This window comes from Ambystoma mexicanum, chromosome 2q, assembly GCF_040938575.1.
Source record: "Ambystoma mexicanum isolate Mex_15411 chromosome 2q, UKY_AmexF1_1, whole genome shotgun sequence".
Classification (NCBI taxonomy): Eukaryota; Metazoa; Chordata; class Amphibia; order Caudata; family Ambystomatidae; genus Ambystoma; species Ambystoma mexicanum.
In genome coordinates, this window is record NC_090924.1 from 1,406,924,966 (window position 1) to 1,408,078,398 (window position 1,153,433).

General features: G+C 48.7%; 1 protein-coding gene across 1 annotated transcript; it reads right to left on the minus strand.

Moving 5' to 3' along the window:
• Positions 1 to 281,533: 281,533 nt before the first annotated feature.
• PLCL2 (phospholipase C like 2) lies at positions 281,534 to 905,359 on the minus strand. The gene is made up of 6 exons (XM_069648899.1): positions 904,689 to 905,359; positions 635,253 to 637,739; positions 554,525 to 554,728; positions 462,761 to 462,836; positions 356,953 to 357,062; positions 281,534 to 283,286 (listed from the first exon to the last, which is right to left on the minus strand). The coding sequence occupies exons 1-6, from the start codon at positions 904,917 to 904,919 to the stop codon at positions 283,107 to 283,109; spliced, it is 3,288 nt and encodes a 1,095-aa protein (XP_069505000.1). The 5' UTR covers positions 904,920 to 905,359; the 3' UTR covers positions 281,534 to 283,106.
• Positions 905,360 to 1,153,433: the final 248,074 nt, after the last annotated feature.

Consider the following 1,153,433-nt stretch of genomic DNA (forward strand, 5'->3'; position numbering starts at 1 on the left):
TATCGCTGTGAAAAGTGGTAACAGATAAAAATGCATTTCTATCCTTGTTTGAAGGGATAGAGAGCCATGGTTAACACCCACTTAAAAGAAAATGCGTGAAAGGTTCAGAAATGAAGCTATCATGTATTGGGTCTTCCCCAACAGCTAGTTCAAACAAGCGCGTTCATTTTTGCCATTGAAAAGCGCATGCCATGTGTGCATTTGGGTTTTAAATTATGGCGTACACAGATGCAACCATCATGGATGAACATGTCCGAGAACACACACACAGCCATCATGCTTTAAATCACTATGGAGGACACAGGTGCAATCTTCGGGGTTGTAAAGCCCAGCAAGTGTGTGACAGCAACCAGCATGGAGGGGCAAAAGCACATCCGCAGATGACGTAATATCATACATGGGCAATTCTAATGAATCTAGCGATGACGCAGCAGTTATTTCTGCTCCCTGAGGAAAGCGCTTCATACAGAAATGACACTAGAAACCCAGGCAATCGAGGATAGAGTTATTGCACCTGTTTCAGGTGGCTGGAGAGGTGAGATGGCCAGCACGCAAGAGTGTAGCGTTAGAACACGCCTCGCAGACGCAAGAGGAGAAGTAAACAGACTGAGCGTGGCAAGGGAGGAGCGGCCAGGGAGTCAGAAGACAATTATACGGAGTGTCCTAGATTCATGCCATGGAGGCCCCTGGGGGGTCGGTGGGAGGGGGGACGCGGCCAAGCTGGACATGTTTTGACTGCCCCTCCCTGTACATGATTGCCACTAAAAAGATTTTTGCGGGATCCATAGAAGGCTCAATAAAAGAACTCAAATCCAGAGGCAAAACCATTTGAAAACAAGGCCTATAATGGGCTATACTTGGTCTATATTTCTGGCAATCTGCATGCATCATTTTTCCCAAGATTTTTTCATCTAGGTGGGGAGCAGATGCGAGTGGATCTTGGTCACCTGGCCTAAACCCCGCCCACCTGCTGCCTTCCTACTTGCCGCTCTTTTTCCCTACTTAAGGAGCCCCCCAGCCTCTTTTCCTTTGGAGATGGGGTGCAGGTGCAAGTGGATCTTCGTCACCTGGCCTAAGCACCACCCACCTTCTTATCCCTGCCTCTTCCTTCCTGCTCTTAACTATTAGATCAAGGGCGTCTCTCACCCGGGCGTCCGAAGCGAAGGGCAGACGAAGAAAAGGGCAATTCCTGTTTGGATCTGTTCAGACCTGGAGGACCCAGACAGCAGGGAAGCATGCACCAACATGTGTTATTCCCTCTGTCCCCACAGGCCATCCCCACCCCCTCTGGTCCCCCCGTGATGTTCCCTTTTGCCCCCACCATATCACACACAGGTGTTGCCTGTTTTGCTTGATTCTTCTACCCTGCTTACCCCCCTCACCCCTTTCAAGCCTCCTTCTGCAGTAGTCTGTCCTGATAAATTCTGGTTTCACCATCACCGTCTTGTAGCCAATGCTGGATTTGACTTTTAAGGGCTTCATTCATTCACGGTACATCACCCTTTCTCAACTCTCATGCTGGGCTTCCTTTGCATCTTGTACTTATGGTGGCCCTGAATCTTGCTGTTCCCATCTTCATCTTGTATCCTGGCTTGCAACATTATGTGTTACTACTGACTTCTGCAATTGTATTCGCTCTCCACTCTTGCTTCTCCACTCTTTTGAGTGCTCTCTGTTCTCTCCTCCTTTCCCTTCTCCCTTTTCCTATCTCCTCCCCTTACTTTCTTCTATGCACTTACTCTATCAGAATTGTCCCTGGATCTAGTATGATGGCAACCACGTCTGTCTCCTCCCACCTGCCCCCTCACCCCTCCCCTCCCCTTACTATTTTTTTCCTCCCCACCCACCTCCAGCACTGAAATGCCGTATGCTAGTCGCTTGTTTTTTTCCTCCCCTACCTTTCTGCACCCCTCTCCCTCACCTTTTGTTTTTCTCCAGCTCTACCAGAAATGTCGTCAGGCCTAGCACGGTAGTCGCCTGCCTGTTTCCATTTCCTTCCCACTCTCCCCCTCCCTTCCTTCCTTATCTATGTCAGGCCGAGTACGATAGTTTCACATCCTTACTGTTCATGGCCTGTAAGAATGTCATTGTATTTTCCCTTGTTCCCTCCCTTGCCGTGAAGCGCTTTGAAACACATTGTTTATAGGCACTATATAAATAAACTATCATATCGATCATATCATATCATCCAGTTCTAACCTCTTTTTGAAGATGGAAATGGATTGCATACAGTACTGGTTAGTGCTGCTACTGCACAGAATATTTTAAATGCACACATCAATTCTATGTTACATTGCAAAGTGGTGAGATGGTGGGGGCCTAAAATGCCCACTTTTTCACCCCTTTCAGGGACTCCATACAAAACATTGTAACTGGTTTGGAATAGAAAGGATCCCCCTTTCTTTTCACAACATCTTTCCTGATATGCACCCAATCACGCACAGAAACTTCCAGACACCACTTCCCAGAATTCTTGTTAGTCTTTCTCACCCATTAACATTTCTTCTCATCTATTTTCTCTCTCAGCTCTTCCATAACATAGTTAGACTCCTGTGCTCTACCCAACCAGGGAGGTGAAACTCTGGTGCTGGGTTTCCTCTCCCACATTAACTGGAATGGACTTACTGCCGTGGAAAGCCACCTTCTTGTCCCTTTCACACGCCCCTACCATTCGCACTGCCTCCTTCACACAGCGATTTACCCTTTCCACATCCCATTGGTTTGTGGTTGATAAGCTGCAGTTTTGTTGTGCTTTACCCCACAGAGTTTAAGATATTCTTGGAAACACCCTCCAATAAACTGCCTACCATTATTGGTCAAAATGGAGGATGGTAAACCTTCTTGGTCGAACACACCTTGTAGGAACTCGACCATCACTTGAGCCGAGATATCTCGCACAACTCAGAACTCTGCCCAACCTGAAAATAAATCCACCAACACAACGATGAATTTCCCACGACCACTCCCCATATCAACCGGACCTAGGATATCCCACGCTAGCTTAGTCCACACCTTCGCTGGTGTGTTCACCTTTATTATGGGTTGCTGATGCACCTCTACATTCTTTCCCGATATGTCGCACTCAACACACCTGCGCACCATTCTCTCCACATCGTGATCAAAACCAGGCCACCAATAATAATTTCTTAAAACTGCCTTGGTTTTCGAAACTCCAATGTGGCCCTCATGGGCTATATCAACCAACCTCCTCCTCATGACCTGGGGCACTATGGCCCTGTCCCACCTGTATAGAATGTCACTCTTCAGACACAACGCCGACCTCATTTCCCATAAACCTCTCTCCTCCCCACTGAGCAACCCTTTCTCTGCCCCCCCAACCTGTAGGAATTGCTTAACCCTCTCAAACCCCTCCTCCTCTCTAAGTTCTCCCCCACTCCTCGCGAGAAATGACCCCATCATGAGTCACAAACACAGTGTCAGTAATCACCTCCTCCGCGTGACACACACCACTTTTACCACCATTCTCACTCCACCTTGAGATGTGGTGCGCCAACACATTTTCCCTACCATGAATCACCCCTATGACAAACCTATGTCCTTACACCCTGGCCACTCAGCAAGACACCCTCCTTAACACTTTCTCTAGACCCTTCTCTTAAAAAATTACCTTCAATAGCCTGTGGTCATTCCTAATGACAAATTCTGCACCCCACACAAAGTTCTGAAATTTCTCTACACACCAGTGACAAGCTAGAGCCTCCTTCTCTAAAACTGAGTAATTCCTTTCCGCCCCTCTCAACATCCTCGAAGCATGAGTTTCAATCACTTCATGCCCGCTTTCCTCAATCGACGTCAGTAAAGCCCTGATCCTTGTCGCTGGCATCTATGGAAATGACACTCCTCCTCCTGGTATCAAACATGGGTAATGGCTTTACCATGTCAATCTCCCCTTTTATCATTTGATAGTCCCTTTCACAATCCACATACCACAAAAACTCCACACCCTTCTTGAGCAAAGCCCACATTTCCATGCTCTTATAAAAAAATTGATGCACACAAACCTTTGATAAAACTTGATCATCCCTAGAAATGATCTCAAATCTCCTTTGCTTCCAGGTGACTATCTCCTTGATCCCATCCACCAACTCTTTCTTGGGCCTCAACCCTTCACTGGATATTTCGTGACCACCTCGCTTCCAAATACACACTTTTCCGCTCTCAGCGTTATCCCCCTTTTTTCCGGGATGCCCACAACTTTCCTCACATTTTCCTCATGTGTTACCCAACTCTCATTACATACTAGAATGTCATCCTGGAAACAATGTACATTGGGAAGATCTTTCAAAAGCTTATCCATAACCTTCTGAAACGCTGATGATCCCGATACAAGCCCGAAAGGCATCCTGCAAAACTGAAATATGCCCTCTTCTTTACCTTGGTAGTCCAGGGTCACCTCCCCCCCTCAATATCCCACTAGCCACATTCCTACTCTGCTTTTTGTTCTGTTTGGCAACACATGCCATGGCATGCTCTACTCGTTTTGCTATTGACACCACCTCGCCAAGACTCAGCTCATCCTTCAGCCATAACTCTTCGCTTATTTTGTCGTTGTAACAATGGATCATAAATTGGTCCTTTATGTGCTCATCCAATTTTTCCCCAAACTTGCAGCTGTGGGATAGGTGGCGTAGTGCTAGGTACTCTTCTACGGATTCTCCTTCTTCTTGATCCTGCATGCCAACGTTATATCTCAAGGATGGTGCTGGTCTTAACGTTAAAGTGGCGGTGAAGTTTGTGCAAGGCGGCCTCAAATTCATTGATGCTGCCTTCTACATCCAATTCTGATAGTTCCGGTAATGTATCATAGATTTGCTGGCCCTCATATCCCAAGAAGTGCATCAAAAGTGATACTTTTCATTCTGCCGATATTGTGTTGCCACATGCAGCCCTTACATAATGCATAAACCCTTTTTTCCCGGGAGCCCATTTAATCTTGACTGGCCCTGGGTTTGCCATGAAAACTGGGGGACCTGGTACGCCTGACATTGCCATTTTGGAGGTGCAGTGCTGTCAAGATCTGCCAAATCTATATCATAGGCGTGTTAAAGTACTTTGTTCAAACCATGCAGGGTCTAAAACTCTCAGGAGCCAGGTGCATGTGCTTCCTCGCTATGCCACACAAGGAAAAGCAGCTTTTTGAAATCGGGATTGTAAAAGGTCACAGATCTGGTTAAAATGAATCTGTTCAAATTTGGAGCTCGCTCTCCGTCTTCCTGACGGAGCGAAACTATGAGCAACGTTGTTCAGGGCCAGAGCTCGTCTCAGCTGTTCGCCGGGCATGCGAAGTGCTCTCCAGGCAGAGCGTGCTACGTCTGATGATGCGGTCTGCTGTTGTAGGCTCCGTAGATTAATGCGCATGCACACTTTCGCTCACCGTTGCCTTGGGTGCGCGCGAGGCTCATGCTGATTTGGAGCCTCCTCTACTTGTCCAGCCCCCCGTCCTCCCCCCAATGTTTGCACTGTTCCACCAGTCAGAGGGCACTTTCTGATGCTTTTGAGAGGGGAGGGGTTGTAAGTGCCCTCACTACACGTTTCACGATGCTCACAGCTGTGCGTCGCTTCCTTGAATCCCTTGAGTTGCTGATCCTTTTGAGCTGGGGATGGCCTACTAGCACAGCAGCAGTCAACGTGTTGGATGGATGGTGGGGGTCTGCTGTGGGCCAATCCTCATCGCCAGTGAAACGATGATGATCCACGCCACACGTAAGTGATCATATGGCTTTATTTGCTAAGTAGTGCAGCCTAAGACCCCCAGTACATCCATCTGCCTCTCGATCTCCAACCGACTCCCTGCCCTGAATAACAACATTCTATCTGTGCTTGTGCATGACACATTCTATTCCCAGTTCCACATTCATCAAGAGAGAGAACATTACAACAGATTTCTTCATATGTCTTTCCAATGTGAATTGCATATGTAAAGATGATGGCCCTCAGAAGTTTGCCGGTATCCGGGCGGCAACATCGCCAGTATACCAACAAACGGTAATACTGTTACCAGCGCCTCATCCGCCGTAATTACCAGCAGATTACAGGTGCAGTCAATGGTATGTTAATCACCATTCCATGGAGTCCATAGACCACCATGGATATAACCGGCCCCGTTGTGGTGCCTGACTTGCCTCCAGCTCTTAGCTGGAGGTAAATCAGGCCATCCCACTGGCAAGCTTGTAGTTTGCCGGTCCAGAAACGTGCTGGTAAACAAAATTAATGGCACGTTTATTCCAGACCGGCAAACCTATATTGATCCTCAATGTTATTATAACAAAGGTTGTATTGCAGTCATTGTGATAATATTTAATGTGTTCCTGTATTCTGCCATGCTAGTAATTCATTCAATCTATATTGTTTGGAATTGAAGAACAAGAATGTAAAAGGTATTGAATTTTGTATTTCTGTTTGATGTTCATTGAAAAGATAGGTCTGTATTTATAAATGAAGAAATGAAACCCAAAACAGCTGGAATGAAAAGAACAGAATCAAATTGCATTTTAAAATGAAATGGGCTTCTTTTCAGAAAGCGGAAGCAGCCTTCCCACCTTTAGGACATGTGGAAAACAAACCACTCCTCTGTGACAAACCAGGGGTGGAGTTAGAGGGAAATATAATGGGATACCCATAATACAGAAGGGTGGATTCTGGCGAATTGGGTGAGGAAGAGACACGATGAAACCAACCGGAGATTGCAAACCAAGAGAAGTGAATCTTTACAGATGGCAGATTAGTCCATGAGACCTGTCTATTGAGAGAAGGAAGCCACACAAGCCCATAGAGGGATTACCAACCGACGCTTGAGGATTGATTCCAAAAAGGAATTGTGGGTTTGTTGACAGGATGATGTCTGACTGGCTGGATTACCATCTGGTTTTCCTAAAACTAGAAGTTGTATCTTAAAAAGTAAACCAAAAGAAACACCCAACAATTCCTTCAAATTGTCCAACTTTGATCAGGGTAAAATCTGGGAAGGGAAAAGGACTGGGACTGCAAAGGAGGTGCACTTTTAAATTAGGGGCCCTGGTGCTAATATCCCAAAGTTGCGTATTCCTTTTATATATCAAATAGAAAGTGAGATGTGGTTTCTTTTAGGTCCAATGCACTTTACAGGGAAAAACAACCCCCCAATCTGAAAGCATTTTGGCCACCACTTTAAAGTGTGATTGATTGCCTTTGTAAAGTTCAATATTATTTTTGAATTTAGGTAGTTGTTTACATTGGTGCAGAATCATGGTGGGTCGTATTGCCATGCAAGTAGTGCTGCCTAGGATGATATCATGCAGTTAATGCTGCTAGCGAAGACCATAGAATAGACTGGATATTTTAGCAACAAAATGTATGCTGAACAAATTAATTCTGTCCATTAAGAATTGTGCAAAGTGCAAATCCTCTGCATTCAAATGCTTACGCAAAATCAGGTGGGGGAGGGAAGAGAATGTTCAACAAAAAATCTGTTAGAATGGTGAATAGTACATCTCCAGCCCCGAAATATATAGAGACCTAAAGCTTTACATGTAGGCCCCTTTTAAAACTGTCCATATTTCTGGATAGAAAGGAACCCCAATCAAATGCTGAATCTCCATGATGCTACTTGGTTCCAGGCAACTCTTTATTGCTCTTGTCTTCCAGCGATCAATTTGAATTCTACCTGGTAATATTACATATCTCAAGAATCTATCTATGCCACACGGAACTGCAATTTAGACAGCGTGATGTTAAGATGGTTGTCACATGGTCTTTGGAGCAGTTTTCTCACATGTTGTATATGCAAGATGTGATTGTGGGAATAGATCAAGATGTCACCAAAATATAGAATCATAAAGACCTCTTGAAAGATATCATTCATGAATTTCTGAAATGTGGAGGGGGCATTACAAAGCCAAAAGGGCATAAAAAATCGTAAATGTCCTAACTTCATTTGAAACACTGTGACACTCATCAGAAATCGGACAGTACGTTTGGCGGTAATTCTGGCATGTGGAATTACCGTCACCGCATGGTGTCTGTTGGAATTACTGCCCTATCACAACTGACGGGTGTGCACACAAACCATCAGCAGTAACTCTGTCTGGCTGAATTACTGCAGAAAAGCAGCGCAAAACGGTAAATCAGCCAATTTCTGGTGGACCAGCAGAAAATTTGGGGAATTACTGAGTGGTAATTCTGCCAGCGGAATAAGCGCCAAGCGGAAAGAGCATCATGCCACAAAGAGGAAGCTCAGTGGTTGCCATCTTTAAAAACACAAAATCGTTGTTTCCCCACACACAAAAAAATGCGCCACACAGATTCAGGGTGTTTCAGGAATTTTATCTTTCGACTTCAAATAGTGAAAAAAACTAAATTTGTAAAAACCACTGATGTGGTGGTGCCTTTTTGGCAAACAAATTAAACTCCGAAACCGTTTTAGTATGGTAGTGTCTGACGCGAGGGGACTGGACACAGACGTTTTAGGAGGGATTCGAACCCATGACTTTTGGATGCGATACCCAGTGTACATGGGAATTAGTGTTATTTGTTTTTGGATCGATATAAATGTGTCTTCTTTTGAGAAAGGCACTTTGTATTGCTGAAACACGTGTTATCCAAAGGGCTCTACCGCACTAAAACGGTTTCTGAGTTTAATTTGTTTGCCAAAAAGGCACCACCACATCAGTGTTTTTTTCCAAATTTTGGTTTTGCACTATTTGAAGTCAAAAGATAAAATCCCTGAAACAACGTGTGGGAAAATACGATTTTGCATTTTTGAAAAAATGAGGGAGGGGTCATTGCCTCTTTTTTTCCCCCACACCTTTGCAACGCCCCAGCATTCAACCTGGAATTTTGGCGCAAGACCCAAAAAAGTTGGCACGACCAAACCCCACCCATCTTTAAAAACACAATCCATTTAAAATCCCATACTTCCTGAAGCCATTCAGACCCCATAGACACAGGAAAGATGCCAGGAGACAAGGGGAAGGGCAAGACACCAGAATTGAGGGCACGCAAGAGAGAGTCGCATGTGTTACCAAAGGAGGTGGTGGCTAATGCTGAGGAGCTGTTTGGAGGTCAGGGATAAGGTGGTGGTGGTGGCCACAGTGCAGCCTGATGTTGAACACTCCAGGAAGCTTGGAATGACTTGAAGGCATGTGCGTGGATTCTGCTGGTCAACTTCCATCGTGAGAGAGCAGCCACAGAAGGAGGAACTATGGAGCCTTTGCACCTCATGCTCAGGGAGGAGAATGTGGCCAGCATCATTGACATAGCTAGCTTCAAGGGAGTTGGCTCAGCAGAGGCTAGACTTGGCATTCAAGATGACACAGGTGAGCATAACCGGGGATGCATAGTGTCATGTTTGCAGCTGCAGGCCATACAGCAGATGAAACCATGTTGTCCCCCAATTTGCTGGGTTGGGAGGAAATGGCAGTGCTGTTGGAACCACCATGGATATGCCCCTAATAAAGAAATGATCAAAGCGCACCACAGACCTCACTGGAATACCCTGTAAGGCTGTGGAAGGAAGAGACTGACACACAGGTGGCATTATTCTTGATAAAGACTTCTATTGGTGAGAAAATAAAGGAAAACCCCTACCTGACCCTATTACTAAGAGATTCCCTGCCTCAACTTAACGCTAAGGATATGTCAGAATGTCTCGACCAAATGTCCACGGTCCTGTATCAAAACCTATTTCCTTCCCTTACACTTCTAACTAAACTAAAAGGTTGCTGAGTGTCCCGCGTCAGAGCCTGCAATGGCATCCAATGCATGAAGTGGGGCCTGGAGATTGTATCCCCGCTGTTGCTGGCACTAACTTGAGGTGCCCAGACTGGGGACCCGCTCTCACCTGTGGGATCGTGGTGATGCACTCTCGTCCAGGACTCTGGCAGGCACCGCCACCCCAGGGATAGGGGCAGCATCTTCTGTGCTTCTTCCTTCAGATGACGTTACGCTGCTACACAACCCCAGACACTCAGACACCGGATTGGTTCTCTGAGACCACGTTGCTTAGCAACGCTTACAATAAAGCCTTGTTTTCATACAGGGAAATAAAACCCCAGTTGAAACAGCACTCTGCGTTTCTCAACACTCTTTTTGCCATACGCTCCCTCTTGCTACTCTTTTCTCTGTTCATCCCTGCTGGATGTTTCTTGCCTAGTTGCTCTAATCCTTGTGCTTGCATTCTTAACTTTTACTTTACCTTTGCTTGCCTGACTCTGCCTTATCATGATTCTTGCTACTTTCTTGGCTACTTAGCTTTGTGCCCCAGTATGGTGTCCTATGCCATCCTAGTACCGCATAAAATCTGTGGTACCTGCTTGTGGTACAGGGAGAACCACCCTATATACTTTCCCTGAAGGATTATGTGTTTGCGGAACAGAGGTAGGGTGGTTTTCTCGTGTCGCAATTACATCACGACCCGTTTTAAAGAAGATCGCTGGACTACCTTCGGCGCTCCCCACCAAAGGACCTTCCACATCAGGTACATGACCATCACGTTCTTGTGCTTTTGACAGTGAGTCTTCTTAATGCAGAAGAATGGCTCCCTTCTTCTGTAGAGTGGACCACCATGCCACTAGTCTGGGGAGGCTATTCCTGTGGGAATGACTACCTTCCCCAAGTTGCAGTCCCCTTCAAAGGCAGCACACAAAGTTTCAGATTGAAAATGTCTCAGTTGACAAATAAAACAAAGTTCCAAACCAAAGGTCTTGGTACCAGGAGAATTATTCTCTTCCCATGCCATGGTGTTTCTCAGGCTTTTCACAATACCAGGGAGAATGACTCCCTTCCCCATGCCTTTCGCAGGCTTCTCACAATGCCAAGAGGATGACTCCCTTCCATTAGCTTTTCTCTCAATGTTCACAAACACTAGGGGGGAATGACTCCCTTCCCTTGGCCTTTCTCAGGCATCTCACAATGCCAAGATAATGACTCCCTTCCCCTGGACTTTTTTTCTTTTTACAATGGTCAGCTACTGGAGGAATGTCTTCCTTCCCCAGGTCTTTCTCGGTTTTTGCTCCACAGCCCACCTGGTTCACTACTCTGCCAGGTACTGTGACTATGAAGTTGACCTAAGTTACTCTTCAAAAAAAGGGTGCGGGTCCCAGACGCGTCAGGTCAAGTGTCTCGACCTCTGCACTCTCATCATCGCATCTCTGTTCCTCCAAACCTTCCTTGTTTTTGACAATCACATAGATAGTCTCTATCCGTCCTCATCCCAAAACACTTTAGTGCAGTCAGATCAGTGCAGAGGTACATGAAAGTGTGTGGGATTATGGGACCCAGTATAGGGTAGTAGGATGAGGGAGGTGGGGATATGTTTTGGGTATATCACAAATTTCCCAGACAGTCATCCATAGTCTAATAAAGGGAAATCACTCCCCATGAAATCCATCCATCTAGTACCACCCACAGGGGGGTTCTCAGGTAGCTGCCTCACCTCCCTGGCCTCATGGGAAGGGGCTCCCCCTAGGGGAAAAGGGATGACATCCAAGGATTCATCACAACCCCCACTGCAATGTAGAAATCCTGCTGAAACACAGGGGCTCGGACCACTCACACGGAAACACTTCCCAAACGCCAATGTAGTGCCATGGGTCCTGAAATGGGGTGAAACAGTGACATTCATATAAGAAACTTTGAAATACCATATTCAGAAGATTGATATAATTGGGTGGTGCCCGCCTTACCCATTTCTTGTAGAAACACTGGCAGGACATCACCCCAATGAGAATATGTGGCCCATTTTGAATGACAGTCATGAAAACAGGGTCCCAAAACCGATATTTGCCAATAAAGAGACAACGCAGTGTGGATTGTGGTATGACAAATGCGAGGTAGTCTAGCTTTATTTGCAATGTAAGGCTGGGGGGAAAACTAAGATCAACAGCCAAGCTCTCACTCAAGATTTTATCCAACATTTTTACAGGAAACAGCAGTTTATATAGTCATTCTGATGTCATAGTTATGAAAACCTATCGCTCTTGGTCATTGGTTCCCTCTACTAAGCTAGAATATATAATTCTATATGTCCAACAATAATGATTGGATACCTCTTTATCTAAGATCCCATCCATAAAACATCCCATAAAATGTGCAACATCATCCTGCTTGAATATTATTGATAGGCTCTAAATTACTCTTGCAGTGAAAAGGACATGTGTTTTTCGGTTACATGCGGTCACACTCTCCGTAAGCTGGTGGTATGACATGTTTTATGTAGATGGGAGGAGAGGGCAATCATATCACTTTTGTTCTTAATTAAATAAAACATGTTATCTACGCATTGATGTCTGTGAGTCTCAAAGACCAATTTCCAGTAATTCCGGCCATCCCTATTTTTGCAACAGTACCCTGCGCCATTCTGTTCTTGACACATTTATGAATACTGTTATTATGAATCACGCTGCTTTCACCATGTGCGTGGTAATTATTTGTCCTTTTAGCCACATCCGCGTTTCTTTGTCACGCCTAGCCAATCGCTGAGATGTTAATCACTCTGCCACTTAGGAAATTGCATGAGATGTTCAGTTTGTCCTATGAACTTCAAATGTTATGTTATGTTGCTTTGCATTTATATAGCGCCTTATGTATCATTGGTATGATCTCAAGGCGCTAGTAGGTTGAACGCCCTCAGGAACCATAGAACCATAGTTTCAAGTCAGTAGAGAGAGAGGGAAGAGTCATAAGGTGCGTGGGTGCACCGGATATGTGTGCAGCAGGTGTGGCACTTGCATGATAGCTGCTTCTTAGCGGTAGGAGTGGTGGTTGGGCGGTCAGGAGTGTGTGTTCATTCTGGTGGGTTGATACCCAGACTGATTTCTGGCTGCATTAGGCCTGAGGAGAGGCAAAGGCTAGCGGGCGTGCTGAGCCAGCTGTGTTTAATTAGGATGATGAGGTGTATGTGGCGGGTGTTAGTATGAGAACAGCTATACCGAATGTGACATAGTACCGCTGTGTTCTAGTTGAGTGGTGGTCTATAGGAGAGAGTAATTGTGATGTGATGTGATATGGTGGTTTTCAGTAAGGTGCTTGGGATCAAGCGCACATCAGAACCATTTATTCTGTCCGTTTCAATCAGCTACATCTGTTCATACATATAGTCTGGTTTATCATTTAGTTTGCTAATCTTTCCATTTGTTCCATCATTCGATCGTTCGTCTGTATAAACTGCTCATCCTTCCATCCCCTCTATCCGTTCCATCCCCTCTAACTGTTCCATCCCCTCTAACCGTATAAATAGTCTGCCGTGTTGTCGTACTTGATTTACCTTAACAGTTGAACGTTCACAATGGTATCTTGTTCCGTTCTGTAACCCTCCCCTACAGAGCGCTGGGTTTTGACATTCCTTTGAGGCAGCTACCATCTAGCCACTACAGCATTTTCCTGAATTACATGTATTTGTTCAAATAGCTTGCTTAGCTGGGGCCTCTCGTAAAGCTGTAAGGCTTAATTCTCTGCTGTGTTGGTGCAGTTTAAAAGGTCAATTGCTTGTCACATTTATCCTCTGCCAGACACAATTTGCTATCTACCGATTTCCTGGTGCATGCCTATCACATGATCTCCCTTCCTATGGGTAGCAGCAACCTTATCTGCCTACAATTGTTCTGCCTTACCTGTGTAGTGAGTCCCTATCTTGTGTACGCGCCTTCCTGTCACCTAATATGTTATATTTTAAAACACACTAATTGTGAAAACTAATGCCTCATCTACTCGTGTGGCAGAAAAATAACTATTCTTTGTGCCAGCTGCATTTCCAGGAGAATTTAAAGTGCAGTTTCAAATGTGTCTTTTCTTATCTTATAATTTTGTTTCTACTGAGTAAGGCAGGGGGGCAGAGCTTGTACATGCTCGCTAGTCAATAATTGTCCCACTACATTCCCCCCTCTGGTCGAGTCATTGACCACTCCTTCATTTTGTCTCATCATATTATAGTCATCCTTGGGCAGCCACACTCTGGCGACCCCCCTCAAGTTACCTCCTTGTGCTACATATTCTGCTGGACTACATGTCATAAGCCAGCACTCGCCATTGTCACATTTCATCCAGTGCTCATTGTAGTTATGGGTACCTTTTGGGCATGTAAACAATGCTCCAGGTTGTCTAGCTGGCTGACCCAATGGGTACATGGGACAGTAATATTCGTCATCAGTTTGAGAGTACTGATATACAGTATCAGCCACATTAACCACCACTGTCATTTGGAGTGACTTCTTGCCAGTCTTTTTACATTGCCTTATTGCTATTTTCAAGATGCAAAAAACCATTAGTACCAGTACCAGAATTACCAACAGAAATTTAAATGCATCTGTCAGCCAGGTAGGCATCCAGGAGAATAGATAACTGAACCAGCTATCATCCTCACTGTCATCCACTTCCTCCTCCACTTTATCGTGCAACTCTTTCAGGGAGTATATGGCCTCTGTCAAGGTCCCATTCTCCTCATTATGTGCGCGTACATATGTACAGCAACTTGGCCCTATCTTTGCGCACCCTCCTCCCTCCATGGCTGTGAGGATGTTCAAAACATACATGTTCTTTGGGATCATTAATCTGACCGCTCTTAACTCCTCCTTGATGGCATTGACACCTTTTATTGTGACATTAATAGTTTGTAACAGTTCCCACCTAGTTATCTGGATCCAATGTGCATTTGCTGCTGATTGCAGGCCACGCATTAGAAAGGATGTGAAGAACGTTGTTGTTTTAACAAGCTTATGACTCTCTGGCGTTTCATCGAATGCAGCATTGGCCTCATTGGAAAAATAGTTAGTTTTGTGTGTTTTAGGCCTAGGGATCTTTTCTTCCTGTTGTGTGCCATTGAAGGAAAAGTCCCAATGTCAACCTCACTTTATGGCTTTACCAATGCTGGTGCATTTAGTAGCACTATTGTACATATGCCACCACAGTTGGGTGGAAGCTGCATGTAAGCTCTTGTACCGCAGGCCCAGTAATGGTCCATTAGTACAGCTGTTCCAACGTTCATACCTGGTAAATCCATAATGCGCTTGCACCCTTCATCTGTACCAAGCTTTACTGTACCATTATTTCTAAAGCAAATATGTCAGTGCTTGTACTTTGGTTATGGGTAGTGGGCCTGCTTTATCTTCCACCCATGTTAAACATTTTTCAGTTTGTTTCCATTCCTCACTGCACACTCTGTGTTTTATATGACTTCTGTAGGTGCAGTACATACTGCCTCTGCTTTGCATCCTATTGTTCCATCAACCCATCCTCCGGAGGAATATACTTTCCCTTTCAATTGTAATTGTGGTCTGTCGGCACAATGAGGTATCAAATTAAACTGGGCATCTGTACACCTTAATATTTGGTGATCCACTACTTCAACATCTCCTCTTTTTGGACCTTGATAGAATGTATATGAGCACCGTACTTTTCATTCTTATACTCTCCATCATGTGTGCCTCTTTTACTTGTCTACGTATGGGAATTCTGATCCTGTGAGATACTTCATCATGGCTGATTGTCCATGAAATTGTCCTCTTGTCTGGCATACTGCTAGATGTACCAAGCAGTCTGCTCTGTACTCAGGTACTTCTTGAGGTATAAATACTTGAGAGGCTGTCATGGCATAGGGCATAAGTGAGCAAACAAAACAGCTTTCCCTTGATCACTCTCTCCCCACCTTCTCCATTGACCTATACCAAGAGTTTCGTTCAATAATTTTGGAATTATCAAAATACCTTTTCATGTAATATTCATCATCTACAATACTTCTCCTTGCCCTTGCTGTCTCCACAACTGGACGAAATGCCATTTCCTGCTTTAACTGGAAATCTACTATTTTTTTTTTTACTTCTTCACTAACATTATGCCATAGGGACAAATGTATCTCATAATCAATCAAATGTAGTGTGAGATAAATAAGAAATAAAAAAAAACAAAAGTGCAAGGAAAACAGAAGGACCGCAATAGCCATGTCAGTCATTTGTAGATGTGTCCAGCGGCTTATGGATCAGGATATTATGAAGATACCAGGAACATAAGGATATGAAAACATTTCTACAGTTTACCAGGCAATATCAGGTTATTATTTTTCAATGGTGAGTGAGGTGAGCTGTATATGCCCTTTCCACAGCACCTATAATGACAATAATTGATTGTTAATTTCTTTTTTTTTCAAACAAGTTCCAATATTATGTGGTTCATTGAAAAATATAAACATTGTACTGATAAAAGACATAAACATATAAAATGTGGAAGATAAAAAATAGTCCCAAAAAAATATAGACAAGTAGAAGAAATAGTCCGTTATAGATGTATGCTCTTGTGAAAAGTAGTCCTTTATACTGTGCTGGTGATAATTCAAAAAGTCCTCAGCATCAACTCCTTTCTTACTGTTCCAGTGATAGTTCAGCATCAGTGTTCCTCAAGTGGTGCAACGTGATTTATATCTCTTTTATTCTCAAGTTCCTTATTCCTTTGATCTTCTTTTTCAGAATGTACTTGGGCTCTTGTCCTGGGTCTGTTTTCATTCTCTTCTCCCTCGGGATCCTGGTAGTTGGGCAGGGAGGTGGCACTCTTGTATTGTCTTATGTTGGCTATGTTGACCCATAGAAAAAAGTTAACTGGAGTGGTATTCAACTCTATTTTGTCTTTTTCTGTGCCTTTAGCAATACCTCCCTGCCTTTCCCTTTACTGTCAAGAAATGAAAGAGGGAGGTATTTAGTCATGGACATCAAATAGTCATGTAACTCATTTCCTAACACATTCACAGTGTTTTTGGCATCTGTCTGCACTTGCGTGTGAAGGGCAATGGGCACATGCATCCCTCCACCTGTCACCAACTCATGAGGAATCAGGTGATGGTCTGAGCCTGGCTGATTGCATAGGGCAAAGTGAGCCAGCGGAAGGCAATTGTCAGGAACCACTCCAACATGCTACCACATCATTCTGCATGGAGTTGGTGGCAGTTGCCCTGACGTCTTTCCGAAAAGCCGATCCAACGACAGAGGATCACAATTTCCAGGAGCCCCTGCGGCCGGCCATCATCTGGCCAATCACGTCATCGCGCTCTCAATGGGACCCGGAAACTCCAGAATAAAGCCTCCCAACGGTTGCCGGGCGAAGCCCCTTAACTGTCGCATTCGCCTGGCAAGCTTCCTGTGTTCTGTATCGTTTCCCGAATCTGCTGTATATCCCAGAATTGCCGGCTATCTGACCCTTAGGCATACGTCCCTGGTTTTTCCTTGCTGCATTCCCCTGTTCTGGTTCCCTGATGCCTGGTTCCCCTTCCCAGAACTGATTCACCCAGTCTATCGATCTTTGGCTAAGCCACATCAGATTTCCATACTGGATTGTGTTTTTTTTACGTTTGGCGCATGCTCCCTTGTTTCCCCGTTACCGCAGTTTGTTTTTTCCCTGCAAGCTGTAATTGGGCTGGCTCACCTCCTTTTTCCTCTGGCACATACACCAACGGATTTTTGAACTCTTTTTCTGCTTATTGTGAACCCATCTTCCTGTACGGATCTTGGGCATTGTGAACTCTCTTTCTGCTATGGATTTTAGAATTTCACCACGATTCTTGGGAATTTCACTGTGGATTGACTTTGACTCTGTTCAAGGTGCTTTAGCTGCGCCCTCGTTTCGCCCGGGTAAGGTTATCCCTGTCATGATGCCTACCTCCAAGGAGCCAGGTCCGACCCAGCAACCCCAGAGGCAGGCATCATTTCCCCCAGGGAAGTGCCAGCGGGCCCAAGCTGGGGCCCTTTGGACGCAGTCCTGGCGTCTTAGGCGCCAGGCTCATGTTGGACCTCTGTCCTGGCGCCTTAGGCGCCAGGCTCATAAAGCTAGACATGTGTTCAAGTGTTTTAATGTGCACTTACCTGATGCAGACCATGCTGCCACATCCAGGCCCTCTTGAGGCCTGAATGGAACTACTTTACCTATGGGACTACTTTCCACCCAGGTGTGGTCGGGGAAGGATACATACCTGATCGGAGGAAGGATACACACTTGGAACTTCTTCCAAAGCTATTTAAACCACACCCGATGAGCAACTCACGCTTCGCGTTGTTCTGCTCCTCGCAGCTGGACGCTCACCGTGTCAGCTCCTGCATCTGGACTTCAGCCACGCCTGTCAGCATCCTGGGTCACCTGCAAAGGGAGACGAGAGACCTACCTGCTAAATCTGCACCACGGAGACATCACCGACGATCCTGAAAGGGAAGACATAATTTTTTAAAAGCATTTCGTTACGATCGCTGCAGCGCTGCATTTCACTCGCCTTTCCTGGGTTCCTCCATCTTCAGCAGCGATCATCCGGATACACAGCCACTTCCCAGAGCCTAGAGAAAAAGACAAGAATAAGAGGTGAGAGAAGGAAGGGAATAAGACTTACCTGTTGGGTCATTCCCATTTCATTTCGGGTCTTGCCGCTTCCAGGCATTTTCCGGACCCCGGCCCCTATGGGGAAAAAAGACAAGGACATTGAATGAGCGTATGCAAAGACAGTTCCCGAGCACTCATCCAGAACTAACCTGCCATTTACTGGAACTGGAACTGCACGTTTCACTTCGGGTCGGCGCCATATCTCCGGCATTCCGAACCCCGGCCCCTAAGGGGAAAAAAGACATAAGCATTAGCGCTTGCTGAAAAAAGACAATGAACATTATTATTAAGCTTGGACTTTTGAACTTGCAACAGAACTTTTACAGAGCCTTACCTGAATAGTCAAGCTTACCTGAACTCCCTACAATCCTCAATCCAGTGAAGTAACTGGGTTTCAACGCGCCCCTGCATCAGAAGCAGGATGGAGAGCTCATCCTTCCTGTCCCTAAGGTGAGACTTCACGGGGAATCATGGAAGGGTATCGTGGAGGTTTGGAAGAGAGTGGGAGGCTTGAGCATAACTCAGTCAGCAGGTAATACTCCCTTTTCACGCACAGGGAAATATTCCTGAGAGCCGGAGAAGCCAGAGTAGAGGGCCCTTCCTGTCCATCTTCAGACTCCTGCGCTTCACCATTGAAGAAGCATCAGCACTCGAAGCCAGACCTGCGCCTCCGTGGGAATCAGGTGAGCGTTACAGAACGCGAAGCCTACCCACAATTTCCCACCCAGGCGCTATGGAGACTTCCGAGACTGATCAGCTGGCCCAGCTTTTGGGGGAATTACGGGCAGAGGTGCACTCAGCCCGCCAGGAGACTAACGCTCTCAAAAGAGAACTGATCTTATCCAAGGAAAGAACAGATGACCTAGCCAAAAGGTTATTACAGGCCCAGGCAGGGCACACTCCTTTTCCTAATTCCGGAGACATTTCCACATCAATGGGTTTGAGTAACCCGGTACAAATTAATCTACCTGGACACATGCCTTTGGCCCCGCCTGAACGTTTTGCGGGGGATCCCAAGAAATATGCCGTCTTTATGAACCAATGTCGTTTACACTTTCTATGCAGACCCAGAGCCTTCCCTAACGACCAGACCAAGGTAGCCTTTATACTATCTTACCTCAGTGGCAGTGCTGCCGATTGGTCTATTCCATTGGTAAATCAGGATGATCCCATTCTCCAGAATTTTCAGGGCTTCCAGGCCAGCATGGAAAGATTGTTCGCTCGACACTCTCAAGGACAGGCCCTTGATAACGAACTGCTATCCTTACGACAAGGTAATCAGGATCTTCTGTCCTACATAGCCACCTTTAACAGATTGGTTGTGGAAACTGGATGGCCAGAATGCAAAAGGATCACATTGTTTAATCGAGGCATGCGCGGAGAGCTTAAGGATGTCCGAGCTCAGATAGTAAACCCACCCCAGGTCTGCGCAGACTACATTGACTTGGTGGTTCAACTTGATCACAGACTTCAAAATAGAAAAGCAGATCGGTTCAAGTATGAAAACCGAGCACCGATCAAAACCCACGCTAACTCCAAGAGTACCGACGTATCTGAACCTATGCAAATCGGTGGTGTTAAAGGACCATTAACGCAGAAAGAACGAGAGAGAAGGGGGCAAATGCAACTTTGTCTGTATTGCGGGACTTCCGGTCACTTTCTTCGAAATTGTCCAGTTAAACCACTTAAGAAGGTGGTTGGAGCTACTGATAACGAATTAGTGACACCTGATTCGGGAAACGACCTAGCCCGGCAAGCGTAGGGGTCCGCTTGCCGAGCTTGAAAACTAACTTTGACCTCGCATTTTGTCATGCCAATGGTGCTCGTGGACCCAAAACAGCCTCAGCAGTTGCATGCTATAAAAGCATACATCGACAGTGGAGCTATTGGAAATTACATAGACCATGAATTGGCTTCCAGGATTAAGCTTCCTCTCCGCCCGAAAGTAACCCAAGATGTCATTACTACAGTAGATGGAACCGAAATAGCCTCAGGGCCTGTAACGCATTCCACTGTTGAAGTGACACTGGTGGGTCAGGATGGACATCGGGAAGCAATCGTGTTTGATGTGATCAAGGCCCCACAATTTCAAGTAATTCTTGGAATTCCTTGGTTAGAAACACATAATCCCAGAATTGACTGGCGAGCAAAGAAGATAAGTTTTCCTGATTGTGAACCAACTTGTTATCCAAGAAATCCAGCTATGGGTCTAGCCTCAGCAACTTCCACCCCTGTACAGCTACCGTCAGAATACCAAGAATTCCAAGACGTTTTTCAGAAAGAACAGGCTAACACGTTACCTCCCCATCGGTCTTATGATTGCCAAATCGATCTGGTACCCAATGCTCAACTACCTTGTAGTAGGATTTATGCTCTTACGGAACCTGAGAACCTGCATTTGCGTCAGTATTTAGATCAGTACCTAGCCAATGGTTTTATTCGCCCATCCAAGTCTCCTGTCTCTTCAGCTCTGTTCTTCGTGCCGAAAAAAGAAGGCGACCTTAGAACGTGTATAGACTATCGCGCCCTAAATCAAATAACGATTAAGAATCGTTATCCTCTGCCCTTGATCCCTGAGCTTATCGACCAGGTGAAAGACGCTTGTGTGTACACCAAGTTAGATCTCCGAAGAGCTTATCATCTGGTGCGCATAAAAGAAGGCTCAAAAGAAAAGGCCAGCCGGCCTACTTCAACCCTTGGATATTCCACCGGCACCATGGCACACCCTGTCAATGGACTTTATAACAGATCTGCCTCCTTGTGCTGGTTACAACACAATCCTTGTAATTGTGGACCTATTCTCCAAAATGGCTCACTTTATCCCTTTAAAGGGTTTGCCTTCAGCTTCCACCTTGGCCAAGGAATTCCTGGAGAATATAGTTCGCATACATGGTTTCCCTTCCATATTAGTCTCGGATCGTGGAAGTCAATTTATCTCACATTTTTGGAAGAAGTGTTGCCAACTAGCACAAATAGATGTGCGGTTATCCACCAGCCACCACCCCCAGACCGACGGACAAACCGAGAGAACCAATCAGACTCTCGAGCAATATCTTCGGTGCATGTTACACCAATCCGAGTTAAATTGGAAAGACATCCTTTGGATCGCAGAATATGCATACAACAATTCAGTGCATTCTGGAACCGGACAAACCCCCTTTTATACTTTGTATGGTCACCATCCTCGGACCTCTGACCTAGATCCACCTCTGACCCTGGAAATGCCCGCAGTAAATCATCTGCATTCCACAATAACCCGAGCCTTCAAAGAAGCTGCAACTCATTTACAGCAAGCCAAGAAAAAGTATAAAGAAAACGCTGATTTGCACCGAAGTAAAACTCCTCCATACCAAGTAGGAGACCAGGTATGCCTAGCAACTAAACATTTACCCCTCAAGGGCCCGCGAACCTTCAATCCCAGATTCATAGGACCTTATCCCATCAAAGCTATAATCAACCCAGTGGCCTTTAAACTGGATCTACCGTCCAACATGCGTATTCATCCAGTTTTTCATGCATCACTTTTGAAGCCAGTACAACCAGGAACCCAATTGTCCAAGCCTCCAGATCCAGTTCAAATTGAAGGGGAATTAGAATTTGAAGTTAGACATTTTAGACTCCAAGGTGGTAAAGTCGAAACTCTTCTATCTTGTTAACTGGAAGGGATATGGACCTCAGGAGAGATCGTGGGAGCCTAGCAACCATGTCCACGCACCTCGATTAGTACAAAGGTTTCACCGGAGATTTCCGAACAAGCCCAAACCCCCGGAGGGAAGTACCTTGGGAGGGGCCTTGAGGGGGGTACTGTCATGATGCCTACCTCCAAGGAGCCAGGTCCGACCCAGCAACCCCAGAGGCAGGCATCATTTCCCCCAGGGAAGTGCCAGCGGGCCCAAGCTGGGGCCCTTTGGACGCAGTCCTGGCGTCTTAGGCGCCAGGCTCATGTTGGACCTCTGTCCTGGCGCCTTAGGTGCCAGGCTCATAAAGCTAGGCATGTGTTCAAGTGTTTTAATGTGCACTTACCTGATGCAGACCATGCTGCCACATCCAGGCCTTCTTGAGGCCTGAATGGAACTACTTTACCTATGGGACTACTTTCCACCCGGGTGTGGTCGGGGAAGGATACATACCTGATCGGAGGAAGGATACACACTTGGAACTTCTTCCAAAGCTATTTAAACCACACCCGATCAGCAACTCGCGCTTCGCGTTGTTCTGCTCCTCGCATCTGGACGCTCACCGTGTCAGCTCCTGCATCTGGACTTCAGCCACGCCTGTCAGCATCCTGGGTCACCTGCAAATGGAGACAAGAGACCTACCAGCTAAATCTGCACCACGGAGACATCACCGACGATCCTGAAAGGGAAGACATAATTTTTAAAAGCATTTCGTTACGATCGCTGCAGCGCTGCATTCCACTCACCTTTCCTGGGTTCCTCCATCTTCAGCAGCGATCATCCGGATACACAGCCACTTCCCAGAGCCTAGAGAAAAAGACAAGAATAAGAGGTGAGAGAAGGAAGCGAATAAGACTTACCTGTTGGGTCATTCCCATTTCATTTCGGGTCTTGGCGCTTCCAAGCATTTTCCGGACCCCGGCCCCTATGGGGAAAAAAGACAAGGACATTGAATGAGCGTATGCAAAGACAGTTCCCGAGCGCTCATCCAGAACTAACCTGCCATTTACTGGAACTGCACGTTTCACTTCGGGTCGGCGCCATATCTCCGGCATTCCGAACCCCGGCCCCTAAGGGGAAAAAAGACATAAGCATTAGCGCTTGCTGCAAAAAGACAATGAACATTATTATTAAGCTTGGACTTTTGAACTTGCAACAGAACTTTTACAGAGCCTTACCTGAATAGTCAAGCTTACCTGAACTCCCAACAATCCTCAATCCAGTGAAGTAACTGGGTGTCAACGCGCCCCTGCATCAGAAGCAGGATGGAGAGCTCATCCTTCCTGACCCTAAGGTGAGACTTCACGGGGAATCGTGGAAGGGTATCGTGGAGGGTTGGAAGAGAGTGGGAGGCTTGAGCATAACTCAGTCAGTAGGTAATACTCCCTTTTCACGCACAGGGGAATATTCCTGCGAGCCGGAGAAGCCAGAGTAGAGGGCCCTTCCTGTCCATCTTCAGAGTCCTGCGCTTCACCATTGAAGAAGCATCAGCACTCGAAGCCAGACCTGCGCCTCAGTGGGAATCGGGTGAGCGTTACAATCCCTTTACCCTCACTCTTCTGCTGCATAAAACATCCACACAATCTGCTCTATGCACGGTGTTCCCACTATGCCATGCCAGGCCGGCGTAGTACAAGTAGGTCCCAGACCTGCACCTTACGGATCACAGGTAAGAGTTGGGGAGTGTGTTGTGGGGGCAGAGCTGGTGTGTACAGTTTAACATATCTTGGCCTGTGTACTTGTATGTTTTTCCCACTTTAGCTCAGTTGCTGCCAGCCTTTTCACCTGAGCCCCTGGCCTGACAGGTATTTTTGGTACCCTGCAGGCCGCGCTCTCTGGAGGAAAGTCTGTCCCTGAAGAAGACCCCTCGCATTTCTGAACACCAGGGATACGACGTTGGATCCGGTTCCTGACAGAATAAGGAGCCCTAACGTTGAAGTACAATGGAGGCAGGGTCCGACCCTGTCACATCTGTCTTGCAGGTTATTTCTGCCCTCCGTAATGACATGGCCGCAGCACATGTTATGTTATGTTAGTTGTATTTATTGAGTGCATGTTCGCCCGAAGGCATCGTGGCGCTAGGGAGATGAGGAGTATTTCTGAGTTATGGTTACTAGAAAAGCAAGGTCTTCAATTTCCCACGGAAGCCAAGATGGTCGATAGTCTCCCGCAGGATAGGGGCAGGTCGTTCCATGCTTTGGCGTATGGATGTAATGCAGAGCTTGGTACACCCGCTCCCCACTAACGAAGAATTTGGGGATGGGGCAGCAGCAGACCCGGCTTCCCGACCACCCGCCCCGAATCCCGGTCTGGCCCCACCATCTTGCCTGGTCCTTTCCTATTGGCTCCGCCGGAACGTTTTATGGGAGATCCCAAAATGTTTCGGATGTTTCTCAATCAGTGCAAGCTACACTTTCTTTGTCGCCCAGCAGCATTCCCGAATGCCACCACTAAGGCCGTCTTCGTGGTGTCTCACTTGGGCAGCACTGCTGCTGCTTGGGCCATCCCGCTCCTGGAGAGAAACGATCCTGCCCTGTATGATTTTGACTCCTTGGTATCTGGAATGAACCTGGTCTTTGATGCCAGGTATAAGGCTCAGGCCTCGGATCTCGAGCTCTTGACCTTCTCACAAGGGAAGCAGTCTCTGCTGACATACCTGGCACGTTTTAATCAGTTGGCAGCTGAGACCTCCTGGCACAAACAGGAAAAAAACCTTGGTGTACTATAGGGGACTTTCAGATGAACTGAAGGACGCTCTAGCCATCGTTCCTTCCATACCCTCTGGTTTTCCGGCTTTCCAGGATTTGGTGTTACAGGTGGATGCATGCCTTACGCAGAGAAAGGGCAAGCGTTGGGTTCCTGATGTACATTCTGGCAAGTCAGATGCTACCCCTGTTTCCTCTTCCGGAGAACCAGAGCCGATGCAGTTCGGGGCTACCTGGGGCCCCGCGTCGAAAGAAGAAACGGAGATGCGTATGCTGAACAACCTATGCCTCAACTGCGGACAGATAGGGCATTTCATACGTGTGTGCCCCAAATGTCCACCAAAGCATCCGGGAAACGCCAAGACCTGTCCATAGACAGGGCCTCTGGGATGGGGCAGTTTTCTAATGGCCCTGGAGACATACCATCTATTTCTCAAATCTACCTGCCCATGTCCTTTGTGATCCCAGGGTCTGGGTCATTCTCTGTCCCTGTAATGATTGCTTCTGGAGCCACGGGGAATTACATTGATGCCACCCTGGCCAAAGAATTGGGACTACCGATACACAAAAAACCACATCCCGATACCTCACTCTTCTGCTGCATGATATGATAGGTTATTTATAATGCGCGTAATACCCAGAGGTTTCTAAGTGCGGTCTGGGGATCAAACCTGTGTTGTTCAGTGTCATTTTGCTTCCAAGGCGAGCATGTGGCCCCTGAGCTATCCTCCCGAGACATGAAACATCAACACAATCCACTCTACGCATGCTGTTCCCACTATGCCATCGAAGGCTGGAGTAGTGCAAATAGGTCTTATGGATTACAGGTCAGAGTAGGGGAGTGTGTTTTGGGTGCAGAGGCGGTGTGTACAGTCTAACATATCTTGACCTGTGTACTTGTATGTTTTTTCCCACTTTAGCTCCATTGCTGCAAGGCCTTTTTACCTGAGCCTCTCCCTGAACGAGACCCCTCACATTTTCGAACGCTAAGGGATACGACGTTGGATCCGGTTCTCGACAGTCATACATCCAGTCCTTATGCAGTGTGTCACGCAATCTTATTATGCAGTCTTTCAGGAGGCCATTGAGGTGTTTCATAACGCCATTCACTTGTGGGTGGTAGGCCGAACAGAGTTTATGCCTAATGCCTGATAGGGATGTTATTTTTGCAAAGAGCTCATATGCGAAATGAAGTCCATTATTGGATCTCGGCACCTCACAGACACTCCATTGGGGGAGCACTTCACTTCACAAGGAATTCTGCTGCCGACATGGCATCTGGGTGGGTGCATGGCCCTACTTCTATCCATCTGGCGAAGGGACACACTACCACAATTATATATTTGTATCCTCTGCACGTTTGGGCCATATCAATGTAATCCACATGCAGGTGTCTGAATGGGCTAGTTGGGTGGGGGATATTGTTCCTCTCCGGGTCCTAAGTGTATGGCCTGCTGTATATTTCTGACAAGTTTCACAATTGATAATGAAGATTGTCATGTGTTTGTGCAGGTTGGGCACGAACCACTCACTGGAAATCTGCACTGCTATGCACTCTTTGGAAATATGTGCTGGGTAGTGTAACTGTTCGAATGCTACTGTGAGTAATTCTAGTGCAATTACGGGCTTTCCTGTTTTTCTCTGTTGCAACAGATCCGTGGGACACAATGAACAGCCTCTTTTTTTCCCACAACTTCTGATCTTCTGGTAATGTCCAACCTTGTATCTCTATTAACTGTGCCATTGGCAGTACATTGTAACTTTCAGTCACTGCCATCATTTTTGCATGTGATTGCATGGGCCTTGGTATCTCCACTATATCTGGCAAATCCGCTGCTTGTTTGGCCTCGGTATCTGCTGCGTTTCTGCACTAAATGAAATCTGCAGAAATCAGTTTTTCTATCAGTGCGACGTGCTGCATGGGTGTCCACCGCGACAGTCCAGAATGCACTCTGGGTGTCACATAGGCGGAATTAGACTACACTGTAACTTCCTCATCTTCATGTCTCTCTAGTGCCATCATCATTGCCACTAATTCTGATGCTTGTGCTGAAACATTTGCAGGTATTCTTATGCTGTCAACAGTCTCAAACTCTCCATTTTCTTTTGCTCTTATTACTGTAGCTCCCACCAGTCTTGTTCCTGAATTTGTGTCTATTGTGTCATCCTCAAGTTTGAGATCAAAACTCACTCCCTCAACAGGCTCCCTTAAATATGTTCCACTCCTTATCTCTGGCAACACATCTCTGCCCCTGGTCTCTGTAGCTTTTTTCCCACTCCCTTCTCCCCACACCTCTGGCATCATATTTCTGCTCATATTTTGGCTCATCTCCTTCCTCATTGTTTCAATGTCTTCCTTTTCTTGCTATTCTCCTGTTCTTCTTTACTTTTACTTTATTATATTTATAATGCGCAACCATAGACCCATAGGTGTGGAGGCGCAGACAGACACAGAAAGAGGATCAAGACAGATAGGTCATAGAAGAGAGATTACAGAAAAAATGACTATTTGAAGAGAAATGTTTTAAGGCCCTTCTTAAAGATGCTCAACACTGCTGAATTTCTCAAATGATCCGGCAGCATGTTCCAAAAAGTCGGCGCCGCAAAGTCACTCTGGGCTGATGGAGCAGTTTCTGATTGCTAGATCGAAGATTTCTGGCCGAGGATTTTATTCCTATATAACTTTGTAGATAGAAGGGCATCTCATTTAGCCTCTTTACATACTCATCTCTTTCTCCTACCTCCCATTTCCTTCTTTGTCTTTCCTGTTCCTCTCTTTGCTGCTTCTCTCTGTTCCCTCTCTTTCTCCCTTTGTGCATTTTGCGCTATCTCTTCCTGTGTCTATCTCCTGACTTCCTCCATGGCTGCTTCCTTCATTTCTTGATACTCCACTACCTTCACATAATTATTTTCTGTGCTTTCCCATCGAGTTTCAAAAATATTTTTCCTCCTACCCATTTCTCTGGTTCCATCATTGTCTCTCCACTATCTCCATTACCTATGGGTACGCTTCTCACCCTGTGACCATCTATCTGCATACCTGTCACTCTCCGGAGCTCTTCCTTAGCTGCTCTGAGCTGCTTTTCTAAGCTATGTAGCCCTTTATACTCTTGCTCATCCCTTAAATATGTCTCTGAGCTGCGCCATGCCTCATTCTCCATTGGCTGAAATACAAAAAATAGGGGTACCCCTAAGGCTAATGTGGATAAGGGGGTATAGAGTATTCAGCCCTACAGATAAGGTGTGTATGAGCCACTTTTATTCCCTAAATATTAGCAAATACTCCCAAAAAATAAAAATAGGGAGTAAAAATACACCCAACATAAAATAGGAAAAGGACAGGTAGAATCTTAAGCCCCTGCTTTCACCCTCACAGCTCCATGGATAGGTTTGAGCCAGTAATGCACGTAGTAACACAAGAAGTAACTACTATGTTAACTGCCTGATTGGAAGAAGTAAACCTGTATCTTTTAATGTACATGAATAGCTAGGAGCAAAGAAATAAATATTACAAAACATTTCTACTTTTCAGTTAAAACGTATATTTACTCGCTCATAAAATACTCTCATAGGGAATTGGACTTACATTTTTACTCCCTAAAAAATAATTTAACTCCCAACTTTAAAAAATAGGGAGTAAAATACTCCCACTTCCAAATTTTATCTTGAGCACTGAGAGTACTAATTAACAAACGAAGAAAACATCCACATGAAGAACAATATTAATTTCATTGTCATTGGTTTACAAAAAGTGATGTACTTGAGGAGAAGGGCTTGGATCAGTGCCCAAAGGTCACTAAGAGAAACAACAAAGTAAAAGTACACTCTGATGGAGTTAAAGATTTAATATACTTGAATTTAAGAAAAGGAAACATCTAAAAACAACCAAAATTATATGACATAGTTCAAAATCATACAACAAATTTTGTTGAAGGTATGTACAGACAAAAGATACATCTATATTTACCAGATTAAATTCTTGGAATTAACAAATCACAGGTGAAAGAAAACATTTGAATTAAAGTAATCATAACAAATGAAACAATTCCTGCTGTGAAAACAAGAGAGTCAGGGTATTGTTATGTATTAATCCTACTGGGCTGTAGTCATTTATTGAAGACTGCAGACCTGCTTAGTATTTGGACAAGTCATTAAGTTTATCAAATGCCAATTGTCCATTGGCACTAATGGCGCCTTTCCTTTTACCAATTTCGCCCTTCTCCTACTATCATCGCTTACCTCATCACGGGATTCATATCTCGGATTGCTATACCCTGCTTGTACTGGGTATACTCCTGGGTTGGTCGTGGCTGGTGTGCTCTCCTCATATGGAGGTGGTACTGTGAATTGCGTGTGGCTGCTTGCCTCAGCTGGTGGTGGCGCTGTGGGCAGCTCGGGCTCCTCCTCACCCATATTAAGCATCCATTCCTTCTTAGGCCACTCTCTATTCCTCAAAAGCCTTCCAGAGCTCTAATATACCTAGTCGGTTCTTAAGTGTCTTGCCCTTGTGTATGACATGTAAGTATGTGCACATATGTTGGAGTACATCTTTACAGTGATTGCCCTCTTGTGGTCACGACATGGGCATCTTTCCATCAGTCCCTTTCTCCTACTCAGCATTCTATTTAGTAATTGTTAGTAACTATATCTACGGAATGCTTTGCATAGGTGAATTATTGGGCTATCTGACATGGTGACAACTTTTAAGCAACGAGCAGCTTGGCACTTACACAGAATAAACAATGCAAATAGTGGTCAGCTTACCAATAATCAGAACAGAGATATTCTTCACAATTCTCTTACACTTTTCCCTTACTCACACCTCCTCCTTCCCACCTCAAGTATACACCACCTATTAAATCAGTTTTCTCTGTCTAGTGCCACGCCCCAATATCCAGCTCCTACCTCTGGGTCACAACAACAAAATCTGCTCACAATCTAAATGTTCATACTTACCCCATCAACCTCTACCAAACAATACTATCTGCCACTCTCAAAACACACAAAGTAAACCACCTGTACAGGACCTGCCTTACGACACAATGCAGGCAATCAACAATAAAATACAGCTGTATTCTGTTTTTTGTTTTTCCCCGGGGTATCCTTATCTCTCTGTCTCTTTAATTCTACACTCAAAAGAAGTTTGGGCCCTCAGGGGTCCTACTGCGCAGCCTTCCAAGACTGTGTCAAGGGCTATCCTTAATCAACTTAACCAGTTCTTAAATATCCTACAAATAATCTCCCACCACCTAAACATTACCCTGCACATAGCATACTCACTTTCCGTGGATCTTTGAGGATTATATGGGTACTGGGGTCCCCTCAATTGGCCAGCTCCTCCTGTTGCCTCGAGTGGGCCGTGTAAAAGACAAGGCAGTATTCCACTCCAAAGCCGGCTCCTGCTGTCTTCCTGTTAAGTTGTGCACAACAAAAAAGTCTGCTCTCCTGACCAATCTGCTGTCCACAAATGAGGGTGGCGGGGGACACTGCAAATACCACAAATCTCCAACAGTACTCTGATATCAGATGAAAACAGAGGTCAAAACCATACAGCCCTCCAACTGGTATTTGCCAATAAAGAGATTATACAGAGTGGATTGTGATATGACAAATGCAAGGTAACCCAGCTTTATTTGCAATGTAAGAAAGGGGGAAAAAAAAGATCAACAGCCAAACACTCACTCAAGATTTTCTCTTAACATTTCAACAGAAAACCACAGTTTATATAGTAATTCTGATGTGATAGTTATGAAAACGTATCGCTCCTGGTCATTGGCTCCCTCTGCTAAGCTACACATATAATTCTATATGTCCAACAATAACGATTGGATAACTCTTTATCTAAGCTCCCACCCATAAAACATCCCATAAAATATGCTACATCATCCTGCTTGAATATTATTGGTTGGCTCTAAATTACTTCTGTGGTGAAAAGGACATGTGTTTATCGGTTAACATGCGGTCACACGTTCTGTGAACTGGCGGCATGATGACATGCTTTATGTAGATGGGAGGAGAGAACACGCGTATCACCTTTCTTCTTAAATAAAACAGAGTTTCGAGGACCTATTTCCTGTAATTCTGGCCCTCCCTATTGTTGCAACAGTACCCTGAGCCCTTCTGTTCTTGACACATTTATGAATCTTGCTGATATCACCACGTGCGCAGTAATCATTTGTCCTTTTGGCCGCATCCGCATTTCTCTCTCACGCCTAGCCGATCGCTGAGACATTAATCTGTCTGCCACTTAGGAAATTTCCTGAGATTTTCAGTTCGTGAACTTCAAATAGTCTGCCGTGTTGTTGTGCTTGATTTACCTTAACAGTTGAATGCACACAATAGTATCTTTTTCTGTTATGTAACCCTCCCCTACGGAGCCCTGGGTTTTGACATTCTTTTGAGGCAACTACCATCTAGCCACTACAGCATTTTCCTGAATTAAATGTATTTGTTCAAATAGCATGCTTAGCTGGGGCCTCTCTAAAGCTGTAAGACTTCATTCTCTGTTTGTTTATGCAGTTTAAAAGGGCAACTGCTTTTCACATTTTTCCTCTGCAGGACACATTTATTTTGCTATCTACCGATTTCCTGGTGCATGCCTGTCACATCATCTCTCCTATGGGTAGCAGCAACCTTATCTGCCTACAATTGTTCTGTACTACTTGTGTAGTGAGTCCCTACCTTGTGTATATGCCTTCCTGTCACCTAATCTATCCTATTTTAAAACACACTAATTGTGCAGAAAGTGCATATTAAAAAGAAGAAAGTACACAGTGTGCCACATCCACACATATAATTGTCCATCGAACCAAAATCTACCGAACATGCAGTGATCTGTAAATTTGGGAAATGGTTAATTACCGTATTCAGATAGGGAAACAAGTTGTCTCAGAGTGCGTAACGTGTCTCCAGTTGGGCAATAAGGTAGAAAGCAATCTATTGAAATGCCCGATCGGTAGTGGTATCCATAACAATTTGGCGCCACATTGACATAGCGTAATCTGGAAGAATGGCAAGCCACACCTGAAGGCACGATAATAAATGCTTAAATTTAAGTATTTATTATCGTGCCTTCATTTTCAGTTATGGCACTTTTATGTATATTCACTTTATCTTACTCACAACCCTTTGAAATACACAGGAGATGTGACCCAGATCTGTTGTGGCTTATTGCCACTTATATGTGTGGATGTGTACTTTCTTCTTTTTAATATGCACTTTCTGTACTTTCATCTGGCCAGTACTATTTTATGACTTTGACACCAGTGATTTATTAAGCACCAACTACGGATCAGCCAATTATGCAATGAAATAGGATTGTATATTATGTGGTATCAGGAAGTTACACTTACCCTTTGCTGTATTTCTTGCTTTTCCCATATGATTGAAACCTGTGGATCACGTACTCATGGACAATGATTACCGAATGACTTGGCACTAACAGTAACATTTTATATACGACAATGTGGCATTGTTTTTTGCATATTTTCTGTTTATTGTGGTCATGCTCGTGTGGTTTTTTCCTTGGCTATGGCCCTTACACACTATGACTTTTGTCTCACAATCAATATCTGTTTTCCCTTTCTGTTTCGGACTTGCATAATATTGCTTCTTTATGTTTATTGCGTTTTGTGATTTTTGTTATGCATACATGAACAGCCTTGCCTTGAAAAGGACCCGATGTGCAGGGTCGAAACACGTGTCGGCAGTTCTGTTCTCTTGTTTATCATAAACCTTTGAACATAGTATTTGGAACCATGACTCTTTTGTTCAGTGCAAAAAAAATGTTGTTCTCATTCATGAATAATTGCATTAAGCCAGTTAATCTGTGTATCCTCCGATTGTATGTCAGAGCCGCGCAACGGGGTTGGGGTGACACTTACCTGTTTTCACCTGAGTTAAAGAGTGAACTGCAATATTAAAATTGGTTTGAATCCGGCAGAGGGACACCTGTGCAAAGCTCAAGTTGAGAAGGCTGGATCCCGGCAGGGGGGAACCTTTTTGTGGAACAATTAAGAAAGTGCAAGACACCGACTTGGGTGGATAGACCCGAGGGGTCATAAAAATAGTGACTCTGAGTGGAAGGCCAAGCCGGCCCTAGTCCACAAAACAGACTGCATTCTTGTGGCCGAAAGCCAGAGTGCGTCGCCAGATCCAAGTGTGCCACCTTACCCCATGCTACAAAACGTGGGGTAGGGAGTTTTGCTCAGCCAAACTGACATTTGTTTTGAACACTGATTTTTCTTTGTACATAATACATTCCAGCTACACATTTATTGTATAAGAATAAGGGCAGGCATTAGGTTTATTAGTATAGGCCATTTTTATTTGACTAAAAGACTGACTAGCACTGTATTATCTTTAGTTTGATGGTCAAGAACTCTCCCATCGCAGTTCTGGGGCAAGAAAGGAGTTTTCCAACCCCCGTTTGAACTATTAATAACGTTTTTAAAACTTGGAGCTCTTGTGTCAGTGTCTACTTGTGATACCATGCCTCCCTTGAATTTAACTGACAACGCACACAAAAACGCAGTCCCCCAAATAAAGGAACGTTGGGCAATATGAAGTATAGCACCAAACATACTGCACTTTCACCCAAAAAAGGCTGTTTTTTGGCTCTAAGGGACTTTGATGATGTCAATCGCACGACGTGCTCATCTCAATCTCAACGAACGCCCTATACCTTATGCTGTGATATTGAGCATGTTACATTGATATCATCAAAGCATCTGAGGCAACCAAACGGCTTTTCCATGGCCTTCTCGAGGGGTTCAGCACACCTGTCCAAAAGAATGAAGTAGGGAACATCCCCTCCCAGTGACAGGGCACCATTGAGTCTTCATGTGTATTCAATTCTCGAGACAAGTCGCGACTAGCCCATACCAGATGCATGTGGAAGAAGCTCTAGATCGAATGGTTGATGAATGTTAATCACTGCCTAGCATATCACCGAGCAATGTTCCTTCTTGCCACAACAGGCTCCCAAAGCCTCCAGGCAGATGATGATGCCGGCAGCAATGCAGCTGGACCTTCACAGGCTGAGGCCACGTGTGATGCTCAGAAAACCACTGCCAGGAAAAGTGTTAGTGTACCAACCCGCTAAAAAACACCAGCCAAGAAACCTGCATCCACCATGATACCTGTTCCCACATCATCAGCCAACTCTCCAACTGGTGCATCCATCATAGACACTGCCATCAGGCCACGGGCGCTCATGAGACTGCTCGCCCAGCAGCGTCCCTGCCAGCACACTGGTGGGTGCATCATCGGAAGACAACTTGCCTGCACCTGAACCCCTTCCCAGACCTAAACCTCCTGCATCTGCTACTCCATGTTCCTCAGCTGTTTAGGGTCCACTATGGCAGACACATATAGCCACAGATATTGTCACAGAAGATGAAGAGTCTGCAGCTGATGGGGATGACTGAGGTTGAATATACTCGCTAGGTGACGCCTCCTCCCCATCCAACCACCACATCCGCTCTCAAAGCTACCCTGACGGCCATATGGGAAAGGCTCACAAGGATGAAGCAGCGGCAGCAAAGAATGGAGAAGCTCACAGACCTTCAACTGCAGCATGCCCACGCAATGCGGGACGCAGTGCAGGGTGCATCTTGCCAGGTAACGTGGGAACTTGCACGCCAGTACAGACACCTCATGGAAGCCACTGCTTCAAATACTGTTGTTGGCCAAAGAGTGCGAGAACTCACTAGGTCCATATCCGCAGGCAATGAATCTATGCAATGTGCTCTGCTGCTGACACTGTTGCATATCCGTGGACTTTATTCTATTAACTGAATCTCTGCCACCCCAACAGAGTGATCCCTTGCAGGGAGTCCAAGATGCAGGCCTCAGTGCATTGCCATGCATGCACCTAAATCTCCATCTGGCGTTTGCATGGAAGCCACCAGGGGGTGCATGGTGAGCAGCAGCTAACTCCCGCGCCGGGACTGCAAAGGGTGACTGAGCGCCCCCTTTTGCCCCCCCAACCTTCGAGTGGCAATGAGAATCCCCCTCTGGTGGTACAATTCTGGGGGCTCCCCACTCCAAATCTGAGGAGGATCTGATGGCGGACGGCAAAGTTAGCTGAGCCGGCAGCCGCAGCTGAGAGAGAGAGGACCCAAGGGAGAGCGGCATACCACGTCTTACAGGCCACGCGAGCCCCGTGCATCTTTACTGATACGGAGGCCCTAAAGGAGGACTGCAGCACCCAGGGAATGCCCCAGTGCTGAGGACAGACCGCAAAGTGGAGACCCCCCCCAAGAACGGAATGAAGAGAGGAGGGAAGAGCGGACCCAGAGACTTACCCGGGTTATAATGGGGGAAGCAGAGGCCCTGCAGAGCCTGCTTTGAGGGAGGAGAGTCCAGTAGGGGAATACAGTGACAGCTGCTCCTCCAGGGACCCAAAGGAGGTCCATCAGCGACCTGCAGGTGGGGATGAGGCGGCTGCAACTCCCCATGAAGTGGCCCACTTGAGCGAAGTGGGGAGGGGCAGAGCTTGAGACACCCCTGTGGATTGGTATCTAGGAGGTTGAGGCGCAGGAGAGATTTCGTGGGGGGGACCTGGGGAGCCCCCTGATACGGCAGACTCAGGATAGAGCTATAGTGTCACCCATGAGTAGGTGGGGCACCGCGGGGGCCAGCGACCTGGCGAGAACGGCCCACTTTGCGGGCCAAGCACAGGCCCACCTGGAGGAGGAGATGACTCCCTGATACAGTGAGGCTGGCTTGGGCACAGGACACGAGAAGGGGAGGTGTGGGCCCCCTGAGACTGAACAGGGGTGTGTGCCCACCTCGTCCAGTGCCCTCCAAGTAGCGCTACAGGCAACGGCTCTGGTGCCCCTGGGGAAATTACCGGGATTTCCCCCCCTGAACAGTCTGGAGGAGGGGCAAAGACCACCTAGGAGCCACCCAGAGGGGAGAAGATTCACACGGACCAGACAGAGGGGCAAAGGCGAAGAGGTGAGGGCCCCCTATGGTGTGAGCCCGCCGTGCTGCATGAGCCTGGGGCCAGCCATGTTCCATTCCCAGCAGAGTCAAGGAGGTGGAGGAGCAGGAGGGGCCTGGGATGAAGTGGACAGGCATTGAGTGGAGAGCTACACGGGCCCAGGCTCGCCCCCCCTTCCCGAGGAAGGCGGCGGCGATCGAGAGGTGGTGAAGGGAAGCAGGCAGGCTGCACAGGGCCTGTAGGGAGGTGTAGGCCCCCTGAGATCATTTGGGGTGTGTGCCCGCCCACCCACGCCATGAGACAACACAACCCTGGAGGGTGCAAGGAGGAAGGTTGATCAACGGACCTGCCTCGGACCTGCCTCGGACCTGCCTCAGAGACCCACAGGGCCGGCGGCGGGGCCGGGCCTGGAGAGAATAAATGTCCTGGAGAAAAGCGCTACAGAAGTTCCACTTCCAAGATCCTGAGGCCGAAGATAGGGAGGTACAAACGGTGACAATGGAGGGCGACCAAGTTTCAACAAAGATATTGCTGCACTCATGGCAGAAATAAAAAACATGAGCTCAGTGCTGGGCCAAAGAATCGACAAAATGGAGCAGAGAATGGGCACCTTCGAAGACAGGGTCCAAGCCCTCAAGGGCAGCCAGGCATCGCTGGACACCCTAGAAACACAGATGGACATGTGATTCTCTGAGCTTGAAAGAAGGGAAATCGAAGCCAAACTGAAGATGGATGATTTTGAAAATAGGGACTGAATTAATAACCTCTGCTTCTTTGGGTTCCCCGAAAGGGAGGCAGAAACCAAAAGTGACATTAAGTTCTCCACCTGGGAAGTCCTGCGGATCCTTTTTGGATCGGATGCGATCAATGAGCCCATGATAGATTGAGCCCATAGAGCTGGTGGGGAAGTCCCAGAGGCCTGCGGTCAGTCCTGGCCGGATTCCACAATTACACGGAAAAAAACAAGACAATAGAAAGGGCAAGAAAGGTGAGCCCCCTCGACTACGGATCATCCAGGATCATAATTTATCAGGACTTGTCAGCTTTTACGCTAGCAAGGAGGTGGCAATGTGGCCCCCTTCTTAGATGGCTTACTGAGGAGGGTTCCGGTACTGCTGGGACTTCCCATTCTTAATCTCCTTTGAGCATGAAGGATACTCCTATAGATAAGCCACGGGCCCCTGTGTGGAACAGGATGAAAGTCCCCAAGTCACTCAAGTATAGGAAACCGAATACTCCCCCAGGGCGAAGGAGTTATCCCGGAAGGTTGTGGATACTGTACTTGAAGGGGAAGCAGGGAGATGAAGGGAGTAGCAATGGGAGTGACCAAGAGACAGCAGGGGCTTCGGTGAGGGGGGTGGGGAAGGAAGGGAAGAGGAATCTGGGTGGCTGCGGGCGGCCGGGGCTCAAGAAGAATAGCGCTTCAGTGTGCGGGTCCTGCGGGAGAGGGGATCACTGGTTATCCGACCCTGTCAAACAGATGTCAACATGGCGGGATCAGATGTCAAGGGGGAGGGGAAAGGGGAGTTCTCAGTTTAACAGGTCTCAACAGTTCGGGGTTACAGTCTTGAAGTGGTTCAAATCGGGGACTCTTGCCACAGTGGGGAACACACCTCAGGAGGGGGTCTGGGTAGCGGGAGGAAGCAGATCGAGAAAGAGAAGAACATGAGATGGGTACTATAGGAGAAATAGTTTTCGACTGCCTCAATGTTGGGGGTCCCAACACACTCGGCAGGAGATCACTAGTTTTTCAAGTATTTAAAAGAGCGACCCTAGACTGGCTGTGTCTCCAGGAGACACACTGGTAGAAGGGTAGGGAACCCCGATTGTATGCAAGAGATGTCGGGGAGGTGTTTACGGCCTCAGACACCAAGAAAAGGAGAGGGGTTGCCCTTCTGATATCAGCCCGGCTGGGTTTCCAGGCGGAAGGGGAGCTAGTAGATCAACATGGGTGCTTTATATTTGTGAGAGGGAAACTTAATGGCTGTCCGATCATGGTTGGAACGGTGTATGCCCTGAACACGGGCCAAGGAGAGTTCTGAGAGAGGGTGAGCAACAGGCTGGTCCAATTTGTGGAGGGTCAACTGGTGGTGGGAGGGGATTTTAATATAGTGCTAGACCCCCTGATGGACCGAGAGTGGTTTGGCAAAGAGATTTAGGATGGTCAATGAAGTGCTAGGCGTGGTCGACTCCCTACCATCGACGACTGAAGGGGAAAGACCATTCACATATTACTCTGCTGTGCATAATTCGTACTCACGGATAGATCTAATCTTGATTGACGGGCACCTGAGTGCGCAGGTAGTGGAGTCTCAGGCCGCCCCAGTCCCGTGGTCAGACCACCACAGGGTAAGTGTAGTGTTGGGGAGGGGGAGGCCATTCTCTCCCCGGGGTAGTTGGAGATGCAACAATTTATGTTAAGGGATAAAGTGGTGACTCAAGAATTACTCACGGCGATCGAGGAATACTTGGAGGGGAATTTGTGGCATACTATAAGGGACTCTACTCTGCAGAGTGGAGTGGAGTGGAGTGGAGTGGAGTGGAGTGGAGTGGAGTGGAGTGGAGAGGTGACGAGGATAGGCTGGAGGCTTTCTTAGAGAACCTCCCCCTACCTGGATAGCGAAAGACGTGACAGAGAACCTAGATAGGCCCATAATGGCAGAGGAAGTGTAACTGGCTGTCAAGGGTATGAAAGGGGGACCGCGCCCGGAGAGGATGGTTTTTCAATGGAATTTTACAAGCAGTTACGGTCAGCCCTGGCACCTTACCTGGTCAGAGTCTTCAATGCCTGTCTGGAGGGAGAGGCGCTTCCACCCACAAAGCTAATGGCTACGATAATAGCTATCTCCAAAGAAGGGAAGGATCCTACTATCTGCTCATCATACAGACCCATTTCCCTCCTGAATAACGATGTTAAGATCCTGGCTAAGATCCTGCAAGCTCGGCTGGAATGGGATGCTGCCCACACTGGTCCATGGGGACCAGGTGGGGTTTGTGAGTGGGAGGCAGGGGGCAAATAACATTAGGAAGACTTTAAATTTGATGCATAGCACCCAGACTGGGGAGCAGAACACCTACCTAATATCGCTGGATTCGGAAAAGGCACTTGATGAGGTGGAGTGGGCCTTCAAGATGAAGGTCCTGGGGAAAATAGAGTTGGGTGCAAACTTCATGGGGTGGGTGACAGCACTTTACAAAGGCCCCAAAGCGAGGGTTCTCATTAACTGTGGGCTATCTGAGGTATTCGCCCTAGACAGGGCTGACCCCTCTCACCATTAATCTATGCCCTGGTCATGGAAACCCTAGCGTTTGCGATCCGGGAGAACACGCGGATAAGGGGCATCAGCAGGGGGAGGTCGAATTTAAACTTTTATTCTTTGCCAACGACATACTGGCCTATATCACGGACATTGAGGAGTCCCTGTCGCCTCTGTTGGAACAGATACCAGAGTATGGTGCCATCTCAAGCCTAAAGATTAACGTGGACAAGTCCTGTATATTGCCTATCCTGGATTGCAGCCCTCCCCTACATTTGAGGACCTAGTTCAGGGCATGAGGGTTGAGCAGGAGGCCATCAAGTATTTGGGGATCCAGGCCACAAGAAATCTGGGAGATTTGGTCAAGGTGAATTATGACCCTCTGCTGGCCAAGATAAAGTCAAATCTTAAGAGATGGGCCTGCTAACTTTAACATGGCATGGGAAAATGAACTCCATAAAAAATGAACGTCCTCCCCTGACTGCTATATGTTTTCGATTGCATCCCAGAAAGTTTCTTTGCTGAGTTGGCGCTAAAGGTCTGTAGATTCATCTGGCAGAATAAAACTCCCAGGGTAAAAATTGAGACGTGACACTCCCAAGGGAGGAGGGAGGGTTTGGATGCCCTCATTTCAGGTTTTAACTCAGGAGGGTCATGTTGGAGCATATGAGAGAGGATGCAAGGACCTCTTGGACGTATCTGGAGGACCTGGTTGCCCACACCCTCAAGGTTGAGACTACCTCTGGGGTCGCCCCAGAACCCTCCCCAGGAGGCTGAAGGCCCACCCAACTCTGAGCGTGCTATGGTCCAGCTGGAAGGACAACGCATTCAGCCGAGACTTATCTTAATGGCCCTCGCCATTGTCTTCGGTGTGAGGACCCCCTTTCAATCTAGCCAGTAGGAATTTGAGATTTGTGCAGGAGTGGTCCGACTTGTGACTAGAAAGGGTGGGACAGTTGTTCAAGGAGGGGGAATTCCTAGGATTGGAGGAGGCCGAGAGGTTCTGAAAATTCACAGGATCTCAGCTTTTGAATACATAAGAATTAAAGGCATCGTAACCAACCCCAAGTGGGATAATAATCTTACAAGGGAACTTACACCTTTTGAGAATGTCCAAGACAAGGCCCCCATGAGGAAAGATATTCTGTCTAGACTGTACAGGGTAATGAACACGACAAAGCTGACAGGGAGACAGATGTTTCAAAGATACTAGGAGGACCTTGTAGCGGGCGACATCACAGCAGAGGAGTGGGCGAGGATTTATAAGGTGTTATTTTCAGGGAGACCTTTTTACTTCAGCGATGGAGCATAACTACAAAATGTTGATGAGTGGCACAGAGACCCATGGAAACTATCCAGGATGTTCCCGGGGACATCTCTGTAGTGCCAGAGGTGATGTGGCCAGGTGGGGACCCTCACTCATATGTGGTGGCGATGCCCAAAGATTCAAGTATACTGGAACACGGTGCTCAGTTGGATGAAGGACATTACGGGGGGTGAAACTGGGGTTGGACCCTCTCCAAATAATGTTGGGACTCTCGGCCAGAGACAGAAATGAGTTTAGGCTCCCCAGAATGTGGGAAGCAATGCTGAGTGTGGGACGCTTAGCTGCGGCCCAGGAATGGAAAAGCGATAAGTTGCCGACAAAGCCAGTGTGGGAACGAAAGGTGCAGGACATGATGGTAATAGACAGGTTGACATCTGTTGTGAATGATGGGATGGGGTCTTTTGGGGGAAGACCGGGGAGTGTTCCTCTGTAGAGGGGAGATGGAGGGGGATTCCCCCCCGAGCCCAGGGAACATACAAATATAACACAGTACCAATTACAAGAAGTGGATCAGGGAGCCGAGCAGAAGCAGATGCGAGTATCGAACATGTTCCACTGACCGCGGCCGAGACTGTTCCCCAGAGGGGTGATGGTTAACCACTGACATGTTGGAGAAATAAATATTGAACAGACGGACCCACTACAGTTATGGGGTGGGTTCAAGTTTCACTTGTTGACTTACTCAACTGAAATACCATCTCCTGGCTAGTCAGCAAGAATGAACTCACTTCTACAGCTGTAAATACCATCCAATGCATACACCTGTAAATGTTGTGCTATGACTCTGCCTCTGTACTATTCAACTGTAAATGTATTACCGACTATGTACCTATGCCTGCAACGTTTCTTACCTGTTCAAATGCGCCCAGATACCTCAGGGTCAGGTGCGCTATAGAAATACATAAAACAAACAAACTCAGTGGTCCCCCTCGGGGGGTGGGGGGAGAGGAGAGGTAAGGGAATACCACTGGTTGGATTATTGATGAAGAATCCCTGCAGTTTCTACACCTATCTGTGTTATCACAATTGCAAATAAAAACAATGGCGTTTGCATTACAAGTAAATATCCGTTAGTCTTTTGGGTCATATCATAGGTTTCACTACAGTGATTTCACTATTTGCATTGTGCACAGGTGTATAGAAAAGAATTGAGAGAAGAGACTGTGTGTGGACTAGAAAGACCTTTATGCCAAGGCAAATTGATATGAAGAAGAGGCGCCCCTACTATCTTTCCCGATGATGAAATGCGTGTAGCATCTCTTTCCCCTCCCCAGACAGGGCATGTATCTTTCCCGATGATGAAATGCTTGTAGCATCTGTTTCTCCTCCCCAGACGGGGCGTGTATCTTTCCCGATGATGATATGCTTGTAGCGTCTCTTTCTCCTCCCCAGACAGGGCATGTATCTTTCCCGATGATGAAATGCTTGTAGCATCTCTTTCTCCTCCCCAGACAGGGCATGTATCTTTCCCGATGATGATATGCTTGTAGCATCTCTTTCTCTTCCCCAGACAGGGCATGTATCTTTCCCGATGATGAAATGCTTGTAGCATCTCTTTCTCCATGCCAGAGAGGGCATGTATCTTTCCCGATGATGAAATGCTTGTAGAATCTCTTTGTCCACCCCAGACAGGGCATGTATCTTTCCCGATGAGAAAATGCTTGTAGCATCTCTTTCTCCTCCCCAGACAGGGCATATATCTTTCCCGATGATGAAATGCTTGTAGCATCTTTCTCCTCACCAGACAAGGCATGTATCTTTCCTGATGATGAGATATATGCTGTTTGCATATGTTTCTCCTCCGCAGACAGGGCATGTATCTTTCCTAATGATGGAATATAGGCTTGTAGTATCACTTTCTCCTCTCCAGACAGGGCATATATATTTCCTGGTCCTGTATCCCTAAATAGGAGAAAAATATTGGAGTTATTTGATGAAATCCCTGAACTACGTTTAATAACATCTGAGGACATACAACTTGTAGATTTCATACATGGGTGGAGGTATGACTATGTCAGGCTTGTGATATACTCTCCTCTGGTTAGAAACATTATAATGAAGGAGGCGAAGAGCCTTCACAAATATGGTTACGATGTAGGCCCATGGGAAATTGAAAAAGAACTGATCGAAGGTAAAAAGGAAACACGGTGGAATGGCGAAAAACCTGAAAGACAGGATGGAAATTATTTAGACAAAAATGAAGATTTGAAATTTAGACGGGTAGCAGAATTCCTAGAAGAATCTATTGCGCAATTGAGAGCTTTAAGCCAACCATTTTAGGACTGAGTCAACATTAAAAATTTTGAGTTGGAATTCTAGGGGAAACAAGCATTTAACAGGTAATGGTGAAATTTGTGATCTCCTCAAATTGTCGGACCTTCTATTTATACAAGAAACATGGCTCACAGAAAAGCTTCTTTGGGATGGGTTTGACACTGTTTCTATCCTGGCCAAAAAAGGTGCCCTGGGTAGACCCAAAGGAGGCATTACTACTCTCGTCAAAAAATAAATTGGATTGTCAAAGTGTGAAGACATGTGTGATATACATGGGGAAATTCTGGGAACAGTTTGGACACGAGTAGTGGGTCATATGAAAGAAACTCTATTTCTGTTGAATGTTTATAGAACTTTGGATTCTAATCTCACTTGCATTTTGGCAAAATTGGACATAAATCTACATGAATGGTTCTCTAAATATGGTGACGCTAGTATCATACTTGCTGGGGATCTAAATGCTAATTGCAATTTGAACGAAGTGGAAATATTGGATTGTTTTTCGACTGACCACTTTAACATCAAAATGTGTAAAAGAAAGAAAGTTGAAGGTGGAATGTGGATGAGTTGGGCTGCAGGGTGGGGATTACAATTCCTGGAAAATGACAAAGCCACCTGGGCTGCTAGAGGTGTAAGCTCTGTAATTGACTTCATCTTTTTATCTGCCAAGCTTCTCCCTAAAGTAAAAAATACACAAGTGCGAGAAACAAGTACGAGTGACCACTCAATGTTATTGTTGGAATTAAAATGGCTCTCGATCTACCCCAATAGGAAGGACACAAATTTATTGGACCTTAGTGTGAATACTAGAGGTAATCGTGTTCGGTGGGCTGAGAAAAAAATCAAGAATTTCAACAAATGTATGTTAACTGAATTCAACACTTGTGAGCTAGAGCGTAAAATTGCAAGATATTCTGTAAAGGGTTTCCTGAAAAATGTTTTAGAAGCAAATCTTACGCCTCAGGCTAACCAAAACATAAGCACGAATACTCTATTGAAATTAGAACTAAAAAAAATGAACTTAGAAGGGAGATAAGGAAAATAGCCAAGAGCTCTGACCTTGACATGAATGGTGTAGAAAAAATTAGGAAGTTAAAACAGAGATATACCAATAGGTTAAAACTGGAACGTATCCGAATACTCCAGGTTGATGGGGAAAAGATGTTAGAAAGCTTGCAGGGGAAAAACACTAGGGCCTTTTGGGATCTCATAAATCAAAAAGATGATAATAATTGGAGAAAAATGACAAATCCCATAACTGAAGATGCGTGGCTAAAATACATCAAGCAAATGTTTACATCTGAAAAGGTAGTAGTGTATACACAAAAAATTGAGAAATGGGACCTAGATATCACTACTGACATAATTGAGGCAAAGATAAAAAAATCTAATACCTCTCGAGCCCCGGGTCCCAACAAATTTACCAATAACATCCTTAAACGCTCCTCTCACCTATTGGCCAAGATTCTATATATCCAATTTCAAGACATAATAGAGTCTCATACTATTCCTGACTCATGGAAGCTCTCTTATATGGTTCCTATTTTCAAAAGGGGTGCAAGGGAAGAACCAGTAAATTATCGAACCCTAAGTATAATGGACGCAGATTCCAAAATATTTGCCTCCATCATACTGGAACGATTAAACAACTGGATAGAAGAAATGAACATCTTAGATTCCAGAATAATAGGATTCTGCAAAAATATGGGGACAGACTGTGGAGGTCTCCTGATAAACTGCCTTCAGTTCTTCGCCTGGAAGTCCATGGATGCCCCAATTTATGTAGCATCCATGGACTTAAGCAAAGCTTTCGATTGTGTGAATCGAAACTTGCTTTGGCAGAAGTTGGATGACTACGGAATATCTAAGGGCTTGCTGAGCATGATTATTTTTTTGCATAATGAATCTAGAATACAGATAAGATTAGATTCAGATGGTCTTTTGTCTAGTGAATGCATCATTGACAATGGAATTAGACAAGGATGCATCCTTGGACCAACGCTGTACAATCTTTACGTTGCAGGAGTTGGTATAGCCCTGGATGCTTCGGCACTGGTCTCCCCTAAATTTGGCAACCTGCAAATTTGTTGGGCAAGCTATGCAGACGACTTTCTCCTCATAGACACTACACCTGTTGGCCTTCAAAGACTCATAACAACCTTTGGTAAATAAATGCTGGGAATAGAACTAAAGATCTACCCAGGCAAATCAGTTGTTATCAAACTCACAAAGGGGGGGAAAAGCAACAAAAGACCAATTTTAGGTGGAACTGGGACAACAATAAACTGTTAGTTAAAGAAAACTTTCAATTCTTGGGTTATCCTGTAGTGGCTAAGTTTAGTAGGACCTTTCTGGTAAATTCCCAATTCAAAAGTTAATTGTGTGTTAAATGAAATGAAGAGAATTGACAATAAATATGGTACATTTTCCCTCAAACCCTGCAGAGAATTCTACAAAAGCAAGGTACTGCCAACAATTATGTACGGAACTGAATTTTGGCCTAAAACAATGGAGATTGAATATAAAGCTGTAGAAAGCAGAATTGGGAAATCAACACTGTTCTTCCTCCAGAAATGCATCCCAATTGAGGTAATACGATATGAACTGGGAATACAATCTCTTGTTAGTCTGATTCAGTGGAAGAAACTTTGCCTCATGAGCAAATGTGAATTATCTAAAAAAATACACTATATTTTCAGCTTAGAGTGAACGATACTGATGGATACATAGCGAGTCTAAGGTTGGAATGTGAAGCTTTACTTGATGAAATAGGTATGACAATGGACATCCTGGGGAAAAATCCCAACCTGGTAAAATAAAGACATAGCTGAATGATTGGGAAAAAACCTGCTTGATGATCTGTGATACAAAACTATACACACAAGTATTAACAGCAGGAAAACGAGTCACTGAAATGGAACACTACCTATTGAAATTTCCTAGTAAGAAAATGAAAATTGGCTATATGAGATTTCGTATGAATGTGCTGTCAACTAATCAAATTAAAACTATAAGGACACGACATGACAGGGTCGTAGGCTCTTGCAGATTTTGTAAAGATGAGGATGAACTGGAAACCCTATGTCATCTTATGTCAGAATGCCCTTGTTTACTAGAAAAAAGAGAAATGTATTTTAAAGAATTTGTAAATAATGTATGGCTTTTGAGAGATCTTCTATGGACAAAAATGCTACATGGAGAATCCATGTCCATGGGAATAAGAGTGTTAGCATTCATAGAGCATGTATGTGAAATAGAGTAAAGTCTGTTTTAATATCACTATGCAAAAAAACGTTTTTCCAATATGTTGTGTAAATTCTATTTATGCTGTCAGATTTAAGAAATTGTATTGTGTAAAATGTAAACTACGCATTTGCAAAAGTTTTCGTTTAACTATGAATCCTTTTTTAATTTTAAAATGTTCTAAAAGTTTGTAAAAACTAAAACAAATAAAGGAAAAAAAAATTCCTGATGATGAAATATATTCTTGTAGCATCACTTTCTCCTCCCCAGACAGGGCATGTATCTTTCCTGATGATGAAATATATGCTTTTTGCATATATTTCTTCTCTGCAGACAGGGCATGTATCTTTCCTGATGCTGCTTGTAGCATCGTTCTCCTCCCCAGACAGGGCATGTATCTATCCCGATGATGAAATATATGCTTGTAGCATCACTTTCTCCTCCCCAGACAGGGCATGTATCTTTCCTGATGATGAAATATATGCTTTTTGCATATATTTCTTCTCTGCAGACAGGGCATGTATCTTTCCTGATGCTGCTTGTAGCACCTCTTTCTCCTCCCCAGACAGGGCATGTATATTCCTTTCTCCCTATATTATTTGCAGCCGTGCATCCACGCTGATGACCATGGTCTATCACAAGGTACCGAGTACCTCGACTGAAGATGGTTCACCCCTAATATCTTCTCCAAGTCCTCTCTGATAGTGGGCCACCAGGGTGGGCTCATTCCATAGCGAGATGGCTGGGACATGTCGGAAAGGGGCAATGTAAGTCCTCCCAAGTCGACCACCCTTATGAAAAGTCTAATATATTAGCGAACAGTGGTGTTTGGCAGCCATTGTCTTACACACCCTTTGGCATTGTGCGGAATTCCTCAGTCGCGGCTGCTTTGAGAGAGGTGAGTGGCAGCCCATGATGCAGTGTGCCCAGTAAGTAGGCTTGGCAGAAGTCCATTTTAGACTGGTCCTTAGCAAAAACTTGAAACCCTATCTGGCACTGATGTATGAATGTCTGGAACTCTTGAGGAGAGCCATTGAATCTTTCCAGCAAAGGTAAGTTGATGGTCACTTCAGTTTCTAGGTTCCCTCAAGGGGCAGCTGTCCACCCTTCTTGAACCAGGGTTCGAATTCCCGATACCTGTTGTTTCATTTGTTCATTTTCCCCACAAGAGTTGTTCCAAAGCAAGAGCCATCCACAACATATCTTTCCTCTACCAGTTAGGCCTCACCCATCCTGACCCGAATAGTGGGCTTCGTTTACTGTCCGACTCACTTGAGATAGCAAACTCTTGAAACCAAACTCCACAAAGGTGTCCACTAAATATGGTCTATTTAGGTCTTGATAGAAGCACACTGAAGCCAAGGTTCAATTCCTCGATGGGCACGATCATGCGGAGGTTATACTGCGGATGCCTCGGTGAAGTAGTTGTTGCTGCAGAATGGTGGCACCATTAAAAGCTGTCCCTCCAGATGGGACACCAATACACCGTTTAGCAAGTAGTATGAGGCTGGGACATCTGTGAGGAAGGGCATTTCTGTAGGCATGGCCCCCAGTGCGGCATCGATGTGACTGGGAGGAAAACTGGTGGCGACCATACCGGATAGACTGAGGTTACGTGTATCGGAGGGAAGGAGATCTTCCTACTGTTTGCTGGGGAATAGTGTTCCGGGCACACGCATTAACCAACAGCATTTTGCTGGAGAATTAAGCAGCAAGCATTTCTGTACATTTTTTATTTGACTATAATGTTTTTAAAAAAATTGAAGTATAACGCGCATGCTATCTGACCACCGAAGGGGCATCGGGTCGCAGAATATTTCAATAGCACTCTGTTGCAAGACTCATTCATGAAGGCAGAATGTCATTAGATAGGAAATTCTCTCAGTTTTCTCCTAAAATCAAGTTGATCTTCAAGCAGGAGGCGTGGAAGAGGCAGGTAGTTTCATAGCTTTGCTTCCTGAACAGAAAAGCAATGCCGTGAAAGCTGCCTTTGGGAACTGTCAACAAACTAGCAGCAGCTGAACTAAGATGACAGATGAGGACCCAGTCTATTAGACGCTTCCACATAAAAGACATTCATTTAAGATGGTGGGTTTTATGCACCAGGCAAAAGGCTTTGGAAGACGGTGAAAATCACGTATAGCGAGGATATGTGGTCAGGACGATTCAGTTGGAGAAGGATCCTGCCCGCCGCTTTCTGAATGTATTGGAGTTTTACTAATGATTTTTTAGGAAGGCCCAGATAAATTGAGATGCAATAGTCCCAAGTGGCTGATCACAAACGCATTCCTCAATTGAACCTTTACAGGAAGGGCAAAGTAGTCCAGAAACATTTTAAGGCTTCTCCGTTGATGAAAGCAGTGGCTGCAAAGCTTGCCGATCTGTGTGGTCATAGAGAAATCTGCATCCAACCGAATGCCTAGGTTTCATACAATCTAGGGTTGTCCAACTCCAGGGCTTGAGGGCCGGGAACGTCGGATTTTCATGAAATAAATACTTGCATACATTTGCAATCATACTAAATGTATGCACATTTATTCTGATGAACATTAATGAGGGATATCCTGAAAACCCGTCGGGATTCTGGCCCCCGAGGCCTGGAGTTGGACAACCTTGGTCTAGGGCATGAGCCAAACGAGCAAGGCCAGTAGTTGCCATGCCATAACTGATCTCCCTTATTGAAGGATGTCGATGGTTCAACAGTTAAGGTTTGAGCAGGCTTATCACAACAAATGAGTATGCCCGTTTTCAATCCAAACAGTTGACTGTAAGCAGTTTAAATCCATCCATTTCTTAACCTGTACCGTACAGCTTTTAAAATGCTCTATTCCGGAATCATCACATTGCTTAGGCGAAGAATCAATTTGGGTATTGTCTGCATACATGAAAAATGCTACCCCTATTCTCTGAATCAAATCATTCAGTGGTTCCATATACAAGTTAAAAAAAGCAGAAGAGGGCTGAGGAAAGAGCCCTGTGGGACTCCATGTGACATAGATCTCTGAGTGGAAAAGACACTAATTGGTCTCAGTTTTTCAGAAAACATTCTAGCCATTTTCAAGCACTGCCAAAATAAGTTTGTGGTCGACAGCTTTAAAAGCTGCAGACAGATCCTTTGTCCTTATCACCCAAGATCTAAAGTTGTCCAATGCGGCTACGAGCACGGACTCCGTATTGTGGCCCTGTCTTAAACCTGATTGTACACACAACAGAGTTTCAAAAGATGTAAAAACTAAATTTAGAAAGTTATAGTTACAATTCACATGGTATCCGATACGGGATATCCTCATTATTCTTACTTAAAGCAGCCCAAGGTAGCCATGAGAAGCATAGAGCAATGTAATGCCACACTGAAAACACCTTTTTTTCTTCAAGAGTTTTACTCATTTATTTCACAAAAGTAAGTATATTTAACAAATGCATAAAATTCATTGCTTTTAACAAGTACATGGAATTAACAAAACACGCAAAAAACAATTTCATTTAATAAATCTGCTGATTGACTGTTTGAATGAAAACCAAGAAGGAAAAAAAGAAAGAACTATTCAGTTCAGTTGATTAAACAAAATGTATATACATTTGTACAGGTCTGCCAACGTAAACTTTTCGTATTATTCAGATTTGAAAAGGAAGGGCCTCAAAGAGCAAAGAAGCAGTATGTAATTGGAAACAAAAATGAATTCCGGCAAAAAAGGGGGAGACCACTTTTACGTTTCGGCGGGCCACCTGTAGGGCCACTGATGTTAAAGAACCGCCTTCCTCGGGGCAGAGTAAGTAATGAAATTCCCTGCGGGGAAGCAGACAAAACAATCCATCACATAATGAAATATGTACAAAAAAACAAACAAACACACTGTGACTTGCTGTATACTTCTCAAATGCAAATCCTGGGTTACCAAGTATTCAAAGCCATAATTATTTAGGCAAAGCATTTAGTTTGGTAAAGACTGCTAATTAAAGCTACCTAGAAGGGGAACCTTACCCAAAATAAATGAGGGGGGATTTCTTCAAGGCAGGGGTCAGGACGTCAATAAGACCTCGGTACAGAGCATGGGCAGTAGTAACTGGAGAAAATCACTGAAGTAAAAAGAAGTATAGTAATGTATACATAAGTAAATCTAAAATATGCAAGATCTACAAGAAATTAATAGTGGCATAATGGAGCGAGGAAAGGAAAAAATACCTGAGTAAAAGGAGTGTGGTCTACTCTTCTCCAAGCACAGCAAAAGTCTTGAATTAATCAAGCCCATTAATCATAAACCGTCTTCAAAGGAAAAAATGGATGCCACAGATTGTTAGTGGAAACAAGGTATCCAGTGGGTAATGCGGTAATAAATACCAGCCAGCAATGACAGAAAAAAGAGAAAGAACGAAAGAAAGGTAGGAAGAATCCTGTTCTAGTCCGTTTCACAATGGAGAGAATGCACTAAAGAATGTGCATCTAGACCACATTTAAAATGCAAAAACCCTTTTCTAAAATGTAGTGCACAGATTCTGACAGTAGGTAAAGCTGCACTACAGAACTATTGGGAATCCTGAGTAAAGTAAGGCAAATGTAAACGCGTGAGCTCATGTACTGAATGCACCGAAGAATGTGCATCTAGACCACATTTAAAATACACAGAACCTTTTCTTAAGAGTTGTGCACAGTTGCTGACAATGGGTAAAACTGCACTGCAGAACTATTGGGAATCCTGAGTAAGGAAAGGCAAATGTAAACGCGTGAGCTCATGTGATGGCTTGTTGGAAATGCGCCAAAAGAAACAACTAATCTGCAAGGGCTAGAGTGCTTACCGGTCTCCTAGGAGTCTATGTAGCGATGCTCAAACTGATTGTGTCAGTGCCGGTGTCAGCGAAGATCTGACAGCGGAAAATGAGTTGCAGGCATAGCCTGATATGTTACGGCCGACGTGGTGACGTACGGTCCGTACGCCACGTTCCGAATGGGAATCCTTACTTGGCTGTTGCGTATAGGTGTGTGGCTGCCACACCTCCCTCTGGATTGGTTTGCGTAGCGTATCCAATCCCAGCGGGGCCATTGGACTCGTACCCTGTGGAAAGGGGAGTGTACGAGAAAAAGGGGTGGGGTCTGACACACCTTCCTATGGAATTGGTTCCCAGAGCGTGTCCAATCCAAGCAGGGCCATCAGGACACACACCCTGTGAAAAAAGGGGGAGTGTCCGAGATATGGTCCTATCAATCACGCGAAACAGAGCCACGCAGGGGGGAGAGAAAGCACCCGGGATCCGAACCTACAAGTTGCGCGAGACAGAGCCGCGCTCACCGCGAAAATCTACACCCAGCTGCAACGCATGAGTGTGTGGCTGACACATCTCCTATATGTCGCGTAAATGAGGTGGCAAATAAACAGAGGTGTGCTAACAGCCAGAACTGGCTGGACCAAGAACCAAAGCCTGCGGTAAAAAAACTGCAGGCAGGAAGGGCATCAATAGATGTGCTAAACCTGGTGTAGGGCCTTTTGGTCTGTGAGACATAAAGAGGAGCACATGAGTCGATGATTGAAGAAAGTGGTCTGTTAGGTGGGAGTGGCTCTGTAAGGTCTAAATATTGGCTTTCATCAACAGAGGAAATAAGATTGAAGAAAGTGACAAAGTTAAAGAGGTGGAATTAATTCCTCATTTAATCCATGGGTATGGGTGCCCAATCGAAAGATCCACCGTGCCTCTCTGTCCAACAAGCTTTTATGTGTATTAGAGGATTTTTTAAATGTTTCCAAGACCCACCATAGTATATTATTAGGTGAGTGTTTCAAAGTCAAATAGTGATTGACTAAAGGTGTCGTCACGATTTTGCATCTTATGCGTGATCGATGTTCCGCAATTCTAACATGTGCTGCTCTGCTGGTTTGTCCGACATATCTTAGTCCACAAGGACATTCAATACAGTAAATCACATTTTTGGTTTTACAATTGGTAAGGTTGGACAAAGTCCATACTTGTTCATTTATTGTGAAATCTTTCATCTTTTTTCAGGCACTGCAGGAATCACACTGGTAGTGGCCCTTGGCTGAGCGCAAATCCCAGAGGCCAGTTTTTAGTGCATTTTTTCGGAAGCTTGAGTGAATCAATTTCTCTCAAATGTTGGGAGCCCTTTTGAAGGCAAAACGAGGTAGCGGCTCCTCAGGTAGGTCCAATCTGATGATGTCCCAATGTTTCAGGATAATCTTCTTAATTTGAAAAGCTTTAATGCCATGTGTGAGAACACACTTCATATTGTCATTCTCTGATTGTTGGGTTTTTGTGTTAAGTAAAAGAGCACGGTCCGTAAAGCGTGCCTGTTTGTGAGACCTTTAAATGAGTGATTTGGGATATCCTCTCTCTCGGAGTTTGGTGTCTAACTCATCCGCTTGTAGATTAAAGTCATGAATATCAGTGCAGTTTCTTCTGATTCGGAAGTACTGCCGGTATGTGAGATTTTCCTTAAGATGCCGAGGGTGGTTACTCGTGTAATGTAAGTGTGTTCCTTGCACTGGATTTTCTGTGAAGGCAACATTTAAGCTCTCCATCTTGATGCTTGATAATAAGATCAAGAAAAATAACTTGATTCTTGGAGTATTCAAGTGTAAATTGAATATTTGTATCAATCTGGTTCAGCCAAGAAAAGAACTCAAGGAGTTCATTTTCTGGTCCTTCCCAGATGAAAATAATGTCATCTATTTAACGCTTCCAATTAGAAACCGATTTCTGGAAGGGGTTGGATTCACAAAGAATGTGTTCATTTTCAAAATTGGACATGAAAAGAATTGCCAAACTCGGTGCAAAGGCGGCACCCATTGCAGTGCCTCTTGTTTGTAAGAAGAAATCTCCATTAAACTCGAAGTAGTTTTTACATAGTGCTAATTCCATCAATTTCATGACGAAGTTGATTGGCACCCTTTGTTGTATATTAGATTCTGACAGAAGTTCCAGCATGCATTCAAGAGCTTGTGGCTGAGGGATGCTGGTGTATAGAGAGGGTTTATCCATTGTAACTAGGAGTTGTTTACTGGGATCAAATGCTAGATGTTTGAAAATTTGAATAGTATTCATAGTGTCTCGCAGGTAGGTCCTTGTCTTCATGCTCAGAGGTTTTAGAAATGTATCAATACATTTGCAAAGTAGTTTGAGTATAGTACCGCAGCCAGAGACTATGGGACGACCAGGTGGGTTTGTTTTGTTTTTGTGCACCTTGGGTAATGCGTATAGGGTCGGAATGCGACCCTGGCTGGTTGTTAAGAAGTCCTGTTCATTCTCCGTGACCCAGTTGCGATCAAATGCATATTTCACTACTTGATCGATCTCTGCTTTAATGTCTTTCGTAGGATCCTTTTTCAGTTTTTTGTAGCTTACTGAATCAGTCAATAAGTTGTTTACCATCTCCAGGTACTGGGTATTAGTCATCATGACTATCCCCCCGCCCTTGTCTGCGGGTTTAATCTCAATGACCTCATTAGATTCCAGTTCTGAAAGCGCTTTGTTCTCTTCTGCAGTCAGATTGTGCTTTATATGTAATCTGGTATTTCTGGTCTTTAGATTATGTAGATCCTTAAGTACGCTCTTCTCAAAGGTTAAAATTTCTTTAGACATTTGATTGTCTTGAGGAGTAAATGTGGATGGACAGCGGGGCCCTAAGTCCTGCTCCTGTGTTCTCTCTTGGACGTCTTGAAAGAAAGATTTAAGCCTTATGGTTCGTAAAAATCTACAAACTTGCATTTCCGTAGAGAACCAATCAATTCCTCTCATGGGGACGAATGATAGGCCTCTAGATAAAACAGAAATTTGGGGTGGAGTGAGGCACAAGTTGGCTAAATTGAAGATGGGTATTTGTACTTCATTAAGCAAAGAAGCAAGAATACGCATAGCAATAGATGTACGAATCCCGGATCTGCGCTTAGAAACCGAACTCGGGTACGGTATTAGGCGCGTTATTAAAAAAAACCAATTAAATAAATAAATCTGCCCCATCAACAAAATGCTTCAGCTGGGACGTTACCTCGGCTTCCTTCAATTTGCTGATAATCGGATCTGTGAAATTGACCGATAATTGGCTTCTGTATCACTTGGATCCAATGTGTTTTTCTTCGGGTGTGGAGCCACTTCTGTCGGTCTCAAGCATTTAGGAACTTTGCCAGAGGATAACAAACTATTGATAATCTGGCATCCATGTGTCAGAAGGTCTTCAGGGGCCATGCAGGGCATGCGTGGGTCATGGGGGGGAACCAGTGGCACGTTTCTTGCACATTATATATGATAGTGGTCATCGATATAGCCTCAGAGATGAGGGACAGCTGAAATTAAAGCTGGTTATGGAGATGTAAACAGGAGCAGTTTCTCTATATGAAAATGAAAGCATTGCTCTGAGTTTTAGCTTTTGCTTTGCTCCGTTAAACTGGATGTTGCCTGGGACGTTGTAGTTGCAGCAAAACAAATCTTGTTGGCAAATTGCACTGCTTTTTTTAATGCAGAAAAATTCATGCTGTTAGTTCCCTGTCTTCTTCTGAAGTCAAAATGTTTGGTATGCAATCAATATCGGTAGTTACTGACTGCATTTTGATTGGCTGAGAGGGGTCATTAATGTCCTCCATTTGCTGGTGGGATTTTCACTGTGGCTGACCACCTCAAACACATGATCTGCTATTAATATTGGGCACTCAATATTTGGAAATGTGTATATGTTTATATAATCTACTCTGGTTCTTACGAGAATGTTCACCAGTTAGGGTTTGAGACTCCTGAACATATCCTACCTTAGATGTGATTAGCACCCGCATTCTAATGTTTAGTGCATCCACCAATCGGCTGCAAAGGGATTCCAGAAAATAAAGTCTGGTTGGTATCTGCACCTCCTTTGAAGCTAGTGGTTCAACGCGCTCTGCATGCTGGTCCCCAGAGCCTTCCCTTTCTCCCCTGCTTTCAGAAACATTCTCTTTAATGTCGCTGCAAAGGGCCCTCTCACTTACTTGCTTCTCTGCCTTCAGGCATCTCTTTGTCCTGCTCAGAGCTGCACACTCTGGCTCCTTTCAGCGCCTTGGCTGCTCGTTTTGACAAGCGTCAACGTGTCCAAGAGACGCACAAATGACCCCTTACAATACAGTATTGTATTGTGCTGTCATACTGTCTGTATCATTTCTCTATCGTTTGTCTGGCGTGATGCACTTAACGTGCAACAAAAAGCCTTTTACATGGAAAACACACTCTCTCTGTGTGTAAAATATACTCATAATGACCCTTGTGGTGGAATGCATTCTGTGAGGGTATAAAAGCCTGGTCTATTTTGACTTGTAAGTAATAAAATGATGCCGACAATTCTGTTTAAAAAAAAAAGAAGTCTACTGATCAGATCCCGCTTTCATAATGCTCTGTACTAAAATTATAATGCATTCATATGCCTTTGCTGAGGCAGTCTCCTGACATTCCCAGCATCAGCCCTGCATTGGCAGCAGTGCAGGTTCAAAGATCACGTGCACATTCCGGACAGCTGCTGAAGCACAACATTCCAGCAGCCAAAGGTGGCTTTTTTAATCATTTACACCTCTGATTCAAAATATAATAATTGTATACCCGAATCAGCCTATTTGCATGTTAAACTGTAAAGATAAGCCATTTCTGGTCATGACATGGTGGCTACTGGGGTCACACAGTTATACAGCCACAGCTAGCTGGTGTCAGCTTGGTGAGAAGTATTTCTGCTGTGACAGGGCTGAAGTGTATTAGTTGTATGGCCTGGATGTCTTCACGAAAGCCATGTCGGGCAATGCAACAAAGCTGCTCCTTTGATTCCCTGCTGATGAAGAAAACACCTTCCTCCCAGGGCACAGGAACCCTGCCAAGTGGTCCCCTAGCAATAGGTGCTTTAAAGGCAGTCCTGACATAACAAAGCCACACTCGCACCATGGTGCTGCTCACTGGAGTCCTTTTGAAGTCAGCAGACATAGGAAGGAGTGGAGATAGACTAGCTCAGATGAGCGGGTAGGCCAGGAGAGGGATTCCACCTGCATGGATTCTACTGGGCCGCTCTACAACATCTTGCAGAACAAAGTACTCTGGGTATGATGTCAAAGGCAAAGGACACTCGCATCGGCCTGGATTGGACCACTCGCAACAGGCTTCCTTTGGACCAGTCCCTTGTAACATGTTGCCTTTATAAAGGGAAGAAACCTTTCTTTTAGAAGACTGATCTTTAGACTCTAGGAAGAAGAATGATTCAATTGAGAATACAGTCTATCCCACAGTCCTCTACCATAGAGATGACAGAGAGCTCGAAGGCTGTGATATTCTCTGTTCATTATCCATCTGAAAGGCACATTTGGGGTGACACTGGTGTGGAACTAGGCATCTCTGTTTCCTGTGTATTGGAACCAGAATCCTGCTCACTGGAGGTTAAGGACCGACCCCCCTAAAGTTGCCAGACAAACCTCTTTGATTGGAAGTGCAGAACGAAGGGCTCCCCTTGTCTTTGGAGACCCTGGATTGGGCCTCCTGGCAACCTAGAATTCCACCCCCCCCCCAAAGCAGCTACAACCCTATTTACCATCTCAGACATCTACGAGCCGGCTCAACCACGGTCAACTCACTTTGAGCTGCTACAGGAAACCTGCTCTCGTCACTCTAAGGATTTCATAACGCTTACCTGCTCTTCAAGCCGTCTCGATGCTGACTCAACCTAGCGCAGACCTTCGCTGCACCGTCACAAAGTTGATTTGACTTCGACTCGCTACTCGATCAAAGTGACTGGACCATCTCGACAATGGGTCAACTGCTGGAGCGCACTAAGAACCCTGGCACGACACTGTTGAGCACCCACAAAAAAAGAAATAAAGGTGTTACAAGGGGACCTGTGTCGCAAATACACCTTAAATGGCTGTAGTTACTTTTAATGCCCTCCTTGCATTTTAAAGACATATACTTCAACTTTGACATTGTTGCTGAAATCATTTCCTGATCACCCCATAGTGCCCTTTATTCTAAGTCTACATTCTTCATTCCTTCTTTCATATTTATCTAGAACCTTTGGCCTGCGCTACCAAATGAGTCTTAGGAAGCATATTTCTGTAGCCGTGAGATAGCACAGTGAGCTAAGCACTCATCCCTGATATCTGCATGCAGCCTGCTGTGGCAGGTTTGACTCCTGGCAGCGTCAACTCAGTCTTTCATCCTTCTGAGGTGTATAAATTGAGTTTCACTCTGTGGGAATACGGACCCGAGGAATCAAATCTGTGTTGCTCCGTGTCATCCTGCTTCCAAAGCGAGCGCAATGCCCCTGAGCTATCCTCACGAGACCAGTGTAGGCAGTATAGCTACTGCACAGCCCTTTACTCCTGCAGAGCAGAAGTAATTTCCTCACAACCGTGTAGCGTTGTTTCCAGGGGCACGGGGTGCATGAAAAAAGCCTTGGGCCACTAGGAAACCCCGGATTTCTGCTACAGACCCAGAAAGCTTGCAAAGAGGCACAACTCCCCCACAGAGCCACCAACACTAGGAAGGAACCCCAAACCGGCCCTGAATAGCTGCCCCGTCATCAATCTAACCTCTTTTTTCCATCCACTTAAGATCGTCACATTACTTTTACATGTACCTGCCCTTATGACTGCTGTGCCTGAAACCCTCACTCCTACGTCGCTTTCACTCCTGTGAGCGCCCCTGACACCCCCATCAGGCCCCTGCTTCCTGGAACTAACGTAGCTTGCCCCAAGTGCCCTCCACTTCCTGTGGCGCTTGCCCCAAGTTCCCTCCTCTTCCTGTGGCAGTGCTCTCCTCTTCCTGTGGCCCTCTCCTTGCCTGACAAGCTCCACGTCACCAGGCAGCCAAAGGGAAACGTAAGAGGAGAGATGCCCACAATTCTCTAACAACAAACTTCCTGGTGGAGAGCGCCGTGAAGGAGGGGATTATGCCAAGACCTTCCTTTGAACGAAACTCTGGCAGGCCATCCTGGCAATGTGAATACCCTGGCAAGAACCCAAGGTGTAATCAGGAAATACTGGAAGGACCGAAGAGGCATCACACGGCGAGCCAGCCACGGCAGGCAGCTCACCATTGGCACCGCTTAAGTTGCAGCCATGGAAGAGCCAGCCATGGTGGTGAATGACTCGAGTAAGAGCAGCCATGGTGGTGAATGACTTGAGTAAGAGCAGCCATGCTGGTGAACGAAGTAAGAGCGAGCCATGGCGGTGAATGACGTAAGAGCAGCCATGGTGGTGAATGATGTCAGTAAGAGCGAGCCATGGTGGCAAATGACGTCAGTAAGAGCCAGCCATGGTGGCAAATGACGTCAGTAAGAGCCAGCCATGGTGGTGAATGACGTAAGAGCCAGCCATGGTGGCAAATGACGTCAGTAAGGGCACGCCATGGTGGTGAATGACGTCAGTAACAGCACGCCATGGTGGTGAATGACGTCAGTAAGAGCGAGCCATGGGGTGAATGACGTAAGAGCAGCCATGGTGGTGAATGACGTCAGTAAGAGAGAGCCATGGTGGCAAATGACGTCAGTAAGAGCCAGCCATGGTGGCAAATGACGTCAGTAAGAGCCAGCCATGGTGGTGAAGGACGTCAGTAAGGGCACGCCATGGTGGTGAATGACGTCAGTAAGAGCACGCCATGGTGGTGAAAGACGTGAGTAAGAGCAAGCCATGGTGGCGAATGACGTCAGTAAGAGCCAGCCATGGTGGCAAATGACGTCAGTAACAGCACGCCATGGTGGTGAATGACGTCAGTAAGAGCGAGCCATGGGGTGAATGACGTAAGAGCAGCCATGGTGGTGAATGACGTCAGTAAGAGAGAGCCATGGTGGCAAATGACGTCAGTAAGAGCCAGCCATGGTGGCAAATGACGTCAGTAAGAGCTAGCCATGGTGGTGAAGGACGTCAGTAAGGGCACGCCATGGTGGTGAATGACGTCAGTAAGAGCACGCCATGGTGGTGAAAGACGTGAGTAAGAGCAAGCCATGGTGGCGAATGACGTCAGTAAGAGCCAGCCATGGTGGTGAATGACGTGAGTAAGAGCGAGCCATGGTGGGGAATGATGTCAGTAAGAGCAGCCATGGTGCTGAATGACCTAAGAGGGAGCCATGGTGGTGAATGACATCAGTAAGAGAACGCTATGGAGGTGAATGACGTCAGTAAGAGCGAGCCATGGTGGTGAATGACGCCAGTAAGAGCGAGCCATGGTGGCAAATGACGTCAGTAAGAGCCAGCCATGGTGGCAAATGACGTCAGTAAGAGCCAGCCATGGTGGCAAATGACGTCGGTAAGAGCCAGCCATGGTGGTGAATGACGTCAGTAAGGGCACGCCATGGTGGTGAATGACGTCAGTAAGAGCCAGCCATGGTGGCAAATGACGTCAGTAAGAGCCAGCCATGGTGGCGAATGACGTCAGTAAGAGCCAGCCATGGTGGTGAATGACGTGAGTAAGAGCGCGAGCCATGGTGGGGAATGACGTCAGTAAGAGCAGCCATGGTGCTGAATGACGTAAGAGGGAGCCATGGTGGTGAATGACATCAGTAAGAGAACGCGATGAAGGTGAATGAAGTCAGTAAGAGCAGCCATGATGGTGAATGACGTAAGTAAGAGCAGCCATGGTGGTGAAAGACGTCAGTAAGAGCCAGCCATGGTGGTGAATGACGTGAGTAAGAGCAGCCATGGTGGTGAATGACGTAAGAGCCAGCCATGGTGGTGAAAGACGTCAGTAAGAGCGAGCCATGGTGGTGAATGATGTAAGAGCCAGCCATGGTGGTGAATGACGTGAGTAAGAGCAGTCATGGTGGTGAATGACGTGAGTAAGAGCGAGCCATGGTGGGGAATGACGTAAGAGGGAGCCATGGTGGTGAATGACGTGAGTAAGAGCGAGCCATGGTGGGGAATGACGTAAGAGGGAGCCATGGTGGTGAATGACTAAGAGCCAGCCATGTTGGTGAATGACGTCAGTAAGAGCAGACATGGTGGTGAATGACGTGAGTAAGAGCGAGCCATGGTGGTGAATGACGTGAGTAAGAGCGAGCCATGGTGGGGAATGATGTAAGTAAGAGCCAGCCATGGTGGTGAATGACTTCAGTAAGAGCAGACATGGTGGTGAATGACGTCAGTAGCATGGAAGCAATTGGGGAGGTGACACTGGAGTGGAAGGTGAGCGCACTAAGCGCAGACATGAAGGTAATCAAATGATGTGGGCTGGCACGTGCACGAGTTCGCAAGACTATTTGTCTGTGAAACAAATGAACCGAAACCATCAAACACACATGTGCCAATAGCAATACAAATGTGAGGTAACCACGACCACATTGTAAGCCATTTCCCTCTTGTAATCCACACGTGCTGTAAGATACTGCAACTTTCACTGTGCATAAAGCTAAATGTATGTAAATATGTGAACACCTGACTCCATTCCTTTACCTGAATGAATTGTCCTGATGCATCGTGGTATTTGTAGTGCTGCCTGGTGGTAGTCTAACAAAGGGATATACACTGAAAGTATCTAGGACCACTGCGCCTGGCCACCATACTGTGTACCCAGTGACATGAAGTCCTCACCTTACATGCATAGGGTGCGTGACACCACCAGTGTGGCCTCATTATGGGTTTTTTTCCACTGAAACGCCTGGATTTATCATAAGAGATCATTACTGTTTCTGCATGCGTTAGCCTGAGGCACACAACATGACTACACCTTTACCCCATGCATGCAGTACAGCTAAAGTTTGCAGGCACTAAATGTGGACCATGCCATGTGGTCGTATCTGAAATACAGCATTTACTAAAGGGACAGTGCGCTCAAAACTATTGTCCCGATTGTTCGGGCATGTGCTTTTCAGCATACAGTGATCGATCGTAAAAAAGCTTGGTTTTCCTCACTTTTACACATGCGAAAACAAGGAGTCGGGCACGGCCATCTTGTGCTAATCGTATCCATTGCTGCATCACACTAAGGTCGAGTGCCCCTGCTTCACTAAATCATATCCCCTGCCCCTGAAGCTGACATCAATATTCCGAACGATAGCCAATCGCGGCCAGTCATCACCCACGTTATAACGTCAGTTGACACAGAATACGGGAGATTAACACACTCTCATAGCGCGTCCCAGATCGAATTTTCTCCCAATAACTTTACACAAAACATCATTAATCTGCAATTTCGCAAGTGCTTTCATTTATCAAAGAACGCTCTAAAAACCAAATTGAGATCCACCGATTACGATGAACCACCAACAGTTGTGACCTTAGACTCGAGTGGCAAAAGTTTAAAATGACGCACATGGTGTATCTTTCAGGAGAAGATGTAGGTTCTACGCATAAGATTCTTGCTACACCGTAAATGATGACAGGTTGCTCCTTGTTGCTAGTACTGCCAAAGGGCATATCGGTCCTGGGCGATCGTCCCACATGATAGCAATGCAGAACGATGCAGTTAGGCGTATCTGCCATTGCTGACTAAATAAAAAACATTCAATGGCAGCTGGAAACTATGGCATTCGCAGAACGGTACAAAATATCTGTGTGCCTTTCTTTATACTAAGTTATGTTGTAATTCTGCAAAAGATGAAACAAAATAACTAAGACAAACCACACACAATGAACACACACAGACAACGTGGGGGACTATTTTAGACTACGATGTGCATGAAAGGTTAGCGCTAAGAAGTCAATATAGCTCTGAAAGGTATGGATAAAGTGACTCAGAAATGGGACAACAGACAGATGGCATTGTAACGGAACTGGGAATGTTATCTATAGAAAAGTGAACCAATTACCCTTGGAATATGTTCTGCCCCGGCCCTTTCAATAATGCAACCTTGATTGCACATCCTGATATTCCATGGAACGTAGTGGTTTAGATATCAATAGCCTGCATACAGGAAGTGCTATTGTCTTGTCTGAGTAATTATCACAATATGCTCCAACGAAGAACCCATCACAATGTCAATAATCAATACAGGCCAAAAATCCCAAACTTTACTCACCACCCGACTTAACCAAAACAGCAATAACAATTATTAGTAGACTTATGAATAAACCATGAGTTATGCATTCAATTTTTTAAATAAGGTGCGGTATACAGCATAACGTAATCTGTCTACTCTTTACATCAAAATGCCATTTTAGCATGTCGCTAAATTCTCCAATATGCAAAAATTACAATTTACCCTTTTTCCAATGCAAAAATCTTATTTATAGTTCAACTTACATTATGTTTGGCTGTTCCATTCTCTTGGGGTAATGTGCAATATCTGCTCTGAACAAAGTTTTGCATAAATTGAAACTAAATGTTCCAATGTCCACTTTCACACTAGTAAATGTTATCATTTTTGAGGTTATACCACAGCTTCTGTCCTTCTAGCCTGGCGTTTGCTCCCTTCGGTCCAATGTCACATAACAATTGAAGCTTGTTTTCAATGCTTTTGTTTGGTAGCTTTCATTTTTGAGAATGAATGCCACAATATTAAAACATACCGGATAAACTGCTGCAGTGTGAACTGATGAATTTCTTCTTTCACCACAAGCATCATCCTACGAACTGCCCTTCACTCCATGGAGCACTGAGCACAGCAGGTGCACATGGCATTCGAAAAACACAAGAAAAATAAACTAATTGATGGCTGGCATCCACCAATGTCACGCAATCTTGAATACTGTCGCAACCATAATTAGTGCAGGTTAGGAACCTATATGTGATGTCATTCACGACGCTGTGGCCTTTCCATGGTCACTAACATTCGATCTGGAGTCTCAACGTTCACAAACAGCATCTACCTTTGTTGATTATTTTTTAGTTTTGGAATAACGTTAACCTTGTTAAACCCTGCAACCTATCTCTTTTCTTCTTTCACGAGAGGTTTGTATTCATTATGTTCTGAGCGTAACATGGGACAGTCGTTCACACCATCTATCCCACCTGAGGCAGCCCTGTCTAGCTTCAAGCGAGACATGTCACATTGCTTACCCATTCCCGGTTAGTTGTATTCATGATCCGACTATGCCTTGTCTCAATCGGCCGTGCGTGTGCATAGGGTAAGCGCGGATGAATGGTAGCCAATTTTTCAGATTCTTTCCCCTGATTTTCAATCGCGGACCTGGGAAGTCTGTAGCCTTGTGCTCAGCATTGATGTAGTGTGCGAAGTCATGCAATCGCGACGGTCAAGTGAAAAGCGTATCTTCTTGGAAAGGTTATGGCAAGTCAGGAAGGGGCCTGAGGCGATGAAGAATTGGTTCCCACTATTGCAGTAGGATGTGCCCTTCACGGCAGATCAGTTTTCGAAAATCTGAAAACCTCTGGTGAGCAGTAAGTAATGATAAGTAAAACCGATAGAACAAAGCACTGAAAGCCTTGTGTAACCTAGAATTCCTTTTGTGTCTGTACAAAACAGACCACAATATCATATGATACGATAAGGCATTTATAACACATATGCATAAGTGTTTCAAGGCGTGACGGGGCAAGGGAGGGGGGGGCAGAAAGATCTTAGTAGTCCAGGTGACATTGACATCACAAAAGCGCAAACGGAAGGGGGACAAGTGTAAAAGTGCCGTGGGAAAGGTGGAGGGGACAGTGGAGTGCATAGGATAAAAAGTCCAAAAAAATAAAGGAATCCAATAAATCAAATCATGGCAGGTGTTTGCGGCCCGCAGGGTGTTTCGCTTGGCCCAGGAGGGTCTCCATACAGAAGCCACGCCCCCTCCACTACTTCTGTTCGCCTCCTGCACCCGCTAGGGTGAAGCCCGCGGGAGAAAGGGCGCGGGTGTTTGCGGCCCGCAGGGTGTTCGCGGATCCGTGGGGGACAAGACTGACCGGCCTATAACGTCCTGGACTGCTCCGTGGGTCTTCAAGGTGAGCAAAAGCCAGCCATCACCATTCCTGCCAACCTTCCTTTAGAGTACTTGAGGCCCTTTGTAACAGCCAAGCCCACAACAAGATTCTCACGCAGGTCAAGGGCGCGGGGTGTTGGTGGCACGCGGAGAACGCTGTCTGTCCCTGGAGGGACTCCTTAAGAGACACTTAAGAGACAGCCATCAAGCAACCCCAAATCCAACTGCTGCCAAGGGGGGACAGAGATCGCCGACCATGACTCTCCTAAAGTCTCTAAGGTCCTTGAAGTCTCATGCTGAGCCAGGGAAAGCTCCCTCTGTTTTGCCCCTCCTCCCCCCCCCCCTTTTGCCTCACGTCTGCTCCCCATGTTAACGGTCCTAAATCGGATCGCAAGATACTGGTTGTCAGGAGACAGCGCCAACAGTGTCATACAGTCAAACCCCCCAACTCGGCCCTCCAGAACTCCGATGAGGTCGAGCTCTCTACACCTCAGTTCCCCACGATACCCAGTGCCTCAATTGGGATTCCTGTATCCGGCCAATCCTGTTTCGAGCAAGAGGGGGAACAAGAGCGGGAAGTGGCCGGGACTGTAACATTGGAAAGCAGCTGTCCTCCACCAAATCCTACCCCCGGAACCCTCAGCATGGTCCTCATCCCAGTCCCTTGCTCTAACCCTGGCTCTTGCACAGAGGTGGGCCCGTCCAGCTCCACCCCTGTCTGCTCACTCAACGAGGGCGGCTTGCATCTTTGCAGTCCGCCTATTGACATACCCCCGCTGAATATATCTTCTGATCATAGCAGTCTCTGGAGCGATTATACGTCATCGTTAAGCCCCTCAGTCAGCTCGCATTCTCATCCATCCTTACTCGGGGCTCCGAAGCAACAACCTGATGACCCCAATTCCGCTGTAAAACAAGCCACTGACCCCCCAATTGGGGGTGATTCTCTAGCCAGGGTGTGCAATTGTGTATGCATCCAAGTGTTGGCTGAGTTGGCAGTTATCAAAAATCTGCTCTCAGTCCTCATAGGAATGCAGGGGGAAAAGCAGTGCGAGGGGGAGCCCTGTAACATTCTAATAGCTCGCAAAGGGCCCATCGTCACACCCCTGGCCCACCCCCTGGCACACCATCAGGAACAGGCCCCTGTGTCACCCACGTTCACTGAACCTTGCTCTAGCTTGGTGCTTGGGAATCTACAAGCAGCCAAGGGTATCAACCCCAGTACTTGTGTCAAGCCTAGAGTGTCCAAGGGGGTGCCCCAACCTAAGGCAAAATCTATATCTCGGGAGGACACTGCACCAAGCAAATCGGGCCCTAAACGCCTCATTCCTGGAGAGGGGAGAGCCTATGGCTCGTGGCGTAGAGAGAGGTTACCTCCACCCTATGGCCTAGGCCGGACCGGACAAGCTACCATGTACCTGCATGGCGTACCCAGGTTGGCAAGGGACAGGAAGGAGTCAAGGGATGCCCTCCTCAACAAAAGTCTACATTGGCTGCGGTCCGTAAGAGGCTGCTCTTTTGTGTCCAGGGAATCCTTGGCAGGGTGTCGCAGAATGCCAAGAGTGGACAATCAGCAGGGTGACATTGTGGAACTTGCATTTTGGGACTTGGGAGTGGCAAGGGCGGTCCTAGGACAACGTGGGGGGTCTAGTTGGTCACCCAGGAGTGGTATTCTAATTAGTAGTCATCCTCTAATAGTCCCTGAGTGCCCCCCGAGGTTAACTATAAGACCCTCCCCCCTGTCTGGTGCTAACCTCACCCCTTTGGGACGTCATGGGTCAGGTTCCTTGGGGGATAGGCCCTTGTAATGGGGGACTTCTTGATGATAATGGGGCTCCTAGTTTTATTTATTTTCCTCCTCAATGATTTTTGATGGGGTGCATTCTGTTATCTCTTGGAATATTGAATGTAATTGTTTTTGTATGATGTTTTTTGTGTTTGATGGATTTCCTTCGGAATCCGAATAAACTTGTTGACTGACTGACAAATCATGGACAGCAGGTGGAAAGTGCAAGGGTAAGTGCAGACAACAGGTGTCAATTGCTGTTAGAGTTCTGTAGGGATACAGAAACAGTCCCAGAGTGCAAGTGTTGTCAGGGGGGCAGTGCAGGTGGTCAACTGTCGGGGAGGGGACCTGGCCCCAAGATGATAGGGTGGCCAGGTCAGACGGTAACCTGGCAACCATCACAGTTTCAGTGAGCAGATTAGCAGGGGATAGGGAGAGAAAAAGCAGATGGAGATAGAGGAAGGGCCCAAGTTGGAAAGGGAGGGTCGATCGGAGAGGAAAGAAGTCAGCCAAGTAAGGGCATGATCGTGATAACCACTGTTATCATGGAGATGGTTGAAAAAGGATGGTAGGGTGCACCATGTCAAAGACAGAGTAGTGATCGAGTAAGATGAGGCACAGGGGGTGAAGTAATCAAGTTTGGAAAGCACGTACTCGGGGATACTCAGTAGAGCAGTTTTCTGTGTGTCCTGGGAAAGTTAACGAAGCATCCAGTTGTATGTTCAATTCTCCAAGAAGGAGGCTTTAACAAGGATACTTGTTAATTAAGAGGCATTGAGTAAACATTAATGATGACCTTGCACAGAGTGGAAGGAGGCCAAGAGGGCCTCCTACCGGGTGCCACCATTAATGTGAGAAGAAGAGAAAGGAGAGATGACAGAGACCATATGTAGAGTCCGTAGGTGTGGCGAGTGAATGACAAAGAGTATGTCGCTGAGGCTTTGCCTGGAGGTAGCAAAGGTATAGGTATCAGCGAAAAGGAGGCCGGGGTTGAAGGCCAAGAAGTCCTTGGTAAACCTCTTCCTACCAGATTTAGTGAGGAGAGCAGGGTAGTCGATAGAGAAACAGTTACAAAAGATAGGAGAGACAGAGAGCACCAGGGAGTTGGTAGGCGGAAGGAAGGAGAGGAATGGTGTTGGAGGGGGCTGTGAAAAACACAAGGGAAGGACACAAGGAGGGGTGCATGCAAAGCAAAACACAGAGTCACAATGTATTGAAACTTAGCAACAGCAGGCACTAATTGCCAAAATGTTAACAAAGATAATACATTGGAAAATGACATATTGGATGCAATGGTGTGCTATGTAGAGCTATGGAGAAACCTAAAAAAAGACAACATCAAAATACTGAAACAGTCTCAGAGAGTAAAAAGGGGCCTACTTGCCGAGGTTTTTAAAAAACTTGAAAACTGCTAAGGCAGCAGGTTCTGGAAGTTAGGGGGTTCACAAAGGTCAGTCGATTGATCATTGCTATGAAAATCTTACCCACCATAGGCTTTCAGTGCCAATGCCAAGCACTGCATATGTACATGTGGTTTGGATCAAGAATGAAGAGTTTGGCAGACATCAAGTCTCAGTGTCCCGCTGACTGATGGCTAATATCCAATTTGCCTATCATTATTTCAGCAACCAAAATGGGCAGTGCAGCACCAATGTGCCAGGGCAATTCCATGTACAAATATATCACGAATAGCAATAGCAGACATGTGTTTTATCGTTTGAGGAACATAAATATCAATGAAGGGAAGGTAAAAGAAATACATTAATGAATCATACACCAAATTTGATATGCATAATTAAATATTTTTTAATACTTTTTGTAGCATTGAAATTGAGTTTAATAGCATTCAATTGTTGATGTACAATGTACAGACATTGTGGAACATATTGCAAATGTTATTCTAAGTAGGTTCTGAAGACAGCTACTAATTATTTATATCGGGAAGTCAATTGTTCTACAAGTACCTCTTTAGGTGGACAGGGCTCATTTGCAATGTTTTGTGGCACTGTATGTGTCATAGGAACAACATTTGGATTGATTCCATGAGTATGCATGGACAGCACATGCATTGTCAAATCTTTCATAAATTAAAATTCCATATCCTGGTATATTGGCTTAACCACCCATTGTTTGCCTCGTTTTGTGAAGGCCTTGAGGTAACGATGCATCCCAAAATGTCCTGCAGTTTTCGCCTGTTCACTCCCAATATTCTCATTGTGCGCAAGTACAGCTAGTCTTGTTCTGGCCTCCATACCATCTATGCCGAAATGCAACCTTTTGGGCCTGTACTTTAGGCACATATTGTGGAACACCTCCAAATTTCCAGAATGACAGAATTCTGTGAGTCCCTTCACGTCTCTGGAAAGTGTTTTATCGTCCACAATCTTCTCAATAGCTTTGTGTGGAGGTGAACATGGCACCAACCACTTCTTTTTTCATTTCTGCTCCTCAGATAAAGGTCCATGTGCACATTCTTGAAAATGTTGTCTTTCTGTCCATGAGTGTACGTTCGAACAATGGTGCATCAATGAATGCCATTTCTCAAGTCAAATTTCTACAGACCCATCACAAGTTTTGGAGCTCCACCAAAGATGGTTGCTGATAGACTGACACCACTTTAAGATTTCTTCAGACCCCTTTTTTCTACCAGCAGATGTAATTTTTTTATTGACTGATTTGGCAACGTGACATACTTCTAATTGATGACGAATGTGTGGAAACTGCTCTCGCATGGCCTTGACAGTCGAAAGATGACAGTCAGTGGCTATCAGCTCTATTTGCATCCCCCTCGATTGAAGAAATTCAATGGATTTCATGAAACCACGTTTCTCCATGGCCACAGAAGGTGTACATTCGGTCACCTGCACTATCCCCAAACTCACCATTTTTTTACTTGCCATGTCTTGAAAGTGGTATGTGCAGTACTTTGCTGAAAATCCTGGGCTGTAACACTGTCCATCGCCAACTAGCCAAAAATGTTTGCCAGAGAATGTGCTTTCGATTGACATCTGTTCAACTTTCCAGGCTTCACTAATGGTGGGAATAAGAATTCCCTTTGATATTTGAAGTACTGGGTTTTAGCAAGGAACTCGACTCCCACAAATTGACAGAAACTGGAAATCTATTACGCACACCTGGTGTCTGCGGAGGTGTTGGGGCATGGTTGCAGCCCTCCCTGAACATGAATCACCCCCTTCAGGCCTCTCCCTCAGTAGAAAAGCTGTGAGCGGTGGTACGTGGTGATACTGCTCCTGTGAATTATGGAAGATAAGCTCTCTGTCCTGCTACTTCTAGCAAGGGCGCGCTGAATGGGATCTACTTCCTTCACTGATCCCTGATAAGGATTAGTCCAGTCCAGCTGCGACTATGCTTCTCCTTATGATTGGTAAGTCTTTCTTGAGCTCTTGTGATGCTGTTCGTTCTGTTTAATGTCTTTATATGTTGCTCCTATTTATGCCTGCAATAATGTCTCTCTTCTGTTTTCTTCCCTTTGATGGAAATGTGGCCTCAATGCAGCTGTGAGACGCGAGACGCAGCCGGTTGGAAGATGGATGGTACCGCAATGTTCGACAGCAGGTAAGTGATGGTTTAAGGAAAAGTGTGAAGTATGGCGAAGCACAACCTTAAACTGACTGTTTTTTCGATGTCTAACCTTGCCTTCTGTTTTTCCTTGCAGGCGCTGCTGTCGACGATGGAGCGTGTCGTGCTACGGTGCCAAGACGAAGATTTCGGCGTTCCGGAAAGTGTAAAGGTGAATACTTGGTTCGCTGAAGAGATACACAGGTAAGAACAGCTTCCCCCAATTGGTAAGTATGCTGGCAGGAAGCAGGATGTCCAGGAAGCAGGATCTTCAAAGGTAAGTCTGACCTCAGGCGACGGTGAGCGTTACGCTGCTTGCAAGTGCAGAATAACGCAAAGCGTCTGTCTTAAGGATCGGGGCAGCTTATATTGCTGAGATCGTGGACATGCCCATTAGGGCCGGCTTACCAGCCACACCCTGCCACTCCTAGAGAGTGAGCATGTGCAAAGGCAATCCATTAGCAGCCACACCCAAGAATACACTTGGGGCTGCTTAATGGACGGAATGTTCAAGGTGAATGCATCCTGCTTAATGGATGGAATGGTCAAGGTTAATGCATCTGAAGTGCTATGTCCATAATAAAAGCTTTTTTGTGTTAAATGCATGCCTGTGCCCCTGACTTCATGACCATGACAAAATCTTACCGAAAGTAGCCCTGCTGAAAAGTAAAGCTGCTGAACATAGTAGATTTCCAGCTGGCACTTTGCCCAGCATCGGTTGAGCAGACCATGAAAATTTACTATGGAGGTGGACACAGCTGGCTTGGATTTTCAGGTTAGTGCCTTGTAATACACAAGATACATTCACCAATGGCTCACTGCATATGTTCCCCCTTAATGTATGGACACATTTCAGCATCTGTACAATTTCTACAGATGCTCTCAAATACAATGTATTTTTGCTCCTTTATCAGCCAATTGTCCGACATGAATGTGGCTTGTGATTTGGCTGTGGTGGACATATTGAAAGAACTCGGCAAACTGAAGTCGAGATCTTTAGCAAGTTCCTAGGTCAGTTCCGTTGAAGCTTTAATCTCTGTTAATTCAGGTTGTGATATTTGCATGCGAATTGGAGAAACCGATATAATCAAATGTTTATTTGGTGGAACGTTTTTGGCGGGTGTAGATTGTGTCAAGGGGTCTGCGAGGAATTGAAATGCATCTTCATTGTATTCAGTCTCATCTTGTAGAGTTGTCACATGGTAGCAGTGGTCCATGGACACTTTGGACGTATCGCCAGTCACATTACTTTCAGTTTCCGGCCATTGGGCATAACAAGTCTGCTGATTGACTGGACCACTCTGCGCCCAAAATAGTAGTTGCTCCGTTGTGAAATCAGTTTGGAAAGCGACATCTTTTGTTTCATTTGTTGTCTGTGTCTTTATACTTTGCTTCCTTCTGGGCCGCTAAAAGATTTGTTGAGAAACATGCTCAATGTATAGCATGCATGCAGCAGATACCACTTTATAATACAAAAGACTATATGAATAAATCAAAGCAGACTTGTTGTTTCTTTATTAGCCTTGTTTTCTTGGAAACCGTGGCCTTCTCTTTTTCCATCACACGAGCAAGCTGAAAGAAATTAGCTTTTTTATATGGTCTACGTCCTGCACATTTCATTTTATCACAAACCAACATCTGTACATATCTACAAATAGAACCCACTTGATTGAATAGGAAAAATGACAACATAAAATGCATTCCAAATGCAATGTGATATCCGATAGTATTCAATATGTTATGTTTACCTCTGGTCCATGTGCCTCCTCTTCTATTTCAACACCTTGTGTACATTCCTTGAAGAGAATAATTTTACTGGAAATTAAAATCTTTCATTGCACTGTGCTCTTACACACAAAGTCGGTTTGTTCTCGCAACACTAAGAGAACATTTGTATGAACATTCCCTTGTAAACAGTCATAATATACCTTTCACATTAGAGAGGAAGTATGCATACTTCATAATCTGGGCAAGTTGCAAAGGATGAAGTGATTGTTGCTGAGGCTCAAGCATCCACCTGTAACACAGTACTTGGTTTAGTACGGGTGAAAACAGCGAAATGGAACTGTGACAATGAGATTCAAACAATTGTACATATAGAGGGACACCCATACATGCCACTTAGTGTTGCTAACCGATAGCACACATAAACTTTTTCATTTCATTTTAAATTGCAAGCATAACACATTTTCGAAGTTTAATAAAATGACTTGATAGGCAAGCAGACTTGATGTTGACTCTGGAAATGAAATTGATGTCAAATCTTGTTCCTTCATTTTCTGAGCATTGTCATAAAGTGGGCCAAGGGAAAAACAATTGTTGTATTAGATGTGTGGGCTCGACAATATCACTTTGTACATGCCAGTAGGACTCACCATTAGGACACTGGACGTGTCGGTGGTTCCTTCACTTGTGAGGGTCTGTCTATCCATCACTGTGCTCTACACCAAAAAAGGAACATGTCAAGCAACCGATTACGAAAACACAATGCGACTTTTAAAGGGCACAATGGCATTGTTTTATAATGGTCATAATTAGATTTGTTAGAGGCTCAGGAAAGAGGGGACCGATGTCGTGTAGTGAAATCTAGTAAAGAAAAAATTCAATACTATCTTGTAGCAATGGAAACCTTAGTAAGACACTTTTAAAGTAAATATACACCCAATGTTCATGAAGTTACCATTTCAGTACCCTACCAAATTTAGATAGAGAGTTCATTGATGGTACTTATTTATGGAGCCCATCGTCCAACATAACAACAAACATGGCTAATTCATCACGCAGGACACTCCGGAGGAAGCATATGCATACATTCCGTTGGAATTACATGTGGAAGCAATTTACGATGAATTTGGAGTTGACGCTTTTTAGTGTACTAGGATCAGTCGTACATCTCGTCGGTAAAGTGCCGGCTGCAGAATCGATTGGCCCTCACGTCCGTCAATGCAGCTTAGGCTCTACTTTCAATCTCGTCCACCCGAAAACCACAGAATTTAACCCATCCTCCTATTAAATCAATATCCTTCGGGAATGTATGCAGGACCATGCACAGACGTTTGGAATAGCTCTTAGAAGGGCAACCCAGTACCACACAGTCCGGCATTCTTCAATTGCCTCTTAGACCTCTATAGAAATATGTAAATAATTCAAAAAAATTACTGTATGCAAGTGATTGATGTGATTGTATTACAGCTTTCTATCCAATATTAGATTTCTTCAAAGAGGGAAAACATGTTTAGCGTTGTTGAATGGACATGGCGGTAACTGTCTTACAGATATGATTTTTATACCACTATTCGTAGCATATTACTCATCCGTTGCATGTACTTTCATGCATCAAAGGGGAACATTCTTACAAACATGCCCCAGGAAATATTCTATTCTATTGCAATCGACAAAGAGGTGTTGTGTTGTATTTTTCAAGATGAAAATACTTGAAACATTATACAAGTGTGAAGTCATTGGGCTAAATGAACATTACAATGTCTGGTACAATTGCTGGAAATAGTGAAACAAATTCAGATCGCAGTAGATGAATATAGAGAAGGAAATTCAGCGACCTAACACCCTTACCCGAACGAACAAACAAGCCAATTCAGCAAGCAGGCGAGCAACTATCCAGGGAACAAGTTACACGACGAACAGACACCTTACTGAGCACAGAGATGTTCTCCTGTTAAATTTCGAGGTGTTTATACAGGATTAGAAAAGAGGGTGTGTATGTGCATGTGTGACCTGTTTGTTGCGGGGTCTTGCAGAGGGGAGTCTGGAGACACTGGGTCTGGGCAGGGCATGAGAACAATGGTCACTATGCAGACGTTCCCTTTTGAAGTGTACATGGTGTCTGGCACCTTGGCCATTCACACCCACCCAGCCCTCTTGCTTGCGCATGGCCACAGGTGCGAAATGCCATTGATACTGGAGGGGGGAAGGAGGGGCATAGGGCGAGCGGAAAAGGCCCAGAACACTGCTGAAGGGAGACATACTTTTGTGGATTGCAAGGGCGGGCTCTTGAAGAGGGGAGCTTGGAGACACTGGGTCTGGGGAGGACATGAGAACAATGGTCACCGTTGTTGGTAAGGAGACGCCACTTGCCCCCCCACCCTTGGGACATACCATATGCAATTACCAGGGGGGGAGACGCAGCCACCCCTCACAGGAATTCTGCTGCACCGGATCACATAGAAAATAACCCATACTTTAAAGCCCCCAGCTCAGCCATAGGAAACCATTTGTGATCTAGTCCCAACGCCAACTTTTCTACCAGCCCCAAAAATCAATCCCTATGTAGAAATCTAGCTCTAATCCATCATCTGCCGTGCCTCACCCAGCCAGCCCACACCATTGCCTCCCCCTTGCCAGCTCTGGGCGAGCCCTGTTCTCACGGAAGCCAGCCATGCCTTGTTACAATCCTGTGGCATGATTTCCAAAAGAATGTGCTCTGCAAAGAGTGTGCGACAGTTAGTAGTCATAAGCCAAGTGCCCATTAATCTCCACCAAACTTCCCGTGCCCTCCCAACCCCCCAGATCCTTTGATGGTGACACACATCCTACCCTGCAGTACCCCGATCACTCACGGACCCCCAACACAGCCCTAATCCTGTGTGGCAATATATTTTCCCAAAGAACAACAAACATCTGTCTATCTTTTGAGGACCTAAGCGGGCCAGATGGCAAATCAAACCTTTGGGGTCAGAACCTGGGTGAAGAGTTTGCGGTATCAAAGAGAATCCAAAAAGGTAAATGTTAGAATGCCAATATATTAGCTCATGCAACCAGAATAGATCTATTCATGCTAGATTTTATGTGTGCCATTACTTCTGCATTATCAGATCCTGTTGTTTGTTTTAGTTAGAAAGATGTATGCTCCCTTGCCCTGACCTCGGTACATTAATACTAGAGGGGGGATGGATGGGCATGAGGTGAGCGCAAAAGGCCCGTAAAACATTTCTGAAGGGAGGCACACTTATGTGGATTGCGAAGGCGGGGTCTTGCAGAGGGGAGCCTGGAGACAATGGGTCTGGGCAGGCCATGAGAACAATGGTCACCGTGCAGAAGATCCCTTTTGAAGTGTACATGGTGTTTGGCACCTTGGCCGTTCCAAACCACCCAGTACTGGAGTGGGGTATAATGGAGGGGGCATGGCTTGTTGTGGGCGATGTTTGTTTGTTTGTTTATTTATTTATATGGCGCACCTTACCCAGGGGCACCAGGGCGCAGGCAGAAGACAATTCGAAGCTTACAATGTTGCGGCAATATACACATTGAGGTAATGATAGAGATAACCAAAATTACAGGATAAGGGATGTAAAAATCTTCAAACATACAAAGTCAATATCTATGCAGGGGTAAATAAACAAATATACAAATATGTACAGGGCTGTAAGAGGCGGGTACTCCTGAGAAAAGTATTCCGGCTTGCAGGATTACAGGAATAGGAGGTATGGAAGTGTATGCCAATCTTCATACAAATAGGTCAATATCTATACAGGAGGAAGGTGTACAGATGTGTGCTGTAAGGGCTGTTAGAGGCGAGGGTGAGGTCACGGGCAGGGTATCACTATCTATACCTAGGTATAGAAAGTGCAGCTACAAACAAGGGTTGTTGGAGTTGAGGTGACTGATAAGGTGTTTTCTAAAGTGTAAGTATGGTTGGTCAGCTCTTAGGTTATGTGGCAACGAATTCCAGAGCATGGCAGCTTTCACCGGGAAGCTGTTCCCACCAATGGTGGATAGTTTGAATCTGGGAATTATCAGGCGGTTGGAATTGATAGTTCTTGTTTGTCTGATGGAGGACTTTCTCTTTACCTTGTCCATCAGGTAGCTGGGGGCGGCATTGTTGAGGGCTTTATGGGTTAGGGAGGCCAACTTTAATTTGATTTTGTTGTCTGTGGAGAGCCATTTCTGTTGGCGTCTAGTGGTAGAGATATGATCTCTCTTATTAATGCCGAGGGCAGCTCTCAAGGCATTATTTTGCAGGATTTGAAGCCTGTGGATAATGGCTTTGTTAGCGCCACTATAGAGGGCATTACAATAATCAAGCCTAGATAGTATGAGTGCTCTTGCCAGGATCAAGCAACTGTCATTGGAAAGGAATGGTCTGCCTGCCCTTATTAATTTGCAGGTGTACGCAGTGGTAGATGCTAGTGAGTTGACCTGTTTATTGAATGACATAGTGGCATCTAGATAAAAGCCGAGGGTTTTTACTTCCCTGGATACTCTAATGAGATTGCCATCTATGTTGAATTCAGCATATTCAAGGCCTAATTTGTTGATATTGGCGGGGGAACCTAGGATGATGAGCTCTGTCTTGTCATCATTCAGGCATAGACCATGCGATGCCATCCATGCCTGAATGATGAGATATACCCTATTCACCAACTCTCTGTCCTTACTGTGATCCCCTGAAAGTGGGAGGAGAATCTGAGTGTCATCAGCATAGTTAGTGTAGGTGACACCCAGATGGTCCAGATCGTCGAACAGGGGTTTGGTGAAGATGTTATATAGTGTGGGGGAGACGCATGAGCCCTGCGGGACTCCACAAGTAGTAGGAGAAGGGTCTGCTGCTGCTGAAGGGGAGAAGACTCTCATGGTTCTCTCGCTCAGAAAGGACTCAATCCATTTGATAGCTTCTGGGGAGAAGTGAGCGGCTGAGTCAAGGTGTTTGCAGAGGACCTTGTGGTCGACGAGGTCGAAGGCCGCGGAGAGGTCGAGTAAGAGGAGGAGTGCTGTCTTACCCTTGTCCCTAAGATCATCAATTTGGGTTTTCAGATCGATAAGGGCTGTTTCCGTGCCGTGAAGTGGGCGGAAACCTGATTGTCTGGAGCCTAGTAGTTTGTGTAGTTCTAAGTATTTTTGAATCTGGACGTAGGCAACTTTGTCCAAGATTTTCAGGAGGAAGGGTACCGTGGTGATGGGTCGGTAGTTAGTGGGGATGAGGGGATCGAGCGTCTGTTTTTTGAGGAGGGGGAGCACCCAGGATTGTTTTAAGTTGGCGGGGATGCTGCCTGAGGAGAAAGAGGCGTTTATGAGTTTGGAGATAAAGGGCGACAGGTCTCTGGCTGCGTCCTTTATTATGTGCGCGGGGCAGATATCGCCTTTACAGTTTGATGGTTTAAGGGAAAGGATGATTTTCTCAACCTCCAGGGTGGTGGTTTTAGAAAAGGTGAATGAGTTGATGTGTGTACTTGGTGTGGCAGTGGGCGGAGTTGTCGGAGGGTTAGTGAGGTTTAGTGAGTCTTTTTTTAGTTGAATTTTGTTTTGTAGGGTGTTTATTTTATTTTCTAGTGCTTGTTGTATGTCTGTGCACCAGGTCTGGTTCTTAGTGCAGGTGTCGGGTGTAGCAATGGGTGACTCAAGTTCCTTCAGTATGGAGAAGAGCTCCTTCATACTTGAATTGGAATTGGCAATGCGGGTGTTATAGGAGTTCCGTTTGGCTAGACAGATTTCAGCTTTGTAATGACGAGAAATCGTGTCAAGGATGGCTTTCCTTTCACTGGAGGGGCATAGTTTCCAATCAGCTTCACATTTTCGCTTTTTTAGGCGGAGGGCTTTGAGTTCGGGTGTATACCATTTGTTTAAATGGGTTTTTGGCTTGCTGGTGCGGAGTTTGAGTGGGGCAATTTTGTCCATGGTAGATAGCATGATTTTATTGTATTCGTGAACTAGTGTAGTGGGATCTAGATTGCCTGGTAACGCATTTAAGGTTGGAAGGATAGCTGGGATGATTTTTTCTATTGAGATATTTTTCTTGTTTCTTGTGAGGCAGGGTGGTGCCAGTGACACGGTTGTGGTAGTTGATCTAGAGGTCAGAAGGTTGAAGGAGACCAACGAGTGGTCGGTCCAGGGTAGTGGTGTGGTGGCGGTGATGACCACTGAGCAATTGGCATCAGCAACCCAGTCTAGGGTTCTACCCTTCAGGTGGGTGGGTAGGTTGACTTTTTGAGAGAGTCCGAGTGAGGATATTGTATTGGCTATGGTAGATGCATGTGAGTCTGCTGGGTCGTTGAACCCTAGGTTGAGGTCCCCTAGTAGCAGTAGTTGTGAGGTGGTTTTCGCATTGTTAGAGATTAGGTTATGTAAATCTTCCTCAAATGTTCCAAGTGGACCTGGTGGTCTGTAAATCAGGTGGATAGTGAGGGATTGGGTGTGATTTATGGGGAGTTTGGCAGTGAGGGATTCACACGACTGCAGAGTTTGAGTCGGGGCTAGTCTGAGAGCTAAACTTGCTTTGGATATGATGGCGATGCCACCGCCCCGGTTACCTACCCGGTCCTGCCTAGATATAGTGTAGCCATCTGGGATGGCCAGCATTAGAGATGGGCCTGCTGCATTGTGGAGCCACGTTTCGGTTAGGGCAATAAAGTCTAATTTCTCTGTGATAATTAGGTCTGCTATATCGAGGGCATGTGCGACCAATGATCTGGTATTTAGGAGAGCTCCTTTGTAGGAGTGTACATTCGTTTTTACCGAGATGTTAGCAAGGGTGATAGGTTTGGACTTGGTTGTGGGTATAGTGGTGCCTTTGGTGGACCTTTTGGCTTCGCATTTGGAGTCAGACAGGGATCTTCGGGGCGGCTCATAAAGTTTAGAGAGTCTGGCGCGAAGTTTGTTGTTTCTTTCAGTGGTAGGACAGGGAAGGGAGGCAAGGGTTTTGGGTCCTGACTTGCAATAATATCTTGGGTAGGAAGGGTCAGGATAGTATCTGGATGTGTGGGAGTTGTAGGAGAGATTGGAGCCTGGCTGGGGAGGGGGGGCTCCTGACTCAGTCTCCTGGATAGGAGTGTCTGGGGATACGGGCGTGGCCATTGCACAGAAGATGAGTAAAATAGTTAGCATTTTCTACAGTACTGCGCTGGCGTTGTGTGGGGGTGGTAGTAGATTCAAATGGCACAATTGGCAATAATGCAGTGGGGTATCACCTAGATTCAAATAACACAATAGGCAATAATGCGGTGGGGTATCACCTAGATTCAAATAACACAATAGGCGATAATGCGTTGGGGTATCACCTAGATTCAAGTGACACAATAGGCAATAATGCAGTGGGGTATCACCTAGATTCAAGTGACACAATAGGCAATAATGCAGTGGGTTATCACCTAGATTCAAGTGACCCAATAGGCAATAATGCAGTGGGGTATCACCTAGATTCAAATAACACAATTGGCTAGATTCAAATGACACAATAGGCAATAATGCAGTGGGGTATCACCTAGATTCAAGTGACACAATAGGCAATAATGCAGTGGGGTGTCACCTAGATTCAAATAACACAATTGGCTAGATTCAAATGACGCAATAGGCAATAATGCAGTGGGGTATCACCTAGATTCAAATGATACAATTGGCGGTGAAGCTGTGGGGTATTACCTAACAGTCCTGCACACGGGTTATGCATTTGGATACTATTTCCAGGGGTTTCCTGGATTTAGTATCCATTTATACATTTATTTCCAGGGGTTTCCTGGGGTGTCTGTTGATGTTGGAGACAATGGTAGCTGGCAGTAATGCAATAGTGAAGGCCAAAAGTGTGAGCACAAAAAGGCACCAACCATTATTTCATGTCCCTAAGAAATGAGTGAGCGTGTTCTTGATTCACTGAAAAATGTAAACAACTATTTGTATATGTGCATTTGTATTTTATTTAATTTGGTGATGTTGATTGCACAAACAAACTACAAATTGTATACTTGAGGTTGCAGCACAGTGTGCGAAAATCCCCTGTACTGTCCGCTGTCAGTGGGGAATTTTGCGCGAATGGCTCCAACGACACAGGCAGGTATTACTCGTCGAACGCGGAATCCAAGTCTCCCATAAAGCCACCATGTAAATGAACGGTAGGCGACTAGCCTGTACCTCCTGTGGAAGAGAAACAAACATACTGTAAGTGTTCCAGCCTTACCTGAAAATGTATCCTGAATTCTATGACATAGATGCCCTTACATACGTCACTTTAATGATAAATGAACTTGGGCTTTGGAGTCTAGACACATTGCAAGAGTGAACACCCATTCAATCCATAACGGTTTGGGCCACAGTGAAATATTGTTTTTTAGTTGAAAGTGAAACACACGTAAACGATGGACACTCTGCTTTGCAATAAGAGAGAGAAATATATCCAATGTGAAGACTAAATTCATTAGTCGGTGATCGATCAAAGTGACGACAATGTAGGGTACAAACATTACATTTTATTCGTCTCAGTGGTCAAAATGACATCACGCCTAGGGTACACTTACTTGTTACTTGGATTGCAAGGGCGAACTGTTGTGTGAAGTTCGTGCATAAGCACTATCAACATCCTCAACACGGACCTTGTGCGGCAGACTGCCCTGAAGTCGTGTCGCTCGGTAACGCATAGCAGTGGTGTGCCTTCTTCTGATATGTAGGCCAAGCATGCAGAGTTTTCTTGGCAGCAGCAGTTCTCCACCTCGGTTGGCATGACCTCGCAGTGATTGCAGGTACACCAGGTGGAAACGTCTTCCATGCGACTAGGCCCAGGCTCTTGCTGCTGTGATTCATCGTCCCAACTATCGTTCGATTCCCCATTGTTTCCACACCTTTCTCTTTCAATTACTTCCTCCTCGGAATACTCGAGCTCATACTGGTAGGGCTGCATTGCTGCCATTATACGACAATTTTTAAAATAAAAAGCGATGATTGAAATCAATAGTAATGCTAGGCCAAGTATCTGTTCGCATGGGCTTTGTGCTAAGAAAGTAGCTAAACAGAGCAGAAACGAGTCACAGGCAATCCAAAAAAAAGACAGTGAAATGATTGAAAAAACAACTCTGGTGTTGTCTGATGAGAAGGGGTCTGTTTATACTTATTAAGGAAAGCGGCGTCCGGCCATTTCCCTGGATACACGTCAATAGCTTGCGCACAGAGAACCTTGACAGAACACGTGCATTGGCTTTGTAAAAAGGGGCGTAAGCGTCGAGTGATGGAAGCTTCAGGGGCGGGGGATATGATTTAGTGCCGCAGAGGCGCTTGAACTTAGGGAAATCGATCCACGGATAAGATTAGCACAAGATGGCCGCACCCAACTCCTTTTTTTTTTGCATGTGTAAAAGTGAAGAAAACCTATAGATAAGATGCATAGGAAAGTTTTTTATGATCGATCACCATATGCCGAAAAACACATGCCCGAACGGTCAGGACAATAATATTTTTGAGCGCACTATCCCTTTAATATATATGGTTGCCGGTTGTGGAATTGCAGCATATGTGCAGACATTGCTGCTTTTCACAATCCATGCAGCACAGCACTGGATTGAAACCAACTGAAAATGAGTGCTGGGCATAATAAGGGTGAAAGATTAAGTGGCCAAGGTGTGGTGATGGCCGCCAGAGAAAAGTCAAGTTGATTGAGCAGAAGTCACTGTGCTAGCTGAGAAGGTCGCAAAAGAGCTGTCCTATCTGGTGGAACACCTGATGGCAAAACCTCCCCCATCAAGTGGTGCCAGCTCTGGGTTAAGATACTTCGCTTCACAGTTACTGATGTCATTTGGCTTTATGCATTTTCTTGGAGGTAGTGTTCTGTGTTCTGGTTTCTGTTTTACAGGGGTAGACTCGCCTCTCTCTGAAGAAATGGTTAATGCTTTCTTTCCCAAACACAAGCCCATCAACATTGACCTGTTGGTTATCTTACTCCTCAATCTCATTTCACCATCAGGCATGTAGAGCACCAGTCCCCGATGCCTACCGTGATGGCTATCGGTGGCGTTATCTTACTCCTCATTCTCATTTCATCATCGGGCATGTAGAGCACCAGGCACCCGATTCCTACCCATGATGGCTACCAGTGCCGGTAGCGTACTCCTCATTCTCATTTCATCATCGGGCATGTTGAGCTCCAGTCCCCAATGCCTACCGTGATGGCTATTGGTGGCGTTATCTTACTCATTCTCATTTCATCATCGGGCATGTTGAGCACCAGGCACCCGATTGCTACCCATGATGGCCATCAGTGGCGTTATCTTACTGCTCATTCTCATTTCATCATCGGGCATGTAGAGCACCAGTCCCCGATGCCTACCGTGATGGCTATCGGTGGCGTTATCTTACTCCTCATTCTCATTTCATCATCGGGCATGTAGAGCACCAGTCCCCAATGCCTACCGTGATGGCTATTGGTGGAGTTATCTTACTCCTCATTCTCATTTCATCATGCGGCATGTTGAGCACCAGTCCCCGATCCATACCCATGATGGCTATCAGTGGCTTTATCTTACTCCTCATTCTCATCTTCAGCATCAGACTTGTTGAACATTTTGGTGATATTATGCAGCATGCAGCACATGGCCATGTGGAGGCATATCTGATTGGTTTGGTAAGTAAAAGGTCCACCTGTTCTCCAAAGGCATCAGAAGTGGTTCTTTAGGATAGCAAATTCCACGTTGATCAATTGTGGGCAGCATTGGAGCAGTGCATGCCTGGTGGGGGGTTGAGCAGGGGACCAGCTATGGGGTTGACTGGGGGCACAGCTATGGGACAAGGCATGGGGCAAGGTAGTTGCAGTGTCCGCCCACCCAAGAGTCCAAGAAGAGATGGGACTGCTTGAAGAGTGGGGTCCACACCATCTTTCCACCACACATGGGAATGCATGGCTACTGAAGGTGGCCCAATTTCCAAGCCCTCCATGCACCCATAGTCAGTCAATGCTCCAGACCTCACAGGTGTGACTGGCTCGGGTGATGCTGGTAAATTAAAAAAGAAACCAGGTTTCCTAATACCTCTGTAATGGGCACATAGTGGAATTATGGCATTGTTTCTGGGTAATCCAAAGTGAGTTGTGATCTGCACACCAAATGTATGGTCCAAAATTTCAAGCAATACAGATCATCAATTTTGAGGTGCGGGGGAGAAGAAATGGCTCTGGCACAGAAAGGCGTTACAATAACATGAACAAATACGGTATCCTAAGGTAATGGACACTCCTGTCCCCTGCACACCTTCTTAACTGAAAATAGTCAAATGTTAAGTAAGATAGTTCTAAGTATGTAATTTATCATATTTCAAGAAATCCTACAAATGGATAATTCTCAAAAACATTCAATTATAAAGAAATCATCATTTTCCATATTTCATTAGTAGATAATTTAACACAAAAGTAATTTCTCGGGAGCGAATATCTCCTGTAAAAAGTATTTCTTGACTCTGTCATATCTGAAGAATAAGTACAAAGAATGTCAGAACTTATATGTTACACCTGTGTAATGCCAGCACAATATCTGTACAGCGCACTCGGTATAGAGGGTTGCCTCTTTTAATCACCTGGTTTGCAGGAATGGCTATTGTAGAAAGAACGTTCTAATCCGTTAAAGTCACGGGATGAGAATGAGTTACAAAGTTCCAAAAATGTATCTACCAGAAATAGTCAAACAGTGAATATAAGTAGCATACTGTGGTTCAACTATCTATGCTTGGAAAACAGCAAGAAAACAACAAATTAAAAAATCACAATAAAAAATCAAGTAGAGCTTCCTTATATGCCAGACGCTGTCTCAATGTCCGTCAAATGGATCTATCGGTGCGACCAATCTTGTAACTGTGAAAGGTAAGAGGGATCTATTAGTTCCTCCAAAGATAATCAATGGGTTAGTGGGTGAAGTCCACTAATATCCGCTCAGTTACCTGTAAGGTCTTTGCATTGTTTCATAGATCAACAGTGTGCGAAAGGTTCAGTGTGTCTGTGCCTTTGTCGCTCCTGGAGGTGTTCATTGGCAATTATAGGCGTAGGGGATGGCAATCCATCTGCCGAATGGAGATATGTAAGTTAGGATACACGGTGGGAGGAGGCAGACTGCCACGTTCAGAGTTTATAGTCTAAAATCTAAAACTCTCCCCCATTAAGAGGGAATTCTTACCAAGTCATACTGCGGTCAAAATTGCATCCTTTAGCAGTAAGCGAGTGATGCAAGATGGCCGCTTCTTATCAAGCATCACGGGCGTCTGATGTGAAAAGATCATGCCGTCACAATGACGCGGGTAAACAAAAGGTCTATCAGCACTCGCGCTTGAAATGTTGGACACCTGTGCCGCTTAAGATTATTAATCAGATGCGTTCTGTATCTACATGTCTAGAGTAAGTTATGTACTATATGATGAAAGCAATATATCAAGTGTAAGGTACAGTGTATTGGGACAAGAACCACTGTGGGAGCAAAGTGGTGCTTGTAGTTTTTGAATGACCATTCACTAAGATGTTTAAACAAGGGTTTCTCCAAAACAATACCACCCACCGGACAAACATAGGCGCTGGGTACACAGCAGAGCCACTCCTTAAATCATAGCGATCTACAGGCTCAGCAGAGCTATGCCACCCCTTACATTATAGAGGCTAGCTGAGCATCCCCTCAAGATTTGAACATCTACATCCTCGGCAGAGCGAGCCCTTATACTATAGAGTTATACAAGCCAACAGAGCTATCCCGCAAGCTTTGAGCATCTACGGTCCGGCAGAGCTAGCCTTTACACTATAGAGATATACAAGCCAACAGAGCTATCCCGCAAGCTTTGAGCATCTACGGTCCGGCAGAGCTAGCCCTTATACTATAGAGTTATACAAGCCAACAGAGCTATCCCGCAAGCTTTGAGCATCTACGGTCCGGCAGAGCTAGCCTTTACACTATAGAGATATACAAGCCAACAGAGCTATCCCGCAAGCTTTGAGCATCTACGGTCCGGCAGAGCTAGCCTTTACACTATAGAGATATACAGGCTGAACCACCACAACGAGTCCCAAAAACGAGATCTGTAAAAGAAATAGTCTCTATAAGTATAGGCTCAAACAACTTTTACATGTAATTGCATTACACTTACTGGTGCAGCTCTCTAATAGCTGTCAGATGTGGCCTGAACAAAAGAACCAAGGCATGTACTACACAAGGTGGACAGGCCGAGCATCATGTACCCAAAAGTTTTTCAGAAATCTGTCACTTTTAGACATCTCAAGTGGTGCTACATAAAAAGGGCACTGCACCCTTTTCTGTAATTCACAATGAGCCCAGCCCAATCAGACACCATTCCAAGATCATTTGCATGGCAGTGTTCTACATTCCACATTTTAAAGTATAGATTTGTGCACGAGGATATCGAACCACAGAGGCAGATGCAGGCTGGTTGCCTTCCAATGTATAGTGTAGTCTTTTCTATTCGATCTAGGAACTTTGGTAGGGGAAACAGAGGGTCCCACAGACAAGGGGCAGAGCAATAGAACACCTGCACATTTTAGAGGATGCTTGGAGTTCCTATGAAGGTTGCAAACATGATTACCCATGTGGGGTCCATCAGGCTAGTGGTTAATGTGTGCTAGTGTGGGCTAGGGACGGGGCCTATTTTGCTGCACTGTACCTGTTAGCTCTGTGCCATATTCATCAACAGAAGTGTGTGTGTGTGTGTCCCGTCTCATTGGCTGAAGGCTGAATTACCCCTAATTCACATAATGCTCTGTGAATTAGGCCCCAAGCCTCTGGTTGATTCTTCTTCATTTTATGAGACTCATGCCCTGGGGTAGCACTAAGGCATGAGTGGTGTTGGCACGAATCATTCATTTTCTATGAATGCATTGATGATGACGGTGTCCATGCTGGCCATGATCGCACGCTGCCACAGCCACACTGCATCATTCATTTTTCTGTTGTAGTGAAGTTGCTATTTTGAAACAACCGGCACCCATGGGTGCGGTGCTGTATCCATGCAACATGGTACATGGAGAATTAGTGCGCCTTTAGTTCAATGTGCAGTGCCTCTGTCAGCCCTTTCTCGTCCCCATTCCCCAGCATGCTGTGGGCTGAATCTTCCCAGAGCGCAGACTCAATGAGTGTTAGGCGTGGCACGGTGTCGTTTCATCGACAGTCGTTTTTTCGGCAGGTTTTTTTACGAAAACACTTTGCCGAAAAAACTCATTGAAATTTTGGGGGGGTGGGAAAGGGCAGATAAGGGGTTGTGGGGGTCCAGAACAGTTAGAAATAGAAGGGGGGGTGGGTTAGTGAGGGGAACAGCCCTTAAAAATGATGAAATGATTTTGATTACTTTTCTCTGCCAAATATTTTCGTTAAAACACCCATCGTAAAAATGACTGTGGATGACATGACCTAGAACCGTTAAACATACCTCAGCATGGGCCTGCAGTCACAAAGTTTACACCATTTGCATCCCCGTGGGGAGAGAGGGAAAGGTCACAGAATCTTTAGTGGATGTCTTTTTCTCCTCTACTTTATATGCACTATGTTTGTTGTAGCTACTTTTCTAAGTTTGGCCCAGGTGTCCATTTGGTAGATTTGTTTGCCTTAGTATTACCTATCCAGAGTGCCTAGCTGTGATTTACATAGACCGGAATGTCACCTCCTGGCGAGGGAGTACACCACCTGGCGATAAGCTAGAGGTACATATGAGGACGGACACACAGCTTTTTTGTTTTTCTTGCCCACCCATGCTAATCCCTATGGCCATTTATTCCGACCCAGTTCCTGCCCCTCCCTGTCCACACCACCTTCTCATAGGAACTCTTTGTGCTCGCTTTATTCAAACCTTACCATCAAACTTTGCAGGGAAGTGCCTGTCAGTATTTGTTCAAAGCAGCTGCACACCCGCTACGGTAGTAATAAAAATGATATAACCTGGTCTGCCTTCAGCCACTTGATTTATAAGCACTATGCGTGTCCTTCACTGAAGTCCTTTTAAAAACAAGCATTGGCAAATCCAACAGTTTAAGCTGGTGTATCAATATATTGGGCATTCACAAGCAGTACTATTATATGCCCAGGTAGTACTCTCACCACTCTGCAGCTGCCAGCTGCTACATTGCATTTAATACCACTACAGCAGATGGCAGTGCCTTTCCCATGCCTACACAAAAGCCAAAAGTTTTGGCATTCCCAATGGCCATTTAAGAATGCCTTTTATCTGTGTTCTCTGCCTTTCCAAGCATGGGAATAGGATGAAATGGGTTAGGGATGCATGTTGCCTGGGCTCCATTCTTTTTTCACACATACCCTTTCTTGTAGAGCTCACACTACTAATTAAATCACTTCTTGACACTTTAGTTATTGTCACATAGCTGTTTCACCAGTGTTCTGCGCATGCTTACTTTAAGTGTCTACATATTTCCAGATTGAGGAATGGCAAATTCAAAATATGTCGTGAAAAACTGTTTAGAGAGGTAAGTAACTTATTTTTCTAGTGATGTAATTCCCCATGATGTCATTCCCTGTGTTGTCACCCTTTAGCCCCAGAAATCCTTGGAATGGCCCTGCGTGCAGAGTGAGACACAGAAACTAAATATTTCTGGCATGCCACTTGCACCCATAACACACACACATATACTATAGGTTTATCACAGTAAAAGAAATGAATGAACGCCTCAGTATTGATTGGAAATTGGATGTTTTTAATGTATTTCAGACATGTCTTAATGTTGTGTCCAAATTTAGGTTCGTTATACATTAAAAATGACGGCAATTACGTACATCATTTGAATCATATCAAGGATGATGATTTCTGGTATATGTGTCTGAATACCCAAAATCCCAGTCTACATTTAGCGCTGTATAGAGTTTGGTGTAATGTAGCCAATCGGTTGAATAAATACTAATCATGAATGGAAGCCCAGTATAAGCTGATAAGGGCAATCTATCATGAAATATCGAACTAGTCCCGAATTAGGAGGTTTAAATAAATTTACCACTAAGTGTGGAAACTGATGATATTAACTGGGAGTAGTGACTGTTAGGTTTCCATCGGAAAGCGTTGTAAGACTTGGGTTAGTGATTGAAGAATATGTGTATATGTGTATATATGTATTACATCTTTAATCTCTGACTTATAGTGTTGATCCATTAACGGATATAGTGAATGTATTGTATTTATTCGTATGAAGTGTATAATGGTAACATGATGTGTTTCTTTATGATATTTTATGATTTTACTCTATGATTTTATTGTTGAAATATATGTGTAAAGTTTTTGTTTATAAAACTATATCACATTAAAATAAAAATAAAAAATGTATTTCTGCTTCTGTTTTGATTTGATTTGATTTTGACATTCATAAAGTGCAACGTTCGCCCAAAAGCATCTTGGTGCTGGAGAGTGAGGGACCATTCATATGAAAACCAGAAAAAAAGCCAACAGTTAAAACAGAAGTGTCATAATCGCCTTCCTGAAGGCTATATGATTCGAAAGTTTCTTTATGGAAGTTGGTAGATCGTTCCATAACCTGGCTGCGGCCACGGAAAAAGCTCTACCGCCAAGTTAAGGGGGTACAATGAGCATGTCGTAGAGACTGAACGAAGTTGGCGACTAGAATGATAGCGCACAAATTTAGCCTGTAAAAAATTCCACGACTAGGTCATGAGTAGCTCTATGCACTATGCATAAGGCCTTAAATCTTATACGCTGGCTAACAGGTAGCCAGTGTAGTGAACGCAAGACTGGAGATATGTGGGCTCCATAGGGAGTGCCAGTAGCCATCCGAACCGCCAGATTTTGTAGGCGTTGTAATCTTTAGATAAGGCCCTTGGGTTGGGATAAGTACAAGGAGTTACAATCAGGCAGCCCACACCACAAGGGACCCCCCATCACCTGTGACCATACCCTGCAGGCAGCCCACCCGTGACCATACCCGCAGGCAGCCCCGGCTCATGTCCCCCCACCCCCCACCATGTGCTGGGCTGATGTGGCCTCCTCATCCACCACCAACCTGGATGTCGCCCCACTGTCTTCCGCATCGGATGGCCCCTGTGCGGTCTCACCTATCCCCCCGCTGCCGAGGAGCCCACGACCGACTTCACGCTCTTGGGCCTCCCCTCAGCAGCTGCGGCCGTTGTTGGGGACGCGGCACCAATCTCTTCGCTCCCGTAAGATGTTGGTACCTGGGAGGATGACTGGGCCCTGCGTCTCCGCCTGGTGGAGGCATCCCTGCTACAGTGCTCCACAGCTCCAACTCCGCCCTCTTCCTCCGTTGTCGCTGTGGATAGGGAGACATTGAACACAAGCATCAGTGTACCGAACAAATGTCTGCTTGATGCAAAGCAAATGCACATGAGTGGCACTGTCGAACGTCACAACCATCACCCTCCCCAACACACAGGTCAGTGCAAGCAACATACATGCACAAACATGCATGCCATGTGAAACAAACATTCACATCCATGTACAATGCACTGCGGGCACATCAGAAGAGGGGCTGAACCTCACATGCATCATGGTACAAGCACATCACATACACGCACATCACCTGACAATCATGCATCAGGCCATGTAGACCTCCCGTCACAGTACACTTGGGGACAACTGGGCTGCATGAGTCAATCACGCATTGAGATGCTCCTGTGTCATGCATCCATGGGGTTGGCCAGTCACACAGTCACTACTCAAACACACACACATGTACACCATGCATGTCCATGATGGTGATATAAGCACCGATGTCTCACAACTCCCGCATGCCCGAGTGCAGACACAGGTATGCAAAAATGTGCACCTCGTTACATGCCGGTGCGCATCACGCATTGTAACACAAACACCATTGATGTGGGTCACGCTTGAATGGACTCACATGCAGCACTGTCAGGGACATGCACACAGACATCTGTACAGGATGCATGGCAGTCATGAGGCCAAGGTGCACACTCCAGCCACACGTCAACATACACATGCACTATGGTGGACAAGAACACATGAACACTTACCAGTCGACTCCAGACGGAGCACCAAATCCAAGACCTTGGCATGCAGCACTGGGTCGATGCTCTCCAGGACCCGCATCTCATTGGTGGTCAATATGCCACAGTGCCTCGCTCCATCATCAGCAGCCTTGAGGCCAAGCCTTGTTGAGGGTCCTGGACCTGAAGTCTTCCCAGCGCTTACAGACATGTCGGTAGTCGCAGGATGCCACCCCCTCCGCGGAGATGGCACCCATAATGTCCGCCCAGATCTTACTCTATCCTTCCTTGTTGATGCGGGATGGTCCAGGGAAGAGGGCATCATAATGCCCCAGGACTTGCTCCAGCAGAATGCCAACTTCTATGGAGGAGAAGCTGACAGCCCTCTGCCTCTCTGCTGGGGGGTTGCCACTTGCCTCAGATGGCGATGGGTCAGACATGGCAACCCCTGAGGCAGATGTGGGTGGGCAGGTGGTCCTGGGGCTGGGCTGTGGAGTGATGGAATGGCAGTTGGGAGTCTTCACGATCAGCAGAGGTGGTCACAGCAACAGGATCACTGGCAATGGCTTGAGAGCAGGCACCAAAATGCAGAGCACATGGGCAGCAGGCACACAGAGTGGGCTGGCAGCAGCAGATGGCCAGCCAGATGCAGAGTGACTCTGCACGTGCGGAAACAGCACGTTAGCGTGTAATCCGAGGAAAGGCCTTAAGCGCGTAAGTTACGTGACATGCGCTGGACGTTGGGCGTTGCTGTCCAGTAAGGGTTAAAGGTCCGCATACGACAACAGTGCATTGTACATGCTTTTCGTGGAGACCATCGCGTGAGATTCATATTTTTGTGGGTTCACACGCAAATTGTTCACTACTGTGGCAGTGCGTACTTCTGGTTTTGGCAGGGGAGTTGCCTACGCACGCACACGCCCAAGTGTTTTTCTTCATTTTTCCAGGCAGACGGTGAGTCATGCACGCATTTGTACCACTGTGGTTGCCCCTGTGTGTCGCGTGCCCCATTTACAAGGTCATAGAAGCCTACGTGTTCCCTGCGTACACATTTTTTGTGTTCCTGGGAGCCACAGCACACTGCGGGATGTTTTTTCATCGCACGTGGGCTACCGAGGGGTTGCGTGCATGTTTGTTTTTGTTTTTGGGGTGCCTGAGCGTTGCTTGACCCATCATTCTTTCCCAGGGGTCACATACAGCCTTGCAGGAGCACAGGGGTACGTTTTCCATCATGTACCCTGCCCCCTTCACCCCAATTGCCCAGGGCAATTGTTGTCTGCACCGGCCATTGCGCTGGTACATCAGTGCCATGACTGGGAGGGCAACAAGGGGTAAGGGAGGCAAAGCTGGCCATGGTGGGGGACGTGGACGAGGTGATCGACATGGCCAGGGTGGCCAAGGTGGGTGACGTGGCCAAGGTGGTCCACGAGGGCAGGGTGTCCAGGCACATGCAGGAACAGCTATGCCCCCCACCTCAAGTGGGTCAGGGAGATGCAGCTGCTGCTGCCTTCCCCAACACCGGTCAGATCCGACAAGCAGTGCCATCTGCTGTCACAAGCAAGCGGGGTGTGGAAGCTGCAGCTACCGCCACCCAAGCTCAGGGTCAGCCAGCCCAGATTGTATTGGTCCTGGAACAGACACAGGCAGACACACAGGCCGATTTCCATATCGGGAAGGCCAAGGCACGTGTGGTAAAATTTGCTGTCACCAGGTCACATGGATCTGGGGCAGCAGTGTCATCTGCTGGCCTGAACAGCCAGGGTGTGGAAGCTGCAGGGGCAGCTGCAGCTGACATCACCCCGTCTCTGAGTCACCCACCCACGACTGTGTTGGTCCCGGCCCTTGGCACAGAGGCAGGGGCGGCGCAGGGTCCTGGCAACAGCACTCAGCTGCCAATACCTGCAGTCCGACATTCGGTCGTCCTATCATCGCCTGCTTCCATTGGCCAGTCCACCTGCGCTACAGCCCCTACTGACCAGGGCAGCACAAGCCACTCAGGGTCCGCACCACCTCCCAAGAGGAAGAAGTGTGCTCCAGCAGAACAGGCTGGGACCCCAGACACGGCTCAGCCCTCAAACATGTCAAGAAAGCAGAGTTTCTGTAATGCACTTGTGGACTACGTGTTTGAACAAGGCAGAGAAATGCTGGTGACGGCAGGGAGCAGACATATACGCCTGCTCAGCGTAGGTCCCACTGGCAGTGCATCGCAGATGATATTAGCAGCTTGGGATATGAGAGGCACACAGCAGATGATGTGATGAAGCATTGGAATGACCTCTGACCCCGAGCAAAAGACAAGCTGGCTGCAAAGTTCGCCTCTACTCTGGTGTCTGTCAGTGGGACACCATCAGAGGACGAAGAACTCACTGCACATGAGGAGATCGCTGGTGATTTCATCGCAGTGGAGCAGGCCCAAGGCGTGGGAGGGCTGCCAAATTATGAGACAATTTCTGGTGAGTGGTGATGCATGTGTGCCCAGGCCATGTGTAAGTTGCTTGGGTGATGTGTTATAATTGTTTGCTAGTTCAGGCTACATTGACATGACTGCCATGTGTGACCCATGTGATGTTGGGCTGATACATGTTTGTAGTCATGCAGACTGCATACGAACCATGTGCTGCAAACGGAGGCAAGCCTCATCACACCTGCTCCCTCCTTCCATGACAATCTCTGTGCAGCCTCTCTTGGCCCTATTCTTACTCCAACCTATGGTTGCGGGTTGCCTGTGATGATCTTCAACTCAACACCCTCCTTCTATTGTCACATGACTGACGTCTCTGTGAGGTCACCCTCCTTGCTGATCCTCCTCTGAAGCCTTCTTCCTTACCTCTCCATCCCCCAGCAGCTCACCGTCTCCATGGGACTGCTGATTCCTATGGCAGACTACTGCAACGGGCTGTTCCCGAGTTTCTGTGAATATACACTCTTCGCTCTGCAACTCTGCCAGACCTGGACTGTGTGGAACGTCCTTTGGCCTTAGTGCAGGGTATCTCACTCGGACTGTGCTGATGGCACAGGCTCACAGTGGCTATGAGTATTCATTTCTGGACCCTGTGCATTTCAAACAAGTCCCTATGGGTCCTGGCCAAGCAATTCATTCACCTCCATCTCCAGTATTTGCTTCCTTCTCCATCTCTTTCCTGCTCTCTTTCCTGCTCACTCAGGGTCAGTTGCTCCTCATGGCCATTAGTTTGGGGTTCTCGTCTGTGTCGAGCGAAAACCTCCCTCTGGTACAGCCTCACTGCCTCACTGCAAGTGCTGCTGCAGCTTCTCTGGGGGCACTTCTGATGCTTCCTCATGTGTGCTGTGCTCTGTCCTCCTCTCCCCTGCTGTAGTCCCAGTTGACTGAGAGAATGCAATTGACACCTGCCCACACTGTCTGCTACAACATGGTACTCGGAGCAACCATTTTGACCCATGCTCTGCCTCCAAGCCATCCCCCGCCCTTGGGGGTGGGGTTTACTGTATCCCTACAACCCACTGCCAAAACTTTCCACAGGATGACTGCACTTGCCATTACACTGCCATCAGTCCACAACGTTCATATTACTGCATATGTGTTCTCAATGATAGTTGACACCAGACACATGTACTGCACTGCACCCACACACTTCTGAACCCTGTTTCACCCTTCAACATGCCTATTCGCTTGTTTGATGTCAAAGAGACCTAGCATTGATGAATCCATGTGCCTTCCTTCACTGTTTCTCAACACACTAGCGTTGTTGCAGCCTGTGACACATATGTGTTTTTGTCAGATCTGTCAGGTGAGTACAAAGGCAGTGAATATGGCAAGGGAAATGTGCACAAGATCACACAGTGAATAGCTTTGATAAAACAACATGCACACAGGAACCAAGACACATGTATACTAAAACCCAGGAGTGCAAATAGAGTGTGATAACAATACAAATATACAAATATATCTAAAGGGATGTGGGGTAAGCACTTAGAAGCTCCTTATGGTGACAAGGAAAGTCGTCAAGCTCCTTACCCACAATTGGTGTTACAGGTACTGACAGCGCTAAACCCACCTACAGGGCAAGCATCGACAGGATCTGTGAGCTAACGCCCTTGATGGTATTGAATAAGGTAACCTAAAAACAGTACTCACAAGGACAAGAAATACCACTTGAATGTCAGCAAGCCCACGAACCCTGTTGATCAAACAGGGACCCAGAAAGGCTATAACAGCAATGGGAGGATAACTAAATACATAAGACTCAAGACAAGGGGCAAGTAGGAATAGTGATTACAGAATAGTGAGGAAAACATAGGCATTCGCACAGGAGCTAGCTACAACAGCACACCACACCTAATAATCAATGGGAAATAAATGCATAGGTGCAAGGTTAAACCTGGTATGGATTCCAAGAGAAAGTAAAAGAACAGGATCAGGGAAAACGTAATTACAAAGGCAAACCTCCCCCACCCATCCAAGGAAAAAGGCAGATAGCTAAATCAATAAAGAGGAAAGACTAAAGCATCAAGGTTTACAGCAGCAAAGAGCAAAGTCAAGAAATATAGAACACAGGCAAACTGGGCTGCACCAAAAAGGAAAGCACTGACAAATGCTGCCTGCAAACAGAGGAAGACAGAAAGGGAATCTAGGAAGCAGAAATCAATTAAGCACATTAAATTCAAAATCCAGGGATAAGGAACAAGAAATGGAAACTAGGAACTGGGCACAAAGCTAATAACCAGGAACAAGGAACAAGGGACCAGTCACAAACAGGAACACTGCATCAATGACCAGCGCTGGACTGTAGCAAACTGAGGCTTTTAAAGTTGCTTAACGAGCACACGCCTCAGGTGTGCTGCTTGCTGCACCTGCAGCCACAGGTGTTGCCTATCCTCCATCCAACCTTGTCCTGCAAGGGTGTAGATGAAGCAGTGGGCAAGGCATTCTGGGAATAAACCCCAAATCATGCCCCCAAGTGGTGGGAATGGGAGCTAAAGGAGCGAATCATGACAGTCTTAGCGTACTGATTTCCATGTACTGTCTAATGACATGCATTTTACATGGATCATGGACAGTAGTATTTAACTTCCATCTGGGGCTGGTTGACAGTTCTGCCATGGCTATGCTACGTGCCATCAGTGTGTTGGCATCTGTCATGTTTGTGTAAGGTCTATGCCAGCCACAAGTTTGTGTGTGATGCAGGTGCTATGAACCATGCAGTACATGTGTTGGTTTGCCATTTGACACGCATCCATGTCTGCTTTCATGGTCCCGTTCCATTACATTGGCACTGTGTGCATGCCTGAGTTTGTGTCATGTGTGACATGGCTGCTTCATGTGTTGGCTGTCAACATTGTAATACCTATGTGTGTGGCCTATGCTGTTAACATGTGTGCTCATGTCTTCTTTTGATTTTGTGCAGGTGATGAGGCACTGGAAGCAGTGGAGGAGGAGTATATGGCGGAGGGGGTGGAGTATTCAGAGCCCCAACCTGGCACCAGTGGAGGCCGTGGTGTGGTAGCCCACGAAAATCCATTGGTGCTTGAGACCATCCTGGCCAGGGGTGTCTCTGAGTACACCTCTGAGGAACCCTATGCCTCTGGTGCGGAATCAGAAATTGAACCCTCATTGCTGTCGCAGGTGAGTGACTCTGCTGTGGATGCTGTTGTGTCCGACACACCTGCTGTGGTGGCAGACCCTCTCAAGGGGCCAGTCAGTGTTGGTACGTCCGTCTATGGTGGTTACAGATGCAGGGTCACGGTCCACACTACTTGCTCCTGTTCCTGGAGCAGCTCAGCAAGGGAGGAATGCAGTCCTGCAGCCACAGGCAGCGCCAGCGCAGCAGGGGCCAGGTATCCTTGGGCCCAACAGGTGTGGTGTCACGCAAAGCGTTGGCCATGTGCCACCCGGGAATACTGTGTGGGAGAATTCCATGTATGCCATTGCGCAGAAACAGGGGGCATCATGTGAGATGATGGCTCAGGGTGTGGAGAGGGTGGCCAATTCCATTCTCCCCTCCGAAAGGCAGATGGAGCTCCAGCAGCAGGCAGTGTGGTCCACATGCCGCTCGCACAGGCTGGACATGTTGGCCGCCAACAGGGACCGATGGGCTGAACTGGGGTTTCTGCACACAGACATGGCTGCAGAGGCAGAGGCCCGCAGGGATGCCTTGAGGGAAGAGAACTCCTCCCTCAGAACTACTCTGGCTGCACTTGAGATTGGCCGCAGTAGAAGGGCGGAACAGCAGATGGAGCAACTGACACACATCTCTGCTGAACTCCATGTAACCCGGGAGGAGATCCATGCATCACATGAGGCCTTGCATGTAGAACTCCATGCAACCCTGGAGGTGATCTGTGCATCACGTGAGGCTTTGCAGACGGAACTCCGTGTAACACATGAGGTGCTGCATGGGGACCTCAATACCATAATTATGCTGAATCAGACCTTTCAGGCCCGCATGCTTGCTGCCATTGAGGAGCATACCAGGGCTATGCATGGTCAGCAGCCCTTGCCACGCACACCTTCTAATGTTCCACCAGAGGGTGCCAACAGCGGCGAGAGCTCTCCCACTATAGGCTAGCTGTGCAGGCCATGAACCCATGGAGGTGTTTTTTTTTAATTATCAACATCCACGCATGTGGGTGTTGAGGTGCACCCTGCACCTCCTCGATCCTGGGTGTTCCCTCCCCCCGCCCCGGTCCACCATGGGCACTTTCTTTTTTTTTTTTTTTTTTTTTTTTGTTTTATTCTTATCTCTCATCTTTACTTCTTGAGCAGCATTATCTAACATTAACATACAAAAAATGTGTAAAACTACAATCTCCATATGATTAGAGTTTTTTGTAGTCCTTACTGTTTTTTTTTTTTTAAACAATTTTTATTTTTTTTTAAATAACAACACACCAAACATTACAACTTTTTAAAACATTCAGTGTCAATTCAATGCAATATATATTTCCAGTTTCCCCCCCCCCTCCCCTCAAACTTGAGCCGTACTATCGGTACCATCCGCATGAGTTATTTCGGGAATCTCAGAGCTTATTGACTCATCTGAGTTCTCCGATTCGCGACTGACCTGATGAGGGGCAGTCAACGTGGTCACCAGTTGCCTCCAGGCCATCAGGGGTCCCACTTCCTCTCCTCCCCCCCTGGTGATAGCTTCAAACCAAACCACAGTTTCCGCTTCTGCCCATCTCATGAGGTCCGCCCACCACATCTCCACTCTAGGCCTATGGGCCGCCTTCCAACACATTGCAATTCTGCGCTTGGCCAGGACATATGCCAGATCCTTCATTTTATTAAGATGCTTAAAGTTACGTGGCCTGGGGAAATTCCCAAGCATGCATGCCCCCGCAGACCCCACATCCAGCTTTACACCTCCGCCATCCATTTTCATTTTTATTTCCTCCCAGAATTTATGCACCTCTGGGCAAGCCCAGAACATGTGTAGCAACCCTGCCTCCTCCTCTCCACACCTAGGGCATTTCTGTATAGTTGAGCCTCCGAACCTGGCAATTCTCCCAGGGGTCAGGTAAGCTCTGTGAGTGACATACAGCTGAATCTGCTGGAGTCTCGCATTCCTGGACACCTTCTTATGATACCTCTGAGCTCTGTCCCATTGCCCATCAGTCATGGGTTCTCCAATTTCTTCCTCCCAATCATGCCTTAACTGGGATAACTCCCTCTCTACCTTTGCCCTTAGGAGCTCATATATCCTGGATATTTCATGTCCACCCTCTGAGACATCGTACATCATTTCCAGGGAAGCATCAGGTTCTTCCGCTAGCACCGTCTCAGGCCACCTCCCCCTAACCCGTTTCAACAGCCTGATGTATGTTATATATTGGCCGCTGTGCACCCCTGTCTCCTCCTGTAGTCTCTGAAATTCCAGCACCTCTCCTTCCCGCAGTAAATCTCCAAGGGTGGCTAGACCCACTGATTCCCAGTATCTGCGAACTGCTTCCAGCAATTGGGGGTCATTCCCGCATAGGGCCACCAGTGGGACCTGCAATGAAAACGGGTCCGGGTCACTTACTGTTTTCCATGTTCTATGCCAAATTTCCCAGCCCAGCTCCAATAGTCTCCCCCTCCGTGCCATCCTAGTTTTATGTATCCACACTGTCTCTCTTAGAAAATATGGGGCTGAGTCACCCTGCAAGAGTCTGGCTTCCGCTGAGTCCTCTGCAGACAGCCACCTGGCCACATATAACAGCTGCCCCGCCAAGTAATACAGTTCAAAGTTTGGCAGGTTTATGCCCCCCTTATCGCAAGAGTTCTGTAACTTCCACAGGGCCACCCTGTTCCTGGAGTTGCCCCATATGAAGCCTCTACATATGCTATGGAGTCTCACAAAAAAACGTCTGGGAATCAGGTATGGGACGTTCAAAAAGAAGTGCAAGAGTCTGGGCAGAACGACCATTTTGAGCAGCGCTGCTCTTCCCATCATAGCTAGGGGCAACCTGGACCAGAACCTCATGCTGTTCCTAATACCCTCAACAGCCTTTTCGGTGTTGTGCTTATGTTCGAGCTCTATCTTATGATAAATGTTCACACCCAGGTACTTGAATGTCTCGGTCTGCCAGGGTATCCGCAGGACGGGCAGCCCCGTTAATGGGGTGCCCCTATACCCTCCCAAGGGGAACAAGCTATATTTCTCTGGATTCACAAATATACCCGAGAGGGTGGCATAACGATCCAACACCTCCAATACATACTGCAGGTTTTCTTCCGGGTAGCGCAGGTAGAGAAGCATATCATCCGCATACAGTGAAATCAGATGTGTGCCCCCCGCTGTGCGGATCCCCACCTCCCCGTATTGTTGCCGCAAGCATATTGCTAGCGGCTCTAATGCCAGGATGTATAACATGGGTGACCAGGGGCACCCCTGTCTGGTCCCCCTGCTGAGTTGCCATTTTTCGGAGATTGTGGGTCCCGTTTTGACTCTTGCCATCGGGGAGCTATATAGCAGCTGGACCCATCTCATATATCCTGGGCCCATTCCGTATCCTTTCAGGGTCGCCTTTAGCCACGGCCACCGCACCGAATCAAAGGCCTTAACTGCGTCCAGCGACACAATGGCCATCTCGCACGGGTCTTTCTCAGTCTGATCAATGATGTGGTGCAGCCTCCTGTGGTTGTCTGTGATATTCCTGCCGGGGACATAACCCGTTTGGTCTGGGTGTATCAGCTTACCAATTACCCTCTTTAGTCTATTGGCTAGCACTGCCGTAAGTATTTTACTATCCTGATTGAGCATGGACAGGGGCCTATAGGATCCACATTCCGTGTCCGGCTTACCTGTTTTCAGGAGCGGGACGATAACCGCCTCGCGGAGGGACGCAGGCAGCTCCCCCCTCTCGTAGGCTTCATTGAACATGGCCAGCAGCGGCTGGAGTATCTCCAGCTTGTATGTTTTATAAAATTCACTGGGTAATCCATCCGAACCGGGCGATTTGCATGTGGGGAGGTGCTGGATCACCACCTCCAGTTCGTCTGCAGTGATGGGGGCGTCTAAGTCTGCTCGTTCTAGATCATCCAAGGTGGGCAGCCCCGCATCCTCTATTGTTTCCTGTATTTCTTGGCTCATATCCTCATCTGTATCCTCGTACAACCTCCTGTAGTACTTAAGGAACTCCCCGTTTACCCCCTCTTGGGTGTTATAAGTTCGCCCATCCGCATCCCTGACCTCTCTGATCGCTGAACGGGGAGTCTCATTTTTGTACAGCCAGGCCAGTAGTCTACCTGGCTTGTCCCCCCCTGCATGTACCCTTTCCGTGTATTTCTTGTAATTCAATTTGCATAATCTATCCCAGAGTTCACTACAGGCCAACTGTAGGTCTTTTATCCTAGCACTATTCTCCCGGGCAGTCCCCACTTCGCGGCTAAGGCCCTCTAACTCTCTTTCTGTTACCAGCAGTTCCCGTTCGATACCCTCTTGGAGCCCTTTAGATTTTGATATAGCTACCCCTCGCACCACCACCTTAAATGCCTCCCATATTGTTCCCACAGAGCGTACACTGCCCGTGTTAATCTCGAAGTATTCCTCGATAGCCACCCTCAGATCCTCGCGAAATTCCGCATCCCGTAGGGCCTCTGTCCTAAGCCTCCATGTCGGGATTCGCGCTCTAGGGGGTCGGTGTTGCCACTCTACCACCAGGGGCGAATGGTCGGATAATACCCTGGCCTTATATTCGGCCCCCACCATTTCCCTAGCTATATCTGCAGCAGCAAACACGTAATCCAACCTTGTGTGTAGATCGTGTGGCGCTGTGTAGTGTGAATACTGCCTGTCCATCGGGTGTAGCCTTCTCCACACGTCCTCTAGACCGAGGTCTGTCAATAGGGTCTTCAATGTTTTGGCCGCTGGCGCTGGCTTCCTTAATTTGTCATCTGATCTGTCGATCCTGGGGTTTAGGGTACAATTAAAGTCCCCTCCCCACAGCATCGCACCGCCCACCAGGGGGCTAATTTTATTGTATAGGGACCTGAAATATGCCGCTGTGTCATGGTTAGGGGCATACAGATTAACTATGTTCACCTCCCTATTTTCCAGGATCCCAGCCACCACCACCATTCTGCCCTCCGGGTCTATAGTCGAGCTGAGCAACTGGAATGGCACATGCGGTGCCACCCAGGTGATCACTCCTCTTGAAAATGCCGAATAAGTGGCACCTATGACACTCCCCTTCCATTTTCTTCTAACCACCTCCAATCTCTCCTTGGTGAGGTGGGTTTCTTGTAGCAAGGCTATATCTATATGCATTCTCTTTAAGTACATCATCACTTTGTTGCGTTTCAGATAACTATTAAGGCCTCGCACATTCCAGGTCACCACTCTGAGATTACCCGACGCCATCTACTCGGAGTACCTCTTCTCCACCTTCCTCTCCACACCAATGTCTCCCCTGATGGCCCATTGTCCGGCTCTTAGCACTCCCACTCTCAACAGCTCTTTCCCTCCCCCTTCCCCAAACTCCACCCCACTGCACACAACCCTTTCCCTCCCACCACCCTACCCTACCCCTACAAAAGCCCAGCTCCATCCCTGGATCTCAGGCCCACCCGCGTCTGGTCCTGTCTCGGAACCGAGGACCAGGACCCCGCGGGGCGTCACCGGTCTAACAGTGACCTACCTAAATATACTACTACGGGGTTTAAGGAATGGTTCCAGGGAGCTCCCCCTTGTCTAAATTTAAAAGTTACTTCCAACGGATTCTACCAGCGCATATTTACTACAGCAAGTTCCCTCAAGCTTTATTTATCTCTATGTTTAAGTACCTTGTCACTATATGTAGCTGCAACATTATTTACGCGAGCTCTGTTTAATACTATATTCTAGTCCCAGTGTCATCTGACGAGTCCCCAGAGATGGCCCCGCCACTTGCTACTTATCTTCTCCTGTTGCCGACTGGACGTCCTGTTCCTGGGGGCGGCCCTGCATGTCCAGCCAGTCCATAGCATTCTCCGCGGTTTCAAAAAAAAGAGTTTTGTTCCTGTGGAACACTTTCAGTTTAGCAGGGTAGAGCAACATATATCGATGACCGGCCTCTCTTAGCCTTCTTTTTACCGCCCCGAAGTTCATTCTGCTACGCTGTACGTGCAAGGTGTAGTCCGGGTACGCCGTTATCTTCGCTGACCCCCTTTCAATCGTTCCCCCCTTTCGGAAGAATTCCAAAATCTTTTCCCGATCCCGATAGTTCAGGATCTTTGCAATCAGCGGTCGCGGGGGGGCACCCGGGGGCGGTCTCCTTGTCAAGGCCCTATGCGCTCTCTCAACTGCAAACCCCTGGGTCAGTGCTCCGCCCGTTATTTCCTGCAGGAGCATGGATTCTACGTACTCCGTTGGGTTAGGCCCTTCCATTCCTTCCGGCAGGCCAACAATACGGATATTATTGCGTCTGGCGCGTCCTTCCGCCTCTTCCGCTCTGTCCTCTAGGTTACCCACACGCTGCACTAGGGCATGCAGTTCCGATCCATGGGCGGCACATGCCGCCGTATTTGGGGCCATCTCTTTTTCCAGGTTCCCAGTTCGTTCCGCAAGCGTTCGCACGTCCTGTCTCAACAGATTGACTTCCTCCTGGACCGCACCAATTTTAAGGTCCAGACCCACTTGCAATTCGTTCATGGCCTGGCCAAGTTTGGTCTCCCAGGCGATTTTCAAGTCTGCAATCGCTGCCAGCACTTCTTGGATCGTGCCCGGTGTTTCTGCCACTGCAGCAGTAATGTCCTCATTCTTGCTACTTTCCGCTCCGGTGGTCGTCTTGGCATACGCCTCCAGGGTTGGTTGTTTGTTTTTGGGACGGACGGGTTTGTTAGACATCTTGAACTGCTATTCGAGCGTGGGCCAACGGCGCCACCTCACTTGCAGGAAAGGGAGAACAAACGAAAAGCAAGCAGAAATTGCGCCAATCCACTCTCGACGTGACCGGGGTCGTTCCAGCTATGTTCAGATGTGTCCCTGTCACTCACCCCACTTCTAGAATGGGCTGTGTCCTCCCACGTAGTCCGTTGCACTATAAGAATGGGCTGTGTACTCTCACGTATTTTGGGTCCGCTTGGATTAGTGACCTTTATGGACCAGCCATCCCTTCTCGGTGATGCGTGCACCCGGCTCACCTTACATCACCCTCGTTTCACAGCTGCAGACCTCCACCTTGTGTTGTGGCCTCTGTCGGCGTCGACCATAATGTTCTCAGAAATTGCATCTTGCAACCCTAGGCATCCATGGTTTGTGTGCTGCTCAATAAATGCCTTTCCCTTGTGTCTCCCCCAGGCTACCGTTTTTGTTGACTGAGCTGCACGGGGGTGAGACCCAGGCAAGCAGCTTGTAGTATCTATACCTTCGACCCCAAGGGCCGGGTCACAGCTTCTGCTGCTGAGTGCACCCCAGCGCGGCTTTCTGCATTTATCAAGTCCTCCAGCTGGAGGGGTCACATCGGTGTATATGTCTCTTGTAGGCTTCCTGGCAGTATACCACTCTGCACTACCGCTGTCTGCAAGCCATATCGCAACCGGGCCCGCACCCCTGCGTGTCCTGCGGGACCCAGAAGTTCAGACTGGTCGTGTTTCCAGCCGTCTGTGGTCCTGGCAACCTCTCATCACCCTTCAGTAAGGTTCAGCGCCCGTCCGGTTTGCGCGGTCCAGTTATATGCAGTTGCCTCAGGTGTGCAGGCTCTGCTTACCATGCACCTCCAGCCCAGCAGGGTGCAGCGTCCTTGTTGTGGCTTATTGTTCTCCCCCCATACTATGTGTATGGGGGGGTCGGGAAGGGGGCTAGTGTGTTGCCCTTGTGTTCGTTAGTATCACGCTCTAGCAGTTAGCTCTGCCGCCTGTACCCGGGCGCTCTGTACACACAACTGCAGCGCCCGAGCGCCGCGGTTCACTCCTGCTCCCTGGATGGGCTCTGGGCGAGTTCTGTACTCTGTCTGTCCTTAGGGCTCCAGCTCTGAGGCGGCAAGTGACTCGCCTTATCACTACAGTTTATCTGAGCCAGCAGGTGCTTTGACCAGCATGCTACATGCAGCGCAGCCGTAGGGGATTACGTTCTGTATGCATTGAGTCACTGCTCCGTCAGTACCGTTCCAGCGCCGGCCGGGAGCCGTTCCTTTGTTCTAACGCTAGCGCCATGTCCTTTTACCGCCGCCTTGGTTCTTGCATTCCCCATTCCACGTCTGTCACTCGCGCTGCGGTGCCGTCGCCTCCAGCCTGCGGGCTCTATGTTCCGTGAACCCCTGGGTCAGCAGGGTGCAGCTTTTATTATGTCGCGTGTTATTGGCCCTTTGTATGATATGTGTGGGGGGGGGTGCGTTTATCCCACTGTCCGTTGGTTCGCGCTTCAGCGATCAGACCTGCAACTGTCTGGGCGCCCGATGCACACGTCTGCAGTGCCCGAGCGCCGCGGCTCACCTTCTGCACTCCATCCGTCCATAGAGCCCCTGCCCTGGGCACAACCACGCTTTAGCTCTCCAACCAGTTTGAGCTCACCGATGCTCCGTCCGTCGCATTTCACACAGCGTTGTTGACCGGCACTGCGGTCCGCATTCGCGAGGGGGCCGCTTTGTCAGTTTCGTTTCGAGTTTAGTCGGAGACAATTCCTTTGTTTCGGTGCCGGCGCCATTTTCTTTTCCGTTTCGCCACAACAGATGCACCCCTCGCAACCGCCGATCACTCCATTTCCCGGGTCCTCACGAAAATCAGGTCTTCATGCGCACGCTACTTTCATGTAGCCATGGTTCCATTGCCAGCGCTCGCGTTACGGTATCAGTCCACGTAACTCGTAGGATTTTGCAGGATCAACGGGAGACTCAGAAAACCATGTCCTCTTACATGGCTGCCTGGCCACGCCCCTCCACCATGGGCACTTTCTTAGTATTTTATTTTTTGTTATTTATTTGTCTATTGTGCTTTCATGTAACAGTGTGTTGCTTTGTGTGGCACCCATAGGCGTCCACTGTGTGTTCCGGCTGGGCCCATACAGTCTTGTCGCGTGTTTGTGTTTGTGGCTTGGGGTCCAGACACATATGCCTCTCCTGCTTCTCCTTTCCATGGGCTTGCAAGGAGTGCTGCTTGTGACAGTAACATACACAGAGGCATTGGGCTTCCATCATTTCTGTGGCCAGTCTGAAGTCCAACCTGTGCATACACCCCTTGTGGGGAATCATGATTGTATGACAAGTGCATGTTTAGCATGCATTTTTCTTTGAATATTGGTAAATGTGTATTTTTTGATGTTACATCTTCATGTATTACCTTGCCTGTCTCCATCATTGATACCCTTCATGCTGTATGCGTTACCTTGCACCCTTTTGCTAGCAGAGACCCACTCAAGATGGAAGGGGTCCATGTGGTGGCTTTGTCACATTGAGGCACTTGTGCTATTGTGATTGGTCTGAAGAGGAAGTGCCAAGTGTCATCCACACTCCAGCCACCCCCTTCGAAGTGCCAGGTACGTTCACGCCAAAATATGTGACGCATGATGAACAAATAAACCAGCAAAGAGCAGCAGCTGGGCTCTGCCCAGTGCCTATAAGAGTAACAGCACCTATTGAAGTACTGACACCCAAGAAAACATGGACAGTAAGGTACCCATTGAGAAAACCATATCTACAGGCAAGACAAAATGACGTTTGTCAAAATGGAATACCCGAAGAAGCCAAGAAGATAATGGATGACGAATAGTGACGTCATAAGAAATCGGACTGACGCACATATAGAAGATATAATGATTTAAGAATACTGACAAAGAGACGAAATACCATGGATAAGTGACATCTTGAGCCTAAAGTGAAGCAGTTGATGTCAAGACGCATAAACTTATGCCATATGCACGATGAAGATATTCAGTTAGTTTAAACATGTACAGATGCAAGAAACCACAAGAAGCAAGGAAATCGTTATGCTTGCTTATGCTTAGTAGCAAATAGATTGCGGCAAGCACCAACTATATATATATATATATTATATATATATATATATATATATATATATATATATATATATATACACACCTCAAAAGCACTTTATAGATGTTAAAATCCACTACGCACATGAGCAGAATTGAACAAAGGTTACTAAAGTTCTCAAGAGGAGAGTGTTGCAGCAAACAAATTGAAAATTAAAATGGAGAGAAACCCAGCTGAAGGTAACCATGCCAAGAAGCCAAGGTTGTATCAGACTGGAAAAGGCCAACAGTGGATACAATTAAAGAGAAAAAGAACAGAGTATCCTGTTTAGAAAGGTAAAGATAAGCCACAGATGGTAGAAGACTGGCAGAATTAAATCAAATAAACGAAAATACATGAAGAAGAGGTCGATTTCACGGTGTCCAAATCACGTATCAAGGCAGGCAGGAAGGGATGAGACTTTCACACCTACGCATGGATCCCTGCCATACCCATACTCCCTAAACTTTCTCAGACCAAGAAGCAGACTCGAGGTCAAACTACAAAGAAGTAATTGACACATGACCACTGAGATGATGATGATTGATTGTAACATAATTGGAGGGAAGCTGGGGTGCAGACAAACTCCTTGCACCTGGCTGGTTGTTCTGCATGCTGCTAGACGTAAGTGGAGAAGTATGAGTAGGGTTGAATCCAATCCAATCATAGTGGACCATGTAATCTAGGGTTTTATAGTGAGTAGAACCAATGGTATGTCGTACTTTTAGTGACGTTCATAGTGGCCATTTTGATGAAGGGCTTAGTTGCCCCACCTGACATTGATTATCCAATCCCCTCTCCCTGTTACCACATACAGTTATAGTACCTTTGTTAAAGTTACCCTCCTATAGCCAATCACGTGGCATGTTAGGTTTTTAAGATTGCACGTCAGTGATGACAAGTTTTTGATATAAATACTGTGTTTTTTCGGAAATTACGTGGAGTTGAAGCGAGAAGGAAGATCGAGCGGTTGCTGATGTTCATTGTACTCCCCGTTTTTTGTACTCATCATTAACCGGACTCCCTTTGCCAAACTATTGCGTTGTCATAGTTATTTGATGCAAAAGTTCAAATCTGCATCTCCATCTATCTTTAGGGTGCTGCTACTCATCTTAAAGGGCTGTTTGGAGAACCCCAGTCAAATGAGCCTGCTGGAGTCCATCCAGTTCACTTGGTAGCAGAGATTAGATGGATCGATTAGATAAGACACCCATTGTCCGTCGACATAAGTAACTTCGGGTCCTCAGCAATATCACGAGTCCTTTGCTATCCAGCTGAAAGAATGAGAAGCTCCCCGTAGATAGTGGTTAGTTTAAGTAAAAACCCTGCAGGTTAGGTGTGAGGGACCTTTGCTTTCCCCCAAGAACCCCTTCCCACTTCTACGAGCAGCTGATTAAACGAGCGGCACGGAAAGGCGGTAACGAAGGCGGTGATCCCGAGCGTCCAGAGAGGAAAAACATGCGAACAGTGAGTGAAAAAAAAGACTGAATGCTTTGGCAAAAGTTGCATGCCTTAAAAACAAGTAAAGGGAAGTTAACGGAGGGAGGTGGGACACAAAATAACATCAGAGTAAGAGTATAATGTGTATATATGAGGGGAAAATATTGACTTGAGGGTTGCCAAGCAATATAGAGAGATACCTGGGAGTGGCCAAGATAAGAGTATACGCCCAAGTTCCTAGGCTTTAAAGAGTGCTAGAAGAAGCCTTCATTTAAGGTGCTGTATTGATAGTATGACATAGAAGACCAGATTGATTAAAGACAAAACTGAAAAAAATGGGCTTAAATTCCATGTCGGAATCCAAATTAGGGGCAGGATGCATCTGAGGAAGCAGATGGCAGGACATTTGTGTGGCCGACCAGAGTCTGTCTGTCTGTTTTATGTGTTTTAGTAGATCTATGACGACATAAGGTAAAAATCTTTTTTAAAATAGCATGAAAATTGCACGATTGTAACAATAAGATGTTGAATGGCATGGATTGATGGTTGTAGTTAACAAAAATAAAAGTGAAATTATTGTTGACAAAACGGGATTGGAGCTTGCAGCGATTGGTGCTCGCTCATATTGTTGATCTTGTTTGTGAAACGTAAAGCATAACAAAGTGTTATATAAGGAGAGGATAAACAGGTTAAGCATGGAAGACATTACCCCATTGATACACTTGTGCAAACAGCTGCCAAAGCATGCACCCAGGCTTAAACAGTACAGTGCAGAATGGGTTAAAGGGACTGCAAACAAAATGTTTATGCTATGGCCACAAGGCGGATCGCAATCACATGATGACATATTTGCACGCCACCTATACTGGCAAAAAATTAGACAAATGCCTAGCTAGTTTAGAACTTTGAAAAATGTACCAAGAGGAAAAGGAGGAGGAGCCACTGTTAGATTGGATACTAAATATATGCCCAGAGGGGGGTGAAGAGCCTTCTGTGCCACCCGCCCCGGCTAAAACCAAAAGCGAAGCTAGTAAAGACGAAGGATTATACCCACTGAGGGAACTTAAAGCAGCTATGGGATATAGCAACCCGTCATATGAGTCGCCTACGCAAAGTAGTGATGGAAGCCCAGAAAAGGAAAAAGAAAGATGTTGCCTCCAAAGTCCCGAAGGACAAGGAGAGATGCGAAAATGAAAAAAGAGACCAAGCACAAGCAAGTATATCTCTAGATACGGGAAGAGAGGAAAAGAGATGGAAAGGAGATGAGGATAGGACTGATGAGATGGCATTCACCCAGAACGAAAGGATGGGAGGTCAGATTTTATTGAAACTCGATGGTAAAGGCATTGAGGATATGAGACAAAGGGGAGAACAAGTTGAATTAGAAAGGAAAGAGAAGGAAAGGAAAAACGATTAAGAGACGTAGAGGCTCAGAAAAAATATAAGCAGAAACGAGAGCAGTTATATCGTAATGAGCAGGTCAGAAAACAGAAAAAGGCAGAGGAACAAAGAAAACGTGATCATAAGCATTGAACAGCTGATGATCAGGATAGAATAGAATAAAGAAGAATAGAAGAAGAACAAAAATTACGGGAGAAGAGAATAAAAAGACGAAGAGATGAGGAAATGCGAAGGGCAAATGAACGAAGAGATGCGAGGAAGCAAGAAGAAGATAGGGTCAGAGAGGTAGCAAGGCAGCGTAGAGAGTTTGATGACGACATAGAACGCAAGCGAATACAGAGGGCACGGGATCTCGAATATCTAGAAAGAGAGGTTAAAAAACCCGATCCAGTAGTAGACTGGGAAGATATCGAAGAATTATTTCCTGAGTTCGATTCAGTACCAGGCACATCTAGGGAAAATATAGAAGATGACTTCGACACCTGAAGCATCGGAGAGACGATCGATAGAATATACGATGAGATGGGGCTAGAAAAGTTACCCCAAGGGAAAGGAGAGGATGAGTGTCTTGAGAGCACTCAGCTGTATGATTCTGAGGACGCCTCCTTAAGTAGCAGAAATAGAGAGCTGTCCTTAGACAGGCTGACTCTAAATAGAAATGAGGAGGATGAGAGAAGTTGCACGAGATGGGCACAAACAATATCGGATGCAGAAAGAGAAGAATATGAAGAAAGAGAAGATGAGAGAAGTCGCGAAAGATGTTTCTCTAAGGGAAAGTAAATAAGATGGTCGAATTCTAGTGGATCTGCACCTAAATTATCAGAGTTAGCCATACAATCAGATCAGCATGAAGGAGTATCATACGGTCAGAGGGGGGTGTCTTCACCACCCTGTGTGTGCAGATTAAGGACATTGCCAGGTAAACGGCGATGCAGGAATATTACCCCTTCGGTAGACAGAAAGATTATGAGAGAGGAAAAGGAGTGTCATGTATCACAGTTCCCTTTATTAGAAAAAGGAGGAAGGAGGCCACAATATATATCTTGGCCACAGATGAATAGACAAATCCTGAAAAATAAGCTCTCAATGTTGACACCTGGAGCCGGAACATGAATACATGAGTTAGAAAAAATGACGGGAGGTAACACGTTAGCTATAGGGGATATTTAGGGTCTTTTAATCGCCATACTTGGTGATAGAGCTGACGATGTTTGGACACATGCAGGTTACCCTGGGGTGACTACAGTTAATACTGCGCATGATAGAGCACCGTTTAACAATTGCAGAACCGCGGTATGGAAAGCGCTTCGAGTGCAATACCCAGGCACTTCTGATATGAGAGCTATAATGACACGCAAGATGGAGTCAGATGATCCATTGCTTTACATTCAGGATTTCCAAGACGCGTGGGTACAAGAAATGTGGGAATCTTGGGGGAAATCTATACCCGTGTTTTACCATATATTATGCCAAGGGCTGCCAGAACAGGTACAGAAGCAGTTCACGAAATTGGTAGGGATTGAGGCTAAGCCATGGTCTGACTATCACGCCCTATTGCAGATTGCTGCAAGAGAAGAATCGCAAAAAGGATGCTGCGCAAAAAGGTGAAGAAGCTCAATTAGTGCAGAAGAAATTATCACAGTATGCCATTGAGGGGGCAATGATAACTAATACAGATGGATCAAACATGCAGCAGGCCAATAGACAAAGACAGTTTGATCAAAGCAATAACGGGTTTTACCCACGAGGAAGAGGATGGCAGAATAATCAGGGAGGTTTTCAGAGTAATCGGGGAAGTTTTCAAAATATGCAAAGCGGAAAACCGGGATATGCAAAATGGGCAAATAATCAGACCACCGCCAACATGTTGGACGTGTGGGATGGCTGGGCATCTAACACGCACATGCAGAAGTCAAGGAATGGTGTAAAACTACAAATTCACAAGAGGAGGGATGCTGAATCCATCTGCATTATTTATTTATTTATTTATTTATTTTACATTTATAAAGCGCTCACACAGCCCGCAGGCATCGAGGCGCTGTCACAGGAATTGTTTGTTTTTCTTAGTTGCGTAATTGTTATTTTTTTTGTCTAAGTTACGTATTTACAACGCGCTTAAACACCCAGAGGTTTCTAAGCGCGGACCCGGGGATCGAACCTGTTGTTGCTTCGTGTCGTCTTGCTTCCAAGACGCACACGCTGCCGCTGAGCTATCCTCCCGGGACATTCTCGCAGCACAGTGGAAATGGAGTTGTACAGAATCACATGGTGCAGTAGCAAGCGCCAAGTGTACAGCATCGCTTGCAACCACAGCAGAACATGATAAATTTTCCACAGGGACAGTCTCAACAGTCACCAATGCAATTGTTAAAAACAACAGGCACAGGACAGGTACTGAATGCTGGAATAGGAGATGCCACAAGTGAAGGGGGAAATAGATTCACTCAGAATGGGACAAGATTATATATGGACTACGACAGCTCACTGAGAGACCTGATGTGTTCTATCCTATCAGTGACACTGAACCCTCACGAGGAACCAAGGGTAGATGTCCTTATAGTGGATAAGGAATATTTTTTCTTACACGGGTGCGACACGCTGGTGTATAAGTGAAGGCAAGTGTTCCTTGTCCGGCAATGCCATTAATACTCAGGGCTTCACAGGAGCAACAAGTCATGTTCCTTTTACAAAAGAACTTTCAGTTTCCATAGGAGAATGTGACATGAAAGTGCCACTGCTCTATTCAAGGCAGACCCCAGTGAATATATTGGGACGAGACCTAATGACAAAGTTAAACATGACAATCTCGCTCACATAAAGGACATAGTATGTTCAATTCCAGGAATGCATTATTTGAACGTGTGTGAAATTATTAGAGCATACGCAGGACAAATGGCTATGAGAGCTATTCCATTAGAAACTGAAATATTCGCTTATGGACTGCGTATATTAATGTCATGGCTACCAGGCCTTGCAGACAAAACAATGAGAACCCCAGATGAGTTTCTGCTCAGACCAAGAATACCTATGCATGAGGAAAAGGGACAAGTGTTTCCCTTAACAATACAAGCAGCCATAGTGCGAGGAAAGATGGCTTTGCTTGATGGCTGTGATGATGAAGGCAGGCAATGGTGCACAGTAATCGCCATTGGGGAAGGTTACAGATTGACTGACGTCGCTAATGACGACCTATTTGAAGAGCAAATAGGTGAAGATGAGATGACTGTTGAGGTTAATCTCATTTATTGGGTGAAAATGATCAAAAGAAAGGTGCCTCAGAAATTGATGCTGGCACAAAAACGTCCTGAATATTTTGATGACGACATGGCAAAGGTGCCTGTCTCAGTATGGACTACAGGCCCTTATGACGTAGGCTTACTGAAAGGAGTCGGAGAAGTGAAGATTAAATTGAAAACAGGAGCAATATTACCAAAAGCACGACAGTATACCATGTCTAGGGAGGCAGATGAAGGGATTTTTAAGACAATTTCTGCTGCGATGGAGCAGGGCATCTTAGTGACGTCAGAGTCATCATGCAATACTTCGGTTTATCCGATTAAAACATCAAAGGGAGGGTCTTGGCAATTAATACAAGAACTTCACCCGATAAACCAGATAGTTGAGGCCGAGTTCCCTCTAGTCCCGAACCTGTCCACGATCCTATGTAATACACCAGTTGAATCCAGATATTTCACGGTGATTGACTTGAAAAATGCATTTTTCTCAATCCCATTGCACAAAGACTCACAAGATTTGACATCATTCCCGTTCAGACAAGTTCGCTTGAAAAGCACAAGGTTACCTCAAGGATATTGTGCGTCTCCTTCAATTTTCAGTAGAGTCCTGCAGATGGACTTAAGCAATATTGCATTAGAGAGTGTTGTCTTGCAATACGTGAATGACATTCTAATTTGCAACACAAACAGGAAAAGTGCAGACACGATTCTCTTCAGCTATTAACTATACTGGCTGAGAAAGGACATAAGGTTGACGAAGAGAAGTATTGTGAACAAGAAGTGCTGTACATAGGCCAGCTGATTTCACATGAAGGGAAAAGGGTTACCCCTGAAAGAGCTGAAGCCATTTCAAAAACAGCCCAGCCTTACACGATAAAACAAATCCAAAGTTTTGTAGAATTATGTAATAATGTCAGGGCATGGGTCTTTGACTACAGCTCTTATACCAGGCCCTTGTTACATGCCTTAAAGAAAGCACAGGCAACGAAAGAAAACATTGTGTGGACCGAGACCATGAAGAAGGGCTTGATGAACTAAAAAAGGCCATTTGCGCGGCACCAGTCTTAGGGATCCCCAATTATGCAGAGGAATTTTACCTGTTTTCACACACAAATGGCAGTGTTATGACAGCAGTACTCGCACAGAAAACCACGCTGGGGTACAAGCCCCTTGCATACTACACTGGGAATTTAGACCCAGTGATTAGGGGACACTTCCCATGCGAACAAAGTTTGGCTGCCGCAGCATTCACCATAAGGAAAGCTACAACCCTTGTGATGGGATGCCCAATGATTTTATTCATCGAGTACGCATTATTTGCCATTTTAGAGAAACCGAAAGGCACATTGATATCTCAGAGAGCTTCTGCAGTGGTCATATCAAATCCAACGATTAAAATAGTTGGATGCAAAATAGTGAACCCAGCTATGCTTACAGCAGAGCCAGTCACTGAAGGAGAGCCAATACATGATTGCGCGAACTATGAAGAATTTTATGAGATTCCCAGAGTAAAAGAAAATGCATTGGCTGAAGGAGAAATCGTCTTCGTTGATGGTTCTTTGAGGATTGATCAAAATAATGGACAGAGATATACACGTGCCGGTGTTGTGAAGCACATGGCAAATGGGGAATTTTGAGTACTCATTATTGCACGATTACCCTCACATTATTGAGCACAAGCTGCAGAATTATTGGCGTTGATACTCACACTCGAGAATCATGCAGACCAGGAAGTGACGGTGTACAGTGACTCTGCCTATGTGACGTCGACAGTGCATGCAGGCCTAGCGCGCTGGAAAAGGAGGGGCTGCCTCAGAGTGGAGGGCACGCCAGTGTAGCACACAGCCTTATTGGACAGGCTCATTAAGGCACTACAACTCCCAGTGGGCATAGTGGTTGTGAAATGCGCTGCCCACACAAAAGGGGCAGATTTTATCTCGCGTGGAAATCAAGCAGCAGACACTGAAGCCAAGCATGTGGCAACCAAAGACGAAATAATAATGAATGTGGAAATAATTGATGTGCATGAGAGAATGATTGTTGTACGAAGTGAGCCGGAAGGCTATAGCAATATGGCAAAAACTCAGTTAATGGAGCTCCAAGGAGAAGCACCAAAGGAAGAGAACCACCTATGGAAGCGACAAGAGTGTTCTTTAAACTCCTCCGAGAGCTTGTGGCGACAAGACAGCACTGGTAAACCGGTGATGCCTGTAGCCTTATTGAAAATAGCACTGGAACAGTTACACTATCCAGCGCACATGACAAAGGAGAATTTAGCAACAACAATTGCCGAAGACTGGTTTATACCGAACTTGGCAGAACACGTTGCATTTTTTATGGTAAACTGTATAATCTGTCAGCGGTTCACGGCTGGGCATACACTACGTGTGATTAGAGGAGTTCTCCCAAGGCCTAATGGGTCTTTTCAGCACTTGCATATCGATAATGTCGATATGATTCAAGTATGTAATGGGTACAAGTATCTAATTGTTGTGGTGTGTCCATTCTCTAGATGGATAGAAGCAGGTCCATGTACACACCCAGACTCTACCTGTGCAGCCAAATTCCTGGTGAGGGAGGTGTTTCCCAGATGGGGAGTGTGTGAAGTGATGAGGTCAGACAATGGTCCTCATTTTGTTAATGCAGTATTTGAACAGATTAGCTTGTTGCTTGGTATAAAGCACAAGTTTTCTTTGACTTGACATATCCTCAATGGAATGGGATATTCGAGAAGCTCAATGGCTTGTTAAAGGAAAGGAAAGCCAAGTTGAAACTTACTCTGAAGAAGGGATGGCTGCATTCTCTTCCACTGGCACTGTATGCACTCAGAAACCAGCCTGGTTCTGACCACCATCTCACGCTGCACGAAATAGTGACGACAGAAGGATACGGACGTCTTTAACATCTCAAAATACAGCTAGATGTGATGCTCAGCCAACAGAAGAAGTGTTAGGATCGGAAATGTAAACTACTTGAATTGCATGACATCTTTTCTTACTGTAATTTCAGGACGGCTGCAGCGATGACAAGAAGGGTGTAGGGCGGTACAGAACACAGAAGGAGATGCTGTAACAGACCAAGTTCCAGAATTATGTGTTCCTCCAATATTCCCTGGGGACACGGTCCTGGTGAGAAATAACACGAGAGAAAAGTGGGACGAGCCAAGAATCAATAGGTCATTTAGAGTGGGGGACATCACAACCTTTGCAGTCAAGTTACAGGGAAGAAGTGCTTGGATCTTCTTGGGCGACATCAAGCCATATATCGGAGAAAACCCTCTGCCTGCACCCCACCATGAAAAGACTACAGACAACGGGGAAGAACCACAGCACGTGCAGACAAGATCCATGATGAGGAAGAAAGACGCATGACCCGCCAAGCAAAGGCAAAATAACTTTTGTACAAAGTTGTAGCTTAGATCTGGACACTTCCTTTGAGCAAAATAAGGGAAGAAGGCCATAAAAACACTGACACTCTGTGCTTCCTAGTTGCAGGGTGAAGGAGAAGAATTGCACGTATAAGCCACAAAATAGCTTGTTGACTTTGAACTTTGGACTGAGGCACACTGAGGCCTTGATAAGAAAAGATATGCCACATTTTGATTGAGGATACATAAATTGGAAGAGAATACAGTATCCTGATTCTTTCAACACAGAATCCCTGTTAAGACTCACTTATGGTGTCACGCAATAGTGACCTCACCAAAGACATTCTGATCTATTTCGAGTTAGTATTGAGGTCATACCCATCGTTGGTGGGAAGGCTTGCGAACATAACGGAGTTTCTTCAAGATCCTGAAAACGAAAAGACAATAAAGAGGCTGCTCACAGTGATTGCAGAACAGTTTCTTTTACTCCCGGAGTACAGCGAGGACAAGAGAAATGTCCCTGTCACCAGAGAATAGCAGACTAGCCAGTAATGTATTTTTTCGCTTAATTGAAGGCTTTCCAGAACTTGTGGGAAGACATGCCAATGTCGACGTCCTCACTTTCATCAGAGACCCAGCGAACACTACACATCTGAGTATGCTCCTGCATGGTATCGTAATGCACGTCAAACTTTCTAACCAGCATCAGAATCACAGGAGAAGAGTGTAAACTTTCCTTCGAGGGACAGATCATGAAGGTGTTGCCAAGGACTTCACTTTTGGTTATGCTGATAAAGAAACAACATGTCGTCTGGAGTGAAACATATTAGAGGCATAGACTGGGAATTGGTTTACATGGAACATGCAAATTAAGACATACTGAACTTATTGCCTCATTTGGAACTTTCGTTAATTGGAAAAATAACTGTTTCCAGAGACAATCTATTATTCGGACATAGAGGATAATCAGTCAAGCACTCGTGACATGCAAGCAGAGGCAGCAGAATCCAGATAAAGTGGATAAAGTGGCAACGTGTGGCATGTATTAAAGAATTAGTTTTGCTTCCTTAGATGATCGAGATGGGAAACCAGGACAGCAACGTTGTCCTCCCTCATGAGGAAAGACATTCATATTGGCCCAGGAGCAAATGCTGCAAATTGACGTATTAGTGCATCATTTACACATGCATTGTGTTCATTATTATATTACTGTCATAGACGATTTGAACTGCGTTTTTCATCGATGCACAAAGCGTTCAGATTCCCATGCACCCACCTAATGATGTACGCATGAAACCTACAAAGGTGCCCAGACCTTACATAGTCATTCCAGTTCCTATAAAGAATGATAGTGACTGAACTTGAGATGGATGTGATAAACAATGACACACACACGAAACTTGAGGTAACAAATGAATTGAAGTGCCGGAGACAGGGTCGGCAAAGTAAACCCAAGAAGGGGTTGATTAAAGATACATGTATACAAATAATGAGTACATACACACCTGGTCTTGTGTCAATAACTGCAGAATAACATTCCAGAAAATGGGGAGAGTTTGGACAGAGCTCAACAAGAAGCTTTTTAACCAAAGGGTGTTATAAGTCACATGGAAAAGGAACTGTTAAGGAAACAAAACACTCTAGAGAATGAACAAACAGACAGCACCGACGAGCACGCGTGATCCAGTGATGAAAGGGTCAAGTTTCAGTCCTGCAATACAATCAGATGCTGAGATAATAGCAGAATCAATATGGACATTCATAAACAGAGCCAAAAAGAGACAGGAAGACAAGGAAAGACTTACCGGACTTCCTCCTACTCAAATGATACAGATGAAAATGCCAGGATCATTGATGGAGATACCTGAGGATCCTCCAGCAAGAAGAAGCTATACGGATGTGTTCAAAGATATGGTTTTAGCAAACTACAGGAAGACCTTAAGAATTAGAAGAAGCACACATGAAGACAATAATGAATTGAACGATTACCTGGACAGCACAGCACACTTAGGAAATAACATATGGTACCAGCATATGAAGGAAGTTGGAAGACGAACTTCAGAGGAAGAATGCTTTGTTTGTGCACTCCTACCGTACAGCACGGGGAAGTCAAACATTTTCGTAGCTGTTGAAATAGATGTCAAGACAGCACACTGCCTATCACATTTAGCAATGTGCACGACCAGAGGCCAGTTCATGGGAACTGATACTTCACTCAAATGGGCAATTGAAGCAAATGACCCAGATGAAGATGATTATGTCCAAGACATAAAGACGAGGAACAATGACAAAACAAATAACATTGTGATCAGATATAAGAAGCCTGGAGTTAAAGGAGCGGAGCTCAGAAGAGAGACGAACAAAAAGCTGAACATCAAAGGTCAAATGCAAATTTGGGGAACAGTGCTTTCTCCAGAAGGATGGGAGAAAGGAGTAGTGATCTGCAGAGCATGGATGATCATTGGATACTATAAAGAAACAATTAAAATTGCACAGATGATATGCAAGCCATTATGGCCGAGACTTGCAAGATTGCTAACATGGGTCGAGGATAGAGGAGGACACCTACAGATAATGCCATTGGAGAATTCCAAACTGTGCTTCAGAAACAATGGTACAAGAAAAATGGGAGAAAATCAGAACTGTGGACGAATCTTTGATGCTACAGGAATAATGCATGGAACAGCAGTGATCATGGATCATTATTGGGCGTGTGGATCCAAAGCATACCAGTTTGCTGAAGAATTGGGGAGGTATATGTACATTGGTGAATGTCCGTTTTCCAGCATTTGTGATTCCAGGAAGTGATCTGAATATTGACAGTTTCCCAAAAGCAGATGCTCACCTGAGGAAGAAGAGGTCTGTGGAACTGACAAACAGGATGAAGAGAGAAAACTACTTCTCTGCCAAATCGATAGAAGCCTTTGATGCAATCCCATATGAACATAGGTTGTTCAGCTTAACCTCATCAGTGTTCACTACAATCCTGATGCCAAGAATTCAGGTTGGAGCAAATACTAAATGGTTACAGATAACCAGATGGGAGTTACTGCAGACCATCAACACAACCATAAAGGGGATTTAATGCAATTAAGGAAGAGTTAAGAGCGATTTGACTAATGACGCTCCAGAACAGATATGTCCTAGACATGATCACAGCTATGGATGGAGGTGTTTGTGCAGAAAGCGGAGATTCATATTGCACATTTATACCATCACACGATGACGAAAATGGAACCTTAACAGAAGCCATAGGTATGCTGACAAAACTACAGAATCTAGTGATAGATGAAGTTGATGATGACAGTTGGTTTGGATAGCTGTTTTCATGGGTTTGACAATGGATCGCAGATGCATTCCAGTTCCTAGGAGCCGTGTTGGTCGTGATATTGCTTGGATTCTGTGTAATCAAGCTAATAATCTCTCAGTGCCAGAAAACTGCAAAAAAGGCCATAGGGATGAAAATCATTATTGATGTCGAGTCAGGATGGAAGCCTAAGGGCCTGACTGATGAAGAAATAAGAGACTTTGTGAAGGCCTGCATTTATGCACCAGAGGGAACAAAGTTCCTGTATCCAAGAAAACATAGAATATATATGGAAAAAGTGATTTATTGCAATCCAAGTGGAGAATTTCAACTAATGCCATGGAACAAAGATGAGCATGTAAGAACAGCAGGATGCTTGAAGGGAGCCATAAAGATATGGACCCAAAGAAACATTTCTTCAGACCTAGATGTCTAGATCCAGAGGAAGAAATAAAAGTGAATGCAAAAAAAGAAGTGAGAGTGGTTGATGAATCGTCCAGAGGGTGGAGTAAAGAGGAAGTGGCAAGTGTCATCCACACTCCAGCCACCCCCTTCGAAATGCCAAGTATGTTCACGCCAAAATATGTGATGTATGATGAACAAATAAACCAGCAAAGAGCAGCAGCTGGGCTCTGCCCAGTGCCTATAAGAGTAACAGCACCTATTGAAGTACCGACATCCAAGAAAACATGGACAGTAAGGTACCCATTGAGAAAACCATATCTACAGGCAAGACAAAATGACGTTTGTCAAAATGGAATACCTGAAGAAGCCAAGAAGATAATGGAAGATGGTGACGTCATAAGAAATCGGACTGACGCACATATAGAAGATATAACGACCTAACAATACTGAAAAAGAGACAAAATACCATGGATAAGTGAAATCTTGAGCCTAAAGTGAAGCAGTTGATGTCAAGATGCAGAAACTTATGCAATATGCACGATGAAGATATTCAGTTAGTTTAAACATGTACAGATGCAAGAAACCACAAGAAGCAAAGAAATCGTTAAGCTTGCTTATGCTTAGTAGCAAATAGATTGCGGCAAGCGCCAACTATACATATATCTACCTCAAAAGCACTTTATAGATGAGTGAAAATCCACTACACACTTGAGCAGAATTGAGCAAAGGTTACTAAAGGTCTCAAGAGGAGAGTGTTGCAGCAAACAAATTGAGAATTTGGACGGAGAGAAACCCAGCTGAAGGTAGCCATGCCAAGAAGCCAAGGTCGTATCAGGCTGGAAAAGGCAAACAGTGGATACAATTAAAGAGAAAAAGAAAAGAGTATCCTGTTCAGAAAAGTCAGGATAAGCCACATATGGTAGAAGACTGGCATAATTAAATCAAATACACGAAAATACATGAAGAAGAGGTTGATTTCATGGTGTCCAAATCACGTAGAAAGGCAGGCAGGAAGGCATGAGACTTTCAAACCTACGCATGGATCCCTGCCATACCCATACTCCCTAAACTTTCTCAGACCAAGAAGCAAACTCAAGGCCAAACTACAAAGAAGTAATTGACACATGACCACTGAGGTGATGATTGATTGTAACATAATTGGAGGGAAGCTGGGGTGCAGACAAACTCCTTGCACCTGGCTGGTTGTTCTGCATGCTACTAGACGTAAGTGGAGAAGTACGAGTGGGGTTGATGCCAACCCAATAATAGTGAACCATGTAATCTTTGGTCCTATAGTGAGTAGAAGCAATGGGACGTCGTACTTTTAGTGACGTTCATAGTGGCCACTTTGAAGGAAGGGCTTAGTTGCCCCACCTGACATTGATTATCCAAGCCCCTCTTCCCGTTACCACATACAGTCATAGTACCTTTGTTAAAGTTACCTTCCTATAACCAATCACGTTGCATGTTAGGTGTTTAAGATTGCGCGTCAGTGATGATGAGATTTTGATATAAATACTGTGTTTTTTCTGAACATAAGTGGAGTTGAAGCGAGAAGGAAGATCGAGTGGTTGCTGATGTTCATTGTACACCCCTGTTTTTTGTACTTGTCATTAAACGGACTCCCTTTGCCAAACTATTGGGTTGTCATAGTTATTTGATGCAAGAGTACAAATCTGCATCCTCATCTATCTCGAGGGTGCTGCTACTCATCTTAAAGGGCTGTTTGGAGACCCCCAGTCAAATGGGGCGGCTGGGGTTCATTGAGTTCAGGTCACTGTCTGACATTTACACTGTTGGGCTCTGTGTTTATGATATGTTATGCTGGTAGATGGATGTTCCTGCGTACGGTTTTATTTTGATGCGTCAGAGGGAATTGTTTCAGACATATTTCCATTTGTCCAAGTGCACTTTGTGACAGTTGTGTCATGAGTTGTGCATTTACTTTGGACTGGCCATGATGTGGTGTGTCGGCCGGATAACATGGGTTTTGGGAGGATTTAGGTGACATACTGTGCTGTTTTGCATGGGGTTAGTGGCCTACTGCATCTTGAATGTGTTCCTTTTGGTCACACGGGATGGAGTTGGTTTAAGTAGCTAAGGATGCACACAATGTAGCACTTCCAAGGACGCATTCTCAGGGTGGTACGGTTGTGACAGTTGATTGTTCCTTTGTCATCATCCATTGTCACCTGGAATGTGCCAGGCCTGTGTGCACTCCGCAGGGGTGGGATTCTAGGTGAACAATGGTGCCACAAGCTTGGTACGGGCAGCCTCGCCACGTGCCCTTTCTCCTCCCTGCGCAACAGTTGTGGTTGGGGACGTGGGGGCACCACCATGTCCACCGGTATGCCCCGCTGTGTTGCAACGTTGTGCAGGATGCATGCTGCCACAAAGATACTGCACACTACTGGTGGTGCATATAGTAGCTGGCCACAGTAGTGTTCAAGGGAGCAGAAGCGTGACTTGAGCACTCCGAATGTGCGCTCCACTATGGCCCTGGTTGCAATATGGGCTGCGTTGTATCTTAGGGGTGGTGTGGTAGGGTTCCGTATTGGCATCATCATGTAGGTGCTCAGAGAGTAGGCACTGTCCCCTGCCTGGGGAGGTGAGAATGGTTGTCATTAGTTGGCTTTGTTTATTTGTCTATGTGTGACATGCATTCAAGTGCACAGGCACTTGTACTCACCAAAGAGCCATGTGTTGCCATTCCTCCCAGGTTCTAGGTCCCAGTTTAGGGGTGACATTCTGAATATGAAACTATCATTGGTATACCCTGGATAGTTTGCATATACAAAGGTGATGATTCGCTTGGCATCGCATACAACCTGCATGTTAATGGAATGCCAGTGCTTGCGATTGCGATAGATGTGCTCAGTGGCCCTAGGTGGACGTAGGGCCACATGGGTGCAATAAATGGCACCAAGCACTCTGGGGAAGTGTGCCACCCCGTAAAAGTCATGGACCACGGCCTGCCTTTCTGCGGGTGTTCTGGGCATGTATATGTGCCTGCGGACTGAGGGGCGTGTAGTCATGATTGCCAACACCCGGTGTATGCAGCGTGGCTGCATGTGCTGTGAGACGCACCCAACTATGGCAGTTGTCCGCTGAAATGACCCAGTGGTAAAAAAAATGCAGTACATTGAGCACCTTTTCCAAGGGCCTCATTGCTTGGGATCACAGAGTGTGTAATGTGAGGTCATCCTCTCATTCAGTGACCAGGTCTGGGATGATATGAGGTGGAAACCTATACCTGCCATAGACATGGTCATCGGGCATCCCAAAAAGGCTGGTCCTGGGTAAAAAAAATGTGGGTCCTGGCTATCCTCCTCCTCCTCCTGCGGTGTTCCACGATCACTGCTGCGAGGAATGGTACATTCATCGTAGCTGTATACGCGTGTTTGTTGTTTGCGTGCAATTTAATGCATTGGCTTTGGTGCGCGGGGGTGCTTACACCTGCTTTCGCGTGGCATATGTGTTTCCGAGTTTGCGTGTCTTTTGCCGCGAGCCAGTGAGCCCTGTTCGATCCCATGAATACATGTTGTTAGGCCGCATGTGGGCGTTGCAAGGATTTTACTGCGGTACTTCCCCCGTAACGCCCACATTTTTGCGTGCTGTTCCCCATTCCATGTGTTCCCCCCGCCTTTTTGGGTGTGTGCGCTGGAAGGTGTGCGCCTTCGCTGGGCGTATCGCGCAAGGCATTTGTGGTGTCGCAGTGACGTGTTGGACCCACGCGGATTCGGCACAGGTCGTGGGTAAAACACACGCAACGTGTTACATGAATACGAAAACATGGTGCTTCCGTGCGAAAACGCGCGCAAGTGCCCTTTTTCGGCACACATTTTTTCCATGAATCACCCCGGAAATTTGCCAGTAGTTCCGTTTACCATCATGTTTCCAGACCAGCATACTACAACTTTGCTGGAGGGATGGCCTAATTTACCTCCAGCCAAGAGCTGGAGGTAAGTCGGGCACCCCACCTGCAAAAAACTGTTGGTATTACTGCCACCGGTATTGCCGGTGCCGGTAATACAGGCAATCACCCCCATGGAGTCCTATGGGACTTATGAATGGGGATTAACATAGACCTTACTGGAACCTGTAATCTGCTGGTAATTCCAGCAGACCAGGGGGCGGTAACAGTATTACCGTTTCATGGTATACCGCCGGATTTAATGGCGGAATAGCACCAAATTTATAATGAGGCCCATTGTCTGTATTACGAATATTTGGTGATGTAGTAACGAGTTCTGAGCCAGAGACTACAAGATAGATGCTAAATATAGAGCGCGCGAGCGCTGCTAGGACATATTGCGTGCCCTACTCGTCCTCGTATCAGAGGGCCTGGATGCGAGACGGCACAGTGGGACGAGGCCGGCTTTTAGAGCTCAGATCTGGATGTCTGCGAGTGAGTTCTCCCCCAACTCGTCCCTTTCCGGGAACACGAGTTATTAACGTCCTTAATCTACTCAAGTCACAACATTTGTAATTGAATCAGGTTTCAACATCCCTTGGCCGACGAACTGCAATGTTCATTATGCTATTGGCTTTCCACAGGGCGCAGACAGTGACTTGGCCGCCTGGCAAGCACCGCTGGCGCCCCGAGGACAGCGCTGCTCCCCCTGTCATCCCACCCGGGTTCTCTGCCGCCTCAAACGGTTTCCACGTGTTCATTTTCCATGTTTCCTTTCAGGAGAGTATTTTTGTGGCTTGTAAATCATAATGTTCGTAGAGCAGGTCCTCGCTGTCAGGGTCTGCAGTGTCTCCTGTTACCCGAACAGATCACTTTCCTAGCTGGTCCTCTGGCAGTTCAGCTGAGGGCACAAACCTATGTGTATTTGTAGAGACTGTCGGATCCATGCTGTCGCTCTACCTTCAGTGCCAGTCCACACATAGCCAACCGTTTTTTTTTCATTTTAATATAGACAGTTTTACAGGGACTCAATTCACCAAAATGGCAGCGGAAGTGACGTCACAGGCCTGATGACATCACAGGAAGTGATGTCACTTGACCGTTAACCCAGGTGGCATCAGTTCCTCTTGAGCCCTGGTGACATAACCGCGTGTGGCTTTCGGGTGTCAAAAAAATACATAAACCTAAACATTGTAAAAAACCAAACGGGTACTAAAGCAGACAAAAATATTTTAGGTACCAACCACATTTTAACAAGGGTGCTGCTTTCATATGCCCTGGATGTGGTCATGATATGATATAATTAGACCCAATAGAACAACATAGGCTGAGGCACTGCCATAGATATGACACTTCAGCATTTTACGACCAGTTACTTCCATTATGCCAATTATAGCTGCATGCTGGGTATTGTGATTATATGAAAAGTAGAGCCCCCTCCATTGCCAGTTTCTGCGATAATACTGTATCCAAAATTCCAATAGATGCAAGTCACTAGAGTGCACGGCAGCCTTCATTGTTTATTTAATGATGATTTGTTATTTATATAGCGCTTTCGCCAAAGCACTGTCCATAGCACATGTGTATACAATCACCATCCACACCCAAGTTGGTACTGATTTATCAACCTCAAAACAATGAAAGGCCGAGTTCCCCTTACCAGGATTCGAACCTGCGGATCACACACAGATCGCAACAGCGCATGCTCAACACGCTGAACTATCTTACCGCTTTGCTATTAAAAATGTTATGCCACCATAAGAAAACATGTCAAAAGTGGCTGACAAATGTAGGCCAGACATGTAATACCACTTACCATGTTTGCTTCACCTTTGATGATGCACAGTAAAAAATGCCACAGTAAGACATGCTTAGACTGGCTGCAGTAAAATTCGAATGGAAACCCGTAATAGCACTTATCGTGCTTATTTTATTCTAGATGCCCAGAAAAATATACAATGCCACAGTAGGCACGGGCTGCACCCAAATTCCACCCTGTCGGGTAATTACACTTAACATGATTGCTTTACCCTAGATTCCCAGCACAGAATGTCAAGCCACAGTAAGAAAAGACTAGACCCAGTGCACCTAGATGCTAGTCTCAACACGTAGCAACGCTTATCATCCTTACTTTATTATAATAATAATAATACTTTTATTTGTTTTCAGTTCAAATAATGAACTTTTACAAAAACTATTATTTGGCAAACAAACCATTCCACATCAAATGTATCAACTTTATAAGTGTTCATTTACAATATTTTTATATTTCCATTCACCGTTAGTGTGTAAATGAAACAAGATTAATTTATAAAAGATTTCATTTTTTTAAATTTCATTTAAGAGGTCATTAAAAGAATTTCATGAAGGGCTTCCTCCAATTTGAAGCATTCAGATGCAGCTACTCCAACTGTAATTTCACCTAGGACCACAATCTATACAGTGCAATGTGTACTCTCTCTGTATCAGTGTTTAAACAGTAGACCCAGAAGGCATCCCATTTAGTAGCATCGTATTGGCTCACAAAGTCACCCAGAACCTTCATGTACCAAGTACACGTCTCGGGACATGTCAGGACATGCCTCTCAGGCTCGTTTCTGTTTTTGCAAATGCAACAAAACTGCTCTTCAACTGGGATTGAGTATAGACTCCCTGCACAGTGAGCAGTGTTAGATGGTTTATGCCAGTGGGCTCGGGCTTTTTGCTAAGTATTGCTCAGGTTTTAGATATTTGTGCGGAACACTTGAGAAATGGCTATAGATTTTAAGCTTCCCCAATGAATCATAGGTACTTACCCAATCCCAGGTTTCAGGCTCAGTTTGGAAGATTACTTTCAGGGCCATACAATCGGTTCCCCTATTAAAGTCGGGTAACCAATCGATCATTTTAAAGCAGTCCTCATTTAAACTATAAAAGCTTCTTCCCTTAGGTTTATTATTAGTACACCTCAGGTGACGTTGGCCTAGGATGCTTAGCAATGCACACTACGGGCAGCTCCTTGATTTCATATACATTGTACCTCTACGGATCAGAACCTGTGCCCGTAATGATTCCAGGCCTAATACAAGCCTGATGGAAGCCACAGGGGTCACTGGTGAAAGACCAAGAATCGTTCTCCAGAAACGACCCTCGAGGACCTTCAACCATGCCAAATCACTCATCTCAAGGACCTCCAGGCCGCAGAGGATTGCTGGTACACTTTTGTTATGCCTCCCAATGTATATCCTGTGGACTGGCTTGCAAACTGTTTTATTGCATATGTTAACTGACGGGCCTTTCTTTTTTCCCCTCGATTATGACATTGTATTTACCATCAGATGAAAACTCAAGTCCCAGATATGGATAGCTGCTTATTTTTTCAAGAGTTCCTACTTCAAATTCAATACGCTGTTTGTAAGCTTTTCCACCCGCTATAACCATCGTTTTGCATATTGATCACCACAACATTTTTGTCAACGTAGTAAATTAGTGCCCTGAATGTGGCTTTTGCACCGTTTATGGTCCGATCCATAATGACCTAGTCATCTGCGTAATCTGCGCACCCCACCAGGTTCGAGCCAAGTTTAACCGAGCAGCCAAGTTCTGCTGTTAATGCCTTGGGTAGATTCGACAAGAACAGGTTAAACAACAGGGGCAAACACATATCCCTGTTTTACCCCCCTGTTCGTCATTGCATCCTCTGTCAGAGTTCTCTATCATCAAGTTACACTTAGACATTAGTGTTAGTGTGAAATCATATGAGAGTGTCCATTAGCCAGTCCCGACAGCCCAGCTTTAACAACTTGGCCCATAGTTTAGTGCAATTGCCACAATCAAATGCTGCAACAAATATTAGATATACTGCCGGGTTGTACTTCCCAGTGGACCCCTTTATCACTGAGTCCGACAATCTAATATTATGCATGGTGCTAAACCCAGGCCTAAACCCTGTTTGTGTAGGATGCAATGCTGTTACATTTTCTATCCATTTCTGCAATTCGACCAAGACCAGAGAGGCCAAGAGCTTTCCAGATACATCGAGTAGGGATAGCAATCAGTAATTTTCCGCTGCTCCCCTATCACCTTTCTTGTACACAGGTTACAGTGTAGCACGCTGCCAATCTTTCAGTAGTACACCATCCTTACAGATTTCATTATACAGTGTCTTAAGCAACTGAGCCTGCACAGGGGGTTAGCCTTAAGTACAGCATTTGGCCCTGCTGCACGTGATCCCTTATGGCGAACAATTGCCGTATATACTTAGTCAGTCGTGAATCGAAGTAGCCAAGAAGCTAGTGGGACATGCTCGTATAGTCCTTGCTTAGAGGTTTTACGTTTGGATGCTATATATTGGACTAGTGTAGCTGCTAGCACTTGGTTTACGAGACCCCGTTGTTCATTACCCTTTCCTTTGGATAAATGCCACCAAATCTCTCTGGTGTTCCTACTGGATCTTATTCTGCCAATGGGTATTTTTAAATTTCCCCCGCCTTTCCATGAGCCATTTGTTATACTCTCTTTTTTGTGTTTTCGAATTCGCATCTCAATGCTTTCAGTACCACCACCCGCACTTTGGGCTACTCTTATTTTACAGCGCATGTTCGTGAACTTCATGAACAAATGGATTTTTGTGCTTGTGTGGATGGACCACAAGCTGACTTTGTGGTAAAGAACCACTCCCTGGGCCAACTGACTCAAACGATCACCCATCTCGGATACATCGAGCATAAGAAAGATAGGTAGCTCAGGTTTATGGAAACACCTGGTGGCCCACGTAGCTTTACTGATGTTTCTTTCTGTCCAGCAGATTCTATTACCAGAGTAGTTTACTTTTATGCCAACCCCTCCCTTATCTTTTAGCCTAGGAGTACCCATTTTGAGTGTCAATACCATTGTTGAATGATCGCTATACTTTGACTCACATACCTGCAGTGACTCCACGATCACAGCGCACTCGTTACTAACAAAGAGATAGTCGAGGGCTGATGTTTTGCCATTCAGGGCCCTGTCAGAATCCATCGTACTGTTGACCCCGTAGTGTAGCTGACAAATTCTTTTTAGCAATAGTACACCCGTCTGAAGAAATTACAAACCCGGAGGATGTATTCCTCAAAAGAATGGAAGCAGCGGACACCGTCAACCTAGGATACAATCAATTACTTTTAAAGAACCATGTACAATGAACTCCCTGATGGTAGTTAACCAACCTTCAGCAAAAAAACTAGAAGAATATTACTCAGTATCCTAGAGAATCAAGTAACCGGAATCAATAGTGTTCCACGGTATCTAAAAATGAAAGAAGACCCCCTAATTAGTACAGTAGTAAAGCTTTCGTGAATGCTGTAATGTCAGTGTGGGATTGTAAATGCACTCGCCATGGGTGAAGTTAGCAGAGAGCAGTAGTCAGCAGCGATCAGTAGGAGGTACTTAGCGGATGGAGCAACCCAAGCAGCTGTTCCGACGGAATGAGGACGCCTAGGACAGGAAGACAGTCTCAACAGCACGCCTAGGATCCCAATCCGTGTGGAGAGGTAAAGTCAATAGGGTAAGCTCCACCAGGCTAAGCACTCAGTCCACAGTAGTGGTTCTGAGAAATGAGGAGTCTTCACTTGAAGGTTGCAAGGGCAGAGTCCGACGGTGAATGAAGACACGCTGGAGCAAGAGGGGTCCAAATAATGCGTGAGGTGAGCTGTTCCAAGGAGAAGGTCCGGTTTGATTTGAAAGTTCCAAAAGCATGGTACAAAGGGCAAGAGACAAGGCAATTCCGTGAGGCAGACCAGAGTTCAGCAGGAAGAAGGCACAAAAGCAATAATCCAAGGCAACACAACCGAAAGGGACAAACCAAGGCAATAGGTAGACAGTTCGAAGATACGGATTCCTTTGACTCCTCCAGAGTCACCATTAATGTCTACCTAAATGGCACTGTCATGGTGCAAGGCCCTCAGGCCAATCTCCATCTCTTTGAGAGGTGATTCCCTCACCTCATCAACTTCCTCTCACCTCCAGTTGTCCCCTACTCCCCTCCCGTGGCTACCTTGCCCTTTTCTCATTCCTCCTCTGCCCAAACTCATACTCCCTCCACACCTCTGCAGGGTGTACCTCTGATTTGCACCCCTCTCCGTAAAGGTCTTTAAGGCTGGCAACATCTTGCCACCCTCAATCCTCGTTCCGCTATCAAACACTCTTCTGCCATCTCCTTGTAGATCTTGACCCCAGTATCCTTGGTCTTACTGAGACTTGGTTCATGGCCAGCTCTGTCACGAGCTTTGACACTCTCCTCCATGCTGACTACAAGATCCTCTCTGCCCCAGACCCACCTGGCCCGGAGGGGGTGTAGCCCTGATCTTCCCTGAGTGGATTCCTGCCTCTATCATGCCCACTCAGACTTACTCTTCTTTCGAATGCCTTGTTTGTAGGTTCTGTCTCTCTCCTAGCCACTCCCTTACTGTTGCTACTCTCTACCGGCCCACTGGTAAAATCACCTCTTTTCTCTCTGAGTGGGCAGACCTCATCTCCGACTTCCTGGCCTCTACCTCTCAACTCCTCCTCCTTGGTGACCTCAATATCCATCTTGATTCTCCCTGTTCCTCATCTGCTCTTTCGTGACCTCTGCGATACACTCTCCCTCTCTATCCTCCCCTCCGGCCCGATTCCCTCTGCTGGCCACACACTTGATGTCTTGATCTCCTCTGCCCTCCCCCTATCCACTCCCCTCTCCTTGAGTGATCACTGCCTCCTCTCCTATCATCTTCCCATCTCCTCCCCTCGAGCCAAGCCTACCCCAAGACTTCCACCCACCTTCTCACATCTGGCCCATGAAGCGTGTGTCAGTCAAAGATTTCGCTGCCACCTTCTCACCCCTCCTTCACTCCAGGCTGACTCACACCCTCACACAGCCGTGTCTCTTCTCTACTCCTCTATCTCTGCTACTCTTGATGCTCTTGCCCCTGTCATGAGGATCCGTTTGAAGCCCAAAGTCAAGTGCAATTCTTGGTATGACTCTGACCTAGCTACACTTAAACATAAGTGAAGGGCGGCCGAGAGGAAATGGTGGGCCTCTTGCACTTCCTCTGACAAACTGGCCTGCCGCCTGCTCCAAAGGCAATACCGACTCTCTGTACGCACCAAGAAGCGAGCCCATATTCAAGCCCGTGTCTCTGCGGCATTAAAACAACTCAGCCAAACTCTTTAAAATCTGCAAGGAGCTGGCCAACCCTGCTGCAGTATCCACCCCTCCTCTCGCCTCTCAGGCTCTTTGCAATGACTGTGCATCTCACTTCATCTCCAATACCAAGGACATCCTGTCCACACTCTCCTCTCCTGCTCCTCTCCCCTCTCTACTTGTCGACCCACCCTCAGCTACCCCCGCTCCCTCTTTCTCTGCCTTTGCCCCTCTTCTCCCCTGCTGATCTGCTTTCTCTCTCGGCACTGTTGCACCTGGCCACCCACTGTCCTTCGGGCCGAGGTACCTGCTCACCCTGCCACCCTACTGCACTGCCACCTGGCCACCTCTTTCACTGGAACCTTTATCTGTACCCATACAGCCCCCCCACATTCTTTTTCTGCACTTATCAGATACACCCTACCTGACCAACCCTTCACTTTGCCACTCACAGGCTGCACTATCACTGTTTCTGATCACCTTATTTATTTACTTATTATTTTTCTTGTTCTCTCCTATGCTCTGCACTTCCCAATTTCTCCCCCCCTCCCATGCACTTTCGCCCTTTTTCCCCTCACCATGCACTTGCGTGTTCTCAATGTCACTGGGCCTAGTAAGATTGTTGTTTTTGTTTTCTCCCCTGTTCCCCTCACTTTGCCTGGTCGCGCTCTGAAACACCTTTGTATGAGCGCAATATAAATAAAATATCATAAAATATATCATATCATATATCAGAGAAACAAAATGAAGCAAGGTAACTTAGTCGCACTTCAGCAATCAGAAGCAACGCTGCAGAGTGAATGGGAAGCTTAAATGAATCATACCACATCACGTGATCGACGCAGATGCTGCAAGGTTCCAGCTTCAGTACGCGGCCTTAGTTTCCATGGCAGTCTCCAATCCACACCATAGCGATTTCGATAGCAGAAGCGCCGGTTCTTATGGGGATTGTAGTACGAGCTGAACATTCTGATGTTACTGTGTACAGAGGGGAATGCAGTGTTCTCAGTGCTAACATGCATGCGCGTTGTGTTGCTCCGAGGGAGGATTTTACCAGATACAACAGTAGGGCGATATTTAACCTTAATGATTTCCGCAGGCATGACAGTACCCCCCTCAAAGCACGCCTCACTCTTTGTGATGCCAAAAAGTCTGATAACAAAGCAGGAGCATGAATGTGTGTCATGGCCATAGCCCCTGGCCCTGGTACTCGGGGCCACTGGGCCACACCACATTGTCCCTGCACGGCCTCGAGGACCCAATCCTGCCCCCCAAGACTCTCCTGAAGTCAGTACTGGCGCCTTTGGGGCCAGGCTCATATGGCAGAAGAAGGAGCTGGAGCTCTCAATGGAAATGGAACAGTATGGCTGCCCCCACATGGTTCAGTTCAGCCAGCACCTAGAATAGAAGAGCACCATTAGCCATCCTCACCTGCTTGTAAATCCAGCTCCTGTCGATCGCTCCAGTGTCACCTCGGAAGCTTGTCCTCGCTTGAAAGCCGCAACCTGGAGGAGGAAAACAGAAAGACAATATTAGTAAGTGTTTGCATTCCTCATTCAAGCATCATTCGGAAGCCCGCTTACCTGACCGGAACTCGCTGTTGGTCTATTCTGTGCTGGCCTCCATCAACCGCAAGAGAAAGGCAAAGTGGTAGCTCTCATACTTACTCAACGGCGGTGCGGACAACATCTGCTCACTGCTCCGCATCCTCCCGGTTTGCTCACCATTCAGAGCATCATGGCGGCCTGCAAGAGAAGAATAACACAGGTTAGCAAACAGCAAAAGCATACATAGCGCTGTTCTCCGCGCATTCACTTACCACCTCGAGCACAGCCCCCTCAACCAGCTCGACATCTTCATCATCCCTTCTGCACCTAAGAGAGAAGGAGGACATTAATAAGGGCAATTACAATTATGGACAAATTATTAAGAACAATAGACTTACCTGAAGAACTGAGTCGCAGCAGGTCTGGACTCTTGGGCCCGCGCCACTGAAGCAACTTGGCAGCAAACCGCCCCATCCACGATGCACTCCTGCACAGAACTGCAGGACGGAAAGCGCATCTTATTGAAATCCAAGGTGAGGAAAACTCTAAGGGGGTCGTTGGGGTTCACAAGGGAGGTGAGCTCAGAGAGGAAGAGACTGTGGGCTAAACCAGAACTCCTGTATTCCAGACTAGATCCTCGGCGGAACGAGAACCCGGGGGAGGCAAATACAGGTCAGGAGCAGTCCAACCAGGTTGGGTGGCGTCCCTGTGGATACCAGGTGTGTGTTACAATGTGACCCACCGGTTCCCATGCGCGATCCTCGGGACCATATCTCTTCCAGTCTACCAAATACATGCGTATACCCCGCCTGACCTTCGTGTCAAGGATCTGCTGGACCTCAAACTCACCCGAACCTTGAAGGGCCGGAGGCCTGGTAGGACCGAGAAGCCTAACCCCTGGTGCAGCTGGTTTTAACAAAGAAACGGAAAACACCGGATGTATGTGCCAATTATCCGGCAAAGACAGTTTCAGGGCCACAGGATAGATGTCTATAACAGGGAAAGGACCAACAAAACGAGACAGTAACAACCTCTTACCTGGTAGTTGCAAGTGTTTAGTAGAGAGCCAGACCTTCATGCCGACTTTATAAACCGGAGTGTCAAAGCAATGGATGTCGGCACAGCGCTTGACGCGAGCCTGTGCTTCCAGTAAGTGCTGCTTGCCGCTGGAATGTAGCGAAGAGAGATCCTTGGCACAGGAAAAAGCAGCAGGTTAGCAAGGAAACGCTTCAGCAGGTAGAGGGAGAGACCGGGGGTAACGACAATACAAAGCGAAAAAAGGTGAAACACCAGTGGCAGGCAGTGTGGAGCGAGTTGTTATACACAACTGCTATACACATACCCAGACACGGCACAGAAACTGCATTAATAGATCTCACTACCCAGATCCAAATCCTAAAAGACAATGGCAAACTTGCACTCCTCTTACTGCTTGACCTGTCAGCAGCTTTTGATTTGGTCAACCACCAAACACTTTATCACCACCTGAAAACTGCAGCACACTTTTCAGATGCAGCCACTGCCTGGATCAGCTCCTTCTTGGAGAACAGAACCATAAGGGTCTTCTCTCCCACTGATTCTGCTGAACCCTCACCAGTACCTTGTGGAGTCCCGCAAAGCTCTTGTGTGTCCCCGACGCTTTATAATGTAGTCACAAAGCCCCTCTTTCATATCCTTGACTATCTGGGTGTCACGTATACCAATTATGCGGACGACACCCAGATACTCATTGCTATCTTGGGTAACTATGAAACAGACAGCAAAACTCTCAATGAAATATACTCAGTAATACAAGCATGGATGGCACATCATGGACTTTGTCTCAACGATGAGAAAACTGAGCTGATTATCCTTGGTACCCACGCCAAACTAAAAAATCTAAACTCTGCTTTCAAATCCTTCTCCATAGATGGTAATCTCATCCCCGTCTCAAACAACACTAAAACACTTGGTATCTACATTGATGCCACCTTATCCTTTTCCAAACAAACTAATGCAGTAGCATCATCAGCCGCCTACACTTGCAAATTGATCACTGCATGCTGGCCGTTCATCTCTTTGCCCAATTGCATTACTCTTGCTAGAGCATTAGTCCTGTCCAAAATAGACTATTGTAATCCCCTTTACTTAGGCACTAGCCACAAAAATATCAACAAACTCTAAGTAATTCTAAATAATACCATTAGGGCTGCCCTCAATATCCCTAAAAAGTCGCATATCTCTGAGACTAGACGCAATCTACACTGGCTCCCAGTAGAGCACACAATATCCCTCAAAACTTTGGCCCTCACACCCCACACATCATCAAGAGCACTTAGAGCAGCTCAAGCAAACACTATGTCCATACCGAGATTCAAACTACATAACTCGGGTGGAGCCAGCTTCCCCGTACAAGCCTCAAAACTATGGAACACACTCCCTGCGCACCTTAGGTCTGAACCCTCATTTAACCTATTCAAACGCAACATGAAGCGTTGGCTTCACAACATGGACACTATGACTCCATGACTGCCTAACCTTCCAGATCCCAGAACGACCGTCTGTCGACGGTACATTTTGTAATTAAGGTATTTATTTTAGACTATGTATGTATGTATCTGTAATGCTAAGTATGTACCTACCTGTACCCGCAACGTTACCTTTTTTTGCACTCAAATGTAACTGTAACCAGATCTATCTTACGCGCCCGTATGCCCCCGGGCCTGGCTGCACTTTATAAATAAAATAAATACAAAAATACAAATACAAACTCTGCCTTGACCAGGGCCGGTAGCCATGTGCCTTGGTATTGTATGATAAGACACCTCAGGTATTGTTCTAGTGTGGCATTGACACACTCCGCCTGCCCATTCGTTTGTGGATGGTAGGAACTAGAAAACCGGTCTTCAATGCCGAAAGAACCCGTAAGGGACCTCCCAAAACGGGACGTAAATTGCATACCCCGATCTGTAATGATCACGCTAGGCAAGCCAAATGGCTGGAATACGTGACGCAAGAATAAGTCTGCGAGGACAGGAGCGGTCGGGAGGCCATGACATGGTATAAACAAGGCCATGTTTGAGAAGTAGTCTACCACCACCCAAATTGTATCGAAACCTTGTACGGCGAGTTCCACGTTAAAGTCCATTGAAATCCTAGACCAGGGATGATCAGGTACTGGGAGAGGTTGTTACAGTCCCATGGGTCTAGACCGGCTTTGTTTTCCTTGAGCACATATAGCAGAGGCTTCGACATAATCGGCTAAATCCCTGACCATACAAGGCCACCAACACCAATGCTGCATGAGCTCAACCATTTTCTTAACGCCGGGATGAGCGGTGTCCCTAGAGTCATGAGACCAAGACATGGCGGTACGTTGCGACACAGTGTCAGGAAGATGGATCTTTCCCTTGAGATATGGCTAGTCTTGTATCGCCTCCAGATCCATATCATGGATAACTTGAGGGTTTTGTTTCACCCAGGACTGTAGACTTGACCTCAAAGGTGTCTGTAATGTGCAAGCGCAAACCACCTCACCGGGAAGCAGTAAAGGTTTGTTGCAGGTTTTCTTGGTAGCGCCCCCCACCAAACGAGACAAAGCATCGACTTTGGAATGTAGGGAACCAGGACGATATGTGATAAAGTGGAATTGTGAAAAGAATTCATGCCACCTAACGTGACGGGCTGTATGGTACTTAACGGACTGCAACGCCAGGAGATTTCGATGATTAGTGTATACCAAGACAGGGATCGTGGTACCTAATAGATGATGTCTCCAAACTTGAAAGGCATCACGAACGGTTAAATGCTCCTTTTCTCCTTTTTAGTGACTGTATAATTCCTCTCATATGAGGTTAGTTTCCTTGAGTGGTAGGCTACAGGGTGAAGAACCTGAGTGTCCCTGCATTTTTGTGATAGAATAGCCCCAAGAGCCAGGTCAAAGGCATCCGCCTCAACAATTAATTGGAGAAGTGGATCAGGGTGCTGTAGTACAGGAGCTGACGTGAAGGTGGATTTTAATGCCTGAAAGGCCTGATTGGCCTCAGGGGTCCAGGTAAATGGATGTTTAGAGCTAGTGAGAGGCACTGCAATCTCAGAGAAGGATCTCACAAAACGCCTATAAAAATTGGCAAAGCCAAGAAAAGACTGTAAGGCTTTTACTGTAATAGGGATTGGCCAGTCTAATACTGCCTTGACCTTGGCTGCGCTCATCTGACTGCCCTTATTGGTGATTTCATAGCCCAAGAATTCTACCTTCTGTATGTGAAAAACGCACTTCTCAAGCTTAGCATACAGGGAGTTTTCACGTAACCGTTGTAGCACCTATTTTACGTGCTGTACATGTTTTTCATATGTCTCAGAATAGATCACAATGTCATCCAAGTACACTACCAAGAATCTGTCCATCATATCACTAAAGAAATCATTGATGGAGTGCTGGAAGATGGCAGGGGCATTACACAGACCAAACGGCATTACACAGTATTCGAATAAGCCATACTTGGTCTTGAAGGCCGTCTTCCACTCATCCCCCTGCCTCATTCTAACCAGATTATAAGCACCCCTCAAATCTAATTTAGTATAAATCACCGAAGAGCCTAACTGATCCAAGAGAACAGATATCATGGGATTGGGTACTGGTTTTTTATAGTGCACTATAAAGTTAAGTGCACAATAATCAATGCATGGCCGAAATTCCCCCTCCTTCTTCAGCACAAAAAATAAAGAAGCCACCATGGGAGAACTTGAGGGGTGTACGAAACCTGTTGCTAGTGATTTGGCTGTATAGTCTTTCAGAATTTGGTCTTCCTTCAGGGTTAAAGAATAAATTCTGCCTGATGGGAGTTTAGAGCCTGGAATGAGGTCTATCGGACAGTCGTATGGTCTGTGAGGCGGGAGTGTGTCTGCTACCTTGACATCGAACACATCCTGAAAAGAAGCATACTCCTTAAGTAAGGCAACGGCCGAAACCGCTCCAACCGCTGAAGAGGTGAGCAGCAATGGGAGGCACAGGTTTTGTACCATGGCAGTTGGACCGAAACACTTCTCTTCACAATGTCCCGAAACAAAGACCAGTTCCCTGGTTTGCCAATCAACTACTGGATTATGTAACATTAACCAGCGAAGTCCCAATATGACACAGTATTGAGGGGCTGCAATCAAGTCAAACAGATGGTTTCAACATGGTCCTGACCAATAGTTAGAACGAGATCAACAGTCCGCTCCATAACCAGCCCAGAACTGAGCATGGTCCCATCAACTGCATTAACGGCCTCAGGATGTTTCTTGAACGTTATGGGTATGCCAATACTCTTAGGATACACTTAATCGATATAATTACCCGTAGCTCCAGAATCGAGTACAACGTGGAGGGAGGCTTGTGTGAAAACCGTTAAAGGGACTGATCTCAGGGGTTCCAAAGGGAAGTTGCTCGGCAGCTGAACCCCTTCTATGGCCGAGCTGTGGCATTTCCCGACTTCTTTGGCTTCTTGGTGCAAGCTTTTAACAAATGATCGGCAGAACCACAATAGAAACAGAGATTATGTTTACACCGTAGTTCTGTTTCTTCGTTGGACAGAGGTCCTCTAACCACACCTATCTGCATAGGTTCGGGACTGGTAGGAGTTGGGCCTGAAGAAACGAGTGAAGGGGGCAGCTGGGGTTGGCGTTCCCCTTTTTGTTCTGCTTTTCTGGCATCTAACTGTAGAACCAGGTCCAGTAGTTCTGGAAAAGTTGTGGGTAGTAGCAGGACTGTGGCTAGGGCTTCCTTTAGGGATTCAGACAAGCCCTTATGAAAAAGAGGCCGTCTTCTCTGGCCAACCCGTCTCGGCGACCATCTGATTAAATTTGGCTAGATATGAGGAGTGAAGAGTCGCCCTGTTTTAGCCCAAGCAACTCCAGATCTGTAGCCTGCATCTAATATCTGGTATCGAATACACTTCCCATTGCTTCAATGAGAGCGTCACAGTCAAATAACAGTGGGCTTCCTGATCCCAGTAACGGATTGGTCCAAGAGGCAGCAGTGCCGCCCATATGTGACAATATGAAAGTGGCTTTGGTAGCGGAATCGGGAAAAGATTGTGGCCTACACAAGAAATGCAGGCGACATTGATTCAAAAATGTCCTGAAAGCCCTGGGTTCACCATTGAACCTCTCCGGGGGTGCCAAAGGAAAGTGGGCCATCATAAACGCAGGATTAACGTCTTGTCAGGAAGCTGCAAACCAGAACTGGATGCCTCAGCCTGGAATCCGCCACAGAGTGAACGGGAAGCTTAAATGCATCATACCACATCACGTGATCGACGCGGATGCCGCAAGGTTCCAGCTTCTGTGCGTGGCCGTAGTTTCCATGGCAGCCTCCAATCCACACCATAGCGATTTCGATAGCAGAAGCACTGATTCTTATGGTTAGTATGAGCTGAACATTTTGATGTTACTGTGTACAGAGGGGAATGTAGTGTTTCGAGTGCCAACATGCATGCATGCATGTCGTGTTGCTCCGAGTGGGGATTTCACCAGATACAACAGTAGGGTGTGATTTAACCTTAATGAGTGCCGCAGACATGACAGGACCATATAGTTTTCCCTGGTTGGTCTGCTTCAGTTCTCCCGTTCAACATAAACAACCCCCATTCTTTCAGGAGAGATAACCAACATGCCCACTTTGAATTCCCCTCCGTTCTAACACACTAACTGGGTGTACAGGCTTATAGGTTCCACATTTTTCTTGGTCCCTACAATGTGCATTCAGGTCACCACCTACTATTGCACACTTATTGCCCTCAATGGCAAACCACTCAGCACACACCTTATCTAAGGATTCCTGCTCAGCATCCTTACTCACAAGTGATGGTGGAATATACAGGTTTACCATTAATATCAGGCAACAGGTGCTTCTATTTCCGACCCTTGCCTCGATGCCTAGCATTTTATCAGTCACACTTAACATTCTGACACTCTTAAGTCCCTAGCTTTGTCTAATTACCACTATCAGTCCCTCAAATGACTGACCACGTGGGCCTTTAGATGCCAGCTGCTGGAATACCACATATCCTTCCAAATGTATCGGCTTGGTCAACCATGTTTCCTGAAGAATTAGAATGTCATGTTCACACAAGAATGGCAGCCACCCAGTCTTGCTCAACAGGTGTCTATGCCCCCTGGTGTTCCAATTTAGTAATTGTACAGTTCATGCATATTCCATTACATTTTTCATCATAAATCTTTTGAACCATTCCCATCTCTGGGCATCGGCTGTGCTAATTTGTGATACATGTTACGTCCCCCAAAGTCTTGTGCGGTAATCCACCTGGTGCTCCTTGTGCTCCCTTTATCACCTGGGAGAATAATTGGGCTGACTCATTCTCCTGTAATCGCACATGTGTTGGGGCATCCACCAAATCCGCCTCCTGTAAGATTGCATCTTGGTGGACTCCTACACTTCAGGTGGAACACAATGAACCCTAACGTAGCTACCACCTGCATGTCAATCTGCATATTTGTATAGTTAGCATGAGCTAATCCATCCATGCATTAATGTAAACTCTTTTTAGCAATATAGTTTGTTCTGGGCTATCATGGATCAACATTTGCTGAGAGCCATGCAGAAAGATAAAATGTAGATATACTTGTTATTTTGTAAAGCGCACATTCTGTTTTTCTAAGCGCTAAAAGTGGTCTGTTTTTGTCCATTATGAACCAAGCTTTGCTGAGTACGAAAGGAAATGTGTTCACGCAGCTCAGCACAGCAAATAGATGTTATTATAAAAACTTGTCTCTTGGTGGACTGTCAGCTATCCTTTAGCACAGAGAAATAGCCTTGCCTGTGGAAGGAAGGGATTGCATGATTGATGTTTGTATTTCTGCAGAGTTAAGGTGACTTGTACGACAGACAAGAATGTTCATGCAATATGCCTCTTTTTCTTAGATTATATGTCCAATACAGTTCATGCTATAACAATGTATGCGCATAGGTAGAAGCATGCTGTTTCCATGGAATGCTTCTATGCATGTAATGTACGTCAATGCCACTGTGTATAAAAGAGAATTTCTGTTCAGTAGAAGAGCGAGTGAGCTCTCAGAGGAGGGAGTTGGGTAGTGTGTGCTGCAGCTCTCATTGCTAGAGGGTGCGGATTTCTCATTCGCTAGAGAGGGCTCTCATTGCTAGTGTGACAGCTGAGTGCGGGGGGCCTTGACTTGTTAGTGAGTAGCTGACTTTCCCTGCTGCCATGCATAATAAACTGTGTTCCATTTAAATATCTATCTCTGTGTCTGTTGCGATCTTATTTTATTTCCATAGTCTACATATTTAAGAATATACATGCATGGGTCACAGGCTCTACAAAACTGAAGTCGGCCGACAACAGATCCTGCAGTGGGAGCACTTTGTTGCAGATTAATAGGAGGTCGGCTCTGTTGGTTCTTTTTCCAGTAAAAGTCAGCACTCCTCTCCCTAATGTAAAGATGTTTTCATCCAGTTGCCTGGATGATGCCCTCAGTCCACCCCCTTTGCCAGAATCCACCCATGGTTTATTGCCACATACACATTTGTTCAGGGCGATGAAAGGATCTGGGGCTGTCTTTACAGGAGCACAACTTGCTGCTTCTAGGGGCAATGATTGGATGATTTCCACGGCTTTGCTTACGCTACCGCCATGCCCAATTTGACACTGTGACCCTCCATCATCCAATAACCAACTAGTCAGTGTTCCGGCCGTTCTCAGTAACCTCCGTTGGTTTCTGTTCACTTTTCTCTTGGCCTTCTTTTTAAAAACCAACTCATGGTATATAGCTGTAGAGTTCAGGGGTTCGAACGCTAGTTTGTTAGGAGTTTCATTACCCACTACAACATGTTGATCAGTGCTAGATCGGCCTTTGTCCTTTTTCCATCCGACATTCTTTTCTAGTTACATGTAATGACATTTTAAGAATTGCTGCATCCATCGGAATTGAGGCGTCAGAGTGGCTGTTCGAATCCAGTATGGCCTTTTTGCAATGTAGGACTACAATTCTCTGGGACATTCAACCCAGCCCTATTCCGGGATCCTTTTACCAATTCTTCTATTCTGTTGTCCAATAGGGCCAGTGTGTTTCCCTGACTCTGTACTCCATTGAGTATTATACCACATAGCTTCAACAGAAGCTTCACCACAAAGTGCACCACCTCAACTGGGATTTTGTTTCCCTTAATTTGGTTACAGCCATCGCACTCATTTGAGATGCTCAAATCCCCTTCAACTGATTCTGATATTTGATACAGATCGGAGGATACAGATAGCTGTTGATTTCCATCGTTGGAAGGCAGCATGTCACTGGATTGTTGTTAGGAGATTCAAGGGTTCTCGGACTGCGAGATCATTACCTCAGCCTCAGGCGCCACCGTTTTGATGCATCTGGGCATTTCCTCCACTCGAATTCCAGTATCTGCCTGCAATGTGTAGCACATGGCCAGCAGTGACCCTCAATCAATTTCCCCAAAGTCCCAGTCAGACGCATTAATGATACCACTAGCAGTTTCTTTCTCCAAGGGCTCGTCAACTGGTTGCTCACTTTTGCCCTGTTTGTAATAGTCGGTTATCTTACTGGTATTGCCTGCTGGTATCAGATGTTCCTTAACCTCTCCCAAACCTCTTTGCAAACGTTTGTCACTCATTATGCTGCCGAGCCGCAGATCGCCTATTAACTTTACCAGCCGGCTTACCCCTCATTGCACATTTCATGGGTGTCCTCCACGGATATTGTGCGGCCAGTTCCTTTCTTTTCTTGTAGGATAAGAAGAGGGGAGGGAGGATAAGGGGAAGAAGAAACAGAAAGAAAGGAAGGAAGGAAGGAAGGAAGGAAGGAAGGAAGGAAGGAAGGAAGGAAGGAAGGAAGGAAGGAAGGAAGGAAGGAAGGAAGGAAGGAAGGAAGGAAGGAAGGAAGGAAGGAAGGAAGGAAGGAAGGAAGGAAGGAAGGAAGGAAGGAAGGAAGGAAGGAAGGAAGGAAGGAAGGAAGGAAGGAAGGAAGGAAGGAAGGAAGGAAGGAAGGAAGGAAGGAAGGAAGGAAGGAAGGGAGGGAGGGAGGGAGGGAGGGAGGGAGGGAGGGAGGAAGGGAGGGAGGAAGGGAGGAAGGGAGGAAGGAAGGGAGGAAGGGCGACCTTCAGCCTTCCACAACACTCAGCTGCCACATCTGCATGGCACGCTTCGCGCTGGCTGCTGGATATAAGGGAAGTCCTCCTCAATTAAAGAAACAGCACACTTTTTACTCTGTGCCCTTTGCAATGTTCCAAAGGTGATCTTCCACCAAAGGTTTTGTGCGTCTGCAAATCTGTCAGCCAAGTGAACAACCACAGTACACCACAACACTCAGCTGCCACACTCCGTGTCACACTCTTACTTTATTATAGATGCCCAATAAAAAAAATGACTAGACTGGCTGTACTAAAATGCCTGTCTAGCCACTAATAACACATATCATGCCTGCTTTATCATGGATGGCCTTAATGTTTTAGTACACCCCCCTCCTGCCCCACCCTCCCTAGATGTCCCCTCCGTCTCCCACTCTGCTCCTCCAAACCCCAATATTAGCTCCTTGGCCATGCATTACCTCTACGTCCCTCTTCCTCGACCCAATACGTATGTTTGAGGCAAAGCGCCTCATAGGCAAGTACTGGGATAAGGAAGAGTTTGAGTAGGAGTAATGAAGATTACCAGTAAGTAATCCAGGCATTTAACACAAGCACACCCATTCACACACCATTTATGTGCTCATGCATACATGCACCCATTCACCATTCAATCACACACATAAACCTACCCACACGTACATCATGCACTCACACACATTACTTCATACAACATATATATGATATGATATGGCATTTATAATGTGCCTATACACAATTGTTTCAAGGTACGTTCAAGTGTTTCATACACACACAACTTGCATGCACACACAATTTCAAAAAAACCTGTTGAACCTTTTCCCGAAACCATTGTTGCTCCGAGGGCTGTTCTCCACGCACGCAAGGAACCAGCTCTAGTTCCTGTCATGCACAGAGCATAATCGCCGGAGCTTTCCTTATCCTGTGTGGGTTGAGGCCTCGGATTTAAGACATCATTTAGAATTAATGTATTTCTGAAGTCAGAGTGACTTCAAAAGAAATTAATGTAAAGAGGGCTCTCGTCTGAGTCTTCTTTTCTTTTTGTTTCTCTCTGTCTCTGAAACCCTTAACTAGGGGTTGTGGAGGCAGTGCCAGCGGTTGCAGGGGGTTCTTTTTAAAACCCAACTCATGGGATATGGCTGTAGAGTTCAGGGGTTCGAACGCTAGTTCGTTAGGAGTATCATTACCCATTACAACATTTTGATTAGTGCTAGATCGGACGAGATTAGTGCAGCTGCGCCCCCTACCAGCCCCCAAATTATATGCCTGCAGTTTTGGCTTTTATGTGAACATAGGCTGGCATTTGCCAGGCACTTCCACGGTATTACATGTACATAAGATGTTAACATCTGATAAATGGTGTGAATACCAAGACATATGAAAGCAGTGACTGGTAAATCGCTATGGGCAAACTCTTGGAGAAGCCAGCCATCTCTCAGCTTATCTACCACACTGAATCTGTTGGTTGTCTCCACAACCATCAGTCTGGCTTCAGAGTTGCCAGAGGCACGGATACTACACTCCTGAACACCTCTGAAGACTTGCTCTCTAATCTCGATTCCAACTCTCCTTCCAGTCTCATCCTTCTTGACCTTTCTTCTACCTTTGATACAGTCAATCATGCCACCCTTATAAATCAGCTCTGTGATACCCTTAGCATCACAGACCTGGCTCGGGACCGACCTCTGACTGACCTTCTCAGGTTCAACTTGGCCCTTTTCGCTCCCCCATCTCACTCTCTACCTGTGGTGTCCCCCAGGGCTGTATCCTCCCGCCTTGGCTTTTCAACATTTACCTTGCTCCTCTAGCCCACTTGATCCCCACCTTCTCTCCAAACGTCCAGTGTTATGCGGATGACACACAGTTCTCCTTGACTCTTCCCTCCTCTGCCTCCTCCTCTTCCTCTCTTATTCCTGACTGTATGTTTGCTATTCAGGCATTGTGCACTGCTAACAAGCTCTGCCTTAATGCCAGCAAGACTGAGATCCTTCTCATTGGGACCCCAGCTCCCTCTTTCCCTCTTATACTGTGGCTGCCCTCCATGGGTTCCCTCGCATCATCCTCCTGTGAGGCAAAAAAACCTTGGGGTCATCTTCAACTCCTCTCTCCTTCTCTCCTCACATCACAGACCTTGCCAAGAAGGCCCACTTCCAGCTACACCTCCTCAGAGGCATTCTCCATTTCCTCATGCTCCCCAAGAAACTCAGAACGGACCTGGAATGGCTGGCTTCTTTCCTAACTGACTGCTGCTCCCATGTCATCCTTGGCACCTTTTCCTCTCCTACGTCTCCACCTGTGGTGTCCCCCAGGGATCTATCCTCTCTCCCTGGCTCTTTAACATCTACCTTGTACAACTGACATGCCTCATCTCCTCCTTTTCCCTCAACTCTTTTTCAGAATTCCTGCTGACTCTCTCGCACCTTCCTTCATCCCTGACTGCCTGTCCGCCATCCAGGCTTGTTGCTCTTCCAATGATCTCTGCCTTAATGCCAGCAAAACTGAGATCCTTCCAATTAGGACCCTTGCTCCCTCCTCCTTCCCTTCTGTCTGGTCACCCTCCCTGAGCTCTTCCCCTCCTCCTTCTTCTGAAGCCAGAACCTTAGAGTCATCTTTGAATCCTCTTTATCCTTCCTCCCTCACATGCAGGACATTGGCGCCTACACCCTGACACCAAAGGGTTTGGGCATGTAATCAAATGCAATAAATAAATAAATAAATTGCCAAGAAGTCCCACTTCCAACTCTTCCTTATCAAAGGAATTCTCCAATTTCTCACTTTCCCCCAGAAGCTCAATGTTTTCTGTCCTGGTTCTCTCTAGGCTTGACTATTGCAACAGCCTCCTCCTCAAGCTACCTTTTTCCACTCTGAGTCCTCTTGAAATGATCTAGATTAGAGCAGCAAGACTTATCCTTGGCCTTAAGCCCAGGGACCGCATCTCTCCTGCCCTAGAAAGCCTCCACTGGCTCCCAGTTGCTGCACGGATCAAATTCAAATCCCTCTGCCAGGGACCACTTGATCTGCAACGGTCTCTTACTAAATATTCTCCTTCTAGACCTCTACGCACTGCTGCACCAACTCCCTATGTGTAAAGCGTTTCACTAAACAGAGTGCAGGAGGCCGCCCCCTATCCTCAGCTGGATCCCTCTTCTGGCACAGATCCCCCCAACCCCTGCTGCGTCTTAAGCAGGACCTTCTGATGTTGTGAAAACCCCTCAAGACTCTCCTCTTTTCCTCCTCCCTCGTCCTCCTTCCTCTGCTAATCACACAGTTGCTGTGATTGGTGTCTTAGACCCTTATGCTTCCTCTGGGGCCCAGACGATTCACACCAAATCTCCCCAGCATGTATTCCTTCTGCACTGGAGATTCGCACTTTACACCCAATGTGCACTTCATCTGTGGCTCACCCTCGAGCACGAACACCTCAGCACCTACCCCACTACACTCTTCCTTCCTGCACTTGTACGTTATGAATACTCACAAGGCATGGTAGGTTCGGACGTCCCTTCCCACTCTGAATTTTTTGTATTTAATTGCACTGCTACCGCATGTCCCCTTCCTGCTCCCCTCTGGGCGTTTTGAAACAAAATCTTGTATAAGCGCCTAACAAGCAAACAATAAATAAATAAATAAATAAATAGTTTCCCGAGCTCTGGTGCACTCCAGTCTGGAATACCGAAACAGTTTTTTCCTCAATCTGCCTAACTCCCCCCTTTTCCCCCTTCAACTAATCCAGAATAGGACTGCAAGACTTATCCTTGGCATTAAGCCTATGGACCACATCTCTCCAGTCCTAGAATCTCTCCACTGGCTCCCAATTGCTGCAAGGATCAAGTTCAAGACCCTCTGCATCATCCACAAGGCCTTCTGGGACATGGGACCTCGCTACACCCCAACTCTCTCGCTCCCTTAATACCTCCCTGCTAGAGCCCTTTGGTCTTCTAGCTCCAACTCTGCAGATCAGATGCTTTTCCAAGCAGAGATTGGGGGGTCGATCACTCTCCTCCGCAGGTGCCTCTCTCTGGAATGGCCTACCTGCCTCTCCGACTTGAGCCGGAGCTCCTTAAATTCTGGAAGCTTCTCAAGACCCTCCTTTTGTCTTCCTCCTTCCCTCTCCCCTTCTCCTGCTAATGTTCATCTCTGCCTCTTGACTGGCTGCCTGGTTCCTTCAGATTCTTACAGGGCACCAGGCCCTCCTCGACCAATCTACCCATACACTTGGTCTCCCCTGAAACCACTCCCCTGCAACCTGCATTTGCCCTTCCAGTCTCCCTCTGCACTAACCTGGCTGGGCCTGCACCCCTGTGCTCTTCCAGCCCAGCTCTGTGCACTTAGCACGTGCAACTTCTTTCCCCATGCACTCGCTGCATCCCCTGGCTCTGTCCACCTCTGCCTCCCGTGGCACTCGCTTAACCCACGGGCTCTTCCGCCCTGACCGACACTTATGCCTCTCTTCCCTACCCTCTCCCCCACACTTTCTCCTACTGCACTTGCACGATCTGAATGTTGCAAGGCGCATTAGGACCATTTTGGTGTTTGTCATCCCTGTCCCCCCCCTCCTCTCTTGCCTTGTTGCGCCTTGAAACACATTTTGTATAGGCGCTTTATAAATATCAAATGAATAGAATAAAATTAATAAATCTAATATCTATACACAAGCCAAATCTGTTAGCATTGCCAATGCTTGCTTAAAACAGGACCTATGTAAAAAGACACCGAGGCTGCTTATAAATCGAGTGGCTGAAGGCAGATTTGGTTAAGAGAGTTTTATTACAAAAGCAGCACGTTTAGTGCTGCAGTTAAGCCACTAAATATCAGAAGACTGCTTTGAAAGAATGCTGGCAGGCAGTTACAGCAAAGAGTTAGATCTTATTGATTGATAAAGCTAGGTAAAAGAGATCCTGGGAGAGAGGATGTGTTTTGGGTGGGTAGGTAGTGGATGAGAATGGCCGTATTAAGTAGCATGGCCATGGGCAAGCAATGGCCAACCAAACAACACCTAAAAACTGTGTCTCTCTCCTCACATCCCATCTTCATCCTAGCTGTACTCCAATGCAATAGGTTTGGCTCATATAACCAAAACTAAAAAGATAGTACAACTTGGCTTAGCTGTAAGATATGCAGTAATTGCCCACTATTACGAGTAGAGGGAGTAACAGTGGGGTGGCAAGCCCTCCTAAGTGAACCACATCTGCTTTTCTCTACGCCCCGATGGTGGTCACCCTAAGGGAGAGCTTGCAACCTCAACCCTGGGCCTCACTTACATTCAGTAGTCATCACTTAATAAACTGGCTCAGGTTCGCTCAATGGGCCAAACCACTGTAGGTGACACTATAATAACATTGTTACTTGACCTCTTGGTTTAGGTAGCTCAACGTACCTTACACTGGTAGGTGACCAAATTGGGATACACACCCACCAACTTGATGGACAACCCTGTCTATGCCACATTTTACCCTAACCGTTCTAAATACAATTACGTATACCAGCTGCACCCAGCGTATCATAGGTTGATGTAGTGCACTCTGTCCCGCTCGTGCTATCTCTTCTGTGCACTCTCAATCTGCCTCGTTTTCGCGTTGCTAGGCGCCTATTAGAGCCACACCAGCCATTGGCTGACAGCAGTGCGACTAGCAAAAAGCAAAGATAGCTTGAAGAGCGCTGCTGTGTCTTTAATGGTTACAATTTTAATGAGAGCAGCAGCAACAGAGACGCCCCTGAGGTGGGGACGGGACAGGTATTTAAACACATACATTGTCATTGCGTGTGCCTTGGAGGAATGTGGCCTTCCCGCTGAGGAAGCATTGCCTAAATAAGGGGAGGCGAGGGGCATGTGGCTACGGTCTGCTGGTGGCAATGGGGTTCTATCAAACCTTGTAAGGGAGTAGAGCATCAGGCTTCAGGGCTTCCAATATTTGCTAAATATTAGTGTTTGTGCATACTGTAATAAATGCATCGATTTAGCAGCACTGCATACACATTTGTGGCTAGTGTGCAAAATTAAACATTGAGGCTCTTTACAAGTTTGAATCTCAGAATGAGGGCCCTTGTCTTGGTGCTTACAGGAAAAGGAGATGATTGGTTTTAACCTGAGTGTGATCATTTCTGAGAACCAAAGTCTTTTTGAGAGGCTAAATGATGTGCGTTTCAATGAAAAGAATCCATTAATAAAGTAAACTGATTGTATTACCTTTGTCAGCAGGATCGCTTCTGGTATATATCCTAGTCATAAGAAGAACATTATTCTCGCCTTACCTAGCGAAGCACCTTATCAAAACCTAACAATTTAAAATATTTTCTGTTGGGATTTATCACTCCAATAGGGACAGTCTGGTTCACACCTATTGCACTTTTACGAAATAACCCCATGGGAAAGGAGAAGGGGACAAATAGCACCCATGTGTGTTCCTGCCTGCTTTGCATAAAGTAAAATAATATTTTGGACACATAAAAACGACCACAAATCTTTATATGTGACAAATATGTCTTCTGATGATGTTCCCTGCCTGATCATGGTTACTTCTAGTGTGGCGAGTAAGGGGGCTGAGTACCTTCTGTCAGGTAGATAAATAGGGTGTGCACAAAGAGACTGTTCACAAGACAACTCAAAGCAGCCTTATTGAAGACTCCAACCCAAGAAAACAATGTCAACTCAAAGGTTTACACAGTCTTAGGCTTTGTGTCCCCACATCTTTCTTTGCCCACCAAGAAGCCGATCCAAGACTTTGTGTAACTGGGCTTTGAGTGCTCTGCCGGTCCCAGCCTATTTGGAATGACTTCTGTTACATCCCTTGCCAGGGTGTTCTCCTGCTGCCTGCTTGTTCCCTGCTGCAACTCTTCCATCTTGGCAAAGCGTGAGAGGTACAGCTGTTCTCAGATTGCACCAGCTGAGTTCACCTCTGTTATTTGTAGAGTAGGCCGGCAGGGTTGGAGCACTCTCTGCCCCTAAGCCTCTTGCAGTTTCTCCACCTCTCTAGCCCTGAGCTGGCCCTGCACTTCCATGCCAAATTCTTGTAGCTCTTCCCACTGTGGGCTTGGTCCCTTAAGGTTCGGCCCTTGGCCCTGCCCTTCTCCATGGGTCACGTGTACCCTCTCATCCTTCACTGGGCTGTATGATTTGGTCCTGTCTCTACTGTCTCTGCTCTAGATGACCTTGGTGCGCAACCTCCTGATCTTCTCCTCACAGCACTTCCTCCTATTGTTCTCAACCAACCTCCTCCTGTTGTCTTTCAACCTCCTCCTCCTGCTCTTCTCCACCAACCACCTGTGTTCTTTACCCTCCTCTTCCTCGTGTTCTTCTCCCGCCACCTTCTTCTGTTGTTCTCAAAAAACCACATGTTGACAATTGCCTTCTTTGACAACCTCCACCATACTGAAACCACCTGCCACCAGCTCTTTCTCCAAACTCCCGCACCTTTCGTTGGAGCCAATGGCCATTTATTCCTTGTTGGCCCCTACCCCGGGGAAAGGTTTCACCTGTGTGGCGAGATTACTCGGGTTTAGAAACTGGTTGTTGTTAATTGTCCCAGGTGAATGTGATGGGCGTGTTGGATGCCAGCCAAGGTTTCGCCAACTTGTTCTACTATCTTGGATTACAAACTTGGGCTGGATTTGCACCTGGACCCCTTTCTGAGTGTTTGCCCAAAATTTCAGGTTTGAGAGTGAGGGAAGGCTCTCTGCAAAGGTAAGAGTGAGAATCCCTGCAGACATGTGGCATGGCTGTTCTGAGGGTTGTTTTTGTCCCCGTAACTCAGAGCTTTGAGGACAGAGTTTCCATTACTCTCAGCAGGCTGCACAAATTCATTGGTATCACCTTCATTCTCCAGCTATTCTTCAGCCTGGCCTGCGTGCCAAGACCAGTGGGAGAATATTTCTAGTTCATCCACTCTACTCTCTGGTACAGTGTGGAGGGTGAGGAACAATGCACTCGGCTGAGGTTCAGTACGAAAATTCCCAGTAATCCCTTAGCGCCTACCGTGTAATGAGGCCCAATATCGTGTCTAATGACTGTGAAATGACCCCCAAATTGATGTGCCCTATACAGGGACTCATGTGTCAGCATTTCCTAAAGGTTTAGGGGGGTTTCTCGATGTGAGAATCACCTGCTAAATTTAAGGGACTTTGTGAGGGTGACTAGGGGATCTTCCCATTAGAACCCCCGGCGCCATCATCCAGTAGCTCGGGGAGGGACCCAGCTACCCACCAGATGTTTCCAAAGTCAGGCAGGGGACTTTTTCTCACTCCCTAAACTGGAGGATGATGGACCTGGGGTGGAATAAGGAAGATCCCCTGTTCACCTACACTTCTCTCCACTCCCTAACGCAGGAGTCTCCAACATGGGAAGAAATAAGAGTGCTGTCTTTTTTAGAGACTTAGATTTTGGATGAGAAGCTCTGGAAGCTATGGAGTGGAGAGTGTACATCTGGAGGTTGTAGAAAATCAGAAGCAGTTGCGTGAGAAGATAAGGAGAAGGGTGAACAGCAGAAGGCGATGTCGGGGGAAGATTAGGAGGAGGTGGTAGAGAACAAAAGCACATGAAGGTAAAAGATGGCCCGTTGGGCGCAAGGCAGGAGAAAGGCCCCGATCTGATGGGGATAGTTTGCACCTGTATAAGTGCCACCAAAACCAATCAAATGAAACAAAGTAACGAAGCGCACCAGGTAAAAGGAAAAACCAGCTTTATTTACTTTATTTTGCAAAAGTAACGGCCGGGAGAAAAACCAAGCAACTCTCTGAACCCACCAACATCGGACGAAGGAATATAAGGCAAAAACCCCCACTGAATTTACATAATTACAAAAAACAAAATTTCATAAAATTCTAACATAGTCATTGGCTACTCTTATCAGACCCTATAGAACCCTTGCCTCCAAATGGTGATACCCCTGGCGATGCCCATGCTCAATGCTATAAGCAAAAACTCAACATTTTCTGATATATACCCTGTTCAGCTCTACATGACACCCTTCATTGTTTTCTATATCGTCTGTGTATTCAGCAACCTATGTCTCCCTGAAGTGCAGCAAAACTAGCTCCCTGAAGTGCAGCAAAACTAGCTCCCTGAAGTGCAGCAAAACTAGCTCCCTAAAGTGCAGCAAAACTAGCTCCCTGAATCGCAGCAAAACTAGCTCCCTGAAGTGCAGCAAAATGAACGGCTATTCAAACAACACAAGACCTAAAAACCTTTAGTAAAAGAGTTTTCCTACTCTCTCCTCCTCCACCTCCCTGCGCTCCCTCCTGCTTCCGCTCTTTCCAACTCCTTGCTTCCTTCCACTGGAACCGCCTCCCCCTTCACATCCGCTCTTCCCCCTCCTACCCTTCCTTTCGCTCTTCTCTAAAATCTGACCTTTTTCATTCACCTCCCTAGCACCCTTCATTTCCTCTCGTTCTTCTCCCCCCCTCATTCCTCACCTCTTACTACTGCTCTTCCTTACCCTCTCCATCCTCTCTACCTCCTTCCTCCCCACCCCCTGCTCTCATCTAGTCTTACTCATTCCTCTCTTCTTCCTCACACATCCTTGCATTCCCTCTTACTCCCGCTCTTACCTCCACTAACACCTACCACTTCCTCACACACCTCTGCCCCTCCCTACTCCCTCATCACCTCTGCAATATTGTAAATTGTTCTTTATACTGTTTTTTGAGTTGTGATTCAATTGCCATCTTGTGCTTGTTGTATTTTGCTAGTTATCATGTAAATCACTTCGGATAAAAGGGATATAAATATTCAATAAAATACAAATACAAACCCACAGTGGGAGGAGACGTAAGAGCATGGCATAGAATTGAGGCGGGCCAGGAATAGAGAGACACCCAGATAGGAAGACTCTAAGAACCTGAAATGTCTGAGAACGTTTCTGGGAGACCTAGAAAACCTGTGGTTAGTCTAGGCTCATCGACTCTGCATAACGCTCACGGAGAAGCTCTTCCCAACTGCACAGAGTTTGAAGGCAATGCCCTTTTAACTACGAGAATACTTGAACCCCTAAAAGCAAACCAGGAATTCAAGCAAAAGATATGGAGCGGGAAGACAGGATACAAGAATCCCATAAGCCTGTAACTGAGAAAGCTAGGGGTTCATAAAATCTTGAACTCTGAGACAGTGAGAAGAAGGGTGTGGTCTACCATAAAACCCACCTAAAGTGGCCAGGAAAGCCTTTTAGTGAAAATAAAGAAAAGGACATCCACCCGCCCCCTCACCTGAACCCAGGGACACTTTGTGCAGTTTTGGAAGACGAAATCTTGAGTTGGCTATGCGTAATCATTTTCTCAGTTTATTTTTCCATCCTGTGCCAAATTCCTCAATACTAGTTTAATTCTTAGAGATTTAGCCTTATTCTGGTTTCTGATCCCAGTTGAATAAAAGTGTTGTATTCTTGAATCACTAAGCACGTAATGCGCACTGGGCTCGGTCTTCACAACACACAGCCCAACATTAAAGTGTTAGTACCATTGAGCCCTGGAGATTCATTTGGACAACCTCAGGGTGTGGATGTGAGGACAAAATGACTGCATATGGTTTTCTCTCCCATATGAGGAGAGCCTTGTTGAGTCTGGAAGCATTGCAACATTTTAGAAGAGGAAGGGCTGGGTGTCAAGGTAGGAATGTCTGTGTGTTGGGGTATGTGCCCATGAACAGTCCCCAATACAAAGACATCCTTATAGAGTGATGGTCACTACCTTTAAAAATGAAGGTTTAACCACTAAACATGAAATAAAACCAAGATTGTTAGTATCTTGACGCGCCCTCATAAATAATCCAAAAAGTAAGATCAGCACATATGTATATCTTTACAACCTATAAGAATAATATACCACGATATGATGAGTTATTTATAACGCGCTTAATATATAGAGGTTTCTAAGTGCGGACCCCGTGTCGTCTTACTTCCAAGGCAAGCACGTTGCCCCTGAGCTGTCCTCCTGAGACGAGAAAACATTCACTGCATTCTAAAACACATTTACAACGTAAACAATAATTCTAATTTGCATTTATTTGTATTAATTTAAAAAAGGATGTTATTTCAAAAAGAAATGGCGGAGAGCAGAGACAGTCCTAGGGTAAGGTGCATTTACACAGGAGCATTGTTGTATTGAATGATGTATACTTGTAATTGGTTATTTATAATGCGCTTAATACCCAGAGGTTTCTAAGCGCGGAGCCGGGGAATCAAACCTGTATTCCTCTGTGTCGTCTTGCTTCCAAGGCGAGCGAGTTGCTCCTGAGCTATCCTCCCGGGAGGATATACAGTGGATTGAAGGGGTAAGAGTAGCAATATAAAACAGGAAAGTGGACGGGAGGAAATTACAAGATTTTTCATATTAGGTGCCTGAGGCCAGTGTTTAAACATACACAAATGACATCAAATAGTCTGAGGGCAGAATACAGGAGAGATATGTTGGACGGTTAGTTTGGCTACGAGGGTAGAGACATTTGGGGACTCATTCCAATGCTAGCAGGTGGTGTTTGAGCCTCATTTTGAAGAGTCCCACTTCTGAGGTGGCTTTGATTCCTGCAAGAAGAGCATTCAAGGGAAGTTCGGCAAGTAGGAAAAAGGTGGAAACGCAGGAGATGACCCCGGGGACTGATAGGTTGTAAAGCAGAGAACTCGAGAGGGAAAGTAGAGTGAGATATATTTGTTGAGGTAGTTGGGCGGACAAGACCATGGATGGATTTATAGACAAGTATCAGGAACTGCAAGAGAGAGCTATCTTTCATGGAGAGACATTGAGCATGGGGCCGGCGGTAGAAGTGGGGGGGAGGCTCTGGGTAGCTTCAAAAGGGTGTGTAGCCAAGTTGAGGACTTTGCTGAGAGAAGCAAAAGAAGGGTAGACCAACATGTAGGCTTGTGTAGTAGTCCAGTTTGCTGAGCACAAGAGTAGAGATAAGGGTTTTGGTTGAGTGTTGCATGAGATCATGAGATGTGCGTGGATTTTTCTAATGTTTAAGAGGTTGAACCTGGATCTTTCAAAGAGAACCCTAAGGTTGCGAGTCATGGGTATGGAGGTGTGGGGAAAGGTATGGGAGAGCGGGTTTGGCATGGAAGGCAGGGAGAAAGAGAACGTCTGTCTTTGTCACGAGCCAGCGTAGAGCCATCCAGTGGCGGATGGCAGTTAGCCAGTCGCATATACATTTGGATATTGCAGGTGTGAGGGAGGGGAATGAGAAGAATGTCTCAGTATTGTCAGTGATGAAATAAATTAAATAGCATAACACCATATACTCACGCTTTCACAAAAAGCTATCTTACAAAATCATACTGTCATCTTTATTCTAAATGTTCACACCAAACAGTAACTAACATTCACATGTTAAATACAAACAAGCAGACATACAACTCCAATGTACAAACATCACCCTGTTAACACTATTAACAATTCATAATCAAAATGGTTAGTTAAGGTTCCAACAATATTTTAGAAGCAATGTCTCAGACACAAAGAGAAGTGTGTTTTTGAGTTAGCATTCGTTCATTCATTAGTGATTGATCATTTAGCATAGCAATGCACTAAGCAGCTTGACCATATTATATCACATGCATGCATGCATGCTTACATATTTAGTTCAGTTGGATTGAGCAGCCCAGTACTTTCATCCCTGTGCAAACCTATATTCATAATTAGTAGGCAGTGGAACCAAATCCACTACATTGTCTATTTAGCAAGATAAACAGCAACTGGCTTGGGAGCTAAGAAGAACGTCCTCGAGATGCTGAAGCCTTGAGCCGGGGTATACAAGATAGAAAAACCCTCTCTGAGCCATTACTGATAACTTGGCTTGAGCTCCATTGCACAGTGATGCTGGTCCACTGACCTCCATTGCACAGTCCGGGGGGGGGGGGATAGCTCAGCCGCAGCAAGACGACACGAAGCAACACAGGTTCGATCCCCGGGTCCACACTTAGAAACCTCTGGGTATTTAAGCACATTATAAATACGCAACTAAGAAAAGAAAAACAATTACGCGACTTGGCTCATCCCTCGCCACAAGCCAGGTAAGGCCCCACTACCCCCAGACCACCCGCCACCCACCCAACAAGGAAAGGAACACCCGCGGCCAGGCCCGCTTCTCTCGCCAGCCCGCCACCTCCATCCCAGCTCCCTTCCGCATCCCAGCCCTCCCGCCTCCCATCCCGCCCCCGAGCCCTGGTTGGAGCTTAGCTCCGTGTGTGCCCAGGCCCTAGACCCACAGAGCCACTCGGCTCATCCCTCGCCAAAAGCCAGGTAACGCCCCACAGCTTCCAGACCTCCCACCACCCACCCTACAAGGAAAGGAACACCTGCGGCCAGGCCTGCTTGCCTCCCCAGCCCGCCACCTCCATCCCAGCTCCCCTTCCGCATCCCAGCCCTCCCGCCTCCCATCCCGCCCCGAGCCCTGATTGGAGCACGAAGGCCAAGGGCGGCTCCAACAGAGGCGGCTCCAAGAAGTGTCAACTGGTGTCTGCAGGGGAAGCAGTGGCCGGCCGTCAACCTGCATCTACAAGGACCAGTAAGGTAGGAGTGGCCTGGGTCAGGAGTAGAGCAACTACTCTGCCCCAGACTCCATCCACTTGCCGAACCAAAAGTAAAGAAGATGATTGCATTGTATGACGTTTAGATTCCATTGATAGGCCTCTCTCCCACTACACAGGTCTCTCAAATTTAGCTGGGGTTCTGTCCCCAAATTGCATTGTATGATGATCTAGACTGCATTGATAGGCCTCTTTCCCACTATACAGGTCTCCCAAATTTAGCTGGGGCTCTGTCCCCAAATTGCATTGCATGATGTCTAGATTGCTTTGATAGGCGCCCCTCCCACTATACAGGTCTGGGGTTCTGTCCCCAAATATGCATTGTATGATATCTAGATTGCCATGATAGGCCTCCCTCCCATTATACACATCTCTCAAATTCAGTTGGGGTTCTGTCCCCAAATTGCATTGTATGATGTTCTAGACTGCATTGATAGGCCTCTCTCCCACTATACAGGTCTCTCAAATTTAGCTGGGGTTCTGCCCCCTAATTGCATTGTATGATGATCTAGACTGCATTGATAGGCCTCTCTCCCACTATACAGGTCTCTCAAATTTAACTGGGGTTCTGTCCCCAGACTGCATTCTATGATGTCTAGATTGCATTGATAGGCCTCTCTCCCCCTATACAGGTCTCTCAAATTTAGCAGTGGCCCTATCTCCAAATTGCTGTGTATGATGTCTAGATTGCACTGATAGGCCTCTCTCCCACTATACAGGTTTCTGAAACCTAGCAGGGGTTCTGCCTCCAAACTGCATTGTGTGATGTTTAAATTACACTAATAGGACTACCTCCAATTATACAAGTCTCTCAAATAATCTAACTGCGCTTAGCTTAGTACTCTATCAATCCCTGAAGCCCACCACAACCTAACTCAGTTAAGTCCCATGCATTTAAACTGGAAAATGGCCCGACCCAGAAAAGGACGCTGAGAAAGAGAACAAGACTGTGTAACAAGAGACGCGAACACACAACGCCGACAGAACCCACAAGAAGCAGCCCCACTGGAAGGAAACACGCCCAACACAGCCATAACCGGAACAAAATCTACAAGAGAAAAATGCTTATACCTCGCACCTTACCTCGCAACAACCACGGTACACCAACACCCCAAAACGCAAACCCCGAAACAAGCAAAGTATTTCCTGAAACACGTGGAAAAACGATGGGAGCACTCAACAAGACAGTGGGAGGGCTCCGACCCCATCACACCTTACATCACAAGAACAGAGGGACAACGTCGTTTTCCACTGCATCCCGCACAATACGGTGAAGCACCGACAACCAGCAATGCTACCTTCCACCCAACTATCGGACTCAATGAAGAAACCACCGCTGATCTTCATCCGAACAGCATTACAGCAGAAACACCAAGAATAATCGGCCCTGTTACCAACCTACTGGACCGCTTCAATGAAAAAGCAGCTGTCGCCGTTCTTCATCCTACCGACATCAACGCAGAAACACCACGAACAGACAACTACAAACTTGAACAACAAATAACCTCAAAACAAAATCTCACCCAGGGAATCCACTGCAACCTAATAAACGCAAGGTCAATGTCCAAACACTCAAATGAAATATACAACCTCCTTTCAGAAGGAGGCATAGACATCCTATTTATAACCGAAACATGGCTAGACAACTACAAGATCACACTCAACAACTGCCTGCCTGAAGACTTCAAATGCATCCAAACAAACAGAAAATCCAAAAAAAGGGGGGGACTAGCGATCATCCACAAGGAACAACTGGCCATGAAAATGGAAGATCCTCTAAACATCGAGAAATGCGAATCCTTAATACTAAGACTTTCAGTAAACCCAAAAACTAACCTGAAATTCATACTATTATACAGACCACCAACCTACGACGCGACTTTCATAGATGCTTTCACGGAAGCCATCACCACCCTAGCCATCTAGTACAATCATCTAGATTTCAACATCTGGTTCGACGAATAAACCACAACCACACAAAAATCCCTAACTGCCCAACTAGCAGCCATGAACCTACAACAACTCAAAGGAGCAAACCACTCAGCAGGGCACACACTTGACGCAATCTTCGCCAACAAGGATCTCATCACCACGGCACCCCCAATTCAAATACTTTGGAGCGACCACCTCATCATTCCATTCATTCATAATCACAACGGCCGCTCCAACAAAAAAACAACAAGAAAAACGACCCATCATGATGAAAAGAAATTGGAGAACCATAAAAAACTCCAACCTAACCGAAGTCCTAGAACTCAGCAAACCACAAACATCAACCATGGAAGATGCAGATCTAGACAAAAAAGTTGCCCTACTTCAGACTTGGATCGCAACAACCCACGACAACATCGCCAAAGAAAAGCCCTTCACCCCATCACGTAAGAAAACCACAGCAAAGTGGTTCACCCCACTACTCAACGCCATGAAAAGAAAAAAATGAAAACTAGAATCTGAATGGAGGACCAACTACACCTCCGCAAACAAATTGAAATTCCTACAACAGATCCTCTCATATAAAAAGGAAATGCAAAAAGCGAAGAGGAAACATTACGACAACCTAATCTTCAGAGCACCAAACGCTCAGAAAGAACTATTCAAAATCATAAACGAAATAAAAATCCCACCAGGCTGCAACAACACGCCAATTCCATCAATGAAACTCTGCGAGGACCTTGGACACCACTTCAGAAACAAAATAACTTCCATCCAACACACCATTCAAAACAGGCCAAGCGATCACAGCGCAAACCCCACCGACGAGGAACGCGCAAACAAGCTACGAAACTTCCCAGAAATATCAGTTGAGGCTTTCATCAAACTGGTAAACCAAAGCAACAAATCGGGCTCTCCTGAAGACCCCTGCCCCCCGGACATATACAAAACAATTCTCAAACAAGGAACCCCCATGGAATACCACAGGAACCTCCTCACCTCTCAATCTCAACAGGTAAAGTACCACAGGCCTTCAAATCAGCCTACATCAAGCCGCTACTCAAAGACACAACAGGAAACGTAGAGGACTTATCCAACTATAGACCCATCTCCAACATACCTTAAATAGCCAAACTGCTAGAAACGTACGTCTACCAAATAACCCAAGAATTCATAGAAGAGCATTGCCTACTAGACCAGGCACAAGTTGGTTTCAGACCCATGAGAGGAACAGAATTAGCTCTCCTCTCAATATGGGACGACCTAAAAACAAACGCAGACTCAGACAACAGTACCGCCCTGATTCTCCTTTATCTGTCTGCAGCTTTCGACACTGTCAACCACACCATCCTCATAAAGAGATTAGAAGGAATAGGGATAACAGACACCGCCCTACTATGGATCAAATCCTTCCTAACAAACAGAGCAGAAACAGTATGGATGAAACCTTTTTAAATCCAAACCCAGAGAATCCACGTGCGGAGTACCACAAGGATCATCCTTTTCGCCGCTGCTATTCAACATCTACATGTACCTACTAATCACACTCATCAAAAAACACGGCCTAACATGCTACAACTACGCCGACAATACTCAAATAATCTTCAACATACATGATATCAGAGAGAAAACACCACACTAGAGAATTGCCTTCGTGACATATTCAACTGGATGAACCTCAACCATCTCAAAATCGACCCAGGCAAAACAGAGATAATGATTGTTTCAAAAAAGGGAGGAGACATAAACTACATCCCCTGCCCAAGAGAGCTCGGCACCACACCGGAACCATCATCAACTGTAAAAAATCTAGGGGTCCTGATGGATAACAATCTCACTCTAGAGCCACAAGTAAACTCGGTAATCAAGAAATGTTTCTTCCTCCTGCAAGCAGCAAAAAGGATCCTACCGTTGCTGTTGTTCGCCAACAAAGCACTTACCATCATCGCTCTGATCATGTCCAGAGTAGACTATGCCAACAGCCTATACCTGGCCATGCCCGAACGACTTCTTAAAAAACTGCAACGCATACAAAATGCAGCAGCCAGACTCCTCCTCAAGCTACCCCGAAGAGAACACATCACACCTGCGCTAAAAATACTACACTGGCTACCACTAAAACAACAAATAAAGTTCAAGTCCATGTGCATCACGCACAGAGCAATACACAAACAAGGCGCATAATTCCTAAGCGACAAACTACGCCTACATCAACCGACAAGAACACTAAGATCAAGCACCGACATACGCCTGGAACCAAAACCCTACAACAGAAAAAAACTCTGAGGATCCTCTTTCTCCCACCAGGCACCCAAAACCTGGAATGACCTACCTAAGAATATACGGAACACAACAAACCACCTAGCATTCAGGAAACTCCACAAATCATGGCTCTTCACAGGGTAACCACAACGGAGACGCACCAGAATGCGCAGACATTAAAACAACGATGAAAATAACTCCAATCCCAGCCACTCCCAATCTGGACAAACACTCAAACCAAAGAACTAACCACCCGACAGAGCATAAAATATCATGGAAAATAGCCACAAAAGGAAGGCTCCAGAGACTGAACACATACTTAGACCCAGACGAAAGCCCTCAAGTGACTCACCCACTCGCAGGTACCGGACGCACCATATCCAGACCGGCAGAAGCATTTAGATAGAATTGAGAATATTATGATGGCCACACTTGGATGGAATTGTGGACATTGGCCTGCGTCACATCTAGAGGGGACTTTGAATGCTAGCATGCCCGCCCTTAGATAGAATTGTGAATATTAGCATGTCTACATTTAGACATAATTGAGAATATCACCCTGCATCGCATCTAGATAGGACCATGAATGTTGGCATGCCCGCACCTGGGTGAAAGCTAAATGCCAACATACCCACACCTAGATAGATTTGTGAAATATTAGCCTGCGTCGCATCTAGATAGGACTTTGAGCGTTAGCATGCCCACACCTATGCGAAACCTGAAGACTAGCACAGGCCACACCTAGAATTGTGGAGATTGGCCTGCGTCGCATCTAGATGGGATTGATTGAAGGATAGCAAGCCTGCGCCTAGATGAAACTTGAATATTGGCGTGTGCCACACTTGGAATTGTGAACACCAGCCTGCGTAGCATCCAGATAGGGTTGTGAATGATAGCATGCCCACACCTCGACAGATTTCTAGACGCTAGCTTGCGCAGCATCTGGACGGGACTGTGAATGTGGCTTGCCCACACCCAGATAGAATTCTAAACATTGGCCCGCGCCGCATCCAGATAGAGTTGTGGGGGTCAACTGGTGCCACACAGGGACAGAACTGCAAATGCCAACATGCCAAAGGTCAGGTAACCCACTAACCAATATAAGCTCAAACTCTGCATACGTATCTCACTCAAACTCACACAACCATCTCTCGCACAACAAGCCGCACGCACTTCACAACACTGCAACAACACATAAGCTGGACCAACAGCACACGCGGCCTATCACCGACCCAATACCTGCACCAAAGCTCAGCATCTGGGGTATACAGAGTTGAAGCTGCTAACAGAACACCACTCCTCTCACTATCCTACTCCCTCTTCACCTTACTAACCCACCCCACCCCACCTTATCATTTACAGATCCGCCAGAGCGCCTGGGGACCAATTCCGTTGGTGACGGTGCGCGATACAAATACCTTTTAACATTTAACTAAAAAACAAACAATTCCAGTAACAGCGCCTCGATGCCTGCAGGCTGTTTGAGTGCTTTCAAATACAATACATAAATAAATAAAAATAGAGTGATTCTTGTTCACTGAGCTCATTTGTACGGTGATACTGGTCCACTTACCTTGAGGATTCTACTGATGGGGAGCAGGTGCAAGTGGATCTAGGTCACCTGGCCTAAACCCTACCCCGCCCACCTGGTACTTTCCTGCCTACCACTCTTTTTCACCACTTAGCAAGCCCCGCCCAGCTGGTGCCTTCCTGCTTGCTGCTCTTTTTCACCACTTAGCAAGCCCCGCCCACCTGGTGCCTTCCTGCTTGCCGCTCTTTTTCCCTACTTAAGAAGCCCACCGGCCTCTTTTCCTTTGCAGATGGGGAGCAGGTGCAAGTGGATCTAGGTCACCTGGCCTAAGCACCACCCACCTTCTTAGCCTGCCCCTTCCTTCCTGCTCTTAACTATTAGACCAAGGGCATCTCTCGCCCAGGCGTCCTAAGCGAAGGGCAGATGACGAAAATGGCAATTCCTCTTTGGACCTGTTTGAACCAGGAGGAACCAGGGCCCGACGCCCTGCTCAGACAGCAGGTAAGCATGCACCAACATGTGTTACTCCCTCTGTCCCCACAGGCCATCCCCACCATTCTTGCACACAGGTGTTGCCTGTTTTGCTTGATTCTTCTGCCCTGCTCCCCCCCTTTCCCCCCTCCAGCCGACTTCTGCAGGAGTCTGTCCTGATAAATTCTGGTTTCACCATCACCATCTTGTGGCCAATGCTGGATTTGACTTTTATGGACTTCATTCATTCACGGTGCGTCACCACCACCACCCTTTCTCAACTCTCATGCTGGACTTCCTTTGCATCTTGTACTCATGGTGGCCCTGAATCATGCTGTTCCCATCTTCATCTTGTATCCTGGCTTGCAACATTATGTGTTACTACTGACTTCTGCAATTGTATTCGCTCTCCCCTCTTGCTTCTCCACTCTTTTGACTGCTCTCTGTTCTCTCCTCCTTTCCCTTCTCCCTTTTCCTATCTCCTCCCCTTACTTTCTGCTATGCACTTACTCTATCAGAATTGTCCCTGGACCTAGTATGATAGCAACCTCGTCTGTCCCCTCGCCCCCCCTTACTGTTTTTTTCCTCCCCAACCCCCCTCAGCACTATCTGAAATGTCATCAGGCCTCGTATAATAGTCACTTGTTTTGTTCCTCCCCTACCTTTCTGCACCCCTCTCCCTCACCTTATATTTTTCTCCGGCTCTACCAGAAATGTCGTCAGGCCTAGTACGGTAGTCGCCTGTCTGTTTCCATTTCCGTCCCACTCCCCCCCCCCTCCCTTCCTTATCTATGTCTTCGCTCTTGCACTATCTGAAATATCATCAGGCCAAGTACGATAGTTAATTTCACTTCCTTACTGTTCATGGCCTGTAAGAATGTCGTTGTATTATCCCTTGTTCCCTCCCTTGCCTTGAAGCGCTTTGAAACACATGGTGTATAGGGGCTATATAAATAAACTATCATATCATATCATAAATAATCCAAAAGCATAGGGGTGGTTCCTCCAAACTTGTTTACCGTTAACCCGAGGAGAATGGGAGGTACTTTCTAGCCAGAAGCTGGGGGATTCATCTGACAGTGGGAGCTTTGGCTAAGAGTGGAACCTTATAATTAGGCGTTCAGACCACAGACCCCTGCTGCTCATGCAATGCCAGGTTGGCGGTTGTGGGACTCTCAGCCTCACCCAAATGTCATGGTTACATTTCTTCTTTGAAATGCATTTTTAATGTTGCTGTCGAGCTTGCTTGACTGAATAGTGTGACATTCTGGCCCTGTGGCATTGTGCATGTTTTGCTTTAAATATTTTAGATGCGCGGGCTGATTCCTTGGATTAGGCATCTTGGTTTGTTTTAGGAGTCATCAAAATGGTTTGAGAACCTTTAGGACTGTTAAAACCTTCCTTACAGAACAGATGGAAAGAGGACTTTAGTATTCAGAAGGTGAACTGATGATACAAGATGGTTTAGTTAAAGGAGACGTGACTTGAGACTCATTTCATGTAGAGATGTCAGCTGAGGTTGTTGCAATGATGAAATTGAAAATGCGTTTTGGAACTTATGTTGATTTCGTGAGAACTGAACCAGGGAGATTGAAAAGAGATTTGCAAATAAAATGCTTGTTTTTCATTCACTGTCTATGGTTGTTCTTGTCTCTGGTACATTAATGGAACATTGAGTGTTAAGGGGATAGCTTATAAGAAGCACTGCAGTATTTGTTCTTTTTGACTCTTTCCATGTCTCTCTCCCTATGTGTGTGCATTAGGATACGTCCAAAGGATTTACGGGGAACAGTTGCTGCAGCCATGAGTAAAATGTCAGGTTCTGAGGTTTGCAGAACTGTAACGCTGTACATGCTGTAAGGAAGGACGGGGACATACCTTGATGCTCACAAATCTAAATTATTGTAGCAAGATCACACATTAGCAAGATCACACATTAGCAAGATCACACATTAGCTTTGGACTGGCCTTGGGGAATACAGCCCTCTTGGAGCTAGTCCAGTGGCTGATTGCTCCTTCCATTTGCAATTGAAAAACTCTAGCCTTCCTACCTGAGCTGAGATAGCAGAGAGCAGAGATTTTAACTAATCGGGGAACGTTAATACCATGCGAGACATTTTCACGTGCGCCATAGCCTCGGTTTGGGATTTTTTGCTTTCCTTGCCTGGACGGGCCAGACGATAGGCACTGTAAAGGGGCACATAACCACTATCTCAGTTTTCAAAAGGCCTTTTTTCCCATAGTTTGCACTGTTATGCAACTTTTGCAGGGATTGTGCCATCAGTTCCGACCACTCCAGTCTGTAGTTCCGGTGTGGGATTTGAATTTAGTGTTGAGCCCTTACATTCATATACTCTTAGGTTGCTCTCCCCTAAGGTGATCTTCCTGGCTGCCAGGACATCCGTGAGATGGGCGAGTGAGCTCCCACATTATGTGTTAAGCATCCCTATTTGGTTTTCTCACAAGAAAAGGTGCTGTTGAGAGTGAGCTACTAAGCCTCATCCTTCTTAGGAAGAGGAGCAATTCGATTGTCCGTATCCAGTACTGGCTCTTAGCTAATACGTTGCTCGGATGAGGGGCGTGGAAAAAATGACCAACTCTTCATGGGTTATGTTGGTGCTCGTGCTGGCAGGGCTGTGACTAAACAGACTTTCTCAAGGTGGACCATTCTCTGCATGCTTCGGAATGCTATGATCTGACAGAGAAGATTTGCCTAAAAGTCTTGCGTCTCATTGTACCAGAGGTATGTCAGGCCCCTCTGCCCATCAGCGAGCGGCCCCTGACATTTCTGATGCTGTTAGTGGGATTCACTGCACCCATTTGCTAAACACTTCTGCTTGGATTCCCATTCGGGTCAGGGCTCTCACTTCTGCAGAGCTGTGTCCTTACTATCCTCCATCCTCCAGGTCTATGCACTGCTTTGGGTTTCTGTCATAGATGAGGAATCCGAAGAAGGAAAGAATCCATCTGAAGAAGAAATTACTAACCTCTTAGTAATGTTCTTTCTGAAGGATTTCTCTCTCACAGATTCCTCATCCCCCTCCCAACCTGTTCCTCTTGGCGGTCAGTTAGCACACCTTAGGTTCTGTTATCCCTCAGCAGCAGGGTTCCAAGGTAAAAGATGGAACTGAGGTCATGGAGCACGACGCCTTGATATATACTGCCCCTGACGTCACGTACGGCATGGGACGCATAGAGCCGTAGAGCACGGCCAATGTGTATATTCACTGTGCCCTCTGGTGGCAGAAAAGATTCCGGCGATAAACTGCCCTAGAGATAGAATATCAAAGATGAGGATTACGTGGGAGGAACATCCATCAGAAAGAACATTACAGAGAAGTCAATAATATTTTCTTCCCAACTTCAAGGTCAGTCCTTTTGCCTTGATGAAACTCAAATACGTACACCGCTTTCATGACCCCTAATAGCTCCTGCAGGTTCTCTGTAAAACAGAAGCTGGAAAAAACAAACCCAAGGGCATGCACCAAAATCGACAGGTACCAAGTGGGTAATGAAGGTGTCAGATGCCTGGAATCTTCACACAACTCTGTCTAGTGATAAGCTGAAGATCCGTCTCGCGTGATAGACGCTGTTGATGGCTCAATGGTGGCTAAGAGCTCATTGATATTGGGTATTGGGTTTGCATATAATCACCACTGGTGAGAGCCATTCGGATGACTGTATGGGCTCAATCTCCTTTTCGCATTGTTACTTGAGTTCTTTTTCTAGCTTGCCATTGACGTCCAAGGACACCGTTCTGACCCTATACATGGTGGGCCATGTTCCTTTCTTGAGAATACCTCTATGGTTGAATACATGCAAATAGCCAATATTGTCATTACATTTTCTGGGTACCTATTTTTGAGCTTCTTGTGGGCACCAGTAGTTGGGAGTGGTGTTCATGCTCTGTAGCTTGTACTTTGACTTGCTGTACATTTTGGGAAGCATCTTGAACTGGACAAAACCACTGTAACCATCTCTTCAGGAATCCTTGCAAGAGCTGGCGGACAGCAGAAAGGTGTTTTTTCACATGGAACAAAGACACATGGAAAAAAAGAAGAACACATATATTAGGGCCGATATACTGGAAGCAGGGATAGCACCTTTGCTTTGATATGATATGATATGATAAGTCATTTATAATGCGCCTGCACACAAGTGTTTCTAGGCGCGGAAACTGTTTCTAGGTGCGACAGTACCACAGTGAGTGTGTTTGTCGTGAGCCAAAGAATCCGAGATGCCACCTTCATGTCTAGCAGAGTACTTGTGCTCCCACCAATGTCACTGCCAACTAAGTAGCCCCTCCTCCCCCCACTAGCATGCTTTCATGTGAAAGCATCTCTCTGAATCACAGCTGAATTCAGTTCATTCTTAAAGGTTGGGCTGTTCTCCTTTGGTCTTTTAGGGGGATTACCTTACTATTCTCCCCTACTTTTCCCCCCTATTTTTCTCCTCCTACCGGCCCCCTTCAAAAATGTCGCAGGCTCAGTCAACTATACAACACGACAAACCTAGGGACATAAAAGTGTAGTCGGGACATGGTTAAGATAAACCCTTATAGGGAATAGGGGCATCTCTACAACTAAAAATTATCAAGCTATGCTAAACGTGTTAGGATGGGATCAACTATAAGGTGTCAGGGTTCTCTATCTGATAGGGTGATTGGTCTCCCTTAGGTTTTCTATCATCAACAGGGCCCTTCTCACTTATTTGCCCAATTCACAGTCCCAGGATATAGCGCCGAACTTGCCATTCGTAATGTAAGCGGATAGTGGCTGGCCCACTGCTTCCAACTTCACCTGTATTGTGCGCAGCTCACATGGAAGGGCTATAGTGTACAGCTAACCTGCAAGGCATATATTCACTTGCTTGTTGGGTATGTAGTGCCCATCCCATTTGTAAAATACATCACTCTGTAAGGGATGCATTGCCCAGATGCCTAATGAGGTATTTAGTGCCCAGCTCTCTTCTGAGGTATAGCGTGACCAGCTTGCTTCTGAGGTATATAGTGCCCAGCTCACTTCTGAGGTATAGCGTGACCAGCTCGCTTCTGAGGTATATAGTGCCCAGCTCACTTCTGAGGTATATAGTGCCCAGCTGACTTCTGAGGTATAGAGTGCCTCAGAGGTATATAGTGACCAGCTCACGTCTGAGGTATAGAGTGCCCAGGTCACCATGTGCAACTTCCTGTAACCTAAGCTTTGCATATCCTTGTAACTTCTGCGCCCTGATACCTTCGGGTCTGGCGCACACTACAAATGAATAAACAAACAAACAAAGGATATAGTACCCACATTATTTGTAAGGCATTTTAGCCCTCATTACGAGTTTGGCGGTGCAGGTAAAACAACGTTAGGGGATGGTAATGCCATTGCTGCCATTTTGCCACCAGTTTACCATACAGCTAAACTGCCAGTTTCTAGCAAAAAGCTGGAGGTAATTTACTATATCTAAAAATCGATTGTCAGATTTAGTGCAGCGGAATCACAGTTTACAGTAAATCTGGCAAAATGTCCATGGAGCCCGAGAGACAAAGAAAATGGAGATTTACACAATCATTACCCCACTCGTAATCCTGTGGCAAACCTATGGGACTGTAACGATAAGCGAATTACCGCCAAACACGCAATGAAGCCCATTTTAGCTCACTTGTGAAGTATATTTTGGCCAGCTTACTAGCCCATATTCCTTGCAAGTGATTCCAGTGTCTTCAGGAGGATCACACCTTCAAGCGCTAGCTCTCCTAGACTGTGAGTGGTTCTCTCCTAGCCTGCCAGGTGTGCCATGTCCTTAGAAATGACACATATTATGAATTCTAGCCTGGTAGGCTATTTGCTTTGTCAGGAGGGTTGATGGTTTCTCTGGGGCTTTTAGTGACCCTGCACTATGAAATAGTCTCTCTATGGTTAGCGCCTCGGTTACTCTTTTGGCTTGCCTTCTCCCTGGGTTTGTGCCCAGGCCACACCATCTGTTTGTAAACAGGTATTCGTGATGGTGAGGTCTCTTTGTTTGCTTGACCAGCGCCACTCTGCCTTCTCCCAAATCTTCAGACTTTTCTCGCTCCACTTTCTTTCAACCAGTGCTTCTGCCTTTTCTCGCTCCACTTTCTTCCGACCAGTGCTTCAGCATTGTCTCCCCTCTCGTTCTCCTTAGCCACAGTGTCTCTTACCTTTTGCTGCCTGTTTCATGGGCCACAGTCTGTCTTTAGTCACTGGGGAAAAGGTGCCCTCCTCACCACCTTCTCCTCCTGGGGTAAGTTGCCCGCTCACCCTTTTCTCTTCCACCTTTACTTCCTCTCTTGTTATGTTAAGTTAATGGGCCTCATTACGACCCAGGCGGTAAGGGGTTTACGGCGGCGTAAAGAGCGCCGACCCTTACCGCCTGATTCCGAGGTCCCTTAGCGCCATGGAGGTTTTAACACCTGCTTTTAGCAGGTGTTAAAATCCATGGCGCTAAGGGACCTTGTTGTTAATTACGCCACCGTAATTTACGGTGGCGTAATTAACGCCTTCCCCACTCCCATTATGCCCTATGGGGCAAAAATGGGAATGGGGAAGGGTAAATGGGTTAATGGGGACTTACCGCCCCACTCACCTCGGAATGGGGCGGTAAGTCCGCCAACCACCATGGCTTAAACGTAGTTTACGCCATGGTGGTAAAGGTACGACCCAGGCGGTAACTTACCGCCTGGGTCGTAATGAGGCCCAATATATTTTGTAAAGCGCAGCCCTTCATCAATTAAGGCATCATGGCGCTGTATAGAACTGAGAAGAGAACAAATGGATAAAAGGAGAAAAAGTTAAAAAAGGAGGGTCTTAAAATGTCGTCGAAAAAAGAGATAATTTTTAGTCGCATGTAAGGAGCGAGGAAGTTTGTTCCAAAGAACTGCAGCTGCCACTGAGAAGGCTCGCCCTCCCACCCGTGAGCGTGTGTACCGAGGCACCTGGATTATAAGTGCGTGCCCAGATCTTAAAACTCGGGAGGGAATGTACAGGCGAAATTGGTCCTGAAGGTTCTCAGCCCCTACCCAATAAGAGGCATGATGAACAATGCAGAGTGACTTGAACTCAAAGCGGCGGGCAATAGGGGACCAGTGCAGGGAGCGAAGGACTGGCGAGATTGAGGAGTGCAAGGGGCTACTGTTAGCGGCTCTAGCTGCAGACTTCTGTAACACCTGCAACGATGTTGAAAAGATGGCGAGGTTGGGCTCGATAAAGAGTTGCAGTAATCGGTCATCCCAAAGATGGAAGAGGCCACCACCGAGCGCATGGGTGAGTCGCTAAGAAAGGAAGAACCTTACTGAGAATGTTAAGTCTGAAGTATCCATTTTTACACCCATGCTGACCTGGGCTTCCACCGATAGTCCACCTTCTTCCATGCTCCAGGTTTTAGCTTTCCCTCAACCTTCCTCTGCTCTCCAGGTTTTCTCTTTCTCTCGTTCTTCCTCTTCCACCTTATTCCACTTCCTGGCTTTCCATCTACTCAACAGCTCTCAAGCTCTTAAACATTACATCCACCAGCTCTCCACTGGCTGCAGAGATCGGGTGCTCTAGGCCTGGGATTTGCGTGGCAGCGGAGCTAAGCTTCAGGTTTTGCTTCCTCGCCTGTTGCAACGATCAATACAATGAGTACATCTGGCCACAAAGTACATGGACAAATAATGATCTCCCTAGCAAACAGAAAGTGGGAATCCACACTTCTACTGTTCTATAGCATGTAATAGGTCATTAATTCGACGGTATGGGTTTCATAGCCCTTTTTCAATTCTTAGGTTTATATGATTGTATATTCAGATCTTTGTAGCACCTGCCCTCTGACACTTTGGTCTTGATTTCAATCACTGTTGTAAATTTGTTTGCAGGAAAAACTTTTTTGTAGACGATCACTCCCATGCTGTGCTCTCCTTTAGCCAAAATGATGTGATCGGAGCAGAACGACATGTACATCACTAGTTTGGTAAACACTTTACACAATGCTCTCTGTCCTGAAGAAGCGCTAAACTGTTGTGACACACGTTTTGATTCCATTATGATCACAAGATTTACTTGACAGAATGGAACACAATCTAATGTCAGAATAAGAAACTAGTAAATGACCTTATTTGTACAAACGGTCATATAATAAAGCCTAATTGTATTCTATTTTATTGAAATTGCATGAATGCTGTGGACCTATTGTAAGCTGCCCTTTCTCCTTTCTTAACTAGTAGTCAAGTAGTGTCTTGGTAGCGAAGTTACAGGGCTCCATCACTGATCAGAGCAGCTCAATGTATTTTCTAAACATCTGAGGTTATGTGAAACCAAAATGGCATAGCGCGGTGGACATCATGCTGGGACCTATTAGGACGGAGAGTACATGTAGCCACAGTTATTGGGTCTGGGACATATGACACAATGCACGCTGTGGTGGTCGGGGGGGCCGCTGGTGTCATGCGGGCCCCTCCGGGCGTATGGGCCTTGCGCGCTGCAACGCCGCGCAGGAAACAGACACGGAGACGTCTGCTTGCTCCGGCGCTCCGGCTCCAACTGCCGGGCGCCGCCTTTATTCTTAACTGCGCATGCGCCGGCTTGTATGCCGCGCATGCGCATTCTGTGTACTACGTACACAACATCCCTCCTTTTCCCCCTCAAACAACAAAACCATTAAACATGGGGCCAACGTGGCTCAAACATTATATACTTAACAGACTTTTGTTGCTCAGGTCGCGGAGTCCATAATAAAGTCTTGGAACCTTTGTGGAGGGCGGCGTCCCTCCCTGCGGGGGTACCTGGGCGGTCCCCTTTCGACATTCTCTGGCTCCGCAGGGTCTCCGGGCGTGTCGACGTTCTCCGGTGGTGCTTCTGCCGCCTGCCTTTGGCTAGGATCCGGTTCTTCTTCAGAGGTTGCTGGTCCTATGCGTTTGAAGAAAGACACATTTCTGGTCACTGTCCCACGCGCGTTCGCCGCCGTGACCATGGATCCCTTGACGTGGGTAACTCCCATCGGGTGTGGTTCATATGTCATTGAGAGTTTCCCCTCTGGTTTCCTGTTCCGTACCAGGACGGTGTCTCCTACCGCTATCTCTTTTCCCGGCAGCCTTCGCCTCATTGTCTCCTTCTCGTTCCTCGCGGCCCTGTCCGCTGCCACTTGTGTGTCATCAATCACCCCCGGGCGTCGCTCTCCCGCTTCCGGTATCAACCCTCTGAGTATGCGCTTAAATAGTGCCTCAGCGGGCGCGATTCCGGTGGACTGATGTGGGGTGGACCGGTACTCACGGAGGAATTCGATCAGATTGTGGCGCAGGTCTTCCCCTCCATTGACGGAGATGCGAAAGATTTTGTTAAGAGTCCGCATGAACCGTTCAACCTCTCCATTGGCTCTCGGCCACAGTGGGGTCACTTTGCGGTGCTTGATGCCTCGTTCTGCGCAGTATCTGGCAAAACGCTGCCCTTGGAATGGAGCGCCGTTGTCCGAACAGATCTCGAGCGGGAAACCGTGGGTGGCGAAAATTTTGTCCATGGCCAGGATGGTGTGATCGCTGGCGGTGGATTCTACGAGTTCCACCTCCGGGTACCTTGACCACTGGTCCGTTACCACTACGAAGTGTAGGCCTCTGCCGGTCGAGCCAAAGTCTGCGTGGACGGTACCCCACGGCACGTCGCTCCGTGGCATGGCTTGGATGGGCGGGCTCTTTTCTGCTGGACTCGCGGCTTGGCAAGGGATGCAGGCCTTTACGAACTCGGTCACTCGGTGTTCCAGGTCGGGGAACCAGACTTTCAGCCTCAGGCGCGCCTTCATCTTAGCCATGCCTTGATGTCCTGTGTGGGCTAGCTGGAGAACTCTTGTGACCAAGGGCCTGGGGATCACGATCTGGTCTCCCCGCAGTAGTAGGCCGTCCGTGGACACCGAGAGCTCGTGTCGAGCCTTCCACAACAGTTGCAGGTCTCTCTGCACCTCCGGGTTTCTTCTGGCGTTGTTCAGGAGGACGTCTCGCCATTCCCCTGTGGCAACCGCTCTTTTCACTCGCAAGAATGCCTCGTCAGAGTTCGAGTCATCTGCAATGTTCTCCCTCGACAGGGCTACTGGCAGGGCTGATTCAACGACGAGATGCACAGCGTCCCCTGCGTCAGATAACTCTACCGGATTCTGGGCGTCCCTCGTGCCGGGGTGGCGGGACAGGTAGTCTGCGGGGTTGTGGGTGCCCGGGCGGTACACTAACTTGACGCTATATTCGATGAGCGATAGCATCCATCTTTCGATCCGGGGAGGCGGCTTGGAGGAAGTGCCGGACAGGATGGGAATCAGGGGTTTGTGGTCAGTGACCACGACGACGGGTTTGCCGAGGATGTATATCCGGAAGTGTTTGCATCCCCACAGGATGGCAAGGGCCTCTCTCTCGATTTGCGAGTAGCGCCTTTCCGTGTCGGTAAGGGCCTTGCTAGCGTAGGCAATGGGTCTCATCGCTCCCAGTTCATCGGCCTGCATGAGGACTGCCCCTAGTCCTACGGGGCTGGCGTCAACTACAATCTCTGATTCTCGGCTGGGGTGGAAGTAGGCCATTGTCTCCTGCTCTGACAGGGCCTCTTTGATGGCATTGAATGATCTTTGTTCCGCCGCTGTCCATTGCCACGGTACGTCATTCCTGGTGAGTGCTCTCAATGGTTCTGATAGGGAGGCTAGGTCTTTGATGAATCTGCTGCAGTAATTGACCATCCCTAAGAAGCTCCGAACCTCTGCAGGAGATGTGGGCGGCGGTGCGTCTCCTATGTCTTTTAACTTTGCGGGGATCAGGTGAGATGCCGTTCGCATGGAAGGTGAACCCGAAGAATTCCAGCCGATCTTTTAGGAATTCACACTTTTCTTGGTGTAGTGTAAGACCTACCGCCTGGAGTCTCTCAAACGTGCGTTCTAGCCTTTTAAGGTGTTCGCTCTCTGACTTGGCGAAGACCAGAATGTCGTCGGACATGTTAATGACGCCCCTCAGGCCGGACAACGCTCCTCTTATGGCGTTCTGGAAGACCTCAGCCGCGGATGAGATCCCGAAGTTGAGTCTCTTGTATTGGTACAAACCTTTGTGCGTCGTGAACGTAGTAATGTACCTCGACTCGGGGTGCAGTTCCAGTTGGTGGTAGCCAGATCTGAGGTCTAGTTTGGAGAAGACCTTGGCGCCTTGGAGTTCGCCGACGATATCGTCCAGGGTGGGTGTGAGGTGGCGCTCTCTTTTGATGGCAGCATTTGGTAGCCTCATGTCCACGCAGATGCGCACAGCCCCTGGTTGCTTCGGCTTCGGGGCCACTACGATGGGTGAAACCCACGGGGTGGGCCCTTCTACCCGTTCGATGATGTCTCTGTCCATTAGCTGTTGCAATTCTGTTGCTACTTGTGCCCTCAGGTGAAATGGAATTCGGCGGTGTTTGAGGGCTGTCGGCCTTACGGATTTGTCGATGTGCAAGCGAATGGGGTCTGCGTTCAGTTTGCCGATACCCTTGAAGAGACTCACGAACTTGTGTAGCATGCTCTTTAGATCCGCCTGGTATACCCCAAATGTGAAATGCACAATGTCAAGCGCTTCTGACGCAGCACAGCTCAGCAGCGAATGGGGGCTGACGTCGGTGACGAAGAATTTTGCCTTGATGGAGTTCTGTCCATGAGATACTGGGGCAACAAATGCACCTTGGATGGGTAAGGGGGTGTCGCCACCAAATGCATATATCCTCGCCGTTGATGTCGACAGTTCTGGTGGGCCTGGCAGGGCTACGTAGTGTTTGGTGGCTAGCACGCAGACCGACGCCCCGGTGTCGATGAGGATGGGGGTGGGAGTGCCCTTGATGTTGACGGTGCACTTGGGTTGGCGTTTCGTGCTGGAACATCTCGCGATGCTGGAGATGAAGAAGACTTCTTCCTCCTCCTCCTCTTCTTCTTCTGCGAGGTCTAGGTCTTGCAGGCCTTGATCAATGGAGGAGATGCCTCTCACTCTGCGAGAACTGCCCCGCCCCACTCTCTCTGGTCCTCTCGCCGTTGTAACAGGGGCAGCCGCACGGCACGTTCTGGCAAAGTGACCCGGTATGCCGCACCGGGCGCATGTTCTTGACTTGGCTGGGCAGTCACCGCTGTGGGGGAGGTCATACCCACAGTTCGAGCACGATGGGGCGTTGCTTGGAGTGGGCGCGGTGTCGGGCTTTCTCGGCGCCCATCTCGACCTATTCGCAGCCGACCGTCCCACTGCAAATGCGTCCTCGTTGTGTCCTGGTAGCGAGGCAGCGTCCATTTTCGCGCCTCTGGCCTCTGCTAGTTCATGTGCTCTGCCCAGGTCTAGAATCTGCTGGAGGGTTAGGCCAGGCTCCCTCAACACTTGCCTCCGAAGTTTACCAGAGCTGCACCCCTGCAGTAGTTGGTTGCGGACCATTTCCTCTTCGTCGGCCCATCTGCAAGAGGTCACCAGGTGTCTCAGGCGGGCGCAGAATTTGTCTAGGGGCTCATCGTCCAATTGTTTCTCGGCGCCCATGACGAACCTGTCAAAGTCCACGTTGGCCATGGGTAGGAAGTGGTCTTTGAGTGCCTGCTTGACTGCGTCGTAAGTGACCACGGGAATGGTCAGGGAGTCGTAGATCTTGTGGACTTCTGCGCCTGCTGAATAGATCATGGTCGCAATCTTTTCATCATCGTCGTTAACCCCTGCAGCCCTAAAGAACATGTCTAGTCTTTTGACCCACAGCAGCCACTTCGGTCCTAGCTTGGAAGGGGGTCGAGTGGCATCAAACTCTGGCATGGGGGCTAGGGAGCTGCGGGCTCTGCGGGGAATCGGGGCTGCCTCACCCTCATCATCTGCGCCGTCACCCATTTTCTGTACTCACAGGTGGTAGATGCGGCCTTGTGGTAGTGGTGGGAGCGAAATCCCCTTCTTTCTTCTTAGGTGCCACAGTCTTGCACCAGCAAGACTGTGGGTGTTCCAAAAATTAAATTGATGTTTTTTTGTTTTCTTTTACTGACGCCGTCGGCGAGTGGCGCACGAGCACCCTGTTGGGCCGCAACCACGGTCGCCACGCGTGACGGGGAGCGGGTCGAAGAAACAAAATGGCCGCCGGTGCGTCGTCAGTCCGTGACGCGGCGGACTTAATCACGGCGTTGTAGCCGGGCACGGGAGTGGGCCGTGGCTCCTCCTCGTCGCCAGTGTGGTGGTCGGGGGGGCCGCTGGTGTCATGCGGGCCCCTCCGGGCGTATGGGCCTTGCGCGCTGCAACGCCGCGCAGGAAACAGACACGGAGACGTCTGCTTGCTCCGGCGCTCCGGCTCCAACTGCCGGGCGCCGCCTTTATTCTTAACTGCGCATGCGCCGGCTTGTATGCCGCGCATGCGCATTCTGTGTACTACGTACACAACACACGCCATGCTTGGCAGGTCCAAGAGTACAATCAAAGCCTAAACCTACAGAACTTGTAACATACACCTGTAACTTTAACTACTTTAACTACTGTCACCTCCCCTACTTCCTTCTTCTTGCAACTAGGGGTGGACTGGCCTTTAGGGAAGGACTGGCCTTTAGGGAACTCTGTAGATTTCCCAGTGGGCCTCTGCACCCTGGGCCTCTTTTCTGTGGTATTTCCAAATTTTCTCATAGGAAAAACATTGGGCTTGCTGAAAATGTGTCATATAGGGCCACTTTGAACTTTATTTCCAGGGTCTCTTTTGGTCCCCAGTAATTATTTCCAGGGCCTCTTTTAGTCCCCAGTCCAGCGCTGCTTGCAACCCTCTACCTTTCACTGCCCAGCTTTGCTTAAAACTCCCTCACCAAACATTACCTCTTCCATGCTCTTTCCCTTCAACTGGGCAGTCTAAGAAATCCCTTCAGGGATCCCCATCCCTACTATTGCAAACACTTCTACAACTTCAACTGTCCCATAGGGAACACTGGAGTTTTCCCTGTAGGCCTCTGCACCCTAACCTATTTTATTTCCAAATCTTCTCATCGGAAAATGGTTGGCCTAGCTGAAAATGTGTAATATGGGTCCACTTTGAACATGATTTCCAGGGCCTCTTTTGGTTCCCAGTCCACCCCTGCTCACAGCACTGGCATGCAGAGCTCCAAGCTCTCAAGTTGGGTGCTCCATGTTTAATAGAACCTCAATGCAAATATAAACACATAGATGTTTATGAAAAGAGAAACGGGGTACTGCCGTTCTGCTGGGGTTTGGTGAAGTTGAGTCAAGTGTGTGGTATAGCAGTGGGTGAAATAGAGGGGTGGGGTTACGGTTGGTGGGTGGTCACAGTTGCTCTGGTTCAGAAGACGCGCTCGTAGATAATAAGAGCAATGGCCATGGGGAGTAACCAATAGGCACGCAGAGATTGCCGGCAAGAGGTGCAGGAAGTTACTGTATGCATTATTTGTATTACATTGCGAGAGCTATGTTCAATGTTTCTAGTTCTGAGTTGCTGGCAGTGCTCTATAGCCTGATTTGTATTGTTCTTGAGGGTGGCGGTTAAGTTGGTTTGTGCTGGCTGGAATATAAATTAGGATTTTTTTTATTTTCAATTATTTAGCTAAATACAGAAAAGAAACCTATCCATAATTGACATAAACAAAGCAAGTATTACTATAATTGGTTATTTATAACGCAGAGGTTTCTAAGCACGGACCCAGAGTTCGAACCTGTTACTGCGCGTTGTAAGGAAGGCATGGTCAAGGCAAGCCAGACACAAGTGATAACAGTTCAAGGGTGTTTATTTAACTTTCACAAGGGGGTGAAAAACGCCTATCTAAACCTAAATCTACAGATGGGAGCAAGCTACGACCATCAAATAATAATAATGCAGTCCTAGTGGAGTAATGTCAAAATAAAAGGACCTATACTAAAAACTGCTACTTTACAAATAGTGTGGGGTAATGTTCATGAAAAAGAAAGAAGTATTCACAAAATGATAAGTCAGGACTTTCGTGCTGTGGGCCTCCCTTCCCCACGTTTTGAGCACTGGGCAAGGCGGTACACCCGTGCTAAGCACACGGTCTGGCTTCCCTGACACGAGGATACAGTTCCAATTCCAGTATCAGGGCCTTCTGTCCTTAAGTCTCTTCTCCATTAAAGCCTCTTGATTCGGAGGACCTGATGCACAAAACAAAAATAGAAAGTTATTTTCTTCTTATCAGTATATGATTTGGGTGTCTCTCTCTGGATCCCTCTCAGCCTGGCACACACACCTTTATTTTACGATTCCAAAAATATTCCTTCTCGAGTGACTCACGGTACATCCAAGATGCCTCTCAGCAGGTTTCGGGTCCCTTTATTCCTTCTTGGGTGACTCGCAGTTCACCCCGGATCCCCCCCCCAGCCGGGCTCAGATCCCTTCATTCCATTCAATCAGTCTCCCTCAGCCAGGCTTGGACCAATTGCAATTCTCTTCATATTTATCGAAGACTTTCGAATGTGCACAGGGTTTAGCTTGACCCGTCGCAGGACCACATTGATACAAAGTTACTTTTTTATGATGCAATTGCATTCAGTTGGATATCTAACCAAGACCTTCGAATGAGCACCCACCTGGTGCCAGACCACTCTACACATGGTATCTGACTGGGCTTTTTCAAAGTACATTCACTCCTTTAGTTTCCACTTGTTTGCGCCTCACATCACGTGCGCTTCAAATACTGTTCTTTGTGGATTTCTTCATACAATGTTGCCTCTCGCAGCCTTGGGTCAAACAAAAAGTGATTTCTTTACGGTTTCTCCAACTCACCCATTGTGCTACTTCTACTAGCGTGGGTTTCTTGCAGGAGCCAAGGACTGTGCCACGGCGGCAGTCGCTCCTCCTGGCCCGGGTTATTGACACGGGAGCGCTCCAGATACTTTTGATGCACAGTGTAGGTTTGATCAGCTTCACTTTCCGGTTTTAGGCTTCTCACTTTCCAAGGCTCGTAAAAGTAGTGGTTTCTAGAGGTGAAGGGTACTTCCCTCCTTGCAACCCTCTCCGGTCTCACCGCCTTTCTCCTCGTGTTAAATCACCACCTTGGAACTGCTGCTTCCTCGTGTGCTTTTCCTCGCTCAGAGTGTGCTTTCGTGCTCCGCCTTTTATCCATGTGGGGAAGTGTGATGTATAATGATTAGTAATTGCCTGACCAGGGTGTTGGGACATGTCAGGTATACAGCTCTGGTGTTAGTCCCTTGTCGCTCATGACGACCTGTCCGTGAGAAAGTGTTTGTGTCGGGAAAGGGGTTGGGGGGTGAGCTTCTAGGTCTCCTACCTGGTAGGATGGGGAAAAGGTGTTACAGGAAAGGAGATACCGCGTCTCACCCTTCGGTGTCCCACTTCCACTCCCAGAAGACCCCTCATCCAGGTGATCCTCCCGCACTGGTCCACCCCCTGGAACTGGATAGTGATGGCCGTGTCCTTCAGGTTTCTCACAGTGTCGTCTTACTTCCAAGGCAAGAATGTTGCTCCTCAGCTATCCTCCCAAGACCATCCTCCCATTAGACACAAGGGTTTGGGGAAAAAGCCAGAGAGAGAAAAAGAAAAAAAGTAAAAAACACAAATACAACCCTACACCCCAGACCTGTGGAATTCTTTCTGATGGTTGGGAGGAAAGTCACTGGATCTGAGAGATGTGTGAGAGCTCGGATGTATTATTCGTGTGATTACTACAAACAATGAATTACCTTTAAAGCTAGTGGGAATGGTACTTCAATGCCTAATATGGCTGTTTGCTGCTCACCATTCTGAAGTTCCATAGGCTTTCATTGGAGAGTGATGCAACGCCAGCACAATTACCACCATTGTGAGTGGAGGTTGTAGCTCCACTCACACGCAGGTGTTTTTTTGCCTATGGATTGCAAAACCCCATGAACAGATGGCATGGTAAAAAAAGGCAATGGCCTCATTATAAGTCGGCCGGTACACAGTAAAAGTGCCAATAATATTATTTACTGGCACTTTTACCAGACCGGGCAACTATAACTTTGCCGATAGGGGTTGAGGATTTACCTCCAGCTAATAGCTGGAGATAAATCTGACAAAGACTGCCTCTATTACCCGCAGAGCCGGTAATGGCCACAAAATCCCCCCATGGTGACCTGTGGGACTCCATGGAATGGGGATTTACTGTGAATACTGGCACTTGTAATCTGCCGGTAACACCTGCAGACAAGTGCTGGTACCAGTAATTATGTTTGCTAATATTCCGGCGGATTTACCGCCGGAATACCGGAAAACTTGCAATGAGGCCCAATGTTTGGAAATAAGGCATGGCTCATTCTGCAAGTGGTGCTAAAATAAAGTGTAAAAGTGTTCACCTGTTTCAGCATGCCTTTTCGTGCTGTGGGGCCTTTTTGTCATTTTTGCAGGTGAGGTGAGGGCCCAGAACAAGAATACCATTGCTGCCTCCCTTCTGCAAAAACAGAATGGTTTTCCACCCGCATGTCATTTTCACACTAGCAGAAAAACACTGGATTCCTATGGAATCTGCCTGCTTTTTGCACCTACTAAAACAGACTAATTCCATTGTATATGCCTCCTACAATAATAAATCACGGGGGTCATTTACACTTCGTTACACTACGAATTCTTTTAAAACCTGCGTTAACACGTTTTTGCCAGGTTTTACACTTTTTTTCGAACTTTGTCGTGCAAATGACGAAAATTGCATAGAATGGACCAACGTGCAGATAAGTGTAGGCAGATGCTGTGTCCTCCTTGCAATTAAACATGTTTGGCCTAATTCCGAGTTTGGCGGATTTACCAGTGATAAATCCACCAAATGAAATGATTGCTACCACCTTGGAACTGGAGGTAAATGCTCCATATTCCGAGGAGGTGTTATACCCCATTTTGGAGTCCAAATAGGACTCCATTGGGGTTTGGCAGAATTACTGCCAGTAGTAATTCCGCCGGCCCTAATTCCACCATTTTCTGGAGGTAAACTTGGAGAAATACCACCAGCCAAGTGTTGGAGTTTTTCCTCCACTTTACCCCCAAACTCAGAGTTTGACAGTGTGGTAAGAGTGGCAGTAATAACTTTACTCTCACCTTTCTATCCCATGTGAGGTAGAAAGACAGCTCCAGAGCGACAGAGAGGGCATGCGAGGCCCCATTTTGAGAGTGAAGCTGGCTAAATGTGGAGTTCCATTGAAATATAAAAGCCAGTGCAAAAGTTATTTTGACATAAGGCCTAGTGAATGAGCGAGAATGGGCCTTCCTCCATTTTGTTAGAATGACCAGGCACTCAGCTGAAGAAAAGTGCGACTCGGAACTGAAATATTACTAACATTGTCCAATTGATTCCAAAAAGACATGTGTGCTGCAAATGCTAACTTCGTGTAAAGGCACATGTGACAGATTAAAAACTGCAACAGTGCACATGGAAATAAAAGATACATTTTAAACACTGGGCATTTGGAGTAATGAAGCTTTACATTTAACTGTCGAAAGACAGACTGTGTTTTCCAGCATACACTTAATTTCAGCACATAAAATGGCAACATTTATGGGGAAATGCCTATTCTGTTTTCTGTAAAAGTGAATATTGGTTTCTTATGTAACTATGGCCTATCTGTGTGACTAATATCCAGAGAGAACTTATTTCTGTTCAAACATGATGTAAAGAAAGAGTTTATTTCTTGCCAGCAGGCCCAGATGCAATACAAAAGGTCATGTATCCCCACATTGTCCATTTAAAATGCTCTTCTTTCAGAATTGTGAACTGCAATTTGTTTTTCTCTCTGAGCTGAAACTTTGAACCCAAGACCTTTGGGGCTGGGCCCACCAAGGAAACAGGACTGGTTTTCAGTCCAAATGTTAAAAATACAGAGAGAGAGAGAGCTTGGAACTACGGTGATACAGATAACATGACCAACAGAAATTACCTTTAAAGTCAGGTCCCCCATAAATTGGGAATTAGCTCAGAGCAAAGCCCTTAGAAGCTCAGGAGAAGAGGGTAGAATAAACATTGGCCAGAGCAAATGGCCTGGTCACATGTTTAAGGAGAAATAGAAATTTAAGAGGGGAAAAGGTGGGGCCAGAAATGAAACTACCTCTCATATAATGCATTGCCATATGTTTAACATTGAACACATTTTCCTAAATAAAAAGAGCATTCATAGCCCAGATTCATGTTAAAGAGTATAAAGAGCCTGTTGGGGCAATGTAAAAGTGAAATTTCTGTGATGTACATAACTTAAGTTATGATCAAAATTGTGATTCTGGCATTTTCATACATCTGAAGAGCTGGAAATATTGATAGTGCTAGACAGTGAAATTAATGTTGGAAGTATGTAATGTCAGAGTTGTAACTATTATGGCGCAGCCACAAAGTGCAAAAAAACAGTGGTTCCGCCCAGGAAGGGCGTGGTGAAAAAAAATTAGTATTTACCGACTCACCATAAAATACATAATTCGAAATATATAGATGTATGTAGTGAGTGGAAGCGCCCCCAAGTCAGCACGATCCTCCCCGCAATGGGAGACAATAATGGACACTCCCGCAATGGGAATAAGGCCAAGACAGAGTGCGGGTGAGCGTAAGTGGGAGTTTATCAAAAGAATATGGCATGCAAAGAACTCTGCAACCTCCGAGAGCGCTCTGCCTGACAATCGCAAAGGCAGGCGTATTTCTAATACAAAAAACGTCATCAGAACCTACACACTATAGGGGGCACAAGTTAATTGGGATTGGGTGGCGTCGACTAACTATAGGTGTTGCTGCAGCGTGGTTGGTCCGGGTGAAAGGACGTCACTGGTCAGCCTCGTGGGTTGGGTTGGGCCTGGCAGGCCGGCTTGAGGTCATCCGGGCGGTGTTGGTACGCTGGGGCAGCCTGTGACCAAGATGAATGCCTTCCCTGACTTAGGTGCCCTAGATCATGCACGTTGCAGTTACTTAAAACCCCATATCTAACTTCTACAGTAAATCTTTCAATCAATACAACACAGGAGGAATGCACCTTGTGAGGGGTCTGGTGGTCGTCTGTGGGATTTACCGGTGTTCTGACGTCTGGTATTCCAGGTCGAGGGGCTGGGCTCTGGGGGCTTGTGGCGGGTGGTACATGTTTTCTACTATAGAGGGGGGTTCTGTGTCTTGTCTCATTGTCGGGGGTAGCCTTTGTGCGGGGTCAGGCTTCTTGGGGTGGTCTGGGGGATTGTGGGATTTACGAGAGGGGGCTGGTAGATCAGTGGATTCAAACGTGAGTTTATTACCGTGCTGTAAATAACGCAGGTGGCGGCCGGTGGCCTTGGATGCTGCGTTGGGGCCTCTGACTCTCAGAAGCGGTTCCAGCTTGGTCGGGGGAGGTGGGGGAGCACGGCACAGGCCTTAGTTTTTTTCTACTTGGCAGGCTTCATAGGGTAGGAGGGAGAGTGGCCTTGCATGTATTCACAAAAGGTATTTTCCTCGTGTGTTGCCTGATTTTGAATACAAAACTTTTATACCATTTGTCTTATTTTGACTACTATACCATACATATATACTTCGAGTACATTAAACAGTTCATTAATATATTCAGCCTGAGTACCTTTTCGTTACCTAACATTATATTCACTACATTGTGCGCGTATTTTATGTACATTAGACGTTACACGAGGTAGTTCTAGGTTATGGCCTACAGAGATTGATGCTCGCCGCTTTGGGTGATTAAGAAGACATATATGAGTTCAGGTTTCTACATAAAATTGAAAGAACACTTATACAGATAAAGGCTATATGTTTGGCCGACATCTTTCTCTGTGGTTATAGTAGCACTAGTCCAGACCTGGGGTGATATCATATAACGTTACATTTTTATGGTCTATTCACAGTTTACAGGATCTGTTTAAACAGAGGTAGTTCGTTAATACCAATACTTGAATTATTTTCTACTTTCTTCAGATAGTGATGCTTCAGCTTTTTCCCCGTCACCCCGGCCTCGCGGACCAGGTCATGCGGGGTGCAATATTACATTGTGAATGATAAAATGTTACAGTGTTGGCATCTCGGGTTTAGCTCATACCCGACTTTCTCATGGGAACGCGCTCGCAGCGGATCTACCAGGGCTGCTGCGGCAGGGATACTTGGAAAGCCCTCCAAAGGTGGGGGCTCGTCCCGCAGCGCGCTGAACTCACGCCATCTTTGCTGGGCCAAAAGGCTTCTAGGCCTGTCTAAACGTTAGTGTGTGTGTATGATGGATACGTGGGGGCAATGTCATCGGCGGGCAAGCCCTCCTCCACCTGGGCCCGGGTGGCATGAGGGATCGCCCGGCGAGCCATGGTCCTCACCGGGGGGAGAATAATGTAAGAGAGGGGGGCCCTAAGGCCTGTCCTCCCCTACATTTCCCCCCTTTCGTTACTAAAGTAACGAATTCTTCAGCTCTTCCAACCTTCTACACTCTTGCTCCTCAGCTATCGCGTCATCCCATGCAGGTGTTCCCTTAATGGGCATCCATGCCCTACACACACCCCTTAAGCTCTCTCCTCTTCTAGCGTATTCGTCTGGTGTGCACGTTAAATATATACAGTCACCACTTTCCTCCAAATCTACCCAGACCTCTGTGTACCATTCTAATTCCACATCTCGGGGCTCCTTGATAGTGGTATGCCATAGCTTGTCTACTATGTACTTGTCACGGTACATAGGCACTAACCGGTACTGGGGGGTGTTGTCTATTCCTGTCTGCACATGTACTTCTTGTGTTGCCCTCATTGTACCACCAGAGTTGCCCATTGTCACCATCATCATTGCGCCGTTAGGGACCGCATTTGCACAACATCGGAGGCCCAACTGGCACAGGCAGAACGCCACGAGGAGGAACACCACAGCTGGTACCAGAAATTTCATCGTCATCCCAAGCCAAGAGGGAACCCAGGAGAAGATATTGTCGAACCACGTGCTGGCTTCTGCTCCACCTTCCATCTTCATCTTCTCTCCCAGATTATGTACTGCTTCGATCACGTGGGATAAGGACCCATTTTCCGCGTCTTCAGAAGGTACGAAAGTGCAGCAGGCACTTCCTATTTTTCGGCAAACACCTCCGTCCATCGCTGTCAGTAGGTCCAGAACATACCTGTTCTGCATGGTCATTAGGCGTAGAGCTCGCAGTTCTACTTTTATTATGTTGAACCCTTCTTCAGTGTCGTTGGCTAACTGAATCAGTTCCCACCGTGTTATCTGGAGCCATTTTGCGTTTGCCCTTGCTTGGACACTTGAAATTAGCGAGGCAAAGAATGTTTCTACAGAGCTGAACAGCCGGTACCTGTCTGGAATCTGTGCCAATAAATCAGATGAAGCTTGAGATATGTAGTTTGATGCCCTTCTGTTCCGTGATAGCTCTTCTCCCTTTTCTCCGGAGGACAGGACATAGAGGGGTGATTTTGCAGTGGGAGGAACCACACCCTGGTTCATGTTCCCTGGCATCCTTTTATTTCCGTCAATGTGGCTTTCTGGGATCACCATCAGCGCTGAGTGCAGAGTGGCCATCGAGCAGCTGCCACTCCATGCCTGGGGAAGGTGTAGGTAGGCCTGGTTCCCACATACCCAGTATGTGTCCATCAATGCAGCTGTTCCTTTTCTCATCTCTGGGATGGTGAGGGTTTTGTTACAGTTTTTATTCGTCCCTATCGCCACTTTTCCTTCTCCCTTAAAACATAGTTCGTTCTTGATCTCGCTTTGTAGCTTGAAGGGTTTTTCCATTGCTGTTACCCATGTCAGTTTGGAAATGTGCTCCTTCCATACTGGTGTGCATGTTTCTTCCATCCATCGCAGTCTGGCTGGTTGGACACCTCTCAGTGCTTCCGCTTTGCACAGTACTTCTTCATCTTTCCATTTGTTTTCAGCAAACAGTGTCCCTTGTATCGCAAAAAATGGTTCTTTGAGACATACCACTCCAGCTGCTTTTGGGTAGCACGTTTTTTCAGTCTGTATCATCTTGAAAGTGACGTCGTGTGCCTGGAAGGTGTTTTTTATTCGGCATAGCGTGAGATGAAGGAGACACTGGGCATCTACAATGGGCAATTCCCTGGGCAACAACACTTTAGGTGTGCCTGATGCATGGGGAATGAGCGAGCAGACATAACAGCTCTCATTTGTCGTTTGTTTGGCTGTGGCACTCATATCAGCATACCATTTATTTGCTTGGTGGGGGTGCCGAGGGTCTTCCATTTTGTCTAGACCTAACCCATAGTACTCATCATACCCCCTCCTGCTTGTCTCTCTTCTCCTACGTCTGTTGTTTTTAATGGCTGAAAAAATGGGCCCCCCTTTCTCCTTCCCACCCCCCTTGTCAAAGTTCTGATATGTTTCCTTATGTTCTTTAATGGTTATAATATTCCCATCTTCTTCAATAAACAACAAGTCACTTCCTTCAGATGGGGTGGGGAGGGTGTTGGGGCTGTTATATAGTTCAAGTATGGACATTGTGGTGTTTTCCATTTCTGTTTGTATACCTCTTGAATCAGACAGGACGACAGTTGGTGGTTCAGTGTAATAACCCCATACAAAATGTGATCCATCCCATATCAGAAAATCACCTTCTTTAGTATTTACACTTGTGGTTGTGTTGCTCCTAGGAGCTCGAGTGATGTTACTCCCCCCTCCCCCCTCGGTCATCTCGATAGAGATGAGCGCTATAACCCAATATGTCACCAGGCAAAACATTGATATGAAAAATGCAATAATACAAATTGACAATCCACATTCGTATGAATATGTAAGCCTATCTATTAGCATTTCTTTAATCCTAACAAATCTATTCGTTGCAGGCTGCCCATTAGATGCCATGGTGATTCCTGTTTGAGATACAAAAGTGCATTAAGTACAGGCATGTCAACATCAACCTTTTTTTTTATTATTATTTTTTTTTTTTCTCTTTCATAAAACATGGACGTGGGTGGGGGAAGGGTTTTGCTTCCACAGACATAGGTATTTACAATGAGTACTTTTAGATCATTGTGCATTATATAGAAAAATCTTCATTAAAAATAAAGAAAAAACGTCAAAAAATGTGAGATCAAAAAACCCCATTCAATTTAAAGAGCAAAAAAAAAATATATTCTTTTTTTTTTTTTTTTTTCTTCGCACAAATGCCATGTCCTCATTTGCATTCATTGTCAATCGCTGCACATACAGAAAATCACCTTCACTCATTCTGCTCAACTGCACTGTCCGCTGTTGCCTGTGCCTCGTCCTGCACCTCACCTTCCACGGCGCTATAGGCTCTGCGTACGTCTGTCAAATGCACCCAGTATCGTAGGCCCTTCACCTTTACTGCCGTGGGCGTGCAAAACACTACCTTATAAGGGCCATGGAAACGTGGCGCATTCCAGCTTCGCACGAAACTTCTGACATATATAAAGTCACCAGGCATTAGTTGTAATGGTTTTTCAGGCAGTGTCTCTGTTTCTGTTGTGTTCCCCTCCTCTCTTGTAGAGGGGGGGGCTAGTTGCTTTGCAATTACGTGCGCTGCCCGTGTCAGTTTTTTCAAGTACTCTGTGAACTCCTCTCCCAATATCGCTGCGCTTCTGTGTGCATCAGAACGTTCACGGAGAGGCGAATGCGCTGTGTGCATTCTCCTTCCCGTGACGATCTCATGCGGGGACAAATGGTGGTCTTTACTTGGCTGATTTCGCAATTCGAACAGGGCCAAAGGCAGGCAGTACATCCAGGTCTTTTTAAGGGAAAAACACAGTTTTGACAATCTGCTTTTTAACAGACCGTTCATCTTTTCCACTACGCCATTACTTTGAGGATGATAAATTGAACATAATTTGTGCTTTATTCCCAATAACGTAGTCACTTTTTTGAATAGTTCATTAACAAAATGCGTGCCGTTGTCTGAGCGAATAACTTCGCAAATTCCCCAGCGCGGGAATACTTCCCGCACTAGGAACTTAGCGGCGCCCTTCGCATCAGGGCGTGCACAGGGGCCTGCCTCCACCCACCTCGAAAATGGACATACAACCACAATCATGTAGCGAGCCCCGTTACATCTTTCTCCCATGTCTACATAATCAATGTGGAGCTCTCTGAATGGGCCATTTGGTTTTGGTATCGTACCTCTTAGTGTGCGCAATGTCATACCTGAGTTGTAAATCTGACATGTCGTGCATTCTAAAGCCAGCCTTGTGATGTGTTCCTGGAGGCAAGGTGCAAACCAATCTTCTTGTATCTCCGCCATTATGTGTTGCTTTGCGTTATGTGCGGGAAAGTGTAGTTGTTGAAATGCTATTTCTAACAATGTAACTGGCATTACCACTTTTCCTGAACTTTCTTGTCGCCACAATAAATCAGTCGGCGATTTGCTGCATCCCCTCTTAGTCCACAGCAATTTTTCTTCTGCACTAGCTCCCTCTTGCAGCTCTATTATTTCCTGTGTGGGCATCATATTGTATCCTGTGGGGACCTCTTGGCTTGCTGTGTGGTGCAGCATGTACTCTCCAACTTCACCTTTCTGTAAATACGAAGCTTCTTTGGCAGCGGCGTCTGCTGCCGCGTTCCCCAAAGATATAAAATCTGTATTTGCGGTGTGGGCTTGGCATTTTACGATGGCCACTGCCGTGGGGTCTTGCAGGGCCTCAATCAGTTCTTTCAATAATTCTGCATGCTGAACCGGTGTTCCATCTGCTCGTCGGAACCCCCTCCGCCCCCACCGTGCCAACCCGCCGTGTACTGTTGTTGTCATGTATGCTGAGTCTGTATATATTGTCACTGCGCACCCCTTGGCGGCATGCAATGCTTCTATTAGCGCTATTAGTTCTGCTGCTTGGGCTGAATAGTGTGATGGGAGGCGGTGTTGGACTAGTGTCTCGTATTCATCTTCCTCTAATCGTACAACTGCCATACCCACATGTTTCTCTCCTGTCTCCATGTCTATTGATGCTGATCCGTCCACGAAATACACCTCTCCCTCGTTCAGGGCATTCTCAAAAATCACTTGGTCCTGACCTTCGTCACCTGTGTACGTAGCGCAGTTGTGATTCTGCATGTCCTCTACGGTGCACGCCTCTGTGATGAATGTGGCCGGGTTCACTGTTTTACATCTTACTATATGGATGTTTGCGCTGGACAATATTATTTCATATGCTGTGGCGCGTTGTGTTGTCAATGTGCTCTTTGATCGCTCTAATATTGCAAATAGTGAGTGTTCCACAAACAGTGTCACAGGACAGCCCATCACTATCGTGGCACTTTTTTCAATAGCGAACGCGGCTGCAGCTAGGGATTGCTCGCACGCGAAATGACCTTGCATTACTGCGTCTAGGGTGCCACTATAGTAAGCCAGTGGTTTGTGCCCTAACGATGTCTTTTGTGTCAGTACTGCTGTCATCAGTGTTCCTTTGCAGTGCGAAAATAAGAAGAATTCGCGCCCATAATCTGGATTTGCCAGTACTGGAGCGCTTGATATCAGCTCTTTTAGTGAGTTAAATGATGTGTTCATCTCTTCCGTCCATTCTATGTGTTTGTTTTCCTGCTGTGCTTCTTTTAGTGCCTGTAACAAGGGCCTTGTGTACGCTGCATAGTCCAATATCCATGCTCGGCAATAGTTGCACATACCCAGAAATTTCTGCATCTCTTTTACTGTTTTGGGCTCCCCAACTATTCTAATTGCCTGTGCCCTGTCTGGTATGATCCGCTTGCCATCCTTTGATATCAGCTGTCCCAAGTATAGGACCTCTGTCAGACAGTATTGTAACTTCCCCTTGTCCACCTTGTACCCTTTGTTGGCCAATAATGTCAAGAGTGTAATTGAGTCCTTTCTACACTCCTCCTCAGTTTGTGCACAAACCAATAAATCATCAACGTACTGAATCACTGTGCTTTCTACAGACAAATTCCCCAGATCTTCATGTAGTACCCTGTTGAATATGCTTGGGCTCTCGCAATATCCTTGTGGTAGTCTGCAGTGTTCGAACCTCCTCCCCCCTAGCGTAAACGCTGTTAAGTACCTGCTCTCTTCTGCTAAGGGAATCGAGAAAAATGCATTTTTCAAGTCAATAACTGTGAAGTGGGATGCCGTTTTCGGAATGTTGCATAGTATTGTCGCCGGGTTCGGCACTAGAGGGAACTCTTTCTGAATCACATCATTTAGTGGGCGTAAATCTTGTATCATCCTCCAGGAACCTCCCTTCGCCTTTTTAATTGGGTAAATGCATGTGTTGCATGGGGAGTTTGAGGGCACTATTATTCCTTGTGCTAGCAGTGCATCTATTGTCTCTCTGATCCCTTCTTCTGCTTCGCGTGACAATGGATATTGTTTTACCCGGGGTAGAATTGCTCCCTGTTTAAGTTTTATTACCACAGGCTGAACCCCATGTAGTAACCCCACATCGTGGGGGCCATTTGTCCATAGGTTAGTGGGTACTAACCTCATGTCATCATCAAAAAATGTATGTGGTGCTCCTACTACTGCCATTAATTCAACTTTAGTTTTTCTGGCTGTAACTACAATGTCGCACGGCATTGCTAGTTCCATCACTATTTCGCCATCTGTCTCAGTGTCAGAAAATAGCTCCTCGTCTGAGAGCTCCCTCAGTGGGATATTTGCATTTGTACACAGTACTGTCCGCCACTCACATCCTTCCATGTCAACGCCAATCACACATATTCTGTTTACTGACACGTGTACTGCGTGCAAATCCAACGATAGCACTGACCCGGGAGCAGTGTCGGGGCTCACTATGGGGCGGAAAAGGAATTCGGCTGGAATCCTCCAATCCATCCTTTTTAGTTCTGGTACTATGAGAGCCAATGTTCTCATGCCCTCAACAAACATCTCCTCGTTTCTTGGTAACCCTCTGATCTCTTGCACTATTGTGTGGCCGTGTATTACTGCTAATATGCGGAGGGGGCATATGCCTGGTGTCGAACATACGATACCGCTCCCTGTGAATGATATTGTCATATTTAGTTTGCTTAAGAGATCCCTCCCCAGCAAATTAATGGGAGAGTGTTCATAGTACAGTAAGGGTGCTTTCACTGTTTTACCCCCCACTGTCACATCCAATGCCTCTGTGTAAGGAACTTCAATTACAGCCCCAGAGAACCCCTGCGTCTCTAACGTTCTATTAGATAACGGGAACCGGCCCTCTCTAATGCATGATTTCTCCGCTCCCGAATCCACCATGAATATGAACTGCTTGTCTCCTATCTGCGCTCCTATCAATGGTTCCTCTGATGCATTGTGGGTCGTAGATAGTACTGGACACGCAAGTGCTCTCTGTGGGCTGTCCTATGCGGGGTGTCTCATTGCCCCCCCTTGATCAAAAATATTCCCCGAAACTACTGACACCCCGCTATAAGGTGCGGGGGCAGGCGCTCCATTAGCTACTGTGGCGAAAGTGTTACCTGGCGTGTATTGCATATTGTCATTATTCTGTGGGTGGTTTTGTGTTCTGTACTGATGTCCGTGTAGTTGTGCGTTACTTCTTTGTCCTACATTTTCTGGTTGCTGGTATTGTCTCATGGGGAGGCCGTAGGGGCTTCCTGGGTGGGGGTGACCGTACTGCTCTGTCTCCTGGAACCCGTTGTTTTGTCTGCTTCTGCACTCTCTTGAGTAATGCCCCCATCTCCCACAATTCCAGCAGCTCCCCTGTGGACCTCTGGGACCCTGCCACCCATTTCCTCCCATTCCTCCATACCCTTGTCCTCCTCTTCGGCCCCTGTACCCACCTCTTCCCCCTCTTGGGGCCCACTCTTGCCACGCGAGACCTCCGTTCTGCTCTTGTTCGTTCCACTGTCGCTGTCCTTGTCCGGCCCAATTAGCTGCTATTCTCCCTTGTATTGCTATCTGCCCCTCCTCTCCTTCGTCTCCCTCCCTCGTGAGTGGGAGTCCTGCTACCGCTGCTGCAACCTTCACTAGCTTTGATTGTACCAACTTCGCTTCGTCTGCCAATCTTTTCTGTGCCACTTCCTTCTCTCTTTCTTTTATTCTTTTGCAATGGTGCACTATTATGCTTTGGATCTCCGGCCACCCCTTCGCCTCGACACCTGCTATTTTGTCGAGTGCCTTCTGCACCTCTTTTGGGAGCCCTCTCTTGATGATAAAGTAAAACAGAGACGTTGACTGATGCCAGGGCGTGCCCGTTTCCGCTCTCCACATCTCCTGCACCCGGAGAATGTAATCCATAGCATCCTCCCCGTCATTCATTGTACATTGCATTACTGACTGTAAATCAGGGGTATCTGGGAATGTCTCCCGCAGTGCGTCCCACACCCTTGCTCGTACTGTTTTAAAGGAAGCCCCATCATGGCGATCACAGTCTAACGTCACGGCCGGGAAACCAGCCTTAGCCCATACTCTGTCCGCTTGATCTCCTACTGCGGATACTAGTAGGCTTTTCACATCGCCTACTGCCAACGGTATGCCGGCGGTATGTTTCTCAAATGCATATATCCACTTGCTCGCCCCTCCCGACAGCTGGGGCAATAATTTCATTAAATTAGCCTTATCCATCTGAGCCCATGGTATATAGTTTGGTCTCCCCCCTCCTCTGTGTATCAATGGAAGTTGTAACTTCCCTTTTGCAGTTGTACCCTCCCCTCCCTTAGTCGCTGCTGACTCCAATGACGCCATCTTCCCCACCCTATTTCTTAGTCGTCCCATCCATTCGTCGTCTATAGTCCCTAGTGAGCATGCACCGTCCACCTCCTCGCTTTCCCCTCCTACTGCCATACTCAACCTATCACTCTCATCCATCCCTCCTCTGACATCACATAACAAGTCCTCTCTGATCCCTCTCTCTCGTGATACATCGCCAATGCTCCCTTCTACTGCTCCTACCTCAATTATTCGTGTCGGCTCTTCCTCAATTCTGAACAGTATTTCCCCCTTTTTCCATCCTTCCTCAATTTGTCTACTTTCGCTTGACGCTCTAGACGTGCGTCCTGATTGTGTAGGGGCGCACGCTGTGCGCTCACATATGTCTTTTATTCTTGAGAGTTCATCCCTTGCCACAGTAAGCCTCGACTCTAAGTCACTCGTCAGCTTCTCTATATCCACCCTCTGTGTGCTTCCCTGGGCGCGCTCTCTGGTGCTTTCGTATGGCGGGGGGGCTGTTGGTCTTTGTGGTGTAACAGTTGTGGGGGGAGGCACATAAGTAGGGTCGCTATATCCTGCTGCGGGGGCTGGTTTGTTCAATAGTGGGTACAAGCTAATCACCTCCGTAGGTTGTTCTGTATTTAACTGGTCCTTTTCCCCTCTTGGAATCATGAGTGGGTTGTCTGTTGTGGACGGCAGATCGACATTTGGTGCCGGATCTTTGGGTGGGGGTACTTCCTCAAACAATCTCCAGAGGTCTAATATCTCCTTCCTATTTTGCCATTGTTTCCCCTTATACTTGAGGCTAATGCATGCTCGTACCATATCAAGAACGCTTTTGTCAAAAGACCCTCCCTCGGGCCAAATCTGGGGCAGACCCTCCCCTTTCAATTCTGTTACCCATTGATCGTGATATTTATTTATTCGTTCAGCGTACCCCGGTAAGCTCTTACAAATATGTGACAAGGGGGTTTCTGCCCCCATGTTCTAAATCACTAGCAACGACCGTGTCCACCTCCTTTACTTTTAGTTAGGTGTAGATATATGTATCTATATCTTTGTGGCACAGACAAGAGCGGACGTCTCAACAATATCACCCAAAGTTATTCACTGCGCAGATCCTTTCTTACTCACCACAACTCATCCCCTTCCCATTCCCATACACTCTCATGTGATTTCTCTTACAATCAATCAATTACTAGTTATAGCCAACACTCTCTAGCACCCCCTCTTGGTCAACCGTTCTTCTCCAATACTCACACGGTGCGCGCACCCTTCACAATACTTTCCCACTCACACCTCGTCTTTTTTCCTCCCTTTCCTCCCTGGCCAGCTGTCCCTGTTTTTCTGCTAAGGTTACTGTGTTCACGTCTGTACGTGCCACTACTTAGTCCCCACTCCTCCTAATGTGCTCCCTATTTTATAGTTCTTCTACAAGTATATTTACCTTATACCCTTTTCGCTTTCACCCCTTGCCCCGTGGAATGGAAAAAAGAAATAGAAAGAGTAGCAATCACTAAAAATATTCCCGGTGTCTCCCTTTGCCAGACACCAATAACTTATTTCTTACTTCTTCATATATTCCCAGTACTAGTTTAGATAGCACTATGCGGCGCCGCCTTCCACCCCCTTTCGGAGCTAGGTTTCCGTCACTTCTACCACTTCACTTATTTCTTACTCCTAATGGCCATATGCAAAGAAAAGATAAAGAAAGTTTTAAGACCTGTCTTTAGTAGACACCCGTTATTCTCTCCTCTACCTGCCCACGTTCTCCTGTTCACAAGTTCCCCTCCCTCTCCCTTTAGGATCGCTCGCACTCGGTACTCACGTGCCCGTCTTGAACCGATAGTCTCCGAAACTGGGTCCGTCCAGGCGGTGTTGCCTTTCTGCTCAACGGTCAGCCCCGGCTCCGGCGAGCGGTACTCAAAGGGGATTTTGCAACCGGGATCCCGTACCCCTTCTAGTTTGAGTGCGCACTTCTAAGCGTACCGGTCGCCGTTGGCGGGTAGCTTCCCGGAGCCGGCCCACCGTGCGTTTCCCTTTCTGACCGGAGATTCTCGTGCCAAAAGGGGGTCGTTAAAAGGAGTTCAGGAAAAATAAATTTGGAAATATCACGCTATCGGGGTCACCACTGAGTGGAAGCGCCCCCAAGTCAGCACGATCCTCCCCGCAATGGGAGACAATAATGGACACTCCCGCAATGGGAATAAGGCCAAGACAGAGTGCGGGTGAGCGTAAGTGGGAGTTTATCAAAAGAATATGGCATGCAAAGAACTCTGCAACCTCCGAGAGCGCTCTGCCTGACAATCGCAAAGGCAGGCGTATTTCTAATACAAAAAACGTCATCAGAACCTACACACTATAGGGGGCACAAGTTAATTGGGATTGGGTGGCGTCGACTAACTATAGGTGTTGCTGCAGCGTGGTTGGTCCGGGTGAAAGGACGTCACTGGTCAGCCTCGTGGGTTGGGTTGGGCCTGGCAGGCCGGCTTGAGGTCATCCGGGCGGTGTTGGTACGCTGGGGCAGCCTGTGACCAAGATGAATGCCTTCCCTGACTTAGGTGCCCTAGATCATGCACGTTGCAGTTACTTAAAACCCCATATCTAACTTCTACAGTAAATCTTTCAATCAATACAACACAGGAGGAATGCACCTTGTGAGGGGTCTGGTGGTCGTCTGTGGGATTTACCGGTGTTCTGACGTCTGGTATTCCAGGTCGAGGGGCTGGGCTCTGGGGGCTTGTGGCGGGTGGTACATGTTTTCTACTATAGAGGGGGGTTCTGTGTCTTGTCTCATTGTCGGGGGTAGCCTTTGTGCGGGGTCAGGCTTCTTGGGGTGGTCTGGGGGATTGTGGGATTTACGAGAGGGGGCTGGTAGATCAGTGGATTCAAACGTGAGTTTATTACCGTGCTGTAAATAACGCAGGTGGCGGCCGGTGGCCTTGGATGCTGCGTTGGGGCCTCTGACTCTCAGAAGCGGTTCCAGCTTGGTCGGGGGAGGTGGGGGAGCACGGCACAGGCCTTAGTTTTTTTCTACTTGGCAGGCTTCATAGGGTAGGAGGGAGAGTGGCCTTGCATGTATTCACAAAAGGTATTTTCCTCGTGTGTTGCCTGATTTTGAATACAAAACTTTTATACCATTTGTCTTATTTTGACTACTATACCATACATATATACTTCGAGTACATTAAACAGTTCATTAATATATTCAGCCTGAGTACCTTTTCGTTACCTAACATTATATTCACTACATTGTGCGCGTATTTTATGTACATTAGACGTTACACGAGGTAGTTCTAGGTTATGGCCTACAGAGATTGATGCTCGCCGCTTTGGGTGATTAAGAAGACATATATGAGTTCAGGTTTCTACATAAAATTGAAAGAACACTTATACAGATAAAGGCTATATGTTTGGCCGACATCTTTCTCTGTGGTTATAGTAGCACTAGTCCAGACCTGGGGTGATATCATATAACGTTACATCTTTATGGTTTATTCACAGTTTACAGGATCTGTTTAAACAGAGGTAGTTCGTTAATACCAATACTTGAATTATTTTCTACTTTCTTCAGATAGTGATGCTTCAGCTTTTTCCCCGTCACCCCGGCCTCGCGGACCAGGTCATGCGGGGTGCAATATTACATTGTGAATGATAAAATGTTACAGTGTTGGCATCTCGGGTTTAGCTCATACCCGACTTTCTCATGGGAACGCGCTCGCAGCGGATCTACCAGGGCTGCTGCGGCAGGGATACTTGGAAAGCCCTCCAAAGGTGGGGGCTCGTCCCGCAGCGCGCTGAACTCACGCCATCTTTGCTGGGCCAAAAGGCTTCTAGGCCTGTCTAAACGTTAGTGTGTGTGTATGATGGATACGTGGGGGCAATGTCATCGGCGGGCAAGCCCTCCTCCACCTGGGCCCGGGTGGCATGAGGGATCGCCCGGCGAGCCATGGTCCTCACCGGGGGGAGAATAATGTAAGAGAGGGGGGCCCTAAGGCCTGTCCTCCCCTACAGTAGTTATCTGAAAAATTAGCATAGCTGCCATGTTGCTAGATTTTCAGAACCCAAAAAGGTAAAACCCACCTGTCATTATGGATGATGTGTTTTTCCTCCTCCTTTATCTTCCATAACCCATACCTCTCAACTTCCAATCCTAACCGTGGGAATTATGATAATGTAGGAGTGTCATCAGCCCTATAAGAGGTCAATTTTGATCAGAACACAGCTTTTTCATTTTATTCCTGGAGGTAGTCTACTGCCAGACTCTTGCGAGGAACAACTATCAGAGAGGCCTCAATCCTTGCATTGGAGACAGTGACAGGGAAATCTAGAAGCTAGCAGGGACCCCATCAGAGGAGTGAGAGGAAGTCTGGGTGCAGGAGAAAATCCTTGACTGAAGCCCATGGCCAGATCTGTGCTGTCCTCAGGGGAGCCCTGCTGTTTCCCTTGATGCCCCATAAAGAATGCCTTCCATGTAAGTAGATTAATCCAAGAGCCATCCATTTTGTGGGGAGCTACCTGACCTTATCCCTTTCCATTAGTGGTAGTGGGCGGGGACAGGGTGAAACTGGGTAGGCCCTGGGCACATTGTATAAAATACAATTCAAATTAATTCCACTAAAGAAAATAACCCGATCCATTTAATTTGAATTGTGTTGGGAACAGCCCGCCTTAATACTTTCCATTAAATTGTGGGCAGGGGGAAGGTTGTGTGGGAATTTAGTGCATTGAACTGAAGTTAAATCAATTAATTCCCATATCAAAAATCACAGGATGAGTAGTGTTAGAGTTTGAAACTAACAAAGTTCATGCCCAGTGTGTTAGAGCCGGCATAAACAATAAAGACTTTGATGACTGTCCTTCTGAAACACCTAACTTCTGTCCAGGGCGGCGGCATGAATCCCAAAAGAAGTAATCCTAAAACACTGCCTTTCAAGTGAATGGGGAGGGGTAAAACGAAATGTCCAATCGATTCCCTTGCATCCCAACACAGAATCTCCAAACCCTGCATTTCTTTGGAGAAAAATTGTGCAAAATGAATTTTGCCATTTATTCCCAGTGATTCCAAAGTCAGAACTACAAAGCCTTAAAAACGATTTTCCCATTCAGTTCCTTTTTCCCAACCTTACCTTTCAAATAAAGGACTAAAAAGCGATTTCCTCATTTGAATTCCTTTTCCAAACCTTACTTTTCAAATAAAAGCCAAAACGATTTTCCCATTGAGTTTCTTTCCCAAACATTGCCTTTCTCCAAATCAAACCAAAATGATTTTTCAATTGTATTGTGAATGTTTTCTACTGGTTAATTTGCAATTAAGTGTGACAACCAAATTCGATGTTTTACCTGTGTCATATCGAAACGGTAAGCCCTTTAAACAGTTAGTCAATTGGTGCTAGAAATTTGAATTTGTGAGTTTGTATAGTGCCACAGCATTGGTGGCTGATGTTTGGTCGTTATTACATTTTGTGAAACCTTAAATAAATATATATATTCTTACTATACACCGGCTTGGTTCCTAGCTTATTAGTGGTATAAGCACTTTGGGTGCACGCCACCTTGCTTGTGGGGGGGGGCGGGTGGGGCGGAACTCCCTAAGTTGAGTGTGACTACCTAATATAACGCGACACCCACTGCAAAACACGTAATTTATATTAGCAGCGGGGCGGGGAGTGGTTTCTGGCTCCCAGCCAAGGAGGAGGCTCACAAAGGGGGTATTACCACACGGCAAAGCCCCCGTGGCAAGCCTCCTTGGAGCTGAAGACTGCCAGCTTCCCCCACCGGATAATCATGTAAGTCCTCCCGTGCACCTCTGCGTCCCCATCCCACCTGACCCCACACCCTTTTTGCACATATTTAGTCCACCCTACCACCACTACTCCACTTACGTTGCACTGCTTTCCCTCATCGGCGCTGTGAACGGTAGTGTTCCTGGCGCGTCCCTGTCGCGTGAATAGCCATCATGGAAAGGGAGAAGGGTATCCATGCTGGCCATCTTTTTGTAGTTTTTGTTTCTCACGTTGAGAAACGGTTAACATCCCGTTTATCATCTCATGAAAAATACACTATTAGCACCTCGGTACAACGTGCCGGGGTACTAAACGCAATATAACCCTTAGCTTGGGCTTCTAACTGCTGCCCCAGGGCATTACCTCACTGGTAATGCACCCCTCCTCCGGTTATTTTGCTTAATTAAATGAGCCTCTGCAAGTTTTATGATCACCGCCATACTCCTAATTCTGGCCAATTTCGTCTCCCTCTTACTGCAATACTCTTCTTCACACTGCAGCACAGAGCTAAGTTCGAAAAGCATAGTGTTGTGCTTTGCTATTAAAATTCAGGTAGCAAACAATCTTTAATCTGGTCACATAGCTCAGTGGGGAAATGCGCCTGCTGCAGGGACAATTCTTACCGTGGAGCTGAGATGAGTACCAGAGAGTTGGGTATATTAAAAGCGATAGATTATCGATAACTGTCTGAAATCTTCATGATATCTATTGAACAATCCCAGCTTCCTTGCACTTCACATTCCGAACTGTTAGTCTAGAACCCCTTGGTTATGAATTCTGGGCACTCTTATTTTTTAACAAATGGGAAGCACTTCTTCACCCTGAAAACGCGGTTCATTTAAATAAATGAAGACCTTGGGGGCAGAGGGGAGTGGACTGGTGAAAAGGGCCATTTGTAAAGGTTACAGACTGTTAAGGCACAATTATGCGAACAAATTGTGAGCTCTTTAGCCTAATGACAAGCACACGGAGCTGCTGCTCTCCGGCGGAGTTGCATCAGCCACTTAATTAGATTAATTGACAAGATAACGCAATGCACTGGGCATGACTTCCAATAAAGCGCTGCAAAGTGGCTGGGCGATGCCTGGCTCTGAGCTAAATTGCCGCTGGAGACTACGCTCTGCCTTTAATAGGCTTTGTCTCTCTCTTATTTTGCTCCTGAATTATTCTTCATCGTGTTTTGTTTTTGTGTGCGGCTGATAAATTATTTTTAATTTAGGAATGAATTATGCAGATCTGGAGATGGCAGGACATAAATGAGCTGCTTGCAGGAAGGAAGAAGGGAGGCAGGGGTGCCTGGAATTAAGACATATGAAGAAGGGAGGCGTGGGGCCTTCTCAGCGGTGGCCATGCCATGGGGGGTCCCAGATGCCCCTTGCTTCAAACATGACCCGCTGCCATGAGTAGGAGCAACACGAGACAGAGACTCAAATGCAAGGATGGTCAACGCATTAGGGTGCTTTACAAAGGTGCATCAAAAGAAGGAAAGAGAAAACAAAACGTTCTAAACAACACAGCGGCTTCCCCACACATTAGGGTGCTTTACAAAGGTGCATCAGAAGAAGGAAAGAGAAAACAAACCGTTCTAAACAACACAGCGGCTTACCCACACGCAGAACAATTCAACTCTGTCAAGTTCCCCTCACTGGACAGATCAACACTCACTCCGGTTCTCCTCACCGGACAGATCAACTCCCATTCCGGTTCTTCTCACCGGACAGGTCAACACCCATTTCAGTTCTCACGGGACAGATCAACTCTCATTCTGATCCTCCTCACTGGACAGATCAACGCTCACTCCGTTCCCCCTCACTGGACAGATCAACTCTCACTCCAGTTCTCACCGAACATATCAACTCTCCCTCTGGTTCTCCTCACCGGACAGATCAACTCTCACTCCGGTTCTCACAGGACAGATCAACTCTCACTCCGGTTCTCCGCACCGGACAGATCAACGCTCAGTCTAGTTCTCCTTACTGGACGGATCAACTCTCACTCCGGTTCTCAAGAGACAGACCAACGCTCACTCCGGTTTTCCTTACCGAACAGATCAACATTCACTCCGGTTCTCACCGGTCATATCAACTCCCACTCGGGTTCTCCTCACCGGACATATCAACTCCCACTCCGGTTCTCCTCACCAGACATATCAACTCCCACTCCGGTTCTCCTCACCGGAAATATCAACTCTCACTCTGGTTCTCCTCACCGGACAGATCAACTCTCACTCCAGTTCTTACCGGGCAGATCAACTCTCATTCTGATACTCCTCACAGGACAGATCAACTCTCACTCCGGTTCTCCTCACCGGACATATCGACTCTTACTCCAGTTTTCCTCACCGGACAGATCAACGCTCACTCTGTTCCTCCTCACTGCATAGATCAACTCTCACTCCAGTTCTCACGGAACATATCAACTCTCACTCTGGTTCTCCTCATCGGACAGATCAACTCTCACTCCGGTTCTCACCGGACAGATCAACTCTCACTCTGGTTCTCCGCACCGGACAGATCAACGATCACTCTAGTTCTCCTTACTGGACGGATCAACTCTCACTCCGGTTCTCAAGAGACAGACCAACGCTCACTCCAGTTTTCCTTACCGAACAGATCAACATTCACTCCGGTTCTCACCGGTCATATCAACTCCCACTCGGGTTCTCCTCACCGGACATATCAACTCCCACTCCGGTTCTCCTCACCAGACATATCAACTCCCACTCCGGTTCTCCTCACCGGAAATATCAACTCTCACTCTGGTTCTCCTCACCGGACAGATCAACTCTCACTCCAGTTCTCACCGGGCAGATCAACTCTCATTCTGATACTCCTCACAGGACAGATCAACTCTCACTCCGGTTCTCCTCACCGGACATATCGACTCTTACTCCAGTTTTCCTCAACGGACAGATCAACGCTCACTCTGTTCCTCCTCACTGCACAGATCAACTCTCACTCCAGTTCTCACCGAACATATCCACTCTCACTCTGGTTCTCCTCATCGGACAGATCAACTCTCACTCCGGTTCTCACCGGACAGATCAACTCTCACTCTGGTTCTTCGCACCGGACAGATCAACGATCAGTCTAGTTCTCCTTACTGGACGGATCAACTCTCATTCCGGTTCTCCTCACTGGACAGATCAAGCTCAGTCTGGTTCACCTCACCGGACAGACCAACTCTCACTGCAGTTCTCACTGGACAGATCAACTCTGAATCCGGTTCCCCTCACTGAACAGATCAACTCTCACTCCGGTTCTCCTCACCGGACACATCAACCCTCAATCCGGTTCTCCTCACTGGACAGATCAACTCTCAGTCCGGTTCTCCTCACTGTACAGATCAACGCTCAATCCGGTTCTCCTCACCAGACAGATCAACTCTCAGTCCGGTTCTCCTCACTGTACAGATCAACGCTCAGTCCGGTTCTCCTCACCAGACATATCAACTCCCACTCCGGTTCTCCTCACCGGAAATATCAACTCTCACTCTGGTTCTCCTCACCGGACAGATCAACTCTCACTCCAGTTGTCACCGGGCAGATCAACTCTCATTCTGATACTCCTCACTGGACAGATCAACTCTCACTCCGGTTCTCCTCACCGGACATATCGACTGTTACTCCAGTTTTCCTCACCGTACAGATCAAGGCTCACTCTGTTCCTCCTCACTAGACAGATCAACTCTTACTCCAGTTCTCACCGAACATATCAACTCTCCCTCTGGTTCCCCTCACCGGACAGATCAACTCTCACTCCGGTTCTCACCGGACAGATCAACTCTCACTCCGGTTCTCCGCACCGGACAGATCAACGATCAGTCTACTTCTCCTTACTGGACGGATCAACTCTCAGTCCGGTTCTCAAGAGACAGATCAACTCTCATTCCGGTTCTCCTCACTGGACAGATCAAGCTCAGTCTGGTTCACCTCACCGGACAGATCAACTCTCACTGCAGTTCTCACTGGACAGATCAACTCTGAATCCGGTTCTCCTCACTGGACAGATCAACTCTCAGTCCGGTTCTCCTCACTGGACAGATCATAAATGTTTAGTCACTTACAGTCCGATAGGTTTCAAATCAACCACCCACCCCACCCCGAGCCCCTTCTTACATGTCTCTCAATCCAAGCAATTATGTTTGTCTGCTTCTTCTTTGCTCCTAGTGTGAAGGGCTTGGTAGGCCGTTTCGTGTCATTGGCTCTGGGAAGAATTACCTGCTCTCGGGTGCCTGGAACCATATGCGACAGCACTCTAGGCCTGCGCAAGTGTGCTGCTGGGACTCTTAATATCTGGAAAAGCTTCCATCACAGACCTGGCAGCCTGAACTGGCCTAGTAGCTTGCCCTCCACTTCCTTGTCACTTTTACATCTTAACCCGCCCCCCCCGCACTGCTCCCCAGGGCGAGCCTGTCCATCCAAACAGAACTAAGCTAGCCCTCCTTATCACCACCACAATAAAAGCTCGCTAGGATCTCTCCCCCTCCCTATGATGCCCTTCTCAAGTTCCTGGCCATAGCCCCCAGGATGCCTATCTTATCTTCCTCCTTGATGGACCACCATGTTCTCATACTTGAGGGTATTGCCGCTGCACCTCCTAAACTCTCACTACCGATGATCTCACCTACTGCTCCTCCTTGGTGCATCACCACAGGCTCCCCCCTGGCCATCGTAGGGTCTACCTCCTCTACAGTCTTATGTCCCCCTTGAGGTTCTTTCTCACTTTGGAGTCGTCTCCAGCTTCTTCCTGAGGTGACTTTTCCTTCTCCTCAAGGGTCTCCCTCTTGCTCTCCTGTGTGTCTCTACTGCAGTCTGCTTTCTATTTCTCACTCCAACCTCTCCAACCTGGATGTTCTTTATCTTTGCCTCTTCATTGTTTCTCCTAATCACTCATTCACACCTCCCCTGCTACCTTCACCTCCTCTCCTTTTGCCACTGCCATTTCCTCATTCCACTTCTTTGCCTCATCTCCTTTCTTCAATTTGTCTCCTCCCTTCAGGTTCTGTCTATTCACCCCTCTCCTCTCTTCATCTCCACCTCCCTTTGCCTCCTCTTCTTTCTTCACCTCCTCTCTTCCACCAGGTCTCTTCTCCGCCTTTCTCTATCTCCAGCAACCTACATTACTCACTAGCCAGTCCCTCACCCCAACTTCCACTTCATTTTATGAAGGCCTAACCCCTCATGCTGGGCCATCCCATTCACAAGTGAGGACTCTTGACGACTCTCATGGGAAGAAAGTCATTATTAGAGTACCTGCTTCGTGTTAGCATCTTCAACATATTCAGACTGGTTCCCTTTGCAGTGTACCATGCTACAGACCAAACTGATTTCAAGCCCATTTTGATTTTACTGCGTACAGGTGGGACGCCGAGGGGCGCGCCCTTAAGCACTGTCTCACAGAATGTCTGCTGTTGCGATGCTTCTGTTCCAGGCGCCTCCAGCACATCACTGCGATAGCCGCCCGTTCTAGTAAGGCTATCAATTAATCTTTCCACATAGCCGCCACTCAGAACTACTTCAACTCCAAAATATACATCATCAGGGCAGCCCTCCCCTCAGCCGTCCCACTCACACGCACTACTCCCAAACAATCAAAGACACAGGACACATCCACCCCATTGAAACTGACATCACCCTCACTGCCAAAGCAAAACATGCGCACTTCATGGATAATGGATGCCCCCCTCAAGCCGTATCCACCATAGATCCGCCAAGCTCAACATAATCAACTCCCATCTCTCACATTGTACTATCTCCTCTGCACTCAAAACTGGACAAATCTCAACCCTCCTCAAAAAACTGTCACTCAACGCCACACTCTATGAAAACTACTGTCCCATTACTATCCTACCATACCTCGCCAGGACCATGGAACGCTTTGTAACTGTTAAACTGCAACAACACATCACCACAAACAACCTACTCAACCCCTTCCAATCTGGCTTTTGGCTTGGACACAGCACTGAGACTGCTACATTTTGCATCCTTGATGACCTCCACAGCATCACAGACAAAGGACTCACAGCATTACTCATACTCCTCGACGTCTCTAAAGCCTTCAACACCATCGGCAACACCAAGCTACTTGAAATCCTAGCCCACAGGATGAATCGCTCCTGCACTGTACTCGATTGGTTCACTGCCTTTCTCACTGATGGGACACAATTTGTCTCCATGCTCCCTAATCGATCAAACCCCACCCCTGTCAAGTATGGGGTCCCGCAATGCTCCTCTCGATCTCCACTCCTCTTCAACCCATATGTTAAATCCCCTGGACAGACCCTTAGCAAACACAACATACATGTCCACCAATAAGCAGACGACACATAAAATAAATTCTACATTTTCACCCTTTCACCACTCCACACCCTCAAAACCTGTCTCTCCACCATCACCAACTGGATAGCCACCCACTTCCTCAAACTCAAACCTTCCAAAACAGAATACCTCCTCATCTGCCTCCCAAGGCACAAACCTGACCTCACCCGCTAGATCCAAAAACACGCCATAGACGACCCTCACATATCCCTCTCCACACCTGTTAAATCCCTTGCCTTCACCATCAACCCTCACATTTCCTTCACACACCACATAGCCGCTGTCACCAATACATACAATCTACAACTACAGCGCCTATGCAAAATGAGACATATCCTTCCTTCTGATGACTTCCGCACCACAGTCCAAGCACTGGTTTTCTCTAAGCTGAACTATGGAAATGCTCTCCTCACTGGACTCCCCAACAACACTCTTGCCCCCGTGCAACCCATACAAAACACAGCAGCCAGACTTATCCTCCACCTACCCATACATGCACACATCACCCGTGCTCTTGCCCAGCTCCACTGGCTCCTCATACCCCAGAGGTACGCCTTCAAAGGACTCTGCATTGTATTCAAAGCCGTCCACCTCAAAGCTCCGTCTTACCTTCATGACAAACTGAAACCCATTAAAATATGGGGGATAGCAGAAGTGGGCACCACAATGTCCTTTTGGTTTGTATTCATTCAATTAGGTCCAATATCCTTCATTTGGTGTACATTCCTAGGAGCTATCAGGCTTCAGACGATCCTTTGACACAAGGATCCGTATAAACCTCAAACAAACAAACAACCTGGTGGAACCCGGTCTCACCAAACGCAAAAACATGAGCTGCAAACTTCTTTCATAAGTATCTCAAATCTCCTTCTTTTTTCTTTTTCCATCAATACTTCACTGTCACGTCCTTGTGTATTGTACACCAGACAAACCAGCCAACACCTACTACACATTCCACTCTGCAAACTTACATGCACAAAAACAAGCATTTACCAACTAGGCACCCAGGACATAGAACACCAACACCACTTTCAGCAAGAGCCTCATCCCAGTTTCACCACACATCACCCTGCCCTCCCCCACTATTACCACCTATCTGTCCTAATCTTCCTATTCTTGCCTGAACATTTTTGTAACTTCTTTTTTTCAACTCCTCTTTTAGTTATTGATTTCCAACAATGCATTAAAAAAGTGGCATTAATGGGATTTTCATATTTGTTGCTCTCAAGTCACCCTCTCGTCCCTACTCCAAACCTCTTCCTCCTCCTCTCTTCTAGTCACATACTCCACTCCTCTAGCCACCTCTAAAGGTCTCCTCCACCCCTCTCCTTCTTGCCTCCACTTACTCCAAACTCCCATTACACAGTTTTTCCAGGCGCTCCTAATACTCTTCTAACCTCATTCCTTGTCTTGGTTCTAGGGCTACAGATTGCAGGTGTGTAGTTTCCAGTTTCCAGGCCCTGGGTTTGTGATTAGGCCGTGTGTCCTCCAGGGCACTGTTTCCTGAGTATTCCTGTTTCTAGCCCTGTCTCCTTTCTATTTCATCTTACTGATGGGGCACCATCTTGCATCTTCAGACCACGCTGGTACGTGAAGGGGAGAGTCTGGAAGTTGGAGGATCTTGAGCACCCTGCCCTTCGATATCCTGAAACCAGTTGGTAATGGACGATCGGTACCTTTGGGTTCTCATGCCTACACAAGTGAATAAGGTGGTTCGGGCACAGTCCTGTGACCTGCTGCTAAGAGAGTGCGTTTTCAAATGTCTTTCTTTTGGGGTATGCATGTCTGCAAATATTACAGGCCTCTCTGCAGGTCCACTGGAGGATTTCATCTTCCTAAAGGGCCTTGTTGACTATGATGCCCTAATGACAAGCTCCAGTGAAGCTCACAGGTGGGGGATTCCCAGGGGGTCCTCCCACTCTGCCCCCTGGCCCTGTGTTGCATAGTCGGTGGCAGCCCGTGCCTCCTTGATCCCACAACCCCTGGAGCAAGGCATAGGATCTCGTCACCAGAGACGTTTTTATGGGAGGGCAAAAGGGGCCCTTGCCCAGGGTCCCCACCTTGGAGGTGTCCCCACAAAGCTGCCTGATCTGAACAAGTAAGATTCCATTGTTCACCAGTTCTAAATAGCACACGTCAGGATATTTTATGGGGTGCTGCTGAGGCTCTAAACCCATTGTCTTTTTGTTTTGGCAAGTGCATTCTTCCTTGATCAATTCATCATGTATTGCTTTCTGTGTTCACTGTGGTTTACATAGTTTGTGTGCTCCTTACGGCACAACTCTCTAGCATTCTTTCTTTCCTGTGGGATTTATGTTGGTCATGTGCAATAGGCAATGCCACAATGGTTCAGAAGTTAGCTCAGTGTGTTAATCACTCATTGCAGACATATGTGTTCATATGAACGCTTAGAAGAGCACATTCCAGAAAGGCTGGCTGAGCCTTTCCTCTGTCCGAAGTTTATAAACCTGCCTGCATATGTACTTGGTCTTGAAGCACAACAGGTGCTATTATCAGCAATGTACCTGTACCAGATAGGGGTTGCTATAAAAACCAACGTATCATCCGTATGGTGGCGGTCTAGAAATTGGTTTGTTCATGTGGGGTCTTGTAAAACCTAGGCAATCGCCTACAATGATGGCATAAACTGTTAGTCCAAGAGGTGAATAAGTATTCAAATTCAAGACTATGGAACGAAAGCGGTCATGCTTGTATCCTGGATTTACCAGCAGTCGATACAGTGATCCTGGCCAAATCTAATATATCTTACATTACTGTGCTGTCTTCTGTGAGTTTTGCCTGATCACATGCTGGTGGCATCGTTTAGCCCATTACTTGATCTTTCTTCGTATGTAGGCTATTTCGGTGGAAGGGGTGGTAGACAGAAGAGAGTGGCCCAGATGTTGCAGGCCTCAGGCAAGCATATTTTAAGGTCTGCTCGTTTGACACAAAAAACTGTTTGCTTTTTCGTAAAAGTCAAAGGTTTTATGTATGTTTATAAATGAAAATGTCACAAGCCATTGTTTAGGAAATATTTGAAGCTTTAAAATACAAAAGACAAACCCAGATTAAATTTGTTAAATCACATCGATTGGTCTGCTGGTACGTATATTCTTCCCTTGATGGACAAAATGAAGCTATAACCATTCCCATTTTGCATAACATCCTTCTATCATATTTTGTTTAAAAATGGCCATGTTTGGTAATGTGATTTGTGTACTTTCCAAGTCCGTTTTTAGAAAATGAGATTGTTTTAGTTCATGGTAAGAACTGGAAAAGAAAGTGTTCAAATACAGAAATTGCAGAGTTGGCACAAATCACAGCTTCACCCCTTAATCAATGTGTGAGCCTGGGCATCTCATTTGTTCTTGTATTGCCTAAACTCCCAATATTGCCACTCCCCAAACCTTTCAAAATTGTCAGCCCTTCAGAATGTTTTCCTTCTCATTGTATGATCTTCATGGTTTCACTGGCTATAGGGTTGCTTCCACTTTAATAGTGAGCATATTTATATCGCACATCACAGGCATTTGTTCCTTCGATATCTAATGGCAACACTATTTGAAAACCATATCACACTCTGATCTCAGTCTTTCTGAATACAGACACCTTCTGGTAGCTTCTAATCTGCATCCACTATCCATGCTATGGTATAAGTAGCTTTCTTTTCCTTCCAATTGGTCTCCTCTGTCCATGCATGAGCACTTTTGCATTCTGTGAGGCAGCTAATGTGAGTTCTCTGTGTATTATGGGTTACATGTACATTTTACTCACGGTCCTGCATTAATACTACAGGCTGCATACCTTCCTGGATGCTATTGATGAAAATGATCCCGTATGTGCTAGAACAGTAACCTCTTCGTAGACTGCTAATGTTGGTCTTCAAATGCTACTTGTTTATCATTCTGATTAGAATGAAGAGGGTAAGGGGATTTAAAGGGAGTAAACTTGCTTATTATGCTGTGAGACAGCATGTCAACCTATAGGTTGTGAGTGCAACGGGTGGGGGTGAGGGGGTGCAACCATTATTCTTGATCCCTTCATTCCTTTGGTTTGGCAGAGGGAGGCCCCAAACATGTCCGTGGCTAGGGCCCCAAAAGTGCTTAAGAGGGCCCTGCTCATCACAGCTTGCAACGCGGACGATTTGCAGGGTGAGTAGAAACACGCTAGGAGGTCAGAGGAATTAGGACGCTACAGATTGTACAATTGTTCGAGCATCAGAATCGTATTAGTAAAAAAGGGCGACACTGGTCTAAGAGAGATGCTTTCTTTTAATGCATCGCTTTCTCATATAAGGTGATGTTTGGGCCATAATATAACTTTCTACCCTCATAAAATAGCCGCAATAAGGCACCAGCTGCAACGTAATCAACATGTCACCAGAACTACCCCATTATTCGCAGCCCTGGAAAAGGACTCCATGTACAGTCTATGGAAAGCTAGACAAAATGAGTTTTATCAGATGGAACGACCTCCACCTGTGTTAATTTGCCACTGAGATCTGACGTCCATTTTGAATTTTGAATGACTCATAACTACATGTACCCATCAGCATTTAGTACTAGACCTAATGCATGCAACTCTCTAGAATGCATTCGAGGGGTAAGGTTAGAGGTCTTTCATACGTCACATACAATTCATAATAAGATATCATGTGGCCATCCTCCCAAATTCATCCCAGAGAGACAATGGATTTACCAACAGCAACTGGAACACCACAACATAATATACGAGAGCGAGAAGTCCCAGGGCTAGAGTCCACACCATTATCTACATGGTGTGCATATCCGGAATGTAAGCATATATGTTGCCGATAGGTAAGGGTTACGTACTCGTTGGGCATTGTACAACTTTGGTCTCCTACTTCCTTCTTATGTCTATGTTACGCTAGATATATACCTAGTCGGGTACAGACATTACCAAAAAGTAAGAGGTAGCACAGTGTTAGCAGCGCAGACTCCCGCCTACATACCTTTGTAAATAAGTTTGGTGTGATGTCTTCTAACCATGAACTAATCATTCTATTCGAGTTGAGATGTTTTTCAAATATTTAAATCATAATACAATTGGATGTACGATATGCAACCCATGCGTGGTGAAACAGTCATAGAAGTATCACATTTATATGAAGTTTTGGATCACACATGATATTGTTCTGTGCTATAATGCATGAAGTAAATGAAATGGTGCATCCTTAGACAATTACAATAGCCTAAGGAATCAATACAACATTCTAGCCATTATTTGAAAATATGGTCTACTTTCATTATATATTGCTTACCCAAAGTTAGTACTATGTAATATTGCCACATGTAGGGTTGTGTAGGTTATATAAAGTCATGGACTGGACATTTTTGCAATGTACGCAACAATTAGGTTTACTGACGTAAACCTATCTGTTGATCAAACTGATTTCTTGCCCTGAAGAAGACTGGCTATTAAAAGAAATGTAACACACTGGCCGAAACAAGTTGAAATAGATGCAGTGGTGTACTGTGCTGTCATATGCCGTTTACAATAATGTGTTCGGAGTCTGTAACTGATCTTTTTATGGGGGTATCATGCATAAATCGTGAAATAGTATGAATGGGAGGATGGTTTGCATGAACGGGTTCTTTTCTGTGGATGGGGGATTATTACACAAAGTACTGCCCAGATAACACACAGGTAGTTTAATGTGCGATGTCTGTGATTGCGGGATGATTCATTGTTTTGGCTGGTGATTTAATTACACTGCAAGCTCTAGTAATTCAGGCTGTTAAGTGATGATCTAGGTTATTCTAATAGCCTTTAGACTTTTTGATAATTGAATTAAAAGTGGTGAAAAATGTCAATTTCAATATCATCCGCATGGGTTTTTAGTTTAGAAGGGGATGAAGAAACAGGATGCGGAAGGTTCCCTGGGGGACACTTTTATGGAGCCAGCCAGAAGCGCCCCCGCTGTGGTTTGCTGTGAGGTGTCTGCTGTAATGGACGAGTGAGAGGATGTCGTTCGCAGTGTCTAGCTTTTCATATTCTGAAAACAGAGGGAGGAGGTGCAGGGGAGGGAAGGATCGCCCACTCTGGGCTGGCGATACTAATGAGACCTGATCGCCTGTGACATCCTGTCTGAACCTACTTCTGCATGCGAGGGGGCGAGGAATGCATTACCCAAGGCATTTGCTTTGCAGCACGTAGTTCAATTAAATGTGAGACTTGAGCTGCTGAAAGAGGTTCAAGCAGCTCGGATTGCTTTCTTTATAGACTGTGATGCTGAGAGGGGTTGGTTTCTCTTGTCTAAGAGCCGTGGAAGTGCCATATAACCTACATAACATTATCACCATCTCCCCGCCCCCACCTTCCCTCTATTCCACCACTCACTTCTGTTCAGTGCTAGAAATAGACATGATTTACTCGGGGTTCCCACCAGCGATGAGGGTGGGAGTGGATTGGGGGTAGGGAGGAGAGCGGGTTTGTTGTATTGTTCTCGCAGTCCGTAAACATTTGCCTCTCAGAAGATTAATCAAAAGCGCCTGTTTCTTAAAATGTTACTAGCAAGTGTAAAAGGTGCACAGCTCATACATCTAAAAAGCTGCACGGAACTATTTCCTGCAGAGAACACTCCCAGCAAGCAATTCCACAGGGATCCTGATCAGATGCTCAAGTGGTTTTAAGGATGAGTATCTTGCCCTGGTTCTGAGGATCCCAGCTTCGCACTGGTTTAAACAGTCTGAACAAGCTAAACCAGTCAGCCAACTGAAGGGTGCAAATGGATCTGTGGAGACATTTGATCCTAGATCCAGGGAGCTCTGGACCAATTCTAGCGCTGCTCCTGCTCCCTTTCTCCTCTTCACCACCGCTCACCCCCCCCCTAAAACTCGGTGCTTCCCAATGGCCTGACCGTAGTGTGGTGAACCTCAGTTTCCCTCCTGCCCTGACCTGCTTGTAACCTTTCCTTTGCATGCCCTTTGTTAGATTCTGCTGCCAGCAGGTCTATGTTGATACCCGCATGGGTGTGGTGCCTGGGCGGGCCCGGATCCGCTGCACTGCATAAATGATACCCATCCACTGGTAATAGTGGGTGTCCATGCAATCCACCCACGCTCGATAGAATCCCTTTTTATTAGCACAGTAAAGTTTCTAGACAACGCACTGTGTGTGTCTATGTGATCGCGTTCCAGACGCACACCACATCGGCTGTGACGTGACAGTACCTTCCAGACACCATGATATAATATATATGATGTGATAGTTTACATAGCGCCTACAATATGTTTCACAGCGCTTCAAGGCAAGGGAAGGAACAAGGGAAAATACAATGACATTCTTACAGGCCATGAACAGTAAGGATGTGAAATTAACTACCGTACTCGGCCTGATGACATTTCAGATGGTGCAAGAGCTAAGACATAGATAAGAAAGGGAGGGGGAAAGTGGGATGGAAATGGAAATAGATAGATGACTTCTGTACTAGGCCCGACAACATTTCTGGTAGAGCCGGAGAAAAATAAAAAGGTGAAGGAGAGGGGTGCAGAAAGGGAGGGGAGGAACAAAACAAGCGACTATCGTACTAGGCCTGAGGACATTTCAGATAGTGCTGGGGGCGGGAACGAACAAGGAGGGGGGGGGGGGGACAGACGAGGTTGCTAACATATTAGATCCAGGGACAATTCTGATAGATTAAGAACATAGTAGAAATTGAGGGGAGGAGATAGGAAAAGGGAGAAAGGGAGAGGAGGAGAGAACAGAGAGTAAGCAGTCAAAAAGAGTGGAGAAGCAAGAGGGGAGAGTGAATACAATTGCAGAAGTCAATAGTGACACATAATGTTGCAAGCCAGGATACAAGATGAAGATGGGAACAGCATGATTCAGGGCCACCATGAGTACAAGATGCAAAGAAAGTCCAGCATGAGAGTTGAAAAGGGTGACGCACCGTGAATCAATGAAGACCATAAAAGTCAAATCCAGCATTGACCACCAGACAGTGATGGTGAAACCAGAATGTATCAGGACAGACTTCGGCTGTAGTAGGCTTGAGGGAGGGGGAGCAGGGTAGAAGAATCGAGCAATACAGGCAACACCTGTGTGCGAGAAGGGTGGAGGGCACAAGGAAACATCACAGGGGGAAAAAAGGGGGTGGGGATGGCCTGTGGGGACAGAGGGAGTAACACATGTTGGTGCATGCTTACCTGCTGTCCGATCAGGGGGTCAGCCCCTGGGTCCTCCTGGTTTAAACAGGTCCAAACAGGAATTGTCCTTTTCTTCGTCTGCCCTTCACTTCGGACGCCCGGACGAGAGATGCCCCTGATCTAAGAGTTAAGAGCAGGAAGGAAGAGGCAGGGCTAAGAAGGTGGGTGGTGCTTAGGCCAGGTGACCTAGATCCACTTGCACCTGCTCCCCGTCTGCAAAGGAAAAGAGGCTGGAGGGCTCCTTAAGTAGGTTAAAAGAGCGGCAGCCAGGAAGGCACCAGGTGGGTGGGGCTTGCTAAGTGGGGAAAAAGAGCGGAAACCTGAAGGCACCAGGAGGGCGGGGCTTAGGCTAGGTGACCTAGATCCACTTGCACCTGCTCCCCATTTTACAAGTCTCCATAAACATCGATAACGGACCCCCTTTTTAAGGAGGGAAACAAGGCTCTCAACATCTACCACCGACGAATCCCCTCTTTATGGCTGCAAGCGAACGGGAACATCGAATGCTTAATGTGCACCCTTCAACATGTCCTAAGGATAGAGATGGAGCGGAACAAGGATATCAAGAAAGCTATTTTTTTATTCCTGAGGGACAATCGAAACACCACTTCACACACAGGAGTATCACCTGTTCACCTTCTCCTGGGGCGAACACCTTGGACCACTTTCCCCAACATATCCAGGAGGGTAATGCGCGAGTCTGAGGCCCGAAGAAGCACATAACACCAAGGAGACCAAAATGGTACTGATAGTCTGCGAAAAAGGACCAAGGAACTGGGCCGGGAAGTGGGAGACGCACAACCCTTAAGGAACTCAAGGCCCTATGGGGAATTTCACCTGCTGTTTGATCCTCCCCAATTCACTGTGACTGCTAAGGAAGGTAGCATGATAACGGTATGCCGAGGATAGGAAAGTTGACTCACTTCAAGGTCCTGATGGGACATCCAGAGGAAGAGTCGAGCTCTGGAACAAATCTGAATAGAAACCGCTGAGGCAGGAGGAGGAAGAGAGAGGAAGCCCCGGTTTACAGCTCTGGTCCACATCTCCTTGCCCAGTAAATAACCAGATCCCACCTGCTAGGGCTTTTGGCCACATCTTTCGGTCGTGTCAACTGTCCATGTTACAAGAGTGAAGCATAAAGGCTGTGGCCTATGGCCATGACCCCTATTCCCTGTCTGTAGCCAATGGTCCATTAGTGCCATATCCCGCTGCCTAGTAACTTTCTAGATACCAAAGGCCATGGCCCAGTGGCTACAGCTTTGTCCCCTGTACACATTGCAAAGACTAGCCAAAAATAGCATGGTCCTCTGGACGTGGCCTTTGCCGTGTCCACTGCCCCCTTTGCACCAAATAGGCTGGCTAGTGGGCCAGTCCTACACCGAGGGCCATAGCCCCCTCACACTTAAATTATTTAATTCCACTGTCCATGGGCACTGTACTAATGGCTGTGGTCCCCCGATTGTTTTAGCAGACATTGTGAAAGTAGTTATTTTGGACCTTCCCTTAGTTCCTCTTTAGGTTTACCACAAGATTTACAGCAAGAACGGCTCTAGTCGATAAAATTAACGTTGACAGGATATCCCAGAAAGGGGAACACGCTCGACAATTTAAAAGTCTTCGCCATCCTCACAGCAACTTCCCCTGTGCCCCACTTCCTCCCTTCTGGGTCCCCCCTTGAGAAAATGCTCCCTGACCCAGGGGAGTTGCTAGGTCTGGAAAAGACCCCGGGCTAAGTTGATGTCGGAACTGTTGGGACTGGGGGCTAGCTAGTCTTTTGGCTGTAGCTCCTGAGATTCTATCCGGGGCTACAACCAAAAGATCAGGGGCTATAGCCCCCTTGGCCATCCCTAGCAACGCCCCTGCCCTGACCCTCTCCTATACCCCTTGCATTCGCTGGTTGGTGACTTTAGTTTTTCTTGAGCACGTTTTGTGGAATTTCTGCGGGATTCCAGAAAAAATCCAGAGTGATTCCCTCGGTGAGGCGATCACAGCCTGGAACAAACCAGTTCCCCAGCTCACCCCCAACTCTCATACTACACATGTGGTCCTCCCTCCCCACCTCTACCCTGATATAAAACCACATAGGTCCTGCTTCTAAATATCGTTTGAGCAATTTCAGCATACTACGGGAATTGGTTGAGGAAAAGAAAATGGCAGCTCCTCATTTCTCAAAAGCCTCAATGATGCAATGTACCATGGGAAATTAATAGACTTTTTATGGGATGGGGGCACCCCCTTCTTCACAGAAATATTTCAAAACTGCACGGTTTTAACACCAACACAAGGCACATCATCAGCGCTTTGTTCCCAAGTTGTTTGTTGTTTCTTATTTCTCTCCCTCTCTCTCTCTCCCTCCCCCTCCTCCTTATCCCTCTCCCCCCCTCGGTCCCCTCAAGATTCCCTCATGTCAGTCCTGGGAATGGCAATGTAGTCCATACACTTTAGAAAGTTGACCTGTAGTGCCTGGATCAGAGAATTCAGGAACACTGGGCTTACGAGTAGCCTTACAGCGTCTTAGATCTGTGTGGGGGAAGACAAACCAGATTAGTGTGTCAATGCCTCATGGCAGACGGCCACCCCCGTCTGCCATGGGGAATTGACACACTAACCAGGACTGACACGAGGGAATCTTGAGCACAGCTACTTCTCTGGACGGTAAGCCACACTCCAAATACACCAATGGCGTGTTTCTCAGGCACCATTCAGCCGTTATTTAGTAACCTCAAATTTAGTCACTAACATGCCGAGATCCTCACAGTTGTCCTCTCATCCACAGATAATATTCACGGACAGACCTACTCCATATGTCTCTCCTGATGAAGGCCACCACAATAACAAGCTCTAATCAAGCCCCTTGTGGCCGAAACACTACAGTGTCAATCCCGTTTTGTATGTTTCTATATAGTGTTGTGTACACCGTTTTTAGATATACCCGAACTGAATAGCAGCCTCGGGCAGCACTCACTTGACTTATTTCTCACCCACTCATTGCACTCACTTGTGCCATTTGCTAGGGAATCTTTTCCTCTACACTCGTGAGGATGGTACACAATTGTACTTCCCTTTGTTTGTAATAAACCTGTCTGTGTCACTTTCGTGCTTATCGAAAGTAATGTAAATATTAAAAACTGTTTTGAGATTGAAATAAATGTGTCCAAAACTGTTTAACTGTATGAGGGTCTCACATCCTGATTCTTTTTGCTAGAAATTGCCACAATTCATGTCCAACAGGCACTGCAGGAAGGGTGCCCATGTGGTTCAATTATATCATTTACAAAATACATACATTAAAAAATGTGCACATTGGTAGAAAATAATTTAAGTGTAAGGGATGTCAGGGTTACAATAACTGAAACAACACCCAAATTGACAATTTACAAGTCAAAATGCAACCATTGGCTCTCTCCATGTTCATTATGCCACTCATGACATTGTACATTGCCGCTCAAAAGCTATTATTGATGAAATTGCATATGATCTACGATATCTACATAAATCAGACTGCCCGGGTACTATGCTATACAGCAGGTCACACACTGCAGATACTACTACCACCAAATGGTTGAATGCTGCATGGTAGGGTGCAATAATGGTGCCTCAGCAGATTGTGAGAAAGTATCAATTTAACAACACGTGGAGAACATAGACCCATGGAATAAAGGGGCAACAGAGCCCAGTGAAATTGACAGCCATGCAGGAGACTGCCTTTCCTCTAAAAGATGACCTGCAACACCTACATGTCTCTTTCAAACCTGACTGGCATGTTTAAATTGCAACCATTCTGCAGATGACTGGCCACAGGGAGTTTGTGATCCCAATGGTATCGCTGGGCCTGCACGCATGGGGTCCTCCAGACAGCTTGCAGGATTACCCTAGCAGCTGGCACGCAGGGGGATGCATGCAGGGCATGGGCACGCGGAGAAGCTGGATGAGCAGAATTTTCCTGCGAAGCCATACCCTCCCCTTCTTGGTTATTAGAATCATGCAGAGATCAAAAAGTGCCAGCTCTCACATCATCCAAAGACTCCAGACTTCAAGAGAACCTGGGGGCTTGGAGGAGAATACATCTGAAAGCTCAGTCGGAATACGTTACACGTCTGGTATAATGGTCTGCACCACCAGACCTGTCCGATAGCCTGCGCATACATGCCAACCTTCCTGATTTAGGCGGGAGACTCCCGTTTTTTTTTTTTCATGAAAAATCGGTTTATTTTTTACTGGCTCCTGCCTAAAATAATTTTTACCCCAATGCAATCCTATGGAAAAAATACAGTCTCCCGATTGCTGTGGTGAAATCTCCCTCTCGGGGCCTGCCAAATGTTACCAAGTCTGCCTGAGTGATGACATTTCTCTTTCTCTTACATGCCCCTTTGTGTGTGTTCAGGATGCCCGCGGATGTCCACAAGCAGGGGATTGGTCAGGTGGGTTCTTGGAGCCAATCTTGAGTGCTGTGGGAGGAGAATGGGGTCATTGAGCTGCTAGGCTGGGAATGCTGGTGGCTTAGTGCAACAGGTTGTGGGAAGGAACTTATGCAAGGCTCGTGTTTACAATCCATGTAGCCTAAATGAGCCTATTGTTTATGTGCAACCTTGGGAAAGTCGTAGACGAGGCTGCCATCTTTGCATCTTTGATAGATTCACATGCTCTTTCAATATTGCCTATCATCAGGCCGGGAATCCTCAGTAATATTAAAGCAGTTTACCATTAAACTTAAAAACTGCTTGTCACTTTAGTGCTTTATTAGAGTAATTTTGGGTCATACTGCCCACAGCCAATTAGATAGGTCCCCTTAACTCCGCCTCTGGTGGCCATCTTCATATTTGGCAGCGCATGTAATGAAGTGTTATGAGCCAAGAAGTTCCAGAGAAGGGAAGGAGGGAAGGTTGCAAGTGAATCCATGAAGGATACCAATGCTGGCGAACAAGAGTTACAGGTAAGTAACTTATCCTCCCCAGCATTGGATCTTTCATTGAGTCACATGCTCTTTGAATAAAATTATACAGCAGTACATATACACAACATAGCTCAACAGAAGCCATCAACTCGCCTCCGGAAACAGGTTTCAAAGCACTGCCTAGCTGACTCGCGACTCCTCCCTGGAATCCATATCAGCGCAGTAGAAACTTGTGAAGGTATGGACAGACCTCGACATGGCTGTCCTGCAGATGTCGAGCAGGGGGACACTGGACAGAAACGCTGTAATAGAAGCCACCAACCTATGTGACCAGAGGGAACGCTGAGTTGAGGTACGCAATGTAGCGTGAAATGGCTGTCAAATGCACCTTGATAGACGAGTGTGCCAAGCCAGCTTTTGCTAAAGACAGGAGGTATGGAAAGACGTGAGCAGCCTGCACCCACAATGAATCTAGATACACACCATAGGGCAAAGCGTTTCCACTTGCTCCTATTGCAGGAGAGCATAGCTGGTGCTTTTTCCCTGGCGAGGATTCATTTGCAGTCTGGAGGCAGCAGAATGCTTCCAAATTCTAGGGCTTCAAGAGCCAAGCCGTCAAGTTGAGGGATGTTGGGTCGTGATGCAGAACTGACCCGGCGTCTCTGGAGAGCAGTTCGGAGAGAGGAGGCAAACTGACATATGAAGCCATTGACTGGTGAAGGTCTGCCTACCAAATCTGCAGTGGCCACCAGGATCATTGTGCAGCAGGTCTGTTTGAGTGTACTGAGAACTCGAGATAGTAAGAGGAGTAACAGCTAAATAACGCATTCCTTCAAGACCTAATCAGGCTTCCTAACTTGGGTGTTCATGACTCCTTCCTTCGGTGTTGGCACTGGACCACCATTTTGCGTGGTTGATATCACCTCCCTTCGTTTTCGTGAGTCATACAAAACAGATGTCAGGTTGGACGGGAACAAGACATGGACGTCTTACCCCAATAAACATCATGGAGACACTATCTTGAGGGCCCATCTTGCTGGCATGGAATGCTCAGACAAACCTAGCACAGCAGAGGTGAATGTCCTATTCCTTGATACATTGCTCAGCAGATTCTCCTTCTGACCCTTCAGCAAGCTTCCTATTCACGCCCCTGTATACGTCTATTTGCATTTTTTTGTTGTTACTTATTGCGTGCACCTTGCTCAAGAGCAGAGGAGTAACTCGGTATACAGTAACGCAGCACTGTAGGTCCAGGGAGAGTATGTTTTTTATTCGTACGGCAGGTATTGTCGCGAGAACTAGGCTTTTGTAGAGTAGGAGGGGGGATTTCGAGCCTCTGTTGAGTTCCAGATTGTTGTGGCATGGTAGGCTAAGGACTGCTTGCGACTCTTCTCTTTGTGGGGTAGCTTAGACACCCACCTTTTGATGGGATTTTGCAGGTAATTATGTTGGTGTTCCATTCGAGACTGCATTGCAGATGATTCATGCAGTTATTAACATGATCCTGGCAGGGAAGAGGAGATAATGAAGCTTGAGCAGTATAGGAGAGATATGGTTGAATCTGCAGACACCTGTAATGAGGCAGACTGTGGCACAGTGGACTGTCTTGAGAGTGTCCAGGTGCACGGCTGGAAGCTCTGTACAGAATAAGTTACTTACTTGTAACCCCTGTTCTCCAGCATGGACTTCTTTCATAGATTCTCCTATTCATTTAATATTTCCAGTCAGGTTGGGGAACCCTCAGAAATATTTAAACAGTTTTATAGAAAACCAAGAAACTGCACTCATTATATGTTCTCTTAGTGTTGTTTTGGTTTCCTTTACCTTCAGCCAATAGGCAGTGACTCCTTTACCACCACTCATTGAGGCCATCCTTCGGAATCATATAGCACACATATAAATACAAAAGATAGCAATGATTGAGAACAGGACTTACAGATAAGTAACTCATTTATGACAAATGAGTGAAGGTGGATTGGAGGAGTGACTAGATCTCACCCACTCTTCTGGCAGAGGTAACGGCAACCAGAAAAGCTGTCCTCCATGAGAGAAACTTGAGACTGGCTTTTTGCATTGGTTCAAATGGGTCGCTCATTAACTAACAAAGCATGCCATTCAATTCCCAAGCAGGAGATGGTTTGTGGGCTGGTGTAAATGAATGAAACAATCCTTGCATAAAGTCGTTGATCAGTCTCTGGGATGCATCCGATGTGCATTTGAAGGGGAATGTTGCAGCCAAATCGCCCTTGATGGAAGCATGAGCTAGGCCACTAGTGACCAAGGAGAGAAAGTATGGCAGAGTTTGTTGCAGCTGAAAGTGAAGGGGATCCATTCCGTGAGTTGACCACCAAACTGTGAACTGCCTCCATGTTTTCTCGTAGCAGGTGATGGTAGAAGGAGTTTGCTCTTTACCCAAGATATCCCTACAGTTTTGTGGCCGAACTCTAGAGACGTAGGAGCCAGGGTGTGAGGTTAAGTTTGTTTGTTTATTAATTTCTAATGCGCTCCAGACCCGTGGGTAGCAGGGCACAGCAGAATGATAATGCAAAGCTTACAATGTTGCAGATTATACAAGTTACAATAATGTACAGGAATCACAGAATAACAGGGTAAATTAAAACAAAAATGGTACAGATAACATGTCATAATTCAACAAGGAGAATAGGAGCAGTATCAGGTGTCAAGGGCCGGGAAATAAGGTGGGCAAGTGCAGCTAGGGAAATAGGGTGACTAGTGGTCATTGGAGATGATGTGTTGGATGGCGTTCCTAGTGAGGCTAGGTCGCTGTGAAGGACTGCTCCCTTATCCATAGACACCAGGTTGCACACTGATAGGAACATGATAGGCGGGGTCGACAAAATAGCCAGAAGCTCTGAGAACCAGAACTGTCTCAGCCCCACCAGTGCCACAAGGATCGGTCTGCATGGCTGTACGACTGTGTGCAGGACCCAGGACATTACTGGAAATGTGGGAAAGGCATATAGGAATCTCTGGTTCCACAGAAACGTGAATGCATTCCCAGACTGGCTAACTGCGGAAAACTGCCAGCACATGTGACATATTTGGAATGGTCTTTCATGGCAGAGCGTTCTATTTATGGCGTTGACCGCATTCGAATAGGAGTGGCGTTTGGCAGTGGCGGAGTTCCCATTCGTGGCAGTGAACACCTGAACCACTTTTCCTTGTAGGTGTGGTTGGAAAGACTTGAGGGTCTCGAACCCTGCCCTGAGCTCCAGAATGTTGATGTGGAGAGACTTCTCCTTTGTTGACAAGAAGCCTCTTGCGTAAAGATTGGCTGTGTGTGCTCCACAGTCCTCTGCGGTCACAGTAACTTGATGGTTGGGGACTGAGAAGGGAGCTCCCTCTGTGAGGTTGGTGACACCTGACCACTGTGAAGGCATCATGAAGTAAGACAGACAACAGATTCACTTTTCTAAAATAGAGCTTCTTATTTCTCAAATGTCAGGATATAGTAAGACCTAACTTGCCCTAAGATAAGGTGGGATTTCCCTACTTAGGGAAACTAAGGATAGTCTGTGTCGTAAAGTTCAACCTAAGAGTCCGTCTGTGTCCAAAACCTATGCTTGCCCTCACAAATAATTCTATACAATGTGTAGGGATGTCAGCAACCAAAGAAACAGTGTTCAGTGTAAAGTTCTGAGTTTCTTCCAGCTCCTGCTATGTTTTCAGCTTTTTCTTCCTTAGACTCAAAACAGTTTCACAAAAAAGGTCTTGGAGCTCCCTTCCCCAAGTTCAACAAAGTTCCAAACAACCTCGGGGTTCCCTTCCCCAAGTTCAAACAGTACACATTTAATTCAACGTTGTTGGCTTTCAGTACGAATGGTATTCTTTTATGCTTCCTCACCATTCGCTTGGTTTTTCTTTCTCGTTTAGTCACTTGCAGACTGATGAAACAAAACAACTTCAATCTCCTTGTTTTCCTTGGCTCACCTCAAGTAGGGGTTACTCGGTCTAAGCGCAGTTGTTGGACCACACGGTCCACCCATCACAGGTCACGCAACCGATAACCCTTGCCACTTTATAATGTTCATTGAATCTCATTGGACTACTTTGCCATCATATGTTTCCTTTGTGCACTTGTGAAATTAGTCCATTTGCACTCTTGTTTCTTCTTGTCAATTTCTTGACTCTGCCAACACCTGCCTTTCACACACTTCACTTTACTATATTTACTCCTTATTATCACCTTGCTTTCACACTAACCAATGGTGTTTATTTGCCTTTCACATGCTTCACCAATTCTCATCACTGGATTTCACTTGGCTTTTCACTTTTATATTGTTCATAAATTATTTTTCCTTAATTTCACTTGTGCAATATTTTCATTTCACTTGTGCATAACTTTTCTTTAGTTCGGTATTCAATATTGGTTAAGTACTTGGTAATTCTCTCGACACATAGGAAATGTCCCTTGGGTATCCAGACCCCTTCATTATATGCATTTCATTATTCAGCCCTTTCATTGGCATAGATTAAGCCCCCGTAGTGCCCCGGTTTGAGTGTTCGCTCCCTGTCACTCACTGGTATGTGGCTGCTTCACCGGGTGCTGGCACGGTCCTCCTCTGCTTTCGCTCGCTCCCCTCTCTCACATCGGGAGCACCGGCGACGCATGCTCGCCCCTTCCTGACATCCGCGCTACCTCCTGCAGCAAAGTGGCAGCTTCTGTGTCCCACTGCTCCAGCTGGCGACACACTGCTCAGAGCTCTGCTGGGCTCTGGGCTCTCTTCTGGCTCTCTCCAACCTCTGCATCCTTCACACTCTCCTGCAGCCGCTAGTGTCCTTTTCACAGGCTTCTCCTCTCCAGCCTGCTGCACGGCGTCCTGGCTTCCCAGGCGGTTCAATCCTCACATGTGGGTCACTCCCTTTTATATGCACATATACCCTCTAATGTGGGTCTGATCTGCCCATAAGAGGAGATGTTCTCCTTGTTCTTTTCCCTATTCCTTTATTGGGATGCTTTACCTGAGGTTGTTTGATAAAGAAAGAAGGGAAGGGGTTTCACAATAACCTATAAATGCTTCATTGTGGAATGGAAATGGGGGATACTGCATCTCACCTAAAGACACCCTCCTTCCATTCTACAAGTCTCCTTAACCCAGGTGATCCTCACTCGCATATCCATCCCCAGGTTTGGGATCCAAAAGCGATGACCTTTCCCTGGCCCCCTGAGAAGACGATCCAAGAGGAGTAGATGGAAGAATGCCCTCAGGTCCCTCACACCACCAACATATGTTGTGAAGGGGTCTGCCAGTGTCCAGAGATCTACTTTCAGCAGACTTCCAGGACCTCCTTGAGGGGGCGCATGTGGAATCTGCAATGCGGGATGCATGAGGACATCATGCCCAGAAGGGACTTTAGGGTCCTGACCAATGGAACCTGTCGCTGCGACAATGCTTAAACATTTGATACCTGACATTCTAATGCACACTGCAGTAGGGTCCGGCCATTTTGTGAACACCTTTGGAGCAGAATTAAGGCCGGAGGGAAGGACTTTGAATTGGTTATGATCCTCTGTCATCGGGCAACACAGGAATTTACGATGACGGTTGTAAATGGTGATGTGGAAGTAAGCGTCCTCCATGTCCAGGGATGACAGGAAGTCCCCTTTGGCCACTTGGCTCAGAATGTTTTGTAATGTCACCATTCAAAATGATTGGGTGTGGAGGAAATTGTTTAAGAATCGTAGATCAAGTATGGGCCTCCATACACCGGATTTATTTTTCACTAGGGAATAGCAAGAGTAGACGCCATGATCCCAGTGAGCAAGTGGGACGTGCTCCACCGCCCTTTTTGGGAAGAGCGTCACTACTTCCCATTGAAGTATGCCGAGAATTTTTTCTGCCATGCTGAAAAGGGGGGAGCGGAGATGGGTGGTTTCCAAACAAACTCTTGTGCTTGGCCTTCGTCTACCAACAAAAACGCCTATCAGTCTTTCGTTACTTGTCTCCATTGATGTTGAAATTAGGAGACAGCCTCCCACTAGGGTGATGAAGCAGAAGGACGGGATGTGCAGTAGTCGAGCCTGCTTGCTGGACCGGACTTTAAACCAAGATATGCAAAGGTCGGTGGGTGCTTCGATGAGACTGATCTAGCCTTGAAGTGCCCACCTGAGGTGTGCGTTGCCCCCTATAAGATTGCGAACTGTATGCCGGGCGGTAAGCCCTTTCCTGATCTGGATAAACGGTTTTGTTTGGAATAAAAGGACTGATACAGCCATCTTTTCTGCAGAGTGCCTCAGGATCTATCTATTTGTTTTAAAGCTAGTAGGTTATCGTCAAACTATTTCCCAAAAAGATCTTCCCCTTCATAGGGCATATAACTCCCTTTTGCTTCTACATCCGGTCAAATATTCATAGACTTCAGCCAACCGTGGCAATGCAGGGCTGCGCTGTGGCCCATTTGGCAGACGCCAGTGTCACCAACACCCACTGCCACTGATTTGGCAGCTTTGGGGTTAGTTGAAATGATCCTCTTGCCGAAGACCTCTATTGGTCTCCCTTTGTTGTCTGGGGGGAGGAGGGGGCAGCACATGGTGACAGCTTTGAGACAACAGAATCGGGTCTGAGAACTCAGGCATTTGGGCACATTGTCTGGTGCCTGATATTTCTTGCCAACACAATCCATTTTAGGAGGAGCAGTAAAAGGGTTGCATATGGCCAGCACCCCAACCTCCATAATGTCACCAAGGACTAGAATGGGCACCACTGTCCATAGCAATTTCTCCCTTTGCTATTAATGGAATCCTTATAGTGTATGAATTGTTTGTTGAATTGGTATTTTGTTTGGATGCTTAATGTTGAATTTATAATAAGTAATTATAATAGTGTAAGGGTTTATTTGTAAATGTAAATGTTTTTTTGTTCAAAATCTTAAATCTCCAAAAGTTCTTCACCGATTGCTTTGAAATTTTGACACAATGTTGCATTCGAATAGGCGCGTGTTATTATATACCAACTATACATAGATGTCACACCTGTGACAGTTAAAAACATGCTTTTTCTAAATATCAGCACCATCTGTTGGATGTAGAAGCTACACACGCTGGCTCAAATACGTGCCGAGGAAGCAGCAGAGCGACGTGCAGCCAGTCTTTAGGATGCACGGTTGCGAGCACGGTGATCGTGTTCTGCAGCTTCAGATCTGCTTTCAACTAAAACGTCAATGAGAAACAGCAGATCAGCGTCAAACACTACTCTGTGCTCAGCAATCACGCGATTACAATCACCTTGCATTCCTGTACAACCCAGCTGATGATTATAGTTTGAGCCGGCATGTTCTCATCGGCACCCTGACTGAAGTCTGTCCTTATTGGAAGTCTCTGAAATTTAATGGAGAAATGAAAGGAATGAGTTGCGCCGCCGGGAAAATTAAACTGCCTCAACTTGGAGAACCACCAGAGCCATTAAAAACTACCCACAAGCATTGTGAAATTAAACATATTAAAAATGTGCACTTTCTCTTTTCTTTCTTCTTTTCCATTTAACCAGACTAAGCCACAGCAACGTGTGACCGAGGACAGCTAGTACTTAATATTATTATTGTAGAGGAAAGTGCCTTTGCCACAACATGAAAAATGACTCCTGAACAAGAGCAAGAGCTGAGGTTAATCCCAATTAATCATGCCCTAAGAATAAAAGATACACTCCCAGAACCCCTCCTTTTTTGTGCATACTAAGGATAAAAGGTGCATACCTTTTATCAACAAATACGCAATAATAGAGGTATAAAGAAATGGTGCAAAAGTGGGATCCAAGAACGCAAGAAAAGTAGTGCGGAAACAGCAGTCTGTCTTTCTTTCCCAGCTCCTCTACCTTTTCACTTTCATCCACTCCCCCTTCCAGTCCCCTATTTACCTTTCATCCACTACCCTTATCACCATTCTGGTTCACTACCACTCCCATACTGTACATGCACCCCCACCGTTTCTTCTTGCCCTGGGTGCCGAGAAACAAGGAGGATGCATACTTTCCTTTCGCAGACTGAATAACAAGGCCCCTAACCCACCCACCCCCCTTCCATCTCCGTTTCAGGTGCGCTCAAGCAATGCCTCCCCAAGAACTATGAGCTCTCCCAGCAGGCCGCAGAGGAAGGCAGTGGGGGCTTGGACTCTAGAACTCTCCCAACAGGCCCCAGAGGAGGCAGGGGGGGGGCTTGGAATCTAGAGCTCTCCCAGCAGGCCCCAGAGGAGGCAGTGGGGGCTTGGAATCTAGAGCTCTCCCAGCAGGCCACAGAGGAAGGCAGTGGGGGCTTGGAATCTAGAGCTCTCCCAGCAGGCCGCAGAGGAAGGAAGTGGGGGCTTGGAATCTAGAGCTCTCCCAGCAGGCCGCAGATGAATGCAGTGGGGGCTTGGAATCTAGAGATCTCCCTGCAGGCCACAGAGGAAGGCAGTGGGGGCTTGGAATCTAGAGCTCTCCCAGCAGGCCCCAGAGGAGGCAGTGGGGGCTTGGAATCTAGAGCTCTCCCAGCAGGCCACAGAGGAAGGCAGTGGGGGCTTGGTATCTTCTAGTGAAAGAGACCCTCTTCAAGAGCATTGCAGCACGAAATAGGAAATCTTACGGCATAAAACATATTTTTCAGTACACAATTATATTTTCAGGGCACATTTTTAATTGAGTGGAGGGTGTTAGGGAGTCTGAAAATCTTGGTATATGAATGGTCACTATTGTTATCAATGTAGCCTTTTTGTGTGGAATAGCTTACACTGCAAACTGACTCCCTTCCAGGGACTCCTAATTTTGGCAGATAAGGTGCAGTGATAATAAACGATTTGCCCAGGATCACAACCGTTGGTTAAGTGCTGAATCCAGGATTTGAGCCTACTCTGAAAATATACCACAAACCTTCCTAGCTCAACTTGGTACAAACTTGTGCTTATATTTGAATTTGAAGATGAAAGTGGATGTTATTGTACAAACATGTTGAGCAAAAGCAGTATGAACATAGCTTAATTTTTCTCATCCTAAATGGGAGCCTACAGTTTCCAGCATACAAAATAAACTCTTGCAGTCACAAAGTGAAGTAAAACACATCTCAAGGTCATTGTTTCACACAGGTTGCAGCTTATTAGGGGCCACCATCATTTCAAGTCTCATCTCGACAAGCTTGTTAAAAGAACACAAGTGCCATGAGAGATGCTGAGGCGGAACACAGGGTGTCGGAGGTGGAGGACACTCTCTGTGAGCGATCTTATGTGGTGGAGGAATGTTCCAATGGCCTGGAATCTCTGGAGGCGCGCTGCACTGCCTCTTGCAGTCACAAAGTGAAATAAAACACATCACACGGTCATTGTTTCACACAGGCTGCAGCTTATTAGGGGCCACCATCATTTCAAGTCACATCTCGACAAGCTCATTAAAAGAGAACATAAGTACCACAGAAAAGTCCCCACAGTTACCTGTACCCACCACTAATCACTTCCTGATGTAAATGGTCTACCGAGACTGGTAGAGATAATGAAGACCATGCTAGAAGGTAGTGTTCAGCACAGACCGTTTGTCTTTCAGGGGATCAACGCGCGACGCCAATGGCATTTGCCCCTTGGCCACCAGCTAAATCCCCTTCTGACTGGTAAATTGGAAAATATATATATATATATATTCTCCAACTTACCAGTCGATGAGAGGTGTATATATTATAGTGTAGGACTACAGCGAAGTTGAGTATCAAGGTGCATAGGAAACCCGAAAATTGAATTACTAATACCTTTTGACTCACATGACGGACTTGGCTGAAATTTTGCAACCCAATAACTTGTGCAGTACAGAATTAACTTCAGAGAGGCCATGAAAAAGTCAACATTTCTGTGCAGCGCACAGCAAAAACAACTGGACAGAATTGGACCAGGTACGAAACAACTTGGGCACGAAGCGTTGACTAGATTTCTGGAATGATCTGAGGTTGAGTACAGTAGTTAAAATATTTGAAGGAGAAGAGGAGGCCCCCTTCCCCCAAAATAATAGATACATCTACCACGGTGCTTTGCAGCAGAGAAGCTTTTCAGAAATGAAAATCATTTTTTTCTTTTTTGTTTGATGCAAGAGACAGGCAAAACAAAAAAGTGATGGCTGAAAGGGCAACCCTTCACATCATGGTTTTTTCAGCCTGCCAAGCAATCACAGAAGGGGAAAGTCCATATGCAAATCAGCCTTGGTCCCACACCAAAAGGGGCAGTCCAGCCCGAACTGCTAGGTCACATCTCTTTTGCACAAGACCACAAGCATCCCTAGACATGTTTCGGCCTTGTTGGGCGTCATCAATGTGGAATAGCTTGGGCCTCGAGGCCCAGCAGGCTCAGGACCCATAGGGAACCAAGCTGCACCTCACTGAGAAGGCCCAACAAGGCCGAAACATGTCTGGGGTTGCTTATGTTTCCATGCAGAGGGGACTTGGCCTAGCAGTTTGGGCTCTGCTGATACCATTCTTGACAGTACCTGACTGATTTGCATATGGCTGGACCCCTTTTGCAATAGCGCAGATGGGCTAAGAAACGGTGGCGTGGAAGGTTGCCCAGAGAAATGTCAGTGGTTCAGATTCATTCAAAACCTTCCACCCATCATTTATGTGGTTATATATTGATGCAAGAAATAACCAGGATTATTACGGGTATAACCGGGGTTAGCCAAAAACGAAAAGTGGGAAAAATGGCATTTGGAGGAGGACACCATGTGAAATTGTGGAGTTGAGGGGCGGCGGGAAACTCTGGACCAAGTTCAGAGCTGGAACCGGGATTGTGTGGTGCATTTAAAGGCCCCAAACAGAAGTCCCTTTCACAGAGCCGCCAGAGCGCCAGGGGACCACTCCGGTGGTGATAGTGCGCAGTACAAAATGTCCTTTAACATTAACATGAATAGCAAGATATTTTTTTTTCTTTTTTCTTTTTTTTGTTCTTCCTTTTTTCTTTCTTGAACGGTTCTGTTCTTGAAACCGTTTGGACTTCATACATGTTTCTCTGTTTAGAATCCAATCCCCTTGATACATCTTTTTTTTTTTTTTTTTTGCAACTTGTATTTATTAGTTTTACATAAATAAAACAGAGAATACAACATTGAAACTTATAACTTTCCCTTCCCCCCTCCCTCCCTTTGGATCGGATGAATCATATTGTCCCGTGTTCTTATTATGCGTTGATATTATGGGGGCACCATTGTTCCATAAAGTCTGACTGGAGATATTGCAAGGTCCCTTCCCACTCTTTTACAAATGTGTCTCCAGTGCCTTGAATTTTGTGGGTGATTTTCTCCATTGTTATATGGGTCCAAACCTTCTGTAACCATGTATAGATCAGTGGGGTATTCTTATTTTTCCAATTTTGTGCAATGGGGGTCCATGCCGCTATGAGTAGTCCCATAAAGCTTCTCCATTGTGATTTGCTGTATAGCCTTGCTGTATCATCTCTTATTCCGCAGAGCCACACCTCCTCCCCCATCAACCCCACATCCGGGAACAATTTGCCCAATTCGCTTTTCACTTCTTCCCAAAAGGGTATTATGCCTTTACAGTCCCACCATGTGTGTCTCTATGTTCCCAGTTCGTCACAACCTCTCCAGCATTGGTTTGGTGTGTTTGGGTACATCGAGTGGAGCCTCTCTGGAGTGTAATGCCACTGATTCATGATTTTGATCCACATCTCCCTGGTCTGTGCCGATCGGGTCATTCTGGGGATCTGTTTCCATAGGTCTTCCCATTGTCCATTCCTTGGTTCCTCCCCTAATGTTTGCCCCATTTAATTCTGTATGACCATTTAATGCTTTCCCCTTGCGAGTTTATGTATTTGATACCCACTTTTTTTCCCCCGTGTTGGAGATGATGTATGTCTCGAATCCTGTAAGGTCCCTGGTTGCTGCCTCAGTGATAATCGGGGAGTTTAGCCAGTGTTTTAGCTGTTCGTATCTATATCTATCACTTTTGGGGATATTCATGCCTACAAAGCAGGATTCGAGGGAAATGACTTCCTTATCTGCGAACATCTCGCCAATTTTAGTAATGCCCACCTTCTCCCAGCTATCATATGCCCCTTGTTCCATCCCCGGTGGAAATTGTGGATTTCTGCAGATGGGTGTAAAGGGTCCTAATGCTGTGGTCATTATGCCTTTTCGTGTTTGGTAGTCCCATGCTTCCAAGGTGGTCTTCATAATTTCACTTCTTCCTAAGTTTTCATGTCTGTGTTGCCTCTGTTTCCAGAGGAGTTCTACCAGTGGGGTCCTCGCTACTGCTCTGTCTTGTTTGGCCCATATCTGCTGCAGCTTCTCCCCCACCCATTCCCTCAGGACTTTAAGCTGTGCTGCCTGGTAGAATTTTTTGAAATGGGGGAGCGCCATCCCTCCTTCTCTGGTTGGGGCTGTGAGGACCATCCTGGCTATTCTAGGCGTTTTCCCCTTCCATACAAAGGACGATACCACTTTTGTTAATGTTTTGAAGAACGTGTCTGGGACACCCACCGGGAGAGCCTGAAAATAATAAAGTACCCTTGGGAGGATGGTCATCTTGACAGATTGAATTCTACCCCACCAGGATATCTGTAGTGGGTTCCATCTGCCTAATTCCTTTCGGATGTTTGTAATTAGTGGCGGATAGTTTTCCCCATAGAATTGCTCTATTTTTTGGGGTACCATTATTCCCAGATACTTTATACCTTTCTGTACGATCTTAAGGTCCAGTAATTTTGCTTCCCTTTCTATATTTGCTCTATCCCCTGCCAGAATCAGGATCTCTGATTTTTTCCTATTAATTTTTAGGCCAGAGATGGCCCTGTAATTTTCCAGTTCTCTCACTGCAGCTGATAGTGTGGATTCTGGGTCCTCTAGGGTTATTAACATATCATCCGCATACACAATCACTTGGTGCTGCTGACCTGCCATTTCTATCCCTTTTAATGTGTATTGAATCCCGTATTTTAATTAGGAGGGGTTCTAAGAACAGGGCGTACAGCAGTGGTGAAAGGGGGCATCCCTGTTTCGTTCCTCTCGATATCTTCACCATGTTCGTAACCTTGCCATTAATGACTATTCTACTGGATGGGGTATTGTAATTGGCTCTGATGTATGAAATATATTGGTCCCCAAACCGCATTCGCTCCAGAATTTTGACCAGAATTGACCACTCCACCCTGTCAAAAGCTTTCTCGGCGTCTACCGACAGTAGTATCGCTGGGGTGTGGGTTATACCTATTTTTTCCACTAAATGGGCTAGCCTCCTTGTGTTGTCGTGGGTCTGCCTGCCGGGGATAAAGCCTGATTGATCTTCACTAATCAGTTTTGGGAGAAGCAGGGATAATCTTGTTGCCAGGATTTTCGTATAAATTTTTGCATCTAGATTAATTAGGGAGATTGGTCTATATGATGCTGGGCTATTTGGATCTTTACCTGGTTTGTGGAACAGCAGTACTTTCGCTTCATCATAGTGGGGGTCACGTTACCGCTATTCTTGAAGGAATTCAGGAGCCTCGTTAGGATCGGGGTCAAAATGTCTGCATATTTTTTATAAAATGGGGCCGTAAACCCATCTGGGCCTGGGGCTTTATTGCTCGGAAGTCCTTTTATAGCTTTACTGACTTCCTCTTCACTGATAGGGGTCTCTAGCGATTGTTTGTCCTCTTCTGAGATTTTTGGGAGCTTTAGGGCTTCTAGGTATGAGACTTGGGCGTTTGCATCGGGGAATTCTGTGGAGTAGAGAGTTTGATAGTATTGCCTCAATGCTTCCCCCATGTCGCGTGTGCGTGTTTGGAGATCCCCCTTCGTATCATATATGGCCTTAATCGTTGTTTCTTTCTGCTTTACCCTTAGTTGCCTCGCCAGGAGTCTGTCTGCTTTGTTCGCTCTCATGTAATATCTCTGTTTCAGATAAAGTAGGTTCTTCTCTGCGCCCTTCGTGCGTAGCATCTCTAGTTGTCCCTGTGTATGTTTCAGTGATTTTTTCAGTGTCTTAGTGGGGTGTGTCAGTAATTTCGCTTGGATATCTTCAATTGTTTTTTCCAGCTCTTTTTCCCACTGAAACCTTTGTTTATCTCTTGTTATTTTCAACGCTATGATTTTCCCCCTCAAAACTGCTTTAAACGCGTCCCAGACTGAGCTCATTGCGACCTCCCCGGTGTCATTTAGTATGAAGTATTCCTCTATCATTTCCCTTATGGACTCCCCTGTAGTTGGGTCCAAGAGCAACTCCTGCAGAAGCTTCCACCTCCAGAGCCCATTCTTCCTCCCTGGGAGAGTCACTTCTAACCATAGCGGGGCATGGTCCGAGAGAGCTATTGTGCCTTTATCAAGCCCGTGTATCTTTCCCAGTAGGCCAACCGAAACCCAGAAGTAGTCAATCCTGGACATAGTGTTGTGGACATGTGAGAAGTATGTGTACCCCCTCTGTTCACCCTTCAGTTCCCTCCAGACATCATTCAGGGCCATCTGGTCCATTTGTTGTCTCAGACGTTTTGATGGCGCCCCCTGGCCATGTGTGTTCCCTGTACTCCTATCTAGATGTGGGTTCCACGCCATATTAAGATCTCCTCCCAAAATCACTTGCCCTTTAGCATAGTCTTGTAATTTCGATAGCACCTCTCTGAGAAAGCCATCCTGTCCCTGATTGGGTGCATACATTGAGGCGAGTGTTATGCGATATCCTTCGATTACTACATTGGCGAAGGCATATCTCCCTTCTTTATCTATGCTTGTATCTAGCAGTTTAGTGTCCTTTCCTACTTTCACCGCTATCAGCACCCCAGCTTTTTTCTCAGTTGCCGTCGCCAGAGCCCAAATATTGTATCCTTTTATCTGTATTTTCTGTTTATCCCTTGTTCTAATATGGGTTTCCTAGAGAAGTAGTATATCCGCTTTCCCCCTATTGAACTGTTTCTCCAGCTTCGCCCTTTTTGTTGGGTGATTCATGCCCCTAATATTGTAGGTCAAAACGCGTATCATCTCCATTGCGTTATGATTAAGTGCCATTGCATCGGGTCCCCTTCTGTTCTTGTTTCATTTCTTTGGTTCCTCCGATCCTTTCCCCTCCCTTGAACTTCCCCAACCCCCCAACTTTGAACATTAAACCAACCAAACTGTCCCCCGAGTAGGGCGAGGGTTCCTATTGATGCTAGGGCGTTGCGCCATTTTCCCCCTGCCCTCCATACCCTCAGGGGGTCTGTTATGGGGAGTCCTAAACCCCATTGCCCCATTGGACTTCGCTGAGTCCCAGACCGTCGGTTCTAAACCCGACCGCCATCTGTGTGTTGTCCGTTCCGCTCTCCTCCCTCACCCCGATCGGGTTTCAACCGCTACCTTTCCGTGTCCGTTCCCCAAAATTGTGTCTTCCTGGGTTTTTCATGGTACTTTTATCCGGGTCTCCCTCCCTGCGTTTGCCTTCTTTTGCGTGTTTGTTTCCCAGCCCATTGGTCTTCTCGTTCGATCTCTCCTGTTTGAGGTCTCCCCCCCGTTCCATCTCTTCATCCTGGAGGCCCATAGTGATAAGGCCTTCTTCCACCGTGGACACCCTTCTCTGTTTTCCTTCCCACGTAAATAGCAGGCCAAATGGGAAGGTCCATTTGTAACGGATTTGTTTTTCTACTAATACTTTCACCAGTGGGGACATTGCTCTTCTTTTTTGCAGGGTTATTAGAGCAAGGTCCTGATACAATTGGATATCTTGCCCATTCATTTTAAAATGCTCCATTTCCCTGGCTCTTCTGAGGATCTGTTCTTTCTGCGGGTAGGAGGAGAGAGCCACCAGGACATCGCGTGGTCTTTCCCCTGGGGCCCCAGATGTTTTCGGTCCTACCCTGTGGATTCTGTCTACTCAGATTTCATCAGTGTCTTGTGTTCCCAGTATGTCTCTGAATACCTCTTTTACCGCTTCTTTCAGATCTTTGTCTAGCACTGATTCTGCCATGTTCTTGATTCGAATGTTGGAGCGTCTAGAGCGGTTCTCCAGATCCTCACATTGTATCTCCAAGTTGTGAGAGTGTCACCAAGTGCTCTTGCGTTTCGCTTGTTTGTCTCGTGTCTTCTTCAAGGCTTCAAGGCTTTGCACAATTTTTTCCACAATGTCAGTTCTTTCTTCTAGGTTGTTAATATCGATTCTCATGTCTTGACCCACTTATTTCATTTCATTCTTCATGGTTGTAAATTGTTCTTGAACTGTAGACATGAATTTTTCTTGCAGGTCCATGAACCAGGTTTGCATGTCCTCCCTAGTCAATGGTTGTTGTTGCTGGGATAATGATTCTGCCTCCCCCATGGCTCTCCCTGGGTTCTCCCTCTCGGTTGCGATGTCCCCTCTGCTGACAACATTTGCAGTATATCCGCGCCTTGTTTTGCAGGATGGGGTTTCCCTTTCCTTTTGCTCTAGACATGATAGAGTGTTCCGTCAGATTGTCTATGGGGCTTCTGCGCCCTCGTGTAGCCCTCAGGTGGGCCCTCTAACCGTTCCTGTCCTCTGAAATGTTCTTGTACGCGTGGGGTTCTTGCTTTAGGAGGTCGTGCTGTCTGTCTTTCTGCTTCTCCCCCCTTCGTCTCTCTGTGCCAAAATGCTGATGGCGTTACGTGTTTCTCCTTAATCGATTTCCCCCACGGTTGCGGGGAGGGAGGCCTCTCCTTGAATCCGACCTGCGTGGGGGGGGGGTGTTGCGTAGTGTACTCTTTAGGGCCGGGGGGAATCCCGATCGAATTGATGCCAGGGTTTTTTTTTTCCCCTTTTATTTTATGTGTCCATACAGCTTGCATGGTTTTTGGGTCCCCCCCCCTGGGGTTACTGAGCGTGGGCGGGTGTTTAATTTTCTCCCCCCAGGTTGGCTCACCTTCTCTTCTTCATGCGCTGTGTTTCAGGGCGGCCCCCGCTTCTCCTCTCCAGCGGTCCGCCCTGATCGCGCTGCCTTCTCCTGACACCGCACCCCTTCCCTGGCCGTAGCAACTGTGCTCTCCCCCGCTCCCGATGCCGGTTGGGGTGGGGGGGGCGGTCCCTCCACTCGGGGTTCCACTGAGCCCCCGATCGAGCCTCCTCGCTGACCACCGCCTCGCGGTCTCCCTGTGCCGCGTCGAGTGGTCCTCAGAGGCGCGGGAGAGTCTCCTTCGGCTCCGGTGGGGGAGGGGCCGGTCTGCTATCTCCTCACTTTCGTCCTGCGTCCGCTCCGGCGCCGGTTCCTCGCAGGGGGGGTGTGGGGGGGAAGCTATTTGCGATCGGGGGAGGTAGAGAGACGGTCCGTCACGGCTTCAGTCGTGCTGATTTTAGCGGCCCGGGCGGAGCGCGGTTTAGCTGTGTCTCCTCACCCCGGCGGCCATCTTGGATCCCCCGAATAGCAAGATTTTAAACACTGAAACAAAAACCGCCTGGCTTGTTGTTTTTGTTTTTCAAGTAAAGTTAAAGAGCCATGTGGAAAGGGCCTGCCTGTCATTACCAATGGCCAAGCAGCATTTTAAGTTAGAAAGGAAGGAGGAATCAAAGATCCATGTCATATGGAAAACAGGATTTTTAAACATTGAAAACAAAAGCGTCATGCGCATGTGTGTGCAAAATAAAACCAAATAAAATATCACTGCTCACAGAAAAATGTCAGGAAAACAAAACATGATGTGTGGGTTAACAAAGAGCAATGTATATTATGTTTTACCCACAAAACTCCAGTGACATTTGAAGAGCACCTTTGTTGTCATGAACAAATGTCAGCCCAAGGCAGACCCTTTTTTTGCTGGCGGAGGGCAAAACTTCATAAAGGAAAACTCCCACTTCCAGTCTGGATGTCACACCTCCCATCTAATGACCACCCACAATAAGAATGTGCTGCTAAAGGCGTCAAGATTCCATGTTCTCCAGACATGCTGGCTATGAAAGGAGGGACTTCAAGGAAATTCACTCTTGGCTGGAGCATGACTAATATGTGTGAAAATGGAGGCTGCAACTTCAAAGAACAATCTACCAACTTCATAAAAAGCCTCTGGTTACAGGCTGGCCCAGGGTGACAGATGGCTATGCGGGATGAAGCATACCTCCTATTTTCTGAACATACAGATGTTCAATTAATTTAAAAGGACTATTATCATTTAAGGTGGATTGATTTAATTTTTTATACCATTTTTAATGTAATTTCTAGGCAATTTTGGGGAAATAACATGCATCTATCTTTGAGTCTGGGAACTATAATGCCCAGTTAGACTATGTTTCTGGCTGATCCGAACATGTTCTAAATGTGAGAGTTGGCGAGTGGGTGGAAAATGAAATTAGGGATATGCTTTATAACTTACATATTCATAACTGTTGTACTTTTTATGGAAATGGCAGAAATGTGCCACATGGCCATGCAACATGGCACAGATTTGGTGATCGGCTTATCTAATTCTCCACGATCAGCTAAAACAGAAAATATGTTTATTATGGCAGTTGCTAGTAAAATTATGAAGTTGTGATACATAACTCATTTTTGCCAAAAAAGTTGAAAGGAGAAAAAAGGGGTGAATACAAATGGGAATTGCCATATGGTGCTTCAGACCCCTAAACTAATCCTGACTTGGAAGCTGGGTTGGGAGGAGAGTGAAGAGTAACTTTCCAATCCTAGTGGCTGGGATTATTGCAGGGTACTTCCCCAAGATTGTAAAATTGGTGATGTCATTGCTGGTATATAATGGGGACTGCTCTAGGACAGGGGACACACAAAAACCAGGAGACTGAAAAAAGGAGAATGACAGGAGGACAGAGAGAAGAGACAGACCATCAGGAAGGCTGCTGAAACTTACCATCTGACACCAGAGAGATTGCTGTGAGTGCATGTGGGTGGAGCTGTCTATTTCTAGGAAGGCCTCAAAGCTGACTGGGTCCTGTGGTGGAGAGCGGGAGGCCATCTTTGAGAGTGGAGTGACCAGACCCCTGCCCTATCTTTCCAGAGTGTCCTGAGATGCAGCGGCTTTCCTGAACCTTAAACAGAGGCTTGCTATGTAAGTAGAACTAAGCCCTAGAAAACCAAAAGGTGGGGGGAGTCTGCTTGCCTTGAATCATTTCCCTTTATAGTGGGTGTGCAAAGCTGATGACAGTGTGCGCTGATAACCATAGCCTGTAATTTAATTGGGTAATCCTTGTTGTTCAACGGACCCTGACTTCTTTAAGGAACACGGGTGTCTTTGTTATTAAATCGGTCCAACCTTTTTATCCGGCTTCGCCAACACAGGCCTTTCAGTAAGGGGGGTCTAAAATCCAAAATTCCCCAAAGCATTCCAAAATTTCTGTCTAACTCCCAACATAGACCAAAGCAAGGGGGGGTCTGAAAAACAAAGAGATACTTCACCCTGTGTTTCTTTTAAGCCAAAAGTGTGGGCAAAATTATAATTGTCATATGTATTTTTACCAATTTTGAAATCCTACTGCTACCTTTTTAAGCATGCAGGAAAATCAAAATCGCACATTACCTAAGTGCCTTCTTTATTGATCAGTGTAATTATTTTGTGAAGTGCAATTTACAGAAAGGGAAGAATTGGGTCTGTGTTCTTTTTGACTCACATTTTGTGATTTATTTATGCAGAGAGAAGTTGATTGTCTTATGCCACTGATAAAGTGTTTTTTTTTAACATTTTCATGCTCATATCTATTACTTTTAATTTAAATAAATACCAATGTATTTCTGGTACACCTGCCTGATGCTTGGCTCATTGTTATCTCAGGGGAGAAGGATCCAAGAGGCATGATATGTGTCTGAGATAGGGATAAAAAAAATAATCTGTTAAACAGTTAGTTGCATAACCACATGAATAGGGAGGGAAGGAACTCCCTGTGTTGAGGGTGGCTTCTCAATAAACCGTTACAGGGTTATAGCAGGAATAACCAGGGTTATAGTAGAAAACAGAATCAAGAATGAAAGTGTGTCACACGAATAACCGGGATTATTTTTAGTACATTACTATTATGAGGGTTATACTAACCGTGGCACCTTTGGGTCCAAAAGAAACATATTGAGGGAACATGTACAGTGGACACGGTCGAATAACATGGTTAGTGGCCCATAACAAAACTACGGAATAACAAAAGCAGTGAAATTCACTGAAAAAACCTTAGTTAGGGAGCAGTAAAGTTGTTCAGATTTAATGCAGCAAAATGCCTGAAATTCAGTAGATGTGGAATGTCATGGCCAGCTTAACTCGGCGCGTTCCTGTTGCAAAGCCAATGAGCACATACATATATTATAAGAGAAGGGATTCTCAACAACATAAAAAATGGCATTATGGGGGTCATCAACGGGAGCCAGTTAAGCTGGTCATGACTTCCCAGCATCCAGAGAATTTAAAGGGCTTTGATGTGTTAAATCTGCACTAATTAACTGCACTGTAACTAACATTTTTCAGTTAATATATATTACATGGACTGCGGTAGCAGCCACGTAGTTATGTTTCCGTGATCGGGACCCGGCGCTGCAGGGTAATTTTCTTTTTTTTTTTTTCTTTTTTACTTTTACTCACTATACTGTATGGCGAGGCCCCCGTAGCTCACCCGAGCAAAAAATTAAAAAGCCGGGTGCTGCAGGGGTTTCCTCCGCAACACCCCGCTCACTATGCTGTATAGTATAGTATGATGTATGATATACTGTACAGATGAAGATTTCGGCGTTCCGGAAAGTGTAAATATGAATACTTGGTTCGCCGAAGAGATGTACAGGTAAGAACAGCTTCCCCCAGTTGGTAAGTATGCTGGTAGGAAGCAGGCTGTCCAGGAAGCAGGATCTTCAAAGGTAAGTCTGACCTCAGGCGATGGTGAGCGTTACGCTGCTTGCAAGTGTAGAATAACGTGAAGCGTCTGTCTTGAGGATCGGGGCAGTTTATATAGCTGAGATCGTGGGCACGCCCATTAGGGCCGGCTTACCAGCCACACCCTGCCACTCCTAGAGAGTGAGCATGTGCAAAGGCAATCCATTAGCAGCCATACCCAAGAATACACTTGGGGCTGCTTAATGGATGGAATGTTCAAGGTTAATGTATCCTGCTTAATGGATGGAATGTTCAAGGTTAATGCATCTGAAGTGCTATGTCCATAATAAAAGCTTTTTGGTGTTAAATGGATGTTCTTGTTTAATTTTGTTCATGAGCCTGGCGTATAAGGCGCCAGGACAATGTCCCCCCAGGTCTCCTGTGCATGCAACCACTGCATGCTGTGCCCCTGACTTCATGACCATGACAGGACTCCCCCCTCAAGGCCCCTCTCAAGGGTGGTTCTCCTCCTTCTCCTGGTTTGATGGGATTATTGCGATGCAACTGTCTGATTAAACTCGAAGCATTGACGTGTTCACTGGGTTCCCAAGTTCGGTCTTGAGGTCCGTAACCTTTCCAGTCAATTAGGTAATACAATTTTGATCAAACCACCTTGGAGCCTAGAATGGATTTGACTTCATATTCTGGTTCTCCATCTATTACTTCGGGCTCTGGCAGAGAACTAAGCCGTGTATTGGATTTCATTGGTTTGAGGAGAGAGACATGAAATACGGGATGAATTTTCATGTGAGATGGTAACTCCAATTTCATGGCAACAGGATTGATTATGGACTTTATAGTATAGGGGCCCAGGTATCTTTGGAGGAAAGCTCTTGACCCCTTCAGGATGCTAACCACACCTTTTCTCCAATCTGGTAGGCGGGAGCTTCCTTCTGATGTCGATCAGCAAACAGTTTTTGTCTTTCCTTAGCCTTGGTCAGATGCTCTGTCGCCTCCTTAAGAGCCTGAGTGATGGTTTTATGAAAGTTTTTTATGGCTGGCATTTCCAGGGTATCGGGTGGATCAAATACTGATGTCTTCCGTGCACAGTGTAGAATGGAGTTTGGCCTGTGCTTGTGTGAACTGAGTTGTTGTATGCATACTCAGCTATCCAGAGTCTATTTTCCCAACAATCCTCGGACTGTTGCAACATAAACCTGAGATATTGCTCTAAAGTTCGGTTGGTTCGTTCGGTTTTCCCATGGCAGAAACAAATTGAGTTCTGTGATCAGATACTAATATTGATGGAAATGCATGCATTCGAACAATTTGCTCTAGGAACACAGAAGCGAGAGTTGACGCAGTTGGGGGTCCCTTCAGAGGGATGAAATGGGCCATTTTGGAGAATAAATCTACAACGATTAATATGGTGTTGTATCCATTGCAGGGTGGAATGTCCGTGATGAAGTTCATCGACCGGGTATGCCAAGGTGCTGGCAGTACTGTTAGGGGATGTAGTAAGCCAGCAGGGTTCTGTTTCTGAGACTTGTATTGTGCACAGACACCACAGGTTTCATTAAATTGGGCAATTTCTTTTCGCCTGGTTGGCCACCAGTAGTTTTGTTTTACCTTAGCCTGAGTGTTGGCTATTCCTGGGTGTACTTCCACTAATGAATCGTGGTAATTTGTGATGATCTGCTTTTGCAGTTCTTGGTCTTGGACATATAATCGTCCTTGGAAATATGGTAGATTGTCTTCAATGGTGTACTGTTCACCTTTTAACAGCCATTCCTGTTGTGTTGATTGATCCATCAGGGATTGCAAACTGGTTCTTTGGTCATCCACACACGTGGTGGCAGCTATTCTGGTTTGAATCCTTTCCTCAGGAATTATGGCCACGGGGTCAGATGCTGTAAAAGCCTCTTTTTCTTCACTCATGCATGATAGAGCGTTTGCTTTCCCATTGCGTACTCCAGGTCTATAAGTGGTAATAAAACCGTATTACATGAAAAAAAGAGAGCCCAACGAAGTTGACGAGAGGATTGTGCTTTGACGGTTTTCAAGTATTGCAAGTTATGGTGGTCTGTGATGACAGTGGCCGTATGTCGTGCCCCAAGAAGGTAATGTCTCCAGGCCTTGAATTCTGCTTTAATCGCCAGTAATTCCTTATCTGTGATTGCGTAGTTCAAGTCGGGGGCTGAAATTTGCGGGACCAGAATGCGACAGGGTGTAGTTGTCCTGTTTCAGGGTCTCGTTGTGACAATACTGCTTCCATGGCTATTTTTGAAGCATCTGTCTCAACTATGTAAGGTAGGTCTGGTCGTGGGTGTCAAAGGACTGGTGCTATAGTGAATGCTAGTTTCAACTTCTGGAAGGCTTCTTCAGCTTCTGTCGACCAATGGAACTTTTGATTTTTCTTTAACAAGGAGGTAATTGGATATACAATTTGTGAAAACCCAGGTATAAACCGACGGTAAAAGTTGGCGAATCCGAGCACGCTTTGCACTCCTTTCATGAATGTTGGTGAGGGTCATTGGAGGATTGCATCCACCTTTCGTGTATTCATATGTACGCCTTGTGGTGTGAGCATGAAACCGAGAAACTTGACCTCGGTTACATGGAAAAAAAAGTTTTCCAACTTGGCATATACTTGGTGTTGTCAAAGCTTCTCTAAGACTGGCCAGACATGGCCTACATGTTCTTCCATGGAATTTGAGTAGATAAGTATGACGTCAATGTGAACAAGAGCGCAAACGTCCAGTAGTTCATGGAGTACATCATTCATAAAGAATTGGAACACCGTGGGGGCATTGCATAGCCCGAAGGGCATAACCTGGCATTCAAAGAGGCCATTTTCCACTCATCTCCCGCTTTTACTTTTACAAGATGGTATGCTCCGCTTAAATCCAGTTTTATGTAGATTTGAACATGTTTCACTTGATCCAGGAGCTCTGGTATAAGTGATAAAGGATATCGATTTTTTACTGTGATCTGATTGATGGCTCTATAGTCGATGCAAGTTCTTAAGTCCTCCTCCTTTTTAGGCACAAAGAATAAGGGCGAGGAGGCAGGTGACTTGGACGGGCGAATGAAATCGTTCGCCAGGTACTGATCCAGGTAAGTTCTAAGATGCAGATTTTACTGTTCTGTCAGAGCGTAAATTCATCTGCAAGGGATCTGGCATCTGGGTACAAGATCTATTTGACAATTGTAGAATCTGTGCGGGGGCAGAATGTTGGCTTGCTCTTTTTTGAAGACATCCTGGTACTCTTGGTGTTCAAGTGGTAAGGAGCTGATGAGGCCCAACACGATTCATTTCTTCGGTTTCAGATTGGTGTCATCTTTTTTGTAACATGTTTCGGCACAATCATGAGGAAATGTCAGAACTTGTTTTCTCCAGTCGATCCTAGTATTGTGGGTCTCCAGCCAGGGCATTCCCAATATCATCTGGAACTGAGGAGCACTGATGAGATCAAAAGTAATGTCCTCTTGATGCCCAGCCTGACACAGAAGCTTGACTTTCTCAGTGTATTGTGTCACCGGGCCTGGATGATAGCTGAGAACCATCCACAGCAGTGACGTTTTCCGATTTCTGCTTCTGTCGGAGAGGAAGGCCTTTTCAGAGAGCCAAATCTTGTTCAATGTAGTTACCCACAGCTCCACAATCAATATATGCCTCCAAGGCATTTATTTTTGATGGTTGCTTGTGATTCACCAAAAGCACTGGAAGGACTAGATGTAAGGTCTGTACAGATTCCTTTTTCATGCTCAACAAGCGGACCCCTACACTTGCCGGGCATTGGCATTTCCCGAGTTCTTCTTCTTCTTCCTCTTCCTCTTCCTCTTCCTCTTCCTCTTCCTCTTCCTCTTCCTCTTCCTCTTCCTCTTCCTCTTCTTCTTCTTCCTCTTCTTCTTCCTCCTCTTCTTCTTCCTCCTCTTCTTCTTCCTCCTCTTCTTCTTCCTCCTCTTCTTCTTCCTCCTCTTCTTCTTCCTCCTCTTCTTCTTCCTCTTCTTCTTCCTCTTCTTCTTCTTCCTCCTCCCCCAACCGTTTTCTTGGGTGGATTTACCAGGAAGTCACGGAGGAAGTGACCTGCTTGTCCACAATATAAGCAAAGCTGTTGTTGTCTTCTTTTTTCCCTTTCTGATTTGGTAAGGGGACTTTGTAATCCACCAATTTGCATTGACTCAGACTGTTCATGTGGTTTAGTCTGATTCTCACAAGGTCGTACGTAAACTGACCATCTCTCTGATCTAGATTGATCCATTTTCCAATTCTGCAACCTATGATCGAGTTGCACCGTCAGGTCTATGTAGTCTGCACACCTCTCAGGGGGATTCACCACTTGTGTCAACACATCCTTAAGTTCTCCACGTAACCCTCGGTGAAAGAGTGTAGTCCTCTTCTCTTCTGGCCAGTTGGTCGGGCTATGAGATTATTGAAGGTTGCAATATAGGTAAATAGATCTTGACTCCCTTGTCTGAGTGACAACTCCTCGTTGTCCAGAGCTTGTCCTTGAGTATGACGGGCAAACCATTTCTCCATCTCATGTTGGAAATTCCCAAAGTTCCGGAGTAAAGGGTCATCTTGATTTACCAAAGGTATAGCCCAGTCTGTCGCACTACCTCCTAAATACGAGAGTACAAACGCCACTTTGGCTTGGTCATTAGGAAAGGCTCCTGGTCTGCACAAGAAATTAAGGCGACATTGGTTCATAAATACAGTGAACTTGTTTGGGTCGCCGATGAAGTGTTCGGGAGGGGCTAGAGGCACTGCTCCTGGAAGAACCACCTGAACCGGTGTTGATTGTTGTGGTGTGGAAGAATGAGAAGAATGGGTCCCTCCAGGCAGTGGAACCTGTCCTGCTTGTGCTTGTAGCATTTGTCTTGCCAATTTGTCAGTTCTTTCTCGAGTTACAATAAAATACCTCCGTAATGCATTGGTTTCCTGTCTTGAAGCATGTACTTCAGCCCGTAATTCCCCTAGTAAGAGGGCTAACTGATCTGTTTCTGAAGTTTCCATAACGCCCAGGCAGTTATGAGTATTAGCGGCTTCGCGTTCTGTTACGCTCACCTGTCTCTGCGGAGGTGTTGGGGAATGGTTGCAGCCCTCCCGGAACTTGTATCACCCCCTTCAGGCCCTCCCTCAGTAGAAAAACTGTGAGTGGTGGTACGTGGTGAAACTGCTCCTGCTTGCAGATAAGAGTGTGTGAGTGCGCCAATCTGTGATTGTTGTACCTCTCGAACCCTTCACCCTAAAGTACGGTTTCTGTGAGCATACGCCGGCCCATAAATTTCACCTGTGAATTATGGAAGATAAGCTCTCCGTCCTGCTACTTCTGGCAGGGGCGTGTCGAATGGGATCTAGTTACTTCACTGATCCCTGACAAGGATTAGTCCAGTCCAGCTTCGACTATGTTTCTCCTTATGATTGGTAAGTATTTCTTGAGCTCTTGTGATGCTGTTCGTACTGTTTAATCTCTTTATATGTTGCTCCTATTTATGCCCGCAATAATGTCTCTCTTCTGTTTTCTTCCCTTAGATGGAAATGCCGCCTCAATGCAGCTGTGAGACGCGAGACGCGGCCGGATGGAAGATGGATGCTACCACAATGTTCAACAGCAGGTAAGTGATGGTTTAAGGAAAGTGCGAAGTATGGCGAAGCGCAACCTTCAACTGACTGTTTTTTCGATGTCTAACCTTTTGTTCTGTTTTTCCTTGCAGGCACTGCTGTCGACGATGGAGCGTGTCGTGCTGCGGTGCCAAGATGAAGATTTTGGCGTTCCGGAAAGTGTAAAGATGCATACTTGGTTCACTGAAGAGATGTACAGGTAAGAACAGCTTCCCCCAGGAAGCAGGATGTCCAGGAAGCAGGATCTTCAAAGGTAAGTCTGACCTCAGGTGATGGTGAGCGTTACGCTGCTTGCAAGTGCAGAATAACGCAAAGCGTCTGTCTTGAGGATCGGGGCAGCTTATATAGCTGAGATCGTGGGAACGCCCATTAGCAGCCACACCCAAGAATACACTTGGGGCTGCTTAATGGATGGAATGTTCAAGGTTAATGCAGCCTGTTTAATGGATGGAATGTTCAAGGTTAATGCATCTGAAGTGCTATGTCCATAATAAAAGCTTTTTGGTGTTAAACGTTCTTGTTTACTTTTTTTCATGAGCCTGGCACCAAAGGCGCCAGGACAGTGTCCACCCAGGTCTCCTGTGCATGCGACCCCTGCATGCCTGTGCCCCTGACTTCATGACCATGACAGCCTCCATCGGCTACAGTTCCTAGGAAAGTGGAAGCGTAACTCCTTAGGGCTGAAGACATTTTGAGAATGGGGAGCAGAAAGGGAATATCTCCCTGATTGCTAGGTTAGCGGAGGGATTAAGGGAGGAATAATAAGAGTAAGGCTGTTAGAAGAGTAGATGAAGGGTTGAGAATGAGGGAGAAAGTGGAGATTATGCCTTTTTTCGATAGGATAGTGGATAGGCTGCGAAGGGTAGTAGCAGGAAAAACTGAAGAAGCGCTGAGTCTAACAGAGGAAGAGGTAATGCAGTTATGATGGCAGAGAAATGAAGAGTGGGAAGAAGTTAGTAGACAGGAAAAGGATGTAGAGGAGAGAAGGCGGAGGCATGGACAAGTTCTTGTTAGGTTGGATAAATCGAATATCAAGGTCATCAATGTGGGGCCATCTGGTCGAACAGGCCACATGGTGGCTCCTTGCCTGTACTCGGGCCACACTACACAATGGCCCTGTATGCGGACCACTCTATCAGCCGAAGGCTCTCGCCACTTCCCGGGCCTTGGCGGCCTACTGCCTTGTCTGCGATCTTCGCCAAAGGAGCGTCCCCAGCCGCAGAGGTTTCACAATCTGCACCAGCAGGTTCCCCAGCACTGGCTTGTCACCAGATACAGCCAGAGGCATGGCAAAGCGCAGGATATTGCCCAGAATTTGGAGGGCTGTACTGGAGCTTACAGGTATGTGGCCATCTTATTTCAAGAAGTAATGGGCTCATTCACTGCTCTAATGGGGGAACGGCCAGACAAACTTTGGAGGAGATTGGGGTGTCCGGGAGTTCAGTTGGATACAAATACCCATGATCGAGCAACTTTTAATTATTGCAGGGCGCAGGTAGTGGGGGCCCTAAGGATTATGTATCCGGATATGCCAGATATAAATTCTATTTCAGCTAAAACGATGAAGTTGGAGGATAATCCTGCCGCACACACCCAGTTCATTCAGGCGATGTGGAGGGCAGAGATGGGCTGAAGCGTGGGACAAGAATGTGGCCATTTTCTTACCACATGCTAAAGAAGGGACTCCCCAAGGTACTTCAGCATGATTTAGAGGCAAGAAACCGAAAGTATAGAGCCGGCCCAAAAGGCAGAGGCCATGCTGGTTCAGAAAAAGCTAGCGAAAATCTGTTTGGAAGGGGCAGCGATAACTAGCTCCATGGAGGGACAGCAGGGACAACAGGGACATAGGTATGATACAAGGGTGGATGTATGGGTATGCTCCCGTCCAAGGCCAATGCAAGGTTTACCGTGGAGTAGGGGAGGATTTCCATGAGGAAGTGGGTCATTTGGCATTTTCGGTAATATGGGTCCCCGGTTTAATGGGCCAATGGGAAATAACTATGGAGGGTTTTGTGGGATTCACTGTTGGTCATGCAGAAGACTGACGAGAAAGGTTACAGTATTATAATGGAGGAGCCAGCAAATGCAATCGACAACCCTGCCATATGCTCCAGGCCCTGTGCAAACCCAGCAGGTTTAGGTTGAACAGAACCCAGTGACTGGGACTGCACAGACCTATGGGATCCCAACCGACCATACCAGCACAAGCATCGGTACAGACATAGGAGAAGAATCCTTTACCCCAAGGTACGGTTACTCATTACACTGGAGCAATGTTTTTGGTGGAAGTCCTTTTTCGCTCCCTGGTGCTTATATGTACCAAGAGCAAGACAGCCTAGAGGGATCTGTGATGTGTCCAGTCCTGTCCGTTACCACCAATCCGGAAGAGGAACCCCAGATAGGTGTGCAGGTAGGTGATCAAACGTTTTCATTCATGGTCGTTACGGCTGCCACAAACTCTTGCATCTAGGAAGGTGAGCCCCCCTTGTCAGGCAAAACAATGGACACAGAGGGTTTCTCTGGGGCTATCCTGTCAGTTCCTTATACTGAAGATCTACATATCAATGCAGGTACACAAATGTATCTGCGCCTTTGTGTTATTGTACCAATACCCCAGCATATCTCCTGGGTAGGGACCTCTAGAGGCAGCTTTGCATGTCGATTGCTTTCACGGAGGCAGGTATAGTATGCTGGACTCCAGGTTTGTATCCAGTAAGAGAAGCGTCGCGTTTGCATGCATACTGTAGCGACAGTGTGATAAGAGGGGTGCCTATATATTCAACTCTTTCTTTATGGGGTAATGGTTTTGTTGAGTTGGGTTCCAGGGATCTGTAATCAGGCTTGGCGGGTACCAATTGAGTTTTTGTTTCGGATTACTGTGCCGCAGGAGGTAACACCAGGCACCATTGTTACAATTCTCTTAGAAGCAGTAGTTATCAAGCAGAATAGGGTGGTTCTCTCAGACACAGATGAGGAAAGCAGAGAGTGGTGCACAGTTCTGTGCATCAATCCAAACTTGTTGTTAAGGGACGTGTCCGATGAGCAATTGTTCGAAGACACCAAAGACACAGGAGAGATGGCTTTTGAAATTGTGGTGCCTTGCCAGATAGCCATAGAGCAAAGGGAAGTAACACAGACCATTCTCATCGATAAAAATACATTCCCATATTGTGAACGGAAGATAGCACAAGGGCAAAGTGCTGGTCTTGGAAGCAGGACCACACAGAGCAACAGAGGTTTGAATCCCAGATCCACGCTTAGAAACTGAAATCCCGTATTACGTGGGTTTAAAAAAAACAATTGAATAAAATAAATAAGGAAGGTTTGGAAAAAGTGCCAGACCATTTATGGACCAACAATCCTCATGATGTGGGACTGCTAAAGAGTGTTGGAGCAGTGTAAATTAAAGTAAAACCTAATGAGATATTACCATGGGTTAAGCAGTACCCCATCTCCAGAGGGGCAGACAGAGATTTGCAAGACCATTATGGCGTTGTTAAAGCAAGGCATGACACAACCTTCTGTGTCCCCATGTAACACATCGGTTTATAGTGACATTTTCGAATGTCACAATTTCGAATGCCTTTTTCTCGAATGAAAAATAAAGAAAAAAAATAATGTTGAATTATTCTTTTTTTTTATAATGGGGGGGTCCCCCCAACCCCCTGTTTTTTTTATTGATCCTTTTTTTTACTAACTAAACCCCCCAAAAAATATAAAATAAAAAAAACCCCCAAAAATATAAAATAAAAATATATATATTCGACATTTTGTTTTCTTACATTTTTTTTTTCTCGGGAAAAATGCATTCGAAATTATTCATTCGAAATTTTAACTGGATACCTAACACATCCATCTACCCTGCGAATGGGTCGAGTTGGAGGATGGTCCAGGATTTGCTCCCACTCAATAATTGTCATGGGGCAAAACCTGGGGCTTCATGAAATGGACCCTGCTGGTGGCCATAGACTAGTGGCAAGAAGAAAACACACAAGATACAAAAAGATTCAGCCTTACAGAAGGCTCTTATGCCCTTTTTGCAGGAAGAAAGCCCTGCAAACTACATCACCAAGGCACCCCTGGGCCAAGGACTACTTGACTGACCTCCCGTTTGGGCGAGGCACACACACGGCATGTACACTAGCACACTATCAGCATGGGGCTTGTGCTTGAATCCTCGACCAGAGAAGACGTGTTCATCAGAGCTCCGGACACGGGGATCAACACGAGGGGCCACGCCCCTGAAAACCCATATCCAGCCCCCGGCCTGCCAGAGATCAGTAGCTCCAGCATTGGGGAATTCAGACAGCACGGGGGAAATGCGCATACTGCGTAGCCACGAATTTGTAGAAGGCAACAAGTGGCACACGCAAGGGGCACCGCCCAGGGTTTACACGTCCCCCTGCTCCAGAGAAACTAAGTCCATACGCCGGTGCACTAGCACCATAGCGCTTCCTCAAGCAGACCACCCGCAGAACCCAGCGTGGCACCAACGCGCAAGCAGCGCATATACTCTGCATATTAAGTAGCCATGTGTTGCGGCTCCCATAGTAGACGCAGCTAGCACCACGCGGCGTATAAGAAAACCGCAACCCGTCATGTTCGACAAACAGCACAAAGTCTTGCCATAAGTAGAGTACTGTGCAAAGGGCTCCAGCTGCAGCCCCAGCAAACAATACATAACAGCGCGGAGCCACGTGCGGCCGTTGATCCTTATGTGCTCAACCCAGTCTCAAGCAGTTGCATGCGCATTTAACATTAAGGCGAACTAAAGCCCATAGAGCACTAAAAATGGTGCAACTAACCATAGCATGAATGAAGCTTTTGCAAGCTTGGTGTGTGTGAGGAAACACGCAGATTTGTAATACCTACTCTCTTTGCAGCGTTTTCACTGCACCAGATTCAGGACCTGAGAGTGCACAGGCAGGAGGCCAGCACTCACCCCAGAGATAAGTCTCTTTCTGGCTATTAAGCCTTGCAGTGTGAATATAGTGCATGTTTACTGGGATTGCAATGTATCCAACTGTGTGGTGTTAACCTATGTCCCCTTGCCTGTCCACCTCCCCTGTCCTAACCCTCTTACCAGTTGCCCTCTGAACCTGTACCTATCCAACCATCGAGTCCCTAACCCTCTTTCCCCACTGGGGTCTCGGAGGCTTGTGTAAGTACTATCTTGCAAGCGCCCAGACCGCGGAGGGGATGTTTGGTTCGTGCCACTCCTGAGCCTGGAAGCCGAAGCTGTGACAATAATACTGTGGAGGCATAATTTCCGATGGTACCGAATCCTGACACCATTCTCTGTAATATCCCTAATGAGTCGACCCACTTCACAGTGATTGATTTAAAAAATGCATTTTATTGGTCCCCATAAACCCATATTGTCATGCATCTCACCGCGTTTACGTATTGTGGTCAGAGATTCAAGCACACAAGCTTGCCCCAGGGGTACTGTGAATCTCGGAGTGTTTTTAACAGGGTGGTTCAGATGGATTTGGGGAATTTACATGTGTCCGGTACAGAAATCCAGTATGTGGATGATTTGCTAGTCGTAGCGCTACAAAAGAGCAGTGTTGAGGAGATTCAATAACACTCCTCACCCTGCTTGCGGAGAAAGGGTACAAAGTGGAAAAAGAAAAACTGCAGTACCTCTAGACAAAGGTAGTATATTTGGGGCAAGTGATATCATCTGCAGAAAAAAAGGTAATGCCAAAGAGCGACACCGCATTTCAGAATACATCTCAGCCCGTCACAGTGAATTAAATGCAGCAGTTTATGGGGCTTTGTAACTATTGCAGATTGTGGATCTTTGACTACTCTAGTTAAGTGAGGACAATACTGCAGGGAATTAAGGAAGCACAGTAGGAGAAAGGTCATATAGTATGGGCTGAAGAAAGGGTGCCTTGCTACTGGGAACTCAAGGCTACGATCAGTAATGCTCCGGTCTTTGTTACCCTGAATTACAAGAAACTATTTTGTTTTCTCACTTGAACATGCAAGTGATGATAGCAGTCCTGACCCAGCAAACATTGCTTGGCCACAAACCTTTAGCATATTATAGCAGACTCCTAGGCCCAGTGATGCAGGGACAGTTCCCTTGTGAGCAAGCCTTAGCCGCAGCGGCTTTTGCAATTCAAAGGTTTTCGACCATTAACATGGATTTCCTGGTGACATTGTACATGGAGCATGCAGTCTTTGCAATCTTGGATAAGTTCAAGTCGACTTTGAGGACCCAAAAAGTTTCAGGGTACAATGTAATTGTATCAAATGCATCAATACATCCTGTATGGTGTCACCTAGTCAATCCTGCTACATTTGTAGTCAAGCCAGTGAACCTGATGACTTTGTTCATGATTGGGCAACCTATGAGGGAGAAGATGAAGAGAGGACAAATGTTAAGGAAGATGCTTTGGAGGGATGTGATGTACTTTTTGTGTTGATGGGTCCGCAATAATTAAACAGGACATTGGTGAGAGGCAAACGGCTGCGGATGTTGTGGGCCTTCTGGATGGGGAATACGAGGTCAGACTGAAGAAACTGTTGCCTTCGCATTACTTTTTGCAAGTTGCAGAACTAGTGGCACTTATAGAGGTGCTAGAAATGAGTGAGGGGAAGGTAGTCAGTATTAATACGGACTCTGCAACTACCACAGTGCATTCATGGTTATCAAGGTGGCAGAAAAGAGGGGTTAGGAGATCTGATGGAACAACTGTTTAGCATGCTGGTCTGCTATAAAGACTAATTGAAGCGTTAAGCCGGTCTACAGAGTCAGGCCTTGTAAATTGCACTGAGCGTACTAATCATACTAACTTCATAGCACTTGGCAATGATGCCGGAGACAGGGCTGCGAAGGAAGCTGTGTATTTACCATTTACAGATTCTCAGAAAATGCTAACTGTGTCCCTGCAGGTACAGTTGCCAGCTCCATACACTGCAGTCCCAATGCTTCAGATCATAGACATGCAATGAAAAGCACCTAAAGAGGAACACAAGCTTTGGGTGAAGAGAGGATGTGCCCTCTCGCCTGCAGATTTGCTTTGGAGATGGGAGCTAATGGGAAAGGTAGAACTGGTAGAACTGCTTCTTGTGGCTTTAGAGCAACTACATTACCTGTTGCGCCCCTCTCGATGACAAATTGCAGCAGAGCACCAGGAGGAATGGTTTATACCAAACTTCAAGGCACAGGTAAGCAGATTCGTGGGAAACTTTATAGTTTGCAAAGAATTCAATACTGCAAACACCATGAGGTCGGTAAGGGGAGTTTTGCTGAGACTCATTTTCCTGCTGGCTTGAGATTGGCCCCTGCGTATACCCTGATGCCAAGTCTGCAGCAACATTTCAAGTGAGAGAGGTATTTCCACAGAACAGCTTTGTGAGGTTTTGATGTCTGACAATGGAACATACTTTTTTAATGCCTTATTCTCAGAAATTCCTTCACTTTTGGGAATCAAGCACAGGTTATGTTCCATGCACCCTGTCAGAGTCGTGATAGGCACTGAACAGATGCCAAGAGCTAAGTCGCAAAATAATAGTCTGCCAAGTCTAGATTGGTGCGCATAAACCAGTATTTATTTTAAATCAGCGATTTCAAATAAACGCTGGTTTATGTGCATCAATCTAGACTCTGCAGACTATTATTTAGAGACTTCACTCTGGACATCTGTTCAGCATCTGGCAAGACTGACAGGTCTCCAAACCGTACCTCTAATCTGATAACAAGGGCCAGCAGGGCACGGTCCTTAGGAGACAGCCACGCGCTGCAGGACACACGACAAACTAATCTGGAAGCGCAACAGTCCTGCAGTTCTAGTGCTCCCATTTACAAGTACAATCTATGTTCCATGTACCACCCACAGGCCAACGGAATTGTGGAGAGGCTAAATGGGGTCCTTCAGGCCCGGCTAGCCAAGGTGTTCAATGGTTTTAAAAAGCCATGGTTGCACTGCCTGCACTTAGCACTGTTTTATTTGAGACTTTTACTATCGGCACAAGCAACCACTACTCCAGGGAGACTGGATTTATGTCCAGACCTTCGTGCGCAGTTGGAATGAGTGGCATTTTCATAGTCTGCATCGGGTGATATATGCAACTAAGACTGCTGTGAAGGTGGTGGGCAACAAGAGCTGGATCCACGTCAGTATTACACGAAGGGATACTGCTACCCCTCCACCGGCGCAAGAGCAGGCTCAAAGTTAAGTATGCCATAAGGATTTGCAGTTCATTCCAATGGAAAAGGGCGGTGTGGACAGAAATCCAGAAAGCGCATTTTTTGGGGTTTTTAAAAACATTTTCCAATTTACAATGTATGTTACGATAAGTGTTTATATGTCTTTTGTGTTTCTTTTGTCCTCATGTTCGAAGATGGCAATGAGTATGGATATAGATGGTTTAAATGAATCTTGTTTCACAGAATCTAAGAATATATTGCTAAGGTCAAGAAGAACTGTTGATTTCTTGAACAATGAGGATTGTGAAGTAGAACCAATAACACATGGTTTTTCGCAACAGTTTGGTACAGCCACATGAGGAAAGTTGGGAGAGGGAGATCTGTTGGATTTTACTACATTTGCTGTCCCCAGGGTGATTATCCCAAATGAAGTAGTGTTAGAAGATGCACTGAGCTTAGTGCATCTAGCCTTGTGCAGGGTGTCATGTCAGTTCAAAGGGTAATCAGTCACGGCATCCATTTTACCTATCAATGAAGAATGTTCAGCTACAGATTGTAAAGAGCAGAAGAATGTTCAGTGCACACAAAGAGTCCAATCAAATCTAAAAGGGGCTATTATCACCAATAATCGATGGGAGCAAGGGTATAGAGTTGCAGAGCTGGAGGGATGAGGGGCTTCTCAGCAGAAGGGGTGGCACATTTTAAATCAAGAATGTGAAAATGTTTGGCAATGTTACCTGCAGCATCTGACATGGCTCAAGGAGCCAGGAAAACCTGTTAAGATAGACACCCATTTTTCCCTGCATTTCAAAGGCAATGGCGCAGTGCCTGTTGGTGCAAATGGGAACTGCAGACACATGCTTTTGTATCACCGATCTGGCTGGAGTCTCAGCTGCCCTTCTAGATGTATTTTGGACTTGCATATCATGCCCTATAGGCAGTTGCCTTCAGCCTGGTGCAGTGTGTGCAGTTTCACCACAATCCATGTGCCTGTTGTCATTCCCGAAGAACATTTGGTCCCCGCCCAATGCCTAAAGTTACACCTGTGCCCCCCTGTACCAGTTGTGTCCCCTTCTTCATCGCATATGGACATATCAATGACTCTATCCAACCACAGAAAAGGACTATTGCGATGGACCAAGCGATCCAATTACATTTCAGCAGCATCATCAAAGCTTTAATGGACATTCCTAAATAATACCAGTTGTTTTGCCGCTCAGAGACTTTCTTCATATCCCACCTGGCTTCCAAGCCGAGGCAAATGCCAAGTGGCTCGAGGTGACCAGGTATGAACTCTTTTTGTTTATCTATTCATCTGAATCAGCGTTCTTTGCCAATAAGGGAGAGGTGCGGGCCCTGAGGCTCATTACCTTACAAAATGGGTATATCCTCAACCTCCTGACAGCTATGGAGGGAGGGGTCTGTCAGAGGATAGGGAGCATGTGGAGTGCATTTGTGCTTCCTAATGATTCTGGTAATGGGTCTATGACTCAGACTGCCACTGCCTTACAGAAGCTCAGAGTGATCATGGAGAATGAGGCAGGAAGTACAAATGATCCGTGGTTAGATTTTCTTTTTTCCTTCATGCCATCAGTGAAGAGTCTACTACCTATTTTGGTATTTCTCCTTATTCTTTCTGCTCTTGTCAAATGCTCTTACAATCTTGTTCTGCCCTGGTACCGAAAGCAACTGCCATGATGACTGAGCCGGTCCCAGGCTAGAATCACAGCCATTTCATTGCACATGGGTTCTCAGACTGAAGCTGCCTTGTGTCCTCCACCAGGTTGGGTGGGAAGATTGTGTAGAGCAGTGGATAGATTGCAGAAATGGTGGGGGAATGAGTAGGGTTTGTTCAGCAGAGGAGTATGCCCATAGTGGAACCGGGATGAGAGATGAATATAGGGTTTGTCCCATAGAAGATGGTTTTGAAGAATTATTAAAGTATTAACTAATTGGGGGAATGTTGGGGTGGTCAGGAAAGATGGGCTCATATTGGTGACTGGGGGTGTGGCAAAGTTAGAGTGAGGTTGCAATTTTGTATATGTATTGTGAGGCAGGCATGGTATCAAGAGAGACACAGACTTGAGACTAACAGTTTGAAAATCTTTATTCAAGGTATTTGGGGTTGGTGTAATACCTAACTTTCCCTATCTCTAACTTGGGATTTCCCTTAACTGATGCTTATAAGGATAGTCAATGTCCGTAAGACCCAAAATAAAAATTGTCTGTGTCTAACCTATGCATGCCTTCACTCTGAAAATAAATGTAGTGCAGGATTGCTATAAAAGAAAAATAGTGTCCCAAAGAAATACTTCCAAAACTGGATTCAGATGGTCTTGTCAGGATTGGCACTGCCAGTATGTAATATACTTCTACTAACACAGGCCCATGGAATCTCCTGGGCAGAGTTCTTGAAATGTAAAAACAACTCAGTTCACAAAACCTTCTTAGGTTTGCTTGGGTTCCCTTCCCCAAGCTTATGCCCCTTTTGTGCAAGACAAACAGGTTCACAGATTCCTCAGCCCTCTGAGGGTTCAAAGTAAACATTCTTAGGCCTCTCAGGGACTCCTTGCCCCAAGCATAGCACTTTCTTGTCACAACAGTTCCACTCAGAGTTTCCTTTGGGACTCTCATGGTTCCCTTCTGCAAGCCTAGTTACCTCTCATCTCAAAATGTTCATATCAAGGTTCTCTAAACACAAAAGTTCGTAAAATGCAAAAGTTCAACTTGTCAGGATGCACCTCTCAAAATACAGTTTCTTCTTTTTGGTGTAGAACAGCCTTTCTTTCACTTTGGGGGTTATGCTCCCACATCACCCTCAGTGTAGCTCCCCCTTTTCTACCTTCTCTCAATTGGCGCTGTTTACCTTCTCCTTTTAACACCAGGGCAATATCAGAGACTTTCGAGAATGCAAGGCTTTACTCCTCCCCATGAGCAGCCCTTTTTCTTGAATTATTAATCTTGCTTTACATGGGACTTAGCTTTTCCCCAGCACCTTCTGCCTTTCCGTTCCACTTGCACTCCTTTCTCATCTCTTGCTTTCTTCCCATGGTGTTTGCACATTGTTACTTTCTTTCTTTACTCGTGCCGCGTGCATGCTTTCACTTTGACTTTCTTTTTGGGTTGCTCACACCCACTTATTTCTTCCTTTTCTTTACAACTTGAAACACTTTCTCTTTCTGTCCTGTCACACTGCTCGTGCACCTCTGTTTCTTTCTCTTGCTTTACTTAAAGCTCCCGCTCCAGCCGCACACACGCGCCCCATGTTTCTCACTGTCACAGAAACCCACTGGTTAGTGCCGCGCTGGCGGGAAAACTCCTTGGCTTCAGTGTCGAGCTCAGGGTGTCACCACCCGCCCCTCAGCCACCCCTGGGTCCTGGAACCCTCCAAGAGGAACTAGCACTTGCTTATGTGGCTCAGAATGCCTCGACCCAGCTCTCTGAAGCCATGGCTCCCTCGCCGCGCTGAAACCATTCTCACACACTGGGTCAGCATCCAGGCATCCCATTCTCCATGGAATACCTCGAGGTCTTCCTCTGCTGCAGCTCCCACAGCTCCTTCAGCATCCAAAGTTTGCTCTAATTTTCTCCCTGCACACTGTTGTTTCTATGGGTAATCCTTAGAACACCCAGTTGTCTCGTCTTCATCTCAGTACATGTTGGTAATGGAGAGGGGGAGATGGGACAAGATTGAAAATATCCCATAAAAGCTGAGGGAGAGTGGGCTTTTGTGGGTGATGTTTTCCATCCGTCTTTATTTAGGTTTATAGTATATTCTCTGGGTTTCGAGGAAGGGGAGACGAGGTTAGTGTCAAGGGTTGTAAAAGGGTTTGGTCTCCCTAGATGTTTTATCTTCCCTTTTCTTCAGGGAAGGTCAAGAATTTAGACGGGACTTGGGTGACACTATCCCCTAGACAGAGAGGGATGGTAGAATGGATTGGGGCACAGAACAGGGGCATACTATTTCTCATATTTGGATGCTCTCCATGTAGTCCCCAAGAACCTCCTGCCCAGGCGATCCTCACGCGCGTGTCCATCACCAGGGTTGGGATCCAAAAGCGATGGTCCTTCTCTGACCACCTGAACAATGGATCCCCGGAGACTACTTGTGATAACGCCCTCAGGTTTCTCACAGTATCCAGTGTAGTTAAATGTGAATAGGACATGTTACTTTAGTGTTACATTTTGTTTAACTTGTTACATATTAGATTTGCACGTGTGTATAAAGACAAATGCCAAAGCCACCAAATGAATTATCAAACACGATCCAGATATAATGTGTGATCAAGTGCCTTGGGACAGAGCAAAGATTAGTTTTATAATGCACATGCGAGGAAGGGGACAGGTCATAGAGAACCGATGGAGAAGAAACATGACAGTTATTAAACATGCATGCACACTAATATACATATACTGGGAATTAAACATCTACATGTAGTGGGGCTTTTTAAAAAAAAATGGTTTAAACTCGGCAGTCAGGGTTTCAAGATATGAATTTTAAGTGACTTGGAGAAACTGGTTTTGCAGACCGCCAGAGGAATGGTAAATGACAAACTACAACCTTTTGCAGATGGTCGTCACAGCCAGTGTCTTTATGGCCTGGTAGTTCCTCAGGAGGCAGATGTAATCTCTTTTGAGCACATGGGAGTTTGCAGAAGGCCATTTTTTTTTTACCAACAAGGAACATGGGTTGAAGTGACGCACAAGGCCAGAATGACAGATACCCAGGGTTTCGATTGTATTCTCAGGATGTGCCGTGCATGCTGAAATAGTAGTCATTTAGATCAGAGTGTTTCAGGACGCCAGTAAAGTTAGGGTGGGTGGGATTGTTATCGTCAGTACAAAGGGAACCTGTTTATTTTGCTTTCCTCGTGTCATTTGAAGTATCCATGTGAACCATCGGCAATTATGTTTAGAGTTAAGCAGTTTCAGGCCAGTTGTGACTTGTAGTTAATTTTTATTTCATTACTTGTTACGCGTCACATGCCCTTCGGCCTCAGGGCAAAAATTTATGTTTGTATATGAATGTGTAAACAAGTGGTGATGTCATGACCTACCATGGATGAATCCAAAAGAAGGGTGTGCTATGAATACAATCTGAAGATGGTAGTCAAGATAACAGCCAACGAGAACCGAAGAAGTGGAGAGAGATGGCATTTCTTTATATACATTTTGTCCAATCACATGTGGCGGGTGGATTGTAATAAAATATATGGGAGATTTTTAACTGTTGGAAGAATGTATATAATGTGTCAAACTTATATGTTTCAATAAGACTCAGGTTAGTTTGACTCTTCGGCATCATCTAGCTGCTCCCCAGACGATTGTACAATACATTTGCTTTAAGTACAAACATGCACTCGCTCCTTACGTGGTGGGCCTGTTTTGAGTTAAGATGATTAAATGCCCATCCGCACAACTTGCACAGTCAGAGGGGGGGGGGGCATAGCACAAGAACCCAACTCAATGATTCAGGTAGGTACCTTCTAGTGACCAAGGGCCAAGAACCATCCATTGAGGTAAACACCCAATGCTTTGTATTAATTCTGTTGGCAAAGAGGTGAATCTCTGGTTGCCCGACCCATGAAAGAGGGAGGCCAGAACCTGGTAGTACAAGAACCAATGATGCGAATTAAAAGACATTGTGCTCAGAGCATCTACTCTTGTGTCGAATACATATGTCGGATGTGTAGCCATGAGGTTGTGTTGAGAGATGGCCCACCTACACAGTTCTGCCATGTAGGTTCCACAGGGGCACATGGAGCCCCAACCAAAACTGGTATCTTTGGTCCACCAGTTAAGATATGCGGGAATCTTCTGAGTGGCGAGTATGCGAACCAAAGGGGAGTCTTTCGTCTGACACCAGATAGATGCCAAATGCAGCTGCAAACAATTAATCTGGAGCTAGGCATTTGGCACCACGTGGATGGAGGAAGCCATGAGTCTCAGAGCCTGGTGGACCAACCACATTGAAGCCACTGGGGCTTTGAAGCAGCCAAAAAATGGGATGCATTCTCAGAACCCTGTCTAACATGGGAAAAGCCCAGGTGAAGATATTAGAGATTGTACCAGTGGTCCATTTAAAACCCTATAGACTCACAGAAGCTCGAAAAACAAATAGTGGTAGAGGAAGTTAAAAAAATGCTGAAGGCAAACATTATCCAGCCTTCTTCCAGCCCATGATCCTCCCCTATTGGTAACAAAACCGGATAATTCTTGGAGGTTTTGCATAGACTTCAGGCAGGTTAACGCCATCTCCGCCTTGAATGCCTAACCCATGCCGTGCATCGATGAGTTAATAGATACACTTGTAAATGCAGTCTTTCTATCGACCCTAGACCTGACCAAGGGATATTGGCAGGTCCCCCTACATAGAAGAAAAGACTGCTTTCACAATGCTCCCGGTACTATTCCAGTTTAAGGTCCTCCCTTTTGGCCTACATGGGGCCCCAGCCACTTTCCAACGGCTTATGGACAGGATATTACAGCCCTATTCCGATTTCTGTGTGGCTTATATATAACTGCTCTCTTGCACTTTTCCAGCTTCTTCCCACTAACCACCCCTCCCGTCCTCTTTCAGAGCTGCCAGAGTACCACTCCGGTGGCGATAGTGTGCGGTACAAATGTCCTTTAACATTAACAACATACATAGAAATTTACAGTAAGACTTGGGAAGACCATCCTTTCCACCTTTATAGCATCATGAGAACCCGGCTTAACTGCCAATCCATCCAAATGGGAGCTTGGCCAGTCAGCCGTGTAATACCTCAGCTTCTTTGTAAGAAATGGCAGTGTCCAGCCCAACAAGAAAACGTGAGAGCTGTCCTAGATACCCCCACGCCTAAGACTAAGAGAGACCTCAGGGGGTTCCTAGGATTGATTGGTTAACACCAAAAAGGCAAAGACCAAGGCAACGTCTATTTACTTTCCTGGTTTCCCTGTGAAACAGATGGCATTGCATAGGGAAAGGGAGTGTGAGAAACCAGAAGGTGTATCGCCCACTAGTTCCCGCAGATTTCTCTCTCAGGTGGCCAGGGCATGGCCATCGGTTTTAGATCTAGACCCTGCGGGGTGGACCAGTGTGAGAGGATCACCTGGGTGAGGGGTCTTCGGGGAATGGGATACCGGATGGCGAGACGTGTAATCCCTCCTGCTGCAACACCTTTACCTCATCCTACAAGGTAGGATACGTGGGAACCAATGTATTCTCTAGCTTCCCCACCTCTTTGTATTTGTCTAAAACTAAAGAAGGACTGGGCTCTGATGACATTCTGCTCTTCTCTCCTCTTTGGACTTCCTACCTTTCATCTGACCCCCCTCAAATTCATCTACCCCGCCTCTATCCATACTCTCTGTCTACTCGGCCCTCGTGACTATTTCCTCCTCGCTCTGTCAATTTAGCTGGCTTCCCTTCCCAACTTAAATTCCAATTCCTCGGTCTGGTCTTCAAATCACTCCATGACCTTGCTCCCCCGTATCTCTTCTCTTCTCTCATTTTACACTCCCTCTCGTCCTCTCCGCTCTGCTGACCTCTTCTTGCTCACTATACCCCCGTCACCATGTGCAGCCTCTCGCTTCTGTTCCTTTCAGCTCTTGGCCCCCCTACACTGGAACTCCTTACCTCTCTCTATCCCCACCTACACCTCCTTCTAAGCCCTTCTTCACTCCCCCTCATGACCTTCCACCATCTCCCCTCTCCATCTCCCTGTCCCTCTTACCTTCCCTTCTCCTCCCTTCTCACATCCACCTGACCATATATCTCACATCTGACTTTACTGCTCCTCTTCCTTCCTTCTTTCTTTCCGTTCCATCATCTCCACTTCCAAGGAAACTGTTCTACATAATAAATCGTTGTTTGTATCACGATTGTTAACTTGCTTCTACCATTATTGTATCTTGTTGTTATATTGTAAAGCGCTATATAAAATAAATAAACATAACATGTAGCTGCTGTCAAATTGAAAGCTGGGACAACAGGGAAACTGAGCTCAAATTCCAGTTTCCCCATTGCACCAAATTATATTGTCCTGGTGAAATCATTTTGCTATGTTCGGTATTTGGGGGAGATTTCCTGGGGCTCTGGTAGCTAAGAAAGCACAAACACATCTGAAAGAAATGTTGTATGAAAAGAAAGTAATGTAAATAATATCTACTATATATACGTGACAATGTGTGGGAGGCGGAGAGTTTGGCATTAAGTTTAAGTTTAGTGTTATTGGAAGTTGGGGCCGCTGAATTGTGGCCATGGGCGAGGAAATTGTATTGGCCCCATCCTACTAAGGCCACAATTAGCTAGTCCGCTCATGTCTGCTACAGTACATTTTTTGCTGCTTCATGTTAATGATTGCTTAAACACTCTGCTCTCAAAGGTGAGGAATTTGATTAGCTCTTACTATAACGCCTCTTTCGCATTTGCGCCCATGGGCGTGCGTCCTTGCAGAGTGCTGCTAATGCTTTCAACTACCTTAATTTGGGAGGGCTTCAGCATATGGCTGGCTCCACCACTTCTGGACCACAACACTAATGGCCTGACTTCACCTCATGTGATTCACTTTCCTCCAGGCCTCTTGAGAGCAAGCTCTAAGTTTACATACATTTCTTTGGGATCTGGGTACTACCTTCTGTGTACACTAGAATTGTATGGTGTATATTAGTTTCTGCAGTTATGTTCAGGCATGCTCTCTGGCAAAGGGAGTTGTTCACCCTGGATACAAATGCCGGGTTCATTCCAATTGGTTCCTGGCCGTCCATGAGATTTAAAGGTGGCCTAACCCCAAAAACACATACCAGGCATCCTCCTGCGAATGTTTCTGTCTCTGAACCGTGGTGTACCTCGAGTCTAACATCAATTGCACGCAGTCTGGTGTGCAGCAAGGCCCAGTGCAGGGAATGCCATCCCTGGTGTTGAGATTACAGCTGTAATTCATACCAGTCACTGTTGTGAGAAACCAGAAGGTGTCTCACCCGCTAGTTCCTGCAGATCTCTCTCTCAGGTGGCCAGGGCACAGCCATCGTGTTTGGATCCAGACCCTGGGGGTGGACCAGTGCGGGAGGATCACCTGGGTGAGCGGTGTGAGTGGGACACCGGATGGCGAGATGTGGTACCCCCCCCCCCCGCAACACCTTTACCCCATCCTACCAGGTAGGATACGTGGGAACCTTATCCCAAACCCCCCCCCCCCCTTGTCAGCACTTTCACACGGACAGCTCACTCTGGGAGAAAACACTCAGACCCGAGCAGTGTACCCGACATGTCTCGCTACAGTGATCAGGTGAGGTCAGGCAATTACTGACAATCACTCACACCTGACTTCCATTAAACTTCCCCACACAGATAAAAGGTGGAGCATGAGAGCACACTCTGAGCGAGGCAAAGCATATGAAGGAACAGCAGTTTTGAGTCTGCATGCGAGAAAGACGGCAAACCCAGAAGGGCTCGTAAGAATGGGAAAACCCTTTACCTTTTTGGCAAGACGCTGTTACTTTCAAGAAACTTTCAAGGCAGAAAGTGTAAGACCAGGAAACTAGGCTAAAGAATCCTACATTGTGTGTCAAAGATACGGAGGGCCCTCCCACGTAACTGACCAAGGCGGGAAGGAGCTGCAGCAACCACTATGTTATTGTGCTTGGCTCCAAGAACAAAGAAATGCAAAAGAGATCAACACAGCCTTGGGGAGACCGATGCAAGACTAGTCTGTGTTGAAGTCAAGGTTGCAAGAGGCAACATTGTATAACGAGTGCTGGAACCAATAGCCCCTTTTATTTTGACAGATTTGACTATGACTGCGTTATTATTATTTGATGGTCGTAGCTTGCTCCAATCCTTAGATTTAGGTTTAGATAGTTGTTAAAACAACCCAGTTAAAGTTCAATAAATTACCTTGAACTGTGATCACTTGCGTCTGTCTTCACTGTTTGATGCCATGCCTTCCTTTCGCTGTACACATACTCTTAACAGTGTTTCTGCTCTTCTCCATGCTAACACTCCGTTCTTTGTTTAGAGGATCCCTAGATGGGTGCGTCTTTCAGTTTCAGGGCCTTCACTCAAGCATATCTTTTTGTCTGTGTTCCGGGACCCACAAGTAACACCATTTCAGGTGGCATGGTCAGAACGTGGAGGAGGTTTGGCAGAGGACCTAATGACTTGGAGGGTGCAAATGCCACTCAACTTCCTCCACTGTCTTCTCTGCTGGTGCACAGTCGGATTCCTCAAAGGTCTGGATTCTCCTACTAGAGCCACTATAGCTAACGAAATGCCTGCTTATTTGAACTAACTATTGGCACAGGTGTTGCCATCTCCAGAGATATGATTGCAGCGTGATATCAAGCAGGACCATCATCCCCAGAAACACAGACTGAGGATTTGGCTGTAGTTGAGTAACTTTTTAGCCCCCCTCTTCACCCAAAAGGGTATGAGCTGTCCCAGATTCAGGATGCTCCCTGGGAGGAGAGTAGTTCTCTACACTAGGCACAGAACTACCTGCCCTCATGTTAGAGACTAGGGCACACGGCAGGAGCCTGGAATGAATGACAGGTCAGCTGTACAGCACCGACTTCCCTTCTATCCCAGGCAGACAAAGCACAACTCTTTTAGCTCCTCTGGAGGTTCACTACCTGGATCATGTCAAGTGTTTAATTGAGGGTATGTTTCAAGATGTGGTCCAGCAGGTTTTCTGCAGGCCACAGCCCAACTTCACACAATGATGCACTGAAATCGGTGGTCCAGTTATCGCTCCCGGATTCAGTTCAGGCCCAAGCACATTAAGCCACATTTCCACTGTTGACCCATTCGTCCCCTTGTTGGGTGGTGAAATTCACTGGCTATCCCGGGATCATCGACCCTGATCCACCTTTGGAGTCTGAATCAGCCCTGGTTGTGGATAAACCCTCCACGACTAAGGTCTTCCATAATCTGGTTGGGCACATAATGGAGTTGATTGGATGTTTGCCGAGGTTGTCTGTGAGAAAGGAGATGCACATCCCTCTCACCTCGATTGTGGTCAGGAGCTCTGGGAAAGGTATCATGGCACACCTGTGGCGTCGGCAAGAAAACCAGAGGTTCGAGACTGATATTGATCCATTGCAGGTTCAACATATGCCTGCCAGATGTCAGCTTCCAGGTGGTGTGAGATCCCCAGATTTTGGTCTACTTTGAAAGAGGCGACTGACTTGACTTCAGGGATGCTTATCATCACATTGCAGTGTGGCCTCCACACAGGATGATCCTGTAGTTCATGAGCAATAACTTTCAGATTCAAGGCAGGGTGGTCCCTTTAGTCTATGGCTGGCCTCCAAGCTCAAAAGTGATGGGGCGTCATCCTGGCGTGCATACGTCAGCAAACCTTCCATATCTACCCATATTACTGGCAAGTGAGAGCTTCTACCCCTCGTGTGGCAGAGGCAGCTATTCTGCAGGTGACATCCCTCCTATTAATCCTGGGACTGTCTCTTAACATTCCCAAGTCTACACTGGCTCCAATGTAGAGGATCGCCATGCCCTGGCCACCTGAGAGAGAGAGAACTGCGGGAACTAGTGGGCGATGCACCTTCTGGTTTCTCACACATCCTTTCCCTATGCGATGCGCATCTGTTTCACAGGGAAACCGGGGCAGGAAATAGACGTTGCCTTGGTCTTTGCCTTTTCGGTGTTAACCAATCAATCCTAGGAACCCCCTGAAGTCTCTCTTAGTCTTAGGCATGGCGGTATCTAGGACAGCTTTCACGTTTTTTTCCATTGGGGCTGGACACTGCCATTTCTTACAAAGAAGCTGAGGTATTTCACGACTGATTGGCCAAGCTCATATTTGGATGGATTGGCAGTTAAGCCGGGTTCTCATGATGGTATAAAGGTGGAAAAGATGGTCTTCCCAAGTCTTACTGTAAATGACTATGTCGTCAATGTAAGCCACACATAAATCAGAATATGGCTGTAATAAGCTGCCCATAAGCCATTGGAAAGTGGCTGGGGCCCCATGTAGGCCAAAAGGGAGGACCTTAAACTAGAATAGTCCCTGGGGCATTGAGAAAGCAGTCTTTTCTTCCACATAGGGGGACCTGCCAATATCCCTTGGTCAGGTCTAGGGTCGATAGAAAGACTGCATTTCCGAGTTTATCTATTAACTCATTGATGCACGGCATTGAAGGCGGAGATGGTGTTAACCTGACTGAGATGGCGTTAACCTGCCTGAAGTCTATGCAAAACCTCCAAGAACTATCTGGTTTTGTTACCAATACAATAGGGGAGGATCATGGGGCTGTAAGAAGGCTCGATAATGTTTGCCTTCAGTGTTTTTTTAACTTCCTCTACCACTATTTGTTTTCGAGCTTTTGGGAGTCTATAGGGTTTTAAATGGACGACTTTTCCCTTTGGAGTTCTGATATAATAAGTACCATGTACTCTCCTTGGTTTTTCGCAGAATGCATTGTGGAATGTCATGACCAGATACAAGATGAGCCCAGTCCTGGCTTGGGGCCTAGAGAATTAAAGATGGTAACCTAATTGTGAGACGCAGCACCTTGGTGCCGCTCCCCCTGCCTACTATTGGTAGTCTTGTGCTGATAACCTTCCAAATTGCCAAGGCTGCCAAGGCTGAGAAAGTCAATTCCAACCAATCCCTATCCCCCAATAACATTGTCCTATAAATGTTGCATCAGCCAATAGAACTGTATAGAGATTCACCTGTATCAATTTAGGAGGCGGCCTCAGGTGGTGCCATCTGATAGAGCACAACCAATAAGAACCCTAACCCATATGGAATACATACTTGGATGATACCCTTAACCAACATCTCCCCCCAATAGATTTTGTGACAATGAGGGTAATGCAACGTCAGTTGTGACGTATTTTATGTTTATAACCCATTGCCAAACCAAAGGCCGATGCTTTCTTGGAGGTTTTCGATGTTCATGACTGCCCGTTGTATATGGATTGTGAACAAAACAGGTATTTGTCCATTTTTTGGGCTTTTCTGTTATTGGGCAAGGGATGTCGCCGGCCGTCCTGTCTGCTTTACCCAGGGGTTTCCGCCCCATCTTTACAGTATATTGGAAAGTTCAGCAGGTAGGCAGTCTAGCCAGCTAAGCATGAGCTGTCACCTCAAACTATTAAGTGGTCGTGTGGTGGGGGTAAGAGTCTGGTGAGTGGTAAGGGAAATTGTGTAAGTAGTAAGGCTGGAAAGGCGAGTCAAGAGGATAACTCAGGAACGAGCATTCAATTTGCTTTTGAATACATCGATCTGGAGAGGGGAGGCAGTTTCGCGTAGGCGCAGCAAGACGTGTGAAAGAGCGAAAGCAAGAGGAAGTACCGGGTGGGTGGGGTGCCACAATGGTGGTTGAGGAGGTAAAGCGAGGGCTGCAAAAGGGTTTGTGGCGGTTGCTAGAAGAGGATATATGCAAGAGTGCCTTACTGTGGATGGATTTGTGCAGTAGTAGGAGAAATGTGAATTTGACCCTGTTTTCCATAGTTAGCCAGCCAGCCTGCTTGCGATAGGAAGGAGGGGTGCAGAGAGGGCATTCAAAGAGTCCTGGTTGCAAAGTTAATAATCGTGTGAAGGGGACAGAAAATCTCTAAGATATGGACCCTTACTTCCTTAGCAAGCCTGTGTCGTGACAAGCTGGAGATGACTGTAACAGACCGAAGCTGTATGGGCCAGTGGTGCTAACATTACCATTCAAGGTCACAATCTGTAGTTTACATGTGTACATTGCCGCTGGGCAGTATGGAAAGTGCCTGCTACCTGGGAGGCAATTGCCCTCTTGGCCCCCTTTCCCAGCTCATCGCCGGTGGCAGAGAACCAACCCCATCCCTGGCCATCTCACTATCTCACCCATGATGAAGCAAAAGGCTGAACTGCTCCGCTTTGTGATGGATCCCACCTCCCAATGATTAGCATCTCTTCGGGAAACTCAACATTCTCAAAATGGGGGTGGACGGTGGATGTAATGAGCCAGATGGAGGGACGGAAGAAATCCATTATTCTGTTCCCAGCACAAGCAACTTATCAACACTGACCCCTCTGCGTAACTTTTCCTCAGATCACTTGTGTACAGAGAGGCAGTGTATGTATGCCAAGGGATACCAGAGCGCACAAAGACACAGCTGATAGTGGGCATGCAGATACGCCTTCTAGCCCCACCCTAGTCTAAGATTGGCTCCGCCCCTGCAGGCTAAAGGAGTGTGGGTCAGCTTCAGAGCTGTGCCAGGCTGCCGTTGCACTTTGGAAAGCCACAAACGTGCAGCATGAGCGGAGGAAAACCAAGACCAGAAGCTGGTTAGACACCAAAATAGTTAGAAAACCTACCTAGCGTGAGGAAGATGCGACGGATGGGGTAAGTGTAGCTGCTGTGCAGTAAGGGAAAGGGCATGGTCTGGGCACTGGTAGAGCTGGTAGAGCCTTGCGCCCACACCAGGGGTCATTTAGCTTTAAGATTTGTTTTTCTGGCTGCTGTAGCGAAATGCACCTGCCTCCACACCGTGGTGTGGACGTCCACGTAGCAGGAAGCACACTGGAGCCAGGTAAATGCAGGGGAGAGCTGCTTGATTAGTTCCAGGGCACAGGTAGAGCGGTTACTTAGGAGAGCAGTAACATCGCTTCCTCTCACTCCTGAATCAAGACCCAAGGTCTCCCCTGTAGTCTTCGGACATCCAGGTTGCACATTCCACCATGCGCCCTTGTAATTCAGGCAATGCACTAAGCTTGCATGCTACATTATCCCTTCTCTCATCCTCTCCCTTTCCCATCTCCTCCCCTTACGTTCTTCTGTGCACTTACTCTGACAGAATTGTGCCTGGACCTAGTATATGATCCGTCCCCTCCCCCTCCCCTTACATGTGTTTTTCGTTGTCCCCCCCCACCCTCCTTCAGCACTATCTCAAATGTCGTCAGGCCTAGTACGATGGTCGCTTGTATTGTGCCTCCCCTCCCTTTCTTCACCCCTCTCTCTCACCTTATGTTTTCTCCGGCTCTACCAGAAATGTCGTCAGGCCTAGTACGGTAGTCGCCCGTCTGTTTCCATTTCCTTCCCAATCTCCCCCTCCCTTCCTTATCTATGTCTTAGCTCTTGCACTATCTGAAATGTTGTCAGGCCGAGTACGATAGTTAATTTCACATCCACACTGTTCATGGCCTTTAAGAAGGTCATTGTATTTTCCCTGGTTCCCTCCCTTGCCTTGAAGCGCTTTGAAACACATTGTGTATAGGAGCTATATAAATAAACTATAATATTGTTAGCAACTGTATTAAGTATGTATATTGCTGTGTCAAACGACATAATAATGGGCTTTGAAAAACATGATTTGGGCCCATCTTTTTTTAATTCCCTTGGGTAGAAACCCCCTACTTTGAGGGGATCGTCTTGCTCACTACATTGGTGCACATATTGTAACGTAAGGCTACTTTGAAAGCCATTTCCTGGGTAACCGATTGTTGGTGTTATTGTCGCTAACCCTTCTTAGCATTCCATTCATTGGATGGTGCTACAATTATCACATTGCGCGTACTACTGAAACAAAAGAGAAACCAGCACAATCAGGGCGCTTAACAAATATTAGTTCCTAGTCCAAGAGTTGCAGGGAAGAGCCGCAGCAGGGAGCTCAAGTAAGAAAACCTGGAAAGTTCTGACCTACGTTTACTGTGCAGCACAATCCTGGCGGTTATTGCCCAGGCTGTGCGCACTCCGAGTTGATGTGGTTGACCTCCTGGGTGCTAACTAAGCTTTATAGACCTAGCCCGAGGACCGTACCGGGAGTTACAGCATCTGAAGACCACGTAACAAGGGCTGAGTGCAGCAAGGTCGTTTAACAAGGTTTTACGGGTCCATAATTTCAGGCAAGGCCAGATGTCATGGTCTATAAAGCTACTATAACCCTTTGGCGTGAAAGCGGGAGGTGAGATAAAAAAAAAAAAAATAGAATTGCCTGGAGTGGTTGCTGGAAACTAGCTAGTTGCATCCAGGTATAGCGTGATAAGGAGGGAGGGACTAAAATTGCAGCCAGGCCTTGTTGCAGCCCGGCAATGTAAATGAGTGGTGGTGGGGCAGGAGAAGCCAAGCGGCTTCTGCCAGGTGTAGCCCAGTGTACATTCAGTAAGGGGGCAGAGCCATCCACCCCCCTACCCACACTTTAGCCAATTTCTGGGCCTTTGTTGTTTTGGCTTGTATGGCCCGGAAATTGGCCAATGAGAGGGGGAGCGGCGAGACTTCCTCTAGTCACAGCCACGGCAGGGCTTTCAGTGCAGTGCTTCCATCAAGTGCAGTGGAGTAACTTTGCTGAAAATGTTGGGGGGGACATCACATCCGAGGGAAAAGGTGCCCCAGCCAAATGAATAGGGACAAAATGGTGTGCCATGAAAGTTGGGGGGGACAAACACCCCCGTCTCCCCCTAAAATTACGCCCATGATCAAGTGGCAAGTCCTATAGCTTCCCTAAGACAGCGCACGGCAACCAGCAATTTTGTAGTCTAGTCTCGCCGCCATCCGCGTGAACAGATTATGAAAGCCATCCAATAACGACTGAATAGTTCATTAGTAATAAAGCCACAGGCAGTTTAATTCAATAGGTCTCCTCCACAGTATCTGGCACTGCTTCTGCTACAGGTGAACTGGATGGCGTCCGGTTAAACTCAAAAGGAGGGAGTCTACTTCCAGGGTAGAAAGGAAGGGTCTGCTCCTCCCTTCCGAAGGCCTTGGAGGCATAATCATTGCATGCTCCTTCTGTGTTGGCCCTGCTTTCCGGTGCGGTCTGCTTCAAAGTTACATCTCTCCTACTAGCTAGGCTGCAGAGAGTGTCCCGAACTACAACCGTTGGGTCTGCCCCAGTCTCTGGCAGTCCCTGGATGAGGACTAAAAGGAACGGTGCCGGAGCGGCCTCATGGCTGCCGTCAGAAACTATGATGCATTTATTTATCTTATTATTCTACTACCCCATGTACTGCACTTCCCCTCTCCCTTGCCCCTCGCACTTTCCCATCCCCTCTTCCCATGCACTTGCGCGATCTGAATGACACCTGGCCTAGTAGGATCGTTGTCTGTCTTCCCCTTGTTCCCCCCTCCCTGCCTCGTCGCCCCTTGAAACACTTGTGTATAGGCGCGTTATAAATGCCATATCATATCTTTCACAGTGAAACTTTGTATCTGCATAAGCTGAAGCTGGCAGGAAGCCCAACCGCATATGACTCCGGGAACAGCGTCCCTGGCGCATCAGAGGTCCTAACCCGACCAATCCCACCACTCAAGCTTGTGACCATGGGAAATATTCAGTGATGCATCCCGGGACTTCAGGTAGGCGGCACACGGAGCAGGAACACCAGGATACACGGCAAGTATAAAAAGGGGCAGGCAGTATGTTACACCCCGACTTTCCACGCTGCGATTTCCGCCGACTCAGTCAGCTCATGCCTCCATCAGCACAGGGACATGGAGGCCCCGGGAAGATGACCACTCTTTTGCCACTGCTCCGGATCCAACCCATGAGCGAGAGGGCCTGCGTACTCACTTGGGGCCCTGCTGAACCAGATACTCCAGCCACACCCTTAGCCTGGCAGGGACCGTGGAAATAGATGAGGAGGTGGAGAGGACAAGGCCAGAAGTTCCCTCCTGTAGAAGTGCTGACCAGAGAGAGGCAAACAAACCAGGAGGTTGGTGGGTAGATTACCCACCTTATAACCTGGATGGCTGGGGATGGGCAGTCAAAAGAATACCTCCAAACGTGAGTACTATTACTTAACGGCACACTATGAACTTTGGACTGGTGTTGAGATAAAAGTATTTTTTCTTTTATAAATCAATGGTGACAGTTGCTTCCCTCAAAACAGTTTCAATTTCAATGATTGGAGGTGTTTATATACCCTGGCCCGGGCTCTTTGGAGAAGATGACCTCACGTGACATGTTGAATTGCTGGGGCGCAATAGGATGTTTACACAGGTCAGAGGGTGATTCGGAAGAGTACATGGGATGTTGAAATTGAGTTTATTGCTAGACCCCCAACTTCTCGAATATTTGTAAATGGAATTTTGCAACCAAAATGTAGATGTGGGTTGGGGTCAGACAATGTTGTAGGTGGGGGTACAGCAAGAGGCGGCAGGGAAGAGAACATAGGTGGGGGGGGTCTACTCCCACATTCTGTGGTGAACAATTAGATATAAAAGATTTAAGCAGGTTTTCTTCGAGCAATAGACATGCACCCCGGATGTTGGCAAACAAGAGACTATATTGGCAGAGGGCGAAGGAGAGTTTATAGTTCTTCCCTGAAGGCTGTCGAGGGGGGTCAGGTCCTGGATGGGTAGAGCTGCAGAGGTTGTGCGAAGTGGATTTCAGATTAATTGCATCGCAAGCAGGCCATATAGAAATGTGAACATACGCAGACTTCATTATGCGAGGATTCAGCCGCTCTTCCATTGGAGAAAGATCCAACATGATGGGCCATTCACCTTCGATGAACCGTTCCTCTCTTCGCAAAATCTAAAACGTGGCCAAGTAGTTTTGACCACCTTGTAATGGGGAAGCAGGGACAACCAACGCCATTTCACTCAACCTGCACTGGACCCCCCTCTGCAGTCCCTGTAAAAAGCATGGGTTTCACCTTCCATTGGCAAACCATCTAGAGGGTATTGTTTAGGTCTCTGAATGAGAGGTTTCCAAGATGGCTGCTTCAAAACAAATTGGCACCGTTTTCTCCATTTCCAACATAGACCATGAACTCTCTGGATATCATCCAACTGATATCTTTGACTTTTGATTGCTTTCTTCAGAACCTGAAATTCCTCAGGGGTATGCAACCTTAGGCGCTCCAGATCTTTTGGACAGCTACTCCCTTCAACCCTTGCCAGTATATTCAATGAAGAGGGATTCCAGGGTCGTAATCTAGAACATCTGGTGATCCGCAGGTTGCATACCTCAAATGTTAGATTAAATAGGCATGGCCTGCTTCCCTACAGGGATTTTAGCCTCGGTGGACTAAATACAAGATTCTTTTACAGCAGGGAAGCAATTTCTTCTAGGCTGAGAAATAATTCTCACTATACGTACCAACTTAGATTGGGATCTCCACAGCTAAGCCAATTAGGCAACATTAACACTTCGAACACGCACACACATCCCGTAATCCTATTACTGCAGGCTCTCCAAGTGCAATTCATTAGCCAAAACTATACATTAGAAATGGAATTTATAAAACTATTTATTGGACTAATCAATGCATGCACGCGAACGTAGTGCAGTGTAGGCATATACATAGATTTAATGTTGTCCAGCAGCCTTCACGGGATGAATACTTCATTCACCAGTAGAATAAGCTACCGCTTAGAGACAAATAAAGTCACAGAGGCAAGAACCTTGTGTTTTGATCAAAACAATGGATGGAAAGGAAGCCAGACACGTGCAGCGGCGCTAGGCATGCTCTGCACTCTGAAGCCCACCTCTCTCTGCCATCACACATCTTGAAGACACCTTGGTTAAGGTCATCAAGATTGGAGGAACAACAACAGTGATTACTGAAGCAACCCTGGAAATAAATGTTATAAGAGGAAAAGTAAAAATACACCTGTGTACATGTGTGTCTACGCATGCCAGACATCGGGGATATGAAGCAGAGAACCCCTCCATGAAATACTGTTCCTTAATCTATCCAAATTGAATGGGGCCAGTGGGCTAAATCAGAGACAGGTGCTACATGAACCCCCCCTATTAATTTCCCTCAAATGACCACATTGACTCCTGGTGCCCACCATAGCACTATCTGGAATAACAGATTAAAGTATCTAATTAGCAGCTGGTGAACCAATAACACTGGTAGATTAATACCGCCTAGTGGTACCTCTTCTAATACTATTGCAGTATTAGAAATATACAATTGATGAAGACTGATTCTCCAGCAGTGACCACCTCCCGTGTGGACAGGGGACGGCAGACACTACCTGATCTTGACCCTGGGGGCATCTTTATGAGGGAGGATTGTATGGGAGGAGACAAATACCGGGGAGATGTCATTACTCCATTCGACGAGATGCAGTATCTCCAACTTTCCCATGAGGAAGACCCTTTAATACCCAAGACCCTTTTTCATGAATAAGACCCTCTAATACCAAAGACCCGCATGGTATACTGCTGATCACTTGTTCCCCCTTGTAGAAGAAGTAAACTCTACATACCTTTCTGGTCAAGTGCCTAACTACAACATAAACAAAGCCAGCACATGTTTTTTCTTCCAAAGTACCTTTTTTGTAAATTCAATAAGAACTGTTCAATAGCTCCTATGGACTTCAACTCCCAGAATTACCCAAGTACTGAGACAAGGAGGGTGTAGGAGTTTGAACAAGATTCCAAGAGCCTGAAACCTAAGGTGCAGTCTAGTTGTTTTTGTGAAGCACCTGTGCACAGGACATATTAACCTGCCGAGCACACTATTCAAGGAGGCAGTGCTGGAGGAGATGTTGGATCCTGTCACTAAGCTCAGAGATGCGAAGATCACGTACCGGTGTGGCAGGGTAGAGGAGGCCGCCACATTAGAGGGCGAAACGCTGTATCAAAGACGAAGTGGGGACACTGGCAGCTGCGAGAAATGCCATGGGCATTCAGAAAGTCAGGGTGGTTGCATTCTCCATTCCGGAAGCTGCAGTTAAGCAGGCATGTGACTGAATCGGGTGAAAGCAGCATGCAGCAGAAGCACGATCCGGACCAGAGATGCTGGAGAAAGCCGGTGAGTCTATACAAAGCCAAAGTTCCGGGAACCACGCCAACAGCAGTTTGAATCTAATACCATTGAAGAAATGTTTGAATGCAGAAAAGACAAAGTACAAACCCTAATGAACTATGAATACCTAAAGTGCAAATGTGGGGAAAAGCTGAAAGGAATCTTAGCACAAACCTATTTTATGAAACCAAGAACAATACATACAGTGTTGCTAATACTGTGTACTGTAAAATGCATGGGAAGTCCTAGCAAGCAAGATATCAATCAACTGATTACATTCATAAAGTAAAGTCCTGGCAGGGGAGTACACCAGGCAGTTGACATTGCAGAATGAGTCCTGGCGGGTGAGTACACCATGGAGTGGGAATTGCATAAGGGAACCTGGCAGGAGATTATACCAGGCGATTTGCAAGCTCCAGAAAAATTAAAAGAAAGTGTTGGCTGAAACAAGGAAAGATTGATGTCGATTTTCAAAATCAAGGAGAAAGTTGTATTAAAGGACAGTCACAGAAGTTACTGTTTAAATGTGACGCAAAGCAGGAAACAAAGTAACTGCTATTAAAATAAATGGTTTTCACTCTACTTAAGAATCCAGGGGAAGGGCTCTGGAACCAAGGGCTTTCACCTTGGAGAACATTTTGTTGGAATTACTTTTACTTCAGTTGTGAGCACTGTTTGCCAGTTTCAAGTTGAAGATATTTTGTGTTTTTAGTGTGAGGGTCCGAATAGGACATTTTAGACACAAGGACGGCTTTTCAGTTATTGACATCCTGACACAGATAGATCCTTAGTTTTGGTTTTTAGGTGAGGACACTCCTCTTTAGCATCGGGTCAGAGAGGCATTTTGCCAACCCTTTCCATTTAATAAATACCCTTGATAAAAACATGACAACCTTGTGTCCGGCTCTCATTTCTGCCCCTCACATACCATGGCTGAAGATCCAGAGATGTTTTTATGGGAGGGCAAAAGGGGCACTTGCCCAGGGCCCCACCTTGGAGGGGGCCCCCACAAGGCTGCCTGATCCAAAGTAAGATTCCATTGTTCACCAGACTTAAATAGCACACACCATGAGATTAATACTACATGCTGCATACCTTCCCGGATGTTATTGATAAAAAGTCTCCTGCTTCTATACTAGAAGAGAAGTAACCTCTTCGTAGATTGCTAATGCTGGCCCTCAGATGCTACTTGTTTATCATTCTGTTTAGACCAAGACTGAAGAGGGTAAGGGGACAAAGGGAGTAAACATGTTTATTTTGAATGCTGCAAGGCAACATATCAACCTATATGTTATGATCACGGTTGGTGGGGTGGGTGCCACCAAATATTTTTGATCACTTAATTCCTTTTGTATGGTGGAGTGGGGCCCAATAGATGTCCATGCCCAAGGCCTCAAAAATGCTTAAGATGGCCCTGTGAAGATCCAACACAGGGTCAATAAACTTGCTTTAGCAGCAGTCTTGTTCTGTTGAAAAAACACACTGCATGACAAGTGCAATGAAGTGGGCACTGGAAGTGTAAAATAAAAAAAGTATAACGTTGTAATACCAAAAGCTGTTCCTTTGGAATCTGTGCCATAGAGTTGGTCACTTTCAATTCCAAGTTGGCAGTAGAAGAATGGATTGGTGCATGTGCCATGCTACTTCATGGGGGAAAGGTTTCCTTTCAGCAGCTATAGCTCTCTTTCAGACGTCCGGCGTGACATCGAAAAAAGGTGTGTTACAGAGCCTGTTGAGGCCCGCCTGATAGGCTGGGCTGTGGACTATTTCCTCCAGCAGAACCCAGAGCCAGCAGGCAATCACCGGACCTCTCAAGGGCTGCCGCTATAAAGGTTTGTGTCCCGTTGGGAGAGGCTTCATTTTTATTGCTTTTGGCTGCACCATCTCCTGCCGGCCGGAACCTTATGCGGTACAACTACACCTTGGATCTGGTGAGTGCCTCTACAACATGACTGCCCAGTGTGGCATCTAAATTAGGTTTTTTACATTGCCTGATGAGGCCTGCCTGATTGGCTAGGCCGTGGTCTACCTCCTCCAGCAGAACCCAGAGCCGTCAGGCAATCACTGGCCCCTCAAGAGCTGCCTAAAAGGGTCTTCCCCACCCCGGTCTGCCCCTGTTCGAGCCTGGGTGGGCTGAGAGGGTGCCTTCTTCACATCCAAGGCTCTTGACAAAACGGACACTGGCAGTTACTTCGCTACACCAGGTAAGCACCCATTTCTCACTGTTTTGATGCTACAGTACTCATTCCGTGCGGTCTCTCCACAGAACCACGGCTTCACCAGCTCTCTCACACGAACCACTGTTTTTTTGGTCTGTTTGCCCACATTACAATCACTTTGCCACTACACGCTTTGCCCAGCTCCACATGTGTGCCTTCCTTCGCGGCCCTACTTCACTTGGCTGTCTCGAGGTCCATTCACCTACCCCACACCCTACGTAAAACTGAGCTCCTGCAACTATCTTCCAATCCTCTGCCACACCTTCTCATGGTTACAACCGGCCCTTCAAGAGGCACAGCACCCAACTCTTCTTCTGCACTAAATTGCTTCTTTCTCTCTATTTAAGTGCCCCTGCAGTTGCTTATCCTATCTACAATCTGTATACTGTAATTTAGACACACCTTTAAACTGGTGCATACATTGTTTCTTGCTGCATTGAGCACCCTACTACAAATTAACAAGTTACTTTCTTACCTGGTAACGTTCTTTCGATGGGATGGTCCGACGACGTATTCCATATCTATAACAGTAATCACCACAGCTGTGCTGCTTCAGAAAATCTTTCGGCGTCCTGCATCGATGTCGATACGCCGTCCTCGAGGACCTCCTCCGATGGCCGACGTCACCAGATGTTATAAGTAGGACGCACGACGCCCGCAGCCTCAGATGTAGTTTTTTCCCAGAACGTGTGGCACCAATCTTCTGCTAGTATGACCACAGAAAGCCTTGCGGAAACGTAAGCTGCAATCGCATAAGAAATTCTGTATCGGGGTAGGCAGGAAGAGAGCGATATGGAATACGTCATCGGACCATCCCATCGAAAGAACATTACCAGGTAAGAAAGTAACTTGTTCTTCGAGGGGATTGGGTCCTCCGACGTATTCCATATCTATGACAGACTCAAAGCAGTACCAACATAAGGAGGTGGGAAAAGAATTTAGAATATACAAATTTAGAATGCCCAATCAAATTACAGAGTAAAGGACTGCCTTGCCAAAGGCCAGATCCTGCCCCTGGATAGAATCGAGGGAGTAGTGACATACAAAAGTATGGACCGAATCCCAGGTGGCTGTGTCACGAATGTTACGAATAGGAACACCCCTCTGCAGGGCAGTAGAGGTAGCCATACCCCTGGTAAAATGGGCCCGTAAGCCTACCGGGGGGTCCTTACCCACCAAGCGGTAACATTCGGAAATTGCCAAGATGATCCATCGAGACAAAGTCTGCTTAGTAACAGCTTGTCCCAAATGCCTTCCAGCGTAACCAATAAAGAGTTGATCGTCCACTCTGACCCAGGACATGCGTGGAATATAATAGCTTAAAGCTCTCGTAGGATCCAGCCTATGGAGCCTCCCCTCGTCCTTACCAGGATGCGGAGGAGGATAAAATGCCAGAAGAATAATCTTCTGGCTTAAATGAAATTCCGACACCACCTTCGGAAGAAAGGAAGGACGAACTCTAAGGACAACCCTGTCCTTGTGAAACACAGTGAAGGGTGGCTTAATTGAAAGTGCCTGTAACTCACTCACTCTGCGAGCGGAAGTGACTGCAACTAAAAATACAGTTTTAAGAGTTCACAGTCTCAAAGGGCAGGAATGCAAATGCTCAAACGGAGCACCCATTAGAAACTTGAGAACAAGGTTCAGATCCCAACCGGGCACCTGGAAAGGTGATGGAGGGAACACTTTAGTGAGCCCTTTCAGAAACTGAGAAATTAAATGGATTTTAAAATAAGAACATTCCTCAGACGAGCGCTTAAATATAGACTGCGCCACCAGGTAACCTTTAATGGTACCCACTTGCAGGCCCTTGCGGGCCAAAGAAAGCAAAGAAGACAGAACTATGTCACATGAAAAAGGATCCACATTCTGAACCCTGCACCAGTCGCAGAACTTTCTCCAACGGCAACGGTACAGGGACTGTGTTGCGGGCCTTCTGGCCGAAAGCAACACCTACATCACGTCTTCAGGGAGGTCCCAATCCTTATACCTCAACCTTTCAGAAAGCAAGCGTGAAGGTTGAGGGATCTGACCTCTGGATGGAGAAACTGACCCTCCTCCCGTGAGAGCAGATCGTCTCGGTAGGGAAGACGACGTGGAGGGCAGATGGACAAGTCGAGAAGGTCCAGGTACCACGTCCTCCGGGCCCATGCCGGAGCAATGAGGATCATCCGGGAACTGAACCTCCGTAACCTCCGCAGCACTTGCAGGATGACGGGGACTGGAGGAAACGCATACAGCAGTGGGAATGACCACTCCACCACAAACGCGTCTCATAAGGCTCCTCTTGGAGGAAATTCCCGCGAGCAGATCCTTTCGCACTTCCGTTTGACACTGGAGGCAAAGAGATCCACTTGAGTGGTCCCGCAAAGGGCGAAGATCTCCAGGAGAATCTCCTGAGCCAACTCCCACTCGTGAGAGATCGCGCTCTGCCTGCTCAGAGCGTCCGCCGTCTCGTTTCCGTCTCCAGCCAGATGAACTGCCGAGATCGAAACCTCCTACTGGATTGGGATCAGGACATTCTTTCCTCGCACAGTCGGCAGAAAAGCCTTCAGGGCAAGCCTGACGGCCCTCAGCTCCAACAGATTGATATGGAGTCAGGACTCCGACGGGGACCAACGACCGCTGACTGTCAACTCGTTGGCATGCGCTCCCCATCCCGTGAGGGATGCATCCGTCACGATCGTCACCTCCGGCCAGGGTAGCTAAAATGGAGCCCCCTCATCAGATTGCCTTCCACGGCCCACCACAGAAGGTCCTGGGCTACCGAGGGCGGCACCTGAACGGGGTCCGACATCCTGCCGGAGGACTGTGACCACTGGAGCTTGAGAGCCCATTGCAGAGATCTCATCCGCAACCTGACCTCTGGCACTAGAAGAATGCAGGATGCTATGAGGCCGAGGAATCTCAAGAACTCCAATGCTGGGAGACTCTGGGCATGTTGAAACTTGTGCACCATCTGCTGAATGTGGTGCGCCCTCACCTGGGGAGGACAACACTGCCCCAAGGACGTGTCGAGCACTGCTCCGATGTACTGGAGCCACTGAGTTGGCGTCAAGTGGGACTTCTTTAAGTTGAGGGAGAAGCCCAGCCTGTGAAGGAAGTGGCATGTGATGGACAAATGATCCAGGACTTGCTCGGGAGAGCGCGCCCTGATCAACCAATCGTCCAGGTAGGGGTAGACGTGAATCCCCCCCTTTCCTGAGATACGCTGCTGCCACCACCACCATGAGCTTGGTGAAAACCGTCAGGGCGGAGGTCAAAACGAACGGCAGGACCCGAAACTGAAAGTGCGAGTAGTCAACCGCGAACCTCTGGTACTTCTTGTGCTTGGGATGGACCAGCACATGAAAATAAGCATCCTTGACGTCGAAAGACACCAACCAGTCCTGAAGTTGAAGGGCCCAGAGGACGAGAGAGAGAATGACCATCTTGAACTTGTCCTTCCTGAGGAGTTTGTTTAAACCGCGCAAGTCCATGATGGGTCTCAATCCCCTGTCTTTCTTCGAAATCAAAAAATATGGGGAATACCATCCCTTGTTCCTCTCCGCTACAGGCACCAGTTCTATGGCGCCTTTCTCCAGCAGGGATTGAATTTCCAGCGCAAGGAGCGGATCCGGACTCTTCAAAGAGAGATTCCCTGGTGGATTGTCGTGAGGCCTCTGTCGGAAAAGAAGACAGTTGCTGTGGGCTATGATCCCCAGAACCCACATATCTGAAGTAATGGCACGCCATTCTACCAGATGCTGCGCCAGCCTTCCCCCAACCGGTGAAGCATGGGCCTCATGACTGAGCAGAAGCGGCTGCGGCGTTGCCTGAGGGCAAAGAGGCAAATGCACGCGCGGTCTTGGCACCTCGAGTACCTTGTTTTCCACCTCTGGCACTCTTACGGTTGCCCCTTTGACTTGCAGCTCCTCTCGCTTTACTAAAGGATGAGTAATAACGAAATTAACCTCCCCTCCATTGCTGTCCCCTAGGACGAAAAGGCGGAGGTTGGTGGACTGCAGCGCTCAACGACTTCGCTGCAGCTTTGGAGGTCTGCAACCTCTCAAGGCTCTCGTCAGCCTTGCTGCCAAAAAGATGTTCACCATCAAAGGGCATGTTGAGGATCCTGGCTTGCACATCAGGAGCAAACCCCGACTTCCTGAACCACGCAAACCTGCATATGACGGAGCTTGCCGCCATGGACCGGCTGACACAGTCTGCCATGTCTAAACCCGACTGAACGGACTTGCACATGGCATCATTGTCATCCTGAATAATAGCAAGAAAGCCATCCTGTTCGTCCACTTCGGGAATATGTTCAGCTGCTAAGGAAATACAGTTCCACAGAGTGTGCGTGAAACGTGACAAAGCCAATACGGAGTTGGCCGCCTGAAGAGCCATACCCCCTGAAGAAAACACTTTCTTCTCCCAGCCATCAAAACGCTTGTCGTCTCTATCAGGAGGGATGGTAGGATACGATGCCTGCTTCGCTGGGGCCGTAGCCGCCTGCACCACCAAACTCTCCGGAGTGGGGTGCGTGGTCAAATAGCAGGGGTCAATACTGGCTGGGCTGTATTTTCGCGGCAAAGACTTGCCTACTGCCGGGAGACTCTGTGGAGCAGTCCAGGCCACTGCCACCCTTCTTTGCAGAGCCATATAGAATGGCAGTACCGGGTCAGTGGGTGGATCTTGAGCGAGGATATCCATAAGGTCATCCTGCACAAAATCAACTGGGGGCGCCGACCACCAAGTAGTCAGTGACCCTCGACATAAGGTGCCGGTACGATGACTTGGCATGGGTGCCAGGCTCAGGCCTACAGAACTCCACCTCCGGAGAGGTGTCCAGACCACTGGCATCATGCAGTGACTGACGCAGGTCCTCAATCTGGCTATGACCAGAAAGAATCTCATCTGGTACCATGTCAGGAACCAACCCAATTTCAGAACCCTCTTCCACCTCGGAAATATAATCCATAGGCTGGAAAGTGGGCATTGAATAGGGGAGAAAGACATGTTTTGCCTTGGCCAGAGCCTTTCTAGGGGGATTCCCCATGCCACGGGGTACCTCCGACACCACAGGCTCGAAAGGCGTCGAGGGCGTCAAATGAAATGACGTCGAGCGCGGCACCGACAGCATCGACGGCTTCGACACCGGCCTTGAGGGCGGAGCCCTGAGCGTGTCCTTCGACCGCCTGGGTGCCGATGGCATCGATGACTTCCTTGGAGGCGGAGTCTCGAGAGAGTCTGTCTTCGAAGACTTCACAGGTGCACACGGGCTCGAGCGTGTCAAGGACCGGGACCTGGAACGGACATGACTGGAACGATTCCCCTTGTCCGAGCGGGACCTTTCCCACAAATCATGCCGACCACCCGAGCCTGAAGGCGTACGAGCGGTGTCTCCAGTACGGTCATGACCAACCCCTCTCGGAGGCGCGGACGGACAAGAGCCCTGCGATTCAAGAATCGCCAACATTTTCTTCCCGAAGGAAGCCCATTCCTCCGGAGAGGAACGCTTGGAGGGATAAGAAACCCGCAGACGGGCAGAGTCCCCGGATGAGGACGGGGAAGGCGACCGATGACAGTGCTTCCGTGAGTGCCTCTAAGAGGCAGAGGAGTGGCAGGACTCACTCCGGGACCGAGACCCCCTAGACTTACGACTACGATGCGGAGAGTCACCCCTCGAATCGAAAGCCCAGTGGACTTCGCCTTCCGGGGCTTGGAAACCTTACCGACCGACAGCTTCTTCTTACGTTCCCGCAGGGCCTTGGACGTAAGCGACTGGCAGTCGACACAATCATCCGTGTCATGGGCCTCCCCGAGGCACCCGAGGCAGGTGTCGTGCGAGTCCGTCACTGACATCTTGGACCCGCAGTCCCCACACTTCTTGAAGCCCGGATGCGGGGCGGAAGAAGAGGAAGACATCCCGATACACTTCACAAACGAACAGGTTCGAAGAAGCGAAAGAACAAACTCCAAAGAGTCGAGGCACGCCGAGATCTCCAAAGCGAACACGTTCGCGGAAAAACGGAACTGAGACTACGGGCGTCGTGCGTCCTACTTATAAAATCTGGTGCCGTCGGAGGAGGTCCTCGAGGACGGCGTATCGACGCAGGACGCCGAAAGATTTTCCGAAGCAGCACTGCTGTGGTGATTACGGTCATAGATATCGAATACGTCGGAGGACCCAATCCCCTCGAAATATTGTTTAAGCACCTCCTCATCTGCGCCTGCTTGGCTGCTGGGCCACCTGGTGAGTTATTTGTGCACTGTGTAGCTCCCCTCTCTATCGCTCTCCCTTCCCCCTGTCATTCACATGGTGCTCTCTATCTCCCCTATCTTTTCTAACTGCTACTCTATCACCTATCCTACCTCTCTAACAAAGTCTGAAAGAAAAAAAGCATTAAAAATATCTTCTAGTCTTTAATCCAGAACTACCTATTGCTACCACCTACGTCAATGCTACTTCCAGCCAAACTATCAACAACACCACCTTTTCTGTCCCCTTCCGAGACCATGGACCCCCACCTGGTGTCTCCTTTCTACCTTTTGTCCTCTTCACCCATCAATGGAAGCACTATATAGCAAGTACTCTTGGCATACTTCTCATCCGCGGTGTGCATCATTAATGTTTATCATAATGGCACTATCATGGCACAAGGTTCTCAACCTACTCTTCTCCTTCTCGATCAGCACTTACCCTCTCTCATTAACATTCCTTTTTTCTCCACCAATCCCTCCTTCCTCCGCTCCTGTAACCTCTCCACCACCACCGACGGGAGTACCACGCACTTGTACCCCTCCCCAGAAAACTTTCAAAGGTGGTGATCAGCTTCACTTAGCTACTCTCAATGGTCGTCGTTCTCTCTCATTAACATTCCTTTTTTCTCCACCAATCCCTCCTTCCTCCGCTCCTGTAACCTCTCCACCACCACCGACGGGAGTACCAGGCACCTGTACCCCTCCCCAGAAAACTTTCAAAGGTGGTGATCAGCTTCACTCGGTGTTCTGTCAAACACTCCCCTCTGACATCTGTCTCCTTCTTGAAGACATTGACCTCAAAATCCTCACCATTACCTAGATGTGGTTCAATGCCAGCTCTGTCACTGCTCTTGACAGACTTCTTCCTAAGGGCTACAAACTCCTCTCCAAACCCAGCCCCAATCGGCCGGTGGTGAAGTGGCCCTGATTTTACCTGAGAGGGTCCTTGCCTCTATCATACCTACTCAATTCTATTCCTTTGAATGCTTCATCTGTAGTCTCGGGGTCTCTACTACTCTCTCTCACCTTCACCATCATCTACAGGCCCCCAGGCTTTATCCCCCCTTCCTCCCTTAATGGGCCGACCTCACCTCCTCCCATTTCACCACCCCTTCCAAACTCCTCCTCCTTGGTGACTTCAATATCCATCTGAACTCTCCTGAATCAACCACCTTACTGTTACAGGACCTCTGTGACTCCCTCTCTCTTACTATTCTTCCTTCCGTCTGACCCACTCAGCGGGACACTCTGGATGCCTTAATCTCTGGCGACATCACTAACCCGGTCGTCACCACCCTTTCCTGATCTGACCACTCTTCACCTCTCCTCCCTCCTGGGGGCCGTCTGTCCGATCCACCGCCCAATTACCAGCCTCCTTTGCCATCATTCGACCAATGAAGTGAGTGTCAGCCGTTGCTTTTGCCTCCACTTTCATCGCCCCTTCCCACTCCTGCTTCCGACTCCTCCTTTAACTCTGTCCTCGCTACACACTCGACATCCGATGTCCCGAGGATCCGCATGAATCCTGTCTCCAAGTGTAACGGATGGTATGACTCTGACCTTATCTCTCAGAAACGCAAGTGCAGAGTTGCTGAATGGAAGTGGCAGACTTCAGGCTCATCCTCTGACAAACTGGCCCGCTGCCTGCTCCAAAAGGCAATATCGTTTCTCTATCCGCTCCAAGAAGAGGGCCCACATCCATGCCTGCATCTCAGGAGCCACTAACAACACGGCTGAACTTTTCAAATCTGCAAGGAACTTGCTGATCCAACTTCAGTCTCCACTTCTCTCCTTCCTTCCCAGGCCCTGTGCACTGCCTTGGCCTCCGATTTTATATACACAAATCCAGGACATCCTGTCCTCACTCTGCATCACCCCCTTCATCACTCCTGGTCCCCTGCCTCCCTTGGCTCCCCTCCCTCCACTCCCCGCATTCTCCTTCCTTCTGCCTATAGCACCTGATGATGTCTCCAAAGTTGTCTGCTCTATAAAGGTCTCACCTGAACAGGTGCTCCCCTGATCTTCTAGAACTACTAAGGACATCTGCTCTCTAGCCCCAGCTCATGCTGACTTCTGTAACCACTCCTTCACCACTGGCTCTTTCCCACTAACCTTCAGGCACTCACTTGTGCACCTTCTCCTAAGAAAGCAGCATCCAGAGGCAAGGAAACTGCTCTCCTGAACACCCATGAAGATATGCTCGCAAACCTTGACTCTAACTCTCCTGCTGTCCTCAGCTGCAACTGGGCCCTTCCCCTCCACCACCTCACTCTCCACCTGCAGCGTCCCACAGGGCTCTATCCTATCGCTGTAGCTCTTCAATCTATCTCACCCCTCCTCATCTCCTTCTCTCCTCATTTCCAGTGTTAAGATGATGACGCACAACTTTCCTCTAGACTTCCCTCTACTACCTCCTCTTCCTCCTCCTCCTCTCGCATTCCGAATTGACAGACAGCCATCCAGGCATGGTGTGCGGCTAACGATCTCTGCCTGAATGCCATTAAGATGGATATTCTTCTCATTGGGACACCTGCACCCTTTTTCCCTCCTACCCTCGGGTCACCCTCCTTGAGGCCCCTTGCCTCACCATCCTGTGAGACCAAACACCTTGGGGTCATCTTCGACTCTGCTCTATCCTTCACCCCTCAAATTTTGGACCTTGCCACGAAGGACCACTTCCAGCTTCACCACCTTAGAAGCATTCTCCCTTTCCTCGCCTTTCCCCAGAAGTTCAACATCTCCAGAGCTCTGGTCCTCTCTATGCTGGACTACTGCAACAGCGTCTTCCTCAATCTCCCCCTTGCCTCCCTAAGCCCCCTTCAGGTAATCCAGAATAGGGCTGCAAGACTTAATCTTGGCCTCAAGCCCAGGGACTGTATCTCTCAAGCCCTAAAATCCCTACACTGGCTCCCAGTGGTCGTGAGGATCAAATTCAAGACACTCTGCATCATCCACAAGGCTTTCTGGGGCCTGGGGCCATGCTATCACCAACTTTCCCTCGCTAAATACTTCCCTGTCAGAGCCCTCCACTCCTCCTCCCTGCTTGTCAAACGCTTCTCCAAGCCGAGCGTGGGGGGCAGGTCCTGCTCTTCGGCTGGTGCCTCCCTTTGGAACAGTCACCCTGCCCCTCTCAGACTTGAGCCTGACTTCCTTAAGTTGCAGAAACGTCTCAAAACATGCTCATGTGGCTCTGAACTGGAAGTGAACTTCCAGTGATGGCTACCGGGTGGCACTGTGGCAAGTGAGACTTAGCTGAAATGGCTAATCCTACTGTCACATTTCAGGACAAAACGTTTTTTCAAGCCTCTTTAAACCCACCATAACTTTGCTGATATATATTTTATGTTGCATTTCCAAAATTAGGTCGACCAAACTTGCCGCTCTCCATTTTATTTTCAACAAAAACACCCCCAAACCCGATTGAGAGCTTGGTGCAGGGATCTTTATCATCCCTCAGTATTGAGGAAAGTACCTTCAAGTTGCACCAAGAGAAGTCAGTACTCATGCTGGAATCCTAACCGTAGGCCACAGTCGCCTTTGTAAGGTGGGGAACGAGTTTACCTCAGGATTGCTTTGGGTGCAAGCGCAGCCTAGTTCTATTGTCATTTATGAAACTAGGAGAACAAAAAGGTATCTTTGAGGCCAAATCCCTCAATCTACAACAGTGGCAGGATAGATATTCCCACAGTCAATCCCACAAAGAGTCATGCCCTCACATGTTATGATAGGTCTTTATTTGGTTTCCTAATACACTTCAGAGAACTCAAAATGCAAGTGATCCAAGATGTTGTGCCATCTAAGCATAGAGAGCCAAGTGCCCACATCTAGATTTACCCTTACTAACCTAGGGTGAAACCCTCACCATTACATTTGCCACCCATGCTGGTAGAGGTACTGCACGTCAGCCGCCCAATCTATAAACAGGTGTCTGGGGTTGCTGTCGGTACTCTTGCGCATGGGAACATTGCCTAGAATTCTGATGCAGAACTGTCCTTTTGGTCAGGACCAGATCCAAAAGGATATGTCTACCCTGCTACGGTAGGGATCTAAAGCAGGATTTTAAACCTGCTTGAGTAGGCACTCTCCTATTAGGAAAGGTTATGTGTTCATGTATGTACTTAGTAGATGGGGTTCTCGCGCAGTAGAGTGAATCTCATTTTTAAATCAAGAACAATACAATTAAGTGATTCAAAACATTGGTTAACACATTTTTGTCCCGATGCTCAAAGACTAATGTTAAACTGCACCCACTCCATATTTTGTTTTCAGTGAACTTTATTGCACTGTGAGATGTTGTACTCCACTTTATTGTCCAAATCATAAAGTGTTCATGAACAGGGCGAGTGCTCCTTTCCCTATGTACAGTTACACTTTGCCATCTTTGCCTCGTGGAGAAAACACCTTAAGTACCAGAAAATCAGAATGGCAATTGATGTCTAACAAATCTAGTACTCAAGTATTTACTATCCCGTCATAAGAAAAAATGCAGTACACTGTTTTTTTTTAAGTTAGAAAATAAAACCTTAAAACTTTGTTAAAAGTTGCATTTGCATGAGTGTATAATCTGTATACCTGTTTTGTATGTGAGCACAGCACTTCACAAAATGAAAATAAAAATACTCTGTACAACACCATATTTGGTCACTTTTACAATCGATATGTACACCTGAACATGTCCACAAGCAAGCGTTTGGCCTCAGTCTTTTTCGACAGATTGCACATTGTTTCTCTTAGTACAAGCACCTCCTATGGCACAATTTTCTTGGCTCCAGAGAATTTTCAATTTTATATACAGTTATGGCTCAAAATTCTCACCACCACAAACAATGGCTTTCCAAATCCTTCATTTGAGCAAGTGCTGCGCGTACGCAGCAAATCGAACGTATGGCTATCGTCAACTGGGACACATTCCACTGCGGTCTTAAGCCTTGTGTGTCAGCATGGGAAAACTTCTTATTACTTTTCAAACGACAGAGAAATTACTCTGAGCACTGGTTCTAAATGATTCTTCAGTGACACAAATTTTGGCAAACAAAATTCCTTTCCGATTTATCCCTCAATCCTCTGCCCGCACAGAGCTGCTGCATGTCAAGCCGTCACAGGTATAGCAGACTGTTAACCTCTCCAGTTGTGCTTTGAAATCTCCATAAATATATATGTATATATTTATATATATATCTAAATATATATACTTTTATAAGTGCAAAGCAATGTTCTGTGCAGCTCCAGTTGGTCCTAGAGTTAGACGCTCCATTGTGACGAGTTCTGAGTAGTTCAGCTTCCCTTTCTTTCAATCTCCAGTTTCATCCGCTCCTTTTTCGGGGATGACTTCAAGGCTTCGTCGTGGCTTGGCCACCTCTATTGCTCCAGTGCCGGGTTTGTTCAGTCCACAAGAAAGAGCAGCGTAGTGAGTTTGTTTGAGGTTGTCCATGGTCTCAGTTTTCGCATACTTAAGGAGATCGGCTTGTCCCTGGAAACAGAAAGAGAAGTTGGATCATAAAAGCAGAGAACTGATACCATAAGAAACTCTTTCAGGTACGATAATGGCATCAACACAGATATAATGGTAGTTATCAAATTAGTATTATCCTTGGTAATAATAGTAATACATTTTATAGTCATAATACCAATAGTAATAATGACATTAAAAGAGTATTAAAAGGTAATAATATAAATGACAAAAGCAAGAATAACAATACAATTAAAAATAATAGGATATTAAGTGTGCATGTGTAGTAGAAGCTTTTAGATCGAACGGTAACAGAAAAGCAATCAATATGTTCTACAAATTACAAATGCATCAATAAAGTGGTTAAAAACCTGAATATTTTGTTAACGCCCATGTTTAGGAGTCATTAGGCCATCTCACATTTCAAGAGGATAAATACACTCTCTTTGATTGCATGTCACACTTTTGCATGCACCAAGACCTTTTCTCCAAGCATGTCAAAGAAAGGCAACCGCACACAATGGTACAAGGTTCAAGTGGAGAAGAACAAGGTGCTTCTGTTAAACAATATATATTGAGCAAGAACCTTTCCGGCTGATTTATCACAATGCGGTAAAGGCCAGTTACCCATTATAGTATTTTTGCAGCCGGTCTCGGTTTCACATGCTGTGCCATAGTCCATCTCTTGGTTGGTCGAAAATATTACAACTCGTTTACAGATTTGTCAAAAAGGGCATTTAGATGTGCATATGAGTAACTAGCTACCTGTAGGAGGTCCAGGCTCCTAATCCCTTGGTTCCATAAGTAGGCTCCCTCTACAGATGGAAAGTATTTATGCTTATCGTACAATATTCTGGCAAAAAACTTGTGAGATACCGGGTGCACCTCCAATGGCTCAGCCATGAAATATTCCTACTAAATTCCTTCTATACATCACTTTGACTTGTTCAATCTGTGCGTCTCATTTACTTAAAGATGAGTTACATTGATTGCGTGCATATCAAAAACATAGGCTTTTTTTATGTTTAGTATATCGATGCATTTCTGACTTGATTCCTTGAGGGACCTGCCTGTGAAATCTCTAATGTGCCCTCAGCGTCTACTTAAATATAACATTCGGGCTGTTTTGTAGTCTGGTCGCAACTTCTCTCCTGCATTAATTAGGAATCATCGAGCTGTCTCGGGGCCGAGGACGCCAAATCTACACACTCCTATTTTTTTTAAACTACACATCTTGTATATGAATATGCTATGAAGTGAAGGCAACGAGCTAGAATATCTAACAAAAGTAACACAAAACGCACCAACTGTACCTCCATATTACCAAGATAATATCCTTCACATTTAATGGAAAATAAATAAACACATATTGTAACTTGTAAATCTATCTCAAAATATTCCAATCTCCCAAGGAGGTGGAATGGAATGCAGGTAAATCTAAAACCATGACAAGCAGCAAAAATACTGTTCCAGGTCTTTCGCAGAGTGAATCGGTTGTAAGTTCCCTTGCCGCTCATGAACTCAAGAGCAGCTTGATCTAGGGGATGCAAAAGCTCATGTCACATTTTGAAATCTGTTTTTCAGTACAGCCTTTCCGACAAAGGAGTCTACTATAGTTTGTGTATCAATGCAATACTACTTTGTGTGTGTGGAGGGCTAAAAGCCTACTTGGAATATGTGTTATAATGGAACATGCGAGAGGTTAACAACTGTAGCAGCTGTTGCACTGGTCCCTTTGGCCAGTGTCTTTTTCAATAGCCTACAGCATTCTTGCATCAGCTGAACTACGCACCTAGATAGGTTACCTTTAGAAATAGGTTTCCAAACAATAGATGGCAGTAGGACAAAACGATTATATCTTACTAAATGTCCTTTGCTTTATCTACAGAATGTATATTGTCCTTCTGACAAAGAATGCATGAAGTCGTTCCACTGCCTCAGATTGTGTTTTTTTTTTGTTTTTAAACTTGAAGGCCAACCGTTTGATTCATAATAAATTGTGGAATGACTTGGAAGAAAACCGTGGCTGAGGTGCAAACACAACCTCATTCTTCTGTACGCTCATGCAAAGTTCATCTACTGACAATGCATGTAAATTCACATACCCCTCGTATAAAAGTGAGTCCTATTAGAGATGCTTCCCGTTTACATAGATGTTATAAATCGCATACACACATTGGTTAAACAGCTGAATACACAAGTGTTTAAACCCACACAGAGGTACACTTTGTTGTCTGTTTCACTGTGGGTCGGTTCAATAATGTAATATCTTGCATAGAAGTCACACAACTGACCTCTTCCATCAGGACATCCTAGGCTAAAATACGGAATATACTGCCAACGCTGCTAGATGCATTTCCAGGGAGTTGTCTGCTAATGCCTAGTCCGATACATGCTCCAAGTAAACCAATGTCTTTTTCATGGCATTGGATTCAGAGGATACATTTGCTTTTCACCAAATACAAAATTAGCACTTACTTGCCAAGCAGAATCACATATTTGACCTATTTCCTTTAGCAAAAATAGTACTTTCTTTGAACCAGCAACTGTAGGTACCCGAAATCTATATCTCCAGGATCCATGATGCCCCATTCAGGGTCTCCTGTTGGGATGAGGGATATTTCCCTCAATGCATGTCATTAGTACTCGATTTATCTATGTGTATGGTGGTACTTCCAAGTGCATCAGTTAAGAGTACCAGATCTGTTTCACTTACTTTGAGGCAATGAGAATCATTGGCACATGTGAGTGTAGGACGTTGGAAATCAGTAGACTTGGAGAGTGATCGTAAACAAAGATTCTATGCCAATTGATCAGTGGTGTATTGCTTAGTGACCCCTGCTGCAGGTCCATAGAGGGAAAGTGCTGGAATTTCGCATTATTCCTTGCTGCAAAGAGATCCAAGTCTGGACCACCACACCTTAGGAATATGGTCTAAGATGTCCTTGTCCAACACCCATTTGTGTGCTTCCAACAGCTGACAATTCAGCTTGTCTACAATCTAATTGTGTAATCCTGGAAGATATTCTGCCACTCGAGAATTGCCTCCTTAAAGACACCATGTCCAAATGTGCTGTGCGCGGTTCTGCGCATTTGTGGGGAATGTGCCCCACCCCCTGCCTGATTATGTAGCACATCTTTGTAGTGTTGTTGGTCTTGATATCTTTATTTGAAAATATTTCACTGCAAATTCCATTGTTGACAATTCCAGTACATTTACGTCTTACTGTGTCTGGGGCACTGAGGACGACTTGAATCCTGCGGTGATGTACCTGTTTGGACAGTCACCTCAGTAGAACAGCATGCTTTTTCTATCTTTAGGTGCTGTGCATCTCACCATTGTAGGGACCTGACCGCCTTCTTATCTGCAACCACTAGATCCTCCTAGTACGCTTTTGCTTGGGACCACTAAAGATAGAGACAGCCTTGCATTGGGTTATGTGTAATCTGACACTGAGGACTAAATGTATACTGAGGAAATCATTTCACATTCTTAACTGTGTGATATTAAGATGTCTGGTAATTACATCCTGAAAGTCTTCCACCGTTACTTTGTATGTAAACACCTTTGCTCCGAATCATATTTGCACCCCTAGAAATAGCTTGATAGGTTCAAACTGGATTTTTTGTTATTGTTTGAAATTTCCAATTTGTGTAAAACTGTTACTATCAATTGTGTATCAGACATAGCTTTGGCCGATAATCGTCATCAGCCAGTCGTCCAATTATAGGCATATAAGTACTGCATTTCAGCATAGATGTGTGTGCATCTGACATATTGCAAATATCCTTAGGGAAGATTTCTATCCCAAATGGGAACATTGATAACTTAGTTTGTTTGCATACTCGTGGGGAGGGACCTTTATTCCTGATAATGCCTTTTCAAAAGAGAGCCCCCCTTTATTAGTGTCTTTTTCTCCCTTCTGATGAAGGCTATATAAAAGTTCCAAACGAGTATCATACATGTTAAATGCGTGCTGTCGCGCCTTGAAACACTTGTGTATAGGCGCGTTATAAATGTCATATCATACTGTGGGTATAAATACACAAATATGGATCTTGAATATTGTTACCAACAATTATGTGCACCAGGTTTACAAAAGGACACTTTGAAGGCTGATTTGATCATCGTTTAATATACACGCCACCATACAGACAGATGCTTGCCCACCTGTCCTAAAGAGCAGCTCTGCACTAAAACATACAAAGGTATCATCACCCAAGGGCCATGAATCCTCAGAGTAAGGGAATTCACATTAATGTGATCTGAAATGCCTATTGGCCATCTTTAGGGATTAGGTGGCAATTATTGGTCAGGTCAGCTACCTTTTACACTGTGTGCCGGCTCTGGCGGTTCCCCGACTCAATAGATCTATATACGGTAACCGGAATTCAGAGTCGAGTATGTCCCACTGTACCTTACAAGGTAACTTAAAAAGGTACAGTAGGGAATACTTTATTCCTTATGCAGGGTCACACCATCACCCCATTTTAACACAATCCATGCAGCATCTGTTCGGTTTGAAAAACACACCATTATACCACTAATATTTTAAGAGGTTTAATGAAAGTGCATTTAATGAACAGCATCGTGGTTTAGCATTGATGCATTCCTGCACGCCTCTGCTAAATCCCTGCATTACACTTAATAAATATCCTACCATAAATTACCCCTTTATAGACTAATAACTGACATGGCAAAGAAAATGAGCTTAAAGTAAAGGAATCGGAAAACCTAGTCATTGCTATAACTAAGAGTTTTAGTGGTAGTCGTAAGTCCGCAGAGGGGGGGGGGCGTGCTTTTCCAAAGTGTGTGGACTGTGGCGGTACGCATTGCAGCATCAATCGACTATAACGGAATAAGGGATGTGATTTTCTTATATCCGCACCTGGAGAAGGGCCATTGGATAATCAGATAGCTGAAATAGTATTCTCCACACGCTGTTCCAGCCACCCGAGTGGCGCCTTTTTTCAATTTTATGTATGTGGGGAGGCAACATGGAGCCGCCTTCTCCCTGTTTCTTCCCCACCTCCCTCTAACCCCCAATACCAACAAACTCTCTTTCAGACCACCTCCAAACTTAGCTTTGAGCTCCAGTCCATGCACTCCGCCGATCCCAGCTGCCACATTGAAATGGAAAAGGGATTCAGTCCCTCTTCCTTATGGTGGTAGCCATCTTTTTTTTTTTTCCTTCCCTCAGGAGATTGGCTGCACAAGCAGAGAATCTCCTGAGGGTGGAAAAAAGGAAAACATTTGCACCTCGGAGTGTGAATGTCTTACGTCCCGGCAGGGTGTGGGGGGGGAGGAGGACCTGGCCTGCAACGACCCACAGCCCGAGCTGATGCTCTCGTGCCTGCAATGGCTCAGGCTGAAGGGCCGTTACCAGCCATGTCCTCTCGCCCGTCGGGGCATGAAAGCCATAATCCAGGTCAACCTGCAATATCTGCATAAAAGCCTGGCAATAATGTTCATATTATAGCCTAGTTGCGACATCGCAACTGACCTGTAATAAGAAAGACATCACACTTGCTCTGTAATCAGTTATTACACTTCATCACAATGTCTGCAGCTTGAGCCAGCAGAGAGAATTCCAGCTGTCACTGCAGCATTTAATTAAAGCAGTGAAAGGTTTTTTCAAAATTCTTTGCTTGCAGAATAGTTGTGTGTCACTTTGAAGCCATTAACTGGCAAAGAGGAGTTGAATGTTATGTTTGTGCACTGCTGGAGATGAACACGTGAGCGAGAATCGGAATGTTATCACTTATTTTAAATGAACACTTTTTACGATACATTTTATTAAACTCCTTGAACTCATTTTCTGCAACCCATTAGGAGCTGCATTCTCGCTCTTGAATCCGAACAGATTCTGTATGTATTAAATGGACCAGCAAATGGAAGATCTCTTGCATTATATTATGCAAGACACAAGGTGTTAAAGGGTATGACAGCATAGGACCATGTGTTCAAGAATAAATACTCCCTACCATACACAAAAACGATATTGCAAGTCGTTCTGGAGTTCCGTGACCTTATAAAGGAACTCTGCCTTCGGCCTCGCTCCTCTATTTGGTCACAAAACTCATCACCGATTTCCAATATCCATATAACGTATAGTCGAGGGTACTTTATCCCATATACTATGTCATGTTACATTATTATGCTACAGTTGTCCTTTAATTACTTTAAAATGGAGCATTAAAATGAGGCTAGAAAATAGGGAAGAGTGAGAGTTAGGATGTCGGCGGATGCAGAGAAAAGTGAATAAGGAGGGAAGTGGCAGGGAGCGGGGAGAAAGAGGAGGGAGAAGACAGGAGCAGCAGGAACCAAGGAGAAGGGGGACAAGTGCAGGGAGAAGCCAGAGTGGTGGAAAGTCCTTTAGGACCTAGGTCAGGGAAGTACACCTACACTGGTGGAGATGGGCGTGAGCAAATGTCAGGCCGGAGAAGCTCTGTGGTCACATTCCAAGTTAAAGGGAGACGAGAGACTGGGGAAGACCCTCTAGGCAAGCCCTAGTGTGAGGGAGGGGACATTGCATAGTCTGATGTCTGACCTCGGTTAGACGATTCAGGGGCTACAGAGTGGTGGCGCCTGGTAGAGTTCAGGAGGACCAGCAAGAGACCCGGATGACCTCTACTGCCTACTAAGAAAGACAAGTGCCAAGAAAGAATTGTTGAGGGAACTACACAATCCTAGAGATTTAGTGACTGTTTCTAAACTCCCCGGGGGGGGGGGGGGGGGTGGGGGGTTCGGGTGCTGCCCTGCGACTAAGTAGCATGGGCCACAGCCCTATGGGAGGGGAGAATCACAGATAACCAGCCTTGGGATATCTAGAGGAGCTGAAATACAGACAGTGGAGGCAGAGGTGCCCTCACAAGGCCTCAGTGAATATATTGGTGTCTGCGGGCCGGATAGTGGAGGGGAAACACATTGGTACATAAGAAAAGGGACGTTAGGGACAGTACTACACAAGAAAATGAGAGAAAGCCCACCCTATGTAACTGAATATTAGTTCTAATCTTAATAAGTTGAGCTCCTCAGGCTCATTGAATCTCAATAAATGTAAAGGGTACGGGGGAGAAAATAAATTACTCTTATCAAATGTCAGCACAACAATGAACACAATTCTTGGCTTGCGATTGCACGGTAGTGTTTCGTTCCGATTCAGACTGATTCTCCGATGCACAATAAGTTGTTTAAAGTCAGATCCTAGTACTACACGAATATATCATTCTGAATCAGAAACACTACCGTGCAATTGCAAGCCAAGGATTAGAAACTACGGTTCCGATAATTCCTGGACGCATCATGTGACTACATTTTAAAACCCTTGCGGAGCAACAGGTTCATACGTAAGTGGATCAAGTGGCACGGCAGGAACCCTCAGTACCTCGCGGATGTACCAACCGAATCGGGATAATTAGGTGAGCATAGTGAGTAATAGCGGATACTTTGGACACTAATGTTAGGCAAATTTTCACAGATTGCATGCTGTGGCTAACACTGGGATCCTGAGTACGGCCAGTCCCTGCATTTCGAGCCCCAAATGGTGAGTATTATCGCCACTGATGGAGTATAAATAATTGAGAGGAAGTACTTTAACATGCAGACCTATGATGCACACGTTTCATTTAAAAAACAGGTGCTGTAAAATAACGGAAGGGAACAAATGATTATTGATATATCTAGCCAGTACTGATCACGAACTGGAATTCGATTCCGACTCAGAAGAGAGATTATACAATTAACAGAGGATTGTTTATTCTGTTTGCAGGTAACCATAGTGTTAATTAATCCTCCAGTAATTTCAATATAAAATACTCGAGATTATTCAGCACCAATACAGATCAAATTTAATTCCCAGGTGATCTACACTGCCTGAATAAATTAACATTGATGCAAATAGATGACGTTTTCATCTCACAACAGAACGGTGCATCACATCAAGTGGTTGAACTAATTTAAGAAATATTTTTGAACTACAAAAAGACTATTTTGCTCCTGAAGAAGAGAGTCATTCTCTCGAAACGTGTAGAGCTCTATACTGATTTCTTTTTAATTTATTGTCAATTTTGTTTGACTCACTCTTGAACTCCATGAGAGTAATTGATTTTGGAATTCTTTGAGATGTAAATGTTTAAAATATATGATTTACGGTAAAATCATACATGCATAATTCTTGTTTTCATGAAATTTTGGACTAGTAAATCACTAAGTTCCTTTTGAGAATTTTGTTACTAAACTTGACTGGAAAAACTTTTTTTCCATTAATTTATAGGTGTGCAGGGGACGGGAGTTCCCATTACCGATGGGAATTCTATTGTGTACATTAGGTGACAGTAACACATACACAAATGTAGTGTACATTTTTGCCACGCGACAGTATTTACATGAGTACAATTTAAATATTTAAAATATCTTCTTTTATTTAGGTTTTAATTTGTAGGCAATTATATTTTATACAATACAGAGAGATAATTACATATTGGACATGACTACAGCAGAACTTTTATTTTCGCAATGTATTGTATTTAGAATTTATATGGACTACTACTTGCTTAATCTCTCACTATGGACTATGCTGGCTAAAGGTAATGGGTGTTGGAGTCCAAAACATCTGGCGAGCCGAAGGTTGCAGACCCATGTCAAAGGTTGCCTGCTTAATTTGTTTCAGTCTTACGCAGCAGGCCAATTCAGTAATCTGCGAAAAGCAAGCAGTTCTGTGGATGAAAGAGTGGAGGACAAAATTCTGATTTTTTAAATCTTTTTAACAGTTCCTATTTTACCACCCGCATGGTATTTTTACCCAGTGGCGCCCTGCTCATCATCCCTGGCACCAGGCACATAGATGGAGCCAAGTAGGTGGTGTGAGAGCTAAGCAGCACAAGTCAAGTCCTGCATTTTGCGTCAGAGGGCGGGAAACGTTGAAGGATATTTTCTGACTCTGAGAATCCGACTTCCATTAAGCAACACAGTGTGGACCTGCGGCGACTAGAAATCCAATCCATTTATCGCTCAACAATGGAGCTATCCAGGCAGAAGAGCAGACTTATTCAGTGCCTTCAACCGGGTAAAGCTGCGTGCGCGAAAAAGAAGCAATGTGGAACGTCAACGGGTAAACCAGACGCTGCCAAGCAGGCAGTGTTTCTACAGCCTCTGCTGCCATTTTGTGGGTATCCTTAAGGAGCTCTGAACATGGTTTCTAATCTATGAGAGGAGGGGGGGTTGGAGGTCAGCAGATTATTGCAGCGCAGAGTAGTTTCGTTTATACTTGGGAGGCTGCTTCATTAGCACTCTGGAGTGTACTAGGGTTTCTCAAAATGCTGCCTGTAACTGCTGCATAGGCCCTCTTTCCAAACAGGGATGTCATTTCACCAAAATGCCAGGGGTAGCGGAAGTGAAATCACATGACCCTTGACCTCTGATGACATCACAGGAGGCGATGTCATCTTACCTCACCCCAAAGTGACATCACGGAAAGCTATGGAACACAACCTTTACCCCTTAACAAAACAGGAAGTGGCATCACATAGCATTGTTCCTAAGTACACTATGAAAAATATGGTTACAATATCACTGTAACTGATAAACATTCCATTCAAGAATAGATCTCCATAAATATCAGCAGAAAAAACATGCTATAACTGCAACTTGGAAAAGCAAAATACATAGTGCGAAATGGATGCTTATTCTACTCTAAATGCTTTTTGGAGTATTTTGTCTTAATAGTGAATTTGAGACGTTTAAGAACAGACTAAATCAGTGACTCACCCCCTGAGTGTGCCTGAAATAAAAACCTTTAATGAGTCTAACAATTATTGTATAGAATTCTAGAAAGCCAAATTATTTGTTATTCCTATTCTTTCTTAGTTAGGGTGACTGCTCAAAGTGTTACACTTGTGGAACCCCCTGTTTTTTTAAGAAGCCTGAACAAAAAAGCCAGCCACTCTAGAAACAAAGAGCCACATGGCATTGGCCACAACCAAGGAGCTTGAATTTTTTTTTGTTTTGTTTAGGGGTAGCAAGGGAGACCACAGGGGTAGCAATGGAGAACTCAGGGGTCGCAAGTGGGACCCCTGGCGACCCCTAAATGACATCCCTGTTTCCAAATAAGCCATCTCCCCTGATATGCCCTGCTTGCCCGCTCACTCTGGCCACCCCTCACTGCCTTACCTCAGATTGCTTTCACTTCATACCACCTCCAGCCCGTCGCATGCCCACACACACCACCTCCCGCCCCGTTGCATGCCCACACACACCACCTCCCGCCCCGTCGCATACGCGCACACACCACCTCCCGCCCCGTCGCATGCCCACACACACCACCTCCCGCCCCGTCGCATGCCCACACACACCACCTCCCGCCCCGTCGCATGCCCACACACACCACCTCCCGCCCCGTCGCATGCCCACACTTACTGGTCTCTTTGCCTTCCTCTGGTTCCCATGCTGAGCTCCTGACAGGCCATGGAAATGGAAAAGGGAGACTGTTCACCATTTCATTGTCAGTCATCATCTTCGTCCTGTTTTTCCTTTTGGACACAAACATCACGCTCCCTCTATGCAAGCACTTTCTTTTGGCCAAAAAAGGAGGTTAGCACTCCAGGCTTTTTGTTGGTATAAAAGCGATAATGGAGGTATGCTTTACTGGTCAGTAAGGCCCCCTAAACTCTGGTTAAAAGGCCTTGCAGGATTTAGACCTGTCGACTCGGGCGAGAAGGCATTACGAGCCCCTGCAGCCACCATGTTCACCTCAATAGGTTATGGTTGGTAATGTGTGGGAAAGCACAGCCCGGGGAACCTGTACGGAGACAGTTGGTTCAGTACTGGAACGAGAACAGTTAGGCTACTCTTCTTATATAGTTGCTGTGCTATTTGAACAGCACTCCTTGGGAGCGGCTTCTGAAATTGTTGGGGCGTACTGGAATTTCACCTTCAGGGAGATCGGACTGGTATAGTTGCCCACATCACTGGGCTTTGAATGGTCGTCTCAGCGAGTCTGTTCTGATGTAGATGGAATGATTGTCTCAGAGCCTATTTTCATACCCTTGAGATAGCACCCTTAGGAGCATGTCTGGATACTGTTGCTTGTTTGAATATGGCAGTAAGGCAGCCCAGGAGCCTATCACAAGGATGTTAACGTTACACATACTAAACTTGACCTCTACTGTTGTGAACACACATCTGACAAGACCCATTCTGTCTTCAAACCTATGCCTGCATGGGTCCCTTGAGCACAGTCCCCTTCTGAGCTAGCAGTGATGCAGTGCTTGATGAAAGGAACAGGATGTTTTTGGATACTCCCTAGTAAACGACCGCTCTCGTCCCCTCACTGGCCAAAATCCCAACAATCACCAAATCTTGCTCGGTGCCCCGGCTGATCTTCTAGGTCTGTTAGGAGAAGCAAACCTCCCCTTTCAACCCGCACTTCAAGTATGCTCTGCACGACTGACCATGATAACACAAGCCCCACACACTGTCCTTATCCTCTCTCTATAAGATCTATTATTATAAACTAAGACAAGCAGAGACACAATTTGCCAACAACTGTTCCAGGGCCCAGCACACTGCTCTCCTGGGGGCAGTTTAGCACACCCAAATATAGCTAATGTCAGTAGCCTCCTGTTAGAACTATTGCACAGCCTTGGGGTGTTTTTAATTATGAATGGGTGCAGCGTGAACACAAATGACTTCACACCTTGAGTTTCCTCTGGAGGAAGCAGTGGTGGAACGCCTACTGGGCCTAAAGGAAGGACAGCTGAACACAAGATGATATGATAGTTTGATATAGCGCCTATACACAATCTGTTTCAAAGCGCTTCAAGGCAAGGGAAGGATCAAGGGAAAATACAATGTCATTGTTACAGGCCATGGACAGTAAGGATGTGAAATTAACTATCGTACTCGGCCTAACGACAGTGCAACGGCTTAGACACAGATAAAGAAGGGAGGGGGAGAGTGGGAAAGAATGGAAACAGACAGGCGACTACCGTACTAGGACTGACAACATTTCTGGTAGAGCCGGAGATTAACAAAAGGTGAGGGAGAAGGGTTCAGAAAGGGAGGGGAGGAACAAAACAAGCGACTATCATACTAGGCCTGACGACATATCAGATAGTGCTGGAGGGGTGGAGGAGACAAAGTTGCTATCATACTAGGTCCAGGGACAATTCTGATAGGGTTAGTGCATAGAAAAAAGTAAGGGGAGGAGGGGAGGAGATAGGAAAAGGAGAGGAGGAGAGAACAGAGTGTAAGCAGTCAAAAAGAGTGGGGAAGCAAGAGGGGAGAGCGAATACAATTGCAGAAGTCAGTAGTAACACAATGTTGCAAGATGACGAATCTATGGCCAGCACCATAGGTAAGTAATACCCAAGACAGGGCGTTCAGACACCACAATTATCACCATTTTAAAAAATGGGGGATCGTAGCAATTCCAGAAATTGTCGAACATCCCTGTTGGATTGAATAGGGAGAATTTGGAGAAAACTAGACTCGACTGGAGGTTGAAATAAAAGAATCTTCTCAATGAGGCCCAAGCAGACATTCGAGAGTGAGACGGCTCTGCACACACCAGGCCTCTGGACTATATCTCATTAAACAAAAGTAGGTTCTCAAAAAAGTGGTCAGTTGGCTTGCATTTTTCGACCTCAGGGATGCCTTCGATATCGTGTGTAGGAGCTGCGCGAAGCACTGAAGGGAGGGGGGGGGGACTTTGACAGAGACCTCAAATATGATCAACCTGTTGCACACTGAGAATTCAGCAAGAGTCGAGCGTGGTAGAATGAGAGAGGAGATCGAACGCTTTGTCACAAATAAAGGCTTCAGTCAAGGCTACATAGTCGCCCCTGTTTTAGAAAGTATATTGACAGCGTTGTTTTGGATCTGATTGCAACTAATGCGGACATACCAATAACCAATAGTTAGCCTGGCCTGTCCTGTTGTACGCGGTATTCGCCTATTTGACCAAAAATAATTGACCTAATGGCCAATTTGGTCGAATTTTGTTTGGGTGATTTGGCCTTCGGGCCAATTTGGTCGTATATATAGCAAAATACCAACCCTGGAGAGCGAGGGTGTCACCCGCTCCCTATGATTTGTGTTTTGCTATTTTGGGGGCGCAGGGGTGTCCCCTGCTTCCTTAAAATTGGAGGCGGTGAAAAAATTGGTGCCCGTCAAATTATTTTCACTCAGTTTGCTGTGGTAAAAAGAAATTCGGGCAAACATACCCAAACCCTTGTACGTAGGCAACGCTAATCATACCCCAGACAGAAAACACACTCGCAATGATATCTACGTTTGAAGCATTCTGCTCTTAAAGAGAGATTTGATTACCAACATGGGAAGATGAAAGTGATGAAGATAGGTAGCAGAAGGCAGCTCAGGAAACCGTATTTGGTCAGGGGCCAAAGTTCAGAAAAGTTTAAAGATTATGACTATCTTTGTATTGGGTTGCAGAAAATGGAGTACTGACCTAGCAATGGAACGACAAACTTCCTTCACACTGGTTTCCTTTGCACACATTTCGTCAGCCACGAGTCGATTTCCTAACATTATGGGCAAGCAGTCAGTGGTGGTCACCTTGATGGTCATTCAAGCTGAGGCTGTAGCAGTGGTCACCTATGGAGTTGAAATTCGAGGCGACGCTAGTACATTGACTCCATTGGTGGTGGCGAAAACTATCCTTAATAACCGTCTCAATCGCCACCCCAAACATCCAATACATGCAGAATACTATATCAGGGCCTTAGGATTGCTTTGAAGTCTGTTGGGTATTGGATGAAAATCCGGGCAAGCGATACTAATGAACCTGTGGACACCTAATTATTGTGGTATACGGGATGGTAGGTGTCTCCAATGTCCCATGGTTAAGGACCGTCAAACTTTGTATGTTACGTTTTGGTCCAAGTATTGTCTTTAACCATCCAATATTATCCCAGGTAAAAGGATGTAGGGAATATAGCTTATTGTAATCTAACATATGGGCCGGCTTTACATAGGTCTTGTTTCCACCAGTTTGTAGATTTGCTCATTAAATCAATTTGCAAGTTCATAACTCTCTTGACAATATGCATCCTAATCCACTCCGATGTGCATATGCATCAGCCTCCAGTCTGACATCCAGACATTCACAGAATGGAACGATCTGCGGGCGTCTGGATGTCTGACTGGAGGCTGCTGAATATGCACTTGGAGGAAAAAGAGGATGTGTCTGTGGACAGCTGTGGACTGACCCACGCTATAGAAGAGGTTGTGCCCAGTACCCACTTCATACTTTGTTGTCCACTCAAAAAGGACCTATTCAATTTGAGTTTTGTCCTAAAGGTTTATGGTGAGAAGTCTAAAGGAAGATCACATAGAGCAATGGGCATTCAGGGCACTGGATATAGAGAGGTGTAGCAGGATTGTCTAACAAGTCGAGCCTGAAGCTAATGTAGCTGGGCCCACCACAAGGACATGAACATCTGTAAATGCCCACAGCACTGTAGAGTGTGCATTTACAGATTTTGGGTGGGCCTTGCACCATCAGGCCCTGCCCTGTCTGTGCCTCTGTGGATATAATCAGAGGTTTATTACAGTCGGCCACAACCAACTAAAACACAGGTTGATGATCCAGGACGAGTGATGCTAATGCTTGTGATGAATGTTCGCATTAATTAAGAACAGAAACATGTTGGGCTAATGTGACTGTGGCAAACAAGTTATCAGTGGCACATCACGGGCAGCCATTCCTGCTAAGCTCTAGTAGAGTGGGCAGTTTTCCACATGTGGTTTTACCTTTTACATGTATATGAGGAGGTGACACTTATGGCACTGGGTGTGGTGATGGATTTGGTAGCTGGAGGAGTTTTATACAGGTTTTGAAGCTCTTTGAAGATATTGTGGCTGTGAATTGGACGATGAATTGTATATTTTTTTTAAGTATTGTTCCATATTGTGAAACGTTTTTTATATTTGTGGCAAGAGAATACACCTATTTTTGGCATACATATGCATTTATTTCTATTTTATTCAATTCTTTTTCTTGTGAACACTTTTTTTTTAGATGTGTGATCATGCGGCATTTTGGAGGTTCAGAATAAGGTAGGTGGAGTGCTCCGTTGCCCCGGTGGTAGGAGGGGAATTTATGTAATGCTGCTTCTTTATTATTACATTCATATTGTCTCCATTGTCTCAAGGTGTGCGATTGGCAATCCCTCTTAGCCCAAATCTCTGGGATGTTTGACTGGTCAATGCTTTGTGGTTGTGGTTCCACATATTTTACATACACTCTCTCTCCTCCTACTTATGCCCATCGCGCGTTTCGAGGTCTCCTGGCTTCACTAGTAGATTTGTTGCGGTGTGAGCCGAGAGCTTTAGATGGCCAACAATCACCTTGGACTCCGGCATACACAATATGGCCGCCGGGCTGCCCCGCTGGATTGTTATCTGCCCTCCAGTTGGATTCTGTCTTTTGCTAGTCGTTCTGGTCTTCTGGGCAGGTGCAGCTGACTTGTTCCTTGCTGCCCAGGAGCCGCCATCTCGTAGCTTCCCTCCTGCTCGCGATAGCTCCCGAATCTGCAGGCCACTGGGTGAGAAATACGCTTGTTCTAGGAGCAGGCTCACAGACTGTGTTCCAAATACTGATCTTCTCCTTACCCGCAATGTCTATTGGGCAATCAGCCTCACGCTGCCCTTCTAAAACTTAGAGACTTGCTTACAAATTGATCTGCACGTCGCTTGAAATATTGGTACATGGATGAATGCATTTTTTGTTTTCTTTTTGTGTAATATGCTTTTACCTTCCCCACATGGTCCAAATATAAACCATGACATACTACTTAACTTACTTAAGAAATAATAACCATGAATATAAAATAAAAAATATGACATTTTTCCTATGTGTACAGAGAGTGTTTTTATGTTCGATGATGGTAAGTGGGACAATTAATGTAAAATTCCCAATCTAAGTTAATCAGAGACAAAACTATGATCAATGTTTTTTTTTTCCATTGTTCCAGTGGTAGGCTGCCTTTGTTTTTCTGCAAGGAGTACTCCTGGCACCAGATACACCTTGCCGCTCTCATGGAGGGGACCATGTTGCGAGGCACACTTCTTAAGAGATGGCTTTCTATGAGGTCGTGCTTTGGGGTTTCCTGAGGTAGGCGTTCGAGAAGGTGGGTGAACCATGGGGCATCCCCATTCTCCATGACCAAGGGTCACATCGACAAGGAAGGTGGCTTCTCCTGGCCTGCAGAGACCACGTAGCCCCTGCCATAGCCTCCCCCCTCGATGCGACCCAGCCACAGAATGCAGGGGATGCCTTGTTTCAGATCAAGGTCTATCGGAAACCCACGCAACTGCAGCACTGCATTGCCACACAAATAAGTGTGCCAGCTCAGCACTTAATAAATACCAAACATAACATAACACAACTGGAATGACAGGTTAGGGAGCCTGTTCTGATATGGCAACCTTTGAGGCCCTTCAGGCTGTAGTTGGAATGTCAGCTCTTGGAGCCAGATCTTCTATATTTGGGGTGGGGGTCTAGGAGTATGTTCTGATTTAGTTGGAATGGCAGCTCAGGAGACAAGTGCAAAAGAGCTGGAAGGACAGCACTGTGAGCCTGGTTTGATATATTTGGAACAGCAGTGTGAGAGCCTGTACTTGAATGGCTGGAAGGATAGCGCTGTGAGCTATGCCTGATTGGAACAGCAGTGTGAGAGCCTGTACTTGAATGGCTGGAAGGATAGCGCTGTGAGCTATGCCCGATTGGAATAGCAGTGTGAGAGCCTGTACTTGAATGGCTCGAATAATAGCGCTGTGAGCTATGCCTGATTGAAATAGCAGAGTGAGAGCCTGTACTTGAATGGCTGGAAGGATAGCGCTGTGAGCTATGCCTGCTTGGAATAGCAGTGTGAGAGCCTGTACTTGAATGGCTGGAAGGATAGCGCTGTGAGCGATGTCTGATTGGAACAGCAGTGTGAGAGCCTGTACTTAGGACTACAAGCGATGTCTGATTGGAACAGCAGTGTGAGAGCCTGCACTTCAATGGCTGGAAGGATAGCGCTGTGAGCTATGTCTGATTGGAACAGCAGTGTGAGAGCCTGTACTTGAATGGCTGGAATGATAGCCCTGTGAGCTATGCCTGATTGGAATAGCAGTGTGAGAGCCTGTACTTGAATGACTGGAATGATATCCCTACGGGCGATGTCTGATTGGAATAGCAGTGTGAGAGGCTGTACTTAGCCCTATGAGCTATGTCTGATTGGAATAGTAGTGTGAGAGCCTGTACATGAATGACTGGAATGATATCCCCTACGGGCGATGTCTGATTGGAACAGCAGTGTGAGAGCCTGTACTTGAATGGCTGGAATGATAGCCCTGTGAGCTATGTCCGATTGGAACAGCAGTGTGAGAGCCTGTACTTAGCCCTGTGAGCTATGTCTGATTGGAATAGCAGTGTGAGAGCCTGCACATGAATGACTGGAATGATATCCCCTACGGGCGATGTCTAATTGTAATAGCAGTGCGAGAGCCTGCACTTGAATGGCTGGAAGGATAGCGCTGTGAGCTATGCCTGATTAGAATAGCAGTGTGAGAGCCTGTACCTGAATGGCTGGAACGATAGCCCTGTGAGCTATGTCCGATTGGAACAGCAGTGTGAGAGCCTGTACTTAGCCCTATGAGGTATGTCTGATTAGAATAGCAGTGCGAGAGCCTGCACTTGAATGGCTGGAAGGATAGCGCTGTGAGCTATGCCTGATTAGAATAGCAGTGTGAGAGCCTGTACCTGAATGGCTGGACAGATAGCGCTGTGAGCTATGCCTGATTGGAATAGCAGTGTGAGAGCCTGTACTTGAATGACTGGAATGATATCCCTACGGGCGATGTCTGATTGGAATAGCAGTGCGAGAGCCTGTACTTGAATGGCTGGAAGGATAGCGCTGTGAGCTATGTCCGATTGGAACAGCAGTGTGAGAGCCTGTACTTAGCCCTGTGAGCTATGTCTGATTGGAATAGCAGTGTGAGAGCCTGCACATGAATGACTGGAATGATATCCCCTACGGGCGATGTCTAATTGTAATAGCAGTGCGAGAGCCTGCACTTGAATGGCTGGAAGGATAGCGCTGTGAGCTATGCCTGATTAGAATAGCAGTGTGAGAGCCTGTACCTGAATGGCTGGAACGATAGCCCTGTGAGCTATGTCCGATTGGAACAGCAGTGTGAGAGCCTGCACTTCAATGGCTGGAAGGATAGCGCTGTGAGCTATGTCTGATTGGAACAGCAGTGTGAGAGCCTGTACTTGAATGGCTGGAATGATAGCCCTGTGAGCTATGCCTGATTGGAATAGCAGTGTGAGAGCCTGTACTTGAATGACTGGAATGATATCCCTACGGGCGATGTCTGATTGGAATAGCAGTGTGAGAGGCTGTACTTAGCCCTATGAGCTATGTCTGATTGGAATAGTAGTGTGAGAGCCTGTACATGAATGACTGGAATGATATCCCCTACGGGCGATGTCTGATTGGAACAGCAGTGTGAGAGCCTGTACTTGAATGGCTGGAATGATAGCCCTGTGAGCTATGTCCGATTGGAACAGCAGTGTGAGAGCCTGTACTTAGCCCTGTGAGCTATGTCTGATTGGAATAGCAGTGTGAGAGCCTGCACATGAATGACTGGAATGATATCCCCTACGGGCGATGTCTAATTGTAATAGCAGTGCGAGAGCCTGCACTTGAATGGCTGGAAGGATAGCGCTGTGAGCTATGCCTGATTAGAATAGCAGTGTGAGAGCCTGTACCTGAATGGCTGGAACGATAGCCCTGTGAGCTATGTCCGATTGGAACAGCAGTGTGAGAGCCTGTACTTAGCCCTATGAGGTATGTCTGATTAGAATAGCAGTGCGAGAGCCTGCACTTGAATGGCTGGAAGGATAGCGCTGTGAGCTATGCCTGATTAAATAGCAGTGTGAGAGCCTGTACCTGAATGGCTGGACAGATAGCGCTGTGAGCTATGCCTGATTGGAATAGCAGTGTGAGAGCCTGTACTTGAATGACTGGAATGATATCCCTACGGGCGATGTCTGATTGGAATAGCAGTGCGAGAGCCTGTACTTGAATGGCTGGAAGGATAGCGCTGTGAGCTATGCCTGATTGGAATAGCAGTGTGAGAGCCTGTACTTGAATGACTGGAATGATATCCCTACGGGCGATGTCTGATTGGAATAGCAGTGCGAGAGTCTGTACTTAGCCCTATGAGCTATGCCTGATTGGAATAGCAGTGTGAGAGCCTGTACTTGAATGGCTGGAATGATAGCGATGTGAGCTATGTCTGATTGGAACAGCATTGCGAGAGCCTGAACTTGAATGGCTGGAAGGATAGCGCTGTGAGCTATGCCTGATTGGAATAGCAGTGTGAGAGCCTGTACTTGAATGGCTGGAAGGATAGCGCTGTGAGCTATGCCTGATTGGAATAGCAGTGTGAGAGCCTGTACTTGAATGACTGGAATGATATCCCTACGGGCGATGTCTGATTGGAATAGCAGTGCGAGAGCCTGAACTTGAATGGCTGGAAGGATAGTGCTGTGAGCTATGCCTGATTGGAATAGCAGTGCGAGAGCCTGTACTTGAATGGCTGGAATGATAGCGCTGTGAGCTATGCCTGATTGGAATAGCAGTGTGAGAGCCTGTACTTGAATGACTGGAATGATAGCGATGTGAGCTATGCCTGATTGGAATAGCAGTGTGAGAGCCTGTACTTGAATGACTGGAATGATAGCGATGTGAGCTATGCCTGATTGGAATAGCAGTGTGAGAGCCTGTACTTGAATGACTGGAATGATAGCGATGTGAGCTACGTCTGATTGGAACAGCAGTGTGAGAGCATGTACTTGAATGGCTGAAATGATAGCCCTGTGAGCTACGTCTGATTGGACCAGCAGCGTGAGAGCTTGTACTTGAATGGCTGGAATGATAGCCCTGTGAGCTACGTCTGATTGGACCAGCAGCGTGAGAGCCTGTACTTGAATGGCTGCAATGATAGCCCTGTGAGCTAGGTCTGATTGGACCAGCAGTGTGAGAGCCTGTACTTGAATGGCTGCAATGATAGCCCTGTGAGCTATGTCTGATTGGACCAGCAGTGTGAGAGCCTGTACTTAAATGGCTGGAAGGATAGCGCTGTGAGCTATGTCTGATTGGAACAGCAGCTTGAGAGCTTGTTCTGCAAAGGTGGGAACGACAACCATAAAAGAGTGCCTGATGTAGTTGGATAGTCAGTGTGTTCTTCTATAGCTAGAATATTAGCCATGCATGCCTTTTCAGAGGCAATTGGAATGGACGTCTTGGGAACTTGTGCTGAAATAGCTGGAGGAAATAGCAGCCTTGGGTGCCCTGCCTTGGAACCTTGTACTGACAGCGTAAATCCTACTTCGCATATTTGCTGCATTAAAACATAACAGTGAAGCCTGAGCTAATGCTGCTGTGGAATAGCCTGATAATAGGGGATCCTATGATTTCAGCTGTATTTACACAAACACACCTGTGAGGCCTATGCTGATGTGGTTGGGACATGTCCAAGACTATGTTGCCCCTTGCTCAGGAGAGCAGCTCCCTGGGTCTCCCCTGGAAGAAAACATCAGGTCTGCATTCACCTGAATGCTCAAGTCGGCATACTTATAGCCAACATGGATTCACTAGCATCATAAAGTGGGCAATCTACCCTGCATCGACACTGGAGCACCATGCCTGCCGATTGGCTGGTGCCAGAATCTATGCAACTGTAGCCCTGGCACCGGAAGGCGCATCCGGCATCCCCCATAGGCAGCACCAAAAGGCCCCTGTCTTGGCCTGTCCTGGCAGCACTGTGATGCTGGAAGTCCACCCTATCCCTCCGTCACTAAATCATCCTACCGAGCATAGCAGATTCTCCGAAATACAGAACCGACTTCCAATCCAAGGTAAAGCACACTCTCCAAGTTCACGCTTTGTCTATGCATGCACAAAGCGTAATTCATGTGGCACGCCTGTGAGATTTCCTTATTTGCAGTCCCAACTGATGCCAGCTCCCTTTGGTCATGTTTCCATTAATGCCCTAGATGACAAACCTGGACGTCCAGGCCTCACGCAGCAGTTTGCAATGCCAGCAGAAGGCCGGAAGGCCGGATGCTGCACGACGCCACTGCAGACCTCCATATCCTCCCCATGCACCAGCGCTCCTAACCCGGAGGCTACTGTCTATACCCACTTCATGCCTATGCTCGCTAACCCCAACGCACCCCTAAGCACCATCACCTTACTATCTTCCAGCCTCACAACCAGCCACCACTAATGATCACACGCCATAAGCACAGCATACAACTATTAGTGCCAAGTACCCCAGCACACTCGGTCATCTGTCTTGTGCCTCCCAAACCGACCAGCTTCTTACCTCCATCTGACGATTTTATCAGCCATCTCTGCCTCGTCGCCAGGGCCACCCCTTGCCCCTCAGTTATGCCCACCACTACCAGCAATCTTAACAGTGCCAGGATACATCCGAGCATCTTGTCCAGCCCTCAGTCACATGCATTACCAGCACCGGCCCTCCCTAGCTGTACTGCCAGTCAGGGATCAACTCGCCTTTGCCTTACTCGCTCCCACAAAACACTGCCACAGGAAACAGCCGGTTAGGGATTTGAATAGCTATCCCCCTGAACCCAGAACCAAGCCAACAGCAGCTCGTAGCTCCCACAAGCGTACAAAGCCCACAGCGCTGCTGAAAGATTCGACTAAAGTTCCATCTGGCCAGCATAAGGGACATGTACCCTCCCTACCACCACAATGTGCTCTAATCAATGCAAGGTCCATCCCTGCACACGCCTTTGATATCCACGATTTCATCACCACCCTAAACCTTGATATCTTAGCAACCACAGAAACCTTGTTACACACTGCATCTGGACCTGTCCCATCTATTGCCCTTCCACCTGGGTACACCATCTTCCGCTCCGATAGATCCAACGGCGGAGTAGCACTCACAGCAAGGGACAACCTGTCATTTAAACTGACTCCCTCAGGGGGGGCGTTGTTGCGCCGAAACATGATGGTCGCTTGAGTGAGGTGCTCCGGACGGGGAGAGCGAAAATCCTTGCTTTCATACCTCTGACACTGCCCAATCCGTGTGACATTGCCGGTGCCTCTCCGGGAGCCTCTCCAGCACATCCCTGCGAAATTCTGGACCTGGACGTGCCCAGGGCGCCGAGCTGTGCCTCCCGGTCAGGCCCGGTCTGCTGCTGCCTGCTCCCCCCCATCCCGCGGATCCAGGGACCACGGCTCTCATAACCACCTGAGAGTGCGGCGCTGCAGCCCTCTGTGGGGGAGGGGCGCCGAGCCCCGTGAGGCGCGCTGTGCTGCTGTGGCCGGCGGAGTTGCCACCCTTGCCCCTCTCTCCACCCGGCTGTGGGCAACCTTGGAACCCTGAACCCCTTCCGCCTGTGGCCACCGCCTACTTCACTGCCATCGATGGGACCCAGGGGCTTCGGAGTTCCTGCGCCGCCTTCCCTGTGCACCACGGCTGATCCCTCGACCCACACATCTGCCTCCCCCCCCGGCTTCCCCATCCTCAGGAACACTGCATCTGGACTGCAACAAGGTAGGGTGCCCGGGGGGACAAGTGAGACCGGCGCCGGTGATCCTTGCGGCCAGGCCCGTTTGCTCCTTGCGTGCCTCGCGGCCCGCCCCCTCGATTCCCGCCGCAATCACGGTGCCTCGGCCTGTCCCGGGTGGCGCGGGCTGGCGCCGTGCCCCTGGGGCTGGGAGCTGCTCTCGGGGGTGCCTGCCTTGATCGCGCCTAGTCCACACTACACCATTGATCTCTCCTGCTGGCGCCCGGTTCCACTGCGCATTCACTTGGGAGCCCCAAATACACTTTCTGCAGTCCTCGTGCCTGCGCTGGGCGGCCCACCGACAGAACACCCTACTGAGCCTCTTCACTTCTGTGCCATGGACATCAGCTCTCCTCGCACTCACAGCTGTGCAGGCATACATCTGGGCTGACTTGCAGGGCTTCATCGGTCTCTGCACTTATCACTATGATCTACTGAATTGGACCCTGTGGGTTCCGGATGCCTCACTGTGCCAAATTAAATCCTTTGATCTAATCACGCAGTCCTCCGGTTGCGCTGCACGGCTTGATCGCTCCACACCCTCCTGACTAGTGGTTGAACCTCCCTTTGGCACCTGTACTGCCCTGCTCACAGACTCCCACAGTGACCGAGTAGACCACACCTTTGTACCTCACTGGGCCGACTCTCGTGGAACCCCGCTGCAGCTGATCCGAGCCATCTCTTCCTGCACTACTTCAGCGAGGCAGCGGGCCAGTAGCACCATCGTACCCAAGCTCCCCTACGGCCGCGTGTGGTGCGCCTCGGTACTCACTGGGCTGTGAGAGTTCACCTTAACGCTGCACCCAACGAACCTCATCAGTATCCTTGTGCTAACCCCTCCCAGGGCATTCAGCAACGTGGAACTAGATAAGCCAGATCCCAATTTTCTCCTAAAGTCCTGGGTATCACACACAACTCGCCACCATGACCAAGGGAGCTGGGGCTGGAAAGAAGCAAAGCTCTCTAAACATGTTCGCCAAAACACCTTCCAGGCAGCCAACTGAGCCCCCAGAGGAATCACCAACTGCCTCGGCATCCCTAACCCTGATGACTCGCAGAAAATGCTGGAATACATACGCAAAGGCTTCACCACACTGCACACTAAATTGGACGATATGAATGGCGCCATTTCATCTATAAAAGCCCATATCGAGAGAACGGACAGCAGGGTGGCCGAGATCGAGACAAGGGTTGGCACCGCGGAGGATGACTTGGGTTCCCTACGCACCGCTGTGACTAACCTACCAGCCGGGTCTCAGCGGTGGAGAAGAAAAATGACGACCTCGAATCCCCCTCTAGGCGGAATAACCTCTGCATTGTTGGCGTGCCAGAGGACAACATTAAGGAGCCCATGGAGGACTACGTGGAACGAATCCTTCTAACTCTCCTCGATAACCCTAAACTCTCGGCACAATTCGCAGTGGAGAGGGCTCACTGCTCCCTGACCGCGAAGCCCAGACCGGGGGCACTGCACCGTCCCATCATAGCCAGAATCCTAAATTTCCGTGACCGGTCGCTCTCCTGCGAGCGGCCAGAGCCAAGGGGGAGTTACTTCTTGGAGCAGCAAGGATACACCTGTACCCGGATTTCTCTGTTGCTGTGCAACAAGAGCGCAAAACCTTTCTGGCGGTAAATAAAAAGACTTCGGGACTTGGGAGTTAAATACTCCATGCTTTTTCCTGCAAAACTAACGATCGAACACTCCAACCAAACATTCTTCTTCACTATTCCGGAGGAGGCCTCAAAGGTTATAGACGAACACATTCCTGGTTAATCTGCTCATCGTCAATATGAATTTCATGTCCACTATGGTTTTTGGTGTGCCTGAGCCGCATATGGGACCGCTGTCTGCTAGTCCCCCCTATGATGGCCACTCACCTAATGAAGTTTATTGCTTGCTGGTTTTGTTAATATTGCTCCATTAATCCTCCACTAAAGTGGCCCTGTTCGCCACACTGGCTCATGGTGTTCAGAGACATATGACTTCCTGCTGGGCTCCCAGTCTGGTAACGATCCTATCGTTACATCTGAAACCCTGGTGTCTATACCCTGAGATCCTTACTCAGCCATTCTGGGTCTACATTATGCTGTTGCAATGGTGTGTCAGGGCCCATGGTTACACCCCTATGGTTCCACTTATCCTCCTCCTCGCTGCCATGGCCTCTCCACACCTCACACTTACACTGAACACCCTGGTTAATCCTACTGTATTGCAGAATCTCCTCGCACTCTTCGCAGTCCGGTGCGCCATCGCCCGGCCGCTAACAGACCCCCAGGCGTTGATGCCTACAAGTTTGTGGTTGTTCTGGTTTTGCTTGGGTTTCACCCCTCTGATTGGGGGAGGGGTGTGGGAAGGGGAGGTGGGTGGTACGTTATGGTTAAAAAAGTCTTGACAGCCACCGGAGGCGCCGCATGCGCCACAGCAGAACATCTTGTACGCTTGGATAGGGGGCCACATACATTCAGATTTTTCAACTTCCCTTTGCTGATAACCCCATCACAGAAATATTATCAACACCCCCAGAGTTATGGCTAATACCGACCTGACCTTTATAAGTTGGAACGCTCGGGTTTTGGGCAATTACAAAAAGATGCGGCAGATACAGCTGCATGCTGAACGACACAGGGTTAAAATCCTCTGTCTGCAGGAAACCCATGCTCACTCGGAGCAATGTGAGCGATTCGCTAAGCGGTGGGGGCCCCAGAGGTTCTATACCAACTATTCCATTCAAAGGCGTGGCACTCTTATCTTGATACACAAGTGTCTGAAGTTTATTTATTTATTTTTATTTTTTACATTTGTAAAGCGCACTACAGCCCCAAGGCATTGAGGCGCTGTTTACATGAAAGTGTACGTAGGCATGAGTACATTAGGACATGCGGTTACTTGGTTACATCATATGTGCTAGGTTACAGAGTACAGATGGGCATACGGCGCCTGACATTTCAGACAAACAGGCTGGTTTTGATGGCCTTGCGGAAGGCTAGGTGAGAGTCGATTACCCTAATGTGTGAAGGTAGTGCGTTCCAGTGGGTGGCAGCGATGGCTGGGAAGCTGGAGCCCCCTGCACGCACTCTGCAGGTTTTGGGCTTGGTGATCAAGTTGGTGTAGGCTAGCCTAGATGGCTTTGTGGAAGTGGGGAAGGCGATGCGCTGGGCGAGGTAGGGGGGTGCCAGATCATGGAGGCATTTGTGAGTGATGGAGAGGATTTTAAAGATGATTCTCTGTTTGACAGGAAGCCAGTGAACCTGTCTCCTTAGGTCCGATATGTGGTCCTTTTTTGGGAATCCAGTGGCAGCCCTAAGGGCATTGTTCTGGACAAGTTGGAGTTTGGCAATGTTTTTGCTGGAGGTGCCTCCGAGGAGAGCATTACAGTAGTCCAGTCTTGAGCCGATAGTGGCTCTAGCGATAGTAAGGCAGTTCTGTGTCGTTAGGAAGGGTCTTACTGCGTTAAGCAGTTTTGAGTAGTATGCTGAAGAGGCAGCAATGGCGTTAACCTGTCTATTCATGGTGAGATTAGAGTCTAGGTAGACACCCAGAGTTTTTACTGTATGGGACACAGCGATGGGTATATTATCGATGGTGAAGGAGCTATATTTCTTGTTGAGGTTGCCCAGGATGGTAGGTGACCCAATGAGCAGAAGCTCGGTTTTGTCACTATTTAGGCATAGCCAATTTTCAGCCATCCAGGCTTGGATGGTACAGTAGATGGAGTTGAGGGTGATCCTATCTGCCTCATAGTCACCTGTGAGGGGGATGAGCACCTGGGTGTCATCAGCGTAGTTGGTATATGAGATACCCAGGGTGTCAAGAAGGTTGAAAAGGGGCCTAGTAAATAGGTTGTAGAGGGTGGGCGCAATGCAGGAGCCCTGAGGCACCCCACATTTGATCTGACTAGGGGAAGAGCATGCTGAGTCTGAGAAGACTTTCATGGCCCTTTCCTGTAGAAAGGAGGTGATCCATGCACATGCTTTAGGGGAGAAGTTTGCTGCGATGGAGAGGTGATGGCAAAGAGTATTGTGGTCCACGAGGTCAAACGCGGCCGATAAATCAAGGAGCAGAAGGAGCGCTGGTTTACCAGCGTCTCTGATGTCGTCCATTTGATTTTTTAAATCGAGGAGGGCAGTTTCGGTGCCATGTCGTGGCCTGAAGCCAGACTGCCGAAGGGCCAGAAGGTGGTGATCCTCGAGGAATTTCTGGACTTGCAGGTAGGCTGCTTTGTCCAGAATTTTAAGCAGGAAGGGGACGGTGGTAATGAGCCTGTAGTTCCCTGGTACCGCGGGGTCAAGGGAGGGCTTCTTGAGGAGCGGTCGTACCCAGGCCTCCTTGAGGTCAGATGGGACATGGCCAGACTGGAAGGAGGCATTGATGAATGCTGTCAGGAAGGGTGCAAGTGTCGCGCCGCAGTCCTTAATGAGCTGAGAGGGGCAGGCGTCGCCCTTACAGTTAGATGGTTTAATGGTTTTTAGGAGGGAAATGACTTCAGATTCCGTCACGTCCTTGAAGTTGAATACAGGGGAGGGTTTGATTTTGGTCTCTTTATTCTGTTTGCTATTCTGAGTGGCAATTAGTAGGGTAAGGGCCTTTTGGTGAGCTTGGATTTTTGTTTGTAGGGTGTTTAGTTTGTTGACCATGTCACCACTCCCACAGATTCCCTTGGTAGATATGTATTGATCATTGGCAAACTGAAACACCAGGCGTTAGCCATCCTGAATATATATGGCCCCAATGTTGATGACCCCGACTTCTACCTACACCTGGCTTCTATACTTGAAGGCTACCCCCTGATTCCCATTTTGTGGGGAGGTGATTTTAAAACAATGCTGGATGTCACCCTTGATAGATCGGGCTCTAGGCCTCGCCAACTATCCAAAGCAGCATATGCGGTCCTTACAACGCTTCCCCGGCTGGCACTAGTGGGCGCCTGGCGTCTAATGGACCACGATTCTCGTACATACTCCTTTTATTCCTCAGTACATGATTCACACTCCAGAATAGACAGATGGCTCATCACGGACATGCTGGTCAGATGCCTATCTCACCTGGCTATCCTCCCCAGAACGCTATCAGACCATTCACCGGTACTCATCTCCTTAAACTGGGGACTGGATGCCAATAAGACTAGGCTGTGGAGGATGAGCCCTCACTCGCTTCTCGATCAGGTCTTCATGACCGAGCTCGAATCCTCAATTGAGGAATTCTTTGAGATCAACACAAACTCAGTATCAACACATGCGGTCCTCTGGGAATCCTTTAAAGTGCACACAAGAGGAATTGCCATTTCCAAAGGCTGTGGCATCCTGAAGGGAATCAGTGCAGATATTGCCGCTAGCGAATCAGCCCTGGCTACCCTCGAGTCCCAATACGCCCAAGATCACTCTCCAACTACTCTAGCGGCACTGGGATCGGAACTGGACAGGTTCCGGGGACTTGCCGAGCGTGAGGTTACATTTCTGGATTGCCCGCAGACGGTGAGGAAATACGGTGATGGAGAGCGACCCGGTCGAATGCTAGCTAGACTGCTGCGTCATGAACTCGGAGCCCCCAATATACCGGCCATAGTGAGGCCTGACGGCTCACTCGCCACCTCCCCTCAAGATATCAATTCTGAGTTCCTCTTTTCTACACCTCCCTTTACGCGGAGGCCGACGACCCCCAGGTCCCAGAAATTGACTCCTATTTAGAGAATCTTCCCCTATCAGTCCTGTCAGCCGACGCCAGCTTCTTCCTTGAGAGGCCCCTCACCTCGGAGGAATTTATCGAGGTAATTGACTCGCTAGCGTCTGGGAAGGCCCCTGGCCCGGATGGGCTCCCCATGGACTTCTACAAACAATACAAGTCCCACCTGGCCCACACCTGCTGGCCCTATGGGAAGAATCATGGGATAGGCGAATACTCCCCCATCTCTTCGTGAGGCACTGATTACAGTGCTCCTCAAACCTGGTAAGCCCCCCCACTCAGTGCGGCTCATACAGACCGCTCTCGCTGATTAACAGCGATGTTAAAATATATGCTAAACTGCTAGCCAACCGCTTAGCCCCATACATGCCCCACATCATCCATCCTGACCAGGCGGGTTTGTCCTGGGAAGATCCACATCCCTGAATTTAAGAAGGCTCTTCAATGTGATCAGTAGGATCAGCCTGGCCACACAGGCGGTTGCAGCCACTCTGGACATGCAAAAGGCATTTGACTCGGTCTGGTGGAAATACCTATAGAGAGTCCTTGAGAAGTGCAAGTTCAGCCCTAACTTCCGAACCTGGATTAAGCTGCTTTACACCGCTCCATCGGCTAGAGTCTGCACGGAGGACAGGTGCTCCACTCCCCTCCAGATATCCAGAGGCACACGTCAAGGATGCCCCTTCTCCCCGCTCATTTTCGCCATAGCCATGGAGCCCTTCGCTGACATGGTTCGGCAATCACATTAGCATAGGGGATTGTGCACAGCCGGCCAATCCGATATAGTCTCCCTCTACGCCGATGATGCCCTTTTGTACATCCGTTCCCCTGAGACCAACCTCGCACCAATACTAGCAGATGTTGCCCGTTTTGGAGACATATCTGGTTTGAAAGTAAACTGTTCCAAGTCTACCCTATTCCCACTCACGGACTCCACGCAACCCCCCTCGGACCTGTGTGGGTTCAACTGGTCTCCATCTAGTATCACTTACATGGGGGTGGTGGTCTCCCGCCACATGGCACAGCTACGCAAGGACAATTACCAGAATTACCTAACTAACCTGGCTGCAAAAACCTCCAGCTGGGCCAGACTTCCCATCTCACTAGCAGGCAGAATTGGAATACTTAAAATGGTTGTATTACCTCAATTACTTTACCGATTCACCAATCTGCCTGTGTGGCCTGGGGATGCGTTTTTTCAAACACTAAGCCGCATTAGCAACTCTTTTCTCTGGCATTCAGGAGCAATCCGCCTTAAACTGTCCACACTGACCGCCCCCAAGGAACTGGGGGGGTTTCAGTGCCCCAGATTTCATCAGATACTGGGTAGTAGCCCAATCCCACTTCGCCGCCCATTGGTTCAACACCACCGAGCCCCCCCCACATGTTCGCTTGGAAAAACTAACAGTCTGTGACCGAGTGATTGGCTCCCTGATCCTCAAGCCTACATCCCCTGACTTAGATTCCGCTGACCCCGTAGCTAGTACATCATGAGCTTTGACCAAACTCTGGACAATGGCCGGCGCACTTCACCCATTCCACGGGGACCTGCCATTATGGAACTTCTTCCCTGATGTCCCACATATTCCACAATCAGTTGTATCTCACTGGGCGGATGCCGGCTTCTTGACACTCCGTGATGCCTACGAACAGGGAAACTTTATCGAGTGGCCTGATCTCCCTGTCTCCCTCAAACGCCGGCCCTCAGTGTGGCTACAATACTCCTCACTCTGGGAGAATCTCAAATCCAGATACCCTGATTTTCCTTCCTTACCGCCTGATGAACCGATAGTTGTGGAGCTCTGTTCCTTTCTCTCGTTCAGGGGTAAGGTGCCGAGACTTTACGCCTTGTTGCAGACTAGGGCAGCCCCCCCTTCACCAAGCTGAGACGCAGGTGGGAGGAGGATCTTGGGGTCGAGCTCACTGACGAGAGATGGTCCCGAATGTGTGGCCGCACTCACGAGGTGCCCTAAAATACTAAATTTAAATTAATCCAATTCAAGGTGCTACACAGGTACCATCATACACCAATGAGACTTCATTGCATGTTTTGTAGCGTCCTCCCAGTTGCCCCAGGTGTGGCACGGATCAAGCCTCTTACATCCATATGTTATGGTACTGTCCCCGCCTGACCCAATTCTGGTTTGACATCTGTTCCACACTCTCAGACATTTTGGAACACACTATTGCCCCCACCCCACTGCATTGCATTGCTTGTTCCATGACCTCCCTCAGTTGCCCCGCGACTCTAAGAAACTAGCAGGACTCTGCATGCTGTTGGCGGTCCGCTGCATATTGTTGTGTTGGCTCCGCCCTAAGGCGCTTACCTACACACAGTGGCTCATGACAATCACTTGGGCTCATGATACCGAGGAGACCTCGAACGCAATGCAACACCCACATTCAAGACCTAGAGACATTTGGCGGAAACTCCAAGATTATATGTCCGCCATGGCCTCACCGTCAAACTCTCCCTCTTCCTCCCCCGATGTTGCCCCCCCTTGAAACAGTTGTTAACACGTTGTCTTCTGCCCTGCCTCCGGTCTGTCTCAATTAACGCAAGATGTACTGCTTAATATATGTATTGCTTTGTGTTTTTATTGCTGGTGCCATGTGGCTCCTGTTGTTCTCTGGTGTGTTGTCAAGTCAAATAAACAAAGTTTAAAATAAAAAAAAAAACGACTCCCTCAGATTCTGACACTATTACTCTTCACACCATTTACCACCCACAGGTCCACCTGTCATGCTGTCCCCTCATTCTGTCCCTATTTCACAAGCAACTAGGTCAGACAATACTCACACTCTATCTAGGACAGGCAACATTCACAATGCACCAGTTACCCCAGCCAGGTTTCCATTCCCTGTCACTCACAGTGGACGAGTGTCACGAGAGCGGGTTTACCCCAAGGGCCACATATGCAGACGCAAGGGTTCCCCGTTCCTTCACTGGCGTCTACCATGGCGTCTGCAGGAGGGAGCTTGCAGGCGCCGGCTACAGGATGCTGCGCGCAGAAAGTCATTTCCGCGATCATGGAGACCATTGAGATCAAAACAACGCTCACGTGTCGTGTCTGCGGGTCACGTGACGCATTCATCCATCTCACTCACGGATCAGGTGATGCGGAAGCTTCCACTACTTAAGCGCTGAACTTCTGCACCTCCGCGCTTCACAGCTGTTCTTTGGAGGACTCATAGGTTGTACGATTGCCCTATTGAATTACTACCAGGTTCTGTAGTCCCGAAGGGTCGTATTTATTCGCTAACTCCCACTGAGGAACAAACCTTGAAAGCTTACATTCAAGAGTCCCTACGTAAGGGTCACATACGTCCATCTTCATCTCCAGCAGCCAGCCCCATCTTCTTTGTCCCAAAGAAGGAGGGAGACCTTCGCCCATGTGTTTACTACCGACGCCTAAATGCCATCACCAAAAAGGATAGGTATCCTATACCTCCCATCACGCCCCTATTAGATCGCCTCACGCATGCTTCAGTATACACTAAGTTGGATCTCAGGGGTGCGTATAATCTAGTACGTGTGAGAAAGGGTGATGAGTGGAAAACAGCCTTTTGCACTCGTTACGGGTTATATGAATATTTGGTCATGCCTTTCGGCCTTTGCAATGCGCCTGCTACATTCTAGCGTTTCATGAATGAAATATTTAGCGATATTCTAGATGTATTCATGGTGGTCTATCTGGATGACATTCTCATTTTTCACGTTCTCAAGAGGAACACATCCGACACGTAAGGGAGGTACTAAAACGTTTACGCATGTTCTCCCTTTTTGCAAAACCCGAAAAATGTCAATTCCATCACTACTGATTGTCTCACTATGAACCATGCCAAAGTCAAGGCAGTATTGGAGTGGCCGGTTCCCACCAACCTTAAAGCACTGCAGTCTTTTTTGGGTTTTGCAAACTATTATAGAAGATTCATTTCTGGATTTTCCTCCATAGCAGCACCTCTTACTCTTTTGACTAGTCCTCTAGTTCCATTCAATTGGTCCAATGATCAACAGCTTGCATTTGATACCCTAAAAGCTGCGTTTACCACTGCTCCTGTCCTCCAACACTCTGACAGTGATCTCCCTTTTATAGTTGAGGCGGACGCGTCCTCGTTCACCTTAGGGGCAATACTATCTCAAGAGTGTGTCTCTACTGGACGCTTGCATCCAGTCGCCTTTCATTCCCGGAAGTTTGCACCCACAGAGTGTCACTATACGGTGACCGAAAAAGAACTTCTGGCTGTTAAAGAAGCTTTCCAAGGCTGGCGTCACCATCTCCTGGGCGCAAAACATCGAGTGACAGTCTTCTCAGACCATCAGAATCTTCGCGATCTAGCATCTCTAAAATGCTCAAATAGCAGACGTGTCAGGTGGCATCTGTTTTTTGCCGCTTACGATTTCCAGATCATGCATCGTCCTGGTACCGTTCATGGAAAGGCTGATGCTTTGTCTCGCTCTCCTGGGGGGGTTTCATTGCCAGTCTATCCCGAGACCCTGCTAGATAAGAAACATGTGATATGTCTTTGTACTCCTTCTCTGACTCTGCTGGATATGGTCCATAAGTGGGTTTCCACTCACCCGTCCTTACTTCCAGATTGCGATATGGTATTACAAGACGGTCTGCCTTTCTTTCAGAACAAGTTGTTTCTACCTTCCACTGATGTTCGAAATCTGGCTCTTGAATGGTCCCATGATCTCCCTGTTCATGCACATCCTGGTCAGCGAAGAACACTTTCGCTTCTACAACGTTGGTGTTGGTGGCCTTCCATGAGAAGGGATGTGGAATGCTATGTTAACACTTGCTCTGTTTGTGCCCAATCCAAACATAGGAAAGGCTGCCCGTTGGGTCTCCTGCAGCCTCTACCCATACTCCCGAGGCCCTGGCATACCGTGACGATGGATTTCGTGACTGACCTTCCCAGGGTTCAGGGTTTTGATTCCATCTGGGTTGTGGTAGACTCATTCACCAAAATGGCACGGTTTATTCCATGCTCGGGCATTCCCTCTGCTCCTGTTCTGGCAGGATTGTTTTTCAAGTCCATTGTATGCCTTTTTGGTTTACCATCAGTGTTGGTGTCCGACAAGGGTCCTCAGTTCACTTCTCGTTTCTGGCGTGCCTTGACTAGATTAGTGGGGATCGATTCACGTTACTCTTCGGCCTACCATCCGGAGATGGATGGACAGACCGAGAGGGTTAATCAAACCATGGAGCAGTACCTGCGTTGTCTGACTCTCCAGCATCAACAGTCCTGGTTTCTCATCTTGCATATGACTGAATTCACCTATAACAACGCGGTGCACTCCTCCACTGGTTTCTCTCCCTTCTATGTCTTGTATGGTCGGCACCCTAAAATCCTGCCCATTCCGGATTTCTCGCTTTCTGGTAATCCGGCTGCCTCTTCTTGCATCAGAGACATCTATGCTGTCCACGCGCAGACCGTGCTGCACCTCAAAGAAGCCCAGGATTCCATGAAGGCTGCCGCGGACCGGAAGTGTTCTGTGGCCCCTTCGTTTGCTGTGATGGATAGAGTTTGGCTTTCTTCTCGCCATCTACATCTACAGGGTTGCCGCAAGTTGTTGCCCCGTTTCGTTGGTCCTTTTGTGGTCTCCCAGGTCATCAACCCCATGGCCTATCGCCTTCGAGTCCCGGTTTCATGGCGGCTTCACCCTGTCTTTCATGTCTCTCTTCCCAAACCTTGCCCTGGTCCTACCCGTCTCCGTTCCCCTGGGGCTCCGATTTCCCCTTCCTCCCCGGATGTCTTTGAAGTGTCTGCTATTCTGGGTTCTCGTTTCTTCAAAGGGAGTTTGCAGTACCTAGTGGATTGGAAGGGTTATGTCCCGGAGGAGCGATCATGGATTCCTGCGGGCGATGTTCATGCCCCTCGTTTGGTTTCCCGTTTCCATAGGGAAAATCCGTTGTGCCCACGGGGTTGTGGGCCTTTGGGGGGGCTCTGTCACGCTGTCCCCTCATTCTGTCCCTAGTTCACAAGCATCTAGGTCAGACAAAAGTCACACTATCTAGGACAGGCAACATTCATAATGCACCAGTTACCCCAGCCAGGTTTCCATTCCCTGTCACTCACAGTGGACGAGTGTCACGTGAGCGGGTTTACCCCAAAGGCCAGATATGCAGACTCAAGGGTTCCCCGTTCCTTCACTGGCATCTACCATGGCGTCTGCAGGAGGGAGCTTGCAGGCGCCGGCTACAGGAAGCTGCGCGCAGAAAGTCATTTCTGCGATCATGGAGACCATTGAGATCAAAACAACGCTCATGTGTCGTGTCTGCGGGTCACGTGACGCGTTCATCCGTCTCACTCGCGGATCAGGTGACGCGGAAGCCTCCACTACTTAAGCGCTGAACTTCCGCACCTCCGCGCTTCACAGCTGTTCTTTGGAGGACTCTGTACGGCGTTTGGATACTTTGTGTTTCACGGCTCTTGATTCTTGGACTGTTTTCGGATTTGCTTTGCTCACGTCTTTTGGCTCCGTTTGCTGGATCATCTTGAACTCGGAACACTTTTTGGACTGTCTTGGATTACCCTGAATTGGACTTGGCATTTTTTCCTCTTCACTGCATTACGTTATCAAGTACTTTGGATTTTGGTCCTTATCGTTTCATCAAGTTACAGGAGGGCAAGTTGGGTTTTAACCCAGCTTACAGTTCTTCTCCCTATTGTCATCGGGGAAACCAACTCACGTGCCTCTCCACGGAATTATCAACCATCATAGGATTCTGGGTTTCCTCACCCATCAGCTTAGGTAAGCCCTGCTCTTTATTCTGCCTGTTTGCTTGAACTGTGCTCATGTGACTGCTAATAAAGGTTTTCCTTTACAGCTGCCTTGGGTTTCAACATTTCCATGGTTCCGGGCTTCAAGAACTACGCACCTGTGGCCTCAATGATCGCAGAGGGAGTAATCTTGTATTCTCTCTCTGTGGTACTTGGGGACGGAGGTTTTAATACTCTTCACGACAATCAAGCAACCTGACATCACCCATGTCCTTTGAAGAGAACCTCCTACACACCTTGGGTGCCCACATCAAGCCCACCTCCAAAAGGATTCTCCTAGGAGACTTCAACCTAGGATATAATGACCCCAATGATCTAGCAGCCCCATTACTCTCCAACTCGCTTAGCGCTCTTGTTTTCCAACAATGTATCAGCACCCCCACACACAACAAAGGTTGCATCCTAGATTGGATTGCTGAGCTCAATTGTCAGGTGTCTATCCACGCCAACAGCCCATGCCCGTGGTCAAACCACAACATTGTGCAGTTTTCCATCTCACCAACTGGACACACTACACATATCACTATCCGCTGCCCCCCTACCATGGCCCACAGCTCCAGAAACCTCACCAAGGAACGCCTAGGCTCCCATGCTCAGCTCACATTTACCCGAGCACCCATCGCCAAATAACCTAACACACTTATGTTCCTGTACGCCAAAATCTTGACTGCAACTATTGACACCATAGCCCCACTCAAGCCACGCACACCTAAACCATCTGCATACAGAAACTCATGGTTCACCCAGAACTCCAAACGCTCCTCACTAACGGCTAGCAGAAGCCAACTGGAAGAAATCCCCATCTGAAGCCAAGAAGCTATTGTTCACTACAGCTGCCAAACACTACAAAAAATCCATCATCTCTGTCAAATCCTCCACCTACAAAGTCTGCATTGCCAATGCCAAATCCATCACCCGTGAGATTTTCACTATTCTCAGGGAACTAGAAACCCTCCATCATCACCCTGATCGCTATAACTAAAGATGTCTCATGGTTCACCAATATTCAAAATGTCATGCTCGGCTAAAAGCAACACCCAGCACACAAACATTTACACCAAACAATCCCTGATCAAACCGCTGCAAGTATCTCCGACACCCCTATTCTCCTCCGCTGTCAGCCTTCAAGACCGTCCTATGTTTCACTTCAACAGTGTCACTGAAGACGAAGTCAATACCATTTTAAAAGGTCTAAACCATCTTGATGTAAAGGAGACACCTGCCCAGTGAGCCTTATCAAAGACTGCTCAGACATCTTAACACCACTCATTCCCTCCTTCATTAACGCCTCCTTCTCCACTGACATAGTCCCCACTAGCCTCAAGGGAGCTTGGGTACTCCCTCTGATGAAAACATCATCGCTAGATCTCACAATCCCTACCAACTATCACCCCCTGTTTTTGCTCAAAATTCTGGACAGAGCAGCCCATCTGCAAATCCAGCGATATCTAGAAGCCAACCACATTTTGGGCATGCACCAGTCAGGGTCCTGCACAGGCCATGGGACAGAGTCGGCTTTACTCGACCTAAAGATCCAGATCAATGAAATCAGGGATGCAGGCAAGCCTGCCCTGTTGCTACTCCTCGATCTTTCAGCAGCGTTCGACCTGGGTCGGCACCTATTCTCGTCAGCTAAGTTCTCCCCTGAGGCCACATCATTGGTTGCATCCTTCCTGGGGGATAGATCCATTAGAGAATGCCAACGCCCCACCAGCACCCATCACCTGCGGTTTACCTCAAAGGTCTGCATATCCCCAACTTTGTAGAACATATTGACGAAACCACCATTTGCCCTCCTGGACTCTATTGGCACATATTATACAAACAATGTGGATAGTACACAAATCCTATTACCCCTCTCTGGAACCAACCACAAGGCCTCCACCATCCTCAATTCTGTCTCCTTGACCATCCGGACATGGATGGCCACTCACCGTTTTATGCCTGAACAATGAGAAGACAGAGCTTCTCATTTTGGGCTCCCCGCCACCATCTGTAATCTGGCAAGATCCCCAATAATCCTCTTAACATTGACGGGTTCCCAATACCAGTCTCGCCCTCTGTGAAAGCACTTGGTGTGTATCTGGATGCAACATTATCGCTCTCACTGCAAGTGAGCGTCATTGCCTCCTCTGCCGCCTCCACAACTAAATTAATCAACGCATCCGGATCTTTCCTCTCCCCTGATAGCTGCCTGACAATCGCCCGCGCCACCATAGGATCAAAGCTTGACTATTGTATTGCCCTTCTTGCAGGTATCACTGATAACAACATTCGGAAAATTCAAAATGCAGGTTATTCAGAACAACACACTTAGAGCTGCAGTGAATATCCCTGAAGCTGAACATATCACTGCGGCAAGAAAAGAAAGGCCCCTGGCTGCCGATTCGTGAGCGGATTCTCTTTCAAACACTTTCTATCATGCATAGATGCTTGTCCAAGGATGCCCCACCTCACTTATCCCAGAAAATTACAAAAGCATCTTCTTCCAGACCGACTAGGGCAGCCTATGCCCAACGCACCACCCACCCCATACTTAAATGGGCTGAAGCGGGAGGCTCCAGCTTGCCGGCCATTGCTGCCAAACATTGGAACCTTCTCCCATCTACCTTGCGGGCCGAACAGTCTTATTGGATTTTCTGGTAAGCGCAAACAACTTTGATGCTTCCCTAATATTGATTACCAAGTGCTTCCTCCATCTGGAGGGTAATGTGAACCTCTCATGCCAGACTAACACTGTATGAAGAATAATGCTAAAGTCATGTGAGTTACTGGTCATGTAACAGCGCCTTGATGCCTCAGGCGCTTGGCGCTCTTTATAAATGTAATAATAAATAAAATAAATAACAGCCAGTTCCCTTTTTCAACACACATGCCACACCTGCAGTGTCCTCCTTCCTCTGGCGTTTTAAGCCCTGCTGCTATTTAGCATTTCCAAGTAGAGCAAGTGCTTCATTTTTGGTTGCTAGGTCTCCCGATACATCAAACTAAAACATATTAAAAGGGTGTGCAAGTGACTTTAATTGCAGTGTAGCATCCTGGTGTGAAACATCAAAGTATGGTATTTAGAGTGCTTTTCAAAAGCTGGTGAAACTGCACAGAAAAGAGTGGGGGACATGGAGAAGGAACTGGGTAAAGACTTACCACCTTGTGGATGGAAAGGAGACGCCTACCTCTCATTTGAGAAGGTGGCAAGAGAGGGAATTGCCAATGCAAACTCTGGCACTCAGCATTAAGGAAGGCAATATTGTATCAACCCACACACACTGATTCAACGCGAGAACACCTGCTGATTCCCAAGCGACCTGTATCCGCTGCTTGTTATCCCCTAGATCTCCCATCTCCATCCTTCCAACGTTCCCCTTAATAGTCTTTCTATTAATGTACCCCATCACTGTACAGTGCTCTGTTGCTCCGCAGGTAGGAGTGCCCATCATAGAACTGAGCCGATGCACACATGCGTGCAGATGATTTGCTATACTGAAGTAGGCCACTAAACTACACAGCGGAGGTAGACTGAACTCAGAAGGAGGTTTAGTGACTGGAGAACATCTGGGCAAGCATTTCAGCCAGCCCGAGAGGTGCCTGCAAAAACGTGGGAGCTATTATGTGCAGTGAGCTTGAGAGGTCAAGCTATTACCCAGACGTTACCAGAAAGGAAGAGCAGTTGTGGCCACGAAAAACCCCACTGACAAAATATTGGGAATATGGCAAATGCTATTTCTCTCCAACAGCATTAATGAAGCTTGACTGTTTTGGATCCACATAGGTTGCCATATAGTGGTTGGACAAAAAGAGTAAACTGTGTTTACCAGTTTAGGATGGCGTCAACAAGGCTTGATCATGTAATTTGAGGCAAATGGACCTTCTTGGGAATGGGTGGAGCTCTAATCCTGGCTTTCGCTGGGAGGAAGTTGATGATCCCTTGCATCCTGCACTCACTTTGGTCCCCGCTTGCCAGAAAAGGTGTGGACTTAGCAGTCCTGATGCAATAAGCTGCTAAAGTGTATGTTACGCTCTACCACGAAAGGCTTCTCGTCATCTCTACCAGGTGGAGAATCTGTGGAAGAGGTTGAGAACAGAAATCTAAGTCTTGCTATTGTGGACATTATGGAATCTGGGATTGGAGGATTGTGCACTATAAGAGGATTCTGGGAGGCAGGCTTGTACGTCTTCTTTATAGGCGCGTTATACATGACATATCTCACATCACAACTCTGGTGTTTACAGGTCTTCCTGTAGCTGCGGTAATGGTCGTTTCTTTCCACTGTTTCTTTATTCGTCCCATGGTGGCAAGGAAGGATGTACCTTTGTGGGGTACTTCCCTTTGCTAACCTAGTAACTGATGTTAAATCTTTCCTCTGCCTTTTTTAAGAACAGCTTAGTATGTTTTATTTACAGTATGACCGACCCAGTGTTTACCACTGGGGCATCAACCATACGATCCTTCAATACACTTAATTCATATAACAAATGTTACATTTCAATGTAATCTCCAAATATTTTAAATGGGTTTCCTTAGGGTCTGCATGTGTGTTTTCCTGTCCCTTTGATAACACTTTTTTTCCCATTCATTTATTGAGTATTTCCATAACCCCTTGGAAGGCCATTGTTTCAGAGTATCTCAGAGACAACAAACCCTTGAGCAATACCTTCCTATTTAGTATCCTATACTACCGGACTGGGGTACACAACTGCACAGTACCAGGCCCCCGTCTCTCTGTGCTGATCTGATCAATGCCAGATCTGCAGTAAAAAAAATGCAGCATGCATCTCTCGCAGATGTTATTGAATCTCGCAAACTAGATCTGATCTTTGTTATGAGAAACCTGGTTTAATATCAGCTCTGCCTGGGTTTCTCACCTCCTTGTTTCTCTCGACTTCCAGATCAAATGGCTGAATCCAGAGTCCCAAAGAGGGGAAGGGGCGTCGCAGGTTGCAATTATTTTTAAATCTTCCTTTCCTTGATTTTAACTAAATTCCAATCCTTTTCTTGAGCACTTCGCTCTTCCGCCTCCAACTCCCTCAGGGTCAGCCGCTTCTCCAAGCAACAAGTTGGGGGGAGAGCTCTCTCCGCAGCAGGGGCCTCCCTCTGGAACAGCCTTCCTGCCTCCCTGAAACTTGAGGAGAACCATCTCCGGTTCCGGAAGCACCTCAAAACCTTCCTCTTTGCTTCTGCTTTCTCTCTCCCTCTCCCCTGCTAAATCACTGAAACTGTACTGAATCAGCAACTGGGCCACTCACCAATCTCGGTCCTTGGCCCAGTCACTCCCCCCTGCACTGCCTTCCTGGCAACCCCTGCACTGCGGGACTGTCTCTGTATCCCTACAGCCCCCCCTTCCCAGCACTTGTCTGCACTTATCCTGCACTTGCCACCAGCTGGCCCTTATTATTTATCTTGTTCATTACTAACCCTGTACTGCACTTTCCCCTCTCCCTTTACCCCTTGCACTTTTCCCGTCCCCCCTACCCATGCACTTGCGCGATCTGAATGACACCTGGCCTAGTAGGATCGTTGTCTGTCTCCCTTTGTTCCCCCCTCCCTGCCTCGTCGCGCCTTGAAACACTTGTGTATAGGCGCATTACAAATGCCATATCATAGCTCAGATCTTTGCCTGCAATTCACATTTATAACCCTCGTGTTCCTTCCGATTGGTTCTTTGCTACCGACCCCTAGAACAGTTCGATTTCTTTCTTGGAAAGAGTGCTAATCAACACGAACATGTAATTATCATTGGAGAGGATACATTTTAATATTTGGTATGATAACCCAGATAATTCAGGCAAAATAAAACTTCATTAAATTCTCATGTCACACGATCTTTCTCTTCTCACCTCTTCTTCCTCTCATAGTCATGGCCATGGTTTAAAAAAAATGTAGAACTGCCAGGGACCGTCCTATTCGGAGACCATAGCTATTGCATGGTATAATCACTACGCTGAGATCTTTCTTCTTCAGAACGATCTGCACGAATCTCAAAAAGCTCGTCCACTGGTTGGCAACTCCTTGTGCAATCTAAAAGATCTTGATAAAATTAGAATTATCCTTAGGACTGCTCACCTACAGTTCAAATTCTAAAGATTTGTTTTCACTCCAATATGTCTAATCTACGGAAAGTCTGATACTATTGCTCCTATTAAACAGAGTAAAAAATAAACAAATGGTATTCAGCCTCTCTCAGAGCCTTAAAGAAGGACTATCGCAAGAAAGAAAAAAATCTGGCGCAAATCTAGAGATTCACTTCACCGGCAGGCGGCAATTACGGCGCTTAGCATCTAAAACGAAGCTATCCATTCTGCTAAATCCAGCATCTTAGATGGCCTTATTGACACAGCAAATAATAAACCCAAAGAGCTTATTGAAGTTATAAAAACCGTTCCCCTGTGCATAACATCGAGTCTGTCTACCTCTCAAATTAAATGATAATACAGAGTTCTTCATGATCAAATATTGAACTTTCTACAATTCCGACCCTCTTTGCGCGATGCCGATCACATAAAACCTCCTCCTCTGAAATATTTAAATTTTACTGCGATCACCCTGGAGTAAATACTTTTCATTTCACATTTAATATCTACGAACCACAATACCACAATTAGGATCCATTCCCAGCATGTGTGGCCAAATGTTACATCATTGAATTAAGTGAATTCATCACCCGTTTTGTAAACTCTTCTTATGCACAAAGCATGGTCCCAAAGGATCTTAAAAAATCCTTTTAAACCCCTCTATTAAAGAAACCTTCATTGGATCATAACCTACTTATGAATTATAGTCCAATTGCAGGTTTGACATGGCCCATGAAAGACTTTGCTACCTCTAAATTTCAAAAGTTACTAGAATTACATCAACTTCTCGACATGTTCCAATCAGGCTTAGGACCCCCGTCACAGTACAGAGATAGCACTTTTTGCTGTCTAGGATGATATCCTGAGATAGGCAGAGGACGGTGACCTTAGTCTGCTGGTCATGCTCGACCTATCGGCGGCATGTGACACAGCATGTGACACAGTCGCTTTCGACATACTCATAACCAGACTGATCAAAGTCACCCAAGTGTTGGATGATTCTTTAAAATGGTTCCCATCCCTTCTACCTGATCGGATCCAACTGGTAAAAATGAGAGCTTATCACTTTCCTACTGTTCCTTGTGGTGATCCACAGGGTTCCTCCGTTTCGCCGTTATTATTTAACATTTACATTCGACCATTATTGAGCATTTTTTCAAAATTCAGCCTGAGCCATCATTCCTATGCCGATTAAACACAGATTTATGTCAGGATCAACAGTTCATTCAAATAATATCAGACTGTGCTGAAGATCGCAACCGTTGGATGCTATTAAATGGGCTGCAACCTAATACCACCAAAACTGAAGTCATCTTTGGCACCAAACATCTTCTGGCAGATTCACAACACATTCCTTCTTGACCGATTTTATTCGATCTGCCTACTGCTTTTTCACTTGAAGTAAAAAAAAACTCTTGACTGCATTTGGCAGCCCACTCTGAACTGCAACCTGCAGGTCAACGAGACATTAAAGTCCATCTACTACGAGCTCAGACTTTTTTTTATATATTCTCCCTCTTATTGCCGGGAAAGATTGATAGTAGTCGTTGGAGCTTTCCAATCTTGACTACTGCAATGCCATTCTCGCCGGGATCCCAGCAAGTCAAATCTATAGCCTGCATGTTGCCCAAAATGCAGCCGTCAGATTACGTTTTAATTTGCCTAATCTGCTCGCGTCCTCTTATCGCAGAGCACTTCTCTGGCTAACAGTACTAGAGAGGATCCTTTTCAAATCCTCTGCCTTGTTTTTAGGTGCCTCCACGGTTTGGCTCCTACTTACCTGGTTTCTAAGGTCCATCCTCATCACTCAGCATGATCCCTTTGATTGCCAGCTACAAAACCTGCAGGTAGTACCTATATCTCGGTTTGTACATAGAGGGGACAGGCGTGTTTCTGTGTTCGGTCCTTGCACTTGGAATTCACTACCGTCCGATCTTCGTAAGCTTAACTCCCTTCCCTTATTCCGGAAGAAGCTAAAAACATACAATTTTCTCTAATTTTCTAATAATGTGGTTATATGCTCCTCGAATTAAACATCTGTGTCTAGATACAGTCTCGATTTTGTTTTCCCACCTGGAGGAATTAAGCACGTTACAAATAAAATGAACCGAAGTCCGCCCTCCTGTGCAGATAATGATTTTAAATCCAAATAAAGAAAATGTCTCTGCTTCAAAATGGCAAACTAATATTTAAATGTCAGTGCCAGATTCTTTCTGTGGCGAAACTTGGGATCGGCTTTCAGACCCACCACAGCTCAGGGCCGTCACGAGGGGGGTGCAGGGGGGGGCAAACTGCCCCGGGTCTCGCACTTGCGGGGGGCCTCGCGGACCCCTCTCCTAAGTGGAAGGCAGCACAGTCTCCCGTGTCCTTTATTCCCACGAGAGACTGTGCTGTCTGCACTCTGCCCTGCAATGATTTTGCTGTTTGTTGCGAAGCCGTTTGGCTCCGCAACAAACAGCAAAATAATGGGAGGCAGCAGGGCTCAGAAGTGAGCTCTGCTGCCTCCCTCATTCAGCTGACAACGTGGACATGCTGAATGACAAGAGAGGACTCCTCTCCTGTCAGTCAGTGTATTCACGTTGCTCAGCGTGACCACGCTGACTGATGGGAGAGGAGTTCTCTCTCGTCAGTCAGTGTGTTCACGTTGCTCAGCATGACCACGCTGACTGACGGGAGAGGAGTTCTCTCTTGGCAGTCAGTGTGTTCACGTTGTCAGCGTGATCACACTGACTGATGGGAGAGGAGTTCTCTCTTGTCAGTCAGTGTGTTCACGTTGCTCAGCGTGACCACGCTGACTGACGGGAGAGGAGTTCTCTCTTGGCAGTCAGTGTGTTCACGTTTCTCAGCATGACCACACTGACTGACAGGAGAGGACTCCTCTCCTGTCAGTCAGTGTGTTCATGTTGTCAGTGTGAGCCCGCTGACTCATGGGAGAGGAGTTCTCTCTTGTCAGTCAGTGTGTTCACATTGCTCAGCATGATAATGCTGACTGACAGGAGAGGAGTTCTCTCTTGTCAGTCAGTGTGGGCATGCTGACTGATGGGAGAGGAGTTCTCTCTTGTCAGTCAGTGTGTTCACGTTGTCAGGCAGCATGTCTACGTGTCGGCTACGTGGATGCTTTTTTAGGGTGCATGGAGGTAAGGTAGGTGTTTTTTATTTTAAATTAAAAGTGTATATGTGTATTTAAGTTAAATTAGTATGTATATGTGTATGTATGAATGCATGCGTGCATGTTGGTGTTTATGTCAATGCTGTGTTTGGTTCTATGTATGCATGAATGTATGGAGTTGTATAACTGGTGCATGGGTGAAAGTGTTTTTTGTGAGTGTGTGTTTAGCACCAACCCTAAATGTAGGCGCCCTGGGGGCCACTTCATTAAGGGGTGGGTTCATTGCATCAGAGGTGCACCTAGGCTAAAAAGTCAGGGGGGAAAGGGGACTAACACTTCAAATGTTGGGAGAGGCGCTAACGTCAGAGGCTGTGAGGAAGGGGTAAACTTCCTTGTGTGGGGGCACCTAACATCTTTCCATATTTCGAATGAGACTATTCTAGAGAAGCTTCAATGTTACAAGCAGCTACCTCTTGCCTTCATTTCTGAAACGTCACACTTAAGGACTGCTGTGAGAATGTGAAGTCTCACGTCACCACATCCCTTCTAATCACTCCCCTAGCATGCAAGGGCTAACCCCACATCACGATTTCAATTACCTAAAAATGTATTGATATGAATGCAGGTGCTAACAGTGAAATGACTTTGCATGGCCATGCTAATCCCTATGGCAATTCTCACCCAGTTCCTGCCCTCCCCACCCAAAACACCTCCTCACTGGTACTCTTTGAGCTAGCTTTAAACATGCCTTGCCATCAAACCTTGCCCTCAATGTGCCTGCAAGTGTTTCCTCAAAGGAGTCTTCTGAGAGTTCATGACTTCATTGGAGTTGTAAACACGTAATTGGTGTACTCACTCAATTTACTCAATTTAAAAACACCCTGCGTGTATTTCGCTGAAGTTCTTTTAAAAATAAGCATTGGCAAAGCCAACAGTTTTGGCTTGTGTATAGGTATTAGGCATTTACCAGGCACTGCTATTAGCTGCTCAGGTACACAAACCATTTTGCACTGGCGCTATCAATGGCCAGCTAATACCAATACAGAAGTGCCTTGCCCATGCCCAAACTGCTAGCATTGCCAGTGCTCTTTTTGCTTTACCCTTGATGCACAGGACTATGCATCAAGGTTAAAGCAAACATACTACTTGGCTAAATTGGCCCACTTTGAATGTAGGCCAATCTAGCCAGTAATAACACTTATGGTACACAGTCAGCCTGGATATACTTTCTGTGGCATGGCATTTTTAGTGGCTGGGAGTCTGTACATGGTAATAATGGCATATATTGATGCAGCCTGCATGGACATAATTAGAACCACCAGCATGAATATATTTTTATACTAGCATATCTCACATGGAAAGGCGGCATGAAATGTATTGGAAAATGTTCCTATGCACAATTTGTGATTTGCAACTATTGGGAATTTCCATGTGCTTCCATACAAAACCAATGGCAAACTGTATGGATCTCTACCCAATTTTCCAAAGAAAGTGCTGTAAAATGCATACTTTTAACCAAATGTTTCAAACATTTTCTTGGGAGTGAGAACCCCCCTCAAGCAACCCTTGTTTGGTTTGAGCTCCCTCACTGTGCTCTGTTCATCCTGCCTAATTGGCACAAACATGTAAGCCTCTTAAGTTCAGAAATTTACCAGCCTCCACTGTACATCATTGGTCACTGTGTATGATGTGTGTTTTAATGCGCACACAGGGGCAGGGTGCTCATTAATGATATGATATGGCATTTATAACGTGCCTGTACAGACGTGTTTCTAGGCGCGACAAGGCAAGGAGGGAGAAACAAAAGAGTAGGACAAAACACAGATCTTACTAGGCCTTGTGTCATTCAGTTCGCGCAAGAGCAGGGAAGGGGGGAGGGGAGAAGTGCCGAGGGTGGGGTAGGATGCGGAAGTGCAGGAACAAAGGAGAAACAAGAGTGCAGCCAACGGGTGTTAAGTGTGGGTACACATAAGTGCAGTCAACGGGTGGAGAATAAGAGCGGGGACTGTAGGGTTACAGATACAGACCACAAGTGCAGGGGAGCCAAGAGGCAGTGCAGTATTGCAAGAGGACAGGCAGGGACCTGGGCCCGAATTCAGAGCTTGACCAGGTGACCAGTGCATGGATCAGGCTGGTGATCAGCAAGGGAGAGGAAGAGAGAAGGCAGAAGCAAAGAGGTCTTGAGGTGCTTCCGGAACCGGAGATGGTTCTCCTCAAGTTTCAGTGAGGCAGGGAGGTTGTTTCCAGAGGGACGCCCCAGCCGAAGAAAGATCTGCCATCAACTCTTTGCTTGGAAAAGTGACTGACCCTCAGAGAATTGGAAGTGGCGCAGTGGAGAGCTCATGCCATCTTATATATATTTATTCATATGATAAAAAAGTTAGTCTGGCATGATTCTTTCTTCAGTAGAGAAATCTAACTTTGCTGTAGTTGGTTTGGAGTTGTAGTAATAAACCATATTTGGGATCCTGCACACAAACTCAAGGGTAGATTTCTCGAGTCTCCTGTTTGCGGATGTGCCGCCGCTGTCCGAGTACAGACAATTGTAAGGGGGCCTCACCAGATGTTTTGCCCCGGGCCTCACCACATCTTCCGACAGCCCTGCCACAGCTACAAAATGTGAATGTTGACACACTGAGGGCCAAATCCCCTTTCAGATGCATACTCTCAGAACCTATTTTCAGCACTAAAGGACCAGGCATCTCTTTTGGAGCATGCTAATTGGTTGTTTATGGTATTATGAGTGGACATGTCATGCTCAACTCACCGTTAGTCGCACACAAACTGATCAATGCACGAACAGAACCTCTCAGCGTTCTAAAGCCTCCTGGAATGTAGCATCCGGACCACCATAAGAAGGCCACAACCATCTGGTTTTAGGATGGGAACTGGTGCCTAACTTTGGTATGGGTCTGGAGTGGCATGGGCAGGGATCGGCATAGTAATCATGGAGCTCAGGCACCTAGTGGAGCTAACAAAAGAAACATCTGGACTATTTAATAACTGCGTTATCTCAGAGCAATTCCCACATCGCTGGGTCTCACACACCTGTAGGTACAAGGCCTGTGAAAGTTACCAGTCTCACCAGTGCCGCCTCAAGGAACTTGGTGCGGTGGAGGCACCATTAAATGGAGTTGGAAAATTACATAGACTTCTTGAAGGCCAGTACATATGAGCAAAGAGGTTCACATGGCCAGTGTTAGGAGATGAGGCTGGAGGAAAGCAGCGAAGACATGAATGGGGTTTCTAGTAGGTTCACAGGAATATAGTCGTACGACGAGATCAAAGACTGGTGACTAACGAGTCGAGTGTCAGGAGAATTAGGATACCAGAAGCATAGCAGGGCAAGGCGCACATGCCGAGATCTACAGCCACTCCATTAGCAGTGCTACTGTTCGGCTCCATGACCTGCTTCGTGCTGCAGATTCAAGTTAAACCTCAACTCTTGCAGAACCTGTGCAGAGCACCGCAACCTTGGCAGCCAAGGAACTGCAGGTTTGTCTGTGAATCCTGGCATGCCATTTGAGGGACCATTCACCTTTTGTGTGGTTGTTTCAAACTACCTGAAGATTATGGTGCACTCATGTAGGCCATCAGGGAGGTAGCAGAATTGGGGCGTCAACACTTCAACTTTCGCACATCAGTTTTTTGGTCTGGTCTGCATTCCCTTTTTAGGAGTTCTTGAACACTCCAGTCCCAGTGCTCCGCACCATACGACATACCAACTTTGGGCTCCATTTCTACAGTAGTGCGAGACACTGACCGAATGAGTCGCTCTTGTTCCCAGCTAAAACAGCATAACCCCAGATTAGGGCTCTTCTTTTGAGATTTTTTCTGGCCCCCTCTTCTTGTAGTTCGGTAGCTGGCCTGAATGGCTATCAGCATCTGAATGGACGCCTGTTGAGACGTAGACCAGAATTCCCATATGAGACAAGGGAGGGCCTGGAGGGATTCAGGCTCACTGGTCAATCAAGGCTCTAGCGTAGACTGGCCTGCATGCAGGCCGACTCATAGCGGAATTAATCCAATTTGTGTTTCGTATTTGAGGATATGGTGTCTTGACCAAAACACATACATAGGCAGATATTGGAGGAGTCCCGCCAATGGGTGTCTTAAAGTCCAGTGCAAACAGTTTGAGAATGTGCTAGCTATAGTTAGGATGGAACAGGAAATGAGGGCGATGCAAACAATGCGGGTCCTCAATCTACATAGAGAGGAGTAAGAACAAGAGTGAAGTCACCCTTCATGGGAGGAGAAGGTGACAGTTCAGGTTGGGAAAACCTTCCGCAAGAGTGCAAGAGCCCCTTCTAGGGAGAGGAGCTGCAGCATCAGGGTGGGTTTGAAAATAAGGATGGTGAATTTGTTTTTATTTTTGGGGTTTGGGTGATGCAGTGGATGGGGGCGGAGATGGAGTAGCGGCAATGTGAGAATGCTCAGGTTGGGCGAGAGACAGAAAGACTAAGAAGGGCACTGGCGCATAGGGCATAAAGCGGAAGAGCTGGAGGTAGAGGTAGCCAGCAAGTCGATTTCAAGCAGATTAAATGTGGACCGCGACTGGTGATGCATGGAGAGCCAGCTGTTGTGGTGGCAGTAGGGAGAGGTAGGAAAGGATTGGGGGAAAGAGTGTATTGAGTGCAAGATACAAAGTTGGGAATGTTGTTGAGGTTGGCACAGGTGAATACAGGAAGGCCCCTAAAGAGACAATAACTTGGTGACTGCATCCTAGGGTAGAGATGATTTTGTGGAAAGGTGGAAGGAAAAAGGAGGAGGATTTTCCAGATGTTAATTAGGTTGGGCCAGGAGGCGGTAGCAGTAGAACGGATAAACTAGCAGGGTTAAAGGCCGCAATCAAGGAGGACACGGTTTGCGTGCTTGGTCGAGGTAGCAAAGGAGGGGCCATCAAGAGGGAAAGAAATGGGCCAGGGTAGGAGTGGTGTTATTTTGGCAGGGAGGTAGACGTCACCAGTCTTGAGTTAGTTACACATGGGACAGCATAATGCCATCCAGTGGGGGATATGCAAAAACAACTGGGGATCCTCTGTGATGATAGAGGGAAAAGATAAAATAACCAGACTATTGTTCGAAAATATGTTTTATGACAATCTGATGGATGGGAGGAGCTTGTCAAGGTAGGAAGCATAAAGCCTAAAAGAAAGGGGCCCAAGATGATATCCTTTGCTACAGAAAGGGTGCAAAGAATAAAGATGGATGAGAGCTTCTAGTGGCGGAGAGTAGTGAGATGAGGCATGTGTCAAAGCCACTTCCATGCCTCGCAAGCCAGACAAACCCAATGGGTGACAGAAAAGAAAATTAACCTCCGAGTATCAAGTTGATGACCATATGCTCCAGGATTTTGGAATAGACCAATGGTTGGAGGGCTGTTCAGGTCTGCCGAGGGCCTCTTAAGTATAGGAGGAGCACTGGCTTTTCAAAATCTGACTGGGGCATCCCAGTTGAGTTGAGAGGGAATGGTTGAAGCAGGAAGGGAGGTGGAAGCAGGTTTGGGGGCAGGTCATTAACAGTTTGTGGAGCATATTCATGGGGGCACAGGATGGGCTGGCTGTTCGCAGAATGGCAGCTAAAGTAGAAGGAAAGGCTAGGAGATCCAGATGAGGCTATCACAAACCTTAGAGGAGAAATACAAGATGAAGGTCTTGACTCAGAGGGAAGAGGGGTAGATTGAAGGCGCACAGCACGGCCTAGTAGTGGAGAGCTAAAGCTACAGCGTCCCATGGGGATACACGGGTTGACTTACAGTGAGCCCACAAATGATACCTTAAGGAGGGAGCCAGGGCACCAACCCCTAGTGCGAACCTAACCTGTTGCTAAATACCGAAGTGCAGCTCCGACAGATCTGCAATAATGTTAAACTGTTGCGAGTAGTTCCAAAGGATTCTTGCAACAAGATTTACTTTATCATTAGAAAATATTCACAGAGAGATCCTTAGGAGATCTGGCTCATGCCCCCAGAGGACTTCCTAATGAGGTCCTAATCTCAGTGGTTTACTCTTCTAAAGGGCTTCTTGAAATGGAGAACCTGACCTGCACTTTAGCGCCTCCAGGTGCAGTGTACTCTATGGTGACTAATCAAGGGCATCTATGAGAATACAACTTAACTCCAACACACTAAATAGGACTTTCATACTGGTTTGTGTCCAGTGTATTAATGTATTCGTATTGTTCCTATGCCTTTCTGGACAGTAGTAAATAATTGGTGAACACACTGCACATACTATGAACTTGAAATTGAAGCATGGTCAGTTACGGTGGCGATGAAGATTAGGGACATGGAAACCAACACCAGGAAGCTGTATGTATGTGTGCAATCATGTCACCAGTGGACATATGAGTGCCAGAATTCAGACCAATAGGGTCCAGCATCCACGGAAGACTGTCCTGGGATAGGTAAAAGGGAAGCATGGTTAGAATTAATTGAAATCAGATCGCAATCCCGTGTAAATGAAATGGGAGCCCTGGTAGTCCGTTCAGATAGAGCAGAAAAGCGAGTCTTGGTACCCGGACACAATAAGAGTTCGAATGGAGCCCCGGAACGATGAGATCCATTTGTTGTGGTGGCCATTTAGGAATTGCATCCCTCACTGAGACTCTGTGATATTGCGTGTACGCCAGCAGTCGGCATAGCGTTTAATGGTAAAACCTACAAGCCTTTCTGCTCGGATCAATATCATTGTGGCTAACACGGGTTAAACAAGGGCCCTCTATTACTCAAAGCTTATGGTTTTCTGTAGACATTTTAGGGTTATATTTCTGAGCAGCAAAAATATCAATTAAGTTCCTGAAGCGTATTGTGTTTTCCATTACACCTCGCTGCCTAACTGGGATGGAAGGAAAATAAAATCAATGGCTAGGACTGGAGGGCAAAATCTGGCATAATTAGATTTGAAAAGACATTAATCGGACAGCTCATGGGGATACAGTCTTTTTTATGTTCTATGAGGCAGTTCGTAGTCAGTTATTTTAGCACAGTCAGGCTTGGCACAGTATCGTGGACTAAGGTGGTGTGACTAGGTCAGTGCCCTGAAGTGACCATGGGCTTGTAGAGAAACTATAGGAAACGAGGCACATACAGTTTCTAATATAGCACACATGGCAAAAATCTAGGCACTATTCAGAAGTTAAGGTATGGACTTCGCTCTCCTCAAATTGGCTGGCTTGTAAGCCCAGGGGAAGGAATTCGATTACAATAGGGATAGATTAAATATTTCACTCAATGCATTTCTATTGAAATCTTAACACATCTCTATTTATTTTATTTATTGAATGCGCCCAGGACCCAGAGGTATCACGGCGCTAGAAGGTGGAGAACCTTCTGAGCATCAGGCAAGAACACGTTATTTCGGTATCAATGTGGTTACAATCGATTACGGAAGACAGCATGACAAATACATGGTTTTAGGTATCGTTATGGTTACAGACAATTCCCTCTGGGGGTCAGAGGCAATTAATTAAACAGAGCGTTTTGACTTTTTGCAGAATTTCAGGTAGGAGGGTTCCTCTTGGATGGAGGGGGGAGGGCATTTCAAAGGGTGGGAGCGATGATCGTGAAGCTCGATCCTCCAGCTCTTTATTTTGATGAATCTGGGCGTGGAAATTGACGTGCTTGTGGAGGAGTGCAGGTTGTGTGAATGGGATTTTTTGGAGATGCAATGGGAGAGTTAGGGATGGGCTGCGTTGTGTAGACAATGATGCGTGATGGATAGTATCGTGAATTCAGTGCGAGCCTTAATAGGAAGCCTGTGAGCTTCGCGTCTAATTTGGGAGATGTGATCTGAACGTTTCAAGATCCACACTGCTCCGAGGGCATTGTTTTGGAGCAATTGTAGTCTGTTCATATTTCTGGCAGATGTGCTTGCGAGGATGGCATTGCTATAATCTAATTTGCTGGCAACGGTGGCTAGAATTAGGCTGTTTTTTGGGGTAAGAAACTTTCTGGATAGGTTAATGAGTTTAGTCGAGAATGCTGCGGATGTGGCTACGGCTTTGACATGTTTGTGAATATTGAGTTCTGGGCAAAGGTAGACCCCTAGTGTTTTGACATGGGGTGAGACGGGAATGGTCTTCATGTCGATGCAGAATTTGGAGAAGGCAAGGTCCAGGTGTTTGACGCGGTGTCGTAAGCTGACAGTGAGTAATTCCATCTTGTCATCATTAAAACAGGGATGGTGATTAGCCATCCAAGCCTGAATGATGCTGTAGACACAATTGATGCTGGCAAATCGAGCTTGTCATCAGCACAGTTAGTGTAGGGGATGTTGAGACTATCAAGGTGATCAAAGAGGGGCTTAGTGTACACGTTGTACAGCGTGTGGGAGAGGCAAGACCCTTGTGGAAGCCCATAGGAGTCAGGGATGGAGTCAGCTGCTTCCGCACCGGTGAAGACTCTAGAGGCTCGCTCGCGAACTTCTCTACCTAGGCAACAGAGATTCCTCCTCAACCAAGCATTGTACTAGCTCATGCTGGCTTCACGCTTGTGTAGAAGCCGATTTAGGACTTTTGCCCTTTTTGCGGCCAATATATTCTCAACAAATCCACTGTGCAAAACTCCCTGTGGTATTTGTGGGATTCTAGTGGATTTTTTCGTAGAATGGATTTTGCTATTATCACACAGCTCAACGCTACAGACGTTCGGACATTGCGGGAAATGAATGACCGATGGCCGGGATAATCTTTCAAGTTGGAAGTTGCTTAGGTTGGACTTAATGGGTTTGCTCAGGAAATTGGAAATGGCCTCACAGCAGGTTATGGTTGGTGCAAACATTTTCGCTCAGTTGGTGCTCAACTACGCAACAGGCATATACAAATATGCAGTCTTCGTCAGTTCGTTCGCAGGTTTTCCGTTTCCTTGCCCAGTCACAGGCTAAGTTTTGTTCCATCTGCTTGGCTTTCTCACCCGCTCTGGTCAGAACAGATCATCTCCAAACATTGGCTCGGGCGGCAGCAGTTCTGGTCTTGTTCCTGCTCCACTCGCACAGGCAAAGCAAAAACAAAGAGGTGATGGCTGGAAGGTTTAGAATGAATCCTAACTACTGGAAATGCTCTGGGCAACCCTCCAGACCACCGTTCTCCGCCTGCCAAACCATTACAGAAGGGGGAAGACCATATGCTAATCAGGCTTGGCCCCACCCCAAAAGGGGCAGTCCAGCCCGAACTGCGAGGCCACATCCCTTCTGCATGAGACCACAAGCATCCCCAAACATGTTTGCCCTTGTTGGGGCTCATCAGTGAGGAGAAGCTTGGGTCTCTAGGCCCAGCAGGCACGGGACCCACGTCTGGCCATACCCGTCGCACTCAGGGTGAGAAAGCAAAGTGTGGTCTATGTTGACAGGCAGACAGTGCTCTTAGCTCAGAAAGGGTACCTTTCCCAAGTTTCCTCTGTCTTCACTCGGTCAGTGGGCCACATTGGATGCTGCTGGAGATCTCCGCCTCCCCTGTCCGGACTGTCCCAGGATTCGAGGCAACGGACAGCTGGCCTCCGGTTTCCTACTCCTTTCACTCAAAACTCATAACAGGTCTCCAGCGCTGCACAGCTTTGTTCTCCTGCAGGGTAGTTATGTCCCACTGATGGTAACCCTGCCTTTTCCTCCAGGAGTCGTTTGTTTTTCAAGCCACCATGGATCCCATGACCACCCCACCAACATAGTAAATCGTCTTCTAGGAGCATCACCTTCACGCCGATGAAATGGGTTGCTCGTCACAGGTGGCAACAAAGCCCTCGGGCAGGTGACAGAGGGAAATTCCAGCTATGTCCCCTTTCAATCCTGACAAAGAGGGATGCCACTTCCGAGCTGTAGAGTTTCACGGAAGAGGAAACCATCTTCAGCATGTGTCACCATAGACGACATGTCTCAAATGCAGCCACTTGGGTCAGTGGCCCCAGTATGTGGAGAGTCTTTGGAGTGTTTTCCTTCCTATCTCTCTGATCAGGACAGAGGGTGAAACTGGACATATTTAGAGCATAGCTGGACTGCTGAGAAATCCACAGCCCAGATACAGGAGGAGGGGCAGACCTGGTGGCAAGCAGGTTCCACTCAGAGCTTGTCAACAACAAAAAACATGGCTGCATAAGAACTTCTCGCCTGAGAGAGGGCAAAACTCATCTTTGATTGGGGGTGATGTCCCCGTCTGATAATTCGTTTTTTGAATGAGTAGGAACCGCGGTTGTCCTAGGGCTCAGCAAAGCCCTCACAGGAGGATAAGGAGGAAGACCAGGAGGGTCCTGTGTAATATCACCAGAATGTGCCCCGTCACCCATCTTGAATGCATACAATTTTGATGTGCATCACATGGGTGGGGAGATCATAGCTGACCCAAGAGAGTTACCCACCATGGGCGTCTGACAGAGCCACTGAGGAGGAAGGTAGACTCGCTCGCGGAAACCACGGTTCCATCTTAACGCTTTGTGAGTTAGCCTTCAGCCACCAAATGCCTGGAGCATTAGTCTGCAAGAGGGGACTGTGGCCTGGTGACAAACTTAGCACTAAAACTGGAATTCTCAGCCATTAACCGGTTAGCAAGCTTAGCCTGGTAGAAACTCTAGGCTCTGTGAGGTAATCCTCGGACTGAGGTCTGGTTTTGTCAGTTCTGTGGACCACCAAAGTCTGTCCCACTTCAGTGACCCACGGAAAATTCACTGGAGTCGGTTGCTGTGGCGTAAGGTGGGCTTGTGCTTTATTGTTTCTTATGATGTACAACATATTTAAAAGTCTTAAGACTTGTTCAGTGGAAGATCTCCCTGCAATCAGTCAACTAAGGCATGAACCAACCAGTGTTGGACAAGGAGAAAGATGGACAAGTGGTCCGTCCAAGCCACACCAGACAGAGTATGTGGGTTAGTTGCCAGTAACTGGTGTTTGCAGGAACAGAATGGGACATCATTTGGTGAAATAAGTCCCAGAGAACCAGCATCAAGATACAATAAGGATTTCAACACACAAGAGAATGATTGTTTATTATGCGCTTATACAGCAAGTGTTTCAAAGCACAACCATGCATGGGAGGGAAAGACGTAACGGAGACAAGACAAACGAGTTTACTAGGCGTGGTACATTCAGGTTGTGTAGTCCATAGACAGGAAGTGCGAGGGCGTGGGAGGTTATGGGAATTAAGTGCACCCTGTCCGGCCAGAACATGGGATAACTGCTAAGAGGTACCACTCTCATGGGTCGTAACCGAATGTGCAGTAGTGCTGTGGCAGCGCAAGGCCCAGACACAAGTGCAGAAGACTGGCGAGGAGCTTGGGACCTGTGAGGCTCTGAAGGTGCACCAGTCGGCAAACTGAGCAGGGAGTAGAGGCGAGAGAGCAAAGAAGCAGAAAAAGGTGGTTAGGTGGGAAAAGGGAGAGAAAAGGAAGAGGTGAAGAGGAAGGCCTTGAGGAGTTCCCAGAACTTTAGGTGATCCGGTTCAAGACAGAGGTGGGCAGGGAGACCGTTCCAGAGGGAGGCACCAGCAAAGGATAAAGTTCTCCCCCCAAATCTCTGCTTGGAAAAGAAGCTCACTCGTAGAGCGTTGGAGGATGACAAGCAGAGGGCTCGGGAAGGAGAGTACTTGGGAAGAGAGTGTTGCAGATAGAGAGGGCCCAGATCCCAGAAAGCCTTGTGAACAATGCAAAGAATCTTAAACTGGATTCTTGCAGCCACTGGGAGCCAGTGGAGGGATTTCACCGCTGGACAGATGCAGTGCCTGGGCTTGAGACAAGGATAAGTCTCGTGGTTCTGTTCTTGATGAGTTGAAGAGGACAGAGAGTAAAAGCAGGGACTTTGAGAAAGAGGCTGTTGCAGTAGTTCAGCCTAGAGAGGGCCAGTGCTCTGGAGATGGTAAGCCTCTGGGTGAAAGTGAGAAAAGGTAGAATACCTCTCAGAAGGTGCAGCTGGTAGTGGGACTTTTTAGAGATGTCCGAGATGTGGGATGAGAAGGAGAAAGTAGAGTTGAAGATGACCCCCATGTTTTTTGCCGATTTGGTAGGTACAGGGCCCAGGGAGGCTGGCCAGAGGGAAAGAGGTAGCCGGGATCCCGATGAGGACAATCTCTGTCTTACTGGCATTGAGGCAAAGGTTGTTCACAGCACACCACGACTGGATTGCGGACAGACAGTCAGGAATGAGCGAGAAGGAGGAAGAGGCTGAGGGTAGCCTGAAAGAGATCTGCGTTTCATCTGCATAACACTGAAAGTTGGAGGTGAAAGCGGCTATCCTACCGGCCAGGGTGGTCATGTAGCAATTGAAGTAACAGGGGGGATAAGTTAGATCCCTGGGGGACACCACAAGTAGAGAAAGTGATAGAGGAGACAAAGGGCTTCAGTTCCACCTGGGATGGGGGGTCACAAACAAAGGAGATTAACCACGCCAGGGCCTGATCAGTGATGCCCAGGGTATCACGGAAAACGGCGATCAGGGTGTTGTGGTTTACTGTGTCGAAAGCAGAGGAGAGGTCAAGTAGAACGAGGACAGAGGGAGAGTTCGAATCAAGGTTTGAGAGCAGGTTTTCACAGGTGTTCAAAAGAGCAGTTTGTGCTTCTGGATGCCCTAAAGCCACACTAGTGGTCATAGAAGCAACCGGCTGATTCAGTGTGGAGGGTGAGCTGAGATATCACCAACTTCTGTAGGAGTTTGCTCAGAAAAGGAGTAATGGAGATGGGGAGATAGTTTGCCGGAATGGATGGATCAACAGAAGGTTTTTGGAGCAGAGGGTGCACAAGGGAGTCCGAGAGCAGTGGGGAAAACTCCACTTGCGAAGGAGAGCTTGCAGATGGCAGCCAAGACTGGAGCGAGAGAGTCTAACTGCTGCTAACTGTGAGACATCTAGTCCAGTTGGGCATACAGAAAAGGATGAACAGGCATTTTGTGGAGGTACTGCTTGCATACTGTTCCCTGTGCATCAAGAAATAGGGTATTGCTGGGCAATTTTAGAGGAGGCCCGTCTCTCTGGATGGGAGTCGCAATGTATGAAGGAAACGGATGTAGGACTATTTATTATACTTTTTTTTATTTTTTTTTTTATAACGTGCTTGATACCCGTGTTTGGTTTCTAAGCGCGGATCCGGGGCTTGGACCTCGGTTGCTCTGCGTGGTCTTGCTTCCAAAACCAGCACGTTGCTCCTGTGCTATCCTCTGTTCACTATCAGTGTGGCAGCTCGTTTTACATTTTCTGACAGTACTTTGTGAGGGACAAAACATCACATGTACTGGGCTAAAAAGGCTTTGATGCCATGCACTACAAAGAGGATCGGTTTATTTGTGCCAAACGCCTGCATGCATCTGGGCGCATATTTACACACAATATGAACAAAAAAGCAGGAGACATACACATACACCACAAAGGCCAATTTAAACTAAAATGATATCAAACAGAAGAATATCGGTTTCCATTACTCAGTACATGGCACACATTATAAAACAATATCTTGGAGTCCAACAAAACCTTCCAGAAGGACTTAAAGTGGCTCAAAAAGACAGGAAGATTGCCAAGTCCACAGCCCACGATAATACGGTCACAGTTGTCTTCAGTGGACCAACCCTTAACTTGAATCCTCGCTAGAAATCTAAGGACGTGCATTCGAACACATCAATGAAGATCAAGGGAAGCGATAGGTTTATAGCAGGGGACCTATCTGGCCACAGAGCAGCCATGTAGTGCACTAGCCGTAATCCTTGCACCAATCCATCCGAAGAATTGGCAAACAAGAGGCTTCTATTAACCACACCTGCGAAAGCAATGGAATGAACCACATCAGATGCCGTGCTGACAAATTGGTGCAATCCCCTTTAAACGGAGAGATGGTAATGAGGCAATATAGCTAGGAGACATTACAAATGAAATCTCGTTTTTCAGCGATGACGCTGGGGCAAAGTGAGAGCGACTCCTCAAGGAGCTCAATGCAACACTTGCCTGAACACTCGGGGTAAGGCCTTCTCCCACGGTGGCAGCTCTATCGAAGGAGTTAGGGAGAGGACCGAGAAAATGTGGCTGTGAATAGCTTCACTGCAAGTCAAGTTTCTATGCAAAAGGCCAGAGCGCGTGAAGCCAGTGAGAACAGCTAGTCTTTGAGGAGGGAAAAGGGGGTTCTGCTCCAACATTTAAAATGCCTGAAAGAATCGGCCCACAGTGGACGGCACTCCAGAAATGGAGGGGACATGTGCAAGTTCTACTGAAAATTCCCTTTAAAGCCATGATGGAAAAACCCCACCTGAAACTGCCAAGCCACTCATACAGGTAATTTAAATGTAGTGTAAATTATATGTCAAGGGTATTTCATACTGCGCACCTTACTGGTGATAACGCGCTGAGCTGTTTCAGTGCAAAGGCGAATCGTGACTCCGCCTAAAGGTACCAATCAGACTGTCGTCTGTGGGGTGAATAGGAAAACAGGGAACAAAGTAAGCAGGAAGGGCAAGAGGGGGAAAGGCCATTGAATAAAACAGACAGACATAAGTCACATAATACAGGGGAAGATAACAGCAGGGGTGGGGGATAGTGGTCACTGGGATACATGAGAACCTAAAGGTGCTAGGAACAGAAGAACATATTAATCAAAAGAAGGAAGGTAAGCAGCCCATACTGGCGGGCATATGTTCATGTACTCTGTTACTAGGACAACATGCTACTGGATCAAGACCAGTTCCTGATGAACGATGGCCTTGAGGTGACCTCAAGAGCACCTGTGTGTTTTTGAGGCCCCCAACTTGATAATCAGAGGGTAATTTACTCCTGATAAAAGCAAAATGGAATGCAAGGTCCGCTGACAGAGGCGTGCGCGCCAAGATCCGGCTGTGTGCAGAGCGTGGGCCGGTGGACACAGTAGAGGCAGTTCACAGGAGAGGCGGAGAGGATTGGCCTCAGGCGGAGCAGAGAGCATAAGGATCATACCTTCATCTAAGGTATAAGAAGCTGGGACTAAGACTTATGTCTCACTAAGAACATGTTCTATGATGTATTACGCAAATGAAAGATATTCTGAATGTGGGGTATTGACGAAAAGCTTGAATTGCAAAATACTGAGGCCCACTCTGCCGCATTTTGCAATTCGAGCTTTTATTTTTTTTTTACCCCCACATTGATTCTTGTTTGGAGGGACACCCCCAGATCCCCAAATCACCAAAGTAGGAGTGCGGGGGAGACCTCTGCAACCCCCGCTCACCTACCTCTGTATTTTTGGTTTCAGTATTTTATACCTATGGCGAATGCGGCAAAACCGTGTCTACGACCCTCTAGATGCAATCTTTTGGGTCGATACCATTGTGCTAGGCCTAGGTCGGTTCTCCACTTGCCTGGATGTGATACAAGTGACCATTGACAGAAGTTAATCCAGTGGAAGAGCCCCACACACCTCTAACTTGAGAAAAAATTGGGGAGTTCCGAATATACACTTTAAAAGAAAATGGCATCACTAAAATGACTATTTATTAATTCAATAATCTGCTCCCAAATTCACCAGTACTGGAGAAAATTTGAAGACCAAAATGTTGAATTCAATTAAATTAAATTATTTAAACTGCCCAATAGAATCGCACTGAAGATTGGTGGTCGGCCTCGGCATGGATCCATTACAGGACTACGGCAACATAATACAGAGGAATGAAGACTTCATCAAACTGATCCTCTGCTGGCATGTGTAGGGCTTTCCAAACGCTTGTGAAGAAGTTGGAGCGCAACAGTCAATGGCAGCGTAAAACAAAGTATATCTGCTATTAAAAGAAATGGAAGATGGTACTCACATCAGTGTCAACATTTATTAACTCAAAGGAGGAAAGGGGCAGTGAGGATACAGGTCAAAAAGAAATTGGTGTAACAAAGCTAAATTACAAACACGATTGCTAGTGTAGAAAAGTAAAAAGTAACCCTGTGGGCGGGACTCGTTGGGAACCCACGGGGTGGTCTATGTAGGAGGCGATCAGCCAGTGGGAGGAGGCAAGCAAGTCAAGGCACAGTAATAACAGTTTGGGGGTGGTGCTAGAGAGTGGGGTAATGGGGTGCGTCTCCTGTCTTGCAGGGACAGACCCTTGCCTCGCTCTCGGCTGAAAAAGAGCCACTCTAACCATTTCTAACCCTAACATTCGCAGAGAACTTGAGGAGTCCTTTCTTATTGCATGTGAAGCCTTTGTATAGACTGATGGCAGGTGCAAGAAGCTACAACCATGCAGCCAGCCTTTCCATTTCCTTCGGAGTGATTCCAAACATCTTTCCTAATATGGGCCTGTAAGGGAAGGCAGTGGGTAAGGTTAGGAATACTTAACTAGCCAGCAACAAATGGCCATCTCGGAGATGGACTCCTGGAACAGTCTTTGTTGAGAAGTAACTTCTCAGTCACTTTGCTGATCGCTGGAGGAGAAGGACACAGGTGGAACAGGAGGCCATGCGAGCAATTAGTACCCAGTGTCCTAGACTTCTAGACTTGACCAATCGTGATGCTCGGATCGGAGGTATTAGCTTCTCGTACATATCTGTGTTTGGAGTATATCCTGACTTGTCACTCCTGCACCCCCCCCTTGCTTCCCAGTCTCAGTGTACCACCAGCCTGAAACCCCCCCCACACCTCCCGCCAGACTACAGCCCTCCCTTTTTGTTGGACTCCTGCACCTACCAGAGCCTCGTACTCCTCTCCTTCCTATTGAAACCTGCAGAAATGGAAGACAGACTCCCCTGCCCATCCACCATTCCCCATGGGGACAGCTTTGATCATTTGTTTCCACAAAATAAGGCTCTTAACAGCCTGCACTTGGGTCTGAGAATATTAACGTTACGGGTGTGTTTGGCAGACCAGGTGCCAACAACGAGGTACACACACAGGCCCAAGCACATGACATTGGGACTCGCCATGTACTGGCTTTAATGAAGCTACATGGGCCAGGGTTGTGCTGTTCACAATATAGTGTTATCAGGCCACAAAATGACTGCAAAGAGCCGCCAAGGTCTATGGCCCATAGACCATCATTGCCGTTCATGATTGGCACAAAAAATGAATTTAAGGTTCCGTGGGTCGGGGTGGGGGGCTTGCAAGATGGGGGTTTATTATCTAAATGCATGTCTTGTCAACATTTTCACAAAACTGTGCATTTCATTTTTCCTCTCCCGCATTCGCTGCCCTTAGCATTATAGTGGTTAACTACAATTACCTTTTGCGCTTAAGAGCAGAAGATTGATGGAGAGTGCGGCACACACTGTGGAGAGCCAAGGAGTGCCGCGCACACAGAGCCAAGGAGTGCCGCGCACACTGTGATAGCAAAGGAGTGTGACGCACACTGTGATAGCAAAGGAGTGCCGCGCACACTGTGATAGCAAAGGAGTGCGGCGCACACTGTGATAGCAAAGGAGTGCGGCGCACACTGAGAGCAAAGGAGTGCCACGCACACTGTGATAGCAAAGGAGTGCCACGCACACTGTGATAGCAAAGGAGTGCCACGCACACTGTGATAGCAAAGGAGTGCGGCGCACACTGTGAGAGCAAAGGAGTGCAGCGCCCACTGTGATAGCAAAGGAGTGCGGCGCACACTGTGAGAGCAAAGGAGTGCGCCGCACACTGTGAGAGCAAAGGAGTGGAAGTAACACAACTCTGCCTTCCCTGCCCAATTTATACCCACTTGTTGACTACATATCAGTGCACCACAAGAGAAGTAATCTTAAGATTGCTTTCATTTAAATCCCACTCAAGCCATGTTAAAAGACTGAGCTTTTTAAGCACCCCTTATTTGTCTTCGTTAATGTTTTGTGCAGATGCATTCGGTACTCTTTTCTTTTAGTCATGCCCTTTATAAGCGGCTGGCAGGGAGGACTGCGGGGTCAGCATGGACTGCGTCACATGGCTAAAATGCACTATATTAATACGGGGAATTCTATCCAGGGCACCTTCTTTCTTCCCTACTCTCCATGTTGGCCCCATGTTGTGGGGCTGTTGTACCGCCTATGAGCTCTTGCATTATTCCTGATGAACCCTTGTTTGGCTTTTGCTGACAGACGTTATATGTAAATGAGTTGGCACAGAACATGTATCTGTTCGATTTTGTTTTTGTATTGCTTTTATGTGTTACTATTTTATTCTGTATTTTTTCAATGTTTGTGTAAAGTCCACATTATTTGACTAAATCACAATAAAATGATGATGATGATTATATGTAGGCACAAGGACTGCAGTGTCCAGTTGCACCCTATGTGTCCTGTCGAAGATGCTGGGAAACTGGAGGACCACAGTATACACAGATTTCAAACCACGTGATCGAGGGGAAGACGGCAATGGCAGATGTGTACAGCCTTCCGTCAGAAAAATCATTACCAGGGGTAAGTAGCAGGTTTCTCTAATTGAAACCTTCCGCCCGCTGAGGCCCGGTCTAGATGGCCCTCCACAGCTATATGGAAAGTAAGGGATGAGGACGGGGATGGAGCGAAGAGGGAGAATAGTACATCATACCAGACAGTTCTGCAAACCAGTCGCTCCTTGCAAGCATTTTCCCCAGAGAAGAATCGAGACAGTAATGCCAAGTCCCAAGTCGCTTGACCGATGACCAACCCTGGTACAACTCCATCTACCAGAAGTTGCTGCCTGACCTCTCACAGAATGGCCATGCAGATCAGCCAGTAGGATCCTCCTAGCTAGGCCATAGCAAGTATTGATGCAAAGCACAGTCCAACTCGATAGGAACTGCTTGCTTTGAAACTGAATGTCCCAACAAAAGACCAGAGGAACTGACAATAGTTGATCATTATTAAGGAATGCATCTGTTATGGCAATGTCTAAATCCCCAGGCCTGCTCGAGGTCCAATCTCTGGAACGACTCTTCAGTTTGAGTGGTGCAAAGGTGGACAGAAAGAACCAAAGAACATTTTGTGTTGCAAATGTGTCAAGGCCTGGCAGCATCCACCTCTAATCTGCAGCAGGAGGACTGCCTGACAGACATGGATGCGGTGTGTGTGGCAACAGTGTGGCAAAAGGCACACAATAGGGGTAGACGTGGGTGTATTTTGTGGCAAGTCAGACATAGGAGACAGACAAGAAGACATGGTACAACCACTTTTATTAAAGAAAAGAAGGCCTTAATGATTATGGGTTTCGCCAATTTCAAAGAAATTGAACATACTGGTGGTTGGGAGGATGTCTCACAAAAATGTCCTCCGTCCAAATCTATTCTTGTTTTGTTTTTAATTTATTGGTTAAAAATCAATTCAACCTTTAACATTACAATCAATGAAATTATATTTAAGTAACATTACAACCAGTTAATATAGGCAAAACCTAAAACAGAAAACGTAAGAATCAAACAGAAAAAAAACATTAAAACATGTATTAAGCTTCAGTTTCTAAAGCTAATAAGCTCATGAAACTTACCACTGCATTAACAATAACAGTCGTGGATCCTGACAAACGGTAGTTCCACAATTAATCCACTGACAATACAGAAGAGTCCTTCATACTTTTATAAAAATCCCTTTCTCTAAAGTGCTTCAGAGATTCACAGTATAGAAGCAAGGGTCTAACCGTCTCTCTCTGGTTCTTACGACAGAATCGACAACATGTAGATTCTTAATTGAGAAGTCCAAACCTTAACAATATCTCTTTGGTGCGACAAGGTTAGACCAAATCTTTAAAAAAAAACGAGGGGCTAAAATGCCTTGCTTTTTATGATCCTTTTTTAAGATGGCTCAGGCAAGAGTAGGAATGAAATTCCACTACAGAGTTTGCGCAATCTGCAGTATATAGAGCTCTCTTTACCTTATCTGGGTTTCCAATGCGGTCCAATGAAGTACAACCTATCTCAGCCAACAGCCGCAAGGAGAGACGCTTGATTTCAGAAAAGGCTCGCAAACCACCCAACTTACAGGCCACCCCATAATCCAGGAAAATTGAGTTCACATCTTGCTATACAGTGATAAGTATCTCCAAAATGTTCTGGCTTTTAGGGAGTTTATACAACATTCATATCGAATCGCTGAATGCGGCAACAAACTAGGGAGGCAAAGTACTCTTCTCCAAATCAAGGCTTCCAGATATGGCAGATAATCAATAACTGACAGATCGTATACCTCAATCCAATACAGTACTTTAGGGCCGATATTGCCTTCAAAGAAACACAACTAAGGCAAGAGGGAAAATGTTGCCATATTTAGAGTCCACCCTCACCAACCGATTTCCTAGATTTCAGGCCTGGATGTGTAGCCGGGATCGAGTTGCTGTGAGGGAACATTTTGAATCAACCATGAAGCCAAGATAAAGGAATCCTCTCCACAGGTTCAGACTGAACATGCCACAGAAAAGATGACCGTGTCCTAGAACGATGCAGTTCCAACACTTTGTCTTTGCTGGATTAACAGAGCGTGAGCCTTCACAAAGGTGAAGAAACCATCAAGCAGAGGTTGCAGGCCTGTGGGTGCATCATCAAAGATAAGATCATTGTCTGCATAGCCAAGCCATAATGGTCTCAGAATAAATATTTTGAGCGTTGCCAAGGCCAAAGGTCGAAGATGCGGATCTAAATCTGCCATGTGCAGATTGTATGGGCAGAGGGCCAATACGCCACCCTGCCTCATGCCTCTAAAGGTTTTTATGGGGCACGGCAGAAGACCTTGCTGATGTAAACTCACTTGTATGGAAGAATGGCTATGCAAAGCAATTCTTAATCTTAACAGGCCCAGTGTAATTTACACCATAGCAGGCTGCATTCTACGGGATCAAAGGTTGCTGCCAGATCACCAGAGCCAAGGTAAACTGGGTTACTACCCTTTGTCCATGCCAGGCCCTGTATACATCTGAGTAAAATACCATTCAGCTGGATACCCATGTTTTTTCTGAATCCGGTTTGCCACTTGGAAAATAAGCCTAGGCTGTCAGCCCAGGATTCTAAGTGTTTAGAGCAATATACAGGAAAGGATTTTAGCATCCAAGTCCAGGATTGCAAAGGGGCGATAATTTCCTTGATGGGGTCCGTCTCCCCCTTATAAATAGGGATGATATGGGCCTTATCCCACGTCAGAGAAAATTCCTCCAACCTGAGAATTTCCGAAAATAGGGAAAAAAGGATTTCCGCCCAAACTGAACGGTCAGATTTAAAAAGACGATTCGATAGACTATTCGGTCCTGGTGCCCTGGAGTTGGTGATTCCCCCAATTATTTCCAGGATTGTAGCTTTTGTTAAATCGCTCTCAACTGGAACTAAATAGGGCATTTTGTTTAATGACTCAATAATAGACAAAGGTGGCGGGCTTCTAAATGATGTACTCAACTCTCTTCTGTGACAGCGTTAAACAACCTATCCGCTTCAGGAGTGTCAGAGGCGTTGATCAGCACCCTGAAGGACTAAGAGTTTTTTTGAAAAAGAACAGATGACATTGTTTCTGCATCCAATTGAGTGCAGTGGGCTTGGGATAAACGCAGTTTTTGTATGGCTGACTTGCTTTATGCATATAGATATTTTTAACAAGGTCATTTGTATGATCATTTTTCAGAAGCCTAATGAATCGCCTCAACTCTCGTCTCCTCTGGCGTGCAGCCATATTATATGTGTGGGTATGTGGCGAAGACCGGGGATTCCTACTGCCCACCTCTGGTAAATTAAATTAATTTGCAGTCACAAAGCCTCAAAGTTACCAACCGAAAAGGCTGTGGGCCTTACTGACTCAGGCCTCGAAGCCATGGTGTTGGCAATCGTTTGATTAACTCTCAGAAGTAAATCGGGAGACTAATTCAGTCGGTTACCTTGGGTGTTCAGTGTCACGGCCAAAGGACCCGAGTTCAGCAGCATAGATTGATAACCGATCAACAGTATCAGCAAAGGAGCACATATCCTGGTGCCAATATATGTTAACGATTATGACATGCAAAACCTCCTTAGTCAAAATCTTGATATGGGTGGCTAAAATCCCAAACTGCACCTGAAAGCTGGCAATGACCTTAATGGTCTGGAAGCGTTTCACCAATGTCAGAAGGCCACCGTAAGGGCAACCAGAGTCAACCGGATGAGCCGCCTGATGTAATACTCCATTATCCATCAAATGCTGGCTGAAGTTTAAGCCAAGCTTCCTGGAGAATAATGATGTTATGCTTCCTAAATTGCTGAGTCAATGTGGTATTTTTAAATAAATGAGAATGGCCCCAGGAATTAAATGAGATGAAAGAAAGGCAGTCCAACCGCCTGTGAATGGGTGCACCACTAGAGACAAACTCACAGACTTGCTGCCTAGTGATTCATTTTGAAGATGGAGTCATAAACCAGGTCCAATCCCGGCTTTCTTCCAAGGCCAAAATCTTCCTCTTTAACAACAGAACCTGGTCCTCCAAAAGGCTGTCTGACCCATACTGCAGCCTGTCTTTGCTGGTAATGCCTCTTGCTGGTTTCGATCACCTTGCTGATTTTGGAAGTAAAAGGAAGCAGATTGTAACCCAAACGCCTTAGATTGTCAAGTTCCTTAAGTAAGGGCCATGATTTTTTTGATTTTATTTTATTTTGATTTTAGGTAAATTACAACTCTGTGTCGTTCGGGAAAACAAATTCTTTCAAGATCTCCAGAGTGGATACCTGCCAGTGTTATAATTTCTTTCAGAAGAGCCAATACGTTTGTCTGATTGAGAACAGAGGATTTGGTGTCCAAGATCATGCTTTCAATCAGCACCCGGAACGGCTCATCCAGATTCTTCTGCCGATTCGTGTAGTTAAAAGTTAGAGGAGTCCATAGAGCCCAGGGGGCGACACTCCTGTGCGTTGGCTCAAATCGTGCTTATTTTCCGAACAGATCCGAGACCTCATGTTAGACACCAAAATGTCCCCTGGCATACGTGCCAAATGCTGCACAAGACAATGTAGAAGGTGCATTCAGGGCCAGATGTGCTGGAGGCAGGGCATAAGCTGCGAGTTCTACTGAAGATGGAACTTTATTCATATCGCGATGAATGCACTGCAAGCCAGAGGCTGGAAGTGCAATAGAGGCCGAATCAAGATGGAAGAGCTGCCTTGACTGCTGGCCGGGAGGACAGAGTTAATAAAGCTCCTAGCACCCCCCTCGCGTTTGGGTGTTTTATAGGCAAGTTTTAGATTTTAGAGTTAATATGTCAGAGAATTTAATTGTAGAGCTCCCCTGAGTTGCCGCAGGTTGAGCGGACCCTGAGGGTAACAGGCGAGGTAAATTGTGTAAGGATCTGATACAGTCGGAAGGGCCGGATCTAAGCACACGTCCAGGTCTTGCCTACCAGACCCACAGGGCAGCCCAGCTGAGGGATAAGGCCTCAGAGTCCTGGATCAGCACAGGAGTATCGGGTTTCCCTTGCAAATCAAACAACGCAGCTGCCTTAGATGCTATTTGTAATGGTTCAATGGGAGTTGCACTTAGTGTCTTGTTAGTGGCACATGCGTTTCGTTAAAAAAACCTCTAGCTGCCACATGAAGATTTGTGTGTTCAAATGTAAACAGAAAGGTTTCCAGAAGGGTTGGATTGGCTTGTATAGAGAGACTAAAATGCTCAGAATCTGATTAATCTCAGTGAATATTGCTTCCCGCTCCTTACCTGTATTTGCAACCATTCTGCGCATGACTGCGGAGCGCCGCGCAGAGGTAGAGGAGCCAGAGAGGAAGCAGGAGATGATGAAAAGTAGTCTGTGCCCAGGAGGCAATGATCGTTTTGTAATTGAGGATCAGAGGGGGCACTTATGTCTGTACGAGTGTCCATTGCCGACAAGTTTATTGATGTGTTGATGACGTCAGGCGGAGAAGCGTCCACATGTTGAACTGAATGGTGGGTCTGAATATTATCCTGTAGTGAGGGGGCCAGCTTCTCATTTCTTGCTTTTGAATAAGAAATAGTGTCCGTAACATTATTTGACAGTGAAGGGGCTGTGTCCATTTCCGGTGTTAGGGGAAAAAAGGACAATATCAAATGAAGGCATTGTTTTTTATTCTTTTGTGTTGATTTGGGCGGTATATGAGTGGGCAGACCGTTTGGCTAGGGGAGGGGGCATTTTCCAGCAGAGACAAAAGAAGAGGGAGGAAGATAGCGACAAGCATCTCCACGTCCTTACTAGGGCATAAATCAGGAGAAGTAATCGGCCTGCCACTCCGAAGGTCATAAATCATTCCCAGCCAAGTGGAGGATCAAGCTGGTAGAAAAATCGCTCACCAACAGTTTCAGTTCCAATGTCAGCTCCTTTTGGAAGTGCGTTACCGTGGTCCACTACCAACCGCTAATCTCCCAAATTCCCAACAACCTGTGTCTCACACCACGCATGCTCCATGCCGGTGTGCAGCTTTTGTAGTACAGCACATCCTTCTTGCAGTAGAGATTAAAGTCAGACTTCCATTCACAGTGAAGCACAATGGGACACAAAGCAACATGCAGGTACTGTCCGCCTCCAAACACTGTCACACACCGCGCGTGCTCTGAGCCAGTGTTTAACCTTTGTAGTATAGCTCCTCCTTCTGTCATTAAAGATGAAAGTCAGACTTCCATTCACAGTAAAGCACAATGGAACTATGAGAAACCTGACGGGGTCTCCCTGACTAGTCCCCAGGGATCTGCCATCCAGGTGGCTAGGACATGGCCATCGCTATCAGGTCCTGTTCCTGGGGGTGGACCAGTGAGGGAGGATCACCTGGTTTGGGGGTCTTCGGGAGTGGTGTTTATTTGTAAGGATTGGATTTATTTTTTACTTTTTTTTTAGTATATAGGCCCTTTTATTTTGACAAGACACCACTAGGACTGCTTTTTTTTCATTTGATGGTCGTAGATTGCTCCCATCATAGCTGTAAATTTAGATTAGGTGTTTTTCCAACCTGCATATCCAGTTTAAGAAAAACCCTTGAACTGTGATTATGTGTGTCTGTCTATTCTTGATACCATGTCTTCCTTATGGAACACAGAGCAACGTGCAGGTACCGTCAGCCTCCAAAACACAGCACCGCACACCACAATCTATTCTATCCAATGCTCTATCCCTACCACTAATAAGGCTCAGGGCTGCTGTTACCGTTCAAATTTCAGCCCTTTAAGTCTTCCTCTCTTCTTAGAGAGAGTTGCTCGGGGTCACCAGGTAAGTGTTCTTATTAGCTCAAAGGGTTCATTTTCACATTGCATTGGCTCATTCTCTAAACCTGCTCATTGTTTGCAACAATATTGATGAGTCCTGATTGTTATGCAGTCAATAAATCTACTACAAAGAAAATATGCAGAGCAAGATGCCATTTTAAATATCAAACCTGTGCACAGCATTCGATAAACACACACACATGCCAGCTAAATGTGTGATGTTTGCACTCTCCTAACATCACACTATAATTGACAAGGCCCAAGATCGATATTTTTAAGTACCAGTAAGTAATAACCACATTTTAAAGTGACATGAGGCAGAATTGCGAAAAGGTGGACATTTGATAGGAGTTGATAAGCCAATACCGTGAACAAACTTCTGTATTTGGTGAAAAGGTCAAATCTAGGGGATCTGGAAAATGCAAATTTAAAAGCTGAAATTGTGAATGAGAACAAATTAAATAAAGCTAGGACTGAACCCCGACATGGTATTCTGTTCAACTCCCCAAATCCCAGCAAATAAGATGAGAAAACAGATAATTTGCCTTTTCAAGGAAATAAACAGTTTGAAGCTCAGCCATAAGGATAATGACTTTCTCTGGAATTAGGTTACAGAAAGGCCGAACTTGCAATAAATTCTAAGTGTTGAATGTATGTCCTGCATCTGTGTGTATGTTTGTTTAATAAAATGAAAAGAAATTCAGATCGACCAGTGATTCTGTCTTGACTAATCTGTTATTACAATCCTTAAAAAATCTTCCCTTGACCCCTCTATCCCGACCAACTATAGACCCATCCTGCTCAAGATACTAGACAAGACAGCATACCAACAAATCCAAAAACACCTGGAAACAAACCACCTCCTAGGTACGCGACAATCAGGCTTCAGACCCCTACACGGGACTGAAACAGCCCTCATTGATCTGAAAGCCCAAATAGACACCATCAGAGACAACGGTAAAACTGCATTACTACTCCTACTAGACCTCTCCGCGGCGTTTGATCTAGTTGACCACAGAATCCTATGCAATCATCTGGACTCAGCTGCGCACTTCTCCCAAGAAGCCATCAGCTGTATCGAGTCATTCTTCAGCAACAGATCCATGCGTGTCTTCTCCACCACTGCCGCTGCCGACCCCATCCCCATCCCCATCACATTCAGAGTCCCTCAGGGCTCCTGCGTCTCCCCCACTCTGTACAACGTGTTCACAAAGCCCCTGTTTGATGATCTAGATGGCCTGGGTATCACCTACACCAACTACGCTGATGATACACAGATCCTCATCCCGCTGACGGGAGACTACAACCAGGATTTGGCCTTGGTGAACAAGGTGTACCTCATCATCCAGGCATGGATGACTTCGCACAGTCTATGCCTGAATGATGACAAAACTGAACTCATCATCCTTGGTTCCACCCCAACCTAACCAAACTCGACCACAACTACGCTAACTTCATCATAGACGGGAACCCGATCAAGGTAGCTAAAGAAGTGAAAACTTTAGGAATATACCTCGACTCCGCCCTAACCTTCCACAAACAGGTTAGTTCTATGGCATCGTCCACGGCGTACACATGTAAGATTATAAGAGCAGCCAAACCCTTCCTATCTCCCCAGAGTTGCATTACACTAGCCAGAGCCTTGGTATTATCCAAATTGGATTACTGTAATGCCCTCTACGTAGGAGCCAGCAAGCAAATCACCAACAAAATTCAGATGCTCCAAAACAACGCTCTCAGAGCAGCGCTTAACATCCCCAGGAGAGCCCACATCTCCAACATCCGGAAATCCCATAACTGGCTCAACACCTCAGACAAAATCTTGCTCAAAGTAGCATCGCTAACCCACAAATGTCTGAACAACGCTGCCCCACGCTACCTGGCAGACAGAATATGCAAATACACCCCCAACAGACCCACCAGGACCTCTAACGCAAACCTACTCATAGTCCCTAGGTTCAAACGCACTAAAATGGGCGGCAACAGCTTCCAGGTGAAGGCACCCCAACACTGGAACGCCCTACCACCATCCCTCAGGACACCACAAACCTTCACACACTTTAGACGCAATTATATCCAATGGATAAAGAACAAAGATCACTAATACCTCTAACCCAACACCACACTGCCACTATCCTAGAATGAATGCTTTTCTGCAAACTCTTTAAAATATCTGTAATGTACTATACTTCTCTTGTAAAACTGCCCTTTGTACCTCACTGTAACACTGTAAGTGATATGTATAAGATATGTATAAGCAACTTGTAACCAAGCTTTGAATAACCTTGCTGCTCATGCGCCCTCATACTCGCGGGTCTGGTGCGCAATACAAATGAATAAACTAAACTAAACTAAACTAAACAATCTCCCAGGCCTCTCCTGAGGAAAGGAATAAGACACCTGGGAAATACCCTGGAACCTACTCCAAGGGGACCAGGACTGAAGTCATAAACCCCCAGGATGTTCTACAAAAGACTTTTCCGCTGCCAGACCTCTGAATTCATGAATACCCTCAGGTCTTAACAGCTAAGACACCAGATGCTCTGTTATTGACAGACCCAACGTAAGATGCCATGTAATATTTTGTATAGTGCGTGTGTCCCTCTTGCTCCTTCTCTCTTTCTCACTCGTGTGCCCCTAAGTGCGCTCTCTCACTGGGTGGCAACGCTCTCACTGGGTTTCACCTTTTCACTGGGCGACCCCCTCTCTCTCGCTTCCCTTCTTTTTGTCCCCGGTCTCTCAGCCCTCTGTCTCTACCGACCCCCCTTCTCCCACTTCCTCTACAACCCTTCCCTTCCCTTCGGGTCCCTGCTCGCCCGTGTATCCAAGGGTACTTCCCAGGCCCTGGGCTCTATGGCAGTGGGTGTGCCTAGCTAGTCCATTGTGTACTTTACTTGCTGGCAATGAGTTTACTCCTCTTTCTGTAATACATCTAATCCTGGTTTCTACAAAGACTTTGGTGCCTTCATTGTGTTCCCACTTTTCTGTGTAACCTGCCTGTTAATACCAGAGGTGGGGGGCAGTCCGTTTGCGTACACAACGCATCCCCACTGGGTCTGTTGACTCCCTGGTACAAAACTGTGTCTCTGATTGGGGTCTCCCATACAGTCTCCCCCCATTTTGGCCTGCCTCCCCTTCGACATCGGGCTCATGAAGTTTGAGAGTTCAGGAGGCAGGATCCCAGTAAGGAAGCCTGTGTCAAGAACAACGGTAAAATCTAGGCCTTGGTCCAGGACAAGGAAGAAAGCACAGGTGAGTGCATTTAGACACGGTTTTGTGGCGCAGCTTGGAGTTTCATGTGGAGTGTGTAATTGCTTAAATGTACTGAGGATTTCACTTTCACCACCAGTGGTAACATATGAAATGACAATTAGTACGGAACGATGCAGCAGCTCCATAAAACATCTGCACAAACCTGTGCCTGGAAGCGATTACGAGTAGCCTGTTGAAGGGAAGCATCCATTAGACTAATAATTGGTGTCAAATTACATTGTATACTCTTCCATTACGATGTATAAAGGCCATTGTGGCTAGGCAGGGAAGTTTGCCTACTAGTCCACATTGAGCTATACAGACCCCAATAGAGGCAATTACTGCTTACATGATTACTATTGACAAAGTGGCTTCATAAATGCTGGCCTGAAATTTCTACCCACACAGGAATACATTGCGGCACTGCCAGGCCTCTCTTAATCAATCTATTATCAATCTATTACCTAAATCTACAAGGGCAGACTGACCTGTAGGCTGCCCTGCAGCTAAGGGGTGTATCAGCCACTTTTACTCGCTAAATGTAGGCAAAAACTCCCCAAAAATCAAAATGGGGAGTAAAAATACTCCCAACAAAAAAGGAAACCGGCACATAGGACCCTTTGCCCCTGCTTTCCCACACCCAGCTCCATGGATATGTTTGGGACCAGTAGTGCACAGGAAGAAAGTACTATTATTACAACCTGATCAGAAGAAGTAAACCTGTATCTTTTAATGTGTATGAACAACTAGGTGCAAAGAAATAATGAATTACTAAAACATTTCCATTTTTAACTCGCTTATAAAATACTTCCATTGGGAATGGGACTTAAACTTTAACTCCCATCAAAATCATTTTACTCCCAACTTAAAAAAATAGGGAGTACAATACTCCCATTTCAAAGTGTTATCTGGAGCACTGCCTATAGGGGAAGCATCACACTTTCAGTCAGTTAAACATCAGGTCGTCTCAGCCCTACGAGGTGTTCAGAGGCATGAGACTAGTAGGACAAACTCCCGCTTTCCACACAGGCCAATCAGCCTGTAGGACACACAGCAGTGGGGATGAAGCTTGACCAGCAAGCTAGATCGTGAGAACGAGTTTCAGGAACCTGAGCGAGCAGCATGGAAATAGGGAGACCCGCCTGCGCCTACCTTTAGTAGAGTAATGTTCCAGGTGAAATTCTCCACAGCTTTGTTTAGCTTCCTCTCCTTTAGTCCTTCTTTGACTCCAATTGTATGGAGCTTCTCGTGGTATTCCATGGCTGAAAGAAGAGAAATAGAACGTCAGTCATTAATGTACATGGCTGTACAGCGCACACGCTTGTCAGCATCTCTTGGCACAAACATTTGCATAGCCCTCATCAGTCAACATGCTCCATGATATGATAGGTTATTTATAATGTGCTTAATACCCAGAGGTTTCTAAGCGCGGACCCAGGGATAGAACCGGTGTTGCTCCTCGTCATCTTGCTTCCTAGGCGAGCACGTTGCCCCTTAGCTATCCTCCCGAGATGAGAATAAATTACATACGTTTAATCCTAAATCCTCATAATGGACACCTATCATGGATTTGCATCCTTGCAAATTCTGGCCCCTTATAAACAGAACATTGAAAAACGATTCCAAAAATATCTATTTGTTTACACCATCAACTTAATTTAAGGTTAGTTTTTTTGTAGGGCACCAAATGTCACCTTAAAGTGCAGAGAAAGAGGGAAACTCGATCCAGATGGCAGTAAAGCAGGAATGTGGACTGGCAAACATGGGGTAGTGGTAAGGCGCCGTCGCGCTCTGAAACACTTGTGTACAAGCGATAGAAATAAAATATCAATTCAATACTACCTAGGGTTACCCTCAGAGTGCGACAGATGAAGGGCTAGGGTGGGAAGAGCGGACAGCTTCGCCATCACTCAGGCTGGACTGCAAGTGAGACGCTAGCCATGGGCTACTGAAGGGGAAGGGCTCACAAAGCAGCAGGGATTTCTGGATAATAGGACAGGAGGGAGGACAGTCTCTGGGGTGAGTGGATGAATCACCAAATCTAGAGTGGAAAGGCAGAGTCTGAAGGTGGAATCCGAGAATCTGGGCCTCAGACCAAAGGTGTGGACTGGGGATGTTCCAAAGAGTCCAATGATGGAAGCAGAGGGTTCAGCCACTGAATCTCTCCTATCAGCTTGTGCAAGAGTGAACTGATTGGATAACCTTCTGCCTCTAGGTGGGAGACAGCATTTTAAGATTGTGGAGCAGCACAGTGGAGTACAGCCAGGGAGTGTCTTATGCACCAAGTACAGGGTATATGCTTTTGGTGGTTCCATTGTTGGCAGCCAATGGAGATCCACAGTACAAGCTTGATATGGTCCTAGTGTTACAGGCTATCAAACGTTCTCTGGCACAGCCTCCTTAAAAACACTACACAAGGAATAGAGATATGCTATAGTGACTGCTAGCAAAGCGTAATTGCAATTATTAGATCATTCTACAAGAACCGTTTGATAGGTTGACTCAACTGGTGCCTGTAGAGTAGCAGGACCAGTGTTCTCCAAGTCATGGTACGACAATTTGCAATAAGGTTACCAAAATCCATAGTCTCTTCCCCACACAGACTACGAAACTGCCAGATCCCACAACCAGGGTGAAACAGGCTTTGGTCAGTAGCCAACCTTGTTCTCGTCCATCGCAGGAGCTTGCTTTCCATTTGGTCTCTACGGATGATACAAGTGCATTATTAAGGACGCGGAAGCCTACCAGTGGCCTAGGCAACCCCCAGTCCATTAAAGAAATTCTTATTGGACACCATCACAAGCGCGAATTACAGACCCATTTCCAAGGTTCATTATCTGCAACAAATCTTTTTCAAGGTAGCGTCTACAACTGCAGGAGCATCCTGAAAAATGCAAACTATTGGGCAAAAAGCAATCTGGGATTTGACCCAATCATTTGGCATGCCGGTTTCGGGGTCTATCGGGTGCCTTCAACATGGTCGAAAATCAGGTTATATTAGAGACCCTTGTCTCAGTGGCCAAAACCTATGCCCTGGCCAAAAACGGGTTCCTCCCTATTGTCTGTGGCACATGTAGCGTGAAACTTGACCATTTTGAAGCACAACACTTTCATCCTGGAATTTGGGGTCCAACAGGGATCCCATTTGTCACCACTGTTGTTTAATGTTACTATTAAATGTTTACATTATATACCCAGTGGAGAAGGAATGAAAATAAATCAGAGGGTAAGTTTTACCGAAACCCAAAATACCGAAAACTTTTATATGATAGTAGGGTAAGGGCTTAAAATTGGTGGGTATGGGGTTGGGGTTAAAAGGATAGAAAAACAGGAGGCTTGAGAGGGGTGGACCCATCCCAAATAAAAAAAATAAATTCAGTATTTTGTCGGTATTTTGACCACTCTGAAATGTACCCCTCCCATTTTACCTTTGGTAAAATCACATATAACCCTGTACTGACATGCAAAGCAAGAGGCTCCAATAAGAGGTTTATTATGGGAATGAAGATCTCTTTCAAAGAAGTATGTCCTTTAAGAAGGGAGGCGCAGGGCCAACCAAGATCTTATGGGCCAGGGTGAGTGCTTTAGAGGTACCCATGCTTCTACAGGTTGCCAGTCCAGTCTCCTTAAAGCTAAAGACCTATGGGCAGGCTTGGGGGTATCGGTTGGACTTCTGGGTGTGGTATTCTGTAGAGCTTGCAGGTAGCAGAATAGGAGGTCCATGTCTCCCAAGAATATTTAACTCCAGTAGTCTAGCTGGTCTCGTATTATGGTATGGGCAATGCAGGCACTTTTGGGCTCAGGTAAGAATGGGCGAATCGGATATAAAACCATTAAATCATTTGACGACCTGGCTAGAGAGATTTAAACTCTGTTTTTGGGTGGTTTTAGATGGTCATATGTCACTAAAAGGATGGTCTTCAAGGTTAAAAACCTAACAGGACAGGTATGGATAGGCTCAAAAGGAGCACACATTAGAAATCTCAATACTAGGGTGAGGTAACAAGTTGTGACTTGAAATGGGACTGGGGGACATGTATTTGTCAGTCCTTTTAAGAATTGTATCACAAGGAGAATCTTTAAAAAAGATACCTCTTCAGGGGAGCGCTTAAAAATAGAGAGCGCTGCAAAATACCCCTTGATTGTACCAACCTGGAGCCCCAAGTTGGCCAGGTGTAATAAGAATGGTAACACCATAGGTGTACTGCATGTAAACTGATCCTCATTCTTAACCCTGCACCAGCTGCAGAATTTGTTCCAACGGCAGCGGTACAGGGACTTTGTTACTGGCCTTCTGGCCTTAAGCAAAATCTTCATTACGTTTTCTGAGAGGTCCCAATCCTTGTATCTCAACCACTCAGAAACCATGCGTGAAGGTTGAGAGTCTTGAACTCTGGATGGAGAATCCAACGAGACCGAGAGAAAGAGAGAGAGATGGAGAGAGAGAGTGAGGGATGGAGATAGAGATGGAGAGAGAGTCCTCCCTTTGTGGGAGACGTATTGGAGGGCAGATGGACATGTCCAGAAGGTCCGGGTACCACGTCCTCCTGGCCCAATCCGGAGCAATTAGGATCATGGATTTCCTGAACCTCCACAACCTCCTTATGACTTGAGGAATGACGAGGATTGGAGGAAATTTGTACAGGGGTGGAAACTCCCATTCCACTACGAACGCGTCCCCTAGTGCTCCTCTTATGGGATATTCCCTTGAGCAGTACTGTTCGCACTTCTGGTTGACACCGGTCGCGAACATATCCACTTGGGTTGTTTCCGAAAGGGTGACGATCTCCTGCAGGACTTTCCGAGCTAGTTCCCACTCATGGCAGACTGTGCTCTGCCTGCTCAGAGCATCCACCCTCGTGTTCTCCTCTCCGGGTAGGTAAATTGCTGATAAGGAGATTCCTTCTTGAATTGCCCAGAACCAGAGCTGCATTGCCACTCTGCACAGTGGTAGTGACTCTACACCTCCTCTCTTTTTGAAGTAGTATATGGCCACTGTGTTGTCTGTCATTATCTGGACGTTCTTTCCCCGTACAGAGGGCAGAAAGTCCTTCAGCGCTTGTCTGATTGCCCTCAGCTCCAACAGGTAGATATGTAGTTTGAACTCCATATTGAAGACCAAAGGGTTGCAAATCATCCGAAGGATGTTCTGCTTCCTCATAAATCAAAGAAAGTGACTCAAAAAAGTCCTTTTTTGTTAAAGGTGTATACACCTTTTCTGTGATCCTCGATGGCACCGCATAATCGACACAGTCGACGTAGAGGGCTACGACAGTCGACGTCAAGGGGTCAGCGTTTTCGGCATCGAGGACTTGTCCAACGCCTTTTGCGTTGAGGACCTGTCATGGTCCGATGAGGAGTCTTTCGGTGCCAATGGCGTTGATGACTTCTTCCTCAAGGAAGATTTGTCCCAACTCGAGGGATCCTTCAACTGCTCTCGATGAGATTTTTCTTTGCCTTCAAGGCCCCAAGGTGCACGGTTTTTGCCCTCATCTTTTTTCATTTTGAGTTTTTCGACCTGGGCATGGCTTTCATGTGTTTGAGGGATCAAGGCCACATTCTCAAAAACTTGCATCATTTTTATTCTGAACGTCTCCCACTCAGATGGAGAGGCCCATTTCGTTGGGCATTTAACCCATTCCGGAAGAACCACTGCGTGATCTCGCTCTCATCTTTTTATGATGAGGAGAAACATTTCTCGACTCTTCTGAATACACTTTTTTTACGGGGTTGACAGGGATTTTGACCTACCTGCCACAAATGTTCCTCTTCGCTCTTTCACAGCTTTTGGCATCATTGATAGGAAGGCCTTACAGTTGAAGGTAGCGTGAGAGGAACCGAGGCACCACAGACCCACCCGATGGGAGTCCGTAAGGGACATCTTTGGGTCAAAGATGTCCCACAATATTGGCACTTCTTAAACCTCGGAGTCGAAGACGCCGATGATGATGCCATTTTTCAATAATATACTCGAAGATTCTCAATAAGGAACCGAAGCGTACCGTATCAGAAGTGATAACTTTCGCAGAAAAACAGAACTGAAGCTAACGGTCGCTGCACGCTCTTTATACCATCGATGACGTTGACATTGAGACGGAGGACTCCGAGGGACATCGAGTCGACCGACATCGATGCGCAGCGCCCTGTGCCTGAACAAAATTTCCAAAGCAGGCAGCTGAAGCTGGATATGGAAATCTCATAAAATGAGGAATACGTGGGAGGACACAATCCATTCGATACACACATGATGATTCTTGACTGTAAACATTTGATAGTGACCTTGTCTATAGCCCAGCACATTGCTGTCCTTCCCGGCACTTCTTACTATGTGAAGTGCCTGAAAAATGTACATATCGCTGTGGACAGAAGTGTACCCATCACCACCACTGGCGCTCCAGAGGGGTTATCTTTTCCTGGCAGTACCTGGGATCACATTTACAACAATGTATCACTGTCTTTATTGTCAAAATTAATAGAAGTACCATTCAAAGGCAGGTGGGCAGCAATGTTTGGCTCACCAGCTTTGACGAACGTGCTTTACAAACTGCCATTGAGGACAAATTTTACTAACACTAGCGCTAATTAGGGCTGCGCAAAACGTTCTTGCGCATGTGTAACCAGCACGTTTGCATGGTTTATTGGAATCTGACAGGTATTGTGTGGTAGGAGCAGGGTTTTCTGCACTGCGCAATTCGAAGAATGAGCCATATTCTGCCCCAAACTATTCTGTGGGTTGTGCTTAGAACATTTTTCAAACTAAATTATTTTTGGCAATTGTAACAAACTAGAGTACGTGTATAACAAACCTAAAAAGAGTTAACAGTTCAAATGCTGCTCAACTTGCAATACCCAGCAAGAATCCGGACTACCCATAATACGAATGGAGCTGGCTGCTCGTCTGTCAAATAAACGGAAGCCATTTTGCCTCGGCGTGTATCCGATGTGCAGACTGTCAGACTTTTGTCCTGTTCAAAGCTCCCTGCCCTAATCATCGGTTGGGGAGGATTTCAAAAGATTTTCACTTAATCTCAGCAAGATTAAAGCAGCTCAGATGAACACACAAGAAAATAAAACCCCAATTATTTAAAGAAAGAGTTCCAGTCGGAAACAGATTAAGAAACACTTGGGATTACGTTCGGTTGATACAAATTGTAAGCAGCACATCTGTCACTTTGCCTCTCAGAGTGTGAGGTTAAATGATCCTTTAAACCTCTGTATTTCTTGTACCAAGTAAAAATGCAGCTGTTTTTACAAATAATATTGACAATTGACAGGAGCAGCCTGTGAATTTTCAAAGCAGGTCAATATTGCCCAATAACGGGATGCTGTTCAAATAGGTACTACGGTTCAAGATGGGAACAGTACACAGTCCAGTCTATATAAACGGCCATTCAATGGAATGTGGGGAGCGGGCCCCAGAATGTAGGATACCTACTGGTGTGATAAGAGCCTGACTGGCCAACCCTGCCTGTAGTTGCCATCTCCCCGTTAGCAGCCCGAGCTAAGCGACGGCACTTAACGTGGGTCCAGCCGTGCCGTTACCAGCAGGGTAGGCCCACAAGCTGGGTATTCACCGTCATTAGGCTTGAGGTTTACCACTAGGTTACCAAGGGTAATCCGGACATGGACCCCTTGCTCACTGTGCTTAGAGAGGCACAGCTTCAAATCACTGATGGTGCCCAACAAGGCCGAAACATGCGTCTGGGGTTGCTATGCCGGTAGCTTCTGTTCAGAGCAGAATTGCCTAGCATTTCGGTGCAGCGAGGTGCAGCCCCTATGAGCGAGACCGGACTGACATGCAAATAGTATGCCTCTTCTGGGTAAAATCCTGGTTGTAGACCCCCCTGAGTTGGAACCTTCCCACAGAAGAGGTGATTTGGCTGTGTTCGCTCCGAGTTGTGGCGCTCCCACATTTTTGCATTTTATCGCTATTAGCCAATGGCAACAGGAGTTTATGGCCCAGGAGAATTCATCCGATCAAAAAAATGTGATTTTGTCTCAAATAGATGTGGGGGAAGTGTTTAGGCGAATAAATAATGTAGAGGGAGTTAAGGAGGGGTGCGGGGGCTGCGTTGGAGCTCCCTCCGCATATAATTGCGGCAAAATCAATCATTAGAAGAAAAAAAAACAACCGATCAATTCTTTGATAACATGAGATCGACTCTTAGCCTAAGAAAACATAAACAGCCTTAGCTGCAAAGGGACAAGGAAATAGGCTTCAGGATTTTTCTTTTTAGAAGCCTTTGGTGCCTGCATTTCACACTTGCGGGGGGATTGGGGGGGGGGGGGGTCCGCGGAAGCGAGGCGTAATGACAGCAGGGAGCAGGGGCGTGCAGACACTACCAGGGGGCTCCAGCCAGAGGGCTCAGTGTATGGAACCTCTACTCTCTTTCACAACTCATTTTATTGTAAGAACTGGCAACGAGGCGAGGAGATTCTACTGGAAGGAGGGGCAGCGGGAGTCTGGGATTGGGGTATGGGGGGCATAATGACGGCAATGGCACATTTATGCCATTATTTACATCCGTTATGGTCAACACCGTAGCCTTCTAGCCCACAGGGGTTGGTTACAATAATAATAATAATAATAATTAGGCATTTATATAGCGCTACGAACCCTCAGGTATCTGAGCGCTTACCCGGTGTGTGGTGCTCATTTACCGGGTGCTCATTTATCGACCTATGTAGGATGAAAGGCTGAGTTCGGCCCTGCCGGGATTCGAACCGGCGTCAGCAGACTCTGCACAGATGTCAAAGCGAGCGCTCTACTCGCTGTGCTATCGGACCGGCATATAGCCACTATGAAAGGGCTGCCAGGTGGAATTAACGAGTCAAGAAATTAAAGGTTGGTTACGGAGGGCAGAGGGAGTTTAGCTATTGGGTATACCCCAGTGCTCCCAGTAAGATTTTGAAGCAAGAGTATTTGTTTTTTTACAACTTTATTTAAGACCGGTTCCAGCAGTTTACATGCATGACTTTGTGCAGAGATGATGGCGTTTATTTTAACTGGATAATTTAATAATTCCCGTCTCCCCCTGCCTTTAAGAATGTACAGCTTCTCGTTCCCACTCTCTGGCGCCCTTTCCTTCTTGCAGGACCGTCTGGGAGTTCCCAGGGCCGCAGAGTAAGTCTTGCTTGCTGTGGCTGGAAGGTCAACGCTGGGAAGCCCTTGTCATATTCTAGGACTGGGTCTCAGCAATCCGTAAAGCTGTGGAGAGTGGAAGTTGGGGGTAAAATGCTTTTTAGGAGGTGTTTCAAGTTAAAATAGATTTGAAAACTTTTTGTAATTAATTCTTCGTTGCACCTAGAAATTCATGCAAAGTAAAATATACATTTTACCTTAAAGTTCCTCTTACTAGAGGTTATTCCTGTGGTATTGCTCCGTAGGTGCCATGGATCTGTACAGGTGGGTACAGTTAACCTGCACTTAGGGTTTACAATTAGGGGGATGCAGGGAGGAGGGCCCGAACTGTCCGTTTATAATTGTTGGAAGTATTTACCCGTTTTTAGAGGGTAAAAGCGGCTAATAAACTGCCCATATGTAGGGTTGGGTATAGCCTTCAGATGCAGGCAGGGTCGCACTGGGGCATAAAATTGTCACGGCACCAATGAAAATGTGGCCCACAGTTGCAAATGCCAATTCTGACTGAGTGGTACCCAAGGGGGAGGTTTTTGATCAAATGTGATATTTATTCAGCATCACTGATCAAAACTACTAGTCGCATGGTGAAGAAACTTCTCAAACTCGCCCACATGTACCAAAAAGGTGGCCCACTTTGACCCCAAAATAACTGGCCCACACTGGCATTTTGTGTTTTTGGTTCGGGCATTGTCCTATAGGCCATTCCAATCCTGGCTGCAGGCAAGTCAGACTATCAGCGACAGGGCAAGCAACCGATAGCACTCAGAGTCTAGGAAACTACCTCACACAAAGAAAAGAGATCGTTGCGCAAAGAGGTTTTCTGGATTCTGGTAAAAAATTATGAAAAGAACAAATGCCAAACAAACAGTCAGCATCAAAAAGGTGACGAAGTGAGGGCTCACCAAGAGCCTGCTTTGCACGTCCAAAGCCAAAGCACCAGCGAGAGGAGGCGGAAAACTGAGAGGGTAGAAAGATGAGAATACATGGGGAAGACCCCTGCACGTAACAGAGTGGAAGGAGGTGCAGCTGTCGCAGAACCTGCTTAAGAGCATCGTCTGCACGGAACGAGAAATGCTGGAAGACTGGCGTGCAAGAACAGAGGAAATCCAAACAACTTGGAACCGAGAGTACGGCCCGCACAACACTGACACCACCAGCAGGAAGAAGCAACTCCCGAAGTTGGTCCTGGCAAGAGTTATATCCACAAGGCAAGAACAGGCTGCATATGAAACAGACGTGGAAAGTGAACCGCAGAGCTACTAAGAAGCAGAGAGCGAGAGATTCCCAAGTCCGACCGGGAACGGCCAGTGTGATGAATCAGCTTCCGGGGCCCCAGTGGTCCAGGGATGAATATCGGTTTCTAAACCATCAATCAGCCCCACACCTCTAGTACACCAGAAGGGATCCGAGCAGATTGGAATACAAGCGAATTATAAGACAGCCTTGTCTAATTTTGGTAACGTGGTCGGAATGGCAGGCTTATCTTTGCAAGGTCGTGCATGGTGGGTAAGTTGCAACACAGAGAAAATACAATTATTACCCAATGATAAAAGGGACTGTCCAGTCAAGGTTGTATACAAATATCTACTTTATTATTCTACAACAGACAGTTCTAGCACACTACAAAATACAACCCATCCTGTAAAGGATCACAGAGGACAGACAGTTTCACAAAGGAAAGGGATGAACTCTCAATACCGACATGAGGGTAGTTGGTAAAGTAATCAGTGTTCCTGTTCAAGGTTATTGGTTCCAGCACCTAGGGGGCAAAGGGTCGTAACTGTCTCTAGGGGCCTTTGGAGAAGGGCCAGGGGGGCTGAACCACAATGTACTTGATGCTGAAGAAGTGCTTGGAGCGCGACAGTGTTGAAGCGTTTCCAAGGCACTTGGCAGCCCTTGAGACAGAGTTGGTGGCGGGAGACAGCTGCGGGTACCAGGCGGAAGCCAGTTTGGCCAGCGAGGCTGGACGGACATCTGCAGGCTTTCCGGCGCAGCGGCTCAGGGCCAAGAATCGTTGTCTCTGTGCTGGATCTGGAATGCTGGTCGAGGCGTCTCTGAGGGCTGTGGTGACTGCAGCGTGACAACAGTCACCGGTACAGCCGGATGCGGTTCAAGGAGTCGACTGTCTCAAAAATGTCCTCAAAAGATGGATGCTCGATGATGCTTGTGTGGCACTCCTCATAGCTTCTTCGCAGGGCTCGTGTCCTTTCAAGGTGGACAGCCAAAAGCTCAGGATAATGATTGCAGGCAACGGCCTTGTCCTTAGTCCAGAGACACTCTGGCACTTCCCACCTGGGAAGTTAGCAGAGCATGCTGTGTGCTGGCTAAGTACCAGTTCTGGAGCTGCTGGACGGGTCCTCTGAGTCTGGTATCCCCCTCTGTTCCCTGGGAGATGTTTAGGGGAGGGATCTTGCTTCCCTCTTGGAACTCCTGGCCTCTCTTCACTGGCAGAAGATGTAAGGTAGACTGTACCTTCAGCTTGGGTCCAAATGAGTCCTCCTTACCCCATTCTTCTTACTCCTTTATAAGTCTTCAGGTGATCTGCTAAGTCAGGGGTTCAGCCCTCTTTTACAGCCAAACGGGCCCCAGTTATCGGTGCAGGCTAAACCCACCTTAATGAACCAATCCTGCGTCCCCAACAACAATGTTCTGTTATGCATTAGGTTAGGACCAGAGTGCTCTGCAACAGGACAAGTGGGTGACAGCATACACCCAAGTCCCACTCATCTCGCTGTCTGTTGTAGATCAAAGTGTCTCTCTGGTTAACTGAGCCCTCTGTGACTCTTGATTAAAGCGCAGGGTTCCCTTGACGTTTGTGCTGGGAGCAGACTTCCTGTCTCCCCCAAACCACATACTTCTCCCCTCTAAAAGGGGTCAGCTCTGCATGGGGCCTTTGATATTTAAAGTAGGTTGCCCATGCTGGAGGAAGGCATGCCTCCCCCCTCCGTCAGATGCGTTGATGTGCCCGGGGCTGTCACATTCCAGCTGAATATGTCTCAGTGGAGTACATGTTGCAATGCTTTTTGTGCGGGAAGTAGTAATTCGCTTTGCCTTAGTGATACTAGTGGTAGGGTCAGATGGGTTAGATTTGGACAGTGAACAGACTTGTTTTCGATATTCACTCTGACTGATGAGCACCTTAGTAAAATAGGTAGGGAACACCCCATGGACAAAGGGAAAGGTAAGCCTTATTTTACTTTAAATAAACTACATGGTAAAAATATCTTAACAGCATCCGCATCTTGATCCTCCACATCCCACAACTCTACACTCTCCTCCATTCACACTCTCCTTTCACCTTTCTATCGCCTTGACTCACTCTCACTTTCTCTCACCAGCCAATACCCTGGCACAGGTTCCTGCGTTGTTCTTCTTCCTTGTCTCTCGGTCCGCCTTCACCACCTTGAGCTCACCCAAACAGCCCACCGACCAGTTGTCTTCCTGTTCCCTTTTATCATCCTCCTCCTCGTCCTCGTCCTCTTCCTACTCCTCCTCCTCCTCCTCCTCCTCCTTCTCCCTGTCCAGGTGCTCTCAGCCTCAGCTTGTTTCCCGTGCCAATCTCAATCTTGTTCTCACCCACGTGCCAGGTTAAAACAGGAAACAAAGCACTACTTAAAAGCCAACCCCCGTTTGAATGTAGTACTGCTGGTGTCCATTAAAGGTGGCCCACTACAGTCAGTCTCTTTCACATTGCATGTTCTGTTTTGGATGAACTTCTCGATAGCCAGGCGTCACGTTCCACAGGCTTTTCGCTGCTGCCCCTCTCGCTAGTGGGCTGTGTGTCTCGTTCTCTACATAGATTTGTTTTCATCTATCATGAAAGGCAAGGGAGAAAACACACATGTTGTACGCCAGGTATGTGATGATCAAATGTGGTTCCCTGCACGTTTAGCCAGGTGCATGCATAGGGGACGAAGGTCATCCCAACTCGCTTACCCCACCTCTGGGGAAGGATTAGCTCTGGCAAACACCCTGATAAGGCCTGCAGCCCCACTTTGAGAGGGGTATACACAGAGAAGGTAAGAAGCCTGGTAGGAACTCCAAACAGCCCAATCTCTGCCAAGAGAAAGCCTACAATAGAGAAACCATGCCGCGCATATTTCAAGCCGGGGACAAAGTCCTGTTGCTACTCCCCACCACACGTAACAAGTTACTAGCCAAATGGCATAGGTCATATGCCATCATGGAAGTCGTTCCACACCTCACATATACAGTGCAACAATCGATGATAGAAGAAAACCATGCCAGCTATATCACGTGAACAAGTTAAAGGCCTGTTCAGAAAACAACAACCCCCAGCTGCTGGTGCTCTACAAGAATAATACCTGAGAGGATCCCCTGCCAACTCAAGTTAATGAGGTCCCTGTCCCTCCAGGTCTTCCTACCTCCAGCCACAAAGAATTGGCAACTACTATCAGAGAGATCCTGACTTATTCTCCCCAAACCCAGTAAGGGTCTATGGGGTGGTACACAAAGTCCAACCACCACCCGAAAGAATCATCAGATTAAAACCGTACCGTTTACCAGAGGCCAGAAAAAAGACTTTCATAGAAGAGTTAAAGGAAATGTAAGTGTTGGGAGTAATCACAAAATCTTACAGTGAAAGTTATTCTCCTAACATTTTGGTACCAAAGCCTGACATAGCTGGCATTTTTTGCATTCATTTTGGAACATTAAATGCAATATGTATGTTTGATGCCTACCCCAAACCCTAACAGAGGAACTTGTGGAGCATGCAAAGTTAATTTCAACATTGGTACTCACAAAGGGGTATTTACAGCTCCCACCTGACCAAGATGCCAAGTGGCACCCTCCAATTCGCTGTCCCACCGTTTTGCACCTGCTACATTACAAAGTCTAATGGTCAACATCATGCCGGACCTCACTGGCGCTTACTTAGGCAACCTCGGCATATATAGCAAGATTTATATATATATATATATGTATGTATCCATACGCCACTCCACAAGAAACTTTCCAATACTGGTTTGCCCCTTCATGCCTACAGCTGTCACTCTCCTTCATGTAAAAAACCGATTCCGTATGGTGAATTTATCCGTTTTCACCGGAATTGCACCAACATTGCTTGGTTTGATCATGACTGTGCTTTGGCAGTGGCTGACGTTGTGAAACAAGGGTATGACCATCAAAATGGCTTATATTAAGGCACGTGGAATGCCCAGAGACAAACTGTTGTATGATATCAACCCTGTTAAATCTATCATCAATGATGAACCTAGACTGATCATTTCGTTTGACACTGCTTCCAATAACATCCGCAAAATTGTCGAGAAACATTGGCGTGTCCTCACTTTAGACAATGATCTCAGGCCTATATTGTCTAAACGTCCTACTATGACGTACAAGCGTGAACCCTCCCTCAGAGACCAACTTGTTCCAGCTTTCTGTCCCCAGCAGAAAAAAATCTTTCTGCAATGACCTGGCTCTCCGCCTCTCCTGTGGGTTTCACTAAATGCATGAAATGCAAAGCTTGCGCACATGCCACTGTGCTGGAATCATTTGTACACCCTGTCACTAAAATCCATCACAAGATAAAATATTCAATCAATTGTGACACTACTTTTGTGGTGTACGTTCTCTCATGCCCTTGTATTAAATGGTACATTGGGAGCACGACATGTAAACTCAAATTGAGAATTCTTCAACATCTCAGAGCCATCAAGAACTCTGATCCTGCGTACCACATGGCCACACATTTTAAACAGGAACATGAGAACAATTTCAATTTGTGAACATTCTTTGCAGTGGCACATGTGCCCCTTCATCCCAGGGGTGGGGATCGTGTCTTGAAATTAAGACAACTTGAAACAAGATTAATTTTGGACTTTGCCACCAAGTATCCAAAGGGTCACACTGTGGATGAGGAACTGTGTACATTTCTGGGCACTTCATTTCCCTTCTCTTGCGTTTCTCCCCTAGTCTGGTTTTGATTCTTCTTTTTCTTGTGTTCCTTTATGATTATGTCTATTTATGGCTTTCATTTTTGTTCTTTAATGGGTTCTTTCAGTCTTGGGGGTGATTGTCTAATTTCTCATTCTTTCTACATTAATTTCTCACTTATGATCTGGCTGCTTATTTTCGCATTCTGTGGGGGAGGGGCATTTATACTTTTCCTCATGTTGGAGTTTATTTTTGGCTTTCTTACCTTTGTGGCCTTGGCCTGCTGTCTTACTCTTTTTGTCTCTTGGTGGTCTGCTCTGCTTGTTTCATTCAATGGATTTTATATGTGTCCAATGGAACTTTACCTTGGTATTTATATTGCTATGTGTTTACATAATTACAGGGTCATGATAATTGCCATTGTGGCATTTTATTCTCAGGACTGTTCCAGTTGCTCTGCACTTGCACTTTATTCTGGCCCTGATAATTTGAGGCCTTAACGACATACTGTTGTTCTGTTGTCTTTCATGCACTTCATTTGTGGAACATTGCCTGTACCTGTATCATGTATCACATACTATTTGCCCTGGCTCCATTTTAAGAGCAGCGGCCACCCCTTATATTAGCTGCCTTGGTTGGCTTTTACAGTGGAATAAATCGTTGCATTATTTTATACTGCCAGGTGTGCAGTAGTTTTACCATTACTATTGTGTTTTTTTTCATTTTCCTTACAACCTTGTTCGCAATTAAGTGTGCAGATTGGAGTATTTGTATATAAAGGACCTTGTCGATTCGGCATATCCTATGGTTGTTTTTTACTGTGAATCCGTATTTGGGTCATTATTGTATTGCCCTCAATGGCAGTGATTTCATCTCCATACCTGCACTAGCACTTTAGTCTTTTGCATATTTTTACAATCTTTGCAATTACTATACCCACTTGTTGCCTCATCTGTATCCGGTTGGCATCGCTTGCCCTTTTCTTCTGTGCACCTCACATGCTTTTCTATTGATGCATATAGCTCTGCTTATTCTATTACCCAATATTTGCTATTCTTCCATACAGCCATTTCCAATATGTAGAATAAAATCTCCTGCCTTACTGTGTGCATGTCTATTTGAAATTCGGGGAATATTCTGCCACATCTTGTTTTATACTTGCTTTTATCAATTACTGTGTATATGTGGTATTTTGATATGTATATTGATTTTAACACCATACAGGTTTTTTATGTTGTGTTTTTATACATATTTAGCAGTATAGGTGCACTATGTGCCTAGTTTGTGGTTTTGCCCCTTGATCCATCTCTGCGTAGGTTTGATTTCAACCTCCCATTCATGCTCCTGACTCCATTCCATCATGGCTGCCAGTGTTCCCACCTATTGCCATTGCACTTTCAGAGTTTGATTGACAGAGTTGTAGGACTGCCTGTATTGTCTACATTTACCAGATAACCCTCTCTCCCCCCAGGTGATCAAGCGCTCAGTGTAGTGCAAAACGTATTGTGTTGCAGGTCGTGCACCACAGCGTCCTGCCTCTGTCTGTATTTGTGTTGCTGCTCGTTGTGCTGTATACTTTTTTTGTGCAACGTTTTAAACATTAAAAAACATCCGTATTCACTACACAGTGTTTTCTTCATTTTGTCCGCAATTTTGGAGTCTGCATCTGGCCCGCGGAAGTGCGGGTCGCCTTTTCCTCCTTTCCTTTTGGAGATATATATATATAATGACATGGTGGTGTATATACCGACTGGCCTGTCAACTGAGAAAAGCCCACCACCTGGCCAGTGCTGCAAAGTCCCACCTGGCCTATTCAAATGCGAAATACCCGTGATTCCAATTTGGGAATTGACTTGCGATGCCCCGCACAGGAAGGTGGAGGCCGTTCACTGTGTCTCATGGACCCAAGCCTAAAAGGACATCCAGCCTCTTCTGGTTCTGGTGGGATACTACATGAAGTTCAGTGCTAACTTCTGAGAAATAGCAGCACAATGAACATCCGAACCTAATATGCTGGGGTAACAAGGCCAAAACAGCTTTAAACAGCTTGAAGACCCGACTTTGAGAAAAGAGATATCCAGTGGTGGACGTACAGTGCCTGGCTGTAAAATTGCCAGGTCTATCGACTCTCGAATCCTTCCGTGGATTGCGACCATGCACCAATTCTAAAGGAGAGAATCCCGTGGTTGATTGGGATATCTTTTGTGAAGCAAAAGGAGCCAAAGGAATGAAATTGTACTAGTTCTTTCCATTCTTGTATACCAATTTTCTGAAGATGCAATTCATGGTTTGGTTAAACCTGCCAAACAACTAACCTGTTGGTTTTAGAATAGTACAGAGATGTCGTAATAATCTTATTCCAGGTGTCCAGCTGTCAAATTGGACGGAGACAACTGCACCAATGTCTTCTGGAATGGCTTAGGAACCAAGAACTGTGGCAATTAGTGTCTTTTCCCGTTGGTTTATGTCCACTATACAGAAGCCCCTTCCTGTTGATGAAATGGGATGTCTTCAAGATCTGGCTATATGCTTTGGATACCAAATTCTTGCCGGCTTGTGCCAGAATGGGATCTGTTCCCTGGGCTTCTGAGAACTCACCTGATGCAGGCTCTGGGACTCGCAAGGGCCGGGAGTCTTCCCTCTGGGCTTCAGTCATTTCCCCAAACCAGGACTCGGCCCTTTCGGTGTCAGAGACCTTCCACTTCTTCATTTCCTGCAACTAATATCTTCAAACAGACCGGTTGAACCATAGGTGGGCAGGTTTTTATGACATAGGCAACATTTCCAAGGATAAAAACCCATCTTCAGCTCCCCTCAGTAGTCTCCGTCAATGACTCCTGCTCCCACATCTAGGGGATGTTTATGCGCCAATCCTGATTTGGGAGTGATCCACCGATATGTCCCTTCTGGTATTTCAACCTGCAGACCGGTCTTGAGTAGGGCCTTGCCCCGTGGTGGAATCACCAGCTCATCTTCATACAGGTCAGTGGGGTTGCTCTAGTAGACAGTCGGCAGTCTTGGTCAGTCGCACTGTCCTTAACATCTCCTTTGGCTTTGGTTGACCTCTACAGAAGATCCAAGAATGACACCAAAGTATGGCATTTGGTAGTAATGGGCAACATCACAGCTTGACTTGACGATTGCTTGCAGTAATTCCACCATGTTTGGTCCCCATTTTCTCTATGTATCACACACGGCGCTCGATAGGCTCCTTCGAGCGTATCATTACTGGCCTATGATGGAAGTGCTGTTTCAACCATGCTGGTTAAGTGGAGGCCACTCCCTCTCATTGTACATATATCGCATCCTGGTTAACACACATTTAAACCTCAACGCATGAATCTCTACACTACCCTATGTTTGCATGTGACATGAAGTTCAATAACATATTTGGAAAAAACTGCATCAAGGAAAAACCACCAAATAATTACAATAAAAGGACACTATTCACCAGTACAAGCCGCATTCCTGGAACATGGTGTAACCAGGGACGTCATTTATCAAAATGTCAGGGGTAGCGGAAGTGACATCACACGACTCTTGATCTCTGATGACATCACAGGAAGTGATGTCATTTGACTCCTCCCCTAAGCGTTATCACGGAAAGCGATTGACCATAACCTTTCACGCCTTGACAAAACAGAAGTGGCATCACAGAGCATTGTTCCTAGCTAGACTACGAAAAAAATGGTTCCGATATCACTATAATGCGATATAAATTTCATACAAAAATGGATCGCCATATGTACGTTAAAATCAGTGTGTATAGACCCATATTACCAAATTACTGTGAATGCAAGCAGACGTCTAAGGCCAAAGGATAATGATGTGTTATTATATAGCACTTGCGCTTTATATAGAACAAATATACATACAGTATCATCCAACCTGTGTTGGTACTCGTATCGACCCCAGAAGGATGAAAGGCTGAGTTGAGGTTTTTAAAAACAGACTAAATCAGTGACTCACCCCCTGAAGTGTATCTGAAATCAACCTTTTATGAGTCTAGCAATTATTGCATAGAATTCCAGAGAGACAAAGGATTTGTAATTCCTATTCTTTCTTATTTAGGGTCACTGCTGAAAGTGCTAGACTTGTGGAACTCCATTATTTTTTTTTAAAGGCCTGAACAAGAAAGTCAGCCACTCCAGAAGCAAAGAGCCATATAACGCTGGCCCCAGGAACTTACAGTACACGTTTTTTTTCCGTTTTTTTTCTCCAGGGGTAGTAAGGAAGATCACAGGGGTAGCGAGGAAGATCACAGGGGTAGCGAGGAAGATCACAGGGGTAGCGAGGAAGACCAATGACGTCCCTGGGTGTAGCTTAAAAGATGGACGCTTATTCGTAGTTCTGGCGCCAGACTATAGAAGATGCTTGCTGACAGGAAATCGGATTCCAGGCAAGCTATGACTTCTAGAAAAAACCAGAAGCGCCTAGATGACCTCCAAGAAGTCCTCTCCCTCAATCAGAACTCACAGCAACAGCGTGCAGTCTCTGGGTGAAGGGGAAACCTTCCAATATGGTTGGGGACAGCTGCAAAGGGATCTCCTCAAACCCTTTAATACATTAACTCCCACCATTTGGAAGGGAATTATTTGAGAATATGCTCAAAGATAGCAGCGTTAAAGGTTACGAGGATTCAAAGACATAGGCATGTCGAGTCATTCTTCCATTTCGTCGGTAATGTGACTTATACTGAAACTAACTGTTTATGAAACGGCGCAAGAATAACCTATACTTAACAGAAACTGGCGCGTAATAGCAGTACCGCGACGCCGTGGGGGCAGTAAAGCGCACACCGTGAGAAGCGGCACGGGGTCTACTGCTCGACCCCTAACGGATCGGAATTCTTTTTGCTTTTTCCCTTTTTTTTTTACCCACCAAAATGTAAATGGAGGATTGGGCAGGCAATATTGTTGGGGAGTATGAGTAGTTGGGTGGGGGTCTAGGGAGGTCTCTCCCGTATTATGTGGTAAAAATCACATTTCAAAAAAGCGGTAACAAAAACTAGAGCATAAAAATAAAAGAAATCTACCAGTATTCCAGGAATAACAGCATGAGAAATGCAAGGTCAAGGAAACGGATTTCTAACATTCTGATAGCAGAACCACTACAGTGTAGTGTGTGTGGGATGTGAAAAGGAATTCATTCCCAATAAAGTCCTGGGCATAGCTCCCAACCTTTTGTGTCACCAAGGCGGATGAAAACACCTGATTCTCTTTTTGGCGGGCGAGATCCCATAGACGTTAATGAGCGGGTGATTCAGCTGCTTGCAAGGCGGGTGGCACCCGCCAAAAGATGGTGAGTTCAGAGCTATGGTCCTGGGTTTGACTAATGTCAAACGTGATTGGCTGGGACGCCAGTACATTTCTTTAAACCTATGAATTCACTAAATAATGGAAAGCACCACTCTCACTTGACCACACTGTTACACAGCTGTGAACAGACACGGGGACTGATGTGCCTTGTCCTTCTTCTTGGTGATAGATTTTGTCCATCATTACTCCATCTTCTCGGGCTGAGTATGTAGTTGTGGGTTAGAACTCTTCTTGGTCTGTGTGGACTTGTCACAGTAGGGCTTGCTTCACAGGGTCTTCGCTGTGATAGACGTGGCATGCCTGCCTATTTGTGGTATCTTCATGGACCACCTGAGGCCTGTCACGCTTATCTTGCTCACACAAAGAGGCAGGAAGTGGGGTACAACACGTCTTTATTCGTATAAACTCGAACCAGAACTGAAGTTTACTTGCCACTGTTCCCCCCTCCTCTTCCCGCTGACCTGTGTCCTTCCTCACGTGACATGAGTCAATGACGACACCACATCCCCCCGATACTAAACATGAAGTCCTGCTTCAGTTAATTTCTTCAATGAGCAGGTGAGGCTTTTTCCGAGTTCTTTGGGGTCGCTCGTCTCTCTGCTCAAACTGCGCTTGCAACAGCCAGGGCGGCATCTCTGCGCTGGAGTCTTCTCTGTCTCCTTCATAGGGCGCGTCCCAATCGTGGAGATAGCCTGGCAAGATGGGGTCGGTGACTGGCACGGTTCCAGGCATGCGCCTGAAATGTGAACAGTTCCTTGTTGTCTTTCTGTCACCCTCAGGTGATGAGGGATCCCTTCACTTGGACCACGGTGAGGGGTTCTTAATTGAAAGCAGACATGTTTTTGCGACCTTGGGGTTGTTTCACGATGACCACATCCCCTGGCTCTAGGTCGTTTTCCTTGGCTCGCATTTTCCCGTCCACTTCCCTCTTCATGTCAGCTTTCCTTCGATCGTCTTGCTCTCGCATTTCTTGATCACCCTATATCTGTCCTCTTCGGTTGGGATGTGGATGTTCTTAGGTTTCTTCCGAACCTCCCAGTGGTGCAGTGTGGGGTGTTTCTGTAATCTCGCATCAATTGTCACAGCAGCTTTTCCAATGGCTCTCCTGTGAGGCAAGCAATTTGGGCCGTGCGCTTGATGTTGCTCATGAAGCGTTCTACGGTGCCATTTGCCTGGGGCCACAGAGAAGTTATTCTTCGATGATGAAAACCCATATATTCCGAGAACGTCTTGAAGTCCTGTCCCGTGAATGGGGGCCCATTGTCTGTTTTGACAACTTTAGGGATGCCATAGGTGGCAAACATTCGGTCCAAAGCGGGAATGGCATGGTACGCTGATGTTGATGGCACGATCTGAGCGTCCGGGAATTGCGAGTATTCGTCGACCACCACTAATATGTGGCCACCTCCCTCAAGTGGCCCAAAGTAGTCCACTGCAATTTCTGCCCCCACTCCTTCTGGTAGCGCGAGCATGCATAGGGGCTCTGGTCTGGTGTGCAGGTTTATGACCGCACAGGTGAGGCAGTTTTTGAGCAGTTCCTCCACGTGGGTGTCAAGGTGAGGGAACCACAGTTTCTATCTCAGCATCCTTTTTGTGGACACTATGCCCATGTCCCTCATGTGCCATTTCCAGGACCTTTTGTCTTAGGCTGCGGGGAATTACAAGTTTTGTGCCGTTCCTCTGACTTGGTGAGTTCTTTCTTGACAGCCAGCAGGCATGTGATGTCTTGTTTTGAGTGTTCCCCCACATTTTCTTTGAGTTGCCTCACTCGTTTCCAGTGGCCGGTCTCCAGGCACCTCAAGATGATCTGTAGCCCTTGATCTGCACCAGACTCCCGAGTTATCTGGTGTATGTCGAGGCCCTGTGGTGTGTTCCCTTGAATCACGTACCGGATGTATTGATCCGCAGTGGATGGGTTCGCCACACACTCCTTGTTTGGGTGCCGCGAGACGAAGTCCGCTGGATTATGCCCTTTCCCTGGCCTATGAATTATGTTGAAATGATAGTCCTGCAGCCTTAATGCCCACCTTGCTTTCCTTGGTGGCATCTTGGCCTGTGGGTTGCCATAGATGAACAATAACGCCTGGTGAACTGTGACGATTGAAAACGGCTTCCCGTATAGGAATAAATGAAAAGGCTTGCAAGCCCAGACCACGGCCAGGCCTTCCTTCTCAGCTTGCGAGTATGCTTGTTCAGTCTTTGATAGGCTCCTGCTTGCGTATGCTACGATGTGTTTAGAGTGTCCGTCTCTCTCAACCAGTTGGGTCAGGATGGCTCTGAGGCTGACTGGGCTTGCATCCACAATCAGTTCAGTGGGCTTCCTGGGGTCGAAGTATGCCATGTTTTTGGCGTGAGCTATGCAATCTTTTATGAGTTGGAACGCTTCTTGGCATTTTTCGGACCATCTGAACTCTGAGTTGAGTTTGATGAGTGCCCTGAGGGGTTCACTTACTGATGTGAAGTCCTTTATGTATCGTGTGCAATAGCTCGCTAGTCCTAAGAAGGATCTGAGGTCGGACATGGAGCTGGGTGGTTTCGCGTCCGTGAGAGCAATGACTTTCTCAGGGTCAGGCGTCATTCCTCTTTTGGAGAAAATGTGACTGAAAAACCGAAGTGTCTTTCCTAAATTTGTCTTTGTTTAGCGTGAGTTGAGCCTCCTCAAGAGCCATGCACACCCTCATGAGTGTATTGTCTTGCTGTTCTTGCGTCTGACCAATTACTAAAATATCGTCCCTATAGTTCAGACAGTTTGGTACATGCTTGATCACATTGTGGATCTCTGATTGAAAAATTTCTGCCGCAGACGAGACTCCAATACTGAGACGTTTGTACCTATATAAGCCCAGATGCGTGGCAAAAGCGGTGATGTATCTTGACTTCTTGCTGATCTCCAGTTGATGGTACCCTTTATTGAGGACCAGCTTTGAGAAGATCGTGGCCCCATTTAGGAGGTGCACCATGTCAGTGATGAATGGGGCTTTTTGGCATTCTCTCATGATGAATTCATTTGGCCGTCACATATCCACGCATATGCGAATGTCGGACAAGTCCTTTTTGGGTACGGGCACTATCGGAGACACCCATTGAGCCTTCTGCTGGCTCAATGATGTCGGCCTCCAATAGTTTGATCAATTCGTTCTCAACCTGCTTCTGTATGTTTATGGGGATCCCCCTGTAGTGTTGCGCCACTGGAGTGATGTTGATGTGTAGTTCGACTTGACGGCCCTTCAGTTTGCCTAGACCCTTGAACAGTGCTGGAAATACCTGTTCAATGTTTGCCGTGGGATCTAGGTATTTGTGTACGATGAGTCTATAGAGGACGTGGATGAGGCCCATTTCAATGGCCGCTTTATAGCTCAGGATGCATCTGTCGACGGTGGTACCCTTCAGGACATGCATGGGCATGTCTTTGGTTTGTCCTTTGTAGCTGCATGATGCTGTGAAGAAGTCCTTGCAGGCTAGGGGTATCTTTGAGCCATAGGGAAATATGAGTGCTTTTGCAGGTTGCAGGCGAAGGGCATGGGATATGTTGTTGTATACCTCTTCACCGATTACATTAACAGTGGCTCCAGTGTCCACAGGAATTTGGACGCCGTCTTGTTGACTTGAATGACTAGAGTCGGGCTGTGCTCTTTTGCCGTCGGGTTGCCTAGCGCGTACAGGTATCCCTTCGTCCGTGGTTCTTCCTTGGGTCTTTCACTTCTTCTGGTGTTGTCCACCGAGGATGCGCCTGAAGCGCTGTCTGACTGTGATTGTTCAACTAGATATCTGACGTATCTTCAGGGTCTGCTCCTGGGTCTGGATGTTGCGGGTTTGCTGTCTCTCCACTCACTCGAGGTTCTCTCCTTTCTTCTGTCTGGCTGGTCACCTCGTTACTTGCGGTGGGAAGTGCCATGCGCGTAGTTTGTCGTGCGGAGTGGACTTTGTTGCCTTTGATCTCGGTCCAGTGTTTGTCGTCCACTTCTCCCAGCGCTACGCATCTTGCTGCGGAATCTGAGGCAGACCACCTTGTAGTAATTGACTCCCCCACACGCGGAGCACTGTTCGCCCATGGCAGGGCACTGTCCTTCATGTGCGTATTCATGACCACACCTGTATCAAAAGGGGTCAGTGTTGCCTCTTTAGGCCCCTTTAAGCTTGTTTAGACTTTCTTGTTTCCCATGAGTGATCTTGAGGTCGTTGAGACCTTCTACTTGCGACGCTAGAGCAGCGACTGAGCGGGCCGGCGTAAGATTTCCTCCAGACTACATGGTTTTTGCAGGAGTCGTTTTGTAAAGTCTGCACTTTCGCATCAGACTATGATTTGCGAGCTTAGTGCTTCCTCATTTGAGTATTTGTTGAAGTCACAGTGCTTCATTTTTAGTCTCAATCTCATTACAAAACACATCCATGGACTGGCCCTTGGTCTGTTTGGTGGTGTGGAAGATGTCTCTCTCATAGTTCACGTTCGTGTGGGGCGTGAAATAGTCTGTGAGCGTAGTCTTCAGGTTGTGTGTCGGCGTCACCTTCAGGGAGCTCGTCCACAATGTCTCTTATGTTTGAGCCTATTGCATGGGTTAGTAGACTGTTTCTTTTCATCATCAATTGAGCCAACTGCTTTTAGGCATACCTCGAAGTCTCTCAGCCACCTTTTCCAATGTGGTCCCAACGTGCTGGTGTCACTGAGGTCAAAATTGGTGGGTAATTGAGGCAACAGACTGTCAGACATTCTTGGCGGAAGCGTGCAAGTAGGTGTTATTTGCTCAGTCAGTGATTCATTATCTGAATTTTTTTTCAGGCTTGTTATGTGTGTGCGCTGACTGTCTGTATCCTTTTTGCTGACTTGCGCGTGGTGATGTGGGGCAGGTTCAACTTCTGGGTGCTTGAGATTTAGTTTTTCACGTGGCGTTCGCGTCGCTTATTTTTGTGGCTCGCTTTCTCCTGCATGTGTTTTTTTGTAGTTCAGGAGGGTGGGGCCAGTCCCTGTACCGTGGTCTGGTGCTAGTAGTGAGGGCTCTTCACTCCCCCCAGGTCTGATCTCAAATGTGTGAGGAATTTCTGTCTCTCCCTGGATGTTCGTTGCAGCAGGGAGCTTTCGCGCTCACACCCGATGATGAGACTAGAAGCCGTTGGCGGGCAGAATGCTTTTCTGCTGCCCGGAAGTGCCGCTGCAGCAGGGAGCCTTCGCCCTCACACCCGCTGGTGCAGTGGGCGTTGCCTTAGGTGGGAGAAAGACTCTCCGACCGCCCGGATGCTGGTGGGGAAAACGGGGGAGAACAGTGCTTCCACCGCCCGTAGAGTTCTTTTATCCTGCTGCAGGACACACAGATCGCACCGCCTCTATGCGTGCGTCCTTGCAGGCACCTGCACTGTGGTTATGAGCGCAACCGCACCAACCTGGAAATTAGCAGAACGTGTCAGTTCATATAACACACCTCATCGCCAGTGTGGTATCTTCATGGACCACCTGAACCCCTTGAGGCCTGCCACGCTTATCTTGCTCACACAAAGAGGCGGAGGCAGGAGGTGGGGTACAACACGTCTTTATTCGTATAAACTCGAATCAGAACTGAACTTTACTTTCCGTTGTTTGCCCCTCTTCCCGCTGCCTCGTGTCCCTCCCCACGTGACATGAGTCATTGACCACACCACACTACTCAAGTTATTTATATAGGCAGAGGCTCAAGCAACATCCTTGTCACGTGCTTGGATACACACGCCACGCTTGGTTATCTGGGAAAGACACACATTCTATATAAACCAACAATTTAAAAAGTGTGAGGGGTACTCTTTCACATACTAAATGGGAAGGGACATCACAGGAACGCAACATACCTTAAGTATGCACATTTAATAAGATTAGTTTTTAAGTCCAAGGCTGCGCTCAGGACAAATAATCCTGAATCACGAACACCAGTAAAATAATGCTGCACAAAAGGTGAGCGCCTTTTCAATCGAAGACTCTATATCGGAATGCATGCAGAATGCCAATGCACATTGTACACGCATCGCACTTGTTCTTTCTGTGAGTAATGGCAGTACGAATGGAACCATGCAGGGACGGTGTCAGACTCTTTCAAATGGGCCTTGCGGCCCTGGGGAGCACCTAGCAATGGCCCCATGTTGGCAGTCTTATGACATCCTAACATGCTCCTTTAATTTTAAAATGAAACATGTGCACGATCCATGCTGCATTTTCTCATTTTCTAGCACCCTCAAGCTGTCGGCTACCTCTTGCCGTATCCAGCAATTAACGTGGCATTTGCACACTGCTGTCAAAGAGCGATTAATAGCGGTTCAGTGGTCATTTAGTGTTTCAGCTCCCTGCTGATTGTCTCGTGATAATCTGCAACTATTAAAGGAATGGTTCGGTCAAAATTATTTATTGCCCCTACGGGTCGACCATGTGTTTTTAAGCCTAAGTCGCTCGATTTTAGAAAAATTTCCTATGGACCTTACCCGAGTTTTCGTCCATTAAACGCACGCGAAAACAGGCATCGGGGAGCTGCCATTTTGTGATTAGCCTATCATTTCCCCCATCGCCCTGGCTGACCTGCTTTTGCGGCACTAAATCATATCCCCCACCCCTGAGCCGGTCATCAGCAGACGTGTACCGCCCATTTCACAACGCCAAAGCATGTCTCGTGTCAACATTCGCTGCGCTTCAGCTAATGACCTGTCGCCATGGAAATGGCAGGACGCCTCTTTCCTCAATAAGTATAAACAGACCGTTTCACAACACACAGCAGCAGATTTTCGATTCCATTCCTCTCTCTGTGTTACTTTGAGTATTCTGTGACTCGTTTCTGGGCTCTGAACACACAATGGCTACAATAATGCCCTACATGTACGAGCCCGAGTATACCGAGGAGGAACTACTGGAAAGGGAAACACGCGAAAACGATGGGTCTTTGGACGGCAGTTGGGAGGACGATTCAACAGCTGAAGAGCCTGGACCTAGTCGCATGGACGGTGTTTCCACCTGGTGCACATGCAATCGGTGCGAGCTAATGCCAACCGAGGACGAGAACTGCTGCTGCTGTGAAAACTCGGGATGCGTGGCCTACATTTCGGAAGGCGAGCCACGACCGCAATGCATCACCGTGCTGCCAGTCTTCAGGGCAGCCTGCCTCACACGGTCTGTTTTGAGGATAATGATGGTGCTTATGCATAAACTTTACGCAACTGTTCGTCCTCGTAATCCGAGTAACGAGTAAGTATACTCTGCTTGTCATGCCACTCCTATTTCATGGTCTTCTACTCTATCCAAAATTACATATACATATCATTGTAACGCACGAAAGTCGTTCAATAGTGTGCAGTGTCTAGATAGCATTTGTCCGCGCAGAATGCCATTAGTTACAAAAATTGTCATTGACAACAAACATTTATTAAACTTATCTTGGTCATTTAAAAACAGTTTGTTTCACTCCTTTTCACAAGTGGTACAGGCTGGTGGCCTATCGTTCCTTTACATGGTGGCTTCACGGGAGGCTTGGACACCGTGTTCGAAGAGTGATACCCGCCTGTGCCGTTCGTGCCATAAGAGAAACGTTCCCGAGTGACAGCGGTCAGTAAAGGGGATTTTCTCTCGCTGTGCTGGAACCTGAACTGTACAATGTTTTAAGTCTTGTATTTTTGTGTCATCAAAATAAGATACAAAATAAAACACCATTTTAACAACGGTTGTTTTCGATTTTTTAAATGAATCGAGTGCGTCTCCATTCAAGGATGGACGTCAGACATCTGTGCTCGGAATGGGTGAAGTTCAGGTTGCTGTGAAGCGGGGTGGTCACTATCTAAGCTAACATAATATATTATCAATAATGCATGCACTAAATAACACTTGTTCAAAGTCTTTCAGTCGGTTATGTCTCTATAAAAGTCACACATATATCTATACTATCAATTAACATTGGATTATACAGGTCTTAGGTCAAGGGTCTTGACCACTATAATACACTGTTTGAAGTGTGGGTCTGTGCTCACAAGAATCTCCGGTATGTGGCATTTGTTATTGATAGGCAACGATATACTGCAGTAGGGGTCTAATGTTAGTTGGGGATCTGCTAGGTGGGCATCATGGCGTGGTCAGTGGTCTGGCACATGAAGAGAATACCTTGCAGAGACACAGGGTCAGAATGGCAGTAAGTTTCCACTGGCGAGGGTGCGTGGGCATGGACACGTTTGTGGAGATGAAAGAGCTATGTGCTTGGTTCAGTCCGGTTCACATGCAGGACCGTGATCTCAGAGGAAGAGTGATGTGTTACATTTATTAGCTGTTGCAAATACCTCTGGAGTTTTCCAGTCAGAGTGTGCTCTGCGCGCTGTACTATCGCAGTGAGGCCTGGTCACCAAGATGGAGTGGAAAGGGGGTACAAAAATGGATGCCCCGTGTCCTGCTCAGTGTTCCCATCTACGCGAATGTCATCCAAAGTTAACATCACATAAGGGCAAGGGGCGAACCCACTACTGGAGGCACTTGGTACGAGTTTCTACTAAGAAGTAAAGGATGAGAGGGGCCTGGTGGCCTCTCGCTCCCACACACTTGCCTGCACGCCCCAGGCCCATCCATCCAACCCCCTCTATCAAAGGCGGTTCGCACCCGGGGATGAGCGCTGGCAAGGGTGGGCTGTCACGGGCGCAAACGGCCAAGGTGCCAAACAGCATGTATACTTCAAAAGGTATCCCACGCCCAGGGGCCATCGCTCACATTGCCTCCTCAGACCCCGTGTCTCCAGGCAGGCCTCCCCCGAGGCAGGCCGCACCCCTGCAATCCACATAAGTGTATCTCCATTCAGCAGTCTTCCTGTGCCTTATCTACACGCCCCAGGCCCATCCATCCCACCCCCTCCCTCAAAGGCGGTTCGCACCCGGGGATGAGCACTGGCATGGGGGGCTGTCACGGGCGCAAACGTCCAAGGTGCCAAACATCATGTACACTTCAAAAGGTATCCCACGCCCAGGGGCCATCGCTCACATGGCCTCCTCAGACCCCGTGTCTCCAGGCAGGCCTCCCCCGAGGCAGGCCGCACCCCTGCAATCTATCAATCTAGCAAGTACATTCAAAGGCAAACGATTCAGGCTACCCGGCGATGGACAGTGCGACAGCCCTGGATTTTCTGCCAAGTACTGCAACTACCACTTTCAGGACATGGATAGTAAGAAAATTGTGAGTTTGGTGGTCGTGCAGGTAACACAATGTACATCCTCAGTGGCCATGGAGAAACTAGGATTTATAAAATCAGTGGAATATCTGCAATCGAGGGGAATGCACATCGACCTCATAGCCACGGACAGACACGTTTCAATTGCCAAGACAATGAGAGAGCAGTTCCCACATATTAAACATCAATTTGACGTATGGCATCTTGCTAAATCAATCAATAAGAAAATCTCGGCTGCAGGGAAAAAAAAAAGGTTTGAAAAGTATTTCAGAGTGGTCCCAGTCTATCAGCAACCATCTTTGGTGGAGCTCCAAAACTTGTGAAGGGTCAGTGGAAATACTACTTGAAAAATGGCGGTCACTGAAGCACCACTGTACCAACGTGCACCGCTGGTCAGAAAACCTACATTTCCACCAATGTGAACATGGCCCTTTGTCCCCAGTGGAGGCACGGAAGAAGAAGTGGTTGAATCCATCTTCACCGACACACAAAGCCATTGAGAAGATTGTTTTCGATAAAACTATCAAGAGATTTGAGGGGACTGACAGAATTCTGTCACACAGGAGGTTTGGAGGTGTTCCACAATATGTGCCTAAAGTACAGGCCAAAGCGCTTGCATTTCAACATACAGGGCATGAGACATAGGACTCTACTAGCGGTCTTGGCCCATAACGAGAATCTCGGCCGTGAACAATCTAGGACTAAGGGTAATGTAAGGATGCCTCGCTACACTAAGGCCTTTTCAAAAAGAAGTAAGCAATGGGTGATCAAACCAGTCTATGAGGAAATGGAGTTCGACTTTGTCAAAAGCCTTATTGTTGCTGTATTAGAGAAGCACAGATATGGAATTTTGAACGTTTCTGTGCAGAGCACTGATCCATTGCCACCCAACATTGCCACTGTGCCATGTCCACCCAAAGGAGAGCTGGTTGTGAAGTACAAATCCCGGTTTAAATAATTGTAATATGATTGTCTTTTTGTAAATAAATGTTATTGTACAGTGTGCATACAAAGTACGCTAACCCTAACCCCTACCTTTACCATCCTGGGTGCCGAACAACCTGGGTGTCATCTTTGAATTCTCTCTCTATTCACCTCATATTGCTGACCTTATCTATATGTGTATGTATATATTTTTTGTTGATTTAACTAATTTTCGCAATCTCTTCTAAATGCTGGCCACTGTTAACCGAGGGGAGGCTTGCGTATTGCAGATAATAAAACAAACAAACAATAAATCTCACTTTCAACTCAACTCTTCGGGTACTTTATACTTTCCCTGACCTTCCCCAAAAAATTAAAACTCTCAATAGTTATGGTTCTTTGGGGCTTCAAAGCTCGCAGACAACGAGGACAAAATTGGGAGACTTAGAATGCGCCAAGCGAGCCGTTGCAGATGGGAGAGAAGCCAGTTCGCATTTGCACATGAGGCGCACTACATAGATGGATTCGAAACTTCAAGTTCTCACAGATGGCTTTACTACGGGATGTTGCAAAGAAAGAATGTATGCTCATTTCTAGTGAAGGTCAGCGGCTTTGATTTTCAGCTCGCGCCCTGAAGAGGCCCACAACTCGCACTGGCAGTATAAGGTTCTATTGTTTTTTGACCTTGAGAGACAGGGACCATGCCGAAAGAACTTCATTTGAAGGGGGGGTGGGGGGTGCAATAACGTAAGAGACGATAAGGCAGAACATTCTGAAACTAGACCGAGTTTCATGTTAGTTCAGTATACGAAAAATCGTTGTCAATAGCACAGTGGGATTTACGGACTGCATTACGCAGACACACAATGGAAATTGCAAATATAATGTAAGTAACTCTTTAGACGCTTTTATACCGGAATGAAGAATTAATGAATGGATGCATGAATGAATGAATGAAGAGCTTTGAAAACGTTTGTGGGATCGTCCTTGTAGCGGGCACATGGGCATGCAGGTCCACATTCCACACACATGTAGACAAAAAGTCGTTTCTCATTGTGTACTGACCTCGATTTATTTTGTTAGTTTTGGCATCGATTTTAGAGCCGAACATACTCCATTGCACTATCCTTGAAAGCAAATAGCTTCAGCTCGGCCGTAATAAATAAAATGAATAATATTAATAAAGATCGGCTGGCGAGACTAATTATAAATGTTATGTTTTCAAAACAGGTATATCCTTCCCTTTTGCCACTGCCACCAGTTTCAGACACCGGCAGATGGTTTTTTTAACCGCCAGCTGCAGCTTAATGTAAACAACTGCACAATCCTGATGATCTTATGGGACGACCGCCAAGGGCCCATATGCCCTTACGCGATACTAGCGGCTAGAAGCAACATATCCACCTTTACGCTGGCCTAGTGCCTATTTGATGGAACAGCCTTGCGGTTCAATGTGCAACAAAAGTGCTTCATTGAACGAAAACCAACACCCTGTGTACCATAAAGGAACAGCGTGTGACTCACGATAAACTTTTACGGATTTGCGGATAGAGCTAAAAGAAAATAAATGACTTTCAGAGTTGATATGGCAATTGCTGAATATTCTATAAACATTTAATGTCAAATAAATGTACTTTACCAAATTTACCGTGTTGCTGTTTGATTTTAAAGTACAGTTTCATATTCCGAATTGTGGCGCGCTGTGTTGTGAGCTGATCTGTGTTGGTTTCCGGGTTCTGTGTGAAGTCGCGTAGAAGACGACTGGGCGCGTTTGCCTACGCAGCACAGAAACGTCACGGAGAGAGGCGGGGAATATGAATGTTTTGATAATGTCAGGGTCAGGGGCGGGGGATATGATTTAGTGCCGTAAAAGCAGGTCAGCCAGGGCCATGAGGGAAATGATAGGATTATCACAAAATGGCAGCTCCCTGATGTCCGTTTTCGCGTGCGTTTAATGGACGAAAACGCGGGTAAGGTCCATAGGAAATTTTTTTTAACATCGAGCGACTTAGGCTTAAAAACACATGGCTGTCCCGTAGGGGCAATAAAACTTTTTGACCGAACCATTCCTTTAACCACTCGCTGCATTCTTCGACTTCATTATAATACAAGCACCCCACATGTGCCTCAGACTGTTTTTTGCAGCTTCTCCAAACATCGTGTTGAAATGGGCCCCCATCAGCCGGCCCCTGCAACCATGTACTTCAATTAAAGGCAACAAACTGAATATTTTTTAATCCCTTAACAAAAAGGGGAGGAGTGCACGGCTACTGCCTCAAAACAAAAAATGGGAGGACACCATCCACCCACTTGTGTACCAACAACCAGGCTCGGACTGGCCTATAGAGCAAAGCCCGAACCAAAAACGCAAAATGCTAGTGTGGGACAGTTTTTTGGGTCAAAGTGGGACAATTTTTTGGCCTGTGTGGGCCAGTTTGATGAGTAGCTTCCCTATGCGGCTAGTACTTTTGAACAGTGTTACTGAATAAAATGCACAATTTGCATCACATTTGATCAAAAATCTCCCCCTGCATACTACTCAGTCTGTCACAAAAGGAATACATTTTCATTTGCAACTGTGGGCCACTTTCTCAATGGTGCCGAGACCATTTTATGCCCCAGTCCGACCCTGCCCATAATCTGTTCCCTACGTTTACGTCGGTCCGAGGACACATTCATGAGGTAAAGCGATTGTGTGTGGCAGGGACCAGGTGGACCCTTTGTCGTCTGCTGGACTTGAGTGAAAACCGCAGGATCGCTTTGGTCCAAGTAAAACCGCAGAGTTCTGCGGACATCCAGATCATGGAGAGAACTTTCCTCATTTTAAGGCCTAGCTCTCAACTCACAAGCTGTTGGCGGCTACCACCTGCCACGTAGGCAGCTCTCTCACCCACCAATCCTCTTGCACGCCCGTATAAATCAATGGGTTTACACCCGCAAATACCTGCGGCCCATCATGGCGAAGACCCTGTGAAACCAGTTTTACTCTGACAAGTCCACAAAGACATCCAACCAATGACTACACACTCAAGCCTCAGTAGCCAGTAATCACTGCTGATGGATACAATCTGTCAGCAAGAAGAAGAAAGAAGCCCGCCAAAAACAAAATGGGGTGTTTTCACACGCCCAGGGGCCATGAAAGGTGGAGAGCTATGGGAAGAGGGTTCGAAAAGGGGGGAGTTAGGCAGATTTCGTGATTGAAGGAAAAAAGTGAAATAGTCTTAGGAAGTAAGAAGGGGCGAGTGTACATGACAAATGTATCTTTTTGTAAAAATAACAGTGTTCTGAGGCGGAAGGATACTGCAGCTCGATGATCTGGCGAACACAAGTAATCTCGGCCAGCCAGAAAAACTTTTATCTGCATAATGTCGTCAGTCCAGAAGTATGGATTATTAGGAACTGAAGCACCAAGGGTAGCGTTAAGATCCCAAGCAAGGTGTGAAGCTCCGGCCAATGAGAACAAGTAGAAAAATCCCATGACAACTCTTCTCAGAATTGGGTTTGGAGATTCTGGTAAGCTTGCCGAGCTGCAGGATGAGAGCTACGAAAATCAAATTGAACCATCGATTTTTCGAGTTGGGAAACCAACGGTAGAACATTGCCCAAAGAACAGGAGAGCAGAGTAATCGTTCTCTCTAAAGTCCAGTGTAAAAGGAAGATTTTAAATTAATCTAAACCACTGGCACGGGCATCCCTCCAAACCCCGCCTGCCGTGCCAGAAGCAGAAAGACATATCCAAATGAGTCTTGGTCTCAGCCTAAAAGTTGCAGTCCAGACCGGATTGCTACGCCACATTCCTTCTACATCACATTCCTTCGACACAAGACCAAAAGCAAGCCCGGACAGTTTTAGGTCTCACTTGACGTCAATGAGGTGCAGCTTGTGTCTCTAGCCATAGGATGCTAGAGACCCCACCTTTGGGCATAAGTGGGCCCCCTTAGGGTGACTATTGAAAAACCAAGTAATGGCTAGCAGGTTTTTAATTAATCTAAACCACTGGTAATGCTCAGGTGTCACGTTCACCTGGTCTCCACGGGGCGTAGCACGTGGCTGCACGAATGTCTGCACTGACGTGGCACTGCGCAGATGATGATGCTTGCTGTGACTTCTCCATTGTTATCACCCCCACAAGGCGTTCGTCTGCAAGATCGGAATAAGATATTAGCTACTGAGTGGGGCTGGATTGGACCCACCTCCTCAACCACCTGATGCCCTACTCCTCTTTGATCTCACCTGAGAGTTTTGTAAGGTAGGCTCTCCGTCCTGCAATCTCTAGCAGGGGCGCAATTAACACAGTCTTTCCCTGGATCTAGTTACTTCACTGATCCGGTGAGCGGTTGCCGAATCTTGGAGAGCTGGGTCAAACAGGTAAGTCTCTATGCCAATGGTTGCTTGGTATAGGTGCTTGAAGTCTTTATTCCCCAAGTCCTTTTTTTGATCTGTGTTTTGTCTTCTTTCAGGCGCGGTCTCGAGCAGATTTTTGAATGGAGGATCAACTCTTCCTAAGATGCTGAGCAGATTTCCTTCAGGTGAGTAGTAGCGCAAGAGTGTGGCGCGGAATGTCTGAATAACTGTTTTCCCTTCCGTGCGCGACTAACCTGCTGTTTCTTTTCCTTCTTTGCAGAAGCGGCACGGCTCCGGAATGAAGAATGGAAGAACCGCTCCGAGGTGTTCCGGAAGAATGCTGACCCTGGGTGAGTATTAGATGCCTGAGCGGATACCTTCCTTTCAGCAGGTGCGGAGGTCCGAGGAACGGCTGAAGGAGCAACCGATGTATGGAATGCTGCAGTTAAGGCCCTTGCTGCTGTACTGACTTCGGTTCTCTTGTCTTTCTTCTTCCAGGTACCGCTGGATGGATTTCTGGACGGGCGTGGCTGTAGCAGTTCGAGGACAGGACAGACACAGTGAGCGTTACGCTGCAGAAGTGCAGAATAACGCGAAGCGTGTTCTGCCTGCAGGGCGTGGCTTAAATGGCCTTGCAAGTAGTTCCAGGTAAAGTAGTCCCTTTACCACACCCTGCCTTTCAGGTAAAGTAGTCCCTCAGCCACACCCTGGGTAAGCAGAAAGGCTCAGCCTCACTAGACTGAGTAAGTAGTTCAATGCAGTTTAACCCATCTTATGAGCCTGGCGCCAACAGAGGTTCTGGGACACTCCTTTGGGGCTTGATAAGCCCTTATGGGAGTAAGTGACTGGGGTGGGCCCATCAGATCCAGGGGGTTTTGAGCACGAACCATGACATCAGGGCAAACTTCAGTGCCGCCATTTTTCTAAACTTCAGCTTGAACCCTCAATCTTGACAGATCGGAAACAAATTCTCTTCAGTGAACAGTAGAGAGGATTAACATGTCTCGAAAGTCCAGGGGAAACATGAATAAATTCCATACAACTATAAACAATACCTACCACTAGATGGCCCTCTTGCACCCCGACTGGAGAGGAATCTTCTGTTTGAATCTCTGTGGCCCAAGGTCAGCTCTTCAGGGACCAGACTGTTAACCTCAGATGAAAGGGTTGTTTCTAGGATTGGGCAAACTGGGCAATGGCCGGGGCAAAGATTGGGGGGAGGGGTACCAGCAGGGCGGTGTATTAAATCTCACATCTTGCAGCAAAGCATGCTTTTCATTAACAGTCAGCAGCACTGGGCAGGCAAGGCACATAGCCTGCCCAAACTCACGGTGCAGCCAATTACTTAATACTCTGCCAAGAGCTTTTTCAAAGAAGACGCCACCTCCCAAATTAGCATCTTTGAGAACCAAAGCATCCTTACACTACCCCACAACCTTGACAGTGTTGAATTGCTCCATAGCGCTGGTATGCTAGAATGGAGTGTCAGGGTATTATGGTGGACTACATTTCTTTGTGGGGTGTTGGGGGAGAACAAAATAAATGGCCAAAGGAAGGCTTACTATGAGAACTGGGGGAATTTGGATTCATTTATGGTCTTGTTTCGGGTGGGGCAATCAAATAAGGACCCCATCTGGGCCCACTAACACAATCTCGCTCCTTAGGTAAGACCACACACATATTCACCAGACACAACCGACTAATTACAAGGTTACATCCGGCTCTGTTCTCCCTCTTCCCCCTCCTTTTTGTCTTCGACCGACATTGTCCTATGTTATTGTAACATCAACCAATGTATATATCATGTAATATATGAAAAATGTACATCTAATACTGAAAATGAAAACAATGCATGCATAATGGATGTACAAATTGCATAACGATTCACGAATTCACGCAATTGCACACATTGTCTTTCACTTCACAAATGTCACCCATCTCAAAACACTGCTGGATGTGTGTGTAATTTTAATATCAGCCTTGATAAAGACCCACGAGGTCGAAACACGTGCCAGCTGACCACCACTAGGACCATGAGTCCACACTGGAAAAAAACCTACACTGTACCAACCACAACTAGCATGGAAATCACTTTTTCCAAATAAACCTTTGCAAGGTAGCCAGGACTTTTTCTCCGACCAATCAAATAGGTGGCTCCATGCCATCTGAAAACCACTGGAATTGTTTTTGAAAATAATTTGTTAATCAATAGAACAAAAAAAAAAGACTAGAACTCCCAGAATACACTGATCTGTTACATGAAAGCTCAGGACTGGAGAACGCATGTAAAGATGACATGGAGTCACCTTGGCAAAATATGCGGTTTATTATAAGTAAAAAAACAAAAAGTTTGAGTAAATAGGGAGACCAAAAGCAATATTATTACACATTATATTTGTTGCTGCCTTTAAGTTTTGGGGAAGGGGAAAACAATTGAAATCAATGGAAGGTTAGAAGGCTGAGGGGATTGTCCTTAAGTGGATTATATCTTTTGTTGTTTGGTGTTCGATGCGTCCAGGAGCAATTTTGCACTTGTGTGTTATTTACTGTGAAAAAATGGTATGTGCAAGGATAGAAAACAAGCATTAACAAAGCCAACCATTTTGGAATGTGACTAGTGAAAAGATTTTCTTTGTTGCTACTGTAGATATTAAAATCATATGCACACGTAACCACACACGTTGCCTGGTGCTACAAATGCTTGTCCAAGTTACCATCATTTGATAGGCTTTGCCAGGATATGTTAACATCCAACCAACACTCAATGTAGAGCAATATTCTTGGAAAAATAGATTACAAAGGAACAGATGCTTTTACGGCAGCAAGATCTAGGAGAGTGCTTTTCATATAGGACAAGGAACATAAACGCAGGATAATGAAAATGAATTCCTGTTTGTAATATTGCTGTACTGTTATCTACTTTAAGAACAAGTCAAGGGGGCATATTCTTGTGGTTCGCCCTGGGGTCAATATTGTCTTAAACCGGACTCAAGAGGGGTTAATAAACCGACTCCTCTGCTGGCTGAGGATATCGGGCACTGTTAGATGGATGTCAAGACAAAAAACCCATTCAAAAATGTCAACTATCGCTCATGGGTAGATGGAGATGCGGTGCAGCCCTGCTTAAGGAGGGTGACCAGATGTCCCAGTTTTCACGAGATATTCTGGGGAAATCACCCTTCGCCCCGGGGTCCCTTTTCATTTTCCGTCCGGGGATTGAAAGGCTGACTCGCTACAAAATCCCAAAATCGTGTCCCGACATGACTCTTCTTTCATGTAAATGGGGGCGTGAATGCTTTTCACATACCCATTTCCTCCTCCATCCCCTTCCCGGCGCTCTCCTCTAATGAGAGGAGTGCGCCTGTGAAAACACGCCCTCCCTGCCCCCGCAACAGGATAGTAACATAGAAGCAGGACTACTGCTTTATCGTAGTCCTACTTCTACTTATCGCGTTTATTTTTAATTTTTTTACCTGGTCACCCTATGCTGAAGGCCATGATTATGTGCCATCACCAATTGTGGGGTTACCACAGGTTGTGGCGAGAGAAGTCTGCTGGCAGAGTGACACCACAGCTGAAAAGGGTAGACTCTGGCAATAACCAGTGGGGGGGGGGCGAATACTTCACCCACACCTCCACATCCTGGGTCAGAGGATGAGTAATGGGAATGAAAATATGCCAATTCAATTTCAGTCGAACTGCCAGATGAAGCATAGACTTGCTCGGGCGTAGGATGGGATCAATCCTAGAAGATGTTGGAACCACCATGCAAATTTGTTGGCGCAGGTCAAGACTTTTATGCTTCATGGAGTTCCTGAATCCTCTTAGCTGCATGACAGATTTCTTCTGATTGGCCGACAGCCGTAGGGCAAAGACGAGTTCCAGTGATGCTTGCAGAACCAAGTGGAGTTCTTCTGAACTTTAGGTTCGATTCAGCCAATTATCTAAATAGGGGTATACCTGTGTTCCTCAAAAGGCACAGGTATAAAGTGACTGCTAACATGAGCTTTGTAACCCGCATGGTTGAGCTGAGGACAAAGGGGAGAATACTGTATTGAAATTGTGCGTTGCCTATTGTGACGATTCACCAGGTATGATCACTTCTACCCAGGGGGAAGCCCTTTCCGATGAGGAGGTGGTGTGGCCGCTGTCCAATAGTCACCGTAGGGGTGATTTAATGCGGGAGGACCTCTGGGGATAAGGACGACCACCTGGGATACAACCTGTTGTATGACATCACACCACCATATGCCTTAGTCCCCCCACTTTATTTCAAACCACTATGTTAAAGGTAAACCTATGTATTTCTGTAGTCCGGGGTACAGCTAAGACAGAAATTACTAGGATGAAGAAGAGCACAGAATAGTTGAAGAATACTGACTGTGCTAGTACTGAGATGAAGTGGTTTACAGGAAGCATGAGGAATACCAAGGAACCATAGACAACAGGTGTTGATGTTACACTGGGGCACAGTAAGCCTCATATATTGGAAAGAGAAGAAAGACTGTGCGTCTTCATCTTCCATCCTCATCGGAGAACTCGAGAGTTTCAAAGTACGCACTTGACACAAAGAGAGGGCTCTACAGAGGACTCCGGTGAGTGGCTGAGGGAGTCTGTGACAGGTCCTGTATTGGCAGGACCGAGTCCAGTGGGAAGTAGACGAGGCAGTGGCACAACCTCCAAGACGAAGTGGACCGCACAGTCTCCGAACGGTGTAGAGACTGCAAGAAGCCAAACAAGCAGAGCCACCACAGAAGCAGTGACGAAGCAAATGGCTGCAGGAAGCGGGAAGGAGACCAATGTGTGGGAGTGAGGGGTCGTTTAGGCCCCCTCACACATTCAGCACAATGTGGACCACTTGCTCGTACAATAGTGGGGGATGCCTTCATTGCCTGAGTGCTAACAGTGGCATAAGGGGGGCTGTTGTGAGAGACACTTGGCTTCCATTTTGTGTGCCCTCAACTCCATCTTTGGACTAGGCCTCACTGCGATAATACGAAAGGGCCTCTCTCCCCTCTGCAGCGCTGTGCACACCGCACTCATGGCCCCCACCTTTTCTCACTCTGTCTGAAAGCTTCACAGCTCCATTCCTCAAGGATGCGCCAGGGACAATTGAAACAAATATACTAATGTAACATTTCACTCTTCCTCTGAGATCACTGTCCTGTGTGTGAACTGGCCCGAACCATGACTTGTAGCTCATCCATCTCCACAAACCTGCCTGTGCCCTCTTACCCCTGCTGTTGGAAAATTACTGCCACTATAACCCTGTGCCCCTTAAGGTATTCCCTTGATGTACCAAAAGTGTGACTCTGCTGTGAGGCCCACCCCAGTGCACCCCCTACTAAAACCAGACCTCTGACACAATATATTGCACCCTAGAACTAACAAATGTCAGAGTGCCCCATAGTTGCTTTGATGCGCACAGGCCCACCCCATGATCAATGTTATCACACTGACCAAGACCCCTAAACCTGGTACTCCATATAAGTCCCAATAAGTGATGTTCTGATTATATGCATGCAATTTATAGGTTCAAAAGGATTTACTTAAGAATATACTAATGATCATTGTTTAGTACGTCTAATGGTAGTTTTTTATGCTAGCTTAGTTAGTGTCTGCCCTACCTCACCGAGACCTGACTCTCAATCCTCTTGGACACTGGCAGCCGGACCACGTGATGCTCACCCTCCTACCAGCCGAGCAACCAATGTGGATGAAGCAGCGCCCATAGCTCCATATGTATCAATGGTATTCATCCATTCCCAAGCAATTGTAGTCCCATATAGAGTGATGTCAGTGATGACGCTTTGTCCCTTAATAAGTTAATGTCTTTGTAATGTTTGCCAGAGCGCTCCCGAGGCAGCAGAGTTCTCTGGTTGCCAACTCTTTATACAGTAAAAATAACTCTTGCATCCTGTTCTCTTAGTGTCATTCCCCATTGGGGCGTTTCATATTTATTTGGATTTGCATGTGTAAGACGGGGAGTGAGCCTTTACATTGACCCTACTCCCTGGAGAGACCAGTGCTTTGTGAGCAAGTCCCAGAAGTTAACAGGAAGCATGGGTGGACCGGTAGGGATGTGGGGGAGGAGTAGAGGTCTGTGCTTTATGCCAATGCAAGAGTAAGGTCTATCAGAGGGCCATCAAGGGTCGGGGGCCCACAGCGGGGTGAAGAATCCATACTAGGAAATGTTCTTCATACCAGTGGCGGAGAGAAGTCCACTGACCACCAGAGAAGGGTCTGGTACACCAAAAACCAAGTTCAAAAGGTACTCTCGAACACTAGGAGAAAGGAGCTATTCTCCTGGTCAGAAAAACAAAATCCTTTCAATACACTGAAAAGACGCCAGGTTAAGGGAGTAATTCCCACTGGCCTGGCTGTGAAGCCTTGTTGTGAACTGTATTGGAAAGTGCAGACCAGTACCAGGAGAGGGGGTAATTCTCCTGGTCCAGAGGGTTGACTGTACAAAGTGCTGGAACTGCCAACCAGCAGAGCAGAGTCATTCCCCCTGGCACTTGTTTCCAAGAGGTCATTTTTGGAACACCACCCATACACCAGGAGAAGGGAGTCATTCTCTTGGGGAAAGAACTTTGTTAGATTGCTACAAGCCTGGGGAAGGGAGTCATTCCCCCATGTACCTCTTTGCAAGAGAACCTTTTCAAATCGCCACACGGTTACCAGGAGAAGGGAGTTATTCTCCTGGAGAAGGGACTTTCTGTTGGATTATATTAGGCTTCAGTTGTAGTGAAAGCGATAGAAGTAGGTTGTGACACAGGATGGTGGACTTTTCATTTGGACGGAAATTCAGACAGATTATTATCATTAGTTTAGGCAATGAAACCCCTCTTTGGGATAGCAAGGCTTCTTTTTACATTCAATAAAGACCTATAACCGCAAACATGCCACCCTTGTGACAGCATCCTTCTTCCACACCTTTACACTATCAAGAAATACATCTAACAACCAATTGGCGGCCATACTGGCACATTAATGTAAGCTTTCTTGAGATACACTGTGGGGATCCAATCGCCCTGCATAAGGGCATAGTCGCTCTGTATTAGCATAATACTCCTGGTGGAGGTGCAAGTTGAACGCGAGAAGGCCCAGAAACGGAGACAGAATGTATGAGTATAACAATATTTTGATGGAGGTCACAAGAAAATGGCCCCTGCCTTGCAGGAAATGGGCTTGCACAGCCCCACCTTTGCGTTCCGCACCGTGAGATATAATTGAGCAGGTGAAAAATGCAGAGAGATTTTCCCAATATCAGCGTTTAATTGGCAACAATTCTTGAGAAAATAGAAGATGATTATCATTATTATGAGGGTAATAATGGAGGCATTAGCTGTGCTTTTGTTTGAGCAAAGGCCTTTGATTTAATCACGCGCACGCCGCAGTGGCATACATTGAATGCACAAAGGAAATGGCTATTTTAAGATAAAGAAATCTTGGCTGATTAACTGCTAATTTCATCACTAAGGGGGTAGTTTCGTACTAAAAGGGCCTTTCGCAGTTCCAGAGAACAGAAGTAATGTTGCTCTCACTGACAGGAAGGTGAGGAGAAAGTGCTAATTTCCATGCGCTCCTTTTGTCTGAGCAGGAGTGACAGTGAAAGCAGCAACTTCTCAAGTGCTTGGTCTCCTTCTTAAAGAGATGAGCCAGCCTCGACCTATCAAGTGCACCTCCCTCCCCCTTCAGTCCTCATTAGGATGCTACGGGAGACATGCAACCCCTTCTTCATTTTCTCAAGGATCCAAGAGTGCTCTTTTTGTTTGCTTCATCCCATTAGCAGAACACAACTATCTCACTTACACCACTCATGCTCTAATGTAACTCTTATTTTCCGTGTGTAGTTCTAGAATGTGTTTGCTGGTTCCCTCCACATTATCTGGAGCCTACTCCTATTCCCCCGCTATTGCCATCAGATGTCCAGGCATTACCATAATTTGTTAGGTTTGTATCGTATGGCAGATAATGTAAGATATACTCAGTATAGTGGCAGTTGTACTCTTAGTCCATAGTTCCCTTTTCTCTGTTATTTTGACTCTCCACCCCATGGGATCAGGGGACCACATTTCTTTTCAAGGCAAAAAACCCTCTATGATTTTGTTGGATGCCGGCACTGTGCTAGGTCAGAAGGAGGACACAGACTGATTAGACATTTCACTGGTAGGTTTATTAAAGAAAAGGAATGCAGCCTGTCTTTCCCTAGTCTACAAGGCGTCCCTACCTAACGAACCTAGCTATGGTGTTCGTCAGTCAGTAAATGTTTATAAATGAAACCGTCCACTGTCTGACTCCAACCTATCTGACCCTGCCACTATTTCCAACAACTCAAAATCACGAGGGTGTCTCCTGGGGTGTGTTTACTTAGCCTTCAGCCACTTTTCGATAGATTATCTTCAGATAGTCTCTAGCGGTTACTCTGATCAGTTCATCTATTGTTTTGGACCGTTGATTCTTCTCTTTTTTCTGTAAGGTTTTATCCTTTTCTCCACCCCTGGTAAACTAAACACAGGACTATCATTTCCTTCTGGGCTATTTCCTATTTTCCTGATTATTTCATAGTCTTTGATTTCCCTTTTGCTCTTTATCTGGCTATGGATTTCCCAATTCCAGCTTGCTCTCAGGTGTCGTAGGTGGGAAGTGCCAGAGAGTCTCTGAACCATACCAAGGACAAGGCAGCTGCCTGCAACACTCTCCTCAGCTTTGGGCCATCTGCTTTAATAAGCAACACGAGCGCAGTGAAGAAGCTATGAGGTGTGCATCAACAAGCATCTAATGACGTCCGACTTAAAAGGACATTTTCGAGCCAATCAAGCCCCTCGAGCTGCAACTGACTGCACCGATGACTGTTGATATATGGCAATCACTAAAGCCATCCGAGACGCCTCGACCAGTGCTTTAGAACCACAAGACCAGCACTAAGACAGATTCCGGACCACGAGCTGCCGTGTAGGCCAGCCTGCAGGCGCCAGCCCAGCCTCTCTCGCAGAACTGCCCGTCGCCGGATACCCGCAGCTGTCTCCCATCTTGAACTCTGTCGCAGAAGCTGCAAAGCGCCCTGAAACTGACTTGATCCGGTCAAGCACCAAAAACTTCTACAGCACTAAGTATATTGTGGTTCTGTCCCCCTGGTCTTTCTCCAAAGGACCATATAGACATTTTACGACCCATTGCTCCCTTTGTGTTGAAACCAAGTATCCTTGAACTACTGCGATTAATTACTGTACTGACTACCCTCCTGTCAGTATCCAGAGTGCATGCCGTTTCCTTCTTTGAAATGGTCTGTCCTGTCCTTATAGGGTGGGTTTTATTTCGTGGTGTGCTAGAACTGTATGTTGTGATTGTAAAGTAGATATTTTTATGCAACCTTGACTGGACAGTCCCTTTTAGCATTGGGTAATAATTGTATTTCACTGTGTTGCAACTACACATCGATCCACGACCTTGCAAAGATAAGCCTGTTGTGCCGACCATGTTACAAAAATGCGTGTTTGCAATCTGTTTGGATCCTTTCTGGTGTACTAGAGGTGTGCGGCTGATTGATGGTTTAGAAACTGATATTCATCCCTGGACCACTGGTGCCCCGGAGGTTTATTCATCACCAGGCGTCTATCCCGGTGAGGTCCCACTTTCCTCTATTCTTAGGGTGGGTATTGTGTAGCGTGCTCACCACCCCAGCCTCACGGTTGGGTGGGGAGCTACCCCTTGTGGAGAAGGTACGAATTCCTGCAATTCGTCACAGCAAGCATGCAGTGCATGGGCTGCTGTGGCATGTCACAGCCTCAGGGCTCTGCCTGCCTGTCCTTTCCATCCACACATGCCAGATTGACAATTAGCTACTTTTCGAGTGAATGGATAGTATGTGCATGCAGTAGGTCTTGTGAACAAAATGAACCCTACAGGTTTCATAAGTCTGCCTGATCAAATTGGGTGCCTGCCCTGGAGCAAACACCAGTTCCTAACGGGAGGTGCACATAGATAAAGCCTCGACTGGTACGTGCCTTTGGAAGGCCTCTGAAGCTGCTACTGCTAGGGTACATGCGCATGAATAACCCTTTGGAGCGGGAACATTTTGCTAATTGTAGGTTTCCAGAATGCAATCAACGATCCACCTGGCAATGGGCATTTTAGAGGTCTGTTTCCTGACTGAACAGCCACTAAAGCCTGTCCAAAGCACACCTGTAGCCCTGCCAAAGCTAGGGATGCAACCAACGAGACAGAGTCTAGACATGAGAGGATCGATGCACTTTCCCAGGGATCAATGGAAAAATAAGACAGCACTTGCTGCAGTCATGTAGAGCGAAGGCTTTCCCGGAAGCCTGACTGATAGCCATGTTGTCTTCAGAAATACAGAGGAAGCCATGATCATCTACTCAGGAACCAGGCAGCCATCTTGATTGATAGTGGAGATGAGTGAAGAAGCTTCCCGCCTGGTTAGCCGAGGGGATGCATCTGACTGTACAGGGTAGTGCGTTGCAACACGTCAAGTATATCAGATCAGAACAGATCCTGGATGGCCACCAAGGCGCTAAAGGTTTAGGGTGCAACCTGGACTCTTCCAACTTCTGAAGCGCCCTGTGAATCATCGGAACAGGAGGAAAGGCATAGGAGCTCAGATTCTTCCAGAGGTTTCATGGAGCATTCTGCAAAAATTGAGAACTTCCCCATTCAATTTTTTGTTCCAATGGTTGGCAAACTGATTGCACTAGAGGCTTGCCCATGTATGAAAGAGAGGGTACTTCCTTGCAGGGAAACGCTCCCTGGGTTTGAGCAAGAGCGGCGACGGAATCAGCTTCCAGGTTTCTTTGCCCCACAGGGTGGGAGGGCACTAGAAAGTGATTCTGTTGAAAGCTGAAGCCACATAGACTGTCTTCCTTCTTGCCTCGTGGGGTTATACATGGCTGCTGAGTTGTCCATAAGAGCCAGCACATTCTTGCCCTGTATGACTGGGAAGAACGCTTTGAAAAAAGGGCCTTCAATTTCAGAAAGTTGATTATAAGCAGCCATCCTCAGTACATGAATTGTGAATAGAGATGCTCCTGAAGGTGGCTCCCGCACCCGAGTCTGGGGGAATCCCTAGTCACCGTCTTTATGTCCCGCAAGGAAGCACCTTGGATGACATTGTCGTCTTGGTGGTCTTCCTCAATAGACCATCTTTTGTAAGAATGTATACTTGGGCTGAGAGGCGTGATCCCAAGCAGACTGCAGGTAGAGCTGGATATGGCCCATTTAAAGTCTCATAAATGTTCCCTTCAACAGGCAGGAAGCCACAAGGCCCAGGAGACAGTGGAACTACCACACGGTAATATAGCACAGGTAGTATAGCTCAGTGGCACTGGCAACGCGCCCGTCTTGGAGGCAAGCAGATGCGGAACACCACAGGTGCGAATCCCGGGTCCGCACTTAGAAACCTCTTGGGTATTGAGTGTGTTTTAAAAAAAACAATTCTAATTACAATCCACCTTCTGAAGGAGAGATTGGGGCTGTAGCTTTGAGATCCTGGTCTCACTCTGGTGTGGGCTATGGGGAAGACTTTCAACCTGGGTGCTCCATACAGGTTGTCTCGGGAGGGTAGCTCAGAGGCAACACGCTCGCCTTGGCAAGACGATACAGAGCAACACGGGTTTAATCCCCAGGTCCGCGCTTAGAAACCTCTGGGTATTAAGCGCGTTATAAGTAACCAATTACAATTACAAAGCCAATGTATGTAAATCTCTGATAAGACATCATGGAAAAAACTTCTTGTTCACAGACAAGGCCAGGGAGAAAAGATGTATAAGGGACTCCATAGAGGAAGGTCTGCTGAAGGGGGGGCCTGCACAAGTCAGTCCTCTACATAAGGGTCGATCTGCTCGGTAAACGCCTATGGTGCTGCATTGAGCCCAAAGGAGAGGAGTTTAGACTGGAAATGGGAGCACTATAGAGGAAATCTCGAATTAACGATTCAGGCCATCAATCGTTAGATGCGGAGAAAGGCCTTCAGATTCACCGTGCAAGTCCAAAGCCCGAGACTTAGGGTGGAGCAGACCTGCGCGCCAGTGAGATCATTTAGAACTTTTCTTGTGGGAGAAAATAATTTAGGGCAGGTTCAGGGTGGCCTGCTGGCTTTTCTGGGGACTGAACAAGCCTGGAATAGACCCCTCTGTATCTTGAAGTGTGTCTGGTTCCATTGCTCTGATGCGCAGCAGATTCCTGAGCCCCTCGAAGGTAATCTGTGAACCTGTCTGAGAAAGAGGGGGTGAACAAGAGACCGAGAAGGAGCCTTGACCACCACTGACCTCCCCCACGGATCGGGTGAGATAGTTATCCAGGCAGTCCGTGACCCTACCTCCCACCAGCGAGAAAGGATCTCCGGTAAAGGCCTTCAGGCGCAGGAGCAGCAGGGAGGAAGCACTTGTGGGGTGTCTTCTGGAGCTTTCTACTATGGATCCATGAAACCCCCTGGAAATCCTGGAACTCTCCTGTCTATGTTGGGGAATTGAAGATAAACGGTGTTGATGTTACCTTGTTAGGGAGACCAGAAACGGGGCCATTTGTAAGCTCTTCATCTGGTGTCCACTGAAAGCAACACGCTTGGACATCGGTGGTCAATTTATACCCAAGCCCATGCATGTGTTAGCATGTCCGCCTCCATACATACACTGCAAGCTGCAGTCCCAATATAATGGACAGTTGACACCACCATAATCAATGCCACCTGACGCGCGTCAAGAGGGGCCTGTCCGGAAGCGTTCTTGCATGTCCTGCTGGAGGACTTTCACACATGAGGCGTGTAAGGAGTCTGAATTTGGCGAACACGTGTGTGGTTTCTCTCAGCTCCCACATTTTACTAGGAAGGCATGTGGAAGTTGCTTTGCCACTCCACTTGTGTGGGCTGGCGTAGGTCTGTGTGCGCAGTTGTAGGTGTTGTTGCTGGGGAATAGGACGAGGGGGGAGTGTTTCTGTGCTGTGTGTTGGGGTAGGTGTGCACGTATGTGTTGGTGTGCAGGCTGGGGAACTTGTGAGTGCATGCGGGGATGTTTGTGTTGGGCGCATGTATGTTGGCTGCATGAGTGTGTTTTGGGTTATGTTGGTGCATGTGACAGTGCTGGGTGCACGTGAAAGTGTACTGGGTGTACGTGTGTGTTGGGTGCCTGTGTGACTATTTGTTTAGGTGTATGTATGTGCCTGGTTGGAGTGGGCCATAAATTGTCTCGGGCACCAAAGAAAAATTGGCCCACAGTTGCAACTGGCTATTCCTCCCTTTGGTGCCGCTGTTTGAGTAGTAACTGCGGTGACGTTTGGTGATGAATGTGATGCAATTTCTTTTTGATTATTTATTTGTACATTTTACAAAACAGCAAAGAACAGTTAACATTAAAATAGTAAAACAATATAGTTACATGCAGATTAGAGAACAAATGCAATTTGTGCATTTTAAAGAATATTGATTTAGCAACACAGGTCAAAACTATTACCCGCAGAGTGAATTAACTCATCAAACTGGCCATAAAAATGGCACAATTTGACCAAAAAAACGGGCCCACGCCAGCATTTTGAATTTTTGTTTTGGCCATGGGCCTATTGCCCTATAGGCCAGTCCGAGCCTGTGTGTGTGTGCTTGATAGGTGCACATTGGGTGCGTGTGTACCTGCGTGCATGTGCGCGCTTGGGTGCATTTGTGTAATGGGGTGTGAGGGTCACGGTGCAAGTGCTTTCTTTTTCATTTGTTTATGCATGGTCCTAATGTCCCCCACATCAGGAGGAAGACTCACATTGATTTGTTCTATGTTGTTGGTTCTTGTGAGTGCCTTGAGGCCTATGGGCGATGGGGCGCTATACAAAAATAGCTATACAAACATTTCTTTTAAGAAGAGTAGGACTGTATTCTTCAAGCTTCGCATGTACGAATTCAACTTTTCTTTCTTAATTAGACTTTTCCCAATTACACTCGTCAAACTCTTCCACGCTAGCCCCCAGCCCCATCACGATCTTCACAAAGTTTGCAACACCTTATTTTCCACAGAGTTTCGTGCGAAGTGAGCCCCAATTCACATCCAATTGCTTCATTTGGGGTGGCTTTAGGTAGTCCCAACACAGATTTCAACAACTTCCCTGCAATTTTCCCTAGTTGCTCCATATACTTTCGCCCCACTGATTCCAATGCATACAACACTCCAGAAATAGTGCAGCTCTTACATATGTCAAGAAAGCCTCCTCTTGAGTGCTCCCCTTTAATGAGCTTACAGATTTGAGCTCATGTAAGCCATTGTGTACTTGTATTAACATGCCCTATACATGCCTTGCATTCTTTGCATTCTTTTCTCGTATGAAAAGCATACATACATACATATAAATACATACATACATAGCCCACAGGTATGCCATCTTGGGGTGCAAAGCGTCAGTGTGCAGAGTTAAGCATGCCTGTCAGCGGTACAGCGGGCCTTCATGTGCAGCTGTTAGACAGTTAAAACCTACATCAAAGTGATCCTGACCAGTGGGAAGAAATGGAATTGCGATGCAGGGGGTAGCGGGGAGGTCTGTGCTGTTATCTCCCGCGAGGAACGCACTTCTCTCATCCCCCACCTTTTCCCACACATCTGCCATGCTACGACTATCCCCTGCCTCTCACTGTTGGGGTCAACGACGAGGAAGATACGTGTGTGTGCATTTTTCCCCAACCCTGTTTTTCTCCAGCATGGCTGAAGTCTTGTTGCAGCGCTGCTGATCACGCTCTTGTGCAAAATGTAACTATTGTGCATGCAGTGAAGGACTGGCCTACAGGGAATTCTAGAAATGTCCAGGTGGGCCTCTGCATCATGGGCCTCTTCTGTGTCGTTACCCAGGGGTGGACTGGCCTACAGGGAACTCTGAAGATTTCCAGGTGGGCCTCCGCTGTGTCGTTATCCAGGGGTGGACTGGCCTGCAGGGAACTCTGGAAATGTCCAGGTGGGCCTCTGCATCGCATCAAGGTCCTCTTGTGTGTGGTTACCCAGGAGTGGACTGACCTGCAGGGAACTCTGGAGATTTCCAGGTGGGCCTCTGAATCATGGGCCTCTTCTGTGTCGTTACCCAGGGGTGGACTGGCCTGCAGGGAACTCTGGAGATTTCCAGGTGGGCCTCTGAATCATGGGCCTCTTCTGTGTCGTTACCCAGGGGTGGACTGGCCTGCAGGGAACTCTGGAGATTTCCAGGTGGGCCTCTGCATCATGGGCCTCTTCTGTGTCGTTACCCAGGGGTGGACTGGCCTGCAGGGAACTCGGGAGATTTCCAGGTGGGCCTCTGCATCATGGGCCTCTTCTGTGTCGTCACCCAGGGGTGCCCTAGCCTACAGGGGCCTCTTTATTGTGGTTACCTATTTTATTTCCAAATGTTCTTATGGATAATGGGTTGGGCGTCATCAAAATCAGTAACATGAGGCCACTTCCAATATTATTTCCAGGGCCTCTTTTGGTTCCCACCAATGTGTGTATGTAACACAAAAGATACAGAAGCATGACACAAACAGTATAAATTATGCAAAAATGCATGTAGACCGTGGTGAAACAAAAACGTGTCTTGGAAGGGTGTGAACAGCGCAGGCCTTTAATGACCGCCACTCGCCTAACGAACAGTTTTAAAATGCATGTTATGCGATTTGCAACGTCATGCAATTGTCATCCATCCAGACCCGTGTCTTCCTTTACATTCTAGAAGCCCTGCATTTATAATTAAGCGTTACTACTCGATCGGGTGGTATTGGCCCAGGGCCAGAGTTAAAGGCCCAAGCGTAGCGAGGGCATTAACTACAGTCCCCAGCCTTTTAACCAGGGACCCCTAGGGTAGTACCGCTATTCGCACCCAAAGTATTTCGTTTGAATGAACTAAACACTCAGTAAGCATCATGGCCGCCATGGATCTGGAAGACCCATTTCCAGGGTGGCCTGAGGACACCAAGATGGAAACAGCAGCAACGGGTGCCGCCGTTCATTCAAACGATTCGCTGTCAGCACCCCGGGTTACCGGACAGGCAACCCTGGGTGCCCCTCGTTAAAAGCAGGGAAGCGGGGGTTGGGGGGGGAGTGAAGGGTGGGGGGGGGAGATGGCGGGTGATGGAAGCAGCCATAAGGTGGCTCGGCACGCGGGCTCGCATTGGTAGATACAGCCCACGTTCCTATAGCAACCTGTTCCCGGGTTCCAATGGAAAAGGCGACATGCAAAGAAAAAACAGGGCCCGTCTAGTTGGAAGCATGGACACTGGTAAATTATGCAAATGCACATTGAAAAGTTGCATCCGATGTATTCATTCCCTTTAAGTGCCACGGGCATCTATGTTCGTCCTGAATTGCCATAAGCACTCCCTGGAGGCTCCGCCCACTCCAGCAGCTACTTGGAGTTTCCAGACGTTGAGCATAATATTGCTCACCATCTGAAAACACCCTTCGATTAACCAAATACACGAGGAAATGCCTTTTAAAAAGATGCGCTTCTCACGCTTACATTAAGGAAGCTTCCATAACAAGCAAATCGTGACTGGGCAAATCTTTCAAGAGCATAATTTGCAAATGAAGTAATCCTCAGGGGATTTGTAAATGCCACGACGGGAACAAAAATCCTGGCTGGGATGAGACATTCCTCCCAGGTTTCACCCTGGCCTCCTCCGCTTTCAAATGTTTGGCTGCCAAAACGCGCAAGAGAATCACACATCTTTAGCAAAGGCCTGTGCCTTACATATAAGATATATGGCATTTGTAACGCGCCTAAACACAAGTGTTTCAAGGCGCAACGAAGCAAGTGAGGGGGAACAGAGGCAAGACGGACAACGATCTTACTAGGCCAGGTGACATTGAGATCGCGCAAGGGGAGGGGGAAAAGTGACAGGGGAAAGGGGAGTGGCCGGTGCTGTACATGGGATCAAAGCAATGAGAAGTGCGGCCAGCAGGTGGCAGGTGCAAGGGTAAGTGCAGACGGCAGGTGTCCAAAAGTGCAGGTAGGGGGACTGCAGGATTACAGATACAGACCCAAGTGCAAAGGTTGCCGGGAGGCAATGCGGGTGTTCAACTGGGCAAGTAGGGACCTGGGCCCGAAATCAGAGGGTAGCCAGGGTACCAGTGCAGCATCAGACAGAAAATCACCATGAGAGGTGAAGAGAGAAGGCAGAAGCAAAGACGAAGGTCTTGAGGTGCTTCCGGAACCAGAGATGGTTCTCCTCGGGTTTCAGAGAGGCAGGGAGGCCCCAGCTGAAGAAAGATCTACCACCAACGTGTTGCTTGAAGAAGGGACTGACCCTAAGGGAGTTGGAGGTGGAGGAGCAAAGAGCTCGAGTAGGAAGGTATTTAAAGAGTTGGAGGTATTGAGGACCCTGGCCCCATAAGACCCTATCTATGTCTGGAGCAAGAGTTTTGCACTACGACTGCCATGATCCCTCACCACTGACTATGCTGGTTTGGGCTGGTGGGATTTGTAGTACTATCCATCAGGAGAGGCAATGAGTGCAGACGCCTCTGGTCTGGCGGCTACTGAACTGCTCAGCCTCGTTCAGTGTGCTTGAACACGGGTTCACAGTGTGGTCATGTTCTATAGTGTCTTGAGAATTTGGACTTTATTCTATGTGGAGGAGGTGACTTTAGGGGCCAGCGGTGGTGTTAGGAATTGAGAGACCGGGGTACCCACTTAATCCGGGTGTGTCCACTGCAGGCATGTCAAGGACGAATGGATGATTGCCCTAAAGGAAAGAAACAGGAATCCAAAGTACCGCACCATTATTCAAATACAGAGGGCAAATTACAGGATTATTTTAGACACTGTGGACAAGGTTTCTGCTGTTTAAGACCACTATGCGCTGTATAAAGGACAGGTGGCTTACCACGGTGAGCCAAAACTAAACAGCACTAATAAAATACCCTTCACAAGACAATGACAGCCTAGTTACACCAAATTCACTTTCTTTTCAGATTGACAGCTGTTTTTCAAGAACGCTAGAAAAAATTGCTTTTAGAACTTTGGGAATCACGGTAACATTGAACGCTAGAAAAAATTGCTTTTAGAACTTTGGGAATCACGGTAACATTGACCTATTTCTAAATTACCTTCCAAAATTCAAATTCCTGTCAAGAAAACGAGCAAATTGTGATCGGTCAATACCAGGCCTAGCGTCGTCGTAGCATAACTAAGACCAGGGGCGGCGTCTGGGTGCTTCAAACCTTTTAATTCAAAAGGGGCCACGAGCAACCGGGTTGGGTGAGGACTCGCAGCAACAGCCCCATGTTGCCAGTCAGCAATCTTATAACATAGCAATATATTCCTTTCTATATTAATTTCATTCTGGGGCTCTTAATGTGCGCTTTGCAGCGCTTAACTTACAAGCTGCATTTGCTGCAGCACTTCTGGCCGTCACTTCCCCCGGGGTATGTTATCACCTTGCTGCCTTTTAATACTGGTTCTGCCACATCAGCCACTTGCTGACAGAGAAGGAGTTATAGCTTTTCAGCAGGCATTTAGTGTTTCATCTTCCTGCTGGCTGGCCATCTCGTGATAATCTCCAGCTATGAACCCACGACTATTTCTTCATCTCCATTATAATGTATGCACCCCATGAGTGTCTCAGACTTTTTTCCTATCTAGGCAAGGAACCCCCACACCCCCAACCATCATGTTGAAATGGGCCTCCACACACCTTCAGCCGGGCCGAAGTATCAATGCAGCGAAGTGCAAAGTGCTGCAGTTAGGGCGGGGGAACCTTGAGAAGCGGGATAATGTGGGAGCGGGTGCCCAAGAGCATTTACACAGCAGAGGTATATGGGGTTTAACCTATCCAATGACTTTGCAGTTTCCCAATAGTGGGGTAATACCTAGAAGATGTATATCCCCCACCACCCCCAGCACACAAACTAGGTCTGTCCAGCGCTCCAACCCCAACTCCAGGCAGGTTTTTAACAGCCCCGCCCTGGCCCGCCTCCCCAGGGATGATGCACCAGGCTCAGCTATGCATTCTCGCAGGTTAACCTGGGGCAGGTACAGAGGCAGATCCAGCCCCAGCATAGCTAGTGTCAGAGACCACGTGTCCACACCGAGGCAGCAGATCCAGGCTGGCATGTTTGCCTTCTACAGGCAAGAGCATGGAGGAAGGAGGAGGCAGAAACCATGCACTCCAGTTAGGAGTACCTACTCCAACGTCAGCTTGTGTCTACTTATACTGATCAAATCACCACTCCTACATTACGCTCAGCGGTAGATGGAAGACAGTGCCCCTACACTAAGAAGGGGCAGACCCCGAAACAAAGTCTAAGTTTAGTGCAAATTAGGGATCCTAGGTGTGTGTAGCCGGCCAGTGAGAAGGGTGCCAGGGTTCGGGGAGGTCAGCATGTGGGGCACAATATACCATTAAGCATGGTTCATAGTCTAAACTGGGGATCCTTTTTAACCTCTGGGGTCACCCAAGTCCACATAGAACTCAAGTTTTGTGTGCGATGCCATTGAAGACAAACAGTGGGAAAAAAAAGTATTTTGCGAATGGTAAGCAACCCTGCATTTTACATAGGCAGCAGTGCGCAGTGCAAGATCACACTGCTTCTCAGAGATGAGACACTGCAGATCTCGACACAGCTGCGGTCCTATATATGCAGCGGCGCGCAGTGCAATACTGCACTGCTTCTCAGAGATGAGAAACTGGAGATCTCGACACAGCTGCGGTCCTATATATGCAGCGGTGCGCAGTGCAATACTGCACTGCTTCTCAGAGATGAGAAACTGGAGATCTCGACACAGCTGCGGTCCTATATATGCAGCGGCGCGCACTGCAATACTGCACTGCTTCTCAGAGATGAGAAACTGGAGATCTCGACACAGCTGCGGTCCTATATATGCAGCGGCGCGCAGTGCAATACTGCACTGCTTCTCAGAGAAGAGAAACTGGAGATCTCGACACAGCTGCGGTCCTATATATGCAGCGGCGCGCAGTGCAATACTGCACTGCTTCTCAGAGATGAGAAACTGGAGATCTCGACACAGCTCCGGTCTTATATATGCAGCAGTGATTCTCTGACATGAGAATAAGGCAAGCATAAATTAGAAGGATTCATTCTCATTTCCAATAGGTTATTAATGTCACGTGGTAGCTCCTTGTGTTTGGTAGTAACGGCCCACGTGCCATGCCACTCAATCAGGGATATCATTCCACACAGCCCAGTGTCATGGTGACTATATTCCATACGTGACATCACATTTTTATACAGAGCTTCATATCGGACTCCCTATGCAACGGGTGCTAATATCCAACGTGCCAGTAAACAGTGTATTTAGCTGGGGAGGAAGAAAAGCAGAATTGGTCGCGGCGACGGGCGGCCTTGCGAGCGCAGTGTGGCACATGAGGCAAGTGCTTAACGTTCTGCTCTATCCTCCTGGAGGGCAGCACCTAAGCCCGGCTCCTGTCGCGTCGCATCGCATCACGCGGTTGCGCGCTCGCCGTGTGTGCAGGGCGTGCTCCAATTCCAAGGAAGCCTCTCCAGCAATCAATCCCCCGTGAGAACGCGGCAACCCTCGGCTCCCATTGGCTGCGCGGCAGCACGTGGCGCTGCCCTCGGGATGGCCGCTGCTCGCTACCAGGAACGTGCATTCCTGACGCATTCGCGACGCATTCGCGACGCCTCTGCGAGCACGAGCTTCGGCTCTCTGTGCTGTCCACAGAGACCAAACGACACGCACAGTACCGGCGCTCGCCCCTAAGCCATAAGTGGGGGTCCAACTTTATTAAGAAGCTCGCTCTCCTACAGTCGGAGATGGCTCAGCGGCCCTGGGAGCGCCAAAAGGCAGAGGGAACAGTCCATGAAAGTGAAAATCAGGTACTATCATTGCTTCCTGACCTCACACCACCCAACCAGTGGCCTAATCTAGAAAACAGAAGCTACCCATCTCCTACGGCTTTGCATCGATTATGGTGCAATAGCACAGCGAATAGAGCGCTCGCTTTGACATCTGTGCAGAGACTGCGGGCGCGTGGTTGAATCCCGGCAGGGCCAAACCATAGCTCTCAACTCTCACGCTTTTGGCGGGTGTCACCCGCCTTGTAAACAGCTGTCTCACCGGCCAAGCCTCCAGCACGCCCATTCATTTCAATGGGCGTCTCACCCGCCAAAACTAAAATCGGGTGTTTTCACCCGCCTTTGCGACCCAAATGGTTGAGAGCTATGGCCAAACCCAGCCTTTCATCCTTCCGAGGTCGATAATCCCGGCAGGGCCAAACGCAGCCTTTCATCCTTCTGAGGTCGATAATCCCGGCAGGGCCAAACCCAGCCTTTCATCCTTCCGAGGTCGATAATCCCGGCAGGGCCAAACCCAGCCTTTCATCCTTCCAAAGTCGATAATCCCGGCAGGGCCAAACCCAGCCTTTCATCCTTCCGAGGTCGATAATCCCGGCAGGGCCAAACCCAGCCTTTCATCCTTCCGAGGTCCATAATCCCGGCAGGGCCAAACCCAGCCTTTCATCCTTCCGAGGTCCATAATCCCGGCAGGGCCAAACCCAGCCTTTCATCCTTCCGAGGTCGATAAATGAGCACCACACACCATGGGTTATAAATAATAAGCAGCGCTCAAATTCCCGAGGTTTCGTAGCGCTATATAAATGCTAAATTAGTATTATTATATTCGTGGTTGATTGCTGTTTAGCACATGCCCCAAAACCTTCACTTTCCAATACCTTTGGAGATTGCATGGCCCACTTGGGTCCATCAGCATGCCTGCCCAAGACAATTCTCTATGGGGCTGCTTCGGATGAAAATCATTGGATTAACAAAGGAAGTACATAAAGTATTGTTCATCAGTTTACATGACTTAAATCCCTTCTTGGGGCAGGGCACACAATAAACCAATCCATCATTTTAATACATTAAAACATACCTTTTTCATTTGGGCCATCAAGAAATAAGCTATATGCAAACACACTACTACACAGTTGGGTGTCCCCGATTTTCCTGGCCCCAGTAAAATAAGACTACTCAAGGATTTCCAAACAAGCACCTGGACTCGTGATGCCACTCAAATGGACAGTACAGGACCGTTAGGTTTGTAGCATTCTTATTAAACATTGGGTTTGGGATTTTCTCATTGGTTTTTAAAAAAAACTATTTGTTATGTTACTCTGTTCATCTGACAAAATGTAGACTTTTGTACAAAGGACATACTTGACCCCCGGATTGTACAGGCAGGGATTGGCTAGTCACCCAACCTTTGGAGGAAACTTGGTCAAAGGGGCACTATGGCACATGTTCTGGAGTTCTCTGCCTACCTTTGGTTTTTAGGTAGAGGTTGCAAGCCATTCTGCATCAGATTCTCCAACTACCGTTTGAGAGGCGCGCCGCCTCCTCACCCCCCCCCATGGGAAAACGCAAGTGAGAATGGTAGACTGGTTAACAGTTCTATTTTCCACCAGGAAAACTCTTGTTGTTTTGGTAAAAAAACAGAGGCCAAGTGACCATGACTGACTGGGAATCTACAAGATCACAATTATGTAGTGCAGAAAGGATAGTCTTTTGCAACAGAGATCTTCCATGAACCGCAAGAAAGCTGCACAATCTTTCCTATGCAGTATGTGCAACTGGAATGGTACAACCGTACCAAGATCTTTACATAAAGGCTACTGACAAAACTAAGGCATTAGTGGCAACAATCCTCTCACATTTTTGTATTTGACATACGTTTATATCCATTATTGTATTTGTATTTATTTGAAGAACAGGGATGTCATTTTCAATCGGAAATGGACTTGCAATAACACATTTGCAGATGGCGGAAACATTCCCACGAAGGGTGCCTGCACAATAGCATAAAGATGAGAACTACTAGAGAGGCATTTTACGAGTGTGTAAAAAGTAGCACGTGCAACAGGGACAAAACAAACAAAATGTTTTTTAGAAAACAGGTGACTTCCAAAGGTAACAACCGAATGGGCCCAGTGCATCCAACCAGAGAGGAGAACTAATTAAATATACAGAATTACGTTATTTTGCATCACTGGAGGCTGTGGAGGGATCAGGTAGGGAGGACGGGGAAGACGGCAAGAGGAGCTGAGCTCCCTCTTTAGCTAGTAAGTGAAGGTTAAGTTGAGCTTGGAGGAGATCCACATTTGGGCCGGCTTTGATTGTTGTGGGCAGCGGGTCCCAGTTGAGCGTGGTAAATAGGAAGAATGAGCGGAAACAAGAGGAGGCACAGCAGGTGTGAGGCGGTGAGGTTGAGTGCAGAGGACATTCGGAGAGAACAAAATGGTGAGTAAACTGAGATACAATCAGACGGGTACTGAGGAGCAAGACCATTGACAGCTTTGTAGACTAGAAAAAAGAACTTGGAAAGAGCGTTGCGGCATGGAGAGCCAACCAGCATGTTAGTAGATAAAAGTGGGGGAGGGTCTAGGTAGTATGGCGGTTCAGAAGACTGAGTCGGACACACTAAGGACATTCTGTCTTGCTTTTAATAAACTTATTAAAAGAAAGCCCATCTTTCCCCTACTGCTAGAGGGATTTCCCTGCCTATCTAGTCTAGTCTGTCATCAGGAAGTCGCAAAGAAACAAAAATCCTCTGTCCAAATCTAATTCTACCCGACTCTACCACTAGTATAACCAACTTAAACCAGGTCAGGGGGATGGCTTAATTCTCCTGGTATTCGGTTATCTTCTGGTAGTCTTTTTAGATCAAAGTCTCATGTCTCTCTTTCTGGTACTTGTTCCCTAACACAGCGTTCTATAATAGTCTCTGAATATCTCCTTGATTAATTCTTGTTGCTCTTCCACAATATTCTTGGGGCTTGTGCTCTCTTTAGTGATGTGGTTGTGACAGCTTTTCTTGTGATACTTCCCCACACTCTTGTTTGCATTTAGCGCTCTCACAGTCTCTCTCAGCTTGGATGTGGTTTGACCCACTTTGGCATCTCTCCCCCCCTGGGTTCTCTCTCTGTAACTATCTTGTTCACTTTGATAGTTTAATCTCTTCTCCCTTATGGTGCACCTCCAATGATCTCTGTCTTAATGCCAGTAAAACAGTGATTCTTCCTATCGGGACATCAATTCCCAGTTTCCCTCCTGCTCTCTGGCCACCCTCTTTGGGCTCTCCTTCTCCTCCTCCTCCTCCTCCTCCTCCTCCTCCTCCTCTTCCTTCCACTACAGCCAAAAACCTTGGTGCCATCTTCGACTCCTCTCTCTCCTTCACTCCTCAAATCTTGGACCTTGCCAAGAAGGCCACCTTTCAACTTCAGCTCCTAAGAGGAACTCTACCTTTCCTCATTTTCTCCAAGAAGGTCAATGTCATTAGAGTTCTGGTCCACTCCAGGCTGGATTGTCCCACCACCCTCTTTCTCAAGCTCTCTCTTTCTTCCCTTCTGCCCTCTTAAACTAATCCAGAATACGACTGCAAGACTTATCCTTGGCCTCAAGCCCAGGGACTATCTCTCAGCCCTAAAATCCCTTCACTGGCTTCCGGTTGCCGCAAGGATCAAATTCAAGAACCTTTACATCATCTATAAGGCTGTCTGAGGCCTGGAGCCATGCTACCTGCAACTCTCTCTCACTAAATACTCTCCTTCTAGATCCCTTTGATCTTCTAGCTCCAACTCTCTGTTGGTCAAACGCTTCTCCAAGCAGAGAGCTGGGGGCAGACCTCTCTTCAGCTGGCTCCCTCCTCTGGAACAGTCTTCCTCTCCGTCTTAAACCGGATCACCTCAAGTTCCACAAACAACTCAAGACCTTTCTCCTCTCCTCCTCCTCTCTCCCTTCCGTGCTATCCATTCCCACTGCCACCGAGTTTGGCGGCCCTGTACCTCAAGAACAAAATAGGGTCCTGGCCATTTGCCCAAACACCACGAGCCTCCACCCCCCCACCATGCCCTCTGGCCACACCTGCTAGTTGGGTTCTCACAGATCTGCACTTGATGGCGTTAGACATCCCTCTTGGCTTGGGGTGCCTCCGCCCTTGCACTTACTTGTTGCCTGCCCAACAAGCACCTCTGACACTCCACCTGCCAGGGAACCGTGCAGCACTTACACCCCACCCTTTAACCCCCTTCATCTTCTCTGCACCTGCACGTTCTGAATGGCACAAGGCCTAGAAGGACCGCTGTTTGTTTCTTATGTATTCATTTTCATTGCATTTGCTCTCTTGTTCACTTCCTTTGTCTTGTGGTGCTTTGAAACACTGTCTTGTTGTATAAGCACCGTATAAAAAACAAATACAAATAATAATTACAGGATTTTATGCCCTACCTTCTCCATTCTTTACTTTTGGCCTCATAGTATATTTTCTTTTCTTTCACTGGTGTTTGTTCATAGTCTTTATCTACTTTCTAAACTGGGTTAGTCGTGATTCTCTTTATATGCTTTGCACAGTTCCAGTTCAACACTTTTATAATTAGTATCTCCTTATCACTGGGATGATATTCCCTCTCCATATAACGTTGACCCGGCGGCCTCCCGCTTCTCCCTTTCTCCCCGTTTCCTCTCTTTAAGCAGGATAACGTTGCGGGGCATAGCATTTGCTCGGGTATTCCTCTTCTGTGTTTGCCTTATCGTTGGTCGGTATTGCCGGTCTCCTGTTCCTGGCTTCTAATCTGGCTGCTGCCGCTTATGGATGCTGGCATTAGGAAGCTGTTCACACTCCCTCCTCCGATGGGCTCACCGTGGTTCATTGGGCGTACTGCCCACTACGATATGGACGTGGTCCTGCCACCACCTGGTACCAGATTCCTCTCTCCTGGTTCACAACCGATTCTCTGTTGTGGGATGCGCTAGGCCTCCGGCCTATCAGACTGGTGTTCATTGCCTCCTCTAAAGTCGTGGGCTCTGCGGCTCATCTCAGGTCCACCTCTCCAAAGCGTGATAATTTCAGGGGGCTTCTCTCCTGCGTACAATACTCTCTGCTACTCCTTGGTACGCCAATCATCTCTTAAAGAGACATCTTCTTATCCTTTTTCAGGCTGGTTCGTTTCATCATTGCCTTCATCCAAATATGCAGAGCTCAAATTCTACGTAGCAGATAGTCCCATATATGCTCCTATAGTATGTGGCTTAGGGAGTTCCTCACAGGAACCGGAGGCCTTGTCCCCTAAAGGGGAGTCTCTCCCAGTGAAGTCCCACATGCCTAAATCCCTATGGGGTGTCTTGCTTAGCCTACTCACTTCCCTAGCCTCAAAGGGGAAGACCCTCCCCACCCCACCCTTCCGGGTGGAAGAGATGAATACTCACGGTTCATCACAGTAGGTTGTAGAGCATGTGGGTAGCAAAGCTGAGGACTTTGCCTAGAGGGAGGAAGGAGTAAAGGGGAAGGCCAAATAGTAAGTAGGCGTTAGCAGTAGTCTAGTCCGCTGAGCACAAGAGTGGAGATTAGAGTGCTTATTAAGAAAAGGACACATTTTCAGAATGTTGTTGATGTTAACACGACCAGAAGAGGCAATGGTAGTGATGAATTGTTGCCGTCTTAGTTGCTATCAAGGACTCCAAAATTGCGAACCTTGGGTGACGGATCAAGAACTTCAGTTGGGAAGGAGATAGGAGAAGCGTGGGTCGAGATGGCATTCGAAACTTGGAATAAGATGAGTTCAATTTTTGGTTCAGTATGAGGCAGCAGAGTGCCATCCAGTGACTAATTGCAATGAGACAGTTTGTAATCTTTCCAGATATGTCTGGGGTCAAAGAGAAAGGAGAAAAATATTTGAGTGTCATCAGCAAAAAGGTGATCTTTAAAGCCAAAGGAGGAGATCAGTCTTCCTAGGACAGAGGTATACAGGGTGAAAAGCAGAGGTCCATGAACTGATTCTTGTGGGCACTGATAGGGCGGGGTCAGGTTTTTGAGATCCAAGAGATTTTAAAGGGTCACCTTTCCAGGTAGGAGGCAATCCAGGCAAGAGCAAACTTGCAAAACTTAAGGTCCTGGAGATTGAGGCAGAGAGGAGTGGTCGACAGTGTCAAAATCAACAGGAAGGTCAATGAGTATAGAAGCGCTTGGAGTGGTGAGCATTAGAGTGAAGGTTGTAGACATGCATGATTAGAGCCTCAGTGGAGTGTTTACTACGGAAGCCACAGTGGATCTCCAAGGCCATTATCCTCAAGGTACTGAGTGATCCGGTCGAAGATCACCCATACACGGACGTTTCAATAATGGGGAAGGAGAGAAACTGGGCAATGGTTTACTTGGACGTTTGGGTCACAGAGGGTTCCTTCAATAGGGCTAAGGCAGTTGCAGATTTAAAGGAGGTGGGGAAGAGAGGGAGAGAGAGGTTAAACAGCTCATAGAGATTGGGGCAAGTGATTGAGATTAAGTCTTTGACCATTTGGGAAGCAAAGGGCTTGATAGGAGCGCATTTTGGGTTGGCGCTGCGAAAGATGGGTGCTAATTTAATAGGAGAGGTATAAGAGAAGTAGTTGAAAGTCGAAGAGGTAGGGGAGAGATGGCCAGACAGGAGTGTAGAGAGAGGAGGGCTGTGAGCGTCACAAATTCTAGTGGACAAGTAGTGGGCAAAGCCATTAGCAGGAAAGGAAGAGGTGGTGGATATTGGTTTGGGAGATATGAGCAAAGACAGGAGGGTAGATTAAAGTTTGCAGGGCAATTGTGAATGAAGGCGATTAGGTCGGTAAAGTAGGAGGATTTGGCAAAGTGCAGTGCAGAGATTAGGGCTGCAAGGACATTTTTGTAGGCTAGGAGTAGGGGAGGTTTCTGTAACGTGCACCACCTTCATAGGTCACGACGCATGTTTGTTTTGAGGGTCTGAATTTCAGAGATGATCCAAGGCTGAAGATAGGGACGGGAAGGTGTGAATGTGCAAGCATGGCAGTGTTGGTCAAATGGAGTCAGAAGTGCATAGAGAAAGTCAGAGAAAGCATTGTCAATAGAAGGGGCACAAATACAATAGAGAGAAAGGAGAGAATTCATCACATCATCAAGGTATGGGGCAAGAGAACCCTGCCTGAATTTCCTCTTAGTCATTGAAGAGGGGAGGTGAGCAGTAGAATGTGTAGGGACTGATACGTTAAAGTGAACAATTAAGTGATCAGAGGCAGAGGGGTCAATGCAGAGGTCAGAGGAGGAGAGTGATTTAGAAAGAAAGGTCAAGAGAGTGGCCAGGTTGGTTGTGGAGGTCATAGAGAGAGTGGTCAGATAGGATGGATTCAAGGTCAAGGAAGGTGGCTGCAGAGGGCTGGGAAGGTTAAAGTCCCCTGGCATGACAATGGGGATGTCAGTAGGAAGTGACTTGAGGAGAAGGGTCAGATCAGGGAAGAAGGAATTGAGGGGACCAACGGGTCGATAGAGAACCAGAACAGTGAGAGGAGCAGGAGGGAGAAGTTGAATAGTGTATGCTGAAAGGAGGGAAGAGTTGATGTCCGAGCAGGGTAGAGAGGCCTTATTGATAAGGATCCCCACACTTGTGTCCTTCCGAAAAGGTGTGGTGAGAATGGGGGAAGGTAGCACTGTCAATATGCAGAGCTGCTATTGTAGTAGAGTCATGAGGAGAGATCCAGGCTTCTGTGATAGCGAGAAGTAAAAGTTGAGGGTGATCAGAATCAAAGTGGCAGTAATGTAAGCAGACTTGTTGCAGAGGAATTGTGCATTCCAAGGGCCAGTGAAAGAATGAGGTTGAGGGGTGAAGAGGGACGGGGCGGAATGCAAAGAAATTAATCGACTATAAAATAACGACTGGGCGAAATGACCTATTTATTTTACCGAAAAACTTCGATTTTTTAGGACATTTTTGTATAATATGAGGTGGGGTGGAGTAAGAGTAATAGTTAAGGTCAGTAATCTGGGCGGAGCAGGTGTTGTGCGGTAGGTGAGGGGGATAGATGGGAGTGTCTTATTTTATTTCCCACTTACACAGCCCAATTGGGGCACATGTCAAATGCAAATTATTCTGGAACACTTCCAAGGGGTCTTTACTCAGGGTTTGGAAATGACCAGAGCCCCCGTAATGGGCTGTAACAAATCCTTCAACAGTTATCAAGGTACTAAGCAGACCCTATCCACCGGAGTGTACCGGGACGTCAGAGCCTATATCTGCCTCTTTCCAAATACAATCACCCCATTTAGGTAACCTATCCTTTTGAGTGGATGTCGACTAAACACAGCGTCTAGTGAACTTTGATACACCTGGTCTCCGTGTTAGTAATGAGCTGTTTGTGATTTAGTTATTAGCAAACCTTTTTGTAATCTTCTCTTTTACTGAAACAGCGTGCGTGCGTATATCCTGTATGATGAAATAGGCTACCATTAAGCTGCTCATATGAAATTGTTAATTGAAGTATGATTTGTAAAATAACCCAACAGCTGCTGTGTTTAAGATGCCTAAGCTCGAGATGGACAAGTCCGCTTCTGGGTTTTGAAGATTACTTCCATTTTAAGATTTTGCTCACAGCAATGTCAATTTAAGAAACGTCTCCCTTTCCTTTAATCTAGGTAAAGTAAATTAATTTCACTAGGCTTTCCCTTTTGCATATGCAATTCTGTTCATGCAGAACATAAAATATTCGGTTTTGTTATTTCTTTTGTTATGTCTGTCCCTGGGACATTGCGTACCTGAGCTTCCTGGAGATGCATGTTGAGGTGATGCCAGTCTGTCGGTCGATTGGTAGTACGAAGAAAGATGACGCAAGAAGTCAGACCCGCTCCCGCCCTAATGGCACAGGGCTGAAGGGGGACCAACTCCTGATGCCGCAATTTGGGCACTTCCCTGGATCTTAATGTGGTGCCAGAACAGTGCAAGCACTGACAGGGAAGGCCGTTCCAGCGTAGTACTGGGCTGGTAGATATCTGGTCCGGATGTCGTGGCAAGGTGTTGAAGAATGCTGGAATCACACTTGAGCAAATGCCCAAACCGGAGGCGATAGGCCGACAGGATCAGGCAGAGGAAGGACAACTGAAAGGGGACCCCCAAGTCAAGTAATAACCAGGACACCTGGGGCAGACACTGAGCAGAACCCAATGCACGGAAGCGGCGACAAGGAAACTGGTCAGGGAGTGGTTAAAGAGGGAAAGGACCTGAGGGAGGCTGAACCCCTAAGGCAAGGAGCAGGACAGGAACAGGGATCCGACCCCGAAGCCAGGCAGGAAAGGGTCAAGGAACAAGAACCCTACCCCAACAGGGTAGGGGAACAAACAGGAGCAAAAACTGAGTGGGTCAGAATTCACAGGAGCGATGCGGAGGGTCAGGAACAAAGCCGCATTGAAACACGACTAGTTCCTGACCCGACCGCATAATAAGGAAGTCCATGTGAAAACGAGGCCAGACAAGCAACGCCTCCTCTTGCGAGCCTCCGGCGCGCCAGCCTCGCACTGCCGCCCAATTGTGCATGCGCGGAGCCCGGGACATGGCGAAATGCACCTGCGCGAGGTAGCGTTCCAGGCACCCGCGGACTGCACCAGCGATAACAGGGGTAGAGCCTCGCCTCCAGGATCGAGCCAGACCAGGGGAACCCCTTGGGAGCTGCCAACAGGTAGGTGGTGTCCTAACACTATGCCCCCTCCCAGAAAGGCCTGGGGCCCCAGGCTTCCAGGGATGACGAAGATAGAATTCACAAACCACACAGTGAGCATGTACATTACTCCGAGGTTCCCAGGTCCGATCACAGGCAGGATAGCCTTTCCAGTCCACCAAAGACTGGAGTACTCCCCGTCGGATACGCGAATCACAAATCTCCTGCACTTCAAACTCAGGTGTGCCTTCTACATCAATTGCAGAGGGACGAGAGCCAGAATGACCATAGGGATCAAGTAGATAAGGCTTCAACAGAGAAACATGGAAAACGGGATGGACCCGCCAGGAGTTCGGTAACTGCAACCGAAATTCTACAGATGATATCCGTTTCATGATCCGAAAAGGCCCAAAGTAGCGTGGAACAAATTTAGTGGGCAAGTTACGGACGGGTAAGTTCTTGGAGGAAAGCCATACCTGATCCCCTACGTGCAAAGCGGGTTTGCGGCTCCGCTGTCTGTCTGCCTGATCCTTCATGCGTTTGCGAGCCCCAGCAAGAACTTTCGTTGCCAAGGTATATAGTTCTTGGATCTTGGTCACAGGCTGATCAGCTGAAGGCACAGTGCTGGGCTGCACTGGACACCATGGCAAAAGCTTGGGATTTAATCCAAAAGTACATTGATACAGACTCATTCCAGTAGCTGAATGTCCCGCGTTGTTATAAGCCACCTCAGCTAGATCCAGATGAGTTGACCAATTGGTTTGGGTGGCGTTGGTGTAACAGCGCAGGTACTGCTCCAAAGTCTGGTTTGTACGCTCAGTCTGGCCATTAGTCTGTGGGTGATATCCGGAACAGAGGGCCCGCGGTACATCAAGGTGGCGGCAGAGTTGACTCCAAAAGGACGAAATGTATTGAGATCCACGATCGGTAAGTATCTTCTCCTGAACTCATGCAAACGGTAGATGTCGTGAAAGAATGGCATTGAGTCCAGCCCAGCATCACGCCTTCAGCTGATCAGCTTGTGACCAAGATTCAAGAACTACATACCTTGGCAACGAATGTTCTTGCTGGATCCATGTTGTGTTGGTATATTTTAAAGTTTGCACAGTTACTACACATTGGTGGTAAGTACCTGGGAGCAGCTAAGTGCCTTGGTAACAGTGCCTCCTGCATGGCTGTGCATACATCTATGCTTCAAAGAGTGAAGGGCCGTGGAGTCGGCTTGAATCACTGTCAATAAGGTTGCATAGCATAGAAGGGGAATAGGCATAGGAAGAATAGAAGTCAAATACTTGCCACATCCCCTGGGACAAATCAACCCTGCAGTCTGTAGAAGATTGGAAAGAACCATGTGATTTAAAAGAGTAAGTTGACCCCCATTTCATTCTCACACGTGTGGCGGAAACACAGAATAAAGCAGGATCATATAAGTATCCCCCAACCCCGTTACCCTCTCATTGTGTGACAGTACATTCTGTTTGTCATTACATCATGTTTAAACCACTGTCTCTGGCCTGCATAAAGGGTAGATGGTGCACTGCACTGAGCATGTCACCCTTAAAACAGCGCTTCGCACACCACTTAAGAATGCTCGCCTTCACTGTGCACGCTTGAGACATATCCATTTTGGCATAGCCAAGCAAGTTTCCTGCGCTCGCCTTTTACTGACCGGCAGCTTTAGCTGGCTGATGTCATATTACTAGACCTCTCACCTGCCTTGAGGCGAGAGTGAAGCATTAGAGAGTATATTCACCTTGAAGAAATGTCTTGCACTGTGCTGCTTTTACTGATCACACAAACAAGCGCTGCTGAGTGCAGCTGGCATCAAAAGACTGTACAGTGAGGGTTTGTCTCAGTCAGCAATTACAATTGCAAGGTGTGACCTTGCCAGGCTAAGACCACCCCCTTCCATTGACACTCATGTATTCCCGTGAGTATAAGAGATCTGGAATCAGGTGGGAAGGGGTCTTGCGCCCAAGTCTCGTGTTGTGGTTGGTCGTTTGCTTGTTTATCGCTTAACTAATAAACTGTTCATCAATCCACCAGAATCGCGAGTAGCCGTTATTTTCCACTCTGGCTGGGATAAATGCCTAGAGGGACCAGGGATTTATCTGCAAAAGAATAACAAAACCCTTCTTGCGTTTGATCTAGATCTGGTGTGTGCAAGCTTTAGCTCTACAGATGTTTTGAACTACAATTCCCACCAGCCTTTGCCAGCATAGTCAATAGTGAGGGATCACAGGAGACCTGGTTAAACATATAAAACATGTGGTGAGCCTCAGGTTGCAGACCCCTGAATTAAATAAACAATTTCTGGAAGAGACAAAGGGTAAGGAGTCTCTAGTAAAGAAGTTGCTCTACTGCTGTGCTTTAGTTTCACAAAAGTCTCAGGGATATAGTGCCCAGTCACTTCTTTGCTCAGTACATACAATCTTAAGGATCCTGCGTCCAGCTATAACCTTGTACAGCTCAAAGTCTTGGGGATACTACACCCAGCTTCTTCTTAGTACAGCTCAGTCTTAGGGATACAGCGTCCGGCTTCATAGTACAGCTCACAGTCTTAGGGCTACTGTACCCAGCTTCTACTTTGCACACATCTCAGTCTTAGGGATACAGCGCCCGACTTCTTTTAGTACAGCTCATTCTTAGGGATACAGCGCCCGGCTTCTTAGTACAGCTCAGTCTTAGGGATACAGCGCCCGGCTTCTTAGTACAGTTTACAGTTTCAGGGCTACTGTACCCAGCTACTACTTTGTACAGCTCAGCCTTATGGATATTGTGCACAGCTTCTACTTTGCACAGCTCAGAGTCTTAGGGATACAGCACCCGGCTTCTCTGTACAGCTCACTGACATAGGGATACTGCATCCAGCTGCTTCCTTGCACAGCTCACAGTTTTAGCGATACGGCGCACAGCTTCTCTGTACAGCTCACAGTCTTAGGGCTACTGCGCCCAGCTGCTTCTGTACCATAGTCCTCTCACAGGGTTATAGCATCTTCCCCGCTATTTGTAATTTACACTCAAAGGCTGTCTGGCACAATGATTCCTGATCATGGACATAAAGCCGTTGGTTACTATGAGGATTAGGATGCCATTGACCCTCTCCTTAAAGGGAACTCTCATGCGTGAGCCCCACCCTCTCCCACCCTCTGTATACATAGATAGAGATAGATAAGAGACAGTGCCCTTACCCCTTTGTCACACTAAGGGTTAGAAGTGCCCTTTTCAATCGGAAACTATATGGGACCTTTGCACAAGGGAGGGTCTCCCTTACTCTCTGGTTCTCTCTCCTAACCGTTATGGTGGGGGGGGGGCATAACAACCAGGAAGGGCATGGTGCCCTTTACACTGACAGCAGTCAGAATGTCTTAAGGGTTCTCCACAAGTGGTCCCTTACGCACCGTAACCCTAATCTCCATCCTACTGCAAGGCTGTTACTCCTGCAGCAGGTTTTCCTCTTCTCCTTTGCCTTGCCAAACTCTCATGTCTGCCTTAGGTTGCCAACTTCCTCCGTCTCCACTATGAATGGCTCGCCTGCTGACAAAACTGCCTCATTGCTCTGTTTTGGCTCCAAGTTCCATAGGTGTTTTCCCTTTCTTTTCCATCTACACCGTAGTGCTAGGTTGATAACAGTACTATTTGTGAGTTTCTTTATTGGTATATTGATTAAGTGGGTGCATACGTCCTCTATATAGCCTGCGATGCTCCAAACTGATCAAATGGAATTTTAGCTATGGGCAGAACTGTAGCCTTTTCCATGGGTCTGCACTGGGCCCCCAGCTGCCTCCTCTCCTGGTACCCTAAGGCAGTATGAATATCTTACATCTAATAGTCGAAAAGACTACAAAATGGCAACCTTTGATGCCAACGCTGGATTCCTGCCCAATAAAATACTCACAGCTGGTAATAATCCAAAGAGCCGTTTAAGTTTATTAAAAACTTGACATCACCTAAATATGTTTTGCCATCTTTGGAAGCATCTTATCAACTGTTAAGTGACAAACTCCTTTAAAAAACTAAAATAATAAAGTAACGACCATTCAGAATAAGTCATAAAATAATCAGCTAAATGAAAGGATTGTATTTAGGTGCCTCACAAAACCACTGACCTCTGTTGGGGGGAGTTTTAGGTTTTCTTTGATTATCTTGGAATCAGTGACGCCTCTGCTAGCTGCACTTAAACCCATCCAACTTTGCATAGACATATGGCTAGCACTTTTGGCATTTTTGGCATCTCCCCATAGAGCGGATCTCTCTAATTTTGTCACTGATTTCGTCAATCTTTCCCTTAGGCAAGGGATTGTTCCACATTCTCTCAAATCAGATCCAAGTTCCCCAATCTCAATCATTTCCTTTTGAACAATGATCTTCCTATTTCCCGTACACCATGGCTTGCTAAGGTTTTGGAAAAGGATTAAACTATACTGTTTCAAGATTTCATTGAACATAATGATATTCGAGGAACTACAATGTGTGTGCTTGAGAATGTAAATAAACAACAATTGCGACAAATCTACGGCATATTTAAATATAATAGATCATACAGGTTAAAAGTGTGCAGTTTATGTGGAATTTAAATCAACAATGTGCTGTGTACCCGCTCCTGGTTCCCCAGCAGTAGTTCCTGGCTAGTGGTTGATGCCCGACACCCAGGAACAGGTTTTCGCTCTTGATCGAATCCTAAATTCGAACCTTGTATTATCACGGTTGCAAACCCTTTTTAGATGCTTGGATCTGCACTGGCATGGTTTAACAACTTCCTGGTAGGGAGGCAGCAAATAGTTAAGTTGCTACCATACACATCAGGTTAGGTGTCCACCAACTGTGGGGTACCCCAGGGCTCCCCCCTGTTGCCCCCTGCTATTTAACGTTTATCTATAGTTTCAGACGGCTATCTTCCGATTTCTGTAGATGACATTTCATTCATATGCAGATGATATGCAAGTGTATATGAAACTAGATAGCCCCTCTGCCACTTTTGAGGCCGTAGACGAATATCTGAGAGTGATACAAAAAAGGATGACGGTGGACGAGTTGCACTTGAATACCTCCAAAACAAAGGTAATGATGTTAGGTCCTCCCTACTTCCTCAAGTATCCATTGAGATGCCCACCTCCCCCTATCCTCCTTGATATACCCATTTCTTATGCCTGTAAAGTCAAGAACCTTGGCTTGGTGTGGGATGGTGACCTGCCTCTTGCTGGTCAAGTTAATGAAATGGTTAGTGTGTCTTTTTATTGGTTGCGGCTACTGAAAAATACTCGTCAATTCATCCCTTCAGATCTTTATGCCCAGGGGAGAGCACCGATAAACTCACATTCCGACTATGCTAATAGTCTTTATTTGGGTATTGCTAATAATTTATTCGATAACTTGCAAAAGTTTCAAAATGCATTTATTTTGCAAGGTTCCCAAATCTACATGGGTTTCTATTTAACGTAAATAACTCAATTTGCTGTCGGTTCAGAGGATCACGTTTACAGTGCTTTGCTTCATATTCAAAAGCCTGCATGGTCTTGGTCCCCTCTATGATATGATATGATAGATTATTTATAACGCGCTTAATACCCAGAGGTTTCTAGGCGCGATCCCCGGGATCAAACCTGTGTTGCTCTGTCGTCTGTGTCACAATACTGCCCTTCGGTCTGAGGATAAGAATGTATTGGTGGTAACTTGCCCCAGATTGTCATTCATGGGGGGACTGACGTTTTGCAGTGGCAGGTCCAAAACTCTGGCATCAGATTCCACAGGTAGAGCTCAACCGCACACACTGTCAATTTGTTGACCATCCATTTTAAACAATTCATTGGAAAAAAATTATTTATTTTAAATTGTCAAATAGAAAAGAATAACTAATATAGGTTCCAAACATGAAGTCAATAAAGTCATAAGTGTTGTTAGTAAAAGCAATTGTGCAAATAAAGTACATTTTCAGATATTAGAAGTAAGCAAACTCCACATTACAGTGTCAACAATATCCTATCGCCTATTGAACACTTTCAAAATATAATTTACCAAAAAAACACGTTTCGGGACATAGTCCCATCTTCAGGGGTTCATCCTCAAAGTTCCTATAACATAACAAGTTACAAAATAGTTACTATCAATATGACTGCAGCCATCATTATCCAAGCATTCCTCTAGCCGTACACAATAAGCAGAAGGATTTCAATTCAAACATAATAAATAACCTCTTCACTCAGCATGTATTGTATTTTCTATTGTTTAAAGCAAAGAATAACAGCAAGCACCATCCTATGGGTATGGTATCCCTGGAGGCTGAAAAAGCAATGAAGCCATTCAGAACACAGATGCACTCCAAACGTTGCACCTAATCATCCATATCCGTTCAATATCACGCACCTCCCTAAACTATGGTCAATAGAGTAAATGCTGTGCCCCACATTGTCAATAATACGCAGATTCAGGAAGAAACCACAATGTCCGACGCGGACCCTCGTTGGGGTTCCCCAAGGAGTAACTAAAAAGAACAGGTCCAGCAGATAACAGAATTTCTTCCCATGGTTACAGAAAACGCACTACAAGTTCCCACGTATATTCTGGCTTCCGGTAACCAAGACCTATAACGGCGGATGTATACACTCACGTGACACCTCACTTGCTTGCTGTAACCTACAATACAATACATGGGAGCGAAGAGTCATTCTTTAAAATTTGAATTATACTGTTAAATGTGTATGGCTAGAGGAGTGCTTGAATAAGGATGGTTGCAGTAACATTATTAGTAATTATTTTGTATCTTGGTTAAGTTATAGGACATTTATGAGGATGAACCCCTGAAGATGAGAATACGTCCCGGAACACGTTTTTTTCAATCCTTTTTTGAAAGTGTTCAATAGGCGAGAGGATATTGTTGACACTGTAATGTGGAGTTTGCTTACCTCTAATATCTATGATAATTTCCCTTATTGGCACAATTGTTTTACTACCAACACTAATGACTGTATAGCCTTAATGTTTGGAACTTATATTAGTTATTTCTTTCTATTTGACAAATGAAGGGAAATCATTTTTTTGAATGAACTGTTGGTGTTCATTTTTGGACCATCCATTTAAACAGTGTGCAGTTAATCTCTGAATGTTGGTACATTTAGACATCGCATGCCATATCAGATTATGTGGTGCTTAGTCAGACTACCTCCTTTCAACTGACTGCACCTATGTGTAATCTTTACGCGTGCATTAATGTATGGCTTTGTGCATTAACTAAGTATGAGCTGTTTGCGTGCCCTTTTCATCCCTCTATCTCAGATTCCACAGGCCCACCGCATCACAGAATCTCTACTGTCGTCTCCTGTGAGGTCCTCATGAGAGGTATGCGCTATATAAATCTCCAATTCAAAACCTGCAGTGCTACCAACACAAACATGCTCCTCTCTGTGGCTGCACTTTCACTCGGGTGCGAGTTCTTCAAACAAGCGTAGGGAAGCCTGTGATGCGGTACTGGAGCTCCCCAGTGTGCCCGCCCAGATCCAACGTAGGTGGAGCAGACGCGGCATTCGTCTGCACTGCGCTCTTTATTCTGTTCTCCTTTGTCCCATGGTCCTGCGACATTGTGTGGGTATATCGGACATGGTTTCCAATTCAATAGGTTCCAATGCAAGCGATACAACCTGCGCAGGGGGTTGGAACCAGGGTCAACGCCAGCAGATCTGGCTTTACTCTTCACTCCATCTCCTAACCGCAGGTAAGCATCAGGACTGTGCATGAATAGCAGAGAGATGAACATGATATCACTGTCGTAAGGGAACACACCAAATGAAGGCAGGGATCTCTGCAGCAACCGCCATTAGGAAGTTGGCGGTTTGGACTTTGACGTTGCACTAGGCTGGCTACCCTGAGCTGCAGAGACGAGGCACTGGTCTGGCGATGAAGATGACTCAACTTGGTCATGGGTCTTGCTCATCACTGCACAGCATTACGAACATTGCATTTACTTCGGCAATGGGTCGCACGATGCAACGCCTTCTTTCAGGCTGCAATATTTAGGATGGACGTTGGACACCATTACCCTTGTGTCACACCGGAGGTTTCTACTGGGGACTTTGCTTCTGATGGACGCACACATTTATTTGAAGCTACAAATGAAAGAAAAAGTTGCTCACCGTAGTGACTACTGTACTCCTAGCCCATAGTCCCCTTTACTTTCATGATGTAAAATATTTTTTTAAAGATTCATTTGTGAGCTCTTATTAAGTGTTTTTAACTTAAGTATCTAAGAAAAAAGCTCCAAGACGCATCGTTGGGAGCATTTGTGGTCTATGTTTATGCAGGGGCTAAAGTCCGGGGCTCACTCGTTCATTCAAACCCACAAAATGGCCGTTCCAGGGCTTTAAAATCTCCGAACTTATGCCAGCACTCTGTTCTAGCGTTGTGTTTGTAACTACAGTCAAGGCGTCTCGGCACACCTCCCCGCAAGGGACATATTATGCGGAACCTGTAGTCAACCTTTAGAATTGCAATTAATTTGACACCGCCGGCCGCACAGTGTTTGAGAGGCAGCACCGTTCTGTGGTTGTACATGCCCACTGGGCTTGTTAAGAACCACTCAGTTCTGCCAAACCAGGAACACTGCCATCGCAAAACTCTGCTCTGCGCACACAAAAAAAAGAATCACTCTTGCATAAAAGGAAACCGCTCTACTGTTTGTATCCCACCTTGGAAATAACAAGGTTTTAAAAAAATGAAATAAAAGGCCTACTATTGTTAGTTGGAAGGGGGTTCTCAGCACTGGTGATTACTTTAAAAATAATCTGCCATTAGTATTAAATTGTAACTTTAAAACAGGTGTGCAAAGGGAGCAGACAGGCTCACCAGTTATTGCCGGGTACATTCGGTTAAAATCTTTTATAAGAAAACTGCTTTTTTAATATTTAAAAAAGGTTTCCCACATTTTAAACAATTGTACCGTTTATACATTTTATGAACAGTTATTAAAACGATATTTTTTTTTTAAAGTGTGTAAAAACAGTACTTTTTTGCCCTCAAAGTGACGTAAATTTTATGTGTGGTGAACCAAACAACTGTTTATAAAGGTCAAAAACATATGAAGAGATGCAAAATTAAAAATGTCGAGTGCTTTTTAGCAGTCCTGCTATTTTGCGGGAGGAGAGAGAGTGGGCGGCACGCTGAGAACGTTTCGCAAGTGAGGGAGGGTGGAAGGTTAGTGGGGCGAAGACTGCATAGACATCTGATTGTAAAAAAAAAAAAAAAACATGGAATAGGAATAAGGAAATTGCGGGAATTTCAAGGCCAACGTCCCCTCTCCCCATCACTGAAAGTTGAGAAAAGTGTGTGGCATGGAGCACGAGGAGAAGCGAAAAGAGTGACCGCTGCTGGACGAGTTCAGGGATATAGAAAGTGGACTTCCGCGGTGGGGTGGGAGAGTAAACAGATCCCAGTGCTGTCTATTGAAATAGGACATTTTCTTTAATATCTCCCAAACTGCCACTCGGCCCACGGTGGCAAATTCTGCTTTTGGCCTCATCTGCCTCTTAGACCAGACGAAATTCAGCCCACTGTGAGAAGACACACATCCCAGGCAATAACGTCCAACAAGGGTGTGCACATAGTTGGAAAATCAGAATGTCAGAAGTTTTTCGGTAAAATGCCCGAAATTACTGCAAATCATGCTTTGGTCACTCCATTACGTGCAAAAGCTGGACTTCCAGCAGTCACTGTTGTGGCAGTCTCACTAAGCAAATGCAATTCACACAAAGGCCAAGGGATGTTGGAAGCAATACTGGACAATTTCACAGTAGAAGAAAGTGAACTGGAAAAGCCAGATGGTGCAGCGGCGGGATATACGCGTGGATGTGGGATGGTAGAACTTGGGGGGTGGGGTTATGGCGGGAGGGCATTACTTGTGGTGTTGCCCCTTTAAGAATATGAGTTGCCCCTTTAAGAATGTGTCATGACGGACTGTCAATAAAAGGAGCCTCACATGGCACGTGCACCGAACGGCGACAGACTCCATGAATGGCACTTTGGCCTCTTGTCTCATTTATTGGGCCTGCAGTCGGATGCCGTGTGATCACAGCCCTGCTACCCTGGCCTACAGGCTGACGCCGTGTGATCACAGCCCTGCTACCTTGGCCTGCAGGCTGACGCTGTGTGATCACAGCCCTTCTACCCTGGCCACGTAAGCCCTGCAACCCTGGCCTGCAGGCTGATTCTGTGTGATCACAACCCTGCTACCCTGGCCTGCAGGCTGATGCCATGTGATCACATCCCTGCTACCCTGGCCTACAGGCTGACGCCGTGTGATCACAGCCCTGCTACCCTGGCCTGCAGGCTGACGCCGTGTGATCACAGCCCTGCTACCCTGGCCTGCAGGCTGACACCGTGTGATCACAGCCCTGCAGGCTGATTCTGTGTGATCACAACCCTGCTACCCTGGCCTGAAGGCTGACACTGTGTGATCAAAGCTCTGTTACCCTGGCCTGCAGGCTGATGCCATGTGATCACAACCCTGCTACCCTGGTCTACAGGCTGATGCGGTGTGATCACAACCCTGCTACCCTGGCCTGCAGGCTGATGCCATGTGATCACATCCCTGCTACCCTGGCCTACAGGCTGACGCCATGTGATCACAGCCCTGCTACCCTGGCCACATAAGCCCTGCAACCCTGGCCTGCAGGCTGATTCTGTGTGATCACAACCCTGCTACCCTGGCCTGAAGGCTGACACTGTGTGATCAAAGCTCTGTTACCCTGGCCTGCAGGCTGATGCCATGTGATCACAACCCTGCTACCCTGGTCTACAGGCTAATGCCGTGTGATCACAACCCTGCTACCCTGGCCTGCAGGCTGATGCCGTGTGATCACAACCCTGCTACCCTGGCCTGCAGGCTGATGCCATGTGATCACATCCCTGCTACCCTGGCCTACAGGCTGACGCCATGTGATCACAGCCCTGCTACCCTGGCATGCAAGCTGACGATGTGTGATCACATCCCTGCTACCCTGGCCTGAAGGCTGACACTGTGTGATCAAAGCCCTGTTACCCTGGCCTGCAGGCTGATGCCATCTGATCACAACCCTGGTCTACAGGCTGATGCCGTGTGATCACAGCCCTGCTACCTTGGCCAGCAGGCTGATGCCGTGTGATCACATCCCTGCTACCCTGGCCTGCAGGCTGACGCTGTTTGACCACAGTATTGCAGCCACCACTGATCTGGGTGCTCCCAGATGGTATCTGTAGAAATTATCGAATTTAAAATAGCGAATGGAGAAATGACCGATTTTTTTCCTATTTAGTTCCACATCTGGGCACATTTTACTTAAATATAGATGTGGGGTTTGGTAAGGGTACTAGTAAAAGGTAGGAGGGGGGAGCAGTGGAGGGGTCTCCCCGCATTATTTAAAAATAAAGAACACACCATTTCGGTAATTTCTCCATTTGATCCTTTCATGGCAATCCGTCCCAGATCAGTATGCGTAACCTGACAGCCCTCAGGCCAATGTCTGGCAGCCCCCAGGGCATTGTCATGCTGTGTGAGCACAGATCAGTTGCGAGCCCGGGAGCCCCCGGCAAGTAATGTCAGTCACATTTCCTTACAGGCTACAGTCATCAGACCGCTGATGGGCACTAAAGCATGCAGCCAGGCATGTGCTAATTGAGTGTCTCACTGCTAACACGCCAATGAAAACCATTGGCAGTGGGCATGTTTTCAAAGTCCTATCCAGTTCTTGCTTCGTGTAGACCATATAAATTGTAAGCAGGTTTCAATAATAATTTGTTTCATTATTTTCTCCTCCATAAACCCCACAGACATTCTGGCTTGGGCTCGGACTACTGCAGAAATATGTGCTTTTGTCATCACTGGTATAGCAGTCCCTCCGCAGTCATTGTTTTTTGTTCCAGCAATGGAAATGCCCAGCCAACATGGCTCCTCATGCTGGGCCCTCCTGCCAAGCTCCCCGCACTTTTAGGACTATGCTAAGGCTGTAGACGATGTGGAACATGGCACCAATCCTGGATCATCCATCCATCCTGGAAACTGTATGATCCTGGGCACATCTTATCTCGCTGTGCCTCTGTGGCAAAATTGTGACCACATACAACATCAACCACTAGAACTAGGTGCTTTTTCAAAGCTAAAAGATGCCGGGCCATTCTGGTCCTCATTTGCCTGTAGACTCTAATACAGAACACGGTTTGTGATCAGAAGTGTGAGTGTTGCGAATATGAAAGGGCATGAGTTCTAAACGCTGGACGGGCTACAAGGCTGGTGACACTCGTATCATTACGCGTAATAAATACTGAACGGCACCTCACTTCTTAAGTTATGGCCCTTTTTTTGACAAATTACTGTCACACCCCCAAACCTTTTTCGTCCCACTGCACCACCCGCCCCCATCTCCCCTCCAAAAACCACAAGCCAGACTAATTCGGTTTGGCATTACTTCAACCTTCCCTAAGGTAGATCACCCTTTTCTTGTAAACCTAATAATACTCCCTGCCCCACCGAAGACCTCCCAAATAACCCCTCCCCAGGTCCCCACCGAAATGTACAGCGTGCTGTTGCTTCCCAGCTAGTATGGCGCTTTATACAGCCCATACGCACAGTGCTAGTCGGGAGGGGCGCAACAGGATTTGGCAGGACTCTGCTGCCCGCAAACCAATGTTCCACCTATGAAAGGCGCAATGATTGGGGCGGATCAATCAAGTACATGGCCCTCCGTGGATTTACAAGCAATGCCACTTGCGTCGAGCGACTTTCAACACAGTCTATTGTAATAATGCGGTATTTTAAGAATAAGCAGCCAGAGGCCATCGCTTACATGGAGTTCAGGCCCTCGCTGGCCAGTCGGCCACCAGACCATCTCGGTATGTTGCTCAGAGTAGAATGGAGAGCACCTCTAGGGTTCACTTATGCAAGCTATATGGTAATCAAGTAATACCAGGAGGATAGCACAAGTGCCAAGCACTTCCCGTGTGAACATGATGATGCTGTGCACCTAGGTACTGTACCGTAAGGGTGCAGAAGGCGGCAAACGACACACAGGTGGCCTCTTGATTGGTATAAACTGTTACTGAAGGTAAAAGTGGTTTGGGGAAACGCATACCTTTCCGTAAAGCTAAGAGGAGTTCCCCTGCCTCAACCAAAATGACTAATGTCTCAGGCAGGAAGTCTGCATCAAAAAGTGTCATCCGTCCCTCCTCCTGACAGTTCTCAAAGTCTCAAACATCCTGTTAAACCAGTTGCGAGGATTCCCTGCCCATGGTTTGTTACCATACTAAAGTTCTGTGCCAGCAGGGTGGTTTTCCGGCCCCCTGGCTTCTTCCTTCCGTTTCACAAGCCCCACAAGGATTTCTTTCCTTCTTTTGTGGATTTATTTTATACATTTATAGCGGTGCACAAAACCCAGAGGCATCTAGGCGCTAGTTACAGTACAAGTGCAGTGGAACAGTTCACAGTATAGGAATGAGCATGGCCGTTTCAAAATGCATTTGCCGCAAAATGCCGCTAAAGTCAAAGTAGGTCGGTTGCAGGTGATACCGTTTGCAGCACACTCCTGATGAAGTCATAGTAGGTAGGTTGCAGGTAACATTCCATTTGCAGCAAAACGCTGCATAAAAATAAGGTAGGCAGATTGCAAGTAGAAAACAGAGCCTTTGTTATCTAGGCGTATACGTGTTAGTTACGGAAAGTGCAGCGTACAGTTCAATAAGTGCAAGATCACACGTGCCGGTTACAGTGTGTGTGCACAGTCCGGGAAAGCCTCACCTATGATGCAATCGGCTACAGCAGGTGTGCAAACAGGCATAAGTAGTTTTAAATAGGAAAAATAGGTGATTGCGCACAGTCTGGGAAAGCCTCACCTCATATAAGTTATCTCTCACAGTCCTCAATATTAGGTGGAAATACTTCCTCCCCCGTAATCTTGGGCATTCTTGCAATTCGTTTCTTCACAGGTTTCCTGTGCAGATCACATCAGATAAAGTGGCTTCCTTTCCCTGGCCTTTCTACTGCTTCCACCACTCTCTAGGGGCCTTGGCGCCTCACCGTCCATCTGTGTACCTTATCTCGTGCTCTGGGATGGTCTTGGGTCTTACTGGATGCCACCCATGGAGTTTCCCCTTTACTCCATGTCCTTCCCTGTACTGCAGCTGCTCTGCACTTTGTCTTCCTCTGGTCGGCGTGGTGTTTTCTCTACACCTGTACCAAGTTTCAGGGAGGCCAGGAGTTTCACCAACTTTGCTCGTTGAGTGGTCCATCTCATCTGTACCGGCTCTGCAGCAGCTTTCTCCCTTCGCGGCTTCCCGGTCTACCTCTATGCAACGGCTCCTGCTGTTCCTCCTCAGAGGACTGCTCTCTCGCTCTCTGGTTCCCCCAGTGAGCGAACCTCCAGCTTCCCTTTGTTTCTTGCACGCAGCAGGTGCCCAAGGTTGCCACGTCTTTCTGGAAGGCAGACTTGTCCTCTTAGTTCCCCCAGTGAAAGACACTCTTCACTGGGGGAACAGTCCTTAACCTACCCTCCAAAGAACACACTTCCAACAAAAGGAGAGAACACAAATGGCTCAAAATCTGACCGCATCTCTCTCAAAACGGCATCACTCACTTTCAAATTCTTAAACAACGCAGCCCCCCCTATCTCACATCCATAATAAAGAAAAAAAGCTCCACCCGCCCCACCAGATCGATTAACTCTTACTGCCTGCAGGTACCCAATTTCAGACAAAAGAAAACTGGCGGCAGTAGCTTCCCTGTCTTGGCAGCCCAACATAGGAACGCCCTCCCATTCAACATTAGGACAGACCAATCCTATTATAGCTTCAGGCGAAACACCTTAACCTGTCTGCGGTCCAATGATCCCCATGACTGAGCCTGCCATCTCACCTGCCCATGCCTGTGCTCAAACCTGACTGCTACACACAGCATTAAATATGTAAATATGCAAGTCAACCAAACTGTCTCTATGCACAGTACTAATTATGTAAATATGCAAGTCAACCAAACTGTCTCTATGCACAGTACTAAATATGTACATATGTAAGCAATCTATTAACTATATGTATATATGCACATGCCACGCAATGTAATGCTATGCTCCTTTTCATGTGTGCCTTATCCTGCAACTAAGTTTTTATGTAATCCTACCTTCCTGCTCTCTGTTGCGCCCTGTTACCTCTGGGTTTTTCGCGCCATACTAAATAAATAAATAAACAAACAAAACAAACTCTTGATCCCCTTTGTTTCTCACAGGCTGTCGGGTACAAGGGATCCCCTCTTTCTGGGTTGTACAATGGCCCACAGTCCTTGCTGTTGCAACACAAGATTCTTGCTCCTCCAGGGAAGGCTTGACAACACCTTGTGGTTTTCAGTTTCTATTCCCCTTGGACCAATGAACAGCCAGCAAAAACTAGACAGCTCAAGATAGTTCCCAGGAGTACTCTTCATGCCTCCACTCATCCACCTCGTCCCAGTACTTGTTCCAAATCTAGACCGCTCATGTTGATTCTGCAGGGCACTCTGCATTGCTTCACGCATCTTCTTTGTCCCAGCATGGATTTGTGTGCTGTGTCTAGGGAAACAGGAAGAGGATGGTGGACATACCACTTTCTTCTTGAAATATCAGTGGAAGAGGCTCTTTCTAGGCGAAAAGGGGCAACATCCGAGAATTTCTCACAGTATGATACCTGTCGGGCCAATCGCTCCCCCAAGTAGATACATTGAGTACCATGAATGGGTACTAATAGCTACAGATTATTACAGCACTTGGAAGCTGGTGGAATCCAGCACAAAGCGCTATATAAATCACCAAATTACTTCAATGGGCCCACACCCGCCAACATGGAAATCGGGTGTTTTCACCCACCTTGAGATACAAAAGGTTGAGTGTTAAAGTTATGCCTGCAATAGGGTAGTACAGTGACGAGTTAGATGGGCAGAGAGAAAACGAGCTGAGTAACACGACTATTTATTCAATAGATAATATCAGCTGGGAGTCAGTTTACACTATCTAACATAAATACAACTCCAAACCAACACGTTCTGGAGTTGGACCTTGAGGGCTCTGTGGGCACACACCCACGTGACCGCGCTAGATTAAAGTAACAAAGAGCCACAGTAGTAAACGCGCACACACACCCCCCCACGCATACAGGGCGTACTAGAGCTCCAAGTGATAAGCCTGAGCCCTCACAACAGACTGCTTCCCAAGGGAACATGCATGAAAGGCAGCGTAAACACGGTCAGGCTTCCCGGTGACGTCTCCTGCACAGAAAGTTCCAGATAAGGCCTTGCGGCGGCAGCGCACGCAGGTTATCGGGCCCACCCTCTGCACGGCCGTGCCGAAATAACGCGAGGGGGCGGAACGAAGGTTCCCATCAAAAGCGGCTTCCCATGAGAAAGAAAAAGCCCGGCACAGTCTCAAAACTGCAAAGTGCTTCACCCAAAAACATTTACCACAGCATTTCGTAGCCGCGCTCCCCCACCCCACACTCCACCCCCACCAAAGGGAGCTCACTGCCAAGGAGGCTTGCCCTGGAAGACGCAGGTATAGCAGGCCACGGACCTGTAAGAGTGCTGCACACGGACCTGTAAGAGTGCTGCACCAGGCGGCGGGGAAACGAGGAGCCCGTCAACGGGCTGCAGGTTGGGGCATGGCTCAGCCACGTGTCAGATTATCCGACTACGCACATATGACATATGAAGCCTGCCAATATAGAACAGCATTGGAGAGACCAAAAATGCATACAAGTTCACTTCACTCCCAAATTAAAGCCATCCTCAGACACCTGCCTAAATCCTGGCAAGACCCCTCCAAGAACACTGCCATATCATTTCCTGTGAGCTGTGGGAGACGGCATCCTACCACGAGAGCTCAGTGTCCACTCGTCCCCTCACGACCTCCATCTTCCTTTGGAGGGTGCACCCTGGCACATGCTATGGATTAACCCTCTTCTTGCTGGCGTTCCTGGAAAGCATCCCCGAAATGCTGCCATCAAAATAAATCACAGGATTCCTCCTGCTTGGAAAGGGGGGGGGGCTCCAAGAAGTCAAAACTCGGTGACTCAGGAAGCCCCCCTCTCTGCAAAGAGCTTCACATTCAACCCCCGGCCCCTCTACCACCACTGGGCTCCGCCTGGCCACCCCTGTCTTACAGGCCTGCCATATAGACAGAGGGGGTGCTGTGAAGTGGGGCACCTCTGCAACCTTCCTGACAATATGCCCACACAGAATCCAGAGTCGCCGACCGCCACAAAGAAGGTCACCCCAGAGCTCCAGAGCAATACCCCCCCCCCCATGGGATGTTCCGGTGAGTGTGAGGTTAACCTTGACAAGAAGACTCTCACACTGGGCACATAGGCCAAGGGGTCCTTCCACAGGGAGGTTCTGGAGCTTCAAGGCCCCCTTAACATATACAGAACATTACAAGAGGTATTTTTTGTGTGGGAGAGGTGAACTGCAACACTCCCCTAAATACCTCAATCAACAGAAACTACATCTCAAGGTCAATCTGGGGGTGCTGTCTGAAGAAGCAAAAACTTAAGGCCCAGAAATGGAAAGCACCTAAAATAGTCATGAAACTAGGGAGTACACTAATATCGTGCACCATCGGTGGTGAGACATATCTAGCTGCTGCATAGATCTCCCGTTTGAAGCATGTGATCAAACAGATCCCTCTGGATCGCTGAATCCTTCTGACTGGGTCCATTAACTCGTGGTTGACTATGAGCACAGTATATGGCCAAAAAATAACTGGACATAGTATGCACACCCGGTCATACTCCTAGTATTCATTATACGGGTCCCCCTCTTCTCTGTAGTGTTCTAATACAATGAACACCGGACCCCTAGTGCATGGTTACGAAACCTGCGACTCTTCAGATGTTTTGGACTGCGAGTCCCATGATCCCTCGCCATTGACTATACTGGCTAGGTGTGATGGGAGTTGTAGTCCAAGGTTGCAGAACCACACCCTTGTAGATACCCTACAAGGGGGGGTCCTGTCTTCATCAGGAAATATCCAGCCAAAGGGCGCAAAACCCTATTGTGCAGATTGGGGAGCAGTCACAATGAATGTGTGCTTGTGAGGCGTTCCGCAACTTATTGGCAAACACTGTCGGGACACATGTCTGTGGATGCATACTGCCTTTCATACAATTAAAAGTATTTGGGAAATCCTTTACTAAAGATTGATGAAACATCATTTTGGAAAATTTATCAACTTAATGTGAATAATCAGAAAACAGCTGCAACTTACTACAAGCGCAGAGCGTGAGCGTACCATGAACTAGAGACTCTTTCCTAGTTCTTTTTTTGTAAATTACGTACATCCTGGTGCCAAGGTTTTATTGGTTCGCTCCGATTTATTTTGAACTGAATAATTTTCTTACTTTAAATTACTATTATTCACACTAGTGGTGCCCACCCTCCTCCTCAATTTAAAAAGTTTTATACTGGCACATATTCTGTGAAAAGGCATCATGAAAATGAGTTGGGAAATGCCCCTGTGCCCTGTTGGTCACTTGGATTTTTTCATGAGTTACCCTACACAACCAAGTGCAAACTGTTTGGGTTTGTACCCAATTTTGTTTTAAAGTGTGCTTTAAAATACACCATTTTAACCCATTATTTAAAAAACATTCTCGGGGGAGAACGCCCCCTATATTGGTGCGGACTCCCTTGCTACGCCCGGTCGCTGTGACATGTCTGGGAAATATATATTACGCCCCTCCAATTGAAGAATTTACCAGTCGCGATCTATTTTCAGGCTTAGTTATGCAATGTTTGACTTAGTATAGACTTATGACTTATTATGCTCTACTATGAAATGTTAGCACCTGTCACGCAGCGCTATGCCACGGCACAAACTCAAAGCCCCACAAGTTGTAGTCAGTTGGCTAAGAACTCCATTCCGGCTTCCCACAGACACCTCATAGATATTCCCACCATGGCACCACTCAGACTTACATGGCTAAATATACAATACAGCGGTAAATGAACTTTGCACAAGTAAACGGCATAGCCAACCACACATCACAACATTACCATGCTGGCAGCTGAAAGTAAGGGAAAGCCTACTGTATCCTGCCAATGTGTTATGCCTGTTGGCATGCCATATTTAGTTAATGCCCATTTGCAAACAATACATATGCCCAAAAGGCCAACCATTCTGCAGTATCTTACTTCATGCCACTTATTCTGCGGTGAATTAATGCCACAGTATACCCGACCGTTCTCTTCCCTGCACTTAACCGGTCAACAACTCACTCCCAATCCACAGACTCTCCAACACACTTACGTTCCAGGGTTCAGGGACCAAACAGTCAAGGTCCAGTTAAATAAAGGTTCCGTCACAAGGTGAGTTACATTGTTTCACTAAAGGGATGTAAATATATGGCAAAGTTCCTTACGCTTGAGTTGCGGGTTTAGGGTGATTTCATCTAATACATTTGGTCGAAGGAGAATTATTTGAGAGTAGTTGATCGCAATAACTTTTCTTGTGTGGCCGATTAGCGCAGTCAGTTTCCACATCTTGTGCATCACCAAGGTGACCTCCGACTATTGCTGCACCCTACATGTATGTATGTATGTATGTATATAGTCTTATATAGCGCCGGAAGCCCGCAGGCATCAGGGCGCTTAACATAAAACAATACAACCTAAAAAACCTAATGGCTATCACTAATCCTATACTGGCTTGAACAAAAACTGATTCCCAATCTACGAGTTCACCTAAAGAGGTGCTTCTTCAAACCTTTCCTAAAGTAAAGAATATTTGCTTCTTGTCTCAGCTTAATTGGGAGACTATTCCATTGCTGAGCCGTCAATATATTATCTTTTTTTTAGACCCCCACGGTGTAGTGCAGTGTAGGAGTGGACAAACGATCTGCCCAGGCCTGCCCTTAACTTCTGTTTTGGCACTATGAGAAGCCATTTTCCTGCTGAGCGTAGAGGTCACTGAGAAGTGTAAGGCACAAATTGGTTCTTAAGGTATTGGGGGAAGTGACCGAACAAGCACCTGTGTACTATGGTCATATCTTTAAAGTTCACCCTCTCCTCCACCTTGAGCCAGTGCAGGGCTCTTCTTGCCATGTTCACTTGGTCTTTACTCTTAAGTCTCTTCACAATCCGCACTGCGTAGTTTTCAATAACTTGGCATCTTGCCATATCTTTCTTGGTGGCTCCCAACAATAAGGCATTATCATAGTCCAGTCTGGATAAAATCTTTGCCCTAGCGACTGTGGCAATAGTAGCCTCTTTCAGGTAAGGACTAATGGCCTTCATCAGGCGTAAATAATATGCTGTGTTTTTTTGTAGGTAGTTAACGTGCGCCTCTGAGCTGACTGAGTCATTGACCATCATTCCTAGGGTCTTAACTTGATTAGATATTTGGATTTTTGCTTCATTTATGGCTTGGCCTTGGTCTGATTAGTTCCAAAAATCAAGAGTTCTGTTTTAGAATCATTGAGACACATCCAATTCCGCTGCATCCATGATTCTATTTTACTATACACACTTGCTATCTTCTCACTGTCCCTGATGTAGTTACCCTCTAGTTCAATGATTAGCTGCGTGTCATCAGCGTAGTTTGTGAAAAACACGCCGATCTCATCTAGCACGTTGCATAAGCTTCTCATATATACATTAAATAACAGTGGCGAGAGGCTAGCTCCCTGGGGAACTCCAAACATTATTGCAATAGCCTCGGAGAACAGGTCCCCCCAATGCACTCTTGCTTGGTGCTCTGTTAGGAACAACACAAGCCAATCCAGTGCTACCGTAGAGCATCCTACTGTGCGGTTTATTGCATTTGCTAGTATATGGTTATCTACCAAGTCAAATTCTGCACTGAGGTCCAACAGCATTAGCATACCTGCTTTGCCCTTATCAATTCATTCCAACATGTGGCTTTGAAGGTCCAACATGGCATTTTCTGTGCTATGAAAAGCCCGAAAGCCAGATTGTTGTTTGTGTAAGGAGTCTAGATTTTCTGTGTGTTTTTGTAATTAGCATGTTGTGATTTTATTCCAAATTTTAAGGATGAAATTTGAGTTAGTGATGGGGCGAAGATTGGCTGGATCCTTAGGGTCAAGGCCTGTCTTTTTAACTAGGGGCGTAATGGTAACATTTTTATTTCATTCGGTACTACAACTTCTCTAAACAAGGCTTTTTCTATTTTCATGAAGATTGGGGCGAACAGTTCTTTATTTTCCAGGATCATTTTGGAAGGTAAGATGTTTTCTGCGCATGTGGCGGGTTTCATGTGTTTTAGTACATCTATCATTTCTGAATCTGAGATCATAGTAAAGTTGAATTAATCTAACCCAGTCTGTTTAGCACTGTCTTTTCCCGATGCTGATATACCTGCATGTACTCTAGCCTTAATTAAGTTTTGCCTAGCCTTTAATATTTTGTCTGCAAAGGTGTTTTGCACTATATCGCAGTCTTCTTTTGTGGGTGTAAAGGGTGGGGTAAGGGATTTCGGATTCTCCACATTCTTTAAGATTTTGAATATCTTACTCATGGCATTAGCTGCTAATTCAATTTCCTTATTATAGAAATTGGCTTTAGCCTCTCTTATACAATCTCAGTATTTTTTATAAGCTAACTTCCAATTGTCCTTGTTTTCCTTAGTATGGTGTTGTTGCCATTTTCTTTCAAGAATTCTTTTCTCTGTTTTAAGTTTATTCAGTTCGTTCTCGAACCATTTCTGGTGTTTACACTCTTTCCTAACGTTCTTAGTTTTCAATGGTGCTACTCGTTCCACCAAAGCTTGGATTTTTGTTGTATATTTATTTAACAGTTTCACAGCTATCAATACCCTGTGAAGACGACAGGATTTCATTTAAACAGGGTTGTAGTTGTTCCACTTTCAGGTTTTTAAAATTCCTGCTCACTACTTTGATATGTGGATTGTGATGTTGTTTATTGGTCTCCAACAATACTTCAAAAGATACCAGAAAATGGTCGCTCCATATGCATGGCTCTGTGGTTACTAACTTGACCCGGAGGTTTTGCGGAAGAACCCAGTCCAATTGGTTTCCTTGAGGTGTAGTTGGCTCCTGGTTGAATATACCGAAATCTAAATTGTTAAATGTTTTTTCCAGTGCAATAGCATCTTTGTCTTTAGAATTCCCTCTCCAATAATTGCAATATCCGATAATTAGAGTAGATGAATTAGGTGATTTCAGTTTTATTAATTGGGAGCAGAGTTCATTACCAAAGTCTGAGACCAAAGATGGCGGTCTATAGATGACTATAATGCTTAGACATTTATGACGGGTGTGTACAAATTTCAGATGTAGTGTTTCACATACTTTACAGCTTATGTTGACTTCAAAAAGTTGTATGGATTCTCTGGCGATAATAGCCACTCCCCCACCCTGGCCGTTTTCCCTATTTGTGTTGTATACAATATAGCCTACTGGTACCGCTAAATCAGATGTCGGCCCGATTGGATCTTTGAGCCAGTTTTCTGTGACACATAGTACATCTATGTGCTCCCTAACCTCTCAATGCATGTTGCAAAGCGACACTTGATTCTTGTATACTACGCCTTGAAGACTGCCTCATAAATAAATATATATTACTGCAGGATTGCTGCCTCGTGTATATTGCTCCTTGATGTATGCCTCAAGGAGACTGTTCCTAGGTGGTTTCACGTATATGGCTACTTCGCTGAAGCGTGTCAGCACACGTCACCTATAAACATAACACAGAGGGCACTCACCATCATTTCAGGTTTAACATTTTGCCTCTCCTTCACCTCCCACTATTCCCGCTACCACTTCCCTTGCAGGGCCTAGCACCATGAGGGCACCAAAATGGCGTAAGTTGCGCTTTGCCACTTTACACTGAATCAGTCAAGCTTCAAGGGAGAGCGTGACATTACGTAGATGTGTCCTAATATGAGAGTCAGACCCTATGAGCATAGTTGACAGGATTGGATACCTTCTCAGAAGTACAGGATAGCCGGGCACCGCTCCTGGGGCACCCAGACAGTTTTGCATCTGGGACAGTTTATTGGAGCTTGTACCATGATGGGATGGGCAGGGGAAGTACCCATTGATCACCACGCTTGTGCAAGCGATAGCCTAGGAAATTGCACTCCCGGACTGTGGAAGCACTTGGACTAGCCATGCTCACAGTTCAGGGAACGCTGCGATTCCCATGACCTACCTAAAGGTCTTACGGACAAGGACAGACGTTTTGAGACCACTATGGCAGTGATTTGGTGCAGTACAAAAGTTCAAAGAAAAGGGACAGCCATTTTTGTCCTTACCTTGCAATGGAGCTTACTGCTTCGTCTGCTTTGCTGTTTTCGCTGCAGTCATAGAACTATTCATGGCCGGGGCATCTCATAAAAGTCTTTCAGAAGGCTCATTAATCATCGGGGTCCTGAGTAAGGACCCCGGGCTGACTCCCAAGATTCCCCCGAGAACACATCTTTCATTTGCCCACAATACCTCACCTAGAGTTATAAGTGCTCTCGCATTCGCTTATTAAGCATCAGAAGTGGTTTGGTGACTTGCACCCAATTTTTCAGAAACTGAAGGGAAGTAGCAAATTGGGTGCAAATGGGGTCCATCTAGTTCCTCTTGTTAGAGGCCTAATGCGTAGTGGGTAAGGAACAAGTTACTTACCTGTAACTGTTGTTCTCCAGCATGGGTCTGGCATGGATTCACATGCTCATGAATATTCCCCGTCGTCAGGCTGGGAATCCTCGGTAAAGAAAAAACCAGTATCAGTTTCGTTTCTGATCTGTCTTTCGTAGTAATAACCAATCACTGGTCTCTGCGTCATACTGACCACAGCCAATGACTGCCCTCTACCTAAGCACCGCCTCTGGCAGCCATCTTCAGATTTGGAAGCACGTGAAGTGGCAGTATGACCAAGTGAAGAGCCGCAGAGGGGTAGGCGGGAGGGTTCGCATGTGAATCCATGCCAGACCCATGCTGGAGAACAACAGTTACAGGTAAGTAACTTGTTCCTTCTCCAGCATGGGGTCTGGCATGGATTCACATGCACATGAATAAAGAATACATAGCAGTACACACATGCACAACCATGGGAGGTGGCAAAGGCTCAACATTAAGCATTACATCAAACTCAACATTAAGCATCTTACCTCCTCACCAGGCTCACCTCAGGCGAACAGGTTGCGCAGCACTGCTTGGCCGACCCTGGACTCCTCCCTGGAGTCCCGGTTGACGCAGTAGAATTTCGTGAAGGTGTGCGTCGACCTCCACGTAGCAGCCCTGCATATGTCCAGCAGGGGCACACCAGAAAGGAACGCCGTGGTAGCTGCGATCGCTCTGGTGGAATGGGCTCTCGGACGGCCAGGCAGCGGTCGGTTTGCCAACCGATGACAGTACATGATACAGCCGGAGAGCCATCTGGAAATGGAAGCCTTCGAGAGAGCCTTCCCCTGATTGACAGGTCCAAAGTTCACAAAGAGTTGTGACGTCTTCCGAAAACACTTCGTGCGGTCCACGTAGAACTTCAGCGCTCTAGCCACATCCAGCGAGTGCAAAGTCCTCTCAGCCGGCGACGAAGGCGACGGGAAGAACACAGGCAACACCAAGGGTTCGTTGAGATGGAAGTCCGACGGTACCTTGGGCATGAAGGAGGGGTGCGTCCTGAGCACTACCCTCGTGTCGTGAAAAGTCAAGTACGGGGCCTTGCAGGAAAGGGCCTGGATCTCTCCCACCCGTCGTGCGGAGGTGATGGCCACAAGAAACGCTGTTTTCCACGACAGAAACTTCAATGGGGCCGAGTGCAGAGGCTCGAACGGAGGTCCCATGAGCTTGGTCAGCACCACGTTGAGCTCCCACGCCGGGGCCGGAGCCTTCACCGGCGGGAACGATCTGAACAGTCCCTTCATGAACTCTTTCACCAGACGATGAGACCACAAGGACGTCCGGCCCGTGGTTCTGGTGTATCGGGAGATCGCAGCAAGATGAATCTTGATGGACGCGTGTGCCAGTCCAGCTTTGGCCAGCGTCAGCAGGTACGGCAGTACCTGGGGAGCCGTAATCCGTAGAGGGTTAATCATCTGTGCGTGGCACCAGACAGAGAACCTCTTCCATTTGTGTCCGTAACATTTAAGAGTCGAGGACGCCCTGGCCTTTGCAAGAACCTCTCTGCAGTCGGCCGGTATGTCGTATCCTCCAAACTCTAGCGCTGCAGGAGCCAGGCCTGCAAGTTCAGCGATTTCGGGTCGTGGTGGAGGATGGCGCCTCCTTCCCTGGAGAGTAGATCCGCGTCCACCGGCAGCTTGATTGGCGGGGACGCTGACAAGTCCAGAAGGTCCGGGAACCATATCTGCCTCGGCCACGCAGGTGCGACGAGGATCATCCTGCACCGTGACCTCTTGAGCTGGTTGACGAGCCGGATTAGCAGTGGCAAAGGAGGGACCGCGTAGAGGAACAGGCCCTCCCAGGGGAACGAGAAAGCATCGCCCATGCTCCTCGCCTGGGGAAACCTGCTGGCGAACCTCCGGCACTTGGAGTTCGTCGCCGTCGCGAACAGGTCGATCTGGGGTGTGCCCCACCGTCGGAAGAGGCGATCCACTAGATCCTGCCATAGTTCCCACTCGTGGCACGAGCGCAGCTCCCTGCTGAGTGAGTCGGCGATGGTGTTTTTTATCCCTGCCAGATGAAACGGCACCAGAAACATCCTTTGGGCGACGGCCCAATGCCACAGGTCCTGCGCCTCCTTGGACAGTGCTGGGGACCTGGTTCCGCCCGGTTTCCTGATGTAAAACATGATGGTGGTGTTGTCGGTGAAGATCCTCACCACCTTGCCCTTGAGGGACGGAAGGAAGGACCTGAGGGCCCAGAACACTGCACGGAGCTCCAGGACATTGATATGGAGGGACTTCTCCGTCGGGAGCCAAAGGCCTCTCGCGTGCAGATTTTCGGTGTGCGCTCCCCACCCTTCCAGGGAGGCATCCGTGGTCACTGTCTCCTGGTGGTCTGGGGTCTGGAAGTCCATGCCCGCCGTCAGATGCACGCGGATGCCCCACCACCGGACCGCTCGGCGGAAACTCTCGTCGAGTGTGATCCTCTCCTCGAAGCCGCCCGTCGTTTGGATCCAGCGCGCGTCCAGGAACTCCTGCAACGGGCGCATCCGGAGCCTGCACATGGGAATGAGGTAGATGCAAGAAGACATCATTCCGAGGAGGGACTTGATGGACCTCACCTTGGCCGCGTCGGAAACCAACATCCGCTGTACCTTGCCCAGGATGGACCTGGTCCTTTCCTCCGACGGGGAGGCCAGAAGGGACACTGTGTCGAGCTTCGCTCCCAGAAACAGTGCGTTTTGCGCGGGTACCAGGTGGGACTTGGCGTAGTTCACGGTCGGTCCTTGCCGTGTGATCCACGGCGAGCTCCCTCGTCTTGGCTCGGATGAGCCAGTCGTCCAGGTAGGGGTAGACGTGGATCCCCTCGCGGCGCAGCTGCGCCGCCACCGGTGCAAGGCACTTGGTGAATACCCTGGGTGCCGACCGTAGTCCGAAGGGGAGGGCTTTGAACTGGTAGTGACGCCCTTGGACCACAAACCTGAGGAATTTTCGGTGCCCCTTTAGGATGGGAATATGGAAGTAGGCATCCTCCAAATCCAACGACGACAGGAAGTCTCCTTCCTCCAGCTGACCCAGGACGTGCTGGAGGGTGACCATCCGGAACTTTTGCGCCTTGATGAACTTGTTCAGACGTCGCAGGTCCAGGATGGGGCGCCATCCCCCCGTCTTCTTCTTCACGAGGAAGTATCTCGAGTAAACTCCGGAGCCCCGAAGCCTCTTTGGGACGAGTTCGATGGCGCCCTTCCTGAGCATCGCCTTTACCTCCAGGAGAAGTTGAGGGACGTGAAGTTCTTTCCTGGCCACGGGGGGGACGCGCGGACACCTTCTTTGAAACTCGAGCGCGTGGCCCCGGGCCAAGGCGTCCAGCACCCAACGGTCGGTGGAGATGGACTCCCACACGCTGACGAAGCTCGCCAGCCGGCCTCCCACCGGGGTGCTTCGGTGGGGGCCCGACCCCACGGCCGGTTCAATCCTGCTTCGACGAGGCTTTGCCGCCTTGACCTCCTTGGCGACGACGGCGGGGTCCGCCAGACTTGCCTCGTCCTCTGTAGGCCTCCTGAGCCGACGAGCGGGCCGCTTGACGGTAGGTGGAGAAACCGCCGCCGGAACTTTTGGAGGCGCCCTTGCCTCCGCTGCTCCGAAAGGACGTCCGTCGTTGTTGCAGAACTCCAAGGGCCCGGGCCGTCTCGGTGTCCGCTTTAATGGCCTGAAGGGAATCGTCCACTGTTTTCCCAAACAGGTTGTTCCCATCGAAAGGCATGTCCAGGACTCTGGTCTGAACGTCTTGACGGAAGTCCGTAGCCTTGAGCCATCCACGCCGCCTAAGGCAAACGCTGTTGCCCAACTGGCGGAACCCAGTGTCGGCGATGTCCGTCGCAACGGTAATGGCGTGGTCCGAAGCCACCTCACCTTCCTACAGGATCTCCAGGGCCTCTGCTCTCTTGTCGTCCGGCAAGAAGTCCAGCAGGGGAGCCAGTTTGTACCAGAGCTCCCTGTCGTAGCGGGCCACGATAGCCAAGGCGTTGGCCGCTTTAATCGTCGTCGCCGCAGACAAGATGACTCTGCGTCCCATAGCGTCCAATTTCTTTCCCTCGCCGTCCGGTGGGGAAGTCGATGTGGAGGCCGCACCCCCCCCCCGCTTTTTTCCGGGGTGGGCTGCGCCCGGAGGCACAGGGGGGCCGTGTCCGGGACCCGGTACTCTTCTTCTCGTACCGGTCTCTTCTAGCTGGCGTCGTGGAAGGGTTCTTGAGGAGGGTGAGGCCCTCATCCCAAATGTCGTCCAATAGAGGCACTGAGAGGACCGTCTTCCTCTTGGCCTCGCGCCGCTGATAAAGGAAGCCTTCCTTCTTCTTCTCCTCAGGGCCGAGTTGGAAAAGCTCGGATGCCCTGGTGATCATGGAGTGGAACGATCCAATCTCATCGGGCGGAGAAGCCCTGGTGGGAGGCGACGACGGTACATCCTCGTCGTATACCTCGTCGTCCGTACCCGTCGCTGCCGTGTCAGTCCCCGTATCATCCCCTCGGGTGGACGGGGAGGAGGGTTGGAAGGGGCGCGACGGCTGAAAAGGAGGCGGAGGGTGGATCCTTCTTTTCTTGGTAGGGGGAACACCAGAAGGTCCCGGTTCTGGGTCCCCCGACGGGAGAGGTTCCGTCGGCAACGGTAGTCTCGTCCTTATCTCTGAGCATAAGGACTGTATAGCCAACAAAATGGCCGCCGAGTTGTCTCGCGGCGCTGGCAGAGGGGAATCCGACGGGCGATCAGGGGCCCCGTCGGTACCCTCGACGATGTCGTCGTCACCTGCGTCGGGATCCATCCCAACGGGTCGGTCTTCTTCCACGCCGAGGGCGTGGCTTAAGACTTCGACCAGCTCCTCCTCCGAGGTTGAGGCCGAATCTACGACGACGCCCTGCCCCCCCTTTTTCTTCCCCACGGGGGTCCTATCGATGGGCACAAAAGAGGACTCCCTCCGAGGTGGCAGGGAGACTCTGAGCCCCGAGGTCGCCACCACTGGTGTAGCCTCCACAGGCTGAGCCAGGGCCGCCGCGACAGTTTCGATAGAGGGCTTGGCCGGATGGATTAAGGCCTTCACCACCTTAGGTGCGCTCACCGCCTTATCCTTGAGGGGGGGACACTGCCTCGCTCCCCCTCCGCCTTCGAGCTCGACCGGGGCCTCTCCAGGAGCTTCGCCGGGTGCTCGGCCTTCCTCTTACCCGACCCAGAGCGTTGGCTCGTGGTTGATGGTGCCGGGGAGGGTGCGCCCTGCCTGCCGCCCGTAGAGCCCGACCGTTCGGCGCTCCCGGTGCCAGCGGACTCGCGGTGCTTGGCCTTATGTTGGACCCCCGTCGCCGGGGCGTCCTCAAAGGTCTTAGAAGACCGCTCGGCTTTCTTCCTCTTCTTCTCGCCGGACGGGCTCTTCCCTTCCAGCCAGTTGGCGAGACGTTGATGGCGGTCCTTCATGGTCCGCTCCGACATGTTGCCGCAAAACGCACAGTCCTTCTCCACGTGCGTCTTGTCCTCATGTAGGCAGTAAAGACAAAAAGAGTGTTCGTCCTCCTTGAAGACGTTCTGCAGCAGGCATCCAGGGCAGACCCTGAACAGCTTTCCGGGCGTCGAGCTTCCCTTCTCCTGGGCCATGACCGGGCCTGAGAAACTTCTGGAGTCCTCCAAAAGCGTAGATCGACGAAATCTTCACCCTTGAGGGGCGCAGACGAATCCGACACGGGTCCCAGTTGATCGGATGGAGAATCGGTGGAGCTTGAGGCTCTTTTTGACCGAAAAAACGAAGTTTTGAGAAAAAACGTGAAAAAAATAGCACTAACGCTCGAGAGCAATAGCACGAGGATCCCAACACATGAACGTGCGGTAAAAATCTGAAGATGGCTGCCAGAGGCGGTGCTTAGGTAGAGGGCAGTCATTGGCTGTGGTCAGTATGACGCAGAGACCAGTGATTGGTTATTACTACGAAAGACAGATCAGAAACGAAACTGATACTGGTTTTTTCTTTACCGAGGATTCCCAGCCTGACGACGGGGAATATTCATGAGCATGTGAATCCATGCCACACCCCATGCTGGAGAAATCATCAGATCAATTCCACCTTCAGCTGTGTATGATTCAGCGTGAATGATCCTGTCCCAATGCCCAAGTTCCCTTCCCGAAAGGAGTGAAAATGGCGGAAACCCACGTAAACAATAAAAATACAACAAAAAATGTCTATTTGCATCTCTCTGCGGAGCAATCTCCTCACGTGCAACAGCTCTGCTGCGGTGAGGAAAAAAGCTGGCTGGGTTCTACAATGGATTTGCCGAATGGAGCTTTTCTTCGGACCTGTACGTGTCACTGGCCGGCCACGAGAGCAGGAACCGGGATAGTATTGTTCTGAGGAAAGAAACGCTGCGTATATACACACATCAGCGGAAAAGTTCATACGGAAAAACCTACATTTAACATCTGTATGCGTCAATTAAGAAGGTGCCAAATGAAGTCAAAATTATTGTCTTGCGCTGGAATGTATCAATCCAAGGTCAGGGTCTGTAACCAACAACCTACCTTTGGAACATTCTGGAAGACGTGCACCATTTTTAACAACAAAATGAGCAGAATCAGGGTAAGTAACACCCATAACTTATCTAGGACAGCAGCTATGGATAGACCACAGAGCCACCTAATATCAGGGAGATCCATAGGGTTTGCTAAAGGGACCCACTGGTCATATTTCCAGACAGGATCAGGCGTACAGAATATACTCAAACGGAAAGAGCTTTGTTTCCGCAACAATCCATATAGATCCAGCAGAGGCCGCGCGCGACGAGCCAGCAGAGGCCCCCGCGCGCGACGAGCCAGCAGAGGGCCCCCGCGCGCGACGAGCCAGCAGAGGGCCCCCGCGCGCGACGAGCCAGCAGAGGGCCCCCGCGCGCGACGAGCCAGCAGAGGGCCCCCGCGCGCGACGAGCCAGCAGAGGGCCCCCGCGCGCGACAGGCCAGCAGAGGTGCCCCCGCGCGCGACAGGCCAGCAGAGGTGCCCCCGCGCGCGACAGGCCAGCAGAGGTGCCCCCGCGCGCGACAGGCCAGCAGAGGTGCCCCCGCGCGCGACAGGCCAGCAGAGGTGCCCCCGCGCGCGACAGGCCAGCAGAGGTGCCCCCGCGCGCGACAGGCCAGCAGAGGTGCCCCCGCGCGCGACAGGCCAGCAGAGGTGCCCCCGCGCGCGACAGGCCAGCCGAGGTGCCCCCGCGCGCGACAGGCCAGCAGAGGTGCCCCCGCGCGCAACAGGCCAGCAGAGGTGCCCCCGCGCGCAACAGGCCAGCAGAGGGCCCCCGCGCAACAGGCCAGCAGAGGGCCCCCGCGCAACAGGCCAGCAGAGGCCCTTAGGGTAGGTCCTCCAATAACGAGCATGGACAAAACTAGTGCTCTGGGGAAATTATCTCGGTCATTTGCATCAGCAGGTTTAAATTGCTTTCTGGGAGAAAGGAAATCGTTTTTGAGAGCATATTACTCACTATTTATCAAAAGTAATTCACATGCTTCTTGTAGTATTGGTCCCAGATAGACCAAGAAAATGCTTCCTACTATGTTAAGGTGTGCATTTGGGGAACAACTCAGGCATTATTCAAGCAGTAATCCACAAAATCTATTGTACCAACAAAAAACTCAGCAGTAAGGAAGCAGTTTTTACTTGCTGCTCGATTATTAGGGTGCTGCCGACAGTGGAAAAAGCCATTATGGTGCAAGTGCTTAAGGGTTAGTGCAAACACACAGTAGAACAAGTGTGATATAATAATATGAAGGTATGCATTATTATAATTATTTTAACTGTTCTTTTACAATGCGCTTAATACCAGAAATTGCTTTCGAAGTGCGGGATCGGGATTCAAACCTGTGTTGCGCTGCGTTGTCTTGCTTCCAAGAAAAACGTGTTGCCCCTGCGCTATCCCCTCTAACCATATGTATTTTCTAGTTTCTCTGCACGTGACATTGAACCTAATACAAGTCTGCGATGCAACAGGCTGGTGGTTGGACACCAAGAGAACAAGGTCATTCCCATTGCACCAGCACTCCGGGACTTTCAACAAGCATGCGCACGCCCTCTGTTCCCGTTTCCTCATCATTCAGTGTTGCCAAATACACCAGTATAGCCAGAACTAACTAGCATTGGCAAAGTCAACAGTTTGGGATTTTGTGTAGGCAAGGGATCGGCAATTGACGGGCACTGCCATAATCGTCCTACCTGACCATAAGAGGGCAACAGATGGAAAATGGCACAGGTACCCATGCACAGGATAGCAGGGACTGGCAAATGCCTAATATCTATACACACGCCAATACGGTTGGCTTTGCCAATGTGTGTGTTGACAGGACGTAAGTGCTTTTAAATAAGGTGTCAGAAGTGTGCCAAAAAAAGTAGAGCAAGTGTAACTCCGGCAGGGGACGGTGTGAACTGGGGGGGAGCAAGGTGCAACATGGGTCAAGGGGTTGTGGATGGGCCAGGTTGACATCCAAGTGGGTGGAGCAAAAAAAATAAGGCAGCCCTCTGTACTGTTTTTCATAAATTGCCCTCAGTTGGTCCATTAGTGAGAACATTTATATATGGCCTTGTTAAATCAATTGGCTCTACTCGCTGATCTGAATTGTGTTGAAGCCCTTACGTAACACCCACATGAACATCGGGTGCCTCAACAGGGGCGCATTACTGGAAAAATGTGTGCCGTCATGAATAGAATCTGGTAATTTATTACAAAGCCTCGATCCCAGGACTGTAAACCTTTGATCACCTCTGGTCTAAAGAATCCCAGTCTGTGGTCCTGAATTATTCCGCAGGATTACTTTACAGTATTATTAGTGACTAGTCACAAAGGCTTTGAGTAGAACTAAGCACTTGCCCAGTAGCATGAAGGGGCAAATCCCATGCATCCGCCTAACGTTAAAATACTATCCTGTGCAAACGGCCTGGACCTTCATCAACTGTAACATCTAAACATTTAACCTTAAATAACAACTTGACAGGGTTTCCAGAAATCGGGGAGAGATGGGGTGCTGTGAGTGATTTCCTAGTGTAGCAGAACATCCTCCAGCCTCCAATGGTTAATATCGAGCCAGAGATTAGAGTTCCTCTAGGGTGAGAAGTCATTCAGTCTTCGTGAATATATGGGGAAACAGATTTCAGTTTAGCTGCAACTGCTGTAGGGTGGTGAGATGAAGAGGTATGTAAAAATAGAATTGCTCTACAATGGTGAAAATGGTTGCAAAAAGTAGTGGAACTGTTAAGAGTAAAAAATGAAAGTAGTGGTACTCCGCTTCCATTAGACCCTGCTCACTCGGAACACTGCTTGCAGGCCTTTACAGCACAAAGTATGATGTTACTGCTTGATAGACGTAGCTCCGAGATGCCTGGACTATGTGTGTTTTGAGCAAGCGGGCAGGTAGAAACTGCAGGATCAGCCTCGGGATGTTTGCGGGTGGGAGACTGTCGGGGAAACAGCAAGCTTAGTGATTGCTGCACATGGATTGTGTTTATACATTTTAAGAGTAAAAAGATTAGTTTTGCATTAGACTGGATTAAGAACAGAGCGTCGGCAATGAATAGAATTTGTTCTACCATCTAAAGTACGAAGTGACAGCTTTTATGAGATGCCTTTTTACCGTAAACATCCTTCAAGGTAACATAGGTATGAAATGTTACGCTTTAAATTGTACCTATTGCCTAGCAGAGATGTTATTGGTGCTAGACCGGAGATTCAACATTCCCTGCATGTTTGTTGGTATTGTCCTCTTCATGCGGAAACAATCCATCACCTTGTAACTCAATGCACTTTTTTGTCTGCGCCTCGCTTTCATTTCTTTAATCATTTTGTGTCAGAGAAATAATAATAATAATAATAATAAGATGAATGTTTGTTTAATACTGATTGGTTTTGGTCAATGATTTTAAATAGCAGTGAGCCTTCTTTGGACCTCTCAGTTTTAACATTTTTAAATTTGTATTGCATTGTATGAAATGTTTTTATATTGTCCTTGATTGGAAGATTGGGGTCTTTCTCTCTAAGAGATTAGTAAATTGACTGCTCTTTCTGTTGAATTGAAGTGTAATGTAATGTATTAAGTATTTATGTCTGTACATTTTTTCTTCTTTTTGCAAAGGTTTTCTTTGTTAAACAAATGCAAATAAATAAATTTTAATTTAATCAGGGCCAACTCGAGAGATCCACTAGTTGACTGGTTAAAACTTGGGTTTACCGCCGGCAGGGACGCAGTGGTTCCAATACGTTCAATCAAAAAGGTTACGATTTAAAAATGTTGGCTATAATAAAAAAATATATAGATTAGCATGATGTCTCCCCCAAACCAAGCGAGGGTGATCCTGCTTGGCTTCAATCGGCAGGGCCAGCAAATGATTAGTAGCGTGCACGGTGCTAGGATGAAGCACTGATTGTAATTTGGCTTTACAGTCTGGATGGGCTCGTCCCACACATCCCGTGAAGCTAAGCACCCTCAGCCTTGGTTGGTTTGTGGATGGGATACATGAGATGTGTACTGGTGTTGTGACAAGGGGCGTAAGCTCCCAACGATGTTAGCTTTAGGGGCGGTCTTATGAATTACTGACGCATGGGCACTTGAACATAGGGAGATGGATCAACGGATAAAATTAGCACAAGATGGTGGCTTCCAGTGCATGAGATTTGCATGCGTCAATGTGAGAAAATCGAAAGTAAGACGCATAGGAAATTGTTTCAGATCGATCGAAATATGCTCCAAAATGCATGCCCTATCCATTGGGCCAGTAACCTTTCGGAGAGAACGTCCCCTTGAAGACCCAAGGCTAGAGGCAGGTTGTGGTGTGCACAATAGAAATGGTCAATATTATTGTTATTAATAGCAGAGGAGCCAGCTGGGACGTGCCGCGGCATGCGCGAGGAGGCGCCAACATTTATCAGTGTTTTGTGTCCTCCCAACAGATGCAACTGTTGTGGAGACCCCTATCTTGTTGGATGCTTTTTTCTGAAGCAAAAAACAGACCAACCCGCAGGAATGTGTTCCAGTGAAGAAGAGATTCCGAGAAGCGAAACCTGGCATGAAAAGTTAATTAGAAAAGAAAATATTGCTGATGGCTAGAAGCAGTTTACAGACAGTAAAGACTAATCTGTTCGAGTGAATTACAGTCGCACCAGAAAATAGAAACCACTTGAAGCGATGAGAATGGGTGCTATCACCAGTGCTTTCAACAAAAGCAAGGGTGCAAGAACAAATACACACACACAGACATTTAGAGGAGAAACTGTGCATGGATTGGATGTTGTGGCTCCCGAGGAGGTTTCATGAAATGCGTATACATTTATACAGAGCTGGAACTGGAAACCCTTTACAGGGCAACCCTCTCCTCCATGGGGGGCGTGGCCATGGACAGGTTAGGTCGCAACAGGCATGTCTTCACAGAACCCAAGCCTGTTATTTGCATAACAGCAGAGAGCATTATGGGAACATAAGAATACCACAGTTTTAAATTTGAAACACATCTGATCGTGATTCAGCAATAAACCCTTTTGAGCGAAAAATGGAAGTTGGAACTCTGCTCTTTCCATTAGTCACAATACTCACCCTACCAATGTGGGCAACTGCAAAACAGTATGTGAGGCTTTGCTTGTTAATGCATTCAGTGTCCCGCGTGGGCTGCGAGAGGCTTATGGACCTATGCAGGAGTTTCCCGAGTTAGCCCTTGGGCTTCAGAGCACAGCAGAGCTTTGGGAGCTCTCTGGCAAGACTAACTTTGCTAGAGCTCCAGGTCTGTTTCCGGCCCATTCCCTTCCCTGAATTTATAGGCATTTCTGGAAACTTACAAACATGACGCAGAGTCCAGACACCAATGAAAGGGAGACATGGAGGTTTCTCCCAGAAGAAATGTTGTGCCAAAAAGGAGCAAAGTTGGGCATTTTTACAGGAACTCTGGCCCAGCCAGTATCTTGCCAAAAAGGGAAATGTATCCACTCAGTGGTGGGGTATTTTCACACTTCTTGTATTTTCAGATTTGCCTACTTTGCCTTTTGTGAGTGTCAGTGTCACCTCAGGGGAAACCATGCGTTGGACCCTTCGGTCCACCGGAATAATGGAGACACCAGCTCAGGAAACGTATAACTTCTTTATTCGACATACATCAGGAATCTGCCTTCACCTCGCTCCTCCCTTCACCCTCCCCCTTTCACCAGCATCAGGTCCACTCAGAACGTGCACTCAGGAGCACTGTCTTAAAGGGGCAGTCACCTGCAACACCACCGACGGACAAATGTCCTTACAAGGGTTTAACTTGAACTTCAGTAATTGTGGCTTAACCTTCTTCCACTAGTCTTTGAGGTTCTTGATAACCCTTTGGGGTCATCCTCGTGGCTCTTGACTTGAGCCACCGTCAGTATTGTCATTCGGATCCGACTGACGTAGAACTTGCTGATTCTGGAACAGGTGCGACCGCTTGGTCCGGCGCCTGGCGCACAGTGGGATCACTGGTGCAAAGGAAGGACCGCGCAGCAGGATTGCTGGTGCGTGGAGTAGGGCGATACTGGTGTGACGTAAAAGTCTTGTCGCCAGCTGTTGGACCCTTCGGTCCACCGGAATAATGAAGACACACCAGCTCAGGAAACGTATAACTTCTTTATTCGACATGCATCAGGAATCTTCCATCCCCTCACTCCTCCCTTCGACCTCCACCTTTCACCAGCGTCACGTCCGTTCATGACGTACACTCAGGAGCACGGTCTTAAAGGGGCAGTCACATGCAACACCATGGAGGGGGGTGACTGGGGTTGTTTCGAGGTGAGGGAAAGCCACCAGCTACGTGATGCAGCCCTTGGAGGCGGTACACGGAGGCTACCCCAGAGTCCCCTCCCCGACACTTGTCAAGTATCCCACATGTTAAAGTGACTTTGCCAATGAATATCATAAAATAGCATAAAAGTCACCAAGTAATGTCCCACTTGGAGGGGAGAAGTATCCGGGGAAAGAAACTCAAGAGAAAATCACCCTCAGTGACAGTTTCCATGGAGTACAGTATAGATGAAGTCGGCCATCTGTCCTGGGCCCGCCCCGGGAGTTGCGCTCGCAGAATGGATTTCTGTGGCGATCATATCTGGGGTGCAAGCATTGAAGTGGATTGGAGACCAAAGCAGAGCGGGCATCCGCAAAGATACAGAAACACTTGCCACATAGGTGCACAGCACGAAGTGCAGTCTAGCGTTAGTGTGAAATCACGGAAAGCATCGACAGCCAGAACGTAAGACAGCCTGACGGCCATATTGCCCAACAATAAGACGCCACACACCCTACTTGATTCCTCGGTACTTGGGTATGGGATTTGATCAGAACTTAATTATTGATACGAGGCACAACATATTACAGGCAGAGACGTCACACATACGCGCGTGCACGCTAAAGTGGAACCATTTAGCAAACGCAAATCACAATAATCTGAGCCAATGGTGAAACAGACCCACCAGATCGCTCTTTGGAACAATTAGTGCTCAAGCCACCATATAAAAAGAGCCAGAAATCGCCAGTCTGTGCGAAAGCTGCAGCACTATTCCAGGGAGCTGCTGTTGTAGCAGGGAAGAGATCAGAAGGATGAGATATGTTCGCCAGGCCACATTGTAGACGAGTTAGAGAACCTGATGTGGCCAAGTCACACAGACCACCCTGTAAGATGTAAGGTTTATAGGAGAGACCGGATCAAGGAGCCTCCTGGAGGCCTTGACCCAGAAGCTAGCAAGAGCCAGAGGATACAGAGAAGTAAGAACTGCTTCCTGGAGTCTCGAGCCTAGATTCTGGCGGCAGCCACCAGAGTACAAAGGAGGTTTTGCAACACAGACAACCTGTGAAGAGGATGTGGCTCAAGTCCAGGAGGGTGTTCCTTGGCTTGCGATGGGAGGTGCAGGGGTAGTTCGAATGAATGCAGCCAGAAAAGGAGACAGATGGAAGGGAAGAAAAACAACCTGTGCAAGCGTGATGCAATGGCAATCCTCCCCCCTAGCCAGTGGTAGACCTGTACCAACAAAGGTTGAACTGTGCCCCGGTGGGAGACAGAGTAGGCATGATGGGAGCAGTGTGCAAAAGACTTCAAGGGTTGTAGCCATGCTGGTTGACAGCCAATTAAGTTGAAACAGATTTCAGTTTAGCTGTAACTGCTATGTGATGGTAAGGTGGAGAAGTGTGCTTTAACGTCACAAAGAACAGTTTTGGAATGTGAAAATGGTTGTAAAACGAAGTGGAACAATCAGTTAAAAATAAAAGTAGTGGAACGCCACTCCCGACCGCTCCCGCTCACTTCGACCACTGCCCAGATCATATACTGTAGGAGAGCCGGTGGATGGTGTGGGTGGCAGAGGCGTTGCTGGGGGTGGGGGGGTTAGGGGCCTATAGCCCTGGGTCTTTTGGTTGTAGCCCCGAATAGAAGCTCAGGGGCTACAACCAAAGGGCTATAACTAGCCCCGAGTCCCACCAGTCTCGACATTAGCTTAGCACCTGATCTTTTCCAGACCTAGCAACACCCCTGGTGGGTGAACATGAGACCAGGAGGTAGCAGTTTGAAGGTGGGAACAAAACACGCTAACCCCAGGGAATGGTGGCAGGATCAGTCAACTGCCAATGAAGGACTGCTTGATCCAAAGATGGTGGGTCAAGCCTTGTTCCACAGAAGAACAACCAATGAAATAAGCACTATTCAATACAGTGGGATCCTGGGCGGGCGCAATGACTATCGTCCAATCACATATGCCCACCACCAACAGAGGCCCACCTGGGTCCAGTACAACTCACATTATCTTAATGCCGTAATGAGCCCAGTTATAAAAGGAGGCAGTTGGAGAGGCATGGTCAGGAAATTTGGGGAAACAAGGATTTGCAAAGAGCAAGAAGCAGCAGAAAGGGGGCGGAGTTGGAGGAGGGTAAAAGCAGCAAGGAGGAAGACGAAGAATGAAACATCCAGGAGAGGAAGGAATTGGAGGGGGGCAAGGACAGATGTGGCTCAAGGTGGAAACATCAGGGAGAGGACAGAGCTAAATAAGGGACAGAGAAGGGGAAGAAGCAGAGGAGGATGGGGAGAGGCAAGGGAAAAAGGCAGAAAAGGTTGGAGACGGAGGTGGGACAGGAAGAATGTGGCAGTTGGCAGATGTCCAGGAGAGAACACCACCATTGGCTAAGTCAAGGGGTCCAACCGCTGAAAGAAATACAGGAATACTGGTAAGCAGAAAGTGAGAGCAGTGGGGCCCAAGCTAGAGCATGGCGAGAGGGGATGGGGCACAGCCGTAGCTCAAGAGCAGCATGTTGTTGGGTAGGGCTTTCGAGGCATCTAGTGCTGCAAGGAGGTTCTTGAAGTGGATTTCCTCCTGTGTTTGGTGGGTCTCCTCTGCTTACAGGTAGTGTGTACCAAGTATGATGGAAGATATGATGAAAGATATACCAAAGTGTTCTCCCCAGGCGACACAAAGAGGAGTGGTAGCTTCTAGTTGCCAACAATTCCATCCATTTCATGTTGTCATTCATTAGTTCTGTAATGTCAGAGGCAAGAGGTGGGAGACATTCCTTGAAGCTGGACCCAATAGAATTAAGAGAGGGAGAGAAACCGGCTAGCTGGGAACCATTCTCCAGAGTCTGGGGGGGGCAGGGAAGGCCTTCAATGGAAAGTCTTGCTCAATGTGAGCGAAGCACCTCACTGGGGGTTCAGCGGTGGGTGAGGGTACCGTTGAATCCAGAACCCTATGCACTACCCTTGGCTGACAGGGCAAGAAATCTTTGCAGCCTGGAATAGACTGGGAAGGAATCAACGTTCATCTCACTGCTCAGGAGGGCCAACGTAAGAGCAGCCTTTACGGAAGGGCCACGGAAGGAACCCAACTGGACTATGATGAATTCATTGTTCAGGATGGCCAACCCAGACCATGAACTGGTATAGCCTAAAGCACTTGGAATGAGGACCACAATCCTTCATATAGACTGAGACCGACACTTCCTACACATCAGACTATATTTTGAAGACTTGGATCTATTTGCGTCGTTTACTCCCACATGGAGGGTGGGTACAATAAACCTGGGCATGCAACTCCATTCTTGTGTAGTTAAAGCATGCTTCTTAATGTTACTCGATATCTTTGAAGCGACTCTCTACATTTGGGCTGCCGCAAAGCAAAAAAAGAATGCAAGAAGGTTTTAACTGCTCCTTTCTAGCTCGTGTGTTGGTAGGAAGGAGGCCATAGGCAAAGCTTGCAGATTCAGGAGGGACACCTCCCTTTTTTGCCAATTCAATCCACCCCCGCTTCCTCCATAACATGCATTGTTTTATTCTCCCGCACTCCCCCTTACCACTCTCATTGCGCTCCCTCCTCTCTTCTGCGGTTACTGCCATTGGAGGTCTTGAAAACAGTAATTTCTGTGTTCTTGCGCCTCAGAGCAAGTAATAAATCCTCCAGCGTAGTGCAGTTTGATATATAGTCCTTTTGGAGACTTTCATGACTCATGGCATCAAAGGACACCTAGGAAGACGAGGATGCTTGTTGCGTCTAGAGGGGCAATGTGTCCTATATGGAGGAGAGAAGACTCAATTCTCCTCACAGGGTCTCGTGTAAGAGGTTATGCATATCCACACGATCCAGTACTTGATCGATTAATGTATGTACAGATTTTGTTGGGGGTGAACGTCACATAGGGTAGCAGCTCACTGGGTCGTCTGCGATCACTGTAGGCGGTTTTAGCAGACTTATCGTATGCAGATTTGAAAGATTATGGGACGGTTCCTTCTTCTCAGGAGCAGTTATTTGTTTTTTTTATAACGCGCCTAATACTGTACCAGCATTTGGTTTCTAAGCGCGGATCCGGGATTCGAGGCTCTGTTGCTCTGCATGGTCTTGCTTCCAAAACCAGCACGTTGTCCCTGTGCAATCTAAGAGGTAGTCGAGACTTTGTTGAGTGGTGGCTTTGTAGATATTTGATTTCCACAGTTCTTCAGGTGATCCTGCTTTGTTGTTGGCGTTCACCGTGGTTCCAAATTCCTGTTTGGATAAGAAGTGAAGGATTCCATGGGTACTGCGGCATGTAGGCGTGAATGGTCCCAGTCGTCGTAGATTGGTGAAGGTTAGCTGGTCAAAAGATTGGTTATTGAGTTGCAGCATGCCTGTGATAGGATTGACATAGTGCGACAGGCAGATGATGCTTGAACTCTACTGTTGTGGTTGTTGCGTGCATTGCAATTGTACTGCAGAGTTCGTGGCTAGAACAGCAAATCCAAATTTGTCCCTGAAAATCCCAAATTGTCAACAGCAAACGCATTCATCGGTCTCGCAATAATTTTCTCTGCAGATTAGTTCCATCCTTCTGTTCTTTTCCTTTAGATCCTTGAAGCACTCAGTATAAGGGGGCGGTGTGCATTTTCTGAGTGTTTGAAAGGTTTCTATGTGTTTCTGGGTCGTAGACACATGCATCGATGTTCAGAGTGGGAAATCAGAGGATGGCAAGCGTGCCCCCCTAAATCCTCCACCAGAATTTTCACAAGTAGTTTTAGAATTTAGACTAAAGCTTTCACAATACAAGTTCAAAGGAAATCTTTCCCAATGCCAGTGTGGCCAAGGTTCTGGGGAGGCTGGTTGCAAACAGCAGATGTATATCAATACTGCAAGAAAAAAAATGTCAGAGCCCAAAATACCGAATTTCTTTTTTTTTTTAACCCCTTTTTGCTAAATATATATGCGGGGCAAGACGCCTCCAACCCCCCCCCCCCCAATACCCCTACACTTTTTGTATTCACTTAACACACTCTCTGGCCCCCCCCTCTCCCCCACCACACACAAATGAGGTAAAATGGTATCTGGAATTTCAGTATTTTGAGGTAAAATGGGGATCAGGAATTTCAGCAATTTGGGCTTCGAAATATTTCATTCGTTATTTGGTATGATCCCGCCAACAGCTGGTCTACTCAATAGATGCTCCACTAACACTCAACGGCTGGCAGTTTGGGATTACGCTCCGCAGCACATAACTGGCCTGCGACAGTATTAAATCTCCCTACTGCTGACCAGCAAACCGCATGAAGCATCCTTAGCATCCTTGTAGGTGCAGCAGGACAGCGGTTTCTTCATTAGTGTGGGATGATAGCGGAGGCCCCAGGAAGAGGTGAAGTGGGTAGCGTGCTTCACTAGGCCTTGCCAGCGACCATCGATTACACTTCATAGTAATTGCCGGCACTCACCTGCTCTCTGGCACTGCGCAATCTTGTCGTAGACGCCGTCGGCGCTCTCAATCAAGGCCTTGCTGCTCTGAATGATCTGTGGATAGAATACAAAAGGTGGCGGTCATCACCGTGTGTCAAGCCTTCCGAGCACTAGCAGAGAAACAAGCAGGCGTATCCAGCCAGAAAATGGCTGTTCCCACACACAATGCATCGCCCAAGGAAAGCAGCCAGGGGGAGGTATCTGAGCACGCCAGGCTTGTGAGATAACTAACGGCTATCTGAGATTCATTACTTATAAAAGATTTCACGTGGACGACTCTTGCCTGCTCGTTCGTTATCTTACCCCTTGGCTGCTCGGCAGGACAGCAATGAATGCAAGGATTTTATATTATAGGTTATTTATAATGCGCTTAATACCCAGAGGTTTCTAATCACGGACCCCGGGACCGAAGCTGTGTTGCTCTGCGTCGTCTTGCTTCCAAGGCGAGCATGTTGCCCCTGAGCAATCCTCCAGAGACTATCCAATGTTTACATAGTTCCTAAGACTTCAGTTGATCAAAGAATTTAGAAGTGCTTCCAATTTCAGCATTCAAGAAAAGGGAAGTATGGGTGAATGAAAAAAAATATGTCCAGGAGACATGAAATGTGGTCACACAAGTAGGTCGTATTCAAAACCCAGATTTCCTTGTTTCATTGTTGGAAACTTGGTAACTGCTGGGAAAAATACCCGGTGCCCGACTGGAAGCTTGAGAGGATACAAACCTGGAGACAGGGAATCGAACCAAGCGCGGCCGTGCTCTGCAGAATGATTCTTAAGCAGTAGATTGATTAGAGTAGATCATACAATCCAACAATATGGTGTCACCATGACATTCTTTGTCACGAAACCCATGTATTATGTTAATCGGCTTTAACTGCACACATCTGCATTAGGACAAGGACTTGTTCTACATGCTGTACTGTACCCCACCAGGGGTAACCAAACCGTGGTTTAAGTGGGGATAGGAAACGGCAAAATGAACAAAGACTGAATAACCAAATCGCTTACACATTAAATGGGACAATGAAAAACAGGCTTTGTTTAAAATCAATAATTATGGCTTTTGTGCAGACATGGGCTAGGAATTAGCCAGGCACTGCCATAATGGTAGTAATGTCATGATTTCCATCATATCTTGCATGCCAGAGCCTAACCACCACCCATAAGCCAGGTTAAATGCCGACCTCGGGCTGTGGCAAGTTTTGCCGCAGGGAATAGAGCTGTACCTAAGCAATAACCTAGAAAAAGTCGGGTCCCTGCACTTAGTGCAAGAGAACCAACTACCCCCTGAACACCTGTCAGGCATACACTTGGACAGCAATATTGTCGAGTGCCTGCCTGACTGTAGAGTATCGCTGTAGCAAGGCTTATATCCCTGGTGCATGTATGATAAACATTAGATGCCTTCAAGATTTCTATTTCACTGTTTAATCACTAAATCAGCTAGTATACACACTTGTAATATAGTGCCTTTTTATACACTTGGATAGAAACACATTAATATTAAGATTAAGAATGATCTCAACCTCTTGTTCAGCATGTATGTACATGTATTTCCTAGTAGAGAGAATATTGGAGCATTTAAAATAGTATAGTCAAACAATAACCAGTTCCCAACATTAGCACAGCAATAGCTCAGCATCCTACTCTTCTATTAAAATGTTAAAACTACTTACAACGTGTCTCTCTGTCTGTGTGTCTCTCTGTCTGTCTGTGTGTGTGTCTGTCGGTCTCTGTCTGTCTGTCTGTCTGTCTGTCTGTCTGTCTGTCTGTCTGTCTGTCTGTCTGTCTGTCTGTCTGTCTGTGTGTCTCTCTGTCTGTCTGTCTGTGTGTCTCTCTGTGTCTGTGTCTGTGTCTGTGTCTGTCTGTCTGTCTGTGTCTGTCTGTGTGTGTCTGTGTCTGTCTGTCTGTGTCTGTCTGTCTGTCTGTCTGTGTCTGTCTGTCTGTGTCTGTCTGTCTGTGTCTGTCTGTCTGTGTCTGTCTGTCTGTGTCTGTCTGTCTGTCTGTGTCTGTCTGTCTGTCTGTCTGTCTGTGTCTGTCTGTGTCTGTCTGTCTGTCTGTCTGTCTGTGTCTGTCTGTGTCTGTCTGTCTGTCTGTGTCTGTCTGTCTGTGTCTGTCTGTGTCTGTCTGTGTCTGTCTGTGTCTGTCTGTGTCTGTCTGTGTCTGTCTGTGTCTGTCTGTGTCTGTCTCTCTGTCTCTCTGTCTGTCTCTCTGTCTCTCTGTCTGTCTGTCTGTCTGTCTCTCTGTCTGTCTCTCTGTCTGTCTCTGTCTCTGTCTCTGTCTCTGTCTCTGTCTCTGTTTCTGTCTCTCTGTCTCTCTGTTTGTGTTTTTCTAAGAAATTCTCCTAATCTTTCTGTGGCCAGGGGACAGGCGAGGTTATACAGACCAGCTCGCAATAACCCATTACGTGGAAATTGTTAAAAAAGAACCCTCAGAGGTCCATGGCTTGCATGAGCAGTTAAATACAAGGAACCGACAGCAACAGATAGAACATGACAGGTAAAGCATTTTAAATCCCCCTGCAAGGAGTTCTCTTGCCCTTCCCCTGTACGTGTATGGATCAGTAGTATGCGGGGCAGCGCAGGCTCTCTTCAGGTGCTTACTCAGCCCACGGATTAAAGCTCTGTGACTTGACTTATTGTGGAGGTCCTGAAAGGGGGGTACAAGAATTTCTAACAACTCTTCAAACATAGCCCCATGAAGCGGGGTGGAGGCTACCATCACCTTGCACAGCGTACACCCACAACAGTGAGCTCGCCAAGAAGGCTACATGCAGGCTAGGGGAGGTCCTATTTCAGTGCTATTCCCCTGTAGAGCCCACACTTGAGTGTCCATGGGGACCACAATATGGGCATACATGTTCACCTCTTTAGGATTACAGGTAAAATCCAAACAGGTCACAGGAAGGTCATTTCTTACCTTGCTTGCAATACCCTACAAATACAATGATAAATATAGACCAACTGGCAGGACTGGATTATCTGTGGGTAACATGAAGCCCAGCCTGGCCGGCTCAGCTTTTCATCCATCCGTGGTCAATACAAATATGACCACTGACTTGAGTAGTGCACTCCTGTGATTTCACTGGCTGTAGAGTACAGAGGAAGGCGTCTGTTGTGCTTTTGAAATGGGATAGGCACTAAAATAGGAACCCGAGCATCAAAGACCTCTTTTCTTTTCAGTTTTCTACCATAAATAGGAGTCACATCCTCAATGAATACTCATTTCAAAAGCGTTGGTCCTCATTTTCCCTCACTAACATTAAGACATTACCAATATTGGCTGAGACATCCAAAACAGTCTGCTCATTCAATGACTAAGAAATGTTCTAGTCAGTACTCTCACACCACAAGCTGAGACTCTTAATGGAGAATTATACAACCTGTAAAGTTTAGATAGTTCAGTGGGTCAAAGTGCCTGTTGGTCATGGGACACTCCGCCTTTCATTCTTCCGGCGATGGCACTGTGATGAAGTCAGATGTCTGACCCTGCAGCAAGGCATGGAGGTGGGGACCTCTGCAGTCCAGGAAAGCCAGCCTACCCTAGCCTTAGGGCCGGAACTCTTTGCTATCTGGAAGCGGGACAGCTAACCTTATCCCGGCATCAAATCCAATACCACCCTTATCCATAACGTGTTCTGTTGGCCCATCACAATCCGCTCAGAATGCATTAGCCACACAAGGTCAAGCAAATTACTTGTAATCCTAATTCTCCATCATGTTTATTTTAAATAAAGTCACACACACATGCCGCCATCGCCATGCACGAGCAGGCTTCGTGTGCGCATGCACCCAAGAAACAAATCAGCCAATAACAAATAAACCAGTAATTTACACACACTAGTTTACAGCTTTAGAATAAACAGAAAAATAGGCATGGTTAAAAGGATGGTCTAGAAAAAATGTTTATTTAAAAAATAGATAGGCAACATAAAAAAAAATACTAGCATTCTCCGTTTTAAAACTTCCTATGTAAAATTTTGAGCTATTCAAGCTCAAAATTCGCAAAAGCAAGCACATGGGCGCATCCATTTTGTGAAATGGAGGCCCTCCTGTGCTGGCTTTTGCAGCACTAATGAAGGAAAAGCCAGCCAGCTGTAGTAAAAAAAGGCTACCGCTGGGTGGCTTTCCCTTCATTAGTGCTGTAGGCGGAGGACGGGGACCGGAGACCAGAGCAGGAAAGCTGCAGCTGAATCTCGGTAAGTGCTATTTATTTTTTTTTTTAAATAAGCACTAGCTGTGGTTTTTTTTCTAAGTTTTCCGGGCTGGAGGAGCCCGGAAAACTTAGAAATAAAACCGCAGCTTTAAAAACGTTGTATTTATGTTTGCGGTCGCTTTTGAAGTGACTGCAAACATAAATACAACGTTATTGTGTTGGAAAACGCTGCGGTTTTTCTTTCCAAGTTTCTCAGGCTCCTCCGGCTCGGAGGAGCCTGAGAAACTTGGAAAGAAAAACTGCAGCGTTTTCCAACACAACCGCGTGTGTTTCTGCCTGCTGTGGCTATCACTTTGGGTCTCCGGTGCTCCGAGCACCGGAGACCCAAAGTGAAAGCCACAGCAGGCAGAAACACACGCGGTTATGTTTACATGCCGCGTAGTGTTTCTACCTGCAACAGATTTCCCATTTGGGGCTCTCGGGCTCCTCGTGGGGAGCCCGAGAGACCCAAATGGGAAATGCTAAATGCTGCGTTGTCTGCCTAAATCTGCTTTCCCATTTGGGGCTCTCGGACTCCCCACGGGGAGCCCCAAATGGGAAAGCAGATTCAGGCAGAAACAATGCGGTTGTTTTCCGCAATGCCGCGTTGTTTCTGCCTGAATCTGCTTTCCCATTTGGGGCTCTCGGGCTGCCCACGGGGAGCCCGAGAGCCCCAAATGGTAAAGCAGATTCATGCAGAAACAACGCGGTTGTTTTGGAAAACGCTGCAGGTTTTCTTTCCGAGTTTCTCAGGCTCCTCCGAGCCGGAGGAGCCTGAGAAACTTGGAAAGAAAAACCGCAGCGTTTTCCAACACAATAACGTTGTATTTATGTTTGTGGTCGCTTCAAAAGCGACCGCAAACATAAATACAACGTTTTTAAAGCTGCAGTTTTATTTCTAAGTTTTCCGGGCTCCTCCAGCCCGGAAAACTTAGAAAAAAAACGCAGCTAGTGCTTATTTAAAAAAAATAAATAAATAGCACTTACCGAGATTCAGCTGCAACTTTCCTGCTCTGGTCTCCGATCCCCGTCCTCCGCCTACAGCACTAATGAAGGGAAAGCCACCCAGCGGTAGCCTTTGTTTACTACAGCTGGCTGGCTTTTCCTTCATTAGTGCTGCAAAAGCCAGCACAGGAGGGCCTCCATTTCACAAAATGGATGCGCCCATGTGCTTGCTTTTGCAAATTTTGAGCTTGAATAGCTCACAATTTTACATAGGAACTTTTAAAATAGAGAATGCTAGTATTTTTTTTATGTTGCCTATCTATTTTTTAAATAAACATTTTTTACTAGACCATCCCTTTAAGCCTTTTATCCTGTTTATGCGTTTTTAAACTGCATTGTAAGCACAGGGCAGCATGCCATGCACTGGGGTGACGCAGCTCTATGAATAGTTGTAGTGGCGGAGAAGGCTGCCATCATGGTTTACTTATGATTGAGGCAGGGGATGGTGGTGTTTGGTTTCAATGAAGAACTCGAGCCAAGAGAAAAAAGCTTACAAGTAAGTTTCATGTCTAATAGATGAGTATTCATTACCAAACATTAGAATAGCACAGATAAGCAGAGTAAATACACACTTTACCAATCCATATCCAACAAGTACGTACATACCGGACGAACACACCCAGACCGGCAGACGCATCTAGATAGACGCTGGCCTGCGTCGCATCTAGATAGGATCGATTGAAGGATAACATGCCCGCACCTAGAAAAACGTGAATGCTAACATGTGCCACACCTAGAGTTGTGAACACCAGCCTGCGTGGCGCTCAGATGGAGTTGTGAATGTTAGCATGCCCACACCTGGACGGGTCTCTAGACAATGGCCTGCGCCGCATCTGAGTGTGAGTGTTGGCGTGGCCACATCTGGATGGAGTCCTGAGCGTTGGCCTGCGCCGCGTCTAGATGGGAATGTGAGGGCCAACAGGTGCCACACTCAGACAGAACTGTGAATGTTAGCATGGTAAAGGTCAGGTAACCCACTAACCAATATAAGCTCAAACTCTGCATACTTATCTCACTCAAAAAACTCACACAACCATCTCTCGCACAACAAGCCGCACGCACTTCACAACACTGCAACAACACATAAGCCGGAACAACAGCACACGCGGACTGACTCCGATCCGATACCCGCACCAAAGCTCAGCACCCGGTGTATACCAAGTTGAAGCTGCCATCAGAACACCACTCCTCTCACTATCCTACTCCCTTCTTCACCTTACTAACCCATCTCACCTTTATCGTTTACAGATCCGTCTGAGCGCCTGGGGACCAATTCCGTTGGTGACGGTGCGCGGTACAAATACCTTTAACATTTAACAAGTCAGAGGCATGAGAATCACTGTTATGAACCAATCCCCTCACGGTTTCTTTTAGGGAAATGAGTGGTGAAGGGATGTTTGAACCACACGGGCATCTGCTCTGAGTCAGAGTCCAGGCTGCAGCACCTTGGGAAGGAATGAAGACACCTCTCAATAGCTGCTTTGCATGTTTCCGCTTTGGGCATTCCCCTTTGAAGAGCGAATGCAAAAATCAACAAAAGGCGTTTTCTGGGGGCGGAAGTCAGCTGATGCCTGACGCAGCACATGAGCCACTTCATACAGCCAATGTAGAGAGGGAGGCGGGGCCTTAATTCATCTGCTGTGAGGAGGCTGGCAAAGGGAGAAGAGCAGGGCCAGCACCAGCCAGAGGAGGAACCTTCTAGAGAGCACGTTTCAGGTCAATCGCAGGCAGAGGTCGAAATGAGTGGCAGCACAGTACCACTACTTTTATTATTTACTGTTAACAGTTCCACTACTTTTTAGAACCACTTTCACCATTCCGGAATGCTTTGTTTTTCAAGTTAAACCATGCCTTTTGATTTGACCACTCTATGGAAGCAACAACCCCCTAGAACATACGTTGAAATTGAAATTGGTTATTTATAACGCGCTTAATACCCCGAGGTTTCTAAGCACGGACCCGGGGATTGAACTCATCTTGCTCCGTGTCGTCTTGCTTCCAAGGTGTGTACGTTGCCCCCGAGCTATCCTCCCGAGACTGTTGCTACTTACTGACCCCTGCATACCCTGTCCCCCAACAGAGACACAGTTCCACTACTTTTTTTGGAACACTTCTACAATTGATCACAGGGGCCTCGAGTTCCACCAAGGAAAATCAATCTGGAGGCGAGAGACCTATCCATGCCTAACAGAGGGCGGGGAGGTTGGGAGCTGGGCCGAGAGGAGATTACCCCCACAATTCCACAAAGCCGGCAAAAGAGGCTCCCACAAACCTGACCACGAAGTTGAAAGAGAAGAGTGCAGCACGGCCCAAAGACTATAGCAAATTGGCAGGTCATTCTTCCATCAATTGGAAGACTGGGAAAGGTTGACTTCACAGACTGCTTTGACCCGTGATGTTTGAACCCGTTGCTTCCTGAGACAGTCACACAACCTGAGCGGCAAGAAACCACGCAGGTGGCCGCACCGCGTGGTAGGAAAACCTTTAACATAACATAGCCAAGAACCGAGAAACGGCTTAAAAACAAAAGATCTCAGCAGACATGAGTCAAAGACAAGAGCCAATCCCGATGCCCAAGGGCGATCTTATGGAAAAAGTGTTGTGTAAACTTTTGAGTAGTCCTCCTTTGGTCTCCAATCTCTCCGTTTATTTATGAAAGGAGCCACAGTATCCATGTGGAATTAGCTGCACCCCACCCGGAAGGGGTCTTCCTTCCTTGAGTGAGCAATGAATATTGCAAGACCCAATCCACCCCACAGTGCACTGTCTGCCCTGGAAAACCAGTACTGATGGGACCACAGTTAATGGACATATGCCTACTTTTTTTATTGGCTTCGGTTCGAACCACATTAAAGTGGAGGGCTATTTCGAATCTCAAGTGTGTAAGACTTATTCAACATTGGATGAAGGATTAGGAAAGAAAAAAGGAAGAAAGAGGTTACGATTTACATAGAAATCAGTGACTACCTTTTGAGAAAGGAGGACTATATCCTAAGGGCACCTTCTCCTCTGAAATGAGACATTTGGCATAAGAGGACGCATGATAATGAGATTTATATAGTGCTTTGATTACATTATATACTAGCACTGTCAGGAGAGAGCTGGGTAAACTGTTTTCATAGCCTTTTAGCATATGTATTTCTTTGTCTATTCATGCAGCTAACCCTTTACATTTTACAGACACCCAATCAGGGCTTGCAGTCTTTTCGCCCACTCGAATAGTTGAGTCAATTTTATGACGGGCGAGTACCATTTGAAGATGTTTGAAGCTTATTTTACATTTACATTGTTTGCAGTCAATGTCAAACAACAGTTTCATTGTGTATGGCTGGCCTCTGGGTGGCAGCAGTGTGCAAACAAAGTGGGTTTGTGGTAACATGCACCATTTTACAGAAAGCGCATTTAAATTTGTCGTCATCTCCATGGGTCGAGTGCATGTCTCTTAAGGTGAGTAGGTAGACTAAGTCAGTCGACCTGCAGGTCTAGTGGAATGTTAACGAATTTGCAAGGCCCGACTCCCCTTACTAATATCTTACTTCAGCGGTACACAAGACTACTGTATTGTTGCTTATTTTATTTCTTGGGTGCAAATAACTTCTGGTGACACTAAAAATATAAGTACAACTTTGCTAATCAAATGAGTTTGTTTGCTAATCAACAACATTTTAATTAGCAAACTCTACTAATCCATTTTTGCCTTGATATATATTTAGTAAGGGTGCAGAAGGAGGAGACTGACACACAGGTGGCATGGTTGTTGACAAACTTATTAATGAAAATAAAGAGAAAACCTAACTTTCCCCAACTAAGTGGGGATTCCCTACCGCAACTAAAATACGGGTTCGGGATCGAATGTCTGTGCAAATTAAAGAGTCCACCGTCCTATGTCAAAAACGTTCTATCCCCCCCACACTCATAACTTAACTAAAGAAGTAGTGGATCTTCTTGGTCCAGAAGAATGGCTTCCTTCTTCTGGACAGCAGATCACAGTTCCAGTTGTTAGGTTGGATCTTTATCTGAGGGAATTCCTCCCTTCCCAAAGTCTCAATCCCTTTTCAAGGTACACAACACAGTTCCAAGCTGCAATGTCAACTAGCAGTGCAGTTCTTAAATCAAACTCAAAAGGTAAAGTTCTAGTTCAAACATCAACATTCCTTATTGCCATTAGTTTTCCACCACCAGGGGGAGTGATTCTCTTCCCCTGGTCTGTGTGTTCCTGGAGAATGTCTCTTCTCGTGGTACTACAGCTGCACAGTGGTGCAACAGCAAGGGGACACGACTCCCTTCCCCTGGATCACTGGTTTGAGCCTCCTTGTAAACTCATTTCCTGGGAGAATGACTACCTTCCCCTGATCTTTCACGGCTTTAGTGTCACTTTTCACAACACCAGGGGGAATGTCTCCTTTCCCCTGGCATCTCTCATATGTAAACTTGTTGGTGCGGGTCACAGAACAGTGTTTCTTTAGGGCTTTGTCTGGGCAAACCTGGCTCACTCGCCTGCCAGGTACTCCCATGAAGAAGATGGCTAGTGAGAATCTTTCATGTTGCAGGTCCCCAACCCTATTTTCTCCTCTGTATTTTGTTTCCGATATACCTGGTTCACTCTCCTGCCAGGTACTATCAAATGGCCATTTGCTCAAGATATTCTCCTTGGGTATATCTGGGTCCCAGACCCTGGGTTTGAGGTTTCTCTTGCCCCTTTTCCTGATCTCGACATTCCATATACCTTCTGGGACACTGACGGTTCTTCGCCATTGGTCAAAGTCTTGTCCGGCTTTGCACATTCTTGTGCTTCTGCAGCGGCTCTGCAGCGCTTCTCTGTGCGGGTTGCATGTCTTGCCACAACCATGCAGTCCGGTTACTGCTTCCACCTGGACCTCCGCTCTTCCAGTTCCTTGGTCTGCCCAGGCACGGTGGACTGCATAGGGACGCCTCTGGCCCTTCATATGCATCCCCGTCAGCAGCAGCCCCGCTCTTCCATGCTGGACGTCCTCCAGACTCGTTGATCCGACAGTCTGCTAGCATCTCGGTGAGTACCTTCTCTTCTCCACGTCGCACGTCTCCCGCGCTCATGGGTAGATCACTGATTTTCTACTGCCATCAATGGAGTACAGGTCATAAGTGCGGGGCTGCTGCAAGGGTCACCAAACGGAGTAGGAGGCATGTTGGGGGGTGATGGCGGGGGCTGATGGGACCACACCAGGGTCCACTGGGGATCAGCCACCCTAGAGTCCAGGGTTCAAAATTAAGATTGGATAAGCAGGAGCTAAACGCATCTCCTGCCTAACGGGCAATAGCCAGTGACCAGGAGCTACCACTGGGGAACAAGGATCTAGTACATTGTGTTATTCAAATCCAACTTCCACGCAAGATGGAAACATCATTGTGTCCATTATTTATGGCACCTTATGCTTTAAATGTCATACAGAGGTGTCCTATTTTTTTTATAGAATGTCCCAAATGCACAGTGTTAAATTCACATAGGTGTGAACGTTTGGCATCAGCTGGCCCCCGGGAGCCAAGAGTAGCTTATGGAACCTGGTGGTTTCAAGCTAAGAAGGCACTTCTAGGATCCAATCAGGAGCGAAATAGATCCCAGCTGCCCTCGCTTTCAAACCCTGGAGCCATGGTTTTATATTAATGACCGGCAGCATGGTTGGAGTCACTCTTTCTTTAGCTAGGAATAGAAGGAAAACCAAAAGGTGCTGAAAAGTATATGTCCTAATTGGTAAATACTGTTGGCAGCAAATACTACAATTGACTGCGTAACTGGAGTTGGATGAGAAGCAAAGATGGAAACACGGGTATAGAAACAAGTACACCTAATCTGCCTGGTGTTGTTCCCTATGAAACCTTTGCAAAAATTGCTGAGCTGAGAAGCATTTGACCAGTACATAAGCAAGCCCATTCCAGGCAACCGGTTTAGAAATCGTGCTGAGCTTTCCAGATTTCGAACCTTTGCTTTGCCAGAAGGGTGCACCTCCCACCACCTAATGTAATGTCCTAAGCCTACCTGCAGCAACTTTAAAATAGTGATAGCTTGTGAAATTCAAACACTCGGGGTATAAATACCAGCCTCACAGTACCCCCAAGACCAGTTTGAAAATAATTGATCCAAACGGTAGATTTTAAAAAAAGTCACAGGATTTACAAGTACTTCCGAAGAGTGAGCGGGAGCAATTCCATGTGTTCATAGACCAGGCCTGCCACGGGGCACATGTGCAGTTCTATACCTGCCACAGGGCACATGGGCATTTCTATACTGCTTATCATTTATTTTTCTATCAGAAAATGGTCTTGCCAATAGAAATATTTGATGCAGAGCAGACAGATTTGCTATATCACTGAAGCAGTGCCTGATGCAGTGTGTTAATGCACTGTCTGAAAAAATACCAATTGTACACCTTAAAAATCACACCCATTTCAACTACTGCACTAGCAGATATAATAGACATCTTTATCACCATTCTAGTCAATATTAGGCAGAAAAGTCATCAAACTAAAGACTCATACTTCCTACCATACGACAAGGTATAGAGCACAAAGCAATAAGGATACTCAATTTACTGATCTACTCAGCATAATTGCATGAAAGAAGAAGAATAGGTGAAGTATAGATATCAGACAATGTGACATACTATACAACTAAAAGGTAGAAATGCTCCTAATAATGTGAGATCAGAAATACCGATTAAAACTTTTTGAATTTGTTGGGAGAAAATTTGTTGAAAGCAGAAGAGTATCTCTTTTGGCTCCTGAAGAAGAGATGGTTTCTCGAAAGGCATCAAGCCTTTTTTAAGAAAATGTTATTTTGTTAACTTTTTTGACACATTTATTATTGAAAAAATTCTATTGAGAACTTTGTGTTGCACTGATTATGTAATGTAATCAAAAACACTAAATGTTTGTATTGAGTAAATTCAATACGAGATTGACAAATTGACAATCAAATTGTATTATTTGAAAAACTATTTTTGGAAAAACTGTTGAAACTATTTTCAAAGCAAATTGTACAGCAAATTAAACTCTTACACCGGCAAGTTACAGTAAACTTTGACTGAAGAATTTCTTCAGTATATATAGGTGTGCAAGGGACGCCAGTGTCCATAGGTTCTGGACTCCCTAACTGTTTCCATGTAGATAGTGACTTCCAATGCCAGAGTCACAGATTTCTCCTGTGCACCCTTTACATTATAAAAATCTTTTTGAGTAATATTAACTCTGAATCATAAAATGTAAGTGTGCTAAGCCTTATGACAATTTTGTATACAGAGTACATGCCAGGTAATGCAAAAGGTATACATGCGTGTTGCTGAAATATTCCGGGGTGTCGGTAGTAGGACGCCCAACGTGCCAAACGACGAAGGGTGCTTTTCAAGGTCAGGGCTGGTGTGCCCAAATATGCTAGCCTGTAGTTTTCCACATTGCCATGACAGTTCTGCAGATCTTGCCGTGCCACTTTCCACACTACCTGCTGAAAAGGAGCATGCCAGTTCTACATTGCCTTGACAGCTTCAGTTGTACCATGGCACCTTTGCCCCAGTCTGGTGTATGGCTATGACACTTTCTACACAGAGTGCCTCCGAAAATGACAAAGCAAATGTCAACACCAATGCCCCTTCCATATCCCCCCATTAAGCAAATTGCCACTTCATTGCCCCAGAAAAGGAGGGTACCCTCTCGGAAGAATGAAAAGATGGCGAAAGAGTGGTTAACGACCATGACATTGAACTGTTTTCGCCGGTTTGCAACTGGGCTTTTAAAAAAAAATTGTAAATTGGTTAAAAAACATATTTCACCCCTAACAATATAAAATAGACTTCCAACTTCTGACATCCAAATAATACCACAAGTACATAAAATCCATATTGTACATCCACAAAGTGACTAGTCTCACACATGTCATATTACACTGTCAAACAATTAAAAATAAGTGCTAAATCTATAACACAATCTTTTTTTACCCAACTGTTCCACTTCCCCCTCCCAAACGACCACTAGACATCAACGTTTAAGGCCCTAAGGAACCAAATGTCAGCAAGGGCAGTTCGGGCCCAAACATCCCTGCCATACCTGTTCACTCTATACACAACATCTTTACGGTACTTGGCTCGTGTTAATAGCAGCTTCAATAATAGATGAGTATATGTTGTAAGGTTTCCAATTCACCCCGATTTTCACAAAATCTCCAGTAATGTATCCCCCTGATCAAGAAGGTTTCATCTTCTCAAAGTCTCTCTCGTGGGGTAGATGTTCCATCAAATTCTTATCAATGCCCACCATGCCTGTGACAAAGAACAATTCTTAAATAAGAACATTCCTCCATACCAGAGACCCCCTCTCAATGTTCTCTCAATTTGACCATATTATGCCCTGTGGCGGGTCAGAAGAAGGACACAGACTCGTACCTTTCCATTTTACTGATATTTTATTAACTGAAAAGAGTGCAAACTCCTAACTTTTCCTAGGCTATAGTCTTCGCTACCTAATGAAACTAACAATGATGCTCATCAGTCAGTGAAAGTCCAAAACAAGTTGAGTCTTCTGTCCAAAACTAACCTTCTCTGATCCTATCATTATTTAGAATAACTAAGCAACAGGAGAATGACTCCCTTCTCCTGCTCCGTGGTTCTTCCACAAGGTTCAGTTCAACTAAATATTTTCCAACAGCTCTTGTTAATGGTTTTCATCAAACTATATTGTTCCGATATCTGGCTTTTCAAAGTCTCAACCTTATTGTTCCTTCGTTCCTTTTTGTTTTCCTCTTGTTTAACTTTAACACTTATTTTTTTTTCTTTCAGAGAACAAGTTTATTTCTTTCTCTTTTCCAAAACATATAAGTCCTCTTTATTAATTGCCCACTCTTTATCTTGACTAGAACACATCAGAGTTCCAGTAATGGTTCTCACTGCCTTTATCTATTCTTAAGACTTTATCTTGACTGGGACGAGTATGAGCGTGTTCTAGTTATGATTCTCAATTTCTTCACGTATTCTCACTCCTTGATCATGACTGGGACAAATATGAGCATTCCAGTTATTATACTTGGTTCTCCTCAGGGGTCTCCCATTTTACCGGTTACCTCTAGTCCCCCGGGATAATGTCACCAGGGCTTGCATGCAACTGGGACCTCTTCCAGTCAGGCTAACCTTTCGTTCCTTCCTCGTTTCTTCGAATGTTCTCGCTGTTCCTTCCTCATTTCCTTGGTTCTGAGCCGCTCCAGAGGAAATGGTATCATCATTGTGACCGGACCATCGCCTTATATTAACGATCATGCCACCACTCCTTTTTTCCTCGGGATACCAAGTGCTCTTCTCAGTCTCTCGCTCCACTTGCCCAAGCATTGGATTCGGCACCCATTCACTGTTCCAGCTTCAGACACTGCGTGCCCTGTAACTCCTCATCAGCTCTGGCACAGCTGATTTGAACTTCCCGGCTTTTCCCCATGAAGTATCTACTACTTGGTTTTATGACGTTGCTGTGGGGATTCCCCGGCAGACTGTCAAAGTCCTTCTTCTCTGTTAGACTGACTCTGTATTGCTCCCCTAGTTTTCTCCATCTCAGTACTATCTCAGTTTTCCTTTACATGTACCATTAATGGACTTGAATGACAATAGCAGACTGAGAGATTATTTGTTCTTTTCTTCAGAAGATGTGAGTAAAGGAGGACTAATGCACGATTTAGGGAGTTTTTCCCAGAATGGGAGTCCTTGTCCTCTGAGGGGGGAGTCTCTCTCGGTGAGGTCCTGCTTGCCTCTAGTCCTATTGAATATTGCGATTGGGCTCACCTCCCTAGCTTCACAGGGAAAGGCTCCCACTGCGGAGAAATGAGCGAACCCCGTGATTCGTCCGAGCCCATACTCCTTGAACTACATGCGTTGCACCCTTAAGGATGCATCGTCTTCAAGACCAGCTGCATCATTTAGAAAGCGGTCACTTTGCATGTTACCTCTTAGTGTCCAAAACCACCATCTCTGGTGGTCAATGCCACACAAGAAGCCACGACATGGCCAGATTGAAGCTGTACAAAAGCAGAAAAAGAAGGAAAAAAAGAAATCAGGAACCTGGCACTCAATCAAAGCCCCATGGAACTTCATACCAGTCAATATTAGACTCGCACCCACCCTCATGCAATTCAGAAAAGAGCCCAGACCCCTCGACTTCAAGAAGCAGCTTCTTCGTGAACCCCTTGCTAACTGCCAACTAAGCCCACCTCAGCCTCTGTGATCCAGACCCCCTTACCTGTACTTCTATTCACCCATGTTTGTACAGCACCCCACTACTTCTCGAAACTGGGGCTGCACTCAAATACAGAAAATAAATGTATAAACTGGTATCTGCTATGGTAGTGACTCCACGATGTTAATCGCCGGGATTTTTCAAACAGGAGGTCTCATTTATAAAGCACTCCAGCTGAGCAGACCTGCCTGCCTAGATACAAAAGAGACTATGCCATGCGAACTATGTGCTGTAAGGGAGGGTTTAGATGAGAGGCTCTGCGAGCCAATGAAGAAAGAAAACGTGGAAATGAGCTTCTCCCATCATGCTCTACTTCTCTATGCTCAGGTCCATCATTACTAATGTTCCATATGCAAGTCAAGGCGCTCTTGTTTGGATACTATTTTGAGATGCAAAAAAGGAGCTGCTATTGCTCTGCTTCTTTCAGAAAAAAATAGTGTTATTTTTCTTTCATGCTTAGGCGGTGTTAAACCTATGTTTTATAAATTAACCTTTGAGTTAATAAATTGTGTATTATATTTCGCACGCTGTACAGCACTCTTGCGCTTCATGCCGTATAAAACAGTAAACTACATACATTTTCATTTCACATTGCCTCTGCGAACAGGCCACGCCAGTTTCCACAGTGCCACAATCTGCACACTGGCAGGCCAGTGGCAACCTCGCTCCCCGGCGTTCCCAATTCATGTTCACATGTTACTATCCACGCTCCTGCGGGGCCATGCCAGCGTCCAATACACAGCATGAGTCAATACAATGTTTGCGCGTCGTATTCATCCATCCAATTCCAGTGGGAAATGCGGCTTCTGCGGATAGTGTGCATGGAGAGCCAGGTGTGCATCCTTCCCTGCTCCTACCTTCTGAGCATGCCATCGGGGCAGTGACCTCCCCAAGCATCACTATCGTAGCATGTAGCATGTACCATGTACAGGTAAGTAGCGCGCAGGAAGTGGCTGTGACTATGGAGTGAAAGCCAAGAACTCCGGCATTCTATCGGGTGCTCCCCTCTTAGCCAGTCCTGTGTGTGGCTAGGGGCAAACTGTTCATGGCCATGCATGGCGGTGCACGATGTGCCCCACACCACACAACACAAGCAGGCGCAGGAGATATCGACATAGACAGCAATAGGAGGCCTGGATGCTGTAGAGTGCAGCGGGCAGGAGTCTGAATTGGTAACTGATGCTTAGCCAAATAAGTACAGAGTTTCAGATTGTTACAGGAGTGTGGAAAGAACCTGCATTCCCATCAAAGTAACAGAACAATGCATGTCTAAGACTTCGAGCATGTTTGGTTCTGTTTATAGCTGGCTCCCATGTGGCAGTACGAGACTTGCCAGCTACTGACAGGCTGTACATGTTTTCCTCCAACCCCCTTACTCCAAAAACGATGAATTGAGGAGGGAGAACAAGTCTGCAGTCACTAGTATGCCTTCTATGGAATCTGATTTGGGGGCTCCCTTGCAGAATGTCTGACGGGGCCATGATCTCAATCGCATTAACGAATGGGACATGGAAACTAACATACCTACTGGTTGATACAGGCGTGACAACTGGCCTAACCGCCTGATCTATGCATTGGATTTGGCAGACCCACTGCCTGATCTATGCATGCAAACTGGCTTAACGTCTGCCTGATCTATGCATGCAAACTGGCTTAACGACTGCCTGATCTATGCATGCAAACGGGCTCAATGACTGCCTAATCTATGCATGTAAATGGGCTTAACGACTGCCTGATCTATGCATGCAAACCGGCTTAACGTCTACATGATCTATGCATGTAAACGGGCTTAACGTCTGCCCGATCTATGCATGTAAACGGGCTTATGGTCTGCCTGATCTATGCATGCAAACGGGCTTAACGACTGCCTGATCTATGCATGCAAACGGGCTCAATGACTGCCTAATCTATGCATGTAAATGGGCTTAACGACTGCCTGATCTATGCATGTAAATTGGCTTAACGACTACCTGATCTATGCATGTAAACGGGCTCAATGACTGCCTAATCTATGCATGTAAATGGGCTTAACGACTGCCTGATCTATGCATGTAAACTGGCTTAACGACTACCTGATCTATGCATGTAAAACGGGCTTAACGACTGCCTGATCTATGCATGTAAAACGGGCTTAACGACTGCCTGATCTATGCATGTAAACAGGCTTAACGACTGCCTGATCTATGCATGTAAATGGGTTTAACGTCTGTCCGATCTATGCATGTAAACGTGCTTAACATCTGCCTGATCTATGCATGCAAACGGGCTTACCGACTGCCTGATCTATGCATGCAAACGGGCTTAATGACTGCCTGATCTATGCATGTAAATGGGCTTAACGACTGCCTGATCTATGCATGCAAACTGGCTTAACGACTACCTGATCTATGCATGTAAAACGGGCTTAACGACTGCCTGATCTATGCATGTAAACAGGCTTAACGACTGCCTGATCTATGCATGTAAACGGGCTTAACGACTGCCTGATCTATGCATGTAAACTGGCTTAACGTCTGCCTGATCTATGCATTAAATAATTACTCAATGAGAGCTGATAACTGTCCTTTTATCTCTGATGTGGCAATAATTACTGGCTCAATACCATCTACAGAGCACGATTACACCACAGTAACTGCCATGGGAGCATGTGACTGCACACTAACTATCCAGCAACGAGCGAGGACTACAAACTAACTCTCCAGTGAAGCACAATAACTATCCAGTGAAATCATTTGACTGGCACAATAACTATCCAGTGAGGCACAATGACTATATAGTGAGACACAATACCTATATAGTGAGGCACAATAACTATCCAGTGAGAGCAATTGACTGGCACAATAACTATCCAGTAAGGCACAATGACTACAATATAACTATCCAGTGAGGCACAATAACTATATAGTGAGACACAATACCTATATAGTGAGGCACAATAACTATCCAGTGAGAGCAATTGACTGGCACAATAACTATCCAGTGAGGCACAATGACTACAATATAACTATCCAGTGAGGCACAATAACTATGCAGTGAGGTACAATAATTACCCAGTGAGAGCATTTGACTGGCACAATAACTATCCAGTGAGGCACAATGACTACAATATAACTATCCAGTGAGGCCCAATAACTATATAGTGAGACACAATACCTATATAGTGAGGCACAATAACTATCCAGTGAGAGCATTTGACTGGCACAATAACTATCCAGTGAGGCACAATGACTACAGAATAACTATCCAGTGAGGCACAATAACTATGCATTGAGGTACAATAATTACCCAGTGAGAGCATTTGACTGGCACAATAACTATCCAGTGAGGCACAATGACTATATAGTGAGACACAATACCTATTAAGTGAGGCACAAACATTATACAGTGAGAGCATTTGATTGGCACAGTAACTATGCAGTGAAGCGCAAGGACTACAAAATAACGCTCCAGCGAGCAACAATAACTCATATATCCAGTGAGTATTTGACTGGCACAATAACTCTCCAGTGAGGTACAATACCTCTCTCCAGTGAGGCACAATACCCCTCTCTAGTGAGGCCCAATACCTCTATCCAGTGAGCATTTGACTAGCACAACAACTCTCCAGTGAGGCACAATATTTCTATCCAGTGAGGCCCAATACCTCTATCCAGTCAGCATTTGACTGGCACAATAACTATCCAGTGAGGTGCAAGCACTATAAAGTGAGGCACAATAATGGCCCAGTGAGAGCATTTGACTGGCACAATAACTCTCCAGTGAGGCACAGTAACTCTCTAGTGAGAACCTTTGACTGGCACAATAACTACCCAGTGAGGCGCAACAACAACAAAATAACTATCCAGTGATGCACAATAATGACCCAGTGAGAGCATTGGACTGGCACAATTTATTTATTTATTTAAATGTGTATAGTGCACAGCAGCCCTTGGGCATTGAGGCACTGTTACATGTAGGGAGCTTAGTTACAGGGAGAGGGCACAAGGGGAGAAAACAGTGATACATTGTGTAAAACAGCGAGAATATACATTAGGACACATGTCATATACATATAAGCATGGTTCATTTAGATGGTAACAGTTTAGATGTAGATAATGGCGAACTTCAGGTGAAGAGCACAGTTTTCAGGGCTTTGCGAAAGGACATGAGGGCGGCCTTGCCTCTTATGGTAGGAGGTAGGGCATTCCAGTGTGAAGGTGCTAGGTGGGGAAAGCAGGAGCCGCCTGCTGTAATTCTCCTTACTATAGGCACACAGAGCCTGTTGGCGTAAGGCGTTCTAATTGTCCTGGAGGAGGAAGAGGGGTGAATCCTTTGTGAGAGGTATTCAGGTGCGGAGCGGTGGATGCACTTGTGGGGGAGTGTCAGGGTTTAGGGAGCCAGTGGGCTGCTTTCCTAGCAGAAGTAATGTGCTCTCTTTTGGAGATGCCTTGAGCTGCGCGGAGTGCATTGTTCTGGATGACTTGCAGTCTGTCCAGGTTTTTAGAGGAGGTTCCGAGGAAGAGGACGTTCCAGTAGTCTAGCCCAGAACCTGTGATGGCTCTGGCTATGTTGGTGCAATTCTCTAAGGAGAGAAATGGCCTAACTGCATTGATTAGTTTAGCATGGTAGGCTGCCGAGGATGCAATAGCACTAACTTGTTTGTTCATGGATAGGTTGTAGTCCAGATAGACTCCAAGGGTTTTGACTGAGTCTGATACTAGCATTTTGATGGAGTCGATAGTAAAGTGGCTGAACAGAGTCGAGGTTTTTTAGTGTGTCGGGGGAACCTACCAAGAGGCGTTCTGTCTTGTCAGAGTTGAGGCACAGTCCGTTTGCTGCCACCCAGGCCTGGATGTGGTGTATGTGTCATTAAGCATAGCAGCGTCAGTGTCATAGTTGCCGGTGAGGGTGAAGAGGATCTGGGTATCGCCAGCGTAGTTTGTGTAGGAGATACCCAAGGCGTCAAGGATGAGAAAGAGTGGGCGGGTAAAGATGTTGTAAAGGGTAGGGGAGAGGTAGGAGCCTTGTGGGACTCCACAGAGCATGATGGTGGGAGAGGCGGAGGCCAGGTCAGAGAGTACTTGCATGGTTTCTGCCTTGTAGGAAGGAGGTGATCCAGGCCGTGGCATGAGGGGGAGAATCTGGCTGTGGAAGAGAGGTGATGACATAGGATATTCTGGACTAAGAGGTCAAATGCTGCAGAAAGGTCGAGGAGTAGGAGGCACAATTACCCAGTGAGAGCATTTGACTGGCACAATAACTCTCCAGTGAGGCACAATAACTCTCCAGTGAGAACGTTTGACTGGCACAATAACTACCCAGTGAGGTGCAACGACAACAAAATATCCAATGAAGCACAATAACTCTCCAATGAGGCACAATAATTACCCAGTGAAAACTGACACAATAACTATGCAATGGGTGTATGTGGATTTCGAGTATCTATTTCAGAAGTCCCTTTTCAGAGTAAAAAGACGCTTTAAAGGTTTTAAATACCAGAATAACCATAATGTATATGCATTTATTCTGCATTTAATTTCAACAAATATATTATGGAAAACATGTGTGGGGTGTAATGTTTAACAATGCAAATTGAAACGTGGAAAATAATGTAAATATGAGAAAATAAATATTTTAAGGAACAGATGAAAGGTTACAAAATAAATTCCATAAAACCTGGATTTGAGTTTGCTGCACATGTTGACATCCTTAAGGGATTCAAATAGAAAAATAAAATAAGTTGAAATTATTAAATCTTCACAGCGCTAAATGCCCACGTCTTAATGCCACGTCTGAGCGGTCAAAATGGAGTTTGCAACATTGCCCTTCTTAATAAAGGCGTGCAACTAAAGAGCCATCCAAGTACCTCTGTGTACCCCCCCGCCCTATCATAATCATGGCGAGGCCTTTCCCTCTTCAGCCTTCCCGCAGACCCTCTACTCCAACTTCCCCCATGCCAGTCTACTTTGAATCTGCTCCATGACCTGCCACTCTCCCTCAGTTTAGCTGGACTAGCATATGAGAAGCTTGGTAAATGTAATATCTATATTGACTCAAACCTGGCCATGCAGATTCCAGTCTGTTCCCACTAATCTACCCCTTCACGTCACCAGACCTGCAGAATCCCACTTTTGCCACTCGCATCCGTGGCAAATAAGACCATGGTAATGACCTCTATGCCAAATAACAGACAAACCGATAAAGCTGTATATGGCACGGGTCTTCTGGCAGCTGGTCTAAAGAAACCAGACACAAACACCATCAGCAACAGTGAAATTAAACTTCGGTGCCTTAAATGCCTCAGCCACTGAAATGTTCCCCTAAGCTTTCAAACACAGCAGTTTCCTCTCACAACCTCACTGTAAAGTTCATGGGTGGAGAGACGAACACTTTACCTTACAAGCCACCCACCTTTGCCTACTCTCCTTAAGGTGTCATATCGGTCTTCCCGAGCGGTCCTGACCATCCCTCCTCTGATCCAGGAAAACCCAACCACACACTTCTTGGCCATCTCTCGCCCCTTACGTACACCCTCTACTGTGGGTCGATTCACCGCATAAAATGGTTCTGTTTGTAAAGGGCACATGCTTCCTTGGATGAATACAAGGAATCAAGACGCCAAGCAGAAGACGAGATGTGAACACCTCCACAGCGGGAAGCAGACTTTCTGATCTCCGCTCCGCTTCCCTGGGATCTGACTGCAGGTATCCAGCGGGTTCATCTTTGCTGCATCTGGACTATAGCGCTCAAGGACCACCGTTAGAGAGCGCTTAGCATAATGCCTCCAAGGGAGCATGGATCACACCACAAACCCCCAGAGTGTAGCGGAGAGCCAGACGCATCTCGACGGCTGAATGTATATTCATCTTATCTCGCTGCCAGGTGTTGAATCTGGTCATTTTCATTCTCTGATCTTAAGGTACCCGCATTAGGGTCGCTCTGGAGAAGATTTGTTTTAAAGCGCTTAGCACTGGCAGGAATCTGGTTTCCAAGTGCTCCCAATTTTGCAGATGGGGGAACTTAGATGCATCCTTTGGCCACCAGCCGTCATGGATGGAGCTTCCCTACCATTTTATGAAGACCCAGACAACACCAACCACAGGAGAGTCTGCGGGTCAATCGCCTTCAGATTCTTTACGATAAAACAATCACCTGATCCAATAATCACTCCAGTGATGCCACTCCTAGCTCAACAACATCCACCTGGTGGACCCGCACTCAAGATGGTGTAAAGGGACATGCAGCCAACCCTCTCGCTGGTCACCGAAACATCGCCGTCCGAGTAAATCTGCACAGATATGTACTGAATCTGGAAATCGTAAGGCATGAATGCCCTGTGGGGTTAAGCTTGGTAGACTTCACGAGTGTTGGTTGGTGTCGGCACGCACTGCGAACGTGGCCCTATAGAGGCTCTCATGAAACGTCTCTGCGCGAGCCCATTTTAGGGTCAAGAACTCGAGTTTTTGCACCGTGTAGATCCTGAGATGAGATCAGTGATCTGCACGTAAACGTGACGAGTCTCAGCTCACTGCCAGTGCAGTGACATGGACGAGGGATAGGCAGTGTGGGTCAGTGTAAGCCAGGAGAGGCGCTTCAGTAAGGGTCTTGATTAACTACTAATCAAGAGCTTGCTGTCATTGTGCGCCCAGGGGATACCCTTCAGCAGAGACAGGCTTGGCACAAGTGTGTGGCGAGTACAGTAGTTGGTCGATGCTGGCAATGATGGGCATGGACCAACAGTAGTAGTAGCAGGACCAGCAAGAACTGCGATTCATGCAGCGCCTGTGGACGTAGTTTCCACCTTTTTAGGGCCTGCTAACATGCCATGTTTGGAGACATTGTGTCCAATATATTGTACAACTGTGTGGCATGGCAAGACTACCATTTCTAAATGGAGACTGAGCCCTTGTGCCCACAAGCGGAAAAGTACACCCTCTCATGATTTTCTCCAAGTGTGCTTATGAAAATGATGACAGTCATGGTAGATTGGGACCTCAAGTAGGTTCTTCCCTTCGGTTCTCCCAATCAGCTGCTGGAAGGCGGTGAGTGCACCAGAGATACCTTGAAGCACACGCATGTGAACTCAGAATCCAAGAGGACAGGTACATGTAGTTTCTACTGATTTATATGGTACATTGGGATCGGATTCTATCCACTTCAGAGGTCGGGGACTGTGAACCATTTGCTCCCAGTGAGACGGCCCAAAGTTTCATCCACTCGGGATACGGAGGTTACATCGTGGAAGAATTTGACGAATACGAATTCGACATTTCTTTTTTTTTTAAGGCGTTTGGCTTAATATTTCTGGTGGGGGTTATTGTGATAATTAAGTTAGCAGGAAGAGAGGGCACATATGCGGGGGGCTACACCCCCCATATATTTGCGGCCTAACTGAATTAAAGAAAAAAATAAATTAGAATCCCATTAGTTGAATTCTTTTTGGTGTAATCACATAGAACCGTCCCCTCCAGGTGGCATTTACTGGTCTGGCACGGTGTGACTTTCCGCTTGCAGTAGTCAGCGCGCATGTTTCCTTTGCATGCAACTACGATGGGTGGACATAGGAACTTCGAGATTCAAGGATTATCCCGCCTCAGAGTAGGTCTGGCAGAACACGTCTTCCAATTCTCCTGGCGGGAGAAGTTAAGACCTCATGGAACGGGTTGCCATCTGTGATATGTATTCAGAGATCTATGCCAAGAGCTTCTCGCAGGCTCCCGCCACCGATGGAAAATTAATCCTGTTCTTGGCAAGCTGCCCCCTCAGCTCGTCCCGTATCCCTCAGGAAGAGGACAGTCTCCTAAATGTAATGTTTGGGGGTCAAATGAGTAGCTGGTTGACTGGCATTGTTTGAAGTTAGATTGATAGTAGTGGTCAGAGGAAATTGTGCTACCCGCTCTACTCCACCAAAGGGAATAGCCTGGATGTTACTTCATCCCTTTGCAGTAACAAAATCTGCTGGATGCGTAGGCCTCAGAGTAGACTCTTTTTGAGGTGCTTCCATCACAAGTGACCATGGGTGTTGGCTATCGATGATTCAGTCTTTTCCATCTACCATCATGGTTGTCGTGGCAGATATGTCAATCTGTCCATGTTGGGTGGTGGGGACATCCCCAAAGAGTCTGTTCAGCTGATCAGAATTCCAGGTCACGTGACACGCGCCTCCTGGTAGAACGTATGCATGGGTGAAGTGGCAGCATAATGAGGTCCAGTCATCTGCGGGCAGAATCAGCCTAAGGTGTTTAACATTGATGAGGTGTTGGGAGCCTGAGAGCACAGATACTTCTGGATCACTGTTCGTGGTGGTGCACATGTGTTGCAGGCTGATGTTGGGGCGAGCATAACCCCACACAAATGCATCTCACACACAGAGTAGTGTGAATCCAGTTAGGTTCCAATGGTAGATTGCATAGAAGGGGTTTGTAGTAGGGCACATAAATTAGTTCTATTGGTGGGTCACTGCCAAGTAGAGCCTTTGAGGGTCCTCCCTCAAAAGACCTGGGCACAGAGGTAGATGGCCCAAGACGTCCCTCAGGAATTCTTCCAGGCTTCCGGTACGTCTATCTATGAGTGTTGGCTTGGCACAGGATAGGGTCGCACTTAGTGCTTGGTGCTGGGGTCCATTTTGCTGTCGGCACAGATGCTGTGGTGGTGCTCAATACATGGGGGGTGTTTGTGTTTTCTGTTTCAGTATTTGGATTCAGGGCAGAAAACCACTTTGCATCCTTAGGGTAGTGTATGTTGTTGCATAAGCATGTGGTGTTTCGCGACTGGACCCCAGGGTAGTAAGATGCCTCATAAGCGGTCAGGCTGCATGTACGTGCAAGGTTCTTGTGCCTTGGGAAACTGTTGGGCTCCTGCAACAGTGTTGGCAGTCCCCTTCCTCAGCCGGGCACTGAAGTAGCAGTCCCTTTGACAGCAAAGTCTAAATGTAAGTTTTTGGAAGGCCTGGTGTAGGTCTCCAACCCAATTCCTTTAGACTTCTTTGCAACCGACAGTGCCCTATTTTATTGCACCGGATGGCAGAGTGCAAGATGGTCCTCCGCCTTATCAATTCTTGGCATGATAGTGGGTTCGAGGAGCCGCATTTTAGCTTGAGTTGGAGCATCACTGAATCAGCTGACTTGCACCCCCTGCATAAGAAAATGTTTAAGAGTTACATGTTGACTCCTGATATGGCAACTGCAGGCGACACAAAGTGCATCTCTCCCTGATCTAGTCGGGTGGCAGAACATTTGAGCAGGAAATCTGATGCAGATTGTATGTTTGGAAACAATCCCTTGTAAGGCGCTTAGGACATCTGCGGATCTTGGTCCAGGTCAACCTTGACAGCTGGACCTCTGAGGCTTGCTACCCAGAGTCTCCCCTTTTGAGGGTCACTAGCATCTGGCTGGCGTGATGGGCTCCAATCCAATACTAGCCTTCCCCTTTCAGCATGGTATTTTCATTGGGACAGGGTTGCAGTCTAGTGCAGTCACCAGCTCTAGGGTACTGGACACGATGTTCCTTCAGGAGCTGGCAATTACGCTAGCATCCCTTTCTCGTGGTCATGTTGCTTCCTACCCTCCTCACCCGTTGACACTGTGGCTGGTGGATACCATGACCGCAGTGTGCAGATGGGAACCATCACTACAGGTTCTCTTATCACACTTTCAGGCAAATCACCAGAATTAAAATCATGTCCCCCTATAGCAAAGGGCTGGGCAAGCGTCACCAGTGTAGAGTGCCCTTCACCTTCCCTGGAACAGTACCTACAGATTGGGTCACTCTGACTCATCTGTGGGCGTGCCTATGGCATCCTCTCGCAGTTCCCCATTAAGAGTGGATCTTGGCAAGCATCCACCTGAGGTGTGCAAGGCGTGGCCTTGAACGCAGAATGGAGCCTGGCAAAAATCTTACGGCAACCAGAGCAAATGCACAAAACAAGTGTCCGCACTCGGTGTGAAGAAATTGACAGCACGACGACAAGCGTACAGACGAGGAGCGCAATCCCTGAATCAGCAGACCGCCATTATACCGGCACCTGATCAAAACATGCCGGACAGGTCTTTTGAGCTCTGACTGCATGGACCAGCCACAGGCCAAATCAATACTTGAAACACATTGAGATAAATTGGAAGTAAAAGGCAGAGACACAGGTTGATCTCTAATGGTTTCACATCATCCATTCCAAACAGCGCACTCATCGAGGCAATAATATTTAGGGCCTATCCAAGAAAAGAGACAAATTCATCTTGCTGGGGGTGTTAGGACGGCATTCCAGAGTGTGGATTGTGTTGCTGAGAGGGAAGGAGGATGAGATGAGCTAATGAAACAAAGCCTCCACTGGCAGGCCAAACAGACCATAGAGGAAGGAAAAAACATAACGGGGTGACTAAGCCAAGCGGGCCACACTGAGGGTGAGATCTGGCAGGCACTAGGCTTTGAGGAAAGAAGCTGTAATAGCCTGCCGGGGACTCTAGCTCATATACTGGTGGTCTGTGCAAAGCCACCAGCCCAACTACATAGGTTTGCATCCTGAAGAGAATCTTGGCTGTGGAGTCAATAACAACAGCCTGATAATTCCCCAAGTAAAGGAAAAGAAAATCCTACCCAGAAGAAAAACGCAGAGGTGTAAAGATTTCCAATGGGGTGACACGCACCGGACCAGGACTCTTGCCCTTCGCCTATGATGTAGCGCACAATTAGAATACTTTTTCTTTATTTTCCACGAATTCGAATTGAGCTGGCACCCAACCCGTCTCACACCCCTTTTACAAATACCCCGGGTCACAATGGACCATGAACCAGGCCGGTTGGTGGGAATACAATATTTATTTATTTTAAAATCAAAGAAAAGCACACAATTTTAATATTAGGCAGCAATCACCAATGGTGTGATAGTAACAATGTAGGCTAAGGAAATACACTTGGTTGACCTTCTACAAGAACATATCCAAAGCACAAATGAATAGGAGCACTTTTTCTATTTGGGTAAATAGCACCCGAGTTAAGGGAGGGAGCAGCATTCCCCCTGAAATGCTCCCTCAAACCCCAATGTTCAGTGGATACGAAGGAGCAGCAAGGAGTCGGGGATATTAGGCAGCAAACAGAATCAAAATCCGACCTTCCCTCACAAAATAAGAGGCAAAAACCCTTTGCAATTGCAGAAAATGAAACTCGGAATTGGTAAATAATGAATTTGCACGCGGTTGGATAAAAGTGGTAAATATGATTTATCACAGTATCAGGGATTTAATATCACTAGCAACTACAAGGCAAGGTATCAACAAAGAGCATACAGTTCAAAAAGCAACTTGAATGTAAAAAAACAGTGCAGCCAAAATCACAAGTTGAAAAGTTGCATTTTTCTCTTTTGCAGTTTTAAATGTCAAAAAGGTTTAAACATTTTTTTTACAAAGGGTGAAAGACAGAATCGGAATGCGGTTTTTAGGCTGGGGGATAGATGCACAACACAGGGTTTATATAGAAGTGAACGAGTGACTAGCTGAATAACTGGATTAGATTTTCAATATGGAAGGAGATTCGGTTTTGGGAAAATAAACAGGACAAGTTTTACTTACAGTAGATTATCAAGACTAGATTGTTAAAGAGAGACATGGTACACTCCAAGGTTAATTTGCAACTTAACCTTTTCACCCCGCATTCAGCTCTATGTGGGAATTACTTAAATTATTCAAAATATGACTAAGGATCTATGCAAGACAAAAATGAATGGAAGAATTGCGCTAACAATAGAAAATCAAGGACAGGATGCACAGAGCATTCAGACTATCTTAACCAAATTATCAGGGTATGGATGGGATTACTTAGTAGGTGGAACCAAGACAAGGTATCAAGACTATGTCTTGTGAGGGAACGGGGAAATACTCACGATCAGCGCTTAAGTTGGGGATTCGGGACAGCCAACCGGGTTCTGGACTCAAAGGCTCTGGACACCGCACGACGGACTCTCCTGGCAAAAGACAGCAGGGCAAAGGTCTGGCCATAGCACAGCGACGCCTCAGCTGGATGGAGCGGGTAATCAGGCTTCACTGGAGAATCCCAAGTGGGCTCAGCCACCATTCCCCTTTCTCCCTGAAGTTAGTGGGATTTTGTTATGGGGTTTGGTGCTGAAGGGTGGTTCTGCCTGGATAGGAAGGTCTGGATCAACTATCCCTTTTCTGGCAGTGGGGTCTGGAATCGTGCAGAGTGAAGGTGGAATATCTGGATACGCAGGTGCTGGATATTCAGTAGAGAGTCCCTGTCTCTGTGAGCTTCCCCTTTTTATAAAGCAGGTGACCTCACAGGATTTATTGTTGGGCAGAACTAAGCTAGACCTACCCCTAAGAACCAGATAGGGCAGCCTAGGTTGGTCGCCTCCTCCAGGAGGGGGCTCAGTTTATGGGGTTGTGTTTTATGAGGTACAAAGCCATCCCACAGTCATTTTTGCCAAAAATCAATTTTGACATAAATCGCTCCTTTTGACAATTGTGGCCCTTTTGAAAATGACATAGGCAGATTACATATTTCACACAGAGCATGGCAGTCCAACTCCCAAGTTTGTAAGACTTTGTTTTGTCAGTCTAATAATTTTTCTGCATTTTCAGTGAGAAATATTTTACCTAAAATTCTATAACTTTTTACTTGGATACATATTATCATAAGGCATGTTAGTATTCAATTTCAAAGTGGCACCATATACACTTTCCTCAGAATATCCAAGTCTCTGCCATTTCCATCCCCAATATGCCAGTGAAGGCTACCACATCTTAATTTGAAGCCACCAAAATTGCATCTAAACTGTGAAACTTTTGCATTACTGTGCTGTCCAATTGCAGAGATAAATGTCTTAAAGTTTTATTAATGAAATAGTCTTTTGAGCCAGATGGCAAGCATTGTCTTCCAAATAAGGGCATAGCTTACAAGGCTGTTTTGGAGCTGGCTTTGAAGCCTCCCAGTTGAAGTTCAGGGGCGGTATTACTTCCAAAAGTAACACGTAGGTGTCCCAGAATCTATTGTGTCAAGCTGGCGCCCAGACATGAGTCTGAAGCGCGTGTTGCATTCTCCCGCTTGAGCCATTCAGGGCTTCCAGGGGCAAAAAGTAACCTATAGGTGTCCCAGAAATCCATGTGGCTCCTTTTTGGGGGAAGGCCACTCGTGTTGCCAGCAAACAATTGTCCTTTGAAGCCATGCAGGAAACTTGTTTGGCTGGTTCCCCAGTACAGCTAATGCCTTTATTTACTTATTTATTTATTTAGTTTTCCTGAGCCCAAAAGGCAAGGCTGATAGAATAAAACATTATATTATATTTTAACCAAACCCCCCTTACATTTCTAGGCAAGGACAGGGCCTTATTCAACATTACACTTTTAAAACAGATATCTTTCTTGTTTGCAAAAGCCCTTTTTGACACATGGTGAGTTCTGCTGGGATGTCCCTTTCAAATTCGGTTTTCCCTTCCCTCTGGATTCCAAACATTGTTTGTAGCCCTAATCAGTTTCTCTCTCACAGCAGTATGTTCAAGGCAAAGGTCCACTGAAATAGACATGTGCACAGAGAGCTAAGGTTTCTTTTGAAGAGTTTATTTTTGACACTTTGTACCAAAAAGTCAAGTGTGTTTCTGTACGGCGGAGAGTAAAGTTTCTGGTGGTTTCCCAGATCATGCCTGACACAGCCTGTCATTCAGTGATAATGCTTTCTTTTACTGTAGCACAATCTGAATGTGGATGGGCACAGCTGGATCTCCCTGGATCAGAACTGTGTAAAGTTTGAATAGATGAAAAAGAGCATCAGGGCACCATCACTTTAAACTCCAAATATTTCCTTTTTCAAAGTGGAAATGTTGTGCTAGTAGCAAAGCAGTGCTGCTTTTTGATTTTCTTCTTGGTGCATGTCAGAACACACACTGGCAGCCTTTCCTAGTGTGCCCCTGGTTCGATCTTGCCCACTAGGAACTTGGCAAGAGTGCAACCATCATTTTGTAGCTGCAAACGCAGTGTTGATGTGAGGCAATGGTGCTCAAAAGGAGCCAATGCAGCCATTCTGCTGTTAACTACTGAAGTGCATGTTGGCGATGGAGGGGAATTCTGCTAAGTGGGTAAATGTATCCCACAGAGGGGAGGAATCAAACCCAGAGGAACCCAAAGGGCAAGCGGCAGTTCCAGCCTCAGTGACGCATCAAGGAACCCCAAGGGGCAAGAGGGTTAATCAAGAAGGGCAATTTAAGTCTACAGCATCCCAGGAGACTACAAAACTACCTAGAGACAGAGTGATCTGAAAGGTACGTTCCTGGGATCAGATGCCTCAGGAACTTGTGAAGTAATGTAGGGACTGGGCATTGCACTCAGGACACTAGGTTCTCTTAGGAGAGGCCTTTCACTGGATTGAAGTTAAACCTCCTGCCATGATACATTCCCTTAGAGACTAGCCTACCTTTGGTTGTTTAGGTTCTCCCCTAGGTCCTATGGGAGTTTGTCACACAATTTCCACCCCCTAGAACATTTACAAGGGAAATGCAGTGTTTTTGGGCAACTCACCAGGAGTAACAGACACTCCCTGAACAGGGGGGAAAAAGGAGACAATGGAGAACTATTCTTAAAACATGGGAGTCTGGCTACCCCAGACATTGGTTTCTCATAGTTTAGCCTTGTGGGGTCAGATAACGTCTACATGGGATGTCAGACATTCAATAGTGCTAACTTGGCCCATTTTGTTCACGTTCTACTCGTCTTTGTCTGTCCCTAATACCTTATTCCCTGATGATCTTAGAATAAACTTGTTTTTTCTTTTTGTTCGTGTTTGGGCTTCCTTCAAGAAGGGAGACCGAAAATGGGGGTGTCCCAACTAAAACGGATCTTACTGTGCTGCCTAGTTTAGCAAAGGGACGAGTAGGTTTTGCCACGTTCATGGAAAAGTGGTCCTCTATATAACGGAGATCAGGAGGTGGGTTGTTTAATAGTTTGGCAGAAAGGATGGTCCGTGCTCTTCCATAAATTCTTGATCTTTAGTAGACTTATATGGTGCTCTCGGTGGGTGATGTGGAAGATACCATTTTAAGTGTTTACGGTACAGTGGAGCGGTGCCATATAAAGCTTTGTGTGCAATGATCAATAATTTAAAAGACATTGTAGACTTAATCGCCAGCCAATGGAGCAATTCAGGAGCTGGGGATATTTGCGGGTGTCTAGGCAGATTCTCAATAATGCAGGCTGCAGTGTTTTGTAGCAAGCGCTAGAATTTATAACTGATTCTATAGCGTCTCCATAAACCAAGTCCCAATATAAATAGGCTCCCACAATTGCTCTGGTGGCACGACGCACGTCAACACAATAAAGGTCTACTGTGCCCAAGTAACATCAATTTCTGGTTATAATGCATCCATTTCAGGGACGTCATTTGGGGGGGTCGGCAGGGATTGCACCTGTGACCCCCAAGGTCTCCCTTGCTACCCCTAAAAAAAACTTTGTAGTAGTAAATGGAAGCTCCTGTGCTGTGGCCAGTGTCATGTAGCTCTTTGTTTCTAGAGGGGCTGGCTTACTTGCTCAGGCCTCTTAAAAAAACAAACGGGGGGGTTCCACAAGTGTAACACTTTGCGCAGTGACCGTAAATAAGAAAGAATTGGAATAATAAATAATTTGTCTTTCTGGAATTATATACAATAATTGCTAGACTCATTAAAGGTTTATTTCAGGCACACTTCAGGGGGTAGGACACTGATTTAGTCTGTTCTTAAACACCTGAAATTCACAATGCAGACAAAAACTTCCAAAAAGCATTTAGAGTGGAATAAGCATGCATTTTGGACTTTGTATTTTGCTTTTTGCAAGCTGCAGTTATAGCATGTTTTTTCTGCGGTCTCTGTTACGATCTTCACAAGACATTCCATCTCTGTGTCCTCGGTCACTTAACAAAATCCTTGCGCCTAAAAACTTGTGTACCTTGTAGAAATGTTTGACTATAGCACATAAAGGGGCCCTTGATTTCATTGTGCCACAATTAATGCTTTGTTATACTATGTATATCTTTCCTATCTGCACGGCATGCTTTTCGGGATGTTTGTATGTATGAGGTAACGAGTGGCCAGAAAACGGGATGCCGTGTGAGTGCGCTGCTTTTCCTGCGCTACTCTAAATTCTTTAATACACAGTATTGAACCCTCCCAATGGTACGTATTTTGGGTTCTATGTGAATAGACCTCATTTTAAAGGTCTCAAGAGAAAGATTGATTTACAATGCCCCGATTTTCTTTTTATTGTAAAAACAACATTGTAAAGGTATTTTTCTCTTGAGACCTTTAAATGTGTTTTTAGAAAAAATAAAATTCTGGCGTTTAACCCCCCCAAACCTCCAATTGTTCCTCCCAGACTCCACCCAAACCCCCACACCCTCCCAAGGGATGTCAGACCCAGCGCCCTGCCCCCACCAAAACAAAAACACATACATACACACTAACACGCACGCACCCACACACTAATCCGTTCTCCTCGTCCTGCGCTTCCGGGTCCCGACGTGCCGGTCAACCCCTGCGCACACTTGTGTGCGTCAGGGGCATGACAATTCCATTTAGGAAGACTGCTCCGTGCGGTCACAGAGCAGTCCTTCTAAATCGATCTTTTAGTGAAAAGATCTTTTCACTTAGAATGGTATTTTGCCAACCTCTGAAGCCTGAAAAGAGGTTGAGACCCACACAGGCTTGACGTGTGGCCTACTTCGCACCAGACCTGCAGATGAACTGGCCTGCTGTTAAATCTCAGTTACCAGTTTAATGGTATCCACTACAGAGTGTAATTTGCTTTCCGACTTTGAGAACATTCAGACATGTAATTGCTCATTTTACCATAGCCAGTAAGATAGCTATAGCCAGTAAGATAGCTCAGTGGGTTGAACGCTCACTGCAGTGATGTGCGTGTGATCTGCAGGTTGCAGGTTCGAATCCCTGCAAGGCCAACTCAGCCTTTCATTCTTCTGATGTTGATAAATGTCTACCAACACAGGTTGGGTGATTTTGTATGTATATTTGTTCTGCATAAAGCACTTAATCCTAAGTGCTATATAATATCATTATTATTATTGGCCTGGTCGTCTGCTTGCATTCACAGTAATTTGGTAATATGGGCCTATACACGCTGATATTAAAGATACATATGGTGATCCATTCTTGTATGAAATATAAATCACATTACAGTGATATCGTAAGCATATTTATCATAGTGTACTTAGGAACAATGCTATGTGATGCCACTTCCTGTTTTGCCATCAGATGAAAGGTTATTCCATCGCTTCCCATGATGTCACTTCGGGGTGGAGTCAAATGAAATCACTTGCTGGGATGTCAAGGGTCGTGTGATGTCACATCGACTACCTCTGCCATTTTGGTGAAATTATGTCCCTGCTCCACTTGGGTACAAGTGCTTTGCCCCTCCATCATGCCAGTCAGGTGGGCTGGGGCAGTTTCCAGAATGTTTACTTGCCACAGGAGTCTGCAAGACAAATGTTCCCCCTTGCAAAGGATTAGACCATTTCAGCTGGAGTTCCTACTGCACATGCTAGCGCATTGCTGACCATGTCCTTCCAGAGGCCTACTACATCCCCTGTCCATGCAGCCCACTGCAGAGACTTCGCCCTAGTCTCTAGGGAGAAAGCTTCCCATCCACGTCCGCGTCCTTCCCTGTGTGGCCGAGTCAGCATCTTGCTGACCCAGTATGTAAGGGGCAGGGGGTGGGGGGTCTGCGTGTACCTCCATGATCAAACTGAATATACGGGGGACATTTGAAAACAATTGTTGTATACAATCAGGCCACAGTGTATGTCGGCTACCACTAGCAAGTGGATGAATGGAAAAGATTGCTCTACCCAATAAAACTGAGAAACGACTGAAGGACCCCTGATGACCAGAGCATATGAACAACCCCCCGCCCTCCCGCGCGCGCGCGTACACACACGCACGCACGCACGCACGCACACACACACGTCATTCTCTTTAGACACATTAGGCAACTTTTCAATTGTGTTGAATAATGAAATTGACCATTGATCCAATTACTGATAAAGAAAATTAGCTACCGTTGCAGGAAGCAATCATGCACATGTCAAACATATTGAGTTCCGGGGTTGGCCTGTGGCAGGCTGGGGGCGGGGGGGGGGGGCTTGTGATGTCACAGCAGTTAGTCAATATAACGATTTGCGGGCTAGGAGGAGGACTTTCCATCCCAGAACATTGATCAAAGTTGGGATGAAGAGGTAGTTACACATCTGAGCGTTGGTCAGGTGAAGAGAAAGTCCTAGGCCAGTCGCAGAGGCACGTGTACAATGTGTCTCCTTTAGCGTGTCAATGCGAATAGCAAATTAAAATCTTCAGGGTGTACCAGTCTCCCCTTGCTCACCCAGTACCATTACCCCCCCCCTTACTTTTAATTTCCTTGCTGTTTTTTCCGCCTAACATCCAGGGAGAGAGTCACTCTCTGCACATCCCCCGTCTTTTCCAGTGTTACTCCAGGCCCTCTCCTCTAAACCCTCAAATGGGGACCTCCAATTCCATAAGACCTTTGCTGCTGAAGGCCCTAATTTGTGAATTGTGCATATTTTCTTTCTTAATTATGCTGATGCGTAATAATGCATTTTTGTATTGTACTCCTCTAGTTTGAAGCACGTACCAAACCTTTAGGTTAATGTTACCTTTTTAAGTCATATATTTTTGTGTGTGTTTTGTCCCTGGTATAGTTCACACTTTTTCACACCCTCATAAACCTGATCACCACTTCTTCTCATCTTTGCGCTATTGTAGCTATTCACACACCAAACTGGTTGCTTCGCTAATGCTCGTTTCCAACAGGACATCAGTGAAGGACACGGTTAATGCTTATAAATCGAGTGGCGGCAGGCAGACCTAGTTTAAGACATTTTTATAATGCCAGTAGCACGTTTAACATCTCCAATTAAGTCAAGAACTCTCAAAAGACTGCTTTGGAAAAACACATTCAAGCACTTTGAGCTTCCCTTATCAAGCCTTACCATCTATATTTGGGCTCGAAGAGATCCCAGGAGGATGTTTTGGGCGGAGGGTTGGGGGGCAGGAAGTGGGCGGGAATGGCGTCACAGTGTGATGCAGGAGATGGCGGAACACAGTGAAGTGTGCCACCAAAAGGCAAGTAAGGAGTTGGGGGGGTGCAGGTTATCAGAAATGTTCAGGAGAGTGAAAACCAAGTCATTTTCGTTCAAATGACTTTTCTTTTCTTCTCCCTCGAACATTTCTAATTCGGTTAATTAATGGTAATTCGTTTACATATATTGAATACCAAACTGAATGAAAACTAGAAACAAAACCAAGTTATGCATATTGCATATGGGCAACACTAATAACGGATGAAAGACAAAATGGTAAATGCCCAATTGAAAGTAACCTACATAAAAGAACGCAAGTGTGAAAGAATGTAACAGAAAAGTGGGGCATGAACCAGTCCACAACAACACAGTGACCGTGAGCTTTATGAATGGGTACAGTGATGCAAGGCCAAAGACCGGCAAAGAGGTGTGTATCACATAATGGCAAAGTCAAGAGGCTGACAAAGAGAAGCCAGGAGAGTGTGAACCTGTATATAAAGCCAAGAGGCCGACAAAGAGAAGCCAGGAGAGTGTGAACCTGTATGTAAAGCCAAGAGGCCGACAAAGAGAAGCCAGGAGAGTGTGAACCTGTATATAAAGCCAAGAGGCCGACAAAGAGAAGACAAGCAAAGGTGAATTGGGACACAGGGGTAAATGCAGAAGAACCTGGGTGGGCTGAAGAGCCATGGGTTCCTGGTTGCACGACCTGTGATGGGTGGACCATGTGGTCTGACAACTGCTACTAGACCACGTAGAACTGAAGTGTGAAAGCCAAAGACACTGAACGATACCAAGAAGGAGCACTACAAGTAAGCTGTTGATGCAAACCAGAAGGAGGGTGAGGTTGGCCTGGACTTGTGTTGAACTTTAAAAGACAAACAAATATCAGTTGTTGCATTGAAGTTTTGGGGAAGGGAACCCCGAGACCTGAGGAACTACAAACGTTGCCTCAAGACCCTTTTCTTTTGAACGGTGTTCCTTGGAACTTGGGGAGTGAACCCCAAGGTTTTGTGCTGAACTGTATTGCATTTAACTTCAGAAAGGTAATCTTGAGACCTTTGTGGCACTTTCGTGAACTTGGGAAAGGGGAGATGAAAAGGAGGCTCAGACTTTGTGCTGAACACCATTTATCTAATTATTGACATCACTGCACGTTCTTTAGTTTTACTTGTGAGTAAACGATAGGTTTTGGACACAGAATGAATTTTAAGTCGGATTCTTTGACTCAGTCTTTCCTTAGTTTCGTTCAGGTAGGAAAATCCCACCTTAACAGAAGGCACGTTAGGTCTAACTCCATCCTGCAGTTTGAGTTAATAAAGGTTTGTGGATCAAACCTGAACCTGTAGTCTGTGCCTGCTTCATGATGCCTTCACAGCACCAAAAAAGATTTTTAGTACAGTTTACACTGATTTTATAACCCTAGGGTTCACAACCCTTCATCGAACATGAGGTTTAGAGACATTAAAATGACAATAAGCCATGACCTCTTTGGGTGCATTGCGAAGAATCTTCCTGTCAGAGGCAAAATACAGTGTCTCATCCCACAGAATCTCCTCACCACCCTGGGCCCCGTCTCCTCCCAGGAGATCCTCCCGCATTACACCACCCACAGGATTGGGATCAGGAAGCCTCTGCCTTTCCCTGGCCACCTGCGAGCATACCTTAGGCAGAGTTTCAGTGAGTGATCCGTTACCTGATCACTATGGGGTGTTCACTGCCTATTTGCTCGTCAGCATTTCCAAAAGAAGCAGTCAACTGTCCAAAGCTAACCTAACTGACACTACTACTATTGTAATCAATTAAAGTCTCCTGGTAGTTGTGCTTTTGCACTTATGTTCTCTTCTTTCCAGAGGTCGGATCAATATGCAATCCTTAAATAGTCTCTTGTTATTCTCTGTATTAGTTCCTTCAACTCCCCTGGGGGATTGATTATCTTTTCCGCCTCTTGTTAGAGTTCTTCCTTGCTCATGTCAGAATCTGTCTCTCTTTATTATTGGATTCTGAATGTACTTGTATCGTGGCCTTTTCTCTTGGGTTTTTGTTGTCCAAATGCTTATGGTTCCTCTTTTCCCAAATTGGTCTTTCTTGTATACAGTTTATCTTCGGGGCCTCTCTGGTCTTTTGTTCCCAAGTGTCCCTCGTTATTGTATTCCATTCTGTCTCTTGGATATTGGGTGATCTTCCCCTTTTCCCCAAGGTATCAAAATCCAATTGTAATCCTTTCACTCTTGGTGCTTTCTGTATTTCTCATTACCACATGAATATAGTTCAACGTTATCAACTTGCTTTCCACCCTTTCGTCATTTGTACTACTGGGACACGTTTCGTTCCTTCTAGAATTAATCCCTTTTGGCTTCCCGGTATTCCCCTTCTCCCTGTTACCTTCAGTATTGTAGACGAACCTTTCCGGTGTCCATAGGGACGTGAGATCTTGTCATTCCTTCGGTTTGTTTCCCAGTTTGCTTTCCGCGATGTCCGCTTTGTGTGCATTTCAGTCTCCAATTCGGTTTCGTGATACCGCTGTGGGTAAATGGTTCATTCGGTGCTTCCTCTCGGAGGTGTTGTCGGTGTCATTGAAAGGGCAGCATGCCTACCACGGTTGATTTGTGATTAAGCCACCACGGAGATGATGGGCCAGCCATCTCGGCTGCCTGTTTCTCCATCACGCTGTGCTGTCAGTGCGTCCTGCTTCAGCTCAAAGCAGTTCTGAAATGCACGGGCTTTGCCGTCTGCATCAGCTCTGCCTCTTTCAGGTGCTCTACAAGCAGGGGGCTTTTCCTGCCGTCTCTGCTTGCTTCTTTTTCTCTGCCTACCCTTGGTGTCTCCTCTCTCTTCAATATACTTGGCACAGTCCATTGGAGATCGTGATTTGAAAAAGGTTCAGCTTCACTTTCTCTTTGATAAGTATACAATCTCTTTATATTCGTCCTAGTCTTGGGACCTGTAATGATTTGGTGTATTAGATGGCTCCATATTAGCTGGCGCATGGAGGGCATCAGTTCCTCACGGGAATGGGAGTCTTTGTCTCCAAAGAGGGAGTCTCTACAGGTGAGGTCCCATTTGCCTCGACCCCTAGGGAGGTTGTTGCGGAGCAGGCTCACGTCCTTCACCTCACAGGGGCTGGGGGAGAGTAACTACCACCTTGGGGAGAAGGGACGAATCCTGTTGATTCGTCGCAGCAACTGCATGTCACACGTTTGATCCCGAAGCACTGAGGGGAGGATGGGGGCATGGAGAGCCAACTCCACACAATGGAGAGGTAACAATGATGCTAGATATTTTAGGCTAGCTTAAAATTGCTAACAAATAGGTTCTGGGCTATTACGCAGGGGCAGAACTCAAGGACCAATTTTCACTAGTGGGTATTCCCACCAGACTTTCAAAAGAAGAGGCTCAGGAAAGAGCAATGGATGTCTTGCACTTGGACTTCATCAAGACCCTCAACACAATTCTCTCAGGCAATCTTAGTAACTTTGGTGTGGGCCTGACGTGTGGAAGGATAGTCCAGCATACCAAGTGCTCGCTGCAGAGATCTGTGTGGAACATGGGGTGCATTTGAATCATAGCAGTGCTGGGCCAGTCCATTACCTACCTGCGTGACCTCGAGTTTGGTTATGATGCCAACCTATTATTGAAACACTAAGGGCCAATTGAGTGTGACAAATACTTAATAGTTTTAGTCCTACTGCTTAGGAAATGAATCAGTCCCACAAAAGGCAGAGTTAATATGGTGCTGTAAAAGTATGAAGCCCCAAGGAACATGTATTCTACCATAGCCCTGCGTTACCAGCTTGGTTGGAGAGCCTCATTTTACTTACACACTTACTTACACACTTACACACACACACACACACACACACACACACACACACACACGCGTGCACACGCACGCACACACGCGCACACGCACACGCTCAACTGTTTTGTCAAGGAGATGTGCTGTACTGCATTCCCATTGGCAGAAAGGTCAGGAGCACTTCATTACAAATTGACTCCGACTGTCTACTGGCTGGGCCAGACCCACAGCTGATCCATAATGGCGTTATTATTGATCGCTCATGCGTTGGAAGCCTTTGTAATCAATGGGCTGCCACAGCGCCCAGAATTAAAAGCTTGTAATTGCTCTTGACTTCTTGGCTGAAGCTACTGGAACAGCACCAAACGGGTGAAGTATGGGACACACAAATAAACACTTCACTGACGCCAACCATACAAGTTATCACCAAGGCTCTCCCACAGCCATGGCCGCTTCAAGAGAAAATTCCAAGTGGATCACCACCAAAGGATACTAAGGGTTCCACAATTGCACTACAAACAACACATCTGGTAACACTGGAAAGGGAGGGTGAGGCAACAATAAAATCCTTACTTTAGCCATGCTCAAAAAGCAGAATCTCAAAACCTATATATGCGTGCGTGTTATGCTACATACCATGCACCGCTGCCATTTGTATCCTCTTCGGGTGCATTGCGAAGGATCTGAAAAGGGAGTTTGGTTAGTGGGGAGTGATGGAAAACACAAGACAGCTATGCTGCTGTTTTGATGCGTGCAGTTTGGAAGTGCTATGCACCAATCCATTTCTAGGTAGTCTATGTTGAGAGCATAAAAGCATGTGTGTCCAAAGGTAAGTCCTGTGTTCGATGCTGGAAAGGCAACGGAGGGACAGGGCCTCCGTATCCTTGTCCATTATTGCTTTTTATCATGTGTTCTGTCTTGTTTTCCGCGCAATAGTTAATGTCGGACTCCTGGCGGTGCAGCTCTTCCTGTATTTGGGGGGACACCCTTATGGCACCCCTGAGTGTGAGTACGACCCTGAACTCCTAGTGTATGTTTTTGGGTACCTGTGTGTGGCCCACAGAGCTGGGTACGGACTGGTGGCAACTCCATGCTGAATTGACAGGTGCCCTGAGCGTCCTCCATTTGGGGATGCCCTTTGCCCTGGCCATGTCATTGGAATCAGCAGATTCCTGGTAGGAAACAAAATGGCCCCTGTGGCCTCTTGCTTTCTATCGCCTGTTACCTTACATTTCCTGAAGTCCCGGGAAGTTCCGACTCTGTCCCTCCCCCCTGACTGGCTGTTGGGTGGAAGTTCCATCTATGGTGTTGTGGGGAAGTCCAGGTCAGACGGGCTGAAGCCTTCCCAATGACTGTATGTTGTGGGTACGCCCATGTGGTGGGACCTGGGTGAATGGAGTGTGTGACGAATACGCATTCTGTGTTATGGGTGTCTAGTATCTGGTGGTTGACACAATGATTGAGACAGCCCTGCTCAAAACTGGTATGAATGCAGTGTGTAGTGCTGAATGGCAGAGTGCTTGTCCGAATCCACATTCTGTGTTGTGAGTGTCTGGATGGAGAAGAATGGCCTGAATGCACTTTATGCCCGATTGGCTGCCTGACTGCCTGAATGCCCTTCTGAGTGATTGGTTGCCTGGGTGTGACCCAGCAGAGTGAATGGGAGATCAACAGTATATCTGGTGGCTTCTCACTACTAGAACTCTTGTAACCTGAGGGATAGCCTGTGGTCAGGCAGGACGTAAAGGCTGGAATGATATTTAGTACAGGGGGAGTAGTCCTGACCTCATACATTTAAACTACAGTAGTTTGCTGTATTGAGAAATTCTATCACATCTCCATATTATGTTTAATCCATCTCCATAAGTATGCATCATAGGAGGAAAGTACACATCCAAATTCTGGAAAAACTGAAAAAACAGTTGTTGAGACCTTTATTTACTTAGGCCGCATATTTCAGCGTGGATAATTCAATATTGATAGCGGAAAGAATTCCACATAGAAAGAATAAACAATCAGCAATAAACCTGATCACCAGCTCGGTGAGTTTTGTAAAAATAGAGACATATATGTTAATATTTAGTGCATCTTTGAATAGCATTACATGACCACTGGTGACAGGAGGTCACTAAATTAAGCCTGTTATAGTCCATACAGTGCAGAATTCTAAAGTGACTTTTTAGCACTGTGCCAACATTTCCAAAAAGGCACGTTTGTAAGATTAGTATAGTGTGTTATCTCCACACTCCTATACTGGTACTGTGTTATAGTGCCTGTGTGCAATGTTGCCAAATATTACTTCATATTTGTCAACCTATTAATGTCTTGTCACAGTTACAACCAATATTTGCACAGTACAATGCTATTTGCTTCAAGAAACCTAAAAATAGGGTCTGCTGAGAGGCGACGTCAACATTAAGGTGGTAATGAAGATTCAGGTCATAGGTCTGTATGATGTAAGGGCCAGACACAATGACGTGGGACGTTTCGGCTGTAAGAGGGTGGCACTTTCTGGAACATCCAACAATATCTTTTATATTGTGTTTTAATCATAGGGAGACCTGCTTGACCTGGCTCCAGAAGAAGGCTGCCACCCTCTTACAGCCGCAACGTCCCACGTCATCGTGTCTGGCCCTTACATCATACAGACCTATGACCTGAATCTTCATTACCACCTTAATGTTGACGTCGCCTCTCAGCAGACCCTATTTTTAGGTTTCTTGAAGCAAATAGCATTGTACTGTGCAAATATTGGTTGAAACTGTGACAAGACATTAATAGGTTGACAAATATGAAGTAATATTTGGTAACATTGCACACAGGCAATGTAACACAGTACCAGTATAGGAGTGTGGAGATAACACACTATACTAATCTTACAAACGTGCCTTTTTGGAAATGTGGGCACAGTGCTAAAAAGTCACTTTAGAATTCTGCACTGTATGGACTATAACAGGCTTAATTTAGTGACCTCCTGTCACCAGTGGTCATGGAATGCTATTCAAAGATGCACTAAATATTGTTAACATATATGTCCTCTATTTTTACAAAACTCACCGAGCTGGTGATAAGGTTTATTGTTGATTGTTTATTCTTTCTATGAGTAATTCTTTCCGCTATCAATATTGAATAATCCACGCTGAAATATGCGGCCTAAGTAAATAAAGGTCTCAACAACATTTTTTTCAGTTTCTCCAGAATTTGGATGTGTACTTTCCTCCTATGATGCATACTTATGGAGATGGATTAAACATAATATGGAGATGTGATAGAATTTCTCAATACAGCAAACTACTGTAGTTTAAATGTATGAGGTCAGGACTACTCCCCCTGTACTAAATTCACACTACTAGAAATCATTCAGAAGCTGAAGTGGAAACTGATGCTTAACCTTGAAGCCCACGGGAAGAAGAAGAACTTCTGCTGCGGTCCTTTGCTCATCTGAAAGCTGCTGTGCCTTCAAGGAACTGATCCCAGAGAGCACCTGGCTAGGAGACCACTCCCCGAGCTACGAGGGACCATTGGCACCAGCTGATCTTTGCCAAAGCTCCCTGGTAGACTAACCTACGAAAGGCTGCCAACTGGGGAAGGGGACCGCCGAGGAGAACGAAGAGAAGCACTGGACAGCCGTCTGCGATCAGAGCCGCCGTGCTCCCTTTGCCTAAGTACATTTGATCAAAGGACTCCCTTGTTCATCATCGTCAACCACTTTTGTCCTGCTTGAGAAAGTCAAGGCCGCTGATGACCGAGGGGAATCCGCCGGTGGGTTTCCCGCCACCCGAAGACCCCAGAGACTCTGACGGAGCTACTGAAGCCAGCCGTGGTCCCGTCCCATTCGCCTTCGCTAGACGCTGACGTCCCAACGCCCTTGCTGGGCCAAAGTTCTTCATTGTCTCTTTGCGGCAACGAACACTTGTCGAGGTGCACCGCACACCTCAGCTTTCAGGACGTTTTCGACCGATCGTCAATGAGCAACTTAAGAACCAACACTGCTGCAGCAATGACAACTTTCACCCTTTTTCCGCAGGGGATCTCAACGATACGTGGCTCCTGCCTTAAAGGGAGCCGCTCAAGAAGGATCCTTCGACGACCCAACGTCGAACTGTGCTATTCCAGGTACGTTGGGGTATTCGAACCTTTCTAGGGGGAAAGAAGACTCATTGAAAAATATATGGACTAGGCTTGTAGTATATCTTTATTTTACAGGTTGCACAGATGGGGAGGGATCTCCACACACAACTGTGTCTGGTCGGTGGGGACCCAGTATTCTGCCTATTGTTCTAACCAACTGCTTTTCCTCCTAGGACTATTGTTGGCTCACTTTATTACTTGATTTGTGTGACAATTAAACTAAGTACAGTTGATGCACTTTAATGAAATCTAATAGTAATTGTGGTACCACGTAGAGCTGTGTCTATATTTGCCATTGTAGATTAACTGAGCACAAAGTAAGTTATTGTGATTGTGTATATAACCTTGACCTTAATTACATAAATACTGTGTTTTCACTAATACAGTGTGTGGACATTCCTTTGTGGTGCTTGGGGGCTACACTGTACTTAAGAACTAGCCTGCATCACCTCCTGAGAGCTAGGCCTTGATTGCTCGCCCACGTTTTACCAAATAGAGAATCTTGGCTGGGGTCCCCTATGTCTCTCCTCTACCATGTAAAGAGCAGGAATACAGACACCCCGTCCAGTCTTTACACTGTGTGCCCATGCTGCTAGAGTGCTTTGGCTAGGGCATTGGTATATAGCTTTATGTAGAGTTCTGTTGTGATATGGTGGAGGGAACTCATCACAGCTGTCTTTACCCATCCCGGCATCATCAACTGTAATCCTGTATGTTGATGTTGCAGGAAGGGTATTCATGTTCTTCACTGGATAGCTCCTTGAAAGGGGCTTGCCAGTGGTCTGTCCTCATAATGGGTCCAAAAACCAATCATCAACAATAAAGATACAATAATGTCCTTTAGTTTGGTGTGGTCTAGTTGTGTTTTTCAACACCCATGACATCTTTTCATTAGATAGTTAGTGAAAACAAACCATCCCTGTTCAATTTGCCTCACAGATTCCTAACAAGCAACTAGGGGGCTGCCATCCTAAACCTAAAGGCCAAGGACACCACACTGGTGGAACAGTGCTGTGGAGCCCCCAGCATTTCATATGGGCCAGGAGGCAGAAGAGGCACAACATCTGCAGTGTAAATGTACAATCCTACAGGTTACAAAATGCAAAACCCATTGTGTCTTCAAATATTTAGCCTTTGAATTGTTAAACATGCTCAGCTTTTTCAGGGTCATTATAAATTGGGAAACCCAGGTAAGTCTAACGCATCCAGTTTTTCGCCATTCAAACACCACGTCAAAGGGAGTTTGTTATCCTCAGTTGTGGCATATTATTACGTTGGTCTTTCTAGTGTTAATAGCTACGTCATTAAGGTCTATAAACGTACTCGGATTTAATGACCACTGAAGACCTATTGGCGTCTGGTCAAATATAACTAGATCGTCGGCTTAAGCAAGGAAGTGGATAGACATGGAGCCCAGGTGCCTTGTAAAGGCCTTTACGGGGACCCAGATCTGCCACCTATAGCCTGAAGAGTGCAGGCGCCAGGTCACACCCCCCCAGCCGTTCTGCCATAGGCAGATAACGTGCCCTTCCCGTCAAGCCTTATACAGACTTTGGTTTCACTGTGCAATACAATCAGGATCTCTAATAGATCAAGGGGAATCCCCCACCCCCATTAGCTTTTCCCACAGTATAGCAAAGGCTGATGTTAAGTCCACAAATATCATAATCAATTGTTGAGGTATCGGAACCTAACCCCCAGGTCTTCTCCAGATCTCCATCTTTTCCCTTCAATGCATTCACACATGAGAAGTTCCAATCATTAATTAGGCTAATCCGATTACTAGAGTTCCTCTTTGCCTTTGGGATACCCTTACTGGCCCCCATAGTCATGTCTCCACAATACCAATTTAAATCACCCACACAAAGAAGTACAACATTCCCGAGCAAACTAATCAGGCACAAGCTCTTCCATTATATCTAATAAACTCGAGTGAGAGGACACTTTGTGGTTCCAGTTCAGATGATTAGCAAATCATTGGCCACAGCGTCAGTGAGATGAAAAATAGCAATCAGAAGAACACCCGGGTGACTACAGCTAAATTGATAAATATTTCATTTGAAACATTTTGAAATGGCAGTAACCAGGCCTCCTGAAGGTCTTCCGCAAGGCTCTTGCTGGTTGTGTGTATATATGTCACCAAGCCATCCAGTAGGCGGGCCTCCTGCAACCCCACATGTTGCAAATGTATAATATGGAATGTTTACAACCGATCTAAGTTTTTCCCTGGCATCAAAGGGTGACTAAAACCCAGGGTGTTCCAGGAGGCCACATCAACACAAAATTCCTATTCCACATAATGTACACCACTCTAAGTGTACTCGGAAGCTAGACAGCCCGGCAACCAATCCCATTCCTTGTCAAATGAGCGAGTTGCAACAAAGGGTTTTTCCTTGAAGACCATTCTAGAGTGGTACCCACACCCAATTTCAGACTGGGACCTTCCCACCTAGCAACGTCATAACCCATAATTTGGAGGGCCTCGGTCTCCTATAACAATAAATCAGTCACACCTTTAAATTCTAAATAGAGAAATACAACATCACCCAGGACGATGCGTGAGGAGTCAGGAATAAAAGCCAGACACACGTTTACCATGATTATTGTTAAAGAGTTTCATTGAGAACAAAGGGTTGGGAAAAGGCATCTCTGAGCCTGCTCTAAGAGGAGTTTCCCTACCTAAAGAATCAATCTGTGTCAGGATGTCCAAATCAAAACTGTCCAAATGTTCTATTCTGAACCTCAGGCTATAAACCAAATTATAAGATGTAAAGGAGAATGTCTTTAACCTTCGGTGATGTCACAAGAGTTCATAAAGGAAAATGAACAACTCCAACACAAAACGTTCTTCAGGATCAAAAGGCTTTGGTTCCAGGGGGTGGTTCTTAGTTTAACAGTTTTGTGTTGTTCGTGGTCCACAACAATATTGTTTATTTACAAGGCTGCTTAGCATTGTGGGTTCCACTTCTTTTAAAATTTCCTTCTTGTTTAACAAACACAGTTCTATATCTATTTCTTGCTACTTCTTGTAGATTTGCAACTGCCTGGTATACTCTCTTGCCAGGACCTCTTATGCACTTGTGATAGCCTGGTTCATTCACCTGCCAGGACTTCTTATATTCACACATGGTTCCTATGTTACTTCCGCAGTTGCACATACCCCTCATCGTATGTCACCTTTTCTTGATTCATCATTCGAGTTGGGCTTTTAATACGTTTCCTTATTGTCTCCGTTTCTCTGGACTTACTGATTAAGGTTTGGACTTGGTGCGGTTGCCGAAACGCCACAGACCGAACCAGGATGGGAGCAGAAGATATCAAGGAGTGCACAAGCTATCTGAGGTAGCAGGATTTACAGAGAAGCCGGCGAACGGCAAAGCACCAGGAAGTGACAGAATAACCAACCTGGCAATCAAGAACCCCCTGCTGGAATCAATGGAAAACCTCACAGAGATCTTCAATGCATGCATGAGACTTCAGCACTTCCCGAGATCCTGGAAGGAAGCAAGGGTCATCATATTCCCAAAGACCGACAAACCACTGAGGGATCCTGCGAACGACCGCCCCATCAGCCTGCTCTCTGGATTATCGAAGCTCCTGGAGAAGGTCCTCCTCGCCCGCCTCACCGACTTTGCCCCTGAAAGAAATCTTCTAGCAAAGGAACAGTTTGGATTATGAAAGGAGCAGGCAATGATGCATCAGCTGTTGAGTGATGGGCACCATCAGCCACAGATTCAACATAAACCAGTCCCCAAGAAATGTCTTCTTAGACGTCGCCAAAACATTCGACCCAGTCTGGCACAAGATGATCAGTCTGAGATTTCAGAACTACCTGCTGAAGACAATTGCAAGCTACCTGGGAGACTGCACCTTCCACGTCTCCATGCGGTCTGAGATATCCTCATCACATCCCACCCGAGAAGGCGTGCAACAGGAAACAAAACTCAGACCCTTCCTGTACAACATCTTCACCAACGACATCCCAACAGAGCTCCACAAGACTGACCTGGCACTGTATGTGGCGATATTGTAGTCATCTCCCAGTCATTCAGCGAAAAAGGAAGTGGCAAAGAACCTACAAGCTTCACTGGATACCATCTGGACGTGGTACAGCCCACGACTACATACTCAACCCGAGAAAATGGAGCGATGAGGCTCAAGCCCCGGTATCCAATAATCACAGCTGATGGATAAAATCTATCAGCAAAAAGAAGAAAGACAGGTGGGTGGGTGCTCTGCAACAAAAGTGAGTGAGTCTGTATCTGTGTATTGCCAGTTTCTGGATTCTGTGTTCCCTCTATGGTCTTCTTCCCCCTGCTCTCTTCTCTCTTGCTCTGTGCCTTCTATTCCCTAGTCCCCTTCCTTCCATGTCTGCCATTTCTTCCTGTCCTCACCGTACATTGACGCTACAGACTTGTTTTGTGCCCAGGATTGTGGTGGATCTCTGGCTCAGTCCGTCGCATTGGATTTGCTTGTTTTTTCTTGCTTCTCCAAATTCTTTGTTTCCTGTTGATCCTGTGCTGCCTGTTCTCTACGGAGTTGTCTTGGATATATTGGACGTCATTGTGCATTTGCCCTGTTGTCCTTTTAGCCATTCGTGTTTCATTGGGGTAGGTCCCTCGATTGGCAATTTTTGGTTATTTTTGTCACGCCTTGTTTCATCATGCGGTTGCGTGATCTTTGGACCAAGTGCTCTGAGGGCATCCCATCATCAAATAGGTTTATTACTTACAAAACCCTAGGTAGGTTTTATTCCTATTATTTTGATTACAGTATACCCATCCCGAATATCTTTTCTAATCCTTTTGTTGTGTGTCCCTCTGAAACCTGGCGGTTTCCAGTGCCGTGATGAGAATTTTCCTCCCGCCTTTTGATTTCTCACTGGGGCGCTCGGTTCATTTGGAGAGCACTTCGGTTTAGTTGGAAGTTAGGGAGGGAGGGCAGTCTCCGTGGATGTCCAGAATACTTACATGTCTGCCAAACCCATCAACCCGACAGTTTTCAGAGCACCAATCCGTGATCTGGCCACGGCTTATATTTCCCGGCAGTTGGGAGTAACGTGTCTTGCTGGATCAGTTGACCGACGCAATGTGTTCTGTCCTGTCCTAGCGGTGTAGCTGCATGGAAGCAGGCAGGAATCAAGAAGGAGACCACTCAGTTATGATGTAGGTTGTGCTATGTATTCCCTTGAAGTACAGGCTAGGACAGAGACACAGGAATGCCAGTAGATGTCACAGGGTAAGGCCAGGAGTACCAGTGCCCACCACCAAGGATGCCCTCTGCTCAGCTCTTCTCTAACTATCGCTGCTGGAACGCTGACTCCAAAGATGCACAGTAACATTGCATGAATGGCACAGGCATTACATCACTGCCATTCAGTACACCACACAATGCATCTTCCTAGGCCAGCTGATTGACACGAAGCAAGGCGTATTGGGAGGTGTAGTCCCTCTATGCCCGTCTTCGCCACGGGAACCTCCAATGACGTGTGCTCTGCTGCAATTAACGGCGTGGGTCGGGGGTTCTGTCAAGGGCCAATCTGTGGCTGTAGCATCCATTTTTCTTCTTTGACTTCCTCGTTCTTTCTTTTTGCCCCTTTACTGCATACAAGTGCATGGACTCCATTCTGTTTTCTGCTACGTACAAAAGAACAGGCAAAGGGACTCCATGACATGTGCTGGTAGGTCTTTAATTTAGGCTATTAGGTGGTGATTGCATTAGAGTACAGATAGTTGGGAAATTGGATCGGAAGGACACACAGCTTGTAGGTGTTGTTTGTTTTATACCCACACATTGACTGCCCATGGCAATGATAATCCCTGAAACTTGAGGATAACCATTTCCAGTTCCGGAAGCACCTCAAGACCTTCCTCTCTGCTTCTGCTTTCTCTCTTCCTCTCCCCTGAAGAAGTCCTTACTGAAACCGCACTGGTCAACTGGCTACCCTCTGATCTCGGGCCTAGGTCCCCTCCCCCGCCAGTTGCACACCTGCACTGCCTCCCGGGCAACACCTGCACTTGGGGGCGGTTTTCTGTATCCTTACAGTCCCTACCAGCTCTTGACACTTGATGTCTGCACTTTTTACCTTTTGTTCTTTATTTTATTTTTATTATTCTACTGTTGATCCTATGCATTGCACTGCCCCCTCCCCTTTCCCCTGGCACTTTTCCCTTTCCCCACCCTCCCCTGCACTTGCGCGATGTCAATGTCACCTGGCCTAGTAAGATCGCTGTCTTTGTCTTCCCTTTGGTCCCCTCCCTCGCCGCGCTTTGAAACACTTGTGTATAGGCGCGTTATAAATGCCATATCATATGCCCAGTCCCAACCACTACTGGCCCTTCGCTGCACGTGCTAGCTTTATCAAGCAGGAACATCAACCTTTGGCCTTCCAATGCTCTAAATAATATTCTGAGAGTTAATGGCTTAATTGCAATTTTAAATGCGTTCGTGGTGCAATAATGTCTTAACCAAGTGTGCCGTCAGTCAGTTGTGTTCTTGCACTGAAGGCCTATTAAAAGCAAACATTGGCAAGACAACTTTGGCCTGTGTGTAGATATGAAAGACATTTGCCAGCTTCTGCTATAAATGCCCAAGTAATCACAGCATTTCCAGCTATTGCCATGTTACGGCCAGGTGGTACCTCATCATCAGGGCCTGGCAACTGCCCATCCCATGTCCTTGCAAAAGCCAAAACGCTCTGAATTGCCAGTGCTCATTTCATTTTCCTGGTGAAAAAGTGTTACTCTAGTTACAAAAGGAAACGGGGATATTAAAAATTAAGCAATGTGACCCACTTACGCAGCAGTATTCAAACTGTGGGGCGCGGCACTGCCAGGGGCCACGGCCGCATCCCAGGGGGGCCTTGAGAGGCTAGCATGAAATCATTTTTTTTTTTATAATGGAAGAAACGCCAGGGGCTGTTCACATGGTTCGGCAGAAGCATGAAGGTCTCAGACACCAATGAAAAAGTGGCCCGCAGTTGTATGTAAATGGATATTCATTCCTTTAGTCACAGACTGTTTGAATAGTACCCAAGGGGGTGTTTTGTGTTAAAATGTAAGTAAATTGTGATATTTAAATAATATTTATTCAGCAACAATGGTCAAAATTACTAACTGCTCAATGGTCAAAATCTAACTGCATAGTGAAGTAACTCATCAAACTGGCCCACATTGGCCAAAAAGGTGGCCCATTTTAAATGGCCCACGCTAGCATTTTGCATTTTTGAAACATGCATGGCCCCATTGCCCTATAGGCCAGTCCTAGCCTGGTGGCTCATCCATAATGGCGAGTGGGCGCCCATCCAGTGGCCCCCTCACCCATTATGGAGGAGCTAAAGAGCCAGCCCAGTTAAACAATGAGCACTCCCTCTGCTGCTTTTTCCAGCTGAGGGAGTGCTCCTGGGCTGGCTGAACTGTCAAAGGGAAACACCATTTCCCTTTGACAGTTCTGTTCAGTGCCCCAGCTGCACATGCTCACTGAGTCATGCACGGGCTGGGGCGTTTTGCTTCGCCAGCATTGCATGGCTCATTGGAAATGCTGGCTGGGGCACTGTATGTGTGAGGGGGAGCTCCTGCGCCTCCTCGCGCATACGGACAGAGTAGCCTGGAGCGGGGCATTTCAGCACCCACGCGCAGGCGCCTGCAGAAGGTACGTTTATGTTCATTTTTTAAAAATGTACACATGTTTATGGATGCCTGTATGCTTGTGTTATGAGTGAGTGCATGGTGATGGATGCTTGTGTGAATGATAGAGTGATCGCTGTATGAATGTGTGTGTGTGTGTGTGTGTTAGTTTGTTTTGGTCCGTTGAGCTGTTTTTGGCAAGTGGTGGATAGAGGAGGAAGGAGGGTTGGACAACAAAGTCATTTTAAAAATGCCTAAATGCGTTTGTTGCACAATCCCCGTACCCACCTGCCAAAATCAGTTCTCCTTCTGAGGTACTGTAGAGTCCATGGGATAGGGATGGTATTTTTTTTTTACTGGATTTCTATCATAGATGTCCAGTTAAAAATACATACCATGCTTTCCCCCTTGGCACCCCAATGCCTTCCATACACACATAATCACGTTGATTGTGTTAGGCCCAGTGGGGCCCAGGGGACAGGGATGGTATTTTTTTTAGTGGACATCTATCAGATGTCCAGTACAAAATAACATGCCTGCCCCCTGGCCCCCCCAGCACCAATTGCAAACTGTTTGGCTATTTACCCATTTCTTTTTTTAAAGTATGCTCTACAATGCATCATTTTAACTCGTTATTCAAAAAAATAATCACGGGGGGGGGGAAACCCCCCGAATCCCCCTTGATTGGTTCAGGCTCCCTCACTGCGCTCGGTCGTTTAGGCATTTTTGGGGGAAATAGTTATGCCCCTCCACTTCAAAAATTCACCAGCTGCCACTGGCTCTTGGACTGTGTTGGGAAGGGGATGGGGGGAGCCCAGGGACTGTGGTGGGAGCAGGATGGGCAGGAACCATGGGATATTGGTGGGGGCAGGGTGGGGAAAGCACATGGTGTGTGTGTGATGGGGTTGGGAGAGCCCAGGGACTGGGTATGAGTGGGATGAGGGAGCCCAGCAACTGCGATGGGAGCAGGTGCGGGAGCCCAGGGACTATACTGGGAGTAGGGTGTGGTGACAGCACGCAATAGTGGTGACAGCCCGGGAGGATAGCTCAGCAGCAACGTGCTTGCCTTGGAAGCAAGACGACACGCAGCAACACAGGTTCGATCACCGGGTCGGCACTTAGAAACCTCTGGGTATTGAGCACGTTATAAATAACCTATCATATCATACATACTGTCCATTTGGCATTTTTGGAGGGTCCCGGCCTGCCCAAATTTTGCTCCGGGGAGGCCCCAGCCAAAAAAAGTTTGAAGACCACTGCAACGGGATGGTAAGCAAGAGATGAATGGAAATGGACTATGGCATGAATTACTTTACAGGACAATAGGACTACAAAAAGGAAAAGCACTGGACCAGGAAACTTGCATCAGCGCGCCACAAAAATATGTTCATGTTTTCTAAGCCCTAAAGAACGGGGCCGTTTTTCCTGTGTATTCACATTTCCTGGCACGCTGTACCTGTTGAGTGGCATTTGAAACTCAATTAATCGTACAGTACCTCATGCTGTCCTGCTGTTTTGTTCATCGCTGTACAATGCTGAATACTGGAGATGTACAGCCCAGAAGTAGGTTATAGTAGGCACAAATAAATCTGTTGCTGCCAACTTCCGCCGTCATAGCTGGCACCCTGCTCAAATGGCGGTTAGAAGCAGCATGCATTGTGTGTATCCTTTGGGTCTGCAGTGTCTGGCAATCGGAGGGTTCATCTCTGCCCGTTGACCAGCACTAACATGGTCTCAGTGGCCATTTCATTGGTCCGCTGTCTCATCTGCCGTGGAGCATGTTGCCCTGTAGGGGGCAGTGCCCGTCACTGTCCAGCACACAGAATGGGAGAGTTTAGGTGTATTGACAGGAGATGGAAAGGATGAGAAGACAGTATTTTTGGCAGTTGGTCGGATGAGATTTTTGGTTCCGAGGGGGTTGCTAGAGTAAAATCTGAATTTGCGGGTGTTCAGGTAAGGGGGTTCTATTTAAAGGTCTCAGCACTAGGACTGGAGGTTTAGATGTGTAAATGCCAAGCGGCCTCTCCTCTTCCACGCTAGGAAGAGCACCGATGAGCGTGGCGGAAATACTACTGCACTTAAGGTAAGTGGTCCCAGGTGAGGCGTGGGGGCGCGGCGGGAGAGCTCAGGGCAAGCACAGGCAGCCCAATTAGGGAGAAGGGCAGCTGGGAGCAGCACACAGCTTGCTCCGAACCCGGGCTTAGATCGCAAGAGTCAGCCCAGGTTTGCAGCGACCGGATGTGGCTGCCGCCTCCGCCCAGGAAGCCAATGTGTATTCTGGCTCTCTGGTATATGTCAGTGGAGCAGTGTGTAATTGACATGCCCATGCAGTATCGAGTGGCTTGTGTGATGACATTTCAAGCACTGGACCATGTACTCAGTTAAGTGGACGGTCCCTCTTAGGGGTCTTTATTGATGTGTCGAACAGTTTGGAGAAAAGGTAATGGCTTAAAATAAAGTGACAGAAAACGTCCGTGCGGAGTGAGAGGCATCGCCTGAAAGAATGTGTTCCGTGATGACGGCGTATTTTGTTCCCAGCAATAAGGGCGCTCTGTACTGTACGGAAGGCATGGAATCAAACAGCAGGACACAAGTGATCACAGTTCAAGGGTGTTTATTGAACTTCAATTGGGTTTGAAAAACGCCTATCTAATCCTAAATCTAAAGATGGGGGTAAGCTACGAACATCAGATGATAATAATGCAGTCCTAGTGGTGTCTTATCAAAATAAAAGGGCCTACACTAATAAACCTATTGTCGATCCTTACTTCTAAATACAAATAGTGGGGGAAACAATGTCCAAAAGAAAACTGTTCAAGAAATGAAATGGGCTCAACAGCAGTTTTCAGAAAGAGGCTTAAAACCCTGTTATTTCTTTGATGACTGCTATGAACTGAAGATCCAGGATCAGTGCATCTAGACTGTGTACCTCTCTCTTCCCAGGAATGATCCACTTTGTCTGTCTTGTGGGCTCTGTCTCTGTTTATGTGCGCAAAAACAAAGAGGTGATGGCTGGAAGGTTTAGAATGAATCTTAACCACTTGCGTTGGTCTGGGCAACCCTCCAGACCACCGTTCTTCGCCTGCCAAGCCATTACAGAAGGGGAAAGACCATGTGCAAATCAGGCTTGACCCCACCCCAAAAGGGGCAGTCCAGCCCAAACTGCTAGGTCACATCCCTTCTGCACGAGACCACAAGCATCCCCAAACATGTTTCGCCCTTGTTGGGGCTCATCAGTGAGGAGTAGCTTGGGTCTCTAGGCCCAGCAGGCACGGGACCCACGTCTGGGCATACCCGTCCCACTCGGGGTGACAAAGCAAAAACAAAGAGGTGATGGCTGGAAGGTTTAATATGAATCTTAATGACTGGCGTTGCTCTGGGCAACCCTCCAGACCACTGTTCTTTGGGGCTTTCATTCATCACAGCCCGTTTCTTATTGGCTCTCCCCTCCACTCACTGTCTGTAATGAACCGCTTGGCTTTCCTTTTCACTGGAGACAAGGCTGATACCACAGGGTGGGTGTGGGTGTGTGTGTGTGTGTTGTGTGGTGTGTGGTGTGGGGGAGGTGGGAAGTGTGTGGGGTGTGTGGTGTGGGGGAGGTGTTGTGTGTGGGGGTGTGGTGTGTGGGTGGGGTGTGTGTGGTGTGGTTGTGTGTGTGGTGTGGGGGGTGGGGGGTGTGGGTGTGTGTGTGTGTGTGTGTGTGGGGTGTGTCATGTGGGGGGGTGTGTTTGTGTATGGTGTGGGGGCGGGTAGGGTGTGTGTGGTGTGTGTGCGTATGCGTCAATTGCCAGTGTTTCCGGACCCTTGTATTGGGACATGTCACATAAACGGCTCTGGTGGTCCTGCAAAATTATTTGTGTCGGAAAGGGGGTGGGAGGGCAGCACTGGTTTTGAATGTCCTCCATGGGGTGAGAAGGTGTTTGGGTCAAGAAGAAAGTATTTGTCGTGGGAAATTATGTTCCGTGTCCTCCTGGTTGTTGGTGAAGAAAACAAGCCTTCTATGCCTACGCCCCAAAACTATGGAACTTCCTCCCAGTCAGGATCAGACTCGCCCCCACACTCCTACAATTCAGTAAAAAACTCAAGACCAACCTCTTCAAAGCGTCTCTCCTCCGCAACACGTGGGCCATGAGATCGCCTCCCCACACCACCTGACTTGCTAGACGCGTTCTGCCGCTCTCCTCCCCGCCGCCCTCTACAGCTCTACCCCTCCTCTGTGCCCCTCCATATCCTACCCCACCTGCATATCTGCTCCGTTGCCTCTGTAAAGCTAGGTCCGTGATGAATAAATACCATAATAATTATAATTGTTCTTTTATAACACGCTTAATACCAACGAGTGGTTTCTAAGCGCGGGATCGGGATTCAAACCTGTGTTGTGCTGCATTGTCTTGCTTCCAAGACAAACGCATTGCCCCTGAGCTATCTTTCCTCTCCAATAATAATAATACTAATAATAATAATAGTGTCCGAGGCAGAATAGATGCGATTCCTGCATGCAGGTTACACACAAATCTATTCCGCAGTTTGTGCTGAACACACTGAGCTGTCTTAACATCTTGGGCTTGTGATGGTCCCAATAATTGAAGGCATCAGATAGAACAACAAAGACGTATTGATACAAAGATGCCCTGCATTTATGCTACCCATGCTCAGACAGTCCCCACCTACCTGAAGACTGCTCTATTTATTACCCTCAGTTGCCATCTGTCCAGTTTTTGACATTTATAAAAAACAAATTGTTCCCAGGTGCCCCAAATAATCCCCTCAATGGTCAGTAAATGAAGGCAATGTGTTAAGTGCCCTCTGCAGGGATCTCACACTATTAAGATCTCCAGGATGAGCACAGGCGCGGGCAAGGTTTGCAAGCTACACACAGATCTCCACAGCGGGCAAGGGACTCTCTGAGCTCTGTGGCCTGGCAGTGCGCCCAGTAATAGAGCTGCCTCCTGGATCTCATGTCGGCCAGGACCGATAATGAGTGCTGGTGTCCTGTGCAGAGACACAAAAACTCTGACCTTCACACAGCAACAGCAGGGGATGAAACCATCTTTTATGCACTTACTGCGGTGCGGATCCGCCCGGAATGTTATGGAACAGTTGCGCGCAAGAGACACAGTACCTTGCAGGTTTGGCATAGGACCACCTGCTGTGCTCTAAGGTCTGATGAGGACATGCAGAGAGTGAAGGATCGAATGAGAAGGCGCCCCACAAGAAATCGGAGGCCCCACAGTGGAAATGCATAAGCCGCATTGGAGACGACTTATGCAGCGTTACATCTCACGAAGACAGAGTGCACTATACCCTACGATATGTAGTGAATTTTGAATGTTCTGTTGTTCCCACTGAAAAGCGCTCCATTATGGATCTGTAATGTTGTACACCTCTGTAAAGTGCTCCGTTATGCATCTGTATTGTTGTATTCCTCTTTAAAGTGCTCCGTTATGCATCCGCATTGTATTCCTCTGTAAAGTGCTGCGTTATGTATCTATATTGTACTCCTCTGTAAAGTGCTCCGTTATGCATCTGCATTGTATTCCTCTGTAAAGTGCTGCGTTATGTATCTATATTGTACTCCTCTGTAAAGTGCTCCGTTATGCATCTGTATTGTTGCAGTCCTCTGTAAAATGCTCCGTTATGCCTCTGTATTGTTGCAGTCCTCTGTAAAGTGCTCCGTTATGCATCTGTATTGTTGCAGTCCTCTGTAAAGTGCTCCGTTATGCATGTGTATTGTTGTATTCCTCTGTAAAGCGTTCTGTTGATTCTCAAAGCTAGGTCCACGCTCAATAACTACAATAATAATAATTTTGAATGTCTGGTAATGAGAAACCAATGTGGACTTACACCGAACTCACCGTCCTAGCTTGTCATGCACCCAACCTCTGGAAGTCAATCCTGGTGTCAGCTCGGAGTGCCCCCCCACAATCATCCAATTTCACAAATCTCTCAAAAACCTGGCTCTTTCAGCAACACCGGACCATGGGACCAATTCCAATGGATGCACAGACCTCACAGTACTGCACTACTGTTAAAAGATGGCAGCCGAAATGCTGGCTACCCACCCTCTGTACAGCGCTCCACTGCTCTCAAGCTCGTTCTGCGCTTTAAACAATAAATACCTTTAATGAAATGGCTCAAACTGATTACAGGAGGCATGTTATTTAAAGCAACTGCTTACACAATGCGAAGTTTCAGCCCATCAACTCATTCTTAACAGTCTCTCTGGATTTTTCAGCCCAAAACATTTTACATTTTTTAACCATCTCCTCACTAAAACAGACTCCAATGAAAGGGTGACGTAGTCAGCATCCTGACCCCGCTCCAGGACATAGACGGAACTCTGTGACCCCAGAAACATGTCTGGGCCAGAGGAACAGGCAGGGCAAGCACAGAAAAACCAGGGCAGTGAGGACCCATCGCAGAGCCCATGTATAGGTTGGGCTGTCACCTGATTCTAGGACGCCTGCCCGCGTATCAAGTATTGGGCCTGTACTTATTATGTGCAGGTGAGAGTACCAAGACTGGAAGGAGGACTAGCCTATTAGAGAGAGTCACATGAACGAGTGATAACCACCAACGATTGGGCAGCAGAAATGGCCAAGCAAGAAAGAGGCCTATGAAAATACACGGGTCGGTCATTGGGGGCATGAGCTACCTGAAGCAGATGGGGAGAGCAAGGCAACAGGCACCAGAACGTGGTGAGCCGGGGATGGGGGGAGCAACCATGGGCCAACACCTGGCCTGCTTGCAAGAGAGTCCAGCACTGGAAGCCACAGCAGGAGCTCTGGGGCCAGACCTACTGAAGAACAGATGGGAGTTGGGAACTAAATCCCTGAGAGAAGTAAGCTGGGCACAATATCCTGAAAAAGTGAGTTGGCCACAATATCCGTAAAGGAGTGAGGTGGGCACAATAACACTAAAGAAGTCAGCTGGGCACAATATCCTGAAAAAAAGAGCTGGGGGAGCTGGGCAAGACAGCCCCAGAGAAGAGAGCTGGGCACGACAGCCCCAGAGAAGAGAGCTGGGCACGACAGCCCCAGAGAAGAGAGCTGGGCACGACAGCCCCAGAGAAGAGAGCTGGGCACGACAGCCCCAGAGAAGAGAGCTGGGCACGACAGCCCCAGAGAAGAGAGCTGGGCACGACAGCCCTAGAGAAGAGAGCTGGGCACAATATCCCTGAAGAAGTGATCTGGGTATAATATCAAGAAAAAGTGATAATGCAACAGATTTTATGACATGGCACACTCCAGCCAGGGACTTCTTCCACTGACAACAAATGTAGGCGCACATTAAAACATTTTTTATTTTTATTTGAACCCTGGGTTCTTGGTTTGAGTAGGTACCCAACCCATCTCACACACACCTTACCACATATCCTGTGTCGCCGTGGACTATGAACCAGGCCGGTGTGTAACAATGAAATATTTATTAATTTTTAGAATTCACAGAAAAATAAAGCAAATCAAAATGAGGGCAGCAGCCAGCACTGTGTGACAGTATACATGCAAAGACCCCAATACAATTACTTCACACTCCTAACACAAGATACATAGCCTTTAATATAAACGGAAACAAATTTACTTTTCCTCAAAATACAGATAGCTCACAGGTTAAGCACTCCCCCTACAATATTTAACTCAACCCAAACACCTGCTGACTAAATTCTTTGCGGGTGGAAAGCAGTGGCAAGGAGTCAGAAAGAAGAGGGAAAAATCAGATTGAAACTCCAGCCTACCACTCCAAGATGGGAGGCCAGAAATGAAAATGAAAACCTTCAAAAAGGAGAAAAATGGCTTACTCGGATTTTACTTGTTTACAATTGTGGTAGGATAGTCATGAAAGAAATGTGTGCGGTTGCACTAAAGAGACAAGGAAGCTTACAGACTACTGAGCAGGGCACCAAAGCAATGTGACACAGGTAAGAAAATCGATTTTGGGAGTTAAATAATACAGAAGACAAAACACACGCAGCAGAATTGCACACCTATTTTACTTGGGCTTTAAAAGGACAAGCAGCTAAGAAAAGGGGCTTAGCTCACAAAATCATTTTTTGGATAAGAAACAAAGGCACATAACAGACAGGATTCTGAGGGAAAGGGAATATTCTTAATGGCATTATGTTTGGGTTTTTATGGGAACAAAGCAAATCGGAATTTAGAGAAAAGCAATGGGCAAATTCGGTTTTGGTTGCACAATGGCAAGTTCTACTGAGGCCATCTTTTAGTGACTATATTATTAAGGAAAGACACTGCGTGCAAGTGGGTTAATTTCAAATTTTAACCAGCTTGCACTACGTCCCTCCTTATAGGGGAGTTAATTTATTTCAAAATGGTACTAAGGACTTACAAAGATAACTGAACTAATTATAAAAGGAATATGCTAACAGATATGGACTAACACAGATTATTTTAAGGAAAGGTAAACAGATGATACTAGGAACTTGAGATTTTGTATGGGATTTGAATTGGATGCAAGGGTAAAAGAGTGGGATATGCAGTTTTTGGGGTACTGAGTGATGCGATACTTACAAGGTAAGCTTGAGTTTGTTAATTTGGACAGCCAGTGAGGTCATTGGACAGCGGGCCAAGAGATCTGGTCACTGGGACAGCGGAATGGGTCCGCTGGGCAAGGTCTGATCACTGGGCTCTCCTAAAGGGGATTAGCTGCCTTTCCGCCTTTCTCCCTTGATGCTTGGGTATGGCTGGATCTGGAGGGGTGGTTCTGCCTGGATATGGATGGTCCTGCCTGGATGGAATTAGCTGCCTCTGGATCTGGTTTTTGAGTTTTTTGAATATCTGAGTCTTTGGATGTATCTCTCTGCTTTCCTAGGTTACTGGTTGCTTGTCCCTAGTGTTTCCCTGTCTCCCCCTTATATAGGCAAAGTGGCCTCATAGAATTTTACAATCTAGGGGGGACAAGGGAGGGGGAGTACTCTGGAGTTACTCTTATCCTAGGACAGGCCAGGCTACAGGGGTTTCCTCCTCCTCCCGAGCTGATTGGTTCAGGGGAAATGACAATTTTAGGTGTGTGCATTTATGACTTCCTTTGTTCCCCCAAGTTACTTTTTACAAAAATAAGTTATGGAGCAAAACTTAAAATCTATACTAGACAACATCATAAGAAACAGATATTCAGATTCCATATTTCACAGGGAATCGGACAATCCGATCGCCCACTGTGTGTGATGTTGCATCGCCCTTGGCACAATTTCTTCATTTTCAAGAAAAGCATACTATTCAAAATTCAACTAGCTACACACATGCCCACTAGTATTTGGCATATTTCCACCATGTTTTATGTCGATCTCATTTATACTTCACCCAGAAATGCATTTTACCTTCCATACCAGTTCCCCAGGTCCTAGCAACATGCACTGCTGCATTTTGCTTGTTTAAAAATCCCATAAAATATTGGCATAATATAGAATTATTGCTTATTTAGGGCGCTGAAACAAATGTCTTATTATACAATAGTTCTTTTAAATTCAATGGGCTGGATTAGCCACGGTGTGTGCGGTCCTGCCACCCCACCACAGCCAAATTGTCTTCCCCTGGGTCAGCCTGAACAAAGGGTTTCTATGACGCCCTTTGAAGCCATGCAGTTGAAGCTGGGGAGGGGTGTCAAAGGAAATCATACCTCTTGGTGAAAATGCTAGCTCCCCTTGGGTTCTTTGTTCCTTTCTGTAGGGATGTCGGGCAGACTGACGAGGCCACAAACTTCCACACTTTCAGCTTTTCATATGCCAATGGGGCTGGTTCACTTGTGGAGGTAATGCTTTTCCCATGGGAGACAGGGCACCTTTGAGGTAAATGCCTGAGCCAAAACCTGTTCTTCTGGTTTCAAAGTTTGGTTTATTTTTTTTTCTTTCAACAGAAACCAAGTCTATTTTGGAAATAAATATTATACACATTTGATAGCAAACTCCCATCCCCACATGTTCAGTCCTGGCATAGGCACAAGGCATAGTAGGCTCGTCCCGTTTTACTTCCTCCTCGCCCCCGCTGCTCTTATGTATTGTGTTTTTGATGTTTTTCCCACTCCTGCTCCCTCCTGCCCAGGCCAGCTGTCATTGGCTGCTCCAATGGCTTGCACAGGCTGCAGTTGCATTTCACTTTCAAACAGCATTCTCCTGATTTACAAAAGCACCATTTTAGGTAATTGACACGAGGCAAGAGAGAGCTGCGCTGTTGCTTTCCTTTGCAGTAAATTAAGTGTGCTGGTCTATTTTCAAAAGGAAATCATAGCCGTATTGACTGAAAACAGAATTCTTGCTCTGCATGTACTTTCTCAGTGAAAACAATGCCGGTGAGGTATTGCCTTACTTCATGGCCACTAGATGAAACACACAGCAGGGCTGTGTTTAATGGAACAAAACTTTGTGGTGTTTAAATGAAAGGAAGAATACATTGCAATGCCATCTTGAGTGCAGGTCATTTTTCTTGCGTTTGATTTGAAGCAAAAGAAATGCAGACATACTCTGGAGTGGCAGCGTTCAAAGCTCGCCACACGTGTGCCCAGGAGAACACAAAACAGCCTTTTTTTAGGTTCAATGTTGAAATGTGGTTTATGGTGAAGGGAATTTCTGTTAGGGCTGGTATATATACCCCACAATAATATCCCTATAAAGAAGTCAGCTGTGCACAATATCCCTAAAAAAATGAGCCGAGCACAAAATCCCCAAAGAGGAGAACTGGGCACAATAGCCCTAAAGAAGTGAGCTGGGCACAATGTCCCTGAAGAAGTGAGCTGGCACAATGTCCCTGAAGAAGTGAGCTGGGCTCAATATCCCCGAAGAGGTTAGCTGGGCACAATGTCCCTGAAGAAGTGAGCTGGGCACAATAGCCTGGAGAATACTAAGGAGAACCAAATAAAGGAGCTGGGAACTAGAGTCGAAAGAATAGGCTTGAGAAACAAAGAAGTGAGCCAGGCATTTTATCCCTGGCTGGATTGAAAATAGTTCACTGGGGGTATATCCCCGAGGATGAGGATTCAAGAAGTGTGCTAGGGAGCTGTGGGATTACTATGAAAAGAAATCCTGGATACAAAAAAGTAGACTCTCTTTTTCCTCGCGCATGTCACAAGTATATTCCAAGGGAGATGCTCGAAGCACCCCATAGTCCACTCATTATCCCATTGTCCCTTTATTATCCCAAACGCACGCCGCCCTTATAATTCCATCGATATGTGCACTTTGAAATTCTACATTTTTGTGTTTTGGATTTTCTTTTTTGGTTTTATGTAGCAATGCCCATGCTAGGCGCTATAACCCCAATATGGTCAGTCAAGAAGGGTGCTGCGACTATATCCCTGAGACTGTTCTTGGATCAGAGACCAGTATCCCCATTTAAACCAGGATATATGAATGAGCTACAGTTTGCGCCTTGCTTTCACACCCTTTGCTTAGATTGTCCCCAGATGGAAATTCCTTTTACTGTACAGATAAACCCCTGGCACTATTGCATATCCCATATAGACGACACAAACTACCCCTTGAAAAGAAGACTACAGGCTCACACACTTCACTTCATCTTCCCCACAAGTCAATGGTAAGAAACTACATCTGCTCTGCTTCTAAAGTGTTCTCAAGGGTTGCTTAGTGTGCGGCGCAATCGGCGTTCAAGGAAGACACTGGACAGTACTAGCTCTTTGTTGTGTCTAGCTATGCCTGCACTTATTGCGCATGAGTGCAATGCTGTGCTTGATTGAGGGAGAATGTAGAGCAGGAAATGTTTTCTTCTGGGAGGGTTCTATGGTGGTCAGTTGGGAGTAAGTGATCACAGAGAGGATGCCGGTGGATGTCAGCTGTCTCAATTACTTACCTGACTTAATGAACTGGACCTGATGTACTTAGAAATTAGTAAAGAAGTGAACAGTTCACCCAGAGATGTCAGAGTCATTATTGGCCAGGGACCCAACTTAACTCTCTTCTAAGGATATAGGCTATGAATATTTGCGGAATATTTTTTGCTGACCGACACTTTTTTCCAATGATTTTTCAACTTTTTTTTTTACCTCATTTGGGGCTTGGGAGTGGGGGGGGGGGCAAAACCATTGCATCCTCCTCTCACTGCCCCCACAAGCACCTTACCATATGTATTTTGAGGCAAGAAAGTGGAGATGGAAAACAAATCTGTAAAAACGCACTCGCCGAAGTGTAGGTCGGGAAAAGTGGGCTTGATTAGTATACATTATGGGTGTCATGAGAGAAAGAATTAAAATATAAAGTGCGGCAAGTAAAAAGAGCAAGCACACGACAAAAGGAGGAAAAACAAATACAAGTTAACCGGGCTTTTTATACAAGAGTGGATTTGGCAGGAATCCAGCTAGTTCATGGTCTCTCTGGCAACAATGGTGCAAAAGACACCCTCACTGGATTTTTTCCTCCTCAAGATGGCTGCGGATAAGGTTGATGATCAGGAACAGCAGTAGTGTTCCAGTCTATTCTCAAGATGGCGCCCGGGATCACTCCGGTGCGGAGGACGGGGCACACCACGAAATGCTGTATATAATGCAGCTACAAGGTGAGCTCTCTGTCGCTTCATTTTCACTAAGCTACGGACACGTGTACCTACTTTTAGTCCTTACCTGGTTCCTCTTCCTGTCTTCCGATCGGCCTCTCTGGTCCCTGCAGCTGACTGTTGATCTACCTGTTGCTGCCTCTCTCGCTCTACTCCTTGTGATTCCTCCTTCTTGTCCTCAATTCCAGATACCTTACCTTCCATCTGGAGTTTTCTTGCTACCGAGGATTCCATCTGATCCTCTTCAATCCCTTCCACCTCGCACCCTTAACTCCGACCTGGCGAAACAAGACTCCCACTTCTCTTGGCTTCGGACTTACGAGGAGTTTTCTTTACCGTACAGGGTTTTTTCCATTGGGCTTGGCCCATAGAGCACCTTCTGAGCCCCGTTTCCTATCAGGGCTCGGAGGAGGCTTTCTGGGCTCCGGCCTGCCACTTCACCATCCGTTGTCTTCCAGACACTTTGCGTCTTGCTCTCAGGTCAGTCTCTTACAAGTTGCTACAGTAGTTGCGTGGGCCGAGACCCAGAGGGTCCAAAATGTGACCTGTAGCAGATTTTCGTCGACCCGGTTTCCCCATGCACAAGGTACCGCCAAAGAATTCCAGAGGCAATGTTACTCTTTCCCAGTAGAGGTCACCAGCGCAGATATTTAGAATGACATCATTGGTTTCAGACTGGTTTTGGCAGTGGTCAAAGTATATGAAAAGAAAAAGTGGAACTAGGATTCTGCTAGCCTTCCCCGGCTCCCCAAAAACACCATTGCCACGCCCTCTCCTACGTGCAACTCAAACCCCCAAACAAACACACCTGCTGTTTAAGGGAATGTTCAGTGCAAGTTTCAACTTCTACCTATATTTTTATTTTAATACTTAACCATTCCGGAACGGTTTCTTTTTAAAATAAAAGTAACTTAAAAAAATAAAAAAAGGGGGAGAGGCGCACTACTCCCAACCGCTCACACCCACTTTGACCTCTGGGATTTGTTTTGCAAAACCCAGAAAGGTAAATGTGATCTAGAAAACATTATTGTTTGCAATAGATTATGTTGTAGTCTTGTTATTAGACTAATGTGATAAAATGAGCGAAAGCTGTTCCAGACACTTCTTAGGCTCTGTGCTCATATAGAGTTTTGGGGACTCATTAGGGCCACCATTGACTTCTGATCGCACTGCAAGAGAATAAGCAGGAAATGCAAGGAAAGAGATCATAAAAGAGAAAGCGTGAAAGGCCACACAGGAAAGAAAAGGAAATTAAAACAAGCGAGACCGCAGGAAAAAGACAAAAAGCAAAGCGAAAAAAGTAGACCAAGAAACGGAAGCAGAGAAAAAAAACATGTGTGCGCTTCCCGCTCCCATGGCAACGTCAACATGACACTCCCACGGACACAATATTTACAGGCATTCCAGAAATGCAGACGATAAGGTGCACCCGCCACCCACCACCGACTGAAGGTTAATTACAGCCACGCTGAGACACAATCTCGCGATGTGTGCATGCAGCCTTCACAACATTCAAATCAATAATTAATTTCCTAGTAGAGGGGATTTGATGTCATCCAGACACCACCTGCTACGTGCAGGGTCGGAATGGCCCCTCAGCCTTTTGGCCCATGGCCGGGCCGAAATGGTCCCTGGTGCGTGTGGGCCGGTTTCTGGCCATGCCTGGGCTGGTTTGGAAGAAAAAAAAAATAGAAAACAAAAAGATTTTTTTTTCCAACTTTTTTTTAAAAAGCCTTCCATCCCTCGATGGTCGATAAATGAGTACCAACATTGGTTGGGTGATATTGTATCAATATGTGTTCAATAAAAAAGAGCTTAAGCGTAAGTGCTATACAATAACATTATCATTTAGCCTTGGACATCTGCTTGGATTCACAGTAATTTAGTGTACTTAGGAACAATGCTATTTGATGCCACTTCCTGTTTTGTCAAGGGGTGAAAGGTCGCGTTTCATCGCTTCACGGGATGTCACTTTGGGGTGGGGTCAAATGACATCACTTCTAGTGATGTCATCAGAGGTCAAGGGTCGTGAGGCGAGGGGCGGGGCGGGCCACTTTTTTGAGGCAAGGGGTGGCCCACTTGTTTTTGGGTGGCCGGGCCGGTTTCTTGTCCCATTCCAACCCTGGCCACCTGCCTCCTACTTCCCCTTGCAGCTCGCCCAACGCCGAGAAATAATCCCTTAGAGTACAAACTCTGAACACTGCCCAAGATGCATTGCGGACATTATCTTTATCCAGTGCTGGGCTTTGGGAAGGATTTTCCAGGATCCGGGAAAACATTTCTCACTGCCGCTCGGATTAGTTATAGCCAGGGTTGAGACAATTACCCACAAGACGACTTGATAGGGTGAGCAGTTTAAAAAAATAAAAACTGGACAGGCAATAGACGTTGGACTACAGTAAACACAAACAGGGCTCCCTAGCACTGTAGTCCTACTTCTATGCCAGTGGTTTGTTACAGCGATGTGTTCACAGGTACACGATTCTTATTGGAGGAGTGTGGCCAGGGAGGTGAAGAGGGAGGAAATGGGGGAGTGAAAAGCATTTGTGAGAGCAGCAAGAGCAGCTTTCAGGATTTCTTAAATCGGTTCCTGGCAAAAAAACGACACAATAGCCACCCATACCTCAAATTCCGGGACAGGGTTTTAAAACTCCGCAAACTCTCGGAACGCCGGAACCAAGGAGTACCTACCGGGACAGTCCCAACAAAACCGGGACATCTGGTCAACCTACCACTTGAACTCTAGTCTGGACGCCTGTGTAATTGCTTGTTAGCATTGTACCCTGCAGAAAATATTTAAGTACAGCCGTGTAGGCTTAAAAGGTGTGAGACTTTTATAGTTTGCTTGAAACACCATATTAATCGCTTCTCTCTTGCATTATTTTCCAGGTGTTCATGATTAAGCTTTTGTAAGGAATGGGGCTGCACACATAGCTGGTGGGATTCCCCAGCAAATGATTTCCATTTCCTGCACTCTACTGTATATATTGCGACTGTTCATCGGGTCTCAAAACGTGAATGACGAGTGGCCTTGGTTTACTGAGTTTACTCTCCATGAGCATAACAAAAGTTGATTTCTTTTCATCTTAAAACCCATTTTGTAGCGGTTGCCATAGAAATGAAGAAATATGGCGGCCTACTCGATAGGTGTCCCTACAGCAGGCAAAGGGGAGCAATTTTAATAAGAAATGTCTAAAGGTCATACAGTCAGTTTAAAAATATATAACATCTTAACAACAGTCACAACCTGCTGCGCTACCCTGGTAACCTTCTGCTGTAGGACAGGTCTATGGATCCCTTAATGTGTTCAAAATCACTGCATTATCAACAGTGCAGTTTGTGTGCATGACTTCAAAGTCACCATTATTTCACCTCCAGCCACACTGACCCTATCTACCAGTGGTGACTCGTCCATAATGGGACATTGGCACCCTCACCCATTATGGAGGCGCCAGCCCAATGTAAACACTGAGCACTCCCTCAACTGCTTTCTGCAGCTGATGAGTGTTACTCGGCTGGCTTAACTGTCAAAGGGAAGCAAAATTTCTTTTTGACAGTTTGGTTCCGCAGCCTCACATATCCAATGAGCCATGCAAAGCTGGGGGCATTTTGCTTCCCCAACATAGCATGGCCCATTGGGGATGCTAGCTGTGGAAATGCATGTTTGTAGTGTGAGAGGCGCTCCTTTCTGAAAGTGGTGATGGAGGATGCAGTTTGTATGTGAAGAGGTAGGGTGTTCTATGGCCTGGGTGCCAAAGGGTAAATGCTTGTTTGTGTGTGCATGTGAGTTTGCAGTGTGGACTGTGTAGTAGGTGTTGGCTGGCTTGTCTGGTGTTTGTGTTGGGGATAGTTTTGAGTTTGTCACGAAGGTATGATGGAGTTTTCAGGTGGATGGCTTTGAATACAATGCAGAGTCTGTTGAAGTCAATTCTATGGGCTACAGGAAGCCAGTGGAGCTGGGCAAGAGCAGGGGTGATGTGTGAATGTTTGGGTAAGTGGAGGATGAGTTTGGATGCTGTGTTTTGTAGGTCTTGCATGGGGGCAAGAGTGTTGGTGGGAAGTCCAGGGAGGAGAGCATTTCCAAAGTCCAACTTGAGAGAAAAAGTGCTTGGATTGCGATGCATTGATCGTCAGGAGGAAGGATACTCCGATTTTGTATAGGTGATGTAGTTGTAGATTGCATGTTTTGGTGACAGCTGCTAGGTGGTGTATGAAGGAAAGGTGAGGGTCAATGGTGCAGCCAAGGGATTTGACAGGTGTGGAGAGCGATATGTGTGGGTTTCTGTGGCGAGTTCTTGGATCCTTGGTGTGAGGTCGGGTTAGGGACTTGGAGGGCAGATGAAAAGGTAGTCTGTTTCGGGAGGGTTGAGTTTGAGGAAGTCGGTGGCCACCCAGTTCATGATGATGGAGAGACAGATTCTGATGGTAAGGAGCTGTGAAGAGGATGACATGTGGAAGTATATTTGTGTCTCATCTGCGTACTGGTGGAAATGTCCATTGTGTTTGCCAAGGGTCTGTCCAAGGGATTCAACATATAGGTTGAAGAGGAGTGGAGACAGCAAAGACCTTGGTGGGACCCCATACTTTAAAGGGATGGGGTCTGATCGCTAAGGGAACATGGAGATACAGTGTGTCTCGTCAGTGAGAAAGGAGATGTAAATAAATGGTTTATTTTGTTTATATTTCAATCTATCAAATAAATAAAAGGTTGGGTCATCCAAGAAAACAGTCACATAAAGTTCTAGATAAATACATCAGAACAGAAAATAAAAATCCATGCTGGGATTCTTCAATTCTAGGCAGAGTGTAAAATACATGCCTGTTTTTTTAAAAAAAAACACTAGTTGCATCTCTTATAGATGAGGAGAAAAGGGCAGGCACCACCAGATTCAATCAATAATTCATGTAAATAAAATCTCTGTAGATCCTTATAGATAGCACAGAAAATCACCATATGAGCCAGGCTCTCAGCAACGCCACAAACACAGGAGCGCATGTGGAAGAATGTCCGGCCCGTCCACTAGTGACACCTCTATAATCTGGATTGCACGGAAACTAGCTCTAGACAGTAGGGATGGATGATGTGGGTTGGTGACCAAGTCAAGGTAGGGGGACACCCCATCTCGGGGAGAAAGTGGTACATCGAATCGGACCGGGGACCCCTGAAGCTGGACCAGTGTCCGTCCCAGAATCGCTGTCTTTAGTGCTCATGTTCAAATATCAAAGTCTCGAGGGATTATCAAAGTAAGAATCCAAATCCACAGATCCAAGGATCATTTTAATGTGTGCCAACCGCTCTATGCTGTGATAATTGCCCAATGAAGACATGGGTTTCAGCCGGAATTTCGTTAAACAGTTAACTTCAGAGCACCACAAGGAATACCAAAACAAATTAAGTCAGAGGATGTCTGAAATAAAGGCCATCCCGGTATTAGGATCGGTAATATAGGCTGCAGTTCATGTGGGCACCTTCAGGAGACGAGAGGAAAAAATGTTTGTCTGATTGAGTACTTGCAAGCTTGCCGGTGCCCCATAGATCACTCCCTTTGGAGTGCACACAGACCCCTTTGTCTTTACAAACTGTTAACATGTGTGGTACAGAAAAACTGGTCAGGTTTTTGGCAAGTCTAAAAAGGCAACCTGAAGCCTACTTCGATCTGGATCTCCTGGTGTCAAGGTCTTCCGTCCAGCTAAGCCGAATATTGATGGGCACCAAATAGTCAAGATGCTGAGAAAAAGACAGCTTGTGGTCCCCTAGGAAGACCCTCTCAGCCTACCTGTAGAAAAACACATGACAAAACATTTTTACTATGTTAACTCTCAGTCCCAGGTTAGTCCTACGTTTCAGAGAGGAGGTGAACCAGTCGATTACGGTGCCAGAGAGATTCATTCTGTGGGCTAGGATGGCTAGTAGAATGGTGTGGCTGATGGTGGCGAAGGCTGTAGAGAGGTTGATGCGTACGAGTAATGCTGCATGTCCTTTGTCTGTGAAGCTGTGGAGTTCCTAGAGGATGTGAAGATTAGCGATCTCAGTGCCGTGTCCAGGTAGGGGTTGAGTAGGTGGTTTGTGGCGATGTGCTGTTGCAGTTAGGGGGTTGAAAAGTGTTCCATGATTCTGGCGAGGTATGGTAGGATGTTACAGGGGCTGTAGTTTCTAGGGAGCGTGGGTCCAGATATGGTTTTGGATTGGTCCAGTTTTTAGTGCAGAGGGTAGGATCATGTGAGAGACAGGAGTTGATGATGGGGAGATAGGGCGTGATGCAAATGGATGCAGCTTGAGGCGGGCATGCATCATCCAGGAAGTGTGCAGGTTGTGTTTGGCAGCAAGGGGATGAGGGTATCTGCTTCGATGAAGTGGAAGCTGTCCCATGTGTTGGAATGTTTGGGAGTAGGGGTGTTGGTGGGAGAGGGGAGTGCTGATGTGTATTTTGGAGTTGAAGTAGTTCACGAGGGAGATGCATACTGCTGTGGAAGGTGGTTTAGAGAGGGACTTGACAATGTTGAACAGATTCTGGGTACAATAGGTGGCGAATTGGAGTTTTGGGAGGTAATGGGTGGCTTTGGCATTGAATATGGCTGTTTTACATTTGTTGCAGCAGTGTCTGAGGGGTGTCCTAGTTGAGGGGCATGGGTTTGCTTGCCGGGCTCTTTCTTGGCATCTGGCTTCCTGCTTGAAAGAGAGGCGGGAACTGTTGGTTGTGGGGTTTTTGTTATTTGAGGGGTGCACTTCTGTCAAGTGCCTGTTTGATGATGGTGTTGTATTGGTGGGGTAGGGTGGAGGGGTGTGCGTGTGGGGAGGAGGGGGAATCCTATGAGTGGTGCTAAGGCTAGGTCTGTAATGTGTGTGGTTTGTCTGGCTTGGGGGAGCGAGGACGACGCGTGGCAGGCGGTGGGGATAGCAAAGTGGTCACAGTCAAAACTTAACATGGCACATAGTCTTTCAGCTTACTGTTAAATTGTGCCCTGCTTGTCCAGGACATACAGTAGGTTTCTGAGCTGGAACTAAGTCCCTGGAGCATGTCTGTGCACGGCATCTGGACCACAAGCTGCACTTCCCACAGCAGGTCTACATCGGGAGGGCTTGCAGATCTTCCCTGCGTTTTTTGGGTTGAGCCGGCCACGTTCAGGGGCACAAATGATCTTGCACCGTCCAGCATCTTCTAAATCCCATTCCAGTAATGCTTCCTCTAAAGAACCGCGCGCGCTCAGCGTGTGAACACATAAGGAGGCTGGCATGGAAGGCTGCTGGGGTTCAAGAAGCACTGTCATGGAGTGGCATTTCCTCTCTCGGTAATGGCTTGGCAGAACGATTGGCGGGAGAGTTGCCAAGAGCTGTGCCATAGGTTAAGATTAATTCTAAACCTTCCAGCCATCACCTCTTGTTTTGCTTCTGTCCTGGAGTGCCTGCAGCACCCTGGAGCGGGAAGCGTGCAAATCTGTGCCAGGATATAACGGGCAATACCCCTTCTCCATTCGGCATCTCGGGCAACAACCAGTGCTACCGAGCCACCTCTAGCTCAGAATCGTGACTGTTCCGAGACTTGAAACCTCCATAAAGACGTAAGAGTATAGGGTGAGCATTGGCAATAAGATCTGGGAGACCCTCTAACGAGAACAAACACGGCCAAATAGCCTGGTCTAAGGGAAGGTGCCCACTCGGGAGGGTCTACAGCCACGTTTATAGCTTACTGTACCTTTCACAGATGAGACATATTAATTTGCATACCGGCATGGTCCCACCCCCAAGGGTAGTCCAGCACCGAAATGCTAGGCAATTCCTCTCTGAACAAGAGCACCAACAGCAATCGTGAGAGTCTGAGGCTTATATGCTCTATTATGACTTAACAGTACGAGATAAAAAAGACTGGGTCCACGGTCACCTAGGAGCAGGCTTCTAATATCCGGGTGTCCTACCCTTTAGAGACACAAGCGTCCATTCTCTTGGTAAGAAACTCCCAGATTCCTTTCCCGGTTTGATTTTTAAAGTGCACAATTGGACTAATCCCGGGACAGTTCTACAAATCCTTCTGGATGGGGATTATTTCCGTGTGGACTGTGATACTGCTCTATTCCAGTCCATCCCATACCACTCGCACATACTGCGGAAGAGGTTGGCCTTGTTCAGTCACCGCTACCAAGCGTGAGCCAAGCTTGCTTCAGAGTCTTGTTTTGCTTGCATGACAAGGGACAGCGTCGCTCAGCAGGCGCTCATGGACTTTGAAAAGCACCACCTTTCGTACTGCCAGGTTGTAGCTATCTGCGACAGATAAAAGTCCTGCTACTCCTACCCAGCCCTACCGGCCTCTCGGAGGCAAAGCCTGTCTGCAAATCTGACTATTTTCCTGCACATCGAGGCCCTCTGGTTTTACTGCACACTAGGGCCCAGATCACAATCTCCGACCTGTTGCAGTGCAAGTGTGTACATTTTCAAGGGATCAATCGCTTATGCACTAGTACAAATACTGTGCAAAATGGCAGTGCTCTGGTGCAAAGTTTCTGTAACATGGGTTCTTATTACAGGATGCACACAGCCCCCCCCCCCCCCCCGCCCCCAAAGAATTGAGCACTTCGGCTTGGCAGCTATATACACACGACTACTACAATGCAATGGTGTCATTTTGCGGTAAAATTCACACTGCGATCACTGCACGCAGCGCATAGATTCAAACACCTTTAGGAGCTTTTCATAACAGGCGTCACATTGTTGCCCAACTCAACAGTACAACCATGTCACTAAAATCGTATGGATGACCTACAGTAGCAGCAGGCGCTGAACCCACCAAGCTTCCTTACAATGTAAACCTCCTTCCACAAAGGCCCTTACATAGCCTGCGCTATTAACGCTGTGTACGAAATTCTACAGAGTCAGGGGCGGGGAGGTGGGATAGCTCAGTGACCAATTGCCGTTTGTGGTCGCGGCTAAAGTGTGAGCACACACCAGATTGTAAAGGATTACATTTCATACAATTTCATAAAACACATTTAGTCAGTGCTTTTGTGTTAAAGAGTTGTGGAACCGTTTGTCTCGTCACCTGTTCTGTGTGAACAGCGCCCTGAAGCCTGTCGGCTAAGGCGCACTAGAAACTAATAAATAAAATGTAACAGCACCGACAGAGTAGCAGTTTCTAAAAGGGTCTGATTTACATTAAACTGTGTTTAGGTCTGGTTATAAGAGCCACCCGCATCCTCTCGTAGTATCAATGCCCTAGAAAGTTGCCAAGTGTGGGAAGTATGCCAGCACTGCCCGTGCCTTTTAAGTGAGGTGTTTCCCAAAGAAAAGTCAAAATCCTATTCAAATGTATGCCAGCATTGCCACTGAAACATTTTCATTCTGCCTGTGCAAATAATAGACTACCCTGCTCCCTGCCTCAATGTATTCCAGCGCTGACCACCTTTTAATGTAGATGTGCCCAAAGAAAAATCCGAGTGCTGTCAAAATAATCTATGCCATCATTGCCACTGTAAAACATGCATTGAGGCTCGTGCCCAGAGACCATCACGAGCCTTGCCTCAAAGATATAGGGCACCGCAAATCTAAAGGATAAACGCACAGAGCGAATGAGCGAGGGGTGGGGAGACGGAAGGTGCATTTGCTGCCTCTGGAGAACTGGCAGTGCCCCAAACATGGAAGGGTCTGTCCGACATTTACAAAAACCAAATCCCTTCAATATGCATTGCCATTGGGACATTTTTTTCATGTTTTTGGAGGTCGCTGAAAGGAGCCTTATGCAATAAAAGCCAGCAGCAGGGGTTGGTGGGGTTCCCACCAAGGCACATTAAAGGGACCTGGGGGGTGGGGGGGGTAACTGCACTTCATCTCCAAAGCCCTGCCACTTTTGCTCCAACAGGCCTTACATATCCCTTTAAGAACAACTAGACCCCCGACCCACAAAGGCTGACAATACCTAACCTGACTGGTGCGCCACGGTTAGCGTGGCTACAAGGTATCAGGGGACCATAAGGTGTGGGCCCCCAGGAAATGTACTACACATTGTGGGCCCTGAATGGGTGCCCTGGCATAGCTTAAATGGACATAGCAGGACTTTGGCATAATGCAACATAGCATAACAGCTTTGGAAGGATTTGCAGGGATATGAACTAGTAAAGGCACCTTTCTTTTATGTTCCCAAAGTTTTGTGCACATGTGTTGGGTGGATTGCGGGCAAAGCCTGGCAACAGTAAGCACTTCTGAACCATTCTTTACCACCTCCACCTCCCCCCTCCCCGCCTAGCCTGACAACACAGCAGTGGCAACAACGAAACAACACGCTAGCACAATGGAACGTGGTCCAGCCCAAAACCCATTTGTGGAGACTAAAGAGCCCTCTACCTTTTCAGATCAGGCCTACTGCAAGAACACACCCTTGCCCTGTTCATTATACATTAGTATCCCACCCGCCTACTGCGGTGCCAAAAGGCCAACACTGGGCTATACAAGACCCAGTAACTCTACAGAATCGCAGGGCATAGGGAAAGAGTTTCACGCTTTCTCCTACAGGGCAGAGTTCTTCCTGCCCAATCTACTCGGGGTAGCGGGAGAAGAGGTGGGTTCAGCTGCATTCAGCCCACTATACTAGAAACTTTAGTGCCCTGGCATACATCGTCCGTTCGGACCAAGTGATATAGGGCTGGGGCAGGCCCAGTGCTACAATAAAAACTGTAGGTTATGGCCCGGCGCTGCCCCTAGTAGAGGAATACTAGAGAGACCATGTTATCCTGAAACATAAAATGTGCCACACCGAATGAAGGGTTTCAGGACTCGATTCTATGGACGCCCAATGTTTGCAGATAAAGTAAAGTTACATTATTAGCCCAGGATCACATTCTGTGGTTAAGAAAGGGAAGTCGAGATTTTAATCTGCTCTGCAATTTCGGCACTGGACCACATACCTTTCAGAGCTGAAGCCGATACACATTTTTTATGTTTTGGTTTTCGAGCACTACAATAATGCTGTTTTACAGAGAAAACGTGCCAATTATAACAACAAACCACAAAGTAAAGCAACCCAAACATGGAAGCACTTCTAGAAATAGGCCAAGCGAAAAGAGACGGCTTGCGGCTTCATTTTCCACACACTGTGTGGAAGACAAAATAAAAAAAATTTTAAAATCGCAAGCACAGAAAATCCCTCATGTGCAGCACACCACTAGTAGTTCAGTACTTAGACACAGAATGGACCTGCATATTGTATTTTTAACTAGCTATGCATAGTGTGAAGAAAATATGACTATGTCAGACAACCTCTTTGTGACAGCAGTCATCGTGAATATACAAGAAGCTTAGTTCTTTTACTTTAGGACTCGGTGTAATGGTCTTCGAAGAGGGAGCAGACTTTCTAGGTAACTCGGGCTCCCCTGCGGCCTTTCTGATGCAAATGGCCCACCACAGTTTCACATGTGAGAAAGGGCTGTGCTGTGAGCAGGAATGTATGAATTAGGCCACGGGTCAGCAGGCTTCGGCTCTGCAGATGTTTGACTCCCGTCGGCCCCACAGCACAGGCAATGGCGTGGGAGCATGGGAGATGTAGTCCCAAACATCTGGAGAGTCGCAGGCTGCAGACCCCTGAACTAGGTTATTGCCAGCTCCTCGTTAAGGTGCGGCTGCCCAGCAGTATCACAGACAATGTATCCGATTGGACTCCAAACCTCAATGGCGTTGATAGCCTGACTTCTGTGAAAGAGAAGTGCATCGCTTCCATGACTGCTCGTGGTGGGTGGGTGCGAGCAGGTTTGTGTCATGCGTCCTCCAATGGGTGCAGAGCAGGCACATATCAGGTAAACTAGCTGGATCTCCTCATGCCGCCAGTCATTGCCGCCCTTCCCCCTTCTCTTGAATGAAACAAAGCGCTTTGAATCCACAAGCTCGTGGCAATAGGCACAGTAGTCTGATAAGTCGGTGGTGGACAATGCCCCCGCCTCCTAGAATCCGCCCCTAGCCAGCCAGTTAGCTGTTCAACCCCCAGCGGACCAGCCCATCCTTTCAGTGTGGATAAAATTAGACCAATTACGCTAAGAAGTAATAACTGCTATCGATACACAGAAAGGATTAGGTTTATAAAGTGCACATGAAGCCGGGGAAGATAGCTCAGCCGGTCGAGTGCTCGCTGCTGCAATCTGTGTGCGATCTGCACGTCACCGGTTCGAATCCTGGCAAGGCCAACTCGGCCTTTCACCCTTCCGAGGTCGATAAAGGAGTACCATGCAAATCGCATTGGCGAAGGCGCTATATGCACAAGGAAGCATCACTACGCAGGTCTATGATTCGCCACGTGATCCTATTATACCAATATACAGGCAAGCCTTGCATAACACACAGGCGGCTGCGTGTTTCGTTCCCACTGTGCAATGCGCGCTCTCGAGCAACGTCCGCAGGTGGTGTTTGCAGAGCAGTTGCGGCCGTGCACTAAATGTTTGGTCTGCGTGCGCGGGAAGCGAGAACACGCCTCTGCTCCCGGGGTTTCGCGCCAACTTCTGCAGGCTGCCCGGGTTCAGCGCCTGCGGCGGAGGAGCTCGGCTCCGGAGGGTCACGGGGTTCTCAGACGGATGAAACGATACCCCAGCCTTCAGTTCTACCTCAGCAGCAAGCCACAGGGCAAACATTGACACTGGCAGCGCGGGCAGCAGCAGAGGCCTGCTGGCAGAGCGAGGGCCTGCGGAGCCCACTCCGTTTGTTTGCCCAAGTCGGAAAAGGCTTGATCCTTGCCAGCGTATTTAAGTGCAGTGAAATGCAGCAACTGTGTGTTTTAATAATGAATACATTGGCCAAACCTCGCATGGCACTCAGAGCTACAATTACTGTCGCAATTCATTCAGAGAAAAGCTTTTCAACTGCTACACATAATTGGAGCTCATGTGCAGCTTGAGAGTCTATTTTAAGAAACAAAAAAAAAAGACGGTTACAGCGTGCTAGTGCCAAGCAACCATTTTAGCAAGTTTCAAATAAAGCCAGGAACACGACTTGCGTCGTTGAGCACAGCACTCCCTCTCAGCGGTGGCGGTCATTTACGATTAAGCAAGCGGGACTGTGAAATCCTATTTAACCTGTCAGTTTGCCAACTAGTCTGGGGATGAATGGACCACCTCACTTAGAGGTGCGGGAAGCCGGGAGCTTTTTAGGGCAGATTGGTGACTCTGAGAGGCAGACCGGCCTGGGGATAGGAGCAGTTAAATGTCAGGTGAGCCTGCCCTGTACTTGCTATACCACCCAGCCCCATCTGCCTTTGTGAGACACCTTTTTTTAGAACCACCAGCCTGGCGACAAACCTAATTTCTCTACGCCAACCCTGCCTGATGGCATATTAAGAGGGGAGCTTTTGCACGATACGCTTAAAAAGAAATTCATAGATAGATAAACCTCTTTGTTGGATACCATGTCTCAGTCAATTGTGGAATCAGTTACCACTGGAAATTCGAGAATGACAGACCATGGAATTGTTCCGAAAGATGTTAAAACCCTTCCTATTTAAATAAGATAGTCAGTAAGCGATCATATGTAGTACTTACACACCTTATTCCTGTTGGGTAGTAATCATCTGCGCCCGAATGCAGTTAAGTCTGTTTGGTGCGCGTAAGAAATTCTCAAAATCAATGGGTAAGCTCTCACTTTCCAAATTGGAATTTCAGCAGTGCTGACCAAAGCAGGCTTTCTTCCAAAGTTCATATCAGACAATCATTTCCACAGAACAGCTTCACAAAATTCTGCATCTCCTAGTGAACTGGTGGTCTAGTAAAGCATTTGAAATTTGTATATTCACGTTGTGGTCCGGTGACGTTACGGGACTCGCCCAGATGAGTAATAGTGCCATCGGTACGGTGTCGAGTGTCACGTGATTGTACGTGCAACTCGACAGAGTATTTAGGCGTTAGACATGGCTCATCATAGCGGCTTGTTTGTTTGTTGCCGTGGACGGGTTACATCGCGTTCGCATTTGGAGGTAAGCACGTATATTGGATTCATGTCCGGGAACTCGTCAGAACCAAGATAAGAGATTAACACTTGAGTTAGATTCTAAGTCATTACGTTTCTTGTAGTTAGACTGTGAAATGCCACTATAGCAGTGCCGTTGTAGAGATCCAGCGACACGCAGTATGTTGGACAGTTGACTATATTTATGTTGGTCTTCTAATATGGCGAGTGATCTTCTTTTTGCTATTTAGATATATTATCTCATATGGATATTACAATCCAGTGCGCGCCGTTGGATTTGAATCATTTTGGCAGCATTGCGGCATGATTGGCAGCTCCATCCGCGTCATGCGTTAAAGTTGGTGTTTTTGGAACATCAGGTTAGTACCACCTGGTTGGATAACCGTTTGTTTCTTCTTTGCTAAAAGTGATAGAATGCACAGTGACGGTTGGCTTTGTTAACGGTTTGGTAATCAACTGATACGCTTGATATGGAGCGGGTTCTATTTGTTCCATTTTTTCTTTTTTTCTTTTCTTTTCTTTTTTCTCCTTTATATGTGCGCGGCAGTGCTGTGCGGCAGTATATCAATTCCAGCCTGACCAAGTGGGCGAAATAATTGTGGCATATATATATATATATATAATAACATCATCATTGTCAGCAGACCCATTGAAGGGGTCACACTGTGAATTCGTACAGCCAGTGGTGTGGCTGTCTTGGAATTATCGGTGCAGCCTGGGATTGTGAGTCTTTCTTCCATACGTGTTTACGCACTCGGTTTTTACTCAGGGTGTTCGCCGGTGGTGGTACGATTCAGTGTCTTCTATTATTAAGTTAATGTCTGACACTTTTTATTTTTTTGTTTTAAATTTTTTTAAATTTTTTTAATTTTGTTTGCATTTTTGTTTAAACCTAGTTGATTGTGATGGATTGAAGGGGGTATAGTGACTGGTGTGGTGATGGTGGTTATTTTGGGGAGAGACACAATTGAGATGGTCCCCCCGTCATAGTCCCCTAGTGGGTACTTGTGATCTCTTCATTGGAAGGACGAAGTGAGGTTTTGAGTAACCCCTTGGTGTGCACCCCGCTTATTAATTCAGTGGGTGTTGCAGTTCTTAATTGGTACAATTACGCATTTGAGCCCGATTATGTGTGTTTCTCTGTGTTTTTATCTTTCAGGTAAGCTCTGTGTCCTGTCCACACGTCTGTATCTCTATTTCAACTCCCCTGAAAATACTGGACCCACTTACCCTTGAGGAATTTCTGAAGAAACTGAATATATATAGAAAGAAACATGTTGGGCCGGGGAATTTGATGTTGTAATAAGACATAAGTCTATATCACATTGTTGTGTATTATTTAGAATATTTTGTTACTTCACTGTGACACGCTCTGATATATTGTTGATATTGGAGTTTGTATTTTAGTATACTGTTTTATACTTGTGTGTGAATTGTTATAATTGAAAGAAACAACAATCACAATTGAAAGAAATAATAGTGAATTGAATTTGAATGGTTGAGTATGAGTGAAGTGTGTTTGCATGAGACTGATTTTGAGTGTCTGAAACTTTTTAGAGGTACTATTATGGTGGCACGATGGATGATTTTTAGATATATGTGATGACTTTGTATTGATATATCTTTCTCTGATTATTTATTATTAAAAAATAAAATCAAAAAATGTTTTTAAAAAATGAGTTTAGTGAAGCAAATTGGATTGAGTCACTTTGTATGTCTTGTTTGTTTATATGATATATTTTCTGTATAAGTGTGTTCACTGGTCTAGAGCTTACCACACAGAGTACACCGCTTTATGGTCTTTTGTTTGCCTTTATAAATTTAACGGTTCTCTCCAGGTTAGACCATAGGGCTTGGATAGACCTGGTATTCTCTGTTACTTTAGTTTTTTGTGGTCTAGTAAACCATGTCTGCGGAAGCGGTCAAGAACTTGCCCTCCCGCTTGTTCCTGCAGAGCCAGTGCTCCTGCTGAAGCAAGGACAGGACCTGCGCTGGCTCCCCCGTCTTCAGAGTTTCTCCCAGCGGTGCTGTAGATACGAGCCAGGTCCCAGGATGGCTCAGAAGCCTATTCCCTCCCTGGACTGTAAAGTTTCTAACCTTCCTCTGCCAGGCTGGGAGGAGGTGGGTCGAGGCAGAGCCCTCACCTTCATGTTCAGGTACAGCAATTTGCATCCCAATTCCTAGAAGACAAAGGAGAAACGTTGGCCAAGAGGAGGAGAGAGGGAGTCGATCATGCAGGAAAGGGAGGAAGTTGGTACCCTTGGAAGCCATCAACGGGGTCCAAGTAATCTCCCACCAGTCGTGGAGATACAGAAGAAATCAGGTGCAGACAGGGTCGGACTCTGGCATACAAATGTCAGACACCAATGAAAAAGTGGCCCACAGGTGAAATGGCAATTCATTCCTTTTGTGACAGACTGTTTTAATAATACCCAAAGGGGGAGTTTGTTGATAAATGTGATGCAAATCGTGCAAATATTGAAAGAATATTTATTCAGCTACAATGCTCAAAACTATCCGCATAGTGAAGTAACTCATCAAACTAGCCCACAAAAACCTGGTAAGGCGGTGTGGCAAGTGGCTGACCGTTGATGGGATAGTAGATCAAAGTTTTAGGGGAGGGATAGTCCCGGCTGAGGAGAGGCAGCTGGAGTGACCGGGTGGAAAGAAACACGATTAGATTGGAAGTCTCATGGAAGTTGGGAACTATGTGTGTAGTCACGCCAGTCACAAACAGGACAACACAGGATGGGTCTAAGCCCTTAGAACGGATCCCTTTGAGAAGAACAAACAGGGCTGTGAATTTCCTAGCAGGACTTCCTTTGATGCAGTCATGTTATCCGTCAGGTGACCTCTGTGGCATACTATGGGGTGGCACAGAACACAGCAGTGAAGTAGCCAGTGTTCGCAACTGAGGGACGGCCTCCTCTCCCTCCCGTCAGCCGAGATGGTAGTGCAGCAGGCCAGTGGCCAATCTGATTTCAGAGGTAGCACGTGCCACCCCAGGCCACGCCACTGTCGCCTAGGACGCTTAGCCCAGATGCATGCCTAATGAAAACCATATAGAAATCTGAATTAGTTAATGGTACTGAAAGCGTGGCCAAGGAGACCAGCACACTACTAGTAGTATGGCCACCCCAAGAGCACCCTTAGCCTGGTACAAACCCCTTTGATGCAGCAGTTCTGCCTCGCCCAGGTCTTTCAGTCACACATACATAAGGCTTTGCAATGCTATTGGTCCTGTGAGCCAAATTATGATGGGGAGGAGTCTAGGCCATCCGAGGCGTCCATTCAAGCAGATAGTTGCTGCAGTACAGTGCTTTTCCTATCTTTAACTGTGCAGGAAGTTTGGAGATGGACCAGTACCTGATGGGTCAGTTTTTATAATATATTTAATACATCTATCTGGGAGACATCTATCGCCATTGAGCTCTCAAGTTGAGCTTTGCGTGATCCACCAGCATTCAGGAACCAACTTCTCTCTCCAAATCTCACAGGTTTGCTTTAAAATTGTTCTCCACGCGATACTGACACAAAGAGTTAGGCCCTGAATCCGAGCATTGCTATGAGGGGTCGGCTGGGGGCTGGTGGAACATAGCCCAGGTCTTTTGGTTATAGCCTCTGATAGAAGCTATGGGGCTACAGCCAAAAGGCTAGCCCCAATTCCCAACATTAGTGTAGCCCCAGATATTTTCCAGACCTAGCAACACCCCTGCAAGTCACCTAGATGCCTCATAACCAGTGAACGTTTAATTATGGACAATCAATAACCTCCAGCACTGGATCTTTCATAGATTCACATGCTGTGAATATTCCCCGTCGTCAGGCTGGGAATCCTCGGCCACCTTTTGATTCCACTTGCTATAGACAAGAACAACCTACATTTTGTAGCCTGACACCCTTGCTATGGATGGTTTTGTTCGCCACCAATGGGTCCTCGAGTAGTCCTAGACTAGACCCTCCTCTTCCCCTCAGATTCTAACCGCATGTTGAGCTGAGAGAGTCCTCTGGTTTCGGACAGGAGTTGCAGGTAAGAAACATTCCCCTTCCATGGGGTAACGTAACCAAACATGGACTTTTCCTATCCCAGACTTTAACCAAACTGCTTGGGTTAATGGGGCAATAAAGCAGTTGCTTGTAATGTTTCGGAGTAATCAGACGGTATAGAATAGTCAATCCAGGGTGGAAAATGTGCCCTGGCTACTGGCTAGCTAGTGAAATTGGACTCTTCCACTATCAGGCCTCCTGAAATCACCATTAGTAATATTTTATAGTAATAAGTAATTTAAGATGCAAAGAATGCCATGTTGCCATCTTCCCGTTCCTAGCAAGCTTTTCAACATCAGTTTAATACAGGGGTGTCCACACAATGAGACCGGGGAGCCAGTTTGAATTTAAAAGCACATCTCACTGTCCACACCATGGGAGCTTGAACTGAAACTGCAACATTCATTGAATTTTGCAATAAAAGTTCAGAATTTGAGTTTTTCATGCTTGGTAACCTTGTTATGTCATTTTTTGGAGGCAAAGATGTGATATGATTTTGCGCCAGCAACAGGGAGCATGAGCGGATATTTGAAGGATCATTAAAGGTCCATGTTTCTTACGGTTATCGAACCGTTTTTAGGTGCGACCTTCTTCTAAGTGGACGTTCCTAACAGCATTGAGGTTTTATATTGCATTTTTGGATCTTGTGGACCTCAAAAACAATTGCCTCCTCGCTTTATAAATGGTGCCCAGTTCTTACAGGCCGGCTTCGGGAACTAACACCATTCAGAAAGGAGCGGCTTAATACTTCGGTGACTCCACTTCTGTGTATTCCTTTGCTTGGTTTATTTTCGCTGGTAACTTTGTATCCCATCCTTTTAGGCTGTTTTGCTTTGAGTCGGCGGTGCTCAGAGACGATCTGTGGCGAATTGGCCACTAGCGTCTGTCTCTTTCCGTCTAGCTGACTTTTGCTGGCCTACACTTCGCCAAAAGCATTTGCACTGATTTTTATTTTCGGTTCCACTTTTTTTGCAGATGGTAAATTGGGGTACGATTTATTCGGGGGTGCAGGTAGTAAGAGTGAGGTGCGTGGGTACTCTCCGTCTCCCCCACATTCTGCGGTTAAAACAAACATTGAAAAATCAGTGAAAAATAAATTGGCAAAAGTGTAGGTCGGCAAAAAATAGTTTATAGACCCCTTCTTTCGCTACCCAAAAACTGTAGCCACCGCAGCAGCGAGGAGCATGTTCTTTCCTCTGCCGTCCCGTGTCAAGGCGCATTACTATGCAATATGCAGGGCCCGTTTCAGGGCCAGAGAAAGCGGCATCAGGAGCCCGGTCCGGCCTACAGGCCTCATGTTGGACACCGCCCGATTAATCCAAACAAGTCCCGAGAAGTGGGGGCGGAGCAGAGGATCACAGGACAAGACTGTACCAACCTAAACACATGACAAGACTGGGACTCTAGCGTCTCATTTCATTTTTTCAAACCCTTTTTTTCCTGCTTTTTGTTCTAAATAAGGGATACATTAAGAAAAAGCAAGTGCTTCTGGAAAATTAAAATAATTTTAAAAAACAGCATGTGCTCCAACATTAGGCGCTGAGCAGTCTACTGCACTTGCTTTTTAATATGTCACGCATTATGATGTAATAATTATAGCTCGCCTGGTGTGTGCGTCTGCTGCGCGTGCGCAGTCCAAGAGCTGCGTTCCCTGGGGGGCTTGCAAGTTGTATTTTGAGAGGTGACTGGCCCATAAGAGGGCAATGTTGGCTCCTGCTCAAATGGGCCTTGAAGTTCGCCGCCATGTTTACCTGAGATTGGCGGCAATGGTCAAAGCTTAGCTGAAGGACCATCATGAGTGGAAAACGACTGCGCCAAAGAGGAGTGTTAAGTGGAGGGTATTTTCCTTAAGCTGTGATGCACTGCTCATTGTCTGACTCTGGATCAGGCCATCACCAGGTCGCTTGGCTACTGGTTGCAGGGCTTTTCCCCAGTCCTACCTACACCAACAATGTCACTGCTGGCCCCCACGAATTAAGCCACTGCCCCTACAGCTGCTGTTCTCCCCCAACCAGCTTCTCAGCCATACCCGGGATCCCCGTACCGTGCTTGAACTGGGGACTCCTGGGAGTCATGGACTTCTGGATCTCCCAATTCATCCCTCCTTACCAAACTCCTCCTACTGGAAACAGATGAGTTGGCAACGCTTAGTGTGGGCAGTGCAATGCTCTCCAAGTCTGGCATTCCAATTTAGGCAGATGTCTTTTGGAGGTCAATAGATAGTGGTAAAAAAAACTCATTGTATTCTTTCTACTGATAAGCAGCTGGAGGTAAACTCAGCCTGTAGCGGTCGCTGAGTCTCTATCCCAGTGTCAATCGCCTCAGCCCGGCCTGGGAAAAGAAATTCTGCGCTAGCCATCATTTGGAAGAAAATGTATGCCAACAGCTTGTATTTGTGCCAGGAAAACAGGGATTCCTATTTCTCGGCAAGTAATTCAAGGCTATGGAATTATATCCAGAGTTTTGAAGAGTCCTTGCCCTGAGACAAGGCGCAAAAGTAACTGTCCGGCATGGCATACCCCAACCAAGTGGCACTGGATCACCTGGAAGCAGTGGCAAATTGCATTGATGCTGCAACTCTCCATATGGCACTTGTCACGGATGTAAGTTGTCAACCATGGTAACACAGCCCCAAGCTGTTCCTCGATGTGCAGGGGAAAGTTCCCAGGACTCCCCTCCGATGGGTTGAAACTGTTAGCTGTAATGCTACCACTGGCTATATATATAGGCCAGACTCGCCTTTTCCCCACCTGCTGCACTGCCGTGCGGTTGAGGGAGAGGAGGATTCCCCAGCATTCTGGTCTCTGGCTGCTTCACCGCCGCAGGCTGTTCATTGGCCCCGCCCCCTCCCTCTGACGTGCTGCAATAGTCACGTGACTGATAACGTGACCACACATAAGGAAGTCCTGCTGCCTCTGCTCCGTCCGGAGCCACCACCGACTACCTGGCTAGACTTACACCACGTAGGCCGAGTACTACGGCGGCAGATCATTTTTTAAATATAAAGCCAATTATGTTTCTCCGAGTCTCGCTGATCAAGTAATTCTGAGCTGTTAGCAGTCATTCCACTCTGACAGATGATGAGCAAACTTGTACATATGCTTGATATTTACAAAAGCTTTATTGTTAGGGTGAGTTTTGTTTAAATATTTTAAAAAAGGAAACACGTAACATGCCCTGTGTTTTAGGTATTTAGTGATTCAGTCGTACAACTCACAGACATATGGCAGGTAAAAAGCTTGTTGGCATTCTTATCTTTCCAAAAGGCTCTTTATTATGCAAAACAGCCCAAACCTCATTGGTTTTATTGGTGCCACTTCACGTTATCTTTGGAGTGCTTTCTCATCAATACACACATACAGAGTATTAAGCAATCACTTTTATATTCAAATACACAACATGCATTTTTTGAACCGTTGCAAAAATGAGGGGTTTCCCTTCAGAAACGTAAAATGATGCCTCATTTTTTACATTTACAACATTAAACACATGCCTATGCTTACGTCAAGCTCAGAGATTCCACAGGTTGCACTACAATGTTGTTCAGAAGCAAGCGCTCATTTCCCTCCCCGGCCCCACTTATCAGAGGTCTGTGGCCGCCCAAAGGGTGCAAGCAGGAAATAGATCCTAGAGAAGTTAAAATGCCGAAGAGTAAATCTGAATGGGCAAGTGCATCAAGAAACATGTGAAAGGATACCCAAAGCCACAGAAGGGTGAGACCAACAAAAACGGGTTGCCAAAGGTACACACCGTTTCACAGCTGTAAAGATAACCATAGAGCCATCTTCACAGAAGCTGCTCAGTGCTAAACTGGCAAATGGCATCCCTACTGGGCTTATCATGTGTATTTGATGGCATTCTGCTGCACGCTCAGTACTACCAGGAGAACCAACTTCAAATTATGTAACAATGCATAACTGTGATGTTTATAAGTCATTTTACATAACTATATTTTAAATACAAGGTAGGACCTTTACTGTGAAACAGTACTTCAAACGACAGGACATTTAGATCTATACCCACAAATCTCAAAATATTCCTATGTATTGTACAGTCCAACCAACTCTACAGAGTTAACAAACATTTTAAATCACATTAAGCGCAAGTGGGCAAGACCCATAGCCTGAACCATACCCACAATGGTAATATTGTGCTGGAACGCCCAATCCATTGCTCAGTTTTACCCTTGTAGATTTGGATATTTTGAACAATGGCACAAACAGCAATGATGTAAACAGTATGTAGCACTTCATGTGTTATAAAAGGTGCCTGCATTGTGCAGTTACCAGGAATGCTGTTGCTTCCCACACATGAATGTTGAAGGTCGCCCGTATCCATTGCTCCACCGTGAGAATGAACAGCCAAAGATTGCAAGGACCTTCTCCAGCTGTCTTTACTATATGGAGGCCTTTATACGCAGGCAGAGTTTACACATTTCACTTGTGATTTTGCCATATTTTAATGGATTTCCAGCCAAAGGGATTGAAGGTACATCAGGTGCAGCAGGTAACTTACCTTATTTTCATGTTACCGTCTGCTAACAACAGAGCTGCAAACATGAGAAGGGGGTCGAGTTCTTTTTATAAGATGTGCCTGTACCACTTGCATGTATTTCATATGTATCATTTGACGAGACCGGATGTAGAAATGAAGTTATGTCGCATTAATATTACAGACCAGTCTACCTGCTTCCCAGAGTAATAACGGGAAATTTGTGAGAGAAACCAGATATTGGCACTGAAACCAAAATTCTTTGTGACAACCTTTTCTCACTTTTTAGCCGTAACAATTACCTGTAGTGCACTCAAGTGTAGAACACACTGCCTTCTCCAAATCTTGGGCATCGGAGATCTGAAAATACTCTTTCAATTAACATACCATAGAAGATAACGGTCTTGAATTAATAGAGAGAACGCAATAACTGCCTAATCCCTGCAACCTTAAAAACATCCTTATAATGTTATGGAGCAAAATGGGGGTGAAGGGGCGTCGTTTGGAAACAACGCAGACAGAGTTTGTTGAATGGGTGGAGTCTGGTGAAGGTGCAGAGTCTGGCAGAGAGGGAGTAAAGTTTGGGGGTGCATGCACTTATGTGGGCAGAAGGAAACCTAAATATGCCACTTCCCCTGGTGCCACCCCATTATCCTAGAGAGAGAGAGTGTGTGTGTGAGAGAGTGAGTGAGAGTGAGAGTGTGTGAGAGAGAGTGTGTGAGAGAGAGTGTGTGAGAGAGAGTGTGTGAGAGAGAGTGAGTGAGAGAGAGTGTGTGAGAGAGAGTGTGTGAGAGAGAGTGTGTGAGAGAGAGTGTGTGAGAGAGAGTGTGTGAGTGAGAGTGTGTGAGTCTGAGTGTGAGTGAGTGTGTGTGTGTGTGTGTACACTTCATGCCACCCCTGCATAAGTTAGTGCCCCACTTGGCCCACCCCAGTCAAAAGAGTCTGGACATGCCATTGCTAAGCGACATCGCAATGCTGTGTGAGCCAAGAATCTCCCTGATCACGAATAATATCCACCATCTTGCTTCTTCTATTCAGGACAATATTGCGCTTTGCAGAATGCCCTTTCAGCAATATACAGGCACTCATCCATACTCCGGTGAGGACAGGTGCTTGATAAAGGAGAAGCCTGGATGGCTCAATGAGTTCACAAATCGAGTACCCGCACAGAAGTGTTCCCAGATTCCACCTTTTCTCTAGGGAGAGCTCTACTCTTTACAAATACTAGTCATTGATCTATGGGGCTTGCCAGGGCTCCTGCAGCTTAGTGCAGGCAGAAACAGCGGAATGCAGCTCAAACATAGCAGGGTACCATCAATACTGCAGGTAAGACCAGACTGCAGCTCAAATACACAACAGTGCCGTCAATACTGCCGGCAACACCAGACTGTCGCTCAAATATACCACAGTGCCATCAAAAGTGCCGGCAACACCAGACTACAGCTCAAATACACCAGGGGCCATCAATTCTGCTCACAACACCAGACTGCAGCTAAACTATACCAGGGTGCCATTAATAGTGCCGGCAACACCAGACACCAGACTGCAGCTCAAATATACCAGAGTGCCATCAATTCTACCTGCAGCACCAAACTGCAGCTCGGATATACAAGGGTGCTTCAATATTGCCGGCACCACCCGACTAATATACCAGGGTGCCATCATTACTGCCAGCAACACCAGAATGCAGCACAAATATACCAGGCTGCCAACAATACTGCTGGCACCCACGGACTGCAGCTGAAATATATGAGGGTGTCATCAACCCTGCCAGTAACACCAGACTGCAGCTCAAATATAACAGGTTGCCATCAATACTGCTCGCACCACCGGACTCCAGCTCAAATATACCAGAGTGCCATATATACTGCCGGAACCACCGGGCTACAGCTCAAATATACCAGAGTGCCATCAATACTGCCGGAACCACCGGGCTACAGCTCAAATATACCAAAGTGGCATCAATACTGCCGGAACCACCGGGCTTTAGCTCAAATATACCAAAGTGGCATCAATACTGCCGGAACCACTGGGCTGCAGCTCAAATATACCAAAGTGGCATCAATACTGCCGGAACCACCGGGCTGCAGCTCAAATATACCAAAGTGGCATCAATCCTGCCAGTAACACCATACTGCTGCTCAACTATAGGTGCCATCAAAACTGCCAGTAACAGCAGAATGCAGCTGAAATTACCAGGGTGACATCAATACTGCCAGCATCACGCACTGTAGCTGAAATATGCAACGGTGCCAACAATGCTGCCGGCACCAACGGACAGCGGCTCAAATACACCAGGGGCCATCAATACTGCTCACAACACCAGACTGCAGCTCAAATATACCAGAGTGCCATCAATTCTACCTACAGCACCAAACTGCAGCTCAGATATACAAGGGTGCTTCAATATTGCCGGCACCACCCGACTAATATACCAGGGTGCCATCATTACTGCCAGCAACACCAGAATGCAGCACAAATATACCAGGCTGCCAACAATACTGCTGGCACCCACGGACTGCAGCTGAAATATATGAGGGTGTCATCAACCCTGCCAGTAACACCAGACTGCAGCTCAAATATAACAGGGTGCCATCAATACTGCTGGCACCACCGGACTCCAGCTCAAATATACCAGAGTGCCATCAATACTGCCGGAACCACCGGGCTACAGCTCAAATATACCAGAGTGCCATCAATACTGCCGGAACCACCGGGCTACAGCTCAAATATACCAAAGTGGCATCAATACTGCCGGAACCACCGGGCTTTAGCTCAAATATACCAAAGTGGCATCAATACTGCCGGAACCACTGGGCTGCAGCTCAAATATACCAAAGTGGCATCAATACTGCCGGAACCACCGGGCTACAGCTCAAATATACCAAAGTGGCATCAATACTGCCGGAACCACCGGGCTGCAGCTCAAATATACCAAAGTGGCATCAATCCTGCCAGTAACACCATACTGCTGCTCAACTATAGGTGCCATCAAAACTGCCAGTAACAGCAGAATGCAGCTGAAATTACCAGGGTGACATCAATACTGCCAGCATCACGCACTGTAGCTGAAATATGCAACGGTGCCAACAATGCTGCCGGCACCAACGGACAGCGGCTCAAATACACCAGGGGCCATCAATACTGCTCACAACACCAGACTGCAGCTCAAATATACCAGAGTGCCATCAATTCTACCTACAGCACCAAACTGCAGCTCAGATATACAAGGGTGCTTCAATATTGCCGGCACCACCCGACTAATATACCAGGGTGCCATCATTACCGCCAGCAACACCAGAAGGCAGCACAAATATACCAGGGTGCCAACAATACTGCCGGCACCCACGGACTGCAGCTGAAATATACCAAAGTGCCATCAATCCTGCCAGTAACACCAGAATGCAGCTGAAATTACCAGTGTGACATCAATACAGCCGGCACCACGTACTGCAGCCCAAATATACCAGGGTGCCATCAGAACAGCCGGCGCCACGTACTGCAGCTCAAATATACCAGGGTGCCATCAATACAGCCGGCACCATCTACTGCAGCTGAAATATACCAGGATGCCATCTATACTTCTGGCAACACCAGACTGCAGCTGAAATATACAACGGTGCCAACAATACTGCTGGCACCACCGGACTGCAGCGCAAATATACCAGGGCGCCATCAATACTGCTGGCACCACCAAACTTCAGCTCAGATATACTAGAGGGCCATCAATACTGCCGGCACCACCGGACTCCAACTCACATATACCAGGGTGCCAACAACACTGCAGGCAACACCAAACTGCCGCTCAAATATACCAGGATGCCATCCAAACTGCCAATAACACCAGACTGCAGCTCAAATTACCAGGGTGCTATCAATACTGCCAGCACCACGTACTGCAGCTAAAATATGCCAGGGTGCCAAGTACACTGCCGGCAACACCAGACTGCAGCTGAAATATGCAACGGTGCCAACAATGCTGCCGGCACCAACGGACTGCAGCTCAAATATACCAGGGTGCCATCAATACTGCTGGCACCACCAAACTGCAGCTCAAATATACAGGGGTCCATCCATACTGCCAACACCACCAGTCTGCAGCTTAAATATAGGGGGTTCCATCAATGCTGCCAGTAACATCAGGGCGCTGCTCAACATTCAGAGGCGATGCAAGTAACAGGGTGCCCAGCCCAGGGATTGCAGTTGCCAGCCCTGGATCGCCTGTCACGATGCCCACTCCATACCCGGCCATCGAATGCCTGCCCACAGGATCTGCTGTGAACACAAGTGCCTAAGCAAGTAACCCGGCAGAAGGTTCCCCCGAAAGGCGCAGTTATCGCACCAGCAATTAGTGGGTTCACTAGAGCGAACAAAGGTCACGCGGCAAAGACCTCAAACTGACACGCCTTTCCTGCATCCGGCGGAAGTCGGGCCCCAGAGAGCTGGACGCAGAGGTCGCGCCTTCTCATAGAAAGGTCACGCATCTGGACCCTTCTCCCCTCGGGGCTCTAGCCACAGTCCCCCTTTGAGAGCACCCCTGGCCCCACCTTCCGACCCAGACATGTGTGGCCTCGGATGGCCAGACCACCCCGCGGCAATCACTGCTCGATACCTCACTGTCCAGATGTGGTATTTGTGCGGTAAGTGAGCGTTGATCCACACTCCTCAATGTCTCGCATACTGACAACAATGCACAGAAAAACAGCAATACGTTTCCAATCGCCCTAAAAAGGAGGCCATATAGCCACCCCCCATTACAAAGCAGCCGCCCTTCAGCAGGAGCCAATGGGAAACGGCCAATATGTTACCTCTATTATTCCTCTATATTTGACATCTTAATATTGTAGGCCTCTGCAATGAACGGTTTCCCTAAAACGCACGGCCAAAGTGTATCGCATAGTATTCCCGCTTCCACCAGTAAAAACCAGTTAACAGTCAGTAAAAAGCATCCGATCAAAACTCGACATTCCCAAATGAAACTCGACTTTCCCAATTGAAAGAGCTCAGGGGCAGTTTCCGACCTGGAACACAATGGAACTGAAGAGCAGGGCGGGGCCAGGGGTGATGGAAAGACTGATGCTTCCAGCCAAGTGTACCTGCGGAAACGAGAGCTGTGTATGTCTCTCTAGCGCAAAGAGGCCAGCACCTCTTGGACTGCAGCCGCCACCACTACTCACGGAACACACGCATTTGCCAGCAGCCCTTACAAATACAGATATAATGTTATGATATAGCGCTGTATGCAGGATTCCTCCCGGTTCAAAATGGAGCATCCAGGATTACATCCTTTCCTCTCAATTGCCCCATCAATGCACCCTGTGCAGTGGTACAATCTAAGCTACCCGATACTGTTTTGCTCGCGCTCCATTGCCTCTCAAATTTAGGTTCACACCTTATCAAGGACCCAAATCAAACTGGAAAAAGATGGAGGGCCCTGTAAAAGCTTTGCTCGGCCAAAGACCCGCACAGTCACATTTCTTCAAGTGTGATTTTCGTACCTTTAATTCGCTCCCCAGACGCACACTAAAGGCTTCCCCAGCGAGCAACCTCCGGAAGCTGTCAGATCCGGTCTGATCACGGAGAGGCCTTTTTGCACCAAAGCTGGAGCGGGAACGAGGGACTGAAGTGACCTCGGTGGATGGTAACAGTGTAACGCAAGCAAGCAGGGGAGTAGTAGTAGTAGTAGTAGTAGTAGTAGAGGGACTTACCATGTCGTAGGCCGTGACGATCTTCCGCAGGACCTCAGGGACGGCCCCTTGGAGCTCCATGGTTGGGTACTGGTCGCTGAGGTTCATGACCACCAATGGCGCGTTGTCCGGCCCAACTAGGCGGGTGGACAACGCCAAGATACACTGCATGAAATTTGCCACCGGAGAGAGGCCGCACAGCTCTTTGAAGGACACCACGGCATTCTGTCAAAGAGAGAGAAGGAAAAGCCACCTGGTGTTAGCTCATTGTGATGCCAACTACATGTCTCATTTTTACTCTTTGTATTTATAGATCGAGGGCTCGGGCCTCCAAAATGTATTTCACCTTCCAAGATTCCCATCTGCACATCACGTACAGTTTTGAGCGACTTTTAAGGAGCACGTCAGTGCATTAGGGTTCTACTGTAAGGCCATTTTAACCACAGTCTTGGAATATCCAACATTTTTATTATCAAAATACTTGAAGGGTTACGAGAATAATATTTAGTATCCAAAGTTCCTCCCTTTTTTGCCCTCATCCAACCCACCTCCTGTACAAACACTGCCTGGTGCACTTCTGGGCAAGAAAGCCCATTTACTCCGTACCCCTATTTCCCACAGCATTGTGACCTGCGGGTCCTTTAGCTAAATCGGGCACCTGCAGACTTCGATTTCACCCGCCTGCTGCAACCATCTTTCAGTAAGGCCACTCCTCTCTGCCAAACAAAGCTTTGAACATCTTCTCAACCAGCCCACCATAGGGGATCCTCGGTTCGACTTCCAGAAATTAAGAGCCGCCATCTTGACTGAAAATAATACAGCATGGATAACCCTTTTCTCAACAGTTTTCATGGCTAAGGGAGGAAGTCCCTAAGAGGGAGTCTCCGCCAACCGGCAGGTGCAGGCACTCCCCAACCTCTTCATAACTGTGATCCAAAGTGTTAGAACCTTCAGAAATTAGCACCTCATGCAACCCATGGTGCCCCCTGTTCCCAGGGGAGATGCAGCCCTGGCAGGAAGGCAAATTGTGCTGTAGGATTTGTGCTGTGAAATTGCAGTGATGCAGAACTTAAAATTGCATTTCTTGGGTTCTTAAACAAAAGGATGAGATGTGTCAAGGGTTTTGACCCATGCTGAATCAATAGACTGGGTAGATGTGGGGATGAGCTATCGCCGCCCACATTCACGCCAGAATCCAGGAGAACTGCGCAGTTGGCACAAGACCACTCCAAAGATACAACCTTCTTGTGGGGGTTCCACATCACCTCTCTACTGTAAGGATGCCATCAAAACAATGTTAAGCAAGAGTCCTATACTATCAAGCAAAAGACCAATCTATTGAAATGCAGTAATTCAAGACAGATCCCCAAAATGGATGCAATACCGGTGCTCACCACTATCAGAAAGCCGGCGTTTTAAAACCACCAGACTTTTGTGTAAAACTGCACAGAGGAATCCAAACCAGGCCAAGGAAAGACTTTCTAAGAGGTGGATACAATGTAAAACTATATTCTGAAATGACTTGAAGGAAGTAATTATTTAATGTATATGTAAAAATTGTAAGTTTGATTTACACTGGGAACTAAAGTGACATTTAGCTGAATTCTGCCTGACAACTACCCCCGACAGGAGAAACCCGCTCAGCCACTCTTCCCAGGCCTAGCTGCATCCTGCTTCCCCACCAAAAGGAGATGACACCTCTCTGATTAGATTAGGGGAGGGGCACCTGCAGGAAGTTGAACAAAGCCCTGTCCTGGGTTAAGGCAAATGTTATATTGGGGGGCTCGTAAAGTGGCTTCCTTTTGGGGGAAACTGGGAGGGGAAGTGCCTCTGCTAGCAAGCTGAGCTTGGGGGAAGTGGATAAACCAGTTATTCCACCATGTGATGTGGGAAGCCACACCCCTTTTTGACCAGGGCATGATTTTAAAAAGATAGATAACTCATAGTGCGGACTGGTCAAAATTATATAAATAATATCATTATTCTTGGGATTTTTCTGTGCACGTTTTAAGAGGCGTTAGCACCCTGTGGTGTATTCTGGGGGGTTGCTAGCGGAAAATAGGGTCTTACTCCAAATGTCTGCATGTTAAAAATCTGACACTTCATCAATTAATGTCCATACTCCTTGCGCACGTTTGTGTAATTTTGGTGAATGTCTGATATTGGTAAACCGGCCAAAAAGCACAAAATGTTGATCAGAGGCGGACAAGCATGGACCATAAGGAATATATAATGTGTACATGTAATGTCAACCACTTGTGTACCTGGGAAATATGTATTCGGATCAGAAATAGATTTGTGTGCACATTGACCAGGGGAGTGTCATTTCTATAGGTCATAAAAATGACATCACTCTGACACACCATCCCTTCCCAAATCAGGAACCAAAGAATCTATTGACCTATCAAATCAAGAGAGGGGCAGGCTTAGTGATGCTACGCGCACACCCACTTTCAAAACACATTAAAGGAACATTGAAGCCCAGGTAGAGACATTCACTTTCCACTTTCTTGCGGGACGCTTTGCCGAGAGACTCCAGACTTCAAATCCATCATCCTCCAGAGACCAGAGATCCAAAGAGATCCAGAGAGACCAGAGATCCAGAGAGACCAGAACCGGTGCTTGCCAGACCCAGAGAGCAGAGCTGACCCAGATAGCCGGGACTTCAGAACCACCCACCGGAAGTCTCGTCCAACCTGACCAGACCTTGACGGCTTATTTCAAAAATATAGTGTGAGTACTCACTGTGCAAAACCAATCTCTTTGTTAAAATAATCTAATCCAAACTATTTTAACCTAAGTAGAACTGCCTCCTAGAAATCCTGTCATCTGTCATTCTAAAGCTGCAAACTGTCACCTGTCATTTTGAGTTTTACTTTAAATCCGAAAATCTACCTTTATTAAATTGTCCGTATCTCTGGAACCGTTTTAACTTTCCTCTGAAAGCTTAGAATCTAAGCTTTCCAACAAGCCTAGAACCGACTTCCTACTCCTTATACTTTTACCGCAATCGCGATTTACGCACTCGCAAAATTTACAGCGATTTGGCCTGATTTCGTCATCTGTAAAAAGATAGCCGCTTTTGCCTGAACTGCTAAAATTCGTTTGCAACCTAATAACCATCCCTGAACCATTGTTAGGGCTGACCTGAACTGATTTAAAGTGTCTCCCACTCACCCTGATCCTCCTATAGGGAATTAAAAGCAATTTTAGCATTTTTCACTTCCTTGCCACCACATTACAAAGCACTCTTGCCCGTGTTTTAAAAAGCATACCTTTTGTCTAAGCTTGCTGGGGGGAACTGAATTCCGTATTGTATTTAATTGTATTCCTGAAGCCTGTGTGTTACTTCCATCTCCTTGCATTGCATATAGGGGGGGGGGGTGAATTGCTACCAGGGGAAAAGTGAACATATTATCTCTTGTGAAACCATATCAGTTTATTTTCTGTACTGCATTTATTCCACCTTGCATTTCCTTGAAACCATAAAGCATTTCAGCTACCTCATCCTCTATACTACTTCTAAGTAACCAAATCAGTTTACCAGTAGAACCTTATCCATTGCTGATCACTGTCATATTTTAAGTGTGATATCCAATATTAATTTATTATAAAAGTGTGATAGATATCTATTGTTATATTTCTCAAATAAACCTTTTAAATTTGCAAAACTGACCTACTTCTTGGCTCAGTGGGGTCAGGGGGATTCTAAGAGAGGGTTGTTATATAAGGGTTGTCATCCAGAGTACATGAACTGGACCTAAAAATATATCAATAAGGGTTTCCCTCAGCATCCCAGACTAGGCATTGACTTAGCTGTAGTGTTGAAGTGAAGCCGCTTAACAGATGTCGGAGACCAGATCCCAAAATGCATAAAATATTTGTGAGAAACCTAGGGGTATTGTCCCATTTAGACACAGAGTCTTCTATTCAGGTGGCCAGGAGAGGGCCATCGCTCTTGGATCCCAACCCTCAGGATGGACGAGCGAGGGGGGATCACCTGGGTAGAGGAATCTTCATGGAAAAACCCCAGGCAAGACGCAGTATTCAGACGGGACATCCGAAGAGGAGGAGGAAGTCCCGGACACTTTCATGGGATACATTGATTCCCGTCACCCAAATCAAGATCTAATTTCCCCCAATTCTGATCCTGTTATCAATGACCCAAGGGGGAGGAGAGTCAATTGCCCAAGGTGGGGAAGCAAGAAAAAACGAAAACAGACAGGAGTCTGATGTTAATATCCATTCATCCTCTACCAATTTAAATCAAAGGGAATACCATCAAAACTCAGGTTTGTATAATCAACCTTCAGGAATAATGAAGGGGGCAACCATCCCCTTGCTGGAAAACCAGGCTAAAAGATTTCACTATGCCCATTGCCGATTCCCTGATAAAGTAGCAGGAAAAAGATCTATCCTCTAAAACCCTTCCATCACCTTCTCCCCATTTCCAAGTAATACTGGGACAAGGAAGCGGCAACTCAGAGCCTAGAAGATTACCCATAGAGACAACATGGGGAAAGTAAGGGAAACCTACCATAGAAAGAACTCAAGTTGTCCCACTAATAGTCAGGCAGGGTCAGGCCTTTAACGATGACCATTCACACCTGACTCCACTTGACTATTTTTTCCACTATAAAAGGTGTGGTTTCACACACGGAAGGGAGCGAGCTGGGGATTCTCTTAAGACCCGAGAAGCCAGGAAGCTGAGAGCAGCAGGAGAAGCAGGTTGGAGGAGAAAGATGTGCCGAGACGCTTGTCCGGTGTTTGAGAAGGGCTGCAGCATGGCTAAGTGGCCATGCCTCCAACGAGCCGGGGAAGGCCGGCAGTATCTTGCTGGTGGAGTTTCTGAAAATGCGTGTTCCCTTGGGAATTGTGCCGGTCCCAAGGGTGTCTAAGGAGCAGGTGGTGAGATCCTGACCTCCAACCCAGTGTATCCAGTGGAACCGCTTGTCAACGTGACGCTGACCAGTGAGTGAGAGAGAAACTCGGGAACGTGCGTTTGACTGAAGAGGAGCGAGAGAAAGAATTTTAAAGCTGCACGGAAAGGTTTGAAAGTGTGCAAAGGACAGAAAGTATAAGAAATAATAATAAGAAAAGAAACAGAAGAAAGGAAGTTGCACTAGTGTCGCAAAGGAAGAGAAAAGCGAAAAGAAAGGCATGTGAAGAGTTTAAAGAGTGGAAAGCGGGTACGATGAAGAGAAATGCAAAACGTACACGGTAAAGAGAGGACAATATATTAGGCATGCAGGAGAAGCACGAGAAAGTAAAGGAAAGTGCAAGTGTGCATGGTGAACCAAGTGTAAGAGTGTACAGTGAAACGAAAGAATCAGAAAAGGGAACGTGCAACTGTGCACGGGCAAGAAGCCAAGGAAAATAAGGGGTGCATGAGGCACCTGAAGGTGAGAAGTTTAAAAGATAAGTAAGAAATAAAGAGAAGGGGTTGCAGATCAGAGTGGTCACGCCTAGGAGCAGCAAAGAACCAGGCAGTTTTGAAAGGCCCCGATTGTACCCCACATGTGAAGTGTGTGTGAAAGAACTGTGTTCAACAGGAAAGGTACATCCTGACAAGTTGAAAGGGTATTTGAAACTGAGACGGGCATGAGCTTGGGGAAGGGCACCCTAAGCGACCTAACAAACAAAACAAAGTGCATTTTGACAAAGCAATTTGTGTTGGCAGCGGAGAGGGGCTTGAGCTGGGGAAGGGAACCGTGAGTGGCCCAGCCAAGTTGGAGACTTATTGTTTTTGTTGTGTTGAAAGGATTGAAGCATGAGAAAGGAAGCCCCGAGAAGCTTCAAAAGGAACTGTTATATTTCCTTTGTGGTGTTTAGTACAAGGTGAAGCTTGGGGAAGGGAACCCAAAGGCACTGAAGGTATTTGAAACCACTGGAAGGTCTCTGTGGAGAAAGGTGGTCTTACAAACAGCCTTTTTTGATTGAACTTTGTGACATTGACCAAACTACACCTGGTGAGAAGACCACCTGAAACCAGTGCTGGATTCCAATTTTCTGTGGAACCTCTATTTTCTTTTTTTTTAAAGACTTCCTATCACCTTTTTCTAAACAGTGAGAGCAAGCATAGGTTTAGACACAGACTTATTTTGGACTATTAGACATTGACGACCTTTAGAAACATCAGTTAAGGAAACCATCCCTGTAGAGTTAGAGCCAGTCAAGCAATACACCAACCTAGGAACCTTAGTAAATAGAGGTTTTACAATGAACAACTTTGAGTCTGTGTCTCTCTTTATTCCATGTCTGTCTCAAATTTACCTAATATATTGCAATCCCCAGCTCCTCTAGCCATGTGTGTCCCAAGGCAGAGGACCGGGACATTATACGGGAGGTAGTATACTTTGGTTGTGATTAACATGATCATCAACCGTTCCCTCCCAAAATGTTGGCTTGCAAATGGGCATGGATGAACACTTTCTGCTTTCGTTCTAATAACCCTCCATGGAGCAGCCAATCATTTGAATGCAAGAAGCCTCTTGTGTTTTCAAACCGAATTGATACGTGTTCCGACAAAAAAAATAATAATGTGTGCCTTGGAATGAATTACAACTAAAACTTGCACTACACGGAGGAATATTGTGTCCTTATGCTCATATAACACTTGACAGTGGATGTGACACAATTTATTCGAACCAAGTAGCTAGCATGTTGTGGAAATATTCAAAGTGCTATATTCTAATGCATCCCGTCATTTGAATATTCAGTAACCAGGACAGAAAATGGGCAGTAAAACAGTACAATACGGCGGCTTGGTTTTGCCGTGATGTCATTGTGCATTGAGTTACAAGCCATACCTCCTCTTTGTACTTCATAGATGGACCCGTGAAGCACAATCAGGTGTCATTCTCTAGAGTGGGGACCCCGTTTTCTACATTTTGCTAGCATATTGTGAACTGGTAAGAACCGATAAAGGGATTTTTTGTACCCATTACTGTAATTTTAAACTCTTGTGATTATTTGAATTTTGTCATTTAAGTTCTGTACTTGGGCCAGACAGAAAATATGTTTATTAGTATATTCTCTTTTATTTGACGACACATCTTGGAATGCCTTATTGTTTGATGTTTGTAGCTTGCCCCATCTTTAGATTTAGATAGGCGTTCAACCAACACATTGAAGTTCAATAAACGCTCTTGAACTGTGATCACTTCCTTACAAATGTATATATGTATATATACACACACACACACACACACACACACACACACACACACCAACTGTAAGGAACTCATGCGGCAACAGTAAAGACAGACAAGTGATCACAGTTCAAGGGTGTTTATTAAACTGTATAGGTAGGTTGGAAAAATGCCTAATCTAAACCTAAATCTAAGATGGGAGCAAGCTTCTACCATCAAACAATAAGCCTGTCCTAGTTGTGTCGTCAAATAAAAGGGCCTATACTAAAACATCTATTGCCAATCCTTAGACTAAATACAAAAGGAAGTGTGGGATAATGTTCTTAAGAAAGAAGGAAGTGTTTAAAAATAATATGTCAGGATGCAGTACTTGGGATCTTGCTTCCCCACGTTTTCAACATGGGACAAGGTAGGACTTTGGAGCAGAGCACAGGCTCAAGCTTTCCCAGCATGAGCCAACAGTTCTGCTTTCAGCAATCAGGGGTCTTTATGACCAAAAAGTCTCTTGCCGCTGTGGGCCTGATGTATTCAAATAATGAACAGTGTTCCTTTTCCCATATGCATTGGGTGATGTCTTTTCCACCGCTGAGTCACCCTCATCCGGGCTCGGACCCTTGTCAATTGTTAGCCTCCCTCCACTGGGTTCGCTATGGCTTTCAACACAATTTCTTTGTGATATTCATGAATCTTCATGTATTTTTGTACAGTTCACTGTGGACATCCCTCGTTCGGGTTCACTCTAGCCAATATTGTCAATCTAGCCTTTTCGATTCAACTCTTACGATGCAGGATTCGTTTCACAATCATCTGTCGGTCAAAGACTTTTGACTGTACAGAGGATTTTACAAGACCCTGAATGACGACTTCGAACCCCTTCTCGCCTTTTCCAAGGCCTTCTGGTTATGCTAGTTTCAACAATCGGGTAATAGACCAGAGTTTGAGTGAGCACCCACGTGGGGCTGAACTCCCCTATTGCTGTCTTTCCCCCTCTTAGCATCAATAGCTCTTTTAACCTTTCACAGTTCAATACGCAATTTGCTACTTTTCGTTCAACACAGTTCGGTTTCTTATTGACTCCCCCTTCGACTCACCAGCTGTGACGAACCACTTGGCTTTCTCTCTCTTTGGAGTCAAGATTGGTACCACGGAGACAGGCGTCTCTCTCCGGCTTGGTTATCAGCGGAGGAGGGTCTCGTGCACAGTCGACATCTGCTGCAACACGCGCTGGCTATTGTTCGCGGTCTTATGGTTCCTTCTGCAGAGGTTTCACAGGCCTTGGACGGAAAGGGCAAGGTCGCTTCTCTCCTTGTCACCCTCTCTGTATGTTCCGTCTTTCTCCTCCTCTTGAACTGACATGCTGTATTAGCTCTCTCGTTGTGTGGTCTGCCTTGCTCGTATTACGCTCCTGTGCTCCACCTTCTATCCCTGTGGGGAAGGGAAAGGGCCGTCAGGTGTGTGCGTGCCTGACCCTGGTGTTTGGACACGTCAGGTAAATGGCTCGAGTGTTAGTCCGTCGTCCTCCGTTATATGCAAAGTGTTCACATCGGTAAGGGGGGGATAAAGTGTTGGTGTATCCTGCGTGGTTGGTTGAGGGAACAGTTGTTGGGAGAAGGGGGATACTGCGTCTCAACTGTTGGTGTCCCACTTCTACTCCCTGAGGATCCCCCATCCAGGTGATGCTCCCTCGCTGGTCCACCCCCAGGACCTGGTATCAATAGCGATGGCCGTGTCCTGGCCACCTGAATGACAGACCCCCGTCAAGGAGACACATTCAGGCTTCTCACAACACACACACAAACACACATATATGAACCGCGAGTACTAGCATTGGTAAAGGTCAGGTAACCCACTAACCAATAAGCTCAAACTCTGCATACTTATCTCACTCAAAAACTCACACAACCATCTCTCGCACAACAAACCGCACGCACTTCACAACACTGCAACAACACATAAACCGGAACAGCACACGTGGACTGACTCCAATCTGATACCTGCACCAAAGCTCAGCACCCGGTGTATACTGAGTTGAAGCTGCCAACAGCACCCCACTTCTCTCACTATCCTACTCCCTTCTTCAACCTACTAACCCATCCCACCTTCATCGTTTGCAGATCCGCCTGAGCGCCTCGGGACCAATTCCGTTGGTGACGGTGCGCGGTACAAATACCATATATATATATATATATATATATATATGGTATTTGTACATATACATATATAAGCAAGTCATCTGCATAGAGCAAGATTTTATGGTCCAGTACCCCAAAGTTATCCCCCTAAGAAGCATAGTTGATCTGATCATTGCCTTAAGAGTTCGTTTCAATAGTCAATGCATATAGGAGGGTGCTGATATGGGTCACCCCTGTCTAGTTCCAGAATAAAGCAGAGTGGGGTTAGTTATGGCCATTTATATGTATCAAGTACAACAGGCCTTGTATAAGTCATTCTCTATTAAATGAAAGGATCATTAGTAAAAATCTCAAGGAGAAAACGCCACTGGATCCCGTCGAAGGCCTTTTCAGCATCCATTGACGGTACCATTTCTTCTACCCCAAAGTTGACGTTCAGTAGACCTTGAACATTAGCCATTGGAGGACACCCTTTAATAAACTCAGTTTGATCCTGGAGGATACGACTTGGGAGAACCCTCTCCAATCTGAATACAAGACATATGTGTTTAAAAGAGATACAGGCCTAATGGTGCTGCACAGGCTAGGGACGTTTGCCTGTTTAATGAAGACTACAGTGGGTGCATAAAGAGAAGGCGGAAGGAAGCTACTTTCTAAGGCCGCTTAAAACACGTCTCCTAGCTTGGTGGAAATGTATTTGTTAATGTACAAGTCAATTTGAAGGTTGTCTGATCCAATTGCGTTCCCCTTAGCTATGCTAAACATCACAGTTCATCATTTGACATTATGGGAGAGTTCAGATTATCTAAGTGATCTTGCACCACTTGGGAGAGTTTGACTCAGTCCAAAAAGGCCCAATGGTTTACACCACCTGTGAGGAGTCTACTCAATACATATGGTTTTGTAAAGTTGTGTACAAACGGAATTCACACCCTTATCCAAAGGTCACAAGAAATCAGTCCTGTCCCTTACCACACTGAACAATATTTTTCTGTTCTGATATACATAGTGCAAGGCGCACATTTTGCATCTGGCACTAACTATTTGCTAGCAAAATTTGACTCTTGGCGAGTAAGAAATGGTGGGCTGTGTGTATGTATAGAAATGAGGAGGCAAGTGAGATTTATGGCTGGCTAGTATCTGGCAAGATGCATATTTGCCCACTGCATAATGAATAGGGCAGCTGGAATGTAGGTCTATCTACCTCTTTAAAAAAGGATTATTTCACTCTTGTAAAATGTTTCACAGCTTTGTTTTACGTCACATCCTTATACTGGGCCCTCAGTTGTTTCTAGACCACACAGGAGACCATGTACTTGTGTATGTTCTACAGATTCAATATCAAGGAGCCTGTGCCCTGAAAGCTTACACTTTGTACCCCCACAAGGCAACATAGTAGCTCTTACACTAAACCTTGAGTGAGTCCCAATAAACATAGTGTCACTTCAAAGGTGTTACTCAATGCCCAATATTCCTCTGTAAGGTTCAGCAGTGCCTACTTTAGATGTACATATTTGAACATGGCTAAGGGCAGCCGCCATCTCGGAGCTCGGAGGTGGTCTTGGTGGAAAGCGTGATAGCAACAGAGGGTAGCATGGTATTGCTTATGACATTTGGGGGCAAGTAAGAATGGAGAAGCCACAGGTTAAGTCTAGAATATGTAGGAAATACAAAATGTAATGTTGCCCTTTAGAGTGCTTAGCTCGCCATACCTTAGTCAGGGCAATTTTATTTTAGACTTCCATAAAACCTGGGGGTGCCGAAGGTTGTTTTGGTTATATTGGAGGTGATCGGTCATTGGTTGATTACATCATCAGATTGAGACCTGTGACAATTCATGGGATTCTGTCACTTCTCACAAGGGGGAAGCCCTTCCCTATGACGCTAGGGAGGTGAGGCTGCTATCCAATATTCCCCCGTAGGGGTGGTAATAAGGGTGAGGACCTCATAGGGAGGGACTCATCCCTTGGGGATAATGACTCCCTTTCTTTACAGTACTACCTCATAACCCCTTAAGGGACATCCCTACACCCTCTCACCCTTCTTCATATTATGTTAATGTAAGGCAGACCCATTAACACCTACATTTTCTAATAGTACTGAGAAGAGGAAGAATGAAAACTATACAAGCAAGCCGCCAACCCGGTCCGAAGGAGAGCCCCAGGCAGTGGCTTGACCCAAAGAGGGTGGACCGGCTGGTCAATAAATGACGCCGATACTGCAAAGGCCTCAAACCAAGAGGCAAAGCACCAGGAAGAAGGTGCGGACCGAGCCACGGAAGTCCCGCGGCAGAGAGAACCTTGTCACAGTGTATCCTTTTACAAATCAAAAGAAACACAGGAGTCTTCAGAAAAAGTTTACAAGAGCTTCTCTTTCCTCCATTAGTCCACGTGCAGACCTACACGTTTGTTTTTACGTCATACAGAGGTTTTAACCTGTTCCTCCTAGAGGAGGAACAGGTTAAGATGTGACCTCAATCTTAATCATTTCACATTTTCCTGTGCCTTCATCTGTGGAAGTTACATGCAAGGATCCATCTTTTCTCATGGTTAGAACTGTTATTATATCATGCTTTCTTTTCCAATTCTCTCAGAATAACTTGTGCAAATTCATATTCTTCAGTTTCAGAGTTTTTCCCACTGGATTCGTACAGCTCCAGACAGATAGAAGAAATACTTCCAGGTGCATGTAACGGGTGTTGTCGTCGTGCTGGCAAGTGAGTATCAGACGGTAATAATACAGTGAATTTGGTGGCTCCTCATGCATCTACTTCCTTAACAAATATATCTCTTGCAGAACACTCAATGGGTAGCACTTCCTCTTCCGGGAGCCATCATTTTAAATTAAATTGAGGCATTAAGATCACCACAAAACATGACATGTTTTCCTACTAAAAGGCTCTTTGGTTCGGTGAAATAAAACCATGGATTTCATGTCTACACTTCAAATCGGTTAATCTTTGTAAAGAAAAAGAAAATCCCTTTCTCCTGTACAATGGTTTCTTTCATGTTATTAAGTATACATAATGGATGGAATTCAATATTTGTTTCATGTGTTCTTTGCCTGATTTTTAAAATGCTCCCAGAATGATGACTGGTAGACTTGTTGATGATCCAATATCCCGATGTCTAGTTGTTCGTATACCTAGGCACTCCCTGTGCTCAGTGGAAAAATCCTTCTTGAGATCCCGCCAACTCATTGAGGCCTTAAGGGAAGAAGACGCTTTGTATTTCAAACACCCCCCACTGTGGAACGATCTCCTTCTGATAGTGTGCAATGAGGCCAAAGTTCTAGTTTTTCCTGATTCATCCATTAAAATCCCTCAAAGCAATCCATATAAGATCTGCGCTATCCAAGTGTACTTATACATTTGGTATTTGTTACTATGATTAACAACAATTTATGTGGTTGTAGTTTGCATTAAAAAAGTTGAAAAAAAAAGAAACAGGTGTGATCTCCCTCGTCACAGTGGTGACCCTTTTGAAACACATGAGAAATATTGGAGTGATCTCCCTCATGACAGTGATAACACTAAGAGAAGCCAAAGGGAGGAAACACTCCGGAGTAATCTCCATGGACACAGTGGCAATACCAAGATAAGCCACCGAGAAGAAGTATTCAGGAGTAGTCCCCCTTACTACAGTAGTAGTTGGCAAGCCAGAGAAAGTCAAGAGTGCACCCACAGTGATCATTCCTTGTCAGAGTGGTGACAGTGAAATGACAATGTAAAGAGTGCATCGGGAGTACTCTCCCTCGTCACAATGATTACATTAGCAGCAATGTAGAGAAGAACAGACAACCAGAGCAGGTTAGAGAAAAGGTCAACAAGGACCGTTGGAATTGTGGAAGTCTGTAAAACTGAGTTGGAAGATCTAAAGAGACTTTCGAGGACGATTGGGTGGGTCAGGAGAAGGGAGTCATTCTCCAACCCCAGAACCCTTTGCTGAATCAGAAACCGAAGGGAAAGATTGAAAAGACTGAACCAGTTTACCAGGAGATGGGAGCCATTCTCCTGGTATTTTGTCTTCTTTAGATGCTGAAATTTTTTGTAACTTAGTGGTAGGGATAGAGTAGGATTTGGAGATAGGACAAATACACTTCGTTTTTACCCTCGACGATGGACATCCCAATATAGTTAGACTAGCTAGGAATAACATAAGAAGTAGGGAGAGTTTGGTCCTTTATTTCTTATTGTTGAATAAATTAAGTGTTGGAGCACCATGTCCTTGTGTCCGATTCCTTACTCCACCTTGCCACTGCACCTCCCACCCAATAAATGGCATATTGGAGGGTAATGAAATGCGACTGGAGAATAATTCTGTGAAAGATGGTCCATCTCCTACCAGTCACTGGAGCATCTAACACATGAAATCACTCAGTTGAGCCAGGACATATGTACCAGCCATGATTTACCATGCAGGTAGATTGCAGTGACCTGCAGAGACACCCCCTCCCCTTCTTTAGCCACTGGAGCATTAAACAAATACATAAATGTACCTCTATCTCATAGCTACATAGACGGTTACATATGAATGAAAATGCAAAATATGTTTTTTTATACCAGAAAAAAACACTAAAGATCTGATAATGTATGTGTTTCCATATAAACAACTGGTTCACACTATGGCTGGGTGCATGCGCATGGACAGGCAACACTACTACCCACCGCATGCGCACCGGAAACCGGAGAGTACAGCTCCTTCGGACCACAGAAACCAACACCCGCAGCGCCTGATGAACACAGCTTCCTTCACTCCACGTAGGACTTCCAGCCTTCGTACAAGGTAACAAGTATACCGTGGTGTTACAGTCCCATTACATGCGGGCCCCCACTTGCCCTCAACTAGCTGCTCCAGACACTGAGCAGAACGAGTACTGCATCCGCAGTAGATCTCATCCCCCCGTGTGCTCTCTTCTTACAGCAACCACACAGAGGTGTTCCCATACACAGAGCCAGACCTGCCCGCACGCCATACTCTCTGGCTAGCTTGAGGAATCTCATCAGATCTTTCAACAGCGAGCAGTTCAGTCACGATACCAAGGTATCAGTTATCAGGTCACGCTGGTTCGTTTGTCCATATGATTTAAAGATTACCCTTAGTTGTAACAGCACTTGAGCCACAACAATATATATAACATATCTAGATATTTTCTTTTCCTAACAGACCGGCGCTAAGCATCTACCCAGTCCATGCGAATTTGACGATTGTCCACCACTAAAGAGCCCACGATTACTTTTAACCAGGGGCAACACCGTCCATATGACGTGCAAGATGCCCCCCCCAGCCTGCTCCACCGGATACCCACCAGGTTAGTACCTGTTCTGTCCCAACGCCGACAAATCTAATTTATTATGGTTTGTTACAACTACATGACTCTTCCATGGCTTGCAGAGTCTCTTTACTCGCAGCATTTTTTATGTCTTCTTTACAACTATCTCAGCATCACAGCAAGAGTCTTAGCTTCCTCTTCTTTTCTTCCCTCTCTTTTCTCTTTCCTTACAGCTAGAGAGACTATCCCAGAAGCCCAGAAGAAGGCTTAACCAGGAACCGAAACGCCAGTGGATACAGCCAACAGCGAGCTTGCAAGTCCACCACTTCTTTAGGGAGTTCTGCCCCCTGGCGTAGACCTACGGTTTTGTCCTCTGATTCAGCATTTAGCTGACCCCAAGTCTGGTCCCCCTAGCTAGAAATCAGACAATTTGTCTGACTGGTTTAGCAAACAGTAATCTACTTTTAGATCACATAGGACTTAAGCAAGAATTTGTTCTCATACACTAAGGAAACATTGGAATTTGAGTTTCTTTTTTCAGAACCAATGCTCTGTTTTAATATATATGTGATTGTCAAATATGATGTAATATTTGTCTGATTTCACAAAAATACATTTGTGACTGGAGCAATGCTTGTCTTGTTCAATACCTCATCTGTGCCAAGACTACGTGGTATACCCGCCTTGTCAAAAAGTAGGAACTGAAAAATACTTAAGATGCTTTTCTACTAAACAGGCAAAATGATCTGCTAAACTAATAAAGCAGACTCATGAGTTAAACCACTGCTCTATGTTCTATGTATGGATTGAGTCAACGCACTTATCACTACGTCAAGGGACATCGAGCTTACTTTTGAAGCAATATGTGCAAATTGGTTGTAAATTACAGTAGGCATACGAATAGCAATCTATTGTCATGAATTTAATATGTGGTAGGAGCAACCCCTTTTGTTTCATAATACCTATTAGCCCAATATCCTTCCACATTAAGGGCCATCCCTCCCGTTATCTGCCATCTCCTACCGGGGCATAGGCGTTAGCCACAGTGATTTTGTGGAGCTGAAGGAATCCATTTGGCAGTAAATATCTACCCTCTGATCTGTTAATATGACATTTTTCACAAACTGCTGGTAGAAAAAAAACTCCATGTTTTTGTGACCGGAATGGTGAATGGCAGAATTGATGCACCCACCCGCTAGAACTTTTCTAGAGTTTATTAATGGAGCGATGGATCTCCTATAACACCTGGACAGCCTACCTTGATGCCTAAGCGCTTTACAAAGCAATCAGCATTACACACAAATAATTAACTAGACAATGAAACCAAAAATCAGTTAGAACGAAGATATGCTTTAAGATGAGATTTGAAAAGGGAAAAAGTAGAGCAGAGGGAAAAGGGGTAATGCATTTCACCACCTAGGTGCAAGGAGTCAAAAAATGGAAACGGGAGGAGTCAGAAGGAGGACGAGGAACGGTTGGAAGAAAAAGGGATTGAGAATGAAGAGAACGTGTAAGGGACTAGAAAGGATAAGAGAAGAAAGGTAAGAAAGAGCAAAGCCATAGAGGCACTTAAAAACAATGCAAAAGAAATTAAAAAACAAACAAGATTCAAAGGATAGCCATTAAAGAGAATGTAGAACAGAAGAAATAGAGTCACAAAGGGGCAGCAAGCAGAGAGTACGAATAGATGAATGATAGATAAAACACAGAGGAGCAAGATGAGCAGAAGGAATTCCAAAGAGAAGAGAGGAGTATTAAAAAAGGCATGAGAAAACAAGAATCTTAGAGGCAGGAAAGGTGAGAAGCGGTGAGCCTTCCGAATGTTACAGAATTGATAGGACATGAGCGTGAGATAGAAATATGAGTCAAAAAATAAAGTGAGGAATCAAGACAACACCTGAATTATGCGCGGTATGGAAAATGGGCAAAGAAGATAGTGGAAACCAAATCGAGAGATGTGAGTGGAGGAGGGATAGTGTTAGCAGGAAAGAAAAGAGCCTCAGTCTTAGAATGGTTGAGGTGAAGATAGCGAGAAGATATTCATGCTTATATTGCAAGAAGACAGGCAGATAAAGATGAGTGAAAGGAATCAGTAAAAGAGGTTAACGACAGAAAAATGTTAAAATCGTCACCGTTTAGTTGATAGTAAAAGCCGAAAGAAGAAATAAGCGACACACAGGAATAAGTGAAGAGGGGGAAAGGAGGGGACCAACGACAGTCTTGAGGGAAACCATGAGATAGAGGGAGAACAGAAGGAGAGTGAACAGACCAAGAAAGAGAGAAAGAGCGACCAGACAGATAAGAATGACCCCAATAGAGGACAAACCTTGGACAACGAGGTCGGTAAGAGATGAACGAAGAATAGAATGGTCCACTGTGTCAAACGCAGTAGCCACGTCTAACAGATCAAGAAGAGAGAAATGCTTAGAATAGCGTGAGGTGAGGAGCGAATTGGTAACCAAACAGATTCAGTTGAGTGACAGGGCCTAAATCCAGATTGGAAAGGTTGTAGAAGTGAATTTAAGTCAACAAAAGGCAGAGACTTGGGAGTACACTATTCGCTCAAGAAGTTGAGAGAAAGGGTACAACAGAAATAGAACGAAAGTTAGAAGGCAAAGAAGGGTCAAGTGAAGCCTTTTTTTAAAAATAGGGTGAACAGGGGGGGTCTCTGTTGCCCACAGGAGAAGATGGCCGCTTCTGTGTGAGCTCCGGAGTGAACCAGGGCGGTATTCCAAATATATCCGCACAACGTATCCGGTTCCACTAAGGCGAAGCACGGATTGTGTGGCAGCGGCTGCGCTACGTGGAGGTGCATTTTGGCAGAGAAAGCTGGCTGGTGTTCCGAGTTACGGCGGTGCACAGGGGCGACCGCGAGCGGGGCCTCTGATCGGGCCGGAGCGGGAGGGGAGGAGCCCGGGGAGAAAACAAGTGCAATCCGCGACCCGGACGCGGAAGAATCTTCATTGCAGGCCCCTACCGCGGCTGCTCCGCTCTGTGCCGGGCCCCTTCGGGGTCCCTCCTTCCATAGCCGCTGGACCTTGCTGCTACCCCCCTACCCCCCTCCGCCCCCCGACGACCGCGGCTGAGCGCGGAATCCTTGGCCTCCATCCAGCGGAGGGGACCGGCCGCTGCACCCCTTTGGTGCCCGCTGATCTGACCACACGATACTGCTGAGAAAAGCCGCGGCGGGGTAATAACAGCGCCCCACTAGACACAGCCCTCAATCCTGAGGCACATGGACATTTTTTTTTTTTTTGGGTGGTGAATCCGGCACTGCGGGTGACGTGGTCCTCGATCTTGTGGCCCCCTGCGACACAACGACGCACAACCCGCGCTCTGAACACTGAGAGCCCATAATCATTGGGCCCTGCTGGGGGTGCTCCACTCCACGTTGAGCACCCCCCCACACCCGCTGGACGCAGCGGCCCCCCCCCCTTCTCCCCCTTCCCGCGACGAGCACTGCAGGGCGAGGGACGCCCAGCCCCCATCCAGCGGAGGGAACCTGGCGAGACACTGCAGGAGCGGTCACCGCTCAGTCGGCACATCACAGATAAGCGGGGTTGCGGGGAGGAGATAGCGGCGTTGCACACGACGCTGCCCCCAACCCTGGGGCCGTGTACAATACAGGGGTACTTCAGGAGGAGATAGCAACGCTGCCTGCGAAGCGGGCTCCAACCCTGAGACAACCTGAACCATGGTGTGACTGCCAGCGTGGGGTAATTTCTGGGATGTAGGCCCTACGCAACCGGGGTGTATTGGACCATCAACCAGGCCCTTCAAGGCAACTACCCGTTGAAACAAGGGGCGCTGGCCCGGTCGGAGGTAACCGCCTAACGGGTATTGAGAAGGCTAAATTGAGCAGTGGCGATCAAACCCAAAAAAGCAATAGATAATGCCCAAGAACCTAGGACCCAAGAAGAACAAGGTGGCTATCGACAGGTACACCACAAATATCCAGAAGGAAACAGTGTCACAGATGGAGGGACCGGCGACCCCGCCTGACCAACGTGTGCCACCACCCACTCAGATGGACCCTCAAGCAGTCTTTCTCGCAATGCAGCAAGGGTTCACAGCCTTGAACGATAAATTGGACTGGATTACTGCAAATGTGGCATCCATCAAGGCTAAATTGGATAAAACAACGACACGTATTACCGAGGCGGAAACCAGAATATCGGGCACGGAAGACGCGCTCGAAGCCCTGAAAAGTACGGTGTCAACAATGGCGATTGAATTAGGAACTGTAAAATCTACGTGTGAGTACTTAGAAGCGAGGTCAAGACGCAACAACATTTGCATTTTAGGTGTGCCTGAGGAGGCGATGAAGGGCTCCATGGAGAAAGGGGTCGAGGCCCTCCTTCGCACATTGCTGGGTGACCCCAGGTGGTCACCCATGTTCCTTATCGAGCGTGCACACAGATCCATCGCTCCAAAGCCGAAACCGGGAGCATACCCAAGACCAAAAATTGCACGTGTGCTTAACTACAGAGACAGGGACATGATACTACGGGCGGCAAGAGAGAAGCAGGAACTGAGGTGGGAGACCAGTGTGATACGGATCTTCCCCGATTTTACACTGGCGGTACAGCAAGAAAGAAAATTTATTGGCGTCAAGAAACTGCTACGAGACCGTCAAGTCCAATACGCAATGCTCTACCCGGCGAGACTGAAGATCCTGTATAAAAACAAAGTCCATTTCTTCACCTTCCCTGAGGAAGCCGCCAATTTTGTGGAGACGCATATTCCCGCGGCGGCAAGGAACACCGAGGACACTAGTCAGGAATGACTTATCTGAGGACAGATCGGCGGAAGGCTCTATCGAGAGGCCGCTTTCCATATATCAACAGCTTCCCCTGGCCGGGTACGCTCACAGAGGTGGGAAATCACTATGGAAATGTTAAGCTATATGGTAATATTCCCCGCTGCCATTCACATATGAGAGAGTAACGCCGGATCCGGATATCCGCACTCAAGGTTTGGAAGAGCATAGGCCCTGGGAATCTCCGCAGGCCCCCCTATTGCAGGTGCATATGCTAAAAGTTAGAGGGAGGGATGGGGATCCAATGAGCACAGTAGAAGTTTGGGGTGCTGTGAGGGTAGGGGGTGGGAGGATGTGGGGGAGTTGGGGACTAGTTATGTTCCTTATGAGGAGAAAGTTAAAAGCACACGGTCAAAATACGCTGGCAAACTTGGAAATAATATGAAACAATTGTTTGTAGATACACATTGCAATCACGTTGAATGGAATGGCTGGAACGAACTCTGAAAACATTAGAATAATGAGCTGGAATGTTCGAGGCCTGGGCTCTAGGGTTAAGAAGAGGAAAATGATGGCATACATTAACAGACACACCCCACAGATTCTATTCCTACAGGAAACACACATTGGTCCACAACACGGGCGGCAACTGGCGCCGAACTGGGGAACCCACCAATATTTCACAACTTACTCGAATAGGGCTAGAGGTACAGCAATATTGGTACACAGAACCCTCCGATTTATGTGCAAGGAGGTGAGGTGTGATCAGGGGGATAGATATGTTCTGGTACATGGCACCTTACGAGATAAAGAGGTAGTTCTCCTAAATGTTTACGGGCCCAACGTGGATGACCCAGAGTTTTACTCCGAACTCTTCAGGATGCTGGCACATTATCCAGCAGCCCACCTGATATGCGGGGGGGACTTCAATACCATTTTAAATGTGGACATTGACCGCACCTCGACACAAGCGAGAACTTTATCTAAAGCCGCCCAGGCAATTATGGCAGACCTGGGACTAAAAGATGCATGGAGGACATTACACCCCTTTGAGAGGGGATACACGTATTATTCCACGGTGCATGACATGCACTCCAGGATAGATATGTGGCTGCTGGATAATGCAGTGTTAGCCTGGGTTTCTGAAGCACAGATGCTGCCCAGGACGTACTCTGACCATTCCCCAATTTTATTAGACCTGCGAATGCCTGGCGAAGCAGTGAGTAGACCTCCATGGAGGTTCAAATCAGCGGCGCTGCGTGATCTGGTCTACAAGAACGCGATTGATCAGCACATACAGGAGTTCTTTGCATTTAATGACAACTCAGTGTCTACTCTTGCGATACTGTGGCAAGCATTCAAGGTGTATATTAGAGGCGCATCCATATCGAAGGAGAGCGGCATCCTCAAAGACATTAGGAATAGGATGCAACGCCTTGAAACGCAAATAGCATCGATACAATCTCAATATGAGCTTAAACCGTCACCTCAACTCACGTTAGAGATAAAAAATAAACTAGACGAATACAAAGAGGCAGCGGACCAAGAGATCCGCTATTTTGATAGACCAGCGGCCGCTCGCCGCTATGGTGAAAGCGAACGTCCGGGGAGGTTGCTAGCCAGAGTAGTGAAGGGGGAGAGGGGATCGACGGACATCTCATGTATACTAACATCGGAGGGCACGGTCACCACTGATCAGGGCAAGATACGTAGCACGTTTCATACATTCTATGAAGAACTGTATTCGCCCCAATCGGATGCCACTGAAGAGGAGATTGAGCAATATCTCTCCCGGATCCCGACAACACTTCTGGCTGAAAGCACGAGAGAGGTGTTGGAGGCCCCTATAACTGAGGTGGAAGTGATTGGAGCAATTGAAGCTCTCCCGAATGGGAAGGCCCCGGGTACAGATGGCCTTAGTGCAGAATTTTACAAAGAGTTTAAGCACTTTCTGGCGCCCAGATTACTAGCTATGTGGTCCGAGGCTCTGGATAAGGGAGAGCTCCCGGCGACTACAAGGGAAGCGGTGATAACGCTATTGCTTAAGACAGGTAAACCCCCAGAGGACTGCGGGTCTTATAGACCTCTTTCACTAATCAATACGGATGCAAAATTATTAGCAAAAATACTTGCTACAAGGTTGACACCTTGGATGCAATTTATGGTCCATGAAGATCAGACGGGATTCATTCCTTGCAGATCCTCGGCAACTAATATTAGGAGATGCCATGAGGTCCTGTCCGCGACACCCCCAGATCAGCAGGCGATAGCAGTGTCGCTGGACATGCGCAAAGCTTTTGATACGGTGTCCTGGCCTTTCCTGTTTGGGGTGCTGCGAAATTATGGATTTGGACCGAACTTCTTGAAATGGGTAAAGTTGCTGTACTCATGCCCACAGGCCAGAATTAGAATTAACGGTACCCTGATGGAGATGCTTGAACTCCGAGGAGGCACGAGACAGGGTTGCCCACTCTCACCATTACTGTTTGCCCTAATAATAGAACCACTGGCGGATGCACTGAGGGCCCACTCCAGCTCATACGGGCTAAAAATAGGGGCTGCATTACACATCATAAACCTATATGCAGATGACATTTTGCTATACCTGAGAGATCCGGACAGAACACTGGGGAGGGTCCTATCCATGGTGGAGCAATTTGGTGGACTCTCAGGACTAAGACTTAACCCTAATAAATCAGAAGTGTTCCCTATTACTGAAGCCACTGATAGACCACGTGACCTGCATGGCCTACAGTGGTGCCCGACGCATATCCTGTATCTGGGAGCACGTATAGCTCGGAACGCACAGCTGTCTCGTGCATTAAATTATAGCCTATTGGCGGATTCATGGTGTTTGAAACTGAAGCGCTGGGGGGTCCTCCCGGTATCCATGATGGGTAGGATCGCACTAGTGAAAATGATAATTCTCCCAAAGCTGTTCTACTTGTTTAGTACGGTGCCGGTTTGGCCAGGGCGGGCTCTATTCACTAAAATGTCGGGCGCGTGCGCCTCATTTGTGTGGGGCGGTCACCCGAGGGTGAGCTGGAGGACACTTACAAATGACTATTTGGCAGGTGGCTTGATGGCACCAGACCTCGAACTTTACTACTTGAGCGCACAGGCACAACATGCGGCCCAGTGGGCGACGGCATTCATTAATCCGGCAGGCCCGGTACCAAACCAACTTGAAAAAGAGGCCATGCTGGCACTTCACCAAAGTACGAGGGCCAATGTTAAGCATTATAACTCCCTGAAACCATCAAAACTGGTGATCACGGCATGGGCCAAGATAGTTGACATGTACGATATTGAAAGGATATATCACCCAAGTATGCCGCTCTGGGGTATACCTCAGGCTCCTTTTAACATAGAGGGAGAAACAGCTCGCCACTGGTCCTCTAGGGACTGTCAAAAATAACACAATGGGGTCAAATATTTGTGGATGGGCAATTCATTCAATGGGATGTTATCAGGGAGGCAGTGGGTAACACTCCTACGATCAGATGACAATACACTTGTCTGCAGGCAGCCATACAGAATATGTGGCCGACCTTCCCCAATGAACCCCCAATTAACATGGGTCTGGGGTACATGTTTACGGGGGGAATCCAAAAGATAACAGCTTCCACATTGTATAAAATCATACTTCAGACACGCCCGTTAGAGCAGCGTACAGCTAAGGCCAAATGAGAACAAGACCTTGGAGAGGAGATAGAAGACGAGGAGTGGTCTCAACATTGTGCACTTGTGAAACAGATATCCTGTAACTCTAAATATAGGTTAATCCATTATAAAATACTACAGAGAACACACTACACCCCTATGAAACTCAAACACATATATCCAGCCATGACGGGGAAATGCCCGAGATGCCACGCTGACAATGCAGACATTTACCATATGTTATGGGCGTGCGGTGAACTGAGGGGATTCTGGGAGGCAATATGTCAGGCAATAGATGAGATGGCAGATCACCCTCTGGAGTGGACCCCACGAATGTGCCTGTTGGGGACAATTGAGAAAATGAACCCGATATGGCGGAAGCTATTAAATGTAAGTCTGCTCCTCGCCAAGAGAGCGATCCTCCTCAAGTGGAAGAGTGCACACCCCCCTACTAAAGCGGTTTGGGACAGGGACATGGCTTGGGCAAACGACATGGAGGAATTGTATATTGACACTGTGCTCCCTGTCTCGCGTCCAAAGAACATTTGGGGCAGATACAAACAATACTTGGCCGAAAAGAGTGAACAAGAACATTCCGATCCCGAATAGTGATTAGAAATGTAAAATGTATTGTGTATGAATATGCTGATTCTGCATCCAAGTGATTGTATTGACCACGTGCAATAAAAATAAAAGTTTAAATTAAAAAAAATTAAATAAATAGGGTGAACAGAAGCATGTTTAAAAGAAGGAACAGGTGCAGAAGAAAGACAAATTAAACAGAGCAGTGAGACCAGCAAAAAGAGCAGAATTATAGAAAGAATTGGATCACCCGTAGAAGAGGTAGGGTGCTCTTTAGCCAGACCAGAAGAAACATCAAGTCAGAAAGTGGAGAGAAAGAAGATATTGCCAGAGGGAGTGCTACAAACTGAGGAGGTGAAGAGAGCGTTGGAGTAGACGAAAGAGAAAAAGATGCACGAAGAAGAGAGATTGTGCAAGAAAAATAAGTAGCCAAATTAGAAGCATATAATGAAGATGAAGAGATGACACGTGAAACAGGAGAAAGAATACGCAGACGGAGGTGAGAAGCCAGGGAGAAAAAGAAATGCTTAAATAGTGTTGCTGTTATTGTAAAAAAAAAAAAAAAGGACCAAAGGGAGCTGGCTGCACAGATAGGCGAGAAACTGCATTAGGCGCGAGTGTTGGGGTTACTACGTAAGAGTAAATGAAGTTTCTTGCAACACAATGGCACTGTTGAAAAAAAATAACCCTGTGTGTCTGAGTTAAGCTTGAATCATGTATTCATTTAAATCTGCCCGTACCACCAGAAAACGCATTGTTGGAAGAGCAAGAATAGACAATGACCAAATACCCATAATGTAGTAAAATCCCAGGACAAGTATTGCAAATTCTTACCCACCAGGGAGATTACTGAATGGTTTAGGTGGGACCAGCAGTAGCCGACAATTCCAGGGTCAGATTTCCCACCTCCTCACCTCATTCCCCCAATACTTCATTTTAATCGTTTAAAGTGTGGACCTCGCTCAAGAGAGGCAGAGTGCTGTACAGGGTTTGGGTGGCCAGCGTTTTGACTAGTTTTTTAACAGTAGCACATTACTGTGAGTTGCAGTCTGTGTCCATCAGAATGATTCCTTGGTCAAGTATTGTTGAAAAAGCCACATTTTGTCAGCTTTGTGGAGCATTGGTGGGGCATTCTGTGCCAATACAGGGATAGCGTTCCAGAGGGTGGATGCGAGACAAGCGAAGGACGTTTTGCAGCTCCTCCATTTGCAGGTGAATTGTGATTGAAGCGACGTGTTTGATTTGCTGCATGAGGAGCGTGTGCCACCAGATATGTGGAGCTTAGCCACCAGGTACGCTGACGTTCTGCTACCCATGACTGTTTTGTAGAGGATAAATGCAGTCTTGCACAGTTTCCTGGCCTCGCAAGGAATCCTGTGTAGGACTGGAGTGATTTGGTGAAATTTCTGCGCACCCGTAACAAGGCGTGCTGGAGAGCAATGGACAGCTTTTAGGGAAGTCATCTGAGCGTCTGGCTTCCCCGTCAATAAAAATATTGAGCTCAATGAAAATAATAATACAAGAAAAAAAAAACAAGATCGAAGTCTAAGCGAAAGTCAAAAGCAAGATCATAAAAACACCCAGAGAATTATTTGTATTAGTTCCAAAATGGGGGGCTTCCTAATAAATTTGACTATCGTCCAACCTCATCATCATGTTGGAGTCTCAGCTTCGCCTTCTTGTGCTGCAGTTTCTGAGAGCAGCTGTGTGGAGAGCATTGGTTGAGCTGCACAAGGAGACAAATAATGACTCTTACTAGTGATGTCCGATATTTGACGGACTTGCCCAGCTCTTCTGTGAACATTTTCCCTTTATCTACTGTGAACGAAATGCGGGAATTTGCACCTTATCCTCAAGAGAGAGCCTGCCCCTGTGGGGCGAGGGAGATGAGCCTGCAACACAATATCCTCCCTATGGGTAGAGGCAAGTGGGACCTCACTGGGAGAGACTTCCCCTATGGGGAAAATTACTCCCGTTCCCAGGAAGAACTCCCTAGAGAACCTTGTAAACCTTTAAACATTTCTGAGGATAGGAACTGTGAAGAAAAGTTCAATATGCGTTATTGACATCACAAAATGGAAAATCTCTTTTTAAACTCCAATACCACTGGGACGAAGAAGACGACGTATAGAGGGGAATCCACCAAATAAAGAGAAAACAGAGAAAAGGTTGCGCAGGGAAAGCCCCATTACTACATCAATACAAAAAAGGGGAGGAGCCTGGGGAAATGACAGAAGAGCCTGCGAGTTTCAAAAGGAGAAAAAAGCTGACTTCAAAGCGAAGCAGAGGGAAGACATACAGCGTCCTGCAGACCCGAGAGACTGAGAAGAGACAGACGTGTTACTGTCGCTAACCAGGAAGCCAGAGAAACCAAAGCTGGACATGTGGCAGCCCGAAGTGAAGGGGCAGGGGGGGGGGGGGGAGCGAGAGAGTGAGAAAGAAGAAAATACCGCTGGCATGACCATGGGAAGACTGGGGTGGACAAAAGTTCTGAATAACGACGAAACCGTGCCCATATGACCAACTCGGGACAAGCCAACACCCGAGATACCAAACCACCATCCAATACAAACAGAGGGCGAGAGGCTAGAGGAAGGACAGGTGACTCCAGATTAGGAGGTGAGGACCATAAAACCTCAATGAATGAAAACCCGGATGACGTTAGCCCTAAGAACAGAAGGTAATAAGGATAACGGGAGACTGTGCGTCCATCAGAATGAGGCGGGTGATGAAAACCAGTGTTATTGGAACACTCATACTCGACACAGTTGCAAGAGAGATAAGGTCATAAGACCAGAAAGACGAGTGAATGAGAATCATTAGTGGAACGCTAATACTCGTCACAGTCAAGAGAGAGAAAATATAACATGAGTGAATGAGAATGATTATTGACTGCTCATATTCGTCTTAGTCCAGAAGGAAGCATTGTACAGGCAGTACAAAGAGAAAAGAAAGAAAAATGATCTTGGAATGACCCAGTGTGGAATAATTCATACTAGGAAGGCCTATGTGAAGTAAAATAATTGGTTATAAGCAGGAAACCTGGGGGCAAGCTGGAATTGGGAAAACCGTATCCAAATAAAGAGCAAAAGGAAATTAAAGACTATGAACTATTCCGGAACATAGGAAAAAGCCCAGAAGGAAATTATAGTTCTGTTATAAGTTTACGAGGGTAAGAGAAAAGGATCAGCCCTTATTGAAGAAAACAAGAGACGACTCAACAGTCCAAAACAATAATAGATGAACTGTGTGAACTGATAAAAGTAACCACTAGAGACTATCTAAATATCATCTATTTAAAGGTGGCTGAAGGATATATCAACACACCTCAGGAGAAACCTTCCTGTTTTTGAGTTGTTTGAATTAGTGATAGGGTCAAAGTTGGATGGTGGACAGTTTAATTCCAAGATATTCACCGAAGGCTGATGAGCACCTTAGCTAGTTTCGTTAGGTAGGGACATCTGGTAGAATATGGAAAGACAGGCTTTATTCCCTTTCTTTAATAAACCTACCAGTGAAATGTCTAATCAGAGTCTGTCTTTCTTCTGACCTACCACACTACCCCGGATAAAGAGAAAGCTTCTTTTTCCTGGGAAGGCAAAGTTTATGCAAGTCCATGATTACCGAGGTGTGAAAGTGCCTCGCTAGGATCCTCAAAGCTATGCATGTCGGTTGATGTTTGAGAGAAAAGCCTACAGGAACCTTCAAATAATAGCCTATGTAAGTGCCCTTCAGACCATTAAACATGTTGCTAAAGTCTCATCTGTGCTTAAGCATTTCCAGTACGTTTCTGGCGAGTCCTATTGGGATTCTTGCTCACCTAAATTCAGTTAAGGTTTTGAAGGATCTCATGACCGTGACCTTCTGCTGATAATTCAAGGTCTTCCTAAAGATTGATTTGGACTTCTCACACTTCTCCGGCACGGAGTCTGGTGGGCTTGCTCTACAACTATTTTAGGATCGTCTGATCTGGAAGACATCTCGAAAAAGGATCTTCATGAAGGTGATGGGACCGAGACAGTCGGATCAGGAAAAGATTGAGCATGATTCTCTTGGTCCTCCAGTTTATTGGAGAGGCACTGGATTTCCCAGATGGCCATGTCCAGTTCTGGGTTTCATATTTGTCCTTGGTTGTACTGATCTGACGTTCATTGTCCTCCATATGGTCCATTTGCTTTATCATTTTGGAATTGATTTTTTTACATTCATGAACCACCTCCAAGACATTTATATTCAATGCCTCAATGTTCTTTCACACTATTTTATAAGATTGCATAGCTCGTGCTGCTGTTTGGGGACCGACATTGGCTTGTTGGGTGTTGTTTTACATTTGCTGTGAGGAGTCTCGTTGGTAGACTATATGTGCCAGGAATCATCAAAACTCGACACCCCTCTTGCCCCCAAAGACACCATCCGGCACTGTATACTGAAGGTGAGTGAAAATGATCCGGGTTATCTCTACAAACAATGTTCTCAGGTTAAATACTTTACCACCCGCGGGGCATTAACTCAACATACAGGAGGATGCCACTGCTCTCAGGGAGGGACCTGTGCACCCCGAAATAGAGGATCTCGTGGAGGGATTTCTAGACCGAAGGACCAATCTCAGAACTTCTACTTCTGAAAGCACACACTAAGTTTGAATTGAGTATTGCACTCGATGGGATCATGAGAAGGGAGACCACAGAGGTCTCGGGCCAGCCGACAAAGTCCCTGGGTATAACAGCTCAAAGATGTTGGGGAAAGCTTGTGTTAGCTACCAGATCTGTTGTGTGGGGGTGAGATAAAAGCAGATAGTGTAGGCAAATGTTGCACACACCAATTGGTCTTTAGGCATCATAAAAGGACCGCTGCAGAAATGTAAAAAACAGTAAACAGGAAACAGAGATTAAATAAATTACATTGTTTAAGATCCTTTTTAAGGAGTTAAGATTAGAATTTATTTGCCAATTTGATCCACAAACAAGGGTCCAACTCAACAAATGTCCACATTTTATCTGCTTCCAAGGTTAAATCCTTGTAATATGTTGTTTTATCATGTTACAATCCAGCACGTACAGGAGTTGAGTAGACCCACCGGTGCCCACCACCCCGGCTACATCTTTCTAACTGACACAGCTGAAACCCAAGAGTAGGCCGTCATGCCACATATCAGAACATTCTACCTTCACACATACATTTCACTAATGGCATCATACACACGGACACCACTCACTGTGCAGGCCACTAAGAACACAGATACAACAGTGAGCAATACATTACTAGCAGCCACAGAGGGCAATGCTAAAGACCCTTTAAGGTGCAGCTTAATGGCCCAAGGCGATATCATGTAGGATGGTGTCCACGGCACCAATTATTCCGTCATTCCGGAAGAGCTTGGAAACTGAACCCTTACTAGAAACCGAGATCGAATTCAGCCCTACCACAATCCCATGGACTTGACTGCAACCAGCTGCCATTGATCTTGGATGCAATGGAATTAAGACAGAGCCGCAGCAGTAAAAGGACTATATCCACGCTTTCACCACCCGGAATCCATGCCAGGCTTTAATACTGGGAAGTCAATCCAATATGCATGCACAGTTGGGCGGTGCTTAAATGGAATAGGCGAGCCTGTCTTGGAACCTTCTTAGAATACTACAAGAAAAGAAGTTAATGTTAGTGGCATGAAACCACATTCGCGCCTTTGAGTTTCCAGCCCATACGCACGCAGTGGGTATTATTAGATCAGCGTACAATCAGGGCAGGAATAAGCCTCCGCCTCCATTTGTTGGGGAACTGCATCTTTCCTTAGGTGGTAGGGACCGTCCGCCTAAATAAAACGGTCCTAAATGACCCCAAACACAAGATTCTGCTAAACCCATTAGGGTTGGGCGACCTCCTAGTTTGAGAACGTTTTATCCAAGTAAATTTCTGGAAGCCATGCAAACCTAATTTGCACAGTCTGACGAGCTGCAGTGGGCAAAGTTTTCATAAATGAAGAAGCTCATCAGAGCACAGTTCAACAATCATCGAGAAACAAGAGAATGCAATTAAGCCCACGAAGCAGAGAGCCGGACATTCTGCTGAGCTTGGCCTGATAGGAGCAGGCATGCGCTAATTGAATGCCCTTGCTCCTGCGGAATTCCTGATGATTGCACTCGCCCCCGGGACAGTCGCTCGATTACTTCGTGAGAGGACTTTGGCCCAGTGCTCCGGCCTTCTTCACCAATAACCACCCAACCACTGCTCATTATTAGTGCAGGCGTGGGCGGGGCTTACAATGATTTCCTATGTGTTTCAGGGCGAGCCTACACACCCTGAGCAGTTAAAGGTTTAGTGATTGGGCAAAGATGTGGGACACAGCTGGTAAAGAAGCATATCCCTGATGAGCCCCTCCACCCCCCACTCCCATTGAGCATGCCCAGTGATTGCTTTTAACACACAGGCCTCTCCCCTGCAAGGTTTCTAGTTTTACTCCCATTGAGCATGCCCAGTATTTTTGCTCCTTCCCCCCACCCCCAATGCTGGAAGCAGCCCTTTCTGAATTAATTTTTCTTTGCCCAATCAGTAACGGACCGAAGAAATCCAACCAGTAGTGATAAAAACTTAGTGTGCCCCAAACAAGACACTTCACACTAAACAGCACAGCAGAGCACACACCAACTGACAAAACACATTTACAGTGTATCACACACACACACACACAACACTGAAAAAATAAGTGACTTAACATAACCCGCAGACGCCACCCAAAACCAAACCATTCCAGTCTCCTCCTAGCATGCAATGTGCAAACAGAAAGCAAGACACCGATACTGTCAGAGGGTAAAGCAGTTATCCCAAAGCAAAATTCGAAAACGGAGTTGGCATAGGCAGCCAATGTGCGGTTTGAGAGCTATACAACGGCTGCGAGTCGATACAGATGCTGACCCGCTTGATCCAATGGCATCAAAAAGACCACCTGCCACCAAATACCACTGAACCTTAAACCAGTGTGATCATTTGCTTTGGTGATGGGACCAGATAACCACTTCACAGCAAAACTTGGCTGTTCACCCCCTAAAAATCGCCCATCAACCGCTTCTTTTCTCACCTCTTCAAACAGAGAATGTCTTTCTTTTAGCACCGCTCGTGTGGGTATCTCATCTATTTTACTATATCCTATCCATCAAGGCTAAAAGGTAGAAACTGGGATGTGTACCTAGATACAAATAAACGTGTCATGGCCATAATCAGACGAGGCATCAAACTATGCACCCTCAAGGCTTCAGTCAAAACCACTCACCAATTTAGACCATTCACCAGTGTAAATTGGGCACAATCATTCTCTGCTATATTCATTCTTTCTACCATGCCACTGATGCTTGGATGGTATACAGCAGTATAATGGTGTTGAATAGCTACAGCTCATAATATGGAGCACCATAATCCAGCGACCCCCTAGCAACGCCTCTGGTGATTAGATTGTACTGCAGTAGTTTATTTAGGTTAGGAAGAGTAGTTATATTGTATAAGTATTATTGAGTTGTCAGAAGTGATGTGCAACTAGTTATATGTGTGTTGTGAGCGGAAACTTGTACCATGTGTGAGATAAGCTAGGAGATATCGGCATTTGTGAGGCAAAGAAAAAGTGTAATTAGGTGATACCAATTGTGTGATCTTAATTCTGAATATGTTCAAAATGGTGAGCCTGTCTAATATAGGACGTGATTATCTGGTCTGGAGTTAGAAGACCTAAAGAGTGGTGCTTGGTTCTATGTAACACATGCTTATATGGCCCGACTCACTCTGCAGGGCACACTCTCGATGTTCTGATCTCTTCAGACCTTCCCCTCTCTATCCCTCTCTCCACTCCTCTCTCCTGGAGTGACCACTTTCTCCTATCCTCCACCTCACCCTCCCTACACCCGCAGGCCAAGCCACCTCCGTCACTGCCACCCACCTTCTCGGTCACCCGACCCATGAAGCGCGTGTCAGTTGATGCTTTCGCTGCCACCTTCTCACCCCCTCTTCCCCCCGGCTGACTCTCACCCTGACACAGCCCTCTCCACTCTGTACTCTGCTATATCCGATACTCTTGATATCCTTGCCACGGTCATGAGAATCCGCCTGAAGCCCAAAGCCAAGTGCAACTCCTGGTATGACTCAGACCTCGTCAGCCTAAAACGCAAGTGTAGGGTTGCCGAGAGGAAATGGCGTGCTTCAAGTTCATCCTCTGACAAACTGGCCTGCCGCCTGCTGCAAAGGCAATACCGGCTCTCCGTCCTCACCAAAAAGAGCTCATATCCAAGCCTGTCTCTCTGCGGCATCTACCAACTCGGCTGATGTCTTTAAAATCTGCAAGGACTGGCCAATCCTGCCGCAGTCTCTACCTCTCCTGTCCCTTCCCAGACCCTCTGCACGGCACTGGCCTCTCACTTCATTTCTAAAACTCAGGACATCCTGTCCTCACTCTCCTCCTCTCATCCCCCTCCCGCTATTTCCTGCTCTTCCTCTGGCCCTTCTGCAGCCACCCCTCCTCCCTCCTTCTCTACCTTTTCCCTTTTCTCTCCAGACGAGGTTTCTAGACAAGTCCGATCTATGAAAGTCTCGTTGAAACAGGTTCACCCCTGTTCCTCCAAAACTATCAAGGATCACATCGACTTCCTGGCTCCTGCCCTGGCGGATTTCTGCAATCACTCCTTCACCACTGGAGTCTTCCCTTCCCCCCTGAAGCACTCCCTTTTGCACCCTCTTCTTAAGAAACCCTCTGCTGACCCCTCCTGCCCGACTATCGCCCAATCTCCATAACTCCCTTCCTGGGCAAGCTCCTGGAGAAACTGGCCATCTCCCAACTCAATCTCCACACTGAATCTGTTGGTTGTCTTCATGACCATCAGTCTGGCTTCAGAGCTGCCAGTAGCACGGATACCGCTCTCCTGAACATCCAACTGCTCACCAACCTTGACTCTAACACCCCTTTCGTTCTTATCCTGCTTGATCTCTCTTCTGCCTTTGACACTGTCAACCATGCCATCCTGCTCAACCGTCTCCGTGATAACCTGGGTATCACTGGTCAGGCTCCGGCGTGGCTGACTTGTTTCCTCTACGACTGACCCTCCCAGGTCCAACTTGGGACCTTCCTCTCCGACATCTTTTTCTCTACCTGTGGTGTCCCCCAGGGATCTAACCTCTCTCCCTGGCTGTTCAACCAATACCTGGCAGTCCTTTGCTCACCGCATCGCCGCTCTCTGTCCCAACTTTCAGTGCTATGCGGATGATACCCAGCTCATCTTCAGGCTACCCTCGGCCGCCTCCTCCTCCTCCTCCTCTCCTTCCCTCATCTCTGACTGTCTGCCATCCAGGATTGGTGTGCCGCCAACGACCTCTGCCTTAATGCCAGTAAGACTGAGATTCTACTCATCAGCACACCCACTCCCTCCTTCCCTGCAGCTCTCTGGCCGGCCTCTCTTGCCCCCCCCTCCCTCTCCCACCTGCAAGGCAAAAAACCTCGGGGTCATCTTCGACTCTGCACTCTCCTTCTCCCCTCACATCTCTGATGTCTGTAAGAGGTCACACTACCAGCTGCACCTCCTTAGAGGTATTCTTCCTTTCCTATCCTTCTCCCAGAAGCTCACTGTCTCCAGAGCTCTGGTCCTCTCCAAGCTGGACTACTGTAACAGCCTCGATCTAAATCTTCCTGCCTCCACTCTCCGCCCTCTGCAACTTATCCAGAACAGGACTGCGACACTTGTCCTTGGTCTCAAGCCCAGGATCGTATCTCTCCAGGACTGAAATCTCTGCACTGGCTCCCAGTGGCTACGAGGATTAAATTCAAAACCCTCTGCATTGTACACAAGGCCTTCTGGGGTCTGGGGATGCAATACCTTCAACTCTCTCTTCCTAAATATCTTCCTTCTCGAGCTCTTCGCTCATCTGCCTCCAACTCCCTCAGGATCAGTCGCTTCTCCAAGCAACTAGTTGGTGCCAGATCACTCTCTTCGGCAGGGGCCTCTCTCTGGAACAGCCTTGCTGCCTCCCTGAAACTCAAGAAAAACCATCACCGGTTCCGGAAACACCTCAAAACCTTCCTCTTTGCTTCTGATTTCTCTCCTCCCCTCCCTTGCTGAATTCCTGACTGAAATTGCACTGGTTACCTGGCCACCCTTTTCTGATCTCTGGCCCAGGCCCCGTCAACTGCCCACCTGCACTGCCTCCCTGGCAACCTCTGCACTTGGGGACCGTTTTCTGTATCCCTTCAGTCCCCTTTCCAGCACTTTGTCTGCACTTCCTTGCACTTGCCACTAGCTGGCTGTTTTATGTGTTTTATTTATCTTATTTATTCCACTTCCCATGTACTGCACTTTCCCCTCTCCCTTCCCCCATCGCACTTTTCCTTCCCCCCCCTTCCCATGCACTTTGCGATCTGAATGACACCTGGCCTAGTAGGATCGTTGTCTGTCCTCCCTTTGATTCCCCTCCCTTGTCGCGTCACACCTTGAAACACTTGTGTATAGGCGCGTTATAAATGCCATATCATATCATTATACCATGTGTTTACCCATAGTGTGGATCTCGTCTCATTTGGAATGCTGGCATAGGATGGAAGTATGCGATCGGTTTCTGTGGGCTTCAGTAGGCTTGCAGATACCCAGGATTATATATTGAGGATTAGGGTGCGAGCGGGGTGACTAATCAGTTCTCCGCTTTGTGCATCATGTTGTCTACGGGGACGTTGCTTAACAGGCATATTTGTTAATGACAGAAGTTGTGCGAGTAGCATAGATTTTAGTATATCCATGGAGCGTTGCCAAAGAAGTATTTTGGTTAATTACAGTATTTATGACTGAGAGACACGGTTTTTAAGTTTAACGACAATTTAACGTGACTTTCATGATCACAAATGGAGTATCGTCTAGGGGTAGTCGACAAAAGGGTCATGGCTGTTTTTGATTGGGGCGTAGTTATTGTATGTGTACGTGTATGTATGGTCCCACATTAGGGCCACTGAGTGTATTTATTTGTATTTGTATTTTATTTATTTTATTTGTATAGCACAAACCAGGCCCGTATGCTACCGGGCGCATATCTTGAGGCAGTGGTTACATAACACAACAGTTTACGTTACATATAACTGTCATGATGCCTACCCCCAGGCATCCGGACCAAGCCCATCAGCCCCGGGAGCAGGCATCTAGACATTTAGTAAAACCTCAGCAGCCCCGGCTAGGGGCTATCTGGGTTCAGTCTTGGCGCCTTAGGCGCCAGGCTCATAGTAGGAATCAGTCCTGGCGCCTTAGGCGCCAGGCTCATAGTCATTACTTACCTCAGGCAGACCATGCTGCAAATGACTCCAATCCAACATGAAGCCTGAAAGGGACTATTTTTCTACAGGGACTATTTTTTACTCGGGTGTGGTTCTAAGGACTTCTTACCTGGGACTACTTTTAAGGCTATTTAAACCACACCCGACCAGCAACACACGCTTTGCGTTATTCTGCATCCAGCTAACACTCACCGTGCCTGCAGCCTGCATCCAGTCTTCTGCCACGCCCGCCTCGAAGCCGGAGCTCCTAAAACAAAGAGGAAAGAAAGGGACAAGGTTAGAAAACAAACTTCTTTCTATTCCACACCTGATTCTGGATCCATCTTGTCTCCGGACCTGTAAAGAACCTCATTTCTGCACGCGCCGCACCTCCAGCTGCAGCACCGCGCCATACTCACCAGTCTTCACAGCATCTTTCGGGTCGGCGCTGCCTCCATCATTTCTTCGCCGAACTTCGGCACCTAGGAGACAAAAGAAAACCACAAGGTGAGCCGAGGGAACCAACAAATATAATTCCTACCACCATAGACTTACCTGATTTACCACCGGAGGCATCCTTTTGTGACTCTCCATATTTTCACGTGCCGCATCTGTAAAGAGAGACAAAACAACACGTTTTCCTCGTGCAACATTTACCGGACAGCGCCGGGTAATACAGACTCTTACCTGAGCGCCACCAGCTGCCACAAGAGCATTTTTTCACAAGCCAGCTGCAAGACAAGAAAGGAAGGGGGGAACAAGGGTGAACATCGGACATATTGAACTCTATGAACTTAATACTTACTGGTCCTCACCAGGAACCTCAGAGTCAATACTCTCCAGAACTCTCCCGAGCCTTCAAACCAGTGAAGTAACTGGAATCAACGTGTCCCTGCAAATCCACGCAGGATGGAGAGCTCATCTTTCAAGAATATAAGGTGAGATTGCTGTGAGGGCATTTCGGAGGTCATTAGTTGGGGAGGACTGTGCGGGTGCCATCACTTGAATCCACAAGTGGCTAAATCCATCTCTCCACTTGCAGAAGAATATTTCTACGGGTTAAGCAGACAAGATTAGGAGGGCAGATCCAGTCAGTCTCCGACCGACGCCCCTGTGGGAGCCAGGTGGGCGTAACAATAACACAACAGTTTACATTACATAGAGACATATAAATAGAACATAAGGCTTGAACAATAGAGTAAGATCACATTGCGGATTCGAGAACAGCTAACTAAGTAGGCATGCTTATCAATTAGTCTTTAGAGGAGACTAGCCAGAGTTTGGCTTTGTGTTTGAATGAGTTCGGGGTGGGCAAGTTTCTGATAGAGACAGGCACAGAGTTCCACAATTTGGGTGCCAGAACTGGGAAGCTGGCCCCACCGGCTGTTTGGTGCATGAATCTAGGGATCAGTAGGCTCTGGCTAGTGGCAGACCTTAGTGAGCGGGGTGGGATATACTGGGTAAACCGGGAGGATAAGTAGCTAGGGACTTGGTTATTCATGCATTTGTAGGTCAAGGCAAGGGAAACTGACAGCCAGTGAAGGTTCTTCCTGGTTTCAGAGATATGGGCTGATCTAGGGATGTTGAGTGCTGCCCTGATGGCGTTATTTTGTGTAATCTGTAGTTTGTCCAGGTTACAATGGTTGGTGCCTTGGTACAGAGCATTACAATAGTCAAGTTTGAACATGACTAAGGTTCTAGCAAGGGTAGTGCAGTTCTGCGAAGAGAGAAAAGGGCGACAAGCTGTGATCAGCTCGCATGTGTAGGCAGAGGCGGCTATTACTGCATTGGTTTGTCTGTGAAGGGATAAAGTGGAGTCAAGGTAAATTCCGAGTGTTTAAGTATCTTTGGAAACCTTTATGGAGTTTCCGTCGATATTGAAGGAACTGAACATGGGGTTCAAATTGTTGAGTCTTTGCTGAGTCCCAAGGATGAGGAGCTCTGTCTTGTCGTCATTAAGACAGAGCTCATGATGTGCCATCCAGGATTGAATGACATGATATATGTCATTCAAAGCTTTCGAGTCTACCGTATAGTCACCTGTGATGGGGATGAGTACCTAGGGGTCATCGTCATAATTGGTGTAGGTGACACCCAGATAATCAAGCACATCGAACAGGGGTTTAGTGAAGACATTGCAATGGGTGGGGGATACCCACGATCCTTGAGGGACCCCGCAGGGGACTGGGGCAGGGTCAGCAGAGGAGGTGGGGGTGAATACCCTCATATGTCTATTGTCCAGGAATGATTTGTCCAGGAATGAGTGTCACGCGGATGGTGCAAGGATTGGAGCACATTTTGTATAAGTGACCCTTAGGTTCTTTCCCTGCATGTGCTAGGGGTGGAAGACATGTGTTACAGTGGGGGTGAAGGCAGTGCACTGCTGAGGGTTGGTGCTGTGTTTATTACCTTAGGGGTATACCCTATGTATGGCATACAGGACATTTTGACAGGCCTGTGTGCTCCGATGTAGCGGCTGCTGAGGGTGCGTTTCCCGGACTCCAGCCGCTTCATCCAGTCACGGGTGTTGGTAACTTTGCTGGTGGTGGAGGCAGGGACTTTGTCTGCAGTGTTTATTGCTGGTTGTCATATAGTGGCATTTTGATTGTGGGTGAGGAGGGTTGTTTTGTAGGGCATACATGTTCAGCTATTTATCTGTTCGCTGTACCTCTTACCGGTCTTTCTATGCGCTCAGGTTTCTCCATGTGTTATGCTAGGTTTCTCATTGCATTTTGTAGGGCCCGACGACTGCGAGTTCTTTACTTCCTCTTGGGTCTATCGTTGTTTTCCCGTGTTGGTAGTTCTCACTGTTGTTCTAATTTGTGCAGGAGAGCAGAGTGTGTTCTGTGTAATTCTTTTTGTTATTTTTCTATTTATGTTAAAAGGAGGTTGTGGATGATTTAGGGTTATTTATGTTCCTTCGGGGAAGAGTGCAGTTAACATTCTGTAATGCCTTCCTTTGTGTATTAAGGGTGCTAGGACTAAATGTATTGTCAAGAATTTGCAAGGGTATTATTTTGTTACTAAATGTATTGTCACGAATATGCAAGGGTATTATTCTGTTACTAAATGTATTGTCACGAATATGCAAGGGTATTCTGTTACGCTAAATGTATTGTCACGAATATGCAAAGGTATTATTCTGTTACACTATTCCAGTGAGAATGTGCATCTTGTATTTGGCATTACTAGGCCTGTCCACCTTGCTTCTGTACTGTAATATCCTTAAGCGAAAATGTGTGCAGTGGGAAGTAGCCAAGTGATGAGATCATTATTGTGTCACTGTTGCAATGTTAGTGGGCTCTCCTGTTGAGAGGTGCACGAGTGGCAGCCGGGGTGGGGGTACTAGTGCGTCAGGAAGGTTCACCTACAGAGCCACGAGGATCAATAAAGGCTATGTCATCTTGCCTCTGATCTTCCAGCTCGAGACATCCTCAAAAGCACAGGGGAGACTACAGCCATGTGCATGGCTGGTGCTTTTTCATACTGAACTCTGATGAGAGTTTGTGCATTTGTATTTTTGTCTGGCCGGGTCACACATGTTCCGCTTCACCTCTCGTGGCCAATTGTGGTTGCATTGCAAAACAAGGGCTCCGAAGATACATTTGTTCTTAATTATTGAGCGTTGCAAAGCCAATAGTTAGTCCCTAGGGAGAAGAAAGGCGGCTTCAGATAAAGGCGCAGCCAGCGGGCAGGCGCCGGACCCTCCAAATGTTCCTTTAGCAGCCAAGCAGTCTCCCTGACACATTGTTCTGCTCCCTGCCTCCATGTCTCGGGAGGATAGCTTAGGGGCAACGTGCTCACCTTGGAAGCAAGACAACATGGAGCAACACAAGTTCGATCCCCGGGTCAGTGCTTAGAAACCTCTGGGTATTAAGCGCGTTATAAATAACCTATCATATCACATCATACACACTGCCACCATTGTGGCCCCTAAATTAGATTTTAAACACTGCCCTTAGAAGTGCTGTTAAGATGTAGGTGCCATCCTAGTGGGGCTTGTTTAATACATTTGTCGATGTGGGGTATAGTGCACACGTTCAAACTTCAAGATCGCATTACTATGAACGAACATTACGTTTCGGAAACCTATGCAAAACCTCCAGGTTCCATCTGGTTTCCTGACCAGGAGAAGTGGCAACGGGCATAGGCTCTGTGAAGTTAGAACCCCTTGTTGATTTCCTCCTGGACTGCCTGGTGCCAGGCTTCTGGTAATTAAGAGGGTTGTAGTCTCACAGCTTTGCGGGAAGATTCTTGAGCTTTTCTAATCAACTCAAGTCCGGGAATTGGCTGGAAAGGGGCGTTTTATAGGCAGATTATATACCCAGAGGATCCCAAAATCTCAGCGTGGACCTGTCACCACAACGTCTCAGGAGTCCTCAAAGGTTTGCTGGCAGGGCCCAATGACTAATGCCTCAGGGCTGTGGCTTCAGCAGGCAGGGGACCCTCATACTAAAAGCCACCTTAACCTAGAAGTGTATTCAATGTCAGCCGCAGAACAGGCTCTTCGGGGCCATAGAGCGCATGGTTGGTCTGCAGCCGGAAAAATTCTCTACCCACTCGTCTGTGCTGGGAGTTTACCTTATAGATGCATAAAGCGTTATACAAATAACACGCGTGTAATATAGTCATGTGGTAACAGTCATGTAACACATGCAACCCCCTTCACAGGAGGTTGCGTGTGGCTATCCTCTCACCGTGGCTCTTGAACATCTACCTTTCCCCTTTAGCCCATTTGATCTCCGTCTTCTCTACTCATGTCCAGTTTTATGCGGGCGACACAAAGCTCTGCTTCAAGCTTAACTCCACTTCCTCCTCTTCTCCACTCTCATATCCAACTGTCTAACTGCTATACAGGCATGGTGTGCTGCTAACGATCTCTATCTTAATGCCAGTAAGACAGAGATCCTGCTTGATGGGGCCTCAGCTCCCTCCTACTGGCCGCCCTCCATGCCCCCCACCCTCCAATGAGGCAAAAAAACTTGATGTCATATTCGACTCCTCTCTCTCCTTCTCTACAGACATCACAGACCTTGCCAAGAAGGCACACTTCCAGCTGCACCTCCTCAGAGGCATTCTCCCATTCCTCACCTTCCCCCAGAAACTCATTGTCTCCAGAGCTCTGGTCCTCTCCAGCCTGAACTACTGCAACAGCCTCTTCCTCAATCTGCCTAAATCCTCCCTCTGCCCCCTTCAACTAATCCAGAATAGGACTGCAAGACTTATCCTTGGCCTCAAACCCAGGGACCGCATCTCTGCAATTATTTGAAAAAGAAAAAGCGTTTGTTGCCTAGCACTCCCACTCAGACACTTCCAAGAGTGGCAAGGATTACTACTGCACGCTTTCTCCATTAGCCCCTTTTAACTTGCAGTAAAGAGAGAAAAGAGGGTGGGTAGATCCCTGAGGGTAAGAGAGGAATGCAGGGTGAGCTGTGCTTGCGTTGAACAGAGTAATTGAAAAAGCTAGCTGTGCTACACAAGTGTCAATTTAATCAGCAAACCTACAGAATTGCATAGCAAATTGCTATGCGACGCTGCTTATTTTATGCCTTGGAGTTACCTTTGCACAGGTTACGTGGCTAGAGTGCTCAATGAAAGGGGTGACAACATTATTACATCACTAAAACAATGGAATGCCTTAAATCGGCACAAAAGGGCTTTCAAATTGTTTTTGAAAATACAAAATAAAAAATAAAAAAGTGGGAAGTAAAAAACTACACATAATTTGTGGAAGGGGTGATTGGGGGTGGGAGGGTGAGGGGAGTTCCCAACATACAGAGAAAAAAAACGCTGCCACTTTAAAACCTGTCTGTAAAGTCTTGCTGGGTTAGAAGGGTCTCGTTCTGGGGCGCCTCAGATGGATGCTGCTAAGGAACAAGTCGAGGGACCACGCGGGTGGACCGTGTCGACCCACTTTTTTTAAGGGTGAAGAAGCCATCCTCCCCTTTGTGTTTAAGGTAGGAGTCTGCAACCATGTGGCTCTCCTAACCCACTTGAATTGGGCAGTCAGAGCCCACCCTGTCTGCTCCACCTGAAATTTAAAGATCCTGAAGACACCTACATTTTGCAGAGTCTAGCTGAAGAATAGTGAGGCCTAGGCTGAAAGATAAAAAGATCAATTTCTTGATATACATAAAACACATTAAGAACTTTCAAGTTAAAGTAAGGAGCAGTTTTAAGGATGTTGTTCCCCTGTTTAAGTGAAATATTGGATTTTTACTGCTTCCGTCAATGAGGGTGATAAACCAATTGTACGGGTAAGCTCAGTTATGCATTTTCTGCAGGGGAAGATGAGCTGCCACTACAGAAGGGGCCTCTGTAAAAGACCAGAGGGTTGAGGTGAGGCGCCCCTCCCAACAAGGGGAGGTGTGTTGGGTCTCCATTGCGAATCTCAGAAATTGGCGCAGGTCTGGTTTTATGGGAAAATAAAAATATGCATCTTTGAGATCTAACCAGTCTCCTATTTCTAGAGTCTATGCAATTTAGTCCAAAGTAGCTATGTAAAAACCCTCCAGGGTTAGATATTGGTTGAGGTCTGAAAGGTCTAGAATTGTCACAACAGTTTTGTTTAGGATGATCGAGTAACTCGAGTAGAAGGCAAGACAACTCTCTTTCTCTGGTACCAATTTCGTAGCAATGAGCAGGAGAAGATTTTGGTTCGCGTGAAGCAATTCTGGAGACAAACTCCGAGCCTTTGATGGCAAGGATGGAGGTGCAGGTGTAATATTTAAGGCAAGACCTTCCCCGACCAGGTTGAATACTAAGGGGTCATTGGGGGGTTGGCTCGGTCTTCCCTTTACAGGGGGCGCATGCTGCCTAGGCTGAACACGACAGCGCTGCATCTCCAGAGTCAAGTATGTTTTTATTGCAGCTTTCTGATTGGAGGAATTAAAGGATATTGCTTTTTTTTAAATGGAAATAATATCAACTTATTTTTCTTCTCTGTAAAATCAACCAAAGAAAATGTAGCTGATTGTTACTTTAAAATCCTTTAGAGGGATGGCCTAGAACTGTCATGAATATTAACATACAAAGTTGCTGTCTGAGGGTAGGCATGCGTGCGCCCAGAACTGTTGCTAGAGCAGGATGTGGTGGCCATTAAGTCTTTGTTGACTTGCAACTCTTGACAGGAAGCCTCCTTTTCTCCTGAAAACCAAAATTAAAAATCCCCCCGGTACTCCCCCCCCCCTCCAGTCTCAGGTGGAAGAAGGTCTGCCAATTTTGCAAATCCACGGTAGAGTTGCATTTCTATACATCCCTTGGCCCTGGTTAAGGCCAGTCAAAAACAGGATTGCTTGCGTGGGCAGGTTACCCATTACCATGCAGGGCTAATCTTTCGAGGCAATATATCTGGAGTCGAAAGATTTGGTAATGGCTCCGAATGAGGTCTGCAACAGTTAAGAATAGCCTGCTTCAAGATGGAGGACTCCATACCTTTAAGAAAACCTTGCAGGATCCGGCAAGAGCTCATTCTGAATGTTGGGCATCAGAGAGGTGGAGGAATCTACTGAAACTGGGGCCTTAAGCCTAGAAGAAATGGTCCTGAAGAAGTGTTAAATGTGTTCTTGTAAATGTTCAAAACATCATGTCGGGTACCTGTACATGATAATACAAAATGAGCACTGGCCGTGCCTCTGAAGTGCAGGAGAATGGTACTTCTGGGGACAGACTCTGCAATCGGAAATTCTTATTACCATATAGGAGTACCACACTATTCATGAGAGAGTACAGTAAAATAATTATCAGGATTTAACCAATCTCCCACGGTATCCGAAATGGGGATCCGCTTGGTGAATGAGCCACTGGCCACCTGAATTCTACGCATAGACGCAGCACAACATTTCTTACTAGCCAAAAGTCAATTGTCACTAGGGAATTGCTAGTGATGAGCGCACATTTGGAGCCTTGCCACAAGGATGCAGCTTCTGTCCTTCCACGAAGTTAAAATTAGCTTGTGGTACTGGACCCTTCTACAGCATGAGACCAACCCACCTTCTACCACCAATGTGGATTCCTACGAAGAACTGACAAGAGCTGTGTAGAGGAGCAGCTGCATGCCTCGGCAGGAAACACCGCCTCCCTACCTCCTATATGTTGGAAGCCTGAGATCATGCCGTGTTTGACACCAGAAGTTGTACCAATATTGCAACGTATATTCGAAAGAAGGTACCCATGAGACGATAATCTGATGGAGGGACTCCCTGAAGGAATATGAAAAAGAGCAAAGAAAGATGTCTGTGATGTCATAAGAGTATGAACGACGTCTCAGGATATTGGCTGAAGAGGATGTATGGATCCTACAGAAACTAATGACGAAGTGAACAGTCAAGTGAACTTTTTAATATGAAAAAGAAGATTACATGTGCACGAAGTACTGAAGAGAATCAACTGCACAATAATTATACAGATACTGAAATACAAGGTAGAATAAGTTATCATAGAAGCTGGCTACATGTAGTGAATAGATGCAGGTGGAGCCACTATTGTACAAGAGCAGGACATCGGCATCATGAATTTTAGTAAGCCAGGACCCATGAAGAAGAAAGGGAGAGTTGTGTTGCAGCAAGCATATGCTGAAATTGTGGAGGTGCATGGCAAGGGTGTCTAGCCTGGAGCCAAGACTGAAGCAGCCAAGGTCGGCCATCTATTCTGGAAAGGAGTGAACGTACAAAGGATGAATCATCCCTTGTTAAGGCGCAGAGAAAGAACATCAAGTGTGCCACGTTTTATTCATTTGGAGCATTTAAGACCTGCAAAATGGACCGAATCGTGGTCTCCTGTCATGTGAGTTAAGGATGAAAATAGAGTCGAACTTGCAAGGCCAAGTTCAAAGAATCTTCATGGGAGAAGGCTTGGGTGATGAGATACTGGGCTAATTGGGTGGGGCTGTTGAATAAGGTCCCTCTCCTTGCACCTGGGTCTGGGCTTAAGTGCTACTAAATTATCCAAATGTTCCAGACATGCACAGGAGTGCCAACCAATTGTAGTGGTCCATATAACGAAGGACCTTATAGTTTAAAGACCAATGAGAAACCACGGATCTAATGGTTTTAAAGATGACATGTTTTAGAGGTAGGCATGCATTGCCCACCTGACAGTGGGCAGCCAATCACAATCTTAGTTCCTATATAATGTGTACTTCGATGTTCCTCTTAAGCCTATCCCGATCCACAGTAGGATTTTTTTTATTATTTGCCACATAGAATGACGTCACCTCTGATGTATTTTTATTGTAAAGTCTATGTTCTGTGAAAAATCGAGCATACGTCCGTAGATGTTTGTTGCAACTCCCTGCTTTAGATAATTGTTAATAAAACAGTACTTTGCCATCTTCCTGAGTTGGTTCAGCTATTTGGACTCAGGGTAATTCTGTAAACCCATCCATTGCATGCACGTTCCTAAAGGGCCATAAGCTCAGCTTACTGGATGAAAGTTCTTGCAACGATTGCTCAGGCTCCTGAAATTGCTTGCTGCATCCAATGCACAGCTTGGACCCTGTCGCCAACCGCATGTATCGTGAAAAGCAAGAGGCCCAATTGAATTAGACAAGGACATCCATCAGGGAGAGGGGATAACAAAACAGGAGAAACTCTGCTAAAAAAGGAAGCACGCAGAGAAGGCTTCTCCCACGTTTAACTGATAGGGTTGAAAATAGGATCTGGGAGGTGACTACTGGTGGCACATGGTGGAGGCCAGAGTCTGGCACATGGAGGGATACATGTGCACATCAGCACTATTTTAATTTTCTTAAAGTGACAGCATTCTTTTGGAGAAGCTTTTCCCGGTACTGGTTTACTCAACCAGTCAGGATCGAGGGAGAGAAGATTGCCAGAGTAACACATTTTATTATGACCCAATTGGATGGTCCCATATCAGAGGCCAGCACTGTCAGGAGATATCCACCTGAACATTAATATAAATAAAAGCCTGTGACAAGCTCACTTCCCCTCTAAGAAAACATCACTCAATACCTAGGGAAGCAGAGGCCTAAGCAAAACCATGCTTGCAGAAGGGCCTCCACACATCCTGCAGCAAAGTCGAGGTCTACTTTGACAAGTCCCTGCATGCATAGACGTTTGGCTTCAAGAATGTTCAACTTGGTACAGAACTGTTGTTGATAATAAGATATCACTTTTACTGGAGAGAGAATATATTCACAATAAGTCATTGGCAATGGCGGCGCTCTGTATCTACCTTCAAACGTGCACATGGTGGTACCACTGGAGGGCGACTAGTGGGTGGGGATAGGTGATCTTATCTTCTGCCACAGTTCTAGAAATGCTTCCAAAAGAAAAGTCTACTTAAGGTGGGAGACAGTCCAGGGCATGGGTCCAGGGAATACATCTGGCATGCAGAGCTGGCATCTTGTTCAACTCAGTCTGCAAACCGACATTCTGTCCTTTGCAGGAACTCAGAGGCCATCATATCATGTGTGTGACAAACCTGCCTTGGGGTATGGTTCTTCCTCCTCATCTGACCCCCATATCAATAAAACGTCCCTCCTGTTTTGTCTCCATATGTGAAACCGATCGCCTACTCAATTAGTGGCCTGGCTTCCGTGTATTTCCTCAACCTCAGCCAAGTCTCCAGAGAGCGGTCAGGTCTCACTCACACCCTTGGTCTCCATGCAGAGTCTAGTGCTCTTACCATACTTGGAGGCAGGAGCCTGTGGATCAGTCACCATCAGACCGCTCAACGGCACCTACTCATTAGGGGCCATGGCTGGGAGATTGCCGGCAGCCAGTGAAGAGGACCTAACCAAAGGCAGCTTAATGATCTGATGCAACAATCACATAACAACCTGCAATACGTATATGGGGGACTGCGGCATCCGCAGCTGCGAGCCAGAGACATTGGTTAACAAAGGACTATGCAAGCACGCCACCATAACATGTAACTGGATTACTTCCGTGCCGCCACCAAGATCTAAATGTATATGTTAGGCAGATGTGGGACCCCCGGAGGTCAGATTCTACCTAGCGCACAGTACCCTGACCCTCAAGAAGGGATGGGTGCCCCTATCAGCCGGGTGTGGGAGCCGCACCACAGTGGAAGCCAGAGCCAGTCACCCCCCCAGAGAGGGAGGGTGGCAGTTGAGAGAGCCTCAGTCCCTGTCCCATCGCCACATGCCAGTATAATTCAATATTATGCCACCCTTAATCTCCCCATGCCTCGGTTTCCAAATACTGGCCAGTGTTTCTCCTTCTCCTGGGGAACTGTCGATGGACTAACAGTGCATAAAAGCAGCAGAGCGACTTCTCAAAATAGACGGTCAGCCGGATCAACCAGAGCAACTGATCATCAGTGACGGAGCCTTTGGAGGGGCTTGTTGAGGTGATATGATCTAGGATAGATTATTTATAATACCCAGAGGTTTCTAAGCGCGGACCAGGGGATCGAACCTGTGGTGCTCTGTGTTGTCTTGCTTCCAAGGCGAGCACGTTGCCCGTGAGACTGCCTTAAAAATGAAGAATTTCCCACGAACTGGAACCTTCAAGGAGTGGGCTTAGACCCCCTTCCATGTGCTTCACTCTTTGTAACACCTCCCTATTGGAGAATATAGGTAAAGATCGTCTCGAGGGACCAGGAAAGGAGAGCTATTGGAGTTAGCAGGTGGAGGATAAAAGGGGCAACAGAAATGAGGGAGGTATGGGGTACGCGGGTGAGGCCAGAGGAGGAAGAGGCAGGCCAGAGGAGGAAGGATGGTGGAAAAGAGCGTGGAGAGCGTTTATGGCAAAGGTGAGGTATTGGCCAGAGTGTTCTTGAGGACATCTGTGACAACCCCAAAACCATTAGCCAATCAATTATCTCTTTTCCAAAAGGACATTAACTATTTTTTCAGATTTTGTAGATCAACAATGCAGAAACGACAGGTAATTTCTTTTCTGTACAAAGGAAAGTGTCTGGTACCATTATTTCACTTCGGTGTAACATGGCACTTAAGTGACCTTTTAAAAAGCTTAAAAAGCTTAAAAAAACACATGTGCCAACAATGATTCTTATTGAGCCTCTGTTTCAAAACAAAAATGATCCTATTCTTTCAAGAATTTCTTTAAAAAAAATGTTTAACTACTGTATTGGGCAAACTCAAAAACACAACACCTGTACGTTTTAACTGCATGAATTGGCCACTTGCGCCGATAAACGATCCAATAGATTTCTTTATTTAGCATGATATACTTGAAAAATGAATAAATTATCCATATATTTTAACAGAACTAAATCAAAACATTTACTTTTGCAATAGACAATGGAAATTCAGTTGCCTTGTACAAAATCAAAGAGCAATCTTTTTTGTGTACAATTTTCACATTTGACATTGGAAATCATAGTCCCACGTCTATTCCATCTTCTCTCACAGTAGCCAACACGCGTTTGCCCATACGCCCGTTCCGTAGAAACAAGGTACGCCCTACAGCATGCTTGGTACCGCCAGTAGGCTGCACCGCACCATCACTGCACTTCTTCAGGGCTGCTGTCGGTGTATGCAGCATCTCTCTCAAGGTGCTGAAAACACCACACAGGCCAAAACACCAATTTATAATATGGCATTAACAGCAAATGACATATGGGGCCTCATTACGAGTCCGGCGGTAACGCTGCCGGCGCTTCCGGCGGGTTGCCGCTGGACTCGTAACATTTTACCGGCACCTAGCTTGCCAGTGCCACCAGGACATTACAAGTCCTGTCAGACCGGCAAGCTATGTGCCGGTAAATGTTGTTCCCACAGGACTTTACAGGAATGGGGTCACAAAAGCACAGCACTGTTGCTAACGGTACCAGAGCTTCCGTGAAGAGTCTGCCTATCGAGGCCGCTACGCCCGTCAGGCCAGACCTGTCGGGGGCAGCTGCCCCGCCAGGCAAGCTTGTAATTTGCCTGTCCAGAAAACAAGGGTGCCGGTGAGCTTACTGGCACCCTTGTAGCCGGACTGGCAGTATCGTAATGAGGCCCATGGTCTGCGATGGGTGAACTGACATATGGTCAGGTCACACATCACAGGTAGGTTTGGATCATTGGGACCAGCTGAGTGGTGACACAGGAAGGAGATCTACCAGATTTGCTGCCTGATCTGAAGAGGGACTGCATGCTTCTTCTTTACACCCATTGGTTCATGCACACTAGAACACTTGATATTAAATATGAAACAGCTATTGGTTTTGCTATCGATATTTATTCACCTGAAAAAATACCGTCATTTGGCAAGTGAACTATGTTTTTACTCCCTGAAAAAAATCATTTTACTCCCACATTAAAAATGTAAGGGATAAAATACTCCCAACTTCAAATCCCGAAGGCACAGTCCGATCACTAACAAGCCAGGAGGACCATTCTCTCAGTCAAGCCTTCAATCCACCGGGCACAAGTTACCACGGTACATGTTACTGTTCAGTCAATGACAATCCTTTCACCGGACTAGGGGGTAACAGGACTATCTGAGGGTCCAGTGTGACTTTGGAGAGGCAATACAGAGATGCACCAGAGAGATTCGCATCCTTCCCGGATGGTGTAGGGCGGACCTTGTGGCGATGCCGAGAGCCACCTACCTCAATCAAACCCACAGAATAGGGCTTCACAGAGTAAGATCATGTCCAAAGCAGTTAAAGGACGGCCAACCTCATACACCCCTTCGGTCTCAAAGAGCCCAGCAAAGCGTCACAGAGTCGGTGGAGGAGCAAAACCACCAACGACTTGCATAAAACCAGAAATTAAATAAGTGAATCTTAAAGAAAGGTTCTCCTATATGTGGAACTTTGCAAACCCCATGAAATCAATGAATAATCCCGGCAGCACCTGGATCCGAAAAAACAAACGCATGAAAGGAGTCTCGGGCGGATCTAGCCCGTACATTCCTGGCCATAATCTACTTTGTCTCCAGCTCGGTTTTCACTCTCACCCTATGCTCAATTGCACCCGCTCCTTGCACATTTCACTCGGTTATTAAATACAAGCTACATTCCACTACATTTCAGAGTAGTATACGTCATTTCATTCTTTAAATCAAATTGCGCCATATGAAGGAAGCTTGTACACGGGCTATGAAATATTGAAAGTACATCGAGCGTAGAAATAAATGGACGGGAAGGAATCAAGCATTTAACATTGAGCCCTACAGTGAGTTTGAGCCAAACGCTTCCGGCTACATCATTTCATTTTATGTGCTAATAAGATAATTTTAATCAATTAAAAAATGCTCCCTCCAACAATCCTCCAAATATACACCAGCAGGAACTACAGGTAGTAAAAGCATAGTTCTCGTTTGGCTCCTGTTCTGTTCTTATGATGTATAAGACTCAGACTCGCCCCCACGCTCCTACAATTCAGAAAAGAACTCCAGAACCACCTTTTCAAGGAGTCTCTGCTCAACACGTAGGCCATCATGTCATCCCTCGCGCCACCTGTCTCGCGAGACGCCGCCCGCCCCTCTCGCCCCGCCACGCAGTCCAGCTGTGTCCCGCCTCTGTGCCTCTCTGTAGCCAACCTCAGCTGTATATCGGTTTTGTTGTTATCTCAGGAGTTTCGGGAGGATAGCTCAGGGGCAAGGTGCTCACCTTGGAAGCAAGACGACACGGAGCAGCACAGGTTCGATCCCCGGGTCCGCGCTTAGAAACCTCTGGGTATTTATCACGCTATAAATAACCCATCATATCATACCTCTGAAAAGTGCTCCTTTATGCATCTGTATTGTTGTTCCTTCTGTCAAGTGCTCGGTTGCTTCTGGAATATGGTGCAGCTGGTAATCACAAACTAAATGTGGGGGCCTATAACACACTAGCCCCCTGTACAGGATGGTACCATGCACTGCTAGGGGAAGCGTGCACGCAAGCGTCTGTGAATGTGTAGACCCCCTGCCCTGCTCATTTTGGAGCGAGCCATAGCCTGTTTTTAAATGCGTCACTGGTGCTTTCCTTTGGCGGCTGTGGGTTGGCAGACCAAGGGATAATTCCCACAACTTCCTGCACCTGGGCTGTGACATCAGTGGGGCTTGATTGGTCAGCCTGCTTGCAGTGGCTAGGCAGAACCACAGAGGGCAGTGTTGTGACAAGGAGACGGTAACGGGGGAGGACGTTGACAGTTGGGCTGAGAATCCATAGGAGTGGCGATTGTTAAATTAAATGAAGGTTTCCTGAGGTCTCTCTCCTAAAATGGATGGAGCCCCTTGCATACAATGCAGGATGTTCTTTTCTCGATTGTATGGCTCATCGTTTTTGCCTGGGCTGCTTTTCAAGAAGGTCAATGCTTGGGGTTAGCCACGTGCAGCCCCTGTAACAGTCTGACTGACTAGAAGCTCAACCGTGCAAGAGAAAAGGGAGGTTTTTTTTAAAAAAGGTGGAATGATTTTGTGTTCATGGAGGGTGTGGGATTCGGAAAACTTCCAAATCATTCCTCTTGTTGGAGGTTTTTTGCCTTTGTACTATGTTGAGTTATAGCAGACACGACCTGCATGCGATCAGTGGCAAGTACTTGATTGATTGATTCGCGGTTCATGTGCCACAATGGTGCAGCGCTCAAAGTGCTACTATAGTGCCGGCTCGTGATTTCTGCAAAGGAAAAGACTGTGCTTATAAGCTCTATCCTAGCGCCTCCTTGCAAGCGCTCCAGATAGGCGTGCAGCATCTCGGGTACAGGTGAAGGCCCCCTCTAGCACGGCCATGCATGGGGAGATGTGTGGCGCTCAATGGGAGCCTGAGGGCACATGGACATTGCGAGGCTCCCCGTCAGCAATCGCCGGCTAGGTGGAAGGCCCGAGCATCAGCTCCAGGACCCCGTGTATATAGCTTGAGATCAAAAGCGCATGCAGCCTTTTCTCAAGGTACAACCAACCAATCATCTCTCTGCTGCACATTATATGTATTTATATACCGTACCTTCATGCCTAGATTATTAAATGCCACTCCTCTTGGGTCCCTACCAGCCCCTCCCCGGCCGGTTGCTAGGTGGAGGCATTATTGTCCATTTGAGAGAAGAACTTGGCTTGACACCAACCAGCATGCGCGCCCACGAACCAACTCTTTTGCGTTAAAATAATAGGTTTCTTCTATTATACCACAAAATGGGTTACATATAGCAAAGCTCAAGTGCTTCTATGGCTTGCACTTTGGGGCAGCACCACCAAATCTGGGCGGTGGTGCCAATGGGAAGGCAGCGAATAGCAGCTCTCCTGGAGTTGCCACATGGAGGCCTAAGGATGCTTAACACTCTTTAGAAAAATACTCTGCACTCTCAGATTTATCCTGCATCGCATCCTTCCTTCCTTCCAAGATTGTCCGCCCCTAAACGTTCGAGGCGATGTAGCAGCCACAGCGAGGGATCCTATTGGCTCGGAAAGGTGCTGGGCAGCCACAGCGAGGTTTCCTATTGGCTTGGAAAGGTGCTGGGCAGCCACAGCAAGGGATCCTATTGGCTCGGAAAGGTGCTGGGCAGCCACAGCGAGGTTTCCTATTGGCTTGGAAAGGTGCTGGGCAGCCACAGCGAGGGATCCTATTGGCTCGGAAAGGTGCTGGGCAGCCACAGCGAGGTTTCCTATTGGCTTGGAAAGGTGCTGGGCAGCCACAGCGAGGGATTCTATTGGCTCGGAAAGGTGCTGGGCAGCCACAGCGAGGGATCCTATTGGCTCGGAAAGGTGCTGGGCAGCCACAGCGAGGGATCCTATTGGCTTGGAAAGGTGCTGGGAAGCCACAGCGAGGGATTCTATTGGCTCGGAAAGGTGCTGGGTAGCCACAGCGAGGGATCCTATTGGCTTGGAAAGGTGCTGGGCAGCCACAGCGAGGGATTCTATTGGCTCGGAAAGGTGCTGGGTAGCCACAGCGAGGGATCCTATTGGCTTGGAAAGGTGCTGGGCAGCCACAGCAAGGGATCCTATTGGCTTGGAAAGGTGCTGGGCAGCGTACAGGGATTTTAGTTTAGAATTATGTGGATTTGCTTTTATAAGTCGCCAATTCACCAAGAGTCTAGGCGTGTCCTTGGAGCGTCATACCATGCCCATGCCAGGTGCCAGAACTTGACCTGCTGGAGGAAAGAGCGAGCAAGAGGGAAGAGAAGATCATCCTTTATCTGGGTGCAAAAGGAGACTTTCAGGGGGGAAAAGCATTCAAGACACTTGAGGGACCAAGTTCCTGCTCAAAAGGACGACCGGAGCATTCGCAAGCCAATTCGCCCTGTCGGGCGAGTAGGTGATCGTCAATTCTTTGAATACAGTGGAGCAATACTTGGCTTGTGGCAAAGGAGGCATATCTAAGCCTTTTTCTAACTACTGAATAAACCATGCCCTGATAAAGTTCCTTTTATAGAGTATTTGATTGATCTTTGGAGGGATATTAGTCACCTCTCGCTGCCCATTTCAGCTGGATTCAGGCTTCCCCCCGCCTGTCTCCACTTGTCTCTGCCGCCTTCTTCTAATCAGAACTAATGTGGACACTAGACCCTAAGCCTTACATTCTGAGACTCTCTGCATCAATTTCCACCCATCCTTTGAAGCCCTATGGGCCACTTGTCTACTATCCCGCCATGGGCGTAATTTTAGGGGGGACGGGGATGTTTGTTCTCCCCCTCCCCCAACTTTCATGGCACACTATTTTGTCCCCATTCATTTGAATGGGGCACTTTTTCTTCAGAGGTCATGTCCCCCCCCCCCCCCCCCCAACACTTTCAGCAAAGTTTCTCCACTGTATCCCGCTTTCTGCAATGCCACGATGTAAAATTGTCTGGGTGTGTCAAATCAATTTATGCTCCAGTTTGTGCATCGCTGGAAGGCAATATTATACGATAGGTTATTTATAACGCGCTTAATACCCAGAGGTTTCTTAGCTCGGACACGGGAATCGAACCTTTGTTGCTCCGTGTCGTCTTGCTTCCAAGGCGAGCACGTTGCCCTTAAACTATCCTCCCGAGACACATTTATGCAAATGTATGCAAATGAACCCCCCACAGCCAGCAAGAAGAACTCGAGAGCTATATCTATGTCAGACACCCCTTCTGCACAGGACCAGAGGGATGTTTCGGCCATATATTCTATCAACCGTTTGCAGGACGCTCATCTCCAGAGTAAACATATGACCTTCAACGCATTAGGAATCCCAACTGTTTAGTATGGTCGTGTGGAGGTGGCATTTGAGAATGTCCTCACCAGAGATTTCATGAACTGAAACGTACAGCCAGACACTCTAATTTGGTGATGTTTTCAAGAGCAACCACAATGTACTCTCGGGCCATTTATGAATAGGAGCACATCGGCAGAATATAGAACGGATTGTGGCGGGTTGCTCCACGAGCGTCTGCCATTAGGATAACTTGGTGCTCAATCACAGGCTGCCAATGGTTTTTATTACTACAAAATACAGAGGGGCTAGAGGGCACCCTGCTTTGTTACTGTCTATGGGGCAAATGTTGGTGAGCTAGAACCATTGACCACAGTGCACACTACACCAAGTCTAAGAGTTTGGTGTCAAGGTCACATTCAAATAGACGTGGGCCTGAGGCTCCACCTAAATACGGAGTACAATTCTAGTCCAGCCTTCAAAATACACGCAACTGTGTCCCTAGCAAACTGTGACAGGTGAACATGCTCTGTTCCCTCTGGATGAGTGGCCTTCCCGAGTAGACCCAGCTTCCTCCGTCCTCCATCTCCTGTTCCCTCTGGAGGAGTGGCATTTCTGAGTATACCCAGCTTCCTCCGTCCTCCATCTCCTGTTCCCTCTGGAGGAGTGGCATTTCTGAGTATACCCAGCTTCCTCCGTCCTCCATCTCCTGTTCCCTCTGGAGGAGTGGCATTTCTGAGTATACCCATCTTCCTCCGTCCTCCATCTCCTGTTCCCTCTGGAGGAGTGGCATTCCTGAGTATACCCAGCTTCCTCCTTCCTCCATCTCCTGTTCCCTCTGGATGAGTGGCACCTTCCCGAGTATACCCAACTTCCTCCATCTCCTGTTCCCTCTGGAGGAGTGGCATTCCTGAGTATACCCAGCTTCCTCCTTCCTCCATCTCCTGTTCCCTCTGGATGAGTGGCATTTCTGAGTATACCCAGCTTCCTCCGTCCTCCATCTCCTGTTCCCTCTGGAGGAGTGGCATTTCTGAGTATACCCAGCTTCCTCCGTCCTCCATCTCCTGTTCCCTCTGGAGGAGTGGCATTTCTGAGTATACCCAGCTTCCTCCTTCCTCCATCTCCTGTTCCCTCTGGATGAGTGGCACCTTCCCGAGTATACCCAACTTCCTCCATCTCCTGTTCCCTCTGGAGGAGTGGCATTCCTGAGTATACCCAGCTTCCTCCTTCCTCCATCTCCTGTTCCCTCTGGATGAGTGGCATTTCTGAGTATACCCAGCTTCCTCCGTCCTCCATCTCCTGTTCCCTCTGGAGGAGTGGCATTTCTGAGTATACCCAGCTTCCTCCGTCCTCCATCTCCTGTTCCCTCTGGAGGAGTGGCATTTCTGAGTATACCCAGCTTCCTCCTTCCTCCATCTCCTGTTCCCTCTGGATGAGTGGCACCTTCCCGAGTATACCCAACTTCCTCCATCTCCTGTTCCCTCTGGAGGAGTGGCATTTCTGAGTATACCCAGCTTCCTCCGTCCTCCATCTCCTGTTCCCTCTGGATGAGTGGCACCTTCCTGAGTATATCCAACTTCCTCCATCTCCTGTTCCCTCTGGAGGAGTGGCATTCCCGAGTATACCTACCTTCCTCCTTCCTCCATATCCTGTTCCCTCTGGATGAGTGGCACCTTCCTGAGTATACCCAGCTTCCTCCATCTCCTGTTCTCTCTGGAGGAGTGGCATTCCCGAGTATACCCACCTTCCTCCTTCCTCCATCTCATGTTCCCTGTGGATGAGTGGCATTCCCGAGTATACCCAGCTTCCTCCTTCCTCCCTCTCCTGTTCCCTCTGGATGAGTGACATTCCTGAGTATACCCAGCTTCCTCCTTCCTCCCTCTCCTGTCCCCTCTGGATGAGTGGCATTTCCTGAGTATACCCAGCTTCCTCCTTCCTCCATCTCCTGTTCCCTCTGGAGGAGTGGCATTCCCGAGTATACCCAGCTTCCTCCTTCCTCCATCTCCTGTTCTCTCTGGGGGAGTGGTATTCCCAGAGTATATCCAAATTCTTCCTTCCTCCATCTCCTGTTCTCTCTGGGGGAGTGGTATTCCCCCGAGTATATCCAAATTCTTCCTTCCTCCATCTCCTGTTCCAACTGGATGAGTGGCATTCCCGAGTATATCCAGCTTCCTCCTTCCTCCCTCTCCTGTTCTCTCTGGAGGAGTGGCATTCCCGAGTATACCCAGTTTCCTCCTTCCTCCCTCTTCTGTTCCCTCTGTATGAGTGGCATTCCCAAGCATACCCAGCTTTCTCCTTCCTCCATCTCCTGTTCCCTCTGGAGAAGTGGCATTCCCGAGTATACCCAGCTTCCTCCTTCCTCCATCTCCTGTTCTCTCTGGGGGAGTGGTATTCCCCCGAGTATATCCAAATTCTTCCTTCCTCCATCTCCTGTTCCAACTGGATGAGTGGCATTCCCGAGTATATCCAGCTTCCTCCTTCCTCCCTCTCCTGTTCTCTCTGGAGGAGTGGCATTTCCTGAGTATACCCAGTTTCCTCCTTCCTCCCTCTTCTGTTCCCTCTGTATGAGTGGCATTCCCAAGCATACCCAGCTTTCTCCTTCCTCCATCTCCTGTTCCCTCTGGAGAAGTGGCATTCCCGAGTATACCCAGCTTCCTCCTTCCTCCATCTCCTGTTCCAACTGGATGAGTGGCATTCCCGCGAGTATATCCAGCTTCCTCCTTCCTCCCTCTCCTGTTCTCTCTGGAGGAGTGTCATTCCAGAGTATACCCAGCTTCCTCCATCTCCTGTTACCTCTGGATGAGGGGCAATCCAGAGTATACCCAGCTTCCTCCTTCCTTCCATCTCCTGTACTTGCGTCTCCAAAGGATTCTGGAATACTACAAGCCAGGCATATTGTATATGTAGGTTTGGGAAAGATACAGGTGAAGGCGCATGCCATTGCCCTATATAGATTTGCCCCAGGAGCAGCAATCTTTGCCCAGGTTCTTCTTGAGATATTTGGGCATGGACTCCCTCTTCGTCTTCATGCGTAACATAAGAGAGGGAGGTTTAGTTCACTAAACCTCTGAACAAGGGGACGTAACATTGTAGATAGCATCCTCTAGAAGTCTAGGGACTTTGTCCAGTCAAGTAGTTTTGTCTCCCACTTCCCCTTTAACTCATAATAATGATGATGATGATGATGTTTTCACATAAAGCCTCATCTCAGATTCCTCCCCCATTTTGATACAATCAAGTGGAATTTTGAATAGCCAACTAAACGGTTTGGTTCTCTCTTTATTGACCTTGAAAGGATGAAGGGGCAAGTCATCCCCCACGAATTAGAACCGGTGTATCGCAGGTTGAACATAGACGTCTGAGGCGAATGCTTAACCAGCCAAACAAATGTGGTTGGGTTGCTATTCAATTTGCTGAAATCATAGCCACAGGTCTGACCACAGATTCGTAAAAAATAATTTGGAGGTCCAAAAGGTCTGTGCTGTTGTCGTCATGAGCTAATCTTGTAGTTCGTTGTGCACTTTTTTTTAATAAGTTCAGTTAGTACTCTGCAAGAGAGGGCTCTTTGTGCGATTTGTCAGAGCAGTACATCTTTCCCTGATATTATGTGATCAGCTTAGTTTGGGATATTAGGTGGAAGTTCAAGCGCTGCCAGTAAGCCAAAACCATTAGTATGGGAAGTCGAGAAATATGGAATGTGGGTGCTTGGCTTTTTACCCACCTACTGACTGCCATTAGCCATGCTAGTCACTATGACCATTCCAACTCCCCACCTGTCTTCTCCACAACCATGGCGCATAAACTGTGAGGGCCTCTTGAAATAAGACACAGACAACAGATTCAAAGTTCAAAGAAAAATACTTTTAACAACTTAAATGTCAGGATGGAGAAACACCCATCTTGCCCTTTACTATGGTGGGATTTCCCAACCCAACTAAAACTAAGGAAAGTCAAAGTGAACAAGTCCAACTCAGGAATCTGTATCCAAAACCTATACTTGTCCTCACAGCTAATATTATACAACGTGTAAGGTTATCAACAACCAACAAAATAGTGTTCAATATAAAGTTTGAAGCTTGGTTCAGCCTGCAGCTTCCTTTCACCTCCCTTCCCAAAGTATAAAGCAGCTCTTATAAAATAGACTTAGGATGCTCTTGAGTTCCAAAGGAATATAGGTCTGTCCAATACTCAGGGTTCACTTCCCCGAGGATTGGACAAAAAACAGTTAAAAAAAACAGTTCAAAACGCAAAATATCCTGAGGTGCCGTCCCCAGGACAAATGAACAGTTCCAATCTCCCTTCACCAAGACACAATATCAAGAATGCTTACGTTCTTAAAGTTCATGCCCCAAAGTTCCATTTACTTTGGGAAATGGTGAACATTGGGTTTGCTGGTCTGGTTAAAGGTGCCCGCACTTTATAGTTCACTATTAATCGCCTCTTTGCAAAAATACTTAATTGTTCGGTAGAAATGACACAATTGAAAGTTGCTTGCTATGTGAGTTTTCCTTCACTTTAGGAATTAGCACACAGTGTATTTGGTCATATGACAACAACTTAATTTCTCTTATTTTCTCCACATGAAAGGATTCACCTTCGCTACAGTATTCATAATGATGCAGATTTATGGTTTCAATATACTTTTCCATTCGGCACTTCAGTAATGTGTAAAGGTTTCCAGGTAAATAGCTTGGTTGTCTTTGTTCAATTTGTTCCGTATTGCAATCTGGCTTTATAAGTAGCCTTTATATGTGCCCAGCGTTCGGAGACCTTCATCAACATGCTTTCATCTGCACACGACCACTCGGTAAGAAAGTATTCACTCGGCTTTACAAGTTCACAAGTCTTAATTTTCTTTGGTCCCTAAGGATTCTAATCAGAGACCTTCGAAAACATTACTTTCATTCACACGACCACTCCAATACAAAATATTTGCACACGTAGCATCAAACACTCACATATCGGGTTTCCGTTTGTCTAGAAACTCACCTGTTGCTTTGATGCAAGTTCCTGCAGTGCAGATCTTCCGGCCTTCAGGTCTTTGCTCCAGGGGTCCACCTCCTGCCCCTCAAGCACTTCTGGGTCGGCTTCTGGTCCCAGTAGAATGAGCACCTTGAGCAATAAGAAAGGGGCCACCTTCCAGCACGGCTCCCCTTTCATGCTTCCGTCGGTTCCACAGAGCCCCAGCTCCTGGGCCTTTCTTCCCTGAGCCATAAGCGTGATGCACATGGACAGTTCCTCGCTGTTCTCATTGGCCTCTCTGCTGCTGAAAATTCACCGCCACTGCTCCAGTCACCAATCCCTCCCTTATTTGGTGGGGCTTTTTATACACCTCCAGCCCTTTAACAGACTGCAGGTGCAAGTTCACAATTAGCCCTGCCTGACCTTCGGTGCTCTCAGCAGGCCTCTTTCTTGTCTCAGTACCAGAGTGGTGAGAACAACTAGTCTTCATTACTCCCGGTTGCCTCTTTCTTGTCTCAGTACTTTTTGTAGTTCTGTATGAGGAAGTTAGGGGAGTTCATTCATAATCCCCATAAAAACGGGAAGAGGGTTGGTCATTAGTAGGATAAGAGGGATACCATGTCTCTACCAATCCATACAGACCCTCCAGCCAGGTGATCCTTGCTCGCTCGTCTACCTTCAGGGTGGGGATCCAAGAGCAATGGCCTTTCCCTGGCCAACTGTGCAGAGGTTCCATGGGGAATAGGCTTGAGAATACCCTCTGGCACACACATACACACTGGCACACACACACACACTGGCACACACACTGGCACACACACACAGGCACACTGGCACACTGGCACACACAGACACACACAGACACACACAGACAGACACACACAGACACACACAGACACTTAAAGGGATGCCAATATTACATCTAAGCAGTCTTCTGAAAGGGAATGGCTTAGTTACTTCTGTAAACCAGCTCATCTTGTAAAAAAAATGCCTTAGCCAAGTGTGCCTTCAGAGACTTGATTTATAAACAGTGTCGGTCCTCCCATCTGTTCCTTGCACTGAAGAACTTTTAAAACTAGCACTGATCAGGCCACAGTTTTGAGTCTTGTATAGGCATTTGCAAGGCCCGGGCATACTAAGCCCAGGTACCTACACCATTTGCACGCTGTTACCATCTTAATGACATGTGCTAGCATTATGGCAGTGCATGGAAAATGCTGATGCCATGCCTACACAAAAGCCAAAACGTGTTGCTTTGTCCATGTTTTTTTTTTTTTTAAGAGGCTTCTTCATTGGTTTAACCTCTTCACTCAATGGCACGTTACCCTCCCCCATTCTCCTGAACCTATCGATCTTAGCAACAGGCTGATAAATCTCCTGTAAAAAATGCTAATCTGGGTTTAAGGTCCAGGGGCACCAAGATTGTTTGCCTCTTCACCGGCCCCGAATGCCTAACAATCACACTAATCAATCCAATGTCGCCATTACAATGCTGTTTTACCAACCCACTTGCCAGTTCGCTTTATGATCTCAAACTATTCTCCATTCCAAAAGTGCTGCCACCTCGAGAGGCCATAGCACCTTCTATTTCACGATAATGCACCCGTCGCCAACTTCTAAGAAGTGGCATGTGTAGGGGCAGCCCTTGCTTCTGCATTCTTCCTACTGTACATCTCCATTTGAACAGTGGACATACAGCAGGGTTCGAAATTGAGGAGAGCTGGGAGCTATTTAGCTCCTGGATGTAGCCTAGAAGAGCCTGGTTAGCTTGAGACCAACATCTACCAGGAGCTACTGTTGGTTCCACAGGTTAACTGATGCCTAACAAAACACACCTATGTCGATTTAACTGTGCATTTGTGACAATCTATAAATAAGTATTAGGACACTTCTATACGACATATATGTGGAAGTTATATTTGCAGCATACTATGTACTAGCTCCTGGTTCCTCAGTGGTAGCACCTGGTCACTGATGAATGCTGGATGCCCAGGAGCTGCTTTTAGCTCCTACTTATCCAATCTTCAGCTCCTGGTCACTAGTTAAGGCTTGACACCCATGAGCTGTTTTTAGCTCCCGGTTATCCAAACTTCAGCTCATGGTCACAGGTCAATGCTGCATACCCAGCAGCTGCTTTTAGCTCCTGCTTATACAATCTTCATTTCGATCCATGCACAAGTGGTTTTCAGGAAACCCAATAAAAAAAACGGTTTGTTCAACAATGTAAAGTTTTCTGGGTCTTCCTCCTAACGCCTTGTTTCTCAGATTACAGTAGGGTAGTTGTCACCTTGCATTCCTTAAAGGAGGCTAGAGGGAGTGTCAGAATGTGTTAATGCAACAGGGTTACTGCCTTTACCGGTGGACCTCAGACTTCTGGGTAGGTGGACGCTATATGCTGGGGGATAAAGGAGAACCGTCCTTTGTTGCCGAGGAAGAAAATGGTGGATGTAAATGTCATGCCAGTCCGCATTTATGTACTAAAGAGTGCATGGCCTACTCTCCAATAATCCGATGGCGGTGTTGAGAGACGGATAAGAATTGATACGAGGCAAAAGGCAAATGAGAGAAGAGTCAGTGGGCTAATCTGGAGAGAACAGAAACAGGCCTGGGATGGAAAGAAGTAGGACTAAGAACAGGGAGACCCAACAAGGCATCATATAGCCAGTGAAAGAAGCACGACAGTGATGTGCAGGGGTAAAACCTCAAGGTAGAACCCCAATGTTCCCTCAGTACCAGGACTCAACACAACTCAACTTTACAATGCGTCAACATCCATCTCAAATTGCTATTTAATTTAGAAATAGAAAATCCTTTGAGAAGAACAAACCTCATGAAAAAACGCCATGAACTGCAGATCATCCTGACCGGATTACATGTCACGCTGCCAGCTTTTCGCACAATACTCCTATTTCCGCTTGCCAAAATACTCACAGATAATCTGCCATTATAAACAAAATGTGTCTATTATTGTTATTATTATAATTAGAATTTTATTGTGTGCAGGCTTAGCTTCTGGAAGCAACTGAGCACTTCGCAAGCCATAGGGGTTGGGTGGGGGTGTACACGGCGGGGGCAGCAGTTTGCAAGGGATCAACACAATGGAATGGGGAGCTAAGAATGGGGGAGGGCGAGCAAGTTGGCAGCAATGGATCTACAATCAACCAGGGGAGGAAAAAGGGCAGAGCAGACCACCCAGTCTTAGGCGAGTGGGGCGTTGGCCTAGATTTTAAGTTGAAGCCATTCCTTGAAGAGGAGTTCTTGAGCTCCAGAATTCAACTGACATCCACAGAGTGTTTTGTTAGCTGCTCGAAGAACAAAATGTCTCATCTAAACTAGAGAGGATCTCAATGAAAATTGGTTAAATCAGGGGGCGCTGTTGAGCGGTCATCAACATGGCCATACTGTGATCGAGCTCCAAGCCCCGAGCAACATCCAGAAAAAGAATCCTATACTGGTGCAGGAAAACAGATAATACTTTCTGCGAAATGAGTTGGTGAAAAACTCCTTTGCAAGTTGCATTCATTTAAAATTGCCACCACAGTCGGCCTGCGAGTTCTGGCCTAGGAACTGGAACACGCTGCACTGCTTGCGCCATTACGGGATTCTTAATCCCAGAAAGCCTGCCTGAGTCTGTTGGGAACGGAAATTGGAAGGAGCTGTAAAACAAAGCTGGATTCCCTCGCCACAGATCCTGAAGCAGCAACCCACTCGTTCTGTCCAAACTGATGAAGGTGATCTCATGCGGCCCTCGATGAAGCCTGGATCAATATCGACCTTGTTGTTGCGTCGAACGTTCCAGGTAGAAACTCAATATGCTTTATTTAAGCAATATTACAACGGCGGGGGCATTACCAGGCCAAGTAATGCCCTGTGACCATAGTTACAGGACCTGAGCGAAGCGATTACAATCAGGTTGACCCTCGCCGGTACCAATTATAACAATTGCTTGCTTACTATTAAATCATACCAGTACTGCATTTGAACACGTAGAGTTACTGATCTGCACTAAGTTGTGGGTGCGGTTTATCGAAGCGAGAAGGAGCCTTTACGGTGGGCTTTCCCGTCGCATAGTTGTCAGGCTGGAACTAGAGACCGCTATTTTTGGTCTGGTGACTTCAGTTATCTTGCCCCAGCGATGCGCAGGAAATACCAATATACAAGCCGTCAATCCTGCACTGATAATCTTGCCACATAGCCGACCACAGAACCCTGCTCTTGGGCATGAAAAGAAATTGTACAAATGGAATTTTTGTTGCTGAACATTTCATTCCCATTTATTACTAAAGCCTTGTTTATAATACACATCCCACAATGCCCCATAAATACCTTGGCTCTTGCAACTGCGATTTACTTAAACGTCTGAGAAAACGGCTTCTGTATAGTGACTCCCAACCTGAACATTTCTTGCTCAACACGAAGCCCAGTGCATGAAAACGGGGCCATATGACAACTGCACTACTTCCCCAACCAATGGAACTGCATCAGTGATCAGGCCCCAGTGCCATGCAAGCAACAGCTCCGAATCTGTGTGGGAGCGGCAACAAGTCTTGAGGGGCATGACAGCGGTTGGATCAAAGCTAGATGACTCACTGCAACAGTACAATCACTAAAGAGAACACTGGAGAATGAAAGTAAGTGCATTACTGAAGCAGATGAGAGAAAGCTCAATTAGTACAATGATGGCTTAGATTTAAGAATTCTACAACTGTTCACTGCATAAAGAAGTTGGACAATAGCGGCAACATGTAAAGATATTGCATCTAGATCAGGCAGAAATAACTTTAGAAGCAGATCCCTGCATGCAATGCCATCTCCTCCCAAATTGAGGATTCAACATAAACTTTGAAGCCTTGAGAAGGGTCTGAGTCCGGCAGAGGGAGATCCTTGTGAACTGGGACGGACACCAGAGATAGAGTGGGCCAGCACCACATGGGTCTGTGGCTGGTGCCTCCTCTCCCAAACCAGGAGAAACTACAAGTACCAATAGGCCATAGAGAAGGCTGGCGTGAGGTGTCAAGGTGGTCATACAAGGGTCAGGCCAAACCCTTTGTACAATCGAAAGTCCTTGACACGTTGTAGACGTTTTTTGCCACATTGTGGAGGCAGACGTGAACCCAATGGAGGGACGCCTGCATATACATTGTGTAAACCAACTGTGCGAACCTGACTGGGGGCTTTAGAGAAAGCCTGACTGGGGCAGAGACCCGGACTTGGAAAAGAGAAGAACCCAAGAGGTCTAGAATGACTTTTGTTGAGATATGAACAGTGGCAAATGTGAACCTGATGGAGGGATGCCAAGAGAAAGCTAGGGCAAGGGAACCCCCGCTTTCGGATGAGATGTTGAAATTGTGAACTGTGGAAAACGTGAACCCGACTTGAGGGAGTGGTGAAGCTGGCATTTGCAGCAGACTGTGGGGAATGTCGTGCAAACTTTGCTTTGAGAGGCTCATGCTGAAAGAAGGATCGGAGATCCTAGGGTGAAGAGTAATCACCCGACATGAAAGTTAGCAGAAGGATCTTTCTTTGGGCATATCAGGCCCCTAAAGCAAGAGACTTTGCATGAAAGACTTGGACACAGAAGGTCCTGATATTGAGGTAAAGGCACTGTAATCTCGTGCTGGAAAAGCCCAGGAGTGTGCTGTGCTCCAGAGTCCCGCCTTGGCCAGTGCTAAAAATGTGGGGCGGACCCCAGCCATAACATCCTGACTTATCATTTTGTGAACACTTCTTTCTTTTCTTATGAACATTATCCCACACTCGTGTAACGTAGCAGTAAGTATTGGCAATATTGATTTTTTTAGTATAGGCCCTTTTATTTAACTAGGCACCATAAGGACTGTATTATTATCAGGTGGTCGTAGCTTGCTCCCATCTTAGAGTTAGGTGTAGCTTAGGCGTTTATCTCACCCATTTTACAGTTTAATCAACACCTTGAACTGTGTTCACTTGTGTCCGTCTTACTTTGATGCCATGCCTTCCTTACAATACCCACATGAAGGGGTTTGGAACTAGTTATGGAAAAGTAAACCGCAAATTACAGAAAATACAAACTGTGTATTTAAGCCCCAATATCCACATACCTTGGTAGGAGTGTACACCAAGGCTGTGGGCCAGAGAAAAAGAGAATTAAAAACCGATAACTGAGTGGGTCGTGGGGGATCTGGGACCCATTATTGGGGATCACAAAAGGGAACAGAGGTTTGGTGGATATGATATGATCGGATAATTTATTTGTATCGCGCACGTACACAAGTGTTTCAGAGCGCGAAAAGGCAGGGGAGGGGAACAAGAGAGAACAAAAATAACGATCTTACTAGGCCCAGTGACATTGAGAACGCGCAAGAGCATGGGAATGGGAAAGGGCAAAGTGCATGGAAGGGGGAGAGTGGAAAGTGCGGAGCAGAGGAGACAAATAATAATAAATAAAAATAAATCATACAATATACAGTGCTAGCGTAGCCAGCAGGTGGCAAGTGCTGTGTTTACGGCAGCAGACTGGGTAGGTCTGAATAAGTGCACAAAAGATGAAAATGGGGGGAGGGGGGACTGTATGGGTACAGATACAGTCCCCAAGGGGTGGCCAGGAGGCAGTGCAGGGTGGCACAGTGAGCAGGTACCTGGGCCCTCGGGGACAGAGGGTGGCCAGGTGCACGGTGCCAAGAGAGGTGGATGCAAGAAAGTATCACAGACCTTGGCAAGAGAGTGAACCAAGGGTGTGGTCGCAAGAAGATGAGAACATGAAACGTGACCAAGTGAAGGGGGTCTGGGACCCACAACGGTGATGAATAGCCCAAAGCATAAATATGACGCTTGCATATTCAAGGGACACCCAATGGCCTTGGCAGGAGAGTAAACCAAGACTGTGTGAAAGAGAAGAGTGAGTACCCTCCTTGGCAGCAGAGTAAACCAAGACACTGTGTGAATGAGAAGAGTGAGTACCCACCTTCGAAGGAGAGTAAACCTAGGAAGGTGTGCTAAGTGAGAGACGGGAGTCCCCTCCACACACAGTTTTATAGAGGCACTTATACAGTGGAAAGACCCTAGAGAAAGGGACCCAAACCCTTTAGGAAAAAGAACAACCCTGGAGTCTTGGGGAATTTTTGCTCGATTTTCTATACCTTTTGAAACTTGTGAATCTGTCGACTCCCGAACTTTGAATAACATGATATTAAGATAGCTAGAGACCAGAAACTACTCTTTACTTTGAAAACCCTTGGGTGTCACTACCACTGGCATTAATTGGCAAAGTTGCATTCTTGAAAATGGTAGTTCTTCTTAAATGATTATATCTTTTCTCTAATACAAAACTCTGGCTTGCCTTGTAGAAACTTCTTTGCGACTTTACGAACTATGAATGTGAGTTTTATCTGGAAAAATGAGCATGTTAATGAAAAGGGAAGATACGACTCATCCATATATTAAGGGTGGGATAAACGCCCCTTATTTTGAATTATACCATTTAGTTTCCCACGCTCAATTTGCGGCACTATGGTAGGATTAACCCATAGGAGCTCCACATCCGAGTATCAAAAAGAAGGGACAAAACCATACGCGATCAAATTGGTTATTTTCTCGCCAAAATAGGAAGATTCATTACTTTTGATGCTGTTCAATCCGTAGTTTTCTGCATGTGCCAGAACACCTCCATGGAGAAGGGCGGGTGTTTGGGTCAATCGCAGAGGCATAAGGTATAGTAATTGAGAAATTGTCAGCTCAAGATGACTATTCCTTATGCCTGCCACAGCCCTCTGGAGATTTTCTTGTTTTACGCCCCCTATGGATACGACCATTAGTTTCAGATGAGATTAAGAAAGTACTATTACACTAGGAGCTTTCTTATCAGATGGACTGTTTGTATCTTTGAACCAATTACAAGATAAAATAGATAATTAACCAATCACCAATCGTCAATATTTTCGTATGAGAGGAATTCGGTCAGTACTGGCTACGTTTCCAGTGGAGCCTGATACACATGCACACAACTAAATGTATTATCCATGCTGGTAATAGTAAAGGTAGAATATCCTCATTGTGTAACTGTGTTCAAACGAAAGCGAAGACTATACCAATGAGAGCCTGTTCACAATTGGATACTTATTTGCAAACAACTATTCCACGTGATAAATGGAACTGTTTTTGTTCCCCGACAAAGAACGTATCACATAACTCCTGCTTTCTTACAACCAGGTTATACTATACAAACATCAGATTTGCTAAATTTGGTCAAGAACACTCTGAGGAATGTCCACAATGTCGATTCTCACCAGACGACTTCTCCCATACGATATGGTCTTGCCAAATTTTAGGACAGTTTGTTGTGTATCTGCCACTGCATTATACACTATCACTGGGGTTCCATACGCACCCCTACCTGCTACATATGTTCTTGGGGACACAGGTAAAGTGTCTAGATAAAGACTTTTCAATATAGATGGCTTGATCCCCAAACAATGCTTATTAAAATACTGGATGTCTACGCAAGTACTGACAGAAGGGCTCAGATCACTAACATGTGTAAAGGATTTGGAAGAAAGGCATGCTGGAGTAATTCCCCTAAAACAGAGACCACTGGATATTTGGACCAGATTTAGGGGAATGGTATGCACTTTACAATTAGAATTACAAATTAAAGTTAGGCACAGGTCACTGCACTTCATTTTGTTTTTACCATCAATTGTAAATAAGTAAGATAACCGCACTGAAGAAAAGAGGAGGGAATTCCGAAAGGACATCACAGGGATAAGAAAGGGAACAAATATGAGTTAACAAATTAAGACAACACTTTAAAAACTGGCTAATGCACCAAAAGGCATGTGTATATACCAGCAAGAGGGAGAGTCAGTGTTACAAATATTGAGAGAAAAGGACGTCAATGTTTTGGACCTTAATGAATGAGGATTCCAGGACCATCTCGGAGGATCAGTGGCTGACGCACATGCGTGCTGCTGATCGGTGGAAGAGACACAATGGACAGGGTTGGTGCTCTTCATTATGCTCAGCAGTGGCTCCTGAGCTTTGATGAGTAACACATTGTACATCTATTGTCCTGGAGGCTCTTAACATTTGGATAAGGGATGCTGGACGCTAATCAATCTGGGCTTAGCAAGGGCCCGGGCACCCATGTAAATAGTTCCATTCAGAAGATGTTAATACGTAAAAGACAGAAAAAACACATATATGGTATTAGTAAACTTAACATGTGCGTTTGATCAGGAGCAAATTGTGGGATAAAATGAGCCAGTGAGCGATTGCATTATTATTATTCGAGATACTAATTCATGAACGTACAAAGGTTCAGGCTGGTCTAAATGCAGAGGGGAGGTTGTTGAACCCAGTGTTCATCTATCGTGGTGTCCGACAGGGGTGTATATTGTCTCAAGCATTATTCATCCTCTACCTCTCAGATTTGGGAAACTGGTTGTTGAATGTTTCTGCATTTGATGTCCTGTAAATTTCATTACCTGCTATATGGAGACTATATGGTAATAGTTGACCAAATGGCAGTAGGGCTTCAGCATTCATCAAATAGATTGGTACAGTTCATGGATGACCATGGTCTTGAAATTAACATCAAGAGAAAAAAGATTCTGATAAGTTACCAAAAAACAAAAATAAAAAGTTTTTTATGGAAATTAAAAGGTGAGACCCTTCAGCCTGTTAGTAATTATCTGTACTTGGGGTACACTATTTACAGCTTCCAGAAGAAGAATGAGCATCTAGAACGTATCAAGAGGACCCAGCTGAAAAGGCTTATAGGTACATTAGGGAAATTCTCAGTAATCCCTGCACTCATCTATTATAAAACCAAAGTTATTCCCGCAATATTGCACGATACTGATTTGGATGGTCAAATGCATGAGGAGAAATGGGACTAGCTGGAAGGGTTGGTATGGCGGAAAGTACTGGGCTTACCCAGTTGCGTTTCGGCCCCAGTGATCCGACATGAATTGGGTCTGGTCTATGAGGGCATTGTTAGATTGGAAATCCATGTCCTTTTATAGAAAGGTCAGTTTCCCTCATACGCACTCTCTCCTTCAAACATTACACATATTAATGAAGAATAACAACTCCTGCTCCTATTTTTCAGGTTGGTTTAGGGAGATTGGGAATATGCTGATAGGTCTGGATCACTCGGTAGAAAGCCTTGAGCAAGAACCATTTCAAATTAAAAGGGCATTGGAGGACAGGCTGTTTAACATACTGGCGAGGTATTCGGGACATTTGCTTTAAGAATGTACCGAGGAGTGGTAAGGTCTTCTCAATGCCAGAATCTTATATAATCAAATTTCCCTGTCCAGCGTGGCAAAATACATTTCTAAGATTCAGGATGAATCGTCTCCCGACTAATAAGGTGAAAGGTGCAAGGTGAGGAATTGAAACAAAGAACAGACTATGTAGATTCGGAAATATAGAGGGCGCAATTGAATTTCTGGATCTTATGTTGATCAGATTAGGGAGTGATCGTCAGCCTATCTGGTGGGATTTCACAGGGGCTGTGCCTCCCAATTGCATCCTTATCCCAGGGAGAGGAGTCACCCCCCAATGAGATCCTCCTCATGTTATCACCCCTGGGGTGGGGGGGCTATTGGTTAGCGGCCTCACCTCCATAGCCTCATGGGAAGGGTGCTTCCCCATGTGCAGGAGTGACGCCATCTGAAGGGTCGTCACATACATAATGTGAAATGTATGTCTGGAACGTGAGTGGTGATCCTATTAAACCGTTCGCTTCAATGGTACACACAAATAGAATAAGAAAGCTGTAATGCACATTCCCGTCCTAAAATGCAGCAATCGTGTGCATTTTTAGATGTAATGTTTGTAAATTTGCTTTCCCTCATTAGTTAGGGTGGGTAATGCTTGGTTGGTGGAAGGTGTGGCGGGTGTGTATTTCACTATAAGAAAAAGCCCTACTGTAATTGACCAAAAAAAAAAAGACAAAAAGAATAGGCTAAGAGCTGACTAGGGTCCAAGTCCTCCAAATGTTTAACACTTCAGCCTTTATCAAGCTCGGTCGGTCCATTCCCTCCCCCTCGGCCCTTTCCATGGCTGCTCCTTTGCCTCAGCACTTTCTGCTTGTACCATCGGACCAATAGAATTCACGCTCATAGCAAGCAGCATTCTGGGCAGACGGATATTCCCGAAAAAGAAAGAAGTGCTGCCTTTGCTTCTTATAGCTTTCATTTTGCAAATATTGCAACTCTTGTTCAGTTGAGACCAGGGTTCCCAGACATGGTCCTTGGTGCTCAGGTGTGGCATACATGGGGCAGTGCACTTTCATGGCAGTCAGCAGGTTGAGGAGCAATGGATTTCAGTGAGCTATAAGGTACACCGCCATCAGTGCAACTATGTGTCCTGTTGAGCAAACAGGAGTGGTGCTGAGAAAAGGAGCGAAAGGGAGAGTGGGCACTCCTAATCGCTCTTCATTGCGAGCAGCCACAGTTAAATACTGTGAACTGAAGGTTTTGGGACCAAGTCTCCTATGTTTTGTCCACTGAGGGAGATTGGAAACTCTGGGGGGCAGAGCGAGTCGTACACTCCATGGTGTGTCCCCTTAAGGGGATTAATGGAGGAACCATGGAGTTCCCCCATCATCCCTCAGCTGATCTTGGAGAGCAGCAGCTGTTTGGGTCAGACAGGAACACATACACTCCCAAAGCAGAACACTTTCATGAGAGCGAAAGAAGGAGGGCCCAGCGTTGGGTCCAGAGAAACCTAGGATCCCAGCGAAGAACCCTCAATAAACACACCCTAGAAGAGATTTCAAATGCATACGCGATCAGCTTTTGAAACCGCAGAGTGGATTTGGCATCAGCACAAATGGGATCCAAACAGAAGTCCTACGACAGCGATAGAGACCACAGGCATCATGCGTCCGTGCACCGTGCTGAAACATGGGCAATATAATGACCCACAAACAAGGAAGCCAGAATGCAGGATCACAGAGCCACCATGAGCTGCCTGCCTCCTCCCAACAAGACAGAGAGGGTGTTTGTTATTTCGGACCATGAGGGCCAGGAAAACAATCAATCCTACTCCTCAAAGCATGCACATCCGACCTCTGAAAGAAATGGGCAGACGCCATCCCCACACGTGTACCGTCGACTTGAGCCCTGTTTCGGGAGGATTTGGAATCACAAGCTCAGACACCAACAAAGAAACGGGCCCACCAAGTAGAGCACTCAAATCATTGCTACAGCACACCGATTACTGACAGGGAGGGTGCGAGGGTGGCGTTCCGGAGTGCGAGTTGTGGTGTAGTGAGAAGAGATGGATGAGGTTAGTCGGAGGGCAAGCACCTGCATTGGCCAAGCTAAATAAGCCAATTCACAGTAAAAGTACAGAACAGGTGGTGGTGAAGCCATGTGGGCAACACTGTAAACCAGTTTGGCTTAAAGGATAATGGTAGACCCAAGAATCTGTTAGACTCCTGGGCTCTATGGTGTCCACTGGTGACAGTACCAACAGGGCAATTGTGTCCGAGCCTCCTCCATAGACTCCTAGGAATTCACCATAGTTTCAACCAAATGTTGCAGCATCCATAGGTTTTGTGACAGCAAATGCTTCACTGGAAATGTCCTTTACAAGGAAGGCTGTGCCTTTGGTTTAACATTTGTCTCGTGTTTGGCACTGCAGAGGATTGGACATTTTCACTGACCAGTCACAATCTGTAACTGGCGGCATTTGGTCTTACGACTAGTATATCAGCATTTTTGCTCTAGCTAGCTAGAAAGCACTGGGATGTTACAGCAAGTAAATGCAACTGCACACGCAGGAAAGTCCCTTAAAGGAGCCTGTGTTCTCCTAAAATCATTTTAGACTACTGGAAGTAACTACTTCAGGCGGCTTAATTTTGCTACATCTTTGTTTGAAAGGCTGGTGCAGAGCCCATGCGAGGAAGTCCAAAAGTAGTAAGGGTGATGTATGAAGAATCCAAGAGCCATATATTGCTTGAAGGAAGGGCTCACAATCTGGTCTTACAAGAAGAAACATAGCAACCTCGAAACCGGGAAACACACTCAGGAACCAAGAGGAAAGGCTGCCCTCCAAAGTTCTTGAGCACGGAACGGAGTGATTTTCCTACCTCGTCTTTTCCCGTCCAATCCACGTGTGTGAGGTGTCAGTCATGGATATCAACATAGACTTGGGCTTACATTGAAAAAACATTCATTGAAGAAAGCTGCTGAGTGACATTCTGATCACGCACTAGCTGGATGGAAATCTGTTCTGCTTTGTGCCTATAGGGCAGCAATAGTCACCTTGCTATTAATCGCCTTGCTACCAGTCCCGTTGGATCAAAGCACACCTTTTGCCATTTCTTCAATTATGGTTATTAAAGTAACCGGAGAGTTTACTAGGCTACATAAGAGCATTATGAAGAGTGAATGGTTCATAGTGTTTTGAAACCAGGCAAAGAGACTAAGTAGTTTATCGCCAACGCAAAAAGTGCCATTTAAAGGGTTTATCGGCATTGCATTTGTGATGCTTATCACCCCTAACACAAAGTGTTGAAGAAATTGAAATCTAAAAGAAAATCCCCTAATGAATGTTCTACCGAAAGTGGTGATAGGAACAGAAACATGTTGGGAGTTTTAGCGTAGAGACACTTTTCATGTTTAGTAGATATCTTTGTCATCTGTGTCTGTTATTTCGTTATATGTTGTAATATTTGATTTTTGTTTTATGTGCTATGTGTATTGAGCCACATTCCCTTTGTGATTCTAAGGTTGATTTTTTAATGTTTTTTAATGTTTGTGAATACATATGAATGAATAAATTAAATCAATTTGTAAATTTGAATTGTGTAGGAGTAGCAAGTCCATTAGTTCAGGACCACTGGTATTGAGAGGAGCAACAATACATCACCTTTTATGAGAGAACATTGTTAATCATTTAGAGGATCAACCTCTTTTCTTACACGAACATAACACTAAACCTGTCCAACGCCCAGAGAGTTCAGGTGGTATTACTGCTGTGCTGCCCTGTTGCACCTTTCGAGAGCACTGTGCAGGTGTTAGAAACTTTAGATCATCTTATTCTTTTTCTTGTACTGACTATTGCGCATTTGGGATTTGGACTGCGTTTCCCGAACTGCGCATAACAGAGAAGAACCCAACGCAAAAGGTGAGCCTGTGGGGCACATCACGCGTGGTGGGCCGAGAAGACGTGGCGGGGAGGCCCAGCAAAGGTGCGTGACATGGGGGTGTCGGGGCTAACTCTCCCCCCCCACTACCCCATGGGTGCACAATTCCACCTGTTGGAGGTTGCGCTGACGCAGTCTTAAATGGGCAATCTTTTGTGGGAGGGGCCTCCAATAGGTGGGATATAGACCTAGAACGGACTATTGAGTATGCTATGATTGCAATGCATCTACCACCATAAAGCAATTGTGATCTACTACTAAACACCTTTTTGACGCTAGATTTGGTCACATGTAAAACCGTAGCCTTGCCCCCCCCTGGGAGATTTGGTTTGTGCAACCTATACGTGATGAGCTAGGAGTTGTACGCCATCTCGTTTCACTGTTCAGGTCGGTGTGTTTTGAATCATACTTTGCATAACTAACATTAGGATACTTATTAACTTCAGAACTATTGGTGCACCTGGAGATGAACATCAGTGCCTGAAACAGGCCGAACATTACGTGGATCAACACAAACTGTTCTTTTATAGATAAAAAATGCTTGGGATGCTACAAGCTAAACTACTGTAATTGGTTATTTATAATGCGCTTAATACCCAAGGTTTCTAAGCATTGACCCGGGGATCGAACCTGTGTTGCTCCGTGTCGTCTTGCTTCCAAAGCGAGCGCTTTGCCCCTGAGCTATTCTCCCGAGTTCAGCTATAGTTAGACTATAGCCTAAAGAAAATTGTGATTCATGAAGTTGAACATATACCACCATCTATGAAAGTTTGAAGAATGTCTTGAACTTCGGAGTAGCCCGTGTGGGTCCCATTATTGTGCGTGGAGTCGTCCTATAGGAATTCTTGCTCGTCGATGGTGGATCCTGCATCGCTATGGGGCGGATTCAGAGCATCACGATTCATATTGAGACAAGTTACTCTTTCTTATAAACTCGGCTGTGCATCAGGAACTGCTGCTGTGTTTCCCCGGGAACGGTCTTCGTCTGGGACATCCTTCTCATTGCATCGCATGGGAGGGTAAAGGCTGAACGCGGGCGCTTAGGAAATGGGTAAGGGCGCTCAACAGCCCTATAGGAGAAAGAGACAAAGCTGCCTTGTCAAACTGCTGTCTTGCAGGGCAACCTGAGCAGTCTGATCTCAATGCCAAGCGCTCTTCTCCTATATGAGGCCAAAGAATGTTGGGCGTCTAGCAATTACTTGACCAATAGAAGACAAGCGATAGGACAGCTGTGGTATTCGACCTGAGGGATTTGGCAATAAAGTATGGGTAGGAATCGGTAATGTGACACAAAGGCACATGCAGTTGCCAACTCGTTGGGGCCGCACTTCTGCAGAGTTAGAAACTAAGGGGTGCTGAGAAGTTGAACTGAGTATTGCCCTGCCAGTGAAGATTTCGGACTATACAAGGACCTACAGAACCAATAGACACAGATTTACAACCCCAGAGTCTATGGGTTTGACAAACAACACTGTGCACACTTTGCATTTTGGTTCGTCCAGAAGCGAGTGGGTTCCTTGGCGAGGCTGGGGAGCCTTTCCGTTCACTGGTGAGGCAACAGGTCCTGAGGCGGTCTAGAATTGAGAGCTTTCCAACAAGCTGCCATTTCCATGTTTGACTGTTCATGACTTATGCATGGCAGGCCGAGGCAAATTGATACAGAAGACTCTCGGGCTCAAGCAATGGGTATGACAATGCAATTAACTTCAATCTGCATAGATCGATTAATTTCAGAAGATTGAACCACAGACTTATTGCAGCACTTTTGACTCGGACGGGACTACATATCCCTACGGGCCTCGCGCGGGTTGCTCATCTTAAAGGCACATTAGAGCCGGCGCCTTTGCGAGACGGTTTGTGCCGGTTCGTGTCCGGGTGATTTTCCGTCGGTGTAAGATACCCCTACCAGTTTTTCCTCATCTTTGTAAGGTACTGTGTTCGCCCGGAAGACCTCCGACACATATAGATAATCCCAGTCAAAGAGCGCATCCAATTCAAGACTCTTACCATCACCCACAGATGCATATCACATTCTGCTCCTAGCTACCTTACTGAACGTATACAACCAGTCCAGACACTTAGACCCAAAAGGGACCTGCACGCAAACCAACTCTCAGTCCCCAAATTCAACAGAGCTAAAGCCGGCAGCTCGAGCTTCGAAGTTCTAGCTCCAAAATGCTGGAACTCTCTACCCCCCCAAACTAAGACCCGAAGCATCCCTCATGGCCTTCAGAAAAGCACTGAAAACTATCTTAAGTGACTGCTACTTAAACACCACTGCAATGAACAATGGCTATAACACACAACTATACATACGCTCACTGTTTCTATGTAACCACTGAACTTTGCCATGCCGGTAACCATGTTCCTATTGTTCTCGGAATATTCACCGATGCTAAGTAAACCTTCTTGTAACAGCGCCACGATGCCCTAAAGCAGTTGTGCGCTTTAAAAATGCAAATAAATAAAAATAAATAAATAAGTCTTTTTGTTAGCGCACCCTCTGTGCGACTTTCGTAGCGGACCGTGGGACTATTTGACGGTGCTGTATTGATTCAGCCTGGGTTGTTTATTTGACCGATTACTTGTTAGGCCCTGCTTGGTTTTCGCAACTGTTAAATCAGAGAAGGGAATTCGCCTATTAACTATTGACAGCATGCGTAATATTCTGAAGGGGCCCACCCGCATTGAGACAGCGTGTTTACTTATGCGATGCAAGAGTTGCACTGCGATTCTGGCTTGCATTCCTTGTTCCCCGTGGAGGGGCCCGCTGAACAGGTTATTCAGCAGGATCACTGCGCTATAGGTGCAGCACAAGCTTCTGTTGCCCGTTGACGATTTTATTGATATCGCCTTTCCTGGCGTTCCTTCGTTATCACTTGATCCTGCGACGCCCCTTTAACTCCTCAGATTGTTGCCCATAGACAATGGTTTCTCTGCAGAGGATGGGTGAAAACAGGCCGATTAGAACGGCAGATTAGCCAACGCCAGATCAAGCGCAAGGAAACTTTTCCTAATTTTGAAAGAACTAGAAGGGAGAAAGGTTCCGAATTTAGAGATGATTAAAAGTGACCTTTGGTGTCAGAACATCTAAAATGTACTCTCGAAGAAAATAGAAAGTCATCAACAGGCCATAAGAAGGCGACAACAATGCCTGCAGAACACTACTCTCTCTCCCTCCTCCCCCACACAGGTCGCAGCAAGTTACACACCTCCTCTAATACTGACCTTCTAAAAGCTCTCGTTTAAACAGGTCTCTGAAAATGAGGTGTTTAAAATTGTGAAGAGTCTGAAACCTACTTCCTGCATATGTCATTAATGACCCTTGAGATCCACTTCTTTCCTGGATCACGATCATGGTGGATTCCTAATTTGCAGCCTCCAGTGTGCCAGTTAGTCTGAAAGAGGCATGGATCGCGCCTTTGTTAATGGCCAGTAACTATTGTGCCATACAATTTTTGCCATTTTTACTAATGCTCCTGGATAGGATTGCTAAGCTCCTGTTCCAGGAGTTCATAGAATCTAATAACTTGCTTGGTTCTCATCAGTCGGGCTTTCAGGCCAAGCATGGCTCTAAGACGGTGCTGCTTGACCTCAAGGCTAACAACTACGGCACCGTTGAAAAGGGCCATACTGCCCTCTTGATGTTACTCGAGCTAGCAGCAGCCTTTGATCTAGTAGATCATACTTTTGCTAGTCAGACTCGTTGCGATTGCGAACTGCTCCAACAGCGCTGCGGCTTGGATAGAGTCTTTGCTTGGCCATCGCTCTGCCAGGGTCTCCATGGGCTATTTTCAAGCTTGCCTGGTTCCGTTGCCTTTCACCCACACTTTACAATATCTATACCCGCCCCTTTTCGATCTCTTGGATAGTAGTCTTGATGTTACATGAATTATGCGGACGACACCCAGATACTCCTTGAGATTTCGGCTAAGTATGTCTTGGATTCAGAGGCCATTAACCAGATATATTCATCAATTCAATCATGGATGGCCTTTAATTCGCTGGCCTTGAACGAGAAGACAGAATTCACAATTGTGGGATTTGGGCCTCAGCTACAAAAAAAACTTGTAGTCTTGCTATAACCAGTTCATGATTCCAGTTTGCACTATCCCAGTGGCTACCTTTGTTAAAACATTAGGAGTGTATTTGGATTCCCAGCTACCTATGAAAAGGCACACTGCTCACTTACGTTCATCTTGTGCCCATGTCATTAAACTACGGAGACAGATCAGACCTTACTTGTCTGAGGAAAGCAGATATCTTCTGGCTTGTTCTCCAACTCCAAAATGGATTATTGTAACAGCCTGCTGGCTGGCACCTCTCTTATGAATTTTCAAAAACTGCAGACCATCCAAAACGATGCAGTAAGGGCCATCTGTGGTCTTGGCAGGTAGGATCGCATTTTATTGTGGCCAGACTAGCACTTCACTGGTTGCCAGTGAAGCAAAGAATTGCTCCCAAAATGCTTACATTGACTCAAATGTACTGCGATTTCTTTCTCATCGACTTAAGCTAGCTCAGAGTCAAAGACTGCTTGGTTCCAATGACGAGAGCACACTTCTGCGTTTTAAACAGCAGACATTTGGGGGCACAAAGTTCGATGTTTGGACTCCATGTCACTGGAACGGTACAGTACTACTACACGCCATTTCCTGTCCGAACCGCTTCAAGAGAGCGGTCAAAACTTCTTTGCTTAATAAGGAGGAGTAAATGGAGCTCCTTGGTTCTGTACACTTTTCTCGGAGTCTGCCTTTTATGCATAGGTTTTATGTGCGCCCTTAGCCATGCAGTTGTGTGGCTTTACATAATAATGAAAAATAACAATGTGACCGGCAACTGAAAGAAGCACCCGTGGAAGAAGCAAAAGATAGTATCCCGATAGAGTGAGGGGCGGCATGAACCAACTTCCCATCAGGAAATGGGGGCGGTCGCAGAGGCGTTGCTGGGGGCGGGGGCTAACCAAAAGCCCTGGACTTTTGGTTGTAGCCTCGGCTAGAATCTCAGGAGCTACAGCCAAAAGGCTAGCTAGCCCCCAGTCCCGACAGTTCCGACATCAGCGTAGCCCCGGGTCTTTTCCAGACCTAGCAACACCCCTGGGCGGTTGTGACATTCAGATTTCCTTTCGCAGAACCAGAGCGAGCAACCACACCTTTGATCGTTACATAATTAAGAGAATAACAGTAAATGTATCCGTGACTACAGCGCTATATACTTACGGTTTAAGGAGCTATAAATTACAGATTTAAAATTATTAACAATAAAGATGACCTTGAAGGTTCCCCTTATTGGGACAATTAACACACAGGAGAACCTAAATGGGATAACCGGACCATGTATGCAATCCTAGATACTGAACACACACAAGATACAGGTCCATCATAACTTGTATCATTCAACGTATGTTTACAAATAACCTAAATGGCACTTTAACCGTTGCTAACTGTCCCCCAGTAGTCGACTCTCCCTAAACGGGGCTGGTGGGCCGCCTATCTAGGCTGAGGGCACAGAGAAGAGGCTGGCCCTCCTTGTACTAAGGCATAATAATCCAATAGCATGAACATTTGCAACAAATTATCAACTAAAGAATCTGAAGAGAACATCCAGACTGTCGGCATCAGGAAGAGAACCAAGACGTTAATGCTACCACTATTATGCTCAGAAACAATGTGAAGAAATAGAAAATTATGTTATTTCAAATATGGGTGTTGCTGGAGAGTATCACTATAGAGTTTCCATTGGGGAACGGTGGAGATGGGGCTGGATTCTGTAGCGGTACCCCGACGAAGTGCGACAAGCAGCTTGATCTTAGATGGCCGTCACCCCTGTATACAACTCGGCTGAGTCAATTGAGTTGGGAGCCAATGGGGAAATTCGCTATCTGAGACACTGCGGCCCCAGCCCTTGAACCCGTGCCCAATTGGGTGGCATCTATTATTATTTCCTATCTATATTTGGTCCTGAAGAAAGTGGGATACAAGTAATATAAGAAAGCGCTGAAACCGGTCGGCCAGTCATACTAGGCTGTTCAGTTAATGACTGGACACCCATATATGAAATAACAATTTATCTTTTTCACATTGTTTCTGAGCAGAATAGCGGGTGCATTAAAGTGTTTTTCTCGTACTTATGCTCGCAGTTTGGATTTTCGCTTTCACTGGATTTTTTATTTGATCACAATTTGCTCCAGATAGTCAAGCTATTATTTTTTGTCTTAGTTCAAGGAGGTCCAGTCTCTTCTCTGACCCCTCTCCTTATTAGGAGCCATGAACCAGACATAACATTAAGGCAAACAATAAATGCAACCCTTTTTTTCTTCAAACAAGGCTTTTCTGTGCACCATACAGCCAGGCCAGGATGAATGGAGACCAATGGGATCCTGGCACACAACAAAGTTTAGAAAGAAAAGGTTCCCAATTTGGAACCTCCCATCCCCTGCACACTATCTGGGGTCTGTATAAATCAGATAAATATATTTAAGGTCGTTTTCCTAATATTTGATGAATAGGACAACAAGTCAATTTACAGTAGGTATTTACAGAAAGGAATTCAAATTAAGAGTTAGCTTGTTATCAAAAGTTTATCTTTTATTCATGTTAGAAAAGCTCAACGCGTTTCGAGATAATACTCTTCATCGGGGCAAAGTAGTAATTCTATAAAAACGATATGCATAAAACAAATGAAATACAGGTTTCATATTGGTCTCAATACATTCTAGACATGATAATTGTATTGACCTCTTTGTATCCAAGTCAAGCAAAATTGAATTTCTCGATGTTGTTAGTATCACCAATATCACAATTTGGACATATACTTGAAAACGAATGTAATCTCTCAACATAAATTCACCAACCATCGACTGTATAGATAGTTATCAATCCAATATTCTCTGGATTTACAAATTGACTTCCAGCAGGAAGGGACAGCAAATTAAATGAGCTCCGTCAGGGGTAGTGTACTCTTGATTTGACAATTCAACATGTGATTACTGTCTAAATAGTAAGGAAACGCTAACCTTGTGATCGGTTCAACACTTAAATTTGCTGTCTCTTCCTGCTGGAAGTCAATTTGTAAATCCAGAGAATATTGGATTGATAACTATCTATACAGTCGATGGTTGGTGAATTTATGTTGAGAGATTACATTCGTTTTCAAGTATATGTCCAAATTGTGATATTGGTGATACTAACAACATCGAGAAATTCTATTTTGCCGGACTTGGATACAAAGAGATAAATACTATTATGATGTCTAGAATGTATTGAGACCAATATGAAACATATATTTAATTTGTTTTATGCATATCTTTTTTTTTATAGAATTACTACTTTGCCCCTGATGAAGAGTATTATCTCGAAACGCATTGGGCTTTTCTAACATGAATAAAAGACGAACATGTGATAACAAGCTAACTCTTATTTTGAATTCCTTTCTGTAAATACCTACTATAAATTGACTTGTTATCCTATTCATCAAATATTAGGAAAACTACCTTAAATATATTTGTCTGATTTATACAGACCCCATATAGTGTGCAGGGGACTGGCATTCCCAAATTAGGAACCTTTTCTTGCTCACTGTGTTCTTCAACCTAGGCCAAGGTTGTGTGTTTCTCCTCTGCACCCAAAATTCATAGTAAAATTGCTACTTACCATTAGAAGTAATCAGACCTACTTTAGAGAATTGTAGAACTAACAAGGTGTGCCTAGTGCCTTCCTCGTTTGCACACAACAAAGTCTAACCATGAACCTGCTTGACACTGGTAAGCACTTGCTTTCAAGACCTTACTATGGAATAACTCCTCCTGAGTGAGACCGCAATGGTAACTAGATATGCCGGGACCAGGGGTCCTTAGTCTTGCAGATGAGGCAGAATTTAATTAGTCAAGTGCACTCAAATGTGCGGACTCAGGATTTGGCTAGATCCGTTTTATTACACATTTTGACGATCTCTTGAATTAAAGTATTTCCAGAAAATGGTTAAATGCTCCTGCAATGCAGAGCCAATCAATTTGCAGCCCTGGTGGCCCTCCTGGATGCCCACTACTCGTACTTCAGTGTCATAGCTGCCAACTGTCACATGTCAGAAGGGGCACCTACATCCAGTCCAGGCTTTGAAGTCAACAGCATTTGCATACTGGAAAATGTATGTCCACCTTTCGGCTTATATTTTCCAGAATTCAGATCATGGTGAGCTAAAAAGCCAGGACTGGAGGAACATTAGCCTCATGGTGGCATTTGGCAACTTCTTCAAATTCACTCATGCTCCCAGGGGCTGGCCCATTTCACAACACATTGACCAAGCAGTGCAAACTAATTACTCACAAGTTCTGAGCCATCAAACGGGAGCAAGCAGGAAGCTGAAGACCTTCCTAAAGCAGGTTGTCTGAAAGCTGTTTCCAAGCTTATATCTTCCTATTTGGGATAGGGAGGTTTAATCGCAGGAGAATTCTTTGAATTTGTCGAATTTATTTGAATTAATTTGGCCACAAATGTATGTGGTGGAGGGTAAAGGTAATAATTAAGGTGGTTGAAAGTGAGAAGGGGGTTGTGGGAGGTCTCCCCTTTATATTTGTGGCCAAATTGAATAAAAGAAAAGTTCACCGAAATTGGATTTGATGATTTCTCCTTGATTAAATCACATTGAACCTTCCTATTCCATTTGTTGCAGAAAATGTTCCCTTATTGGGAACCTTCCATGTTCATCATTTACTCTAGTTATGTTTTGACAATGCACAAACGATACAATATCCATTTAAAGCTACACATTAAATCGCAAACCCCATACCTGCATGTTCTCCCTCAGATCTGTGGCATCCCGTATCGGCTGGATGGCGTTCTTGAACACTTCATCGATTGCTTTAATCCAGAGGGTTCTCATGGAGGCATAGTCCCGGGATTTCTTGGCCTTTCTTACAGAGAGGCCGCGCTTGTGAGGTTTCCCACCACCCCGCCTGTTGGTGATGGCAACATGCACAAACAAGGACGCATGTGCCAACACATCGCCAGTTAGCGACTGTAGTGGGACATGACGGTAGCCCGTCTGAAGACACTCAAAAGGGATTGTATACTGGCCAATAAACTCGTCACCAATGTAATCGTCATCCAACACAACGAATCGGACCATTGCCAGCTCTGGCAGATTAATTTGAAATTCAAAGCTCTCATCAAAAATTGGGTTATCTCCGTTTTGATGGACAGTTTTTGTCCTTTGCTCTGCACAGTCAGCGGGTATTCCATGGATTTCAACATAGACGTAGGGATCTACAACATCTCCTTTGGCACCAGAACCCTTCGGTTTGGGGAAGTGTTGCCCGCTGATGATTTTAATATGCAAGAGCTGAGGTGAGACTCCAGGAACAGAGTCCTTTGTGTTGGCACTGAAGAAGGACACCTCCTCCCGCATTATGGCGGGCCGAAGGACGTAGCCGCAGTTCCCATTCTGTCGGAACCAACCAATGTTCAGATCCATCATCAGCCCCGGAGTCTGGAAATTCATTGCCACTATTTGGCACCCGCATTTCCAAAAGTCCTGGGGATTCATGTTACTGGAGTCGATTCTCATGGGACTGGGAAACACCCGGGCCAGGAAGCGTTTGTTGTAGTTGACGAAGTCGCCAGGGTTCTCATTGGCATACTTGTTGGCCACCACTTCGTTGAACGAACATACTTCCCAGTATTTTTGGGTCAGGAACGAAGCTTGAAATTCTGTGAACTGAACAGATTTACAAATGCTGACCAGCTCTGAAAGCTCCTTGCAAAGCTGCACACGCTTCACTGGCCCCACAGTCTGCTGCTCAGCGCCGTCCTTCCCTACCCTCTGTGACATCTCCAGACCCTCATCTTCATCAGTCACATCCCCTTCCATCCCAGTGCAGTTGGCAGGTAACTTTTTGGCCTTCACCAACAGCTTGCCTTTCAACAGATCAGGCGACGGCAGATAGGTGTCCTCTGCGCTGGGAGAAGCCGTGTAAAGCTTGTCCCCCAAGATCTTCTTCATGTGCTGCACCATTACCTTTTGTTGTTTGACGGAACAGTGGTTTTCCAAACACAAAATGAGTGGGTATTCTGAAGCAACAAACCCATATTTGTTAATGATGTCAATCACACTGCGGAAGACTATCTGTGATGTCATTGTGTGACCTGTGTAAATAACCGGCTCATTGTCCGGCCCATCCCACACGTCTAGCTCAACACTGCGGCAGCCCATTTTAAGAGCCCGTATATACCCTGTGATGTCCGATGGACCGCGGAACTGGTCCTCAATCAGGTAGGTATTGTGTGATGCATTTATGTAGTAATGAGACAGTGGCTGTTTCATATCCTGGCACACGCCCTTATGCTCTGGGTCAAATATGTAACAGTCGGGCGACGTAAGGTAATTGGTAAAGCCGTCGAGCGAAAGCCAGCCCTTCTCCTGCCCTTCAGCCGACGGCTCATATTTGTGGATAACAGCCAGGCTGATGTCCTCGGTGACATGGGCCATACCCTGTTCGGCCTCCAAAAACATCATGAGATCCTTGGTATCCAAAAATTCCTTATTACTAGAAAACTGAACCAACAAAAAGTAAATCTCCGGCCTCGTACAGAGCTCGTGGAAGACTTCAATAAACTCCTCCTTGGTGACGTCCGTGCCAGTTTTGTCCTTGGATTTGTGCAATTCCTTGTATTTCAACTCAATTTTACTAGTTTTCAAACCAGGATTTAAGTTCTTTATAAACTGTACAGCTTTACACAGAGCTATGTGCCCAAAATGATCCTCATCGGCTTCGCTGAACATTTGGGAAACCCATGATGTCCGCATGTTATCCTGACTGCTTACAATCATGTCCAGCGTGTGCTTCCCATAGGAGATGAGGTACCGCAGTCCTGTTACCCAAATGTTGGCTATGTCTGCAGAGTTGGCCACCAGATCGAGCGTCTCGTAATTATCACCATAGATGATAGAAAAAGCAGAGTCTTCCGAGATCTGGTCATATATTCCATTGCTACGGAATATGTCGGTATTTTTTCCGGTTCGTACTTCCTTGACTGATTTAATATCAATCTTTGCCTTCTCCGAGTCCTTCTTGGACGGCTCCCATCGAAGTGACTGCATGTCTGCATCCAGCAGGAAGTACCTGTAATAGACCCGAGAGTTGGAGCGCACCTTTTTCAGTTCGGATCCTTCCACCATGGAGTTGATGCAGTCGCTGGCGCTGCTGATCTTTTTCTCAGCCGGCATGCTGCTGAACGACACAGTCTTCTTGCGCTCCCTTTTTTGCTTTGTGCTGTCCTAAAAATGAAAAGAGAAAAAATATTAAAGGAAAAAAAACTTAGTTTCAGATTTTCAAACCATTTACAAAACCAAGCCAGAACATACTCCAAGATACAGATTACTGGCCTAAACAGAAATTGGGATATGTCTCGACGTGCCGAAACTGCACGCGTGCGACTGAAGCCGACAGTACTTATCATGGAGTGGTTGGGGGGGAGGGGGATGTGCACTACTCTCTCTCAAACACAGGGCCACTGTCTGACCTTCTTCCATACCCTCTCATTTTACGATTCCTTGAAACCACAGTCTTGTTTCTTAAATTTGACGATTGTGATTGTAGTTATGTCATTTCATAGGGGGAGTGGGGGTTCAAGAAACAGCTATTACTATTTTCCAACTTAATGGTACTCATTTTAATCAGGTGGGAGACCATGTCGGCCCCTCAGAAAACCAACATGCATGTGCTGGTTGCACAGGCAGTTGACCCACGTAGGTTCTCAAAATCCCCCTCCAAGACTTCACGTAGCATCACCTGCAGGGTTCCAAAAAACGTTCCCCGAATGTTCTAGTGCTGGAGTTGGAATAGTAAATTATCCCCCCTAGAAGACTTAGGGGAAAGCACGAACATATCTCTAGTACCTTTGTTTTTTCTTCCTACTTCAGGTTAAGAATCATTTTAAAATGTGTATAGGTTATGTTCTTGGGGTGCCAAGTCCCATGGGTCACTAGTGAGAGAACACCTGGGTACTGTGTGTTTGCACACACCTACCCTTTTTCAGGTTTTCAGAGTTGCCACTCTAGTGGGCACTGAGTCCCAGAAGAACGACCTAATGAACAGACAGAAGTAAATGCGGACAGACTTCAGGGGTGCACTGGAAAGCAAAAGAGGCCCTGGAAATCATGTTCAAAGTGGCCCCATGTTACACATTCAGCAAGCCCGGCCCGTTTCCTATGGGAACATTTGAAAATAAAATGGGTGACCACCAGGGGTGTTGCTAGGTCTAGAAAAGATCTGGGGATACAACAATGTCAGGACTCTAGCCTTTTTTGTTGTAGCCCCCGAGCTTCTATCCAGGGCTACAACCAAAAGACTATAGTCCCCTCAATACCCCCCCGAGCAACGCCTCTGGTTACCACACAACAGAGGTCCAGGATGCAGAGGCCTAGCAGCAAATCTCCAGAATTCCCTCTTCCAGACTCTTCTCTTTTGCAGTTGATGAGCTCGTGAAATGGGGTCGAGGTCATATGACCTAAGCCCCACCCACCTTCTTAACCCTACCCCTTCTTTGCATTTTGTAACTGTTAGATCACAGGATGTACCTCGCCCGGGTGTCAGAAGTGAAGGGCAGACATCATGTTTGGACCAGTTCATACTGGGAAGAACCAGAGCTCCTCATCTTCCCATGAGGAAAGCTCCCTCTCTCACCCAATAGCCTATACCCACTATACGACTCATTGCAACTTCTCATCGCACCAGCAACATCATGGATACTGCACATCGTAGCAAACTCACATGCGTCACCATAGACCCCATCAGCATTCCATAATGCACTACCACACAAAAACGGAAGCGCACCAACGTCCGCACAGCAATCAACCATGCAGCAGACATCGCCGACCTTCTCACCACATTGCTTTTTGTTTATTTTATTTATATAGCGCGCCTGACCCAGGGGTATCTGGGCGCTTAAGGTAAAGAAAGTGGTTGCATGATACAGTTATACAGACAGATCACAGATAATGAGTAGTTCAAATAACAAAGGAAAGGCAAAGGTAGGTGGGGAGCATAGAACAGTATGTGATACGAAACAGGGGGAAAATATATGCATTAGGGAATGGGAGTACAGAGTACTGTCAGGTGTAAGGTAAGTGGTGTTCGTTTTTATTCAGTAACCATGTGATAACGTGACTTCTGAATTTTTCAAAGGTTTGAATTGCAAATTGGACACCGTCTTCATTACTAGACCTGGACAATATCCACCTCCACCCACATCCTCGATGTCCTCATTCTCAAGGGCTACAGAATTCTATATAGAAACGGTCCAAACAGCATGAGGAAGAGTTGGTGGACGCCCCGCCATTGTTCACAAGGCATTATGGCCATGCTCCCAAATGGACATCGCCACCATCCGCTCCGTTGAAAACCTCTCCTGCCATTTCCCTCTCTCAGCGGCAGACAACTGCCTTCCACTGCATCTACAGACCACCCAAGCCCAACTCCTCCATCAGTGACTTCAGTGCCTTTGGTCACCAACATCTCACTCGGTGGCTTCGACATCCCCAACAACCCAGCAAGTCTATGAAGAAATAGCTCTTCTGCTTTCTTGATGCACCGAACCTCGGACAACACATGAAAGACCCAATACAAAGGAAAGGTAATAACCTCAACCTCATGATCACCACCCTACCCATCCTCCGGCCCAGCTCTTCAATCCCGCTTGACTTGTCAGACCATCTGGCAATCCCCATTGACATTCACACCGCCCCCAGGCAAGCACACCTATTGGCAAACCCCCAAATAAGCCTTCAGACGATTCATTGTTATCGCACTTGCATGATCCAAATTTCTTAGAATTAGTAGGAACGCTTCTGTTTGTCCTCATCTTACCTCCCCCGTCCTGCACTCCCCTACTCCCCCTTGCATTCATGTCACAGCATTTGCACGATCCGCTGCATTCATGTTACAGCACTTGCACGATCTGAATGCCTCAAGACCTAGTAGGAACGTTTTTGTATTGTTTTCTTCTTCCTTGTTCCCACCCCCCCTTATAAGAAAGAAAGAACTTCACAATGGTTGCTCTCAGGGAAGCACTTGCTGACCTCCGCCTCACATGGGCCGATCTACCTCAGACACCCAGGACTTCAACTCGCTTCTCTAAGAACTCAACACCACTGTCGCAAAACTCATCAATAGCCATGCTGCAGTAAAACAACGCACTCTCTAGCCAAAATCTTCAGCACCCTGGTACACTCATGAACTAACCCCAAAAGAAGAACTACCTGAAAAGGTTTGGCGACAATCTTGCAGCGCAGCAAGCCTCGCCCTGCTCAAAGTACTCTGTGCTACATGTAGATGACTGATCACCACTGCCAAGGCCAACTACTATCTGAACAACATCGCCAAGGCCAGCAATGAAAGCCGAGCCCTCTTCAAAGCCATCAAGAGTTGCATCAACCCAATTCTCAAACCACCTGCAGAACACTATTAAAATATGTATTGCCATGCAATCTTTCTTCATCAACATGATCCACCAGCACAGACACCAATGCCACAACAGACAGCACACCACACATCCCATCTCGCAAAACCACCCTACCTGGACAACTTTCAAGACACTCCATCAAGCCAACATCATACGCATAGGACATCCTCCCAGCCTCCATAATCCAGACCCTTACGCCTGAAGCACTCTGCCCCCACCTGGCAATCAACAGCTCGCTAACTCCAGACACATTCCCTCAACCCTCAAAATTGTCCTCCTGCTACTCGAAAAACCATCACTGGACACTGATGATTTTATTAACTACTGCACCATCCGCCCCATCTTCCCGTCCTAGATAAGAGCCTTGCGAAAATGGTTGCCAAGCAACGCTTCCAACCAATGCCAACAGCCTTCTGCAGTCCCATCAATCTGGCTTCAGACCCAGATGCAGCACAGAAACGGCTACCATGAAAGTGATAGATGATGCCCTTAACAAAGGACAGCCTTGCCTTGGGATTCTCATGGACCTCTCCGCAGCTTCCTTCGATACAATAGAGCACCAGACACGCATACTACATTGCTGAATGGCGATGAGCCAGCCCATCCTCAGCTGGTCCAACCCCTACCTTGCTAACCACAACCAATGTGTCCAAATGAATTCCTCCTGATCACCAATCCCACACCCATCACGGAAACAACCTCTTCCCCCACGATCTTCAACCGCTACACAGCCCGACGCCATGGCCATTATTACCAGGCAATGGCGTTTCCTATTTGGGTAACTGCTGCGCACAGTTAACACCAAACCGTGTATCAAATAAAAAATGGCTGCATGAAAAAACGCTATGGGAGCTCTGGAAAGAGCCCCTTTTCTATGTTTATGGCGCCACAGTGTGTACAAGGGAGTGCCACCAGGAGCAGCAGATGAGGAAATGATCAGAAGACTTGGACATTTTGCGCGCTTTATAAATTAAAACAAAGTTGGGTAACATTAGTGGGTAGGTAGTGCGGGAAGTTGAAGTCCTCAGACTGTTTGGAACGCGGGCTTTCGCCGTCAGACACAGCCTGCATATTCTGCAATACGATTGGCTGTGGCACACCAGGTGGGTGCTTAAGTAGATGTTGTGCGTTATGTTATGTTATGTTATGTTATTAACACTTATAAAGCGCACGGTTGTCCAAAGGCATCATGGCACTAGAAAGGAGAACTGTTCAGTCACTGAGAAACCAGTAGAAGGGCCAGACTTAGAATAGATTAGTTTTCAAAGCTCTTCTAAAACAGAGATGGTCAGCAGTAGCCTTAAGTAGCGGAGGCAGATTGTTCCAAAGTTTGGCCGCGGCAATAGAGAAGGCTCTGCCTCCGAGCCTTTCCCGGTTAAATTTAGGAACAATAAGAAGATTAGAAGTAGCAGAACGGAGGTCCCGATCCGGAACGTATCGGGCGAATTTGGACTGCAAGAATTCGGCTCCCTGACCATGAATTGCCCGATGAACAATGCACAGTGATTTAAAATGAATTCGCTGATTCACCGGGAGCCAATGAAGTTGGCGAAGCGCTGCCGTGATGTGGGCCCCATAGGGAGAGCCAGTGGCTAACCTAGCTGCAAGGTTCTGCATACGCTGAAGACGGTGTATAAGACCGATTGGTTGTGACAGATACAGTGAATTGCAATAGTCCAGTCGTGAGAGGACTAGCACGGCCACCACAGGGGGGCGGAGGGCTTCAGGGATCGTAGGCATGACCCTCTTAAGAACTCGGGTCTGATGGTGGGTGGACTGGCACACAGCCGTGACCTGGTTAGACATAGACAAAGAAGCGGAAAGGATAACTCCTAAGTTCTTTACTTTACTGACTGGACCAGGTAGAGGGCCAAGAGAAGAGTGCCAAAAAGCAAAGGGGGGACATCCTACCAACAGTACCTCCGTCTTATCACCATTTAACTTTCGCCAATTCTGGTCCATCCAGATCCCGACTGCCTTTCGTTAGCCACTCGTCAGAGCAAGCAGATACCCCAGAACATAGCCTGGAAGATTTACTTATTTCTCCACACCCAGGAATGTTCCTTTTTATACACCCATGACAGAAAAGGCCGAATTAGAACTCCTTGCTTGCAAGGCAGCAGCTGAACTCGAAATGTATGGCATTCCGAGAACACACACATTTATTCCCACTAAATATGGTGAGATGCAATTACACTGACAGGCACGTCAACAGAATGTCGAAAAAGAGCAATTCTGTTGCTGTTGCTTCAACATGATTCACAGTGGGTGTGCAAGACATCTGCACCCTTCTGTTTCCAAACAGAAGCATAACTGCGGCGAGTCATCCTGCCTAGGACACACAGACTGCACACAGTCTCTAGCTTTGCCCCGTCTCCCTCTGTAGCCCCGTTCACTGGTCTCAGCAGAGGGCCTTCTGCAGTCAGCCACTGGCATAACGGACACGCCTACAGCCCATGCTGTGCAGGGATAACCCCACATGCATCCTAGGGCTCTGTACTTCTGAGGATAGCCGAGACATCAACGAACTTTGAGGGATGCCCCCCCCCATTCCCTTGAATTGCATGAAGCTACTGAATTTGGTGGCAGGGCAGGTGGCATTCCCTTTCCAAAATATGTTGGGGCAAGAGTTGGAGACCTAACAGGCAATTGAAAGGCTAATGCCACCAGCCTAAAATAACACCCTTGTATAGAGTTGACTTATTAAATGCACAAATCGTAATAAACCAACCTGCCAATATATAAATTAGCATAGACACATGTTGACAGAAAAAACAGGACTGTAGATTTATATACCCCTGCTTGAATGAAAGTCTCCAATTACCAACATGCGAAGAAATATAAGCCTAAAGAAATCTAATCTTGCATTTAAACCGTACTACCAATCTTAAAAGGACCTCACTGTAAGACAATGCATACATGATAATATCACCTGCTTGTAGTCATTATGTCGACCCTGCATAAAGAACTGCATGCGCCCCTCCCTACTCACTATCCTTCACATCTGTTAACGAACAATCTCCCCCTTTCTGCTTTGCTGCAGCCATCTCACATTAAATCACACTAGTGTGCTTTCATACAAGACAAAGAATACATAATAGAGAGATGGGACAAATCCAGCACAGAATACATGCACATTAAGTTTCAGTACAGACAGACAGGCGCAGCGTGTGCACAGAAACTGCAGAAATCGTGCACAGAGCAGAACCTGCGGCTCACCATCCAAGGCGCATGTTAAATTCTAGTGCCAAACAAAGAGCAGTCATCCCAAGTCACTCTGCTACTAGGCGCTGCCAGACATAATCAGCGACCCCCTCCAGACAAGCTGGGAACGTTATATCGCAGAACTGCAGTCTTACTGCAGCAGTACCCCACATCCTTACTGGCAAAGGAAGCCAAAGACAGGAGAAGAAAGTGACAGGTGATCGGAGCTAGGGCCGCACAACAAGCTAGAATGCTAGAGACCACGGAAGCAAACACTTTAAACTTGCAGAGTTCTCTACTTCAGTAATGAAAAAAGGGAGCACACTGAAATACAGGTGGAGGGACCACAAACTGGAAACAGAGAGGGGCTACAATAAGCGCGTGGGTGAACGAATGTGTCTTAGGAGAAGTAGAGAGCGAGCTGCACTTTCGCGTGCACTGTTCTCCATGAAAAGGGACACGAATTTCAACCCACATCCTGCACGAACGAGGAAGTCTTTGCGAGTACCACAGGACACGAGCATCACCCTCGGAGTAGCACCAGAATCGGCAGAGAGAACAGCAACATAGAAAAAGAAGTAGACTGTGCATGTCACCAAAAGTGCATAAAGCAGGGATATTCCAACGGGTTTAAGCTGACGCCTCATCCCCCATCGAGTAAAAATATAGGTGTCGAGTCTCCCCTTGAGTAAAAGTAGTGTTGCTGCCCCCCACCCCCATACCATATCTGCTTTTATTTTCTATTGAAAGCAGTCACCGTACTCCCTGTTTGAAGAGCCTCAGCCCACCTTGCACCTGGCATAAAATAATATCACTTTAAAAAAAGCTGAAAACCAAAATGATCCCCACAGAAGAGAATGCAATTCTATATTTATTTATATTAGCCCTCTTGTACCACATGACCGGCAATTTAAACTTGCTCTATGTACTAGTCCAAGTGGCTTTCCAGGCCACCATCCGCTCTACGGACTGAAGGATTGCTGGAGCCTCCAAGCTTCACCTAATCCTTTTCATTAGGGCTCCTGGCAAGACAGCCATTGGCAGCTTACATCTCCACAGTGATGCGACCTAGCACTGCAGTCTGACAAAGCCAGGACATGGGGCGCTGAACACAATGCATAATTAATAATACATGACCCCAACTCTGTCACGACCGGGGGATCGAGAAGTCCAAGTCAGAATCTGAGGTCACGGCCCCACCCTATCCCCTCTGGCACAGAACTCAGGCCATCTGTATTGTATTAAGGTCATTGTAACCGCACCAGTAACAGTGTGAGGCAAATGCCCTCACCAAAAAGCAAGGGAGCCAAAGATACCGGAATGCCTACAAGTCACCCAACGGCGCTCGGCGCGCGTTCAGAACAGGCGCAGGTGCTACCAAGAGGACTACACTAATGGCGAATCTGAACGGATAAAAATACACCTTTTCCTGTTCAGAAATGAATATCTACAAAAAGCGTGGATGACAATAAAAAATATTCAGATTATTAAAAAAATACTGGTGTAGAAATATACCAGTCGTGAAAGATTATGGTTTACACCAAACATTTGAAACTACCGAGTAAACTACTCCCTCTAGAAAATTCAAACTGGTTCCTAGCACATGCCTGCGAGTTTCATTGGTGTCGCTTTAAGCTCTCCCCTTTAGTATGTCCAAGAAACCCAGACACAGGGATGCCGGTGTCGTTTGAGGGAAGGCGTCTAGCTCTTCTGCACCTGCCAATGAGGTTGGCATATGTGGAGTAACCATGGGTGATGGGGTCATGGTGGAGTAACCTTGCAGTGATGGGGTCATGGTGGAGTAACCTTGCAGTGATGGGGTCATGGTCGAGTAACCTTGCAGTGATGGGGTCATGGTCGAGTAACCTTGCAGTGATGGGGTTCTGGTGGAGTAACCTTGCAGTGATGGGGTCATGGTGGAGTAACCTTGCAGTGATGGGGTCATGGTGGAGTAACCTTGCAGTGATGGGGTCATGGTGGAGTAACCTTGCAGTAATGGGGTTCTGGTGGAGAAACCTTGCAGTGATGGGGTCATGGTGGAGTAACCTTGCAGTAATGGGTTTCTGGTGGAGTAACCTTGCAGTGATGGGGTCATGGTGGAATAACCATGCAGTAATGGGGTTCTGGTGGAGTAACCTTGCAGTGATGGGGTCATGGTGGAGTAACCTTGCAGTAATGGGGTCATCATGAGTTGGCACTGCCCTGGTTACCCGACTACTCTCTTGGAAAAAGGGAATATATTAACTGGTCTATAAGTCAAAGAACAGAAAAAACGCTTGGTTAAAGCAAATGGATATAGGCATTGTGTTTATAGTGCAAAGCTGTTCTTTGTTGGTACAAAGATATATTCTACTGATTTCAGATGAAACTATTTGCAAAACACTGTTGCTGACGGGCCACATTTCTCTTTTCTGTTACTCACTTCTAAAGCCTACAGACCACCAACGCGCATAGACACTTACCATATGGCAGAGTAAAACTGAGAAATGTGTACTCCATGCTGGCTGTGCCAGCACTCCACCCATGGCAAATCTTATAATGAAAAGCTCAAAATCCCCTGGCTACCAAAATGTGATATTCTGAAAGTATTCTAAAGCCACGCAGTAAAATAAATAGATAAAACAGTGGCAATCCACCTACTGATATCCGATATGTACATATGAGGCGATGTATCCGGATGATAACCAGTACAGGGAGAGTACAGGCTTTGTAGTGTGCTATGCCTAAACTGGTACCACGGCTTGACCCAGTGTGTCCCAAAAATCAGTGTACAGTTAAGAAGCTAGCGTGGAAAAAACATGACCCCTCTAACACCTATTGAAGACAATGTACACATGTATGATAAGGTTACTGCAAACCCCAATTCAAACTTCAGAGCTTTAGAAGCAGGGATTAAAATCAAAAGCTGCATCTCCCTGGCTCCTCCGATGCCTGGTTGGGTGCCGGTCCCATTTGTTTCCCGAATCAACTCTGGCGCCAGCCCGCGTGGAACTGCTTCTGTGTTGCTCCACTCATTTTAGACTCCATTGTATACTTTTGAAATAGGCCTAATCTTTATCACATGACTTTCATCAGCCTAAATTCATATATGTCATGTCATGTCATAACAGCGTATCTAACATCCTCCCACTAGGACAGTTGAAGCAAAGTGTTGGTTTGGGTCCAGGTTTATGGGGGCTCCATTACTTCCCAGGGAGGTACTTGAATCAAATGTTCTCGCAATGTCTTATTTGTAAAAAAGAATATTATATATATTTTTTTAAAATTATTATTTATTTTTATTTGTTACATTTTATTACTTGTATTTTTTATGGATCCTACAGGGTCTGGTACACATTGTTGGCCTTCCTTTTCTTTATAATGGTACAATATCAAGTATCCAAGTAATGGCAGCCTTCATTTACATTTAGGCAGGGGGTTATTTTGCAAGTATAAATACTAATAAGCTTCATCTGGACTGACTTCATTTTTTTTATATCACATTGTTAGGGAGAATTCTCTGTTAAGGCTAATTTCCCAAACCTAGCTAGTCCCCCAGCAGCTTTGCTGGATTTTTGGGGTTTCTGTTTTTCTCCTGCTAAGTGTGAGACTCTTTTTATCCCACTTTTAGACATGATTTGAGATATCCTTTGACTTGTAATGTGTTTTATGGGCTATGGGGTCTTTTACTCCATAGGGTTTCCTGTGTTTTTGGTAAGTGTGTTACACAGCACCCTCAGTGCAGTAACACAGGGGCGTCATAGTGACCCCCAAACATAGACTCCATACCCTGGGACTGACTACTGTCTCCCAGGACATGTAACGTCACCATTTACTTTACTAGTCTTAAATTGTGAACAGGACCAGTACAAACCATCATATTGTGGAAGTACTGGTAAGGGTAATTAGATTACCCCTGGGTCTGTTTTTTCGAGGGGACACTGTGCTGTCCCCCCTAGTCGAGTTTCTGGCTGGTGGCAGTTCTTACCACGCGAAATATTCCACCGGAATATTTCCTATGGGATTTTCCCATTCATTTTAAACGCACCACTTTTTTGGTGCAATGTTAAAGATACCGCCGGGTTATTTATTTAATATTTATTCCCCGGTTGGGTCTTTTTGCCAGGACTCAGTTTTAAAATGGTGTTTGTGTTCGCCTCTGTAACTCCAACCCAAGTCAAGCCCTTTGTTCCACTTTTTGGCAGGCTTCTGCACAGAAGCCTCCAAAAGTGGTGCCACTCTGTCTGGGTCTACAGGATGTATGGGAGGGGGGTTTAGGCACTCTGGACTGAGTTGCCTCGGCAACTCAAGTCGCACTCTTGTGTGATTGGCCCATTGGTGAGCCGCCCGGCTCACCACTTAGCATGTTTGAGTGACAGCTAGGACTGGTGAAAGGGGCTTTTCTGCATAAAAGCAGGGCTTTGGGGATGGGGACTGGAACTTCAGAAGTCGCCACAGGACCAAAGAATCCAAAGAGGGAGAAGCGGAGCCGACCTGCAACGACGACACCACCGGTGGAGCCCTGCTGAACCGTTTCACCACTTCCCAACGGCAGAGAAGATCTTCATCCCGGAGAGTCTTCTTCCTCTGAACTGGTGGGGATAACCAGTTCGCCCTCTTTTCGCCTTCCTGGATCGTCTGATGGTCGAATCGCCCGTGCCAAGCACCTCGGCGGCCGGATAGCTACGCTTCACCACTACCGCGAATAAAAGGGTGGTACCTTTTAACCGGTAAACTCCGCAGCTGGTTTCTTCCCTGGCAGTGCAACGACCTCCAGCTTTCCTCCACGTCGAGATCTTCTCTTCCCCTGGACGAAGCACCGACTTGCATCCGCTGCCAGGAACAACTGCCCCCGCTGGAGCTTTCTCACCATTTCAGGTACTGTGTCTCACCTGGTCTCCCTTGCAACAGACTGATCAAGGTGTCCCGTAAATCCTTGACTCTCTATCCTGGGGTGACTTGGGACCTGCTAACTAACTTTTTCTGAACTGATCCAACCCTTTTTGAACTATCTGCAAAAGGCGTTTTAAAGTATCATTCAACAGTGTGATCTTGGACACATTCCGCCTTGCTCTCTTCAAGAGTGGGCCTGGCCAATGAACTTTCTTGCTCTAACAGTAGACTCTGCCTTTCTGACTTGCTGTGGTTCTTTTTAAAGTGTTGGTATTGTGTACTTTCCTAATTCTGCCTTTTTAACTAACTTATTGGAGTGCCATCTTAGGTTATGCACTCACCTCTGTCTGAAAATAAGTGGTGTTTTACCTAAGACTTGTTCAATAAGTAATCACGGATGTATGTATATTGATAGTGACTGTGTTGGAACGTGCTTGCCATATTAGTGTTAGTGTATTTTACAAATGTGTTTTTAAATAAATAATTATATACTTTTATACCCAAGCTCTGGTCAGTGTTTGCTTGTGCTACTGTATTTCTGTACCTATTTTGTATACTCTATACACTGTAACTCTTCTTGAGAGAAGTCTAGCTGCTCAGCCACAGCTACCAGTTAAATCTGGGTGGTACAAACTGCTACCAATTGGGTTTACTGCCAACACCTGTAGTCCTAAGCCTTTTGCAGTGGTCCCTAAGGGAACTGCACAGGTTTCTGCCTAACACATTACGAAAAATTAAACTCCCAAAGCCATGAATCATATTTTCAGATGTCAAATGAGCACTTTGTTAAATGAATATTGCTAGTTATGTTATGTTATGTTACTTTGCATTTATATAGCGCCTTATATACCATTGGTATGGTCTGAAGGCGCTGGTAGGTTGAACGCCCTTGGGAACCGAAGTTCAAGTCAGTAGAGAGAGTAGAGAGAGTCAAAGGTGCGTGTGAGCACCGGATATGTGTGCAGCTGGTGTGGCATTCGTGTCATAGCTGCTTCTTAGCGGTAGGTGTGGTGGTTGGGAGGTCAATAGTATGTGTTAGTTCTGGCAAGAATTATCCAGACCGATCATGGCTGCGTTACGCCTGAGGAGAACGCCTGGCTGGGGGGTGTGTAACCAGCAGTGTTTAGTTAGAGTGATGGGGAGTATGAGGCAGATGTTGGTATGAGAACAGCTATACCGAATGGTGTCATAGTATCGCTGTGTTCTATTTGAGTGGTGGTGTAAAGAAGAGAGTAAGCGTGGAGATGCGAGTATGGTGGTTTATTGTAGGTGCTTGAGATCGCGCCCACTCCAATACTTCCATGAACTTGATCCGTTCCATGTACTCCAACTGTCCCATGCATTACGACTGTTTCAAGCACTCAGACCATTCCTTTCAGTGTTCTTTCAGACATTCCATGCCCTCCAAACCATTTCATGTACGTCCCGCCATTCTGTGCACTCCAACCCGTTCCACGCACTCCCATCCGTTCCATGCACTCCCATCCGTTCCATGCACTTCAACCATTTTATGCCCTCCACCATTTTATGCACTACTCCCGTCATTCGTTCTAGCCACGTTATCCTTTGTCCATGCATCATCCATACACATAAGTCATCTTCGCACTGATCCTTTCATTCGTTCTACCCATGTTATCCTTACTCCATGCAACATCCATCCACATACATCATCTTCACACGTTCCATTCACTTAACTATTTGTACCACTTCCCTCGTTCCACCCACTCCACTAGTTTCCCCCCCACTTCGCTGGTTCCAAGCACATCACCCGTTCATTCACCTACTTCATCCGTTCTACCATTTCACCCGTTCCACCTACTTCACCCATTCTACGTCAGTTCATCGGTTCCATCCACACCCTTCATCCGTTCCATTCACACCCTTCATCCGTTCCATCCCCATGCTTTGCCCGTTCCACCCCCATGCTTTGCCCGTTCCACCCCCATGCTTTGCCCGTTCCACCCCCATGCTTCGCCCTTTCCATCCCCATACTTCACCCGATATAGGGCGTCCACTTCACCCGTTCACCCTATATAGGATAGACTTTCAAGACTTTGGTTCAGTGACGTTATTAGGGGCACTGTCAAATCCTGCTATGCCAGAGTGGTGGTGTTATAGCGCAAGTGTTCTTGAATTAAGCATCCCAAGTGTATTCAAATGAACGGCTATCAAACAATTCATACTTCTCATGAACTGAATATTTCTGCTAACAAACAAGACCTCATCAGGCAACAAGGCCCTGGCATTGAAGTGCTCTCTCTTTAATGAGGAACAATATGAATAATCAATATTGTTGCTCATTTGAAAACAAGACTGTACCAACAACAAACATTACCATATTTTTCAGATTTTGATTCAGTGATGGTTATGTTGTGAAAATGAAGAGAGTGTGAGCGAGTGTGTGTGTGTGAGTGTGTGTGAGTGTGTGTGCGAGTGTATGTGTGTGTGAGCGAGTGTGTGTGTGTGTGTGTGTGTGAGCGAGTGTGTGTGTGAGCGAGTGTGTGTGTGTGTGAGTCTGTGTGAGTGTGTATGTGTGTGTGAACGAGTGTGTGTGAGAGTGTGTGTGTGAGCGAGTGTGTGTGAGCGAGTGTGTGTGAGTGTATGTGTGTGAGCGAGTGTGTGTGAGCGAGTGTGTGTGTGTGAGTGAGTGTGTGTGTGAGCGAGTGTGTGTGTGTGTGTGTGTGTATGTGTGTGTGTGTATGTGTGTGTGTGTGTGAGAGTGTGTGTGAGTGTATGTGTGTCTGTGAGCGAGCGTGTGTGTGTGTGTGTGAGCGAGTGTGTGTGTGTGTGTGAGCGAGTGTGTGTGTGTGTGTGTGTGTGTGTGTGTGTGTGTGTGTGTGTGTGTGCGAGTGTGTGTGTGTGCGCGTGCGGGGGTGTGTGTGTGCGCGCCTGTGTGGGTGGGGTGGGGGTGTTAGTGTGGTAGGCCAAAAGCATTCTTCGGCAAACCATTGTATAGGCAACACGCGCAATCACATAGCATTGAGATAGCTTGCAAGTGCTGTTCATCCGTGTGCCTTACATGATGCTTCTCAAACGCATGCGACTACTGCATGCACGCAGAAAACACCAAGATCCACCTCTAGTTGGACAAATGGTTTGGCAAGCACACCAACAGATGCACCATAAGGCCTTTCATTCGAAAATGAAAAATAAACTAAACACCGCTTAGAAGACTGGTGAACACACCACCACCTCCACCCTGCGGGAACGACTCACTCACAAAACCCACACAACCGTGTGCAAAGTCCCTGCTCATTCTGCAAGTAAAATACATGCCAAAAAAATGCATTCAGTCCCCAAAATGTGCTACAAGGGGCTCTCGACAAAGCCTGGCAGACCACCTTCGAGCTCACAGTGATAGAGAGCGACATCCCCTGGATTATGGCCGTCCCATCCAGTGGGCCCCAATGAGGACACTGTATGCAAATGTGTTCACACTATGCGCCCAACCTCCTCTTCATAAATTAGCAGCTGTGTTCACCAAACATACCTTTAGAAGCTCAGCATTAGTGTAAAGGAAGGAAAACAATGCAAAACAGTCAACAGTTCACGAAATACTGCATTGAAAAGTCCTGCAGCACCTCATTGGGGTTTTCCACATCTATCAGCTGCCGCAGGCCAACCTCTGTGGTCAACTACCTCCGTGGTCAACTAACCCCCAACTAGGACATGCAACTCGGGAGTAGATGGCTTCAAATGCACAGTGTGGCATACATCTAGCAGCTGCCGCGGGCCAACCTCTGTGGTCTACTAATCCCCTAACATGCAACTCAGGAGTAGATGACTTCACATGCACAGTGTGGCATACATCTACCAGCTGCCGCAGGCCAACCTCCGTGGTCTATTAATCCCCTACTAGGCCATGCAACTCGGGAGTAGATGGCTTCACATGCACAGTGTGGCATACATCTACCAGCTGCCGTAAGCCAACCTCCATGGTTTACTAATCCCCTACTAGGACATGCAACTCGGGAGTAGATGGCTTCACGTGCACAGCGTGGCATACATCTACCAGCTGCCGCAGGCCAACCTCCGTGGTCTACTAATCCCCTACTAGGCCATGCAACTCTGGAGTAGATGGCTTCAGATGCACAGTGTGGCACATATCTACCAGCTGCCGCAGGCCAACCTTTGTGGTCTACTAATCCCCTAACATGCAACTCGGGAGTAGATGGCTTCACATGCACAGCATGGCATACATCTACCAGCTGCGGCAGGCCAACCTCTGTGGTCTACTAATCACCTACTAGGACATGCAACTCGGGAGTAGATGGCTTCACATGCACAGCATGGCATACATCTACCAGCTGCGGCAGGCCAACCTCTGTGGTCTACTAATCACCTACTAGGACATGCAACTCGGGAGTAGATGGCTTCACATGCACAGCATGGCATACATCTACCAGTTGCGGCAGGCCAACCTCTGTGGTCTACTAATCACCTACTAGGACATGCAACTCGGGAGTAGATGGCTTCACATGCAGTGTGACATACACCTACCAGCTGCGGCAGGCCAACCTCTGTGTGCATGTGAAGCCATCTACTCCCGAGTTGCATGTCCTAGTAGGTGATTAGTAGACCAGTGTGGCATACATCTACAAGCTGCCGCAGGCCAACCTCCGTGGTCTACTAATCCCCTACTAGGATATGCAACTCAGGAGTAGATGACTTCACATGCACAGTGTGGCATAAATCTACAAGCTGCCGCAGGCCAACCTCCGTGGTCTACTAATCCCCTACTAGGACATGCAACTCAGGAGTAGATGACTTCACATGCACAGTGTGGCATACATCTACCAGCTGCCGCAGGCCAACCTTTGTGGTCTACTAATCCCCTAACATGCAACTCGGGAGTAGATGGCTTCACGTGCACAGCGTGGCATACATCTACCAGCTGCCGCAGGCCAACCTCCGTGGTCTACTAATCCCCTACTAGGCGATGCAACTCTGGAGTAGATGGCTTCACATGCACAGTGTGGCATATATCTACCAGCTGCCGCAGGCCAACCTTTGTGGTCTACTAATCCCCCAACATGCAACTCGGGAGTAGATGGCTTCACATGCACAGCATGGCATACATCTACCAGCTGCCGCAGGCCAACCTCCGTGGTCTATTAATCCCCTACTAGGACATGCAACTCGGGAGTAGATGGCTTCACATGCAGTGTGACATACACCTACCAGCTGCGGCAGGCCAACCTCTGTGTGCATGTGAAGCCATCTACTTCCGAGTTGCATGTCCTAGTAGGTGATTAGTAGACCTAGTAGACCAGTGTGGCATACATCTACAAGCTGCCGCAGGCCAACCTCCGTGGTCTACTAATCCCCTACTAGGACATGCAACTCAGGAGTAGATGACTTCACATGCACAGTGTGGCATAAATCTACAAGCTGCCGCAGGCCAACCTCCGTGGTCTACTAACCATTTAGGTGACTGGACCCACACCAGCTGGCCCAGCGGTAAAGCTGGAGCCTTCACCACAAACTTGATACCCAACCTAATCCAGTCAAGAAACGAATGAGGCACGAGATCCTTCGGCCTCCCTTCTCCCACCTCAATGAAGTCCTCTTGAGGTACTGGAAAGGCCAAAAACACACTCGATCTACACAGCTCCTGGAACCCCATGTACTCAATTATTCCATCCCACAGAAAAGATCTTTGGCGTGGATTAAAAGGAGGTGTACAAAAATTAAATCTAAAATGTGGGCAGTACAGGAGCCAACATGTATAACACACTGTGTAAACAAAAGATTAAGCTTCTGAGAGCTAAATCTGCCCTGGAGGGAACCATTTCTCACACTGCGTGCCACACCCGCTTACCTCTTGCAACAATCAACGCTATTTCAGACATGGGTGCTCACATGACACATACACGCTGGCGGGGAAATGCAGACAACGTGTAGCAAAATATTACCCATCTGGGTGAAGCGGTTTTCCAGGATAATCAGCAAAAAAGTCAAGCTGGCATTCAGGTAGGGTGCCAGCCAGAGGCGTAGCCAGGATTGTCTAACAAGTTGGGCCGGAAGCTAATGTATTTGGGCACACCGCAGTGACATTAACTTCTGTAAATGCCCACACACCGCTGCTGAGTGGGCATTTACAGATTTTTGGGTGGGCCTTGTCCACTTAGGCCCTGCTCGGTCTACGGGTCTGGTGCCAGCCAGCATACACTGTTCTGCTGACACCCAACAGACCTCCTCATGGTTCTGACATGCCCCAGCTTGTCACTGCTTTTAAAAGGCAATGTTCTTATGTGTTAACGAGCAGGCTTGATTGATTGATGCTGCCATGCTCAAGATTGTAGTCACTCCCTACCGCATGGCTCCACTTGCTCACAGCATAAGGGCCATCACAAACCCCTTAATTGCTTGGAATGTATTTTCTCTGGTAGGCCTCCTTAGTCCCATTCATTGTAATTGGTTATTTATAACGCTTAATACCCAGAGGTTTCTAAACTCGGACCCGGGAACCTAACTGTCTTGCTTGGGGACCGAGCGCGTTGACCTTGAGCTATCCTCCCGAGACAAGTTTGAGAGATAATGCAGAAAAGGACGGAAACTACAGTTCCAAATTATGAGAAAATGTCCCTCCCAAAGGTATTGCCAGAGGCTCAATCTAAGGGCAGGTACTGTTACCCCACGAGAATGGCGGCTCCCGCCATCTACAAGGTTTAATCATAGCTCTTTGTTTACATTTTCCTTCAATATATGTATTTAAATAAATCCTTTCAATACATCTCCACAAATAACAATGCTGTAAATGCAGTCAATAACTACAGGTATTGACTGCATGCCGAACATTCTGACTTCAGAAGCTGACAGGGAAACAAAAAAAAGTTTCCCTGCAAAAACAGCACTGCTATGTGCTAGCAGAATATCTTTCAACAAGGCACTGCAACATCATATTTACCAGAATGAAAGTCAACACATGGAAAAATGCTTCTACTTGCAAATAGAGGAACCGTTCCCCTTGACCTCGAGAGGGGTCAGACCCTTCCCCCGACTTATGGGCCAAGGCAATCCTGCAATAAGGACTTCTCTCTCGGCCTAAGGATACGATTGGTTTATTCTCTCAGTACCAACATATCTGGACAAGTGATGCATGCAATGGCAACAGCCATTCACTTTGCAGAATCTCCAGCACGTACCAGACTGGATCATCTGCCACCTCGTGTCCACTGTGGGGTGCATTTAAAGGCCCCAAACAGAATTCCCTTTCACATGAATGGCAGGCATTTAGCCATTTCAACAAAAATGGCCTGGCTTTTTCTTTTGTTTCATGTAAAGTTTGAGAGCCATGTGGAAAGGAGCCTACCTATCATTATCAATGGACAAGCAGCAGTAAATTCACCCAAGAAGGAGGAAAAGAACCCTGTGACATGGAAAACAGGATTTTTAAACATGAAAAGCAAAAACGGCCTGCACATGTGTTTGCAAATAAAAAACTGCTTTAAAAAGCCACAATGGAAAAAGATATCACTGCTCACAGAAAAACGTCAAGAAAGCAAAACATGATGTGTGGGGTGACCCAAAGCAAATATGTATTATGTTTCACCCAAAAAGTCCAGTAAAAGACCTGTTCTGGCTGAGGTCAAAACTTCACAATGAAAAGCCCCACTTCCAGCCCTGGATGTAATATCTCCCATTTAATGACGCCCTGCAATAGAATCTGCTGCTGAAGGTGGTGAAAGCCCAGTGCTGTCCCTGAAAGCAGTTAAAGCAGGGACTTCAAGGAAAAGTCATCCCTGGCTGAGGCATGACAAAAAGGTGCGAGTCCTTGTTGCACCCACTTCAAAAGAGCCCACACCGACTTCAAAGAGACTCATTAAAAACTCTGGTCACAGGCGAGCCCAGGGAGACAGATGGCTGTCGGGGATGAAGCGGCCATCCCATTTGCTAAACAAACTCTCTCAATTTAAAAGACTATTTTTGTTTTAGGCATTTTGCGCAGCAATCAGACTGAGGATTGATTTCATTTTTATGCCATTCTTCATGTAATTTCCAGGCGGTTTTAAGGGTATAAAATGCATCTATCTGTGACTCTGGGAACTGTAATGACCAGTTAGAATAGGTTTCTGGCTGATCCGAATGTGTGACAATTGTGAGAAATGGTGAAAAGATGGAAAATGAAATTAGGAATATGCTTGATAATTTACATATTCATAACTGACAAAATTGTGACACATGGCCAAGCTATATCATACAGATCTGGTGGTCGACTTATCTAATTCCCCATGATCAGCTAAAACAGAATATATGGTTCATATGGCAGTTGCTAGTACAGCTATGAAGTTATGATACATAACTAGATTTTGCCAAAAAGTTGAAAGGAGAACAAAGGATGGTGATAAAATAGGAGAAGACAGGGGTTGCTCCAAAATCCCTAAACCAATCCTGACTTGGGGAGAAGAGAGAGAGAGGGTAACTGCCAAGCCTGGTGGCAGGGATTATTGCAGGGTTCTTCCCCTAGATTGTAAAATTAGTGATGTAATTTCTGCTATATAAAGGGGACTGTACTAAGAAAGAGGCACACAAAAAACGGGGAGACTGAAAAGGAGGACAGAGAAGGCTGCTGAAACTTTGAGAGTGGAGTGACCAGACCCCTACTCTTTCTTTCAAGAGTTTCTTGAGCTACAGCTGGCTTTCCTGAAACTTAAACAAAGGCTTGCTATGTAAGTAGCAATCACCCCAGCCCAGAATTGCATAAGCCCTTCATTTTTTTGTAGCAGTGCTTCCAATATTTCCCAATGTAAACCCCAAATTGGCAGTGTAATTCAGCCATCTCCCCATAGAAGAATCTCTAGTTTGCCTATGTATGTTAGCAGATCCCCATTGCAAAACACCTCATTGGTCTGAGTAAATCAATTAATTCCCCCTTTGAATTTAGCAGGATTGATCAGGATTGTTGGCGTCCAAAACCAACAATCTTTGTTTTCCAGTGTTGTTGTTAATTGTTATAGTCATTAAAGTGTTGCCCAAAAGAATGAATCCCCTTGTGAGCTGAAAACCGAATTTGTCCCGGTGTCTCAATTATGCCGTGCTAAGCGAAATTTAATTTGCCAGTGTCATTCCTATTTACATCTGTCCTTTTAAACCCAAACCGTTGTTCCCATTGGGAATAATCCCTTTGCCCAAAGCCGACCTGTTAGTTGCCCCTGTCATTTTCACTGAAGACCGTGGTTCCCATGTGCCTTTCTCCTTGCCGAAAGCTTGCCTGTCATTTTCAGCCCCAGTAAAATTAGTGCGATTTGCATTTTCGATTTTCTAAAAATGTCACTTAACCTTTTTCCTAGAGTATTCCCCTTCCCCTTATCATATTCTGAGCGCGGATTTTGAATTGCATGTCCTTCATTTTTCATGGCTTAGAGCTTGCCTGTCACTTCCAGCCCCAGCAAAAAGGAAGGCGATTTCCATTTTTGATTCTAAAAATTTCACTTCACCTGTTTAAACCTGTTTTTCGAACTTTATATCTCTTCCCCTACTGTACCCTGATCATGGATTTTGAATTGCATTCCCTTTTATTATTTTCATTTTTCCATGTGTTGCCTGTATTAAAATTGAATTTCCTATGTGTGCTAGCAAGTCTACTTTGAAGCGCTATTTGTCTTCTAGTGTAATAAGCCCGAAGTTCCCTTGTGTGATGTCCCATGGCAGTAGTAATCATTGAAAACCCATTTTTCCATTGTACTCCAAATGAAATTTCCACCACTTTACTGGTTCCCCATATTGTGTCGGTGGTCACCACCCCAAGCCCTCTTTTCCTTGTCCTATGGAAACGTCTTGGCTGGGTTGTCCTTTAGCAAGAAAGCTCCAATTCCCAATTGCAACCACATCAGTCCTGCTTTGGGAACAGCGACCCTTACAAATGGATGCCCAAATGAGCCATCCACCCATCACTACTATCAGAGCTTGGATTCGATCAGATCCAATCTACGCTGGTGACCCACTGCTTTCATTCGGTACTTGTAAATCGCATTCGTAGGTGAGAGCGAACTCGCTCCATCCACTCCAAGGGCATTTTTTGAAACTGAGCTTCAACATAGACAATGACCACTTTTGGATGATCACAAGTGACATGCATGCCCGCAGGTGTTGGGGTTTCTTGTAATGCATGGCCGCAGGTATGGAGGTTTCTTGTAATGCATGCCTGCAGATATGGGGGTTTCTTGTAATGCATGCCTGCATGGAGGTTTCTTGTAATGCATGCCTGCAGGTTTGGGGGTTTCTTGTAATGCATGCCCGCCGGTGTGGGGGGGTTCTTGTAATGCATGCCTGCCAGTGTGGGGCGTTCTTGTAATGCATGCCTGCCAGTGTGGGGGGTTCTTGTAATGCATGCCCGCAGGTGTGGAGGGGTTCTTGTAATGCATGCCCGCAGGTGTGGGGGGTTCTTGTAATGCATGCTCGCAGGTATGGAGGTTTCTTGTAATGCAGGCCTGCAGGTATGGGGGTTTCTTGTAATGCATGCCTGCAGGTATGGGGGTTTCTTGTAATGCATGCCTGCAGGTATGGGGGTTTCTTGTAATGCATACCCACAGGTATGGGGGATTCTTGTAATGCATGCCTGGGGGTATGGGGGTTTCTTGTAATACATACCCGCGGGTATGGGGGTTTCTTGTAATGCATGCCCACTGGTATGGGGGTTTCTTGTAATGCGTACCCACAGGTATGGGGTTTTCTTGTAATGCATGCCCACAGGTATGGGGGTTTATTGTAATGCATTTCCACAGGTATGGGGATTTCTTGTAATGCATACCCACAGGTATGGGGGGGGGTTCTTGTAATGCATGCCCACAGGTATGGGGGTTTCCTGTAATGCATAACCGCCGGTATGGGGGTTTCTTGTAATGCATGACCGCCGGTATGGGGGTTTCTTGTAATGCATGCCCGCAGGTATGGGGGTTTCTTGTAATGCATGCCTGCTGGTATGGGGGTTTCTTGTAATGCATGACTGCCGGTATGGGGGTTTCTTGTAATGCATTCCCACCGGTATGGAGGTTTCTTGTAATGCATGCCTGCTGGTATGGGGGTTTCTTGTAATGCATGACCCCCGGTATGGGGGTTTCTTGTAATGCATTCCCACCGGTATGGAGGTTTCTTGTAATGCATGCCTGTCGGTATGGGGGTTTCTTGTAATTAAAGTCAAAGAGGGATCTCCTCAAGTCCCCATGACAGGGCCAATGAATCGTGAAGACCCCGCAGACACACTTCGGTAAGTGAAAGCAAAAACCAAAACAAAACACATTTTCAAATGAGGTGGCATGTGAAGGGCTGAATGGAAGGGCGAGAGAAAGGTCTTTGGGGTGGGTGGAGCCAGTAATGCGAGACTCACGACTATGTTTAATTTTCTCAAGGTTTGATATTTTATTTTAAACAAAATGTAAAATAACCCCCAACTAAACCTACTGTACCAGGGAATTCCTTACCTAGTCTAGGATCAAAAGGGAAACCTGCTAGCATACACGAAACTAACCCTCACACTAAATGGAAACATTCAAAATAACATAAAAAACAAAATAAAATGGTTATTAAACAACCAGTGTCTTGAATGACTTCTATGTGTCCTGGGTACAACTCGTTTCCCCAGGAATGTCCCAAAGTTAATTTCCTCCAAGGAAAAGAAAGGATTGAACAAAGTCTTGAAAAGTTCCAAAGAAACAAAAGTTCACACAAACAATTATCCAAATGTAAGGAGATCTCCTTCGCTTGATGAGAAAAACCCCCTTTCCAAGTTTCACAAAGAAGACAACAGCACCAATGGTGTTCCTGGATGACCTCCTTCCAAGAAATCACAGGTGAAGTTTAAGACAAAAGTACCACTTCTGTTTAACAACCACTCTTCTTCTTGTAACATCTGCAGCGTCTTTAAAATACAATTTGTCAGGATGCTTCGTCTCAGGATTTGCTCTCTCTTTAGCACTTCCCTTCTGCCACTGATACTGAGAGAGCAGACTCACTTGCCCCACAGTGTGCTACTGCTTCTACTCCAAAATGATGATGACAAAAACACCTGTCTGGTCATGTGCCCTCACCAGCGGCACCATAGGTCCCTTTCAGAAGGACCGTTTTCCCGTTCCCTACACGACCATCAGAAGGGATTCTACCGAACCTCCCAGACAGACACGCTGCCGGAGGTCTCTTCCAACATGGCTGACGAATTTCACATTGGAGCATCGAGACACCCGCATTATAAAAAATAGAGTATAAAAAGTAAAAAGTAGATTTTGTTTTTCGGTGAAATCTCGATTAGGTGAAATATTTTCAGAGAAAACATACATTCCCGCCGCACAGTTGCCGCTTCAATGGCACCTGAAACAGCCTCTTATTGGCTGAATCCCTCTATTATATGCAAAGCCGGCAACCGACAGCAAAGGCAGACTGGGAAGGCAAACACTTGTCTGGCCCTGTCCGGCCAAGCAAGGCCACCATGGAAACACGGTCTGTAAGTTCTTTCACCCATTTGTGCCGTTTCCAATTTGCTCAGAACTTTCTTCGTTCTGTCCGATTAGGATTACCCTACGACATGACCATATTGCATACAACAGCTGATGTACCATAAAAATCCCCTAGCCCCCGGTGTGGCACTTCCATCCGCTCTCCACTACGCTCCCACTACTCCAGCTAGGACATCACCCATGACACTGCCTCTGTTCACCATGTACACCTGCCCTTGTAACTAGATCACCTATTGTCTATCCCTATATGCCCTCGTGATTTCTCAGACTCATTCCTCTCATAGCGCACCGTGTTGCGTTAGCCCCAGCCATTCTGTGGTGGATTTGCCGGCATACGACGTACCCCACCTACTTGTGCCTGTGCACTTTACCATATCTGCTCACAATCTCCCTTTCTAGCCCCTAGCATGCAACAAAAAATGTTATTTCTACATTGCTCTATACCATGCCTTCTCATAACATATAATGCCACCTCTGTTACTTTTCAAGCAATGTAATTGGATGAGTTAAAGCTTTGCCAGAATATACACCCTTACCGATTTTGTTTTATGTTTACCTGTACATCTGAAGTAGCCCCCCGTACCATAAGGTGTGGCTTTGTAAGATGAATGTGCACCCTTACCGATGTTGTCCTTCTGCTTACCTGCACACTCGATGTAACCAAGATCCACTGTATGCTGCAAGTCTTATGCTTGGTCTTGCACTGTGTATACGACCACGTCGCACTTACTGTAACCAGCACCTAGATGCCCGAGGGCATTGCGCGTCTCTATAAATGCAAAAATAAATAAATAATGTTCTGACAAAAGTATCGACAACCACAGTTGTACTTCTGCTACTGTGACTTAGAATTTTTTAGGCAACTTTAAAACGACTTCTTCGACCTCTAAAGGTTGGCAAGTCACTCTTCTCTGTTGTATGGCAAGAAAAGGCGCCTCTTTGCCTTTCCTTTCTGTCTTGCAGCTACTACAAAATCTGTCTTTACTTCAGGAAACTTCAACAAGACCCTTCAACCTCTACAGGTTGGCAAGGCACTGTTCGATCTTGTATGACAAGAAAGGGCAGCTGCTTTGCCTTTCCTTTTGATCTTGCAACTACCAGAAATTCTGTCTTCATCTCCCAGATTGCTTCCTCTTAGCTTGAATAGTCTCAGCTCTACAGATTTAGAATAAGTTTTCCAACAAGTACCCAGCTCCCTTACCCAGCTTCACGTGCACCTTGTTTCCAGTAGTTACCCCAAAGCTGTATCTACCTCTCTTCCAGCCTTGGATAACATTGTCACCCTTGCATCAGAGCACTCTGGGTTTTCATCAACTTTATAATAATGGTGTGCTGTTCTTAATTGCGCTGGTTTCACTTAAATGGGTTTGGTCTACTGGCTTGGGTAATACAGGTTCTTCATTCAACTTCAACAACTTCTACAACTGCTACATAATTGTTAAGAATGTTTTAAGCAATGTTTTCTCAGAAGAAACAAAGTTAGGCACACGCAATTTCATTTAGATGATAAACTGCCACTTTAAAGATGTGTGTTCCTTCTTTTCAGTCAGAGGTATGCTTCAAAAGAACTTAAACACATTTTCATATGCACAAAATCTTCTTGAAGATATTGTAACATTGCAGGCAAGTCAGCTTCTACTTTAGAAAGATTACTGGCAACGTTCTCCTCTTTAATAGGAGACACGTGACTGCTCGGCAAGTTTATTCTTAACAAAGGGGAAAAAAGAGAAGCTTTCTCTACACGTGGTTGCTTTAACAGCGTGTATAAGCGCGTGCTACAAGTCCCTTGTTAAAATGACTTCCCACTTCTATGATCAACGTTTACACGCTTTATTATGCACGCAGGTGTGAATGAAGCTGGTTACAGTTACCAGCAAGGTATTCTTGATTTTCTGGAGTACAGAGCTTCCTTTTACAGACTCCACAATCACAGCGACTGCAGGCTGCTTCCACCTTCTGGCTTCTACTGCTACAAGCACTCTTGGGATCCACATCCCGCTGCAACACGGGTGTCTCCGATCCGGCCTCATCAATGGGGAGTTCCCTTCTCCAGCTTGCTTCTACAAACGGGCCTCCGGTGGATGCACGCCTTCAGCTCTGCATTCACAGCAATTAAGCACACCTGGAAAGACTGCCTCTTTCTCCCAGTCTCTTGCAATGCTACCACAGCCAAACAGGGATTGTGAGCACAGGACCAACTCGTAGCCTGCAGGTGAAATCTGCTCTTCCTCTACTTCGGCGTGCCTTCTGTGGTGACACTTCATAGTGAACTGCCAGACCCGTGCTCTGCTGCTTCGGTTTCTGCTACTGCCGACCTTCCAGCTCCTGCTTCCAGCTGCAGCCTTTTATGCCCCACAGGTGGGTTAATTGGCTTCAGGTACAGGCCCTTAAGTCTAATTGCCCGACCTTGCCAAAAGCTATTAGGCCTGCCTGCCTGGCCTTGGTTCCTACATGCCTCTTCAGCCGTCTTTGTCACAGTGCCTGAGGGATTCTGGGACATGCTGTCCATTGTAGAGGAATTTGTTTTGCTACTTCTTTAAAAGGCTTGAAGATTCTTTTTCCTCTCTTGATGTTATTAAAGAAGGAGTTATAGGGTTTTACCTTTCTGGAGATAAATGGTACAGTAAAAGGCATATGGCCAACGTTCCTGCTGGCAAATCTTTGGCATTGTGGAGGGTTTTGGAATTTAGGGGGATAAAAGATTGGCAGTTTAGGTTCAACACTATTTGGAATCAGTTCTTTGGAGCTTAACTTCCATCCTTCGTAGGAGGCTGAGGTATATCAAAATGGAAATAAGCCAATTCCTCCTCTATGTTGTAGTGAGAGTATTCCTCTTCAAGGAGAAATACTGGTGTCTCACCCTGTGCAAACTATCTCCTTCCCTGGGCCTCGCCTCCACCCAGGTGATGCTCCCGCAGCACACCAATCCCAGGATTGGGATCAGGAAGTGTCTGCCCTCTCCTGGCCACCTGGGAGGAGACTTTAGGCAGGGCTTGAGTGGGGGATCCAGAGGATTCTCCACAGGGGAGGGTAGAGCGGAAAGAAGAGGGGGGATGGAAAAGCATGACTGAAGTATGCAGTGTATAGATCCAAGTTACCTTTTTGCCTATTAAACGGCACCAAATACGTATGGTTTTTAATTTAAGACCTGACCTTGCACTCCCTACTTTTTACATTACCCTATCCCCCACCACATGCATTTGCGATAACATTTGTTAAAAGAAATTATATGATTTCTCCCTCAATAGAAAAACCTGTGATGGAATTTACCTATCCCCTTACCAACCACAACTAATGGACAAAGAGCATGTAATACACAAGCAGCGGGTCAGCAAATGGACAGGATTGTTCTCTAGAGCAGGGAAACGTTCATTGCACATGTGCAGAGCTTATTTAAAAATATATATATATTCTAGCTCAGTGGATGAGTAATCCTCACTAAAGGGAAAACACGCAAATGAACATTTCCAGAACAGAACTTTCTGACTGTGCATCGCCAGCATGCACAATCTACGCAAATGGTGCATACACCTTCTAATAAAATAATTGTATGCAAATTTGTCTCATGAATATTAATGAGAGGTATCCTGCAAATCAGAGATTTTTTTCGGCCTTTGAGGCCTGGAATTGGGCAACTCTGCTCTAGTAGAAAGGAAACGATGTGTTTTATCGCTGATGGGCAATGGCGAGTATTACAAGGAAGTTGTGGGAGGTAAGTCGAGCCCTCGTATTTATTTGCATATATCTTAAGTGCAGTACATGGGTAACCGACCCCCATCCCTTCTCTGCTCACTTCACCAACTGCCCCTCATTCTAGAACCTGCCAAGCATCTAAACCCCCAACAATTCCACCCTGGCACTCTTCTCCCCATGACACAGTGCACAAAACTATACATGGAACCATTTACAAGAAGTAACAGTAATGTACAATATAACAGTGAGGTTAGCTGTGCAGGTCAATGCTCGAGTGCTAGTTAGAGATCTCCTGGTGGCCATGAAGGTGTAGTCCTGGAAACTACTGAGCTCTCCAACTCCAAGGCCAGGGTGGGACGATCACTCCATCCCTCAGTCTTCCACAGTTAAGCTGCAAAAGGAAGAAAGCTAAACAACCTGCTTTCCTAGCGATAGATAGAATTCAACAGGCAATAGGCTACAGATCAGAGTTCCCTCGACGGTATAATTTGATGTCAATAAGCATTACGACCCAACGGGGGCACCAAATTTTGCTTTAAAAAAAGAACATGAAATAAACACTTTTGAACCTCTTATCTACCTGTATGTACTACCCACTCCCAGAATACATTTAGTCCTTGTATTGTTCCTATCTGGGGCGTCCTGCTCAACCCACCCTCCTTAGCGGCGTCACAGGTGTCACAAGGAAGACTCCCTGAGAGCGTCTCCAGAGCAGTTCCCCCTTTTTCCACGCTCTTGTGCTATCCACATACAAGCCAGGCTAGGTGGTAGTCCCTCCACATAAATGGCAGTAAGCAGCCCCCAATACCTGCCGTTCTAAGCACAATCAGATCCATCATATAACCCGGAGTGCAAATTTGAAATTGCAAGCTACTAGCCAGCCATAAAAAGTTACTCGCCACCTCATTTCTCCATATACATGAATCGAAGGCCAAGGCTAGTGTACGCAAAAGAAACCTAGTGGTATGGCCACGGCAGAAGGCCGGGCCAGTAGTGGGGCTGTTCAGGAAACCTATTTCAGCAATATGTAGAGTGGCCCGGGCCAAATGGCGTGGACACTGGGCTTGGCCAAAGGCCATGGCTAGTAGGACCGAAGAAATCTATTGGGGCAAAATGTAAAAGGCCACAGCGGAAGGCCATGGCTATTGGCCCGTAATAAAACTATGGTATAAAACCCTTGAAAGTAACTGAAATAACCTAAGTTAAGGTGCAGTCAATTTGAACAGATTTAATGCAACAGAACCCTTAAAATTCAGTGGATGTCGGAAGAAGTCATGACAGCTCAACTCTTTGCATTCCTGTTCCTACGTCCATGAACACATACATATTATAAGAGAAGGGATTCACAATGACATACAAAATGGCATTATGGGGGGACATAGCATTATGAGGGACATCAACGGGAGCGCGTCAAGTTAAGCTGGTCATGACTTCACATACCCACTGAATTTCAAGGGTTTTGTTGCGTTCATTCTGTGCAACTTAACTGCGCCTTAACCAAGGTCTTTTTCACTGAATATATAGGCTACATATGTATATGTGGCAGGCTGCATGCATAGGCCACTGCTTCTGTCATTTGTGGCCCAGACGGATGGTGCCAGAGTAACTAGAGGGGCTACCTGCATATTGTAAGTTGAGTTTAGAGCTGGGTCTGCCGTGAGCTGGAGTAGATCGTTATCCAGGGGCCTCCGCGTCCCACCTACCTCCCTACCTCTTGAAGTATTAAGACGCAAGTCCCTCACTAGGATAAAACGCCTGAGGAAAAAGCATGTGGGATCAAGGGACTCCGGAGTACTTTATCGAGTTCTGTCCCCTTTGACTCAGTTATTGTGTTTAGCTTGAAACAGAATGACGGCATAATCGGATCGATTTCAAGTTAGTTATCTGGGTTATTAAAGGCAAAATCAATGATAGGATGGACCTCCAGATTTCAAAAAACAGTATCTGAACGCCATTCCTTCGGACCCGGTATAATTAGAATTGTTCATTTAACGCACTTAATACCAGGTGGTTTCTAAGCGTAGGATCAGGATTCGAACCTGTGTTGCTTTCAAGACAAACGCATTGCCCCTAAGCTATCCTTCCTCCCCTCATCCGGTACAAGATATGGGTCAGCAAAGGAGCAGTCAGGGCTGTGCCCCCAATATTAATTGCCTTTTATAATTATTAGTGTCGATTGCAGATATGAATTTTCCCGAATGATTCCCTAGAGAGCAAATGTGTGAATAACCAAGATTATGCACCAACAAAGCTGCAAAACGGCTCAGCCGGCTGCTCTACGACTCGGTACCACTAAAGTGAGCCATGCACAGCCTAAGGAACCAACACAAACAGCACAGACCCCTCAACGCAAGGTCAAGTGCAACATATGGACCAAATCACCTGGTCTACTCATCAACAATTTCAATGTGGGTGGTGCTATGTGGTGAACCTGGATACCCTACAGGGGGAGGGCAGGGGGTGGTAACCTTGGTCTCTAGATTTCTATTTGTATTTTATTTATTTATTGTTTGCTTGTTAGGTGCTTATACAGCAAGTAAAATACAGTTTCAAAGCGCCCACCGGGCGAAGGGAGGGATCAAGGGAGTGAAACACATTACAAAACACAATATTTAAGAGCAGTGGGAGGAAAAAGGAAAAGGGACAAACCAACTACGCTTCGTGAGTATTCAGAACATGCAAGTGCAAGATTGTGGACTAAAATTCACATCGGCCATGGTCAGCATAGTCAATGGCGAGAGATCATGTTAGTCGTAGTCCAAAACATCTGGTGAGCCGCAGGTTGTAGACTCTAGCCTTACAATGCACACTAGTGATGAGGGGCAGTCACATAACACAGACACTGGGAGATGGGAGGAGTCTGAATGAAGGTGCAGTGAAATGCAAGGACATGTGGGCTAGGTTTACGGTAGCCCTCGGTTACTATCACTTTAGAGTCAGATGAGAATAAACCAATTCCAAAGCAGCCATCACGTGTCCAATCCGAGGTAAGTCTTTTCTCTTGTCTGCAAAAGACCAACAATGGGCCCAACAACCAAACATGCTTGGCATATGTGCAACAAACGCCAAGTCCTTGTCCTTTACTTGAAGCATTTAATCAACAACCATAGACATGGCTGGCATGCCATGAGCCAAACCCAGGGGCATTCCGCGTGGAAGAAGGAGCCATCGGCACCTGTGAAGGCCAACAATAGCTACAAGCATCTTCCAGTCTACGAGAGGGTGGAGCAATCGTCCAAATGACTGCTCCTGCCATCCCCGCATCATCGGTCACTCTCAGCCTTCACCTGTGGGAGCACCCAGGAGCCAACAGGATGCACTGTGCCAAGCCAAACACTCAATGGTTACCAGGGGTGTAGAACCCGGTCGTCATTTGGCCCTCATATTTCCGAATGGAGGGATTCCAGGGTCTGCCTGGGGCATAACATTGGGTCGATTCATTCCTTTTGTGACAGACTGAGCAGTACCCAAGTGGGAGATTTTTGATAACATCTGATGCAAATTGTGCATTTTAAATAATATTTATTCAGCAACACTGGTCAAAAGCTATTAGCTGAATGGTGAAGTAACTTATCAAACTGGCACACACGGCCCAAAAAAGTGGCTCACTTTGACCCCAAAAAACTGGCCCACTCTAGCATTTTCTGGAATTGTTTTGGGCATTGTCCTGTTGTCCTATAGGCCAGTCCGAGCCTGGGTGCGTCTCCTGCACATTTCAAATCACAGAGATTACGTTATGAGTGGGCAAAAGGGGCGCCCACGTGGCTGCCAGATGCAAAGATGTCCGTGTGTATTTTTTACAAAACAAAAAACACGTCTTAGTATTGTATTGAGCACTTCGTGACTGCCTGGATGTGGTTGCCAACGAAGTTCACTGTAGTAAATAGTTTGTGCGTTCACTTAAACACAACTCGTGTGGCGTTTTCACCACCTTTATTTGACATATATGGATCACCTGCAATAGCAAGCCTGCTAATAAGTGGGTGCTACAGTAACTGTTAGAAGATCACACAATGGCCAATCCCAGGAAGGCAGACTCAGCGTTTCCCCTGTCCGAGGCCGACAGAGGAGCATAGAAACGTTTGTGACTGGAACTCTAACAACCCTGCAAAATAAAAATAGTAGCAACAAAAAACTATCTGCAATGGTGTCTCGGGAGGATAGATCAGTGGCAATGCGCTCACCTTGGAAGCAAAACCACACGGAGCAAACCAGGTTCGATCCCCGTGTCCGTGCTTAGAAACCTCTGGGTATAAATGCCTTGCTTTTTTTTTGCAGAGTTTTTGACGAAAGTATTCAGCAGGAAAAAACGCTATGAAAAATATGGGTATGGGGATATAAGGGTTAGAGGGTGTGGGGAATAAGGACTAGATAATGGGGACGGGATTTTTGAGGGAACCCCCGTAAAATAAAAATAAATTAAAATGGTGTTACTTTGTGGGCCAAACCCGCCACAAATAAAAAAAAAATGTAAAATGCAATTACTTTTTTTGTCCGAAAGTGAAAAAAAACCTGGCGATCTAGGAGCACAGAAGCAAAAACCTGACCTAGCATCCGCACGATACACAAGTCGAGCACAGTCCCCCCAAGCGAGGGCTGTAAAAGTTGGCCGCAGCCCCCAGTGAAGAGCAGAGTGGGTTAGTTGGGAGAGTGGATCAGGCAGGCCAATTCAGGACAGGCAAACCAACCTGTTGAGTCATATCATGGCTTTGCCACTGGACGCGGCACGCGTGGTATCTCTTCCGGGTGTATGGCGTGCTGACGCATTTGGTCACTTTCTGATGTCATTCTTTAGTCAATTGCGTGCCCTTTCGTTCCCTTTTACACAATTTAAGTGGAAGGGGCCCTGGACAGGCGAGTCTACCAAATGTTACAGACCTCTGGGGAGTCCATTTTCGGCACCCCTTGATCCAAGCACAAATTGCTCCGCTTTCTTCAGGAATTCCCAATGTTCTTCACATCATGACCAAATGGGCAGTCTGTGTGCAGCACCGAAGGCAACCAGTTTGACCTTCCTGCCCGGCTTCTTTGGCTGGGTATCTTTTAGAATAAAAGAGTGAAACCCAGACGGTATGTTAAGATCCCATCCACTAGGACCGTGGAACTTTTATACTTCAAGGTATAATGGTGGAAATAAAAGCTACAGTCCTGCACCTTTTGCAGAACATGTTTTTAAAAACAATCTGTGCTCCTCGTGTACTTTGTGAATTTCCAAAATCCGTTCTAACGGACAGGATATTCGTTTTTGATAGTCCTGCAATAAGTGACCCCTCTGCACGACAAGAACCAGTAAAGAGTGTGGTCGAGTGCAGAGATCCAGCCTGGAAGCAAATGCCAACGTTACCGCCTGATCATAGTGTGCAGTGTGGGGCACCTCTTATTCTCACAGTACCCTAATCTCACAGAACCCTAATCTCACAGTTCCCTAATCTCACAGAACCCTAATCTCACAGAACCCTAATCTCACAGAACCCAACCTGCCAACATTGCCAGTCCCCAAATATTATAATATTGTCGATCAATTGGCATGATTTAGTCCTCAAGAGTATGCTCTTCAAATCCCTTACTCAGTTGAACTGGCTGTTCCTCCTTATATCCTAATATTCACCATCAATATATTACACACAGAGCCAATTGCTTCTGGCCTCACTTGAAGACAATGGACCTCTCGTCCTATAGTATAGGAGTATACTCGTCCTATTTGCATAGACGTGCATAAAAGCCCAGCAGTTAAGGCGTTGATCTCAATCTATGTTGTGGGATGTGCAGGGCTGGCCTTAGGGCAGGTCCCCCCGGGGTGCCATTATCCGCACAGGGCGCCGTTATTTCCCCCGCGCACCCGCCACGCAGGCTCGAGGAAGTCTTAAATTTTCCCCCAGCTCAGGAGGTGGAAGGCGGCGCGGCAGGCGCTCTATTGAAATTCAATGTGCCCCGGAGCCAGGGGTGCAGGGGTGTTGCTAGGTCTGGAAAAGATCCGGGGCTACGCTAATGTCGGGACTGTCGAGACTCGGGGCTAGATAGCCTTTTGTTTGTAGCACCTGAGCTTCTATCCGGGGCGACAACCAAAACACCCAGGGCTATAGTCCCCTTCAGCCCCCACCCAGCAACGCCAGCCGGAGCGCATTTAATATTAATAGGGCCTTGATGCTTTTGCATCAGTGCCTATTGAGAAATGTGGCAGCACCCTGCCCCCATGACCCAGGGCGCGCGGGGGACCTTTGGGGGTGGAAGAGGGCGCCAAATGTTTGTTTCTCGACGTGGGACGGTGCCACAAGAAGGCCGGCCCTGGGTATGTGCGCCTTCCTGGTTACAGCCGATCCATATCTTCTATCAATGCTATGGTATAAATCCCTTCCCTTTTGCTTCCAAACGGTCATGTATCCGCGCTTGAGCACCTGGGCAGCTACGGAGTTATGCATCTGTGTTAGAGTGGCCGTGCCCTTTTCATACAGATATTCATATTTGCCCTGCATCAACACCCACAGCAGATATGCCTTTTCTCATGGCTTCCGTTATTAAAATGTGTTGTGTACCCATGCTGCAGGACAAAGACTTCCATTGTCAACTGCAAATGGTGCCCTTAAAAAGTCACCTATTTTTCATTCTGAATTCAGCGTGGGTGGATGTGGTCACGAGGCTTCAAGGAAGTTGCTCCGTCTGTTTCATTGCTGCCAGAGCAGCCGATCAAGCGATGGATTGGGACTGGGGTAAAGATTTAGCGGGTAAACAGATTCACGGATCCCTTCATTTCTATGGCTCGGGGGTGGGGTGGGGTGGGTGCAGTTTGGCAGTGCCGTTCACATGCCAATTAAAGCTGTGTCACCAGAAATTAGCATATCAAGGTGCCCTCTAGAAAAAGTTGGGGGACTCCGTCCACCCGTGTGTATCCACGACTTGAGCCCTGCCTGGGATCCGAAAACCTCTAAAATGACCATTCATGTGCTACTAGTCTGCGGTCTAGGGAAATGCAGCACTGCAGAGAGGAATCGGGCACCTACCAGCATCAGGACCTTACAGTCCTTTCATTTTAAATGTTCACCAAGTCGTGGCAGGCTGTGGATGTGTGTTTGCTATGCCATAAGCTTGCAGCCTCAGCCTTGAGGGCTTAATATCCAGGAGATCAGACTCACTCCGGCGAAGCCCATAGTTCTGCAACTGAAGAGCACCCAATATCCAGGAGATCAGACTCGCTCAGGCGAAGCCCACAGTTCTGCAACTGAAGAGCGCTTAATATCCAGGAGATCAGACTCACTCCGGCGAAGCCCATAGTTCTGCAACTGAAGAGCACCCAATATCCAGGAGATCAGACTCGCTCAGGCGAAGCCCACAGTTCTGCAACTGAAGAGCGCTTAATATCCAGGAGATCAGACTCACTCGGGCAAAGCCCACAGTTCTGCAACTGAAGAGCGCTTAATATCCAGGAGATCAGACTCACTCAGGCGAACCAGAGTTCTGCAACTGAAGAGCGCTTAATATCCAGGAGATCAGACTCACTCCAGTGAAGCCCACAGTTCTGCAACTGAAGAGCGCTTAATATCCAGGAGATCAGACTCACTCGGGCAAAGCCCACAGTTCTGCAACTGAAGAGCGCTTAATATCCAGGAGATCAGAGTCACCCAGGCAAATCCCACAGTTCTGCAACTGAATAGCGCTCAATATCCAGGAGATCAGACTCACTCAGGCGAACCAGAGTTCTGCAACTGAAGAGCGCTTAATATCCAGGAGATCAGACTCACTCCGGTGAAACCCACAGTTCTGCAACTGAAGAGCGCCCAATATCCAGGAGATCAGACTCACTCGGGTGAAGCCCACAGTTCTGCAACTGAAGAGCGCTTAATATCCAGGAGATCAGACTCACTCGGGTGAAGCCCACAGTTCTGCAACTGAAGAGCGCTTAATATCCAGAAGATCAGACTCACTCAGGCGAAGCCCACAGTTCTGCAACTGAAGAGCGCTTAATATCCAGGAGATCAGACTCACTCCGGTGAAGCCCACAGTTCTGCAACTGAAGATCCTTAATATCCAGAAGATCAGACTCACTCCGGCAAAGCCCACAGTTCTGCAACTGAAGAGCGCTTAATATCCAGGAGATCAGACTCACTCCGGTGAAGCCCACAGTTCTGCAACTGAAGAGCGCTTAATATCCAGGAGATCAGACTCACTCCGGTGAAGCCCACAGTTCTGCAACTGAAGAGCGCCCAATATCCAGGAGATCAGACTCACTCAGGTGAAGCCCACAGTTCTGCAACTGAAGAGCGCTTAATATCCAGGAGATCAGACTCACTCCAGTGAAGCCCACAGTTCTGCAACTGAAGAGCGCTTAATATCCAAGAGATCAGACTCACTCCAGTGAAGCCCACAGTTCTGCAACTGAAGAGCGCTTAATATCCAGGAGATCAGACTCACTCCAGTGAAGCCCACAGTTCTGCAACTGAAGAGCGCTTAATATCCAGAAGATCAGACTCACTCAGGCGAAGCCCACAGTTCTGCAACTGAAGAGCGCTTAATATCCAGGAGATCAGACTCACTCCGGTGAAGCCCACAGTTCTGCAACTGAAGAGCCTTAATATCCAGAAGATCAGACTCACTCCGGCGAAGCCCACAGTTCTGCAACTGAAGAGCGCTTAATATCCAGGAGATCAGACTCACTCCGGTGAAGCCCACAGTTCTGCAACTGAAGAGCGCTTAATATCCAGGAGATCAGACTCACTCCGGTGAAGCCCACAGTTCTGCAACTGGAGAGCGCCCAATATCCAGGAGATCAGACTCACTCCGGCGAAGCCCACAGTTCTGCAACTGAAGAGCGCTTAATATCCAGGAGATCAGACTCACTCAGGCGAAGCCCACAGTTCAGCAACTGAAGAGCGCTTAATATCCAGGAGATCAGACTCACTCCGGCGAAGCCCACAGTTCTGCAACTGAAGAGCGCCCAATAGCCAGGAGATCAGACTCACTCAGGTGAAGCCCACAGTTCTGCAACTGAAGAGCGCTTAATATCCAGGAGATCAGACTCACTCCAGTGAAGCCCACAGTTCTGCAACTGAAGAGCGCTTAATATCCAAGCGATCAGACTCACTCAGGCGAAGCCCATAGTTCTGCAACTGAAGTCAAAGATGCAAAGTAAAAAAACTGCAGACAGATGACTTGTTCAATTGCATGTGTGTGTGGTGATCCTGCGGTGCATGCGAGATGTGTGTGAATGAGGGATGTTTGTGTGGTGATCCTGCAGTGCGTGTGGTATGTGTGAATGGGGTATGCGTGCGTGGTGTGCATCACATTTCAGTATGTAAGCATTATCCATGACCCTTGCAGGGTCCCGCATGAGTTGCTGGCCGCTGCTGCAGAAGCCATAGTCGCTGATTGATCTAGTGAGTGAGGGGTCTCACACGATCACGCACTGCTGGAGAGATGCCTCCCTCCCACCCACTTGGCTTTCAATCAGAGACCAAAGAACAGAGGTACACAGCTGGTTTTGATGGAGGCCCGAATGTAATTTGCAAAATTTCTGTGGTGGGCCGGACTGTTTAAGGGGGTCCTGCAGGCTTTTTGCGCCATTAAAGTGCCAAAATGAAGTGAGAGAAAAGGCACCTACTGAAATATACGTATTCGCTTTATTGCTCCGATTCTTAATGTTCTGACAAAATCCTGTAATATTTCATAGGAACAGGATGACGTGTTTGTTAGAGGAAAGAACTTGAGGTATGTGTTAGCAAAACAAGGATGGTGCCAAAATGACAAACCCACCCCCAACCCGAGGTGCACTGTTGCCCGTTATTGTGTTTTATTTTGGGAGGCTTTTTAAAGAATATTGCAGTTTCTCTCATCATCTAGCATGTGCCGTGCCAGCTGTCATGCTGTTTCATAACTACAGTACCAACAATGAACTACAAGCATATGAAGAAAAAGACCATCTTGAGTTTGAAATGCTGTCGTTTTAAAAAATAAGCATTGTGTGCTTTAGGGGATGTTAATGTTAAAGGATATTTGTACCGCGCACTATCACCACCGGAGTGGTCCCCCGGCGCTCTGGCGGCTCTGAAAAAAGGAAGGGGGTGGGTGAGTTAGTGGGAAAAGGCTGGAAATGTTCAAGGGAGCAGTGATGTGCTGTTGGCAGCCTCAGCCCATGGGTCTGTTGGCTGGTTGGGTGTTTTATGGTCAGTAGTCGCCGTGTGCTGTTGTGCAAGTCTATGTGTGGTTTGTTTTGTTGTTACAGTGTAGTGAAGTTTGTGCGGATTGTTGTGTGGTAGGCTTGTGGTTGGTTAGAGTTTCAGAGGCGTATGCAGAGGGGTGAGATTGTTAGTGGATTGGTTAATTGACATTTGCAATTATGTCTAGGTGTGATGCTTGCTATCGTTTGCTATTCCATCCGAGTGTGATACTTGCTAATCTTCAATATCCTATCCAGATGTGAGGGAGGCTAGCGATCACGATTGCATCTAAGTGTGGCACCTGGCGACATTCCCAGTTTCATCTGTGTTGCTTGGTTTGGTCCAGAAAGGACTAGAACAGGCTGCACCGTGTCCTTACTCCTCTGCCCTGGAGGAGGGCCATACATCCTGACGTGAATGCACCCTCACCCTGGAGCCGGGAGTGTATGCGAACATTCCCAGCATGTGTGCCACCGGAAGAGGAAATCAGACTGTGGCCCTCTGGGATACCTTTTGTGCTGCAGGTCCCCCGAATCTCACCACCTCCTACACACACACCTACACACACACACACCTACACACACCCACACCCACACACACACACACAGATGTGATACTCTACCCTCAGGCTCACCTTTACAACTACTACTGCCCAAAAAACGTGTCCAGAGGCGGCCCGGGGGCATCAGGGAGCAAGTAGCAGGTACAAGACCACTGCACTCCAGCCCGCCACTGCATGGCCCACGCCATCAACGTGTCGTGGGGCAGACACGATCACACAGCGAGAGACGTGGCCCTCCCAGACCTCAGCGCTTCCAGACAGGGAACCCTGGTCCATTCATGTGCATGGTCCAATGCAGTCAAGCAGGAGACAGGGTGGGTGCAGGGATTCAGAACATGTGCAGATTAAGCGGGTCTTGCTGGGGACCAAACATTCTGCCCGTCCGCCATCTTGATCCAATTATCATTCACAGTAGCTGTTCATACTGCGCTATATAAACAAGGCCAATGATATCAGTGAGCTATAGCTCCCTTTATCCAGAAGACAAAACGCTCTTGACCGACGCCGTTCCGTGTAGACCCGAGGCACATTTTAATGTCTAACACAGACATGTTTGATACATTGGTTGTCATTCTTATGATCCCAACATGCACTTTGTTTTTATGCAAACCAGCCAGCATCCTATATTCAGGGCACCAATACTATTTGCCACTTAGCTTGGCACACCACTGCACTGCCAATCCACCCCCACCAAGGTCGGGCAGGGGGAGCAGGGGGCGTTCTCCCAGTAAAATGTGGCGGGTTCCAGCACTGCCGACAACAAGACTATCGTGGCGCTTTGTGCCCCAGTTCCGTGCTGGTTCCAAAACTGTGGCTGGGACATCAGAAACCACATGGGCGACTGCAGTGTTTCTCCGACAGATCACTGGCCCGTCACCCATCCACTTTGCAGTCTCCAAAATAAATGGAGGAAGCCGCGCCAGAAGCCCGGCTTGCTAAAAAGATGGATGGGCTTTGAAGAGCAGCGCCTGGAAGCCCGCCAACTTAACGCTTTGGCACGGCGCACCCGAGAGCCTTCCAGGGCCATTAAAGACGTTAACCTCCCCTTGGCCTCTGCTGGATCGTGCCAAGCAGAAATCGGCCTGGCTCAGGGGACCACCGCTTGCCCCCGAGCAGCTCCGAAACAGCCCGCACCCGGGCCATGTAGGGCATTCCCGAAACCTTGGCGCTCCAAAGTACCCTGCAAACCTTCCTGCGTTCCCGATAAGAGATTCCCCGCGGCGATAAGAAAGCAAAGAACGCGTGTCCGAGGGCCCAGCTGCCGTCAAGGGAAGCCTCTTGTTCCAAGAGGGCCCCGGAGTGATCAGAAGGAGGGCAGGGAGACGGCGCGTGCGTGATCTAGGCCACAGCAGGCGTCCTGCTCTGCGTGCAGTCTTTCTGCAACACTACATTACACACACGTGCCCGTGCAGTTACACTACATTACACACACAGACTTCTGCAGCGACAGAATAAAACCCCTCCTTGCAAAGTTTCCCCGTTCCGTGCATGACACCCCGAGCCAGTCCTGCTTTTTCCTGCCATTTGCATGCTGGGACTTGTAGTTTCGTTTTTTTCTCCATTGCAAGGGTGGACCTACACGCCCCAGCATTAGTGCTCGAAGTGGGCGGGAGCGGTGCCCATCGACTTTTTAAAGTGGGTTTTACTGTTCCTACACTTGTAGACACCGTTCTGGAATTGTTTCGTTTTACAATAAAAGTGTAGGAATAAGTTGAAACGTGCAGCTTTTCTAGTTTCCTTGCAACATTACAGGAAACTCCTCTTTAATAATGTATTAAGGAATCCCCCTGAAATTGTAAACGGTTATTTCTTGGGGCTAGGGGGTGCTAGAGTTCTACTCCCACACATCCTCCCTCCCCGTGCCCCCTATACCACGGCTGCTGGGATCCCACCGTTAGTAACTCGCATTTCCGGCACTGGATAGTGTGTGTTCTGCTATGCAATGTTGCTTTCCGAGTTGCAGCGCTATACGATGCTATGCATTTCTGCTATGCGGGCCCTGCATTGCTCGTTAAGGAATGAGTTGCATGCCAGTCTTCAATGAATGCATGCCCTGCAAGTCTACGGTCTACCTAAAATGCAAAACCCTGCAGCACGACACACTCCAGTAGTTCTTAGCGCTGCCAGGGCGTTTCAATGGCAGAAGAGTGCTTTACAAAATGACAACACTTAAGTAAACTAGCAACGAGTTCTGGCCCAGTGCGGCCCCCATAGAAAGGTCCAACAAGGGTAACAGGCTAACAGCAAGCATCCACACAGGCGTTGCATAGACGTGACATGGGTGCCCGCCCCGCACACACTACGCCAGGTGCTTCAGAACCACATGCTTCAATAAGCAGCAAAGCTATTTTGCACTTTCCCTCTACCCCCAAAAACCTGTCCCCCTCACCCCTCCCTTTCAGGTGCGCCAGAGGGCCCGAGGCAAAGCAAACGGCAGCATTGTGACATATGGATCCCAGCAATATAGCCTAACATCTTAAACACAACGCGCTCGCCTTGGAAGCAAAACGGCGCTGAGCACCACGGGTTCGATCCCCGGGTCCGCGCTCTGGGTATTGAGCGCGTTATAAATAACCTATTACAAAGGCACTCATTATGTGTTGGCTATTTCCATCATATTCCCAGGTACTACCCCTCTGGTACTTGCATCGTATTAAAGATGTGGAGATCATATACCAACAATTACAAGAAGCAGCTCAGGCATCTACAAAAATGTGAGGTTTTGCCATCAAAAATCCAGATCGGAAGGCACGTGCCCGCAACCACCATTTTCCATTTATGGTGAATTTGGGGCTAGAAACGAATCGATACTCTCACAATCACAGCGCACCTATGCTTTTTTTTCTATACTTTTTGGTCACACTCGCAATGCCCCATGCTATGCCCAGCTTCGCAGTCGGACATTTCCCACTGCCCCACAGCAAGCCCTGCCCACCTGGTACCTTCCTGCCTGACGCTCTTTTTCACCACTTAGCAAGCCCCGCCCCCCTGGGGCGTTCCTTCACCATCACTGTCTTGTGGCCAATGCTGGATTTGACTTTTATGGACTTCATTCATTCACGGTACGTCACCCTTTCTCAACTCTCATGCTGGACTTCCTTTGCATCTTGTACTCATGGTGGTCCTGAATCTTGCTGTTCCCATCTTCATCTTGTATCCTGGCTTGCAACATTATGTGTTACTACTGACTTCTGCAATTGTATTCGCTCTCCACTCTTGCTTCTCCACTCTTTGACTGCTTACTCTCTGTTCTCTCCTCCTTTCCATTCTCCCTTTTCCTATCTCCTCCCCTTACTTTCTTCTATGCACTTAATCAGAATTGTCCCTGGACCTAGTATGATAGCAACCTCGTCTGTTTCCTCCACCCTCCCATTACTGTTTTTTTCCTCCCCACCACCCCTCCAGCACTATCTGAAATGTCGTCAGGCCTAGTATTATAGTCGCTCGTTTTGTTCCTCCCCTCCCTTTCTGCACCCCTCTCCCTCACCTCTTGTTTTTCTCCGGCCCTACCAGAAATGTTGTCAGGCCTAGTACGGTAGTCGCCTGTCTGTTTCCATTTCCTTCCCACTCTCCCCCTCCCTTCCTTATCTATGTTTTAGCTCTTGCACTATCTGAAATGTCGTCAGGCCGAGTATGATAGTTAATTTCACATCCTTACTGGTCATGGCCTGTAAGAATGTGGTTGTATTTTCCCTTGTTCCCTCCCTTGCCTTGAAGCGCTTTGAAACATTGTGTATAGGCGCTATATAATTAAACGATCATATCATATCATATCATGACCGCCATTGAGGCCAAAGAGGAATGCTTTATCTTCAGAGAGGGAGATTGGAAACATCAGTGAACCGCAGACTTAGAGGAGCATATGATATGATAGGTTATTTATAACAAGCTTAATACCCAGAGGTTTCTACGCGTGGACCGGGGGTATTGAACCAGTGTTGCTCTGTGTTGTCTTGTTTCCAGGGCAAGCGCTTGCCCCAAGCTATCCTCCCGAAACGCATACGTCACTTAAAAGCCAGAAATTAATCTGACGCCATATTGCGGCTTGCCCAGTGCGCTTTGCGGTCGGCGGCAGCCTGTGGTGAGCAAAAGTAGGGAACAAACATACATTAGGAGTAGTTTAGCCAGAGAAGACCACAACAGGGCCACCTCTGATTGCAAGGTGGCAGTCGGCCATCATATAGTCTTGCCGCACAGAATTACAGGGCTGTCTCCGGCACAGCCCAAAACACAATGGGAAGTTGCAGTCCAGGCCACCTCAGACCAATCACACGACCTGCTCATATTGCACACGCAGCTGCCTTGCATGGCCAATCACCCGCTAACAGGTTAAACAGTCAGAGGGGAGATGTGGGGGTTAGGAGACAGCCTGCGGATATGGAGCGAGACTAGCAAAGCAAGAGGCAAAGGAGAGAGGCAGGGAGACAGAGCAGCAGAAAAGCGAATAGAGATAGCGGAGAGGAGGTGGAGAGGATAGAGGGGAACAGAGTGAGGAGGAGGTGGAAGAAAAGGACCAGAGGATAGAGGAGGGGAAAGATGGGGAGAAAACTGCCAAAGAAGGAAAGACAAGAGGGCCATTGAAAAGTGGGAAAAGGGGAAGACAAAGGAGGCAGCAGACAAGGGTGATGAACCAGAGGAGGCATAACAACTGGAAAAAGAGGAGGTGGAAGATCTTAGGGGTGAGTGAGGTGGGGTGGTGGGAAAGAGCCCCCCAAAGGGGAAGGAAGGAGAAAGGCAAGCCAACCAACAATGACAATGAATAGCAATGAGATGGGAAAAGATGCTAAGATGGAGTGATCCGAGATCAGGAGAATCCTCAGCAGAAGCTGAAGAGGGGAGAACATCAGAAAGATGGGGAGACACATCACAAGAGATACCCCAAGAACTGGGGAGACCCAATGCAGCCTAAAGGAGACAGACAGAAAGGGGAGTAATATTAGGAGGGAAGGTCAAGAAACTGGCACTGATCAAGCCCTGGGCCAGAAGGATGCTCATAAGTTGGTGGAGAGGGCCGGGACTTAAGGCCAAATCCAAAACAAAAAGAAAGCGCCTAAAGAGGGTGACCTCTAGGACAAACCCCGAAGTTGACAAGGTGAACTGGTGAAGACTGGGAACTGAGTGGAAAAGCTTTAGCGCCCTTAGTAATTAGTGATGCCTAGTCTTATGCCTGACCCAAACAGCCCAAGGGCATCCAATGGGGGCATCTTGATAGAGTTCAGGCAGACAAAGACAAGAGCTGGGCAACTCCTGCATCAACCAAGAAAGAAAGAGCCACCAAAAAATATACAAGGCAATAAAAACCCAGTGACGGAGTGACGAACTGAACTGCCCGGAGGCGGCCTGTACCACAGAAGAGCCAAGGACAGAGGACCATGGGCCTAGAAGAAGAGGGGGATCTGCTTGGGAGACTGTTTGTCCTACAGTTTCTACTCCCATCACAGTTGTACCAGTCGACGCAAATCCATTCCTTGACGAGGATAAAACAAGTCACAAAATCGAAGTTGGTCTCAAGCTATTGACGGCCCCTCGGCTGCCACAGAGGAGCAACTCTGTAAAGAAGGTTTCCAACGCATTCTTTTCATCGGCCGACCTGACAACAGGGGTCTTTTGGTGGACACACCACAAATCTAACAAAAAAAATAAGACTAGCACCAGAAGAAGCCGGACGCAGCAAGTGCAGGTCTGGCCAGTGGCGCTAGAGTAGCAGCACAATTCTAGGCACTTGGCATATCTGGTGAGCCAAAGTCAAATTAAAAAGCACAGCTTTAGAGGACATTGTTTTGGGAGAAGCAACAATCAAGCCATTGTGCTTCTTTCAGCAAAGGTCTCTTCCTCTGCTCGGCCATCGCTTACAAGTGAAGTGCTTGCTTCTCACATGGGGCCAGGCTCACTTCCCAAGTTTCAATCCTGTTGCGACTCCGCCTTTCATTCTTCTGAGGTTGATTGAACTGTTCAACACCATTAAATGGTGTCACAATAGCACTGGTTACTAGAGTGCTTAGAAGCAGGAGGAATCCAGCTCAGACTCAAATTATTATTATTCAGACAAAGTGCAACTGCCTGTGGGTCAAGGATCCTAGGTAGAAATATAGCTCTACGTCTACATTACAGTGGATGTAGCTATTTGGACTTCGCATGGACATACTTGGGTCAGCACATTTCCCATATTAAGAATTGGCTATCGGATTAAGCCACACATACTGCCACGCCTTACCGCTTCTCGACTTATTTTCATCAATGTAGCATCGCCCGTGATCACCCGACAAGGGACACAGCGGTGTGCGTGACATGGTCAGATGACCAAGGCTTATGTGATGTGAGCGCGCTGAGCGCACAAATAAAGTTTCTGCTTGGCACTCATGGCGCGTGGTAGGGTCTTTGTGCTGTCCGCGCTGCTAGGTGCACGCGCCCTCGGCCTGAGGCCAATACTGCACACTGGTGACGAGGCGAGCCCACGGCCCCAGCACGTTGAAGCATGCCACTGCTCATAAAAGCAACTCTGCTCCCTGCCGGCTCAGGAGAGCAGCGAAATGTGGGAGGGGCAGAGCATCAGCCGGCCCGGAAGTTTGGCCACAGACCAGACGGGAGACTGCCTGAGAGAGAGAAAAGCCTGCCCCAGGGTCCGCGAGACTTGCTCACTGTTAAAGCTACACAGCGAGTGTGAATTGGAGGGACAAGTCAGCAGCTAGATCACGGGCCTGAAGCACATGGGGCACGTGAGGCCTTCAAGGCCCAGGGATACAGGGAGAGGCTGGGAGGTCACAGGGCATTGCATCAGCACACCCCAGTCCACCACGACACCAGCCATAATATCCCAGAAAGGAACCAGTGTGGGTCCGCATTGTGAATTACTCAACGAGGGACGACCCAACACGGCCTTGCACCATGTCTGACCCAGTGCAAGGCAAGGACCAGGCCGTTCAAGCTCCCAGTCCTGCTCAAAAAGGGAGAAATGTGTTTCCTGTACCATCAATAATGCCTTTTGACACCTAGGTCCGAGGGGGACTAGGTGGATGAAAGAATTCGACACCTACTTAGACGCGGTTGGCCTGCAAGAAGACAAGCGCATCATTGCTTACCCTCACGGCTGGCCCGAGGTACTGGACATTATTTTTAAATTACCAGAGAATGTAGAATACAAATACGAAGACCTCAAGAAAATTTTAAAGGAACATTTCACAAACCACAGAAACGGCGACTATGAGAGACACGTGCCATACTTCACAATTCCTGAGCGAAAAGTTCGTGACACGCCTTAAATCTAAAGTAAAAGAATGAATTCCACCGATACATTAATGAGAAGGCCACCAAGTCCCAAGTAAGCGCAGGGTGCGAGTCCCTAATACTAAAAAAGAAACTGCTACAAGTACCACACTCGTTAACTGAATTCCTAGTCCTGACAGGAACGTCTTCAGTTCTCCTTAGCTGCCACGGCCCTAAAACCTGTGCTAGACCAAATCTTCTCGGCATTCAGATTCCCCAAGATGGTCAAGTCGGACAATGGTCGTCTGTTCACCAGTAGTGACTCCCACGATTTTGCCAAATACATGGGTTTCCAACACCACAAGACCACGCTGCTGTGGCCCCAAGCGAACGGAGCTCTGGAGCGATTCATGGCAAACATCAAGCAAGCCATCCGCATAGCCAACATCACCCACATGCCTGTGGAACAATCGCTGTACCAGCTCCTGCAGGGTTACCGGAACATGCCGCATGAATCCACAGGAATGTGCTCAGCTGAGAGTATGTTTGGTCGCCACGTGCGTTAGAGATTGCCCAAAGAAGGCCAATCCTCAGAAGAGAACACAGAAAAATGCAAAGTAAGGAGAAGGGACGGCCAAGCAAAGGACATAATGAAGGCATATGCAGATCGAATGAAACAGGCACGAGAGGAAGAACCGAGGGTAGGAGACCACGTCCTAGTACTGCGGACACAGTCCCACAAGGACATCCCGCCTTTAGACTGTCTTCCCTTGACCAATACCCATGCGAAAGATTCTATGGTAACGGCGGAAAGGGATGAATGGGTCGTAACAAGGAACACCTCACTTTTCAGGAAGGCAGGCGACAAGAGACCACAAGTCATTCAAATATGGAGTGAGGAGGAGGAGGAGGAACACGCCAGGGAGATGTCGGGATACTCAGGAGATGAGGATAAATCAGAAGATGGGGCGCAAAGCTCACCTGAAGGAGCACCTGAGGGAGAAAGTATGGCATACCAAATCAAAAACAGATCCTGGCACACCATTCGAAATCCGAGACGATGGAGCGAGGAAATGGGGTAGTACAATGTTATTTTGGGGGGGGGTAGCATTGCCAATGATCACCTGACAAGGGACACAGCGGTGCGTGTGACATGGTCAGCTGACCAAGGCTTACGCGAGCGCGCAAATAAAGTAGTTTCCGTTTGACATCATGGAGCGTGGTTGTATCTTTGTGTTGTCTGCGCTGCTAGCTGCGCGCCGCCTCCGCCAGAGGCCAAGACCTCAAAATCATTATTTTTGTACTCTGATCTTGGTATGTTTTATTATTAGTTGTACATTTATTTTATTTATGGAACTTCCAGGCACATTTGGTCACCTGCTTTTCACTCGGTATTATGCAGGTGAACATAGGGACGACCCTTACGCACCCCACACTTTTTGTTTATATGTGACGTTGTTGCGCATTTTGGCACAAAAAAAGTCCCAACCCCCATTTGCTGGCTTGCCAGCTTGGATTCCCCACATTCGGCAGCACTCATGTGGGAGCTTGTGAATAACCAGTTTGTAAGTGTTTTCACACTACAGGCTTCTTTAACCTAACAGCTTGTCCGCGTGTACAATCGCCCGGCGTCTGAAGGATGTGAACATACTAATTTTCACTCCTTTAACTTGCAGCGTATCTACCTCGAGACTAAGACCGTTCTCACATGTGCTTAGCATGCCCTCCATAAATCGGTAAGAACCGACTTCTTCACGTTCTTTACATAATTGTTTTATAGTGAATGCCGACGCGGCGCATTGCCCTTCACGCTTTTTTCTATGTTTCTCAGACTTTGCCTGAGCGAGATACATCTGAACGTCCATTGCTATAAGGGTACAAGGTCTTGTACAGTTGGTAACTGCTTTTCGGTTTTTCCCGCCTATTTAATACAATAGGCACACGATTAGACTTCTTTGGTGTAAATGGCTATATAAACAAAAATAAATATAAATACAAATTAATGGCATGTACACAAACCGGATTGGGTCATTTTCTTTAAAAATATTCTTTCATCGACACACAGATAGAATTGGTAATGAGACACCTTCGAGTACTGCTCACTACAGCGGCACCATGTTATCAATTTTTCATCTAACATTGTACAATCGGTGTAGGCTTAAGAATGCAGAAGATGCGAGTGAGTGGGATAATTGTGTGCGAGTCGAGTTGTGTTGTATTGGCTATACAGGTCTGTGTATGTCCTTGTTTTGTGTTGCTGTTTCTCTTTTTCAGACCTAGTAACGTTGCATAGGGTTAGTTATAGATGGCAGCTCTGTGATGTATGACTCCACAGGGAACAACATTAAAATCCTATTAATGGGTCTATATCGCATTTGTGTCCTAGGGACTTACTTCTTAGAATATTAGTTGAAAATACTTTGTCATGTAGTGTGATACATATTTTGTGATTTGTGCATTAACTTGATCTCTTCATATAGGAGGTGTAAACAAATGCCTTGGTACCATACTTGAGATGCGTCATTACCGCTGCAACATATATATTGAAGTAACATAGTCTGACATGAGTGTTCAATTTGCTTTGTAGATATAATTGAAGACTGAACATTTTGCTCGAACTCTTTTGTTTTGCTCCTGATGAAGGGACAAGTACTCCCGAAACGCGTTGAGCTCCTTTTGTGTATTTCGTGTAATTCTTATGTTTGTGTAAAACACATTGTGTGCAACTAACGTTTCATTAAACTTGACATTGGTGGAATCTATTGTATGAACCTTTTCACTGAACAAACTCCTCTTTTTGATGATTTAACTCACAAATCTTGACAGGGAACTTTACCAGTATAAAGGGTGACCAGGGGACGGGAGTTTCCATCAATTGAGGACACTTTATAGTTTTCTAGTAGTCTGGAGACTTTTGGTGGGAGAGCCGCTTTTTCCTCCCTGCACGTTGGAACACATCAATAATGATATTGCAGTGTTTATTATCTATGTAGAAATAAGGTGTGCGTCACCCAAATCTGTTCATTTACTGGATGAGTGAACGGCATTAGGAAGAGAGGGAGGTAAAGGAAAGAAAGAGGGAAAGAACGAGGGAAAGAAAGAAAGAGTCGCTGTAACAGACAGCTCAGTAGGAAGTAAGGAGAACACTGCATCAAGAGAAGAAGCAGAAACTTGAGAGGGAGGAGTATAATGTTGTGTGAGGTGATCGGATAGCACAGAAGTAATGGAAGGAAGGTGGAAGAAGCATGAGTAATATTGAGATGACGATTAAAGTCACCAAGAAGGAAACCGGATAGTCGAGGCTACCAGAGAATCCAAGTCACCAGAAGTACGAAAGAGGGCCTGTAGAACGATGACTAAGAAAAGCAAGATGAGATTCTACATCTATTTACTAGAGCCATACCTCAGATGCATGGCTCCCCGTGTACAGGCTGTTACACCGCAGTTCAGAGACTAGTTCTGTTCACTATGGCAAGGATTTGGAGTCCTAGTGCAGGCCGAACCATAATTATGGAAGACAGACTCTGGTAGAATCTTGTCACGGAAACTAGTAGGATTCGTCACAGAGTATGCACACTCACTTCCTAGCTAGTACTGGCAGCACCACTTTACACTCTACAAGAACCATACGACAAAACCCCATGAAAAATGCACCAATTCAGGCAAGGACCCTCTTTCTGAAGAAAAAAGGTTTTTGTTCTGGACAGGACCAACCTTCTTTCCCTTCCACTCCAAACTGTCGCGACCATGAAAGCCTCTTCCACACCTTGGAAAAATCTGTGGACCCTGGCCTTCCTGATTCGAAATTCTCTGTTGTCTAAGGGAACACCGCTGTATATCTGCTTTGTAGATTACAGCGGCGCTTTCAATACTGTAAATATGTATATGCTGTGGGCAAAATAACACCACCGTACAGAAAAGGCTAAATCACGAAGTTGTACTAAACCCAGAGATGAAAACTAACCACATCTCAAAACAAGGTTGCACTATGGCACCTGTATTATTTAATCTACATGTTGCCAACCTAGGAGAAAGGTTGACTAAATGTAAAAATGCCCCCCCCCTCACGGAGCCCAAGCATTGGTGTGGTTAATGTATGCCGACGATATTGTTTTATTTGATTGCACCAATGTTGGACTCCAACGCACTCTCGCTGCGCCAAGTCAACACGCGGAGAGGAATGAACTCCTGATAAATCGCAGCAAGACTAAGATTATGGTTGTGAACCCCGGTAAGAAAACATTTCCTGGTTATATATGGAAACTGAATGGGGAACCTATGAGATTGTAAAGAAATATTCCCATTTAGGAGCACCCCTATCGAACAATTTAAATACAGAAATACTGGCTTCTGCAGTTATGGGGAAAAGCAAAAATGCACTGAAAAGATTTGTCTCCAACCGCTGCGGCCATTCTTGCTTGTGGCATACAGGTCTAGGATCACTTCTTGTGCCCTGCATGGCCTTGAAATGTTTTCCAATAAAGACTGTGTATCTGGCTAAATTAGAAGCAACACTTTAACTGGGTCTATCACAATCTACTCCTATCGAGGCAATTTGTTGTAAATTGGGTAGAACATCGATGATAGTACAAAGGAAAACTGCTTCCGGAATTTGTATGTTGAAATTACTCTCTACTCAGGAGGAGGAGTATTCTCTATATTCGAATTTTGGCAAATTATTGAACAATGAAATCCCTCCTAAAACAATCAGAATATGGATACAGGATATCCCAGCATATTTTTAAAGATATTGATGTTGTGCCAAGCTATCCGAGAAATGTACAGATTGACATAAAAGATCTCAAACAGGAGGCTCTGGTTGGGGATAGAGACAATAATATGACAGCACTTGGCCAAAAGACTACCCTGAGAAATGTCAGCGTTTTAAGATTAAAGCACCTTGTACATACCTTACTAATATCAGCAATGTAAAACCCAGAAGATTTGTACTGCAACTTCGCAGAGAACAACTAACTACCATGGCCCGTTTGGGTGCATGGGCACAAATTCCTCGACTTGAAAGAGTGTGCAGGATCTGTACAATGGACACAGGAACCTCAAGGCAGCTACTTACTGGGCGCCAATAATTGATGGAGGTATACAGAAAAAGCTATGTGGACTACTTGGATATAGAGAACGGTATCCAGTGATGTTACTGAAAAAAGAATACTGAATTAACTTTTACTGAAAAAATAACGAAAAATAAATATTTATTGGGTAAGGGTAAGGGTTTCAAGTGGGTGGGGTGGTTCGGGTGGGGTTAGAAATGTAGGGAAATGGGGCGTTTGGGAGGCCCCAATTTGATTTTTTTCCTCGATATTTCTTTTTTTGGGTAAACATTGATTTGGTACAAATAACTTTGGTAACATCACATCGATCCATAGAACACCTGGAGAGAGATCCGACATGGGCTTATTTTTATTCAGGCGTGGATCTGGTTTTGAACATGAGTGCGTTATGTGTAGGGGTGTACCGAACTTCGGCTTTGAGTAAGTATTCGGCCGAATTCCGGCTGAAAAAAAGCTATTCGGCTCCGGCCGAATAGTTTGCTATTCGGCTCTTGCCGAATAATTTGACATTCTCATTTGAATACAATGCAACATGAACTCAGAAAGACAAATATAGACTTCAGTTTGAAAAATTGAATAGAATTAGACCAGGCAAGTTGCTATCACACAGCTGAAAAATTACTTATATTGTAATCTGCTCTTTAGGGCATGTTTTGTTACAGATTCTTAGACAAAACAGGTGCTTATCTTTTATACTTAGCCTGCAACAATACAAGAACATCTTTTCTTTTGGCAAATGTTTATATGCAATGTGCACTTTATTCAGTTGGAAAAAACAAACTGAAAGAAATGTGCAGATACTTTAAATTCCTGTCATGTGACTTCCCATTGCATACGTCATAGTCCACCTTTTCTTTTTTTTAAGGACTGGAGTCCTGAGTTTAACATTATCTGATATTTTATCAGGAAATTATAAGTTGCAAATGTTTGTGTATTGGCGAGAAACAGTGGCTAGGATAAGTGAAAAGTGAGCAGCATTTGTTTGGGTGGGGTGAATAGTTGTGAGATGGAATGGAGTTCACGCATTTCCGATTTCCTCTTGACTTGTGTCCTGCATGAGCTGACATGAACCATATTATACATTTCTATGTGAGCTGCAAAGAATTTTCGAAAACTCGACCACCTCAGCTTTGCAACTGGATAGAGATGCAATGCATCTGATTCACAAAGGCAGTCCTTTTGCATTTGTGAAGCCACCTACTTTAACTGGCACTGAATATGCAACAGTCTTCTGTATATTAGGTACCTTCATTTTGGTTAAATCTGCTTTATTTCTGGCTTTTATACTTTAGATGCTACATTAATTACAATGAAGAGAAATAAAAGTATAGAATGCATTTAAATGGTGATTTATTTGTTTTTTAATAAGTGTGTTTTTTGAAGTTTGGAACATGATTTATTAAATAAAGCAACTATTCGGCTTTGGCCGAATAGTTGACAAACTATTCGGTATTCGGCCGAATACTAAATATGCTATTCGGTACAGCCCTAGTTATGTGTGGCTGCACTGGCTACAGATTATTCACAGCTCATGAATGATGCCTCAGTCGGCGTGAAGGAAAAGACCCGAGCGACTTGATGGGGGCTATATTCCAAGTAGACTAAATGCAGACTTCTCGTGTGGACAGAAATAAATATCATGGATTATATCACTTAAACGTTTACCGATAACTTGATGAATTCCATACAATTGTTTTTTTTTCTTTTTTATATATAACTGATTTTATTGACAATGTATTGTTGTGACATGAAATATACTGGATCACTAACGATTGATTGCCACAAAGAAATATATTTTAATGATCGTTTTGATATGAAGGAATGTTGTAAATGTGTATTTAATTTGTATGTGTTAAAAGGTTTCATTGTAACCAAAATAACTATTTTAAAAAATGAAGCCAAGCCTCTGGGGGACATGATGCAGGTTCTGTGATGTATCCTGATTCACTCCCCCTACACTGAATGGAACCACATTCCCAGAAAACCATGTAGGCATCTAGCCTCTAGCAAAGAAACCCAATTACTGAAGGATGGGAAGGGAGCATGGATATAAAGGACCCTTTCCTTCAACCGAAAATGGCACAGACCAAAGAAACACAATTAAGTGTCACAATGAGAGTTCTGAAAAGTAGCAATCCTCACTGTACCCAGAGAGTGACCCAAAACACTCCTAGCCAGTTAATAAAGGTCACAACACGACTTCTGGAAAGGTGCGCTACCCTCTCACACAACCAGACAATGCCCTAAAACCATAGACCCTAATGGATAAAGCAGGCAGCATGGGTTCTCGGCAGTAAGCAGTGGTCAATAAGCAGGTACCAAATTAGGCATCGATCATAAAGAAGCTCAGGGCTAGCTAAATGGAGTCAGCCAGGGTAGCCATCTAAAGGAATAAAAGAACCTTAGTTTAGACCCCGGGTGCCAAGCCGAAGTTTGTTACGCAACACTGGAAGTGGGAGAGAACAGTGCCACAAGCAATTGTGTCGGGCCTTGCTGGTCAACTAAGCTCAGAATGAATGCCTGGAGTTGACGGTTTGCATGAAGATGACCATCTTGAACTTTTCTAAGATGGGATATTGGTTTTAGGCAGGAAGACCTTCATAATGTGGCGGAAACTCCAAGTTTTCATAAACATGAACTTCGTAACAGGCTCAAAGTCCTCTTGAAGCGTCAACGCCATTTTAGGCGACTCAAATTTAGACTTTTTTGATTTTATTGGGGAAAGTGCAATTCTACCCTTTATCTGTCTACCCAAGTTGACAGAATTAAAAGCCTTTCATTGTATTTTTGCCAAGCGTTTGAATTTTCATTAGTTTATAGTAGACTAGGGATCATAGCATTGAGTGAATGTCATCAGGCAATGAAGGCAGCTTCTACTGGGACACGCATGCACAATCCGGATTAATAGAAGTACTCTAGAAGCGCAGATCACAGACGGAACTGCCTCTTGCCACTGGAGTAATCGACCGCCTCGTCCTCTTGTGCCAGCCCGGGCCTCATGCATTGTTCCAGTGGTCCAACAGGTATGGATACTACGAATATGCACAAAACTAAAACTGGGGAGGGGATACAGTCCAGGCATCGGCTGAGAGTTGACCCCATAACCGAGGGAATCCTAGGGGACATGGGACCGGATACATGTGCGGCCGTGGGCTTAAATACACTGGGAGATAGGTTTGAAGGAGGGACCCAGCTACCCTTCACAAACATTTCACATGCCAGAAGGGTAGTTACTGAACTTCACAGGACTAGGAGCCTGGTTGGCTCTATCCCGGCAGAACCCCCAACCACACTAGTACTTCACACAATTCTCACGCTAGAATCAGAGCGTCATGCAATCACACATTTATACGCAGCGCTACAGGAAAGCAAAATATGGCCCCCCTCAATGGTCCGGGAAAATTGGGAGAGGGATACGGGGGAACCATTAGAAGAGAAAACATGGTCCAGGGTTTGTCCATTCAGAAAAAGTTTCACGTAACACCTGCCTCAAAGTGATTCAATTTGACGTGGTGCATAGAGTTTATATCACGCCACAGACATAGCATAAGATGAATGCAGAGATCCCGCACACATGCCCTAGTCGCAATGGGCAATCTGCTGGCGTTTGGCACATGGTCTGGGGTTGCTCGCAGATCGTTGGGTACTGGCAGCAAGTGATCAGCTGGATCAATCCCCTCTTGGGGAGGGAACTGGAGTGCAAACCCCGGATATGCCTGTTGAGACTGCTCCCAGGGGAGAAGAGAGCGGAGCAGAGACACTCGAACCAAGTAGCAGCCTTCCTATTTATCTTAGCAAAACGCTTCATGGCCATATAGCATGGAAGAACCCTAAAGGACCCCTGGCACAACAATGGCTCTGAAATGTGTTAAAGTGGGCTGCAGCAGAGAGGGATATAGTTAGGGAACAAAACACAGGAGAACTCGGAAGAGGGAGATCTACAATGGAAGGCACTCCACAATGACTTGCAAACGTCAAAGGACGATCTCCACACCCCCCCAGACCCCCCAGATAGCTCACAGAAGATCTCCGATGGTGGGGAGAAGGATCCATCAACAGCACACCCGCTGGCCTGACAGGCTGGAGACACCGACATGACACCCCCGTAACCAAGACGTGTGACTGGACTGGAGATTCTCAGAGTTGGAAGGGAGCGAGAGGGGGGTAGAGAGAACGGGAGAAACGGGGGTGGGGGGAGCGAGAAGGGAAAGGGTTATGTTGCGTTCTATGCTTGTTTACAAACCTTAATAAACATTTATTTTTTATTAAAAAGCCAACGTGGAGAGCTGGTTGACAGGGCAACCCATGTGATTAACTCTTTAGAGTATAATGGTCATTTAAATCAGGATGACAAGCATTCATTCTGGTTCAGAAAGGTAAACATCAGTGAACGCAGCAGAAATCGACAATAACACGATCAATGTACAAACTATTCTTTTCTTTCGATAGAAAGAATATACCCTGTGAGAAACCACAATCGGATGAGAGAACCGTAAAAGCAAAAGTCTCGAGAAAGTCTCCCACTCTCCATTAAATCCAATAAATGATACATGTAGACGTCCGCACGAGAGGGGGCGCCGCTTACCGACTAGGTGTGAATCAGCAGCGAGACTGATTTGCGTGCGGGAGGAGTCGCTGAGCCTGTAGGCTTTCGTGTGCAGTGCTAAGTCCCTTTCCATTCCTCAGCTTCCGGCCATGTACATTGCAATAGTTGGCCATCAGTGGCTGGGCCACCAATCAGCCACAACTAAAGAGGCCCATGAACCAGCCTGAAAACCGTGTTGGCAGGGGTCCAGAACCTATGCTTCCGGCTGCTCCCATCATTTGAAAAACCCCAGGCTTCGCAATTATGCTTACTTTGCATTTTCTTGTTGCATGGCTGCCCCATTGGGACGCCAGTAGAATGGAGTCATTGTCCAGATCGACAACCCTCTTTTCATCCTAAACAAGCAGCATAGCGTGATGCCAGTACGCCTAACAATTTGGGGGGAAAATCATTAAAATATCCGAATTAGTCACATTAAAGAGGTTGGCACCAAGGGATAGTATCACGCTTGGGAGCAAAATGTTACCGGTCTGTCCATCCATCACAGACCAGACTTCCAAGGATGACCTCCACGCATGCTGGAAGACCAACAAAACGAGTGCCACGTTGGATGGCAGGAAGGAAACCTTGCTTCGGCCAAGCCGTTGGCTACTTTGGCTCAAGACTATAGCTCTCCTTGTATTCATGTTATTTCCAGAGTGCTTCGACGTGGACCACGGTGAAGCAGTCATAAAAGTGGGCAGGAGCCGTCCCAGGGATGTGCAGCTCCAGCAATGGGGATTGGAGAACTAGGAGGGGAGAAGGCCCGAAGGCATGAGGCATGCACAGGGGAGCTTGAGCGCAAACAGGCAGTGGTGGAGTCAGTCGAGTGGAGTCCAACCCATGGATAGTCTTGGGGCCAGGGATGAGAAGTTTGGAAAGGGAGCAGTTGTGCATGGAGAGCCACCGAGCATCGCAGTGACGCGCTGAAGTTACAGAGGTGGCGGTACTACAGAGTGGGGGCTGCAAAGGGTAGCAGTTCTCCCGAGAACAGCAATGGAACAGTGGAGGTGCAGTGAGCGTCATGTTGTGATTTACAGTCAAGCCACATCGTTATGTGGAAGTTCGGGTTAGGGAGGGGGCGGGATCCGAGGGAAGGGAACCGACGTGTTGGGGTCCGGGAAGGAAGTTTAGTTTAGAAAATAAAAAAGGTGACAGCGGATGTGTCCTCCGTGTGGGCCTTCATTCATTCGCACATCGGCGACCTGCTAATAAAAGCGGCTCGACCGCCGTGTTGTAGGAGGCACCTACAACACAACACTGGCAACGAGGACGATGGACCCAGCGTGGTCCTTTTCATACAGTCCCTCCCTCGTGGGATATAACAGTGAGACTGCTTAAGCTGGTGGTTCTCACGGCAGACCACCCCCCACCCAAACTCGGGCCGCAGCAGTGACTCCATTAAGGCTGCAAACGGTGCCCACAGCGCCCCCTGGTGGCCACATTAGGCGACAGAGTGTTGTGCAGACCCAGGCCCTACCCGGGTGCACCAGGACACAACACTGAAGGCAGGAGTTACACAATTACTGGCAGCACAGACCAGTTCCCTGCTGCAATAAGAAACAGGACAATGTCAAAAGAAGACGTCCCCAGCACAGTGCCCACAAGGCTCAAAGGCATTTTCTCATAGCCAGGGCGGAACTGCCCCATGGCAACTACCCCAGGCATTCGACCTCAGGCACACCAGCAACCTGGGAACCATGTGGGTCCGATGGATGAAAGACTTTAGAGTATATGATGATGAAAGAAAAAAACATCCTCACGTTGGCAGTGGGAGCAGCGATAAAGGACATCCTCTTCGAGATGGTTGATGGAGAAAAGGCGACGTAGCAGGAAATCCGAGAGGCGCTGGACACTTATTGTGCCCCGCACACCAACGTAGATTACAAGAGGCATCCATTTCTCACAACCATGCAGGAAAAGTGTGAAATCATACGTTATGAGGCTACGCATCCGCAGGGAGCACTGCTCTTTACATCGATACTCAAATGAAGAGGCTCTAGGCTCCCAAGTCATTGTGGGGTGCAAACCTGCTGACTTCAAACAGAAACTACTCCAGAAGCAGAGGACCCTCGATGAAATACTAGCACCGCCAAAAAGTGGCTATACAACAAGAGCGACACAAAGCTCCGAGAATAACAGATATGATCCTCAAATGGCACAACAGTCTTCTCGAAGCTCTACCTCAACAAGGGTTACCATCAGATGGAACTAGCGAGAGAGTCCATTATATCACCACTTTTGTAACCCACATGGGGCTCTTTCGCTACAAATGCCTGAACTTTGACATATCGTCAGCGGCAGTTCTTTGGCCACATATTTTCTGACCAGGGCATGCGGGCGGACCCGGAGAAAGTCAAGGCACTACAAGATACCCTGCGACCAATGGACGTATCCGACCGTCGGTCATTCCTAGGGCTGGCCAGTTACTGCTCACGCTACTTGGAAAACTTGGCGACAATGAGTGCCCCACTGAAAGAGCTGACCAAGAACGGCCAGGAATTCATCTGGACGGCTTAATGTGAGGCTGCCTTCACAGACATTGACGCCCGCATTGCCTCAGTCTCAGACATGGCCTACTTCAGCTCAACCAAGGACACTGAGGTGATGATGGATGCCAGCCCCATGGATCTGGACGCAATCCTGGTACAATACGACCCTGTACCCGCCACATCAAGAAAGTGGTGTCATACGCCAGCCGCAGCCTCTCCATGACCAAACAAAAATACTCCCAAGCAGAGAAGGAAGGTCTGGCAGTCATCTGGGCCTGTGAGCACTTTCACCGATCACCAAGCCCTCCTCGCCATCTTCGCCAACCCCCAGGCCCAGATGCCCCCACTGATAGAAAGGTGGGAACTCAGACTCCAGGACTACAAATCCTCCATCCGCCATAGGCCAGGCAAGGACAAAAACCCAGCCAACTACCTCTCCCGTCACCACACAGGGCCGTCTACCCCAGAACATTCCATCGCTAATGCATATCTACAATACATCATCCACCAGCTCAAACCTTTCCCAATAGCGCGGAAGACGCTACATCAAGAATCGGCAAGTGACCCCGTGCTGGCCATCCTCACCCAGTGCATCAGCCAAGGCAAACTAAAGCATATGACAGAACGGTAAAAACACCTGAAGGGATCTCTGCAAGGGGACATAAAGGCGATGTTACTGGTCCAAGAGGAGCTCACCGCTACAGAGGACCACATCATGAAAGGATGTTGAATCGTCATGCCCAAGTCGTTGCGCCAGCAAGTGGGCGATTTGGGCTACGAGGGACAAAGAGGGTGTTATGACTTGATGGTCGTGAAGATTATGTGGCCTCTGTCCAAAAGTTCCACTCAGAAAGATACAAATAACTTCCTGAGCAATCCTTGAGGCCACAGGTTTTTTGAGTGCCAAAGAACGCCAGGAACCAGGAACACCGGTGACCCCTCGACCGCTGTAAAGCAAGCAATGGGTCAGTACAATGGCAAACAATACACTGAATAGCGAGGTAACAAATATCAAGGGGCTTACCAAGGGTCTGGGGACAGGAAGAACAAAGATGAGAATGGAGGTGTTCCGTGTGGCTGCAGAGTGTAGCAAGTGGCAGCGGGTAGGCGTAGATTGTTGTAGAAGTAGGCACTGCAAGACCTGATTGAAAGGGTACTCCAAAAGGTAACAGAAGAGGAAATCCGAAAACAGTCCGTTCAGAGTTCCAAGTTCAAAAAGCCAGCCAAGTTCTTCGTAACCAGGGGGTAAACCAAAGGAATCCAAAAATACAGTTCAAAGGTCCTGAAACAGCAGAGCAAAACAGTATCCAGGGGCTTGACCGAGGAATCCAAGAAGAACAATCCGTAGTCCAGGTTCAAGATGTGGAGACAGGAAGATGCCGAACAGTGCCCGATTGGGTCAGCTGTGAAGCACTGAATGAGCGTTCCCTCTGCGGTTTTAAAGGGGCCTAGGAGTGTCACATGACCCATCACGTGACTGATGATGTAGCACGTTTCCTTGTCACATGACCCAAGTTTTCAAAATGCTGCCGGGTCTTCCTGAGGGCGTGACGAAGCAAAGGAAAAAGCCGGCATCTCTGTCAACTGTCTCCAAAACGCCAGGGCAGCTGCCAACGTTGCAATGGGTGAATATGACCATAGCGCGTTAGATGCCCTCGTGTGCGCCGCTGCCGTGCTGCTTGAGGGAGTGAGGACATGAGATCAGAAGGGGAAGGCAGATCAGGACCGGAGATGGAGGGCTTAGTGACTGCACGGGTATTCGTGTGCATAAGGTGACCAGTGGATGGTGTAACAGAGGGGTAGTCTCAACAAAAAAACTTCTGTGACAGAAGATATGGTTTCCAGGGCTCGACAAGCTGGTAGAAGACACCCTAAAGAACTGCACGATCTGCAGCGTCATAGCGCCAGCACTGCACCCAAATCCCCTGCAGATGTCACCACTCCCTGGGGGCGTATGCGAGGAACTGGCTGTCTAATTATTTGGACCACTACATGCCTTAGTGGTAGTTGATGAATATTCCAGGTACCCAGAGGTACAGAGAGTAACATTCACGGCAGCAAACGCCGTCATCCCTGCCCAGAACTGGCAAGGGCAAGCCGCCCTGTCCCGACAAAGACTAAGCCCATAAGACTCATTGAAGTGATGGGTTAGCACCCTACTCTATTTAAAAAGGGGAAAGGATGTCATGTTGTGATTTACAGTCAAGCCACATCGTTATGTGGAAGTTCGGGTTGGGAGGGGGTGGGATCCGAGGGAAGGGAACTGACGTGTTGGGGAAGGAAGTTTAGTTAATGAGACGGGATGGGTCCTCCGTGTGAGCCTTCATTAATTCGTGCAGCATCGATCCGCTAATAAAAGCCACTCGATGGCCGTGTTGTAGGAGACACCTACACACAACAGTGAGTGGGGTGGAGCAGTACATGAGTTGATAAGCACGGGAGAGTTTAGGTGGAGGTGAGACGGTCCCAGATTTCCCCATTTTTTGGGAGGTCAAGTCTGGCCACCATAGCAGTGGATTTGATCAATTGGTTTAAGTGTCCTGTTAAACGGATCCCCTGCGTTGTGGGCCAGCTGCATGCAAGTCCCAGTACAACGTGCGAACATGTATTCACAGTTGTTGCAGAGTAAGGGGACACTGCCCCTTTAAGGAGCAGGGTTCGACATGCGGAGAGACCACGTGGGAGGAAGATGAGGCGAAAAGGGAAAGGGCGCCAGTACCATATGGAAGAGGAAGACATAGGTGAATAGAGTGCAGGTTAAAGTCCCGGCTCGCTGTGTGTGGTCGTACACGTGTTCCGTGTTCTCACGGGGAGGCAAACACTGACTCTCAGTGTCAGTCAGAGTGTCTATTACAGGGTCTGAAAATGGGGCCACCCCCGCGTTCTTCACCACACGCGCACTTCCCTTTTACATATGAGCTAAGGCAACCACGTTTCCTGTGTTCACACAGCACATGCGTGCGCTTCGCACGCACACGTCGTCCTTCACACGCACACGTCGTCATATTGCTGTCGCCAGAGGTCGGTCTCGGATGTACAGTAGCAAGAGACCCAAGAGCAGCTACAATTACGAGGCAGTCCAGCGGTAGATGAAACCTGAAGGTTTCGTTTTTGATCGCCACACTGTACTTTTTGTCCGGCTAACAGGGTTTCAATCAACCGAAGCAAAGCGCCTTCTGCGGACTCAAAATGACCCAAAAAGGCCCCCGTTTTACTCGGGTTCCTTGTCTAAAACGTAAAGCAATCAAATACAGCGTTCGATAGTTTAAGAAATAAAGTCCTGGGCTTCCGATGTGTTTTTGCCGGCCCTGTATGGAAGGTCAATCTGATAAACCATGGACAACCCCAGGCTAGTTCGTTTTCTTTTTTTTTTTACACTATAGTGCTACAAGCCGCAGACCTCTGAGCGCTTCAGAGGCCTGAGATAACAGTTCAAATTATTATCCCACATGCCTGGTAATCGACGTATGCACCTGGAAGGATGAAAGGTTGAGTCGGCCCTGGCCGGGATTCGAACCTGCATCTGCAGGCACAGCTGTCAGAAACAGGCGCTGAGCTCGTTGTGCTATCTGACCGTACAGGTGTAGTCGCTCAGATTACTGGAACATCAAAAAGCATGATGCATTCTATTTTAAGTGTTTTAACTTTACGATGCAGGTATATTTAAAACATGGAATAGATCCTTTTTAATGCAGGTCAAAGTTTTTATAATTTTAATGTGCAAGTATTCAAAACACGCAATCACACCACAATTAAAAAATGGGATCAACTCATTGGGGGAGGGGGGCATCTTTGGGGGCTTTGAAAGCTAATCCATTGCTCCACCGCAGCGTAACATTTCCACAATTTGGGATTGAGACGCTGAACACCGTTGCAAACAGTGTCCATGTTCCCAATTGGGTTTGAAGATCGGCTCCTCGTCCCAGTCAGTGATGGAAGGCGCCACCGTCACACTAGGCCCTGGAATCATTTGAATTTCGGTTGTGAGGCTATCACTGCGCAGGGCATTGAAGGATGAAGCAAGAGCACTGTACAAACGGCACGTTAGGATTTCAAAACCAGGTCTTGTGAAAGTGTGTGTGCAAATTAAAGGAAAGGTTGCAGTCTCCGGCTGACTCCATCCCCCATGAGAGGAGGGGACGCAGAGGTAGGGGCTTAGAGTTACATTGAAGGGCAGCGCGAGATTGGCCGACTCAGTGGAGCGCAGGTTGGTCGTACATGTGGAAACTGGGCTTCAGTATCTGTCCTGAAGCAGAGTTATCACGTGTACGAGCACCCACTTTTCAACAGACACTTTCAAGAGACTCTGCATGAACAACTGAATGCAGAAACAGCCAAAGCCTCATGTATTTGCTGCAGCTGTCTTCTTCTTCGTCTTCTTAATTACTGAATGGGTGGGCGGACTGGTAAGTATGTCCTGCAATGTAGAGACATTGTTTTCTTAGGGTGAGTAGTGTGACCAATTAAAACTGCTAAACCTAACTTCCATTATTGTCTCAAAAGGGGCTCTTACTGATTTACAATAAGACACGTTTCAAATTAAAAATTTCGGACATACTTATGTTCCCATAATGTTATTTGCTTTTATGCAAATGGCCAGGATTGGGTTCTATGAAGAGATACTATATTGTGACCTGTTTGTGGGGTTTGACAAACTGTGGACCTGTAAGGTAATGGTAGGATTGGTTAGTCCGGTGATAACTGTTAGGCAGCTTGCTCAGGTAATGGATGAGTCAGATTTTTTGTCAAACAAGAGGTTTGTTCTATTACTTAGTTACTCAGCACCAATACAAAAACACCATTGGGCATAGAGGTGACAGTTTTAACATGTTGATACGTTACACAGCCGACGCGCATTTCGACCCGAGTCTTTTTCAAGGCCAATTGAGTTATTTGGTGAGCTTCAAGGTGCAATGTGCTGGTCCTACCCATGTAAGGGTGCCAGGGGGCTGGATAGCCGTTCTGTGGCCGGGTCGGCAGTTACGGTGCTTGGGGTCGTTGAGTCAATTCTGGTCCACAGTTTGTCAAACCCCACAAATCGTCTTAACAATCAGGAACCTCAGAGTTGGTCCCTAGACAAACCAGGACTCAGGCTGCAGGTCTGATACATCAAACAAACAAATAAAAAGTGCGCAGGAGTTAGGGAGTCCCGCCTTTCAAAAACTCCACCTATGCTAAAACTATATTGTGAACGGCCTGCGGCGGGTACCCCGCCCAAACCCAGCTACTCCAAGGATGAGAGGGATCCCCCAGCACATTTTTCTCATTTCCAGCACTGATTATGATAGGGCTTAATACACAGAGGTTTCAAAGTCGGACCCAAGGATCGAACCTGTGGTACTCCAGGTGGTCTTGCTTCCAAGGTGAGCATGTTACCCCCTGAGCTATCCTCCCGAGACAAATCCTGGACATACAACTGATTCTATCCAAACACTACCACCCCTTTAGAAGCTCTGGCCTATGGAAATCCACATTTCAGGAGACGCCTCCAAACCGCCTTTATACCCAGTTTGAAAATTCCCTGCGGCCCGCACTGAAGCGCAGCCATTCCTCTGGATGTCCAGTGCCTTGCATGGGATGGGAAGCCCACAGGACACTCAAAGATGGCCGCTCCAACAAGTGCTTGTGGGGATGCTCTATGCATGACAACTGTAAGCGCCTAGAGTAAAACAGGAATTGCAGATCACACCAATGCAGAACCGCAGCACGCGGGTGTGTGATAGCACCATTCATTCCCACCTTTAAAAAATGTCCCCCCATGGTTCAAGAGGTTGGCTCTAGGAGCTGTGAACTGAGACTGCACTAGGGGGCCTCGGCCCCAGCATCCAACACACTGCAGGAAATAGCCAACACCCCGCAACTCCCACATCCCCACAGACACTGCAATCTTGCGGCAAGTGGCTGCATGAAGAGCCCACACGTAAGAGCAAAGATTACAGATCAGTGGCTGGTGCACCCACCTCAGATGAAGACTAGGGTGCTCGGGTCACCATAGGGGGAGTGTCGGCAGGTTGGGTAACAACACCCATTGTATATGCACTATGGTGCCCCTCAGGGGTGGCGTATAAGCCCAAGAGGACTGCAAATCATTAGTGAAGATAGAGGGGTACCCATCGAAGGGGAACAGGACTTTTCTTTCAATTGAAGACTTGTGTTTTGTTGGGAGCACGACTTTAGGTGAGCTGGTATATTCTGGGATCGGACCCATAGAGGGGTTTCAATTCTGCCTCAAAACAGAACCATTTCAGTGCCTCTGAACCTCGGCAGATTTCACTCTCCAGATCCCAAGCAAATCTACCCCCCTCACCGCCACAGTGCTGGGAATGGATTAAGATGCACTCTCGGAACTCACCTCCTGTGGAGGCTGGGGAGCGAGAAGACAACACTGGGGTCGGCACCAAGTAGCCCAGCTAGAGGTGAAGTCATGGAAGGCAAGTGAGAATTGTACAAAAAAATGCATTTCTAAAAACACTACAACTTGTAAAGGCAAGTGCACAAATCACAAAATAAACCAACCGGACAATATAGAATTTGTTAGAGTAACACAGAGTACAAAGAAGTACAACTGTAGATGTATTTTCCCCATGCTGGGGCATACATAGTTAATGTGAACCTACATCTATACTCTGGGTTTTAGAAATGTACTTAAAGATAAAAAAATAATAAAAATCAGAAATAAAAGGTATAATGAAGCCAATTGCTTGCAGCATTTGTTTCGAACAGCCTGCAGATTTATGAACCCCCGTTCCCAAAGGCCTGGCTTGGACTCATTTTAGGGGGCATGCCATGGGGCATAGCCATTCCCCAAGTACTCACCAGTGCTATGCGTGCAGTCATCTACTGTTAACCGATTTCAGTTTGCAATGTTCGGCTAAAAAAAACCCATTAGGGCTAAGGGAAAGCCCCCTCCCCCCCTGCCCCATACAAGCGAGGCCTCTATGTAGCTCAGACTCGACTGTAAATGAAAAAAGAAAGTGAAGCAGGTGTCTCGTGACCCCGGAAGTTCGTCTCAGATTCTGTACACAGGAGCACGACTCGCTTCGCCCACAGCCTCCAATGTGATCAATATGGCTGTCATGGTGTATAGCGGCGCAGGTTTCTTTTCCCCGGAACCGGGACCCGAAGAGCTTTTTTTGCCTGTGTTAATGGGGAAATCCAACCCTATTCCTGCTCTGACCCCACCATCCACCCCTCCGCCCACAAATGTCTCCTGCAAGTCTTTGTTTGGTGAAGGCCAGAAACTTACAGAATACAAACGTTTACATTTTGAGTGCAAGTGGGCCGAAATGCATAGTGCGACACACAGTTGTTCCATTTCTGTGGAGAAACGCATATACCTGGGAGAGCCAGGGAAATCACGGGAAGGGATGGGACGGGACTGGGCTGACTCTTAGGGGATAATATGGGCCGAGTCAGGGAAATGGCTGCGCAAAATGGGGGAGTGTCATCTGTAAGGGTTTTGGGGGGGGGGGGGAAAGGGTTGAGGGGCAACAACGGGCTTGAGGCAAGAAAATGGGCTAACCGGGACTGGGGCTTAAGGAGTTGCGGCAGTAAAAAAATGCTTAAGGTGTTGGGGGCATCAAAAGGGGTTGGGAGTAACAAAAGGGGTAACAGGACTGCATGGCCTTCTCAGGCAGGGTGACCAGAAACTTCAGAGCTCAGATAGTTTACTGACAAAATCGGCCCCAGTAGTAATGGCACTTGGATACAAAGTGCACTTGTCAGAAACTTCCAGCATGACGTTATGCATCCATTTAAAGGAACCCCTTTTTTGCATGTCAGCCATAGTGACTTACCTTTAAAAAAAAGCGACGTTTTATTTCAGGATGTACCCTCTGTGCTAAGGTAATGAACTATGAGGGGGGTCTTTCAGACCATCAGTGACTAAGGAGTAACTGCATGCCACAGGCCGCCGCATCGAGGACACTGCCCGGGGCCTTGCACGATCATGGAAATGAGCCAGAGCAAAACTGCTGGACCCATATGCACGCAACTTACCTTAGTGCTTTTCTTAACAGCGGTTGTGGGCTGCCGGATCCCTTTCCCTCCCCAGAGAAAGGTTAGACCACACGTTTGTCAAGTGTTGGCAATAAAAATATTGTTCCAGATATGGTTATGGAAACAATAACAATAATCGCATATCCTAATAATATCATACTTTTGGACACCGGGTCCTGAGGTTACCCCCTATTGCCTGTGCCGCCTTCTTGTCCCACGACTTGTGGTCACCGTCCAGTGTCCTGTATTTCTCTTCCTTGTTCTTCTCCCTTTTATTCTAGGGTGGGAGGGCTTTGTGGAAAAGAAGAAAGAGTGGAGGACGCTGAGTGAACAGCGAACCTCCTGACTGTTTGGGTCCCCGTTCAGGGTCCACAAACAGATTGTATTTTTCTGTGAGCTGTGCAGCTCTTATATAAGACCCAGGGGTAGCCCTGGGTCTTTGATGTGTAGCTGTGGGGGCTGGGCCAGCCCCCAGGCCTGCTGAGCCGACTGTCTGTGCTCCCCGAGGGGGGGAGGGCGCAGGTCTTTGTTCTCCTTCCTGCCTGCTGTTGGTTTCATCTGGGTGATTAGCACCCTGTTGCTTTGTGGAAGGGTGAGGTGTTGTTCACACCTCACCCTTCCTGCGCTTTGTAGTGAGGAGAGACTGTGTGTCTGTGTTGTAGGGGAGAGGGGAGCAGGCTTGGGGGAAGGCAGCTGCCCCTCTCCCACGCTTGCCGGATGCTACCAGCAGTTACCCTGCCTCGCTTTGGGCGGCCCTACAGCATTGCCCATAACTGCTGGACCCATATGCACGCAACTTACCTTAGTGCATAGGGTGCGTGGGTGATAGAGAAACTGCAGGCCACAAGCAGCCGCATCCAGGACACTGCCCGTGGCCTTGCGCGATAATGGAAACAAGCCAGAGCAGGGCGTGTGTTCCCACAGTGTTGGAGAGGATGGGAGGACCCTTCTCCTTTCATTTACAATTACTCTGTGAATGAAGCCTGGACGGCGGTGGTCAGAAATTAAGCGCAACAAGAAGCACACGAAGTAGATAAGCGCATACAAACTGCAACAAGCGACTTGGAAAAATGATAAGGGACTTTGGCCAAAAACAAGCCCAAAGTCACTTGTAAAATGCAGAGCTGGGCACACTGGTCTTGCCACAGCTATTCAAACAGTGGCTGGGGCAGGACAAACAAAAATCACAAAAGCACTTACAAATAAAAAGACAAAATAAAAGACAAGCTCCTGGAGTGCTGTGGCACTTACAGGAGCGCATCTGCCTGACTTATGGTCGCTGCTGCCTGTCTTCCTGCCCCGTCCCAGTCAATCAGCGCAGAACCGGAAGTCAGGCAGACGCGCTCCTGTAAGTGCCACAGCACTCCAGGAGCTTGTCTTTTATTTTTTTGTTGCAGAATAGCGTGGGGGTGGGCAGCCAGTGGGGCTCGTAGCCAGCCCCTGCTTTGGGCAGATGCTGACCCGATTAGAGGGTCAGGCCAGAGCCCTGGGCGGGGCTTAGGCCCGTCTGGACCCGCCAGGCTCATCCAGCTCTAGAAATACACTGCGTGTTACACACAGATCTCTGCAGCAGGGACAGTAACCCCTTTGTCTATCTTACCGGCATGAGATACTATAAACTATCCCATACAATCATTTCTACAGCAGGCACTGAAACCACCAAACTATTTTACAGGGATTGGAACCTCCATTGACATTTTGATTATTTGTAATGCCTATTAATAAAAAGGGATCAACTATGCAGTATTCGGTGGAGCAAACCTATTGCATTAGAGTACAGCGAGGCTGAAGATAGGAAGTGAGGAAGGACACAGCTTGTGGGCGTCTGGCTGTTTACTATCCCAATGACTGCCCATGGCTGTCCTAATTCCTATTGCCATTACAACCAACTACCTGCCCCTCACTTAAAACATCCTCCTGGGATCTCACAGTTACCATTGTGATGCAGAAACTCTGTGCTGTATAGGGCATGCCAGTGTTATTTGTAAGCAGTCATCCAAGGGTTATTGGCTTAATGGGAGCTGTAAAGAGGCTCCCATTGTAATAACAGGGTCTTAGCCAAGTATACCTTCTGCCACTCGATTTAAAAGCAATACAAGTGTCCTGTTCCTTGCCTTGCGGGCCTGTTAAAATCAAGCATTTGCAAAGCCAAAAGATTTGGCTTGTATATAGTTTTTAGACTTTTGCCAGGTCATGATGTGTGTCCAGTTGCTCTCACCATTTGTCAGCTCTTACCAGTTTATGGCAAGGTAATATCATTATGGCAGACCCTCAAATGACAATCCCTTGTGTACACAAAAGCCATCCTGTTTTTAATATATTGTTCTCTCCATCTTGCAAGTTAGTCCCTCCTTATTTACACAGGTCACACCTCTTTACAGGGTTGATTAATTACTTGCCACTTTTAGTACTCCACAGACATTTCTTAGGCCTCGCCCCCACCTATTGTGCCAGGAATCGCCCACGGATTTCTTTTCCCCAGTTAAAGGACTGGGGAAAAGACATAAGCACACCAGAGCGAAGGCTCATCCACTTGCGACTTGTAGAGCAATAGACAAAACTTCTTGTAGAATCTTGGTCCCATCCAGCACAGTGCCTATTAGATAATGTATGGAATGTTGAGTAGTGAGGGATCTACATTGGGAGGACCGATAGATAGAGAGCCTACTAAAAGGAGGGACTCTGTGCTGCTGTTGGGACTTCAGATGACACTTGAAGAATAAACTAAAGTTTGTGAAACCTGCCTAGCTCTTGTATACTTCAATTTTCGAGACTAGGCACCCACCAGCCACCCACGTTTGAGAAAAGCATCAAGAATCCTGCAGATTCATCCAAAAATGAAAAAAGTAAGAGCACAGCGTTCCCTTCGTATAAATAATGCATGGTACAGCTGCGGGGCCCAAGCGTTTAAAGCGCTACAAAACTACAGCTCAATTACAAAAGAAGTCCTTACAGCACTAATCTCCGCCTCTGTGCGCTAGTGAAGCCGTCAGCATTAGGAGTGTCTCCAGGGCTCACAAAACAACAAACTGTGCCCCACATTCCAGGCCTATTCCAACCAGCAACTGATTATGCTCAGGCTTCTCTACATTCCACCCAGCAACTGTGACCAAACAATAAAGGCAACAGAGCACGTATTAGAACAAGTTACTTAACAACTGGTAACGTTCTTTCAATTGTATGTTCCTCCAACGTATTCCACATCTTTGACATGTAATGTCCACAGCTGTGCTACTTCGGAAATTTTTTGGCAGAGGGTGTCCTGCATCAATGGTGTTGGGTCGATGTCCCTCAAAGGCCTCCGTCGAGGGTGACGTCAGCGGATGTTATAAATAGGACGCATGGCGCCCGTAGCCTCAGTTTATGTTTTTTCCTACCTAACGTGTGACCTGCTCGTACACAATGCCTGCTTGACTGCACATAGCCTTGCGGGAGCGCATGCTGCAAAAGCATAAGAAATTCTCCAGAGGAGCAGGCCGGGAGGGCGATGTGGAATAGGTTGGAGGAACATCAAATCGAAAGAATGTTACCAGTTGGCAAGTAACTTGTTCTTCGATTGGATTGTGCCCTCCAACTTATTCCACATCTTTGACAGACTCCCAAAGCAGTACCAGAAAATGTAGTAGAAGGAAGAATTTGGATATACCCAATCAGATGGCAGAATAAAGGACTGCTTTACCAAAGGCCATATCTTGACCATGGAGCATGTCCAGGGAGTAATGTTAGACAAAGGTGTAGATAGAAGCCCATGTAGCTGCGTCACAAATATTCCTAATAGGAACTCCCCGCTGCAGGGCAGTGGAAGTAGCCACGCCCCAAGTGGATGAGCCCGCAAACCCTCAGGAGGGTTCTTGCCCGCCAATCTGTAACATTTAGTAATGGTGAGGATAATCCACCTGGACAAGGTCTGTTTGGTAACAGCCTGGCCCAATCGGTGTCCAGCATATCCCACAAAGAGTTGATCGTCCACTCTGACCCTGGACATCCTAGAAATATAAAAGCTCAGAGCTCTCCTAGGGTCCAACCTATGGAGTCACTCCTCTTCCTTACCAGGATGAGGAGGAGGGTAGAAAGCAGGAAGTACCACTTTCTGGCTTAAAATGAAATTCAGAAACTACCTTAGGTAGAAAGGACGGACGTACCCTCAGTACAACCCTATCCTTGTGTAACACAGTAAAGGGCGGCTTAGATGAAAGTGCCTGTAATTCACTCACTCTGCGAGCAGATGTAACTGCAACCAAGAAAACCGTCTTGAAAGACAACAGTCTCAAAGGACAAGAGTGCATGGGTTCAAACGGAGCACCCATCAGGAATTTCAAGACCAAATTCAAATCCCAAACCGCCACCTGAAACGGGGACCCTGGGAACACATTTGTGAGCCCTTTAAGAAATTGGGATTAGGAAATCAAAGGAATCTTAAAGTAAGAACATTCTTCAGACGATCGCTTGAAGATAGACGGCGCCGCCAGGTAACCTTTAATGGTACCTACTTTAAGACCCCTGTGGGCCAAAGAAAGCAAGAAAGACAGAACCATGGGAATGGAATATTGAAAAGCATCGACATTGTGTCCTCTGCACCAGTCACAAAACTTATGCCAATGGTACAGGAATTTGGCTGCCAGCCGCCTGGCCGAAAGCAACACCTACATCACGTCATGCGGCAGGTCCCAATCCTTATACCTCAACCTTTCAGAAATCAAGCGTGAAGTTTGAGAGTCTTGACCTCTGGATGGAGAACCCCAACCCCCCCTCGCGAGAGAAGATCCTCTCGATGGGGAAGCCGGGGTGGAGGACAGATGGACAGCTCTAGAAGGTCCGGTACCACGCTCTCCTGGCCCAATCCAGAGCAATGAGGATCATGTGGGATCCGAACCTCCGCAACCTCCTTAACACCCGAGGAATGACGGGGAGCGGAGGAAATGCGTACAGAAGTGGGAATGGCCAAACCACAACAAATGTGTCCCCTAAGGCTCCTCTCAGAGGAAATTCCCTTGAGCAGAATCTCTCACACTTCCGGTTGGCACTGATCGTGAACAGATCCACTTGTGGGGTTCCCCAAAGGACAAAGATCTCCAAAAGGACTTCCTGAGCCAACTCCCACTCGTGAGAGATCGTACTCTGCTGCTCAGGGCGTCCGCCACCGCATTCTCCTTCCCAGCCAGATGAACCGCCGAGAGCAAAATTCCTTGCTGGATTGCCAAGAACCACATCTGCATTGCCTCTCTGCACAACTGGAGTGACCCTACCACCCCCTTTTTTTGCTGAGGTAATGCATGGCCACTGTGTTGCCCCTCATGATCAGGGCACACTTCCCCGCAGAGATGGCAGAAAAGCCATCAGGACCAGCCTGATGGCTCTCAGCTCCAACAGGTTGATGTGGAGTTTGGACTCTGACCGAGACCGCTGGTCAGATCATTGGCATGAGCTCCCCATCCTGTGAGGGAAGCGTCCATCACCACCGTCACCTCCGGCCAAGGTTGCCAAAATGGCTCCCCCTTCATCAGATTCCCTTCGCTGGCCCACCACAGAAGATCCTGCGAGACGGAGCGTGGAACCTGAACAGGATCTGACATCTTGCTGAGAATTGGGACCACTGCATCTTGAGGACCCACTGCAAGAATCTCCTCCGCAGTCTGGCCTCTGACACCAGAAAAATGTACAATGCCATGAGGCCAAGCAACCTTAAGAATACGAAAGCCAGAAGACTGGGCACGTTGAAATTTGTTCACCATCTGTACAATGTGATGAGCCCTCATCTTGGGAGGCGAACACTTCCCCAATGACATGTCAAACACAGCCCAGATGTACTGGAGCTGTTGAGAAGGTGTCAGATGCGACTTCTTGAAATTGAGGGAGAAACCCAGCTTGTGGAGGGTGCGGCAGGTGAGACCGAGATGATTCAGAGCTTGCTCGGGAGAACGTGCTTGGATCAGCCAGTCGTCCAGGTAGGGGTAGACGTCAATCCCCCCCCCCCGCTCTAGATATGCTGCCACCACTGCCATTAGCTTGGTGAATACTCTCGGGGCGGAGGTCAATCCAAATGGCAGGACACAAAACTGAAAGTGCGAGCTGCCTGCCGCAAACCTCAGGTGCTTTCTGTGCTTGGGGTGAATCAGCACATGAAAGTGAGAATCCTGTAGGTCCAGAGACACCAACCAATCCTGAAGTCGTAGGGTCTGAAGGAAGTGAGGAAGAGTACCCATTTTGAATTTGTCCTTCCGGAGGAACTTGTTCAACCAACACAAGTCCAAGATGGGTCTCAGTCTCCCGTCTTTCTTTGGAATAAAAAAATATGGGAAATACCAGCCCTTGTTCCTCTCTGCTACAGGCACTAGTTCTATAGACCCTTGTATGAGAGACTGGAGTCGGTTTGTGGAAACTCCGATCTAGAGGAAGATAAACCCTGGATCCACGTACAATGCGAGTGTAACACTGACTAAGACAGTGGACCGACAGCAGCCTACCTTCATCCATATCAGCTTTTCCATAGCAAGACGCATAACGTTGGATGTTTTTTTTCCACCATAGCGATACCATTGGAGTCCACCATGACGACGGGCGGCTTCCATTTGCTTTTTAACAGTCTTCCGCAGAAAAAGATTCTGTGGAAGAATTTATATCCTCCGACTGATCCGCCCATTTTGTGGACACTCCTTCCTGCAAGCAACCGACTGCACAAGGGAACTTAGTTAGATCCCGACACAGTTGATTGATACTTCAATAAAAGAAGATCTTTGAATAGTGCTTCAAGACTCTAAAATTGAAATGACCACTCCTGATGAAAGTCCCAGTACATGAGAGAGGACTGAAACATGTTGAGTCTGATTTGGAGTGATACCAGGTCTAAACGTGAAAAATTAAAAATTAAATGTTTTTTGTAGATATCTTTGTGAGATCTGAACCTCAATAGAAAGGACAGAACCCCAGGGCTCCTTTTAATTATGGATGTAGTTTAACATTCACACCTTCTATTATTAGAAATGTGTATTGTGTCATTGTTATATTTGTATATGTTTTTAGAGTCTTAATGATCAACTTTGTATTTGTTCTCATGTGATGAGAGTTTTTATCTTGTAAATATTAATAAAATCTAATTCTGATTATATGTGAGTTATAGGCTTTTTTGAATACGGGACAACTGTTGGTAAAGGTGTTTTTCTACTACCAAAAGAGTAATAGTAACGAAAGGAACCTCCCCTCCACTATTGTCCCCTCGGACGAAAAGGCAGAGGTTGACGCACTGCTGCACTCAAAGATTTAGTAGCAGCTTTGGAGGTCTGCAACCTCTCAAGGCTCTCATCAGCCCTGCTACCAAACAAATGAGAGCCATCAAAGGGCATGTTCAGAAGACAGGCCTGTACATCTGGAGCAAAAACCCGACTTCGGCAACCACGCAAACCTGCGTATAACGGTGCTCGTAGTCATGGACCGGCTAACACTGTCAGCCGTGTCCAACCCAGACTGAAGGGATTCACACATGGCATCCTTGCCCTCCTGCACAAGAGCAAGGAACCCATCCCTTTCTCATCCCGCAGGAATATGTTCAGCCGCTAGATAGACACAATTCCACAGAGTGTGTGAAAATCTTGCCAAGGCACAAGTGGAGTTGGCGGACTTCAGCGCCATACTCCCCACAGAAAACACCTTGTGTGCCCAACCATCAAATCGCTTGTCGTCCCCATCAGGAGGGATGGTAGGGTACGCCGCCTGCCTCCAGGTGGCCGAAGCCGCCTGAACCACCAAACTCTCTGGAGTGGGGCGAGTGGATAGGTAGCTGGGGTCGCTACTGGAAGGGCAGTATTTTATAGTTAACGACTTGTTAACCGCCGGAAGAGACTACGAGGTCTGCTAAGCAGCTGCCACCCTGTTTGGCAAAGTCAAATTAAAAGGCAACACCGGGTTAGTGGACGGACCTTGATCCAAAATATCAGTCAAGTCATCCTGAACAAATGCATCCGGAGGACTAGACCAACCAAGATACTCATTAACCCTAGTCCTCAGTCTCTGATAAGAGGACTCAGCGTGAGCGCCAGGCTCAAGCCTGCCAAATTCCACCAGGAGATGTGTCCAAGGCACTGGCATCATGGAGTGATTGGAGCAACTCTTCCAACTGACTGTCCCCAGAAAAGACAGGAGCGACATCAGGTTCAAATTCCATATTCGACCTCTCCTCATTCTCATAGATATAATCCAGGGGAAGGAAGAACTCCTGCCTCGGGACAGAAGTGGGTCCTTGGGGGATCCACAGTACTAGGGACCTCCATCGGCAAATTCCGGCCAAAAGGCCCCAAAGGCGTGAATGGGGTCAACAATGGCACCGAGGGCTGGTGTGAAGGCAAAGCTTCGGCGTCCGTATCCGATGGACCTCAAGCCCTAACCAGATTTCTGCGGTTTCGCTGGGGATGAAGACCGAGACTTGGACCTAGCACGTCCCTGGTGATCAACATGAACCTTGTCCGAAAGGGACCTCACTGGTTCCCGATGAGTATCGCGCCGAGCACCTGGGCCCGAAGGTGCCTGAGCATCGGACTGAGACCTTTCCCTGCCGGCTTCTTCCAAAGGCGCGGACGGAACTGTGCCCTGGGATTGTCACCAACATCTGCTCCCTGAAGTCCTCCCATTCCTCCGGAGTCGAGGACTTAGTGGGACAAGCCACTTTCCTTGCGGCGCCATCATCCGACGAGGATGGGGAAGGCGCCCGGTGACGCAGTTTCTGGGAGTGCCTAGACGAGGAGGACGAGTGGCGGGACCCACTCCGGGTTCGAGATGCCAAAGACTCCAACGAGGAGAGTCACCCCTCGAATCGTCGGTGGACATCCCTTTCGCAGATTTTCGGGACTTACTGGGTTTAGTACCCCGACCTACCTGTTACTTCCCCTTACACTCCCGCAAGGCTTTTTGAACAGTCGTCAGCGTCATGACTCTCGCCCAGACACCACAAACAAATGCAGTGCGGGTCCGTAATCAACATCTTAGACTTACAGTCCCGGCAAGTCTTAAAGCCAAACCGCAGAGTCGGAGGGATAGATGAAGAAGACATATTCACGAAGAATACATGAGGCGCGCCGAGTTCTCGAAGCAAATACGTTTGCGGAAAAAACAGAACTGAGGCTACGGGCGTTGTGCATCCTATTTATAACATCCGTTGATGTTACCCTCGACGGAGGCCTTCGAGGGACATCGACCCGACACCATCGACGCAGGATGCCCTCTCCCGAAAAATGGCCAAAGTAGCACAGCTGTGGACATTACATGTCAAAGATGTGGAATACGTTGGAGGACACAATCCATTCGAATTCCTTCTACATAGAGAAAGGAAATCCAACTTTTGCTGTATGTTTAATGAAAAAACTTAAGGAATTACTAAGAGCTTCAAAAACCTTCATACAGTGGATGCTCATATACAAATATGTATGAATCAGTTAAAGCAGAGAAAAGTAAAACTGGATTGAACTCTATATAGAAACACAAACTTTTGCACTTTAAAATTCTACTACCCAAGTTAGAAGGAAATTGCTTCAGGTGACAGGCACTTCCCAATTCTGGACATGCAGAACATCGCACCCCCCCTCCCCAATTACTTTTCTGCCGACACTGGGTGATCCGCCAGTACCGCAGAAACGCTGGAAGAAATACTTTGAACATTACGCATTGGCTGTGTGTTGGAGCAATTATGGCGTCGAATGAAAGAAATCCTTACTTCTGCATTTCCTAGGCACTCCGGGACAGGAAAAATGTGATCTGCGTGACCTGCCAGCTGATGAAGCATATAATCACAATGAATATGAAAGGTGCATAGCGACAATTGATAAGCATTAGGAGTGTAAAGTGAGCATTATATTAGAACATTATACATTCGGTAGGAGATTTCAAATTGAAGGGGAAACAGTGGAAGCATTCATCACAGCGCTGAGAGGATTGGCGAGAACATGCAATTTTAAACTGATGATGGAAGAACGTTTGCGAGAACAGTTTATGTTAGAGTGTAATAACTGCAAAATAAGAACAACTATGGTCCAAGAGTGACCCACCACTTGATGAGGTTTTACGTAAAGTGAAATAAAGCAGAGCACACAAATAAATGCGTAAAGACACTTGAAGCCAAGGTTCACCAGATCAAATTGCCTGAAGAAAAGATTCATACTAATAGTTATGAGACAACGGATGCCATCTCTGGAAGTAAGGTAACACCTTCAACTTAATCTGGAGCCCAGTCATATGAACAAAAGTAATTTCAAAACCAAGATGAATCCGAAATACCAGAAAAATCTTTTGCTGCGGGGCTACCGGTCATCTTGCCAATAGTACTACATGCCCAGCTCTTGATGCCAGATGCCAGAAATGCAAAAGGAAAGGGATCCTCACAAAATGCTGCCATTCTGGTGACATCAATACAGTTGATGACTGGTGCTATGGTTCTGAAGACGCAGCATTAGCGATTGGTGATGAAGAGGAGGGCTTGAATGTCTGAGAGATTAGGTAACCATCGACTGAGAAGAAAGATGATGATGGCCACTGGGGCAAAATACACTACTACCAAGAAGAATATTAAAAAAAAACATTCCCAGGCAAGAAATTGCAGAGGTTTGATATCAATCCGTGAGCCTAAAGTGGCGCAAGAATAGAGGCCCTGTGAGAATTTAAAGGAAGAACAGCTACATGGAAAGTTTGTCACAGAAAGGTGGTCCATGCCGTTACTTGGATGGTGTGAGAAACCTGAAGGTGTCTCACCCGCTAGTCCCTGAGGATCTGGATCTGTCATCCAGGTGGCCAGGACTCAGCCATCGCTTTTGGATCCAGTTCCTGGGGGTGGACCAGTACCGGAGGATCACCCGGATGAGGGGTCTTTGTTGAGTGGGACACCAATGGCGAGACGCTGTATCCCCTTCCCTGTAACACCTTTTCCCCATCTTACCAGGTTGGATACTTATGAACTCAACCCCCCCCCTTTTCCCAACACAAACACTTTCTCACAGACAGCTCAACGTGAGCGAAAATGGACTAACACCAGAGCCGTATACCGGACATGTCCCAATACAATGGTCAACCAAGATCAGGCAATTACTGATCATTACGAACACCTACAGCTTTTCAACATGACCCAGATGTATAAAGATAGGGGGCTGCGAAGAAGGAAGAAGGCATTGAGCGAGCTAGACGGCGAGAACAGAGAGGGTTTTAAGGAGGGAAGTGGCCTTGAACTTTTCAGACAGTTACTCTCATGTAGCTTGGAAAATAAGAAACCCAAGACCGGGAACTGAAGCTGAAGAAACCTGCATTGTGTGTCGGAGGTACCCGGGCTCTCCCGTGTCGATAACCAAGGCAGGGAGAAACGGTTGCCGCCCTGGTACTGTCCTTGGCTCCTACAACAAAGCAGCACCAGTAAAGACAGCACAGCCAGTGAGTCGGAGAGACTGATACTAGACCAGCTTGTGTTAGAACCAAAGTTGCAAGCAGCAACATTGTATTAACAAATCTAAAGAGAATGGTATGTGAAAAGTATGTAACAAGTGACACTAATAACTGAAAACCAGAGGAGTGAGTGAACTTTTGGAAGCCAAGATAGATAACGTGAACAGAGTGGTCTGGTGCCACATGGATGCTCATTCGAAGGTCTCTGTTAGGTATCCAATGGATTGGCAACTGTGAAAAGGGGAATCTGGAGTTCGAAGTGGTCCTGCAATGGGACAAGCTAAACCCTGTGCACATTTGAAAGTCTTTGATAGTTTAATGCAAACTGAAATTGGTCCGAGCCCGGCTGAGGGAGACCAATTGTGTAAGAGGAAGGATCTGAGCCTGGCTCAGGGCGAACCATGAGTCACCCAAGAAAGAATATTCTCTGAACATTGTGAAAAGGGGCATCTGAACCTGGAAGAGTGGGATCCACAGTAATGATTGTGATATAAAAAGGATCTGACCCCAGCTGAGGTGGATCCAGGGCGAATCACATGAAATGAGTACTTCTAAGAGAAAAGGAACTTAGTGTTTTGGTACATCAGGCCCTCTGAATTAAGATACTTTCAAGTAAAGAGACTTAGGCACAGAAGGTCCTGATGCTGATAACAGAATTGTATCCTTGTGCCGGAGAAGCCCGAGTGTGTGATTTGCTCGGGTGAAAACGTGGGAAAAGGGAGGCCAACATCGTGACATATTTTGTGAACACTTCTTTATTTTCATAAATACTACCCCACACTATTTGTATTTAGCAGGAAGGATTGGCAATTTCTTTTATTTTTTTTAGTATAGGCCCTTTTACTTTGACGAGGCTCGACTAGGACTGCATTATTATTTGATGTTCGTAGCTTGCTCCCATCCGTAGATTCAGGGTTAGATAGGCGTTTATCACACCAGAAACAGTTGTGTACAGGCGTGTTATGAATGCCATATCATAATTGTTGAGGTTCAATAAACACCCTTGAACTGTGGTCACTTGTGTCCATCTTACTGTTGATGCCACGCCTTCCTTACACTGGTGACAGCAAAACAAATTACAATTCAAAAGGTAATCCTAATGAGGAAGAGTGCGTATTTCAAGTTGAAAAAGAAGAGTTACAGAATCAAATATTCAACGAAAAACTGGGTGGCCTGAAGGGATTTGCTCACAAGATAGATCTTGCGCCAAATGCTGAACCAACTGTTCAAAAAGTAAGGACAATCCTTTTCGCTCGACGAGAAGAAGTAAAAAATGATTTAAAGAAGTTGGAAGAAAACAACATTATAGAAATAATTGAGTCATCAAGATGGGTTGTTACCAAACCCAATGAAAAGTTGAGATTATGTGTAGACCTCCATGCACTCAATAAGTGCGTAATATCAGACTGCCAACCCTCTTCCAAACATCTTGTAAATCTTACAAACCATGAATGGCGCAAAAATATTTTCGTCAGTGGATCTAATGGCGGCCTACCACCAAGTCAAGTTACAACATGAATCAAAACATCTTACTGCATTTGTGACACAAGAAGGATTATTTCAAATTTGTGAGAATGTACTTTGGCCTCGTCTCAGCCGCGACAGTGTTTCAAAGGATCACGTATGATATCTTTAAGGATGTAGAGGGGATGGTATATTTTCAAGATGACATCTTGCTACTTGGACCAGACCAACAAACGGACAATCGGAGGCGAGACAAGATGATGAAAATGCTGATCAAAGGAGGCCTAACACTCAGTAAGGAAAAATGCAAAATTAATCGAACAAAGATTGAGTATTTAGGACACTGTGTTGGCCGATGGAGTTAATGTAAAGAACAAACTTGCCAACAACAAAGAAAGCTGTTGAACCGAAGAATAAAGATCAGTGTGCACATTCTTAGGCATGGCAGAGTATTATTCGAGATTTATTCCCAACTTTTCTAGCATGACGGTAAATATGAGGAGGCTTCTTAAAAATAACTCAATTCATATGGAGCTCGGAGTGTGCCCAAGAATGTGTTGCTATCAAAGCTGCATTAGAATGCAGGCCTTCTGTTAAAGACTTCAAACCAACTAGAAAATGGATAACAAAATGGATGCTAGCAATACGGGACCAGGTGCAGTGTTGACACAGATCGAAGACAACAAGGAGTTTGTCATTGGTTTTGCAAAACGTTTGTGAAAAGGAGAAATAAATTACACTACCATTGAAACATTCTCGCTGTCAAGTGGGCAACTGAGAAATGATGATTTCTGTGGGGACCCAAATTCATCATATGTAAAGATCACAAACCTTTGAGAGAGACAGTACGGAAGAAGGGTCTGGATGGTGTATCCTTGTGTATAAGGAGATGGATTATTGAACTGCAAGAATATTGGTGTGATGTAGAATATATACCAGGAAAGAAGAACATACCAGGAGACTGTTTGCTAGGAGTGGATGGAGAAGTTTGAAATGAGTGCATGGAAGAGGATGAATGTGTGTTGTATGTTGAGCCCAAGATGATAACGAGTGTTGAGTGGGAAAGGTGGAAGGAGATCGCATTCTTAAGAAAGTGAAAGAAAAGAGGTGAAGAAGTGAAGAAAGATAGTTGGTGGAACCAACTTAGAAGGTCTTTGTAAAGTGAGTGAGGAACTGAATGTGGAAAGAGGTTATGTCATGATGAAAGATTGGAGTAATTCCACCCACTGATTGGAGGAAAAGGATAATTGAAATAGCTCATGAGGGACAGCAGGTTATCACGAAAACCAAAGCGTTGAGAGCTGAATTCTGGTGGTGGGTTGGGATTTAGAAGTAGAAAGGACAGTAAGGGACTGTGTAAGGGACTGTGTACAATGCTGTTTAAGTGAAAACCAAATGGGTAGAGGTGAGTATATTACGACTAGAGATGTTATCACTTTCATGAAAGATGTGTTTAGGAGAGAAGGTTACACGATGGAACTGTTCACCAACAATGGCGTTCAATTCAAATCTAAAGATATTAGTGATCATTTAATGAGAAATGGTCTGCAAAATAAGATGACCATGATTAATCCTCAAATTAATAGAATGATCAAAGACGGTATTAGGTGGGCATGGGTGAATGGTGAAGATTGGGAGGTTGTTGTGATTAGCAGGATCTATCCCCACACCATGACTCTAGTATCACCATTTGAGTTGTGTTGAGGGAGAAAACCCAACTACAAATTGAGTCCTCCGTGGATGGGGCAAGCAAGTTGGATGTGGGTGAGTGTGCAGTAGGTATGGGAGAGAATGAGAGAAAAGCAAATGAAGAACAAATGGAGTTACGATGAGAGGAAGTCAGTAAAAGAAAATGAGATAAAAGGAGCCCGTCGGGATTAAACTGCCTCGTCCATTGAGGCAAGGTCCTTTGAAGTGGTCCTCGGCATGTGAGGTAGTGAGATTCTTGCATAATTCAGTGAGAACAGATGATGGTAGATTTTGGAACATGAACAGAGTTGTAAAAGTGATAAAATGAAGATGGTAACTTAATGAGCAAGTGGATGAGAAAAAAAGATTGCACAAGTGACAATGGTCTGAGATGCGGCGCACGATAGGCCGCACAGGTCGAACAGCAGGCCTGAGTGATTCAAACACTTTGTGTTGTATTAATGCTGTGTTAATTGATGGAGGTGTGTAGTATCTTCGTCTCAGCCTGCACAGTGCCTATGAGGTAATGTAGGGAATGTTCAGTAGTGAGGGATCTAGATTAGGAGGATGACTGATAGATGGAGAACCTACTGAAAGGAGGAACGCTGTGCTGCTGGTGGGAATTCAGATGATACGTGAAGAATAAACTAAACTGGGTATTGCAAACTTCACTTCTAAATGGGACATTTACCCAAAAAAAGCATTTACTAATCAACGTCTACAAACAATGCGGACCAGCCCCAGCACGGAGTGCGGTCAGGAAGGTTTGGGAGGCTCGGGTTGATTGTGTGTGAGCTGACTAACGGCTCACCTGAAGAGCAGCCATGACATTTGAGCACCCACTTTTAAAGTTTCTTGCCCTCAATGTAGAGGAGTGGGCAGACATTTTATCCCTAGCTCCCGCCCCCTCACCACCGTCATACTGGAACAGTAGGAGAAGAGCCCTATGTGGGACACTAGGTTTCATCCCAATCCCAGTATATGAGACACGATATGCACTCAGACAACTATCGAATGTACTCTCACATTGAGCGGGTGGAAGGATGTCGGCACACACCATTGGACATCATAGAGCTATAAGTGAAATTTGACAAGAGCAGAGTGATGTCAGAGGAAAGATACTGAGATTCACTGAAGCGATATCCAAATACTCAAAGAATAAAGATTTCACTGAAGTAACAAGAGCAACATATAACCAGATATGAAGAAATTGTATGTGCAAAGAAGATAAAGTAACCTGCTGATTAATGAATGTATATACGCAGAAACGCAAGGTAGATGAGACATATAGAAGCTTGATGCAGAGGAAAACATAACATGGCTTGAGCGGCCATGGTGGAACGGTGAACATTGGCCTTGTATTAAAACCAATCAAGCTATCTTGGAGACAGATCAGGGCTGCAAAGTCAGGAAAAGATGGAAAATTGTTGTGTGTGGAATAAAGAGGAGTTTGTTGGCCAGGGATCAAGGATGCTACTTCAAGGAATAATTGCAAGGCACACTGCGAGACAAAAGGTTACACCAAGTACTTAAAACATATTTCTCTTAGATTAAGCGAAGGAGAAAACGTCTGCAAGAGCCAAGTATTAGACTATTAAAGATGCAGAAAACCCATGTAAGATGGAGTGAACAAGTCTCTAGAGGCCAAAAAAGAATTGTAATGACAGCCAATACAATTCAATCAAATAGCAGGAAATAGAAGGTTGAGATGGACACATTTGTGGTCTCCTCACAAGGGATTCAGAAGTTGAAAACAAGGGTTATTCATTAAGCCCAAATGTAGAGATAATCATGCGCCTACACTCCCTTGAATGTCCCAGAACAGAGAGTAGGCTTCAAGGTCAACTACAAAGGAGAAACCTTGGCTTGGGGCCTGATTGATGAGGCGATTGACTAATTGTAAAGTGGGGAATAATCCGACGTTGCGTGCGGGACCAGAGTTTCGTTTTGCTTACATGCTGCTAACAAGCCGGAGGTCTAAGGCTGGGAAAGCATGCAAAGCAATCAGAGGGTTTATGTAGCAACATGCTATACAATTATGCGAAGACCAACCCACTGCCATTAATCCGCTATAATCAGATTATACATATTTAGAGGTGGTTCGAGGTGTGCCCACGAGATAAGGGGCATCCAATAAAGTTATTAACACTGATATATACTATAGGCACATATGTTCCCTTAACCAATCCCTCCCTTCAATAGAATGTAGTTTGCCACGTAGGATGAAGTCATAGCTGACGCATATCGAGGTATAAAACCTTTGTATAATCACATTTGGGTAATTAATGCCCGTTATTTGCCAGATTGCCCTACTTTATTTCTATGCTGATAATAAATGAGTACTTTGCCATTACCTTTGAGTCTGTCCGGTTCTTTGAGTCCGAGATCATTATTGGTAATTCCATCTAGCACATGAGACACTTCAAGGTGCTAGAGCACACTCTTTTGCCCTTGAGGTGCTGCCCAAGAGGCAGTTATTACTGGGAAAAGCCTGCGAAGACAAGAGTCCACTTCAGTGACCCTTTTTCCATGTTAAACTTCACATTGTCAAGGAAAGCATCAATTGTCGCTGTGAAGGGGCAGCTGCATAAAAAAAATATATCCTACCACAAACTGCAGTCAATTCATTTGGAGGACAAAAAGAACTGGCTTGTGAAGAACTTGCTTGTGAAGAACTGGAAATCTATGTAACTTACGTAAGCTTCCTTCAGCCTTCACCTTTGTAAAAAGCGCTTTGATGCCTACGTGTTTACTCTGCTCGATAAATGCAAAAATAAAATAAAATGCAGAAGGTATGTTTTTCCTATTTTTAACGCGGACTTTATTTCGAACAAGGCTGCCCACCGGTGCTTGAAGTCGTATTGTTCTATTTGTGGGGCAATCGGCACAGTCACCATCCAGCAGGAACAAAAAGCAAGACTTGAGAAGGAAGGGTGGCTAAAACGGAAGTAGGGAATGGTTTGGCTCTCTCAATGCGCAACTCACAAGTATTGGTGTGTGGCTTGTTTAGGGATGGCACTGCCTCTGGATTCTTTTTATTCTATATAGGATTGTTTGGGGATTGCATTGCTTGATTGTTTTGCGATTGCATTCCACTAAGGATTGTTAATTGACATATTTTGGCATTGCGACGTTGTTACATTGCCAGGTATTCTTTTGCTGAGTTGTTTTGCCAAATATTTTCAGCTGAAAAAACTCATCAGAAATGTATGGAGGGGATGGGGGTAAGGGGATATAAGGGGCAGGGGTTGTAGGGAAGAGATTAGATAATAGCAAAGGGAGATCTTGAAGGGAGTAGGGGGGGAGCGGCTGTAACCCACCCAAATGTTAAAAAAAAATAATTTGATGAGTTTACTTCAGCTGAAAAAGTTTCGGCAAAAACCTCTGCGAAAAAATACCTTGTGATGTAAGAACATAGAACCATTTTGGGTGCAATAAGCCAAATGCAATCCTCTGAGTACAATTTGATTATCTGGATTTAAAGAGGATTTAAATACCATTTAAATCTTTGGAAAAATTCAGTAGCATTGCACTTTCAGTCCAGATTCTTTTGGTAGGGGGTATGAACTGCAAAAACTCGAGGGCAGTGGCGCAACACCACTGAGACGACCGGGCTTTAGCCCCCCCCTCTCTGAAATATGTTGACTGGACCTAGCTGACCTACAGAGCCGTAGCCAAACACAACAGGACACAGATGTTAAACGGCACCTGGGCTTCGCTTTTAACAAATGCCCTGCAATTACTAACTTAAAGCGTTTCACTGTTAGCACCTGCATTCACATGCATACATTTTTAGGCAATTGAAATCATGAGGTGGGGTTACTACTTGCATGCCAGGGAAGTGATTGGAAGGGTAGAGAGGGGGCAGGAGTCCGCTCATTCTCACAGCAGTCCTTAAGTGGGGGCTTTCAGACTTAAAGCAGAGAGAGTTAACTGCTTGTAACATTGAAGCTGCACTAGAATAGACTCATTAGAATGTGTAAAGAAGTTAAATCCCACCCACCTGCTTTCTACATTCTTGTCACCATATCAATAACATATTGCAGTCTTGTTGATATTCATCATCATTGAGACGTCTAAAGCCTTTGAGAACCGTTTTCTGCGGTCTAGTGTGAGAAACCTGAAGGTGTCTCACCCGCTAGTCCCCGGGAATCTGTCATCCAGGTTGCTAGGACACGGCCATCGCTTTTGGTTCCAGTTCCTGGGGGTGGACCAGTGCGGGAGGATCATCTGGGCGAGTGGTCTTTGGGGAGTGGAAGTGGGTCACTGGATGGTGAGATGCGGTTTCCCCTTCCATGTAACACCTTACGCACAGGATACTTAACTCAACCTCCTCCCCCCCTTTCCCAACACAAACACTTTCTCACTGACAGCTCACTGTGAGAGAAAACAGACTAACACCCGAGCCTTTTACCTGACATGTCCAAATACAATGGTCAGGCAGGGTCAGGCAATTACTGCTGACCATTACACACACTTGACTTCAATCATACTTCCCCACACGGATAAAAGGTGGAGCACGAAAGCACACTGAGCAAGGCAAAGCACACGAGGAAGCAGCAGTTCCAAGATGGCAGTTTAATACAAGGCGAAAGACGACAAAAGCTAAAAGGACTGCAAGGAGGGAAGTGCCCTTGACCTTTTTAACGAAAGACTTACTTTCATGAACATTCGAGAATAGGAAACGTAAGACCAGGAATCAAGGCTGAAGAGTCCCGTATTGTATGTCGGAGATACCCGGGCTCTCCTGCGTCAATAGTCAAGAAAGCCCATGAGTTGGGGAGACCGATACCTGATCGGGCTGTGTTAAAGCAAAGGTTTCAGGCATGGTCAAATGAAGTGGGGGGCCAAGGGGGACAAATCTCCCCCCCCCCACAATTTTAAGCAGGGGGATGTAATGCTATTTATCCTCCCCACAATCAGAGGTGAGGGAAAGCAGGGGCTTTATTTTCCCAAGTGACGTGACGAAGCAGCAGGGCAGCGTTAAATAAAATCAGGGCTGGGCTGTAAGCGAACATCCAGGCCAACTTGGGTGGTTCGCTCATCGTCCGACTGCCTGCAGCTGGCTGCCTGGTGCACAGCACAATTATTTTCTGCCTCGGCTCGAGACGCCTTCACATTTCAGATACGATGCACAGATATATTGTTTAAAAGGGGCCTCTATGGTCTACACATGGGGGTGTACAGTGGGTGCACACATGGTGTGTGGTGCTAGTTTTGAATATGGTGGGGAATTATGCGCACAGAGTGAGCAGCAGGGTGGCATGGGTGGTGCACACAAGGCATTTGCATAGCTAGAGAGGTAGGTCTGGTGCATAATGTCTGTATAAGATGGTAGGTACAGTGCAGGTACATTGTGGCAGGTATTTTATAGATTTGGCGTCTGCTTAAATGTAGGTATATGGCCTATCAAATCTCTCAGTGGGTTGCACACTCGCTGCTGAAATCTCTGTGGGATCTGCAGGTCGCAGGCTGGAATCCCTGCAAGGACAACTCAGTCTTTCATCCTTCAGAGATGGATCGATGAGTACCAACTTCAGTTGGGCGATACCAATTGCATGTAAATGATCTATGGGCAGCGCTTTGGAAAAAACGCTATATAAAACAAATCTATATTTCTGTATTGTGAGCAGAGCAGGGATGGGGCATTTCATGTATGCGTTGTGGTAGGTATGCTGCACAGATGGCGAGTGTACAAATATCAATATGGTGTACCTTGTGTGCACACTGTGGTAGTTAGGTATTAGGCACATAAAGTATACACAAAGGGGTAGTCATGGTTCATACTTTGCAGAGCAGCTGATGAGCTGCAAATAACGTGTGCAGAGAGCTGAGTATGTTGCATGCACGCTGCTTGCAGAGCAGTTGGTGTGCTGCCCGCATAGTGTATGTACAGACTGGTTGGTGTGGTACACACTGTGTGGCGAATCGTAGGTATGGTGCACATGATGATTGTTCAGAGATCTCTTTGTACCAATCAAATAGGATCTGGCAGAGGTGAGCACTGTTCGCAATAAGGAGTATGAATCGTGCACAAGGTGTTTGTAGCACAGTGGGTATAATGCATACATGGTTTGTGCTGTGAAATCGGTATGTGCACCTGATGTAGATAGCCCAGATGATACAGCGTGTGTAGAACTGTAGTTGTGGTGCATAAAGGGGGAATGTAAATCAGTTATGTTGTACCAGTGTGTGCAGAGCGATAAGCTTTATGAACGCATGCGTGAACAGCAGTTGGTATGGTGCACACATTCTGTGTGCAGACATTTTGGAATGGTGTGTGAAGAGTCGTAAATATGGCACGCATATGGTGCCTTCAGATTGCATGGTTGTGTAGTGCCCACACGGTGTGTGTACATGGAAAGGAAATGAAGTACCAGAACTAAGTACCAGTGAATTAGGCAACAGTAACATCTGTTTTTTGTAGAGCTACGAAGGCTTTGGCACTCGGCTGGCCTCATCTTATGTTGGTTTGAACATGGGTCGATTTCTGTCTGTAGCAAAGTCACCAAGGTGTCCCCTGTCCCCACCATAGTGGATTCATCTCCTGCGCCGCTGGTTTCAGGCGGCAACATTGTATTGTGAAAAATGAAGAGAACAGTGTATGAAGCGTATGTGGCAAGCGACGCAAACGTAATTAAAGAGATGAGTGATTGAACTTCGAAACCAAGATACAATACCGTAGACAGAGTGGTCCGTCACCACGTGGGTGCTCATTCAAAAGTCTCAGTTAGGTAGCCAGTTGAAAGGTGGCAAATGTGAAGAGTGATAAAGAATTGTGAAATCGAAGTGGCCCTGCAACGGGTCAAGCAAAACCCTGCGCACATTCGATAGTCTTTGACAGTTGATGACAAGGTATAAGAAGTTGGCCCAAGCCCGGCGGAGGAAGATCAGCTAAAAGCTTTTGGTAAAAGCAAGTTTATGTAAAGCTATATTGTAAATGGGAATTAGTCCTAGCCCGGCGGAGAGAGACTAATTGAACAATGTGTTAAGAGAGATGTGAGCCCGACTGAGGGGGTTCTGAGATCTGAGCTTGACTGAGGGGGATCCGGTGTGAACCGTGAGTCACCCGAGCAATATCCTAAGAGAAACTGGATGCATAAATAATTTACAAACATTGCGTTGAATATCTGAGCGGGGTCTAGGTGAATAGTCAATCGCCTAAGAAATTGAGTACTTGTGAAAATCTGAAAGAGGAAAAGAACGTATCTTTGGTTTGTCGCATCCGGCCCTCTGAATGAAAAGACTTAGAAAGGCAAAGAGACTTGGGCACAGAAGGCCGTGATGCTAATGATTGAACTGAATCCTCGTGCTAGAGAAGACAGACTGTGCTAAGCTCCAGTGTTCCGCCTTGCCCCGTGATGAAAACGTGGGGGGAAGGGAGGCCAACAGCCTGAACATCCTGACATATTTTGTGAACACACTTCTTTTTCGTAACATTGTTTCCCACGCTAATTGTATTTAGAGGTAAGGATTGGCAATAGGTTTCTTAGTATAGGCTCTTTTATTTTGACAAGACACTACTAGGGCTGTGTTATTATTGGATGGTCGTCGTTTGCTCCCATCTGTAGATTTCGGATTGATGGGCGTTTTTCAAACCCTTTTTAAGTTCAATAAACACCCTTGTGTCTGTTTTACTGTTGATACCATGCCTTCCTTACACCGGGCCCTTGTCGTTTGTAGGGTGGATGGTGGGTACGTGTTGCTTTCCAGGCTTCCGGGCCCCACCTTGACTCCGCTGACTCTTGCCTTCATAGAGCAGCTAGATTTGTAGCCAGTGCCTGGAAATGTGGCCATGTTCCACCTATCCTGTTTATATTGCACTGGCAACAACTCCAGCTCATCAAATATGTGCTGTGGGTCAGACATCAAAACCAGAACCACCACCGACCGACCCAGGTGCTTTCCATTACTAGTCCTGCCAATAAGGTCTGCACAAAGAAAGAGGTAAAACCCAGGGCAGGCTGACGATACGTCACGGCCGCGGGGGCCCACTGCAACATGATAGTGGGGAGCCACCTTTGCTTAGGTGCAGAGAACAGTCTGAGGCACAGTGGGTCGATTCATTATAATGGAGACAGAGAAATCCAGGCCGGGGGTTAATAGCCACCGATTATCCCGAGATGGCCTGCCTGCAGGGAGCTGAACCACTAAACGTCCACTGTAAAGCTATCATCCTCATTTATCAGCAAGGGGCTAATGTAAGGAAACCCAAGCAAAAGGGTACCACAGAGCCCAGAGGGAGGGGACTCCCTAAAGGGCTCCAGCAAATGCAGCTTACGCCGTGTCATAATACTGCTGGCCAGGTGTGTTTCAAGGTCAGTAAAAGCTCCAGGGCTAGGCTAATGCCTGGAATGTCGAGACTCTGGGCTAGCTAGCCTTTTGGTTGTAGCCCCTTAGCTTCTATCCATGTTTACAACCAAAAGAGCTAGGTCTATAGCTCCACTCCCCCCCCACTCCCAACTTCCTCCTAGCGACACCTCTGCTGCTGACTGCCAGCACGAGGGCAGTTGCTGCCCCCCTCTCCCCTGAGGATCTGAAAAGGTTGAAAGGCCCCGACGCCGTCGCTGGGTCCCCCGGCGTACATGTGACTCGACTTGTCGCTAGCGAAACTCGCCTTTCATGGTCCACGCCCTCCTCTGCTCTTATCAGCGAAAACACGACATGGAGCACATTACCGAATGTTTCAAGTAAAAGGGAATACTTAATTGAGAAGGGCACCCTCTGCCGTGCTCAGCTCAGAGATGGGAGCCAGGGTTGAAAGTTCCAATCCCGGCAGTTAAGACTGAGCCCCACTTCACGGAGTTATAGCGCTATAGGTACAGCACATCGATGGACCCTGGCATAAAGCGCTATATTGAAACGGGACTTTAGTACACCAGACAAGACTCCGTGATGCGAGATGTTTGCGTGAGATGTATATTTGAAGACACATCCAACATGCGTGCTATTTATGGAAGAAACCGTGATAGATGCGTGTGCCCGCCTACACACACTTTCTTTAATAAATACCATGTTCCCCCGACCACCAGTCGAGGAAGGCCTAGGCTTGAGCAGGGCCGTCTCCCACAGAAGTCAGGGGGGCGAGTTTGTTTTGGCATTTTTTGTATACATACATGCCTGGAAGCAGAATGTGTGAATCACTCCGCACACAGGGCTATAAATAGTGCCTTCGGGGTGCGGAGGCCGTCGGATGTGGCCGTGCTGCTCCCCAGAAGTTGCTTGCTAATATTTGCAAGCAGAAGGACACAACCGATTATGCTTCTGTGCGATGACACAACTGTTATCTTCCTAGAAACAGTAGTGCGTGCTGCCATGCAAGCTGCCAGTTCCTGAGCCCACTGGACAGCCGGTGCCATAGCTCAGTGGGTTAGTGTTTTGCCTAGTATGGAGATATGTTATGTTATTTGACATGTATATAGCACGCTATATATCATTGGTATGACCTCAAAGCGCTTGTGGGTTGAAAAGGTCAGTCGAGAGAGGGCATCATAGGGTGCTTGGGTGCACTCACTATGTGTGCAGCCGATATGTGTGTGAACCCAGCTGGTCAGGCAGACTCCTTGTTTCATCCACCGGAAGTCCATGAAAGGAGTACTAGTGGGTGGTGTACCATATAGAATTTAAGCGCAAAAATAATTGAATGTGCTGCACATAAATGGCCACTTTATGTTTACTTGGGGAAAGAAACTTCCATGGGCCGTGCGCTGCCAATCGTATCATCCACCTGGGTTTTAGGACACTTGCACGCTCAGGGGTGCACTTACACTGTCCAATGGGGAGAAGCATGAGGTTTCCCTACAAGCAATGGGGTGTACCTAAACAATGGTGCAACAAGCCAGGCACCGGTGCACTATCGCACGATCATATACTTATACATTCTACAGAAACGATATCTGCGCCTTCATATCTCCCGTTATATTGCTCTACATTTGCAGGGTGCAGCCCAGTCATGATTATTCACGCTTGAACCAGTTTGAGGGAAACTCCAACCACTTGGATTTAAGGTGTTATAAGGTTCCTGGAACTTTCTCTGCTATTTATGGCGGGAAACCTTCAAGGGTTGTAATCAGTCAAGCGGCCTGCAGAGGAGCGCAGGATGCGGTCTCATGCAGGACCTTGTTTTTAGTTTATTTCAAACTAGAATACCTGCTAGAAATGAAAAAAGCTGTGTTTCTATCGGTAGCGAGAACAAGCCCACACAATGCGTCGTAAAGCATCTGGTACATAGGAAAGTCCTGTGTTCCTACAATCTAGCACTACTCAAAGCGAGAACCAGGGATGCAGTGTTCCTCAAACATGCAGAGGATGTCTCTGGAAGCTTTCGATATCATCGCTCCTCACCAATTGCAATCACGTGCTCGTGAAGTTTACGTATTAAAGAGGACCTATTTTACTGTATTTGATCAGTAGATCGATTTCTCCAAATATCTCTGCTACATCATGAGCAAATCTGCGGGACTACAGTCTAAGGATACTTGTTGAAATAAGGTTTTGGGTGCGTTTGGCCGTCTGAGAACTGATTGCGGCAAACGGACTGAAAAAAAACAGCCCGCTTGCGATCAGTTCTCAGAAGCTGAAACGCACTCAAAGCAACCCCCCTGCCCCCTTCCCCACTTACCCGATTCCCGTCGGCTGGTCCACTTCATCCCTGCGGCGTCAGATCCATCCCTCTAACACAGGTCGGTTGCTACACCGCTGAGTCCCTTTTTCATTTTTCTTTTTTTTCGTCCCCACCCCCAATATCGAGGAAGCGGGGGACACCCCCACAACCCTCCCAGGCCAATACACACCGATCATGGGAAGCGGGGGACAACCCCGCAACCCTCGCTCCCCATGATCGGTGTGTATTAGCCAATTTGTTCGAATGGTACAGGCCAAATTCCGTCAAATGTACCTTTCGGCCAAATGTATGCGAACAAATTTACTAATAACGAAATAAACATGTGCATCATCTTCATCGGTAAAGGAGCCAGTCATTGTCCTTATTCAGTACGGGTGTAAATGGAGGTAAATTCTGGGTTACGCCTGCTGCAGCGCGCCACCCACTAATTCAAGTAATTTAAAAAAGGGCCTGCAAGAGTGCCAGGTAAAGTGGTTAGTATTTAATAGGTGGGACACTGTGATAACGTTGGACCCAACTGAATACCTAAAGAGAACCGACAACAGAACATTTGTTCTATAAAGCGACAGAGGCGCAAATTCACAAAATAATTCTTCCTATTGGATTGAGCATCTTGCATGCTACCTCGATGAAAAGGCTGCCCCAGTAAAATTCGAAGTGCAAGTAACTGACTACCCATGAGACAAACTGTGAGCACTTCCTAGAATCCAGACACTGGCTGGATGATGTTAAGGACATGCCGAAAACTGTACTGATTTAAATGGCAAGTATCGACATATAAAAGTGCAAAAAGGACCAATATCATTCTTTAAACAAACAAATATAAATTGCGAATTGTTTCAACTATTCCCTGATCAGTGTGTGAAGACAGGTAGAACGTGCACAGGGAACTTGGAATTGTTCTGTGCATTAAAAGAATGCACTTACCAGCAACATAACTCAGGCATCATAATGACTTATCTGGCAGTCTGAAGCTAAGAAAGAACTATTTCTAAGGGAAAATAACTATTTCTAAATATACGGCTATATTTCTGATGCCAGGCGTAGAGAAATACAAATTTAATTTTAAAATATACATCTCTTTATTTATCTGACTTTCCCATTAGGTGAAATTATGCTTTCTATTTAACTTGAAATTAGACATGTAAAAAGCATTGAATTAGTTCAACATGGAAAGCTGTTTATTAATTTCTCTACTCCACGATACATGTAGCTGGAGTTGACCTACGATTCAAGTCACTCCAGCCCATCAACCACATCACAAGATACGAGGCCACAGTAAGCCCCTGATTTATCGTGTTCAAACTAGTTCAAACCCCAAGCCTCATAAAACGTCGCCAGATACTGGCTAGCGGCCGAAGTACAAAGAAACTGCCAACAAACATAAAAATCCAGGACCCCTCATAAAATCCATTTAGCTAAAGTCGTGGGATCTTCATGAACAAGCAAAAGAAACTAGCCTCTACATGTAGTAACATCATGAAGGAAATGTTAAATGGGTTACATTTTAACCCCAAAAGGTAATCATTTGAACTTTCATATATCCATCATGCAAGATTCTACCAACTTCAAACAAATTGCATTTTGTTGGGAAAAAATCTATCTGGTAACCTATATACAATTTGCCTAGTGTGTAATAAGGAACACATGTAAAAAGTAGAAAAAAATAATTATCTTTGAGAATACACTGAATATTTAATGCCTTGAGATGTCCATTCTGATCTACAGAACAATCTATATTTTATTAAACTTGAACACTCACACCCAAAGTTACACTGTTAAAAAGAAATGCCTCTTCATAGGATTAGGAGTGAAATTCCCTCCACCTTTGCAGTCAGGAGACTCAGAGAGAAAAGCCCCTCATTTAAAGTCACAAGAGGTGAGGAGTAAACTACTATAAAATAGCCTGTACACAGACAGGTATTAAAATTAAAATGAATATTGAATAATATCAGTGGCTGCAACAGAAAGGAGGTGGCCTTGGGAGCAGAGCTGAAACCATCTCTATCACTGGTACCCATGCAGGTTTGTGACAGAAGCCCTTTCAGAGAGCTGATCAGCCCATCTTGGAGGTTGGGTTCCAGACGTCCAGCTGTAAAGGACCTTGCTGAGGCAGTAATTTCAGACAGAGAGGGTCCCAGCTGATTGTCCAAAAATAAGCCACATAACAAATGTAAGTATAGACATCTCAATATAGACAATTAATCTAATCTGACAAGGACACAGGTTCCGCATTAAAATAAAATGCCTTATGTATTTGTAAAGACTGGAGGGGGGTATCTGAACTCCTGCCCTCTATATGAAAGAGTAGAAGCACAGAGCACACCAGCCAAGATACTCCATTTGGCAGCCATGAGCGAGCAACACCAGAAACCAGACCCGCATAACATGGAATGCATATTGGCCACACACTATATTCATCCAGGTCCCACCCCAAGGGCATACCCACAACATACAGCCATTGGGAAGGCTCCAGCCAGTCTGGCCTGGACTTCACAACAACACCATATATGGAACTTCCACCCAACAGCCAGTCATGGGAAGGGCTCCCCAGGACTTTGGGAAAACAAGGTAACAGGCAATAGAAAGCAAGAGGCCACAGGGGCCATTGTGTCTCCTATCAGGAATCAACTGATTCCAATGGCAGGGCCGAGGTATCCCAAAATGGAGAATACTCTGAGCATCTGTCAAATTCAGTATGGAGCTGCCACCAGCCCATACCCTGCTCTAAGGGCCACATACAGGTGCCCAAAAACAGACACTAGGAGTACAGGGTTGCACCTCCCACCCATGAGTGCCATAGGGGTATCCAAAGTGTTCATCAAACCAAAAAGAGGAAGAGCTGCACTGCCAGGAGCCCACATGGACTCCTGTGCAGAAAATAACAGAACACACATGATAAAAGGACTACAGGACAAGGAGGCCCGGTCCCTCCAATGCATTTCCAGCATCACAGTCTTCTAGCCCCATGTCTTCTATTTGAAACTTAAGGCAAGTGAGATTTAAATTCCAAAAAGCCAAATTCATTTTGTATTTAGAAGGCACAGTTTAAAACGGACAGCATTTCTTCTAAGTGCAGTGATTTTCTGAGATTAAGCACAATTTAAAACAGATCCCTTGGCTCATGCTGACATAGAATTAACGGACCATAGTGTTGTCATGACACACTATTGTCCAATGCAATATCATGCAAATTCGCTCCAGTTAGGACCTTTTTAATAAAATTAGATGTTTGTGCAACAGAAATTAGCACAGCTAATTAATTCTCTTCATAGACAATCATGTAAAGTGTTAAACCCCTGCAATCCCCTATCTGGAAATACAAAGACAGACCTATGCGCAACGAGAAAGGCTAATGAGGCTTTAACATGGTACTTTTTCCTGGAGATTACACCTCTAGCCCAATAAACCTGTTGATCTGAAGGTAAACTATGAGAAATACATTGAAAACCACACCCATGCTCATTGAAAGCTGCACAGTCTTCTGAGAAGCCCACATACACATTCATAGAAGTGCACAATCCCTGAGAGCATTATTTTCCCAATCCAAACTTGTAGGTGCCAGATGCAATTTGTTCTTGCCTACATATACATGACTTGCACACAGCCCATACATTCACAACCCCACACTCATGCAGGGTAGCCACGCAGAATGATTATGTTTATATAAATGTCATTGGTTCAAGTAACATTTCTCCGGCACCATACTTGTCTTGGTGCGGAGAGAAGACTTTTTGAAGAATTTTGAAAAGATTCTGTATAAATATGCATGCATACTGGCCGATAAGCGGCAATGCCATTACTCAAGTATTCTGCGTTGATCATCTAGAAGCAATCATAGAAGGAGTGTATTTGCAATGCCCCGTATCTTTAGGCTCCAACATTGTCGAAATTTCCTTAGTAAAAAGCTGGAAATCACTTTTGTTTGAAGTGGACTTCAATTTGTTGTTTTACTTACCCAGAAATGTGGGGTTGCACTGTGTATCGGGGACATAACATTAATCATGCAACCCTAATGTGAGCCAATAATTTAAATGTAAAACAAATTAATCTAAATAAGATGTTTTAAATATGCAAATTTGAATATGAAGATTTGAATATTTAAATATAAACAAAATTCAGCTTTAACGGTAGTTCCAACATAAGGATCTCCGCAAAAGTGATGAAGCAAATATAAACTAATAATGAAAACTTTGACATAAAAAAATGTGTTAAGTCAAAAGCATGACAAAAGAAGTGTTTGCATAACAGGGAATCGGTGACAAGGAAACCAAGAGACGAAAAAAAATCTACAAATGATTGAAATAAGAAAATGAGTCTACTGAATATGATTCAAAAAAGTATATGAACCCACTGGATAAGGTACATGTAAATTAAATATACTTAAAGAAAAGGTTTTAAGATAATGTTTCGGATGAGGTTGGGTGTTCAGTAGAAATCAATCTATGGAACCCAGTGTGAAATTAAGCAAGCTTTTTTGTATAATTATTGGTGCAATAGTTTTTCTTAAATTTCCTTTCTATATATAAATATTTCTACAACATACTCTGCGAGAAAAAACCCCACTATGGATCTTGAGAGAACATGCCCATGCTTTTGGCCCTAATGAGATAATTGAAAGGCTGATATTATTCAATTGTGCAGCGTTGTATGATGAAAAAATGTAAATCAAAATAATTCTACATTTCTTCTACCTGCCACTTATGTAGGAAATAATGGCTTTTTCCAATATATGGTTATTGCAATATAATAATGATAGACACCATCCTTTTTGCAATACGAGACCTTGTGGAACACAAGTAATATTAGCCTTTTAATGTAGTTTTTATTCTTCACAATTACGAGGATATATGCTAGTTATAAAGGCTCATTTAAAGCAACACGTACAACATTACAGGACCGCTGCGAATAGTGATGATATAAACTGTTTTATGTCCCTCGTCACTTTGCAATGTTGTGACATGATGGCGGCTTCTCTAAAATGATGGTATAGGAGACCTTGCAACCCGATTAAAAGACAGAGGTGTACGTGATGTCATCATGCATACATCATAGTTACGCCATGTAAAAAAAAAATCTAAATGGTGTTGAACATGCAGATGCAAGTGCGAGGCCAGAGATGAGAGCAATGTTTTTAGGTAAATAAAAAACAAAGAGCTTAACATTGTAATTTATTTAGAATAACTCTGTTGTAAGCTGCTGTTTTAGATAGTTGGAAATGTATTTCTGAGAATAAAATAAAACATTTTACAGTTTCATTCTAACAATTGAAAAAGATGTTAAAATATACCAAAAATTGCCCATAAAAAGGAATAATAAGAGGAAAGGAAAACATATGGATCATTTCAAAACATCAATTTTCAGTAGTAATGAGCAAAGAATTGTTTAGCTCGCCTACAAACACTCACTAAAAATATACCCAACCTTTTGGCTAAATATGGATAAGCCTGTTCGACACAATGTCTTCCAGGTGGCCCATAGATAACATACGTTGTACTAGGGATAAAGGAATATTCCAATTTATAAAATGTTTCCGATTTAGATAAGCATTCCAAGTCATCTGTATACATTTCCTAAGAATCTATAGATATTAAAAATTAAAATAGCCTTGGTATCTAATCTGCAACATCACAATATTGCAAAATTTACCACGAGTTTCAATTCCTTTACTGTGATCCTTTCATGAAAGCCTTGATAACACCCCTCAGAAATAATAGAATATAAAGAAGATAATACTACCAAAAATATTTCAATTGTTTGATCGCAATAGCAGCTTTTGGGATGGAGTCCATGCATTATCGATAGTATTGGTTACAATAATTATTTCAACACCGGTGTAACGGATGGCTTCAAGGCCACAGCGACCAGAAGAATAGTTTTCTCGTCTTTTTTGAAGATTTGTTCCAAAATAAATAGGATTTGGGAAGACATGCAGAGACTAGACTAAAAGGGTCAGCAGGATGATGTGATGAACCCGGTGGAGTCATCACTGATTTCCCAATGCCGAACCTCCTACGATGTTGCCAGGGGACGGCAGCTCTTACCTAATCCTGACCCTGGGGGTAGCTATATGAGGGAGGATCACATGAGAGACAACCTCTGGGGAGATCTCATGGGGAAATCGGGTGAGACATGCTATCCGCCTTTTCCCATTGGAAATGGCCCTCCTATACCCAATAGCCTAATGGCCTATTGCCATACATCCACTCATTCTCCTCTAAAGGCTAGGTAAAACCTTTTCCCCAAACTGGCCCATTTTCACACATCTACTCATTCTCTCTGGAGAATAGGGAAACCCCTTTTCCCAAACCTAAAGACCAAGTCTCCACCTTTGGTCTACCTTATGGAACCTTTGTAAATACTGATTCAAGTTGTTGGAATCAATTTGCAGCAATAGACCTCATGTCCCAGAGTACTCAGGATACTGTGACGAAGAAGATGAATCAAAGAATACAGATTGAATGAGACTGCAAGTCCAGCGAGCGCTCTAGTGTTTGCTCGCATGTACCTGGGCCCGGGAGGATCAAAAGGCAGAGGTAGAGAGTCTGCAATGTCTACTGCTGGCGGGAGAGAACTGAACCTCTCTGTGATAATCTCGAAGGAGAAAGCTGGCATGGTGGAGCCAGGAGGCTCACCGACCAAACAAGAAACTGCTTCTGTACCGGGACACACTGTGGGAATGCCAAGAGTCGGTGAGGGGCTTCTGGGTGTTCGCAGGTGAGCAACGGCAGCGCTTCACTTACTGGAGCTGAGAAGGAAACAGACCAGACTTGTGGAAGTTGCGAGAGAAGAAAGAAGCAGAAGCACTCGCAAGAATGAAACTAGAAGACCTCTTTTAGCGGCTGACCGCAGCAGAAACCAGGAACACCATTCAGAGCCGGTGGGTCCGCCCAAAGACAGTGTGGACCCCGGGGCAAATCAGCAACAATGCTGAATGTAAATAATTGAACGCAACATAACAGAGCGAGAGTGCGTGAAAGGACATATTATTCAAAGGGAAACGAACCACAAACAAAACCCTTACGAATATATGAATGGGTGCAATGCAGGCAAATGGAAAATCCGAGTAAGATAATATATCAAGAGGATACGTTACCCACATTATCCAACGCAGTTTATATGCAATTTTGGAAAAGGGCAAAGGTCTATGATTACAAGCATGTGAGGCCAGAAGCCCTGGCAGGAGAGTATACCAGGCCATTACAAATGTGTGAGAACCACAAGCTCTGGTAAGAGAATACCCAGCGGGTGCAAGAGAGATAAAGGAAGCCCTGAGAAGGAAAACCACCAGGACTACGGAAACGGATTGTGACGGTATAAGATCCAAATAGGTCTTGAGCGGTAACATTAGGACTAGACGAGGGATTGTTTTAACCACGAGAAGAGAAACCACCCTGGTAGAAAGATATACCAGGAATCTTGAAAGCGACAAAGTTACCAAGTTCTTTTGTAAATGTGCTATTGGCCAAGACTGGCCCATAGAACTGTTATTTCTGAAACACTCAAAAAGAATCCAGGGGAAGGGATCCACCCTCTGGAACAAGGGGTGGTGTTCTTGAAGAACCTTGTGTTGGAGCCATTTATCTTTTTTTAAGAACACTTTTTTTTAAACCAGCCATGGTTAAAGATATTTCCCCTTCATTTAGTGTTAAGTTTATAGAGCGAGGGTCAGGATAGAACTTTGGATACAGGACAATTTAATTTGGACATTCTGACACAAACAGATCCTTGGTTTTGGTTTACGTAGGGATATTCCTCTTAGAGCAGAGTCAGAGAGGCATTTTCCCAACCCTTTAATTTTCAATAAAGGTCTTTAACCAAAAGCATGGCTAACGTTGCAGAGTTTCATTCTTGACTCGTCACAGTGATCTCTTCTTCCAGGTGGGCTTCCCCTTCACCCTTTCCCCCCACCGACAAGGATTTTGATCCCTGTAACTAATAGGTTTATCCTAATATCTAAGTCTAGACTACTGAGGAAGGGCGTAAAGGCTTAAGCCTTTTCAATCCCTTTCCCTGCAGGAATTCCTGTGGGTCTAAAAGGCCAAAAGATGGTATAACTAAAACTCCAGCTATAGGTTCTCTGAGATGTCCTCACACTTTCTTTCTCTGATCTCCCCAACTCCCCCTTCCCTTCCCTTCACCTGGTTTTTCCCCTCCCATCTACACGCCCCTCCCTCTTGGTCTAGCTAAGCTCTCTACCTCTCTTCAAGCCCTGTTCTTTTCTTCTGTATTCCCTCCATGTCAACCTCGCTGATATCTGCCATTGACTCTTACACACTCATCACCCGTTCTCCTCCTCTCACCTTCACCCTTATACTGCTTTACTTCCTCCTGCTCTCCAACCTCCCCTCTACCACCTCCTCTATCTCAGCACCTTCCAATCGCACTCTCGCTTTCTCCATCACCTGCACAGTGCTCATTCATGCTTCCCCATGATACCACTTCTCCATTCTACTCTTACACTCCTCTCTCCATCGCTCTCTTTATACTCCCCTCACCAGTCCCTCGCACACCTTTTACACGCGACATTCAGTCTCTCACAATACCTCACCTGGACTGTACAACACTGCCTCAATCTTAGTAAGCCTCTCCTTTCTCGAACAACTGACCTTCATCTCTGTAGAAAGGGGCAACACCCCAGTATTTTCTAAAAATCACCCTACACCAGAGACAACATCAATCATTTACTGGAAACCATCATTATAATTGTTCTTTTATGAAGTGCATAATACCAACCAGTGGTTTCTAAGAGCAGGATCTGGATATGTACCTGTGTTGCACTGATCTCTTTCTTCCGCGACAAACGCGTTGTCCCCGAGCTATCCTTCCTCCCCAACTATACTGCTCAGTATGCAGGGACAAGATTTAAAAAAACGAGGCCGCTCGTTGGTATGTCATCAATCTAGGTGGGTGCCACTCTGGCACCCCTATGTTGTCCACCTCCCATCCTTAAACTAGAACACTGCCAGTTTCAGATTCATTTGGATATCCCTATGGTGGCACTTTTCTGCTGGTGTGGCATCTAAAGCTTAACAGCTTGGCCCCATTACAAGGTGAATTTGCGGGAAGTCCCAGGTGGGGATATTCGGCAATCCTAATACGATGATGATCAAGGGTACCCATTTTCTGTGACAGACGACCCTCTTCCCACCCTCAGGTAGCCGGCAACTTATGAGCTCTCATGAGTGGGGTGGTGTGGGGATGAGGAAAAGCCGGCAATTTATGAGCTCTCATGAGTGGGGTGGTGTCGGGATGAGGAAAAGCCACGCGACCGGAGTGGTATTCATTTTTAGAATCCCTCTTTATCCAGGTTTTTCTGCCCCGCAGATAGAGTTCCTGCATACCTTGGCAGCGGTAATGGCTATAAGAGCTGCAGGATTCAGGGGCACATGTTTGTAAGTTTGACTATTGAATAGTTTAAGAAACAGGAATGCAATACAAAAGATGGCCATCACACCCATGTATAAATAATAAATACTAATTACTGACCATTTCTCTAGGGCGCATCGCAAGCGGATCCCGCCCTGGGTCTCCAAGAATAGGCATCGTCATCACCCACGCATTTTCTCATCTCTGAAGGATAAAAGGCTGAGTGTGCCCAGATGCCTTTAGAACCCGTGATGCCTGGGTTAAGAGCTCAGGGGCAACGAACAAGCTACTGTGCTGTCCTCTACGTTGACACTAGCTACCACAGTTAAAAAAAAAACAAAGTCAAACATGTGTTTGCCGCATTTCACAGGTGTGCGGCAGGAGCTTGCCAAGAGGAACTCCAGTTGGCTGCATTGGACAGGTGTGCGGCACGAGCTTGCCAAGCGGAACTCCAGTTGGCTGCATTGGACAGGTGTGCGGCACGGGCTTGCCAAGAGGAACTCCAGTTGGCTGCATTGGACAGGTGTGCGGCAGGAGCTTGCCAAGAGGAACTCCAGCTGGCTGCATTGGACAGGTGTGCGGCAGGAGCTTGCCAAGAGGAACTCCAGCTGGCTGCATTGGACAGGTGTGCGGCAGGAGCTTGCCAAGAGGAACTCCAGCTGGCTGCATTGGACAGGTGTGCGGCAGGAGCATGCCAAGAGGAACTCCAGTTGGCTGCATTGGACAGGTGTGCGGCAGGAGCATGCCAAGAGGAACTCCAGTTGGCTGCATTGGACAGGTGTGCGGCAGGAGCTTGCCACGAAAAACTCCATTTGGCTGCATTGGACAGGTGTGCGGCAGGAGCTTGCCACGAAAAACTCCATTTGGCTGCATTGGACAGGTGTGCGGCACGAGCTTGCCAAGAGGAACTCCAGTTGGCTGCATTGGACAGGTGTGCGGCAAGACCTTGCCAAGAGGAACTCCAGTTGGCTGCATTGGACAGGTGTACGGCAGAAGCTTGCCAAGAGGAACTCCAGTTTGCACAGCAGTCTTCTCTCGGTAGAAGTGAAAGGTCGCAATCGCCGGGGAGTGGTAGGAGGGGGATGGGCTCGGAAATACTGACGAGGCCGTGCTAGACAGTTTCAGAAGTAAAAGCTGCTTGTGAACAGACAGCTTTGTCGAGTCGTGCCCTTCCGCACAGATAAACGAAAAGAGAATTCGGAGCCTATTTACTGAACGCTTTTTGGCCCCTGTGTTGGGCCCACACGCAAGAAGACAAAAACACACTAGTTCATACATTCCCAAACATGCAGCCATCTTCCAGCGGTCAAAGCTTTGCATGGCAGCATTCTCTCAAGGTTTTGCCACCCCTGCAGATTGCCGGCCGTGGTTGCACCCATCTGAGATCAAAACGCATAGAGGCCACTGCACTGAGCTGTCCCTCTTTGCCGTACATCTACCCACCCCTTTCCCCCCATGGCTGGTTGCACAAAGGAAAGACTCCTGCTTCCATCATCCGCAATGGGAAGTCGAACATGCGGCCCGCGTTCCACGCCCTGTCCTCCCCATTCTCAAACAATCCTGAGAGAGACACAACCAAAAGAGGGCCGACCCGCCAATCAATCGTAATCACGGTCCATTTCTCCAGGCTGGCTCTCCAACACTAGAGGATGAGGAAATGATTGGGTAATACTAATAACGGAAACATAAAAGGCAGTGGCTTCAGGCGTGCTGGAAAATGCGCCGTGGCTCATCAAGGGGGGAGGGGGCGTGGGGGAGGGTCCCCTGTTGTCTCATTAGGCCACGCCCGCCTCAATGGGCTACAGACACCCCCAACAGGTAACCCTTTTGTACAGATCTGCAACCTCTCACCAGCAGGGGAGAGAGTGCTGATCTGTGCATTTTCTCTGTCTTTTCAACCTTAATGGTGGCGCTGCCCCTCGCCAGGCATCATGCCTGGGGAGGCGCAGCGTCACCATTAAGGCTGAAAAAGTGAGGCCACTGGACTTTTCCTAAATCCTGAAACTCCCACGAATGAGCCTCACTTTCTTCCATAATGGTGGTGCCGACCTACGAGCATCTCTTGCTTTTAATCCATTATGGATTAAAGGCATCATTTTCTGAAGCCTGAAGCTCTCGCACATGAGCGAGAGCTTCAGGCTTTAGGGGAAAAAAGCCTAGTCCTGCAGCGCCCAGGGCTGCCATGTGAGATTAGTGAGCCCGGCTAGCCCCAAACCACTTAAAGCCCTGATAAAAGGCTTAGTTGGACCAGGTGCTTTGAGAACCAGTGTGTTCACATATCTATATAGGTTTAAGAGCAAAGACAGCGCTAGAAACCAACTACAGCCCATAGGGTTTCAGCAAGCAGTGCAACGGGCAGCCTAGTTGGGCTGGACAGGTTGCAGCTGTACAGATGTACAGTCTCTTGGCAACAGGTAGAGGGGTAGACAGAACGGGACACTGAGTGGGCAAGGCCCACCCAAAATCTGTAAATGCCCACTCAGCAGCGCATTTCCATTTACAGATGTTAATGTCACTGCAGTGGGCACAACTACATTGTTAGACAATCCTGGCAACGCCCCTGACAACAGGTACATAAATACTCTGCGCTATCTTACTAGAAAGTTAATTTATTGGACCTTTACAACTAATGAAGAAATTGAACAAAACGAACAATCATGTATTGTTAAAGTTGCGTGCATTATACTTCATATTGAGGCTAAACTCAGTCTACGCAATCCATGATTACAAAACTTGTGGGTTCCAAAAAAGATATGATTGCGCAACAGCCGTTGAGTTTTGTAATAGTTTCATGATGGAGCAAAGGCCCAGGCACATGACAAAGCTATTTAAACTGAAGTTTTTGTGCCGCCTGGGTTTGCATCTTTCTCAACCTTTTAACTGCCAAAAGCAGTTGAACTCAATCTGTTTTGCAGGTGATCTGATTGAAGTCAATGGAAGTATGCATTTTATGTTAATGAACTGGTAGGGGCTTTTCTAGGGGGTGAAAATAAGTCAAAGTACCAATACATACAATGGCAGCAGCACATTGGCATAACTAGGCCCAGAACATCAGTGTGCATTGGATCTTAACAGCAGTGAAGACTGGGTACTTTTAAAAAGAATACGATTTATAGTTGCTGCATTTTCCATGGAGGGGGAAGTGATGACGGTCTCATGATCTGTGAGGTCTGGTGCAGCAAAAGACATGCAGGGGCTGCCAAAGGTCTATATGTGATGACATAACCTGAAGTGATCACAGAAAAGAAGGTCACAGGAAGGTGCGTCACAGTCTGGTACTTGGCATGTGCCGTGTAATCAAAGGCCCGGAACCAAATGAACTGAAGGGCCCACTGGGAAACTAACCCGCCAGCATTTATAACAACACTGTCACACCAGAAATGGGCCTATTAAGCAGACTCAAGTAACACAAGGAAGGGCCACGTGGAAAGGCTTACCTGTCATTACAAAAGGAAAAGCAGCATTTTAATTCACAAAGGAAGAAGATAATCAAAGTTCCCTTTCACATTGTAAAACAGGAGTTTCAAACACGGACACAAAAACTGCTCTGCATGTGTATTTGCACGTTAAAGCAAGACATGAACAAATGTTCCCTTGTCAACATAGTCAGGGAAAAGACATGGTGCATGTTGACAAAAGTGTCATGTATATTACGTCTTGCATGCAAAATACCAGCACATATTTGAAGAGAAAAGCCCACTTTGTTTCCATTAAAAAGTTCCTTAGGCCCAAGGCAGACTCTTGTTGCTTGCTGTGGGACAAATGTCACAAAACTCGCCCACGGAAACACCAGCTTGCATCCCGGCTAGCATCTCAGTGGTTTACCACAACAATAAAAAGTGGAAAGCAAGCATCCTTTAGACTTGCTGTCTCTGCTGGATAATTTCCTTTGTCTGATGCATGACCAGAATGTAAGAAGGAAGTGTGAATACAGGGATTCCAATTAAGGGAGGCTGACACTCCAACTTCAAAGAGCAAGCTTCAAACAAAAAGTGTCCCAGTGAGAACAAATGGCCGGGAGGCAGGGGAGTTGTCATTTGTCCAACATGAAGATATACTATTTATTTAAAAGGACTATTATAATTTAGGACTTTTTCTCAGCAACCATAAATCGTACTGATTACACATATGTGTAATTTCTTTTAGGTACTTTCCAGGCTATTTTGGTGATATAAAATGTATCTACCTACGACTCTGGGAACTGTAATGCCCATCTAAAATGGGTTTCTAGCTGATCTGAAAATGTTGGGAGTTAGGAACGGGAGGAGGGTGGAATTACAAATATGGGGAATAAAGTGTATGTTCCGAACGGTTATACTTTGTGAAAATGGCTGAAAATTGTCACAAGTCTGTGCAAAATGGTGCAGACCTGGCTGTCGTCTTATTTAATTTCCCCATCATTAGCTGATTTGCAAAATATATATATATATTATGGCAGTCGCAAGTACAAGTATGATGTTTTGCCACATAACTATTTTTTCCAAAATTTGACATGAGAACAAATGGGGATTGCAAATGAAGCTGCCATGTGTCTGCTCCAGACTCTTAAACCAATCCGTAGAGATAGACAGGAGTTGGGAAGAGAGAAGGGTAAATGTCCAAGCCCACGCTTGCATTGTACTGCCCCCAAGATTGTAAACTTGATCGGGTCATCAATGCTATATAAAGTGGGATGCACTATGAGGAAGGGACAGAGCTGCTGAAATTTACCCTCAGCGAGAGCTGCTAAAAATTACCGTCCGAGAGAGCTGCTTAAACTTAACATCGGACAGCTGCAAGGAAACACAATAGGAGATTTCTGAGAGTGCATCTGGGTGGAGCTATTTCTAGGAATGCCTAAAAGATGACTTGGTCCTATGCTGGAGAGCGGGAGGCCATTTTTGAGAGCTGAGTGACAAGACCCCTGCCCTATCTTTCCAAAGGGTCCTGGCATGCAGCAGGCTAACCTGAATTTTAAACAGAGGTTTTCAATGTATGTAGACTTGAGCCCATTGTAACCAAAAGGTCAGGTAATCTGTTGGCCTTAAATCCTTTCCCTTCATTGTGGGTGGGGGAGAGGGGGTGGGGGGGGGGGGGAAGAGACAAACTGTGTAGATCCTTAGCCTATTTAACCAACTATGGGTGATGTGTTAAAATTTGAAATTGGCAAAGGCCACTGCTCAGAGTGTGCTGAAAAACCATAGCCTATCTTTTAATTGGGTAATCCTTTTTGTCCTATTAACCCGTACTTCTTTAAGGAAGAGGGGTGTCTTTGTTCTTACATCAGTCCAATTTTTTTGTCCAACTTTCCCTACACAGGCCTTTCAGTGGAGGGGGGTCTGAAATCCAAAATTCTTCAATCATCCTAATTTTTCCATCAGACTTCCCCTACCCAGAACAAAGTAAGGAGGGTTCTAAAAACAAACTGCTAAATCACCCTGCGTTTATTTTAAACCAAAAGTGTGGGTGAAATCATTGCCATATGCATTTGTCCAAATCTGAAAAACCGAAATGTTAGCCTTTTAAGCACGCAGGAAAATTGAAATTGCACAGCACTGCATTTGTAAATTGTGTTCACTAGCCAGCATAAATTATTCCTTAAAATGAAATTTGTAGAAAGCAAAGAATTGTGATTTGTGTTCTTTTCAACTTAGTTGTGTTTTATTTATGTTGAGAGAAGTCTATTGTATTGTGCCGTGGATAGAGTGGTGTTTGACATTTCAGTGCAAGTTTCATAACATCTAATGCAAATAAATATAAATATATTTCCTGTACACCCGCCTGGTTCTTGGCTCATTGGTACCAGAGGGGGATGGATCCAATGGTTATTCGAGGAATTGGAGATAGGGCTGAATACAAGAAACCATTAAACAGTTTGTTGTGTGACACCTTGAGTGGGGAAGAGAAGAAACTCCCTGTGTTGAGGGTGGCCTCTGAATAAACCGGGGACCATGCGAAGTGGCATTAGAAGGTGAATGACAGCATCAGTACAAGGGTAAAATTGCATTGCAAGAGAACAGAGTACTTTAAAGGTGAAATATTGCTCTAATGGCAACAGATGCTTAGCACACTGAGCCATTATCTGCTATACATGGCCAAAGAGCTGTGTGAGAAACCCGACGGTGCCTCATCCTGTAGTCCCCAGGGATCTGTCATCCAGGTGGCCAGGACACAGCCATCGCATTTGGATCCAGTTCCTGGGGGTGGACCAGTGCAGGAGGATCACCTGGGTGAGGGGTCTTCGGGAGGTGGGACACCAGATGGCGAGAGGCGGTGTCCCCTTCCCTGTAACACCCTTTCCCCATCCTACCAGGTAGGATAATTAGGAACTCAACCCCCTCCCAACATGAACACTTCCTTCCGGACAGCTCACTACAAGAGAAAATAGAGTAACACATGAGCCGTATACCTGACATGTCCCAATACAATGGTCAGGCAGGGTCAGGCAATTACGGACCATTACACACATTTGACTTCCATTACACTTCCACACATGGATAAAGGGCAGAGCACAAGAGCATACCTGCAGCTTTTCAACATGAGCCATGTGTATAAAGATAGGGGGCTGCAAAGGAAGATGGAAAAGGCCTTGTCTGAACGAGGCAAAACACACGCGGAAGCAGCAGTTCCAAGATGGCAGTTTAACAAGTGGAATAAGACGGTAAACAGAAGGGGATCGCAAGGAGGGATGTGCCCTTGAACTTTTCGACAAGGAACCATTACTTTCACAAAACATATAGAGTAGAATGTGTAAGACCAGGAAACCAGGCTGAAGAATCCTGCATTGTGTGTCAGAGGTACCCGCGGCCCTCCCACGTCAATCAATGCGGGGAGAATCGCCTGCTACCATGGTACTGTCCTTGGCTCCTATAAACAAAGCAGCGTCAGTCAAATCAACACACCCAGTCAGTTGAGGAGACTGCTGATACCAGACCACCTGTGTTGAAGCCAGGGTTGTAAGCAGCAACATTGTATGATGAGTGCTAAAGCTAACAGTGTATGAAACCCATGCGATAAACAACGCGAGTAAAATTGAACAGATGAGTGAATTAACATTGAAACCAGGATACAATACCTTTGACAGAGTGGACCGGCACCTCGTGCGTGCTATATTGAAGATATCCAACTGAGAGGTGGCAAAAGCGAAAGAGTGGCAAAGGATTGTGAATTGAAGTGGTCCTGCAAAGGGTCAAGAAAAAATCCACTGCACAATCGAAAGTCTTTTATGTTGATACTGCCAAGAAAGTTCATGACAAAATACATAAACATTGGTCTGAGCCTGAACGAGGGAGATCAATTGAAATCTTTGGGTTAAAGCACGTTTGTGTTAAAGTGACTTAACATTGGTCCGAGCCTGGAGGAGGAAGACTAATTGAACATTGTGTTGAAATGGATCTGAGCCCGACTGCGGGGGACCCAGGGGAAACCGTGAATCACCCAAGAAATTGGATACAGGAAAATCCTACGAGAATTGTATTATAGGGGTTCTGAGCCAAGCTGAGGGGGATCCGAGGTGAATAGTGAATCACCTGAGAAATTGAGTATGTGTGAAATCCTACGAGGAAAAATTCGGACATATTTCTTGAACACTTCTTTCTTTTATGTAACATTGTTTCCCACACTATTTGTATTTAGAGGTAAGGATTAGCAATAGGTTTATTAGTATAATCTCCTTTTATTTTGACAAGACACAACTAGGACTGCATTATTATTATTTGACATTCGTAGCTTGCTCCCATTCATAGATTTAGATAAGAGTTTTTCAAACCCTTTTTGAAGTCCAATAAACAGCCTTGAACTCTGGTCAGTTGTGTCTGTCTTACTGGTGACACCATGCCTTCCTTACAGCTGCAAGTGCACTGGGGCTATGTAGCGATGCATAGTCCTGGGCATCAGGTATCGGCCCTGGAGTGGTTGACCACCTTCCTCTTAGACCGCCCTCCAAGGTCCAAATTGATCCCCTCCTATCTGCCACCTCTCTCTCTACCTGTGGCATTCTCCAGGGCTCTATCCTCTCACCCTGGTTTTTCAACCTCTACTTGGCCCACCTGATCTCTACCTTCTCCTCTAACTTTCTGTGTTGTGCGGATAACACACTGCTTTCCTCCAGGTTCCCCTCAGCCTCCTCTCCTCTCTCGCTCATTCCTGACCATCTATTCTGGATTGGTGCGCCTCCAACAATATCTGCCTTAATACCAGTAAGACGGAGATCCTTCTCATTGGGACCGATGCCCCTGCTTTCCCTCTCACTCTGGCTGCCCGCCTTGTGCTCTCTTCCTTTGCTTTCCTGCGAGGCAAAAAACCTTGGTGTCAACTTCGATTCCACTCTCTTTTTCCCTCCTCACATCTCGGACGTCGCCAAGAAGACCCATTACCAGCTGCACCTGCTCAAAGGGACTCTTCCCTTTCTCACTTTCCCCCAGAATCTCACTGTCGCCATCGCCCTGGGTCTCTCTAGGATGGACTACAGCCTCTTTCTCAATCTGCCTTCCTCTACTCTCCGCCCTCCGCAAGTAATCCAGAACAGGACCGCAAGACTTATCCTTGGCCTCAAGCCCAGGGACTGTATCTCTTCAGCCCCAAAATCACTCCACCGACTCCCAGTGGCTGCAAGGATCAAGTTCAAGATCCTTTGCTTTGTCCACAAAGCTTTCTGGAGCAAGGGGCCGCACTACACCCAATGCCCTCCTCCAAAATACCTTCCTTCTCAGGCCCTTCGCTCATCTACCTCCTAAGGGTTCGGCGCTTCTCCAGCCAGAGGGTGGGCGGGGTAGATCTCCCTCCTCTGCAGGTGCCTCACTCTGGAAAGGCCTCCATGCCCCTCAAACTTGAGCCAGACCACCGGAAGTTCCAGAAACAGCTAAACGTTCCTCTTTTCCTCTGCTTTCTCCCTCTCCCACCCCTGCTGACCTACCAGACCTACCTGTCTGCTGTACCGACTGGTTGCGTGGATAGCCTCAGTCTCACTGGGTACCAGGCTCGCTCTTGATCAGCTACCCTTGCACTGCTTCTGGGCTTACCATGCACTTAGGGGCTGTAACTAACCCTACAGTCTTTTGTTCTCCTTGCACTTACCCAGAGCCTGGATGCACTTACTCTGAGCATTACTGCTTTCACCTTCCCTCTCCTTTGCACTTCCCTCTCTCCTTTTCCCCTTGCACTTCTGGTTCTCGCACTTCCATGATCTGAATGACACCAGGCCTAGTACGATCTTTTGTCTTGTCCTCCCTCGGTCTTCCCTCCCTTGTCTCGCCTCGAAACACTTGTGCACAGGCTCATTATAAATAACTTATATATCATAGTGCCCTTCAGCCCCACACACCTACACTGTGGAATGGGCGACCTTTGGGGCCCCATAGGCTTTCCGCCCACCATCCATTAAGAGCATTTTATTGTAGGCAGTGAAACATAGCTCTCAATTTCACATGCCAAGCCTCCTACCCGCCCATTCATTTCAATGGGCTCTCACCCGCCCAAAACAAAATTCTTTTTTCACCCGCCCTAGGGAAATTAAAAGGTTGAGAGGCACGGAAACAGGTGGTCATCTCACAAGTTAAACAAAACTTACAAAGCCAATATCATATCATGAGACAAGGCCGTGGTCCGTGCTCCTTCATTGGCGAGGGCCTGCGTGACATCACCTTCCAGCAGGTTCGGACTGGCCTGTAGGGCAATAGGCAAATGGCCGAACCAAACACGCAAAATGCTGGTGTGGGCCTGTTTTTTGGTGAAAAGGGGACACTTTTTTGGCCTATGTGAGCCAGTTTGATTTGTTTCTTCACTGTGCAGCTAATCGTTTTGACCAGTGTTGCTGAATAAATATTCTTTAAAATGCACAATTTGCATCACATTTTATCAAAAAACTCCCCCTTGGTTACTACTCAAACAGTGTCACAAACGGAATGAATAGCCATTTGCAACGTTGGCGTCTTTTTCCAATGGTGCCTGAGACAGTTTTACGGCCCAGTCCGACCTTGCCTTCCAGGGTAGGGTGACCAGACGTCCTGGTTTTCCCAAACCGGTGAAATCACCCGACGTCCCGGAGTTTTTTTATTTGATAAACCCCATCCGGGGTGTCGGCTATGGTCCCCTTTTTTGCCGGGACCCGATTTCGTAATCCCAAAAATCGGGTCCTGGCGCATCTTTTTGCACAAATTTCCTCCCCCTCCCCAGCGGTCTCCTCCAATGAGAAGAATGTGCATGTTAGCACACCCCCTCCCCGCCACCTGCAACAGACCAGTGACATAGAATTAGGACTAAAGATGTATGTGTAGTTACTTTAGTCCTACCTCTATTTCAATGGCCCGTCAGGATTTTTTTTTTTTAATCTGTTCACCCTATTGCGGGGGCTATATAGCAATGCAGGCGATGGAACAATGATGTAGGCTTCTCAGTAGCTTACACTGCACTACTCCAGCTGGGGAGTAACAGATTGCTTATTCTCACTGTGTTTGATCAGCCCAATGTAGGCGCAGTCTCCTGTGTAGGCACTACGCCCGTGGCCACATACCTACCCAGTAAGATTTGAATCTAACCCGAAGCATAATGGGGCAACGCCTCCCTGCTTTTCCCTAGCGCCCCAAGGCTCTTCCTACAGCAGTCTTGCAGTGAGCTGGAGGCAGGCTATTTTGGCTCAGAGCAGTATGCAAACAATATAACTCATGGCAGTGACAGAACCGCATCAGCTGTCTGGCCCGGACGAGCTCATTATAAATTAGGCTGCTAAGTCAGGCAAATAAATTCTAAATGTGTCATGCAGCGAAGGAGCAAAACAACAACTGCGCGCTAATGTCCACACTACTACGTCGCTGATCCAAACGAGGAAATTAGCAATAAAAATGTTTAACTGAGTTATATACAGTGTATCGACAACAGTGGTAAAAAAAAAAGCAGCGCGAGCAAAGAAGACGGCGCAGCATTAAAAGTGCATACTCAAGCGCGCCGCCATTGCTTAAGTGCCCGCTACTTACATAGAACAAGATTCAGCGGCTAACATAACTCAGTGGGTTCAGAACTGATGTAACTTGGAGGTGGAGAAAACCGGTATCGCGGAGTTGAGTAACAGCGATGACTTGCCCTGTAATCGAACATTGAACTTCAGGTGTGACCTGCAATTGATCAGGCCTTGGGCTTTCGCCTTTAGATACAACAAATGGCCACGTGTCACCGCCAAACCCAAAAAACACCAGCAGCACTCTTAGGGGTGGACTGGGAACTAAAAGAGGCCCTGGAAATAAAGACTGGGGTCCAAAAGAGGCCCTGGAAATAATTTTCAAAGTGGCCCCATATGACACATTTTCAGCAAGCCTAATGCTTTTCCTATGAGAAAATTTGGAAACACCACACAAAAGAGGCCCAGGGTGCAGAGGTCCACCGGGAAATCTGCAGAGTTCCCTATAGGCCAGTCCCCTCCTGGCCAGAGTACAGAGAGCTACAGGGAAATCTCCACAGTTCCCTATAGGCCAGTCCCCTCCTGGCCAGAGTGCAGAGAGCTACAGGGAAATCTCCAGAGTTCCCGATAGGCCAGTCCCCTCGTGGCCAGAGTGCAGAGAGCTACAGGGAAATCTCCAGAGTTCCCTATAGGCCTGTCCACCCCTGCGGGTACTTCTGGCCTACACCCATCATCACCACAGATTGTGTATCGGCCTTCTACTACTAACAACCCTTCTCTTACGGGACCATACGCAGCAAGGCTACTAAAGTGGCCGAAGGGCGCCACAGACCACCCCTTCACATTATATGAATGGTTCTTATTGGAGCGTTTATTTCAGGGTTTGCTTGTGAAACCCCGCCACTCTAGTCACAGCGATCCAGTCCAGGCTCCATTTTGGATTGGATAAACTGAACCAATCAGAGTGAACTACCACATCACAATGGCTTCCAAAATGAAAGTCCAGGTCTCTAGCAGAGAGTCCCCAATGGCAAACTGGGGACCCTCTCCCACCACTGCTAGAGGGGTACGGGGAGCATGTGCACCTCTCCTGTACGTAATTTACAAATCAAAAACAGTGGCAAATAACACATTTAAAGTGGAAAGGAACGGTTCCTCTGGGTATCTTGCCATGTCACAAAGTACCACCAAACACAGAGGAGTGCAGTGATGTGGGGGTTCGCAATTGCCTGGGAGCCATTTAGTGCCTCCTGTTTGTTACCTCGAAGAGTCTGGTCAGCTTGACACCAACAGCTAGCAGGACGCTCGTTTGACTCCCTAGGAAAACCAGGCCATACAACCGTACCTGTGTGTGTTTGCAGATGTGCATAAAGAGCATTGTGACACATCTCTGAAGTCTCAGGAGGATAGTTCAGGAGCAAAGTTCTGGCCTCGGAAGCAAGATGACACGGAGCATCCCCGGGTCCGCGCTTAGAAACATCTGGGTATTAAGTGCGTTATGAATAACCTATCATATCCTATCAGATCTAGAAGACATTTAAACCACAATGGCTCAAAGTGTTGTGTATGGTAGGCAACAGATTACGGGTTGCGTCCCGTGGACGTTAATGTACTAGCTCCACGTTCCCCAGAGATTCCTTCGGTCGCTTACTCCGGAGTGGATTTCCGATTCCGCGACCCCCCCCGGTGATGCAACGGGAATTCTCGTACAGGGCACAGCAGGAGGTAGGGAGGAAAGGCCAGCGTTTTGAAATGTGAAGTCTTTGCTCTCCTAATGTAGATTTGTTAGCCAACAAACGGCAGTTTAAGATCCCTAAACATTGGGAAACGTGGGTGACAAGGTCAGTAATGGACTGTATTGGTGGACTCCATAGGATGGGGATGGTGTACAACAGGTGCCCAGACGTCTCGTCCCTCTCTCTGGGAGTCACGGCCATCTTGAGGAATTGTGTAGCCGGGAACATGCACATTTTGTAGCGTATTCCCTTAGCTTTCATTTAGCAGGGAAGGAGAAGGCTCCATCAACCAACGCCTTCGCCCAAGGGTTCTACGGGTGAGATGTTTACATTTCAAGGTGGCAGAGTAGTACCACCATGTACCATGCTCGCTTCTTCGGGGACTCCTCCAGTGCGCTATTGTGATATCAAAATAATCACATTTCAGGGCAAACCAAGTAACTCGCGCGTTGAGGTGAAATTGTATTGGTTGTTGTGTTATTAGTTCTTTATTATTAAGTAATTACACAGGCCGATTCGTACTGAAGTGTTCAAAGAAGAATGCCCTCGCCTCTTAAAAGTAAATAGGAGAGATGGGAACACTAAACAAAAACATTTATTTCCCCCGATTATTGTTATTTCTTTCATGTTGGAAATATTATTTCAAATTGTCTTTTGTCTATTTGATTGACTTATGGTCATATTATCGAATTGTTTCTTTTTGTTGGAAACAATTATGTACTTATGCCTATGTTAAGACTTGAAAGACCACATAAGGCTGACACGCGTGTTGGCTTGGTTAGGAAACTGTAGGGAAACATTGCACTAATATCCGATTAAATTCTAACAGCAATTTTGGGCTCAGCGCAGTGTGTTTAGTGTTTGGACAATCTCTTTTAAAACATTTTTTTTAATACTTTGACATTTTTCAATAGAAAACAGAGAAATGAAAACAATACAATTTAACAATCATTAGATAAAAAAAACAGTTAACATATATGAGTAAATTACAATGCAAGTTTTATACAAAATTTACAAGGAGCACGGTGCTCAGAAGATTGAGAATGGAAAAAAGTAGACAAAGAAGGGGAGGTAAAGAAAAGAAGAGAAGTGGTAGGAGAAAAAAAAAAAAAGAAGACAGGGGGACAATCTCTCTTGCGATATCAATGCAGATCTGGCAGCCTCTTCCCGGGTAGGGAGGAAGGTCTGATGGGGAAGATATGGCAGAAACACTGCACCAACAGCCATCTGTGCACCCAGGGAGGTCGCGGGCATGCTTACCAATATGGCGACGAAGCAGAAGACGCCCCATTCGTGTAAATAAACATTGCTGAAAGGAGTAGATGGGTTCTTGAGAATAAAGGACAGAAAGATTATAGCTACATGGTCTAATCTTCACTTGGACAATGAGGCGGTTACATCTCCGCTCTCAAGGAGGCACAGAGTCTTCATTTTCCTTCTCGGATGTTGAATAAACCATATACAAATCAGTCCAGTCCCGCCGTAAACGTCAACTGTGTATTTAGTCTGGCATATACACAAACCCCTCTGCCTCCCTCCCCCGACCAAGAGCCTCAAGATTACCTGCACTGATGATAGAAAGCCTAGAGGCAGAAACACATTATGGTGCCTTCTTAGCCCCTGCAGAGGCATGGCGAGTCATGGTAGAGGTATGGTCTGGTCAGTCCAGACTGCCACATTTGGGTTGGCAATGAATACATTTCATGACTTCCTCTTCCAAAGTATTGGGTAACTTACTTTTCCCAAATGTATTTTCCTTTGTCTCTGTACTGTGTATGGAATGGGGAGGTTGGAGGGGTAAGGGGTATGTGTACCCAAGCCATGCTCCCTCCAAGAACCAGTTCTAGCTGTTGCTCACCTGCAGCCTGGAACCCCTTTCAACTCTTCCTCCCACTTGCCCCGACCCTATAATTGCTATCTTCCCTTTGTTCTGCCATGAAGCCTCTCTCAGCCCTGCAAAACGAGTTCCACTTTGTGTGTGCATCATGGGTGGGGGGCTCTGGAAAGCCACTTGTCTACACCCTGTAATTCTCCTACCCTCTGCCAAGTCATCAAGCTAGCCCCTAACCTCTTGCATCCTTTTTGGGAACCTCCTCCTTTTCTCAGTCCAGCAATTAATCTCCCTTAAGGGCACCAACTGTCCTGCAATCTATAATTTCAACTCCCCTGAAGTGGAAATAACACAGAATACCTGAAAATGTGTGTCCAGCACTGCACCGCATCTCGTCTAGAAACCAAACAAAACTTGTCGGGGGTGGCTGCCAAACACACACTTGCCTGTGTGTCTGTCTCTCCATTTCTTTTTCTCTCCCTCCCTTCCTCTCTTTTCTGCCCTAACCGTCTCCACCAGCTCCCTTCTCCAACCCTTCCCTTTCTCCCTTTCCGTCTACATCCAAGGGTACTCCACAGGCATCGAGTCCTATGCCAGTGGGTGTGCCTAGCTAGTCCAGTGTGTCTAATTTATACTACTGCCAATGAGACACTACTAGTCCTGTAATAAATCTGCTCCTGATTTCTAAAAAGACTTTGGTGCCTTCATTGTGTTCCCACTTTTCAGTGTAACCTTCCTGTTATTACCAGAGGGGGCACCTAGTCTGCCTACACAATGTACCCACATTGCTGTTGATTCCCTGGTCCAAAATTGTGACTCTGACTGGGGGTCTCCCACACGGCCTCCCCCATTTTGGCCCATCTCCCACTTCCACACAATGACAGCAGAGACAAGTGTGCCGTTTCGAGGGGGTCTTTAGTTAAAGAACACAGACTCTAGAGTTTTGGGGAAAAAAATAAAGCTTTTAGTGCCCCGGTGATGCAGTTTTTGCGGGCCGGGGTTCCAATAGCTATATGCCCCTCGCGGCGTGGGCATTACCGACTCTGGTAATGCCCCGGGGCCTTCGTTAAGGCCCTCGCTTCGCTCGGGACCTATAACTATGTGGCCCGGGGCATTACCTGAGTCGGTAATGCCCCCGTCGCTCTGGGCATATTGCTTAAGTACATATCAATAAATCAGGACTAAAAATATCAAGTTACAAGCTTCTAGCCAGCCATAAAAATGTGTACATTTCAAATGTGTACGCTACACATACACACAGCATAACATTGCTTGCTCGCCAAGAGTCTATCACTGGCCGATGGCTAGTGGTGAATGCACATTTTGAGCGCTGGATAAACGGATTTACAAGTCGCTATATAAATCTAAGTTAAAATTTTCTTTTACGTATCAAAAATACAACTTTGTTTACATCTTTCATAAGTCCTTACGTATATACTTAACCAATTGCATGCCGACACAATGCGCAATGCATCATACTGTGGCGTTATGTACCAGTTCCATGGACAACACCGGGTGGTAATGGCCCGCGGCCCCAGTTAACAGACTGAGTGAAGTGAGGGCCATTAACGTGTGGACAGGGCCATTTCCCCCCAGTGTTGCCCGTGGAATGGGTACATAACGCCATTAGTACCCTGGGTTGCCAACATTTTTTTTAAAAAAATAGATTTTCCCTGGTTGGATGGGACGTCACGCGCGTGTCCTGTTGCAACGAAAGAAAATCCTTTACAAAGTTGGTCACCATGGAAAGGGAAGAGGGGCTCCATACAGAACCCCCTCTTCCCTTTCCATGGCAGCCATGGAACGCTGAGAGGAAGGAGCAGCTGTGGCGGCGAGGGACACTGCAGCCGAAATAAGGTAAGTGGGGGAATGGAAAGTCAAATTAAATGGGACGGGGTGGGGGAAAGAAGGAGGCGGGGGGAGCCGGCCATCAGGCGGCTTGGAATGCGGGCTTGTAGCGTTGGTTCAAGCCTGCGGTCCTAGCCACCCGATTGGCTGGCTCACCCCACCCGTGTGCTAATGTGCCTTAACACCCGAATCACAATCTCACTTGTCAACATACTCTTTCATTCTTCTTTCATACTCAGCTACATATATACGCAAAGACTCCATCTATATTCATTAAGTGTTAAAAGTTCACATGTGCCAAGACAAAGTTGACTTCTCAATCGTAATGCAGCGTGTAAACCTTTCTGTACATAAGGAACTCAGTGTTACAGCTGAATTCAGGCCATTACAACACAGAACCCAATATGTTTCTGTCCTCTTTATATTAATGACATGTAGGCATTCTTCAGGAATGCATATTCAGCGAAACAGTAACTGTAGATTTTTTCCTAGCTCTGAATACAGTGGAAAGGTGTCCAAGGAAGAATGGAGTATGACCAGCAGTCCGGGAAGTTCTAGGGTTATGCCTCAAAGAATTTGCAAACCCAGAGATTGCCGCAATTCTGAGGGTAAACTGTTCAATAAAGAGGTTACAGGCACTGTGTGGTTAGTCAGGCATTGTCCCACAAAAACACCAACTTTACAAAGCTTTATGATGAACAAAAATAAATATGCAGTCTTTGGTAAGAAAACCAAAAAATCATAGAAAAGGCAGCAGAATATCTGGAAACTTAGGACACCAACAAATATCGATATGAAACTATTGCAATATATGATATGATTGGTTATTTATAACGCGCTTAATATGCAGAAGTTTCTAACAGTGGACCCGGGGATAGAACCTGTATTGCTCTGTGTCATCTTGCTTCCAAGGCGAGCACGTTGCCCCGGAGCTATCCTCCCGCGACCTGTGAACCCTTAAAGCTTTGGCAACAATAGTAGTGCCAGTCGTTCTGCCACCACAAACTAATAGAAACTGATGAGACGGAATGTACGCTTTCTAACGTAGCCTACAATGGAAGCTTCGCCCAATATTTAAACTCGTTATAGCAAATGCTTTGCTAGCAGACCACCACTTCCCCAAATTGAAAAACAAGAATATGGTTAAATCAGAAGAGGGTGAATCACCGTTCCTAGTCCAAGAATGGAAATCAAGTGCAGAATAAAATTATACACTTAATCTTGCCAAACATTGCCATAAAAAAACTATAAAGGTTTGTTGGGATATCACACTTACATCAACCCAACATCACGCCACAGTGTGCGTTCGCGTATGGATAAGGGAGTACACAACAGCCAATATTAAAAAACAAAAAAATGTTTTTCCAACTACAAAGGCAGATGCACAAAAACAAATATTGCAAAATGCAGATGATGGATCAAACTAAAGACCAGCAACGCCCTGTTGTGATAGAACTCTATTCCAGTCTCCTGCACCCAGCCGAGACATGCATTACTTAAATCAGTGGTCAGGTCTGTGAGCGAGAGAGAAATAATAGCGCTTTTTCCACCCGCTGTTGCAAGGCACCGCACGCGACACTGGACACGCCCTTGTGTACAGCGCGCAATTCTTACAGGCTTGATTGAGAAGGTAAATGATTTAGGTCGTGTGCATTTACCTTCAGTTGTGCAGCCGCTTCAAAAGGCGCAGTTTCCCTCCGCCTTAATTCATTAAATATTCATCTAATGGCGGCCTGTCAGAAATAAAAGCTCTCGTGAATTATGCATGCGGCAGACCTGTAATAACACACAGGTGGCACAGTGCGCATGAAAGGGACTACGTAATGAGGGAACAGCAAGCGACTGCTCTGTGACCATCCAACTTCTAGCACCAGCGACGAGGGCTTGGGTGCAATCTCGCTTTCGCCCCCAAATATCTTTCTGCAGGCCAGTAAAGAGCTGGGTGGGTTGAACAACTACTGTAGGAATTGGAGCGTCATCAATGGGTCGCAGGTTCAAATCTTGACCAGCCAAAGTAGGCCTGTAACCACTAAAGCACGATTGACCAAACAAGTACGATTAAGTTACTTAATTCTAACACCCCTTTCTCGTATCCAGTCCATTTCCATGGCACTCCGCTTGGATCCATCATCTCCCAGGGGGTGTTAAATGCCTTCAGAAGACTACTGACAGGTCGGATTGAGCGGTTCACCCCCACATTTCAGATCTAGCGCTTTGAAACACGTGTATAGGTGCTATACAGATAAACTATCAATCTCAATATCTACTCGGATGATTTCAAGAGTTTCTTGGACATTGCTGGGAGGGAAGCAAGCAATGCATGCTTGCATCACTACCTGGCTTCAAAGAATTCTAGAGATTGTAAAATAACCTCCCCAGTTATGACATCGCCAAACAAGGATAGCAACGTGAGACGCTTTGAAGAACTGCGCCAGCTAAGCATCCCTCCCCCCTCTGAACTAGGACTGGGGTAATTTACTAGTCTAACCCTTACACTTACATTTTAAAGGACAAACGCGTGTTTGTTGGACAAGCTAACATTTTCCCAAAATGGCTTCCTCTATGATGGCGGTAGGGGCAATTTACTGGCCTAGGAGGACATCGGGAAATGTCCAAAAAGACCAGTTCCCTGGAAAATCAGGGAGGGCTAGGGAAAAGCCAATTGCATGTTCCTGGAGTGAGACGGTTGACTTGCCCTACCATCCTGTTCTCGTATATCGCCTTCGAGGGTGGGAGGAGGAGGGGTATAAAGTGTACGCCGTTTTATTGGCTGAACAGGTGTTCGCTACTTAACTTTAATTCTTTTCAGATTGGCAAATGGATTTTTATCAGTAAAGTTTGCTGAGGGTTACAACCTATAGGCGCTCCGGATGAGCACCGATCAAAAAAACAGGGAATTAATCAATAGTTTCCGAAATGTAAGGAATGCTTAGAAAATGTACAGTGCTAAAATCAAAATAAACTGTCGCCTTAAAGCTCAATACTCCCCATGTGCTTTGAAAGCCCACTGGAACAAAAAAGAACACATCAAGAGTAAGGTTTCCCCTTTCTCAATATCTGGCAAGTTCAACTCTGACCTCATACCTTTTAACACTATTGCCCCAGAGGCCAGCTGGGGTGTAATATGTGTTGATCACACTACTTTCTAAGGTCATTTTAAACAAAAGGACTATACTATCGACCAACACAGCCTGAATGATTAGATAGGATGTTACTGTACTACAGCGTAGCGTAGAGTAGAGTGCAATAGGGGCCAAAAAGGCGAAGGTAGTGCAAAACAGTGAAAATGTTGGGGGTTGGGGTGTCATGACATCTAAATGAAAGGGGCCCCTGCCAAATGAGTGGGAGAAAATGGAGTGCCACAAAGGTTGGGAAGGGACAAGAACCCTTGCCCCACCCTAATATTGCACACATGGTCCAAATGTAATAAAATCCTGTGGGATGTGTGTAGGTAACACTTAGAGATGGGCTGTTTCTTGTAGCTACATTCACAAACTAGTCAATATGTTTCGGCCCTCTAAGAACACGTGACTACAGCACTTCGGGATTGTGAGCCCAGTGGACCGCCAAGCTTAAAGAAAGATGTATAGACTTGTATTTTAGTCATTCAAGCTAGACGTACATTTCTGTTTTTTACGGTTTCTCTAACCCCAATTAGTACGCAGACCATGAATTTTATATTGTGAGTTTAGCGCATTTATATTGTGTAATGCACAGCCTGCAGCGGAAAGCACTCCGGTTACCCAAGTCCCATTCATCTTCAAGTGTAACACCTCAGATTGCAGGGGGATTCCACAGGTAACATGCAACTCGGCAGCCGAGCCGGTCCTTCGGGCGTGACCAATTGCATAGGCTTCCGCTGTAGTAGGGTGACTGAGAAACCCGTAAACACTGCTCTCCGTATTCGGGGACTCACAGGACAGAAAGGTGTAACCAAGAGAAATGTAGTCTTTGGAACCCGCAAGAACCAAAGGCCGCAAGAACAAAAGCTCAGGAAAACACAAGGCCTGTGGGCACTTGTGAGAACCTAAAATGCTGCTGCAACAGGCCAGAAATACCCCGCTTCCAGAAAGACTGCAATTAAAAGTTATTATGGCAAATCCAAAAGAAGCTCCTCTTTGCGTCATCTCTGCTTGAGCAAGGAGTGGATATGATAACTACTAGCCTCCCCACTGCCACCTAGTATCCTCCAGAGTTACATTGCGCGTAAAGCTGTATAACCCCTGAATTCGTACCGTCGAAGGACAGGCGATCCTTTGATATCAGCAGCATCTCCAGAGTTATCCAATGGTGACCCTCCTGAACAAGATATGCGTGTGATCCCGTTGTGAAGTAGGAGAACACACGGTTACTTCAGCCCAGCAGCTACCATCTCTGAAGAGCCTCAGCGTTCACACACATGAACCTCTCAAGTTAAGGGTGTGCTCCCTACCAAAAGAAGAATTTCTCCAGCCTGTCCTTACCGAGGGGGGCTAAACCTAGCACCACTGAAGGATTCCATTCCGTAGCGCAAGTCCTCAGCCTGACGCCCCCTTTACAGTGACCACGCTTGAACCTCTCTCCCTTCAGTCCTAGAGGGTGGACTCATGATCTTTGCTGTATGTGATTACATCGGTTGTCAGGAAAACCTGGTTGTGATCCATTTATTTAGGAATCCATTCATAACAACAAAGGGCCACTGTATCCAAACAAACTCCTTCCTGCCGAGTTTCCGTTCATAACCCAAGTCTCCAATCCACTCAGCAGGCTTTCCACTCTCGTTTTCTTGCTCTCTCTCCCCTCGGTCTACAGGATCTTTCTACCCATCACTCCAGTGGTAGAAGTGTGCCAAAAAAAGTAGTGCAACAGTGGTCTTGGCAGGGGAAGAGGGTAGGCGGAAGCATAGTGCAACATGTGACACAGTATTGCGGCCCGGGGCATTACAATATAAGTGACTAGTAACTAAGGCTCCTATTACAACTTTACACTTGCACAGGACAAGAATTGACAAATTCTCTATATAGAATAGTGAAGGTGGACGTAAAAAGTAGAAGAATGGTCAACAGAACAAAATAGAAGTAGTCAACACCGCTCCCGACTATTCCAGCTCACTTCGATCACTGCATCACTCCCATAGCCCCAATAACGCCACCTACCCATAGTCCTCTTTCAGACTCCTATGACGTTTATATGGTTATGGTGAGGTGCACACGGAGGCGCTTTGCAAAAGGAGGGATCTCCGCTACAGAGGCTACGTCCCGCAGACCAGTCCTGCACACACTGGCATCCAGAGACTCTCCATGGTCCATGGTCCTTTTAGAAGAACATTGCTGACACACAATGAACGCCTCATGAAGCCAGAATCGGTTCAATTCCACCTGCTGTAAGGTCCTTAGTGCCGGTCTAAGCCCCCTCTGTAATCTCTGGATATGTCATCGTTGATCAAATTTAAGAGTAAAAAATCCTTAAGGAAGTACTTTAAAAAAAAGATATTAAAAAGCAAAACAAAGCAGCCTAGCACGGAAAGAAAAATGTGATTGACGTGAATATTTCAGCTAGTTTGGGGTGCTGGTGTGCGCAACAGAGGGGAACGGCGGTCAAGGGGCATATGCTCTCATGTACCACTTAATAGTCTAAAGCCTGATTCTATTTTCCTTCTAAGCCCCCTCTCTTTGGCTTTTCTTCTTGCATGTGATGTTTCTGCTGCAAAGGTTTTCTGCCGCGGATGGCGACTGTTGTGTCTGTGGAACATTTTCTTCCATCTGTGGCTTGATAACCCCTTACTTTTAATTTGGGTTAGGCTTTCTCAATCAATCTTCCCTTTAGTTTTAGTGTGACAAGATCAATATTTATCACAGGTTTAAATGTGGCTAGTGTTCGGTTATTCCAGCACTATTGTATATACCCTGTGTAACAGACTCAACAGGGAAACGCACGTTGAATCGCCTATTCCGATACATTGCCATACTCAGTGGCCCTGAGAGAGTGACTATACTAGTGCTGGCTATGGGCAAGGCGGTCATTACTTCTAGATAAACGGGGAGACGGTTAGCCTGTGTTTACAAGGATAGTCAACTACTTCTGAGAACGGTACACTCAAGTGAAGACAGGAGGTTTCTCCTCTTGGCAGCAGGGCTCAAGTCTAGGGTACACGCGGGGGGACGGATTCCCCCCAATTTATTCACAGGGTGGACTCAGTCCCCCCACTTTATCCAGTGGGTGGACTCAGTACCCCTCCTCCGTGCTGCTCCTCCTCCCCAGCTAAAAGAGAATCATTAGATGTCCTCTTTGAATTTAGGAATTAAAGCAGACCTCAGGGATCAAACTGCAGTCATCAGGTTTGCAGGCCGGACACTTCACTACTGCACTATATCCTGATCAAAAATAAACAACTTAAGGTGAAATATCCCATTTCGGTACTGCAAGTCCCAGGGAAAACATTTGTATTGGTTCTTGGAGTTTAAAACATGCACCTATGTTAATGTTTTCAAAAACACTAGTAGAATAATATATCCCGTCTTGGTTTTGTGTGTGTGTTGATTTTATGAAAGGCAAATGCCATTCGTCCTGTTCAGTTTGGGTGGTTATGCAAATCCATTTTAATGAAATGTGCATATTTCACCTTGATATCCTTATTCCTGGCGACGTCACATCCCATTGCGTTTGTTGATGAGTCCCCTCACTTTACTTTTTCGGACTTGACCCCTGCTTGGAAGAGTTATTTACAGGGTTCTATCATCTCCCACTGTGGATTTAATGCTTACAGACCACCACCAGTAGATTTAAATGAGCTCTTCAGCCCCACTTTTCAGATGTACGCTGATGTTTCCAGGATCTTCCTCAACATGACTGTGAGGGCAGCAGATAATTCTCCCGTCACCGCGCTGCTTCAAAGAATTCTAGATTGCACCATAACCTGTGTCTAGTCGAAATGCCGAGAAAAAGAAGGTCCTTTGTTTTGGATCGCCTGAAACAAGGGCCCTCCCGTTCAAATGCCCTTTACATCCCACCCACCGCTGACCTCGAAGCAAATCACTGCCTTTGACAATCACTTCTGTGCATCCCACAAATCAACAAGGAATTGCAGAACAACTCACTAGCAACTTGCACATGATCTTATCTACACATGACACAGATGCAGAGGTCATGAGAGCCCAGAGCATACCGGAATGGATCACTAAAACACAATCAATCTGGGCCTGAGTAAATACTTCCAATCCCGGTTCTGGAACTTCTACATAAAGCAGCAAATTAATCCTTTCCCTGAAACATGGGGTGCAATTAGAGCTAGCAAGCCAGGGATTTGTGGGTAGTGACGAGCCAGGGGGGTCTGTCCTTGCCCTAAGGGTCAAAGTCTACCAAGGGTAATGGCTCTGTAAAACAGGGAATGGAATATTTTGACAATCGCACAAATGTGTGCAAACTGGAGCCAATAATTGGCGGATAAATAATTGGTTCTACGTTATTTTGCCGCAGGATTTTTCGTCGCGGGAATTTTCATCGCCATTTTTTTATAGAAAAAAACTCATCGGTTTTTTTTTTCCATTATTCCCTTTCACCCACAAATATTTATATTATTTTTAACCCCCCCCCAAAAAAAATGATTTTTTTTTTTATTAAAAAATAGCGATGAAAAGTCCTGAGACGAAAAATCCTGCGGAAAAAGAACTGTATACCAAATAATTAAGTTTCTAATCGCAGACCGGGCTCCCATCCTGGGGTCACAGCATAGTTGGCGGTCACGGGCAAACCATTTTATCTACCAAAACTGAGTTCCCGAAAATGATCCGCTTTCAGCTTGAATACATGCCAACCCTCACGATTTAGGCGGGAGACTCCCGATTTTTAGGAGAAAAATATTGCTATTTTTCACGGCCTCCCGCCTAAAATAACTGTAGCCCCAATGCATTCCTATGGGGAAATATGCATCTCGCTATTTCCCTGTGGAAATCTCCCTCCCGGGTGCATCCGAATGTTGGTATGTATGAGCTTGTGCTATTAAAAAAAGCCTCTTGTGTTTCCCTAGTGTATAGACTGCAGCGTTGCGTCAAACATGCAGAACAGTGACCCGTTTCATATTATATTGCGCACCATAAAGTTTCAAGTGTCTTGGCCATCTCATGGCAACTAGGTCTATGTCACTTAATCATTGGAGACTGGGAGGGGAAGGTGGGGGTAGAGTGAGAGGAGTGAATCAGGGATGAAACTCTGTGATGGGACTGTGCGGGGTAGGGGGCGGAGAGGGGCGTGGGGCAGCGTTAGTCTTTGAATGGCAGTGTAGTGGTGGGGGAGGAGAAGAGAGAGGGTGCTCACTGCTCTGGGAGCCGGTCTGGGGTGACAGTGGGAGGGGACACTTGGCACAAACCAGACGTTGGAACTGGGATGGGGCAGGGGATGACAGCGGGGCTGTGGCGGAAGGGAACCAGCCAGTCCTTTTTTGGATGATGGGGGTAGAGCTCTCAGCCTTTTGTGTTGCCACGGTGGTGGACAACCCCAGATTTGTTGTTCGGTGGGTGAGAGCCCATTGAATTGTATGGGTGTGCAAGGTGCTTGGCGGGTGAGTCTGCTGATTATAAGGCAGGTGACATCCGCCAAAAGCATGTCAGCTGGGAGATATGTGGGGGGGGGGGGCTGGGAGGAAGAAACTGGGATTGTGGTGGCACTCTGGGATCTGGTATTAGGGGGGCCAGTGCTGGTTCGGTTTACCTTTTGCAGCAAAATGTTCCAAAGTCGCTGCTCCACTACAGGCCATTGAAACCAATGTAGAAGGGTGGTAGTTAGGCAGCAGTCCACCTCCAAGTGCATGGTCAGGTCAAGCACTACGTTTTAACTCCCTGAAAATGCTTTCAATATCTGTAAGCAGAAGGTTTGGCTAGCAACCCTCTTTTTCGGAGCAGTCGGGCAGGAAGGCGGGGATCCACTCCTGGTACATTTTTCAAAAAAGTAGAAGGCGCCACTCTCCAGAAAGAACGTGGCATGATAACCTGTTCTGTGTTTTTTTCCCACTTTGAGAGTTCGCAGGCATCGCTTTTTGCTCACTGTACCTTTCACAGATGGGAAATTTCCATTTGCAGATCAGTCTTTGTACAGCCCACATCGGCTGCTACAGCAGGCACTGACCCGAAACGAGGGGCTGGCTAGCATACATGCCAACGCTCCCGATTTAGGCGGGAGAATCCCCATTTTCCTGTGAAAAATGTTGCTATTTTTCACGTTCTCCCGCCTAAAATAATCCAAGCCCCAATTAATTCCAATGGGAAACTTTATGTCTCCCGATTTCGGTGACTAAATCTCCCTCCCAGGTACCTCAGAATGTTGGCATATATGGGCGAGAGGCGTGGTCTGGCCCAGCTCTACGTGCATTGTTACTCACACTAAAGTCCTTACATGTCGAGAGGATAACGCGTGGGAATGGTATACGTCCACTATTTGTAATGTACTCTCGATTGTCAAAGGCCAATTGAATCTCGAAATGTGCATTTTTCACTTGAATACTTTTCTTCCTATCACATCCTTTTTTTCTTGTAGGCGTCTACTCAAAACCCTTTGCACTTCAAAGCGATTGTACTCAAACTGGGTACGTTACAAAACTAACAATAATGTAAACAGTCAACTATATTAATAAGTGGTGCAAACACGAGGTCGTTTCAGTAATGAGGCCGTCCCCATATGTCGCATTTTGTCTTCCAATCATGTGTTCGATCTAACAGCGGGGAAAATGCAAACATTTTTGTGACCAATCACTCATTTATTCTTTCCGCGCTGCCATCAAACTTTGCACAAAAACGGAACCAAAGCTTCTCACACAGAAAGAAAGGTGTGACCGGGGCCACCTGAAAGCAACACCGCCTGTGAAGCTTCTTCCGGAAACTTTCTCTGTCGCATCCGCACGCCTCAGTGAATGACATGCGCAGTAGCCATAGGCACGAGGACCCTCAGTGAATGACATGCGCAGTTGCCATCGGCACGGGGACCCTCAGTGAATGACATGCGCAGTTGCCATCGGCACGGGGACCTTCAGTGAATGACATGCGCAGTAGCCATCGGCACGGGGACCTTCTTGGCCCGTGAACACAACAACTCAACTTTTCACACTCAGCGCCGGGCGCGTCACAGTCTTTTTAAATAACTGGGAACAACAGCGCAAAACATCAGAATTTAAATGAGCTCTTCTGCGATAGGAATAAAGACTTCCGGTTTTCCACTGAATTAAACACCGAAACACAGTTTGGTATGGGGTGCTGAAGTAGTACTAGTAGTGCATCTTTTGAAAACCATGGAAATAAACAGAGGCCTTGGCAGACTGTCTGCATTGGCTGCAGAACGTTCTTCCATACATTCCCTAGTGCGTTCGGGAGGTGCGTGTATTCCTGCGTTTTTCTTTTCATTCAGGGACTTGTACTGGACTTCAAGTCTCCTTATGCGGGCAAAAAACAGGACTGGATAAGCACGTCCCAAATGCAATGGGCTTGTTGGCATATACATTCCGGTAACAGCCAGCACCAATGTTGTAATGTGGCATACTGGATCTGAGGGGGCAACAAATCTGTCTCAGTAAATGTTGGTTGAGCTCATATGAAGGGGAGGTGAAGGGGGGGAGAGGGGGCAGGTGCATGCACTGCACTACAAAGGCGGTCCAGGTTCCATCTAGGGTCCCGTAAAGACCCAACCAGTAGAAGTATTTTTATTGGCTGTGAGCCCATCCAAAGTGGCTGCATTTCTTTTCCCCCACCCCCTTCACCGAACGTATGCTGGCTCCCAGGGTCGGCGTTAGGCATGGGCGACCGGAGTGGTTGTCTGGGACGCCACATTTAGCCCCTCACCACGCCAGCTCAGAGGAATATTTCAAGGGCTCCCCCGAGCTGGCGTAGTGGGTGAAGATGCCCTGTTGAAAGGAATGTGCCCCGGTCTCATGCTGACACCTGGCACTCCAGGACAGGAGCACAGCGCTTTTCATTACAATAGGACGCTGAGGCTAAAGCAGCATGGGGTAGCCTTTGAAAGGTTGCTCCACGCTGGTTGAGTGGCTACTCTAGACTGGGTGAGCATCAGTGCCCTATTGAAGTGATTAAACCCCCCCCCCCGCGTTCCAGCACGGGAGCAGGGATTTAGTCACTTAAGTAGAGCGCTGCTTCTAGGTGCGCCCCCCTCCGCACCTCTGGGCTTGACCGAGGTGGTAGGAGGGACGCATACATTTCTTTTTCCTATGATAGCGCGATTACCCATACCCTAACTATCTGAATGGGCACAATTACTGTCACATCAATTTATAAAAATGGGGCATGATTAACTGTCTGAAGGGACCATGATTGCTGAAGCAGTAGCTATCCAATGAGTTCTTGACTCGGTTCAGAACTATCTGATGGGGCCCAATTACTGTGACAGGAACTCACTGGAAGCATCGTTACAGGTGCCACAGGAACATGATTTACTGTCACCACACTATCTGATGGGGCAGGATTACTGTGACAGCGACTCCCTGGAAGCATCGTTACAGGTGCAACAGGAACATTATCTACTGGCACCAAACTATTTGATGGGGCAGGATTACTGTGACAGCGACTCACTGGAAGCATCGTTACAGGTGCCACAGGAACACGATTTACTGGCACCACACTATCTGATGGGGCAGGATTACTGTGACAGCGACTCACTGGAAGCATCGTTACAGGTACAACAGGAACATGATTTACTGGCACCAAACTATCTGATGGGGCAGGATTACTGTGACAGCGACTCGCTGGAAGTTACAGGTGCAACAGGAAAATGTTTTACTGGCACCACACTATCCGATGGGGCAGGATTACTGTGACAGCGACTCACTGGAAGCATCGTTACAGGTGCCACAGGAACATGATTTACTGGCACCAAACTATCCGATGGGGCAGGATTTCTGTGACAGGAACTCGTTGGAAGCATCATTACAGGTGCAACAGGAACATGATTTACAGGCACCACACTATCCGATGGGGCAGGATTACTGGCACAATACTTGTGTGATAGGTCCAGCAGTACTGTCATAATTATGACCATTTGGAGGCGCAGGATAAAATTGACTGATGTGGGCCTTATCGATTGGCACACCACCTATATTATGGGACATGGTCACTGGCATAGTAACCTTATGATGCCATTAGAATTGGTCTCCCAGAGATGCAATGAGTGGCCCACTAGCAATCTCAGATGTGCAATTACTAACACAAGGTGTAGCCAACAGAGGTGCAATTACTGGCATAGTACCCAATTGCTAAGTAGTGTGCCAGTGATTGCACCCCTCAGATGGGCAGTGGGCTACTAATATCACCTCTGGGAATGTTGTTGTGTCAGTAATTTAACTCATATCCAGGATGCATTCTGCCAGTAACTGCACATCCGAGAGAGGTAATGAGGCAGTTATTGCATCTTCGGGGGAGGGTATTGTGCCACTAACCCTTTATCAGATGGATAATGTCATTGGGTATCGCCCTTTCAAATAAGGTAGGCTCATAGGCCTATTACCCGTCCGCATTATTGCGTCATGTGCCACATACTCACGGGATAGTTATTGTGGCAGTAACAATGTCCGTGTTACGTATGTCGTGCCAATTGTGCCAGCAATTTCGCCGCCATCAGTGAAGTATTAGGCCAGTAATAGAAATTAGATTACCGGCACATTGCCTGTCAAGTGTCTACGAAAAAGTGCCATTGATGTGCGTTACTTGTCCTATGATGAAGGCCCTGGCCAAAAAAAATGTGTAAACAGCATAAAAAGCAATCAAGATGTATGCATAAACCAAAAAGGGTTTCCCCCAACGAAAGGCAACGTCCCTACAAGATCAAGCACTCACTTGTTTGCCTCACTAACATATATTCCAACTAGTTCTTGGAAGAATGGAGTGAATCGTGCTCGTACACTAAAAAGGAGCCTCATCCAAACACAAGACCCTCAAGGAAAAAAAGGCAGCCATCCACATCTCCAGGTTCTCCTACATTCTATTCTGGCAGCCCTGCATTGCAAGCAGGGGACAAGAGGACCCTTACAAATGAAAAAAAGACCCTCCAGTGGCCATTTCTTTAAAAAAAAAAAACCAAACAACGTGTCAATTCTGGTCTGCCCAGATCATATACTATGGGACCCAATACTCTAAGGGGCACCATGTGGGGTCGGCCATAAGGAAGGAAAACGTTTTGGCAGTATAACTGATGGAGAAAGGGGTGCCTTGACCTCTTGAGATCTCTGGGTAAGAGTGCAATTTGGAAGTACCACTCAACATGAAGATTAGTGAGGAATTACAACACCCTCTCCGCCCCCCATTACTGCCACTCCTACTGAAGGGGGCATCCTGCAGCCATGTGGCATGTGCAGTGGTGCTTTCCCGGGGTCCTAGGAATCTGGTCCCGGTTGCATACGGAGTCCCTACCATGGTGTGACCTTCAACACCATCTTCCCCCAGAACTGGAGAACACAACGAGGTTTGGGGTTCCCTCGGAGATGGAAAAAGCTCCGTTACAGGAGCTCTAAGTGAAAAAAGGTCGCACACAATAAGTGTACTGTCCATTCGCATCCGGGGAAGGGCGCTCAGACAATCAGGTGGCTGGAACAGCGGGTGAGAAACCATTGTGTACCACCCGCTGTGTCCAGCCACAAGAAACCAGTCCATGGGTGGCCTCATCTTGATTAGGGGGGACAACAGGGAGCCTCTGCCCACCCCCCCAAAACAAAACATACCCTTTCGCCACCCCCCATTCCTACCCACTTACCTGCTGGACCGGATATTTGTGCTCCAGTTGCGGCACTGCTCCTGCCTGCGGCCGACACTATAGAAATGGAATGCGTTGGAATGGGCTCGTGCAATACGTGCTTAGGCCATCTCCTGTCAAATTTTTGTTTTAAACCAGTTGCAACGCAGATAAACCCCAGAGTGCGAATGGCTATCATCCTCTTATTGTGAGGTGGGGGGGGGGGGGACATGGCCGGAAACAGCCCTCGCCAAAGCCTTTGTTTCATTTGAGCCTGCCTAGGCTTGGGCTGGCGGGCTATTACCAGGCTTTTCCGCCACCCCGACATGGGGGAGATTGCCATAGTAGCACTTTACTGGGAGATCAGAAGGTGTACTTTCCAGTAGTATTTTACTGTGGGAAGGCATACTTGTCCAGTACTGCTTTAATGTGAGAAGGCGTGCTGTCCTGTGGGAAGGCATACTTCTCCAGTACTGCTTTAATGTGAGAAGGCGTACTGTCCAGTAGCGTTTTACTGTGAGAAGGCATAATTCTCCAGTACTGCTTTAATGTGAGAAGGCGTACTGTCCAGTAAAGGGAAGGCATACTTCTCCAGTACTGGCTCAATGTGAGAAGTCGTACTGCCCAGTACCGTTTTACTGTGGGAAGGCATACTTCTCCAGTACTGCTTTAATGTGAGAAGGCGTACAGTCCAGTAGCGTTTTACTGTGGGAAGGCATACTTCTCCAGTACTGGCTTAATGTGAGAAGCCGTGCTGTCCAGTAGCGTTTTACTGTGGGAAGGCATACTTGTCCAGTACTGCTTTAATGTGAGAAGGAAATTAGATATAAGCAGTGAACTGCGCCAATTGACAATAATACAATAATAATTGAATTATGTTTTTAATTCCATTCCACAGCCTGACACGTGTTTCGAGCAAAGCTCTTTTTCAAAGGCTGTACATAGTAACAATTATACAACCAGTAACCCATTCATTAGTGATATACATCATGTCAATTGGGCAAACATCAAGGGGTAGCAAGGGAGATGGCCAGAAGAAATCAGGACATCATGGCATTAAATTAAAAGGAACATAGTATAATATAAGTCATTTTACATACAACATTTACCGTTTAAGCAGATGATCCATCCGGTTACAAACCCAAAAAAAGAAGAAAAAGAAACATAACATAATAAGATAATAAGAGATTAGGTGTGTGCGGTGGAAAATCAACCATAGATAACATAATTTGTAAATCAACTCAAGGACGACTGACTAGATAATTACCGTTGAACCTTGTCCAAAGGAAACTATACGGCAAAAAAGATAAATTAACAAGGATTATCTAATGTCATGTGCATTCAAACGCCAACAATTATCCCACAGTAGATATAAAATTTAGGTATAATTACCTTAATATTACTTGCGGTTGCAATAACCATTAATTAATTACTGCAAAAAGTCCACAGCCAAAAAGGAAAAGTTGCGCGTAGATAACACCAACCAACCAATTCAGGACGAGTCACGTATCCATTACCAATATTAAATTGGACAATTACCAAAAGAAAAAGAGAGGAAACCGGCTCTTAGTTAAATAAAATTAATTAATTACAACATAGGGATCATATCGACTCGTCCTGAATTGGTTGGTTGGTGTTATCTACGCGCAACTTTTCCTTTTTGGCTGTGGACTTTTTGCAGTAATTAATTAATGGTTATTGCAACCGCAAGTAATATTAAGGTAATTATACCTAAATTTTATATCTACTGTGGGATAATTGTTGGCGTTTGAATGCACATGACATTAGATAATCCTTGTTAATTTATCTTTTTTGCCGTATAGTTTCCTTTGGACAAGGTTCAACGGTAATTATCTAGTCAGTCGTCCTTGAGTTGATTTACAAATTATGTTATCTATGGTTGATTTTCCACCGCACACACCTAATCTCTTATTATCTTATTATGTTATGTTTCTTTTTCTTCTTTTTTTGGGTTTGTAACCGGATGGATCATCTGCTTAAACGGTAAATGTTGTATGTAAAATGACTTATATTATACTATGTTCCTTTTAATTTAATGCCATGATGTCCTGATTTCTTCTGGCCATCTCCCTTGCTACCCCTTGATGTTTGCCCAATTGACATGATGTATATCACTAATGAATGGGTTACTGGTTGTATAATTGTTACTATGTACAGCCTTTGAAAAAGAGCTTTGCTCGAAACACGTGTCAGGCTGTGGAATGGAATTAAAAACATAATTCAATTATTATTGTATTATTGTCAATTGGCGCAGTTCACTGCTTATATCTAATTTACTTCTTATCGAGGGTCCTTGGTCCGGGTTCCCTCACACTCTCATGTTGAACGCTGCCTTTTTAAACTTCTAACTCTTGTGCAGTTGCGCTGGTCGTTCACATAGGCCTTTGGACCATCTTGTTTTACTGTTAATGTGAGAAGGTGTAATGTCGGACAATGCTTTGGTTGTCCATGTGTAGGCTTTGAATTTTAGGACTCCCCCCGCAAAAAAAATATTTGGAGGGGGATTTAAAATACTAACATGCTTAATATGTTTTGAAGTAAGGGTCTACAAGGAGAAAAAAAAGCAAGTCAACAGTTGGGTAAGAGGAACGGCTTAATTCTCCTGGATGCTGCTTTTTAAATGTGAGAAGGAAAATGGACAACATAATTTATAAAAAAAAAGTCCCAAACTGGCCGTAAGCAGGGCATGGAGAAGATGAGGCTTTCAAGGGAAATAAATAGAATAATGCAAAACTAGCACGTTTAAAAATATCTGCACGGCTTTGCAACTGGAAGTAACATTCTAAACACGGTGCAATCGGTGAACGTCCGACATCCTGTCTCCTATTTCTTAGCCTCTCAAAAAGGACTTAACAGAAGCCTTGATGCCTAAGCGGTTGAAAAGATTGTGTGGAAGGTGCGGGCTCAGGGGGGAGGGCAGTGGGCCAGACTGACAAAACCGAACTATTTGGCCAGCGTGGGCCAGCCTAATCAGCCAGGATGGAGCGAGAGTAGGGCCATTCACCAGCATAGGGAGAAAAGCAAAACCATTTGCTCGTCGATGGCCACCCGCCACGAGAGTATAGGTATCATTCAAGTACCACGAGACCTTGCACAGCCTTTTTTCCAACGATGGCCACATATGTCAATAGAGAGCAGGCCCTTTTGGGGAAGTTGGGGAAGTCAACGGAGATGTACCGACCGAAAATAAGACTAGACCAACTGCTAAAACGTCGCCATTGGCTTGCAATATAGCACATGAATGGCACATGAATGGCTAGAGTGAGAGCCCCACGCCCTACTTGCTCTGCGGTACACCCCACAGAGGTTAGCAGTTATACTGGGAATACCATGGGCCTTTAATGAGGGGGCCCAGGGCTGGCACGATGAAGGCGCTGAAGCCGGATCTCTCCTTTTTGCGGTCATTTCTGCAACTTGAAATCAAACACATGGAAGTCATTTTGCAGCTATTTAAAAACGCCTGACAAATAAATCTACTAGGCCCGGAAAGCTAAAATTACAGCTGCAAGTTTGTTAAATAAACCCGAGACCTATTCCCGGCGTGTGAGGCCAACGGGGCCCAGGAGGGAGAGCCCAAAACTAGTGGTTTGCCACCCAATTCTGCCAGAATTCACACCGCCTTGCATTGTCAGTGTGAAACAGATTTTGATGTTCAGGGCTTACTTCCACGACCATGAGCTCACTCAGACCAAAGCACAATTCAGAACAAAACAAGATGAGCCCTTTCAGTATAGAGCCCAAGGCTCTGAAATGCGCCCCTCACCGAAGCAAAACCACCTTTCCTTCAGGGGTGGGAGGTCTGGGGGGAATAAACAAAGTTAAGCATTACAAAAAACACACATTTTCGGAGTTCTCCAGGAGCTCAGTCAAGTCAATGCTCCTGGAGGAGTCTAAGAGGGCAAATGCATCAGTAATATACGCGCGCTTGACCGCTGCGCCGCCTGGCATGGGTGATATGTTAAGGGATACTGGATCGAGTGCGCGGCTTGCGTGAAACCTTAACGAGCTCAAAGCACTTCAGCTCCCGCTGGCTTCTAATGGACCCTGATTTTAGATCAAGAGGTGCCTTCACGACTGTCGAGCCCAACAACATGCCTTTTCTGCCAGTTTGTGGTAAAAATGCCATGTAAACTTCGCACAAATAGGTGTTGGCTGCTGCACAAATGGTAGCGTATCCCCCTGTATGAGGACCTGCAACTCTACCTCTCTGCCCTGAGCTCTCTCAAGTCCTCTCTTGATAGAGCAAAAATGGAATCCTCCATCACCCTCATTGACTCCCACTCCAACCATACGAATGGGCACCCTAAGCTCATGCCTCCTATGGCTATCACCTCCACTCGCACAGCTAATAACCTAGCTGAATACTATGCTGCAAAAGTTTCCAAAATCAGACTTCCTTCCTGACCTTCCTCACGCTCCCTCCTACCTTCTGCCTACTCTACCACTATCCTCTACCTCGATCCCCCATTTTAGTCACAGTAATAACGAAGAATTCCCATCTCTACTGATGAAAACAAACCCATCTTGTGCCCCATGAAACCCCCTTGCTCTTCAGCTACTCAAACCTATTGCCTTTTTAGTGGCCCCTCGCCTCACTGAACCTGCCCTTAGACTGCTTGTTTTCCTTCCATTTTCAAAACAGCCACAGTGGTCCGTCCCCCTCCTAAAAAAGCAAGAACCGGACCCAAACCCACCAGCTTACTTTCGTCCTGTGTCTCTCCTTCTGCACTACAAATGTCAGTCTTCCACAACCTTCGATACGCCCTACAAGCTTGTTTCCGCTCCTGTCACTCCACAGAAACTACTTTTATGAATGTCTCCATCTTCATCAGCTCTGCTAAGCACTCCAACCTATCCTCTTATCCAAATTCACCTTGACCTGTCCGCTGCCTTTGGCACCGACAATCACTCTGATCTCCTTAATACTCCCTCTCCTTGGGAATCACGATTGAGCCTTGTCTGGATTTAATTCCCGCCAATTCTCTCATGGAACAACACCTCTCAACTCACTAACTTTTGGTGAACCACTAAGCTCCGTCTTGGGTCCTCTCCCTCTTTACACAACACCTCTGCTCTTGGCGGACTTCTCTCCTCCTTTGGGTTCTTGTACTAACTCATCACAGAGGGGACCCTAATCATCTTCTCTTTTCCTGAACTCTCCTCTGATCTTGCCATCATAATTTCTAACCTTCTGTCTGCTATTACATATTAGATGGCTTTGCACACTATTGTTAAACTCCACCAAAACAGAGGTGCTCTTGCTCTTCTACCCTGCCAAATACTATCAACACTTTCCCTGCCTGTCCAGTTCCCACCTGACACTCCCCTACTCCTCTACAGGTGGAAATTTCGGCACCATCTAGGACCATTCTCACACCATCTCTTCTTTCATCTCCAAAACAGTAACAGAGGTTCACCCAAATCTTATAAGTATTAGGAAAATCTGCCTTCTCTAAGCTGGACTACCATGGCAGCATCCTCTTTGGTCTCCCCAGCAATGCTTCTGCCATCTCGACAAGATAATTAACTTTGCAACCAGGACTCTGAACTCCCTCATTGCACACCTATTTCGTTTTACCGTCACTAGGCTGGATGACCGACGATGCAAAACAGGGCCAGATTTACATTTCTTCTCCTGGTTCACATATCCATCCAGGGTAAGGCACCACTGTATCTACCCTCCTCTATACAACGGTTTTCTCGCAATTTCCGCTCTGCCTGCTGAACTAACATTGTGGCACCTCGACCTCCCTGTGCCTTTTCTCGCTTAAGCTCGCTCTTCTTGCTCCACTTGCATGGAATTCTCTTCCTCCAGACATTCGAGAATCAGTCCACATTGATTTGTTCAAAACCAAACTGAAAGCCTACTTTTCTCAACTCAGAGTTAGCCTCTTAACCTACCCCTCACCTGCCTTCAAGCTAACATCTTTCCCCGCCTCGAACCTACCTCTGTCCCTCACTTTCTCTGCCTCCACTCTAGCACTTCATACATCATGGTCACATCCCTAACACCGCTGGCCATACGCCTGCCGGCATTCAAAAAGGTCTAATGTCAAGTGTCCTTAATCTATGTATGTCCACCTATGTATAGTCCCTGGTGACTAGTCCATTTACTCCGCTCCACAACCTAGTCAGAATGTCGCTCAAACTCACCCCATTGTAAGAAGCTCACTGCTTCCTGTCTAATCTGATATCTTATCTATTGTACTTTCTTTTTTGATCAAACAAGCCTTCGTCTTCCTTATATATTAATAAATGAGCTACTTGGGTACATTTCACCAGGTAATTGGCCAGGTAACTAGATTTTTTTATGCGATATTAAAAACATAAGTACACGTGCATCCTTGATTTAAAACTTGGCTCTTTGTATATTTTGCATTTTAAAAATGTTTTGCACATTTAAACTGCAAATTGGGGTCTGGTTCAATCCCGCTCGTGCTTTGGCTCCGGCCATTAAACTGAAGCGCGGCCTCAGGCTTGGAACTGCTCAACTTCCCACCTCTGCACACCACTTGAGCAGATGAACGCAAGGCCGAGCATACACCAACGGAGGGAGAACAATGCACAATGTTTTCACGCAAGCGGCCACATTAAGCACTATCGGGAGCTGCAGCCCTCTCTTGAATGGAACGTCCAGCTGGGGGGAAGATGGGCTCACTGGTGTTCTAAGGGATGCCAGAACATCCTTCTCAGAGAGGGTGAACCGGAAGCGGTTTAATGTTGACTGGTAAGGTTGTGGCTCGCACTACACCATCCATCCGGGCGCAAACGTTTGATTTGAAGCCAGTCAGATAGCACAGTGAGCTAAGCGCTCCCCTATGATATCTGTGCAGCCTGCTGTGGCAGGTTCGAATCCCAGCAGGGTCAACTCGGACTTTCATACTTCCATGGTCAATGAATTGAGTAGCACTCTCCGGAATAAAAAGGTCTTCGGTTATTTCAGTGCTCTGAGAACTTTGGGTGGGTAGTGCTATATAAGAAATAAATATTTGGTTCTTGACTGGAGCATCTTGATTTTTGAATCCTTAAAACATTACTCAGCTTTTACCCACCCAATATTAACATAAAATATTGGCACAGCAACTAGAGCAATCTGTTCAATAAGTACGACTAACACTTTAAGCATGAACAGTCTCCTACTTTTCCTGTACTACTTCTTACTAACTCAATGATCTGTAAATTTTTTACTGTGTTATTACTCTGTACAAACGCTGTTATAACTGTGGCGCTGGGTGTTACACAAATGTTAAAATAAAAATAAAATATTAGCTCGTGTTTAACGGGCACTATATTCTCCAGCTCATCGTTATTCAAGTGGATGACTTCCGCAGGTAGGACCGGTCCCACTTAGGGTTCAAGCCTGCAGGTTAAGGAGTGGGTTGACTACCAACTGAGCTATTTTACAGGCATATAGTCCCACTAAGCAATGCCCCCTATTCTCAAGCTTCTGCCCCTCCCCCCAACCCCCAGAAAAGTAATCCTCACAAGGATCTTCCTTAGCTTCCACCACTTGAGGGCACATGGATAGCTGTTCAGGTGCAAGGAGCTCCGCTGGCTACCAGGAGCGCGAAAGCGTGATGGAACAGCAGTAATGTAATAACTCTGGAGCTCGATTACTTACAAACCTCCACCAGGGACTTGCCGCTTGGCAGCTGTAAGCAGCACCACATCCGGAGAACGCCTTAAATCTCCCTCATCCCTGGCTGCACTACCGCTCCTCCCAGTGGAAAGGGCATTTGGACTGTTTTAGTCAATTCCGCTGGGAGACCCCTATAAGCAAGGGGAGCTCTGTTTATTATGTATATATACCAAGAAAGTTATGGTGGGTTTAAAAAGGTTTGAAAAATCCCTTTCACCTGAAAAGTGAAAGAAGGAAAGTCCAGTAGAGCAAAGTCACACATTCCACAAGCCACCTAGTAGCCATCGCTGGGAGTTCACCTCCAGTTCCGAGTCATATCGAGCTATGTATAAAGTAGCACTGCCCTCTTAGACAAAGATTTTCCCGGGAAAAAGGTTTGCATTTGAGCTCATTTGCATACCCACAATGCCTTGCTGTTGTGGATCAGAACTGGAGGTGGACTGCCAGCGATGGCTACTCGCTGCCGTTGAGGAATGTGTGACTTGGCTCAAATGGACTTTCCTACATAATATATATCTCCTCTGCCTCCATTACACAATTGATACAATATCATCATACGATTACTACACATCCGTTTTTTTACCAAGAAAAACGCTTTCTAGTGCAGAAATAAAGTACAGAAAACTCAAACACTCAGTATTTTTATTTTTTTAAATCCACGTACAAAGAACAGGTTCTAGCAAAGGCTGACATTCCATGCGTAGTTGAAAAGTGACAGGTCTGGAAAAAATTTTTTTTGCCAAAAATGCTAAGCTGCAGGGAGAATCCAAACAGTAGCCGGTCAGGTCTACAGCCGTTTCGACCGCCATAGCTTAAGAGAACGCAGGACTGGTCTCCTAACAATGAATCCATCATTGTAATTCCAGTTCGATCTAGCGATAAAAAGCCACTTAGATGGCAACTGTGCTCCCTCTAAGTAACTAAGGGTGTGGGATTTTTAGCACCCTCCATTTACATCTTGGCATTAAGGTTACACGAACCATGAAAGCAAGGGGACATTAGAGAACGCAAGGTGTTTATCAATTATGCACAAATAACGAGCAGCCTGCTTGTTCCACAGACGAGCCACAATAGAAAATGGGCCCCCCACTGAAAACTGAAAAGGTAGTCAACAAGAGCGGACTCGAAAAACCACAGCGAACGAGTAGGGATGTAGGGTTGAAATCTAGTGAACAGAAAAGGAAGGATTCGCACTGCGGACAGTTTGAGGAACAATACAGGGAGATTTAAAAATGATCTTTTGCCAGACATGGGGCAGGCTGTGATCAACAATGAGCCCCAATAACTTGGTTGATTTGAGGACTCATGGCCAGCTCGCAGTCACGGCGAAAATCAATGTTTCGAATTGATGAAGTGGGATGGGGGAAAACCCAGCTCCGCTTGACAACTGTGAACCCATAGACCTAGGGCCGTTTAAGACAAGGTAGCAATACTTTAAGATGGATGGGGATGCTGAAGTTACTCAAACATCAATAATCAAACCGACTCGGGTAGTTGGCAAAACAGTGCTGTTTTATTTGCAATTGTCTTAAACAGGGAGATACAACGGATATCATCCGACGTTCGCTCGATTTCTTTCGGAGCATTTCATAAAAAACATAACTTTTATAGTAAAAACTTGTCATGTGATCTCACACTATATGTGGCAAACTACAAAAACCTACTTGGGGATGTGGTAGGATTACAGGGAACATCTAAGGATACTTTCCATACTAACTGGGGAAGTGATTGGGTTCCTACTGTCAAGTGGGCAACTAATCCCATCCCAAGTGCAAATCATCTTTCGTGTCACTCTAATATTCAACACTTCATTGGTTATACAAACTATAGGGCTCTTTGATACGAAGGCTACCATTCCAGGTGCATGGACGGTCGGCGTGATCATGCCTCCCCTTCCAATTAGCCCCACATCTATCATCACTCTTGCAGTCTGCCAGTCAATTACGCTTTGAACGTGGCCTTGTAGAGGCTCTTTGCACCTGAGAATTAAAGGGAGTATCCTCTTGGTTTCGGTGTAGCTCGACCCAAAGTCTATTTTGATCTGACCATGTGACTGGGAGACCACAGTTTCAAGCCGTTTGCAGCATTTCATTCTATTAAGTGATGAACTCTTGACGCCGTCAGTGCTTTTCCATTCTAGTTCAAACAGAAGTTAATTTCTCACGTTCACTGTAGCTACTGGATGGACACTTGGTGCTGTGCCATCCAAGCCTTTCTTGAATTTCTCCCTCGCCATCAGTCATTTTCCATCTATGTCACACTGAAAACTCTTTCCAATCACGAGTTTCAGCCCTGCTTAAAGTGCACTGTGGAATATCCAGGCTCTATACATTCCTATGTGTTATACATTGGCGCATCGCCGCAAAATTATTCCCTATGTAGCCAGCCTTAAGATTACTTTGCCTGCGTGCGTTATTGCGTCTTTACAAGTGTAAACTGATTCACATGTTCTCTAGCGTTTCTGTAGCATGAGCATCTTCATCTTGAGCCCGAAATGTTGCTCATCTTGACCATCTTCTCTTCAGAGCTTATAGAAGGTCTATATTCCTTTGCCTCATGCATCTTTTCCAGGTGCGCCATCTTCTACTCCGCATGACGTCACCAGTCTTCTTTATTAATTTTCACACTTCTTCTGGGACTTTGTCCAAAAGGCGGTTATTTCTTCATGAATGCATATAAGGTTTTCTTAATGGATACCTTGTTTACATGATTTTCTGTGGTACAGGCATCCTTACTGGCACAGCACGTGTTGTAATATCCGGCTCCCAATATATAGGCAGCATGGTGGCGGAGCTTTTGGTGGGGTGTACTAGACTCCACCTCTACAACTGAATCATCGCTTCAGTGTTCTCAGTATTAAGCCTAAGCTCATGCCTTATCCGTTGATCCACAGTTCACGTATAGTACTGAATCCCAAGCCTGGTCCAACATTTGCGTGTTGTCGGTAAACAGCACCAGCGGATGGATGCACAGCTTAAAGATAAGAGATTTAGTAGATGCCTGGAGCGTTCCACACGTACAAGGAAAGGTGCTTCATGCAACGCTTAGATCTGGCTGGACAAAAAGGACCTGGGCCATAACAGCAGCAGCCTTCCTACTGCAACCTCTGCTAGGTGCCCCGGGATAGGGTGGTGGACACTGCCGATAACCACCAAGTCCAAAATTATAAAGGCAACAACAGTGCTGGAGTGGAAAGCCATCCAGAGGGCATCCAGAAGCCAACCTGAAGGGATACAAAATATCAATGTGTTTCAGGAAGCCATTACAACAGACCTGACGTGGTAGATAGAGGTGGGTGGGGCCAGGAAGTCAGCATGTCAGAGCGGCCATGCGAAGGAGGGTGGAGGCTCCTCGTGGTATGTTGTAGGGGGGTACAGGGTTCTGTGGGTGAACATTAACCCACCCGCCCAGAAATCCTTTCGTTTTGCTATTGGTGGCCCATTTAAGGAGCTCTGGAGCAGCCCAAAAATACACACCAAACTATTAATTGAATTGTAAGTTACGATATGTGGCCCATCGACACCCCTTTCTTTATCGATTGTTGACCAGGAAGTACTTGATTCGTTGGCCACAATCCATTGGTCTACTGCGCTCCCTTTTGCTTTGTCCCCATTCCCTTCGCCCCGCCTCACCACAAATCACAAAAACAACAATAAAATAAAAGAATACAATAAATGAATCCAGGTCTGCAAGAGGCTTCACACATCTCAACATGGGGGAGGGAGCGCTCACCACACCAGCGAGGACAGATTCTGGAAATCAGGAGCTTTGCTAAACTGGCAGAAGATTCAGTGAAAGACGCGTCAGTGAAGACAATAAATAAAGAGAAATGCAAAGGAATCGGCCAAAAAGGGCAATCGCTTTTATTAGCAAAACCGCCATTTTGTAAAGACAGGAAACATTTAAGCAGAGAGGGAATTGAACAGTTAAGATGACCACCCACCAATAGCCGGCCCTAGGAATTGTGGCGCCAAGCTGGCAAATTAACAGTGGGCCCCTTCATTTGCATATGATATCACAGGAAGTGACATCACTCCAACCTGAACTTGGGAGGATGGAACTTGAAGGGATTAGATACTGTGGGCAGCAGTTTAAACATAGCTCCCAGCAGTAGGCACATTAACCCAATAGCTACCACTGCTGCATGCATATTGATTTTGTGGCACACCGAGCATAAGGGGCTCTGTCTCTCTCTCTCTCTCTATCTATCTCTATCTCATGGTAGATTATGTGCTAAACAAGATTCAATAACATAGCATAACAGGGTATAGCTAAATGTTCCATTCATTCTCTTTTGGGCAGTACTCTGGATGGCCCATGCCACTTTGGTGACTGGTAGCCAAATGAGAACAATGTTAATGATGGCTCTGCTGAGGCCAGACCTCTGTACTATAAGGGAGTACCTTATTTGCCCAGGATCACACACTGTGGTTAAACATTGAAGCTGGGGTTCTAACCCATGCACAGTTTAACCACTTGAACAAATATCTTCCAAGCTCCACTTGGCACAAATATTTGGATTGCAAGGCCTACAATAATGTCTTGTAGAGCACAGCTCTCCAGTTTCCCATGGCTATGCATGTGAATACCACCCAGTCCTCATTTTCCCCGGCCTTCTGGGTTTTTTACGTTTTCTTACATTTCAAACGAGAGAGAAAAAACAACAGGTCCCAGAATCCAAATGGAAAAATCAGGAACTTCATGGCCTTTTCACGCGTGGCCCTGAGAAACTTCAGAGATCAGATAGATAGTTTACTTATAAAATGCACATATCAAAAAGCACCATTACAATAAACCTCACATGTTAATGCAAAAGAACATGGTTTTTGCTTTATATGCCACATCCTGAATGTAAACCAAGAAGGCCCACAATGCCAAGTATTACAAGCCTGAACATCATTTCTTTTTTTTGTTTGTTTTACCACTACTTGGATAAAGGTTACTTTTGTCACAAACATCCAGCAGCAGGCTGCTTTATATGAATGGGCAAATGCTCTTAACACCTTACACATGTCAAACACCATGGCAAACCTTTCAAGGGGGGAGGGGATTATTTTAAGTGAACACCTTCTTGCTAAACTTATGAGCCCATCCCCAGCAGTGTCAAATGAAAGGTGTGCTGGATAAGAGTGGGCTCAGCAGGGAGGCTTTGCAGACCGGACCAGAGAAAAGACACAAACCTCTTTGTTTGGAATTTATATATGGCCATGTTTAATCCTTTTACTAAAACATCATCACTGATTGCAATCATAAACACGACCCTAATCCTTAATCAGCACGTTATCAACATAGCTCATAACATTTAGTTTCCTTGTGATGGGCAGTTCCCGGTGGAACCTTCCACTCTGCCCCATCTTGGAATTTGTACAGCAGTGAGGTCCCCCATCAACGCCTTCGCAGACCTCCCTATGTTTGGGGTGTGGGGGGTGATCCCAAGAGGCACCCTTCCCTTGACCGATAGCTTCCACCTCCTGGCTCTACCCCCCACCCTTTTTCCAGCCACCTTCCCATTGGACCCTCCTGCCAGGCCGAAGTCATCCCAGTGAGGCAGACCATGCCCTCGCCACGGCACCCAACCAGCCTCAGGGTCCCCCAGGAAGGGCAAATCCATGACCACATGGTCCTTCTACGGCTGCCACAGGACCTTCGACCAACCGGTCGGGGGTACTCGCCCTGGCTCGTGCCGTGTTCATCAAGGGCCAAAAAATTCTTAAACAACAAGTCTGTTCCTAGGTCTGATAAATTTACTCCATCATGATGAAAATTGTCCGTTCCCTGTACCAAGCCATTGGTCACCACTCTCAGCCGGTCTCTGGCTAACCGTGCAAGCTCGTTGTTAAGTTTCCTCACAGAGATTTTGAGTGGCCTTGCCGACCCACTTACCCTCCACTCTGTCCTTGGAATTATCTGTGACCAGGCGATCACCGACTTCGGCAGCAGTTGCCCAACCAACAGAATAAAGAGACCAATGCTAGCCTTGGCTCCTTCCGACCCATCTGGACATGGTCATTGCCCCCAGTGTGCAGGATCACCAGATCTGGCTCGGGAAAGCGCTGTTGAGCCCTATATTCCGTCACAATGTTGTGCACCTGCCCTATTCTCATGCCACCCTTGCATATCTGGTATATCGCTGCCTCTGTGCAGACACTCCTCTTAACAGGGTTTTCTTTCTTTACTCTCCTTTCCATTCGCCTCATGAACGAGTGCCCGATCACCCACACCACCTGCGTTGGTGCCGTCCTCTACGGGTAACAGAAGAGAAAGGCATGTTATTCACATCAAGCTTCAGCTCCTAGCAACCTTGAGGGCCAATCGCCCCCAGGTAGCTTGTTTTCACCCGCCCATCCATCTCTACCCCCTCCCTTTGTTTCCTTCCACCGCTAGCAGGCCAAGTGACGCCGTACATAGCGCTTGTACGCCCCGGACTTCCATCTCCCTAACCTCATATCTTCTTCCCACATTCCCTGCCTAGCTGCGGTAGTGACTGCAAGGCACCTCTGAAAAATTGCTCTGAATTGAAATTTGGAGGTACATGAGCCGTCCTGATGCCTTCACAGAGGCCCCCCCGGTCCCACCGTAATACAATGAAGTGCCCCAGAGCTGCCGCCAGGCAAATAGTTTTGTCCCCATTTCTTGCCATCTCCACCAACGCCAGTTTTCCCGCCAAATCTATTTTTGATTTCCGAATATATATCAGCACCCCGCCATTCCCATTAAAGCTGATGTCAGAGACGGCCAGCCCCACTGATGCGTCTGTCTTGGCCGTTCCTACCATCTCCCCCAACCTATAAGCCCCAAAAAAGGCAGTGATAAAGATGGCCCTAGTTAGTGTGACCTCATATTGATACTTGCATACTCTCCCCAGGGGACGCCTGGAGTCTGCATGCCTGACCCATCAACCTCTTCCAGCCTGCTAAGGCATTTTTCACTGCAAAGTCATATGTGGAGCTTGCTACACCGTGCAACACAGCCATAAAACTGATGGCCGCCACCTTTTCTTTTGCCGTCCCTTCCGACTCCCCAGTGTCATACAACTGGCCCATGAAGGCCATCACGCTATCCCGGCAGAACTCCCAATACTCCTGGAATGCTTTCTCATAGGCTGTCTTGGTCTTCCTGGTCAGTGATCCTGCAATCGGTGGTGCCAGCCCGGGGCACCAAAATTCCACGTTGGGGAAGGGAGTCATCTCTGTGGCAACCATCCTCAAAATTCCTGCATCTTAAAACAAAACAAAGCATCAGCAGCATTATTGAAAAACCCTGGGACGTGCTTTGACTGAAAATGCACTCCCCTTCGCAGGCAGACCGGTCCCATATGTTTCAACAGCCTGAGTACCATGGGGCAAGACGCCCTTCGCTAATTGCCATTACCACCAACATGCTGTCTGACCAAAATATCACATGCTTTCCTCTCAGTCCCCCACCCCAGGTTGTCAGTGCCACAATGATCGGGAACAACTACAAAAATGTAATGTTCCTAGTCAATCCCCTGTTGTCCCAATCCCTCGGCCACCTCATTCCACAGCACTTGTTCCCCCAGATTGCGCCAGAGCCGACACTACATGCTGCGTCTGTGTATAGCCCAATCTCTTGGTTGGGCCATGCCTTTTCCAGCCAAACTTGTATCCCATTAAAATGTTACTGAAAGTTATGCCAAACTCTAAGATTCTCTTTCACGGATGCGGATAGTGTCGTCTTATGATGCTTTTCTGTGATCCCAGATATTGCCCCCGTTATAACGCAGGAAAATGGGCACCCCATTGGCCTAATTCTCAGGGCAAAATTCAGCTGTCCTACCATGCGCTGAAGCTGGGCCAGGGTTACTTTCCTGGCCTGTAGAGACACATACACTGATTCCATAAACTCTGCCACTTTCTGCTCTGGGAGGCGACATGTTCACTGCCCTGAATCAATCTCGATCCCAAGGAATGTGGGAATGGATACCGGACCCTCTGTTTTTTTCTTTTGCCAAAGGTACTCCCAACTCTTCTGTCATTTTTTAAAATGTTTGCAGGGTGACCGCACAAAATCTGATCCCGCCAGCTCCAGGAAAACAAAATCATCCAGGTAATGCACCATCCTTGCCCCCTTTTGGTCCCTTCTTGTGGCACATTCCAAACATGAACCGAATGCCTCCAAGTATCTGCATGAAACCGAGCACCCCATTGGCATGCATTTGTTGAAGTAGAATCTCCCCCCTGCTTTGAACCCCAGCAACCTGTAGTCGTCCGGGTGTACCAGCAACAACCTAAATGCCGATTCAACGTCTGCTTTTGCCAACAATACTCCCTTTCCTAGTTCCCTCAGTTGCCCCAAAGCGCCTCTTCGTTGATTGCATCATTTACCGACGACCTTTTCGGGAAAGACAAATTGTAGATCATCCTAACACTTTCCAGCCTCTTTTTTGGGCACAATCCCCACCGGTCAACAGATAAACGGAGGAAAAGGTGGGCGTGCAAATGACCCTCCTCCCCAACCCTTCCCAACCCGATTTCTTTTCCTATTTTTTGCATTAATATTTCATTCTTGCTTGCTACTGAAACCTGTTTTTCTGGCGTCGCTGTTGAAATCAACCCTTTTACAGGGGTGCGAAAACCCTCTACTGATAGTTGCGCCTCTGCCCTCCTGGGGTAACTGTGGGCCCATAAGCGCAATATGTCCGCCCTAATAGGTGTGGGCAAAGAGGGCCCACATCCCAGGCTCCTAGTCACTCTTTTTGTACTCCCGGTCCTTTCCTCTCTTATTGCATCTATGTTCTGGGTGCCCTGGCAGCCCGCAACCGGAGCATGCATTGTTCTAGTACACGTTTTTGTGTTGAATGCCCAACATGTTCCTTTTTGATCTCCCCCTTATGGGGGGCTTGGCCGAAAGGGCTGCCCATGCTTTGGTTTCCACGCCCCTTGCGCCCAGTTCCCATGCGGCATCCCCCCTTTGCTGTACAATGGTGCAGCTGGCCCATAGATCCATTTCCCTGATCCCCCAGTCCAACTGCCCAGTCCCTGCTTTGGAAGCCTTGAACCGCTCATCACAGTTCAGCCAGGCACCAAACGTCCATTCCCTATACATGGCATTATTAGGTGTAGGTAAGACATTAATTTCTGATTCAGTTCGGGGTATTTCTCCCCCTTTATTGCTGCAAATATTGTAAATCCGATTCTCCAATTCACAATTGATCTCTCGACCTGTACCTTTTTGTCCTTTCCTTCCCCCACTGGCTTCCCCAACTTCCTCCGGTAAATTATAGTTCAGTAGCGAGAATATATCCACAAATGTATCCCTCCAAATCTTCTGCTTAGTTTCCATTGATACGTGCCAAGTGTGCATACCTGAGGGGTTATTGATATGCGCAGCTGCCCTCACATCTGCCACAGCGGCACCTCCTGACACTCCTGCTATCCCTTGTTTCATTTTCAGGCTTTTCGCGCTTGCCGTTACCACACTACTTCTGTGCTGCCACCCGTTGCTGCATTCGAGTTTTGCATCACCCTGTTCACTGGGCCTGTGCCAGGTCCTACTAATGGGGGCACGCTCTTTTCCATGGTTCTGTTGCAACCCCCCCAGACCATTGCTGGTTCAACTCGTGTCCTCCTCCCAGCCCTCGGAACCCTGGCCCCCTTGCCCGGGTTCCAAGGACCAGGGGACCCGTATGTATGTATGGCCTGGCACAGATGGTGAGCTGGCCATACATTTTCTGTTGCCCCTTTCACATGCCCCCTCAGTGTTCCCACTGCTGAGCCATCATCCGTCCTTCCCCAGGTCCCCAAATCTAACCTTCTCGGGTCTCCTGTATAGCCCAACACTGGCCCGTGCATCGTGCTGTAGGCATGCCCCGACCCCGTGTGAGGTGCCCCAATGTTTGAGCCTGCTACCTCTTCGCTTCCCTGGACGTTCTCCCTTGCCCTTGCCTCTCCAGAGGGCTCACGGAGGGCATGTTTCTTCCAGATGGCCCCTCGCCCCCGGCCTGCCCAGCTGCTTGTACCAGTTCTGCCCCCTTCTCGCTCTCCCTTTTCTTGGCTGCTCTGGCCCCTTTCCTTTTCTTTGCGGGTGGGAAGGCCTCTGGAGGGGCCACATTATTCCTACGGGGACTGCTCTCTCTACCCCCCTCTCCTACGTTCAGCTGCTGCTCCCCCGCGTTTCCTGCTACTGCTCGGTTTAGCCTTGCCATCACTGTGTGAAGGCTATCGCCCTGTCCTGTCTCCCTCATCTCTCCCCTATCCTCCCCTTCCTTCATTATTTATTGACCAAGGTAAATTGCCCTACATACTGTTTAGTTGGCTTGTTTCATGTTTATAATTTGCTTCAATTTTTTATTTCATGATATCCTATGTATTAATTTTATTATAATGTAAAGCGCTATATAAACGAAATAAATACAAATACTGTGTCGATGCCCCGTTATTGCAACAATGTAAACAGGGCAGCCACTTAGGTTGGGTCCATCTTGCCTGCGATCTCGGAGAAAAAAAACTCTTCAAAGTACCCAGGGAGGAACGATGTATAAAATGCAGGTAATCGGCTTTTACCCCGGTCAAACAACCCGGGATTTGCAAAAATTAAACCCCCCCCCCCACTTCAAAACTCCCTTTTACTCATTACAACACTTATACATACGGCTGAGCTAGCAAGATCAATCGGGTCACCCCGAACGGATAAGGCAAACAACCCCCCGCGGCACAGATAGAACCTTCCGTCCCTCAGAATCAACTTGACACATGGACAAAACTATCAAGACCCTGCGGCATAGGTTGACCACCCTACGCACCCCCAACCACCAAGAATGCCCAACTGGCCCTGCACCGCCCACTGCCCAGCAGCTCTCCAGCCCGCAACGCAACACCCCACACACACGTCTCCCTGCCTTACTCCCCGCTCCCCACCAACCGTCGCCAGCCCACACTCCCACTCCCCACCTCCTTCCCTGCACACACGGCACCTAACGAGCCCGGAACCAGTAGCGAAAAGAAATAGGTGAAAACAGAAGACCGAAACCCATGCCTTGTCGGAGTCCCCCGGTACATGCAACTTGGCAGAGGAGTGTGTCGTGGCCTCCTAGGTCGGCAGTGCTCGGTGAAGCAGAGGTTCTAGGCGAGGTCCAAGAGACATCCGGCAGGGTGACTATGGCAAGGTGGAAGAGCCGCTGCTCTTACCCTCCTTAGCCAACCCATTTTATCACGGCCATTTGGTGCCGTTGCCGGAGTTCCTGTGGATCTCCCCATTGTCCTGGCCGAGGGCCTCTCACCACCGCCACGCCGGTTTTCAGTGGCTTCCTCCAGCTGCCCCTCCCCTCCTATCGGTGCCTCCCCACCCGCCCACCATCCCACCCTGTAGCCCCTCCACTTGGGGAGGGGACCCGCCTTTCAAAAGGTGTATGTTGCTGGTCATTAAAAAGCCACAGACAGCCCAGCTCAGTACTCTGCATGTGGCCTTGCACAAGAATGGCAATCAGCCGCAGCTTTGAAACTGCAGCAACTGGGATTGGGACCCTTCTCAGCCAGGCCCGGCTTCTTTCACAATGTAAACACACATGAGAACTAAAGTCCTATCCTCTTTTGATGTACGTTTACATTGTGAAAGAAGCCAGGCCTGGCCGAGAAGAGTCATGCGGACTAAAGCGCAGGAGATTCTCAGAGTCTGACCGTCTCTCTCCTAAGGAGAGCAGCCTCTGCGCGGGGCACCAAGAGCGCGAGGCCAAGTGAAGCTGCACTTGACTAGCGCTGGGCTGGCCCCCACCAGTACAGATGAAGTCGGCATGGATAATAGTGTAGCCTGCATTTACGCTAACTTATATGACCAGGATTGTATGTTTCAAGTAACATACCTCTCATCTCACATGCTTTTGCCGGGGGTCACCCGCCCAGGAAGTAGTTCACTCACCCGCCAAGCCATTAAGCCATCCAATCAATTCAACCAGCTCTCACCCGCCTAATAGGAAATCTTGTGTTTTCACCCGCCCTGGGGACTGAAAAGGTTGAGATATGGGAGTAATGAGACCCACAAACGTGTTGTGGTAACTCAGCATATAGACGACATCCTTAGTTCTTTGTAAGGCAGTGATGGCCTGAAACCAGGGTCTCTGACCAGTAGCTCGTGAGCCACTGGTAGCTCTCCTGAAGCTTCCCAGTAGCTCCTTTGCATCAGACACCAAAACGAGCAGAGCACTGTGTGTTTATTTTTGTGTGTCTGAAGTCCCTCCATTTCCTGTCCCTTCAAAGCAAACCATCAAAAGCTGTGTGCCTGGTGAGAGGAGGGGATGGGAAATGCATTTTGTGTTCAGTGTTGTCTAGAGGTGCACATGATAGCCCATTAGAAAGGGAGGGGGTGCATATATCTCGGCCATGTGAAGCAAAGCTAGGGACTGGTAATCGCTTCAGTCTCACTGTGTTCCTTTAGATGTATTTTGTTTGGCAATACCGTGCATGCTGGTAATTGTAGGCTTTCAATTAGAATGGGGAAAATTGAGCTACAGCTGAACCCGTTTGTTGCTCCTTGTGTGCATGTGTGCACGTGCAGAAATAAGACAACTGGTGCAAGCCCCAGCTTCCAAGAAAAAGGTACATCCAGCGATACATTTTGCTGTGAATTAATTCTATTGATTTGGCTATACTGAGTTATTTGTTTTAAGGCAGTAGAACCCCAATTGTATTAAAGGTTGAGATGGAATTTGCTGTGACATGGAGAAGCCCACCCCTAAGCGTGTCCTGAAACAGAAATTGAAGCACTAACAGCAATTTTACATTTAAGCAAATGTGGAAAACTACTACCTGCACTCCATTCGGTGCTTGCCCACTTACATTTATAAAACTAAACGGGAATGTAAAATGACATGTGCTAGCAATGCCAGGACTTAAAAAATCATTCTTTGAGAGTTCTGTTTCAGCCTATGTTTTACATAACAAATGAAGTAATTAGGTGAGAAAAGTGAGAAGTGGTTTGTATGTACATATTCTAATGTCAATATCGTTAATATAGCTTAAACCTAGTACTAAGTAACAGATCACTACAGAAAACAGGGTAGTGAATACTGGGAGAGAACATTGAGGAGAACCATGGGATGGAAGAACAATTAAGGGGTAGATCCTCCTTTGGTCATGGACACAAACTGGGAGATCTACAGAGATCTTTGGGGAACCTGTATGCACATGTTCAAATTCAATTTATGAGCACTGTTTTTGCTAAATATTGGGCAAAACACCATACAATTTACAAGTAATTCTCCAACGCATTAACATTTCCAAAAGATGCCTGGTCACCAACAGTACGTGGGATATTCCGGCACTGCCACTGTAAAACACATGTTGATGCCATTGCAAACAATGTCATAATTGCTGTTTTAAAACATATTTGTGATGCTGGAGCCCTGGGAGGATAGCTCAGCAGCAACGTGCGCGCCTTGGAAGCAAGACGACAGGAAGCAACACAGGTTCGCTCCCCGGGTCTGCGCTTAGAAACCTCTGGGTGTTTAAGCGCGTTATAAATACGCAACTAAGACAAAAACAATTACGCAACTAAAAAAACAAAAACTAAATCCTGTAACAGCGCCTCGAGGCCCGCGGGTTGTGTGAGCGCTTTAAAAATGCTAAATACATTTTTAAAAAATATGCCTGCGAAAGCTGTATGTGCAAGCCAGGCATGGCCCATTGGTCAGGCAGCAGATACTCTGTGATACTGCCTGCTTCAAAAAGGGCAGATGGGTGGCAGGCCGCCACCCATTAGGAATAAGTCGCCCCTTGCTACAACCGCACTCTTTTGCTCAAAATGTTAATATAACTATTCATATTTTGTCTGGTTGGTTTTTTTATATGAGTCATGTACTTTTCAAGTCATCACTATAAAACTGAATGAATATTAGCCCTGTGATTTTCACTCTTTCTCCATGTACCCTGTTCACATTGTTTCCACGTGTTCATTTTTTCAATCTTGTCAATTATTTTGTCCTACAAACTTTTATGGTTAGTCAGCAAAGTGGGCTTTGGCTTACTTTTTATTTGACTGAATTCTGTAACCTGGCATGTGAGCAATTTGCATGAATTGGGGAAATGCTCAACTGGTAGTGGATTTTATTTTTTAACTAAGAAGCACAGGATATTTATTTATTTATTTATTTTTAAACCATAGAACACATGGTTGAAATATTCCTCAGATTGTTTATGCACATGCAGCCCCAAAAGAAACAAATACATTTCCATTGATGAAATCCTGGATGCAGATGCACCATCCAACAAGAAGCAAATGATGTAACATTCCCATCTAGAGTGGCAACGTGATTTCTTTTTCTTCCAGCGTAAAAAGAAAATGTGCATCTTGAATCTACAGTGCTCAAGATATAGTGGCAAAAATAATAACGTTGAGAGGCATTTTGCTTGCAATAATACACATACATTATGAAACTTTCCGAAAGGAACCTTTTTGCAATCCTAAAACGCAGGTACACTAAATGATGCAATGCAAATGCTGTCACAGAAGAATTCCTGCAAAGGTGCTAATTATTTGATGAAAAACAAATGTAGTTTTACAGAGGGCACAATTGTGAAGGGCACAGTAACTTGTGGCTGCGTGTGTTGTAAGAGATTTTAAAAACTGTCCTGGATGTACGTTTGCCATGCCAGGTGTGCAGCTAGGTGCAAACACTACGGCATGCAGGATATCTACACTATCAGACAATCTGATTGCCTAGCTCTGGGAATATGCCTTTTTCAGACAAGAACTTCCTGAAATCAAAACGTTGATCCATCTCACAGCATCCAAGTGCTGTTCCTGTGCAAGCTGCACACCAGATTACTGAGCACTGGTGGACAGCGTTCAGCGTCAGCCTCCACAATGAATGCCTCGTTTGGTTTCCTGCATTCTGATATGCTGGCCACTTTTTAGGAGACAGCTAAGAATAAAAGATAAATAAAGATTGAAACTTTGGCTTTGTTGACAGCTGGTCAAGTTGGCGACCCCTTTTGCTTGTCATTAATTCATTTCAAAATCTTTCTTCACTGTCGTGTCTTGAGGGAGGCGGTCACAAAATCCAAATCCCGTCAAACCCATAAGCCAACAAAAACACTCAAGTGGATCTGCGTTGGCTTGTTGTTAGCAACAAGCCAACGCGGGTCTTTAGTATGCAAAGCAACGGGATCTAACCCTTTAAATGCAATAACGGACTGAATTGACATTGGAAGATGAGGGGCACGCTAAACCTTTTTTCATCAAACTTTGGTGTGTAAAACTAAGCTGGCGCAGATCCACATGAGTGTTTGGTTGGCTTATAATTAAATAAAGATGTTTTTGAAGTTATAAATGTCATGGTAAATGCATATGTTATTCCTTTGTTATACAAAGAGTAAATAAACCACCCAAAAAAATCTTTGTACACATTCTCATATTCATGGACACCAGCACCCCAGTAGCGCTTGCCAGTAGCTCCCGCCTCTTGCTCTTTAACTAAAAGTAGCTCTTGCTAACGTAAAGGTTGGAGACCCCTAGCCCTAAAGCAACTGTTTTTTTTGTGCGAGGAACGCAAGCGTTGCTATGTTGAGGGAAGTGGGCAGCATTTAAAGCAGCAATAGAACCTCCATATATCCAAACAAGGACACTTGGGGTGAGGTCAGGGTCCGTGGAAGCCAGGTGCGCAATGTAGAAACACGAGTTCACGAGCAGGGAAAGCTTCATTTGAAGAGTGCAAGGCCACAGTCTCCCTCAAGTCCTTAGTGTAGGTGGGTGCAAATTGGCTGGCCTGTAGCGAGTCCGCAGTGCTCCTGCTGTAGAGTTCCTAGCAGCCGACATGGGAGTCAGGTGGCAGACCTAGCCAATCAGCATACCTGCCGGTCCTCTCAGAACGGTTCATTAAATGAGGACATGGAAAAGTAACGTTGATCTGCCCAGGCAAATGGTGGGCCTCGTGGTCCTACAAGGAATTTCCAGAAAATCTCAAGAGAAATGGGCCTGATAACTACTTGCTCATAAAGAGCACAAGGAATTAAAAAACTCAAAAGTGGGAACAAAAAGAATATTTATTTATTAGCATTTATAGAGCGCCCAGCAGCCCTTAGGCATGGTGGCGCTCTTACAGAAAGACTTGCTCGTTACAAGGAAAGTGGTGTGCACAGTGGTTACAAGGCAGCAGCTTAGTTTAGTGGTTACAAGGCAGCAGCTTAGCTTAGTGGTTACAAGGCAGCAGCTTAGCTTAGTGGTTACAAGGTGTGGTAGTTGTGCACACATGTAACTAAAGTCCTGAAGCTGGGTGGAAAATTGTTGGGCCATGGAGTCAAAATGAACACACAATACCATGCGTGCCAATGCGACGGCGACCGCTTAGGATCACACAGGCTGTATACACTGGAACCGGAAGGTTGATTATGTCAAGTCCTAGATTCTGTGGTCTACAGATGCCGCTGCAGCTTCTCGACTCGGCCTCACCAGAGACCATGACCTTTAGAGCAGGAAGTCGTTTCCAACGATACCGCTTGCCCCTCACTGTCCGCATAGGTTACAACAGGAAGTTAGCAAGCAAGCATCTCTCAATTCTATTTGCTCATCCGCATTGCAAGAAAAAGCAGAACACTAATGGGAAGTGGTTGCGCTGTACTCGTGTCAATTTGTCGTCCAAGATTTGGAAGAGAATATGCAATACTTTTAAGACCAAGGTGGCAACATGGGCTGCAGCCCGGGGAATGTCTCGGGAAGAACAGCAGGTAAAGTCTATGGAGATGTGCTGGACATTGCAAATTGTTGGGCCATGGAGTCAAAATGAACACACAATACCATGCGTGCCAATGCGACGGCGACCGCTTAGGATCACACAGGCTGTATACACTGGAACCGGAAGGTTGATTAGCGTCAAGTCCTAGGTTCTGTGGTCTACAGACGCCGCTGCAGCTTCTCGACTCGGCCTCACCAGAGACCATGACCTTTAGAGCAGGAAGTCGTTTCCAAGGATACCGCTTGCCCCTCACTGTCCGCATAGGTTACAACAGGAAGTTAGCAAGCAAGCATCTCTCAATTCTATTTGCTCATCCGCATTGCAAGAAAAAGCAGAACACTAATGGGAAGTGGTCGCGCTGTACTCGTGTCAATTTGTCGTCCAAGATTTGGAAGAGAACATGCAATACTTTTAAGACCAAGGTGGCAACATGGGCTGCAGCCCGGGGAATGTCTCGGGCAGAACAGCAGGTAAAGTCTATGGAGATCGGCTGGACATTGCAATAGGCCAAGAAGTCCATATTGGAATACCAAGCACACAGATGTATGATGATGATCTCTTCTGCAAAACGCTTACTGCTGAAGGCCCACAGCATAGCTAGTACAACACTGCACCTGGAAACAGCATTACAGCAGCTGGCCTTCACACTGCCACGTGGGGCACCCTTTTCCCCAGCGTTAGCGTCCACAGATGCAGTTGGACCTGCCACAGTTTACAAAAGAGCACCCCCTCAATGACGGTATCCTCGTCACAATTCACAAGACAGACATCCACAAGACCCAAGACTTGGATGGGTTGGTTTCGTAGAAGCCATGGGTTCACATGGGTCTTCCGCACAGACCCACAGCTCCAGAGGAGGGTACATGGTTGCGAGTGGTTGTACATTTCTTCGGGAATGGCAGTGCTTACAGCAACCTACAATAGGAAGTTTGAGGGAAGGCTGGAAACCCACTTAGTGCTGGCGCTGGATTTCAAAGTTTTTCACTAATTGCAGTAGTGCGTCCATCGTAGGCAAATGATGTCTGGAAACTAGGTTGTATGTGTAGTTTTGATTTTAAGGGGCACGTGATTGCCATAGTCTTGAGAGCACTAGTGGTGCCATTCAATTGGAGAAAACCCAACACGTGTTTCAACTATTGGATCTTTATCAAGGCGGTAAGGTATTTGCAGAATATGCTCCTAGGATAATGAGCTGGATAGCATCGGTGTGGCCACGGAGGCCTCTGGATACAAGATGGGTGGCCATGGCGATCTTTCATTTGGCTTTTGTCCATGTGAATGAGTGCCTCATTTGAGTCTTTCCAGGCCAGGAAACGACCTGTGTAGTCCTTCTCCCTGTCCATTGCGGCCATTTAAAAAATAGTAAAAATGTAAACATACAAAATGGCCACCATGGAACAGGATAAATGTCTACACATAGTCCCTTTTCCATTTTCACAGTGTCCAGGGAGAAAGGAAAAGAACTCCGAGACTTGGTGCTCAGAACATAGTGCCTCAGGTGAGTCTTTCCTGGTCAGGTAACACAGCAAGCGCTAATCTGATCGCTTGTAATAATCAGATTGTCCCTCGCCAGGCACATAGAGTAATAAAAATGTCTAACCCAAGGGTGCCTCTGGAACTTAATTCATCTCATCCATTTGCTGAACTCCTTTTACTCCATGTCACTCCATGTGGGATCTCTGTGAGCAAGCTTGCTCGCAGTCCTTCACTGGCACAGGCACTCCAACAGGGATGTCTGTGTCATGGGAGGATAGCTCAGTGGCAACGTGCTCACCTTGGAAGCAAGACGACACAGAGCAACAAAGGTTCGAACCCCAGGTCTGCGCTTAGAAACATCTGGGTATTAAGCATGTTATAAATAACCTATCATATCATATCCGAAGAACTTTGTTTTAGATAGTGTTCTTAAAATGCACATCACCGATTATTTTAAACCGAAAAAAGTGCAGATGTCAGCGGTGGGATAGCTGGCCAAAGGAATTTGGATGATTCAGGAGGAATCCAGTTTCAGCTGTTGTACAAATTTTCAGCTACTCATTTATTTGAACGACAGATTCTATGGTAGGCGCGTTAGGCATCTTTCATGCTGTATTTCATCTCTGATGCCCTACCACGATACATGCTTTAGACAAATGGTCAATAAGATAGGAATACGAGGTGGGCATTTTTGTTGGGTGGCCTTGCAGGTCAAAGCTGCTGAAAAGCCACGCTATCTGTCCTGGGTGCTTAGTTGGTCACTGGGTGACACAATCCTGGGGTATGCTGATGAGAAGTCTTGCTTTGTTAGATTGTGCAGGTGGGCAGGCTATCCTCAAAAGTCAGGTAGGGAGGGAACTGTTCACAGAGCTACGCAGTCAGTGGTCGAAGTGAGCGGGAGAGGTGCTCCTCTAACTTTTTAATTAAGTTTTACAGCTCCTGTACTTTTATTTTAAAAAGAAACCGGTCCGGAACGGTTTCGTTTTAAAATAACAGTGTAGGAAGAAGTTGAAACTTGCACTTTCACTGCACTGCACTGAACATTCCTTTAAACAGCAGACAAATGTGTTTGGGGGTTTGTATTGTGTATGGGAGGGGGCAGGGCAATGGGGTTTGTGAGGGGCGGGGCCGGCCAGCAGCGAACATAGTTCCACTACTTCTTTTCTTACACTTCGACCACTGTACGAGGTGATCAGAAAGCAGGACGCCTGACCCGGGGAAACTTACTAGAGTCTGGACGTTTCAAGTTGGCACTGGTGGAGAGTGGGAGATGTGAGAAGGTTGGCAGTATTGATTTAGGGGCGACTGGGAAAGACTCCCTGCAGCAGCATTCCACTCGCTCAATACGTGAGGCCAGGCTCTGGTTGCTTAGCCCATACACCAGCACCTTCCGCTATGTACCAATAGAACACTCCTCGGCCTATGCCAATCCGGCTTCCGCCCAGGACACGATACTGAGTCAGCATCTTGGATTTGAAAATCCAAATGTACAAAATCATAGATAAAGGGAACCTAGCCATCCTCCTCCTGCTCGACTTCTCTGCCGAGTTCGATCTAGTGAACTGCTAAATCCTATGCCAACACCTCTCTTCCGCAGCCCACTTCTCTACCAAAGCCATAGCCTGGATCGAGTCCTTCCTATCCGATCGCTCAGTGAGGGTCTTCTCCAACTTAGCGGCTGCCACTCCAGCCCCAGTCCTTTGTGGTGTGCCTCAAGGTTCATGTGCATCACCAACACCGTATAACACTTTTACAAAGCCCCCGTTTGTCCTCCTGGACAAACAAGGCGTCTTCTACACCAATTATGTGTACGACACGAAGATCCTGTCGCCCATCTCCAGGAACTATAACAAGGATACCAAAGCCCTCAACAAAATATATCAAATCATCCAAGCAAGGATGGCCCAACACAAACTCTGCCTAAAGGACGATAAAATATAACTCCTCTTAGCAGGGACCCAATCCCGACTAAAACTGCATGGCAACTACAAATCCCTCTCCATAGATGGGAGGCCCATCACCATCCTGAAGGAAGTAAAAATCCTACGCGTCTATCTGAACGCCTCGCTCTCTCTAACTGAACAAGTAAATGCAACGGCTTCTGCAGCAGCCTATACAGCTAAACTCATGAATGCCTGTAGACTATTCTTAACGGTAGAAAGTTGCATCACACTAGCTAGAGCCCTTCTACTGTCCAGACTAGATTACCGCAACTCCCTCCTCGCAGGCTCCTCCACAGGCAGTATCAAAAAACGACAAGTCATCCAGACTAACGCCCTAGGAGCAGCATTGAACATCCCAAAGAAAGAGCACATGTCGGCAGCCAGACAGGATGCCCACTGGCTGACTGTCCAAGACCGCATCATGTTCAAAACTTGCTCCAGCACTCACAAGTTCTTAGCCAACACTGCCCCGAAATATCTCCCCAACAAATTCCCAGTCGCGGCTGCCGAACAGTGGAATGCCCTCTCCCCGTGCCTTAGATCAGACCTCTCCCTCTGCTCCTTCCGCAAAAGGCTCCAAACGTGGCTATCCACAGAAGACGTATAGATCCAAATGCCCTGCATTCTACCTAGCCTTGGCACATTTGCCAACTCTGCCACTATTGCATTCTCTACGTCATGCATGCAATGCAACCAGCGCCCAGATCCCCTCGGGTTCAGCGTGCTCTACCAATGCCACATAAGTAAAGAAACAGATATACTGTACATTTTACAAAATAGCGAAACACGGGAAACACACACAAATGTGTGTCTGACACAGACCATGTTCAAACTATTCAAGCTATTGGCTTGTATCACTTTAGTTAATTTCAGTGCTTGGAATGCAACAGAATTTTGAATACACAGTTTTAGTCTTTAGTTTGACTAACTAATATAACACAGAAACACAGCAAATTGGGGTTGTAACGTGTAAAAAGGTACTAAACAGAGTAGGCCAACTGTCCTTTTTAGGTTGGGCTATTAATGATAATGATGTGTTATTTATATAGCGCCTTAATCCAAAGTGCTTTACAGAGCACATATTTACATACAATATCACCCAACAGAAATTGGTACTAATTTATTGACCTCGGAAGGATCAAAGGCTGAGTTGGCCTTGCCGGGATTCGAACCTGCGACCTGCAGATCACGCTCAGATACCAGCAATGAGCGCTCAACATGCTGAGCTAACTTTCCGGCTTACGGGGTCCAAGCGCCACCGATAGATCAAAACTATTACCTTGTAGTACACTGGGCGGGGGATGACAGGAAGAGGGACACAGTCTATGGATGTTGTTTTGCTATTTACCCTCCCACTGGCTGTCCGCGGCCACGCTAATCCCTACAGCCTTTGCCAACCACTACGCCCCTTCACGCCCAATACACAACCTACTGGTCTCTTTGAGCGGACTTGATCAAGCTTTAACATCAAACATTGGCCTGCCAGTTCTATTTCTAAGCTGTCTGCACACAGTTAATGGCTAAACTGCAGCTATAACTATGCTACTGGTATTAAAAAAAGAGTCTTAACCTAGTGTGCCTTGAGCCACGTGACTTATACCCGTTCCTTGCACTGAAGTCCAGCTCAAAACAAGCAATGACAAAGACAAACATTTTAGATCATGTTGGAGTATTAGATACCAGTGCAAGGCCGATATTCCCAAGTAATCACAGCATTTCCAGCTGTTGCCATATTATGGTCGGGTGTTGCCATTATGGCAGTACCTGGCAAATGCCTTTCCTGTACCAATAAAAAAGCCAAAACTGTTGGCTTTGCCAATGCTTGTTTACATTTATGTATGCCTGTAACGCTTACCATTTATTACCAAAAGCGGCACTATAGAAATGACTTCCCACATTCAAGCTTGTAGCCCAATTGTCTTCCCGGCTCTGTTTTTCCCTCCTTTATTGTAAAGCACATGAACGCCGAGCAGTAGCGACCGAAAAACTCAAATGACAACGTGTACACGTGACTGGCTTGTAAAACTAACACTTGCCAATTAAGGGCTTAGGAGATTGTGAAAACATCGGCGGGTGTTGCGTTGTGGGTGTGGGAAGTACAGACAAGGCTCGCCGTCCCGCTGGGATGCTCCGAGTGGACTCTATTGTATCATAATGCACGAGGGCATTGTTTCTCCCCAAACAGTGTCTGAGGCTTTTAGCGAAGAGAACACAACACAGGGCAGCGTGTAAAAGCTGCGCCACAAATAACCAAGGACGTGTTAAGCGGAAAGCCAAAGGCATGCGTCAAACTTAAAGATACACAGATGTATTTTGCAAGACACGTGGGCCAGATTTCGAATTTGGCGGTAAAGCACGACGTTATTGTTATCGCCACAGGGCCCCTTGGCATTACCACGCGACTTCGAATGGTGGCAGCGTCAATCGCCAGTTACGGATTCCGGATTCCGTAATGCCATGCAGTTTTGAGGGTAAAGTGGAGGATTCCCTTAAAGAAAAATATGTGGCGCACTATTGCGGCGTAAAAGTGGCTGTGACAGAATGACCAACACTTCACAGCCATTTGTATCGTTGCAAGGAGGCCCAGTATGTGAAGGGTGCATGTCTGTTTGATAAAGACAGGAAGGACACTTTCTATTGGAGATTGGGGCCATTAACGTACCCCGTCACTTCCTGCTCCACTATGCTTGAGGTTGAGCCAGCAGGATGCAGGGGTCGGCAACCTGTGGCTTTCCAGATGTTTTGGACTACAAATCCCATCATCCCTTACCATTGAATAAGCCGCCAAGGGCTGCTGGGAAATGGAGTCCAAAACATCAAGCCAGCCAAAGGTTGCAGACCCCCCCCCCCGCCCTTGCTATAGATCAATGTTTAGGTCCAAGACCCCAGCAAAATGACAAGCTACCTACCAGCAAAGAGAATCTGCTGATTTTAGTACTTTTGTTTTCATTTTATTTTTTTATTTGTATCGGCTGAATTTAATCAACCTTCCAAATGTATAACAATTCATTAGTATGGTGCAAACAGAAAACGATCACAATAATTAACACAAAACATAAAAAGGTCATAAAAGCATTCAAAACATGAAGTTAAAATAACCATCCTAATAAACTAGGGACAGAATGGAAGATCAAAATGTTAGACATAAGAATCAACTTTTTAGACTATAACAATTTAACAGTCTGATGGTTCTAAATTCAAACATTTCAGATAATTGATAGTGGCAATTTGTAGTGCCGTGTTAGACGAGTCTAGGATAATGGACCAACAATCTACTGGATCCAAATTGCCTAGATATTTACAGTATCTTGACAAGTGTATTTCTCTTTTTCCACGTAGTTCTGCACATTCGGTTATCAAGTGGACCAAAGTTTTGTGTGCGTCACAGTTCATACAGAAGCGACAAAATTTGCTGTTTGGCGGAATGATCTTGCGTCTTGCTTGTAGGTCCCTAGTAATCCACAGGATAAACCTCAGGCGAGGAACGCCAAGACGATATTTTGGGGAAGGTGATTGCACCAAGTATGGTGCTAAGGTGCAGATTTTTTTCGGTGGAAACCTAATCCCATCACCAGCTTTATTGTGCAAACAAAGATCTCTTGTGATAATCCAGTCTGCTTGGTAGATTTGTAACTTGGCTTTGTCTGGGTTCGTGAGTAGAGTATCAATAGAAACCTCTGCATCAGCCAAGATGCAATATGCTTTTAACAAACAAGCAAATACAAAGACATGTTTCACAGAGAACATATACTGGGATATCATCTTCAGGATCGAATTGTAATTGGTCGAGAGTAAACATTTCGTAAGAAGAGCACAAACTCGCCAATAATAAAGTGCTTGTAGCGAAACTAGCCCCAACTCCTATCTAATCCAGGCACAGGGGGTACATGGGGCAGGTGTAGTACAAGCCTCCAAAATGTAGCCTCCCATTGGACAAATTGGGGGGAGAGATCGTCATAGATAGTTTCTAACCCATATAGTAAAGTAGGTACTATTTTCATATTCCAGAACTGCACACGGGTCTAACTGAACATTTGCCATATTTGAACATAAGAATGGAAGCCTGAGATATTGCGGTGGCTAGTTTGGCATTCAGGCACATAACATGGCCTCTTGCATGTAACTTGTCTACGAAAATCATCCCCAAATATGTATGTTGGGGGACTACAATCAAAGGAATATGATTAATATTCCATAGATGGGTCAGAGGCCTAGATTTTCTTAGTGAATACAACACAATCTGAGTTTTTGCAGTATTTATCTTTAGTTCATTGCGTTGTATATAGTCATGAAAAGCATGCAAAAGGTTTAAGCCAGATTGAGTTTTGGAGATGAGAACTAAGTCATCTGCATACATTAGGGCTTTGATAGGATGATTGTTGAATTTAGGAGAATCCGAGATGATATTTTCGAAGACAAATTTTACATCCTGAATAAAGTAGTTAAATATAGCCGAGGTAAGAGGCAACCTTGTTTTAACCCTCGTGCCATGGAGATACTTTGTGACAGTCGACCATCCAGAGAAAGACGAATTTGAATGGAGGTATCTCAGTGTAAAGCACATATTATGTCATATATTGTTGATGGACAGTGATCTCTGTGTAGTTTTGAGAACAGCATTGGCCTGCTAATGGAGTCAAACGCGGCATGGAGTTCCACAAATGCAAAGAAAACTTGCTGTTTTGATGAGTGACATTGTGCTTTAAGTGCATTTAAACAATATAAATTGATGCTAGTGCCCAAGCCAGGCACAAACCCTGTCTGGTGGGTGTCCCATAGAAGGGCATTAGAAGTCCAGTTAATAAAATCACGCAGAATTGATTTACATAAAAGCTTGCCCGGGGCATCTAATAATGCAATGGGGCAGTAGTTTGATGGTAAACTACGATCACCCTTTTTAAAAATGGGTATGATTATTAATGTTTTCCAGGAGGGAGGAATTGAATGAGATCTTAAGATGTCGCGGAAAATAATATTTAGAATAGACGCCCATTCAAAAGCGTGTGTCTTAAAGATCATGTTCGAAAGTCCATCGGGACCTGCTGCCCTTGATGAGGTTGCTTTCATGATTTGATCCTGGATCAATGGGATCGAAAAATCAACTAGCCATGAGGATGAAGACTTCAATTCATGTTTATGATTAACAAATTCTGCATCAGCATATAAGGTGGAAAGTGACTCAACCACCATAATTCTGATACGCCATTGATTTGGGAAACACCCCGAGTGTTGGATGTGTGATTATGAAGTAATTGTCACATGCTTCCCGAATTTTTATTGGCCATGGCCCTGGCCATTGTTTTGCTGTCTCGTTGGAAAAGAAGGGCCTTTCTGCTTCTGAGCCAATTCTTGTATCTGCATTTGGCAGTATTGAGGGCTTGCCAGCACGTGGATGATTTGGTTGATAGAATAACCCTCACCATCCTCCAATAGTCAGCTCGAACGGTTTGCACTTCAGGATCGAAGGGGTGTTTATGATTACCTCTCATTCGGATCGGTATGGTTAAGGTATTATCAAAAGGGCGCAAAAGATCTGAATAATACGCTATATTGCCCAATTGCGTATTTATGTTTAATTATGTTTCTAAAAGACGATAGTGTTGATATATTCCATCACACACGTGATCTTGCGGGATTGATAAATTCAGGGGGGAAAAAAAAGATCTTTCCCCTGTGAAAAGTTCCACTCGCTGTCCATGGACAACAATATATGGTCACTATGTGCTTGATCAGTGATGGCCAATTTTTGAACATTTTGGAATAGCCTGGCATCTACATAAATGTAGTCAATGCTACTCGAACTTGTCCCTCGATGCCAAGGGTGTTGTGGAGGTGAGTCAACTGGCACTGAGCCGTTAACCATGTGGAAGTTACGCTCCTTCATAAATGAAGACCACATACGGGTGGCTTGATTTGACCGTTCCCGATTCCAACAATCAAGATTCAAATCACCTAAGACAATTGTGTGCGTTATACAGGGAGTCAACAACACCGTATCGAGAGTTGAGGCTAAGCCGTTGTAAAAGGCCTCCTCTGTTTGTCCTAGAATATTATGATATATGTTAATCAGAGCAATAGTGTGAGTTTTGTCAACAATTTTTACTAATTGAATATAAGCAAGCACAGAGATCGAAGGCGAGATGGAAAAACCCATCTTGGAGTTAACTGCTACGAGGAGACCAGAAGAGGGTCTACCCTTGCTAGCGATTGCCGGAACCAAAGCAAGATCAAAGCCATCCCATATTGGTGGAGTCAGTAACCAGGTTTCTTGTAGGGCTAGGATGTGATATGACTTAGAACATTTCTGCATGGACATTTGTAAATGAGCATTGCCTCGGGTGTTCCAACAGGCAGTTTTCAAGACCGATGTGTCTGGGATTTGTGGTTAAGTGGGCTGAAAGGAAGGCATCCGAGGGCATCTTTCGCTCCTGTTATTCAGACCCTGATAGATATTAGGTTTAGATTTGCACAATTGTGTCTTGTCCGATGAAAACTCAGGATCTTGCGCCAGAACAAAACCCATGTAATAAAGTAGCATTTTGCATCACCAGATTGTGTTCCAAACTACACCAGACGGGATCCAAAGTCTAACCACAGATGAACTAGTATTAGAAATAAATTCTATTTGATATATGTGGTGTGTGGAGATATCATGTAGTTCCTCTAGGTCACCAAAAATGTTCAAGAAACTGGAACGATTTAAGTCGTACATCGGGAAGTTCCCATCCCTACACTTAAGAATGAAAGAATGAAAATTGGAACGTGCTGGAGTTAGATCTTTGGAAGGAGTCTTGAAGGGAGAGTTCGAAGTGGACCATTTTAGGGAAGAAGTGACTGGATTTGCCCTGATACAAGAGCGCAATAGATTTTCTTCTGCTTGCATTGATGGCACAAGGTTGGAGACAGAGACTGGAGCTTTCAAAAGCCCAGAAGTTGAGTGTGAAGTTAAGGAGGTTGTAACAGGTGTCTGTACAACTGAGGCACACCATGCGGAGCTCAAAGAGGCCAGGCGCAGGGTGAGATAGGCGTCAACACTGGCTTTTAGTTCAGAGATTGCTGAGTCAGGGAAGGAACTTTCACGCGCAGCAGATACTACCGGTGGAAGTGAAATGAGACCTTTTTTTGCTTGTTACAGCCTCACTTACAATTTGCTGAAGTGGCTCAGTCTGTTCAATCGACTGAACTAGTTGACTTAATGGAGAAAAGGAAAGGGACTGACTTGCGGATTGTGGAGCTAGTGAGACTCGAGTGGGTAGAACCAAAGACGGAGTGTCAAGAAAAATTTTGGATACTTGAGGTTGAACGGAAAGCTTGGATTTATCCTGAGTTGGGTTGGTGTTGGAAGATTTACCCAACGCTTTAAAAAAAGCAGCGAGTGTGTGTTTTGTATGTTTAAGGTTTGCCAAATCTTTTTTTTTTTTTTTTTTTTTTAACAGACGGACAAAGTCTTTTTCTGGGAATTCTGGGAATTGGAATCTCATTCGTAGGCACATTTTCCAAGACTGGAAGTGTTTGATGTGGTGTGGTTGGGGAGGAGTGCAAACTATTTGCATGCAATGGAGCCTCTGACGATGGAACGGTCAAATGGACAGGAGAGGTCTCAAGAGTACTTGATGGAGCATGCATAGTGTCATCAGAGACAGCTTTGTGTCGTGCAGCAGATGGGGAACAAGGAGCAATTGGGCGAATGACGCCTGGAATGGAAGGCAGATGACTAGTTAAGGGGACGATGAAACATTCGGGAAGTGTAGAGTGGGCGAAGGGCTTAGAGCGAGGTTGGGCATCCATGCAAACAATAGAATGGTTTGGATTAATAGACTGAGAAAGAGAACCACTCCTGTTGTGCATGGAAGTAGAGCCGTTGGCATGTAGCCATTTTACTAGCTCTTCGAGGAGAGCCGTCTGGTTAGCAAGTTTGCTGTCAAGGGTATCATATAATTTGCACATAGTAGAAATGGCCAAATTGATGGCAATGAGGGACGGCTGAATCAGGGCAAGTTGATGGGTCATGTTATCGTGAGGAAAGGATTTCTGGGGTTTCGGCGTAGGCAGGGCAAAGGATTGTATGAGGGAAGAGGAATGTGCTAGGGAAGAATGCACACATATCCCATGCGTGTCTTCCTCTACCCTCAGAGAAAGCCTGGTGACATCTGACAGAGGGTGGGAATTTGCACGGACATTAGGCGTGCAAAAGGAGGATGAAGATTTATTGCCACTGTAAGAGGTCGAACTAAGCCTGCCCTTAGAGATGTGAGTAGGGGTGTATACTTCATCCGTCTGGGGATCTTTGAAAGATTGGGGTGGAAAAGGAAATTTTGATGGGAGATCTACTCCGAGTCTGTATTGTGCGAGCAGAAGTGTAACCCCCCAATATGTTGACACTATGGGGAGCAGCTATGGGTGGTGGCAGCAGTGATGGGGAACTGCCCACCTGCAGTGTCCAGGGGTGTGGCTAGGTCTGGAAAAGATCCCGGGCTATGCTAATGTCGGGACTGTCGGGGCTCGGGGCTAGCTAGCCTTTTGGTTGTAGCCCCTGAGATTGTATCCGGGGCAGGGGTGGACTGGGAACCAAAAAAGGCCCTCGAAAGCATTTTCAGAGTGGCCCCATGCAACACATTTTCAGCCAGCCCAACCCTTTTCCTATGAAAAAATGTGGAAATACCACACAAAAGAGGCCGAGGGTGCAGAGGCCCACCGGGAAATCTCCAGAGATTCCTATAGGCCAGTCCACCCCTGATCCGGGGCTACAACCGAAGGACTCGGGGTTATAGCCCCCTAACCGACCCACTCCCCCGCCTCCCCAGCAATGCCTCTGGCAGTGTCACAGGAGTGCTAGAATATATTTGGGCCCTGCACTGCTGACTGTACATCCATTCCAGATCTCTTGCACATCACACCATCGGCAACTCTTTGTCAGGGCAGCTGGTGGGCTTTAGCCACTAAATAGCCAAGACTACTGGCATAGAGGGAGCAGACAGCCTGTGGCTGTAATCTGGATTTGCACACACTGGCTGACTGCCCCATGAAATGCTAAATCGCTATTGCAGTTTCCACCCAGTACCCATTCCTCGTCTCCCAACACAGCTACCTCCATCATGCAGTCTCTAGACTTGGAGGGGGTAGTCGTAAAGGCCTGGTCTTAACCCCGATACAAATTCACAGAGAGCAAGAAGAACTCTGCACCCCATCTATCTCAGCCCACAGTCAGCCAGATCAATTCCCATTGGCCAACTCGGTCGCGCTCGCGCCGCTTAATCACCATGGTTGTGAGAAAGATGCCAAGGAGGGTGGAGGGGGCAGCACAGCCAACCACTACGTTACAGCCCAGTACTATTCAGGTGCAATATCCTTTTAGCAACCTACTTCACGTCAGATTGGCCTACAGCGGGCTTTGTACGGTTGGTAGGCAGCACGGATCTACGCAATCTCTCCGCAGCAGATTTTCCTGCGACGGAAATGTTCGCATGGGAAATGACCTACATTTTGTATTTGTGCTTCTGCCCAGTCTTCCGTCCAGTCTAGTGACAGGCAACCGGATTTCTGGCACACACCCCTGAACACACTGCCCTTGCTGATGCACCCTGATTTTATATAAGTACAAACAAAATCTAGCAACATTGGCTGTGCAGTCCAGTTCTGAATTGTCGGGAAAGTGAAACATCTTTCATCAGCCTCCCAGAAATGCCCAGCCCCTTCCACAATGATACAAGCTCCGCCAACAAAAAGGTCAACACAAGGCCCCGGATCCTTGCACACCTATGAAGCCTTCCACCAATCCATGTCTCAGTAATGGAGCGCCACGGTTACCACAAGGGGCGGTCACCACGTAGTTGACCCCTCCCAGGGCAGAAGAGGCCAGTTCTAGACAAATCAAACGAGACTCCACTACCTAATAAGCAAGTCTGTAATCGGGGGCTCTCCACATGCGTTAGACGGACTCATGTGGCCCCTCCTCCATTCGCTCTAGTGGCTTAGGACTGATGCTAGATTGAGTGATTCGGCCCTTTTGTTATTGTGTTGATTTATGATGCTTATGTTTTCTCCTCTGAGTGTAATTGTAGATTTTATTGTGTGTATGTAATTGATTTTATGTTTTTATGCTCTTTTTGTAGTGCGAAAGGTTCATTAACCATATGCACTTAAATTAAATTTAAAAAAGGGGGGAGTTGTAGTCCAAAAGAACTGGAGAATCTAAAGTTACAGGCTCCCGATTGAAGATCTGTCAGTAGCGGGTTGGGGTGGATCCAACTTTACATGTAGATTTCATTTCGCTGGCTCCCTGTTAGTCAGAGAGTTGAGCTTAAATCACTCTGTATTATCCATCGAGTGATTCATGGACTGGGGGCAGAATATCTTCAGTCTAAGTTTGTCCGTTACTTCCCCTCTCACCCGCTGCGCTCTTCATCAGCCGATCTGCTGGTGGTTCCTTCATACCGTCGTGAACGGATTGGAGGTCAGGCTTTTTGGGTGGCTGCGGCTCAAATGTGGAACAACTTGCCACCAAAGATTAGGTCTATATCTAACCATTTAGCTTTCAGAAAATCTGCGAAGACCCTGCTATTCTAACCCTGCATTGGCCTTTTATGTGTCTCTGTGTCTCTGTGTCTCTCTCTCTCTCTCTCTCTCCCTCTCCCCCCCCCCCCCAAGATAGCTCTGGTGACAGTGCGCTCTACAAGTTTACATAACATACTTCTATTGTTGCCTTTTTTGTAAGTAGAAAAAAGTTCATTAAAAGAAAATATTGGATAAGAGACAGACCTACAGAAAAATAAGTATTTCAGATGTGCAATACCAGTTTCTAAACACAATGGCACAAAGCTGCATTTGTCATAAAATAAAAAATAAATTCAAAGGGGGGTTTTGACAAACCCGTCATGATGGGTGGGCTGGCTTCTCGTCAAAGAAAGGGGAGGGAGGTCATTTAAAGGGGAGGAGTACTGCTAGGCCTGGAAAAGATCTGGGGCTATGCTAATGTTAGCCAGCGCTGCTGAGGGGGCACCCCGCAGCTTGCAAGAACGGGAAGAGAAAAGAAATACAAGGCCACAAACAGGGCCAGTGTCACAGTGCCACGGACGGTGCCCACAGCGTCATTAGAAGAAGGCAGCGGCACGGGCCAGGGGCCACAACCCAACCCTGGACCTCGTTCCCAAAAGTGTACATTATATAGGATATGGTTATTATTATTATTACGACTATTTTGTGTAACATTACGTAATGTACAATAAAAACCCACAGCCTTTTTATTGCCAACACTTACGCAATGTGTCAGTAATGACTGGGGAACCAACGATTACGCAATGGGGCAGTAATCATTGAGGCAACATAATATGGGTAACTGTCGCCAACATCTTGCCTCCACTGGTTACGGGACTGACGGGACTCGGGGCTAGCTAGCATTTTGGTTGTAACCGGGGCTACAAGCAGAGGACCCGGGACTATAGCCCGCCGTCCCCCAGCTCCTCTCCTAGCAACGCCTCAGGAGGCGGCCAACAGGACGAGGTCTGCTGCATAGTTGAGCATATCCAGAGGCGACCTTAGGTTGTCGAGGTGAGATGGTGGTACATCTACTGGTCGGGTCGTGTCTACTGTGGCCGTTCAGGTGGCTAACGAACATGTCGCTTCAAGGCTCTTTGGCAACTAACAGAATCAGTGGTTACACATCAACAGAGATACGTGTGTGGCCAGTTCCGCATCTTTGAAAGCCCATTAGGCTGAGTAAACATCCAGGGAACATTACTAATGACCATCACCCATCGATGCAGAGCTTATACTTGCAAACACCGCTCACTACAGGTTTATGCAGAACCACTTAGGCATGTACCCACACATATTTATGACTGGCTACACAGCTATGGATAAGCAACACATGATTGCTCTTAAAGGGAGCTTCAATCTTGGAATTTGTCATTTTTTTGTATAATATTTTCTGCAACAATAAGCATCTTTTTTTAGTACAAGACACATTTAGAGTTGGAGCAAATCAACCAATTTATAAAATGTTGCCATACTTTTCACAATTTAGTAGCATTATAGTGCAAGGTTACTAAAGCACCGCTAGCCTCTGACTCTAAAAGGTCGAGAGGATGCATTTTTACAGGCGACCGCAGCAGGGGTGTTGCCAAGTCTGGAAAAGATCTGGGCTAAGCTAACGTCGGGACCGTCATGACTTTGGGTAAGCTAGGCTTGTAGCCCCACCAAGCGTCTTTCTGGTGTTCGAACCATAAGACCCAGGGCTATAGCCCCCTCAGACGCCCCGTAACAATGCTTTTGGACCACAGCATCACTTTTGCCACCCTTTGAGGAGTATGATAGCGTTGTAGATATCCCCCCACGTAAACCAACCTAAATGCTCCTTCCACTCGCTTCCTACGACGAGAGACATGGTCACAGAATATCCTGGTAACTGATCAACGTGAGGTACCATCAAAATGGCAGAGCGTAGCCTCGTCTGCGATAGCGTAAGGCGATTGTCTACAATAACACGAGTCATATCAACCTCTTTCACAACTTTCTAGTTTCGTTTTAAACCGCCCCACCCCAAAAAAACAAATGAACTATTTTTCCATTTCAACCAAATGTCACTAAAGTGCTCTTTGTAACTACTTTTCAAACAGCAAAGGAGGCGACGCGGCCCGTGGTCCGTACTATGCGTTCTGGTCCCTTAAACTTCACATGATGCTCTTGCCGCACTCTGGCCTTTAACTCGGTCTTCAGGACCCATAATGCCCAGGGCACCATCGGACGAGGGTCTGCAAATCTCAATTATGAAATGGTGACATCTGTGCGGGCCTGCTGTGCCGAGGGCAAATCAGTGACTTCGTAGAGGACCCAGACTCAGGCCTTTATCTTTCTCCAAGCAAGAAAAGGATTACAATTGACATGGGAAACATTGCAATGGGAAGACTTGGTAATAGGCAGTACTGCGTAAACAGGAACCGGTCCGCTGTAGAGTCAGCCAATCCTTGGTTGTACATGGTCCTGTGCTTAATCTTCAATATCCTATGCACACCTACACATTGTTCAACACGTCCTCCCCTAACTGACCTTCCCACACCGAGTTGCTGAGATCACGGTGATCTTACTCCTCACGCCTGGACTATACCAACACCCTATACGTGGGTGCCCTTGCATCACATGCCAACATGTTCCAAACACTGCAGCAAGGCTGCTTCTTGCCCTTGGCGCCAGAGAACACATCTCACCCATCCTCTGGGCCTTTCAATGGCTGCGGATCGGGCGAAAATCCATCTTCAAGGCAATGTGCATCACCCACTGAGCTCTGCACAACATAGGACCAGAATATATACCACACAAGCTCACACCCTACAGGCCCACCAGAAACCTGAGATCAGGCACAGCTCTCCTGGTCATCCCAGATGCAAAAATCGACCAGAGCAGGGGGATCTCTGTCCAAGCGCCCGCCATCTGGAACTCGATTCCATTTAGCATCCGCAGTATGGAGGATCACCTTGCTTTCCAGAAGGCACTCAAGGCCTGGATCTTCCCTTCTGCATCTTGACCCATGAAAAGGTTTTTGTCCCACATGGCACATAATCACTCTCCTTTACTCACCTACCTCCCTGACAGTCCATCACAGCACCCATCCACTATCCAGATTTCCATGAGTCGCTGGCAGGAACTTAGCCACCTCTTCCTTCCCTCGTTCTGGCTAAAACGCACACATGCATTCTTAAAATCCTCCTTTCAAATCTCATCTCTCGTACTTCGTTCCGCCAAGAGTATTCACCCCACAGCTCTTTGAGAGCACACTACGAGCAAGATAGACCGCATGACGAGACAGGTATCCCAGTACGGCAATTCAAGAATCGCAAGACTGCAAACAATAGCCAGCGTTTGTTGCAGCAGATGTCAACGGTAGATGAAGCCCTCCTACACTGATAATCAGGACAGGGTGAGACGCTTTCTACCGTGGTACCATCCTCGACTCCTGAGACATGAAAAACAAAGCGGTTCATTACAGCCGGTGAGTCGAAGGGAGAACCGATAAGAAACCGAACTGTGTTGAAGGAAAGTAGTGAATAACAAATTAAGGCAAAATCAAAGATCTGATAACTCCTAAAGGGAAGTCCAGCTGCAGAGGGGTCCAGCACCACATGGGTGCTCACTCGAGAGACTCTGGTTAATTTCCCCATCATTTAAACTACCGATACCAGAAGGCATTGGGGAAGCAGCAAGGGAAAGGTCAAAGTGGTCATACAGGGGTCTAGCAAAATCCCCTGTAGAATCGAAAGTCTTTGACCGACAAACCATTAGAAAACCAAGGGAAGTGAATCCCACATACTAAGAAAGTAGAAGAAACAGAGGCTGGCAAACGTGAACCCGACGGAGGGAGGCCTGCAGAACGGGGCGAAGCATGATGCCCAGATGATCATTGTGCTGAATAGAGTGAATCCGACAGATGGATGTCCAGAGTGGATTGTCTAAAAGAAAATAAAGACTTGGGAATGCAACCCTTCAATACCCCTGAATTCGGACATCAGAGAAAAGCTATGCCAACTGACCTGCCCGTCTTAGCCGCACCCACTATTTCCCCCAATCTGAACGCCCGAAAGGAAGCTGTGACAAAGACAGCCCTGAACAGTGACAGCTAATAGGTGTCCCTGCACATCAGTCCTTCCACCCCTGGACCATGACCCTGCCGATGTCAACACGATCTGTTGGCTCTGCCTGCCACCACCTTGGGAACCACTGCTGCACTCAGGAACCTGTTTTCACCAGTACCTTCAGTCCTTCGGTGTTCTCCTGCATCTCGCTAGCTGCTTCGCCATTGGAGGAGTGTTGCCGGAAGAGGGCCGGCCACTGCTGCACCTGGGGACTCCTGCAGGTAGTACGCCGAGTGTCAGGGATGTGTTTCCGCGTGTGATTGCAGCCCCGGGCACAACAGACTTCCTGGTTCAGGTAAGGAGAAGGGAAGTGGTGGGGGGCTCTCTTTAGCAGGTGGAGCGGTCATAGGGGTGAGCAGTCTGATTGGTTGTAGGTGTGCCGGGGGTTGTGGCGCTGCAAGTGTGTGCAGCATGTGGCTGTTCTTTCTGCGTGTGGTGGGTGGAAGGCATGGGCTGGACGAGAGACGCAGGTGAGGGGAGCAGGAATTGTTGTTTGCGTGCCTTTCCCAAATGTTGTGGAACACTTGGTTGGCTCTGTCCGGCCAGGCAAGAGGGTGGGACATGTTCTATATGAGGTTTGGGGGGCACTCGCATTACTTACTTTGTGGAACACGTTATATATCTGACATTTGGGCAATTGCGTTGTTAAATACAGAATGGTGCGCAGGTTTGGTTTTTGGCTTTAAGGAAACCAGGCATTGGACGTTTTGCAGGGCTGATAAAATATTGCAATAAAAGGGTAAAAGAAAGGAAAACACGTGCAAAAGCCTGCAAACAGATTGGTGCAACTCAGGGTATTTTTTCACCATTCCTGCCGTAAATATCGTGAAACCGGGTGAACAAATTCACCATTGATTTTTCCACCTGCAATTCTCCTTCCCCTCTCCTTCCCCTCTCCTTCCCCTCTCCTTCAGAGCCCAAATAGATCTACAAAGATCTCTGTCCAAATCTTTTCCTTTAGTTCCTGCGATGCGTGCCAAGTGAGCATACCGGAAGGGTTATTGATGGGGGCAGCTGGTGCCCTCACATCCCCCACCGTAGTGCCCGTCGCCGGCAGGCCTGTACTTCCTTATGTTCCTGATGGACCTGGACCCGTACCCCACCCTCCCCCCAGCTTTGTGTTGTCCCCCTTTTCTATTCTGGGTGGCATTGAAGGCACACGAGTGCTGCACGGCAGGAACGCCCGTGGAATGGATCACTTCGCCGTCTGCAGCACCTGTGTACAAGGGGAAAAGTAGCCCCGAGTCCTGGCGGAGGAACACAGGGCCCACAGGGGGCTTGGGCTGTTTACTTTATTGTTGCCACTTCTGTATGGAGCGAAGCAGCCAATAGCAGTTTAGGTTTCCGATGGTGCAGGGGCTCTGCAGCAGATGAGTAGCAGCAGCAGAGTCTGCTGCGACTTTCCCCACCACTCCCTCAGAGCCAAGCAAAGCAGGGCTCAACTCCTCTCCTCTCCTACCAAGGCCATCGATGGAGCATGGGCCACAACTACCGAGTGACCACTGTTGGGGGCTGCTCCGGGTCACCAGGCAGCCCCATACTCAGGTCGGGGAACACCCGACAGGGCACACACTGGTGCGGCAATCACGCCGCTGACTCAGGGGTGGGGCTCATCCCACCCGCCCCGGATCACCGGAGCTCCGCACACGTGGCTGGGGACACCCAGCGCACAGCGGCCCCGGCTCTGGGGTCACCCAGGCCGGGGTCGCCTCCCTACCCCGCCTCACAGGGTTAGGGGGACCCACAGGGACGGCGTTGCCCGGCAGGGGCACCGTCCTCCAGCTGGGCCCCGTCCTTGGACCCAGCTCATGCAGTGTTGCACCAGCAGGGTGCTTCAAGAACGACACTGGAGCCGTAGTTCGTCTGACTGACGAGCCGGAAGCAGCTCATGCATTTTATTAACTTGGTCACATGGGGAGCCATGTGACCAAGGAACACACACAGGGAGATACCATGTCTCCCTACAGGGGTGACATGTAACAACCACCTTCTCACCTCCCCCTCTCAAATGCCACAAGAGCACCAGCAACACGGCAGGGGCCCCACACCGACAAGCTGTGGACCCTCTTTTTTCCCCTGTATTCCCAGGCCAGTATAGAGTGGGTGGCCCAGGGCTCAGCAGGAATTCCTTGCTTCCTTTTATTTCTTCAAAGCCACAGAGTGCAGGTACAAAGTGGAAGGGGGCGTGCAGAGCTAGGCCCCAGGCAGAGCTGAAATACATGCAACAGCAGACCCCACCTGTGTGTGCGCGTGGGGGCTGGCGTAGCTGGAATAGGCCGCACGGCCTGTGGCGCAGCTCCAGCGGGAGCCGCAAAGATGCACACACACACGCGTGGATGGTCTGCCCCGGAACTGCCTCCCGAGCGCGGGGGCGGGGCTTTTATTAGGAACGCCCTGCGTCACTGCGTAGCGGGATGCAGGGCGGAACGTAACATTCCTCCTTTATTATAAAACAAACAAACATAACAATAACTGACATCAACGGTAAGTTCAACATCTGTTCACGTCTTTAACCAATAGCTACTCTGCCATTAACGTTCGTCGTCCGGGTGCATCAAACTACCACACATAGTCATTTAACTTGGCTGGCGGTCTCGTGGCAGATCTCAGACCGTATCGCCCTTCTCGGGGCCTACACCTCCCCGGCTCATTATCTTGCTCACCTTCGCTGTTCGGGTCCTCGAGGCCAGGTGCATCCAGCGGTTCCCAAGTTCCATCCATCGCTCCTGTCTCCTCCGGGATGGACCCAGGCTCTTCTTCGCTGGGCTGAGCGTCCTCATCTTCCCGGTGGCACTCACTGTCAGTCCACAGGTTTCGAGGCACCGCCTTGAACCACGACGAGTTCCTCGTCACTTGACAACGTCCTCGGGTCACAGTCACCATGGTTCCGTGCCAGTCACCGACGGTCCATGGCAGTTCCTCGTATCTAGTGTCGAGTTTTGACTTGGTGGGGTTGCGTAGCATGACGACTTGGTCCCCCACTTGATTGGACGGCCTCGCGCTCCTCTTGCCACTCATGTGGGTGTTGGCACTCCTTCTCCTCATTTCCGTGCGTCCTTCGTTGACCTCGTCCGGGGTCCTACTTGGATGGTGCGGAATCGAGGATCTGATGACGGTGCCGAACATGAGGTCCGCCGGCGGTATGCCGGTTGTGCTGTGTGGGGTGACCCGATAGTTCCTGAGGAAACGGTAGAGGTCAACCTTCCATGGGCTGGCGTTCGCCTTGGATACCCTTAGCACCTTGTTAATGGTTCTCATGAACCGTTCTGCGTCCCCGTTGGCCTGGGGCCATCTCGGCATGATGTGATGATACTTTCTATTAAGGTCCTGCAGATAGTTTTTGAATTCCTCCCCTGTAAACGGTGGCCCATTGTCACTTTTGATGGAGGTAGGTAGTCCGTGAGTTGCGAACATTTTCTCAATGGCCGGAATGACCACTTCTGCTGCTGTGGATTCGACTATTTCAACTTCCGGATATCGGGAGTGGTCATCAACGACCACCAAAAGGTGGAGGCCTTCTCGTAGCTTATAGAAGTCAATGCTGATGGCCTCCCACCGAGAGCGGCCGCGTTCCGCCGATAGAATTGGTTCCGGTTCTGGCGGAGCCCCCGTTATCTGACAGGCTAGGCACGTGCTACTGAGTGTCTCGAACCGTTCCTCGATCTGGGGAAACCATACCCTGTGCCTTATGCGGGCTTTTGTACTTGCCAGTCCTTGGTGTCCTTCATGCGCTAGGGCCACTATCCTGTCTTGTATTCTGAGAGGGATTACGATGCGGTTTCCTCTTAGTATCAATCCGCCTTCTGTGATCGACAAATCTTGCCGGACGGTGAACATGCCGGACAGAAACCCTTTTGCTTCCGCTGTTCTGTTGTGTGTGTGTCTCATGAAGGTTTTCCAGTCCCCTGAGATAATGGCATCTTCCACTAAGTTACAACAAGGATCCTTGTGAGTTTCTGACTCTATGTCCTCGATGCTCACAGCCTTTGGGTCTCATTGCACGTACCACTTGGCATATAAGTTCCTCCGTCTCTTCGGCCACTTGGATTTCTTGTTGGGTTGCCGCTCGCGGATGCCTCGAGAGAAAATCCGCGGGGTTTCCACTGCCTGGTTGGTAGATGAGATCAAAGCCGTATTGCTGAAGATGTAGTAGCCATTTGGTGATTCGTGCCAGAGGGTGTGACGACGTTCCCATGAAGATGGGTAGTAAGGGTTTGTGGTCAGTGATTGTTGTGAACCGTCGCCCATATAAGTAGAGATGAAAGTGCCTGCACCCCCACAGCACGGCGATGGCCTCTTTCTCAATGTGGGAGTACCTCTGTTCGGTTTCCGTGAGGGCTCTCGAGGCGTAGGCTATCGGCCTTTTCTCCCCTTCCTTCGTCACCTGCATTAGGATGGCTCCGAGCCCAACGGGGCTTGCATCCACGAACAGTTCTGTGGGCAGCTCGGTATTGTAATACGCCATTTTGGTGTCGACGGACAGGGACTCCTTGATGCTTTCGAACGAGTCTTGGCACTTCTGCCCCCAGTCCCACTTGATGTTTGCTTGCGTCAGTTCCCGTAATGGCTCAGATAGGGTGGCCAGGTTTCGGATAAACCTCCCGCAGTAAGTAGCCATACCTAGGAAGCTGCGTACCTCTGTGGGGGTCATCGGTGGGCTTGCAGCCTGAATGTCTGCGACCTTCTGGGGATCAGGGGAGATGCCCGTGCTGCCGAACTTGTAACCAAAGAAAGTGATTTCCGATCTGAGGAACTCACACTTCTCCCTGTGTATGGTCAGCCCAGCTTCTTGTAGTCTGCCCAGTAGGGTATGAAGCCTCTTGATATGCTCTTTCTTGTCAGGGGCGTGAATCAGAATGTCGTCGCTCACGTTGAGGACACCAGGGATGCCCCTGATGACCTCTTGGATGGTTTGCTGGAATACCTCAGCAGCGGACGATATCCCGAAACTCAGGCGTTTGTATCTCCTCAACCCCAAATGCGTCGAGAATGTTGTGATGTAGCGAGAGTCTCTATGGCGTTTGAGTTGGTGATACCCCGCCTTCAAATCAACTTTCGAGAATACACAAGACCCCGTGAGGTCCGCCACGATTTCGTCGATCGTTGGGGTGATGTGGTGTTCTCTTTTGATGGCAGTGTTAGGGAGACGCATGTCTATACAAATCCAGACTTTTCCGGGCTGTTTAGGCTTTCGCGTTACAACCATTGGAGAGACCCATGGTGTGGGCCCTGTGACCGCCTCTATGATGCCTGCTTCTTCCAGTGCCTCGAGTTCCTGCTCCACTTGTTCTCTCATGTGGAAGGGTGTCCTCCGATGCCTTACGGCTTTCGGCTGTACTGTTTCATCAATGTGCAGTCTGATGGTTTTGCCCCTCAAGCAGCCTATTCCATCTTGCAACTTGGGGTATTGACTCAACATTTTCTCCACCTCCTCGGCTTCATCGACATGGCAGATGAATTTGACCACTCCCAGATCTTCTGCTGCGTCCCCACTCAGGAGGCTTTCAATTCCTGCCTTCACGACATAGACTTTCGACCATAGTCTGTTTTCGCCGTGTTCCAGCGTAGTGCGGAACCTGCCAATGACTGGTAGGGGCTTCCGGCTGCCGTATGCATACAACAGCGTGTCTGTGCTTTTCAGGTCTGGTTGAGGGTTTAGAGTCTGGAATATGCTTGTGGGCATAACATTCATCGAGGCGCCTGTGTCAATGGTCATGAGAATGCGCTGGTTTTGGACGGTGACCATGCACTTGCGCCTTCGGACAGATTTTCTTTGTGTTTTTTGACCTTGGCTCAATGCAGACACCAGGTATACCTTCCTCCCTTTCCTATCGTTATCCTTACCGGGATCCTGCTGCCCTGCCGAGACATCATCCCCTTCTTCCTCCGTGGAAGAGTTGGCCACTGCGACCCTCCTTGCACTGGCTTGCTTCTTTTTCTTGGTCGCGTTCTTCTCCGGAAGGTTCTGTGGGGGCTGCGTGGAGGTGCCCGCTGATCTGCATACCTTTGCATAATGATCCTTCCTGCCGCAGGCGCCACATGTGGTGCCTTGTGCGGGACAGTTGCGGCGGCCATGTCGTGGGCCACCACACCAGCCGCACTCTGTGGGCCCAGGAATGCGCGGTTGCCACCTGTTCTGGCCATAGCCCCCACTGTAGTCATCCCTCGAGGATTGTTTGTTGGTGATCTGGGCCTCCATGGCTGTGTTGAGAGCAGGTTGCAATCTGTGTAGCGTGGCCTCCATGTTGGCCGCTCTGGTGTGAGCTAGTTCCCTTTGTCGTCCAAGTTCAAGGATCCGTTGCAGGGGAATACCTCTGTCGCTGAGTATCAGGCGTCTTAGTTTTCTGAGTGTATGCCGTTGATAATTTGCCTCCTGATCTCCCTCTCAACATTTGTGAACTCGCAGGGCATGGCCAATTTTCTCAACCGAGTCTGGTAGGCATCCAGGGTTTCGTCCGCTGCCTGTATAGTGATGCAGAAGATAAACGTCTCATAGTGCGGGTTCAGTTGAGGGAGAAAATAAGCCGTGAGGGCATCTTTTGCGCTTTGGTATGCATCTTGGCCATCGTCAACATTCAAGGAGTTGAAAATGCGCAGTACCTCGTCACCCACACTGAGCAGTAGGTGCGCCTTCATCTTTCTGGCCGACATTATATCTTTGCACTCCATCGCCATCTCGAATTTCTGGATCCACAGCTGCCATCTGGGTCCACTTGATGATGGGTCCGTAAAGAGGTCAAAAGGCTGGACCAGTGTCAATGAACCTCCTTGTGTGCAAGGCTGTGGTGATGTCAACGACAGGTTTGCCGCAATTCTGGACGGCGTGATGGGCCCAGGGGTGGACGTACCGGCCGCCATGGTGACGTGTACCTGGTCGGTGTTGGCGTGAGCTCTTCGGACGACCACCAGCGCCATGAAGTTGGGCCTTTCCTGAGAGTGCTGCGGTTTCCAAGCACTGTGACGGAAAGTTCAGGAACTGGTGCTCCCACGTGGTTTTGATGCCAGTTCGTGTTGCTGCCCTCTAGTGTGGGAGGCCAGATGCTAGATGGCTCCACAATGCCCAGCCGGCGAGTAGAGGGCGAATGAGAAGGAGAGGCCAAAAAAAAATGTTTTTTTTTTTTTGGGCTGGGGGGGTCACGTGTGCGATCCCCCCCCCCCACCGGGTGTCCAAAAATTTTTCTGCGATGGCTGCGGGCCATCTATGTGCTGTAAACGCCAAGCGCGTGTTAGTATTCGCTCCACCTCATCGCCATTGTTAAGTTCCAGCCCGCGGCGTGCGCGCGCGGGGGCTGGCGTCGCTGGAATAGGCCGCACTGTGGCACAGCTCCAGCGGGAGCAGCAAAGATGCACACACACACGCGTGGATGGTCTGCCCCGGAACTGCCTCCCGAGCGCGGGGGCGGGGCTTTGATCAGGAACGCCCTGCGTCACCGCGTAGCGGGACGCAGGGCGGAACGTAACAATGTGGTCCTCTCAGCTCACTGGAGGTTTTTGCGGTCAAAGCACTTGACATGCAGGCGGTTGCTGCACCATGTGAACTGTCCTCACAGGGGTGACAGACATTATGACAACTTGCCGCAGGTAAGCAGCATCTCTTCTGGGTCACACCAAAGGCAGCCATGTGGTGGCTGATCAGGTAAGTGAAGCACATTTTAAAAAGGCGTCTGTTTACTTTTTCCATACGTGCAGTCTATAACGTAGCCACCAGGTAATGCATTACAGTTATAGCGTATAACCAGCACTGAACTGTTCCCAAATCCCCAAAGACTGCAACTAATCAGAAGCTGCCAGACCCCAAAGGACCTGGGGATTTTGTGACTACATCTCCCAAGATGCCTCTGGTTTAGAGACCCAAAACCCGGGGTGGTTTCCGTAGAGGCTTTCAGCGAGTCGGGGAAAACACTAGCACATCCAGCGAGTCCCTTTGGTTAACAGGTGTGAATCCTCAAAGGGAAAAACCTAAAGTATGCCACATACATGCAAGCGAGTGAAACAGAACAGGTTTCTCCATCCCCTGCAGCATTTAAAAGCGAGAAAAACGTCCTTCCAACCCCTCCCTCACCAAAAGATAAATGATCTTTGCACGGGTGGGATGGGAACTTACTAGAGATTTGCCTGTCTAGTAAGATGGCCCTTTTTACATCAGAAAACCACAAAACGAAATTCTGCGCAGGGGGAGAGACAGGAGATAAAGAAGGAAGAGAGCAGTTAACAAACATCAGCACTTGGAAGCTGACGAAAGAAATCCAAGATGGTGGAAACTGCTTTTTAAAGGCTTCCTTCCCCTGGCTTGGAACGCCAAGATAATTATCCAATCAATCCAAATGTTTTCCTCAGCCAATGGGAGGGTCCTGAGGGCTTTATATCAGAGGCCTTTTGGGGAGGAAGCAAAGGAGCAGAGTTTGCGGAGGAAGCGGGAGAGCATCAGAACAGGGGAGCCCCTTGAGCTCAAAAGTGGGATGTGCTCCATTGAAGGGGGAGGAGAAGAGTCCCCTAAACCTCAGAAGAGGGGTCTGCTCTAGTGAGGCAGAGAAGAACCCCCTGGGATCCAGAAGAGGGGTCTGCTCCAGTGATGGGCAAAAGACATCCTGAAGCCCCAGAAGAGGGGTCTACTTCAGTGAGGGGGAGAAGAGCCCATGAACCCCAGAAGATGGTGTGCTTCAATGGAGGGGGGGGACCCCACACCCCTCGCCTCAAAAATGGAGTCTGCTACAGTGAGGCAGAGAAGAGCCTCCTGTGATCCCAGAAGAGGGGTGGACATCAGTGAGAATAGGAGAGCCCCTTGAGATGAAAAGAAAGAGACCTCAGATCAAGGAAGGGTGAGAACGAGAGAGACATAGAGCAAGTCGCAGAAGAGGGCCCATGAAACCAGAAGGCACGTGCTACAGTGAAGAGACTGTGTATCCCTGGGAGAGTGAGCTGGGCGATATATCCCTATATGCAGACTAGTGAGCAGGGGCCTATATTCCTGGCTGTGGATTAGGGAGGGGGGACACTATATCCCTGGGTGAGTGAGCTGGGTGATACATCCCTATATGGGGACTAGTGAGCAGGGGCCTATATTCCTGGGTGAGGATTAGGGAGGGGGGGGACACTATATCCCTGGGAGAGTGAGCTGGGTGATATATCCCTATATGCAGACTAGTGAGCAGGGGCCTATATTCCTGGGTGAGGATTAGGGAGGGGGGGGGGACACTATATCCCTGGGAGAGTGAGCTGGGTGATATATCCCTATATGGGGACTAGTGAGCAGGGGCCTATATTCCTGGGTGAGGATTAGGGAGGGGGGGGACACTATATCCCTGGGAGAGTGAGCTGGGTGATATATCCCTATATGGGGACTAGTGAGCAGGGGCCTATATTCCTGGGTGAGGATTAGGGAGGGGGGGGACACTATATCCCTGGGAGAGTGAGCTGGGTGATACCTCCCTATATGGGGACTAGTGAGCAGGGGCCTATATTCCTGGGTGAGGATTAGGGAGGGGGGGACACTATATCCCTGGGAGAGTGAGCTGGGTGATACCTCCCTATATGGGGACTAGTGAGCAGGGGCCTATATTCCTGGGTGAGGATTAGGGAGGGGGGGGGACACTATATCCCTGGGAGAGTGAGCTGGGTGATACCTCCCTATATGGGGACTAGTGAGCAGGGGCCTATATTCCTGGGTGAGGATTAGGGAGGGGGGGGGACACTATATCCCTGGGAGAGTGAGCTGGGTGATATATCCCTATATGGGGACTAGTGAGCAGGGGCCTATATTCCTGGGTGAGGATTAGGGAGGGGGGGACACTATATCCCTGGGAGAGTGAGCTGGGTGATACCTCCCTATATGGGGACTAGTGAGCAGGGGCCTATATTCCTGGGTGAGGATTAGGGAGGGGGGACACTATATCCCTGGGAGAGTGAGCTGGGTGATACCTCCCTATATGGGGACTAGTGAGCAGGGGCCTATATTCCTGGGTGAGGATTAGGGAGGGGGGGGACACTATATCCCTGGGAGAGTGAGCTGGGTGATACCTCCCTATATGGGGACTAGTGAGCAGGGGCCTATATTCCTGGGTGATGATTAGGGAGGGGGGGGACACTATATCCCTGGGAGAGTGAGCTGGGTGATATATCCCTATATGGGGACTAGTGAGCAGGGGCCTATATTCCTGGGTGAGGATTAGGGAGGGGGGGTACACTATATCCCTGGGAGAGTGAGCTGGGTGATACCTCCCTATATGGGGACTAGTGAGCAGGGGCCTATATTCCTGGGTGAGGATTAGGGAGGGGGGGGACACTATATCCCTGGGAGAGTGAGCTGGGTGATACCTCCCTATATGGGGACTAGTGAGCAGGGGCCTATATTCCTGGCTGCGGATTAGGGAGGGGGGGACACTATATCCCTGGGTGAGTGAGCAGGGCACTAGATCCCTGGGTGTGGAAAGGGGAGAAGGCACAGTTTCCCAGGGTAAAAGTAACAGTGAGAACCCAAGTGAAGGAAAGGACTTTTTGGGGCACTTGACAGAGGTGGGGAAGAGGGCAGAGGCAGAGAGACTGTGTGGACCCCAGAAGCAGTGATACGGACTAAATGCTAGAGTGACCTAAACAGATCTTCCTGTCTGGAACTTTCTGAATGCCTTTTTGTTTGCTATCCTTGGTTGATAATCCAGTGTTCAAAGACTACAAGTCACAAGAATCTTTGCTACAGTCACCCTTAACACATTTCCACGCAAGTTCCCTATGCTTTACTTTTGTTTAAATAAACTATTTCAGCTTATTCTAGTGTTAGTAGTTGGGTGTTCCCTCGACCATGTGACAACCCCAAAGCACATTTGCCAGAAAACCTCTCTGCGCTTTACATTTCAATGTCGTAATAAAAGCCCACTTGTGCCTGTAGGTTTATATCCGCCAGAGTATCACTCATTTGCTATTTTAGTCAGAGGCGCTAATTTCATCCTCACACAAGAAAATCCTCCATGCTTCATAAAAGCCCACTTGTGCCTGTAGGTTTATATCCGCCAGAGTATCACTAATTTGCTATTTTAGTCGGAGGCGCTAATTTCATCCTCACACAAGAAAATCCTCCATGCTTCATAAAAGCCCACTTGTGCCTGTAGGTTTATATCCGCCAGAGTATCACTAATTTGCTATTTTAGTCGGAGGCGCTAATTTCATCCTCACACAAGAAAATCCTCCATGCTTCATAAAAGCCCACTTGTGCCTGTAGGTTTATATCCGCCAGAGTATCACTAATTTGCTATTTTAGTCGGAGGCGCTAATTTCATCCTCACACAAGAAAATCCTCCATGCTTCATAAAAGCCCACTTGTGCCTGTAGGTTTATATCCGCCAGAGTATCACTAATTTGCTATTTTAGTCGGAGGCGCTAATTTCATCCTCACACAAGAAAATCCTCCATGCTTCAAGGGTTCCTTTCGGTAAATCGATCGAACAGCCATACACTACCATTTATAATGGTGCATATTAAACCGACCCTCAAATATATTCCCCAATCTCTACAGACACCTGTGGACGCCCTTGTAACTTTATGCACAATTAATTCACAGTTCAGACTGCACCCAAGATTTGCCACAAAAACGACCCTTCTCTATTCACCTACTAGTCTGCCTTCCCCTGGTCATCCTATCTGTGTCAATCCCTTTCTCTTACTCTGCCTGCCTTTCCTCGCAGACCATGGTCTGAAACCCCATGGTGGGGAACAATTCAAAAAAAGTCTTGAACAGCCTGGGCACTCTGTGATTACTGCCGTGGCGCAGTATAAAAACATCATAATCTTGAGTAAAACTGAAACCCATAACAATACAAAAAGAATGGACACCCTCTCACCTCCCAACCAAAATAAACATGAGCATTTTGAAGGGGCTTCACTGTACTTAACAGAGAGAGGGGGGGTGCAGAACGCAGAAGGAAAAGTCTCTTTAGTTCCCCCAGCTAACGAGATTAGGGCCTAAGGGGCGAGGAAGAGGTTCCGCAAGGCATAGGTGAAGCAGGCAATCTGAGCCAATTGCATCGCATGGGCATGTTACGCAGCTGCCGGAGCAGAGGCGTGTCCAGGGAGTGGCCTTGGGTGTTACGTGCTACCCCTGAAATCTGACTGGCCACCCCAGGTGCCACTCCATTATCCTAAACTATGACCATGTGTTTGTGCACTTGTACTTCATGCCACTCCTGCATAAGTCAGTGCCCCACTTGGGCCACCCCAGTCAAGAGTCTGGACACGCCACTGCGCGAGGGAGGGAGACGAGGAGGAGGAGGAGGAGGAAGAGGATTGTGGGAAGGGATGGATGAACGAGTCAGGTCACAGGAAGGGCGGGCTGCCCACAACCCGCCTCTCTAACAAGTGTACGAGGTGAAAGTAAGCAGTAAAACGCAAAGTCAGCAAAATGTCAGTCCCTTACTTTGCAATAGTAATATTTGAGTCGGGACGAGCATAGACGTCCTTAGCACGTCAGAGCACGTGACATGTTGCCAAATGTAACAGCAGTAGCATGTGCCTTGAAATATTACATTTGCAACACTTTGGAAAACTGCATTTCTTTTCCACTGCACCTCAGGGACAAGAAAAGCCCCCGCCTCCCCCCCCCACCCCCCCATGCATTAGGGCTGGTCATCGGCACACAGAATAAGCAGTCAGCCTCTTAAAGCAGACATTCTGCCGACTTCGAGAAGGACTTAGCCCGCCGCATATGTGTCAGCAATTCTTTTAAAGAAATGTGGCTTTCATTTTGAGTGGAAGGTCGCGAATGTTCCAACACATCCCAGGGAAAAACCACAATAACAAACTTACTTTAGAAAAGCCAACATTCAACCTCATTTCCACAGTGTTGGCTCTACAGTGTTGAGAAAATTGGCTCCCAGGGAGAAGCCGCACAAAAAACCACCCACCCAGGCTGCCAAAGCGGTCCACCCCAAACCCCTGTGTTTGCAGATCAGTCTACACAAACCCCTGTGTTTGCAGATCAGTCTACACAAACTCCTGTGTTTGCAGATCAGTTTACACAACCCCCTCTGTTTGGAGGCTAGATCCAACTTCACAAACCCCTGTGAATGCAGGTCCATGAATTAATGTACATTGAATGCTTGGCCATTGTTGAGATGGGTTTATAAACTCTGACCTGGTGGGCAGAAGTTCAGGAGGCCACCCTCGGTTTATTGAAACAGGGGAACCTTCTGGACAAACCAGACCAATATAGGTAGGTTGGCAGGCGGTCAAGAGGGGTGAAAGTGATCAGCAGCACACACCGCAATGAACCACAAATTACTCTTAGACAAGTGTATATGAAAAATATCTACACTTTTATTGTCGGCCGGAGAAATTAGACACAAGTAACTTTAGAAAACAGTTATCACACAAATCCTTAAACTATATAGTGTATACATATACACACATTACATTTCCTAATGCAATTTAGTGATAAAGACAACCACAACCTGTGAAGAGGGTTAAAACACACAAAGGGCATTAGGTAATTATTCAGTGTTCGTTCCCTAACTTTTGAGTCCAACCCTAAGAAGAGGGGAGCCTTGTGCTCAACAGTACAGTTGTGCGTAAAAATGCACGAATGCTCAGATGAACAGAATGTGGATATTCTTTGAAGGGCTGTAGCACGTTAGAAAAGGGCTCGAGTCAATGAAGAACAAGTTCCCACTATTCGAGGGCAGCCTACCCTTGACGGCAAAGCAGTGTTCAAATGGCAAGAATAGCTAGCAAGCGCAGACTAACCCAGCCAAGTTAGAGTACATTCAAGGGATACTCATGCTTAAAAGTGACCGGTCGGGCCAGAGGGCATTCGGTAAGTGATGCAAGTACTCACCGACCCTCGGCACAGTCCGGACCAAACTTTGCCAGTTTAGTCTTGGTTGCTAGTAGGTTAGAGTCCTCGAGTTTTGCGGAGCTCTGGCTCTCAGCAGCTCCGGTGGAGAATGATCGTCCGTAACGGGACAGTTGCCTCTTCTCAGCTTCCGAAAGAGGCATGAAGAAAATTCTGGTGCAGGTGGCTTCAGGGCACAGGAGAGCAGAACAGCAATGGATCTTATAGCAACTGTCACGACCAGGTAGTGACGCAGGAATCTTGTATGCGAACATCGTTACACACACTCCTAATTCGGCACCCAGAGGTGCTAGGCCTGCAAAATTTGACAGGAGAATGCATGGGACCACAGTCAAGTGATGTCCCAAGTCTGGTGTCTGCACTCGAGACAGCGGCGGTGCCGCGGGTTACCCTGAGGTAGAGCTGGACAGTTCACTGGATGGCCCAGGAACACTTCCGAAGGGGCTCGTTAGGTGGGTAAGCAGGAGGCACCGAGTGAAGTGATTCACCCTACTCCAATGGGTCAAAGTACCTTGGCAGGCCTTATTGATTGAAGAAAAAAGCAGGGTCCGACAGGACGCCAGAGGGCGAAGGATGCCAAAACCTTCCAAAGCGTCTCCGGTGGTTTTGTAAGTCTGTTTCTTTGTGTAGGAGTAGTTCGGTGGAAAATTGAGGACTTCGAATAGAAGATCTGCTCTCTTGAAGGCATCCCAGACGTGGACCAATCACAGCCCACTGTGGTCTCAGTCATTCAGGCACTCCAGACATCCTGGCACCAGAGGTGTGGATTGGGACAAGCCCACTTCCTGGGCGCACATAAGTTACAGGCAGAAGCCAGCGGCAGAGATCAGTTGTAGCGGGAGGCTGCATGCCCAAATAAGGAAAACTGGGATTACTCGACCTGGCTAAAGGCAAGGGACAAAATGGGCATCAGACAGAACAAAAGACTTTGTGGCTCGGCTATTTGCAGACCTGGCCACAGTCTTGAGCCAAAAGTGGTTTAACTCCGTAAAAAAAAGTAAAACATTAGGAAAAGTAACTGCCGCCAGCAGTTTGTCCCAGGCACACTCATACGCTCACCAAAAAATCATTAGAGGGTGTATAGGGCCATAAGACAAAAAAGGGACCCCAGTGCACGGTACTGTAAGGTACATTGTGCACTGTTAAAGTTACCAAAAAATGGCAACATAGTCAAAAGACCAAGGTAAACGGTTTCCCAGTACGGACAGTCTGAAAGACGTGTCGGTTTCCCTTTAACAAGTGAGCAAACGCCCAGGGGAGTTCAGCTTAAGGCTGGGCTCCACTGGAAAAAAGTCAGGTTAGGATAGCCAAACAAAAGCGAAAAGTTTGGGGGTCCATAAACGGAGGGAAAATTGCACATAAATGAAATCTTTCCTAACAGCCATCCATTACAGTGCCACAGATTCCAGTCCATCCATTGAGCAATGCTTGCAGGCGGGTAGGAGAGTCTGACCACACGAGTAAGACTGGACTTGACCGCGAGAGACTGTATCCCAATGATTGTGGCTGTGCTCTGAAATGCGACAACAGATGTAATGTCCTACCAATGGCGCCCTGACATGCACAGCAGCTTGCTTGCGTATTGAGGCGTGCATGCAAGGAGCCCGGTCTGCGTTGCGCAGAAGAGACTTCAGCCACACCTCCATGCCTTTCTGCGAGCAAGGCCAGATGCACGCAGGCCTTCAGCTCCCTTTCCCCGCCCCCATTTCCTCATCAGTTAAAAAGATGCTTCTGCATAGTACATCTCTCTCCCAACGCGGGTAGGCAGGGGGGTGGGGAGGTGGTGCACGTCAGCCTGGAGCTCAGATCCCCTTGAGGACATAACCACAACAAGTGCCTCTCACCCCTAATGCCTTACCCGGGAACAGGCGGAGGTCGCAACCCACCCCCCTCCCGCGCCCCCATAAGACACTGGGTCTTGAATTCTCTGCAATTGGTATTGGGTGATTACTTGCCATACATAAGCGCCAGGTATCATCTCCTAACACTCACCGAATAAGAGATTTGATTGTTCGAAAGTTCAACTAAAAATGGTGATGATAGCAATTCTTTTGCTTACTGTTCTCGGTGAAGGCTTCTGGTAATATTATTAATAATTCTAATAATAATAAAATGCATTTAAAAAGCTATCCACAAACTGGAAAAGTCATACCACAATCCATTACAAAAAAGAGCATCTTAAATCTGCCTTTGATGGGCAAAAAGGTCACCCTCAGGGTGCAGCTTTGGGGACCCCCCCTCCTTCATTACTGTGGCAGGACATATGCAGAATATCCTGCATCCGCGCCACCTTTGGCTCCACTAACTGGGACCCCCCAGTGTTGTCGCAGCCGTTTATTCAAGCTGATGTGACACTGGGCTGGGATCCATCAGCCGGGGCCTACAGGGTTCCATTAGCTGCTGCCTTGGCCTCCAGGCCTCCATCAGGTAGGGTCACACCCCCCCCCCCATCACAAAGGACCTCCAGTAGACAGGGGCCTCCGGGGCTCCAGCAGACGGGGGGCCTCCGGGAGCTCCAGCAGAAAGGGGCCTCCGGGGGTTTCAGCAGACAGGGGCCTCTGGGGCTCCAGCAGAAAGGGCCACCCCTCCTCCCCCATCACAAAGGGCCTCCAGCAGACAGGGGCCTCCGGGGGTTTCAGCAGACAGGGGCCTCTGGGGCTCCAGCAGACGGGGGGCCTGCGGGGGCTCCAGCAGACGGGGGGCCTGCGGGGGCTCCAGCAGACGGGGGGCCTGCGGGGGCTCCAGCAGACGGGGGGCCTGCGGGGGCTCCAGCAGACGGGGGGCCTGCGGGGGCTCCAGCAGACGGGGGGCCTGCGGGGGCTCCAGCAGACGGGGGGCCTACGGGGGCTCCAGCAGATAGGGGCCTCCGGGGGTTTCAGCAGACAGGGCCACCCCTCCTCCCCCATCACAAAGGGCCTCCAGCAGACAGGGGCCTCCAGCAGACCGGGGCCTCCGGGGGCTCCAGCAGAAGGGGGTCCTCTGGGGCTCCAGCAGACGGGGGGCCTCTGGGGTTTCAGCAGACGGGGGGCCTCCGGGGTCCCAGCAAACGGGGGGCCTACGGGGTCCCAGCAGATGGGGGGCCTCCGGGGCTTGGGGGCCAGGGCTCCATCCGCCAGGGTCTCGTTCCTTTTGCGCACGGTACGAAGTCATTTCAAGTACTGTAAGAGAGCAGTTGAAAGATCAGAGTGCCCTGGAGGTGGTCACAAAAAAAAATAACCGATTTCCACATTTCAAAAAGAATCTCTTGTGAATGCTCCGAAGATTTGCTAATTCAACTCACTAAAGGAAACAGTCGCACTACGAAGCACAGCCCGGTATGCAAACTAACGGCATCTTACTAGCGCCGCAAACACCTCAAGTTCCATAGACTTGCACGCAAGGCCAAGCACCACAAGGAGCGCCTCAGCGATGGCGGCACTGGTGGCCAAATGCCTTTTGCAAGGAGGTCCCAGCGAGCGTAGATGAGGTAATGAACCTCCGCCCCCTCCAGATACCCCATTGGGAGGTGTTGTTCGGATTTTAATAGAAGCCAAGAGCCGCGAGGCGTGAACCGACCGAGCACTGCGTTTCGGCGAGGCGCATAGGGGCCATTCCCGGAGAGCAGCAGAAGCTCCCCCACTTGCAGGTGTCGGGGGCTTAAATCACTGATCTGGCAAGGAGTAACACTGGGCGAAAGAACGTCCGACAGTGTGGACCCAATGCACACGAGAAACGCGTGAAAGCAATGCGCAAAGCAAAGCGGGCCCGATTCATAAATGCGCAACATTGGCTGAACTGCACAGAAAGGCCTCGCTTCATTTTGGAATCTCTCGCATCTCGTCTCTATGCATCTCCAGAGAAGTCCGTGTGTTGGCACCTAAAGTCCTGCATCAGGCAAAACGCAGCTGCAAACAAACTGCAGAGCACATTTACGACCAAAGCACCGGCAGGGCATCACAATCCTAGTACGCTTTATTTAGAGCAACAAAACACACAGATATGATCAGTAGACATCGAATTTCAAAGACTTCCGGACTCCAGGTCAACGGTTCAAGGCAATCCGCAAATCTGGCAACAGCAAAGCAGGGCAGCTCGAACAGCTTGCGCCACCTATAGGCCGAAAGTATTGCATTAGAGTACAGATAGGGAGGAATGGCATATGAGGGGGACACAGCATGTAGAGGTGCTTGGATATGTGCCCACTCATTGACTGCCCCCATGGCCATGCTAAGCCCTATGGCCATTCACACCCAGTTCCTACCCCTCCCCGCCCAAAACAGCTCTGCATGGGAACTCTTTCAGCTCGCTTTGATCAAGCCTTACCATCAAACTTTGCACTCTTAGCGCCTGCCAGTGTTTTCTCAAAGCAGTCTTCTGAGAGTTAATAACTTGATTGGAGCTGTAAACCTGCTACTGGTTTATTAAAAATGTCAAACAGATCTGCCTTCAACCACTCGATGTATAAGCATTATAGGTGTCCTTCACTGGAGTCCTATTAAAAAGAAGCATTGGCAAAGCCAACAGTTTTGGCTTGTGTATAAGTATTAGGCCTTTTACAGGCAATGCTATAAAATGCCCAGGTACTCGCACCATTTTGCACCCACTACCATAAATGGGCAGTTCCTAAGACTGCAGCTGTGCCTGGCAAGTGTCTTTCCCATGTCTACACAACAGCCCAAACTGTTGGCACTGCCGAAGCTTGTGTTATACCATGCCGGTTACCACAGTAGTGGTATAACAGCACACAGGCTTTCTTGGAGAGTGGCGTGTTGGAGGCAGCCAGAGCTTGGTCTGTGGGAGAATATAAAATGACTGCAGTGGAAGGGGAAAAGGGTGGACAGGTTAAACGCACATGAAAGATTGGAACAGCTAAGGTAGGGGACGAGGGGTAGGGATAACATGTGGGATTGTTTGCATGCCTGTAAAGTTAGTGTTGAATAGTCAGTGGTGTGTCTTGCCGCTGCTGCCTTAGCAGCATGGGTAAAATGGGGATTCCTGGTCAACAATGGGGGCAGGTGGAGGCTGTAGGTGGGCAGGGGTAAAGAGGAAGGGCCCAGAAGCGGAGCGGAAGAGGAGGTAGCAGGAGACTCAGCTAAGTGTGGGGTGCAGGTCAGGACCAGGGGAAAAAGGGGTGAACACCCCCCTTCATGGGAGCATGAGGCAAGGAGTGTGGGGTAGTCAGGGGGCTTTCTTCACAGAAGAGGGCTGGGGTGGGAAGCAAAAAAAGATCTTAGAGTCATTTTCTCTGTGGGAAGGTCCCACACATTAAATACCAGCAGAGCAAAGTCCTGGAACTGAACAATCAAAGTACAGCCCCGGTCAGAAAAGGGCAAATGTGTAATGCTTCCGCCAATGGACACACAACTGTGTGCACGTTTGTGGTAATTACAAGGAAGTACCGAAATTAGGCAGTGAGTGGTTGTGTGATGGGCTTCAGCTGTGCTGCAACACACCATGGAGGCTTGTGTCAGTTAAGGGTTCACCTAAAAACGCCACAGAGAGTTAAACCAGGGGATGCCCAGCTGACCAGAAGTGCAGAGCCAAGAAAGGTAAAATTAAGTGACCCCCACAAGGGAAGAGAGATCAGGTGTGTGGGCCACATACTGAAGGATGGCTGCAGTGGGAGGGAATAGTGCCGTATTCTGATAATGCATTCACTATCTGTATAAGTGCACTCACTATCTGTATAAGTGAAGAATGTGAATGTTCTCCACAGGCTGCAGCCCCCGCAACACCCTCCCTCCACTCCCCACCCTCCCCGCTATTACCAACTTTCTCTTCTGTGGAATATCAAACCCTTCATCCCAGGAAACAACTTCAGATCTACTGTTCTAAGCCTTGCTCCTCTCCCACCTGGACAGTGGCAATGCCCTTAAGGGAGGCCTGCAGGCAATTACCCAGGCACCCCTGTGATGGACCCTTCACGCTGCAACAAGACCCAAAGGACTCTGCAAATTCAACCACATTACCCCAACCCTCATCAAACTGAACTGGCTCCAGCTGGAAGCATGTATCATCTTCAAATCCTGTCATCATCTACAGGGATGTCACCATAAAGTCCCCAAGCGACCTCACTGAGAGACTCTGCACCTGCAGAGGGCTACAATGTACCAGAAGAAAGGACATGTGCAGGCCTGACCTCCACTGGTCCAGAAGGAAAGTTACAAGAAGGCAGGCGTTCTCTGTCTATGCCCCCAGATTCTGGAACCTCCTCCCCATTAACACCAGACCATGCATCTTAATTTCAAGAAGGTGCTCAAACACCTACTTTTCAAGGAATGGCTCCTCCCTAACACCTAGGTGCACATACCCTCAACTTCCCACCTAACCTGAGACCGGTTATCTAGTACCCTTGTTTCCTCGCCTGGGTGCTTATAGATTCCTTGCCGTCAATTGCCTGTCCTCTCCCTCCCCGGTTGTTAGCTTCCCGCTCCCTTGTGTCTCTGCTTGCCTCACGGTTGCCTTCCACCTAGGACTTGTAAAGTGTTTCGTAGCTAGGTACCTGCTCAATAAATATTATAATAACCATACATAACATGTGACCCAGTGTTGGGCGCAAAGACAGGACAAATAATAGACCTACAATCCTTCCCAATGTGTATTGTTGGATCCCGTGGGCAAATCATGCATCAGGAATACAACAAGCATTTGCAAAGCCAACAATTGTTCCTTTGCTAAAGGTAACTGCTTTTACGTTATGTTGATTTATACTGGACACCTCTGTCATTTTCATGGTCTCCAAGCGCTACTATCACAGAGGTCTGCGCCTAGCTCCCAGGCTGAGAGACCAGGGAGGTGGCCTGCACGGCAGTGGCCAGTCAAGGTCAGATATGGATGCCCACTGCTTTTTAAGGTCAGAGAAAGACAAACCAAATGGTGCGTTTTGCTCTCCATTAGAAGTAGTGCAAGTGCTGAATTTTTAAGAGCGTTCATTGATCATTCGAGTGTCGACTTTAAAACTGATATGTGGATCCACAGGTCACATAACATGTTGTTTGAATGGTATTACCCACTTTAGCCGAACTACACTTCACTAAATTCTTTTTTGCCACATGTTTTACCGCAAGCATGAAGATGATAGATTGGAGTAAGGTATACAAAGGGGGGAGGTGGGGAGAGCAGGGTAGGGTGTGGGGGGTTTCCCCCAGCATTTTGTGATAAAAAAAGTGGTAAAAATAAAATTCAGCAAAAGTAATTCGGCAAAAAAGAAATTAAAATACTTATCAGGAAATCTTCATAGATCCACCAGTTTAATAGATTGAGGATTGCTATAAAAGTTCCAGGGCAAGCAGAGGCATGGTTGGCTCAAACCCAAATCTATCCCACTGGGGTAAGACCTCTAGTCCCCTCCTTTGCACATCTGCCAACACTCAAATCAATTACCATCATTCTATTTACTGACCGGGCAATCAGACACCAATATCCAGCCTAGCGGCTTCAGAATTTTGAATTTAGCAGAGGGCGCTGCGCCTCAATGCCTGTCAACACGATGTGCCTCAGAAGCCTCCAGGGGCTTCAGTTCAGTTTTTCCGCGTGAACGCTTTGGATACGGTACTTTTCGCTGCTTTGTGAAGAGAAATCTTCGAGAAATCTTCATCAACGCCTTCTACTCTCAAGTCGGGTTTCAAAAAAGGCTGTGACTGCGGTTCAAAGATGTCCGTTACGGACCCCCACAGAATATGCTTGTGTTGTCTGGGATCCGCTCATCCTCCATCAGACTGTGAGGACTGCCTGTCCATGACGTCGAAAGCCCTGAGAGAACGCAGAGGGAAACTTGCGGCAGGTAGGACCCACAAATCCCCTTCGACTCTGTTGAAAAGACAGACTTTGGATGAGCCGAGAACTGTTTCTCCTAGGCTTAAGAAAAATAAGCAATCCCGATCACAAAGTGGTTCCCATCATTCGTCATCGTCTAGACATTCAAAGGAACTGCTCCAAAGGTCATTGTATTCGAGTTCCTCTCCGGAACGAGTCGTGTGCCTAACTAAAACTGCCTCACCAGCTGAGTGGCAACAGTCTAAGCTTAACATGATGAAGGTGTTCAAGAATGTGGCCTTCAACCCCTAGGGTACAGTCCAAACCCATGCTCCGGTCGAAAGACCCGATAAACATAAAAGATGCACGCCTTCAGGCCTAGCAGGCAAAACTCTGCGAGCAGTCCAAGGATCCATCGAGTGAGAAGTCCCTTTGAGGACCGAATTGTCGACGCCATCAGAGCCAAAAATGAATGAAAAGCCATTGACGCATCAAGCTCCTTGATGCTACAGGTGTCAGAGTCATCAAACGCAGCCATCAAAGTCCTCGGCGTCGACAGTCGAACAGCTTTGACGATTTCGGCACCTTTGTTGACATATTATGACCCTATAGTGTACTATGGAGAAAACATATACCCCTTTGCCTAGGGCTGACCTTTTCAAGTCCCTTTCCTCCATTTATGAGGACGCATAGCCTTCAGAGGAGTCTAGACCTTTTGTCCTCCAATATGGTACGCCATCAGTCCCTGAGGTCCTAATTTCTGAAGAGTCCAGAATAAAGGATCTTCAAGATTGGAGTGCCTGCATGATGCCAGCGGTTTGGACACCTCACCAGAGGTAGAGTTTGGTAGAGCAGATCCATCTGATCATGCAGAGGTTACCTGCAGGCAGTTGATTTCAAGGGTAGTGGAATATATGGGATGGGTTAGACCAAGTCCAGTTTTTGAACAAGGTGACTTGACCGACATTCTGGACAGGGGACCTCAGGAAGACTCAATTGGTCCATTCCATGCAGCTTTGCAAAAGCATGTAGCTACCAATTGGAGGGGCCTGAACTCAATCCGGCGGTCAACAAGAAGCTGACCTCTAAATACAGATTGTCAAGAAGTGATCGCTATTTATCAAAACACCCAACTCCGGTACAAGCTACCACCTAACCCACTAGACAAAATGCCTCCCCCTACTACCCCCCCTGATAGGGATGATAAGCGTTACAACGCTCTAGTCCAAAAAGTTTTTTCGGCTGGAGGTTTGGCCCTGAAGTCAGCAAATGCCATGTGCACAATTGTCTAGGTTCACTCACACCCTTTGGGTGTGTATATTCATGGGGGCTGACCATATCCCTGAGGGGGAATAACCAGACAGGTTTTTAAACATAGTCAAGGATGGAAAGGACGCTATGTATGAATCCCGCCAGACAGGTCTCGACTCTGCTGAGAGTATCAGCAGAGCAATGTTGGCTAGTACAGTAAGGCGCAGGTTTGCCTGGTTGAGAAGGTCAGGATTTGCTCCAGACGTATAATCCAGACTGCTCAACATGCTCTTTGACGGCACTCATTTGTTCGGCAGCAAGGCCGATGAAAATCTGCAGAAACTACAAACTTCAAAAGGCAGCATCCAAATCCCTTGGTGCTGCAATAAGACGACCTACTTTGCATCAGCCACTGCGTCAGCTGGCCCAAAACCTCTGAGGACTTAGTTGTCAAGGCTGCAGTGGAGGGCACAATGTCAAATCATCTGACAGAATGGCAGGCTATTACTTCAGATGCATGGTCATTGGAAACAGTTGCCCAGGGTTACTGCCTTCCTAATCTAAAAAAGCCTCAGTCATCCACCGGGGAACAGCTCCTTCAAAGTTCCCGATCCACTCCTTATGCAGGAAATATGAACCCTGTAGACAAAGGTGCTATAGAACCAGTAAAAACGGTTGGTACTCCCCATACTCTCATTCCAAAAAAGGACGGGGGACCCATCGTGGACCTAAGAGACTTGAACAAGTTCCTCAGTAAGGACAAGTTCAAGATTGTTACCCTTTCTCAGATCCTTCAGGCCCTCCAGCTTTAGGACTGGATGGTATCATTGGACCTTCAGGATGCTTACTTTCATGTGCCTTTCCATCACAAGCACAGACAGTACCTGAGGTTTGCGGTTGACGGCTCATTCTGAGTTTTGGGTTCTGCCATTTGGGCTGACCTCCGCCCAAGGGTTTTCACCAAGTTAATGGCGGTGGTGGCAGCGAGTCTCAGGTGAGGGGGGGGGGGGGGGGTCACGTTTACCCCCTACCTGGATGAATGGCTGATCAGGGCCAGTTTCCCAAACAGGCCCTGGAACATCTCAGCTCCACCCGTCACTCCCTTCAGACTGGGCTTCTCCCTCAACCTTTTAGAGCTGAGGACAATCATACTACCGCTGAAGGCCTTTCTGCCCTCTGTATGGGGAAGGAATGTCCGGATAATGATGGATAACACAGTGGCTATGTACTACCTCATCAAAAGAGGAGGTGTAGGGTCACTACCGCTGTGCAGAGAGGCAATGCAGTTCTGGTACTGGGCAATCCAAGAAGTGATCTCCCTATCGGCAATTCACCTAGCCAGAGTGGGAAACACGGCAGCGGATGCTCTGAGCAGGCAGAGCACAGTCTCCCATGAGTGGGAACTAACTCAGGAAGTCCTTCAAGAGATGTGGATTTGTCCGTGACCAGTGTCAACCGGAAGCGTGAACTGTTCTGCTCTAGGGAATTTTCCCCAAGAGGAGCTCTAGGAGATGCATGTGTGGTGGACTGGGAATTTCCACTCCTGTACACGTTTCCTCCAGTCGCCGTCGTTCCTCAAGTCATGAGGTTGAGAAAGTTTGGGAAATCCATGATCCCAATTGCTCCGGATTGAGCCAGGAGGACGTGGTACCCGGAGCTTCTGGACATGTCCATCTACCCTCTAATAAGTCTTCCACAAAGAGAGGACCTTCTCGAGAGAGAGGAGGGTCGGGTTCTCAGTCCAGTGATCAAGACGCTCTGCCTTCATGCATGATGTCTGAGATACAATGATTGGGACCTCCAGGATGACGTAATGGAGATTCTGCTTTCGGCCAAACGACCAGCAACTAAGTCTTTGTACCGCTGCCGTTGGAACAAATTCTGCAACTGGTGTAGAGATAAGAATGTTGATCCATTTACATGTAATACACCTATGGTATTATCCTTTTTGTTACACATAGCCAATCTGGGGCTCCAGATTGGTACTATTAAAGGATATCTTGCAGTGCTTTCTATATTTAAGCGCACTTCAGAGAAGCATCTTACTTCAAAATCCCTCCAGTAATACAATTCCTAAAGGGATTGACAAATGTTTTCCCTCCAATCCCTTTTCATGTCCCGGTTTGGTAGATCAACTTGGTGTTGAAATTCATGATGTGTGCTCCTTTTGAGCCTTTACACTCCTGTCCTTTGAGGCTGCTAACCCTAAAAACCATCTTCTTGTTAGCCATTAGATCTGCCCGAAGGGTGTGTTAACTTCAGGTCTTATCCTGTATGCCTCCATTTACTTTACTTTAAAACATTTATTGAGCGCCGACCTTGGACTCGTAGGAATTAGGGCGTTGACATACAAATAAGTGGACAACTGAAGAGGAGCTCAAGAGGGGAGAAGCCAGGGAAGTAAGGTCAAGCAAACAGCCATGTTTCCAACTTTCTCTTAAAAGATGCCATGTTAGGCTGGCATCTAAGATCTAGTGGGAGATTGTTCCAGGCTTTAGGAGCTGTGATGTAGAAGGCTGCCCTTTCTGCCTTTCTAGTTCTACATCTTGGAAGCATTGGAATTTCTGATTGCTCGATCCAAGATCTTGCAAATAGCTGGGCGTAATGCCTGGTGTACACTTGAAAGTGATCACTAGAAGACGGTAGCGAATACGAGCCTCCACCGAGAGCCAATGAAGTCCTCTTCTGGCCTCCGAGACGTGGTCTCGACGTGAAAGCCCCATAACCACCCTCACTGCACCATTTTGGATGTAGTCTGTTCCCCTCTGTTTCGTTAAGGCCAGCCAAGAGGCTGCAGCAGTAATCTATTTTCCCTCCAACAATAGCTCTGATGAACGGTCTAAGGTGGGCTAGAAGCATAATGTAATAGGCCGCCGCGGAGACAAAGCTCCCTACATGTGCCTTCATGGTAAGCTGCTGGTCAAAGATGATGCCCAAGGTATTGACCTTCTTAAGGGGTTTAGCTTGACCTCTCAGGGTTGGAAGCTCTCATATGCCAGACCTAGCTTGGATAATATGGGCTGCGTGTCGTCCGCATAGTTGGTAAACATGATCCCTTCCTGATCCAACAGAGCAAAGAAGGGAGCCACAAATATATTATAAAGACAGGGAGAGAGGAAGGCAGCCTGCAGAAACCCAAATTCGATAGCGTCTGGAAGGGCCTCTGCCTCCTCAGAGAAGACTCTGCTTTCTCTGTTGTTCAAGAAAGAGGCAATCCAATATACCGCTCCTGGGGAGAAGTTGGCCATTGCCTCCAACCTGGCGACCAGTATAGAGTGGTCAACCAGGTCGAAGGCTGCTGATAGATCCAAACGCATCAACATAGAAGTGAGGCCCTTGTCCACCCGCTCCAGCAGCCTGGACTTCTTCCAATCACGCCGTTTCAGTTCTGTATCCCACTCTGAAACACGATTGACAAGGATTCAGAACGGGGTAGTTATTCAGATGTTGGGCAATCTGCCCATACGCAACCCTGTCTAAAAGTTTCAGTAAAAAAGGTGCGTGAGTAATGGGCCTGTTATTGAGTGGCTCCTGCATGGGTAAGCCGGGTTTTTTAAGAATGAGGGTGACCCAAGTTTGTTTGAGATCCGCTGGCACATGACCTTCTATGAGTGAAGCATTAACAAACTTGCAAATGGCAGCCAATAAAGTAGGAGGGCAGGTTTTAATCATCATGCCCGAACAAGGGTCGCCTTTACAACTAGTGATTATTAATTTGTTCACTACGACTGACAACTCGTCCACCGTGATGGTGGAGAAATTAAACTGGGGGAATAGAGGGGCTTCTTTTAAATGATTCCATCTCCGCTTTAGTATAATCTAAAGGAGGATCTTCCTTCCTACGCACTAGGTCTGCTCTGATACCCTTCAGTTTATCGGACGTAGCATCCTGGATGTCCTGACACCAAGCAGTGTCCTTTACTAATTGGCCCTTATTGGCAGAACTAATCGTTTCTTGTTCTTGGAGTATTTTGAAAAGTTCCTTAACCTCTGAATGGGCATTCAGGATTCTCAACTGAAGGGAGATTTTCTTAGCTTCCACAATTGTCCGTTTCTAGACCATGGCCTCACTTTTATAGTCCACCAACGCGGTTAACGAGGGATTAGTTTTCCAGCTATAAAAAAAAGTTTCAGGGTGGAAGACATTAAATATTTCAATTCTGGGGAGAACCCGGGTTTGTTTTTAGCCCCCTCCCTGACTTTTCTATGTTTAGGAGGAGCCAAAGAGTTGGTAATAACTTCCAAATTAGATTGGAGGATTTTGGACATTCCTATAGAGGAGTCATGCGATGAGAAATCGATTGTGGGGCTCAACAACGGTTCGACTCTTTCTTGCCTGAGCTGCTTAATGTTTCTACTAAAAAGGCCTTGTATCCCTTTACCTTTCAGTTTCTTAGGAAAGTCGGCCTGAATAGTAAAATGCAAAAAGGTGTTGACTGACCATGGGCAGGATGATACCTGAAGGTCCTCAGTCAACAATAATAGAGGAAATTCAATCAAGAGTGTGCCAAAGATTGGAGTAGGAGAACGAATCAGCTGCTCAAAACCTAGATTGGCCAAGGCCGTCTCACGTTCTGCAGCCGCCTGATCCTCCATGTGACCCAGCCAATAATTAAAATCACCTAATAGTAGAAACCTAGAGTTGGGCTTTAGGGTAGATAGATAATGCTAGCGTGACGTCTTCTGTCAGAGAGAGTGATCTGTAGATAAGAGGATTCATTGTAGATTCTTCATGGAGTCCAATTTTCACATGTGGCGACTCAATTCTATTTACAATAAACCCTCTTGTTTCCCAAATAGTTAGGGAGGATTTAGAAAACAGTGCAACCCCACCCCCACCTTCCTCTCTGTCTTAACATATTATAACCCTCAGGGATAGCCAAATTAAGGAAAGGGCCGGCTGCTCTATGTCCCCAGAATTCCGTTATCACGCAAACATCAATATTCTTCTATGTACATGGCGACTTCTACAGCATGCTTAACCAAGGATCGAGTAATAAACAAACTAAATTACGGACTGGCGTAACACTAGGACTACCTTTCAGTCGCTCACAGACTCCACCTGGTAGTTTATGTATAGACAGGCTTAACTGGGCTGCTAGTTCTGAACTAGCATCAGTGGAACCCCCCAACCCCTCTGTACAATATCGCAGGAGGTGTTCAAGGTTGGAGTATCCACTTCTTCTATGGGAAGCATGATGGTAGAGAGTTGCGAAAGTGCCATTATGCTACTCCTTGTGGGGCGGGAGGCCGAGGAAAGAATATTTTGCATACCAACGGGATGGACAGCTGTATGACAGCCACTGGCACTCACCGATACTTGGAACACCAGCAATAACTCGTACGGTGTGAAAATATTCCTGGCTGCCGCAGTTGCAGCAAAATCTTCTGCCAGCCCCATCAGGACACAGGGAGACGGATTCCAGACTTCCTCCCTTCCGGTCTTGCATGGACCGGTTCAGACCGGCTGGGCTTGTTCACGCCTGGATTTGTAATCTAATGCACGTGTGAAATTCAAATTGCTATGGGAATTGTAGTTCAGAAGAGCACCAGCACAGTAGGAAACTGTTTTGTACACTATTTTTTGGTCCTTAAGGTGAAACCCTCCTGTTTACCCAAAATTGTATCTGAATTCCGTCCGACTCAGAAAATAACATTACCGTCATTTTACCCTCCTCCGCACCCTGGGAAGGAAGAGGAGAGACTACACAGGCTTGATCCTAAATGTGCACTAATCTTCTATATTACCAGAATGGGACAAAATCACCAACTGTTTGTTGGCTACTCGGGCCACAAGTTTGATATGACTATTACTAAACAGATGGATAACACCAGAAATATCTGAATGTTACAGAAGATCCTCCATAGGGCCTTCAGGCTCATTCGACCAGAGGCATGGCGACTTTCTCTGCATTAAAGAGGGGAGTACCAATATAAATAAAATGTGTGTGGCTTGCACATAGTCGTCCGTACATACTTTCACCAAACATTACAGTTTGAACTCTTCTTCAGGCCAGGAAGGCTTATTTGGTAAGACAAGTGTTACATTCTGTGCACACAGACCCATGAGAACTACTAAATAGTCATAAAAATTCTAAATCCCTCCTCCAGAAATACTAGAAACTGCTTTACGAGTCTATCAAAAGATAAGGAATATGTGGGATGACACAATCCATTCAAAGAACAAGTTCCTTACCTCTGGTAATGTTTTTTCGACTGGATGTTCCTTCCACCTTTCCTTATCGACCCTACCAACCTACCCTGCAGTCGAATTTCCTTTGCTATTGCAGACTGCGCTCTCTCAGGAGGAGTAACTGTCAGATATGGGATACATCCTGTATTCGTAAAAACGGAACTGAAGCCAACGGACGCTGCGCACGCTATATATGCCTTCAGTGACGTTGACTGAGACGGAGGCCTCCGAGGGACATCGAGTCAACAGGCTTTTATGTTTATTGGGTCTTTCAACCACAGCATGGCTTTGGACTGTACTCAAGGGGATAAAGGCCGCATTCTAAAACACCATCATTTAAGCCAAAACTGTTCCCACTGAGCTGGTGAGGCAGTTTTAGTGGGCATACGACCCGTTCCGGAGAGGAACTCTAAGACGTCCAAGATGGCGACCGATGGCGCAGCTTCTTTGAATGTCTAGACAATGATGAATTGTGGACCGCTTTGCGATCGGGATCGCTTATTTTTCTTAAGCCGAGGAGACACAGGTCTCGACTCGTCCGAAGTCTGCCTTTTCGACAGAGCCGAAGGGGATTTATGGGTGCTACCTGGCGCGAGTTTCCCTCTGTGCTCTCTCAGGGCTTTCGACGTCATGGACAGGCAGTCCTCACACTCCGATGAAGGATGAGCGGATCGCAGACAACACAAGCATTTTCTATGGGGGTCCGTAATGGACATCTACAACCGCAGTCAAGGCATTTTTTGAAACCCAACTTCGGAATAGAAGACGCTGATGACGAAGCCAGTTTTCGAAGTTTTTGCGAAGACTTCACAAAGGAACGAAGCGTACTGTAACCAAAGCATTAGCGCAGAAAAGCGGTACTGTAGCCAACAGAGGCTGCGAGCGCTATATATGCCTTTGGTAGCGTCGACATCGAGACAGAGGCCTCCGATGGACATGGAATCAACAGGCATCGATGCACAGCAACCTCTGCTGAAATCTTTTTTCCGAAGCAGAAAAGCTGGTTATTGGAAATATCACAAGAAGGAATACGTGGGAGGACACAATGCATTTGAAGACTGTTTACATAAGAAAAATGTAAAGCTGAATTGTCTCTTGAGACCTATATACTAGCTATTAGTGCTAAGCTAATAGGTCTTAAATTGTCATCTCCAGTGGATACAATTACAAACTAGCCATAAACAGATTTCAATTTAGGACTTGCGGGTAACGCACAACGTCTGCAGCAGGATTTCAGTCAAGTTGGGTGGTATATTCAAAAGGCAGGTGAGGGGAAGGGGCCTTGGCAACCAGATTCACCAGTTGAGTCACACAGTACGCACAAGGGGTGCTATTAAAAATGGAACACAGGCTTCCATTCCGCCATTCTCCTTGTATACTTTAATATGCTCTGCACGCAGTGTGCATGCCTCAATAAATTGGTATTTTAACTAGACTACTTGCAGCGAATACCGAAGCTGTATTTTCCTACATAGTAAATCATTGCATTTAATAGCAGAGGTTTCAAAGAAAGACGCTCCAGGGGGTTTAATAGAGGCCTGTGAAATGTATCCTACATGTGGACTCTAGCTCTGTACGCTATAGAAAATGCCAGCCAATGGTTTACAGTAGGATGGAGAACCTAAGAGGTAAACAAGAGACTATGATTTATTAAGAGGTGTTTAAAGCAAGAAGAGAAGAGTGGCTCCTTCAAATCCCTAAAAGCATTTGGAAGGAAAGGGTGGGGGGGGGCGTACACAGTTCTTCATTAAACAGAAGAAGCTACTCTTTTTTTAATTCCATTTACTGGTGGGGCATAAAAAAGGGAGCATTGACCCTCTTGTTCTTACTGTACCCTCCACCAATGCACAGACAGAAATAGCGAATTAGGCGGTATTCCCAAAGAGGAGGGCACATCATGAACAAACGGTCAATTAATATGTGATAATGCCCGCAATACAAGGGCAATTCCATTATTCATAGTGCTGTGCCAATTCACAAGAGATGTACAGCCCGCACAAATACAAGTCTCCCCGTTTCCAATCCAAACTCCTCCCACCGACCCCCGGCCCCATTCGCAAGGTTTGTCCTGACCTCGGCTGTTGTGTCACTCGCCCCCCATGCGGGTCTGTGTCTAGCATTGTGTGCTGAGCAGCCAGGCGCTGCAAGCATTACATTGCTGTCAAGGCCCCCACTTTAAGATGGGTACTTCTTATCCGAAAACAAAACAGTGAAGTACTGCGTCCCAATTACGAATCGTAATAGAAGTTGTAATAATTTACAAAAAGGTTTGAAAAGATTAACCCCGCACCTGCCGGTCCACACCATTTTATTGCTGGAGTCATCAATGTCAAAATTACGATTAAATGTATTTTCCATTGAATTAAAATCGCATCATCCCGAGTGATTACAGTATTTCTCGATTCGTTTTTTCAGGAAACGGAAATCACGGTATTCTAGAATATTGTGCAAGTTTGCTCGGCTCTCCTGAATCCCTGCTCTCTCCTTCCGCCGTCAGCCATTCTTAGCCGCTTGTGCCAATGCTGTCGGCTCTGTCCTGCATCCTGCTTAGTGGAGCAAGCACTGCCAGCTCTGCCACACCCTGTCTTTTTTTTGCACCTCAATTTTGTCTCACCGATTTCGCCATCTTCCATACTGGCCCCCGTCGGTTCGCTTACCAAATGCTATTCTCTCCCTCATCCCTGCCATATCTACAGGGCAACTAATGCCCCTCTGCCCGTCGTTCTCCTCCACCACCGCTGGCCCTTACCCATTTTAAGCTGCTGTTGGTTCCTATTATCTAGGAATTCGTGCCCACATTCCAAGAAATTAAGGGCGGCTCCTAAACGAACGATTCCCACTGCACGTGCTAATTTAATGTTGATATCGCTGGAGTGGTCATTATCACAGGATAACTTCCTGCACAGAGTCATGGTTCATAGGAGCAGAAGGTGTGGAGGTGTGTGGGTAGGGCGACCAGATTTCAAAAGTATAAATAAGGGTATTGGGACAATAACATAAAAGTAGGACTAACTCTTGAAAGTGGGTGTCAAAAGCACTAAACTTCAGTAGTGGTTGTAGGAGAAGGAGGTTTAAATGTTACTGGTGGAATAAACACATGTATAATTACCCTTCCTTATGGTCTTTCTGCAAAAACCTCAAAACGTGGCTTTTCTCTCAAGATCGCAACTAACTCAAGACCAGAGGTTGCTCAGGTAATCACTACACCGACTACTCCGACACCTTTGTATGAACTACCATTGCTCGAAATGTACTCACCCGCTGTTGCACCTTGCGTTAAGTACAGGGTGACCAGAAGTCCCGGTTTCCCCAGGACAGTCTGGCGAAATCACCCTCTGTCCCGGGAGTTTTTTTTATTTTATAAACCCCGTCCAGGTTTTGCGGGGACCCGAAATTGGGTCCCGGCGCAACTCTTCCTGCGCGGAATACTTTTCACGCCCCCATTTCCTCCCCCTTCCCCTCCCAGGTGCTTTCCTCCAATGAGAGGAGTGCTCCTGTGAGCACACCCCTCCCCGCGCCCTGCAACAGGCCAGCGACATAGAAGTAGGACTAACAGTGTATGTGTATTTGCGGTAGTCCTACTTCTATTTCTATGACCTGTATTTTTTTATATAAAGCTGGTCACCCTAGTGAAGTAACATTCCAAATCTGTGTAATGGACTACTGCTGCAATAGATACGTAAATGCACGGCTGTAACCTGTATTCTGCCACCTTTGCGATGTACCTGTCTATGTCTGACTAACTATCTCATACAAACTCATTCTATAACTAATGCGCCTAGATGCCTTTGGGCTTTGTGCGCTGTATAAATGACAAATAAATACATTTATCACAAACTACCACTATCTTAATTCGTAAAAATCCATCATTTCTTCTGTGTGAAATTGTGCATTCCTGCCTTCCAGCTATGAAAACCTACTACCAACAGACCACTGCATTTTCCAATGGGAAAAATGATCTTAATAAAGGGGGTGAGGGCACTCAATTCCGGGACAGTCCCGGCAAAACTGCGACGTCTGGTCACCCTAGGTGTTGGGCTGTGTGGGTACGGTGCGAGTGACAATTACTCGAATCCATGCAGACAGCGATAGTAAACGGCACTGATATCATGCACAAAGGATTTTTATCAGGTTACAATTCAACCAAGACATGCCTCACCCTTAGAGGGCAGCAGCGAGCTCCAGCTCCAGCTCAGTAGCTCGTGTTCACCAAATATGTCCGAACCGCTAGGCGCATGCTCCCAGGCCTCACGAGACCTCGCCTGGCCGCACGGCTCTTGTATGTCCAAGCTCTCCACAGTGTCGGCCATACATTGGGAAGCGCAATGATCTGTTCCTGTTGTCCATTAGCACAGGGTCATCAAATCACACGGTAACTGCAAAGTAAAACAAGCACTGGCAACGCCAACAGTTTTGGCTTTTGTGTAGGCATGGGAAAGGCCTGCTTTAGCGCTCTTAACTGCCCATCAATGGTACCAGCTGAAAAATCTTGCGAGTACCTGGGCATATAATAGCAGTGAATGGCAAATGCCGGATATACACAAGCCAAAACGGTTGGCTGTGCCATTGCATGTTCTTAAAAAGGACTTCAGTGAAGGACCTACATTGCGCTTATAAATCGAGTGGCGAAAGCAGACCTGGTTAAGAGATTATTATTACACCAGTCGAGAGCTCTCAGCACCAATTAAGTCATTAACTGGCAGAAGGCTGCACTCGGAAACCATTGGCAAGCCCTTCGAACACAAAGTTTGATCGTAAGGCTTGATAAGGCTCGCACAAAGATATACCAGGAGGATGCGTTTTGGGCAGGGAAAGGCAGGAAGAGGATGGGATTTAGTATAGGGATTAGCAAGGCCTTGGGCAGTGAATGGGTAGGTAAATAACCCAACACCTACAAGCATCGTGTCCCTCCTCATATACCATCTCACCCTAGATGTACTCTAGTGTAATAGCCAAAACTAAACAGCAGCTCCCTTGCTCTCTCTTCTTTCGCAGCAATTTGTGAACATCCTTCAGAACCCTCTTTTCCATTCAGAAATTAAAGGCGTGATTGGGGGGTGGGGGGGTCTGGCTGGCTGGCGGGGGTATAGATTGGACTGGCCAGTGAGTGAATGCATTACAGTGCCCCACAGTGGGGAAACATCAAAGCAGGACAGACAGCGAGCTCACATGCACACAGGGTGGCATGTGAGCCCAGACGTGGGTCCTGTGTCTGCTTGGCCTAGGGAGCCAAGATACTCATCACTGATGGCGCCCAATGAGGCCATAACATGTCTAGGGATGCTTGTGGTCTCATGCAGGAGAGATGCGATTTCCATATGGCCTTTCCCCTTTCTGTAATGGCTTGGCAGGCGAAGAACCATGGTCTGGAGGGATGCCCAGAGCAATGCCAGAGGTTAAGATTAATTCTAAACCTTCCAGCCATCACCGCTTACTTTGTTTTAGTCAGCGCTCTCAAGTTCCATTTGCTGTTTCTGCCTTCAAGAACTCTGGCTCTGCTAAATCGTGTGCCCAAGAAACATGCTAATAATACACGGCTACTAGAGCCAGCAGCCATCTTGGACCGCAGTCCACGAAACAGCCACGGCCTGAAAGAAGGTGCATGCCCTGCGCCGCAAACTGGGATCTGAGCTTCCCAAAGGGACCACTTGAAGTTCAGGGAAGACATGGGGTACTCCACATGCCCCGCTGCTAGTGTATCTCAAGTAAAACACTGGTCCATTTAGGAAACGTGTGACTGCACCCACGCCAGGCTTCTTCTGCACCCTGAAGCAACCACATGGCAAACGTGCTCGACACAAATAAATAAATAAATCACCGAAATCATCGCTAATACTTTATTAACTTGAAAACTAAAATAAACTTTGTTAGGTTGGTAAAAGAAGTCCTCTTCAATATTACTGAAACGTGCATTTAAAGCCATAGAAAGACCATGCTATGGTTAAAGAATCCTGCTCTGAAACTGAAAGCGGTGCTCGCTACAGAATTGGTTGATTTCAAGAATTGTTTTCAAACTCACGCAGTTTGAAGGTTCTAGAAATTAAGAAGCACCTTGGTTTTGTTACTATGCTATGTGCAACAAAGACAAAATTGCACTCTTCAAGTTCCTTACACAAACTATTACCAGCTAAAACCGGTTTAACTACCCACTCACAACAATACACAACAGTGGATGGAAAGCCTTTACCCCTGGAGTTTGAACTAGCTCGGAGTAGGAAAAATAGGGGAAGTCGGGTTATTGATCACGCAATATAACCGGTCTCTGCTGTGAAGGGAACACGGAACCCACAGGAGCAGAACTCGTCCAGGTATGCGATTTTAATTTGCTTTTGTACTGCGCCCATTACCACCATAGTGGCCTCGCGGCACTGAGGCTTGTCTGGATATTGTTTTATAATTTTTCTTTTAAAACACGCTTAATACCAGCGAGTGGCATCTGAGCGCGGATCGGGATTCAAATCTGTGTTGCGCTGCATTGACTTGCTTCCAAGACAAACGCGTTGCCCCTGAGCGACCCTTCCTCCCTGGGTAAACCAGACTGTAGTATGTGGGGAAAAGAGAAGCAGGAAGGTGTAGGTGCAGTCAGGGCCGGTGGGAGGAGGAGAAGGAGAAGAAGGAGAAGGAGAAGGAGGAGAAGGAGAAGGAGAAGAAGGAGAAGGAGGAGAAGAAGGAGAAGAAGGAGGAGAAGGAGGAGAAGGAGAAGTAGGAGTAGGAGGAGGAGGAGGGTGTCATAACGATAGAAGTAAACAGACAAACAATTGGAAAGGCACAAGGAGCTGGAAGAGGAAGGGAGGTTACATGTGTAATCCTTGGTAACAGTTCAAATTGAGAGCAGATCACAAAATGTGGGAGTATAACTCATCCTCGGGAGGATAGTTCAAGGGGAACACGCTCTTCTTGGAAGCAAGACGATGCGGAGCAACACAGGTTCGACCCTCGGGTCCGCGCTTCGAAACCTCTGGGTATGAAATGACATGGAACCTTAAGCACGTTATAAAGAATTACCCATAATAGCACACTTTTTCCATGAAGGCCCTTTCTAGAACATTGTTGCGTATTACTACAATTGGTTGGCACAGTGTTGTGTGATGGATATACTCCATTATAGACAGAAAAGGGGGGTTGTTGCTGTGCCAGAAAAGTTGCTGGGTTAGATAAATTAGGGTAACCGCTCAAAGTCGCTCTCTGTAGGTCCAGAAAATTAATTTCTATCCTCGAGTACAAATATTCATTTGTTGAATTGGAACCTATCGCATTCAAACCTATTGACAAAAAGATCAGAACACCAAGGGTTGGAGTATGAACCCATTCTGTATTAAATTCAGTAATCAAAGTAAATCAGCAGATATATTCCAAAGTAACAAAAAGTCCAACATCAAACATACAAAGACATATACAATCACATAGAATGGTTTTGTGTTAATACAAAAATAAATCATGTGTTGGTTCAAAAACAGTACAAACTACAATTTCTGTATGTAAATCATAAAATTAGAGGCAACACCAAGGGAAACCAAAGGGGGGAGGTGGGGGTAGGGGGGGAAGGGAAAAAATGATTGCAAACAACATTAAGGACTTGGTAATCATATACAATAATGAAACCTATGGTAGGTGTGGGGAAGTCCCACAGAGGGTAAACAGAGCACTTGAGCTGAGTCGTTCAAGTGTGGCTCATCAGGGTGGTTCTCAATTAGCCACCATACTTCTCGCGCTCTGACCTGTTTGCCGAGGTTCGATCTGATGGATATGCTCCCCCCAATAACCAAGAGGACAATCTGGGGGCGCTAAACAGACAAAGGTGCCGTAGCCATGTAGAGATGAACGCGGGGAACACAAAAGGGAAAGAACCGTACCGGCCTGGCTACTTGGTGAGAGAGGCGACTAAATGATCCCTGTTGGGTGCCGCGGGACAATGATACATGTATCTGCAAGTAGGTTGTCCGATCATGGCCCCGTGCACGCTTCTGGAGTAGGGACGCAGACCCATGAAATCCCTGTCCTCGCTGTGTCCAAGGAAGTAAGGAGCCATAAACGCCATATACCTAGAATGGCTCGACCGCGCTCCTTTTACAAAGGGAAACCTGGGAAAGGCCAGTGGAATGCAATGCAGTGTCAAGGAACCGGTTACGTAACACTGTGCCAAATCACCTCCATTGTGGCCTCAAAGCGCTGGGGCTCGTCTAGAAATTGGCACTTTGTGCTCTCGCCCAGCGTACCCAGACTGTAGCGTGTGAAGAAAGAAGCAGTGGGAATGCAGGGTTTCAAATGAAACAGCAGTGACAATCTCAGCTGACGCACATCGCCAGGTTAGTCAAAGGGGTGCAGAGGACGTACTGCGGACTGCTGAAGCGCGGTGCAAAATGTGCACTCACCACTCGCTATTGGCTAGCGCTAATGAACTCTTGGCGAGTAAGAACTGGTGCGCTGTGTTTATGTGCACATTTGAGGAGGTGGCAAGTGAATTTGAGTCGGTCCAATAGCACAGCGAGTAGAGCCCTCGCTTTGACATCCGTCCCAGCAGGGCCAAACTCCGCCTTTCATCCTTCCGAGGTCGATAAATGTGCATCACACACCGTGGGAAATAATAAGCAGCACTCAGATGCCTGAGGGCTCGTAGCGCTATATAAATGCTAAATTATTATTGTTGTTATTATTATTATTATTATTATTATTAATGGTTGACTATTAGCTTGTAACTTCAAATGTTCACCCCTGGCTGTAGTTCTTCGTTTAAATCAGGCAAGCGAGCGACCTTGGCCAATTGTGGTAAACTAAAAAAATTAAAATCGTCCTTGGAGAAACATCAATGTGGTTGTAGAGGGACAAGACAAAGCTCATTTTAAGGGTCTTGACGGGAGGAACAAAACTCTCGAAAACAATGTTTCAGTGCCATAGGGCGCAGCGTCTTTGAGACATTTGCACCTCAGTGCAATGCAATGCACCAGGGTGAGGCGACAGGTGGGGAGAGCGCACAGAAGGTCCCAGTATCCTGCAGCACGCCAACTCTCACCTCCCCCTTCACATCTGCCCCGGGTTAGGTCAGCCAGCCACGTTCTGAGTGCAGTTTACGTCAGAGTGCAAAGCACATCAAGCGACAAGCGACTCGGAACAGCGTCCTACAGGATCATGGACTTTCAACAATTAGAGAGCGTCATCATGTCGGTCTACAGAACCTGTGCGACGTACAAGTCCTTTTTGCCAGTAATTAAATATAGCAGAAACATGTGCAATTGTCCCACATCACCCACAGCTGAGCAAGACATACAACAGATTTCACTCTTATGCTTCGTGAGTCTTGTATAGTGCCAAACCTTGTACGAAGGGATTTAAGTTCATAAGAAACCCAAGATGGCCAACATACATCTTCGGGATGGAACAGAAACGAGGTAATTGAAAGGGCACGTTATCAGAGTTTATTCATATATTAACCAATGGGCAAAAAACAAAAAGTTAGATTTACTACCAACTACAAGTTAAAGTCTCAAATGCTAGCAATAGCAAAATTAAGGGTACCAGAAGTGGTCGAAACTAAGACCATCGCACTACAAACTGCTCACACTACAGCACAACTTCATAACACTTGATTTAACTACAGCATCGATTTAAGGTCACTAATATTTTAATCAAGTGTTGTAAAGTAAGGTGAAGGGCGAGAAAAGGTTCAACCTGTAGCGGGATGGACTTCGAAATAGTAAAAGGACATATTTTGGTCCGGAAGTTTGCAACATTGGCATTGCCAACACTTGGAGTTGGCTTTTGTTTGTGTTATGGATTGTTGGTAGCAACCTTAATGATTGCATTCCCGCCATATTCTAGACTACCTTTTCATAGGTACGAACCTTAGCTCTTAGTAAAAGTGTTTCCTTGTTCATGTCCTGTGTGCGGGCTGCACAATATGCATGTATATGTATACGTTTTCCTGCTCCGTCCCACAGAGCAGCCTTTGCTGAACACTACTTTCTATTATAATGACCTATATGCAAATCTCCAAGCTGCAGATTGCTCGACTCCACAGAGTACACAACCTGGCCGACAGAAACCTATGTGGCTATGCTGATGAAGGCTGGAAGCCAAAACATATGTCGACGCATTACCACGCTAGAGACGTTAACAACATTATTTATTTCTTTGTGTTCTCATTATTCCCATCCAAAAGGGGTCATATCAGGCTTGCTGTCCAATCATCTATATGTTGAATGTTCTCTTGACATTTTGACAGTGGTGCATTAATCACATTTGTTGATTTAGAACTATTGCACAATTATCACTCCACACCTTCCCTTCTTGTTCCATTTCTAATCCATGTAATATGAAATGCTTATCTAAATGATTGTTAAAAATTCGATGAACTATTAAAATTGGCAATAATCAAGGCTGTGGTTGAGGATCTAGTTATGAACCCTAATTTATAAAATGTAAATTGTGCATGTGATTACACCCACCAGTCACTAACCGAAGAATTGGAGTTAGCAATTGCTTATTCATTTTCAAATACATTTCTCAGTAGACTACATTCCGTATGTCTATATATCTTGCTAATTAAGAAAAACACAAAACTATAAAAACACTTCTCTAGGAGAAAAACTACCCATGATCCTGGTGACCAACCTATATTGTGTATTGTAACCATATAATGGGTCTGAAATATCATATAAACACACAAAAACAAAGGCGCGCGCGCGCGCACACACATACCATACATCAACCACAAAAACCAGGCAAAGTTAAAAAATATATATTTTACAGCTACGCATATTTTTTTGGTTAAGCACTCACAATGCCATCAGAACATTGCTTCAGAGGGTTGAGGGCAACAAACGAGAAAAGGGTAGATTGCATGGTGACGTGAAAGAACGTTCCAAGATCTAAGATCAACATCTAGGACAATTCACAGGAATAACGGATGCATCTTCAGCACTATTCTAAGCATTTACTGTACGGTTCTTGAGGATACTGAAGCGGTAAGGGATTCCAAGGGACTTGATAATGGAGCAATCAATACTGTGACGAATCTCGAGATATCGCCACTGCTTCCCTGCAGAGAAGCTTCTCTTATGCGGCCAGAGAAAGGCAGAAGCTATCTTACTCTGAACCAGGGTGTGGCTATTCGGGAGGACCACGTGGGGGTGAACAAACTCCAGCGCGTCAGGGCAAGAACATTAGACCAGAATCATTATTTTCCTGGATTGCTTGATAACCACCATTTGCCTTTTCCCCCCATTCTTGTTTGGCATATTGTAGTATAAAGAATCTCCACTGTTTACTCGTTGCCAACATTATGTGCATACGTCCCCTTTAGCAAAACAAAAGAGGAGATGGCTGGTAGTTTTAGAGTTAAACGTTACCTCTGGCATTGCTCTGAGCAACACTCCAGACCATTGTTCTTTGGTTGCCAAGCCATTACAGAAGGTGAAAGACTATATTCAAATCAGACTTGCTCCCCACCCCGAAAAGGGGCAGTCCAGCCCAAACTGTTCAATTCTGCACAAGACGACAAGCATCCCCAGACATGTTTCAGCCTTCTTGGGCATCATCATTGAGGAGTAGTTTGGGTCTCTAGGTCCAGCAGGCACGGGACCCACGTCTGGACATACCCGTCCCACTCGGGGGCAACCATAGCAAAACAAAAGAGGTGATGGCTGGAAGGTGCATAGACGTTTTGTCTGGACAAATGCCAGCAACCAATCAGAAGTAACCCTCTATTGGAAACTTTCTACAATGGAGATCAGAGACAGGACAACAAGGAAAGATGTCAGTAACATGAGGATTATAGAAAACTGCCCCTTTCTCAAAAGGCAAGTCCAATCAAGGAGACTGACCAATCTAAGGAAAAGTTGAACACATACAGGACTGCAGCAGATCTTCAGAAGAAGCAGTTTGTTTTACTTGACTGGTACCGCTCACCGGCAGGAGCCAACACAACAAGAACACAAGCTGAAAGAAAGGGAGCGTCATTTTGCCACGCGCGCACCAGAGTGTATGCACACACGCATGCACAAGCGCACGTGCTCTCAGAACAATTGAAGACTAGTCAGGTGGAAGAGAGATAAACGATTCAAGATAGGTGGAAATACACTACAGAGTCAAAGCGGGACTGGAATCGGCCCACTGAACATCAGAGAAGCACATAGTCTGGTTGCCCAACACTACACTGGTCCCAAAGATAACCCATGATGCACCTGGGTCAAGAAGGGTTGACTGCACTAGTGAACGTTTGTCCATCCTACAATACTGTGGCCTATCGCACAGCTGTTCCAAGATGCCCATAATTGCACAGTCAGTGTAAGATGCGCTGTTTCGATTTGTCGTCTCTAATTTTCATCGCAGAAAATCGCATGTTTTAAGATATTACCCAAACTGTTTGTTTACAATTGTTCAAATGAACAATTGACCGATTTTAAAAGGGTCACAATTGACTATATATTAGGGTTTTGGGGGGGGTTGTGTTGTGCGTTGGGTGGGGGGTTGCAGGGGTTTCCCCCCGCATATATGTTACAATTGACCTTCACAATTCGGTCAATTGTGAAAAGGTCAATTGTAAAACGAACAATTCGTATACAACCTGTTTTAATACATTGCATTGGACTTACAGAAAATATTAAGCAATGCTTTATCGTATGGCCACAATCTGAGGAAGAAGCCGCTGGGACTTCGAAAGCTAATGCACCTACAATCTCAGCCTAATATTTTCAGTTTGTCCAATAAAAGGTATCAAAACTTTTATATTAAAATTGGGCTAACAGCGCCAAACCCCTTCTCTGCACTGTATTTTTCTTAAAATATAAAAATATTTTTTAACATGTTAACTGCTATTTGTTACACAATGCCTCTCTGCCGGTACGACGTTCATGCACCACCCGTTTTTTGCCAGGGGTGGTGGGGGGCTAAGGGCATATTAGGGCTAGGGTGGAGAATAGGAAATAAATAGGGCAAGGAGTTGGGGGGGGGGCAAAAATCAATGCGTTTTTTCGGGCAAAGATGTTCAGCAAAAAATGCCACGAAAAAAATAACTGGGGTTGAATGAAGATTCCTTTCTTTGAAAGGGTGATGTGCTTTGCATGTTGCGTAGTGACGAAGTCACGGCTATAACTGAGATAAGAGGCATAATTAGAGCACCCCGCTTTCCGCCTTTACATCACTCTGGTTCCGGTCAGTATTGATTTGTAAGAAAGGGATAAAGAAACGGGAATGCACGGGGGTCTCGTGCTTGGCTCTCCAAGCTTTCAAGGCCCATCAGTGGCTAATGCAAACCAACAGAGGAACGAGTGAATGAAGACATTTGTTTTCGTTTAAAGAGGCCGATACGGTGGCCGAGATAGGGATCAAGTCAGCAGCAGTGACACGAGCATCCAATGTTTGGCTCGAGGTACAAGAACCCATCGCGCGCCCATTCTCACCATCCATCGCCAATGAGAACAAATACCAGTTGGAACTTGTATTTTTGCAGAGCAAAAAAAAAATATGCATATTTCCAAATAAAATGATCACAAAATAATGGCTAAGTACAGATGGAAACGTCTCAAGAATTAATACCATAAAACCCGGAGCCTTTGTTATAATCCCGGCTTTCCCCGTTTGATCACACTAAGATCTTGGGCAAATCCCATTCTCTTACTCCGAGTGGATCACCTGATCTGTTGCAGCTGGAATCACTGCGACACAGGCAGTGGTCAAAGTGGGGGCAAATCCCATTCTCTTACTCCGAGTGGATCGCCTGATCTGTTGCAGCTGGAATCACTGCAACACGGGCAGTGGTCAAAGTGGGGGCAAATTCCACCCTCTTACTCCGAGTGGATCACCTGATCAGTTGCAGCTGGAATCACTGCGACAAAGGCAGTGGTCAAAGTGGGGGCAAATTCCACCCTCTTACTCCGAGTGAATCACCTGATCTGTTGCAGCTGGAATCACTGCGACAAAGGCAGTGGTCAAAGTGGGGGCAAATTCCACCCTCTTACTCCGAGTGAATCACCTGATCTGTTGCAGCTGGAATCACTGCGACACAGGCAGTGGTCAAAGTGGGGGCAAATCCCATTCTCTTACTCCGAGTGGATCGCCTGATCTGTTGCAGCTGGCATCACTGCGACACAGGCAGTGGTCAAAGTGGGGGCAAATCCCACCCTCTTACTCAGAGTGGATCGCCTGATCTGTTGCAGCTGGCATCACTGCGACACAGGCAGTGGTCAAAGTGGGGGCAAATCCCATTCTCTTACTCCGAGTGGATCGCCTGATCTGTTGCAGCTGGAATCACTGCAACACAGGCAGTGGTCAAAGTGGGGGCAAATCCCATTCTCTTACTCCGAGTGGATCGCCTGATCTGTTGCAGCTGGCATCACTGCGACACAGGCAGTGGTCAAAGTGGGGGCAAATCCCACCCTCTTACTCCGAGTGGATCACCTGATCTGTTGTAGCTGGCATCACTGACACAGGCAGTGGTGGAAGTGGTTGGGAGCGGTGCTCCTCTACTTTAAATTTAAAAGAAAAACGTTTTTCTATTCCTATACTTTTGATTTAAAAAGAAACCGTTCTGGAATTGTTCGCTTTTAAAAATAAAAGTGTAGGAAGAAGTTTAAAACTTCCACTTCAGCGGACTTAACGGAACATTCCCTAAATGCTGAGCTATTATGCAATTCTATGCAAAAAGGGTGAGCATACTCCTTAGCAATTAAGGGGTGTTTGTTTGGGGGTTTGGATTGCGCGTGGGAGGCGGCGTGGAGATGGGGTTTGTGTGGAGATGGGATAAGCCAGCAGGGAACATAGTTCCACTACTTCTTTTCGTACACTGCGACCACTGGACACAGGGAAAACGCCAATTCAAGGCTACATAAACCGCTAGGCATTTAGTTTTGCACGAGAAAGAAATGAACACTGTCGTTTGGTGTGCCGCTCAAACAGCAAATGCTGTGCTCTTCGGGGGGGGGGTAAGACACTGCAGCATCTGACCCTCGACTGAACTCAAAGCTCAGAATTCTCTCTTGTAAATTGATCAACACAATCTATCCCAACATTCCATAAACCAGCCCTTAGATTACACGATGCGTGCATATAGGGGCAGACATATTGGATTAATCGCCACGTAAAAGCTAGGACAGAACTGGAGACGGAGTAGGTTCTACAGTATTCAGGAGGTAGGGCAGCAAGCAGAACTAATGTTCGTCGCAGCCAACAGCTATATGCATGCAAGCCATTCAGGAGCAACAAGGCAGTCAATTCGTGAAAGTGATCGAACCACCTTCACCAAACGTGCCAACGCAGAGATGGAGGTCAGTTAATGCTTGAAACCAGTTCACGCGGAGGAACGGCCACGACGGCCCAGCTCTGGAGATCACCGTCAAGTAGACCGCCAAGTACTCCCTCTGTAAAAGGTGTAGGGTCCTCATTCTTCTGCAACCATGTCCCCCTTTCTCACGCTGTTCTTGTAGGGTTTCTGGGACGAGACTCTGCAGATAGACTGACTTGGACCTGTAAGGACATTCCCTGGCCTGATCCATTCACGAGTCCATAGATGGGCGGACCATTAAACGCGTATTTTATATTGTGCACATGCGTTAATCCAGTAATGTGCAGTGCAGCCTGGCTATACGCCGAGTGCGCGTCGCAAGATACTGCATACATGCTTCCCGCTTTCATTGCATCACATTACCGAGAACACATCCACTGCATGTGGCGCAGAACATACGTAACCAGATTCAAAAAGTAAAAAAAACAGGACAGTTCGACTGATATACAAGTAGGACTAACTCTTGAAAGTGGCTGTCAAGGCACTACACTTTAGTAGAGGTTGGAGGAGAAGAGGGTATGTGTGCTACTGTTCAAACAAACACATATTATAATTAATTTATGACAAACGAACACTATCTTAAGTTGTAAAATGCAGAATTTCTTATGTGTCAGATTGTGCATTCATGCCTGCCAGGTACTACCAAAAACCAGGACCTCTGCTGTTTCCAGTGGAAACAATCTTGAGAAAGTGGGACAGAGCACCAAAAACCGGGACAGTCCCAGCCAAATCGGGACGCCTGGTCACCCTAATCACCGTCACCACGCTTAAAACCAGAAAAGGCCTTGTAGTGTCCCAACCACGGTCCTCTGTTGAATTGTTATAATCCAGACAACAGGGACCCTCAGTTTTCTGTATTCTGCTGTAGTTACCAATGGCATCCCTTCCAAGCCTGCCTCCCAGTGCTGTAGTTACCAATGGCATCCCTTCCAAACCTGCCTCCCGGTGCTGCAATTACCAATGGCATCCCTTCCAAACCTGCCTCCCGGTGCTGCAGTTGCCAATGGCATCCCTTCCAAACCTGCCTCCCGGTGCTGTTGTTACCAGAGGCATCTATTCCAAACCTGCCTCCTGGTGCTGCAGTTACCAATGGCATCCCTTCCAAGCCCGCCTGCCAGTGCTGCAGCTACCAATGGCATCCCCTTGAAACCTGCCTCCCAGTGTTGCTGTAGTTACCAATGGCATCCCTTCCAAACCTGCCTTACCATCGACATCCCATTAGAACAGACTTTCAACTTTCACTTTGGCTGCCTGGCCCTTCACAATGTTCACAAGCTTTTACTTTCAACCTTTCCCAAAACTTAATTGCACAGTTTGCATGTCGTTTTTCTGCATTAATTATGCTCAACTCTGCTTCCCAATTGTATTTTGCTCCTCACGTTACTTTCAGCTTTAAACGTTACTTTCATAAAGGTTTACGGAGTCTTTCGAATGTGCGAGCCTGCCTTGCAGGACCAGGTATTTCATTTAGCGTGTCACAACAATTGTCCAATTCCATCAAGCGATCATTCTTTCTACTGCAACCTTCAACTTGTGATGCTCTCTCACTTACTTTAAACACGGACCAGTTCTTTGATCACTCACTGATCGTGTTATTGGAGCTGCATTCAGTTTCCATCAGGGGCCGATGCTCGGAACTCCGTATTGCCGACCCAGTCTTGCTTCTCGCTCGGAAAGCAAGCGGCCATCTTGGAGCACCAAGGAGGCGTACCCCACCTTCTCACACGTCGTCCACCTCGGGACGCATACAGCAACTGGGTAACGGGGCACTCCTATTGAGACCCTTGCTGCTCTGGGTTTCTGCCGTGCAGTCCTATGGCCCTCCATTGTGTCAAACCTTCGCTGCATCAGCTCCAGAAGAACTGCTCTGCTCGGTCTCCAGCCTCGCTCAGAGTATGCTTGTGCCTGCTATCTTTTATCGTGCTGCAGAGTGTTAAAAAGCATTAGGTGTGTGCAATTATAATTACGCGCCTGACTTTGCCTGACCCCATTAGTGTGACATGGCTCTTGTACAACATAGGAGGTCATCCTCATATTCATCCTCTTCCTCCTCTCAGTGGTTTTGGGCAAGTGAAGTGGGGAGGAATTCTGGGAGTTGTAGTCACCCATGAAATAGGTAGGTACAATGGTTTCTGGGGTAGTTGGAAAAAGGGTGATGCCATATATTGCCATGCAGTGTTTCTCTCCCACTCCACGAGGACCCCCGCACCCAGGTGATCCTCTCTCGCCTTTTCCACCTCCAGGGTTCAGATCCAAAAGCGATGGCCCTTCCCTGGCCACCTGAGTAAGGGATCCCCGGGACTAGGATGTGAAACACCCTCTGATTTTTCACATATGAAAATCTTCACACACAAAAATGCAAACGATCCAAGAACACAATCCTAACAATATACCAAATTGACTAATCAACACCTGAAAATGTCATACTTATCCAAAGCTCTGCAAAGCTAACGGTTAATTAAAAATCTACATAAAAAATATTTTTCAACTCCACCAATGACCGTTAGGTCTTGTGCATTAAAACCATTTGGGAAAGAGAGCAGCAGATGCTTCAATCTTGCCTACCATTATTGTCCTGGTCGGATTTGACGGCTGCAAATCGATTAGTAGCACAGGAAGCTACTCCCTGCCCAACTAAGTTGCTTCACATGTGTATGGACAATACAGCAATAAGACAACTACAAACAAGGCATTCTTTTTACAATCCCATCCATTTCTTTTTTATTGTTGTGAGGCGAGTTTATTACAGTAAACCTTACACAACTTTCTATGGAAAAAAGATGAAAAAAGAAAACTGCAAAAAACAAGAAAAGGAGCAACATAACAATCCATAATATATCAAACTAGTCATCTACTATCCGGCAATACACATTTAATAGCAGCGATCAGTAAAGATTCCTGGTTTCCTCTTAAAATGTGTCCACAAATCTGATAACGTTAAAACGTTTGCATCAAGCACAAAACACCGACAATCATGTCTTTCAAAATGTGCAATTTACATTCGATAACCTTTGCTTTCTCGCTGGAAAATCTACCCCTTTGCTCTTCTCTCTGAATTTTAAATCTGGTTCTCAAAATTTCATTAGTTGGAAAGAAGTAAATGCAATCTCAAACAAATTTCCCCATGTCTTGTTCAGAAATTTAACAGAATAGTTCAGAAGCACCGACCAGCTCGTCTCTTCTTTATTCAATTGATATAATGGGCTTATATTAAGAGATTGAGTCTTTAGTGGCCCACCAGTCTGTTTTCCATAACCCTTTTTTCCCCACAGAGGTTTTCGCTAGAAAACTATTTTGTTAGATGTTCAGCTACCCAACAAAATAAACACGCCTACTCTCCCAACAACTACATTCATTAGATTTGTTTTTGTTCAGAAGGAACTTAATCTCTTTATACATCAAATTCTTGGAGTAAAGTAAGCTTGAAATAACAGTAACAATTTATACATAATTACGACCGACAGAGCGCAGAGAGGTATTGATACCCTCCTCCATACAAACCTAATTTAGTCCAGTAAGCGAAATCTTTTAGGTGCAAGAAGTCTGCACCTTAAATTCAGCAAGGAACGACTTTAGCTTTAAAGTAATTCAAAACTGGAAGAAAGGAATAGTGTCCACATTTTCTATGTATTCTTTTCATTTGAGCGACAAAAACATTTGACTTTTAGACACATTCTTTCCATACTGCTCTGTATAATAGGTCTATTCTGAATAGACTACAATGGCGAGGTAAACTATCAACCAGGTCCAGCTTTCACTTAACTTCCATACAAAGGAAGTTGTTTTCTTACACGCAGAAAATGTTTTGACTTTGGAATGTTAATTTCCAAGTCATTTGACTTCATATAGTTATTTAAATACCTTTGCAGCCTCCCTGGCATTTGATCAAAAAGGGCCAGACCATCTGCATAAGCCAACCATTGGATCACCATAGAACCCAACCGGTAGGTGATGGTGGAGGGAAATTAATGATGGATACACAGGTCTTCTCCTAAATCAGAGATATAAATGGTTCAATATGGCTGGCACTAAGACACAGCACTGCCGCAAAACCCTGTTATGCCATCACTTTTGTTGACCTAGACCCCTACCTTGTAGTCTAATCTGGACTGAGGTATTTGTGAGCAGATGGATCAAAATGTTCAAGATAGAATTCGGAAAGCCCCACTTACGTAACTTATACCACCATTTTTTCATCTAGTCACACAATCAAATGCCATTGAAAGGTCCACAAAGTCTACATGGATAGCCCCTCAGCTAAGCCTTCTTTTGCTCCAAAAATACTAAAGACGCCCCTTTCGAAACCCAGACCTGTGTCAATACATTCCCTGTCGAAAACGCCCAGCCCTCCGAGTGATTCAATATGGTGGACGAAAAGATCTTGCTACTCACATCCAGCAGTGCTATGGGCCAATAATTGTAGGGCTTCAGTCTGTCTCCTTTTTGAAGATGGGCCCCAGATAATATATTTCCCATATCAAAGGGGTCTCTCTTAAAAATATGATCTCTCTAAATAAGATATCTAGAATATTGGTCCATATAAAATGGGGGACACCGTTCAGAGTCACATTTGAAAGGCTGCCTGGTCCTGCTGCCAGAGTTCTTGGCTTTGCCAATTCATACCATAATATCCTCAAAACTAACTTCCATCTTCCCTTTCGCTCTGCCCACATCTACGAATACAGGTTAATTACTTCAGCAATGGGCATATGGCATTTCATAATATTCCCTCCAATTTACGTCCGGCAAATAATTCAGCTGAGGATGTACCTGGGACACCAGATCTCAATTAGTGATGCTCCAGAAACTGTGTATAGTGTGTTTCGTAATATGCTTTAGTCCCTTCAGTTTTTGTAACTGCGTCTTAACGCATAATGCTTAGATCTTACGGCTGTAGAAGTAGATTTCCCAAGCTCACGTAAATCGCTCCTCGATTCCTGTTACGTTCCCTGCATTTCCTCAAAGACATGATTACGGCATGCAGTGATGGGTGTACCCATATCATTATTACATTTAGACATAGCTTGTGCAACAACTTGGATGGAGACGTTAAGGCAATTCTCTGGGCACTACAGAGAAAACTTCTATCGTTGTACAACTCGAAGTTAAACTTATTTAACATTTCTTGGCCACCAATTTAATGCTTTGGCTGCATCATTTACTAGGACTGAGGATGCCTCCAAAACTTGATTTAACAGAATTACAGGAATTCCAAAATTACGTGCGTGTGCACTCACTGCAGTATCCACTATCTCAAACTGAAAGCATATATTAATAAGAGTGCAGGGTAAATACATCATCAGTTGTGGCGGAGGAGTTCTCCAGACACTAAGTCTAAATATAATTCAATTTCATGAGGCCCCAAGTTCCCATTAAATGTATCCAATTAGCACCAGGGGCAGAAACTGGCATATTATTGTCCACCAAATCGAAGTTGTTCTAGTGTACATGGCATCAGCTTCATTAGAACCACAATTAGGGTTCCCTGCAATGAAAACATTGTCTGATTTATGGCAATCATACCAAACTGATAGAATATTAAATTAGCAAAGAGTTGCCCATTGGTGGTCGAAACCGTATTCCAATATACATAACAATCAACAAATCACTTGGTAAAAAGAAAAATCGTACTACCTGCCTTGGTCATTTTTATTGCCAAGAGACCTAGGAATCCATCATGCCAACAACTTCAATCAGCCCCAATATCATCTTCTAAAGCTGTAATTAGACCCCCTTCCAATGGTCCTTTCAGACCTTTATGAGCTAATTGCAAATAAATGGTGTAGCCATCTAAATAATGGCTCATCTCCAAGCCACACTTCCTGAAAGAGAAGGACAGGAAATTCACTAAAGTTGAGGGAACCTGAATTACTCCTAGATAAGTGGTTATAACCATGAGTATTCCACAATACTAACGTCATAGGTGGATCACTAAAGACAATACACCATATGCTTAACCGCTTGGCGAGTCAAAGGTACCAATAACCAATCTGTATTTGGTCACTGTGGAAGAGAGTCTTTACCAGCAAAATGCATGGTTCTCTCCACAAGAGCCCCATTCCATAGCGTACATTAAGTGTACCCTCTGCCAATGAAACCCCCTTCCAGCAGCATCCCCCATATACAGCGGGCCAGGCCTAGATGATTTGACCAACTATGCTACAGAGAGATAGAAGAGATCACAACCCATAGTTTAAAAAAAACATGCATCATCCACCAGCATATCATACACTAAACTTGAAATCACAAAAATGAATACCAGATTAGTGCAAGTATCATCTAAAACTCAACTAAATCAACGTCTCTCGTGTGATGGTGTGAAATAGCGTCAGTATATAACTACAATTCAAAAAAGGTTGCCCGTGCTCTATATAATACAAATTCCTAGCCTAAACATGAGGTCTGGAGACCATTATGTGGTTGCAGTAAATTACAGATTTAGATTCTGTCCCTGTTATCATGGGTAACGGCAGATCTGTTCGCACGGTCAACCTGTTGAAATAATTATTTTTCTGGTCTAATGAAGATACAGCAATGTCATTTGTGGTCGAGTTGCGGAGCAGAGCGATTTTATTACTGTATGCCTGCAGTTCCATTAGCTCCAATCCCAGAGCACGGTCCTTGCTTTTTGGCTTTTTTTCCCTTTTGCAGCTAGAGAATCGACTCTAGATGTGCCTACTACCAATTGGGTCCATCAAAACAGTGGTCTTGTTTAACTTAAGGCCTCTGTTCTTTGTTAAAGCTAGGTTTTTAAAAATGTTTAAACCTTTTAGCTGCAAATGGTCATTTTGCCTCAACTCGTTCCCACTTACACCGTTACAGAGTTTGGATTAATTATATATCGGATCATTAAGAACATCCTCAGAATCAGTGGTGGTAGATCCCAAGATCGAACCAACGCCTCGAAGTCCCCCCGACTCCACCATAGCGGTACGTTATACCATTGGCCTTAAACTCCTCTGAAGAGACCGTAGCCCTCTAGTAGCCTCCAACTGCACTTGACTCACAGCACTTTGAGCACATGACGCGCTGCCTATACAACTGCCTCCTTCGAAACTCTTGTACACCGTCGGCACTTCTCCTGCAGTCTCGCTCCTCCCGCTTCAGATGCGATCACCTGCTGCCTCCAACTGCACTCGGCTCAGAAAACTTTGCACACCATTTCAAGAATCGGTTGAAGACGGGAATTGCTAAAACATCACAGAAAAGCATGGCAATTATAAGAATTTTGTAGCAGTTCACTGGTTAATAATCTACCAAACTTGCAGTATTATCACAATATGCCCCGCATAACCAAAATTCTAATATTTTCAACTGCCAAAGATAAAAAAAAGTGAGGAGAACTTTACAGTCTTCAAACTGAACCAGCAACCTTCCTCGGCTCAGCCATATCGCCTCGATTTATGCTTTTAAGTCAGTCTCTGGATAACCAAAATAAATCGCAATTGCCAGATTTCTTGTTTTGCAGAACTGGCAAAATATTAGCATATCTCAAAAATATTATTCTGACGAATCAGTTTTGCAAGGCATTAGCATCGAACGCCCTTTTTTATGGTGGATCGTCTCAGGAGGATAGCTCAGGGGCAACTTACTTGCCTTGGAAGCAAGACGACACGGAGCAACACAGGTCCGCTTAGAAACCTCTGTGTATTAAGCGCGTTATAAATAACGTATCATATTTTTATATTTCCATTAGAGGTTTTAATTTGAATAGTAAAAGTAGTAGGCAAGTGCTGAAAAGAAGAATAAGCCACCAAGACTCCTCTGAATACAAAAATGCATTAATATAAACAAAACATATGGCAACCTAAAAGACTATAATTTATTAATAAGTTGGGAGATAGGATAAAACTCGTGGCAACATCAAAATTAACATATCTAAAGATATTTAGAAAAAACAGATACAATAGTTACCAAACGATAGTTACCAAACCCGTTTCCCACGAAAGGAAACCCACACACTCACGTCCTCCTATATTCCTAACAGCCGCACATTTCTAATAAAAGGGTAAGCTGCAATTTCAAGTACTACCTCCAAAAGGTGCTACCTCGCCCCTCTGTTTCTGCTGATCGTCTTTTTTCTTTCTTTCTCCCTTTCATGTGTAACTGGTTTGTAACGGCGCCTTGAGGCCCTCGCCTTTAGCGCGTTTTATAAGTGGGAAAAATAAACAAAGGAAGGCAGGCTGTTCCATAGTTAACATTAACTCCTTTCCTTCCAGGCGCATTTTTTTAATCAAAGACCGGTTTGTATAAACACCTAAAACCGTTCAACCTTGACCGTGGGTAAAACCAGGAGATGTTCCATTTAAACACATTTTTCGCACGCTCCACAAGCATGGAATAGCAGATACCATGTTTTCAGAGTTACGCCCGAAACATGTGGAAATGCTTCATAGTTTTCGTGTTATTAACTCTCTGGACGCGAGGCGTAAAATAAGCCGTCCTACTAGTTTACACAATGGTAATTAGCACGTAGACACCGCACCAATCACGACCAGCAACGGCTGCACCTTGAATAATTGTTAGCAGCTTGCAAAAACCACAAAGGGGCGCATGGGACAGCGGAAAGCAACAACACAAAGGTTTCTTTTATGAAAATGTCTGCAATATGGCGGCGCACCCCACGCTGTGAAGTCGCACGAGGATAAGGAAGGAGGCTCCACGCACCACGTGGCTGCACGCACGCGGAGAACCAGCTGTACTTTGCGTCATTACGTTAATCAGGCACAGAGTCGACGAAACACCACAACTGCCTTTGTTGGAGTAGTACCACGTTTAGACACACCAAAGTAGGTTTAGTCTTAAAGGCCTCATGCGTTCTAGCTTTTTAAAATTCGGTATTTTAAGCATTGGTCTATGTGTATGAAAATGTTCCCTGCTGGGCTACCACTCCCTGAACCCCACAACCTCCCCACAAAGCCCATGCCACGCCCCTTCTACATGTAATCCAAACCCCTAAATGAACACACCCGCTGTTTAGGGTAAAGTTCAGTGCACCTTATAACTTCTTAGACTTTTATTTTTAAATATGGTGACCAGACGTCCCGGTTTTGCTAGGACTATCCCAGAAATTGGAGCTCTGTCCCCCTTTCTCAAGATTATGTTTCCATTGGAAACTCAGTGGTGCTGGGTTTTGGTGGTAGGCCTTCATAGCTGGCAGACACCGCTCGCACAGAAGAAATGCTGCATTTTGCAAATTAAGATAGTGTTAGTGATACATTAATTATAATATGTGTTTATTTGAACAGTAAGACTTAAGCCCCTCTTCTCCTCCAATCGCTACTGAGCTGCAGTGCCTAACAGCCACTGTCAAGAGTTAGTCCTACTTTTATGTTAGTTGCCCTGTCCCGGTTTTTAACTTTTTTATATCTGGTCACCCTATTTTAAAACTAAACCAGTTCCGGAACGGTTTCTTTTAAAAATAAAAGTATAGTAACAGTAAAACCTAAAAAAATAAAATACAAAAAGAGGAGCACTGCTCCCAACCGCTACCACCCACTTCGATCACTGATTTTAAGGAATTCTAAAATATCCACAGAGCTGTACTTTTCCAAGGAGGAGCGCTCTTTCCTGCTCAGGACGCTTATAAAATGACTGATTTATAATAGTCATGTCATAAGCGGCCCAAGTTGCTTGAGCCAGGTAGGGATGCGCTCTCCCTCGTCACAGTACTTAAGTGAGAAGTACAAACCTCAGTGACAGGGACCCAGTTCACGTTCCTTTTTTTTCCCCCACTATGCTAATTTTCCTTGGGAGCAGAATACTCACCTAGGCCCTTAATGCACTACTTATATTCACCAAGCACATTGTGGACCCATCCTTCCTTTTGCAGGAGGAGGGTTGCAAGGAGGAAGTTTAGGACTAGGAGTAACTAAGATTACCAATAAGTAATCCAAGCATAACCTCTACATCCCCCTTTCTCGTCTCAGTACTTGTATGTGCGGAATACCAAAACCAACAATGGATTGGTCTAAGAACAACTCCGACCACATGTGTATGCTACAAGCACACCCCATCACCTCTATTTCCAGTTAACACCATACATCGCAAACACCCTTTTGGTGGGCGTCACCTACCATGAATGAAAAACCAGATGGTGTTTCCCAGCGTAGCTCCCAGGGATCCCGTACTCAGGTGGCCAGGGAAAGGCCATCGCTTTTGGATCCTGACCTTGGGGGTCGACAAGCGAGAGATGATCACTTGAGTAGGGGGCCCTCAGGGAGTGGGGGTCAAGCACCTCATGGTGAGACATGGTATCCCCCTTTTTCCTTAACCCTTCTAACCCCTATCCCTGCTTATTTTATGGGAAACTACACCTCCCATAATTCCTCCCCACCATAACACTACTGAACTGAGGAATGAGGCCGGAGCATTGAACCGAGCAATGAGGCCAGGAGGATTACCTCTACTGACTTGCAATGGCTCTGTCCCTCTAATAAGATCGGGCAGAGTCAGGCACGTAATACGAATTACATACACCTGCCAAAAGGTGGCACGCACAGGCACACTAAGCGAGGCTGGGTGCAAGGAGGAACAGCTCTTTCCGGCTGATGCAAACCTGGCTGTGGTTGTTGGAAGGCCAAGGGGCTGATCGGCTCCTTTTTTAGCACCATGTGTGCAGATCTGTCCTTTCCTTTAATTAAATTACCCCTTAGGCGTGGGGGATGACGGGGGGATGGTCTCCACTACCTGCCATCTGCAGCCTGCAGCTCCCTTCTCAGCTGCTCTACTCCCTCGCTGATGAATCCCCGTTGTGGGGCTGGGCCTTAACCCCTCACTGGGCGACTATGCTGTAGGAGAGCTGTGCTCACTTTCTCCTGCTTCTCTGCAAGCTGTGCTTGCTGTCGGCGGACGCCTGCTGGCAGTCCGCTGTGTTGTGGGGTGGGAGGAGGGGGGAAGGGCAGGAGGCTGCAAGCGCCAGCGGCCCTTCTCCAGTATTCCCCCAATGCACTAGTGTACTGTGCAGGCCCGTCTCCGCGCCGTGCCTCACCACTGCTGCCTGCCTGTAAGTGTATTTAAGGGTTAAGCCCCTCTGGTGAGCCTAGCCTCCTGTCGGTTCGGCAACCCACCTTTCTGCGCCTCCTACAGTGTGCGGGGGACCGGTCCTTTTCTGTCCACCCACTCCATGACTGGCTCGGCGATGCTTCACTCCACCTCCACCAACAGCACTTTGTTCCTCTATTGTGCTCCCCTTCACTGCGGGTGCCCCGTTGATCGCTACAGGGAAGCCCTGCTCCTTGCCCACGTTGATTGCCGCTTCAAAGGGGTGTGCCAATTTTATATTTGCCGTGCTTCAGCAGGGTCGGAGGGAGAGATCTACTTCACGTCCTCTCCCTTCCTGGGCCATCTTGGTCTCCCTCAATTCTTTTTTGTACTCTGCATATGCAAGTGATGGACGCCATCTGCTGTTCCGACATCAGACCTTAGGTATAGCCTTCTGCAACCAAGATCACCTATCTGCTCACGATTAAAGGTTTTGAACGTGTAGTCTCCACTCACATCACAGACTCCCTGGAAGCAAAAGTTTTATCCCCAGCCCATGCAATCTGGACTCCACAACAGTCACTCGACAGAGATAGTGCTCACCCACGCCTCGAACTTGCTCATGAAGGCTCACCACTGCCTTCCATGCTTGTGCACCTTGATCTCCCTGCTGTCTCCTCTAGACTCCTCTTTACTTTCACGGGCACCCTCCTCACATTGGGTGGCTTCGTATTTGGGTGACCACTTCACTCGTGTTTCATGGAAAACCCGGACCTCCTCCACCTCCCAAGTCCTGCAAGGGTCTGTCCCTGGTCCCCTCTTCACAATATACACAACCCGCCTCTCAGCAAACTCTCTTCCTCCTTTGGATTCTTAGGTCACCTGTTTGCTGATGATGCTCAAATCTTCCTCTACCCCGCCTTCGCCCCTGTGCTGCCCTCTTGCATAAATAACTGCTCATATTCTCTCCACCACTAGATGGCGCTGTCTTGCCTGACGCACCACTCTAAAAATGAAGTGATCTTGCTACCGGCTTACTCATTCTTAAAGCCTTTTCCCATAGAGCATCGTCCACTATTCCCCAAAGCTCTCGCGCCTCTCCGAGGCATTGCCATCCTTCAAAGAGAAGGGCGCTTACGTGGGAGGAGAGGAGAATCCTTGTATACACGTCACATGTTTCTATTATTTGCATGAAACGCTAGTTCATGCAAATATTTCCAAATAGGGGGGTGCTGCATTGTGGGTAAAACCGCAGAATCCAATTTGTTTGCTAGCAACATCTCGAAAAATAATTATGTATGCTGGTACAGCGAGCACCCACTTAGCAACACACAACCCTGCAAGCCGTTCAGTCGTTAATTATAATCATTAAAATACAATGAAAAAGTCAATTAAAAAATGTAAATTACAATTTTCCCCATGTTCCCCGGAAATCAAACAAAAGCGAGAAACGCGCAAAAAACAGTCGACTTGACAAACTTCACAGCTTGCAAAGGAGGTTAGGAAAGGAAAAGGGTTAATTATCATACAACAATACTCACAAGGTTGTGGGAAAGGGTCAAGCATGCAGTGTGCTACCCTACATGAAACACTACTACAAAAGGAAGGATAAGTATTTCAGAGTTGGGGAAAATATACATTAAAGAATATTACATGGGGTTCCAGAACATAGCCTTTTGGCTCCCTTAAACAATACCGCCTAGGGAAGGATCAGAATTTACATGACATAATAGCGCACATGAAAGTTGCACAGACAATTACCTACAGTAACTGGCAGCTTACATTACCAGTATAAAATCTTGCAAATGATTTCCTTCTTCCTGGTTATTTGTGAAATGACTACTGTGGCAATAAGACCCGAGGCGGCAGGCCAATACCGCCCCACGTAATGCCCCTCGGCCGTAGTTACAGGCCCGAGCATACCGTGGGCGGTATTGGCTCGCCGCCTTGGGTCTTGTTGCCATTAGTACCCCGGCCCGTTAGACCGGGGTACTAATGGCATTTTTTTTCTGTTTTGCGTGTGTGGAGGCTTGGAACGGGGATGGCCCTGCTCAGAGTCTCCACACGGCTGGAGGTTTCCATCGTCCCCCGCCGGAGACCCCAGGATAGAAGGTAAATGGGGTGGGGTGGGAGGAGGGAGGAGAGGAAAGGAGAAAAAAAAAAAAAAGTCTAGGCGCAGTTGTTGGACCACGGTCCACCCATTACAGGTCATGCAACCGACACACCGTACTTGTATCTGCTTCATAGGTATCTTGCCACAGTTTCAGCGTCACAGTGAAGCTTGACTTTGTATCCTTTCACATGGCCTTGATGCTTTACTATTACTTGGTTTTCCACCATTCACTCGTTTAGTAACTTTCACTTGCAAAGACCAACATGGGCTTCCCAACACACTCTCCTGCTAGGAGACTCGCTCACTGTTATAGTTCTCTTGACCAAAGTATCTGGCGCCCTTTGCCAGGTTTCTCTTGCATACAGGTTTTCTTTTCTCAACCAGTCGGTTCTATCAACAATGCTTAATATTTGTTTGACTCTTGGCAAAGCTAATTTGCCTCTTTAAAAGTTCTCGGTCCCCTTTTTCGGACCTTTAATATACAAGTTTTCTTAACTTCGTTCGTATAATCCACATGCCCGGGGTCCCCCTGCCTTCTGAGCAGACTCACCGGCTTCCAGTCGCTTGTCCGTCAGCTTCGGTTTGGCGCTGGAAATCCTCCTTCAGTTGCTGCTGCTTCATGCCATCTTTTCACTGCCTCTGGTTCCCTTCTAAAGAACTTCGCTTCACCCCGCTGCCTCCCCTGCAGCACCAGAAAGCACTGTCCTCACAATCCTGCAGCTGCGAACGCCAAGAGAGCTTCTCTCTCGCAGCATTCCACAACGCGGGTTCAGCTCCTCCCGGCTCAATAGTGAGTCTCGACCTACCTTCTCTCCGGTTCCCGCGCCTCTGCTACTGCAGCTTCTCTGGGTCTCCGCATCTCGTTCCGAGTCCCGCTGTTTTCCATCAAGGAGGAAGTCGACGCTCTCCTGCCATCATTTCAAGTTCCTGGCATCAATTAAGGCTTCAGAAAGACTAGACCGCTCTGTTTCAAACCAACGTCTGTGATGCCTTTTCCTCATCCCAGTACCAACGTGATGTTTGTGTACAAGAATCAAAGATGGGATGTATGGCTCTGGTGTGTCTCTTCCTCGTCCCAATACCTGACTGGTGATTACTGGGAGATGTGTTATGGGGAAGGGACCTGTAATAACCTACAAAGGCCTGCGGGATATTGGACTCATAAGAAAAGGGAAATGGGGGAACCATGCATCACCCAAGGGTGCTTCATCCCCACTCAACACGTCTCCTGCAGCGAGGTGATCATCCCTCGCATATCCACCCCCATGGTCATGATCGGATAGCGATAGTTTTTCCCTGGCCACCTGGGAGGAGCATATATTGGGGAAAGAAGTGAGGACGCCCTCAAATTCCTCACAGTGCTTAAAACAAAGAAGGCATTCCCATGTCTCGCTTAATACCAGACAGCCTGGTACGATTGACACAGAAACGCGAACGAGAGGGCAATGACCCTCAGGGAAATCTCTGAATTACAGCCATGCACGTACTTATCGAGGCTCATTTTTTGAGAACTTGGTCCATAGTACTCCTTCCCTCACAGAACACGAAAGTTTGACATTTTGTGCTCTCTTACAAAATCCATTATTCTGATGTGCATCACCCTGCAGAGCGAATTGAGGAGCGAAACAGGGCGATAAAAGTTCAGGCAATAAACAAAAAAAAAGAAGGCACAATAATTGCCTCCTTCCAGCTAGACGGAAAAAACGGCAAATGGCGTAGAATGTTAAATGCTACCGTAAATTGCAAACCTAGTCTTGGCCTCCCGTTTCAACAGGTCATTTCGAACTGGATCTGGTCCTGCAGCCTCCCATTTGCCTGGGTGGCAAAATCAGCCTCTACCTCAGCAGGGTTGAGTGCCATGCATTCTTCCTCCACTTCTCCCAATCAAAACTAGGCCACAGTGGGCACACTATGGACTCTAGGCTTTGTACTTTCAAAGAGGCGGAGCTCTAAGCATCTCTCTTCCCCAATGGTGTCTGGCACAGGTGCAGGGCCCACAAACATATTTAGGCCTTTTGCTACTACCAGTATCTTTTTGGAATTGTTCGATAGAACTGCCTGTTCAAGGCGCACCATCTTTCTTTTTTCCTCTTCTTTATGGCGTTTTGCCATCTTAAGTGCTGAGGAGGAGTATATTCTTCACATTTGCAGGGACATGTATAATAACCCAGCAGTTAAGTGGTTAATGCCTAGCCCGAAGTCTCTCTGGTTTATTCCTCACCTTGTTTTTTTTTTTTTTTAAGGGAGTCTAAAAGAATTTGTTTTGCCAGTCTATAATTAGTACTAAATTGAGCCTCCTTTTTTGTCTAGGTGGCCAGCCCCCCCCCCCAATGTACAACAAAGGCATAGAATGGGGAGCACCTTGTATCTCCTAATGCACATAGTGTTATTTCAGATGGAGAGGCCACATTTAATACAATATCCCTTAGGGAGCGAGAACTGATATCAGAGGACTTCCCATCATGATCAACAAATTCCCACTCCAAAACTTTACGAACGGGCAGCTGTTCACTTGATAATTTTGTTACGCCGCTTCGCGATTGATTGACATCGATACACAAGGTTATTGTCAATGGAGTCGTGGTCACACTCTATTCTAGGTTTGTTTTCAAAATCTTTCACCTGGGGCCAGCTCCCCACCACTGCCAAAAAAAATAGTCAATAGTGGGTCTTACAAAAAGTAAACCTCCCTGGTATGTCGAGGGGGAATCTATGGTTTGCTGAGCGCATACCCAGTTCCACCAATCTAGAACAGAAAGGTCCATCCTACAGAGTTAGATTTCGCATCTATCATGGTTGGGCATGGAATACCACAGGCTACATTTTCCTCATTATTCACCAGTTGTTCCACTAAGCAGTTCCCAAGTCTTAGGTTGAAATCCCCCTACGGGGTGTGCCCTTTTATTAGTGCCACATTGAATAGGTTTACTAGATCTCAGGGCATCTATAAGGGTATTGTTTTGTTTCAACCCCTGAAGATTTTTCGAAATACATTTTTATCGACTAAATTATTTTGGAAAAAAACAAATATATATGGGGTAGGGTAAGGCATTACAAGGGGTTTGGAGGGGGTTAGGGTAGGGTTTCTTTTATATGGAAAGCAGTCAGGGTAGGGATTCTAATAAAGAGAAGGGTGGGGATTGGGGATAAACCCCCAAATATTGTTTATATAATTTAATCGAAATAAAATTCTAAAAACTCAATGTCGATGTAGGATATGATATATGTCATTTATAACGCGCCTGTACACAAGTGTTTCTAGGCACAACAAGGGAAGACAGAGGGGGGACAAGACAAATGATCTTACAAGGCCTTGTGTCACTCAGATCGTGCAAGTGCGACAAAGCAAAGTGCAGGGGGAATTGAAGGGGCGGGGTGGCTTGGGGAGTGCGAGGGAGGGTCACGGGGAAATGCAATCAGGGCAGTATTGCTCCGAGTAAGTGCAGCCAGGGCGGCGCAGCTATTGGTAAGTGCAGGGGACTGTAAAGGTTACAGTTACAGCCACCAAGTGCGCGGTAGGCCTAGAGGCAGAGCGTGGGAGACTATTTGATGAGGAGCCTGGTACCCAGTGAGACCGAGGGTAGCCGGCCATCAGTCAGCGCAGCAGACAGGTAAATCAGCAGGGGAGGGCGAGAGAGCAAGCAGAGGGGAAAAGGAAGGTCTTGAGCTGGTTCCGGAACTTCAGGTGGTCCAGCTAAAGTTTGAGAGGGGCAGGAAGGCCATTCCAGAGGGAGGCACCTGCAGAGAAGAGAGATCTATCCCTCTGGCCCCCCCCACTCTCTGCCTGGACAAGCAACGGACCCTTAGAGAGTTAGAGGCAGCTGAACGAAGGGGTATGTAGCGATAGATGGTGACATAGAACCATCTACAAGGCCAATGAAGGGGTCTCCGGACCTGAGCCATAATGAGGATAAGAACACATTAAATCGCCAGCAATCTGCTTTCTCTGTGGTTATGACCACTGATGAGTGTTGTTACTGCACACAAACACACACACACATATGCAATAGCAGAACACTGCATTGTACAGCCCCTCTGCTGCCAGAGTAGAACACTAAACCTACACAGCATGCTTTACATAATATTGTATAGGGCCTCTCAGACTTTCATCTGATGCATTTCTCTTAGCGACAAAGGGGAGGAGAGCTGTACAGGTTATTTTATTAGCAGCGGATCTTTAAAGCAGTACAACATCCACATGGAGACAACACGCCAATGGAAGAAAGAGACCAATCTAAAGCCCACTGGGATAAAACCTCAATATGTCGTAATGTGCCGAAAACAACATTCATGACCCTGAGCAAGGCAACTACCTCACTGCTCCAGACTGAAAGCTACATGTCCATAACAGTGCCCGTTAGCAAACTACCGGCAAGCACCCAACAACGATGGAGAGGTCATCCGTGCACCATATCATTTGGTAGCGGACTCAGACCCGGGAGATCTGCAGGCCATGCCCTCGGATAGAAAAGTCACTATTCTAATAGGATAGTTGCCGCCATTTTAGTTCCTTTCATAAGCACAGACCACAAATCTATGCATAGAAGGCTAGATTTATGAGGGGCTTGGGGGGATAGAGTACTGCTCCTCGACAGACAGATGGGAGCCATTTATTCCCGAAGCACAGCGTGAACGAGGATCGAGATAAAGTCGTCTGTGGATATCACAGTGTCTTAATGAGCCAAACAAACATGGATGCTTTAAAAAAAACAAAGAAAACGGGGGTGTTGTGTAGATGAGCATGTGGTGGACGGATCCCTCTCTCCTGATCAACTTTTAGAATAGCAAAAAAAATATATGTACAATAAAAAAACACCCCAAGAACACAGTGTAAAAAAAAGAACGTGTATTCGCCAAGGGGCATTCCGTACTATAGAGCTGGCCAAGCTCGGCCAAAGGCCAGCACGCCTGATATCTCGTACGTCAGGAGAGAACACCCAAGCTCACATCGGAGCGTCCAGCAACATTGCCACTGCCAACACCCATACGGACTGTCCATGCATAAACATGCACTCCATCCAATGTCCCAATGCAAACTTTTATACAAAATGGCTGTTAGGGAGAAAGTCTATTTCTGTGCCAATTCCCTTTAACCTTGGAAACCCCCAGCTCTTTTGCTGGACTCAGGGCTTTTGAATTTTTACTCCTGAGTGGGTGGGACTTTTCCCCCCACTCCCTCTTGTGTTTCACTTACTAGGATTTTTGGTTTCTTACCGTTTTATGGAGCCTGGTAAACTCTATAGGCATCTGCTTTTTGCATAGTGACACAGCACCTTTTATGCAGTGCCACTGAGAAGGTCTCTTCTCAATGTTTAAATGCATTTTCTTGGTTGAACTACTGTTACCAAGAACAGTGAGATGACTTTTGTCATGTTTTGAGGTCATACCAATGATATATAGAGCGCTATATAAATGTCAAGTAACATAACATAGCTTACCTTTTCTTTTGTGGAGCGCTGGTGGGTTACATAGTAACTCCTTATCCCACTTCTCATGTAACTATTGGTTACACTACCTAACCTAAATGGCTGGTGGCAGTAGTTTCTTTTTTACTACCTTGTGTGCAATGTATCTGCAGGCCGATTGCCCAGCTGCAGTACAGCACCCATGGTTGACAATTTTTCCAAAATGCCCCCACCATCCCCAGTCTTCTTTTTTTACCATTTCTTGTCAGCTAGGTACTTCTGGGCTTTTACTCTGTTTGAATCAGGTTTGAGTCCTTTGTGCATTTTGCCTTTGGTGGGCTTCAGTTTGTCTGGAAAGGTAAGAAGTGAGGGAGGGCCCCAAACTTCCCTGTCCTTTGTCTCTAGGCGTGTCTGAGTGAAACCAGTTCCGATTGGCTGGCTGTACAGAAGGACAGCCACCCTGCTGGGCGATTGACAGCCCCAGGGCTGTGAATGAATGGGAACTTGCTTAAAAGGTGAGGTTTTTGGGACTAGAGACAGAGTCAACCACTGGAGGACAACATCTGATGAACATGTGAAGAGACACCAGCAGCACCCGCCTGGTCCGCAAAGTGCCAGGTGAAGCCCTGCACTGTGCTGTGCCAGTTTTCATTTCGACTGGGAAGACCCGCAAGGGACGGATTCCTCCCTTGGGCTATTGGGACAAACTTGACTCGAGACCAGCTTCCTTTTGTGCGGCGACTTTCCAAAGCTGCAGAATCCCAATGTCAAGGGACTCCCGACCATCATAGAGTGCATGGTCTTCAGAAGTGTGAATCCGGCCAAAACTTTGTGGGCATCCATAGGAACCTACAGAAGCAGGAAATATTCATCCCTTGACCCATCACCAGAGTCCACGACCGAGGGATCAAGTAACTTCCAAGCGGAGCTGTTCGGTCTTCTTTGGCACCAACAAAAAGGTGCCAGAAATACAGAAGGCCGCTGAATCCAGGAGAATCCACTGCTGTCCCTCTCTCGAGTGCTGCTGCAGTAGCCCGCCATACATCCTCCCCTTCGTCACCACGGCCAAGAACAAAGGTCTACTAAAATGCAACATGAAGGCATCCAGCTGGAACCAATTCTTCAGTTCACAGGTACATCTCTCTTTTGCCAGCGTTTTAAGTTTGCCTCAACTCACCTGCACTGGCCTTCCAGCCTGTGCTTCTTCAAGGTGGCTCCTCTTGAGCTTTTGCTATTTTCTACTGAACTAATGATGATTCTAAAACATTGTTCCAAGAAGAGGGCATCAGAACTTTGAACTGGCCCATTGACTTTGGTTGTCCTGGCTCCCTAAAGGCTCCTCTTTTTAACCTATTGGCTTTGGCAGTGCGTGTTCCCTCGCATGTTTTAATTGTTGAAATCTATTATTGCTTCGATAAAACACTGCCTACATCCCTCTGGGAGAATCTAACTGTGTTACTACTTACCAAGTATGTTCTGATGGTATGCAGTGATAGAATCGCGGCAAAAATATCGCCAGTACAAAAAATCCTGGCAAAAATGCTGTGGTTTGACCCGTTAAAGGTGTACCCCATTACACCATTTAAGGGGAGCAGGAGTTGCGGGGGTGTCCCCCGCATCCTTTTCATGGATCGTGGCGGCAAAATCACAGCATTTTTGCAGTGATATTTTGTGTCTACTGCCATTTTTGCCGCGATTTTAACACATGGAACTGTTCTGATCTGACTAACTTTTCCCTCCTTGAAACACAATATTGTAAAGGTGATCACAAAGAAGTGGTATTACTGACCTCAAATGACGTCACTCAGTGTGCTGGAATAGGTTTAACATAAGAAAAGTTTGCTCACCTACTTTATTGCTCTTGTTGAACTGAATCCTAACTGTGGATTTAATGTTACTATAAGTTGATGCTTTTCAAAAGATTGTCTAATTATCCTTGTGTATATATAAATACATTTTTATACTATAACTTTAAGTGTGAAGAGTTTACTTGGATACCTGTATTTACTCATTTCATTGTACAGCTCTGCAGCTCACATTACCCCTCTTGAGATAAGCCTGGCTGCTCAGTCACACTACCAACTTGTGAAGTACAGGCTTATATTAAAAGGTGGGTTACCTAATGCCAAGACAGAAGTCTTGTGAAGTGCCACACAAGTTTAACTCTACAAATTCTTACCTAACAACGGCCGGTGCCACCCACCATTCTGGCAAACCCAGCACATTTCGACACTCCAGACAGTTCACCTCCATACATAGAAGCCCTGCGTGTACAAGACACGTTGCATGACAAATCAGAGATATAGAAGAATGAGGGGGAGATGGCAACTACAAAGGATGTATTCAACCAAGGGATTCCAAGTGACAGAAGAGTCAATGGACGCCAAGCTTTAGTGGTCTTAAATGTCACACTGAATCACAAAGCGAAATGCTCGCAGTCTGTGTTTATCGCGTGTGTGCTCGCACCGACCCCACGGTCTCTTATGGGCCAGGAATGCATAGGGTGTTCAGTGGAGACATGAGTAAAACAAACATCCGGCTTTATTACAAGTTTGGCGGTATGGGGAATGTGGCGGTAAATTCAAGGTAAATTGGATTACTGATATTTAAAAAATATATATGTTTTGTACCACCAAATTCCGAGTTTGGGAGCGGAATTGCAGTACACAGTAAATCCTTCAACTCCCCAATGTAGTCCAATGTACCCAAGTAAGAAGGCTCAACAGTGCCTTTCTACCAAAACAGCGCAAACAATAAAAAGGTGGCGCCAGGGACATCATTTAGGGGTTCCAACTGTAGCCCCTGAGATCTCCCTTGCTACCACTTAAAAAAAAATGTTTTAAATGTAATGCATGCTCCTGGGCTGTGGCCAGCGCCATGTAGCGCTTGGCTTCTGGAGTGGCTGGCTTGTTCAGGCCTAGAGAACAGAGGTTCTAACACTTTCAGAAGTGCTCCTAAATAAGAAAGAATAGGAATACCAAATAATGTGTCTTTCTGGAATTCTATACAATAATTGCTAGACTCATTAAAGGTTTATTTCAGGCCCTCTGCAGGGGGCGAGTCACTGATTTAGTCTGTTCTTTAACACCTCAACTCAGCCTTTCATCCTTCTGAGGTTGACAAATGAGTACTAACTAACGCAGGTTGGGTTATATTGTATGTATATTTGTTCTGTCTAAAGCACTTAAGCACAAGTGTTTTATAATAAAACATCATCATCATTTGGTCATGGACGTCTGCTTGCGTTCACAGTAATTTGGGCCTATACACACTGATCTTAAGGATACATTTGGTGATCCATTCTTGTATGATATGTATATCACATTATAGTGATATTGTAACGTAATGTACATAGGAACAATGCTATGTGATGCCACTTCCTGGTTCGTCAAGAGGTGAAAGGTCGTATTCCATCGCTTCCTGTGATATCACTTTGGGGTGGGGTCAAATTACATCACTTCTTGTGATGTGATCAGAGGTCAAGGGCCGTGTGATGTCACTTACGCTACCCAGGGCATTTGGGTGAAATGACGTCCATGTTTGGCACTAGTCCACAGGAAATACAGCCAACCTTGTAAGGGGGGGCCCAGGCTCTGTCTCCCCATAGCAACCAAAAAGGAAAAAAAATACCTAGCAGAGAAATGCTGCACCCCCCCTGCTGTAATGTCCTAGTGGTTGATAACATTCATAAACTTCTGCTATGACGTCACAGCCGAAGATAACGACGCAGCATTTGGAAATGGAAACAGTTGCTGAGTGATACAAAACAAAGCGATTTTTTCATTGGCCAAGATCTACCAGAAAACGGCTGGATGAACGCACAAACAACGACGCACATGGGGTCCAAGTGGGTTTGGAACTTGTACACTGTAAGGTGCAGGACACCATAGCCGAATTGCGTGTCGCTCGCACCCAGGCAAAGCCACAGTGATGCCCACCGCTTGCTGCAAACACACTCGTGCTTCAGAGTTTAAGAACTGCTGCAAAACTCGAACTCGAGGTTGGATTGCTGACGACACATCTTCATGCTAGACGGCTTATTGGTTAAACAGTCTTGTTGCACACACATCTGTGCAAAAGAACAATATTCGCCACACCCACAGCCCCATGGAAACGGTTTATTCAAGCCGCCGGACGTAGCCTCTTCTGCAAACTGAAGGCCCACCCTTCCTGTGCCGCGCTCCCAGGCCACACACGACCTATTAACCGATAAAGATGGCGCAGAGAACCACCTGCCAAATGGATGTGCCCCCAGCAAAGGCGTGCCACTAGGCGGGCAAGAAGCGGCTTGCACCACCGGCGAGCACCGCCTTGAGGTTTACACTCAAGTGCTAAACTTTTTTTTTTAAATGTTTGGTACAGGTTTTTGGAGTGTTGCGGTGAATTCGTGTATGACTTGCTGTTTGAAACAGATTATAATGGCAACCATACGCGTAATAAAAGTCTCCCATGTACAAGGACATTGCAAGTCACTGAGGAGTTTTGTAACCAAATAGAGGGGCAACGTCCTGGTGCCTTTATGACGTGGTGGCAGAATGGGGAGTGGTCTATTCACGCACGCTAACGTCCACTTACTGTCCAATGGTTGGTCTTTTTCTGAACTAATATTCTCTGACAATCAGAAAAGCTCGGAAATCCCTTTGCGGGTTCTAGTGGATGCCTTTCACCTCTTGTGTGTTCTGGAGAAGACATTGTTTTATAGCAACTCAAATGCAAATAAGCAATAATGCATTCTGAGGGCCGTTATTGGGTGGTAATGATCCGCAGTAAAAGTTCGGGTTTTCGACAAAGGCTGCGAGGCAAACCACCCACCTAAAGCTCAAGTAAGTGGGGGGGTGGGTGGGAGTATTATTGCTATTAGCATCCCGAAAAAAAACCCTGTGCTGCTTACAGCCAGTGTAATGCAAAAGCCGGCCAAGGCAGGTGCAGGGTTAATAACAATCCACTTCCATGGCATGTTACGCCTGGTATGATGAGGGGGTGGGGGGGCAGAATATGGGGGCGGTGTGAGACCGGCATAGGGAGAAGGTATATTTAATTTAATATTTATTGTGCTATAGTTTAAACTATAAACTTTACACAAATTTAAGATAAATAGCATAATAAAAAATACTGACATAATTCAAATACAATTTTTAAATACACATGAATTTGCAATACAAAATACTATTTTAAAACAAATGATTCACATTATTCACAGACATATATAAATTTCATACCTTCTGTATAAGAATTACTTTCATAAAACCTATTCCTCTACAGAGTTATACCCAATCTTATTTCAATTTGCAACCAAATAGTATACAGAGCTATTAAGAGACGTAGACTGTTGGAGTTGAGGCAATGGTGCCAAAACAGAGCTTCCCCAATATATGTAGTTTCATGCACATAACTGCCAAGAAGGGGAAGAAAAGGAGAAGGAGAAGGTATATGGTGCCAGGGAGGGAGCAGCGAGGTGAGCGGGCGAGCATGGACAAGGCCGAGACAGCACAGCCAGGGGGACACAGAGGCAGCCAGCAGCACGCAGTGCAGGCTTTGATCGCACAATAATGCTCAGCCCTCAACAGCAGAATGAAAAGCAATAAGAAAATGATGTACAGGTTTCAGTACACGCATTTCAGGGTGTAATAGGACTACTAACATACAATCTGCAGCTTCCCTTAAATAAACACCGTTACCTAGGGTGTCCAACTTCAGGCCTCGGGGGCCGGATTCGTGTCGGGTTTTCAGGATACCCCTCATTAATATTTATGAGATAAATATGCATACATTGATTCTAAATCCATGCACATTTTTCCTCATGAATATTAAAGAGAGGTATCCTGAAAACCCATCAGGATTCCAGCCCTCAAGGCCTGGAGTTGGACATAGCCCATAAGTGCAATGCTGTGTATCAAAACTACTGGTAATGAGTGCGAAAAAAGAGGGGTGGCACAGTGAAGGCACAAAGATTCCTGGTGTCTTTGGGCTGCTTATTTTTGGCTTGGCGCGTTAGTGCCAGAAGTCGTTTCAAGCTCATGTATGGCGCTTTAGCAGCTAAATTAGTTTTCGCTTATCTTACATCTTGCGTTCCCCTCTTCCTTTTGTCTTTTTGCACCTTGAAACACATTGTGTATAGGCGCATTATACATTCCCAAGTGTGAGAATCACTTTTGGATAGAACAGGAGACAGACCGTCGCGACCGGCAGCCCTAAAGGCTTTTGCCTTTGATATGCCCATACTATGTCCTCCTTCTCCCCCATGTAGAATCCAAAGGACACGTCAATCACACATCCTCCTGAACGCACTCTTTGGCGAGATAAACTTGACAGGAGTTGTAATTGGTCCAAATGGATTCTGTAACAAAGCAGGTCAAGGTGACTTGATCTGGGCCCACACTAGAACCAACTGTTGACCAAAATTCTGCGGTGTACAGTGCGTCAACTGTTTAAGAATAGATTACCTTTAATGTACATTTGAACTTTGATTCTTTTAAGAGCGTTTTTCAAACTCTGTAGTAGACGTCGCTTTCCTAGAATATAAGCTTCCGTCGTCATGTAGTTTATTTGGAGGTTTCTCAAACGTGTTCTATTGAGTTCTTTTGCCTCTGCTAGTGTGGAATTATGGATGTGTATGTGTATCTTTGGCTGTCTGAACTTGACAAGGTTGTAAAATCTGTGTTATAGTCAAATTAAATTTGACGTTTGTAAATATATTCCATCCATTACCACCCAGTTTTCTTCCAACTCATTCATTCTTTGCCGACTGAGTAAGTAGTCGCGATAGGAGCTACCAGCCACGCGTTGCTGTGGCTCAGTCTAGTTAAATGGAAAAGAAAGAAAAAAGAAAGCGCACATTTCTAATATGTTTAATTCTACAATGCTTGTTGGTAGTTTTTAATGGCTCTGCCGGTTCTCCAAGTTGAGGAAGTTTCATTTTCCTGGTGGCACAACACATTCCTTTCGTTTCTCCATTAAATTTCAGAGCCTTGCAATAAGGACACACTTCAGTCATGGTGCCAATGAGTACATGCCGGCTCAAACTATAATCATCAGCTGGGTTGTACCAGAATGCAAGGCAATTGTAATCGCATGATTGCTGAGCACGGAGTCGTGTTTGACGCTGATCTGCTGTTTCTCGTTGACATCTTTCAGCCACTCTCAGCCTGTCGCATTCATTCTGTTGAGAACGAAGCAGATCTGAAGCTGTAGAGCGCGATCGCCGTGCTTGCAAACATGCATCCTGAAGTATGGCTGCACTTTGCTCTGCTGCTTCCTTGGCACGTATTTGAGCCATTCCAAATCGGAAACATTGAAATGGAATCATAAAATATTTAGTATAGCAAGTGTTGCTTTCACGTCCAACAGATGGCGCCATTTTGCAGAAAAAGCATGTTTTTACGTGTCACAGGTGTGACATCTATGTATAGTAGGTATATAAAAACACGCCCCTATTCGAATGCAACGTTGTGTCGAAATTTCAAAGCAATCAGTGAAGAACTTTCAGAGATTTAAGATTTTGAACAAACAAATATTTACAGGTTTTATTTATAAAGAAGATGTCCATCCAAGAGAACAATGAGCCTCTGTTCCAGGATGACGTCTCCCCCATCTCAGGCGAGCTCGCCGGTAGGACCAGTGGAGGCCCCATTGTTGCATAAAGCTATCCCATTGTCCTCGTGCCGCTAGGCCCTCTAAAGGCCCAACAGGGACCGATTGTAGTGTAACCTGGCCCCCTCTTTGCAACTAGTGTTAAAGTCATCACCCATAACGATATTAAATGGGTGGCCTCAATCCAGCCATTTTGCGAATAAGTCCGCCAACTCCAGATGAATAATGTGGAGTGACGCCTTTCGAGGATTAATAATCAATACAGCCAGGTTGAACTGTTCAGATATAAAGGCTGCTGCTAATAATTTCTATCACATCGCAATTTGCTTTTAAACTGAGATCAATAGCAAGTGCAAGGCCTCCCGATGTGCCTCTTGTTATGAAACCCTTTTAGGTCAAAATGAGACCCGGACATTGTTTCCTGCTAGACTAATATTTGTTTGTCCACAAATAATGGTGTCATATTCGAAAACTTGCCAGGTTATTATAACAGCAAACATTCCAGGAGATTAGAGATAGACTGGAGATGTTAAAGCTGCTGTGGGGTTTGTCTCAAACTTGCAAACATCTGGAGTGCCGCATCCAACCAGGACCAATCCTGGTTTAGGCCTAGTGAAACAATTTGTGATAAATTGGATGTTTGGATAACTGATTGGACAATTGCACATAGTTGAGGAGTGTTGTTTGTTATATCAGCCTTTGCTGTGGGTGTCATTAAAACAGTCCTTGCCTCTACCTCGTTGTCAATTTCGTAGAGGTCAAATCCTAAGGCTCTCAAGGTTGCCTGCTCATCAAAGACCAATTTTGCAGCCAAATTCCATAGTTTTGGAGGAGAACCTACTGGATGACCTTAGTTCTTTGGTCTGCAGCTCGTGATTTAACACAGAGCCACTAAGAGTTGGCCACACTGCATCAAGTAATGGTTTATTTCCATTTTGGGCCAGTGCTTTTTCCTGCACTAGGTGTGCCTCAGGCATGTTGTTATTGTTGGTGGAATTTACTACGTCTATTACTCGTGGCTGAAAAGTTGGAGGAGCTGTAAACTGTGCCGAGGGCTCCGATGTAAGGGCCAAGATGGACGTTATTATTTGTTGGTTTGTTTTGTTCACCTTCACAGGAATTGATAAGAATTCTTCTTGGTTCGTTGATTCCACCGTTGACAATAATTATGGGCCTTCGACTTCATAAATAGATTCATTAGAGAGTTCCTCCACCATTGACAATGACCTCAAAAACTTTTAACGAAGATTTTCTTCAATTTAATTAATTTATTTATTTGTTTTTGGTTTTACAAGAAAACCTTTACAAAAGCATAGTGCATTTCCTTAGATAAAATTACTAACGGTTCTCGGAAGCCAGGGAGTAGCTAAAAAATCCTGATGGGCCAATGAGTGACCACCAGGCAGCTCATTAGACTGTGTCATCTTTTGATGCTTTGTTAAAATGGTGAGTTCCTCTGATACTTTTACTATCGCGGCAGTGAGCATAATTTCCTGGCCGGAGATCAGTCTGTTCCAGAATGCATCTTGGATTAAGCTCTCTTCTCTGCTGACGAATCTCCTCAGGAAAGTCACTCTTATGGCCCATGTGCCTTCGCATTCCAATAGCAAGTGTTTCAAGGTTTGGAGGTTCGGAGTTTTGCAGATTTCACAGAATTTTATTGCCTTCTCTCCCTGGTTTCTTTGAGCCAGTATTTCTCCTGTGTGGGCTAAATTCAGACGTAGTCTGAGAAAACTGTTTCTTGTTTCACGATCTGGGAATTTTTCCAGATAGCGTGGCATGGTTCCCAGTTTCCTGTCTACAATCAGGAAATAGTTCAGTGGTTTTAAGTTTCTGACTCTTGTGATTGTGTCGATCCAGTCAGCCATTTTTAGGTTTTTTTTTACTTTCAAAGGGTTTTGTAGCAGGGTTTCTGTTGTTAAATCAAGCTTATGCAGAATCTGTCCGATCTTCTTTTCTAGGCTCGATAGCTGTTTTGATTTTGCTTTCTTTAGATGTTGATTTATGTCGAAAAAGAGGGTGGCCTCACTGGCTGTGATTATATTACGGTATAGTGAGAGGAGTTTCCACTCTGCGTAGCAGCTCAGTGAGGTCAAGCCTAATTCGAACCTCAGACTAGCTGACGCTGTACACATTGGAAGCCTGATGGAGGATTTCCAAACAAGGCCCTCAATTTTGTACCAATCATAGTTCCACAGCAGAGGTTTTGCCTCCAATCCGTAGAGGAGGACAGGAACTACTTTGCCTACATAGAATTTCTTGAGTGGTAACAGTGAAAATTTACAAAATTTTCCATTTAGGTTTTTCATTTGCGCAATGATTTTCGAGGTCTTGTTGTGAATGGATGAATTCGCCTTGTTTACAGTTGGATGGGCTAAGACTTCGTATCCCAGGTATGTTAGCTCATCTACTCTGGGAATTTCCTCATTATCCAAAACCCAGATCCTTGATGTTACCTTTTTCCTTGGATGTTTGAAAACCAGGACCTTAGATTTTAGTGGGTTTATTTTAAGGCCATTTAACTTGGCGTATTCATTGAGTTTAGATAAGAGATGTTGCAGTCCTAATGGTGATCCATCCAAGAGAACGAGATCGTCCGCATAGGCCAGCCAGTGAATTCTTCTGCTGTTGATCCTGGGACAGATCAGCGACGCCGAGGCCAAGAAGTCTCCTATGTCTGAGAGGAAAAGATTGAAAAGCAAAGGTGCACCCAAGCAACCTTGTCGTACCCCTTTTAGAACCTGGATTGCTTCTGAGAGGTTGCCGGCGTCATCCAGCCTCACTCTGATCGTAGTGTTTTTATGTAGTTCAACGAGCATAGCCAGCAGGGGAGCTGGAATTCCCCGTTTGCTCATTTTCTGCCATAGGAGTGATCTGTCCACCATGTCAAATGCCCTGGACAGATCTACCCATGCCCCATACAACGGCGAGCCTTCTTTCTCATTCGAGCTTTCGCTTAACAGGTTCAGTGTAAGGCCATTAAGGCTGGTAGAAAGACCCTTCCTGAAACCTGTTTGGTTCGGGGGGAGAATTTCGTTTGATTCTACCCAAAGGGAAAGTTCCCTCATCAATATTCTCATGAATATTTTGCTGTCTATATCCAAGAGAGCTATGGGTCTATAGCATTTTGGACTTAGCCTGTCACCCCCTTTGAAGAATGGGATCATCACTGCATTCTTCCACGATGGAGGAAAAGTTTTTTCCCTCATTATTCCTTGAAAGAGATAGTATAGCAGTTTTGACCAAAGTTTTGGCTGATTTTTTAACACCTGGTATGTGAGGCCATTCGGCCCTGCGGCTTTCGAGGTAGAGGATGATGTAATTAATTCTTCAATGTCTTCTACGGTAAAATCCAGAGACCAGGTGATGTTGCTGATATTAATGTCTCTTGAGCCTGTTGCTCCGAAGTTCTTGGCCAGGTGTTCAACCCACTTGCATTCCGACACTAAGTTGCAAAGAGCACTGTTTTGGCCAGTTTCAAGTTGATTTAGGACTGCCCAAAAATTTCTGCAGTTATTTGTGCTAAGAAGCGAAAGCATTCTCTCCCCATCCTCTTGTATTTTTAAATGTTTGTGATTCTTAGACCAGTTTCTATAGATTTGTTTGGTTTTTTTGAGTTTTTGAATGCAGCCAACGGGATCTTCTGCTCTGGTCTGTCTTATACTTCGCAGTGTTTGTCGCAGGCATCTTTTCCTTTTGAAGGTTTCCTCGTCGAAGTGGTGGAGATGTGTCTGTTTCCCCACTGTTTGTACTTCGCTTGGTCGGCAGGTGGACCATATGAATTTTCCGAATTTTTCTGGATGACACTTTTCGGCCACTATTGAGGGATGAATGGTTGCTAGCTGATCATTCAAGTTTACCCCCCCATGTTTGTACTTGAGTGCTTTCAATTTCCCTTTAAAGCCCTCCAGTTCCTGTCTAAAGCGTGGGTTTGCTGAACTCTGAATTTCAGGAAAGTAGAGTTCCATCCTCGCATTGGCCACTTCCCCCTTCCCAATCTAAGTTGAGATGATGTTGGTGCAGGGAAAGTGAAGAAGAGGTGAAGATATAGTCTATTGTTGATTGCAAACTTCCTTGCCGCCATGTAGGTCCGATTTTGTCCTTACTGCTGCCGTCTATAGGTAGCATGTCCAGATCCCATGATTGGAAGAAGTCCCGCCATTGTTTGCCTTTCTGTGTAGTACTGTATTTAGGTGAGCTATTTTTCCTGTTCCCTACACTGATGAGATCTGTGTTTAGGTCTCCTGCTACAATGATCTGTGCTCCTTTGTGGATCATCTTAACCCTAGAGAAGAGCTCATTTAGAGTTCCTATGAAGTCTCGGAGTTTGGAAATGGCTGGGTTCCAGTAGATATTTACCAAAATGAGATTTGCCTGACAGTCATTCTGTCTTATCTCTGCTTTAGTGGCCTGAATGCCCACTGGATTATTGCATAGCGTGACCACGTTTTTAATGGCGGAATTTTTAGTTGCTATTAGCATTCCTCCTGCTGGTCTACCTTTGGCTTTTTGAGAGGCCCTGAGGTTTTGCACTGTGAAGCCCTCTATCTCGATAGGATTAGCTAACCATGTTTCCTGAAATAATAAGATGTCATTACGTTCTAAGAGGTCGTTTTTGAGTTGCTTTTTCTTCAAAAAGCTTGGGCCTCTGGTGTTCCATGAGACTAATCTAAGGCCTCTCTGACTAAAGACTGTTCTGTTCCTCGCCCAGTTTCTGGAGGATTTGCGAGATGATTTCTGGGAGTTTAGGTATCAGGTCTTCTTTTAAACTGCGGCTGCTTGTTACACTGCTTTGGGGCTCTCCATAAGTTCCGGCAGTGCCCTCAGCAGTGGATGCAGGTTCTTCTGCGGTCTGGTTATGCCACCGGTAACTTCCATACATTCCTTCTTCCTCTGATTCATATACCCAAAGCCCTTCTTTAGCCAGGTCGTCTTTATTATTAATGAGCGCCTGTTGTGCCTTTCTTGAGGTGAGGGCTATCTCCACAAAGAATTTATCCTCCCTGAATGGGAAGGCTAAGTATTCAATATCCTCCGAATCAAAAAGATAGAGATTATAGTTCTTTTGGATTTCCGACAGTAGGACGGATCTGCATAGTGATATCCTTGTACTCTGATTCTCTAGTCTAAGCCACAACCTTGGGATTGTAAAGTTTGATGCCGCTAATTCCTCGTTTCTTGCTATGGGGATTTGTTGTTTTTGTTCGTTTCCCTCTCTTTCTCCGTTTTGAGGATACCTTTCCAGGTTTATAAATTTCCCGGACCCGTTCCAGCAAATTCCTTCGTTGAGTAAGGGGCTTGGTGATGTCACTTCTTTGCTGGCTGGCCCGGGAAGTGTGTTTCTTTCTTGTAATGCAGGAGCTTTTTTATCTGACGGCTTCAGAAAAATAGGGGCCATTTTTCTCAATGCTTGCTTGGGCTCCCCACCGGGTTCCTTTCTTGGTTCTTTATTTAAATTTTGTTTTAAAAATATTGGAGCCATCTTGATGTTTGTAGAAGCCAGTATGCTTTTTTGGTTAACGGGAGCTACAGATAATGGAAATATGAGATCCGTTTGCATCCCAGCGTTTGATGTTTGGACCTTGGTTTTGCTAGGACTCTCTCTGCCCGTTGAGCACGTCTTTTTGCCCTGGGTTGTCTCAGGGGCGCTCTTGCTTGCGAGGGCCTCCTGTGTTTTTGATGATTGTAAAAGGTTAGTAGCTGGAGATGCAGTGACAATGGGATCAGTTGTCTTTTCAGCTGTGGGAGTAGAGAGGTTTTTCAGGAATACATTTACCCCTGCTTTCTTTTTTGCCTTATTTTTCTGGTTTTTGGGTTTCTTCCTTGTTTCCCCTGAAGGTTGGGAAGAGGTGGTCTCTCTTTGTTTTCCCCTTTTGTGACATTTCCTCCTTCTCGTTATCTGTGGGGCCTCGATATTTTGATTTGTACTATCGGTTTTCTTTCCTTCCTCCTCTTGGGTTTTATGAGGGCTGTTGTTAAGAACTTCTATATAGTCAATATCCACATTTGCCAACCTTCTAAATTCTTCCAAGATTGAATTTGAGAGTGGTGTATCATCGAAGGGATCTTTTGACCCTTCTTCGTTTAGAGTCTTGTTCTGTATTTGCAGTTTTTGAATTTCCGAGGGGATTGCCTTTATGAGATTATGAGTGGTTAAGTTATTTTTTGCCCCCTCCTTCAGTAAGCTTTGAATTTGGGCGATGTCTAGCCCCTGTTTGATGCCCTCTGTTTGTGTTTCCTTTAGAGTTGGAATCAGGATACTATTCAAGATATTGTTTAAAGCGACCATAGATGATTCATTTTTCGCAATTTCTTGCGACATTTCCAAGAGATGTCCTGCTTGTATTTGCACCTCTGTTTTCAGTAGTTCGAACACTGAGACCAGAGAGTTTAAAACATAGCTCAGGGCTGCCAATGTGTTTTCTGGTGCCAATGGAGGGCCTTCCGGTGAGATGGCCAAAGGCTCTTCTTGTTGGCTGCGGTTTCTCAGTAAGATTGCCCTGGAACCTTGAGTTTTGTTTGTTGGGGTGGTATTTGCTTCTGAGACCTCCATTGGTGTGCTTGTGGCCTGGGTATTGGATTTATGTGATGGTAGATGCCAGGTAGTGTCAGTAAAGCCCTCTAGGTCATTGGTGCTCTTGTTCCTTTTCCTAGGGAAGTGATCATTAATTCTTGTCTGGATTTTTTCAGTTGTCAGAGTGTACTCTAACCCTCTTTTCCATATTTTTTGAATGTTGAGATTTGGGAACCTTTCCGCTGGAGTTTGTTGTGCATCAGTAAGGGTTTGCGTCTCCTGTGTGTCTACTGAGTCTACTTCAGGGACTGTGGATACCCCCCTCCCTGGCGCGCACTCTGCTTCTATATAGGACCCCTCTTGTACTTCCATGTCTTCTTCGAGAGGCGAGCTGCGCAGTCTCATTGCGGTTGTTATACTTGTTGCTTGCTGGTATAGGTGCGCGGGAAGCGCGCTAGTTAAATACCTGTTTGGGTGCACCTCAGACCGCCAAACAGCCGCACAACAGCCAAAGGGCTTGTCTCCTACGGGCTTAACGCCGCGAGGGTGGATGGCTCGGCGTTTTGTAGGCGAAGAGGTCACGTGATACGTCACGTGACTTGCAGAAGCCCGCCTCCTCCAGGAAGCACAGGCACCAGCAAGAGCCTCCTCACGGCTCGCAATGCTGAGTTCTCACGCAAGAAGCGAAAGCGTTTCTCCTGCTGAGCACAACAGAGTACAAGTGCTGCAGTATTCGCCCCTCGGGCGGATGGCTCGGCGTTTTGTAGGCGAAGAGGTCACGTGATACGTCACGTGACTTGCAGAAGCCCGCCTCCTCCAGGAAGCACAGGCACCAGCAAGAGCCTCCTCACGGCTCGCAATGCTGAGTTCTCACGCAAGAAGCGAAAGCGTTTCTCCTGCTGAGCACAACAGAGTACAAGTGCTGCAGTATTCGCCCCTCGGGCGGATGGCTCGGCGTTTTGTAGGCGAAGAGGTCACGTGATACGTCACGTGACTTGCAGAAGCCCGCCTCCTCCAGGAAGCACAGGCACCAGCAAGAGCCTCCTCACGGCTCGCAATGCTGAGTTCTCACGCAAGAAGCGAAAGCGTTTCTCCTGCTGAGCACAACAGAGTACTGTTGTTGCCTTTTGCTAGCTGGTTCTTGGTTTTCTTTTGTTGTTGTCGTCTTATTTTTGGTCCTTTTATATTAGGGTATTTTCTCCCCCACCCCCCCGACAGGGCAAAAGACATAGGACTATCCATAACAGCTATTACACTCTGTTCTTCAATTATTATATCAGGGGACTCCTTTTGCTTTCTCAGCAAGGGTCTACTGCCCAATTGACAGTCAATTAAAGGCAGAGGACTATTTGAGGTAGCACGCCCTAGATCTAGATTCCGATAAGTATCTGACTTTTGTTGTTTAAGTTGGTTGTTTCACAATGTATAGGTTTGGATGTATGTTCAACATTTTCTGGATCTTATCGTCAGTCTAAGATTTGAAGATGATTTTGTTGAACTGTCTCCTTGATGTCATAAGAGTAGTGATTCCAACATCAGATGAAGGGCTGACATTGAAGCTGGTCCCAAAGCATCCAAATTCGGTAGAATATTAGAGCCTCGTCTACCTTGGATTTTCTGCGGGGTAAAAAAAAGTCAGTAGATTTTGACCCATTGTAGAGGGACAGACTTTGTGTTGCACTTGTATTACCGTCCGTCTTCTGAGCTCGAACTTGCTTCCTTGCTGCATGTTTAAGTGAGGAGCTCTCTACTCCACCTTTGTCCTTCTCGTTCACATCGTGCATGTCCATACATAGGTGCAGGATGGATTTGTCTAAGATAACAGAGTATTCCAAGGTGGTTTATAGTCTTGGAAGCTTGAGGAGCTTCTATAGGCGCTCCCGCTGTGTGATCTACCCTATGTATACTTTACACCCCATTGATCATAGCTGTAATAGTCACACTGGATGCTGCTGAAGAGACCTCTTGAACCTCTACCGGTTGCAGACCATCTTCTAGCAAAGTACTCACTTCTGTGTCATCACCTCTAGTGGAATTAATAGGAGCCAATTCCAATTGATTTGGTAACTCAGTAGTAGGCAGAGTACATGTCTCCCCAGCCAATTTCGTATTTTGTGTCAATTTAGCTGCCAATGTTAATTGTAATTGTTTGGTGTGTGATACGTTTTTCTTAATAGCCGATTGCCTTTGGTCAGGACCATCTTTATTCATGACGGTTCTTTTTGTTTTAAGGTCCTGCAAACTGCTGGGGTCAGTACTGCTTAATTGCTCGCTTCTCAGAGATGCTGCTATTGAGAAACTGACAGTATCGGCTGAACCACCAAGATTAGTACCACCAAGATTAGTATCACCAAGATTAGAATCACCAAGATTAGAATCACCAAGATTAGTACCACCAAGATTAGTATCACCAAGATTAGTACCACCAAGATTAGTATCACCAAGATTAGTATCACCAAGATTAGTATCACCAAGATTAGTATCACCAAGAAAGGTCTAATGTTAGAGAGTTCAGTATATATTACTGATGATGTTACCAATCAATAAAAAAGACGAGTGCATATGTTTTATAGGTGTTTTTTATGGTTTTCATTTTCTAACAAACATTCAGTTATGTATTCCTGTGGATATCTGCACCACAATTAAGGTGATCCATAAAAACTCTAGTCCAAAGTAAAAGTGATTAAAATCTTGCTTGAACACTTGATCACTAGTTTTGGCTCTCCTCGTGTGTTGACCCGTTCGGTCTAGCAAGGCGAGGAAACATGCCCACATGCTAATACCATGCAAGCCCGAAAAAAAAGGTATCAGACTAGTGCGGCCACAAGCATAGCAACGGCGGTAAGCAGGAAACAGAACGTGATAGATGTAAAGCAGTCAGTGAAACTGTCTGTATGAGATTGTACGATAATTAGGGATTGGTCGTACAATCCAGTTAGAATCGATATTTGTGGGGATTATCCTTACCGGTAGGGGGGACCTGGGGAGAACACAGTACATGTTGGCCCTCTGAGAGGTTTTGGGCGCTGTACCTCCGCCAGCGAGCCACGCCAGGAGTAGTGCGCCTCCCCAGTTTATTTATACGAGTGCAGGTGAAGGATCAGGAACATTTGGCGGTTAACGTTGTTCCGTGTTGCCTGGACCTCAGCCGCACCACGAAAAAGGTGGCGACCTAGGGGGCACATGGGAGCAGTCGGTGGTGGGGAATATCCCAGCAAAGGGAGGGGGTTATTAGTATTTTGGGTAGGGGAGCAGGTTATAAAAATACATTATTTAAAAAAGTATAATTGGTGTCTGTGGTGGCGTGTGGCGGCCTGGAGGGGCACTCTGGTGTGGTGGCAAGGTTTTATTGGCTTTAGAGGGGGCTTGGCGGGCAGGGTTATAAAACAAAATATATATATATATATATATATTTTCTTTTTTATTTAATAAACATATAAAGTAGCACTGCCCTCTTAGACAAAAACAATTTGCTTGAGAACACGGATCGCGTTTGAGCTAATTTGCATACCCACAATGCCTTGCTGTTGCGGCTCAGATCTGGAGCTACTAGATGGCTTCTCGTGGCCAGGAGGAATAGGCTGCGGGCACCACAGGGCTTTGGAGCAGTGAGCCTGCCTGAGGCTACGTTGTAGAGGGAAGACTGCGGTGCGCATGGCACACAACCAGGGGAGAGGGCGGTGCACAGCCCTACCCGCTTTCTGCAGCATTTCTGGGTCAGAAGCCAGGGTGGCTGGGGAGGTGGGGTTACCTTTTAAAATAGTTCATTGACAATATAAAAAGATAATAGACAAGGGGGGTTAAACATAGCAAGGGGATCTACATTGCAGGGCTCTACCTTGTTCCTGCATTCTGGTACCAGGGCCCACTGTGTGTACGGGCAGTTGGGCGGGGGGGCGGGGGTGCATCTGGGCGGTCGCGTGTAGAAATAGCTGTGTTGCATGTGTGTCCAATATTAAAACAGGGGCACCACCCATCATTGGTTATGAGTGGGTGCACCGTTTAGGCCGGCTCTAGGGGGCATGGGTGGGGGCAGTCAGCGGGGGAAGAGGAGGAAATGGGCCAGAGCGGGTTGGGTGCTGGGCAGTGGTGGGGTGGGGCGGGCGCCTCACAAGAGTGTCCCGGGAGAAATAGATAGTTGCCACGGTTTGCCCATCAGGGGTCGGGGAATGCCCTTTACCTACTCCTGGTGCAATAGGGGCCATTTTTCCATGGTTTAAAAAAAAGGGGGGCTGCTAACAGGAGTTGGGGGGCAGGTGGGCTAGTTAGGCATCAGGAATGGGTGCAGGAAGCAATGGGGTGGATATCGAGGGGTGCGCCACCCAAGGAGGACCGCAGGGTCACCTTGTGGGGACGGTGTCAGAGGGTTCAGCATGTGCCCAAGTTTTGGCCACAAGGGTGACATGTTACCTGGAATGGATATCATGACGTGGGGAAATGGACAGAACGCCGTCACTCGCGGAGTAGTGGGGAGACATTTGGGATGGGTCCCCCCAGCAGAGGTGCAGCGGCAAGAGAAGGATGGCCAGAAGGCCGTCACCCGCAGAGTAGTGGGGACAGAGTTTGGGTGGCTCCTCCCCTGTGGCAGCGATGCAGAGGCGACTGGGTGTGCTCCCCACACAACAACAGAGCGGAGAGCAGGTTTTTCCTCATTTCGCTGCAGTGCGGTGTGACCGAGAACGATAGGGTGACGAGGAGCGGGGAGAGGAAAGGTCGGAAGGGTGCTTCAGTGGGCAATGAGGGAACAAAGTTTGGAACTGAAGGTGCAATTGGTTTTGGGAAGGGGATGTTGGAGGGTATCTCTGATTAAAGATTAAAGGTTACAAAAAAAATGTTAAAAGGGAGATAATTAATATATATGGAATAGAGGATATTCCAGGTTGGAGCAGGAGTGGACAGGTAATAATAATAATAAAAGGAATGGCTTGAGTTGCAGGTGGTGTGGGGGTGGGGGCGTATAGTGTGAGGTTCTATTTTAAAGTGACACCGGGGACCTAGTGTAAGGCATAAAGGTATGCAGCGTGCAGTAGTTAAGGAGGAGGTATGCTATAGGGTTGGGGGCAGGAGGTATTGGGCCCAGGTCTGGCACAGAGCAAGCAGCAGGGGCGGGGAGGTTGGTGGTATGACGTCTTTTGGCCTTGGGGTTTAAGAGCTTGTCAACACGGAAGTCCTGGCCCGTGCCTTTTTCCAGCCTAGTTATTGGTCGCCCCACATGGGGCAGGGCTGGGTGGGTGTCAGGAGGCAGAGGCAGCCGACAGCCTTTGGGGGAGGTGGGGCAGCAAGAGTGGTACTGGTGATTGTGGTGGTAATGGGCACCAGCAAAGAAAGAATATTGGGGTGGGTACATATCAGGTCAAGAAGTTGCTCGTTTGTGTACGGTGGCAGGTGATATGTTTAGCCATCTCTATTGGGAGTTTTGTTTGGCTTAAGTGAGGCTGTGCGAGTGACATTTACGATGGGGGAATACAGGTCAACAAAGAAGTTTAGATGAATGGGAACTGGGATGCTCAGGGATACAGAGAAGGCCATTTACCATGGAAAGGTTGGATATGGAGAATGGGAGGGGACAAGCATTATAGAGGTGGGGAGTTATACATTTCATGATGAGGGGATGGAGAAGGTGGCTTAAAAAAAAAAAAGTGAAAAAAAAACTAAAACTAAAAAAGGGAAAGGAAGGTTTCAAGGATCTTTTTTTAAAAAAAAAAGATTTAAAATGGTGGGGCGCAAAAGGGGTTATATCAGAGGTTGGGCGCTCGTGCGCACCGGTTGATGAGTGGTGCTACGTTAAGTAGCGGGAGGTGTGATTGAACTGCATGGACAGGAGGTGCATGGAGGGCCCCTAGTGCATTGGGGAAACAGTGATCGCATTTAGAGTATGTGCAAGGGTGAGCATAGAGGTGCATTGGCCAAGACGGAGCAATACAGTGTTATGGCGCACAGAGGGAATGAAACTGCAAGGATCGGGGGTGCAGGTACAGCGACTGGGGCAGCGGGGGAGGCGCATGGCAAAGGAAGAGTGCTGGAGTTACAGCGGGGGTGGGGAGGGAAATAAACTGCATGGATAGAGAGTACAGGTACGGCCACTGACGCAGTGGGGGAGCAATAAAGAGGGGTGCATGGCAAGGGAGCAATTGGTATTGTTGGGGCGTGTTCAGGGGAGCACTCATGCAGGATTGCGTTGGTGGGTAAATGACCACAAGATGCTATTGAATATACTGGCCCGTAAGCAAATGTAGCTGGGATTGGTCTGGGTTTATAGAGATTTGCAAGAAAGAGGGTGCAGGTAGTGTTATGAATATCGAAAATACAGAGGGTGGTGGCGGCAACATGTGTGGGTCATTGAGGGGAGAGCATACTGTTAGTGGAGTAGAGCGGGGATGATGGCTTCAATTCATTTTACTACATTTACACCACATTGCGTTCCAGGGCTCTTAGTTTACCTAGGAACGAAGTAAGGGGAGCATCAGTAGTTGGGGGCTCGGGATCAGAACAAATTTGTTTGCCGACAGTAGAAGGTGGGTGGGCAGGCGTAAGCGGGAAACTGTAGTAAATGAGATTCTGGAATAAAGACAGGAGAGTGCGAGATTATATATGTCCAAGGTGCTGGCAAAGAGCCCTTTACCACTCCACAGAATAGTTTAGGTGGGGACCAAGTGGTTTAGAGGGATCAAAGGATGTGAGTGGACGGTGAGGCGGGTTAGCAGGGAAAGGGAGAGAAGGAAGAAGTGGGATGTTCGGGGTTTAGGGCATAGGGTCCAAGGGGTTTTACATTCCAGTGGTGCTGGTGCAGGTTTACGATGGTCTAATGGTGGGGATGTTTGGGTTGGTGAAGTTGGTATAAAAAGTTAGAGAAACAAAAAGGAGGGAAAAGAAGGTACTGGTTTTGGGAATGGGGTTAGGGGGGCATTATTATGCCCCATTAGGGAAAGGTAAAATAAGGAGACACGCAAGGACTAAGACTAGGTGCCGGTTTATCATGTCAAGGGTGGGAGAAAGGGACACCAGTGAATTGTGGTAGGGGGTTGGCAAGAGCAGAGGTGGCATGTGAAAAGGAGCATGTTCTTAGGGTTACATTATGGGGTTCGGGGTGCCAGAAAGGGGATTTAGCGAGCAGGGAGGAGGAGCAGGGTTTTATGTGCAAGGAAGGAATGGGGGGCTAAAAGGAGTTAGAAGGTTATAGTGACGAGCATTAGGTAAGGAAAAGGAGTAGCAGAGTGTAGGAAGGTGGTCCGAGTTCTGTTTGTGTGGTGCTTACTTTGTCTTTTATTTCACAGATGCGGCAGGAGGGTCGGACTGGGACATGAAATAGGCCCGGTCACCCAAAACAAAAAGTGGGCCACCCCTCGCCTCAAAAAAGTGGCACACCCCTCGCATCACGACACTTGACCTCTGATGACATCACCAGAAGTGATGTCATTTGACCCCACCCCAAAGTGACATCCCGGGAAGTGATCAAACATGACCTTTCACCCCTTGACAAAACAGGAAGTGGCATCAAATAGCTTTGTTCCTAAGTACACTAAATTACTGAGAATCCAAGCAGACGTCCAAGGCTAAATGATAATGTTATTGTATAGCACTTATGCTTAAGCTATTTTTTCTAGAACAAATATGCATACAATATCACCCAACCTGTGTTGCCACTCATTTATCAACCTAAGAAGGATGAAAGGCTTTTTGAAAAAAAGAAGAAAACAAGTTTGACATTTTCTTTCTTCCAAACCGACCCAGGCATGGCCAGAAACCGGCCCCCACTCCACAGGGCCGATTTCGGCCCGGCTACGGGCCGAAAGGCCAAGGGGACAATCCGATCCTGGACAGGAGCTGGTGTTCTGAGAATAAGGAACCAGTTACTCTATGTAGGGTTTCTATTCATGTAGGGTTATAAAGGTTTTAGTGCAGTTTGGGTAATGTTTTTTCACAGTTGAGTTTGTTGGTGGGGATGGAAGGGTTTGATGGCTATTAGGATTGTGTATAGGGATAGTGTGGCCCTGGCAGTCGGAGGTCAACTTTAGATATGAAGTTGCAAAAGGGGTTTGTCCTTCAATGATGGTTTTGGGTACGGACGCTATCAGCGGGTAGAGGAAAGAGTATAGGCCATTTTAGTGGCATTGCGACCAATTTGAAGGGGTGGTTTTGGGGGTAGAGATAGGAGGGAAAATTACAGGGGATATTGGAGTGGTAGCTGGGGACACAGTTGGTTAAAGCCGAAAGATTATTATCGCGATATAGAAGTTGGTTAGTGCTGTTTGCACAGACAGGCTAGCTGGGGGTTAGAAGAGAGGGGAAGATGTAGGGAAGAAAGACAGGCAGTTTCACGGGGAGAAGACATGGATAACGTTTGGAAAGATGGAGAGTTGAAGGGAGAAGGAATATTTGAAGGGAGGGAATGACAGGGCAGAAGTTGGTTTACCTGCATGGTAACGTTTTGTTTGCTTCGCATGGCTGAGGGTCCCGGTTAGCGTAGTTTGTATGCTGTGGCCTGTGACATTAAAGCGACCTTTTCCACTAATGGTGGGGCTGCGTATTTTGCCCAAAACTGCTCTTAGCAACAGTCAGAACAGCACTTAAGTGAACCGTTGGCCAGGCTCGGACTGGCTTATAGGGAAATAGGCCCATGGCCGAACCAAAAACGCAAAATGCTTGTGTGGGGCCCAGTTTTTAGGCCAATGCGGGTCAGTTTGATTGAGTTACTTCACTATGCGGCTAATAGTTTTGACCAGTGTTGCTGAATAAATATTCTTTAAAATGTACAATTTGCATCACATTTTATCAAAAATCTCTCCCATGGGTACTATTCAAACAGCGTCACAAAAGGATGAAATTCCCATTTGCAACTGTGGGACCCTTTTACATTGGTGCCCAAGACAATGTTATGGCCCAGTCCGACCCTGCCTTTGGCCTTATTCTGGAAAGCCCAGAATTATTGTTTCAACAATGCGATCAATCAGCCTCACTTAGACCCACGAAGGTGCCCTGCCGAGGTAAGGGCCTCCGCCCCTTGGAAGACCGAAACACAAACACTCTGGCATGCTCCGCGGGGAGGGACATTTGTATACACAACTGGAAGAAATACCGCTTCTGCTGCCATGTTGCTCACACTAAAACACTCCTGCCACACTCTTTCGAATCAATGTCGAATTTTTGAGAAAAACTGTTTATTGCCCGGAATTGTGGGGTGTTGGTGTGGATAGGGTAATGGCCCCAATATTATGTCCCCTCTAACAGAATGTTGAGGGGACATGGCAGCCTCGTAGTTTTGACAGACGAGAGGCACCTCGTTACCACCAGTTAATGCGCCTCCTTGGAAAGCACCAGAGAGTGGCGAGGCACACACGACGTGGCATGCAACAGCCCTACACTGGCAATCCCCATGGAGGCAGGTGCTAGCAGAACCGCAGGATGTGGGCATTACAGGCCACCAATAGGGACTCGTGATGACAGAATCCTCAACACCCTGCCCTAAGCAGCAATAAAAAAAGTGGCACTGTAATTTGTTTTTGGTAAACGGCCTTCACTTGTGGAATTACTTTCCTCTGCAGAAGGTGCTGCCTCCAGTGAAAATAGGTTCTGAAAAAAGCCACAGAGACATCAAGGACGACTCTTGCGGTTTCCAAGAGCAGAGATAAGACACGCCCAGCAGTCTATGGGGTGCCCCTGCTTAAGCAGGAAAGGCTCTTTCAGAAAGGAAGCGTGGCTGTGTAAGGGTTCCGTTGCTATATGGGCCCTGGTCACCCATTCCCAGAAGCCTTACTCATTTCAGAAAGTGCCAGGAGTGGCACGAGCTCTACAATGGATGTTTGCACCTTACACAGGGCGTGCCACTTGTCTCACCACTATCCAGAGTGCACAGTAACAGCAGACACCAGTGTCCACAGAGAACAACAATGCCCGAAGCCTGCTTTGCTTGGCATGGGAGTATGCACAGCACGCGATAAATGCCCACGCTATGTACAGCTCTCGGGTGCTACCCAGCTAGGGCGAAACATCAGAATGCACCCCACCCCCCAACTGGCACACGTCACTCACAAACTACACCTCTGTCGTGTGACAAAACCCCTCACTATGAATAAATAATTGCTAAATAATTAAGCTACATTGTAATTCAAGTACTTTACAGAAGAATTGTAATGTGAAAACACAGACTTTGCTGCCCAAGTAAATGGTTTTTCTGCCACCTGCTCTTAGGGAAAGCCTTGCCTGAATGCAGTTTCAAACTGTCCGTGCTGGAACAGTTTACCAGGACCCGAGTACCCACTGACCTGGCTCTGTGTTGCAGGTGTTCTGTTCGTACCACCTCACTTGTATTTCGCAAGAGGCAATACTAGACTAACCATATGAATTATTTTCTGATAGAAGGTTATCATTCCAAGATGGACAGTCTGGTACACTCTTATTGTACTCTTTCAAAATACCTCTCTGAAAGTGGGAAAGGGGGCAAATAGCACCAATGAGGATTCATGTATGCTTTACATTAAATCACTGAGCATTTCAAGACTATAACAGTGATCAGAGATGCATACATTTGATAAACAAGTCTGTGATAAAAGGATTGTATGTGTGAATCTCTAAATTCATGACTTGGTGCTGACATCAAACTCACAATTCTCACCCTAACATTAAAATGTTTGTAACCATGAACCATACATGCTGATTTGGACAGCTAACGTTTTTGGATGCGAGTATAAAATGGCTGCAACGTCAGCCACTTGAATGGGGTACAAGGGCTCTTTTGCCTCTTGTTTATGAAGAATTTTAGAGGAAGGGCTGCATCTTAATGTGGGCATGCCCAACCCGAATACAGAAACATCTTTAAGGAATTATATCTACAGATATGGCAGGATACCACACAAGAGAGACCCAATAAACAATGCACAGAAAGGCTACACAGAAAGTGCCTCTTTCAAACTTCAGCCTGACCAGTAATAAGCTGATGAAGCATTTTAAATAAAACCGGCTTCTGATGCACAGTAAATGGTACACAGTTCCTTAGCCACTACTGCCTCACTATTACGCAGGCCTCAGCGGTTATTTCGGCAAAAACAAGCAGGCCCATACATTATCTAACGGAGCTGGCATTAGCATCTCTTAGTGCTGGCCTGCAGCTAGTGACAATCATGGTGTGGCAGTGTAGAAAGGGCGTTTGGGCTAATGGATTTACAATAGGAGGCAACTTCCTTGATTGTTTTATGCGTTTAAGGGTGGGCTCAGTATGGCATGCTCGTCAGAGCCACATACACAAAACATCCCAGTGTGCTCTTGTATGGACATTGGGCACATCAGAAAAAAACAGGTATATATATATATATATATATTTGTTCTCTTACATAAGGGAACACCATATAGACGCCATTAACCAACAGGGTGGTGACTTGTGCAGCGCACAAATCATTGCTGCACACATCACTGCATTGATTTGCCATGGACACATGTCTGCATGGTGACATACAATGAACCCTGCTTTCCTAATCAAGGTGCCAGGTGACATTGAGTTGCCATCTGGTGTGCTCTAGGCACTGACTGGCTTGTTTTGACAATTAAAAGACCTTTGATGCTGAGAGGATGCATTTAGTTCATGCCCCAAAGCCGCCACTAGAATACTTAAGCAAGAAAATGACAGTTAATCTTCACAGGGATGCGCCATGTGTAACTAAAAAGATATATATATATATATTTTTTTGTTTTTTTTTTAAGTTCTGGTGTGTCAAATAAGGAGACATAAACAAAGAAAATAGTTTAAAACTTTTCTGTGTGGCACGTTCATTCTCTTTGAAGAACGCATGGGTTTGGTCAGCTAACTGATACTTGTGCTGGCCTGGTGAATAAAAATGCCCCATGTTCAGGTCTTAACAATGAAATGTTAGGCAGATAACATGTAAAAACAATGGCTTGTTAATGAGCCATCGCTTATCAATTGACCCACTTGAAAAGCTATCTGCACAATGAATGAGGGGCACAGGGTGGGCGACTCCAGAGCATCTCACATGCTGCGTTTGGAATATGCATTCCTTTGTCTGCATATTCCAAACGCATCGCAGTCATCCACAATTCGAGCAGCCAGCTGCACATCGGCAAGGAGCACTCACCAGCACAGCAGGCTGCTTAAATATGCTGTCCAGCCAGCAGCTTTTTTGGTGGGGGCCCTTACTGCGCCCACCTCCTGAGCTATTGAGCTCAGCGCCCCGGGCTATCGCCCGCCCGGGCCAAGAAACAGGTCTGGGTGGAGCGCCGAAACCCCTTACTATGGAATGCCCAGTTTTTCAGAGCCCTCTCAAGCAACCAATGGCGGCATGTTAGCACTAACACAGTGTGGGATGAATGGAAGGGTAGCTCAGGAGGCAATGCACCTGTCTTGGAAGCAAGACAGCCAGGGCAGCACAGGTTAAAATCTGCATTTTTATAAAAGATTGATATATAGCCTGGAAGACCCTATGCTGAAAAGAGCGGGCATACATCCCAGGTAAGGGGGCCGTCTTACTGTTTGAAGTGGGGTCCCCGTTTGAGTTTTTGATACTTGGTAGCACTTGAAGCACTGTCTAGAAGCCAAAACTATTGTCATGGTAAGGAACATTTGAAGAGAGATGGTATATGAGGAGGGGGACAAAGCCATTTGGTGTTGGGTTATTTGCCCATAACCATTTGGTCAATCCCACCCACTAGCTGCTCAAAACAAGCCGGGAAGTGGTAGAAGTGCGATGCAAAATTGAAAGGGGGCACTCTGGGAAGGGGGGTGCGGGCAAAGAGTGCTGGGCATCAACTAAAGGAGGGGCAGGTGACCCTCACAAGGACCACTACCTCATAACGCCCTGCAGACATGTATTTTGGGGTTTGGCTCTGGTCTTTTTGCGTGTGTGTTTGGCTTATTTTCCTGGATTCTAAACCCAGATAGCTATGATTAGGGGCGAGCCACTCCCCCACCAGACCACATTAAGTCCTGCGTCCTTACTTGGGACTTCTCTTTCGCTCCTTGTTCTGCAGGGACTGTTTTAATATAGCACGTGCACACGACCCTGGAGGAGAAGACGACTCAGACGACACCAGCACCCAATCCTGAGCAACGCACAATGCCGCAAATGCGGACTCGAGGTCCCACATAGACGACCATGCCCGGCCTTCGGATGGAGATGCCGGCGCTGTGGCCAATAAGGCCACCTTCAGGCTGTATGCAGGATGGGACCGCCTACAAACTCTGCATACCAATCCATACCACCACCAAGCATGACCAGACAACCTGGACAATCAGGAGGCCCCCACGACCGGCCAATGCACGGGAGGATCAGGGCAACACCGCCCCAAGGGTGGCACCCAAATCTGCCGACATCACAGCTAGATGTCAGAAAGGACATCAAGGACATGGGCACCAACCTACCTAGACCACACGGAGATGAACACCCCCTCCACACAGAAATAAGAGACCCAAGGAGATACGGACCGGCACACGGCACACCAACGCCACCAGTCCGACGGGACGATCGTGAGCCACACACCCACCCAGGACCCTTCGGGATATCACACCGGGGGAGGGGATATGAAAGCCACAATAAATGGCAGCACAGGGTAACAGTAGTAGACAAGAAAGACAGCACACACCGTGGACCAACCCAAAGCCTACACAGTCCAGTGGGGGACAGCACAGTTGATACAACCAAAAGGTCAGTCACAATGCGACCCAACCCAGGTAGACCACAGAGTGCCCACCACCATCCACATGATACAGAGCCCCGCCATAGGGCACAGCCGTCTCAGCCATCGGACAGCACTACAGAGCGCCCTCATCAACATCCACTATAGGTCATTCGGGGTAAGCAAGGGGAAGGACCATGTGCCCGAACAAGATACGGGAGAAGCAAAGAAACCCAAAGAAAGGACATACCATACAGATCCCACCCTAGCGACAAAGGACCACAGTGAAATGACACCACAGGCCTCCCTCTTCCACGAGTTATACTTCAAAGAACATAAACCAACTAAAGACAGTGCGACTGAGATGGAGGAAACAGAACGAAGAGACAGATGAAACGCTGCAATGAGAAAATGCGTGGAAGATCCGCGAGCAACCAAACAGGCCCCATCGAACCACAAAGAGACCCCATCGAATCATTGAGCAAATGTAGCCTGGGAAGTCTCATGTTAAGTAGGGGGGAGGTGTTGCAGAGGAAAAGGGCGAGCCACCTTAAATGAGGGACCACCTTAAGAGAAGGAAGGACTTGACACCAGGGACAGGGGAGGAAGAAGAGGGGCTACTAGAGCCTGGGAAGGCAGAACAATGTAGAGGGCCATAAAGGAGGTTGGTTGTATAGCACTGTCTCTGTGTGTTGGTGTTGGAGCACTGGGCCCAGGCCCTGAGCCCGAGGGAGGCGGAATGTAGTAAAATGTAACACTCGCCACTAATCTTCTGCGAGCTACGTTCGACGAGGAAACCAATTGAATGAAATTCACTTTTCAAGTCAGTGTGTCCCCGTGACGTCACTATCCATTCCCAGAGTCCCCTTACTTTCTGACATTCCAAGCAAGAAGAGGTCAGACCAGGCAAGGAGGGGCGACAAAGGGCTCTAGTGTTGGGCAACTTCCAGGACTGGGAGGTGAGCAAAATGCCAGGGGTAGCGGAAGTGAAATCACATGACATTTGACCTCTGATGACATCACAGGAAGTGAGGTCATTTGACACCCACCTCGAAGTGACATCACGGGAAGCGATGGAAAATATTTCACTCCTTAACAAAACAGGAAGAACATCACATATTGTTCCCAAGTACACTACGAAAAATATGGTTGCAATATTACTATATTTCATACAAGAATGGATCGCCATATGTATCGTTAATATCAGTGTGTATAGGACCATATTACCAAATTACTGTGAATGCAAGCAGACGTCCAAGGCCAACTGATAATATGTTATTATATAGCACTTACGCTTCAGCGTTTTATATAGATCAACTTTACATACAATATCACCCAACCTGTGTTGGTACTCATTTATCGACCTCAGAAGGATAAAAGGCTGAGTTGAGGCGTTTAAGGACAGGCTAAATCAGAGACTCACCACCTGAAGTGTGCCTGGAAATAAACCTTTATGGGTCTAGCAATTATTGGATAAAATTCCAGAAAGCCAAATTATGTGTTATTCCTATTCTTTCTTATTTAAGGTCACTGCTCAAAGTGATACACTTGTGGAACCCCATTTTTTTAAGAGGCCTGAACAAGATAGTCAGACACTCCAAAAAGAAAAAGCCACATGACACTGGCCACAGCCTAGCAGCATACATTTAAACACTTTTTTAAAAAAAAACCTTTTCAAAAAATTCTTTTTTTATAAGGGTAGCCAGGGAGACCACAGGGGTAGCAAGGAGGACCTCAGGGGTCGCAACTGCAGCCCCTGGAAACCCCCAAATGACGTCCCTGGGACTGAGTTAGCCTTACAGACCCCGCCCCCCAACCCGACTAAACACCAAAGCCAATGCCCCGATTGGAGATGTTCTGTCCAACCCCGCCCCCCCCTCCCCCCATAAAGAATGACCTCCAAAGTAGCATACAGCACCCACGTTATAGCAAACGCACCCCGTTGCCCATTCGCCCCCACCTCCATAGCAGTAGGTCTCCACGCCATGGTTATAGCTGCAGCACCACCCCCCCTCATTTCCTGGAGCACCGCCCTCCCTAAATGAAGCACGATTTTAGTGAGAGCAGTGGCGATCCCCCACGAGTCGTGATTCTAATTCTGCAGCAGAGCCCGCCCCTGTTGCATATTTGTAAGTAACGCCCCCCCCCCCCCTTTGGAGGCACTGTAACCCACTCAGCACTGGTTTTCATTGCAGCAACATAGCCAGCCCCAACCCCGCCCCCCCCAACCCCCCAAAAAATGACCATGGCCTTACAGCAGCGCTGCAAAGGATCGTGTTCCTCGGTTCTCTGGACAGCTGCAGAAGCAGCCACGGTTCTATGAACAACAACAGGGACTACCCCCCCCCCCATCTCTAGGTGCAACAGGAAAGCCACCACTAGTAGGAGCAGTAGACAAGACACCCCTCCCCCACACTCCTGCCTAGGTGTGTAATGTATTTGCTATCAGTTGCACACACTTGTCTCTCCCCTTTCACGCATGTTGCACAGCACCGCTGCCATTAGAATGCAGCTGTAACATCACACTCCCCAGACTACCTCCGTGCGCCCACCCACTTGCCAGCTCAACATGGGGGACTTGCACGGACTTGGCCACCCATAACTACCTTGCATGGACCTGGCCACCTCTACCAACCTTGGCATTGGGTCAAACGCATTCTATAACTCTCCGACAACATTCCTCATACCTGCACTTCAGTGCCCACGGGCGTTCAAACTATAGCGCGCTGAGACCATATCCATGGCGAAAGGCGCTATACAGATACCAGGACAATACAGAACCCCTCTCATTGGTTCCATTTCCAGCAGCAGAATCCTCTTACTGCCACTTCTAGGGGCAGTAACCGTACCCCCTTCCTCTCACCCATCAGGCGGAGGGCTTTGCAAGCAGCTGGAAGGCAAGACCTCTATTGCTGCCACTAGGAGCTGGCCTTGCAGCCACTAGCAGCTGGCATGGGACTCTGCTTGCTGTTGCAGCAGGAGGCTTTGCAAGCAGCTGGAAGGCAAGACCTCTAATGCAGCAAATAGGAGCCGGCCTGGGACTCTCCCTGCTGTTGCAGCAGGAGGCTCTGCAAGCAGCTGGAAGGCAAGGCCTCTATTTCTGCCACTAGGAGCCGGTCTGGGACTCTGCCTGCTGTTGCAGAAGGAGGCTCTGCAAGCAGCTGGAAGGCAAGACCTCTATTTCTGCCACTAGGAGCTGGCCTGGGACTCTGCCTGCTGTTGCAGCAGGAGGCTCTGCAAGCAGCTGGAAGGCAAGACCTCTATTACTGCAACTAGGAGCTGGCCTGGGACTGTCTGCTGTTGCAACAGGGGGGCAGCCACCCGGGTCTACTTGCATCTGCGCCCCCCCCCCCCAGCGTTTGTTGCTACCAGAAGCAGGCAGGGGGTGGTCTGTCTTTCTGCTGTTGCAGAGCCACCAACCAGTTGCAGAGGTTCCAGGCACAGCTGCAGAACCTCCCTTCCCATGTAAGCCACAGCACAAGACAAGCCCCTCGTGCATTGCCCACCCCTCTCGCCCCTACCTCTTTCCAGTGAGTTGCAATCTGTACAGACGCCCACCGCCCAGGTGTTATTTGCAGTAGTAAGGACACGTCGAGGTACCAGATCAGACATCAGAGCTCCTCCCCACGACCCCCCCCCCTGCAGATTACACAGAGCAATGCACCTGCCTTGTGCCATTTACAGCTAAGCCCCCACCTTCATATCGGGGCGGCAGTGACCCAGGCCCCCACCAGCCCGTTTCTAGGTGCAGCTGCGGATCCCCCCAAACCACCCAAGCCCTTTCTACATGCAATAGCTTCCCCTTCCTGGTACAACGTGCAGACACCTCCCTTCCCTGCTGCATGGCCTGCCATGCACTGGGGGGCCAGCCCCCTTCCACTGCAAGGAGAGAAGCCCCTCTTCCTGGCCCCTGACAGCACCCACCCACCCACCACCTCCAGTGCTGCCGTTGTATAGCGCCTCGGCTGCCGCTATCACGAAGAGTGGGGCTGCGCTGTGGTCACCCCCATGCGACCCCTGCCCTCCACCCCCACCTACCTTAATGATGCTGCTCCTCCGGGGGATCCCCCCCTTGCCGTCTCTCCGCTCGGGGCTGGGGGGCGGCTCCTCGGGCCCCCCAGGCGACACACAGTCCCCGTTGGACACCCCGGGGTTAGGGATGCAGCCGTCCCCGGCGCCCCCCTCCTTGAGCGGCCCGGCCCGTGGGGGGGAGCAGGACAGGCCGCCCCCGGTCTCCTCGACGCCCCCTCCCCGGCCGCTCTCCGCCATCCTGCCGCCGCCGCCTGCCTCCTGCCTCCGCCTCTTCCTCGCCTCCGCCTCTTCCTCCTCTGCGGGTCTGAGAGGACGGAGAGCTGAGACTGGAGAGCCCGGGGAGGGGCGGGGCTACCCCGGGGGTGGGGGGGGAGTGGGGGCTCGGCACCGTCAGCGAGGACGCGGGTGTCTGTCAGGTCAGGAAGGGAAGGGCGCCGGGTCCTCAGCACCGGAGCCTGCCCGCAAGGAGGGGCCACCCGGGGGGTCCCCGAGACCCCAGCCACAGAGCCTAAATAAAAGGGAGCGAGCACCGAGCACCCCAGCAGTGGAAGGTGCAGCCAGAGGAGACCACCGAGAGCCGGAGGAGGGGCTGCCACCAAGGTGGGAGATGAGACCACCGGGGAGGGTGGGGTAAGAAGGACGGGAGATGGGGGCGGACGAGACACGGGGAGACCCGTCAACTTGCGTGGTGTCCAAGAAAGGTACTGGCAGATGTTACTGGACATTACGGAGGGGGGTGCAGGATTGCTGACTGATCCCATTGAAGTATATGGGCTGCATCTGGCTACTTAAAAGCGAAGCAATCCGTCCACGGAGAGTGAGCCGTTCCACCTGCGGGGTGATTGGGGGGGGGGGGGGGGAGGCTTGTGAGGGCGGGGGGGCTTACACGGGATGGGGCATGACACAACAGAGGTGTGAGGGTCGAGATCTGCGAGAGAGGGGTGGCACGAGGGCATGGCTTCATGGAGAGGAGGGTGGGGGCTTTGTGGCTGGGAGAATGCAGGGGGGCAAGGTGGGTGATGATAGATAGTAGATAGGTCGACGAGGAGACCCGCGCAGGAATAGACGGCGCCCATTGCATTGGGGATACATTTACATAGCACATCGTGACGGATTCCTCGCCCTTCCAGGCGCTATAACGAACGGCGCTATGATCACGGCATGTTTCGTCAGAGAAGGATGAAAGGCTGAATCGGATTGTCCCTGCCTTCCAGCTCTGAAACCCCGATACTTAAGACTAAACACAAAAGTGTGCGGTAGCCATTTACTTGCTAAGCTACCTGACGCCTGCGGAGACGAGACCGAGGTGGGAAGAGAGATGGAACGAAGGGCGGTCTTTATATAGACCCCCCTTTACTGTTAATGAAAGAAGACGTGGCTATAGGGTCTGATTGCGAGCAGGGTGGTATTCCGGCGGTAAATTTGCCCAATGGAATTATCCGCCCGATTACAGGTGCTGGTGGTGGTCCCCATGAATGTGGCCTCCGTAGGACTCCATTGGGCATTTCAGCATAATTACAGCCCTAGTCATTTTGCTGATTTTTTGGTGGAAAGTGGCAGGATTTACAGCCAAGACGATGCTGGGGGTAAACCCCGCACTCCAGGGTCAAACTCATAGTGTGGCGTAGTGGGAAAAGTGGCGGTAATTCCGTCACTACCACTTTTTTCCACAATGAGCCATTCATTATGTGTTGATGCTCGGAATTGGGAATCTCAGTGAGGCAGTGAATGTGTGGGCAGGAAGGGTAGAGAGAGGGAAAGGGGCAGTGGAGCCCCAGTCCTCAGTGAGGCGGTGAGTGTGTGGGCAGGAAGGGTAGAGAGAGGGAAAGGGGCAGTGGTGCCTCAGTCCTCAGTGAGGCGGTGAATGTGTAGGCAGGAAGGGTAAAGAGAGGGAAAGGGGCAGTGGGGCCTCAGTCCTCAGTGAGGCGGTGAATGTGTGGGCAGGAAGGGTAAAGAGAGGGAAAGGGGCAGTGGTGCCTCAGTCCTCAGTGAGGCGGTGAATGTGTGGGCAGGAAGGGTAAAGAGAGTGAAAGGGGCAATGGAGCCCCAGTCCTCAGTGAGGCGGTGAATGTGTGGGCAGGAAGGGTAAAGAGAGGGAAAGGGGCAGTGGTGCCTCAGTCCTCAGTTAGGCGGCGAATGTGTGGACAGGAAGGGTAGAGAGAGGGAAAGAGGCAGTGGTGCCTCAGTCCTCAGTGAGGCAGTGAATGTGTGGACAGGAAGGGTACAGAGAGGGAAAGGGGCAGTGGTGCCTCAGTCCTCAGTGAGGCAGTGAATGTGTGGACAGGAAGGGTAAAGAGAGGGAAAGGGGCAGTGGTGCCTCAGTCCTGATCTGACATGATAGTTTATTTATATAGCGCCTATACACAATGGGCCTCATTACGAGTCCGGCGGTAACCAGGGGCGGTTTTACTGGTGACCGCTGGACTCGTATTACCATTCCGCCTCCATGATTCGTGGAATTACCGGGGCATTACAACACCGGTGTCCCGGGAATTCCGGAGGGGGAATGGTGTAAATCCCCATTCCCATAGGACTCAATGGGAATGGGGAAGTGGAAATACCGGCACCATCAAGAGATGGTGCCGGTGTTTCCACGTCCGCCTGCAGGCGGGAGGTGTTCAACCCGCCAGGTCAGACCTGACGGGAACGCCACCTCCCGCCTGCAGGACTCGGGATCGGGTGGTCCGGAATTAACAGTGGCGGCGGGTTTATCGCCACTGTTATTTCCAGACCGCCCGACCTGTAATGAGGCCCAATGTGTTTCAAAGTGCTTCAAGGCAAGGGAGGGAACAAGAGAAAATACAATGACATTCTTACAGGCCATGGACAGTAAGGATGTGAAATTAACTATCGTACTCGGCCTGATGACAGAGCAAGAGCTTAGACATAGATAAAGAAGGGAGGGGGAGGGAGAGTGGGAAGGAAATGGAAACAGACAGGCGACTACCGTACTAGGCCTGACAACATTTCTGGTAGAGCTGGATGTTATGCTTGATTCAAAATGGCACGGGCGCGCAATGCATTCTGGGAGCGCTCAGAGCCATTTTGGATATTTACTTCATACCGCAGTGAAAGGCTGCACACATTTTGCTGAAGTGTTAGATTCACAGTGCTGAGACAAACATGCTTTTCCAAACCTGGTATGCGGTCAAGGCCATTTCTGCTGGAAAAGCTAACATTGGCTTGCTACTGTTCTCCGTGGAGCGTGTTTTTAGAGCAGGGAGGCCCTGCGTTCCTTGGGGGGAGCTCTCGATTGACCCAGCTGGCAACCGACGGCTGTTCCTCAACTGCGCAAGTGCAATTTCCAGAATGTTTGAGAATTAACTCACCTTTGTGGAGTGTGTATATATGCGGAGGCCCGTAGGGGGTCAGGTGAGACTTCCGCCGGAGAAGGACGCTCCGTCCGGCCTTCCCGTGAGTTGTGGTGCTCTCGACCTAGCTGTCCCCGGGGTCTTCCAGCCGCTTCTGGACGAGATGAGGACTTCTATTACGCTCACGGTGATGTATTTCCTTTTGACTTCTTTACTTCTTCTGTGATCTATGACTTTACTATTTTTATGAGTTATTTCTATATACTTGTAAGCTTTGAATAAATAGCCGTAAAGAGCTGATTTATCTTCTAAGAGTGCGTGGTTGTGAGTTATTGTGTCTGTCTGTTTTTTTTTTTGGTTCGAAGTACTTGCTCTATATAATTGCATTGATGATTTATGGTTGTTCCGTGCACTTTTCGGGGGAGAGCAGTACACCGGAGATTAACAAAAGGTGAAGGAGAGGGGTGCAGAAAGGGAGGGCAGGAACAAAAAAAGCAACTATCGTACTAGACCTGACGACATTTCAGATACTGCTGGGGGGGGCACAAGTAAGGGGAGAGGGGACGAGACAGACGAAGTTGCTATCATGCTAGGTCCAGGGACAATTCTGATAGAGTAAGTGCATAAAAGAAAGTTAGGGGAGAAGGGTAGAAGATACGAAAAGGGAATTTAGGAGAGAACAGAGTAAGCAGTCAAAAAGAGTGGAGAAGCAAGAGGAGAGAGCAAATACAATTGCAGAAATCAGTAGTAACACATAATTTTGCAAGCAAGGACACAAGATGAAGATGGGAACAGCATGATCCAGGGCACCATGAGAAAGGGTGACGCACTGTGAATCAATGAAGTCCATAAAAGTCAAATCCAGCATTGGCCACAAGACGGTGAAACCAGAATGTATCAGCACAGACTTCTGCAGAAGTAGGCTGGAGGGGGTGGGGTAGCAGGGTAGAAGAACCAAGCAAAACAGACAACACCTGTGAAGGAGAAGGGTGGGGGGCACAAGGTAACATCACAGGGGTCCAGAGTGGGAGGGGATGGACTGTGGGGACAGATGGAGTAAACACATGTTGGTGCATGCTTACCTGCTGTCGGAGCAGGGGATCAGGCCCTGGGTCCTCCTGCTCCGAATAGGCCCAAGCAGGAATTGTCCTTTTCTTCGTCAGCCCTTCACTTAGGAAACTCGGGCAAGAGATAGTGAATGTGTGGGCAGGAAGCGTAGAGAGAGAGAAAGGGGGAGTGGTGCATCAGTCCTCAGTGAGGACGTGAATGTGTGGACAGGAAGGGTAGAGAGAGGCAATGGGGCAGTGGTGCCTCAGTCATCAGTGAGTCAGTGAATGTTTGGGCAGGAAGGTTAGAGAGCGGGAAAGGGGCAGTGGTGCATCAGTCCTCAGTGAGGCAGTGAATTTGTGGGCAAGAAGGGTAGAGAGAGGCCAAGGAGCAGTGGTGCTTCAGTACTCAGTGAGGCAGTGAATGTGAGGGCAGGAAGGGTAGAGGGAGGGAAGGGGCAGTGGTGCCTCAGTCCTCAGTGAGGCAGTGAATGTATGGACAGGAAGGGTAGAGGGAGGGAAAGAGGCAGTGGTGCCTCAGTCCTCAGTGAGGCAGTGAATGTTTGGACAGGAAGGGTAGAGAGAGGGAAAGGGACAGTGGTGCCTCAGTCCTCAGTTAGGTGGTGAATGTGTGGGCAGGAAGGGTAGAGAGAGGGAAAGGGGCAGTGGTGCCTCAGTCCTCAGTGAGGCAGTGAATGTGTGGGCAGGAAGGGTAGAGAGGGAAAGGGGAGTGGTGCCTCAATGCTCAGTGAGGCAGTGAATGTGTAGGCAGGAAGGGTAGAGAGTGGAAAGGGGCAGTGGTGCTTGAGTCCTCAGTGAGCAGGTGAATGTGTGGGCAGGAAGGGTAGAGAGAGGGAAAGCGGCAGTTGTGCCTCAGTCCTCAGTGAGGCAGTGAATGTGTGGGCAGGGTAGTGTAACGCTCACCTGATTCCCACAGAGACGCTGACCCGAACTGGACTGCTACCGTTTCTTCTATCGTGAGGCGCAGGGCCCGGAAGATGCTCTGGACGGGGCCTCCGAATTTGGATTGCCTGGCTTGTAGAGTATGTTTTCTGCAGGTGGAAGAAAAGGGATTGATTACCAGCTGGGGTGGATATGTGTTCCCACCAATCTCCCGTTTCTCACTCTTCTTGACCCCCAACTTGGATTCTGCGAGCTCTCACCTCAGGTATTGTAAAGATGAGCTCTCCATCCTGCTTCAGGTGCAGGGGTGCGTAGGATCCAGTTACGTCACTGGATGAGAAATAGTTGCGGACACTGTTTCCTTTCGTCTCTCCTGAGGTAGCCGTAAGTATGAGTGTCTTTTCTCCACAGGAGCCGGGGCGCAGAAATCTAAAGCAGGTAAGTCTCTTGGTGAGTATTTGTTCTCCGTGCTTAGTTAGTGCTCATCATGTATTCCTCTTATGCAGGTGCTGGGATGTAGCTGGCGTCGTGGCCGCGGTGAAGTAAGGTAAGTGAAAGAAAAGCGACTGTTTACTTCTAATGATTGTCTTTTTCTGCTTACAGGTGCCGAGATGCTGCCGGCGACACAGCCGCTGTCGCGCGTGATGAAGCACGTAAGTAAGTGGAAGAAATGTGGGCGCTTTAGAGCGGGCACCTCTAATGACTGTCTTTTTCTGTCTTTCAGGTGCCGAGATGCTGCCGGCGTCGTGGCCGCGGTGGAGTTCGGCGAGGCCACGGATGGGTAAGGCAAGGCGGCGCGGCTGCGAGCGTTTGAGAGTGCTGCTAATCTTGTACCTTACCTTTGCAGGATCGTCGGAGGTAGGATTGCTGAGGCCGGATTCCGGTAAGTATAATTTCTAATGCTCGCCTTCTCTTTTCTTGTCTGTTTGCAGGTGTTCCGGGTGCTGGCGGGCGTGTCAGGAGCCAGGATGCAGGAGCCGACTCGGTGAGCGTCCTGCTGCTGATGCAGAATAACGCGAAGCATGTGTATTCCATCGGGCGTGGTTTAAATAGCAGAGAAGTGCTTCAGGTGTGTGTTCTTCCACAGGCCCCACCCAGGTAAGAAAAGAGTTCCTGAATAGAGGAAATAGTTCCTCCCAGCCCTGATGGCTGGGGACTTCAGCCAGACTGGATTGTTCTGGGTAAGTATGCAGCATGGTCTGCCTCAGGTAAGTCAACCCAAGCATTATTACACAGTTTATCAATATGAGCCCGGCGCCTATGGCGCCGGGACTGAAGTACACAGTCCAAAGGGCCCCTGTAGGGGTCTGCTGGGTCCGGAGATGTGGAAGAAGGGTCTGCTTCCGGGGGCGCTGGGCCAGTCCTGGCTCTTCGGGAGTAGTGCTCATGACAGCACCCCCCCTCAAGGCCCCTCCAAAAATTGTCTTCCCCGGGGGTTTTGGTTCATACGGAAAGGTTCGGCGAAATTTCTTGATTAGACGAGGAGCATGGACGTGGTCATAGGGTTCCCATGACCTCTCTTGAGGCCCGTAACCCTTCCAGTCAATCAGGTAGAACAGCTTTGATCTGATGATCTTAGAGTCCAAAATGTTTTTAATCTCGAATTCAGGTTCTCCATTCACTTGAATTGGTTCTGGAGGTTTGGTTAGTCTGGTTCCAGATTGCATGGGTTTCAAAAGCGATACGTGAAAAACAGGATGTATTCGCATATGAGCTGGCAATCCTAGTTTAACGGCCACTGGGTTTATTATGGCCATAACTGGATATGGCCCCAGATATTTGGGATTAAAAGTGCGAGGTCCTTTGAGTGATAAGTGTTTGGTGGACAACCAGACCTGGTCCCCAATCTGGTATTGAGGGGCCTCGCTTCGGTGTTGATCTGCTCCTCTCTTGTACCTTTCTTTAGCTTGTTGTAAATGTGCAGCAGCTTCTTTGAAGGCTTTGGTAATAGCAGTGTGTAACTGATCCACGGGGGGTGTTCCAAGATCTTGAGGTGGATCGAGGTTGAAAGTTCGAGGATGAATTCCATACAAAGTGTAGAAGGGGCTTTGCCCGGTTCCAGAGTGAATGGAATTGTATGCATACTCAGCTATCCAAAGGATGTCCTTCCAGTTGCTCTCTGACTGTTGTAGCATGCATCGTAAATATTGTTCGAGAGTCTGGTTAGTTCTTTCAGTTTGACCATTGGTCTGGGGGTGATGGCTGGTTGAGAGTCTTACATCGATTTGAGACAATTGACAGCAACTACGCCAAAAATGGGAAATAAACGGGCTTCCTCTATCTGAGATTAGTACTGATGGGAATACGTGTAACCGGACAATGTTTTCAAGGAATTCTCTGGCTAGTACCGAAGCTGAGGGTAAGCCTTTTAACGGAATGAAGTGGGCCATCTTGGAAAACAAATCCACAATAACGAGAATAGTGTTGTACCCGGAGCAGGAGGGTAAGTCTGTGATAAAATCCATAGAAAGGGTGTGCCAGGGAGATGGTGGAATGTCTAATGGTTGGAGAAGACCAGCCAGTCTTTTCTTTTGACCCTTGTTTTGAGCGCACACACCACAGGACATCACAAATTCTTTTATGTCTTTTCTCCACAAAGGCCACCAGAATTGTCTTCTCACTTTCTCTTCTGTTTTGGCAATGCCAGGGTGGCCCTCTGTCAATGAATCGTGATAGCAGGAGATAACTTGCCTTTGCAAATCGCCGTGTGGTAGGAATAATGGTCCTCGGAAATAAGGCAAGTCATTGTTTAAAGTGAAATCCATTCCTTTTTGTAGCCAGTTCTGCAAGCCTGTTGGATTCAGAAATTGTTTAACTTTTGCCTCAATGTCCTCGATGGATGGAAGAAATCAGGCCCAAGATCCTTTGTTCAGGAATTATTGGTACAGGCTCTGGGTTGACAATGGTGTCTCCCATTCCAATCCGGGAAAGAGCATCTGCTTTGCCATTTTTGCTGCCGGTGCGGTAAGTGTCTACAAAATGAAATTCGGCAAAGAACAGGGCCCAGCGGAGCTGTCGAGAGGATTGAGCCTTGGCGGTTTTCAGATACTGTAAATTCCGATGATCGGTGATCACCGTGATGGTGTGTCTGGCCCCAAGGAGATAATGACGCCAGGCCTTAAAGGCGGATTTAATAGCTAACAGTTCCTTGTCTGTGATGGCGTAGTTAACCTCATGCGCCGAGAATTTTCGAGACCAGAACGCCACGGGATGTAATTGGTTAGTCTCTGGGTCTCTTTGTGAGAGGACCGCTCCCATTGCTAAGCTGGATGCGTCGGTTTCGACGATATAAGGGAGATCTGGGCGTGGGTGCTTCAGTATTGGCGCAGAAGTAAACTTGGCTTTTAGCTCTTAGAAGGCTTGTTCAGCTTCTTCAGACCACTCAAAATGTTTATTCTTTCTTAAGAGAGCCGTGATGAGTTGTACCACTCGTGAAAACTCCGGAATGAATCTGCGATAAAAATTGGCAAAGCCTAACATGCTCTGAACGCCTTTTACAGAAGTAGGTGATGGCCATTTGAGAATAGCGTCCACCTTTCGCGAGTCCATGTGGACTCCCTTGGGTGTCAGGATAAAACCCAGAAATTCGACTTCAGTGGCATGGAAAACACATTTTTCAAGTTTGGCAAATAGTTTGTGTTGGCGAAGTTTTTCAAGTACTGTTCTAACAATATTTCGGTGATCTGCTTCCGAAGAGGAGTAAACAAGAATGTCATCTATGTAGACGACAACACAGACGTCAATGAGCTCCCTGAGGACATCATTCATAAAATATTGGAAGGCGGCCGGTGCATTACATAGTCCGAAAGGCAGCACTTGGTACTCAAATAACCCATATTTAGTGCGAAACGCCGTCTTCCATTCATCGCCTTCCTTGATCCGTACCAAGTGATAAGCCCCCCGTAGGTCTAGTTTTGTATATATGCAAGCATCCTTCACCTGGTCAAGGAGTTCCGGGATCAGAGGTAAAGGGTATCTGTTTTTTACCGTTATGTGAGTCAGAGCGCAGTAGTATATACAGGTTCTGAGGTCACCTACTTTTTTTGGCACGAAGAACAGAGCCGAGGATGCAGGGAACTTTGATGGACGAATAAAACCATTGGCCAAGTACTGGTCCAGGTACTGTCGCAGGTGAAGGTTCTCAGGTTCGGTAAGGGTGTAGATCCTGCTGCAAGGAGGAGTTGCACCGGGTAGTAGATCTATCAGGCAATCGTATGACCTGTGGGGCGGTAAGGTGTTAGCCTGTTCCTTTTGGAAAACATCTTGAAACTCTCGATACTCTAGCGGTAATTGCAAACTGTCAGCCATTACTAACGCTAGGCCAATGTCTGATCGGAGATAGCAGGTTTGTGCACACTCTGGGAACGTTATCGTCTTTGCTCGCCAATCAATCTGAGGATTGTGTTTTTCCAACCAAGGGATTCCCAGAATTATTTGAAATTGCAGAGCCTTGATCACGTCGAACACTATTACCTCCCGATGCCCGTCTTGGCCTAGTAATGTCACTTCAGTAGTGGTATGGGTTACCGGCCCGGAGGCGATCTCAGTCCCATCCACAGTGGTGATGACATCTTTAACAGCCTTTGGGCAAAGAGGTAGGTTCATCCTGGAAGCCAACTTGCGGTCCACGTAATTTCCTATAGCTCCACTGTCCACGTATGCCTTAATTGCATGCAATCTTTCTGGCTGCTTTGGATTTACGAGGACCATTGGCATAATGAAGTGCGAGGTCAAAGAACTGGTTTTTAAGCTCGGCAAGCGGACCTCTACGCTTGTCGGACAAGGTCGTTTCCCGGCTCAGACTTTTCGGAATTCTTGTCGGAAGCTCCTACGGTCTTCTTAGGTGGTTTTGCAGGGCAGTCTCGAAGGAAATGTCCCGAGTTCCCACAATAGAGACACAGTTGCATTTGCCATCTTCTGTCACGCTCTTTCTGGGTTAAGGGGCCCTGTACAACCCCAATCTGCATAGATTCGGTGCCATCGACACTTTTGGAGTTATTCTGAGTCTTAGTGAAGATTCGGGTTTCAAACCTGGATCGATCCGCCTTCCTGTTTTGAAGCCTGTGATCTAATTGGACCACCAAATCAATATAATCCGAACAGCCCTGAGGTGGATTTACGACCTGGGCCAGGACGTCTTTGAGTTTGCCGCGTAGACCTCGGTGAAATAGCGTGATTCTTTTCTCCTCGGGCCATCCAGTTTCCACAACTAACGTATTGAAGGATGCAATGTAGGCTAAGAGATCCTGGTTGCCCTGTCGTAGGGAAAGGAGTTCATTGTCCAGGGCCTGCCCCTGGGAATGCCTTGCAAAAAGTCTTTCCATACTCGTCTGGAAGGCTTGGAAATTCCGAAGGATTGGATCATCTTGTGTAACCAGTGGAATTGACCAATCGGCGGCACTGCCGCTAAGATACGAAAGTACAAATGCTACCTTGGTCTGGTCATTCGGGAAGGCCGCGGGCCTGCAGAGAAAGTGTAATCGGCATTGATTTATGAACACTGCAAATCTTTTAGGGTCTCCAGCAACACGTTCAGGTGGTGCCAGTGGCACATTTCCAGGTAGGTTGATTTGAACGGGATTGGTTGAAGTAACTGGGGTAAAATTCCCCCCTGGATTGGGCAGAGGGGTTTGCCCCGCTTGGCTCTGTAATAACTGTCTGGAAAGATCGTCAGTCCGTTCCTTTGACACTATTAACTCTCTCCTGAGGGTGTTCGTCTCCTGGCGAGCAGCATGAAGTTCAGCCCTTAATTCCCCCAGTAGCTGGGCCAGTTGATCTGTATCAGAAGTTTCCATAGCGCCTTGGTAGGAGATTATTGGTTGGCTTCGCGTTCTGTAACGCTCACCTGATTCCCACAGAGACGCTGACCCGAACTGGACTGCTACCGTTTCTTCTATCGTGAGGCGCAGGGCCCGGAAGATGCTCTGGACGGGGCCTCCGAATTTGGATTGCCTAGCTTGTAGAGTAAGTTTTCTGCAGGTGGAAGAAAAGGGATTGATTACCAGCTGGGGTGGATATGTGTTCCCACCAATCTCCCGTTTCTCACTCTTCTTGACCCCCAACTTGGTTTCTGCGAGCTCTCACCTTAGGTATTGTAAAGATGAGCTCTCCATCCTGCTTCAGGTGCAGGGGTGTGTAGGATCCAGTTACGTCACTGGATGAGAAATAGTTGCGGACACTGTGTCCTTTCGTCTCTCCTGCAGTAGCCGTAAGTATGAGTGTCTTTTCTCCACAGGAGACGGGGCCCAGAAACCTAAAGCAGGTAAGTATTTGTTCTCCGTGCTTAGTTAGTGCTCACCATGTATTCCTCTTGTGCAGGTGCTGGGATGTAGCTGGTGTCGTGGCCGCGGTGGAGGAAGGTAAGTGAAAGAAAAGCGACTGCTTACTTCTAATGATTGCCTTTTTCTGCTTACAGGTGCCGAGATGCTGCCGGCGACACAGCCGCTGTCGCGCGTGATGAAGCACGTAAGTAAGTGGAAGAAATGTGGCCGCTTTAGAGCGGGCACCTCTAATGACTGTCTTTTTCTGTCTTTCAGGTGCCGAGATGCTGCCGGCGTCGTGGCCGCGGTGGAGTTCGGCGAGGCCACGGATGGGTAAGGCAAGGCGGCGCGGCTGCGAGCGTTTGAGAGCGCTGCTAATCTTGTACCTTTCCTTTGCAGGATCGTCGGAGGTAGGATTGCTGAGGCCGGATTCCGGTAAGTATAATTTCTAATGCTCGCCTTCTCTTTTCTTGTCTGTTTGCAGGTGTTACGGGTGCTGGCGGGCGTGTCAGGAGCCAGGATGCAGGAGCCGACTCGGTGAGCGTCCTGCTGCTGATGCAGAATAACGCGAAGCACCTGTATTCCATCGGGCGTGGTTTAAATAGCAGAGAAGTGCTTCAGGTGTGTGTTCTTCCACCGGCCCCACTCAGGTAAGAAAAGAGTTCCTGAATAGAGGAAATAGTTCCTCCCAGCCCTGATGGCTGGGGACTTCAGCCAGACTGGATTGTGCTGGGTGAGTATGCAGCATGGTCTGCCTCAAGTAAGTCCACCCAAGCATTATTACACAATTTATCACTATGATAGGCGCCGGGACTGAAGTCCTTTATGAGCCTGGCGCCAAAGGCGCCAGGACACGGTCCAAAGGGCCCCTGTAGGGGTCTGCTGGGTCCGGAGATGTGGAAGAAGGGTCTGCTTCCGGGGGCGCTGGGCCAGTCCTGGCTCCTCGGGAGAAGTGCTCATGACAGGTAGAGAGAGGGAATGGGGCAGTGGTGCCTCAGTCCTCAGTGAGGCAGTGGATGTTTGGGTAAGAAGGATAGAGAGTGGGAACGGGGCAGTGGTGCCTCAATCCTCAGTGAGGCAGTGAATGTCTGGGCAGGAAGGGTAGAGAACGGGAAAAGGGCAGTGATATCTCAGTCCTCAGCGAGGCAGTGAATGTTTGGGCAGGAAGGTTAGAGAGCGGGAAAGGGACAGTGGTGCATCAGTCCTCAGTGAGGTGGTGAATGTGTGGGCAGGAAGGGTAGAGAGAGGGAAAGGGGCAGTGGTGCCTCAGTCCTCAGTGAGGCAGTGAATATGTGGGCAGGTAGGGTAGAGAGGAAAAGGGGTAGTGGTGCCTCAGTGCTCAGTGAGGCAGTGATTGTGTGGGCAGGAATGGTAGAGAGTGGGAAAGGGGCAGTGGTGCTTCAGTCCTCAGTGAGCAGGCGAATGTATGGACAGGAAAGGTAGAGAGAGGGAAAGCGGCAGTTGTGCCTCAGTCCTCAGTGAGGCAGTGAATGTGTCGGCAGGGTAGAGAGAGGGAATTGGGCAGTGGTGCCTCAGTCCTCAGTGAGGCAGTGAATGTTTGGGTAGGAAGGGTAGAGAGTGGGAACGGGGCAGTGCTGCCTTAATCCTCAGTGAGGCGGTGAATGTCTGGGCAGGATGGGTAGAGAACGGGAAAAGAGCAGTGGTATCTCAGTCCTCAGTGAGGCATTGAATGTGTGGGCAGGAAGGGTAGAGGGAGGGGAAAGGGCAGTGCTGCCTCAGTGAGGCAGTGAATGTGTGGGCAGGAAGGTTAGAGGGAGGGAAAGGGGTTGTGGCGCATCATTTGCCCCAGTCCTCAGTGAAGCGGTGAATGTGTGGGCAGGAAGGGTACAGGGAGGGAAAGGGGCAGTGGTGCCTCAGTAGTCAGTGAGGCAGCGAATGTGTGGAGGAGAGAGGTGTAGGGGTGCCTCAGTCCTCAGTGAGGCAGTGCATGTGTGGGCAGCAAAGGTAGAGAGACGGAAAGGAGCAGTGGTGTCTCAGTCCTAGGTGATGCAGTGAATGTGTGGGTGGAGAGTGGTGTAGTGGTGCCTCAGTATTCAGTGAGGTAGTAAATGTGTGGGCAGGAAGGGTAGAGAGAGGGAAGGGGGCAATGGGGCCTCAGTCCTCAGTAAGGTGGAGAATGGGTGGCCAGGAAGGATAGTGGGAGCGAAAGGGGCAGTGGTGCCTCAGTCCTCAGTGAGGCGGTGAATGTGTGGGCAGGAAGGGTAGAGAGAGGGAAGGGGGCAATGGGGCCTCAGTCGTCAGTAAGGTGGAGAATGGGTGGCCAGGAAGGGTAGAGGGAGGGAAAGGGGCAGTGGTGCCACAGTCCTCAGTGAGGCGGTGAATGTGTGGGCAGGAAGGGTAGAGAGAGGGAAAGGGGCAGTGGTGCCTCAATCCTCAGTGAGGCGGTGAATGTGTGGGTAGGAAGGGCAGAGAGAGGCAAACGGGCAATGGTGCCTCAGTCCTCAGTCAGGTGGTGGATGTCTGGGCAGGAAGGGTAGAGAACGGGAAAAGGGCAGTGGTATCTCAGTCCTCAATGAGGCAGTGAATGTGTGGGCAGGAAGGGTAGAGGGAAGGAAAGGGGTCATGTTGCATCATTTGCTCCAGTCCTCAGTGAAGCAGTGAATGTGTGGGCAGGAAGGGTAGAGGGAGGTAAAGGGGCAGTGGTGCCTCAGTCCCCAGTGAGGCCGAAAATGTGTGGGCAGGAAGGGTAGAAAAGGGAAAGGGGCAGTGGTGCCTCAGTCCTCAGTGAGGCGTTGAATGTGTGGGCAGGAAGGGTAGAGAGCGTGAAAGGTCCAGTTGTGACTCATTCAACAGTGAGGCAGTGAATGTGTGGGCGGAGAGAGGTGTAGTGGTCCCTCAGTCCGCAGTGAGGCAGTGAATGTGTGGGCAGGAAAAGTAGAGAGAGAAAAGGGGGAAGTTGTGACTCAGTCCTCAGTGAGGCAGTGCATTTTGGGCTGGAAGGGGAGAGAGAGGGAAAGGGGCAGTAGTACCTCAATCCTCAGTGAGGCAGTGAATGTGTGGGCAGGAAGGGTAGAGAGAGGGAAAGGGGCAGGTGTGCCTCAGTCCTCAGTGAGGCAGTGAATGTTAGGGTACCAAAGGTAGAGGGCGGGAAAGGAGCAGTGGTGCCTCAGTCCTCAGTGAGGCGGTGAATGTGTGGGCAGGAAGGGTAGAGGGAGGGAAAGGGGCAGTGGTGCCTCAGTCCTCAGTGATGCAGTGAATGTGTGGGCAGAGAAGGGTGTAGTGGTGCCTCAGTACTCAGTAAGGCAGTGAATGTGTGGGCAGGAAGGGTAGAGGGAGGGAAAGGGGCAGTGGTGCCTCAGTCCTCAGTGAGGCAGTGAATATGTGGGCAGGTAGGGTAGAGAGGAAAAGGGGTAGTGGTGCCTCAGTGCTCAGTGAGGCAGTGAATGTGTGGGCAGGAATGGTAGAGAGTGGGAAAGGGGCAGTGGTGCTTCAGTCCTCAGTGAGCAGGCGAATGTGTGGACAGGAAAGGTAGAGAGAGGGAAAGCGGCAGTTGTGCCTCAGTCCTCAGTGAGGCAGTGAATGTGTCGGCAGGGTAGAGAGAGGGAATTGGGCAGTGGTGCCTCAGTCCTCAGTGAGGCAGTGAATGTTTGGGTAGGAAGGGTAGAGAGTGGGAACGGGGCAGTGCTGCCTTAATCCTCAGTGAGGCGGTGAATGTCTGGGCAGGATGGGTAGAGAACGGAAAAAGAGCAGTGGTATCTCAGTCCTCAGTGAGGCATTGAATGTGTGGGCAGGAAGGGTAGAGGGAGGGGAAAGGGCAGTGCTGCCTCAGTGAGGCAGTGAATGTGTGGGCAGGAAGGTTAGAGGGAGGGAAAGGGGTTGTGGCGCATCATTTGCCCCAGTCCTCAGTGAAGCGGTGAATGTGTGGGCAGGAAGGGTACAGGGAGGGAAAGGGGCAGTGGTGCCTCAGTAGTCAGTGAGGCAGCGAATGTGTGGGGGAGAGAGGTGTAGGGGTGCCTCAGTCCTCAGTGAGGCAGTGCATGTGTGGGAAGGAAGGGTAGAGAGAGGGAAAGGGGCAGTAGTGCCACAGTCCTCAGTGAGGCAGTGAATGTGTGGGCAGCAAAGGTAGAGAGACGGAAAGGAGCAGTGGTGTCTCAGTCCTAGGTGATGCAGTGAATGTGTGGGTGGAGAGTGGTGTAGTGGTGCCTCAGTATTCAGTGAGGTAGTAAATGTGTGGGCAGGAAGGGTAGAGAGAGGGAAAGGGGCAGTGGTGCCTCAGTCCTCAGTGAGGCGGTGAATGTGTGGGCAGGAAGGGTAGAGAGAGGGAAGGGGGCAATGGGGCCTCAGTCGTCAGTGAGGTGGAGAATGGGTGGCCAGGAAGGATAGTGGGAGCGAAAGGGGCAGTGGTGCCTCAGTCCTCAGTGAGGCGGTGAATGTGTGGGCAGGAAGGGTAGAGAGAGGGAAGGGGGCAATGGGGCCTCAGTCATCAGTAAGGTGGAGAATGGGTGGCCAGGAAGGGTAGAGGGAGGGAAAGGGGCAGTGGTGCCTCAGTCCTCAGTGAGGCGGTGAATGTGTGGGCAGGAAGGGTAGAGAGAGGGAAAGGGGCAGTGGTGCCTCAATCCTCAGTGAGGCGGTGAATGTGTGGGTAGGAAGGGCAGAGAGAGGCAAACGGGCAATGGTGCCTCAGTCCTCAGTCAGGTGGTGGATGTCTGGGCAGGAAGGGTAGAGAACGGGAAAAGGGCAGTGGTATCTCAGTCCTCAATGAGGCAGTGAATGTGTGGGCATGAAGGGTAGAGGGAGGGAAAGGGGTCATGTTGCATCATTTGCCCCAGTCCTCAGTGAAGCAGTGAAAGTGTGGGCAGGAAGGGTAGAGGGAGTTAAAGGGGCAGTGGTGCCTCAGTCCCCAGTGAGGCCGAAAATGTGTGGGTAGGAAGGGTAGAAAAGGGAAAGGGGCAGTGGTGCCTCAGTCCTCAGTGAGGCGTTGAATGTGTGGGCAGGAAGGGTAGAGAGCGTGAAAGGTCCAGTTGTGACTCATTCAACAGTGAGGCAGTGAATGTGTGGGCGGAGAGAGGTGTAGTGGTGCCTCAGTCCGCAGTGAGGCAGTGAATGTGTGGGCAGGAAAAGTAGAGAGAGAAAAGGGGGAAGTTGTGACTCAGTCCTCAGTGAGGCAGTGCATTTTGGGCTGGAAGGGGAGAGAGAGGGAAAGGGGCAGTAGTACCTCAATCCTCAGTGAGGCAGTGAATGTGTGGGCAGGAAGGGTAGAGAGAGGGAAAGGGGCAGGTGTGCCTCAGTCCTCAGTGAGGCAGTGAATGTTAGGGCACCAAAGGTAGAGGGCGGGAAAGGAGCAGTGGTGCCTCAGTCCTCAGTGAGGCGGTGAATGTGTGGGCAGGAAGGGTAGAGGGAGGGAAAGGGGCAGTGGTGCCTCAGTCCTCAGTGATGCAGTGAATGTGTGGGCAGAGAAGGGTGTAGTGGTGCCTCAGTACTCAGTAAGGCAGTGAATGTGTGGGCAGGAAGGGTAGAGGGAGGGAAAGGGGTTGTCGTGCCTCATTTGCCCCAGTCCTCAGTGAAGCGGTGAATGTGTGGGCAGGAAGGGTAGAGAGGGGAAGGGGGAAGTGGTGCCTCAGTCCCCAGTGAGGCTACGAACGTGTGGGCAGGAAGGGTATATAAAGGGAAAGGGAAAGTGGTGCCTCAGTCCTCAGTGAGGCGGTGAATGTGTGGGCAGGAAGGGTAGAGAGCGTGAAAGGTCCAGTGGTGCCTCAGTCCTCAGTGAGGTGGAGAATGTGTGGGCAGAGAGAGGTGTAGGGGTGCCTCAGTCCTCAGTGAGCCAGTGAATATGTGGGCAGGAAGAGTAGAGAGAGAAAAGGGGGCAGTTGTGCCTCAGTCCTCAGTGAGGCAGTGAATTTGTGGGCAGGAAGGGTAGAGAGAGGGAAAGGGGCAGTAGTGCCTCAGTCCTCAGTGAGGCAGTGAATGTGTATGCATGAAGGGTAGAAAAAGGGAAAGGGGCAGTGGTGCCTCAGTCCTCAGTGAGGCGTTGAATGTGTGGGCAGGAAGGGTAGAGAGCGTGAAAGGTCCAGTGGTGCCTCATTCCTCAGTGAGGCAGTGAATGTGTGGGCGGAAAGAGGTGTAGTGGTGCCTCAGTCCTCAATGAGGCAGTGAATGTGTGGGCAGGAAGAGTACAGAGAGAAAAGGGGGAAGTTGTGCCTCAGTCCCCAGTGAGGCTACGAACGTGTGGACGGGAAGGGTATAGAAAGGGAAAGGGACAGTGGTGCCTCAGTCCTCAGTGAGTTGGTGAATGTGTGGGCAGGAAGGGTAGAGAGCGTGAAAGGTCCAGTGGTGCCTCAGTCCTCAGTGAGGTGGAGAATGTGTGGGCAGAGAGAGGTGTAGTGGTGCCTCAGTCCTGAGTGAGCCAGTGAATGTGTGGGCAGGAAGAGTAGAGAGAGAAAAGGGGGCAGTTGTGCCTCAGTCCTCAATGAGGCAGTGAATTTGTGGGCAGGAAGGATAGAGAGAGGGAAAGGGGCAGTAGTGCCTCAGTCCTCAGTGAGGCAGTGAATATATGTGCACGAGGGGTAGAGAGAGAGGGAAAGGGGCAGTGGTGCTCAGTCCTCAGTGAGGCGGTGAATGTGAGGGCACCAAAGGTAGAGGGAGGGAAAGGAGCAGTGGTGCCTCAGTCTTCAGTGAGGCGGTGAATGTGTGGGCAGGAAGGGTAGAGGGAGGGAAAGGGGCAGTGGTGCCTCAGTCCTCAGTGATGCAGTGAATGTGTGGGAAGAGAGAGGTGTAGTGGTGCCTCAGTACTCAGTGAGACAGTGAATGTGTGGGCAGGAAGGGTAGAGAGAGGGAAAGGGGCAGTGGTGCCTCAGTCCTCGGTGTGGCGGTGAATGTGTGGGCAGGAAGGGTAGAGAGAGTAAACGGGGCAATGGGGCCTCAGTCATCAGTGAGGTGGAGAAAGTGTGGGCAGGAAGGGTAGAGAGAGGAAAAGGGGCAGTGGTGCCTGAGTCCTCAGTGAGGCATTGAATGTCTGGGCAGGAAGGGTAGAGGGAGAAAAGGGGCAGTGGTGATTCATCCCTCAGTGAGGCAGTGAAAGTGTGGGCAGGAAGGGTAGCGGGGGGAAGGGTAGAGAGGTGGAAAGGGGCAGTGGTGCCCCAGTCTTCAGTGAGGCAGTGAATGTGTGGGCAGGAAGGGTAGAGAGAGGGAAAGGGGCAGTGATGCCTCAGTCCTCAGTGATACAGTGAATATGTGGGCAGAGAGGGGTGTAGTGGTGCCTCAGTACTCAGTGAGGCATTGAATGTGTGGGCAGGAAGGGTAGAGAGAGGGAAAGGGGCAGTTGTGCCTCAGTCCTCGGTGAGGTGGTGAATGTGTGGGCAGGAAGGGTGGAGGGAGGGAAAGGAGCAGTGGTGCCTCAGTCCTCAGTGAGGCGGTGCATTTGTGGGCAGGAAGGGTAGTGAGCTGGAAAGGGGCAGTGGTGCCGCAGTCTTCAGTGAGGCAGTGAATGTGTGGGCAGGAAGGGTAGTGTGAGGGAAATAGGCAGTGGTGCCTCAGTCCTCAGTGAGGCAGTGAATGTGTGTGCAGGAAGGGTAGCGGGAGGAAGGGTAGAGAGAGGGAAAGGGGCAGTGGTGCCCCAGTCCTCAGTGAGGCAGTGAATGTTCGGGCAGGAAGGGTAGAGAGATGGAAAGGGGCAGTGGTGCCCCAGTCCTCAGTGAGGCAGTGAATGTTTGGGCAGGAAGGGTAGAGAGCTGGAAATAGGCAGTGGTGACTCAGTCCTCAGTGAGGCGGTGCATGCGTGGGCAGGAAAGGTAGAGAGAGGGAAAGGGGCAGTGGTGTCTCAGTCCTCAGTGATGCAGTGAATGTGTGGGAAGGAAGGGTAGAGAGAGGGAAAGGGGCATTGCTGCCTCAGTCATCAGTGAGGTGGTGAATGTGTGGGCAGGAAGGGTACAGAGAGGGAAAGGGGCAATGGGGCTTCAGTCATCAGTGATGTGGAGAATGTGTGAGCAGGAATGGTAGAGGGAGGGAAAGGGGCAGTGGTGCCTCAGTCCTCAGTGATGCAGTGAATGTGTGGGAAGAGAGGGGTGTAGTGGTGCCTCAGTACTCAGTGAGGCAGTGAATGTGTGGGCAGGAAGGGTAGAGAGAGGGAAAGGGGCAATGGGGCCTCAGTCGTCAGTGAGGTGGAGAAAGTGTGGGCAGGAAGGGTAGAGAGCAGAAAAGGGGCAGTGGTGCCTCGGTCCTCAGTGAGGCAGTGAATGTGTGGGCAGGAAGGGTAGAGGGAGAAAAGGGGCAGTGGTGATTCAGCCCTCAGCGAGACAGCGAATGTTTGGGCAGGAAGGGCAGCGGGAGGAAGGGTAGAGAGAGGGTAAGGGGCAGTGGTGCCCCAGTCCTCAGTGAGGCAGTGAATGTGCGGGCAGGAAGGGTGGAGGGACGGAAAGGGAAAGTGGTGCCTCAGTCCTCAGTGAGGCAGTGAATGTGTGGGCAGGAAGGGTAGAGAGTGTGAAAGGTCCAGTGGTGCCTCAGTCCTCAGTGAGGCAGTGAATGTGTGGGCAGGAAGAGTAGAGAGAGAAAAGGGGGCAGTTGTGCCTCAGTCCTCAGTGAGGCAGTGAATGTGTGGGCTGGAAGGGTAGAGAGCGTGAAAGGTCCAGTGGTGCCTCATTCCTCAGTGAGGTGGAGGATGTGTGAGCAGAGAGAGGTGTAGTAGTGCCTCAGTCCTCAGTGAGCCAGTGAATATGTGGGCAGGAAGGGTAGAGAGAGGGAAAGGGGCAGTAGTGCCTCAGTCCTCAGTGAGGCAGTGAATGTGTGTGCACGAAGGGTCTAGAAAGGAAAAGGGGCAGTGGTGCCTCAGTCCTCAGTGAGGCGTTGAATGTGTGGTCAGGAAGGGTAGAGAGCATGAAAGGTCTAGTGGTGCCTCAGTCCTCAATGAGGCAGTGAATGTGTGGGCAGGAAGAGTAGAGAGAGAAAAGGGGGAAGTTGTGCCTCCGTCCTCAGTGAGGCAGTGCATATTTGGGCAGCAAGGCTAGAGAGAGGGAAAGGGGCAGTAGTGCCTCAATCCTCAGTGCGGCTGTAAATGTGTGGGCAGGAAGGGTAGAGAGAGGGAAAGGGGCAGTGGTGCCTCAGTCCTCAGTAAGGTGGTGAATGTGAGGGCACCAAAGGTAGAGGGCGGGAAAGGAGAAGTGGTGCCTCAGTCATCAGTGAGGTGGTGGATGTATGGGCAGGAAGGGTAGAGAGAAGGAAAGGGGCAGTGGTGCCTCAGACCTCAGTGATGCTGTGAATTTGTGGGCAGGAAGGGTGGAGGGAGGGAAAGGAGCAGTGGTGCCTCTGTCCTCAGTGAAGCAGTGCATTTGTGGGCAGGAAGGGTAGTGAGCCGGAAAGGGGCAGTGGTGCCGCAGTCTTCAGTGAGGCAGTGAATGTGTGGGCAGGAAGGGTAGTGTGAGGGAAATAGGCAGTGGTGCCTCAGTCCTCAGTGAGGCAGTGAATGTGTGTGCAGGAAGGGTAGCGGGAGGAAGGGTAGAGAGAGGGAAAGGGGCAGTGGTGCCCCAGTCCTCAGTGAGGCAGTGAATGTGCGGGCAGGAAGGGTAGAGAGATGGAAAAGGGCAGTGGTGCCCCAGTCCTCAGTGAGGCAGTGAATGTTTGGGCAGGAAGGGTAGAGAGCTGGAAAGGGGCAGTGGTGACTCAGTCCTCAGTGAGGCGGTGAATGTGTGGACAAGAAGGGTGGAGGGAGGGAAAGGGGAAGTGGTGCCTCAGTCATCAGTGAGGTGGTGGATGTATGGGCAGGAAGGGTAGAGAGAAGGAAAGGGGCAGTGGTGCCTCAGACCTCAGTGATGCTGTGAATTTGTGGGCAGGAAGGGTGGAGGGAGGGAAAGGAGCAGTGGTGCCTCTGTCCTCAGTGAAGCAGTGCATTTGTGGGCAGGAAGGGTAGTGAGCTGGAAAGGGGCATGGAGCCGCAGTCTTCAGTGAGGCAGTGAATGTGTGGGCAGGAAGGGTAGTGGGAGAGAAACGGGCAGTGGTGCCTCAGTCCTCAGTGAGGCAGTCAATGTGTGTGCAGGAAGGGTAGAGAGAGGGAAAGGGGCAGTGGTCCCTCAGTCCCCAGTGAGGCGGTGAATGTGTGGGCAGGAAGGGTACAGGGAGGGAAAGGGGCAGTGGTGCCTCAGTCCTCAGTGATACAGTGAATGTGTGGGGAGAGAGGGGTGTAGTAGTGCCTCAGTACTCAGTGAGGAGTGAATGTTTGGGCACGAGGGGTAGAGAGAGAGGGAAAGGGGCAGTGGTGCTCAGTCCTCAGTGAGGCGGTGAATGTGAGGGCACCAAAGGTAGAGGGAGGGAAAGGAGCAGTGGTGCCTCAGTCTTCAGTGAGGCGGTGAATGTGTGGGCAGGAAGGGTAGAGGGAGGGAAAGGGGCAGTGGTGCCTCAGTCCTCAGTGATGCAGTGAATGTGTGGGAAGAGAGAGGTGTAGTGGTGCCTCAGTACTCAGTGAGACAGTGAATGTGTGGGCAGGAAGGGTAGAGAGAGGGAAAGGGGCAGTGGTGCCTCAGTCCTCGGTGTGGCGGTGAATGTGTGGGCAGGAAGGGTAGAGAGAGTAAACGGGGCAATGGGGCCTCAGTCATCAGTGAGGTGGAGAAAGTGTGGGCAGGAAGGGTAGAGAGAGGAAAAGGGGCAGTGGTGCCTGAGTCCTCAGTGAGGCATTGAATGTCTGGGCAGGAAGGGTAGAGGGAGAAAAGGGGCAGTGGTGATTCATCCCTCAGTGAGGCAGTGAAAGTGTGGGCAGGAAGGGTAGCGGGGGGAAGGGTAGAGAGGTGGAAAGGGGCAGTGGTGCCCCAGTCTTCAGTGAGGCAGTGAATGTGTGGGAAGGAAGGGTAGAGAGAGGGAAAGGGGCAGTGATGCCTCAGTCCTCAGTGATACAGTGAATATGTGGGAAGGAACGGTAGAGAGAGGGAAAGGGGCATTGCTGCCTCAGTCATCAGTGAGGTGGTGAATGTGTGGGCAGGAAGGGTGGAGGGAGGGAAAGGAGCAGTGGTGCCTCTGTCCTCAGTGAAGCAGTGCATTTGTGGGCAGGAAGGGTAGTGAGCCGGAAAGGGGCAGTGGTGCCGCAGTCTTCAGTGAGGCAGTGAATGTGTGGGCAGGAAGGGTAGTGTGAGGGAAATAGGCAGTGGTGCCTCAGTCCTCAGTGAGGCAGTGAATGTGTGTGCAGGAAGGGTAGCGGGAGGAAGGGTAGAGAGAGGGAAAGGGGCAGTGGTGCCCCAGTCCTCAGTGAGGCAGTGAATGTGCGGGCAGGAAGGGTAGAGAGATGGAAAGGGGCAGTGGTGCCCCAGTCCTCAGTGAGGCAGTGAATGTTTGGGCAGGAAGGGTAGAGAGCTGGAAAGGGGCAGTGGTGACTCAGTCCTCAGTGAGGCGGTGAATGTGTGGACAAGAAGGGTGGAGGGAGGGAAAGGGGAAGTGGTGCCTCAGTCATCAGTGAGGTGGTGGATGTATGGGCAGGAAGGGTAGAGAGAAGGAAAGGGGCAGTGGTGCCTCAGACCTCAGTGATGCTGTGAATTTGTGGGCAGGAAGGGTGGAGGGAGGGAAAGGAGCAGTGGTGCCTCTGTCCTCAGTGAAGCAGTGCATTTGTGGGCAGGAAGGGTAGTGAGCTGGAAAGGGGCATGGAGCCGCAGTCTTCAGTGAGGCAGTGAATGTGTGGGCAGGAAGGGTAGTGGGAGAGAAACGGGCAGTGGTGCCTCAGTCCTCAGTGAGGCAGTCAATGTGTGTGCAGGAAGGGTAGAGAGAGGGAAAGGGGCAGTGGTCCCTCAGTCCCCAGTGAGGCAGTGAATGTGTGGGCAGGAAGGGTACAGGGAGGGAAAGGGGCAGTGGTGCCTCAGTCCTCAGTGATACAGTGAATGTGTGGGGAGAGAGGGGTGTAGTAGTGCCTCAGTACTCAGTGAGGTGTGAATGTTTGGGCACGAGGGGTAGAGAGAGAGGGAAAGGGGCAGTGGTGCTCAGTCCTCAGTGAGGCGGTGAATGTGAGGGCACCAAAGGTAGAGGGAGGGAAAGGAGCAGTGGTGCCTCAGTCTTCAGTGAGGCGGTGAATGTGTGGGCAGGAAGGGTAGAGGGAGGGAAAGGAGCAGTGGTGCCTCAGTCTTCAGTGAGGTGGAGAATGTGTGGGCAGAGAGAGGTGTAGTGGTGCCTCAGTCCTGAGTGAGCCAGTGAATGTGTGGGCAGGAAGAGTAGAGAGAGAAAAGGGGGCAGTTGTGCCTCAGTCCTCAATGAGGCAGTGAATTTGTGGGCAGGAAGGATAGAGAGAGGGAAAGGGGCAGTAGTGCCTCAGTCCTCAGTGAGGCAGTGAATATATGTGCACGAGGGGTAGAGAGAGAGGGAAAGGGGCAGTGGTGCTCAGTCCTTAGTGAGGCGGTGAATGTGAGGGCACCAAAGGTAGAGGGAGGGAAAGGAGCAGTGGTGCCTCAGTCTTCAGTGAGGCGGTGAATGTGTGGGCAGGAAGGGTAGAGGGAGGGAAAGGGGCAGTGGTGCCTCAGTCCTCAGTGATGCAGTGAATGTGTGGGAAGAGAGAGGTGTAGTGGTGCCTCAGTACTCAGTGAGACAGTGAATGTGTGGGCAGGAAGGGTAGAGAGAGGGAAAGGGGCAGTGGTGCCTCAGTCCTCGGTGTGGCGGTGAATGTGTGGGCAGGAAGGGTAGAGAGAGTAAACGGGGCAATGGGGCCTCAGTCATCAGTGAGGTGGAGAAAGTGTGGGCAGGAAGGGTAGAGAGAGGAAAAGGGGCAGTGGTGCCTGAGTCCTCAGTGAGGCATTGAATGTCTGGGCAGGAAGGGTAGAGGGAGAAAAGGGGCAGTGGTGATTCATCCCTCAGTGAGGCAGTGAAAGTGTGGGCAGGAAGGGTAGCGGGGGGAAGGGTAGAGAGGTGGAAAGGGGCAGTGGTGCCTCAGTCTTCAGTGAGGCAGTGAATGTGTGGGCAGGAAGGGTAGAGAGAGGGAAAGGGGCAGTGATGCCTCAGTCCTCAGTGATACAGTGAATATGTGGGCAGAGAGGGGTGTAGTGGTGCCTCAGTACTCAGTGAGGCATTGAATGTGTGGGCAGGAAGGGTAGAGAGAGGGAAAGGGGCAGTTGTGCCTCAGTCCTCGGTGAGGTGGTGAATGTGTGGGCAGGAAGGGTGGAGGGAGGGAAAGGAGCAGTGGTGCCTCAGTCCTCAGTGAGCCGGTGCATTTGTGGGCAGGAAGGGTAGTGAGCTGGAAAGGGGCAGTGGTGCCGCAGTCTTCAGTGAGGCAGTGAATGTGTGGGCAGGAAGGGTAGTGTGAGGGAAATAGGCAGTGGTGCCTCAGTCCTCAGTGAGGCAGTGAATGTGTGTGCAGGAAGGGTAGCGGGAGGAAGGGTAGAGAGAGGGAAAGGGGCAGTGGTGCCCCAGTCCTCAGTGAGGCAGTGAATGTTCGGGCAGGAAGGGTAGAGAGATGGAAAGGGGCAGTGGTGCCCCAGTCCTCAGTGAGGCAGTGAATGTTTGGGCAGGAAGGGTAGAGAGCTGGAAATAGGCAGTGGTGACTCAGTCCTCAGTGAGGCGGTGCATGCGTGGGCAGGAAAGGTAGAGAGAGGGAAAGGGGCAGTGGTGTCTCAGTCCTCAGTGATGCAGTGAATGTGTGGGAAGGAAGGGTAGAGAGAGGGAAAGGGGCATTGCTGCCTCAGTCATCAGTGAGGTGGTGAATGTGTGGGCAGGAAGGGTACAGAGAGGGAAAGGGGCAATGGGGCTTCAGTCATCAGTGATGTGGAGAATGTGTGAGCAGGAATGGTAGAGGGAGGGAAAGGGGCAGTGGTGCCTCAGTCCTCAGTGATGCAGTGAATGTGTGGGAAGAGAGGGGTGTAGTGGTGCCTCAGTACTCAGTGAGGCAGTGAATGTGTGGGCAGGAAGGGTAGAGAGAGGGAAAGGGGCAATGGGGCCTCAGTCATCAGTGAGGTGGAGAAAGTGTGGGCAGGAAGGGTAGAGAGCAGAAAAGGGGCAGTGGTGCCTCGGTCCTCAGTGAGGCAGTGAATGTGTGGGCAGGAAGGGTAGAGGGAGAAAAGGGGCAGTGGTGATTCAGCCCTCAGCGAGACAGCGAATGTATGGGCAGGAAGGGCAGTGGGAGGAAGGGTAGAGAGAGGGTAAGGGGCAGTGGTGCCCCAGTCCTCAGTGAGGCAGTGAATGTGCGGGCAGGAAGGGTGGAGGGACGGAAAGGGAAAGTGGTGCCTCAGTCCTCAGTGAGGCAGTGAATGTGTGGGCAGGAAGGGTAGAGAGTGTGAAAGGTCCAGTGGTGCCTCAGTCCTCAGTGAGGCAGTGAATGTGTGGGCAGGAAGAGTAGAGAGAGAAAAGGGGGCAGTTGTGCCTCAGTCCTCAGTGAGGCAGTGAATGTGTGGGCTGGAAGGGTAGAGAGCGTGAAAGGTCCAGTGGTGCCTCATTCCTCAGTGAGGTGGAGGATGTGTGAGCAGAGAGAGGTGTAGTAGTGCCTCAGTCCTCAGTGAGCCAGTGAATATGTGGGCAGGAAGGGTAGAGAGAGGGAAAGGGGCATTGCTGCCTCAGTCATCAGTGAGGTGGTGAATGTGTGGGCAGGAAGGGTACAGAGAGGGAAAGGGGCAATGGGGCTTCAGTCATCAGTGATGTGGAGAATGTGTGAGCAGGAATGGTAGAGGGAGGGAAAGGGGCAGTGGTGCCTCAGTCCTCAGTGATGCAGTGAATGTGTGGGAAGAGAGGGGTGTAGTGGTGCCTCAGTACTCAGTGAGGCAGTGAATGTGTGGGCAGGAAGGGTAGAGAGAGGGAAAGGGGCAATGGGGCCTCAGTCATCAGTGAGGTGGAGAAAGTGTGGGCAGGAAGGGTAGAGAGCAGAAAAGGGGCAGTGGTGCCTCGGTCCTCAGTGAGGCAGTGAATGTGTGGGCAGGAAGGGTAGAGGGAGAAAAGGGGCAGTGGTGATTCAGCCCTCAGCGAGACAGCGAATGTATGGGCAGGAAGGGCAGTGGGAGGAAGGGTAGAGAGAGGGTAAGGGGCAGTGGTGCCCCAGTCCTCAGTGAGGCAGTGAATGTGCGGGCAGGAAGGGTGGAGGGACGGAAAGGGAAAGTGGTGCCTCAGTCCTCAGTGAGGCAGTGAATGTGTGGGCAGGAAGGGTAGAGAGTGTGAAAGGTCCAGTGGTGCCTCAGTCCTCAGTGAGGCAGTGAATGTGTGGGCAGGAAGAGTAGAGAGAGAAAAGGGGGCAGTTGTGCCTCAGTCCTCAGTGAGGCAGTGAATGTGTGGGCTGGAAGGGTAGAGAGCGTGAAAGGTCCAGTGGTGCCTCATTCCTCAGTGAGGTGGAGGATGTGTGAGCAGAGAGAGGTGTAGTAGTGCCTCAGTCCTCAGTGAGCCAGTGAATATGTGGGCAGGAAGGGTAGAGAGAGGGAAAGGGGCAGTAGTGCCTCAGTCCTCAGTGAGGCAGTGAATGTGTGTGCATGAAGGGTCTAGAAAGGAAAAGGGGCAGTGGTGCCTCAGTCCTCAGTGAGGCGTTGAATGTGTGGTCAGGAAGGGTAGAGAGCATGAAAGGTCCAGTGGTGCCTCAGTCCTCAATGAGGCAGTGAATGTGTGGGCAGGAAGAGTAGAGAGAGAAAAGGGGGAAGTTGTGCCTCCGTCCTCAGTGAGGCAGTGCATATTTGGGCAGCAAGGCTAGAGAGAGGGAAAGGGGCAGTAGTGCCTCAATCCTCAGTGCGGCTGTAAATGTGTGGGCAGGAAGGGTAGAGAGAGGGAAAGGGGCAGTGGTGCCTCAGTCCTCAGTAAGGTGGTGAATGTGAGGGCACCAAAGGTAGAGGGCGGGAAAGGAGAAGTGGTGCCTCAGTCATCAGTGAGGTGGTGGATGTATGGGCAGGAAGGGTAGAGAGAAGGAAAGGGGCAGTGGTGCCTCAGACCTCAGTGATGCTGTGAATTTGTGGGCAGGAAGGGTGGAGGGAGGGAAAGGAGCAGTGGTGCCTCTGTCCTCAGTGAAGCAGTGCATTTGTGGGCAGGAAGGGTAGTGAGCCGGAAAGGGGCAGTGGTGCCGCAGTCTTCAGTGAGGCAGTGAATGTGTGGGCAGGAAGGGTAGTGTGAGGGAAATAGGCAGTGGTGCCTCAGTCCTCAGTGAGGCAGTGAATGTGTGTGCAGGAAGGGTAGCGGGAGGAAGGGTAGAGAGAGGGAAAGGGGCAGTGGTGCCCCAGTCCTCAGTGAGGCAGTGAATGTGCGGGCAGGAAGGGTAGAGAGATGGAAAGGGGCAGTGGTGCCCCAGTCCTCAGTGAGGCAGTGAATGTTTGGGCAAGAAGGGTAGAGAGCTGGAAAGGGGCAGTGGTGACTCAGTCCTCAGTGAGGCGGTGAATGTGTGGACAAGAAGGGTGGAGGGAGGGAAAGGGGAAGTGGTGCCTCAGTCATCAGTGAGGTGGTGGATATATGGGCAGGAAGGGTAGAGAGAAGGAAAGGGGCAGTGGTGCCTCAGACCTCAGTGATGCTGTGAATTTGTGGGCAGGAAGGGTGGAGGGAGGGAAAGGAGCAGTGGTGCCTCTGTCCTCAGTGAAGCAGTGCATTTGTGGGCAGGAAGGGTAGTGAGCTGGAAAGGGGCATGGAGCCGCAGTCTTCAGTGAGGCAGTGAATGTGTGGGCAGGAAGGGTAGTGGGAGAGAAACGGGCAGTGGTGCCTCAGTCCTCAGTGAGGCAGTCAATGTGTGTGCAGGAAGGGTAGAGAGAGGGAAAGGGGCAGTGGTCCCTCAGTCCCCAGTGAGGCGGTGAATGTGTGGGCAGGAAGGGTACAGGGAGGGAAAGGGGCAGTGGTGCCTCAGTCCTCAGTGATACAGTGAATGTGTGGGGAGAGAGGGGTGTAGTGGTGCCTCAGTACTCAGTGAGGAGTGAATGTTTGGGCAGGAAGGGTAGAGAGAGGGAAAGAGGCAGTGGTGCCTCAGTCCTCGGTGAGGTGGTGAATGTGTGGGCAGGAAGGGTACAGAGAGGGAAAGGGGTAATGGGACTTCAGTCATCAGTGAGGTGGAGAATGTGTGGGCAGTAAAGGTAGAGGGAGGGAAAGGGGCATTGGTGCCTCAGTCTTCAGTGAGGCAGTGAATATGTGGGCAAGAAGGGTAGAGAGAGGGAAAGGGGCAATGGGGCCTCAGTCCTCAGTGAGGCAGTGAATATGTGGGCAGGAAGGGTGGAGCGAGGGAACAGGACAGTGGTGCCTCAGTCCTCAGTGAGGCGGTGAATGTGTAGGCAGGAAGGGTAAAGAGAGGAAAAGGGGCAGTGGTGCCTCATTCCTCAGTGAGGCGGTGAATGTGTGGACAGGAAGGGTAGAGAGAGGGAAGGGGCAGTGGTGCCTCAGCCCTCAGTGAGGCAGTGAATGTGTGGGCAGGAAGGGTAGTGGGAGGGAAACGGGCAGTGGTGCCTCAGTCCTCAGTGAGATGGTGAATGTATGAGCAGGAAAGGTAGAGAGAGGAAAAGGGCCAGTGATGCCTCAGTCCTCAGGGAGGCAGTGAATGTTTGGGCAGGAAGGGTAGCGAAAAGCAAAGGGGCATTGGTGCCTCAGTCCCCAGTGAGATGGCGAATGTGTGGGAATGAATGGTAGAGAGAGGGAAAGGGTCAGTGGGGCCTCAGTTTGCAGTGAGGCAGAGAATGTGTGGGCAGGAATGGTAGGGTGAGGGACGGGTAGAGAGATGGAAAGGGGCAATGGTGCCTCAGCCCTCAGTGAGGTGGTGAATGTGTGGACAGGAAGGGTAGTGTCAGGGAAAGGACCAGTGGTGCCTCAGTCCTCAGTGAGGCAGAGAATGTGTGGGCAGGAAGGGTAGAGGGAGGGAAAAGGGCAGTGGTGCCTCAGCTGCCCCAGTCCTCAGTGAAACAGTGAATGTGTGGGCAAGAAGGGTAGAGGGAGGGAAAGGGGCAGCAGTGCCTCAGTCGTCAGTGAGGCGGTGCATGTGTGGGCAGGAAAGGTAGAGAGAGGGAAAGGGGCAGTGGTGTCTCAGTCCTCAGTGATGCAGTGAATGTGTGGGAAGGAAGGGTAGAGAGAGGGAAAGGGGCAATGGGGCTTCAGTCATCAGTGATGTGGAGAATGTGTGAGCAGGAATGGTAGAGGGAGGGAAAGGGGCAGTGGTGCCTCAGTCCTCAGTGATGCAGTGAATGTGTGGGAAGAGAGGGGTGTAGTGGTGCCTCAGTACTCAGTGAGGCAGTGAATGTGTGGGCAGGAAGGGTAGAGAGAGGGAAAGGGGCAATGGGGCCTCAGTCATCAGTGAGGTGGAGAAAGTGTGGGCAGGAAGGGTAGAGAGCAGAAAAGGGGCAGTGGTGCCTCGGTCCTCAGTGAGGCAGTGAATGTGTGGGCAGGAAGGGTAGAGGGAGAAAAGGGGCAGTGGTGATTCAGCCCTCAGCGAGACAGCGAATGTATGGGCAGGAAGGGCAGTGGGAGGAAGGGTAGAGAGAGGGTAAGGGGCAGTGGTGCCCCAGTCCTCAGTGAGGCAGTGAATGTGCGGGCAGGAAGGGTGGAGGGACGGAAAGGGAAAGTGGTGCCTCAGTCCTCAGTGAGGCAGTGAATGTGTGGGCAGGAAGGGTAGAGAGTGTGAAAGGTCCAGTGGTGCCTCAGTCCTCAGTGAGGCAGTGAATGTGTGGGCAGGAAGAGTAGAGAGAGAAAAGGGGGCAGTTGTGCCTCAGTCCTCAGTGAGGCAGTGAATGTGTGGGCTGGAAGGGTAGAGAGCGTGAAAGGTCCAGTGGTGCCTCATTCCTCAGTGAGGTGGAGGATGTGTGAGCAGAGAGAGGGGTAGTAGTGCCTCAGTCCTCAGTGAGCCAGTGAATATGTGGGCAGGAAGGGTAGAGAGAGGGAAAGGGGCAGTAGTGCCTCAGTCCTCAGTGAGGCAGTGAATGTGTGTGCATGAAGGGTCTAGAAAGGAAAAGGGGCAGTGGTGCCTCAGTCCTCAGTGAGGCGTTGAATGTGTGGTCAGGAAGGGTAGAGAGCATGAAAGGTCCAGTGGTGCCTCAGTCCTCAATGAGGCAGTGAATGTGTGGGCAGGAAGAGTAGAGAGAGAAAAGGGGGAAGTTGTGCCTCCGTCCTCAGTGAGGCAGTGCATATTTGGGCAGCAAGGCTAGAGAGAGGGAAAGGGGCAGTAGTGCCTCAATCCTCAGTGCGGCTGTAAATGTGTGGGCAGGAAGGGTAGAGAGAGGGAAAGGGGCAGTGGTGCCTCAGTCCTCAGTAAGGTGGTGAATGTGAGGGCACCAAAGGTAGAGGGCGGGAAAGGAGAAGTGGTGCCTCAGTCATCAGTGAGGTGGTGGATGTATGGGCAGGAAGGGTAGAGAGAAGGAAAGGGGCAGTGGTGCCTCAGACCTCAGTGATGCTGTGAATTTGTGGGCAGGAAGGGTGGAGGGAGGGAAAGGAGCAGTGGTGCCTCTGTCCTCAGTGAAGCAGTGCATTTGTGGGCAGGAAGGGTAGTGAGCCGGAAAGGGGCAGTGGTGCCGCAGTCTTCAGTGAGGCAGTGAATGTGTGGGCAGGAAGGGTAGTGTGAGGGAAATAGGCAGTGGTGCCTCAGTCCTCAGTGAGGCAGTGAATGTGTGTGCAGGAAGGGTAGCGGGAGGAAGGGTAGAGAGAGGGAAAGGGGCAGTGGTGCCCCAGACCTCAGTGAGGCAGTGAATGTGCGGGCAGGAAGGGTAGAGAGATGGAAAGGGGCAGTGGTGCCCCAGTCCTCAGTGAGGCAGTGAATGTTTGGGCAGGAAGGGTAGAGAGCTGGAAAGGGGCAGTGGTGACTCAGTCCTCAGTGAGGCGGTGAATGTGTGGACAAGAAGGGTGGAGGGAGGGAAAGGGGAAGTGGTGCCTCAGTCATCAGTGAGGTGGTGGATATATGGGCAGGAAGGGTAGAGAGAAGGAAAGGGGCAGTGGTGCCTCAGACCTCAGTGATGCTGTGAATTTGTGGGCAGGAAGGGTGGAGGGAGGGAAAGGAGCAGTGGTGCCTCTGTCCTCAGTGAAGCAGTGCATTTGTGGGCAGGAAGGGTAGTGAGCTGGAAAGGGGCATGGAGCCGCAGTCTTCAGTGAGGCAGTGAATGTGTGGGCAGGAAGGGTAGTGGGAGAGAAACGGGCAGTGGTGCCTCAGTCCTCAGTGAGGCAGTCAATGTGTGTGCAGGAAGGGTAGAGAGAGGGAAAGGGGCAGTGGTCCCTCAGTCCCCAGTGAGGCGGTGAATGTGTGGGCAGGAAGGGTACAGGGAGGGAAAGGGGCAGTGGTGCCTCAGTCCTCAGTGATACAGTGAATGTGTGGGGAGAGAGGGGTGTAGTGGTGCCTCAGTACTCAGTGAGGAGTGAATGTTTGGGCAGGAAGGGTAGAGAGAGGGAAAGAGGCAGTGGTGCCTCAGTCCTCGGTGAGGTGGTGAATGTGTGGGCAGGAAGGGTACAGAGAGGGAAAGGGGTAATGGGACTTCAGTCATCAGTGAGGTGGAGAATGTGTGGGCAGTAAAGGTAGAGGGAGGGAAAGGGGCATTGGTGCCTCAGTCTTCAGTGAGGCAGTGAATATGTGGGCAAGAAGGGTAGAGAGAGGGAAAGGGGCAATGGGGCCTCAGTCCTCAGTGAGGCAGTGAATATGTGGGCAGGAAGGGTGGAGCGAGGGAACAGGACAGTGGTGCCTCAGTCCTCAGTGAGGCGGTGAATGTGTAGGCAGGAAGGGTAAAGAGAGGAAAAGGGGCAGTGGTGCCTCATTCCTCAGTGAGGCGGTGAATGTGTGGACAGGAAGGGTAGAGAGAGGGAAGGGGCAGTGGTGCCTCAGCCCTCAGTGAGGCAGTGAATGTGTGGGCAGGAAGGGTAGTGGGAGGGAAACGGGCAGTGGTGCCTCAGTCCTCAGTGAGATGGTGAATGTATGAGCAGGAAAGGTAGAGAGAGGAAAAGGGCCAGTGATGCCTCAGTCCTCAGGGAGGCAGTGAATGTTTGGGCAGGAAGGGTAGCGAAAAGCAAAGGGGCATTGGTGCCTCAGTCCCCAGTGAGATGGCGAATGTGTGGGAATGAATGGTAGAGAGAGGGAAAGGGTCAGTGGGGCCTCAGTTTGCAGTGAGGCAGAGAATGTGTGGGCAGGAATGGTAGGGTGAGGGACGGGTAGAGAGATGGAAAGGGGCAATGGTGCCTCAGCCCTCAGTGAGGTGGTGAATGTGTGGACAGGAAGGGTAGTGTCAGGGAAAGGACCAGTGGTGCCTCAGTCCTCAGTGAGGCAGAGAATGTGTGGGCAGGAAGGGTAGAGGGAGGGAAAAGGGCAGTGGTGCCTCAGCTGCCCCAGTCCTCAGTGAAACAGTGAATGTGTGGGCAAGAAGGGTAGAGGGAGGGAAAGGGGCAGCAGTGCCTCAGTCGTCAGTGAGGCGGTGCATGTGTGGGCAGGAAAGGTAGAGAGAGGGAAAGGGGCAGTGGTGTCTCAGTCCTCAGTGATGCAGTGAATGTGTGGGAAGGAAGGGTAGAGAGAGGGAAAGGGGCATTGCTGCCTCAGTCATCAGTGAGGTGGTGAATGTGTGGGCAGGAAGGGTAGAGGGAGGGAAAGGGGCAGTGGTGCCTCAGTCCTCAGTGAGGCAGTGAATGTGTAGGCAAGAATGGTAGAGAGAGAGAGAGAGAATGGGGCAGTGATGCCTCTGTCCTCAGTGAGGCAGTGAATGTGTGTGCAGGAAGGGTGGAGGGAGGTAACAGGAGAGTGTTGCCTCAGTCCTCAGTGAGGCATAGAATGTGTGGGCAGGAAGGGTAGAGAGAGGGAAAGGAACAGTGGTGCCCCAGTCCTCAGTGAGGCAGTGAAAGTTTGGGCAGGAAGGGTAGAGAGCTGGAAAGGGGCAGTGGTGACTCAGTCCTCAGTGAGGCGGTGAATGTGTGGGCAAGAAGGGTAGAGGGAGGGAAAGGGGCAGTGGTGCCTCAGTCATCAGTGAGGTGGTGACTGTATGGGCAGGAAGGGTAGAGAGAAGGAAAGGGGAAGTGGTGCCTCAGTCCTCAGTGATGCTGTGAATTTGTGGGCAGGAAGGGTGGAGGGAGGGAAAGGAGCAGTGGTGCCTCAGTGCTCAGTGAGGCAGTGCATTTGTGGGCAGGAAGGGTAGTGAGCCGGAAAGGGGCAGTGGTGCGGCAGTCTTCAGTGAGGCAGTGAATGTGTAGGCAGGAAGGGTAGAGAGAGGAAAAGGGGCAGTGGTGCTCCAGTCCTCAGTGAGGCAGTGAATGTTTGGGCAGGAAGGGTAGAGATCTGGCAAGGGGCAGTGGTCCCTCAGTCCCCAGTGAGGCGGTGAATGTGTGGGCAGGAAGGGTACATGGAGGGAAAGGGGCAGTGGTGCCTCAGTCCTCAGTGATACAGTGAATGTTTGGGCAGGAAGGGTAGAGAGAGGGAAAGAGGCAGTGGTACCTCAGTCCTCGGTGAGGTGGTGAATGTGTGGGCAGGAAGGGTACAGAGAGGGAAAGGGGCAGTGGTGCCTCAGTCTTCAGTGAGGCAGTGAATGCGTGGGCAAGAAGGGTAGAGAGAGGGAAAGGGGCAATGCAGCCTCAGTCCTCAGTGATGTGGGGAATGTGTGGGCAAGAAGGGTAGAGGGAGGAAGGATAGAGAGAGGGAAAGGGGCAGTGGTACCTCTGTCCTCAGTGAGGCAGTGAATATGTGGGCAGGAAGGGTGGAGGGAGGGAACAGGATAGTGGTGCCTCAGTCCTCAGTGAGGCGGTGAATGTGTGGGCAGGAAGGGTAAAGAGAGGAAAAGGGGCAGTGGTGCCCCAGTCCTCAGTGAGGCAATGAATGTTTGGGCAGGAAGGGTAAAGAGAGGAAAAGGGGCAGTGGTGCCCCAGTCCTCAGTGAGGCAGTGAATGTTTGGGCAGGAAGGGTAGAGATCTGGAAAGGGGCAGTGGTGACTCAGTCCTCAGTGAGGCGGTGAATGTGCGGGCAGGAAGGGTAGAGAAAGGCAATGGGGGAGTGGGGCATCAGTCCTCAGTGAGATGGTGAATGTGTGGGCAGGAAGGGTTGAGAGAGAGGCAAAGGGCAGTGGTGCCTCTGTCCTCAGTGAGGCAGTGAATGCGTCGGCAGGAAGGGAAGAGGGAGTGAAGGGTGCAGTGGTGCCTCAGTCCTCAGTGAGGTGGTGAGTGTGTGGATAGGAAGGGTAGAGGGAGGGAAAGGGGCAGTGGTGCCTCATTCCTCAGTGAGGCGGTGAATGTGTGGACAGGAAGGGTAGAGAGAGGGAAGGGCCAGTGGTGCCTCAGCCCTCAGTGAGGCAGTGAATGTGTGGGCAGGAAGGGTAGTGGGAGGGAAAGGGGCAGTGGTGCCTCAGTCCTCAGTGAGTCAGTGAATGTGTGGGCAGGAAGGGTAGAGAGAGGGAAAGGGGCAGTGGTGCCCCAGTCCTCAGTGAGGCAGTGAATGTGCGGGCAAGAAGGGTGGAGGGAGGGAAAGGGAAAGTGGTGCCTCAGTCCTCAGTGAGGCGGCAAATGTGTGGGTAGGAAGGGTAGAGAGTGTGAAAGGTCCAGTGGTGCCTCAGTCCTCAGTTAGGCGGTGAATGTGTGGGCAAGAAGGGTAGAGGGAGGGAAAGGGGCAGTGGTGCCTCGGTCATCAGTGAGGTAGTGAATGTATGGGCAGGAAGGGTAGAGAGAAGGAAAGGGGCAGTGGTGCCTCAGTCCTCAGTGATGCTGTGAATGTGTTGGCAGGAAGTGTGGAGGGAGGGAAAGGAGCAGTGGTGCCTCAGTACTCAGTGAGGCAGTGCATTTGTGGGCAGGAAGGGTAGTGAGCCGGAAAGGGGCAGTGGTGCCGCAGTCTTCAGTGAGGCAGTGAATGTGTGGGCAGGAAGTGTAGTGGGAGGGAAAGGGGCAGTGGTGCCTCAGTCCTCAGTGAGGCAGTGAATGTGTGTGCAGGAAGGGTAGCGGGAGGAAGGGTAGAGAGAGGGAAAGGGGCAGTGGTGCCCCAGTCCTCAGTGAGGCAGTGAATGTGTGGGCAGGAAGGGTAGAGAGATGAAAAGGGGCAGTGGTGCCCCAGTCCTCAGTGAGGCAGTGAATGTTTGGGCAGGAAGGGTAGAGAGCTGGAAAGGGGCAGTGGTGACTCAGTCCTCAGTGAGGCGGTGAATGTATGGGCAAGAAGGGTAGAGGGAGGGAAAAGGGCAGTGGTGCCTCAGTCATCAGTGAGGTGGTGAATGTATGGGCAGGAAGGGTAGAGAGAAGGAAAGGGGCGATGGTGCCTCAGTCCTCAGTGATGCTGTGAATTTGTGGGCAGGAAGGGTGGAGGGAGGGAAAGGAGCAGTGGTGCCTCAGTCCTCAGAGAGGCAGTGCATTTGTGGGCAGGAAGGGTAGTGGCCGGAAAGGGGCAGTGGTGCCGCAGTCTTCAGTGAGGCAGTGAATGTGTGGGCAGGAAGGGTAGTGGGAGGGAAAGGGGCAGTGGTGCCTCAGTCCTCAGTAAGGCAGTGAATGTGTGTGCAGGAAGGGTAGAGAGAGGGAAAGGGGCAGTGGTCCCTCAGTCCCCAGTGAGGCGGTGAATGTGTTGGCAGGAAGGGTACAGGGAGGGAAAGGGGTAGTGGTGACTCAGTCCTCAGTGATACAGTGAATGTGTGGGTAGTGAGGGGTGTAGTGGTGCCTCAGTACTCAGTGAGGCAGTTATTGCTTGGGCAGGAAGGGTAGAGGGAGGGAAAGGGGCAGTGGTGCCTCAGTCTTCAGTGAGGCAGTGAATGTGTGGGCAAGAAGGGTAGAGAGAGGGAAAAGGGCAATGGGGCCTCAGTCCTCAGTGAGGTGGGGAATGTGTGGGCAGGAAGGGTAGAGGGAGGAAGGATAGAGAGAGGGAAAGGAGCAGTAGTGCCTCTTTCCTCAGTGAGGCAGTTAATATGTGGGCAGGAAGGGTGGAGGGAGGGAACAGGACAGTGGTGCCTCAGTCCTCAGTGAGGCAGTGAATTTGTGGGCAGGAAGGGTAAAGAGAGGAAAAGGGGCAGTGGTGCCCCAGTCCTCAGTGAGGCAGTGAATGTTTGGGCAGGAAGGGTAGAGATCTGGAAAGGGGCAGTGGTGACTCAGTCCTCAGTGAGGCGGTGAATGTGTGGGCAGGAAGGGTAGAGAGAGGCAAAGGGGGAGTGGGGCCTCAGTCCTCAGTGAGATGGTGAATGTGTGGGCAGGAAGGGTAGAGAGAGAGGCAAAGGGGCAGTGGTGCCTCTGTCCTCAGTGAGGCAGTGAATGCGTCCACAAGAAGGGAACAGGGAGTGAAGGGTGCAGGGGTGCCTCAGTCCTCAGTGAGGCAGTGAATGTGTGGGCAGGAAGAGTAGAGAGAGAAAAGGGGGCAGTTGTGACTCAGTCCTCAGTGAGGTAGTGAATTTGTGGGTAGGAAAGGTACAGAGAGGGAAAGGGGCAGTAGTGCCTCAGGCCTCAGTGAGGCAGTAAATGTGTGGGCAGGAAGGGTAGAGAGAGGGAAAGGGGCAGTGGTGCCTCAGTCCTCAATGAGGCGGTGAATGTGAGGGCACCAAAGGTAGAGGGAGGGAAAAGAGCAGTGTTGCCTCAGTCTTCAGTGAGGCAGTCAATGTGTGGGCAGGAAGGGTAGAGGGAGGGAAAGGGGCAGTGGTGCCTCAGTGATGCAGTGAATGTGTGGGCAGGAAGGGTGGAGGAAGGGAACAGGACAGTGGTGCCTCAGTACTCAGTGAGGCGGTGAATGTGTGGGCAGGAAGGGTAAAGAGAGGAAAAGGGGCAGTGGTGCCCCAGTCCTCAGTGAGGCAGTGAATGTTTGGACATGAAGGGTAGAGATCTGGAAAGGGGCAGTGGTGACTCAGTCCTCAGTGAGGCGGTGAATGTGTGGGCAGGAAGGGTAGAGAGAGGCAAAGGGGGAGTGGGGCCTCAGTCCTCAGTGAGATGGTGAATGTGTGGGCAGGAAGGGTAGAGAGAGAGGCAAAGGGGCAGTGGTGCCTCTGTCCTCAGTGAGGCAGTGAATGTGTGGGCAGGAAGGGTAGAGAGAGGCAAAGGGGGAGTGGGGCCTCAGTCCTCAGTGAGATGGTGAATGTGTGGGCAGGAAGGGTAGAGAGAGAGGCAAAGGGGCAGTGGTGCCTCTGTCCTCAGTGAGGCAGTGAATGCGTGGGCAGGAAGGGTAGAGAGAGGGAAGGGGCAGTGGTGCCTCAGCCCTCAGTGAGGCCGTGAATGTGTGGGCAGGAAGGGTAGTGGGGGGGAAAGGGGCAGTGGTGCCTCAGTCCTCAGTGAGATGGTGAATGTATGGGCAGGAAGGGTAGAGAGAGGGAAAGGGGCAGTGATGCCTCAGTCCTCAGGGAGGCAGTGAATGTTTGGGCAGGAAGGGTAGCGAGCGGGACTGGGGCAGTGGTGACTCAGTCCTCTGTGAGGTGGTGAATGTGTGGACAAGAAGGGTAGAGAGAGGCAAAGGGGCAGTGGTGCCTCAGTCCTCAGTGAGATGGTGAATGTGTGGGAAGGAATGGTAGAGAGAGGGAAAGGGTCAGTGGGGCCTCAGTTCGCAGTGAGGCAGAGAATGTGTGGGCAGGAACGGTAGAGGGAGGGATGGGTAGAGGGAGGGAAAGGGGCAGTGGTGCCTCAGTCCTCAGTGATGCAGTGAATGTGTGGGCAGGAAGGGTAGAGAGAGGGAAAGGGGCATTGCTGCCTCTGTCATCAGTGAGGTGGTGAATGTGTGGGCAGGGCGGGTACAGAGAGGGAAAGGGGCAATGGGGCTTCAGTCATCAGTGATGTGGAGAAAGTGTGGGCAGGAATGGTAGAGGAAGGGAAAGGGGCAGTGGTGCCTCAGTCCTCAGTGATGCAGTGAATGTGTGGGAAGAGAGGGGTGTAGTGGTGCCTCAGTACTCAGTGAGGCAGTGAATGTGTGGGCAGGAAGGGTAGAGAGAGGGAAAGGGGCAGTGGTGCCTCAGTCCTCAGTGTGGGGGTGAATGTGTGGGCAGGAAGGGTAGAGAGAGGGAAAGGGGCAATGGGGCCTCAGTCGTCAGTGAGGTGGAGAAAGTGTGGGCAGGAAGGGTAGAGAGGGGAAAAGGGGCAGTGGTGCCTCAGTCCTCAGTGAGGCAGTGAATGTGTGAGCAGGAAGGGTAGAGGGAGAAAAGGGGCAGTGGTGATTCAGTCCTCAGCGAGGCAGTGAATGTGTGGGCAGGAAGGGTAGAGGGAGGGGAAGGTATCAGTGGTGCTCCAGTCCTCAGTGAGGCAGTGAATGTGCGGGCAGGAAGGGTGGAGGGACGGAAAGGGAAAGTGGTGCCTCTGTCCTCAGTGAGGCAGTGAATGTGTGGGCAGGAAGGGTAGAGAGGGTAAAATGTCCAGTGGTGCCTCAGTCCTCAGTGAGGCAGTGAATGTGTGGGCAGGAAGAGTAGAGAGAGAAAAGGGAGCAGTTGTGCCTCAGTCCTCAGTGAGGCAGTGAATTTGTGGGTAGGAAAGGTACAGAGAGGGAAAGGGGCAGTAGTGCTTCAGGCCTCAGTGAGGCAGTGAATGTGTGGGCAGGAAGGGTAAAGAGAGGAAAAGGGGCAGTGGTGTCCCAGTTCTGAGTGAGGCAGTGAATGTTTGGGCAGGAAGGGTAGAGATCTGGAAAGGGGCAGTGGTGACTCAGTCCTCAGTGAGGCAGTGAATGTGTGGGCAGGAAGGGTAGAGAGAGGCAAAGGGAGAGTGGGGCCTCAGTCCTCAGTGAGATGATGAATGTGTGGGCAGGAAGGGTAGAGAGAGAGGCCAAGGGGCAGTGGTGGCTCTGTCCTCAGTGAGGCAGTGAATGCGTGGGCAGGAAGGGAAGAGGGAGTGAAGGGTGCAGTGGTGCCTCAGTCCTCAGTGATGTGGTGAGTGTGTGGACAGGAAGGATAGAGGGAGGGAAAGGGGCAGTGGTGCCTCATTCTTCAGTGAGGCGGTGAATGTGTGGACAGGAAGGGTAGAGAGAGGGAAGGGGCAGTGGTGCCTCAGCCCTCAGTGAGGCAGTGAATGTGTGGGCAGGAAGGGTAGTGGGAGGGAAAGGGGCAGTGGTGCCTCAGTCCTCAGTGAGATGGTGAATGTATGAGCAGGAAGGGTAGATAGAGGGAAAGGGGCAGTGATGCCTCAGTCCTCAGGGAGGCAGTGTATGTTTGGGCAGGAAGGGTAGCGAGTGGGACTGGGGCAGTGGTGACTCAGTCCTCAGTGAGGTGGTGAATGTGTGGGCAGGAAGGGTAGAGAGAGGCAAAGGGGCAGTGGTGCCTCAGTCCTCAGTGAGATGGTGAATGTGTGGGAAGAAATGGTAGAGAGAGGGAAAGGGTCAGTGGGGCCTCAGTTCGCAGTGAGGCAGAGAATGTGTGGGCAGGAATGGTAGAGGGAGGGACGGGTAGAGAGATGGAAAGGGGCAATGGTGCTTCAGCCCTCAGTGAGGTGGTGAATGTGTGGACAGGAAGGGTAGTGGCAGGGAAAGGACCAGTGGTGCCTCAGTCCTCAGTGAGGCAGAGAATGTGTGGGCAGGAAGGGTAGAGGGAGGGAAAAGGGCAGTGGTGCCTCAGCTGCCCCAGTCCTCAGTGAAGCGGTGAATGTGTGGGCAAGAAGGATAGAGGGAGGGAAAGGGGCAGCAGTGCCTCAGTCGTCAGTGAGGCGGTGCATGTGTGGGCAGGAAAGGTAGATAGAGGGAAAGGGGCAGTGGTGCCTCAGTCCTCAGTGAGGTGGTGAATGTGTGGGCAGGAAGGGTAGAGAGCGTGAAAGGTCCAGTGGTGCCTCAGTCCTCAGTGAGGTGGAGAATGTGTGGGCAGAGAGAGGTGTAGTGGTGCCTCAGTCCTCAGTGAGCCAGTGAATGTGTGGGCAGGAAGAGTAGAGAGAGAAAAGGGGACAGTTGTGCCTCAGTCCTCAATGAGGCAGTGAATTTGTGGGCAGGAAGGGTAGAGAGAGGGAAAGGGGCAGTAGTGCCTCAGTCCTCAGTGAGGTGGTGAATATATGTGCACGAGGGGTAGAGAGAGAGGGAAAGGGGCAGTGGTGCTCAGTTTCAGTGAGGCGGTGAATGTGAGGGCACCAAAGATAGAGGGAGGGAAAGGAGCAGTGGTGCCTCAGTCTTCAGTGAGGCGGTGAATGTGTTGGCAGGAAGGGTAGATGGAGGGAAAGGGGCAGTGGTGCCTCAGTCCTCAGTGATGCAGTGAATGTGTGGGAAGAGAGAGGTGTAGTGGTGCCTCAGTACTCAGTGAGACAGTGAATGTGTGGGCAGGAAGGGTAGAGAGAGGGAAAGGGGCAGTGGTGCCTCAGTCCTCGGTGTGGCGGTGAATGTGTGGGCAGGAAGGGTAGAGAGAGGAAAAGGGGCAATTGGGCCTCAGTCGTCAGTGAGGTGGAGAAAGTGTGGGCACGAAGGGTAGAGAGAGGAAAAGGGGCAGTGGTGCCTCAGTCCTCTGTGAGGCATTGAATGTCTGGGCAGGAAGTGTAGAGGGAGAAAATGGGCAGTGGTGATTCAGCCCTCAGTGAGGCAGTGAATGTGTGGGCAGGAAGGGTAGTGGGAGGAAAGGTAGAGAGAGGGAAAGGGGCAGTGGTGCCCCAGTCTTCAGTGAGGCAGTGAATGTGTGGGCATGAAGGGTAGAGAGAGGGAAAGGGGCAGTGGTGCCTCAGTCCTCAGTGAGACAGTGAATGTGTGGGCAGGAAGGGTACAGGGAGGGAAAGGGGCAGTGGTGCCTCAGTCCTCAGTGATACAGTGAATATGTGGGCAGAGAGGGGTGTAGTGGTGCCTCAGTACTCAGTGAGGCAGTGAATGTGTGGGCAGGCAGGGTAGAGAGAAAGGGAAAGGGGCAGTGGTGCCTCAGGCTTCGGTGAGGTGGTGAATGTGTGGGCAGGAAGGGTGGAAGGAGGGAAAGGGGCAGCGGTGCCTCAGTCCTCAGTGAGGCAGTGAATGTGTGTGCAGGAAGGGTAGCGGGAGGAAGGGTAGAGAGAGGGAAAGGGGCAGTGGTGCCCCAGTCCTCAGTGAGGCAGTGAATGTGCGGGCAGGAAGGGTAGAGAGATGGAAAGGGGCAGTGGTGCCCCAATCCTCAGTGAGGCAGTGAATGTTTGGGCAGGAAGGGTAGAGAGCTGGAAAGGGGCAGTGGTGACTCAGTCCTCAGTGAGGCGGTGAATGTGTGGACAAGAAGGGTAGAGGGAGGGAAAGGGGCAGTGGTGCCTCAGTCATCAGTGAGGTGGTGAATGTATGGGCAGGAAGGGTAGAGAGAAGGAAAGGGGCAGTGGTGCCTCAGACCTCAGTGATGCTGTGGATTTGTGGGCAGGAAGGGTGGAGGGAGGGAAAGGAGCAGTGGTGCCTCAGTCCTCAGTGAGGCAGTGCATTTGTGGGCAGGAAGGGTAGTGAGCCGGAAAGGGGCAGTGGTGCAGCAGTCTTCAGTGAGGCAGTGAATGTGTGGGCAGGAAGGGTAGTCGGAGAGAAACGGGCAGTGGTGCCTCAGTCCTCAGTGAGGCAGTGAATGTGTGTGCAGGAAGGGTAGAGAGAGGGAAAGGGGCAGTGGTCCCTCAGTCCCCAGTGAGGCGGTGAATGTGTGGGCAGGAAGGCTACAGGGAGGGAAAGGGGCAGTGGTGCCTCAGTCCTCAGTGATACAGTGAATGTGTGGGGAGAGAGGGGTGTAGTGGTGCCTCAGTACTCAGTGAGGCAGTGAATGTTTTGGCAGGAAGGGTAGAGAGAGGGAAAGAGGCAGTGCTGCCTCAGTCCTCGGTGAGGCGGTGAATGTGTGGGCAGGAAGGTTACAGGGAGGGAAAGGGGCAGTGGTGACTCAGTCCTCAGTGATACAGTGAATGTGTGGGCAGAGAGGGGTGTAGTGCTGCCTCAGTACTCAGTGAGGCAGTGAATGATTGGGCAGGAAGGATAGAGGGAAGGAAAGGAGCAGTGGTGCCTCAGTCTTCAGTGAGGCAGTGAATGATTGGGCAGGAAGGATAGAGGGAAGGAAAGGAGCAGTGGTGCCTCAGTCTTCAGTGAGGCAGTGAATGTGTGGGCAAGAAGGATAGAGAGAGGGAAAGGGGCAATGGGGCCTCAGTCCTCAGTGAGGTGGGGAATGTGTGGGCAGGAAGGGTAGAGGGAGGAAGGATAGAGAGAGGGAAAGGAGCAGTGGTGCCTCTGTCCTCAGTGAGGCAGTGAATATGTGGGCAGGAAGGGTGGAGGGAGGGAACAGGACAGTGGTGCCTCAGTCCTCAGTGAGGCAGTGAATTTGTGGGCAGGAAGGGTAAAGAGAGGAAAAGGGGCAGTGGTGCCCCAGTCCTCAGAGAGGCAGTGAATGTTTGGGCAGGAAGGGTAGAGATCTGGAAAGGGGCAGTGGTGACTCAGTCCTCAGTGAGGCGGTGAATGTGTGGGCAGGAAGGGTAGAGAGAGGCAAAGGGGGAGTGGGGCCTCAGTCCTCAGTGAGATGGTGAATGTGTGGGCAGGAAGGGTAGAGAGAGAGGCAAAGGGGCAGTGGTGCCTCTGTCCTCAGTGAGGCAGTGAATGCGTGGGCAAGAAGGGAAGAGGGAGTGAAGGGTGCAGTGGTGCCTCAGTCCTCAGTGAGGCAGTGAATGTTTGGGCAGGTAGGGTAGAGATCTGGAAAGGGGCAGTGGTGCCTCAGTCATCAGTGAGGTGGTGAATGTGTGGGCAGGAACGGTACAGAGAGGGAAAGGGGCAATGGGGCGTCAGTCATCAGTGATGTGGAGAATGTGTAGGCAGGAATGGTAGAGGGAAGGAAAGGGGCAGAGGTGCCTCAGTCTTCAGTGATGCAGTGAATGTGCGGGAAGAGAGGGGTGTAGTGGTGCCTCAGTACTCAGTTAGGCAGTGAATGTGTGGGCAGGAAGGGTAGAGAGAGGGAAAGGGGCAGTGGTGCCTCAGTACTCAGTGTGGTGGTGAATGTGTGGGCAGGAAGGGTAGAGAGAGAAAAGGGGGCAGTTGTGCCTCAGTCCTCAGTGAGGTTGTGAATTTGTGGGTAGGAAAGGTACAGAGAGGGAAGGGGGCAGTAGTGCCTCAGGCCTCAGTGAGGCAGTGAATGTGTGGGCAGGAAGGGTAGAGAGAGGGAAAGGGGCAGTGGTGCCTCAGTCCTCAATGTGGCGGTGAATGTGAGGGCACCAAAGGTAGAGGGAGGGAAAAGAGCAGTGTTGCCTCAGTCTTCAGTGAGGTGGTCAATGTGTGGGCAGGAAGGGTAGAGGGAGGGAAAGGGGCAGTGGTGCTTCAGTCCTCAGTGATGCAGTGAATGTGTGGGCAGGAAGGGTGGAGGGAGGGAACAGGACAGTGGTGCCTCAGTCCTCAGTGAGGCGGTGAATTTGTGGGCAGGAAGGGTAAAGAGAGGAAAAGGGGCAGTGGTGCCCCAGTCCTCAGTGAGGCAGTGAATGTGTGGGTAGGAAGGGTAGAGAGAGGCAAAAGAGGAGTGGGGCCTCAGTCCTCAGTGAGATGGTGAATGTGTGGGCAGGAAGGGTAGAGAGAGAGGCAAAGGGGCAGTGGTGCCTCTGTCCTCAGTGAGGCAGTGAATGCGTGGGCAGGAAGGGAAGAGGGAGTGAAGGGTGCAGTGGTGCCTCAGTCCTCAGTGAGGTGGTGAGTGTGTGGACAGGAAGTGTAGAGGGAGGGAAAGGGGCAGTGGTGCATCGTTCCTCAGTGAGGCGGTGAATGTGTAGACAGGAAGGGTAGAGAGAGGGAAGGGGCAGTGGTGCCTCAGCCCTCAGTGAGGCAGTGAATGTGTGGACAGGAAGGGTAGTGGGAGGGAAAGGGGCAGTGGTGCCTCAGTCTTCAGTGATGCAGTGAATGTGCGGGAAGAGAGGGGTGTAGTGGTGCCTCAGTACTCAGTTAGGCAGTGAATGTGTGGGCAGGAAGGGTAGAGAGAGGGAAAGGGGCAGTGGTGCCTCAGTACTCAGTGTGGTGGTGAATGTGTGGGCAGGAAGGGTAGAGAGAGAAAAGGGGGCAGTAGTGCCTCAGGCCTCAGTGAGGCAGTGACTGTGTGGGCAGGAAGGGTAGAGAGAGGGGAAGGGGCAGTGGTGCCTCAGTCCTCAATGAGGCGGTGAATGTGAGGGCACCAAAGGTAGAGGGAGGGAAAAGAGCAGTGTTGCCTCAGTCTTCAGTGAGGTGGTCAATGTGTGGGCAGGAAGGGTAGAGGGAGGGAAAGGGGCAGTGGTGCTTCAGTCCTCAGTGATGCAGTGAATGTGTGGGCAGGAAGGGTGGAGGGAGGGAACAGGACAGTGGTGCCTCAGTCCTCAGTGAGGCGGTGAATGTGTGGGCAGGAAGGGAAGAGGGAGTGAAGGGTGCAGTGGTGCCTCAGTCCTCAGTGAGGTGGTGAGTGTGTGGACAGGAAGTGTAGAGGGAGGGAAAGGGGCAGTGGTGCATCGTTCCTCAGTGAGGCGGTGAATGTGTAGACAGGAAGGGTAGAGAGAGGGAAGGGGCAGTGGTGCCTCAGCCCTCAGTGAGGCAGTGAATGTGTGGACAGGAAGGGTAGTGGGAAGGAAAGGGGCAGAGGTGCCTCAGTCCTCAGTGAGATGGTGAATGTATGGGCAGGAAGGGTAGAGAGAGGGAAAGGGGCAGTGATGCCTCAGTCCTCAGGGAGGCAGTGAATGTTTGGGCAGGAAGGGTAGCGAGCAGGACTGGGGCAGTGGTGGCTCAGTCCTCAGTGAGGTGGTGAATGTGTGGGCAAGAAGGGTAGAGAGAGGCAAAGGGGCAGTGGTGCCTCAGTCCTCAGTGAGATGGTGAATGTGTGGGAAGGAATGGTAGAGAGAGGGAAAGGGTCAGTGGGGCCTCAGTTCGCAGTGAGGCAGAGAATGTGTGGGCAGGAATGGTAGAGGGAGGGATGGGTAGAGAGATGGAAAGAGGCAATGGTTCTTCAGCCCTCAGTGAGGTGGTGAATGTGTGGACAGGAAGGGTAGTGGCAGGGAAATGACCAGTGGTGCCTCAGTCCTCAGTGAGGCAGAGAATGTGTGGTCAGGAAGGGTAGAGGGAGGGAAAAGGGCAGTGGTGCCTCAGCTGCCCCAGTCCTCAGTGAAGCAGTGAATGTGTAGGCAAGAAGGGTAGAGGGAGGGAAAGGGGCAGCAGTGCCTCAGTCATCAGTGAGGCGGTGCATGTGTGGGCAGGGCGGGTACAGAGAGGGAAAGGGGCAATGGGGCTTCAGTCATCAGTGATGTGGAGAATGTGTGGGCAGGAATGGTAGAGGGAGGGAAAGGGGCAGTGGTGCCTCAGTCCTCAGTGATGCAGTGAATGTGTGGGAAGAGAGGGGTGTAGTGGTGCCTCAGTACTCAGTGAGGCAGTGAATGTGTGGGCAGGAAGGGTAGAGAGAGGGAAAGGGGCAATGGGGCCTCAGTCGTCAGTGAGGTGGAGAAAGTGTGGGCAGGAAGGGTAGAGAGCGGAAAAGGGGCAGTGGTGCCTCAGTCCTCAGTGAGGCAGTGAATGTGTGGGCAGGAAGGGTAGAGGGAGAAAAGGGGCAGTGGTGATTCAGCCCTCAGCGAGGCAGTGAATGTGTGAGCAGGAAGGGTAGAGGGAGGGAAAGGGGCAGTGGTGCCCCAGTCCTCAGTGAGGCAGTGAATGTACGGGCAGGAAGGGTGGAGGGACTGAAAGGGAAAGTGGTGCCTCTGTCCTCAGTGAGGCAGTGAATGTGTGGGCAGGAAGGGTAGAGAGTGTGAAAGGTCCAGTGGTGCCTCAGTCCTCAGTGAGGCAGTGAATGTGTGGGCAGGAAGAGTAGAGAGAGAAAAGGGGGCCGTTGTGCCTCAGTCCTCAGTGAGGCAGTGAATTTGTGGGTAGGAAAGGTACAGAGAGGGAAAGGGGCAGTAGTGCCTCAGGCCTCAGTGAGGCAGTGAATGTGTGGGCAGGAAGGGTAAAGAGAGGACAAGGGGCAGTGGTGTCCCAGTTCTCAGTGAGGCAGTGAATGTTTGGGCAGGAAGGGTAGAGATCTGGAAAGGGGCAGTGGTGACTCAGTCCTCAGTGAGGCGGTGAATGTGTGGGCAGGAAGGGTAAAGAGAGGAAAAGGGGCAGTGGTGCCCCAGTCCTCAGTGATGCAGTGAATGTTTGGACAGGAAGGGTAGAGATCTGGAAAGGGGCAGTGGTGACTCAGTCCTCAGTGAGGCGGTGAATGTGTGGGCAGGAAGGGTAGAGAGAGGCAAAGGGGGAGTGGGGCCTCAGTCCTCAGTGAGATGGTGAATGTGTGGGCAGGAAGGGTAGAGAGAGAGGCAAAGGGGCAGTGGTGCCTCTGTCCTCAGTGAGGCAGTGAATGCATGGGCAGGAAGGGGAGAGGGAGTGAAGGGTGCAGTGGTGCCTCAGTCCTCAGTGAGGTGGTGAGTGTGTGGACAGGAAGGGTAGAGGGAGGGAAAGGGGCAGTGGTGCCTCATTCCTCAGTGAGGCGGTGAATGTGTAGACAGGAAGGGTAGAGAGAGGGAAGGGGCAGTGGTGCCTCAGCCCTCAGTGAGGCAGTGAATGTGTGGACAGGAAGGGTAGTGGGAGGGAAAGGGGCAGTGGTGCCTCAGTCCTCAGTGAGATGGTGAATGTATGGGCAGGAAGGGTAGAGAGAGGGAAAGGGCCAGTGATGCCTCAGTCCTCAGGGAAGCAGTGAAAGTTTGGGCAGGAAGGGTAGCGAGCAGGACTGGGGCAGTGGTGACTCAGTCCTCAGTGAGGTGGTGAATGTGTGGGCAAGAAGGGTAGAGAGAGGCAAAGGGGCAGTGGTGCCTCAGTCCTCAGTGAGATGGTGAATGTGTGGGAAGGAATGGTAGAGAGAGGGAAAGGGTCAGTGGGGCCTCAGTTCGCAGTGAGGCAGAGAATGTGTGGGCAGGAATGGTAGAGGGAGGGATGGGTAGAGAGATGGAAAGAGGCAATGGTGCCTCAGCCCTCAGTGAGGTGGTGAATGTGTGGACAGGAAGGGTAGTGGCAGGGAAAGGACCAGTGGTGTCTCAGTCCTCAGTGAGGCAGAGAATGTGTGGTCAGGAAGGGTAGAGGGAGGGAAAAGGGCAGTGGTGCCTCAGCTGCCCCAGTCCTCAGTGAAGCAGTGAATGTGTAGGCAAGAAGGGTAGAGGGAGGGAAAGGGGCAGCAGTGCCTCAGTCGTCAGTGAGGTGGTGCATGTGTGGGCAGGAAAGGTAGAGAGAGGGAAAGGGGCAGTGGTGGCAGTGGTGCCTCAGTCCTCAGTGATGCAGTGAATGTGTGGGCAGGAAGGTTGGAGAGAGGGAAAGGGGCATTGCTGCCTCAGTCATCAGTGAGGTGGTGAATGTGTGGGCAGGGCGGGTACAGAGAGGGAAAGGGGCAATGGGGCTTCAGTCATCAGTGATGTGGAGAATGTGTGGGCAGGAAGGGTAGAGAGAAGGAAAGGGGCAGTGGTGCCTCAGTCCTCAGTGATGCTGTGAATTTGTGGGCAGGAAGGGTGGAGGGAGGGAAAGGAGCAGTGGTGCCTCAGTCCTCAGAGAGGCAGTGCATTTGTGGGCAGGAAGGGTAGTGAACCGGAAAGGGGCAGTGGTGCCGCAGTCTTCAGTGAGGCAGTGAATGTGTGGGCAGGAAGGGTAGTGGGAGGGAAAGGGGCAGTGGTGCCTCAGTCCTCAGTAAGGCAGTGAATGTGTGTGCAGGAAGGGTAGAGAGAGGGAAAGGGGCAGTGGTCCCTCAGTCCCCAGTGAGGCGGTGAATGTGTTGGCAGGAAGGGTACAGGGAGGGAAAGGGGTAGTGGTGACTCAGTCCTCAGTGATACAGTGAATGTGTGGGCAGTGAGGGGTGTAGTGGTGCCTCAGTACTCAGTGAGGCAGTTATTGCTTGGGCAGGAAGGGTAGAGGGAGGGAAAGGGGCAGTGGTGCCTCAGTCTTCAGTGAGGCAGTGAATATGTGGGCAAGAAGGGTAGAGAGAGGGAAAGGGGCAATGGGGCCTCAGTCCTCAGTGAGGTGGGGAATGTGTGGGCAGGAAGGGTAGAGGGAGGAAGGATAGAGAGAGGGAAAGGAGCAGTAGTGCCTCTTTCCTCAGTGAGGCAGTGAATTTGTGGGCAGGAAGGGTAAAGAGAGGAAAAGGGGCAGTGGTGCCCCAGTCCTCAGTGAGGCAGTGAATGTTTGGGCAGGAAGGGTAGAGATCTGGAAAGGGGCAGTGGTGACTCAGTCCTCAGTGAGGCGGTGAATGTGTGGGCAGGAAGGGTAGAGAGAGGCAAAGGGGGAGTGGGGCCTCAGTCCTCAGTGAGATGGTGAATGTGTGGGCAGGAAGGGTAGAGAGAGAGGCAAAGGGGCAGTGGTGCCTCTGTCCTCAGTGAGGCAGTGAATGCCTCCACAAGAAGGGAACAGGGAGTGAAGGGTGCAGGGGTGCCTCAGTCCTCAGTGAGGCAGTGAATGTGTGGGCAGGAAGAGTAGAGAGAGAAAAGGGGGCAGTTGTGCCTCAGTCCTCAGTGAGGTAGTGAATTTGTGGGTAGGAAAGGTACAGAGAGGGAAAGGGGCAGTAGTGCCTCAGGCCTCAGTGAGGCAGTAAATGTGTGGGCAGGAAGGGTAGAGAGAGGGAAAGGGGCAGTGGTGCCTCAGTCCTCAATGAGGCGAAGAATGTGAGGGCACCAAAGGTAGAGGGAGGGAAAAGAGCAGTGTTGCCTCAGTCTTCAGTGAGGCAGTCAATGTGTGGGCAGGAAGGGTAGAGGGAGGGAAAGGGGCAGTGGTGCCTCAGTCCTCAGTGATGCAGTGAATGTGTGGGCAGGAAGGGTGGAGGAAGGGAACAGGACAGTGGTGCCTCAGTACTCAGTGAGGCGGTGAATGTGTGGGCAGGAAGGGTAAAGAGAGGAAAAGGGGCAGTGGTGCCCCAGTCCTCAGTGAGGCAGTGAATGTTTGGACAGGAAGGGTAGAGATCTGGAAAGGGGCAGTGGTGACTCAGTCCTCAGTGAGGCGGTGAATGTGTGGGCAGGAAGGGTAGAGAGAGGCAAAGGGGGAGTGGGGCCTCAGTCCTCAGTGAGATGGTGAATGTGTGGGCAGGAAGGGTAGAGAGAGAGGCAAAGGGGCAGTGGTGCCTCTGTCCTCAGTGAGGCAGTGAATCCGTGGGCAGGAAGGGAAGAGGGAGTGAAGGGTGCAGTGGTGCCTCAGTCCTCAGTGAGGTGGTGAGTGTGTGGACAGGAAGGGTAGAGGGAGGGAAAGGGGCAGTGGTGCCTCATTCCTCAGTGAGGCGGTGAATGTGTGGACAGGAAGGGTAGAGAGAGGGAAGGGGCAGTGGTGCCTCAGCCCTCAGTGAGGCAGTGAATGTGTGGGCAGGAAGGGTAGTGGGGGGGAAAGGGGCAGTGGTGCCTCAGTCCTCAGTGAAATGGTGAATGTATGGGCAGGAAGGGTAGAGAGAGGGAAAGGGGCAGTGATGCCTCAGTCCTCAGGGAGGCAGTGAATGTTTGGGCAGGAAGGGTAGCGAGCGGGACTGGGGCAGTGGTGACTCAGTCCTCTGTGAGGTGGTGAATGTGTGGACAAGAAGGGTAGAGAGAGGCAAAGGGGCAGTGGTGCCTCAGTCCTCAGTGAGATGGTGAATGTGTGGGAAGGAATGGTAGAGAGAGGGAAAGGGTCAGTGGGGCCTCAGTTCGCAGTGAGGCAGAGAATGTGTGGGCAGGAATGGTAGAGGGAGGGATGGGTAGAGAGATGGAAAGGGGCAATGGTGGCTCAGCCCTCAGTGAGGTGGTGAATGTGTGGACAGGAAGGGTAGTGGCAGGGAAAGGACCAATGGTGCCTCAGTCCTCAGTGAGGCAGAGAATGTGTGGGCAGGAAGGGTAGAGGGAGGGAAAAGGGCAGTGGTGCCTAAGCTGCCCCAGTACACAGTGAAGCAGTGAATGTGTGGGCAAGAAGGGTAGAGGGAGGGAAAGGTGCAGCAATGCATCAGTCGTTAGTGAGGCGGTGCATGTGTGGGCAGGAAGGGTAAAGAGAGGAAAAGGGGCAGTGGTGCCCCAGTCCTCAGTGAGGCAGTGAATGTTTGGACAGGAAGGGTAGAGATCTGGAAAGGGGCAGTGGTGACTCAGTCCTCAGTGAGGCGGTGAATGTGTGGGCAGGAAGGGTAGAGAGAGGCAAAGGGGGAGTGGGGCCTCAGTCCTCAGTGAGATGGTGAATGTGTGGGCAGGAAGGGTAGAGAGAGAGGCAAAGGGGCAGTGGTGCCTCTGTCCTCAGTGAGGCAGTGAATGCGTGGGCAGGAAGGGAAGAGGGAGTGAAGGGTGCAGTGGTGCCTCAGTCCTCAGTGAGGTGGTGAGTGTGTGGACAGGAAGGGTAGAGGGAGGGAAAGGGGCAGTGGTGTCTCATTCCTCAGTGAGGCGGTGAATGTGTGGACAGGAAGGGTAGAGAGAGGGAAGGGGCAGTGGTGCTTCAGCCCTCAGTGAGGCAGTGAATGTGTGGGCAGGAAGGGTAGTGGGGGGGAAGGGGCAGTGGTGCCTCAGTCCTCAGTGAGATGGTGAATGTATGGGCAGGAAGGGTAGAGAGAGGGAAAGGGGCAGTGATGCCTCAGTCCTCAGGGAGGCAGTGAATGTTTGGGCAGGAAGGGTAGCGAGCGGGACTGGGGCAGTGGTGACTCAGTCCTCTGTGAGGTGGTGAATGTGTGGACAAGAAGGGTAGAGAGAGGCAAAGGGGCAGTGGTGCCTCAGTCCTCAGTGAGATGGTGAATGTGTGGGAAGGAATGGTAGAGAGAGGGAAAGGGTCAGTGGGGCCTCAGTTCGCAGTGAGGCAGAGAATGTGTGGGCAGGAATGGTAGAGGGAGGGATGGGTAGAGAGATGGAAAGGGGCAATGGTGGCTCAGCCCTCAGTGAGGTGGTGAATGTGTGGACAGGAAGGGTAGTGGCAGGGAAAGGACCAATGGTGCCTCAGTCCTCAGTGAGGCAGAGAATGTGTGGGCAGGAAGGGTAGAGGGAGGGAAAAGGGCAGTGGTGCCTCAGCTGCCCCAGTCCTCAGTGAAGCAGTGAATGTGAGGGCAAGAAGGGTAGAGGGAGGGAAAGGTGCAGCAATGCATCAGTCGTCAGTGAGGCGGTGCATGTGTGGGCAGGAAAGGTAGAGAGAGGGAAAGGGGCAGTGGTGCCTCAGTCCTCAGTGATGCAGTGAATGTGTGGGCAGGAAGGGTAGAGAGAGGGGAAGGGGCATTGCTGCCTCAGTCATCAGTGAGGTGGTGAATGTGTGGGCAGGGTGGGTACAGAGAGGGAAAGGGGCAATGGGGCTTCAGTCATCAGTGATGTGGAGAATGTGTGGGCAGGAATGGTAGAGGGAGGGAAAGGGGCAGTGGTGCCTCAGTCCTCAGTGATGCAGTGAATGTGTGGGCAGGAAGGGTAGAGAGAGGGAAAGGGGCATTGCTGCCTCAGTCATCAGTGAGGTGGTGAATGTGTGGGCAGGGCGGGTACAGAGAGGGAAAGGGGCAATGGGGCTTCAGTCATCAGTGATGTGGAGAAAGTGTGGGCAGGAATGGTAGAGGAAGGGAAAGGGGCAGTGGTGCCTCAGTCCTCAGTGATGCAGTGAATGTGTGGGAAGAGAGGGGTGTAGTGGTGCCTCAGTACTCAGTGAGGCAGTGAATGTGTGGGCAGGAAGGGTAGAGAGAGGGAATGGGGCAGTGGTGCCTCAGTCCTCAGTGTGGGGGTGAATGTTTGGGCAGGAAGGGTAGAGAGAGGGAAAGGGGCAATGGGGCCTCAGTCGTCAGTGAGGTGGAGAAAGTGTGGGCAGGAAGGGTAGAGAGAAGGAAAGGGGCAGTGGTGCCTCAGACCTCAGTGATGCTGTGAATTTGTGGGCAGGAAGGGTGGAGGGAGGGAAAGGAGCAGTGGTGCCTCAGTCCTCAGTGAGGCAGTGCATTTGTGGGCAGGAAGGGTAGTGAGCCGGAAAGGGGCAGTGGTGCAGCAGTCTTCAGTGAGGCAGTGAATGTGTGGGCAGGAAGGGTAGTCGGAGAGAAACGGGCAGTGGTGCCTCAGTCCTCAGTGAGGCAGTGAATGTGTGTGCAGGAAGGGTAGAGAGAGGGAAAGGGGCAGTGGTCCCTCAGTCCCCAGTGAGGCGGTGAATGTGTGGGCAGGAAGGGTACAGGGAGGGAAAGGGGCAGTGGTGCCTCAGTCCTCAGTGATACAGTGAATGTGTGGGGAGAGAGGGGTGTAGTGGTGCCTCAGTACTCAGTGAGGCAGTGAATGTTTTGGCAGGAAGGGTAGAGAGAGGGAAAGAGGCAGTGGTGCCTCAGTCCTCGGTGAGGCGGTGAATGTGTGGGCAGGAAGGGTACAGGGAGGGAAAGGGGCAGTGGTGACTCAGTCCTCAGTGATACAGTGAATGTGTGGGCAGAGAGGGGTGTAGTGGTGCCTCAGTACTCAGTGAGGCAGTGAATGCTTGGGCAGGAAGGGTAGAGGGAGGGAAAGGAGCAGTGGTGCCTCAGTATTCAGTGAGGCAGTGAATGTGTGGGCAAGAAGGATAGAGAGAGGGAAAGGGGCAATGGGGCCTCAGTCCTCAGTGAGGTGGGGAATGTGTGGGCAGGAAGGGTAGAGGGAGGAAGGATAGAGAGAGGGAAAGGAGCAGTGGTGCCTCTGTCCTCAGTGAGGCAGTGAATATGTGGGCAGGAAGGGTGGAGGGAGGGAACAGGACAGTGGTGCCTCAGTCCTCAGTGAGGCAGTGAATGTGTGGGCAGGAAGGGTAAAGAGAGGAAAAGGGGCAGTGGTGCCCCAGTCCTCAGAGAGGCAGTGAATGTTTGGGCAGGAAGGGTAGAGATCTGGAAAGGGGCAGTGGTGACTCAGTCCTCAGTGAGGCGGTGAATGTGTCGCAGGAAGGGTAGAGAGAGGCAAAGGGGGAGTGGAGCCTCAGTCCTCAGTGAGATGGTGAATGTGTGGGCAGGAAGGGTAGAGAGAGAGAGGCAAAGGGGCAGTGGTGCCTCTGTCCTCAGTGAGGCAGTGAATGCGTGGGCAAGAAGGGAAGAGGGAGTGAAGGGTGGAGTGGTGCCTCAGTCCTCAGTGAGGCAGTGAATGTTTGGGCAGGTAGGGTAGAGATCTGGAAAGGGGCAATGGTGCCTCAGTCATCAGTGAGGTGGTGAATGTGTGGGCAGGAAGGGTACAGAGAGGGAAAGGGATCAATGGGGCTTCAGTCATCAGTGATGTGGAGAATGTGTAGGCAGGAATGGTAGAGGGAAGGAAAGGGGCAGAGGTGCCTCAGTCTTCAGTGATGCAGTGAATGTGCGGGAAGAGAGGGGTGTAGTGGTGCCTCAGTACTCAGTTAGGCAGTGAATGTGTGGGCAGGAAGGGTAGAGAGAGGGAAAGGGGCTGTGGTGCCTCAGTACTCAGTGTGGTGGTGAATGTGTGGGCAGGAAGGGTAGAGAGAGAAAAGGGGGCAGTTGTGCCTCAGTCCTCAGTGAGGTTGTGAATTTGTGGGTAGGAAATGTACAGAGAGGGAAGGGGGTAGTAGTGCCTCAGGCCTCAGTGAGGCAGTGAATGTGTGGGCAGGAAGGGTAGAGAGAGGGAAAGGGGCAGTGGTGCCTCAGTCCTCAATGAGGCGGTGAATGTGAGGGCACCAAAGGTAGAGGGAGGGAAAAGAGCAGTGTTGCCTCAGTCTTCAGTGAGGTGGTCAATGTGTGGGCAGGAAGGGTAGAGGGAGGGAAAGGGGCAGTGGTGCTTCAGTCCTCAGTGATGCAGTGAATGTGTGGGCAGGAAGGGTGGAGGGAGGGAACAGGACAGTGGTGCCTCAGTCCTCAGTGAGGCGGTGAATGTGTGGGCAGGAAGGGTAAAGAGAGGAAAAGGGGCAGTGGTGCCCCAGTCCTCAGTGAGGCAGTGAATGTTTGGACAGGAAGGGTAGAGATCTGGAAAGGGGCAGTGGTGACTCAGTCCTCAGTGAGGCGGTGAATGTGTGGGCAGGAAGGGTAGAGAGAGGCAAAGGGGGAGTGAGGCCTCAGTCCTCAGTGAGATGGTGAATGTGTGGGCAGGAAGGGTAGAGAGAGAGGCAAAGGGGCAGTGGTGCCTCTGTCCTCAGTGAGGCAGTGAATGCGTGGGCAGGAAGGGAAGAGGGAGTGAAGGGTGCAGTGGTGCCTCAGTCCTCAGTGAGGTGGTGAGTGTGTGGACAGGAAGTGTAGAGGGAGGGAAAGGGGCAGTGGTGCATCGTTCCTCAGTGAGGCGGTGAATGTGTAGACAGGAAGGGTAGAGAGAGGAAAAGGGGCAGTGGTGCCTCATTCCTCAGTGAGGCGGTGAATGTGTGGACAGGAAGGGTAGAGAGAGGGAAGGGGCAGTGGTGCCTCAGCCCTCAGTGAGGCAGTGAATGTGTGGGCAGGAAGGGTAGTGGGAGGGAAACGGGCAGTGGTGCCTCAGTCCTCAGTGAGATGGTGAATGTATGAGCAGGAAAGGTAGAGAGAGGAAAAGGGCCAGTGATGCCTCAGCCCTCAGGGAGGCAGTGAATGTTTGGGCAGGAAGGGTAGCGAAAAGCAAAGGGGCATTGGTGCCTCAGTCCTCAGTGAGATGGCGAATGTGTGGGAAGGAATGGTAGAGAGAGGGAAAGGGTCAGTGGGGCCTCAGTTCGCAGTGAGGCAGAGAATGTGTGGGCAGGAATGGTAGAGGGAGGGACGGGTAGAGAGATGGAAAGGGGCAATGGTGCCTCAGCCCTCAGTGAGGTGGTGAATGTGTGGACAGGAAGGGTAGTGGCAGGGAAAGCACCAGTGGTGCCTCAGTCCTCAGTGAGGCAGAGAATGTGTGGGCAGGAAGGGTAGAGGGAGGGAAAAGGGCAGTGGTGCCTCAGCTGCCCCAGTCCTCAGTGAAGCAGTGAATGTGTGGGCAAGAAGGGTAGAGGGAGGGAAATGGGCAGCAGTGCCTCAGTCGTCAGTGAGGCAGTGCATGTGTGGGCAGGAAAGGTAGAGAGAGGGAAAGGGGCAGTGGTGTATCAGTCCTCAGTGATGCAGTGAATGTGTGGGAAGGAAGGGTAGAGAGAGGGAAAGGGGCATTGCTGCCTCAGTCATCAGTGAGGTGGTGAATGTGTGGGCAGGAAGGGTACAGAGAGGGAAAGGGGCAATGGGGCTTCAGTCATCAGTGATGTGGAGAATGTGTGGGCAGGAATGGTAGAGGGAGGGAAAGGGGCAGTGGTGCCTCAGTCCTCAGTGATGCAGTGAATGTGTGGGAAGAGAGGGGTGTAGTGGTGCCTCAGTACTCAGTGAGGCAGTGAATGTGTGGGCAGGAAGGGTAGAGAGAGGGAAAGGGGCAATGGGCCCTCAGTCGTCAGTGAGGTGGAGAAAGTGTGGGCAGGAAGGGTAGAGAGCAGAAAAGGGGCAGTGGTGCCTCAGTCCTCAGTGAGGCAGTGAATGTGTGGGCAGGAAGGGTAGAGGGAGAAAAGGGGCAGTGGTGATTCAGCCCTCAGCGAGACAGTGAATGTGTGGGCAGGAAGGGCAGCGGGAGGAAGGGTAGAGAGAGGGTAAGGGGCAGTGGTGCCTCAGTCCTCAGTGAGGCAGTGAATGTGTGGGCAGGAAGGGTAGAGAGTGTGAAAGGTCCAGTGGTGCCTCAGTCCTCAGTGAGGCAGTGAATGTGTGGGCAGGAAGAGTAGAGAGAGAAAAGGGGGCAGTGTGCCTCAGTCCTCGGTGAGGCAGTGAATGTGTGGGCTGGAAGGGTAGAGAGCGTGAAAGGTCCAGTGGTGCCTCATTCCTCAGTGAGGTGGAGGATGTGTGAGCAGAGAGAGGTGTAGTAGCGCCTCAGTCCTCAGTGAGCCAGTGAATATGTGGGCAGGAAGGGTAGAGAGAGGGAAAGGGGCAGTAGTGCCTCAGTCCTCAGTGAGGCAGTGAATGTGTGTGCACGAAGGGTCTAGAAAGGAAAAGGGGCAGTGGTGCCTCAGTCCTCAGTGAGGCGTTGAATGTGTGGTCAGGAAGGGTAGAGAGCATGAAAGGTCCAGTGGTGCCTCATTCCTCAGTGAGGCAGTGAATGTGTGGGCGGAGAGAGGTGTAGTGGTGCCTCAGTCCTCAATGAGGCAGTGAATGTGTGGGCAGGAAGAGTAGAGAGAGAAAAGGGGGAAGTTGTGCCTCAGTCCTCAGTGAGGCAGTGCATTTTTGGGCAGCAAGGCTAGAGAGAGGGAAAGGGGCAGTAGTGCCTCAATCCTCAGTGCGGCTGTAAATGTGTGGGCAGGAAGGGTAGAGAGAGGGAAAGGGGCAGTGGTGCCTCAGTCCTCAGTAAGGTGGTGAATGTGAGGGCACCAAAGGTAGAGGGCGGGAAAGGAGAAGTGGTGCCTAAGTCCTCAGTGAGGCGGTGAATGTGTGGGCAGGAAGGGTAGAGGGAGCAAAGGGGCACTGGAGCCTCAGTCCTCAGTGATGCAGTGAATGTGTGGGCCGAGAAGGTTGTAGTGATGCCTCTGTACTCAGTGAGGCAGTGCATGTGTGGGCAGGAAGGGTAGCGGGAGGGAAAGGGGTCGTGGTGCCTCATTTGCCCCAGTCCTCAGTGAAGCGGTAAATGTGTGGGCAGGAAGGGTAGAGGGAGGGAAAGGGCAGTGGTGCCTCAGTCATCAGTGAGGTGGTGAATGTGTGGGCAGGAAGGGTAGAGAGGGGAAGGTGGAAGTGGTGCCTCAGTCCCTAGTGAAGCTGCAAATGTGTGGGCAGGAAGGGTAGAGAAAGGGAAAGGGACAGTGGTGCCTCAGTCCTCAGTGAGGTGGTGAATGTGTGGGCAGGATGGGTAAAGAGAGGAAAAGGGGCAGTGGTGCCCCAGTGCTCAGTGAGGCGGTGAATGTTTGGGCAGGAAGGGTAGAGAGAGGCAAAGGGGGAGTGGGGCCTCAGTCCTCAGTGAGATGGTGAATGTGTGGGCAGGAAGGGTAGAGCGAGAGGAAAAGGGGCAGTGGTGCCTCAGCCCTCAGTGAGGCAGTGAATGTGTGGGCAGGAAGGGTAGTGGGGGGGAAAGGGGCAGTGGTGCCTCAGTCCTCAGTGAGATGGTGAATGTATGGGCAGGAAGGGTAGAGAGAGGGAAAGGGGCAGTGATGCCTCAGTCCTCAGGGAGGCAGTGAATGTTTGGGCAGGAAGGGTAGCGAGCGGGACTGGGGAAGTGGTGACTCAGTCCTCTATGAGGTGGTGAATGTGTGGACAAGAAGGGTAGAGAGAGGCAAAGGGGCAGTGGTGCCTCAGTCCTCAGTGAGATGGTGAATGTGTGGGAAGGAATGGTAGAGAGAGGGAAAGGGTCAGTGGGGCCTCAGTTCGCAGTGAGGCAGAGAATGTGTGGGCAGGAATGGTAGAGGGGGGGATGGGTAGAGAGATGGAAAGGGGCAATGGTGGCTCAGCCCTCAGTGAGGTGGTGAATGTGTGGACAGGAAGGGTAGTGGCAGGGAAAGGACCAATGGTGCCTCAGTCCTCAGTGAGGCAGAGAATGTGTGGGCAGGAAGGGTAGAGGGAGGGAAAAGGGCAGTGGTGCCTCAGCTGCCCCAGTCCTCAGTGAAGCAGTGAATGTGTGGGCAAGAAGGGTAGAGGGAGGGAAAGGTGCAGCAATGCATCAGTCGTCAGTGAGGCGGTGCATGTGTGGGCAGGAAGGGTAAAGAGAGGAAAAGGGGCAGTGGTGCCCCAGTCCTCAGTGAGGCAGTGAATGTTTGGACAGGAAGGGTAGAGATCTGGAAAGGGGCAGTGGTGACTCAGTCCTCAGTGAGGCGGTGAATGTGTGGGCAGGAAGGGTAGAGAGAGGCAAAGGGGGAGTGGGGCCTCAGTCCTCAGTGAGATGGTGAATGTGTGGGCAGGAAGGGTAGAGAGAGAGGCAAAGGGGCAGTGGTGCCTCTGTCCTCAGTGAGGCAGTGAATGCGTGGGCAGGAAGGGAAGAGGGAGTGAAGGGTGCAGTGGTGCCTCAGTCCTCAGTGAGGTGGTGAGTGTGGGGACAGGAAGGGTAGAGGGAGGGAAAGGGGCAGTGGTGCCTCATTCCTCAGTGAGGCGGTGAATGTGTGGACAGGAAGGGTAGAGAGAGGGAAGGGGCAGTGGTGCCTCAGCCCTCAGTGAGGCAGTGAATGTGTGGGCAGGAAGGGTAGTGGGGGGGAAAGGGGCAGTGGTGCCTCAGTCCTCAGTGAGATGGTGAATGTATGGGCAGGAAGGGTAGAGAGAGGGAAAGGGGCAGTGATGCCTCAGTCCTCAGGGAGGCAGTGAATGTTTGGGCAGGAAGGGTAGCGAGCGGGACTGGGGCAGTGGTGACTCAGTCCTCTGTGAGGTGGTGAATGTGTGGACAAGAAGGGTAGAGAGAGGCAAAGGGGCAGTGGTGCCTCAGTCCTCAGTGAGATGGTGAATGTGTGGGAAGGAATGGTAGAGAGAGGGAAAGGGTCAGTGGGGCCTCAGTTCGCAGTGAGGCAGAGAATGTGTGGGCAGGAATGGTAGAGGGAGGGATGGGTAGAGAGATGGAAAGGGGCAATGGTGGCTCAGCCCTCAGTGAGGTGGTGAATGTGTGGGAAGGAATGGTAGAGAGAGGGAAAGGGTCAGTGGGGCCTCAGTCCTCAGTGAGGCAGAGAATGTGTGGGCAGGAAGGGTAGAGGGAGGGAAAAGGGCAGTGGTGCCTCAGCTGCCCCAGTCCTCAGTGAAGCAGTGAATGTGTGGGCAAGAAGGGTAGAGGGAGGGAAAGGTGCAGCAATGCATCAGTCATCAGTGAGGCGGTGCATGTGTGGGCAGGAAAGGTAGAGAGAGGGAAAGGGGCAGTGGTGCCTCAGTCCTCAGTGATGCAGTGAATGTGTGGGCAGGAAGGGTAGAGAGAGGGGAAGGGGCATTGCTGCCTCAGTCTTCAGTGAGGTGGTCAATGTGTGGGCAGGAAGGGTAGAGGGAGGGAAAGGGGCAGTGGTGCTTCAGTCCTCAGTGATGCAGTGAATGTGTGGGCAGGAAGGGTGGAGGGAGGGAACAGGACAGTGGTGCCTCAGTCCTCAGTGAGGCGGTGAATGTGTGGGCAGGAAGGGTAAAGAGAGGAAAAGGGGCAGTGGTGCCCCAGTCCTCAGTGAGGCAGTGAATGTTTGGACAGGAAGGGTAGAGATCTGGAAAGGGGCAGTGGTGACTCAGTCCTCAGTGAGGCGGTGAATGTGTGGGCAGGAAGGGTAGAGAGAGGCAAAGGGGGAGTGAGGCCTCAGTCCTCAGTGAGATGGTGAATGTGTGGGCAGGAAGGGTAGAGAGAGAGGCAAAGGGGCAGTGGTGCCTCTGTCCTCAGTGAGGCAGTGAATGCGTGGGCAGGAAGGGAAGAGGGAGTGAAGGGTGCAGTGGTGCCTCAGTCCTCAGTGAGGTGGTGAGTGTGTGGACAGGAAGTGTAGAGGGAGGGAAAGGGGCAGTGGTGCATCGTTCCTCAGTGAGGCAGTGAATGTGTAGACAGGAAGGGTAGAGAGAGGGAAGGGGCAGTGGTGCCTCAGCCCTCAGTGAGGCAGTGAATGTGTGGACAGGAAGGGTAGTGGGAGGGAAAGGGGCAGTGGTGCCTCAGTCCTCAGTGAGATGGTGAATGTATGGGCAGGAGGGGTAGAGAGAGGGAAAGGGGCAGTGATGCCTCAGTCCTCAGGGAGGCAGTGAATGTTTGGGCAGGAAGGGTAGCGAGCAGGACTGGGGCAGTGGTGGCTCAGTCCTCAGTGAGGTGGTGAATGTGTGGGCAAGAAGGGTAGAGAGAGGCAAAGGGGCAGTGGTGCCTCAGTCCTCAGTGAGATGGTGAATGTGTGGGAAGGAATGGTAGAGAGAGGGAAAGGGTCAGTGGGGCCTCAGTTCGCAGTGAGGCAGAGAATGTGTGGGCAGGAATGGTAGAGGGAGGGATGGGTAGAGAGATGGAAAGAGGCAATGGTTCCTCAGCCCTCAGTGAGGTGGTGAATGTGTGGACAGGAAGGGTAGTGGCAGGGAAATGACCAGTGGTGCCTCAGTCCTCAGTGAGGCAGAGAATGTGTGGTCAGGAAGGGTAGAGGGAGGGAAAAGGGCAGTGGTGCCTCAGCTGCCCCAGTCCTCAGTGAAGCAGTGAATGTGTAGGCAAGAAGGGTAGAGGGAGGGAAAGGGGCAGCAGTGCCTCAGTCGTCAGTGAGGCGGTGCATGTGTGGGCAGGAAAGGTAGAGAGAGGGAAAGGGGCAGTGGTGGCAGTGGTGCCTCAGTCCCCAGTAATGCAGTGAATGTGTGGGCAGGAAGGTTGGAGAGAGGGAAAGGGGCATTGCTGCCTCAGTCATCAGTGAGGTGGTGAATGTGTGGGCAGGGCGGGTACAGAGAGGGAAAGGGGCAATGGGGCTTCAGTCATCAGTGATGTGGAGAATGTGTGGGCAGGAATGGTAGAGGGAGGGAAAGGGGCAGTGGTGCCTCAGTCCTCAGTGATGCAGTGAATGTGTGGGAAGAGAGGGGTGTAGTGGTGCCTCAGTACTCAGTGAGGCAGTGAATGTGTGGGCAGGAAGGGTAGAGAGAGGGAAAGGGGCAATGGGGCCTCAGTCGTCAGTGAGGTGGAGAAAGTGTGGGCAGGAAGGGTAGAGAGGGGAAAAGGGGCAGTGGTGCCTCAGTCCTCAGTGAGGCAGTGAATGTGTGGGCAGGAAGGGTAGAGGGAGAAAAGGGGCAGTGGTGATTCAGCCCTCAGCGAGGCAGTGAATGTGTGGGCAGGAAGGGTAGAGGGAGGGAAAGGGGCAGTGGTGCCCCAGTCCTCAGTGAGGCAGTGAATGTACGGGCAGGAAGGGTGGAGGGACTGAAAGGGAAAGTGGTGCCTCTGTCCTCAGTGAGGCAGTGAATGTGTGGGCAGGAAGGGTAGAGAGTGTGAAAGGTCCAGTGGTGCCTCAGTCCTCAGTGAGGTAGTGAATGTGTGGGCAGGAAGAGTAGAGAGAGAAAAGGGGGCCGTTGTGCCTCAGTCCTCAGTGAGGCAGTGAATTTGTGGGTAGGAAAGGTACAGAGAGGGAAAGGGGCAGTAGTGCCTCAGGCCTCAGTGAGGCAGTGAATGTGTGGGCAGGAAGGGTAAAGAGAGGACAAGGGGCAGTGGTGTCCCAGTTCTCAGTGAGGCAGTGAATGTTTGGGCAGGAAGGGTAGAGATCTGGAAAGGGGCAGTGGTGACTCAGTCCTCAGTGAGGCGGTGAATGTGTGGGCAGGAAGGTTAGAGAGAGGCAAAGGGAGAGTGGGGCCTCAGTCCTCAGTGAGATGGTGAATGTGTGGGCAGGAAGGGTAGAGAGAGAGGCCAAGGGGCAGTGGTGCCTCTGTCCTCAGTGAGGCAGTGAATGCGTGGGCAGGAAGGGAAGAGGGAGTGAAGGGTGCAGTGGTGCCTCAGTCCTCAGTGATGTGGTGAGTGTGTGGACAGGAAGGATAGAGGGAGGGAAAGGGGCAGTGGTGCCTCATTCTTCAGTGAGACGGTGAATGTGTGGACAGGAAGGGTAGAGAGAGGGAAGGGGCAGTGGTGCCTCAGCCCTCAGTGAGGCAGTGAATGTGTGGGCAGGAAGGGTAGTGGGAGGGACAGGGGCAGTGGTGCCTCAGTCCTCAGTGAGATGGTGAATGTATGGGCAGGAAGGGTAGATAGAGGCAAAGGGGCAGTGATGCCTCAGTCCTCAGTGAGGTGGTGAATGTGTGGGCAGGAAGGGTAGAGAGAGGCAAAGGGGCAGTGGTGCCTCAGTCCTCAGTGAGATGGTGAATGTGTGGGAAAAATGGTAGAGAGAGGGAAAGGGTCAGTGGGGCCCCAGTCCGCAGTGAGCAGAGAATGTGTGGGCAGGAATGGTAGAGGGAGGGACGGGTAGAGAGATGGAAAGGGGCAATGGTGCCTCAGCCCTCAGTGAGGTGGTGAATGTGTGGACAGGAAGGGTAGTGGCAGGGAAAGGACCAGTGGTGCCTCAGTCCTCAGTGAGGCAGAGAATGTGTGGGCAGGAAGGGTAGAGGGAGGGAAAAGGGCAGTGGTGCCTCAGCTGCCCCAGTCCTCAGTGAAGCGGTGAATGTGTGGGCAAGAAGGGTAGAGGGAGGGAAAGGGGCAGCAGTGCCTCAAACGTCAGTAAGGCGGTGCATGTGTGGGCAGGAAAGGTAGAGAGAGGGAAAGGGGCAGTGGTGCCTCAGTCCTCAGTGAGGCAGTGAATGTTTGGACAGGAAGGGTAGAGATCTGGAAAGGGGCAGTGGTGACTCAGTCAGGCGGTGAATGTCTGGGCAGGAAGGGTAAAGAGAGGAAAAGGGGCAGTGGTGCCCCAGTCCTCAGTGAGGCAGTGAATGTTTGGACAGGAAGGGTAGAGATCTGGAAAGGGGCAGTGGTGACTCAGTCCTCAGTGAGGCGGTGAATGTGTGGGCAGGAAGGGTAGAGAGAGGCAAAGGGGTAGTGGGGCCTCAGTCCTCAGTGAGATGGTGAATGTGTGGGCAGGAAGGGTAGAGAGAGAGGCAAAGGGGCAGTGGTGCCTCTGTCCTCTGTGAGGCAGTGAATGCGTGGGCAGGAAGGGAAGAGGGAGTGAAGGGTGCAGTGGTGCCTCAGTCCTCAGTGAGGTGGTGAGTGTGTGGACAGGAAGGGTAGAGGGAGGGAAAGGGGCAGTGGTGCCTCATTCCTCAGTGAGGCGGTGAATGTGTAGACAGGAAGGGTAGAGAGAGGGAAGGGGCAGTGGTGCCTCAGCCCTCAGTGAGGCAGTGAATGTGTGGACAGGAAGGGTAGTGGGAGGGAAAGGGGCAGTGGTGCCTCAGTCCTCAGTGAGATGGTGAATGTATGGGCAGGAAGGGTAGAGAGAGGGAAAGGGCCAGTGATGCCTCAGTCCTCAGGGAGGCAGTGAAAGTTTGGGCAGGAAGGGTAGCGAACAGGACTGGGGCAGTGGTGACTCAGTCCTCAGTGAGGTGGTGAATGTGTGGGCAAGAAGGGTAGAGAGAGGCAAAGGGGCAGTGGTGCCTCAGTCCTCAGTGAGATGGTGAATGTGTGGGAAGGAATGGTAGAGAGAGGGAAAGGGTCAGTGGGGCCTCAGTTCGCAGTGAGGCAGAGAATGTGTGGGCAGGAATGGTAGAGGGAGGGATGGGTAGAGAGATGGAAAGAGGCAATGGTGCCTCAGCCCTCAGTGAGGTGGTGAATGTGTGGACAGGAAGGGTAGTGGCAGGGAAAGGACCAGTGGTGTCTCAGTCGCACGGTGAGGGAGAGAATGTGTGGTCAGGAAGGGTAGAGGGAGGGAAAAGGGCAGTGGTGCCTCAGCTGCCCCAGTCCTCAGTGAAGCAGTGAATGTGTAGGCAAGAAGGGTAGAGGGAGGGAAAGGGGCAGCAGTGCCTCAGTCGTCAGTGAGGCGGTGCATGTGTGGGCAGGAAAGGTAGAGAGAGGGAAAGGGGCAGTGGTGGCAGTGGTGCCTCAGTCCTCAGTGATGCAGTGAATGTGTGGGCAGGAAGGTTGGAGAGAGGGAAAGGGGCATTGCTGCCTCAGTCATCAGTGAGGTGGTGAATGTGTGGGCAGGGCGGGTACAGAGAGGGAAAGGGGCAATGGGGCTTCAGTCATCAGTGATGTGGAGAATGTGTGGGCAGGAATGGTAGAGGGAGGGAAAGGGGCAGTGGTGCCTCAGTCCTCAGTGATGCAGTGAATGTGTGGGAAGAGAGGGGTGTAGTGGTGCCTCAGTACTCAGTGAGGCAGTGAATGTGTGGGCAGGAAGGGTAGAGAGAGGGAAAGGGGCAATGGGGCCTCAGTCGTCAGTGAGGTGGAGAAAGTGTGGGCAGGAAGGGTAGAGAGGGGAAAAGGGAGAGTGGTGCCTCAGTCCTCAGTGAGGCAGTGAATGTGTGGGCAGGAAGGGTAGAGGGAGAAAAGGGGCAGTGGTGATTCAGCCCTCAGCGAGGCAGTGAATGTGTGGGCAGGAAGGGTAGAGGGAGGGAAAGGGGCAATGGTGCCCCAGTCCTCAGTGAGGCAGTGAATGTACGGGCAGGAAGGGTGGAGGGACGGAAAGGGAAAGTGGTGCCTCTGTCCTCAGTGAGGCAGTGAATGTGTGGGCAGGAAGGGTAGAGAGTGTGAAAGGTCCAGTGGTGCCTCAGTCCTCAGTGAGGCAGTGAATGTGTGGGCAGGAAGAGTAGAGAGAGAAAAGGGGGCCGTTGTGCCTCAGTCCTCAGTGAGGCAGTGAATTTGTGGGTAGGAAAGGTACAGAGAGGGAAAGGGGCAGTAGTGCCTCAGGCCTCAGTGAGGCAGTGAATGTGTGGGCAGGAAGGGTAAAGAGAGGACAAGGGGCAGTGGTGTCCCAGTTCTCAGTGAAGCAGTGAATGTTTGGGCAGGAAGGGTAGAGATCTGGAAAGGGGCAGTGGTGACTCAGTCCTCAGTGAGGCGGTGAATGTGTGGGCAGGAAGGGTAGAGAGAGGCAAAGGGAGAGTGGGGCCTCAGTCCTCAGTGAGATGGTGAATGTGTGGGCAGGAAGGGTAGAGAGAGAGGCCAAGGGGCAGTGGTGCCTCTGTCCTCAGTGAGGCAGTGAATGCGTGGGCAGGAAGGGAAGAGGGAGTGAAGGGTGCAGTGGTGCCTCAGTCCTCAGTGATGTGGTGAGTGTGTGGACAGGAAGGATAGAGGGAGGGAAAGGGGCAGTGGTGCCTCATTCTTCAGTGAGGCGGTGAATGTGTGGACAGGAAGGGTAGAGAGAGGGAAGGGGCAGTGGTGCCTCAGTCCTCAGGGAGGCAGTGAAAGTTTGGGCAGGAAGGGTAGCGAGCAGGACTGGGGCAGTGGTGACTCAGTCCTCAGTGAGGTGGTGAATGTGTGGGCAAGAAGGGTAGAGAGAGGCAAAGGGGCAGTGGTGCCTCAGTCCTCAGTGAGATGGTGAATGTGTGGGAAGGAATGCTAGAGAGAGGGAAAGGGTCAGTGGGGCCTCAGTTCGCAGTGAGGCAGAGAATGTGTGGGCAGGAATGGTAGAGGGAGGGATGGCTAGAGAGATGGAAAGAGGCAATGGTGCCTCAGCCCTCAGTGAGGTGGTGAATGTGTGGACAGGAAGGGTAGTGGCAGGGAAAGGAACAGTGGTGTCTCAATCCTCAGTGAGGCAGAGAATGTGTGGTCAGGAAGGGTAGAGGGAGGGAAAAGGGCAGTGGTGCCTCAGCTGCCCCAGTCCTCAGTGAAGCAGTGAATGTGTAGGCAAGAAGGGTAGAGGGAGGGAAAGGGGCAGCAGTGCCTCAGTCGTCAGTGAGGCGGTGCATGTGTGGGCAGGAAAGGTAGAGAGAGGGAAAGGGGCAGTGGTGGCAGTGGTGCCTCAGTCCTCAGTGATGCAGTGAATGTGTGGGCAGGAAGGTTGGAGAGAGGGAAAGGGGCATTGCTGCCTCAGTCATCAGTGAGGTGGTGAATGTGTGGGCAGGGCGGGTACAGAGAGGGAAAGGGGCAATGGGGCTTCAGTCATCAGTGATGTGGAGAATGTGTGGGCAGGAATGGTAGAGGGAGGGAAAGGGGCAGTGGTGCCTCAGTCCTCAGTGATGCAGTGAATGTGTGGGAAGAGAGGGGTGTAGTGGTGCCTCAGTACTCAGTGAGGCAGTGAATGTGTGGGCAGGAAGGGTAGAGAGAGTGAAATGGGCAATGGGGCCTCAGTCGTCAGTGAGGTGGAGAAAGTGTGGGCAGGAAGGGTAGAGAGGGGAAAAGGGACAGTGGTGCCTCAGTCCTCAGTGAGGCAGTGAATGTGTGGGCAGGAAGGGTAGAGGGAGAAAAGGGGCAGTGGTGATTCAGCCCTCAGCGAGGCAGTGAATGTGTGGGCAGGAAGGGTAGAGGGAGGGAAAGGGGCAGTGGTGCCCCAGTCCTCAGTGAGGCAGTGAATGTACGGGCAGGAAGGGTGGAGGGACGGAAAGGGAAAGTGGTGCCTCTGTCCTCAGTGAGGCAGTGAATGTGTGGGCAGGAAGGGTAGAGAGTGTGAAAGGTCCAGTGGTGCCTCAGTCCTCAGTGAGGCAGTGAATGTGTGGGCAGGAAGAGTAGAGAGAGAAAAGGGGGCCGTTGTGCCTCAGTCCTCAGTGAGGCAGTGAATTTGTGGGTAGGAAAGGTACAGAGAGGGAAAGGGGCAGTGGTGTCCCAGTTCTCAGTGAGTCAGTGAATGTTTGGGCAGGAAGGGTAGAGATCTGGAAAGGGGCAGTGGTGACTCAGTCCTCAGTGAGGCGGTGAATGTGTGGGCAGGAAGGGTAGAGAGAGGCAAAGGGAGAGTGGGGCCTCAGTCCTCAGTGAGATGGTGAATGTGTGGGCAGGAAGGGTAGAGAGAGAGGCCAAGGGGCAGTGGTGCCTCTGTCCTCAGTGAGGCAGTGAATGCGTGGGCAGGAAGGGAAGAGGGAGTGAAGGGTGCAGTGGTGCCTCAGTCCTCAGTGATGTGGTGAGTGTGTGGACAGGAAGGATAGAGGGAGGGAAAGGGGCAGTGGTGCCTCATTCTTCAGTGAGGCGGTGAATGTGTGGACAGGAAGGGTAGAGAGAGGGAAGGGGCAGTGGTGCCTCAGCCCTCAGTGAGGCAGTGAATGTGTGGGCAGGAAGGGTAGTGGGAGGGACAGGGGCAGTGGTGCCTCAGTCCTCAGTGAGATGGTGAATGTATGGGCAGGAAGGGTAGATAGAGGGAAAGGGGCAGTGATCCTCAGTCCGCAGGGAGGTAGTGAATGTTTGGGCAGGAAGGGTAGCGAGTGGGACTGGGGCATTGCTGCCTCTGTCATCAGTGAGGTGGTGAATGTGTGGGCAGGGCGGGTACAGAGAGGGAAAGGGGCAATGGGGCTTCAGTCATCAGTGATGTGGAGAAAGTGTGGGCAGGAATGTTAGAGGAAGGGAAAGGGGCAGTGGTGCCTCAGTCCTCAGTGATGCAGTGAATGTGTGGGAAGAGAGGGGTGTAGTGGTGCCTCAGTACTCAGTGAGGCAGTGAATGTGTGGGCAGGAAGGGTAGAGAGAGGGAAAGGGGCAGTGGTGCCTCAGTCCTCAGTGTGGTGGTGAATGTGTGGGCAGAAAGGGTAGAGAGAGGGAAAGGGGCAATGGGGCCTCAGTCGTCAGTGAGGTGGAGAAAGTGTGGGCAGGAAGGGTAGATAGGGGAAAAGGGGCAGTGGTGCCTCAGTCCTCAGTGAGGCAGTGAATGTGTGAGCCGGAAGGGTAGAGGGAGAAAAGGGGCAGTGGTGATTCAGTCCTCAGCGAGGCAGTGAATGTGTGGGCAGGAAGGGTAGAGGGAGGGGAAGGTATCAGTGGTGCTCCAGTCCTCAGTGAGGCAGTGAATGTGCGGGCAGGAAGGGTGGAGGGACAGAAAGGGAAAGTGGTGCCTCTGTCCTCAGTGAGGCAGTGAATGTGTGGGCAGGAAGGGTAGAGAGTGTAAAATGTCCAGTGGTGCCTCAGTCCTCAGTGAGGCAGTGAATGTGTGGGCAGGAAGAGTAGAGAGAGAAAAGGGGGCAGTTGTGCCTCAGTCCTCAGTGAGGCAGTGAATTTGTGGGTAGGAAGGGTAAAGAGAGGAAAAGGGGCAGTGGTGTCCCAGTTCTGAGTGAGGCAGTGAATGTTTGGGCAGGAAGGGTAGAGATCTGGAAAGGGGCAGTGGTGACTCAGTCCTCAGTGAGGCAGTGAATGTGTGGGCAGGAAGGGTAGAGAGAGGCAAAGGGAGAGTGGGGCCTCAGTCCTCAGTGAGATGATGAATGTGTGGGCAGGAAGGGTAGAGAGAGAGGCCAAGGGGCAGTGGTGCCTCTGTCCTCAGTGAGGCAGTGAATGCGTGGGCAGGAAGGGGAGAGGGAGTGAAGGGTGCAGTGGTGCCTCAGTCCTCAGTGATGTGGTGACTGTGTGGACAGGAAGGATAGAGGGAGGGAAAGGGGCAGTGGTGCCTCATTCTTCAGTGAGGCGGTGAATGTGTGGACAGGAAGGGTAGAGAGAGGGAAGGGGCAGTGGTGCCTCAGCCCTCAGTGAGGCAGTGAATGTGTGGGCAGGAAGGGTAGTGGGAGGGAAAGGGGCAGTGGTGCCTCAGTCCTCAGTGAGATGGTGAATGTATGAGCAGGAAGGGTAGATAGAGGGAAATGGGCAGTGATGCCTCAGTCCTCAGGGAGGCAGTGTATGTTTGGGCAGGAAGGGTAGCGAGTGGGACTGGGGCAGTGGTGACTCAGTCCTCAGTGAGGTGGTGAATGTGTGGGCAGGAAGGGTAGAGAGAGGCAAAGGGGCAGTGGTGCCTCAGTCCTCAGTGAGATGGTGAATGTGTGGGAAGAAATGGTAGAGAGAGGGAAAGGGTCAGTGGGGCCTCAGTTCGCAGTGAGGCAGAGAATGTGTGGGCAGGAATGGTAGAGGGAGGGACGGGTAGAGAGATGGAAAGGGGCAATGGTGCTTCAGCCCTCAGTGAGGTGGTGAATGTGTGGACAGGAAGGGTAGTGGCAGGGAAAGGACCAGTGGTGCCTCAGTCCTCAGTGAGGCAGAGAATGTGTGGGCAGGAAGGGTAGAGGGAGGGAAAAGGGCAGTGGTGCCTCAGCTGCCCCAGTCCTCAGTGAAGCGGTGAATGTGTGGGCAAGAAGGATAGAGGGAGGGAAAGGGGCAGCAGTGCCTCAGTCGTCAGTGAGGCGGTGCATGTGTGGGCAGGAAAGGTAGATAGAGGGAAAGGGGCAGTGGTGCCTCAGTCCTCAGTGAGGTGGTGAATGTGTGGGCAGGAAGGGTAGAGAGCGTGAAAGGTCCAGTGGTGCCTCAGTCCTCAGTGAGGTGGAGAATGTGTGGGCAGAGAGAGGTGTAGTGGTGCCTCAGTCCTCAGTGAGCCAGTGAATGTGTGGGCAGGAAGAGTAGAGAGAGAAAAGGGGACAGTTGTGCCTCAGTCCTCAATGAGGCAGTGAATTTGTGGGCAGGAAGGGTAGAGAGAGGGAAAGGGGCAGTAGTGCCTCAGTCCTCAGTGAGGTGGTGAACATATGTGCACGAGGGGTAGAGAGAGAGGGAAAGGGGCAGTGGTGCTCAGTTTCAGTGAGGCGGTGAATGTGAGGGCACCAAAGATAGAGGGAGGGAAAGGATCAGTGGTGCCTCAGTCTTCAGTGAGGCGGTGAATGTGTTGGCAGGAAGGGTAGATGGAGGGAAAGGGGCAGTGGTGCCTCAGTCCTCAGTGATGCAGTGAATGTGTGGGAAGAGAGAGGTGTAGTGGTGCCTCAGTACTCAGTGAGACAGTGAATGTGTGGGCAGGAAGGGTAGAGAGAGGGAAAGGGGCAGTGGTGCATCGTTCCTCAGTGAGGCGGTGAATGTGTAGACAGGAAGGGTAGAGAGAGGAAAAGGGGCAGTGGTGCCTCATTCCTCAGTGAGGCGGTGAATGTGTGGACAGGAAGGGTAGAGAGAGGGAAGGGGCAGTGGTGCCTCAGCCCTCAGTGAGGCAGTGAATGTGTGGGCAGGAAGGGTAGTGGGAGGGAAACGGGCAGTGGTGCCTCAGTCCTCAGTGAGATGGTGAATGTATGAGCAGGAAAGGTAGAGAGAGGAAAAGGGCCAGTGATGCCTCAGCCCTCAGGGAGGCAGTGAATGTTTGGGCAGGAAGGGTAGCGAAAAGCAAAGGGGCATTGGTGCCTCAGTCCTCAGTGAGATGGCGAATGTGTGGGAAGGAATGGTAGAGAGAGGGAAAGGGTCAGTGGGGCCTCAGTTCGCAGTGAGGCAGAGAATGTGTGGGCAGGAATGGTAGAGGGAGGGACGGGTAGAGAGATGGAAAGGGGCAATGGTGCCTCAGCCCTCAGTGAGGTGGTGAATGTGTGGACAGGAAGGGTAGTGGCAGGGAAAGGACCAGTGGTGCCTCAGTCCTCAGTGAGGCAGAGAATGTGTGGGCAGGAAGGGTAGAGGGAGGGAAAAGGGCAGTGGTGCCTCAGCTGCCCCAGTCCTCAGTGAAGCAGTGAATGTGTGGGCAAGAAGGGTAGAGGGAGGGAAAGGGGCAGCAGTGCCTCAGTCGTCAGTGAGGCGGTGCATGTGTGGGCAGGAAAGGTAGAGAGAGGGAAAGGGGCAGTGGTGTCTCAGTCCTCAGTGATGCAGTGAATGTGTGGGAAGGAAGGGTAGAGAGAGGGAAAGGGGCATTGCTGCCTCAGTCATCAGTGAGGTGGTGAATGTGTGGGCAGGAAGGGTACAGAGAGGGAAAGGGGCAATGGGGCTTCAGTCATCAGTGATGTGGAGAATGTGTGGGCAGGAATGGTAGAGGGAGGGAAAGGGGCAGTGGTGCCTCAGTCCTCAGTGATGCAGTGAATGTGTGGGAAGAGAGGGGTGTAGTGGTGCCTCAGTACTCAGTGAGGCAGTGAATGTGTGGGCAGGAAGGGTAGAGAGAGGGAAAGGGGCAATGGGCCCTCAGTCGTCAGTGAGGTGGAGAAAGTGTGGGCAGGAAGGGTAGAGAGCAGAAAAGGGGCAGTGGTGCCTCAGTCCTCAGTGAGGCAGTGAATGTGTGGGCAGGAAGGGTAGAGGGAGAAAAGGGGCAGTGGTGATTCAGCCCTCAGCGAGACAGTGAATGTGTGGGCAGGAAGGGCAGCGGGAGGAAGGGTAGAGAGAGGGTAAGGGGCAGTGGTGCCTCAGTCCTCAGTGAGGCAGTGAATGTGTGGGCAGGAAGGGTAGAGAGTGTGAAAGGTCCAGTGGTGCCTCAGTCCTCAGTGAGGCAGTGAATGTGTGGGCAGGAAGAGTAGAGAGAGAAAAGGGGGCAGTGTGCCTCAGTCCTCGGTGAGGCAGTGAATGTGTGGGCTGGAAGGGTAGAGAGCGTGAAAGGTCCAGTGGTGCCTCATTCCTCAGGGAGGTGGAGGATGTGTGAGCAGAGAGAGGTGTAGTAGCGCCTCAGTCCTCAGTGAGCCAGTGAATATGTGGGCAGGAAGGGTAGAGAGAGGGAAAGGGGCAGTAGTGCCTCAGTCCTCAGTGAGGCAGTGAATGTGTGTGCACGAAGGGTCTAGAAAGGAAAAGGGGCAGTGGTGCCTCAGTCCTCAGTGAGGCGTTGAATGTGTGGTCAGGAAGGGTAGAGAGCATGAAAGGTCCAGTGGTGCCTCATTCCTCAGTGAGGCAGTGAATGTGTGGGCGGAGAGAGGTGTAGTGGTGCCTCAGTCCTCAATGAGGCAGTGAATGTGTGGGCAGGAAGAGTAGAGAGAGAAAAGGGGGAAGTTGTGCCTCAGTCCTCAGCGAGGCAGTGCATTTTTGGGCAGCAAGGCTAGAGAGAGGGAAAGGGGCAGTAGTGCCTCAATCCTCAGTGCGGCTGTAAATGTGTGGGCAGGAAGGGTAGAGAGAGGGAAAGGGGCAGTGGTGCCTCAGTCCTCAGTAAGGTGGTGAATGTGAGGGCACCAAAGGTAGAGGGCGGGAAAGGAGAAGTGGTGCCTAAGTCCTCAGTGAGGCGGTGAATGTGTGGGCAGGAAGGGTAGAGGGAGCAAAGGGGCACTGGAGCCTCAGTCCTCAGTGATGCAGTGAATGTGTGGGCCGAGAAGGTTGTAGTGATGCCTCTGTACTCAGTGAGGCAGTGCATGTGTGGGCAGGAAGGGTAGCGGGAGGGAAAGGGGTCGTGGTGCCTCATTTGCCCCAGTCCTCAGTGAAGCGGTAAATGTGTGGGCAGGAAGGGTAGAGGGAGGGAAAGGGCAGTGGTGCCTCAGTCATCAGTGAGGTGGCGAATGTGTGGGCAGGAAGGGTAGAGAGGGGAAGGTGGAAGTGGTGCCTCAGTCCCTAGTGAAGCTGCAAATGTGTGGGCAGGAAGGGTAGAGAAAGGGAAAGGGACAGTGGTGCCTCAGTCCTCAGTGAGGTGGTGAATGTGTGGGCAGGATGGGTAAAGAGAGGAAAAGGGGCAGTGGTGCCCCAGTGCTCAGTGAGGCGGTGAATGTTTGGGCAGGAAGGGTAGAGAGAGGCAAAGGGGGAGTGGGGCCTCAGTCCTCAGTGAGATGGTGAATGTGTGGGCAGGAAGGGTAGAGCGAGAGGAAAAGGGGCAGTGGTGCCTCTGTCCTCAGTGAGGCAGTGAATGCGTGGGCAGGAAGGGAAGAGGGAGTGAAGGGTGCAGTGGTGCCTCAGTCCTCAGTGAGGTGGTGAGTGTGTGGACAGGAAGGGTAGAGGGAGGGAAAGGGGCAGTCGTGCCTCATTCCTCAGTGAGGCAGTGAATGTGTGGACAGGAAGGGTAGAGAGAGGGAAGGGGCAGTGGCGCCTCAGCCCTCAGTGAGGCAGTGAATGTGTGGACAGGAAGGGTAGTGGGAGGGAAAGGGGCAGTGGTGCGTCAGTCCTCAGTGAGATGGTGAATGTATGGGCAGGAAGGGTAGAGAGAGGGAAAGGGGCAGTGATGCCTCAGTCCTCAGGGAGGCAGTGAATGTTTGGGCAGGAAGGGTAGCGAGAAGCAAAGGGGCAGTGGTGCCTCAGTCCTCAGTGAGATGGCGAATGTGTGGGAAGGAATGGTAGAGAGAGGGAAAGGGTCAGTGCGGCCTCAGTTCGCAGTGAGGCAGAGCATGTGTGGGCAGGAATGGTAGAGGGAGGGACGGGTAGAGAGATGGAAAGGGGCAATGGTGCCTCAGCCCTCAGTGAGGTGGTGAATGTGTGGGCAGGAAGGGTAGAGAGAGGGAAAGGGGCATTGCTACCTCAGTCATCAGTGAGGTGGTGAATGTGTGGGCAGGAAGGGTACAGAGAGTGAAAGAGGCAATGTGGCTTCAGTCATCAGTGATGTGGAGAATGTGTGGGCAGGAATGGTAGAGGGAGGGAAAGGGGCAGTGGTGCCTCAGTCCTCAGTGATGCAGTGAATGTGTGGGAAGAGAGGGGTGTAGTGGTGCCTCAGTACTCAGTGAGGCAGTGAATGTGTGGGCAGGACGGGTAGAGAGAGGGAAAGGGGCAGTGGTGCCTCAGTCCTCAGTGTGGTGGTGAATGTGTGGGCAGGAAGGGTAGAGAGAGGGAAAGGGGTAATGGGGCCTCAGTCGTCAGTGAGGTGGAGAAAGTGTGGGCAGGAAGGGTAGAGGGCGGAAAAAGGGGCAGTGGTGCCTCAATCCTCAGTGAGGCAGTGAATGTGTGGGCAGGAAGGGTAGAGGGAGAAAAGGGGCAGTGGTGATTCAGCCCTCAGCGAGGCAGTGAATGTGTGGGCAGGAAGGGCAGCGGGAGGAAGGGTAGAGAGAGGGAAAGGGGCAGTGGTGCCCCAGTCCTCAGTGAGGCAGTGAATGTGCCGGCAGGAAGGGTGGAGGGACGGAAAGGGAAAGTGGTGCCCCAGTACTCAGTGAGGCAGTGAATGTGTGGGCAGGAAGGGTAGAGAGTGTGAAAGGTCCAGTGGTGCCTCAGTCCTCAGTGAGGCAGTGCATGTGTGGGCAGGAAGGGTAGAGAACATGAAAGGTCCAGTGGTGCCTCAGTCCTCAGTGAGGTGGAGAATGTGTGGGCAGAGAGATGTGTAGTAGTGCCTCAGTCCTCAGTGAGCCAGTGAATATGTGGGCAGGAAGAGTATAGAGAGAAAAGGGGGCAGTTGTGCCTCAGTCCTCAGTGAGGCAGTGAATGTGTGTGCACGAAGGGTCTAGAAAGGGAAAGGGGCAGTGGTGCCTCAGTCCTCAGTGAGGCGTTGAATGTGTGGGCAGGAAGGGTAGAGAGCGTGAAAGGTGCAGTGGTGCCTCATTCCTCAGTGAGGCAGTGAATGTGTGGGCGGAGAGAGGTGTAGTGGTGCCTCAGTCCTCAATGAGGCAGTGAATGTGTGGGCAGGAAGAGCAGAGAGAGAAAAGGGGGAAGTTGTGCCTCAGTCCTCAGTGAGGCATTGCATTTATGGGCAGCAAGGCTAGAGAGAGGGAATGGGGTAGTAGTGCCTCAATCCTCAGTGAGGCAGTAAATGTGTGGGCAGGAAGGGTAGAGAGAGGGAAAGGGGCAGTAGTGCCTCAGTCCTCAGTAAGGTGGTGAATGTAAGGGCACCAAAGGTAGAGGGCGGGAAAGGAGAAGTGGTGCCTCAGTCCTCAGTGAGGCGGTGAATGTGTGCGCAGGAAGGGTCGAGGGAGGGAAAGTGGCACTGGTGCCTCAGTCCTCAGTGATGCAGTGAATGTGTGGGCGGAGAAGGTTGTAGTGGTGCCTCTGTACTCAGTGAGGCAGTGAATGTGTGGGCAGGAAGGGTAGAGGAAGGGAAAGGGGTTGTGGTGCCTCATTTGCCCCAGTCCTCAGTGAAGCGGTAAATGTGTGGGCAGGAAGGGTAGAGGGAGGGAAAGGGCAGTGGTGCCTCAGTCATTAGTGAGGTGGTGAATGTGTGGGCAGGATGGGTAGAGAGGGGAAGGTAGAAGTGGTGCCTCAGTCCCGTGAGGCTGCAAATGTGTGGGCAGGAAGGGTAGATAAACGGAAAGGGACAGTGGTGCCTCAGTCCTCTGTGAGGTGGTGAATGTGTGGGCAGGAAGGGTAGAGAGCGTGAATGGTCCAGTGGTGCCTCAGTCCTCAGTGAGGTGGAGAATGTGTGGGCAGTGAGGTGTAGTGGTGCCTCAGTCCTCAGTGAGCCAGTGGTTGTGTGGGCAGGAAGAGTAGAGAGAGAAAAGGGGGCAGTTGTGCCTCAGTCCTCAGTGAGGCAGTGAATTTTTGGGCAGGAAGGGTAGAGAGAGGGAAAGGGGCAGTAGTGCCTCAGTCCTCAGTGAGGCAGTGAATGTGTGTGCACGAAGGGTAGAGAGAGAGGGAAGGGGGCAGTGGTGCTCAGTTCTCAGTGAGGCGGTGAATGTGAGGGCACCAAAGTTAGAGGGAAGGTAAAGGAGCAGTGTTTCCTCAGTCTTCAGTGAGGCGGTGAATGTTTTTGGCAGGAAGGGTAGAGAGAGGGAAAGGGGCAGTGGTGCCTCAGCTGCCCCAGTCCTCAGTGAAGCAGTGAATGTGTAGGCAAGAAGGGTAGAGGGAGGGAAAGGGGCAGCAGTGCCTCAGTCGTCAGTGAGGTGGTGCATGTGTGGGCAGGAAAGGTAGAGAGAGGGAAAGGGGCAGTGGTGGCAGTGGTGCCTCAGTCCTCAGTGATGCAGTGAATGTGTGGGCAGGAAGGTTGGAGAGAGGGAAAGGGGCATTGCTGCCTCAGTCATCAGTGAGGTGGTGAATGTGTGGGCAGGGCGGGTACAGAGAGGGAAAGGGGCAATGGGGCTTCAGTCATCAGTGATGTGGAGAATGTGTGGGCAGGAAGGGTAGAGAGAAGGAAAGGGGCAGTGGTGCCTCAGTCCTCAGTGATGCTGTGAATTTGTGGGCAGGAAGGGTGGAGGGAGGGAAAGGAGCAGTGGTGCCTCAGTCCTCAGAGAGGCAGTGCATTTGTGGGCAGGAAGGGTAGTGAACTGGAAAGGGGCAGTGGTGCCGCAGTCTTCAGTGAGGCAGTGAATGTGTGGGCAGGAAGGGTAGTGGGAGGGAAAGGGGCAGTGGTGCCTCAGTCCTCAGTAAGGCAGTGAATGTGTGTGCAGGAAGGGTAGAGAGAGGGAAAGGGGCAGTGGTCCCTCAGTCCCCAGTGAGGCGGTGAATGTGTTGGCAGGAAGGGTACAGGGAGGGAAAGGGGTAGTGGTGACTCAGTCCTCAGTGATACAGTGAATGTGTGGGCAGTGAGGGGTGTAGTGGTGCCTCAGTACTCAGTGAGGCACTTATTGCTTGGGCAGGAAGGGTAGAGGGAGGGAAAGGGGCAGTGGTGCCTCAGTCTTCAGTGAGGCAGTGAATGTGTGGGAAGGAATGGTAGAGAGAGGGAAAGGGTCAGTGCGGCCTCAGTTCGCAGTGAGGCAGAGCATGTGTGGGCAGGAATGGTAGAGGGAGGGACGGGTAGAGAGATGGAAAGGGGCAATGGTGCCTCAGCCCTCAGTGAGGTGGTGAATGTGTGGGCAGGAAGGGTAGAGAGAGGGAAAGGGGCATTGCTACCTCAGTCATCAGTGAGGTGGTGAATGTGTGGGCAGGAAGGGTACAGAGAGTGAAAGAGGCAATGTGGCTTCAGTCATCAGTGATGTGGAGAATGTGTGGGCAGGAATGGTAGAGGGAGGGAAAGGGGCAGTGGTGCCTCAGTCCTCAGTGAGGCAGTGAATGTGTGGGCAGGACGGGTAGAGAGAGGGAAAGGGGCAGTGGTGCCTCAGTCCTCAGTGTGGTGGTGAATGTGTGGGCAGGAAGGGTAGAGAGAGGGAAAGGGGTAATGGGGCCTCAGTCGTCAGTGAGGTGGAGAAAGTGTGGGCAGGAAGGGTAGAGGGCGGAAAAAGGGGCAGTGGTGCCTCAATCCTCAGTGAGGCAGTGAATGTGTGGGCAGGAAGGGTAGAGGGAGAAAAGGGGCAGTGGTGATTCAGCCCTCAGCGAGGCAGTGAATGTGTGGGCAGGAAGGGCAGCGGGAGGAAGGGTAGAGAGAGGGAAAGGGGCAGTGGTGCCCCAGTCCTCAGTGAGGCAGTGAATGTGCCGGCAGGAAGGGTGGAGGGACGGAAAGGGAAAGTGGTGCCCCAGTCCTCAGTGAGGCAGTGAATGTGTGGGCAGGAAGGGTAGAGAGTGTGAAAGGTCCAGTGGTGCCTCAGTCCTCAGTGAGGCAGTGCATGTGTGGGCAGGAAGGGTAGAGAACATGAAAGGTCCAGTGGTGCCTCAGTCCTCAGTGAGGTGGAGAATGTGTGGGCAGAGAGATGTGTAGTAGTGCCTCAGTCCTCAGTGAGCCAGTGAATATGTGGGCAGGAAGAGTATAGAGAGAAAAGGGGGCAGTTGTGCCTCAGTCCTCAGTGAGGCAGTGAATGTGTGTGCACGAAGGGTCTAGAAAGGGAAAGGGGCAGTGGTGCCTCAGTCCTCAGTGAGGCGTTGAATGTGTGGGCAGGAAGGGTAGAGAGCGTGAAAGGTGCAGTGGTGCCTCATTCCTCAGTGAGGCAGTGAATGTGTGGGCGGAGAGAGGTGTAGTGGTGCCTCAGTCCTCAATGAGGCAGTGAATGTGTGGGCAGGAAGAGCAGAGAGAGAAAAGGGGGAAGTTGTGCCTCAGTCCTCAGTGAGGCAGTGCATTTATGGGCAGCAAGGCTAGAGAGAGGGAATGGGGTAGTAGTGCCTCAATCCTCAGTGAGGCAGTAAATGTGTGGGCAGGAAGGGTAGAGAGAGGGAAAGGGGCAGTAGTGCCTCAGTCCTCAGTAAGGTGGTGAATGTAAGGGCACCAAAGGTAGAGGGCGGGAAAGGAGAAGTGGTGCCTCAGTCCTCAGTGAGGCGGTGAATGTGTGCGCAGGAAGGGTCGAGGGAGGGAAAGTGGCACTGGTGCCTCAGTCCTCAGTGATGCAGTGAATGTGTGGGCGGAGAAGGTTGTAGTGGTGCCTCTGTACTCAGTGAGGCAGTGAATGTGTGGGCAGGAAGGGTAGAGGAAGGGAAAGGGGTTGTGGTGCCTCATTTGCCCCAGTCCTCAGTGAAGCGGTAAATGTGTGGGCAGGAAGGGTAGAGGGAGGGAAAGGGCAGTGGTGCCTCAGTCATTAGTGAGGTGGTGAATGTGTGGGCAGGATGGGTAGAGAGGGGAAGGTAGAAGTGGTGCCTCAGTCCCGTGAGGCTGCAAATGTGTGGGCAGGAAGGGTAGATAAACGGAAAGGGACAGTGGTGCCTCAGTCCTCTGTGAGGTGGTGAATGTGTGGGCAGGAAGGGTAGAGAGCGTGAATGGTCCAGTGGTGCCTCAGTCCTCAGTGAGGTGGAGAATGTGTGGGCAGTGAGGTGTAGTGGTGCCTCAGTCCTCAGTGAGCCAGTGGTTGTGTGGGCAGGAAGAGTAGAGAGAGAAAAGGGGGCAGTTGTGCCTCAGTCCTCAGTGAGGCAGTGAATTTTTGGGCAGGAAGGGTAGAGAGAGGGAAAGGGGCAGTAGTGCCTCAGTCCTCAGTGAGGCAGTGAATGTGTGTGCACGAAGGGTAGAGAGAGAGGGAAGGGGGCAGTGGTGCTCAGTTCTCAGTGAGGCGGTGAATGTGAGGGCACCAAAGTTAGAGGGAAGGTAAAGGAGCAGTGTTTCCTCAGTCTTCAGTGAGGCGGTGAATGTTTTTGGCAGGAAGGGTAGAGAGAGGGAAAGGGGCAGTGGTGCCTCAGCTGCCCCAGTCCTCAGTGAAGCAGTGAATGTGTAGGCAAGAAGGGTAGAGGGAGGGAAAGGGGCAGCAGTGCCTCAGTCGTCAGTGAGGTGGTGCATGTGTGGGCAGGAAAGGTAGAGAGAGGGAAAGGGGCAGTGGTGGCAGTGGTGCCTCAGTCCTCAGTGATGCAGTGAATGTGTGGGCAGGAAGGTTGGAGAGAGGGAAAGGGGCATTGCTGCCTCAGTCATCAGTGAGGTGGTGAATGTGTGGGCAGGGCGGGTACAGAGAGGGAAAGGGGCAATGGGGCTTCAGTCATCAGTGATGTGGAGAATGTGTGGGCAGGAAGGGTAGAGAGAAGGAAAGGGGCAGTGGTGCCTCAGTCCTCAGTGATGCTGTGAATTTGTGGGCAGGAAGGGTGGAGGGAGGGAAAGGAGCAGTGGTGCCTCAGTCCTCAGAGAAGCAGTGCATTTGTGGGCAGGAAGGGTAGTGAACCGGAAAGGGGCAGTGGTGCCGCAGTCTTCAGTGAGGCAGTGAATGTGTGGGCAGGAAGGGTAGTGGGAGGGAAAGGGGCAGTGGTGCCTCAGTCCTCAGTAAGGCAGTGAATGTGTGTGCAGGAAGGGTAGAGAGAGGGAAAGGGGCAGTGGTCCCTCAGTCCCCAGTGAGGCGGTGAATGTGTTGGCAGGAAGGGTACAGGGAGGGAAAGGGGTAGTGGTGACTCAGTCCTCAGTGATACAGTGAATGTGTGGGCAGTGAGGGGTGTAGTGGTGCCTCAGTACTCAGTGAGGCAGTTATTGCTTGGGCAGGAAGGGTAGAGGGAGGGAAAGGGGCAGTGGTGCCTCAGTCTTCAGTGAGGCAGTGAATGTGTGGGCAAGAAGGGTAGAGAGAGGGAAAGGGGCAATGGGGCCTCAGTCCTCAGTGAGGTAGGGAATGTGTGGGCAGGAAGGGTAGAGGGAGGAAGGATAGAGAGAGGGAAAGGAGCAGTAGTGCCTCTTTCCTCAGTGAGGCAGTGAATATGTGGGCAGGAAGGGTGGAGGGAGGGAACAGGACAGTGGTGCCTCAGTCCTCAGTGAGGCAGTGAATTTGTGGGCAGGAAGGGTAAAGAGAGGAAAAGGGGCAGTGGTGCCCCAGTCCTCAGTGAGGCAGTGAATGTTTGGGCAGGAAGGGTAGAGATCTGGAAAGGGGCAGTGGTGACTCAGTCCTCAGTGAAGCGGTGAATGTGTGGGCAGGAAGGGTAGAGAGAGGCAAAGGGGGATTGGGGCCTCAGTCCAAAGTGAGATGGTGAATGTGTGGGCAGGAAGGGTAGAGAGAGAGGCAAAGGGGCAGTGGTGCCTCTGTCCTCAGTGAGGCAGTGAATGCGTCCACAAGAAGGGAACAGGGAGTGAAGGGTGCAGGGGTGCCTCAGTCCTCAGTGAGGCAGTGAATGTGTGGGCAGGAAGAGTAGAGAGAGAAAAGGGGGCAGTTGTGCCTCAGTCCTCAGTGAGGTAGTGAATTTGTGGGTAGGAAAGGTACAGAGAGGGAAAGGGGCAGTAGTGCCTCAGGCCTCAGTGAGGCAGTAAATGTGTGGGCAGGAAGGGTAGAGAGAGGGAAAGGGGCAGTGGTGCCTCAGTCCTCAATGAGGCGAAGAATGTGAGGGCACCAAAGGTAGAGGGAGGGAAAAGAGCAGTGTTGCCTCAGTCTTCAGTGAGGCAGTCAATGTGTGGGCAGGAAGGGTAGAGGGAGGGAAAGGGGCAGTGGTGCCTCAGTCCTCAGTGATGCAGTGAATGTGTGGGCAGGAAGGGTGGAGGAAGGGAACAGGACAGTGGTGCCTCAGTACTCAGTGAGGCGGTGAATGTGTGGGCAGGAAGGGTAAAGAGAGGAAAAGGGGCAGTGGTGCCCCAGTCCTCAGTGAGGCAGTGAATGTTTGGACAGGAAGGGTAGAGATCTGGAAAGGGGCAGTGGTGACTCAGTCCTCAGTGAGGCGGTGAATGTGTGGGCAGGAAGGGTAGAGAGAAGCAAAGGGGGAGTGGGGCCTCAGTCCTCAGTGAGATGGTGAATGTGTGGGCAGGAAGGGTAGAGAGAGAGGCAAAGGGGCAGTGGTGCCTCTGTCCTCAGTGAGGCAGTGAATCCGTGGGCAGGAAGGGAAGAGGGAGTGAAGGGTGCAGTGGTGCCTCAGTCCTCAGTGAGGTGGTGAGTGTGTGGACAGGAAGGGTAGAGGGAGGGAAAGGGGCAGTGGTGCCTCATTCCTCAGTGAGGCGGTGAATGTGTGGACAGGAAGGGTAGAGAGAGGGAAGGGGCAGTGGTGCCTCAGCCCTCAGTGAGGCAGTGAATGTGTGGGCAGGAAGGGTAGTGGGGGGGAAAGCGGCAGTGGTGCCTCAGTCCTCAGTGAGATGGTGAATGTATGGGCAGGAAGGGTAGAGAGAGGGAAAGGGGCAGTGATGCCTCAGTCCTCAGGGAGGCAGTGAATGTTTGGGCAGGAAGGGTAGCGAGCGGGACTGGGGCAGTGGTGACTCAGTCCTCTGTGAGGTGGTGAATGTGTGGACAAGAAGGGTAGAGAGAGGCAAAGGGGCAGTGGTGCCTCAGTCCTCAGTGAGAGGGTGAATGTGTGGGAAGGAATGGTAGAGAGAGGGAAAGGGTCAGTGGGGCCTCAGTTCGCAGTGAGGCAGAGAATGTGTGGGCAGGAATGGTAGAGGGAGGGATGGGTAGAGAGATGGAAAGGGGCAATGGTGGCTCAGCCCTCAGTGAGGTGGTGAATGTGTGGACAGGAAGGGTAGTGGCAGGGAAAGGACCAATGGTGCCTCAGTCCTCAGTGAGGCAGAGAATGTGTGGGCAGGAAGGGTAGAGGGAGGGAAAAGGGCAGTGGTGCCTCAGCTGCCCCAGTCCTCAGTGAAGCAGTGAATGTGTGGGCAAGAAGGGTAGAGGGAGGGAAAGGTGCAGCAATGCATCAGTCGTCAGTGAGGCGGTGCATGTGTGGGCAGGAAGGGTAAAGAGAGGAAAAGGGGCAGTGGTGCCCCAGTCCTCAGTGAGGCAGTGAATGTTTGGACAGGAAGGGTAGAGATCTGGAAAGGGGCAGTGGTGACTCAGTCCTCAGTGAGGCGGTGAATGTGTGGGCAGGAAGGGTAGAGAGAGGCAAAGGGGGAGTGTGGCCTCAGTCCTCAGTGAGATGGTGAATGTGTGGGCAGGAAGGGTAGAGAGAGAGGCAAAGGGGCAGTGGTGCCTCTGTCCTCAGTGAGGCAGTGAATGCGTGGGCAGGAAGGGAAGAGGGAGTGAAGGGTGCAGTGGTGCCTCAGTCCTCAGTGAGGTGGTGAGTGTGGGGACAGGAAGGGTAGAGGGAGGGAAAGGGGCAGTGGTTCCTCAGCCCTCAGTGAGGCAGTGAATGTGTGGGCAGGAAGGGTAGTGGGAGGGAAACGGGCAGTGGTGCCTCAGTCCTCAGTGAGATGGTGAATGTATGGGCAGGAAGGGTAGAGAGAGGAAAAGGGGCAGTGATGCCTCAGTCCTCAGGGAGGCAGTGAATGTTTGGGCAGGAAGGGTAGCGAGAAGCAAAGGGGCAGTGGTGCCTCAGTCCTCAGTGAGATGGTGAATGTGTGGGAAGGAATGGTAGAGAGAGGGAAAGGGTCAGTGGGGCCTCAGTTCGCAGTGAGGAGGAGAATGTGTGGGCAGGAATGGTAGAAGGAGGGACGGGTAGAGAGATGGAAAGGGGCAATAGTGCCTCAGCCCCCAGTGAGGTGGTGAATGTGTGGACAGGAAGGGTAGTGGCAGGGAAAGGACCAGTGGTGCCTCAGTCCTCAGTGAGGCAGAGAATGTGTGGGCAGGAAGGGTAGAGGGAGGGAAAAGGGTAGTGGTGCCTCAGCTGCCCCAGTCCAAAGTGAAGCAGTGAATGTGTGGGCAAGAAGGGTAGAGGGAGGGAAAGGGGCAGCAGTGCCTCAGTCGTCAGTGAGGCAGTGCATGTGTGAGCAGGAAAGGTAGAGAGAGGGAAAGGGGCAGTGGTGCCTCAGTCCTCAGTGATGCAGTGAATGTGTGGGCAGGAAGGGTAGAGAGAGGGAAAGGGGCATTGCTGCCTCAGTCATCAGTGAGGTGGTGAATGTGTGGGCAGGAAGGGTACAGAGAGGGAAAGGGGCAATGGGGCTTCAGTCACCAGTGATGTGGAGAATGTGTGGGCAGGAATGGTAGAGGGAGGGAAAGGGGCAGTGTTGCCTCAGTCCTCAGTGATGCAGTGAATGTGTGGGAAGAGGGGGGTGTAGTGGTGCCTCAGTACTCAGTGAGGCAGTGAATGTGTGGGCAGGAAGGGTAGAGAGAGGGAAAGGGGCAGTGGTGCCTCAGTCCTCAGTGTGGTGGTGAATGTGTGGGCAGGAAGGGTAGAGAGAGGGAAAGGGACAATGGGGCCTCAGTCGTCAGTGAGGTGGAGAAAGTGTGGGCAGGAAGCGTAGAGAGCGGAAAAGGGGCAGTGGTGCCTCAGTCCTCAGTGAGGCAGTGAATGTGTGGGCAGGAAGGGTAGAGGGAGAAAAGGGGCAGTGTTGATTCAGCCCTCAGCGAGACAGTGAATGTTTGGGCAGGAAGGGCAGCGGGAGGAAGGGTAGAGAGAGGGAAAGGGGCAGTGGTGCCCCAGTACTCAGTGAGGCAGTGAATGTGCTGGCAGGAAGGGTGGAGGGACGGAAAGGGAAAGTGGTGCCTCAGTCCTCAGTGAGGCAGTGAATGTGTGGGCAGGAAGGGTAGAGAGTGTGAAAGGGCCAGTGGTGCCTCAGTCCTCAGTGAGGCAGTGAATGTGTGGGCAGGAAGAGTAGAGAGAGAAAAGGGGGCAGTTGTGCCTCAGTCCTCAGTGAGGCAGTGAATGTGTGGGCAGGAAGGGTAGAGAGTGCGAAAGGTCCAGTGGTGCCTCAGTCCTCAGTGAGGTGGAGAATGTGTGGGCAGAGAGAGGTGTAGTAGTGCCTCAGTCCTCAGTGAGCCAGTGAATATGTGGGCAGGAAGAGTAGAGAGAGAAAAGGGGGCAGTTGTGCCTCAGTCCTCAGTGAGGCAGTGAAATTGTGAGCAGGAAGGGTAGAGAGAGGGAAAGGGGCAGTAGTGCCTCAGTCCTCAGTGAGGCAGTGAATGTGTGTGCATGAAGTGTCTAGAAAGGAAAAGGGGCAGTGGTGCCTCAGTCCTCAGTGAGGCGTTGAATGTGTGGGCAGGAAGGGTAGAGAGAGGGAAAGGGGCAGTGGTGCCTCAGTCCTCAGTAAGGTGGTGAATGTGAGGGCACCAAAGGTAGAGGGCGGGAAAGGAAAAGTGGTGCCTCAGTCCTCAGTGAGGCGGTAAATGTGTGGGCAGGAAGGGTAGCGGGAGGGAAAGGGGTCGTGGTGCCTCATTTGCCCCAGTCCTCAGTGAAGCGGTAAATGTGTGGGCAGTAAGGGCAGAGGGAGGGCAAGGGCAGTGGTGCCTCAGTCCCTAGTGAGGCTGCAAATGTGTGGGCTGGAAGGGTAGAGAAAGGAAAAGGGACAGTGGTGCCTCAGTCCTCAGTGAGGTGGTGAATGTGTGGGCAGGAAGGGTAAAGAGAGGAAAAGGGGCAGTGGTGCCCCAGTCCTCAGTGAGGCAGTTAATGTTTGGGCAGGAAGGGTAGAGATCTGGAAAGAGGCAGTGGTGACTCAGTCCTCAGTGAGGCAGTGAATGTGTGGGCAGGAAGGGTAGAGAGTGTGAAAGGTCCAGTAGTGCCTCAGTCCTCAGTGAGGCAGTGAATGTGTGTGCATGAAGTGTCTAGAAAGGAAAAGGGGCAGTGGTGCCTCAGTCCTCAGTGAGGCATTGAATGTGTGGGCAGGAAGGGTAGAGAGTGTGAAAGGTCCAGTGGTGCCTCATTCCTCAGTGAGGCAGTGAATGTGTGGGTGGAGAGAGGTGTAGTGGTGCCTCAGACCTCAATGAGGCAGTGAATGTGTGGGCAAGAAGAGTAGAGAGAGAAAAGGGGGAAGTTGTGCCTCAGTCCTCAGTGAGGCAGTGCATTTTTGGGCAGCAAGGCTAGAGAGAGGGAATGGGGCAGTAGTGCCTCAATCCTCAGTGAGGCAGTAAATGGGTGGGCAGGAAGGGTAGATAGAGGGAAAGGGGCAGTGGTGCCTCAGTCCTCAGTAAGGTGGTGAATGTGAGGGCACCAAAGGTAGAGCGCAGGAAAGGAGAAGTGGTGCCTTAGTCCTCAGTGAGGCGGTGAATGTGTGGGCAGGAAGGGTAGAGGGAGGGAAAGGGGCATTGGTGCCTCATTCCTCAGTGATGCAGTGAATGTGTGGGCGGAGAAGGTTGTAGCGGTGCCTCTGTACTCAGTGAGGCAGTGAATGTGTGGGCAGGAAGGGTAGAGGGGGGAAAGGGGTCGTGGTGCCTCATTTGCCCCAGTCCTCAGTGAAGCGGTAAATGTGTGGGCAGGAAGGGTAGTGGGAGGGAAAGGGCAGTGGTGCCTCAGTCATCAGTGAGGTGGTGAATGTGTGGGCAGGAAGGGTAGAGAGGGGAAGGTAGAAGTGGTGCCTCAGTCCCCAGTGAGGCTGCAAATGTGTGGGCAGGAAGGGTAGATAAACAGAAAGGGACAGTGGTGCCTCAGTCCTCAGTGAGGTGGTGAATGTGTGGGCAGGAAGGGTAGAGAGCGTGAATGGTCCAGTGGTGCCTCAGTCCTCAGTGAGGTGGAGAATGTGTGGGCAATGAGGTGTAGTGGTGCCTCAGTCCTCAGTGAGCCAGTGATTGTGTGGGCAGGAAGAGTAGAGAGAGAAAAGGGGGCAGTTGTGCCTCAGTCCTCAGTGAGGCAGTGAATTTATGGGCAGGAAGGGTAGAGAGAGGGAAAGGGGCAGTAGTGCCTCAGACCTCAGTGAGGCAGTGAATGTGTGTGCACGAAGGGTAGAGAGAGAGGGAAAGGGGCAGTGGTGCTCAGTCCTCAGTGAGGCGGTGAATGTGAGGGCAGGAAGGGTAGAGGGAGGAAAAGGGGCAGTGGTGCCTCAGTCCTCAGTGATGCAGTGAATGTGGGAAGAGAGGGGTGAAGTGGAAGGGAAGGTAAAGGAGCAGTGTTTCCTCAGTCTTCAGTGAGGCAGTGAATGTGTGGGCAGGAAGGGTAGAGGAAGGAAAAGGGGCAGTGGTGCCTCAGTCCTCAGTGATGCAGTGAATGTGGGAAGAGAGGGGTGAAGTGGTTCCTCAGTACTCAGTGAGACAGTGAATGTGTGGGCAGGAAGGGTAGAGAGAGGGAAAGTGGCAGTGGTGCCTCGGTCCTTGGTGTGGCGGTGAATGTGTGGGCAGGAAGGGCAGAGAGAGGGAAAGGGGCAATGGGGCCTCAGTCGTCAGTGAGGTGGAGAAAGTGTGGGCAGGAAGGGTAGAGCGGGAAAAAGGGGCAGTGGCGCCTCAGTCCTCAGTGAGGCATTGAATGTCTGGGCAGGAAGGGTAGAGGGAGAAAAGGGGTAGTGGTGATTCAGCCCTCAGTGAGGCAGTGAATGTGTGGGAAGGAAGGGTAGCGGGAGGAAGGGTAGAGAGAGGGAAAGGGGCAGTGGTGCCCCAGTCTTCAGTGAGGCAGTGAATGTGTGGGCAGGAAGGGTAGAGAGAGGGAAATGGGCAGTGGTGCCTCAGTCCTCAGAGAGACAGTGAATGTGTGGGCAGAGAGGGGTGTAGTGGTGCCTCAGTACTCAGTGAGGCAGTGAATGTGTGGGCAGGAAGGGTCGAGAGAGGTAAAGGGGCAGTGGTGCCTCAGTCCTCGGTGAGGTGGTGAATGTGTGGGCAGGAAGGGTACAGAGAGGGAAAGGGGCAATGGGGCTTCAGTCAGTGAGGTGGAGAATGTGTGGGCAGGAAGGGTAGAGGGAGGGAAAGGGGCAGTGGTGCCTCAGTCCTCAGTGAGGCAGTGAATGTGTGTGCAGGAAGGGTGAAGGGAGGGAACGGGAGAATGGTGCCTCAGTCCTCAATGAGGTGTAGAATGTGTGGGCAGGAAAGGTAGAGAGAGGGAAAGGAACAGTGGTGCCCCAGTCCTCAGTGAGGCATTGAAAGTTTGGGCAGGAAGGGTAGAGAGCTGGAAAGGGGCAGTGGTGACTCAGTCCTCAGTGAGGTGGTGAATGTGTGGGCAAGAAGGGTAGAGGGAGGGAAAGGGGCAGTGGTGCCTCAGTCATCAGTGAGGTGGTGACTGGATGGGCAGGAAGGGTAGAGAGAAGGAAAGGGGCAGTGGTGCCTCAGTCCTCAGTGATGCTGTGAATTTGTGGGCAGGAAGGGTGGAGGGAGGGAAAGGAGCAGTGGTGCCTCAGTCCTCAGTGAGGCAGTGCATTTGTGGGCAGGAAGGGTAGTGAGCCGGAAAGGGGCAGTGGTGTGGCAGTCTTCAGTAGGCAGTGAATGTGTGGGCAGGAAGGGTAGTGGGAGGGAAAGGGGCAGTGATGCCTCAGTCCTCAGTGAGGCAGTGAATGTGTGTGGAGGAAGGGTAGAGAGAGGAAAAGGGGCAGTGGTGCTCCAGTCCTCAGTGAGGCAGTGAATGTTTGGGAAGGAAGGGTAGAGATCTGGAAAGGGGCAGTGGTCCCTCAGTCCCCAGTGAGGCGGTGAATGTGTGGGCAGGAAGGGTAGAGGGAGGGAAAGGGGCAGTGGTGCCTCAGTCCTCAGTGATACAGTGAATGTGTGGGCAGAGAGGGGTGTAGTGGTGCCTCAGCCCTCAGTGAGGCAGTGAATGTGTGGGCAGGAAGGGTAGTGGGAGGGACAGGGGCAGTGATGCCTCAGTCCTCAGTGATACAGTGAATGTGTGGGCAGAGAGGGGTGTAGTGGTGCCTCAGTACTCAGTGAGGCAGTGAATGTTTGGGCAGGAAGGGTATAGAGAGGGAAAGAGGCAGTGGTGCCTCAGTCCTCGGTGAGGTGGTGATTGTGTGGGCAGGAAGGGTAGAGAGAGGAAAAGGGGCAGTGGTGCTCCAGTCCTCAGTGAGGCAGTGAATGTTTGGGCAGGAAGGGTAGAGATCTGGAAAGGGGCAGTGGTCCCTCAGTCCCCAGTGAGGCGGTGAATGTGTGGGCAGGAAGGGTAGAGGGAGGGAAAGGGGCAGTGGTGCCTCAGTCCTCAGTGATACAGTGAATGTGTGGGCAGAGAGGGGTGTAGTGGTGCCTAAGCCCGCAGTGAGGCAGTGAATGTGTGGGCAGGAAGGGTAGTGGGAGGGACAGGGGCAGTGGTGCCTCAGTCCTCAGTGAGATGGTGAATGTATGGGCAGGAAGGGTAGATAGAGGGAAAGGGGCAGTGATGCCTCAGTCCTCAGGGAGGCAGTGAATGTTTGGGCAGGAAGGGTAGCGAGTGGGACTGGGGCAGTGGTGACTCAGTCCTCAGTGAGGTGGTGAATGTGTGGGCAGGAAGGGTAGAGAGAGGCAAAGGGGCAGTGGTGCCTCAGTCCTCAGTGAGATGGTGAATGTGTGGGGTGTGGGAAAAATGGTAGAGAGAGGGAAAGGGTCAGTGGGGCCTCAGTTCGCAGTGAGCAGAGAATGTGTGGGCAGGAATGGTAGAGGGAGGGACGGGTAGAGAGATGGAAAGGGGCAATGGTGCCTCAGCCCTCAGTGAGGTGGTGAATGTGTGGACAGGAAGGGTAGTGGCAGGGAAAGGACCAGTGGTGCCTCAGTCCTCAGTGAGGCAGAGAATGTGTGGGCAGGAAGGGTAGAGGGAGGGAAAAGGGCAGTGGTGCCTCAGCTGCCCCAGTCCTCAGTGAAGCGGTGAATGTGTGGGCAAGAAGGGTAGAGGGAGGGAAAGGGGCAGCAGTGCCTCAAACGTCAGTAAGGCGGTGCATGTGTGGGCAGGAAAGGTAGAGAGAGGGAAAGGGGCAGTGGTGCCTCAGTCCTCAGTGAGGCAGTGAATGTTTGGACAGGAAGGGTAGAGATCTGGAAAGGGGCAGTGGTGACTCAGTCCTCAGTGAGGCGGTGAATGTGTGGGCAGGAAGGGTAAAGAGAGGAAAAGGGGCAGTGGTGCCCCAGTCCTCAGTGAGGCAGTGAATGTTTGGACAGGAAGGGTAGAGATCTGGAAAGGGGCAGTGGTGACTCAGTCCTCAGTGAGGCGGTGAATGTGTGGGCAGGAAGGGTAGAGAGAGGCAAAGGGGGAGTGGGGCCTCAGTCCTCAGTGAGATGGTGAATGTGTGGGCACAAAGGGTAGAGAGAGAGGCAAAGGGGCAGTGGTGCCTCTGTCCTCAGTGAGGCAGTGAATGCGTGGGCAGGAAGGGAAGAGGGAGTGAAGGGTGCAGTGGTGCCTCAGTCCTCAGTGAGGTGGTGAGTGTGTGGACAGGAAGGGTAGAGGGAGGGAAAGGGGCAGTGGTGCCTCATTCCTCAGTGAGGCGGTGAATGTGTGGACAGGAAGGGTAGAGAGAGGGAAGGGGCAGTGGTGCCTCAGCCCTCAGTGAGGCAGTGAATGTGTGGGCAGGAAGGGTAGTGGGAGGGAAAGGGGCAATGGTGCCTCAGTCCTCAGTGAGGTGGGGAATGTGTGGGCAGGAAGGGTAGAGGGAGGAAGGATAGAGAGAGGGAAGGGGCAGTGGTGCCTCTGTCCTCAGTGAGGCAGTGAATATGTGGGCAGGAAGGATGGAGGGAGGGAACAGGACAGTGGTGCCTCAGTCCTCAGTGAGGCGGTGAATGTGTAGGCAGGAAGGGTAAAGAGAGGAAAAGGGGCAGTGGTGCCTCATTCCTCAGTGAGGCGGTGAATGTGTGGACAGGAAGGGTAGAGAGAGGGAAGGGGCAGTGGTTCCTCAGCCCTCAGTGAGGCGGTGAATGTGTGGACAGGAAGGGTAGAGAGAGGGAAGGGGCAGTGTTTCCTCAGCCCTCAGTGAGGCAGTGAATGTGTGGGCAGGAAGGGTAGTGGGAGGGAAACGGGCAGTGGTGCCTCAGTCCTCAGTGAGATGGTGAATGTATGGGCAGGAAGGGTAGAGAGAGGAAAAGGGGCAGTGGTGCCTCATTCCTCAGTGAGGCGGTGAATGTTTGGACAGGAAGGGTAGAGAGAGGGAAGGGGCAGTGGTTCCTCAGCCCTCAGTGAGGCAGTGAATGTGTGGGCAGGAAGGGTAGTGGGAGGGAAACGGGTAGTGGTGCCTCAGTCCTCAGTGAGATGGTGAAGGTATGGGCAGGAAGGGTAGAGAGAGGAAAAGGGGCAGTGATGCCTCAGTCCTCAGGGAGGCAGTGAATGTTTGGGCAGGAAGGGTAGCGAGAAGCAAAGGGGCAGTGGTGCCTCAGTCCTCAGTGAGATGGTGAATGTGTGGGAAGGAATGGTAGAGAGAGGGAAAGGGTCAGTGGGGCCTCAGTTCGCAGTGAGGAGGAGAATGTGTGGGCAGGAATGGTAGAGGGAGGGACGGGTAGAGAGATGGAAAGGGGCAATAGTGCCTCAGCCCTCAGTGAGGTGGTGAATGTGTGGACAGGAAGGGTAGTGGCAGGGAAAGGACCAGTGGTGCCTCAGTCCTCAGTGAGGCAGAGCATGTGTGGGCAGGAAGGGTAGAGGGAGGGAAAAGGGCAGTGGTGCCTCAGCTGCCCAAGTCCAAAGTGAAGCAGTGAATGTGTGGGCAAGAAGGGTAGAGGGAGGGAAAGGGGCAGCAGTGCCTCAGTCGTCAGTGAGGCAGTGCATGTGTGAGCAGGAAAGGTAGAGAGAGGGAAAGGGGCAGTGGTGCCTCAGTCCTCAGTGATGCAGTGAATGTGTGGGCAGGAAGGGTAGAGAGAGGGAAACGGGCATTGCTGCCTCAGTCATCAGTGAGGTGGTGAATGTGTGGGCAGGAAGGGTACAGAGAGGGAAAGGGGCAATGGGGCTTCAGTCACCAGTGATGTGGAGAATGTGTGGGCAGGAATGGTAGAGGGAGGGAAAGGGGCAGTGGTGCCTCAGTCCTCAGTGATGCAGTGAATGTGTGGGAAGAGGGGGGTGTAGTGGTGCCTCAGTACTCAGTGAGGCAGTGAATGTGTGGGCAGGAAGGTTAGAGAGAGGGAAAGGGGCAGTGGTGCCTCGGTCCTCAGTGTGGTGGTGAATGTGTGGGCAGGAAGGGTAGAGAGAGGGAAAGGGGCAATGGGGCCTCAGTCGTCAGTGAGGTGGAGAAAGTGTGGGCAGGAAGCGTAGAGAGCAGAAAAGGGGTAGTGGTGCCTCAGTCCTCAGTGAGGCAGTGAATGTGTGGGCAGGAAGGGTAGAGGGAGAAAAGGGGCAGTGGTGATTCAGCCCTCAGCGAGACAGTGAATATTTGGGCAGGAAGGACAGCAGGAGGAAGGGTAGAGAGCGGAAAAGGGGCAGTGGTGCCTCAGTCCTCAGTGAGGCAGTGAATGTGTGGGCAGGAAGGGTAGAGGGAGAAAAGGAGCAGTGGTGATTCAGCCCTAAGTGAGACAGTGAATGTTTGGGCAGGAAGGGCAGCGGGAGGAAGGGTAGACAGAGGGAAAGGGGCAGTGGTGCCCCAGTCCTCAGTGAGACAGTGAATGTGCGGGCAGGAAGGGTAGAGAGTGTGAAAGGTCCAGTGGTGCCTCAGTCCTCAGTGAGGCAGTGAATGTGTGGGCAGGAAGAGTAGAGAGAGAAAAGGGGGCAGTTGTGCCTCAGTCCTCAGTGAGGCAGTGAATGTGTGGGCAGGAAGGGTAGAGAGCGCGAAAGGTCCAGTGGTGCCTCAGTCGTCAGTGAGGTGGAGAATGTGTGGGCAGAGAGAGGTGTAGTAGTGCCTCAGTCCTCAGTGAGCCAGTGAATATGTGGGCAGGAAGAGTAGAGAGAGAAAAGGGGGCAGTTGTGCCTCAGTCCTCAGTGAGGCAGTGAAATTGTGGGCAGGAAGGGTAGAGAGAGGGAAAGGGGCAGTAGTGCCACAGTCCTCAGTGAGGCAGTGAATGTGTGTGCACGAAGTGTCTAGATAGGAAAAGGGGCAGTGGTGCCTCAGTCCTCAGTGAGGCGTTGAATGTGTGGACAGGAAGGGTAGAGAGAGGGAAAGGGGCAGTGGTGCCTCAGTCCTCAGTAAGGTGGTGAATGTGAGGGCACCAAAGGTAGAGGGCGGGAAAGGAGAAGTGGTGCCTCAGCCCTCAGTGAGGCGGTAAATGTGTGGGCAGGAAGGGAAGAGGGAGGGAAAGGGGCACTGGTGCCTCAGTCCTCAGTGATGCAGTGAATGTGTGAGCGGAGAAGGTTGTAGTGATGCCTCTGTACTCAGTGAGGCAGTGCATGTGTGGGCAGGAAGGGTAGCGGGAGGGAAAGGGGTCGTGGTGCCTCATTTGCCCCAGTCCTCAGTGAAGCGGTAAATGTGTGGGCAGGAAGGGTAGAGGGAGGGAAAGGGCAGTGGTGCCTCAGTCCCTAGTGAGGCTGCAAATGTGTGGGCAGGAAGGGTAAAGAAAGGGAAAGGGACAGTGGTGCCTCAGTCCTCAGTGAGGTGGTGAATGTGTGGGCAGGAAGGGTAAAGAGAGGAAAAGGGGCAGTGGTGCCCCAGTCCTCAGTGAGGCAGTTAATGTTTGGGCAGGAAGGATAGAGATCTGGAAAGAGGCAGTGGTGACTCAGTCCTCAGTGAGGCGGTGAATGTGTGGGCAGGAAGGGTAGAGAGAGGCAAAGGGGGAGTGGGGCCTCAGTCCTCAGTGAGATGGTGAATGTGTGGGCAGGAAGGGTAGAGAGAGAGGCAAAGGGTCAGTGGTGCCTCTGTCCTCAGTGAGGCAGTGAATGCGTGGGCAGGAAGGGAAGAGGGAGTGAAGGGTGCAGTGGTGCCTCAGTCCTCAGTGAGGTGGTGAGTGTGTGGACAGGAAGGGTAGAGGGAGGGAAAGGGGCAGTGGTGCCTCATTCCTCAGTGAGGCAGTGAATGTGTGGACAGGAAGGGTAGAGAGAGGGAAGGGGCAGTGGCGCCTCAGCCCTCAGTGAGGCACTGAATGTGTGGGCAGGAAGGGTAGTGGAGGGAAAGGGCAGTGGTGCCTCAGTCCTCAGTGAGATGGTGAATGTATGGGCAGGAAGGGTAGAGAGAGTGAAAGGGGCAGTGATGCCTCAGTCCTCAGGGAGGCAGTGAATGTTTGGGCAGGAAGGGTAGCGAGAAGCAAAGGGGCAGTGGTGCCTCAGTCCTCAGTAAGGTGGTGAATGTGAGGGCACCAAAGGTAGAGGGCGGGAAAGGAGAAGTGGTGCCTCAGCCCTCAGTGAGGCGGTAAATGTGTGGGCAGGAAGGGAAGAGGGAGGGAAAGGGGCACTGGTGCCTCAGTCCTCAGTGATGCAGTGAATGTGTGGGCGGAGAAGGTTGTAGTGATGCCTCTGTACTCAGTGAGGCAGTGCATGTGTGGGCAGGAAGGGTAGTGGGAGGGAAAGGGGTCGTGGTGCCTCATTTGCCCCAGTCCTCAGTGAAGCGGTAAATGTGTGGGCAGGAAGGGTAGAGGGAGGGAAAGGGCAGTGGTGCCTCAGTCCCTAGTGAGGCTGCAAATGTGTGGGCAGGAAGGGTAAAGAAAGGGAAAGGGACAGTGGTGCCTCAGTCCTCAGTGAGGTGGTGAATGTGTGGGCAGGAAGGGTAAAGAGAGGAAAAGGGGCAGTGGTGCCCCAGTCCTCAGTGAGGCAGTTAATGTTTGGGCAGGAAGGATAGAGATCTGGAAAGAGGCAGTGGTGACTCAGTCCTCAGTGAGGCGGTGAATGTGTGGGCAGGAAGGGTAGAGAGAGGAAAAGGGGGAGTGGGGCCTCAGTCCTCAGTGAGATGGTGAATGTGTGGGCAGGAAGGGTAGAGAGAGAGGCAAAGGGTCAGTGGTGCCTCTGTCCTCAGTGAGGCAGTGAATGCGTGGGCAGGAAGGGAAGAGGGAGTGAAGGGTGCAGTGGTGCCTCAGTCCTCAGTGAGGTGGTGAGTGTGTGGACAGGAAGGGTAGAGGGAGGGAAAGGCGCAGTGGTGCCTCATTCCTCAGTGAGGCAGTGAATGTGTGGACAGGAAGGGTAGAGAGAGGGAAGGGGCAGTGGCGCCTCAGCCCTCAGTGAGGCAGTGAATGTGTGGGCAGGAAGGGTAGTGGAGGGAAAGGGCAGTGGTGCCTCAGTCCTCAGTGAGATGGTGAATGTATGGGCAGGAAGGGTAGAGAGAGTGAAAGGGGCAGTGATGCCTCAGTCCTCAGGGAGGCAGTGAATGTTTGGGCAGGAAGGGTAGCGAGAAGCAAAGGGGCAGTGGTGCCTCAGTCCTCAGTGAGATGGCGAATGTGTGGGAAAGAATGGTAGAGAGAGGGAAAGGGTCAGTGCGGCCTCAGTTCGCAGTGAGGCAGAGCATGTGTGGGCAGGAATGGTAGAGGGAGGGACGGGTAGAGAGATGGAAAGGGCAATGGTGCCTCAGTCCTCAGTGAGGTGGTGAATGTGTGGACAGGAAGGGTAGTGGCAGGGAAAGGACCAGTGGTGCCTCAGTCCTCAGTGAAGCGGTGTATGTGTGGGCAAGAAGGGTAGAGGGAGGGAAAGGGGCAGCAGTGCCTCAGTCGTCAGAGAGGCGGTGCATGTGTGGGCAGGAAAGGTAGAGAGAGGGAAAGGGGCAGTGGTGCCTCAGTCCTCAGGGATGCAGTGAATGTGTGGGCAGGAAGAGTAGAGAGAGGGAAAGGGGCATTGCTGCCTCAGTCATCAGTGAGGTGGTGAATGTGTGGGCAGGAAGGGTACAGAGAGGGAAAGAGGCAATGTGGCTTCAGTCATCAGTGATGTGGAGAATGTGTGGGCAGGAATGGTAGAGGGAGGGAAAGGGGCAGTGGTGCCTCAGTTCTCAGTGATGCAGTGAATGTGTGGGAAGAGAGGGGTGTAGTGGTGCCTCCGTACTCAGTGAGGCAGTGAATGTGTGGGCAGGATGGGTAGAGAGAGGGAAAGGGGCAGTGGTGCCTCAGTCCTCAGTGTGGTGGTGAATGTGTGGGCAGGAAGGGTAGAGAGAGGGAAAGGGGCAATGGGGCCTCAGTCGTCAGTGAGGTGGAGAAAGTGTGGGCAGGAAGGGTAGAGAGCAGAAAAGGGGCAGTGGTGCCTCAATCCTCAGTGAGGCAATGAATGTGTGGGCAGGAAGGTTAGAGGGAGAAAAGGGGCAGTGTTGATTCAGCCCTCAGCGAGGCAGTGAATGTGTGGGCAGGAAGGGCAGCGGGAGGAAGGATAGAGAGAGGGAAAGGGGCAGTGGTGCCCCAGTCCTCAGTGAGGCAGCGAATGTGTGGGCAGGAAGGGTGGAGGGACAGAAATGGAAAGTGGTGCCTCAGTCCTCAGTGAGGCAGTGAATGTGTGGGCAGGAAGGGTAGAGAGTGTGAAAGGTCCAGTGGTGCCTCAGTCCTCAGTGAGGCAGTGAATGTGTGGGCAGGAAGAGTAGAGAGAATATGTGTGCACGAAGGGTCTAGAAAGGGAAAGGGGCAGTGGTGCCTCAGTCCTCAGTGAGGTGTTGAATGTGTGGGCAGGAAGGGTAGAGAGTGTGAAAGGTCCAGTGGTGCCTCATTCCTCAGTGAGGCAGTGAATGTGTGGGTGGAGAGAGGTATAGTGGTGCCTCAGACCTCAATGAGGCAGTGAATGTGTGGGCAGGAAGAGTAGAGAGAGAAAAGGGAGAAGTTGTGCCTCAGTCCTCAGTGAGGCAGTGCATTTTTGGGCAGCAAGGCTAGAGAGAGGGAATGGGGCAGTAGTGCCTCAATCCTCAGTGAGGCAGTAAATGTGTGGGCAGGAAGGGTAGAGAGAGGGAAAGGGGCAGTGGTGCCTCAGTCCTCAGTAAGGTGGTGAATGTGAGGGCACCAAAGGTAGAGGGCGGGAAAGGAGAAGTGGTGCCTCAGTCCTCAGTGAGGCGGTGAATGTGTGGGCAGGAAGGGTAGAGGGAGGGAAAGGGGAACTGGTGCCTCATTCCTCAGTGATGCAGTGAATGTGTGGACGGAGAAGGTTGTAGTGGTGCCTCTGTACTCAGTGAGGCAGTGAATGTGTGGGCAGGAAGGGTAGAGGGAGGGAAAGGGGTCGTGGTGCCTCATTTGCCCCAGTCCTCAGTGAAGCGGTAAATGTGTGGGCAGGAAGGGTAGAGGGAGGGAAAGGGCAGTGGTGCCTCAGTCATCAGTGAGGTGGTGAATGTGTGGGCAGGAAGGGTAGAGAGGGGAAGGTAGAAGTGGTTCCTCAGTCCCCAGTGAGGCTGCAAATGTGTGGGCAGGAAGGGTAGATAAACGGAAAGGGACAGTGGTGCCTCAGTCCTCAGTGAGGTGGTGAATGTGTGGGCAGGAAGGGTAGAGAGCGTGAATGGTCCAGTGGTGCCTCAGTCCTCTGTGAGGTGGAGAATGTGTGGGCAGTGAGGTGTAGTGGTGCCTCAGTCCTCAGTGAGCCAGTGATTGTGTGGGCAGGAAGAGTAGAGAGAGAAAAGGGGGCAGTTGTGCCTCAGTCCTCAGTGAGGCAGTGAATGTATGGGCAGGAAGGGTAGAGAGAGGGAAAGGGGCAGTAGTGCCTCAGTCCTCAGTGAGGCAGTGAATGTGTGTGCACGAAGGGTAGAGAGAGAGGGAAAGGGGCAGTGGTGCTCAGTCCTCAGTGAGGCGGTGAATGTGAGGGCACCAAAGGTAGAGGGAAGGTAAAGGAGCAGTGTTTCCTCAGTCTTCAGTGAGGCAGTGAATGTGTGGGCAGGAAGGGTAGAGAGAGGCAAAGGGGGAGTGGGCCACAGTCCTCAGTGAGATGGTGAATGTGTGGGCAGGAAGGGTAGAGAGAGAGGCAAAGGGGCAGTGGTGCCTCTGTCCTCAGTGAGGCAGTGAATGCGTGGGCAGGAAGGGAAGAGGGAGTGAAGGGTGCAGTGGTGCCTCAGTCCTCAGTGAGGTGGTGAGTGTGTGGACAGGAAGGGTAGAGAGAGGGAAAGGGGCAGTGGTGCCTCATTCCTCAGTGAGGCGGTGAATGTGTGGACAGGAAGGGTAGAGAGAGGGGAGGGGCAGTGGTGCCTCAGCCCTCAGTGAGGCAGTGAATGTGTGGGCAGGAAGGGTAGTGGGAGGGAAAGGGGCAGTGGTGCCTCAGTCCTCAGTGAGATGGTGAATGTATGGGCAGGAAGGGTAGAGAGAGGGAAAGGGGCAGTGATGCCTCAGTCCTCAGGGAGGCAGTGAATGTTTGGGCAGGAAGGGTAGCGAGCGGGACTGGGGCAGTGGTGACTCAGTCCTCAGTGAGGTGGTGAATGTGTGGGCAAGAAGGGTAGAGAGAGGCAAAGGGGCAGTGGTGCATCAGTCCTCAGTGAGATGGTGAATGTGTGGGAAGGAATGGTAGAGAGAGGGAAAGGGTCAGTGGGGCCTCAGTTCGCAGTGAGGCAGAGAATGTGTGGGCAGGAATGGTAGAAGGAGGGATGGGTAGAGAGATGGAAAGAGGCAATGGTGCCTCAGCCCTCAGTGAGGTGGTGAATGTGTGGACAGGAAGGGTAGTGGCAGGGAAAGGACCAGTGGTGCCTCAGTCCTCAGTGAGGCAGAGAATGTGTGGTCAGGAAGGGTAGAGGGGGGGAAAAGGGCAGTGGTGCCTCAGCTGCCCCAGTCCTCAGTGAAGCAGTGAATGTGTAGGCAAGAAGGGTAGCGGGAGGGAAAGGGGCAGCAGTGCCTCAGTCGTCAGTGAGGCGGTGCATGTGTGGGCAGGAAAGGTAGAGAGAGGGAAAGGGGCAGTGGTGCCTCAGTCCTCAGTGATGCAGTGAATGTGTGGGCAGGAAGGGTAGAGAGAGGGAAAGGGGCATTGCTGCCTCAGTCATCAGTGAGGTGGTGAATGTGTGGGCAGGGCGGATACAGAGAGGGAAAGGGGCAATGGGGCTTCAGTCAACAGTGATGTGGAGAATGTGTGTGCAGGAATGGTAGAGGGAGGGAAAGGGGCAGTGGTGCCTCAGTCCTCAGTGATGCAGTGAATGTGTGGGAAGAGAGGGGTGTAGTGGTGCCTCAGTACTCAGTGAGGCAGTGAATGTGTGGGCAGGAAGGGTAGAGGGAGAAAAGGGGCAGTTGGGATTCAGCCCTCAGTGAGGCAGTGAATGTGTGGGCAGGAAGGGTAGAGGGAGGGAAAGGGGCAGTGGTGCCCCAGTCCTCAGTGAGGCAGTGAATGTACGGGCAGGAAGGGTGGAGGGACGGAAAGGGAAAGTGGTGCCTCTGTCCTCAGTGAGGCAGTGAATGTGAGGGCACCAAAGGTAGAGGGAAGGTAAAGGAGCAGTGTTTCCTCAGTCTTCAGTGAGGCAGTGAATGTGTGGGCAGGAAGGGTAGAGAGAGGCAAAGGGGGAGTGGGCCACAGTCCTCAGTGAGATGGTGAATGTGTGGGCAGGAAGGGTAGAGAGAGAGGCAAAGGGGCAGTGGTGCCTCTGTCCTCAGTGAGGCAGTGAATGCGTGGGCAGGAAGGGAAGAGGGAGTGAAGGGTGCAGTGGTGCCTCAGTCCTCAGTGAGGTGGTGAGTGTGTGGACAGGAAGGGTAGAGGGAGGGAAAGGGGCAGTGGTGCCTCATTCCTCAGTGAGGCGGTGAATGTGTGGACAGGAAGGGTAGAGAGAGGGGAGGGGCAGTGGTGCCTCAGCCCTCAGTGAGGCAGTGAATGTGTGGGCAGGAAGGGTAGTGGGAGGGAAAGGGGCAGTGGTGCCTCAGTCCTCAGTGAGATGGTGAATGTATGGGCAGGAAGGGTAGAGAGAGGGAAAGGGGCAGTGATGCCTCAGTCCTCAGGGAGGCAGTGAATGTTTGGGCAGGAAGGGTAGCGAGCGGGACTGGGGCAGTGGTGACTCAGTCCTCAGTGAGGTGGTGAATGTGTGGGCAAGAAGGGTAGAGAGAGGGAAAGGGGCATTGCTGCCTCAGTCATCAGTGAGGTGGTGAATGTGTGGGCAGGGCGGATACAGAGAGGGAAAGGGGCAATGGGGCTTCAGTCATCAGTGATGTGGAGAATGTGTGGGCAGGAATGGTAGAGGGAGGGAAAGGGGCAGTGGTGCCTCAGTCCTCAGTGATGCAGTGAATGTGTGGGAAGAGAGGGGTGTAGTGGTGCCTCAGTACTCAGTGAGGCAGTGAATGTGTGGGCAGGAAGGGTAGAGGGAGAAAAGGGGCAGTTGGGATTCAGCCCTCAGTGAGGCAGTGAATGTGTGGGCAGGAAGGGTAGAGGGAGGGAAAGGGGCAGTGGTGCCCCAGTCCTCAGTGAGGCAGTGAATGTACGGGCAGGAAGGGTGGAGGGACGGAAAGGGAAAGTGGTGCCTCTGTCCTCAGTGAGGCAGTGAATGTGTGGGCAGGAAGGGTAGAGAGTGTGAAAGGTCCAGTGGTGCCTCAGTCCTCAGTGAGGCAGTGAATGTGTGGGCAGGAAGAGTAGAGAGAGAAAAGGGGGAAGTTGTGCCTCAGTCCTCAGTGAGGCAGTGAATTTGTGGGTAGGAAAGGTACAGAGAGGGAAAGGGGCAGTAGTGCCTCAGGCTTCAGTGAGGCAGTGAATGTGTGGGCAGGAAGGGTAAAGAGAGGAAAAGGGGCAGTGGTGTCCCAGTTCTCAGTGAGGCAGTGAATGTTTGGGCAGGAAGGGTTGAGATCTGGAAAGGGGCAGTGGTGACTCAGTCCTCAGTGAGGCGGTGAATGTGTGGGCAGGAAGGGTAGAGAGAGGCAAAGGGAGAGTGGGGCCTCAGTCCTCAGTGAGATGGTGAATGTGTGGGCAGGAAGGGTAGAGAGAGAGGCCAAGGGGCAGTGGTGCCTCTGTCCTCAGTGAGGCAGTGAATGCTTGGGCAGGAAGGGAAGAGGGAGTGAAGGGTGCAGTGGTGCCTCAGTCCTCAGTGATGTGGTGAGTGTGTGGACAGGAAGGATAGAGGGAGGGAAAGGGGCAGTGGTGTCTCATTCTTCAGTGAGGCGGTGAATGTGTGGACAGGAAGGGTAGAGAGAGGGAAGGGGCAGTGGTGCCTCAGCCCTCAGTGAGGCAGTGAATGTGTGGGCAGGAAGGGTAGTGGGAGGGACAGGGGCAGTGGTGCCTCAGTCCTCAGTGAGATGGTGAATGTATGGGCAGGAAGGGTAGATAGAGGGAAAGGGGCAGTGATGCCTCAGTCCTCAGGGAGGCAGTGAATGTTTGGGCAGGAAGGGTAGCGAGTGGGACTGGGGCAGTGGTGACTCAGTCCTCAGTGAGGTGGTGAATGTGTGGGCAGGAAGGGTAGAGAGAGGCAAAGGGGCAGTGGTGCCTCAGTCCTCAGTGAGGTGATGAATGTGTGGGAAAAATGGTAGAGAGAGGGAAAGGGTCAGTGGGGCCTCAGTTCGCAGTGAGCAGAGAATGTGTGGGCAGGAATGGTAGAGGGAGGGACGGGTAGAGAGATGGAAAGGGACAATGGTGCCTCAGCCCTCAGTGAGGTGGTGAATGTGTGGACAGGAAGGGTAGTGGCAGGGAAAGGACCAGTGGTGCCTCAGTCCTCAGTGAGGCAGAGAATGTGTGGGCAGGAAGGGTAGAGGGAGGGAAAAGGGCAGTGGTGCCTCAGCTGCCCCAGTCCTCAGTGAAGCAGTGAATGTGTGGGCAAGAAGGGTAGAGGGAGGGAAAGGGGCAGCAGTGCCTCAAATGTCAGTGAGGCGGTGCATGTGTGGGCAGGAAAGGTAGAGAGAGGGAAAGGGGCAGTGGTGCCTCAGTCCTCAGTGAGGTGGTGAATGTGTGGGCAGGAAGGGTAGAGAGCGTGAAAGGTCCAGTGGTGCCTCAGTCCTCAGTGAGGTGGAGAATGTGTGGGCAGAGAGAGGTGTAGTGGTGCCTCAGTCCTCAGTGAGCCAGTGAATGTGTGGGCAGGAAGAGTAGAGAGAGAAAAGGGGGCAGTTGTGCCTCAGTCCTCAATGAGGCAGTGAATTTGTGGGCAGGAAGGGTAGAGAGAGGGAAAGGGGCAGTAGTGCCTCCGTCCTCAGTGAGGCAGTGAATATATGTGCACGAGGGGTAGAGAGAGAGGGAAAGGGGCAGTGGTGCTCAGTCCTCAGTGAGGCGGTGAATGTGAGGGCACCAAAGATAGAAGGAGGGAAAGGAGCAGTGGTGCCTCAGTCTTCAGTGAGGCGGTGAATGTGTGGGCAGGAAGGGTAGAGGGGGGGAAAGGGGCAGTGGTGCCTCAGTCCTCAGTGATGCAGTGAATGTGTGGGAAGAGAGAGGTGTAGTGGTGCCTCAGTACTCAGTGAGACAGTGAATGTGTGGGCAGGAAGGGTAGAGAGAGGGAAAGGGGCAGTGGTGCCTCAGTCCTCGGTGTGGCGGTGAATGTGTGGGCAGGAAGGGTAGAGAGAGGAAAAGGGGCAGTGGTGCCTTAGTCCTCAGTGAGGCATTGAATGTCTGGGCAGGAAGGGTAGAGGGAGAAAAGGGGCAGTGGTGATTCAGCCCTCAGTGAGGCAGTGAATGTGTGGGCAGGATGGGTAGCGGGAGGAAGGGTAGAGAGAGGGAAAGGGGCAGTGGTGCCCCAGTCTTCAGTGAGGCAGTGAATGTGTGGGCAGGAAGGGTAGTGAGAGGGAAAGGGGCAGTGGTGCCTCAGTCCTCAGTGAGACAGTGAATGTGTGGGCAGGAATGGTAGAGGGAGGGAAAGGGGCAGTGGTGCCTCAGTCCTCAGTGATGCAGTGAATGTGTGGGAAGAGAGGGGTGTAGTGGTGCCTCAGTACTCAGTGAGGCAGTGAATGTGTGGGCAGGAAGGGTAGAGAGAGGGAAATGGGCAGTGGTGCCTCAGTCCTCGGTGAGGTGGTGAATGTGTGGGCAGGAAGGGTGGAGGGAGGGAAATGAGCAGTGGTGCCTCAGTCCTCAGTGAGGCAGTGCATTTGTGGGCAGGAAGGGTAGTGAGCCGGAAAGGGGCAGTGGTGCTGCAGTCTTCAGTGAGGCAGTGAATGTGTGGGCAGGAAGGGTAGTGGGAGGGAAAGGGGCAGTGGTGCCTCAGTCCTCAGTGAGGCAGTGAATGTGTGTGCAGGAAGGGTAGCGGGAGGAAGGGTAGAGAGAGGGAAAGGGGTAGTGGTGCCTCAGTCCTCAGTGAGGCAGTGAATGTGTGGGCAGGAAGGGTAGAGAGATGGAAAGGGGCAGTGGTGCCCCAGTCCTCAGTGAGGCAGTGAATGTTTGGGCAGGAAGGGTAGAGAGCTGGAAAGGGGCAGTGGTGACTCAGTCCTCAGTGAGGCGGTGAATGTGTGGACAAGAAGGGTAGAGGGAGGGAAAGGGGCAGTGGTGCCTCAGTCATCAGTGAGGCAGTGAATGTGTGGGCAGGAAGAGTAGAGAGAGAAAAGGGGGCAGTTGTGCCTCAGTCCTCAGTGAGGCAGTGAATGTGTGGGCAGGAAGGGTAGAGAGCGCGAAAGGTCCAGTGGTGCCTCAGTCGTCAGTGAGGTGGAGAATGTGTGGGCAGAGAGAGGTGTAGTAGTGCCTCAGTCCTCAGTGAGCCAGTGAATATGTGGGCAGGAAGAGTAGAGAGAGAAAAGGGGGCAGTTGTGCCTCAGTCCTCAGTGAGGCAGTGAAATTGTGGGCAGGAAGGGTAGAGAGAGGGAAAGGGGCAGTAGTGCCACAGTCCTCAGTGAGGCAGTGAATGTGTGTGCACGAAGTGTCTAGATAGGAAAAGGGGCAGTGGTGCCTCAGTCCTCAGTGAGGCGTTGAATGTGTGGACAGGAAGGGTAGAGAGAGGGAAAGGGGCAGTGGTGCCTCAGTCCTCAGTAAGGTGGTGAATGTGAGGGCACCAAAGGTAGAGGGCGGGAAAGGAGAAGTGGTGCCTCAGCCCTCAGTGAGGCGGTAAATGTGTGGGCAGGAAGGGAAGAGGGAGGGAAAGGGGCACTGGTGCCTCAGTCCTCAGTGATGCAGTGAATGTGTGAGCGGAGAAGGTTGTAGTGATGCCTCTGTACTCAGTGAGGCAGTGCATGTGTGGGCAGGAAGGGTAGCGGGAGGGAAAGGGGTCGTGGTGCCTCATTTGCCCCAGTCCTCAGTGAAGCGGTAAATGTGTGGGCAGGAAGGGTAGAGGGAGGGAAAGGGCAGTGGTGCCTCAGTCCCTAGTGAGGCTGCAAATGTGTGGGCAGGAAGGGTAAAGAAAGGGAAAGGGACAGTGGTGCCTCAGTCCTCAGTGAGGTGGTGAATGTGTGGGCAGGAAGGGTAAAGAGAGGAAAAGGGGCAGTGGTGCCCCAGTCCTCAGTGAGGCAGTTAATGTTTGGGCAGGAAGGATAGAGATCTGGAAAGAGGCAGTGGTGACTCAGTCCTCAGTGAGGCGGTGAATGTGTGGGCAGGAAGGGTAGAGAGAGGCAAAGGGGGAGTGGGGCCTCAGTCCTCAGTGAGATGGTGAATGTGTGGGCAGGAAGGGTAGAGAGAGAGGCAAAGGGTCAGTGGTGCCTCTGTCCTCAGTGAGGCAGTGAATGCGTGGGCAGGAAGGGAAGAGGGAGTGAAGGGTGCAGTGGTGCCTCAGTCCTCAGTGAGGTGGTGAGTGTGTGGACAGGAAGGGTAGAGGGAGGGAAAGGGGCAGTGGTGCCTCATTCCTCAGTGAGGCAGTGAATGTGTGGACAGGAAGGGTAGAGAGAGGGAAGGGGCAGTGGCGCCTCAGCCCTCAGTGAGGCACTGAATGTGTGGGCAGGAAGGGTAGTGGAGGGAAAGGGCAGTGGTGCCTCAGTCCTCAGTGAGATGGTGAATGTATGGGCAGGAAGGGTAGAGAGAGTGAAAGGGGCAGTGATGCCTCAGTCCTCAGGGAGGCAGTGAATGTTTGGGCAGGAAGGGTAGCGAGAAGCAAAGGGGCAGTGGTGCCTCAGTCCTCAGTAAGGTGGTGAATGTGAGGGCACCAAAGGTAGAGGGCGGGAAAGGAGAAGTGGTGCCTCAGCCCTCAGTGAGGCGGTAAATGTGTGGGCAGGAAGGGAAGAGGGAGGGAAAGGGGCACTGGTGCCTCAGTCCTCAGTGATGCAGTGAATGTGTGGGCGGAGAAGGTTGTAGTGATGCCTCTGTACTCAGTGAGGCAGTGCATGTGTGGGCAGGAAGGGTAGTGGGAGGGAAAGGGGTCGTGGTGCCTCATTTGCCCCAGTCCTCAGTGAAGCGGTAAATGTGTGGGCAGGAAGGGTAGAGGGAGGGAAAGGGCAGTGGTGCCTCAGTCCCTAGTGAGGCTGCAAATGTGTGGGCAGGAAGGGTAAAGAAAGGGAAAGGGACAGTGGTGCCTCAGTCCTCAGTGAGGTGGTGAATGTGTGGGCAGGAAGGGTAAAGAGAGGAAAAGGGGCAGTGGTGCCCCAGTCCTCAGTGAGGCAGTTAATGTTTGGGCAGGAAGGATAGAGATCTGGAAAGAGGCAGTGGTGACTCAGTCCTCAGTGAGGCGGTGAATGTGTGGGCAGGAAGGGTAGAGAGAGGAAAAGGGGGAGTGGGGCCTCAGTCCTCAGTGAGATGGTGAATGTGTGGGCAGGAAGGGTAGAGAGAGAGGCAAAGGGTCAGTGGTGCCTCTGTCCTCAGTGAGGCAGTGAATGCGTGGGCAGGAAGGGAAGAGGGAGTGAAGGGTGCAGTGGTGCCTCAGTCCTCAGTGAGGTGGTGAGTGTGTGGACAGGAAGGGTAGAGGGAGGGAAAGGCGCAGTGGTGCCTCATTCCTCAGTGAGGCAGTGAATGTGTGGACAGGAAGGGTAGAGAGAGGGAAGGGGCAGTGGCGCCTCAGCCCTCAGTGAGGCAGTGAATGTGTGGGCAGGAAGGGTAGTGGAGGGAAAGGGCAGTGGTGCCTCAGTCCTCAGTGAGATGGTGAATGTATGGGCAGGAAGGGTAGAGAGAGTGAAAGGGGCAGTGATGCCTCAGTCCTCAGGGAGGCAGTGAATGTTTGGGCAGGAAGGGTAGCGAGAAGCAAAGGGGCAGTGGTGCCTCAGTCCTCAGTGAGATGGCGAATGTGTGGGAAAGAATGGTAGAGAGAGGGAAAGGGTCAGTGCGGCCTCAGTTCGCAGTGAGGCAGAGCATGTGTGGGCAGGAATGGTAGAGGGAGGGACGGGTAGAGAGATGGAAAGGGCAATGGTGCCTCAGTCCTCAGTGAGGTGGTGAATGTGTGGACAGGAAGGGTAGTGGCAGGGAAAGGACCAGTGGTGCCTCAGTCCTCAGTGAAGCGGTGTATGTGTGGGCAAGAAGGGTAGAGGGAGGGAAAGGGGCAGCAGTGCCTCAGTCGTCAGAGAGGCGGTGCATGTGTGGGCAGGAAAGGTAGAGAGAGGGAAAGGGGCAGTGGTGCCTCAGTCCTCAGGGATGCAGTGAATGTGTGGGCAGGAAGAGTAGAGAGAGGGAAAGGGGCATTGCTGCCTCAGTCATCAGTGAGGTGGTGAATGTGTGGGCAGGAAGGGTACAGAGAGGGAAAGAGGCAATGTGGCTTCAGTCATCAGTGATGTGGAGAATGTGTGGGCAGGAATGGTAGAGGGAGGGAAAGGGGCAGTGGTGCCTCAGTTCTCAGTGATGCAGTGAATGTGTGGGAAGAGAGGGGTGTAGTGGTGCCTCCGTACTCAGTGAGGCAGTGAATGTGTGGGCAGGATGGGTAGAGAGAGGGAAAGGGGCAGTGGTGCCTCAGTCCTCAGTGTGGTGGTGAATGTGTGGGCAGGAAGGGTAGAGAGAGGGAAAGGGGCAATGGGGCCTCAGTCGTCAGTGAGGTGGAGAAAGTGTGGGCAGGAAGGGTAGAGAGCAGAAAAGGGGCAGTGGTGCCTCAATCCTCAGTGAGGCAATGAATGTGTGGGCAGGAAGGTTAGAGGGAGAAAAGGGGCAGTGTTGATTCAGCCCTCAGCGAGGCAGTGAATGTGTGGGCAGGAAGGGCAGCGGGAGGAAGGATAGAGAGAGGGAAAGGGGCAGTGGTGCCCCAGTCCTCAGTGAGGCAGCGAATGTGTGGGCAGGAAGGGTGGAGGGACAGAAATGGAAAGTGGTGCCTCAGTCCTCAGTGAGGCAGTGAATGTGTGGGCAGGAAGGGTAGAGAGTGTGAAAGGTCCAGTGGTGCCTCAGTCCTCAGTGAGGCAGTGAATGTGTGGGCAGGAAGAGTAGAGAGAATATGTGTGCACGAAGGGTCTAGAAAGGGAAAGGGGCAGTGGTGCCTCAGTCCTCAGTGAGGTGTTGAATGTGTGGGCAGGAAGGGTAGAGAGTGTGAAAGGTCCAGTGGTGCCTCATTCCTCAGTGAGGCAGTGAATGTGTGGGTGGAGAGAGGCATAGTGGTGCCTCAGACCTCAATGAGGCAGTGAATGTGTGGGCAGGAAGAGTAGAGAGAGAAAAGGGAGAAGTTGTGCCTCAGTCCTCAGTGAGGCAGTGCATTTTTGGGCAGCAAGGCTAGAGAGAGGGAATGGGGCAGTAGTGCCTCAATCCTCAGTGAGGCAGTAAATGTGTGGGCAGGAAGGGTAGAGAGAGGGAAAGGGGCAGTGGTGCCTCAGTCCTCAGTAAGGTGGTGAATGTGAGGGCACCAAAGGTAGAGGGCGGGAAAGGAGAAGTGGTGCCTCAGTCCTCAGTGAGGCGGTGAATGTGTGGGCAGGAAGGGTAGAGGGAGGGAAAGGGGAACTGGTGCCTCATTCCTCAGTGATGCAGTGAATGTGTGGACGGAGAAGGTTGTAGTGGTGCCTCTGTACTCAGTGAGGCAGTGAATGTGTGGGCAGGAAGGGTAGAGGGAGGGAAAGGGGTCGTGGTGCCTCATTTGCCCCAGTCCTCAGTGAAGCGGTAAATGTGTGGGCAGGAAGGGTAGAGGGAGGGAAAGGGCAGTGGTGCCTCAGTCATCAGTGAGGTGGTGAATGTGTGGGCAGGAAGGGTAGAGAGGGGAAGGTAGAAGTGGTTCCTCAGTCCCCAGTGAGGCTGCAAATGTGTGGGCAGGAAGGGTAGATAAACGGAAAGGGACAGTGGTGCCTCAGTCCTCAGTGAGGTGGTGAATGTGTGGGCAGGAAGGGTAGAGAGCGTGAATGGTCCAGTGGTGCCTCAGTCCTCTGTGAGGTGGAGAATGTGTGGGCAGTGAGGTGTAGTGGTGCCTCAGTCCTCAGTGAGCCAGTGATTGTGTGGGCAGGAAGAGTAGAGAGAGAAAAGGGGGCAGTTGTGCCTCAGTCCTCAGTGAGGCAGTGAATGTATGGGCAGGAAGGGTAGAGAGAGGGAAAGGGGCAGTAGTGCCTCAGTCCTCAGTGAGGCAGTGAATGTGTGTGCACGAAGGGTAGAGAGAGAGGGAAAGGGGCAGTGGTGCTCAGTCCTCAGTGAGGCGGTGAATGTGAGGGCACCAAAGGTAGAGGGAAGGTAAAGGAGCAGTGTTTCCTCAGTCTTCAGTGAGGCAGTGAATGTGTGGGCAGGAAGGGTAGAGAGAGGCAAAGGGGGAGTGGGCCACAGTCCTCAGTGAGATGGTGAATGTGTGGGCAGGAAGGGTAGAGAGAGAGGCAAAGGGGCAGTGGTGCCTCTGTCCTCAGTGAGGCAGTGAATGCGTGGGCAGGAAGGGAAGAGGAAGTGAAGGGTGCAGTGGTGCCTCAGTCCTCAGTGAGGTGGTGAGTGTGTGGACAGGAAGGGTAGAGAGAGGGAAAGGGGCAGTGGTGCCTCATTCCTCAGTGAGGCGGTGAATGTGTGGACAGGAAGGGTAGAGAGAGGGGAGGGGCAGTGGTGCCTCAGCCCTCAGTGAGGCAGTGAATGTGTGGGCAGGAAGGGTAGTGGGAGGGAAAGGGGCAGTGGTGCCTCAGTCCTCAGTGAGATGGTGAATGTATGGGCAGGAAGGGTAGAGAGAGGGAAAGGGGCAGTGATGCCTCAGTCCTCAGGGAGGCAGTGAATGTTTGGGCAGGAAGGGTAGCGAGCGGGACTGGGGCAGTGGTGACTCAGTCCTCAGTGAGGTGGTGAATGTGTGGGCAAGAAGGGTAGAGAGAGGCAAAGGGGCAGTGGTGCATCAGTCCTCAGTGAGATGGTGAATGTGTGGGAAGGAATGGTAGAGAGAGGGAAAGGGTCAGTGGGGCCTCAGTTCGCAGTGAGGCAGAGAATGTGTGGGCAGGAATGGTAGAAGGAGGGATGGGTAGAGAGATGGAAAGAGGCAATGGTGCCTCAGCCCTCAGTGAGGTGGTGAATGTGTGGACAGGAAGGGTAGTGGCAGGGAAAGGACCAGTGGTGCCTCAGTCCTCAGTGAGGCAGAGAATGTGTGGTCAGGAAGGGTAGAGGGGGGGAAAAGGGCAGTGGTGCCTCAGCTGCCCCAGTCCTCAGTGAAGCAGTGAATGTGTAGGCAAGAAGGGTAGCGGGAGGGAAAGGGGCAGCAGTGCCTCAGTCGTCAGTGAGGCGGTGCATGTGTGGGCAGGAAAGGTAGAGAGAGGGAAAGGGGCAGTGGTGCCTCAGTCCTCAGTGATGCAGTGAATGTGTGGGCAGGAAGGGTAGAGAGAGGGAAAGGGGCATTGCTGCCTCAGTCATCAGTGAGGTGGTGAATGTGTGGGCAGGGCGGATACAGAGAGGGAAAGGGGCAATGGGGCTTCAGTCAACAGTGATGTGGAGAATGTGTGTGCAGGAATGGTAGAGGGAGGGAAAGGGGCAGTGGTGCCTCAGTCCTCAGTGATGCAGTGAATGTGTGGGAAGAGAGGGGTGTAGTGGTGCCTCAGTACTCAGTGAGGCAGTGAATGTGTGGGCAGGAAGGGTAGAGGGAGAAAAGGGGCAGTTGGGATTCAGCCCTCAGTGAGGCAGTGAATGTGTGGGCAGGAAGGGTAGAGGGAGGGAAAGGGGCAGTGGTGCCCCAGTCCTCAGTGAGGCAGTGAATGTACGGGCAGGAAGGGTGGAGGGACGGAAAGGGAAAGTGGTGCCTCTGTCCTCAGTGAGGCAGTGAATGTGAGGGCACCAAAGGTAGAGGGAAGGTAAAGGAGCAGTGTTTCCTCAGTCTTCAGTGAGGCAGTGAATGTGTGGGCAGGAAGGGTAGAGAGAGGCAAAGGGGGAGTGGGCCACAGTCCTCAGTGAGATGGTGAATGTGTGGGCAGGAAGGGTAGAGAGAGAGGCAAAGGGGCAGTGGTGCCTCTGTCCTCAGTGAGGCAGTGAATGCGTGGGCAGGAAGGGAAGAGGGAGTGAAGGGTGCAGTGGTGCCTCAGTCCTCAGTGAGGTGGTGAGTGTGTGGACAGGAAGGGTAGAGGGAGGGAAAGGGGCAGTGGTGCCTCATTCCTCAGTGAGGCGGTGAATGTGTGGACAGGAAGGGTAGAGAGAGGGGAGGGGCAGTGGTGCCTCAGCCCTCAGTGAGGCAGTGAATGTGTGGGCAGGAAGGGTAGTGGGAGGGAAAGGGGCAGTGGTGCCTCAGTCCTCAGTGAGATGGTGAATGTATGGGCAGGAAGGGTAGAGAGAGGGAAAGGGGCAGTGATGCCTCAGTCCTCAGGGAGGCAGTGAATGTTTGGGCAGGAAGGGTAGCGAGCGGGACTGGGGCAGTGGTGACTCAGTCCTCAGTGAGGTGGTGAATGTGTGGGCAAGAAGGGTAGAGAGAGGGAAAGGGGCATTGCTGCCTCAGTCATCAGTGAGGTGGTGAATGTGTGGGCAGGGCGGATACAGAGAGGGAAAGGGGCAATGGGGCTTCAGTCATCAGTGATGTGGAGAATGTGTGGGCAGGAATGGTAGAGGGAGGGAAAGGGGCAGTGGTGCCTCAGTCCTCAGTGATGCAGTGAATGTGTGGGAAGAGAGGGGTGTAGTGGTGCCTCAGTACTCAGTGAGGCAGTGAATGTGTGGGCAGGAAGGGTAGAGGGAGAAAAGGGGCAGTTGGGATTCAGCCCTCAGTGAGGCAGTGAATGTGTGGGCAGGAAGGGTAGAGGGAGGGAAAGGGGCAGTGGTGCCCCAGTCCTCAGTGAGGCAGTGAATGTACGGGCAGGAAGGGTGGAGGGACGGAAAGGGAAAGTGGTGCCTCTGTCCTCAGTGAGGCAGTGAATGTGTGGGCAGGAAGGGTAGAGAGTGTGAAAGGTCCAGTGGTGCCTCAGTCCTCAGTGAGGCAGTGAATGTGTGGGCAGGAAGAGTAGAGAGAGAAAAGGGGGAAGTTGTGCCTCAGTCCTCAGTGAGGCAGTGAATTTGTGGGTAGGAAAGGTACAGAGAGGGAAAGGGGCAGTAGTGCCTCAGGCTTCAGTGAGGCAGTGAATGTGTGGGCAGGAAGGGTAAAGAGAGGAAAAGGGGCAGTGGTGTCCCAGTTCTCAGTGAGGCAGTGAATGTTTGGGCAGGAAGGGTTGAGATCTGGAAAGGGGCAGTGGTGACTCAGTCCTCAGTGAGGCGGTGAATGTGTGGGCAGGAAGGGTAGAGAGAGGCAAAGGGAGAGTGGGGCCTCAGTCCTCAGTGAGATGGTGAATGTGTGGGCAGGAAGGGTAGAGAGAGAGGCCAAGGGGCAGTGGTGCCTCTGTCCTCAGTGAGGCAGTGAATGCTTGGGCAGGAAGGGAAGAGGGAGTGAAGGGTGCAGTGGTGCCTCAGTCCTCAGTGATGTGGTGAGTGTGTGGACAGGAAGGATAGAGGGAGGGAAAGGGGCAGTGGTGTCTCATTCTTCAGTGAGGCGGTGAATGTGTGGACAGGAAGGGTAGAGAGAGGGAAGGGGCAGTGGTGCCTCAGCCCTCAGTGAGGCAGTGAATGTGTGGGCAGGAAGGGTAGTGGGAGGGACAGGGGCAGTGGTGCCTCAGTCCTCAGTGAGATGGTGAATGTATGGGCAGGAAGGGTAGATAGAGGGAAAGGGGCAGTGATGCCTCAGTCCTCAGGGAGGCAGTGAATGTTTGGGCAGGAAGGGTAGCGAGTGGGACTGGGGCAGTGGTGACTCAGTCCTCAGTGAGGTGGTGAATGTGTGGGCAGGAAGGGTAGAGAGAGGCAAAGGGGCAGTGGTGCCTCAGTCCTCAGTGAGGTGATGAATGTGTGGGAAAAATGGTAGAGAGAGGGAAAGGGTCAGTGGGGCCTCAGTTCGCAGTGAGCAGAGAATGTGTGGGCAGGAATGGTAGAGGGAGGGACGGGTAGAGAGATGGAAAGGGACAATGGTGCCTCAGCCCTCAGTGAGGTGGTGAATGTGTGGACAGGAAGGGTAGTGGCAGGGAAAGGACCAGTGGTGCCTCAGTCCTCAGTGAGGCAGAGAATGTGTGGGCAGGAAGGGTAGAGGGAGGGAAAAGGGCAGTGGTGCCTCAGCTGCCCCAGTCCTCAGTGAAGCAGTGAATGTGTGGGCAAGAAGGGTAGAGGGAGGGAAAGGGGCAGCAGTGCCTCAAATGTCAGTGAGGCGGTGCATGTGTGGGCAGGAAAGGTAGAGAGAGGGAAAGGGGCAGTGGTGCCTCAGTCCTCAGTGAGGTGGTGAATGTGTGGGCAGGAAGGGTAGAGAGCGTGAAAGGTCCAGTGGTGCCTCAGTCCTCAGTGAGGTGGAGAATGTGTGGGCAGAGAGAGGTGTAGTGGTGCCTCAGTCCTCAGTGAGCCAGTGAATGTGTGGGCAGGAAGAGTAGAGAGAGAAAAGGGGGCAGTTGTGCCTCAGTCCTCAATGAGGCAGTGAATTTGTGGGCAGGAAGGGTAGAGAGAGGGAAAGGGGCAGTAGTGCCTCCGTCCTCAGTGAGGCAGTGAATATATGTGCACGAGGGGTAGAGAGAGAGGGAAAGGGGCAGTGGTGCTCAGTCCTCAGTGAGGCGGTGAATGTGAGGGCACCAAAGATAGAAGGAGGGAAAGGAGCAGTGGTGCCTCAGTCTTCAGTGAGGCGGTGAATGTGTGGGCAGGAAGGGTAGAGGGGGGGAAAGGGGCAGTGGTGCCTCAGTCCTCAGTGATGCAGTGAATGTGTGGGAAGAGAGAGGTGTAGTGGTGCCTCAGTACTCAGTGAGACAGTGAATGTGTGGGCAGGAAGGGTAGAGAGAGGGAAAGGGGCAGTGGTGCCTCAGTCCTCGGTGTGGCGGTGAATGTGTGGGCAGGAAGGGTAGAGAGAGGAAAAGGGGCAGTGGTGCCTTAGTCCTCAGTGAGGCATTGAATGTCTGGGCAGGAAGGGTAGAGGGAGAAAAGGGGCAGTGGTGATTCAGCCCTCAGTGAGGCAGTGAATGTGTGGGCAGGATGGGTAGCGGGAGGAAGGGTAGAGAGAGGGAAAGGGGCAGTGGTGCCCCAGTCTTCAGTGAGGCAGTGAATGTGTGGGCAGGAAGGGTAGTGAGAGGGAAAGGGGCAGTGGTGCCTCAGTCCTCAGTGAGACAGTGAATGTGTGGGCAGGAATGGTAGAGGGAGGGAAAGGGGCAGTGGTGCCTCAGTCCTCAGTGATGCAGTGAATGTGTGGGAAGAGAGGGGTGTAGTGGTGCCTCAGTACTCAGTGAGGCAGTGAATGTGTGGGCAGGAAGGGTAGAGAGAGGGAAATGGGCAGTGGTGCCTCAGTCCTCGGTGAGGTGGTGAATGTGTGGGCAGGAAGGGTGGAGGGAGGGAAATGAGCAGTGGTGCCTCAGTCCTCAGTGAGGCAGTGCATTTGTGGGCAGGAAGGGTAGTGAGCCGGAAAGGGGCAGTGGTGCTGCAGTCTTCAGTGAGGCAGTGAATGTGTGGGCAGGAAGGGTAGTGGGAGGGAAAGGGGCAGTGGTGCCTCAGTCCTCAGTGAGGCAGTGAATGTGTGTGCAGGAAGGGTAGCGGGAGGAAGGGTAGAGAGAGGGAAAGGGGTAGTGGTGCCTCAGTCCTCAGTGAGGCAGTGAATGTGTGGGCAGGAAGGGTAGAGAGATGGAAAGGGGCAGTGGTGCCCCAGTCCTCAGTGAGGCAGTGAATGTTTGGGCAGGAAGGGTAGAGAGCTGGAAAGGGGCAGTGGTGACTCAGTCCTCAGTGAGGCGGTGAATGTGTGGACAAGAAGGGTAGAGGGAGGGAAAGGGGCAGTGGTGCCTCAGTCATCAGTGAGGTGGTGAATGTATGGGCAGGAAGGGTAGAGAGAAGGAAAGGGGCAGTGGTGCCTCAGACCTCAGTGATGCTGTGAATTTGTGGGCAGGAAGGGTGGAGGGAGGGAAAGGAGCAGTGGTGCCTCAGTCCTCAGTGAGGCAGTGCATTTGTGGGCAGGAAGGGTAGTGAGCCGGAAAGGGGCAGTGGTGCCGCAGTCTTCAGTGAGGCAGTGAATGTGTGGGCAGGAAGGGTAGTGGGAGAGAAATGGGCAGTGGTGCCTCAGTCCTCGGTGAGGTGGTGAATGTGTGGGCAGGAAGGGTACAGAGAGGGAAAGGGGTAATGGGGCTTCAGTCGTCAGTGAGGCGGAGAATGTGTGGGCAGTAAGGGTAGAGGGAGGGGAAGGGGCATTGGTGCCTCAGTCTTCAGTGAGGCAATGAATGTGTGGGCAAGAAGGGTAGAGAGAGGGAAAGGGGCAATGGGGCCTCAGTCCTCAGTGAGGTGGGGAATGTGTGGGCAGGAAGGGTAGAGGGAGGAAGGATAGATAGAGGGAAGGGGGCAGTGGTGCCTCTGTCCTCAGTGAGGCAGTGAATATGTGGGCAGGAAGGATGGAGGGAGGGAACAGGACAGTGGTGCCTCAGTCCTCAGTGAGGCGGTGAATGTGTAGGGAGGAAGGGTAAAGAGAGGAAAAGGGGCAGTGGTGCCTCATTCCTCAGTGAGGCGGTGAATGTGTGGACAGGAAGGGTAGAGAGAGGGAAGGGGCAGTGGTTCCTCAGCCCTCAGTGAGGCGGTGAATGTGTGGACAGGAAGGGTAGAGAGAGGGAAGGGGCAGTGGTTCCTCAGCCCTCAGTGAGTCAGTGAATGTGTGGGCAGGAAGGGTAGTGGGAGGGAAACGGGCAGTGGTGCCTCAGTCCTCAGTGAGATGGTGAATGTATGGGCAGGAAGGGTAGAGAGAGGAAAAGGGGCAGTGGTGCCTCATTCCTCAGTGAGGCGGTGAATGTGTGGACAGGAAGGGTAGAGAGAGGGAAGGGGCAGTGGTTCCTCAGCCCTCAGTGAGGCAGTGAATGTGTGGGCAGGAAGGGTAGTGGGAGGGAAACGGGCAGTGGTGCCTCAGTCCTCAGTGAGATGGTGAATGTATGGGCAGGAAGGGTAGAGAGAGGAAAAGGGGCAGTGATGCCTCAGTCCTCAGGGAGGCAGTGAATGTTTGGGCAGGAAGGGTAGCGAGAAGCAAAGAGGCAGTGGTGCCTCAGTCCTCAGTGAGATGGCGAATGTGTGGGAAGGAATGGTAGAGAGAGGGAAAGGGTCAGTGGGGCCTCAGTTCGCAGTGAGGAGGAGAATGTGTGGGCAGGAATGGTAGAGGGAGGGACGGGTAGAGAGATGGAAAGGGGCAATAGTGCCTCAGCCCTCAGTGAGGTGGTGACTGTGTGGACAGGAAGGGTAGTGGCAGGGAAAGGACCAGTGGTGCCTCAGTCCTCAGTGAGGCAGAGCATGTGTGGGCAGGAAGGGTAGAGGGAGGGAAAAGGGCAGTGGTGCCTCAGTTGCCCCAGTCCAAAGTGAAGCAGTGAATGTGTGGGCAAGAAGGATAGTGGCAGGGAAAGGACCAGTGGTGCCTCAGTCCTCAGTGAGGCAGAGCATGTGTGGGCAGGAAGGGTAGTGGGAGGGAAACGGGCAGTGGTGCCTCAGTCCTCAGTGAGATGGTGAATGTATGGGCAGGAAGGGTAGAGAGAGGAAAAGGGGCAGTGATGCCTCAGTCCTCAGGGAGGCAGTGAATGTTTGGGCAGGAAGGGTAGCGAGAAGCAAAGAGGCAGTGGTGCCTCAGTGCTCAGTGAGATGGCGAATGTGTGGGAAGGAATGGTAGAGAGAGGGAAAGGGTCAGTGGGGCCTCAGTTCGCAGTGAGGAGGAGAATGTGTGGGCAGGAATGGTAGAGGGAGGGATGGGTAGAGAGATGGAAAGGGGCAATAGTGCCTCAGCCCTCAGTGAGGTGGTGAATGTGTGGACAGGAAGGGTAGTGGCAGGGAAAGGACCAGTGGTGCCTCAGTCCTCAGTGAGGCAGAGCATGTGTGGGCAGGAAGGGTAGAGGGAGGGAAAAGGGCAGTGGTGCCTCAGCTGCCCCAGTCCAAAGTGAAGCAGTGAATGTGTGGGCAAGAAGGATAGAGGGAGGGAAAGGGGCAGCAGTGCCTCAGTCGTCAGTGAGGCAGTGCATGTGTGAGCAGGAAAGGTAGAGAGAGGGAAAGGGGCAGTGGTGCCTCAGTCCTCAGTGATGCAGTGAATGTGTGGGCAGGAAGGGTAGAGAGAGGGAAAGGGGCATTGCTGCCTCAGTCATCAGTGAGGTGGTGAATGTGTGGGCAGGAAGGGTACAGAGAGGGAAAGGGGCAATGGGGCTTCAGTCACCAGTGATGTGGAGAATGTGTGGGCAGGAATGGTAGAGGGAGGGAAAGGGGCATTGGTGCCTCAGTCCTCAGTGATGCAGTGAATGTGTGGGAAGAGGGGGGTGTAGTGGTGCCTCAGTACTCAGTGAGGCAGAGAATGTGTGGGCAGGAATGGTAGAGGGAGGGACGGGTAGAGAGATGGAAAGGGGCAATGGTGCCTCAGCCCTCAGTGAGGTGGTGAATGTGTGGACAGGAAGGGTAGTGGCAGGGAAAGGACCAGTGGTGCCTCAGTCCTCAGTGAGGCAGAGAATGTGTGGGCAGGAAGGGTAGAGGGAGGGAAAAGGGCAGTGGTGCCTCAGCTGCCCCAGTCCTCAGTGAAGCAGTGAATGTGTGGGCAAGAAGGGTAGAGGGAGGGAAAGGGGCAGCAGTGCCTCAAATGTCAGTGAGGCGGTGCATGTGTGGGCAGGAAAGGTAGAGAGAGGGAAAGGGGCAGTGGTGCCTCAGTCCTCAGTGAGGTGGTGAATGTGTGGGCAGGAAGGGTAGAGAGCGTGAAAGGTCCAGTGGTGCCTCAGTCCTCAGTGAGGTGGAGAATGTGTGGGCAGAGAGAGGTGTAGTGGTGCCTCAGTCCTCAGTGAGCCAGTGAATGTGTGGGCAGGAAGAGTAGAGAGAGAAAAGGGGGCAGTTGTGCCTCAGTCCTCAATGAGGCAGTGAATTTGTGGGCAGGAAGGGTAGAGAGAGGGAAAGGGGCAGTAGTGCCTCCGTCCTCAGTGAGGCAGTGAATATATGTGCACGAGGGGTAGAGAGAGAGGGAAAGGGGCAGTGGTGCTCAGTCCTCAGTGAGGCGGTGAATGTGAGGGCACCAAAGATAGAGGGAGGGAAAGGAGCAGTGGTGCCTCAGTCTTCAGTGAGGCGGTGAATGTGTGGGCAGGAAGGGTAGAGGGAGGGAAAGGGGCAGTGGTGCCTCAGTCCTCAGTGATGCAGTGAATGTGTGGGAAGAGAGAGGTGTAGTGGTGCCTCAGTACTCAGTGAGACAGTGAATGTGTGGGCAGGAAGGGTAGAGAGAGGGAAAGGGGCAGTGGTGCCTCAGTCCTCGGTGTGGCGGTGAATGTGTGGGCAGGAAGGGTAGAGAGAGGAAAAGGGGCAGTGGTGCCTTAGTCCTCAGTGAGGCATTGAATGTCTGGGCAGGAAGGGTAGAGGGAGAAAAGGGGCAGTGGTGATTCAGCCCTCAGTGAGGCAGTGAATGTGTGGGCAGGATGGGTAGCGGGAGGAAGGGTAGAGAGAGGGAAAGGGGCAGTGGTGCCCCAGTCTTCAGTGAGGCAGTGAATGTGTGGGCAGGAAGGGTAGTGAGAGGGAAAGGGGCAGTGGTGCCTCAGTCCTCAGTGAGACAGTGAATGTGTGGGCAGGAATGGTAGAGGGAGGGAAAGGGGCAGTGGTGCCTCAGTCCTCAGTGATGCAGTGAATGTGTGGGAAGAGAGGGGTGTAGTGGTGCCTCAGTACTCAGTGAGGCAGTGAATGTGTGGGCAGGAAGGGTAGAGAGAGGGAAAGGGGCAGTGGTGCCTCAGTCCTCGGTGAGGTGGTGAATGTGTGGGCAGGAAGGGTGGAGGGAGGGAAATGAGCAGTGGTGCCTCAGTCCTCAGTGAGGCAGTGCATTTGTGGGCAGGAAGGGTAGTGAGCCGGAAAGGGGCAGTGGTGCTGCAGTCTTCAGTGAGGCAGTGAATGTGTGGGCAGGAAGGGTAGTGGGAGGGAAAGGGGCAGTGGTGCCTCAGTCCTCAGTGAGACAGTGAATGTGTGTGCAGGAAGGGTAGCGGGAGGAAGGGTAGAGAGAGGGAAAGGGGCAGTGGTGCCTCAGTCCTCAGTGAGGCAGTGAATGTGTGGGCAGGAAGGGTAGAGAGATGGAAAGGGGCAGTGGTGCCCCAGTCCTCAGTGAGGCAGTGAATGTTTGGGCAGGAAGGGTAGAGAGCTGGAAAGGGGCAGTGGTGACTCAGTCCTCAGTGAGGCGGTGAATGTGTGGACAAGAAGGGTAGAGGGAGGGAAAGGGGCAGTGGTGCCTCAGTCATCAGTGAGGTGGTGAATGTATGGGCAGGAAGGGTAGAGAGAAGGAAAGGGGCAGTGGTGCCTCAGACCTCAGTGATGCTGTGAATTTGTGGGCAGGAAGGGTGGAGGGAGGGAAAGGAGCAGTGGTGCCTCAGTCCTCAGTGAGGCAGTGCATTTGTGGGCAGGAAGGGTAGTGAGCCGGAAAGGGGCAGTGGTGCCGCAGTCTTCAGTGAGGCAGTGAATGTGTGGGCAGGAAGGGTAGTGGGAGAGAAATGGGCAGTGGTGCCTCAGTCCTCGGTGAGGTGGTGAATGTGTGGGCAGGAAGGGTACAGAGAGGGAAAGGGGTAATGGGGCTTCAGTCGTCAGTGAGGCGGAGAATGTGTGGGCAGTAAGGGTAGAGGGAGGGGAAGGGGCATTGGTGCCTCAGTCTTCAGTGAGGCAATGAATGTGTGGGCAAGAAGGGTAGAGAGAGGGAAAGGGGCAATGGGGCCTCAGTCCTCAGTGAGGTGGGGAATGTGTGGGCAGGAAGGGTAGAGGGAGGAAGGATAGATAGAGGGAAGGGGGCAGTGGTGCCTCTGTCCTCAGTGAGGCAGTGAATATGTGGGCAGGAAGGATGGAGGGAGGGAACAGGACAGTGGTGCCTCAGTCCTCAGTGAGGCGGTGAATGTGTAGGGAGGAAGGGTAAAGAGAGGAAAAGGGGCAGTGGTGCCTCATTCCTCAGTGAGGCGGTGAATGTGTGGACAGGAAGGGTAGAGAGAGGGAAGGGGCAGTGGTTCCTCAGCCCTCAGTGAGGCGGTGAATGTGTGGACAGGAAGGGTAGAGAGAGGGAAGGGGCAGTGGTTCCTCAGCCCTCAGTGAGTCAGTGAATGTGTGGGCAGGAAGGGTAGTGGGAGGGAAACGGGCAGTGGTGCCTCAGTCCTCAGTGAGATGGTGAATGTATGGGCAGGAAGGGTAGAGAGAGGAAAAGGGGCAGTGGTGCCTCATTCCTCAGTGAGGCGGTGAATGTGTGGACAGGAAGGGTAGAGAGAGGGAAGGGGCAGTGGTTCCTCAGCCCTCAGTGAGGCAGTGAATGTGTGGGCAGGAAGGGTAGTGGGAGGGAAACGGGCAGTGGTGCCTCAGTCCTCAGTGAGATGGTGAATGTATGGGCAGGAAGGGTAGAGAGAGGAAAAGGGGCAGTGATGCCTCAGTCCTCAGGGAGGCAGTGAATGTTTGGGCAGGAAGGGTAGCGAGAAGCAAAGAGGCAGTGGTGCCTCAGTCCTCAGTGAGATGGCGAATGTGTGGGAAGGAATGGTAGAGAGAGGGAAAGGGTCAGTGGGGCCTCAGTTCGCAGTGAGGAGGAGAATGTGTGGGCAGGAATGGTAGAGGGAGGGACGGGTAGAGAGATGGAAAGGGGCAATAGTGCCTCAGCCCTCAGTGAGGTGGTGACTGTGTGGACAGGAAGGGTAGTGGCAGGGAAAGGACCAGTGGTGCCTCAGTCCTCAGTGAGGCAGAGCATGTGTGGGCAGGAAGGGTAGAGGGAGGGAAAAGGGCAGTGGTGCCTCAGTTGCCCCAGTCCAAAGTGAAGCAGTGAATGTGTGGGCAAGAAGGATAGTGGCAGGGAAAGGACCAGTGGTGCCTCAGTCCTCAGTGAGGCAGAGCATGTGTGGGCAGGAAGGGTAGTGGGAGGGAAACGGGCAGTGGTGCCTCAGTCCTCAGTGAGATGGAGAATGTATGGGCAGGAAGGGTAGAGAGAGGAAAAGGGGCAGTGATGCCTCAGTCCTCAGGGAGGCAGTGAATGTTTGGGCAGGAAGGGTAGCGAGAAGCAAAGAGGCAGTGGTGCCTCAGTCCTCAGTGAGATGGCGAATGTGTGGGAAGGAATGGTAGAGAGAGGGAAAGGGTCAGTGGGGCCTCAGTTCGCAGTGAGGAGGAGAATGTGTGGGCAGGAATGGTAGAGGGAGGGACGGGTAGAGAGATGGAAAGGGGCAATAGTGCCTCAGCCCTCAGTGAGGTGGTGAATGTGTGGACAGGAAGGGTAGTGGCAGGGAAAGGACCAGTGGTGCCTCAGTCCTCAGTGAGGCAGAGCATGTGTGGGCAGGAAGGGTAGAGGGAGGGAAAAGGGCAGTGGTGCCTCAGCTGCCCCAGTCCAAAGTGAAGCAGTGAATGTGTGGGCAAGAAGGATAGAGGGAGGGAAAGGGGCAGCAGTGCCTCAGTCGTCAGTGAGGCAGTGCATGTGTGAGCAGGAAAGGTAGAGAGAGGGAAAGGGGCAGTGGTGCCTCAGTCCTCAGTGATGCAGTGAATGTGTGGGCAGGAAGGGTAGAGAGAGGGAAAGGGGCATTGCTGCCTCAGTCATCAGTGAGGTGGTGAATGTGTGGGCAGGAAGGGTACAGAGAGGGAAAGGGGCAATGGGGCTTCAGTCACCAGTGATGTGGAGAATGTGTGGGCAGGAATGGTAGAGGGAGGGAAAGGGGCATTGGTGCCTCAGTCCTCAGTGATGCAGTGAATGTGTGGGAAGAGGGGGGTGTAGTGGTGCCTCAGTACTCAGTGAGGCAGTGAATGTGTGGGTAGGAAGGGTAGAGAGAGGGAAAGGGGCAGTGGTGCCTCAGTCCTCAGTGTGGTGGTGAATGTGTGGGCAGGAAGGGTAGAGAGAGGGAAAGGGGCAATGGGGCCTCAGTCGTCAGTGAGGTGGAGAAAGTGTGGGCAGGAAGCGTAGAGAGCAGAAAAGGGGCAGTGGTGCCTCAGTCCTCAGTGAGGCAGTGAATGTGTGGGCAGGAAGGGTAGAGGGAGAAAAGGGGCAGTGGTGATTCAGCCCTCAGCGAGACAGTGAATGTTTGGGCAGGAAGGGCAGCGGGAGGAAGGGTAGAGAGAGGGAAAGGGGCAGTGGTGCCCCAGTCCTCAGTGAGGCAGTGAATGTGCGGGCAGGAAGGGTAGAGAGTGTGAAAGGTCCAGTGGTGCCTCAGTCCTCAGTGAGGCAGTGAATGTGTGGGCAGGAAGAGTAGAGAGAGAAAAGGAGGCAGTTGTGCCTCAGTCCTCAGTGAGGCAGTGAATGTGTGGGCAGGAAGGGTAGAGAGCGCGAAAGGTCCAGTGGTGCCTCAGTCGTCAGTGAGGTGGAGAATGTGTGGGCAGAGAGAGGTGTAGTAGTGCCTCAGTCCTCAGTGAGCCAGTGAATATGTGGGCAGGAAGAGTAGAGAGAGAAAAGGGGGCAGTTGTGCCTCAGTCCTCAGTGAGGCAGTGAAATTGTGGGCAGGAAGGGTAGAGAGAGGGAAAGGGGCAGTAGTGCCACAGTCCTCAGTGAGGCAGTGAATGTGTGTGCACGAAGTGTCTAGAAAGGAAAAGGGGCAGTGGTGCCTCAGTCCTCAGTGAGGCATTGAATGTGTGGACAGGAAGGGTAGAGAGAGGGAAAGGGGCAGTGGTGCCTCAGTCCTCAGTAAGGTGGTGAATGTGAGGGCACCAAAGGTAGAGGGCGGGAAAGGAGAAGTGGTGCCTCAGCCCTCAGTGAGGCAGTAAATGTGTGGGCAGGAAGGGTAGAGGGAGGGAAAGGGGCACTGGTGCCTCAGTCCTCAGTGATGCAGTGGATGTGTGGGCGGAGAAGGTTGTAGTGATGCCTCTGTACTCAGTGAGGCAGTGCATGTGTGGGCAGGAAGGGTAGCGGGAGGGAAAGGGGTCGTGGTGCCTCATTTGCCCCAGTCCTCAGTGAAGCGGTAAATGTGTGGGCAGGAAGGGTAGAGGGATGGAAAGGGCAGTGGTGCCTCAGTCCCTAGTGAGGCTGCAAATGTGTGGGCAGGAAGGGTAAAGAAAGGGAAAGGGACAGTGGTGCCTCAGTCCTCAGTGAGGTGGTGAATGTGTGGGCAGGAAGGGTAAAGAGAGGAAAAGGGGCAGTGGTGCCCCAGTCCTCAGTGAGGCAGTTAATGTTTGGGCAGGAAGGATAGAGATCTGGAAAGAGGCAGTGGTGACTCAGTCCTCAGTGAGGCGGTGAATGTGTGGGCAGGAAGGGTAGAGAGAGGCAAAGGGGGAGTGGGTCCTCAGTCCTCAGTGAGATGGTGAATGTGTGGGCAGGAAGGGTAGAGAGAGAGGCAAAGGGTCAGTGGTGCCTCTGTCCTCAGTGAGGCAGTGAATGCGTGGGCAGGAAGGGAAGAGGGAGTGAAGGGTGCAGTGGTGCCTCAGTCCTCAGTGAGGTGGTGAGTGTGTGGACAGGAAGGGTAGAGGGAGGGAAAGGGGCAGTGGTGCCTCATTCCTCAGTGAGGCAGTGAATGTGTGGACAGGAAGGGTAGAGAGAGGGAAGGGGCAGTGGCGCCTCAGCCCTCAGTGAGGCAGTGAATGTGTGGGCAGGAAGGGTAGTGGAGGGAAAGGGCAGTGGTGCCTCAGTCCTCAGTGAGATGGTGAATGTATGGGCAGGAAGGGTAGAGAGAGTGAAGGGGCAGTGATGCCTCAGTCCTCAGGGAGGCAGTGAATGTTTGGGCAGGAAGGGTAGAGAGAGGGAAAGGGGCAGTGGTGCCTCAGTCCTCGGTGTGGCGGTGAATGTGTGGGCAGGAAGGGTAGAGAGAGGAAAAGGGGCAGTGGTGCCTCAGTCCTCAGTGAGGCATTGAATGTCTGGGCAGGAAGGGTAGAGGGAGAAAAGGGGCAGTGGTGATTCATCCCTCAGTGAGGCAGTGAATGTGTGGGCAGGATGGGTAGCGGGAGGAAGGGTAGAGAGAGGGAAAGGGGCAGTGGTGCCCCAGTCTTCAGTGAGGCAGTGAATGTGTGGGCAGGAAGGGTAGTGAGAGGGAAAGGGGCAGTGGTGCCTCAGTCCTCAGTGAGACAGTGAATGTGTGGGCAGGAATGGTAGAGGGAGGGAAAGGGGCAGTGGTGCCTCAGTCCTCAGTGATGCAGTGAATGTGTGGGAAGAGAGGGGTGTAGTGGTGCCTCAGTACTCAGTGAGGCAGTGAATGTGTGGGCAGGAAGGGTAGAGAGAGGGAAAGGGGCAGTGGTGCCTCAGTCCTCGGTGAGGTGGTGAATGTGTGGGCAGGAAGGGTGGAGGGAGGGAAATGAGCAGTGGTGCCTCAGTCCTCAGTGAGGCAGTGCATTTGTGGGCAGGAAGGGTAGTGAGCCGGAAAGGGGCAGTGGTGCTGCAGTCTACAGTGAGGCAGTGAATGTGTGGGCAGGAAGGGTAGTGGGAGGGAAAGGGGCAGTGGTGCCTCAGTCCTCAGTGAGGCAGTGAATGTGTGTGCAGGAAGGGTAGCGGGAGGAAGGGTAGAGAGAGGGAAAGGGGCAGTGGTGCCTCAGTCCTCAGTGAGGCAGTGAATGTGTGGGCAGGAAGGGTAGAGAGATGGAAAGGGGCAGTGGTGCCCCAGTCCTCAGTGAGGCAGTGAATGTTTGGGCAGGAAGGGTAGAGAGCTGGAAAGGGGCAGTGGTGACTCAGTCCTCAGTGAGGCGGTGAATGTGTGGACAAGAAGGGTAGAGGGAGGGAAAGGAGCAGTGGTGCCTCAGTCATCAGTGAGGTGGTGAATGTATGGGCAGGAAGGGTAGAGAGAAGGAAAGGGGCAGTGGTGCCTCAGACCTCAGTGATGCTGTGAATTTATGGGCAGGAAGGGTGGAGGGAGGGAAAGGAGCAGTGGTGCCTCAGTCCTCAGTGAGGCAGTGCATTTGTGGGCAGGAAGGGTAGTGAGCCGGAAAGGGGCAGTGGTGCCGCAGTCTTCAGTGAGGCAGTGAATGTGTGGGCAGGAAGGGTAGTGGGAGAGAAATGGGCAGTGGTGCCTCAGTCCTCGGTGAGGTGGTGAATGTGTGGGCAGGAAGGGTACAGAGAGGGAAAGGGGTAATGGGGCTTCAGTTGTCAGTGAGGCGGAGAATGTGTGGGCAGTAAGGGTAGAGGGAGGGGAAGGGGCATTGGTGCCTCAGTCTTCAGTGAGGCAATGAATGTGTGGGCAAGAAGGGTAGAGAGAGGGAAAGGGGCAATGGGGCCTCAGTCCTCAGTGAGGTGGGGAATGTGTGGGCAGGAAGGGTAGAGGGAGGAAGGATAGATAGAGGGAAGGGGGCAGTGGTGCCTCTGTCCTCAGTGAGGCAGTGAATATGTGGGCAGGAAGGATGGAGGGAGGGAACAGGACAGTGGTGCCTCAGTCCTCAGTGAGGCGGTGAATGTGTAGGGAGGAAGGGTAAAGAGAGGAAAAGGGGCAGTGGTGCCTCATTCCTCAGTGAGGCGGTGAATGTGTGGACAGGAAGGGTAGAGAGAGGGAAGGGCAGTGGTTCCTCAGCCCTCAGTGAGGCGGTGAATGTGTGGACAGGAAGGGTAGAGAGAGGGAAGGGGCAGTGGTTCCTCAGCCCTCAGTGAGGCAGTGAATGTGTGGGCAGGAAGGGTAGTGGGAGGGAAACGGGCAGTGGTGCCTCAGTCCTCAGTGAGATGGTGAATGTATGGGCAGGAAGGGTAGAGAGAGGAAAAGGGGCAGTGGTGCCTCATTCCTCAGTGAGGCGGTGAATGTGTGGACAGGAAGGGTAGAGAGAGGGAAGGGGCAGTGGTTCCTCAGCCCTCAGTGAGGCAGTGAATGTGTGGGCAGGAAGGGTAGTGGGAGGGAAACGGGCAGTGGTGCCTCAGTCCTCAGTGAGATGGTGAATGTATGGGCAGGAAGGGTAGAGAGAGGAAAAGGGGCAGTGATGCCTCAGTCCTCAGGGAGGCAGTGAATGTTTGGGCAGGAAGGGTAGCGAGAAGCAAAGAGGCAGTGGTGCCTCAGTCCTCAGTGAGATGGCGAATGTGTGGGAAGGAATGGTAGAGAGAGGGAAAGGGTCAGTGGGGCCTCAGTTCCCAGTGAGGAGGAGAATGTGTGGGCAGGAATGGTAGAGGGAGGGACGGGTAGAGAGATGGAAAGGGGCAATAGTGCCTCAGCCCTCAGTGAGGTGGTGAATGTGTGGACAGGAAGGGTAGTGGCAGGGAAAGGACCAGTGGTGCCTCAGTCCTCAGTGAGGAAGAGCATGTGTGGGCAGGAAGGGTAGAGGGAGGGAAAAGGGCAGTGGTGCCTCAGCTGCCCCAGTCCAAAGTGAAGCAGTGAATGTGTGGGCAAGAAGGATAGAGGGAGGGAAAGGGGCAGCAGTGCCTCAGTCGTCAGTGAGGCAGTGCATGTGTGAGCAGGAAAGGTAGAGAGAGGGAAAGGGGCAGTGGTGCCTCAGTCCTCAGTGATGCAGTGAATGTGTGGGCAGGAAGGGTAGAGAGAGGGAAAGGGGCATTGCTGCCTCAGTCATCAGTGAGGTGGTGAATGTGTGGGCAGGAAGGGTACAGAGAGGGAAAGGGGCAATGGGGCTTCAGTCACCAGTGATGTGGAGAATGTGTGGGCAGGAATGGTAGAGGGAGGGAAAGGGGCAGTGGTGCCTCAGTCCTCAGTGATGCAGTGAATGTGTGGGAAGAGGGGGGTGTAGTGGTGCCTCAGTACTCAGTGAGGCAGTGAATGTGTGGGTAGGAAGGGTAGAGAGAGGGAAAGGGGCAGTGGTGCCTCAGTCCTCAGTGTGGTGGTGAATGTGTGGGCAGGAAGGGTAGAGAGAGGGAAAGGGGCAATGGGGCCTCAGTCGTCAGTGAGGTGGAGAAAGTGTGGGCAGGAAGCGTAGAGAGCAGAAAAGGGGCAGTGGTGCCTCAGTCCTCAGTGAGGCAGTGAATGTGTGGGCAGGAAGGGTAGAGGGAGAAAAGGGGCAGTGGTGATTCAGCCCTCAGCGAGACAGTGAATGTTTGGGCAGGAAGGGCAGCGGGAGGAAGGGTAGAGAGAGGGAAAGGGGCAGTGGTGCCCCAGTCCTCAGTGAGGCAGTGAATGTGCGGGCAGGAAGGGTAGAGAGTGTGAAAGGTCCAGTGGTGCCTCAGTCCTCAGTGAGGCAGTGAATGTGTGGGCAGGAAGAGTAGAGAGAGAAAAGGGGGCAGTTGTGCCTCAGTCCTCAGTGAGGCAGTGAATGTGTGGGCAGGAAGGGTAGAGAGCGCGAAAGGTCCAGTGGTGCCTCAGTCGTCAGTGAGGTGGAGAATGTGTGGGCAGAGAGAGGTGTAGTAGTGCCTCAGTCCTCAGTGAGCCAGTGAATATGTGGGCAGGAAGAGTAGAGAGAGAAAAGGGGGCAGTTGTGCCTCAGTCCTCAGTGAGGCAGTGAAATTGTGGGCAGGAAGGGTAGAGAGAGGGAAAGGGGCAGTAGTGCCACAGTCCTCAGTGAGGCAGTGAATGTGTGTGCACGAAGTGTCTAGAAAGGAAAAGGGGCAGTGGTGCCTCAGTCCTCAGTGAGGCGTTGAATGTGTGGACAGGAAGGGTAGAGAGAGGGAAAGGGGCAGTGGTGCCTCAGTCCTCAGTAAGGTGGTGAATGTGAGGGCACCAAAGGTAGAGGGCGGGAAAGGAGAAGTGGTGCCTCAGCCCTCAGTGAGGCGGTAAATGTGTGGGCAGGAAGGGTAGAGGGAGGGAAAGGGGCACTGGTGCCTCAGTCCTCAGTGATGCAGTGGATGTGTGGGCGGAGAAGGTTGTAGTGATGCCTCTGTACTCAGTGAGGCAGTGCATGTGTGGGCAGGAAGGGTAGCGGGAGGGAAAGGGGTCGTGGTGCCTCATTTGCCCCAGTCCTCAGTGAAGCGGTAAATTTGTGGGCAGGAAGGGTAGAGGGAGGGAAAGGGCAGTGGTGCCTCAGTCCCTAGTGAGGCTGCAAATGTGTGGGCAGGAAGGGTAAAGAAAGGGAAAGGGACAGTGGTGCCTCAGTCCTCAGTGAGGTGGTGAATGTGTGGGCAGGAAGGGTAAAGAGAGGAAAAGGGGCAGTGGTGCCCCAGTCCTCAGTGAGGCAGTTAATGTTTGGGCAGGAAGGATAGAGATCTGGAAAGAGGCAGTGGTGACTCAGTCCTCAGTGAGGCGGTGAATGTGTGGGCAGGAAGGGTAGAGAGAGGCAAAGGGGGAGTGGGTCCTCAGTCCTCAGTGAGATGGTGAATGTGTGGGCAGGAAGGGTAGAGAGAGAGGCAAAGGGTCAGTGGTGCCTCTGTCCTCAGTGAGGCAGTGAATGCGTGGGCAGGAAGGGAAGAGGGAGTGAAGGGTGCAGTGGTGCCTCAGTCCTCAGTGAGGTGGTGAGTGTGTGGACAGGAAGGGTAGAGGGAGGGAAAGGGGCAGTGGTGCCTCATTCCTCAGTGAGGCAGTGAATGTGTGGACAGGAAGGGTAGAGAGGGGAAGGTAGAAGTGGTGCCTCAGTCCCCAGTGAGGCTGCAAATGTGTGGGCAGGAAGGGTAGATAAACAGAAAGGGACAGTGGTGCCTCAGTCCTCAGTGAGGTGGTGAATGTGTGGGCAGGAAGGGTAGAGAGCGTGAATGGTCCAGTGGTGCCTCAGTCCTCAGTGAGGTGGAGAATGTGTGGGCAATGAGGTGTAGTGGTGCCTCAGTCCTCAGTGAGCCAGTGATTGTGTGGGCAGGAAGAGTAGAGAGAGAAAAGGGGGCAGTTGTGCCTCAGTCCTCAGTGAGGCAGTGAATTTATGGGCAGGAAGGGTAGAGAGAGGGAAAGGGGCAGTAGTGCCTCAGACCTCAGTGAGGCAGTGAATGTGTGTGCACGAAGGGTAGAGAGAGAGGGAAAGGGGCAGTGGTGCTCAGTCCTCAGTGAGGCGGTGAATGTGAGGGCAGGAAGGGTAGAGGGAGGAAAAGGGGCAGTGGTGCCTCAGTCCTCAGTGATGCAGTGAATGTGGGAAGAGAGGGGTGAAGTGGAAGGGAAGGTAAAGGAGCAGTGTTTCCTCAGTCTTCAGTGAGGCAGTGAATGTGTGGGCAGGAAGGGTAGAGGAAGGAAAAGGGGCAGTGGTGCCTCAGTCCTCAGTGATGCAGTGAATGTGGGAAGAGAGGGGTGAAGTGGTTCCTCAGTACTCAGTGAGACAGTGAATGTGTGGGCAGGAAGGGTAGAGAGAGGGAAAGTGGCAGTGGTGCCTCGGTCCTTGGTGTGGCGGTGAATGTGTGGGCAGGAAGGGCAGAGAGAGGGAAAGGGGCAATGGGGCCTCAGTCGTCAGTGAGGTGGAGAAAGTGTGGGCAGGAAGGGTAGAGCGGGAAAAAGGGGCAGTGGCGCCTCAGTCCTCAGTGAGGCATTGAATGTCTGGGCAGGAAGGGTAGAGGGAGAAAAGGGGTAGTGGTGATTCAGCCCTCAGTGAGGCAGTGAATGTGTGGGAAGGAAGGGTAGTGGGAGGAAGGGTAGAGAGAGGGAAAGGGGCAGTGGTGCCCCAGTCTTCAGTGAGGCAGTGAATGTGTGGGCAGGAAGGGTAGAGAGAGGGAAATGGGCAGTGGTGCCTCAGTCCTCAGAGAGACAGTGAATGTGTGGGCAGAGAGGGGTGTAGTGGTGCCTCAGTACTCAGTGAGGCAGTGAATGTGTGGGCAGGAAGGGTCGAGAGAGGTAAAGGGGCAGTGGTGCCTCAGTCCTCGGTGAGGTGGTGAATGTGTGGGCAGGAAGGGTACAGAGAGGGAAAGGGGCAATGGGGCTTCAGTCAGTGAGGTGGAGAATGTGTGGGCAGGAAGGGTAGAGGGAGGGAAAGGGGCAGTGGTGCCTCAGTCCTCAGTGAGGCAGTGAATGTGTGTGCAGGAAGGGTGAAGGGAGGGAACGGGAGAATGGTGCCTCAGTCCTCAATGAGGTGTAGAATGTGTGGGCAGGAAAGGTAGAGAGAGGGAAAGGAACAGTGGTGCCCCAGTCCTCAGTGAGGCATTGAAAGTTTGGGCAGGAAGGGTAGAGAGCTGGAAAGGGGCAGTGGTGACTCAGTCCTCAGTGAGGTGGTGAATGTGTGGGCAAGAAGGGTAGAGGGAGGGAAAGGGGCAGTGGTGCCTCAGTCATCAGTGAGGTGGTGACTGGATGGGCAGGAAGGGTAGAGAGAAGGAAAGGGGCAGTGGTGCCTCAGTCCTCAGTGATGCTGTGAATTTGTGGGCAGGAAGGGTGGAGGGAGGGAAAGGAGCAGTGGTGCCTCAGTCCTCAGTGAGGCAGTGCATTTGTGGGCAGGAAGGGTAGTGAGCCGGAAAGGGGCAGTGGTGTGGCAGTCTTCAGTAGGCAGTGAATGTGTGGGCAGGAAGGGTAGTGGGAGGGAAAGGGGCAGTGATGCCTCAGTCCTCAGTGAGGCAGTGAATGTGTGTGGAGGAAGGGTAGAGAGAGGAAAAGGGGCAGTGGTGCTCCAGTCCTCAGTGAGGCAGTGAATGTTTGGGAAGGAAGGGTAGAGATCTGGAAAGGGGCAGTGGTCCCTCAGTCCCCAGTGAGGCGGTGAATGTGTGGGCAGGAAGGGTAGAGGGAGGGAAAGGGGCAGTGGTGCCTCAGTCCTCAGTGATACAGTGAATGTGTGGGCAGAGAGGGGTGTAGTGGTGCCTCAGCCCTCAGTGAGGCAGTGAATGTGTGGGCAGGAAGGGTAGTGGGAGGGACAGGGGCAGTGATGCCTCAGTCCTCAGTGATACAGTGAATGTGTGGGCAGAGAGGGGTGTAGTGGTGCCTCAGTACTCAGTGAGGCAGTGAATGTTTGGGCAGGAAGGGTATAGAGAGGGAAAGAGGCAGTGGTGCCTCAGTCCTCGGTGAGGTGGTGATTGTGTGGGCAGGAAGGGTAGAGAGAGGAAAAGGGGCAGTGGTGCTCCAGTCCTCAGTGAGGCAGTGAATGTTTGGGCAGGAAGGGTAGAGATCTGGAAAGGGGCAGTGGTCCCTCAGTCCCCAGTGAGGCGGTGAATGTGTGGGCAGGAAGGGTAGAGGGAGGGAAAGGGGCAGTGGTGCCTCAGTCCTCAGTGATACAGTGAATGTGTGGGCAGAGAGGGGTGTAGTGGTGCCTAAGCCCGCAGTGAGGCAGTGAATGTGTGGGCAGGAAGGGTAGTGGGAGGGACAGGGGCAGTGGTGCCTCAGTCCTCAGTGAGATGGTGAATGTATGGGCAGGAAGGATAGATAGAGGGAAAGGGGCAGTGATGCCTCAGTCCTCAGGGAGGCAGTGAATGTTTGGGCAGGAAGGGTAGCGAGTGGGACTGGGGCAGTGGTGACTCAGTCCTCAGTGAGGTGGTGAATGTGTGGGCAGGAAGGGTAGAGAGAGGCAAAGGGGCAGTGGTGCCTCAGTCCTCAGTGAGATGGTGAATGTGTGGGGTGTGGGAAAAATGGTAGAGAGAGGGAAAGGGTCAGTGGGGCCTCAGTTCGCAGTGAGCAGAGAATGTGTGGGCAGGAATGGTAGAGGGAGGGACGGGTAGAGAGATGGAAAGGGGCAATGGTGCCTCAGCCCTCAGTGAGGTGGTGAATGTGTGGACAGGAAGGGTAGTGGCAGGGAAAGGACCAGTGGTGCCTCAGTCCTCAGTGAGGCAGAGAATGTGTGGGCAGGAAGGGTAGAGGGAGGGAAAAGGGCAGTGGTGCCTCAGCTGCCCCAGTCCTCAGTGAAGCGGTGAATGTGTGGGCAAGAAGGGTAGAGGGAGGGAAAGGGGCAGCAGTGCCTCAAACGTCAGTAAGGCGGTGCATGTGTGGGCAGGAAAGGTAGAGAGAGGGAAAGGGGCAGTGGTGCCTCAGTCCTCAGTGAGGCAGTGAATGTTTGGACAGGAAGGGTAGAGATCTGGAAAGGGGCAGTGGTGACTCAGTCCTCAGTGAGGCGGTGAATGTGTGGGCAGGAAGGGTAAAGAGAGGAAAAGGGGCAGTGGTGCCCCAGTCCTCAGTGAGGCAGTGAATGTTTGGACAGGAAGGGTAGAGATCTGGAAAGGGGCAGTGGTGACTCAGTCCTCAGTGAGGCGGTGAATGTGTGGGCAGGAAGGGTAGAGAGAGGCAAAGGGGGAGTGGGGCCTCAGTCCTCAGTGAGATGGTGAATGTGTGGGCACAAAGGGTAGAGAGAGAGGCAAAGGGGCAGTGGTGCCTCTGTCCTCAGTGAGGCAGTGAATGCGTGGGCAGGAAGGGAAGAGGGAGTGAAGGGTGCAGTGGTGCCTCAGTCCTCAGTGAGGTGGTGAGTGTGTGGACAGGAAGGGTAGAGGGAGGGAAAGGGGCAGTGGTGCCTCATTCCTCAGTGAGGCGGTGAATGTGTGGACAGGAAGGGTAGAGAGAGGGAAGGGGCAGTGGTGCCTCAGCCCTCAGTGAGGCAGTGAATGTGTGGGCAGGAAGGGTAGTGGGAGGGAAAGGGGCAATGGTGCCTCAGTCCTCAGTGAGGTGGGGAATGTGTGGGCAGGAAGGGTAGAGGGAGGAAGGATAGAGAGAGGGAAGGGGCAGTGGTGCCTCTGTCCTCAGTGAGGCAGTGAATATGTGGGCAGGAAGGATGGAGGGAGGGAACAGGACAGTGGTGCCTCAGTCCTCAGTGAGGCGGTGAATGTGTAGGCAGGAAGGGTAAAGAGAGGAAAAGGGGCAGTGGTGCCTCATTCCTCAGTGAGGCGGTGAATGTGTGGACAGGAAGGGTAGAGAGAGGGAAGGGGCAGTGGTTCCTCAGCCCTCAGTGAGGCGGTGAATGTGTGGACAGGAAGGGTAGAGAGAGGGAAGGGGCAGTGTTTCCTCAGCCCTCAGTGAGGCAGTGAATGTGTGGGCAGGAAGGGTAGTGGGAGGGAAACGGGCAGTGGTGCCTCAGTCCTCAGTGAGATGGTGAATGTATGGGCAGGAAGGGTAGAGAGAGGAAAAGGGGCAGTGGTGCCTCATTCCTCAGTGAGGCGGTGAATGTTTGGACAGGAAGGGTAGAGAGAGGGAAGGGGCAGTGGTTCCTCAGCCCTCAGTGAGGCAGTGAATGTGTGGGCACGAAGGGTAGTGGGAGGGAAACGGGTAGTGGTGCCTCAGTCCTCAGTGAGATGGTGAAGGTATGGGCAGGAAGGGTAGAGAGAGGAAAAGGGGCAGTGATGCCTCAGTCCTCAGGGAGGCAGTGAATGTTTGGGCAGGAAGGGTAGCGAGAAGCAAAGGGGCAGTGGTGCCTCAGTCCTCAGTGAGATGGTGAATGTGTGGGAAGGAATGGTAGAGAGAGGGAAAGGGTCAGTGGGGCCTCAGTTCGCAGTGAGGAGGAGAATGTGTGGGCAGGAATGGTAGAGGGAGGGACGGGTAGAGAGATGGAAAGGGGCAATAGTGCCTCAGCCCTCAGTGAGGTGGTGAATGTGTGGACAGGAAGGGTAGTGGCAGGGAAAGGACCAGTGGTGCCTCAGTCCTCAGTGAGGCAGAGCATGTGTGGGCAGGAAGGGTAGAGGGAGGGAAAAGGGCAGTGGTGCCTCAGCTGCCCAAGTCCAAAGTGAAGCAGTGAATGTGTGGGCAAGAAGGGTAGAGGGAGGGAAAGGGGCAGCAGTGCCTCAGTCGTCAGTGAGGCAGTGCATGTGTGAGCAGGAAAGGTAGAGAGAGGGAAAGGGGCAGTGGTGCCTCAGTCCTCAGTGATGCAGTGAATGTGTGGGCAGGAAGGGTAGAGAGAGGGAAACGGGCATTGCTGCCTCAGTCATCAGTGAGGTGGTGAATGTGTGGGCAGGAAGGGTACAGAGAGGGAAAGGGGCAATGGGGCTTCAGTCACCAGTGATGTGGAGAATGTGTGGGCAGGAATGGTAGAGGGAGGGAAAGGGGCAGTGGTGCCTCAGTCCTCAGTGATGCAGTGAATGTGTGGGAAGAGGGGGGTGTAGTGGTGCCTCAGTACTCAGTGAGGCAGTGAATGTGTGGGCAGGAAGGTTAGAGAGAGGGAAAGGGGCAGTGGTGCCTCGGTCCTCAGTGTGGTGGTGAATGTGTGGGCAGGAAGGGTAGAGAGAGGGAAAGGGGCAATGGGGCCTCAGTCGTCAGTGAGGTGGAGAAAGTGTGGGCAGGAAGCGTAGAGAGCAGAAAAGGGGTAGTGGTGCCTCAGTCCTCAGTGAGGCAGTGAATGTGTGGGCAGGAAGGGTAGAGGGAGAAAAGGGGCAGTGGTGATTCAGCCCTCAGCGAGACAGTGAATATTTGGGCAGGAAGGACAGCAGGAGGAAGGGTAGAGAGCGGAAAAGGGGCAGTGGTGCCTCAGTCCTCAGTGAGGCAGTGAATGTGTGGGCAGGAAGGGTAGAGGGAGAAAAGGGGCAGTGGTGATTCAGCCCTAAGTGAGACAGTGAATGTTTGGGCAGGAAGGGCAGCGGGAGGAAGGGTAGACAGAGGGAAAGGGGCAGTGGTGCCCCAGTCCTCAGTGAGACAGTGAATGTGCGGGCAGGAAGGGTAGAGAGTGTGAAAGGTCCAGTGGTGCCTCAGTCCTCAGTGAGGCAGTGAATGTGTGGGCAGGAAGAGTAGAGAGAGAAAAGGGGGCAGTTGTGCCTCAGTCCTCAGTGAGGCAGTGAATGTGTGGGCAGGAAGGGTAGAGAGCGCGAAAGGTCCAGTGGTGCCTCAGTCGTCAGTGAGGTGGAGAATGTGTGGGCAGAGAGAGGTGTAGTAGTGCCTCAGTCCTCAGTGAGCCAGTGAATATGTGGGCAGGAAGAGTAGAGAGAGAAAAGGGGGCAGTTGTGCCTCAGTCCTCAGTGAGGCAGTGAAATTGTGGGCAGGAAGGGTAGAGAGAGGGAAAGGGGCAGTAGTGCCACAGTCCTCAGTGAGGCAGTGAATGTGTGTGCACGAAGTGTCTAGATAGGAAAAGGGGCAGTGGTGCCTCAGTCCTCAGTGAGGCGTTGAATGTGTGGACAGGAAGGGTAGAGAGAGGGAAAGGGGCAGTGGTGCCTCAGTCCTCAGTAAGGTGGTGAATGTGAGGGCACCAAAGGTAGAGGGCGGGAAAGGAGAAGTGGTGCCTCAGCCCTCAGTGAGGCGGTAAATGTGTGGGCAGGAAGGGAAGAGGGAGGGAAAGGGGCACTGGTGCCTCAGTCCTCAGTGATGCAGTGAATGTGTGAGCGGAGAAGGTTGTAGTGATGCCTCTGTACTCAGTGAGGCAGTGCATGTGTGGGCAGGAAGGGTAGCGGGAGGGAAAGGGGTCGTGGTGCCTCATTTGCCCCAGTCCTCAGTGAAGCGGTAAATGTGTGGGCAGGAAGGGTAGAGGGAGGGAAAGGGCAGTGGTGCCTCAGTCCCTAGTGAGGCTGCAAATGTGTGGGCAGGAAGGGTAAAGAAAGGGAAAGGGACAGTGGTGCCTCAGTCCTCAGTGAGGTGGTGAATGTGTGGGCAGGAAGGGTAAAGAGAGGAAAAGGGGCAGTGGTGCCCCAGTCCTCAGTGAGGCAGTTAATGTTTGGGCAGGAAGGATAGAGATCTGGAAAGAGGCAGTGGTGACTCAGTCCTCAGTGAGGCGGTGAATGTGTGGGCAGGAAGGGTAGAGAGAGGCAAAGGGGGAGTGGGGCCTCAGTCCTCAGTGAGATGGTGAATGTGTGGGCAGGAAGGGTAGAGAGAGAGGCAAAGGGTCAGTGGTGCCTCTGTCCTCAGTGAGGCAGTGAATGCGTGGGCAGGAAGGGAAGAGGGAGTGAAGGGTGCAGTGGTGCCTCAGTCCTCAGTGAGGTGGTGAGTGTGTGGACAGGAAGGGTAGAGGGAGGGAAAGGGGCAGTGGTGCCTCATTCCTCAGTGAGGCAGTGAATGTGTGGACAGGAAGGGTAGAGAGAGGGAAGGGGCAGTGGCGCCTCAGCCCTCAGTGAGGCACTGAATGTGTGGGCAGGAAGGGTAGTGGAGGGAAAGGGCAGTGGTGCCTCAGTCCTCAGTGAGATGGTGAATGTATGGGCAGGAAGGGTAGAGAGAGTGAAAGGGGCAGTGATGCCTCAGTCCTCAGGGAGGCAGTGAATGTTTGGGCAGGAAGGGTAGCGAGAAGCAAAGGGGCAGTGGTGCCTCAGTCCTCAGTAAGGTGGTGAATGTGAGGGCACCAAAGGTAGAGGGCGGGAAAGGAGAAGTGGTGCCTCAGCCCTCAGTGAGGCGGTAAATGTGTTGGCAGGAAGGGAAGAGGGAGGGAAAGGGGCACTGGTGCCTCAGTCCTCAGTGATGCAGTGAATGTGTGGGCGGAGAAGGTTGTAGTGATGCCTCTGTACTCAGTGAGGCAGTGCATTTGTGGGCAGGAAGGGTAGTGGGAGGGAAAGGGGTCGTGGTGCCTCATTTGCCCCAGTCCTCAGTGAAGCGGTAAATGTGTGGGCAGGAAGGGTAGAGGGAGGGAAAGGGCAGTGGTGCCTCAGTCCCTAGTGAGGCTGCAAATGTGTGGGCAGGAAGGGTAAAGAAAGGGAAAGGGACAGTGGTGCCTCAGTCCTCAGTGAGGTGGTGAATGTGTGGGCAGGAAGGGTAAAGAGAGGAAAAGGGGCAGTGGTGCCCCAGTCCTCAGTGAGGCAGTTAATGTTTGGGCAGGAAGGATAGAGATCTGGAAAGAGGCAGTGGTGACTCAGTCCTCAGTGAGGCGGTGAATGTGTGGGCAGGAAGGGTAGAGAGAGGAAAAGGGGGAGTGGGGCCTCAGTCCTCAGTGAGATGGTGAATGTGTGGGCAGGAAGGGTAGAGAGAGAGGCAAAGGGTCAGTGGTGCCTCTGTCCTCAGTGAGGCAGTGAATGCGTGGGCAGGAAGGGAAGAGGGAGTGAAGGGTGCAGTGGTGCCTCAGTCCTCAGTGAGGTGGTGAGTGTGTGGACAGGAAGGGTAGAGGGAGGGAAAGGCGCAGTGGTGCCTCATTCCTCAGTGAGGCAGTGAATGTGTGGACAGGAAGGGTAGAGAGAGGGAAGGGGCAGTGGCGCCTCAGCCCTCAGTGAGGCAGTGAATGTGTGGGCAGGAAGGGTAGTGGAGGGAAAGGGCAGTGGTGCCTCAGTCCTCAGTGAGATGGTGAATGTATGGGCAGGAAGGGTAGAGAGAGTGAAAGGGGCAGTGATGCCTCAGTCCTCAGGGAGGCAGTGAATGTTTGGGCAGGAAGGGTAGCGAGAAGCAAAGGGGCAGTGGTGCCTCAGTCCTCAGTGAGATGGCGAATGTGTGGGAAAGAATGGTAGAGAGAGGGAAAGGGTCAGTGCGGCCTCAGTTCGCAGTGAGGCAGAGCATGTGTGGGCAGGAATGGTAGAGGGAGGGACGGGTAGAGAGATGGAAAGGGCAATGGTGCCTCAGTCCTCAGTGAGGTGGTGAATGTGTGGACAGGAAGGGTAGTGGCAGGGAAAGGACCAGTGGTGCCTCAGTCCTCAGTGAAGCGGTGTATGTGTGGGCAAGAAGGGTAGAGGGAGGGAAAGGGGCAGCAGTGCCTCAGTCGTCAGAGAGGCGGTGCATGTGTGGGCAGGAAAGGTAGAGAGAGGGAAAGGGGCAGTGGTGCCTCAGTCCTCAGGGATGCAGTGAATGTGTGGGCAGGAAGAGTAGAGAGAGGGAAAGGGGCATTGCTGCCTCAGTCATCAGTGAGGTGGTGAATGTGTGGGCAGGAAGGGTACAGAGAGGGAAAGAGGCAATGTGGCTTCAGTCATCAGTGATGTGGAGAATGTGTGGGCAGGAATGGTAGAGGGAGGGAAAGGGGCAGTGGTGCCTCAGTTCTCAGTGATGCAGTGAATGTGTGGGAAGAGAGGGGTGTAGTGGTGCCTCCGTACTCAGTGAGGCAGTGAATGTGTGGGCAGGATGGGTAGAGAGAGGGAAAGGGGCAGTGGTGCCTCAGTCCTCAGTGTGGTGGTGAATGTGTGGGCAGGAAGGGTAGAGAGAGGGAAAGGGGCAATGGGGCCTCAGTCGTCAGTGAGGTGGAGAAAGTGTGGGCAGGAAGGGTAGAGAGCAGAAAAGGGGCAGTGGTGCCTCAATCCTCAGTGAGGCAATGAATGTGTGGGCAGGAAGGTTAGAGGGAGAAAAGGGGCAGTGTTGATTCAGCCCTCAGCGAGGCAGTGAATGTGTGGGCAGGAAGGGCAGCGGGAGGAAGGATAGAGAGAGGGAAAGGGGCAGTGGTGCCCCAGTCCTCAGTGAGGCAGCGAATGTGTGGGCAGGAAGGGTGGAGGGACAGAAATGGAAAGTGGTGCCTCAGTCCTCAGTGAGGCAGTGAATGTGTGGGCAGGAAGGGTAGAGAGTGTGAAAGGTCCAGTGGTGCCTCAGTCCTCAGTGAGGCAGTGAATGTGTGGGCAGGAAGAGTAGAGAGAATATGTGTGCACGAAGGGTCTAGAAAGGGAAAGGGGCAGTGGTGCCTCAGTCCTCAGTGAGGTGTTGAATGTGTGGGCAGGAAGGGTAGAGAGTGTGAAAGGTCCAGTGGTGCCTCATTCCTCAGTGAGGCAGTGAATGTGTGGGTGGAGAGAGGTATAGTGGTGCCTCAGACCTCAATGAGGCAGTGAATGTGTGGGCAGGAAGAGTAGAGAGAGAAAAGGGAGAAGTTGTGCCTCAGTCCTCAGTGAGGCAGTGCATTTTTGGGCAGCAAGGCTAGAGAGAGGGAATGGGGCAGTAGTGCCTCAATCCTCAGTGAGGCAGTAAATGTGTGGGCAGGAAGGGTAGAGAGAGGGAAAGGGGCAGTGGTGCCTCAGTCCTCAGTAAGGTGGTGAATGTGAGGGCACCAAAGGTAGAGGGCGGGAAAGGAGAAGTGGTGCCTCAGTCCTCAGTGAGGCGGTGAATGTGTGGGCAGGAAGGGTAGAGGGAGGGAAAGGGGAACTGGTGCCTCATTCCTCAGTGATGCAGTGAATGTGTGGACGGAGAAGGTTGTAGTGGTGCCTCTGTACTCAGTGAGGCAGTGAATGTGTGGGCAGGAAGGGTAGAGGGAGGGAAAGGGGTCGTGGTGCCTCATTTGCCCCAGTCCTCAGTGAAGCGGTAAATGTGTGGGCAGGAAGGGTAGAGGGAGGGAAAGGGCAGTGGTGCCTCAGTCATCAGTGAGGTGGTGAATGTGTGGGCAGGAAGGGTAGAGAGGGGAAGGTAGAAGTGGTTCCTCAGTCCCCAGTGAGGCTGCAAATGTGTGGGCAGGAAGGGTAGATAAACGGAAAGGGACAGTGGTGCCTCAGTCCTCAGTGAGGTGGTGAATGTGTGGGCAGGAAGGGTAGAGAGCGTGAATGGTCCAGTGGTGCCTCAGTCCTCTGTGAGGTGGAGAATGTGTGGGCAGTGAGGTGTAGTGGTGCCTCAGTCCTCAGTGAGCCAGTGATTGTGTGGGCAGGAAGAGTAGAGAGAGAAAAGGGGGCAGTTGTGCCTCAGTCCTCAGTGAGGCAGTGAATGTATGGGCAGGAAGGGTAGAGAGAGGGAAAGGGGCAGTAGTGCCTCAGTCCTCAGTGAGGCAGTGAATGTGTGTGCACGAAGGGTAGAGAGAGAGGGAAAGGGGCAGTGGTGCTCAGTCCTCAGTGAGGCGGTGAATGTGAGGGCACCAAAGGTAGAGGGAAGGTAAAGGAGCAGTGTTTCCTCAGTCTTCAGTGAGGCAGTGAATGTGTGGGCAGGAAGGGTAGAGAGAGGCAAAGGGGGAGTGGGCCACAGTCCTCAGTGAGATGGTGAATGTGTGGGCAGGAAGGGTAGAGAGAGAGGCAAAGGGGCAGTGGTGCCTCTGTCCTCAGTGAGGCAGTGAATGCGTGGGCAGGAAGGGAAGAGGGAGTGAAGGGTGCAGTGGTGCCTCAGTCCTCAGTGAGGTGGTGAGTGTGTGGACAGGAAGGGTAGAGAGAGGGAAAGGGGCAGTGGTGCCTCATTCCTCAGTGAGGCGGTGAATGTGTGGACAGGAAGGGTAGAGAGAGGGGAGGGGCAGTGGTGCCTCAGCCCTCAGTGAGGCAGTGAATGTGTGGGCAGGAAGGGTAGTGGGAGGGAAAGGGGCAGTGGTGCCTCAGTCCTCAGTGAGATGGTGAATGTATGGGCAGGAAGGGTAGAGAGAGGGAAAGGGGCAGTGATGCCTCAGTCCTCAGGGAGGCAGTGAATGTTTGGGCAGGAAGGGTAGCGAGCGGGACTGGGGCAGTGGTGACTCAGTCCTCAGTGAGGTGGTGAATGTGTGGGCAAGAAGGGTAGAGAGAGGCAAAGGGGCAGTGGTGCATCAGTCCTCAGTGAGATGGTGAATGTGTGGGAAGGAATGGTAGAGAGAGGGAAAGGGTCAGTGGGGCCTCAGTTCGCAGTGAGGCAGAGAATGTGTGGGCAGGAATGGTAGAAGGAGGGATGGGTAGAGAGATGGAAAGAGGCAATGGTGCCTCAGCCCTCAGTGAGGTGGTGAATGTGTGGACAGGAAGGGTAGTGGCAGGGAAAGGACCAGTGGTGCCTCAGTCCTCAGTGAGGCAGAGAATGTGTGGTCAGGAAGGGTAGAGGGGGGGAAAAGGGCAGTGGTGCCTCAGCTGCCCCAGTCCTCAGTGAAGCAGTGAATGTGTAGGCAAGAAGGGTAGCGGGAGGGAAAGGGGCAGCAGTGCCTCAGTCGTCAGTGAGGCGGTGCATGTGTGGGCAGGAAAGGTAGAGAGAGGGAAAGGGGCAGTGGTGCCTCAGTCCTCAGTGATGCAGTGAATGTGTGGGCAGGAAGGGTAGAGAGAGGGAAAGGGGCATTGCTGCCTCAGTCATCAGTGAGGTGGTGAATGTGTGGGCAGGGCGGATACAGAGAGGGAAAGGGGCAATGGGGCTTCAGTCAACAGTGATGTGGAGAATGTGTGGGCAGGAATGGTAGAGGGAGGGAAAGGGGCAGTGGTGCCTCAGTCCTCAGTGATGCAGTGAATGTGTGGGAAGAGAGGGGTGTAGTGGTGCCTCAGTACTCAGTGAGGCAGTGAATGTGTGGGCAGGAAGGGTAGAGGGAGAAAAGGGGCAGTTGGGATTCAGCCCTCAGTGAGGCAGTGAATGTGTGGGCAGGAAGGGTAGAGGGAGGGAAAGGGGCAGTGGTGCCCCAGTCCTCAGTGAGGCAGTGAATGTACGGGCAGGAAGGGTGGAGGGACGGAAAGGGAAAGTGGTGCCTCTGTCCTCAGTGAGGCAGTGAATGTGAGGGCACCAAAGGTAGAGGGAAGGTAAAGGAGCAGTGTTTCCTCAGTCTTCAGTGAGGCAGTGAATGTGTGGGCAGGAAGGGTAGAGAGAGGCAAAGGGGGAGTGGGCCACAGTCCTCAGTGAGATGGTGAATGTGTGGGCAGGAAGGGTAGAGAGAGAGGCAAAGGGGCAGTGGTGCCTCTGTCCTCAGTGAGGCAGTGAATGCGTGGGCAGGAAGGGAAGAGGGAGTGAAGGGTGCAGTGGTGCCTCAGTCCTCAGTGAGGTGGTGAGTGTGTGGACAGGAAGGGTAGAGGGAGGGAAAGGGGCAGTGGTGCCTCATTCCTCAGTGAGGCGGTGAATGTGTGGACAGGAAGGGTAGAGAGAGGGGAGGGGCAGTGGTGCCTCAGCCCTCAGTGAGGCAGTGAATGTGTGGGCAGGAAGGGTAGTGGGAGGGAAAGGGGCAGTGGTGCCTCAGTCCTCAGTGAGATGGTGAATGTATGGGCAGGAAGGGTAGAGAGAGGGAAAGGGGCAGTGATGCCTCAGTCCTCAGGGAGGCAGTGAATGTTTGGGCAGGAAGGGTAGCGAGCGGGACTGGGGCAGTGGTGACTCAGTCCTCAGTGAGGTGGTGAATGTGTGGGCAAGAAGGGTAGAGAGAGGGAAAGGGGCATTGCTGCCTCAGTCATCAGTGAGGTGGTGAATGTGTGGGCAGGGCGGATACAGAGAGGGAAAGGGGCAATGGGGCTTCAGTCATCAGTGATGTGGAGAATGTGTGGGCAGGAATGGTAGAGGGAGGGAAAGGGGCAGTGGTGCCTCAGTCCTCAGTGATGCAGTGAATGTGTGGGAAGAGAGGGGTGTAGTGGTGCCTCAGTACTCAGTGAGGCAGTGAATGTGTGGGCAGGAAGGGTAGAGGGAGAAAAGGGGCAGTTGGGATTCAGCCCTCAGTGAGGCAGTGAATGTGTGGGCAGGAAGGGTAGAGGGAGGGAAAGGGGCAGTGGTGCCCCAGTCCTCAGTGAGGCAGTGAATGTACGGGCAGGAAGGGTGGAGGGACGGAAAGGGAAAGTGGTGCCTCTGTCCTCAGTGAGGCAGTGAATGTGTGGGCAGGAAGGGTAGAGAGTGTGAAAGGTCCAGTGGTGCCTCAGTCCTCAGTGAGGCAGTGAATGTGTGGGCAGGAAGAGTAGAGAGAGAAAAGGGGGAAGTTGTGCCTCAGTCCTCAGTGAGGCAGTGAATTTGTGGGTAGGAAAGGTACAGAGAGGGAAAGGGGCAGTAGTGCCTCAGGCTTCAGTGAGGCAGTGAATGTGTGGGCAGGAAGGGTAAAGAGAGGAAAAGGGGCAGTGGTGTCCCAGTTCTCAGTGAGGCAGTGAATGTTTGGGCAGGAAGGGTTGAGATCTGGAAAGGGGCAGTGGTGACTCAGTCCTCAGTGAGGCGGTGAATGTGTGGGCAGGAAGGGTAGAGAGAGGCAAAGGGAGAGTGGGGCCTCAGTCCTCAGTGAGATGGTGAATGTGTGGGCAGGAAGGGTAGAGAGAGAGGCCAAGGGGCAGTGGTGCCTCTGTCCTCAGTGAGGCAGTGAATGCTTGGGCAGGAAGGGAAGAGGGAGTGAAGGGTGCAGTGGTGCCTCAGTCCTCAGTGATGTGGTGAGTGTGTGGACAGGAAGGATAGAGGGAGGGAAAGGGGCAGTGGTGTCTCATTCTTCAGTGAGGCGGTGAATGTGTGGACAGGAAGGGTAGAGAGAGGGAAGGGGCAGTGGTGCCTCAGCCCTCAGTGAGGCAGTGAATGTGTGGGCAGGAAGGGTAGTGGGAGGGACAGGGGCAGTGGTGCCTCAGTCCTCAGTGAGATGGTGAATGTATGGGCAGGAAGGGTAGATAGAGGGAAAGGGGCAGTGATGCCTCAGTCCTCAGGGAGGCAGTGAATGTTTGGGCAGGAAGGGTAGCGAGTGGGACTGGGGCAGTGGTGACTCAGTCCTCAGTGAGGTGGTGAATGTGTGGGCAGGAAGGGTAGAGAGAGGCAAAGGGGCAGTGGTGCCTCAGTCCTCAGTGAGGTGATGAATGTGTGGGAAAAATGGTAGAGAGAGGGAAAGGGTCAGTGGGGCCTCAGTTCGCAGTGAGCAGAGAATGTGTGGGCAGGAATGGTAGAGGGAGGGACGGGTAGAGAGATGGAAAGGGACAATGGTGCCTCAGCCCTCAGTGAGGTGGTGAATCTGTGGACAGGAAGGGTAGTGGCAGGGAAAGGACCAGTGGTGCCTCAGTCCTCAGTGAGGCAGAGAATGTGTGGGCAGGAAGGGTAGAGGGAGGGAAAAGGGCAGTGGTGCCTCAGCTGCCCCAGTCCTCAGTGAAGCAGTGAATGTGTGGGCAAGAAGGGTAGAGGGAGGGAAAGGGGCAGCAGTGCCTCAAATGTCAGTGAGGCGGTGCATGTGTGGGCAGGAAAGGTAGAGAGAGGGAAAGGGGCAGTGGTGCCTCAGTCCTCAGTGAGGTGGTGAATGTGTGGGCAGGAAGGGTAGAGAGCGTGAAAGGTCCAGTGGTGCCTCAGTCCTCAGTGAGGTGGAGAATGTGTGGGCAGAGAGAGGTGTAGTGGTGCCTCAGTCCTCAGTGAGCCAGTGAATGTGTGGGCAGGAAGAGTAGAGAGAGAAAAGGGGGCAGTTGTGCCTCAGTCCTCAATGAGGCAGTGAATTTGTGGGCAGGAAGGGTAGAGAGAGGGAAAGGGGCAGTAGTGCCTCCGTCCTCAGTGAGGCAGTGAATATATGTGCACGAGGGGTAGAGAGAGAGGGAAAGGGGCAGTGGTGCTCAGTCCTCAGTGAGGCGGTGAATGTGAGGGCACCAAAGATAGAAGGAGGGAAAGGAGCAGTGGTGCCTCAGTCTTCAGTGAGGCGGTGAATGTGTGGGCAGGAAGGGTAGAGTGGGGGAAAGGGGCAGTGGTGCCTCAGTCCTCAGTGATGCAGTGAATGTGTGGGAAGAGAGAGGTGTAGTGGTGCCTCAGTACTCAGTGAGACAGTGAATGTGTGGGCAGGAAGGGTAGAGAGAGGGAAAGGGGCAGTGGTGCCTCAGTCCTCGGTGTGGCGGTGAATGTGTGGGCAGGAAGGGTAGAGAGAGGAAAAGGGGCAGTGGTGCCTTAGTCCTCAGTGAGGCATTGAATGTCTGGGCAGGAAGGGTAGAGGGAGAAAAGGGGCAGTGGTGATTCAGCCCTCAGTGAGGCAGTGAATGTGTGGGCAGGATGGGTAGCGGGAGGAAGGGTAGAGAGAGGGAAAGGGGCAGTGGTGCCCCAGTCTTCAGTGAGGCAGTGAATGTGTGGGCAGGAAGGGTAGTGAGAGGGAAAGGGGCAGTGGTGCCTCAGTCCTCAGTGAGACAGTGAATGTGTGGGCAGGAATGGTAGAGGGAGGGAAAGGGGCAGTGGTGCCTCAGTCCTCAGTGATGCAGTGAATGTGTGGGAAGAGAGGGGTGTAGTGGTGCCTCAGTACTCAGTGAGGCAGTGAATGTGTGGGCAGGAAGGGTAGAGAGAGGGAAATGGGCAGTGGTGCCTCAGTCCTCGGTGAGGTGGTGAATGTGTGGGCAGGAAGGGTGGAGGGAGGGAAATGAGCAGTGGTGCCTCAGTCCTCAGTGAGGCAGTGCATTTGTGGGCAGGAAGGGTAGTGAGCCGGAAAGGGGCAGTGGTGCTGCAGTCTTCAGTGAGGCAGTGAATGTGTGGGCAGGAAGGGTAGTGGGAGGGAAAGGGGCAGTGGTGCCTCAGTCCTCAGTGAGGCAGTGAATGTGTGTGCAGGAAGGGTAGCGGGAGGAAGGGTAGAGAGAGGGAAAGGGGTAGTGGTGCCTCAGTCCTCAGTGAGGCAGTGAATGTGTGGGCAGGAAGGGTAGAGAGATGGAAAGGGGCAGTGGTGCCCCAGTCCTCAGTGAGGCAGTGAATGTTTGGGCAGGAAGGGTAGAGAGCTGGAAAGGGGCAGTGGTGACTCAGTCCTCAGTGAGGCGGTGAATGTGTGGACAAGAAGGGTAGAGGGAGGGAAAGGGGCAGTGGTGCCTCAGTCATCAGTGAGGTGGTGAATGTATGGGCAGGAAGGGTAGAGAGAAGGAAAGGGGCAGTGGTGCCTCAGACCTCAGTGATGCTGTGAATTTGTGGGCAGGAAGGGTGGAGGGAGGGAAAGGAGCAGTGGTGCCTCAGTCCTCAGTGAGGCAGTGCATTTGTGGGCAGGAAGGGTAGTGAGCCGGAAAGGGGCAGTGGTGCCGCAGTCTTCAGTGAGGCAGTGAATGTGTGGGCAGGAAGGGTAGTGGGAGAGAAATGGGCAGTGGTGCCTCAGTCCTCGGTGAGGTGGTGAATGTGTGGGCAGGAAGGGTACAGAGAGGGAAAGGGGTAATGGGGCTTCAGTCGTCAGTGAGGCGGAGAATGTGTGGGCAGTAAGGGTAGAGGGAGGGGAAGGGGCATTGGTGCCTCAGTCTTCAGTGAGGCAATGAATGTGTGGGCAAGAAGGGTAGAGAGAGGGAAAGGGGCAATGGGGCCTCAGTCCTCAGTGAGGTGGGGAATGTGTGGGCAGGAAGGGTAGAGGGAGGAAGGATAGATAGAGGGAAGGGGGCAGTGGTGCCTCTGTCCTCAGTGAGGCAGTGAATATGTGGGCAGGAAGGATGGAGGGAGGGAACAGGACAGTGGTGCCTCAGTCCTCAGTGAGGCGGTGAATGTGTAGGGAGGAAGGGTAAAGAGAGGAAAAGGGGCAGTGGTGCCTCATTCCTCAGTGAGGCGGTGAATGTGTGGACAGGAAGGGTAGAGAGAGGGAAGGGGCAGTGGTTCCTCAGCCCTCAGTGAGGCGGTGAATGTGTGGACAGGAAGGGTAGAGAGAGGGAAGGGGCAGTGGTTCCTCAGCCCTCAGTGAGTCAGTGAATGTGTGGGCAGGAAGGGTAGTGGGAGGGAAACGGGCAGTGGTGCCTCAGTCCTCAGTGAGATGGTGAATGTATGGGCAGGAAGGGTAGAGAGAGGAAAAGGGGCAGTGGTGCCTCATTCCTCAGTGAGGCGGTGAATGTGTGGACAGGAAGGGTAGAGAGAGGGAAGGGGCAGTGGTTCCTCAGCCCTCAGTGAGGCAGTGAATGTGTGGGCAGGAAGGGTAGTGGGAGGGAAACGGGCAGTGGTGCCTCAGTCCTCAGTGAGATGGTGAATGTATGGGCAGGAAGGGTAGAGAGAGGAAAAGGGGCAGTGATGCCTCAGTCCTCAGGGAGGCAGTGAATGTTTGGGCAGGAAGGGTAGCGAGAAGCAAAGAGGCAGTGGTGCCTCAGTCCTCAGTGAGATGGCGAATGTGTGGGAAGGAATGGTAGAGAGAGGGAAAGGGTCAGTGGGGCCTCAGTTCGCAGTGAGGAGGAGAATGTGTGGGCAGGAATGGTAGAGGGAGGGACGGGTAGAGAGATGGAAAGGGGCAATAGTGCCTCAGCCCTCAGTGAGGTGGTGACTGTGTGGACAGGAAGGGTAGTGGCAGGGAAAGGACCAGTGGTGCCTCAGTCCTCAGTGAGGCAGAGCATGTGTGGGCAGGAAGGGTAGAGGGAGGGAAAAGGGCAGTGGTGCCTCAGTTGCCCCAGTCCAAAGTGAAGCAGTGAATGTGTGGGCAAGAAGGATAGTGGCAGGGAAAGGACCAGTGGTGCCTCAGTCCTCAGTGAGGCAGAGCATGTGTGGGCAGGAAGGGTAGTGGGAGGGAAACGGGCAGTGGTGCCTCAGTCCTCAGTGAGATGGTGAATGTATGGGCAGGAAGGGTAGAGAGAGGAAAAGGGGCAGTGATGCCTCAGTCCTCAGGGAGGCAGTGAATGTTTGGGCAGGAAGGGTAGCGAGAAGCAAAGAGGCAGTGGTGCCTCAGTGCTCAGTGAGATGGCGAATGTGTGGGAAGGAATGGTAGAGAGAGGGAAAGGGTCAGTGGGGCCTCAGTTCGCAGTGAGGAGGAGAATGTGTGGGCAGGAATGGTAGAGGGAGGGATGGGTAGAGAGATGGAAAGGGGCAATAGTGCCTCAGCCCTCAGTGAGGTGGTGAATGTGTGGACAGGAAGGGTAGTGGCAGGGAAAGGACCAGTGGTGCCTCAGTCCTCAGTGAGGCAGAGCATGTGTGGGCAGGAAGGGTAGAGGGAGGGAAAAGGGCAGTGGTGCCTCAGCTGCCCCAGTCCAAAGTGAAGCAGTGAATGTGTGGGCAAGAAGGATAGAGGGAGGGAAAGGGGCAGCAGTGCCTCAGTCGTCAGTGAGGCAGTGCATGTGTGAGCAGGAAAGGTAGAGAGAGGGAAAGGGGCAGTGGTGCCTCAGTCCTCAGTGATGCAGTGAATGTGTGGGCAGGAAGGGTAGAGAGAGGGAAAGGGGCATTGCTGCCTCAGTCATCAGTGAGGTGGTGAATGTGTGGGCAGGAAGGGTACAGAGAGGGAAAGGGGCAATGGGGCTTCAGTCACCAGTGATGTGGAGAATGTGTGGGCAGGAATGGTAGAGGGAGGGAAAGGGGCATTGGTGCCTCAGTCCTCAGTGATGCAGTGAATGTGTGGGAAGAGGGGGGTGTAGTGGTGCCTCAGTACTCAGTGAGGCAGAGAATGTGTGGGCAGGAATGGTAGAGGGAGGGACGGGTAGAGAGATGGAAAGGGGCAATGGTGCCTCAGCCCTCAGTGAGGTGGTGAATGTGTGGACAGGAAGGGTAGTGGCAGGGAAAGGACCAGTGGTGCCTCAGTCCTCAGTGAGGCAGAGAATGTGTGGGCAGGAAGGGTAGAGGGAGGGAAAAGGGCAGTGGTGCCTCAGCTGCCCCAGTCCTCAGTGAAGCAGTGAATGTGTGGGCAAGAAGGGTAGAGGGAGGGAAAGGGGCAGCAGTGCCTCAAATGTCAGTGAGGCGGTGCATGTGTGGGCAGGAAAGGTAGAGAGAGGGAAAGGGGCAGTGGTGCCTCAGTCCTCAGTGAGGTGGTGAATGTGTGGGCAGGAAGGGTAGAGAGCGTGAAAGGTCCAGTGGTGCCTCAGTCCTCAGTGAGGTGGAGAATGTGTGGGCAGAGAGAGGTGTAGTGGTGCCTCAGTCCTCAGTGAGCCAGTGAATGTGTGGGCAGGAAGAGTAGAGAGAGAAAAGGGGGCAGTTGTGCCTCAGTCCTCAATGAGGCAGTGAATTTGTGGGCAGGAAGGGTAGAGAGAGGGAAAGGGGCAGTAGTGCCTCCGTCCTCAGTGAGGCAGTGAATATATGTGCACGAGGGGTAGAGAGAGAGGGAAAGGGGCAGTGGTGCTCAGTCCTCAGTGAGGCGGTGAATGTGAGGGCACCAAAGATAGAGGGAGGGAAAGGAGCAGTGGTGCCTCAGTCTTCAGTGAGGCGGTGAATGTGTGGGCAGGAAGGGTAGAGGGAGGGAAAGGGGCAGTGGTGCCTCAGTCCTCAGTGATGCAGTGAATGTGTGGGAAGAGAGAGGTGTAGTGGTGCCTCAGTACTCAGTGAGACAGTGAATGTGTGGGCAGGAAGGGTAGAGAGAGGGAAAGGGGCAGTGGTGCCTCAGTCCTCGGTGTGGCGGTGAATGTGTGGGCAGGAAGGGTAGAGAGAGGAAAAGGGGCAGTGGTGCCTTAGTCCTCAGTGAGGCATTGAATGTCTGGGCAGGAAGGGTAGAGGGAGAAAAGGGGCAGTGGTGATTCAGCCCTCAGTGAGGCAGTGAATGTGTGGGCAGGATGGGTAGCGGGAGGAAGGGTAGAGAGAGGGAAAGGGGCAGTGGTGCCCCAGTCTTCAGTGAGGCAGTGAATGTGTGGGCAGGAAGGGTAGTGAGAGGGAAAGGGGCAGTGGTGCCTCAGTCCTCAGTGAGACAGTGAATGTGTGGGCAGGAATGGTAGAGGGAGGGAAAGGGGCAGTGGTGCCTCAGTCCTCAGTGATGCAGTGAATGTGTGGGAAGAGAGGGGTGTAGTGGTGCCTCAGTACTCAGTGAGGCAGTGAATGTGTGGGCAGGAAGGGTAGAGAGAGGGAAAGGGGCAGTGGTGCCTCAGTCCTCGGTGAGGTGGTGAATGTGTGGGCAGGAAGGGTGGAGGGAGGGAAATGAGCAGTGGTGCCTCAGTCCTCAGTGAGGCAGTGCATTTGTGGGCAGGAAGGGTAGTGAGCCGGAAAGGGGCAGTGGTGCTGCAGTCTTCAGTGAGGCAGTGAATGTGTGGGCAGGAAGGGTAGTGGGAGGGAAAGGGGCAGTGGTGCCTCAGTCCTCAGTGAGACAGTGAATGTGTGTGCAGGAAGGGTAGCGGGAGGAAGGGTAGAGAGAGGGAAAGGGGCAGTGGTGCCTCAGTCCTCAGTGAGGCAGTGAATGTGTGGGCAGGAAGGGTAGAGAGATGGAAAGGGGCAGTGGTGCCCCAGTCCTCAGTGAGGCAGTGAATGTTTGGGCAGGAAGGGTAGAGAGCTGGAAAGGGGCAGTGGTGACTCAGTCCTCAGTGAGGCGGTGAATGTGTGGACAAGAAGGGTAGAGGGAGGGAAAGGGGCAGTGGTGCCTCAGTCATCAGTGAGGTGGTGAATGTATGGGCAGGAAGGGTAGAGAGAAGGAAAGGGGCAGTGGTGCCTCAGACCTCAGTGATGCTGTGAATTTGTGGGCAGGAAGGGTGGAGGGAGGGAAAGGAGCAGTGGTGCCTCAGTCCTCAGTGAGGCAGTGCATTTGTGGGCAGGAAGGGTAGTGAGCCGGAAAGGGGCAGTGGTGCCGCAGTCTTCAGTGAGGCAGTGAATGTGTGGGCAGGAAGGGTAGTGGGAGAGAAATGGGCAGTGGTGCCTCAGTCCTCGGTGAGGTGGTGAATGTGTGGGCAGGAAGGGTACAGAGAGGGAAAGGGGTAATGGGGCTTCAGTCGTCAGTGAGGCGGAGAATGTGTGGGCAGTAAGGGTAGAGGGAGGGGAAGGGGCATTGGTGCCTCAGTCTTCAGTGAGGCAATGAATGTGTGGGCAAGAAGGGTAGAGAGAGGGAAAGGGGCAATGGGGCCTCAGTCCTCAGTGAGGTGGGGAATGTGTGGGCAGGAAGGGTAGAGGGAGGAAGGATAGATAGAGGGAAGGGGGCAGTGGTGCCTCTGTCCTCAGTGAGGCAGTGAATATGTGGGCAGGAAGGATGGAGGGAGGGAACAGGACAGTGGTGCCTCAGTCCTCAGTGAGGCGGTGAATGTGTAGGGAGGAAGGGTAAAGAGAGGAAAAGGGGCAGTGGTGCCTCATTCCTCAGTGAGGCGGTGAATGTGTGGACAGGAAGGGTAGAGAGAGGGAAGGGGCAGTGGTTCCTCAGCCCTCAGTGAGGCGGTGAATGTGTGGACAGGAAGGGTAGAGAGAGGGAAGGGGCAGTGGTTCCTCAGCCCTCAGTGAGTCAGTGAATGTGTGGGCAGGAAGGGTAGTGGGAGGGAAACGGGCAGTGGTGCCTCAGTCCTCAGTGAGATGGTGAATGTATGGGCAGGAAGGGTAGAGAGAGGAAAAGGGGCAGTGGTGCCTCATTCCTCAGTGAGGCGGTGAATGTGTGGACAGGAAGGGTAGAGAGAGGGAAGGGGCAGTGGTTCCTCAGCCCTCAGTGAGGCAGTGAATGTGTGGGCAGGAAGGGTAGTGGGAGGGAAACGGGCAGTGGTGCCTCAGTCCTCAGTGAGATGGTGAATGTATGGGCAGGAAGGGTAGAGAGAGGAAAAGGGGCAGTGATGCCTCAGTCCTCAGGGAGGCAGTGAATGTTTGGGCAGGAAGGGTAGCGAGAAGCAAAGAGGCAGTGGTGCCTCAGTCCTCAGTGAGATGGCGAATGTGTGGGAAGGAATGGTAGAGAGAGGGAAAGGGTCAGTGGGGCCTCAGTTCGCAGTGAGGAGGAGAATGTGTGGGCAGGAATGGTAGAGGGAGGGACGGGTAGAGAGATGGAAAGGGGCAATAGTGCCTCAGCCCTCAGTGAGGTGGTGACTGTGTGGACAGGAAGGGTAGTGGCAGGGAAAGGACCAGTGGTGCCTCAGTCCTCAGTGAGGCAGAGCATGTGTGGGCAGGAAGGGTAGAGGGAGGGAAAAGGGCAGTGGTGCCTCAGTTGCCCCAGTCCAAAGTGAAGCAGTGAATGTGTGGGCAAGAAGGATAGTGGCAGGGAAAGGACCAGTGGTGCCTCAGTCCTCAGTGAGGCAGAGCATGTGTGGGCAGGAAGGGTAGTGGGAGGGAAACGGGCAGTGGTGCCTCAGTCCTCAGTGAGATGGAGAATGTATGGGCAGGAAGGGTAGAGAGAGGAAAAGGGGCAGTGATGCCTCAGTCCTCAGGGAGGCAGTGAATGTTTGGGCAGGAAGGGTAGCGAGAAGCAAAGAGGCAGTGGTGCCTCAGTCCTCAGTGAGATGGCGAATGTGTGGGAAGGAATGGTAGAGAGAGGGAAAGGGTCAGTGGGGCCTCAGTTCGCAGTGAGGAGGAGAATGTGTGGGCAGGAATGGTAGAGGGAGGGACGGGTAGAGAGATGGAAAGGGGCAATAGTGCCTCAGCCCTCAGTGAGGTGGTGAATGTGTGGACAGGAAGGGTAGTGGCAGGGAAAGGACCAGTGGTGCCTCAGTCCTCAGTGAGGCAGAGCATGTGTGGGCAGGAAGGGTAGAGGGAGGGAAAAGGGCAGTGGTGCCTCAGCTGCCCCAGTCCAAAGTGAAGCAGTGAATGTGTGGGCAAGAAGGATAGAGGGAGGGAAAGGGGCAGCAGTGCCTCAGTCGTCAGTGAGGCAGTGCATGTGTGAGCAGGAAAGGTAGAGAGAGGGAAAGGGGCAGTGGTGCCTCAGTCCTCAGTGATGCAGTGAATGTGTGGGCAGGAAGGGTAGAGAGAGGGAAAGGGGCATTGCTGCCTCAGTCATCAGTGAGGTGGTGAATGTGTGGGCAGGAAGGGTACAGAGAGGGAAAGGGGCAATGGGGCTTCAGTCACCAGTGATGTGGAGAATGTGTGGGCAGGAATGGTAGAGGGAGGGAAAGGGGCATTGGTGCCTCAGTCCTCAGTGATGCAGTGAATGTGTGGGAAGAGGGGGGTGTAGTGGTGCCTCAGTACTCAGTGAGGCAGTGAATGTGTGGGTAGGAAGGGTAGAGAGAGGGAAAGGGGCAGTGGTGCCTCAGTCCTCAGTGTGGTGGTGAATGTGTGGGCAGGAAGGGTAGAGAGAGGGAAAGGGGCAATGGGGCCTCAGTCGTCAGTGAGGTGGAGAAAGTGTGGGCAGGAAGCGTAGAGAGCAGAAAAGGGGCAGTGGTGCCTCAGTCCTCAGTGAGGCAGTGAATGTGTGGGCAGGAAGGGTAGAGGGAGAAAAGGGGCAGTGGTGATTCAGCCCTCAGCGAGACAGTGAATGTTTGGGCAGGAAGGGCAGCGGGAGGAAGGGTAGAGAGAGGGAAAGGGGCAGTGGTGCCCCAGTCCTCAGTGAGGCAGTGAATGTGCGGGCAGGAAGGGTAGAGAGTGTGAAAGGTCCAGTGGTGCCTCAGTCCTCAGTGAGGCAGTGAATGTGTGGGCAGGAAGAGTAGAGAGAGAAAAGGAGGCAGTTGTGCCTCAGTCCTCAGTGAGGCAGTGAATGTGTGGGCAGGAAGGGTAGAGAGCGCGAAAGGTCCAGTGGTGCCTCAGTCGTCAGTGAGGTGGAGAATGTGTGGGCAGAGAGAGGTGTAGTAGTGCCTCAGTCCTCAGTGAGCCAGTGAATATGTGGGCAGGAAGAGTAGAGAGAGAAAAGGGGGCAGTTGTGCCTCAGTCCTCAGTGAGGCAGTGAAATTGTGGGCAGGAAGGGTAGAGAGAGGGAAAGGGGCAGTAGTGCCACAGTCCTCAGTGAGGCAGTGAATGTGTGTGCACGAAGTGTCTAGAAAGGAAAAGGGGCAGTGGTGCCTCAGTCCTCAGTGAGGCATTGAATGTGTGGACAGGAAGGGTAGAGAGAGGGAAAGGGGCAGTGGTGCCTCAGTCCTCAGTAAGGTGGTGAATGTGAGGGCACCAAAGGTAGAGGGCGGGAAAGGAGAAGTGGTGCCTCAGCCCTCAGTGAGGCAGTAAATGTGTGGGCAGGAAGGGTAGAGGGAGGGAAAGGGGCACTGGTGCCTCAGTCCTCAGTGATGCAGTGGATGTGTGGGCGGAGAAGGTTGTAGTGATGCCTCTGTACTCAGTGAGGCAGTGCATGTGTGGGCAGGAAGGGTAGCGGGAGGGAAAGGGGTCGTGGTGCCTCATTTGCCCCAGTCCTCAGTGAAGCGGTAAATGTGTGGGCAGGAAGGGTAGAGGGATGGAAAGGGCAGTGGTGCCTCAGTCCCTAGTGAGGCTGCAAATGTGTGGGCAGGAAGGGTAAAGAAAGGGAAAGGGACAGTGGTGCCTCAGTCCTCAGTGAGGTGGTGAATGTGTGGGCAGGAAGGGTAAAGAGAGGAAAAGGGGCAGTGGTGCCCCAGTCCTCAGTGAGGCAGTTAATGTTTGGGCAGGAAGGATAGAGATCTGGAAAGAGGCAGTGGTGACTCAGTCCTCAGTGAGGCGGTGAATGTGTGGGCAGGAAGGGTAGAGAGAGGCAAAGGGGGAGTGGGTCCTCAGTCCTCAGTGAGATGGTGAATGTGTGGGCAGGAAGGGTAGAGAGAGAGGCAAAGGGTCAGTGGTGCCTCTGTCCTCAGTGAGGCAGTGAATGCGTGGGCAGGAAGGGAAGAGGGAGTGAAGGGTGCAGTGGTGCCTCAGTCCTCAGTGAGGTGGTGAGTGTGTGGACAGGAAGGGTAGAGGGAGGGAAAGGGGCAGTGGTGCCTCATTCCTCAGTGAGGCAGTGAATGTGTGGACAGGAAGGGTAGAGAGAGGGAAGGGGCAGTGGCGCCTCAGCCCTCAGTGAGGCAGTGAATGTGTGGGCAGGAAGGGTAGTGGAGGGAAAGGGCAGTGGTGCCTCAGTCCTCAGTGAGATGGTGAATGTATGGGCAGGAAGGGTAGAGAGAGTGAAGGGGCAGTGATGCCTCAGTCCTCAGGGAGGCAGTGAATGTTTGGGCAGGAAGGGTAGAGAGAGGGAAAGGGGCAGTGGTGCCTCAGTCCTCGGTGTGGCGGTGAATGTGTGGGCAGGAAGGGTAGAGAGAGGAAAAGGGGCAGTGGTGCCTCAGTCCTCAGTGAGGCATTGAATGTCTGGGCAGGAAGGGTAGAGGGAGAAAAGGGGCAGTGGTGATTCATCCCTCAGTGAGGCAGTGAATGTGTGGGCAGGATGGGTAGCGGGAGGAAGGGTAGAGAGAGGGAAAGGGGCAGTGGTGCCCCAGTCTTCAGTGAGGCAGTGAATGTGTGGGCAGGAAGGGTAGTGAGAGGGAAAGGGGCAGTGGTGCCTCAGTCCTCAGTGAGACAGTGAATGTGTGGGCAGGAATGGTAGAGGGAGGGAAAGGGGCAGTGGTGCCTCAGTCCTCAGTGATGCAGTGAATGTGTGGGAAGAGAGGGGTGTAGTGGTGCCTCAGTACTCAGTGAGGCAGTGAATGTGTGGGCAGGAAGGGTAGAGAGAGGGAAAGGGGCAGTGGTGCCTCAGTCCTCGGTGAGGTGGTGAATGTGTGGGCAGGAAGGGTGGAGGGAGGGAAATGAGCAGTGGTGCCTCAGTCCTCAGTGAGGCAGTGCATTTGTGGGCAGGAAGGGTAGTGAGCCGGAAAGGGGCAGTGGTGCTGCAGTCTACAGTGAGGCAGTGAATGTGTGGGCAGGAAGGGCAGTGGGAGGGAAAGGGGCAGTGGTGCCTCAGTCCTCAGTGAGGCAGTGAATGTGTGTGCAGGAAGGGTAGCGGGAGGAAGGGTAGAGAGAGGGAAAGGGGCAGTGGTGCCTCAGTCCTCAGTGAGGCAGTGAATGTGTGGGCAGGAAGGGTAGAGAGATGGAAAGGGGCAGTGGTGCCCCAGTCCTCAGTGAGGCAGTGAATGTTTGGGCAGGAAGGGTAGAGAGCTGGAAAGGGGCAGTGGTGACTCAGTCCTCAGTGAGGCGGTGAATGTGTGGACAAGAAGGGTAGAGGGAGGGAAAGGAGCAGTGGTGCCTCAGTCATCAGTGAGGTGGTGAATGTATGGGCAGGAAGGGTAGAGAGAAGGAAAGGGGCAGTGGTGCCTCAGACCTCAGTGATGCTGTGAATTTATGGGCAGGAAGGGTGGAGGGAGGGAAAGGAGCAGTGGTGCCTCAGTCCTCAGTGAGGCAGTGCATTTGTGGGCAGGAAGGGTAGTGAGCCGGAAAGGGGCAGTGGTGCCGCAGTCTTCAGTGAGGCAGTGAATGTGTGGGCAGGAAGGGTAGTGGGAGAGAAATGGGCAGTGGTGCCTCAGTCCTCGGTGAGGTGGTGAATGTGTGGGCAGGAAGGGTACAGAGAGGGAAAGGGGTAATGGGGCTTCAGTTGTCAGTGAGGCGGAGAATGTGTGGGCAGTAAGGGTAGAGGGAGGGGAAGGGGCATTGGTGCCTCAGTCTTCAGTGAGGCAATGAATGTGTGGGCAAGAAGGGTAGAGAGAGGGAAAGGGGCAATGGGGCCTCAGTCCTCAGTGAGGTGGGGAATGTGTGGGCAGGAAGGGTAGAGGGAGGAAGGATAGATAGAGGGAAGGGGGCAGTGGTGCCTCTGTCCTCAGTGAGGCAGTGAATATGTGGGCAGGAAGGATGGAGGGAGGGAACAGGACAGTGGTGCCTCAGTCCTCAGTGAGGCGGTGAATGTGTAGGGAGGAAGGGTAAAGAGAGGAAAAGGGGCAGTGGTGCCTCATTCCTCAGTGAGGCGGTGAATGTGTGGACAGGAAGGGTAGAGAGAGGGAAGGGCAGTGGTTCCTCAGCCCTCAGTGAGGCGGTGAATGTGTGGACAGGAAGGGTAGAGAGAGGGAAGGGGCAGTGGTTCCTCAGCCCTCAGTGAGGCAGTGAATGTGTGGGCAGGAAGGGTAGTGGGAGGGAAACGGGCAGTGGTGCCTCAGTCCTCAGTGAGATGGTGAATGTATGGGCAGGAAGGGTAGAGAGAGGAAAAGGGGCAGTGGTGCCTCATTCCTCAGTGAGGCGGTGAATGTGTGGACAGGAAGGGTAGAGAGAGGGAAGGGGCAGTGGTTCCTCAGCCCTCAGTGAGGCAGTGAATGTGTGGGCAGGAAGGGTAGTGGGAGGGAAACGGGCAGTGGTGCCTCAGTCCTCAGTGAGATGGTGAATGTATGGGCAGGAAGGGTAGAGAGAGGAAAAGGGGCAGTGATGCCTCAGTCCTCAGGGAGGCAGTGAATGTTTGGGCAGGAAGGGTAGCGAGAAGCAAAGAGGCAGTGGTGCCTCAGTCCTCAGTGAGATGGCGAATGTGTGGGAAGGAATGGTAGAGAGAGGGAAAGGGTCAGTGGGGCCTCAGTTCCCAGTGAGGAGGAGAATGTGTGGGCAGGAATGGTAGAGGGAGGGACGGGTAGAGAGATGGAAAGGGGCAATAGTGCCTCAGCCCTCAGTGAGGTGGTGAATGTGTGGACAGGAAGGGTAGTGGCAGGGAAAGGACCAGTGGTGCCTCAGTCCTCAGTGAGGAAGAGCATGTGTGGGCAGGAAGGGTAGAGGGAGGGAAAAGGGCAGTGGTGCCTCAGCTGCCCCAGTCCAAAGTGAAGCAGTGAATGTGTGGGCAAGAAGGATAGAGGGAGGGAAAGGGGCAGCAGTGCCTCAGTCGTCAGTGAGGCAGTGCATGTGTGAGCAGGAAAGGTAGAGAGAGGGAAAGGGGCAGTGGTGCCTCAGTCCTCAGTGATGCAGTGAATGTGTGGGCAGGAAGGGTAGAGAGAGGGAAAGGGGCATTGCTGCCTCAGTCATCAGTGAGGTGGTGAATGTGTGGGCAGGAAGGGTACAGAGAGGGAAAGGGGCAATGGGGCTTCAGTCACCAGTGATGTGGAGAATGTGTGGGCAGGAATGGTAGAGGGAGGGAAAGGGGCAGTGGTGCCTCAGTCCTCAGTGATGCAGTGAATGTGTGGGAAGAGGGGGGTGTAGTGGTGCCTCAGTACTCAGTGAGGCAGTGAATGTGTGGGTAGGAAGGGTAGAGAGAGGGAAAGGGGCAGTGGTGCCTCAGTCCTCAGTGTGGTGGTGAATGTGTGGGCAGGAAGGGTAGAGAGAGGGAAAGGGGCAATGGGGCCTCAGTCGTCAGTGAGGTGGAGAAAGTGTGGGCAGGAAGCGTAGAGAGCAGAAAAGGGGCAGTGGTGCCTCAGTCCTCAGTGAGGCAGTGAATGTGTGGGCAGGAAGGGTAGAGGGAGAAAAGGGGCAGTGGTGATTCAGCCCTCAGCGAGACAGTGAATGTTTGGGCAGGAAGGGCAGCGGGAGGAAGGGTAGAGAGAGGGAAAGGGGCAGTGGTGCCCCAGTCCTCAGTGAGGCAGTGAATGTGCGGGCAGGAAGGGTAGAGAGTGTGAAAGGTCCAGTGGTGCCTCAGTCCTCAGTGAGGCAGTGAATGTGTGGGCAGGAAGAGTAGAGAGAGAAAAGGGGGCAGTTGTGCCTCAGTCCTCAGTGAGGCAGTGAATGTGTGGGCAGGAAGGGTAGAGAGCGCGAAAGGTCCAGTGGTGCCTCAGTCGTCAGTGAGGTGGAGAATGTGTGGGCAGAGAGAGGTGTAGTAGTGCCTCAGTCCTCAGTGAGCCAGTGAATATGTGGGCAGGAAGAGTAGAGAGAGAAAAGGGGGCAGTTGTGCCTCAGTCCTCAGTGAGGCAGTGAAATTGTGGGCAGGAAGGGTAGAGAGAGGGAAAGGGGCAGTAGTGCCACAGTCCTCAGTGAGGCAGTGAATGTGTGTGCACGAAGTGTCTAGAAAGGAAAAGGGGCAGTGGTGCCTCAGTCCTCAGTGAGGCGTTGAATGTGTGGACAGGAAGGGTAGAGAGAGGGAAAGGGGCAGTGGTGCCTCAGTCCTCAGTAAGGTGGTGAATGTGAGGGCACCAAAGGTAGAGGGCGGGAAAGGAGAAGTGGTGCCTCAGCCCTCAGTGAGGCGGTAAATGTGTGGGCAGGAAGGGTAGAGGGAGGGAAAGGGGCACTGGTGCCTCAGTCCTCAGTGATGCAGTGGATGTGTGGGCGGAGAAGGTTGTAGTGATGCCTCTGTACTCAGTGAGGCAGTGCATGTGTGGGCAGGAAGGGTAGCGGGAGGGAAAGGGGTCGTGGTGCCTCATTTGCCCCAGTCCTCAGTGAAGCGGTAAATTTGTGGGCAGGAAGGGTAGAGGGAGGGAAAGGGCAGTGGTGCCTCAGTCCCTAGTGAGGCTGCAAATGTGTGGGCAGGAAGGGTAAAGAAAGGGAAAGGGACAGTGGTGCCTCAGTCCTCAGTGAGGTGGTGAATGTGTGGGCAGGAAGGGTAAAGAGAGGAAAAGGGGCAGTGGTGCCCCAGTCCTCAGTGAGGCAGTTAATGTTTGGGCAGGAAGGATAGAGATCTGGAAAGAGGCAGTGGTGACTCAGTCCTCAGTGAGGCGGTGAATGTGTGGGCAGGAAGGGTAGAGAGAGGCAAAGGGGGAGTGGGTCCTCAGTCCTCAGTGAGATGGTGAATGTGTGGGCAGGAAGGGTAGAGAGAGAGGCAAAGGGTCAGTGGTGCCTCTGTCCTCAGTGAGGCAGTGAATGCGTGGGCAGGAAGGGAAGAGGGAGTGAAGGGTGCAGTGGTGCCTCAGTCCTCAGTGAGGTGGTGAGTGTGTGGACAGGAAGGGTAGAGGGAGGGAAAGGGGCAGTGGTGCCTCATTCCTCAGTGAGGCAGTGAATGTGTGGACAGGAAGGGTAGAGAGAGGGAAGGGGCAGTGGCGCCTCAGCCCTCAGTGAGGCAGTGAATGTGTGGGCAGGAAGGGTAGTGGAGGGAAAGGGCAGTGGTGCCTCAGTCCTCAGTGAGATGGTGAATGTATGGGCAGGAAGGGTAGAGAGAGTGAAGGGGCAGTGATGCCTCAGTCCTCAGGGAGGCAGTGAATGTTTGGGCAGGAAGGGTAGCGAGAAGCAAAGGGGCAGTGGTGCCTCAGTCCTCAGTGAGATGGCGAATGTGTGGGAAAGAATGGTAGAGAGAGGGAAAGGGTCAGTGCGGCCTCAGTTCGCAGTGAGGCAGAGCATGTGTGGGCAGGAATGGTAGAGGGAGGGACGGGTAGAGAGATGGAAAGGGCAATGGTGCCTCAGTCCTCAGTGAGGTGGTGAATGTGTGGACAGGAAGGGTAGTGGCAGGGAAAGGGACAGTGGTGCCTCAGTCCTCAGTGAAGCGGTGTATGTGTGGGCAAGAAGGGTAGAGGGAGGGAAAGGGGCAGCAGTGCCTCAGTCGTCAGTGAGGCGGTGCATGTGTGGGCAGGAAAGGTAGAGAGAGGGAAAGGGGCAGTGGTGCCTCAGTCCTCAGGGATGCAGTGAATGTGTGGGCAGGAAGGGTAGAGAGAGGGAAAGGGGCATTGCTGCCTCAGTCATCAGTGAGGTGGTGAATGTGTGGGCAGGAAGAGTACAGAGAGGGAAAGAGGCAATGGGGCTTCAGTCATCAGTGATGTGGAGAATGTGTGGGCAGGAATGGTAGAGGGAGGGAAAGGGGCAGTGGTGCCTCAGTCCTCAGTGATGCAGTGAATGTGTGGGAAGAGAGGGGTGTAGTGGTGCCTCAGTACGCAGTGAGGCAGTGCATGTGTGGGCAGGATGGGTAGAGAGAGGGAAAGGGGCAGTGGTGCCTCAGTCCTCAGTGTGGTGGTGAATGTGTGGGCAGGAAGGGTAGAGAGAGGGAAAGGGGCAATGGGGCCTCAGTCGTCAGTGAGGTGGAGAAAGTGTGGGCAGGAAGGGTAGAGAGCAGAAAAGGGGCAGTGGTGTCTCAATCCTCAGTGAGGCAATGAATGTGTGGGCAGGAAGGTTAGAGGGAGAAAAGGGGCAGTGTTGATTCAGCCCTCAGCGAGGCAGTGAATGTGTGGGCAGGAAGGGCAGCGGGAGGAAGGATAGAGAGAGGGAAAGGGGCAGTGGTGCCCCAGTCCTCAGTGAGGCAGCGAATGTGTGGGCAGGAAGGGTGGAGGGACGGAAATGGAAAGTGGTGCCTCAGTCCTCAGTGAGGCAGTGAATGTGTGGGCAGGAAGGGTAGAGAGTGTGAAAGGTCCAGTGGTGCCTCAGTCCTCAGTGAGGCAGTGAATGTGTGGGCAGGAAGAGTAGAGAGAATATGTGAGCACGAAGGGTCTAGAAAGGGAAAGGGGCAGTGGCGCCTCAGTCCTCAGTGAGGTGTTGAATGTGTGGGCAGGAAGGGTAGAGAGTGTGAAAGGTCCAGTGGTGCCTCATTCCTCAGTGAGGCAGTGAATGTGTGGGTGGAGAGAGGTGTAGTGGTGCCTCAGACCTCAATGAGGCAGTGAATGTGTGGGCAGGAAGAGTAGAGAGAGAAAAGGGAGAAGTTGTGCCTCAGTCCTCAGTGAGGCAGTGCATTTTTGGGCAGCAAGGCTAGAGAGAGGGAATGGGGCAGTAGTGCCTCAATCCTCAGTGAGGCAGTAAATGTGTGGGCAGGAAGGGTAGAGAGAGGGAAAGGGGCAGTGGTGCCTCAGTCCTCAGTAAGGTGGTGAATGTGAGGGCACCAAAGGTAGAGGGCGGGAAAGGAGAAGTGGTGCCTCAGTCCTCAGTGAGGCGGTGAATGTGTGGGCAGGAAGGGTAGAGGGAGGGAAAGGGGCACTGGTGCCTCATTCCTCAGTGATGCAGTGAATGTGTGGACGGAGAAGGATGTAGTGGTGCCTCTGTACTCAGTGAGGCAGTGAATGTGTGGGCAGGAAGGGTAGAGGGAGGGAAAGGGGTCGTGGTGCCTCATTTGCCCCAGTCCTCAGTGAAGCAGTAAATGTGTGGGCAGGAAGGGTAGAGGGAGGGAAAGGGCAGTGGTGCCTCAGTCATCAGTGAGGTGCTGAATGTGTGGGCAGGAAGGGTAGAGAGGGGAAGGTAGAAGTGGTGCCTCAGTCCCCAGTGAGGCTGCAAATGTGTGGGCAGGAAGGGTAGATAAACGGAAAGGGACAGTGGTGCCTCAGTCCTCAGTGAGGTGGTGAATGTGTGGGCAGGAAGGGTAGAGAGCGTGAATGGTCCAGTGGTGCCTCAGTCCTCAGTGAGGTGGAGAATGTGTGGGCAGTGAGGTGTAGTGGTGCCTCAGTCCTCAGTGAGCCAGTGATTGTGTGGGCAGGAAGAGTAGAGAGAGAAAAGGGGGCAGTTGTGCCTCAGTCCTCAGTGAGGCAGTGAATGTATGGGCAGGAAGGGTAGAGAGAGGGAAAGGGGCAGTAGTGCCTCAGTCCTCAGTGAGGCAGTGAATGTGTGTGCACGAAGGGTAGAGAGAGAGGGAAAGGGGCAGTGGTGCTCAGTCCTCAGTGAGGCGGTGAATGTGAGGGCACCAAAGGTAGAGGGAAGGTAAAGGAGCAGTGTTTCCTCAGTCTTCAGTGAGGCAGTGAATGTGTGGGCAGGAAGGGTAGAGAGAGGCAAAGGGGGAGTGGGCCGCAGTCCTCAGTGAGATCGTGAATGTGTGGGCAAGAAGGGTAGAGAGAGAGGCAAAGGGGCAGTGGTGCCTCTGTCCTCAGTGAGGCAGTGAATGCGTGGGCAGGAAGGGAAGAGGGAGTGAAGGGTGCAGTGGTGCCTCAGTCCTCAGTGAGGTGGTGAGTGTGTGGACAGGAAGGGTAGAGGGAGGGAAAGGGGCAGTGGTGCCTCATTCCTCAGTGAGGCGGTGAATGTGTGGACAGGAAGGGTAGAGAGAGGGAAGGGGCAGTGGTGCCTCAGCCCTCAGTGAGGCAGTGAATGTGTGGGCAGGAAGGGTAGTGGGAGGGAAAGGGGCAGTGGTGCCTCAGTCCTCAGTGAGATGGTGAATGTATGGGCAGGAAGGGTAGAGAGAGGGAAAGGGGCAGTGATGCCTCAGTCCTCAGTGAGGCAGTGAATGTTTGGGCAGGAAGGGTAGCGAGCGGGACTGGGGCAGTGGTGACTCAGTCCTCAGTGAGGTGGTGAATGTGTGGGCAAGAAGGGTAGAGAGAGGCAAAGGGGCAGTGGTGCATCAGTCCTCAGTGAGATGGTGAATGTGTGGGCAGGAAGGGTAGAGAGAGAGGCAAAGGGGCAGTGGTGCCTCTGTCCTCAGTGAGGCAGTGAATGCGTGGGCAGGAAGGGAAGAGGGAGTGAAGGGTGCAGTGGTGCCTCAGTCCTCAGTGAGGTGGTGAGTGTGTGGACAGGAAGGGTAGAGGGAGGGAAAGGGGCAGTGGTGCCTCATTCCTCAGTGAGGCGGTGAATGTGTGGACAGGAAGGGTAGAGAGAGGGAAGGGGCAGTGGTGCCTCTGTCCTCAGTGAGGCAGTGAATGCGTGGGCAGGAAGGGAAGAGGGAGTGAAGGGTGCAGTGGTGCCTCAGTCCTCAGTGAGGTGGTGAGTGTGTGGACAGGAAGGGTAGAGGGAGGGAAAGGGGCAGTGGTGCCTCATTCCTCAGTGAGGCAGTGAATGTTTGGGCAGGAAGGGTAGCGAGCGGGACTGGGGCAGTGGTGACTCAGTCCTCAGTGAGGTGGTGAATGTGTGGGCAAGAAGGGTAGAGAGAGGCAAAGGGGCAGTGGTGCATCAGTCCTCAGTGAGATGGTGAATGTGTGGGAAGGAATGGTAGAGAGAGGGAAAGGGTCAGTGGGGCCTCAGTTCGCAGTGAGGCAGAGAATGTGTGGGCAGGAATGGTAGAGGGAGGGATGGGTAGAGAGATGGAAAGAGGCAATGGTGCCTCAGCCCTCAGTGAGGTGGTGAATGTGTGGTCAGGAAGGGTAGAGGGGGGAAAAGGGCAGTGGTGCCTCAGCTGCCCCAGTCCTCAGTGAAGCAGTGAATGTGTAGGCAAGAAGGGTAGCGGGAGGGAAAGGGGCAGCAGTGCCTCAGTCATCAGTGAGGCGGTGCATGTGTGGGCAGGAAAGGTAGAGAGAGGGAAAGGGGCAGTGGTGCCTCAGTCCTCAGTGATGCAGTGAATGTGTGGGCAGGAAGGGTAGAGAGAGGGAAAGGGGCATTGCTGCCTCAGTCATCAGTGAGGTGGTGAATGTGTGGGCAGGGCGGATACAGAGAGGGAAAGGGGCAATGAGGCTTCAGTCATCAGTGATGTGGAGAATGTGTGGGCAGGAATGGTAGAGGGAGGGAAAGGGGCAGTGGTGCCTCAGTCCTCAGTGATGCAGTGAATGTGTGGGAAGAGAGGGGTGTAGTGGTGCCTCAGTACTCAGTGAGGCAGTGAATGTGTGGGCAGGAAGGGTAGAGGGAGAAAAGGGGCAGTGGTGATTCAGCCCTCAGTGAGGCAGTGAATGTGTGGGCAGGAAGGGTAGAGGGAGGGAAAGGGGCAGTGGTGCCCCAGTCCTCAGTGAGGCAGTGAATGTACGGGCAGGAAGGGTGGAGGGACGGAAAGGGAAAGTGGTGCCTCTGTCCTCAGTGAGGCAGTGAATGTGTGGGCAGGAAGGGTAGAGAGTGTGAAAGGTCCAGTGGTGCCTCAGTCCTCAGTGAGGCAGTGAATGTGTGGGCAGGAAGAGTAGAGAGAGAAAAGGGGGAAGTTGTGCCTCAGTCCTCAGTGAGGCAGTGAATTTGTGGGTAGGAAAGGTACAGAGAGGGAAAGGGGCAGTAGTGCCTCAGGCTTCAGTGAGGCAGTGAATGTGTGGGCAGGAAGGGTAAAGAGAGGAAAAGGGGCAGTGGTGTCCCAGTTCTCAGTGAGGCAGTGAATGTTTGGGCAGGAAGGGTAGAGATCTGGAAAGGGGCAGTGGTGACTCAGTCCTCAGTGAGGCGGTGAATGTGTGGGCAGGAAGGGTAGTGTCACGAATCGTCTCAGCCTTCCCAAACTCCTCCTCACCTGTCTTCTCCGGTACTTTTTCCTTCCTTACTACAGCCTTCTTCTTCTTCTCTCTTTCTCCTTCGGTGGGTTTCTTCTCCTTTTTTCTTTTGTCGAAGGTAAGGACGCGCTCCCTCGGTAGCCTCCGTGATCTGGCTGATAACAGACCAAGGGAATACCCGAGGAGCACGCCCTAAAGAATGGGGAAAAAGCCTCCTGGCAAAAAACCCCGATTAGTATTCAGGTGTCCGTGGAATACTGATGTCCGGCAATTACATGGAGGTCTTGATTCCTGTAGTCGCAGAGCTCCGGACACGTAGTATGAATGTCCACACCTTGCTCGACTGTAGTATCGGCTGAGTTGTGATAGGAGGGAGGTCTCGGCCTGTCGGAACACCGAAGAGGCGTTACGAACGGAAGAAAGGAGGGAGGAAAGGAAGAGGTAAGGAAAAGGACAGGAAAGTATGGTCAGTCGAAAACGCTCACAGCGAAGATACAAACGCTGAAGCGCCGGCTGAGTGAAAAAGTCAGGAAAAATACTTACAAGGAAAACGCAGGGGTAGAGTGCGTTGTGCAAGAAAGGACAGAAGATAAGACCCTAATCACCTTACCTGAAAACCTGAAATAACCTCCTGTGTAGAGAAAGGAAAGGTAGGTAATTAAAGACTTTGAACGCAAGGCAATGTTGAAAAGCTAGACGCTGAGAGCGACTAGCTGGGCACGTAACGGAAACGATACAACGCGCAGAGCGTTGCTACGGGCCGCTAGTTATAGAATATGTCGGCCATGTTGGAATAAACTAGACCGATAGAATGGAACAGGCCGCCATCTTAGTAGTATCTCCAACGACTAGCAATTCTCCAGGGCTGGTGCATGACAGTATGCCCCCTTCGATACCTGCCTCCTCCAGGTTTCCCTGGGTACAGCCTATGGAATCGCTGTACAAGTCTGGGAGCGTGCATATGGGATCTTGGTTCCCACGATCTTTCGGCCATGGGAAATCCCTTCCAATGGACCAAATATTGAAGGGTTCCTTTCCTGTAGCGGGAATCTACAATTCTGGCCACCTCATATTCCTCAGGTTCTTCGGGCGGAGTGATCACCGTCCTTCTCAAAGGTCTCTTGTACAGATCTCTTTGATAAGTCTTGAGTAAAGAGGAGTGAAAGACCGGATGTACCCTCCGCAGAGAGTGAGGTAATCCTAGTTTGAAGGCTACAGGATTGATCTGGGCCAGGATTGGGTAGGGCCCTATGTATCGTGCTGTGAATTTCCCCTTATGCGTCCAGCGAGGTAGATATCGCGTAGATAACCAAACCAAATCTCCTGTTTTCCAAAGGGGAACCGGATTACGTTTGGTGTCCGCATAGGTCTTATACCTCTTGCGGCTTTCCTCTAAGGTTTGTAGGGCTTCCTTATGTGTGCGCTTGAGATCCATCAGCATCCTCTCCAAGGCGGGAGTTGTGGTCTGGCTGCTGAAAGATAAGGCTCCTAGATGATGCGGGTCATAACCATAGGTGCACCTGAAAGGACTCATCTTAATTGCCGTATGAAAGGTGTTATTGTAAGCGAACTCTGCCATTGGTAACAGAGCAGCCCAGTTGTCTTGTTCCCTATTACAATAACAGCGAAGGTATTGTTCTAAACCAGCGTTCAATCTTTCGGTCTGTCCATTGGACTGGGGATGATATCCCGAGGATAACGCCTTCTGTATAGCCAACTGGTTACATAGCGAGTTCCAAAATTTAGAAGTAAATTGCGTTCCTCTGTCCGAAATTATGGACCGTGGTAAACCGTGTAACCTTACTATCTCGCGAAGGAAGACTGTAGCGGTCTCTGAGGCTGAAGGAATTCCTGCGAGAGCGACGAAATGAGCTAACTTGGTGAAAGAATCAATCGTCACTAGAATCACCTTCTTTGCCTGGGAAACTGGAAGTTCTACTATGAAGTCCAATGAGAGGTCCTCCCAGGGGCGTGTGGGAGTCTTGGCTTGATGTAGGAGTCCGAGTGGTCTGTGACGAGGGGTCTTATTGATGGCACAGATGGGACAAGTCGACACATAAGAGGTGATGTCTCTTCGCATCGACGGCCACCAGAAACTCCTGGACACCAACTCGAACGTTGCCTTCTCCCCCTTATGTCCAGCCAAGGGTAGATCGTGGCAGAAGCTGATGGCCTGTCTGCGAAGATCAGTGGTGGGTAAGAACAATGCTGAATGATGAAACCACAATCCTTCGCGTTCCTGCAATTTGTATGACTGTTTCTCTTCCTGATCATAATCCTTGAGGTCACCTTGAACCTTCTCAAGGAATAGGTTAGCAATGGTATGAAAGTGGTTCTCAAGCAGAATCTTCTCCTTTTTAATCTCGGATAGATCTTCCTCTAACCAACTTCGGGATAACGCGTCTGCCACACTGTTCTGGGATCCTGGTATGTAGGTGATCAGGAAATCAAAGCTTGAAAAATAATAGGCCCAACGGGCATGCCTGGAATTCCTGCATTCCATTTGTTGGAGAACCTTGAGATTCCTATGATCGGTACGAATCACAAATTGGTGAGAGGCTCCCTGTAGCAAATGTCTCCATTCCTGACAGGCTGCCCGCATTGCTAATAATTCTCTCTCCAGAACTGAGTAGTTTCTTTCGCTTCCAGTTAGGGTGCGAGAGTAATAGGCGACAGGGTGTTCTTCTCCATTGCTTCCTTCTTGTAACAAGACTGCCCCTAAAGCACCTCCCGAGGCATCGGTCTCCAAAATAAAGGGTTTATTCTGCTCGGGCTGAACTAAAACCGGGGCAGTGATGAATCGTCTCTTTAGTGTCTCGAATGCTGTTTGAGCCGCCGAACCCCACTGGAATACTATACCCTTTTTGAGAAGTGCTGTGATGGGTAATACCAGATCAGAGAAGTTGGGTATAAACCGGCGGTAAAAGTTTGCCAGACCTAGGAAACGTTGAATCTCCTTGACAGACGAGGGCTCTGGCCATCTGTCTATGGCCAACACCTTCTTGGGGTCCATACGGATACCCTTCTCAGATAATATGAATCCCAGGTAAGGTACTTCTGTGGTCTCAAAGAGGCACTTCTCTGGCTTGGCGAAAAGTTGGTTTTCCAATAACCTACGAAGTACTTCGCACACATGTAGCCGGTGTTTCTCCAAGGATGGAGAGAAAATAAGAATGTCATCCAGATATACGACTACCGATATGTATAACATATCGGCAAAGATCTTGTCTACAAATCTCTGAAATACCGCTGGGGCGTTTACCAGTCCGAATGGCATAACACAGTACTCAAACAACCCCAGCGGCGTCCTGAAAGCGGTTTTCCACTCGTCTCCTTTCTTTATTCTTAACAGATGATATGCACCACGGAGATCTAGCTTGGTGAATACTTTTGAATCTCTGACCGCTTCCAGTATGTCTCTGATAAGAGGCATTGGGTACCTGTCTCGGATGGTAATGCTGTTCAAGCCCCTGTAATCGATACAGGGGCGTAATTCTTTGGAGTCCTTCTTTGATATGAAGAACAATGATGCCCCTCCTGAGGACTTTGATGATCGGATAAGCCCATTCATTAAGTTGGAGTTGAGGTACTCCTTCAATGCTTCCTTTTCAGATAAGGATAGTGGATACATTCGACCGAAGGGTAAGGAGGTCTCTTCCTTTAGATCTATGTTGCAGTCCTCGTGGCAGTGAGGTGGGAGGAGCCTGGGATTAATGTCTTCAAACACTCTAGCGAAAGCCATATACTGTCTAGGTATAGAGGATATTGAGAGATTGCACTGAGTTGTAGGGAGACTGGAATGTATCTCCTTCTGGGATTCCATAGCATTCATGCAGTGTTCCCGGCAGTATTCGGAGTCGAAGCTTAACTTGTTATTAGTCCAGTCAATCTTGGGGTTGTGTCTTCTTAACCATGAAACACCTAATATCAACGGAAAATGAGCTGCTCTGATGACATCAAATGTGAGGGTTTCGACATGATGATCCATCCCTACTGTTATAGGTTCCGTCTCCATGGTAATGATTCCAGATAAAAGTGGACGGCCATCTACTCCCTCGACCGGTATCGGTCTGTCCTTCTTCCTCAGTGGAATCTGATTTTCCTGAGCCCATGTTACGTCTATAAAGTTTCCTGCTGCTCCGCAGTCAAGCATTGCCAAAACCGATAGGTTCTGTCTCAGACTGTAAAAAATAGACAACTGGAATACCATCAGACGATTGTCCTCTATTCCTTCATTAATGGGTCTTGTGAGGTTGCAAGGGTTTGTACGGTGGTCCCCATGGCTTCCCTTGCAAAAACCCGGGGTCTGGCGTTTCCCTTTCTCTTAGAGGGGGTATCTGGACAATCTTTAAGCATGTGAGTTGATGAACCACAGTACATGCAAAGGTTGAGCTCCTGCCTTCTTTTCCTTTCAGTCTTGGTTAGCGGTCCCCTGGTGGCCCCTATTTGCATAGGTTCCTCTGACATAGGTCTTTCCCTCCTTCCTGAAGGCGGGCTGTAACGTGGCACTGATCTTCTTCCTCTACTCTTCTCTGCCCGTCTTTCCTGTAGACGGTAGTCGATCTGTAGTACTAGCGTAACCAGTTCTTGAAAGGTGTTGGGACGTACTGCTCTAGCCAGTTCGTCCTTTAGTTCCTCATTTAGCCCTCTCCGGAAAATAGTTTGTTGTGCCGTATCCGGCCATCCAGCTGATACTGCCAGTGTTTGGAATTGTGCAACATAACCCTGTAAATCTTGGTTTCCTTGTCTGACATCAAGATAAGCATCATATTTGGAATACTGTACTTCGGAACGCTCAAACCGGTTCTTGAAACCTTGTATAAACTGGGCATAATCGTTAACCAAAGGGTCTTGGTTGGTTACCAAAGGGGTAGCCCATGCTAGGGCGCTTCCTGTCAAGTTGGCTATGAGGAACCCAACTCTGGCCCTTCCAGACTCGAATGCCCGAAGTCGAAAGGAAAAATAGACTGTACAAGCATCGAGGAATTCTTTGATATACCTAGGGTTTCCATCGTATTTACCAAATGTAAATGGCATTGGAGGTAAATCATCTCTACCAGCTTCCCTAGTGGCTGCTTGTTGTCGTAAAAGAAGGTTCTCGGCGTGCAGTGATTGCATATCGACTCTGAGGCTCTGAATGGCATTACACATATCTTGAAATTGTTCTGGTGACGCCATTGTGTCTTCTGGGCGTTGTATACTGTCACGAATCGTCTCAGCCTTCCCAAACTCCTCCTCACCTGTCTTCTCCGGTACTTCTTCCTTCCTTACTACAGCCTTCTTCTTCTTCTCTCTTTCTCCTTCGGTGGGTTTCTTCTCCTTTTTTCTTTTGTCGAAGGTAAGGACGCGCTCCCTCGGTAGCCTCCGTGATCTGGCTGATAACAGACCAAGGGAATACCCGAGGAGCACGCCCTAAAGAATGGGGAAAAAGCCTCCTGGCAAAAAACCCTGATTAGTATTCAGGTGTCCGTGGAATACTGATGTCCGGCAATTACATGGAGGTCTTGATTCCTGTAGTCGCAGAGCTCCGGACACGTAGTATGAATGTCCACACCTTGCTCGACTGTAGTATCGGCTGAGTTGTGATAGGAGGGAGGTCTCGGCCTGTCGGAACACCGAAGAGGCGTTACGAACGGAAGAAAGGAGGGAGGAAAGGAAGAGGTAAGGAAAAGGACAGGAAAGTATGGTCAGTCGAAAACGCTCACAGCGAAGATACAAACGCTGAAGCGCCGGCTGAGTGAAAAAGTCAGGAAAAATACTTACAAGGAAAATGCAGGGGTAGAGTGCGTTGTGCAAGAAAGGACAGAAGATAAGACCCTAATCACCTTACCTGAAAACCTGAAATAACCTCCTGTGTAGAGAAAGGAAAGGTAGGTAATTAAAGACTTTGAACGCAAGGCAATGTTGAAAAGCTAGACGCTGAGAGCGACTAGCTGGGCACGTAACGGAAACGATACAACGCGCAGAGCGTTGCTACGGGCCGCTAGTTATAGAATATGTCGGCCATGTTGGAATAAACTAGACCCATAGAATGGAACAGGCCGCCATCTTAGTAGTATCTCCAACGACTAGCAATTCTCCAGGGCTGGTGCATGACAGGTAGAGAGAGGCAAAGGGAGAGTGGGGCCTCAGTCCTCAGTGAGATGGTGAATGTGTGGGCAGGAAGGGTAGAGAGAGAGGCCAAGGGGCAGTGGTGCCTCTGTCCTCAGTGAGGCAGTGAATGCATGGGCAGGAAGGGAAGAGGGAGTGAAGGGTGCAGTGGTGCCTCAGTCCTCAGTGATGTGGTGAGTGTGTGGACAGGAAGGATAGAGGGAGGGAAAGGGGCAGTGGTGTCTCATTCTTCAGTGAGGCGGTGAATGTGTGGACAGGAAGGGTAGAGAGAGGGAAGGGGCAGTGGTGCCTCAGCCCTCAGTGAGGCAGTGAATGTGTGGGCAGGAAGGGTAGTGGGAGGGACAGGGGCAGTGGTGCCTCAGTCCTCAGTGAGATGGTGAATGTATGGGCAGGAAGGGTAGATAGAGGGAAAGGGGCAGTGATGCCTCAGTCCTCAGGGAGGCAGTGAATGTTTGGGCAGGAAGGGTAGCGAGTGGGACTGGGGCAGTGGTGACTCAGTCCTCAGTGAAGTGGTGAATGTGTGGGCAGGAAGGGTAGAGAGAGGCAAAGGGGCAGTGGTGCCTCAGTCCTCAGTGAGATGGTGAATGTGTGGGAAAAATGGTAGAGAGAGGGAAAGGGTCAGTGGGGCCTCAGTTCGCAGTGAGCAGAGAATGTGTGGGCAGGAATGGTAGAGGGAGGGACGGGTAGAGAGATGGAAAGGGGCAATGGTGCCTCAGCCCTCAGTGAGGTGGTGAATGTGTGGACAGGAAGGGTAGTGGCAGGGAAAGGACCAGTGGTGCCTCAGTCCTCAGTGAGGCAGAGAATGTGTTGGCAGGAAGGGTAGAGGGAGGGAAAAGGGCAGTGGTGCCTCAGCTGCCCCAGTCCTCAGTGAAGCGGTGAATGTGTGGGCAAGAAGGGTAGAGGGAGGGAAAGGGGCAGCAGTGCCTCAAACGTCAGTGAGGCGGTGCATGTGTGGGCAGGAAAGGTAGAGAGAGGGAAAGGGGCAGTGGTGCCTCAGTCCTCAGTGAGGTGGTGAATGTGTGGGCAGGAAGGGTAGAGAGCGTGAAAGGTCCAGTGGTGCCTCAGTCCTCAGTGAGGTGGAGAATGTGTGGGCAGAGAGAGGTGTAGTGGTGCCTCAGTCCTCAGTGAGCCAGTGAATGTGTGGGCAGGAAGAGTAGAGAGAGAAAAGGGGGCAGTTGTGCCTCAGTCCTCAATGAGGCAGTGAATTTGTGGGCAGGAAGGGTAGAGAGAGGGAAAGGGGCAGTAGTGCCTCAGTCCTCAGTGAGGCAGTGAATATATGTGCACGAGGGGTAGAGAGAGAGGGAAAGGGGCAGTGGTGCTCAGTCCTCAGTGAGGCGGTGAATGTGAGGGCACCAAAGATAGAGGGAGGGAAAGGAGCAGTGGTGCCTCAGTCTTCAGTGAGGCGGTGAATGTGTGGGCAGGAAGGGTAGAGGGAGGGAAAGGGGCAGTGGTGCCTCAGTCCTCAGTGATGCAGTGAATGTGTGGGAAGAGAGAGGTGTAGTGGTGCCTCAGTACTCAGTGAGACAGTGAATGTGTGGGCAGGAAGGGTAGAGAGAGGGAAAGGGGCAGTGGTGCCTCAGTCCTCGGTGTGGCGGTGAATGTGTGGGCAGGAAGGGTAGAGAGAGGAAAAGGGGCAGTGGTGCCTCAGTCCTCAGTGAGGCATTGAATGTCTGGGCAGGAAGGGTAGAGGGAGAAAAGGGGCAGTGGTGATTCAGCCCTCAGTGAGGCAGTGAATGTGTGGGCAGGATGAGTAGCGGGAGGAAGGGTAGAGAGAGGGAAAGGGGCAGTGGTGCCTCAGTCCTCAGTGAGACAGTGAATGTGTGGGCAGGAAGGGTACAGGGAGGGAAAGGGGCAGTGGTGCCTCAGTCCTCAGTGATACAGTGAATATGTGGGCAGAGAGGGGTGTAGTGGTGCCTCAGTTCTCAGTGAGGCAGTGAATGTGTGGGCAGGAAGGGTAGAGAGAGGGAAAGGGGCAGTGGTGCCTCAGTCCTCGGTGAGGTGGTGAATGTGTGGGCAGGAAGGGTGGAGGGAGGGAAATGAGCAGTGGTGCGTCAGTCCTCAGTGAGGCAGTGCATTTGTGGGCAGGAAGGGTAGTGAGCCGGAAAGGGGCAGTGGTGCTGCAGTCTTCAGTGAGGCAGTGAATGTGTGGGCAGGAAGGGTAGTGGGAGGGAAAGGGGCAGTGGTGCCTCAGTCCTCAGTGAGGCAGTGAATGTGTGTGCAGGAAGGGTAGCGGGAGGAAGGGTAGAGAGAGGGAAAGGGGCAGTGGTGTCTCAGTCCTCAGTGAGGCAGTGAATGTGCGGGCAGGAAGGGTAGAGAGATGGAAAGGGGCAGTGGTGCCCCAGTCCTCAGTGAGGCAGTGAATGTTTGGGCAGGAAGGGTAGAGAGCTGGAAAGGGGCAGTGGTGACTCAGTCCTCAGTGAGGCGGTGAATGTGTGGACAAGAAGGGTAGAGGGAGAGAAAGGGGCAGTGGTGCCTCAGTCATCAGTGAGGTGGTGAATGTATGGGCAGGAAGGGTAGAGAGAAGGAAAGGGGCAGTGGTGCCTCAGACCTCAGTGATGCTGTGAATTTGTGGGCCGGAAGGGTGGAGGGAGGGAAAGGAGCAGTGGTGCCTCAGTCCTCAGTGAGGCAGTGCATTTGTGGGCAGGAAGGGTAGTGAGCCGGAAAGGGGCAGTGGTGCCGCAGTCTTCAGTGAGGCAGTGAATGTGTGGGCAGGAAGGGTAGTGGGAGAGAAATGGGCAGTGGTGCCTCAGTCCTCAGTGAGGCAGTGAATGTGTGCGCAGGAAGGGTAGAGAGAGGGAAAGGGGCAGTGGTCCCTCAGTCCCCAGTGGGGCGGTGAATGTGTGGGCAGAAGGGTACAGGGAGGGAAAGGAGCAGTGGTGCCTCAGTCCTCGGTGAGGTGGTGAATGTGTGGGCAGGAAGGGTACAGAGAGGGAAAGGGGTAATGGGGCTTCAGTCGTCAGTGAGGCGGAGAATGTGTGGGCAGTAAGGGTAGAGGGAGGGGAAGGGGCATTGGTGCCTCAGTCTTCAGTGAGACAATGAATGTGTGGGCAAGAAGGGTAGAGAGAGGGAAAGGGGCAATGGGGCCTCAGTCCTCAGTGAGGTGGGGAATGTGTGGGCAGGAAGGGTAGAGGGAGGAAGGATAGAGCGAGGGAAGGGGGCAGTGGTGCCTCTGTCCTCAGTGAGGCAGTGAATATGTGGGCAGGAAGGATGGAGGGAGGGAACAGGACAGTGGTGCCTCAGTCCTCAGTGAGGCGGTGAATGTGTAGGCAGGAAGGGTAAAGAGAGGAAAAGGGGCAGTGGTGCCTCATTCCTCAGTGAGGCGGTGAATGTGTGGACAGGAAGGGTAGAGAGAGGGAAGGAGCAGTGGTTCCTCAGCCCTCAGTGAGGCGGTGAATGTGTGGACAGGAAGGGTAGAGAGAGGGAAGGGGCAGTGGTTCCTCAGCCCTCAGTGAGGCAGTGAATGTGTGGGCAGGAAGGGTAGTGGGAGAGAAATGGGCAGTGGTGCCTCAGTCCTCAGTGAGATGGTGAATGTATGGGCAGGAAGGGTAGAGAGAGGAAAAGGGGCAGTGGTGCCTCATTCCTCAGTGAGGCGGTGAATGTGTGGACAGGAAGGGTAGAGAGAGGGAAGGGGCAGTGGTTCCTCAGCCCTCAGTGAGGCAGTGAATGTGTGGGCAGGAAGGGTAGTGGGAGGGAAACGGGCAGTGGTGCCTCAGTCCTCAGTGAGATGGTGAATGTATGGGCAGGAAGGGTAGAGAGAGGAAAAGGGGCAGTGATGCCTCAGTCCTCAGGGAGGCAGTGAATGTTTGGGCAGGAAGGGTAGCGAGAAGCAAAGGGGCAGTGGTGCCTCAGTCCTCAGTGAGATGGTGAATGTGTGGGAAGGAATGGTAGAGAGAGGGAAAGGGTCAGTGGGGCCTCAGTTCGCAGTGAGGAGGAGAATGTGTGGGCAGGAATGGTAGAGGGAGGGACGGGTAGAGAGATGGAAAGGGGCAATAGTGCCTCAGCCCTCAGTGAGGTGGTGAATGTGTGGACAGGAAGGGTAGTGGCAGGGAAAGGACCAGTGGTGCCTCAGTCCTCAGTGAGGCAGAGAATGTGTGGGCAGGAAGGGTAGAGGGAGGGAAAAGGGCAGTGGTGCCTCAGCTGCCCCAGTCCAAAGTGAAGCAGTGAATGTGTGGGCACGAAGGGTAGAGGGAGGGAAAGGGGCAGCAGTGCCTCAGTCGTCAGTGAGGCAGTGCATGTGTGAGCAGGAAAGGTAGAGAGAGGGAAAGGGGCAGTGGTGCCTCAGTCCTCAGTGATGCAGTGAATGTGTGGGCAGGAAGGGTAGAGAGAGGGAAAGGGGCATTGCTGCCTCAGTCATCAGTGAGGTGGTGAATGTGTGGGCAGGAAGGGTACAGAGAGGGAAAGGGGCAATGGGGCTTCAGTCACCAGTGATGTGGAGAATGTGTGGGCAGGAATGGTAGAGGGAGGGAAAGGGGCAGTGGTGCCTCAGTCCTCAGTGATGCAGTGAATGTGTGGGAAGAGGGGGGTGTAGTGGTGCCTCAGTACTCAGTCAGGCAGTGAATGTGTGGGCAGGAAGGGTAGAGAGAGGGAAAGGGGCAGTGGTGCCTCAGTCCTCAGTGTGGTGGTGAATGTGTGGGCAGGAAGGGTAGAGAGATGTAAAGGGGCAATGGGGCCTCAGTCTTCAGTGAGGTGGAGAAAGTGTGGGCAGGAAGCGTAGAGAGCGGAAAAGGGGCAGTGGTGCCTCAGTCCTCAGTGATGCAGTGAATGTGTGGGAAGAGAGAGGTGTAGTGGTGCCTCAGTACTCAGTGAGACAGTGAATGTGTGGGCAGGAAGGGTAGAGAGAGGGAAAGGGGCAGTGGTGCCTCAGTCCTCGGTGTGGCGGTGAATGTGTGGGCAGGAAGGGTGGAGAGAGGAAAAGGGGCAGTGGTGCCTCAGTCCTCAGTGAGGCATTGAATGTCTGGGCAGGAAGGGTAGAGGGAGAAAAGGGGCAGTGGTGATTCAGCCCTCAGTGAGGCAGTGAATGTGTGGGCAGGATGGGTAGCGGGAGGAAGGGTAGAGAGAGGGAAAGGGGCAGTGGTGCCCCAGTCTTCAGTGAGGCAGTGAATGTGTGGGCAGGAAGGGTAGAGAGAGGGAAAGGGGCAGTGGTGCCTCAGTCCTCAGTGAGACAGTGAATGTGTGGGCAGGAAGGGTACAGGGAGGGAAAGGGGCAGTGGTGCCTCAGTCCTCAGTGATACAGTGAATATGTGGGCAGAGAGGGGTGTAGTGGTGCCTCAGTTCTCAGTGAGGCAGTGAATGTGTGGGCAGGAAGGGTAGAGAGAGGGAAAGGGGCAGTGGTGCCTCAGTCCTCGGTGAGGTGGTGAATGTGTGGGCAGGAAGGGTGGAGGGAGGGAAATGAGCAGTGGTGCCTCAGTCCTCAGTGAGGCAGTCCATTTGTGGGCAGGAAGGGTAGTGAGCCGGAAAGGGGCAGTGGTGCTGCAGTCTTCAGTGAGGCAGTGAATGTGTGGGCAGGAAGGGTAGTGGGAGGGAAAGGGGCAGTGGTGCCTCAGTCCTCAGTGAGGCAGTGAATGTGTGTGCAGGAAGGGTAGCGGGAGGAAGGGTAGAGAGAGGGAAAGGGGCAGTGGTGCCTCAGTCATCAGTGAGGCAGTGAATGTGCGGGCAGGAAGGGTAGAGAGATGGAAAGGGGCAGTGGTGACTCAGTCCTCAGTGAGGCGGTGAATGTGTGGACAAGAAGGGTAGAGGGAGGGAAAGGGGCAGTGGTGCCTCAGTCATCAGTGAGGTGGTGAATGTATGGGCAGGAAGGGTAGAGAGAAGGAAAGGGGCAGTGGTGCCTCAGACCTCAGTGATGCTGTGAATTTGTGGGCAGGAAGGGTGGAGGGAGGGAAAGGAGCAGTGGTGCCTCAGTCCTCAGTGAGGCAGTGCATTTGTGGGCAGGAAGGGTAGTGAGCCGGAAAGGGGCAGTGGTGCCGCAGTCTTCAGTGAGGCAGTGAATGTGTGGGCAGGAAGGGTAGTGGGAGAGAAATGGGCAGTGGTGCCTCAGTCCTCAGTGAGGCAGTGAATGTGTGCGCAGGAAGGGTAGAGAGAGGGAAAGGGGCAGTGGTCCCTCAGTCCCCAGTGGGGCGGTGAATGTGTGGGCAGGAAGGGTACAGGGAGGGAAAGGGGCAGTGGTGCCTCAGTCCTCGGTGAGGTGGTGAATGAGTGGGCAGGAAGGGTACAGAGAGGGAAAGGGGTAATGAGGCTTCAGTCGTCAGTGAGGCGGAGAATGTGTGGGCAGTAAGGGTAGAGGGAGGGAAAGGGGCATTGGTGCCTCAGTCTTCAGTGAGGCAATGAATGTGTGGGCAAGAAGGGTAGAGAGAGGGAAAGGGGCAATGGGGCCTCAGTCCTTAGTGAGGTGGGGAATGTGTGGGCAGGAAGGGTAGACGGAGGAAGGATAGAGAGAGGGAAGGGGGCAGTGGTGCCTCTGTCCTCAGTGAGGCAGTGAATATGTGGGCAGGAAGGATGGAGGGAGGGAACAGGACAGTGGTGCCTCAGTCCTCAGTGAGGCGGTGAATGTGCAGGCAGGAAGGGTAAAGAGAGGAAAAGGGGCAGTGGTGCCTCATTCCTCAGTGAGGCGGTGAATGTGTGGACAGGAAGGGTAGAGAGAGGGAAGGGGCAGTGGTTCCTCAGCCCTCAGTGAGGCGGTGAATGTGTGGACAGGAAGGGTAGAGAGAGGGAAGGGGCAGTGGTTCCTCAGCCCTCAGTGAGGCAGTGAATGTGTGGGCAGGAAGGGTAGTGGGAGGGAAACGGGCAGTGGTGCCTCAGTCCTCAGTGAGATGGTGAATGTATGCGCAGGAAGGGTAGAGAGAGGAAAAGGGGCAGTGATGCCTCAGTCCTCAGGGAGGCAGTGAATGTTTGGGCAGGAATGGTAGAGAGAGGGAAAGGGTCAGTGGGGCCTCAGTTCGCAGTGAGGAGTAGAATGTGTGGGCAGGAATGGTAGAGGGAGGGACAGGTAGAGAGATGGAAAGGGGCAATAGTGCCTCAGCCCTCAGTGAGGTGGTGAATGTGTGGACAGGAAGGGTAGTGGCAGGGAAAGGACCAGTGGTGCCTCAGTCCTCAGTGAGGCAGAGAATGTGTGGGCAGGAAGGGTAGAGGGAGGGAAAAGGTCAGTGGTGCCTCAGCTGCCCCAGTCCAAAGTGAAGCAGTGAATGTGTGGGCAAGAAAGATAGAGGGAGGGAAAGGGGCAGCAGTGCCTCAGTCGTCAGTGAGGCAGTGCATGTGTGAGCAGCAAAGGTAGAGAAAGGGAAAGGGGCAGTGGTGCCTCAGTCCTCAGTGATGCAGTGAATGTGTGGGCAGGAAGGGTAGAGAGAGGGAAAGGGGCATTGCTGCCTCAGTCATCAGTGAGGTGGTGAATGTGTGGGCAGGAAGGGTACAGAGAGGGAAAGGGGCAATGGGGCTTCAGTCACCAGTGATGTGGAGAATGTGTGGGCAGGAATGGTAGAGGACGGGAAAGGGGCAGTGGTGCCTCAGTCCTCAGTGATGCAGTGAATGTGTGGGAAGAGGGGGGTGTAGTGGTGCCTCAGTACTCAGTGAGGCAGTGAATGTGTGGGCAGGAAGGGTAGAGAGAGGGAAAGGGGCAGTGGTGCCTCAGTCCTCAGTGTGGTGGTGAATGTGTGGGCAGGAAGGGTAGAGAGAGGGAAAGGGGCAATGGGGCCTCAGTCGTCAGTGAGGTGGAGAAAGTGTGGGCAGGAAGCGTAGAGAGCGGAAAAGGGGCAGTGGTGCCTCAGTCCTCAGTGAGGCAGTGAATGTGTGGGCAGGAAGGGTAGAGGGAGAAAAGGGGCAGTGGTGATTCAGCCCTCAGCGAGACAGTGAATGTTTGGGCAGGAAGTGCAGCGGGAGGAAGGGTAGAGAGCAGAAAAGGGGCAGTGGTGCCTCAGTCCTCAGTGAGGCAGTGAATGTGTGGGCAGGAAGGGTAGAGGGAGAAAAGGGGCAGTGGTGATTCAGCCCTCAGAGAGACAGTGAATGTTTGGGCAGGAAGGGCAGCGGGAGGAAGGGTAGAGAGAGGGAAAGGGGCAGTGGTGCCCCAGTCCTCAGTGAGGCAGTGAATGTGCGGGCAGGAAGGGTAGAGAGTGTGAAAGGTCCAGTGGTGCCTCAGTCCTCAGTGAGGCAGTGCATGTGTGGGCAGGAAGAGTAGAGAGAGAAAAGGGGCAGTTGTGCCTCAGTCCTCAGTGAGGCAGTGAATGTGTGGGCAGGAAGGGTAGAGAGCGCGAAAGGTCCAGTGGTGCCTCAGTCCTCAGTGAGGTGGAGAATGTGTGGGCAGAGAGAGGTGTAGTAGTGCCTCAGTCCTCAGTGAGCCAGTGAATATGTGGGCAGGAAGAGTAGAGAGAGAAAAGGGGGCAGTTGTGCCTCAGTCCTCAGTGAGGCAGTGAAATTGTGGGCAGGAAGGGTAGAGAGAGGGAAAGGGGCAGTAGTGCCTCAGTCCTCAGTGAGGCAGTGAATGTGTGTGCACGAAGTGTCTAGAAAGGAAAAGGGGCAGTGGTGCCTCAGTCCTCAGTGAGGCGTTGAATGTGTGGACAGGAAGGGTAGAGAGAGGGAAAGGGGCAGTGGTGCCTCAGTCCTCAGTAAGGTGGTGAATGTGAGGGCACCAAAGGTTGAGGGCGGGAAAGGAGAAGCGGTGCCTCAGCCCTCAGTGAGGCGGTAAATGTGTGGGCAGGAAGGGTAGAAGGAGGGAAAGGGGCACTGGTGCCTCAGTCCTCAGTGATGCAGTGAATGTGTGGGCGGAGAAGGTTGTAGTGATGCCTCTGTACTCAGTGAGGAAGTGCATGTGTGGGCAGGAAGGGTAGCGGGAGGGAAAGGGGTCGTGGTGCCTCATTTGCCCCAGTCCTCAGTGAAGCGGTAAATGTGTGGGCAGGAAGGGTAGAGGGAGGGAAAGGGCAGTGGTGCCTCAGTCCCTAGTGAGGCTGCAAATGTGTGGGCAGGAAGGGTAGAGAAAGGGAAAGGGACAGTGGTGCCTCAGTCCTCAGTGAGGTGGTGAATGTGTGGGCAGGAAGGGTAAAGAGAGGAAAAGGGGCAGTGGTGCCCCAGTCCTCAGTGAGGCAGTTAATGTTTGGGCAGGAAGGATAGAGATCTGGAAAGAGGCAGTGGTGACTCAGTCCTCAGTGAGGCGGTGAATGTGTGGGCAGGAAGGGTAGAGAGAGGCAAAGGGGGAGTGGGGCCTCAGTCCTCAGTGAGATAGTGAATGTGTGGGCAGGAAGGGTAGAGAGAGAGGCAAAGGGGCAGTGGTGCCTCTGTCCTCAGTGAGGCAGTGAATGCGTGGGCAGGAAGGGAAGAGGGAGTGAATGGTGCAGTGGTGCCTCAGTCCTCAGTGAGGTGGTGAGTGTGTGGACAGGAAGGGTAGAGAGAGGGAAAGGGGCAGTGGTGCCTCATTCCTCAGTGAGGCGGTGAATGTGTGGACAGGAAGGGTAGAGAGAGGGAAGGGGCAGTGGCGCCTCAGCCCTCAGTGAGGCAGTGAATGTGTGGGCAGGAAGGGTAGTGGGAGGGAAAGGGCAGTGGTGCCTCAGTCCTCAGTGAGATGGTGAATGTATGGGCAGGAAGGGTAGAGAGAGTGAAAGGGGCAGTGATGCCTCAGTCCTCAGGGAGGCAGTGAATGTTTGGGCAGGAAGGGTAGCGAGAAGCAAAGGGGCAGTGGTGCCTCAGTCCTCAGTGAGATGGTGAATGTGTGGTCAAGAATGGTAGAGAGAGGGAAAGGGTCAGTGTGGCCTCAGTTCGCAGTGAGGCAGAGCATGTGTGGGCAGGAATGGTAGAGGGAGGGACGGGTAGAGAGATGGAAAGGGCAATGGTGCCTCAGTCCTCAGTGAGGTGGTGAATGTGTGTACAGAAAGGGTAGTGGCAGGGAAAGGACCAGTGGTGCCTCAGTCCTCAGTGAAGCGGTGAATGTGTGGGCAAGAAGGGTAGAGGGAGGGAAAGGGGCAGCAGTGCCTCAGTCATCAGTGAGGCGGTGCATGTGTGGGCAGGAAAGGTAGAGAGAGGGAAAGGGGCAGTGGTGCCTCAGTCCTCAGGGATGCAGTGAATGTGTGGGCAGGAAGGGTAGAGAGAGGGAAAGGGGCATTGCTGCCTCAGTCATCAGTGAGGTGGTGAATGTGTGGGCAGGAAGGGTACAGAGAGGGAAAGAGGCAATGGGGCTTCAGTCATCAGTGATGTGGAGAATGTGTGGGCAGGAATGGTAGAGGGAGGGAAAGGGGCAGTGGTGCCTCAGTCCTCAGTGATGCAGTGAATGTGTGGGAAGAGAGGGGTGTAGTGGTGCCTCAGTACTCAGTGAGGCAGTGAATGTGTGGGCAGGATGGGTAGAGAGAGGGAAAGGGGCAGTGGTGCCTCAGTCCTCAGTGTGGTGGTGAATGTGTGGGCAGGAAGGGTAGAGAGAGGGAAAGGGGCAATGGGGCCTCAGTCGTCAGTGAGGTGGAGAAAGTGTGGGCAGGAAGGGTAGAGAGCAGAAAAGGGGCAGTGGTGCCTCAATCCTCAGTGAGGCAATGAATGTGTGGGCAGGAAGGTTAGAGGGAGAAAAGGGGCAGTGTTGATTCAGCCCTCAGCGAGGCAGTGAATGTGTGGGCAGGAAGGGCAGCGGGAGGAAGGATAGAGAGAGGGAAAGGGGCAGTGGTGCCCCAGTCCTCAGTGAGGCAGCAAATGTGTGGGCAGGAAGGGTGGAGGGACGGAAATGGAAAGTGGTGCCTCAGTCCTCAGTGAGGCAGTGAATGTGTGGGCAGGAAGGGTAGAGAGTGTGAAAGGTCCAGTGGTGCCTCAGTCCTCAGTGAGGCAGTGAATGTGTGGGCAGGAAGAGTGGAGAGAATATGTGTGCACGAAGGGTCTAGAAAGGGAAAGGGGCAGTGGTGCCTCAGTCCTCAGTGAGGTGTTGAATGTGTGGGCAGGAAGGGTAGAGAGTGTGAAAGGTCCAGTGGTGCCTCATTCCTCAGTGAGGCAGTGAATGTGTGGGTGGAGAGAGGTGTAGTGGTGCCTCAGACCTCAATGAGGCAGTGAATGTGTGGGCAGGAAGAGTAGAGAGAGAAAAGGGAGAAGTTGTGCCTCAGTCCTCAGTGAGGCAGTGCATTTTTGGGCAGCAAGGCTAGAGAGAGGGAATGGGGCAGTAGTGCCTCAATCCTCAGTGAGGCAGTAAATGTGTGGGCAGGAAGGGTAGAGAGAGGGAAAGGGGCAGTGGTGCCTCAGTCCTCAGTAAGGTGGTGAATGTGAGGGCACCAAAGGTAGAGGGCGGGAGAGGCGGTGAATGTGTGGGCAGGAAGGGTAGAGGGAGGGAAAGGGGCACTGGTGCCTCATTCCTCAGTGATGCAGTGAATGTGTGGACGGAGAAGGTTGTAGTGGTGCCTCTGTACTCAGTGAGGCAGTGAATGTGTGGGCAGGAAGGGTAGAGGGAGGGAAAGGGGTCGTGGTGCCTCATTTGCCCCAGTCCTCAGTGAAGCGGTAAATGGGTGGGCAGGAAGGGTAGAGGGAGGGAAAGGGCAGTGGTGCCTCAGTCATCAGTGAGGTGGTGAATGTGTGGGCAGGAAGGGTAGAGAGGGGAAGGTAGAAGTGGTGCCTCAGTCCCCAGTGAGGCTGCAAATGTGTGGGCAGGAAGGGTAGATAAACGGAAAGGGACAGTGGTGCCTCAGTCCTCAGTGAGGTGGTGAATGTGTGGGCAGGAAGGGTAGAGAGCGTGAATGGTCCAGTGGTGCCTCAGTCCTCAGTGAGGTGGAGAATGTGTGGGCAGTGAGGTGTAGTGGTGCCTCAGTCCTCAGTGAGCCAGTGATTGTGTGGGCAGGAAGAGTAGAGAGAGAAAAGGGGGCAGTTGTGCCTCAGTCCTCAGTGAGGCAGTGAATGTATGGGCAGGAAGGGTAGAGAGAGGGAAAGGGGCAGTAGTGCCTCAGTCCTCAGTGAGGCAGTGAATGTGTGTGCACGAAGGGTAGAGAGAGAGGGAAAGGGGCAGTGGTGCTCAGTCCTCAGTGAGGCGGTGAATGTGAGGGCACCAAAGGTAGAGGGAAGGTAAAGGAGCAGTGTTTCCTCAGTCTTCAGTGAGGCAGTGAATGTGTGGGCAGGAAGGGTAGAGAGAGGCAAAGGGGGAGTGGGGCCTCAGTCCTCAGTGAGATGGTGAATGTGTGGGCAGGAAGGGTAGAGAGAGAGGCAAAGGGGCAGTAGTGCCTCTGTCCTCAGTGAGGCAGTGAATGCGTGGGCAGGAAGGGAAGAGGGAGTGAAGGGTGCAGTGGTGCCTCAGTCCTCAGTGAGGTGGTGAGTGTGTGGACAGGAAGGGTAGAGGGAGGGAAAGGGGCAGTGGTGCCTCATTCCTCAGTGAGGCAGTGAATGTGTGGACAGGAAGGGTAGAGAGAGGGAAGGGGCAGTGGTGCCTCAGCCCTCAGTGTGTTACACTCACGAAGCGCTGGTCCCTTTGGTCTAGAAGCCGGCTCTGCGGTTCCGTTCGGAATGGTACCTCCAAGATGGTGGATCGCAGTACGAACGGTTCCGCTATTGCCGTTCCAGTCCTCTCACGTTCGCCAGAGGTACGGCGTACCGCTCACGTGACTCTTCATAGGCCATGGAGACTTCCAGCTCTTCGCGTCGCTACTGTGCTAGCGGATGCTCCGTGAGTTCGCAACTAGGCAATCTCAATCCTTCGTAAAGCCTCTACCTCTACCATTACTAACCCCTCTTCTCTTGACCTTCCAGATCCTCTATCCAGCATTCTTGGCAGATACATATTCCCCGGATTCATCTAGCGTCTCATTCTGAAACGCTGCCTCAGAGTTCTCGAGTTACTGCATTCTGGGTATTAACAAAAACTCTCGTCCAAGTCCCTTCCTTCTTCGAGTATTTTAGGATCTGATTCTACTTACCTTTACTTTCTTCTTACAGACTAGTGTTCCAGTTACCACTCTCTTTGTCCCGTATTCTCGGCTTCTCTCCTGGTATTTCTAATCCGGCTGGTTAAGAGGTCAGGGAAATCAGTCTCCTGCCTGTTTTTACCCATTTCCCTTCCTGTACTGCTACTATTCATCTCTTCGCTTCTCATCTCTCCCCTCTCCAGAAGCAGTCTTCCGATACTCAACGCCATGATCGAATAGGAGTCATCAGCCTGCGAACCACACTCAAACCACACTCCAATCTTCGGATCCTGCGCTCGACCAGGGTTTTCTTCCCCAGAGGGTTTCCCTGATTGGTGCGTACCTCTCACGCTGAGTTTCCCTACCGGTTGAGAGGTTGACGCATTGGTCGGGGAGATTCTTGAGCTCAGCATTTGCTTTCCCGTTGAACATATCAGTCTGCTCAGGTAAGACCTCCAAACCTATTCAATCGGGAGTTATTGTAACTAGCCTAAGGTTCTAGTATTGCATAACAGTTAGCGACGCCCAAAATAAAAATATAAAATAAGGCTACGGCAGACTGTGATTCAATGGAACAGCAAATGCAACAACTAATTGCCGCCATGCAATCAATGTCCCTAGAGATACAAGCTCTTAAACAGGATAATGCCCAATTACGACAACAGGTTACTCGTGCCTTCTCAGACTCTCCTCCAGTATGTTTGAATACAGGCAAGTTTGACGGAGACCCACACAAACTCAAGGAGTTTCTTGATAGCTGCACTGTGCAATTTACCTTCAAGTCCCGCTTCTTTCCAACAGACAAAGATAAGATTGGCTTTGTGATTTCTCATTTGGCCGGACCTGCTTTGGCCTGGGCTACACCTTTAGTGACCTCTAATAATGTGATCTTGGACTCTTATTCTGCTTTCACCAACAGTTTGAAAGCAATGTTTAGTAGACAAGAGATCTCGGTATCCACGCAAGAAAGACTGTTAGATCTTAGACAAGGTAACAAAGACCTACTTACCTATATCACTCTCTTCAAACAGCTTTCCTCTGAGTCAGGATGGCCAGACGATGGGTTGCTCACCTTATTCCGACGAGGACTTTCAGACGAATTAAAGGATGAGGTAGCTAAGGTTCCGCGTCCGGCAAATCTAGCGGATATGATCACACTCATCATGCAAATCGATTACCGCTTACATGAACGTTCTTTTGAAAAGAAGAAAACTAGAGGCATACGATCTCAACTCGATTATCCCCCCGTAACAAATAAAGCTATCACTTCAGACGAGCCTATGCAAATAGGAACAGTGAGAGGGCCCCTATCGATAGGTGAGAAAGAGAGAAGGAAGAGTATGGGACTATGCATGTATTGCGGAGCTTCGTCTCATAAGTTACGAGATTGTCCTTTAGTTCCCCCCCGACGCACTCCAGCCAAGGGGTCGGGAAACTTCAAAGCCCTACCGCAGGGGGAACAACGGTAGGGGCGCAAGATTCTGATTCCCCGAAGAGAATCCCTGTAAATCTGGACTCAGTAGCAACCACTCAAAACATGGTTATTATTTCTGTTACTCTTGTTTTTCACACTCAGATGGTACAGAACATACCTGCTCTGATAGATTGCGGTGCTGCAGGGAATTTCATTGATGACCAATGGGCCAATAAACATGGAATTAACTGTATACCCAAAGCGATGGTCACTCCTATTCAAGGAGTGGACGGACATCCACTAAGTTCTGGTCCTATCCGAGAACAGACAGAACCTGTTGTCTGTCAAATTGCCTCTCATAAAGAGACCTTATCTTTCGATTTAATCAAGGCAGCCCATTTCCCCATTATATTGGGTCTCCCCTGGTTAAGGAGACATAACCCCTTTATAAATTGGACAGCAGGTACTCTTTTCCTCGGCTCGGAATACTGTGTCAGCCACTGTTTAGCCAAGGAATCAGTTGGCATCTACATCCCGACTGAAAATTCGATCCCTTCACCAGTATCCTCAATAAACAACTTGGAGATTGTTCCGGAATGCTATTCTAAGTATCAGTCTGTCTTTTCCAATCCCCAGTTCCCTACTCTACCGCCTCATAGAAGAGATGACTGTCACATTGAACTTCTTCCGGACAAACCTATCCCGTTTGGGAGGATGTATGTCCTTTCCCAACAAGAAAAGGTAGTCCTCAAAGAATATCTCCAAACCAATTTAAGGAACGGGCTCATTACTGAGTCGGTTTCCCCGGCCGGAGCCTCTCTCTTCTTCATTCCAAAGAAGGAGACTAATGAACTTCGACCTTGTATTGACTACAGGGGTCTTAACAAAATCACAGTGGCAGATAAATATCCTATGCCTTTAATCCCTGACATCTTGGAGGCAGTCCGAGGAGCTTCCTTTTATACTAAACTGGACCTTCGCGGAGCATACCATCTCATCCGGATTGCCCCTGGAGACGAATGGAAGACAGCATTTCGAACCCCATTTGGGCATTTTGAGTATCACGTCATGCCTTTTGGATTGGTGAACGCACCTGCTGTGTTCCAGCGTTTCATGGACCATCTGTTCGCAGATATTCTATTCCATTTTGTAATCATCTACTTAGACGACATCTTAGTATACTCCTACTCTCAAGAAGAACACCTGATACATGTAGAAACTGTACTCAAACGACTGCAGTCAAATCAGCTGTACTGTAAAGCATCTAAATGTGAATTTCACCAAAGACAGGTAACCTATCTCGGGTTTGTGATGTCAGCCCAAGGCATTTCCATGGATCCAAAAAAGATCTCCGCTGTGGTTGATTGGCCCATACCTTCTAACGTTAAGGAGATCCAACGGTTTTTAGGTTTTGCTAATTTCTATAGGAAATTCATCCCTAACTTTTCGGATATTATTCTGCCCCTGACTCGACTGTTAAAGAAGGGAATTCCGTTTGTTTGGGATAAATCCACCGATTCTGCATTTCAAACACTTAAATCCTTGTTCACTTCTGCATCCTGTTTGATTACCCCCGACCAGAATAAACAGTTTTTTGTGGAAACTGATGCATCTCATCATGCTCTGGGCGCGGTTTTACTCCAACAAACCGACCAAAGAGATGAAAGACCAGTTGCATATCTTTCTAAAACCTTCAATGCTTCGGAACAGAACTACTCTGTGCTCGAAAAAGAATTGTTGGCTATAAAAAGGGCGTTTGAAGAGTGGAGACACTTGTTACTAGGTTCACCCTTTCCTGTAGTGGTACGAACAGATCATCAAAATCTCAGGGTCCTACAGAATGCACATACAACCAACAGCCGACAAGCACGTTGGGCGTATTTCTTCCTTCCATTCCGGATCGAATTCACTATTCTTCCAGGAAAACAAAACCAGAGGGCGGATGCTCTCTCTCGTAAGGACGTTCCTGTCTCCCAATTCAGCTCTGAACAATTGTTCCCCAAAGCAAGATTCATCGCTGTCATCACCGACTTCTTAAGCGAATTGAGGACTGCATCGGTTTCTAACCTTGACGCCTGCAAGAAGACAGCCAGTACTTACCATCTTTCCCAGGACGATTCCTTTTTCTTTCACAAATCGCAAGTCTTCATCCCTACTTCAGAGTTGCAGCATGAAGTATTACGAATGTGTCACGACTCTCGGGCCGCTGGGCATCGAGGCGTTCAAGGCACTTTGAACCTAGTGCTAAGATATTTTTGGTGGCCGGAAGTCCGCAAGGATGTACAGGACTATGTAGCAGCCTGCATCGTTTGTTCCCAATCCAAGAATCCCAGAACTCCACCTTTGGGGCTGCTCACCCGGATGCCGATTCCAGAGAAACCTTGGCAAGTGATCTCTACCGACTTTATAGTAGATCTTCCTCCCTCACGCAACAAGACCGCCATAATGGTCACCATTGATTATCTTACGAAATTGGCACATTTCACTCCCATGAACAAGCTGCCTGGGGCTGGGGAAATGTCTAAGATTTTCCTTTCTGAAATTTTCTCCAGACATGGCCTACCGGACACAGTGGTCTCCGATAGGGGCCCTCAATACACCTCCAAGTTTTGGGAAAAGGTTTGCCAAGTCTTAGAAATCAAGCGGGCTCTCAGCTCGGGATATCACCCACAGACGAACGGACAGACGGAACGCCTTAACCAAACCTTGGAGGCCTATCTACGGTGTTTCACATCAGCCGCCCAAGACAATTGGTTGGACTTGTTGCCTTTAGCCGAATTTGCATATAACAATGCCCTTCATTCGGCCCTTCATACTAGCCCTTTCCATTGTACTTATGGATTCCATCCTTCCTTTGTTCCTTCTGTCCCTTTATCCCCTTCTAGTTGTCCAGGAGTGGATGGCCTTATTTCCGAAATACAAGAAGGACATAAATCGGCTAGAGTCTCATTACGAATGGCTCAAGATAGGGCCAAGCGGACTGCTGATAAACATCGCCAAGACGTCCCACCTTTGAGCCCGGGAGATACTGTTTGGTTGGCTTCTCGCTTTCTTCCCCGGCATCTGGTCCCTTCCAAGTTATCCCCTAGGTTCTTCGGTCCATTCAGGATCTTATCGATGGTGGGTTCTGCGGCAGTCAAGCTCGATTTGCCCTCGTCATGGTCCCGGATTCATCCTGTTTTTCACCTCTCCCAGATTCGGTTGACAGTACCGGATCGATTTCACCGGTCGGATTGTACCCCTCCTCCTCCTATCTCTACCGATACTGGTCCAGAATATGAAGTCGCCAGTATCTGTGATTCCCGTTATCGGAGGGGGAGGCTACAGTTCTTGGTGGACTGGAAGGGGTACTCCCCTGCAGAAAGAACGTGGGAGCCGGCCTCTGGAGTTCATGCTCCACGTCTGGTCCGACGATTCTTTAGGTTGCATCCAGGGAAACCAGGGTCGCCCCCCAGGAGAAGGGGGCATACTGTTACACTCACGAAGCGCTGGTCCCTTTGGTCTAGAAGCCGGCTCTGCGGTTCCGTTCGGAATGGTACCTCCAAGATGGTGGATCGCAGTACGAACGGTTCCGCTATTGCCGTTCCAGTCCTCTCACGTTCGCCAGAGGTACGGCGTACCGCTCACGTGACTCTTCATAGGCCATGGAGACTTCCAGCTCTTCGCGTCGCTACTGTGCTAGCGGATGCTCCGTGAGTTCGCAACTAGGCAATCTCAATCCTTCGTAAAGCCTCTACCTCTACCATTACTAACCCCTCTTCTCTTGACCTTCCAGATCCTCTATCCAGCATTCTTGGCAGATACATATTCCCCGGATTCATCTAGCGTCTCATTCTGAAACGCTGCCTCAGAGTTCTCGAGTTACTGCATTCTGGGTATTAACAAAAACTCTCGTCCAAGTCCCTTCCTTCTTCGAGTATTTTAGGATCTGATTCTACTTACCTTTACTTTCTTCTTACAGACTAGTGTTCCAGTTACCACTCTCTTTGTCCCGTATTCTCGGCTTCTCTCCTGGTATTTCTAATCCGGCTGGTTAAGAGGTCAGGGAAATCAGTCTCCTGCCTGTTTTTACCCATTTCCCTTCCTGTACTGCTACTATTCATCTCTTCGCTTCTCATCTCTCCCCTCTCCAGAAGCAGTCTTCCGATACTCAACGCCATGATCGAATAGGAGTCATCAGCCTGCGAACCACACTCAAACCACACTCCAATCTTCGGATCCTGCGCTCGACCAGGGTTTTCTTCCCCAGAGGGTTTCCCTGATTGGTGCGTACCTCTCACGCTGAGTTTCCCTACCGGTTGAGAGGTTGACGCATTGGTCGGGGAGATTCTTGAGCTCAGCATTTGCTTTCCCGTTGAACATATCAGTCTGCTCAGGTAAGACCTCCAAACCTATTCAATCGGGAGTTATTGTAACTAGCCTAAGGTTCTAGTATTGCATAACACAGTGAGGCAGTGAATGTGTGGGCAGGAAGGGTAGTGGGAGGGAAAGGGGCAGTGGTGCCTCAGTCCTCAGTGAGATGGTGAATGTATGGGCAGGAAGGGTAGAGAGAGGGAAAGGGGCAGTGATGCCTCAGTCCTCAGGGAGGCAGTGAATGTTTGGGCAGGAAGGGTAGCGAGCGGGACTGGGGCAGTGGTGACTCAGTCCTCAGTGAGGTGGTGAATGTGTGGGCAAGAAGGGTAGAGAGAGGCAAAGGGGCAGTGGTGCATCAGTCCTCAGTGAGATGGTGAATGTGTGGGAAGGAATGGTAGAGAGAGGGAAAGGGTCAGTGGGGCCTCAGTTCGCAGTGAGGCAGAAAATGTGTGGGCAGGAATGGTAGAGGGAGGGATGGGTAGAGAGATGGAAAGAGGCAATGGTGCCTCAGCCCTCAGTGAGGTGGTGAATGTGTGGACAGGAAGGGTAGTGGCAGGGAAAGGACCAGTGGTGCCTCAGTCCTCAGTTAGGCAGAGAATGTGTGGTCAGGAAGGGTAGAGGGGGGAAAAGGGCAGTGGTGCCTCAGCTGCCCCAGTCCTCAGTGAAGCAGTGAATGTGTAGGCAAGAAGGGTAGCAGGAGGGAAAGGGGCAGCAGTGCCTCAGTCGTCAGTGAGGCGGTGCATGTGTGGGCAGGAAAGGTAGAGAGAGGGAAAGGGGCAGTGGTGCCTCAGTCCTCAGTGATGCAGTGAATGTGTGGGCAGGAAGGGTAGAGAGAGGGAAAGGGGCATTGCTGCCTCAGTCATCAGTGAGGTGGTGAATGTGTGGGCAGGGCGGATACAGAGAGGGAAAGGGGCAATGGGGCTTCAGTCATCAGTGATGTGGAGAATGTGTGGGCAGGAATGGTAGAGGGATGGAAAGGGGCAGTGGTGCCTCAGTCCTCAGTGATGCAGTGAATGTGTGGGAAGAGAGGGGTGTAGTGGTGCCTCAGTACTCAGTGAGGCAGTGAATGTGTGGGTAGGAAGGGTAGAGGGAGAAAAGGGGCAGTGGTGATTCAGCCCTCAGTGAGGCAGTGAATGTGTGGGCAGGAAGGGTAGAGGGAGGGAAAGGGGCAGTGGTGCCCCAGTCCTCAGTGAGGCAGTGAATGTACGGGCAGGAAGGGTGGAGGGACGGAAAGGGAAAGTGGTGCCTCTGTCCTCAGTGAGGCAGTGAATGTGTGGGCAGGAAGGGTAGAGAGTGTGAAAGGTCCAGTGGTGCCTCAGTCCTCAGTGAGGCAGTGAATGTGTGGGCAGGAAGAGTAGAGAGAGAAAAGGGGCAGTTGTGCCTCAGTCCTCAGTGAGGCAGTGAATTTGTGGGTAGGAAAGGTACAGAGAGGGAAAGGGGCAGTAGTGCCTCAGGCTTCAGTGAGGCAGTGAATGTGTGGGCAGGAAGGGTAAAGAGAGGAAAAGGGGCAGTGGTGTCCCAGTTCTCAGTGAGGCAGTGAATGTTTGGGCAGGAAGGGTAGAGATCTGAAAAGGGGCAGTGGTGACTCAGTCCTCAGTGAGGCGGTGAATGTGTGGGCAGGAAGGGTAGAGAGAGGCAAAGGGAGAGTGGGGCCTCAGTCCTCAGTGAGATGGTGAATGTGTGGGCAGGAAGGGTAGAGAGAGAGGCCAAGGGGCAGTGGTGCCTCTGTCCTCAGTGAGGCAGTGAATGCGTGGGCAGGAAGGGAAGAGGGAGTGAAGGGTGCAGTGGTGCCTCAGTCCTCAGTGATGTGGTGAGTGTGTGGACAGGAAGGATAGAGGGAGGGAAAGGGGCAGTGGTGTCTCATTCTTCAGTGAGGCGGTGAATGTGTGGACAGGAAGGGTAGAGAGAGGGAAGGGGCAGTGGTGCCTCAGCCCTCAGTGAGGCAGTGAATGTGTGGGCAGGAAGGGTAGTGGGAGGGAAAGGGGCAGTGGTGCCTCATTCCTCAGTGAGATGGTGAATGTATGGGCAGGAAGGGTAGATAGAGGGAAAGGGGCAGTGATGCCTCAGTCCTCAGGGAGGCAGTGAATGTTTGGGCAGGAAGGGTAGCGAGTGGGACTGGGGCAGTGGTGACTCAGTCCTCAGTGAGGTGGTGAATGTGTGGGCAGGAAGGGTAGAGAGAGGCAAAGGGGCAGTGGTGCCTCAGTCCTCAGTGAGATGGTGAATGTGTGGGAAAAATGGTAGAGAGAGGGAAAGGGTCAGTGGGGCCTCAGTTCGCAGTGAGCAGAGAATGTGTGGGCAGGAATGGTAGAGGGAGGGACGGGTAGAGAGATGGAAAGGGGCAATGGTGCCTCAGCCCTCACTGAGGTGGTGAATGTGTGGACAGGAAGGGTAGTGGCAGGGAAAGGACCAGTGGTGCCTCAGTCCTCAGTGAGGCAGAGAATGTGTGGGCAGGAAGGGTAGAGGGAGGGAAAAGGGCAGTGGTGCCTCAGCTGCCCCAGTCCTCAGTGAAGCGGTGAATGTGTGGGCAAGAAGGGTAGAGGGAGGGAAAGGGGCAGCAGTGCCTCAAACGTCAGTGAGGCGGTGCATGTGTGGGCAGGAAAGGTAGAGAGAGGGAAAGGGGCAGTGGTGCCTCAGTCCTCAGTGAGGTGGTGAATGTGTGGGCAGGAAGGGTAGAGAGAGGGAAAGGGGCAGTGGTGCCTCAGTCCTCAGTGAGGTGGAGAATGTGTGGGCAGAGAGAGGTGTAGTGGTGCCTCAGTCCTCAGTGAGCCAATGAATGTGTGGGCAGGAAGAGTAGAGAGAGAAAAGGGGGCAGTTGTGCCTCAGTCCTCAATGAGGCAGTGAATTTGTGGGCAGGAAGGGTAGAGAGAGGGAAAGGGGCAGTAGTGCCTCAGTCCTCAGTGAGGCAGTGAATATATGTGCACGAGGGGTAGAGAGAGAGGGAAAGGGGCAGTGGTGCTTAGTCCTCAGTGAGGCGGTGAATGTGAGGGGACCAAAGATAGAGGGAGGGAAAGGAGCAGTGGTGCCTCAGTCTTCAGTGAGGTGATGAATGTGTGGGCAGGAAGGGTAGAGGGAGGGAAAGGGGCAGTGGTGCCTCAGTCCTCAGTGATGCAGTGAATGTGTGGGAAGAGAGAGGTGTAGTGGTGCCTCAGTACTCAGTGAGACAGTGAATGTGTGGGCAGGAAGGGTAGAGAGAGGGAAAGGGGCAGTGGTGCCTCAGTCCTCGGTGTGGCGGTGAATGTGTGGGCAGGAAGGGTAGAGAGAGGAAAAGGGGCAGTGGTGTCTCAGTCCTCAGTGAGGCATTGAATGTCTGGGCAGGAAGGGTAGAGGGAGAAAAGGGGCAGTGGTGATTCAGCCCTCAGTGAGGCAGTGAATGTGTGGGCAGGATGGGTAGCGGGAGGAAGGGTAGAGAGAGGGAAAGGGGCAGTGGTGCCCCAGTCTTCAGTGAGGCAGTGAATGTGTGGGCAGGAAGGGTAGTGAGAGGGAAAGGGGCAGTGGTGCCTCAGTCCTCAGTGAGACAGTGAATGTGTGGGCAGGAAGGGTACAGGGAGGGAAAGGGGCAGTGGTGCCTCAGTCCTCAGTGATACAGTGAATATGTGGGCAGAGAGGGGTGTAGTGGTGCCTCAGTTCTCAGTGAGGCAGTGAATGTGTGGGCAGGAAAGGTAGAGAGAGGGAAAGGGGCAGTGGTGCCTCAGTCCTCGGTGAGGTGGTGAATGTGTGGGCAGGAAGGGTGGAGGGAGGGAAATGAGCAGTGGTGCCTCAGTCCTCAGTGAGGCAGTGCATTTGTGGGCAGGAAGGGTAGTGAGCCGGAAAGGGGCAGTGGTGCTGCAGTCTTCAGTGAGGCAGTGAATGTGTGGGCAGGAAGGGTAGTGGGAGGGAAAGGGGCAGTGGTGCCTCAGTCCTCAGTGAGGCAGTGAATGTGTGTGCAGGAAGGGTAGCGGGAGGAAGGGTAGAGAGAGGGAAAGGGGCAGTGGTGCCTCAGTCCTCAGTGAGGCAGTGAATGTGCGGGCAGGAAGGGTAGAGAGATGGAAAGGGGCAGTGGTGCCCCAGTCCTCAGTGAGGCAGTGAATGTTTGGGCAGGAAGGGTAGAGAGCTGGAAAGGGGCAGTGTTGACTCAGTCCTCAGTGAGGCGGTGAATGTGTGGACAAGAAGGGTAGAGGGAGGGAAAGGGGCAGTGTTGCCTCAGTCATCAGTGAGGTGGTGAATGTATGGGCAGGAAGGGTAGAGAGAAGGAAAGGGGCAGTGGTGCCTCAGACCTCAGTGATGCTGTGAATTTGTGGGCAGGAAGGGTGGAGGGAGGGAAAGGAGCAGTGGTGCCTCAGTCCTCAGTGAGGCAGTGCATTTGTGGGCAGGAAGGGTAGTGAGCCGGAAAGGGGCAGTGGTGCCGCAGTCTTCAGTGAGGCAGTGAATGTGTGGGCAGGAAGGGTAGTGGGAGAGAAATGGGCAGTGGTGCCTCAGTCCTCAGTGAGGCAGTGAATGTGTGCGCAGGAAGGGTAGAGAGAGGGAAAGGGGCAGTGGTCCCTCAGCCCTCAGTGAGGCAGTGAATGTGTGGGCAGGAAGGGTAGTGGGAGAGAAATGGGCAGTGGTGCCTCAGTCCTCAGTGAGATGGTGAATGTATGGGCAGGAAGGGTAGAGAGAGGGAAGGGGCAGTGGTTCCTCAGCCCTCAGTGAGGCAGTGAATGTGTGGGCAGGAAGGGTAGTGGGAGAGAAATGGGCAGTGGTGCCTCAGTCCTCAGTGAGATGGTGAATGTATGGGCAGGAAGGGTAGAGAGAGGAAAAGGGGCAGTGGTGCCTCATTCCTCAGTGAGGCGGTGAATGTGTGGACAGGAAGGGTAGAGAGAGGGAAGGGGCAGTGGTTCCTCAGCCCTCAGTGAGGCAGTGAATGTGTGGGCAGGAAGGGTAGTGGGAGGGAAACGGGCAGTGGTGCCTCAGTCCTCAGTGAGATGGTGAATGTATGGGCAGGAAGGGTAGAGAGAGGAAAAGGGGCAGTGATGCCTCAGTCCTCAGGGAGGCAGTGAATGTTTGGGCAGGAAGGGTAGCGAGAAGCAAAGGGGCAGTGGTGCCTCAGTCCTCAGTGAGATGGTGAATGTGTGGGAAGGAATGGTAGAGAGAGGGAAAGGGTCAGTGGGGCCTCAGTTCGCAGTGAGGAGGAGAATGTGTGGGCAGGAATGGTAGAGGGAGGGACGGGTAGAGAGATGGAAAGGGGCAATAGTGCCTCAGCCCTCAGTGAGGTGGTGAATGTGTGGACAGGAAGGGTAATGGCAGGGAAAGGACCAGTGGTGCCTCAGTCCTCAGTGAGGCAGAGAATGTGTGGGCAGGAAGGGTAGAGGGAGGGAAAAGGGCAGTGGTGCCTCAGCTGCCCCAGTCCAAAGTGAAGCAGTGAATGTGTGGGCAAGAAGGGTAGAGGGAGGGAAAGGGGCAGCAGTGCCTCAGTCGTCAGTGAGGCAGTGCATGTGTGAGCAGGAAAGGTGGAGAGAGGGAAAGGGGCAGTGGTGCCTCAGTCCTCAGTGATGCAGTGAATGTGTGGGCAGGAAGGGTAGAGAGAGGGAAAGGGGCATTGCTGCCTCAGTCATGAGTGAGGTGGTGAATGTGTGGGCAGGAAGGGTACAGAGAGGGAAAGAGGCAATGGGGCTTCAGTCACCAGTGATGTGGAGAATGTGTGGGCAGGAATGGTAGAGGGAGGGAAAGGGGCAGTGGTGCCTCAGTCCTCAGTGATGCAGTGAATGTGTGGGAAGAGGGGGGTGTAGTGGTGCCTCAGTACTCAGTGAGGCAGTGAATGTTTGGGCAGGAAGGGTAGAGAGAGGGAAAGGGGCAGTGGTGCCTCAGTCCTCAGTGTGGTGGTGAATGTGTGGGCAGGAAGGGTAGAGAGAGGGAAAGGGACAATGGGGCCTCAGTCGTCAGTGAGGTGGAGAAAGTGTGGGCAGGAAGCGTAGAGAGCGGAAAAGGGGCAGTGGTGCCTCAGTCCTCAGTGATGCAGTGAATGTGTGGGAAGAGAGAGGTGTAGTGGTGCCTCAGTACTCAGTGAGACAGTGAATGTGTGGGCAGGAAGGGTAGAGAGAGGGAAAGGGGCAGTGGTGCCTCAGTCCTCGGTGTGGCGGTGAATGTGTGGGCAGGAAGGGTAGAGAGAGGAAAAGGGGCAGTGGTGCCTCAGTCCTCAGTGAGGCATTGAATGTCTGGGCAGGAAGGGTAGAGGGAGAAAAGGGGCAGTGGTGATTCAGCCCTCAGTGAGGCAGTGAATGTGTGGGCAGGATGGGTAGCGGGAGGAAGGGTAGAGAGAGGGAAAGGGGCAGTGGTGCATCAGTCCTCAGTGAGACAGTGAATGTGTGGGCAGGAAGGGTACAGGGAGGGAAAGGGGCAGTGGTGCCTCAGTCCTCAGTGATACAGTGAATATGTGGGCAGAGAGGGGTGTAGTGGTGCCTCAGTTCTCAGTGAGGCAGTGAATGTGTGGGCAGGAAGGGTAGAGAGAGGGAAAGGGCCAGTGGTGCCTCAGTCCTCGGTGAGGTGGTGAATGTGTGGGCAGGAAGGGTGGAGAGAGGGAAATGAGCAGTGGTGCCTCAGTCCTCAGTGAGGCAGTGCATTTGTGGGCAGGAAGGGTAGTGAGCCAGAAAGGGGCAGTGGTGCTGCAGTCTTCAGTGAGGCAGTGAATGTGTGGGCAGGAAGGGTAGTGGGAGGGAAAGGGGCAGTGGTGCCTCAGTCCTCAGTGAGGCAGTGAATGTGTGTGCAGGAAGGGTAGCGGGAGGAAGGGTAGAGAGAGGGAAAGGGGCAGTGGTGCCTCAGTCCTCAGTGAGGCAGTGAATGTGCGGGCAGGAAGGGTAGAGAGATGGAAAGGGGCAGTGGTGCCCCAGTCCTCAGTGAGGCAGTGAATGTTTGGGCAGGAAGGGTAGAGAGCTGGAAAGGGGCAGTGGTGACTCAGTCCTCAGAGAGGCGGTGAATGTGTGGACAAGAAGGGTAGAGGGAGGGAAAGGGGCAGTGGTGCCTCAGTCATCAGTGAGGTGGTGAATGTATGGGCAGGAAGGGTAGAGAGAAGGAAAGGGGCAGTGGTGCCTCAGACCTCAGTGATGCTGTGAATTTGTGGGCAGGAAGGGTGGAGGGAGGGAAAGGAGCAGTGGTACCTCAGTCCTCAGTGAGGCAGTGCATTTGTGGGCAGGAAGGGTAGTGAGCCGGAAAGGGGCAGTGGTGCCGCAGTCTTCAGTGAGGCAGTGAATGTGTGGGCAGGAAGGGTAGTGGGAGGGAAATGGGCAGTGGTGCCTCAGTCCTCAGTGAGGCAGTGAATGTGTGCGCAGGAAGGGTAGAGAGAGGGAAAGGGGCAGTGGTCCCTCAGTCCCCAGTGGGGCGTTGAATGTGTGGGCAGGAAGGGTACAGGGAGGGAAAGGGGCAGTGGTGCCTCAGTCCTCGGTGAGGTGGTGAATGTGTGGGCAGGAAGGGTACAGAGAGGGAAAGGGTTAATGAGGCTTCAGTCGTCAGTGAGGCGGAGAATGTGTGGGCAGTAAGGGTAGAGGGAGGGAAAGGGGCATTGGTGCCTCAGTCTTCAGTGAGGCAATGAATGTGTGGGCAAGAAGGGTAGAGAGAGGGAAGGGGGCAATGGGGCCTCAGTCCTTAGTGAGGTGGGGAATGTGTGGGCAGGAAGGGTAGAGGGAGGAAGGATAGAGAGAGGGAAGGGGGCAGTGGTGCCTCTGTTCTCAGTGAGTCAGTGAATATGTGGGCAGGAAGGATGGAGGGAGGGAACAGGACAGTGGTGCCTCAGTCCTCAGTGAGGCGGTGAATGTGTAGGCAGGAAGGGTAAAGAGAGGAAAAGGGGCAGTGGTGCCTCATTCCTCAGTGAGGCGGTGAATGTGTGGACAGGAAGGGTAGAGAGAGGGAAGGGGCAGTGGTTCCTTAGCCCTCAGTGAGGCGGTGAATGTGTGGACAGGAAGGGTAGAGAGAGGGAAGGGGCAGTGGTTCCTCAGCCCTCAGTGAGGCAGTGAATGTGTGGGCAGGAAGGGTAGTGGGAGGGAAACGGGCAGTGGTGCCTCAGTCCTCAGTGAGATGGTGAATGTATGGGCAGGAAGGGTAGAGAGAGGAAAAGGGGCAGTGGTGCCTCATTCCTCAGTGAGGCGGTGAATGTGTGGACAGGAAGGGTAGAGAGAGGGAAGGGGCAGTGGTTCCTCAGCCCTCAGTGAGGCAGTGAATGTGTGGGCAGGAAGGGTAGTGGGAGGGAAACGGGCAGTGGTGCCTCAGTCCTCAGTGAGATGGTGAATGTATGGGCAGGAAGGGTAGAGAGAGGAAAAGGGGGCAGTGATGCCTCAGTCCTCAGGGAGGCAGTGAATGTTTGGGCAGGAATGGTAGAGAGAGGGAAAGGGTCAGTGGGGCCTCAGTTCGCAGTGAGGAGAAGAATGTGTGGGCAGGAATGGTAGAGGGAGGGACAGGTAGAGAGATGGAAAGGGGCAATAGTGCCTCAGCCCTCAGTGAGGTGGTGAATGTGTGGACAGGAAGGGTAGTGGCAGGGAAAGGACCAGTGGTGCCTCAGTCCTCAGTGAGGCAGAGAATGTGTGGGCAGGAAGGGTAGAGGGAGGGAAAAGGGCAGTGGTGCCTCAGCTGCCCCAGTCCAAAGTGAAGCAGTGAATGTGTGGGCAAGAATGGTAGAGGGAGGGAAAGGGGCAGCAGTGCCTCAGTCGTCAGTGAGGCAGTGCATGTGTGAGCAGGAAAGGTAGAGAGAGGGAAAGGGGCAGTGGTGCCTCAGTCCTCAGTGATGCAGTGAATGTGTGGGCAGGAAGGGTAGAGAGAGGGAAAGGGGCATTGCTGCCTCAGTCATCAGTGAGGTGGTGAATGTGTGGGCAGGAAGGGTACAGAGAGGGAAAGGGGCAATGGGGCTTCAGTCATCAGTGATGTGGAGAATGTGTGGGCAGGAATGGTAGAGGGAGGGAAAGGGGCAGTGGTGCCTCAGTCCTCAGTGATGCAGTGAATGTGTGGGAAGAGGGGGGTGTAGTGGTGCCTCAGTACTCAGTGAGGCAGTGAATGTGTGGGCAGGAAGGGTAGAGAGAGGGAAAGGGGCAGTGGTGCCTCAGTCCTCAGTGTGGTGGTGAATGTGTGGGCAGGAAGGGTAGAGAGAGGGAAAGGGGCAATGGGGCCTCAGTCGTCAGTGAGGTGGAGAAAGTGTGGGCAGGAAGCGTAGAGAGCAGAAAAGGGGCAGTGGTGCCTCAGTCCTCAGTGAGGCAGTGAATGTGTGGGCAGGAAGGGGAGAGGGAGAAAAGGGGCAGTGGTGATTCAGCCCTCAGCGAGACAGTGAATGTTTGGGCAGGAAGTGCAGCGGGAGGAAGGTTAGAGAGCAGAAAAGGGGCAGTGGTGCCTCAGTCCTCAGTGAGGCAGTGAATGTGTGGGCAGGAAGGGTAGAGGGAGAAAAGGGGCAGTGGTGATTCAGCCCTCAGAGAGACAGTGAATGTTTGGGCAGGAAGGGCAGCGGGAGGAAGGGTAGAGAGAGGGAAAGGGGCAGTGGTGCCCCAGTCCTCAGTGAGGCAGTGAATGTGCGGGCAGGAAGGGTACATTCACTGCCTCACTGGTGAAAGGTCCAGTGGTGCCTCAGTCCTCAGTGAGGCAGTGAATGTGTGGGCAGGAAGAGTAGAGAGAGAAAAGGGGCAGTTGTGCCTCAGTCCTCAGTGAGGCAGTGAATGTGTGGGCAGGAAGGGTAGAGAGCGCGAAAGGTCCAGTGGTGCCTCAGTCCTCAGTGAGGTGGAGAATGTGTGGGCAGAGAGAGGTGTAGTAGTGTCTCAGTCCTCAGTGAGCCAGTGAATATGTGGGCAGGAAGAGTAGAGAGAGAAAAGGGGGCAGTTGTGCCTCAGTCCTCAGTGAGGCAGTGAAATTGTGGGCAGGAAGGGTAGAGAGAGGGAAAGGGGCAGTAGTGCCTCAGTCCTCAGTGAGGCAGTGAATGTGTGTGCACGAAGTGTCTAGAAATGAAAAGGGGCAGTGGTGCCTCAGTCCTCAGTGAGGCGTTGAATGTGTGGACAGGAAGGGTAGAGAGAGGGAAAGGGGCAGTGGTGCCTCAGTCCTCAGTAAGGTGGTGAATGTGAGAGCACCAAAGGTTGAGGGCGGGAAAGGAGAAGTGGTGCCTCAGCCCTCAGTGAGGCGGTAAATGTGTGGGCAGGAAGGGTAGAGGGAGGGAAAGGGGCACTGGTGCCTCAGTCCTCAGTGATGCAGTGAATGTGTGGGCGGAGAAGGTTGTAGTGATGCCTCTGTACTCAGTGAGGCAGTGCATGTGTGGGCAGGAAGGGTAGCGGGAGGGAAAGGGGTCGTGGTGCCTCATTTGCCCCAGTCCTCAGTGAAGCGGTAAATGTGTGGGCAGGAAGGGTAGAGGGAGGGAAAGGGCAGTGGTGCCTCAGTCCCTAGTGAGGCTGCAAATGTGTGGGCAGGAAGGGTAGAGAAAGGGAAAGGGACAGTGGTGCCTCAGTCCTCAGTGAGGTGGTGAATGTGTGGGCAGGAAGGGTAAAGAGAGGAAAAGGGGCAGTGGTGCCCCAGTCCTCAGTGAGGCAGTTAATGTTTGGGCAGGAAGGATAGAGATCTGGAAAGAGGCAGTGGTGACTCAGTCCTCAGTGAGGCGGTGAATGTGTGGGCAGGAAGGGTAGAGAGAGGCAAAGGGGGAGTGGGGCCTCAGTCCTCAGTGAGATAGTGAATGTGTGGGCAGGAAGGGTAGAGAGAGAGGCAAAGGGGCAGTGGTGCCTCATTCCTCAGTGAGGCGGTGAATGTGTGGACAGGAAGGGTAGAGAGAGGGAAGGGGCAGTGGTTCCTTAGCCCTCAGTGAGGCGGTGAATGTGTGGACAGGAAGGGTAGAGAGAGGGAAGGGGCAGTGGTTCCTCAGCCCTCAGTGAGGCAGTGAATGTGTGGGCAGGAAGGGTAGTGGGAGGGAAACGGGCAGTGGTGCCTCAGTCCTCAGTGAGATGGTGAATGTATGGGCAGGAAGGGTAGAGAGAGGAAAAGGGGCAGTGGTGCCTCATTCCTCAGTGAGGCGGTGAATGTGTGGACAGGAAGGGTAGAGAGAGGGAAGGGGCAGTGGTTCCTCAGCCCTCAGTGAGGCAGTGAATGTGTGGGCAGGAAGGGTAGTGGGAGGGAAACGGGCAGTGGTGCCTCAGTCCTCAGTGAGATGGTGAATGTATGGGCAGGAAGGGTAGAGAGAGGAAAAGGGGCAGTGATGCCTCAGTCCTCAGGGAGGCAGTGAATGTTTGGGCAGGAATGGTAGAGAGAGGGAAAGGGTCAGTGGGGCCTCAGTTCGCAGTGAGGAGGAGAATGTGTGGGCAGGAATGGTAGAGGGAGGGACAGGTAGAGAGATGGAAAGGGGCAATAGTGCCTCAGCCCTCAGTGAGGTGGTGAATGTGTGGACAGGAAGGGTAGTGGCAGGGAAAGGACCAGTGGTGCCTCAGTCCTCAGTGAGGCAGAGAATGTGTGGGCAGGAAGGGTAGAGGGAGGGAAAAGGGCAGTGGTGCCTCAGCTGCCCCAGTCCAAAGTGAAGCAGTGAATGTGTGGGCAAGAATGGTAGAGGGAGGGAAAGGGGCAGCAGTGCCTCAGTCGTCAGTGAGGCAGTGCATGTGTGAGCAGGAAAGGTAGAGAGAGGGAAAGGGGCAGTGGTGCCTCAGTCCTCAGTGATGCAGTGAATGTGTGGGCAGGAAGGGTAGAGAGAGGGAAAGGGGCATTGCTGCCTCAGTCATCAGTGAGGTGGTGAATGTGTGGGCAGGAAGGGTACAGAGAGGGAAAGGGGCAATGGGGCTTCAGTCATCAGTGATGTGGAGAATGTGTGGGCAGGAATGGTAGAGGGAGGGAAAGGGGCAGTGGTGCCTCAGTCCTCAGTGATGCAGTGAATGTGTGGGAAGAGGGGGGTGTAGTGGTGCCTCAGTACTCAGTGAGGCAGTGAATGTGTGGGCAGGAAGGGTAGAGAGAGGGAAAGGGGCAGTGGTGCCTCAGTCCTCAGTGTGGTGGTGAATGTGTGGGCAGGAAGGGTAGAGAGAGGGAAAGGGGCAATGGGGCCTCAGTCGTCAGTGAGGTGGAGAAAGTGTGGGCAGGAAGCGTAGAGAGCAGAAAAGGGGCAGTGGTGCCTCAGTCCTCAGTGAGGCAGTGAATGTGTGGGCAGGAAGGGGAGAGGGAGAAAAGGGGCAGTGGTGATTCAGCCCTCAGCGAGACAGTGAATGTTTGGGCAGGAAGTGCAGCGGGAGGAAGGTTAGAGAGCAGAAAAGGGGCAGTGGTGCCTCAGTCCTCAGTGAGGCAGTGAATGTGTGGGCAGGAAGGGTAGAGGGAGAAAAGGGGCAGTGGTGATTCAGCCCTCAGAGAGACAGTGAATGTTTGGGCAGGAAGGGCAGCGGGAGGAAGGGTAGAGAGAGGGAAAGGGGCAGTGGTGCCCCAGTCCTCAGTGAGGCAGTGAATGTGCGGGCAGGAAGGGTACATTCACTGCCTCACTGGTGAAAGGTCCAGTGGTGCCTCAGTCCTCAGTGAGGCAGTGAATGTGTGGGCAGGAAGAGTAGAGAGAGAAAAGGGGCAGTTGTGCCTCAGTCCTCAGTGAGGCAGTGAATGTGTGGGCAGGAAGGGTAGAGAGCGCGAAAGGTCCAGTGGTGCCTCAGTCCTCAGTGAGGTGGAGAATGTGTGGGCAGAGAGAGGTGTAGTAGTGTCTCAGTCCTCAGTGAGCCAGTGAATATGTGGGCAGGAAGAGTAGAGAGAGAAAAGGGGGCAGTTGTGCCTCAGTCCTCAGTGAGGCAGTGAAATTGTGGGCAGGAAGGGTAGAGAGAGGGAAAGGGGCAGTAGTGCCTCAGTCCTCAGTGAGGCAGTGAATGTGTGTGCACGAAGTGTCTAGAAATGAAAAGGGGCAGTGGTGCCTCAGTCCTCAGTGAGGCGTTGAATGTGTGGACAGGAAGGGTAGAGAGAGGGAAAGGGGCAGTGGTGCCTCAGTCCTCAGTAAGGTGGTGAATGTGAGAGCACCAAAGGTTGAGGGCGGGAAAGGAGAAGTGGTGCCTCAGCCCTCAGTGAGGCGGTAAATGTGTGGGCAGGAAGGGTAGAGGGAGGGAAAGGGGCACTGGTGCCTCAGTCCTCAGTGATGCAGTGAATGTGTGGGCGGAGAAGGTTGTAGTGATGCCTCTGTACTCAGTGAGGCAGTGCATGTGTGGGCAGGAAGGGTAGCGGGAGGGAAAGGGGTCGTGGTGCCTCATTTGCCCCAGTCCTCAGTGAAGCGGTAAATGTGTGGGCAGGAAGGGTAGAGGGAGGGAAAGGGCAGTGGTGCCTCAGTCCCTAGTGAGGCTGCAAATGTGTGGGCAGGAAGGGTAGAGAAAGGGAAAGGGACAGTGGTGCCTCAGTCCTCAGTGAGGTGGTGAATGTGTGGGCAGGAAGGGTAAAGAGAGGAAAAGGGGCAGTGGTGCCCCAGTCCTCAGTGAGGCAGTTAATGTTTGGGCAGGAAGGATAGAGATCTGGAAAGAGGCAGTGGTGACTCAGTCCTCAGTGAGGCGGTGAATGTGTGGGCAGGAAGGGTAGAGAGAGGCAAAGGGGGAGTGGGGCCTCAGTCCTCAGTGAGATAGTGAATGTGTGGGCAGGAAGGGTAGAAAGAGAGGCAAAGGGGCAGTGGTGCCTCTGTCCTCAGTGAGGCAGTGAATGCGTGGGCAGGAAGGGAAGAGGGAGTGAATGGTGCAGTGGTGCCTCAGTCCTCAGTGAGGTGGTGAGTGTGTGGACAGGAAGGGTAGAGGGAGGGAAAGGGGCAGTGGTGCCTCATTCCTCAGTGAGGCGGTTAATGTGTGGACAGGAAGGGTAGAGAGAGGGAAGGGGCAGTGGCGACTCAGCCCTCAGTGAGGCAGTGAATGTGTGGGCAGGAAGGGTAGTGGGAGGGAAAGGGCAGTGGTGCCTCAGTCCTCAGTGAGATGGTGAATGTATGGGCAGGAAGGGTAGAGAGAGTGAAAGGGGCAGTGATGCCTCAGTCCTCAGGGAGGCAGTGAATGTTTGGGCAGGAAGGGTAGCGAGAAGCAAAGGGGCAGTGGTGTCTCAGTCCTCAGTGAGATGGCGAATGTGTGGGAAAGAATGGTAGAGAGAGGGAAAGGGTCAGTGCGGCCTCAGTTCGCAGTGAGGTAGAGCATGTGTGGGCAGGAATGGTAGAGGGAGGGACGGGTAGAGAGATGGAAAGGGCAATGGTGCCTCAGTCCTCAGTGAGGTGGTGAATGTGTGTACAGAAAGGGTAGTGGCAGGGAAAGGACCAGTGGTGCCTCAGTCCTCAGTGAAGCGGTGAATGTGTGGGCAAGAAGGGTAGAGGGAGGGAAAGGGGCAGCAGTGCCTCAGTCATCAGTGAGGCGGTGCATGTGTGGGCAGGAAGGGTAAAGAGAGGAAAAGGGGCAGTGGTGCCCCAGTCCTCAGTGAGGCAGTTAATGTTTGGGCAGGAAGGATAGAGATCTGGAAAGAGGCAGTGGTGACTCAGTCCTCAGTGAGGCGGTGAATGTGTGGGCAGGAAGGGTAGAGAGAGGCAAAGGGGGAGTGGGGACTCAGTCCTCAGTGAGATAGTGAATGTGTGGGCAGGAAGGGTAGAGAGAGAGGCAAAGGGTCAGTGGTGCCTCTGTCCTCAGTGAGGCAGTGAATGCGTGGGCAGGAAGGGAAGAGGGAGTGAATGGTGCAGTGGTGCCTCAGTCCTCAGTGAGGTGGTGAGTGTGTGGACAGGAGGGGTAGAGGGAGGGAAAGGGGCAGTGGTGCCTCATTCCTCAGTGAGGCGGTGAATGTGTGGACAGGAAGGGTAGAGAGAGGGAAGGGGCAGTGGCGCCTCAGCCCTCAGTGAGGCAGTGAATGTGTGGGCAGGAAGGGTAGTGGGAGGGAAAGGGCAGTGGTGCCTCAGTCCTCAGTGAGATGGTGAATGTATGGGCAGGAAGGGTAGAGAGAGTGAAAGGGGCAGTGATGCCTCAGTCCTCAGGGAGGCAGTGAATGTTTGGGCAGGAAGGGTAGCGAGAAGCAAAGGGGCAGTGGTGCCTCAGTCCTCAGTGAGATGGCGAATGTGTGGGAAAGAATGGTAGAGAGAGGGAAAGGGTCAGTGCGGCCTCAGTTCGCAGTGAGGTAGAGCATGTGTGGGCAGGAATGGTAGAGGGAGGGACGGGTAGAGAGATGGAAAGGGCAATGGTGCCTCAGTCCTCAGTGAGGTGGTGAATGTGTGTACAGAAAGGGTAGTGGCAGGGAAAGGACCAGTGGTGCCTCAGTCCTCAGTGAAGCGGTGAATGTGTGGGCAAGAAGGGTAGAGGGAGGGAAAGGGGCAGCAGTGCCTCAGTCATCAGTGAGGCGGTGCATGTGTGGGCAGGAAAGGTAGAGAGAGGGAAAGGGGCAGTGGTGCCTCAGTCCTCAGGGATGCAGTGAATGTGTGGGCAGGAAGGGTAGAGAGAGGGAAAGGGGCATTGCTGCCTCAGTCATCAGTGAGGTGGTGAATGTGTGGGCAGGAAGGGTACAGAGAGGGAAAGAGGCAATGGGGCTTCAGTCATCAGTGATGTGGAGAATGTGTGGGCAGGAATGGTAGAGGGAGGGAAAGGGGCAGTGGTGCCTCAGTCCTCAGTGATGCAGTGAATGTGTGGGAAGAGAGGGGTGTAGTGGTGCCTCAGTACTCAGTGAGGCAGTGAATGTGTGGGCAGGATGGGTAGAGAGAGGGAAAGGGGCAGTGGTGCCTCAGTCCTCAGTGTGGTGGTGAATGTGTGGGCAGGAAGGGTAGAGAGAGGGAAAGGGGCAATGGGGCCTCAGTCGTCAGTGAGGTGGAGAAAGTGTGGGCAGGAAGGGTAGAGAGCAGAAAAGGGGCAGTGGTGCCTCAATCCTCAGTGAGGCAATGAATGTGTGGGCAGGAAGGTTAGAGGGAGAAAAGGGGCAGTGTTGATTCAGCCCTCAGCGAGGCAGTGAATGTGTGGGCAGGAAGGGCAGCGGGAGGAAGGATAGAGAGAGGGAAAGGGGCAGTGGTGCCCCAGTCCTCAGTGAGGCAGCGAATGTGTGGGCAGGAAGGGTGGAGGGACGGAAATGGAAAGTGGTGCCTCAGTCCTCAGTGAGGCAGTGAATGTGTGGGCAGGAAGGGTAGAGAGTGTGAAAGGTCCAGTGGTGCCTCAGTCCTCATTGAGGCATTGAATGTGTGGGCAGGAAGAGTAGAGAGAATATGTGTGCACGAAGGGTCTAGAAAGGGAAAGGGGCAGTGGTGCCTCAGTCCTCAGTGAGGTGTTGAATGTGTGGGCAGGAAGGGTAGAGAGTGTGAAAGGTCCAGTGGTGCCTCATTTCTCAGTGAGGCAGTGAATGTGTGGGTGGAGAGAGGTGTAGTGGTGCCTCAGACCTCAATGAGGCAGTGAATGTGTGGGCAGGAAGAGTAGAGAGAGAAAAGGGAGAAGTTGTGCCTCAGTCCTCAGTGAGGCAGTGCATTTTTGGGCAGCAAGGCTAGAGAGAGGGAATGGGGCAGTAGTGCCTCAATCCTCAGTGAGGCAGTAAATGTGTGGGCAGGAAGGGTAGAGAGAGGGAAAGGGGCAGTGGTGCCTCAGTCCTCAGTAAGGTGGTGAATGTGAGGGCACCAAAGGTAGAGGGCGGGAAAGGAGAAGTGGTGCTTCAGTCCTCAGTGAGGCGGTGAATGTGTGGGCAGGAAGGGTAGAGGGAGGGAAAGGGGCACTGGTGCCTCATTCCTCAGTGATGCAGTGAATGTGTGGACGGAGAAGGTTGTAGTGGTGCCTCTGTACTCAGTGAGGCAGTGAATGTGTGGGCAGGAAGGGTAGAGGGAGGGAAAGGGGTCGTGGTGCCTCATTTGCCCCAGTCCTCAGTGAAGCGGTAAATGGGTGGGCAGGAAGGGTAGCGGGAGGGAAAGGGCAGTGGTGCCTCAGTCATCAGTGAGGTGGTGAATGTGTGGGCAGGAAGGGTAGAGAGGGGAAGGTAGAAGTGGTGCCTTAGTCCCCAGTGAGGCTGCAAATGTGTGGGCAGGAAGGGTAGATAAACGGAAAGGGACAGTGGTGCCTCAGTCCTCAGTGAGGTGGTGAATGTGTGGGCAGGAAGGGTAGAGAGCGTAAATGGTCCAGTGGTGCCTCAGTCCTCAGTGAGGTGGAGAATGTGTGGGCAGTGAGGTGTAGTGGTGCCTCAGTCCTCAGTGAGCCAGTGATTGTGTGGGCAGGAAGAGTAGAGAGAGAAAAGGGGCAGTTGTGCCTCAGTCCTCAGTGAGGCAGTGAATGTATGGGCAGGAAGGGTAGAGAGAGGGAAAGGGGCAGTAGTGCCTCAGTCCTCAGTGAGGCAGTGAATGTGTGTGCACGAAGGGTAGAGAGAGAGGGAAAGGGGCAGTGGTGCTCAGTCCTCAGTGAGGCGGTGAATGTGAGGGCACCAAAGGTAGAGGGAAGGTAAAGGAGCAGTGTTTCCTCAGTCTTCAGTGAGGCAGTGAATGTGTGGGCAGGAAGGGTAGAGAGAGGCAAAGGGGGAGTGGGGCCTCAGTCCTCAGTGAGATGGTGAATGTGTGGGCAGGAAGGGTAGCGAGAGAGGCAAAGGGGCAGTGGTGCCTCTGTCCTCAGTGAGGCAGTGAATGCGTGGGCAGGAAGGGAAGAGGGAGTGAAGGGTGCAGTGGTGCCTCAGTCCTCAGTGAGGTGGTGAGTGTGTGGACAGGAAGGGTAGAGGGAGGGAAAGGGGCAGTGGTGCCTCATTCCTCAGTGAGGCGGTGAATGTGTGGACAGGAAGGGTAGAGAGAGGGAAGGGGCAGTGGTGCCTCAGCCCTCAGTGAGGCAGTGAATGTATGGGCAGGAAGGGTAGTGGGAGGGAAAGGGGCAGTGGTGCCTCAGTCCTCAGTGAGATGGTGAATGTATGGGCAGGAAGGGTAGAGAGAGGGAAAGGGGCAGTGATGCCTCAGTCCTCAGGGAGGCAGTGAATGTTTGGGCAGGAAGGGTAGCGAGCGGGACTGGGGCAGTGGTGACTCAGTCCTCAGTGAGGTGGTGAATGTGTGGGCAAGAAGGGTAGAGAGAGGCAAAGGGGCAGTGGTGCATCAGTCCTCAGTGAGATGGTGAATGTGTGGGAAGGAATGGTAGAGAGAGGGAAAGGGTCAGTGGGGCCTCAGTTCGCAGTGAGGCAGAGAATGTGTGGGCAGGAATGGTAGAGGGAGGGATGGGTAGAGAGATGGAAAGAGGCAATGGTGCCTCAGCCCTCAGTGAGGTGGTGAATGTGTGGACAGGAAGGGTAGTGGCAGGGAAAGGACCAGTGGTGCCTCAGTCCTCAGTGAGGCAGAGAATGTGTGGTCAGGAAGGGTAGAGGGGGGGAAAAGGGCAGTGGTGCCTCAGCTGCCCCAGTCCTCAGTGAAGCAGTGAATGTGTAGGCAAGAAGGGTAGCAGGAGGGAAAGGGGCAGCAGTGCCTCAGTCGTCAGTGAGGCGGTGCATGTGTGGGCAGGAAAGGTAGAGAGAGGGAAAGGGGCAGTGGTGCCTCAGTCCTCAGTGATGCAGTGAATGTGTGGGCAGGAAGGGTAGAGAGAGGGAAAGGGGCATTGCTGCCTCAGTCATCAGTGAGGTGGTGAATGTGTGGGCAGGGCGGATACAGAGAGGGAAAGGGGCAATGGGGCTTCAGTCATCAGTGATGTGGAGAATGTGTGGGCAGGAATGGTAGAGGGAGGGAAATGGGCAGTGGTGCCTCAGTCCTCAGTGATGCAGTGAATGTGTGGGAAGAGAGGGGTGTAGTGGTGCCTCAGTACTCAGTGAGGCAGTGAATGTGTGGGCAGGAAGGGTAGAGGGAGAAAAGGGGCAGTGGTGATTCAGCCCTCAGTGAGGCAGTGAATGTGTGGGCAGGAAGGGTAGAGGGAGGGAAAGGGGCAGTGGTGCCCCAGTCCTCAGTGAGGCAGTGAATGTACGGGCAGGAAGGGTGGAGGGACGGAAAGGGAAAGTGGTGCCTCTGTCCTCAGTGAGGCAGTGAATGTGTGGGCAGGAAGGGTAGAGAGTTTGAAAGGTCCAGTGGTGCCTCAGTCCTCAGTGAGGCAGTGAATGTGTGGGCAGGAAGAGTAGAGAGAGAAAAGGGGGCAGTTGTGCCTCAGTCCTCAGTGAGGCAGTGAATTTGTGGGTAGGAAAGGTACAGAGAGGGAAAGGGGCAGTAGTGCCTCAGGCTTCAGTGAGGCAGTGAATGTGTGGGCAGGAAGGGTAAAGAGAGGAAAAGGGGCAGTGGTGCCCCAGTCCTCAGTGAGGCAGTGAATGTACGGGCAGGAAGGGTGGAGGGACGGAAAGGGAAAGTGGTGCCTCTGTCCTCAGTGAGGCAGTGAATGTGTGGGCAGGAAGGGTAGAGAGTTTGAAAGGTCCAGTGGTGCCTCAGTCCTCAGTGAGGCAGTGAATGTGTGGGCAGGAAGAGTAGAGAGAGAAAAGGGGGCAGTTGTGCCTCAGTCCTCAGTGAGGCAGTGAATTTGTGGGTAGGAAAGGTACAGAGAGGGAAAGGGGCAGTAGTGCCTCAGGCTTCAGTGAGGCAGTGAATGTGTGGGCAGGAAGGGTAAAGAGAGGAAAAGGGGCAGTGGTGTCCCAGTTCTCAGTGAGGCAGTGAATGTTTGGGCAGGAAGGGTGGAGGGACGGAAAGGGAAAGTGGTGCCTCTGTCCTCAGTGAGGCAGTGAATGTGTGGGCAGGAAGGGTAGAGAGTTTGAAAGGTCCAGTGGTGCCTCAGTCCTCAGTGAGGCAGTGAATGTGTGGGCAGGAAGAGTAGAGAGAGAAAAGGGGGCAGTTGTGCCTCAGTCCTCAGTGAGGCAGTGAATTTGTGGGTAGGAAAGGTACAGAGAGGGAAAGGGGCAGTAGTGCCTCAGGCTTCAGTGAGGCAGTGAATGTGTGGGCAGGAAGGGTAAAGAGAGGAAAAGGGGCAGTGGTGTCCCAGTTCTCAGTGAGGCAGTGAATGTTTGGGCAGGAAGGGTAGAGATCTGGAAAGGGGCAGTGGTGACTCAGTCCTCAGTGAGGCGGTGAATGTGTGGGCAGGAAGGGTAGAGAGAGGCAAAGGGAGAGTGGGGCCTCAGTCCTCAGTGAGATGGTGAATGTGTGGGCAGGAAGGGTAGAGAGAGAGGCCAAGGGGCAGTGGTGCCTCTGTCCTCAGTGAGGCAGTGAATGCGTGGGCAGGAAGGGAAGAGGGAGTGAAGGGTCCAGTGGTGCCTCAGTCCTCAGTGATGTGGTGAGTGTGTGGACAGGAAGGATAGATGGAGGGAAAGGGGCAGTGGTGTCTCATTCTTCAGTGAGGCGGTGAATGTGTGGACAGGAAGGGTAGAGAGAGGGAAGGGGCAGTGGTGCCTCAGCCCTCAGTGAGGCAGTGAATGTGTGGGCAGGAAGGGTAGTGGGAGGGACAGGGGCAGTGGTGCCTCAGTCCTCAGTGAGATGGTGAATGTATGGGCAGGAAGGGTAGATAGAGGGAAAGGGGCAGTGATGCCTCAGTCCTCAGGGAGGCAGTGAATGTTTGGGCAGGAAGGGTAGCGAGTGGGACTGGGGCAGTGGTGACTCAGTCCTCAGTAAGGTGGTGAATGTGTGGGCAGGAAGGGTAGAGAGAGGCAAAGGGGCAGTGGTGCCTCAGTCCTCAGTGAGATGGTGAATGTGTGGGAAAAATGGTAGAGAGAGGGAAAGGGTCAGTGGGGCCTCAGTTCGCAGTGAGCAGAGAATGTGTGGGCAGGAATGGTAGAGGGAGGGACGGGTAGAGAGATGGAAAGGGGCAATGGTGCCTCAGCCCTCAGTGAGGTGGTGAATGTGTGGACAGGAAGGGTAGAGGAAGGGAAAGGGGCAGCAGTGCCTCAAACGTCAGTGAGGCGGTGCATGTGTGGGCAGGAAAGGTAGAGAGAGGGAAAGGGGCAGTGGTGCCTCAGTCCTCAGTGAGGTGGTGAATGTGTGGGCAGGAAGGGTAGAGAGCGTGAAAGGTCCAGTGGTGCCTCAGTCCTCAGTGAGGTGGAGAATGTGTGGGCAGAGAGAGGTGTAGTGGTGCCTCAGTCCTCAGTGAGCCAATGAATGTGTGGGCAGGAAGAGTAGAGAGAGAAAAGGGGGCAGTTGTGCCTCAGTCCTCAATGAGGCAGTGAATTTGTGGGCAGGAAGGGTAGAGAAAGGGAAAGGGGCAGTAGTGCCTCAGTCCTCAGTGAGGCAGTGAATATATGTGCACGAGGGGTAGAGAGAGAGGGAAAGGGGCAGTGGTGCTTAGTCCTCAGTGAGGTGGTGAATGTGAGGGCACCAAAGATAGAGGGAGGGAAAGGAGCAGTGGTGCCTCAGTCTTCAGTGAGGCGGTGAATTTGTGGGCAGGAAGGGTAGAGGGAGGGAAAGGGGCAGTGGTGCCTCAGTCCTCAGTGATGCAGTGAATGTGTGGGAAGAGAGAGGTGTAGTGGTGCCTCAGTACTCAGTGAGACAGTGAATGTGTGGGCAGGAACGGTAGAGAGAGGGAAAGGGGCAGTGGTGCCTCAGTCCTCGGTGTGGCGGTGAATGTGTGGGCAGGAAGGGTAGAGAGAGGAAAAGGGGCAGTGGTGTCTCAGTCCTCAGTGAGGCATTGAATGTCTGGGCAGGAAGGGTAGAGGGAGAAAAGGGGCAGTGGTGATTCAGCCCTCAGTGAGGCAGTGAATGTGTGGGCAGGATGGGTAGCGGGAGGAAGGGTAGAGAGAGGGAAAGGGGCAGTGGTGCCCCAGTCTTCAGTGAGGCAGTGAATGTGTGGGCAGGAAGGGTAGTGAGAGGGAAAGGGGCAGTGGTGCCTCAGTCCTCAGTGAGACAGTGAATGTGTGGGCAGGAAGGGTACAGGGAGGGAAAGGGGCAGTGGTGCCTCAGTCCTCAGTGATACAGTGAATATGTGGGCAGAGAGTGGTGTAGTGGTACCTCAGTTCTCAGTGAGGCAGTGAATGTGTGGGCAGGAAGGGTAGAGAGAGGGAAAGGGGCAGTGGTGCCTCAGTCCTCGGTGCGGTGGTGAATGTGTGGGCAGGAAGGGTGGAGGGAGGGAAATGAGCAGTGGTGCCTCAGTCCTCAGTGAGGCAGTGCATTTGTGGGCAGGAAGGGTAGTGAGCCGGAAAGGGGCAGTGGTGCTGCAGTCTTCAGTGAGGCAGTGAATCTGTGGGCAGGAAGGGTAGTGGGAGGGAAAGGGGCAGTGGTGCCTCAGTCCTCAGTGAGGCAGTGAATGTGTGTGCAGGATGGGTAGCGGGAGGAAGGGTAGAGAGAGGGAAAGGGGCAGTGGTGCCTCAGTCCTCAGTGAGGCAGTGAATGTGCGGGCAGGAAGGGTAGAGATATGGAAAGGGGCAGTGGTGCCCCAGTCCTCAGTGAGGCAGTGAATGTTTGGGCAGGAAGGGTAGAGAGCTGGAAAGGGGCAGTGTTGACTCAGTCCTCAGTGAGGCGGTGAATGTGTGGACAAGAAGGGTAGAGGGAGGGAAAGGGGCAGTGGTGCCTCAGTCATCAGTGAGGTGGTGAATGTATGGGCAGGAAGGGTAGAGAGAAGGAAAGGGGCAGTGGTGCCTCAGACCTCAGTGATGCTGTGAATTTGTGGGCAGGAAGGGTGGAGGGAGGGAAAGGAGCAGTGGTGCCTCAGTCCTCAGTGAGGCAGTGCATTTGTGGGCAGGAAGGGTAGTGAGCCGGAAAGGGGCAGTGGTGCCGCAGTCTTCAGTGAGGCAGTGAATGTGTGGGCAGGAAGGGTAGTGGGACAGAAATGGGCAGTGGTGCCTCAGTCCTCAGTGAGGCAGTGAATGTGTGCGCAGGAAGGGTAGAGAGAGGGAAAGGGGCAGTGGTCCCTCAGTCCCCAGTGGGGCGGTGAATGTGTGGGCAGGAAGGGTACAGGGAGGGAAAGGGGCAGTGGTGCCTCAGTCCTCGGTGAGGTGGTGAATGTGTGGGCAGGAAGGGTACAGAGAGGGAAAGGGGTAATGGGGCTTCAGTCGTCAGTGAGGCGGAGAATGTGTGGGCAGTAAGGGTAGAGGGAGGGAAAGGGGCATTGGTGCCTCAGTCTTCAGTGAGGCAATGAATGTGTGGGCAAGAAGGGTAGAGAGAGGGAAAGGGGCAATGGGGCCTCAGTCCTCAGTGAGGTGGGGAATGTGTGGGCAGGAAGGGTAGAGGGAGGAAGGATAGAGAGAGGGAAGGGGGCAGTGGTGCCTCTGTCCTCAGTGAGGCAGTGAATATGTGGGCAGGAAGGATGGAGGGAGGGAACAGGACAGTGGTGCCTCAGTCCTCAGTGAGGCGGTGAATGTGTAGGCAGGAAGGGTAAAGAGAGGAAAAGGGGCAGTGGTGCCTCATTCCTCAGTGAGGCGGTGAATGTGTGGACAGGAAGGGTAGAGAGAGGGAAGGGGCAGTGGTTCCTCAGCCCTCAGTGAGGCGGTGAATGTGTGGACAGGAAGGGTAGAGAGAGGGAAGGGGCAGTGGTTCCTCAGCCCTCAGTGAGGCAGTGAATGTGTGGGCAGGAAGGGTAGTGGGAGAGAAACGGGCAGTGGTGCCTCAGTACTCAGTGAGATGGTGAATGTATGGGCAGGAAGGGTAGAGAGAGGAAAAGGGGCAGTGGTGCCTCATTCCTCAGTGAGGCGGTGAATGTGTGGACAGGAAGGGTAGAGAGAGGGAAGGGGCAGTGGTTCCTCAGCCCTCAGTGAGGCAGTGAATGTGTGGGCAGGAAGGGTAGTGGGAGGGAAACGGGCAGTGGTGCCTCAGTCCTCAGTGAGATGGTGAATGTATGGACAGGAAGGGTAGAGAGAGGAAAAGGGGCAGTGATGCCTCAGTCCTCAGGGAGGCAGTGAATGTTAGGGCAGGAAGGGTAGCGAGAAGCAAAGGGGCAGTGGTGCCTCAGTCCTCAGTGAGATGGTGAATGTGTGGGAAGGAATGGTAGAGAGAGGGAAAGGGTCAGTGGGGCCTCAGTTCGCAGTGAGGAGGAGAATGTGTGGGCAGGAATGGTAGAGGGAGGGACGGGTAGAGAGATGGAAAGGGGCAATAGTGCCTCAGCCCTCAGTGAGGTGGTGAATGTGTGGACAGGAAGGGTAGTGGCAGGGAAAGGACCAGTGGTGCCTCAGTCCTCAGTGAGGCAGAGAATGTGTGGGCAGGAAGGGTAGAGGGAGGGAAAAGGGCAGTGGTGCCTCAGCTGCCCCAGTCCAAAGTGAAGCAGTGAATGTGTGGGCAAGAAGGGTAGAGGGAGGGAAAGGGGCATTGCTGCCTCAGTCATGAGTGAGGTGGTGAATGTGTGGGCAGGAAGGGTAGAGGGAGGGAAAGGGGCAGTGGTGCCTCAGTCCTCAGTGATGCAGTGAATGTGTGGGAAGAGGGGGGTGTAGTGGTGCCTCAGTACTCAGTGAGACAGTGAATGTGTGGGCAGGAAGGGTAGAGAGAGGGAAAGGGGCAGCAGTGCCTCAGTCCTCAGTGTGGTGGTGAATGTGTGGGCAGGAAGGGTAGTGAGAGGGAAAGGGGCAATGGGGCCTCAGTCGTCAGTGAGGTGGAGAAAGTGTGGGCAGGAAGCGTAGAGAGCGGAAAAGGGGCAGTGGTGCCTCAGTCCTCAGTGATGCAGTGAATGTGTGGGAAGAGAGAGGTGTAGTGGTGCCTCAGTACTCAGTGAGACAGTGAATGTGTGGGCAGGAAGGGTAGAGAGAGGGAAAGGGGCAGTGGTGCATCAGTCCTCGGTGTGGCGGTGAATGTGTGGGTAGGAAGGGTAGAGAGAGGAAAAGGGGCAGTGGTGCCTCAGTCCTCAGTGAGGCATTGAATGTCTGGGCAGGAAGGGTAGAGGGAGAAAAGGGGCAGTGGTGATTCAGCCCTCATTGAGGCAGTGAATGTGTGGGCAGGATGGGTAGCGGGAGGAAGGGTAGAGAGAGGGAAAGGGGCAGTGGTGCCCCAGTCTTCAGTGAGGCAGTGAATGTGTGGGCAGGAAGGGTAGAGAGAGGGAAAGGGGCAGTGGTGCCTCAGTCCTCAGTGAGACAGTGAATGTGTGGGCAGGAAGGGTACAGGGAGGGAAAGGGGCAGTGGTGCCTCAGTCCTCAGTGATACAGTGAATATGTGGGCAGAGAGGGGTGTAGTGGTGCCTCAGTTCTCAGTGAGGCAGTGAATGTGTGGGCAGGAAGGGTAGAGAGAGGGAAAGGGGCAGTGGTGCCTCAGTCCTCGGTGAGGTGGTGAATGTGTGGGCAGGAAGGGTGGAGGGAGGGAAATGAGCAGTGGTGCCTCAGTCCTCAGTGAGGCAGTGCATTTGTGGGCAGGAAGGGTAGTGAGCCGGAAAGGGGCAGTGGTGCTGCAGTCTTCAGGGAGGCAGTGAATGTGTGGGCAGGAAGGGTAGTGGGAGGGAAAGGGGCAGTGGTGCCTCAGTCCTCAGTGAGGCAGTGAATGTGTGTGCAGGAATGGTAGCGGGAGGAAGGGTAGAGAGAGGGAAAGGGGCAGTGGTGCCTCAGTCCTCAGTGAGGCAGTGAATGTGCGGGCAGGAAGGGTAGAGAGATGGAAAGGGGCAGTGGTGCCCCAGTCCTCAGTGAGGCGGTGAATGTGTGGACAAGAAGGGTAGAGGGAGGGAAAGGGGCAGTGGTGCCTCAGTCCTCAGTGAGGTGGTGAATGTATGGGCAGGAAGGGTAGAGAGAAGGAAAGGGGCAGTGGTGCCTCAGACCTCAGTGATGCTGTGAATTTGTGGGCAGGAAGGGTGGAGGGAGGGAAAGGAGCAGTGGTGCCTCAGTCCTCAGTGAGGCAGTGCATTTGTGGGCAGGAAGGGTAGTGAGCCGGAAAGGGGCAGTGGTGCCGCAGTCTTCAGTGAGGCAGTGAATGTGTGGGCAGGAAGGGTAGTGGGAGAGAAATGGGCAGTGGTGCCTCAGTCCTCAGTGAGGCAGTGAATGTGTGCGCAGGAAGGGTAGAGAGAGGGAAAGGGGCAGTGGTCCCTCAGTCCCCAGTGGGGCGGTGAATGTGTGGGCAGGAAGGGTACAGGGAGGGAAAGGGGCAGTGGTGCCTCAGTCCTCGGTGAGGTGGTGAATGTGTGGGCAGGAAGGGTACAGAGAGGGAAAGGGGAAATGAGGCTTCAGTCGTCAGTGAGGCGGAGAATGTGTGGGCAGTAAGGGTAGAGGGAGGGAAAGGGGCATTGGTGCCTCAGTCTTCAGTGAGGCAATGAATGTGTGGGCAAGAAGGGTAGAGAGAGGGAAAGGGGCAATGGGGCCTCAGTCCTTAGTGAGGTGGGGAATGTGTGGGAAGGAAGGGTAGAGGGAGGAAGGATAGAGAGAGGGAAGGGGGCAGTGGTGCCTCTGTCCTCAGTGAGTCAGTGAATATGTGGGCAGGAAGGATTGAGGGAGGGAACAGGACAGTGGTGCCTCAGTCCTCAGTGAGGCGGTGAATGTGTAGGCAGGAAGGGTAAAGAGAGGAAAAGGGGCAGTGGTGCCTCATTCCTCAGTGAGGCGGTGAATGTGTGGACAGGAAGGGTAGAGAGAGGGAAGGGGCAGTGGTTCCTCAGCCCTCAGTGAGGCGGTCAATGTGTGGACAGGAAGGGTAGAGAGAGGGAAGGGGCAGTGGTTCCTCAGCCCTCAGTGAGGCAGTGAATGTGTGGGCAGGAAGGGTAGTGGGAGGGAAACGGGCAGTGGTGCCTCAGTCCTCAGTGAGATGGTGAATGTATGGGCAGGAAGGGTAGAGAGAGGAAAAGGGGCAGTGGTGCCTCATTCCTCAGTGAGGCGGTGAATGTGTGGACAGGAAGGGTAGAGAGAGGGAAGGAGCAGTGGTTCCTCAGCCCTCAGTGAGGCAGTGAATGTGTGGGCAGGAAGGGTAGTGGGAGGGAAACGGGCAGTGGTGCCTCAGTCCTCAGTGAGATGGTGAATGTATGGGCAGGAAGGGTAGAGAGAGGAAAAGGGGCAGTGATGCCTCTGTCCTCAGGGAGGCAGTGAATGTTTGGGCAGGAATGGTAGAGAGAGGGAAAGGGTCAGTGGGGCCTCAGTTCGCAGTGAGGAGGAGAATGTGTGGGCAGGAATGGTAGAGGGAGGGACAGGTAGAGAGATGGAAAGGGGCAATAGTGCCTCAGCCCTCAGTGAGGTGGTGAATGTGTGGACAGGAAGGGTAGTGGCAGGGAAAGGACCAGTGGTGCCTCAGTCCTCAGTGAGGCAGAGAATGTGTGGGCAGGAAGGGTAGAGGGAGGGAAAAGGGCAGTGGTGCCTCAGCTGCCCCAGTCCAAAGTGAAGCAGTGAATGTGTGGGCAAGAAGGGTAGAGGGAGGGAAAGGGGCAGCAGTGCCTCAGTCGTCAGTGAGGCAGTGCATGTGTGAGCAGGAAAGGTAGAGAGAGGGAAAGGGGCAGTGGTGCCTCAGTCCTCAGTGATGCAGTGAATGTGTGGGCAGGAAGGGTAGAGAGAGGGAAAGGGGCATTGCTGCCTCAGTCATCAGTGAGGTGGTGAATGTGTGGGCAGGAAGGGTACAGAGAGGGAAAGGGGCAATGGGGCTTCAGTCACCAGTGATGTGGAGAATGTGTGGGCAGGAATGGTAGAGGGAGGGAAAGGGGCAGTGGTGCCTCAGTCCTCAGTGATGCAGTGAATGTGTGGGAAGAGGGGGGTGTAGTGGTGCCTCAGTACTCAGTGAGGCAGTGAATGTGTGGGCAGGAAGGGTAGAGAGAGGGAAAGGGGCAGTGGTGCCTCAGTCCTCAGTGTGGTGGTGAATGTGTGGGCAGGAAGGGTAGAGAGAGGGAAAGGGGCAATGGGGCCTCAGTCGTCAGTGAGGTGGAGAAAGTGTGGGCAGGAAGCGTAGAGAGGGGAAGGTAGAAGTGGTGCCTCAGTCCCCAGTGAGGCTGCAAATGTGTGGGCAGGAAGGGTAGATAAACGGAAAGTGACAGTGGTGCCTCAGTCCTCAGTGAGGTGGTGAATGTGTGGGCAGGAAGGGTAGAGAGTGTGAATGGTCCAGTGGTGCCTCAGTCCTCAGTGAGGTGTAGTGGTGCCTCAGTCCTCAGTGAGCCAGTGATTGTGTGGGCAGGAAGAGTAGAGAGAGAAAAGGGGGCAGTTGTGCCTCGGTCCTCAGTGAGGCAGTGAATTTATGGGCAGGAAGGGTACAGAGAGGGAAAGGGGCAGTAGTGCCTCAGTCCTCAGTAAGGCAGTGAATGTGTGTGCACGAAGGGTAGAGAGAGAGGGAAAGGGGCAGTGGTGCTCAGTCCTCAGTGAGGCAGTGAATGTGAGGGCACCAAAGGTAGAGGGAAGGTAAAGGAGCAGTGTTTCCTCAGTCTTCAGTGAGGCAGTGAATGTGTGGGCAGAAGGGGTAGAGGGAGGAAAAGGGGCAGTGGTGCCTCAGTCCTCAGTGATGCAGTGAATGTGGGAAGAGAGGGGTGAAGTGGTTCCTCAGTACTCAGTGAGACAGTGAATGTGTGGGCAGGAAGGGTAGAGAGAGGGAAAGTGGCAGTGGTGCCTCAGTCCTTGGTGTGGCGGTGAATTTGTGGGCAGGAAGGGTAGAGACAGGGAAAGGGGCAATGGGGCCTCAGTCGTCAGTGAGGTGGAGAAAGTGTGGGCAGGAAGGGTAGAGCGGGAAAAAGGGGCAGTGGCGCCTCCGTCCTCAGTGAGGCATTGAATGTCTGGGAAGGAAGGGTAGAGGGAGAAAAGGGGTAGTGGTGATTCAGCCCTCAGTGAGGCAGTGAATGTGTGGGCAGGAAGGGTAGTGGGAGGAAGGGTAGAGAGAGGGAAAGGGGCAGTGGTGCCCCAGTCTTCAGTGAGGCAGTGAATGTGTGGGCAGGAAGGGTAGAGAGAGGGAAAGGGGCAATGGTGCCTCAGTCCTCAGAGAGACAGTGAATGTGTGGGCAGAGAGGGGTATAGTGGTGCCTCAGTACTCAGTGAGGCAGTGAATGTGTGGCAGGAAGGGTCGAGAGAGGTAAAGGGGCAGTGGTGCCTCAGTCCTCGGTGAGGTGGTGAATGTGTGGGCAGGAAGGGTACAGAGAGGGAAAGGGGCAATGGGGCTTCAGTCAGTGAGGTGGAGAATGTGTGGGCAGGAAGGGTAGAGGGAGGGAAAGGGGCAGTGGTGCCTCAGTCCTCAGTCCTCAGTGAGGCAGTGAATGTGTGTGCAGGAAGGGTGGAGGGAGGGAACGGGAGAATGGTGCCTCAGTCCTCAATGAGGTGTAGAATGTGTGGGCAGGAAAGGTAGAGAGAGGGAAAGGAACAGTGGTGCCCCAGTCCTCAGTGAGGCATTGAAAGTTTGGGCAGGAAGGGTAGAGAGCTGGAAAGGGGCAGTGGTGACTCAGTCCTCAGTGAGGTGGTGACTGTATGGGCAGGAAGGGTAGAGAGAAGGAAAGGGGCAGTGGTGCCTCAGTCCTCAGTGATGCTGTGAATTTGTGGGCAGGAAGGGTGGAGGGAGGGAAAGGAGCAGTGTGCCTCAGTCCTCAGTGAGGCAGTGCATTTGTGGGCAGGAAGGGTAGTGAGCCGGAAAGGGGCAATGGTGTGGCAGTCTTCAGTGAGGCAGTGAATGTGTGGGCAGGAAGGGTAGTGGGAGGGAAAGGGGCAGTGATGCCTCAGTCCTCAGTGAGGCAGTGAATGTGTGTGCAGGAAGGGTAGAGAGAGGAAAAGGGGCAGTGGTGCTCCAGTCCTCAGTGAGGCAGTGAATGTTTGGGCAGGAAGGGTAGCGATCTGGAAAGGGGCAGTGGTCCCTCAGTCCCCATTGAGGCGGTGAATGTGTGGGCAGGAAGGGTAGAGGGAGGGAAAGGGGCAGTGGTGCCTCAGTCCTCAGTGATACAGTGAATGCCTGGGCAGAGAGGGGTGTAGTGGTGCCTCAGTACTCAGTGAGGCAGTGAATGTGTGGGCAGGAAGGGTAGAGAGAGGCAAAGGGAGAGTGGGGCCTCAGTCCTCAGTGAGATGGTGAATGTGTGGGCAGGAAGGGTAGAGAGAGAGGCCAAGGGGCAGTGGTGCCTCTGTCCTCAGTGAGGCAGTGAATGCATGGGCAGGAAGGGAAGAGGGAGTGAAGGGTGCAGTGGTGCCTCAGTCCTCAGTGATGTGGTGAGTGTGTGGACAGGAAGGATAGAGGGAGGGAAAGGGGCAGTCGTGCCTCATTCTTCAGTGAGGCGGTGAATGTGTGGACAGGAAGGGTAGAGAGAGGAAAGGGGCAGTGGTGCCTCAGCCCTCAGTGAGACAGTGAATGTGTGGGCAGGAAGGGTAGTGGGAGGGACAGGGGCAGTGGTGCCTCAGTCCTCAGTGAGATGATGAATGTATGGGCAGGAAGGGTAGATAGAGGGAAAGGGGCAGTGATGCCTCAGTCCTCAGGGAGGCAGTGAATGTTTGGGCAGGAAGGGTAGTGGGAGGGACAGGGGCAGTGGTGACTCAGTCCTCAGTGAGGTGGTGAATGTGTGGGCAGAAAGGGTAGAGAGAGGCAAAGGGGCAGTGGTGCCTCAGTCCTCAGTGAGATGGTGAATGTGTGGGAAAAATGGTAGAGAGAGGGAAAGGGTCAGTGGGGCCTCAGTTCGCAGTGAGCAGAGAATGTGTGGGCAGGAATGGTAGAGGGAGGGACGGGTAGAGAGATCGAAAGGGGCAATGGTGCCTCAGCCCTCAGTGAGGTGGTGAATGTGTGGACAGGAAGGGTAGTGGCAGGGAAAGGACCAGTGGTGCCTCAGTCCTCAGTGAGGCAGAGAATGTGTGGGCAGGAAGGGTAGAGGGAGGGAAAAGGGCAGTGGTGCCTCAGCTGCTCCAGTCCTCAGTGAAGCGGTGAATGTGTGGGCAAGAAGGGTAGAGGGAGGGAAAGGGACAGCAGTGCCTCAAACGTCAGTGAGGCGGTGCATGTGTGGGCAGGAAAGGTAGAGAGAGGGAAAGGGGCAGTGGTGCCTCAGTCCTCAGTGAGGTGGTGAATGTGTGGGCAGGAAGGGTAGAGAGCGTGAAAGGTCCAGTGGTGCCTCAGTCCTCAGTGAGGTGGAGAATGTGTGGGCAGAGAGAGGTGTAGTGGTGCCTCAGTCCTCAGTGAGCCAGTGATTGTGTGGGCAGGAAGAGTAGAGAGAGAAAAGGGGGCAGTTGTGCCTCAGTCCTCAATGAGGCAGTGAATTTGTGGGCAGGAAGGGTAGAGAGAGGGAAAGGGGCAGTAGTGCCTCAGTCCTCAGTGAGGCAGTTAATATATGTGCATGAGGGGTAGAGAGAGAGGGAAAGGGGCAGTGGTGCTCAGTCCTCAGTGAGGCGGTGAATGTGAGGGCACCAAAGATAGAGGGAGGGAAAGGAGCAGTGGTGCCTCAGTCTTCAGTGAGGCGGTGAATTTGTGGGCAGGAAGGGTAGAGAGAGGGAAAGGGGCAGTAGTGCCTCAGTCCTCAGTGAGGCAGTTAATATATGTGCATGAGGGGTAGAGAGAGAGGGAAAGGGGCAGTGGTGCTCAGTCCTCAGTGAGGCGGTGAATGTGAGGGCACCAAAGATAGAGGGAGGGAAAGGAGCAGTGGTGCCTCAGTCTTCAGTGAGACAGTGAATGTGTGGGCAGGAAGGGTAGAGAGAGGGAAAGGGGCAGTGGTTCCTCAGTCCTCGGTGTGGCGGTGAATGTGTGGGCAGGAAGGGTAGAGAGAGGAAAAGGGGCAGTGGTGCCTCAGTCCTCAGTGAGGCATTGAATGTCTGGGCAGGATGGGTAGAGGGAGAAAAGGGGCAGTGGTGATTTAGCCCTCAGTGAGGCAGTGAATGTGTGGGCAGGAAGGGTAGCGGGAGGAAGGGTAGAAAGAGGGAAAGGGGCAGTGGTGCCCCAGTCTTCAGTGAGGCAGTGAATGTGTGGGCAGGAAGGGTAGAGAGAGGGAAAGGGGCAGTGGTGCCTCAGTCCTCAGTGAGACAGTGAATGTGTGGGCAGGAAGGGTACAGGGAGGCAAAGGGGCAGTGGTGCCTCAGTCCTCAGTGATACAGTGAATATGTGGGCAGAGAGGGGTGTAGTGGTGCCTCAGTTCTCAGTGAGGCAGTGAATGTGTGGGGGGGGGAGGGTAGAGAGAGGGAAAGGGGCAGTGGTGCCTCAGTCCTTGGTGAGGTGGTGAATGTGTGGGCAGGAAGGGTGGAGGGAGGGAAATGAGCAGTGGTGCCTCAGTCCTCAGTGAGGCAGTGCATTTGTGGGCAGGAAGGGTAGTGAGCCGGAAAGGGGCAGTGGTGCTGCAGTCTTCAGTGAGGCAGTGAATGTGTGGGCAGGAAGGGTAGTGGGAGGGAAAGGGGCAGTGGTGCCTCAGTCCTCAGTGAGGCAGTGAATGTGTGTGCAGGAAGGGTAGCGGGAGGAAGGGTAGAGAGAGGGAAAGGGGCAGTGGTGCCTCAGTCCTCAGTGAGGCAGTGAATGTGCGGGCAGGAAGGGTAGAGAGATGGAAAGGGGCAGTGGTGCCCCAGTCCTCAGTGAGGCAGTGAATGTTTGGGCAGGAAGGGTAGAGAGCTGGAAAGGGGCAGTGGTGACTCAGTCCTCAGTGAGGCAGTTAATATATGTGCATGAGGGGTAGAGAGAGAGGGAAAGGGGCAGTGGTGCTCAGTCCTCAGTGAGGCGGTGCATGTGTGGGCAGGAAAGGTAGAGAGAGGGAAAGGGGCAGTGGTGCCTCAGTCCTCATGGAGGTGGTGAATGTGTGGGCAGGAAGGGTAGAGAGCGTGAAAGGTCCAGTGGTGCCTCAGTCCTCAGTGAGGTGGAGAATGTGTGGGCAGAGAGAGGTGTAGTGGTGCCTCAGTCCTCAGTGAGCCAGTGATTGTGTGGGCAGGAAGAGTAGAGAGAGAAAAGCGGGCAGTTGTGCCTCAGTCCTCAATGAGGCAGTGAATTTGTGGGCAGGAAGGGTAGAGAGAGGGAAAGGGGCAGTAGTGCCTCAGTCCTCAGTGAGGCAGTTAATATATGTGCATGAGGGGTAGAGAGAGAGGGAAAGGGGCAGTGGTGCTCAGTCCTCAGTGAGGCGGTGAATGTGAGGGCACCAAAGATAGAGGGAGGGAAAGGAGCAGTGGTGCCTCAGTCTTCAGTGAGGCGGTGAATTTGTGGGCAGGAAGGGTAGAGAGAGGGAAAGGGGCAGTAGTGCCTCAGTCCTCAGTGAGGCAGTTAATATATGTGCATGAGGGGTAGAGAGAGAGGGAAAGGGGCAGTGGTGCTCAGTCCTCAGTGAGGCGGTGAATGTGAGGGCACCAAAGATAGAGGGAGGGAAAGGAGCAGTGGTGCCTCAGTCTTCAGTGAGACAGTGAATGTGTGGGCAGGAAGGGTAGAGAGAGGGAAAGGGGCAGTGGTGCCTCAGTCCTCGGTGTGGCGGTGAATGTGTGGGCAGGAAGGGTAGAGAGAGGAAAAGGGGCAGTGGTGCCTCAGTCCTCAGTGAGGCATTGAATGTCTGGGCAGGATGGGTAGAGGGAGAAAAGTGGCAGTGGTGATTCAGCCCTCAGTGAGGCAGTGAATGTGTGGGCAGGAAGGGTAGCGGGAGGAAGGGTAGAGAGAGGGAAAGGGGCAGTGGTGCCCCAGTCTTCAGTGAGGCAGTGAATGTGTGGGCAGGAAGGGTAGAGAGAGGGAAAGGGGCAGTGGTGCCTCAGTCCTCAGTGAGACAGTGAATGTGTGGGCAGGAAGGGTACAGGGAGGCAAAGGGGCAGTGGTGCCTCAGTCCTCAGTGATACAGTGAATATGTGGGCAGAGAGGGGTGTAGTGGTGCCTCAGTTCTCAGTGAGGCAGTGAATGTGTGGGGGGGAAGGGTAGAGAGAGGGAAAGGGGCAGTGGTGCCTCAGTCCTTGGTGAGGTGGTGAATGTGTGGGCAGGAAGGGTGGAGGGAGGGAAATGAGCAGTGGTGCCTCAGTCCTCAGTGAGGCAGTGCATTTGTGGGCAGGAAGGGTAGTGAGCCGGAAAGGGGCAGTGGTGCTGCAGTCTTCAGTGAGGCAGTGAATGTGTGGGCAGGAAGGGTAGTGGGAGGGAAAGGGGCAGTGGTGCCTCAGTCCTCAGTGAGGCAGTGAATGTGTGTGCAGGAAGGGTAGCGGGAGGAAGGGTAGAGAGAGGGAAAGGGGCAGTGGTGCCTCAGTCCTCAGTGAGGCAGTGAATGTGCGGGCAGGAAGGGTAGAGAGATGGAAAGGGGCAGTGGTGCCCCAGTCCTCAGTGAGGCAGTGAATGTTTGGGCAGGAAGGGTAGAGAGCTGGAAAGGGGCAGTGGTGACTCAGTCCTCAGTGAGGCAGTTAATATATGTGCATGAGGGGTAGAGAGAGAGGGAAAGGGGCAGTGGTGCTCAGTCCTCAGTGAGGCGGTGCATGTGTGGGCAGGAAAGGTAGAGAGAGGGAAAGGGGCAGTGGTGCCTCAGTCCTCATGGAGGTGGTGAATGTGTGGGCAGGAAGGGTAGAGAGCGTGAAAGGTCCAGTGGTGCCTCAGTCCTCAGTGAGGTGGAGAATGTGTGGGCAGAGAGAGGTGTAGTGGTGCCTCAGTCCTCAGTGAGCCAGTGATTGTGTGGGCAGGAAGAGTAGAGAGAGAAAAGCGGGCAGTTGTGCCTCAGTCCTCAATGAGGCAGTGAATTTGTGGGCAGGAAGGGTAGAGAGAGGGAAAGGGGCAGTAGTGCCTCAGTCCTCAGTGAGGCAGTTAATATATGTGCATGAGGGGTAGAGAGAGAGGGAAAGGGGCAGTGGTGCTCAGTCCTCAGTGAGGCGGTGAATGTGAGGGCACCAAAGATAGAGGGAGGGAAAGGAGCAGTGGTGCCTCAGTCTTCAGTGAGGCGGTGAATTTGTGGGCAGGAAGGGTAGAGAGAGGGAAAGGGGCAGTAGTGCCTCAGTCCTCAGTGAGGCAGTTAATATATGTGCATGAGGGGTAGAGAGAGAGGGAAAGGGGCAGTGGTGCTCAGTCCTCAGTGAGGCGGTGAATGTGAGGGCACCAAAGATAGAGGGAGGGAAAGGAGCAGTGGTGCCTCAGTCTTCAGTGAGACAGTGAATGTGTGGGCAGGAAGGGTAGAGAGAGGGAAAGGGGCAGTGGTGCCTCAGTCCTCGGTGTGGCGGTGAATGTGTGGGCAGGAAGGGTAGAGAGAGGAAAAGGGGCAGTGGTGCCTCAGTCCTCAGTGAGGCATTGAATGTCTGGGCAGGATGGGTAGAGGGAGAAAAGTGGCAGTGGTGATTCAGCCCTCAGTGAGGCAGTGAATGTGTGGGCAGGAAGGGTAGCGGGAGGAAGGGTAGAGAGAGGGAAAGGGGCAGTGGTGCCCCAGTCTTCAGTGAGGCAGTGAATGTGTGGGCAGGAAGGGTAGAGAGAGGGAAAGGGGCAGTGGTGCCTCAGTCCTCAGTGAGACAGTGAATGTGTGGGCAGGAAGGGTACAGGGAGGCAAAGGGGCAGTGGTGCCTCAGTCCTCAGTGATACAGTGAATATGTGGGCAGAGAGGGGTGTAGTGGTGCCTCAGTTCTCAGTGAGGCAGTGAATGTGTGGGAGGGAAGGGTAGAGAGAGGGAAAGGGGCAGTGGTGCCTCAGTCCTTGGTGAGGTGGTGAATGTGTGGGCAGGAAGGGTGGAGGGAGGGAAATGAGCAGTGGTGCCTCAGTCCTCAGTGAGGCAGTGCATTTGTGGGCAGGAAGGGTAGTGAGCCGGAAAGGGGCAGTGGTGATGCAGTCTTCAGTGAGGCAGTGAATGTGTGGGCAGGAAGGGTAGTGGGAGGGAAAGGGGCAGTGGTGCCTCAGTCCTCAGTGAGGCAGTGAATGTGTGTGCAGGAAGGGTAGTGGGAGGAAGGGTAGAGAGAGGGAAAGGGGCAGTGGTGCCTCAGTCCTCAGTGAGGCAGTGAATGTGCGGGCAGGAAGGGTAGAGAGATGGAAAGGGGCAGTGGTGCCCCAGTCCTCAGTGAGGCAGTGAATGTTTGGGCAGGAAGGGTAGAGAGCTAGAAAGGGGCAGTGGTGACTCAGTCCTCAGTGAGGCGGTGAATGTGTGGACAAGAATGGTAGAGGGAGGGAAAGGGGCAGTGGTGCCTCAGTCATCAGTGAGGTGGTGAATGTATGGGCAGGAAGGGTAGAGAGAAGGAAAGGGGCAGTGGTGCCTCAGACCTCAGTGATGCTGTGAATTTGTGGGCAGGAAGGGTGGAGGGAGGGAAAGGAGCAGTGGTGCCTCAGTCCTCAGTGAGGCAGTGCATTTGTGGGCAGGAAGGGTAGTGAGCCGGAAAGGGGCAGTGGTGCCGCAGTCTTCTGTGAGGCAGTGAATGTGTGGGCAGGAAGGGTAGTGGGAGAGAAATGGGCAGTGGTGCCTCAGTCCTCAGTGAGGCAGTGAATGTGTGCGCAGGAAGGGTAGAGAGAGGGAAAGGGGCAGTGGTCCCTCAGTCCCCAGTGAGGCGGTGAATGTGTGGGCAGGAAGGGTACAGGGAGGGAAAGGGGCAGTGGTGCCTCAGTCCTCGGTGAGGTGGTGAATGTGTGGGCAGGAAGGGTACAGAGAGGGAAAGGGGTAATGGGGCTTCAGTCGTCAGTGAGGCAGAGAATGTGTGGGCAGTAAGGGTAGAGGGAGGGAAAGGGGCATTGGTGCCTCAGTCCTCAGTGAGGCAGTGAATGTGTGCGCAGGAAGGGTAGAGAGAGGGAAAGGGGCAGTGGTCCCTCAGTCCCCAGTGAGGCGGTGAATGTGTGGGCAGGAAGGGTACAGGGAGGGAAAGGGGCAGTGGTGCCTCAGTCCTCGGTGAGGTGGTGAATGTGTGGGCAGGAAGGGTACAGAGAGGGAAAGGGGTAATGGGGCTTCAGTCGTCAGTGAGGCGGAGAATGTGTGGGCAGTAAGGGTAGAGGGAGGGAAAGGGGCATTGGTGCCTCAGTCTTCAGTGAGGCAATGAATGTGTGGGCAAGAAGGGTAGAGAGAGGTAAAGGGGCAATGGGGCCTCAGTCCTCAGTGAGGTGGGGAATGTGTGGACAGGAAGGGTAGAGGGAGGAAGGATAGAGAGAGGGAAGGGGGCAGTGGTGCCTCTGTCCTCAGTGAGGCAGTGAATATGTGGGCAGGAAGGATGGAGGGAGGGAACAGGACAGTGGTGCCTCAGTCCTCAGTGAGGCGGTGAATGTGTAGGCAGGAAGGGTAAAGAGAGGAAAAGGGGCAGTGGTGCCTCATTCCTCAGTGAGGCAGTGAATGTGTGGACAGGAAGGGTAGAGAGAGGGAAGGGGCAGTGGTTCCTCAGCCCTCAGTGAGGCAGTGAATGTGTGGGCAGGAAGGGTAGTGGGAGGGAAACGGGCAGTGGTGCCTCAGTCCTCAGTGAGATGGTGAATGTATGGGCAGGAAGGGTAGAGAGAGGAAAAGGGACAGTGATGCCTCAGTCCTCAGGGAGGCAGTGAATGTTTGGGCAGGAAGGGTAGCGAGAAGCAAAGGGGCAGTGGTGCCTCAGTCCTCAGTGAGATGGTGAATGTGTGGGAAGGAATGGTAGAGAGAGGGAAAGGGTCAGTGGGGCCTCAGTTCGCAGTGAGGAGGAGAATGTGTGGGCAGGAATGGTAGAGGGAGGGACGGGTAGAGAGATGGAAAGGGGCAATAGTGCCTTAGCCCTCAGTGAGGTGGTGAATGTGTGGACAGGAAGGGTAGTGGCAGGGAAAGGACCAGTGGTGCCTCAGTCCTCAGTGAGGCAGAGAATGTGTGGGCAGGAAGGGTAGAGGGAGGGAAAAGGGCAGTGGTGCCTCAGCTGCCCCAGTCCAAAGTGAAGCAGTGAATGTGTGGGCAAGAAGGGTAGAGGGAGGGAAAGGGGCAGCAGTGCCTCAGTCGTCAGTGAGGCAGTGCATGTGTGAGCAGGAAAGGTAGAGAGAGGGAAAGGGGCAGTGGTGCCTCAGTCCTCAGTGATGCAGTGAATGTGTGGGCAGGAAGGGTAGAGAGAGGGAAAGGGGCATTGCTGCCTCAGTCATCAGTGAGGTGGTGAATGTGTGGGCAGGAAGGGTACAGAGAGGGAAAGGGGCAATGGGGCTTCAGTCACCAGTGATGTGGAGAATGTGTGGGCAGGAATGGTAGAGGGAGGGAAAGGGGCAGTGGTGCCTCAGTCCTCAGTGATGCAGTGAATGTGTGGGAAGAGGGGGGTATAGTGGTGCCTCAGTACTCAGTGAGGCAGTGAATGTGTGGGCAGGAAGGGTAGAGAGAGGGAAAGGGGCAGTGGTGCCTCAGTCCTCAGTGTGGTGGTGAATGTGTGGGCAGGAAGGGTAGAGAGAGGGAAAGGGGCAATGGGGCCTCAGTCGTCAGTGAGGTGGAGAAAGTGTGGGCAGGAAGCGTAGAGAGCAGAAAAGGGGCAGTGGTGCCTCAGTCCTCAGTGAGGCAGTGAATGTGTGGGCAGGAAGGGTAGAGGGAGAAAAGGGGCAGTGGTGATTCAGCCCTCAGCGAGACAGTGAATGTTTGGGCAGGAAGGGCAGCGGGAGGAAGGGTAAAGAGAGAGAAAGGGGCAGTGGTACCCCAGTCCTCAGTGAGGCAGTGAATGTGCGGGCAGGAAGGATGGAGGGACGGAAAGGGAAAGTGGTGCCTCAGTCCTCAGTGAGGCAGTGAATGTGTGGGCAGGAAGGGTAGAGAGTGTGAAAGGTCCAGTGGTGCCTCATTCCTCAGTGAGGCAGTGAATGTGTGGGCAGGAAGAGTAGAGAGAGAAAATGGGGAAGTTGTGCCTCAGTCCTCAGTGAGGCAGTGAATGTGTGGGCAGGAAGGGTAGAGAGCGCGAAAGGTCCAGTGGTGCCTCAGTCCTCAGTGAGGTGGAGAATGTGTGGGCAGAGAGAGGTGTAGTAGTGCCTCAGTCCTCAGTGAGCCAGTGAATATGTGGGTAGGAAGAGTAGAGAGAGAAAAGGGGGCAGTTGTGCCTCAGTCCTCAGTGAGGCAGTTAAATTGTGGGCAGGAAGGGTAGAGAGAGGGAAAGGGGCAGTAGTGCCTCAGTCCTCAGTGAGGCAGTGAATGTGTGTGCACGAAGTGTCTAGAAAGGAAAAGGGGCAGTGGTGCCTCAGTCCTCAGTGAGGCGTTGAATGTGTGGACAGGAAGGGTAGAGAGAGGGAAAGGGGCAGTGGTGCCTCAGTCCTCAGTAAGGTGGTGAATGTGAGGGCACCAAAGGTAGAGGGCGGGAAAGGAGAAGTGGTGCCTCAGCCCTCAGTGAGGCGGTAAATGTGTGGGCAGGAAGGGTAGAGGGAGGGAAAGGGGCACTGGTGCCTCAGTCCTCAGTGATGCAGTGAATGTGTGGGCGGAGAAGGTTATAGTGATGCCTCTGTACTCAGTGAGGCAATGCATGTGTGGGCAGGAAGGGTAGCGGGAGGGAAAGGGGTCATGGTGCCTCATTTGCCCCAGTCCTCAGTGAAGCGGTAAATGTGTGGGCAGGAAGGGTAGAGGGAGGGAAAGGGCAGTGGTGCCTCAGTCCCTAGTGAGGCTGCAAATGTGTGGGCAGGAAGGGTAGAGAAAGGGAAAGGGACAGTGGTGCCTCAGTCCTCAGTGAGGTGGTGAATGTGTGGGCAGGAAGGGTAAAGGGAGGAAAAGGGGCAGTGGCGCCCCAGTCCTCAGTGAGGCAGTTAATGTTTGGGCAGGAAGGATAGAGATCTGGAAAGAGGCAGTGGTGACTCAGTCCTCAGTGAGGCGGTGAATGTGTGGGCAGGAAGGGTAGAGAGAGGCAAAGGGGGAGTGGGGCCTCAGTCCTCAGTGAGATGGTGAATGTGTGGGCAGGAAGGGTAGAGAGAGAGGCAAAGGGGCAGTGGTGCATCTGTCCTCAGTGAGGCAGTGAATGCGTGGGCAGGAAGGGAAGAGGGAGTGAAGGGTGCAGTGGTGCCTCAGTCCTCAGTGAGGTGGTGAGTGTGTGGACAGGAAGGGTAGAGGGAGGGAAAGGGGCAGTGGTGCCTCATTCCTCAGTGAGGCGGTGAATGTGTGGACAGGAAGGGTAGAGAGAGGGAAGGGGCAGTGGCGCCTCAGCCCTCAGTGAGGCAGTGAATGTGTGGGCAGGAAGGGTAGTGGGAGGGAAAGGGCAGTGGTGCCTCAGTCCTCAGTGAGATGGTGAATGTATGTGCAGGAAGGGTAGAGAGAATGAAAGGGGCAGTGATGCCTCAGTCCTCAGGGAGGCAGTGAATGTTTGGGCAGGAAGGGTAGCGAGAAGCAAAGGGGCAGTGGTGCCTCAGTCCTCAGTGAGATGGCGAATGTGTGGGAAATAATGGTAGAGAGAGGGAAAGGGTCAGTGCGCCCTCAGTTCGCAGTGAGGCAGAGCATGTGTGGGCAGGAATGGTAGAGGGAGGGACGGGTAGAGAGATGGAAAGGGCAATGGTGCCTCAGTCCTCAGTGAGGTGGTGAATATCTGGACAGGAAGGGTAGTGGCAGGGAAAGGACCAGTGGTGCCTCAGTCCTCAGTGAAGCAGTGAATGTGTGGGCAAGAAGGGTAGAGGGAGGGAAAGGGGCAGCAGTGCCTCAGTCGTCAGTGAGGCGGTGCATGTGTGGGCAGGAAGGGTACAGAGAGGGAAAGAGGCAATGGGGCTTCAGTCATCAGTGATGTGGAGAATGTGTGGGCAGGAATGGTAGAGGGAGGGAAAGGGGCAGTGGTGCCTCAGTCCTCAGTGATGCAGTGAATGTGTGGGAAGGGAGGGGTGTAGTGGTGCCTCAGTACTCAGTGAGGCAGTGAATGTGTGGGCAGGATGGGTAGAGAGAGGGAAAGGGGCAGTGGTGCCTCAGTCCTCAGTGTGGTGGTGAATGTGTGGGCAGGAAGGGTAGAGAGAGGGAAAGGGGCAATGGGGCCTCAGTCGTCAGTGAGGTGGAGAAAGTGTGGGCAGGAAGGGTAGAGAGCAGAAAAGGGGCAATGGTGCCTCAATCCTCAGTGAGGCAGTGAATGTGTGGGCAGGAAGGTTAGAGGGAGAAAAGGGGCAGTGTTGATTCAGCCCTCAGCGAGGCAGTGAATGTGTGGGCAGGAAGGGCAGCAGGAGGAAGGATAGAGAGAGGGAAAGGGGCAGTGGTGCCCCAGTCCTCAGTGAGGCAGTGAATGTGTGGGCAGGAAGGGTGGAGGGACGGAAATGGAAAGTGGTGCCTCAGTCCTCAGTGAGGCAGTGAATGTGTGGGCAGGAAGGGTAGAGAGTGTGAAAGGTCCAGTGGTACCTCAGTCCTCAGTGAGGCAGTGAATGTGTGGGCAGGAAGAGTAGAGAGAATATGTGTGCACAAAGGGTCTAGAAAGGGAAAGGGGCAATGGTGCCTCAGTCCTCAGTGAGGTGTTGAATGTGTGGGCAGAAAGGGTAGAGAGTGTGAAAGGTCCAGTGGTGCCTCATTCCTCAGTGAGGCAGTGAATATGTGGGTGGAGAGAGGTGTAGTGGTGCCTCAGACCTCAATGAGGCAGTGAATGTGTGGGCAGGAAGAGTAGAGAGAGAAAAGGGGGAAGTTGTGCCTCAGTCCTCAGTGAGGCAGTGCATTTTTGGGCAGCAAGGCTAGAGAGAGGGAATGGGGCAGTAGTGCCTCAATCCTCAGTGAGGCAGTAAATGTGTGGGCAGGAAGGGTAGAGAGAGGGAAAGGGGCAGTGGTGCCTCGGTCCTCAGTAAGGTGGTGAATGTGAGGGCACCAAAGGTAGAGGGCGGGAAAGGAGAAGTGGTGCCTCAGTCCTCAGTGAGGCGGTGAATGTGTGGGCAGAAAGGGTAGAGGGAGGGAAAGGGGCACTGGTGCCTCATTCCTCAGTGATGCAGTGAATGTGTGGGCAGAGAAGGTTGTAGTGGTGCCTCTGTACTCAGTGAGGCAGTGAATGTGTGGGCAGGAAGGGTAGAGGGAGGGAAAGGGGTCGTGGTGCCTCATTTGCCCCAGTCCTCAGTGAAGCAGTAAATGTGTGGGCAGGAAGGGTAGAGGGAGGGAAAGGGCAGTGGTGCCTCAGTCATCAGTGAGGTGGTGAATGTGTGGGCAGGAAGGGTAGAGAGGGGAAGGTAGAAGTGGTGCCTCAGTCCCCAGTGAGGCTGCAAATGTGTGGGCAGGAAGGGTAGATAAACGGAAAGGGACAGTGGTGCCTCAGTCCTCAGTGAGGTGGTGAATGTGTGGGCAGGAAGGGTAGAGAGCGTGAATGGTCCAGTGGTGCCTCAGTCCTCAGTGAGGTGGAGAATGTGTGGGCAATGAGGTGTAGTGGTGCCTCAGTCCTCAGTGAGCCAGTGATTGTGTGGGCAGGAAGAGTAGAGAGAGAAAAGGGGGCAGTTGTGCCTCAGTCCTCAGTGAGGCAGTGAATTTATGGGCAGGAATGGTAGAGAGAGAGAAAGGGGCAGTAGTGCCTCAGTCCTCAGTGAGGCAGTGAATGTGTGTGCACGAAGGGTAGAGAGAGAGGGAAAGGGGCAGTGGTGCTCAGTCCTCAGTGAGGCGGTGAATGTGAGGGCACCAAAGGTAGAGGGAAGGTAAAGGAGCAGTGTTTCCTCAGTCTTCAGTGAGGCAGTGAATGTGTGGGCAGGAAGGGTAGAGGGAGGAAAAGGGGCAGTGGTGCCTCAGTCCTCAGTGATGCAGTGAATGTGGGAAGAGAGGGGTGAAGTGGTTCCTCAGTACTCAGTGAGACAGTGAATGTGTGGGCAGGAAGGGTAGAGAGAGGGAAAGTGGCAGTGGTGCCTCAGTCCTTGGTGTGGCAGTGAATGTGTGGGCAGGAAGGGTAGAGACAGGGAAAGGGGCAATGGGGCCTCAGTCGTCAGTGAGGTGGAGAAAGTGTGGGCAGGAAGGGTAGAGCAGGAAAAAGGGGTAGTGGTGATTCAGCCCTCAGTGAGGCAGTGAATGCGTGGGCAGGAAGGGTAGCGGGAGGAAGGGTAGAGAGAGGGAAAGGGGCAGTGGTGCCCCAGTCTTCAGTGAGGCAGTGAATGTGTGGGCAGGAAGGGTAGAGAGAGGGAAAGGGGCAGTGGTGCCTCAGTCCTCAGAGAATCAGTGAATGTGTGGGCAGAGAGGGGTGTAGTGGTGCCTCAGTACTCAGTGAGGCAGTGAATGTGTGGGCAGGAAGGGTCGAGAGAGGTAAAGGGGCAGTGGTGCCTCAGTCCTCGGTGAGGTGGTGAATGTGTGGGCAGGAAGGGTACAGAGAGGGAAAGGGGCAATGGGGTTTCAGTCAGTGAGGTGGAGAATGTGTGGGCAGGAAGGGTAGAGGGAGGGAAAGGGGCAGTGGTGCCTCAGTCCTCAGTGAGGCAGTGAATGTGTGTGCAGGAAGGGTGGAGGGAGGGAACGGGGGAATGGTGCCTCAGTCCTCAATGAGGTGTAGAATGTGTGGGCAGGAAAGGTAGAGAGAGGGAAAGGAACAGTGGTTCCCCAGTCCTCAGTGAGGCATTGAAAGTTTGGGCAGGAAGGGTAGAGAGCTGGAAAGGGGCAGTGGTGACTCAGTCCTCAGTGTGGTGGTGAATGTGTGGGCAAGAAGGGTAGAGGGAGGGAAAGGGGCAGTGGTGCCTCAGTCATCAGTGAGATGGTGACTGTATGGGCAGGAAGGGTAGAGAGAAGGAAAGGGGCAGTGGTGCCTCAGTCCTCAGTGATGCTGTGAATTTGTGGGCAGGAAGGGTGGAGGGAGGGAAAGGAGCAGTGGTGCCTCAGTCCTCAGTGAGGCAGTGCATTTGTGGGCAGGAAGGGTAGTGAGCCGGAAAGGGCAGTGGTGTGGCAGTCTTCAGTGAGGCAGTGAATGTGTGGGCAGGAAGGGTAGTGGGAGGGAAAGGGGCAGTGATGCCTCAGTCCTCAGTGAGGCAGTGAATGTGTGTGCAGGAAGGGTAGAGAGAGGAAAAGGGGCAGTGGTGCTCCAGTCCTCAGTGAGGCAGTGAATGTTTGGGCAGGAAGGGTAGAGATCTGGAAAGGGGCAGTGGTCCCTCAGTCCCCAGTGAGGTGGTGAATGTGTGGGCAGGAAGGGTAGAGGGAGGGAAAGGGGCAGTGGTGCCTCAGTCCTCAGTGATACAGTGAATGTGTGGGCAGAGAGGGGTGTAGTGGTGCCTCAGTACTCAGTTAGGCAGTGAATGTTTGGGCAGGAAGGGTAGAGAGAGGGAAAGAGGCAGTGGTGCCTCAGTCCTCAGTGAGGTGGTGATTGTGTCGGCAGGAAGGGTACAGAGAGGGAAAGGGGTAATGGGGCTTCAGTCGTCAGTGAGGCGGAGAATGTGTGGGCAGTAAGGGTAGAGGGAGGGAAAGGGGCAGTGGTGCCTCAGTCTTCAGTGAGGCAGTGAATGTGGGGCAAGAAGGGTAGAGAGATGGAAAGGGGCAATGCAGCCTCAGTCCTCAGTGAGGGGGGGAATGTGTGGGCAAGAAGGGTAGAGGGAGGAAGGATAGAGAGAGGGAAAGGGGCAGTGGTGCCTCTGTCCTCAGTGAGGCAGTGAATATGTGGGCAGGAAGGGTGAATGGAGGTAACAGGATAGTGGTGCCTCAGTCCTCAGTGAGGCGGTGAATGTGTGGGCAGGAAGGGTAAAGAGAGGAAAAGGGCCAGTGGTGCCCCAGTCCTCAGTGAGGCAGTGAATGTTTGGGCAGGAAGGGTAAGGAGAGGAAAAGGGGCAGTGGTGCCCCAGTCCTCAGTGAGGCAGTGAATATGTGGGCAGGAAGGGTGAAGGGAGGGAACAGGATAGTGGTGCCTCAGTCCTCAGTGAGGCGGTGAATGTGCGGGCAGGAAGGGTAGAGAGAGGCAAAGGGGGAGTGGGGCCCCAGTCCTCAGTGAGGCAGTGAATGTTTGGGCAGGAAGGGTAAAGAGAGGAAAAGGGGCAATGGTGCCCCAGTCCTCAGTGAGGCAGTGAATGTTTGGGCAGGAAGGGTAGAGATCTGGAAAGGGGCAGTGGTGACTCAGTCCTCAGTGAGGCGGTGAATGTGCGGGCAGGAAGGGTAGAGAGAGGCAAAGGGGGAGTGGGGCATCAGTCCTCAGTGAGATGGTGAATGTGTGGGCAGGAAGGGTAGAGAGAGAGGCAAAGGGGCAGTGGTGCCTCTGTCCTCAGTGAGGCAGTGAATGCGTGGGCAGGAAGGGAAGAGGGAGTGAAGGGTGCAGTGGTGCCTCAGTCCTCAGTGAGGTGGTGAGTGTGTGGACAGGAAGGGTAGAGGGGGGGAAAGGGGCAGTGGTGCCTCATTCCTCAGTGAGGCAGTGAATGTGTGGACAGGAAGGGTAGAGAGAGGGAAGGGGCAGTGGTGCCTCAGTCCTCAGCGAGGCAGTGAATGTGTGGGCAGGAAGGGTAGAGAGAGAGGGAAAGGGGCAGTGGTGCCCCAGTCTTCAGTGAGGCAGTGAATGTGCGGGCAGGAAGGGTGGAGGGAGGGAAAGGTAAAGTGGTGCCTCAGTCCTCAGTGAGGTGGTGAATGTGTGGGTAGGAAGGGTAGAGAGTGTGAAAGGTCCAGTGGTGCCTCAGTCCTCAGTGAGGTGGTGAATGTATGGGCAGGAAGGATAGAGGGAGGGAAAGGGGCAGTGGTGCCTCAGTCCTCAGTGATGCTGTGAATTTGTTGGCAGGAAGGGTGGAGGGAGGGAAAGGAGCAGTGGTGCCTCAGTACTCAGTGAGGCAGTGAATGTGTGGGCAGGAAGGGTAGTGGGAGGGAAAGGGGCAGTGGTGCCTCAGTCCTCGGTGAGGCAGTGAATGTGTGTGCAGAAAGATTAGCGGGAGGAAGGGTAGAGAGAGGGAAAGGGGCAGTGGTGCCCCAGTCCTCAGTGAGGCAGTGAATGTGTGGGCAGGAAGGGTAGAGAGATGGAAAGGGGCAGTGGTGCCCCAGTCCTCAGTGAGGCAGTGAATGTGTGGGCAGGAAGGGTAGAGAGATGGAAAGGGGCAGTGGTGACTCAGTCCTCAGTGAGGCGGTGAATGTATGGGCAAGAAGGGTAGAGGGAGGGAAAGGGGCAGTGGTGCCCCAGTCATCAGTGAGGTGGTGAATGTATGGGCAGGAAGGGTAGAGAGAAGGAAAGGGGCAGTGGTGCCTCAGTCCTCAGTGATGCTGTGAATTTGTGGGCAGGAAGGGTGGAGGGAGGGAAAGGAGCAGTGGTGCCTCAGTCCTCAGAGAGGCAGTGCATTTGTGGGCAGGAAGGGTAGTGAGCCGGAAAGGGGCAGTTGTGCCTCAGTCCTCAGTGAGGCAGTGAATGTGTGGGCAGGAAGGGTAGAGAGCGCGAAAGGTCCAGTGGTGCCTCAGTCCTCAGTGAGGTGGAGAATGTGTGGGCAGAGAGAGGTGTAGTAGTGCCTCAGTCCTCAGTGAGCCAGTAAATATGTGGGCAGGAAGAGTAGAGAGAGAAAAGGGGGCAGTTGTGCCTCAGTCCTCAGTGAGGCAGTGAAATTGTGGGCAGGAAGGGTAGAGAGAGGGAAAGTGGCAGTAGTGCCTCAGTCCTCAGTGAGGCAGTGAATGTGTGTGTACGAAGTGTCTAGAAAGGAAAAGGGGCAGTGGTGCCTCAGTCCTCAGTGAGGCGTTGAATGTGTGGACAGGAAGGGTAGAGAGAGGGAAAGGGGCAGTGGTGCCTCAGTCCTCAGTAAGGTGGTGAATGTGAGGGCACCAAAGGTAGAGGGCGGGAAAGGAGAAGTGGTGCCTCAGCCCTCAGTGAGACGGTAAATGTGTGGGCAGGAAGGGTAGAGGGAGGGAAAGGGGCACTGGTGCCTCAGTCCTCAGTGATGCAGTGAATGTGTGGGCGGAGAAGGTTGTAGTGATGCCTCTGTACTCAGTGAGGCAGTGCATGTGTGGGCAGGAAGGGTAGCTGGAGAGAAAGGGGTCGTGGTGCCTCATTTGCCCCAGTCCTCAGTGAAGCGGTAAATGTGTGGGCAGGAAGGGTAGAGGGAGGGAAAGGGCAGTGGTGCCTCAGTCCCTAGTGAGGCTGCAAATGTGTGGGCAGGAAGGGTAGAGAAAGGGAAAGGGACAGTGGTGCCTCAGTCCTCAGTGAGGTGGTGAATGTGTGGGCAGGAAGGGTAAAGAGAGGCAAAGGGGGAGTGGGGCCTCAGTCCTCAGTGAGATGGTGAATGTGTGGGCAGGAAGGGTAGAGAGAGAGGAAAGGGGCAGTGGTGCCTCTGTCCTCAGTGAGGCAGTGAATGCGTGGGCAGGAAGGGAAGAGGGAGTGAATGGTGCAGTGGTGCCTCAGTCCTCAGTGAGGTGGTGAATGTGTGGGCAGGAAGGGTAAAGAGAGGAAAAGGGGCAGTGGTGCCCCAGTCCTCAGTGAGGCAGTTAATGTTTGGGCAGGAAGGATAGAGATCTGGAAAGGGGCAGTGGTGACTCAGTCCTCAGTGAGGCGGTGAATGTGTGGGCAGGAAGGGTAGAGAGAGGCAAAGGGGGAGTGGGGCCTCAGTCCTCAGTGAGATGGTGAATGTGTGGGCAGGAAGGGTAGAGAGAGAGGCAAAGGGGCAGTGGTGCCTCTGTCCTCAGTGAGGCAGTGAATGCGTGGGCAGGAAGGGAAGAGGGAGTGAATGGTGCAGTGGTGCCTCAGTCCTCAGTGAGGTGGTGAGTGTGTGGACAGGAAGGGTAGAGGGAGGGAAAGGGGCAGTGGTGCCTCATTCCTCAGTGAGGCGGTGAATGTGTGGACAGGAAGGGTAGAGAGAGGGAAGGGGCAGTGGCGCCTCAGCCCTCAGTGAGGCAGTGAATGTGTGGGCAGGAAGGGTAGTGGGAGGGAAAGGGCAGTGGTGCCTCAGTCCTCAGTGAGATGGTGAATGTATGGGCAGGAAGGGTAGAGAGAGTGAAAGGGGCAGTGATGCCTCAGTCCTCAGGGAGGCAGTGAATGTTTGGGCAGGAAGGGTAGCGAGAAGCAAAGGGGCAGTGGTGCCTCAGTCCTCAGTGAGATGGCGAATGTGTGGGAAAGAATGGTAGAGAGAGGGAAAGGGTCAGTGCGGCCTCAGTTCGCAGTGAGGCAGAGCATGTGTGGGCAGGAATGGTAGAGGGAGGGACGGGTAGAGAGATGGAAAGGGCAATGGTGCCTCAGTCCTCAGTGAGGTGGTGAATGTGTGTACAGAAAGGGTAGTGGCAGGGAAAGGACCAGTGGTGCCTCAGTCCTCAGTGAAGCGGTGAATGTGTGGGCAAGAAGGGTAGAGGGAGGGAAAGAGGCAGCAGTGCCTCAGTCATCAGTGAGGCGGTGCATGTGTGGGCAGGAAAGGTAGAGAGAGGGAAAGGGGCAGTGGTGCCTCAGTCCTCAGGGATGCAGTGAATGTATGGGCAGGAAGGGTAGAGAGAGGGAAAGGGGCATTGCTGCCTCAGTCATCAGTGAGGTGGTGAATGTGTGGGCAGGAAGGGTACAGAAGGGAAAGAGGCAATGGGGCTTCAGTCATCAGTGATGTGGAGAATGTGTGGGCAGGAATGGTAGAGGGAGGGAAAGGGGCAGTGGTGCCTCAGTCCTCAGTGATGCAGTGAATGTGTGGGAAGAGAGGGGTGTAGTGGTGCCTCAGTAATCAGTGAGGCAGTGAATGTGTGGGCAGGATGGGTAGAGAGAGGGAAAGGGGCAGTGGTGCCTCAGTCCTCAGTGTGGTGGTGAATGTGTGGGCAGGAAGGGTAGAGAGAGGGAAAGGGGCAATGGGGCCTCAGTCGTCAGTGAGGTGGAGAAAGTGTGGGCAGGAAGGGTAGAGAGCAGAAAAGGGGCAGTGGTGCCTCAATCCTCAGTGAGGCAATGAATGTGTGGGCAGGAAGGTTAGAGGGAGAAAAGGGGCAGTGTTGATTCAGCCCTCAGCGAGGCAGTGAATGTGTGGGCAGGAAGGGCAGCGGGAGGAAGGATAGAGAGAGGGAAAGGGGCAGTGGTGCCCCAGTCCTCAGTGAGGCAGCAAATGTGTGGGCAGGAAGGGTGGAGGGACGGAAATGGAAAGTGGTGCCTCAGTCCTCAGTGAGGCAGTGAATGTGTGGGCAGGAAGGGTAGAGAGTGTGAAAGGTCCAGTGGTACCTCAGTCCTCAGTGAGGCAGTGAATGTGTGGGCAGGAAGAGTAGAGAGAATATGTGTGCACAAAGGGTCTAGAAAGGGAAAGGGGCAGTGGTGCCTCAGTCCTCAGTGAGGTGTTGAATGTGTGGGCAGGAAGGGTAGAGAGTGTGAAAGGTCCAGTGGTGCCTCATTCCTCAGTGAGGCAGTGAATGTGTGGGTGGAGAGAGGTGTAGTGGTGCCTCAGACCTCAATGAGGCAGTGAATGTGTGGGCAGGAAGAGTAGAGAGAGAAAAGGGGGAAGTTGTGCCTCAGTCCTCAGTGAGGCAGTGCATTTGTGGGCAGCAAGGCTAGAGAGAGGGAATGGGGCAGTAGTGCCTCAATCCTCAGTGAGGCAGTAAATGTGTGGGCAGGAAGGGTAGAGAGAGGGAAAGGGGCAGTGGTGCCTCAGTCCTCAGTAAGGTGGTGAATGTGAGGGCACCAAAGGTAGAGGGCGTGAAAGGAGAAGTGGTGCCTCAGTCCTCAGTGAGGCGGTGAATGTGTGGGCAGGAAGGGTAGAGGGAGGGAAAGGGGCACTGGTGCCTCATTCCTCAGTGATGCAGTGAATGTGTGGGCGGAGAAGGTTGTAGTGGTGCCTCTGTACTCAGTGAGGCAGTGAATGTGTGGGCAGGAAGGGTAGAGGGAGGGAAAGGGGTCGTGGTGCCTCATTTGCCCCAGTCCTCAGTGAAGCGGTAAATGTGTGGGCAGGAAGGGTAGAGGGAGGGAAAGGGCAGTGGTGCCTCAGTCATCAGTGAGGTGGTGAATGTGTGGGCAGGAAGGGTAGAGAGGGGAAGGTAGAAGTGGTGCCTCAGTCCCCAGTGAGGCTGCAAATGTGTGGGCAGGAAGGGTAGATAAACGGAAAGGGACAGTGGTGCCTCAGTCCTCAGTGAGGTGGTGAATGTGTGAGCAGGAAGGGTAGAGAGCGTGAATGGTCCAGTGGTGCCTCAGTCCTCAGTGAGGTGGAGAATGTGTGGGCAGTGAGGTGTAGTGGTGCCTCAGTCCTCAGTGAGCCAGTGATTGTGTGGGCAGGAAGAGTAGAGAGAGAAAAGGGGGCAGTTGTGCCTCAGTCCTCAGTGAGGCAGTGAATTTATGGGCAGGAAGGGTAGAGAGAGGGAAAGGGGCAGTAGTGCCTCAGTCCTCAGTAAGGCAGTGAATGTGTGTGCACGAAGGGTAGAGAGAGAGGGAAAGGGGCAGTGGTGCTCAGTCCTCAGTGAGGCGGTGAATGTGAGGGCACCAAAGGTAGAGGGAAGGTAAAGGAGCAGTGTTTCCTCAGTCTTCAGTGAGGCAGTGAATGTGTGGGCAGGAGGGGTAGAGGGAGGAAAAGGGGCAGTGGTGCCTCAGTCCTCAGTGATGCAGTGAATGTGGGAAGAGAGGGGTGAAGTGGTTCCTCAGTACTCAGTGAGACAGTGAATGTGTGGGCAGGAAGGGTAGAGAGAGGGAAAGTGGCAATGGGGCCTCAGTCGTCAGTGAGGTGGAGAAAGTGTGGGCAGGAAGGGTAGAGCGGGAAAAAGGGGCAGTGGTGCAGTCCTCAGTGAGGCATTGAATGTCTGGGAAGGAAGGGTAGAGGGAGAAAAGGGGTAGTGGTGATTCAGCCATCAGTGAGGCAGTGAATGTGTGGGCAGGATGGGTAGCGGGAGGAAGGGTAGAGAGAGGGAAAGGGGCAGTGGTGCCCCAGTCTTCAGTGAGGCAGTGAATGTGTGGGCAGGAAGGGTAGAGAGAGGGAAAGGGGCAGTGGTGCCTCAGTCCTCAGAGAGACAGTGAATGTGTGGGCAGAGAGGGGTATAGTGGTGCCTCAGTACTCAGTGAGGCAGTGAATGTGTGGCAGGAAGGGTCGAGAGAGGTAAAGGGGCAGTGGTGCCTCAGTCCTCGGTGAGGTGGTGAATGTGTGGGCAGGAAGGGTACAGAGAGGGAAAGGGGCAATGGGGCTTCAGTCAGTGAGGTGGAGAATGTGTGGGCAGGAAGGGTAGAGGGAGGGAAAGGGGCAGTGGTGCCTCAGTCCTCAGTGAGGCAGTGAATGTGTGTGCAGGAAGGGTGGAGGGAGGGAACGGGAGAATGGTGCCTCAGTCCTCAATGAGGTGTAGAATGTGTGGGCAGGAAAGGTAGAGAGAGGGAAAGGAACAGTGGTGCCCCAGTCCTCAGTGAGGCATTGAAAGTTTGGGCAGGAAGGGTAGAGAGCTGGAAAGGGGCAGTGGTGACTCAGTCCTCAGTGAGGTGGTGAATGTGTGGGCAAGAAGGGTAGAGGGAGGGAAAGGGGCAGTGGTGCCTCAGTCATCAGTGAGGTGGTGACTGTATGGGCAGGAAGGGTAGAGAGAAGGAAAGGGGCAGTGGTGCCTCAGTCCTCAGTGATGCTGTGAATTTGTGGGCAGGAAGGGTGGAGGGAGGGAAAGGAGCAGTGGTGCCTCAGTCCTCAGTGAGGCAGTGCATTTGTGGGCAGGAAGGGTAGTGAGCCGGAAAGGGGCAATGGTGTGGCAGTCTTCAGTGAGGCAGTGAATGTGTGGGCAGGAAGGGTAGTGGGAGGGAAAGGGGCAGTGATGCCTCAGTCCTCAGTGAGGCAGTGAATGTGTGTGCAGGAAGGGTAGAGAGAGGAAAAGGGGCAGTGGTGCTCCAGTCCTCAGTGAGGCAGTGAATGTTTGGGCAGGAAGGGTAGAGATCTGGAAAGGGGCAGTGGTCCCTCAGTCCCCAGTGAGGCGGTGAATGTGTGGGCAGGAAGGGTAGAGGGAGGGAAAGGGGCAGTGGTGCCTAAGTCCTCAGTGATACAGTGATTGTGTGGGCAGAGAGGGGTGTAGTGGTGCCTCAGTACTCAGTGAGGCAGTGAATGTGTGGGCAGGAAGGGTAGAGAGAGGCAAAGGGAGAGTGGGGCCTCAGTCCTCAGTGAGATGGTGAATGTGTGGGCAGGAAGGGTAGAGAGAGAGGCCAAGGGGCAGTGGTGCCTCTGTCCTCAGTGAGGCAGTGAATGCGTGGGCAGGAAGGGAAGAGGGAGTGAAGGGTGCAGTGGTGCCTCAGTCCTCAGTGATGTGGTGAGTGTGTGGACAGGAAGGATAGAGGGAGGGAAAGGGGCAGTGGTGCCTCATTCTTCAGTGAGGCGGTGAATGTGTGGACAGGAAGGGTAGAGAGAGGAAAGGGGCAGTGGTGCCTCAGCCCTCAGTGAGACAGTGAATGTGTGGGCAGGAAGGGTAGTGGGAGGGACAGGGGCAGTGGTGCCTCAGTCCTCAGTGAGATGGTGAATGTATGGGCAGGAAGGGTAGATAGAGGGAAAGGGGCAGTGATGCCTCAGTCCTCAGGGAGGCAGTGAATGTTTGGGCAGGAAGGGTAGTCGGAGGGACAGGGGCAGTGGTGACTCAGTCCTCAGTGAGGTGGTGAATGTGTGGGCAGGAAGGGTAGAGAGAGGCAAAGGGGCAGTGGTGCCTCAGTCCTCAGTGAGATGGTGAATGTGTGGGAAAAATGGTAGAGAGAGGGAAAGGGTCAGTGGGGCCTCAGTTCGCAGTGAGCAGAGAATGTGTGGGCAGGAATGGTAGAGGGAGGGACGGTTAGAGAGATCGAAAGGGGCAATGGTGCCTCAGCCCTCAGTGAGGTGGTGAATGTGTGGACAGGAAGGGTAGTGGCAGGGAAAGGACCAGTGGTGCCTCAGTCCTCAGTGAGGCAGAGAATGTGTGGGCAGGAAGGGTAGAGGGAGGGAAAAGGGCAGTGGTGCCTCAGCTGCCCCAGTCCTCAGTGAAGCGGTGAATGTGTGGGCAAGAAGGGTAGAGGGAGGGAAAGGGACAGCAGTGCCTCAAACGTCAGTGAGGCGGTGCATGTGTGGGCAGGAAAGGTAGAGAGAGGGAAAGGGGCAGTGGTGCCTCAGTCCTCAGTGAGGTGGTGAATGTGTGGGCAGGAAGGGTAGAGAGCGTGAAAGGTCCAGTGGTGCCTCAGTCCTCAGTGAGGTGGAGAATGTGTGGGCAGAGAGAGGTGTAGTGGTGCCTCAGTCCTCAGTGAGCCAGTGATTGTGTGGGCAGGAAGAGTAGAGAGAGAAAAGGGGGCAGTTGTGCCTCAGTCCTCAATGAGGCAGTGAATTTGTGGGCAGGAAGGGTAGAGAGAGGGAAAGGGGAAGTAGTGCCTCAGTCCTCAGTGAGGCAGTTAATATATGTGCATGAGGGGTAGAGAGAGAGGGAAAGGGGCAGTGGTGCTCAGTCCTCAGTGATACGGTGAATGTGAGGGCACCAAAGATAGAGGGAGGGAAAGGAGCAGTGGTGCCTCAGTCTTCAGTGAGGCGGTGAATTTGTGGGCAGGAAGGGTAGAGAGAGGGAAAGGGGCAGTAGTGCCTCAGTCCTCAGTGAGGCAGTTAATATATGTGCATGAGGGGTAGAGAGAGAGGGAAAGGGGCAGTGGTGCTCAGTCCTCAGTGAGGCGGTGAATGTGAGGGCACCAAAGATAGAGGGAGGGAAAGGAGCAGTGGTGCCTCAGTCTTCAGTGAGACAGTGAATGTGTGGGCAGGAAGGGTAGAGAGAGGGAAAGGGGCAGTGGTGCCTCAGTCCTCGGTGTGGCGGTGAATGTGTGGGCAGGAAGGGTAGAGAGAGGAAATGGGGCAGTGGTGCCTCAGTCCTCAGTGAGGCATTGAATGTCTGGGCAGGAAGGGTAGAGGGAGAAAAGGGGCAGTGGTGATTCAGCCCTCAGTGAGGCAGTGAATGTGTGGGCAGGAAGGGTAGCGGGAGGAAGGGTAGAGAGAGGGAAAGGGGCAGTGGTGCCCCAGTCTTCAGTGAGGCAGTGAATGTGTGGGCAGGAAGGGTAGAGAGAGGGAAAGGTGCAGTGGTGCCTCAGTCCTCAGTGATGTGGTGAGTGTGTGGACAGGAAGGATAGAGGGAGGGAAAGGGGCAGTGGTGCCTCATTCTTCAGTGAGGCGGTGAATGTGTGGACAGGAAGGGTAGAGAGAGGAAAGGGGCAGTGGTGCCTCAGCCCTCAGTGAGACAGTGAATGTGTGGGCAGGAAGGGTAGTGGGAGGGACAGGGGCAGTGGTGCCTCAGTCCTCAGTGAGATAGTGAATGTATGGGCAGGAAGGGTAGATAGAGGGAAAGGGGCAGTGATGCCTCAGTCCTCAGGGAGGCAGTGAATGTTTGGGCAGGAAGGGTAGTGGGAGGGACAGGGGCAGTGGTGACTCAGTCCTCAGTGAGGTGGTGAATGTGTGGGCAGGAAGGGTAGAGAGAGGCAAAGGGGCAGTGGTGCCTCAGTCCTCAGTAAGATGGTGAATGTGTGGGAAAAATGGTAGAGAGAGGGAAAGGGTCAGTGGGGCCTCAGTTCGCAGTGAGCAGAGAATGTGTGGGCAGGAATGGTAGAGGGAGGGACGGGTAGAGAGATCGAAAGGGGCAATGGTGCCTCAGCCCTCAGTGAGGTGGTGAATGTGTGGACAGGAAGGGTAGTGGCAGGGAAAGGACCAGTGGTGCCTCAGTCCTCAGTGAGGCAGAGAATGTGTGGGCAGGAAGGGTAGAGGGAGGGAAAAGGGCAGTGGTGCCTCAGCTGCCCCAGTCCTCAGTGAAGCGGTGAATGTGTGGGCAAGAAGGGTAGAGGGAGGGAAAGGGACAGCAGTGCCTCAAACGTCAGTGAGGCGGTGCATGTGTGGGCAGGAAAGGTAGAGAGAGGGAAAGGGGCAGTGGTGCCTCAGTCCTCAGTGAGGTGGTGAATGTGTGGGCAGGAAGGGTAGAGAGCGTGAAAGGTCCAGTGGTGCCTCAGTCCTCAGTGAGGTGGAGAATGTGTGGGCAGAGAGAGGTGTAGTGGTGCCTCAGTCCTCAGTGAGCCAGTGATTGTGTGGGCAGGAAGAGTAGAGAGAGAAAAGGGGGCAGTTGTGCCTCAGTCCTCAATGAGGCAGTGAATTTGTGGGCAGGAAGGGTAGAGAGAGGGAAAGGGGCAGTAGTGCCTCAGTCCTCAGTGAGGCAGTTAATATATGTGCATGAGGGGTAGAGAGAGAGGGAAAGGGGCAGTGGTGCTCAGTCCTCAGTGAGGCGGTGAATGTGAGGGCACCAAAGATAGAGGGAGGGAAAGGAGCAGTGGTGCCTCAGTCTTCAGTGAGACAGTGAATGTGTGGGCAGGAAGGGTAGAGAGAGGGAAAGGGGCAGTGGTGCCTCAGTCCTCGGTGTGGCGGTGAATGTGTGGGCAGGAAGGGTAGAGAGAGGAAAAGGGGCAGTGGTGCCTCAGTCCTCAGTGAGGCATTGAATGTCTGGGCAGGAAGGGTAGAGGGAGAAAAGGGGCAGTGGTGATTCAGCCCTCAGTGAGGCAGTGAATGTGTGGGCAGGAAGGGTAGCGGGAGGAAGGGTAGAGAGAGGGAAAGGGGCAGTGGTGCCCCCGTCTTCAGTGAGGCAGTGAATGTGTGGGCAGGAAGGGTAGAGAGAGGCAAAGGGGCAGTGGTGCCTCAGTCCTCAGTGAGACAGTGAATGTGTGGGCAGGAAGGGTACAGGGAGGCAAAGGGGCAGTGGTGCCTCAGTCCTCAGTGATACAGTGAATATGTGGGCAGAGAGGGGTGTAGTGGTGCCTCAGTTCTCAGTGAGGCAGTGAATGTGTGGGGGGGAAGGGTAGAGAGAGGGAAAGTGGCAGTGGTGCCTCAGTCCTCGGTGAGGTGGTGAAAGTGTGGGCAGGAAGGGTGGAGGGAGGGAAATGAGCAGTGGTGCCTCAGTCCTCAGTGAGGCAGTGCATTTGTGGGCAGGAAGGGTAGTGAGCCGGAAAGGGGCAGTGGTGCTGCAGTCTTCAGTGAGGCAGTGAATGTGTGGGCAGGAAGGGTAGTGGGAGGGAAAGGGGCAGTGGTGCCTCAGTCCTCAGTGAGGCAGTGAATGTGTGTGCAGGAAGGGTAGCGGGAGGAAGGGTAGAGAGAGGGAAAGGGGCAGTGGTGCCTCAGTCCTCAGTGAGGCAGTGAATGTGCGGGCAGGAAGAGTAGAGAGATGGAAAGGGGCAGTGGTGCCCCAGTCCTCAGTGAGGCAGTGAATGTTTGGGCAGGAAGGGTAGAGAGCTGGAAAGGGGCAGTGGTGACTCAGTCCTCAGTGAGGCGGTGAATGTGTGGACAAGAAGGGTAGAGGGAGGGAAAGGGGCAGTGGTGCCTCAGTCCTCAGTGAGGTGGTGAATGTATGAGCAGGAAGGGTAGAGAGAAGGAAAGGGGCAGTGGTGCCTCAGACCTCAGTGATGCTGTGAATTTGTGGGCAGGAAGGGTGGAGGGAGGGAAAGGAGCAGTGGTGCCTCAGTCCTCAGTGAGGCAGTGTATTTGTGGGCAGGAAGGGTAGTGAGCCGGAAAGGGGCAGTTGTGCCGCAGTCTTCAGTGAGGCAGTGAATGTGTGGGCAGGAAGGGTAGTGGGAGAGAAATGGGCAGTGGTGCCTCAGTCCTCAGTGAGGCAGTGAATGTGTGCGCAGGAAGGGTAGAGAGAGGGAAAGGGGCAGTGGTCCCTCAGTCCCCAGTGAGGCGGTGAATGTGTGGGCAGGAAGGGTACAGGGAGGGAAAGGGGCAGTGGTGCCTCAGTCCTCGGTGAGGTGGTGAATGTGTGGGCAGGAAGGGTACAGAGAGGGAAAGGGGTAATGGGGCTTCAGTCGTCAGTGAGGCGGAGAATGTGTGGGCAGTAAGGGTAGAGGGAGGGAAAGGGGCATTGGTGCCTCAGTCCTCAGTGAGGCAGTGAATGTGTGTGCAGGAAGGGTAGAGAGAGGGAAAGGGGCAGTGGTCCCTCAGTCCCCAGAGAGGCGGTGAATGTGTGGGCAGGAAGGGTACAGGGAGGGAAAGGGGCAGTGGTGCCTCAGCCCTCGGTGAGGTGGTGAATGTGTGGGCAGGAAGGGTACAGAGAGGGAAAGGGGTAATGGGGCTTCAGTCGTCAGTGAGGCGGAGAATGTGTGGGCAGTAAGGGTAGAGGGAGGGAAAGGGGCATTGGTGCCTCAGTCTTCAGTGAGGCAATGAATGTGTGGGCAAGAAGGGTAGAGAGAGGGAAAGGGGCAATGGGGCCTCAGTCCTCAGTGAGGTGGGGAATGTGTGGGCAGGAAGGGTAGAGGGAGGAAGGATAGAGAGAGGGAAGGGGGCAGTGGTGCCTCTGTCCTCAGTGAGGCAGTGAATATGTGGGCAGGAAGGATGGAGGGAGGGAACAGGACAGTGGTGCCTCAGTCCTCAGTGAGGCGGTGAATGTGTAGGCAGGAAGGGTAAAGAGAGGAAAAGGGGCAGTGGTGCCTCATTCCTCAGTGAGGCGGTGAATGTGTGGACAGGAAGGGTAGAGAGAGGGAAAGGGCAGTGGTTCCTCAGCCCTCAGTGAGGCAGTGAATGTGTGGGCAGGAAGGGTAGTGGGAGGGAAACGGGCAGTGGTGCCTCAGTCCTCAGTGAGATGGTGAATGTATGGGCAGGAAGGGTAGAGAGAGGAAAAGGGGCAGTGATGCCTCAGTCCTCAGGGAGGCAGTGAATATTTGGGCAGGAATGGTAGCGAGAAGCAAAGGGGCAGTGGTGCCTCAGTCCTCAGTGAGATGGCGAATGTGTGGGAAAGAATGGTAGAGAGAGGGAAAGGGTCAGGGCGGCCTCAGTTCGCAGTGAGGCAGAGCATGTGTGGGCAGGAATGGTAGAGGGAGGGACGGGTAGAGAGATGGAAAGGGCAATGGTGCCTCAGTCCTCAGTGAGGTGGTGAATGTGTGTACAGAAAGGGTAGTGGCAGGGAAAGGACCAGTGGTGCCTCAGTCCTCAGTGAAGCGGTGAATGTGTGGGCAAGAAGGGTAGAGGGAGGGAAAGAGGCAGCAGTGCCTCAGTCGTCAGTGAGGCGGTGCATGTGTGGGCAGGAAAGGTAGAGAGAGGGAAAGGGGCAGTGGTGCCTCAGTCCTCAGGGATGCAGTGAATGTATGGGCAGGAAGGGTAGAGAGAGGGAAAGGGGCATTGCTGCCTCAGTCATCAGTGAGGTGGTAAATGTGTGGGCAGGAAGGGTACAGAGAGGGAAAGAGGCAATGGGGCTTCAGTCATCAGTGATGTGGAGAATGGGTGGGCAGGAATGGTAGAGGGAGGGAAAGGGGCAGTGGTGCCTCAGTCCTCAGTGATGCAGTGAATGTGTGGGAAGAGAGGGGTGTAGTGGTGCCTCAGTACTCAGTGAGGCAGTGAATGTGTGGGCAGGATGGGTAGAGAGAGGGAAAGGGGCAGTGGTGCCTCAGTCCTCAGTGTGGTGGTGAATGTGTGGGCAGGAAGGGTAGAGAGAGGGAAAGGGGCAATGGGGCCTCAGTCGTCAGTGAGGTGGAGAAAGTGTGGGCAGGAAGGGTAGAGAGCAGAAAAGGGGCAGTGGTGCCTCAATCCTCAGTGAGGCAATGAATGTGTGGGCAGGAAGGTTAGAGGGAGAAAAGGGGCAGTGTTGATTCAGCCCTCAGCGAGGCAGTGAATGTGTGGGCAGGAAGGGCAGTGGGAGGAAGGATAGAGAGAGGGAAAGGGGCAGTGGTGCCCCAGTCCTCAGTGAGGCAGCAAATGTGTGGGCAGGAAGGGTGGAGGGACGGAAATGGAAAGTGGTGCCTCAGTCCTCAGTGAGGCAGTGAATGTGTGGGCAGGAAGGGTAGAGAGTCTGAAAGGTCCAGTGGTGCCTCAGTCCTCAGTGAGGCAGTGAATGTGTGGGCAGGAGGAGTAGAGAGAATATGTGTGCACGAAGGGTCTAGAAAGGGAAAGGGGCAGTGGTGCCTCAGTCCTCAGTGAGGTGTTGAATGTGTGGGCAGGAAGGGTAGAGAGTGTGAAAGGTCCAGTGGTGCCTCATTCCTCAGTGAGGCAGTGAATGTGTGGGTGGAGAGAGGTGTAGTGGTGCCTCAGACCTCAATGAGGCAGTGAATGTGTGGGCAGGAAGAGTAGAGAGAGAAAAGGGGGAAGTTGTGCCTCAGTCCTCAGTGAGGCAGTGCATTTTTGGGCAGCAAGGCTAGAGAGAGGGAATGGGGCAGTAGTGCCTCAATCCTCAGTGAGGCAGTAAATGTGTGGGCAGGAAGGGTAGAGAGAGGGAAAGGGGCAGTGGTGCCTCAGTCCTCAGTAAGGTGGTGAATGTGAGGGCACCAAAGGTAGAGGGCGTGAAAGGGGAAGTGGTGCCTCAGTCCTCAGTGAGGCGGTGAATGTGTGGGCAGGAAGGGTAGAGGGAGGGAAAGGGGCACTGGTGCCTCATTCCTCAGTGATGCAGTGAATGTGTGGGCGGAGAAGGTTGTAGTGGTGCCTCTGTACTCAGTGAGGCAGTGAATGTGTGGGCAGGAAGGGTAGAGGGAGGGAAAGGGGTCGTGGTGCCTCATTTGCCCCAGTCCTCAGTGAAGCAGTAAATGTGTGGGCAGGAAGGGTAGAGGGAGGGAAAGGGCAGTGGTGCCTCAGTCATCAGTGAGGTGGTGAATGTGTGGGCAGGAAGGGTAGAGAGGGGAAGGTAGAAGTGGTGCCTCAGTCCCCAGTGAGGCTGCAAATGTGTGGGCAGGAAGGGTAGATAAACGGAAAGGGACAGTGGTGCCTCAGTCCTCAGTGAGGTGGTGAATGTGTGGGCAGGAAGGGTAGAGAGCGTGAATGGTCCAGTGGTGCCTCAGTCCTCAGTGAGGTGGAGAATGTGTGGGCAGTGAGGTGTAGTGGTGCCTCAGTCCTCAGTGAGCCAGTGATTGTGTGGGCAGGAAGAGTAGAGAGAGAAAAGGGGGCAGTTGTGCCTCAGTCCTCAGTGAGGCAGTGAATTTATGGGCAGGAAGGGTAGAGAGAGGGAAAGGGGCAGTAGTGCCTCAGTCGTCAGTAAGGCAGTGAATGTGTGTGCACGAAGGGTAGAGAGAGAGGGAAAGGGGCAGTGGTGCTCAGTCCTCAGTGAGGCGGTGAATGTGAGGGCACCAAAGGTAGAGGGAAGGTAAAGGAGCAGTGTTTCCTCAGTCTTCAGTGAGGCAGTGAATGTGTGGGCAGGAGGGGTAGAGGGAGGAAAAGGGGCAGTGGTGCCTCAGTCCTCAGTGATGCAGTGAATGTGGGAAGAGAGGGGTGAAGTGGTTCCTCAGTACTCAGTGAGACAGTGAATGTGTGGGCAGGAAGGGTAGAGAGAGGGAAAGTGGCAGTGGTGCCTCAGTCCTTGGTGTGGCGGTGAATGTGTGGGCAGGAAGGGTAGAGACAGGGAAAGGGGCAATGGGGCCTCAGTCGTCAGTGAGGTGGAGAAAGTGTGGGCAGGAAGGGTAGAGCGGGAAAAAGGGGCAGTGGCGCCTCAGTCCTCAGTGAGGCATTGAATGTCTGGGAAGGAAGGGTAGAGAGAGAAAAGGGGTAGTGGTGATTCAGCCATCAGTGAGGCAGTGAATGTGTGGGCAGGAAGGGTAGCGGGAGGAAGGGTAGAGAGAGGGAAAGGGGCAGTGGTGCCCCAGTCTTCAGTGAGGCAGCGAATGTGTGGGCAGGAAGGGTAGAGAGAGGGAAAGGGGCAGTGGTGCCTCAGTCCTCAGAGAGACAGTGAATATGTGGGCAGAGAGGGGTATAGTGGTGCCTCAGTCCTCGGTGAGGTGGTGAATGTGTGGGTGTAATGTTCGTGAGGACGAATCATTCCTCTTCCTATTCCAAGATGGCCGCACCGGTTTATGACCGCGGCAGCCCTAGCGACGGTCTAGTTGTTTCCCTGCCTCGAGCCACGCAGGATGCGGAAGTCGATCTCTCTTCGGCATATCAGCCGGGAAGTCCTGGACACCGGTGCGTTGCTACTCTCATAGGAGTATACGGACGCTCAGTGAGTATAGCTAGTTCAGTCTTTACATCTCATTGTTTCCTCCTTTCTTCTATCCGTACCCTGTTTTCTTCCTATTGATGTATCTGTTCATTCTTAGAATCCGGAACACGATCGGATCGAGGGTCTCGTATTGGTAACCCTTAAGCCACGCCCCCACAGTACGCGGCTAATATCGACTTTATTTCGTGCTCCCCTGGAAGGTAGATTTCTTTCTCATACACTCCGACCCTTGCCATCCGACCTTCTTTGATTCTTAAATTCTTTATATGTTGCTTCCAGAACTCCCCGTTTCATACAAAGGAATCGTTCTTGAACGGACTCGGTTCTCAGGGTTCCTCAACTGCTAAACTCTAGACGTTTGAATGGTAATTCTGTTTTTCCTAATCCCACCATCATTCCTTATTGTGTTGTTTTCTCATCTTATAATTAAACCTTGTGTTTTCACCCTTATACCTCTCCAGCATTTAACCAACACATAACGTTATAAAGGAACCCGAGGTCCTTCAGTTTCCTCCTGTCTGCCTCACCTTTACCAACGCTCCCCAGCAGCTCTTCATAGGGTTTTCTCCCCCATGAGGGTTTCCCTGGTTTTCCCACGGTCGCCAAGTACTTAACTGGGCTCCGAAGGAGATGCCAGGGGGATTCCTATGTTCTGCTGGGACATATCTTTCCATCCTTTCTTGTGAAACCTGGAACTCCTTTGGAGCTACGATTTGGTCATTTCATCTATTACCAGGTAGGAGACTCGACGCTTTCTATGTTGCAATGCCTGAAGACTGATGAATTGCCGGAAACGGTTTGTAGTGAACATTACAGATAGCAACGCCCCGAAAACAAACTTTGCTCTTTAGTCATTGCAACTGGGAGCCTAGAAGATCCTCATTATGGATTCCCAACAACAACAGCAGATCCAACAGTTGATCGCTGCAGTACAATCCCTGACCACTGAGGTTCAACAACTTCAGCAGGAAAATACTGCCCTAAAGCAGAATCAACAACAGGCAGCTCAGCAGATGGCCCAACAATTAGCACAACATACTGCTGCCTCACGGGTTCCTCATTGCTCAGAGGTCCCTCCAGGGCCTCTTCCTGGAGGCCAATTCGATGGGAATCCCCATAAGGTGAAAGAATTCATAGATTCTTGTTACGTTCAGTTTTCTTTTAAGAACGCCTTTTTCCATACGGATCGGGATCGTGTGGGTTACATGGTGTCCCAAATGACTGGACCAGCTTTAGCCTGGGCCACACCCCTAATCACCAGTAATAACCCTATATTAGACTCCCATCCGGCCTTTTGTAATAGTGTTCGTGCGATGTTTGGCCGGCAGGAGATTCGAGTAGCTTCCCAAGAACACTTACTAGATTTAAAACAGGGAAATTCAGACATTCTGGCTTATATAACCAGATTTAAACAAATGGCCAGCGAAACTACTTGGTCTGATGACGCACAGATCACCATCTTTAGAAGAGGTCTGTCAGAAGAATTGAAAGATGAAATATCCAGGGTTCCTCGTTCTTCTTCTTTAACGGAGCTTATCGCACTAGTCCTTCAGATTGATTATCGAATGAAGGAACGCACCAGTGAAAAAAGGAAAGGACGGTTGCCCCGTTTTCCTGCTAATCTGCCTGCTACTCCACGGGTTCCATCCACCGAGGAACCCATGCAACTAGGTGCAACAGGCAGAGGACCTCTTTCCTTTGAGGAACGGAGTCGAAGACGAGCCCTTGGTTTATGTATGTATTGTGGTTCCAATACCCACACCGTACAGGAGTGTCCAATTGCACCACCAAGGAGATCGGGAAACGCAAACGCCCGACCGTAAGGGGAACCACGGCTCGGGATCCTATGACTAAACAAGGTTCCTCACAAGTTGTCCATACATCCACTTGTAACAATCCCTCGGATACTACCATGGTGGTTGTAAAGGTATCTCTAACCTTTGGGAAACAGGTCCTACAAGATATCCCGGTTCTTATTGATAGTGGTGCGGCCGGGAATTTTATCGACGATCACTGGGCCTCTTCTCATGGTATCCCACGGTCTTCTAAGATAGAATCCATTCCCGTGGAAAGTGTTGATGGCAGTCCGTTGACATCTGGACCCATTACGGATCATACTGGTCCCCTGCTTATGTCTATCTCTTCTCATCATGAACACATAATTCTAGACATCATCCGAGCAGCACACCATCCTATTATTTTGGGCATACCATGGCTCAGGAAGCATAACCCCTTTATTAATTGGACAGCTGGGTCCTTCTTTTTGGGTTCCGAATTTTGTCTTGGCCACTGCATAAAAGATCAACAAGAGGTTCTGTTGGACACCAGCTCATCCTCTTCTAAATTTCAGGGAATCACAACTCTCAATCAAATCACAGGTCTTCCCAACATGTACTATCAATATAAAGAAGTATTTTCTACCTCTGAGTACTCACAGTTACCACCTCATAGACGAGACGATTGTGCCATTGATCTAATACCTGACCAACCTTTACCCTTTGGTCGAATGTACATCCTGTCTCATAACGAAAAAGAGGTGTTACGAGAGTACCTTAGAGTAAATCTTATGAATGGGTTGATCACTGAATCTACTTCACCGGCAGCTGCTTCCCTATTTTTTATATCTAAACGGAACACAACGGAACTTCGCCCTTGCATAGATTTCCGGGGCCTCAATAAAATCACTATACCAGACAAATATCCGATGCCCCTGATACCGGATATTCTGGAAGCAGTCAGGGGGGCAAAATTATACACTAAATTGGATCTCAAGGGAGCATACCATCTGATAAGAATCAAGGCCGGAGATGAATGGAAGACGGCATTCCGGACACCATTTGGTCATTACCAATACCATGTTATGCCGTTCGGGCTCTCTAATGCCCCGGCGATATTTCAACGCTTTATGGACCATCTCTTCGCTGATCTACTCTTACATAATGTAATAGTATATCTGGACGATATTTTGGTCTTCTCCGATACTCTACAGGACCATGTTAAACATGTGGGAGAGGTTCTTCGTCGTCTACATCAAAATCACCTATTCTGCAAATTAGAGAAATGCTCCTTCCACCAACCACAAGTCACTTACCTGGGTTATGTCCTATCGGCAAAAGGGGTAGCTATGGACCCGGAGAAGGTTTCCGCCGTATTGGATTGGCCTATCCCGACCTCAGGGAAAGACATTCAGCGGTTTATCGGCCTTGCCAATTTTTACCGGCGGTTTATTCCGGGATTCTCAAGCCTGACTAAACCACTGACGAATCTGTTAAAAAAGGGGGTGTCCTTTTCTTGGCCTAAGAGTACAGATCAAGCCTTTAGGAGACTTAAAGATCGGTTCACGTCCGCCCCTGTTCTGCAGACACCTGATCAGAATCGCCAGTTTATCGTGGAGACTGATGCTTCTCAATATGCTTTGGGAGCTGTTCTTCTTCAGTCTGATAATGCCGAACAGGAACATCCGGTGGCATATCTATCTAAGACATTGGCACCTGCAGAATTAAATTACACGGTATTGGAGAAGGAGCTGTTAGCCATCAAAAGAGCTTTCGAAGAGTGGCGACATTTACTACTTGGAGCTAAGTACCCGGTGGAAGTTCGAACGGACCATCACAACCTTCGTATTCTACAGTACGCCCAGACTTGCAATAGTCGTCAGGCCCGGTGGGCTCATTTTTTTTCTCCTTTTAGGATCACTTTCTCCTTCATACCTGGGAAGGATAACGTAATCGCTGACGCCTTATCACGTAAAGAACAGCTCCCTAATGATTCCTTTAGTTCTGAACCGATTTTTCCCAAGATGGCGTTAGGGTTACATACCTCCCAAGACTTCCTGACACGTCTGAGGGGTCAATCCAAATCAGTTGGAAAACCAGGCATGTCACTAGGGACACTACCCACATTGGTCAAGGAGGATGGATGCTATTTCCTAGGTCATCGGGCCTTCATTCCTACAACCTCCCTCCAGAAGGAGGTATTGGATATGTGTCACAAATCTAAGGTAGCGGGACATCGTGGAATCACCTCCACACAAGAAATGGTTTCTCGCTGGTTCTGGTGGCCGACTCTACGAGAAGACATAAAACGATACATCGGATCTTGTCCGGATTGTCTTCAGAACAAGTCTCCCCGAAGGACTCCTGCAGGACTACTGGTCAAGATGCCCATTCCATCGCGTCCTTGGCAGATAATCTCAACGGATTTCATCGTTGATCTTCCCCCCTCAAAGGGGTGTTCGGCAATAATGGTGGTGATCGATTCCTTTACAAAGATGGCTCACTTCATACCTCTTGCCGGGGTTCCTACAGCGGCCGTTATGGCCCGTATCTTTACCAATAACATCTTTGCGTTACATGGCCTACCAGATACAATCATATCTGATCGTGGAACACAATATACCTCCCTCTACTGGAAGCACATCTGTCAACATCTCGGGATTTCCCGTGCCCTCAGTTCCGGTTACCACCCTCAATCCAA

Bases quoted from the DNA above. Each gene is read 5' to 3' on its own strand.
- PLCL2 (XM_069648899.1), bottom strand. From the start codon at position 904,919: ATGGCGGAGAGCGGCCGGGGAGGGGGCGTCGAGGAGACCGGGGGCGGC. The intron at 462,837-554,524 runs GTAAGTCCCTCT...TTCTATCCACAG, and splicing joins TCGTCACGGCCTACGACATG to ATCATTCAGAGCAGCAAGGC. The intron at 283,287-356,952 runs GTAGGCGCAGGC...TTCTGTTTCCAG, and splicing joins GGAACATTACTCTACTAAAG to GGACAAGCCGATCTCCTTAA.